Source organism: Pipistrellus kuhlii, unplaced genomic scaffold (assembly GCF_014108245.1).
Source record: "Pipistrellus kuhlii isolate mPipKuh1 unplaced genomic scaffold, mPipKuh1.p scaffold_m20_p_5, whole genome shotgun sequence".
NCBI lineage: Eukaryota > Metazoa > Chordata > Mammalia > Chiroptera > Vespertilionidae > Pipistrellus > Pipistrellus kuhlii.
This window is the reverse complement of record NW_023425551.1, coordinates 10,733,150-11,886,582: the sequence shown is the minus strand read 5'-3', so window position 1 is coordinate 11,886,582 and position 1,153,433 is coordinate 10,733,150. Positions and strand designations below refer to the sequence as shown.

At 38.4% G+C, this 1,153,433-nt stretch overlaps 4 protein-coding genes and 3 pseudogenes across 29 annotated transcripts; 3 read left to right on the top strand and 4 right to left on the bottom strand.

Annotated features, from left to right (window-relative positions):
• The first annotated feature begins 77,079 nt into the window (after positions 1–77,079).
• HDDC2 (HD domain containing 2) lies at positions 77,080–90,676 on the top strand. The gene is made up of 7 exons (XM_036415005.2): positions 77,080–77,228; positions 78,257–78,378; positions 79,686–79,788; positions 84,111–84,179; positions 87,746–87,884; positions 90,296–90,385; positions 90,498–90,676. Exons 1-7 carry the CDS (start codon positions 77,145–77,147, stop codon positions 90,605–90,607), a joined length of 717 nt encoding a protein of 238 aa, XP_036270898.1. The 5' UTR covers positions 77,080–77,144; the 3' UTR covers positions 90,608–90,676.
• Positions 90,677–93,896: 3,220 nt separating this feature from the next.
• On the bottom strand, positions 93,897–150,389 carry TPD52L1 (TPD52 like 1). Of its 21 annotated transcripts, none has more exons than XM_045572699.1 (9): positions 150,209–150,389; positions 115,707–115,822; positions 111,832–111,980; positions 105,601–105,702; positions 103,146–103,160; positions 101,789–101,827; positions 98,806–98,866; positions 97,189–97,284; positions 93,897–94,513 (listed from the first exon to the last, which is right to left on the bottom strand). In XM_045572699.1, the coding sequence occupies exons 1-9, from the start codon at positions 150,225–150,227 to the stop codon at positions 94,388–94,390; spliced, it is 723 nt and encodes a 240-aa protein (XP_045428655.1). In that variant the 5' UTR covers positions 150,228–150,389; the 3' UTR covers positions 93,897–94,387. The 21 variants fall into 21 exon arrangements, with proteins under 21 accessions (XP_045428655.1, XP_045428666.1, XP_045428659.1 ...); XM_045572710.1 differs by having other exon boundaries at positions 97,189–97,238; XM_045572703.1 differs by having other exon boundaries at positions 97,276–97,284; positions 150,209–150,388.
• Positions 150,390–164,872: 14,483 nt separating this feature from the next.
• On the bottom strand, positions 164,873–271,263 carry RNF217 (ring finger protein 217). 5 transcript variants are annotated; one of them, XR_006740088.1, is made up of 7 exons: positions 269,818–271,261; positions 209,698–209,931; positions 196,221–196,385; positions 187,014–187,021; positions 174,013–174,277; positions 166,478–166,483; positions 164,873–164,884 (listed from the first exon to the last, which is right to left on the bottom strand). XR_006740088.1 is itself a non-coding variant. In XM_036413247.2 (6 exons), exons 1-6 carry the CDS (start codon positions 270,706–270,708, stop codon positions 175,717–175,719), a joined length of 1,638 nt encoding a protein of 545 aa, XP_036269140.1. In that variant the 5' UTR covers positions 270,709–271,257; the 3' UTR covers positions 174,943–175,716. The 5 variants fall into 5 exon arrangements, 4 of the variants coding, with proteins under 4 accessions (XP_036269140.1, XP_045429233.1, XP_045429232.1 ...); XM_036413247.2 differs by lacking the exons at positions 164,873–164,884; positions 166,478–166,483; positions 174,013–174,277; positions 187,014–187,021 and adding exons at positions 174,943–175,790; positions 177,180–177,251; positions 182,310–182,511 and having other exon boundaries at positions 269,818–271,257; XM_045573277.1 differs by lacking the exons at positions 164,873–164,884; positions 166,478–166,483; positions 174,013–174,277; positions 187,014–187,021; positions 209,698–209,931 and adding exons at positions 174,943–175,790; positions 177,180–177,251; positions 182,310–182,511 and having other exon boundaries at positions 269,818–271,263.
• A 63,533-nt stretch (positions 271,264–334,796) lies between these two features.
• On the bottom strand, positions 334,797–1,075,956 carry NKAIN2 (sodium/potassium transporting ATPase interacting 2). Of its 2 annotated transcripts, XM_036414935.2 has the most exons (8): positions 1,075,658–1,075,956; positions 721,434–721,571; positions 664,732–664,812; positions 459,708–459,908; positions 357,758–357,818; positions 341,510–341,591; positions 340,758–340,846; positions 334,797–337,323 (listed from the first exon to the last, which is right to left on the bottom strand). In XM_036414935.2, the coding sequence occupies exons 1-7, from the start codon at positions 1,075,709–1,075,711 to the stop codon at positions 340,822–340,824; spliced, it is 642 nt and encodes a 213-aa protein (XP_036270828.1). In that variant the 5' UTR covers positions 1,075,712–1,075,956; the 3' UTR covers positions 334,797–337,323; positions 340,758–340,821. The 2 variants fall into 2 exon arrangements, with proteins under 2 accessions (XP_036270828.1, XP_036270830.1); XM_036414937.2 differs by lacking the exon at positions 340,758–340,846 and having other exon boundaries at positions 1,075,658–1,075,951.
• Positions 881,994–882,088, bottom strand: LOC118706224 (annotated as a pseudogene).
• Positions 901,444–907,619, top strand: LOC118705416 (annotated as a pseudogene).
• A 41,423-nt stretch (positions 1,075,957–1,117,379) lies between the features above and the next one.
• On the top strand, positions 1,117,380–1,117,892 carry LOC118705473 (annotated as a pseudogene).
• Positions 1,117,893–1,153,433: the final 35,541 nt, after the last annotated feature.

Here is a 1,153,433-nt window from a genome sequence, read left to right as displayed (position 1 = left end):
ATCTAATAAAGGCTTGGTGCTGCAGAAGGCTGTGTTAGTGGACCAGGCTGGGGTGCCTTTGTTCTCCTCCTGATTGTCTTGTATAGGTTTGTCTCTGGAAGTCATGGTCCCAAATCTACACTTCCTTTGAGAATGAGTGAATTCGCCTTTGGTTGTGCTGCCTCTTGGTAGTTTTGGAGCTGGAACTGGGCAACGAAGGGGCTTGGTAGAGTAGAGTCAAAGTTGTGAGCTCCAGCCCATGGAATGATCAGGTTCTGTGTCTCCCAGTCCCAACCCCAAGTGCCTGGGCTGGGCCATAGGGGCATTGGATGAAGGGCATTTGTGAAGTTTCCAGGTAGCAGTACCTGGAGAAGAACGTTAAAACCCATGCTTCACTGTCAGTAGCTAAAGAACTTCATTAATACTAAGTAGTAGGCCTCACTGGTTTGGCTCAGTGGATGGAGCGTCAGCCTGGACTAAGAGATCCCGGGTTCAATTCCAGTCAAGGGCATGTGTCTTGATTGCGGGCACATCCGTAGTCGATGTTTCTAGCTCTCTGTCCTTCTCCCTTCCTCTCTGTAAAAAATCAATAAAATATATTTAAGAAAACAAACAAAACAACTAAGCAGTGTCTGTCCTGACAGAGTCTAGAAAGGAGGGAATATCCGTGGGCATCTGGAAGGCTCCGCAGGGAAAGAGATATTTGAAGTGAGTCTTGAGAAAAGCAAGATAGCATTATTGCTGGACAGACAGAAACAGAGCCTGAGCCCAAAGCCCAGGGCATGAAATTCTATGATTTTCATGAGAATTAAATCAGCTTTTCTAGAATCATTCACTTTTTTTTTTTTTTTAAATAAAAGTGTAGACGTAACAAAATTCAGACGGTGTGAGGAAGAAAACCTTCACATTCTGTCTTTGAAAATGCACAGCTGTCCTAGTGGAGTGGGGAGGGGAGAGCAGAGGGAAGGCACTCAAGTTCAAGGGGGCGGTAAGCAGGTCTCCTCTGTGTGGGCGGCCCTTTGACTCTTGGAGGGGCAGGGGGAAGGCAGAAGAATGGGTGGTTTCTTTCCTCCACGTTGGGAACTGCAGCTCCCTCCCACTGAGGATCTGAGCGCTGCCCACGGCTGCCCCTTGCCCTGGTTTCCCACACTGCGCCAGCCCAGCACATTGGGCTGCTCACTTGACCTTGCCCAAGGTCTCCAGCAGGAAGGGCACGGGCCAAGGGAAAGGAGTAGCAGACAGACCAGCTGCACACAGACCAGCTACTGGTGTCAAAGGGAGGGAGTCCTGCCAGCAGGGGTACCAGTTAAGGTGTGCTGTGGGAAAGGGCTTTGGGCAGGGGGACCTTGGCATTTTCAGAACAAGGAGAGGAGGCAAAGCAGAGGGAAGGCTCCCTATGGTCATCCACAAATGCCGTTCTTCATCTTGCGTTTCTGTGTAAATCTGGCTTCCTGTCCTTGACTCTAACTTACTTGATCCCATCAGGAGGCAGCTGCCTCTGTAAAGCCCTGTGCTGCTCAACAGATGCCTGGGGAAGGGGGTGGGATGGGGGCCAGGAGGTGGCCGCCTCGGGGTGAGCCGGGTGAGCCATGGCAGCGAGAGGTCCTGTGAAAATCGTCTGGGCTGCCTCGGCTGGCCGTCCTCCAACAAGAACTGCTCACAAGCCTGTTCCCAGGCCAGCTCATTCCAGAGGGTCTAACGGGGAACACAAAATGCTAAGCTTTTTTTTTTCTCTCTCTCTCCACCAACCTCAAAGAGATCCTTTTATGGACAGACCCATGACTGCCTCTTTAAAAAAAAAAAAAAATCCTGTTGAGAAGCTGACCTCCGGTGACCTGGGCAAAGCAACAGGTGACCCCCTAGGAGAGTGGGCAGTTGTCAAAGCAGCTCTTGTCTCTGGGGTCTCAGGGGAACTGGAGACAAATGAAGCTTTCAGCCTGAAAGGACAGCAGGCATTGCCTCGGTGCCTCGGGACATGCCTTTGAATTTGATGGTGTGGCCGGAGGTGGGACTCTGAGCCTCACAGAGAAGTCCCGGCTGGTCCTTCAGCTTTAGAAACTCTCTGGGTTTTGTGTGATCAGGCAGGAGAGCAGAATGTGCAGCTACCGTTTGGGAAAAGTTCTTTGGTTTTTTCCTCGATATAGATCCAGAAGCATTTGGCTTAAACACGTACGGCAAGGAGTCCCCCCTGCAGATAGCTGGGGGGGTGGGGGTGGGGGAAAGACTCGGAGTTAGGTCTGGACTTCCATCAGCACTGACTGGGTGAGAAAGGGTGTGCTGGGTGAAAAGGATTTTTCCTTTTCCTTAAAGACTGTGGTGTCTGGGATTTTTCAAATCTTCCAGAAAGCATTGATTTGATGTTGTTAATTTATTAAGCCATTAATTAAGCATCTTCTTATGAAATGAAATGATTCAAAATTGGCTCCAGCCACCACTCAAATGTCAGTAACTTGTAGTTCAGATCCTGTTTCATGAAAGCGCTAACAGTCTTGGGTTTATATAACTGAAAACCAAAAGGTGCGATTATTTGGGGTACAAATGCGTTTGAGTCTGTTTTAATGGCCTTCCTTAGCCAGGTACCTAGTTCTCCATCTTTATTTTATGTCTGGAGTGGTATAAAGGATGGAATCTATCAAAATTCTAGGTTCTTTTTCTACATCAGGAGACTTAGAATAGATGAAATCTTGTCCCTTTGTTGTATTTGTATTCAACTTTCAAGTAATCACTTTATTTTTTATTTTATTATAGCCACATTTTATATATATATATATATATATATATATATATATATATATATATATATATAGTTTTTAATTAATTTAACATGCATTAAGCACTGATGTAGTGTCTAGCACTAAATTAATCATTCTAATTTGGTGTTATAAGGCCAGAAAGAGAGACAATGGTTGTCACAAGTGGTCTGCCGTGTCTAAGGAAAAAACAGAAATGGTACCACACAGAGTTCTATAGACTGTAGCATTTAGGCACATATTATTCCATTCGATTCAAGAAGTTGATTTTGGGACTTTGTGTTAACTCAGAACCAGTCAGAAGTAGAGTCAAGACTCCAGCCCAAGTCACTTGATTCCTCCTCTTATGTACTTTTGGACATTGGTAGGGAACCTTGGCAGCTAAAAAAAAAAAAAAAAAAAAAAAAAAAAAAAAAAAAAAAAAAAAATCACTGAGTTCTCATAGTGCTTGCGTGCATGAGAAAAACTGAGCCTGGTTTTGAATGGCTGGTAGGCCCTAAGTCTGTTTGCATTTGTGAAGTGGAGATATTTAGAACTAACTTATTATGCAGCTGTGTCTCAGGGATAACATAATAATGATGATCATTTACATATTATAGTTTACTGTTTATGAAATTCTTTAAAATATCAAAGAACTTTGAAAGAAAAAACTGTACAATTGCCAGTGATTACTATACTTCTCTTCTTAGAGTTTCAGTTTTCATAGCAGCAAAAAAAAAAATATGGCTCATAGCTGTCTCAAATATTTAACAGGAGTTTGGAAAGTCATTCAGTGTCACCTAGATAGCCTTTTCTGAGCTAAAGAGTGTTCATTAACACACACACACACACACACACACTGAGCAACTATTATCTGCTAGGCATTGTATTAAGTACAGGAAGGGTGAACGAAACTAGATCTTTTTACTCAAAGAGCTTATAGTCTAGATGGGGAAACAGACTTTGCAAATTAAATAAGATCTATTGTAACAAGTGCTAGAAAAGATTGAGACAGTTTCAGGCTTAGGGAAGCCAGAGGAAGCTGTTCCAGAAAAGGAATGAAGATAGACAAGGGAATAGAAATGGAGAGAAAAGGCTGGAGATGCAAAATATATATTTCTTAAGTAAATGACACCCTCAGTTTAAAGGCAGGGACTGTTTGATACTTGTTTCTGTTTTTTGCAGATACCAATAATCAGTATTCAGTTTTGGACATGCTGAGTTTAAAGCATCTTTAGGTCACAGAGGTGGATTTCTAGCAGGCAGTTGGATAGACATTCCTCAAAAATTAAAAATTTGGCCAAAACCGGTTTGGCTCAATGGATAGAGCCTCGGCTTGGGGAATGAAAGGTCCCGGGTTTGATTCCGGTCAAGGGCATGTACCTTGGTTGCGGGCATATCCCCAGTAGGGGGTGTGCAAGAGGCAGCTCATTGATGACTCTATCTCATCGATGTTTCTAACTCTCTATCTCTCTCCCTTCCTCTCTGTACATAATCAATAAAATAGATTTTTTTAAAATTAAAAATTTGGAGATCATCTTTCCATAGATCATAGATATAAATAGGGTGTAAATAAGATCATGCAATTGGATCATCTTCAAAAAGAAGGTCAATGACAATACCCAAGGAACACAAATGTTTGAGCAGAGCATTAACAAGGAGTCCACAGTGCAGATTAAGAATGTGATTATAGGGGAAGAAGAAATTCAAGAGCACTATTACTGACACTAAGGTAGGAAAAAGTGGCAGGAATGAAGTCAATAATGTCCAATGCTGCAAAGAAGTCACATAAGATAAAAACTGGAAAAAAAGTCACTTGAATATGACAATTATAAAGATATTTATAATCCATCTTAGAAAGAACAATTCTAATAGAATGGCAGGTAGAGAAATTGCACTGCAGTGCCTTGAGGGATGAATTAGGGGTAAAGAGGTGGAGACAAAGGTATAGGTCCAATTTCAAAGAGTTTGTCTAGGAGAGGGATGAGAGCAATGACGCAAAGAGTAGGAAAACGGAATGGAGAATATTTTTTAAGATAGGAGAGATTTAAGCAGGCTTGAGGCTGATAGGATAGATCCAATTCTTATAAAATGGAGGCAGAGGCTCAGAATGAATAGTAGATGTATTTTATCTATTCCTAAGCCCTCAATTAACACCTGCAGAGGATGGTTCCACATTTATATTTCCAGCTCAGATCTCTCCTCTGAATTTCAGACTAGCATACCTTGTGTAATTTCCTCTGCAAATGTGTCTCAGAATCTTCAACCAGCTTATAGTGTTCTATGTATTACCTTGCATTTTTCCACCTCCTTTTTGTAATTTTGTTATCTGTATTTTTCCCTGGAATGTACTGTATGAACGTAGGATCCCCAGAACTATGTGTGTCTTATTCATCACTTTACCCACAGTACTTAGCCAAGTTCCTGGTTTGTAATTACTATTTAGTGTGAATTGATAAATTTACTGATTTTAATTTAAGCCATTGTAAGCGTTATTTATCATAAAGGGCACCCAAATTAGTGTATCTTTTATCTTTCACAATATGATGGTCCTTTAATGACTGCTACTCTTAAGAAACTTATAGTAAAACAAATCAATAGAAAATAAAGCTAGTAGTAAAAAAAAAAATAAAAGACAAGATCTGATTTTTCATTTTAGTGCAACAGACTTGATATTATTTTGTGGAATAATATAAAGGTTTTTAAATGATTATCCCAAATTTCTGTAATTTTCCTGTGAATAAAATAGTTCACAAACCAGCAATAGACGGCAGACAATACTTGTGTTATTGTGATTCGCTAGCTATTAATTAATATTAATAATGAGAAGAGAGAAAAGGGGAGGCCAGGCATTGTAAGCAGGTCAACTGGGCAGCTTCACCCGGAAACTGCAGCTTCATGCTCCTGAGGGAGCATGGGCCACTCCCGGAAGTTCACTAGGAGAAGGGGTTGAACAAAAGGGGAGATGGGTGCATGTGCAATGAAGTCAGGGTAATGCAGGGGAGGTGCTTGCCCATCAGTCTAGCCTGGGGAACAATGGATTGGCTGGGGGGAACCTCATTAGAAGCGGGTGAAGTCTTGGAAAGTTAGTTCATTAGGTTGAAGAAACTTTTGGTTAAAATCCCTGGACAAAGAGTTCTCTCTCTCCTATTTGCTCTTGCTTGCTCTCGTTCACACTTGCTCTCTCTGGCACTGTGACCCGCATTTGCCCATGTGTTTACCTGTTCTCTCTCCAAGGCCATGTGGCCTGGAGCAGCCGCCTGGTCCATGGTCATGCAGGCTCCACAAGCAGGATGCTGGGGTTGGGCTGCAATAGGAACACTAGTTCTGGGCAATAGCCTTACTTCTGGCTCTGTGAAGACAAGATTGGGCTTCTTCCATGGTGAGACAGACAGAGATGGGACCTTGGAGGAGAACCCCCTTACTTTTGCGTCATCAATAAAGCTTTCCACAAAACCCCATCCTCCCATGGGGGCCTCAGGAAATTCTTTTCTTCGCAGCACCCCGAGAACTCCATTTCCACCCCTAACACTTGGAGTAGTGCTGGATGGGATAGTAGCGCTAGTCACAACTCTTGATTTTTTTTTTTCTTTCTTTTCTTTTGCTTCTTTTTTTGGAACATTTTATTTGCTGAAGAACATTAGATAAAAGCTCTTTTTGTTTGGTTTGGTTTGGTAAAGAAAGGAAGGGAGCTGATGGTCTACTATCACTGTAGTCAGTCAATTGAGCATCTCTCAAAGTTCAACCTGAAGTGGCTGTAGAGAATACAGATGTCAAGGATGGTGCTCTGTGGTTGTGTGGGGGAGCTTCAGTGCGCATGTGTACAACCCTTCGCTTGTATGTGCTGAAGCCTTTGCTGGGTGACTATTGTGGGGTTCTGGGTAGAATGACCACAGAGTCAGTGCCCATATAGTTCAACCTTATCTTTGGCACTGAGTGCTTTAGAACCAAGGACTTTCTGAAAATCCTCCCATTGTTTATCAGTACTGTCAACAGAACTCCTTAAATACTACAATTTATACAACCTTTAGAAAATTCTTGCACTGTCTCTATTAAACATAGGAGAACTGGAACTTCTCATGGAATTGCCAACTGTTTGTTTATTTTTTCTAGGATCAAATACCCCTGGACACTAAGAGTTCAGTGCAACCGTATCTCTTGTTTTCCCAGATGCCTTTTAGCATTAAAAACTGTGGAGACGTTTCAACCTCTTCCCCTTGTCAACTTTCGAGTATTTCTCTGTTTAACGTTTGAAAAAGTAAAAAAAAAAAAAAGCCCGGTCACATGTTGGAGCCTCAGTTTATCTCAAGCAGAAGTTACTGGACAGAAAGCTTGCCTTTAAATATCTTGTTAGGGCTGCCAGCTTTAATAATTATAAATACAGGACACCCAGTTAAACTTGAATTTCAGATAAACATCAGAAAGATTTTTTTTAGTATAGACATGTCCTTTGCATGGGGCATGCTTACATTAAAAATGTATCCTCTGTTTATTTGAAATTCAAATTTAACTGAATGCCTTATAATTTATCTGGCAACCCCATCTTGTGTAAATTACTTCATTTAGATGGGTCCTTTTTCCTATGGTATCTCTAGGGGGTATTTTTGGTTTTGGTTTGCTTCTTTGTTTTTCGACTCTTTTCTTCACTATTAGAACACGGTTTTTAAAAGGCTTTCTGCCAATCCTCAGTTCGTGATCAATGACAGCATTAGCATCACCATAGCTCTAAATTATGCTAAAACAGGATTAGAACCACTGACAAATTGTGAAGACAAGAGGCTCCCAAGGAAGTTAGGATCAAATTATGATCAAGAAAGGAAAGGAAGGAAATGGCAAACGTAGCTTGTAGATAATGCTCAGCATAGTGAATGCTCTGTAATGGAGTCACAGACACAGAATACCCCTGGGAGGCGGATGGGCACTCAACCTCACATTTCACAGATGGAGAAACCTGAACACAAAGAGAGTGAGTGACTTCTTGAGGAGGGGGCAGGAAGCAGCTGTGTAAAGGAATGGGGGAAGAGAAGAGAAAGAAAACCTTCGGAAACCGTCTTACCTGGCAGGCTGGGGGAAAGACAATCTCTGAAATGTGGCTATTTTACTGAGATTCTTTTCTTCTAGACAACTGGGAAAGTTTTATATCTACCACCCATCCCACCCTTTCCATGCGCAAACCACGGAGACAATATGTTCTAAAAACTGGAAAGGGACGCTAGAGAGCATTCATCCCAATCTCTTCATTATATTGATGGAGGAACTGAGGCTAAGAGGTTGGGTAACTTTAGCCAGTTGTGTAATTTATAGGACTGCATCTGGTCTAGGCATGAGGATTTCTACAGCTCAGTGTTTTTATACACCACCCAAAGTTTCTGCTCCGTAATAAAGTCCGGTCCAGTCCAGTGTCCTCTGTGTTTCAAGCCAGGCAAGAATCAATGTTTTGAGTCCATTAAAAGTGAAAGTTGATGAGATCAACCAACAGGAATTCAGATAAAAAGATTTTCCAACTCTGTGGTCCAAACACTGAACTGCATAGAAAAGCTCCATAGTTCAGGTCACTCCATTTGGTAGCCATGCAGTCCCCACAGACAAAAGGGCTTTGCTTAGGTTTTTGTTTGTAAACTAAACTTTAAAATAACAAATTACAAAAGGTAACTCATTCAAAGCGAAGGAAGTTTAAGGCCAAAGGATCTCAAGATCAAATTATAAAAGCGAGCCTTTAGGGCCCAGCCAGCTTGGCTCGGTGGTTGAGTGTTGACCTATGAACCAGGAGGTCATGGTCCGATTCACTCTGATCAAGGCACATGCCCGGGTTATGGGCTCGATCCAATGTGAGGCATGCAGAAGGCAGCCCATCAATGATTTTCTCTCATCATTGATGCTTCTATCTCTCTCTCCCTCTCCTTTCCTCTGAAATCAATAAAAACACATATTTAAAAAAATAAGCCTATAGGGTGCTTGGAATATATCTTCGTACACACTGGCTGCCTAAAGAAGTAAAACAGTGCAGCCAAAAGCAAATTTCCTTTAAGCCCGTGTTTGATCATTCATGAGGAACTTGTGAAGATGGTTTATAAATGCCAACCACTGTGATAACACCTCGAGAGTTCACTTCGTAGATCTAGGGTGGGGCCTGATGCTCCACACTTTTTTTCTTTCTTTTTAAAAAATTTTATCTTTATTGTTGAAAATATTACAGATGTTCTTCTTTTTTCCCCATTGGCCCCCTCCACCCTGCACCTGTCCCCACCCGCTACCCAGGGCTTCAGAGACACACTATTGTCTATGTCCATGGGTTATGCATATATGCATATAAATTCTTTGGTTAATCTCTCCCCACTTGTGCGTGTGTGCGCGCTCGCGCGAGCGCACACACACACACACACACCTGCCTTCCCTCTGAGATTCATCAGTCTGTCCCATGCTTCTATGTCTCTGGTTCTATTTTGTTCATCAGTTTATAATGTTCATTAGATTACACATACACTTTTAATAGCTTCCCGGGTGATTCTGATACCAGTGAGGTGGCTCTCTCTCTCTTTGCGAAACACTGCTTTAGAGTGTGGGCACTCTCTAGCCTCAGCTAAATCATGGAATAAAAAGTGCTGTGCGACTTGGCATCATCCTATCTTAGATTCCCTCACTCCTGGCACCCCGTTTCTATGACTGATGTTTGTTAAGAACAGAGACAGACAGACAGACATGAGCTTAGGGCCTGACTCAGCCTGCACTAGCTTGTGATCCAACATAAACTACTTAACTTTCAATCCCTCTTTTATTCACTCAACAAATGAAGCTTCTGGGCATAAAATGCTGAACAAATCCTCACACAGTTTACCTTAAGTGAAAGAAAACAAGTATATTAACAAAGAAGCAGGTAAGTAAATGTCAGAGATTGGTGAGTAAGGCTTCAAAAATGGAACGAGAGAATGAGATGGAGAATGATCCAGGGGTCAGGGAGGGACAGGCTACTTTACTGGATGGACAGGTGAGGCCTCTTAGGAGTGGGTGGACAGCTGAGCAGAGACCCAAATGACATGAAGGATACAACCGTGCGAAGGGTGGGGGAAGGGCAGCAGAACTGTGTGTCCCCAAATAAGCTTTTACTGCCACAAGACTGAGCAATGCTAGCGAAAGGGAGAGTGGAAAGAGAAAATCAGGAGAGAGGAAAGGTTGAACCAGATTACCTAGGGCCTGGGAACCAAGATAAAGTGCTTTGACTCTTTTCCAATTAGAATGGAGAGCCACCCGAGCATTTTAAGCAAGCTGCAGTCCCTCATAGTAAATTGGTTAGGGTAACTGCTTCATAGGGGTGAATCATGGAATGCTTAGTTCTTAGTAAGTCTTCAATATATGGCAGCTATTGCTATTCTTTTTAATGCTGCTCACTTCATCATTCTTTGCTCATCGGTGCAATATTACCCCCACAGGGCATCTTATCTGTCTGTAACTCATCATGTCGCAGTCAACTAACAAGTTTGAGAAAGCAACTTCCCTCGTTCTGTGTGGTCTGGGAAGCTCTGGAGAATGTGTGCGTGGTAAAAATGGCTTCCCAGAGGAAAGCCATAATGTTTCTGTTCTCTCAGAGAAGAAGGGACCACAGGGAGCATCTGTTCCCAACTGAAAAAAAGGGGCTAAGGGTCTAATAGTCCAAAGCTGAAAGTGTGAGTTGAGTGAGTATCTTGGGTAGGATGACAGCTCATATGCGCCCTGACCTTTTAAAGATCTCCTTATCCCTACAGACAGGTCAGGCAACAACAACCTGCTTTCCCTCATCTCCCAACCTGAACCACACTGATAATGCCATGTTTTCACCTTCCATGAAGACACATGAGTGTTTCTGATACTATCTCTAGTTGTTATTTTAAATAAGGATTAAATATGACTGATCCAGAAAAATCATTGGTGGGTCAAGTAGTCTATCCTAGGCCAACAGATACTTTTTGAGGGTCCATTACCAGCCAGGCTATACAAGTAATTTGGTATAGTTGTTTTAAACATTTTTTTAAAAAGCAGAAGCAACTTTCTTCAAACAAAACCCATCAAGGGAACCCAACAGAAAGCACCTTTGGTGAAAGCAGGGGTTCTGGCCTGAGCTGGGCCTGGCACACTGGTCATTGCTTTCCAAGGGGATTCCTGAAGGGCTTGGAGGAATCTGAGCACATTTGAAAACTAGTGCCCTGGGTGAAGAGATTTAGTAGACATCAGATACTGATAGCACATAAGTAAAGAAATGCTTGGGAATAATGGCCCCAATGTTCATTCCTCATTTCAATATTTTTATATTTACTTATGTAGTCAAAGTTCCTATAATATACTGCTCATTTAGCTGTCCTGTACCTTCCATCTCCATGAAGCCCGAATCCCTCTTCATTCACTCATCACTACAGCATCTGATCAATAGCATCTACATTAATAAAAGAGAAATATGTAAATTGATCATACCTCCATGACACCCACCAGCAATCAGGAGTGAGTATGCAAATCAACCCAACAAATATGGCTGGTTAATTTGCATACACAGGCACAGAGCAACAACTGAAGATGACTGAAGACTAAAGAAGCTTGGTTTCTCCACTGCAGCCGGAGTCAAGGCCTGGGTACCAGGTGCTGGAGGAAAATGGGTGCTGGCAGCCAGGGGAAGGAAGGCCTATTCTTGCATGAATCTTCGTGCAATGGGCATCTAGTATAGGACATAAAGGACCAAAAGTCCTACCAGGTGCAAGATGCAAGACTCGTTCCCAAATGTGCATAGGAGGTGGTCACCCAGCTCCTAATATACCCCTATCAAATTGGACTGATTTAAGTATGCTAACACTAAACATATTAAAATGTTAATAGTTTATTTGAGTAAAAATGCATTTGAATTAGGCAGCAGCAAACCAGGAGTTGCTTGGAGTACCACACTGACAGGAGCTGCAGGAAAAACTTTTATAGAGAAGAGGTGGAAGCAAAGTAAGGATAATATTTGATTGGCTATATCGCTTAAGAGTTTACTTGGAAAAGCCTTGTTGGCTCTTTCTGATTGGTTGTCCTTAGGTTTCAAATAAACTCTGAGGCCTTTATAAGCTTAGGTTTTGGTTTGCTTACTTAGGCTGCTAAAACATTAGAACCTTCTCAGTCTTTCTTGTTTCACAAATATAACAAGTAGGAACATGGAGAGATGCAGAGAGCTGCAATTTAATAAAAATCTTGCTCCCACTTCCAAGAGTGGGACCTGAGACAGGTATCTTAATTTCTCCAAGTTAGCTGTTTTCCAATTCTATAAAAGACAGGCATTCTTTATAATCTGCCTCATCTAAGAAAGGTATAGTATAGGTACTCAATGAATACTAATTTCCCCATTTCACTTGTTTCAATTGAGTATTACCGTATTCCTACCTGGGAGCCTTCAGGGATGGGGGCAGAGATGGAGGAGGGCTCTGCCATTAATTATAAACTACATATACCCACTCTTTTCCCATATACGCAGCTGCTATTGAGCAAAGAAAATACAAACTCATTTAAAGTGATTGCCAGATGCAAGGTAGCCCATATACATATAATTCATCCTCACTTGTATAAAAGACCACAACATAGACTGATATTAAGAGGTTCTTAAATTTCCAAAGAGTGGGAACAGCTCTGGGCTGACACAAAGTGCAGCCACTACACTCGGGCACTCACTTTGAATCCTGTGTTGACTTTTCAGTCCCTTCCTGGGATGCTTCTCCCCATCCTTCATTATTTGTTATCAGTGAGTAGATAAGGACAATAGCGTTGCTTTTCTTCACTTCGACTGTGGTGTTTCCTGGCTTCCTGCCCATCCCTTCCCTGTCCAGGGCCCTCCAGAGGATCCCCTGAGTGGGAGAGCAGGTCGGCCACTGAGTCACAGGCTCCGTCTGTGGCGAGGCTGGCCCTGACCCATGGGAGACAGTCCCTGTGGCTACATCTGATTGCTAATGAGCTTTCTGGTGGCCCAGCCTTCTCATCAGCACCCTTTGTTTTTCCAGGCCGCCCTTGCAGACTTGACGCTTGTTTTCCTTGCCTCCCAGGCACTCCGAAGTTTTTCCTCTCTGGGCCTGGCTGTCTCCTTTTCTTTTGAGACTGTGTGGGAGCTAAATTTAAACTTGATTAACAACATTTAGTCCAAGGAGGTCAGGATACTATTTTCATGTTAAATGCTGCTCTTTCTGGTCCCCTTTTGTTTTGTTTTAAGACACAATAGGAACCCTCACAATGGGAGCCCCTCTGATTTAGTTGCTATGGCGTGAGGGACAAAAACCAGCATAAACTGTTGGGTGGTTTCTTTCTGCTCAGAGATGGAGAAGTGAACTAATACCCTTTTTGTGAGAATCTAGTTGACTGTTGAGAGCTAGAGATGAAAAAGCTAGCAAATACTCCTAGTGATCGCATTTTTGACTCTTTACTTCTGAATAACCTCTGTTAAATATGTAGGACTCAGCGGCTCTGGAAAACTTGATTCCCCGAATGAGTCAGGTCCACTATTAGGGATCTCCTTCTGCACCAAGGGATGTTTCTTTTCTAGCATTTTCTAAGGCCTGATTAAACCATTACTCAGCATCTACCTTCTCTACTGGGCTGTAAGCATCATGAGAGGAGGCACAGATTCTCTGTTTCTCCACCAAGGGAGCTAAACATATCAACAGATAATGGCGAGATCACATTGAACAACAGAATTCTGGTCTTGACCTCTGCAGCAACCAGTTCAGAAAGGAAAACTATAGCTTCCTGATCTAGGTGGTCAGCAGCATTGTCAGGGCTTGCCACTTCTCTCATTTTGTCTCCACTTTCAATGACTGCCACTTCTCTCATTTTGTCTCCACTTTCAACTGAGTACCAATCAGAGAAAGCAAAATATGTTCCCTAGGCCTATCACTTGCCCCACTCCTAGTTAGCCCACCTCTAGCTTACTCATGCCAAGAGACTTAGAGCTTACCTGATGCCTTCTCTTTTTCATTATGCTTTCCACTCCCTCGCATGCTTTGAAGTCTTTACTAAATACAAGTGGCCCTGGCCGGTTTGCTCAGTGGATAGAGCATTGACCTGCGGACTGAAAGGTCCTGGGTTTGATTCCGGTCAAGGGCATGTGCCTTGGTTGCAGGTACATCCCCAGTGGGGGATGTACAAGAGGCAGCTGATCGATGTTCCTCTCTCCTCGATGTTTCTAGCTCTCTATCCCTCTCCCTTCTTCTCTGTAAAAAAATAAAATAAAATATATATTTAAAATAAATAAATACATACATGCAAGTGATAGTGGTTGACTCCCTTGCTCTTAATAGTTTCTGATTATTTTCATGTAGATTGTCTTTGTTTATTTCCACACCATATTATCTCTTATACTCAGGATCGTGTCTAGCACATAGTAGGCACTCAGAAAAGATTAATTGAATGGATGGATGGATGGATGGATGGATGGATGGATGGATGGATGGATAGATGGATATAATCAATCAATTGCTGAATAGGAAGTTCAGGAGCCAAGAGGATCTGGGTTTTTTACCTTAGATCTTTTAGTATCTGACTGGTGACTTTGGAAAGCCACTTAAAGTGTCCAGGTACCATTTTTCTCAAGCTTTCAACCAGCAAGATTGAACTAGATGATCTCACTTTTCAAATATCCCTCATAAAACCTCTCTCTACAATCATGAGCTTAGATATCCACCTAAAGTTCCCCATATTGTGCTTAAAGAAGAAATGTACTGAGTGCTTTCTCTGATAATTCACTTCTAGAAGGAAAGAAATTCTTTTAAGAAAATGAGTTTGTAGAGGTAGACTAGGATGGGAATAGTTGGGAAGTCCTTAGTGACAAACAACAAATAAATTTGTGTTAAAAAAAAATGTAAAAGAAGATGATTCAATATCAACAGAGTTTTAAGAGAAGAATAAAGAAAGTATATCCTGGGGGAAATTCTAATTTGATTAGCATTCTCTAAAGTTTATTCTAGAATGCAGCATCATAATTTTGTGTTTAAAAGAAAGTTCAGACTGTTTTAATTGCAGCATTATAAGATGTTAACAGTGACTTTTTGAGGTATCTACTTTATTTTCTCATTATAAATTAATGAGGTAAAGGAAAATAAAGGATGGTGAGATTTTCAGCAATCTAGCTTCTTCCCAGGCTCATCGCAGATAGAAACTATTATAATGTCAACTAGCCTTATGTAAATATCCCCCACATAAGTCTCTCATTCTGCTCATAAGATCCCTTCTCATCTGGCACACTGTTCCCACAACCACTTTATATCAGGGCTCTGAGATCCCGGTGATGGCCACCTCAACCCTCTGACCTGGACTGAGTAAAATTGCCTGATAGGGCTCCACAAATTGTTTCTTAGAAAGCAACCACTTTTCAGAAGGGCGACCATTAAGCCTTTCAGTATTCAACCTTACATACAATCTAGCCAAGACTTAATTATCATGGATTATAATGGTCCTTTTGCCATTTATTTTCTGGAAGACAAGGCCAAAATGCAGGGCTTACAATCAACAATAATCTCTTCCAGAATACTATATTTGGCCAGAATGTCCACCATCATGGGAAAATGTGATGGTTTATAAAAAGGACACAAGGGAGAATGATTGTTTTGGCAGCTAAGAATACAACTCAAGTCCAATCCCCACCTCTTAGAAGCACAACAGGGCAATCAGGGCAAAAGGCTCAATGAAATACAAACGATAGCCTGAAAAGTCATGATTCACACCCAGTATCTTATGAGAGAATTCTCTATGTATTTGCTATATGTAAATACTTGCATTATATTAATCAAGAAAACTGGGAATCTGAAAGTGTGGGTGAATATAATTGCAATGGGGAGGAGGCAATAGAGGAGATAGCAATATATGTGGGCACAGTAAGAGGTCTAATTAGAACATCACATTGGTAAGAAATTATGGTCATGTGGTCCCCCACCATCATGATTCTCATGCCAACACTCTATATATTTTAATTTTGGTATACATAATTCTACATATTTTTAAAAATATATTTTTATTAATTTCAGAGATGAAGGGAGAGAGAGATAGGAATATAAATGATGAGAGAGAATTATTGATTGACTGCCTCCTGCATGATCCCTACTGGGATCTCTCCTGTGCTTGATCAAATTCAGATTTCTTATTTTTTTTATAACTTACAGACCTTTTAAGTTTTTATGCAGTCAGACTTTTTTTCATTTTGGAATCGTGGGTTTCTGTCATCTTTAGAAAATCTTTCTCTACTTCATATTTATTTCTTTAAAATCTAGTGCTTTTATGTTTTAATTTCTCATAGTTAAATCCCCACAGTAGTGGAAAAGTCATGGGCTCTTCACAAACATACATTTAAACCTCCTAGCTTCAGAACCATGAGTGAGGAACATTTATGCTTTGTCCAATGATAGGCCTCTGAAGTACAATATTTCATGTCAACATGGGGTAAATGACCCAAGTGATCCTATTCCAAATTATGGAAATAATCATTAAAAGCTAAATGGCTTTGCTTCCAGTGCAATACTTCAAAGATCAGTAAATTACATTAAAAAAAAAACACGAAAAAACTCATAAGGATAGATGGAAGAGAATGTTCCAAGATTTTTTTTTTAAATGTAACCCAGCTCAGTTGATAAATGTTTTCCATTTTATCCCATTAAACATATACATGAACATTTACTGCTGTGTTATTTTTTCAGGTGCCTACCCTCTTCCACACAGACTCATTGTCATAATGAACTTAGAATTTCTAGTTCTTATAACATGGTTTAAAAGATGAGCTGCAGGATCTATCTTGGAATATAAAAAAAGCTCATCTCACAACACTGGGTGTTTTCTTATAGTTTAAATAAAATATAACTGGCTTCTTATAAAAACCTGTGGGGAAAACAGAATATATAAAAATAATTTTCATTATTTATGATAATGAAAATAAAATTGGGTTCAATTTATTTTTCCTTTTTAACTGGGTTGCCCTAGCAGTGTTTCCCAAAGTGTGGTACGCGTACCCCCAGGGTATTCCTTGGTGGGGGTACGCATTGCACCGGAGTTTGGTGGGAATATGCGCTGCACCGTGCTTAGCTGCGCCTAATTCTACGTTCTCATGAGTACGAGGGGTAGTCAGCGTTACGAAAATTATAGAAGGGGTACACATATGTCAAAAGTTTGGGAAACACTGCCCTAGAGAATGGTCTCATCAATGCAGTAGCTGCATTTCCAGATGCAGGAGCCAATAGCAGCCTTTTGGAACCTGCATGGACATGCTGGCCTTGGGGCAGGGGAAGGCAGTGAGCAGAGCTCACTGAGACCATGTCCTCCCCACGTTACAACCTGCCTTACGCCCAGGCATCCTAGGGTTTATGAGGCTGCATGGAAGAAGGACTTCTGTCCAAGAAATAAGGACACTGTTTCTTTCTCTCTCTCTTTTTTTCTGTCAGCCACAACCCTTGCCCCACTTGTATTTTTGAGTACTATAAACTTCTCAGCTTCTCCCTTCCTCCTGAGAGGAAAAAGCATCAATTCCAAAATGACATATTAGTCCGACATTATTTCTCCACTTAGTTCAAATATATATATTTAAAATTCTCATTTGTGTAGCTCTTGGAAAGATAGATGGCAAATATTAAGTGTGCAATGAGGAAAAGTTGCTAAAAAAGACAATCCAGAGATTTTCATGAGAGAAAACTTACAGAGCTAATCTGAGATGTTTGGATGTTTTCCTCTAGGATAGACTCTCTGTTCTTATATGCACAAATAGCCCAGAATACCTCTTACAAATTAAAAACTGGGGTAGTAAACATAAAGAAAGGAGGTCTTATAGCATCTTCAACAGTGTACTTCTAGAATTTCCAATAGGATGTGGGCAAAAGATGGATGTTAGAGTGTTCCTTTCCCCTAAAAATTTTTCTAAAAATATACACACTAATAAAAACACCCCAAGGATTTATTAAAAAATGACTTTAAAAAAAAAGCCAAGTTGAGAAGTAGAAGGCCTTGGATCTTGATGGTCATTAAAGGGAAGGATTGTAGTCTGGTCAACATATAAGATCTTTGGGATTTTTAAGACCAGCTGGTGAAGCCATTACCACAATGCTGGGTGTTTCCCTGAGTCATATTAGAGAGCTTAGGCCAGTGCAGTCATCAAAGACACTGTCCCTTCTGGTTAATTCTGCTTGTCAATATATCATAGCTACTCCTTGGGGCTACAGAAAAATTTGACTTGCTGTCTGGGTTATTTCAATGAAATTCTGACTTTCAGTTCTTGATTCCTGGAACTATCCCAATTGCTAATATGAAGAATTAGGAGAGAGACCTTCTAAATATATACCATCAGCTCCTAAATATTCATCAGTATCTGAGAAAAGCTCCCATTGACTCTCTGCTCTCTGAGATGAATTTGTTTATGTCTGTATCTAAGTAAGAACCAACGTATGGTCTTAGAAGGAATTATCCAGACTCTGGGATCAAAGTGTACCTTTCTTGTATGTAAACCAGTTCCAGCAAGCCAAACAATCATAATAGGTTTTGCTGTCTTTTAAGATCCCATACAAAGATTTTAGACCAATCTCAGAGATCCAAGGAAGACAATGCTAGAAATGGGACTAGAGGGAAACATTTCCCTACATGTGCATGGATACTTGTGTGATTCTAGACAAATAATTCAATCTCTTTAGGGTCTCAGTTGTTCAAAACTCTTTCCAGCTTTATTAGTCTGTTTTGTAATCATCCCAAAATTAAATTTTTTAATTCCATAATTATCATTGAGTACAAAGGGTGAGCCAGTTATGTACTGGAGCTGAAAGAAGTAAGTAAAAACAAACAAACAAACAAAAAACAAACACAAAACTTGAAGAATTAGATATGATTCCCGTTACTCAGAATTGTGCACCAAATAGGACATACAAATGAGAATCAATGCAATAAAATGCAGATAAGGACACAAATGATAGTAGGGAGAATAATTATAGAAAAAATATTGTCACCAGAAAAATAATAATAAAAATTTAATTCTCAAGGGATAGATTTGGTTTTAATTAAAATGTTAAATACAGTATGTTCCTCCTCACTTAATTTCTTTTATCTGAGACCTTCCCACCGGTGTTACTGAAATGCTGAAACTATCATGCAACTTTAAAAAATATATATAAATTTTGGGGGGGAATAGTGATAAAAGAGTGATTTATTTCCCTGAATTACCAGCAGCTTTAGCAAAACTGATGTCTGGTTATTTTTTTTTATTGATACAAGTTTTAATAATTATTTTATAAGTATTTTATCAAGTTCAAGAATGTGAAGTACCACCCTAGCTGGTTTTGCTCAGTGAATAGAGCATTAGCCTGCGGACTGAAGGGTCTCAGGTTCGATTCTGGCCAACTGCACATGCCTGGGCTGTGGGCTCAAACCCCAGAAGGGGGGCATGTAGGAAGCAGCTTATCAATGATTCTCTCTCATCACTGATGTTTCTCTCTCTCCCTGTCCCTTTCTCTCTGAAATAAAAATATATATTTTTTAAAAGAATGTGAAATATCTCATGTACCTAAGAATTTAAGTGTGTATTGACTGCATATAACATGCACATGTTTAAGTGGGATTTACTGTCTGCATGTCTTTAGCTGGGTGAGAGAAAACTATGAGTGTCAAACCTAGTCACTCATTCTGATCTCACATGATTAGGTTTAAGACTGATGTTTAGGACTGACACATCATCCAAGCTTGCTCAGCAATAAGGAGACGCAGCTGGTGTAACATCCAGACTGGAATGGGAGCAAAGAGTGGACAAGGTGACAGCTGAAGACCATGTGTGCCACACAGGAATGCCTCCGGTCTATGACACACCACAGCCCATACCATAAAGACTGGAAAATGAAAGGGAACATTTTTTGCTTGTTGAAATACTTATAATTAGGGTGAAATGTGCTTTCATTGTCTATAAAAATAATACATTCTAAGAATGGGGAGAGCTTTAATTTTGTCACTCCTCACTAGGTTTTTCCCCTTATATTTCAGAGAATACTATAGGGGAAAATGGGAACTAATAGCATGTGTTCAATCGGATGGCTTGTAATCGGAGAAAAGACCAATTTAAGGAGAAAAAGGGTTACTTGGTTCATGGAAGAACAACTTCCTAGTCATTGGAAACTGAACAATATTTAGTTGACCTTTCGAAGCAGGAAAGCATCCATACTTTCATTCATGGATGATCAGTGGAATGCCCTACGTATTTTCACTGTTCGAAATTCATTCCAAGGAATTAATGAGATAAAGCCAAAAATTCAAAACAAAAACAAACAAACAACAGGAAAAAACACTCCACATTATTTAAAACCAGGAGCAGCACCGGGGCTCAAAGGGCATCTGCGGGGTGAGCAGGGGTCCCTCTGGCAGGTGGGGTCCCTGGGCCTTGGACTGCAGGGATCAGGCCGAAGCTGGCAGTCTGCATCCCCTGTGGGGTCCGGAGTGCGAGAGGGCACTCTGCAAAGTTACTGTCGCTGGGCAACTCCTGCATAGAGCATCTGCCCCTGGTGGTCAGTGTGCGTCATACCTACTGGCCAGCCGGTCAGTCAGCTTGTCACTTAGGCTTTTATATCTATAGACAAAAAGGATAGAAACAACTAACTTCCCCCATCACACAGCAGAATGATTTAAATAAACTGTGGCAGATCCATATGATGAAATATTATATAGTCCTTAAAATTACATTTTTTGACAATTTTCACTGATGTAGGCAAATAATTATTATATAGTTTCAAGAAATGAATCCAGTATTATCACAGATATATATATGCAATCCAGATGCAGATATGTAAATGTATATGTATAAAAAGACTAAAAGGTTACATGCCAAAATGTTATATGTTCATTTTTATAAATGGACAAAAATATGAGATATTTAAATATCTCAATTAAGAAGGAATGAAAAGAGCAAACATATAAGTCTATGAAGTTAGTCAGACAAATTCAACACTATCTCTTTTCTCTTTGAACTTTGCACATTTTATATATAGAAAAAAAAATCAAGATTATTTTAAATTACAGGTATTATAGAAGGCCATGGCCATTTTAGATAAGCATGTTACTTTACATAACTATAATCACAAGTAATTGACAATCATATTTTAATTTTAGATGATTCAAAAGTTTTCACTATAAATGAAACTTTGAGTTTTTTTCTCCTAGTTTATTTTTCTTTTTGAACTCATTGGCTACACATGGATAAGATTAAAAACATTGTCAATATTATGTTTTTGTTTTGTAGATAACTAAATGTAAATTTAGACATGTCCCTGATGAACAAATACTCTAAAAAATCACTTGGTGTGAATTTTTTTTTTTTTTTTTTTTTTTTTTTTGCCATAAGCTACACGTTACTAGTTCTAAATAAAGCAAATTTTATCAAGTCCACATAAAACCAAAGACCTACATAAATAGAAAAGACCAAAATATGAGGTTATGAAAATGGATTATATCATGGCACACCACTGACTTTTTCTATTTCTCTGAATCACTGGCATCACTTATTTAGTACCTTGTTTTAAAATTTTGTGCCCATTAACTTTGCTTTGACCAGAAAAAGCTAGCCACCTAATTTTTCAGTTATTTAAGGTCCCAAAATATTATTTTTTAAATAGAAAAAAAAAATGAAATTTGAGCTGTATCTCTGCCCTTAATCTCTTTATCAGAAAAATAATTCAACTTGTTCTTCTACTTGTTAATGAGCAGTCACCCCAAAATAAGAACTCCCCCACTGTAGCCAACAAAGCTTCTGTTCTAAGAAAAATATTTGTCTCCTTGTTTTGATTATTTTTGTCATTTCAGCCTGTCTCCACTGAAAGAAAGCTTTCAATTCCCCCTCCATCCACAAAATACCCCCACTTCTTTCTCATCATTGTGGGTTACCAGTTTATTTATCAGTTGTGGCAAATGGTAACCCTTTACACCACACTTAGCTAAATATTGTTTGCTTTAGGAACAAAGCACAGAGGACAAATATTCCGATGTGGTTTTCCACTTGGGGAGGGAGTGGGTCTAAGACTTGAACTCCAGCTGATTCTCATCCTCTTAGCCCCATGTAACGCAGCAGCTGAAGCTTCAAAGAACCCTCAAGGCTCTGAGGAGACATTGGACTGGAACTCACACAGAGGAGGCAGGCATTAGATTGGATGCAGTTAACCTGAGAAGTCCATAGCTGTAGGGCCCCTGGCAAGGAGAAAGCTGGAAAGACTACAACAGCACCCTGGGTTAATTATTATGTAAACAGCTCATGGGGAGCAGGGGCTCCTCTTTTAAGGACCCTCTGCAAGGGGCTTTTCTTGGTCAGGATTTATGCTGATTTCAGTAAACTAAATGTGGAATAAATGTTAACTCAAGCAAAATAATAATGAAAAGAAACCACCTCTATCCTACTCTACCCAATATGATTTTTTTTAAATCACCTTTAAACCAAAAATATTAGTGAGTAGCGGGGAGAGGTTGAATGGTAAAAGAGAGAATGCAGTGTTTAATTTTTTAAATAAGTAGTTTGGACCCACTGAATTGATTTCATGATGGATCCTCAGTTGGAAAAACACTGGTGTTGGGAGGCCAATTTATGACTGGTTCATTGAGTCTGTGAGTACCCCAGATGTGTGCATTTTAAAAGCAGAGTGTCCTGAGAAAGAGGAAGTATGGGGTTAGTTGCAGGGCCACCAAGAAGAAAAACCTATATTGTTTTCACCAGCGTTACATTTCCTGCAGTCAAAAGCTGATGTACAACAGTGTGGGCTATTTTAATAGTCTTGTCTATTTGTTTTTCTACAAATCTATCAGTCAAGTTCTGATAGCACTATTATTTCAGGCTTTTATTTTTACCAATGGAAGTGACAAAAAGCATGGTACAAATGGCAGAAATAAAGTTTGGGTGTTGGATCAGAGCACAGGCGATGGAGTCAGGCAGGCTTTGAATCAAAGTCTAGCCCTGCCATTTCCTAGGTGGTTTTCCCACATACTGTCTTCTCACCAGTTTCTTGTGAATCTGTGGTAGTTCATTATCTACCATTAATTATCTCTTCTGTTGTCATCTAGGGGCCAAAGTCTACTGAAACTTTCTTTAAGCAATATAACATAGTGGTTCAGAGGCAGACTTCTGGGCTTTAATACCAGCTCTTGGCTTACCAGGTACTTGATGTTTAACCTCATCTGAAAAATAGGAATAACATTTTTATCTACCTCATAGGGTATTTATAAAGATTAAGTGAGTTAGCCCTTGATACAGACTCAGGTACATATTATATGATCAATAAATGTGAACTAACTATGGAAATTCGATCTGTTCTTTAACTATTGACAACCTTGTGGGGTAAAAGAGGTTAATGTTTTTTTCATATGATTTCCTATATGTCAGCTACATAAATCTCTTTCTCTTTCTTGTTTCCTTGAATTAATCTTCACCAGATTAGTCACACTTCTATTGGTATGAATCAAGCACCTAAGCATAGCAGCAAGATAACATATGTGAATATAGAGCCAGCCAAGGAGATGGGGACTTCAGTCCTCTAGTGTCATCTTCTAAGGCCATGTCAAGCCTTCATCTGTTATAATATATTCCTGAAATTATTTCTTTGGTATTAATCTTTTCAATCTCCATAAAACAGCCAGAATTCAATTTTTTAAAAGTACAGGGAATATACTCATAGGTGTGAAAGGACCTTTGAGATATAATCAGTTTCTACCTTCAGACTGGTGGATACCTGTTCCCTGCATGACCAATTCTTATCAAGTCTGTTCTAAAAATATCTAATGGTAGAGATTGCTTTGAGGAGTACTGTGGTAGGCAGCCTCCAACAGGGCCCTGGTGATTCTCACCTCCTAGCACCCATGCCCTGTATAATCCCTTCTGCTCATGTGTGGGCTGCACATGGTAATTCACTTCTGACCCTTGAAAGAGTCACTCAGCTGTGCTATTTTGGATTCCTGACACATAGAAACTGTGAGATAATAAATATGTGTTGTTTTATTTATATATATAAATCGATATAGATAGATTAGATAGATAGATAGATAGATAGATAGATATAGATTTTAGAGAGGAAGAGGGAGATATAGAAACATCAATGATGAGAATCATTGATCAGCTACCTTCTACACACCCCCTACTGGGATCAAGTCCACAATCCTGAGTGTGTGTCCTTGACCAGAATCAACCCACGAGCCATCAGTTCACAGACTGATGCTCTATCCACTGAGCCGAATTGGGTAGGGCTGAATGTGTGTTGTTTTAAATAGTCAAATTTGGGATTAGTTGTCACACAACAACAAATAACCTATACTACCGTGTTTCCCCGAAAATAAGACATCCTCCAAAAATAAGACCTAGCGAATGGAAAGATAAGAAATTCCCTGAAAATAAGACCTAGTGCAACTTTGGGAGAAAAAATTAATATAAGACACTGTCTTATTTTCAGGAAACAGGGTAATACAGTCATTGATATCATTGAATCCACTGAAAAAAAAATTTTAAGAAATGTCTACTTTCTCTGCAAACTAAAAATCTATTGATTCTAGTAGTCAGGAATTGGGCAGTGCCTTTAATTCCTGAGTTAGACTTACAAGCTACAGATTTTCTGCTCCACCTTCTAGCCACATCCCTGCACTTCCCCCACTTGCTCCTATTTATCAGCCTGGGCTGACCTCCAACACCCCAATCCTGGACCAAAAAATTAACTCAATCTTCTGATCACAGCTTCTTTGAGACTGTTGACCCTCCTGGTTTTGGCTCTATCCAGACAACTATCATGACTTCAAAAGCACTGTATCTCTACAGCTATGGATGAAGCAAACCATTTGTTTCTCAAACTGTGCTAAGACCAAGTTATATTGTAAGTAATTTAAAAATATAGAATCCCTGAATTATTAAATAATGGGGCAATTTTATAATAACTATCTTTTTATGACATTATTTTACCTAATTATGACATTGTATACAATAATGTCATAATTTCTAATAAATTTCTAAAAGGAAGTTTGGGCTCTTGAGAATGAAGTGCTTAGAATTCATTGTAAAACCAATAACAATATGGTAATTTTTATCTTCAAACCAATAAAATGTTTTCTTCTTTAATGAATTTGAAATGCTTTTTAAATCAAGAATTTGTCTTATACTCACAAAACAATTGTGCAACGTATACTCCATGAAAAGTAAGAAACTGGGCTTTATGGGACCATAAAAATGAAACTAAAAAAGTTGGGGACCCTACTGTCTTGTGAAATTGGTTGGAAAAATATTTATCTTCCTTACTCATGTTTCACTTGAAACTTCAATCACTGGATATAAAAAATTAAAAATGAGCCGAAAGCGGTTTGGCTCAGTGGTAGAGCGTCGGTCTGCGGACTGAAAGGTCCCAGGTTCGATTCTGGTCAAGGGCATGTACATTGGTTTCAGGCACATCCCTGGTAGGGGGTGTGCAGGAGGCAGCTGGTCGATGTTTCTCTCTCATTGACGTTTCTAGCTCTCTATCTCTCTCCCTTCCTCTCTGTAAAAAATCAATAAAATATATTTTTTTAATTAAAAATGTTGAAAAAATAGATTATTTGTAGCATATTTTTGTTCTTCAAACTAAAATATTCACTTTAGATTTGTATTAAAACATGCTTTGGCCGAAGCCGGTTTGACTCAATGGTAGAGCGTTGGTCTGCGGACTGAAAGGTCCCAGGTTCGATTCCGGTCAAGGGCATGTACATTGGTTGCGGGCATGTCCCCGATGGGGGGTGTGCAAGAGGCAGCTGGTAGATGATTTCTCTCATCGATGTTTCTAGCTCTCTATCTCTCTCCCTTCCTCTCTGTAAAAAATAAATAAAATATATTAAAAAAAAACACACAAAAAAACATGCTTTGTATTTATTCCAACTGCCCTCCCTTGCAGGGCTGAGGGGACTGGGGGACTTCAGCTGGATGAGGCAGGGCTGAGAGGACTGAGCACCACCATCTTTGGCTGTGGGCACCGCCATCTTGTAAGGGCATGGCAGTCAGCATATTTCCTCTTTATTGGCTGTGGTTGCTGCCATCTGTGAGGGCATGATGATCAATTAGCATATTCCCTCTTTATTAGATAGAATATGAGAATACGTAAAGCAAATAATTTCTGACAAATAAATAATGTTTTAAGACATCTCCAATTTGCTACCTGATGTCCCATCTTATGTCAGTTCCTTGAAGGCAGGGATTTTTATCTGTTTTTTTTAATCCCATGGCCTGGGAGAGTGACCATGCAGCACGCAGTAGGTGCTCAGTGAGTATGTATCAATCAGAGGAATGGCCACTTTGGAAGAACAGGCAGGGATTCTTGTTGGCATTCTTGCTTTCATGCATCCTGCCATCACATGTTGATGAGTACAAAATAGATATTCTTTCCTGCTGATATTATGATTCTGGCTTTTAACGCCAATAAAGGAATTGTATTTAAATAGAAATAAATGTGAAAATGTTCTCATTAGCCTGAAGTCAAAATACAGAGAAAAAAACACCCTTCCCTAACCTGCTATTTATCTTAATCTTCTTTAGAGTGAGTCTTTGCAGTTTTCAGCCCTTAAGCGCCTTCTAAAGATGAATTAGATCAGATTCAAAAAGATGAAAGGAAGTCAAAGCCTCAGATTTAAAAATGAGCTAATTCCCAAATAGTGGCGCTGGGCTGCAGTGTGTACAAGCAGCATAGGGAGTTGCTCATAATAAGCTCAGATTCATTTGCTTGTTGGGTTTTCTTTACTTCTTTGTTCCTTCTTTCTCTTCCCCTCCATCTCTTTCCTTCCTTCCTTCCTTCCTTTCTTCCTTCCTTCCTTCCTTCCTTCCTTCCTTCCTTCCTTCCTTCCTTCCCTTTCTTTCATTCTTTCTTCTTTCCTTTTCTTTTTTTTTTAATATATCTTATTGATTTTTTACAGAAAGAAAGAGCGAAGGATAGAGAGTTAGAAACATCGATGAGAGAGAATCATTGATCAGCTGCCTCTTGCACACCCCCCACTGGGGATGTGCCCACAACCAAGGTACATGCCCTTAACTGGAATCGAACCCGAGACCTTTCAGTCTACAGGTCAACACTCTATCTACTGAGCTAAACCAGTTTCAGCCACTCTTTTTTCCTGATCTCAAGGCTTTCTAAGAAACTTGGAACCTGGCAGACAGAACCTTTCTTTCTCCTGTATGTCTTCCCACTTGTAAACCACTGTGAATCAAGGGGGCTATTTTTCTCTGCAATCTTCTTTTAGGAAAATAGAACATTTTTTTTTTTTTTAAGGCTGGTAGGAATTTTTCTCTTAAAAACAACTTCCATCCAGCTGGTGTGGCTCAGTGGTTGAGCGTCGACCCAAGAACCAAGAGGTTGCTGGTTTAATTCCCTGTTAGGGCACATGCCTAGGTTGCTGGATCTATTCCCAGCAGGAGCTATGCAGAAGCAGCTGATCAGATAATGTTTCTTACTCATCGATGTTTCTCTTTCTCTTTCTCTAGAAATCAATTAAAATATATTTAAAAACAAAACAACAACAAAAACAACTTCCAATTTATGTCTTGGGTTGGTACACATTTAAACCAAATATTTATCTTTTCTTCTCTTCTGTAACCGCATCTATATTTGATGAACTGTAAAAAATTTAACTTCAAAATTTGGAAATACAAACTTATATAGCTCTCTAGCAGTTTACAAATGCTACCTAATTTTACACTTCACAGGAATCCTATACATTTATAACCCAATACAAGGAAAGAAAAGTTTGTTACTACCATGGAGAGAAGTCCTTTTATTTCACTAGATTTTATTTAAGCAGAATACATGTTGAAAATCACATCTGACTTTCATTGAAATTTCTTAGGCAGTTAGATGTGGGTATCAAATAGGGAATGTGTTTTCTTTGAATTCTGTAGTTCTTCTACTCATTTCTTTATGTTCTTTTTCTTTTCTTGACCATATATTTTGTATTATTTTAATGAAAAATGTGCATTCCCTTGCTGGGGGGATTGAACTTGAGAGAATGTGTTATATCTTTGGGGTAGGAGAAGGTGTGCATTCTGATTCATCTTTTGATTGTGTTATCACATTCCTCAGAGCCAATTCAGGGAGGATAGAAATTGATCGTAAATTGCTTCTCTTATAACAAGAACATGCTTTCTTTATTACCAATTTGGTTTCTATTTGTATAGATGTGAAAAGGCTTATGTTGTTAGATTCTGTAAAATTAAATGAATGTGATTATGCCCTGAGAAAATGCTGTGAATGTATAGAAGCGATTTATAAATTCTCTAAATATAAAATATTAAGTAGAATCCACTCACTGCCAAGACATGAGGCAAGTAGTTAAATAAGTTTGAAAAATCTTTCAGTTCTCTCTGGCAGGTGGTGATTTTATTTAAATTCTTGTGATCAATCCCATAGCTTCTTCTGCCCTCCTTTGCATTTTCCACACCCATCCTTGCTTCTCCTCTTAAAGATAATTTGAGAAAGAGAGTAAAGGGGTAAAAAAAAAACAAAAAACCAAACACATTATTCTAACTCCTCACTAAAATTCCACCCAGATCAAGCCCTGACTATTTCACTCCCTACGAATCTCCCAACAAGAAAAGAGGCAGCTTCTTCCTGTGTTTGCCAGGACATCTCTAGGAGTCAGTCTTTCCCCCTTGCTCTCCAGATGCCATTGGAAGTGAAACCACATGTGGTTTCCTAACAACTCAGAGTCGGCCCCTCTTCCGTGAGAAGTTAGTCTGAGCATCATCGGTCCAGGTAGTCCCCATGAGAAAAAGAACAGGAGCTAAAACTCAGTACCTCTTCAGCCTTGCCCCTAAGGAAGGGAAAGAGTACAGCCACATTATGCGGGGTAGCAAAATAGTTCTCCTCCAGCGTGTCCCGCTTCCTCTCCTCAGGGCCAGCAGCCTCATTTGTTTGCTGCTGTTGTCATTTAACTTGGCCAGCTGTAAGTCTCTACTGATAGCAAGAACTTCCAGGAACGCTGTAGAGTACAGTGAGCATACATACACCCACCCAGAAGACACTTAAATCTGGGTTACAGGAAAGCCCAATATACCTTCATTTATTTCCTTACTCTTTAAAAACATCGTGCCAAAGTACTTCGTTCACTGCTTGCTTTTTAAAAACTTAAAAAATAATAATAATAACCTCCTGTCTCAGGCTCATGAGAACAAAGCTCCTTTATGCTTTTAGCTATTCACAGGGGGCCACCTAGCATTAGTGTCACCACCTGACCAAATCATAGCCCCTTGCTTCTATTCTTTCTCCTGGTAAAGTGTGTTAGGTTCATCATCCCCTTCTTTGTGTTTTTCCGCTGTTTTCATTTCCTTTTTTTTTTGGGGGGGGGGGGGGGGGTGACTTTTTGCTTCATTGACAGTGGTTCTCATGCTCATATTCCTTACTCACCTCTGCTCTTCCTCTGCTCAGGTCAGCACTGATTAGAGAAGATGGTCTTCAACCATGGTTATGGCTCTCCCACCTTCTGTCCATTCAAAGGAGCCCTGGTTTCTGTATCACACGCATGGGACTCCAGGCCTGGGCTGACCCTCCGTTTTCATGCTCCGAAAGCTAAAGTTGCTGCAAGATCTAGCTAGTAAAACACTGGCAAAGCAATATGCCGTCATGGTGTATCATCTCTTATTTCAAACAACTTGACTTTTCTAACTATTTTCCTGTCTTATTACTTCCAGATTAGCTGTCTTCTTCAAAGAGGTCTTTCCTGACTGGCCAAGAAATAAAGCCATGTGGTAGGAGAAGGAGGCTAAACTTGAATATGCTATTTTTACTTCTATGAGTCATTGAGTGCCCTGCCCTGTTAGCGATACAAGGGATTGGTTTCACCCGATGAAGAAATTCTTCTGTGCCAAAGGAACTGAAGGTAACACAACAGTCCATGTACTTCATAACCTGACTGTTCCTCAGTTCTCTCAAGGCAACTCATGGACACCCGGGGTAACATTGTCACCACAACAGCACAACATTTCACCACAACGAGTAACACCACAAAACTGTCTTCATTTGGGGATTTTCCTGCCTGATTGATTGGTCACCATAAGGCAAACAGACAGATTCCCAGGATCCTTGTATTTTCACTAGAATTTTGAAGACAAAGAGCCAACCAATGTTCTTTCTTTCCACCTACTTCCTTAAGGTGAAAACTGTTCGTCTTCGGGCTGCTTGGCCTACGTTGAATGGTCTCCTGAGGTTCAGTTATCAAGCCAGGCATGCGTAGATGGTAAACTGGGGCAGAGAGCACATATAATAGGAAGAACACTGTCACAGAAGTCGGAGAGATTTTAATTGTTATAAAGCAAAATACCCTGCTTTGTCTCTGGCTTAATTTAAATTTACTGCCAAAGGTCACATGATGCAACCAGCCATGCGGGCAGTCTTGAAGGCGCCCAAGGGACAGAGCTTATTCTCTATGAAGTGATGTCCAGGCAGGATGCCCTTTAGAAGTCTGCGGTTTCCACAGCAAGAGGCTGAATTGTGTTGCTGTCTGTAATTCCAGCTTATAAAAGACATGCAAAAAGATTATGTGGGATAGCAAAATTAACCAAATCTTACAGAGTTTAGCAACTCTATTAAAGACAGACTTGCTTTGAACATCCATGGCCAACATGATCTAGAAGAGGTGGATGGAGTACAATTGAGATTTCTGCCTACAAATTGTATGTCGTTAAGATTAAGCCATTGTTGGGAGATCTTTCTATACTTCCTGGATTTCATTCTGCTTTTGTACTCAGCAGATAACCTTTGATCATGCCTACAAAGGAAAGAGACCAAAACATGAATACTCCTGTGACTATAGAAGTCATTCAGATATTGCCATTGTTGGATATTTTAACTAGGTGTTTATGTTTTTAAGGTACTCTTTAATTATCAAACCAAGAACACAAATCTTTGGTTGATTAGTAATATCTGTTATAATTCTAATTGGATATAACCTTTAACTTAGCATTTCTACCTTTAAGAATTTGCCCCATAAGTATAGCTGTTCATTAGTCAAATGACATATGTTCAAGAGTACTCATAAGTTAAGAGTATTTAAATATATTCTGATCTATCCATTCAAGGTAATAGCATACTGCTGTAAAAAGGGGAGGGGCAAAATTTATATATTGATGTGGAAAGATCTCCAAGTTATATTGTTAAATGAAGAAAAAAAAAAATCAAGGGAAAGAACAATGAGAAAGGAAGGAAGGAAAGGAGAACAAAAGCAAAAAGGGCATTTACTTGCATATACATAAAATAACTCTGAAAGCTTTATCTCCTAGGAATAGCAACTGGCAGCTAGGGCTATTTTTTAAATTTTATTTTTTTACCTTTTGAATATTTTGAAACATTTTATGCCTTTTGAATTGTTAAAACTAAGTCAATACAGTCATGTCCTGCATAATGATATTTCTGTCAATGACAAACCTCATGTAAGATGGTAATCCCATAAGATATTAACAGAACTGAAAAATTCCTATCGACTAGTGACTTCACAGCCATCTCAACGTCAGAGTGCAATGCACTCTTTATAGTTGTTAATATAAGGACATCAAGGAAGAAAATTTTGTGTAGCTGCACAAGGTGTTTGTGTTTTAAGCTGTTAAGAGTCAAAAAATTTTTAAAAATTAACAAGTTTATAAAAGTGAAAAAAGTTACACTAAGCTGAGTTTGGTTTATTATTGAAGAAAGAAAAATATTTTTTACAAATTTAGTATAGACAAAATGTGCAGCATTTATAAAGTCTGCAACAGTGAGTAGTAATGCCCTCGGCCTTCACATTCACTTACTACTTTCTTGTGAAATTATCCAGAGCTTCCAGACCTGAAGCTCCATTCATGGTAAATATCTTAGACAGGTGTACCATTTTTTTAATCTTTTCTACCACATTTCTAGTGTATCTTTTCTGTGTTTACATATGCTTGGAGACATAAAAGCCATATTTTACAGTTGCCTGTAGTATTCAGGACAGTCACATGCTGTACAGGTTTAGAACCTCAGAGCGGTAGGCTATATGACGTAATCCAGGTGCGTAGCAGGCTGTCCCTTACAGGTTTGTGTTAAGTGCACTTCATGATGTTTGCACAGCGATGAAATCACCTCACAATCCATTCCTCAGAGGGCACCCCCGTGGTGAAGAGGTGCATGACAGTTCACATGTTCCCTGCACTGTGAGCCCAGAGAGGACATCTCTGTCCTCCTGCCTGTGGGACATCAGTGCCCAGCCCAGGCCCTGATGCACTGCAGGGGATCAGTAAAGGAGTATTTTCTGCATGACTGTGAGCCCCAAAACTATCTTTTCTAAAAAAGATATTTTATTGATTTTTTACAGAGAGGAAGGGAGAGAGATAGAGAGCTAGAAACATTAATGAGAGAGAAACATCGACCAGCTGCATCCTGCACACCCCCTATGGGGATGTGCCCACAACCAATTTACATGCCCTTGACCAGAATCGAACCTGTGATCATTCAGTCCACAAACCGATGCTCTATCCACTGAGCCAGACTGATTTTGGTGCCCCAAAGCAATCTCGTAAGCTAATAAAGAGTTGTTTTCTGACATGAAGATGCCAGAATAAGTGTGTGTGTAGTATTTCCCTCCTAATTCCTTTTACCAAAGCATTGTCACATTTTTTAAAAGTAAAAATATTGTCTAAAATATGGCTTATTTAGTCACTTGATAGCAAGTTGATTACAGAATACACATATACAAATAAAACTTTGTAAACCATTTTAATGAGAACCAGTAAAAAAAAAAAAAATAGTAAACTCAGTGAGTTCTTAGCTTTAAATTTCATGAACAACTTGGCATTTATTTGTTAATAATGTCATTTTACAGAATATTGAAGACCCTTAATGAAGCAATTTACCAATAATGAAAAGAGAGAGCCTCCAGAGATGCTTGTTGTCACACTCTTCCCACAGTTCAGTGACCATGTTCTCAATGTTTTGTATTCTAAATTTAACTCAAAACCACAAAAAATTCTTTCTGATCAACTTAAATTGTATACTTAAAAGGAAGGAGAAATGTAGAACACAAAGTGAAAACCAATCCATACTCTCTGCTGGTTTTGGTTATTGGATTCGATCTCAAACACAAATTAACATTTGGATCTTGATTAAATAAATGAATGTCATTTTACCGGTTAGCAAGCCTTTGCTGGTCTCAAAGTTGAGTTCTTCAGCTTGAAAGGTTGAAGTGGAGTGAAATAATATAAAATCAAGACTGATTATATGACTATGTCCTTTCCCCCATCTATTTTTCTTCTTTATTTAAACAAAATCATTTTAATTAGTCTTTTCCCCCCTTAATTATGTATTTTTAGAGTTGCTGGTTTTCATTTAACTCGCAGGTGAGGTTAATTCGGAATGTATGAACTTCTGCATTCTCAAGGGAGAGCTATGATTCTGGGAGAAATGCCCCAGAAGGGACCAGGAAGACTGATGGAGACTGAGGGGTTGGGAGACAAGAATGACTTCCAGTGTGGGCTCTGACAGGCTGCCAGTATTCTCTTGGTCCTGTGACCCTGGGCAAGTTTCACAAACTTGCTAACATTAATTTGAAACTCTGAAAAACGAGGGAAGTGCTACATGTCTTCAATTCTAAGACATCACCAATTGTCACATGATGCATCATTAATTAATATACAACTAAAATAGATATAGAAACAGTAAAGCAACAAGCAGACTGTCAAATTACAGCAGGGAGGGTAGGGAAATCTGGGGGAGATAAGAGATCAACTGAAGGACTTGTATATATGTATATAAGTACAACCAATGGACACAAAACTCTGGGGAGGGAGGGTATGTATGGGGGGGGCAATGTTAAAATATGTACACAGATAATAATTTAATAAAAAATGTTAAATATATATATATATATATATATATATATATATATATATATATATATATAACTAAGAAAACACAATTCAATGATGTGTCATTGTTTGTAGGATGTATCCTAACTTGCGAAATGTTTGCATATTGGGAGAGGTGGGGAGCATGCATATTAGATTCCTTGAAATGCAGTAAAGGTAAGTGAATTGAATGAGTGCAGGTAAATGGTTAGCACAACTCAGAACGTAATAAGTGCCCCCAAAATATTAGCTATGGTATTTATTCTTATTCTCCTCAACTTGAGTAATGACGTATCTTTGGTGTAAGTCCAGCTGGACCGAGAGCAACCTGATGCACTAGCAAGGGACAGGATAGGAGATTGAAATGTAGACCACGCACAATGGGGACTGATCCATACCTCTTGATTCTAAGGTCATTTGTAGCATACATGTATCCATTCATGTATGGTTATGGGAATAGTCACAAGGTTTAACTGTAAAATAATTCTTTCATTGAGTTTCTATCAATATTATTGCTATTGCTGCCCATCTGTTATTTTTTTCCTCCTTCTCACTAATTTCCTATTTCAATGTCCTTAATGATAATAGATAAATTCTAAATGCTATTGTGATTTTTACACAGGCCTCAGAAACAAAGCTAATAAGATATTAGAATTAATTTAGGTACTAAATTTATTTAAAAATAACCAAAAAGCTGCACAGAAACAAAACCCATAACGACACCCTCTCCCAATTTTCTTGAATAACTCAAACTTTTTATTTTTAAAAGCTCCTTAGATTCAAAGTGGTAAATATATGTACTAATTGTATTTATTTCATTTAATCAAACAGAATGTTATATATTAACTCTCTTTTTTCTGTAACAACTTAAGGAAATACATCTGTGAAATCCCAAGTTTCCTGGGAATCACAGCATTTGGATTCGAGCTCTGTATTTTGATTTTGTTATTATTACACCTTTCTGAGATTTGCTCCTTAAGCTTTCTCTCTATCCTACTTTAAAATTAAGGGTTTATCATGAGAAATGTTATTTTTCATACAAATGGCCCAAGGCCAGGTTCATGTAAGTATTTATTTAACCATTTGCCCAAAAAAGATCTCAGGCTTTAAAACTCATGTTGTAAAGGCAAGTGCTATTTATTCCAGCTGACTCCATTTGTTCAGGATTCGAAGGTTATCACATGTGCACGAGGCTAGAAGAACCCTCGCTCAAGGAGAAAAGTGAACTCTCCACAGCCCTGCTTACTTGCCAGATTCACTCCTTTGTTTATCACAAGTTGGAACAGTTGCCAGTGGTCTCAACGTTCTTTCCTTGGGATTTTTAAAAAATGTATTTTATTGATTTTTTACAGAGAGTTAGGAACATCGAATAGAGAAAAGCATCCATCAGCTGCCTCCTGCACACTCCCTACTGGGTATGTGCCGGCAACCAAGGTACATGCCCTTGATGGGAATCGAACCTGGGACTCTTGAGTGCGCAGGCCGACGCTCTATCCACTGAGCCAAACCAGTGAGGGTTTTCCCTGGTGTTTTTGAAATGGTTTTCTTTTTACCCAGGGATTGCTGGCATACTGGGGTGACAGTCTGCGCGTGGCATTTCTCTTCTTAAAGCCACTGAACTGTTTCCTAGGTAAATGGTGCTCTCTGGCATCCAGTGCCATTCGCTGTGGGAAGCCTCGAGGACCCCATCAGCGTCCCACAGGGAAGGCCCTGCTCCTGCCCCTCTTAACCTGGCTTCCTGAGCTGCCGAACCTGTCAGCCCTGCCCATGCGGCTCAGCTGTCACAGGCACCCGCTGGGGCTGACAGGGGCTTTTCTGCAAGTCCACCTGTGGGTCTGCCTGCGGAGTCTTTATCGCACTCAGATTGCTTCACAGAGTGGCTACAAGCTGTGGGGTGATGCTGTCACACGGAGAGAGCGGTCACGCTCTCAGAGCACCAGGACAGAGGTCCCCGAAAGCTCACCGTTTAGCGAGTTTCAGAAAACTTTTAGGAAAACGGGACTCGGGTCAATGTAATTAACTGATAATCTGACAGGAATACACCAATTGACACCTTGGCCTGGGATTTTAGGCACCAATGAAAAGCAGGTGCAAAATGTTTCATGTATTGTTATTTCCTAACTTCTAGAACGTTTCATCCGGCTACTTCCTGAGTTTCCTGTGACATTTTCCCCGTGATGTAAAAAGTCAGCATTAAATACCAATCTTGACAGAAACAAAATTATTGAAATAGAAACACAGCTCATGAAACAACAATTTTCTATACAATGAAATAGCTTGATCGTTATAGCACTCCTCGGAGCAGAGACGCACTGAGCATGTGGGAAGCATTAGCTATTAAAGCCATCGCTCACGAGCTGCTTTGGTGCGCCTCCTTTCAGAGCCCGGCCGCTGCTAAAACCTATCAGTCGTGCTCATCTGAGTCTCCTTTTAGGTTTAAACTGGAAAAACGGCCACACTCTTTATAAAGCTCCCCTCCCCTTTTCCCCCAGATGTGTACAGCACGCAGTTACAAGGAGAGCCTCCTCTGAGGCCTTATAGAAGCTTCTTTGATATTATTAAATCCATTTTTAAACTCTTTTACATCTTTAAATTACATTTTGTTTTATTGTTGTCTTACCCTCTCATCTCCATTGTCATTAGTTATCTACTTTTTTTTTTTTAATATACAAAATGTCACACCTTCATGCATACTACCCAAACTGAACCTAACAAAACAATAATCCACGATGGGTGGCTTGCCTCATAAAATTTCTTCTCTCATTTCTTCGTTCTCCAGTTTGCAATACTTCTCTTACTTATTAGCTGCATTTTTCTAAAAATAATATGAATCCCATGGTATTTTTTTCTAAGAATGTTTACAGTGTCAGCCGTCTTCCTAAACCGTTACCTTCTGTGGACACGTCACCATTCTTTGGCACTTCAGTAATAGCAGCTTTGCATTACATTTTATGTAACTTACGTCCAGTCCATTCAGACATTTCTGTATTCCTTGTGTATAGATCCCCCAAACTCTTATTATCACAGCGCTATTCTGGGGGCTCTATGCTTTATTCTATTTATAATCACTCGGCATTCTTTCCTTTGGAAGAAAGAGAGCAACTCAACAACCAATACCTGTTTTTCTCTTTAGCTCTCAATCAGTCATTTCCAACCATATGTACATGCATTTCCCCCTATATTTATATCTTCTTAGGATTGCTGAACATGTATTTGCATTGTTCTCTTCCAAATTCAAGTTTATGTGTCTCCTTCTTCCAGAGTAGCTGCATGCGTGATTTTTCAATTTTAGGATGCAAGTGCCATCAATTCCTTACCCACCAATGTTATCTTACTATCTTGCTCCTCCCCCCACTCTTTTTCTTTTCTTTTCTTTCTTTTTTTTTTTTTCAATCATTTTGATTGGGAAGGTTGAAATACCTCCTTTCACCTGCTCTTTCTCTCTCCGTATTCAAGTGGAAACAAAAATAATAAATAATAGTCACCGAAGAAGTCAGCACTGAACTCATGATCCCCTGTCCTTTGCTTCCTGAGAGGGCCTTTAAAATCTATTTACTAGGAGGCTTTAAAATATATTTACCATACCATACTTACTTCCAGGAGGCAGTAAAACTTCCTTAAGATGCGACACACCTAGTTACTTGAAACTAATAATAAATTTGTATGCATAATACATACAATAGGTAAATGTGAAATAACTTTAGTAAAAGGAAGAAAGAACATTTAAAATTCCATCTAAATAAGACTTGCCCTGTGGTTGGCAGGCAGAATATTTCTTCATGAGTTCTTTTTTAAAGCATGAATGTATGTAGATCACATGTGTTTTCTTTATCACTTGAGATTTAATAGTACACATCCTAAAAAGATGTTTCCATGTTCTGACACAGATTTTGTATGACAACTAAAGAAAGTTACACTCTATGGTGAGTCCTCTTCTAATCCCCCTCCCCAAATAAATACTAAAAGACATTAAAAATCATTTACCTTTATAAAAGTTTTATACAGTCCTTTGACAAACTATCTCACAAGCTTTCACAACAATTTGTGATGGCATAGCAGTGGTTATCATTATCCTCCCAATGTTTTAGATAATATAAGAAGCTCAAACCCTATGGCACATGTCCAATATAATAAAGGAGGTGATAGAGCCGGAGCTCAAACATGGTCTGCTACAACCAAAGCCACAGCTCTCTCCACTCTGGGACTAGTTTAGGATGCTGACCTCTTAGTTCATGTTCAAATTTTAAGTCAGGATTCCCAGATGGAAACCCTTTCTTTGCCACTAGCCAGCTATTTATGCTTCTTCTCTCTCTCTCTTTCACTCTTTTCCCTCATAAAATGAGCAGGTATTTCTCAAGTTTCTCAGTTTTTCCCTGACTTTTGCAGCGTCAAATGCAACACTACCTCTGGTCTGCCTCTTAATACTAGTAATGTTTACAGCTAGCCTCAATTATATTTTTTTCATTAATTATTCATCCTTAACTCATATGATAAATTCCATTTTACTTTATTCTGTTTCTTTCCTGGCTTCAGTTTTTGCTTGTTAAAAGTGTTCAGATTCATATCCACAGATACTGATTGAGTATCTGCTACATCAGATGATGCACTAGGTCCGCAAGGCTGCCCATTGAGCTAGGAACCATTCTCCCCCTCAAGCCAAGACACCACCATTGAAGCATGCTTCACATGAGCCCTGCCTTCCTCTCCCATTTCCCCCAGATCTTGGGCTGAAGAAGCCTGCATTTCATCTCACCATCCTCCTTTTCCAAATCTTGATGGTCCCCCTTAAATTCATCCTCAACCAGAATCCTTCTCCCCAGAAAATCAGCACCACTGCTTTCACTACCTTCCCCCACACCCAGATTCTCTTCCCAATTTCTACTTCAGGATGTCCTCTGGTCCAGTTGCCTTTCACAGTTTCCAACACTCCCATCTTGCCATGCCAAGCCACTTTTTAAAAAATTTTTACCTGAGCAATGAGTGTTAGTATTGAGCTCTGGAGAGATGAAGGGCAACTTGCAAACATGAGAAGAGGGGGAAATAGATATCACAGCGAGGATTATCTGTCTTTATTATCTGGTCACCTTGGCAGCATGGAGCAGTTTATAGTAAGAAGGAGAATTCCCCATGGAAAGTGCACCCAAGGGACACAAACATCTGAGAACTTGAGTTCAAGTGTCAGCTCTGACAATCTCTTCCTAAATGACCTTGCTGCAAATAACTTTATAACACAGGAGTGCCAACAGTATACATTTTATTTTATTTTAAATATATTTTATTGATTTTTTACAGAGAGGAAGGGAGAGGAATAGAGAGCTAGAAACATCAATGAGAGAGAATCATCAGTCAGCTGCCTCTTGCACACCCCCTATTGGGGATGTGCCCGCAACCAATGTACATGCTCTTGACCGGAATAGAACCCGGGACCCTTCAGTCCGCAGGCCGACGCTCTGTCCACCGAGTCAAATTGGTTTCTGCCCAAAGGTATACATTTTAAATTCCCCTTTATGGCATGGCTTAAAGGAGCTAATTCATATGGATCGGCTTTGTGCAGCTGCAGGAGGTGAGCTAAAGATATGAATTTTCTAGAGCTGCTGAGCATCTGGGAGAGGGGATAAGGAGCAAGAGAGTGGAGATAGATTAAAAGTGGAGGTGAGAGGGGCATGAAGACCAATTCTGCACATTCTGTAGTTTTATAAGGACCCCTCCACAGCCCATAGCACTAATATTGCAGCCTTAGACCCACTGCCTGAATTAAGGAATCCAGATTCATCCAAAGGCTGGGAACTTCACCTGTGCCCAGATGGGACAGGTACATGCTGGGAGCTCACAGTCACATCATCTTAATTCATGCCTGTAATAGAAGAGAATTCCTGCCTGGCTGGGTTGGCTCAGTGGTTGAGCATCAACTCATGAACCAAGAGGGCACTGGTTTGATTCCTGGACAGGGCACATGCCCCAGTTGCAGGTTTGATCCACAGTAGGCGGCATGCAGGAGGAAGCCAATCTCAATGCTTCTCTCTCATTGATACTTCTATCTCTCTGTCCCTCTCCCTTCCTCTCTCTCTAAAATCAATAAGAACATGTTTTTTTAAAAAGAGAAGAGAATTCCCTTGTCCAGTATCCCTATTCAATTCCATCTCTTCTCTAAGAAAAAGAAAGGGGGGCAGTCATATATCCCAAGTTCAGTATCTGCTTCTGATGATGAGGTTGTACAGGGGGAGCCCCTGTGTAAGAGAATCTTTAGAGAAAACATCTGAGCGGCAGGCAGTGTTTGCACCAGGCCTCTATGAACCTCCGTCCTCCAGCTTCTACCCCCTCTCCCTCTGCACCATCTTTTACCTTTGGGTCCTTCCTTCTTGTATCTACAGCAGTTGTTCTTGGACAACTTAACTGTGGTTGCCCTCTTATCCCCTCCTGTATTCTCTGGTTCTCCATTCTGATTCTGCCATTCCAAGATACTTGCTTACTTCATGTCCACAAAAATTGGATGTGGTTGCCCTCCCACTCAAACGATTTTTTGGCTAGGAGTTTTTCTAGCCTCTTCTATGGCACGTCTTCTTCGCGGTTTTATTTTCCGGACTAACACGAAATCACTCCTCTGATTTACAATGTTGCTGCATTTCTTTGGCCCCTTCTGGCAACCATTCGAGTTCTGAATACTCTGGGCACAGGACATTTTTATCTGTGACCTACTTATAATAACAGTCCTGTGAAATCAGGTCAGAAGTTCCCTTTCTTTTCCAGAAATGTTGTCCAAAGTCATCATCTGTTACCCTTCTCTTAAAGCTTACCTCATATGCGCTCACTCACAACTGTTTCTGGACATGGAACGGTTTCTTGGAAGTAAATCAGGTGCCCGTACAACCAAAGTTCTACACTATTGTCTGTGTTGAGTTGTTGCCTGCCCTTTTCAGCCGCACTTGTGTTTTATAGAATAAGAGTCTCCTTTCCCCTTTGTAACACTAACTAGGTCTTTATTTCTCTTTGTTTATCTTATTTCCTTTCTGGGATTTTAGAAAGATCAACCTGTTCAGCAGCAGTAGTTAATCGGCCCCTGCTGTATGCAAGGCATAGTTCTCAGTGTAGAGAAATAGGAATGTAAGACATAGTCCTGCCTTCTAGAAAATTATAATCTAGTTGTGAAGTCAGGTCACACAACCCATATATCATGAGTTGTACTAAGTGGAGCACTGAATTGGAATCCAGAACTTCTTGGGCCCAGTCCAGTTCCACCCACAACTCAATGTGGAGGCCTCGATGAAGGTTACTTCTGTGTAGCCTAGTCACTACCCCAGCCACTAAGGGTTTGTGTGGGTGACCTGGGTTCAAGAGAATTGCACTGCACCTGGGGGTTGTTAAACAAAATGAAAGTGGAAACAAGATCAGAGGGACCCTTGTTTTAAAGCATAAATAATTTTAAGACTATCACTGAATGAATTGCTCCTGCTTAATTTAATTATGTTTCTTGTTTACTTATTGTATCAAGACCCTGAAGGACCCTCCATAGTTTATTAGTCAATAGATTATGTATGTGGGAAATAATCATATTTTATTTATATTATATTGCATAATCATTATATGTGTGTGTGTGTGTGTGTGTGTGTGTGTGTGTGTGAATGTGTGTACTGTATTCGTGTTTAGGTCCAAATTTGAAAGTCATTAACAGGATTTTGTTCTTTAAATTGATCCTTCAGAGCACTAGTCTGCCCCCAGGGGGTGGGTATCTCTGACATTTGGCTGCCTGCCCTCTGGTTTATGTCCCAGAGGGCATCTTAGTATTGATGAAAAGGGGAAATTAGCGACCGGACAATCGGAGGGGACTGCCTGAGGTGAGAGAGCCCGCAGGGCCAGCGCCAGGAATAGCCTCCGCAGGATTCCTGAGCGATAAAGGGGCAGCAGCGGTGACCCAGGCCGGCTTCCCGGTGCGGGCTGGAGGTCTTATCAGTCCTCGTCCCTCTGTCCTCTCCAGAAAGAGGTGCTGCGGGAGGAAGGCGGGCGACCCCAGGCCCGCAGGCAGGGCAGTGGCTGAGCTCTCCCGGGGCAGAAGCTGCCGCTCCTCCTTCTTCCGTTCGTCCTTGGCTGGCCTTGCCCTTGGCTGGCTTTGCCCTTGGCCAGGACCGCCCTCCCGCGGCCCCGTGGCTGGCTCCGTGCCCAAAGCGGCGGGCGGTGCACCCGCCAGCCCGGTGGGAAGCCCGGACAGACGTGCGCCTCCTTTTCAGCCCGCGCCGCCCCATCACTCACTGAGGACAGACGCATTGTTCCCGGGAGAGGTGGCAGCTGTCGGCCGCCGCCCCCTGCGTCCCCTCCCAGTGCTCCCAGCACTTGAGCAGCACCTGCTAGGAGAGTCTGGTGGTGGAAGGAGTGACGCTGGCTGTCCCTGCAGGGGCTTTATGTTTTCTTTATGTTTTTGCCATGAGCGGGGAGGCTGGAGCTGTCCCTTGGGACCAGAAAGAGCAGGGATGGGGGATGGGGAGGGGGGTGAGGCTCCAGGCGAGTGAGAAAACCAGCGTGGCCTGAACCGCTTCGCTGGGCTAAGGGTCTCCCTCTCTGCCTCCCACCTGACTCCGAAGGACTGGGTTGTTTAGGGACTTTTCAAATCACCTTGTTTGTCATACTGCGAGGAGACAAGTGCACCCTCCACCCTCCCATCCCCCGAGGTGGAATCTGCATCTGCCCCTGTGAAGGGGCTTTGCAGAGTGCGCCTCACTTTTCCTGGGAGGGAGGGTGGGAGGGAAAAGGGCCCCCATTGAAGGACTGAATTTCATGAACTTTTTAAAAATGAATGTTTCATTTGTATAATGCAAATGCATTTCCAAATGCCTGCTGAAACATCCCCCTCCGGTCACTTCAAATAAGATGACAAAACCTGGACTTGCTCTCACTGCTCAACTTATTGTATTAATTACAGTCTTACCACAGCCTCCTGGTGCAAATCCCAGCTCTTCTTGCCTTTCCCTCCACTTCACCTGGTGTGGCCCAGGAGCTGAGAAGTCTGTCTCTTCTGCCTGTGCGCCATCTTTTACAGAGGTCTTTCTTAGTGTTTTTCTTTCTTTCTTTCTTTCTTCCTTTCTTTCTTCCTTTCTTTCTTTCTTTCAGTTTTTTGTTTGTTTTGTTTTGTTTTGTTCTTAATTCTCACCCAAGGATATTTTTTCCATTGATTTTTAGAGAAGGTGGAAGGGAGGGGGAAAGACACAGAAAAAGAACCATTCATGTGAGAAAGACACATCCATTGGTTATGTCCTGCATGCACTTGACCATGGTGGGGGATCAAGCCTACAACCAAGGTACATGCCCTTGACTGGAATCGAACCCTAGACCCTTCAGTCTGAGGGTTGAGGCTCTATCCACTCAGCCAGACCAGCTAGGGCTTCCTTGGTGTTTTCATGGACACCTCTGTCTTAGCTCAGGCAGTAATCTCTTTTCCCCTCCTGCACCATAGTCACGGTCTGCAGTCTCTCCCTTTCCAGACTGCTGCCCCCTCGTTCAGGGTGTATGGTGCTGTCATTCTGTCATCAGCTGATCATCTCAAAGACATGAAATGACTCCTGGTTCTCTATAGCAAAACAGACCAGCTCCTTGGTTGGGCAGTCAAGACTTTGCAAGACTTTATATGCTAACATGATTTGCTTTCTCTCCATTGAGACTCCTGGTTTCCAACTCCCCCAAGGCTGCTGCTGTTAACAGAGGGGTTTACTTCCAAACAGTTCCTCCGCAGTGAAACAACTATCTAAGCTGGAGGGCTTCGCCTTGAAAGCATCGTGTGTAATGTACCCAACAACAGCAACACACGGCGTCCCACTGGACTCTGATTTCTGGAGGAAGGAACAAGTTTGTGCAGTGCTAAGGAAGTTCACAGTCTGCCAAGGGTGGTAAAAGCAATCTCTTCTTTCATCTATTTTTGTAAAAGTAGCAGAAGCTATCTCTCATTTCCTGGGCTGATAATTTTATCCCTCGTGACCTGTCTTTAGCCCCAGAGAAGGAAGTCATTTCATTTGAGCCATGAGAATGGAGAGAGAGGTACTTGTGGCCCTCCCACATCTCCTTGTCAGCACGCAACCCCTTCTGTTGCCACATCTTCTCTCACCTGCTTCTGGCGGTAATCTTGCCAGTAAATGGCAAGAGGACAGAAGAATTAGCTGTTGGAGTGGTGACCCGACACAATGGGCTGACCCAGGCGTCTAGGAACACTTTATTTATTTGATAGCGTTTCCTCAGGACTGACAGGCAGCCCTTCCTTCTGAGACGGTTCTCAGGCTACAGCAGATTCTGACATCAAGTGGGTGCAGTTGGGAGGAGGCTAGACGCGACCTGCGTACCTACCGCATGTGGTCCTAGAGACTCATCAAGGTTGTGCTTCCTGGCAAGTGAGCCCCACGGAGCCCTGCCAGAATGCTGCTGGTGCTGCTGCTCCTGCTGGGAGAAAGAAAAAGAACCCACCAAGCACCTGAGGGTCAGGGCTGGCACCCATTCTCTGAGCCAGCAGAATCAGTAAAGAATGACGTGCCTGCGTGTCCTTGGAGTTAAAAGCACACACACCCGTTCAGATCTACAGAATGACGAGCTCATGCTTCGTAACCACAGCTGTGCACACTGAAAACCTTCAGTGGCGTGTGATGCAGACAGAGCGTGTGCCAAACGATGTCACTGCTCAGCCAGAGCAACATTTTGAAGGACAATTCCAAGAGGATGTTTTTCTTTTTTGCAGCAAGTCAAATATCAGACGGAGTGTGTTTGGGTTGTGGTTGGGAGGTGGGAGGGGGTGTGCGTGAGAGGTGGGAAGGTGAGTAAGGAGATGTCAGTTTATTTAGAAATAAATAGCTGTTTGCTTTCTTATCTTTTGCACCAAATACAGAGATTTCTCTAAAGATGTGTACACCGGAGCTCGGTAGTTGGTGGGAACTTAAGCTGCGGCCCACTCCCAGGGGAAGAGGTCTTGGGTGAGTCAGACGCCTGTGGATGGTGCACATTCAACACAGTCACGGCGTCATGTGGCACATCCTAGAGGGAGATGTGCTGGAGCTGACTGGGAGGCTGGACGTGTGGCTGACCTGGCACAGAGGGGCACCTCAGCCTTCCTGAGAGAGGGAAGGTGGGACACGCCGCATGGCAGCCACACGTACTCAGGGTACTCTGGCCTTTGGAAGAAGCACCCTCATTTGCTCTAAATGCTTTCTCAGCTACTGCCTCACAGCCATGATCTTCTGCAACATTTCTGGTGTTCAATCCTTGGCAGCTCTTTTCCTTACTGATTTACTTTTCCATTCCTCTGTCTGCCTTTTGCCTCAGGCAATCTCCTAAATCCTATGCCCTTTGGTACTTTTCACTTTTCCTCCTTTTCTTCCGTCACCCATCCTATCATTCTCATTGCAGTGATAGCTATTTTTAAAGTCATCTTCTTGATGACTTTCATCTTGCCTCTCAGCATTGTGGATTCTACTTCATAAAACTATAGAGAGTAATCATCTCCAGACACGTTCCTCAGTTTTATGACCATTTTGTATATAGCACCTGCCTTGGCATTACACTTTACTTTCATTTCTACCATATCAGATAATAATAAGATTCCCCCTTTCCCTCTCTCTCTCTCTCTCTCTCTCTCTCTCTCTCTCTCTCTCTCTCTCTCTCTCTCTTTCTCCCCCCACCCCCCACCCATCTTTTTACACTTTCTTGGTAGTATTTAAATATTCCCATATTTTCCACCTATCCTCTTTGCTGGTATTTCCCCTCTTCCCACTCTATTTTATCATTAACCATTCATACCCACCCCACTGGATTTTCTTCCCTCTATCATCTGACACATTGGTTTCCAAGCTTATAAAGGCCTCCTTTGTTAATGTCTGATAAACATATTTTCTCTCTTCATTTTATTTGACCTTTGCCCATATATTGTCACTGAAGATTGCATCCTCCTTTCCAAATGTTTTCTTTCATGGTTTCCATAAAACCTTTATCTGTTTCTGCGCCCTTGCCTGAGTAGGGAGTTTATCCTAGTGCTCCTGTAGGATTCTATGCTTATGACCACCATGTGATCATCTGTGGACATGAACAGGAATATCTTCTCCATTAAACTATTGTGTCCTGCCAAAACTGGTTTGGCTCAGTGGATAGAGCGTCGGTCTGTGGACTGAAAGGTCCCTGGTTTGATTCCGGTCAAGGGCATGTACCTTGGTTGCGGGCACATCCCCAGTAGGAGGTGTGCAAGAGGCAGCTGATCGATGATGATTCTCTCTCATCGATGTTTCTTTCTATCCCTCTCTCTTCCTCTCTGTAAAAAATCAATAAAATATATTTAAAAAAAGAAAAAAGAAAAATGCAATTTAAAAAAGTGTTTAAACTATCGTGTCCTTAAGGGTAGGAACTGTATCATGTCAGTTTTTGAATCCTCAGTGCCTCAATTAGTGTCTTAATCAATAAATATTGGTTTATTGACTTTTAAACAGGCAAGAAATTTTCTTCTATGGCTTCAGTTTTACTATAAGTGTAGCAGGAACTGTTCATTGCCTCTGATATCTGTCCTGCCCCCTCCCCTTTTTTTTGTAAGTTGATCGTTCCAAGACCAAATGGATATTCAGTCACCAAATAGGACATGTCAACATCATAGGATCCTGTCATGAGGGCCCAGGGAGAGTTTTAATTCTAAGTATAGGAGCTACAAGTAATGTTAGAAAGAAGCATTGTGAATCTAAAAGGCATGGACCACAACCAGTAGAAATACAGTCTGGGTGGTCACTAATTCTTTAGAGTCTTAGAAAAGCATCCAATTTATTTATCCTTAGCAGTGTTTGAAATATTTAGTGGCCATAATTTAAAAATATGTTTTGAAATAATTTGAATACCTGAATGCCTGTGAAAGAGTCCAGACCCATGTATTTACACTGGGAAGTTTGATAAGCGATGTTTTTCCCATATAGGCATGCAATTGATTTAACTATAGGCTTGACCCATGGAATTCCCTTGTCAACTGACAGCCATGAGAAAACCCACTCTTGCACTGCAGTGCTCCTCCTGAAAATAGAGCAGGCACTTCTTGCCCTTTCTCACAGTCCTCTCGGCTGCGGGGAAACAAGAATGCTCTTTGTCAAGGGCATACCCAGGAGAAGCATTTTGGAGCTCAATTTTCTCATGGTGCATTCAAATAAAAAGGAATGAAGAGGATTCCATCTGAAATATGTCCAAGTGTTTCTAGTATCATCCTATTTCTGTGTCATATTTTTGAAGCAAATAAGATGGTAAGAAATCAAATATAGAGAAAGTCAGGAAGGCCTAATGGCCTGAAAAATGGCCATTTATAAAGCTTGCCATTATAAAACGTACCGTGTCTTCTTTCATCCCTCCTTTTTCTGAAATAAAATGCTTGATAACCTGGTATCCTGACTCAACCAAACATAAAAACAGAAATGGTTACCAGAAATGTCTGTAACCTCCACGCATCTCAACATGTAAAGCAGTTATTTTTTATGTAGTTTTGGGCTTAGCTCCCTTTCAAGCACAGTGAAGGAGTCATGAATCAAAAAAGTTTTAGCTAGAGAAGGGGGGCTCAGTTTACCATAGACACAGACTAATTCTAAATCAGGGTGCTCACTGTCCTAAAATCATCCCATCCAGGGCTCAGTAGAAGGTGTCAGAGTGGCCTAGCAATTTGCTGCTGCTCTTGGCTTGATCCAATGTGTTACTGTAGTTGGGGACAGCACATAGTAGGCACTCAGTTAAGATAAAACATTGAAGGGGGTGTGAAGTTTTTACTTTTAACTAGTTTTTAATTAATCCTTCATTAGTAAATTAATTAGATAAAAATCCTTTTTAATTTTCATTTTGCATTTGGATAATCAGCTCATACACTCACCAATTACAGTCTCTATAACCGTTATTGATCTAATGCTAATGACTGAGAATTATTTTTAAATGAACACATGATGTGTTTCACATTTCACCCAATGTGATTTCCACGCTATCCACATACCAAAATGCTTAAAAGAAGGGTCTCTAATCAGGCTGCCACGGATGGAATCCTCACTCTGCCATCTACTAGCTCTCCAATCAGAGAATGTTACTTCACAGAGCTGTACTCGCTTCCTCAGATATAATATACAGGGATGAATACAGTACCTTTCAATAGCAACTATTAAACTCGATTAGATACAATGGAAAGCATCAAATAATGCAGGATGGAAATTGTTATTCAGTGGAAAGAATTCTGACATTATAATTAAAATTTGTGTGTGACTGAGCGTTGAACTTTGGTCAGTCTAATCCAGTCTTGCACAACCATATAACTCTCTAGGTAAAATGTCTCTAAGTGGATTGCATACAACGGTCTGACAATTCATTGGTCTGCTGCAATGACATTATGGATGTGATTATAAAATTGCAGGAAGGACTAAGAAATTTAAGTTACTATGCCAAAATTTACACATCCAAAGTAGTGTTGGGTCTTCAAGGCTATCCTTTGTAAGATGTTTCTATACATTTATTCTAATATTACTCTGATTGCTAAGTATGCTCTTGGTTCTTTAGTTTTGGAAAGACCTTCAGAAATAGGATACATGCAAAAGTGAAATCCATTCCATACCACATGTGACTCATTATGACTATTCCCCAAAATCACATTTAGCCTTAAACACAATCAATACCAATAAAAAGTCCAAAGAATAAATAACTGGCCCTAAAAGGAACAAATGAATGTATTCCTCACTCATCCATAAATATTTATTTTCAATGCACTATGAAAAAGACTTTTACAATATCCATCCCACTGCCCTAAGTGAAATATGTCCCCAAGTAATAGTTTTGATAGAAATGTGTATAAATTCTGACATGTATTTAATTAAATAAAAGCCATCCAAACCAAGCTTGGCTCCAGCTACCAGGCCCCAAGTTCCCATAGGCCCCGGAGGCCCACCTTGCCAGGCGCGCGGGGGGTGGGGGGGGTGGGGGGGACGACGACGACAGCCTCCCTGGTCCCAGCCTGGTGATGCCAGAGGGCCCTGCTGCTTCCCAAATGTAGAAGGTGTGCCATGCAACCCCCAGGGCTGAATCCCAAGGGCCAGCCGCTAGGGCAGGGTGAAGCATCCTGGAATCCCATGAGCAACTCTCTGGGCCTGGTTCATCTCCGTCACATGAGTCTGCAAACAAGAGCCACGAGAGTTTAATAAGACAGCGGCTGCTGGAGACTTCTCTGGCCACGCACGTGTAGCTCACAGAGCTCAGGGTGGTAGGAAAACGCTGGAAAGAGACAAAGGGAGTTGGAGGGAGGGAGAGAAGGCAAGTCCTGCGTTAGGGATCAGGATGCTAAACTGTGCCACCTTCCTCTCCCCCACCTCACCCTCACCCTCTCCCCCACCCTCACTCCCACCCCCAGGGCTCTCTCAGCGCTTGTTTTCTCTCCAAGGAAGCTGCAGCCCGAGGTACTCCTCCGCAGTCCCTGGACATCTGCTGGGCTTGTCTATTTTCTGCTACAGGCAGGCAGGGGACAGGAAGGAAGAGTTTGTTTCCTGTAAATACAGGGAGAGAAAATTACAGCTATGATTGTTTTGACAACGGAAGCCCGCCCTGAAACTTGTAACACGGTTCATTCCTGACAGGCATGGGCCCTGCGTTGCAAGCTCTGGGCAGAAATTCCTCTCCAGGGGTCCCCGGGGGAAAGCTGAAAGGCTTGGTGGCTTTGCATTAGATGTCTAATGGCATAAGGATGTGATTCTGGGCCCTCTTGATACCGGGCTGTGCCCGTGGAATGCAGCCTGCGTTTTGATGAGTGTTTTGATGCAAGCCCCCAGCCACCTCGGAGGAGCATGCTGGAGCTTGACCTTGAGCACGCGGGCGCTCACTCCCGTTTATATGCAAACACACGCCCCAGATTTGAAAAGCGCCTGGATAACTCACGTTATTTTCATTAACCTTTTAAACTATCTCCTCTTAGCCTCTGTTCTTCCAAACTTCATTTCTTTTGAAGATTCCCTGACCTTTAAAACTATATAAAGATGCATACACTATTCAAGGAAAAGCTAGGAAATTACCAACTCTATACGGGGTCTCCTGCCTCCTTCTTTCAACATTTGAAGACTTGTCCACCTGTTTGGGAGGGAATGTATATTTGACCAGGACTCTCAGACATAAACGTGTTATTATTAGATGTTTTTTAAAAAAAAAAAATCATCCTTTGCCTGATGGGTGTTGAAATCTAAAAAGAAAGGAGGAAGAAACGAACCAAAGATTGTTGAGTTAGGAGCCAGAGAAGCGTCTACTTCCATGTCCACTTACTAATGAGAACGAGATATGTTACTCAAAGGGAGGGATTACTTCCTATTGGTAGTAGAATAAACTTACATTTGATAGTTGAAGTAGGGTTCATATCTATGACAAACACATTCAAAAGGGGTTGTTTAGGTTTCTTTGCTGAACTTGTAACAGTAAGAAAACACCCTAAGTTGAATTAAGTGGATGGGATGATTTTTGCTCTTAACTATCTTGATAGCCTGTCCTTTGATTATCCTCTTTCACTGGCTTCTCCTTCTAGCATTCTTTGCTAGTCCTTTGTCCTCAGCTCCACCTCCAAATGATAGCACGTCCCAAAGCTCCATCCTGGTCCTTCTTCATCTTTCATCCAAGCCCATAGCTTTAGTAATATCTAGAAGCTGACAGTTTCCCAATTTGTCATTCCAGGGAATTCCCCTGAATTCCCGATTCTTAAAAGCCACAGCCTACCTGACATATCCACTTGGCTATCTACTACACATCTCAAATGTATATGCCAAAACAGAACTCATTTTCCTTCTCCCCAAACCTGCTCTTACTCAGCATCTCTATCTCAGTCATTGCTACCACATTCACCTACTTGCTCTATGAGGAAATTATCCTCGAGTCTTCTCTTCCCCTAGCTCTTCTAGCCAATCTGCCAGCAATTTCTCCTGTTCTTTTTTCTACTTCCAACTAGCATCGCCTTCTGTTTGCCTATCTTTCTTCAATCCCATGGGTATATCTGCCAAGACCCTTTTTCCAAGTAAGTCACATTCAGAGTTATTGGGAGTTGAGACTTCCACATACGATTATTGAAGGGACACAATTCAACCTGTAGCATGAAGTATGGGAGCTAATGGACATGCATATGTGAATGTGCCAGGGAAGGCTCAGTGCATGAGTGTGTGTGTTTGTGTGCATGTGTGCTCACTTAATAAAGAACTATAATCAAGTAACCAAGCTTCCTGGTTCTTGCGTTTAGGTTGCTTGGATAGATTTTGTGTTGTCCCTCGACTCCACTCAGAGTGACTAATGGATCATTCCTAAGGCTCTGACTCCCACCTTTAATGAATACCAACACTAATTAACTGTCAGTAACATGTAGCTGCTCTTGGCTGCATGCATCTCTCACTGAGGTCATAACGGCTGTTGGTAAAGAAATTTATGACTCCGTAATCACACTCTGGGACTCTCAGTGTGAAGACCATTTTTTTTTTCTTTTTCTTTTTTTCTTTTTTTTCAAACGCCAAGCCAATGCAGGGCAGGTTTTCCTCAGGAAGGTAATATGTTCCATAGCTCCTGGGCCTTAGCACGATGACACATCAAAGGCACAATGGTTCCACTGGAATGCTGTAAAGACTTCCAACCACAGTCCCATCCGCTGAGAGGACTACTGTTTGAATGCAGGCTATTGCTAAAACCAGAAACAGCAAGAGAACATGGTGTATGATATTATTCACATTGTTAGCCTTAGAATTGTTCTGGCAGTGACAAAATTGCATCTCTGGAAGAAACAACCCCATACAAGCAAATATCAAGGATTTCTGATTAGGATAATGGCAGACACCCAAACCCTTGTGTGCCCTGCAATGAAGTCACTTGGGCAGCTCTGGACTCCCCATGAACTCTACCAGATTAGCTTTACACGAGGACACCGCCTTGCTTCTCTAGAGGATCAAAGTAGCTGGATCCAGGCCCAGTGTTCTGTAGATAACCAGGTCACAGGATACGTTTGCACGCTGTTCTGCTACTAGTACACCATACTGCGGATTCCTCTGCATTTCCCGGGTTAGAGCCATAAAGGGAACTCGGATTCACATGCTTCCTTCTATTATCTGCACTAATCTGGTGACCTGAGATCCGTTATGTCCCCTCTACTCTAGTTACAATGCATCTGGAACTGCGTAACATTTTTTTTTTTTTTTTTGGCATGTATGGGGCTACTGTTCCCAACAAAACCCTTTCATCCTTCCTATAATAACCTTTGTACTAGTAACAGCACCTCCTTGTAACACTTAAAATGCTTGTCTCACAAGGCCAGCATGACAAGGGAAAAAGTATGTCAATATGATTTTTTTTAAATGACATCTGCATAATGAAAAAATCACAAGACTAGCTAGTCACAGTGATAAATAACAATGGCAGTGGAAAGGATGTATTATATAATGAATAACAGGTGGAAGAGAATAGTGTAAGTTAGAATGAATTGTAGCTCTTCAAAGGTGGGTGTTATTGGTAAGGATGCCATGCTTGGATTCATTCTCCCTTTTTTGCTGCTTAATTTGCATATACTAAGATCATTGTCGATGTACATCTGCATACTATATAAATACATCAGAAATGTGGCTGTAAATTTTTTAGATTGACTTTTTTAAAATGCCAGAACTTAAAAATCCAAAATATTATTTTTCTTAATTCTAGAAGTATGTGCTTATTCCAATGCTGCTATATGTGCCTAAAAGCATGTGGAACTCCTCCTTTAGAAACACCTCCGTGAAAACTAAAAACAAAAAGCATACTCAATCTTTTGAGTTCACATCTTTAATTTGTCATCAAACTATTTCATCATCTTGAACTCATCATATTCAGAGAGTTAATTCTAAACATCTTTGTCCATAAGTCTGCCTCTCTGAATGAACATTTGCTATCACATTTTTAACAGTTTGATGTTCGGAATAATGAAAGTGATACATGCCAGGTGAGTACTTGAAATTACAGAGGGGGGGTGTCACTTTGTAAAGTGTATGATTGTCTAACCACAGTGCTGTTCACCTAAAACTAATACAAAATAATACTGAATGTAAACTGTAATTGAAAAATAAAATTAGAAAAAAACCAAAAAAAAAAAAAAAAAAAATGACACATGACTATTATAACAAGTCCAAGAAATTTATAAGTAAAAAATAATCTCTGTCCTCTTCTTTCCCTCTAATCTTATCCTCATGAACTAATGAAATATGGTACATCCATTCTAAAGAATAATGAACAGCTATATATATTAACCTGGAGGGATGCTCAACATATATTTTACATTTTTAAATTCTTAGAGCACATCAGTGTGCCAGGGCACACTGGCTGAAAATCACTGCTCTAAAGTCATTCAATAAACACCCATCACAGCAATGACTGTGTTTCATTGTTAAGTCATTTTCCTAGCCCTGTCGCAGTCCTAATGTCATCACAAGGACCTGTCAGTGCATAAGAAGCAAGTAGATAAAAAGTGCTGCACTCCAATTTGTAAAGGGTACCTTGAACAAAAGACTATCAAATAATGTGTTCCTCAATAGTCATTTGTGTTCTCTTTCATCTGTACATTTTAATTATAATTTAGCATCTTCAACCATTCAGGAGAAAGGGAATTCTATTTATACTTTATAAAATAAGGAAAACTAAGGTTATTACTAAAGAAAAGTTCTATAGTAGTCCAGAAAGTGTAAATGTTATTTAATTTGGTAAACTTTTACTGAGTGCCTCCTCTCAGCCAGGAAAACTCCTACGCATAGGAGAGACAGAAATGGACAAACTGGTCATTGACCTCAAAGAGGCAAGAGACAAACTAGTAACCACATTTCCAGCACAGTGTGAGAGAAGCTACGATGGAGACATATATGAGTTGCATTGGAAACCCATACTTGGGTCCCCTACAAGACTGAGCATTGTTACAATGCTTTTAGAGTCACCACCTATGGCAAGGAAACACATAGTGTTGAATAGCCAGTGTGCTAAATAATACTAAAAGCTCCATGTTTAAGTCAAGCGGCAAGAAAATTGGGAATAAACAATGAAATAACAAGTTAAAAAATCTACAAGCTTATATTTAAGCTCTTCATTTTGAAAAACCTGAAGACATGGACCTTATGATGATGTTCATGTTGGGAATAGAAACAAAATACAAATTTTCTAATTTATGAAATAAATTTATCAAATAAATTTATCAAATTCTTCTCTGATTCCCAGTATACCACATCCATCTATATATATAAAAGCCTAATATGCAACTTCTCCCCTCCAGAGTTCAATTGGGAGACCAGGAGTTCAATCACTGGTATGATGTGCCCTAACCAATAGGAGGGGTGGGAGGGGACAAAGGAAGGCCTCGGTCAGCAGCCAGCAGCTGGGGGAGGGAGGCCCTGTCCAGCAGCCAGAAGGACCCGATTGGCCCTGATTGCTGGCCAGGCCTAGCCACCATACCCATGCACAGATTTCATGCACCGGGCCTCTAGTGTAATAATAAGCCATTATATCAGGAGGTTTGACTGTGTTGCTATAATCTTAATAAACAAAAGTTATAAAAATAACAATGTTATCTTTAATTTAGTGGGGTGTTTTTTTTATAGGGATAAATTTTCCTGTGACACAGAAATTAGTTTAATTTAGCATCAAAGATAAACTATAAAGTAAAAAAAAATCCCAAGAAATTTATAAAATAATAAAACCATAAGAAACTTTATAAAATTGATGATATGTAAGCTTTAAGAACATCTGTATAACCCACTTAAAAGGAGTTAGTAAATGATGTGGTGAAAAAAAAAACACAACACTTCATAAAATATTTCTATCAATTTTTATTTATAATCTGAAAACAAAATAGTCCATAGAAGTACAATTAAGTTTCTTTTTGAAAAAATCTGATTTTCTCAGTTTTTATCCCCTATAGTAGAATAATATCTGATGATTTTGCATTTGTTTTTATAACATGAAAAGTCTGCTTAGTGAAATATCATGTACCTTCATGGAGTGTTTTTCTGCAAAGGAATAGAAAATATAGTCTTTTTCTTAAGGTCATTTTGCAAGAATTCTAGTATATTACCACTTAGCATTCATCTACATACCAGTAAATAACAGTTCCTTCCTTCCTGACCTTCTTCCTTCTTTCCTTTCTCCTTCCTTTCCTTCCTATCTTCTGTCTCTCTTCTTTCAACAGTTTTGACAAAGAAAAATTATAGATTTTTATGGTGTTATCTACACAGATTCCAAAAATGGACTTATCAATTACATCACAACTATTCCCAAAAGGTTTCATAAGACAGTGTGGTATTAGATTGCATATGTACATGGTTAAGTTCAGAAAATTGAACACTTCTAATTCAGCATTATTTAATAACTTCATCAGTGGGATGCATGATTTAATATAAGCCTGATTATCAATACTTAGGGACAAAAACTGTTTTCTTCTGTCTCTGAGGATATGATCTGAATTCTAAGTGATCATGCTACATTGGAAATGAGGTCAGATGGAAATGGAATAGAATCAATGAGCAAAAGCAAATGCTAATTTAGAAATAGAAAAATACAGAAGTGAAATTATGGAGAGTGACTTTTTATGTGAATGACAGAAAATTATCAACCAATCTTGGACTCAAAGTGAATATATTAGTAAAATGATGGTTATAGCAGTGTAGAATGCTGATTTTTCAGAGCAAGCAGAATAGGCTGTAGGAACCCAAAGATTAATTCTTCCTTGACACTCACACAAAGTATTACCAAAGTACACTATTCAGGGATACACCCACTGAAAGAAAACACTAAAGTTTATAGAAAAGTCCCAGGTATGCTTGCATTTGTGCTATTAAGATTATTAAGTCTCTTGGAAAAGACTGTCAAGTGGCCCCTGTTTATATTCACAGATTGACCCCAAAATACCATTTAGAACTTCATTGAGAATGGACTCAAGGGGCCACTTGACAATCTTTTCCAAGAGACTCAATAAGACAGGGGAAAGCACACGGATGAAGGAAATAGACAAGAAATGAAAGCTGCCTCTTTGGTTTGAGATTATATCAGATTCTCATCTTTCTAAAATGTTGGCAGTGCAGTCCTTCCTAGAAATCGGGAGGAACATAAACCAAAATACTGACTTTAAAGATCTAATTATTAATCAGTCAACTTTTCAACTGCAAAGGCATAGTATATTCCTCTTTTTACTAGAGTATGTCAGTGCATATGAACTATTTACATGTAACATAGAGGCTTACAAAGTATGTGAAGGACAACTTTAAGTTTTAAGTATTCACTTGTTTTATAATCTGCCTTGCATCAGATAGGATTTTAAATGGCTTACAAGGATTCTGGAAGATGGCAGTGGTAGAAGCATGCTGTTTAAACGTTTTGAATCATTTCATAAAGACCAGGCAGAGCAATTATGACAGCAAACCCAACAACCCACAGGCAACCTGTGCAGCAAACTAGGTGACAAGGTATCCCCTCTAAAACCAAAAATATGAGGAACCAGAGCACCCACAGTTACAACACTCGTGTGCAGTCAATCATTCTTCGCACAGGAGGAAGTAGAGGGACATCAGCAGGGCATCTGGCAGCCCTGAAAAATAAGAGAACCAAAAAAAAAAAAAAAAAAAAAAAAAAAACTCCCAAAGGAGGCCCCAAAGCCATCTGAAAGAGTGGCTTAGGTTAGGGGGTTTCATCAAAGCTCCCCTCCAGGATAAAATCCCACAGTGAGAAGAAATTGCTGGGATAGAATTCAATTTGGGCAGTCAGGGGCAACATAAATGAGAGAAAGACAAAGTTTAGATAGGTATCATGAAAAGAACAGAAGAGGGAGTACAAGAATCACCAACTAGAAGAGGTTTTCAGGACCACCACCACTCCAAACATACTGGAAAACTCATTTTCCTTAAAAATTAGCATCAGAAAAATCAGAGTTGAATCCCATACAAAGTTATTAAATGAAAGAGAGAAAGGGCGAGGAAGGGGCAAAATAGCATCCCTACAAACAACAACAATAACAAAAATATATATTTAAAAAAATACAAAAAAATAAATAAAAATAAAAAAACACAAAAAGATTAAAAGTATGATATAATATTTAGAAGCAATCTAAATTAAGTAAAAAATAGTAGAACATGTAAGGAATAAAAAATTACAATTAGGGAAAACTAAACAATTAAATTACTAGAAAAAAGAAAAACTTAAAAAGTGGCAGAACTTATAAACAATTTGTAAAGAAAATGTGGTATACTTTTAAGACTAAATAGAAGGAATTTAAGAGCAAGTAGACATAATGGATAATGTCTTTCAAGAATTAGATGACTCAACAAACTAGAAATGGAAGGGAATTTCCTCAACCTGCTGAAAGCTATCTATGGAAAACTCACGGCTAATACTTAATGATGAAAGACTGAATGGTTTTCCTCTAAAATGAGAAACAAGACAAGGATATCTGCTTTCACCACTTCAACTCAACATTGTAGTGGAGGGTCTAGCCAGGGCAATTAGGCAAAAAAATGAGCTAAAGGAAATGAAAGTAAAACTGTCTCTACTGGTAAATGTCATGATCTTGTATACAGAAAACCCTAAGGAATCAATTTTAAAAAGCATTAGAATAAATAAACAAGTATAGCAAAGTTGCTTGATACAAATCAATGTAAAAAATCAATTTGATTTCAATACATGCACAATGGACAGTATAAGTGAAAATGGAATTAAGAAAACAACTTCATCTATAATAGCATTAAAAGGATAATACACTTAGGAATAAAATTTTAAAAAGTAATTTAAATTGTATACTCTGAAAACTATAAAATATTGATAAAGAGAAGTGAAAGAATACGTGAATTAAAATCCCAGCGGCTTCTTTGCAGAAATTGATGAGCTGATTCTAAAATCCATATGGAAATTCAAGTAGTTCAGAATGGGGGTGGGGGGTTGGAAATAACATCTTGAAAAAGAACAAATACAGAATACATACTTCCTAATTTTAATACTTAAGAGAAAACTATAGCAATCATGTCAGCACAATAAAGTATTTATAGAAAGTCATAATATAAAACAATAAAATAGAATAAATAGTTCAGTAATAAACCCTCTCACTTTCAGTCCATTGACTTTGAAAAAGTTACCAAGACAATTCAATGGGGAAAGAATAAGTTTTCAATAAGTGATTCTGAGACAACTAGATAACCACATTTCATAAGACTGAAAAGTTGGACCTCTTCTTCACCCAATAGAGTAAATTTAACTCAAAATTGATCGAAGACCCATTTATAAGAGCTAAAAGTGTAAACCTCTTAGAAGAAAATATAGGCAAAAATCTTGAAGACCTTGGATTAGGCAATGCTTCGAATATATGATGCCAAAAGCACAAACATCAAAAGAAAAATAGATGAATTGGACTTCATCAAAATTAAAACCTTTTGTGCTTCAAATGACACTATCCAAAAGGTGAAAAGACAACGCACAGATGAGAGAAAATATTTGCAAATCATAAGAAACTTGTATCTAGAATATATAAAGAATGTTTCCAACTCAATACAAAAAGTCAAACAACACAATTAAAAATGGGCAAAAGATCTGAATAAGCATGTTTCCAAAGAAGATATACAAATGGCCAATAAACACTAGAAAAGTTGCACAACATCAGTAGCCATTAGGGAAATAAAAGCCAAAACCACAATGGCACAGTACTTTACTTGGGCTGAATCATCAAAAGACAGATAATAACAAGTGTTAGTGAGAATATAGAGAAATTGGAACCACATACACTACTGGTGGGAATGTAAAATGGTGTAGCCACTTTGGAATACAGTCAGATGACTTCTTAAAAAGTTATATTGATTTATCATGTGATCCAGGAATTCTACTCCTAAGTATGCATCCCAGAATAACAAAAATATATGTCTACACAAAAATTGCTACACAAACATTTATAGCAACATTATGTATAATGGACAAAAATAAAATCAATGAATGGATTAATAAAATGTGCTCTATCCATACAGTAGAAAATTATTCAGGGCAAAAAACTAATGGAGTGCTGATACACATTACAACATGAATGAACCTTGAAAATGTTATGCTGTGTGAAAGAAGCAGTGTCAAAAGACTACATATTTTATTATTTCATTCACATGAAATGTCCATAATTAGCAAATCTGCAGAAACAGAGAGTAGGTTAGTGGGTTAGTGGTTTCCTAAAGGCTAGGTGGATTGGGGGTTTAAGGAAAATGGGGAGTGATTACTAATCATTAAGGAGTTTCTTTTGAGATGATAAAATGTTCCAAAATTGATCGTGATGGTGATCATACAAGTCTGTAAATATATTATAAGCCTTGAATATTATAAATCATTAAATAGATAAATCATATGATATAAATTATATTTCAATAAAGCTATCATAACATTTATTTTTAATATATTTTATTGTTTTCAAAGAGGAAGGGAAAGGGAGAGATGGAAACATCAATGATGAGAGAGAATCGTTAATTGGCTGCCTCTTCCATGGCCCCTACTAAGGATTGAACCTGCAACTTGGGCATGTGCCCTTGACCAGAATTGAACTTCTTTCAGTCCACAGGCCGATGCTCTATCCACTGAGCCAAATCTGCTAGGGCTAACATATATATATATATATATATATATATATATATATATATATATATATATATATATATGTTATACACACACACATATATGTATATATATGTGTGTGTGTGTGTGTGTATGTGTGTGTGTGTGTGTGTGTGTATACATATATATTAGATTTTTCAAATGAACTTAAAAATTCAAAATGAAATGAAGAGATAATTAAAAAAAACAACAACAACTCATGAAAATATAATAGACTAGGGGCCTGGCGCACAAAATTGGTGCACTGGGGAGGGGTCTCTCAGTCCAGCCTGCCCCCTCTCACACACTGGGAGCTCTTAGGGGATGTCCTACTGATAGGTTAGGCCCGCTCCCCATTGGGAGGGGACCTAAGCTGCAGTCTGGCCTCTCTGCAGGAGGCGATCAGGCTGATCAGGGGAAGATGCCAGCCCCATTACCCTGCTGTTGCAGCCACTGCCAGTCACCATAGCCGCCAAGGTATTTTCATCAACACAGACTCCAGTCCCTTCACTAGGAAAAAATGACAACTTTCTTTAAGCATTTTTAAGGTTTGTCTTTAATAGGATATGACATTTCTTTCTTTAGTTTTCTTTTTATCCTCACCTGAGGATATGTTTCCATTGATTGTTTTCCCCTTCCCTCCAATCCCAGGCTCAGTCCCTTCCCAAGCCTAAAACCTCCACCCCAGGCTTTAGGCTTGGGAAGAGGTTCCCCCCACATCCCTGCCCCTCCAATCGCAGGCTCGGCCTTTTCCCAAGCCTAAAGCCTCCACCTGATGGCCGGCTAGGAGTGACCTAGGTGCCAAGGAGGTTCCCAGGACCCAGGTATGTATGCAAATTAACCACCATCTTTATTGGGTTAATTTGCATGCTCCCTCTGATTGGCTGTGGGTGTAGCGGAGGTACAGTCAATTTACATGTTTCTCTATTATTAGGTAATATATGGGAGACAGCAGATAGGAGCCCAAAAGGAAATAAAAATCACAGTAGTGGCACAAGACACAAGACAAATGCTAAAATCTACATTCAAGAAAGGTTTCATGAGTGGGGAGAGGAAGACTTGAAACGATATATTTAAGACCAGCATTAATAATTATTATTGATTTAAAGAAAAATGTCTGAATCCAGGTTACCTATGAAAATAAAGATGTAAGTACATAATATTTGGAAGGAACACTCAAGGATCTACTTGGAGGATAGTGATAGCCTATATCTAAAGTTTGTTCACAGAAATAGAGATACTTGAACTGTTGTTCATCTTTATATCCTTCAAATATGATAGAAACATTCTATTGTGTGTTCAAAATTTATTAAAAGCAATTCAATTGACTAGTGCTATAAGGCAACGTCTAATAAGGGCTTAATACTAGTAAAGAACCTAGACAAAGTGGGACAGAATTACCCTGCAATGAGGATGTGAGCCGTTGAGTAACAGAATAATATCTAACAATTGTAACGCTGTTACATACAACAGGCACTATCTAAAGTAATTTATGTTCATGTTGACCCTCTGGACAACCCTATGAGGTAAGCACTACTGTTTTCCCATTTGGCGGATGAGAAACCTAAGGAACAAGTAACTTACCTAATTTGCACAGTAAGTTCGTGACAGAGCTGGAATTTGAACCCAGGCAGCCTGGCATTAGAGTCCATGCTCTTCTCCCTGTGGATTTGCTTAGGCATGGTGGTGGTGGTGGTGGTGGTGATGTAAGAAAGTTGGGAGCCATGCCAGCTATTCACAAGGACAATAAAGGGAAGGTCAGACAACCTTTGGGATTAGTTGGAAGCCAGATCCAGAAGTGCCTGAATGTCGTGCACAAATGCTGCCCTTTTCCCTTTGATCAGTGGTAGGTATTGAGCATTTCTGAGCAAGCAAGTAACAAGCAGAAAGTTATGTTTAAGAAACGATCATAATAAACTGGGCTGGAACATCGGGCAAAGAACTAAATGAAGGCAGGAGATCAATTTGGAGACTTTGAGGAGAAGGCAATGAACTTAAAAGAGATGACTTTAAAATCAGGAGCCAGACCCTCAAATATTATTTTTTTTCTTTAATAAAAAATTTTTGGGTGACATTGCTTAATAAGATTCTATAGGTTTCAAGGGTACATTTCTATGACACATTATCTGTATAATGCGAAGCAGTTCCTATGGGAATTTGTGTTCCAGGGCTCAGGCCCCACAAAAGCACATCCATTAATACGATGGAATCTTGACTCTTAACTAGTGAGACCTGTTGCCTGAAGCCAAATGGGTGGATTGGGTGAAAAACGCTGTCTGCCTAAGTGCGGAAGGACTAGAGCCCAACAAAATAGTATTGATAAATCTCACAATTCTTAACTCTCCATGACCAATCATCCTCAGGGTGAGACAAGAACAGTCTGAGCAGCTGCTTGCTTTGAGAGCAGGAGGGCCCAGAACAGTATCTCTAGAAATGGGTTTAACACATGCCTTCCTGCTACAGTCCCACGCCTGGGGACCAGGTCACATCACTCCTCATGGACAGGGAGTGGGGAGAGAAGGCTTCCAGCTGCACCTGCATAGGTGATCGCAGCACAAACGAGGGTGGTGGACATGGGAGCAGAAAGGAAGGACTTGACATGAGATCACAACGGCCAATTGGTTATAAAAGGTGAAGGAGTGAACCCTCCAAAACAAGAGTTTCGAGCCGAGATAATGAGAATAGTGGTACGTCATTTCACACAAGGTTGCAGTTTCTGGGAGCCCATCCACAGCATGAAGTGAGGACTTACTCTAATTCAATAGGTCCTCACCTGGAGCAGAGGGGGTTGGCCACTGCTTTCCATGTCCACCGTGAGGGAAGGCAGTCGGTCGATCAGTCGGTCACACGGCAGCTGCACAAACCAGGCTGGAGGAATGGACTCTGATTCAGAGTAACCAGGTCCCTTCCAAACAAGAGCAATGCAGGACCGGGTAACTCCTGGTGAAGGTTGCCTCCAATGAAGGCTTTAAAACTCACCGATTTAGAATAATTTAAATTTAAAGATGCTATTTCTTGGAATGTTTCTCAAAGGGGAGCCAGTTGTGTGCTCGGCCATGCCTCGGCCCTAACCTGCTATTTCCTCATGAAGTTTGGCCACTATTGTGTAGTCTCTGTTATTTTTCCATTATTATTCAAGCACTGTGATCTCCAGAAATGAAACTCACCTTCCTAAATCAATCACCAAAAAGCGATTTTAGACCTAAGCGCTGCTAAGCTCAAAGAAAGGGAGAGAAAAAGGAGAGTGACTTCTTAACGTTCTCTATATTTTTCTCTCCAGCTTTATCTTAAAATCACAGCTCTTAATTATTTGGGATGAACCATTTCATGAACGCTCCGGCCTCTACCATCAGAAAAAGGCCAAGTGAAGAGGTAAATAACTTGCTTGGGGATGTAGTGACTTAGAAGAAAGCTCAATAGCTCACAACTGCTTAGTCCACCCAAGCAATGTTTTAAAAGAATGTGTCACCCTGGCTGGTGACTCAGTTGGTTGGAGCATTCTCCCAGGCACCAAAGGGTCACAAGTTCACCTCTCAGTTAGGGCACATACCTGAGTTGTGGATTCAATCCCCAGTCTGGGGCACATATGGGAGGCAACTGATTGATCTCTCTCTCTCTCTATCCCCCCTTTGCTCTCTCTTTCTAAAAAAGTAAAATAAAAACATATCCTTCAGAAAGGATAAAAAAAAAAAAAAAAGATTGTCTCAGATTACATCACCAGGAGAACATAACTTGTGATAGTGCCCCCTTAATAGAGAATCTATCATTATTCAGACGCCATATTGAACTGAACTCACATCTCACTGTAATAAAATCCGGTGCAGCCCTCAAATCACTCACACAGAGAAATACACTCTGTATTGAAATGCAACCATTTTTTTGCATGTGTGGTAGAACACAGAAGCATTTTGTTTCACAAGTATAACATGATGGTTTTTATGGGGGAAGTGAAGAATAATTTATCCAGTGGGGGAGGAATGTAATTAACTTGAATACAGAGCATTGGAATTGGGCCAGGACAATAGCCAAGTTACTGAGGAAAAACAAAACAAAACAAAGAAAAGATTCCATCTTGGATACCCAACAGGAAAATCGTGTTCCCCAGTAAAAGTTTGTACCTCATGGTTGTTTCCCTCCCTCCCCCTCTCTCAGCAGAAAATATGTGATAAGAAACTAAGGGAACATATAAGAAATAACATTTGCCCAGCATCCCCTGCATGTCATACACTGTTGAACATTCTCAGTTTTTTCAATGTTTCTGTGTCCATCCATTCAGCCACACTCCACACCCCTCAAAACGCCTGCCCATGACCCCCTCTAGGGTCTATAAGTGATCCTAGTGAGGGCAGTTTCAGGAGAATAATCTAGAAAAATACCTGAGCAGATTGAAAACAGGCTTGGCCTGTTGAGCAGAAAATGCCAGGGTCCCTGGCACCGGGATGATGGGTGCAGGGGGCACAGGCTCCAGGGAAGTGTGCCCGTGGCCCCGCATTCTCCTCAGTCTAGGCCCAGGGGCCAGAACCGGGACTTCTAAAATGTGGAGCACAGTCAGATCCCCACGTATCTTTCCACCTCCTGCCTCGGTCTAAGGCAGTGGTCGGCAAACTCATTAGTCAACAGAGCCAAATATCAACAGTACAACGATTGAAATTTCTTTTGAGAGCCGAAAACCGACTTCTGTGCACGGGCCATGAAGTTTCAATCGCACTGTACGTGCGCACGCACACGTGGTATTTTGTGGAAGAGCCACACTCAAGGGGCCAAAGAGCTGCATGTGGCTCGCGAGCCGCAATTTACCAACCACTGATTGAAGCCTAGTGCCATCAACCTGGGCTAACTCCAGAGCTTATGCTCTTAACCACAAAACAAAATAACTCCACGGAACACAACAGGCTTCCAAAAATTGCTCGCTGAATGAGTGACCGCATGGGAGTTAGTAGTATCTGACCTCTTGGAGTTTCATAGAAAAAGTTCTGTATATTATCAATGGAATAAAATTGAAAAAATGCTGGGCAAAAGGAGCATCAGCGCTCTGACCATCACCAGTTCCCATACCTGTGGCATTATCTAAATTTTCTTGGGTTAACAATTTACTTATCAGTTAATTCTATTGTTTTTATGAAGGGGGGGTTGTTTTTTTTCCTGTAGTTTGTTTTTGTTTTTATATTTGCCTCGATGCTTAATGTTGTATTTATTTTCCTATTTTTGCCTTTAATATAATATTAGAATGCAGGCACATAACATATATTTTAAGAAGTAGGCTATTACTAAGGTTCTAAATTGCTTTCTAAAACCGGATCCTGTTTTAAACTCTATTCTTTTTTTTTCCTTTTTTTCTTTTTTTTCTTTTCTTTTTTTTCAGAGAGGAAGGGAGAGGTCCAGAGAGTTAAAAACATTGATGAGAAAGAAACATCAATCAGCTGCCTTCTGCACACCCACTACTGGGGATGTGCCCACAACCAAGGTATATGCCCTTGACCGGAATCGAACCTGGAACCCTTGAGTCTGCAGGCTGATACTTTATTCACTGAGCCAAACCGGTTAGGGCTAACCCCCATATTATTAATCCACTTTCCCCCACCAACAAGGAGTACCTCCATCTGTTTAATTGATAAGTGATAAGTAAATAGTGTGTGTCATTATTATAATCTACACTTGTAGGGAAAGCAATTTAAATAAATGGAATTATGCCACATTTCCCACTGAAATGTATTAAAAGATCATTTCATTTGATTGGTAAAGTGTTTCCTAGCTTTCAGTCAGTGATAACTGCATGATAAATATCTCTGCATTTACTTTGTCCTTAAACATTTTCTTTTATTGTTGCTATTTTTAAAGTCAGAGTAGGAAGTGCCCTTCACTTGGTCCACAGAAATGGCAGACTTTTGGTTGCACACCCAACATTTCAAATTGACTTAAAATGATTCCATTTTATAACGGAAAGCCCTGTTCTTACACCCCAATACTCAGTTTCTTAGGAACCACAATGGCTCCAGAAATAGCTGGAGTTATTGCTTCTCATCTTAGAAGCTTATCTCAATTCATCTTTTTATAATTGTGACATTTCATTTTTATTCCTCTTTCCATTCTCGAAAGTACTGCATGCCATATGCTTGTTTTTCAAAACTCAAATCTAATCTTTTGACATGCCTTACTGAGGAGTATGCATTTCCACTCAAGCTCATCGTGTTTACAAACAAACAAGAAAGAAAACGGGTATGAGGACTATCAGACTCACTGGCGAGAACAGCATCCACACACCAACTTGAGCAGGGTGTGGGATTTCTGCCACTGACTTTTTTCCATTCACTTGTGAACAGCAGAAGCCAAGGGAGCTGCTTGGTGGTCTGTGCCCGTCCAGTCAATGCTGGGAAACTGTCAGGATTACAATGCCCCTTTGTTGGCTGGCTTGGCAGCAATGCCAGGGGCTGAATGGGCCGCAGAGACTGAGCTAGTTATGACGGCTGCTGGGTCCTCCTAAACCACCAGAGCCCTCCCACCGCATCGCCCGGCCACCCGGGGCTGATAGCATGGAGGTGGAGATGCTCAGATTCCTCCCACCAGGATGCTGTGCCCGGATGGCTACCGGGAAATGTTCACTTCCTGGTGATCAGTCTCATTCAGCAGCAGGGCCAATCTCATCTGAAACTTGCAAAGAGAAAGCAGGTAAACAAGATAGAAAGAAATCATGAAAACTCGATGGTGCGATGATGTACTAATTAATCCCTCTACTAAAATTGCCTGGTGGTTGCTGGGGGTGGGAGTAAAGGATTAAAAAATAAACTCAGGAGTGCATGCAGAGTGGAGGGGTCAATGAGGAAAAAGGGAAGACATCTGTAATACTTCCAACAATAAAGTAAACAAACAAAAAACTCAGAGCAAAACAGAAAAAGGAGCTTCCCTGTGATGACATTCATGAGGAATGTCTGATCCGAGCAATCGGGACATAATAAATTTTGTCACATCAAATAGGCCAGAACTCCAATTTCCAGGTGTAGATGCAGCCCCCAATAACAGAGAGAATGAAGCTGAAGATTAAGAAGAAGGTAGGACAAAAGATGACTAAAGGAAAAATGAGTTGTTTTCTAACAGCTTTCTTCTAACCCAGATTCCTGGTTTTATTTAAGAAGCCCATTGCCTTTGAAAAACAGGCAGGATCTTTTCAATAGCAAAAGATCAAATGATGTTAATCAGGCAGCGGGGCTTAATCCTTTAATGCAGCTGTCTCTTTACATCATAAACATTCCAGGAATATAAACTGGAACGATTTTTATCTCAACTTCCTTCTCTCTCTCTCTCTCTCTCTCTCTCTCTCTCTCTCTCTCTCTCTCTCTTCCCCAATCCCACCTCCCTTTAATCCTAACTTTCACCAATCAATACAGAATATGCTTTCTTATCCTTTCTAACCTTGATCAAGGAACAATCTATTGTGCCTTAGAAGGAAGATAAGAAAATAAGGCATGCCAAAACTGGTTTGGCTCAATGGATAGAGCGTGGGCCTGCGGACTGAAGGGTCCTGGGTTCGATTCCGGTGAAGGGCATGTACCTTGGTTGTGGGCACATCCCCAGTAGGGGGTATGCAAGAGGCAGCTGATCAATGTTTCTCTCTCATCGATGTCTCTTCCTCTCTCTTCCTCTCTGTAAAAAATCAATATTTAAAAAAGAAAATAAGGCAGTAAGTACAGCCCCCTCTCCCTTCCCCTCTCCATGCCTCTCACACTTTGGGTCGATCATGATCATTGTAGTCTATGCTCTGGTGGAAAGACCACATTCATAGGGCACTGCATGTAGCTCAGCTTCTTCCTGCTTCTCCTCAGCTATTGCTTAGGCCCAAAGAAATCAATTCCACTTACTACAGATCGAAATGCAATCTTTTCCTTAAGAATGCAATAGCCATAGTTTGAATTCTGAGTTTAGGCATGTGGAGCCTAAAGAGCAAAGGGCTGAGGTGGGCTGAAGGGTAGATGACAGTTGTCTTCAGATAGCTGACCTGTCATCCTGTTGAAATAGGATTGGACTTCCATAAAAATATGGAACCCTTAGAGCAGTGATTTCTAATGGGGGGGTGTGATGGTAAATGGTGTCACTCCGGAACTTCGGGGTACAACCCCTCTCTCTGCTGAGATGCTAATTTGCACCACTGGGACCTATTTTGGGACATGTTAGAATGGGGAATGGGGAATGGAGAGAATTATCAAATTGGACTATAAATTTCACAAGATCAACTGAGAACATATAATTTCTTCATCTTTTTATTCCCAAGGACTAATAGGGCCTGAGATGTGGCAAATGCTCAAAAATCCTTCCTGAAGTATAATTTTGTTGATGCATTAAAGGGGGGAAAAAACTTCAGGGAAGCAAATATCATTTTAATATGAGCAGAACGACTTAATAAGAAGCATAGTCCAGAGTGGGTTCCCAGGAGAGACAGGGAGCACCCCGTCCTTGGAGGAGTTGGAGCAGTCCCTGGGGATTCCACTGGACACGGGGGAGACCTGAGCAGATTTATGAGGCTCACAGAGTGGCTGCTAATTTGGCTTCAGGCCCAAGAAAAATTTCACTTTCCTCTCCAGGAATATGGAGGGATCCATTGTTTGAAGGTGTGAAAAGATGATGCGTCCTGTACTATCATCAGCTTACACCTTGCTTCCTGGAAGTTATGTGTTAAAATTGAACCGCAGTTTATTAAATCTAGCTTTAAATTTTTATGTATAATACTTTGCTTTTTTTTTTTTTAATTGAGAATAACGTTTGAATCTTTGAGAGTCTCCGACAATACGTTTTTCTCCAAATGAATGCTAATACATATTAGCCCAGAGCTGTGGCTTCTAGGTCCTGAAAACCCAATTTATTCTACCTGCAGAACCAAAGGTTATACCCAGCTCTTTGTCACTTTAACTTGGAACCCAATTTTCAAATTAGTTTAAGGACAGTTCGTAAGAGAATTCCATTTCTAGAAACATCGGAAGTCTTTTAGGTTGTTCTCCTCCCCCTTTTCCTTCTCCACCTCTGCTCCTCCTTCTTCTTCTTTTAATTCTGAATGAAATTTCTCATCCGAGAGAATGTGGTACTTGATAATCACTTCTTTGATACGCAGGCATTCCACATTCACTTATACTGAACATCTGTGGCCCATTAAAGGAAGTAATAAAGTGGTAAGCCTCATGCCCAACATCAGGTCTGCTGTGATGATATTTTGGCAAAGAGCGCCCCCTATCAGCAGTAAACCAACGTGGCCTCCCTGCGGGACACCGTCAGCCAGAGGGGTGCATTACCTATCACTAGCGGTTTTTTTTCTTTGCCCCGCAATTACCTTTTCACCAACAATGGCTAAGTACCTGAGACTGTACATCATGCCTGTTTAGTGGAAGCACACAGAGGTGGGTAACTCTGGGTTCTGGAAATAAGAGCCAAGTTTTCTGTCAATATTTTTCTCACTATCTATGAACTTAATTTTTGAAAAGAGTAATGGAAAATTCTTAATCACCTTCTCTGTTTGGACCATTCTTAAAAGTTTTGGATCTTTTGCTGAATAAAACATGTCTCCAAACTTGGTCCAGAGTAAGAATTATTCTCTAGCTTTTTAGAGATCTGAGATGTCTCCTTGGCACTCCCTGATACAGGTGAGGAACCTGGGGCCCAGTGATGACATATACCTCTCCTGTCCATTCCACACCCACTGACGGCCACCTCAGGCCCTATCCTTTGGCCTGTGCTTCTCTGGCTTCCACAGCACAGAGGGTATTGGAGAGATTGGAAGTGTTTAAAAACTCACTATCGCCCTCGTTGGTTTGGCTGAGTGAATAGAGCACTGTCCTGCAGACTGAAGGGTCCTGGGTTCGATTCTGATCAAGAGCACCTACCTTGGCTGCAGGGGAGACTCTTCCCCGGCCCAGGCCTTGGTCAGGCTCATGCAGGAGGCAACCAATCGATGTGTTTCTCTCACATCAGCGTTTCTCTCGGTCTTTCCCTCTCTCATCCACTCTCTCTGAAAATCAATGAAAAAAATATCCTCGAGTGAGGATTAAAAACACACACAAAAAAAAACAAAATTCATTGTGATATCTAAGGCTATATCTGAATAGAACTTTTACCTTTATGTTTTTATTATGTTCTGATTGTGCTGATAAAATACAAATCTCTCTTCATAACACAAAAATAGATGTTGATTCTAAATAAAGTTATATAATTTACTATATATATATATATATATATATATATATATATATATTACTAAAACCATTCATGTAAATTATTTGAAAAGGCATTTTATTTTTTTTTTTTAATATTTTATTGGATTTTTTTTTTCTTTTACAGAGAGGAAGGGAGAGGGATAGAGAGTTGGAAACAGCGATCAGCTGCCTCCTGCACACTCCCCACTGGGGATGTGCCCGCAACCAAGGTACATGCCCTTGATTGGAATTGAACCTGGGATCCTTCAGTCTGCAGGCCGACACTCTATCCACTGAGACAAACCAGTGGGGCTGGAAATGTCTTTTATATTCTTCTTCCCTTGTAGGGAGTTTTAAGTGATTTAAAATGTGTACCTGTATGTATTATTTGATGATCATACAGTTCTTCCTAAATAGCATGCTTGACTTTTAACTGGGGCTTTTGGAGATAATGCAGTCTGAGTGCCAATGGAGGAAATTTCACCTTGTGATATATTATTTACTACAGAGGGGTGTTTCTATTGCAGGAGAAAGCCAATGGGCCAAGCATGAGAACTTTGGATTCAAGTACAGTGCCTGCCACTTAGTAGCTCTCTGACTTACCCCAAGCACCAAATTCCCCTGGCAGAGGTGTGTGTGTGTGTGTGTGTGTGTGTGTGTGTGTGAGAGAGAGAGAGAGAGAGAGAGAGAGAGAGAGAGAGAGAGAGAGATCAGGGATGGAGTAGTAAGAAACTCTAAACTGCCTTTCTCATGGGATTGTTGCTAGCATCAAATCCAGTAACATAATTGCAAGTTCTTTGAGACTTATAATCGAATTTAAGTTAGTATTTCAATGGCTGGAGCATTTACGTGCTGCCAGGTAACAAGCTAAATTGGCCCAGTGTGGTTAAAGGTTAAAAACTGGGCTCTTTGACCTGTCAAATTGGGTGGAATCCCAGCTTCACCACTCGATAACCGTGTGCCCTCTGGAGAGTCATTGAACCTGTCTGAGCTCGACATCCTGAGGGGATACCAATTTAGTGCATGTCGTATTGGGTTGTGTTAAGATTAAGTACAGTAATGAATGCAAGGCCTTCAGTAGGATGGCCAGCCCATAGCAAAAAACGTTAGCTTGTCTTCATATTAGGAAATTCTTGCTGTTCATATGGCTCCCTAGAACAAATAACCTGGGAGAGTTGAGCTTCTTAGCCCTTAAAATCGTTTACTGAGGTTATTTATGTATAAAGCTGTAGCTGAGACATCACCTTGAAGGACGTAGAGAAAATTCAGGAATCACGAAACAAAATCATTGACTACAGTAAGGATTCATGAGTTCAAGGGTAAACCCAAGAATATCTGCTTTTTCTCTTTCCTCCTTACTCTTGTCTTTAGAACTAGAGCTGTCTCTAATGAAAAAACTTCTACTCTGAGTGAAGAAGTGACTATTTAGCTAGTGTTCCTAATAATTCAGACCTTGTATAAATTTTATGGACTTACATATTATATATATATATATATATATATTCTTTATTTACAAATAATTTGTATTCTAATTCTCTATTTTTACTCTGTTTACTTTTAGGTTGTGACCTTCACAAAAGCTGGACTTTTGTTTTGTTTTTTTCACTATGCCCAATATTCAAGTTCTGTGAATTACAAAGAAATGTAATGCCTTGGATTCATGTTGTGCCTGTATTACCTACTTGTTGGTATTCTGGGGAAAGTTGCTTCAATTCTCTGAAGCTCAGTTTCCTTGCTCATAAAATGAAAGCGATCTTTCAGAGTCCCCATGGGACTTGGAAGTAATACCTGGAAAACCTTTAACACATAACCAGTATTCAATAAAAAGTCACTATCAGTATTTCTCTCCTTTAAGTTGTCTCTTGTTGATTCTGACTGCCATGCTGGCCATCATCTCTATGCCTGTCCCTAAGTTTTGGCCCAGATTCCCAAGAACTAAATATAACACCGGCAAGAAGAAAAATAGAAAAATCCAAGAAAGCATAGTGAGAGAGGAAGGAAGGAAGGAAGGAAGGAAGGAAGGAAGGAAGGAAGGAAGGAAGGGAGGGAGGGAGGGAGGGAGGGAGGGAGGGAGGGAGGGAGGGAGGAAGGAAGGAAGGAAGGAAGGAAGGAAGGAAAGAAGGAAAGAAGGAAAGAAGGAAAGAAGGAAAGAAGGAAAGAAGGAAAGAAGGAAAGAAGGAAAGAAGGAAAGAAGGAAAGAAGGAAAGAAGGAAGGAAGGAAGGAAGGAAGGAAGGAAGGAAGGAAGGAAGGAAGGAAGGAAGGAAGGAAGGAAAGAAAGAAAGAAAGAAAGAAAGAAAGAAAGAAAGAAAGAAAGAAAGAAAGAAAGAAAGAAAGAAAGAAAGAAAGAAAGAAAGAAAGAAAGAAAGAAAGAAAGAAAGAAAGAAAGAAAGAAAGAAAGAAAGAAAAGCTTTTGCTAAGCTCAAATCAGCCAACAGAACAATCTTTGTATTCTGAGGTCCAGAACTGAAAGCTAACAGGCTCAAACGGATGAAAGAGAACACTGATGCGATGGTGCCACTTAGTGGTAGGCTCTTAGTACTACAAGCAGTGACTTCGTAAGGGGTGGGGAAGTAATTGCCAAAGGAGCCTCCAATTGTGGTCTTCATTGCAAAGGTGGGAATGCACTGCTTGTTCCCACACCCTGCTCTCTTCCTGTCCCCAGCAAGACTGTGGACAGCACATTCATGTCTGTTCAGAATCACTTTACTAGTTTGCTACTTTTATCTGCATAGTTAGAGTCTCTTTGTGCTTACAAGTTAGCAATGAGTTAGCAATTAACTAAAATTTTAATCAACCACAAAGTAACAAAGGAGGATGAGATCCTTCTTGACATTTGCAAGTTAAACTTAATCTCCATTCAGAACCCTTCCCCACTTGAGAAGAAGGGAGACAACATTCACCTTTAATTCTGAATGTTTTATGATGGTGCACCCTACAGTTACTCGCTGACAATGATGTCAAATGAGGGGGCCTACAGAACTCTACATCATTCAGTCCTGAGTCCCCAAGAAAGAGGAAATGGGCAGATTTGATTATTCTTGCATTATTCATTCACTTATTTGTAGTAGAATCTATGATTTTAAAAAAACAAAAAACTAAAGTTACCAACAGGGGGGATATCCAATAGTCATGTATAAAGAGACATGTCCTTTAATGGTGAGGAAATCTTGTTTTAAATATTAGGATTTTAGAATTAGAAGGGACTTTAAGCATTAGATGGCTCATCTGCTTTTTTTAAAAATCAGTGAAACTATATTTACCTAACATATTTGTGTGTTAGCCTTGATTGCCATGTTAGGCTTTGTTACACCTGGTAGAATGACCTGGCTCTATTAACAAGTTAGGCTATAAAACACCTTCTACAATGTGTCCTTTATTGGGAGAGAATGGGCCTGGGAGATAATTAGAACCAGCTGAAGGCACACATGGGCCAACTGTGGCACCTATTTTAAAGGTAGTTTTAAAGATCAGATGGAGAGAGAGAGGAAGAACCAGAAAGTTAAAGCAGAACAGATGTTGCTGCTACTGTGGTTTTGATGGTAGGTGGGCCTCGGCTCAGACATGGGAGGGACCATCCTGGTAATTTGACACACATCCTCCTCAACTCCCTGCTGCCAGCCACACCTGGGCACTGGAGAAGAGAGGAGCGGGTGTGTTCCAATCCTAAATACCCTTGTTTCATGGAAATGCCATGGCCCTCGGGCCAATAGCATCTCTTCAGTACAGTTTGGAAATGTCTTCCAAGTAGAGTGGTTTTGTTCCTTTCATTAAATTTTTTGAGCTCCTGATTTGTGGCACTCTTCCAACATCCTGATGGCTCACACCTCTTTATGTTGGGCAAGGTGATTCCGTCCCTGAAATGTGTCTCCTTTCTGGATCTCTACGCCCAAACCCCCGCCCCACTTCATCACCATTTTTAGGGGACTGCCACGCAAGATTCTTGGTTCTAAGGAAAGAAAATGAATCAAGCACAGTGTCTGCCCCCCAAGAATCTTTCTGTCTGGTACCAGCATCATGATAAAACTGAGCCCTGAGCTCAGAAATGGACTTCCAACGACTTGAAAAGTGCTTCTGCAGCTTCATGTTTGGCCATTTGGTTTTTTTCACCTTCTAAGGTTGAGTCCTGTGAAAAGACAAGAGCAGCCATTAGGGAAACAATTTGACCTAACTCAAGTGCTATTTTACTTAGAATGAACCAAAGACACACAAAGAACTGAAGTATCCCCAAAAGAATACTTTATATAATATTTTATAATATACTAGAGGCCCAGTGCATGAAATTTGTGCAAGTGAGTGGTCCTACGCCAGACTGCACCCTCTCGCCATCCAAGACCCTTTGGGGGATGTCTGACTGCCAGTTTAGGCCCAATCCTTCAGAGATCCCTGGCCCAATCTGGGACTGCTGGCTCCTAACCATTGGCCTGCCTGCTGCCAGATCATCCCTAACCCCTCTGCCTTCCTGCCTGATTGTACCTAACCACCTGCCTGCCATCCTGATCACCCCCAACCACCTCTGCCTGCCTGCCTAATGCCCCTAACTGCTCACCTGCCTGCCTGATTGCCCCTAACCACTCGCCTGCCTGCCTGGTTGCCCCTAACTGCTCACCATGGCTTTGTCCAGAAGGATGTCCGGAATAACATCTGGAAGGTCTTTCAGCTGCTTGGTCTAATTAGCATATTATTGTACATTTTTATTATTATAGATATTTTCTATAAAGTGAGATGTACTTTATATAGAAAAGATTTTTGCTCAATTATTCCCTTCCAAGTTTTAAACTAAGATTTTTCTTGGCAATAGAGCCAAATGTTGCTAAATGCTCTCTTGGTGGGGAAAATCACCTGAGCTTGAGAACTGCTGATGCAGACCAATGGCTAACCTGTTATCTGTGGAGATATAGCAGCGGAAGCACCCTTTCTTCTGGGAGCGGGGGTGGGGGGGGGGATTTGATTTTACTCAGACTTGAGCTTTACTGTTTAGTTAGTTCCTTAGGCATACTCAAGAATGTTTTCTGGGCAAATGTTCTCAGATTAGTCCATTGGTATGTATTCCCCCCCCAAATCTTTGCATGTAATGACAGTTTACAAAATCTATTTCACACACAGAATCTCACTTAATTCTGCAATGACAACATAGCAACAGGGTGTCCCAAAGAGAAAGATTTGGAGTTTCGATGCTAACACTGCCAGCTGGCTATGAAAACGGAAGCCAGTTCCTCAGCTTTTGGGCAACTCTGTTTTCTAATCTGAACTGCGGGATCCTATACAATGAAGAGATAATATGCTAATTAGACTGAGCAGCAGAACATCTATCCAGACGACCTTCTGGATGACCTTCCAGATGAAGCCAAGGCTGCAAGGGCCAGCTGAGGCAGCTGGGGATGTGAGGGCCAAGCCCCTTGCACAAATTTTGTGCATCAGGCCTCTAGTTATTAATATTTTAGATGAATGCTGGGAGAGTTAAAATGAGGTGAGAGATGTAACACCATTTCTCATCAGCAGAGGCTCACGCAGGTACAGGTTTTGTTGGGGTTATTTTACTAGTTTATAACACCAGGACCAGAGCTTTGAGAACTCTACCACAGCTGCACATTGAAGCAACTTTTCTTCTCAGAGACCTCTTCAAGGATCTAACAAACAGAAAAATCCTCATAACTAACACAGTTTTTAGACACTTTTAGAATATTCACAGACACCTTAAAAGTGTAGTAGTATATTGAGTCCAAGTGGAGAATCCCTCTCATTTCACCTTTTCTTCCAATGGACTCGAGTGAGTTGTTTTCTTTGCCCATTGCTTTAAACTGGCATCCTCCTTTTAAAATAATTGCTTTTCTAGTGGCCCCATCCATTTTAAATGAGTTGCAATACTTATTCCCATTCTCCCTGGAACCATTTGATTTGGGGTTCTGCTTGCCCCACTACAACTGAATCTTCTCTTATTCAGGTCACCAATGACATTGAATTTGCTAAGTCTGGCAGTTAAATCTCAACCCTTATCTGATATGACTTGGGTGGCCATATTCCTTCCTGCCTGAAATATTTTCTTCCTTTGACTTCCAGGACACAGCTACCTCTCAGTTCTCTTCCTTCCTCCCTGACTGCTTATTCTTGGTCTCCCAAACTCTAAATGTTGGGTTGCCACAGCCCTGAGGCCTTAGATAGCTTTTCTTCTTCACCCATAATTTCTCACCAGGGTCTCATCCAGGTTCATGGTTTTATATACCATCTTGTATGTTAATGACACAAAATTCTTACCTTTCTCCTGACGTTCATGTTATACACTGATTGGCCAGATTATTATGATCTCTGAACACATAATAATCTGGCCACTTAGTGTGTATATATATATATATTCAAGCCCGGTGCATGAATTCATGCATGGGTAGGGTCTGGCCAGCCTGGCCAGTGGGAGGGGACATGGGTGGTTGCCCGCCTGCCTGCTGGTAGAACTCCTGGTCGAGGGGACAATTTGCAAATTAGCTTTTTGTTATATAGGATATACACTGAGTGGCCATTCAGAGATCATAATAATCTGGCCACTCAGTGTATATTTACTAGGATCCCTACTAGGCATCTCCACATGTCCTAAACATTTAGTTCCTACCCTTCCCCACAACCTACTGTTCTTGCACTTTCTCCAGCTCAGTAATAACAACTCCATCCCTCCAGTTGGTCAGGCCTAAATTTGTCGTCTTGACTCCTCTCTTTCTCTCAGATCCTATGTGCAATCTGTCACAAATCCTGTTAGTTCGACCTTCAAGTTGTATCCAAAATTCAACATCTCGGCACCTCTTCTGCTGTCACCTGGACCAAACCAAAATCATCTCCGCAAAGTAGGATTTCAGTAGTCTTCCAACTGGTCTTCCTACTTCCTACTTGCCCCATATAGTCTATTGTCAACGTTGGCCCTCTCCCTGAGTCCTTCGGTATGCTTGTTCGCTAAATGCCTTTACAAATCATTACCCTTGGTTGTTGATGGAATTAAGACAATGATTGAGACAGAGCCGGGCCGGCTTTTGAGGGTTAGGGGTTTCTTCAGCACTTGAGGTGTTAAGGGAAGTTGAGATTTCATCCTGCGATTGTGCTCTCTCTATAGTGCATTTATGTTGATCTCCAAAATCCTTGGCTATGACTGACCCCACAGTCCTACCAGTGCTTGTCATGACTAATGAACTCTTCCAAGTTCAATGTTTATCGTTTGCCCATGCTTATCTTTTCCCCAACCAGACTCTGAGTTTCTAAAAGGCGAGATTTTGATGCAATCTGGCTTAGCCCTGCTCCTCCTCCAAACCCTCCCACCCTCACCCTGGAACTGGGATCCTTTTACCATTTGGAGGGAGAGCAGTTAAATGGAGTCTAGCAAACAAGGAATGAGCGGCTGGTATGTACCGAGCACTGTGCCTGCCATGGGTGGTGGTGCAATGCCCAAGGGGCAGCCACCCAAATCCAAACGGTGTTAGGAAAGAGGGCCTGGGCAAGCCATGGTTTGAAAGCTGAGGAGCAAGGGAAAAAGAGGAGGAGGAGGAGGAGGAGGAGGAGGAGGAGGAGGAGGAGGAGGAGGAGGAGGAGGAGGAGGAGGGAGAGGGAGGGGAGGAGGGGAGGGGAGGAGGGGAGGGGAGGAGGAGGAGGAGAGAGAGGGAGGGGAGGAGGGGAGAGGAGGAGTGAAGGGTGGGGAGGGGAAGGAGGGAAAGGAGAGAAGGGGAGGGAAGGGGAGAAGACAGAGAGAAGGGAGGGGAGGGGAGGAGGAAGGGGGAGAGAGGGGAGGGAAGAGAAGGGAGGGGAGGAGGAGAAGGGAGGGGAGGAGGAGAAGGGAGGGGAAAGAAGGGGGAGGAGCTGCAGCGGCGGCCACGCGGCTCGCTCCGCCCCTCTGACCGGTGCCCATGGCTTCGGCCTCCTCCGTGGCCGTGTCGGGCCGCGGCGCCCGGAACCTGCTGCAGTTCCTGCGGCTCGTGGGGCAGCTCAAGGTGAGCGGGGCGGGCGGGCGGGGAGCGGCGGGGCCCGGGTGCGAGCTCCGCGCCCCGCGCCCCGCGGCCGGGACACCCCGTGCGGGCGGCCCGCGGCGCTTGCGGGATGTCGGGGCTGCCAGGCCGGCCGACCGACCGACCGACCCCGGCCGAATGGGGTCTAAACAACCGAGTGTCCGGGTCGGGGTGGCCGCCCGGGTTTCGGAGGGAGGAGTGCACCGGGCGGGGTGGCTTCCGAGCAGCCCTCGGTCCCTGGTTGGCCCCGAACGCCCGATCTCGGGAGCTCAGCTGGGGGAAGAGCGAGCCTTCCTGGTTTACGCTGCAGGTAGGTGGAGTGACGTCACTTCATGCCCCCCTCCACACACACACACACACACACACACACACACACACACACCCGCCGCTCCGTTACGTCTTTGCTAAATTTCTCTACGTTCAATCTCCAGAATGATCTGTTTCCTGCCACGTTTACTACTGTTTATAAAATTCTTGAGAAATAGTAGATTTCTTAGGGGGCAGTGCAGTCTCACAAGAACACCTGTGATGCGAATCGAAGGAAGGAAGAGCCCTTAGACATGCCTGGACCCCGCTGCTTCCGAGTTTGGAAACCTGTCACCCGGTCAAGTTCAGGGCTTTCCCCAGCGTTTTCCCCTCTGAGTCTGCCCCATGGCCTGGTTGGAAGTCACACCTCCCCAAGCCTTGCAGTTATGAAAAATAAGCTGCTTCACACTTTTAGTTTTGTCTAGAGGACGGGTGTGGGTTCCGAGTTGTGTAAGTCAGTAACAGAGTCCCTCGATTATTATTAGACTTTTGTGTTGTGTGCTTATGAATTATCCCCCCTCCCCACCTCTTCCTCATTCTCTGCTGACTTCGCTGCTTTACTTGGTTCCTGTTACACGTACTAGTATTTTTTTAATACGTCCTGAAACCAGTTCTGTGCCCTATTCCCTGGGTTTCTATGGAACAGCAGAGCAGATAGTTAAAATGCTTATTTTTATAAACTTCTTTCTCTCATTCATTTTCACCAGAGAGTCCCACGGACTGGCTGGGTGTACAGAAATGTCGAGAGGCCAGAGAGCGTGTCGGATCACATGTACAGGATGGCAGTTATGGCTCTGGTGACCAAGGATGATCATCTGAACAAAGACAGGTGGGCTGTGAGCTTTGGCGCCTGGCAGGCAGGGTCTCTGCCCTGTGATTATGCACCCCTTTTCATGACTGAGGCCTGTGTCAAATTCTTGTAGTTTATACATAGCAAAAAAAATGTATTTGAGGCAACCCGTGCAGGTTCAGGGTGTGGGGAGAACTGTGTGTGTTGATTGCTTCATTTGTTAATTGCACTCTGGGTTTTTTTGTGTTTTGTTTTTTTTTAATATATTTTATTGATTTTTTTACAGAGAGGAAGGAAGAGGGAGAGAGAGTTAGAAACGTTGATGAGAGAGAAACATCGACCATCTGCCTCTTGCACACCCCCTACTGGGGATGTGCCCGAAACAAGGTACATGCCCTTGACCAGAATCGAACCTGGGACCTTTCAGTCCGCAGACCGACGCTCTATCCACTGAGCCAAACCGGTTTCGGCAACTCTGGGTTTTTTCTTGGCAAGTGAAAGAGCCTGCTTTGGCTGGTGTGGCTCAGTTGGTTAGGTGTAATCCAGTGTCCCCAAAGGTTGCAGGTTCAATCCCTATGCAGGAGGCAGCTGATCGATGTTTCTCACATCATTGTTTCTCTCTACCTCTCCCTTCCTATCTCTAAAATCAATAAAAATATTAAAAGAAAAAAGAATGATTGATAACTTCAGGTTATAATTCTAGATGATCTGGTTATAGCATTTACTTACTGATACAAAATTCAGAAACAATCATTTCTCCAGTGAAGTAGTTAGATGGTCAAATGAGGACCTTGATAGAAAAAAAAAATGAATAGAGTTGGACAGATCTGAGTTCAAATCCAGCAACCAGATTGATGTTATCAAGCTTTTAAAATGATATTTGAAAAACCAGCCATTTCTAAAAATATATAGGCTATTTCCTCTGCACAATACTCTCATTTATGGTGTTGAATATTACTATTCAGTTTTTAAAAAATATATATTTTTATTGATTTCAGAGAGGAAGAGAGAGAGAGAAAAACATCTATCAGCTGCCTCCTGCACACCCCACACTGGGGATCGAGCCCATAACCTGGGCATGTGCCCTGACGGGGAATCAGACCGTGATCTCTCCTGGTTCACAGGTCCACCCTCAACCATTGAGCCACACAGGCCGGGCTTAACAAGCAGTTTTGATTCAGAACCTTTGAAGGTTTTCATCATATAGTTACTTTAGAAAATACTGCATTGAAATACTCTGAGGGTGGAGAAAGAAAACTGTATTATATAACTTCAAAACAGTATAGAGAAGGAGATTGCAGCGAATATGCTTCTGTGTAATTATCCACCATTTCTTGCCTGGTCAGATGTGTACGCCTAGCCCTGGTTCACGATATGGCAGAATGCATCGTTGGGGACATAGCACCAGCAGATAACATCCCCAAAGAAGAAAAACATAGGCGAGAAGAGGTCAGTGTTAACTGTAGACTCCGCAAGAGACCGCCAGGAAAACCTGTGAGGTCTAAGACTATTGCTGGCTGAGGCAGAGCTGAGTCTCAGGCTGGTCGGAGAAGGGAGTGTGCCACTTCGGCGGGGTCTTAGTGTGCAGGAAGGGAAGGGGACTGTCCGGGGAGGGTATTTACAGTGGCAGAGCCTGGGCTGGAGCATGCTTACATGGACCTCACAATAAGGGCAGCTAGTCGAGGCCACAGACTGCACAGAGTTTAGGACATACGAGTCTTGGGTTGGTGGGACTGATCAGGCAGAATCTTAAAGACACTCTTGAAGAGTAAGCCATTAGTGCTCACTCTGAATTGGGTAGTTTATAGTTTTCGCTTCTGGAAGCAAGGGTTTCCCTGGAGTAGGATGCCATTTTAACACAAGAACCGGAAAGTATGCCTGCTCCCAGCCTTGTTTAGCCCACGGACTGCAAACTACGTGGGCTTCCATTCTCATTCGTATGTGGACAGAGAGAGCATGGCTTTCGTTGGGACACTGGAAATAGCTGGAACTTGAAGGAATTCTTTATGCGGGTTAAGTTCTTTGGAAAGAAGTCCTATAAATGACAAAGTATAATCATTTTTGTAATTGTTTGTTGGATTTTAAATTAGTTCTTTAGTGGTCAGAAGTAAGGAAATGTTTGTATTAGTAAGAAAGGAAAGACATCAATAAAATGGGAAATCAGTATCCGTTCGGGCTGTAAGCCCAGAGGCCAGGGCCAAAGAGGAAGACATACTCACAGCAGAGGCCACAACATCCGAGAGGGATTTTGATGCTGAATAGCTGGTTCTCAGTTCAGGGATCATTGCAAGCTGCTTTCACTCTGGGCCAGAAATCCTCAACTGCTGAGTGGACAAGCCCTTTATCAAGATGGTTTAACAGGGCAGGTGGCCTGGCTAGCTGTTCTCGGAGCTGAGGGGAGACTAACCTATAGCCAACAGCGTTTTTGCCTCTCTACAGGCAGAGAAGCCATAAAGAATCCCAATTTAGGAATTCCAGCATATTCTAAATTACGGGAACGAGAGGAATAGTGTAAGGAATATTCTTCCTGCCAAAATACGGGTGTGGAATACAGGCTCAGCGTCCTCACAGCCTACAGAAAGGGCGGAAGCTAAAGAACTGTTTCTCCATAGTTTAGAGTAGACTGTTGTTGTGACGTGGTCTCTTTCTGAGGTATAGACGTCTCTAATCATTCTCTGTGTTATACACCTGGAACTAATGTCATACTGTATATGTCAGCTATAACTGAACAATAATTTTTTTAAATAATCTAAAAAAGAGATGAAAAAAGAAAAGCCTTTCTTAAAAAAAAAAAAAAAAAAATCCTAGGTTGATTGACAGAAATGATTTAAACTGGGACCAGTTAGCTCAAGATATTGAGTTACAGAAAGTAATTAGCCCTCAACCAGAGGATGTTGAGAAATGACTTATGACATAGAGAGAAAAAGGGGTGGCGGGGACCCCTCAAATATACAGCTCATTTCAGGATATATGGCAGTTTTATTCAGGGGCACATCTTTAAGGGGACAACTGGACATTGTGGACAAGACATCATGTACGGAAATACCAGAGGGTAACCAAAGACCTTGAAGTGTCCTAGGAAGCAGAAAAGACAGGCTGACCCTATGCAGGTCCACAGGGACATGGAGGCTTACTCCTTAAGGGAGCAAGTCAGAACCTCCTGAAGGCAAAGCGCTGTCCATAGGAAGGATCTCCAGCTACTGGGGGTGGGAGGAGATCTACTGCTGTCCTGACGAGAGCCGAGTCCTGGCCTCCGTGGAGGGCACAGAGTAGCCCTGAACCATCAGAGGGCGTAGTGCTGTCCTCCTGGACTCTGTTATCCTGGCGATTATGAGAAACCTCATTAAGCCTCCTGTCTGCTGCCCACTCCTGATTCACAGCAGGGTGAATACCATACTCAGAAGGGACAAGGGAAGCATCTTTGAGAACCACAAGTGCTTGGACAAGAAGCCAAAGGCCTAGAGAGCACTGATTGATATTCCACTGCCTCTTCCTGCTGCTGGCAAGGATTTGGGAACAGAGAGGAGGGTCTGGGAGATGAGCCATTCTTTGGGCAGAGGGTCCTCATGAGTAAGAGGGGGATGTCTGAGCCATGCATTAAGATGATTAAACGAGGGTTTCCTGGCTCGAGGTGAGTTGCACATCATGAGAAACAGGGAGCGTCCTTGATCCAGAGGCTCGCCAACTGCAGCAGGAAGGTCTAAGCCGAAGGAGGAGGCTGGGAAAATACTGAATAAGCCTGGAAGGCCGACTGTTTTGAAGGCGAGAAAGTGTTTGGATGAAAGGGAGGATGGGGGCATAAAGAGAAAATGTAGGGGCCAAAAGCAGTACTTGTAGTCTGACCCCGTCCTACCAGGATAAAGCGTACTTTATATTATAACCCAAGTTGGTATGGGATGGAACATGAGACTTGAGTACATGAATGAAGGTTACGTACTTTTGTAAAGGCACAAACATTGAGACAGAAGGAGAGCTATGGTATATATGTATCTTCAAGGGTTAAGGTTGTTAAAGAACAGGTTAAAAGAATCACCACCCTAACTCTGTGGTTGGCCAACTACGGCTCGCAAGCCACATGTGACTCTTTGGCCGCTTGTGTGTGCTCTTCCACAAAATACCACGGCCTGGGTGAGTCTATTTTGAAGAAGTTTAAGTCTAAAAAATTTGACTCTCAAAAGAAATTTCAGTCGTACTGTTGATATTTGACTCTGTTGACAAATGCGTTTGCCGGCCACTGCCCTAGCTGGTTTGGCTCAGTGGACAGAACTTTGGCCTGCAGACTGAAGAGTCCTGTGTTCATTTCCAGTCAAGGGTACATGCCCAGATTGCAGGCTCGATCCCCAGTAGGGGGTGTGCAGGAGGCAGCCAATCAATGATTCTCTCTCATTGATGTTTCTGTCTCTCTCTCTCCTTTCCTCTCTGAAATAAAAAAAAAAAAAAATTTTTAAAGAGAGAGAAGAACCAAACTATATTATGAGAGTGAACGTGACAAGATGGGGAAAATGAGAAATATAGTGAACATTTTAAACAGTGCTCAGTATGTGCCAGATAGTAAGTACTTGATGTACATAAACTACTGGAGCCACACAACAATCCTTTCCGGTAGGGACCACTGCTAACCTCAATTCACAGATGACAACCTGAAGCACAAAGAGTTTAAGTAGTAGCTTGCTCAGGTTTCCACAGAGAGTAAATGGCCAGCTGGTTTCAGACCCCCTCTGGACTGATAGTTTGTAGTGACTGCGGCACTGTTCATGTCACCAATGATGTGTGAATAGTGAATGATGCTTTCGTGCTCGTCACGTAACTGACACAGATGTTTGCCGAAAGCTTCATTCAGCTCAGACCTTTGGGCAGAATCTTGATGGGAATTATTTCTAAGACTGTGTGTGAACAAGGCTAATGGGTTGGGAGTGGGAATGGCAGGGCTCACCATCAGGAAGGGAAAGGCTGGCACCTTCCAGCCACGTACCCTGAACTTCTGTGGGTCGGTTTCCGAGGGTTCATTGAAAATGGTGGGCATGATTCCGTAGCAGACGCTGCCAGACAAGGAATATCAACTACCCAAGAGTCCTTGAGATGCGCTTCTGCTGTATAATAACCAATGATGTGGGTTTAGATCCAGGATATTGTTGCTCAATTTCAGGAAGAGAGCAATGTATTGTATATCTGTTTGTTTGTTTGTTGTTGTTTGTTTTTTAAATATATTTTATTGATTTTTCACAGAGAGGAAGGGAAAGGGACAGAGAGCTAGAAACATCGATGAGAGAAACATCGATCAGCTGCCTCCTGCACACCCCCCACTGGGGATGTGCCTGCAACCAAGGTACATGCCCTTGACTGGAATCAAACCTGGGACCCTTGAGTCCGCAGGCCGACGCTCTATCCACTGAGCCAAACCGGTTTTGGCTTGTTTATCTGTTTTGTTTTGTTTTTAATAGCATGGCGACTTGCGTCAATAGGTAGTTTATTAATAAATCAGTAATTGGATGTGGTCTCCAAAGAGCCAGTTTAGTCCTGTGCTGCATTTATAGAAATGCAGGGTCTAGCTTGAGGCTGAGGTTCCCTTTGGTCAGACCACACGTCAATAACTACAGTTAGCGCTGGTTGCATGACCTCAAATGGGCACGGCTGCCCTCCTTGTAAGCTGTAAATGTTGTCCAATATTCTGCTGCCCCTTTGAGGTTATGTGTGAGAGTTTGAGACCAGTGCTTGGCTTTATAAGTGAGCTGAAACGTGGACATGATTAAAATGATGGTTTGATGTTTCAGGAAGCTATGAAGCAGCTAACCCAGCTTCTCCCCAAGGATCTCGGAAAGGAGCTCTATGAACTCTGGGAAGTAAGTGCATGTGGTGGGTTGGGTGGTACCTGGGAGCCTGGCCTGGTGGTATTGGTTACGTTACCAGGGGTTCTTTAGGCAGAACAGTCCCTTCTGAAGTATGTACTTGCAATCGGGGAATAATGGAGTGGAATTGTGTTGCATTTCATACTTTTTTTTTTAAAAAATGGCTCCTGAGTTTATGAAACTAATTCCTTGTATTATCTCTTAAGGAGGAAAAGACCTCAGAATTTGAAACCCTTTTACAAAATTCCTGTTCTTGTGACTCCTAATTATTGTAAATACGGTGGCAGTGTCTGTTATTTTCTTAGTTAGCCATCAAGAACTGGCTAAAGAAAGCTTACTGCAAAATTTACTTAACTACAACAGTAGTTTACAAATGAAAGTGCTACAACGGTCACTGAGCAAGACTTTGGATTGGGAAAACTGTAAAACACCGAGCGTTAAAGGATCCCATAATCCCCAAACCAGTAACAATTGTGTGATGTTGTAAAAGTCATTGGTTGATTTAGTCACACTTGTTAGAGAACAAGGACAGGGATCTCGGGACAAGACAGTGGCCGCCCTGGGTGTGACAGGCCTCCTTCAGAATTGCTTCTGGCTCACCAGCACCTAAAAATACGGCCGACGTTCAATTTCCTTATTGGAGACGCTGTGGGGTATGGATGACTGAGTGGAGGAGAGCTGTGTGCTTTTCTGCTTTCTGACATGAAGTTGCTATGACAGGGATGGGGAACTCGTTTTTTGGCTGGTTGTTGTTGTTGTTGTTGTTTTTTCTTTCTTTTTATTAAGGGCCAGAGGAGAAAAATGAAGATCATATGAATAAGTAGCAACACATTTTTCAGACAGAATTATAGAAATTTATTTATAGAAACTATTTTTCCAGGCTCTTAAGCTCTCCCTACCCAATCAACACAGGCCTGCAAATGAAAGCTGCTAAAGGTCAGTGGGGTGGTCACGGGCCCAGAGGCACAGGCAAGATACAAGTTAAGGATCTGTGTTTATTGGTTTATTTGTGGAGAGGGTGAGTGTGTATGTGGGCTTCATATCAGATGTCTAAGGCAGCATTTTCTGAACGGGATTCTCCTGCATGCTGGCTAAGCGAAAAGCATTTATAGTTCTAGGGTATTGGTGGCACCATGTCAGTTGCTTATTATTGTAGGTAAGAGACTCTGTTGGTTTCCTAGGGCTGCCTCAAACTTGTCAGTTAATTAATTTCTGCAATGTTATTCATAGCTATTCTCCATTATAAATAGCTGTCAGCCTAGAGAGTCACATCTTTTTAAAACCATTAAACATCCTTGATTATAATTTATCTTTTACCATAAAGTGTGAAGTCAGATTTTAGCAAGTCAAGAGAAAACATCTTCTTTCTCAAAGTATCACAGAAAGAAGCCTACTCAATAGCCTTCATTTTGCTTTGGAGAAATATCCCTGATTAGAAAGTAAAAATAAATAATGCCAGTACCATTATTTTTTGAGAGAAAATCCAGTGATGTATAGTTTAAAAATAAATATGTATTTTCCTCACAATTTGTTATAAAATATATTATTTCCTAATAATATCTTTTTTCTCATTTTCAACTGAGAAAAATCCTGGACTGCTGTGTTTAGAGAACTCCATTTATTTTTGTTAAGTAATGAAGATAAATTTGTTAAATATCTATATTATAAAAGGCCAATGGCCATAACACCATAACAACCAAATGACAGGTCACCAGGAGGTTCTCGGGCCCTACCTCCCTTCCTTCTCTCCCCCCCCCCCCCCCCCCAGGGCACCAGCAACATCCACGGAGCATGCGAGATCTCTCAGGATGGCGGACATGGCCCTGATGGCAGGCTAGGCCTAGGGGACCCTACACGCATATGATTTAATCATGCACTGGGCTGCTAGTAAATATATAACTGTAAACAGACATTTAAATTAAATGTAACTATTTCTAAGTGCCTTTGAAATAAAAATGTATTGGTTTTATATTAAAATTATTTCTCTGTACAATTTTAATGTCTATCAAAATTCAAATAGCTGTCATAAAAGAATAAGGCATTTAACAAAGACTAAGAAACCGTCAGTGTTTCCCATCGCATTATCTTGCCAAGAAAGCATGACAGGTTCATTATAGAACGCATCTGGGGTGGAATTACAATGAGAACTTGGCAGGGAAACCAGCGGGAGCACTTTGGTGTTAATAGAATGGTTCTATGTGGTATTAATTGGGACTTGTGTGCGTGTGGCATGTACAGACTTCCTGTAGCTCATTTCAGGTGTGCACTGAGGAGGGAGGGGCCAATGGGAAGAGGAAAGGTAAAATCTGCTCCGTGTCCACTTCCTTCACCACCTCCCTGCCACACACGCCATGAAGAATCCACAGATCCTGACTGGATCGAGTCATAACCAGGACAGGCTGGAGGCCTCCCTCTTTAGGAAGTGAGGCCAGTGAGGCCAGCCTGGCCAGCCTGGCTTAGTGGTTGCACATCAGCCTATGAACTAGGAGGTCACAGTTCCATTCCCGCTCAGGGCACATGCCCAGGTTGCGGGCTCGATCCCCAGTAGGGGGGCATGCAGGAAGCAACTGACTGATGATTCTCATCATTGATGTGTCTGTCTCTCCCTCTCCCTTTCTCTTTGAAATTAATAAAAAATATTTTAAAAGAAAGCAAGGACTGATGTTCCAAGTATAAAGTGCTAACCAAAATTAGAAAGCTAGAAATTTCCTTGGAGGAAAAGGAAACCTGGCATTAGATAGAAATAATTTGAGAAGCATGAGATGCAATATTAGCTTGAAGTTAAAGACCTACACCACTCAGGTGGACTAACGCAGTGGTCGCCAACTGCAGACCACTGGTGGTTCATGAGGTCCGAAAGGTTGGCAACCGCTGGATTAAAGAATAATGAGATTGAAATGGAGACAAGATTCTTAACAGGAAGAAAAATGCTTAGAGTGTCAATATGAACACATGAGTCTTCCAGGGCTTGCATCTGGTGGGACACATGGAAGTGTGAGCACCCCTTCTGGCTGTGGAGTGATGGTGCTGGCTGTGGAGTGACGATGCTAGTTGTGGAGTGACGATGCTGGCTGTGGAGAGATGATGCTAGTTGTGGAGTGATGATGCTGGCTGTGGAGTGATGATGCTGGTTGTGGAGTGATGATGCTGGCTGTGGAGTGATGATGCTGGTTGTGGAGGGATGATGCTGGCTGTGGAGGGATGATGCTGGCTGTGGAGTGATGATGCTGGTTGTGGAGGGATGATGCTGGCTGTGGAGGGATGATGCTAGTTGTGGAGTGATGATGCTGGCTGTGGAGTGACGATGCTGGCTGTGGAGGGATGATGCTGGCTGTGGAGTGACGATGCTGGCTGTGGAGTGATGATGCTGGCTGTGGAGTGACGATGCTAGCTGTGAAATTGCAGATTCAGCTCTGTGAAGGCTTCGTATAAGATGGAGAGATGTGGTCAGTTGAGAACGCCCTTCCAGCTGTGACTGCTTTCAGGTACCAGAGTCAGAATTGTCCTGGATTACCCTGCCTTGAGCCCTAACCATGCTGCTCTGATTGTCCCTTTGGTAGGAGTATGAGACCCAAGCTAGCGCGGAGGCCAGATTTGTGAAGCAGCTGGACCAATGTGAGATGGTTCTTCAGGCCTCTGAGTACGAAGACCTGGAGAACAAGCCAGGGAGACTGCAGGACTTCTATGACTCCACGGCAGGTGCGCAGGGCTGCTTCCATAAGCCTCGTCACCGCGGGGCTTCCTCCTGTGTCGAGACACTGAGCCAGTGAATCTACTCTTGTGACCCTCTTCTGACCTTTCCCAAGAGGAAGTGGTGGGATTCTCGGGGAGAGCTGGCCTGGTGTGGGCAAGCATTGTCCCCCGGAGTCCGACCTGGGTGCCCCCGGGCAGTCTCCTGACCTCGCCGTGTCCTCTCTGAGAAATGGGCATCATAGGTCGGTTTTGAGACTCAGGAGAGATGATGCATGTGAAAGTGCAGTATGATCTCTGAGTGCTTCCTAGGTGTAAGGGCATGTGGAGGTGGAGGTAGAAATAGAGATTTAAGACAGGTCGCACTGCTTGGGTTTGAATCCCAGCTCTGCCCATAACATCTGTAACCTCTAGTAAATCACTTAACCTAGCTCCAGGCCTTCGTTTCCTCATTTTGAAAGTACAGATAATTACAGAATGTACTTTTCAGGGTTGTTTGAGGATCTAGTGGGTTCATTCATGTGAAGTGCTTAGAAGAATACCTGGCAGTAACCCTCAGCCATCTTCATTTTGATCCAGTTTCCAGAGCGGGAGCCAGGCTTCCTGAATTAGTGACGGCTGGCGCGCCGGCGGGTGTTCCTGTCTCTGCCTGGGAGCCCTGCAGGCCCAGCCAGCCCCCCTCAGAGTAGTCAGGGAGAGCCTTTCTGGGACCTCTCGGGACCCCCCAGTGGCCCCACCAAGGAGAGGAGGGTCCCAGATCCCAGACTACGCCCCGAAATATGGTTTGCATTGTAATGAAGCTGATTGGATTTTCCTTCTCTCTTCCAGCACTAGGTCTGCTCTAGGCCTGGCCTCATTATTTCTGTATTGGGGTATTATAACCACCAAACTGAGCCTGCTAGACTCGCCATTCATCCAGAGGGTTTGCTTTTAAAACTGTGGCTTTCCTTTTCCTGAAAAAATAAAATCCTGATACTTTGCCTAACGCCACTCGCCTCTCTCATTTCCTTCCCTAAACCTCCCTGTCAAGATGAAGTGTTCCCCTCTTTTTGCTAATCTGCCCTGGTCCAGAGCTTACCATGGTGTTTCACTGTCTGACCCGCATTCTCCGAATGATGCTCCTCCTCGGGCCTCTTCTCAAACCCACACTTGCTTACCCCACCCTAGAAGGTGTTTCAGGGCCAACACCAACTTTGTCTCATATGTCCTTTGATGTAGGTGGTATTCAAAAAAGTTTTGGATTACGTTGTAAATAGGATAATGTAAATAGGATAATCATAATTAAATAGGATGATGTTGTAAATAGGATGTGTTTAGGATAATGTTGTAAATAGGATAATCCTAATTAAATAGGATGATGCTGTATACCGGGGGTCAGCAAACTATGCACCATGGGCCACATTGGCCCGCTGTACTTGTTTGTGTAATGTTTTATTGAAACAATCACACTCATTCTTTATGTATTGTTTATATTACTTTTGTGCTACAACAGCAGAGTTGAGTAATTTGCAAGAGAGTCGTGTAAGTTCACAAAGCCTAAAATATTTAATATCTGTCTCTTTACAGAAAAGGGTTACCAGCTGTGTGTGTGTATTTTTTTTTTAATATATTTTTATTGATTTCAGAGAGGAAGGGAGAGAGCTAGAAAGCTAGAAACATCAATGATGAGAGAGAATCATTGATTGGTTGCCTCCCACACATCCCCCACTGGGGGGTATTGAGCCCACAACCCAGGCGTGTGCCGTTGGCCAAAATCGAACCTGGGACCCTTTAGTCCACAGGCCGACAGTCCTATCCACTGAGCCAAACTGGCTAGGGCATGCCAGCTGTGTTTTAAGCAATGATTGGGTTCTAAGATAGCATATTTTACCAATAATGTAACTAAAATATAAGTAAGTCATGTTTATGTGGTGCTTTGCATTTTAACATTATCTTCCATTGACACATTCTCAATGAAATATGAAATATGAAAATACTTTAGTAAAATAAAAATGTGGGACCTAGAAGGGTCACCTAGCTAAACTCCCTATTTTCCCAAGGAAGATACTTGAGCCTGGAGAGAGGGTGACGTGCCCATAACTGAGCTGAGGTTAAACCTCACTGCACTGAGCTCCTGCGTTTCCCTGTGGCTCCTCATTCAGACGCTGCCTGGCGGCATTCCTCCTAGCTCCTATCTGGTCGATAGTTTTGCCTGATTCTCCTCCTTGTGAGCGTTGACATCTGGGGTGACGGAGAATAAGCTCCAGGTGTCCCCCCTCCGGCCTCGCTCCCAACCAGAAAGAAGGATCTGGAATTGTGTCCTGCGTTGGAGTAAACCATGGGTCAGATCACAGAGCCAAGCCCCTGACAAGGCCTGGGTCAAGCTGGAGAGAATGCTGTATTTTCTCATCCTTATCTTTCTCCGTCCTCTTGCCTGGCAGGAAAGTTCCGTCACCCAGAGATAGTCCAGCTGGTTTCAGAACTCGAAGCCGAAAGAAACGCTAACATTGCTGCTGCTGCTGCCGCCGCTGGCGAGGCACACTCCTGAGAAGTTCTGTGTGTTGTCGCAGTCCTGTAACAAACGTTTTCTTTCCCCATTGGATGTATTGTGTTTGCCACTGTTGGCCTGTTAAGTTTCCCCAGATGTGAGTCTGTTTATTTTCAATCGCCTGGACGCCAGCAAGAAACGTGATATCACTTGGGCCATAAAAGAAGCCGCAGAACAGGATGTGGTGATGAAAACGCATGGGTGAAGACTTGGCAGGGTGTGGGAGAGGAGGTGTCTTTTTATGAACTAAATAAATACATTTTAAAACCCTAAACTTTGGAATCTTTATTGGAGGTTTTAAATCTACTGAATTTATAACCTATATTCCTGAGGGCCAGATTCATTGAACAATAGGAGATTTCATTATTGCTTTTAAAAGAACTGGTTTTTCAGCCGACTTAGTGATAAGGATCTAGGAAAAAGAATATTATCATGCCTTCTTCTCTCAGGTGAAATGCTGCTTTATTCAGGTGATCACTCTCCGGAACCAGATGTTTAATTTCGTTGTGACCTGCTTTAGGCCTCTAATCATGGGTTTGTACACCTGCTCACAGGTTCCGACCTTCCCCCAGTTCTCTTTGTCACTTGGAGATACAGATTGGGGTATGCAATTCCACATGGTACTTGTCGTCCTCGGTGTAGTTTTTCTTGTCTGGTTTACAGATGTGCAGACTTTGTGTTATAGGAATGTTTACCACCAAGTGAGAAAAAGGTAATAATAGGAGTATTGCCGGGGTCACTGGACTTGGTGTGTATGTAGGGAACAGGTCAGACCTGGCTTCTTCCCCTCTTTTATAGGATGAGTAGTCTGCCTTGCTCAAGAATTGAATGGCGAGGAAGAGAAGGCTGCTTGGTGCAAACCTGCTCAGTATTTCGCACTGATAGATTTTGGTGTGGAACATGATGCCTGTCCCTTTAATTTAAATGTCAGTTTCTATTTGAAGAAAGCCTTTCCAGCTGGCAGCGTTTCTTTGGAAACTCTTTGCAGTCTCCATGGATACCCCATCTGCGGGAAGCAAGGTGCACGATCTCTTCAGAGGCAGCACACACACGTGCATATAGCTAGCTGCTCTGCGTTGAAAAGAGCAGTGCTGCTTTGCATCCAAATACTGCTGCCTCCTAACAGTATTTAAAAGGTGGTAAATGACTGGAAACCAGCAGAGGGTGGTTATTATTGGAGATATAGTTAGCAGGGAAACAGACCCACATCTATTGGTATTTTAGAGTGTTTTCTGGCACAAGAAAACTCCAGATAAGGTTCAAATATTTATAACCAGGAGATTTCCTGTGGCCCTTGAGTATTATTTGGGATGTTCTGCCTGCTTTATTTATTTATTTTTTTATTAATTCACAGACTTTACTTGTCACTTAATCATTATCTCAGTTTCCATTTACCCACCACGTTGAGGGCTCACACAGCCTTCCTCACTGAGGTAATGTGTTTAAAAACAATGAAATATAATGGTGCTATAAATAAAGTATCATAAAAACAAAATTGAGATCATTTATTTTTAAAGCTATTGATTTCACCTGCCAATGTCTACAAATATTTGAACATTATCACTTTAAAAATGTAGTTTTCACTTGGCTGGTGTGACTCAGCATTTGAGCTCCAACCCAGGAACCAAGAGGTCACCAGTTCAATTCCCGGGGTGTGGGCTCAATCCCAGTGGGGGGCATGCAGGAGGCAGCCAATTGATGTTTCTCATCAATATTTCTATCACCCCAAAAATAAAAAATATTTTTAAAAAAATGTGTTTTTCTTGGGAGATACCCGCTACTTGCCTGGAATTGGTTTTCTGAATAACAAATCCTATAATTATGTTGCAGAGTAAAGGCTATTCTTGGCTTGAACTGTTGGTTCACAAGCTGGCCACCGTACGCAGAGAGCAAGGAGAGACCGAAGGAAGAGGCAGACCACTCTAGACTGATAGGGGCAGGTTTCACAAGCAAGGGACCTGGGATGGGGCTTGTCTGGCATGGCCACAAGGTGAGTAAACCTCTGACCTGCCAGCACTCCCAATCCTGCCCTTTGGGGCCATTATTAAGTAAAACAAGGGTTACAAGCACTGCAGCTGACAATTCAGACAAGTGTCTACCGGGTGGGGAGCATACACAACGTGCAGACACCAGACAAAGGGCTCATTCACGTCTCTGGCACTATGGACAGGGCTGACTCGAGGTTCCATGATGCTGCTTAGAATGATGTGCAATTTAAAACTCACGAATCGTTTATGTCTGGGATTTTTCATTTAATACTGTTGGACCGAGGTTGAGTGAGGGTAACAGACTGCAGAAAGGGACTCGGGGGATGAGGACTACTGTAGATTGTTTGTGGTATCATTTTGTATAGGCTTGGTCCTGACCAGATGTCATTTTGATTTGTTACTAAAAGGTCACATCCACTGTGTGCCAATGCCTCAGCACTTCTGGAACACGACTATTGCGTGGGAACTTGCACTTGCAAAGTGAGGGAGAAACAGGCAGCTCTTGAGTGAGCAGGCAATACAGCAATGAAACCGTTAGCCCCGTGGTCGGCAAACTGCGGCTCGCGAGCTACATGCAGCTCTTTGGCACCTTGAGTGTGGCTCTTCCACAAAATAGCAAGGTCTGGGCGAATCTATTTTGAAGAAGTGGAGTTAGGAGAAGTTTAAGTTTAAAAAAATTGACTCTCAAAAGAAATTTCAATCGTCATACTGTTGATATTTGGCTTTCTTGATTAATGAGTTTGCCAACCACTGCTCTAGCCCAAGACTACCTTCCTATCAGCAAATGTCTTGTTCTAATCATTGATTTGGCTTGTTCATGCACATCCTATAACAAAATTTTTAAAAAAGGGAACTCATGTTATGGTCCTTATATCACTCACAGATATCAGAGTGAAATTGATTGCTTGCCTCCTGCATATGCCCTGACCAGGGCCCAGACCTGAGACCAGAATTGAACCCATGACCCTTAGGTCTGCAGGCGGAGGCTCTGAGCCAAATAGGCTAGGGTGCTTCGCTTTCTAGCTACTGTATTCCTTTTGCAGATACCCTTACATAGTCAGTTTACCTCAGTAAACTACTATTCTATGTAGATTAGAGAGACTTTTTAGAATTGAAGTTTTAGCATCCTAAAGTAGCTGAGATTATAATTATTTATCTATCCATTTCCATGTTCACCAGATAGCAAGAGTTGTTTTAAACTAGCATCTGCAGCCCTAACTGGTTTGGCTCAGGAGATAGAGCGCCGGCCTGCGGACTCAAGGGTCCCAGGTTTGAGTCCAGTCAAGGGCATGTACCTTGGTTGCGGGCACATACCCAGTAGGGAGTGTGCAGGAGGCAGGTGATCGATGTTTTTAACTCTCTATTCCTGTCCCTTCTTCTCTGTAAAAGTCAATAAAATATATTTTAAAAATAAAATAAACTAGCGTATGCAGAATTATTGCTGTCACCTTTTAAGGTCATCGGTATCCCTGAAGACTTAAAGAAATTAAGAACTCAAAGTCATCATTAAAATCAACTATTTTAATTGCTTAAACAAGCGTGTGATTAATGTAGGTGAGGCGGACCACAAGCAGTTGGGTGAAATTTGCAGTGTCATCCCATTGCTGGAGACGGAGACAGCGCCCCCCAGTGGACTGACTGAACAGAAAGGGGGTGCTCACTCAGCCTTCAAAGACATGCGCATGGCAATGGCGTCCAAGCCAGAACCAAAGCAAAATAGCTTATGTTTGAAAAATATGTTTGAGTTACACAAAGAGAAGGGTCATGACCAATTTTGTACCTGCTCAAATCAGGGCATTTTAAAAGATGACCCCCTGTGACTACTTAAGGGTGCGGTCGAAGGGTCCGTTATCAACACAAATACAAATGGAAATCACTTTATGGAACTCGGGGGAGACGCCATTTGAAGGTCAAGGCCTGGTTTTTGCCAGTGCGGATTTTGGTCTTCATATCCGTGTGGGCATGTGCGGGGGGTGATGGGCTGGGGCTTGGCAGCCCTAGCACTGCAGTTCCTCCTCCTCCCGCCGGGGGGCGCCCGCCGAGCTCTGCGCGCTGGCGTGGGCGGTGGAGCTGAGCACCTCCTCAAAGCTGCCTCCGCCCGGGTTCGGCCCGCCTACTTTCGTCTGAAAGGGGCAGAGAAGCAGACATGCAGTTAGTTCATTGGGTTCTGAAATGTTTTTATAACATTGATTATTCTCAAGTTCGGAACTACTTTTTTTCCTCTCCCCCCAGCCCCCAGACAGTCTGTAAAGGATGCGGAGAAGTCAGTCTCCTTAGGCAGAGGGCTAACTAGGATGCCATGCATGCCTGGGTTCTGGGATTGGAAGAGAAACTTCAATTTCGTACAATGGTAGCAACTCTCTCTCTCTTCTACATTCTCAGTCCCTCCAGGAGCATAACCAGATCTGTGGATTCGAATTGTCTCCTCGCTCACCCAGAGAAACACGATTGAATTCATAAGAAACAGAACTGGACTTCAGATAGATTCCCCCAATCTTACAAATGTATGGCATTTTTAAGCGATTTAGACTTAGGTTTTCCAGTTGAGATTTAACCAGGCAATCTGCATTGCTGAGAAACGTCTCTTGAAAAGGCAGCATGGCTCAACAGAACAAGATCTTTGGTCTCTGCTTTGAGAGCTGTAGATGAATGAAGCGTTAAGCCCTGGTCACTTCGCATCTTTCTGGCAGTTGCCATTACAGGAGGAAAAGCCCTTAAAATGGCCCTTTACAAAGCTCCTTTTTTGCGTCCTTGTTATTGAGCATAGACTCAGGAAGAAATAGATTTATCATTAAATAATATGATTAAGTACTTTGAAAAATTCCTTATAAAAAGTTCTTCGAAAGAATATATATATATATTTTTTTTTAAGTCAGTCAGAATGCTTAATAAAAGTCTTCATAATAGTTACATCAGCCTTTCTTTAACCATTAACAATATTGGAAAACACTCTGAGGAAAAGGAAGGTACAGAAAAGGTTGCTCTTCTCAAACTGCTGTCCACACCTCACTGTCACCAAGGCGATCCCTCCCAAGAACACGAACCACTCTGGGGAAGCAGCGTAGCTGCCCACCGCCCGGCCTGCCCCTTTAAAGCCTTAGCCAGGCTTCCAAAGCAGGTCAATCACTGTGAGCACACACACACACCTGTCTCCAATTGTCACTAAAGTGCCTCTCTGCCTCTTCAAATCCAATCACAACGTTGGATTTTTCCATCGGCTGGGCGGTCGGGAAAGGCATTGGGGAAAGTGACAGGTAAATGCAGGTGTCCCACAACACGTGTTCACACTTTACCAGCCGTTAGCTCGGTTTTGAAAATGAAATGTATTTAGTAAATACTGCCTTTGTAATTATTCACCGTGTGTGCATACAGTTTGGGGGGAGACCCTGTATCTTAGGCTTGGGAATCACAAATACTCAAATTAGCCGTTGCAGAAAGTAGCCGAAGACAACGCGTAAGGGGATGAGCCCGGCCGTGCGTCAGAAAGGCTGTATGGAACTGTAGCGTGGGTTTCATGTAGTTTAACTTTCACAAGTCACAAATAGGATTTTTCTTTGTTGTTTTTCTTTTCCAGCAATTTAAGACATGTAAAAACCATTCTTAGCTTACAGAGCATTCAAAATAGGTGACCCGGAGCCTCAGGGTACAGACCTCTGCACAGAACATTCCATTTCTCATCTTAGCACTGGAAAGGAGGGAGTTGCCTTCCATTATATGACTTCCCCCCCCCCCCCCCACACACACACACTATGCTTATTTTTTTTTCTGGGAGAAGCAAGGATAATCCACTGTGATTTACTCTATCAATAGTCCCCATTCTCCTCTCTATTTTATTTGCGTTCCTTTTTTGCAATACATGTTACACCCAGTATTGAATCAGATCAATACAAATTACTCATGTTTTCTTCTGGGCTTCGTTTCTTTCTTCTCTCTGACGTCTTGATTTTCTCACATCAAAATAGGAAAATAAAGAAGGAGGGAAACTACTTTGAAATAAAGCTATTAGGCCAAAAGGAGTGAAATAACGGAGTTTCCTAACGATGTGGGCTTTAATGACTGCCCACTGCAATACTTAGGCAAGAACTGGCTTAAGCAAAGATGTGAACAATAAACCGCTCCATATCACTTCCCCTCTTCATGGTTTTCCAAACAAGAGTTTGTCACCTTGTCCCCAAAATTATACTTGTTCTTTGCCCCCCCCCCCAAAAAAGATTTGAATCAATTAATTGTATATCCTAACCTCTCCTAACAAAATGCCTGTTTGAAAGGACACAAAGAAACAATAAGAGTCCTGCTTTTTGTTTAAAAATCTAGCTTGAAGCAATAAATGAGCTTGGCAATGCAGCATATAGACCTGCCCAGAATCTCAGGGGTCCTGCTGATCCCCCAGTCATTCCCTCAGCAGGAAACAGCCTCGGGAACCACAATGGAAGAAAATGACAGACATTTTGTAAAAGATTTGGGACACAAAAGTAAACTATACAGAAAATAAGCTAGATATATATAAGAAAGGCCAAACATCTATTATTCAGTCCGAAGGAAAAAAGAAACGATAAATTTGCAATTATGAGGAAGTGGGAGGTTTCACACAAAGCATGGTTGCTGGCTATTCTCCATCTCCTGGGTGGGCAGAAACAGAGGAACGAGGCATTGACCGTGGCACAGGAAGCGGGTGGGATGTGAGTCTTGTTAAACCCATGGACAATCATGCCAACACAGAATTCACTTTCAGGAGGATTGTTACCAGCTGGCTGAGTTAGTTTTTGCGCATGTTTGAAGGAGGAGAAAGGCTCTATACCTTCCATCCCAGTGAGGCAAGAGAGCAAGAAGCTGAGAGTGTGGGCAACACTAAAATCATAGAGTCATATGGGAGCTGTGCGCTTACCAGAGTTTCCTAAAAGCAAATGAAAATTGGTTGCTCTTTAATCTTCTTGTGCTTCTTCATAGCTCCTTCTTCTAAAGAAAACCTAAAAAGCACAACTCCTCCCAAGTCAGAACTTGTCTTACAAACAACAGAATCCATCCTCTTGGGCGCGTCTTAGGCTGAGAACCAGAAGTTGAGAAACTGACTCCTAGGGTTTTTTTTATTTTTTTTTATGAGCCCTTTGTTTTAAAACGGGATATTCTAGCAACAGAAAGGTCCGAGATAATGCATGTCCCTCCTTATCAAAAGTTTCCCTGCCAATGGGGGAGATTTAATGGGTCCTACTGGTCACTCAAATGATGATGCTGACAAAGCAGAGGGATGAAACTGCACAACTAGAAACTGCTAGTAAATGAAACCAGGGAAGGCAGGACGGATGCTGAGTAATTATTTCATTCTTGGGCCTTCAACACCTATTCACAGGCCTAGCGAAGTGGGAGAATTCTATGTTAAAGACCCAACCCCTCAGGGTAAGGCCTTCCAAATTAAATTCAGTGAGAGCACCCAGGGCCTCTCGTGAGGGACAGACACCCTCACAGACCCCTCAGGTAGCACGGCCACAGGGGATTCAGAAGCAGCTGGACAATCAGCAAGTGCAAACAGCTGTTCTTGATCTAATTAAAGATCATCTGTATTTTTAATCTTCTCAGTAACAGGGAAATGCAGAAATGGATTATCTACAAAACAGTGATAATGATACCCACACATAGGTAAGTCATTGTTTAGGTGCTATCTTTAAAAACATAATCTTAGCCGTCTCACTGATTTTTCCGATAAGCGTTCTATACATTTTAAGATTGGGTGGGATTTAATTTTACTCTTTATTCCTCTGTAGAATAACTTACCTATGCTGAAACAAACAAACAAACAAAAACTCAATAAAATTTTTTACCTCCTACTATGGCATATTTTCAGTTCCTACCCAGGGATCCAATGCACTAGTACAGAGCAATGCATCATGGGACTCGGCTTTCTTTTCCCTGCATGGTGACCAAACTGTGCCATGCTTCCTATGTGAATTGAATAAGTCAGGTTAGGCAGCTGGCAGGTAGTGAGTGGCCGTATCAGGAGCCAAGTTTGTCTTTTGCTAGTCCATGTCCGTCCCAGAGGAGCATTAACCAGAACTGAACTTACACTCTAAATTCAGAATTCACAGATCCTTTGCTCCATCCACATCCTCTCTCACTTACCTACTTTTCGAGGAATAGCATTAAGAGTTCTGGCCAGATAACCAGTGCAGAGATGAATACGTACCCAAACTCACTTCCGTGAGCAATTCCTTCCTAGTGGCATATACCAGCCGCTTTGTCAGGATACCATGACCCTACTCACTCCCGGCTTTATTTATGGGTTTATATGTGAAGCCTGACTGTGCAAGGCCACCTTCTCGACTGCCTGCATGTTGGCAGCACACCCTTGGAACTAACCACAGCAATGACTATGCTGTCTTGATTCAATGGCCCGAGGACACAAAGTTCATTTCATCTGTACCTTAAGACTTGTGACAGTTGTCTCAACCCTCTCCTCAAATGATTTGAAAGTAGGAGAATTCCTAAAATAACAAAAAGAAAAAAAGAGAGAGAGGTCAGCTCCAAAGACCTACCTGTGTTAGTAACTAAGCTGTCTGATTTCGGCTCTTAGAAACATCACACCGGAGCTAGCTGTCCGTGTGGCACCTATCCTAACCATATATTTACGGTACATGTATTTCTCTTCTGCCAGGTTAGATCCAGAAACCATACTTGGCATGGAATTTTTCCAAGTGAAATAGTGAGAAACTCAACTGTAGAATAGTATGGCATTTGGCAACAGTACAAATGTAATAAGTCCATCATGTACCGTGAGTCATTATTAGAGTCAAAGGAGTGATACTTAACGTCTCATTTACTGATCGCTTCTATCACAACACTCTCTTTCCCAACTTTTATTTTTTTTATTTTGTAAGCATGCAGAAAATGTCATGTTTGAGTTTTCGCACTTGGAATTTTAAATTTATTTATTTCAGTGTATGTGAGACAAGACAGAACTAGTGCAAGAAAAGAAGGTTTATAAGTTTTTCTTTTTGGTGCCTTCAAAAGTAACCATTTGGTAAACTTCCATAAAGGAGTGTTTCTGAATGTCAATGCATTGATTACTGTAAGTTGAAATACTACTTATTACTTGTCTAATGCTTGGTCAAACTGGTGTTATAAATATGAGGTATTTTCCCTTCTGAAAAGGATATAACTAATTGTTCTCTTAGAAGAGTGGGCCTTCACAGTCCACTGACATTTTAGTTGTGAGTCGTCATTGTGTTAAATAATCTATACCATTTGTAACTATTAGCATTAAATTCTTCATTTGGTGCTTTTTGGTTTTCTATACCGGGTTTGGTCACATGACATGATTTAATGACAACATTACCAATTGATATCACCAAGTCCAACTAAAGAAATAAGAACTGAACTAAAAATGTGTCTTAAATCTTGTGTCCATGTCAGCTTTCAGCAACAAGGATAGCCAAATAATTCCATTTGAAAAGCCACTTATAATCCCATTTGATAAGCCACTTATGATTCTCTCTTGAGTGCAGAAGAAGGAAGATAAAGGAATGGCTTGGAGAAAAGAGAGAATGGCTATAAAATATTGTATGGTGTGGAATGAAGCATCGCTCTAATGCTATCAAGAGGAAAATAATGTAGAGGACATGGTTTTGAATTAATTGGCTTTGTTATGGATTATCACCAAAGATTTGAATGCTCCAGATGATAAAAAATGTATGTCTTTGCGTTCTGTCTGCATGAATTCACAATGGTGAAATGTGAAGGCCCAAGTATGGCATCGCACCTTGTATTTGATTCAAACATGAGTCAAATTCCTACGAGTAATTCTTCATAATACCTCTGTTTCATGAGGAAGAATTAGTGAAATTACACTTGAAAGTCTCAAAAGTAGATACTTATTGGCACTTGACTTCCATGGCAAGTTCTATTTGGCCAGCCTGCTCACATGACTGCTGTCATCCGTCAGTTACATTAGGCCACGCTGGGCAGTTTGCCTAATGGTTTATGGGTATATGCTAGCTGAGTAAAATCATTTTTCTTTTAAAGTTAATTTTAGGCAATTTTATGAGGACTGACTTTGACCAATGAGCCACTAGATGAATTCCTGGTTCATAGAGAAAAATCATGTTAATTTCTTGCAAGCTCTAGACTTAAAATTTGATAAGGAGCTCAGAACCCCTCCGGTTACACTGCTCAGTTTGGCTATTCTTATGCTGTGAGGAGCCAGTCATTCAAATAGAAACAAAGCAATCCTGAATTCCTGCTCTCCACCACCAAATCGGGGAACTCGGATACTGTGATTAAATTCCCAGAGTAACCAAATAACCCCAGTGTAGAAGAGACATCATCGGACATAATGAAATAGGCATTTCTCAAATTAAGTTACAGTGGAATACATACTGGAGAACGGGGAGAAACTGTTTACTAAGATTTAATCGGATTATGTAAAAAACAAACTTTCAGCAGTGCAAATGACCCCAGAAAGAACGTGGCTTTGGTGCACTAAACATGTTAAGATTAACTGACTCCCCCCCCCCTATAATGTATCCACCCCACAACATATGACACAAAATAGGTTGGAGAGGCACAGTTTTAACTAAAGTGGGGTCCGGGGCCTTGATTCTGCCCCCCCCCCCCCCACCACCACCAATCACCATGGCAACCCAAGGCAACCACCATGGGAAAGCAGTGCATCTGGTTTGAGTCTCTTATTTATAAACGTGATGGAACATATCACTGAGGTGCGTTTTCCAAAGTTCATTCCTGGCAGGCTCTGCCTACAACCTGTATCCTCTGATTCCCAGTCTACCATCACCTCCTCTATACTCTGCGACAAACTCAAACACACTGGACGTGGAGGACATCTTTCTCAGTTTTCATCTAGACAATCATTTCAAGGATATTTTTTATTGTTCAACAGATACCTCACCTTAATTTATACCTCAAAAAAGCCCAATGATATCCTTTCTAAAACTGAACCCTCTCATTTAAACTTTCCCTTTTATTTAAACTTTCTTCCACTAGCCTTATATTTAACCCTGGGGAAATGAACATATTTCTGCCTTTGCAAGTGTGCTAAGAATGTTCTAGGCCTTACATAGGTCACTTTGTTTAGATCTCGCAACAACTATATAAAGTAGCTTTTAATGAAGATTGAGGTAAATGAAATAACTTGTCCCAACTCTCACATATCAGGAGATTTAAGCTGGGGTGTCTGGTCAAAAGCCCAAGCTCACTGCATCTACAATACTTTTACAGAATTGTCCAAGTATTACAGGTTCTTCCGAGGACCACCAGAACAGAGAACAAAGTAGGTCATGGCACTTCCTTTCATATACGGGATAAAAAAAATCCAGCAGGTAAATATCAGTGAAGTAACCGTTCACACATATTCTGCATTAATATTATGTAAAATAATTTACACACATTACCTCATAGCAGGCATACTTATGGAATGGCGAATGGAGTAGCTTCAGGGCAAAAGCAGATTAAAGGGAAGAAAAGAAAGAGAAGATAGCACAACATAAGCACATGAGAAACTCCCTCCTCCTAAAACAGCAATCTCAGCTATCTGGAGTGTTTGCTGCCCACCTCACCCAGATGCTATTTGTTTTCTTTGGGTAACTTGGGCCACAGTCAATTCCAAGGGGACAAGGGAAGAATAGGTGGTCCATAGTTGCATATTCTTTTACTTCCTGTAGGTGGTGCCCTGTAGGCCAGGAAATCTGATGTGAATGTCTGGATCCTTCCAGGTCAACCCAGTAGCCCCTGAGCATCCTCTCAAGGGCCTGCTTCTTCTCCACCCCCTTCTCCTGGTCAAGAAGACGGGAAGTAGGGCTGAACAGGTGGCAGCTAATTGTTCCAATGCAGTGAAACTCTCCAGAGGAATACAGGTAGTTATCACGAGACAGTCCATTTTCCACAGGTTCCAACACCCTCCCTGTTTTCTCTCCTCCCAAGAAGCTAACTGGGAAGGGATCAAACTCATCACCTTTTCCCAACAATATCCACTGAGGCCATTAGTATGGGTGGCACTTGACTAGAACGGAAACACAAAAGGACAAAGGAATTCAGGTGATATTTATGGTTCTACTTTAAACACTCCATTTGGAAACTATTGTATAAACAAAATATTTCCTCAAAAATTGTATTAAAAAAAGAATTACTAAAAGAAATTCATCAGCATTATCAATCTATTAATCTCCTTAGAGACAGTTTTCTCAGAAAAACAAATTCCAAAAAAAGCATAGAATGAGATTCCAGGTTTAAAAAAAGAAAGAAAAGCTGAATTCAGAGCACAGTGCCTGACATATGTGCTTCTCCAGTAACTTTTTCCTTCTTCAGCTTCGGGGAGGCACGGGAAGTTAAAGATGAACCATCCCCATTAATAACAGTCACAAATGTTCAGAAAAATGTAACAGTCTAGAGAAAGTAATTTTCTGTTTCTTGACCTTACTTTCTCTAAGTTTTATAAAAATGCACAACTCTCAATATCCACATTCCTTTTTTTCTTCTCTCAGAAGGGCCTCTGCCAATCTAGGGAGAAATGATGCAGAAAAGAGATTCCTAAGAGATTGCTCAGCAAGTGAAACTGGTGTAAATGGTTCAGAAAGGAGATAAACATGAGCTTACAGAAATTCAAATGCCTTAGATGCCCCTCTAGTCTGTAACTCACTGGTCAGGAACACATTCAGGAAGAGAGACTTAGTTTTTAGCTGAGACACACTCTCACTGTGAAAGAGAGCTCTGGGAAGGAAGGGGCGGAGGGTCCCCCAAGGCAGTGCTTACCCGATGGAGTGGGACCTACAGCCGGGGCAGCATGGAGAGAAGAGCAGGAGCAGCATTAGCACATCAGGAGGAAACGATACACCATATAAGAGCCCCCAAACAAACAGTAATTGCATTCATTACACTTTCTGAGCCTACTGACTTTTCAATGTGTCTGAGTTTAACAACATGTTGTAATCTGTGTGTTTCTATTATTTCATGGGTACATAACGATGGTGACACTCACTAATGAGATCATGTGCCTCCTCCAAAGATTTCATCTGCCCTAGATCACGTGCAGTTTGAACAAATTCCTGAGAAGTACCAGGAAGATGCCAGTATCATAGAAAGTATTCCAACAGCTTGCATTTCTTCAGAATACTTTCATAGATGTGACCTCATTTTAACTTCACAGGAAACATTTTAATTTGGTAGTTTTTTAAAAATATGTTTTTATTGATCTCAGAGAGAGAGAGGGAGAGAGAATCATTGATCGGCTGCCTCCTGCACACCCTACACTGGGGATCAAGCCACAATCCAGGTTTGTGCCCTGATTGGGAATCTAACCATGACTTCCTGGTTCTAGGTTGACGCTCAACCACTGAGCCACGCCAGCCAGGCTAATGGGTTCTTTCTAATTTCTGCCCTAATGGGCCACCTTGTCACCGAGATGGTCACTTAGAAAAGATAAAAACTAGCATTTTTCGAGCACTGAGTACACAGCAGGCTCTCTGCTTTTAAAATAACTCGATGGTGCTGTTACTTTTATCCCCATTTCATAACTGACACAACCCAGGTACACAGGAGCTAAGTTGCACTTGGCTTGCTCAGAACCTGACTACATGAAATAGAATCACCTGGGAACTTGTTACTAAGCAAGTTCCTAGACTCCATCCAAGACTGAGGCACAACTCTCGGAGGTGCAATCTGGAAATATGTATTCTAAACAAGATTCAGAGCTGTTTGTAAGTCCCCTAAAGATGGAGAAACACCAACGTCCCAGCGTTCAAGTGAAAGGTTTCAAGTAAGTATGCGAAGAATGAATTTTAGAAAAGTGGCAAAAATCTATTTTCTTGGATATAACAGGTAATAGGGTCTTCCCCATTTAAGGAATTATTTAATTAGTTTAGATCAATGTTTTAATACCACTGAAATGATTGAATATTTTATTTGTAATAAAATTAAGGTCAATGAAAATCCAGAATGTTTACCTGTAATTCACATGCTGTCTCTGAAGAATTTCAATGGCGTTTATTATTATTAATAGTAAAAATACTCAGATTAATGTACATTTCTCACTTAACTCCAGCCTCATGAATGCCAAGTTATTAAGATGGTGCATTAATATTGGGCACAGTCTAGCAATATTTGATGTAAAAAAAATAACTTAAACACAAAGATATAAATATTTCTCTCTAAGTATCAAAGTTGAAGGGTAATAAAAAATTAATAGTTTAAGAATCCAGTGAAATAATTCACACAGATCTTTTTAAAGAAATTTAAAATGTAGTTTAAAAATTTTAAAGAATGAATTGGATTTTTAGAGAAAAAGGAAATTTGGTTTATTAATTTAAAAGTCACATAAGCATATCAGCTAAATTCTAAATAAACTATGGTAGGTATTTAAACAAGCAAAACAGCATGAGAGTAACAATTCTATGTAATGCCTTAGCACATAATATAAAAAGTAATGGTCAATACTGCAGTGTTTTCTGGTGACTATAGTGAGGACATTTGGTTCTCAGTTCAAAATTTTAATGATCGCCTAATTTTATGTAATAGTGAAATACTGAAAAAATAACCAAATTGTGCAAGGAAGCGCATTGGAAGATAATAAAGTTATTAAAAATGTAATAGACATACATTTATTGACATGTTCATAATATTGCTAAAGTGAAGAAGGAAAACTACCAGAAATATATACCATATAGTACCTTTTTGGAATAAAAATAATACATACATTATATATTTAGCATATAAAATGGATGTATGTAAAACTGTAACTAGACGGATGTGTATAAAACTAGAATGATTTATTAGAGGATATTCCACTGAATACATATTTTAACGTATTGCTTAAATTACATTAATTGTAATTTAATTTATTGCTTAAATTACAATTAATGTAATTTAAGCAATAAATTAAAATAAAGTATACAATTAATTATAATCATATGTGCTGTGCTCTTTTGAAATCCCTTATTACCAGCGATAAAGACATCCTCTATCTTCTATTTTTACCAGGTTGGGGCCCAGTGGAAAGGGCATCTTTGGGACCAGTCCTGCCACTAAACTGGCCTTTAGTCAGAATATGCCCTAATATCATAATTTACCTCAGTCACCAATCACTACCTGGCACATAATAATTAATCCAATCAAAAAGGACTATATGAGGAAGACTAACCGACAGATAACACTTCTCCTCTCTCTAGCAGCCCAGGGCTGGGCCCATTCCCAGGGCTCCCTCCCGCAGTACCTCATGTCTCCAAACTTCTTGCTGATGGCCGTCCCCACATTGCTGAAAGCAGCAGTGGCCTTCTGTCCTGCGTGACTCAGGGTTTCGTGCGTCTTCTTGTAGCTGGAAGTAAACAGAACAGCAGTTTATATACCATCATCACCCATAAACCATGCATCGTCCCTCTCTCTCCTTAGTGATTGTTTCCAGTCATTGCTTTTGAAAGGATGGGTTGGCTGCCACTTATAGAAGGGACAGTCAGACAATTAAATCTGAATTCAAGAACAAGATACAGACAAGTATAGATCTGAATGTGCAGATCTTTAATCACAAGGAGTGGGACTGTCCAGAGTAGAGAGTCATTCTTAAAGAAGTGCATTAACTTTACCAAGAGACACTTGTCAATGAAAGCTCTAGACATCAAAGGTGACGCCGAAATTTTAAAATGTACATTTCAAAGGGAACTTTAAGCTTTTACTGTTACTGTGGGTAAAATTAACCATAAAAAGGAAAATATTAAACTAGTATTTAGCTTACTTTTCTAATACTTATACTGAGAATAAGAAAGGCATGTAATTTAAGATAACACTGATTTTTTCAAAAACAGTTTTAGGAATCTAGTACTGCAATGACCTATCTCTGCTCATCGCCTGGGTCCCCACTGGACTGACTCCTTGAGGGCAAAGAAGCCACTCTCTGTGTCTCATGTCTGGCAGAGGGTTACAGGAGAAACTCAGAAGAAAACACTAGATGGATGAATGGATGCTCAGAGAGGACGCTCCTCTGTGGCTCTGAATGGGGAGTCGTGGCAGGAAGAACAGCGAGGAGGGGGCGGGTCACAGAGAGAGATGCACAGACATGAGAGGTGATAAGTGACAAAAAAAAAAACAAAAAAAAAAAAACGGTTTTGAGCACCGTGACAGGAAGAACAGTGCTATAGCCACTGTTCTGAGACATTTCCAACTGTTACTTAAAAAATGGGAAACAAAAGAGACCTAACCTGAGGGAATCAAAAGAAATCAAGCCGAAATCGGTTTGGCTCAGTGGATAGAGCATCGGACTTCGGACTGAAAGGTCCCAGGTTTGATTCCGGTCAAGGGCATGTACCTTGGTTGCGGGCACATCCCTGGTGTGGGGTGTGCAGGAGGCAGCTGGTCGATGTCTCTCTCTCATCGATGTTTCTAGTTCTCTATCTCTCTCCTCGCTCTTCCTCTCTGTAAAAAAAATCAATAAAATATATACATATTTTTTAAAATCAATAAAAAGTTTTGTACGTCACTTCACAACATGCCAAGTCATGATGCCTTACACTTTACACTTACACAGTGCCATAGGCCAATTATATCTCAATGAAGCTGAGAACAAAACAAGAATGTTTGTATAGAATAAAAGAGAAACACAAATTCTTGTAATGTACATACCACCTTCTTCAGATATATGCTACTCCCAGGCCAGTTCCCCCAAAGCTACCTGCTGGGTCTGGAGCTCTTACATTACCTGGTACCTCTGAGAAGGCTGTATGTTATATCAAATCACTCGTGTGGGAATGTCCCTTATGCCTCCACCCACCCCTTCCATCTCCGCACCATGCATTCCTAAACGCACTATCGTACTTGAAGGAAATGCTTTAAAGCATGCGCCTGGGTCATCCTCAGGACTGAAATCACTTTATTAACATGGCATTCTACTACTGCCTTTTTTGTTAGCAGCTTGGAATGAGTTTACCATGTGTTATTTATTTACACAATGCCTGCTTTTCAGGAAGTGTCAAAATCATATTATCTAGATCATAAAACCAAACAAAACATTCGTGTACTAAACAGACATTTCCTGGTGAATATGGAAAGACCACGGAAAATCAGGCTCAAAGAAGAACCTGCTGAGTAAGAGGGAATGTGTGGCTCTGGCTAGAGCTGTGTGAGGAGAATGGAAACTTTCTGTTGGTTTCTTTTGATTCCCTGAGGTTAGGTCTCTTTTGTTTTCCACTTGATTCAGTAACTGTTAGAAATGTCTCAGAACAATGGAAATAGCACTGTTCTTCCTGTCACAGTGCTCAAAACCCTAGGCCAGTCTTATTTATTAAGATTCAGTATCTCCTCAGGTGACCTCCCACAGCTAGACCCCAAGCCACACACATGCCCGCTCCCTGTCCACATCTCTCCCTCACCACCGTCCCCACCCCTCCTTGAAGCCCAGAGGCAACATAGAAAAGCAGCAGAGATAATTAAAAAAAAAAAAAAGAAAAAAAAAAGATGACGGAATAATTTGTGTTTGCTCCTAGATTCTCTCAAACATGTAAAAAAAGACATGTAAAAAAGACATGTAAAAAAAAAAAAAACTATGACACCAACAACAGCCTAACAATAAACCTGGGACACAGGGGATCTCTTGACCTGCCATTATATGGTTACCTTTCTAGAAAAGAGCTAATTTCAGTCTCCTGTATAATTATTCCTACTCATCCAGTTCTGTTCCTATTTGAATCCTACCGCAGACTAAAATATGCCAAGATCTTTCATTACCATCCCACAGATTTTCTTTTCATTATAAATCAAACTAAATAGGTCATGATTGCCTAATCAGTATGCAAAGTATTGCCTGTGGTAGTCACCAGCGATTCTCTGACAGCTAACATCCTTTTTAGTGCTTTAAAATCTAATTCTACCCAACTAACCCCACTCCAGTTCCCTCGCGTCAAAATGTTCACTGTGTGAGCTACAGAGCTTGTCCTGGAATGGGTGTCATGGACACTAACAACAGGGATTTAATTAATGAATGGAGAAAACAGGTTTTGTTATCTGTCCCCTCCCCCACTTTACCATGTGAGTAAGACTTTTTCCCTTCCCTCAGCAGCCAAGAAAAGATGGTGGGAGGAAGATGCTCTCCCAAAATAATGTTGTTGACAGGCCTCCCTCTTAAGAGAGAGATTGATTCTTTCCTACAAAGCAAAGTTCACATCATCCCTAAAGGTTAGTGAATCCACACTCATCTAACGACTCCCGAATGTCCTGGACTTTGCCCCCACATTGTGCTCTTGGAATATAAACTCGTTTGTCTCCTGGGCATTTCAGACTTGATATGGCCAACACTTGGGTCTCCTCACAAAATCTGTCTCAGTCTTTCCTAGAAAAGTGAATCTGACTACAGAGTGTCAGACGCCATCCTACATCCTATACAGATATTAACGCAGTGAATCCTCACTGCCTTTGAAACAGGTACTAATATAACCTCAATCCGCAGATGCAGGGAGGCCTAGATTTTAACCCAACCCGAGGGAGTTCATAGCTCATGGTTTAGCCACAGTTCTACAGTCCTACTGCAGGAAACAGTGTTCAACTCACCCAGGAGTCCCAATCCAAGACACAAGAGTTCCATTTGATCCTTCTATGTCCCTCATCCCCTGCCTCCCAACCACTAGGAAATTCCATTGGCCTGACCTCCAAATCCTGCCTGCTCCCTGTCCACATCTCTCCCTCACCACCGTCCCCACCTGGATTATGGCAACAGTCTCATGAAGGACTTTCCAGTTTCCACACCCTCCTCCCCACAATCTGTATCACACACAGTCACTGCAGTGATCTTTCTGAAAGATGAATCAGAACAGGTCACTTCCTGCTTCAAACTCTTCAACAGGATCCTGAGCCCTTGGGATAAAATCCCCACAGTTGCTCATGAAACAGAGGCTCTGACCCCCTCCTCTCACTATCCTCCAGACACAGCACTTGCTTTGGGCTCCTGAAACCTGTAAAGCCAGTTCTAGCTAGCCTCCGGGTCTTTGCAGAAGCTTTTGCCTTTGCGTGAAAGCTCTTCCTCGAGTCACCACACGATCTTTCTCATCATTCAGGTCTCAGCTCGAAGCAGCTTCCAGGACAGGATTTCCCTGACACAGGGACCCCGTCCCAGCTGCTTCTCCCCGGCCCCCACCTCCTCCTGTAGAGCATCACCATACGCCAGTTAGCACTTCCTGATATTTCCTTATATGTTCATTTTATCACGTGTTTCTTGATCTTTTGCCTTTTGACACACAAAGATAGTAAGGAACTTTTTTTTTTTTAAATATATTTTATTGATTTTGTACAGAGAGGAAGGGAGAGAGATAGAAAGCTAGAAACATCGATGAGAGAGAGTCATGGATCAGCCGCCTCCTGCACACCCCATACTGGGGATATGCCCGCAACCAAGGTACATGCCCTTGACCGGAATCAAACCCAGGTCCCTTCAGTCCCCAAGCCGACGCTCTATCCACTGAGCCAAACCGGTCTCGGCGAGAGTAAGAAACTTTTTTCCCCCATCTTTGAAGCCTTTATCCTGTGGGTTTAGCTTAGCCTTTGTATAATAATGCCTAAGAGTAGGCACTCATTGAAGTTGCTGGATAAACAAACTGTCATGACCCCTTTAATGGCTTTCTATTGCCTGTGGATAGAGAATAACTCTATTTCCTGGCTGGAGTTGCTCAGTGGTTGAGCGTTGACCTATGAACCAGGAGGTCACAGTTCGATTCCCGGGTCAGCGCACATGGCTGGGTTTCAGGCTCCATCTCAGTAGGGGGCATGCAGGAGGCAGCAGATCAATGATTCTCTGTCATCATTTGATGTTTCTATCTCTTTCCCTCTTCCTTCCTGGAACTTGCCTGCACCAATCCCATGTCCCAGCGGGACTATGAGTCTCCCCTCACTGCCCCACCTCCCACTCTGCCCCCATCACACCTAGAGCAAACTTGGGGCACCCTCCTATCCCTGCTCCCTCCCCACCCTGGCCTTCCTTCAGCAACAGAAGGGCCTGGCTCTCTCTCCCTTGGGCTAGCTTATCCCTGCAGTGTGGTCAGAAGGGCCAAGCACAACATCTGGCCTGGTTCTCACACCCAGAAGAGAGTTCAGGTCAGTGTGACGTGAAGCCTCCAGACCCAGATTAATACACAGGTTACCAGATCCTAGGACTGGAGATTGTTCCATCTCACGGGGTCAGGGCCATTAATGGGTCTAGGCCACCAAGGTGCAAAGACATAGGCCAAACTGCTGACACACGGGCTCATTAATGTAATGCCTAAAATCCAGCTATGCTTTTCGGCAGATTGTTCACATGGTGTTGCATTATGTATTTGAAATGTATAAACATCCATGTGAGGTGTCTTATCTACACTAATAAAAGAAAAAGTTGCAAATTGACCATACCTCCATGATGCCTACCAGCCAATCAGAAGGGAAGATACAAATTAGAAGGACAAAGATGGCGGCAGCCCCACCACCCAACCGCTCCAGGCGTGGAGTGGCCGGACAGGGAAGGACGCCTGCTATGAGAGGGAGGGTGGGGGGTAAAGGGATCTACAGGAGCAGCACTCCAGCTGCAGTAAAGACGAAAATGGCAGACTCTGGCCAGAGTCAGCAGCAAAGGTAGCAGATTCCGGCCGGAGTGAAGGCAGAAGGCGGCAGCCAGAGCGAAGGCCTGGGTCCCGGGTGCGGGAGGAAAACCAGTGCCGGAAGCCAGGGGAAGGAAGACCTATTGCACGAATCTTCCTGCAACCGGCCTCTCGTCTTCTCTAATTAGCGTCAGGTTGGGGAAGGCTGGTTAGCCTCTGCAGATCAACTGCTGGGCTCCCTGGCTCCATCCTGCCCTACTCTGTGCCCTGTCCCTGCCTGGAGAGCCCGTGGGGTGCACAAGCATAGAAGTCTATGGGATAGGCTGTTATAGGGTCTTCTTTCACTGGAAACTAAAGGAAACACAGCAGGGAAACAGCAGACTCCTTTAATCCAACTCCTCCAACAAAGGGCACCTTCATACAGCAACAAAGGGTCTTAGACCGTAGCTTTCAGGCATCAGCAGGCAAAGATGGCCCCAACGAGACTGAAATAATGGCCATCCATCCCGGTATTTCTTCCTACTACCAAACTCTGCATATCCATTTACAATTTTATGAGAACATATAAAAACTACATATTCAAAAATGCTTAAAATATATAATAAAAAGAAAGATTTTTTTAAAAAAAATATGCAATACTGTAAAGTGGTCTGAGTAAAAATAGAATTTTAGTGAACAAAGTTTAATACTTTATGGAGCATGTTCCACATGCAACATTTTAAAAATGATTATTGAGGTTTTCCCCCTATTTTTAGAGAAAGTGTCCTTTTTTAGCTACAATACCAAGTCAGTGTCCTTTTTTAGCTACAATACCGTTTAGGGAAAAAAACAAAAAAATTGAAAAGTGGCAAGATGGCAGACGAAGTGATTGGTTAGTATTCCAGGAATGTACTTACGCAGTGGTGGTCTGCATGTCATGCCAGCTTTTGCTGAAGTTCTGTTTTATTTCATTCATCAGGTTCATGCCGAGTTTTTGCTTTATCTCAATCAGGTGCCTTTCTTTTGCTGATAATACTTGTCGTAATGTTGTAATTTCGTCTTCCAGCTACAAGTAGGAGGGAAGCAGTGAGGAAAGATGTCAGACTAAGCTGAAACATGCACCTACCCCAGGTGTGTGTGTGTGTGTGTGTGTGTGTGTGTGTGTGTGTGTGTGTTTTCTGCCTTTGGATTCAAAGGGTGATGTTAGCTCTTCCTGGGCCTTGAGCCTGCTAGCCTTCAGACTGGAAGCACACCCTTTTTCCATAGGTCTCCAGCTTGCTGACTATAGATCTTGGGACCTGTATACATACATACATATATATACATACACACACACACACACACACACATATATACACATATCATTCATATATATATATATATATATATATATATATATATATATATATATAAATAAAACCAGAGGCCCAGTGCTTGAAATTCATGCATGGTGGGGAGGCCCCTCAGCCTGGTCTGCAACGCCAGTGTTCTGTGCCCTGGCCTCTAGCCAGAGACCCCTCCCTCCATTTGGCTGGGGTGCAGGATGCTGGGCTGGCGTTGCCCCCAGAGGCCCCTCCTGCCCTGGCCACGATGGGTGCTACCATCTTTGTGATAGAGTGATGGTTAATTTGCATATTACCCTTTTATTAGACAGGATTGGTTCTGTTTCTCTGGAAAACCCTCACTAATACAGAAGAATGCTACAGTAAGACATTATTGGTTATGAACACTTTAGCTGGTCACTAGCTTAGTCCAGAAAGAATAAAGGATTGGGAGGAAGGAGCTGAGTCTGTAAGTCTAAGAGATGGGAGCTTGAGGGCACTGTGAGTTCTTCCTGAGGAACCACACACCCAAGGAGAGGGGAACCAAGAGTGGATGGAGGGAGCCTGAACATAGGTTCTGCCTGCTGGATAATGAGTTCTGGTATTTTTCCTAATCCTATTAATACCCATTTTTCCTGAGTCACTTTATCGAGGGGACATTGGCAGTTTCTAATTGTTATAAAACACAGATTTCTAGCACTAATGCCAACACTTCATCCTTTTCAAAAGCCATGTTACATTATGGAATACTGATCATAAAATTCATCTTACTGAAATGGAAGTGGGAGTGGATGTTTGTAGCACAGAAATATTGAGCAAGTTTAGTTAAAAATGGAGACAGAGGGAAAGAAACGCTGAATAGATGTACAGAGACCTTGGAGATGTCAGGAGCAACTGGTAATAAGATGAATGAGATCAAATCTTCGACACAAAATATCTTAATATATTGATAACCTTATAAAAAAGCATAATCCACTTCTGGTGTTTACAAATACAAATATTCACTGGAGCTATAAAATAAAGTTAAAAGTCTTATCGCGCACCTACTACACACAAAGCATGCACCAGATCAGAGGTGATATTGGCCTCACACTGAACAAGCTTTTCTTTATTTATTTTTAGTTTCTTTTCTTCCTTTTTATTGAATTTACTGGAGTGACATTGGTTAACAGAACTATACAGAATTCAGGTGCACAATTCCACCACACATCTGTACACTGTATTGTGTGTACACCATCCCAAGTCAAGTCTCCGTCCATCACCATCTGTTCCCCTATACCCTCCTCCACCTCCTCCCACTGAAGAACTTAGAAAAACACACATATCACATGCTACCGTCATAAACTACAATAAAAGCTAAACTGTGTTAACAACAGATTCCTCTTTTAAAATGCAGACTTTATCTAAGATGTAGCCTTTTGGACAATACTGGCTTCTTTCACGTCTCCCAGCATAAGGACAGGTCTTCCTGGTGCCAGCCCTTGGTGAGCACACAATAGGGCAGGATGCAATACTCCCTTGTCTCTGAGAAATCCAGAAATAAGAGCGAGCAAGCACTGAGGCTAATGCATTCTGAGGAATGAAAACATGCATTCTGGCAACTTGAACACAGTGACGGGAGTCTGGTGTTATTTTCAGAATTCGGGCTCAGAAAGTGTTAGGAGTTAGGTGCACTGGAAGCTTATTAATGTGGCCAGAAAAAAACAGAAATTTTTGAAAACACTGAGGGTTATTTATACTCAGTGGGGTCTCCATATAGAGCCCAGGCTTACCTTACCTTTTTTTTTTTTTTTAATATACATATATATTTTATTGATTTTTTTTTACCCGAGGGGAAGAAAGGGATAGAGAGTTAGAAACATCGATGAGAGAGAAACATCAATCAGCTGCCTTCTGTACACCTCTTACTAGGGATGTGCCCACAGCCAAGGTACATGCCCTTGACCGGAATCCAACTTGGGGCCCTTCAGTCCACAGGCTTATGCTCTATCCACTGAGCCAAACCGGTCAGGGCAACCATTTCTTGATTATAAAAGTAGTCCATACTCACTGTTGAACATTAAGAAAACACAGAATGTGCAAAAAATGCATTGACAGAATCCCAGAACCTAGAAAAATCAAGTCATTTTCTAAAAACTGGTCTGTCACAGAGGTTGCATGTGAACTTAAACCTGGACTGTTCTATGAAGGAATTAAAATTTAGCATGGAATCAGTTAACTTACACTGGCCTACGGACCATACCCTTTGGACACCACCACGGACATGAGCAGGTCGTGAACAGAATTCAGGCCTAAAGGAAACGTGGAGCTGCATGCTCGCTCAGTGAAGGCTGACTTTGGCCCGTGCACTCCGGAATGCATGGCCGGGTTGAAGTCACCTGACTGGTTCCGGATCAGTGGCCACAGACAAACCCAGCCAAAGAAGCAGGCTCTTTGATTGGAGGTACTGTGCTTACAAAAATAACTTCAGCTGTGCCAGAGGAATAAGCTGATTTTTATGAAGTTATTTTAGGGTGTGTCTTGGGAAAGCACCTGAAAAATCTTCAGTGTGATTATGAACTGTCACGAACACACACTCTCAGGGCCTGAGAGCTTGAGGAGTCTGCCGTGGACAAGGGGCTGAGGGAACGGTGGAGCTAGGGGCTCTGTCCCCAGGTTGGAGCCAGGGGTGAAAGCCTTGCTTCCCGATGGACCAGGAGCTTCCTGCCCTCAGAGCCAGGGATTCAGAATGGGGAGGGGATGCTGGCTTCACCCCTCTCCCCTGCTGCCCATTGTACGTGGGAAGCTCCCTGTGTCCTTAGCTTCTGTAATGCAACCAACCGCTCCTTAGCCAAGTGTTCAAGGGTTAGTAGGTGCTGCAAACAAAATTCTTGAACAGGGAGTTGCATTCACAGTGAGCCAGGCATCCTCCTCGCCTCTAAGTTCCAATGTCCCAACAACTACCTGCGATCTAAGGAAGCCTACAGCCAGCACAGCTTTCCTCTCTATTTGTACAGCTTTATTCTTCTGCAAAAGAGCACAACTCAATAAATCCAGTTTGTGATTGACTTTTTTTATGACAACTAAATCATTTCAAAGTGTTTGTTGAGCTACGTTGCTGACCTAAAACAAAAACTCCTCTTAAAAAGCAGCTTGTACTTGCAGGGTCTTGAAGGAATTCCACCAGGTTTGTAAGTGGTTTATTATCCCCATGGTACTGTGATACTAAAAGAGTAGGAAATGCTAATTATCGTTGTTGCTTAAGCAGTATAACCATCCATTTTTGTACTGTAACCAACAAATAATGGACCAGTAGCATCACAAAATACCCCCCCAAAAAAATACCCCCCAAATAAATCATCTTGCAGTACATCATTTATCAAGTTTTACTGAGTGTAATAAAACAATTGTAATATGGGACTTACATAAAAGTAATAGTAACTCTCAAGATCCAGAGATAGACACAGGAACAATAAGATTCCTAAACATACCTGAACTAGTTCTGCCTTTAGCTCTTCTCTCTCCTCGTCAGAGAGCATGCTAGAGAAGTCAGCGCTGGCTACTGCGTCTTCATCTCTTCCTCGCAGTGGTTCGGCCTCCAACAGACCTTCAGGCAAGATGGATAAAACATAACACTTTTTTTTTTTAAGTGAACGAACAAATAAGACAAACCAAAAACAGATTCATAGAAACAGACCAAGAAGATGGTTGTCAGAGGGGAGGGGAGAGGAGTTGGTGAGAAAGGTGAAGGAAAATATAGCAAATAATACTGTGATAAGTTTGCTGATGTGATCACATGAATGAAACTTGGGAACCAGATTCTGAGTGGAAAAAACACGTTACAGAAGCTCACAGAGTACGGCTCCACTTACACAAAGTTGCAAAACTAAATAAAGTATTGTGTAAGAATAGATTTATGAAGGAAAGCAAGGCGATGATAAAGCATTCAGGACCACGGTTGGCTCTGAGGCAGCAGGGGCGGAGAGGGGGAAGAAGAGGGAAAGAATGTGGGAACCCAGAGGACATATTTGTGGAGTTAATGAGAGCAGGCCCATTTCTGGGACACTGTGCATGAGTATTTTCTGAATTTTCCAATGTATTTTGTAAATAGTTTTGTATATTTAGTATTATTATTCAATAAAACAATTAAAAGATAGTTTGTTAAAAGTCAAAAGAAGAAGGTAAATAATTATCCTACAAAATCATTCTACTTAAAGAGTATAAATATGGCCCAATCTGCAAAGTTCTTCTGAAGCTGGCCTCACTCTCTCTCTCTCTCTCTTTTTTTAATGGCTACACTTATTTTTATTTATTTATTTATTTATCCTCACCGAGGATATTGTTCTATTGATTAGTTCTGAGAAGCTTCAACATCCCCTCTTGGTTTCCTTTAACTCTTCCCATCTTCGAATAGTCCCTTCATTAAACTCTCCTGAATCGGGCACCCCCTTGGAGAACGCCATCCATCTGTTTCTCTCTTGGTCCCTGACTAGTACAGAAAGGCTGCCCCAATTTCCTTTCTGAGCTCTAGAAAAAAATATCACTCAGGACATCCCACACCAATCTGGAGCACAGCCAATGCCTGTAAACCAGCCAGGTGCTGGGTGGTTGCCAAAATCGGTCCTTGGTGTTTACTTCCCCCACTGCAGTGAGTTAACCACACATGGGCTCCAGAACTCCCCACAGTACTCAGGGAGAATCCTGCCACCTTGGCAACAGGTTGATGCCCCTGCAGCAGACGCTGGCGTTATGGGCCCTGGCCAGGTAGAGAAAATCTCTCACCAAAGAGAGCCACATGAGGCTGAATCAGCTTGGAAAGGCTACTAGGCCCAAACTCAGCAGAGGAAGACAACAACATCAAGAGGCATATCTGCAGAAATGCCAGCATCAGAAGATATGGCTCCAGCTGCTGGAAGAGCAGCAGAGAACAGGAGGCACTACCTGGGCCCTTCCTGCTTCCATATACTGATACCACCTTAGCCAGGGCAAGGGAAAGGGGGCACTGACAAAGAAGACATCTGAGCGAGGAGGTACTCTCACTGAGAAAATGGGTATTATTTAAAGGGTTGTGTGTTGTTGTTGTTTTGGCTCAGTGGATAGAGCGTCGGCCTGTGGACTGAAGGGTCCCGGGTTCGATTCCGGTCAAGGGCATGTACCTTGGTTGCGGGCACATCCCCAGTAGGAGGTGTGCAGGAGGCAGCTGATCGATGTTTCTGGCTCTCTATCCCTCTCTCTCTTCCTCTCTGTGAAAACTCAATCAAATATATTTTAAATAAATAAATAAAGGTTTTTTTTGTTTGTTTTGTTTCTTTTATTAAATTATTGCACTAGAATGAACTAGGCCTATTTTCCTTCCCCACTTCCCAAAGCCTAAGGGCCCATACCCAGATCAGGTATAAGTTTTTTAAAAATGATAGACCATGTATGTACACCAAGACGTAGTGTCAAGAAACCCACCATAGGAGTAGTTTGCACTTCAAGACAGCCATTTTACTTCCATTTTCATGCAATAAAACATGAGGGTTAACGAAGGTAACAGAGAGCCACAGGTCTGACTCCAGGGCAGGAACTGTGCCTCTCCATCGGCGAGGTGACATTTTTGGAAGCAGGTCTGTCTTAGAGCACTTGTCAAAGGCTATCATGTTCATGCTTTCACTCTACCTGCAATCGGCCAGTGGTGACTCATTTAAGCCTCCCATGTGGTGCTACATGACGCCCCACACTGAACCAGATCCAACTGGGAAGTCACTGCAGCTGGTCCCAGCCTTGGCGATGAGGACCCTCACTCCTGGGACCTGGGGTCAAGGTCTGGCTCAGTTACATGTTGTTGGGCTCTCACTTAGGCCAGCCTGACTGCAAAGCGTATATCCTTCCCTGTCTTCCAACCACTGAAGAATAGTAAACAAAAAGTGTAGGAAAGTATAAATCAAAAGGTGGGTTTTGGATCAGAGAGCCTCCTTCAGCTTTGAAACAAAATCTCCCATTGGTGCCAGCACACTGCTGATGCACCCCGCCAGCACTCCAATGGATTAGGTCATGGCTTCATGCATACGACTGAAACCGTACAGACAGCTGTGAGTTAAAATGATTACAAACTATAATGTCAGATGAGTGGCCATATTTTGCACTGTTGAGACATATATAGAAGTTACAGAAATAAAGTATTTTTATTGATTTCATAGAGGAAGGGAGAGGGAGAGATAGAAACATCAATGATGAAAAAGAATCATTGACCGGCTGCCTCCTGCACAGCCCACATTGGGGATGAAGCCTGAAAGATGGGCATGTAGCCTAACCAGAATTGAACTGTGACCTACTGATTCATAGGTCGATGCTCAACCACTGAGCCACACTGGCTAGGCCAGAATTTCCTTTAAAGAGAAAAATAAGCTTGCAGGTAGGTATATGAGAACCATATTAAGAAATTAACAAAATAAATCCATCTGTATAACCAAGCAAAGGAAGAAAAGCATATAATTGCAAAAAGTATACAAAATTATCCCAGGACTTCATAAAAGAAAGGATGCAATAAACTAGCTTAAATGTAAATTCACTATGTTTTAAATAATAAATTTAAGACTGTGATATTTACTACTTAACTATAGTTTCCTCATGACATTTGGTAAAAATAACTTCAGGCAAATATAAAATTTCAAAATATCTTCCTTTATTCTTCAAGGGTAAAACTATTGGGCTAATCTCATTAATGTTGGATTTACGATTATCTGTAAGTGCACTCGATTTTATACATGCTAATTCTAGGAGGGTGGAAATTAAAGTTATAAAACAAATTTCCTTATTAGAATTCATTCTACACATTTCCTAAACCTACCACACAAAAATTAAATATTATTTCTTATGGACTTTCATTAATGAACAGCTTTTCATTCATTTGACGATAACTTGTATTGAATATGTACATAGGAAATGTACATAGGCAGACTAATTGTAAGTCTACATCTCCTAAACTCTCTTAAATAGGAGTTGCTCAACTAATGTTTACTGGATTAGTCCCCAACCACAGAAAATTAAACTGTGAAGTCTTCTTGATGTCCTTTCTTTATCCTTTTGTTATCTGTCATAATTGTCTACCCTTTTTAATTTTCATTGCTATGACAGTGATTTGGGTTTTATCACTACACACTCACACTACTGAAATCTTAGTTAAATCTTGTTTCCTTGCTTGCAATCTCCCCACTACCCAGCCTACACAACACTCAAATCAATATTTTGAACATATTACTTTCATCATGTCAAAACTCAGTTCAAAACAGATTCGGTGGATGGAGTCACTTCCAGCCTAAATTTGAAAGTCTGTATGCTAGCATTCAAGTGATGATTCCAATTAGCCTGCCTATGATTTTCCCACCACGCTTTGAAACCAGCCCGTCTAACATATGCAGTGTCTCTCAGTCATGTTTCTAGACAACCCTATGCTTTTATGCCTCTTCATCACTCTCAATAGCCTCCTCCACTTCCTCCTGAGTCTCCCTTCTAAGAATCCTACCAAGTTGCCAACTACTAGAATAACAAGTAGTATGCTGTGTGTCTTAAATTGATCTAAAGTGTTGACTTTTTTGCTCTCTATCCATATTACTATATATCACTACTAAATATTATATATGTATAAGTTATCAATACATTATGACTTGCATTATAAATTGCATTAGCACACATAATACTATTACTATAATTATAGCTAAACAACTTTATAAAAAAATATTTCTAACACTGTCCTGCAGAAGTTTATTGTCCTTCTAAAAACATGAATACATGAGTCACCACTATTAATAGCCCTGATTTCTAAAGCTTTGGTTTCATTTAATAATGTAGCTTAAAAAAATAAATAAATAAGTCACATCTGTAATACTCAGCTTGAGCGTGCACTAAACAGGTGAATAAAGAAAGATTTTATGCTTTTTACTAAATATTTTATCAGAAGATCCTTCTGAGATTGTAGGGGGTTAGATTAAATTCGTATAATCCATCTTTCAATTTAAAAAAACAAAAACAAAAACTCTGCCTAGGTGACAATTCAAGTAGATGCCAATTAAAATTGACTCTAGTGTCTAAAAGAAAAAACTCATGGCGTTAGGGTGCTCCTGAAGGCGCTGAGAGCTGTAGGGATTAGGGCGATGGATGGGTAGGACCTGCTTGCCTGAAGATAATGGTGGCACTGCCCAGGGCCATGGGAGTGGCTTGCTTCAGGACATAATTTTACTGGGCTAGCTACAGAAACTAACATTGCATTAATACACAACTTTAATCACTGTGTAAGACCAGCTGGCCATCCAGGCTGGCATCCTCTGGTAGGCTGCATACTGAAAAGATATTGGATTCCAAGATACCACATATGAAGCTTAAATTCATATCATTTCCTGCGGGTTGTTTCACGGTTCACACTGCAATAATGAGCCTCTTAGATGACAGTCTCTACTAACCAATCTTCTGGGAGACTGACTTGCCAAGTATCTAGATCAAATAACGTATGGCCATTTCTGTGCTTTTTACAACCTCAGAATAAAATCTACTTGAGGAGCTAAATGAACAGCAAAAGATTACTGGTAAGCATTGGGAAAACTGATTTTAGTTAACTGTCAATACTGTAGAAACATTTTTAAAAAAATGTTTAATAAGTAAGTCAAGAGAACAAGTATAGGAAACACAGGTTTGTTTTGGTGTGGTTTTTTTAAAATGAAAGCCAGAAATAGAGAAGCTTACGTTTCTTACAGATGATGTGGTAAATGTGCTCCTCCAGGAGTTGCTTCTGAACTTCACTCCAGTGGGACCAACTCCAGTCACAATCAAAGAGTGAGCTGCTCAGACCTGAGCTTTTATACCTCTCATGAGGTCATGTGACCTCACCCACACCAATGGCTTCTGCTGGTCATGAGAGTGTCAGTGACTACCCTCAAAACCACAGAGATTAATTTTCAATTAAAAGATGCAAAATATTTATCACAAATCTCCTCAGCTTCAAATATAAGATTTAGGCATTTGGGATATTCTTCCCATTTTAAATCACTATTTATTAACCTTGAAAGGCACAGTTTGACACACTTACAAAACAGGTGCAACTGCATAAAACAGCAACTCAGGCCACAATGACCCCAAAACAAAGATATAACAACACAGCAGCCACACATTTAAATAAAGAATACCAAACAAATAGTTAGGGAAAACCAAAAATAGCTCATGTTCCTAACGCATAGACTCTGGGAACTTCCTTTTCTGAGTAAACACCTGCATCACATGAGAAAAATAAAACTATTCCAGGAATGTGTATAGACAAACCATAGGTAGGCTCACCACTTTAACCTTTAGGTCATCCTTTTTCCTGCATCTCCACCCTCATCTCCCCTCCCCTCCCCAATACAAGCACACATATATTCAACTTATCTCTTTAGGTACTTAGGAAAGGAAGCCAAATATGACACACACAAAAAAATCTCAGAATTTAACACCCAGACTTAGATTTCTGCCTTCAGCAAGACTGAAGACAGTCTCACATGTATCACTAAGAAAATTCCAGAGTAATAAATTATTCTAAATTCAAATTCATTATGAAAAAGTAACACTCATTAAGAAAGAAAGAAAGAAAGAAAGAAAGAAAGAAAGAAAGAAAGAAAGAAAGGAAGAAAGAAAAGAAAAGAAAGAAAGATATCCCTTTTGTTTCTCCTCCTCCCATTCTCCTTCTCCTTATACCATTACACTTGAGAACTGGATTTTCATTCATTCATTTGGTGAGTTGTCCTGAGATATCCAGCAGTCAGAGACACACAGATCTGTGTCTGCGATCAGCTATATAGGAGGAGCTATATTCTCATTCTCAGTCATGCTCACAGGGCTTTATAAAGTACTGGGCTATCCTTTAGGGCGAGTTCAGGAGAAATAGGTCCTCTAACATACCACTGGCTTCTGGGCTATGATAGCTGGTTAAAAGGCTTTTGAGAATCAATCTTACAGAAGAAAAAAGATTATCTAAGAAGATAGGTTTTAGGTATTTACTACAGTATTGTTGACAATAGTAGCCAACTATAAAAACCTGGTTGCGCTTGGCCAGCATGGCTCAGTGGTTGAGCATCAACTTATGGACCAGAAAGTTCAATTCCCCAGTCAGGGTTGTGGGCTTGATCCCCAGTGGGGAGCATGCAGGAGGTGACCAATGATTCTCTCTCATCATTGATGTTTCTATCTCTTCATCTCCCTTCCTTTCTGAAATCAATAAAAATATATATATAAAAAAAACAAAACAAAAAACAACCTGGATGCCCATTAGTAAGGGAACAAATGAAACAAGTACAGCGTACCCACTGTGCTATTTTTGAGTTATTAGAAATAATGACCAGAAGGAATGTTCATTGTATATTGGCAAATGTGAAAATCAGGTTGCTGAGTAGTGTTTGCACATGATCCATTTAGAGAGAGGAGCAAACACTGTAGGAAAAGGCAGTCTCGTGCATGCAGCCTTGGCCTGTAACACGTCCTACCGAAGATAGAGAGTCCATTGAGCCTGTGCCCTTGGGAGGGAGTATCTTTTCAGATACCAGGCTCATATGGGCTCTTGTTCACTGCTTAAGCATGGGTGTCAATGGCCCTTAGGCTCACCCCCACCTTTCAGTATCTCAGATTCCACTGAGGAGGAGTAGGGGATGGAGTCCTTTCCCCTCCATTATTGATGGTCGTAGAAAGGAGAAGGGTATCCATAAGCCAACTGCCCAGTCTGCAGCTAAGGAAGCAGAGGTGTGTGTGTGGGGGTGGGGGGGTGCCCTGATAGCCATGAGGGACTGATGTCCAGTATTGAAGCTGATCTTGCTCTGTTCTTGTTCCATCCTCTGCTTGACTGTCTTTCCTTGACAACCCCAATACCAATACACAGCAGTGTGTGGCTTCCTCCCTTGGGCCTGATACACAGTGTTCGGCTCTCTTGGGATTAAAATCAGCACACAGCACTCTGCTTCACAAAAATACCTTCTATGTGAACAGGAATGTCCGGGTGTTTGTATGAGCACTGAGAAAGGTGAGAAAAGATACATACCAAACGGTGAACGCAGGTCACTACCAGGGGGTGAGATTGGATAAAGAAAAGATGAACTCTCTTTTACATACCTCTGTAATACTTGGCTGGTTACAACAAGCATGTGCAATGGACTGAATTTTGTGTCTCCCCAGATACATATGTTGAAATCACAATCCTCAATGTGATGCTATGAGGAGGTGGGGTCTTCAGGAGGTGGTTAGGTCAGGAGGGTGTAGTCCCCATGAGTGGGATTAGTGCCCTTATAAGAGGCTCCAAAGAGCTCTCTCACCCCTTCTACCAGGTGAGAACCCAGCAAAAAGATGCCATCCATGAACCTGTAACCAGAAGTCACCAGCAGTTGCTGGAGTGTCCCACACATGCAGACCCAGGGCCTTCGCTCATTCTGGAGGTGAATGACTACTGAAGCACATTTAAAATTTAGGTCATGTTGGATTATTGCACATCTTTTGGCTCTATTTTCTGAAAACATTTCTGGTATTTTGGATGGAAAGTTTTTCAAAAAATATATATATTTAAATCTGTGGCTAGTCAACTTTCAACACATTTTAAACAAATGACTGAAATTTAGAACTGTTTTTTAAAAACAGAAGGTCAAGCTACCATAAGAATTTATTAATGGAATTTATGGCAGGCTACACTTCCTGCACCAACACAGGAAGGCGCCCAAGTTCTCCTTTAAAATCCTTCCTAGTTGGCAAACAAAGCTAAAACATGAAAAACTGCAAATGAGGTGATGGAAAGAAGGGCTTTCATAATAATCGTTAGCTTTCAAAATGCATGTTCCTTTTATTTTTTTCTATTAATTATTATTTTTAATTTTTTAAATTTTATTTTATTGTTTAAAGTATGTTCCTTTTAAAGAGGTGTCACAAGTGTAACGTGGACGAGCAACATGAGAACGTGGCAATGACTGCTGGCTCTGTCATGTGTGCCAGGGCACCCAGCCCAGGCAGCTGGGTGAGGACCCGCCCACTGAGGTGACTTCACCTAACAATGGAACAGGGTGGAAATGCTATGAAAGCTGAGCTTTAAAAACTGCCCTGTGACTCCCAAGTGTTTTTATGCATAAAGACATTGTAAAAAATTTATCAACATCTGATTTCCAATATTTTGTGATGTAAGCACTCACTTCTATTTAAGGCAAGATAAACCTAAATATCTTCTTTTTTTCTTTACAGTCTCATTTGACTTGAAATAACACTTTATGGGCAGAACTTAACAAGTGACCTTTTTCTTGGTGTCATGCAAATATCAGCAATAATTTAGTAAATCATACGAACCTATCAAAAATTTTAGGCTGTATTATTGGTAAAAATTAAAATCCACAAAACCTAGCCTTAGATCCTATAATTCATAGTGCAATAAACTAGTTGAGTAGTTAGACTTGCTTATTTAAATGAAAAAAACACACACACAGACACACACAAAAACAAAAACAAACAAACAAACAAAAAAAAACACCACCATTAACTTCCCTTTTAGAATCAAGGAAAAGTTCTGTTTCACTAGAATTGGATTGAGTTCCACAGCAGTGTCTAGCATCTCTGGGCTCTTTATCTCCTTCGGTGCCAGATGAGCCAGTGATGTTAGCATGTTGATAGTATTTAACACGTTCTTTTTCCTAAGGATGAAGGGAAAACAGCCTTATCCCTCTTTGCTATGATGACTTAGCCAGATGGGTCTCTCAGCCTGGGAGCTACTGGCATTTGGGCACGGGATCCTTTGTTGTGTCCTGAGCATTGTGGGATGTCTAGTAGGACATAGGGCCTCTAACAGCCAGATACCAGTAGTTCCCTTCCTTCCAGGTGTGACCATTAAAAATGTCTCCAAACATTGTCCAGGGTCCCCTGTAGGACAAACAACACCCAGCTGAGACACAGTGGGGAAGCTCTGCTCCCAGAGCCAGCTCCACACCCACAATTACGGCTCTGTGCACGCACTGACTCTGTGTCCACTAGGCCAGGAGTTACATGCATGTGAATTCACATGGGTAGGTATACTAACTCTCCCTAATTTATAGATGAGAAAGTTGAAGTTCAGAGAGAGAGAGAGAGAGGTCAAGCTGGGTCCCTTGCTTTTTCTATATTCAGGTGGCATGCTTCATTACCTCCCAGTTTGGAGGTAATGAGTTTGTAAACACATACTCCTGCCCCGTGCCTCCATGAATGTGTGTGGAAGGATAGGACTGGAGCAGCCATGCAAGTGAACAGAGGTGGAAGCAGTGGAAAAATCTCCAGTGAAGCAGTGGAAAAATCACTTAACCCTGCCACGGTTGGTTTTAAATGCCTCGCAAGACACTGGGAGTACAGTAGGCACAGGAGACTCAAACCGCCTGACAGGGTCTAAAGCACTGCAGAGCCTCCAGTGGCTGAGCTGCTCCTGCTCTCATCGGGACCCACGGGAAACGAACCACAGGCAGACAGGCCTTGGGCCCCTTCTCCTCTCAGAGAGCCAAACAGCGTTCAAGATCACACGTTAGTCAAGAGAGCCAGGGTCCTGGCTTGAGGCCCGGATATAATCCTAGTTCCTGGTAGGGCTTTGACAGTGGTGACCTTCTCGGACCCCAGCCTCTGCTCCTTTCATGGGAGCTCCAGGCTCACTCAGAGGTCCCCAGGCTGACTGATCGCCCTGCCCAGAGGCGTCCGCCCAGCCTATACCTGTGAACTCCAGGAGTGAGCTGCTGTTGACCACACTCTGTTGGGACATTCCCTACCTCCTCCTTTCATTTTCCTTCTTATGGAGTCACCAGGGACTCTGCTGTTTTGGGCAGTGGAGGCCCACGTGCCTCTTTGAGACTCTTAGAAAACAGCTGATGCAACCCCTCCCCCTGAGGCTCAGTGAGCTTCAATTCCCTGTGGAGTCTTCCACCTCCAATATGTGTACACTTCGCTGGCTTATAGTTCCTGCCGCTGATCTGAATCCTCAGCCCTACACTGAAAGGACAAGCAAGCAACTTGGCAAGCAGCGCTCATCTTCTGGGGTCCACCTTACCTGAGAGGCACCCTTGTTTCTGAAGTGTGGCCTACCTTCAAGGAAATATCAAATGATATGTTATTTTAGAAATAGCAAGTTTTCCTACTTAATTAGTACCTTAATCATATTCTAAATTATAATGGAAAATAGATTTTGCTTTAAAAAAAAAAATCACGGCAACTATTCTGCCGCTTAAGAATTCTTTTTTTCTTTTTCTTTTTTTTTAAAATATATTTTTATTGATTTTTCACAGAGAGGAAGAGAGAGGGATAGAGAGTTAGAAACATCGATGAAAGAGAATCATCGATCAGCTGCCTCTTGCACACCCCCTACTGGGGATATGCCTGCAACCACAGTATATGCCCTTGACCGGAATCAAACCCGGGACCTTTCAATCCACAGGCCGACGCTCTATCCATTGAGCCAAACCGTCCCAGCATATTCTGCTGCTTAAGAATTCTGAACCTCACACACTTCTGGGCCAGGCAGGGAGTGAGAGGGGAGTGTCTCCTGCTTTGGGGAGCAACATTTCTCTAAGATCCTCCTTGGTAGAAAAAGAACTCAAAATGGACAAGGAAATGAGCTGTGGGAGAACAAGGAAAGTTACACTTCATGCATTTCTGAGCTAGTGAACTTGAGTCAGCCCCACTCTGGACTGAATGGGGTTGACTGGGGACATGTGTGGTTGAGAACTATTTGCTTAGAGATTATGAAGGGAAGAGATTAAAAAAAAAAAAAAAAAAAAAAAAAAAAAAAAAAAAAAAAAAAAAGATTTATCCTGGAAAAGGACATCTCGAGAGATTTCACACCAGGAGGGAGGGTGTGTTAAAAGGAAAAGGGCACAGCCCTTCTCCCAGCGAGCAGTAAGCGGGGGGAAACATTTCAGCAAGCATGATTTGGAGTCTGTTTTAGGAAATATTTTCAGATAATAAACTTAATGCAGCTCCTGGTGGTCTGGAAAAAGCTGGGGACATCTTTTCTGGAGAGCCCCCATGGGAGAGTCACCACATGATTATTCTGACTGGAAGCACAGACTTGGCCAGAGAGCTCAGGAACAGTTTTAAGGTTGCTGGTTTTTGTTTTCCTGGTCATTTAGAAATGTGACTACGCCCTTGAGATGAATTGCAATGCCGGGTCTGCCGCTAACTGGGTAGGTGGCTCTGAGCAGGATTCTCATTCATTCTCACCTCTGTGCCTCCTACTTAACATGAGGGGGACAGCCAGTCATACCTAGAAATCTGTTTGGATTCCATGTGAGAGGGAGGTGGTGGTAAAGAATGAAATCTGAGCCGAAACCGGTTTGGCTCAGTGGATAGAGCATCAGCCAGCAGACTGAAGGGTCCCAGGTTCAGTTCTGGTCAAGGGCATGTACCTGGGTTGCAAGCACATTCCCAGTAGGGAGTGTGCAAGAGGCAGCTGATCGATGATTCTCTCTCATAGATGTTTCTAACTCTATCTCTCTCTCTCTCCCTCTCTATAAAAAATCAATAAAATATATATATATTTTTTAAAAGAATGAAATATGATATCAAATATGTACACGAATATGAAGGGGAAAGGAAAGTTCTATTTTCATGGAAATCTATTGTACAATTTAAGTGGAATCAGATGAACACCAAAGACATATTATAGATAAATAATCTTTTATTTCAAGTTATTTACTATCATGTACTTTAGATAAACTAACAGAAAAATAACTATGTATGTGGTATATTTCTTAAAAATAACTTAGTGGTGGTTAACCATGCATTGAGACAGAGCCTCGTTGATAATTATTTACATTTCCCCTATTTGTAGGACAGCATACCAAAACTTATTTATACCTTAAAACTGTAATTAGGCTCTGACATGACTGAAACAACAATTAAAACTTTGGAACTGCCGCAGATGTTTCTGTGGCTAATCTAAGTTCATGTTTGATCTCCTCATTATCTCTGTGACAGTCATAAGGATTAAGGATTTGAGGTGAAGATTTAAAATAGAATACAGAAAGTCTTAAAAGGAACCACAACTTTGGAAGCTATGGATAGCTTATCTTTCCTTGTTTTCCTGAGCTTTGGATGATTCATTGAGCCAAATGTAAGAGCATCATTCCAGGCTAGCTGAGTTGGAATCTTTGAGGTCAACCTTGTATATCTGTGTGGGGTTTTTTTTTGTTTGTTTGTTTTGTTGTTGTTGTTTTTAAACAAGGTGTTTATTTTATTGATTTTTTACAGAGAGGAAGAAAGAGAGGGATAGAGTTAAAAACATCGATGAGAGAGAATCATCGATCAGCTGCCTCTTGCACACCCCCTACTGGGAATGTGCCCACCATCAAGGCACATGCCCTTGTCCGGAATCGAACCCGGGAACTTTCAGTCCATAGGCCGACGCTCTATCCACTGAGCCAAACAGGTTTCGTCTACATCTGTGTTTTTTAAGACCCACAGGTGACACTGATGGGCAGCTAATGTTGAAAACCCCCCATTTTAAAGAATATATATTATGTAAGTGGTACCATGTCAAACTCCAAAAGAAAAGAGATTTTTCTTTATGCTAAGCAAAGTAAGCCAGCCAGAAAAAGATAAATATCACATGATCTCACTCATTTGTGGAATATAATGAACAACATAAACTGATGAACAAAAATAGATCCAGAGACAGAGAAGCATTGAACAGACCGTCAAACCTCAGAGGGAAGGCAGGGGAGGCTGGGAGGAGAGAGGTAAGAGATCAGCCAAAGGACTTGTATGCGTGCATATAAGCGGAACCAATGGACACATACACTGGGGGCGGAGAGGGGTGTTGAGGGCATGTGCTGGGGGGACTGGGAAAAAGGAGACATATGTAATACTCTAATCAATAAAGAATAAAAATTAAAAATAAATTAAAAATAAAAGAGATTTCCAAGGAAAGGTAATAGCTAGTTCAAAAGTTCTAGGTTAAAACATTAAAGGATCCAAAGATGCACGTGTTGGTTAGAGCACCAGAAGATGGGAATACTGTTTGTCCAGTATTATCAGGGAATTCCACACAAGTGTCTGTCCCATAGACCTGAAATTTACTTAAATTACTAAAAATTATGCAGTTTACACCAAATCTTTCTCTCGTTGAAGGGTGTCACAGAAATGCAGGGCATGCTTATCCTCAAAAAACAGAATATCCTCAATGTACCCAGCTAACTACAAATCAAGAAAGAATGGACTTAAATGCTTTATTTGAAGTCTAAACCATGCAAATAAAGAAAGTGTAATTCCAATAGCAAATCCCAAAGGTCTTCCTAGAGATGCTGTTTGATTTTGGACTTACAAAATAAGAGATTTTCGACAGGTAGAGAGAGACAGGGAGGGAGATCTCTAAGGGAAGAGCATTGGCAGACTCTCAGAACCAAGAAAGTTCAGGTATGATCAAAGGATGGAGAGTTGCTCCATTATCTGGGCTTAGGCTTTTCTCCTGGGAAGGAGAAAGGAGGTAGTACAGAGAAGCACAGAAGGTTTCTGAGCTGAGGAATCATGGACTAAGAGATGTTCTTTGAAGAAAACACTACTTTTCTGATGCTGTAATGTACCGCACTGATGACTCCAGGGCTTTAAACAGCTTTAAACAAACGCTGAGAAATGCTGAGAAGGGTGAGCTGATGTTTCTTCCAGATCTTTCCCTGCTGTCAACTGCCGTTTATAATTCATTGTAAACTAGAAGTTGCCAAGGGAAACTAACAAGTCACACTTAATCCTATAATTGAGTAAACAAGCTTGAAATCCAAGGTGGTCCCAGCCAGCCTCTTCAGGACTAACAGGCACCACGGGGCCCTGTATTAGCTGTTTGCTTTGTTCTATTTTGCTTACTTTTCAGAAAACTGTTCCACGGAATTCTCTAACTCCTGACCAACTAAGAAAAGTGACCTATACATTGAACTGTCCTGTTACCTTCTAGGAAAACAAAAGCCCTTTGGAAGGGGGGCTCCTGAAGGCCTGGCACAGCCTTGGTCCCCATAGCCCCCAGCTCCCTCGGAAGGCTTGGGGAAGAGCTACTGCAGAGTGAATGGCTAACAGGTTTGCACCTGCTCATGCTGATGCCGGGCCAGGAAGAGGGGGACAACATGCACAGAGTCTCCTTTCAAGGGGTCTATGTTCTTCATGAATATGTGTTTCCGCATCTCCATGTCTTCTATGTGCATATGTATTTTATATACGTTTCCTATTTTAACATACATGTGCTTTTCATACAGATAGGAGCCGTGTTGCATCCTTCCTTAGCACTCTGCCACGGTGTGTGCCACCTGAAACCTCCACACACAGGAGGAAGTCCTTGAAAAATGGCGTGGGGATTTGTCAGCCCTCCTTCAGCCTACTGGTCCTCAGTACTTTTCTATCACTGTACACCTGGGGGCTGCGGTGGCACCCCCTGAGAAACAGTGACTCCGTGTAGCGGTGGCCATCAGTAGAGAGGACAGACATGCCCCCCCCCCCCACTCCACCTCACCAGGAAAGCAAATCAGACAGGACAGGGAAAAGGAGGGGAGGAGGGAAATGAAAAAAGGCGATATAAACACAGCAGTGGAATAAAATGCCCCAAATCCTTCTGCCATGCACCTCCCAGTACACTGAGAATCACAGTATAATGGAGAATACGGCCTTTGGTGGGAAGAAGGGCCTGGGTCTAGTCCTAGCAACACAATGATCAGCTGAGTGATCCTGGCCATCTCATGGAGCTCCTCTTAGTTTCCCTTTCCTCTTCTGTAAAATAGGAAAAAAAGTCACAGTAACTATCTCACACAGTTGTTTGGAGGATTAAGTGAGATTAAATTACATAAACTGTTGGGTCCAAAGTCGAACACAGGGATAATGAATAGATGGCGGCAGCAATTACTGTTAACAACCAGCCAGGTAGAACTGAACTGCACTGGCAGTGCCCTTAGAATTAAACTAGAAGCTCAGCACGTGAAATTGCTGCCCTGCTCACCTGTGTGTGTAGCCCTGCCCACCCACACAGGTCTTTGGTCATTAAGGTGGTAGGGCCACTGGGTTTTTATATTATATATGCTTCCCACGGAGGGCATGGATGCTAATCAAGCCTTTCAAGAAACCAGGTGGGACACGTGGTACAGGTCCAGCTCCCACTGGAGTGGCCCCACTCAGGCCTAGCTTCATGGTAAGGGGGTTGTGGGAGTCAGGGCAGAGCATGAGGGAGGCGAGTCCTATGGGAGTGAGGGGTAGGGGCAGAAGCAGGCCCACCACCAAAGCAATCGGCGGCAATGTATTTGCAATCACAGCTAATATTATCTTTCCTCTCTAGGCTCTTCATGAACACTCAGAAAAGTGGACTCAGCAAACTAACAAAGTGGGGGAAACTTGATGCTGATTTCCTTAGCCATGAAGCTGGGCAGTCATATATATGCTTAGAGCTAAATGGTGTCCTGAGTGCTAGCCAGGTTCACCAGGCAAAGAAGAATTTCCACTTGGGATCAAAGCCATCCTCAGCCACTCACGGCAGTCTCATACACCGAAGGCCCCGGGGAACCATGATAACTGGACAGCGTTCTCCCCGACAGCACAGCTACAGAAGCCATCAGGAAAGCCAGTGGCTATGGAGTAGCTACCGTATTTTTCGGACCATAAGACACTCCGGACCATAAGACGCACCAGTTTTTAGAGAAGGGAAATGAAGAAAAAAAGATTCTGAAACAAATAGTGTCCTAAAATATTTTATGTGCATTAAAACCCAACATCACAGTCATAAACACATGTAATCAACCCTGTAAAGTAAACAGCAGCATTTAGAACCATTTTAGAGCCAGGCAAGCACACAGAGAGCACACAGAGCCGGGCAAGTAAAAAAACTTTTTTTTTTAAGTATATGTGTAGGCTATGTTTGGACCATAAGACGCAGGGACTTTTCCCCCCCACTTCTGGGGGGGGAAAAAGTGCATCTTATGGTCCGAAAAATATGGTATGTCGGGTCCTTCGTGGATAATTTTGTTCAACTCTTTTATGATTGTACTTCGATTCTGCCTTTAGAATTTCAGGTTCCACCTGCCATTATAACGTGTATATATTGGCCCTTTTTCATTTTTCTTGAACTTACCTTGTTTTAAAAAATAATAGCTCATCATGACAAGGTATGCTACTGTCCAATGAACAGAGCAAGGGAGCAAAAACAAGTGCCTGAGGGCCGCTGAGGACTGTGAGAGGTCCCATAGTTGTTAATTTCCTCCTCTATTCAGAGCTCTCTCCCCTCAGAGCATGTTTGGTCTAATACTCAGAACATATGCACTCTGCTTCTCTATTTTGACAAACAACATGTGAGAATAGCCAAGCAAATGGGAAACATCGCTATTCTCCTCATCTATTATGTGACAGCTAATAGTGCGTAGGCTCCGCTGCACCCGTTCAGTCAGAAGAGAGAATACCATTCACTCAATTTTGAATAGATTGTTATCCTTTCGAAATTAAGGAAAAACAAATTAAACCCATTATTTCCATGGAACCTAGAAAAGGACATTTGGTCTCTCTCTCCTTTCAGAAGAGAAGCGTGGAAAAGCTCCTGTCTGCGCTCAGGGAAACACAGCCAGCGCTTGGACAACGGGCGAGAAGCAAGCGTCCAAGGACAAACTGTTCCTCTGCCACATCGCCCACTGGGAAATGAGGCCAGGACGATGACCGAAATACAGAGACGGGGAAAATGCCATTTGAACAAAATAACCAAACACATACACACACACCAAAACAAGATAAAACCCCAAGGTCAGCAAGGCATTATTCCCTTTAAAAGGAAATGTTAGCTCTGTTTTGGGAGACAGCTGAATTAAGATTCCACATAACATCCTATGCTGTAAATACACTGAGTGGCCAGATTATTATGATCTCCGAACGCATAATAATCTGGCCACTCAGAGTGTGTGTGTGTGTGTGTGTGTGTGTGTGTAAGCGCATTAGAGGCCCAGTGCATGGATGGAGTCCAGCCAGCCTGGCCAGGGGGAGGGGACATGGGTAGTTGGCCAGCTTGCCTGCTGGTCGAACTCCTGGTTGAGAGGACAATTTGCATATTAGCCTTTTATTATATAGGCTATAAACTGAGTGGCCCAGATTATTCTGCATTCAGAGATCATAATAATCTGGCCACTCAGTGTAAGTCCCTATAGTCAAATATAGAGACAAAAAAAAGGGGGTGGGGATGAGGGCAGATATTGCATCATATTTCCTTGGTATAGCAAAAGAGAATATATTGAGTATTCTTTAAAAGTCTAAGGTAGGGGTGTCGAACTCAATCAGAGAAGGGGCCAAAATCTAAAATCCAGCCTAAATCGCGGGCCGAATGGTTTACTGAACAGTCATAAACTGTCATTGTGATGGAAACGCAGCGGAGTGCAGTGATGACAGCGCGGTGCGGGCCACATTGCAAGGCCTGGCGGGACGGATTTGGCCTGCGGGCCTTGTGTTTGACACATGTGGTCTAAGGCATGCTGATGTAATGACGATGGCCCTTGGTCCCACTGGTTTCCTGCCATCAGTTTGGTTGTTGCAATGCCTCCCAGGCCACCTACTTTCATGCTGTTTTCAGAGAGAACAACCTAGGTCTTAATTCTGAAAACTGAGCCCCAGAGGCTGCAGTCTGCTTCATTTGGGACAAATTAGGTGTCTTATTTTTATGACACTCCTACAAACTAAGAAAAGCATATTAATTCTCGCCAGTCACAGAGTCACAATTGATGGTTTAAAAATATGGCCACTATCATTCATAGAAATGCCTTCCAATCTGGCACTTCCGGTTACTTTAAGGTTCACTGTTTTCAGCTACAGGAAAAACATGGCAAATACCTTAAGAGCAGGAAGCTCTACCTATACTTCCTTTCCATCCTTACTCCCAATAATGTAACGTTGGCAGAGACTTCTAGCAAGCGGGGGGTGGAGACATGGGAAGGTGGATTTTAGGGGTACCTATAATTTTACTTCCCCCATCTCAGCACCCTCTTCTTGTCAGGTGTCTTGTCAACTGGAAGCTATTGTTGCTACTGCTTTCACTGTGCATTCTTCTTTCTGTGCTGCTTATTAAATACCTTGAGGGGAAACGTCTCAATTTATTTCAAATATTCATGTGGAAAGGAAATAAAATTAAGCTCCCATGATATCAGATTTGGAAACACTTCAGAGTAAAGAGGAAATAAGCAATGGGGCTGGTGAAAAGTCTTATGGAAAAATACCAAGGAGAGAGAGGTTGTCAGTCCTCCTCCTCTGCTCTTTCCCATGCGAGGAACTAGCTTTTGACAACACCACATCAAAGGCACCGATGTTAATCAGCAGGGGGGAAAGTTAGATCAAATAATAAGGTTAATGGCAGGCTATGACAGCCTTTCTTTCCTAACGAATATTTTTTTAAATGCCTTTTAATACACATCTTACATAGAGTATACTACAAAGGATGCCATAGGCAGAGTCCATTTTCGTCTTCTTTTTGAAATTCTTTATTCCCAAATCCAGTTAGATACATCATTTTCTTTTGTGGTCAAACCCTAAGTCATGTTTTCAAATACTTTCACTTTAAGAGCCTACACACCAACCACCTCTGAGCTTATGACCCACACAGATCCTGAATTGGAATGAAATGTACCATTGATCTTAAGAAGAATTAATTTAGCAGTTTGCCCAACTGGGGTACTTATTATAAAAGAATGTACTTCATTGTTCTTTAGTTTGCTATAGGAAGTCTTTTTTTCTTTTTTTCTTTTTCTTTTTTTTCCCAACGTGAGTATATGATTTTCAAGTCTATGTGGGAAAGATAATCCAAGAATGCTTAGGGCAGAGGTGAAATCAACTGAGATGCCTTCTATTTATACCAAGATGACCAGACTACTCATGGCAGTCCCAACTGTTGGGAAACAATCATTACCTAAGGCACATGTGTCAAACACAAGGTCCAGCCAGGCCTTGCAATGTGGCCTGCACCGCGCTGTCATCACTGCACTCCGCTGCGTTTCCATCACAATGACAGTTTATGACTGTTCAGTAAACCATTCGGCCCGTGAGTTAGGCTGGATTTTAGATTTTGGCCCCTTCTCTGATTGAGTTCGACACCCCTAACCTAAGGTATCAACCACAGAGGAAAAACATTGTATGTGCTCCCAGTTTAAGCTAATTCTCTAAAAGTATATCACAGTGCTTTGCCTACGACTCTAAACTACCTTAAGGAACCTGCTGTCAGGATGTCTGCCACATGAGCTGCCTTATTGGCATGGACTAAATAAAAGAAAACATGCCTACGTCTGGGTTTGACCTTGCCAGCACAGTGGAAATCTTCTGACAATGGAATGCCATGCATGCAGTTTTGATAGGAGTCTTTTAATGTGGTATTTTTTTTTTTTCCAAACTGCAGATCACTACCCATTGAATGGGTCAGTAAGTCAACGTAATGGGCTCTGACCAGCATTTTTTTTTTTAAATGAAATAAGACTAGAATAGAGTAGAAATTATTAGAAATGTGCATAGTAAGGGCAAGCAATGTCTCATGAATTTTGGTTTCAGCTATAGTCCTTATTTTACATATTCCAACGAGATGAGGCCACTTTAGCTCTACTCAGAACACAGCTGTGGAAGGAAGAATCAACAGCACATGAAGACAGATCCACTGACAAATGCAAACGTGCCTTTCCACCAGATAACAAGTTGCTGCAGCTGTTTAAACAGAGGCGAGAGGTAGTTTCCACGAGGGTCATTGGTTTTCTCAGCCACGGTAGCTTGTTCCGAAACCTAACGTTAGCAAAATGAGCAATATGCTTGGATAACTGTGGGATACCTTACTCAATAGGTGATGCCATAGAACATGGACACTTTCTCACTAGAAACCGCCAAAACCAGATCTCCAATAATTATTCTTAAATGTGAAGTGTCCCCTTACTCCCCCTCTCTACCCCCCCCCCCTTTGTTCTTCAACACCATTAAAAACCTTGGCACATAAGGAGGTATAAAAACAAAAGTGCATTTGACAGTTTTTAGAGTTAAGATAACACAAGACTGCTTATTTTTTTGGCAATGTGTGTGTGCCCATGTACACACATGATTATATATGCACATGCTTTTTTTGCCACTGTTTGACAAAAATGTCATATTTATATAAGCTTCTGTATCTTGCTGCTCTTACTTCAGAATTCATACTACATTGTAGCCAAATGGTACAATTATAAGTCATCCTTTACCACAATGCCTTGTCTAGTCTCATTTCTGTAGATTACTCTACATGCATTTTACCCAATTCCAAAATATCTTTGTTGGGACTTTAAATGAAATTACATTAAATATAGTTAATTCATCTACTGAAGTTTTATATTCTTCTTGGATCAATTTTGGTAGTTTATATTTTGCTATGCTTTCTCTAGTTCAGGAGGTCAGAAAATCTGGCCTACAGGACAAATCTGGCCCTGTCTATTTTTGTAAATAAAGGTTTATTGGATCATGGACATGCCCATTTGTTTTTATGATGTCTGTTTTTATGGGTCCTTCAAGCTTCAGTGACAGAATAGAGTGTGACAGAGACTATTTGACCCACAAAACTTAAAATATTTGCTGTATGGTCCTTTATAGAAAACGTAGATCCCTGCTCCATGTTTACAACCTATTTTCCAAAAGGTTGTACATGGGATTTTCCAGCTTCTAAGATTTCTTCAAGATTTTAGTTATCTTTCCTTCTTAATCTCTAACTTTGCTCTCTTTTTTTCTAGAAATAGGTTCACAAGAACTTTGTATCTTTCCTAAAATGAACTTTTGAATTTATTTGTCCTTTCTGCTACTTTTCTGGTTGCTGTTTTTTATTTTACTAATTTCTGCTTCCATCTTTTAAAATTCTCTCTTATTTTAGTGTATTTTTTTCTAGTTTCTTATTTTTAACTTGTATGATTTATAACTACTCTGTGTCTCATATTTTAGAGAGTTCTTTCATTATTTTCTAGATACTTCAGAATTTTCATTTTTACTTTACATCTGACCCAAGCATGTTTCTTAATTTCCAAGTTGCTAAATATTTTCAGTTATATTTTAATATTTATTTCTAATATTGTTGCACAATAATTAAAGAATTTGGTCTATGAAAGCTCTTCTGAATGTTTTACGGTATTCTTTAGACCAAGTATTTCAGTCATTTTTCTAAGTGCTTCATGGCACCAATGGAGTTAGGATAAGAAAATTAAGATCTATATAAGGTTTTAAAATATATCCTGTTAATTCCATTTAATTAGATGATTCAAGGCTTTTTAAAAATATATATTTTATTGATTTTTTTTTTACAGAGAGGAAGGGAGAGAGATATAGAGCTAGAAACATCGATGAGAGAGAAACATTGACCAGCTGCCTCTTGCACACCACACCCCCTACTGGGGATGTGCCCACAACCAAGGTACATGCCTTTGACTGTAATCAAACCTGGGACCTTTCAGTCCGCAAACCGACGCTCTACCACTGAGCCAAACTGGTTTTGGCGATTCAGGGCTTTTCTATCTTTACCTACCGTGTTTCCCCGAAAATAAGACATCCTCCGAAAGAAAATAAGACCTACTTACAGGTTTCCTTCTGAGTGAAATATAAGGCATCCCCCAAAAATAAGGCCCCCCTAGGCTAAACATGAGAGATTTGGTCCACTGATTCTGAAAGAAATGGAGTCACAAGAAATTCACCAGGAAATTCAGGAATTCGATTGTTAAGATGATGTTTCAGAAGATGACATGATTGTCATTGAATAAATGAGTAAATTCTTGATACTGTAGGATTCATAGTTTGTCTGGTTTGTGTTGACAACTACTGTACTATCGTACCGTATACAGGTAATAAATTTAACAATAAATGTGTACCGTATTCTTCTTCATGGAAAAATAAGACAGCCCCTGAAAATAAGACCTAGCTTATCTTTGGAAGCAAAAATTAATATAAGACACTGTCTTATTTTCGGGGAAACAGGAAATTACCTACTATTTACTCAGTAAAATACACCAGTATACTGAATTATTAACTGTTCTCCCTGCAATTGTGGTAGCTTTTAATTATGGATTTCTAGTTGGTATGCTAATTGGGCATAGAATTTTATGACTTTACAAACTGTGCCTCTTTCTACAGTTTTATGCTTTCTTACTAATTTAATTATTGTTCTTCAAGTTTTACTTTGCTCTTTGCCTTGAGTATTTTTGCTTATCTCTGTGTTCTCTCAACCTCAAAAAAGCTAAGTTTATTTCTTATAGCAAAGAATCTATGTTTTTATTTTTAGGCCAACAGTCTCTCCTTTTATGTAGGGGTATTTGTACCTTTTATATTTTAATGTAACAACAGTATATTTGACTTTTTATTTTATATTTTTAATTTAGCCTACTCCTTTTTTTCTCTTTACCATTTTGCTGGCTTGGTAGAATTTCTACCCATTCTTATCTTTTTCTTGTTAATTTTAAAGTTCTACCACTCTTTTCAATTCTATAAGCAGTTGCCTTCCCTTCACAAATACGTGTATTGAAATATTCTGAAAACAAAATGCCTAATGCTAATAATCAATTACAAATCAAATGTTTACTCTCTTATACAAATGAAACACCAATGATTTCTTCCTTCCAGAAACATTATTTTTACATTGTCTTCCCCTACATCTGTCTCCACTACCAAGCCCCCGTGAGGCTGGCTTCCTCCGAGCCAGAGGCCCATGAGGCTTGGGTTAGGTCAGTCAGAAGCAGCCCTGGCAGCTAGAGGCTGCACTTCAATCACCTCTGATGTTCCCAAAGCTAAGCACAGACTTGAAGGCATCAGCTTTCTGTCAGGAGGTCTCCAGGCCCCTCCTCCCCCACTCTGCTCCCCAGCTTCATGGTGTGACCCACTCGTTGAGCTGCTGCAAACAGGAGCAGGGGTAGCACAATTCTGCAGCCAACTGCAGGTGCAGCAGCTTGGTGACAAGGCAGGTCCCGAAGGAGTGGCCTGATCCCAAATGCTTCTGAATAGTAGTCATGGCAGCAGCAATGAGGTGCTCCCGTTCTGGGGAGTAGCTGAAAGAGTTGTTCTTGAAAGCTTAGTCCAGAGTCTTCCACTTCAGCCATACAGTGAGTCTCTGGCCATTTAATATGGCTCTGGAATGCCTCCCTGTTTAGAACAGGGGGGTAGATTCTGTCCTCTGTAATTGGGCCCCAAGTTTTACTCTCCCCATTAGAACGCACAGCTTTTACTGGGATAACAATTATTTCATACTTTTGGTTTTAGACAAAGTTTCCCTTTCAGTATGTCTTTCCTTTTCTCTATTAAATATCTTTATATAGATCTTATCTTACATATTCCCAATTACTATCATCATTTATTTACATTTAATCAATATCTGAGTGTCAAATTGCTAGAGATTGGCTTTGCAGGAAAAAGATGGTTAAACCTTGATCCTTGTCGTGTTGTTCTGTAGCCACCTTTCACAGATTTTATAAATGTTTTATTCTCATACAATCCAGTGATGTTTGGTTCCTTGTCTTTGTTAAAAGCTCTTCCCTTAAGATCTTTCAGTGGAGTCATATGGAGAAATATCAGGAACATCAACATGTGCTTCTAATCAAGGCCGTTCACTGGGCACTCTTCATCTACCGATATGTCTTTCCAATATTCCTATCCTATCATTTCTAACTATAAGACCTGGTTCCAAGCTCACCCCTGTGTCTGGTTCTCCTGTCCAATTCTGGGCCAACCTGGGCCACCCTGGACCTTCTAGATGCCCCAGTATTCTGCATGCACCATATTGCTGCTTTCCAAATATGCCTTTATCCCTCTTTTCATTCCTTTTTCCTTCATTCCTGTTTATTGTACAAGGACTGATTCGATTGAAAATTCCTCAAAAAGGGGGAATTTGTCTTTTCGGCTGCTCTCGTTGTTTATAATATAGTGATTGGTATAAAGTCTCAAAAATAACATTCCTTGCATTCTTAATCCCCACAGTGTGTGTGTGTGTGTGTGTGTGTGTGTGTGTGTGTGTGTGTGTTCGTGTGGTCATATCATATGTGGTATAAAACACACATACAGTCTTAACCGGTTTGGCTCAGTGGATGAGCATTGACCTGAGGACTCAAGGGTCCCAGGTTCGATTCTGGTCAAGGGCATGTACCTTGGTTGTGGACACATACCCATTAGGGAGTGTGCAGTAGGCAGCTGATTGATGTTTCTCTCTCATTGATGTATCTAACTCTATTCTTCTCCCTTTCTCTCTGTAAAAAATAAATAAAATATTTAAACACACACACACACACACACACAATGCACACAGTGATTTTTGAGTAGTCAGTGCACAAACTACTCAAATTACCCAGGCCTCCATTTACTCCTAGTGAAACGGAGGCACTGTCACCTACCACATAGTTGTGTTTGGGTGATTAACTGGGGCCCTGTAGGGCAATGCCTCCTTAGCAGTTGTCCAGGTACCGAGTAAGGAACTTGTAGGGATGATGATGTCTGATGGCCAAGCCAGTGCTCTTCCCATCCTGACTCCCTCAGCTGTTCTCAGCCAAGGTAATGCAATGTTTTCTTCTCTTAATGTTCTCCGCAAGCAAGAGGGGTCCTTTCAGACGCTGCACCCAAGGCCTGGACTGTCATCACATCCAGATGGCAGTTCCCTCCCGTCTACTTTCAACTACCTCTCAAAACCACCCCCTCAACACTCCTCTCCTGACTGTTACAGAGGGAGCCTCTTTTCTCTACCTCCCTCTCTCCAAACATGCGACTCCTACAGAACTCTGCTCACGACTTCAGCTCACGACTCCTGAACAAAGGTAGCTTGTATTTATACGTGGTCAAAAGTGACAGCATGGTGCAGCTGCTGGGGCTTGCCTACTTCGCCTGCATTCTGTGTGCTTTTGATGTTTGTACATTTGCCTTAGAGAAGGCACAGTGCTGTTTACATTGATTTTTTTTTTTTTCCAATGCCCAGCCAACGAGCATGCTTTGACAAATAACGGCTTAATAAAGGCTCCCAGCGGTGACTCAGCATGGATGCCTACCTGTCTTCCCAGGGTCTCTTCATCATTAGGCTTCACTGGTTTCTATAAACTGCAGCTGCCACAGGAGCACAGTGGTGCCCTTGAATTGGACAGATACCATCAGGATGGAGGCTATCCAAAGCCAACTGTTTGCAAATGAAAAACTGCCCAAGAATCTCCCTCATGTCCCACAATCAGCGCACCATCCAATAAGGACTAACCCCAATTCTCCTGAGAAATCCTGGCCTTTGACATTGTGGGAGAAGAGAGAAACTGCCCGAAGACCGATGGCTTACACCACCCAAGATACACTGAGAAGGCCTGGATGTTCACAATTATCTATGCTGACACCTTGTAGCATCTGTTTCAGTTCATCAGTGTAGTCCCAGAACCTGTACATTGCCTAGCATACAGAAGACTTCACCAAATGTTTGTCAGTAAATAAATATTATCATAAAACAACATATGCTTCTATCTAGGTCTGTCCTCAGTGACTAGTAGGAAACACCCAAATTCTTTTTTTTCCCTTCTTTTTTGGCAAATTATTTTATACATTTCAGTTAGATAAGGAAACTCCTCCTCCTACTAACCATGTGGTGAATGTTCCAACATGCTGCTCCAGTAAATAGCATTAGATTACATTTCTGAGAAGACATCAGCATTGCACAAAATAGGTTCACCTATGTATTTTTTTTAATCTTAATTTTTGGAAGTATTACATATGTCCCCTTTTTTCTCCCATTGACCCCTTAGAGCCCCCTCAAGCCCCCTGCCCCAGGCCTCCACCACCCTACTGTCTGTGTCCATGAGTTATTCATATATGCATACAAGTTCTTTGGTTGATCTGTTCCCTCCCTTACCCTCCCCCACCCACCTCCACCTTCCTTCTGAGATTCCACAGTTGAAACACCCAAATTCTTTAGCTATTCATCCTCTGGTATTTAAATCCCATGACACCCGTTAAGTCTCAGTTTGGTTGCTTCTCTGGAAAACAGACAGCATGTACTAATAAGGTAAAATAGCTAGTTTGCCTCCACACTAACACTGAACTCCCAGACTACCTTAGTTCTTTGTTGTACTAAAATGTTATTTCATTTTCAGGACTAAAATGTTATTTCATTCTCTTGGTTATTCCTAATTTTTCCTGAAGAGATATCTTATTATATTCAGACTTCCTAGCTTTCCTGAATTTTGGTCTTGGCATTGTTACTTGGGCTAATGATATTGATCACATATTATCAGATTTGCTAATTGCTACAAGTTAATTACGACAGGGTATAAATCAATCAATCAATTATGACATCATATTCACTACTTAGTTCACACTTAAGAGATGCCATCTCTGAGTCTCTGAGCAGCTGCCTGCGATGAGGAGCCTGAGTGGGATGACCCTGGGAGTTTGGGCTGCACTGTTCCACTCTACACATGCGCTGAGGGTCTACTTGGGTTACCCAGGGCTCTCTACACTGCAGTGATAAATGAGAAGCTCAACAGAGCTAGAGGCATGGTGTTTTTCCTCTTAAATTTCATTGTCTCCTGGAGAACTAAAATTGACCAGGAAAGTGACTGGAGAAGTGTACAAATTGCAAGATAAAATCAGGTGAGATGCCTGGAATTCAGTCAGGTATGTCTGTGAAGATTGAATGGTCTGAAGAATATGAAGGAATGCAGAGTTCCCGCAGAGATCTCTACAGTTGGGTGAACAATATGCTTTTGTAAGAGCCAAAGAAATACAAAATCCACTCAACTGATGTGGGATTCCCTTTAGAAGTGATGGAGTGGTGGACATGGCAATTATAAGCTCAAAGTATTCACCAGGGTGAAGAGCAGCAATCTAGTCCCAACCCAGCCGCAGTGTGTTCAGAAAGCCATGCCTCTCTTCTGGAAAGTAAGTTCAGATCAAGTCTCTGTGCAGAGGATCAATCCCAGAGAGATGTAGAATCACCTTCCACCACTCCCCCCTCTCCCACACTCACAAGCCCCGTCACCAATTTATTGTTCTCCTTAGCATTTACCAACATCTAGTACACTACATCATTTATTAATCTACATTATTTACTCTTTTTCTCTTCCCTAGAATATGAACTTCCCAAGGACAGAAATTTTCATCTTGGTTGCTTGTGTTTTTCTGGAAGTGATATTTTAGGTATTTATTGAGTGAAGCACTTAGATGCTTTAGGTAATTATTGAATGAAAAAATTAATAAAACCAAAGGTACAGAATTAGTATATTTGTGGGAAGGCATCTGAATATTTGGTATTTTTTTAAGAACATCTAAAATAACAAGAGCAGAAGTCTAAATTTGTCACTAGAAGCTTTTCAGGATACGCAGAAATCTTAAGCATGCTGCTAAGCAACTGACACCAGGATCTTCAAACTCCTGCCCTGGGAGCACAGCCCTTTCTCCATGGCTTTGCATTCCGTCAGCAAGGCTGCACTGCAATACGCTACATCCCAGCCGCAAGATACAGAAATAACAGCTGCTCGCCGATCCCCAATCTGGGCCCACATGTCCAAGCTGGGCACGGTGAAGAAAGTTCTGTAACTATTATCATTCAGTTTCCTCATCTAAGGTGAGAATACTAGTAACATTACCTCCCTCATGACTTTGTTGTATTTATTAAGTAGCATAACCTTTTAAAATATATATACTTTTATTTTTATTTTTTATTTTTTTTTTTTTACTGATTTCAGAGAGGAAGGGAGAGGGAGAGAGAGATAGAAACGTCAATGATGAGGCACTGGAGATTGAGACATTACCTGAGCATGTGCCATGACCTGGAATGGAACCTTGACATTCTGGTTCATAGGTCGACACTCAACCACTGAGCAACACTGACAAGGCTAAGTAGCATGATTTAAATTATATATATATATATATATGTGTGTGTGTGTGTGTGTGTGTGTGTGTGTGTGTATGTATGTATATTGATTTCAGAGAGAAGAAGGGAGAGGGAGAGAAGGATGGAAACATCAGTGATGAGAGGGAAATATTGATTGGCTGCCTCCTGCACGCCACACACTGGGGATTGAGCCCACAGCCTGGGATGTGCCCCAATCAAGAATGGAACCATGACCTCCTAGTTCATAGGCCGATGCTCAATCACTGAGCCACGCTGGCAAGGCCTCACTTAATTGTTCTGACCTTCCATTTTCCTGTCTATAAATGAGTTAAAAGTAATGGTACCTATCCCAAAATGTTCACGTAAGGATTCAATAAGAATGCATGTAAAGTTCTTGGCAAGTGCCACTAAAAGCAACAGCAAGCATTTATATAGTACTTAGCCCATGCTGAGCACTGTTAAGAACATTGATTGTATTCACTTGTTAAACCCTCATTAGAATCCTATGATGTAGGTGCTATCATTACCCTCACTTTGCATATGGGAAAAGCAAGGCCCAGAGAAATGAAGTAACTTGTTCAGGGTCATATTAATGGTGACATTGGCAGGATGAGAATTCAGGCAGTTTGCCCTGATTCTGGAATTTTAAACACTGTCCCTCTGCCTCTCAACATTCCGTGCTTGTTGCATCTCTGCTACTACTATAGTTGTCAATAAGTAGTTGTTGATATATTTATTTGACAAATCAATACTTGAGGAAGTACTCATTTATTATTTACTATGGCTCACTAAGTAGCAAGTCTTATCCTAGTCCACAAAAATGAACCCTCTTGCTTCTCAGTCTTATAAAGCAACTTTTCTGATTCTGCCCACCAAGAGTATCAAGCAAACAAGGTGTACATTAGGGAAGGCAATTCAAAATAGATTCCCATATTCTGTAATATCTATCATTTGTATGATCACATTTTACAATAATTTTAATTGCAACTATAGGAAGTGTGGCAAATGACCAATTTCTTTTTTTTTTTTTTTTAATATATTTTTATTGATTTTTTTTTTTTTTTTTTTTTTTTTTTTTTTTTTTACAGAGAGGAAGAGAGAGGGATAGAGAGTTAGAAACATCAATGAGAGAGAACCATCAACCAGCTGCCTCTTGCACACCCTCTATTGGGGATATGCCCACAACCAAGGTACATGCCTTTGACCGGAATTCGAACCTGGGACCTTTCAGTCCGCAGGCTGATGCTCTATCCACTGAGCCAAACTGGTTTCGGTGCAAATGACCAATTTCTACTTATGTATACATGACTACTACTTTAGAACTTCTATTTAGCAGGAAAATAAAACAATAGGAGGTAGCTCTGAAGGCAGTAAAATGTTCTTAATAATACTTTTAAAAATCATAATGTATAACACCTCGCTCCCATGTTTAAGGCTTGTAATTACATTCACTGAAATTTGCAGAAGAATTTGTGTGGGGGGTAGTCTGATCCCTATATATAAATATAAGATATTTTGCCTGTTACTAATCAGCAGGGGAAGGAAGGATTATTTTGTTGTTTTAAAACAAAAAAACAAAAAAAATTTTCACAAAGCAAGAATTTGTTTTCTATGCAATATTAACAAAAAAGATAGAATTGCATTTGTTTTATGATAGAGCTCCATTCCTTGCTTCATTTGCTGTCCTTATCCTCCTTTACTTTATTTCTTCTATTTCTAATTTACATTATCTTGCTGTGTTTCATATTTCTGTGTAAACTGCCCTAAGTTCTTCCTGGAACAAGATGAGGCAAAACCAACATCCTGTGAGCAAAGTCTAATGTGAGGTCTGCATGAATTTTCAATCAGGCAGGATTAATTTGACACATATTCCTGGGTTTCTGAGGACCCTGAGACTAGCATGTGTGAATCTAAAGGGTAGTCACTGTAGCAGGCTGAAGAGCAGCCCCCAAGTACATCCATCCGGCCCTAATCTCTGGGACCTATAAATGCCACTTTATGTAAGAAAAGGGTCTTTGTACGTCGATTGAGTTGAGGATCTGGAGATGGGAGGATGATCTTGGATCATCCAGGTGGGCTCTAAATGAAATCACAGTGTTCTCAGAAACTGGAGGCCGAGGGAGATCTGAAACAGACAGCAGAGAAGGCACTGGGGCACGAGGCAGATGCCAGAGGGATGCAGCCAATGAATGCAGCTGACAGTCCCCGAAAGCTGCAAGAAATGGATTCTTCGTGAGAGCATCCAAAGGAGCGAAGCCCTGCCGGATACCCTGATTTGGGTCCAGTGAGAGTGATTTTGGAATCCCGGCCCCAGAACTGTGAGAGAATACATTTCCGTTGTGTGCAGTAATTTATTACAGCAGTCATAGGCAACGAATACAGCTATTAATCTGAATATATACAATGGGATGAGTGGAAAGAAGGTTTTTCTTTCAGCATTAAAGACACTGGTAAGGACAAAGGCAAAGTTATTTCCTAGAAAAATGAAATATTGGAAGATAATTTTAAAAGATAGGGAACTTTTCATTTTAAAGCCCTACACGTTTCAGGAAAATGCTAAATTCCTAACCAAATGTCCTCTCCAACAGGTGATTATATTAAAGCAACATTCTCTAGTTCCAGGAGAGCAACGGGAAAGCTGGCATCCTGCGGGCCCCCATTCCACCTTGCTCTCCGGCCCTCCTCGCAGAATCGTGGTGCCCATAAGCCCACTTCTGAATGTTCTGTTCTACCAGCTTCCCAAAATGTGTCCCTGTTTCACCAAAAGTAACCTTTTCTTCCACAAAGTGAAGGAGTCTGTTTGCAGAATTTCACTTTGGGAGCAGGTTCCGGGACTGACTGCGGTCCTCACTGAACAGGTGCCAGTGATGGCCACAGCATCCGGTTGGTCTCTGGGGAAGGACAGGGGCGTCGCATCAGCAGCTGCCTACTTACCCTCACTCACCTCTGCTCTCTCCAGACCAAGAGGCAGAGAGACAAGCCGTCCTCACTCTGGGTAATCCTAACACACACTGTGCTGATGACACGAACCTGCACAGAGGACTCTCTCAGAGTCTAAAAGTCCATTTCCTTTAGCCAGAAAATAGGCCAAGTGGAAAGAAGATTTCCTCTTTAATATACACTATAAATGCCTTGTGAAAGGTTTTCTTCTTAAAGAACTTTAAAAAGGGGGGGGGGGCACTTAAAATGAAAAATGTAAAGTACTGAGGAAATAAGAATTTAAGAGGTAAATATTCACCTGGTTGTAAAAGTATAACATTGGAGCCTGGCTCAGTGGTTGAGTGTTGACCTATGAACCAAAAGGTCACTCTGGTTCAATTCCAGGCAGGATTTCGGCTAGATGTCCAGGAGGGAGGTAGGCAGGAGGCAGCTGATCTCTTGTAGATGTTTCTCTCTCTCTCTATTCCTCTTCTTTCCTCTCTCTCTAAAAATCAATTAAAAAAAAAAAAAAGTATAAAGTTGGAGTCAGCCTCCTTCATATGAATCCAAGTTATTTTTATTTTCTTCCGGAATGCTTTTTAAATCTGTTCACTGTCCTCTCTGTGGCTGACCATCACCCTAATACAGGTGTCCCTAGGAATGCTTCATCTGCCTTTTTCACTTGTCCCCCCCACCCACCCACTCAGCTCCCGCCCCTGCATGAGGGGGAGGGGAGGAGTGGCAGAGAGGGCAGGGGACTAAGACTTTCTCTTTCCTCTAAAGGTGGTGTCTGTGAGCAGGCAGGGGCACTGAGCACCACCTCTGCCCCTCATTCCCTGATTGCTTTTCCGGGGGCGTATGTACATCCTGCACGTCCCCCCTCTCTGTGGACGGGGCACAAGAGCACCACCCACTTCAGGGGGCTGCTGTGAAGAAGAAATGAGTCAGCACACGCGAAGCACCGAGAGCAGAAACGGGCGCAGTAACGAACCTCGCTATTGGGGTTATCACCCACTGGAAGACTTTCAGGCCCCCCCTCTATCCCCATCAGAAACGAAGCTGCCATTTCCCACTGATCAAGTAACTCTCAGCGTCACGCCTGTCTCTTCAGGAAGCAGGAACCAAACCTGTGGCTGCTTCTCCTCCAGGGCACGGTGTGTGGCAGAGAAAGGCCCCGCGATGTTTGTTAGGTCCGTCTCTCAGGTAAAGCAAACCAGTGCCCCGGTTCCAGCCTGCAGCTTCCTCCAGCTGAGGAAGAGCAGGCCCTGGAGCGCTTTCAAACATACCCATGGCTCGCCAGGACCAGGATTTAAAACTCTCCAAATGACCCCCAGCTGCAAAGCAGGCTGGAAAGCCCCCGGGTGGCTCCCTGCCACCTGCTGCCGTTCAGGAGGGAAGGCCTCCCTCGGAGCTGACCTCTGCTCTGGAATTTGCCCAGTCTCAGGCGGAGGAGGGGGGTGGGGGTGGGGTGGAATTCTCCTCTCTTATTTGGATAATGGGCAGTTTTATGGACAGGAACTTGGCTGACGGGACAAACAGAAATGGTTCGCCCTGTTCAGACCAGGGTAGTCCTGGCAGCAAACCCCTGGATGGCTCCTGTCCCCAAGGCTGCCAACCAGCTCTCATTCAGGACACTTCTGCCTCGAGGGCGAGCCACAGGGTCATGAACCTCCAATCTACAATATCTATCTATCTATCTATCAATCAATCTATCTATCTATCTATCTATCATCTATCATCTACACTGTAGTATCTATCTATCTACCTACCTACCTACCTATCTTTCTTAAAAGCCATCACTGAATCACCTACATTGTAGTGTCTGTCTATCTATCTATCTGTCTATCTATCTGTTCTGTCTGTCTCTCTATCTATCTTAAAGGCCATCACTGGATTCCCTATCTATCTTAAAAGCCATCACTGGATTCCCTACACTGTAGTGTCTGTCTGTCTATCTGCCTGCCTGTCTGTCTGTCTACCTTTCTATATGACTTAAAAGCCATCACTGGATTCCTTATACTGTCCTGTCTATCTGTCTGTCTATCTATCTAGCCATCACTGGATTCTTTACACTGTAGTATCTATCTAACTATCTATCCATCCATCCATCCATCCATCACTGGATCCCCCACTCCGTAGTGTAGAAGGCAGGTGCGGTGGTTGTTTTAAAGGCTGAAGAAAGCTGACCTCCACCCATCCCTCCCAGGCGCTGCTCCCCAGGTGACGGACCCCGGAATCAGCGTTCTTCTCCCAGGCTCCCCACCCCCCACCCCCCCACCCCGGACCCTCCTCCTCTGCTCCTCTCCAGCCCGTTTACTCCCGTCCCGGCACGAGTCCGAGCGTGACCCCGAGACATCAGGACGCGCTCCGCGAGGCCGCCGCGGGCTCCCCCAGTCCGCGCCCCGGGGTGGGGCGCTGGGCGGCTGGGGGGGGGGGGGGGGAGCAGAGGGAGCTCCGGGACCGCGGGAACCCGGGGCACACGTGCCGGTCGGTCGGTCGGTCCGGCTGCAGATCCGCGGGCGGGCAGCGCTCTCCTCGCCGGGGGAAGGCCGGTCCCCGAGAGGCCGGCGTGTCCGGGGGGAGACGGGGTCCCCGCGGAGCCGCCGCTCAGCCCGGATCGGGAGCCGCGCGCAGGACGCGAGCCCGAGGCGAGGAGCCCGCGCTCCCCGCCCCCCGCCCCGCGGGAAAGGGGGCGGCAGGAGGCTCCCGACCCGGTACAACAGGTCCTCGGGTGCTCGGGAGGTTCGGGAAGCGGGACGACCGGCCGGGGGAGGGGGAGACCGTCCCCTCTCCACGGAGCGCCGGCCTCCCGGCCGCAGCCCCGCACTCCCCGGGTTTGGGGCGCAGGCACCCCGCACTCCCCGGGTTTGGGGCGCAGGCACCCCGCACTCCCCGGGTTTGGGGCGCAGGCACCCCGCACTCCCCGGGTTTGGGGCGCAGGCACCCCGCACTCCCCGGGTTTGGGGCGCAGGCACCCCGCACACCCCGGGTTTGGGGCGCAGGCACCCCGCACTCCCCGGGTTTGGGGCGCAGGCACCCCGCACTCCCCGGGTTTGGGGCGCAGGCACCCCGCACACTCCGAGTTTGGGGCGCAGGCACCCCGCACACCCCGAGTTTGGGGCGCAGGCACCCCGCGGACTCGGCGGGAGCAGAGGGCGGACGTGCAGCGGCACCGGCCCGCCCGGCCCGGGAAGTTGGGCGACGCCGGAGCGGCGCTCTCCGCTCTCCGCGCCGCCCGGGCTGCCCCTCGGGGCGATGGGCGATCGGACCACTCACCTTGTGCCGGCGCCTCCATGGCGGCCGGGGGCGGGGGCTGAGCGCGGCGGGACCGGCTCGCAGGGATCCGGGCCCGGCGAGGGCGCCTTCTCTCTGCCCCGGAGCGCGAGCGGAGCGTGCGGCGGGAGAGGAGCCTGGGCAGCCGCCGCCGGCCGCTTCCCTCTCCTCCGCCCCTTCCAGCGCACCTGGCTCCCCGCGCCCGGGGCGCCCCCTGCCGGCCACGCGGGGCGCTGGGCCGAGGGCGCCCACTGCCGGCCACGCGGGGCGCTGGGCTGAAGGAGCTCCCTCCAGGCTTGGGGCGTTCTCAGCCCAGAGAAATGCCTACCTGGCTCAAGCGGGCCCTGACCTGGGCTGTGCCAACGCGAATACCATGGGAGAGGAGAGGAGAGGAGGAACTCAGTATGACAGTTCCATTCGGAGGCCCCCCTATTCCCTACCGAAGAGCTTTATGCAAATTCATAGCTGAACGATTATTGCTCCTGGTGGAAATGCCGTGTGATGTCTGTTACCCCCGGGACCCCACGTTTTTGTCAACTGGCCAATATATATATATCCTTGTTTTACGTGTGCTTCTGTTTAAAGATATCTTAACATATATTGTTGGTTAACTCAGTGGTCGGCAAACTCATTAGTCCACAGAGCCAAATATCAACCGTACGGCGATTGAAATTTCTTTTGAGAGTCAAGTTTTTTAAACTTAAACTTCTTCTAATGCCACTTCTTCAAAATAGAGTCGCCCAGGCCGTGGTATTTTGTGGAAGAGCCACACTCAAGGGGCCAAAGAGCCGCATGGGGTCAAGAGCCGCAGTTTGCCAGCCACGGGGTTGACTCATTGACATTGAGCTCAGGGCCAACAGCATTGTAACTCATTGTGCATGACATCGATTGAGCTTTTTAAACTTAGGTGTTTTGTTCCTGGGACACTAGAAAGCACTTCAGCACTATGTTTTCCGGGCCATTTTAAATACCACACACACACACACACACACACACACACCCCAAAGGCACAAAAATGGTATATTTGTAGTCCGTGAAAAGGACACTTCACAGTATGAGAGTTGAAATAAAGAAGGTAGCGGTTCACCTTGTTTGACCTCTGCTGGGAGGGTATGCCTCTGTCTGACCGGAGTTTTCAGGGCTCTGCCCACGTCTGGGAATAACCATGACGTTCTGTATGGATTTGAGGACATGAATAAATACATGGTGAGGAGGTAGAGTCACAAATATGGGCCTTGCAAATAACTGAGCCCCTGTGTATGTGTTTTCTAATCCCAAGACCCATAGGCCATGTCTGTAGGTTGGGGAAGCAATCCTACTTTCAAGAAAAGACTACTAGAAGCTTGTAGTTCTGGTCCACGCCTGGCCTGGCATGGTGACTGTAGGAAGCAGGGCTCCGGGGAAGGTACCCGCTGGTGTCTCTCCCATGCAGGCCTTCCACTGTCACAGAGCTCCCCTTTTCTCCACGTCTACACCAGCCTCATCCGCCAAGTGAAATGGACTGTTTACTGACATTTGGCCTCGGGTTGCCTTTTTTTAAGTTGTCGTTCTTTCTTTCTTAAAATAGATGGTAAAAATCTGTCAGGGTGAAGTGACAGTCCCATACCGAGCCCCCCCATATACCCTACCGAAGAGCTTTATGCAAATTCATAGCTCAAAAACTTCATGGAATAAATAATGACCTAGCCAGTAGGTTCTAGTTTATCCATGCCCAAGTTACTGTCAAAGTACAGACTTAATAAACATGAATGGACTCTTTTTTTTTTTTTTTTTTTTTTAATTAATGGGCTCTTAAATCTTGGCTTGAGAGGAGGAACACTCGTGATTTCCTGGCACTTGTAAAAATGCACCAGTGTTTCTTTTGTGGTGTTCAATAAACTCTTGATTCGTAATCATGGCCATTAAAATTGGTGTATAGAACGGCAGGCATTAGGGCTTTTTCATGGATTTTGGTGGCAGTGACCATGGATGCATCAAGTGACAGATTAGAGCCAGTGATTAAATCAGTTTTAGAGTCTATCAGTTGTTCTGGTCCCCCTGTCCCCCGCCCCCGCCCCCGCCAAATCCTGGAAATTAAACACCAGGTTAGGCTTGACTCCCAGCTGTTAAAAGAGCTAAAAATAGTCAATGACTTTCCAGCTTGAGTCAGCGAACCTTCATCCAAACTCTGACTCATTTTTCTGATTTACAAAAATTTAGGCTACCACCCCTTAATATCTTTCATCATTGTTTATAATAATAAAATACTGATATTCACTCAGAAGTACTTACTGAATATCCTCTGGGCCGGGAACGGTGCTAGATGTTAAGGATTTAGGCGAAGGGCCTGTTCCTTTTTACCCAGGGAGTCCGTGTCTGGGGAGAGGGGAGTCAGGCGGGAGCTTTGGAAAGCAGTGCGCCGTGCTGAGCGCTGTGCTGGGGTGAGCCTGGCGTGTGGGGAAGCGGGGAGGAGGGTCTCCTCACTCATTCTGCTGAAGAGGTCCAGGAACATCTCTTTGAAGATGTCTGCCTCCGCTGAATCTTGAAGGATAAAGAAATGAACCAGGTATGTTGCATCAGCCCACAAATAATGGCTCAGCCAAGGGGGACTAATATCCTTCCTTTTTCCTTGTCACTTAGGATGTGAATTTTCTTAACTTCTTTGAAGCTTAGTCAAACAGTCATCTACATCCTCTGTTCTTCATCTTTGTAACCACCCCTGCAAGGGGCAGGTGTGTAAGCTGATGCAATCCCAGCCCAGTCCTGCAGAACTGAACTTTCTGCAGAGGTGCGGGTGCCGTGGGAATCATAAATGCCCAAAGGGAAGGCAGATTCAACAGTCACTGTCTGAGAGGGACGAGGAAAGGACAGATAAGGTGTGCCGCTCTGGCGCAGGAGTGTTGCAAGCACACTGAAGGAGAACGTGGGCTCTGGGGTCCATCCCATGCTCACACTGAAAATTACTGTGTGACCCGCAGCAAGGTTCTCAGCCTTTCTGTGCCTGGGCTTCCGCCTTGTGAGGCAGGGTGCTGTACCAGGTGCTAATGGATGGTTCTTTCCCTCCCAGCCTACCGGTGCCCGTGTTGCTAGAGCAGTGGTCCCAGCCCCCTTAGACGTCAGCACCACCCAAGGGGCTTAGGACATTTCTGACATTTCTGATACCTGGGTCCCACTCTCTGATATTCTGATTTGCTTTGTAAAAAAAAAAAAAAAAAAAAAAAGGAAGAAAGAAAGAAAGGAAGGAAGGAAGGAAGGAAGGAAGGAAGGAAGGAAGGAAGGAAGGAAGGAAGGAAGGAAGGAAGGAAGAAACCGCCGAAACCTGTTTGGCTCAGTGGATAGAGCAGCAGCCTGAGGACTGAAAGGTCCCAGGTTCGATTCTGGCCAAGGGCATGTACCTTGGTTGCGGGCACATCCCCAGTAGGGGGTGTGCAAGAGGCAGCTGAATGATGATTCTCTTTCATTGATGTTTCTAACTCTCTATCCCTCTCTCTTCCTCTTTGTAAAAAAATCAATAAAATATTTATTTTTTTAAAAATCAAAAAAATGTCCACCTAGGTAAACAGAAAGAGACAAAGAAGAAGGAGAAGGGAAGGAGAAGGAGGAGAAGGAGAAGGAGGAGAGAAAGAGAAAGAGAAAGAGAAAGAGAGAGAGAGAGAGAGAGAGAGAGAGAGAGAGAAGAGAGAAGAGAGAGAGAGAGAGAGAGAGAGAGAGAGAGAGAGAGAGAGAAAGAGAAAGAGAAAGAGAAAGAGAAAGAGAAAGAGAAAGAGAAAGAGAAAGAGAAAGAGAAAGAGAAAGAGAAAGAGAAAGAGAAAGAAAAAGAAAGCAGTTATAGCACAGACTCCAACACCCCTGCTTCCAAGGAGTTGGGGAGGGAAGAGATGTTTGGAGGAGAGGTTAGAGCTGTGTCTGTCTGTGTGTTTCTCTTGCCCTCACCTACCTTACCCTCCTCGCAGCACCGAGGACCCGGCTTTGAAAGTTCCCTTAGGAACTTCTTTGAGAAATGTTAGGAAGGACAGCGAGCCTGTCCCTTTGTGCTTCCCACCTTTTCAGGTGGTGTAGGATACCCTCTAGGTGTTTCCCTGAGCCCCGTGTGGGGTGACGAAGTCAGGAGAGAGAACCAGCTAGTGGCCCACACTCACAGGAGGCTGGAGAGAGACCAGGAGAGGGAGGGGCAGCAGAGTCCCTCAGGGAGGTAAGGGGGCTGCACACAGGGAGTGGCAGTGGGGAGCTACATCCTGCTACAGAGCTGGGCAAAGGCAATGGGAGACTTTGCTGGGGTCCTCCCAGTCCCCAGGAGAACCTGGATCATGTCTCCTCTTCAAGTCCACCCGCCAGAGGGTGGGCTGTGGAGGCCAGAAGAGATGGGGGCTGCCATCTTGCCAGTACCACTGAGGCAAAGAGTCAAGACATGGACGTCAGAAGAGTGTAGCTTGAGGCTGTAGGGTTCAGACGGAGTGATTGTGCTCTTAGAGGCTAGGACTTAGCCCAATCTCTTTTCCGGAGAGAGGGAGCTAAGAGGATTGAGAAGATCTCACTTACATTGACCTTCAGGCTGGAATGGGACCATCCGGCAGGAGGAATCTGAAACGCAGGGAAGAAAGCAGCCCCAGGCCTGCACCGGTCGGTCATGTAATGGTGAGCATTTGGTTTTCTTGGATTTCAAAACCTGTAGTTTGAGAAATTGACTATTTTCAAAGTGACTGTATCTCTTTTGTTTGTTTGTTGTTGGGTGGTTGTTGTTGTTTTTGTATTTTTTTTCTGCTTAGTGTTTATTCTGCTTCTGTTCAAAATGTTCAATTCTTTCAGTAGCACTGAGAAAAGAAGTGTGTTGTCAAGTTGGTCTAGGCCAGTGCAGGACACAGCAGGGGTGATGTAAACAAGGAAACTCCGAGAGAGAAGCACAAAAGGACAGACATAAAAAGACAAAGGCCTCTTTCGCACCATTAATTCCTTCATTACAGTAGGGCTTTCCCATTTCTTAGAGGATTTTTGTCTTGTTTTTTCAAAGGCGTGATGTCTTCACAGCTCGGGATCTCTTATGCTGACCAGCAGGCTGAGCTTCCTGAGGCTGTCCTTGCCAGCACTTGACCTTTAGGTAAATGGTGTTAGCACAGCATCCTCATGAAACAGAAGCAGAAAGTCAGGTGTGGGCTAATTCTTTTTTCAAACACAATGGGTCCTTCTGGGTTAGAGAAAGTCCACATAGAATGTCACAGGGATTATTGGTAAAGTCCTCGGAGAGAGTTAAAGGATGCAGGAGGCTCGTTTATTTTTGTAAGCAGAAATCTGTGTGACATCTGATGACAGCACACCCATCTATTGTCCATGGTCTCAGGACAGATCACAAGCAACACTGCAAAAGGGCAAAGGATTGTTTACTGGCCACCATAGCTGTTTCTAAAACTTCCAACCAACTTTCACACTCTGAAATAAGCTACTGGTACACTGGGTTTTAAATGGATCTGATAGACAATCCAAGTTGATCGTAAAAATTGTACAATAATAACTTACCAAAGTAAGCTCTCTTACACCTGCTGATGTCAAATTCAAGGGCCTGGCTTGGGTAGGCAGGCCTGTTTCAGTTAAGACCCTATCAGAAAGCTCGTATTCACTATGTGACTAAATGAATGATATTAAATTTTGATTTTGCAAACTGGAAAACGAATTGAAGCAAGTTAAATTCAAATTGGAAATACTGTATATTGCTCAATGTTTCAACTTATTTGTGGAAGAATAAAATAAAAATTCATAATTAATAATTATTAAAAAGAATCATTTGGGAATTAGAAAAATTTTAAAGCACCATAAACTTTTAATTCTTAAATATCTTAATATTTAATAGTCTAATATTTAAGCTTTTGAATAAAAGCTAGTGGGAAAAGAAATGCACTTACAGGGTTGTGCAGAGGAAAATTTTATGAGACCTCGCTGAGAAGTTCTTGTTTTTTGGTAGTCAGTTCTCCCCATGAGTGATGGTTAAAGAACAGAAATCAATTTGTCCAAAGAGTTCTCCAGCAGTTTGTTAATGAAACAATTCTTATGAGAAAAATTAGTAACTCAAAGATATCCCTTATAATATTAACTCTAATTAATTTGAGAATTGTTAACACTTTCCATTCACTAATTTCAAATACATATGCTAAAAGAATCTAAAAACTTTATTTTGGTGCTTATGTAGAGTTATATGGTTGCCATAAGTTAAATATTTCAAAACTTTTTTAAAAAGTTATGTAAGCATAAAACAATTGCTCCATTGTAAAAGTTTGTGAAGTCTTTTACCAAGACTAACAAAGAAATGTTAAAGTACATTTTTAAAATTGGGAAAATTTTTTTATCACTTTTTGAACAATTTTAATTTATACATTCTTTCACTTTATATGTCAAAATTAATTTCACAGAAATTAAAATATCAAATATGCATAGGTTATAGAAAAACTAGAAGAAAATGTAATTGAATAGAGACATATGTAAAACTTTAGGGAATAAAAAAATGAAAATGTAATTGAATATTTATTAAGTTTTGATCTATGAAAAGTGCTTTCAAAGTTTAGATTTCATAGAGGAAAATAATTTGACTTAAAAAAATAAACTTTTATCTGTTAAAAATAACCAAAATTAGCAAACTGTAAAATAATTTACAATTGGGAAGTGGATGAAATCTCTAGACTCTAAAAGGCCTTGCAAAGCTATAATCTTGATACCAAAGATCAATAAGAATAGTCTCTGGAGAGGAAATTATGAAAAATTACTATCAATGCAAAAGTTCTCCATAAATGAAGGTGAATAAAATTCAGTCATATAGTGTGTGTGTGCCCGTGGGTGCGCACTCATATAATCTCCTTGGAGGTAGGTATTATTCTCCCCATTTTAAAGACAAAGAAACTGAATCTGATTGGCCTGAGATTATTTAACTCACTTAGGTCAGGCAGTTAATAACTGGAGCTGGGATATGATCCCAGACTAAATTCCTCAGCCAGTGTTCTTAACACAGACAATAGTTTGCCTCCAATTTCTAATTTTCTTTCCCTCCATTCCCGGGAACAGTTAAACAATTTCTGTCACAGTTCATTCAGTAATAATATCAGAGAATGGTCAGTGAAAATATAAATGAAAAACCACGTTTAATGAACTAATGTCACCTGAAATAAGAGTTGCATCATGTTAATGGAAACATTCGAAAACACACACACACACACACACACACACACACACACATGGCCTTCCTTTTAAAAGTAATAACTTACATCTGTGTCGAGGCTTCACTTCTCTGAGTCTAATGACATCGCTCGTCAGTCACCTGCCTTTTTCGGAGGAAGGAAAGGGCTTCTCTATTCATGAGCTGCATCACAATGTAAAGCCTCCGCTGGGAAAATGAAGAAAATGGCCACAACCCTTCCCACTGCAGGCCCTCTCAAGCAATGTGACATTTCAAACCAGTTCCATAAGGAAATGCATAATTATTCCCCATAACTGTCACCTGAGTGTAGCAGCCCCATACCGGCTGGTGAAGAGATCAATCCGAGAGCAAACAGATCTATCTAACTGCGGGAATAATCCAATGTCCTGGAAGAAAATAATCCAATGTCCTTTAAACTCCTTGGATATACTCAAGTTTTGCTTTTGACCTTAAACTTCTTTTAATTCCACAATCTCCAAACCACTTTTGCTAAAAAAAACCATCCTGCACTACTATAAACACACTCACACACTCACTCTGGTCATGGCAATTCACAATGAGAAGATTCACAACTGATTTCCAGTTTCGTAAGCTAAAGTGTTTCACCGAGACCTGTCATTTTCAGTAAAAGCCACATGAGGATGTTTAAGTACACAATATGTAGAACTATTCAAGTAAAAGGGAAATATTTTTTCCATGATTTACGTGTTGCTGTTGAGTATGTATTCCATCTTTTATTCCATCATCGTGATTCTATTTGCTATCACTCAGACTTGCTTGCCATTGTACTGATTTCTGCTTGGTATGTGGTGTTTCCATATCATTCTAAGAAGTCACTTCTTCTGTCACTACTTGAAAAAAAATTCTTACCCAAGGATATGTTGAGAGAGAGAGAGAGAGAGAGAGAGAGAGAGAGAGAGAGAGAGATAGAGAGAGAGAGATTGATATTGACGTGAGAAACATAGATCCAATGCCTCCCATATGTGCCCCCCTATCAGGGAATGAGCCCACAACATAAGTGCTCTGATCTGGAATTGAACCCACAACCTTTCGGTATGCAAGATGACTTTCCAACCAACTGAGCCACCTGGCCAGGGCTACCCATACTTTTTGTCTCTTAAATTGTTTCATTTCTCCCAAAAAGCTCCATGATTTAATTTAATGAGTCTTTTTTTAAGAGTGTAAATTACTGCCTTCTTGTTTGTAATATTCTGAAATGACTGTTAGCTCTCCCGGTTTAAGATTTATGAGAAGTGCAGCCATGGTGTTATGTTTCTCCAGGTGGGTGATTCAGGCATAATCTCATTTGGGCACCTCTAATTTATTTTCATTTTTTTCCTTCAGCCATTCTACTGTTACAAATGATCTCTCTAAAACACCAATCTGATCATCTTTATTTTTTAAGTAAAAATGACCTTAACCCAGGGGAAAATTTATTTTGCCTTATAGTTTACATATATTTTTCTAAAATAAAAACAAATAAGACAACATATTTTAAAAAATAAACTACTCCAAGATCAAACATGTTGGAAAATATACAGATTTTCCATGTATCTTAATGATAGCACAATGGCTTTGGAAATATACTTATTTTCCCCTAAGAAAAAAAGTCAGTTTAAATAAATATACTAAATAAGTAACAGCTCAGCCCTGGCCGGGTGGCCCATTGGTTGGAGCTTTGTGCTATACACGGAAAGGTTGTGGGTTTGATCCCACATTCCCAGGTTATGGTTGGGGCCAGCATGAGAGGAACCTGTTTGACATTTCTCGCTCACGTTTTCTTTCTTTCTTTCTCTCTCTCTCTCTCTCTCTCTCTCTCGCTCTCTCTCTCTCTCTCTCTCTTTCACACACACACAAATCAATAAACATATCATAATATGTAAATGGTAATTCCATGTGAGTGATCTAAACTGAACATTACCAATTCAAAATCGCATTGCCCAATATGAACACCAGAGGGCTCCAAATCATAAGCACTTAAAACATAAGCATGTAAAGATGACCTTATTTCAACAGCAACAAGTCCAAAGATGATGATAGTTCTCATTTCTTGATTATTTTGCTTTAAACATTTTGCTAGGCAATTTACATATATAAACTCATTTATTTCTCACAATATCCCTTAAAATTAGCTATTATTATCTCAATTTTAGATATAATAATATTGTTTTATTTCATTTTTATCTCTTTTTTAAAAGAGTAGTTTATTGATTTTTAGAGAGAAAGGGAGTGGGAGACAGAGAGAAAAAGAGAAACACTGACATGAGTTGGTAGGTGATGGCATTAACATGTTCTTTATATTTTTAAGTCTATTTCTTCATAAGAAGGCTCCTATGGATAATTAATTTGGAACCAAGAAATTATTGTATTATTATTTTAAAATTTTGATTTATTTTTATTATTTTACAAAAATATAATTTACAAATTAGTTACACCTTTATCCTGTGTATATCCACACATATATACATCTTACCTATTAAAGATGGAATATGCTAATTGACCCTTATGTCACTAAAAAGATGGTGGCACCCACAGCCAATAAGGAGGAAATATGCTAATTGACTGCAACACCCTCAAAGATGGCAGCACCCACTGGCACAGGATGGTGGTGCCCAGTCCCCTCAGCCCTGCTGGGGCGGCAGGCACCCTGCAGGCCCGGCTGCTCCATGTGCCTGCCTCTAGAGTCCTCCAGTCCCCTTACCCCCCCAGTTGCCCAGGGCCAGCCCGAGGCCCAGGCAAGCCTCTGATTGTGGCTGCCCAGCCAACTAGGACTGCTCAAGGCTCAGGTAACCAGGTTTGGCCGAGGTTTGAGCTGCCAGCAGTGGTAGCAGCAGAGGTGTGATGGGGGTGTCACCCCTAAGGGCTCCCACATTGTGAGAGGAGGTAGGCCAGGCTGAGGACCCCTCCCCCCCTCCAATGCATGAATTTTCATGCAACAGCCTCTAGTATATACATAGTAGTGATGTGCTGGTAAACCAGCTCTCTGCCCTTCTGCCCTGCCCTCACCTCACACCCCCCCACTCCAAATACTCTGGTTTATAGAGTTTGCCAATTTCTGTATGTAAACACTCCCATCTTTGTATTTGTATTTGCACAAATAAGTGTATAAGTAGGAGTTTGCAGTATAGAAAGAAAAAATAGTTTCACATTGAATTGGCCAATCCAGAGATGGGAAGCTAATGTTAAAAACCCTACTCCCCAATAGTGTTAGGTTACAGATGTAGGGCAAAATCACAAGACCCCATGAGCTAGAGGGCTCAGGGTCGTGCTAGGGACTGATGGGTCAGAGGTGGGTAGAGCAATCAATTATTTCTTCAGGTGTTAAGGACAGTTTTGAGGTCTGCTCCAGTGTTCCTTTCTCTGACAAAGTAGCCAAATTTAAACAAATGTAGATAAAATAAAAGTATTATTCAAAAAGCTTGAAATTTATAATAAAAATTTCTACCTATAGCTTTAAACATATTTGTTCAGCCTCAAAAAAGTTTGGGTTTAAAGATTTGGGGCCTCATTTTGGTTTATTTAAGAGTAACAGCACCTGCCCGGCCAGTGTGGCTAGGCGGTTGAGCATCAACCTGTGAACTAGGAGGTCATGGCTCCATCCCCATTGTGGGGCATGCAGGAGGCAGCCGATCAATGGGATCAATGGTTCTCTCTCATCATTGATTATTAATCTCTCTCTCCTTCTCTCTTCCTCTCTGAAATCAATCAAAATATAATTTTTTTTTTTTTAAAGAAGAGTAACAGCACCACATTGAGTTGTAAGAGCCACTGGGAAATATATTTCAGAGGGTCATTTGGTTGCATTTGGTACTCCTCAGCTCTGTTCCTGGACTCAAGCCTAGTGAATGAAATTATTGCAATTTTCCAGGCCTTCATTAATGCATTTTTATAGAAGATAAGTAACAAGAAGAGTGTTTTTTAAGGGCTCTTAGCAAAGATATGAAGTTGTTTGAAGCTGTTTCCTAATGACCTGGTAATTGTTCAGCAATGATGTGTGAGTGTTCCAACAGCAACCTCTTATTGCCTGAGGTGGCCTTAAAATAACATCCGATTCTGCTATTTTCATAATTACTGTCAGTCTACTAGTAATACTAAGCTACGTTTAAATACAAAGCAGTGGAATACAGTTGCGTCCATCCATCCTTTCTAAATACTTTTCATTTAACAAAACACCATCAGCATTTATCTGTAGGGTAGATGTTTGATAAAGAGTCACCAGGAAGCAACTGTGAGAATAGCAGGAATGATTCTGAGTGCCTCGGTCGTGACTGGGAGTTTTTTGCAGTGATGTGTGTGTGTGTGTGTTCGGTTCACAGATTGACTCCTCTGATGACTGAATGGTTCTAGCAAGGAGCTGGCAACATGACTCCAGAAGGGCATTCATTCTTTATTCTTGCTGCTCAGGATTCCGGGTAGGGCCCCCTGGAGTTAACTGCAGCCACAGCCTTTCCTGCAGGGCCAGCCGCTTTTATGGTCGGAGGAGATAAACAGAGGCTCAATGGGAGATCTATTTCTGGGCTCTGAAAGGGCCTCTGTGCTGCCCTTGGAGGAGGAAGTCACCCAGCCTGGCTCATGGAATGCCTAGGTGATTTTGTGGGCTGGGGGGTGGGGGGGTCCTTCTGATAGGGCACTTCCTGCGCCCAGTTTCTACAGCGGGTGGGCTAAGCCCAGGAACGTCCTTAGGTATACAATCCTGTCTAACTGGGCAATCCCACATTCTCATTTGGCAAGCCAGTACGTGTTAGTTCCAGGTTTAATGGCCAGAGGAAGAAGCATCTTCATTGGAGGAGGGGCTCACAGTGACAACCCACTGATTGTTCATGACCTTCTCTGGGTCAAGAGCTATTTGCTGAGGGGAGGGAGAAGGGAGTTTCCATGCACTGAACACTGCTTTGGGCCTCCCATATGAACCATACCCACAGTATATGTATTTACCTAGTGCCGTTGACAAAGCAAAAGTCAACTTTACAAAATCGTAAAAGAAGCTTTGAACTACTATAGTTTAATTTTATTACATACTGGTAGCCCTGTGCATGAATCCGTGTGCCAGTAGCTTGCCAGTAGCTTGCTGCTGCCCTCCAGTAGCTCTCAGCCCGCTGCCCGGCCTTCCTGTAGCTCCCCGCCCTCCTCCCCCTGCACTCCCCTCCCCCCTATAGCTTGCTGCCCTGCCCCCTCCTGTAGATCTCTGCCACCCGCTTGTAGCTCGCTGCCCCCACCCTGCTGACCCGTGATCCCATTGTTACTTGGTCAGTCGTTACACTTGTAATGACCATTTGCATATTACATATTTATTATATAGGATTACTATTCATTGAATATGTTACAGTATGTTAGAGAGCAGTTTCCCCATATCAAGGGAAGGAAACTCGTCTACAGAGAATTGGACACAGCACCCATGAGCAGGCAGTAGAATCCAGGTCTTTAGACTCATGATTTAGATTTCATTCCCCCACACCATCGTATCTATGTACGTTTCGTCTTGATTAAGAATGCAAGACAAGAGTAAAATTCCTGGGTACAAAAGTAACATTAAGAAATGATTTTTACAATGATTTTCATTCCTGAACAGAAATAGCCTATGTACACAAATAATACACTTTTTAGAAGTTTTTCACCATTATCAATTGATTATACAAAAAAAAAAAAAAATGCATACTGTAAAAAGAAACAGGAAATTTCAGCCCAGCTCTAGGACATAAATATGCCACTCAAATGGTTTTCTAATAAAATGGGAGTTGCCTATATTGCTACCGAATGCCTTTTTAGACTCATTTAAATTAGTTAGGATCACTTTCACATGGAGGAGTGTGCTTTCAACTGTGGAAACAGGCCCTGAAAAGTTAGGTAACTTTCCAATTTTAATGTGAGATGTTGTTACCATTGCGCTGTTGATAGGGGCAGAAATAGAATGTTGGAGACCAGCTCTAATTGTAAGAAAGATTAATCATACTCTGTTCACCGGGATTGTTTTGTTCTGATTAAAGAAGGCACATTCTGAACTGGCTGGGAGTCGCACACGGGACCTCACCTGGCAATGCAGCCCATTCTCCCCATCCAGGAGCCACCTGTTATCATGGAAAGATTAACAACCTTGTTGTGGAAACCTGAGCTGTCAGCCCTTTGAAGACCCCTTAGCCCTTTTGCATCCGTGAAGGCCTTTGTGAACCTCCAGCCCACATTACCTGTAAACTAACCATTTGACATGACCCTTTGCCTACTTCCATGTGTAATCTTTATCCTTCTATCCAGTAGAAGCATCTGGCTTATGGTGGGGTGCAGAGCAGATTTCTGTGGATGGCTTGTCACTCCCCCATACTGCCAGCAGAACTGGGATAAATGCTCATTTGATTTATTACCCAGTCTCTGCTTAATTGGCTCAAGTGATAGGCAGCATGGACCCGTTGTTTGTCTGTTTCACTGTAACAAGCAATGGCACATTTCTCTCTAGAAGGAAAACAGTGCCTGTGTCAAATCGGCTGTCTGTCTTCCAGAAGAGTTGCCCTGCAGCCTGGAGTTAGTGATTCTGTGGAACGGAGGGTGTGGAGTGAGTTTTCAAGTGGAGGCCTGGTGTGTGCCCTAGATTGTTCTGTGGTCAGTCTTGGGTCCTGTCCTAGGGATGGTCAGAAACCGCCCCAGTCTTCCAGCAAATTGCATCTAGTGAAGAGGATAAACGTTCATTCATTCCTGTAAAAGTATGTAAGCCATTGTTCACTATGCATCTGATGGTGTTCCAGTCAACTAAGCTATGACATAACAGGCATTCAGTTCCACAACCATCCTTCTAGGTGGGTGGATTCCACTTTTACAGATGAGAAATTTTAGGTGCAGAGAGGTTAGGTAACTTGTCCCAGTTCCCTGAGCTAAACAGCACAGGTGAGATTTGTCACCTTGTCTATTGGACCCCATGTCTGCCTATGTTATGTCTATCATGCCTGGTATATATGTAATTTCCTATATATAAAATATTTGAGACATATGTATACTGAAATCATTGGTTGTTTATCTATCTAAAGTTAAAATGTAACTGAGACTGAAAGCCCTATGTTCAGTATAGTAACCCTCGGTGAGGAGTCACCACCAGCAGAGGCAACAGAATGGCATCATGCTGCTCCCATCTTTTTTTGTTTTAATGCTCACCTGCGGCTATGTTTAGAGAGAGGGAGAGAGAGAAACATCTATGTGATGGGAAAGATGGTTCCCATCCCATATGCTCCCTGACCAGAGATCGAACCCGCCACCTAGGTAGGTACCCTTGTTATTGGTGGGGTGTGTGCTCTGTGTCCTCACCCGTTACTGATGGAAGTGGGCTCCTTGGGGTGCCACAGGAACAAGGACTTGCTGTGGCCCCATGGAAGTATGAGGTGTTGTGAAAAGCTGTACTGATGAGGTAACATGAAGGGAGATCCTCTTCAGGGTCCCACCTCCCTATGTCCCGCCCAGAAAGAAGTCCCATTTTGTCCTCGGTAGGGCTAGGATTCAAGTCGGGGCCCAGAGTTTCTGCTCCAAAGCACAGTCAAGTCCAGCTTCAGGCGAGGGTAGCTTGTGTTCCCATCTGCGTCCACGGTGTGTAGGGTTTGCGTGGCCCAGGGCCACACAGCTTCTAGGAGCTCGGGGTAGGCTAGAGAGGATATCCATAGACCAAGCGAGTGCAAGGAAGCAGGAGACAAGCAAGGGGAGAAGGAGAGAACGCCTTTGTCTGCGGATTATGTATTCCCAAGTGGCGGCAGGCTTGCAACTGGGATCCACCCTCTGAGCCAAGGATCTTTGTTCCCAGGTTAGACTGACAGGTAAGCACCTTCCCTATGGGACGCTGACTTCCCTGCCACGTGCCCATCTCCTCCTTTCCCCTCCGTGATGTGCAGGGAATGGACTGGTGGTTGTCTGGGGAGGGTACGGTTGCAGCTTCCTGGTGAAGCTACCCATATGCCCATGCTTATAATATCTGGCCTCCCCTTTGCTTTCTTCCTATTATTAAATATTATTAACTAGCTAGTTACAACAGTAACACCCTGACCAGGCATTGAACCTGCAAAAACGTTGATGTACACTCCAACTAAATGTCCACCCGGCTAGGGCTCCATTTTTATTTTATCTTTTAATATATTGGTTTAAGAGCCACTACTATAATTTCATTTTACCTTCATTACCTCTTTAAAGGTCCTATCTCCAAATAGTCACATGCTAAGTTTCTGGCGGTTAGGACTCCAACATATGGATTTTGGAGGCACATAATTTAACCCATAACATGGTCATACTGGATGAGAGGGACCTACATCAAATGACTGAAGATATTAAAACTGAGGGTCCTCATGACTTTATTTAGCTTTAAATCCTAGTTCTGGAAATGTTTTGTTGTTGTTGTCTTTTTTTCTCTCTCAACACAGAGACCTAGCCTTTCCCTTTGGATAACCAACAACCCTAAAGTGGCAGAAGCCAGTAGCCAGAAGTCTGGCAGGATAAAGATCACATCTTGACCTGTTATGTTTCAGTTCCTGGGCCCCAAGGTGGAGCAGTCCTCTGGCTACTTTCTCATGAAATCAGACAGAGGGACGCTTCAAGAGACCTCAGAACTGTCCTTAAGACCTACAATTTGGCACTGTCAAATTTTACCTTTTAAGTTATTTAAATTCGAAATCTATTGGAAAAAAAGACAAGATTCTTTTCTCTTAAAAACTTTTATTAGGCATTGCTAGATGATGCTGCACACATCATTGGAGTACACAGCACTCCACAAGAATCCAAACAACATCTCAGACAGTGACATTCAAAACAGGTGATTCCCACTACATTTTTCATCCCAGTAGAGTATCCTTATATCCAAGAAATCAGATGTCATAATTAAGATTACCCTTCCATTGTCAATCAACCAACAAAAACAATAAAATAGCCCCCCCCCCAAGACAATAGGGATATTTGAGTGTCCAAAATTAGACTTCAAAATATCACAAGGTATCCATTTTGAAAGACTTGCCCCTGAACTTTGTGTGATCTGATGTCGGGTGCTTGTGCTGCCAGCAGCAAGTGAGATTGTATTTACTAAGAAGGAGCAGCACACCAATACATACTCATTGAACATCCTTGAGGTAAGAGATTTATAACTTTCACTGCTTTAAAACAAGTTACTTTCCAAGTCCTGTCCAGCAGGATATCTGTGTTGGCAGGAAGATTATTTTTCTTTCTTTCTTTCTTTTTTTTTTTTTTTTTGTCAAATATTTAACACATATTTGCACATACAGCCTGTGTCCTTTCTAAGCACATGATTTATTTTAATTATTCACCACACATTCATCAGGAAAAGTTGAATTACATACTGTGGTACATGAAGAATACAACAAAACTAGCTTTTTATAGAGAGCTAACACAAAAGACCAAGAAGAGCAACATAATGTATTGTACGCAATGTCTGGATGTCCACTGAGCCCACTGTGAATGAAGAACTGAATGTAAATAGCGAACACCATGGTTTTCAGCATGTGTGTGGAAGAAAATGACAGATAATACGTTGCCAAAGACAAGTTGTAGAGAACTGGTCAAATTCCTGAAGTACCATATACTTACTTTTATTTTTTTTGCCAAGTAATTTTGTCCTAAATAGACAAAAGGTAAACTATTCCAGCTCCTGTTTTAAACATTAATAATCATCATTCTTTTGTGTGTGTGTGTGTGGTTTAAAAATGGTTCAGTTGTAATGATTTTAATTTATGGTGTTTAATTTTTTTTTATTTTATACTTTTGCTTACAAATGAACAATGACTTTAAGAAAAATACATTGGCTCACATTGTTCTAGAGATAACACAGTGGGTAGAGATAGCAAATGCAGCCTATTTACATCCCAAAGGTTCACTGTCTCATCAGGACTTTAAATAGAGGGACCAGGGAACAGTCACAAAAAATATATGGCTCTTTAGATAAGAAACAAAGTCAAGTGAAAAAAATAAGGCACCAGTAACATATATAAATGTTATACACTCTCATCACACAAAAGCACCGGAGGAAAGGTTACAGGGAACTATACATTAGTACTAGTGGAACATGGTAATAAAACCAGTTTCCATAGCTTTTACTCACCAACTTCTTCCTTTCTTTTCAGTAATAAAGGTATCAACACAAAAATGGGGGGAATTATGTAATATGTTAGAAGCACAATTCACGAAACTAACAGCACAAATAATCATTTGGCATTAAGAAGTTGATTAAGGTCTTAAATACTCCTTATTTTCCAACATTTTCATTTCAACAGCATTTTTTTTTCCTTTCCAATTTTCTTTCAGGGATTTCTACATGATATATTTTAAAAATTTATTTCTATCTGCCTTTTTCTTAAAATACATTCATAATTGTTTCCTCGACATAGTTTTATGACTACTTAAATTAATAATTTGACTAATGAAATGTAAAAAAAAAGTTAATAAAATTACATATTTTCCAATATCATTGAAAACATATTGGAACCTCTTTTCAGCTAGGCTAATTTAAACATAAAAATATGACATTATTTGGAAAATGACCACTATTTTACATAAAATGAAAAATATGTAATATAATGAAATAACAGACAAGATCTGGTATAAGCTACTAATGAAAGTCATTCATCTTACAATTGAAAATTCTTCTCATTTGCTATTGTTCATGAAAACTTAATTAAATGGGATATATTATAATTCAAATGAGATGACAATTATTCCTTAGAACTGTAATTTCTGAGTATACACCAATATATTAAACATCCAAACAATTTTCTCTTTAGCAATTTATACTTTTTGTAGAAAAAGAGATTGTGAATAATTTAATTGTCCCAGTTTTGCAGTAGGTATATACACATATAAATATATTTGTTTCATGAATGTCTTATAATCAATTTTGTTTAAAATAGAAATAAAACAACTAATTGTTGTGGCATCTTAATAAATAATGTACTAACATAAAAACATTTTAATGCTACTGTTTTTGTATTCCTTCTACATAAAAATGTTTCTGTAACCTCAAAATCTACTGCTTAATAATACTTGCTTTCATAAGCAACAAGATTGTCAATTAATTTTTATAATAAAAATCTGTAACAGATTGTCCTTGTCAAGGTAAATGGATTTATATATCCAGATATGTATCCATTACTATTCTAAGTATCATATGAATTATAAGATTGGTTACTTTTTTCAATACCATCTATAGAATTTTAATTACAATGAAAAGGATCAAATATCAAAAGTAAACTATGGCCATATGGAACTTTTTAAAAAATAAGCCTTCGAAAAAGGGCTTGTAATCAGCTAATTTAAAAAAATCATATATTTTAGAATTTTCTTTACAAAGGAACATAAAGCATAATATTTATATAAATATTAGGTAGTATTATTTGAAAGGAACAGTGAAAGTATATTTGGACACAAAGGATATATGGTCATTTTAAAAAGTTATTTTTAAGAATTTACTGGATTATTGAGACTGTTTTCCCAACCGGGACATGAGGTGAACACCTAACAGTTTTGTGGGGAACTGATAGACAGCACAGCGTGCCAGCTGCAAGGCAGAATCTGTGAAATGCACTATTTTTGCAATTTCTGGGACCCTTTAATACTTGTGACTCTCCCTTAACTTTCCCACTTCATGTACTAAACCGATATTAAATATATCTTGTGTGTGGCTTGTATAAAAAATCATACCAATGAAACAGTTGAATATTTGCAAATGACAAATGGTTTCTCGGGAATAGGGCTAATTATCAGTTAAAATTAATGTGATCTATAGATTACCAAAAATTCTAACTATAAACCCGTCACTGAGTCTTACATACAAATGCCATACTATATAAATGCAGCCCCAAATCCAAGCTGTGGGACTTCCTTGCTAAAACGAAGACCATAAACCAATGGTCAGCAAACCCATTAGTCAACAGAGCCAAATATCAATAGTACGATTGAAATTTCTTTTGAGAGCCGAAAACCAACTGCTGTGTCTGGGCCACAAAGTTTCAATTGCACTGTATGTGTGCACCCACATGTGACATTTTGTGGAAGAGCCTCACTCAAGGGGACAAAGAGCTGCATGTGGCTCGCAAGCCACAGTTTGCTGACCACTGCCATAAGTCATACATTTGGCCATTTTGGATGAATGAGCTGTTGTCAGGTTGGATGAATGTCTACACGCACTTTCTGCTCAATTAATATGCAAACACAATACTGACCTTACAGTATTCATGAGGCTTGGTTGTAGAGTATTTTAGGCTCTATGATCCAACTGACATCTATCTCATTCATTTTATTTCTTGTAGAGGGCTGGGCAGGGTTCTCCATCTCTGTCCCAGGTACTTCTGATATATTTTAATTTACAAATAAGCCAAAGTAGGTTATGCTCACTACCATTACCAAATTATGAAGTCCTTTCAGTGTTTGCATTTCATTTCATTAGTGTCAGAGGAGTTAACGCTGAGACAGAATTTATCCCACATTTGGCAAAGATGGGAAGGGAACCACAGAGGGGGAAAAGCAAGACAACCAGGAAATCTAAACAACAAAAAAGGAACTCAATGCTGAAGTGTGAGTGTGTCACTTCACAAGCAGGGAAGAGCACCATTTAACATGAATGGTGGAACAGAGTAATCGAAATGGAGAGACCAGAGGAAAAAAGTTTTGATCGGTAATATAACCTAGGTGACATAGAGTTAAATACACATAATGAAACTGCTTTTATATATAAGGTAAAAAGGAACTGGGGTGTATGTGGGGAGAGCGGAGAGCACTGACAATCTTTTGTATTTAAAATAATAATAATAATAATAATAATAATAACAACAACAAATAATGTATTGGCCTTTATGCCCATTTGTAGTGTGTCATAAGCATAATTACATGCTTCTAACATTGGCACTGTGTGTGTGATATGTGGAGGCTCCAGTCAAATCTCCAAATGGACAGCCACAGGTCTGACCTGCTGCCTCTCTGCTTCTTGGATAACGGCTACTCCCCTTCCGGCCTCACTACAGTGGGACGCCATGGAAGAGCCGCACACTCTTAGCTGTGAAATGAGCATTCGTTCTGCCCTGAAAGCCACAGTTGCAAAGAGTTGCCCTGCCTTTCTCTTTTCAGGGTCTGCATCATTGGTTTGCTCCCAAAAGACATTTCACTGTATTAAATACTCCCCACCTTTGGGGCCTCTGCTTTTGTTCAGATCGTATCTTAATGATCCTGTGAAACTATTTCTGTCTTATTAAAGTAATATTTGTGGTTATACACATTAAACATGGGAAGTTTGGAACTTACTTTCCATAGGAGGAGGAAAACGTCATACTTAAGTTATGAAGACTTGGAAAACAAACACTCTCAAACTAGCCATTGGTGATAGTTTTCATTTATATCTCGTTAGTGGACTTTCTTTGATAGATTTCATGACATACAAAAATGCAGTTAAAACTCGCAGTAGAAATTAACTTGATCTTTTAAACAAACATCCCAACAAGGTTATTAGGTAGCATTTATTAATTATTTGCTATAGTTGAGCTCCCGAGACCAATTTTTAGAATTGCTATAATTTCAGAAACTCAGCTACCTAAAATTTCCAGATATATTTTACTTGTTTTAAATTTTCAGCTTCAGAATGCCCCCCAAATTTAAAGAACTGACACAAATAAATATAACCAGTTTCTTTCATTCTGTCCAAATACTTCAATGGCACAACTGTTTCAAAGTGCATTAATGACTTTTAAGGCTATGTTTATGATATTAACACAAAAATAAAGCTAACCACAGGAAACATTACTTTCCATAGCTGGGATAGATTTCAGCCACAAACATAAAAGGTCAGGCATACAACCCAATGGGAAGACTCTCATTAAGGCATATGTGCAGCTTGTTTATAAAATTAAAAATGGCTTTTGGCATAATTTAATTTTAAATTTTGAAGTCCTTGATGAAATATACCAAGTAGTACTATTTAGGCCACTAACTTAAAAAAAAAAAAGTAATTATGAATTTAACAGGCAGCACACAAGTCCAATGCTAAAATAATCGCAATTGTTTAACAAAGGAGAAACTGGATGGATGTCATGGTGGATGTATCCTAATGTGACACAGGTCAGGAAGGAATGCTGATGCTTTGCACATGCCAGTGTGTGTGTGTGTGTGTGTGTCCTTCCTCTCCTCTTGTCTTTCGGTGAACCAAAGCTAGAGCATCAGAGTAGAGATAAATGGGGGGGGGGGGGGGGGGGGCGACACACACACACACACACACACACACACACACAAGGACTAGAAGAGATTACAGTGGTTTGGGGTATTTTAGGGAGGCCAAGGTCATATATTTTGGTGGTAGGATTGAAAGATAAAGGTTCACTTGGGACTTAGGGACTCAAGAGATGGTGGGTGTGGCCAGACAAGGAATCTCCAGACAAGCACCACTGAATCCTGATACCTCAGCCAGAAAGCACAATTAGAGATATCAGGTTGTAACTCAGTGGTGTTTAATTACCTTTGATGGTTTTCCTGTCCGTTCCATCTTCAGGATACAATAGCACCTATCAGAAAACCAAGGTGGTGGCAACACGATGTTGCTTGTACCAAAGGTCTGAGCCCTCTGGGTAAGTCCGCACGCAGAGGTTCTTAGGAAATGCTAAGCTTCACTGTGAAAGGGATGCTTCACATTATTCCACAAGTTATAACCGTCCCAACAAACCACCAAACCTGCATACCATCTCATCTATTTTTCTATAGATAACGGTGGCCATTCATAATTGCCAAGATATTGCTTCTTACTTTTCACAATGGCATAATTAAGTTCCTTTGTGCAGCAACATGCATGAACACGGATAGTGTTTACCAGAAAATGGGACAAACATTATCAGTTTGGTTATTTCATTTAAATCCCTCAAGTTTTAAAAGGAGGCTATCCAAATATCAATGAATCTTCCTTGGATATCTTATAGATATCTCATTAAATTTTATTTTTTATTAGAATGACATTAATTTTCTTTTAGATGTCTTGGCAAAGTATTTATTTGGCTAATTAAGCGCGAGTAAAACTATCCTGCAAAAGACGCTTTTCTTTTAAAATTATGCACTCCTATATAATCTTTTTTTTTTCTCCAAGAAAAAGATCTCAAATATACAGTCTCTATGATCTCATTCACAGAAAATGCATTAACATTGCACTACAAATGTGTTATAGAAACCAAATTTAAGAACTTATGGAAATGTTAACACGAAGTGACAACAATTTATGTAGAGGACCCTCACTGATGCTTTGTACTAGAGAAGTAAAAACTGATGTTGATATCAACAGGGGACCAATTAAATAAATTAAAGTACAGCCCCACAGTGGGAGATGTTGTAGTAATTTATAAAAGAATGAGGTAAGTCTTATTTAAACCCTTATGGAAAGGTGTCTACCAATATATAATAAAATGGAAAACAGTCACAGGACAGTAAGAATGCTGATATTCTGTCTGTATAAAACTAATACACACACACACACACACACACACACACACACACACACACAATTGTTAGTATATCTGTAGAAAGTGTCTGGAAGGACACATACCAAATTACTAACAGAGTCTACCCCCAGAAAATAAGGAGTGGGTTAGGTAGAGAAAGTTGTATGTTAGCATTCTATATGACTTGATTTTTTAAAAAAACGTATATATTAAATTTACAATAAAAACATATAAAAATGAGAAGCTTTGGATAGAAAGACATTTTATGTGTACGCTTCCTTCTCTAAAGCAGTTTTTGTAATTCATTCCAAAAGTTATTACTATAGTTTTAACTTCAATGTTGGCACTGACATATAAATAATCCTTTTTTTTTTCCTTCTTTCTTTCTAAGATCTTAATGCCACTTAGTTTTAAAAAATCACAAATTACAGTAAGTCACCAACAATAAAAGGCCCCATCTATAACAACTTTTAAAGAGAAAACACACATACATTTTTTTTTTTAAATCCATGCTATAGAAAAAGGACAATCCTATGTAACACAGTGCATGCTTGCTGAAGCATTGATGAAACAGCCTTCACTGGTAACAAATACCACTTGGTAATTGGAAAATTGGAACGTTTCCAAATAATATAAAAGTATCTCCCAAAGAATAGTTATTCAAAGAAAGAAAGAAAAATCCCTGAGTAGGCCAAAGGCAACAGACATAACACCTAAGAAAATAGATTATCTAAGACCAGTGAGTATATTATTTAGCGAGTTGGTATATATATATATATGTTTGTGGCATATGTATTCATATGCATCTACAAAGGTATTGTATATGTATACATATATATCCTACATAAATATATGGATAATATATATATACACGTTTCTATAGAAATAGTATATATACAGACATATCACACATAACCATATCCACTAGATTAGAATTATTATATTCACGTATCGTCAAACTAACACCTAAGTCTGGAAGAGACAAATTTACAAAAATTAAGCACTTTAGGAAAAATTACATGGATTTAAGATGGAAATTCTTATTCTCTCGGTTTTAATACTAGAGCATGTAGAATAAGCACTCAATAAATATTTGTCAAATGAATGGATGGATGGAAAGATGATATTGTGAAATTATATAACACATCACTTTTTTCTGGTATCATGTTATCCTTTAGTAATCTGACATTCCAGAACCATAGGGCACACCCTCCTCTAACTAGATATAGCTATTCTGAGTGTCATGCAGAAATTTGAATATCATTGACTTTTAGATAAAATAAAAATCATAAATGTTCTTATACTTTGGAATTCAACAAGACACACTATCCATGTTAATGCATGTTTTCTCACATCATCTATTTCAACTCACACAAGGTTGCTGTGAAATTAATGCTATACCTATGCAGGTAACTAATTTTAAGCATTTGGAAACAAGTGAAAACCAGTCTTCTTAGGGGTCTTTACTTCCCTTCTGCTGATGAACTTTTGTGATGAAAACAAAGAAATAACATAATTTAGTTACGACAACTTTTCAGCTTGTTAAAACTTCCTGAAAATATTTCCTTCATTTTTTTGGTTTCCTTCTCCAAAAACAGTTTATATTTTAGATAAACCCATAAATACCAACTTTTTTTTTTTTAATTTACCCCTCTATGAGAAGATACCAACACATTATTATGCATATGAGCAGTAGACATAAGAAAAAAATATTTCAAAAATAATAAAACTTGGAGACAAATTAAAAAGTGAAAGAGGTAAGAAGATAGAGTAAATGATGCCACACCTTGACCTAAAGCAGAATTACTTGTAATTACAAGTTATTAAAAAAAAATTAGCAGAATGGGGATTTATTTAAAGGCTTACACAGTCTTTTCCACAGCAACCCTGCCATTTAAATTAACTAATTCTCCCTAAAATTTTTATTCATATAGTGAAACACGTAAGCCAAAATATAAAACTGAAAGACTGAATGTTGAGGTCTTGAGAATTTCCTAAAACTAGTCAATCAGTTTTGTCAGCTTATAAAGTTTGATAATCCTTGGGTGACAAGGCACACATTTGTGTGTGTGTGTGTGTGTGTGCGCATATGTGTGCATGTGTGTGACAAAGAGAGAGCAAGATAATAGAAAAGGGTCCACAATCGAAAGAGCCTGTTGTCTAAATGGACTTTAATTCAGTACATTCTCAAATTACGCTCACAAAGGAACCATCATCTTTAAAGAGATCTACGAAAATGTGGGAAAAGAGTGTAGAGGCGTGGAAGTTGACCAGTACAAGGTCACTGGGTCGAATTTCAATACAAATCTTTATACACACACACATTCACACCCCTACACGTATACACTTCAGTAACTCATGATTCTTTTCAACAACTTCATTAGTTCCCTTTGGGCACTGAGATTTTTAAAATTTTTTTTTTAAACAATGACAGCATCTGAAGGAGGAAGGAATTACTCTGCGTGGGCCACAGAGGAAAGCAGGGTGAGTGGCCTTGCTTGTTGGGACAGGTGGCACTTTGGCTGCTCACACCAAGTCTCAGAGATGGGCTGGAGGAGGGTTCAGGTACAAAGACAGTCCAAGCAACTCTTGGGAGAGGCATGCTCAGACAGTGCTGGGGGTAACTGGTCCTCACGCAAAATAATTTCTCCCAAGACCCATGAAGAAGATCAGAATTATGACACAGGTGTTTAGAGTATATGAAAGTGACCATCTTATAAAAGCAGCAATCAACACCAGGAAAGGCCAGGGTACCATGTGGGGAGTGCAACAGAGCTCAAGGCATGGTGACTTGCAGAGAGCCACGGAGACACGGATGGCAGAAGGGTCCTCTCGCTGTGTTTCAAGACGCAACTCTCAGGCGGGTGTGCCATTCTGGATAGCTCCGACCCGGACCAGCTTAGGTAAGTGAAGTGATGTGCACTTCACCAGTGCATCCCTGTCCGTGATCGTTTTCTCTGTTTTTTACAAAGGCAATAGATAGGAAATACAAATAAACCTAGGGATTAAAACAAAACAAAACAACACAGTGAGCTCATTAGAAGGAGAGGCATTTCAGTTTACATAGCTGAAAATCTTCCATTTTGAAAATGATTTCCAAATCATCATAATTTAGCCATATATGAAAGTGAAAAGAGGAGAGATACCTATGGCACAAAATGCATTTACTTCTACAAGATTTCATTCTTTGTTGTTTTTCTTTAGGTCTCTCCCCTCTTTCACAGTCTCAGTGATATCGGTTTGAAAATGGAACAATGTTTTCTATCAAAATATCAAACCTTAGGATTAAGTCTTATTTATTAGCTCTAGTTATACCATCTGCATATTATGATATCCATAATTTAGACAGAATAATGTGTTACTTAACAACATGGGCTGCGGAGCCAAATGTCAGATTTCATCCCCCGCTCTACCACTTAAAAGGCCCAGGAAGCCTTCGTTTCCTCAACTGTAAAATGCAGATAGCAATAGTATCTACTACATAAAGACTGGCTCATTGTAATAAATGTCAGTTACTTTATAATTCCATCTGTCCTACATGTGCAAATTACTCGTTAAATAGAACTTTACATGTGAAAAGTTATAGTATTATTTAGGAAAAAAAATGCCATCCACTATGTGAAAGGCATCAGAGGTGCCTCTACCTATAGCTTTTAACTTAATGTGCTCTACAGCAATGACTGTGAATGTGTGGTCTCTGGTCCTGCAGCAGCAGCATCACCTGAGACATTTTTGGAACTAGAAACCCATGGGCACTGCCCTGACACTGAATCACAAACTGTGGAGAGGGATCCACAGCCTGTGCTTAACCGGCCCGGCTCTCTAGGGTGTTTTAAAGCTAGAGTCTCAGAAACCACTGCTTTCAAAAACGAATTTTACTATGTTTCTGTGCACAAAACTATACAAATCGCTGATACAGTTTTGATTTGTCAGTGCTCAAGTATATGTTGGGTATATGTTCTTATCACTCAAAGGTATCTCTTCCCACCCAGGGCACTCTTTCACTGGAACAAACCAAACATCCAAGGGTGTATGTACCGGAGCCTCTTTTCTTTGATGATCCAACCTGAACTCAGAATTTAAAAATCTGGGCTCTAGGCCACTGGTCTGTTTTATTAAAAGACTAGTTGTATGGAAATCATTATTTAAAAGGTTAATGATGCTTTATAAGATACCTGGTACAAAATGTCCATTGACTGAACAAGTGCCACACAAATACATCCTGTATGAAATATGAGCCTCAGAATCTGTAAATCAGTTGCCTATCTAAAGCAAGCATGGAACAGACATCATGTCCACTTAATAACAGACTCACATTATTACATTTGCACTCATTCTCTATGGCACTCAGAGAATGCCAATCTCAGATATGTTAAGTGTTTCTTACCAATTACAACTGCTATGGCCCCTAGTGCTAATCCCAGGACCAGGATTAGAGGTGCAACAAACAATTTTCCAGCTGGAAAACAAAAGGCAAAACCATTTAGAGTCTTAGAGCAAATCATAATATCCAACCATTTCAGCTATGTTTTTAATACCACAGTGTATATTACTTTTTAAAGGCAGTCTAATTATAAGGAAGGCAGTGATTCTCTAAGGAAATGTATCAGATGTAGAACCATTATATACAGATGTAGGTTTGGTAACTTCACTGCAGCCCTGGGCACATTAGTCCAACATCTCATAAACCATTGATCCTTTATAAGCAAAAAAGTTACGAAGCTACTGGCTCACTTTATTTCCCCAGGACCATTCATCTTTGTGCTTTTCCCTTAGGTCTCTTCCACGTTCAATTTTCAAGATTCTGAAAGATTAAGGAGTGACACAATCTGAGTTGTGTCTCAAAAATATAATTAGCTCAGAGAACAGAGAGCTAGTAGGTGCTGTAGAGGGCTCAGCCCAATCCTACCTCTGGAAAAGTGATTTATTTCCTTCCCGGTCCAAAGGAAACAATATGAACACCTAATAAACAACTATAAACAAGATATTGCAGTACTATTTTAGAGGAAACAACCAATAAACATACAATATATCGGAAGTTATTTAAGTAAATCATCTTAACAAATTTTAAAGGGAAGCTCTCTATAATAAGCACTAAGGCTAAATGTTGATAAGGATGCCAAAAGGCATCCATCAGTCTTTTTTACCCCCTAAATAGATAATTGAGCACTGATTACAATAAACTCCAGGTATATGCAAACACAGCAGAGTTCACAATCAGAATCCCACGAACTCTGAAAGGCACTAGCACACACACAGAAGCCTAACAGTTAATATCCTGTCGTTATGTCTTAATCAATCATCTTCACCCTAAGGCATGTGACATAGAGTGTAGATGCAGAGCCCAGACATACGAAGAGATGAGGAAGGAATGGAGGGACTTGGCAGTAGAAACACTTAGCTGTTTAAAAATAAAGCAGCAACACTATTCCACAGATGAAGGACAGTAATTTGGAATACCCAATTACATAAAAACAATAGAAACATAATGAAGCCAGGAAAAAATGTCAGTATTTTTATTCTTAAGAAATGGTCTTTTGGAACCATTTGGTATCATGACCAGACAGATAGAAAATACAGTTTTTAACATGTAATTGTAAAAGATTGCCATTCAATTGACACCGTGGGCTTTACTTACAGTTTTCACCAATGACAGAACCCAATTTAGTAATACTAAATCTCACTGAACAATTACATTTTGTTCATTCTTTTTTTTAAAATATATTTTATTGATTTTTCACAGAGAGAAAGAGAGAGGGATAGAGAGTTAGAAACATCGATGAGAGAGAGTCATCGACCAGCTGCCTCTTGCACACCCCCTACTGGGGATGTGCCTGCAACCAAGGTACATGCCCTTGACCGGTATTGAACCCGGGACCTTTCAGTCCGCAAGCCGACGCTCTATCCACTGAGCCAAATCGGTGCCGGCCATTTTGTTCATTCTTAAAGCTATGTTAAACTGGTTAGAATATATTGGCTTGCATATTTTATTTATTAAAATATGTTTTTATTTATTTTTAGAAAGAAAAAGGGAAATGGAGAAGGAAAAAGAGAGACAGAAACATTGATGACAGAGAAACATTGATCAGCTGCTTCCTGCACACCTCCAACTAAGGACCCAACATGCAATCTGGGTATGTGCCCTGTCCCAGAATCGAACAAGTGACCTCTTGGTGCATGGGTCAACACTCAACCACTGAGCCACACTGGCTGAGCTTGGCTTGCATATTTGAAAAGAATCTGTTTCTCTCCTGTGCATGTAGCTCAGTATGTTAAATCATGTATCCTTTTAAAATAATTATTAGTATATTTTTTATAATAGCAATGAAACGTGACTACAAAGTAACAGCATTGATTTCCCCCCAACCATTACAGAACTCTAAGACTCAGATACATGCTTTTTCTCTCTAGGAAGTAATAAACTTATTCCAATCATGTAATCAATGTTTAAGGCATGTTTAAGTCTACTTTTGAAACTATTTTGAGGGATTAAGCATATATTTTTTTATTCACAGATCACTAACAATTCTTTTAAAATACCATTCTCAGTAGTTAAAATAATGCTTTTTCATATCCATTTATCATATCTTATTTATTCTTAAGCTTAATTTTTACCTTTCATTGCTATTTTAAATTATACTTGCAAATACTGTTGTTGACTATCCAGACACAACATTTTAAAATGTCCTTCACGTTTTACTTTCAAACTCCTTTGCAAAAGAATTGCACTAAATTTCCAATTCATTCAGTTAAGTAGGAAAGTCCAGCATCTATGCCTTCAATTCTAGTTCCAGACTTCTTTGTCCTCTTAAAAATTTTTTATTGGAGGAATGCCATTGTTTTTGCTCATATAAATTATTTGTAATCTAGAAATCAACTAAAGACCTGTATTTTCTTTGCCATTATATGCTTTAATTTGATGCTTTGTATATTTGTATGGAACAATATGAGAATGGAGCATTTTCCCTCACTTCTATTCCCCAAACCATTCACTGAATACTCTGCTTCCTCTCTCCCAGGGAGATGCTCCCCTGTCAGAGGCGGCTAATTGCCCTCGTATCCCTGGTCCCCATTGTTCTCCAGAACCTCTGATCTCTAACTGGCCTTGTGGCCATCCATAATGTAGACCATGGCTCCCACCTCCAGCTGTGAGAGAAGAGCAGCCCCTAGTGCCTCTGTCCAAGGACAGCTGGAGGCGGCGGTCCCTAACCAAGGGAGCAAACTGGGTTACATAAGAACAGCGGGCGGGAGGACTTCCCTAGGATCAATCCTTCTCCCCTCTTACGTGGCAGCAAAGGTGACCCCTGTGACAGAGTAACCCCTTGTCCTGCCTTCTGTGCAGATGGGAGAAGTGGGAGCCACTCCACGGGGAGTTTGGTCCTCGGGAGTCAGAGGCAGCTGCGCTGGTGGTGGAAGGTCTGTGTGGGAGGGAGAGCTTATCCCAAGGCCAGCTGCTCCTGCTTTGCAGGTTTGTTCTGACACACGCTCACACACTCCGAACAGAAATCAGGCCCAAAAGAAGATCATTTACAGAAAGCTGACTGTAGTGTTTTTAAATAAAAACAGAAAAGAAGGAACAGAGAAAATATTTCCCTGCTGACAATGTCTATTCTATGGCAGTGGTTCTCAACCTTCTTAATGCCATGACCCTTTAATACAGTTCCTCATGTTGTGGTGACCCCCAACCATAACATTATTTTCGTTGCTACTTCATAACAGTAATTTTGCTACTGTTATGAATCATATTTATCTGATATGCAGGATGTCTTAGGCGACCTCTGTGAAAGGGCAGTTTGACCCCCAAAAGGGTCGTGACCCAGAGGTTGAGAACCGCTAGTCTATGGGCTGTGTAATCTACAGGCTGCTAAATAACTAGACTCTTGCCTGAGAAGAGGATTCTAGTGAATGGAAGGAAAAGAACAATCATGCCACTAAATGGCACTGAAGAAGGAAGAAAAGAACGATGCAAAAAAATTAGGATTTTGTGTGTTTAGGTTGTTCTCTGCATGCATAGACTTATAAATAGGTTACAACTCAAACTTAATTTGCAATTAGTTTTCTCATGGTATTTCTATTATCAATAGCGGTTAGATTCCCTGGATATCCCTCCCAAGTCTATTAAACTGATAAATATTGGTTATATAATTACATCCTACACCACATGTGTCAAACACAAGGCCCGCGGGCCAAATCCGTCCCGCCAGGCCTTGCAATGTGGCCCACACCGCGCTGTCATCACTGCACTCCACTGCGTTTCCATCACAATGACAGTTTATGACTGTTCAGTAAACCATTCGGCCCGCGATTTAGGCTGGATTTTAGATTTTGGCCCCTTCTCTGATTGAGTTCGACACCCCTACACCATTATAAGCAAATCAAATACTTGAAAATTATTAAAACCAATGTTGACTATATTGAATTATGTTGGCTATGGAAAATTACATTTGAAATTCCGTAAGGACATTTTTATAGAGGTTATACAAGGTTTTAGAAAATGATGGCACTGGTCTCCATAAATTAAAGTGAATTCTAAAATACATGTTCTCTTTTTTACCTGCTGGGAATGGATCCTCAGCACCGGCTTAGGCCTGATTAACCATCATACGATTCTGGAGAGAGGAGTGGTTTACAACAGCAGTGATGGAGGGCTAAAGAGAGCTCTACAACAGTTTCCTGAAGTCACCAGACAAAAGGAGGTAGAAAGCGGGCCATGTGGAAGATGTTAACAAGTGTTGCCTGTATAATACATGGGAAGCTACCACAGAAAGACACAATGGAGTCCTTTGTGAGGAAGAGAGGAAGAGATCCGCAGTGGGTTCATTCCAGGGGAGTGCAGTGCTATTGAAACAACTAGGAGGTCTGAAGAACTGCCCACATGAAGGTGGAACCAGCCCAGAGCAAAAACCTGTGTTTATGTTTACATATTTGTGTATGACATTGTGTGCTGTTGAAGATTAAGAGGGAGGGAACACTGGGGTTTGTATGCTCTGAGGGCATTTGCTACTCAGTACATTAATTGTTAGCTATTAATACATTAGGAAAGATATACAGTGACTTTATCAACTATTTGGATACAACGAAACTCCATTAAGGGCTCTGAAACATATGGATTTTTTTTTTTTTACTGTATAGCATTTCCTCTATGAATAAAGAGAAGTTAGGTGTAAGATTCACTGCTAGGTATTGTCAATATAAAAATAAATGTGACGTTTCTCTCAATAGGTGCCTTACAATAGGTTACAGAAATTTAAAATTAATTTTACATTTCTGCAGAGTAATGAACAATTTGTGTTTTGAACAAAATCTGGTGGCTCATATAAGACGATCCTGCCAAGAAACTTAAGTTTTTCATTGTAAACTCGAAGGGAGAGAGAATATCTCCCTCCTGTTTGGGGGCAAAGGCCCCACTTGGCTAGCTGGTAGTGGTCAGCATTACCGTGGCTATTCCATTTCTGAGTTCTGCTATCACTGCCCACTTCCCCAGAGAAGATTCCTCAAGGTCATGTCCCGTACTTACCACAGACCGACCCTCGCACGAATCTCCTTAGATGAGGTCTCTCTGGGAGGTAGCGATATTTGCATCCAAATATACTGAGGTTTGATGTGTGGTCTCCAAAGAAACGGAGCTGGCGGTATCTCTCCCCACATCGATAACAAAAATTAGTGTTACACTGTGAACAGGTCATGTGATCACACCCTTCAGTTCTCTGGATGTGGATCTGTGTCAGCAAAAGAGGGGAAGGAAAGGAAAGGCGATTAAAACTTTCAACAAGTAAATCTGGCAAATGTATGAAACAACATCTGCAAGTTTTGCCACCAGATGAACCTTTCTTACACAGCAGTCCTGAGCCTTTCAATTTGCTTGCAATCATGTTCTCCAGGATCGTCTTTGTGTCAAACACTTCATGTGTGCAAAGCTCAGTAACATTTCAGGTACTCATGCTGTTGGCTGGTTATGACTAATGTTTAAACTAACACATCCCAAAGAAAGTTCACATGCTTTCCTAGACATACACCCAACTCAATGGTCAGGAGGCATTTTAAAATGCTGGGAAAGGGGATGTTGTGTAAGCTGTGTCCAACAAGGTGACTGCGGGAATAAGAGGAGATAAAGAGCCGAAACCGGTTTGGCTCAGTGGATAGAGCACCAGCCTGCGGACTGAAGGGTCCCAGGTTCGATTCTGATTAAGGGCATGAACCTTGGTTGTGGGCACATCCTCAGTAGGGGGTGTGCAGGAGGCAGTTGATCGATGATTCTCTTCCATCGATGTTTCTAACTCTCTCTCTCCCTCTCTGTAAAAAAAATCAATAATATATATATATATATATATATATATATATATTTTTTTTTTTTTTTTAAAGAGGAGATAAAGAGTATTCCTTAAAAGCCCGTATTATGTAAAACTTTTTTTCTGAATAATCATCAAGGAGCAGAAAGCTGTGTGTGTGGAAGGAAATGTTAGGAGCTAAAAGTGTATTCATAATACCATTTTAGTTTCCGAGTATCATTTGCAAATATGTGTATAGAACTGTTTACAGAATTCTATTTGTGCAACTAACACCTTCCTCAATTGTTGCAGCCAAGTGACATGAAATACAACTTCACCCTTAATGCAACAAGGCTCTTATTCTTGACTAGTCCACTGTATACCCAATGCGGCAGTCACTGTCTCAGCACTGACTTTACTCTTTGAGATATAACTGGATACTTGGCACAGACAGAATCCTCATAGACACTCATGAATTGGCGCCATCTTTCATTCCAGGATGTGCACACTCAGTTTCCCAGATGAGCATTCATGAAAGAGAACTTAGTATTTCATAAAAAAGGTTTGGTAACACTGTCCACTCTCATGTGATTGAAACAGGACCAATAAAAGCAGCCTTCCCATTTCATTATGAGTAGGCACTTACTACATTCAAGCTACATCCCACTTATTCTTATCATACATACATTTTTAATCATTGTATCTTTATTTAGGAAATTTATTTAAAATGTCTCCAATACCACTTGACTATTGAGCATTTCAACCCATGACACTGCTTTGGGACTAGTGTTCAGTGAATATTTTAATGCAATTGAGAACGTCACATGTAATCATGTGAGTCAAAACTTCCAGTGGTGCTGAAACCAGGTTGGCTCAGTGGCTAGAGCATCAGCCTGCAGACTGAAAGGTCCCAGGTTCAATTCCAGTCAAGGGCATGTATGCTGGCAGCTGATTCTCTCTCATTGATGTTTCTAACTCTCTATCCCTCTATCTTCCTCTCTTTAAAAAAAATCAATAAAAAATATTTAAAAACAAAACAAACCTCCAGTGGTTGCTTGACTCTTTTTAGTTAAGCTTTGGCCACAGTCCATGACTTTACATATTTCATTAAAAATAATGTTCACAGAAACCAGTTTGGTTCAGTCGATAGAGCATAGGCCTGCCTATCTATCTATCTATCTATCTATCTATCTATCTATCTATCTATCTATCTATCATCTATCTATCTATCTGCCTGTCTGCCTGCGCACCCATCTGGAAAGCTTCTAGAGGACAGTGACAATTTTGAAGAGATAATAACTAAGTACAGGGCAGCACATTACAGGCACTTAACCCAAGTTCTGTGAAGGGACCAAGGAAGAACAGTGCACTAAGTTTCTGACAGGATGCTAGGTATTCAAAATCATGAGGTGGATTGTAGGTTAAATATCCATTCTCTCCCCATGGCTGATTCTCAGCAGGTAACCGTTGGCCACATAGGGAGGTTGAAAGAGCCTGAGTTTTGATTTGAAGAAGCTCTCTGTTTAAATTCTGCCTCCACTAGCTGTATAAAAAAGTTACTCGAGCCCGGCCAGCATGGCTCAGTAGTTGAGAGTCGACCTATGAATCGAATGTCACAGTCCGATTCTGGGTCAGGGCATATGCCCAAGTGGTGGGCTCAACCCCCAATATGGAGCATGCAGGAGGCAGCCAATTAGTGCTTCTCATCATTATGCTTCTGTCTCTCATTCCCTCTCCCTGCTTCTCTGAGATCAATGAAAAAAAAAAAAAAAGTTACTTGACTTCTCCCAAGCCTCATTTTCAATACTACTTAACGTGATAATGCATGTACAGGGCTCAGCCCATTGTTTGACACCTACTGAGTCAGAACAATGTAATACTGGTTCCCCTTTATGCACTGAAAAATTCGAGTAGCGTGGGCGATGCAACAGCTCACCTCCTGATTGCCAGGTGGCCCCTTCCTCACTTCTTGACATGGATAATTCTTGGGCAGATGCTGAACTAGACACCACCTTCTATGGTGAAGGGCAAAGAGCATCTGTGGTCAAAGGTCACTAACAACTCATTATTTGGTCAATATAGGCAATACTTACTTTTTCTGCTATTGGACAAACCATCCTTTTAAAATTGTATCGAGCCCTGGCCGGTTTGGCTCAGTGGATAGAGTGTCGGCCTGCAAACTGAAGGGCACATGCCCAGGTTGTGGGCTGGATCCCCTATAGGGGGCATACAGGAGGCAGCCAATCAATGATTCCCTCTCATGATTGATGTTTCTCTCTCTCTCTCTCTCTCTCTCTCTCTCTCTCTCTCTCTACCCCCCCCTCCCTCCCTCCCTCCCTCCCTCCCTTCTTTGAAATCAATAAAAATACATTACCAAAAAAAAAAAATTGTATAGACTTTTTTTCTTTTACCTGACAAGTCTAGTTAGAGCAGATGCTGGATTTATGGGGCCTGAAGGTTATCTGATTGGAGGGCCCTCTTTAAGGAGAAGAATGTAAATTACAAACACAAATGAGATACGAGTCTAAGAAGGGACTTGGCAGGCGAGGGTCTCTGAAGCCTGAGCTCTTTACCTTTCAGGTAAACTCGGCCCTAGCCCAGCATTCCCCTCTGTGGGGCCTGTTTCTGGGAACCATTCTGAAGAGCGATCCCTGTGCCCGTACCCAGTCAGCACAGTGGCTGGTGCACAGGAAGAGTGCAGGCCAAAGCTCCTGCTGGACCTTGGCACCATTTCTGATTCCTCTTTAAACCACCTGAGCATGTTTACAGAGAACGGCTGAGCAGCCAAAATAAAGTTCGTCATACATTCAACCTTTTCCTCCTGGGCTGTATTTGATCCTGAAATGGAGACAATAAAGCTTAACTTCTCCTGATCACAAAGCGCAGTGTTGTGTTTGACTAGCAGAGAGAAAAGGACTAATATTTGCTTAGAGCGCATCATGTGCCAAGCATTATACACAGATTAGCACCTTTAAGCCTCACAACTGAACCATGAGACTGGCATTCTTACTCATAACCAGAGCTCAGAAAAAGTAAGCTGCTAGAGTGAATAGAGAACGGTTTTGATTCATGTCTGTGTCTTTATCATGCTAAGTAGCCTCTTATTATGAACTTAAAGATAAAATCAGAAGTCAATCATATCTTTGTTAAATGACAGAATAACCTTTGCATTAGTCAGACTGACATGCTTCCAGTCTCCTGCACAAGGCAAATCTGAGTCTTTCTGCTTGTTTTAGCTTTTCGGGGGGGTGGGGGGGTGGGGGAAATACCAGCTCATTTCTTCCTTTAAAACAGTATCAAAGCTTTTTCTGACAAGAAGATTGTTCTAGTAAGTTCAACTTGTCACCAACAGTTCATTTTCCTCAAAATTTCACCCACCATTTGTCACATTATATCTGTGTAATATTGCTTCATCGACTTCTAAAATCGTTATGGGGCAAATTAACTTTTTCATTAAAATCACAAAGACAGCAATGTATAGTCTCTCTGAGCAGTTTTTCCTTATTTCTAAAATAATATTCTGAGCACAGCAGGCAAAATATTGTTGGTCCAATATTTCTGTACAGGAGGTGATAAAATTCCAAGTTCTGACAATACTCTATAGTAACCTTGTACATTGCAGGATTATATGGTTCTATATATTAATTTGACCACTTCATACACACAAAGTAATGGTTTAATCATGAGAAAATAATTTCATTAATTTACCAACTATTAAATACATAGTACTACTTCCTTTAATATTACTGTAAATATATTTTGATTTTATGAAAATATATTATATCTTGATACTAACAAAAACAAATTGATACAATGTAAGTTACTGTGCAACAGGGGATATTACTTTTCACATTTGTTAAGTAAGTTGTAATTTTGGTCTAAAACCCAGGGAATAATATATTTCATATGCTAAATGAGTTCCCTATATATTTCATTCAAGAGCACATTTTGACAATGCCATCTTTATTTTTAAAATATAGAGCCTTAAAATGTAGGCTTAAATTACATTTACATAAATTATTTTATCAAACTGTTTTTATTATAGTTTCAAAACATTCATTGACTTAGCATGGCTAAAACAATACAAATAAATCACCCAGTGGCTATAATTTAGAATCAAAATTTTGTTTTTACTTAAGAGACTGAAATAGGGTAGGACAGACCAGATATTCCTAATCTATTAGCTTGAACTGACTATTCATAAACCACAAATGTCACTTGGCTTGATATTACTCACAGGGTTTTTCTCCATCTAAATAAATAAGGATGACTGATACTTAAAGGAGTCAAATATTTAAACACTAAATGTTGTGATATACCCCTTTACGCTTACAAGTCATGAGATGAATGTTCAGAATATGCCAGATATTTGTTTAATAGGAGTTTTTGCTATTAAGTTCATAATATAGTAGACAAATAACAAAACAGCCAATTTTTGAGCCTATGCTATTCATAGTACATAGCACCACCTGTAAATAAGGGATTATTCATAAAAAACATATATGGTTCTAAAATGTAATTCTCATTATTGTCTGGCAACCTAAAATGGCATTATGTACTGCTGTAGCAGAAAGGTAATGGCAAGGCCATCCGTGGTCCATATGATCCCTGAAAAACAGGTATGTAATTGGAAATATGCTTACTGTTTCCTAGCTTTAAAAACAATGTACCAAAAGTATTTTGATTTTTGCTTTTCAAAACACACACAAAACAATGTATTTTTAGTATCTGCCCTCCTCAATGTACTTGTGCTTCAATGTACTTGTTTTCTTTGTTACAGGAAATTTCATATACATCTCAAGTTAAGTCTTGTGATTTGTGACAGGAATTTTTGAATGAGAGTGTAGAACTGTCCAATTCTTATTCTCCAGGTTAGGGTTGTACTAAAAATTAGCTCCTAATTTTCTTCCTTCTTCCCCAGAGCTTGTGCCTCATGCTCTCAGAAATCTTCAGATGCTAGTTTTCCCCTCCTTCACATTCACTTTGACCCCTTCCCTCTGCAACTGTGCCCTGCTTAGCTTGCCAATAGTCCAGGTATTGCCACATCCTAATAAATCCTTTCTCTAATTCCACATGAACTTCTAGCCAATAATCACCCTCACTCTTCCATTTTTATCAAGCTTCTCAAAAGAATATTCTATATTCATTGCTTTTCTCTTTCTTCCTTTTTTTTTTTTTTTTTCACCCAAGGATATTTTTCCGTTAATTTTTACAGAGAATGGAAGGGAGAATGAGAGACAGAGAGAAACATCGATGTGAGAGAGACACATTGATTGGCTGCCTTCTGCACGTATCCCGACCAGGACTGGGGAACCTGCAACCAAGGTACATGTCCTTGACCAGAATGAAACCCAGGATCCTTGAGTCCACAGGCTGACGCTCTATCCACTGAACCAAACTGGTTAGGGCTCACAGCTTTTCTTACTCATCTTAGTTGGCTACAATCCCATGCTACTGATATATCCAGATCAACTATTTTTTCTCCAGGAAACATTAACTCATTCATGCATTCCACAATTAACCATTTGTCCATTGATAAAACCTGATATGGTCCTGCCCCGGAAGAGCTTATAGTCTACTCAAGTGTACAACTAAATACACACTCATAAGCTGTGGCAGATGCTATGCAGGAAAAGAACAAGTTGTGGAAAGAGTGCTTGAGAGGTGGAGCTTGATGTGGCCTAAGGGTCAGAGAGGATTCTCAAGGGAAGTGACATTTGATCTGAGAAATAAAGGTCGAGTAGCAGTTTACCAGTTAAGAGGACTCGGAGGTAGGAAGAGCATCCCCAGCACAGATATTCATGACACTGTAGCCATGAAGTGAGAAGCAACCTGCACTAGCCCTGTCGGAGCATTTCTTACTCTATATCTTAAAACTCTTTATCTGTATCCTCCTATCCAAACCCTCTACTCCCCCAGTTGATGAAATCTAAAAGGATTCAGATCATGCTCATCTTGTTTATTGCTTTACTAGAGGCCTGTGCATGAAAATCATGTAAGGGAAGGGGGGAGGGTGTCTCTCAGCCCGGCCTGTACCCTCTCCAATCAGGGACTATTTGGAGGATGTCTGACTGCCAGCTTAGGCCCAATACTGGCAGTCGGACATCCCTCTCAAAATTTAGGACCGCTGGCTCCTAACTGCTCGCCTGCCTGCCTGGTCGCCCCTCAACTGCCCTCCTGCCGGACTGGCTGCCCCCAAACTTCCCTCCTGCCAGCCTGGTCACCCCCTAACTGCACCCTCTACTGGCCTGATTGCCCCCTAATTGTCCGGAAGGAAATCAGATGTCCAGAAGATGTCCGATCACCCGGTCTAATTAGTATATTGCCCTTTTATTAGTATAGATTATAGAAACTTGCACAGGTCCTGTCACATAGCATGTTCTCAATAATATCTTTAAAGACCAAATGAGTATTACCCATGACCTTCTGTTCGCCAAATCCAATTTTTGGATTCTTATCTAATTGTATTTCTCAGTGTCATTTAATCGCTTGACCACGATCTCCTTCTGACCTTTTATATACTCTTGCTTCAGTGCCACCCTTATCCCAGGTGCTCCTCATACCTCCCTGAGGTTCCTATTTCTTCACCTATCCTTAATTCCACCCAGGGCTCACCACTTTGCACATCTCTTCAATACCCAAATGGTTTCAACTTCCTTCAACTAGATCTCATTTCTTAACTTCCACTGTGGACTGACTCCTGAGCTGCGGGCTCAGGAAGCACCTGTTGGCTGGTAATACATACCTATGTGCCTTAACGCCATTTCCAAGTCAAATAAGAAAAAGCAAATATCATGGCCCTCTGGTCCAACAATAACAACAAAATAAAACGAGGTCCATCTCCATATTTTATCACAGGTTATGGTATCACCATCCACTTAGACACTCAAGCCAGATATGTGGTAGGTACACTCTTTTTAAAAAATATATATATATATTTATTGATTTTTTACAGAGAGGAAGGAAGAGGGGCAGAGAGAAAAGTCGATCAGCTGCCTCCTGCACACTCCCCACCAGGGATGTGCCCTTGACCACTAAGGTACATGCCCTTGACCTGAATCAAACCTGGGACACTTCAGTCCGCAGGCCGACGCTCTATCCACTGAGCCAAACCGGCTTCAGCTAGGTACACTCTTTTTACTTCCCACATCCAACTCATCATCAAGGTCAGGCAGTTTTAGGCCCAAGATACTTATCTACTCCTCCTCTTCTCCAGCTGTTTTTTGTTTTGTTGTTGAAAATCAATTATGTATTTAGGGAGATGACACAGGCTGACATATTGAAGGCGTACGTACTGTATTCTGTTTGGTGGACAAAGCGGGGGCAGTTGTGTCATATCGCTGCCGTAAAATTGTGTCCCAAGGCGGTGAGACAATAGAGGATAACACATCCCGATGCACCCAGACTTCGGACCACTTATGATGGACTTGCCATTTGTCCTGGGGGGGCTGGAGGGAGTCCTGTCTTAAAAGTTGGCTCTGCTCTTTTGCTGTTCTCCAGCTGTTTTGATCACTAGCTTACTTAGCTCATACTGTCATCATCATTTCCTCCTACATGTCTACAGCTACCTTCATATAACCAACCACAGCCAACATAACATATACATCTGATATCGCCATTCCCCTCCTTACAACTTTCCACCTGGAGTATGAAATACACGTTTCTTAATATTGCATGCAAAGCTCAGGCCTCTGTTTGTTTCTATAGCCCCACCTTTCACCACTTCCTCCTGTGAACCTTACGCTAAGGGAACCGCAAAGTACGTGTGGCTCTTTGTTCACAGCAAACATTTCCTGGCTCTGAGCCCTTGTACCTCCGATTGTAATAGTTTCACTCCTGGATACCATCCACCAGGCCAGAATCCACCCAATAATCCTGAACCACCCACCTCTCCCTGGATTCCCCAAGATGAATAAGATATCCCTTTATAAATTCAATCTCAGGATAGTGAACAAATATTAAGATTATCCTGTATAATAAAAGGCTAACATGCAAATCAACCAAACGGCAGAATAACCAGTCACTTTGACATGCACTGACCACCAGGGGGCAGACACTCAGTGCAGGAGCTGCCCACAGGTGGTTAGTGCACTCCCACACAAGGAGCACCGCTCAGCCGTGGGGAGTGAGCCTAACCCAGCAATTGGACATCCCGTGAGGGCTCCCAAACTGCGAGAGGGCGCAGGCTGGGCTAAGCACCCGCCCCCGCAGTGCATGAATTGCATGCACAGGCCCTCCGGTTTGTGATAAAGATGGGGCATTGGGTGCAATACCATTTAGATCCTAGAAAGTATTTGCCACCAAACAATCAGACTTTCCTCATAACTAAGGTCTAGACGTTGGTACAAGAAAATGATAGCACTGATAACACTGCTCTGAAAGTAATGACTTCCAGCAGTCTGGAGAGTTAAAACAGATAATCCGTACTGAAGGAGAAGCTATTTTATTTTCTGAATGGGCACTATTTGAAGGCAGTCAGGGGCCTCTCCCTGAATGTGATTTTGCAGTGGCTTGTGTGATACCAGAGGACTGCAGGACTGTGAGATCCAACATTAACAGTCCAAGTCCTTCAGCATTCGTAGCTCAGATAGAAGGGCCCACAGGTGCAGCTTTTGTGCTAATTTTACGTGAACAGGGCAAATTAATCATTCTCTCTGAAAATACGTTCTTGCCCAAAGCAACTATTACAGGATTCAAGAGAATAAAATATCTAAGGGGAAATAGCATGACAAGTACATTTCCTTAATTCCAAAATCACAATAAATTATGAATGAATATAATTCACTTTCCCCTGACTGCTCTTTCCAGTTACATAACCTCTCTGAAACTGTTTCTACATTTTGAAATGGGTAATTACCCATTCCTCATAACTTTCTTTTGAGAATTAAATGAGACAACAAATATAACTTACATACTACATTACTGTGAAAAATCTTAAGAGTTTCACCAAAAGGTACAGAATAATTAAAATCTAGATGGCACACTGGAACTCAGTATCTCAGAGGGTTAAGGATTTGAAGGGACACGTAAGTATAAAACTACAATGGAGACTGACATGTAGCAACTATCAGTATTTATCAGACAGTATTGTTATAGATACTAGAGGCTCAATACACGAAATTCATGCAAGAGCCTTGGCCCCAGCCCCTGCCCTCGCCCACTGTGGCTGGGGGCCCCTGCTGCCTCTGCCTCTGCCCCCGCCTGCTGTGGCTTTGTCCGGAAGAATGTTCAGAAGGACGTCTGGTCTACGTAATTAGCATATTATCCTTTTATTATTATAATCATTGTTATTGTGGTAAGAACAAAAAGGAACACAGAGCATTGTACAAAGGCATTTCCATGAATAAAATGAAGATGGCATATCAGAATTCAGCACTCCCTATTCATATCTTGGCATTTCTTTAAAAAAAATAAATCACATGAGTATAATCAATGTTACCTCAAAATAGGGAATATGTATGTTGACCCTGGAATAAAATAAATGACTCAATTGCTAATTAATTCATAAAGCACATTACTTATATATTAGCCTGCCAAAATGTATAATTTCCTAATTATTTATCTCTATTCACTGTTTTAGAAAATGTCCTAATTTGAGATGTGGATTATTTAGATAAGAGGAAAATTAAGGTGGTCAGCTGCATGCCATCTAGTTCTGTGACTATACTTGTACCACAATACATAAATGTTGGCATAAATATTCCTCTTATCTTTGTATAAAAATATCTCATTGGGAAAGGAGTGTTTGAGGGATTGTTCTTCAATTTTCTAAATAAAAAGAAAGCTACCCATTTTGAGAAATATTAAATCAACTTTGCTTTAGTAAGCCCATATTCTGAGCAACATTTAACTTTTACATGAGGAAGGAAAAAAAAATAAATAACAGTCAAATCCTTAGAGGTTGTGTATACAAGTAGAATGTTTAAACAGCCCCAGAGCTAGAATGGGATAGCTTTCTGTTCCACTGGGACATTTTATTTATTTCTAATCAAGAACTATTTCACACATTTAAAAAATTAGAGATAACTATCATAGACATATATGGATTCACTACCTATGTTTAATCATGGTAATATGTTGCAATATTTACTTGAGAAATAAATTTTTGAAGAGACAATGCTTCCTTTTATATACTGCCTTCTTTATATAATTGTTTCTTAACTTCCTGTTTAAACTGGCTTACGTCAAATTATCAGTTGAAGGGCCAGAAGATATGGCTACTCTTTTGGAAGTACATTTGCTAAAAAATATATTTATATATACTTAAGAGGGCAGAAATCTGGCCTTGGGAAAATGGGGTTTTAACAATTTAAAATTTCATAAAGGGAAAACATGATATAGATGACAGCCCAAATCTGGTTACAACAAGTAACACTAATGAACTAATATTAAACCATTTGAGAAACAACCAGAAGATTGGGTTACTAACCATTCTTACCAAGGACCCCCCCTCCACATTCTCAAAGGCTTCAGAACTGCAATCTTTAATAAAGTTTAGTATTATATTGGACAGTAATACCTAGATTTTTCTATTCTTCTAAAATATAAAATTTTCAGGCCTTTTAGGAATATCTAGCTGGGGGTTTTGCTACACATTTACAATAAATTAAAATAAATATTTACTTAAAAATTTGTTTTAAAGAAATAATACTTTAAAACATATGTGTAGAACAATAAAATTATATGTGGTTTCCACTTTCTGAAAACAATAAAATAGATTACTTCAGTTTAAAGAATCGCAATGAGTATATACTTCAGCATAGTTTAAGTATTTCAAACTTTCAAACAAAACATAAATTAAAAAAACACCAGACAAATTTACCACAATACAAAAAAACATGGGAGTCCTGATATTGTTTCCAAAGCCATATGCCTAAAAGGAAACTGAAACCATTTGTAGTATTCAAAACTGGCAATAAAATATGACTTAAACGGACGTAAATGCAGTGGAACTTGAATCTCACCAGACAGTAGAGTCTCTGCTACAAGGTGGTCCCATAACAGATTCCACCTTCCTTGGCTCCTCTCTTTTCAGCTATGTCGAAGGAAATCCCCTTTCAAGCCCCAGCCTGATAGCCACTGCCTCACCAGGGAACCCGCACGCATGCTTCTCCTTAATTCTGCATAGTTGTTAAAACCGCGGGAAGTTTTCAATGCATTCAGTAAAGTCATTCCAATTGGCTGCCTTTCCCTTCTAGGGATATGTTCAACTGATGGCTTATGTCCACGGGGTCAGACATCCTTAGTGCAGCTGCGGAGGCAGGAGCAGCACTCCCCGTGTGGGAGTGCATTGACCAGCAGTGGGAAGCTCCTGTGAAGTCTCAGAGTTTGCCCCTGGTGGTCAGTGTGCATCATAGTGATTAGTCATTCCGTTGCATATTTCACTCAATTTACATAATAGCCTTTTATTATATATTAGGTCTAGTAATAATTAATGTGTTTTCTATTACTTTTTTAAATCGAATTTATTTAAACTATACAACAAAATTTAATCAACAATATAGTTGCCGTTGTTTTCTACTACTTGTGCCCAACGCTCAGGAAGCATTTTAATCCCTCTGTTGTAAAATTCTTGTGATTTTGATGCAAAAAATTCGGTCAATGCATTTTTGAGGCATTCTTCATTATTAAATTTTTTCCAAGAAGAAAGTTTTGCAAAGAACAAAACAAATGGTAATCGGAAGGGGCAATATCAGGAGAATATGCAGGTTGAGGGAGAACTTCCCATTCCAACTGGCACAGTTTTTCAGCAGTGATTCTTGCAGTATGCAGTTGTGCGTTATCGTGGTGAAGAATTACGCCCTTCCAATTAATCAGCGCGGGTTCTTTTTCTCTTAAAGCTTGGGCTAACCTTTCCAATTGGGCACTATACACTGCACTTGTAATGGTTTGGGTAGATGGTAAAAGTTCATAATGAAGAATTCCTTTAAAATTCCACCAAACATACAACATCACTTTTTTCGCATGCAAGTCAGGTTTTGGCGTGGGCTGCGGAGCCTCATTTTTGTCCAACCATTGAGGCCGCCTTTTCAAATTAACATACAGCACCCATTGTTCATCTCCGGTAACAATTTGCTCTAAAAACTGCAAACAGTTTTGACGAGAGAGGAGCGAACTGCAAATTGTGACTCTTTGATTACGGTTGTTGTCGGTCAACTCATGAGGAACCCATTTTCCAAACTTTTGGACTTTGCCAAGTGCACGCAATTGATTGGAAATTGTTTTTTGTGAACAATTTAAAATTGTCGCAAGCTCTTGTTGGGTAATTTGAGGATTTTGCACCAAAAGAGCTTGAAGAGCTTCTTGATCAAAATTGGACACATGGCCTCGACCACTCTTGTCATCTAACGAAAAATTTCCCTTGCGAAATTTCTCAAACCAACGCTGGCATTTTCTGGCGCTAACTGCATCTTGACCAAGAGCACTACAGATGTTTTTTGCAGCCTCACTTGCTTTTCTTCCTAATTGGAACTCGTAAAGCATGCAGTGCTGAATATGCTCTTCATCCGCCATCTTCTTAGCCCTAGTTTTGCAACAAAAACCAAACCAAACACAAACTTTTTCAAGCAAAACTTGTTAATTGCACTTCACACGTTCTGTAGATACCACATGTTTGAAGGTTATGTCAATACAAGTCAACGCCAAGCAAGATTTTAAACGAATGTTTAAAAACGACATTAATTATTACTAGACCCGATAGGATGGCCATCCTAAAATTTGAAATGTCATGAAAAAAAAAAAAAAAAGAAAAGAAAGAAAAAAGCATACATACACACTGCTCATATACAAAATTTTCAATTTTTAAAAAAATATATTTTATTGATTTTTCACAGAGAGGAAGAGAGAATCATCAATCAGTTGCCTCTTGAACACCCCCTTACTGGGGATGTGCCCACAACTAAGGTACATGCCCTTGACCGGAATTGAACCTGGGACCTTTCAGTCTGCAGGCCGATGCTCTATCCACTGAGCCAAACCGGTTTCGGCCAAATTTTTCAATTTAGTTATGCAATACCATTGTTCCTCTAAAATGAAACAGCACCTATTCTTTTTCTAACCTGCAATAATAGTTATGCCTACAATTCACTTCCACATTGTAGTAATATTACCCAGTGACAGGCAAATGTCTGTCCTTTCCACCGACCGACAGGCGAGCTCACCTTGCACTTTGGACACTTCTGGGCATTCCGCTGGCCATGCTCAATCTCGCTGGCCCAGTGGCGCAACAGTTTGTCTCCTTTCTTGTACTCCTTGCAGTTAACACCTTCATGCCAAGGAGAGTGGCACTTAAAACACCAGACGAATTGGCAAGCGGGGCACTGGATCTGTGTAAAGAAACGCAGGGTTAAGCACTCGTAGAGAAATGCCTGCAAGAGTCCAAAGGCTAAGAACGGTGACGCGGGGGAAATGAGCTAAACGGTTATCGGGACCCCAGCTTTTCAGGATCTCCCCGTCTCCCAAGACGCAAACCACAATGCCCTGTGCTGGCCGGTTCTGTTATCGGAGGAGCAACGCAGTGCTTTGCCATGGATGGTTCAGCTGTTTGCAGGCGACACTGGAATTAAACACTGGGCACGTTCTGGAAATGAACTTGGTCTTACGAAAATCTCCCAGATCGAAACAGAACGCAACCTGATCCACATCCACACACGCAGGAGGCCTTTCAATTCACTTTCTGTTGAACCAAGTCGCCAAGCATTTCCACTGCTCTCTTTATCAATGGCTTCATTCGCTTTTATAAACATCAAAACGCCCCAGATGCTTCCTCAAGTGAAAACACACTGGCAGACATACTGCATTTGCTATGAAGCACACCAGAGATAATGGATAGTTTTTTTGTTTTGTTTTGTTTTTGCTATTAATCTAAGGGAGGCTAATTATAAGAATAATACAAAGGGTCCTATTGAAATGTATCAGTCTTGGTGGTTCCGTGGCCTGTTAGGTGGGAAATCATCAAAAAGATATCATTGTATTTTCACTGTGTGGCGGTGTATGTGAGAGTGTGTGTGTGTCTGTTCATTGAAAACGTATGTCTTCTATGTGACATGGAAGACTTACCTGACTTCCTTGATTCTGAGTGACAGTGGCGTAACTAATTCTTACACAATATTTCTGGTCCTCACTCTCAGAAGACATGGGCAAGCCCTAGCTGATGTGGCTCAGTAGATAGTGTTGGCCTTTGGAATGAAGGGTCCCAGGTTTGATTCCTGGGCAAGGACATATACCTAGGTTGCAGGCTCAACCCCTGGCCTTGGGAGGCAACCAATAGATGTTGTCTCTCTCATATCAATGCTTCTCTGTGTCTCTTCCCCTCCCTTCCACTCTCTAAAAATCAATAGAAAAATATACTTGGTGAGAATTAACACACAAAAAAAGAAATTTCTGTTCAATAAACAAACTTGAATTTATTTAAAAAACAAAGCAAAAAACAACAACAACATGGGCAGTTGTTGACTTTCTGACGTGTTTGATTATAGTTAATAAAATATCTGAGACAACACTGTATGATTCTTCAACAAATTTCTGCATATTAATTACTTCACATGAGTGAATTTACTGACTACAGTTTGAAAATCAGTTAGAATTTCTTTTGGTAAACAATCAAAGTCACTACTTACTTTGTGGAAAACTACTTTTTTTTTTTTTAATAATGTTGATTCCAATATATACATTGAGTGTCAATTATAATCATAACTCAAAAGCACTGCTATTTTCACTTATGTCAAGAGTAGACAATGCGCCAAAACCAGTTTGGCTCAGTGGTAGAGCGTCGGTCTGCAGGCTGAAAGGTCCCAGGTTCGATTCCGGTCAAGGGCATGTACATTGGTTGCGGGCACATCCCCGGTAGGGAGTGTGCAGGAGGCGGCTGGTCGATGTTTCTCTCTCATCGACGTTTCTGGCTCTCTATCTCTCTCCCTTCCTCTCTGTAAAAAATCAATAAAATATATTAAAAAAAAAAAAGAGTAGACAATGCTATTCCCATGCAAATATGAAGTAACAAAATTACTTTTGCTTTTAATTTACTTAAAAACAAAGTAATATTTTGTCTACATTTTTTAAAAAATCTTCGTGTTTATCTATCTGTTGAAACTGTTACACGGTAATGTTTATACTGCTGCATCACAGGCATTACTTGGTTTCATCAACAAAATAATTCTGCAAAGTAGGTATGGTCACAAGTTTACAGAGGAAACTAAGGCTCGCAGAGATTAAATGACTTGCCCAGAGTAACATCGCAGGTATGTTAAAAAGAAATTGAAACAAGAAGTCAGCCTGACTCCAAGGCCAGCTTTCTTCTCACTTTCTCAAAGGAAATAGCATTCTTTCTTTGACGATCGGAAACCAAATTATAGAAGTCAAAGAAGGTCATGTAACTAAACTATCCAGTAAGTTGGAATTTTACATGATTACCAACATCAGGTGAACTTTAAAAATCTTTTTCAAGATTTTACTCATATAAAAATTAAGATAATCCTTGGATTTTTTTTTTTAAAGGACTTTACTAGCCAGTCACTTAAAATAACCATTTTTTTGCTTTTCACTGATCATCAAAGTGAAAATATGTCAGGTTTAAAGAAGACAAATTTAAAGCATGTGAACGCCAGATAATAAAAGAATATGAAGTGATCATCCCTCCATGTCACTGAACTGGGAAGAAAAGATCTAGACATTACCTGGGGCCTAAATGAGTGTAATTTTCAAATGTAATGAATGACATGAGGAAGCTGTGAGAAGACTCTGCTTTTCCTCATGTAGCTGCCATTATGTCAGAAGGATCTAAATACTTAATTCAGTTCCCTTTTCGTAGACATGATTCATAATTCTCAGTAACTGGACTCTAGCACCGTCACATAAAATAACTCTGGGTTTTAGTCAGTCAGTCTTAGGCTTCCTTTATGAAATGAACAGAAGGGTGAAGGTAACGACGCTTTGAAACTGGGATCCATTCTATGAATGTTAGACATTACCATGGTTCAAGGATTTCGGGGGCCACATGCTGAGCAATCACTTCTATGGCTCTCTCATGAAGACCATGAGGAGGGATTCTCCTAGGGACCAGAACAATCCAGCATCTGCCTTGGGTGTCCATACGAGGGACTCCTATCCATTTCTCATACTGAACAACCACATCCTACTGCGGATCCCGCTGCCTCGCCTCATATCAACACAGACTTGGCAGCCAATTGTGGAAGGAGTCTTGCATCAAGCTCTCAAGTGGAGATGAATCCTGCCTCTCGCTGAAAACACGAAAAAGTAGTTATTGCTTTGCTTTGCTTTGCTTTGGATGAAACAGTAAAAGGGCGAACAGCCAACCCCAACAGCCTAATTCTTCAGACTACACCCGAATGCTCTAAATACTGACTTTTTGGTCTGAGGCTGCCTTATTCGTTCTGGCCTTTACTCTATTGGAAAGCAGCCTTGCCTAACTCACACGGAGACATCCTCCTCATTCATTTACTGACACCTATTCCTCCACAGGCAGTGCCCTCTCACAAGCACAGACCTCCACAGAGAGCCTGCCCTCCGGGTAACTGCAGTCACACCGGGTCACCACGCTCTCACCTCACTTCTCTGCCTGTGCTCAGAGGAGCAGCACCTGGGAGCTTGTTGCAAACCAAGACTTCATGTCACGCCGAGACCTACTGAATCAGCTGCAATTTTACAAGGTCCCCGATGATTCAAAGACACGCTGCCATTCCAGAAGCTCTGCTCCGTACCACGTGACCCCGTCTCCCCGGACACAATGGACTGACAGCAGGAACGAGACCCTAAGCCAAACACACGTATCCAGGGGCTGGTAGGCAGCCTGCGAGGTGGCTGGTATGCGCTTTGTGCAGCAGGCAGCTTACCGATGAATAGAGGCTCGCCAAGCCAGACTCTATTTTTTAAAATTTCTTCTTACTGTTGCAAGTACAACAGATGTCTCCCCCCACCACCACCTTCACCACACTATTGTCTGTGTCCATGGGCCATGATGCAAGCAAGCTCTTTGGTTAATCTTGGTTAATCTCTTCCCCAGCCATTTCCCTCTGAGGTTCCTCAGTCTGTTCCATGCTTCTCTGTCTCTGGATCTGTTTTGTTCCTCAGCTGGAGGAGTGAGATGGCGATACACAGACCCTTTGCCTTTGCTATGGAGGCAAAGACTGAGGCGAGCTTAGTGACCAAAGTGCAGATCAGGGGACGAGGGGACAAGAAAGGGCGGTGTCCGATTCTCCGTGCAGCCTGCCTGGGTGGCGGCAGAGACTGCTCCCGTGCCCTTCCTGCTCCCCGTGGAGCTGGCAGTGAACCTCAGTGAGTGAGGGAGCCCGAGAGAGCACATCTCTGCACTGAGTAAGCGGAGAAAGTCCTATTAACACAGTCTGTCTACTGAAACCGTGTGCAGATCAGATGCTACTTGTTTCAAGACGGCTTCTCTGCTCCCTCGGACAGATCCAGCATCTGTCTTACAGCACGTGTGCACGGCTCATCTTCCCAGCGGCCTGCAAGCTCACCAGGGCAAAGGCTGCATCTCATTCACCCTGTCTGTCCAGAGGTACACAACACAGCTTCTGGCGCATGGAAGGTACTCAGTAAATCATGTAAAAAGTGAATTACTTTGCCCATAGTGAGTACTGTATATTGGCTAACATTAAATGAGTCCAAAGGAAAACAACACATCTGTTTTACGACCAGTGACTGTGATGTTATCCCTACCTCTGAGGTCAGCAGATGATGTTTACCAAATATTTTACCCACGCGACATTCTGCTGAGCATCATGATCAATGTGCAAACCCTTCTCCCAGAGGCAGGGCGGCCAGTGCTTCATGGAGAAAGTTATCAGAGTTGGGAATCTTAATGAACGTGTCCCGGACGCCATAAAAGGTGAAATAACTTCACTTTACATCTTTAACATTTGAATTCCGTTGGTTTTTCCAGAAATCTGAGGTCACAGTCACACTCAGAAGACAAGTGAAACCAACCCAGTTTTCCTAAGCAAATGGGTGTTTTCTCTGGACAGTTCATCATGCCAAATAAAGAAATAACTCACAAAGTCAAAACAGAGTTCAAAACAGAATAGCTCCACAGGTAAGTTTTTCTTTGCCTAAATTCCATACATTTCTACATACATAATTATTTTAAATAAAAATCACAAAATCACTGCTTGTCAAAGTCAGAATATTAGATGACACCCACAGGCAGATGTAGCATTACAAATGCGAGCTAACTCGGTTTCCCAAGAAGAATTTGCTTCATTAGAACTTCAGGCTAAGACAAGTACTCAGTAAGGAAACATATTCATCAATTCATTTGCTCGTTCAGCAAGTATTTATTGAGCACCTTCAAGCAGCAAGTACCGAGTGTACTGACTTTAGGCACAGAAAAAAAAATTCATTTGCTCGTTCAGCAAGTATTTATTGAGCACCTTCAAGCAGCAGGTACCAAGTGTACTGACTTTAGGCACAGAAAAAATTTCTCAAGGAATGTACTGAAAGCAGACAGATTTAAACCCAGAGAGGTAGGTAGTCATGTAAGAACTGCAAGAGGAGATGCTTAGACAAGTGGGTACCATGAACAGATGTTCCAGGGGAGAAGGGAGGGTTACCATGGCCTTGAAATCCGAGTGGACTGTCACTGGGACAAGTGACCATGGGATAACACTTGAGGAAGAGGCGCGGCCTGAGCCCCCTGAGGCCTGAGAGCACAGGGTGCACTGCAGAAACAGCAAATGCTCTATGTAGCCCGAACAGAGAAGTCACCTCAGCTGGCTGGACCCTGAGCCCTGCTGAAGCGTCCAAAAACCGTGTCCAGGGAGTCTCACATTAATGCACCTATGTTCTTGATGTCTCTCTCAAAATACACTGTGGTCCAAAAAACTCCTGATATGAAACATGTAAAACTTATGGCTGTCAGACTAGAGTCTGACTAAAAAAAACAACAACCCGATCCGTGTGTAAATAATAGGCAAGTCTCATAGTTCTAAAAAGCTCTGTAACAAGAAGTCCTGACGCCTGCTAGACCACTTTATAACAAGCACCAGGCTTGCCTCACTTTTCTCCCCACTCCCCAGCAGGCCCCCAGAGAGAAGGGTTCTCCCCTCGTCTCTTGTGCTGAAGATCCAAGGGATGATGCGAACAAGTGAAAAAAGAAAGAAACAGTTCCCAGTCCCACTGCAGGTCAGTGCATGGTGGTTGTAAGCCTTGATTCTTACACTCATTGTAGTTTTTGTCAGAGGTGGGCTAAAAAAGTAAATGAATCCCAACATATCCTCCCCCGCCCTCCACACACACATTTGGGCTTTTGTTGTTAGAAGTTCAAGCACAAGTAAAGACTCTATAAAATACTTCAGCTAATTTATTCATCAAGAAAACAACAGAGAACAACTTTAACAAAGCATGTCATTAGTAACTAGAGGGCAAAGTGTATCCTAATAAAATTTAGTAGTACTGCATCATCGCTGTGTGATATATCTATTTTTCAAGGGAACATATATAACACACCTAAGCTTACTTCGTTAAACTGGATCAGATGGCATTGTCCTTCTCTCCTTACAAGTCTATGCTAGCAACAATCACTTAAAAAACACTTATTTTTTTTTGTCGGGTCCTGACATCAACGATGCATTAATTCCCAGTATGTGTCCCAAACTAAACTGATCTTGCAGGGCTGATGCACAATCTAATGCTCAGTTTGTAAACACCGTCAACTTAAAGGGCTGGTGTCAGAGAGAATCCGAAGAGCAAAGCAGCATGCTAGCTACACTGTCATGGGAAAGCTTTAAACATTTTTACACAGAAATGTAATTTCACGTCATCTTCACAAGAAGGAAGCTTAAGCACTGGGCATTCTTTCATCTATCTCATTACACATGCAAGTTACTTATTAGAAATTCGATTAAAGAGGTGCAGCTGGGATTTGAAAAAACAAAGGATTGACAGGCCCCCCAGAAGCAGAAATTGTAAAGAAGTTTCTGGAGCCCAGTGAGAATAAGAAACATGGGTGAGAGAACACATATGGGGAAGCTACAGTCGTGTAGGGATACAGCTGATGTGAGAGCTGTGCACTGACTTAGGGAGTGAGGAAGCAATGCATCCACTACTTTCTCTTTTCATACTATCTTTTGCCAATGGCAACCTTTGGCCAAACACAAATAGAAATCAAGATGGTAAGGAGCCTGGAAAAGCAGTCCAGAGAGGCACTTTTTAGAATACAGGACAGGTCAGGGATGGTTCAACAACAGACACAGGAAGATGATTGCCCAAATTCCAGCCGTTCACTTAAGCATTATTTCAATTATGCCAATTGGAAACAACAAACCCATTCATTTGATTATACTCTTCAATACCTTATTAAAGCTCTTTTATACCACTTGAAGAGATAATGTATTTGTGCGGTTTTATAATGTATTTGTGATTTCTACCCAGAAAGTTTATAATTATGAGAAAAAGGAATGCTAAACATATAATATAGGAACACAGGGCAAGCTTTCCCATGACAATTTATTGGGTTTCTTTCTTTTACCTTATGATAAGTCCAAATACTAATTTGTCAGTAATCAAGGTTTTGCTTTACCTTTGTGGGGATTACTATTAGTTTTGCTTCAAGGAAACTATGAAGAGAATTACCTCTAACATAGGGGTGTCGAACTCAATCAGAGAAGGGGCCAAAATCTAAAATCCAGCCTAAATCGCGGGCCGAATGGTTTACTGAACAGTCAGAAACTGTCATTGTGATGGAAACGCAGCAGAGTGCAGTGATGACAGCACGGTGCGGGCCACATTGCAAGGCCTGGTGGAACGGATTTGGCCCGCGGGCCTTGTGTTTGACACATGTGCACACGTTCCCTATGCTGATTCACGGTATGTCTGCCCTCCAGTGCACTCCAAATCAATGTGAAAATGGGGGTCTACACTTGGAAATAAGAAGGAAACCTAGAACTACTCCTACCTCCGTAAAATAACAACATTCAATAATGTTCAATGATTTTTCATCTTCTCTCTTCCATGAAAGGCTACAACTTGCACTACTTCCCCAAACATACTTTTTTCATTTCTGTGAATTCAGTGACCATCCCCCCTTCTAAATATTAATGCTTTCCATTGGATCACTACAGAGCATAAGATCCATGTTTCCTGAAAATCTCTTGGATGCCCCAAAGGGTCTTCAAACTTAACATTATCAGCACATCTTAAATGGAATTAGTTTTCCACCCACTAAAACCACGCATCTTCCTCAAGATAGAGTCCGTTTCATCCCTCCTTTACTCCCACCATCCATCAGTCACCCAATCCTTTACTCCACCTCTTTTCTTTTTACTTCTCTATCCCCTTCCCAGTAACCCAGGGTTGCTCATTCTACTGTCCTTGCCAAAAAATGAGAACAAGCGTAATAATCTCTAGCGTGTGTTGAGAGCACTTAGGATATGTCAGAGATGGTGCTAAGCACTTAATATGTGTGACATCATTTAGTCCTTACTAAACTCTTATGACAGGTACTATCACCACCTCAACTGCCACTAAAAGATGCACAGGCTGTACTCAAGGTTATAGAGATGGTATGAGGCAGCGTGAGAGTTTATTTTTCATTTTATTATTGAAATGTATTTTTTTTTTATTTCAGAGAGGGAGAAAGAGATACATCAATGATGAGAGAATCACTGATCAGCTGCCTCCTACACACCCCCTACTGGGGATCGTGCCCTTGACCAGAATCAAACCTGGGACCCTTCAGTCCGCAGGCCGATGCTCTATCCACTGAGCCAAAGCAGCTAGCTAGGGCCAGGAGTAGAGTTTAAATCGAGTTTGAAATTAGTGCTCTTTCTACCTTTTCCTGCTTGACACATTAAAAATTTCAAGGCTTAGTTTAATGTGTCTAGTCTTTAGTGAAGCCTTCCCAATCTCTTCTATTCTTTCTTTTCCTATGCTTTCAGTATTTCCCATCCACATTCATTATAATACACATTCTTACTTACACATTGGCCCATTTATTAGTTCCTTTCACAAATATACTTTGAGAGCAGACTCTACCTGACACAGTGTGTGATACAGGTTATCAGCAGTAAGCAGGCCTGGACCTGGCCTCCCAAAGACCAGTGGGAAGGAGAGACTTTAGGTAAATAACTACACAAATACACCATCAAGTCCCCGATGATAATTGCTATGGGGAACAACTTCAGGTGCTGGTGACGTGTCTGTCTCCAGGCACCGCATGAGTGCCAGGAAAGACGCAACCTCAACCTTTTTATTTTCCCATCACTACCTTGTTCCATGATACCCAGGTGGAGTTGAGGTCATAAATGAAAGGAACTGTTTAGGTTTGAAATTAGATTTCTAATTGGAAACAATAAAATCAAACTGGCAGAAATGGAATAGTAAAAACTTTTTGGCCTCGTGACAAGATTTGAAGGGGCAAGAAGACAAATATTATTGCATGAAAAAGGCTGTCTCAATGTAAATCTCTCAATTCAGGAATGCATTTGTTATATTTGATATAGTATGAGTTTGACAGAGTTCAGAATATAATGAAAACCTCTATTTATTCAAACGTTTGCCAGAAGGGTGATGCTGAGTGAAGGATGGAAGCATAAACTGGCACCTGAGAGAGTTCTTGTTACTGCTTGTCGATATATTGTTTACAACTTTTTCATCTACTGAGTACAAAAAAAATTAACAACTTATACTAATCAGCCTCCCAAACTATTCAAGTGAAATCCCCAAATATGATATTTGAGATCTCAAATTTCATGTGAAATACAATCAAAGGAATTTCTTGCTATAAAATAACTGTGGTAGTTTCAAGCAATTTTTAACCTACTGTGCTAAATGCCTCTGAACTGACAGCCAAGGATTATAAATACTCAAAGAGAGACATTTTGGATTGAGGTACTGTACCTCAATGACACAGAAAGAATAATACTGAAATATACATTACAAAGGTTTTATCAATAAACACAAAACCTGCTGTAGGCTGTAAACAACAATAGAAAAAGATTTTAAATTGCTCAGACATGTCACCCAGTATTAGCAACCTTTTTTATTTGTTGCCTTATGACTCAATTTATTGCATTAAATACTTGAATTTACTGCTCTTAAAATTATGATACACTTGAAAGTGGGTTCTATTTTTTTGGAAATGCAATTTTAAAAAATTCAGCAAACCTAAAAATTATCCATTGGTTCACCACAAAGGAATAGCCTAGTCTCATTGGTTTGCTGGAGTATCTATGTCCCTGCTCATAACATCCAGACTGGTACAGGCATGTAAATCAGGCAGTTAATGCTAATGTGAGAGCTTGGAGTTCAATGGTTTGATGATGAAAACGCTACATTAATATTACACTAAACAGTCAAATCATTTCTTCAGGAATTGCTTGAATGAGTCCTAGAAGTTTGTGCAATATAAAACAGAGGGATTATTTACGTTTTCTGTTATAGGTCTTCTATAAAAATAAAAAGGAGTAACAGCCATGATCATCCTCCAATTCTCTGCAGCTTTATTTTTTTTGAATGTTGTTTAATAGTTTAATTTTACATTGAGATTTTCATCTCTCACCCATTTCCAGAGATTTTAACTGCTTAATAATCAGTAACATTTATATAAAAAAATATATATATACACATATATGTGTATGTGTGTATGTGTATATATATATATATATATATATATATATATTTTTTTTTTTTTTTTTTTTTTTTTTCAAGAGGAAGGGAGAGGGAAAGATAGAAACACCAATGATGAGAAAGAATCATTGATTGGTGCCTCCTGCAGGCCTCACACTGGGGATTGAGCCCACACCCAGGTATGTGCCCTGATCGGGAATCGAACCAATAGGTCCACACTCAACCACTAAGCCACACCAGCTGGGCAGTAACATTTATTTTGTATTGAATTCCCCCTCTCCATAAATTTCCTTCTTTGCTCACCAAAAGTTAAAAACCTAAGTTTATTAGATTTGAGACTCTGATCCATTTGCCCCCTGCTTCTCTTCTTACCTACAACTGCACTGACAGACGCTGGAGGAAGCCTGATACTGGGAAATGTTACCAGAATGCCCTTGGTTCATTTGGAATTATACAAATATAGGATCCTATGATTTTAATATTTTCTATATGAACTACATCTACACTGTGATAAATTATGCTCATAAGATAATTTGGTGATTTGGGATAAAATGAAATCTGTAACATTTTACTATTGCTATAATTGCATCTTAAATTATATTGCCTTGTACCCACTTCATAAGAGTAATATATTTTTAAATTGTTTCCACCTTGATTCAATTATCCTATAAAAGGGTAATATGCAAATAGGCCAAACAGAAGAATGACCGGTGGCTATGAGGCATACTGACCACCAGGGGGCAGACACTCAACGTAGAAGCTGCCCCCTGGTGGTCAGTGCACTCCCACAGGGGAGTGCTGCTCAGCCAGAAGCCGGGCTGATGGCTGGTGAGTGCAGCGGCAGTGATGGGAGCCTCTTCTGCCTCTGCAGCAGCACTAAGGATGTCCGACTGCTGGCCCATGGGGATCCTAAGCCATCAGTCAGACATCCCCTGAGGGCTTCTGGACTGCAAAAGAGCACAGGTAGGGCTGAGGAACGTCCCCTCCCCCCTCCCGAGTGCACGGATGACATGCATTGGGCCTCTAGTGTCTACATATTTTAAATGATACAAATTCTAAAATAGTACAGTCTGAGTTTACATATATTTGTAAATACATAAATTATAAATATATAACTAATATAAATGTATATTATATAATATGTGTAATATATAATTCTAAATGTATTTAGAAAAAATTAAATATCCTACTCAGGCGTCTTCAAACTACGGCCCGCGGGCCACATGCAGCCCGCAGAGGAGTCTGATCCAGCCCGCCAGGTTTTTTGGGCAGTGAGCGCAGCCAAGGTGTTACGGTAGGAATTAGTAGTTCATATAGTCCGGCCCTCCAGCTCTCTGAGGGACCATGATCTGGCCTCCACTTTAAAAAGTTTGAGGACGCCTGTTATGGAATAATATGTCCTTGTAAAACAAGTAATTTCTGATAGCATCAATAATATAGAATTGGAATAAAAATAACCTAAGACCATAAAGTCAAATAAAAGTATTCTATTGCTAAGTCAGCATTCAAAATCACTGTGAGTGTATTATTTAAGTTATAAAATTTTGTAACTGCAATTGCACTTTTTAAGAGAAGACAATATGAAAGTTTTTTTTCTTCCTGACAGTTATGCCTTAAAGAGACAAACCTGCACAAAACTAGAAAAGAAAAATAAAAACTAAGTAGGAGGGTCTAGCAGTTTCAAAAACCAGTGGGCCTTTAAGAGGCTTTCACCCACCTAATCTAGCTCAGCACTACAATGGTGTGGAGGAAACTGCTAGCCAAGAAGCCATGGTCCCCTCAAAGCTACAGAAGGAAAAATGCAGCCACTATTTCCTCCAAGCCAGGGAACACGGGTGACAACTTACCTTCCATGGAGATGACTTCATACAGCCCTTGAGACCACTTCATCCTGCCATTCTGCTGCAATGACAAGGATGAAAACTACTGCCACAGCCTCACCACTTTTCCGCTTCCTTTACTGCAAAGCTCCCAGGGCTGCTGCCTCTTAGAGTTCCCTGGTGAGGCTCACAAATTCGTCAGACAACTGTTCTGGGCTGAGCCTGGGGCCTGGTGTCTGAAAGCGCTCCAGTGATTCCAGTGTGCGGTTCAGGCCTGTCAACTGTTGGCTCACACCCAGAGTTGCTGCCATAAGTTTCCCTGCCTTCAGCTTGCCCTTCTGTGGCATCCTCTGTGAACACTGCCAGAATGATCTTTCCGTAAGGCCTACAGAATTCAAGTCACACTCCTGAGCACCATGTGAGAGACTCCACAGGACCTGCTCTTACACACCGACCAGCTGCCTCCCCGACGCTCTCCCCACAAGCTCCACCAGCTCTTGTTTCCCACACGTCAGCCTCAGCCTCTGGGCCTGAGCACTGACTCATCTCTTGCTCTGAGATGCTCTCCGCTGTTTATCTGTTTATCTGCCTGGAAGAGTGTCTTCTCTGTGAAGCCTCTCCTGACATCCAAACCCCCAGCCTCCCATCATGCTCTCAAAGCACAGGTGCACGGGTCTCACGTTGGTCTGTCTGGTTTTGCTGTTGGACTCTCACCATCATTAGGCATTTTTTTGGAGCAAGGAGTATGTCTCACTTGCCTCTGTATCCCCCAAACTTAGCACAGTGCCCAGCGTATACGGACATTTTGTATGTGCTGAATAAATGAACGAACAGCATTTTATACTATTTCCACTTATTACCAACAGAGTCAGACGGGATTCATATTGGGTCTGTGGACAACTCAAGCTTATAGTAAATTTAAGACGTCTTAATATTCATTTAATATTTAGTAATAGTAAGGACCATTTCTTTCAAGATTAGCCTTTCAACTGAATGTAAACCATGGATCAAGTCAAAGAAAAACCTTCATTAAGTCCTCAAGAGTGCTCTCTGATTATCAGCCTCCCCAGACCACACCTTTTCAGAATCAGAGCCAACAGATACTCATCTTGGAGTACGGGTAGGGAAGGAGGCCCACTTAATGCCCACCATAAGTTGGCCCACTTTGGCTGCTCCCATCATGTGACATGGAACCCACAACTCTGGTGAACATGCTTACTTTGTATTTGCTTTCTGATCTGGAAGGGGTGGGAATATGTCCTTTTTTCTTGAAGGTTGTAAAGTGCTTGCATTGAGGGCATGGCTTGGTGCTGGCATCAATACGGCCAAGTTCCAAGAAGTATTTATATTTTATGGAGTCTTCATGCGTTAGGTTATAGACAACCGTTGTTTCTTCCAGGAATTCAAAGCATTCTGTGATAGGGCATTTGATTTCTACTTGGCCAAGCTGTACCTGCATGAAAGAGCAGAAGGGAGAGAAAACAAAACCATTGGTGATTGCATCTCTCTTCTTTTTCTTCACATAGTACTTTTTAATGATTATAGAAAATAATTACCTGTTATCTTTCATGATTCCTAACATGGTAAATGCTAAGCACATTGGTACCTATATTGAGCAGTATCAAAAATAACTAATCACTCTATAATGTTTCCAAAATGATTTATAGTGTGTTTCAGCATTCTCTCTCATTACAGTATTTGTGAATGCCAATGGACTTAAACCCCAGGTTCACCAAAGTAGCAACTTATCACCCCCCTCTCTGGAAACCCCAGGGTGAGACAGCCACTAAAGGAACAGCTGGGATGACAAGGTATTTCAGATATGTCAACCTTACTCCAGTACACCTCAGCACTAAACTTCAGGCACATGCAACCATATTAAAAGGACAAAAAAGGAGATTATGAATATATATCTATACGTGTAATTTAAAAACTGCCTGCCGAAAGGGTAAATTACTATTGATACATACTTTTATGCTACTATTGTACAAAACAGGATCCACAGAGGTTTTTCCAAATATTTGCCCCACATGATTTTTTTTCCTATTTTTTATGAGTCTGCCTATAGTTGCAATCAGATTTTATTGCATCGTTAAAAGAGTTATGATGTTATTATAACCCACATTATGTTTTATCACAAATCATTTTCATTTATAGCTCAAGACAGAAGTCCTCTGAAGATTTTTAAATAGACAGAAACTATGTGTGCTATTATAAGAAACTGGCTTAATGAGATGGACAAGACATTTTTAAAAATTAATGTTTTCTCTCTCACATTCTGTCGACATTTGTCCAGCCCATGTCTGAGCCCGGTACTAGGTTAGGCACTGGAGCTGTGCAAGTGTCTGTCAGTCAAGAGGCAGCCGTGACACAAGTGGTGAATACGGCTAACAGGGTGTCAGGGAGGATACGGGGGAGGCTTGGTAACCTCACACGCAGAATGTTCAGATGAGTCTTCTTGGAAGAAGTGAGGTTTCAAGTGAGATCTTAAGATTAGTAAGACTTTGTCAGACAAAATAAAAGCTGTTTCCACAGACAGAAGACACAGCAGGGGCCAAAGAGCACGGAGCACACTGCAGGAGGGACACCCATATCTTTCCCACATGCCAGTGGATCCAGCGTGCCCTCAGGGTACACGCACCCCAACTTAAAGATGCAGCCCTAGCAGCCCTGGGCGATGGGAGGAAGACTGAAGTGCAAAGGGTAGTTCTGAAGGATGAGGCTGGAAAGACAGATCAGAGCACCAGGGCAGAGTATCAGAGCATGAAGCCATCAGAGAAGTCTGGACGTTTTCCCATGAGAATGGAAAACTGTGGTTTTAGCGTGTAAAAGAGGACTTCTTTTAATTCCACACAGAAGCGGCTCGCTTGGGCCATCTCAGTGACTATTTATTGGGAAGAAACATACTTTAGCGGGTAACAGCCGGAATTTTTTTTTTTTGTCCCAGGTCAATGTTTTAATCTGGCCTCCCTCAACTATAAATGTATTTGTCCTAACTATATAAATGATAACAATGGAAGTAGCAATTTCACAGCTACCAGGAACAGTCAGATCCTTTAGGAATGGAATATTCTTTAGGGACCAGAATGCAAGGCAGCTTACAGAAGCAGGTTATCTTGTTACTCCTCTGGCAGTGGTGTTTGTTCCGATGCCACATTAGGATACCTGCCATCTAACATCCAACCAAATACCTTTTCTTCTAAAGTGTTCCTCAAATCTGCCTGCAAATCTACTCCATCTCCGTGGGACACATCATTTCCTTATGCTTCCACACTGTCTGCATTTTGCCTTTTCCATACCTTCTTTCGGAAAGCTCCCAAATCCCTACCCCACTACCTTGAGTCAAATGATCTCACATCATATTTCCACTGCTAACTGCCCCCATCTATCTATTTATTGTTATTTTATGGTCTTTCTTCCTTTTATGGTATGGAGCCCGAATCTACTTCCAGGACAACTGCATGAGTCACTTGAAGTATTTGTTGAAAACTCAAGTTTACTGGCCCACAAAGCATCTACAGAATATTAATCATTGATGAAAAGCTAGTCACTGGCAATTTAGAGCAATTACTCATACAATCCTTTGAATTACTCATACCTCTTCATACGAGCAATATCCATCTTTTCATAATAAAAATGCTACTCATGGCCTAGATCTCTTGGCCTCTACAAGTCTATCTTTTTTTTTCCCCCCCTCAGAATAATTTCCTGAAAAAAATCACTAGCAAACAAGTCATCATGATTAAGCAAAATACATTTTTTATTTCATCAAGATAACATATTTCATCAATTCAAGCATGCATTTTTTTTTCAACATTTTAATATCTCAGAAGGCAAGATTATCTTACAATCAATAGTCTTTTAACTATGGCTTAATGCCATAGTTTAATTTGCAGTGTTTTTATTTCCTTGGTGGCTCAGAATGCAATACTGCATCCTACAATTGATCATGTCTTAGATTTCAATGAAATGTGGTTTTTATGGGTTAGGCCAGTGGTTGGCAAACTCATTAGTCAACAGAGCCAATATCAATAGTGCAATGACTGAAATTTCTTTTGAGAGCCAAATTTTTTTAATTTAAACTTCTTCTAACGCCACTTCTTCAAAATAGACTCGCTCAGGCCATGGTATTTTGTGGAAGAGCCACACTCAAGGGGCCAAAGAGCTGCATGTGGATTGTGAGCCGCAGTTTGCAGTATGATGGCCTCTGGAGAGATGGAGAGAGAGACAGGACTTCTAGTGGAGGCAATTTATGATGCACAGGTGAATAAACCAGGCAGACTGTAATCAGTTATGACAGATACGACCAGAGAAGAGGTGCCAACTTAACCTGAGGACTACAGGGCCTGTCAGGCAGAGAACTTGGGGGAAAGGACTGGCAGGCAAAGGAAACAAGGACAAGGGCCCCAGGACAGAAGGTGCCCAGTGCGCCTGTGCTCCGAGAACAGAATTGGGTGACTGGAACACATCCGCAATGAGCCAGAACACACAGGCCTTGCTGGCTGTGGTAAGAAGTGTGAATTGTATTCTACGTTCAATATGAATCATTGGCTGGTTTTATGAGTGATATACCTCAAGTTACATTAACCTGTTAACCAAGCGAGACGTATAAATACGTCAAATGTAAACAATATCGGGTACGGATAGGACATATGAATACGTCCTTGAAATATATGTATGTTGAGCCCTGAAACGGGCGGGATGTATATTTCCGAACAACAAAGGTATTAGTCATCCATACATGTCTCGACATCAATTTAAGACATGGAGGGAATCAGTATAATTTCGCTAGTGAGAGTGGTGGACATGTTCAACAAGAATTGTTTTGGAGTTAACACATGACTTACTGAATAAAGGGTATAGGATTTATTTAGATAATTTCTATACGTCAATTCATTTGGCTGAACTCTTGTGTCAAAACAATACAGACATTGTTGGAACAATGAGGATAAACAGAGTCGGAATCCCCAGTGAAATAAAAACAAAAAAATTACAGAAAAATGAACATATGTAAGATTCAAAGACAAACTTATGGTTTTAAAATGGAAGGATAAAAAAGACGTATTGATGCTCAGTTCTACTCATAATGACGAAAAGACAATGATTGAAAAGAAGGCAAGAAAAACAGAATGTTGTCCTGGATTATAACAAGAATATGGGCGGCGTAGATTTGGGAGATAGTTATAGTGGCCTACACGGCTGCCGGTAATAGGGTAAAAAATTTTATAAAAAAATTTTTCTACGATTAATTGATATGTGCTGCTTCAATGCATATATTATATACAAAAAAGATAAAGGTCATTTGGATTGATTATACTTTTTGATAGAGTGTGTACAGAAATTGGTAGATAACAACATAGTGAAAACCCACCCAAAGACATCAACAAGCAGCTCTACATCTAAACCATCACGCTTAATTGAAAGGCATTTTCCAGAACAAATGAAAAGCGATATAGGAAAAACTAAATCCAGGAAATGCCAAGTTTGCTACAAAAAGGTGTTAGGAAAGAATCTACAGACTGGTGTCTGGATTGTAAGGTAGCACTATGTATCAATTGTTTTAAAATATGTAACACGGAAGTTGAGTTTTGAATTTTTACATCTATATTTTAATTTTTTAAACTCAATATTTCTATTTTATTTGTGTGCTTTTGTTTATTGTTCTGTAATTAACTTTTATATTTTTTATTGTGTATCGAAATAATATTTATATATTTTTTGTAATCTTTATAATTGTAAAATTTATAATTTTTTAATTCGATGTTTCCATTTTTTTGTTGGTATTCCTTCCTATTTGTTTGTAATTTTGTATTTTCCTTTCTGCTTTATATATAAATAAACAAAAATATATATATTTCATAGTCTTTTCATTTATTTTAAGTATAAATAAAAAAATAATAATATGAAATTACATCCTCCAGCCGTGACGTACTGACACGTCCTAGTGAAAGAGTACGCGCCCGTTATATGTTGCGTAATTAAAAAGGGAATTCCCTGGTTAACAGGTTAAAAAATCAGTCAGACTCTTCCTGTAGAATGAACTGAAGGAGAACAAAAGTGGAAACTGGGAGAATGGTAGGACTCTGGATTGCACCTGTTCTTACCACCAGTGGCATCTAACTGGCCATTGTCCAGGCAGGAGATGATAGAAGATGGAACTAGGTAGCCAGAGGTAGGCAGGGGTTCTATATGGAAGGAACCAAATGGGGCTTGGTGATGAACCAGATATGGAACATAAAGTAAAGGAAGAAATCAAGGGTGATTCTATATTTTTGCTTGAAATAATATGATTGGTAGGTGTTACTAAGTTTTTAATAAAATATAGTTTATGTGGACATGTGATATTTGTTGGAAGTGATTCACTGCAAATTTATTATAGTAACAAGAATAAAGATCCCTAATTCATCCAAAAAACATATTGAGCTCCTACTGTATCACAGATAAAAGATATAAAGTAGTCTAAGTCATGAATCATGCCTTAGTGTAATATGAGGATACAGTAATTAAATTTGTGTTGACAGTCTCTTCTAGCAACTCAGGATTTGACGGGTACTAATTCATTTAGTATTTTACCCAATGTTTGAAATTCTTTTATTAGGGATAATCATAAACATATGCAAAAGTTGGCAGATTGGTATTATGAGACCGTAAGGACTCCTTCTTCTGCTTCAACAATAATCAACTCTTGTGTTTTTCTTTTTTCCTCTGTGTGCTGACACAGATGGCCCTCCCTTATTATTTTGAAGCAAAACCCCAAAATTATGTCATTTCATTCATAAGTACTGTAGTATTTATGAATGAAAACAAGTCTTTTAAAAAATATTACCATGATATCAAATCTCTCTCCAAAAGACAAAAATTCTTCAAAATCTATTTAACAGTTTAAATAATGTGTCATCAAAATTATTTATAGGGTTTTATGTACTTAATATACTTAAAACCAAGGCATTTTTAATTTGTTATTTTTCAATGCTCATACTGCTATTCATACCACTGGAAAATACACTTTCCAATTCTTCTGAACAAAAATATGCCCAACCTTCTAAGACAAAATTTACTTAACTCTAAAACAATCTCTAAGGGTGCCAGTACTAGTAAGAGGTACTCTTTTCCAATTAGTGCTCAAGCTGCAGGCATAATTTGCCACCTGGGAGGACTCAGAAGTAATTTAGCAACACAGGTGAAGGAGAACTGTGAAAAAGTGGCAGATTAATTAATTAAGTCATCCAGGGAAAAGAACAGAGGAAGCATAAACCTTAGATGTTGAAACTCAATTTATCAAATGTATGATTTAAAATTTTGGCCTTGGTTTTGAGTGTTGATCATGATAATTCACAAGGTGCCTTGGCCTTTTGTTCACTTGATACCAGGGGATTTCATATTTCCATTCTTCCTTAAAAATGGAACATGTCAGGCTCAGGTTGAGCATCTATGAAAGGTCACAGTTCAGGGCACGTGCCCGGAATGTGGACTGGATCCCCAGTGTGGAGTGTGCAAGAGGCAGTCGATCAGTGATTCTCTCTCATTATTGATGTTTCTACTCTCCCTTCCTCTCCCTTCCTCTCTAAAATAAATTTTTTTTAATTTTTTTAAGTGGAACATATCAAGGTGGCAGGGATAAGAGAACACAACAACAAAAGCAGTAACAATGAAAATGAAATGTATGCCATATCCCCTATATGCCAAGCACTGTTTTAAGCACTTTCTGGGCATTAATGATTTTGTGGAGCACGGTAGTCAGATTCATTTTCAGGTTCATGGATTTTCCCGTAAGTTTGTCATCAGTGATGATAGGATGTGGCTGCTTTATTGATAAATGGGATTTTTTGTTTACAGAGCACTGTACTAGGCACCTTTAATTATTAAAAATAGTAATGAAAAACATCAAGCCAAATATCCCAGAAGCTCCCTCTGCCCCATGCAAGATAAATATACAGAAAATCACACTTAGGCCCATAAGTAAAAGTTCCAAAAGCCAAACAAAAGAAAGTTTCTTAAAGCAACAGAGAAAAAAGATATTCCCACATAGAAAACTTTGGCCCCAGGTGCCTTGTGGGCCAATTTTACTGAGAATTTAAGTATGAAATGCCAATATTACACAATAACTGTGAGAGAACAGGGAAAAGGCTGGGGGAGGATCACTGCTCAAGTTGTTTTATGAGGCCAGCATAATCGTGATACCAAAACTTGATAAGGATGTTGCAAGGAAGGAAAATTACTGACCTGTCTCTTCACAAACATAGATACAAAAATCTCAAACACAGTATTAGCAAACCAAACTGAACAATACATGCAAAAGATAATATATTAAGATCAAAGGTTTATTCAGAAATAAGTATTAATAAATTCAGCATTCTTTCATGTTAAAATCTTAGCAAACTAGGAAGAGATGAAAACTTCTTTAATCTGACAGAGTATCTGTAAGAACATCTTCAGGAAACATCAAACAAATATGCACTCCTTCCATTATTTAACACTGACTAGGGCTCACAGCCAATGCACGAAAAGCAAAAGCAAAATGAACATAAAACAATTAGAAATGAAAATATGTAATTCCCCATTTCTTGCAGATTGCAAGATTGTATACATAGAAGATCCAAAATAATCTACAAATAAACTATTAGAATTAATAAGTGAATTTAGCTATCTTGCTAAATAGGTTAGTATACAAAAATCAAATGTATATTTATATGCTAGTAACAAGCAATTTGATAATAATATAGAAACATACTCTTTGAAACCTGTATAATCTTAACCAATCATCCCAATACATTTAACAAAAAGATGAAATAACTGAAACAAACGGATATTCGTAGGAAAAAATATCATTACAGCGATATTAAAAATATCAAGAATGAGTAAATCTAATACAAGTTGTATAATTCCTCTACACAGAAATATTTGAAATACTTTTGAGAAAATAAAAAGCAAATAAATGGAGGGATACACCAGGTTCTTGAATTGAAAAGTTCAATATAGTAAAAATCTAATTCAGTCTATACTGACCTACAGATTCAAGGCCATTTCTAAATTGCAAGCTGATTCTAAAAACGTATGGACAGTCATGATACTCTTGATCTAGAAAAAGGAAGTAGTACGACTTGTTCTACCAGATATAAGATGAAGCAAAAAGTTCTAGTAATTACAAGAGTGTGACGCATAACAGAACCACAGAGCAGAAGAGTGCGGAACCGAGCCCTTTACCTATGGGTGCCAGATGTACTGAGACACAATAGAGCAGTGGGGAGGATGTTTCCCACCTAGTACGTTATTCTGGGTCACTCTCCCTTGGCCTCCAAACTAATTGGATTAGTTTCAATTCAATACCCATGGGCAAGGCAATCGACTAACTACTAGGGGGAATTTAAAGATGAATAAATTGCTACCCTGGAGTAATTTCCAGTTTATCAGTAGAAATAGACATGGAATAAATAACCATGGTTCTGGCAGAGAAGCACAAAGGCGAACTTGGCTTGGGCTGTTCATGAAAAAGAAGGTAGTATTTTAATTCAACCATGAAGAATAAAAAGGACTATAATGAATAGATTTGGCTATGTCTTATTTCTTAAAAAATGTGAAAAGTAATACAAAAGACACATCTGATGATTTCAGATAAAAAAAAACCATAATAAACATTGTATTTAGTAAGTATGTAAAAGTATATGTGAAAAAAACATGAACTTAAAGGGAAGAAAGACTTGCTAAAAGTTGATTTTTTTTTTTTCAGGTTACAAATTAATTTTTTTTCTTATTTAGAGTTCTAATGTTTTTTGTTAAAATTTTGATCATACAGTCATTTTTAAAATTTTGCCTAAGTAGTTTCTGAACTATAACAGATGATGGATCTGGAATTATTAACAAAACCAGTAACTAAAACTTAGGATTGGTCTTGACAATAAGACAGGACACTGAGACTTTGGGTAAAGGTTTCTACCTATCAAAACTAAAGTCTGAACATTATTTGGGTTTGTTCCTGAACACTCTAGGTAGTTTCAGTTGATGTCATACTATTAATGAATTCTGGGCTTTGTCCCAACCCTCTGCAGTGCGCAGTGGAGCGAGCATGTCCTAAGTAAACCAAACGCGGCTGGAATCCATCCCACACGGCACTGCCATCCTCTCAGCAATGTTCCTTTTATGAAGGTGATGTCAAATATTTGTTTAAAAAAAAAATCCCAAACCTTTCTTCTGGAAAACTGTTTAACAAACAGAACAACAAAATAACTGGCAAACTTGAAGGTAATCCAACTTTGACATATGTTCTATATTTTTACTCAAAACATTGTAAATGTTTTTCACCCCCCACAGGTTTTGGTCTTTCACTATTGGCAAGCATCAAGGGTTTCCTAAACATCAACCAAGTTAGCATAGTTCTTTTAACAGTAGAAAGAGCAACTTCAACAGCGTCTTTCATGCCAAAACAAAGTATCTTTGTGCACCATCCACCCAGTTCTAGGAATAGTCTGTTCATTACCTGGAGTTTGTAGATTCCACAAAGAGAAAAATAATTCCCTCCTTCCTGGCGACTAGCTATTATTTCCAGATATAAAATGCTGTTTAGTGTAGAGTGACAAAACTTCCCTGAATATTTATCTCCCAGGAACAAAGCTAAAGTGCATTTAGTCTAAAAAAAAAATCATCTTCTCCTTTGACGTTTGAATTGTATACTTCCAAAATATAAATCTTATCTACGAGTATAGCAATGTCTTTTCAAATGTGAGTGGGATAGAAAGGTGTCCAAAACAAACAAAAAAAACAAACTTGCACAGTCAATGAAGATACTATAAACTTTTACTGAAAAGCTCTGTGACTAGGTTGAGAAAGAATTGAAATAGTAACAATGCTAAATGTCTTGATTTACAAAAAAACTAAAAATAGAACTTCCATTTGACCCAGTGATCCCTCTTCTAGGAATATATCCCAAGAAACCAGACACACCAATCAGAAAGGACATATGCACCCCTATGTTCATAGCAGCACAATGGGGGAATAAGGACACATTTGTAATATCTTAATCAGTAAAAAAGAAATAAAAATAGGGAAGAAACATATTTTTCTTCCTTAAGCCAAATAGATCTGGTTTGGACCTCACCTTCTAGAACTAATAGGAAACTGGGTATCAGTTATTCTGGGGCCTGGAGTATGGGGACGTGTTTGATGACAGTCTTGGAGATCTCTTGCACGGTTGAGATTTTTAAAAGACCATTTGGAAAACTAAAACAAAAAATTAATAAGCCTTGTCTTATTAGCCAAATATGACTGTTAATTTTTTTTCTAGAATATACTATATTTATTCTTTGTGCTCTCCAAATTTAATTTGCTCTCTTGCAGTCCCATAACATAACATGAGCATTTTCCACATTCCTACCATCTGTATCATCACTGCGGAAAGTAGATGAGCCACACTTACCTGTGGAAGCTGATTCCAATTTTGTGCTATTATAAAAAGTGGTTATGAATAACTTCACACATAAAGTTTATTTTGTATTTCAGATTACTTCCTTAGAATAGATTCCTAGAATTGGAATTATTGGGTCAAAGTATGTGATTATTATAGGACTCTTGACACATACTGCTAAACTGTTTTTCCAAAAGCCATATTTATTTACAGTCCATGATACTAACCACTTGCCACACCTTGCTCTATGAATGCCATCATTAAAAAAAAAAAAAAGCATGAAAACTAAAACATGAAAACCTATAAAACTTTTGTTTTTACTGTGATAAACAAAAATGGCAACATTATTTCAATGTGTGGTTTTATTTATTTACTTGAGGCCGGGTGCACAGCATTTGTGCCTGGGTCCCGTCACTGCCACAGGTCATCTCTCTCTGCGGGGCGACTGGCAGCGCCCCACCTTGGCTGGCCTAGGGCCTGTGGGTTGGCAGCAGCTCCTGCATTAAGCATCTGCCTCCTGGCGGTCAGTGCGTGTCATAGTGACCAGTCATTCCACTGTTCAGTCAATTTGCGTATTAGGCTTTTATTATATAGGATTTTACTAACTGTAAACTTTAATATATATCAGCATAAATATTTGTCGCTGTTCCCTTTTCTGTAAATCTGCCAGCCATGTGCTGACCTGTCATAGCTTGGTGCTGTGTATATATATATATATATACTCTGCAGTATTCATGGAGATTATATAACATTCCATGTGAAGTCAGAATAGTTTCCAGCAAGATGAGCCAAAACAACAAGCATGGATCCAGCATCCAACCCTGAACAGATGTTTGCTTGGCAGCCTCCTTGCAATAATTAACATAAGAAAGCTGGGCAATTAAAAAAATACAAGCAGCTCTCACATCCATGAATCATGGTTCTGTAAATGTCCCAGACCATCTGGATAACGGGGCTCCGCTCCTCCATTTTGAGAAAGACCAGCATGACAGTACGAAAGGCTGGGGACCCTCTGCCTCTTAAATCACTTCTCATTCTCTACCTTTTAATAATGGATAGTGGTGTAACTGTCTCAAGCCCTCTTTCCCTGGATTCTGTACTTCTCATAGGCACATACCACACTTTATCTACTTGGTAGTCTAGGAAACCACCAGGACCCTGCCTTGCATACACTGAGCACTTAGAATTTGTGTATAGAATTGAAATAGAATAATCAAAGGCCTGGCAGATGCCTGACTTCAAGCCAGAGGATGTCTCTTAATTGTACTGGTGGTTGTTTATCATAACAAACAGCTCTGTCTAAAGTCCTGCTGATGGTGGGAAATCTGGCATGGGAAACACACCAGCCACACCGCGTATGAAGAGCAAGAGAGAGAGAGAGAACAGTGCTTGGCTTCTGAGGCAGGTGGAGTGACTTCCCAGGACGTATGGTCCTTGCCCAAAAAGCTGACTGGGATATGTGGCAAACTGTGACTTCAGATTGATAAAACAAAACTGGCAATAGACTATCATTTTAATGTATGTTATTTTAACCGAGGATTATTCGTCTCCCCCGAGTAAACAGATGGCAACAGGCAATTTTCAAAGGGAGAGGAGTGTCCCACCTGAATGAGCAACATAGAGATTTTCATTTTAATGCCTCAGTATTATTTTTAATTGCATATGTTCAAAGCATTTAACTAAGTTCAATCCCACATTTTAGGAAACATGTCATCTACCTTCAATTCCACACCATTTCTTTTGCAAAATCAAAATCTTCACTAAGTCAATGGACTGGCAAAGAATTTGCTAAAGTACTTAAAAAAAAAAAAAAAAAAAGCAAGATTCTTCCAAGAGCCCAGTTTCTTCTAGTGGGGAGTGATCTTTAGAAACCAAGACCCAAACTTCAGATGATCTTATTTCTTTCTTTTTTCTTTTTTTTTTTAAATATATTTTATTGATTTTGTACAGAGAGGAAGAGAGAGAGAGAGAGTGAGAAACATCGATGAGAGAGAGTCATCGATCAGCTGCCTCTTGCATACCCCCACTGGGGATATGCCCGCAACCAAGGTACATGCCCCCGACTGGAATCGAACCCAGGACCTTTCAGTCCCCAAGCCGACGCTCTATCCATTGAGCCAAACCAGCCTCGGCAGATGATCTTATTTCTACTGGGGTATCATTATTGCATCTAGGCCCTATCAGAGTTATTAAGTACACACATACATACAATTTTATATTTACATATCATATAAATCTAATATATATTTAAGTATTTTCAAATATAAAACACATATTTAAGGTATTTTTTCCTTTATTTTAAAGCTGTTCATTTCAAACTGATGTCTCCAATTCTAAGCCAATGCTAAAGAGATCTTTCTCACATCCCCTCACTCCATATTTATATCTCTTTCCTCCTATGGTGAGCAAATAGATATCAACGTATTTATTTACTTGCTTTATTTTTCAATACATATGTAAGAGTTTCTTAATTTCTATACCAACAAACTAGCATCAAAAACAAACACTACATAAAAGTCAAGATTTATTTGAAATTCTCTTTATACTCAGAACACTGTATATATCTTGCTAAGCACAGTCAAAGCACTGTGTTTACAGTTGTCTGAACTAATTTTCCTGTGTCTTTACGCAATGAATTTTATAAGTTAGTTCCTTTATTTCCATTTACAGTCTATATGCAGGCTTACTTTCTTTTTAATCTTTTCAGTTTTTTTAAGTAAAATGTTAACATGGTTCAAAAGCCAAAACGGAACCGAAGGGTATACAGTCAGAGCATTTTCACTCCTGCTTCACCTTCCACGCCTTTCCCACCCCTCTCCACAGGTAACCATCTCACTCTTCTTGGTGTGTCCTTCTTACATACATACATACATACACACATACATATATATGTGTATATATATACATATATATATGTATATGTATATGTATATATATATATTTTTTGTGTGTGTGCAAAATTAAGCACTTCTATTCAAATATTATACTCTTTTTTTCACACTTCGTTCCAAAATGTTTTTAATCTAGTTGAAAACATAAAGCATTCCCACCTAGCAGGTTAAATAAAGAATGCCAGGCAAAATATAAGCAGTCTGGAAATCACAGGCACCTAGTACCAAACATTCTGGTGGTCTTCAGTCAAGTTGCCAGAGGTATTCAGATTGTAAGCAAACTTTAACAATTAGTTCAAACTTGCGCAGAATCCCAAAAGCCATAAACATCCAAAAATTTGTACTACCAAATACATAACAGAGTAAGAACAGGATTTTCAAAATTACCGAGAGCACGTTGTAGTCCACGTTTGCACTTACTGTTGACCATAACATGAGCACTAATGCGCTATGCACGTGACAAGAAGGATTATCACTAAGTGGAACACACTGGAAATCATGAAATCCACCTCAGAATTTTAAAAATGTTTAGTAAGAGTAGATATAAGCTAAAAGTTCTTTTAATAATAGTATATAAAAGCTAATACTTCACTTTAAAATAGAAGACTTAAAACAAAGTGTTCTAATAAATAACTCAAACTGGCCTCAGAAGTAAAATCTTTATTAGTGATATGACATTTAACCGGAAACGGATTAAATATCCCAACATGATTATTTCTGGATTTAAAAGTAATTAAATAAAGCCACATCTGATTTCGCATAAGGTTATCATAAACTTAGTGGATTAGAGAGTAAAACACATTTGTAGTAAAATATTAAAATTGTATTATCATTTTAATACTATAGAACACTGATAACATATACCGAGCACAATACCAAGTGCCCTTTTGCTCTCTCTTCGTAACATTCATATGAGCTTATTTTTATTATAATTAGTGTAATTATTCCCATTTTGCAAATTATGAAACTAAGGTAGTTTGAAAGCTAAGTAACTTCGCTAGGGTCATGGGAAATAAAGTATTGTCTATGCAGCTTAAAAATTAGAGTTAAGTACCTATATGTGACTATTCATCCTAATTTCATCAATATTATATATGTGTTATTTTTAAGTCAAATGATTCTGACAAGGTAGATAATAAAAACAGAGACCCAATTCCCCCCCTTATTCTACGAGAGAAGAAGTTTTCAACTCTCACCTATTTCTTTTGTTATTACCTTTATATTTCTAGAGAATAGTCTTATGTTTTTATATTAGAAGATTTAAACTTAGAAATCTCATAACTTTCTCATCATTTTACTTATTTCATACACCCAAGGGTTGTAACACAAGTTTTTGTTAATTAATATCCCATATGTAGAATACTGTGATTACAAGAGTAATATATACTATCTGCTGCAGAGCCTACTAGTGTATTATAATGACATTTAATTTTTTATATAACTACTAGAGGCCTGATGCAAAAAGATTCATGCAAGAATGGGCCCTCCTTCCCCTGGCTGCCGGCACCGCCTTCACTCTAGCCTGGAGCCACCTTTCTGCCTTGGCTCTGGTCCAGAGCCGCCTTTCTACCTTCCCACGCTGCCCAGAGGCCTGGAGTGGCTAGAGGCGATGTGGAATGCCTGCATCATCGCCATGGCAATGACACAGGTGTCCTGCCCCACCCCCATCTGCTCAGCGCCTGCATATGCAAATAAACCTACCATCTTTGTTGGGTTAATTTGCATACTCACTCCTGATTGGCTGGTGGGTGTCACAAAGGTATGGTCAATTTGCATCTTTCTTTTACTGTGTTTCCCCGAAAATAAGACCTACTTACAGGTTTCCTTCTGAGTGAAATATAAGGCATCCCCTGAAAATAAGCACCCTAGGCTCTGTCTCAGAAACTTTGTGAAACCTAAACTGCAAGAAGTTGTGACTTGGGTGAAACATTCATGGGAGAAAATCACTGACAGTTGCATTGCAAATGCACTGTGAGCAGGCTACCTTGACAAGAAGTACTCATTTAAAGACAGTGCTATTGCTAAACCTGAGAGATTTGGTCCACTGATTCTGAAAGAAATGGAGTCACAAGAAATTCACCAGGAAATTCAGGAATTGGATTGTTATGATGATGTTCCAGAAGATGATGACATGATTGTCATTGAATAAATGAGCAAATTCTTGATACTGTAGGATTCACAGTTTGTCTGGTTTGTGTTGACAACTACCGTACTACCGTACTGTATACAGGTAATAAATTTCCTTTATTTTCGTTTACCAATAAATGTGTACCATATTCTTCTTCATGGAAAAATAAGACATCCCCTGAAAATAAGACCTAGTGCATTTTTGGGAGCAAAAATTAATATAAGACACTGTCTTATTTTCGGGGAAACGGTATTAGTGTAGATTGCATTCCTAAGACTTTTTCTTTGTTTTTCTATTTTCTAGCTTTCTATATATATTATACTATCACTAATATTTCTTAAAAGTTCTCCAACTGAATTATAAACTTTCCCTGAAGATTATTTTCCACATAATCAGAACAACTCATCAAGTTCCATTTCTTCTTTTTGAGAGCACACTTTCTGGAGCCTCTGTCCTCCTGCTGCAGCATGGACTGGTGCCGAGTCTGCAATTCTTCCCCTATGTTGGAGCCCACAGCTTCCTGATTGCATGTTACCCACTCTCTTGCTTCCTCTCCCCCGTGTTGGTGGGGAGCATCGTCATGGAGGGATCACACAATCCCTATTTCAGAGTGTGGTGGTGAGAAGCTGATTAAAGATCTGTGAGCCAGCCTCGCTGGCTGATTGCATCACTGTAATCGTGGCAAGGTGGCCTTTTAGCTGGGAAATCGCTCTTCAGCAACCATAGGTACTTCCCCTGGTGCTATCACCTCTCCAGAGAAGACTCTCCCGGTTTTAGACCGGGAAGTGTGGGGACAGCTGCCAGTGCTGGAGCCAGCGGGTCTGGAAGATTCATTGCCCTTTATGTGCACTTGCCCATAGACCCTATTTTCAGTGTAGTGCTAACTCAGGTATCCCTCCATCCATTTTCTTCTCTAAAAAGAGGTATGGATTTCTGGCCCACGGCTGTCTTTCCCCTGGTTCTCATTCCCCTAGTGGGTTGAACTCCAAGTTTTGTGAATGCTAACATATTTGGAAAGCCTTTAACTAAAACTAACAAGATGTCATTTTCAATGAAAATTCTTGTACTCAAGGAGATCTGTCCTTGAAGTAATATAATGAGCTCACTCTGGTATATCAAAATAAGGTATGAATTAAGCTGAGTAAACGATTCTTTTCTCTTTTTTTACTGAATACTAGTGCCCTCTGGATTACCAGGAAGTCACTTAATCTTATGAAAATAAAGAAAACTGTAACTTTCCTCAAATGCAAGGTGAAAGGCTGGAGTATGTAATTATTAAAGATACAAAACACAGATGTGAAACAGTAGTACCTCTTGGTTCTGTACTTCATTAATTGTTGCTAATGTCAATGAAAGGGGTCCTACTGCCATGCCTCTATAAAGTTCTTCTTAACACTTACATGTTATTCTATCACACACTCCTGAACAGCTAGCATTAAAAATAACCAGTGGTTCTACTTACAGAAACTCTAATTCTATTGGTTGTGCACTATTAGGTTAGACTCAACCTAATAGTGCACAACCAATAGTGTACAACAGATTTTCAGATGCATTTTCAGAGCTAAATGCATATGAAAATTTTATTAAGGGAGATGAAGTGATAACTTTTGTTAAGTAAATGGTTCTCTATTTTCATGGGCTTTGTAATTCTGTATGTTTTATTTTAACCTTTTACCATCAAATGGGCTAATCAGTTTATAACGCTATACTGGTGCCAAAAGAACTACTGAACACAATTTGAATAGAAAGGTTAAAGTGATTGGTGCCCACACTATAATAAAAATATACACACAGTTAAAACTTAATAACTCTTCAAAATACCAGTGGCATTTTAATATACATACTAAGGAAGGAATTAAGTCCCTATTTTAATCATATAGGATCATATGTACTTGAGTGTAAGGCTTATAACACACATGATCCTTGGACCAGAGAGAAACGTATACATTTCCCAAAATAGCATTACCTATCCAGAAACCTTTCTTAGTCCGTGATGGGTTATTTTCTTTAGTATATGCATTCATATACCTATTTTCTACACCTAATTTATAATTCCACAGGACCCTAAAGCAGCTCATGATAAGAAAAACAAGTACAATAAAGTTGAAAAATAGGGACCCAAGAACACCTATCTGGCAGTTCACCAAAGAGCTAATGTTGATGAAACAGCTTGCTTAGGACAGCCTTAATTAAGCCCCAAATTTAACTTTCCTTTTCCTAGTGCAAAGACAAATGGGAAAAACCATAGCATAAAGTACCTCAATTTTTGAAGAAGCATTCTAACTCACTGGGAGAAATACTTTTTCCCCTACGTGAGTTTCTAAGATAATTTGTATGCCATTTCATACACTGAATACCATGAAAGGAAGACATCAAATGTCGTTTTCAAAAGATATCTTCAAATGGCCATGTCTTTCTTTTTAGTTGTATTTACAGCTAAGATTTATGACAGCTACAGGGAAAATAAGGAAAGAGGAAAAGCGCATGGGAGAGTCTAGAAAAAGCCAGTTGCAAGTTTCCAAGAGTGCTCTTCCCACAGAGTCACGCAGAACACAGGCTAAGTCCGCCAGTAACAGACATGGTGTGTGAGTGTCCTGGTTCATTCAAAACCTCAGTGCCCTCAGTTTTTACTGGGAACAGCTCCTGTAAACTTCCTCTGCCTGGCATCTACCAACATTCCAGACTCCCAGAAGCAAAGCAGGTTTTCAGGAAAAACTGTGTGTGTGCACAGTTTAGGGACAGGGATGCACTCTTAGGGAAAGGTGTGTAGAAGTGTAAGAAAATGCTTGCCACTCAAGTTTCCACATGCCAGCCAAAGGGCCAACTTGCAAGCAGGACTTTCTGAGGTTGGCCGGCTCAAGTCTGCTATGCTAAACTCTTTTCTGAACAGATTCCATTCAACTAAGTACTAACGACCCACTGAATTGATTTCACAGCTCATTAATGAGTTTGAAAACACAGTTTTAAATATCCCATTTTGAACAGAAAATATTGGACACCATATTCCCCAAAAGGGCCTTCATTTCTCGGTTCCCTTGCACTGTAACATTTGTCAGAGTGCTTTATGTTATATCTTACTTTCCAACTCAATGTTTAATATTTTTGAGAAACGTTTAGATCTAGAAAAGTAAAAATAATGAAAAGCATATTCCTGCCATCTAGTAATAGCTATTAATTGGTTATATTTGCTAAGACTTTATGTTTGTATTTTAAAAAATAAAATACATATACAAATACTGACGTCTTCTTTAATCAGCCCCATTATTCTCATTTTTCTTATTTCTTCTCCCAACGGCATCCACTGTCATTAGATTGGCAGGCCTTCAAGTTCACTTTATACTTTTATGGACAAGTGTATCCATTTGAATAGATAGTCCACATCTAGTATTCTGTGTTGTGCCTTTTTCACTCAACATCTTTTGAGACTTACTTAAAGTTGGCAGATGAAGACTTAATTTTTTCCATTGAAATGTTATATATTATCCCATTATATGAATATATCCTATTTTATTAATACAATCTGTTTTGGGTGGACTTTGAGGTTGTTTCCAAATATTAGTTCCTAGAAATAGTTTATTCATGAATACCCCTCTAATATTAGTTATGTGTGAATGAGTATCTCCAGAAGTGAAATTCTTGAGTCCTGGGAGAACTGTCTCCTTTCTTACATTACTGTTTTCTTTATGAGGATGTGAGGCCCAACCAGTGTGGCTCAGTGGTTGAGTGCTGACCCATGAATCAGGAGGTCATGGCACAAGCCTGGGTTGTGGGCTCAATTCCCAGTAGGGGGCATGCAGGAGGCAGTCAATCAATTGATGTTTCTATCTTTCTCTCCTTCTCCCTTGCCTCTCTGAGAGCAATAAAAACATGTTTTAAAAAATTTAAGATGATATAAAGGTATGAAAATACAGATAACGTTAACTATATATAGTAGTATCCATATTTATCCACTATGTGATTCCATATGTACACATAGTTTAAATAAAATGTAATAAACATAAGGGTTCATATTAAGTACACTACTGTAATTTTACATTCATGATTACTATATCATAACCATATTTCCTGTCTAAAATATTTTAAAGTGCTGCACATATGGCTGTCTCATTGTTTTAAAAATATATATTTTAGTAATTTTTTACAGAGAAGAAAAGAGAGGAATACAGAGTTAGAAACATTGATCAGCTACCTCCTGCAGACTCCCTATTGAGTATGTGCCTGCAACCAAGGAACATGCCCTTGACTGGAATCGAACCTGGGACCCTTGAGTCTGCATGCTGATGCTCTATCCACTGAGCCAAACCAGTTAGGGTGGCTGTCTCATTATTGAACAATATCTACCATTCAGCATTTTGCGTTTCCATATTTTCTCTATTATATAATACTAGAGGCCCAGTGCATGAAATTCCTGCACTGGGGCGGGGGGGTTCCTCTGCCCAGCCTGTCTCCTCCCACAGTCTGGGAGCCCTCAGGGGATGTCTTACTGATGGCTTAGGCCGCAGTCTGGCCTCTGTCTAAGGGAGGTGACTGGGCTGACCAGGGGAAGGCGCCACACCACCCCCATCACCCCACTGCCGGCTGCCACAGCCGCCAAGGTGTTTTCCTCAACACAGACCCAGTCCCTTCACCATGAAAAAATGACAACTTTCTTTAGGCATTTTTCAAGATGTGTCTTTCATAGAATATGACATTTCTTTCTTTCTTTTTCTTTATCCTTGCCTGAGAGGATAATGCGGAGAGAAGCATCAATGCGAGAGGGACACTTCAATTGGCTGTCTCCTGCATGAGCCCTGACCTGGGCCCAGGCCAGGGAGGAGCCTGCAACCTAGGTACATGCCCTTGATCAGAATCGAACCCGGACCCTGTAGTCTGCAGGCCGAGACTCTATCCACTGAGCCAAACGGCTAGGGCAGGATATGACATTTCTTAGCCCCTCCAGCAGTGGACCTTCATTTTTTCCTCCAGGAGTGAGGTGGAAAAACCCTAGATCACTTTCTTGGATTCTTATTACCCAAGTTACCAAGAACACTGAGTGGCGGCATACAGGGAGCTTAGCCAATGAGCAGTCAGAGGAGGTGTTTCTTCTGCAGCTCACGCACAGAGGCCCCCTGGTGAATGTCCACTCCGCCCGCCCCCAGCCCCAGCCTCCCCCAGTCGCTGGGGCTTTGGGTGACAAGCGCCCATCTGTAGGCGCAGCTCCTCCTGAGCCGGTTGTGAGGCCTTTAGGTGTCCTGGCTAGTTTGCATATTACCTTTTATATATATATAGATAGTGTTGAATATTTGTGTGAGCATCTGTATGCATTTTTTATTTTCTTAGGGAAGCTCATACAATTGCTGGCTTTAAAAGTATGAACTTTTAAAGAGATGTCTGATACATCTCATCAATGGCTATCTTTACAGTCACTAATCACATGAAGAGAGATTTTACGAGTATACAAAGTCATGCAGCCCAGATTTATAGCTTTCTGAAGACATGACATCAGACAGGACACTTTAAATGTGTCCCTTTGCTTCCTTTTCTAGAATATCGACAATTTTTGTTGACCTTCTAATAAACAATAGACAGTACAGACGTTGATATCAAAACCTGCTAAGGGGTTGCTAAGTCACTAGGTGTTTACATGGCAACAGTTGATGGCTTTCTAGGAAAATAAAAACACGTGACTAAAAAGACACAGAGTTGCAGGACCAGCTCCTCTCAGAACACAGGGGTCTACAGAAGATCCTGAGCAGGGTCAACAAGTTCATTAGGAAGCAGCTTTGGATTTGCTCATAAATTCAATCAAGCAAATGACGAAGTCCTCATCAATGCTACACTATAAATGATGTAGGAGATAGACCATCTTGACCTAAAATAGTATTAACTTTTAACTGAAAAGATTAACTTCCCTGTATTACAAAAAAAAAATGGATTCTTCAGAAAATTGTACCCCAGGTAAATGAAAGAGTCACTCAAGGAATGGAAGTCTTTATCATTGTCCACCAAAACGCCAAGTGTCTAACAGAAACGAAAAAGTTTGATTTTGCTGTCTTTGATTTTTGAACTGTTTCTAACAATAACTGGCTAAAAGATTCAGTTATCTCTTGAGGCTGATGATTCTATCAACAGTTGGGTGATGTAATGAGTATACGGAAGAACTCATATCCTATCCCTACCATCAGTAAGGATACCGCTCAATGAACAGCTGTGCCAAATAATGTAGTCATAATATTAAAGAGGGGAAGCAGAGCTGTACACAAAATATAATTTGATTTATTTAGATGGTTTCATCAGCAACACGTACCTCATCGAGTTTTCCTGAGGATTTAGGGAGTTTAGAGTAAATCCAGGCATGCAGAACAAATTTAGTATTAGTTATTATTATCATTATTATTTAAAATCTCTTCCTATCTACTCCACTGTGGTATTCTGATAGAAGGAAGGGAAAGGATCAGGCACAAGGAGATCGTGACCTGAGCTAAATGCACAAAGGACTTCCCATCAGCCTCCACTGGGGGTAAAAAGAGAGACATTCCAAGAAGGACTGTGCTCAGGGCTGGATGCCCAGACTCACAGTCCCCCTGTGACTCATGGACCCCAAACAGAAACCCGGATCTATGACTTGTCCGGGAGTAGCTCATGTTCCACTTCTTTTTGTAAGTCCGGTACTGCAAACCGGAGCACATGGGATGTCTCCGGGAAACAATCCCAGAAAAATGCCTGTAACTCCAAGAAAGTGCAAGGTTAAGAACACAGAAACACACGTGCCTCAGGAAACATCTTCTGAATTAATAGCCCATTACGAGATTCTTATAAATGGACACCTTTTCTCACCTATGCCTCAAGGCAGCAAGACAGACACAGAATAAATCATCTTTACCTGCATTTTAGATACTACTCACAGAAAGTGTGATATAGATCAAGCCTGAAATTGTCCCACAAATAATTATTTCCCATAATTCCTAATTAACCTTGAATGCCTTATGTTCTACAGAAAACCATATTTAATTAATTAGCAATCTATACTTGAAAGCTTTTTTACTGCATACCATTCAATCCAAGAGACTAACGTAAATTCTCATTTAGGATTCATGGTATAAGAATTCTAGCACTGCATTGTAAAAACTGAAGATTAAGTGTTTCTTCAAGGTTTCAAAGGTTTGGACTTAAGAAAAATTTCTTGCAAAGGACTTTCAAAGGAAGCTTTGAGGATCTGTTATTGCAAGCCCCACTGATAACCACTCGATGACTGAAAACCCAATTCCAATATCTGCTTCTATCACCAAAAAATGTTCCTGCAGAGCTCAGGTTTCTCACCCTGCTGCCTGCAGAACAGAGAGTCTATCTGCTCTCTCATCATCGAGGAATTTCACCTTGTACCCTCATGTTATGCAAGATATGTCTGCCTTTAAATTGCAGAGTCAACATCTTTTCACGAAATTTTCTTATCCTTTGATGTCTCAGTGTGCTGATATTTCAATGTCAAGAGGATTCGGACACTTCCCGGAATGACCTGAGGCATCATGCGTGAGGTGCAGTTTACAAAAAAATGTAACTATAAACCCTACACAGGGTCCTTTAGAAAACCACCCCTTCCCCCCACCTTTTGTCAACTATTTTTTTAAAACCACCTGGCCCCAACCGGTTTGGCTCAGCGGATAGAGCGTCGGCCTATGGACTGAAGGGTCCCAGGTTTGATTCCGGTGAAGGGCACATCCCTTGGTTGCGGGATAATCCCCAATAGAGGGTGTTCAGGAGGCAACTGATCGATGTTTCTCTCTTATCGATGTTTCTAACTCTCTGTCCCTTTCCCTTCCTATCTGTAAAAAAATCAATAAAATATATATTTTTAAAAACACCTAAATACAAGATGGGGCAAAAAGAAGGTTTCCAGTTGTTCATATGGAAGAAAATACAATAATTAATAAATAATAATAAAAGAATAAACTCTGTTTCGTGTACTCATAATTGTAAACCTACCCTGTATTTGTGTGTCCACAAAACAGACGGACTCTTTAAGAAACAATTCAGAAGTAATATATTACTTCTGAGCTGTGGCCCTTGGCCTTGGTATTTATGCATTGGTAAGTTCACCTCTCCCTTTGCACAGTAGGCTTGTAATGACCATAACAGAGAATCATTAAAAAGCTTTAGCGCAGCCAGCATGCTCAGTGACTGAGTGTCCACTTATAAACCAGGAGGTCACGGTTCAATTCCCGGTCAGGGCACATGCCTGGGTTGCAGGCTCAATCCCCAGTGGGGGGTGTACAGGAGGCGGCCAGTCAATGATTCTCTCTCCTCATTGATGTTCCTCTCTCCCCCTCCCTCTCCTTTCCTCTCTGAAATCAATAAAAATCTATTTTTTTTAAAGCTTCAAATCCTTTTAGAAGATTAAGAGCCTTATTCTTCTTCCAATGATGTTATCACGGCTTAGAACACTTCTGTACCTGCCTTTAGGTGCAATTTCTTAGACAGGCAAGGACATCCTTCTCCTTATCTTGAATTTGCCTGACACTTATTCTCCTTCTGGCTAGGGCCTTCACTGCTCTGCCCACTTCCCCTCCACTTCCACCCTTATCCTCTTACCCTGTGATTCATCAGCCACAGTAAAGCTGCCCTGGCAGGTGTAGTTGGAAGAAGACAAGGCACTTAGAGCTGGAAGGCTGGGGAGCAAGAGAAAGAAACCCATCCTGGGATGACAGCCACCTCTGCACAGATCCACCGTTAACTGGAACTCCGTAACGGGGTTACAACCGGATACAGGCCCAATTGGATACAGAGGAATTATTTGATTGAGGAATTTTAAAGGAAAACAAAAAAACTTTAACTCATCATTAAAGAAAAAAAGATCAGAAGCAATGAAAAGGACATGCATTTCAAGCGCCGAATTTTGCAGAACTTGAAATCTTCTGGTTGTTGGACAATGAGACTAAACACGGATGTTGGGATCAGTTTGTGCTGAGTTCCTATCACAGGCTTCCCTGACTTCTCTGAACTTCAACTTCTTTTCCAAAACCATTTCCCTCACAAGGAGATTCTGAGGACTGAAGGACTGTAAAAGTGATAGGGCACCGTATGAGATCTGACAATAGCTACTGACAGACACTCAATAAACACCTGGCTTCTCCTTTTGTACAGTTACCTTTTGAAGATGATGAGGATGTTGCTGTCTATCCTTGCTGAGTGCTTATACATAATAAGCAATAGCTACTGTATCGCCATCTATAATAATAAAAGTGTGATATGCTGATTAGACCAGACGTCCTTCCAGATGAAGCCGGGGCTGTGAGGGAAGCCCGGGTCCAGGGTGCCAGAGGGAAGCCTTGCCGGCAGCTGGGGGAGGAAGGCCTAGTTTTGCACGAATTTCATGCATTGGGCCTCTAGTTATAACGTACGGGCCCTGAGGCTTAGGGAAGTTATCAACTTTTCCAAGGTCACAAGCCAACAAGCCACATCCTTCTGACTCCAGAGCCAGTGTTGTTTTCCACAAAGAAATGTTCACTCCCTTCTCTTATCCGTTATTACAGAAACACTCCATTCTGCTTCTTCCTGACCTGAGCTTGAATAAACCTACCATGTGTAACAATGTATCTAAAAGTATAAACCCCAGATTGCCAATCACAGCTATGTATGCCACACTTCAGTAATAAATACAGAAAAAATATTCTAAAAAGAAGAAAAACAAGAACTGCTTTTATTTCAATCAATGCATTGTAGACTAAATGCTAATGCTCATCACTAAATCATAGTACTGGAAGTCAAGACCTTAAACCTCATCTACTATCCCCACAGAGCTAATTCTTCCCCACCTTCACATGTTGAAATGAGTGTGTATATGTATGTTTGTGTATGTGTATGTACTTGAACAACAACTTTCAAGTATAGATTGCTAATCAATTAAATATGATTTTCTATAGAACAAAGGCATTCTAATCTAATATAATTAAGAATTATGGAAAACTATGTGGCAAAGTTAGTTTATATATATTTTGTGTGTGTGTGTGTGTGTGTTTGTGTGTATACACACTAATAAAAGAGAAACATGCAAATTGACTGTCCCTCCACTATGCCCACCAGCCAATCAGGAGTAATTATGCAAATTAGCCCAACAAAGATGGCAGTTAATTTGCATACACAGGCATGGAGCAAAGATTGAAGACAGCATAGAAGGAAGCCAAGTACTGCAGAAGGGAGCAAAACGGCAGAGACAGAAAGTACCAAGGCAGCAGAGACAGCCAAGGTAGACTTTGCTCCCTTCTCTACTTTGCTCAGGTCGCAGGAAGCCCTATTCTTGCAGGAATCTTCCTGCAATGGGCCTCTAGAGTGTGTGTGTGTGTGTGTGTGTGTGTGTGTGTGCTGTCATATATCACATATGACAGCAAGTTCACTACTAAGGCAGGCCATTCAATCTTCAGCCATCATTGTTACTAAGTCAGTCTTTGTAATATACAGCTCAATTTTCTTTCTCCTTATCCTACGATGGGGTTTCCAGACTCCACAGCATCCTGGAAGCTCTCACCTATCTAATATATCTGCCTTATCCTGGGGATCCAGAACTGTCACGATACAACCAGTGGCCTCCTCTGACTAAGAGCTGGCAAGCCTCTCTCCTTCAACTACATATAACAGAACCAAGGAGATCCCACAATACACATTAAGTACTTAGTTACAAAAATAACACCGTAGGGAAGATGCTATCTAATGTGGGGTATGAAGTGTGATAAGCCAGTGCACAAGGCCTGTGGACGCTGGCGGAACGCAGAGGAGAAGAGGAGGAGGGACTCAGAGAGACTTCCAACAGGAAGGCAAAGGGCCAGAGTGAAGCTGACCACGGAAAAGAACAGAGGGAAGCAGGGCGGCAGCAACAGGAGTAAGTAATAGGGTCAAAGGAAGTAAGAACTCTGGTGATGGAAGTCAAGGGAGGTACCCAGATTGGAGGGAAATGAGCAAATGAAAGCAAAACAAAGCACAGTGAAGCAAGCAATACTCCTAAGTTCCATTGGGGGGGGGATGAGGGAGGGGGATCAAGAGAGCACTGAGATAGAGACAGGAGCAAAGGTAGGGCAGGAAGTCAAAGCGACTTGAGCCCGTTAGGGACCCTGATGCTTGTGATGAGCAGGAGTAGAAGGCTGAGGTCATGGTTGACGTAACTCACAGTGAGCACACTGCTCCGAGGTCTGGGAAGTGGCAGCGAAATCCCCCAGCAGCCAAAGAGGCTTTCTCATGCTCAACAGCAACTCGCCAGGCGTCAGAACTTCATGTAGATGCTAACAACTAAACAGAGATTGGGATAACCAAAGTAGGCCGCTTGGGGGTTATGACTCTTCCCAGTATTTTGCTCTCTAACAATACCTAAGTAATGTCACGCATGCCATCCACTAGGAGTGTGAAGTCTTTAAAAATGTCTGTAATGGAAGATCCTATTTCATATTTAGAATACAACGGCAAAAATTAGATGTGTACACTCCGCCTTGATGGAAACACGGTAATTCTAGAGGTCTGCCTCAGAACACCCCCTCATCTGTCAGGGATAATGGATGGGGTAACATTTGTTCTCCAGCTGCTGTGCATTTTTTGACTTATCGTTGCTCTGGATCACACCACTCAGCATTAAAGGATAATCATTTTGTTTCCCTCAGCACAAATAATACAGAATCCATGCAGTGATGCATGGAGGATTCTGTTACCATGTCTCACTGTCACTCAGGGAGAAATTCTATACCTCGTTCATATTTGTAGATTTAAAAGGGGAAACCAAACAAGTGTGTGAAATTCTGGACTAGTGGGCAATGATCTCTAATTTTAATAACCGGGATTCAAAGTTTATATTTTAATGCTTAAAAGAGCATATTTATGAGAATTGTCAGGGGTTAACTAAATTACTCCAACTTATTTCTGTTGTATTTTTTAAAATATATTTAATTGATTTTTTACAAAGAGAAGGGAGAGGGATAGAGAGTTAGAAACATCCATGAGAGAGAAACATCGTTCAGCTGCCCCCTGGCACACCTCCTACTGGGGATGTGCCCACAACCAAGGTACGTGCTCACAACCAAGGTATGTGCCCTTGACCGGAATCGAACCTGGAACCTTTCAGTCTGCAGGCCAACGCTTTATCCACTGAGCCAAACCAATTAGGGCATTTCTGTTGTATTTTAAATGCTAATTGACAAAACTGTATCATTACCTTTTATCTGTCACGTTATAAGACACTACTAGGTGGTAAAATTAGTATGGCATTCCATGTGCCAGTCTTCACCAGACCTTCATTCTATGGTTCTCAAATGAAATCCAGAGCCTAAAAGCACAGCTCCAAAAACTAATGGGAGCCTCCAAAAACTAATGGGAGGAGTGGCTCTGGGAGGTAGGGAGAGGAGGAATAAATGAGAGATGGATTACAAGGAAAAACACATTAAGAATATAAGAAAACATATAAAGAACTTTACATAAATAGTGAATACAGGATTCTCTAATAGAATTCTAATCCTCAGAATACATTTGGCTTCTTTTACTTCCCTTATGAGAAGAATCTCATAAATCAGAGCAGGTATCAATCAATAAAGAAATCGAAGAACAATTTAAAAATTAATATTCTGCAAAGTGCCAAATCAATAAGTGAAAGGTAATCTCTGAGTTGATGATTGAAAAGTTGTTACTTATAATTCAAGGCTGTTCTGGAATTTTTAGATTATGTGAATAGAAAGATAGTTCTCACATATTACACGTCTATACTTTTCAAATACCTTATAGTATTAAAAAGAAGGAACAAAAATATCTGAGATAAGTATCTAATTCTTCAAACCTAAGATTTAAGCTTAATCTATTTTTTAAAAAACCTTTTACTATAATAGTCCATTCAGGACTACGTGCTCCCATTATAAAGAACATTTTAAACTGGAACATGGAAAACTTCCTCAAAATGTATTGGGTCATGAAATTATTTCTGCACCCTTAAAAAAATGCAGGGTCCACATTTCAGTCAATATATTTGGAAAAAATACATTCTAATGTGTCTATTTCTGTAATATCCATACAAGTCTGAGATGTGCCATGTTTTCCTAAAATACTTAATTAATGTAAGGACACAAATTTCCTTAAGAAACCATGAAAAAAATAACATTTAAAGGTGAACAAGTCAATAGTTGTGTTTTACAAAAATAATAAAAAGTTTACTATTTATATTCATATAAAAATGACAATGGTCAAATTATAACTTCTCTGACACCACTAATACTGCCCCTTGTATTATACATAACACATCATATCACATTATGTTTTAGTGCTTCTTAAACTGGAATCCATTTTACAGTGACTACTGCTGTATCACAGATTATTTTTTTTTAAAGTTTTGAAGACAGAACTCCTCTTCAAGTGACTATCTGTGTCTTGCACCATTTAAATCGGATATGTTTTTAGATTCTAGATTCTGAAATAGATTAAAACACTGATTTACAATCAAGATAACAACACAACATGGCAAGTTTTGTACTACCAACTGCCAAGACTAAAAGGAAAGTAAGAGAGCTGTAAATGTGGGAAGTAAATATTAAATTATGACAGCCCGTTATATAAATGGGGGTTTATCGGTAGTCCCAACCGAGACAGGCTGGAGCGGACCCAGTCATCACATGACCAATGGCAGAGCCATCAGGGCAGTTTTCATCTGCGCTGATTTCGTTTCAGTGAGAAAAAAAAAAAAAAAAAAAGTCCATTACATTCAACTGCATTGGATTCTACATGACAACTTGTTTCCGTTTTAGCTCTAGACCTGTGTGAGAGCAGTACCGTATTTTTCGGACCATAAGACGCACTTTCCCCCCCCCCCCCCTCCAGAAGTGGGGGGGAAAAGTCCCTGCGTCTTATGGTCCAAATATAGCCTACACATATATACTTTTTTTAAAAAAGTTTTTTTACTTGCCCGGCTCTGTGTGGTCTCTGTGTGCTTGCCCAGCTCTAAAATGGTTCTAAATGCTGCTGTTTACAGGGTTGATTACATGTGTTTATGACTGTGATGTTGGGTTTTAATGCACATAAAATATTTTAGGACACTATTTGTTTCAGAATCTTTTTTTCTTTATTTCCTTTCTCTAAAAACTGGTGCATCTTATGGTCCAAAAAATACGGTAAGTGTGCAGTGTGTGAAAAGAACCACTGGCTGTTATAGAGGTAACTCTATAGCAGGGAGTCCAGGTCCATATTTTTCCTTTAACGGTGATCTGAATTTGTCTCCGTTTTAAGAAATCCTGCTCCCCACTTTCCAGCACAGCCTCTACCATGTCACCTGCCCTGCACAGCAGCCCCGAGCACTCCCCTCCACCGTGAAGACCGGGCCACGGTGGCTCAGGGAGGGCACCTGCCTGCTCGTAGTGACACCTCACGTCTGGCTGAGCACAGCGTCTTTTCTGTAGCATCACACTAACCGCCCCCTCGAGGTGGGATCACAGGTGCAAAGCTTGGGAGAGAGAAAAGGAAGACCAGTTGTATTTTGCTACTTTTCCAAAAGAAGTGGGAGAGATGAGAGAAGAAACACATTTATAGATCTTCACAAGGCAGCAAGCATCCCGTGAAACTGGAGGAGCGCGCTGCGGGGCCTGTCAGCTGAGGAGGCGACGCACCCCTGCCAGCTCCGAGTGCCAACTGCCCCCGCACCTGCGGCGAGCTGCCGATGGCACAGGCAAGCTAAAAATGGAACCCGTTTCTCCAAGAGGAAACTGGAAATGAAATTTCCCAAGACCGACCGCGCTCGGGGCTTGATGAGGAGACTCTGAACCAGAGCTAGCAAGAGCCAGCAGGCCCTGTTTGTCCTCAACCATAGCATGTTTTTCCTTGTGCGTTCATTACAGGATCTAGGTCACCTTGAGACGTGAAGCTGTGTATGTGTGTGTGATAATAAATTTTGTTGTAAGTCAACGGCAACTTCTAGACTACTTACAAAGGTATACACTGACATGTTTATTATGGAAAACAAAAGGTGGCAGCGAAAAGCACGTTTGAAGGACTCAACATATGTTTATTCAGCGCCTGTTATATGTAAGGCATTGTTCTTGACCAAAATGGGAATATATAGAAAGAACCCTTGCCAACTACAAGCTTATAACCTTATAGGTACTTATAGTCCTATGTTGAGAAATAATTACTATCCACTTGATAAGGGCTCTAAGTAATATAAAAAAAATAATGTGATGGGAAAATGGTAGAGAATTCTGCATTTCGGGATATTGAGCAAAGTAAAGACCTAGGTAAGCTTATGGATTTACATTAGCATTAAAAAAAAATACACATACACATAAAACTTCAGTCGATGACTTCTCACTGCCTTCAGGATAAAGCCCCAAATTCTTTGCCCTGAATTCCAAGGCTCTTTGTGACTAATTCCTACTCATCTCTCTGGAGTATCTCCTGCTCTACGGAGCCACCTCAATCCAATGGAAGAGCTATGCTTTTTCAGCTGTGGTTCTCAAAGGCCCAAACCTCTTTACTCAGTCCCTTCTATTCCTGGCTAACTTCTACCTCCTCTTCAATCTCACCTGAGACCCTACTCCTCTTTACAAAATCCTCCCTGACAAACATCTACATGTCCTTCTTTCCAGCACCCGCACCCATCCCTGCAGAGGCACCTGCTAAGCTACAAGGTAAGTGCCTTTACTTATATACCTACCTGTCTAGCCTGAAATTCCTTGACTTAAAGACATGGCCTTGGATCCCCAAGACCCGGAATAGTGCATGGAGCATCTAGAAAGCGCTCAGCGAATCTTTGTTTAACTAGAGAAAAACCTTATTCTCTCCTATTCCCTCAGCCTTTTCAACAAAGAAAGAAAAAAACTACCTACCTGCTGGTCAACAGACATGCTAATGATAATAAGTTTAGTAATAAAACTGTGAAGGGGGAGGAGGAAGAGAAAGGCAATATTTATTAGTGCTTACTACCTACCACTTATTATTATAAACGCTCAGTATTAATTCACTTAATCAGAAAACCCAAGACACTTGTTAAAAATACAGATTCCTGGACCCCGTCCAGAACTACTAAATCAGCATTTCTTGGGGTGGGGCCCGGAAACCTATTTTTAATAGGTGCCTCTTGCGTTTCTGAGGTTAAGTCAGCTTTAGGATAACTGCCTCTCAGTACAGAGAAAAATAAAGTTCAAATGGTATCATGTACAGTTCTCATTTTGAAGTTCAATGCTGCCTAATATTTATTATTCCATGATATGTACGGTACCTGTGAGAATAATCTAAGTATAGGCAGGGCCAATGAAATTAGTGTCTCAGTTTATAAAATGGACAAACAGTCTGCTAAATTGTAGAATTTAGAAGGCTTTACAGCAATGTCTTTTTCTGATATCTAAATAAGACATCATCAAAGAAATAAACTGTTTCAGGTAAAAGAGGCAGCTTGGTCTTATTAACAAATATGAATAAGTTTATTAAACTTTCAAGGACTTCAAAGTTAGAGTTTGAGAACAAATTATATTGTAACAAAGAATATCTTCCTGAATATTTACAAAATTTCAGGAACTCTACCAGTGTAATTTTATCATTCAAAAGTTAATCTCATGCTTTTCAAGACCAAATCCAAATTTTGTACGACAGTTAACGCCCATTTCAACCAGAAAAGCCTCCCATCCACTCACTATTCCAAACGTTCATGACACAAACCAGAATGAACTGACATCATCCGTGATTTCACCCTGCGAATCAGCTGTACAGCCATTACACTGCTTTACATCCACCCCTCATGAGAAATGCAAAGCTTCACAAAACGTCCTGTCAGGTACGGTCTTAAAATGAGTGTTCTGCAGCATCTCAGTTTCCTCCTTTCTCCTGCTGGAGCATGTATTATGTATGAAGCTTTCATCTGAGAACAGGGACCATGCTTTAATAGGTGTAGCTAAACGTGAGACCAGCATTAGAGATACCAGCCGGTTTTACTTAGAAAACATTATCCTAATTACAAAAGCACACTTTTGTGATAACAACGAATACATGTCCTACTAAAATAGTAATCAAAAGGAAGTGGTCCTTAGCGTCTCCTGGATGCGCTGCAGCCTTCCTCCTCCGAGTGCGCGGCCCACACCAGCAGCACTGGCATCGCCTTGGAGCTTGGTACAAGTGCAGAACTTGGGCCCCATCCCAGACCTACTGAATTAGAATCTGCAGCGTTAACAAGATCCCAAAGGGCCTTCCTAGGAGAAGCGCTGCTGTGTAATTTTCATAAATAATTTGGGTCCGTCCAGTCGACATGGCTCGGTTGGTGAGCACTGACCTAGGCACCAGGAGGTCAGGGTACTATAATGGCATGTAGAGCAGGTAGAGAGGGTACTATAAGGAGCTGAACTTTTCACAGGTTAAGTCTGAGCCACCTTTGACACAACCAAGTGGAGCTGTATCACACAGAAGGATACCCCAGCCTGGAGTTCAATGGAGATAAAAATTAGAGAATCAACGACATTTAGAGAATAGTTGAAGAAATTGTATAAGATGACAAGAGTAGTGCGCATAAATAAAGAAGAAGAGGACCAGCCAAAACCGGTTTGGCTCCATGGATAGAGCGTCGGCTTGGGGACTGAAGGGTCCCGGGTTCGATTCCGGTCAAGGACATGTACCTTGGTTGTGGGCATATCCCCAGTAGGGGGTGTGCAAGAGGCAGCTGATCGATGACTCTCTCTCATCGATGTTTCTAACTCTCTATCTCTCTCCCTTCCTCTCTGTACAAAATCAATAAAATATATATTTAAAAAATAAATAAAAATAAAAAATAGAAAATCACTGGCATAGCAAGTTTGTTGAGCAAAACTTAAAAATAAATAAAGAAAAATAAAGAAGAGAGGACCAAAATCGTTGGGAGTTCAAACAAATGAAGAAGTAACGTATACGGATAAAAATTAATGGATAAAAATTAACAAGGAATCATAAAAGAAATATCCAGTGTAAAAAAGGGGAAAAAATCAAGAGTCTATGATGTTTTTAAGCAAAGTGAAGAACATGCTTCAAAATGGAGGGAGTGATTGTGTCAAATACTGTTGAGGGAATCAGTCATGTTATGGCAAAACAATGACCACCAGATTGAACAACGTGAAGGTCATTGTGACCTTGACAAGAGCAGTGACAGTGGAGAGGTAGAAGCAAAGTTTGACAGAAGTGTGTTCCAAAGATAACGGAAACAAGAGAATTGTGATAGGGAGTATAAACAACTTTTGCAAAAATTTGGATTGTAAGGAGAGCAGAGAAAAGTAATACTAGCTGCAAGGGAAAAGGAGGCCACGGGGCTTTAATTTGTCTTTATTTTGTGGATTTTTAAAAAAGAAAAGAACTACTTCAGTCAGCTCATGTGCTAATGAGAATGAGCAAATAAAAGAAAAACACACACAATAATATAGGGCACAGTTCAGCAAACTGTTTGGTCTGTTAACTGTTTTGTACAGCCCATAAGCGAAGTGTGATTTCTACTCTTAGAAATGGTTAAAAAGAAATATCAAAAGAAGAATATTTCATGACATATGAAGCAAATTATATCTAATTCAAATTTCAGTGTCCACAAATAAAGCTCATCACTGATGCATTGTCTGTGGCTGCTTTTGCTCAACAATGGCAGAATTGAATATCTGTGATGAGATGATAGGTGGCATTTTATTAATTCCTAGTGCTGCACAGTGCTCTATGAATTATAATAATCTATATATATAAAAGCCTACGCAACCATCGACTGGTAGCTATGATGTGCACTGACCACCAAGGGGCAGAACTCAATGCAGGAGCTACTGAGCTCTAATAACTTGGCAGCTGAGGTTCTCTAGTGATGCGCCTGGAACCAGAGAGGAGGGAGCCCAATTCCAAGGTGTGTCACCCGAGAACCGCCCTCTCGCAATCTGGGACCCCTCGAGGGATGTTGTAGAGCCAGTTTTGGCCTGATCCCCGAAGGCCAGGCAGAGGGACCAGGCCTCTAGTAGAGTTACAATACCACAGCATTTCAAAGGCCATGCCTATTGCAATGCAGTGACACTTTATTATATTTTTTCATTACCAATGCAGTCAAAAGGAAATAGAATGGACTTCAAATGCCGTGCTTTGAAGGCACAGTGGAGTGTGGATCATTTTATTATTGACCAGATAGCAAAAGATTTTGTATGTTAGACAGTAACACATAGCTACACTAAAAAAATATATATAGTTAGTGTCAACATCATCAGCCTAAGCACTCATCAAAATATGCCTCCCAAAGAAAAACAATGGTCAGAAAAATTAGAAAATTTAAAACAGAGTATCTATCACAGCAGAATTTCTTCGCTAAACGTAAAAACTAAAATGAAGCTGCAACAAAACGTTTTTAAATGTCATAAATTTTAGATAAGCACCAAAAAAGTTGTTGACCAAGTGTACGCTAATTAAATTATACTATATTGCATCAAAGATGTTTCTAAAGAAAAAAACTTGTTTAAGACTATTTGCCTTTTGGTGCGAACGCTCCTTACAGAGAGTGGAGGAAACTGGGAGCAACATCAGTAGTCAATTCAAATACGAGGCAAATGATTTCAAGTCACTATTCTTGGCTTTATCTACAGTCATAGATGTATAGACACTGCTTTATTATTGTTGTTTGAGGAATCAATGCTGAGTCTGAAATGATAGGAAAACAGAGCCTTTATGAACAGTCTGCAGGGAATAACCACAGCAGGCAAGGCTGTTTTTTAAGAAGCTGAGAAAACAGAAATTCAGTACAACCTGAAATGGAATCTGCTAAGATGTGTTTTAACAAACTGTGGCAAAAATACCTGGAGAATAGAAAAAGGCTTAGTTTGACAAATTTGTCAAAGCTAGTGAAAATTTAAAGTCTTTAAAAGCTATGATTACTCACTGCATTATTCATTAGCAGATACTCAGAGAAAAATACTCAAATCTATCATGTTATTGAACCAGTAATGTCACCAGTGAAATTCACTTGCTTTCACAGCTGTAACCAGCTTTGTGAATTTTGATGGAAATAGAAGCTGAAAATCCTGACTTACATGAACTGACCACGCAGCAGTCTGAAGAGCTAGCAATGGTAACATTTAAATGCAATTTTTTTGAACTCAGGGTCAGCTTGAAAAAAAATTTTTTTTGAATGTAAGAATCACCTTCTATCATCTTTGGAAACTAGCTTTTGCTAAAAACTTTATACTGTTTATTAATGAATTCAACCTAAAATCACAGGAACTACAGAACTTATATGCAAAAGTTGTGCTTTAGTAAAATCATTTTGACTATTAACATTTGAATCACAAGTAAGGTCAAGCTGCTTTCTAAACTTCCTGTTCTGTGAAAACTTAAAGTGAGAGGCGAGATCTACACTCCCATGCAAATTTGCTGCAGAGATATTTTCTGAGCTCAAACTACAATTCCAACAGTATTTTGTAGACCCTGATGCAGGTTCGGTAGCAATTTCATATTTCAAAATCTACGTAATCTCAAAAGATCACATAAGATATAGTTCCATTTAGTGAAATGTCCAAAGGAAGCAAATCTATACAGATAAATACATTAGTGGTTTCTTAGGCCTGGTGAGTGGGGTGAGAGGAGGAGGCAGGGAGTGCCAGACTGCTAATGGGTATGGGGTTTCCTTAAGAGAGAATTAAAGTATTCTAAAATGAGATTAATGACAATGGTTTCACAACCCTGTGAAGACAGTAAATAACACTTAATTATATAGTTTAAACAGGTGAACTGTACGTGTGAAATACATTTCAATAAAGATGTTTTTAAAAATCCATTTAATTGTGCAATTGAGGAAGTTCCACCTAACCTTCAAGTGGAAGTAATTAATTTACAATGTACATGACATTCTAAAGAGCAAACACCAAGAGGACAATCTAATGAATCCTATAAAAAAATCCCAAAAGATAAATATAACTGCATGCTAGTGGGTTGATATCAGTGTTTGACAATGCCTACCGGTGTGGGGAAAAAAACATTTTAAAGATGAAATATGTAAAATCTCAATACGGATCAGCATTGACTGATAAATATTTTCAATTAACTTAAGCAAAATATTATCACAAAAATATAGATATTTCTTATTAGATCTGTATTACAAATTTAAAAAAAATACTGTACTACTATTTTATTTTCAAGTTTGTCAATAAATATATAGAAATTTGTTTTTTCTAAGTTCCTACATAATACCCTTGATTTACTGAAAATGTTTGCCAACCCGTGACATAGGAAAAAATTAGTAAGCAAGAAAAGGAAGCTCTTGTACCAATGAGGAGTTGGTTAAAAAATATATCTGAAATGATGAGGCACAATGAGTAACATAAAAAGAGGACATACAGGATACTAGTAATCAAAACAGATTACCAAGGCAGAAGACAACTGGGGGAAGAGATTAATGATAGAAGCCATGCATGTTGTATCTCTGTTAAATCCTGAGAATACTTGAGATGAGTATTTGAAAATAATCATAAAAGAAAGTCTGTCCTCTTTTCTCTAACCACAAAACTGCATCTTTATCAATGTGGGAGGGGAAAGAGGCTAACATGACAACAACCAAAAGCAAGGTCATGAAAGAAGGTAAGGCGTTTATAGAAACAGTGAGCTTTGGCTCTGTAAGTAGAAATACTGGTATAAGATCAAGAATAAATACTGTCTTGGCAGTGAAGAAGGATGCATACTTGCACTTGGAATGGAAAGTGAGAATTACGCTCCTTTAATGGAGAGGATCATTTCTCCCTTTGTAACCTATCTGGACTTCTTTTCAAAAGGCCGTGGAAGAACTGAGGGCAGAGAGGAGTGCTCAGTTCAATCTTTATGGAATATCCTGGTGAGTAATTATGGACGATCACATCATTTCCATCCGAGAGCTCTGGCTAGTGCACAGGATAACAAAGGTAGGGCAACCCCTAAGACAGTGAGTGAGTTTAAGCCCAATTATCTAGACTGCAGTACGTAGTCTTGTACTTTGCAGACATATGCTATCTAGTCAGCAACGCTCAGCTCACTTAGAAAATAAACCTAGATTATCTGTCACCAGGAATATCATAAGAGAACGATGATTGCACAATATTAAAGTCAGAAGAAATCTTGGAGCTTGTAGTGTTCATATCCCTGATTCTACAAGTGCCACAGAGGGTTAAAGTGGACTTAAAAATAAAAATACTTATTTTTAAAAAATCAAACAAATATTAAAAAGTAGATTACCTGGCTGATTTGGCTCAGTGGATAGAGTGTTGGCCTATGAACTCAAGGGTACTGGGTTCAATTCTGGTCAAGGGCACATGCCAGGGTTGTGGGCTCAATCCCTCCCATTAGGGGCAGCCAATCAATGATTCTCTCTCATCATTGATGTTTCGATCTCTTTCCCTCTCCCTTTCTCTCTGAAATCAATAATGTTTTAAAAAGTAGATTAATGTAGCATACACATGTTCACAATATCCTTTATTAACAAATATTAACATTTTGCCATTATGTTTTCTATTTTTAAATAAAAGGTAGAACATTACAGATAAACCAATTCCTTACCATCTCTCTCTTGCCCTCTACAGAGACTTATATATGGGTGTTTTATTCGTAGTATATTAAGACCATTATTTCCTCACTATGACAAGAAGATTTTATCTTTAAAATTTCATTGCTTTGAAGCTACTTAAATTCTAAAACTTGGCGGCTTTTTACTTCATATTGTATTTTTAGTATCTATTTCATGTTAATATCTACAGATACAGTTAAATTTAAGTGCATTTGACTGTTCTATTTTATGAATATACTAGAACTTATTTAATCCACTTCCTAAAAATGAAAATTTGCTTACAACTTTTCAATTACTACAAATAATGTTGTCATACAGTCTTGGGCATGCCCCTCTCACATGTGGTTTTCCTAGGAACAAGCAGTATCTGAACATCCCTTTGCTTCCCGTCCTAACCAGAACTTGGTTTGCATCAGACTTCTTGATCTTGCCACTTTTAGGTATAAAATACTATTTCGTTTTGCTGTTGTAAATTGATGATTTCCTTATTAGTATAAATCACAATGCACCCTAATAATGAATATAACCTTTTTGTATGTCTTTTTTGGCCATTTATATCATTAAACTGCATTTTCCTAATGAGTGGTTTTTCTATTGATTTGTAGGAAGTTATGTTCCTTTATGATATATATATATATATATATATATATATATATATATATATAATAAAACCATTTTCCCAGAGTATTGTTCTTTACCTAAGTTTATAGTTTCATTCCCCACTCTCAGAGATTTTTTACTCAGATAGGATCAAACAGTAATTTTCCTTTACAGTTGTGTTTCTCAGTTGCTACCTAAAAAAAAATCTCCTATATCAAGGTTATTCAGACATCTGAAAATCAGTTCTACTAATAGATTTCAAATTTGACTTATAAATACAGGCCTTTAACATAACTGGAGCTTATTTTTCCATAAAGAATCACTTTTAAGTTTTATATGAAAGGCCAATCATCCTTGCACATTTATTTACTGCAATGTCCACTCTACCCTCATTGTTTTATGAGGAAATCTCCATTACATTCCAAATCCTCATATACAGCCGGGTCTCATTCTTAGCTCTTTTCTCTGCTCCTCTGATTTATTTGTCTACATTAGGGGTGTCGAACTCAATCAGAGAAGGGGCCAAAATCTAAAATCCAGCCTAAATCGCGGGCCGAATGGTTTACTGAACAGTCATAAACTGTCATTGTGATGGAAACGCAGCGGAGTGCAGTGATGACAGCGCGGTGCGGGCCACATTGCAAGGCCTGGCGGGACGGATTTGGCCCGCGGGCCTTGTGTTTGACACGTGTGGTCTACATCTATAAAAATGCTATGCTATTTTAATGAGTGTATCTTTAAAACATATCTCGAAACTTAGTAGGGCAAATATTCTCTCCCTACTTTTTCAAATTTTGTTAACCATGGACCTTTATTTCAACATATACAAAGCACACCTGCTTATATGCATTGAACTTGAAGACTAATTCACGAAAACTTCCATCTTTATGACATTGCATCTTCCCATTCAAAAGGACATCTCTCTGCATTAATTCAGGTGTTATTTTGATCCCCTCAATGATTAATCATTTTTTCAGTAGAGATTAACCTTGTCTTTAGATTTACTTCTAAGAAACTATATGAATTTAATTTCTTTTTTTCATAAGGTCTGGCGGGTGAATAGTACACCAAGACTTCTTTGGACTGCCTCTGCATCAAGCAAAACTAAATCTCTTGTTGGTGCTAACAGCTTATCTCTGGAAATTATAAAATAGATTTTTCAGTATTACTGAAAAATGGAAGAAAGCATTTTGCATTCAGGAGATAAAGTCCCCTTGACTGTGCTATAACAGTGTTTTGTTTTGTTTTTAAAATACATTTACCAGATTTTACTGTGTAGCATTTTATTTAGGATTTTTAAAATTAATGATTTCTACAATATTGTTTTTGTTATTTTTGTATTCTCCAAGTCTGCCTTTATTTATCACGCTCACACTGGTTTCAATAACATAAACACTGTACAATGAGCAAAGGTTTCCTATACACAAACCCATTAAATGCCCTTTCCTAAAGCCACACGATTGATTATTAAATGTCAAAGAATGAAACTCAAATGTTCTTACTCCAGGCCTCTTTCCTCTGGTTCAATAAGTAAACAATACATTTGATATAGGTCCACAAAGTACTGCAGGAACTAACTAATTAATTCAATAGGGGTTACAGGTCACTATTATGCACCTCCCCCCTTACAAAAGTGAATGTTTCCATAGCCAATAAAATAGAACGACCTGTATTTTTCACTGGTCATCTCTGTTTACCTAAGTGTATGACTGCAAAGGTAGCTTTGATACATAGACATCTACCTTGAAATAGATGACCTCGAAGGTCCTTTTCAGCAGTGAAAGGTTAGGGCATAAATCCACTAAACCATTCAGGCTCTAAATTTACACCCCTCCTGGCTATATATTCATTCACTCCCCCTGGGGACAAAAGGGGCCACATGCTGACCTGACAGGCTCAGGGGAGGCCTGCATGGCGGTCTTGCAAACTCAGAGACCTAAAGTCACCACAAAGGATGGCCTGAAATTAAACTTTAACCAAAAGGAGTTATGGTGGGTAGTTATATCCTAGGCTGGTATCTTCCTTCACTGACAAGGTCAACCTTTACCTGAACACATGAGCCCATGTGTCCTTTTGCATCTATGATAACACACCCTTGAAATGTTTGGGTAACTTGTAACTTCCCTTTTTTTGGACTCCTTGGGGCACAACCTAAAGTGCTGGGTGCCAGGACAGATACCACAAATTCCTTCATTATCATGTTAATTGTTCCTGCACCCACCTAAGTATGTGTCTATCCTTTTACTTTTTGTCCAATCCCAAGGATTCCCCCCCCATACACCCCCACACACACTTTGCTTTCTTCCACCTCTCTAGTCTATCACCAATGGATTTCCTGTGGCTCACCTACATCCCTTCCTTCTATTGCAATCTATAATAATAAAAACATAATATGCTAATTAGACCCGACAGCAGAATGACCTTCCAGACAAAGCTGGGGCTGTGAGGGCTGAGCCCCTTGCAGGAATTTCATGCATTGGGCCTCTCTTATATAAATATAGATGTAACCTGCATTATCTCAATTCACTGAGGTTCTGCTTCCTGGCATATGTCCACAGTTTGGCTCAAAAATTCTTTACAGGTTTGGCCAAAACCGGTTTGGTTCAGTGGTAGAGCATCGGTCTGCGGACTGAAAGGTCCCAGGTTCAATTCCGGTCAAGGGCATGTACGTTGGTTGCGGGCACATCTCCGGTAGGGGGTGTGCAAGAGGCAGCTGGTCAATGTTCCTCTCTCATCAACGTTTCTAGCTCTCTATCTCTCTCCCTTTCTCTCTGTAAAAAAATAAATAAAATATATATTTTTTTAAAAAATTCTTTACAGGTTTGAATGTTTTTTACATTAACACCCCTAAGTTAATGTGCCTTCCCCAGTGCACTAAATAGACTGAAAATTCAGAGCTCTAACCCATGTCTTGTTTCTCATGAACACCAAATGATCACCAGAATTTGGTTGTCTCTAGCTCCCAAGACATGAAAACTTTTTGAAGTTAATGGCTCTAGGCCTTTTTTGGGTAGTGGTCTGAAAATTCAATAATTGTTATGGACCAACTCAGAAGAAAAAAACACACAAAACATTTTGCATAAGATTTCAGGGCATTTGTAATCCTTCTGGCAACAATTCATGAACTGATAAAACTACAAGTTAAGAATTGGTGGGGAGGGAGCTGAAATAATAATGAACAGGAAACACATAGAAAGCTTTCTTTTCCTTTAAAACAAAGTACTCTGTAAAGTGGTCCTTCTACCGTGAGAATTACATCTTTCTTCCATTTTTCCACATGATAGCAAACATGATAACCAAGGAGCCACAAAGGATTTCCCTTCTGAATTCTTCAATCTTACTAAAACACACATACAACACACACACACACACACACACCAAAAACCAAAACATTTGAGAAATGCAAACCCATTTCCATTCTTCTCACCATAAAATGAGTAAATTTCTTTCACAAAGCATAAATCAACAACTTCTGACATTTTTTTCTTTATAAATTCATCAATAATGTGCCCAGGGTGGTTTAAGAAACACGTGTTTGTATGTCACCCAGAAACATTTTTTAAAGTCTTAGAGGTTGGGTAAATTTCATTTCTTTTCAGGTAGACTCTACTATAGCATCTAAAGTAAATATATTGTTAATGATAAATAGTCTATAAGCTGGCAAGGATTATAAATGTAAAATGTGTCATTTATGCAAAATACAATATAGAAATACTTTCTTGATAGTTGAGGATGAAGTTTAGAGTACAGAATTTTTAATGATAGCAACCACATTTTTGCTACTATCGTGTTTCCCTGAAAATAAGACCTACTTACGGGTCTGAGTGAAATATAAGGCATCCCCCGGAAAATTAGCCCCCCCTCCCCAGGCTAAACATTAGAGATTTGGTACACTGATTCTGAAAGAAATGGAGTCACAAGAAATTCACCAGGAAATTCAGGAATTGGATTGTTATGATGATGTTCCAGAACAGGCGTCTTCAAACTACGGCCCGCAGGCCACATGCGGCCCGCAGAGGAGTCTGATCCGGCCCGCCAGGTTTTTTGGGCAGTGAGCGCAGCCGAGGTGTTACAGTAGGAATTAGTAGTTCATATAGTCCGGCCCTCCAGCTCTCTGAGGGACCGTGATCTGGCCCCCACTTTAAAAAGTTTGAGAACCCCTGTTCCAGAAGATGATGACATGATTGTCATTGAATAAATGAGTAAATTCTTGATACTGTAGGATTCACAGTTTGTCTGGTTTGTGTTGACAACTACCGTACTACCGTACCGTAAACAGGTAATAAATTCCTTTATTTTCATTTAACAATAAATGTGTACCGTATTCTTCTTCATGGAAAAATAAGACATCCCCTGAAAATAAGACCTAGCACATCTTTGGGAGCAAAAATTAATATAAGACACTGTCTTATTTTCGGGGAAACAGGGTAGCAAATATCAATAAAGTAACATTGAAAAATATTTTTGTATTACCTCAGGAATTAGCTATTATTTTTCAATAAAAGGTTACTTCTATAATGTGTTGAGATCCAAAAATTAAATCCCGCTTCTACTCACGGAGGAAAAACAACGAATTCATTTTAAAATGAGTTGTTCTTGACAAGAAGATTAAAATAAGGAGAAATGGAGTTAAATTCCTTGCAAAGAATTGAAATGACATATTATAAACCCAATGAATGTTCCAAACATAAAATATAAAGTCCAATTTTTAAATTACTTCAATGTTTGTCACATTGTTTCATAAACACTAACGTGCTCCTAGATACCACACAGCCCCTGTGATTGCTCAATGTGTCTAATCTGAAAATATTTTAAATTTTGGAAACACTACTGTTACTTAAATTACTTTTATCCAGTGGTGTTTTATGGTGACACAACCCACACCTGGGACAAACCTGTTAAACACTTGAGGTTTTCTTATAAATTAAAAAAAAAAAATCAACATCTTATTACCTCCAACAGAAATATTCCTACTTTTATGATTAACAGTCGAATATAATTAAAGGAAACACTTCAGGCCTCTGAAATAAACAAATGAAAGTATGCAGGGCCAGGGAATTCAGTTCTTCAGCTTGATGTGGTTCCATTATCAACGTACTCTTACTAAATACAAAGAAAACAACAGCCACAATCAAAATAACAGAGCTATTGTATGGTTAAGCCATGGCCCCAGGGCCTTTCCCATTAAAGACAGAGGAAGTGGAACTGACACCAAAGTGCACACTGTTTCAAAAACAAGAATTAGAAGTAGGAGATAAAGCCCAGCCCCTGTTGTTCAGTGGTTAAGCTCTGACTTTATGAAGCAGGAGGTCAGGGTTCGATTCCTGGTCAGGGCACAGGCCCGGGCTGCAAGCTTGATTGGCAGGAGGCAGCCAATCAGATATTCTCTCTTATCATTGATGTTTCAATTTTCTCTCCCTCTTCCCTTCCCCTCTGAAATCAATTGGGGGGGGGGGGGGGGGAAGAAGTAGGAAATAAAGATGCATAAATAGGTAGGAATTAACTGAAGAAACAAGCGACAGTCACCAAAACAATTTTAGAAGGGATAAGAACTAAGTAGAATTATCCCCAAAATTCTAATAACTTCCTGTGAGAACTAAAGGTTGACCAGTAGTATTTCTGTTATCTGTGGGAATGGAAGGGTGGGAGATCAGTGTTGAGCAGAAATTGAGGACAGAGCTAAAAAATAACAAATTGCAAAAAATTAGGTAGTAGGAGATGACTCAACTTTTTGGAGAAATTGATTCTGACAATCAGTAATATAAGAACTAAGGGCACCTGAATCAAAAGATCTTTTCAGCCCTAGCCAGTTAGGCTCAATGGGTAGAGTGAGGGCCTGTGGACTGAAGGGTCCTGGGTCCGATTCTGGTCAAGGGCATGTACCTCAATTGTGGGCTTGATCCCCAGCAGTGATTGGTGTGAGGCAACAAACCCACACATCTATGCTTCTCTTTCTGTCTCTCCTTAGCTTGGAAAAGTGTCCTCCAGTGAAGATTAACAACAAAAAAACAAAAAAGAAATGTTTTCATATTTTTTTTTTGTCAGTAACTTGTTTCATGGTGTCTCAGGAACCAAACAATTAAAACCAAGCAAATAAAAACATCCTACACAGGTAAAAGATGAGTGAAAATCAAACTGAACGAAGGTTAATCCTATGCTGCCTGAGAGATAAAGACTACAGCTGGTACGCGAAGCTTTACAATTTTCGGCCTCTGAATAAGGAAGGCTGCAAGAGCTGGCATGAGCTGTGTCAAACGCAATGCAGTCCCAACATATTTTAAAACCAAAACCCCAAGAAGTAAGTGGCGGGATGGAAAACAGGGCCATCTCCAATGCTGGCGGACTATGCAAACCCTGTCTGGTCTCCCGGCTTTCCCCGCCATCCAAAAGCTGAGCGTTCCTAGGAAACATTCAGAAGTTGACATGGCGGAAAGCGAAGCAGCAATTACCTTGGGAAAAACATCTTGCAAACAAATGCACAAAATAAATCGGGACGCAGCACAGATGCTCGCAGACACAGTGGGAACCGATGGCCAGCGGATGCCAGGATGCTGACTGGTCCCTGATGGAGCTGGGCGGGGCCGCGCCCACTGCCCAGGTGCACACTGCCTATAGAAGAGCTCCCTGCAAAACCGAGTATGTTCGCTCTTAGCCTTTTTCTTAAAAGTGAAAATCCTCTTTGGATTTCTCTCAGTTAGCAAACACAGGTACTCATGGAGGCCTGTCATAAAAGCCAAGTGGCATAAAGCGAATTTTCAAGCAGCGGGGGATACCAGTCCTGCCACTGCCTCCGCCTCCTCACCCATTTTCCTGCTTCTTTCCTGCCACTCACTCCTCAGTTCGTTCTCCACGCTGAAACCAGAATCTTTCAAAAGCGTTAATTATTTTACAGCTCTGTTAAACCTGCCAACAATTTCCCATCGCAGCTGGACTAACGTCTCAGTTCTAGAGACGGGCAGCACAGCTCCAAAGGATCGGGCCCACATGGACCTCTGCGAGCCATCTCAGACCAGACAGCCCTTCACTCTGGCCCTCTGCCCGCCTGCTCCGCGCTGAGCTGATGGCTTTGTTCCACGGACTATTGTTTGCCATTTGGCTCTCACCGCTCCACCTGTATTTGCCATCCTGCCCACCCCAGCACCTCTCTGTCCATGGTCACCTGCACACCCTCCCTGTCTTTCCACAGGTGTGCTTCTGTGTGCGCGTGCGTGCTGGCTTACTCCCCCTCACCGGGAGATACCCCGCCACCCCTCACTCCCTTCTTTTGCTCGCCCTGAGCATCAACAACCACTTTTTTTTTTTTAAAGACAATAACCAGTTTCAAAATTTTCTATTCCCACAAACACAGCTTCCCCTTCCTACACCCACTTAAATCAACAATTAGCACCACAAACTAGTAACTTAGTCACAACCATTTCCCAGTCTTTGTGTAGAGTTTATTTTCCACATACTGAATTTCCAATTTTGCTAAGAGTTTAGAAACTGCCGCCTCTTCTTATAGTAATTTGCATAGTGCTAGCAACTATTCTGCGTTCAGTAAATGTTTACAGCAGAATAAGATTCCCTTAAACCAACTGCCTCCTCGGTCCTCGAGTAACAACAGTCTGTTATAACCGCGATGAGATGCCATAAGAACTTAACTTAGCACCCATTAACCTGTGTTAAAATGGCTTTCCTCGTAAGGCGTTTCCCTTAAAGTCCCAGAACCTAACGAAGACTTGTAGTGAGGATCTATTGTAACTGAGAACAGGTATTCTATGGCCCGACCAAAATGCAAACAAAGGAAGTCTTTAGTCTGTGGGAAAGACTCCTCTCTGCAGAAATTTCTGCAGCTCACTAATTATCTAGTAAAGCACGTGCTTTATTAATTTTTCTTGCAGAAATGTTGATGAGATTAATAGTAATTCTTTCATCTGGTCTCAACTACAGCCTATGATCAGAAGCAGACACGTTATGATATTACTGTGTAGGGTTAAGGGTAGGTTATGGCCACAGATCATAAGGTCACTTAAACAGTCTGTGGGAAGGGTAACTGCTAACCTTGACCTCTGTATACATATGTATACAGAATAACCCAAAGGGTCCAGTGATTTTTAGCATCTTAATTTAAATTTAATTAATGATATAAAACATCTTATTATCACCAATAAAATTACTAATAGTTGTGCAAGCAATGTGTTATAACTGGCTTCCTTATTTTTAAAAAAATTTTCATTCAGCATTTAGTGATACTGGGGCATCTAAGGCCTTTGTTCAACTCATTTTCAGACATTGTTTTAATGACTGTCATAACATAAAACAACTCAGACCAGTTGCAAAAAAAAAAAAAAAGAACACTGTTGCCAGTGCTTACTAAATCATTATGCTTACTTTTATGTCTCATCTACTAATTATTCAATGATTATTAATGAAATTCACCTAGTAAGTTGATAACTTCCCAAATATCAATCAACTATTCTTGCAGCTAATCAGAAATTTATAAGTTTTTAAACAAAAGGGTTAAAAACTGTTTGAAGCAATTCATCTGGGTCAGTGGCCCACAAACTCATTAGTCCACAGAGCCAAATATCATCAGTACAACTGAAATTTCTTTTGAGAGCCAAATTTTTAAAATTTAAACCTCTTCTAACACCACTTCTTCTAACACCACTCGCCCAGGCCATGGTATTTTGTGGACGAGCCACACCTAAGAGGCCAAAGAGCCACATGTGGCTCGTGAGCCACAGTTTGCCGACCACGGATCTGGGTGATTTTTAAGCCTGGGGGGGTGGTTTCCCACGTTTTTAAAGTTTATAGTATTTTTAAGGGGAAAAGCACTTTTGAACAAACAGCATTTTTTAAGAAATTCAGGGGGGGGAGGGGGAAGCAAAGAATTGGGAGGAAATTAACGATCATTTTACATGTTTCCTCTCCAAGCATTCCTCCTGAGCCCTCTCTCCATCTTAAGGGGGAAGCATCAGTGGCTCACCAAGTGGCATATTAAAAACTAACAACAAAAAGAGGTAAACCCAAGGGGTGCCTATTTTTGTTGATTCAAACTATATCTGAAATCCATGAATTTACCCAAAAATGAATATACTTGTATTCTGAAAAATCAAGATCAGCAAATAATCCTCTTAAGATATCTAATAAATAATCTTGAGTCCTTGAAACACACACAGAGAATTTTAATATAAAGCACTAACACACTGGACGTATTAAAAATCTCTTTGTTTAGAAGCCTATTTTTTTCAAAATGTTTCTTTCACAAAACAATCTTGAAGAGGAAAAATGGTAACATGAAAAAACAACACTGAAGTTAATGGTGAAGACCAGCTAAACGTAGGATTAAATTAGAACTCTTGGGAACGCACCTGTCATTTCCCACCAAGGGTAACTCTGGCGGGCGCTAGCCCCTCCCTCTACTCTCTACCGACTGAATGAAAGGGATTCTTTCTCCCTCCGAGGCCCTCCCTTCATACAGAAAGAGCACTAGGCACTAAGGTCAGGCCATATTGAAGTCAATTCTGATGGGACCCAACGATCTACTTAGACATACTAGGAAACTAAACTGTAAACATGAGAAAAATGGCTTCAGCAGAGGAAACAAAACTCTAGTGAAAAACATGAGCAATTGTTTTCTTTTACCTGATGTTTTAAGTTGTTAAGAAACCAGAGGAAAAGGCTGCAGTCATTTAACTTGCCGGGCACCACCCAGAGCTGATGAGCTTCGGGAACCCTGCGGATGGCCAATAATCATGGGAGGAAATAAGGCGAGAAGCAACACCACAAAAAAGGAAAGTAATTTGCTAGGTAGCCTATAATTAGCCTCTGAATCTTACCAATCTTACCATAGAGAATAGGATTGAGGCAAATAGCTTAGGAAGATTTAAAAAGGGATTAGTCATTCACAGGAATGAATAAGCCCAGAATTTAGTTACCTGAGCCAGGGAAGGGGGAGAGACACACCATAAAAGTGATATATGCCCTCTGTTTCAGGGTGCACAGCTCCTCAACCAAGGAATTTTAATGGTTATGCTTCCGGAAATGTAAATAGTTATCTGAGAGGACACTAATCAAATGATAAAATCACCCAATCAAACTAGAATGCCACACATAAACAATAAAAACCCAATGGTGGGCCAAGTTAGCAAAGATGAGCTAGGGTAGTTAATTCTAAGGTGTCATTAGATATAACATTATTTCTGTTTAGAATATGCCTGGGCTACCAAAAATATGTTACATCAACTCTTTTTATTCAGAAAGATACTCAACTTTTTCAAATAATATTTTACTACTACTGAAGCTAAAATTTTGGTAGTAAAAAGGAAATTAATGGTTTTAATTAGAAGTATTAGAAGCTGAAACTGATCTTCAGATATTTCAGTTTACAATGAAATTATCTAAAAGGTTTCATTTTGTTTATTTATTTATTTATTTTTAATATATTTTTATTAATTTCAGAGAGGAAGAAAGAGGGAGAGAGAAATCGAAACATCACTGATGAGAGAATCATCAATTGGCTGCCTCCTGCATTCCCCCTATTGGGGACTGAGCCCACAACCCGGACATGTGCCCTTGACTGGAATCGAACCTGGGACCCTTCAGTCCATAGGTCCATGCTCTATCCACTGAGCCAAACCAGCTAGGGCTAAAATGTTTCATTTTAAAAGCAAATTATTTTTATGTACGCTTTTTTCTTTTTTTAATATATTTTATTGAGTTTTTTACAGAGAGGAAGAGAGAAGGATAAAGAGCTAGAAACATCGATGAGAGAGAAACATCGACCAGCTGCCTCCTGCACACCCCCTACCGGGGATGTGCCTGCAACCTATGTACATGCCCTTGACCGGAATCAAACCTGGGACCTTTCAGTCTGCAGGCCGATGCTCTATCCACTGAGCCAAATCGGTTTCGGCTTTATGCACGCTTTGCTTAAAACTATGTGAAGCTTAATTATCAAATTATTCAAGGAAAAAACACACAAAAACCACACCACCAAAGTACATTAATTAAAATAATGAATTTAGGTGGGCATGTTTAATTAAATGATTGACAAGACATGAAATATTTTTTTTTAAAAACATTACAATTGAGGCTCAAAAGCTTTACTACCTACATTCACACCATTTCTGATTTTGTCTGAAACAGCATAGTAATTTAGAAATATGGCCCCCAATTCTTTGACACCTTCACATAAAAAAGTTGGGGTCTATGTCCCTTCCCCTTGAATCTAGACCCACACTTGTGACTGCTTTGCCCGAGATGCCGTGTGACTTCCAAAGCCAGGACAGAAAAGATCATGCAGCTTCCACCTGAGTCCCTTGAGACTCTGGCCCTGGAGGAAGCCAACCTTCAAGTAAGACGTCTACTGCCCTGGGCCTGGCAAGCAAGGCCACGTGTGGGCACTTCTGAGACAGCCGCAGCTGAGCATCCTGACCGAAGCCAGCATCAGCTGCCAGCCGAGTGAGGGAGCTGACATTTGACTACAATCCCATGAGAAACCCCAGTGTGAACTGGCCAGCTGAGCCCTTCCCAAATTCTTGACTAGCATGTCACGATCAAAATAAAATGTTTATCTCACACCCCTAGGTTCTGGGGGAATTTATTAAGCAGGAGGCATAATAACCAGAATAAGTTTGATACCGTATTTTTCGGACCGTAAAAAGTCCCTGCGTCTTATGGTCCAAATATAGCCTACACATATATACTTTTTTTAAAAAAGTTTTTTTACTTGCCCGGCTCTGTGTGGTCTCTGTGTGCTTGCCCGGCTCTAAAATGGTTCTAAATGCTGCTGTTTACTTTACAGGGTTGATTACATGTGTTTATGACTGTGATGTTGGGTTTTAATGCACATAAAATATTTTAGGACACTATTTGTTTCAGAATCTTTTTTTCTTCATTTCCCTTCTCTAAAAACCGGTTGCGTCTTATGGTCCGGAGCGTCTTATGGTCCGAAGCGTTTTATGGTCCGAAAAATACGGTAATTAAAGAAATACCTCAGTGACAGATAGGATACCAGGTTAAAGATTCAGGCCATGGCATTCTCTTGCTTTAAAAAGTTGACTATATTGTGGAATACGATATGCAAAGGACAGGTTCAAATATCTACCTTACTTCTACCAACCTAAACATATTGTAAGTTCTTTTCAATTATTCACTCAGTCTCTTAAGAAATACCTACTGAGCAACCCCAGCACATGCCCTTGACTGGAATTGAACCTGGAACCCTCTCTCTTCTCACATAATATACTATTAGTGGGATTATCTCATTCACTCCTATGATACTTGAAACCATGAAGTTAATTAGATGATCCCACTAATAGTATATTATGTGAGAAGAGAGAAGGTTTGGGATAGGACTATACAGACACCAACATTAAGAGCTAGTAAAATAAGAAAGCTCAAGTGGAAATAAAAGGAATGCTCAAGTGGAAATAAAAGCCCTGGATGGTTTGGCTCAGTGGATAAAGCATCGGTCTGTGAACCGAAGGGTCCCAGGTTCAATTCCAGTCAAGGGCATGTGCCCGGGTTGCAGGGTCGATCCCCAGTGGGGGATGAGAAAGAGCCAGTTGATCAATGGTTCTCTCTAATCATTGATGTTTCTATCTCTCTCCTTCTCCCTTCCTCTCTGAAATCAATAAAAATATATATATTTTTTTTTAAAAAGGAATGGCCAGAGAGTTAGGAAGAACACAGGAAAGTACGCTGCCATTGAAACTTAACAGCAAGTCTAATCATAGCTTTTCTAGACTCAATTCCTCTTGAGTTTGGTAGAAATCTTTCTCGGGATCTAAATTTGGGTAAGAGCCTTCTACTTCCTCAAAACATGTAACTAAGCGTCATCTTCTTCTTGGACTGGTAGACTTGTGATTTTGTGCAACACAGAAATCAACTTAAAGGAAAAATAAATACATTTAACTTACAAATACAGGATGGGGCAAAAGTAGGTTTATAGTTGTAAACATACACCACAGTTTGTTCTTGTATTATTATTTACTAATTATTTTTCACAAACAACTGTAAAACTACTTATGTATAATAATAATTTAAAGTCTGTGAAAAGATCATCAGTTTCACAGCCAAGTGGGCCTGAATTTAAATCCTACCTTTGCCATTTTCTGGCTGTGTGATATAGGGCAAGTTACTTATTCTCCCAGTGTTTCCCAAACTTTTGACATATGTGTACCCCTTCTATAATTTTCGTAACGCTGAGTACCCCTCGTACTCATGAGAACGTAGAATTAGGCGCAGCTAAGCACGGTGCAGTGCATATCCCCACCAAACTCTTCCCGTACCCCTGGGGGTACGCGTACCACACTTTGGGAAACATACCTTCGTGTTCCCTCCTAAGACATTATGCTACCTACAGCACAGAAATGAAGCTGTTCCTGTTCCCTTGAACCCACTCTTATCTGAAAACCAACCCCAAGACTGCCAATGAAAACAGCATTGCCAAAACTGGTTTGGCTCAGTGGATAGAGCATCCGCCTGCAGAGTGGGGAGTCCTGGGTTCGATTCCGGTCAGGGACATGTACTTTGGTTTCGGGCACATTCCCAGTGGGGGGTGTGCAGGAGGCAGTTGATAGATATTTCTCTCTCATAGGTGTTTCTAACTCTCTATTTCTCTCTCTTCCTTTCTATAAAAAAAAATCAATAAAATATATTTTAAAAAATAGCATTGACCATGGTTAAATATGAACAATTTGTTGGGCCATTCAATGGTAAATTTCAATCCTTATCCTGCTGAAACTTTCCGAAGCATTAGACAAAGATGACCACTTCTTCCTTTTAAAACAGTCTTTGTTAGGCTTCTGGGTAACCGTCCTACCTGGATTCTCTTCCTGTCTAACTGGCCTGGCCCACTCCCTTTCAGACTCTTCTCTGGTGCTTTCATAGGTCCCAGGCTCCATATACGTAAACACCAGTATGCCCAGACTCAACCCTCAATCCTCCTCTATCCACCATCACTCCCCAGGTGACCTCATCCAGTCTCATGGCTTTAAGTATCATTTATATGCCAAAAAGGTTCAAAGTCGTGTCTTCTCTTCAGCTCTCTCTTCTGAATGACAGATGCCAAATGCCTACTCAACATGTCTTCACGAATGTCTAAACAGCTGTTCAAACTTAGTACAAACGTCTGATCCTCCCTATACCTCGTCCTCCTTCAGAGTTCCTCATCGTATTAAATGGCAACACCATTCTTCTGTTTGGGCTCAAAAGCTGAGTCATCTGTCATTCTTTTTATCTCGTAACATTGACAATCAGCAAATTCTGTTAGCTTTCACTTAGGAATAGATTCAAAATTCAACCACTTCGAATCATAGTCACCTCTCTCAGCCTTGTCTGAACTATATAATCTCTCCTCTGGATTAGTCAGTCTACCAAACTGATGTCTTCATCGACATTCTTGACTCCTATAACAGTATGCTTTCCACAAAGAGCCAGAGTAATTAATCCCTTTTAAAGTTTGGGTCATATCTGGTTAGCTCAAACCTTCTTACACCTTAGCTCCCCATCTCACTCAGAGAGAATTCAAATTCTCGATGGCCTTAAAACCCTATCCAGCCAGCTTTCCCCACTCCTCCTCCTGTTTCCTTCTTATTGCTCATCTCATTCCCTGTGCTTTGGCCACATGGATCTCTTCGAGATTCCTGGAAAACCTCCCAAGCATGCTCTTGTCTCTGGAACTTTATCTTGCTATTCCCTTACATATCCTCATGTTTTGCTCCCTATCATCATGAAAATCTATGCTCAAAAGTCATCCTGTAAAACAAACCCTCCCTGACAACTCCCCCCAAACTATAAACATATAAAGAAACCCTCCCCCAATTTCTCATCACCCTCCCATTGTTCCTTTTTGTATATAACCCTTATTTCCCCTAATATACTTTCCTTATTTTATTTTCTGTCTCCCCTCGACCACAGCCCAGGATATAACTCCGGGAAGGCAGGGGTTTTATCTGTTTTTGTTCTCTGTAACCCCAATGCCTACAACAGTGCCTGGTATGTAACAGGTATTTAATATGTTAAGTAAATTAAAATTACGTAACAAAATAGGCATTAAAGTGCTTAATGGAAAATTAAAAACTCAGATATTAATTACCCCAAAATAGATGGGGCAATAGTACTGTGCAGTTGAAAGAGAATGTTGCATTCTAGGAATTATTTTCCTGTAGACACTGAATTTATATTTTAAGACAGAACTTGATATGGGAGTTTCGTTTATTTTGCCATATGAAACCCTTCTGACAGTGATTTTGAACAAAATAAGCAATTTTTAAACATGTATTATAACTCTAAAGATGTGCCATATTGTCATGAGTGATCCAAAACAAGCTTAGTAAAATTATGTTTTCTTCCAAGTGAAGGGAATAAATATTTTGAAAGGAGCAAGATGTTTACTTGTGTTCTATTTCCAACAATTAGAAAGAGCTCTAAGAAATATGTGTATAGAGCAGTAAGAAATTGATGGCTTTATTACTTTAGGTTTCACATAACAGGGGAGAACTGTATTTACTGAAAGGTTAGTTGGTATTCCAGAATTGATTTAATAAAGTCTTCCCAGAAAGGAAGCAGAAGAGGAAAAGAGACCCACAGATGTCTGAGCACTTAAAGGAAAGCCTGCGTATGTCACCAGATCAAGCTGAGAATACAGAATACTGCTGACAAGGTAGTCAAGATGGCTTCTTGAGGGCATTAAATACATTTTTACAGTATTTCATGCTACTTAGCACACAGGTAGCCAATAAATGTTCGTTAAGTGCGTAAATGGTAGACTAACAAATGAGTAAGTTAATTGTAAGAAATCATCAATCAGCCAGCTGGCATGGCTCAGTGGTTGAGCATCGACCTGTGAACCAGAAGGTCACAGTTCGATTCCCGGTCAGGCACATGCCCAAGCTGTGGGCAGGAGGCAGACGATTGATGACTGTCTCTCATTGTTATTGATTTCTCTTCCTCTACCCTCCTCTCTGAAATCAATAAAAAATATGTTAAAAAAAAAAAAAAAGAAAGAAAGAAAGAAATCACCACTGAGGTATGTCCACATTGCCCATCACAAGCTCAATAAAAAGCTGGGAGCACAAGTTCTAACATTCTCCTTGCCTGTCTCTAACATCAGAAGAAAGAAAGAACCTTTAATTATAAAATCTGAGCTCTACTGTAGAAGGGGAAAAAAAGCACCACTTGGAAGTTTGAGTTGCCACCTTAAGTGGTACTAGTTACGTTATTTGAGCTCTCTCAGGCAGCGGAGGGCAAGGCAGAGGGTTCTTCCATGTCACCTCATCTCCAGACAGCTGGAAGAGACAGGTGACAGGAGGCAGCCCCAGACCAGGCTCTGCCGGCCCAGAATCAGCCTTTAACAGGGTTCCCTCTACAGAAACCAAATGCCAGTTAAAATCAGATCTGAACCATAAGACAAAAAAAAAATACAGAAATTATTAAAAGAGACATCAAAGGAACAGAGAGGTAAAGAAGGGCATGAGTCAGTAAGGTATGACAGCAAATGTTACCTCACCCACCCACCCCAAACACACAAATTCAGTTCACAAAAGAGTAAGTTTACACAGTGACTTAACAGATTTCAGCCCGGTATTCTTAATCACACTTTCAGGACTACCAGAATCACACTTGGCATGACAGGATCTGTAAATCCACCTGCATGAAGACGCCTGCATTCAAACTCCATACCAAACTCGACGGGTTTCTAAAAATGTACAGGTTGCTTTAATGTTTATGGGGGAAATGTAGGTTACGCTTTTACCCATAAAGGTCTGGGTGACTCAGAGTTTAATAATAGGATACTTGAGCTTTCGCCCCTAGGTCACTGGTTCTGGGACGGCTACAGTAGGCTGTCATTCTACGGCGTCGCCATCTCGCAGCTGTTTGGTTCAAAATCCGCAGGAGAAATGTTCTGCGCGTCTCTATTAATATTCACTCGACAGGTGTATGCATTCCAGCTCCTATGCATCTGCCAACTGCGACCACTTTGAAGCGGAGTGATGAAAGCCACAACAGCTGCCACCTTGAGACAGCCCTGAGCCTGCCCAGCTCTCTCCTGCCTTTTTATCTAAAGGACTAAATATTAACACTAAATATTGTAACAGACTTTTACCATCTAAAGTCAAGATCACAAAGAAAAGAGGTCTGTGGAGGATTTCTGAAATGAGATCAATTCATTTCACAGCATCGTATAAGACAAGGAAAGCAACCACTTCTCCTCTTAGGAAAACGTGGTAAAAGCCAAGCCGGCTGAGGAAGTCAACATCTCCATGGCTCAGAGGCCTGCAGGAGGCTGCAGACATCCCCGGGACTGCGTGCTTCCGCCATGGTCACTGCTGCACTGGCAGGTCACTGGGAAATGCGCTTCTAAATGTTACCCACCAAAGCGTCACGTACCCAGGCAACATGAACCAATACAACGCCCCTAGCTCTGTCACAGTGCTCGACAGCCGCTGAGTCAATGCCTATGGAGAGCCAAAGACTGCAACTGATCAGGTCAACCCTTCACCATGGCAACTGGAAACTAGATGGTACCGATCACACTGAGAAATCATCCCACTGCCCTAGCCCAGTGGTCGGCAAACTCATTAGTCAACAGAGCCAAATGTCAACAGTACAAAGATTGAGATTTCTTTTGAGAGCCAATTTTTTTTTAAACTTCGACTTCTTCTCATGCCACTTCTTCAAAATAGACTCGTCCAGGCCGTGGTATTTTGTGGAAGAGCCACACTCAAGGGGCCAAAGCATGCGGCTCGAGAGCTGCAGTTTGCAGAGCACTGCCCTAGCCAGTTTGGCTCAGTGGATAAAGTGTCAGCCTGTGGACTGAAGGGTCCCAAGTTCAATTCCAGTCAAGGGCACATACCTCAGTTTCAGGCTCCTGGCCCTGGTCAGGGTATGCAGGAAGCAACCAATCAATGTGTCTCTCTCTGTCTCTCCCTCTCCCTTCCACTCTAAAAATCAGTGGAGAAATATCCTTGGGTGATGATTAAAAAAAAAAAAAAAAAAAAGTCATTCCATTAAGAAGGGTTCCCCACAGCCTTAAGTCACAGCAATACCTGGAGAAGAATTATATTTTGAAAAACAAAACTATTATTTTTAAACCACAGTATGCAGATTATTTGCTATTGACTAATTTGTTAGGTCTGTACTGAAATAATGATGAGTTAGCCACTGACCTTTACCACATATTCAGTCCATGTCTCAAATGGAAATAAAACTCATCTAGGAATCTGTCTTCCTATTTTCCACATCCACATTCATACCTTCTTTCAAAGAATGCAGCATCTCCTTTAAGGAGAAAGTTAATTTAACCAGGTGATAGTCCAACTCACACTTAGGGTGTATTTTTGTTTGTACATAATGCTTAATAGGGATCGGCTTTAAATGGTGTTAAAAACTGCACTATTTGGCACAGACTCAGAAAATGGTGACAAAGTCACTAATAACTTTTTATTTGAAATATATTATCTAAAATATATATACATCACACACACACATATACACACACACACACGTACATACATATATACATGCATTTATTTATTTATTTATTTATTTATTTATTTATTTATTTCAGAGAGGAAGGGAAAGGGAAAGAGAGAGAGAAACATCAGTGATAACAGAGAATCACTGATTGGCTGCCCCCTGTACAATCCCCACATGGGGTATTGAGCCCACAAGCCAGGCATGTGCCCTGACCAGGAATCGAACCATGACCTCCTAGTTCATAGTTTTATGCTCAACCCCTGAGCCATCAGGGCCGAGCTGTATCATTTTTTTTTAAAGACCTTTAAAATGCTGCAAGTTCAGGCTTGACAGATTTGTTCCTGTCAAACCCAAGACGAGAAAGAAAGCACTAACTAGGCCCTTTTGATCTGGTGTAGTAAGGCAACAAATCTGGAGTTTGACTTTGTTTTGCTTTAGCACTAGTGAGTATTACAGACCGTGATCTGCAATCCCACTTCACTGATGAGGAAAGTAAGACAGAGAGGTTAAGTGACACAGAAACACAGACCCTCTGAATAGAAGGGATCTTAGTTATAACCGCAATCCCACATTTTTATCCAACTTAAAAAAAAGTCATTTTTTTACAAGCTAAAAGTTTGCCAAAAAACTCTGTAGTTCCAAGTTAATTAACCAAGTTAGCAAACCTATCAGTTTTGTCTGCCTTCTATATTAAAACCATGAAGTCTCTGTCTTTTGTCTTAAACAAAAAGAAGCTCAGAGAGAATTTAGTGCCAAAGCAGAACACCTCTTCCTGGGGGTTATCTCATCCTTTGTCACTCACCTTTTCACAAACTCAGTAACTATTGGTTGAGCATCTGTTATATGTCATCCAGTATTCTAGGCGCTAAAGAAACAGTAGTGAACCAATCAGGAGAACACTCCTGTTTTCGAAATGAATTACAGAAATATAAGTTACAGCACGTTAGTGTTATGGACAAAATAAGCAGGAAAGGAGACTGGGATTGCGGGGTGCAGTTCATCTTTGAAAAGAGTGGAGAGGGAAGCCATAAGGGTGACATTTGCATCCAGACTGGAAGGGAGAAGGGAGAGGAGTAAGCCAGCCAGCATCAAAGCTATTCCAGGCACTGGGAACCAGAGCAGCAGCCCTGACCGGGAGCATGCTTGGCCAGCATGAGGCATCTTTTCGTTGTTGTTTATTATCTTCAATAACACATTTTTCCCCATTGAAAGTTCTGTCAGATGCTTTGGAAGAAAGCCGGGAACAGGCATGCAATCCTAAGTGCTGCAAACAACCGTCAGGTACTATGACACTTCAGAAGAGTTTTTCCAGCAGTTGCCTATTGCCTGACACTTCACCTTGCCCCTCCCTCCCACTCCCGTTTCTTCCCCACTAGAGATCAAAACACTGACTTCCTAAAACTCACTCACCGAAGTAAGAATAAAATAAAGTAAAATAAAGTAAAATAAAATAAAATAAAATAAAATAAACATGCTCTGGGGAAAAGGCCCATTTTCATTAAGGAAACCAATCAAACTGCGATGCAGAGAACCCTGAGTAGGGACTTCCCGTCCAGAGCTTGTAACCCACTGCACTTGTATCCAGTGTTTAACACGAAGCACTACCTGGCATTGTCCCTCTGTTTACATCTCAGCATTTGCTACTTCGGATTGTTGTGCACACATCTGCTCTCACAGTGATTTACTTCCCTGGAGCGGGGCCCATCTCTTGGGAACGCCTGAAGCCCATCCCATGACTGCACGCGGATGGCACAAATATTTGTGTGACAGCTTAATTTTGTTTGGCGGTGATGTCATAGAAACCGCCACAGTGAGCAGCAGACAGCCTCCTGCGTTAAGTATCTGTTTGCGGATAAACCATGAAAGAAACACCGTCGTGTCTCTCTCCCTCTCTCTCTCCCTCTCTCTCTCTCTCTCTCTCTCTCTCTCTCTCTCTCTCTCTCGCTCGCTCGCACAGACGTTCGGATAATCTCAACAATCTTGGGCAAGTTACTGTTTGTGTAACATTCCATTCCGTCTAACTTTCCCTTTGCATTCTCAGTCGGGCACAGTGCACACACACTTTCCGTCTAGACGCAAGCAGAGATTAGCCACGGAACACAAAGGAGCCATGCTGCGCTGGGTGAAATCCTGTTCAGCCAGTGTTATCAAACACTATTAAAGGAAAGGGGCTCAACATGAAACTGCCAGATACAAGGAATACAAGTCACTGGCCATACAGTCTGGCAAGACAAACCCACACATCAGGAATAACTTCAGTGGATGGAAAGCACACGAAGTATTTTGAAAGTATATAAACAGTGGCCAGGTGAGTAGGGGGGGGGGGGTTGAGGGTGAAGGTAGGGGTTGGGGTGAGGGGGTGGGGAGAGAGGACCAGGGAGCAGGGGGCAGGGAAGACTACACAGAAAAGTTGGCACCTGAAGAGCCAGGGCTTGAAAGATGAATAGGCCTAGGACAGTCAGAGATCAAAGGGCATTCCAGATTGTGCAAAACACACAGGCAGAAACATAACCCTGAAAAGTGCTGGAAGAATGCATCCAGCATCCGTGAGGGAAAGCAGGTCTGTTGCCCTCTTCATCTTTCCAAGGGACACACACACACACACACACACACACCAAAAAAACCACCAAGCGTCCAGAGGGAGCGAAGGAAGAACGTGTCACCAGCACTGGTTTTGTTAAACCTCTCAGCTTTGCTTTGCCCTTTCTGTGCTGTTCCCTCTTAAATCAATAAAAAGTACTGTGCTGGCATAAGAGTTCAGTGAGGAAAAGCACTTGAACTTCACCGTGGAAAGAGAAAACCTGAAAAATGGGCAAGAGCCAAGGAATAAACAAATGACACATCTGAAATAGATAACTGGAGCACATGTTAGCCTGCAGCCCTACCTGGTCCTGTTCCTCTGCTTACATTTCATCATTTGCTACTTTAAAAAAAAAAAAAAAAAATCAGATATCACGGACCCTTCTGTTCACAAGGCCACAGAGTTATCTTGTGTTCACCAAGCGCTGGTCTCTGCGACCCCAAGCTGGGAGGCATCCTCAATGCCCACCTCGTGGAGCAGGCTCTAGCAAAAGACATAAGCAGAGGGCCATTCCCTGTGCCCCGTTCCTTCCTCTGCTGCCAACCAACCAATGCCTGCAACTCAGAGCAGAGTTAACTTCCAGTCCGCCTACCCAGGGAGGGAAAACACGCTGGGATAATGACATTCCAACCACTGACTTGTAAGAAAGGGTCTGTCGGAGGTTCCCGGGACGGGTGTGTACCCCACCTCTTCCTGCAATGAGCGGGGAGCCGGCGAGGGCCCTTCCGGGCCAGGGCTTTGGAAAGCGGGCCGGGGCGCAGGGCAGGGAGGGGGGTGGGGGGGTTACCTGGGAGCTCAGGTAGACTTTGAGGCACTCCTCGCACACGGCCTTCTTGCAGCAGGGCAAGGGCTTGATGGGCTTGTCTTCCAGGCAGACCCGGCACATGAGCACCATGAGGGGCGCGTAGGGGTCCCCCGCCCCACCCAGGCCGGGGTAGGGCGGCGCTCCCAGCAGGCGGGGCGGCGCGGAGAAAGGCTCGGGCGCCAGGTAGAACTCCAGCTCGATGCCGCCGCCGCCGCCGCCGTCGGGGGGCAGGCGGGCGGCGGCGGGGAGGGCCGGCCGGGGGCTCGGGAGGGAGGAGGAGGGGGTGCCCGGCGCGTCCATCACCGGCGGCGGGGCCCGCGGCGGCTCGGCGGGCGGCGGCGGGAGCGGCTCGGCGGCGGGGTCCGGGGGCAGCACGTTCTCCACGCAGAACACGGAGCAGAAGACCTGCCTCCGGGCGGCGGGCGGGCGCCGCTGGCCCAGCACGTCCAGCACCAGGGCGTCCGGGCTCCCCACGCGCGCCCCGGGCGGCGGCTCCTCTCCGGGGGGCGGCTCGCGCCCTCCCTCCTCCTTTCGGTGGTTCCCGGCTTCCTCCTCCTCCTGCCGCTCCTCCAGCTGCCGCGGCAGCGTCCGGGGGTTCAGGGGCGCCAGTCCTGCGGGCGGCGCGGGGGCTCGGCGGCTCTCCGTGCAGCCCGGGGCCCCCCAGCTCCCCGCGGGCTCCGGGGCGCCCGTGGCCGCGCAGCCCGAGTCGTTTCCGCAGCCGCCGCCGCCCGGATCCGGGGAGGCAGCGGGCGGCCCGGGCGCCCCGCCGCCGTCCCCCCGCGGCGGCCTCGGGGGCTCGGGGGAGCCCGCGGCGGGGTGGCCCGGCTCCGGGGCGCCGCCGCCGCCGCTCACGGTGCTCTGCTCCTCGCCCATCGCCGCCCGCGGCCCGCGCCGCCGCGGCCCATCCAGCCGCCGGGACCCCCAGCCGGCGCCGGCGGGCGGCGGGGGCAGCGGCGCCGCTCCACTCGCGGCGGCTGCGCTTCTGCTTCCGGGTCCCTCCTCCGGGCCGGGGCCGCCGGCCGCAGCGCCCTGCGGGGGGCCCGTGCTCCCGGGCCGCGGCGCGCGGGGGACCGGGCCCGGGCCGCTCCTCCTCCGCGCGCTCCTCCCGCTCCGCGCGCTCCTCCCGCGCGGCCGGGCTCCGCCTCGGGGGCGCCGGCGGCCGCTCTCTCCCGGGGCGGGCGCGCGCCCCGCATGCAGGTCCCGGTGGCGCGCCCCGGCCGGGCACAGGGGTCCGGGGGGGCGGCCGGAGGCGGGAGCGGGGCCTGGAGGCCTGGGCGCCGCCGGGGCGCGGCGAGGGGCAGCCGGAGCGCGAGCGAGGCGCCGGGTACTGGGGAGCGAGGCGGACCGGGCGACCTCCCCGGCTCCTCCGAGTCACCGGCGCCCTCCTCGCCGCCTGACCCCACCCCTCGGCGCACACCTCCCCGCACGCGCACACACGGGCGCAGACACACACACACACACACACACACACACACACACACACACACACACACACGGGCGCAGGCACACGCGCGCTCACACACGCGCACCCCGAGTGGGTGTGATCGGAGCCGCCGTGCGCTCCGCGCCCCGAGTTCACACTGGGCTTCGGCCAAACCCTCCCGCCGGGCAGCTGCCCCGGGGGCCACCACCGAGGAGAACTTCCTGCAGAAGGGCTGGACTCAGAGCTGGACCCAGCACAGAGTACTTGCTTTCTCTTGCTTCTCCCGGTTGATCCCATGTTAAAGCCCTCAAGGAGTCAAGAGAAATAACTCTAGGAATTTACTCGTTCAAAATGCGTTCTGTACAACTTTCTGTCTAACCGGGTAAAAAGAATCTTTGAAACCCACAAACTAAGACACACACACACACACACACATACACACACACACTGGAATCCTTACGGGAGCCGATTAGGAATTTAAGATTTATCGTTTTTTTTCTCTCCTTTTTTAGGAACTATACTTAACCCTTTAAATGTTACAGCATGGATAGCACCAGGTTGTAAAATGGCCTGGCCCAGTGGTCGGCAAACTCATTAGTCTACAGAGCCGATTATCAACAGTACAACGGTTGAGATTTCTTTTGAGAGCCAAGTTTTCTAAACTTAAATTTCTTCTAACGCCACTTCTTCAAAATAGACTCGCCCAGGCCGTTGTATTTTATGGAAGAGCCACACTCAAGGGGCCAAAGATCTGCATGTGGCTCGCGAGCTGCGGTTTGCCGACCCTGGGCCTGGCCTAATTAATAGACGGGATCCTCGGTGGGAATCACGAGGAGTTTCATTAGCATAACCATATTTATTCCTCAAACTGTTTCCAAGACAACAATTATATTTGAGCCAGAACTTAATTATGTGTTGATCCGTCTTTATTTTACAGGAAGTATTAGTCACCCTGACTGCTGTGTTTTAGTTCCCTAAAGCCAATGAAAACATTTTTGGGAAGCCAACCCTTGTGTTTTTCATCTCGAGAGAGCATTCAATGTGCACGTTCATGCAATAGGAAGGAGCTGTGAAGGGTGTACAACTTTTTTATCTTGAAGTTGTTTCTGGGTTGTTCTGAACTATTTTCCAAATCAGATAGAACACTACAAAGAAGACTAGCTATGCAATACCAAAGAAGCAGTGTAACGCCATAGAATATGCCTATCTGAGTGCTTATGATGCTCAGTTGCATGCCAAAGGGATAAACCCAATTTGGCAGTCTAAACGACACCTCATTAATCAGTCTGACCCAAGAATGAAGATTTCTTATTTGAAAGATTATATTCTATTCAAGGGTCCTCCCCATTCCCCGCCCCCGCCCCGCTCCCCTACACACACTCTCACACACTAACTGGCTAATTTCCTGGTAGCTGATGTTTTCTCCAAATGATAATTCTAGTGTTTATTGTTTTAAAGGCAGGAGCAAGAAGCCCGCCTATGTGCCTTTGTGTACCCCACCTGAAAACTATTCTTTGGAAAGGGATATAACGTTTTCCAGCTGACCAGAGGCTGAGAGTGAGACCAGAGTAACCATAATGGATCCAAAGGAGTATATCTCCACAGTGTCTGTAGCAATCCTTCAACGTTCTCCCATGGTTCGGAAATCCCTCCCCACACACATTCGCCATCGGTATTCCAAGAATTTGTTCTTGCAAAGTCTGCCATTTTGTTCCTTATCCCTCAGGTTTCAGTCCACTGGCAGTGGCTCTCCTTGACACTGAACCAACTAGAAGTTCCTGCTGGGATTTCTGAAGGCGGCCCCTGGCTCTCGGCCCTGATTCCTGCCATGACTTCCTTCCTACAGAATTCGTCTGGCCTTTGGGAAGAGAGAAGCATGGCATGCCACATCTCCAGCCCCCAGACACACTCAGCCTGGCCTGAATCATGGGCCCAGCATCCCTGGTGCTCAATCTGAGATCCGTGGCACACCCGGAGCATGGGCAGGAGTTAAAAGGCAAAGCGAAAACACTGGTTCTACCATCAATTTTCTCTGAAAAGAAAAGCATGGAGCATCTATCATGATTGTGCTGATAGGATTCACTTAAAAAAATATTTATTGTTAAATGTATTACAGATGTCCCCTGATTTCCTCTCCCCCCCCCCCCTTTGGCCACCATCCACCAGACACAAAACCCTCCCAGGCCTTCCCTACCCTATTGTCTGGTGCATATAAGCTCCCTGGTTAATCTCTCCCCACCTGCCTTCCTTCTGCAGTTTGTAAGTCTGTTCCATGCTACTATGCCTCTGGAACTATTTTGTTCATTAGTTTATTTAGATTTCACATACGAATGAGATCATGTGATACTTAACTTTCTCTGCCTGGCTTATTTCACTCAGCATAATACACTCCAGGTCCCTCCATGGTATTTCAAAGGGATCTTTTTTTATATCTGCATAGTATTCCATGGTGTAAATGGACTGCAGTTTTTTTATCTACTCATCTGCTGATGGGCACGTGAGCTGTTTTCAGATCCTAGCTATTGCAGGATTCACTTTTTTAAAAGGATTGCTTGAAAATATACTCTGGCATAAATTTCACTTACCTACCACAAGCTTAATATTCCTGAAACTCATACCATCTGTTCATGTCAGACTATATTCAGTTGTTAGAACAATATAAGCACTATTGCCACTACCAGTTTCCAGTTCTCAATATTTCTTAACCTATTATGTGCTATGCACCTTCCCTAACTCTAAGACTTCAATATCAGGAGAACTGAGGAAGTCAAGTGCTTTTAGTCTTAATGAACATTATCTTTTCTATTAGCACTTTTCTTATCCTGACCTTCAAATATGACTTGTTTTGGTTTTCTTGAAAAAAATGCTATTCAGACATTAATTAGAAAATGGAAAAAAAACACCCTAGATTTATTAACTCATTAGAAAAAAATGTTATGAAGTATCAGAAAAGCTATAAATTATTAAATTTTTCAGGTGAAACTAATTTCTTAACTATTGTGGAGAAGAAATATATGAATACCATGAAATACCATGAAATAATTATACAGCAAATAGTGACTTGTATTTCTACTAGTTTTTCAACTATCAGACCAGGTAAAAAAAAAAAAAAAAAATAGATGTCATTTAAAAAATTGATTTCCCGAAGAGGAATGGACGGGGCAGAATTGTTGTCTAGGTCTTCTTCTGAAAGGCACCATGGAGTGTTGCTCCTCCTTTTCCTATTTTCTCCTTTCTTCAGCCAGGGAGGGAGAGACCTTCAAATTATTGAGGGAAAAGGTATCGAATAGAAAAGAGAGGAAGACAATTATTTCACTTTCTTTTTCCACATAAATTCCCTAAAGAAAATCCAAATAGCAGACTTTTATAAGATAATGTAAAAAGAAAAAAAATATATAAAATGAAAGCCCCAAACCTTGGAAAACAGAAAACCAGGTATAAGAAGGAGGGTTGCCCTGGCTGGTTTGGCTCAGTGGGTAGAGTGTCGGCCTGCCAACTGAAGGGTCCCAGGTTTGATTCAGGCCAAGGGCATGTGCTTGCTTTGTAGACTCCATCCCCAGTAGGGGGCATGCAGGAGGCAGCTGATCAATGATTCTCTCTCTCATCATTGATGTTTCTAACTCTCTCTCTCTCTCCCTTCATCTCTGAAATCAATAGAAATATTTTTTTTTAAGAGGAGGAGGGTAAAAAAGGAAGAAAAAGGAAAAGAAAGGAAAGGAGGGAGGGAAGGGAAGAATTTTATTACCCACCACTCAAAATGGCCATTTAAACTATTTTAACATATTGATATATTTCACTCTAGTGTCTGCATCTATGTGTATTAAATATGTATTAAATGATGCATGCTTTTGTTTGTTTTTTTAACTTAGTAATATATCCTGAACATTTTTCATGTCATTAAAACATCTGTACATCAAGATGTGCGACCATAAAGAATTTTACTATATAGATGTACCATGATTTATTTAGCTAGTTCTGTTTTACTTTAAAATTTGATCATTTATGATTTTAAAAATATGTAACACTTAATACGTTAACGTGTATAATATTAACATGTAAACCTTGCCCACATGCCCAACATACCACAGCATAAAGTCCTAAAAATTAAATTGCTGCTGCAAAGGGTAGATGTAGTATTGAAGCTTTATCACAGACACTGAGCACCAATTTATAATCCCATCAATAGTGAGAGAGACTACTTGGGAAGTAAGACCATTATAAGATTTTTTGAAAATTAAAAATGTTGTCAATAACATCTTAACTTTAAATTAATGAGCACATTTTTATTTTTAAAATTTTAAAAATATATTTTATTGATTTTTTTTTCTACAGAGAGAAAGGAAAAGGGATAGAGAGTTAGAAACATTGATGAGAGAGAAACATCGACCAGCCACCTCCTGTACACCTCCTACCCCTACTGGGGATGTGCTCGCGAGCAATGTAAAGGTCCTTGACTGGAATTGAACCCAGGGCCCTTCAGTCCGCAGGCTGATGCTCTATCCACTGAGCCAATCTGGTTTCGGCTAATGAGCACATTTTTAAATGAAAAGGGAAAAATAAAATATTAACTGTCGATAACTCGTGGGATAGTTGCAATGCGGCACTATATATATGTATATATTATGGCTCTTCATTATTGAGGTGATGGTTGAGAAAACTTAACCCTCCTCGCCTTTAAAAAAAAAAAAATTCCTCTTTACCTCTCGTAGTGACAACAGGGCTGTAAAAATGTTCAGAGCTAACCTCAGTCATCGCTAATACTTCTGAGTATACATCCAGGATGCCAATCATTCACTTCCCAAATACAAGTGTATTTCCTTGCGTGCCCCAGACTCCTTGCCCAATGAACACGGTGCCAAGGAGATCCGTCTCTCAGCCTGAATGAAGCCAAGAAGAGGTTGACCAAGTGCAACACCAGCCCCTCCTAATCTGAGAGACCAGTTCCCTCCTCCCTGAAGGAGTCCCCGAGCCCTTGCTGTAAGGCAACTGAAGTTTCCACCGCTGTGTTTTTTGTTTACTAGAAAGGTGTCAGGCCTATCTCTGCATCTATTAATAGAAACCCCCAGTCTCCTCTTCCCCAGGCACAGAGTCCCACAAAGAGAGAGGCCTGTGCTCTGTTCCCCAGCGGCCCTTCTGAAGGGGGTGTCAGGTCCCAGCTGCCTCCAGACAGGCTTTGTTTACAGGAGTCAGAGAAATTTACAGCCTGCTGGCTTCTCCTCTCCCTGAGACTGGAATGCCTCTTGGTTGGGTAAACAAGAGCAAGATAAATCTCCTCTGGTACCACCACCCTCAGCATCATCCTTGCTGGGTAATTCATTTTGTCCAAAGGAAAGGTCAATCAAGCATCGAAGTGTGTGGGTGTACCTGACAACAGTTTCAGTTCTGAAAAGAGTCGTTTTTCTTAGCAAAAGGGAAAGCAAATCTCTCCCAAAGGAGGGAAGAAGGAAAAGGTCATTGAGAGAACATTTGTTTAAAACAAGGAAGAAGTGCTTACGAAACTATGTTAAGTGAAAAAGGCAAGGAATGGGTAGCAAGATGACAACAGTGTAGCATGTGCATGGTAAAATAAAGACAAAGGTGGTAGTGGTTATTCTGCTGAGTGCTCCCCTTCCCCTAATAACCCCCTACCCTTATTCCAGCCATCAGGGGCAATGGAAAAGCAGGCCTCTCACAGAAAGGCCTAGGAGATCGCCTGGAGCAGGAGGAGCAGAAGCCTTGAGATTAGAGCAGGCTGGGACCCCAACCTGGAAAGGGGACCCTCACAGGGGCGCTCAGGGGTGCCCTCTGGATCAGAAGTCCTGGAGAGGAGCCAGCAATTTGCACACCATCGAACAAGCATGTCAAACTCAAAGGCTAATGCAGGCCAAAAAAACAAGGTTTAAGTTTATGTGGGCTGCAAAAACACAAAAGCTTCATTTATCGTAGAAACGTAAGTTAATTTCGATAGGGACATGCTGAATACAAAGGGCTGAAGTAAATGAGTAATCGTTAACATAGAATAATAGAGCATTTTATTAAAAATTAATACTTTTTGTGAATATTAACCTACCAGACACACTGATTAACTGCACAAATTAATAAGCGTAATGCAAATAAACCTATTTTTCTTGTTTTCCAAAAGCAAAATATTTCCTGTTGCACACATCAAAGAAGTCAGTCCAAGACTAATGACATGGCAACCAACTGCTAAAATATTTGCTGCTGCTGCCGAAACCGGTTTGGCTCAGTGGATAGAGCATCAGCCTGCGGACTGAAAGGTCCCAAGTTCGATTCTGGTCAAGGGCATGTACCTAGTTGCGGGCACATCCCCAGTAGGGGGTGTGCAAGAGGCAGCTGATCGATGATTCTCTCTCATCAATGTTTCTAACTCTCTATCCCTCTCTCTTCCTCTGTAAAAAATCAATAAAATATATTTCTTAAAAAAAAAAATGTGCTGCTAGTATTAGTGGAGAGAAATGGTGCACCTGCATGTAAGGGAAATGAATGCAACACGATTATAGAAATCAGTCATTTCTAAATGCTGTAGTTTGTTATTAATAACTATGGGCCTGGTGCACAGATTCGTGCACTGGTGGGGTCCCCCCTGGCCTGGATTGCGATGATCGGGCTGAAACTGGCTCTCCGACATCCCCCAAGGAGTCCCAGATTGCTGAGAGGGGGGTTCTCAGGTGATGTACCCCAGAATTGGGCTCCCTTCTTTCTGGTTCCAGGTGCATCACCCAAGAACTACAGCTGCCAAGTCACCACAGCTAGGCAGCTCCTGTGTTGAGCATCTACCCCCTGGTGGTCAGTGCTTATCATAGCTATTGGTCGGACAGTCAAACGGTCAAACTGTCAAACAGTCATTGAGAAAGTTTGGTATTCACTAATGCAAGAATAAGACAAGTTTAATATAAAAGGCGAATATGAGAAAAATGTAAAAAACAAAACAAAAACAAAACACCTAGTTCTGGACACACAAGAAGCTTGATTTTTGCTGATAATAGAGATTTAAAAAAAAAAAACCTGACTTTTTTAAAAAACACAGGTTGCTTGAATTTGGTTTTAACATTTTGTTAGACAAAATCTACCAGGAGGATTACATGATTCTGCAATTTTCTAGACTGACAGCATAAACCATTCAGTTGTATTTATTTTATAATTATAGCAAATAATTTTATCTATTTATCTCCTAACATACTGTTACCACGTTGGAATGGGAGGACCAGCTGCCTTTGGGAGCTATTAAATATCACAAGCTGCTTCTCAAACATTGTGGAATCAATACAGCTCAAAATATTTTCTCAAATACTTTTCAAAAATCTCTCAGCCTGCAAGTATCTTAGAAGAATTTTTATTCACATATTCCTAACTCATTTACATTTCATCTTTTCTTCTTTTTAGAAGACATTGGAGCTGTTATTATGAACTTTATGAGAATGATGCTTTATTTCATAATTGTAAAATAGGAAAAGACAAGAACGGGCAAATGAATATCTATATCTTATTCATATTTTGTCATTGATTGTCTATTTGCCTGAACTCTTCTGGGCCTCAATTTTTGCTTTATGAAATAGGAAGATTGTACTGGATGACTCTAAGATTCATCTCAATAGTAAAATCATTTTCTGTTTAACCAATAGATATTCATCTGAACGTGTGCTCATTGTTGTGAAATGCATAGGGCTTACAAATGGTGAATATAACTTAATCCGTGCCCTGAGGACTCTTGCAATTAAACAGAGAAGACAGGTGCCTGACTCTAACATCAGATAAGTTTTGAGGGATGCTATTATAGAACTATAAACTCAGGGCCTTGGGAGTAGCAATGCAGGGGAGATTTTTGCCTGAGAGGATCATAGAAAGTTTCATGGATGGCCTGAAGATGAGTTAGAATTTTTGCAGTCAGAGAAGGTGATAAGGATAATAGATATTTCAGTAGGGGAATTTTATGAGCAAACATATGATGACAGAATATACAGGGTGTTTCCCCAAAATGTGTACACACTTTAACAACTGAGAGCTCAAGTGTTGATTTCATAGAGGAAAGAAGAGAGAGGGAGAGATAGAAATATCAATGATGGAGAGATAATCATTGATAAGCTGCCTCCTGCAGGCCCCCAAGTGGGGATCAAGCTGGCAAACTGAGCATGTACCCTGACCAGGAATAGAATCATGACCTCCTTGTTCACTGGTCAATGCTTAACCAATGAGTTATGCTGGCCAGGCTAATAGCTCAGTTTTGAAAATGAAATGTATTTTAATGAACACTGCCTTTATAATTATTCAAAGTGTGTGCATATCTTTTTTTGGATGCCCTATATATGGTGCCTCAAGTGGCAACTAGTGGTCCTAGATGTCTGATCATATGCAATGTGTAGAGAAAGGATAGGAGATGAGGGAGAAAGCTGGCTCAAAATTGTTCAAGGATTTTGTGCTGGATAGCTCTATTTTCCCCTCTAGATCCACTTTCTGCTTTGTCTACCCTCTCTGCCTCAAAACAAGATTGTCTAACCCAGTTTGGTTACTTCTGCATTTTACATTTGAACAAAAGTTTTTCTACATTTCAAATATATTTAAAAATCTTAAATGTTAGTCATAGAAATTAGTCATTATTATCAGACATATGAGTAGGGTGTGACTCATCTACGTTTTTAAGATGGTTCCTCTGATTTGTAGTCTGTTATTCTATTAATCAGATTCTTCTGATACTGTTCTGATGTGGGTTGTGGCTGGGACTTCTACCACATTTCCCCCTCTTTCCCTTAACTTCATGTAACAGTCTTATTTGCCTATGCCTCAGCAGTTGACACAATGCTTCCCTCTTTATATGAAACTAGGGGCCCAGTGCACAAATTCATGCACGTTGAAAGGTACTGTGGGGTGTGTGGCTTCAGTAGACACAGTAGTCTCGGCCCATCCTTTGTAACCCTGCCCAGGCCCTGACATCATGGCCTCCTGTCCCCTGTCTGACATCCCAATTGCCCCTCAGGAGCAGGGGGAGGTGGAGAAGACCTCAGGGCAATCAGGGTTGACAGCCACTGCTCACACCCTCTGATGGCACCCAGTGATCAGGAGTGGCACCAGGCACCAGGCACCAGCAGCGGGTGCGAGTGGGACCGGAGCTGGCAATGGGTGTGAGCAGGGCCAGCACCGCCAGCAGGCATGAGTGCCAGGCAGGATAGTGGCACATAGGAGCAAAGAATTTTTAGTAACCACCAGAGGCTTGCCCCAATGAGAGTGGCGCACACCCCACTTTGGTCTGGCACCCCTATTCACCTGCTCCACCATCACACTGTGGCCAAAGTCAGCCATGTTCCACACACGCCCCCTAGTGGTCAGCGCACATCATAGCAACCGATTGTTCGGTTTATTGGTTGTTCAGCTGTTCCATCTACTTGCATATTAGCCTTTTATCATATAGGATAGTTAATTTAGAGAATTAGCCAATGTGTTTGACATGCTTATCCATCTTGTTCTGTGATGTATAATATTTGTTATGTAATTGCTCGCTTCCAATTTTATGGGTGACTAAGAGATATTGTGAAATCACAACTCAACAAGGCTCTATGGCACAGGCTCTCCCACACTTAAGAAACTGTGCAGTCTGTGCCAGCATTTCTCCAAATAGCGTCTGTGGGTGAAATTGTGCAGGTTATGGGAACACAATATGCTGACCTCTGATTGTTACCATGAGTCATGCATGCATCCGCAAAACCTCCCAGACTCTGTGCTCTAGAGAGCATTTATGTTATTATTTTAAGAACAATCCCTTTAAATTCAGAGGGGAAATGAAGGAAGAAAATTAGGATAATTTTTAATGTTACTAGTGATGAATAACTGCCAATGAACTTGAAGCAAACATGATGGCTTTGGGGAAAATTATCGTCTTTGTTTCCCTCAGACCATAAGATTAATAAAGTATGTTAAAGTCTAGATATAATGCTTGCTTTTTATGTTCACTAAAAGTCAGCGGTAGGAACTCAGAGTGTATAATCATTTGTTTTTTATTTATAATACTCATTTGAAAGATTTTAAAGTAAAAGTTAAAATAGGAACTTAGAGCAAAATTCAGTTGTTTATTGAAAAATTATAATCATATTACAAAAAAAAAAAAAAGTCAAATTTTGGTACCTTTCTGGCTAGGGAGAATTATGACTACTGGTTTTATGTCATTTCCCTCCAAATCTAAAGCAGCCAGATTATTTCTGCTGATATTAGCTTTGCAAAAATATTGTGAAGGAAACACTGTGTGTTGGCGTCCCTTCTACCTTGTTTTGCTAACAGTGTAGGTGCTGGAATCTTGTGCTGCTACATGAAAAATACTGCCCATCATATTCACCTGGCAGGACCCAGAATTTTCCTTCGTCATTCCCTCCATCAAAGCCTACCTTACCTACCTCCAGTTCCTTCAGGCCTCTGTGCTGCCTTCCACATGACAAGGAGTAAATATTATCATTAATAATACCACCCATATCTCTAGGAACATTGGCAGTGTGTTTTTCACATGCATTATTATCTCATGTTATTATTCAACATTACTGCAGGGGAATGTCTGATATATAGAAGTTGGCAATTTTTTCAGCTTCACAATTAGAGGCTTTACATGGATCAGTTGAATGTATTCCATCTCTAAGGGCTATAAGCCTGAAATGCCATCACTAGCTAAATTGTAAATAATTATATTCTTCCAGGTCCAAAATATGTAAGCAGTTAAGACAATAAAATGTGTCAAGGGAGTTGTAACATGACTTTTACTCTTCTGAAGGCTATGAAAGTAAATAAGGATTAAGTTCAATAAAAAGCCGGGACTGGTTTGGATCAGTGGATAGAGCGTTGGCCTGCGGACTGAAAGGTCCCAGGTTTGATTCCGGTCAAGGGCATGTACCTTGGTTGTGGGCACATCCCCGGTAGGGGGTGTGCAGGAGGCAGCTGGTCGATGTTTCTCTCTCATCAACGTTTCTAACTCTCTGTCCCTCTCAATTCCTCTCTGTGTAAAATTAAAAAAAAAAAAGTTCAATAAAAAAATACAACTTTTCAAAATACATAAATACATATCTACTTTTCTTGACATGTTAGATGCTATAATTGAATGTTTCCTCCTAGAGATTTAACAGTTCTGCATGTTTTTTCAATTTCAAAAAAGGGCAATCAAGTTCTGCTTCAGTAGCCATGTAAGTGTCTATTGGACTGACCCTTCCTAACGTAATAGCTCTGATGTCCCTACTCTCTGACCATACATGATAGTTAATTGGAGAGGAAAAGCCTTAATCACTGGGCTTTTAAAGAAATCCTAGGAAAATATTTTTGTGAGTTGAGCATAGGCAAAGGTTTCTTAGACAGATTATGAAAAGACAACTATGAAAAAACTAATTGAAAATTATCAATTTATCAGACTTTATAACCTTTCATCAAAAGACATGCTTGAACCATCAAATTTAAGCCTGGTAGAAAATATGTTTAGAACATATCCCTGATAATGAAAGACTGGTATTCACGTTGTACTAACAACTTCCATGACTTGATAATAAGAAGATCAAGCAATCAAATAAAAAAAGAGCAAAGAAGATATATGAATGGCACGTAAGCACAAGAAAAGGGTGTGTGCATCGTTAGTTGTCAAGAAAATGCAGATTAAAACCTCTACACAACCATCAGAATGTCTAGAATTGAAAAGACTGATAATACCAAATATTGGTGGGGAATTGAGCAAGTTGAATTCTCATACATACTTTGGGAATGTAAAGGGGTATAACTACTTCATAAATTTGACAATCCAATTAATTAATCTGTATACTTTATAGCCCTTTCCCAAATAATCATTTTTAATGTTTATACTTACACTGTGTATGTTTTCCAGCATATAGGACTTTATCCTCCAAGAGTTAAAAAGTATTGAAAGTGCCAGTATTTCAAAAATAACTTGGGAAAAGTAAAGAGAAAGGAACCATTTTGGACAATAAAGGCAAAAAAAAAAGAAAAAGAAAAAAAAGAAAAAGTAGCTTGTCTTGACTTTTTTTTCAAAACTAAACTAGTTCAAAAAATTAAGAGCATATTTTTAGAACTAGAATTATAGAATCAGAATGAATACTTTGCTTATTATATGTTCTTGAGAAATGAATTTGGAGAAACCTAAAATGATCACCTAATTTATCTAGAGTTGTAGGCCTAGCAGAAGAATCCACATACTATTATAAAAGCAATTTTTTTTATAAAGAAGGAAACACTGGGCAATAGTTTTTATGTTATATTAAAGTTAAGAATTAAATATTTCCATAGTTTCACATGATGTACATTAGGCAGACAAAACTATAACTAGGAAGCAAGTTGATTATAATAGACATTATTAAATTAACCAGCTGTACATTCTAATATACAAGTGAATGTTGGAATAAATTAAGACTTAGTCACTGTATTATACAAATTAGATCATGTATAATTCTCAACAGAATGTTTTATCATTTCCCTCTGCTTTTTTTTTTTTTTTTTTCTTATTTGAAGCATTATTAAGCACTGAACATTTGTAAAAAACCACTTGGAATAGTAATATTACAAAACCTTATTTCATCATTCAGATTAAGAGTTTCATAATATTAATAATTTTAAAATATTCCAGGAAATAATATAATTAAACAATTAAATATGATCAATCTGTACATAGGATAGATCAGTTTTGCCACTTAATCACATTTCTCTTCTCCTTCAGGCAAAAATTTCAGAATTAGATTTTTAAAGAAACCTTATACTTACATGAGTAGATGATGGAATAAGATTTCATCATCTGACTTCATCTGTTTCTTAAAAGAAATTTACTTTATTCTACAAAGCTTCTCTGTTAATTATAGTGTGGATCTTCAAATAATGAGTTAGCAGCTAAATTTCAATAAATTTAATACCTCATGTGATATAACTAAATTCAAAATTAAATTATTTTTGAATAATAAGGAAAAGAATAGGATTTATGGACTCTTATTTCTTATGACTAGCCCAATGTCCAGGACATACAGGCTATAGGTTTTTTACATTTCATTTAAAAAAAAATTGAACGATGTCTTAAAAAATCAGGTAGTTATAGATTAACTACAATGTTAGAAAAGTTTTAAGTCAGATTTTTCTCAAACTTTTTTTTTCTTTTTTGTTCCAGAAAGTGTAAGCAATTCTGGGGAAGGTCTTGGTGGCCTGAGGGATATATGAGAAACTGAGGCCCTGTGTTCCTTATCTCTCCCTTCCCAAATTAAATCCCTCTTCTAGGTCATTGCTTCGCGGACCTTTTGTACTGCGATAATATTTGAATACAAAAAATGTTGTTGAAAATTTGGAGCATTTAAAGGGCTCAAAACAAATCAGCAACATTTACAATAAAAATATTCTGCATATAATAAGGTCATACAGATTTTTAGAAAAGCATCTTTATAGGAACAACATTATTTATTTGACAGCTTTTTGAACCATGCCTTTGAGAAAAACTCTTCACTGCTCTAGCTCTGTCACATACTCATAAAGCAAATTTCTTGGCTCTCCTTGTAAACACATTGTTTTTCTTTAACACCAGTTGGACATTTTTACAGCCAGGTTTCTCTCTTTCTCTTTCTCTTTCTCTCTCTCTCTCTCTCTCTCTCTCTCTCTCTCTCTCTCTCTCTCTCTCTCTCTCTCTCTCTCTGTCAAACCTATGCATCTAAATGTTCACTTTACAGTATGTATCTTCATTTCCCACAGAAATCATTTTTCCACTGTATAAAAATGTCCACAAAGCACTTTGAATTTCCTAGCGACACCCTGAAGCACAATGCGTCACGGCTGAGGAACATTCTCCCAAATCTAATCTGCTCATATGTCCATTTCCTTTCCTTCTGATTCATGCTGCTATAATCTATCCAAGTTCCCTATTGTTCTACGTCGTTTAATATTTCCCAGACATGCAGTCCCTTTTGCTTCATTTCCTCTTTTTTGTTGCTGTTGAGCTCTCAGCCTTTTCAATCTTTTTTTTTTTTTTAATCCACTACCAATTATTGCTTTTCTTTGGACTCATTCCAACTTTTGCAGTTGGTGTGTAATAGAGAGCGAAATGAAAAAAATCCTTGAATGGTAGGCTCTGAAGATGGGGGCAGAGAAACTCTGGGCATGCTCTCCTTTTCCATCCTGAGCAGAGTCTAGAATCTAGACCATCCACGTGGCTCTGGAAGAGTGCTTTTTTGGGGCTGGGAGACTTGGCAGAGGTCCCAAAACCACAGTGTTTAGGAGCCTCGCAAGTCAGGAGCATGACTCATCAGGACGATGAAACTGTTCCACTGTACAAATATCAATTTTCAGCAGGAGCTGAGCCTTTCACTCCAGCCAGGGGCAGTGTGACTTGCCTGCACTGCTTGTCTGGAATCACAGTGCGAACAGCTTGAGGTCTGGACCATGGCCAACCTTCGACCTTTCTGACACTGCCGTAGAGCACACTGCTTTTACAGCATTGTGTCTGTGTTTCCATCAGACCTGAGGACCTGCCAGGTGTTTGCTTAAGGAAGTCATTGAAATTCAATGCAAATCCAGGCCAGATTTTCAGGAGAGAGAGAGAGAGAAAAAAAAATCAGCAGTATTTTCCAGGCAGGAGATGCCAAGACGCGTTATTTAGATGTCCAATATGTGGTTACGGTATGAGTAGTTAGAATAAGTTTTAACTCTTTACAATGCAAGCCCCTTTGCGATTTGAAATAAGGAATACGTTGGTTGGGGTATATTAATACAGCATAGAAAGACGTTTTTAAGTTTAGGGAAATTTTGTTGATTTAATGGTGACATACTGCGTTATATCATTTCCTGGGGACTTGTTCAAGATGCAATTTTCTACTGAGAATTTAAAGTGATACATTGCCATATAGAAAAGTCAAGAAGGGCTAATTGTAGAGAAATGTAATAAAGATCAACAAACAAACAGTATTCATTATTAAATTCATGTTCACTCTACATGGAGCTAGTCAGGTGCTACCTACAAAAGAAGATCCGAAAATGAAGAAACCATTAAGTTAAGGGACATATAGTCAAACTAAATGAAAACATGAAATGAATACATGACATGCTATATAAATACCAAATTGAATGTTTACAACTTATTCAAATATAGCATTCACGGGGGAAAAACTCTCACTTTCTATCTAGTACCCTCATTTTGTAGATGAGAAAACCCAGGTCATGAGTTGGTAAGACATTCACTTGCTGTCACACAGCTGGCATGGTTGAAATGTCTCCCTGACTCCCAGGGAGTGAACCAGATAATAAAACATTATAGCTCTGGCCAGCTTGCCTAACTGGTTGGAGCATCAGCCTGCAAACTGAAGGGTTGTGGGTTCAATTCCAGTCAGGGGCCTCGGATGCAGACTCGATCCATGGTCCTGGTTGAGGCACTTGCAGGAGGCAACCAGTCGATGTGTCTTTCTCACATTGATGTTTCTCTCTCATTCTCTCTATCTATCCCCCTCCCTTCTTCTCTCGCTCTAAAAAAAATCAATGGAAAAAAATATCTGCAGGTGAGGATTAACACAACAAAAAAATTATACATTAAACATATTCTTTAATCAATGTTAAAAATAATTTTAAATTTGTAGTATTTTGATTTGAGAACATATTTTATACCTATGATTGTAATAATTAGCTCCTAATAGCATCACAATTGATACATTCATATGAATATTGGAACAAACTGATACATATTGGTAATAATATGAAGAAAACATATTTAAAAACTATATGGGCATAACTAAGATGATCATTTTTTTAAAAAAACCTAAAGACCAGGTACAAGAATTTGTGCACAGGTGGGGTCCTTAGGCCTGGCTGGCCATCAGGGCCAGGCCAATCAGGGCCTGCTGGCTGGGGGGAGGGACAGTGTATGGGAGGTTGGCCACTGGCCCCAAGTTGGGAGCCGGCCCTCAGCCACCTTGGGAAAGAGGCTGTGTTTGCCGCCACCCACCCCCTGTTCCCTGTCCCAGCCCAGGGCCCAAAGGCCCCAGCAGGGTCAGGAGAGACGGCAATGGTCGCCAGGCCGAATGACGACACTGCCAGCCGGCCACAGGAGGTTGGCTGTGGGCATTCACTGACCACCAGGGGGCAGCTTCTGCATTGAGCATCTGCCTCCTAGTGGTCAGTGCACGTTATAGTGACCGGTCGACCAGTCATTCTGGTATTATAGTTCAGTTGTAACAGTTGCTTAGGCTTTTATATACAGTAAAAAATGTTCATGTAGAATATTTAATTGCAAAATATTTCATCCTAAGATGAAGCTCACCTTATTTTCTCATCAGAAATATGAATTTATTTTCTTTGGAAAGTGTTTTGAGAAACAAACAGGTATCTCTTTGGAAAGAAAATAGGTGGTTGGAAAAAAGGGGCATAAGAGCCTAGGTAAGTTAGAAAGAAAGAAGACAAAAATAAAACCATACAGTTATCTTCTGTAATCGAGTAGCTGAAGGAAGTCACTGGAGTGATTTTCAAAGGCAAATTAGATCAAATCTTGCTTTTCCTCAAATTGGTCCTTGGCTTTCTGAAGCCAAGTAAAACAAAAAGTTCTTATCCTGGCCTTAAAGGGCAGACTGCTTCCTTTAAGATATGTCCTTCCTCTCCTCCTACTCCACCAAGGACACCTTGGCTCTTTCACCCCGAAGGCATTGCCTCCTGGGGACCTCCCTGCCTCTCTTCCTGCTGCCTTTGTGCTTTGACCCCAGATGTCAGGGTGCTGACCCCTGCATGCCAGCTCGATCTCTCCACAGACGTTGCCCTTGCAAAGCCAACTTCCTCTAGCACAGCCTCCTCACCCAACTCTCTCACTCTGACATCTTTATCCCATTTTTTTTAAACTGCCTAGCTCTTATCACTACCTGCATTTGTTATCTAGTGCCTGTCTCTCCCAAGGGAATATAACCTCCATAAAGGCAGAAACTAACACTTTATGAAAACATACAAACATGCTTTTACTTCTATAAGAATAGTACAATTTCTTTTGCATTTACTTTAATCCTTGCATTATAAGTGCTTTACATTTCTCATTTTCTCTTTATAGTAACCTTATTAGAAAAAATACTATTATTATCATAGTTTACAGGTGGGGAAACTAAATCTTGTAGACGCTAAAATTTTGCCTTAAGTCACATAGGTATTAAATACTTGGTACAGTGTTCAACCTTAGACCTTTTTGACTTTAAACCCTGAGCTGAAAACTAATGAGAGAAATGGTGGTTCAAGGCGGGTAGGTGACAAAATCACTCATATATACAAAATGATAAAACTAAAGCAGAATTCAGGTATAGAGACTCTCAGGAAATACTCAGAAAGAGAAGTTTATACAGACCACTGAAAATGTGTTATATCATCTGAGATAAGCAGAACTAAACATTTAGTAAGCTCTTAAAAATATTTGCTTACTTAAATGCAACAAAAATTGTTCATGCTATTATCAAGTCAATTATACCATCATGCTTGAATATAGAATTATGGATTGCTATAAGTGGACAATGTTTTAAGATCTCATGCCTTGGCTTTCTGCTTCACTGAGGCTAATTCCTAAAATGTCAGAAAGAGACTCTTTTCATATATTAGATATTCCTGGAGTGGATTTTTCTTTCCTTCCTCTTTATCAAATAAATTATTTACTCTTTTAACCTGTACTTGATTTTTTCTGAACAAAGTTTCTTTCTTTTGGTGAGTGTTTTTGTGCAGTTGAGAAAACAATAAATCTGTGTGTCCTCTCATAACTCATCTTGGTTATAGATGTCCTTCTATGTGGTTGAGCTTCTATCCAGCTCTACAGACAGCAAAGAGACCCCTTGCTTGCTCAGGAACCAATTCTTCCCTTTATATAAACCATGAAGTTTCAAAGCTGGCTGAAGGTATAAAATAATTTCTTTTTCTCTGGCCAGTGTGGCTCAGGTGATCGAGTGGCATTCCCTGCACCGAAAGACCACTGGTTCGATTCATAGTAGGGCACATGCCCAGATTGCAGGCTCCAGCTCAGTCAGTCAGGTTGTGTGCAGGAGGCAACCGATCAATGTTTCTCACATTGATGCTTCTCCCTTTCCCTTCCTCTCTCTCTACAATCAATAAATATTTTTAAAAGTGAATTTATATTATTTCTGAAGCAGCTGGGAAGTTGCTGTTTCCTGGAGCGAGCATGTTGTCTTGGTTAACCCTTTGGGATTCTCAGTTATCCTGGAGTACTTCGTCAGAAGACCAAATCCCAGAAACACAAAGACTACAGTATCAACTATCAAAGTCACCAAATTAGAGGACTGGGATAGAAGGTGAATCTATTTTGGTGGAATACATCTTTGTCAAAGCTGTTTAAATGCACAGATTACAAGCTAATTATCTATCTACTAGAGGCCCAGAGCGCAAAATCGGGTGAAACCCAGACCTGTCACACGCCGGTGGGACCCAGATGACTCCCGCCACACAGACTCCCACCCCACACTGTGAGACTGAGACCCGCTGCACCGAGAGACCTATCAATGCACCTTCTGGTGACCGGTTGTTTGGTTGTTATGGCATTATAGGCGTTACGGCCACTGGCCTTTTATAATATAGATACAAAATGCTAATATGCTGAGTATCCTTCCCACCTTCAAACAGGAGCAGATGCTCAATGCAGGAGCTGCTGTGATGCGCACAGAGAAATGGCACCACAAACCATGCGCCCACAAAGCAACACTTGGCTTTCCCCAAGTGGGACACAGGCTCTGCCATCATCCTGGAGCGACAGCCCACCAAATCGCGGTTAATGCCGCCAACACTCCATGGCCCAAAATGCAGCCCACAGCACAGCCCATCCCAGAAACGATCGCTGTGGGTGCCCGGTAATAACATCACGTAGCAATGCCTGGTTTCCTCTCCCTAACAAATACCCTCCTTGCAGTTTCCTTAGCCTAGGGACATGACTTGTTTCATAGCCAGGTGGAAACATTTTACATTTTAACCAAATGTCTGTGAAGCATTTTCCCATGCCTCATCTCATTTGATCCTCAGAGAAGTCCTGGAGTAGGTAGATAGGAGACTTGGTGGAATCCTATTTTCTTTTCATTAGCCGGAAAACAGATTTAGAAAGCTCAGAAACTTGACCCGACTAAAAAAAAGTAAGAAATGGTGGACCTTGAAAATGACTTCAGGTTACTCACTGCACAGAATATAGTCAAACACTGCTGCAGTTAAATATTTTACCCTTTGTTCTCCCTGTATGATCTACAATAAAAATCTGCTTCATGTTGATATTTACTGCTGTGTTGCTGACAATTACCTGAAAGAGAAGTTGGGGTGTTTAACTGGGCTGGGAAAAGTTTAGCTAAATGAGAAATCAGGTCTAATTAAGTAAGTTTATTCTCTCTATATAAAAGGCTAAGTTGACTCATCCATGCGCAATACATATAAATCTCTCTTCTTGGCGCCAATTTCATGTGTGTTTTGATTTGCTATTGTCCATCGTGAACTTGGTTGACATTTTTATTAGAGAAAGGCTGAATAGCGATATTAAAATATTTCTTCTAATTGATTTCCTTTTGATGTGCATGAATTCGTGCACCAGGCCACTGGTTCTACTATGAAACACAACTGGCTTATTTGCCTTTGGGTACTTAAACATAAAACTAAGTGTAGACCTGCTCAAATTAACTTCAGTGAATCGGGCTTCCTATAAAATTAATCAAACAATTATATCTAGTACTGGCCCAAACATGCTCTCAGGGGTTTGGGAGTAGATGATGTAGCGAGTAGAGTGTGAACAACAGAGCTAGGCCCTGCAGGCACATTTCCGCTAGCCACAGATATTCCCTTTTATGAGCCTTAGAGTAATTCTTGTCTTTACAAATCTCTCATGAAATCCCTAAAAACATGGAATATAATTAACTTCGCAGCTTTTCAGGTGATTGAGGTTGTCTGTGTGTATGAACATGCGGTTCAATTGGACCAGCTTTGAAAATTCCGTGGTTGGCTTGTCTGTATTTGCTCTTGCTGTTCACAGTACTTTAAAATGGCCCTGTTAAGTCAGACTTTCAAAATAGTGAGGTTCCCTGTTTGATTTACTCATGCCACATAAACCTACGCAGGCTGTTATGAATGCCACATTTGAGAAAATCTCCCATTTGTGAAAACATATTGGGTCACATTAAAAAGGAGATTAAATGAGTCCCTTTTTCAAAAAGTGTTGGGTAGGTAGAAAGGAATGCTGAGGTGATGCCTGTGTAATGGTAGAACTACAGATGTCTCTTTCTCGTGGAAATCTGCTCCACGGGCTAATTTTTTTCATATTGGGGAGGGGAGAACTATAAGAAGCAAGCTTCAAATTAGCCTGAAATGGAAGGCTGGCAAGTTAAGTCCTGACCTTCTGCAGAGCAAGAAGTAGCCCACACCTTTTCAAAGAAACCTACTGTGAGCATTGCTATACCTCAGCATTGCCAGGACTGCTCTCCTTCACCATCCTACATTGCAGCAGGCAGTCATTTATGTGTGGGACCCATTTATTTCTACAGCATTTCCTAAGGGCACACTTTGTTTGAAAGGTCTCAGACCCATTGCTTTTAAATGAAATTATATAGTCCAGGGGTTCAAATGCATATTTAGGTATATTACATAGTGTGTCCTAAGTTAGATGAGGGATTTTATGGAACCTGGAGTTGTCTTTGAGAGTGGAGTGCGCCAATATCCAGCAAGGTGCATGTGAGAGCATAGAATGACTAATGCCTACTCTGGGGACCATAATTCATGGGAAGTGTTGGGGAGAAAGAAAGGGATGGAATGGTCAAGACTGAGCCATACCCTTCAACTTAGTGACCTTTCATGTAGGACCATTCCTTACAGGCCTGATTCTCAATACCATTCACACTATTAAACAAAACAATAATTATTGAAGAAACATTTTTAGGTCCCTTGGAATAATTGCTTGAAACCCTAAAATGGAAGGATTTACTACTTTATTTCTTTGAAAGCAGAAGAGTGAACAGAATTACCACCCTTGTGTTTTGGTTATAGTAATTTTACTGCTTCAAGCCTTAAAGTTCACAAGCAAATAAAAACTCTGAAGGATGTACTCTTTATTAAATTCACTTATTTGGGTCCTTAGCATAATCTGCTTATCTAGTGAGTCCCATGGGAGTCACATCTCAACTGCCCTTACAAACAATCACCACCATTACTGCATTGCAGGAGTTTAATACGATAAGACATGTTCCTGTCACTCTTCAGGAGCTTTGCATTTAGTGACCCCTCAAACTTAATTTGGCTGTCCCTCTAATATTAGAAATCAAACCCTTTCCCATCTGGTCTAAGGTGTAATTTAAGGCCAATGTTTCCTTATTGATTTTCTGTCTGGATGATCTAGCATTGATGTAAGTGGGTATTAAAGTCCCCTGCCATCATTGTAATGCTATTTCTCCCTTTAGGTCTCTTAATATTTGCTTTATATACAGGGTGGGGCAAAAATAGCTTCACAGTTGTTCATATGGAAATTATCCTATATGATAGAAGCATCGTATGCAAATTGCCCCCCCACAACCAGGAGTTAATCAAGAAGTTTGATTGGGTGGGGGGGAGGAGTAAGAGTGGGGGGGAGAGGGGGAGGGGGACAGTCAGGGGAAGGGAGGGAGGCCCTGGCTGGTAGCAATGGCAGGCGGCTGGGAAAAGGGAGGGAGTACTAGGTGGCAGTCTGCCCACAGTCACTAGGGACCCTACCAGTGCATCAGTGCATGAATTTCAGGCACTGAGCCTCTGGTGATAAATAAATAATAATACAAGAATAAACTCTATGTTTCACTTCCAACTACAAACCTACATTTGCCTCACCCTGCTTTTAGGTGCTCTCATATTGGGTGTATAAATGTTTATAAGAGTTATATCCTCTTCATGGATTGATCCCTTTAAAATTATATCTTTTATAGCCTTTGTTTTAAAGTTTATATTCTCTGATTTAAAAAAAATATTTAGCTAATACAGCTTTTTTGTTTGTTTGTTTTCATTTGCATGGCAATGCCATTTTGGGGAAAATTAGAAGAGAATTGTGGAGGAAATGGACTTAGAGTCATAGTTTAAAGAGAGACCAAGGAATTACGTGAATTCCTCAGATGTAATTTGAAATTCTCACTAAAATAATTTGTTTGCCCAGTAAATATATCCTGACTTGCTCATTCTGTAGCAGGTTTTCAAAGCCTAATAAACTGAATTTGAAAGGTTTTCCCCTTTATCATTCGTTGTAAATGTAACTTGTAATTGCTGCAATGAACCGTAATTACCTAAAGCCAGATCAGATGAAATCTAAGTGCCGTCACTATCTCCTTTAATTAGGGAAGGCAGGCTCCAGGGGGAAAGAAAATGGATCCGATGATGCTGCCTTTTACTTAAGCAGAGCAAGGACATGCCATTAGACTGCAATAGTCTAAATCTAAGCACATTAACATATTAAAAAGCTTAGCATTTAAGAACTATTATTTCTACTACATTGGATTCATATCCCAAGTCTCTGGACCCTCTAGCTTAGCCTTTTCTGTTAAAAAGCCTTTATTTATTTTTTTTTGGGGGGGGGGGGACATGTGTGTCCAATAAAAAACCCATTTCTGACAACTAAATATAGAAAGAAAATGACTTTATGGGCGAAGTCAATGAATGGGCTTCCCAAATTTAATATTCATGCATTTATTTTTCTCTTTAATTATATGCCAACTGCCCCCCCCCCCAGTAATTTGATTTATAAGGGAAGATAATTCTAACCTAGCTTAGCTGGAGGGGGACAAAGGAAATAGCCTCGTGTTTTCATACAGAGAATATGATTCCACAATTGTAAAGACTTGTCCCATTTGCTTTCACATTTCTAGGTCTTTTTAAAATTTCATTAATGAGATGGCTGTAAATAATTTCCAGAGAATTGCATAGACAAACTGCTTCCAATTGTCAAGCAAATAAAACCCAAAGCAGTCAAATAACAAAGAACGATGCAGACCTTCTGCTGTGTACTCTCAGTGCACGATTTCCCACCGCGTCTTCCGAGGCAAGATCTTCCCGTGCAACCCAGGGCTCCTGGGCCGCTGGCACCTGTCTCTGAAGGCTCATTGGGAGCATTTGACATGATTTAATACAGCCAGGAAACTCGTCCTTTGCTTGCTTTCTTTAAAAAATATGTTTTATTGCTGAAACCGGTTTGGCTCAGTGGCTAGAGCGTTGGCCTGAGGATTGAAAGGTCCCTGGTTCAATTCCTGTCAAGGGCATTGGTTGCGGGCACATCCCGGTAGGGGCTGTGCAGGAGGCAGCTGGCCGATGTTTCTCTCTCATGGATGTTCCTAGCTTTCTATCCCTCTCCCTTCCTCTCTGTAAAAAATTAGTAAAATATATTAACAAATAAAAATATGTTTTATTGATTTCAAAGAAGAATGGAGAGGGAGAGAGATAATCATTGATCAGCTGCCTCCTGCATGCCCCCCACTAGGGACTGAGCCCACAACCTGGGCATGTGCCATAACTGGGAATTGAACCATGACCTCCTGTTAATAGGTTGACACTCAATCACTGAGCCACAACGGATGGGCAGCACTTTTCTTTCACTAAACAGGTTTTATTATGGTCATTCAGGGGCTCAAGAACTTTTGCTAATAAATTAGTCAAAAGGAGATATAGGGGGTAAAGACTTATCTTCTACTCATTTTATACTGGAACTGGGATCCAAAACAAGATGATGCCCAAGTGTATAATATTCGCAATAAGAGAACTAAGGGTTTGAATTACTCTTGTATGATCCTAGATAACTTTTTTTTTTTTTTAACAGCAAAACATTTTTTTTTTGCTACAAAATAAAGCATGGTCATTGTAATGAAAGCATTCAAACCACATCTAACAAATATGGAGTAAACCTTTATAATTTCTTTTTCTCTTTTAGTCATATTTACTGTGTGTACATAGGGATCATTTTCTATGTATATATTTTTTTCTGTCATGTGGGTACTGTTTTTAAAAAAATAATTTATCTGACAGAAATACTTTTATTGAAAATTATGTAATTATGTGGATAAATTACTTAGCCTCTCCAAGCCTTAGTATCCTCAACTTTAAAATGGGGATGTTAATTCCTATTTCAAAGACGTTTGGTTAGAATTCAATAAGTTAAGAAAAGCAAAGGGCTGCCCTGGCCAGATCGCTCAGATGGTTGAAGTGATGTCCTACACACTGAAAGGTTTTTGTGTTTGATTCCTGGTCAGGGCATGCACCTAGGTTTTGGCGCAATACTGGTTGGGGCACCTACAGGAGCAACCAATGTATATTTCTCTCTCACATCTCTCTCTCTCTCTCTCTCTCTCTCTCTCTCTCTCTCTCTCTCTCTCTCTCTCTGTCTCTCTCTCTCTCTCTCTCTCTTATGTAGTAGACATTTGATATTTTTCTGTTCAGCCTTTTTGTTTTCCTAGCTGCCAAAAAAGTAGATTTATATACTCATTTTTTTTCATAATAATCTTTTTTACAGTGGAAGCAACCTAAGTGTCCATCAACAGATGAATGGATTAACAATTGTGGTACATACATACAATGACAAGGTAATAGTGTTCAGTCTTAAAATGGAAGGAAATTCTGACATTCTATAACATGGATGAACCTTGAAAATATGATAAATGTTCATCACAAAAGAGATGAACACTGTGTGATTTCGCTTATATGAGGTTCCTAGGGAAGTCAGATTCAGAGAAAGTAAGTAGAATGATGGTTGCCAGGGGATGTGGGAAGGAGGACTGAGTTAATGTTTAATGTTTAATGGGTAAAGAGTTTCAGCTGAGAGAACAGAGAGAAGATCTATGGCGGTGATGATTACACAACAATGTTAATGCACTAAATGCAACAAAACTGTATACACTTAAAAACAGCCTTTTTATTTTCCTAGCTGACAAAAAAGTAGATTTGAGGAGGAATAAAGATAACTTTTTCTGCTTATTTTTATATTCAACAGTCTCTTTCTGGATCTTTTATTTCCCCCAAAATATATTTGTATTGATTTTAGAGAGAGAGGAAGGGAGAGGGAGAGAAACATCAGATGTGGCCTCCAAATGCACCCCCACTCCACCCCCTAGCCCTACCCGACCAACTGGTGAACCAGTGACCTTTCAGTTCACAGGACAAAGCTCCACCACCTGAGCAACACCCGCCAGGGCTCTTTCTGGATCTGATTCTTTTTTTTTTATAAATATATTTTATTGATTTTTTACAGAGAGGAAGGGAGAGAGTTAGAGAGCTAGAAACGTCGATGAGAGAGAAACATCGATCAGCTGCCTCTTGTACACCCCCCCACCGGGGATGTGCCCGCAACCAAGGTACATGCCCTTGACCGGTATCGAACCTGGGACCTTTCAGTCTGCAGGCCGACGCTCTACCACTGAGCCAAACCGGTTTCGGCTGGATCTGATTCTTGAACAAAAGTGATCTAGTGAGATTTAACCAGATATACTCTGGAGGCTTCTGTGATGACTATAAATTTTCCCAAAATGGAAAATCAAAGACAATTGAATCTATCTCCTGGGTTTTCCAGACAAAGAGGCTGAGATCTGGGGAGACTTGAGGAGAGACCACAACTGTTCTCTGATGCTCTGGGTCCACGGGTATTGGAGTTTTTACAGAAACCAGGGGTCTCCAGGCTGCCTGCAGCTTGTGGTGTAAGCCATATTAGCCAGAAAAACAAAGTGCTTACAAACTCGGTAAACATGACGGCTGTTGGGAAAAACAAACAAACAAACAAACAAATAAACAAACAAAACAGGTTAAGGAAAAGGCTGAAAGAAGCCTTTGATCCCCAGTCACAGCACTTAGGCGTCACATGACCGAGGACAAGAACCTGCTCACTTCCTTCTGCTGCAGGTTGAGTGTGAAGGGCCTCCATCATAGAGCTGCTATGAGATCATAGAGTGTCTGGGATGGAATATACACTCTATCCATGTTAACCTTCGGTACATAAACTCTGAACTTACGTGTTTCATAAGGAAAGGGTGAGGTGTTGTGTTGCTTTTTTTTGCATGCTTCCTATAAATTCATCAGCACATAAGCATGAGAAATATTTTCCCCTGGAAGGTCAAGCTGAGGCTCATTTCAAGGGGAACATGTAGAAACATAGGAACACTGGGAAAGCCCTACGGGTCTCCTTTACCCTGCTTCTTATCTTTCTTTTCTCTTGGCAACTTCAATTCAGGTCAACCTCAGGTATCAGCAGATTCCTTCCCTCCCCCACTGGGAAGAGCACCCTGTGGTTCCTCCCTCCCCTCACCCAGCCAGGCAAAAAGACCCCTCTTGGGTCCCCTTTTCCTAGGCATCACTGAAGGAGCATGCAGGACCTTTTCATTTGAAGGTGTTTTATTGGTATTCGCTACAGAAAAACAGAATACTATGCTGAGGAGGAGGAAGAGTTTAGGAAATCTCAGAAGGCTCTCATAAGTCATTTTCTGGGTTATGCTATACTACAAACAATTAGATATCCCTTTTTCAGACCCAGTTTCTTCCAAAAGATTCTCTTATTATTTCTGATTCTTTTATTCTACAAAAATGCAGCAACCCAAATTCATAGAATGGCTATGATATCACAATTGCTATGTAAAACTATAAATTGATTGTGTTATAATCTTCATTGTTTTTTCTTTCTTAATTATAAATTTTGTTCACCAAATTGCTGCCTCAACTGTCTGGAAAATTAGTTAAGAGATATTATTCTTAGGTATTATCTATTGTAGTTGAAAGATGTATTAAATGGCAAACACTATGGTACCTTGAAGTTTGTAGGTATGGCCAGATAGTAGGCTGTAAGATTTGTGAGGAAAAGAGCATCATCTCACCTATGCCTCTCAAACAGTAGGCAGGCACATGATAGATAATTGCAGACTGGTCAAATGAATAAAAGAATGCATAGAAAAGTAACACATTGCCTGTTCATTGCTCATTAATATTGATACAGCCTTGGTTATTTTTTTCTAGTATGTCCCGTTCATCTTTTATGTACTATTATTTTGATTAAATTCCTTCATTAAAAAATTAGTTATGGCAATAATGTCACAGAGCTGGGCATGTTTTTAAAACTCCAATATCTCTGTTCTGTGGGAAGAGATTAATCCTAGCCATGATCCTGCATCCTGTGTTGATCAAGAACAGTCTGACTCATCCCAGGGATTAAAGTTGGGAGAGGATCAGTTTGGGGACATCCGAGAGTGAGTTGAACCAAGACGTTTATAAGCTCGCAGGACTAGGCCACAGGATTAAGGTGACATCAGTGAGTGTCAGACGGCTTCTGTCAGGACTAGTTTGAAAATGCTGCCAACTGTTTTTTGTTTTTTTTCTTCTTTCTTTCTAGTAGGAACATGCTTTCTTTTTTTCTTCAGCCACTTTAACTGATACACTTTTTAACATTAACTTACATTTGTCTGGTTGTTGATATTTTTTCTATTGCCCCTCACTTTCAATTCTACCTCACCTCACTACCTCACTTCAGCATCCCTTTGAGTATATGTTGACATCTGATTTATGGGCAATATCCAGATGCAAGGGCTGTTAATTTTATATGATTTCTTATAAATAAGATAAACATTTCTGCTGGCATTATTTTCTACCCCTCAAACCATATGAGAATATGCACAAGGCACAATTACTTGGTGAAAGAAATGTTTCAGAAATCTGGTGTGATTTATAATCATTTTGGAGCTGGACCAGGACCAGTAGTTAGTCGCATATGGAAAAAAACCATCTTGTTTGCTGCTGTCTGGGAAATAACTACCATGTCTACTTCCCTAAACTTTCTCTTGCTACTTTCCTAAAAAGGGGGATTATAATTATTGCATAAATCAAATTTATGGTTATATGCACTTCTAGGAAAAATTATTATTGACATTTGACAGAAGGGCACATAAATGTTCAGAAAACATAGACGTATAATTAAGTAGAAGATTTCTAAACCCTAGTTGATCTAATCTTTGAATTACATTGAACATAAGAAGAATGTAAAGAATTTGGCTGATATGAGGAAAGGGTAGAGTCAGCACCTCGGTGATCCTGGTCCTGCATCTTATTCTGAATCACTTGACCAATAAACTCGTAATTCTTCATTCAGGCATGGATCGATTTACTGAAATTACTTCCTTAAGATAGAAGTTCACATTTCTGTTTTCTAGCTTTCCTACTATCTATTGTAGAACCGGTCCATGAAAATAATTCTGCTTTTCATTCCATAAAATGTTATTTGAGTTATTACTGAATTTCACATTACCTCACTTCCTCACCTAAGCTTCCCTTGAAGTATCTGTTGATATCTATGGGCAATATCCAGATGCCAGGGCTGTTAATGTCTCCAATGCTCTCTGCCAAGCATTCATTGGCATTTAGCTAAGATGATTCAGTGAAAACTGTGGGCATCACCATTTACTAAGGACTAAGGAGATGAGTGGAATTGGCAATGTAGGGGTCCAGAGAAGAGTGACAGAACTCATCCAATAATATGGGAAACGTGAGGCGGGGAAGCAGGTGGGAAGGGGTGCTAATTGATTGTCCTTGATACAAAAGGAGCATTTATGATGATGACATGTAAGCTTTAGTGACTGACCGCATGTTCTAGGAACAAAGAGAAGGCCAGGGCAGCAGGAGGCGGGGGTGGGGGGGGGGGGGGGGGGAGAATAACAGGAGTTGACATCAGAGACAGGAAAAAATATTATTCTGGAGTTTGTGTGAAGAATGGACGATAGGCAAAAAGCGTTCCGTCAAGGGTGGACAGGAGGAGGCCAGTGGAATAATCCAGCATAGAAACCAGAGTGGCCTGGCTTTAGCGGTCAGCGGTTAGGTTCTGTACAAAACAGAAATTGAGATAAAGAAGACCCATTTTATAGTTACTGCGTCAGTCTGTGGGAATACATTGTGCTGCTTAGAAAGATAAAAAAAGCACAGTTACTGCTCTTGAGAAGCACGTGACCAAGTACATTGTTTTTCCATTTTTCTCCCCTTGTGACAGTAAAACTTAAATTTTATCTTGTGACCCAATCTGCATGCACATATATCTGCGTAACTGAAACAAAAGTTTCAAGAAACTACCCATTTCCTGTAAAACATAAAATTAATATAAAATATGACTTTAGTATTATAAAAATATTATATTTTATTTCATTTAAAAATTCTGATAAAAAAATCTGTTAAGTCAGTGGTTCTTAAACATTTTGGTCTCAGGAACTGTTTTTACTCTTAGAATTATTAAAGCCTAAAAAACTGCCGAAACCGGTTTGGCTCAATGAATAGAGCGTCGGCTTGGGGACTGAAGGGTCCCGGGTTCGATTCCGGTCAAGGGCATGTACCTTGGTTGCAAGCATATCCCCAATAGGGGGTGTGCAAGAGGCAGCTGATCGATGACTCTCTCTCATTGATGTTTCTAACTCTGTATCTCTCTCCCTTCCTCTCTGTACAAAATCAATAAAATATATTTAAAAAAAAAAAGCCTAAAAAACTTTTGTTGACGTAGCTTACACAAAAAGATATTTATTACAAAAGATATTTATTACAAAAGATATTTATTACACATATTACAAATTTTAAAAGATAACTAAAATATGCCGGGACCGGTTTGGCTCAATGGATAGAGTATCGGCTTGGGGACTGAAGGGACCCGGGTTCGATTCCGGTCAAGGGCATGTACCTTGGTTGCGGGCATATCCCCAGTGGGGGGTATGCAGGAGGCAACTGATCGATGACTCTCTCTCATCGATGTTTCTAACTCTCTATCTCTCTCCCTTCCTCTCTGTACAAAATCAATAAAATATATTAAAAAAAAAGATAACTGAAATATTTATCTACAAATGATAGTAATAAACCTATTTTATGCTAACATAAACTTATTTTAATAATATCCTTAAGAAAACCCAGACAAAAACTAGTGAAAAGAGACATTGTTTTACATTTTTGCAAATTCCCTTAATGCATGTCATCTAGATCTCCTATCTGCTTCTGTAATTAGTCTGTTGAGATATATTTTATTTATTTGCTTGTTTTCTTAAATATTTTTTTTTTATTGATTTCAGAGAGGAAGTGAGAGGGAGAGAATCATTGATGGGCTGCCTCCTGCACGCTCCTACTGGAGATTGAGTCTATAACCCAGGCATGTGATCTGACTGGGAATTGAACTATGACCTCCTGGTTCATAGTTCGATGCTCAGCCACTTAGCACACTGGCCAGGCAAGGTATGTTGTTTTAATTGAAGATTATGAAAAAAACCCTTACACAGATATGTAGTAGTTAGAAAAAGGAGAAACATTTCAAGAGCCTTTTGCGGGTAATGGTGGATATTCTTTGTTACAACACCAAAATTCAACGAGTGGTAGTTTATTAAAGGTTACTTGCATGGTAAACTCTGAAAACATATCAATGAACTTTTTTTAAAACTTGCTTTTGTTAATATCACCTTCCATATCATCCAAAAAGTTATTAAATGTTGGCAAGTTGTGAAACTCATAGTGGTGGATACAGTTTTCAAGGCAATGATGATATACACTTACACTATTTATATTCAAGACCGTTGGCAAAGTATGTTCGTATGAATAACAATAGTTTCTGTGTTCTTTCAAGTAAAAATAATATGTCATTTAAAAAGTATGTAGTTCATCCTGTAACCCAATTGCATAAGAATTTCCCTTGAGATATTTTACTTGGCTATTCCCATATTGCCTCAGAGAATATTGAAAAGATGTATACTTAATGTTGAGATTTAATAACATGAATACTTTTACTGTTTCATCATGGACATTTCTAAGTGAAATTAGCATTTTTTAAAAACTGTGCGTGTGCTGCAGTGAAGAATATAGTGGCTACCAGTATAGTTTGGTGCTACTGCTTTGGTTTTTGCTAAGAGTCTAATCCTTTTGCACCGTGATTTGAAACATCATGGACTGTGTTGCAAATCCCATCTTAGAATTGTTATAAATGTAATTTTGACCTTATGAATTCCCTGAAAATATCTTGGTACAATTGGGTTTCCACAAATCATATTTTGGGAACTGGATTTGCTAGATTGCTTGGTTACTCACAAAAACCCACTGACAGGTGGCAAAACACAATTTGACACAGAGAACACAGCAAGGCAGAAAATATTTTTTAAAAAGAAAGAAAAGTGGAGAAAATGAAAGAAATATTATTTAATAGATTTTAGTTGTATCCCTTTCAAACAAGATCATGGTTAAAACTTGGATGGGAGAGAATTCAATTTAAGTCAACCAATATTCTTTGCAATATAAATGCCTTTTTTAAATAGGAAATTTCTGTGAAAACAATAATCATTTATTTTCCCAGCAAATATTTCTTTAGTATCTGTTCTAAGCCAGATGCTAAGTCTAGCATCAGGATTTCTATTATTCTAGGTATCACAAAAGGTAAAGTCTTTTCTTAATCTAGTGGTAGTAATATTTTAAAAAATTACTTTAAAAACAAACGTAAGAATATTTCAGACAGTTTTAATTCTATGAGGGGAGTATAGAAAGGTAAGAGCATTGACCGAAGCACCAAAGGATCCAGAGTTTTGATTCCTGGTCAAGGGCATGTTGCAGGTTTCATTGCAGGTTTTATTCCTGGCCATGGCCTAGGAGGCAACCAATTGGTGTGTCTCTCTCATACCTATGTTTCTCTCTGTCTTTCTGTCTCTCCCCCTCTCTTCCTTCCACTCTCTCTAAAAATCAAGGGGAAAAATATCCTCAGGTAAGGATTAACAGCAACAACAAACAAAGGTAAGAGCAGGACTACCCAGGCCCCATACTTGAAAAGACTTCACTCTGTCCACAAAGCAAGGAGTCTCTGGGGACAAGTGTCATGGCCACTCCAAGCCAGCAATTCCAGAATTTTCCGCTCCCAGAGTTTCCCAATGCTGTTTGTATTCTAAAGGAAAGGATGTGTGTACTTTCCTGGGATGATTTCTGGATGCAACGAGGCTGGACTGAGATGTCTATAGATAAGAACATGAGGTCTTTCTTGGATGAAGTGGAATGGAAGGGAAGGTGGGTATGGGAAGGAAGCTCCATTTATACTCTACCTTGTCCTGTACATGTTAAGGATGGGCCTGAGTAAGGGAAAGAGAGACTGGGTGTGTGATTCGGAACTTTTGGCTGGGTAGATTAGTAGGTCATATCTGGATGTGGCCTAGGCAGTCTTATAGAGTACCTATCTTGGATAATATAAAACATATAAAAATGTACATCTTAAATATTAATTTTTGCTATAAAATTATAGGTTTTTTGTTTGCTTGTTTTTGCTTTTGATAGAATTGCTCCATGAGAACTCATTTCCTTTACAACTGGCTGTTATTTGATTTCTTGCCAATCTATATAATAAGAGGGTAATATGCATATCAACCCAACAGTGGAATAACTCGTTGCTATGATGTGCACTGACCACCAGGGGGCAGACGCTCAATGCAGGAGCGTCTCTTCCCCCCATTCCGCCCCCGCCCCCCTCCGCAACCCCCGTTGGTCAGTGCACTCTCAAAGTGGGGAGCGCAGCTCAGCCATAAGCTGGGCTGATGGCTGGAGAGCACAGCAGCCAACCTCCAAGGCAGCAGGCCTAAGCTGCCAGTCAGACATCCTCTGAGGGCTCCCAGACTGTGAAAGGGCACAGGCCGGGCTGAGAATCCCTTCTCTCCCCCTTCCCCAGTGTATGAATGTCTTGGCAGTGGGCCTCTAGTTATCTATATTTGAAATTCTTGTGAAGAGGAACAAGATAAACAACAAATTATTTGGAAACAATTTTTTGCATTCTTAAATAATTTTTAAAACTGACAACATGTGTTTTGTAATATTTAAACATGTGTTAAATGTAATTTTGAAGTTTGTTGGTATTTTGTAATTTTTTTTTTCAGGTCTTGTGTATTTCCCTGTGTTTTTGAAAAGCTTATTGTGTTTTAATGGCCTGGACTCTCAGTATCATTTGATAGTTTAGGATCTAGACTTAGACTGTGTTGCTCAACAGTCATTAGCCACATGTGCTTACCTATTTAAATTAAAATTAAGTAAAATGAAGTAACATTTACAATTCAGTCCCTCAGATGCACTAGCCACATTTCAGGCACTAATAATCACAATTGTTTAATGGCCACCATTAAAGAAGGCAGGCACAGAACATCTACATCATCAGGAAGTTTTATTGGACAGTACTGATCTAGGCCAATCTGTCTGTAGGCCCTATCTGGAGACTATATATCACATTATCTATGAAGTATTGCAAGTTCTCTCAATTTGGTTGTAAAGAAAGGGGGTGTGAAGAAGAGAGATGGTGCTTGTAGAGTGTTTTAGGTGAAGTTCTTCAAATTGAGAACAAATGGCATAGAACTGAGAGCAACGTGAAAAGGAAGTCTGGAGAAAACGGTGACTGCGTAAGTGGGTGGAAAAGTTGATACAGACTGATAATGAAACAAAGTCAAGAACTGTGGTACATAGGGCAATGAGAGCCAATTTAGCCAGACAAGAACAAATCTGATTCAGGTATCTGTCCTTGAGAGGAAGGAGCAGATCACTGAGATAACACAGAGGAAATACCAACAGAATCTGGCAACCGATGAAGTGTGATAGGGGAGAAAAGTTCATGCACTTAGGAAGGTCCAGTCTGTAAGAATGGACAAGTCTTGGGAGGAAATGGGGACTTTGGTGTTTATCCTTTTCAGCTGAGAGGGTGGTCAGAGGGTGCCACCATCAGAAAACAGGAAGAAGCGTGGGCCTTGATGGGGTCAAGGGTCAGGGGTCAGGGGCCGGTGGGGAAATCATTCACAAAACGATGGCAAAAGACCTGAAACAGATGGACTTTCCAATGAAGGAAGAAAATAACCAGCAATTCTTGTTTGGAGAGCTCTCTGCACAGTGAGAGGAAGGAAAAGCAATGCCAGAAGGACACAGTCAATAAGGTGAAGGGTCTACAAGAGGAACAGTTGTGAACACCAGCGGGGAGATTTTAAGGAAAAGAAACAACACACACAATCACAGGTAGGAAAACTAGGAGATTAGAGCAGAAAATTAATAACCTTCCCCCGTAACCACATCACGGAGAACCTTTCTCCTAGTCCTTGAATAGGAGGGCAAGACAATGCCGTGGTTTCAGGGCATGACGGGCCACAGAAAATTCTAGAACCAGGACTTTTCATTGCAAGGAGGACATGCACACTGGTTCATGGGGCAATAGCAGAGAGGATATGGTCCTGGAAGCCAGTGTTGAAAGAGCTTAGACGATGCGTACCGTCAGTCACTAGGAGGAACCAAGACTTGGAAAACACTGTTGTTTTCAGACGCTTTTCGTGAGCAATTATCCCAGCTCAGCCCCCACATGCATCCTGGGAAGAAGGCCCTCCTCCAGCCCCGCTTCATGGGTGGACAATGGAGGAGCTGAGACAAGGAGGTGACATTTGTTTGGGATGATCAGGCCTATCTCCCACGGCCCTCGGGCTGCTCTGTCTACATTCCTAAGGCCGCACTTCATGGCTTTGTGAATGTCTGCCTGCCGGTCATAACCAGGTCCCACCATCTGCTTTTTTTTTTTTTTTTTTTTGAACCCACCATCCAGTTGTGCTGCCTTAAATCTAACTGCCCCAGCACTATGGGATGCTTTCAAAGTTCCCTCCTGACCAGGAAGGAACAGAAAGAAAAGTTTTCAAAGGTGCTTTCTCGAGTGCATTTCTGTGTACACAAAAGCTGTTTTCTCTTTTGGCTGAAACTTACTGGCAGTTCCTTACACCTGGTGCAGGCTTTGTGTCTTTCTGATCTCCCAGAGGCTGTTTCCTCAGAGAAGAGGGGAGAAGAGTTTGGACTCCCACTGAGAGCAGCAGACTTCGGAATCAGAAAGGAACTTACACGTGGGTAAAGCTACAGCTACACCTCGCTACCGTTTCCACATAAAAACGGTTGCCAAAAAAAGTCTATTTCTGTAAAGGCACATGGGTGAGCCCTTCTTGAGCTTTAATACAGAGCAGGTTGCTCCCGTCGCAGACCAGACGGGGAGCCAGCAGACACTTGTGCTTCTATTTCGTTTCTGCCGTGTGCGCAGGGCACGTCAGAGTCCGAGGCAGCGAGTCTGATTTACGCTTCTGTAAAGACCGAGGGGAAGCCTTCCGTCGCCTTTGATGAGCAGGGGAAGGAAGGCAAACAGCACCTCATCAAGGCTCTACTGTCCCGATGCTCTTAGCTCCTCCAGGGAAGCGTCTGGATGGCTTAGCTTGGCGGAGAAATGCACTCGAGAAAGCACCTTTGAAAACTCTTTTCTTTCTGTTCCTTCCTGGTCAAGAGTGAACTTTGAAAGCATCACCTAGTTCTGGGGCAATTAGATCTGATGCAGCAAAATTGGATGGTGGGTTCAAAACAAAACAAAACAAAACAACACAACAAGAAACCAGGTGGTGGGACCCCTCCCTTGCCTCTCCGGTCTCATCTTCTATCAGTTTTAACCTGTGCTCCCCATCTCAGCCACTCAGAAAACCCCAAATGCGCAAACAGGCTTTTTATGCATGCAAATTATACATGTTCTGTACCCGAAGCTACACTGAGTTCTAGTAAAAAATCCTGCTCAGATTGGCCAGAGTCAAAGAGGCGGTCTATTAAAAAAAAAAAATGGTGTTGCCTCGGAAGTGGGGGGTAGTCTATACGGCCAATATAGGCCTAAACCTATGTTTTTAACTGTAAGATTAAGGGGTCATCTTATACACGGGAAAATACGGTACATAATTTCTTATTTTGAGAATTAACGCCAAATTATTTTAACCTTACCAGAAGTTTTCTTCTAGTGAAGTTTATATATGTTCTAAATTTGTGATATCTAAAGGGTGTTTTAAAGAACACAGACTTTGCCCTGGCTGAGAGACTCGGCTGGTTAGAGCATCCTCCTGTCCACCAAAAGGTTCTTTCTCATCTCTCTCTCTCCCTCACTCTCTTTCTGTCTCTCTCTCTCCTTTCTTCCTCTCTCTAAAAATCAATAAAACATATCCTTGGGTGAGGGTTACAAAAAATAAAAATAAAAAAAAGGAACAGACCGTAGAATATTAAATTTTTTTGAAGTTTCATTGGTAAACATTGGCTAAAAAAATGAACTTTTTTTTTTACTACTGTTTTTTAATACTTAATGCATTTAAAATCTCTAAGACATGTATGTGGTGTATAGCATACTGTTTTACATTTTCTTTACAACAGACCTCTCTCTCTCTCTCTCTCTCTCTCTCTCTCTCTCTCTCTCTCTCTCTCTCTCTCTCTCTTGCTTTCTTTAACTATCCGTTGAAATCTTAGCCTATATGGCTGTTATAACAAAACTAGAGGCCCGGTGCATGAAATTCGTGCAAGGGGCTCAGCCCTCGCAGCTGTGGCAACTTGCCTCATGCTCAGACTTATCCCATTATTACTCAAATGGGAATTGGCCTCACAGCCCAAGCTTCATCTTTATTGGTTAAGGTATTACATATGTGTCCTTATTCCCCCATTACCTCCTTACCCCCCTCCCACTCATGCCCTCACCCCCTATTGTCTGTTCCCATTGGTTAGGCTTATATGCATGCATACGAGTATACAAGTCCTTTAGTTGATCTCTCCCTCTTACCCCTTCCCTCCCCTACCTTCCCTCTGAGGTTTAATGGTATAATCGATGTTTCTCTGTCTCTGGATTTATTTTTGTTCATTAGTTTATGTTGTTCATTATATTCCATAAATGAGTGTGATTATGTGATATTTATCTTTCTCTGACTGGCTTATTTTACTTAGCATAATGCTCTCCAGTTCCCTGCAAATACAATAGTAAGAACTTTTTTTTTACCACAGCATAGTATTCCATTGTGTAGATGTACCACAGTTTTTTAATCTCATCTGCTGATTGGCACTTAGGCTGTTTCCAAATCTTAGCTATTGTAAATTGTGCTGCTATGAACGTAGGAGTGCATATATCCTTTCTGATTGGTGTTTCTGGTTTCTTGGGTTATATTCCTAGAAGTGGGATCACTGAGTCAAATAGAAGTTCCATTTTGAGTTTTTTGAGGAAAGTCCGTACAGTTCACAGTGGCTGCACCAGTCTACATTCCCACCAGCAGTGCTTGAGGGTTCCTTTTTCTCCGTATCCTTGCCAGCACTTGTTATTTGTTGATTTGTTGATGATAGCCATTCTGACAGGTGTGAGATGGTACCTCGTTGTCATTTTGATTTGCATCTCTCAGATGATCAGTGATTTTGAGCATGTTTTCATAAGCTTCTTGGCCTTCCTTCTGTCTTCTTTTGAAAAGTATCTATTTACGTCAGTTGCCCATTTTTTGATTGGGTTGTTTATCTTCCTTTTGTTAAGTTGTATGAGTTCCCTATAAACATTGGAGGTTAAGCCCTTTTTATCGGTGATAACATTGGCAAATATGTTCTCCCATGCAGTGGGCTTTCTTATTGTTTTGTTGATGATTTCTTTTGCTGTGAAAAAGCCTTTTATTTTGATGTAGTCCCATTTGTTAATTTTCTTTTTAGCTTCCATTGCCCTAGGTGCAGTATCAGTGTCAATGAGACTAAATTCTTTTTTTTTCCCCCCAAATAATATATTTTATTGATTTTTTTTACAGAGAGGGAGAGGAATAGAGAGTTAGAAACATATTCGATATATAAGAGAGAAACATTGATCAGCTGCCTCCTGCACACTCCCCTGGATATATGCCAGCAACTAAGGTACATGCCCTTGACCGGAATCAAACCTGGGACCCTTGAGTCCTATGGCCAATGCTCTGTTCAGTGAGCCAAACTGGCTAGGGAGGGAACTAAATTTATATAAAGCTCTTGAGAACAGCATTTCCCAAAGAGTGTTTCATTAAACAATAGTACCACCTAGATATATTGTGTGTAAGAGAGAGAGTCCATTTGCGTAGTTAGACAAGCAGTAAACAACTGACCAATTGTAAGGAATTTTTGAGTTAGAAAAAAAAAATTCCAAGAACATTTTAAATAGGCAGAAATGGCTGCGATCGTAAAGGCTACTACTCAACAGATTTTAATAGCACTGTTGTGGAAGTGGTGAATGTGTTAAGTTAGAGATATAGATATGGATAGATGATAGATAGATAGATAGATAGATAGACAGGGAGAGAGAGAGAAATTGATTTAGATTAGAGGGCAAATGATCCATCTAGACTTATGATGAATTTATTTTTCTGTTCTGCTGTGGAAAACCATTTTAGAATAGTTTTGCTTTCTTAAACTAAACTGAAGATTTTCTGCTTTCACAATAAACAAAAAAAGATGGAGCGAAATGGAGAAAAAAAGGAAATGTTTTTAACAATAAATCACCCTGGGCTTGTTAGAAGGCCCAACCTTTCAAGAAGTGAATTTGTTTTGAGCAACGCTTACAAAATGGAAATATCAGTGTATTTCCCAATGTAAGTAGTGTATTTAACCCAAAGAATACAAAACAAAACAAAGCAACTAAGTACACAATGAATTATAGAATAATGCTTATCTCCCTTTAAAAACATTTCTTGATTGAATTTCATGACAATTTGTACCTTTCTATTTTTGGCTGTTCTTTCTGTTTTTGTTTGTTTGTTTTGTGTGTGTGTGTGTGTGTGTGTGTGTGTGTTTTGGGGGGGGGATATTTTATCTTCCTTGAAAGAACCTGACAGGAAATGATTCTTTCACTCAGTCAAAGCAGGCATATTGACATAGTTCCTCATGATGTGACCAGGAAATCCTGTGTAGAAAAAAGTTGCAGAAAAAGGAGGAAAAAAATGTAGTTTGCTTACCTTTCCTCAAACTTCCCCTGCCCCACTCCCAGAGACATTTAAAGTAAGGAGTCTCTCTCTCTCTCTCTCTCTCTCTCTCTCTCTCTCTCTCTCTCTCTCTCTCTCTCTCTCTCTCTCTCTCTCTCTCTCTCTCCTGTTAGTGAAATCAGCTGGGAATTTTTCTTTCACTCTTGGGTTTGGGAGGCAATTCTGTTTGGCAGGTTTCTCATCTCTTGCCTGTTAAGGCATCCGGGAGGATGTCTGTGAGCTGCCCTCCAAAGGCAGGTGGGCTATCGGCTCTGGAATCTCTCTCTCGAATGGCAGCAGTGGAAGCAAAGGTGGAGGGGGCGCCACTTCAGATGCCACAGCCCTGGGCCACCTACAGCTGCCGCCCCAGGAAAACAAAGGCACCAGCAGTTTGCACGCACTTTCAGGTTTGCTAGAAGCGGACTTGCTGCCGTGGTTCTGCAGGATTCTGGTATTTGAAGTTTATCCCTAAAGCCGGTTCCCATCTAGGTAATAATGTGATAACTCTGAGCATGAGGCATCATGCACGAAATCTCACTTGAAGGTTTACACATGCTTAGTAACCAGCTATAAATGAGGAAACGACACTGCGTGTCTCAGGCTGCACCGTGAGTCAGGTCCATAAATGGTGACCGGACACCTGTCTATTCCCCAACAATCTCCAACCCTTTGTGCTTTACCTGTAACTGACTTTGCTGCACATCGTGAGTACTCTGCTCAAAGCTGCCAATTATTAGCATTGTGTGGAATGGCTATGCGGGACCAGTGACAGAGACACTAACAAGGAAAAGATATTGACCTCACTCAAGCAGCAGCACTCCCAGCACTTAAATAGATAGATTGTGTGAAAATAACAATGAACCAAGTACCTAGGAACAAAGGGACTGACTTCACCAAGGAGCCTCCAGGAAAACTTCCCAGAGAATGGGAATTTTGACTGGCCTTGATGTGGCAGGCAAAGAAAAGAAAATGGGGTCATTTCAGTCAGTGGGAACAGATCTGCAGAGAGTATGGGGTATGGGGTATTTGTAAAAATAGAAGTTCAGAGTGGCCCAAACTTTGATGAGGGATCAGATAAAGGGGAGGTTGGGAGCAGTAGTCAAAGAAGTGGGGGAAGTTTGTTTAAAGACAGATTGTGAAGGGACTTCCATGGTAAACCAGGAGATTTAATTTTCTGTAATCCGAGCTGCATTTTAGGAAATCAGCTTGGGAGGTAGTGTGAATAATAGCACAGTGCTTAAAAGGATGACATCTGAAGCTGGAATATTTGGGTTAAAATCTTACCACTGTTCTTTATTAGTTATTTACTGGTTTAGGCCAAGTTAATGCACTCTTGCCTCGGTTTTCCCAGCTGTAAAATGGGGATAGTAAAACTACGTGCCTCACGAAGTCACTAGGGGGTTTAAATGAGCTAAGGGATGATTAGACTAGTGCCTGGCACATAACAGGTGTTATGAATATGTGTTGGGTAAATAATAATATAAAGTATGAAGGTGGATAGCATGATGAGGGAGCAGGGGAGGGTCTAAGACTGGCCGTCATTTTGGGAGACTTCAGGAATGCAGAAGGAGATTTCTTTGGGTCAAAGCATAGAGGGTTGGGGCAGACTAGCGGAGGTCAGTGAGGGAAAAGGGGGGATATATGTAATATTTTCAACAATAAAGATGAAAAAGAGAGAGGAGAGAACTGAATGAAACAACGTTTCTTAAAACATCGGTGAGGGAGCTCGAAACCATCAGTGCGTTAAATGATGGTTGATCACAGGCAAGTGATTGCTGCTCAACACACCTTTCAGTTTTGTTTAAAGACAAGGGTTATTTTTGCTGATCATACCTGCTGAATTTTAACCAGTAATGAATAAAGAAGATGTCTTTTCTTATTTATACATAACAAACTACTGTGTCAGTGCCAATACATTTATAACTAACTACTAATTTACTTGTTTAGTACGTTTTCTGCCTTCCAGGGCAAAATTATAATGATGATATAGGAACCTCTGTCTGAAAAAAATGGGGTGGGCAGTTGTGATGTTTTCATTAATCAAATTAGCAGAGTCAGCACATATATACACTTTGCTTGCCAACTTGTTAAGATGTATTGAGAGCTGAAACTACTATTGAGAGCTGAGCAGTGAAGGGCAATCGTTAAGAATTCCAGTTTTTGTGGTCAGACTGCTGACCACAAGTTGTGTGGTTTTGAGTCAAATAAGCAGCCTCTACCAGCCTTCCTGGGTAGAAGGAGGACAGTAAGAGGACCTAGCTCAGAAGATGCTGATGAGTGAATTAAATTCAACTTAATGATATACAGTGCCGATGAACTGCTCAAAAAAGGATGTTAGGTTTTACTAGAGTTACATAATCAACTATCAGTTCTGTATAGGAGAAAGCTTTGACATGGGAATCTGATGAACAGAGCTTTCTGTATGTGCTTGGTATCAAAGCTTGAATGCCGGACCACTTGTGAAATTAGACCCGAAGAAAGCCAGTTAGATCGACCTCCTCTTCTGTGTTACAAGCTCCGCGTGAGGAACTGGCACATCCATTATCTTGTTTAGTCTGCACAACAGCTTTGCACAATGTAGTTATTTTTTTCCGTTTCAGATTTGAGATAAGAGAAATCCTGGGAGGTAATCAACCAAAGACCTTATATGCATAAAGTACTGTTATATACACAACCCATGGACACAGACAATAGGGTGGTGAAGGCCTGGCATAGGGAGGGGTGGGGGCGGGAGGCAGGCTGGAAGGGGCCAATAAGGGGAAGAAAAAGGACATATGTAATCCTTCCAACAATAAAGATTTTAAAAAAAAAGAAAAGAAAAAAGAAGAAGAAGCCATCAAATAGTGGCAGAAACATCTTCAAATCCCCCAATCCCTTCTTTTTACTTCTTCATAGGAAATAAGATTAAGCCATAATATTGGCTGAATAGAGATTAACTTTTCCTCCTTTGGAAATTAAGCCAGTTCTACTGATTGAGGCAGTTGGTGACCCGATCCTTTCTTTCCGCCATTGAGTATGTAACTAGGCTGGAAGTCATGAAGCAATAATGGTTTTCATAGTTGCTGGTTGATCTCTGATAAATTGCTGAGATGTAGGTTACAAGGTCTGACTGATAAAATTGTAGTTAGATACATAGATGGAAAGATACCGGTAGATGCAGCTACCAGGGAAAATAAAAGCCAGTTAGGTTTGACCATTAATGGAGAAAAGACTAATGTTTCTGAGATTCACAGAACTTGGGCATTTGTAAAACTTTAGGAATGTGTCCTTAAATCTTAGCAGCCAGAAGAAATTAAGCTAGAAGAAGAATGTGATATAGAGGGAAATAACACCCCCCCCCCCCTTCCTACCATTTTTAAACATAAAACATGACATATCATGACCCATTGGAAAATCTGATAAATACTTGTATATATTTGCATATATGAGTTGACACGCTATTTTATAAACATGCATTTAAAGAAAACATTGCATATTAATGAAATTAGAGTTTATACTGTATTTAGAACAAAAGATAAATTATTCCATATTCAAATCCCTGGAGAAAGACTCAGAATTTTTTAGCTTACTTTCTGGATTTATTCTATGATTTAGGTAATTTTTTTTTGAATTTAGGTAATTTTGGTTCAGGGTTTGCTTATATTGAAAATTTGAACCTGGCCTATGTGGCTCAGTGGTTGAGCGTGGCTCATAGGTCAAGGTTGCAGGTTTGTTTTCCTGTGAGTGTTGTGCAGGGGAGTGGCCAATCACTGATTATCATCTCTTCTCTCTCTCTCTCTCTCTCTCTCTCTCTCTCTCTCTCTCTCTCTCTCTCTCCTCTCATCTCTGAAATAAAAAAAATATATTAATAATAAAAGAATACAAAGAAAGTTTGGTAGTTTTAGCTTTAAGAAGGCTAGAGTTTTATTTTAATCCTAGTGCGCCCTCTACTGGTTACTGGTAGGTATGAGAAATTCTGAATTTTATCAATGGGTTCCATTATTTGTGTCTGAATTTTTACCCACATTTTTATAATTAAATTTCTGAAATGTGACTGTAAATCACTAGATTTTATAGTTCATAAAATGCAGCGTGTGATGACCAGCAACCGTTTGTATGCAGTGGGAGCCTCTCTCTAAGGAGCTTACATCAGGGACCCAAGATGCCTTGTATCTTAGGGGTTGAATGAGAACACCTTAAGGGAAAAAGAAGAAAGAAGAAAGCAAACTAATGTTACTCAATAGTTACCCAATGTCAAGTGAGGTACTAGGGATTTGCTAGCCATCTTCTCAAAGATTCCAGTGCTTGCTGGTTTAACAAAAAGGAAATTGAGGTGCAGAGTGTACCAGTAAGTACCAGTAAGATCTCCCTTTCCCAAGATCACATAACTGGCAGGGCTAAGCACCCAGGTCTTCATTCCACACCTGTCTTCTCTCCACCAACACAAGGTAGAGAGAGTGATTTACGACAGAGAAGAACTTGTGACTCATTGTCTCCAAGTACTCCTTTAACAAGCATGACTAGACTTGTGGATTTTAGAGTATATATTGTAAAGATAAGGTATATTTTAATTTATTACATTTTAGTGGGCAGGTAGAGTATAAATACTGTTAGGTGCAAGGTAATCTCTTCATTATCCAGTAACTAGTAGCCCTGCGCACAAATCCTTCCGCCAGTAGCTCTCTGCGGGGCCTGGCCACTCTGTGCCCGCTGCCCAGAGACTCAGCGGCCCAGAGGCCCGTCCCTGATGTGTGGCTGGATGCGGAACACTTGCCTTGTTGCCAGGGTGATGATGAAAGTGTTCCATGTCCCGGCCTGGCGACTCCATGCCTGTTGCCCAGAGGCCCTCCGTGGCTGGGGTGGAACGTTTGCCTTGTTATCGCAGCGAAGAAGCAAGCATTCTGCCAGGTCACTCATGCTGCCTGCTCTCAGCGGCTGCCACCCTTGGGGGACTAGGGACTCCGGCGAGGCTGAGAGGATTGGGCACCACCATCTTGTGGCAGTGCCTCCATCTTCGTGATGGAGTGATGGTTAATTTGCATATTATCCTTTTATTAGATAGGATAAGCACTAACAAATTGTATCCTTCTTATCCCTCCTCTTTTTTAAACACAAAAAATTGTACTTTTTCTTATCCCCCAAAGGATGGGGGGGGAGGGGGGAAGGGAAGGAAAGGCTGGAAAGACACTGGCTTTTACTTAGTGTTTATTACGTGCTAACTTGATTTATTGCTTATCTTACAGGCTTTATAGGCTAAATCATAACTGTGATTAAATTTTACTCATAAAATATAATTCCATTTTCAAAATGAAACACAGATCTTGCAAAAGCAGCTGCTCGTGAATGCTAACAGCTTTTAGCACCGCTCCTGCTGTTGCTCTATAGCGTGATCACCATACAGGGCTTCACTAGGCCGTATCTGAAAGCTCTTATAACACTGAAAGGCTGAATTATCTTTATTTAATAGTCTGCCCTTTGATCTTCTATCTGATCAAAGTGTTAACCTTGTTGAATACTAATTTTACTAATGTGTTCCTGGTAAAACTGGGTCATTGTCAGAGGGGAGAACTCTTTATATCAACACTTTCAGTGCTGGGCTTGTCAAATGTGTAAGTGGTTGAAGTCCATCCTCAGGAAAGCTATCCCCAGGTGAAATGTGCTGCCTGCACGTGGAGTCATGGGCAGAGGGTGGAAAGTGGGCTGATACCCAACTATGAAGTGCACAGCAAGGGCACGTTGGGGGAAGAACTTACAGAAAGGCAGCCTTAGGGCCCCAGGAGGTATGTCCCTAAAGGCAATCAGTTTCACCCCTTTTTTCATACACACACACACACATGCACGCACACACGCACCGTATTTTCCGGCGTATAAGACGACCCCTAATTTTACAGTTAAAACATAGCTTTAGGCCAATATTCGCTGTATAAGACTAGCCCCATGTTCTGTACCTGAAGCTACACTGTGTTCTAGTAAAAAGCCTGCTCAGATTGGCCAGAGTCAGAGAGGCTATCTATTAAAAAAAGAACTGGTGTTGCCTCGGAAGTGGGGGGTAGTCTTATACAGCGAACATAGGCCTAAACCTATGTTTTAACTGTAAAATTAGGGGGTTGTCTTATACGCCGGAAAATATGGTATATATAAATATATTTTATTGATTTTTTAGAGAGGAAAAGAGAGAGATAGAGAGCCAGAAACATTGATGAGAGAGAATCATTGATCAGCTGCCTCCTGCACACACCCCACTGGGGATGTGCCCGCATCCAACATACATGCCCTGGACTGGAATCGAACCTGGGACCTCCCAGTCTGCAGGCCGATGCTCTATCCACTGAGCCAAACCAGTCTTGGATATATATATATATATATATATATATATATATATATATATATATCAATATATATATATATTTTTAAATTAATTTTTAGAGAGAGAGAAAAGGAGAGTGAGAGAAACATTGATTTGAGAGAGAAACATCTATTGACTGCCTTCTGCCTACTGGGGATCAAGCCCACAACCTGGGCATGTGCCCTGATGGGGAATTGAACCTGAAACTTTTCTGTGCACCAGATGACACTCAGCCACCTGAGCCACATTGACCAGGGCTCACCCCCTTTTTCTTAGAGATAGTCGGGGTCTCTGAGCAGCCAGATAGTAAGATATTACACTTGATAAAACTCATCAACTTCATGGGACTTAACATATTCTTCTTCCAGGAAAATTTCAACTTCAAACACTTAATGGTAAACAGAAGTCTCAGCATTGGTTGACAGCAGAGATAAGGACGTGTCCACGTATGCGTGAGGGATCTGCCTGGAAAGTCTCAACTCTACCCTGACAGTTGGCGGGACACTTCTGAGCACAGCACTGCGCATTTAGGTGGACTTAACCATTGTTAATGGTGATTTTAAAAATCTGTTCTCTTTCTGAGTTTTGCTCCTGACAGAGAAACCAAACTTACATACTCCTTTTCTTCTTTCTCTTGGCTTGAAAGAACACATGCAGTACATAATACAGGTACCCCATAAACTTTCTCATTTTATTTATTTATTTATTTATTTATTTGATTTATTTATTTTAAATATATTTTATTGATTTGCTACAGAGAGGAAGAGAGAATGATAGAGAGTTAGAAACATCGATGAGAGAGAGACATCGATCAGCTGCCTCTTGCACACCCCCTACTGGGGATGTGCCCACAACCAAGGTACATGCCCTTGACCGGAATCGAACTCAGGACCTTTCAGTCCGCAGGCCGACACTCTATCCACTGAGCCAAACCGGTTTCGACAAACTTTCTCATTTTAGTGCGAGAAGCACTTTTGTGTTTTATGTCGTGAGAGAAGGCTGTGTGTGTGTGTGTGTGTGTGTGTGTGTGTGAATGTGTGTAATGAGGGTGAAAGAGAGAAAAATATTTCAAAATCTTCACTTTGGCCGGGACCGGTTTGGCTCAGTGGATAAAGCGTCGGCCTGCGACTGAAAGGTCCCGGGTTCGATTACCATCAAGGTACATCATAGTGTACATCACGTGTACATCATAGTGGTTAGACACAGTGTGGGGTGTGCAAGAGGCAGCTGGTCGATGTTTCTCTCTCATCAACGTTTCTAACTCTCTGTCCCTCTCAATTCCTTTCTGTGTAAAATCAATAAAATATATTAAAAAAAAAATCTTCACTTTGCATGGAGGAAAACCATCCTGAATAATTCAAAAGCATTTCTACAAAGCCAGCTAGCGGAGAACCTGTCCAATTTCAGCAAAATCCAACAGGAAGAAGTCTTTACCATTTTATCAGCATATTCTTTCTCATCTTGGCTTGTTAGGGATCGTCAAAATGTATTCCCAGCTGCATGACAGGGACCTCCCCTTCTTTTCCTACCCACATGTCCTTGTATCTAGCCTCTTCATGGCCCATATCAGGTGAACTGCTAAGTGAAGATGGCCCTAAGCTGGAGGCCCCCTGATGTGTTGCCATGGAAATGCCATGATCACGGATCCAGCATTAGGATTGGGGGCACATTATGGAAATGCATGTAGAGAGAAGTCAAGCTGAGATTTCCTTGAAAAGGATTCAAAATGACCTCAGTTATATTTGTCCTTTGCTTATGCAACAGACATGCCCTTTAAAGAGTATTTTTTATATGTAACTTTAAAAAAAAATCCTGTTTATAGATTTATTAAAGTAGCCTGGCAGCTATAGTTGTCTAGTTTGGAAACATAAAATATGGGGATTTTTGTTGTTGCCTTTGTTGTTGTGGGAACAGTACTATCCCCTGGTTATATTACTTTAGGACAGTGGTCGGCAAATTCATTAGTCAACTGAGCCAAATATCAACAGTACAACGACTGAAATTTCTTTTGAGAGCCAAATTTTTAAAATTAAACTTCTTCTAACACCACTTCTTCAAAATAGACTCGCCCAGGCAGTGGTATTTTGTGGAAGAGCCACATTCAAGGGGCCAAAGAGCCGCATGAGGCTTGAGAGCCGCAGTTTGCTGACCACTGCTTTAGGATAATTAAATACCATGATGTAGGTAGAGCAGTCAGCGTGGCATTTAACACTTAGCCAGGATTTCTAAAACTGTCCCCCTAAGATTCTCATTCCCCCATTATTCAACCAAACACTAATCTCAACGTTGCTGTGAAGAGGCCCTATAGGTGTCATTAAGGTTACTAATCAGTTGACCCTAAAATGGGGAGATTGTCCTGGATTACGTGGCACTGAAATCATATAAGCTATTAAGAGTGGAAGAGGGAGGCAGAAACATTAGTTAGAGATTTGGCAGGAAAAGCCAGAGATACTGGAAGTAAGGGAACAACTCTATGAGATGTTGGTGTCAGCAGAGAAGTGGGGGCAAACCTCTAGAAGCTGAGGACAGGTCTTGGACGACAGCCAGCAAGGAAACAGATACTCCAATCCTACAGCTGGGAATGGATTTGGTCACACAATCTACATGAACTTGGAAGCAGGCTTCTCTCCATATCTCCAGAAAGAAATGCAGCCCAGCTAACCCCTTGATGTCAAGCATATGAGACTCAGAGAAGCTGAGCCTAGAGGACCTCGGATCCCCAGAAATGAGGTGTGGGATGAGTGCATTCTAAGGCTGGGATCTGGGGGCACTGGCAGTAGGCTGGACCTCCGTGGGCACTCTTGGCCAGAGCAGCCACAGGTGCCTGTTCAGAAAGCCTGGACTTCCTCACAGCATAACAGCCAGGTTCCAGATCCAAGCATCCAGAGAGAGAGAGAAAGAGCCAGACAGAAGCTAGAACATTCACAAAGGTCACTCAGGTTTATGGGAAGAGGAAATAGACTCTACCTTTTCCTGGGAGAAAGGCAAGGTTCTGGGGAAGTATGGTTGTGGCCGTTTTTTGTAAGACAACCCACCGCAGATCTGGAAAATGAGTAGAAATTAACTGAGCTAAGAAAGAGGAGGTGGTGGTGGGGAGACTGGTGAAAAAGGTGAAGGGACTGAGAAGTGCAAATTGGTAGTTAAGAAATGGACATGGGATGTAAAGTACCACATAGGGGATATAGTCAATAATAATATTCTAATAGTGTCAGGTGAATACTAGAATCACCGAGGGGGGGGGGTCCCTTCCTAAATTATATGTGTCTAACCACTATGATGTACACGTGAAACTAATATAAACACATGCCAAATGTCAACCATAATTGAAAAAAAAAGAGAAATAAAATAAAAAAAAGAAAGGGGGGGGGTGTGAAGGAATAAGGAGAATACTAGTAGGGAAAAAAAAAGATCCCAGGCTTAGTGTGAGAGGAGTCAGAGGCATTACAACTTCAAAGCAGATGAGCAGAGTGGGGAGTCTTTGCTCTTCCTCTTACAGTGATCCTTGTTCACATAATACTGAAAGATTTTTCTTCCTTTGTACTTTATTCTAAAACTTGTCCTTTAAATCTGTAAAATGCCCCAAGCCTTTCTTTGTAATCAGAAAAGGATTTCTGTATTAAATGAATTATAAATAAATGAATATTTAAGTAGATAAACTCCTTTGCCCTCAGGGTTTGTAGTGAAGACCTAGAAAAAAGAAATTCTTGTTTACCTTAGGGGGGATGGGGGGAGAGAAAGCTTTGGGAGGCATCCTTTAAGATGTTTTTCATGCACATGAAAGGGAGTGATGCACTGATATTGATCTTCTTTGAACAGGGAACCTCAGAAAATTATCTTGGGTATTAATTATAATATTCAAGCACAGAATGATTATATTTGTTAAAAAGAATTTATGTACAGAGAAATTTGTGAACTATTGAAACGGATTAATGAAGGTAGTTGTGATTGGGACTTTTTAGACAATTCTTTTAAATAACTTGTTTTCAACTGTCTGAGGTTACTTAATTACGATTCGGTGTGGAAAATAAGATAAAATAGATAGGCTAAATAAAAAGAGTTTTCACGAATAAAAGATTATATGTGACTTTCCTAGAAATTTAGTTTTGGACAAACAAAAATATATATAATATATGACTTGCAAATGTTGCAATGATAAAAAGTTTTGTTTATATCATACTCTTATGTCACATTTGAAGCAATTTTTAATGGGATGTTTAAAGCAAAACACAGCAGCAATTCAAATATCTAATTCTTCTCCTTATTGTTGTCTCTCTATTTATAATAGCTTGAGGACTAGTATTTCCATTGACTATAAGTAAGAATTGCCAGCACAGATTCAACCATCCACCAAAACCAAAATGAATTTTAAGGTTAAAAATGAGCAATTCAAGACATATTTTAGGGGAGTTCTTTTAACATTGCAATTCTAATTGGCAGGTGGAATTTAGTAGAGCCTCTATTAAGCAGAACCGAATGAGGTAAAAATTGCTTCTCTATATACAAAAAGTTTTCTCATTTGCACTAGCTCTTTTTGAAGGGAGAAGCCACTTAGAGTGTATCTACTGAGCACCTAGAAGGTACAGCAAAATACAATAGTAGAGAGAAAAGATAGATGTTTATGGATTGGAGATGAATTCACAGCAAAGTGTACTGTTTTGGGCTCCTAGTCAGAGATGCCTGCTTGTGTTGCACAGATTCTCACATATATCCCTTCCCACCCCATCCCCATACACACCTACGGCGACTGCTGCTCTTCAGTGTTCCGCTTTGATCAAGGGAACGGCCAGCCAGCCGCTATTTACTTGGCTTTCTGTTCTCCTGCCTGGGATGATCTAGGGCAATGATCAGCAAACTCATTAGTCAACTGAGCCAAATATAAACAGTACAACGATTGACATTTCTTTGGAGAGCCACATTTTTTAAACTTAAACTTCTTCTAATGCCACTTCTTCAAAATAGACTTGCCCAGGCCTTGGTATTTTGTGGAAGAGCCATACTCCAGGGGCCAAAGAGCTGCATGTGGCTCTCAAGCTGCAATTTGCCGACCACAGGTGTAGGGTTTAGTTGCCAAACTATGGTCTGATAACTTCATGAAACAACTTATTTATATTTACATAATTCCCTGGTGGACTGGAATGATTTAGACCTAGAATGCCTGGTGTAGGAGCTCCTGGCCCAGATAGGACTGGATTGTCGGAGCAGGCTGAGGGGGCAAGAGGGCAGGTGGGGTGGTGCCCTGGCAGAGACAGGCAAGCTGAGAGTGGGTGACTGTGGGGCAGAGTCTCCTAAGGACCGAAGGGTGAACACCCCTCCCCCTAAACTCCAGGTAGAAGGACCAGTGTCCAGTGAGAGTCCCCACCGTGTGGCATTCCCACATCCTTACAAATGTTTTTGTGAACCAAAGGGAGTGCAGTTTGCTGCTTGGAGTTTTAAAATATTAGCCTAGGCCCTAGGATCAAAACACGTAAAAATAATATGGTATTTAAGGGTCTGGTGGTATTTTCACTGTGTGGTGTTTCCTTAAAATTTGCAATTTGTTTTGACTTTATTTCTCAGTTCAAATCCTCTGAATATATATGTAAGCTCAACTCTTTGATAGTCAATGCATTTATAGTAAAAGGAGGAGAAAGAACGAGTCTGTTGCCTAAACCTTCTTATTTTCCACATTGACTTTGCAGAAATATTTTCTCTTAGTTTTATATTTCTCACATAACAATAACATAATTTAAGTACACTTTTGTTAACCTAGTACTGTTTATTATAGGATAAAAATAGCAAAACCAAGCAAGCTTTGTTATTTTGATAAAATTAAAGAATTAACACATCTGTTTTTGGTAATAATAAAGAAATCTATTGGTTTGCTAAATAAATTTTTTAAATAAAGTTAGTAATAAAATAAAAATGTATTTAAAGATTATCAGATACCACCTAAATTCAACTTGGTTTGAATAAAACATCTCCTTCGATACCTAAGATTCTCTGAAAAAAATCTGACTGTGAATTCTAATGAGAATCAATCTCTTTGTCTGAGGTCCACCAGACATCTCCTATCAGAGTAGTAAAGGAATAATTTAATTCATCTTATTGCATAAGAATTAAGTTAATTTATAGGGGTTAATATGATCTTGCAATGGTCTAACCATTTTATTGTTAGTATTTAATATAAAAATCTTAAAAGGAATTCCTGGGATGTAAAGCCAAAAAATATATGCTAACAAAAAATTAAAAGTAAATTGTTTATTTATTTTGTCTATAAAGTCTTTCAAACACTAGATGGCACTATAAATATATCATGATAAATTCTGTTATTCATCAGGAAAAAACATTAATGATCTTAGGACTTTATAATATGGTGATTCTTTGTTTATATTTTTAAAAACTTTTAAAGTGCTACCAATACAACTGATTATTGAAATAGGTAATACGATTATTCAACTATAGCAATACATAATTCATAATTAAAATTGTTCAACGTGTTATTTCAGTGACCCACAGATATTGCCTTACGGAAGGCTTCTTCATCATCTGAGGTTGCTCCCTTCTAAGTTAACTAACAGGAAGAAATATTTTGCAAAAGGAAACAATGAATAGGCTCCTGAACTGTTAGATAATTTGATTAATGATAAGACATGATTCAGACGAAAACATTGATAAAAGGCTTGAAATCTTGACACATGAAACTTCCTCCTACAAAGAAAGCATGAAACTCATGATATGTTACTACAGGAGGACATCTGTGATTCATGATTGATTTGTCATTGATCCAAAGAATATTTATAATTAGTAATTGCACAGAATTTTTTGATATGCCCTGACACAGCCCATCTTAAAGGGTTTCCTAAATTTGATAGCAGTCCTAAAAATTGACTTATCATCAATACCATTTTGTGAAACTGAAAGACACTTTTGTGTACTGTTGATAAAAAAAACAAATCTGGATCAGTTATGCTAGAAGAGAGCTAACTTGTCTTTCCTGTCATATAGAGACGTGACTGAAGAGTGTAGCCATCAACAGGGAGCTGTGAGTGTGAGAGTAACGAATGCCAGGGTTCTTATGGTTTCTGGATCTTGAGATAGTTGCAGTATTTGTCTGCTTTTAAAAGCATCTCATTTGTTGCCGAAACCGATTTGGCTCAGTGGATAGAGCATCAGCCTGTGGACTGAAAGGTCCCAGGTTCGATTCCGGTCAGGGGCATCTACCTTGGTTGCGGGCACATCCCCAGTAGGGTATGTGCAAGAGGCAGCTGATCGATGATTCTCTCTCATCGATGTTTCTAACTCTCTATCCCTCTCTCTTCCTCTGTAAAAAAAATCAATAAATTTTAAAAAAAGCATCTCATTTGTTGGGACTCCTTTTCTCATTCCCAATACATATTAATTTTTCAAATGTAAACTTTGTATTCTTTTTCTTAAATCGGGCTCCAAACAACTGTTTAAGCTCCAGACTCCACCCATTTGGACTTGGATCCCCTCTGCTCTAACTCCTTTTAATTCCTGCTGGTGCCTTGTGCCCCACTTCAGGAACATCATGAGAAGGCAGGGTTTGTTTTTTTTTTAAAGACAATAATGCTGGGAAACAGAAGGCAGCAGGAAAAGAGGAAGATCAAATATAAGATGAATTAGCTCCACAAAAGAAGCCAGAGTCATGAGTCTACAGGAGCTGAGCAGGGCTGTTAAGTAGAGGACACTGTGGACATCACTTATTCGTAGAGTTATCAGGGGTGGCACCAACTCAGTGATGTGACACACCCAATACTTTCCTCCTAGTTAACTCTCTGGCTTTATCCATATTCAACCCTTAATCTTGTAGTCCCCAGAAAAGTAACTATTCATTTTTATTCCACACAGTCTATGCTTTTAAAAATTATTGGGCTTTTGTTTATGTTGTTCTCTAATTACTACGTGCCTAGGTCTCCAAGACTGGGTTTGTAAATCATTTCCTTCACAAAAAGGTCTCTGCTCTCTTTCTCAAACCTCCCTATTTCCTTAGGCCAGTCAAGAGTAATTTCTCCCTCACCTAAAAAAATGTATCTTTCTTTCTTCTGTGACCCATGTCCTTGTTTTCCTTGTCCTAGATATATATATTTATGAATGTAATATTTCCCCTATTGGGTTCTTAGTTTCCTGAAGAAAGACTCTAATTCTTTCCCATATTTGCATCTCTTATAATACTTAGCATAGTGACTTATGCATCACAGGCAACCTACAAGTAGATGTGAAATAAGTTAAAGAATGCATAAACACTGTTTGATCTGAGGGTCACAGTACATTTTTTTTTCTCTGCCTGTTTATTTGAAATCTTAATATTGTGGCCTTATGTGGATGCTTAAATTTAAAGTAAAACATGCAACAACCAGAGACTCTTGGAGAAAATAAAGGAAGGTGTTTTCTATGTTTATAAGAAATCATGGTTCTGTCTTGATATAGACAATATTACAAGGTCACAGTTTGCTCTTCTAGCATACTTTTAGGCTACATCAGGAGTCAGCAAACCTCAGCCCATGAGCTAAATCCAGCCAGCTGGTTTTTGTTGTTGTTGTTTTAAATCATTGAAGCATTATTGAAACACAACTATGCCCATTTGTGTTTACCACGTCTATGCTGGTTTTCAAGCTACAATAGCAAAGTTGAGTAGTTGTGACTATATAGTGAACAAGGCTAAAATATTTATTATCTCTAGCCTTTAAAAAATGTTTTGCTGACCCCTTGTCTAAATCTTGGTGGTAGGTAGCTAGGTAGCCAGATGATTGGAAAGGAGAGCCCCAAATCCATTTCTTCTTTTTAAATTTAGATTTGTTCCAAAGGAATAAAGTTGCATTATCATCCTAAAAAGAGTGATGTATTAATAGCCAAACCATTAGTACATTAGCATAAAATATGCCATTCCTTATAGTGCTAATGAACTAGTGTGTTATAAATGTATGTGCATTTGTAAATGCAATAAAAAGAAAGCTGACACCAAATTATAGTGTATCTATTTCTATCATCAAAAGAATGTTTCCTTTCATATATCTTAATACTTTAAAAATGGACTCCTGAACATTAAGTTGAAAAAACTTACCAGCTGTCTTATACCTTATTTTTTATCACCTTCCTAAGTCTTTTATCACTGCTGACCATAGCCATCTTCTTAAAGCATTCTCTTGACTTCTTTGTTATTGGAGTGTTGTCATCTCCATCTACAAAGGAGATGGAAGGTCCTTACCTGTGTCCCATTTCTTCTCTTCTCCTTTCCTCATAAATGTTTTTTTTTTAATATATATTTTTTAATTGATTTTTTACAGAGAGGAAGGGAGAGAGATAGAGAGCTAGAAACGTCGATGAGAGAGAAACATCGACCGGCTGCCTCTTGCACACCCCCTACTGGGGATGTGCCCACAACCAATGTACATGCCCTTGACCGGAATTGAACTTGGAATCTTTCAATCTGCAGATCGATGTTCTACCACTGAGCCAAACCGGTTTTGGCTCATAAATGTTTAAGGATATCACAAGGCCCATGGCTGGTCTTGTTTCTCTTTGTTTTGATTTCTAGAGAGCTTTTTCTTTTTTCTTTTTTTTCCCCTCCATGATTTCAGTTTGTGTTCCTATGTAAACAATTCTCAGCTTCATGTCTCTACTATTTATATTTATTTATTTTCAGCTCCACAACTTTAAATGCCTGCTGGGAAGTCAATTTCTTTGCCACTCAGGAACCTTCTCATTGGGTCATTTTCTTAATGACTAAAACTCAGAGTGTTATCTCAGTCCTGACTCTGTCTTCCTTCTTTTGTGCCCTCTCATCATCTCCCACAGGGAAACCACATCTTCTCTTCTGCTCTAATCTCTTTGCCAAGTCGAAATTACCTCACATTTGCGTGAAACTTAGTATTTTAATTAGTTTCCTTGTCTCTGCCTCGATACATTTTTCAAATTATGTTAAACTTATTTAATATTTGAAGGGAAATAAAGGTTCCAGAACATATATTCTCTTCATTGATATTATTCACAATTAAATCAAGAGGACTAATTTATTGATAAAGGATTCGTTCATTCACTTAACAAACATTTAATTTAACACCAATGACATTCTAGGCTACCGTTCTAGGCTCTAAAAGGGCACATCTGTAATCCTTTCAATAACAAAGATAAATTTAAAAAAAAGTAATAAAACAGATAAAGATCTCTGCCCTATAGGAGTCAACATTCTAGTTGGGGGAACAGAGAAGAAACAAGATAAAAAGTAGGACTACAGTATGCTAATGTATGTGATAAAAAGAAAAATGAAGAAGGTAGGGGGACATGAAACATTGAAGGAAGCTTCTACTGAAATGACTTGTGTAGAGACATGAAGAAAGTGTGGAAGAGAGCCATGGGGAAACGTGGAAGAATATTCCAGGCCGAAAACAAGATAAATGGAGAAAAGATGCTTAACATGTTTAAGGAATAACAGAGGCCAGAGTTACTAGAACAGAGTGCACACAACTGAGAGGATTGGGGGATGAGGTCAGGTGAAGGAACCCCATTCTCCCCTTTAGCTCTCAGGACACCGATTCCTGCTGCCACAGGGCAGGACACAGGCTCCAGGCACCACGGAGAAACCATCTTTGTTGGTCTCTCTGGAGACCAAGGGAGGAAAGCCAAGCATTTGTAAAGATGAAGGATTTTAGTCCTTGCTTTGTATAGTTATCCCTGAGCAACAAAACATGGGTCCAGAAGTATTATTCTCAAAACCTATTCTTACTAACTTACATTTTAAAACAAAAATACACACATGTACCCTGCTGGGCATCGTAGTCTAGACTCAGTCCAGTGAAGGATGGATCTGGTGTGTAAAGTGAGTGCTGTGTCCTGGGATTGGAGGTCTGAAATAGGAGACCTTCATCAGGGGAAGGCAACACCCCATCTCACCTCTGCTGCTGCCACTGCCGGCAGTGCAAGCCTCGCTGGCCTTGGTTACCTGAGCCTCAGGCAGCCTGGCAGCTGCCATCAGAGGCTTGCCTGTACCTTGGTCTGGCCCTGGGCGGTTGGGGAGCTGAGGGGACTGGGTATCACCATCTTGTGGCTGTGGGTGCCACCATCTTTGAGGGACGGACATTCAATTAGAATATTCCCTCTTTATTAGATAGGATGTTCTTCAAAAGGAAAATGATGTTTCTATGTTTCTATGTCCTTTCAGAAGCTGGAGATTCAGGGGTGGAAGACTGTGACATAGCACGCAGGGCCTAAAAGAAGGATTTCCCCTGATGCCCTCAAGTGCATTTGCACAGAAGGTGGTTAGAGTTCCTTTGCTTCACCCGATCCTACTGGAGAAGGGAGAGCTGATGGTGGTGTGAGCCTGGGCTGAGTTCATGGCAGGGCCAGCTGCCCTGGCCCACCACCACTCCGCACCGTCTCCCCTCTGCCACTGGGGCCTGCCCCTGGAATCGTCCTACTGGCAAAGGACAGCCCACCAGCTGGGCTCACTTCTGGCCCAGGGAGCAGGCAGGGCTGTGGATTCTTTGTCCTCTTTGGAAGGAGGCTGACTTCCCTGGGCCCGGGGGCCTTCAGCCTCCGAAGCACACACAGCTGGGTTTGGGAGAGCAGATGGAGGGTGCCGGGCAGGAGGTGGGGCATTCAGCATCTGCACCCCCGGGCCGGCTCTGGAAAGGCGGACGTGGGCCCCAGCGCACTGGGGGAACAAATGTATTTTTCCTGATACTTGAAATAGGGAAAGTTTCTTTTCATCTTTAATGATAAGGCCCCTGGTTCGCAGTCCTCTAAGACTGCTCACACACAAGCCTCCAGAGGAACAACAAACTGCTGACACCCATTTTCCACTCCTGATTGACGTATCTCCTTTCGTTTATCCTGGTCACCAAGTGGTGGTACTTTTTTAAAAAAATATATATTTTATGATTTTTTTACTTTACAGAGAGGAAGGGAGAGAGGTAGAGAGTTAGAAATGTCGATGAGAGAGAAACATCGACCAACTGCCTCTTGCACACCCCCTACTGGGGATGTGCCCGAAACCAAGGTAGATGCCCTTGACCGGAATTGAACCTGGGACCTTTCAGTCCGCAGACCAACGCTCTACCACTGAGCCAAACCGGTTCGGCAGTGGTGGTACTTTTGCTACAGCAACCATAGGACACCAATGCAGCGATTTTATTCCGGAAGTAAGATGGGGGCACGCTTGAAGTGGGGGTAGAGACAGGAGGATTTTTTTACTCTTGGCCTTGGTAGCAAGCTGGGCTAGCTTTACAGGCATGCGGCCTGTGCTATCACATGAAGGGCCCCTGCACAGAGGAGTCTGATGTTCGGTTCCATGCTCTGTAATGGTCTCCATGAAACTCTTAACACATGACTTTTGAGCAAGAGGGGAGCAGAGGAGATGCCCTGGAATGACAGCCCATGTGGGTGTTGGTGATGGAGCATCCGCACCAGTGACAATGGCTCAGGTTCCCAGGCACAGGTGCAGCAAGCCAGGCAGTTGGCCTGGTTTGCCTCAGGGCAGTAGGAGGAGCCCCTGGGCTGAGGAGAGACCAGGGATCAGATTGGCGGTGGGGACAGTGACAGCTGCAACAGCAGCAGAGGTGGCTGCTGTGCCCCCCAGCGGGATCAGGGGCCCTGGGCAGCCCTGGGAACTATGGGAGGCCAGCTTGTCTATTCATTCCAGGCCAGGCCCGGAAGCTTCTACACAAACATTAGCTTTGGCTCAGTGCTGGGACAGAAATGGCTGGTGCTCAGGCAGCAAACTCTGTCTGTAAATTATCACGAGATAAAAGCGCACACAGGGACATGGCGATAGAGCGTAGCCAAGCTATTAGAGTTATTAGAATTATTCAAAGAGTATAGAGTCTCTGGTTTTGAAAACTACTGCAACACTGTAAAACAAATATCCACAGGCTTCCACATAGAAATGAAGCTTAAAGAGTGTAGCATTAGCAGTAAACTGAAAAGAACTCTGTTTTCATGGGATGCTTCAGAGGAACAAATTATTGAGATACATTTAAAGTTATTTTTCTTATTGAAGATACAGTAATAGAATATACAAGTAGGCATTTTCAATGATAATGAAATCACGAACCCATTTTGGCTTCTTGAACAACTTCTACAGGATATGGCAGAGAAAACACTAGAATGCTACTGTCTAATTTTTATTTGAAATTAAATTCAGACTTTTATAAGATTTAAATATTTTTAGAAGAATTGTTTCATGAACCATTCACTCAAATGGAGAAAAAATTATTTATATTTCAAAGTAACTTATCCGAAACTTACCCCAGTGCCGTCATCATTTATAAAATATTCTTGATGGCTCCAGGAAGATTCTTACCGAAATTAAAAATTACAAAAAAATCAGTTGTGCTGCATTGGCCAAGAGTGACTGATAGCACATTCACTATAAATCTATTGACTGCAGTTTCAATTGTTTTAAAGGAAAAACCTTTCCATTTCAGTAGTGGTAGTTAGCAAGGGTGCTCTGAGCCAGGGGTCCTACATGGCTATTTTGCACGGGGCCCTACACACAAGGTACTCAACCCTGATAGCAAGATCTTTCCCTGAGGTGAGCCAGGCATCTTTCTGCATCTTTCCTTTTTACAATGGGAACGGACAGATAGTTGGTCTTTAAAAATGGAGATGTTTCTTAAGAATATTTAATTTTCAGCTGACACCGGTTTGGCTCAGTGGATAGAGCGTCGGCCTGCCGACTGAAAGGTCCCGGGTTTGATTCTGATCAAGGGCACATACCTTGGTTGTGGGCACATCCCCAGTTGGGGGGGGGGGGTATGCAAGAGGCAGCTGATTGTTGATTCTCTCTCATCCATGTTTCTAACTCTCTATCCCTCTCTCTTCCTCTCTGTAAAAAAAAAAAAAAAAAAAAAAAAAAAAAAAAAAAAAATCAATAAAATACATTAAAAAAAAAGAATATTTAATTTTCACCACTCAACAACAACACAATTACTAAATATGTTTTCTTTTTCCCATACTCACAAGCCCAGGTCCCAGTGGCTCAGTCCTCTGACTCCCCCCTATCTGCCTGCTCTTGGAGGTGGGTAGGTTGGTTCCACAGTGTGTGGCCGCACCCGGCTGCTACATCCTGACCAATGGAGGGTTTTTCAATATTCACTCAATAGAACACTTTCCCAGGGACTTACCATTTGTAACTCAGCGTCCATTGGCCCAACCTCACCCTGAGAGTCTCGCCCAGCCTGAGGTTACAATGCCAAGAGGCACAGGTGCTCAGGTGGCCTCAGTGTGAGGCCTGGGAGCTGTATGTCTAGACAGCTGTGCGCAGACCCTCTCCGCACATGGAGATCAGCATATCCCCAAGGAAAACAAGAAGAATAATGAAGAAAAATGACAGGCGCATGGGAGAGGAGTACACGGGTTTGCCTCTGGTAAATAACTCCCCGAAGGACTCTCAGAAAAGACTTACTGATTAATTGAATCAATCCATCATCCTTGGGATGACAGCATCAATTTGCAATGTTTTGGGGAGTGGTTTTATTCCGTTGCTGTTATGGCTTAAATACACAAGAGGTTAAGAAATATACCTATTTTTATTATTAAGGTGCCACAATTCTGTGCTCTCATTACAGAGAAGGCTCACATTAATTTTAATAACAATTTAGCCTGTGTCAGAGCAGCCACATGTGGCTTATAAAAGGATTTCCCTCTCTGAATTTATCTTACAGAAATCGACTTTCATTACCATCAACACTTTAAGCTTATTTGCTTCTTAATCCCATCATGTTTAAGGATGAAAAAGACAACAACAACCTTAGATCTTTCAGGAGGGACTCACCTTGGTTTTTTGTTGGCACTGCAGTCATATCTTGTGACACTGGTGCAGATTTCAGTGGTAAATGAGACCATTAGATGTATTACCTAGTTCAAATTTTTGTTGAGTTAAAAGGCATAGAGTATAAAAATGTCTTAGAGATTTTCCTCTCAAAAGTGATTGTTTCAAGATACTAGTAAGTTTAAAATCGGACATAAGGTATCAATCACGGACAGCGTTCTTTCCTTTTTTGAAGGCAGGTGGAAGGCTGATATTGTACAATGAAGAAAGGATTGAAAATGAATCCTAAACTAAGACCTATATATGATGAGGATAATTGGGCCTTCTTTTTTTTTTTTTTTCAATGTAAGGATCTTGATATCAAAGCTTCCTGAGTACAAGTGTTGAGTGCCAAACTTTTACCAAAGACAGATAAAATGTCTGAAGGAAGATTATCTTGATAATCACAGGAAGTGACTCAAGATGGGACAGTTTACTAGTAAGTAACCTCAGTGTCTCTAGTATTAGCTATTCATAAATCTGTTGTAAAAGAAATAATAGAAAAAGAAATTTAACCATGAAACTGCACATAATTAGTTGCTTAATATAAAACATATTGAGTATGAGTTATTGGTTTTTAAAAGAACTATAACATAATAGAACATATTTAACATTGAGACTATGCTGAATCTTGTAAACAATAATTTAGAAGTATTTGATGATTTTATACCATCTTAGGGTCTTCTTTATCAGGTTTCATTCTGACTTACACAGTCCAGGATCAGCCTGATCAACGCCTAACTACTCCCCTGCTGGCTCGATCATCCCCAACTGCCCTCCCCTGCACATTCCCTCTTTATTAGATAGGGTTTTTTTTTTTTTTCCTTTAACATATTAGACAGCCCTAACTGGTTTGGCTCAGTGGATGGAGCCTTGGCCTGCAAACTCAAGGGTCTCAGGTTTGATTTCGGTCAAGGGCATGTACCTTGGTTGCGGGTACATACCCAGTGGGGAGTGTGCAGGAGGCAGATGATCAATGTTTCTCTCTCATAAATGTTTCTCTCTATCTCTTTCCCTTTCTCTCTGTAAAACATAGATAAAATATATTTAATAGAAATCCATATTGGACAGTGTACCTGCCATGGTCTTGACAAACCAGTAAAAATGTAAAACCAAACTAAAAGTGTCACAAAATAAACTCCTTAGACAGGAATTTCATGAGACCTTGAAAAGGTGATTTCCTGTGGTTGTTTCTTCCTTTTTCTTGATGTTTCATCTTTTGTCCTTTCTTTCTTTTCTCCTTTTATTCCTTTTCTGTCCTCTATTTCTCTTAACTTTTCCATTGGTAGAATCCTCAGTACTTGAATCTGTCTTGCTTCCAGAAGATGAAGAAGAGGGAAGGAAGCACACCATCATATGAAGAAAAAGATGATCTATGTTGGGATTGGTGGTGTTTCTGGTTTTGCTCTTTTCCCATCTTCATTTGTCATTTCTGCTGCCCAGCATCTTTAGGACTTGTGCGTGGGCACTTCTTATTCATGTCTACAAAACCTCCCTGCCCTGGTGAAAACTGTAGGGGAAAAGCCTTCCTGGGTGGGCTCAAGCCCTGCCTGAGGTGCTGAGGAGCCAGAGTGGGGAGTGCCCGCCACCACCATTACAGAGCTAGCCTCTGGGGTATTCTCCAGTAATGTAACTACAATGCCGCAGTTTGCCTTCAGAAATTAGTTGCAAGTTACTTCTGATGTGAAACCCTACCTCAGACATTTCTTTTGTGGTTGGTAAAGATTTTAAACAAAACCCATTTACCTCCCTAACCCGGTCAGAAGTTTCTACCCAACGGGAGAGGTTTGCGTTTCTCAGATACCACTACCCCACCCCCAAACACTCCACTGGGCGTAAGGGGAGTTCTAAAGTGGACTCACCTAGGCTGCCAATGGGGCAGGATCACTTGCCCAGACGCAAGTGCTTTTGAGGCTGAGACCCTGAGGCTATAGATGTGTGCATGAGGGATCGATCCAGTGGGGTATGGACACCTTCCAGGCTGATACCCCAGGCTGCTGCTGGGACGGGATCGCTCTGTGGGGGTTTGGGCACCTCCCAGGTTAAGATCCTAGGCTGAAGGTGTGTGTGTGTGAGGGATCACTCCATGGGGAGTAAATTTGTTTTTGTTTTTTTATAGTGTCAGGAGGGCCTCTGGGTAGCATTCTTCGAGGCTGCTTATACTGCTGCCTCTCAGGGGCAGGCCTCCCTGGGACTGGGACATTCCAGGGGGCCTGAGAGGACTGGGCACTGCCACCATCTTGTAGCTATGGGTGCCACCATTTTTGTTTTGGAATGACAGTTAATTTGCATATTACTCTTTTATTAGATAGGATGGGTGGGCTCTCAAAAATTTGTTTTACAATTTGACCACATGGTGAGAGCCTTAAAATGAATTTGTATTTCTGAGTTAAGTAGTCAACTTGTCATAGTAAAAATGAAAACCTTGGTAGTGTTATTTACCAAAGGCATGCACTATTTAGTGTGTGTGTGTATGTGTGTGTGTGTGTGTGTTTACTTTGAATTCAAAACATAGCTGGTAAGTCTTGCACTATTTGATTGATAACTCCTTTCTATTAACTTTTGTCTCTTTACCTTCAACTGAGATGTCCTGTGCATTGACCTCACAGTCATCCCCATCTACTTCAATGAACCACATCAGCATGCTTTCACACTGGGAGCAAAAGCCAAGCAGACTTGGTCTTTATAAGGCTCTCACCATGTGGCCGAGAAGTCAGGAACTGCCAGTTGATCTTTGGCTTCTTGGAATGCTACCTCAAAGCTCTCTTGGTTTGCAATCAATTGTGGTTCTTTGGCTTCTGGGCTGGTTTGTGCCTGTCTATGCACAGAGAGAGAACAGCCACACCTCACAAGAAGCCCCCGTCTGCTGCCTTCTGCCCCTTCAGTTCATAGATACCTCAGCTGAAATTATGGTTGGGCAATCACCAATGCCAGGGGTTAATCTTTTTTATTTTTTATTTTTATTTTTTAAATATATTTCATTGATTTTTTACAGAGAGGAAGGGAGAGGGACAGAGAGCTAGAAACATCGATGAGAGAGAAATATTGATCAACTGCCTCCTACATACCTCCTCCTACACCTCCTACTGCCCGCAACCAAGGTACATGCCCTTGACCAGAATCGAACCTGGAACCTTTCAGTCTGCAGGCCGACACTCTATCCACTGAGCCAAACTGCTTAGGGCCAGGGATTAATCTTTTCTAACTGCTTTCCCTACCCAAACATGCTTCCCTATAGTTGCCATCAAAGACCATGCCATCAAATAGGCAATAACCGAGCTTTTTAAGTTATTTTAAATTATTTGAGTCTAAAAAAGTAAAACTCTACCTATGTTAAACAAGGGTTTTAATATAGTGCCCTCACACCTCTGTCAGACAATAGCTTGATGCTAACTCTAAATTCCAGCTAGAAGTGGGGAACCAAGCTCTCCAAATGACAGCAAGTCTATTCCAGGCAGTCTTGTGGAAAAAAAAAACAAAACAAACCAACCCTTAGTGACAGGAGATAATGAAAGTACATGTTACCTTTATGACTGCGCTAAAATGGTGTCGTGACCTGGCATTTTCTCTTTCCTTTTGACACATCCCTGCACGGCATGCGAGGGGCGTCGGTACCGCCTTCCTGTGAATTTCACAGGGGTTCCTGTCAATGACACAATCACGGGCGCGGCGAGAAAGAGCACGGCTTTCAGGGATGGCTCGGAAACGAGATTGTTTTTCCATTTATTTTTTAAAATGCAAATTACACTAGTAAGTCAAAAAAATCACTCTGTTAAAAATACATTCAGAATTAATAAACGCAAAAAAGGAAGAGAAGAAAAAAAAGAAAAAGGACACATCAGGTTTGTAACTCTTGCCTTCTGAGTATTAGGTTTATAACAAAAGCTCAGCCTAGAAAAATAGCATTCTTCACCGGATCTTGAGGAGGATACAGCTGTACAACTTGGATGTTTTTTTTTTTTTCCAGATGGAATCACACTACTGTGCTCACTGCTCCCAGCAGCGACCTGTCCACTGATGACGTTTAGTAGTCAACAACTGGTTTTGGAAAAGTTTTGGTGGTGATGATAGTAGTGGTTAGGTGGTGACTTGGCTGCAACTTAAAGCAGGAAGATGAGGGCTTTTCTGTGCATTTCAATTCTTGTCCACATACATGTCCTGGAAGGTAGAAACTGATCACAGCATGAATGTACAGTGAAACCTCATTTTTTAAATTGTCACATGAATAGTTCCATTAGAGTAGTTTCTGGCATGTAGAGTATTTATAATTTAAGACTCAAAGGACAGTACATTGGTAAATATGTTTCTCATAGAGTAAACATGCATGTCACTATAAAATGATTAGGTGAGGTTTCACTGACATGTTTATAATCATCCGTTTGATTACATGTATATATGGACAAACGTATACGAGCCACTGAGAAAATTCAAGCACAAGTGCTGGAACCCTTTTTTGTAGTTTATGTTTCAATAGCAACCTTTGTTCCTTTATCATTTTCAAGTGGATATGCGTGTGTATCACTGATATCCATGCAACATAGTAATGGGAATGGTTTATGTAGTTCCGGATGGGATAAGGTCCAAAGTAGGTTGACCCAAGAACTGAAACTTCATAGAAACCAAGAGAAAAAGTTGCTTCATGCCAATGTATAGTGTCTCAAGTCTGAATTTTGCTGCACTTAAGCATGCTATACTTGTTTAAAAATTTTGTTTTTAATGTCTCAGGTGGATCCAAGAAAAAAAAATGTGACTCATCTGACTTCCTGACAAGCCTGAGCTAATTATGTTTCCCACTCATGAAAACCAAATAATGCTTGAATATATAGAACAAAATTTCCTAGAAATTCAGATTATTTCATAAACACAGTGACCTACTATTAAGTTTCCAAAGGCATCTTGTTGCCAACTACGTTAACAGCACAGTTTTTTCTGTCACAAGAATATAGGAGGATTCAAATACACTCTACCACACAACGGATCCCCCAATCACCACAAGAAGATCTCAAATATGTCACCAAGATAACTATTGCTCCCTCCCCCACCCACCCCAAAAATAATCTCATACGCTGGAAGTTAGGGAAAAAAGTTCACCTACGTAGGGTCTTCAATGTGAATTAGATATAAAAGAGTAAACATAGCTAATACATATTCAGTTGGCCTCTGTTGATAGAAATCCACAGTTGTTTCTGTGTTAGTAAAAGACATTTGTAGATACTTAGAAAAGCACCTAGAGTGCGATAAATAAAGTCAGTGAGTGATGCCATTTCTGCTTCCAGTAGATTAATGACGTTAGTAGATGATGAAGTCTTACTTTGCCCCCGCCCAACCCCATCAGAAGCCCATACTGAAGAATTATAAAGATGATGATTATTGTTGTTGTTATTGGTACTTGTCTCTTTTTGGCCACTGTGGAGGCTCAATGGTAAAGCACTTTGCTGACAGCTGGCAGTTTTCTCGTACACAGACACACTGGAGCTGCTGGGCTATTCAGTCTTGCTTCTTGACATAAAACATACAGACTCGAACTCATTCGGAATTAATAGCAGTGAGTTAGCCTAAAGGAAGTGACTTGGGGATGTCTGCACTGAGATTCTCGGGCGCACAACTTAGGTGGGTTAAGGCAAGTATGTACGGGACAGCCTTTAGGGCAAACAACCTGCCAATTCAGACTTTGGTTACCAGGTCATCATGGCATGTTTTGTTTGTTGGTGTTTGCAATTTTGTTGCCTACGGAGCCTTGGTGCTATCAAGATGTCTGGAGTGCAGAAGACAGGACTCTCCAGCTACTGTGCCCTGGATGACTTGACAGTTCCCAGAGGCCCACCGGCTGAGCAGCAGCGGAGTTAGTGACGGCCAGCAGAGGGCACCAACACGTCTCCTTTTGAACTTTCCAAAGGCCTGGGAGAAAGAAGCCTGCTTTCAGGAAGTCCAAGCTGGGCGTGTCCTGCATTTTCATCTGTTTTAGTTAGGAAGAGGAGGCCAAGTGGAACTGGTGTGTGTCTCAGTGTGTGTGTGTGTGTGTGTGTGTGTGTGTGTGTGTGTGTCCTGGTGTATGCGAGGCTTGGTGTTTGGTATGTGAAGCGTGAGGCTTGGTGTTTGTTCTGTCAAAACGTATGTATATTTAAACTCAGTTGCTTCTTGCTCTTCATAAAATGCAGGAGGCCACTGTGAAACAAGTGGTTTTTTTTTTTGTAAGGTCCAGGAGCTGACATTATGAAGCCATATGTATTATTTCGACCTAAGAAAGAGAGAGAGAGAGAGAGAGAGAGAGAGAGAGAGAGAGAGAGATTTTTTTAATCAGGGGGGAAAGCTTAGCACCTTTTCTTGACTCTCTAAGTACAAGAGCAAGAACAAAAAAAAAAGACCCCAAGCCCAATTGTGCGTTAAATAGACACTTTTCCTCTCTTTTCCTTTTTTCTCAGTGAACTCTCCTGGATGGAGAGGCTGCTTATGGTAATTTAAAATCCATTTCTGGGGACAAATACAATGACTATGTATTGCTGTACAATTAGGCTGCCAGAAAGAATGCGATGTTTTCAAAGGTGTCTCACAGGCCAGGGGACTTCTCACAGTTTATACCGCAGGGAGCCCACACCTGTCTCTGCATGTTATGGCACTTAGGCCAGTGGTGGCCAGGCAGCTGCTTGTTAGAAAATTAACTTGTGGACACGGGAATGTTTCGGGGAAGAAACTTCATAGCTATTGTTGGTTTCAAAGAGGTTTACCCAACTCTAAAAAGCAAATTAATGATAACCTTTCCTTTTTAGGTGGATTATAGATATGTGATCTGAAGAATTACAGGCCAAGAACATGTACTACAGATACCAAATAAAATAAAAAGAGGACTGCCTATTCACGGGCTTACAGGAAGGGGTATGCGGCTGTGATGGAAGGCGGTGAGACGGTGTTTTCAAAGCTCTGTCTCTGAAACTGAAGATCTGCCGGGGACCATGGGAATCCCACAGCTAAAACGGCACATTGCTCTTAAGCATTTCCTTCCCTGAGGAACACCTCTTACTTCAGTTGCTATATCCGATTGTTAGGGTGCTTGCACTGGCCCATGACGTTAAATCACTCTTACTCTCTGAGATGTATTTATGGCTGGTAGAGAGAGGATACCCCTGGAGGATTAAAAGTATGGGGGATGCTCAGGTCTGTGCTGCTCAGCAGGGGGGGGGGGAGGTTTATGTGTGAATCGGTTTTGCTTTGTCATAGGATCTCAGTAGACAGTGGCTCTCTGGAGATTGATTTTTGAGGCCCACCAAGTTGAAAACGCCCTTCTTCATTCAACACCGCCTAGTGTGAAATCAAAAGGGGATCAAAGATACACAGAAAGTGGGGAGGGGTGCAGGCATGAATGCATGAATGGAAGCATGGTAGCTAAGTGAGTGTGAAGCAGGAGAAATATGCATTTTAAGAATCAGGGAATGTAATGCCAGAGCAGACGCATGGTCTGTCTATGAATTTGGAAAGAACACTGAACTAAGAGGCCGGAAAGCTGGCTGCTAATTGGGGCTGCACACCTGACAAGCTGTGTGACCTTGTTTTCCTTCCATTTGACTCAGTTTCCTCATCTGTAAAATAAAATCTTAGTATTTGAGACCACTCAAATACTAAGTGGTGAGGGGCTAGTAGTCATATTTTGTTGTTATATATATCTTAAATATTTCCAACTTCTTAAATTTGAATGCCATTAAACATTTAACTTATTTTATGAGCAGTGAGACTTGGAAGCTCTTATATAATTTTTACTATTCCCTGGAAGTAAAGAAGAATAATCATTATTTTTGGTTTAGGATTTAAAGTATTCTATTTAATAAAATTACAGGAAGTTTGTCTTTAAGGAATTTAATGCTGGATAAAAAAATTTGCAAAGTCCCCCCATTAAAGACATTAGAATTATAAATGCTTGATTTGAAATAATATACTTGAATATGTATAATTAGCATTCTTATGTTATTATTATAGCGGATCCTTACATAAGTGGTTATATCTACTTTATGGTAGTTTAATCACATTTATTGATCATTCCTATTGACCAACACAATGAAATGCTGTGTGCTAAAAATGTTATGTGCTATTGTCAGAGCAAGCAATTGCAAGCCTTATAGCTGTCCTGGTTTACTCTTAAGCACAAACATATTGTTACGTGTTACACATATTGTTACATGTTACTTGGCCTGGTGTTATATGAGATACAGTGTTTACAGAGGAAATCCTTTGGGAATGAAATACAGTGTATATTGATTTGTGATTTGATAAAGTCTTTCCATGGGTAATACTGGGTTAGCATAAACATTATTCTTACTAATAAATGAATTATGTTTATTTAGTACTTATTATGTGACATGTCCTATGCTTTTTATGAGTTATTTCATATAAATTTAGAACAATTATATGTCTCTATTTATGCTATCGTCTCTATATTTCTGGTGAGAAAAGGTAGGTTTGGTGAGAATAAATAAAGTTGTTCAAGTAAAGTTATATGTCCAAGGTCATAGGGAATTCAATTTCAGGCCACCTGACTTTAATAGGTCATTTTTATCACTATTCCTTACTACTTTGCCTTTATTTTTAAATAGAATCTTTATATAAGGCTATGATACAATATTGAGAAGAGTGGTAAAATATTTAGAGGGTTTATCATTTTATTTTTTAGTTAAGCTATCAAGCATGTTTGGAAGAATAGAAAGGGTATGCTATAAGTAGAAAATAACTATAGATGGCAAAAAAAAATTAACAGAGAAAAAGGAAGTATATATTAATATATAATTTAACAGTGAAATTTCAAAGAGTGGAATTTGGAAAAAAAGATGTTTGTGTCAAGAGAACAGCATGGGCAACTGGAAAAATACACATTATACTTGCAAAAGGCAAAAGTTCTGGTTTGGCTGGGAAAAAAAAGTGGTTAAGTCTAGATATCAGACTATTCATGCCCTCAATAGATTATAAGCTTCGGGAGAATAGGGGTCAATTCTTGTTCATTGTTACATTTTCCTAGCATCTTCTAGCATCATCTGCATATCATTGGGACTTAAATGTTATTAGGGGTTGAGGAGAAGAGATGTTTCCACAAAACCTTATGGCTGGAGTGGAGTAGATTTCCAGGTTTTGATAAGGGGCTTGGCCTCTGCTGGTAGGTAGCAGCAGGAAGTCATTGATAGTTTTTGGATGGGGAGTGACATGATCAGAGTGGTACTTTAGGAAGGTCCATTTAGAGGCCACAAGAATGATGAGGGAGGGGCTCTAAAATAAGAAAGAGAATGGAGAACTTAAGGCCCTGAATGCTAGGAGGACAGTGCTGTGGGGATATAAAAGTGGAAATCTGTGAAGTACTGTTTACAGAAGGAATGCTCTGAATGACACATAGTGTTGCCTGATAATTGAATCACTAGAGGCTTTTCTATGAATGGTGTTACCAGGTGCTTCTAGGGAACTACAAGGGACACAGAGAAATGGAGGCATGCTGCACAGATCATTCCCCTTTTAAACAGAAACTGCAAAGGTATGCATACAGGTTCATTTCTCTGGAGAAATACCTCCAAAACCCATTTGGTATCCTACACACTGACGGCATTAAAAGGTAAAATGATTTGATGGTGGAGGACAACGACAACAAACACATATCTTCAAAGAGAGAAGCTCACATATCAAAATGAATTGGAATCTTACTTTCTATTTTGATCCTCGCTTGCAACTCAGCATATCACTTGATGCTGATATATAGAATTTGTTATCAGTTGTTATCCAAGGGAATTTGCCTAAACACAGATATAAAAATCAGGCTCTAATCGTATATCTGCTCTCTGGAGTGCTAGAGTTAAGGGTCTGATAAGTTTCAGTGTTAAAGAGTCTGGATTCATTTTCACTTTTCAAATCACAAAAATGATAAAGTGTTGCTCATTTTTTTGATTTTTTTTTTTTTAACACTATATCTGACTGGAGTGACAACTTAACACTTACTATCTAAATAGGGGTGCTGGTAATAATTATACCAGCACAACCAGGATAACCTGTATACATCTAGACTATCCTGGGAAAAAACAAAACATATGGTTTATATCTAGTCACATACAACTACCTACAAAGTTATATGATTTTAAATATATAAAATTTTTTGGCAATTAAAAAATTAGTATATGAGTAAAGGTGGTTTTCTTAAATTATTTTTTTATTTTTTTATAGCCTGTAGTTGATACTTATATAAGACTTAAGGTAACTTTAGATGTGGCATTTCTAAGTTAAATTTTAAAATAATTATGAAGAACATGGTATCAGAATTATCCCAGTCAGAATGAGATGAACAGGAGAGAAATACTACAGTATGTAACTGAAGGAAAGTTGCATGCCATCATTTTGTGCCACAGAATTCCACTTCACCATCTTTTGGCACCCCCGATGAAAACCTCCCGAGTAATACTTACATGTACATAGGCTGTAGTTGTAAATGAGACGTCTTCTGAGGCCCTTGATAGCCATAAGAATCAAAGCCACCTATGAAATCAACTGAAAAGGGACAAGCCTTCGTTAATTAACTTTTCAGAAGAGATCGCGGTTCATGATCAAGGTCTCACACAGATTCCTCAAATAAACTTTGTAATAATCTAGTAAATCAAAAGTGACTAATTGTGGAGGGGGAAAAAAAAGATAGTTCCCTCAAGGAAGTGACTCCCCCCTCACCTGTTCTCTTTATAATGCCTTGAGTGTTATGGGTAGAAAGTGGAGCAAGGTGTGCAGTAATATAAAATTTATGATGTCTATTTGTCTGTTTAGTGGGGACATCTTTTTAAATTGGATTTTATTTTTTAGAGCAGTTTTAGGTTTGCAGCAAAATTGAGCAGAAAGTACAGAGTCCATATATACATCCTATCCTCACAGATATACAACCTCCCTATCAACCTTCCCCAGAGTGGTACGTTTGTGACAATTGATGAAGCTCCATTGACCCATCATTGCCATGCAGAATCCAGAGTTTACATTGGGGTTCACTCTTGGTGTTTTATAACCTATGGGTTTTGGCAAATGTATAATGATATGTATCATACTGAACAATTTTACTGCCCTAGAGATCCTCTGTGCTCTGCCTTCTTATCTCTGCCTCTCTCCTAATCTCGAGCAACCATTCATCTTTTTTTTTTTAATTTAAATTCTTTACTGTTTAAAGTATTACATATCTCTTTTTCCCCTACTGACCTCCCCCAGACCACTCCTACTTCCCAGCACATGCCCTCACTCCCCTACTGTCTGTGTCCATTGGTTATGAGTATATGCATGCATACAAGTCCTTTAGTTGATCTCTTACTGCGCCCCTCTGCCCCTGCCCCACCTTCCCTCTGAGGTTTGACAGTCTGTTAGATGCTTTTGTGTCTCTGGGTCTATTTTTTGTTCATCAGCTGTTTATTATATTCCACAAGTGAGTGAGATCATGTGCAACCACTGATCGTTTTCACATGTGTCAAACACAAGGCCCACGGGCCAAATCCGTCCCGCCAGGCCTTGCAATGTGGCCCGCACCACGCTGTCATCACTGCACTCCGCTGCGTTTCCATCACAATGACAGTTTATGACTGTTCAGTAAACCATTCGGCCCGCGATTTAGGCTGGATTTTAGATTTTGGCCCCTTCTCTGATTGAGTTCGACACCCCTAGTCTACATTCTCTTATAGAATGCCATGTAATTGGACTCATACAGTGTGTATCCATTTCCGACGGGCTTCTTTCACTTAGTAATATGCATTTAAAGTGCCTCCATGTCTTTTTATGGTTTATATAACATTTCTTACTGTGACTTTTTTTTAAAGACAGAATTCCTCTTCTCATCAAAATTAAAATAGTATAATGAAAAAAAACAGACCCTGATGTTGGAAGGATCACGGTTCAAATATTGCTTTGACCATCTGCCAGCTGTGTGACCTTAGACAAATCATTTAACAGCTTTTAAAAGTAGTAATTACAATAATTAATTCATACAATTAGCTTGAGGATACAATAAGATAAGGCACATATAGTGCTAGATGAGACAGGGTTTGGAAAAAGAAAATTATAAGCCCCTGGAAAAAAATCAGGACTCATTCTAAGCCTGTGCAGTGCAGGAGAAAGACAGACAGACATTATTTAATTTGGGACAACTATGGAACTGTACCAAGTGTTTTATAGAAGATGAGAGAAAAAGAGAATCTTTTGTTTTCTGAATTGCCCACATTTGTACATTAGCTAAGATAAGCAGAACCAGAAGAGCTAAATAACAATTTAATGGTAACTACATTTAAAGTTTGTATTTTGAGAAATTATTGTCTATGCCTGGGGATTTGCTGCAGATGGAGTCCAAATTCTCTTTCATTTGGGTTCACCATTGTGAACACTAAGACTTTCCTTAAACAATAGTTTGCTGAGAGATTTTCACAGCATCAAAGTTTTCATTTTCTGAGGTTCCCTTTCAGTAGGAAGGTCCTCACCAGGGAGAACAGAGGGTATTAGAGTAGCTCAAGATCAGGGTAGATGTAAACAGTGTGTCTCCTCCACCTCCATTGAGATCCAAGTCAAGCTCAGGTTCATGTGTTATTACTTTTATATATTTCCTTAGGCTCCCTATCCTCCCCTCAGGATTTCAGATGAATGGTAGAAAAAGGCAGGTGGTAACTGTCAGCCAAAGATCATGGTGTAAACCAAGGGATAACCTGAAGAAACCAAGATAAATCTTCAAGTCCAGTGGCTAGAATCTTGATCCAAAATGGAGACAAAGCTTGAGTCCAGAGGGATGTACCTTCCTAAGACATGAGAAAAGGCCACAGGGAAAACGAGGCATATCTAGCATGCTTTGCAAATGGAGCTTGAGTTGTCTGGGACTTACTCTAATTATCCATGAAGGAAAAAAGCAGATTTGAATGTAACCAGGATGGGTTTTTACCATTTCATTCATTGGGTAGGTGGATGGGGGTGTCAGATTTAAACCAGAATTAAAGGGCATATTTTCTGTACTTTATTTTACATACAGGCCTGTGTTCACAGACAATGGAATGAGGTAAGGCCATTTTCCACATGAATTCATTTGACTAATTGTATGGATGTCTTCCTAAATATCTGAGGGAGGTGAATAAGAATAAATGGAATCTAAGTGACCCACTGCCATTAATCTCTTAATGGTCAGAGTCCTCTATTGGTTGTAGATGTCTACTTTTGTTATTTTTATAAAGTATCTTTTATCTGTTATTTATAGAAAATTTACTCCTTCATCTTCTTCCAAACTCCAATCTAATATTCTCAGAATATTCTGATGTGAACCATAATCAAAACAAAAACCCACCTGTGCTGCATTTGCCAGTGACAGTTAAAAATAAGTTTTGATTTTCTGTGATGTACCTTTAAGAGGTGATACAGCAAGCATCTCTCAAGGCTTATCCATTTCCTTTGTGTATGATAACTCGTGCAGATAGCATATAAACATTTAAGCAGTCCTTCCACTCAGAAATTATTTATATTCTCAGCCCCATTTTGTGTACCTTTGACTACAGTGATGCTTTTCATAGTAAAGAGAGATGTTTTCCTTATAGCCACTTGGTGTTTTGTCTCTGCTATTTCAATGCTTATTATAAAATGTGAAAGACAGAGGAATTAGGGAAGGCCTGAATTAGAATGAGGAGGACCAGAAAAACATATGACAATGAATGCAAGATAAATGGAGAAAGGGGTAGAAAATCTAGGACATGCCAAGGTTTTGAATATGAAGGAAGGGAAGCAAAAGGCAAGATTCAAAGTTGATTCTTAGAAATTAGTTGGCTAGAAGAATGTTGCTGCCTTTCTCAGAACAAAAAAAGAATGTCAGGAATAAGTTGGTGTTTAGCTTAATTTGGAAATGTATTTAATTTACAAGGGGCACATATAAATGGCAAGGACCAGGAAATGCTTGGAAAGAGGGAAATGTAACTGAAATTGGTGCAAAATAAATTGGGGACTTGCTGTCATTAAATTTTTTTTTTCAATTATAGATGACAATCAATATTTTATATTAGTTTCAGGTGATTCCTTGTCTCTCTCCCCTCCAATAAATCATGAATTTATTTCTCCTCACTGGGCTTTATTTTGGTTCATTGCAATATATCTCTACCTGACAAGTAGTAAATGTAGTTGTTTATTTGTTGATTCCTCCACTATAATGTAACTGTATAAGATGGACAGTTTACTACTGTTTCCTACAGCCCCAGGCCCCAGAACATAGATTGGCTCATGGAAGACCCTTGTATGCATTTCTGAATAAACTGTAAAAAAAACAACAACAACAAAAAAACCAAAAGAGAGAGAGAGAGAGAGAGAGAGAGAGAGAGAGAGAGAGAGAGAGAGAGAGAGAGAGAGAGAGAGAGAGAGAGAGAGAGAGAGAGAATCAATTAGAGTATGGAAGATTAGAGTACAAAAGATGCTGATAAAATTTTTAAAACATTTCTTTAATGAGAAGTAGTTGAGTAATTACTGTAAGCTTGAGGATCTAAAAACTTACAAAAATGAAATACAAGTCCCACCCGATAAACTTTTTTGTGTTTTTGCCCTTGTCTCTTTCTGCCAGTTCTCAGGGAGGGCAACACTGTAGGCGAGACACATGCCAGCTTTCTGCTCAGTCCAGGATCTTGCATGGAACAATCTTCTAATAATAAAAGCCACTGCTTTGACAGCACATCACAGGGAAGCTTTGAAGTAGCGTAAAGATTGAGAGCTTTGGAGTCGAAGACTTGGTCTTAGCTTGTGCCTTCACTTCTTATCAGCATCTTACATAAGACAACTCCATATATCTGAGTTTCCATTAGTCCAAATATTTTTGGCGATCACTTTGTGTATTTTCCTCAGGACACAGAGAGGCTGGGACCAGCCTGGTCCATGGTCTGTGAGTCTTAGGCATGAATGCAGGGGAAAGAACAATCCAATGGAGTGAGCAAGAATAAAGACACTGAGAGCTCAGCCTCCTGCATGGGGAGGAGGACATGAGGCCAAGGCTCGATGGAAGGATTCTTTAGAGAGGAAAAGCTTAACTACTCCCCTTGGACTTGGGCAGGGCTGTGGGAGACAACAGGACAATTGCTGGTCTGGAGTGTTGTTGAGGTCCTTGGGGAAGGCGAAGATTTTTTGTTTGATAGCATTGATTTCCTCGGGTTTTGGTCTTAGGCTTCCGGGCCTGGAGAGGTTTGGATTGGGTCCTGCTGCGAGTCGGTTGGGCAGGAGAGAGCATCCAGCCGTGTTCATTGCTTTCTCCAGCAATGTGTAGCCAACCAGGGCTGGGAGTGGAGAAACTGAGTCAAAGCCTCATCAGGCATGGATGTAGGAAGGAAGGAAGGAAGGTTAATGGTTCCAGTGGAGAGAGATGTAATACGTTTCTCCAGGAGAGAGGCCAGAGAACAAAGTGGGAGAAAAAACAGGGCTTCACAGGCAGGCAGATAAGCTTGATATTGGCGATGTTGAAGAACCCTTTGTTCTCCCTAAGGAAGATGATCCAACTGAGCCTCCCTGAGGAAGGAAGTCAAGAGGCTCCATGAAGTGAGTGGTGATGAGACAGAAAAGGATGCAGCCAGATACCTTCAGTAATTCCGGCAGCTGTGGGGAAGCGTGCAGAACATGATGTAAGAACTACACATCTTCAAGGTGCCTGGCCTGCTTTGTGCCATGTGGTCTGGATAGATTAGATTCACCAGTGTTTTGTTCTCTCCTGTTAGAATTGCTTTCAATTTTACATGACACGCCTTTCAGTTGACGTTGAGAGCAGTTGTTACTAGTTAGATATGATTGGGTATGTTTCTTAGCTGACTTTCAGAATATATTTAGGATGCTCAGCCCATTTAGACACAGTGGCTTTAATTGGGGGTGGGCACATTCATGTATGCATATTACGGCAGTAAAAAACAAAGCATGCGTGCTATAATAACCCAATAGAGACATACTCTTGCCTTGCATTTTTTTGCTAACACAATCTGTGCGTCACTTTGCAGCCTCCAGAAAGGAAACTCACAAAGTTCCTGCGCCTCAATGGATCATCTTTTTCTTAGAACAATGGCTGCATTTTCAGGAAAGAGAATGTCCAGTCGGCACTCTAACCTTTTTATTGATAGTTGGGAAAGTCGAAACTAGACTTGCTATATTGAGCTCATTAAAAACATGTGAGATTACTCCTGTGTGAATTATGGCGTATATTGGGTCAATATAGATAAAATAATGTAGTCCTCTTTAAAAAAAAGGCACATCTATTTTTGCTAATTGTACACGTCCCTCTGATTTATCTGTTAGGCTTCAGGTGAAATGTTGCTTCCTCAGGGAATCATTTTTTGTCTCCTTACTTGGGCCAGGTGCTCTGGGTACATTCCCACTGCACCCCCTACTCTCCTTGTCTGATGGCTCATTATACTTCGATGTAATATGAATGGTGTGGTGGACCGCAAGCACCATGAAGGCAAAGACAGTGTCTGTTTGGTTCCTGCCTCATCCCTAGTAGACTAACCCCAGCCTGGCACAGGATGGTTCTCTCAAAGTATGTGTTGAAAGAACCTATCTCAGGGATCACGGCAAAGGGATGTAGAAAATATAATTAGAATCAAGAAATTTAACTTCTGCTCCCAGCTCTGCCTCTAAATGACTATTTGATTTGGAGCAAGGGTTTACACACTCCTTTCCTCTAAAATTAGAGGATTAAAGTAGATGATTGCTAATGTTGTTCATAGCTCCATGGTTCTGCACAATTCCATATTGCTGGGCTTGGTTTACATGCCAGTGATACCAATAAAATATTTACAAAGAGCAAATCTGCCAAGGCATAGTAAGCAGGGAAATTAGTACAGAAAGATTAATTCCCTCTGGCTATTGCTACTATTATGCATTGATTTTTTCTAGTCAAGTTCCCAGGGAGATGGGCTGCTGAATAGGGTATATATATATATATATACACATACATTTGGCATTTGAAACCCGAGGCATGACAATTCCCAACTGGAAAACAGAGTGATGGAAAGGTGGGGCCTGGGAGAGGGGAATAGGATTGACAGGTCTGTAGCCAATAGAAATATTGTTGCCCCATTCGGTTAATTTCAGCGATGTAGGTGTATGGATGTGTGACTATGGGCCTCCTCTCGCCTCACTGCTCTTGGGAATTTCTTCAACATCAACTTCATTAGTTACAAAAGCAGCAATCCATATCCAATTTTCTTTTTGTGTCAGGACTGTTCATGTATAAACTAAGCTCCTTTGTTGGAAACACTTGCAATTAATCCCATAAACCAACAAACCCAAAAATGCAAATTTTGCACTGCCCGCCCCAGCCAACCCTGCTGACTCTGAGCCCTGACCGCCGTCTATTATTACACGGAAATGAATTGAAATTCCCATGTTGGGTCTAACCTAATTTCAAGTGATAATAGGCACGGGTTCCCAGAAGCACTCTATGCCTCTTGATAGTAACATCCTAATTTCCTTTTCTGGTAAATGTTTTAAATAAGATTTCAGCACCAAAGGAAATTAACCTTTAAATTAATTGTAATTATAAAATGCCATCGCTGATTTTTGTCTTCAGCCTAATTACTTTTCTATTATTTAAACAAACCTCACCTCCTGGCGAGCTTCTAGTTTGTTTCTCTTCACTCCCTGTGACAGAAGGCCACCCCAGTCCTGGCCCAGGCCTCCCCAGCCACCTCTCTGCTGCTGGAACAGACTTGTTTACAAGTCACAAAGGATTGAGGATTTCCCTTATGCTCACCTCCCCACAAGGAGCTCTCTCAGTGCTATGCTCACGTTTCAGTTCTGCATGCCTGGTGGTCTTCCTTAGAGATGCAGTGCTCAGTTCCCCTGCTGTTAAAAAGGAAGTAGCGAAGCCCAGCCTCCTGCTTGCATTAGCTGCCTCTTCCAGAAGGCAAGCACAACTGGGCATAATGAAGTGGGCACCCCCGCCGGCATCATTCATTATCACAAGATGAACTTCTAAAGTGTGGACTCCTTTCTCAGCCTCAGGGCTTTCAGAGTTCTGCTTCCTGTGCCAGCACGAGGTCTGTTCTGGTTCTCACTTGTTCTTTCCAGAGGGGCTGGAGGGACACAGCAACTTGATTTTTCATGCATGTAGCTCTACACCTGGTGCTAAAAGCATCCTATTTTTTTTTCTGCCACTCTGCTAGCTACTTTCTTTCTCATGTCGTTATCAATGCGAGCTTCAAGAGATGGTGAGGAAACAGATACAGAACCCCCATCACAGGAGGGCTGGGCCTTGCAAAATGGGAAGCAGCAGCAGAACATCAGAACGTGCTGTAAATGTCATCACTTCTTCCATTCACGTGCTCTGGCTTTCTTTTTTATCGAGGCTGAGTATCACACTTGGGTAGGATTCCTCTGTTGGATGACTCGAGTGTTCTAAATGAAATACCTCCTCTATCACACCCCTCTGCTAGGCTGAATATTGTCAACACTGATTCTTTATAAACAAAGGCCTCAACATTGATTCTGTAGAAACAAAGGCCTGATGCTTGCTTCTGTAACACATAAAGTTAGAATCAAGGTCCCATTGTATTGAATAAACAAAAGATAGAGAATGGATCACTTTCTTTGCCTCATATTTTTGAATTGGGAACATAAGCCTTACTTAAAGATGATCACGGTGCACATGTGCATGTGTGAATGTGTGCGTGAGTGTGTATAAAAAGTGTGTAGTATAACGGAGGAGACATTGTGAAGAAAGGGGGAGAGTCAGAAGTGACTGGAAGAATCAGACTCAACTTTGACCTGACTATCCAAATGGAAAGACAAGAGCTCTTTTCTTTTCTCTTCACTGACCACAAGAGGGAGCAATTTAACAGTAAGCTGAAAAAGAGCTGTGCTAAATTTTGGGAGAGTTAACTGTAAAAATTGCTCTGTCTCACTGTTGGGGAATACTGTTGTCACTGACAGGAACTTGCATGTGATTGACAGGAGGCATATGTATACGTGGGCATTTGTTTCAGGGGTTGATCATTTGTTTAGTCTTTTACATATGACAGCGTGTTTTTCCTTTTCCTTTTATTCTCTTAGAAAATGTCAAAAGGAGCTTTATGCTAATTGGTTATTCATTTAATTGGAATAAACTGGGGTCTAAGGAAATGTCGCATTTTCCGTATAGTCCAGGAAATGTTTGTGCAGAGCTGAATGATTCACTCATTGATTTCTCAGATACTTACTGAGTCTTGCTCTAGGTAGGGGTTATGTTAGATGCTGGGAACATAGCTGTGGTCAACACAGGTGTGGTCCTCAGCGGCATCCCTAACACGCTCTTTCTCAGAAGGAGTCAATATGTGCTGTATCGGTGTCAAAAGTTCACAACCAAGCTCAGTTAGCTTGGACACATCAATTAATCCTCATAGATCTATAAAGTTAAAGTGTTGAAATAGAGCCATAGGCCATAGTTTTCCATCATTTAAAGCCCTGCCGTATTTTTAGTCCAAAAGAAATCTTAAGTAGGACAAAAAGTCATAAAATTAAATGATCGCAGAGCTCCTGTGCTTTGGGGAGTTGGAGAAGAAGCAAGATGGCACCTTCTACCTTGTCCTACTTCAGTTCAGAAGAGCGTGGCTAGAGACCAGCAACATTAAAAGTTCTGGGCTCCAGTGTCAGATAATATGTGATTCTGTTCAGAGATGGGGAAAGTTTGGGAGGGCTGGCAGATATGGGCAATATTATTTCACCAAGTCACTTTCAGAATTCCAAAATGATGTTCTAAAGAGATGATGAAACAATAATATACGAGGCTTTCATTTGATTGCTTGAAAGCCTTACAACACTTGAAAAGTAAAATTCTCATAACTCTATCTGTCAACCTGACTCCCAAGAAGTTGGCACTTTTTTTTAAACTGCTAATTGCCTGCCCCTTTATATATATATAGAGTGATATATAAATAACAGGAAAGCAAGCACAGGCTACCAAACAGATGTATGATGTGGCCCTAACAACCAGGTAGATAGACAGATGATAGACAGGAAGGAAGGAAGAAAGGAAAGAAGAGAGGAAAGAAGGAAGACCAGAAGACATTTAATATGCCAAAATGCTGAGAACCAATTTAGAATTGTGGGGTGATTCTATTTTTTATAGCTGTATTTTCTATACATTCTGCAGCCAAAATGCAATCCTTTATAATCAGGAAGAAACAACTATTTTTAAATAGGGGAGTAGCCCTCCCTGCTTTCCCCCAACCTCCCTCACAGGTGGGAGAGTGTATGTTGTGCTCAAAGATTGCATCCAAACTCAATGATCTTGACAAACAGGAAAAATGATCAAAACATACTGAATGGAGTTCAATACACAGATGCACAGGCCAGCAGGCTTTAAAAGAAAAAGATCAAACAAAAATAGCAGAAAATTATTAGCCTCAGAGAAGTGAATAATTTCCCGTGGTTTGCTTTTCAAGTGAAAGATTCTATAAATCGATTGGGACTTTTATCCCAAGGCCAGTGGGTTTAAAGAATTCAGGACAGGTTTTTATGGACTTGTGTTTGGTTTGGTTGTTTCCTGCGTGTGTGCATCTATATCTAGAATTCATTTTTCAATACTTTAAAAAATATATTTTTAAAATGACATGCCATAACCTTTTCCAGATTATTTGAATATTTAATAACACATCAGTTCTCTTTTAGAAAAATAAACTCCTTTTTTAAAAAAGAGGACTGATGTTTAGTTTTAGTTTAATTATGAAGCAAAATGCTTATAAGAAAACATAATAAAAATTGAGAAATTAAATGATTTTTTTTCTATTATAGATCAGTGATGTTTATCTAATGATGCTAACGAAGCAGAGACGTATGTTCTTAGTCTTATCACTGAAGTAGGCATCTAACTGTGGTGCAGAACTGAGGGTTAAATGAGAGAGAAGAGCTGCATAGTATATAACAAAAGGCACATCAGACCAGGAATCTCAGAACATCTTATTTCTTCCACAGACTACTGTAAAAGAGAACAGGTCAAAAAGACCAGAGATCATAAGAAAAACTCAGCATGGCTGGCACCAGATCGTGAGGTGCAGAGCCAGACACAAAGATGGCCCAGCAAGGGGTGTCTGCTTTCCTGGAGAAAACGTTTTCCCCTAAAACACACGGCTGCCTTTTCATGAACAAATATAAAACAACTAGAGGCCCAGTGCACGAATTCGTGCACAGGTGGGGTCTGCCTTGATTGGGTAGATCAGGCCAGGTCGGCCAGGGAAAGGAGACCTGGGAGGTTGATCAGCCGACCCCACTCCTTGGTCAAACTCTCAGTGGAACTCCCAGTTGAGGGAACAATTTGCCTATTAGCCTTTTATTATAGGATAGGCTGGGATAGTTGTCCCACTCAAATAGGGTTCATGTGTCAAGGAGCACCCTCTGGAGCAGGGTCCCAGCTCCGTTTCCTGGTGAGAAGCTTCTAATTAGAAGGCAGATCACCCTGACCCATGCAGGAGGTGCTGGCCCAATGCTCCTGCTTGGAGACAATGAGCATGGAACCTGGGCAGATGGTGGCACTGTAGCCTGGATCCTCTGACCCACAGGAAGCCAATGGGCCAGTGAGCCAAGGTAGCCCAACTTTGTGTCATATACGTATTTTCAAATATCTGGGAGCCACATGATGTGTGTGTGTGTGTGTGTGTGTGTGTGTGTGTGTGTGTGTGTGTGTGTGTGTGTTATGAACTGAATTGTGTCTTTTCTCCTCCCCAATTTATATATTGAAGACCTTACCTCCCATGTTATTGTATTTGGAGATGAGGTCTTTAAAGAGGTAATTAAGGTTGATGATGCCATAAGTATGGGGCCCTCATTCAATGGGTCTGGTGATCTTATAAGAAGAAAAAGAGACAACCAAGGCCATGTCCACACAGAGAAGAAAGCCCACGTGAGGACAAAACAATAAGTTAGTCTTCTGGAAGCCAAGGAAAGAGGCTTTTGAAGAAGAAACCAAATCTGCCAACACCTGATCTTGGACTTGCAGCCTTGTGAACTGTGCGAAAATGAATTTCTGTTGGCTGAGCCACCCAGCTCTTATATTTTACCACTGCAGCCCCAGGTGACAGATATCTGGGGGCTGTAGTGTCCCATCTTTCTGTTTGTCACCTCTGCTCCCAGGGTGGCTGCTATCTCCCGGGAAGCACAGCAGATGGCAGTGGCGTTCTGTGAGTCCGCACAGCCAGCCGCCTTGCAGGCTGTGGCTCTGGCTCTGGCTTAGCTAATGAAAGGCTAAGAGATGTACACTTCAAGGTCCAGGCTTTTTCATAGGAAAAATCAATAACTTTGCATTCAAATGTCCATATAAATATTCATCAAACTGGGCTCTAGAAAAGCAAACGAGATACTGTTTAAAAGGGGGAATAAGAAAAACATAATTCTCAGCATTTGATGTGCCTGCAGTCTTACTCCTTCTAGTTCAATGAGGGTTGGTTGCTGTTTCATGCATCTAAGTTCGAGTCCGAACCCTCTCCATTACCCCCAGAGGTCTCTGTCTCTGAGGCTCCCTCGTCACACTTGCTGCTGAGGTCTGAGGTGTCAAAACTGAGACTATGGCTGGCCAGCCTCATATTGACACCAAGAACACTGTCATCTTCCAGTTGCCATACTTGGGCTGTTACCTCACTCAGCACAGTCACAGAACCCAAACTGCTCTCTTCATAACGGGGCTCAGCGGAGTGGAAACTTAACCAACTAGGCAGGCAGGTAGCACCTCCTCCTGCACGGCACTCCTATCTGGATGCTTCCTTACAAATCCACAGCAGGCAAGAGCAGACACAGAGACCCTGCCCTTCCCTGATGACTCAGACATTAAACTGTCCCATTCATCAGGGCTTACTTTCTGTGAGTTCACACACGTGCATGCCTGTGTATGTGTGTGCTTGAGTTTCAATAAGCCAGGATGCTTTTAAAGGATCAAAATAATTTCCTCTGTGACATGATTACCAAAAATTAGACAGAAATTTCAAACCTTTACCCTTAAGCATTGGAAGCCATGTGTTTAAGGCAGTGTCTAGAGATGAACATAGAAATGACCAAGACTATGACAATAGATGAAAATATTAAATGAAAGCACTGTACTCAATACTCATAGCTGTCTGGACAGAGAACTAGCCCAGAGGAGCATCTCCAGCAGGCTGTTTAGTCCCGTGAAACTCTAAGGCAATTCAGCTTGGATATAAAAATGGGAAAAGTAATTCATATCTTGTCCACTGAGCAAAAAGACTAAAATTATAAAACTTGCCTATGAGAAGTTGGGGTAATAAAGGAAGATAAAGTATTATGGTCAAAATATATAGAAAGACATAAGCATGACTTTAGAGTATCTGGGGAAATAGTTGATTAGATGCTTGAAAGATAAACCTGATCTTTCAAAACATATTTGGTTTTGGCCAAAACTAGATCTACGGCGAATTCTGTAAAAGGTGTTTTCTGGAATTCTAATTTATTAAGACTTCTTATGAAAAAGCATTCTGTGTTCATTTGTTTTGGACATTATTATTCTTTTAACTTTTGTAAATTGATGTTTTAACATCTACGAAATGATCACTGGCTGATCTCAAGTAAGCCCTAGCTCACCTAAAATACCTGGAGACTTTAGGTAGCCCCAAACTATATTCTCTAATAGTCAAGTGAACATGCACTTCACAAGGACTTACTTTTAAAGTTAGCTAGCTAGTACTAAACTTGCTTAGCCTGTCCTGTCCATTTCTTTAGATGGAAAAAAGGAAAAAAACAACAACAACAGTAAAGGCACTTGCCCAGTTTGCTCTCTCTTTCTGCCTTGTGATCTACCCTGGCACTTTCTGTGTGGACCTATGTGGCATGAAGTGTCCTCCCTAGGACCCTATTCTAATAAAGAGGGAATATGCTAATTAACCCTCACACCATCACAAAGATGGCAGACCCCATAGCCAATAAGGAGGGAATATGCTAATCGACTGCCCCACCCTCAAAGATGGTGGTGTCCACAGCTAATAAGGAGGGAATATGCTAATTGACTGCCCTGCCCTCAAAGATGACGGTGCACACAGCCACTAGATGGTGGCGCCCAGTCCCCTCAGCCCCACTAAGGCTCTTACTTCCAGAGTCTCCTAGTCCCCTCAGCCCCTCAGCCTCTCAGGGCCGGCCCCAAGTGTAGGCAAGCCTCTGATGACGGCTGCCCAACTGCCCAGGGCCGCCTGAGGCTCAGGTAACAAGGGCCAACTGAGGCTTGCGCTGCCAGCAGTGGCAGCAGCAGAGGTGTGATGGGGGCATCACCTTCCCTTGATTGCCATGTCTCCTCCCACCCCTGAGGGCTCCCGTACTATGAGAGGGGGCAGGTCAGGCTGAGGGACTCCTGTCCCCTCCAATGCATGAATTTTCATGTGCCAGTCCTTTAGTGAGTGTAATAAAACTGCAAACCTATTTGTGGCTTCTCTCTGTGATCTGTGTTTGGCCTCACTATATGTCATCCAATGTAATATGGCTCAATTGTGGATTAAGAAAAATTGAATATACTACTTTATTACAGCGGTCACAAAGATGTGAGTATGTAAATGTACATTTTAAGTTTCCAGTGTCAAACTTATTTGGCTTTGGGATCTATTTTTTAGCAGTATATCTATGAACCAGCATTTCTAGGGTCCCGTCTGGGAGATACTATTCTAGAGAGATACTGATTATCTGTCTAGGCGACTTGGCATGTCAGTATTTCCTGAAGTAAAAAATGCACTGGTGTCATTGTGAAATGAAACCAATCATTATAGCCTAAGGAACTCAACTCTCAAATGAAATTTAACCTGTAGACTTTCTTTTCATTAAAGATTTGGCACAAAAACACTGCATGGCAATATCTGAATGCACTTCCATAGTTTGTGGGGTCCATGTATTTAAAAATCCATTAATAACTTGGAATAAATCTTTTGTGTGCAAGACAAGTACTTAAAGATGCCTTCTCTTGCATATTCATTAGGCATCTTCATCTCAAACTGTTCAAATGAAACACGTTTTCACATTCCCATTTTATTTTCCTCAAGTGACATTTCCATGTACCCATTCTCTTACACCAAAAACCCAGGAACCTATCAGTGTCTTCATTGTCCCTTACACAGTACCACACAGCCCACTAATCACTTGGATTTAGCATGACTCCTGTCATATCGATGCTGTCCCTCTACAACATGGTCCAGACCTCATAATCTTGTATCTCAGTTATTGTCATGAAGTCTAACTAGTCTCCCTTTTTCTAACCTGTCCCACGGCTTCTGGTCTTTCCTTCACACCAACACCACTATGATTTTCCTAAAGTACAAATGTGACTGTATTATTCTTTTTTTATAAGCCACCTGCCAATTGATTTGCCATCATGTTATACAAAACGAAGTCCAAATTCCTCACTCTGCCACACCATTTTTCTACTGTCTCATCCATGCTCTCTTTCCTAATCTTCTTTGGATGTCCACCTCTAGCACAAGAAGCAACCCAGTCATATTAACCTGGCTTCTGTGCTCCCAACATGACCAGCTATGAGATGCCTTGGTGCTTTCTCACCTTTTACCTGGAATCACCTTACTCCCACATTGGCTACGCTATTCATCCTTTCATCTACTCATCTTCAAGATCAAGCTCAAGAGTGTAAGAGTATCCTTCTCTATAATGAGTATCCTGGTCTCTTTCCTATTTTCCCCCACTAGGACTTTGGAGGGTTTTATACTTATTTGTCCACAATTGCTCCTTCCTACCAGATGGTAAATTCCTAGAGGTAAAAGATTGTGTGCTACCAATCTTACTAGTAAAATCTCCAAAGCCTCACAGAGCACTTGACACATTGAAAAACATTTTACAAATGCTTTTTTAGCAAAAGGGCATTCATTTCCTTTCATACATAAAATAATATAAACTATGTACTGTGTGTTCCTCAAATCATTCTGTAACAGATCAGTGAATTCTCCACTTTTTCCCCCCTCCATCTCAAAACACCATCATTATGAATATTTTTGAATACCAAAAAGAATGATTCCCAATTTTGATTTTTCCTGAGTAAATATAGGTGCATGGCAAGTGCCCAGAATAGCACTCTGAGAGACTCAAAGTCTTTCCAATCCCCCTCTTTCAGATCCTTAGGTGGCAAGGGCAGAGTGAAACCTTGCATGTGCTGTTTTTAAAAGAGCAGAGGATAGTGGAGCCACTTGAGGCTTACAGGAGGGCACCGCCATCTCAACTCTGGACCAAGCAATAGGGCTCCATGCTGAGACTCAGACACAGAGTTCTAGCTACTTGCATCCAAGAGTAGGAACAAAAAAGAAATACTGTATAAACATTTCCTTTCCTAAAGACAAACTTCTTGAATTAATCCGAAGTTAATTCTTGTGAGAGTTTTAGGAACTATTGTTGATTGTGATAAAAGGGTAATAAAAACAGAACAGTCAAGTTAACCAATTTTAGAAACCACTTCCATCTCCAGTTTTTCCCTTCCTATTTCCTTTCTGAATTGTTATAAGAAATAACAGTGGTTTCCAATAAAAAAGAAATATGTTTTCAAAAGGAACCCTTCCCCAATTGTTTTGATATCCTCTATACTTTTATGAAAACACTTTAGCCCTGTGGATACAAAAGGCTTATCGCCTGTTCTAATGACGTGTTGGGGGATATTGTCTGAGAACGAGTAAGGCTAGGCAGGAGGCAGTAAGGGAGAGGCTTTGAACTTGAAAGAAACAGAATAGAGCTTTAGTACTTACAGCTGTCCTCCTCTTCAGTTATACATTTCACAACATAACAGGCGTAGATGAACCCTGCCAGCTGAAACAAAACAGAGGTGCTTTAGACAGGAGGTAAAGGCAGCAGGACTGGAGCACGCTGGGGGGAGTGGCTTTTAAAGGCAGGCAGTTTACCAAAACTGGTTTGGCTCAGTGGATAGAGCATCGGCCTGCGGACTGAAGGGTCCCAGGTTCGATTCCGGGCAAGGGCATATACCTTGGTTTCGGCACATCCCAGTGGGGGGTGTGCAAGAGGCAGTTGGTTGATGTTTCTAACTCTCTATCCCTCTCTCTTCCTCTCTATAAAAAAATCAATAAAATATATTAAAAAAAAATAAAGGCAGGCAGTTTATGACTAGGCCTAGTGTCCCAAGATGGTCCATCCGACAGGATCCTAACTCCAGCGTGGATTCCTGATGCCAGTGACATCTATCTGCCTGATAAAGAAATATTTTCCTCTGACCTGCAATTATGGGTAAGACTTGCTAATTGCCAGGCAATCTAAAACAAGTTATTGTAGATGCAGGAAAAGGAAAAAAAAATTATGGCCACTCATTAATGCAACTACATTTGCATGTGTGCCGGTCAACTTCTGATTGACTTGCATGAGTCACTGACTAGCATAAAAATGTTTTCAGGGAAAAATAGTAAGGAGAGTCCATGATTTGCATGAAGACTCTATCAGTAAAAAGACCTCTGATTTAGACCTCGACCAGGAACTGGGCAGACCAAGTATAATTAGGATGAGATGGACACCCATGGGTAAGGAGTATCCTAATGCACTAACACGAGGACTCACACATCACGTTGTCCTTTCTGAAGCATAACACACAAAGGTCCCCATGGGCAGGCAAGTCTTCACTGACTGAAATGGGTCCCTGCCCAGGAACATGGCGAAGTCCTGTGATATCTCACCCTTAGATTGTATTCCCTCATCTCCGTCTATTTTGTCAACTTATGAGTACTGCTGGAAGGAAGCAAACTAACTGCTAAGTGGAAAAAATGATTACTCAAAATGATCCAGTTTAATAATCTTTAAAAGTATGTCCTCAGAACGGTGATGAAGATTATTCACGGTGGCATTTCAGAAAAGCGTTGAGCCCTGACCCGCCAGGACAGCATTTGGTGCGGGGAAGGGAAGGGACCGTAGGTAAGGCTGCAGCCTCCGATCCAAAGCCGAGGAACAGGCCGCCCTGCGTGGTAAGTCTACTGAAGATCTCGTATTAGCTGGCAGCGATCCTTCTGGAAGATGTGAGAGGAGGATTTTAAGACGGACGGGACACTGATGGTTATGTAATGAGCACAGAACTATTTGGAGACAAAGGGGATCCAGTTAAAGGAAACTTTAGAAAATCTCTAATTTGGGTTTGAAGGAGAAAGTACGATGCGATAGTATCGAACTCTCCTCCAAAGAGAACGGGCAGAAGCAGTGACCTGCTCCGGGAGGAATGGATGGGAGAGAAGACTGGGAAAGATATTCTTCAAGGGCTTTTGTTTGCAGATCCTGGATGAGAGGGAATTTGTCCTGCCCTCCCCACCATTGCGATCCCCAAATGCAGTATTTAAACCAGTGCAGTGCACGGAATAAACAACTAAATAAGGATACCACTGATGTTGTATTAGCAGAGTTAGTTTTCTTAAAAAAAAAAAAATCAATCAGCATTTTTTCATTGAATTATATGTTGCTATTGGCAATAAAAGAGTGATAGTAAGAACTATTTTCTTATGTAAAAGGATCATCAGGATCATTGCTTTTATGGGACTGATTTTTCAAGTACAGGGCATTATTAAAAACCAGTGTCTTCCATTTGATTTTATCAAAAATTTTGATTTGACCAAACAAAGTCATATGGTGATTTAAGCATTTTCATGGGTACTGGAAAAATAGATTATACTAACACTTCTTCTTCTTCTTCTTCTTTTTTTTTACAGAGAGGAAGGGAGAAAGATAGAGAGCCAGAAACATCGATGAGAGAGAAACATCAATCAGCTGCCTCCTGCACACCTCGTACTGGGGATGTGCCCATAACCAAAGTATGTGCCCTTGAATAAAATTGAACCTGGGACCCCCTCAGTCAGCAGGCTGATGCTATATCCACTGAGCCAAACCGGTTTTGGCATACTAACACTTCCTAATCTTTTATCCACCAGGACTCATAAAAATGCTCTCATCATTGTGTGGCCTGGCCCCATGATACTCTGTCATTGGTACTTGGATATGATTGTAGCTAGGTAAAGAGGCAACGGTTTGATTAAATGCCCCGGTCATGTCTATAGCTCCTCCCCTTCCTCCACATGAAGTCCTTACCATCCATGGCTAATTGCTACAGATTTATTAATAATTTATCTCTTCTTTTCAATTTTTAATACTTGTTACTTGAATTATCTATAAAACTTTTTCTTCTTGCAAAAATCACAAATTTTCTTTTGATTCTTACTATTTCATCACTTTTGGATATAAAAATGTAGGTAAGCAACATTGATAGATTCAGGGCCAAAAAAGTTTAAATTTCCATTAAGCTTCTAGATTATTAACTGCACTACTCTCCCAGAATTCAGGGAAGGCACTGTATTCTGCTTACCAGTGATCTTTTAATTGTATTTGGTTGCATTCTTTAACTATCAAGGGAGCTGCTTTGATAGAAAAGTAAATCCTGCTGCATTTCATTACAAAAGCTTGCTGATTAAGAGAACTTTAGCTTTTAAATTGGTCTCCTCTAAATACAAATGAAAATTTGTTTTTTTCCAAACTAATCAAGATTCATAAACCTCTGTTATCTTCTAATTTTCTTACACCATATAAATAACCAATTAATTTTTACTCCAGCATGGTGATTTATAAAACTCACCCACAGAAGAGGGGTTTCAAATCATTTCTGACAACTCTGTCTCCTAAAATGTGCAACTCTGCTAGTTTGCTACCTGGGCTGCAAAGATGAACTAAGCCAGGATTTCCAACCTCAGCAACAATGATATTTTGGGTTAAGCAATATTTTGTGAGGTCTCTTGTGCGTTATAGAATGTTTAGTAATATCCTCCCATCAAGACAGATGACATTTGGGACAATAAAAAATGTCAGCAGAAATGCCATATATCCCTTAAAGGGCAAAATTTCCCCCGGTTAGAGCCACTGTTTTGGATACAATCTCATCCTAAAGGAATTTGCAATCGTGTAGCAAAGATACTCAGGTTAATTGTAATTTGAAGTAAATTGACATAAGTGTCAGAAGGAAGGAAGGAAGGAAGGAAGGAAATTGAATGTCTACTAAGTGACAAACAAACAAAAAAATTAAATGTCTACTAAGTGATTACTAAAAAAGTATGATTTTTTCATGGAATACAAATGCTTCCTAATGTTATACTTAGCTCCCCTTCTAGCCTCATTTTTCACCACTCCTAATCTCAAAACTGATGCCTGTAGTAAGCTGTTTGGTGCTTTGCTGACATACATCAGGTGGTTTTCCTCCTCTGTTCTTTAACTCATTAACCCATTCTACCAACAAAGCATGTGAATGCCCTACGCCTCCTCCCTCTCCTGCCTGTCCAGCCTTGCACCTTTGAACAATTCTAACTCATCCTTAAGACTGAATTCAATTGCTGTCTCCCCCAAGAGCTGGCAATTAATTATCAGGGTAAGGTGTAGATTGGCACTTTGGAGATAAACCTCAAGAGATGGAAGGACTTTGAGAGAGGAAAGGAGAAGACATCTTCCAAGCAGATCTCAGAAAAACTCTGGGAAGATGGTAATTATTATTCAGGGAGGAACAAATGGCCTAGTGCCTAGAAGTTTGGGTGCTGTGAAGAGTAGTGATGGTGCCCAAAGCAAACAGTGGTTTATATTGCCATAGTAAATCTGAGAACCTGGAGTTAAAATACAATTATTTATTTGTTCCTTTTTAAAAGGTGGCTAGAATTATAATGAAAGACACTGTGCTAGGCAAATATACAATTATTCACTTTGAAAAACTCAAAGTATTCCAGTTGTTTTAACCTTTGGCATTCAAAGCTGACCTAAGCCTAAATCTATTTCTTTTTTATTAATCTGTTCACCTTGACACATCTGATATAATTTGTACACTTCTAATTCACCTGATAGGTAATTACATATTTTCTTGATATCATTACTGGCTGAAAGGATATATTTTCTCTCTATAACTAAATCAGGTTGAAATACTTAAAAAAAAATCTACAAAACAAATTATGATTGTATGTCCCAGAAATTCACTTAGAAGCTAATAGATAAGAAGTCATTAAAGTCTATTGGTAAGTATTTTAAAAGATTCAATTAAAGTAATTGGAAGTATATCAACCTTAGAGTCTAAAATTCTATCATTTGGACTTCTGTTTCCAGGAAGTTGGAATCAATGTACTTTTCTGTAACTCCCTCACTAAATACAACTATCGATAAAACCCTTGGGCGTTATATACACTGAGTGGTCAGATTATTATGATCTCTGAAAGGTGCATGAATTCGTGCATTGGTGGGGTCTGGTTGGCCTGGGCAGGGGGAGGGGACATGGGCGGTTGGCCGGCCTGCCTGCTGGTTGAACTCCTGGTCAAGGGGACAATTTGCATATTAGCCTTTTATTATATAGGATATACACTTAGTGGCCAGATTATTATGTGTTCAGAGATCATAATAATCTGGCCACTCAGTGTATATAATAAATGTAGGAATAATCTGGAAGGCAGAAAGAAGGTAGGTTGGCTAGGAATCTTGAAACCCAAGGAGGGACTACCAAAAGTTTATATACTGTATGATTATATTTTTAGAATATTTTTGACATGAAAAAAATTATAGAAATGAAGGACAGATTTATGATCAGGGACTAAGAAAGGTGGTTGATTAGAGGGAAGTCAAGTTGGCTGTAAAAAGGCAACCTGAGGGATTCTTGTGATGATGGAACTGTCTGCACATGACTGCATCAATGTCAGTATCCTAATACTGATGCTATGCTATAGTTTTGCAAGATGTTTCCATGAGGGAAAACTGGGCAAAGAGTACATAGGATCTCATTGCACAATTGCTTCTGATTTATAGTTTTCTCAGATAAAAGTTTAATTTAAAGATTATACATTTCAGTGTATTATTATTTATGTTCAGCACTTTTGTATTGTAACTTAAAAATTTTAAATACATTTAAACAAGGTTGATATCCTTGTTTTATTATCTACAAAGACATATTTTAATTCGGAGCCCTTAGACCCAATTGAAGGGCACAATAGTTTTTGATGTTGATACAGTATCATCATTATTCAACAATTGGTGCTGGCAAACACTATTTAAAAAAAAAATCTACAATTATCTCATTCTCCAACATATTAGTTCTATAATTCATTGAAATAAAATAATCTAGTTTTGTTCTGAATTCATAACTCAGGTTCTATAAACCGATCCTTTTTGTAATGTGAATTTAAACAGATGGATATTATGCCCTTACTGAATATACTTTTAAGTTGTAGATATCTTATGTGTTCTGTTGCATCTTATTCCATTTATATAATTTGACATTGCTTCAGCAAAGGATTCCAATATGATTATATCAGGGCTACTAATGAAGGTCTTTCGTATCGATTTTTAATGGGGTTGATGTATCATCTCTGGTGTCTACCAGGTTATTCTGATCCCATGCTATTCCACTGGGTGGACTATTAGGGAGCAAGCTGCAAGTTTTTTTTTTGTTTTTTTTTTTCCTACGAATAATCCAGGTGCAGGCATCAATCAACAATAACTCATGGAGGATTACCTTTAGGGCTATTGTGAACGTTCACAGCCTACTGAGTCAGAAAAGCTATTCAGAGGATCAGAAACATATCTTAATGCCAGCCTTTAGGTATTGTGCCGCATCATCAAGCATGACTGTATTAAACATTTTTTTAAAGGTTAAATAAAAGTAGATGCACATGCAAACCCGTATTATCTACTTAATGCTGGGAAATGGACTGAACCAAATGCCAATGTTGGCTTCACTATTATAAATTGGTCTCTGGAAACTGGTAGTTTTTTTTTTTTTTTTTTTCCAGGGCAAACTTACCAAGAAGTTACCCGAGTTCAAGTCTAATGTATTAGTAAAGTTGGAAGAGCAGAAGATATTCAGGCAGGGTGAAAGACAACCAATAAAAGTCAATTGTCATCATGGCTAATAGCTCTCTCAGAGTTTAAATATCACATTAACTTTAAAAACTGTATTGAGAGAGTCGTTCAGACATTCTATACAGATGAAAGTTGGGAGGTGATAAAAGAAATAGCTTGTCTAGTTCAACAGAGTCACAAGATGCCTTCAGTTTTTGAAGTAGGAGCCATAATGGTGTTCCTTAATCAAAACTGTTCATTGAAAGTAACTGACATTACGTTATACACCTAAAACAAGTGCTGTATGTCAGTTATATCTCAATTAAAGAAATAGGACATGTAAAAACCAATCTATCAAAATACCCTGTCATTTTAGGAGTAAAACTAAATTTAAGATTGTATAAAAGTCACAAATAATAGGAACTCTCATTTATTCATAATGATACAGTTGAGAAAGAAAGTGCAGTTTTAAAATGTTCTGTTGAATGTAAACAATCAATATTGCTAGGAAGAAATTTTCAACAAAATAAGTACATATTGCCTTTGTGAGCCAATGATACAAATAACATAATTTTGTTCAGAGATAATAGGGAAACTAAAGCAAAATTAATTCTATTAGTAAGACATATGCAAAAGTAAACTGGCACATCTTAGGTATGTCAACATTATTTGACAAGATGAAAAATTTCAGTGTATTTCATTGGATGGAATGATGATGGAAATATAGGGTCACATTTTTATGAAGATACTAGGAGAGTTGTATTGTAATATTGTACCAAAAATAACTAATGTTAAAAATAGATGCTAAAACTATATTAATATTTTTTTTCTTTTTCAGAGGTGCTTGATTAGAAAATAAGGAAAATGTAGAATATAAACTTCATCTGTGTCTGCAGCACATACTACACACCATATTTCAAGAAACCATAGTGAGATGACATCACCAGAATATGTATGTGTATATGAATATGTATATATATATAAAATATACATGGAGACTATGCACTGGATCTCTATCTGTTTAATGACCTGAACTCTGGGAAGAGCAATGATGAAGAGATCAGTTTAGAATTAGAGGAGCATTTCAATAGGCATGCTTTAGGTATTTCACCTTAAGCCCTCTTTCTCCATACAGTGTTTCCCAAACTTTTGACATATGTGTACCCCTTCTATAATTTTCATAACACTGAGTACCCCTCGTACTCATGAGAACGTAGAATTAGGCACAGCTAAGCATGGTGCAGTGCATATCCCCACCAAACTCCGGTGCAATGCGTACCCCCACCAAACTCTTCCTGTACCCCTGGAAATGCATATCACACTTTGGGAAACACTGCTCTATTACATTTCAAACTTCTTGAGGAAAACCAACAATGGTCTGAGTATCAAATTTAATAATTATGTGGAGGATGCCTAAATGAGCAGAGTGGTCCTAGGCTATCTAAAGAGAATTGCCGTATCTAAACAATGGAGGTGAGTAGCCCTGCTTCCATCTGGTCTTGTCAGTCAAAATGCTGACAGTGCTCAGTGTTGGTGCCACAGATAAAAAGAGACACCTAAACCTAGTTGTAACCATACTGAAGAGAGATAGAGAAATGAGATATGATGAGTAAACTCCTGGCTCATAAAAGGTTCTTAATAAACATTTTGCTGCTGCTGTTGCTGACAACTATGACAATGATGATGACAACTATGACAATGATGATGACAACTATAACAACGATGATGCAGGAGATTCTCCCATACAAATTGATGGTTACCTGCTTGCTGGGAACATCACTGAAAACCAGATGACCTATGTGATCACTTCACCTCAGATATTTTAAATATAAAAAATGAATAAATTATCATTGTTTAGAAATAGCCCATTTAGATGTTTTCTATGTAACTAGGCAGTCAAATTAGCATTTGTCAAAGGGCAAAGTGAGTACCTCAACCCATGCTAGATTAATGAGTATCCTGTATTCTTCCATGTTTAAGTAACTGTGATGAAATACAACAAGCCACTCACTATTCGGGGGATGGTGAATAAGACATTATTTTTGGTTTCTAAGATTCTGTTTTACCCACATCTCTAGGGGAGTTGGGAGTCTTCTAGGATCCCTGTTTGGGCAGCAGACATTTTCTCCTATTTCATCTGAAGATATTAAATAGATTAGAACCCATTAGAGACCTTTCTGGAATTGGCCAATTACCATCTTCTCAACTAAAAGTTAAGTTCCAGTGAAGTGTTTCTTGACAGAAATACAGCTAAAAATCATGTCATAAAAATCTCATTAGGTTAACTACACATTGAGCTCCAACTCTTTGCTGGCTTTATGGATGTTTAGGCTACGCTTAGAAACACAGGCTATCCTTTCATAGCCCAGAATCTTTGGCCTAAGCTGACTGGCTATGTAACTGGATACAGGAAAAAGTTAATGCTGCCCAACATTGATGAATCTTAAGAAAACATTTATTTTTTTGGCTGATGAGTGCCAGGAGAGGTGATACATGATAAACTCATCATTATAAAAAATAATTTACTAACATTATATAAAAATGATATCAATAAGAATAGAGAAAAGTAAATAAAAAGGAGACATTACAACTATACTGAAAAAGAAAAAAAAAACTTACTGCACTTTTTTGAAAAAGAAAAAATGAAATAAAAAGGAAACACTAGCACATACCAGCTAGAGAGAAAAGTTGCTTCAAAATGTAATCGTACACTTTAGATATAGTTAAATAGGAATCTTGGAACAATTGGTTGCTTTACTATGGCATCTTTGGGAATAGCTTTATGCTCCATGAAAAGGTATTGCATGTAGCATTCAATGAAGCTTACCTATGAAGCAGAGTACTAGGTGTAATATGTGGCAGAGGAAGATGAATGGTTGTGAAGGCAGTAAAGAAAAAGAATCCCCAAAGGGAATAAGATATGGATTGGGGATGACACAAATTTGAAGACCAGGTTTTTCCCAAAACAATTTCAAAAGGCACAAAACTGAATCAAAGTGTCACTTAAAAGGCTTGTCAACTCTATCCATGTGTAGCAATAAAATCTAGTTGGATTGAGTAATTTTGGAGCCAGAATTTAGCTATGATTGGTGTTCTTCACAAATCCTTTCTTCTTTTCTATCCAAGCTTCCTTATTTTCAACCTAAATCCCAGATTACCTTCTTCCCACACAACTTACAGCAATGTGAGAGTAAAAGACACTGTGTCAACTATCTCATAATGAAATGGTTTCATTAATTACTGATGACACAATTATTACCATTTGGGAATATATAAACTAGGAAAAAATGCAACTGCATTTGTGTTTTACTTTTTTATTTTTCAACGTTTAAACCTCAAAACACCGATTGCCTAACTAACCCTGGCAATGACTGAAAGGTAGAAAAGGAAAAGCTAGGGATTAGTGTTTAATATTCAGGTAATAGCTAGCATTGTGTGAGTGCCCACTATATTCTGAGCATATGCTAATATTTTATAACTATTGTTCTATGTATTCTTTCCAGAACCAGAGTATTTCTATCATCACCTATTATTTATAAGTGAGATAACTGAGGCTTAGTGAAATTAAGTGACGTCTCAAGATTAAGAGATAATTAGGAAAGTACTTGAATCAATGTCTACAAACCTAAAACCCTATGTTTTTCCCTCTCCTAACAGTATTGTTAACTTATCCAGCAAGTAAAACTAACCACACTCTGAAATGAAGGGAACATAAGATTGCAAAAATCTGAGTAAATTCAAATTCAGAAAAGAAAATTTCTAAAATGAATTTCACCTAGTTTTCCAAGTTGGAAATTAGGATACAGATGATAGTGCTGAGTTTTGGATTAGCACAGCTTGGAAATCAGCAAGAAACATCCTGGCTCAGCTACCAGATAAACCACAGAGGAGTTTAATGCCACTCGTGGGAAACCTGGAGTATCTGGGAGAACAGGAGTGTTCCTCCCCCTCATTTAATTACCATTCCAGTTCTCTTTCAGTGGTTCCAACTCATTATGATTTTATAGTCCTCCTCTGATTTGTTTATATACGCTTTTACACCCCACAGTGGGTTTCTAATATGAGAAATACATTGGTGAGCCACTAATTACCGTCAGTTTTCTGCTGGTGAGCAAGGCGAGCCTCACATGAGGAGGTGTGGGTCTAAGGGCAGGGAAATCTCATCAATGGCTCTTCTTGCTCAGAAGACTGATAGCAAAGCATTCAAGAACATACATGATTTAAAAAAATGTATTGATTAATGTGTTACCTATGTGTCCTTATTCCCACATCCCCGACTCATGCCCTCACCCCCCCCTGTTGTCTGTGTCCATTGGTTAGGCCCATATGCATGCATTCAAGTCCTTTGGTTGATCTCTTCCCCTTACCCCCATCCTCTCCTGCCTTCCCTCCGAGGATCAATGTTTCTCTGTCCCTGGAAAGAACATACATGATTTGCTTCAAGCCTACTCTTCTAGCTCCAAGTCTTTTGCTCCCCTTTACTTTTTCATATTGAATCGCTGAGCCTTTCCCCCTAACATACATGCTATACTGTTGGATACCTTCATGCTTTTGAATATGTCATTTCCATATCTAACACATAAGTTTAATACCATATTGTGAGCACCTACATATATGCAACATGGACGATTTCAAGTCTACTTCTCAGGAACGTATTTCCTAAAAGCTAAGGCACAGGTATGCACTATTTGTGGTATGGGAATACAGCATCCTATTAAATACCCATAATATTATACCCAACTTAATTCACTTCACTGTGATTCATATTAACTTTTAAGCTGGCCTATAAGCATCCTCAAGACTCTCCAAGAATATTTCCATTATCTCAGAAAGTTTCCTCTTGACCCTTTGCCATCACTATTCCTTCCACTCTATCCCTACATTACAATTCTGATTTCAACAACAATACAATAATTTTTGCTGGTTCTTGAAATTTATATAAATGGAGTAATATGTTTTGTGCCTGGCTTCTTTCATTGAATATACTATTTTTGAGATTAATCCAAAATATTGCATGTAGAATCAGTAATTTATTCTGTTTTATTTTCAACTGGCATTTCATTGTATAAATATAGATTATTAGTTAACTTTGCTACATAATAAACCACCACAAAATTTAGGGTTTGAAACAACACCATTCATTTTTTGCTCATTGTTCTGTGGGTTGGTAATTTGGGCTGAGTTCAGATGGATAGTTCTTTTCCTAGACATGGTTGACTTCTCTTGTGCATCTGTGGTTGGCTGTCAATCATCTAGGCAGAGTTTCCCTTGGAAATCAGCAAGCCTCATCAATGTGAACAAGCAAGACCTATTTTTTTTTTGGGGGGGGGGGAACCTATAGGTAGATTGCTATTATTCCAAATTTAATTTTTAATTTTTTGGTATGTTTGTACAATGTAATCATATTCCCAACATCTCATTATTCCCTCAACTTCAGTTGTTTGCCATGCATTCTTATATGAGTAGTACTTTGGGAAAACGAAAGAATCAAGATGACAATGTACAAGATGAGATGAAGAGAGACAAGAGAGAATTCAACAGGAAGAATGAAATTAAGGGTTTTAAGAAAGGCTCTGAGAACTTCTCAGTAATAGTACAAAATACATTGTACGTGTGATGGGAGATTTTACAATTTTTTAATTCTAAAGAAGAAATTGATCCCAGTAGATTGAAGGCTTTCGCTGGCAAATGAATAAGCAATAATTCCTAACACCTTGTAGACTATCAAGGATTAATGGTTCCTAGCTACTTTCAATCTTTTATCTTCGGTTAACTCATTTAAATAATTATACTTTAAGAATTCATGATTACATAGTGACACAGAAGGTATGTTTCATATTGTTCACAGGTCATTGTGAAGATCAATGAAATTATAACTGTGAATGCACCTTGAGCTCCTTAGAGAAACACTGTGTATTGTAATGATTCTCCTTCTCTCTAAAAGTTCATCAGACTCAGACTAGTCAGCTATTCCTGTGAGATGGAAGGTAGTTTTTAATTTCTTTTTTTGTCCCCAACATGTATTGAGTGGCTCAAGTGGTTGCTGTTTATTTTATTTTTTTCCTGTAAGGGTATAGAAGTTGAAAACTTTTAGCTAATTTTGAGATGATTTTATGGAAACATCTTTTAAAATTAAAGTTTAAAAACATGGGGTTCAGAATTGTTTCATGCACTCCAAACTTTAAAAGTACTTTAAAAATGTTTACATATTATTATTTTTAAAAATTTATTGATTTTTTTACAGAGAGAAAGAGAGAGGGATAGAGAGTTAGAAACATCGATGAGAGAGAATCATCAATCAACTGCCTCCTGCTCACCTCCTACTGGGGATGTGCCTGCAACCAAGGTACATGCCCTTAACTGGAATCGAACCCGGGACCTTTTAGTCCGCAGACCGATGCTCTACCCACTGAGCCAAACCGGTTTCGGCTTACATATTATTTTTAAAAATTCTCTGTTTAAAGTATTACATCAGTCTCCTTTTCTCCCTACTGACTTCTCCCTGGCCGCCCCCCTCCCCGGCCCCCCAGCCCATGCCCTCATCCATCTACTGTCTTTGTCCATTGGTTATGTTCATATGCATGCATAAAAGTCCTTTGGTTGATCTCTTATCCCCTCATCCCCTACCTTCCCTCATAGGTTGGATGCTTCTACTGACTCTAGTTCTATTTTTGTTCATCAGTTTATGTTATTCATTATACTCCACAAATGAGTGAAATCATGTGTACATATTCTTTATTAGTACATATTATTCACATATCTGGACTCTCATTCTTTCTATACTTATGCCAAACTATTTCTGTCCAGATTATCTGCTCTTATTTTCTCCTTCTAATTATTATATCATTAAAGTTTCCTCATTATACACTTGTCAAAAATTATCAAGGAGAGTATGACATTGATGACTCCATTAAAAAAATAAGGAGAAGGGAGGAGAAAACAAAAGTGTTTAATAAGGTTTTAAAGATATGAAGAGAGAAAAAGAGAAGAGGGGAGAGTGGGAGAGAGAAAAAGAGAGAAAGATAGAGAAAGAGAGAGACTGATTTAAAAACTTTTAATTTTTCATTATTATAAAATTATGATCCAGATGCTATAAGAACCAAGTTTTCATTCTTTAAGTGAGTATACCATCAGTATTATTATTGACACTGACTTGTAGCCCCGCCCAATTCCTGGGAACTTTGTTCTCTATTTTGTTATATATATATATATATATATATATATATATGTTTATTACATTTGAAAAGATACAAAGGAGCACATTTTTCATAGCCCAACATCAGAATTCACAGGGGGAGAAGGCCATATTTTTTTTCCTTTTCTTTCAAGATGCTGTCTCCCAGAAAAGTGAGGCTTGATGACAATCTAACTCCTCAATTTACCTTAATGACTTTAAAACTGTTGAAACCTCATTAGCGAATGTCATTGGCGAGCACTCGTGTGCATTTGTGTGTGTGTGTGTGTGTGTGTGTGTGTGTAGTAAGAGACGACATTCTGTGATTTTCATGTTCTTTTATGAAAGTTTGACTGACTTCTAAAATTAGCTCCAGTCTGCTTCTGCACATCAGTCCTCTAAAATTAAGACAGTTTAAGAGACATTTTTTTCTATGCCTAACTTCCTCCTCAGCTTCAAGAGTTCCCCTGTAGAATTTGTTTGTGACCGAGTGCGATTCCTCTAAACCCCTTTCTTCTAATTCCCAACAATTTGAAACTTCACTATCGGTATCTCATGCCATATCCAAACTGCAAAGTCTCCTGAATAGCAGGGAGACTTTGCTGTTCCTCATCTCCCATGAACGTATTCAATCAGAGAGTGTTAGTGAGCAATACATTTATACGTACTCACTCTGCCAGGCACTGCTCATACACAGATTTTTTTACTCTTCACAGTCACTGTATGAGGTTGCTATAATAATTATACTGGCTTTGTAGGTGGGCAATTTGGAGCATAGAGAAATTCAGTGCCTTACCTGAAGGCACCTGCTGGGAAATAACCCAGACTGGCTGGCTCCAGATTCCATGCTCTCAACCACTACACTATGCTCTCAACCCAGGATTGAGTCTTAATTTCTCTCACTGGATTGCTGCACAATGCCCTAACCCACTGCCCACTCCCAACCATTCCCCTCCACCCACAATCCACCTGCTTTCTCCCTGGGACTTTGGCTCTTTAGAATATCTACCTCCTGGACTAAAAGTTCTGTCTTGAAATGTAGCTTTTTAGGAAAGTAAACATAAAGAAACACCAAAAAGCATATCTTTCCTTCTGGGCTTTAACATTATTTATGTATTAAAAATCTGAATTATAGAGAATAACTTCTCTTATATTTAAATCTTTAGGCAATTAAAAAAATTGACCACATGATGCTATATTTCTTTGATTACATTTCATTTTGCAGAGGTGAAAATTTCAGGGTCACTTCAACTATTTCTATTTATTAGTGACAACAAATAAAATACTTCAGTCTTTATCCTACATTGCATATCTACAAGGAAGATAAAATATAGATATCCAGCTATAGGAAAAAAGGAACTTTTAATTTTCTTAAGGGCAAAATAAGTGAGAAAAATAATGCTCTACAAATACATGAATAATTGTCATTATAAAGTGCCTATAACTTGAAGGTTGGTAATCTAGCTATTGTTGGAGAAATAAAAAAAAATACCTCTTAGAAAATATAGTATAGTAAAAAGGTGTAATAAAAATAAAATGCACAATAATATAGCTTGGGTTATATTAAAATAGAAGGGCAGAAAAACACATGGCTATCATAGAAATAAAATGTATAGTCCCAGATTACACAATTTGGGAGGCAAGGGAAACACACACACACACACACACACACACACACACACACACACACACACATACTATTTGAAGCAGTTGGAATAAAGAACTAGAGTGACTGTACTTTTTCACTAATTTTTGTGGTTACCATTCCTTTTCCCACCGTCAGGGGGCATACTGAGTGTTTGGAGAGCAGATGAACAAGAGAGGTGAAAGAATTCACCTTCTATTCTCAGTTCTTCTAGCCCAGAATTTCTTTTTCAAACTCAATAATGTCAGTTTCAAGTATGATGCCTTCAGTAAACATCGAGTGTAGGGTATAGTAAACCCAAGGGCTCTGGCATTATCAGAGGAAATCCAATGCTGTTCTATTGGGCAGAAATGTAAAGTCTGTAGTTAGGTAAACACATCTCTGGAGACTTAATGAATGACCAAGGAGAATTAAGTTTAATCACTTCTCATAGGATCAACAGAGTGAACAGATATCTCTGCATATTGTTTCAGCACAAAAATCTCCCCAAACCGAACTGCAACTCGACTTAGAAGGACGAGGGCTGGTTTCACTTTCTACCAGAGATCTCAGCCTCAGTCAGAGGGAGCAGAGGATTGAGGTTGGCACAAGTGGGGCACTTTCATATTACTCAGTTCTCCCAGGTGGGACCGCTGCAAATTTCCGGTTTGGCCCCTGGACCCTGGCTCTTGGGATGCTATTGGTCCTTCAGCAGCCTGACCTCACTAAGCGAACAGAAATGTTTGAGATAGTAAGTGAAAAAAAAATCTTTATTTCAATTAAATCAGTGTCAAGAGGGTTCAGAAGCTGCCCAGCGCAATAACCCTGACTAATACAGTTTGGTTCCTCACAGCTTATTGTAGCTAAGATGGCAGGTCGCTGCTCAAGTAGAATGAAAGATGGAAGCTACGGGTATTTTCTCACCTCAGAGATAATGTTCTCTTCATGTTCACATGGAATTATACTTTTTCATGACAGATTGCAGGTTTTGCGTGTATACAGCTATATTCTGTTCAAAGAGTTTTTTTGGGGGGGATAAAATGGGATTAAACAAACATAAATAATGTTATGTTTTCTGGGTGGTGTAAGTTTCTTAAGTAGTTTAGAACTTGTATGCATTGTTTGGGGATGACTTCCATTTATAATGTAGGTTTTAAAATAAGTCTGTCCTGTATCACCTTTTAGGTAAAATCATTAACCCGACAGCTGAAAATAGAAATTCATCTCAGGAGATTAAAAGCTGTCTTCATCCCAACAAACTGTAAAAGAAGATGCAGAATGACTTGGACATATTAGTCTCCCAGGAAATGGCCAGGCACAGAACTCACTTCTGAGTTCCATCTTTGCCCATCTCAAAAACTGTCTGCATACTTGCTCTTGCCTTTACCACTCTACCCACCGAGTACCTAATATCCCAAAATACTGTAGGATTTGCCTTGAGAGTTTATCTAGAATCTGACCACTTTTAACCACTGCTATCTCCCAGGTCCAAGTTTTCATTTCTCTCACCTGGATTGCTGCAAACCCTCCTAACTCATCTCCCCATTTCCCATCATTCCCCTCCATCCATAATCAACCTGCAACACAGTGGCCAGAGTGATCATTTAAGCACACTGGATAAGTCAGACCATCCACCATTTTGTTCAATACCCTCTTGGCGCTCCCGTTAAGGTTTTCAGAGTAAAGGACAAAGTTATTACAATGGCCCTTGAAAGAGACCTAATCTTGCTAACCTGACCCCTTCCTCTTTTTGCTCACTCTTTTCTAATCACCTTGAAGATTTCTTTCTATGACTGTAAGTCATATGAAGAGCAAGTAGAGACAAATCCTTCAAAAACCTGGTTGCAAATGAGAAAAAGACTCCAAAATTCACATCCACAGCCTGGGTGTCCTTCCAGCACTACAGACTCTAATGCACAGCTGCTGTGGGCACCATCACTTGGATGAGCTGTGGTCTCTCAATTGTACTCCGCTCAGCACTGAGTGCCCTTCATTCTCACCTCTGGCCCTCCTCTTCTGCCCCCTGTGCCAGTGAATAGCACTGTTACCCATTCCGTTGCATTAGCCCAAATCCCAGAGGCTGTCACTGATGCCTGCATCCTTGCCTCCAACCTACTGAATCCCTAGTTCCTACTTACGAAGGGGTCTGTAAACTTGGTTTTCCCTTGTCTAAACATATTGCCACTGCTTATGTCTGGGACCTTCCTATTTCTTGCAGAGTTTACTGCAATAGGTTGCCAATTTATTTTCCACAAAGCTGCCAGAGTGATCTTTCTAAAAATGCAACCGTATCATGCCAGTCTTCTTTAAAAAAATCCTTCCCATTCCTTCAGAACAAAATTCAAACTCTTTCACTTGGCCTATGTGGTATTTCAAGATTTGCCTCCTGCCTGTCACACCAACTTTATTTCCTCTGCCCTGTATGTTCCAGCCACACAGAACTCCTTGCAGTGGATCATAAATGCCAGCCTCTCTAACAGGTCCCCCAACATCTAACAGCCTTTGCCCCCACTGTTCTTTCTGCCTGAAAGGGAGCTATGGCATTCACCTCAAGAACTCTGTTTTTGTTTCTTTTAAACTTCTCTTAGATGTCACCTCCTCATTCTTTGTTTAAGATCTTTACTCTGAGGCAAACCCTACTTACTAAAATTGAATTTACATTTCATTAAGTTCAAAGTTAAGCTATACTCACTTATAAAAAATTAGAAAGAAAAACAGAAATTACTCATAGTTCTGCCACTTAATCTCTGTTAACATACTCTTATCTATATATATCTAGGCCTGGTGCACGAAATTTGTGCACAAAGAGGGAGTCTCTCAGCCCAGTCTCTGCACCCTCTCCAATCTGCGACCCCTTGGAGGATATCCAACTGCTGGTTTAGGCCCAATCCCACAGGGATTTTGCAATCTGGAACCACTGGCTCCTAACTGCTCACCTGCCTGCCTGCTTGCCCCCTACTGCCCTCCCACTGGCCTGATTGCCCCCAACCCCCCCCCCCCACCTGCTCTGCCAGAGCTGCCCCCCCACTGGCCTGCTCACTCCCAACTGCCTCCCCCACTGGCCTGCTCACCTCCAATTGCCCACCCCCTCTGCCAGCCTGATCACCCCAACTGCCCTCCTCTCCTGGCCTGATCACCCCTAACCACCTCTGCCTTGGCCCTGCCACCATGGCTTTGTCTGGAAGATCTCTTGGTCTAATTAGCATATTACCTTTTTATTAGTATAGATTCTGTTTGAAATCCACTCTTTTCCCTCAGCAAAAACATAAAAATCTTTCAATGGTAATAAATAGGAATATAAGTCATTTTTTAAAATGGTTATATATATCCCATCATAGATGCAGTATGCCACTCAAACCCCTATTATTTTCAGGTAGCTTCATTTTTTTTTTCTATTAAAGACATTCTTTAGAACATACATGTTGGTTAAGTTATCAAATTATTTCTTTAGGGTATATTCAGAATGGAATTGTTTGCATAGACACTTCAATAATTTTACTAGTTTTGAAAAATGTTGTTTTAATCCTTCTAAAAACAATTTTAAACTATTTTAAACAGCTTAAACCAGATAAAACATATAAAATTACTTTTCTGAAAGGCCTCATGGTGAAAAAACTTGCTTTGGACAACACCCATTTTTCTCTTAGGTCTTGATTAAATTAGGAGCCAGAGCTATTGGACTGGCCAAGATGCTCATGGAGTCAGACCCTTCAGGGGAGCCACAGGAACTTCTGAGAAGTTTTAAAAACCAGAAACTTAGAATAAGCAGTGGCTATTGACTGATGGCAAGCTTAGTCATTTTTAGATTTCCTCTTGTTTTCTCTTTTTCACAACTTAATAGTGCTTCTGAAGTAGAAAAAGGAAGATAAACTGGGAATAATTCTTTAGTATTATTTTAATAATACGGATAATATAGTGTATGCCTGTTAAAACAACCTTAATGAGAGTACCAGAGAAAGAAGCCGGAGGCAAGTGAGAATCACCGAGCTAATAAGAGAGTACCAATCAGTCATCCGGGTGGCTAGTAGTCTTATAAATAACCTCTGATGGACTTAAAACAGATGATAAGAGGTAAAATAATGACTCAGAGAACAGTTAACAAGAGATAGCAGACTATAGAAGATAAAGAAAAAAGGGGACAAAGAAAAAGAAGCAAGGAATGACAATGTGTAAATTACATAACAAAATTTTGCAATAGATGACGGAGAGAAGCAGTTAAAATAAAAGATATTGTTACTGAAAAATGAAAACAAACCCCTTAATACCTTGCTCTAGGAGATGCAATTCTGTAGGGAAAACAGATGGGATTTTAAGGTGTTTATCAGTATACTGTTCATGGATACACAGCTAAAATTCAGCTAAGAGGTTAGTGAATTTTTATCACCTCCTTTCTCAGAAAGACTAAAATGAATTTGAGGGTGTGAATGGAGACTGAGAGGCAGGAACAGGACATTCCCAAGGGGAAGACTCTCTGGCAAGAGAGAAGAGGATCCCAGCAGAAGACGGGCTGGACTTGTCCCCGGTACAGGTGATAACCAACATCATATTGCAAAATTTGGTTAGGCATTTTTAACTTTAAACCGTGGTGCTTTCATTTATTTAAAATAACATGGTTAGTTTGTTAGTGTTTTCCTCTTCTGCTGTTAAAACAAATATGTCCTCCATTTTCTCTAATTGCTATTGAATGTGACTGTTCCCACCTGAGGCAGCTATTGAAGTGCTGACAGAAGCGTCTCTAGAGAGGGCTGCTACCTGCCTTCAACCAAGTTGAAGATAATAAAGGAAAGGAGTTAACTCCTGAGTTTCCAGAAGGTGTGGTATAAAACCATGCACATCATTCTTCTTCCCCTCTCTTCTACCTAAAACAAGAGGGTCAATATAGAGAGTGTTCCAGGGTCCTAAAATGGTCTACTCAACTATGACTCTTCAGGTGGGATTTAGGATTAATGGTTTTGCTTTAGAAAATCAAATAGGTCTTGAGGTTGCCAGGTAAACCCATCAATCACTTATAATTAATCTAGCCATCTCAACGGTCCAGAATCTATTTCTGTTCCTTTGCTGTTTAATGTGTCTGAATTAGAACAGTAAGTAAGTGGGATCAATAAAATGAAAGTGTCCTTTAGGCTGGTTGCTTGGAAGTTTGGAAACAATCTTTCTCATGGAGAGATGGAGAAAATTCTAAGCCTTTTTATAATTTTTTCAAGTTAATCTAGCCAATATTTCCACATAATACATGATTATCAATAACCAAGACATTTAAAAAAATGACCATTCCTGCCTCTCTGAATGCTTTATTAATAGGAGGAACTATAGAGGCAGAGGGTGCGGTTTGAAGGGACAAAAACACATACAGAAAGTGTAGAACTGTAGACTCTGCTCTGGATGGAATTTTTTCTTTGTAGTGTTCATCATTTTAAACATTTCCCCCTGCTTTCTCTTTGGGGAATGCTACAGAATTGTTTAATCATCTGGCTCCGGTATCTGACTGCCTAGGGCTTCTATAGCCTTTCTTATCATGATGTCTCACCATGTGTCACCCTTCCCAGACAGCTATAGGATCAGGATAAGAAAAATTATTTCTTCATGCTGTAGATCTAACAAAACCACAGGCCACTCACAGCCCACCAAATGAATGCCTAGCATTTAAAATCGACCTGAATTAAATGAAGCAGTTGATTATAACTGCTAGACACTCAATTTAGAAACTATGGCTTACAGAAAGAAACAATATATGACTATAGATTGTTCGCTTTGCATGAGAGGAAAAATGTGATGCTGTGAACAAAATGAAATATTTTCTGAGGGGTGAGAGAATTCTAACAACTGCAGTGACCCAAGACATCTTTGTAAATGTGATACTAGAAAATGGGTATTTAAATGGAATTGACCTTAATATTTCTTCTCTGGAAACAAGCACAATCCAGTAAGAGACAAGGTTTAAACTTGTATTTCATATACCATGCCCATTATTAAAACACTGCGAATAAGGCTGAGAAAAAAATTGAACAGAGCGTTGTATTTTTCCCCCCCCTCTAGGTGGGAAAAATTTGCAGCATGGGTAATTAGACAATTCCTCTATCTAGAAAATGCTTGAGATGTATCTGGTGATTGGCATCTGTTTACAGTTACTCAAAAGCTTTGTGATGAAGATTTCAATGTTGCTTTTTTAGTGTAAGAAGCACTGTTGGGTCAGGACAGCCTGATTTGTTGTTTTCCTGATAGTGTAGGTTAAGAGTCTGGGCTCTCAAATGGCTAAGATGGTGTGATGTTTCCCAGAGCGGTCTGTGAGTGCTGCTGAGATGCCGAGATGACAGATTAGATTGATGTCTTGATGAAGAGCAAAGAAAGATCTTAGCAGAGAGGGCTGTTCAGCCTTCTCAGGGTGAGGGGTGGGGAAGGATTTATTTCTTCACACTGACAGAAATGTAGAGTTTGTAATGCTTTACTTTGCAAACAGGTTTTCTATAGAACTTTATTAAACATTTAATTTAATCCTGGTCTATTATATTCAATACTAGAGGCCCAGTGCATGAATTTGTGCACTAGTGGGATCCCTTGGCCTGGCCAGTGATCCAGGCTGTCTACCCCAGTCCTATCGGGGCCATTGGGGGCTGGCCAGCCAGGAAGAGACCATGGGAGGGTTCTAGGGTATGTCTGCCCTCTTGCCTAGTCTGGATTGGCCAGACCCCAGCAGCAAGCTAACCTACAGGTTGGAGCGTCTGCCCTCTGTGGTTAGTGCGCATCACCACTAAGTGTTGGTCAGACACTTAGGATATTATGCTTTTATCATATAGGATTTCCACACATTATAGTAACACACCATCTAAAAATAATATAAATGCACATACTTAGTTTTTGTTTGTCTTTTAAGATATTCTCTTAAATTTAAATGAAATTTTTATTTAAAATGTTCTGGACTTTTTTCCTATAAGTAGTATGGGGACAAAAACATTCTGTTTATTTTACTTTTAGTTTAGAAATATGAATAATAAAGTGGCAATAGCTACATAGTTGTCAATGATTCTCTAAATACAAGCGAATTAAGTGTTCCAATCAAAAGACATCAGGTGGTTGAATGGATAAGAAAAGGAGACCCACACATATGCTGCCTACAAGAGACTCACTTCAGATTAAAGACACACACAGAATGAAAGTAAAAGGGTGGAAGAAGATACCTTATGCAAATGAAAATTCTTTAGAAAGCTGGGCAGCAATACTTACATCAGGCAAAATAGACTTTACAATAAGACTATAATGAGAGACAAAGAAGGACCCCACAATTCCACTTCTGAGAATTTATCAGAAGAAACTCAAAACACTAATTTGAAAAGATATATGTATCCTTATGTTCACTGTAGCAATATGTACAATAGCCAAGAGGTGGAAGTAATCTAAGTGTCCACTGATAGCCCTGGAGTCTGGGCAGTCTTGGCATTGATGCCAGTGCATGGTCAGCTTCTGCACGAGGGCCTTCCACACCAGTTCAAAGAGCGACTCAAGAGGAGTGCGACCTAATCTCAGCGTGGAGCTCTTTGGCAGGGATAAAGGACGGAGAAGATGATTTAATTGGCGAGACATCGGAGGATCCAGTGTGGCTCTGTGAAGCGGTGTCCAAGCCACAGAGACGTCTTTCAGCGCAGAAGTGCTGTGCTGCCGCTTGATAAAACCGAGCGCTGGTGTGAGCCAAGAAACAGCAAAACACACATTTCCTTCTCCGTCCTGGAGGTCTCGCTGTCAATGCGCTGAATTCACGAAGGGAGGTTTCTAAATAGGGTTGGGCGAATCTGGCCATGGTCTCGTTTGATAAAGCCACTGGCATCTCAGCAAACTATTCACTGAGCGTCCAGCCCCTCTCATAGAAAGGAGCGGGTATTTCTGTGCAACACGCTTTGATTGCGTTTTCCTAAGCGCAGGCTCTTTGAAAAGAAATGTTCAACGTTTCTGTGAGATCTGAATATTCAAATACTATGTGTAAAAATAATAAGGACTGTGGTTTGTACTGATCCAGCAGCTTCTGTCTGAGGAGCTCAGACATGACTTCATGACCCTTTACAATCTTATCGGGAAGTTGGTTAAAGGGGAAACTATCTAAACTAGGGGTGTCGAACTCAATCAGAGAAGGGGCCAAAATCTAAAATCCAGCCTAAATCGCGGGCCGAATGGTTTACTGAACAGTCATAAACTGTCATTGTGATGGAAACGCAGCGGAGTGCAGTGATGACAGCGCGGTGCGGGCCACATTGCAAGGCCTGGCAGGACGGATTTGGCCCGCGGGCCTTGTGTTTGACACATGTGATCTAAACTATCGATCTACGTTTTATTCCAAGTAGAACTTGGTGAAACAATGTGCCAAAAAGTTGCAAGCATTTAGGCAACCTTGTGATAAGTTCATTTCATATGCTGAATTTCACCCTAAAGTCATACAAATCAAGAGAATAAAGTTGTTGTTGTCTTTTTGCATCAACACTTAATTGATAGGATTTTCCTTAGTATGCTTGACTCCTTTCCACCTGATTTCTCCCTGCCTGTTCTGACTCCAGGGTAAATGAAATGAAAGAATCCATTTACAGTCAACTTGCAAGCGATAAGAAGCTGTCTAGGGAGGCTCAGAGGTATTGACTCAAAGAAGCCTGATAAATACAGAAATAGATGGTTTAGTAGTCAAAGCAAAGACCTAAATTCAGGTTTCTTACAACAAGGAGGAGCAATAATACAAGGTAGTGCTTCCCATATTTGAGTAATATATAGACTTCTTCTGAAGCATGGATTTTTAACCATTTTTATGGCATAGACAACTTGGATAGTTTGGTGTAGCTTTTAGATCTTCCCCCCCAGAATAATGTCTTTAAATGTCTAAAAATGGCTTACTCAAAGGCTTACTGCAAAAATCAGTTATACACAATTATAGTAATTAAAATGTTTAAAAATCCTATGTTTAAATAGGTGCATTTTTATTAACACAATCCTATATAATGAAAGGCTAATACGCTAAATGTCTGGTCATCCAGTCAGCTGTTCAACCAATAAAAGTGTAATATGCTAATGGTATGCTAAGGCCGCTTAATCGCTCACTATGACATGCACTGACCACCAGAGGACAGACCCTCTGACTGATAGGTTAGGTTGCTGCTGGTGTCTGGCCGATCAGGATTGAGTGAGACAGGCCAGACATGCCCTGGAGCCCTCCTGTGGTCCCTTCCTGGCTGGACAACCTCCAGTGTCCCTCCCTGGCCTGGATTGTGCACTGGTGGGATCTCTCGGCCTGGCCTGTGCCCTCTTGCAATCTGGGACCCCTCAGGGGATGTTGGAGAGCTGGTTTTGGCCTGATCCCATAGGCAAGGCCGAGGGACCAACTGGTACATGAATTTGTGCACCAGGTCTCTAGTAAGTAATAAAATCCTGTATCAGGTTTGATGACGTCGAACCTGATACAGGATTTTATTAGATGAATTTAAAATATATTCAAGATTTTCATAATCATTGTAATTTTATGTATAAATATCAACCTTTTTTTTTTTTTTTTTTTGGCCAGTACAGTCATGCACAGCATCATAACATTTTGGTCCATGATGAACTGCATTTATGATGATGGTCCAATAAGAGAAATTAAAGCTGAAAAATGCCTATCATCTAGTGATGGTAGAGTTATCACAGCTTTCCAGCACAGTGATCAGCCAACACATTAATCAACAGAGCCAAATATCAACAGTACAACAATTGAAATTTCTTTTGAGAGCCAAATTTTTTAAACTTAAACTTCTAACAACACTTCTTCAAAATAGACTCATCCAGGTCAAGGTATTTTGTGGAAGAGCCACACTCAAGGGGCCAAACAGCCACATGAGGCTTGTGAGCTATGTTTTGCTGACCACTGTCCTAGCACAATGCTGTAATTTGGTGGGGTGTTGCTCTGGGGTGGTGGTGGGGCCTGTGTCCCAATTGGGGGAAGCTGAGTGTTGCTTTGTGGGCACCAGGTCTGCAGTGCCGTTTTTCTCTGTAAATGGCCAGTGTGCATCATAGCAGTTCCTGTGTTGAGCATCTGCCTCCTAGTGGTCAGTGCCTGCCAAGCAATTGTTGGATGGTTGGACACTTAGCATATTAATAGCCTTTTATATTTTAATACATGTTATACATATAGATGGCTCTGGCTCCAGGACAGTGTTCCTTGAGATACCAGGCATCCAGTCCAGGTTTACTTACCCCTTAGCGTTAATGAGGGATCCTGTGTGCTCTGCCATTTATCTGTTTGTAAATCTCTTTAAAAAACACCATTTTACATTTACTGGGGTGCACTATTTGTCTAAATATTCATATACTGTTCATATAAAACCACTCTCATAGAATTTACATTCTGGTGTGGGAAATAGACAATGAACACATACATAAGTAAAATATTTATATGTTAAATAGTGACAAGTACTAAGGAGGAAAATAAAGCAGGAAAGGGATATAGGACATCTGTGTGTGTCCTGTGTGTGTGTGTGTGTGTGTGTGTGTGTGTGTGTTGAACTATTAGATAGGGTGGCCAGAGCAGACCTCATTGAGAAAGGGTCATTTGAGTGAAGACCTGAAGGAAGTGAAGAGAGAACCAAGAAATTTCTATGCGAAGGATTACCATCCCAGGCATAGATCAGTAGAAATACTATTAAATTAATAGTATCTTATATAGTACAGACTAGTTTTTTAGTGAATTTCATTAAACTAAAATAATTTTATAAATGCTTAGTAACAATTGGTAATGTAGAAAAAGTTTTATCCCAAGCATGTTATGAGATTGAAGAATTTTTTTTTACCTTACTTATGAAACTACTGTATCATCAAGAGCATTGCATCTGCCACATATTGAATACTTGATAAGCCTTCAGTGAATACGTGATTAAATAAGTGATCAGCCACTGTGTGCACGGCTCTGCCCTGGTTGCTGCAGGAGATGTCTTCCATGAGTTAGATGCTGTACCTGCTCTGCTGTAATGAAAGGGCTAACACCAGGGATGTGGCAAATAAAAAAAAACACCCAACCATGATAAAGGTACAATGGGAGAGGGGAAAAAATGACTGGTGTGTTAAGGAAGTGAAATATAATACATGGTTGAAAAGTTAGAAAAGTTGTTTTCACAGTAGATACTATTTAAAATCATATTATGGATACTCTCCTGACACAGGAAAATAAAAATAGTGCCCGGGAGAAGAGAAAATACAAATATGAGGAAATACAACATGTTCGATTCTAGTGAAATAGAGGGTTTGAATCAGAGAGTGGAAAGTGATAAACCAAGAAGATGCATTGGAGCCATACTAAATAAGGCTTTAAATTCTGGGTTGAGGAATTTGTAGTTAATTCAACAGAAATGGGGAGCTATTCAACATTTTTGAAGAGAGGGGAAATAAGTCAACTGAGCTGTAATTTAAGCAGAATTCTTTGGCAGGTTGGTTGCTGCAAGGAACAGAGATTAAACAGTGAGCCTCTCCCATTGGGTGAGGCAGGTACTGGGGCCTAATCAAGGGGTAGCTCCAGGAATGGCTTGTAGGTAACAGCACAGTCAAAAGGTAGGCCAGTGGGCATTGGTGGGAAGTGGGCATGTGTTGGGAGGAGTTGCTGCTAGACAACTGAATACTCAGCAGTTGGAACTGGAGTCTGAAGCTGAGTCTCTTTTAAAAAATATTTAAAAACATATATTGAGCCCTCTATAACACACTGGTAACACGACAAATAAAATTTTCGGGTATTGCCCTAATGTTCCTTTACCAATTTAACTCACTGAACTGGATGGAATGCTACAACAATAAGGAATTCAGAGGTTGTAGAGAACACTTTGTTCTCCTTCCTATTTTTCTATTTTCCCTTAAAAAAGAGAATGTCTTAAAACAACAATATCTCATTTGTTAAGAATAATAAATATGCTTTGGCACTGATATTGAAGTGTGGGTTATTTCAGGCTTAATCTCACTTTGAGCTCATGCTCTTTAAAACTATCTGAGTCTATTTAATTTAGTGTGCTGGCATATTTTATATTTCCAATATAACAAGTCACTCCTCATTAGATTAGCTCACTTCTGGATAATCTTAGATAAAATTGTATGCCCCAGGATGCTCCACCTCCACAGGAACGATTACCTTTTAATGACTACACCCTGTCATGCTTTATTGCTTTGGAAAATGTAACATGTATCCCAGAGAAGCCTGTTTTAATTCCACAGACATGCGTCGGTATGTAGGTTGGTCTAAACTTAGATGAAACATCCCATCACTGTCAAGCTCACTCTTGTCAGATGAGCTACATTTTTATAAGTAGATGTATCTGGTTTGATTTCTGATCATGTTTAGTTGAATAAAATGTAAATGTGATCTTGTGAATTCTTCCTGTGGCACATGCATCCTGGATGTATGGGAGAAAATGAGAACAGAGATCTCAGAAGATAACATTATGAATAAATATATGGTAGTGACAGGAATTTGATATGCAGAATAAATGAATGAGGCATGGCAAATGAGGCATCTAAATGACCAAACAAATCTGTACTCTGCATAACAAAATGAAATGCGGGAACAATGAATGTGGAAAATGAGAGGAAATTGCATTAGAAGCCAGATAAATAAATGTTTCAAATACATATTTTAAAGATAGTAAAGGATGAAATGACCTCTAATAAAAGATTCCAGTTAATTAGCAGCAGAGTTGTTATTTGCTAATAAAAAAGAGGGAGGGCAGAAGGAATATAAAACAACAACACACAAATGCTACAAATGAATACATATAGTTCTAACAATGTCACTAAAGTCTACTACAAATTCTATCATCCTACCTCTTTTTAAAAAATATGTATTTTTATTGATTTCAGTGAGAAAAGTAGAGGGGGAAAGAAATAGAAACATCAATTATGAGAGAGAATAATTGATTGGTTGCCTGCTGCTCACCCTACACAATAGATTAAGCCTGCAATTTGGGTATGGGCCCTCTGGAATAGAACCATGACTTCCGGGTTCATAGGTCAACACTCAACCACTGAAAAATGGGACACTGGCTGGGCCATCATCCTACCTCTTGATTTTCTTTGGTATATAAGATGCCTTTTCTCCATTCAAACATTCCTTTAGTATCCACTGGTATAGAGAACCTACACTCTTGAGTTTGGGCATTTGCTGAAGCCGGTTTTAGTGGCAGGGTAGGGAATGTCTTAATGTAATCTTTCTCTCCTGTCACAAGGAAAACACTAATGGGTTTACTCCAGCTTCATTAAAAATACAAGAAGGAAGCTTTCCTCAAAGTACTGTCTCAGTCTCACATTTAAGAATGAAGAAGTGATCTTAGGCAACCAGCCTTGGCTTTTAGTTATTTTTTTTTTAAATCCAGAATCTCTAGAATACAAGTTCTTTGGTAACATGCCTACACCACCACTTCTTTTGCTTGCTTGCTTATCAATCAATCAATCAATCAATCAATATGATTTTATTTAAAATATATACTTTTGTGATAAATACATGAAACAACAGCACAAAGTGAACTTATGGAAACTAATAGAATCTATCACATATGTTAGTCTCAAGTGTGGATGTTCATTTGTTCATTAATTTATTCAATAAATATATGAATGCCTGACATTGGCTTAGGTATCAGAGCAGAATGTACTTCAAAGAGGATGGAAAATAAGACCTTCATTTTTTTATCCCCAGCATTTATTCAGTGACCAGGACATAGGAGATTTTGTATAAATTCTAATTTAATGAGTTAAAGAATGTGATGAGAAATCAAATGAGACAAGGAATTCAGTGTAGCAATTAGTACAGTTTGCTGGTAGCACTCTTCAGAACATTATTGTACTGAATGTTCTATTAGCTACATTCACAACCATAAACATTGACTAAGATCATCCCAAATGACTCCACATTTCCAAGGTTCTCAGGCAAACCTCTCAATAGCTGCAGCATACAATTGCAAGCTCTGTTAATTGCAACCTGCTACTGATGCAGGTGTATAGTGGAAACAATTAAACAAGCGTTTTGAAAATTAAGCCTTTGAGGAAGTAACTGAAAGAGTCATGGAAATTAGAGTTGAGAAAGATCTGATTGCGCTATGTAATTCATCCCTCGAGGACTGGTCTAAGATTGTCTTTTGCAGTCCATTTTCCCATATATTTTCCTACTTGAAGTTTGAATGACTCAAACAAAAGTGTTTCTAATACTTCCATTGGGACAATATTATAAAAGACCTCGTTATTAAGATGTTTCTTGATATACATCCTGAATTTTTCTTTGCTTAATTCCATCCCATTAACCCCAATTACACCTCCCTGGGGCAACTATAAACAATTTCAGCGTCTTCTTTAAGGCTGTACTCTTCAGAGACTGCTCATTCCTTCCTGGTGTGATATACTACTATATGTACTCCAGCTGTGCACCACAGTTCCTTTACTCTCTCACCAGCCAATCATGGCCTTCTCATCACCTTTATTTTCTTTCTTTGAATGCCCTCTAATCTCTGCGAATTTTGACTCTTGATATAAATCCTCATATGCTTCATACCTATTGTGGTCCATGCATATGAACTCTGATGATATAATAAACGGTTTCTCTCCAGGTTGAATTCGTAACAGGAGTATGAAAAAAAAATTCTTAGTGTAAATGGAATGCATGAGAAGCTAAAAGGACAGAAATCACATTCCTGTTAGGATTTTCATCTTTCTGAATACAATTTTGTGCTAAAGAGATTATCTTAGGAGGCCGTGTCTGCCGCGCCGTTATTGTACCTGCTGATTTATCAGCAGGCTGTGCAGTTTAGCAAAGCTGCATCCTTCATTCAGAAAGTGAATTTTGCTTTGCAGACAAGGTGACATAAAACACTCGCCCCTTTAAAAGAGGATTAGAGACTTTTACACTCTAGAGCCCATTTTGGTACAATCACTAACATGAAGCCAGTTGCCACTTTCATATACGAAAGATCTCCTTAGGAGATATCCAGCCTAATTAGCTGAGAAATGACAAGGATGACAGAATTTCACACTAAATTCCTAAGGAGATCTTTCGTATATATTTTTTGACTCACTAAAAAGGCCCTAACCTGATCTGACCTCTTTAGTTAAATACTGGTCAAAAGAAGTGTTTAAAAATTATGCCTGACCTTGAGCATTAAGAGCCAAGAGGACAAGAAATTGAACTAACAGTCATCTAAAATGGAAATATTTTACTTTTTTTGCTTATGCATGATCTATGAAATACTTAACATATCTTAGCATATATGTCAGAAATCATTCCGTAAGTTTGATTTGATAAATATAATTTATTTAATAAATACAGTCCATTTCATAAGCAGACTCCATATCAACCTTCATTGAATGTGTGCTTAGATATACATTCTTAACCTGTTATATCATTAGTATATGAATGTGTATAAGAGCTCCACTGACCTAACCAGAACTCCAGCACAGCTCTGCCAAATAATTGTGGGATACAATTGGTTGGTTATCATAAACCTTCACACTCTCCAAACATACAGGCACACACACATACACACACACATACATACATACATGCACACACAATTTTGATAACCATAAAGTTTGATCATCTTCAGAATGGAAGATATAACAAGGAGTAGACAGGAGTGAGAAAGGAGAGAAAAGTAAAAGCAAACATGAAAAAAAGAAAAAGAAAAGGAATACACTAGGAAGAAGAGAAGCAAATAACTTTTCTACCATTACTCCCCACTGCTTGTGTGATATCTGGGGTATGTTTTAGGGAATTGAAGAATCAAGAGCTTTGGATAAATGTAAAGAGAAAGGCAAAAATATGGCTACAAATATTAGGATTTAAAAATTCTTCTGGAAGATACCTGAGGTTAATCACAATGCTCTCCCAAGAGAAATATGCGAGTCTCCCCTTCTACATCACCTCTTCTGCTCCACTGGATTTGGATCCTGTAGTGGGGTTGTGAGCCCCTCTGCCTTTAATTGAATAAATGGGATTTGAAAATCAGAGCTATACAACATTATATATATATATATATATATATATATATATATATATATATATATATAATTGATTTTTTTTTTTTTTTTTTTTACAGAGAGGAAGGGAGAGGGATAGAGAGTTAGAAACATTGATCAGCTGCCTCCTGCATACCCCCTACTGGGGATCAGCTGCCTCCTGCACACCCCCTACTGGGGATGTGCACTTGACTGGAATCGAACCTGGGACCTTTCAGTCTGCAGGCTAATGCTCTATCCATTGAGCCAAACCAATTAGGGCTACAGCATTTTCTAAGTAATAATTTTTCTGAAATATGAACATTTCTACATATATGTTATATGAAGACACATTAAATCTCTACTTTTTAACCCAAGTATGTCTTTCCACCTAGGCTTTGGCCATGCACCTACTTTACCACAGCAAAGGCTCGCTAGGTTCACTTTGCACGTCTGTAGACTGCTGAGGCGCAGCATGATTGATAGATCCCATTAAGGAATTTATTCGCTCATGCCTGTCCTGCTCTTCAAGGGTCATTTCTAACTCATCCCTACTGAAACACACAGTTAGCTTCCCACTGATCAGGAGGGCTTAAAGTTCCCCATGGCTTGACTAAACTTTAGACATACCTCTTCCAGACTCTGCCCCTGACCTCGCTTTTCTTAGAGCACTTACTTTAGAAAGTGGTTATCTGTAAATTCTTTCTCTGCCCATTTGGGATGTAAATCTTTTTTTTTAAACTTAGTATTTATATATTGTGTCATTCTCATAGCAAAGTACTCTTAGAAAGATATATGTCTGATTCTTGTTGTATTTGAGGTTAAGAAGTACCTCTAAATTATTTAATGGTAGAATTCTTGATATGGTTAACTGCAAACAGTGTACTATCAAATGTGTAAATGTTGACCTAATATACATCCACTTAAACTTACTTTTTTACTCATCTGTAAATATATGCTTTTTAAAAAATTGAGGTGTAATTCACAGATGATTCCATTTGCCTTTTTAATGTATACAGATCAGTGGTTTTTAGTACCTTCAGAAAGCTGTGCAGCCATTAGAACTATCTAATTCTAGAGTGCCTTCATCACTCCAAAAAGAAACCCTAAATGTCCATCATCAGAAGAGGGGATATTATTCAACCATAAAAAGGAATAAAGTACTAACATGTGCTACAATGGATGAACCTTGAAAACATGACCCTAAGTTCAAGCAAAAGAAGCCAGACACAAAAGGCCACATATTGTGTGATTCCATTTTATACAAATAAATGGATATCACAATGGATATCAATCTTTTTAAAAACTTCTTGCCAGTTTTACAACCCAGGGATATTTTTCTGGGTCTGGGGGCATCCCTTTAACATCTAAGCATCAAGAAAGAGAGCACCACACTCTCTTAGCTTCTGTGGGAGAATAGGAGCTTAACTTCATTGGGCATCCTCTTCCAGTTTGTAATTCACCTGTCATGTAGATACTAGAAAGTTCACTTTTCCTTTGGGCAGGGCCAATGAGTAAACAGGTGGCTTTGACATCAGGGAATCTCCAAATATGTCTTATTGTGAATAAGTCAGCTGTTGAAACTTTCCTGCAAACACATTTGGCTTTCATTTTTACTATTATTAAATTGATTGGCTCTCTAAGAAACAGTGACTGTCCATGTAGAAACCCAAAATATTAGTTTTCTTAAAGTTATAGTATCTTTTTGAACATTCTGTCAAACTGCACTGAGCACTCACTACATACAGAACACAGAGCCCTGCTTGAATAAAGGTAACAAGGAAATGGAAGGAACAGCCTTGTAGGAATTCACTATGGTTATAGAGATAAAGAGGCAAACACAGACATTGCCATTTAATGGCAAGACCACTAAAGAGATAAAAAAGATAAAATATCACACAGTCAGAATGGTATACTTACAAGATAAATATATTTAGTCTCAATACAGCATATATAGGGCATCCTAAAAACTGTATTTACAGTCTAAAGCTGATAGCTCAATTGATGTTTCTTTCTTTTCAGATTTAATTCATTGGAATTAATAATTATTCAAAGTGTGTAAACATTTTTGGGACACCCTATATTTATGTACTATGTGTTAGTTACTATGCTAGGTTCTCCATTAATCCATCCATCCATCCATCCAAAACAGGAATTTCTAGAGGTGAAAAAAGACAGGTTTAGGAAATTTTAGAAATTTTAAAAATTAAGGGGACCATGGAAGAAGCACAGGGCTGCAGAGCAACAGAAGGTACATTTCCATAGAATAGGGGAGCTGAATAGCTGCAACAAGTACATTTCCATAGAATGAGGGAGCTGGGAACAGCAAAAGGTCTAGTTACAAAATAAAAGAAAGGAGGGGAGGCAAACCTCACATGTCTCATGTGAGGTTTGACCTTTGAGCTCAGAAGTTACTATAGTAACCAGTCTAAAAGGAAAGTGACCAATCAGAGGGGATATCAAGGCACAAAGATCTACAGCCTTTATAAACCATGGGAACAGGGACTCAGGGGGACTCTTTCCCCCAACTCACATGGGAGTCTGTGCTGTGAGATGCTTTCTGCTTTCCCCTTCCCCACGTGGGAGTCAGTACTTGTTCTTCAATAAATTTTCACCTTTGCTCTACCACCTTCCGTCCTTGGTTTTCACTCTTCGATTCTCACAGACAAAGAACCCGGGAACCATTCTGCTCAGGGAGAACACCTTGTGTTCCAGTCCAAAAATCCCGCTTTACATCCATCCATCCATCCATCCATCCATCCATCCATCCATCCATCCATCCATCCAAGATTTTTATAAGCGAGTAATTTGTGTCTTTTGTTAAGTGGTATAGAAAAATGATAAGACATTCTTGTACTCAAGAATTTCATAATGCACTAGAGGGCACAGATTAGGTGTACGCATTATCCCTACCATGTACTAAATACTAAATACCAAGGCTTGAGATTAACTAACTATAGCTGGCAGGCTAGGGATAACTTGAGAGGAGAGGTGGTGAACTGAGGCCTGAAGGAAAAACTAGTTTTTCTAGGGCAAAGAATGTAATTTAGCTAAGGTCTATTGCCAGTATATAACAAACAGTGTGTTATATGCTTTTAGGTATATTATTTCAAAGCCTCAAAACATCCCTGCAAAAGTAGGTTTTAATAATCTTATTTTACTTCCAGGCCAGTGAGGCATCTTGTGGTTTAGTAAGTAGCAGAATGACTAGTTCAAATTCAAATCAAAGTGGCTTCCAAGCTTGTTCTATTTCTGCTGCACCACATGCATCTGAAGAGAAGGGAAGAGGAAGTCCCATCCAGGCAGAAAGAGCATGTGCAAAGAGAAGCACAAAATGGCACACACATTTATAAGCATTTTGGCATGATGTGAATGCCACTCGCCCGTCGCTGGACTTGAAGATGAAGAAAGGAGAGTACAAGTCAATGGAACTGAAGGCCTTTATAAGCTGGGAACAAGGAAATGGGGACCTCAGTCAGGCAACCTAAAAGAACTAAATTCTTCCAAACAACTTGAGTGATAAAAGGCATAAAGTCTCCCTTCGAGACCCGAGAAAAGAATGCCGCCTGGATGACATGGATTTCAGCTCAGTGAGACTATGCTGGACTTCTGACCTACAGAGTTGTGAGATAATACCTTTTTGTTGTTTTAAACAGCTCAGCATATGGTAATCTGTTACAGGTGTAATAGCAAACAAATACACTTGCACATTAATGTCAGAGCTGGAGGAAGCAGCAATTGGCTCCAATGAAAGATTAAAACATATTTTCACACAAGGACAGTACACTAAGTGGAGAAAATAGAGAAACCCCCAATATAAGGATACAGGATCCCAGTAATTTTATGCTTCACCCTGGAATCTTTTAAAAGAAGTGAAGAGAGCATGGTCATGGCTCTAGGTGTTAAAAGGATGCCTGTAGATGTTAGCAGAAATGCTTACGTTCCTTTGTGCTTAATTCATTTATTCACTCATTCATGCTCAAACACTTGCTGAGCAGCTCTGAGGGTTAGTTAGGCGCTGGATGTCCCCCTACAGAACTCCTCGTTAAATGGGGATGGAAAGAACTATAAACAGTTGCAGTGTTGGAAAAGCTGAGACACATGCTTACAGGCTAATTGCTGACCACAGGGCTTCTCCCAAGTACCTGTGCGGGACCTGTGTGCCATTAGCCTGTGATGACAATGTACAGAGTGAAAGGTGAAGAAACTTTATAGCAAATGGACAGAGTGATTTTATGTCTGTTGAATCTAATCATAAAAATAGGGTTATTTTCATGTTTTAAATGTATTTTTGTGATAATACACTTTTCCTATACTTTATAAAACATCCACTGTGATGAACTGGAGAAAAAAACAAAAAACAACCCTAGAGTTTATTGATCTAGAACTTAAAAGAGCTGTCAAGACTAGATGGGGTACACATACAGGGAAGGTAGGCAAGTCAAAGGTGTCCGAGTTTTTAAATTACCTTCATCAGGCCACATTATAGAACATAAAAAAAATATTTCTGCAGAAGTAATGCCCCTCCTCTGTCTGCACACAGCCCCCCTCCTCCATTTCTCCTGTTGGCGCATGTCTAGGTAGAAAGTTTCAGATAGCAAACCTTTATACAACTATCCATCCCAACAACTGAAGATTTTGATATCATTCTCAACGATTTGAACACGGTTTCCTCTTCTTCGTTCTCTATGCAAGGAGCTTGGGCTAACTTTCCTGGGAGCGTACAGCTCTGGCTTCAGCATACCCTCTCTCGTCCACACCGAGCTCTTCACTGTAAGATACAGCTGGTGAACTCCATTGCTTTCTGGATCAGTCAGGTTTTCACATCAGTTAATTGACAGGAGGCTTAATTATGGCTGTAAAGTCATTTCTAGAAGAATACCCCAAATCATTACAAAACAATGTTTTGTGATGAACTGGTAATGAAAATGGCATAGTGAAAACCTAATACCCAACCTGATGTGATTCTAAGAAGTGAGAAAGGCCTGATGGGGGTCAGAGGTCAGGGAACATGTATCCTTTGAGCTCTGACCCTACACCCCAAGGGCTTAGTCTTACAAATCTTATGGGACTATTAAAAATATTAAATATGATCTTTGAAATTGTTTTAGAAATTTAATATTACTATGAGCACATCTAAAGTAGTAGTCATAGAAGGAAATAACCAGGAGTTGTAGTTTGCTGCAAATGCCCATTAGGGTTAAGGCATATATAACAACTTTTCTTGCTACCCACATTTCAATAAGTCTTTGTTTACTTCAGGTATCAGAGAGTTAGTAATATATTATAAGTTCATAGAGTTATTGAAGTGAAAGTGACCTTGGGATGTGATCCAGTTCAACTTTTCATTATACAATGAGAAAATCTTATGAACAAGAAAACAAACTCAATGATATTAAATGATTTATTCTAGGTCACTTGGCTTATTAATGGTTGAACCAAGTCTAAAAGTTTTCCTATTTCTTGGCCTTGAAAATTTTATTTGTGTGGTTATAAAAGTAATAAATACTCACTGGAGAAAACTTGGGACATACAGAAGGCATAAAGGAATTAAAATCCTGTATAATCCCATAATTCAGAGGTAAGAATTCTCAATAACTTCTCATTGTATGCAGGTATAGATAAACATTTTCCCTCTGATGTTGGGATTTGTATAGATTCATATCCTTCTCTTTCATTCAACATTAATATGTCAAAAATATTTTTGTTGCCATAAAAAATTCTCTAGGCTGTGTTTTTAATAACTAAATTTATCAGTATGATACAGTAAGTACAAATATCTGTGGCCATTGGTGAAGGGAAAACTTTTATCAACTTGTGTTTGTTTGTTTTTTAATCTTTTGTCTATTTTCTCTATTTTTGATCATATCAGTTTCAGTGATTTATAAATGTTTATCTATTAAGGACACTAATTCTATCTCCTTTCTTCATAGAGTATTAGAATATTTTAATGTTTATTATGATTCAGGGACATGCTTTTGAATTTCAGCTCTTACCATGGATTGAATTATGGGTTAACTATCTGAGATCACACAGCTGTTAGAGACAGACCTGACATTGACAAGCATGACATACCAAACTCTTTCTAACTACACCACACTGCTTTTCTGTATGGCCAAGATCTAAAAAGTAGACATATACCCAAATTTCTATACAGCTAAAGAGAGTTTTACAATACAACTAGCAAACTATACTGACAAGAAGTAACTAACAAAATCAATATCCTATATTTTTTACTTTTCATTTTGGTTCTTTTTGAAACCTGTAACTCAAACATCCTCATACTACTAAATCTTGAGATTCAGTTAATAACTCAACTTTTCTTTTTTACATATGCATAGGCTGTCTCAAGATTAATGACCAACTTAATTAATACTTATTATTTTAATAATTGGGCAATCTTATAGAAAGAGAATATTTACATGGACTTGTGCATGTAGATACTTGTCTTATTTTTGGAAAACAGCAATGTCTAGATAAAGAATATACGGAAACACAATAGAAAAATAACAGAACTATTGATATCCTTTTGGAGATATGAAGTTTTCCTTATTTCAGTATCCATGATTATTCTAAATCTGATATTTAGTCATAGATCTCAGTAAAATTTTAAAAAATGATATCTAAAAAAAGGATGTATAAAATATCAATAAATTAAAAATTTGTAATGTTATATCACACTATTTCATAATATTTTTTGAAAAAACCTCACAATTTAAATATTATTACAGATTCATATTTCTAATTATAAGATTTTTAGAAAATTTTGATACCTATACAATTTTCACTACTTAGAATTATCCTGAATTTATTTTTTAAATTTATTATTATTTTTTTAAATTTCTCTATAAAATCCTGTCACCTGAAATGTTAAAATCCCACCCAGTGATGGACAAATTGAATGCCTGACAGTGTTTACACATCTACTCTCATATATTAATTTAAAAGGTCTTTCTATAAAATCATCTTTAATTTTAAGTATGTAAGAATAGTTACATATTCTGTCATTTACTTTTCCATTTTTTAAAATCATAATTTTTATTTTCTTTAAATTCTATTTTTGGGTGTTCTATAATAGACACAATAATAATAATTATATCTTGCACATTGTACATTTTAATGTGTACCAACTAGTGATTTTAATGCTTCACATATGTTATTTTAACTTTTTTAACACCCAATATACATAGACTAGTACTAGCATTCTTATTTAAAGGATCAGGGAGCTGAAGTACAGATAGGTTAAGAAACTAACATAAGACCAATTAGCTAATAAGTGACAAAATCAAGATTTATTAGTATAGTAGTACATATACTAAACATACATAAATCACTACTCTCCCTAAACCCCCCATTTTGACCTCATTTCAATTAAAATCCTCCTTTGGGAACTAGACATATCTTTTGCAGTAACTGAATGTTTTACAGTATCCTGCATTAGACTAATTTATCTTCTCCACTATAGTATTAGGTGTCTGAAGAAAATTACTCAGGGGGATTGGGGGAGAAAATCAGAAAGGAATCCAAAGATCTCCCAACAATACGAAAGCGGTTTGGTATTCAAGGCAGGCAATTTACGGGCTGATGGGATCTTTGTTAATTGTGTGAGACATTTGGCCTTTACTGGAAAATGGAGTTAACATGTAGCCAAGGATGACATATCCCTGTTTGAACTTGACCATCTTAAGGACATTTCTTGGAAATCATTTTAGTTTTATGCTTCTAAATGGACAGCGTCTACCTCTTTAGTGCTGATAGAGAGATGTGTTGGCAAACATCTCTGCCAAAATCAGCATATTCCACAACCGTGACCACTGCTAACTTAGTAGAAAGGGTTTACATCATCATTTAATCAGTTGATGGGGCCCCTATGTGACCCCAAATGCACAAAGTAGAACAGATGTAATGTTACTTGCTTTCTAAGTGGTTGGGAATTCATTTCTAAGTTATAAGCTTTCTGGAAATGTCTGATGATTACTATGTGGATATTAAGTAAGGGCCTATCCCAAAGTTTGAGGAACAAAGAGCAAAAAAAATGTATAGATGCAGACCTACTAACTTTTTTTTAACAGAGTAGCAGAGGGAATTTGGGAAGTCACAAGTTCAATCAAAGTCATTTAGATGAAATGTGAACAACTAGAAATGTTACACATAATCACATCACCAGTGACTTAGATGGTCTGTTTCCAATCTACTAAAAGAAAACAACACTTGGGGGGGGATAAACAAATTTGTTCTTGCTATTATTTGCTTTTTAATATTGATTTTCCCATTTTTTTTCTCATAAAATTGGATGATTATGATCTTTCCTGCTGGGTAGTTTTATTTTTCATTTCAAATTAATATATTGGTCGTTATTAACATTTCTATAAATTAATATGTTACTATTGGTTCTACAGTAACCTCTTTGGCTATGGTCTATAAATTAAATGAGTCTCCTGACACTGATTTCCTCTGGCAAACTAGAATGTCTGGGAACCTTGAGGCCTGAGATAAATAGTGAACTATGATGATAACAGCTGAGATCCCCTTGTTTGCGTTGGGAGTGGGCAGTGAACTCACCACAAATACCTTGAACTTTTCTAACTTCAACATTGCCTCTAAGGGTCATGGCCTTCACAGAATGGGAGAAACAGGAAAGAGGGCAGAAGGGATTCATGCGGAGGCATGGATTTTTATTCATCACACACATACCATGCTGAATTCTTAAATAATTCATCATCAATACCTAAAAAATATTGAGGGCTTATTCAATTCTAAATTTTATTTGTGTAGTGGTTTATTTAAAAAAAAGATTTCTATTGATTTTTAGAGAGAGAGAGAGAGAGAGAGGTGAAGGTGTGTGATGGAGTGGGCAAAAAAGGCACGCATTAGGGATCTTCAGTGTGTGCTAGTGAGGGAATGTTTCCTGAAGACAGTGGGTTTATGATAGTCAATTTAAGGCCACGTACTAAAATGATAAAATCAGAATGAGAGACACATGCGATTCTTTAAAAAAGGATTGCATTTTATAGGGCAGTGATAGTTTGAGGTATGAGACCTGAGAAGTCAATGAGGGCCATATTTCAGCCTTAACATTGACTCTGCTAAAATATGAGCACTCTACTTTTGTTGTTAATTTGCTGGGTAATACAGAATAAGTCAATAAATATCTCTAGACCTCTGTTCCTCACTGATCAAGTTGAACTTGTACCATTTACCTATTAGCTAACTGAACTTGCTTATTAAAAACATTTGTATTTTTATGATTTGTATTCTAAGGAGGATCAAAGGGGCTTTCATGTTAAAATACACGTGAATTAAGATAATAAAAAAGACCAAAGGCAAATAAATAGTAGGCTGTGATGGATTAGTAAAATCAATTATAAAGCATTTTGCCTTCACAAATTGCAAAATGAGGGTACAATACAGAATCATAATCCCAATAAATAATAACAATAGCAGTCTTCAGCTGCTTTTGCCCTGAGGTTCAGTAGAAGTTCAGCTCCTAATTTTCTACTCTCACCTGACTTAGTGTTTCTGTTGAGAGATAAGCAAACATTGTGTTCTGAGGGGCTGAGCATTCTGAGAGTGGATTAGTCAGAGCCTGCATAATGTTGTATTTGTGATTCACACTGGTATTACTTTCAGCATTCATCTTCAATACCTAAAAATCATTAGTTGTTCCTGTAAAATCAGAGAACAATTTCTACTAGGTTTATACTTTCAAGTTAATTTTAATGAAAAAATGAATCATTATCTTAATATTCAATCTCATAGATCTAAGTAACATCTAAATACTGATAAATCCCAAATTTCTATTTCCAGCACTGACTTCTCCATTATGCTCATATGAATAGACCCACCTGCCTGCTCAGCATCGCTGCTTATTTGTATAGATCTCTAGCTTGATATGTTCAATATTTTATTTTTTGACTCCTTTACATCTTCTTCATCTAAGTAAATAGCATCACTTTTCAAGTGTTGCCCATATAAGAGTTATTTGTAATTTCTCTCATGTGATTTTGGTCAGATCCCAAAATCTAGCCAGAATCTGAATTTTTTTTTGTCACCTCCTCTTTTCTCCCATCCTGATCTAATTCACCATCTCTTAGCTAAAGTACTTTACTTATTTATTTTTTAAAATATATTTTATTGATTTTTTTTTACAGAGAGGAAGACAGAGGGATAGAGAGCTAGAAACATCGATGAGAGAGAAACATCGATCAGCTGCCTCCTATACACGCCCTACTGGGATGTGCCCGCAACCAGTGTCCATGCCCTTGACTGGAATCAAACCCAGGAACTTTCAGTCCGCAGGCCGATGCTCTATCCACTGAGCTAAACCGGTTTCAGCAGCGAAAGTAGTGAAATTGCATGGAATTTCTATGGAATTGCACTTGACTTTAGATAACCAATTCTTTGCACTGTGGTTCAAAATATTTATAAAACTTATAATAGATCACATCCAAAGTTTTTATCACAGCCTTCACTGTCCCACTTGATCTGGCTTCTTCTCCAAATTTATCTTCTCCTAAGCTCCTTCTCACTCATGAGACACTGGCTATCTTGCAGTTCTTTGAGGATGGCAATCACTGCCACATTAGGAATGTACTCTTGCATTCCATTAGCTTGAAATTTTCCTTCCACACATGTTAACATGATTTACTGTCTCACTTCATTCAAGTCCTCATTCAAATATCCTCAGACATGCTATCCCTGCCCTTTCAGGTCTAAATAACCTCTCCCACCATTTTCCCTCTGTATCTGTACATTGCTCTGTTTTTCTTCAAATAACTTTCCACTACCTGGTATTACATTATGAATATACTCATTTTCTGTCTACTACATTGGAATGCTAGCTCCAGGAAGGTAGGATCTTTGTTTTTTTTAAAAAAATTTAATTTAATTAAATTTAATTGAATTTAATTTAACTGATTTTTTTTTTTTTTTTTTACAAAGAGAAAGGGAGAGGGATAGCTAATTAGAAACATTGATGAGAGAGAAATATTGATCAGCTGCCTGCTGCACACCTCCTACAGGGAATGTGCCCACAACCAAGGTAACATGCCCTTGACTGGAATTGAACCCTGGACTTTTTTGTCCGCAGGCTAACACTCTATCCGCTGAGCCAAACCAGTTAGGGCTGTCTTGTTCTTTAATGCATTCTCTGGGCCTTAAGCAGTGACGGACACTTAGTAGATACTCAGCAAATATTTGTTGAAATAAATAAATACTTACATATATAAATTCTCTGGGTGTGTGTGTGTGTATATATATATATATATATATATATATATATATATATATATATATATACACACATATATATATGTATATATATATATATTTTTAATATATTTTATTGATTTTGTACAGAGAGGAAGGAAGAGAGATAGAGAGTTAGAAACATCAATGAGAGAGAGTCATCGATCAGCTGCCTCTTGCACACCCCCTACTGGGGATGTGCCCGCAACCAAGATACATGCCCTTGACTGGAATCGAACCCGGGACCCTTCAGTCCCCAAGCCAACGCTCTATCCACTGAGGGACCCTTGGGGACCCTTCAGTCCCCAAGCCAACGCTCTATTCACTATTGGCTGCATATCATTGCTCTTTTTTCTCTAACTGTTATAATACTTACACTATACATTTTAGTCATAATAATGACATGATGGAAAGGAAAAAGAAAGGTAATCAACCTTTGCTCATTTCTGATGGGAGCTTTTGAGGGAAGACTAGAGAGAATGCAACTGACTTCCCTGCACAAACAGAAGCATTGAATGTCTATCTAGGTCCCTTTGTCTTGAACAAAACGTATTTGGAGGAGCATCCCCCAAACCACCGAGCACTCAAACCTTCCCTTGCCACCTAGAACTTGACAGTCTATAGCCTCTCCACCTTTCCCTGCCAGAGCACTGATTGTGCGGGAGCTACTCACACATCCTGAGGCCTCTGTAGGAGACCTAGCCATTTTGTATGTGGGCTGCAGGAACACGCAAGCTCTCTTTTGAATCATCATGACTCAAAAGAGAGCCTGCGTGTTCCTGCAGCCCACATACAAAATTAGACATCAGACCACTTGAAGTAGACACCCTTTGATTTCATTAATAACCTGGTTGAAAAGATCATAAGCTCAACACATTGTCAAGGTGCCTCTTTATTCCTTTCCATGCTTTCAACACTGTCAACTAAGCCACATCCCTCCCCAGAGACTATGTGATGATGACAATGGAATGTGTAATCCTGAGCTGGTTCCAACAATTCCCAGTAATGTTTCTTTATCACCATAGGATGGAAGAGCCACAATACTACATAAGCTACCACCGTAATTCTGTGTGAAGAATGGTACATAGACACACACTCACTACCACACACACACACACTGGGAAGAAAACAGAGCCTTTAAAATGCCTTTGATTAAATTTTGCCTGCACTGATCTTGCCATTGCCTCAAGAATCAAAGTCTGGAGAGATTGCCATGGTTCTTTCCACATATTTTTCAGTAATTATTTTTGATCATCGTAAGTACTAGGTAAAAAATAAAAATTTAAAGGGATGTAATAAGTTAACTACATAGACAATCCGGAATTAATAAACATACCTTTGAGTTAAAACTCATTGGGAATATTGGGGAAATAATCCATTAAAAACAAAGAAATATAATAATCACTAATGTGTAAGATACATTGCAAGTTGCAAATAATGTTCTCATTCAATTTATCTTTTCTCTGTCATTGCTATGTAAGTGATGTTGAACTCTATTTTGAGATCAAAAGAGATTGTCATTGATGACTTTCAGAATCAGGACACCAACCGAGGTCTTTTGGAAAATGCTCTTATAGATGCACATTCTATTATAGGTGAAGCGAAGTTGCATGCATTCTTAACAATTCATGACTGATAATTAAGGACAGTATAACATATTGCCATGTGGTATAAAGTGATTTCCATTGTTTTGCCACTTACAGATATAAAAGTATTACATTTATAAGGTAGTACTATAATTTTGTTTTGTGGAATAAAAATAAGGAAAACATAGCCCGGCCAGTGTTGACCTACGAACCAGGGGTCCACGGTTTAATTTCAGGTCAGGTCACATACCTGGGCTGCAGGCTTGATCCCCAGTAAAGGGTATACATGAGGCAGCCAATCAATGATTCTCTCCCATCAATAATGTTTCAATCTCTCTCTCCTGCTCCTTCTCTAAAATCAATAAAAATATTTTTAAAAATAAGGAAAACATTTAAAAGAGCTAAAGATTATTGAACTACTCCTTAGAATTTAAAAATCATATTATTTAAAAAGTGTTTTTTTTAAAAATATTTTTCTTGTTATATTTTATTATCCAAGAAAAAGATCTATGTTCTTAATACCCTGGATTATTCTATTTGATTGTTTTTCTGATAACTTTTTAAATGGCAGGCAGTTAGCCAAACATAGAAAACATAAAATATGGTTGAGTTGGCCTGTTTATTATAGCCACTATTATTGCTAATTTTTTAATATTCAAAGTTTGATGGTAAGCGATCTAATGCCAATATCAAATAGGATAATGATGGAGATAAACATGGTCCAGGATTATTCTTCTACAGGAGCCAAGCTCAGGATTAGACCACGTTTGTTTAACATTCATTTGACCTCAGAGACCATTTGGACCTTAAATCACATTTTATTTTATTGTTACTATTTTCTCTTGAAGTATTTATGACTTCATATATGTCTATTATTCTGCACTTCCTCTATGTTTGTACACATTGTTTCTTATTATGTTATTATAATGCCACTGGGATTTGATCAGTGGAATGGCTTCTTTAACTCAATTAAATATATCTGACAAACTGTATGAAGTTCCAAATTCCAAAGGTTTATTTTTAACCATGACAAGAAGATACATTATAATCGCTTTCTAGCTAATCTAGATTGGAAGATACAATCTGACAGAGAAACTATCATTGGCTGATGCTTGTGGATAACTGTAACTGAGAATGTGCAGTGCTGTTAAGCCCAAACAACTGGCTTGCTGCTGTTATAAATGTAGGTTAGGGGTGAAAATAAGGATTCTTTTCTCAGGAGGGCCCCTCTCACCCGTTTTTCCTTATATATTTTCACAGACTTCTAACTATACTTGAATTTTTGAGGAAAGACAGTTGTAGAAGTGCTGGTATACAGTTTTGGATGCTTCACACCAAGGTTAATGATGTGTCTGGTTAACTTTCATCAAGCCTGGCAGGTAGCAATTTCCTAGGACTTAGAAATTAGAAGCATATCTTTAGAGTCCTTTTAGTAGTGAATGCTTTATAATTCTGCTTTCTTCAAAAGATTTTGAGTTATTTCAATGCTTCACTATCCTTCTTTGCAAAGTATAGTTAAGCCTAATGGGAGAAAAATACTAAAACGTTTCACTGTCAATGGGAAAAATCATGCTACATCTGGTCTTCAGGCCCCTAGTAATGTAACTAGCACCTCTTTTCTTCTCTTGACCTGTACTTCTTAGTTTGGGTGATTCTATTAGGTCCTCACCTCATCTGTTCTCCCCACTTAGAGGATCCTTATAATTTTCTCTAAAAGGTCCTTTGGCATGCAAGTGTCACCTGCCTTCATGTTTAGATTATGCTTCATGTTTAGATAATGCTCATGAGCCCTTTCTTATATTTCTCATGTGCTCATGCTCTCCCATACCACCCATATGTTGAGAACCACTGCTGTAGAGCCTAAGACCATCAGAAAACACAGATATTTACATTACAATTCATAACAGTAGCAAAATTACAGTTATGAAGTAGCAACGAAAATAATTTTATGGTTGGGAGTCACCATAACATGAGGAACTGTATTAAAGGGACACGGCATCAGAAAGGTTGAGAACCATTGCTAGCATAATGCTTAGTAATTGCTCAGTGACCACTAGTTGGCTAAATAAAACCATAGTTTGCTTCTTATGTTTAAGAGAGTCAAGTAATAATGGAAAAGAAAATAAGCATCTTATGCTTCAAAACAGAATGGACTAATAATTTGGATAAGAAATCTCAGCATAGCATCAAGCAGGAAAAAAATTCCCAGAAAGTGGGTATTTGTCAAAAGGAAAGACAACTGGGGGGGCTGTGCCAGGAACTCTTTGTGATATTGAGCCACTTTTACTAGTATCTGTGATTCATCTCTGTTCTTCTGGAAAATGTCAAGGATGGTTTAGGTCCCTTTGAGTTCTGTATATGAGTCTGTATTTTGGTAAAAATATCATACTGAGTATCTATTCCATTCCAAGGACTGGTGGAGACATTCGTAGATGTTATCTCAAGGTCAAGAAAAAAAAACAAAAAAACAACAACACAGGAGGAAGCTAATACAATCGAAAAGCACATAGAATTATTCTGGTCACCCCAGTTCTAGTCCCCGAGAAGCTTATGTGGAAATATGCACAGGAAACAGTTAAAGAGCAAAATACCCAGATGGCAGGGCAGCCAGGGGGGATGTGCAATAGGGCGAGACAAGAAGCATCATTCGTTTAATGACTTCTGCACAGTAGGCTGTATTTAGCTTGGAAGCAGTTCTATCCCTACCAAGAGCCACAACAGCACTCAAATCCTCCCACTCCCCCTCGCAGGCAGGGCTGGCTTGGTGGGTATGAGATCTGTGCAGTCACACAGGGCCTCCTGCTCAGAAGGGTCCAGGACTTGGCTCCATGGACTGCTGACTCCATCTTGGAAGGATTAATCATTTTTGAACAAGGAGATCCATCTTTGCTTTGTGCACAGGGCCCCACAAATTAGGTAGCGGGCCCTCTCGCGGGTCAGAGTGAGACTGAAAAGAGATGAACGAGCATAGAGAGCAGACACAGATGACCTCGAGAAGGCTGCCCAGACTCAAACAGGCATCCGGCATCTGCACAACCCTGGCAGGGCTCGTGGGAAGGGATAACCAGAATTACTGAAATATCATTGGCGAAGACCCTGTATATACTTTATGCCTTCAGCTCTGAGCCAAGGCAGAAGGCAGGGCAGATTTGCTGGGCAATTAAAATAAAATCCAAGTTTCAAGGAATTATTTTAATGCAGGATGATATGATATGTACACAGATAGGACAACAAGGATAAGTGAGGGGATTATTATAAACAAGGATAAGTAAAAAAAGATGATTAGTTAGAGATAATATACACTGAGTGGCCAGATTATTATGATCTCTGAATGCATAATTATCTGGCCACTCAGTGTATATCATCAGTATATTTTTCTGAGTAAAGCATTTAAACTAAATTGTATAATTGTATACTAACTCTACTTTGTGTTTTTTACATTCATTTTCTCATATACTTGTAAATATATATATATATATATATATATATTTTTTTTAAAGGTAATAGAGTTCTCTCCTTCTCCCTCTCCCTCTCCCTCCCCTCTCTCTTCCCCTCTCCCTCTCCCTCCCCCTATTTCCCTCCCTTTCTCCTTCCTATCCCCCTCCCTCTCTAGCTCCCTCTCTCATGTCACAGAGTGGATTCAGTCCTCACATCCTTTGAGCTATGTGACTAATAGCCCTGTGATTTTAGACAAGTCACCTGACTTTCCTTGGCTTTGGTTTCCTCAGCTTTATTGTGAGTTAATTAAAGTAGATATGTCAGGTTCTTTATATATGTAAGGTTTGTGGCGTTTCTTTTTTTGGCTGAAGAAAAGAATATATTAGTAATCTAGTCTCTTTCAAAACGTGGGTACTGTCAAAAATCAGAATTTCACTGCAGGGGGTACAAACAGCTGTCAGCTTGAGGCCAACCTGCCTAACTTTGTCTGGTAGTAAAATAATATGACCTTGGCCGCTGGGCTCATGTTTCCCACAGTGCTGGCCAGAGTGCTCCTTGAATTTATATACAGAGCCAATGGTTGTTAGAAGGTGGTATGCTGTAGACTGGATTTTCTGTTTTGACTTCATGCTTCTAGGATTTTTCTTAAGTATAATGCACTCTAAAACCTCCACATTTATACAGTTGTTAAGTTTCTGTAGCAATGTATGTTTTATGCTCTGTGAATACTTCCTATACAGTACATTTGCACCTTTGTAATATTTTTGTTCCCTTTTAATAACCTCTCTACAGTTCTGTCCTGAATTATGCACTTTAAAATATGGTACTATTGTGCTTTAAGAGTTTTTCTTGGCCTATTACAAGGGAATCTCATGCTTTATTTTCATTTTGCTTGTGAATTTAAACCATTTTCCTCATAAATGGGCTGTTTTTCTCTGAAGTACAATAAAATGTTTGTGTATTTTACCAGAGAGGGGAACAAACAGAGTATGAATCTTAAGAGTTTGCTCAACAGTGAAGCTTCTATCTGATTGAATACTTTGTATAAATTTATTTGCATATATTCCAAAGAGTGTTAGATAGCAACTGCATTGATTACATAAGGGAGATAAATATATCTATTTCTCTTCCTTTAAAAATTAATAACAAAATCTCTCTTTCTTTCCTTCTGTGTGTGTATTTATATATCTTACATATATATACATACATATACATATGTACATATATACACACATACATAAATATGTACACATATAAAATATCGATATATAAACATACATATATACATATATATGCATATGAATTTCTTCTCAATAGAGAGATAATTGAGGGAAAGATATGTGTACTATTTCTGTCATTTAATGTTGTACCAGGCACATGGCAAGAAAAAATAAAGCTTTACCACAGGGAAGGAATGATGAATTATTAGCTTTGATTAGCTACTTAACCTTACCTTTTAAAAAATTACTTACATTACTGAATTTTAGCAATAAGTAGACTTGTCATTTTAAACTAGTTATGATGTCCCATAACGTCACTTAACTTTTTGATCTTAATATCACCTCTTTAATCTCCCACTGACATCTTCTTTGACAAAATCTTGAAACCAGAATCAATACATGTCTATGAAATTTTTATCAAGAGCAAGGAAATATGCCAGGGTAGAGGAACAAAGTCCTCTCCTTAAAGCAACTATAGTTTTGCATGAGGGAATTGTATAGTATGTTACATGAGCCAAGTGAATGGATTGGAAAACAATAGTTACACATATTCAAAATCTTATTAGGAAATAGGTTTTGCAGATGTAATCAAGTCAAGGTGAGGCCACTAGGGTGGGTCGTAAGCCAATACAATGGGTGTCCTTAAAAGAAGAAGAACATTTGGACACAGAGATGAGAACACTATGTAATGAAGAAGCAGAGATCAGAGTGATCAGCTTCAAGCCAAGGAATGCAAGGAATTGACAACTACCATTAGAACCTAGGAAGAGGGAAGGGAAGATTTTCCCCTAGAGATTTCAGAGGGAGCGCAGCTCTGCTGACCCCTTGAGTTCAGAGGCTGGTCTCTAGAACTGAGAGGGAATAAACTTTCCATTGTTGTTTTAAGCCATCCCAGTTTGTGCACTGTGTTACAGCAGCCCTAAGAAACCCAACTGCCTAATAAAGAGTAACATGCTAATTGATTGTACCTCAGTGACACCCACCAGCCAATCAGGAGTATGCAAATAAACCCAACAAAGATGGTGGATTAATTTGCAAACACAAGTGCCGAGTGGCCAGGGGTGGGTGGGATGCTTGCATTGTCACCATGGCGATGACCCAGCATTCTGTACCACCCCTGGCCAGTCTGGGCCTCCGGGCAGTATGGGAAGATTGAAAGGTGGCTCCAGCCAGAGTGAAGGTGGTGCTGGCAGCTAGGGAAAGGAAGGCCCATTCTTGCACAAATCTTTGTGCATCGAGCTTCTACTTCAGTAATATTGAGATCATAGCAGGATGATTATATGGAAATACGTACCAGGTAATTAGCAATAATAATGAGATAAGAAGTGGGTTTAAATCTAGATTCTTTAAAAAACTACTACATGATTGACACAGACCATCAAGGCCATAGACATATCCATCACTTCCCAAAGTTTTCTCCCACTTCTATTATTGATTTTCTTTTGTGCATGTTTATATGGTAAGAACACTTAACATAAGATTCGCCCTCTTTGAAAATTTTAAGTATACAATATACTATTGCAAGCTATAGGCACAATTACTTTATGTTTATCTTGTATGACTGAAACTCTGTACCTTTGATTTTCATCATACAATTTCCCCCTCCCCTTTGGTCTCCAGTAACTATCATTCTAGTCTGTGCTTCTCTGAATTTGACAATTTTAGATTTCATATATAAATGAGATCATGCAGTGTTTATCTTTCTGTGTCTGGCTAACTTAGCACAGTGTCCTCCAGGTCTATCCATGTTGTTGCAAATGTCAAAATTTCCCCTTTTAAAGGATAAATGATATCTCATTGTATGTATACACCCCATTTTTCTTCATTCTTCCATTGATGGGCATTTAGATTGTTTGACACTGTAGCTATTGTGAATAACATTACAATGAACATGAGTGTGCAGGTATCTCTTTGAGATCTTATTTTCAATTCCTTTAGAGATGTACCCAGGAGTGGGATTACTGGATCATATGATCATTTTATTTTTAAAGGAACCTCCAGACTTTTTCCCATAATGGCTGCACCCCTTAACATTTCCTCCAACAGAACACAAGGGTTCCCTTTACTCCACATCCTTGCCAAGGTATATATTTTTAAATTAATAAAGCCATCCTCATAGATGTGAGGCGTTATCTCATTGTGGTTCAGATTTGCATTCCTTGATGATTAGTGATGCTAAGCACCTTTTTGCATGCCTTTTCACTGTTTGCACATCTTCTTTAAAGAAATGTTTATCCAGATCTTTGGTTCATTTTAAATTGGGTTATATTTATTATGATTATTTTGCTACTGAGTTACATGAGTTCTTTATATATTTAGTTTGAAATGTGGGAGAAATCTAAGTGAGAGAATAAGAATGTATGAGTTCTGAAGGAAGGCACTTAGATAGAACCAGAGTCAAGGCTTGTGTAGTGGTGTGCTTATAAATGTTTAACAACACTCTCCAAGAAAAAACATTAAAAATCCCTAATTTGCGACATTGGCTGATTTTCTCAGTATAAATATTTCTATCATGGCTAATTTCAAGCTAGCTGCATGATGTCACTGGCTTGAAAATTAATGAGAGCTTAATAATTGACTGTGAGCTGTTATAAACTGGTTCCAACACACTACTGCTATGCTATATTCATATTTTGGATGCATGTGGAGGGAATAAAACCATTAAATGAGATGAGGAAGTGCCTATACAGGTATTAGGACCAGAATGGTAAGTTATCATCAAGGAAATCACAAGAAGTCTTTTTTTCTTTATAAGAAAAGAGGATGAGACGACGCTCAACTAATTGAGCCACACTGGCCAGGGAAAAGAGTGGCAATATATTTCTAAACAGATTAGAAATCAGTGATTAGGGTGAGAAGTAGTTAGCAAATGCTGGCTTCTAGGCCAAGATAAAGAAGAAATGGTACATATATAGAATGGACTATTACTTAGCCACAAAAAATGAAATGTCCAATTGCAACAACATGAATGAACCCTGAGGGTAGTATGCTAAGTGAAATAATTCAGGCAGAGAAAAAAATACCATATAATTCTTATGTGTGAAATAAAAAAAAAGGCAGAAACAAACTTATAGATACAGAGAATATTTTGATGGTTGCCAGATTGGTGTGTGTGAGGGGGTTTGGGAATGGATGAAAAAGGAGTAAGATGTATAAATTTTCAGCTATAAAAATAATCGTGGGGATATAAAGCAGAGCAGAGGGAATACAGTCAATAATATCAATAACTATGTATGGTGTCAGGTGGGTATTAAACTTATTACAGTCATCACTTAGTAAATCTTATGTCTAATCACTATGTTGTGTACTTGAAACTAATATATTGATAATATGTCAACTATAATTAAAAAATAAAAATTTAAAAAATGAACAAGTGATTAAATTTCCAGAATACAACTCCATTGTGCCCATCAGAACACTCTTGTTTTAAAGAAAAAGCCATAGCCAGGTGTGAGTAATAAAGGAAAACAACTTGGCCATATGGTATCCAGGAAAATATCGAGAAAACTACAAGTTTTTCTCTAAACAACTAGAAGTTATTCTCTATATAAACAACTATGAACCTACTTTTGCCCCACCATATATATATATGTATATATATACACACATATATGTAAATATATATATGTGTGTATATACACACACACATATATATCTGTAAATTTCTTTACATTATGGTAAAAAAAATAATTGAGTACACTACCTGCATCAGCTATACTTTTTACACAGTGGACTGAACTAGAGAAAAGGGAAGCAGCAATGAAAGATGGCGAGTACCCACAGAGTAATCAGTAGAAGGAGAAATCACTTTGATTTTACCCTTGGGTGGAGGCACTGAATAGTGCACGTCAAATATATTCTAGCAAAAATATAATTGCTTTTAATACTCGTTCTTTAAATTCCTCCAAGAGCAAAATTTTCTGCACTAAATTACTGACTGCAGTTGTTAAGCCATGACGGACAAGTTAGGGTCCGTCTGATGCTGCGCTCTGGTTTAGTTCAGTGGTTGCTTTGGTCAGAAACGTATTCATCAATTTTTGAAAGCCACATAGAGACTGAGCGTTTCAAACCTCCCAGAACAGCAGACTATTTAGCTGGAATGATATAAACTGGGCAAAATGCAGCCACTCTTCCCGGCTGCCTTGGTATTGGCTCATTGGATTCCATGGTTCAGCGACTCACATTTGAACAGTATGAACCTTTATCATGAAGACTTTCATTCTGCTTTAAACCTGCCAATGAAAAGCAATTTAGTTCATGTGCTGCAGCGATGCAAATCAAAACCCACAATATTTTTATTAATTGCTGAATGCAGACAGGGTTTCAGAAGCACAAAAGTGCCAGTACAGAAATCAAGAAAACACAATCAATCTGAAGACTGTGTTTGGAAAGATGCCCAGTATTTTGGAAGTGAAGGGTCTGCTTATACATGATTTTATAAATGTAATTTTCTTGATGCAAAAGCCGTACAAGTAGTTCAAAATTAAAAAAATTCTTTGGCATAAACTAAAGCTTCTTAGCCCAAACCTTGACATTAAGCACCTTGACTTGACATTAACTCATTCTTCACTTGCAGCAAAAACTAATTTTAGTCTTCTTTAGCTCATGTTCCTTCCTATTGTCATTTGGACACAATTTCATTTTGGTCCTTAAGACCTTTTCTCACAATAAATAAATTATTTTAATATATGTCATCTACAACCCTGACTTTGAAAGACTGTCTAAAATTTTAGGTCTATCAATAAAAAAATAAAATATTTAAAAACACAATAAAATTTAAGGATTTAAGGTCTAAATGTGAGTTGTTGTTTCATACCCATTAGGATGTAAAAAAGAATAAAAATAAGTGTTGGTAAGGATGTGGAGAAACCGAAACCCCTGAACACTGTTGGTGAGAATGCAAAATGGTACAGCTGGTATGTAAAACAATGTGGTGGTTCCTTACAAATTTAAAAATAGAACTACCATATAGTCTCGCTGTTATACTTTTAGGTGAATATTGATAAGGATTGACAGCAGATCTTGAAGAGATTTCTGTACACACATGTTCATAGCAGCATTATTTGCAAAAGGCAAATGGTGAAAGCAACCCCAGTGTCCATCTCCCATGAGATGGATGAATGTATAAGCAAACTGTAGTATATACATCCAATGGGATGTTATTCAATACTAAAAAGAAAGGAAATTCTGGCATATGCTACAACATGCATGAACCTTGAAGACATGATGCTAAGTTAAATAAGCCACACAAATAGGCAAATATGATTCCACTATACTTCTTTGTGGTTCTCAGAGTAGTCAAATTCAAAGACACAAAAAGTAGAATGGTGGTTACCAGGGGATGATTGGGAGGGGAATGGGATGTTGTTTATTGAAAATAGAGTTTCAGTTTTATAGTTCAAAACAGTTTTGAAGATTGGTTGCATGGCAGTCTGAATGTATTTAACACTACTGAGATGTACTGGTTAAGATAGTGAATTTTATGTTACACTGATTTTGGAGAAAAAGCAAAATGGACAGCAGTTTGAAGGAGAACAAAGATAAAAATACTTTTTTTTTTCTTAACAGAAGGTTCTCAAACAAGACTGTAAACTGAAGGGAAAAACTCAATGAATAGAGAAATGTTGGTGATACAAGGGAATTCAATATATCTTACATAATAACAGAGAAACATGTAAATTGACTGTACCTCCATTATACCCACAGCCAATCAGAGTGAGTATGCCAATTAACCCAACAAAGATGGCGGTTAATTTGCATACATACCTGGGTCCTGAGAATCTCCTCGGCACCCAGGTGACTCTCAGCTGGCCATTGGGGGTGGGGTGGGGAGAATGGGGTGGGGGTTTTAGGCTTGGGAAGGGGCCGAGCCTGGGATCGGAGGGAAGGGGAAAAAGTCAATGGAAATATATCCTCAGGTGAGGATAAAAAGAAAAATAAAGAAAGAAATGTCACATCCTATGAAAGACACATCTTGAAAATGCCTAAAGAAAGTTGTCATTTTTTTATGATAAAGGAACTGGACTCTGTGTAGATGAAAATACCTTGGCAACTGTGGTGACTGGCAGTGGCTGCAGCAGCGAGGTGATGGGGCTGGTACCTTCCACTGATCAGCCTGGTGGCCTCCCACAAAGGAAGGCCAAACTACAGCTTAGGTCTCCTCTCAGCGGGGAGTGGGCCTAAGCCATCAGTAGGACATTTCCCCGAGGGCTCCCAGTATGTGAGAGGGGACAGGCTGGGCTGAGGGAGCCCTCCCCAGTGCATGAATTTCATGCACCGGACCCCTAGTGTGAAATATATTTGTAATTCACAACGAAAACTTGACACCTAGTAGAATCTCAATATCCTCAGTCCTTCCATGTATACTTTACATAAGAGAGTGAATTAGGTAAAATGCCTCAGGGACTCAAACTTTCCATATTTCCAAGAAGTAAGTGAAAGTGGGAAGGTATCCCGGTTAAAAGTCTTTCTTACTTATCCAACTGGAACCAGGCCAGCACTGAAATGTTGAATGTTTTATTATCAGCTTCAGAAATGCCAAATGTAGCAGGGGGTTCACCTCATTGTTCTTGTACTGCACATGCCTATTCACAAAATGAGTTAATGATACTGATTCTATAAACAAACTAGTATGTAAAAGCATAATAATCTTGGCAATTGCTCTCATTGCTGAGGAGAAAGAATATGAATGCCAATATTGAGAACTACATTTCATTATGTCTCCTTCAGAGTTTAGAAGTATTTGCACATTGGACCTTATAGATCCTGCCATTTCTTCTCTCCAAATGGAACACTCTAGCTTGTGTGCTTCTATGGGCTTTGGGGGGGAAGGGGGGAGGTGAGATCATCTGGTGCTGAGATGTCACTCTGCCCACACAATGCAGGACCACAACATCCTGTTAGTAACATGAATGTCCAGCTCCTAGGTTTTTAGAGAAAAATGTAAAGAAGGTGTAGTGCCTAGAGCATCACTGGAACCCTGCAATTCATACGCTATTTTATGTGTGGCACCTATTTTCACTAAAAATTTCAAAACATGCTTGACACGGGGCTCAAGGGATTTGAAAGGTGGCAATTCAGATATGTCAAGATTCTAAATCAACCTATTTTTGCATGTCCTTAAATTACTTAAGCCATTCATCTATCCTTTCCCATTATAATTTGCTTCACTTAGTCTGTCACAGCTTCCACGCAATTGATCTACCCGCCTATACTCAATGAAACAGAAACAAAAACAAACTAACTTGTCATTGTTGTTTGAAGTGAGATGTCCCCAGTGAGTCCGTGCATCACAAAGAGGACTAACATCTCCTGACAGCAATGTTGGTCTTTGTAGAAAGTCCAAACTCTCCTCCCATCTATTATGATAGAAGAAGTTGACATATGGTCCTTGTGCTGCTTAATTACACGTTTCTTTTCCACTCCACTTAACATATTTCACTTATTTGTCATTTTTCGTATTTTAGCTAAAATTATATGCCATTTTCTTCCTTTCAATTTGACTAATAGCATGAATCATGATTGCTAGGGCGAAAAGAAAAAAAAAAAAAAAAAAGACTCAGCCCTCTAAAGAAAGAATGAGGATCTAATCAACAAAACTCCTCAAAGAACCTGACATTCTCTTCTGGGGATGCTTGGCTGCCCATAACAGGAGCATGTGTGGGAAACCTCCTTAAGTCTCCGTTATTTGATTAACTTGTGAAGGCTAAGATCAATTGACAAATTCAATTATACATTCAAATTATATTTCTAAATTGGCTTAATTTTTTAAAGTGATGAATGAACCTTAGGGGGAACATTTCATCACAATGCGTACCAGCAGAAATCAGTCCCACCATTAATGTCATGCCTCTGCCCACTAATCCTTATTTCTCTGGATTGGCAGGTTTTAAAAAACAGAAATACCTGGTTATAGGTCAACTATGATGTTTACTTCCTAGGAAGAGACAGGGTATAAAGGAGGAAAAATGACGATGTCCTTGGAAAAGTAATGAAAGTCCTCTTGGGCTGGTTTTACCTAATAAAACAAACCTTAAATCAAGATAACTATCTGTCTACTGATTGTCTTTAAAGGTACCGAATTTGCTCCTGACCACCTGGTAGGTGCAGTTTAGGATGAAGCCATTGCTGATTGCTAATGACATTTATGAGTTAGATTCTAATACAGTCACATAATGATAAGTAACATGTTGCTAAACATTTGCCCCTTGTGGAGACTTAGTGTACCATAGTCAGAAGAGAAGAGAAGAGAAGAGAAGAGAAGAGAAGAGAAGAGAAGAGAGGAGAGGAGAGGAGAGGAGAGGAGAGGAGAGGAGAGGAGAGGAGAGGAGAGGAGAGAGAGGAGCATGATCGCAGTTGTACGAGATGAATAGGCAATACTAGCAACGATCCAATCTCACTTGTTTAGCTTTGGACTAGCGATCGCAATCTCTCTCTCTCGCTATCTACTCTCTCTATCTCTATCTCTCTCATCTTCTCGTCGTCTTTCTCTTTTCCTCTTCTCTCTTCGCCCTTACCACTCTCCATCCTCTTACTCCTATTCCTTTTCATCATTGTCACCTTTGAATACCTAAATTCCAGTTTTATGGAATAGGTTGAGATCAAGACTATTACACAAAAATTTATTTTTTATAGAAAATGGAAATGAATAATTTATACTAAGAATGCTATTGAAAAAAAGTCTTGACTAATGATAGATGATAAAGCATACTACTATTTCTTCTTTTCTCCTTTTACTGTGTATCAACAAATTGGCACACAAAAAAAGGTCAACAAAATAACATTTCAATTCATAAGTATTATTTAAATCTTCTTAACTAGTCAGTCAATTGAGTTTATATTCTCTTAACAAATGTTATAGATTGCAGCTTATTTCTTATTCCTCAAAATTTACCTGCAAAATTTTGATTACTTAAGACATTATAAAGTAGTTGTAAAGACTGACCAGAAGAGAATGTTTGGATGTTTTTTGAGTTTCCTGTACAATATCCCTTTTGAGTACTTGCTTTCTGCCAAGACATGTTGCAGATTAGAAAACAGAGGCTCAGAGAAGTGAAACACACAGCAAGTTAGATGCTAGATTGAGGAGTTGTGAAGATTGTGTACTTAATACATTAAAAGGCAGTGAGAAAAAAGTTGTAAATAAATGTTTACAATCACGTTATTCATAGTAGGGAAGAGAGGAAACATCCAAATATCCTTCAGTTGACCATTGGATAAACAAATGTGACACATTTGCTGTGCAAAAACTTTTTAATTTGATATAATCACATTTATTATTATTATTATTTCTTTTGTTTCCCTCACCCAAGGAAATACATCAGAGAAAAATAAACCAAAAAACAAAACAAACCAACAACATTGCTAGGAGAAATGTATGAGATTTCACTGCCTATATTTTCTTCTAGGATTTTAGGTGGATGAAAGACTGGCTCTTATTTTAGGGGAAAACGTGTGGTGGGATTATTTCAGGGCACACCTCCAACAACCACTCTTCCTCAAACCTGGTCTAACATGTAGCCCTAGAACAAGAGCTTCAGCAGAATCTAGATATTATGTTTTCCTTTGGGTTTGTGTATGTGAGTGAGGGAGGAAGTGTGAGGAAGTCAGAAGAGAGGGTGGAAAGGGTACCAGGTGTCAGGCTTGTGCTGTTTGGTGGAAGCAGTGACAAGAGAATGGCCTGTGGTCTGCATAGGGCACTGAATACACATTGTGACTTGATTCTTCCAACTGGTCCCCCTCAGTCACTCCTACCTGCTCATCCTGCTGGCTGCCTTGGGTGGGATTGTGCAGTGGAGTAAAAATAGTCTGCATTAAAGGGGAAACAGGCAAAGTCCTACACACAGGATTCTTCCGGATTCTTTCTAGATCTGCCTACAGAGTAATTGGAGGTGATGTTGGGAGCTCATGGCTATGGTCCCTCCAGCTCTGGCAGGACAGGGAGGGGGAAGGGAAGTGTATATGCAGAAAAAAGGGCAAAGTGAGAGAGGGCAACTAGGTGGTGGACAAGCCCTTTCCCCTTCATCTGCCCCACCCCCTCTCACAAAGAGGAGGACAAGCATCCATGTTTGGGTGGCAGCCACTGGACCCCACCTCCAAGCTTTGTCACACCTTGTTCTGGGCAGTGGAGGGAGACCTAACAGCTGATTGTCAGATTGTCATTCTCAGCAGCTCCGAATTGGGAAAGCAGTGAGTGTGACCTGCCCAGGGGAAGAGAAAATGGAAAATGCCCATCCTCTTGAGGACGGTGGCGTGAAGAGCCACGAAGTGTAATAAAACAAAATCTACTTTATCCCAGAATTCTCAGGACATGGAAGGCATTAATAGTGTTAAACTGCATAATGAATTCCGAGTCTGTCTGTCTTCTACTGGTACCTGACATGGCTGGCAATGCTTCTCTGACGTGAGAAGTGCTGTCTGCCACCACTGAGCTCTGCCTCTCCAGCTTCCACGAGGAGGCTCCCATCACTCAGGGAGGCATACCTGCATCCTGCTTGAGAGCCCCCGTTTCTTGGAAATAGCCTGTCAGGTTCCACCTGCTTCATGAAGCTGCCAGCCCCCTGAGAGTGGGACCCCCCACTCCGATCTCCTGTCAGATGCCAGAAACCCAGAGGGAATAGTCCTTCCAATCTGCCAGAAATTGCTTTTGTGATATCAAGGCTTGCCTCAGGGAACCACAATATACTATATAGTCAGATGAAAATTAGATTTGTAAGTACACCACTTTCTTCTCTGGGTGGCTTGCAAAACTTTTCACCTTTGTTAGTAGAGAGGGCTGCAAAGGCTTTGAATTTATAGCCATTAATAAGCAGGACTGTGCCCAGCACAAATATTGTTTTCCTCTACCAGGCAGGAGTAGAGAAAGCCCCAGAATAGACAAAAGGCTTTTCACCGGTGAAAAAATGAAAGTTAAACTTCCAGTCATCGGCAAGCATGAAGTGGATTATAGCAGGTGCAATGAAATGCCATTACCTTTATTGGAACCTTGAAAACAATTAGCAAGTGTCCCAGTTGATATGACAGACTTATTAATCATTTAATATATTCCCGCAAATTGATTTATCAATCAAAGAGCTACCTCTGGTTGAATAACTCATGGCTGTGCTTATGGCTCTATTCAGAAGTCTGGCCTGCTTTTTAAAGGCAACCTGGAGGCTTTCACTAAATTTAGATTCCCCCCAGTTTCAGTAGATACATAGGTTACTTCTCAATCTCTTGCAGCTAGAGCCACCACAGCAATAGAAGGGGCTCATAATGCAGACACTTAAATCGGCTAGAAACAACGAGTCAAGGTTAGGTTTACATTCCTCAGGGGAAGATGTTACCTTGATAGAAAGGACATATTTAGAAAAATGTAATATAATTTAATTTTTTCAGCTAGACACTCCTTGTGTCCCAGGGTAAAGTGCTAGATCATGTTGTATAGCCACATTGAATGTGTTGATTGATGCTCTTTTCAGCTATTTGTTTAGATTGACACCTTTCTCCTTGCTTCTACTAGCCCTTATTCTTGTAGCCAGCCTTTCCAGGCTGAATTCCTTTGAACTTGTCAGTTCCATTCACTTTGTTCTCTAGGATTTCTTCATTTTTTAATTTCTCTGCTTTGACTTCCTGCCACTAGTGAAGAACCTCCATGAAATAAAGACAAGTGTCTAAGCTGCTATAGAGTAGGCTTCAGTCAGGAATAATTCTGTCCTATATAATAAAAGCCCAATATGCTAAATGTCCGGTCATTCGGTCGGCCATTCAACCAATCAAAGCACAATATGCTAATGATATGCTAAGGCTGCTTAACTGCTTGCTATGACATGCACTGACCACCAGGGAGCAGACAGTTGACCAAGATAGTTGACCGGCCGACCAGTTGCTATGAGGTGCACTGACCACCAGGGGCAGATGCTCTAACCAGTAGGTTAACTTGTTGCTGGAGCCTGACTAATTGGGACTGAGCAAGATGGGCCAGATATGCTCTGGAGCCCTTCCATGGTCCCTCCCTGGCTGGCCAACCTACTATGTCCCTCTCCGGTCCCAATCATGCACCAATGGGGTGCCTTGGAGTGGATTGTGCCCTCTTGCAATCTAGGACTACTCCAGGGATGTCAGAGAGCTGGTTTTGGCCTAACAGTGGAACAACCTATCTATATGATGTGCACTGACCATCAGGGGGAGGATACTCAATGCAGGAGCTGCCCTCTGGTGGTAAGTGTGCTCCCATAGGGAGAACGCCACTCAGCCAGAAGCCAGGCTTAAGGCTGGTGATAGCAGCAGTGGTAGCAGGAGCCTTTCTAGCTTCTGTGGCAGTGCTGAGGATTTTCAACTGCCAGCTTAGGCCTGCTCCCTATGGTGTGTGGGTCTAAGCTGGCAGTTGGACATCCCCTGAGGGCTCCTGGACTGCAAGAGGGCACAGTCCCCCCTCCCCAGGTGCATGAATTTTGTGCACCAGGCCCCTAGTTGTACTATAAGGCATAATATGAATCTTTAAGAGCTTAATCTTTAAATCAGACAGCCTTGGTTTTGAATGAGAACTTCCTCACTTTTTAGGGGTGACCTTGGCTAAGGATCTACATAAGCCCTATTTCTATAATACAGGGGATATCACCTGGATCTTATAGGCTTGTTGTGATGATAGAGTAAAATAAGGCATTGAAAGGTGTTTAAACAGTTCTTGATCAGAGTTATTATTAGCTATTACCTAATTCAATCCAAACATATTCATGTCCCCTAGGTACTGCATACTGGGCCACACCATGGACAAAACAAAAATAGTTTCTGCCCTCAGGAGATTATGGATCAGTGGCCCTACCATCATCACCATTATCGCTATCATTATCACCATCATCATCATCATCATTGTCATGGTCATTATTGTCTAGTGTTTGTTGTCCCCATCACTCTCTCTAACAATTCACAGATCAACAATGGTACTTCTGGGGGAATCTGTAGGTGCTTTAATTTACTGAGTCCCAATTCTCTCCAAGCTGCTTCACAATTTTAAATGCTATTTCTTTGATATTTTCCTTATTATATAATATATGTTTAATTAGTTTCCCCCCCCTCCCCCCCCCATAAACTCCACTCTAACCCTTACTATTTTGAGCTTTAGTAATCACCGTCTCCATTAGGTGGTCAAACTTGTGGGTTTAATGGTACATGTTAAAATTTTATTCTAACTTCGAAAAGCTTATTTCTTTTTTCCTCTTAAATCTTTTTTTTTAAGCTTTCAAAAATCAGTAGATAATTTGCCTATTTATAGTCTCCCAATGACTGTTTTTATAATTCCCCAAATGCTACTGATAAGATCTCAGCAATCTTATTCACAAATTTTCTCAATACCCTGGGATGCAATCTTTACTAAGCAAGAGATTCAAATCCATGTAGAATTTCTGGGTACTCCTTTTCCCTCCACTTAGGATTAAATTCTCTCTTACCAATGTTCTCTTTTCTCACATAAGTCCGTGACAAAATAAAAAAGATAACAAGAAAACAGTTTGGAATTTCTGCATTTATCAAGTCATCTGATACCATTGTCAACTATCTTATCAGCTGATTCATTCTCTCATATTTGTATCTTGCTCTGAACATATGGGGGTGGGGGGGATCATTTTTATTATCCCATTTATTTTTCAAAGGCCTCAGTTTGCTCTACTTAATAATTGAAGGACTTCCAATCTTTTCTATGTATTCCTTTTCAATGAGAGCTAGAAAACTCTGCATCCAGCTTCATTCTTCTACTTAGTTAACACTTGCTACCATTTGCCAAGGTTGTCTTGGTATGATCAGGGTTTTGTTCTGGGGAGCATCTAGTTTCTTTTTGAGCAATACTCCTTTTAAGGGCTTTGGGCCATTGGCTCATATCTTTCAGCAGAAAACTTTTAAAGAGCAAAGGTTATATTTGTGACTAAATCAAGCATGTCTTCCCATGGCTATTATAAATATTAAGATAATATTATCACATTCACAGAGAGTTTCTTGCTTCCATTTTATTGTTAATTGGTTCTTCTTGGGTGGTCAGAATTAAGTGCAGCTAATACTTTGCTTCCTTTTCCTTCCTCCTAAGTTGAAATTTTATTAGAAGCCATAGTTACAAAAAATGAAAGAATTAAGATATTTTTTTCTTATAACTGATATCAGTAGAATCTTGCCATCTAATGACGAAAACTGTAATATACTTCCAACATGGGATCACTTTTTCCTCTATTTCTCTCTTTCACCTTTTGTTCAAACATGCAGTCCATTATTCTACCCACAGGGAGATTTATAGCTATATAATTTTTTACTTCTCCATTATAATTTCTTTTGGGGGATTAAGTTAGACTTTCATTGCCGTAAATCATTAGTCATTCTGATCAACCTTGGGTATACCTAAGAGGTTATATTTGTAACCCTCTATTTAAATTTTAATTTATATTATTTAGTTCATTTCTATGAATCGGAATATAGATATTGTAGACATAATATTTATGACCAATGTTCTTAATTTCTTCTTTCTACATTGTTTTTACTCATGTTTTTCTAGAAAGTTCCTAATGCAGTTTCTGTTATACAGGATTATTTTTGTAAACGTTTAAATGAATATATTATTATGGTTAATTCTTATGCTTCAGTCTCTGACACCTTCTTCTCTCTGGTTTCACTTCAGGGAGGGAGTGCGGTTTTCTTCTCTCAAATTCTTTTCAATGTTTTAGTGAGGCTCATCTCACAACATTTCCTTTGTCATTATGAATGCCTTTAGGGCCATCTTCATGTGTACACCCATATTTTCCAAGAACATTCATTTTGCTTTGTGCAATCATAGTCTAGAAAAACAAATACTGCTTCCTAGCACCACATACAGAGTCAGTTCTTTATATTTCTTTCTTTTTTTACTTATTTATTTAGTTCAGAGATACGATTTTCAAACAGTAGAGATAAAAATTGCACACGTATGCTCCAAAGCTCTTTTTTCTCCTTTCAGGACATTGAATGTACTAAACATCTATCTAAATCTTTTCTGGCCAGATTCACCCACAAACTATCAGGAGTAAATATTTGTTAGTGAATCTTATGCTTCTTGTCAGGTTCTCAACTGTGTCTGGCAAGGTAGCTTATCTCCTAACAGACATATCAGAGCAGTAGGCTCACTTCCTTACTCCTCAGCTAAATGCACTAACTCCATAACTATTCTTGTGCTACCACAACTAACAAAGACTTTCCATACACTTCTCAAAGTTGCCAGGTTTTACATTGTAAGATCATTTAATTATTTTCCTCTTGCTTATAGTATCACAAAATACAATTGAATACATGAATTCATTCAGTTATTAAAGTACCATATAAAAATTAAAGAAATATGTAAGTTAAACAACTCAACAAAATATGGACAAACAACATCCAAAGTTCCCCAAGAAAATGCTGGAGGTTCAATGATTATGCTGATTTTTTTAAGATCTGATTTCTTGAGGCCTGACCTGAGAGGAATTTTCCCAATAAGTAATTGTTTTCTTCTCTGTTTTTTTTTTTTCTTCCCCAGTCACCTTCTCCCCCCCCCCCCCCCCTTTGGAGGGTGTTTTATCTACCTTTGAAGATTTCCACAGTCAACCTGACAGAGGTAGTCTTCAAGGATCATTGCTTTTTTTCTAGATCACAGTCTTTGTCTTCTGGAGACCGTACATTTATGAAAGGTTTATACTTTCCTGAAAGACACAGAGCTGGCTGCATCGGAATTTAAATGCACCAGCAGAATGATGGAAACAAGCAGTAATGCCCCTTTCTTGCACGCAACATTTACTCTCCTGAGCACAGGAGCTCAAGATGACTTCTAAGCCCACAGACAGTAAAAAGGAATGATTCTTAATTCGTTTTTAAATAAAAACGTTATCATGTAAGTAAAGCAGTGAGCCAAATTTAACTTTATGAAACCGTACATTTAAGGAATGTGTTTGATTTGGAAAATTACCCACATAGCGTTGAGATAATCTCACTGTATTTTCAATTGCCATGTTTGCATTTTTAATGACTAAAGAGACTCTGACAGTCTTTGGGGCACAGACATACAATGCCCAATGGCAAGGCATTTGTGCTGTCACTTTAGCTTTTAAAATTTTACGTTCTGCTGCTCCCAGAGAGCTAATGAGCACTGTCGATTTAACAGGAAAAGGGCAGTGCCAGCATCAAGGTAGGAGCTCGATGAATAACGAAGTTGGAAAAAAGCATCATGAGCTATTTTTTGCCCCCTCCTTCACATTTTTTTTTGTGTTTGGGGCTACAAATTGCCTTATTCTGACACTTTACTTAAATTCAGTTATATCTATGAGTTGCAAAGCACAGATTTTCATAAAATTCAAAACATGATATACAGAAAATGAATATTAAATATTCAGAAGGGATTCAAAAACAGGTTAGAATACTTTGTGGGTCTGATTTTAATATTTATGCAATTTTCATAATGTATACTTTGTTTATAGGCAAACCTGTACCTATAGCAGTACTTGCATTTATTTTTTTGTGTCTGTCAGTTAAATATATTCTAATTTTAAACTATTCTCTGAAGAGGAATGTTTGAAAACTACAAATGGAGTTCTAAAGAATATTGCTCAGTGGATAGAGCATCAGCTCAAAGGCTGAAAGGTCCTGGGCTTGATTCTAGTCAAGGACACATACCCTGTACCTTGTGTGCAGGCTCCATTCCTAGCCCTGCTAGGGGGCGTGTGGAGCTCTCGCGTTCTTGCTCTCTCTCTCGCGCGCTCTTTCTTCCCTTTCCTTCCCCTCTCTCTAAAAATCAATGGAAAATATTCCTGGGATAGGATTTAAAAAAGGCAGTTTTCCAATCACAACAACAACAGATGGATAAAATTGTATGCCCACGGTTTCGGAGTTTCCATGGATGTCCTGTGTGGGCTCATTGTGAGTCCAGAGGTCAGTGCAAATCCCTTTCTAAATCCTAAAACCATGTGACATCTTTTTTTTTTTTTTTTAAAAAGACATACTGTTGATTTATCCAATAATTCTGATAAATACACAAAACTACTAGTAAATGATTGGTCCTCATGGCTTTTGCATGCCCAAAGGCAATTGCAAAACTTCTGGATTCTTACTATGAAAAATACAAAACTCATATTTGGTAAAGACACAAAGAAAAGCAACATATATAAATATATGTTCCTATTGTTCTGAATAAGATAATTTTGTTTATATTTGTTAGCATGGGGTATTTCTTTGCCCTGAGAAACTATTATTCTTCAATGTTATAAGCAATAGGTCCTACTTAACTTGATTGCATCTCCTTACTTTTCTAATTCCTTAAATATGTTGTTTTTCTATTTATTTTTATTTTATTAATATTATGTTTATCTCCTAAAGTTTTCTCAAGTTTTTATTAGTCAGAGAAAAATCATAATTACATGCATAACTAATCTATTTTTCAACAATATGTATAAGAAATTATATGTATAGATATTTGAGATTAAAAACCTCGAACACCTTAGATCAATGAATTGTTCCTAAGAGCTCATAAGATCACCTAACTTAATGTCCTTTCTCATAGTTAAGTATTTCAATCAAAGAAAAAAATGATAAGGCATTATATAAAAAACAAACACCAGGGGTGAGTGTGGAGTGGAGGGGCAAATGAGAAAAGAAATAGGATCTCTGTAATATTTTCAACAATAAAGATAAATTTAAAATCAAACAAAAATTCCGAACTTGTGGCCTAGTCCCCCCCCCCCCAGTATATATATAGTCCAGTTTATATATCATTTGTTCCATCAAACAAGTTTTTATTTTCTTATGCTAAAAAATTTTAGATGACAGTACCACATGAATAAATAAAATAATTTAAAATAAGCTTAGTTTCTTTTTGCCTCACCAAGATATTTTTTCCAATGATTTTTTATTAGAGAGAGTGAAAGAGAGGGTAGAGGCAAAGGAGGGAGAGGGAGATGAAGAGGGAGAGGGAAGGGGTGGGGGAGGGAGAGAGAGAGAGAGAGAGAGAGAGAGAGAGAGAGGGGTACATCATGATGAAAGAGATACATTGGTTGGGGATAAACCTGCAACCGAGGTATGTGTCCTTGACTGGGAATTGAACCTCTAATCCTTCGGTCCAGTGCTCTCTCTACGGAGCAAACCAGCTAGGGCCTCAATAAGTTTAATTCTGAAAGCTTTATAGGACTTAGTCTCCACAGTTCCAAAATTCAAACGCATTATTTTTATGGAGAGGCTCAATGCATGAAATTCATGCAAGAGTAGGCCTTCCTTCCCCTGGTTGCCGGCACTGGCTTCCCTCTGGCACCTGGGACCCGGCTTCGTTGGGAAGTATCATTAGCATATTAAGCTTTTATTATTATAGATGTTCTAATATCAGTATTTATATATCAGGGAAGAGAGCATTTCACAGGAAGAGCTGAGGTATACTCCTTTATGCAGGGGACATAAGGTAAGCACTCTCATATTCTGTTGTCTGAGGATGAAAAATGAGCTCTGTGTTAGGACACCCATTTTTTAGGTGCATTTTTCTCTCTTATTTTGTTTCTGTCAGGTATTTTATGTTTTGCTTGCCCCAAATACCTATGAGCCAGTTTCTAGGTTAACGTCACTGAGCTGACTTGTAATTGGTTTTTGGGGGCACACTTTTGCCATCTTTGTTCAGTTATGGCTGCTACCATTTAGTTTAATTACCGGGTCATCTTTGAAGAAGCCGGGTAAAAATAAAATTACGCTATCCATTTGCAAACAGAGGTAGTCACACATAGGAATTCACCAGGGGCTGCACTGTGTTTGGGACATAAAGTCTTCCGCCTTGTGACTATAATTTAATTTCTCAGTTGTGATGAACCTCTTGCTTTTAGCAGAGAGCTACTAATGGAACTCAATACCTTGTGTTTTATTAGTGAGATTCCGAGTGAACAAACCTAATACTAATCAATTCAGAATAAAGTATATTTTTTAAATGTTCTTTCCCACATCTTGGTGAGATCCTATTAAAATATTTAATGCATGGGTTATTTTCCCTTGTGACTTCTAGGATTTTGCCTGATTTTTCATCTAATTCCCGTAATATTAATCTGTAGAACAATGAGTAGAGTCACTCGCTTAAAGAGTGAAAATAAGTTATTCTGAATATTAGTAATGAGGTGTGTTGGAAGTCATCAAAATGTGAAATTAAAAATATATCAATGAATCATCTTTATAAACACATATTTCTTTTAGAATTTTCTATGAGCAAAGAATTGTTAGATTCTAAAGCCTCCTTAACTTGCACAATGCAAAAAAATAGAAGACAATTTTTGTTCCATTTATTTTTAGATGTAATATGAATAAAAACTGTACTTTATCAACATTGTTGATCTTGATTAATTTTGTGCAGCATTTTTGGTTGGAAGAATAAGATTTTGTATATTAAATTGAGTTATCAATATTTTCTCCAGCACTGTAAAGTTCAAGATGCTTTGGCCTAAGAACTACTTTAATTTTCTAAAATGTGATCATTTTTCATCACTACACAAGATTTTATATACCACTGGAACTGACCCATTACCAACTGGAGATTTTACGTGTCAGAACTAGTCATCACAGGGAGAGGCAATGGTGTAGAGCGGAGAAGGGCACAGAAGGAATATATTGGGATTCAGCAATATGGAAAGCTGCTCCTGAAAATGAAAAATTCTAGAACCAATCAAATCAGAACATGAACAGAGTGAATAATTACATATTCATCCAAGCATGAAAAATCAGCAAATGTTTCCTTTTCCCTATCTGCAAGAATAGATACAGGTTGAAATGTTAATTTTGAAACACTGAAGCAAAAAAACAAAACAGAAAACAAACAAACAAACAAAGATCCCAGTTACAAATAGCAGAGACAATGAAAAGGTCTGAACAAGGTGAAGAATAATATTCCAGGTTCTGGAGGACAATATTAATATCCAGCACTTACTGAGAGCTCAAGATTTGCCAGACACTGTTCTAAATATGTGTCTATTATTACTAACTCATATACTTCTCCCCCAAACCTTATGAGATAGAAACTATAATTGTTAGCCTAGGGGAGATTTATTTTCCAATTATGTTTGCAATGATCTCTACTATCCTGCCTGTCCTTCTACAACGTGGTCTTGTCTCATTATGCCCCCCCCGCCCCCCCCTCCTTCCCTGCTCCCTCAGGAGGTAGAGTCTAGTTCTTTGCCTCATGAATGTGAGACTTCCAAGCCTAGGTTACAAAAACCTTAACATTTTCTCTTGGGTCTCTAAGAAGGCTCTCTAAAAATACTCTCCTGTTGGTGTTCTTGTCTCAGCATTAAGAAGGGTTCAACAATCTGGAGAAAGGCTGTGCATAGATTAAATAAGAGTCCAGAGATGAAAGATAATTTTGAAAGGCATTGGGGATCAGAGGAGCTTCAGCTAAAGGAGTCAAGATTCAAGTTTTTTTGTTTTTCATTTTCCTTATCTCAGGACCCTCGCTTTTTATTAACACAATTTGTCCTAAGGCAAAGTGGAGATAATACACTTCAAAGGCTAGGGATATAGAAGCATTGTCAGATTGGGGAATAGCTTACAGCTGTTCAGGTGTTTGGCCAACAGGAGGCAATAACATGTATATTGAGATGCCCTGAGCTGCCTGGCAGCAAACAATCACCCTATTCAGGTTTGGAGGAAGTGCCTTTCAGCCATTCCAACAGATGATTAGATATGTGACTCAGTCCTTGTTGAGCCCCTAAGTGTCATCAACCTTTTGATGAAACTCTTGTAATTATGACATGCTGGAATTGGCTTCCGGCACTCTTCCCTTCCAAACTAAGCTGCTAAACTATGAGATTTCCAAGGTACATGGAAAAGCTATAGCTAGGCACTCTGGTTAACCTCCCAGCTGAATCCCCAGTGGCAGCTGGCACTAACTGCCACTCATCTGCATGAACCCCCTTGGCTACCCAGTCCAGATGACTGCAGCCCCAGGCCCTGCCATCATCTGATTGAGCAGATGATAGAAGAACCTTCTAGGCCAAACTAGTCAACCCAAAAACCCTGAGAGATAAGTTATCACATTAAGCCACCAAGTTTTGGGTCAATACACAACTACACCTAACTAGATTGCATCCCCATTTTATAGATAGGGATGTGAAAAGCATCAAAAGGTTAAAAAAGTTGCCTGATGTTATACAGCTAATAAGTGAAATTACAGGGACTGGAACATAGGTAATTTAATGCTCAACCTTTATCCTGCACTCCCCTAAAAAACACGCTATGTGGTTACTGGCATTGACATAACTGTGGACTGCATGGATGACTCTGACGATCTCCTATGGCAATTCAGTTCTTCTGTTTCTAACTTCCCATCCCTTTTTCCCCCCTATTGAAAACAATATTTTTAAATCTCTGCTGAAACATTGCAGTTGGACAGGGAAATTAAAATGGCACATCTGATACAGCTTTGAAAAATACAGCCCATAAATTACTATCACATTAAGATGATTACAACATAGGGATGACAGTCAAAAATAATGAGAAAAGAACCTCTTTTTTTAGAGAGCAAAGCAATTACCTGGCATGATTGTAAGTTGGCTGTAAATCTGAGATTCACTGCCTGCCTACTTCTTACCCAGATCTGGTGTTGCTATGTCATTGTTATGTTACTTAATGATACCAATTATTTAAAAATTAAGCACAGGGTACCCCATGACATGGTATTTATTACATCCAAGTGGAGATGAATTCAACTTCTCTTCAGGGCAACACAGCCTTTCATGACTCCTTTGCATGCCTTTCATATTTTCCCTGGAGCTACACTTTTTATGCTCACACTTTTAGTGAAAATTTCCAACATAAAAAATTAAAAAGGTCAATTTCATGATGAAGCACAGTAGTTTAGATATTCTAAATAGCACCCTCGACTCAAGAAGCTAATTGCTTTCTCATAGCACAAATCTCCAAAGTGCCCGCAAAGCAAACTGGCCTCCACAAAAGTCAGATGCATCTCTCTTTTCTGTCTCAAGTTCCCCCGGCACTTCCTGAGGTGAGTGAAGCTACAAAAACAAAATAAACACACACATACAAAAAAGCAAACAAACAAACAAACAAACAAAAAAACAACCCACAAAACTCCCCCCCCCAAACAAAACAAAACAAAACTAAACAAAGAAAACAAAACAAAACAAAAACAACCACCGGAAATCACCTGGGGCTTGTGAAAATTATAACTGAGTAAATCTACATTTATGACAGTCTTAGTTCACCTATCTCTGTGTATTTGCTTCCTGTTTCTTTACCTGTTTGGTCACAGGCACTTTCAATCAAGTCAGAGGTGGCGCAGCCCCATCGAACTAAGACTTCTGAGGGGAGTACATACACATATCATTTCCAGGTCATTGAAACTGACCAACTGGGGAGACGGGTCACAAGTGCATGTTCTGTCAGTAAGTGAGATACAGAAATGTTAAGGGTAGAACTCCATGAAGGCCTTGGTTCTTCCCAGAGGAAATACTTTAAAAAATAGTCCTTTACTGATCTCTGTTAGTGTACAACAGAAATATCGGGTCTAGTAATAATTAATGTCGTTTTTAAACATTCGTTTAAAATCTTGCTTGGCGTTGACTTGTATTGACATAACCTTCAAACACGTGGTATCTACAGAACGTGTGAAGTGTAATTAACAAGTTTTGCTTGAAAAAGTTTGTGTTTGGTTTGGTTTTTGTTGCAAAACTAGGGCTAAGAAGATGGCGGATGAAGAGCATATTCGGCACCGCATGCTTTACGAGTTCCATTTAGGAAGAAAAGCAAGTGAGGCTGCAAAAAACATCTGTAGTGCTCTTGGTCAAGATGCAGTTAGCGCCAGAAAATGCCAGCGTTGGTTTGAGAAATTTCGCGAGGGAAATTTTTCGTTAGATGACAAGAGTGGTCGAGGCCGTGTGTCCAATTTTGATCAAGAAGCTCTTCAAGCTCTTTTGGTGCAAAATCCTCAAATTACCCAACAAGAGCTTGCGACAACTTTCAATTGTTCACAAAAAACAATTTCCAATCAATTGTGTGCACTTGGCAAAATCCAAAAGTTTGGAAAATGGGTTCCTCATGAGTTGACCGACAACAACCGTAATCAAAGAGTCACAATTTGCAGTTCGCTCCTCTCTCGTCAAAACCCTTTGCCGTTTTTAGAGCAAATTGTTACCGGAGATGAAGAATGGGTGCTGTATGTTAATTTGAAAAGGCGGCCTCAATGGTTGGACAAAAATGAGGCTCCGCAGCCCACGCCAAAACCTGACTTGCATGCGAAAAAAGTGATGTTGTATTTGGTGGAATTTTAAAGGAATTCTTCATTATGAACTTTTACCATCTAACCAAACCATTACAAGTGCAGTGTATAGTGCCCAATTGGAAAGGTTAGCCCAAGCTTTAAGAGAAAAAGAACCCGCGCTGATTAATCGGAAGGGCGTAATTCTTCACCACGATAACGCACGACCGCATACTGCAAGAATCACTGCTGAAAAACTTTGCCAGTTGGAATGGAAAGTTCTCCCTCAACCTGCATATTCTCCTGATATTGCCCCTTCCGATTACCATTTGTTTCGTTCTTTGCAAAACTTTCTTCTTGGAAAAAAGTTTAATAATGAAGAATGCCTCAAAAATGCATTGACCGAATTTTTTGCATCAAAATCACAAGAATTTTACAACAGAGGAATTAAAATGCTTCCTGAGCATTGGGCACAAGTAGTAGAAAACAACGGCAACTATATTGTTGATTAAATTTTGTTGTATTGTTTAAATAAATTCGATTTTAAAAAGTATTAGAAAACGACATTAATTATTACTAGACCTAATAGTACTATCTGTGTGCTTTGTAGGAATAAGGAAAGTTAGTTATTTGGGGTAGAAACAATATAGGTAGGAAAAGTTTGCATAGTTGATATAAGTAACAAATGCTAGTCAACCTGCATATATTTTGCAGACGTGAAATCCTGCCTTGGTTTCTGCTGGAGTTCATAAAGACATGGCACATGCAGAGTAAGTATCATAGTGCCATGTTCATTATCATTGAGGAGAGCTCTACGGTAATAAAGATACAAAAGTGTACTTATAGACTGCAGTATAAAAATAAATATTTCATATGAAGCAACAAAATATGAGTTAAAAACTCAGGATCTGTGCTAGGTATTAGAGGTTTAATGAGCCACTAGATTAAAAGTCTATTGAGTAACCAAGGATTCAGACAGAAATACTACCATTTAATTCATGGAAGTATACTTATCCATATAAAACATTTAATCCTTATTTTTCATCTGATTCCCACAACTCATTCCGCCATTATTTTTACTAGATTTATTGCTTTTGACCAGTTACCTTTGCATTCTGAAAATCTAATTAATTTGTTTTGGCTACTGGAAGGCCTAGGGATTCTACAGAAGCCTAGGATATGTGTTTTGACCATTAGTCTTTTAGTGATTTTACTGCACTTGAAACATTTTTTCAAGACTTAAGAATACCCTGGGAGAAAACTGATTAATATTATGATTTCTAGCTTATAACAAAGGTGACAGAGGTGACAGGAAAAGAAGTCATTAAAGGTCATGCAGTGAGTCAATAGAAAATATTCCTTTTTTATGTTGTTTTAAACCTTCTTTGCTGCTTACTGAGGCACTTATGTACTAAGTCCCAAGCGAGCTCATTTGGAACCCACATTCATGAAAGTGACAAAGAAATCACAATGGCCTCAATAAGTCTGGTAGTGCCCCCTGCTGAACCGGCTTCTGAATTCTGTTATTTTAATCTTGACTTATACCACCACTGCTGGCTATTTTCCTGCATAAAATAGCTTTTACCTTTTTGTACAAATATACAATCAAATGCATGAAGCAATGTGAGTTTATATACAAACAATTTCTTTGAGTCTCGAGAAGAGAACTAAAAGTGGTTATAGTTTCAGCAACTTACTTATTGGGGTGACACAGAGAATTGAATGTTTATTTCTGTTCCCAGGGATTTATTTGGATTCATGTGACAGTGGCATAAGAAAGGCTTGCTATCTATATAACCCTCTCATTATCTATCCCAGAAGACAGCATGGATGGGGCATATTTTCAACCCCACAGGTCTCATGGTAGCTTGTGACTAGGACATAGGACATGGGGAAACTCTGAAGTGAAACCACTTTGTATTTGGCCCCCAATCCTATATAACCCCATATGTTTGTATGTTCTATGAACCTTTTCACTATAGCAGAATTGGTTCCCATTTTATTTTTCCTTTAATGTAATTATAACATGGATTTTTTTTTTTAAAATGTTGTCTTCTGGAAATCTATTTTCTCTTGAGTCACAAGAAAGACTGCCCAGAATCCTCTACGCCAGTGGTCGGCAAACTCATTAGTCAACAGAGCAAATATCAATAGTACATCAATTGAAATTTCTTTTGAGAGACAAGTTTTTTAAACTTAAACTTCTGCGGCTCACGAGCCACATGTGGCTCTTTGGTCCCTTGAGTGTGGCTCTTCCACAAAATACCATGGCCTGGGCGAGTCTATTTTTGAAGAAGTGGCGTTAGAAAAAGTTTAAGTTTAAAAAATTTGGCTCTCAAAAGAAATTTTAGTCTTTATACTGTTGATATTTGGCTCTGTTGATTAACAAGTTTGCTGACCACTGGTTTAGGATATGCAACTAGTTCCTGCTAACATGAAGGGACTAGTGAATGCCCTGAACCATGTTTAACTCTCTTAAACAGCAAATGAATTGCATCAAAAGTATTTACAAGATGGCGATGGAGTATTTATATTTATCTGAGACTCATTTCATTGTTCGGGTAAGACTAGACTTGTCCCTAGAAACCCTTCCGTGAATTTAGGAGGCTGGGAGTCTGGGGTGGGCTGGTCCACCCCTCTGATATGTGTATGTAGCTAAACCTTCTGAGAACAAATTATTTTCAGAAGCAGGGACAGAGAGGGCAATTTACTAATTCCCAATAGATCACAAGGTGTTGTCCATATTGACAATCTGTTTTTCCTGGGCAGGCGATAGTAGCAGTAAATCCTACTAACCTGGTCAAAGTCAAATGAACACATTAAGAGAAACAGAGAACAGTCCCCCCACGCATCCCTAAAAAAACAGTGTCCAAAAATGGGCTGGAGGAGTGGAGGTTAAAGGGCTGTTATTGTATATTATAAAAGTATTACTAAGAGTAAAAAATAAAAACAACAACGCACACACAAATAGAACAAAACTTCTATTTACCTATTCATATATTTCAGGTGAGACAAAATTTAAATATTTTTATTAAATCTACCGGCTCACTTAGCTGCCTGTACAAATATAGTCTTCACTTCTGTCAATAAATATTCATGTTAATTTTCTGGATAAAAAAAATCAATTTCATGCTAGCAAGAATACTGTGGAAAGCGGCTAGATTAAACTGTGGCTCTCAACTACACGCTCCCAGCACCAAAAATAACCATATGGTATTAAGTATGCACAGGTCACTCTGGAGATTCACTGTAATTATGTCATGATGTGCTTACTATCATGGCTTCGGTAGCTTTTCTTGCCTCTCTACCTGCTTTGTTCAAGAGCAGCTGCTGGCTTCCAGCTGTTGTCTGCTTCCAGCACAGAGGCTGAGTGAAGAAGTGCTTTCCAGGGAAGTCATGTTCCAAAGCAGGAACAGCTACAATGAACGGATTCAATGGGGGAACATAAAGTTCACTGGGCAAACGCCTAGTAATCAGCAGGTGCTAATTCAAGCTGCCAGTTCCAATTGGTAACTAACACTACCTAAGCAATTTATGCAGCGATTAAAGGGATGGGAGAGGTATTTACGGACAGACTAGAATACTCCTTGCAGAGTGCCTGGTAGAGATTTTTTTTTTTTTAATGGTTTTCCATTAAAAAGATTGCATGGGGAAGCCTTGACTCCTATTCCTATTCACCATATGTGTGGATGCTGGGGGTAAAACATTCTATTATTTTTTGCTAAAGATAATACTCAATAAAGATACCCCCCCGCCCCCCCCACACACACTAGTGCCCTGGTGCATGAAATCCATGCACATTAAAAGGGAATTAATTAGAGGAAATATTTTAATATTACTATTTGCCCTTTTTTCTACAATATAGTGTCAGAGATGAAAAAAAATTAGTAAAATGCATATGAAAATAATTTATACATTTTAAATAAAAACAATCACATGATATAACAAAAATATGATATAAAAATTTGATGTAAAAACAACACTGATGAAAACAATGACTGATAAATTGATTAAACTTATTCTATCTCCCTGTATACCACATTAAGAGTGAAAACATTTTCAGAGTGCTTGACTAATTTCCCTTGGGATAAAGTATTTACAACTTTAACTTTAATGTCACACCCTCTTCGAACTCAATAAAAAGCAACATATAACTGACCATGTGTGAAAATGGGTTCAGGTAGGAATATTCCTACTCTGTATAGTGTTTGTCCTTTTGATTTATTAATAGTAATCACAAATGCTGGCATCACGGGAAACTGTCTTTGAGTTAATTTAAATGAAAGGCCAGTGTCAGATGGGGACAAATCAATTCTTGGAATAAGAACAACCTCTCCTTCTGCAGATCCTGTTAATAGTTCAGCTTTGATAACGCTAGGTCACAATCTTTTGATAAAAAATCTAGTACTATTACAAAGACCCCATTTACTATTAAGATTTCTCAGTAGCATGATGATTGCATCCAGTTTCAATTTTAATTTATGACATGACATTTCTGAAGAAGTAATACTATTAAGAAATTTGATGGAAATATTTTCCTTCTCAGCATCATCCCATTGAATCAATGGAACCATCACTCAAATACGTGTGAAAATATCCATTGAGTATATCCAAGATTTCTTCATTTAATTTATGAACGTGTTCATTTTTAGGACAAAGAATCTCATGTTTAGATATATGTTTAGATATACTTTTAATATTATCTATATAGTATTTCTAAATGTAGCTTTAATAATAGGTTCATACAAATAATTTCACAGGGAGTTCAATAATATCCATTCCTAAATGAAAACTGCTATCCAGTTTGCCATCTCCAAATTTTACTAACTATTCACTATAAGCAGAATCCTCTGATCTCATATTTGTTTTAAGAGACAACTTTCTGAAACATCCCCAAACATCACAGTACTTTAAACTCGTTTGTACTATAGCTAATCATATAGCATGCGGTACAATACTGAGACATTGTCGAAAATCCCCTCCAAGCAGAACTTTCCCACCAAATGCAACATTCAGATTCATAATTTCTCTTGGTAATCTGACTATGGCATTTATAGTATGACTAGATGCCATGATGTATTCATCAATAATTAGAAGTTGGGCCTTTTTAATGGTTTTGCAAATTCACTCTTTATATTGAGTCTAGAAATTAAAGTTTCATTTAATGGAATTGGTAATTTATATTGGGAATGAAATGTTCTTCCACTGAGAAGTAAATTTGCAGCAATTCCTGTAGATGCTGTGGGTAAAACAGTACCACCACGACCTCTAATATAATGCATTAAAACTTAATAAAGATATGTTTTTCCACTACCACCTGAACCATCCAAGAAAAAGCATTTGGGGTGTACAGTTTGATCTTCGATGGCGAAAGTTATAGTCTGAAAGGCTGCCTTCAGAGAATTTATCAAAACCTCTGCCTGTTGTCACTCCAGGATTCATTACATGTATTTGTATCTGTTAATAAAGGATAGCCTGGAAGTCTGAAATGTGAACATTTCATTCCATGCAATATGAAGACCTCTTGAATTTCATTAAGAGCACACATTGTTTCCATCTCTCCATCCCAGTCTCTCCCAGGCCCTGTCTCTCTTTGTTTTTCTCATCAGTCCTCCAGGCCTCCCTGCCTCCCTCTCTCCCTCTCCCTCTTTCCCAGCTGGAAGGGGATGGGGCTAGTGGGGGAAGCTCCATCCTCTGCCCGCCCTGGGGCCTCATTCTGAGAGAGGCCCTGAGAGAGGCTGGGAGAGAGGGAAAGAAAGGGAGAAAAGGCTGTGAGCTAGGGGGTGCTGTGTGTGTCTGTGCATGTGTGGGGTGGTGAGTGTGCCGGTCCCGCCTCCCCTGGCCCCGCCCCCGCTGCTGCCACAAGTCTCCACCCACCATAGCCTGCTGCATGTGCAGCCTATGAGTTAGGCCAAGCCTTCCGTAGTTGTGGATGCTATGGACCCTGGCTCTTTATATACACACTGAGTGGCCAGATTATGACGATCTCTGAATGCTTAATAATCTGGCCACTCAGTATATGTGCATGTATTCGTGCATAGGTGGGGTCTGGCCAGCCTGGACAGGAGAAGGGGACATGTGCTGTTAGCTGGCCTGTCTGCTGGTTGAATTCCTGGTCAAGGGGACAATTTGCATATTAGACTTTTATTATACAGAATATACACTGAGTGGCCAGATTATTATGCATTCAGAGATCATAATAATCTGGCCAGTCAGTGTATATATACACACATAGATATGCATGTTTAACCACATACTCTATATGAAGTGTAAATATATGTAAACAGAAGTGCTTTTAGGCACATACCTAAAACACTTAATGGAATGGTGTGAGATGCAGATTTACGATAATTGCGTCAGGTTATTGATTTTATGGTGATAGAGTCTGCTTTCCCCCCCCCCCTTTTTTTTTTAAAGTCTTAGAATTGTTTTATAAAAATGTACCTTAATTTTTCTTGGTTTGCAAGTAACTATGTAGGTCTTAATGAGATGCAGGGTCCTTTCCCCAGAGGCCAGTAGACAGGAAGTGTATAATTGATGGGGGCTATAAGAAGGGAAGACTCATGGGTCCAGATCTAGCTCTGAACCTCCTTGTCTTTTCCAGCCACACAAATGCCTGCCCTTTCTCTCTCCCTCTCACCTGCAGCTCCTGGATAACTCCTCATCCTTCAAGACTGAGCTGGGTACCTCATCACTACCCCTGCCTTCCTAATCTACCCAGGTGGGTTAAGTGTTCCTTACCTGAGTTCTCCCATTATTTGTCCTTTTTTTTTTTTTTCTATAATACTATTCATCACATCACCTTGCAATATCTATTTGTCTTCAGCCTGGAATATATTCCTGAGGGCAGAAAATCTGAATGTAAAGTGATGCTGCTCTGGCTTAGAAGACTTACAAATGTAAAGTGATGCTGCTCTGGCTTAGAAGACTTTCCTAAGAGTGTGACTTGAGAGATATGACATGTATAATATGATAGTGTAAAGTATAAGCTAAGCCATCCGTCCCTAACACCTGCACTGTGACATGGGCCACCCATTGTAATGAGTTCAATGCTATTGATTACTCCCAACAAATAGGCTGGGTATTAAAAAACCATATAGCAACATGGTTTCCATATTAAAACCATAGTTTATCTTGTGTGAATACTGGAGACTGCACCACACAACTGACTTTTTTATGGTCAGTGATTATAGCATGTGGGATTCCAAGAATATCCATAATAACAACAATAATAATAATAATAATAATAATAATAAAAATATTGGCTTCTATGAGCTAAATAACCACCTTAGTTCTTAAAAAATATTTCAATGCTCATCCCACTTAGCTTTATGTTTATTTTTATGCTATGATATGGGGGAGGCACAAATAACACCTTATGAGAATAGGAATATTTTAACTCAGTAATTATTGTCATCTACAAACCTTGAAGTCATTTATATAAAGCTCTGAGAAAAACAACGAAGATATTTTTATTTATTCCTTGCATCCTACTTTCATGCCTCATGAAAATAATAAAACAAAAACTAGCCAGGAACATACTTCTCTACTCATCAGTGAATTATAACTTACTTGTCACAATATGAGCTAAGGCAGTATTTTAAAGAAAGGCAAAAATCTATTAGTAAATATAGTAGTACCTCTTATAATAGAGGTGGCTTTTAGTCCCTTTAAGGAATGACAGGAAAATGCTCAATTTTATCCCAATATCAAATTCCAGATTTTTATCCTGTGCCATTAAGTGTCAAGATATAACTAACTGCATTTTGATCATCTGATGACTTCGAGGCATAGTAAATCAGACATAGGGGAAGCAGTGATCTAAGTCCTTTAAGATCTATATTTAAAAGTTAAACTATAAAGCACTTGAATTTGTTACTATGTGCTTTTTTTCCATTGTGTGTTTTCTAACTGTGCTTGTTCTGTGTTACATGAGGAAGGTCTCATTTGTTATCAGTGGGGCAAATGTCTTGGAGCTGAAAAACCAAATAGGTCAAACTTTTCTCTGGGGAACGCTGGGTTTGTGTGAATGGCAATTTCTTATTGCCTGTGTATGGCTTTTCTCATCCTTGTTTGGCAGATGAACTTCCTGAGGGGTAAACAGGGAAAGCAAGCTTGGATCATGCCGAAGCGAGAAATGCAAAGCTATGAATTGACATAGGAACTGGTGACTGTGCAACCTGAAGGGACAAAGGTGGAAACACAATCAGAGCCATGCACTCTATTTGTCTGAATGCTCATCTGAAGGGCCAAAAAATCCAATTATGAAGAATTTTAATTTTACACTGGAGTGACAGGAGCAAATCCAGAGTTTAGGGAACTGGCAGGCAGTAATGCTGGTTTTGGCAGGAGTGTTGTGTGTTGATTGGACAGGAGATGGATGGAGAGCAGTGAGGTTAAATGGAAATGAAGCTGAAGTGTCCAGGAGTGTAGTGATGAGAGCAGAGATCACCATCTGGTCAATGGGGATGGAGAGGTGATGTCTAGAGACCTGTGAGTAGAAGTAATCCAGGTTTTTGAACAATCTAAATATAGCAGGAGACAACGTAGATATAAAGGCAAGCTCAATTCCATGCTTGGGATAAAAGTAAAGTTTTCTATATTGAAATTTAGAAAGGGGGGGGATTTAAAGAGAAATATAAAAAAGTTGCAGCTTAATTTACTGCTTTTTTTGCATCCCCTTCCTTCCTTCCTTCCTTCCTTCCTTCCTTCCTTCCTTCCTTCCTTCCTTCCTTCCTTCCTTCCTTCCTCCCTTCCTCCCTCCCTCCCTCCCTCCCTCCCTCCCTCCCTCCCTCCCTCCCTCCCTCCCTCCCTCCCTCCTTCCCTTTCTCCCTCCCTCCCTTCCTTCCTTCTTTCCTTCCTTTCTTCCATATTAGATTAAGGAACTTATATTTTCAACCTCTTGGCTGAAAGTAACCCATTGCAATGATTAGATATGTCAGATTTTCATTCCAGATTCTCTTCAACAATTCTTGATTTGTTTTATGAAATTTCTCTTTATTTATCCTCTCCTCAAATATTTTAAAGTAATATTTTATGGGACCTGTTATAAAAATGTACTTTGGCTAAGGAAGGCAGTGGTTGTTAAATTTCATTGTTCATCAGAACCATTGGGCATCAGATTACTGGGTCCCATCACAAAGTTTCTGGCGGGGCCTGAGAACTTGCATCTGTGATAAGTTCCCAGAGGGTGCTGATGGCCCAGGTGCAGGGACCAGACTGTGAGAAACCCAGTGCTGAGGGATCTCCACTACATGAAGTTAGGCTGCTGACTGCTACTTTATAGTTTAAAAACTGTGAAATCTTTTCAACGGATTCGTCCAAACAAAATTTCAAGCAGATATAGTTCTTATCGCCTGCGATGCTATCAGATTGCAGGTGTAACCAATTTTATGGAATTGGTACATTCCTGAAACTTGAATTACTTTACATCACTAAGGCAGCAAACCTTTAACTTAATACTCAAGAGAGGAAAATATTTTATGGTATAAATGCTCACTGCTAATTTGTTAGGCTTTAAGTTTTTATTGTTTTGGAACTTATCAGTTTCTAACATGGACTCACCCGTAAAGAACCCATTGTCCTTTAAAAAGGCAGTGATTTTTATTGGGTTCCAGGGAGCTGAGACAGTCCACTGCACTCTGAGTCCCCCGCACACCAGCCAGAACCATCTGGGCTTCACCACTGACTGCCAAGCCCTGGGTCTGATCCCTCTGCCTCGTGCTTTTGTCCACTTGCTGTGAACAAGAACAGCTGCCCATTTGTCTCTGCCTCTGAAGCTATGTGTATGCTCAAGTGACTGCATCAAGTTTGGTGTTGGCTTTTCAAGTGCTTAAAGCAGGAGGGGGATCCACTTAGTGTGTGCACACTGCTCAGCCCCCACTGACTGCTCCCTAAGGGGCCCCTGTCTCTGAGCCCTTCACGTGGAGTCTGCTTGGATGATGCATGACCAAACTCCCCTCTTCCAGTAAACTCGATGCAAGAAGAGTAGCTTCTCTGAGAGAAGGAGATGATGTGTGGGCAGCACAGAAATGACAGAAGGATTCAAGACTTGAGAAAGAGATAATTGCATTAAACACAGCCTATAGGGAGCACAGGGAGAGGTAAAGAAGTGTCAGTAAAAAGGCCCCTTTGGGCCCACATGGAAATATCTGGGTGTTTCTAGTCGCCCTTGGTAACAGGAGTTCCCTTTCTCTGTGTCTACGTTGAAAGGGATGGGAGCAGGTGAACCCTTTCCTCTGCTAATAGGATGTGACTGCAGTAGTGAATTAACACTTTCTACTTAAGGTTCCTTCTTTTTCAGCGAATGACACCAGTGATATCACACCTGGCAAGTATTTACTCATGTTTGTTCCGAAATATGTTTGAGGAAGAGGGTGGGAGAGAAATCCAGCCTGATCTTGATCAGAGAACAGGGTGTATTCTCTTTACTTAGAGAGTTGAAAATTTATCATGACATATGCTGGCTGCACAGTCAAAACTTATCAACACCCACAACTTTGGAAGCTCGACAGGATAGCTCCGGGGGAGCCGCTTCCTCGGTAGATGCTGGTTTGAGACGTCAAGTGCGGGACCCGAGTGAAGCAGAGGGAACCTTTTCAGTTGGACTTTCCCTGTGTGCAGTGATGGGGAGATTTGCATTAATATCGCCTCATAAATATGTTAAGAAAAGCATTGTTCTATTCAGTTCATGGTCCTGGTGGTCACGATTTTAAGTTAGATTATATAGTACAGAACATTATTTACTCTGGCCTTAAAATGTATATCAAGAAGCAAAATGTTATCCAGGTCAGCAAATTTAGTTTGTATTTTATCACAGGTATTGAGAGTATTTTTCTCTCTGGACCACCGTGACTTTCAATACGATTTTGCTTACACAGTTCTTCTTGAGACTTAGTACTGAGTCGACCTAATTATATCCTATAGTCATGAGTTCTTAAAATGATATTGGCCTCTGTTATAAGAACTTCATATCACATAATCAAAAAGTTGAAATTTTAGCTAATAAAAGATTTTTAATATTTATGCCCCTTATCAAACATCGGGGCCTTTTTGTGGATCTACATCATAAACAAATTAAAACAGTGACCAGTTTCAAGTGCATGGTGTCAGCACGTCTTTTAAATAGTCTTCTTGAAGTTTTCTGACTTATGACTACAATGTTTTCCATCCTGCACAGGATACTAGTCATTAAGTGTCTGGCTCCTTAATGATACCAATCACCACAGCTCTCTGGCTCTTTAATGATTAGCTATTCCATAATAATTTGTTCTCTGAATCCGTGCACCATTCCATTTAGGTATGTCACTGACTATATATATTTACTGCCACTGATTATGTATATGTATTTGCAACTTGAAGTAAATCTTAGCTTTCTTGAGGGAAATACATATTAACATTCCTTTCCAGTATTTGCTCTCTTTACATTTCTCTGACATTTCTCCTGCCTTTCCTATGTCATTATCCTCCTGCCTCTGTTCCTTCCTTTCACTGGTCTCTCTTTCCTGTAAGTTTGTCTGCTTCACTGGTGCTCACAATTCAAAGTCTGAATTTCAATGATCTCTGTAGCTTTCATTTCTATTTCTGGTTTCTCACCTGCTTATAGGTGAAGGTGCTTAGAAGGATAGAATTACAAGAAACATAGAAGATTTTTCTCATATGTAAAAGAGACTAGAAAGATCCTAAATTTTATCCAATTATAGATTTCCAGGCATTCATTTTCTCTGCCCCCATCTATTCCAATCTATATTCTATTCCTATCAATTGCAACAGAGAACATACATTATGCATTTTCTTTGGCCAGATACAAACTAATCAGAATTACACTCTTTGAAAACTGTATCATTCTATAGCAAGCATAAGCCAAAGACCACAAAGAGATTTATCTGAAAAAAAAAGTATCAATGCAATATTCCAAAAGAGGTGTTATTTATTTTTTAAATAACATTTCTCCCCCAAAAGGAGTTAGAAGACAGTTAAGTGCCATGACCTATATCAAACAAGATAGTATTCTCAGTTTAATGGAAGAAAGAATGAAAAGAGGACCTTAATTAAAACTAATTTCTACTTCTTTATAGTTGGCCTAGAAAATAAAATAAGCTCTAGGTAATATTTCTTATAGTGTTAACAAAATGATACATAACTAGAATCAATACAAAGATTTGAAAAGAATATAGGGCTATGGAATAGGACCGGGTTCTAGAATGAGATACTAAGAAGTCATAGAAGACAAAGAGTTCTTCAAAACGTGGTGGAAAACATAAAGAATTAAAAATAAGAAAAGTAATAGTAATAGCATCAGATGTTTGCTGCCCAGCCGCCTAGGGCTGGCCTGAGGCACAGGTAAACCTTGGATGCTGGCTTCCCAGCTGACAAGGGCTGATTCAAGGCACAGGCAAGCTTTGGATGGTGGCTGCCCAGCCACCCAGGACTGCTCAAGGCTCAGGTAACCAGGGCTGGCCAAGGCTTGTGCTGCCAACAGTGGCAGAAGCAGAGGTGTGATGGGGGCATTGCCTTCCCCTGATCACTGGGTTGCCTCCTGCCCTTGAGGGCTCCTGGTCTATGAGAGGGGGCAGGTCAGGCTGAGGGACCCCCCCCCCCACACCCAGTGCATGAATTTTCATGCACCAGGCCTCTAGTTAAAAATAAGGAAAACAATAGTAAATTAAGAGAGTGATAAAATTAAAGTAGACATAAAATCCTAGCAAGCCAATCATGAAATACAAAGAATTAGGGTGTTTTGGGGAACTTACAGCATTATAAGTGTCTTGCATTATTCAGGACAATGTTAAACATACTTATTATATATATCTTTAGTAAGAATCAAGGACAGAATGCAGTGCTAATCACTAATAAAAGCATAACAGAAAATATGACTTCCCTAAGATTACAGAATAAAAATTACTTTAAAATTCAAAAAATCCAAAATAAGAAAGTTTAAAAAGTAAAAACAACAACAACAGAAAACACCTCAAAGCAGATTAAATACTTAAACATATGATCTGAAACTATAAAACTCCTAAAAGGAAACATAAAGGGAACACTTTATAACACTGATCTTGGCATGATTTCCAAAACACAAGCCATAAAGATAAATATAGACAAGCAGAACTATACTCAATGAAAAAGTTTCTGTACAGCAAAGGAAGCAATTAATGGAGTAAAAATAAAGCAATTCACATAACGAGAGAAAACATTTGCAAACCATATATCTGATAAGGAGTTACTTTCTGAAGCACATGAGGAACACCTACAACTTAATAGAAAAAAAAGAGTAAAATATTTGACATTTCTCTAAAGAAGGTATACAAATGACTAAGAGGAATATGAAAAAATGCTTAGTGTCACTAATCATTAAGGAACTACACATTTAAACCAAAGTAAAATATCACCTCACTGTCGATGTGGCTATTATAAAAATATAAACAAATCTTAAAAATAAAGTGTTGGTAAGGAGGTAGGTAAATTGGAACCCTTGTGTTCTGTCACTGAAAATATAAAATGGTACAGCCATAATGGAAGCTTCTTGAAAAATTAAAAATAGAACTACATAATCCAGAAATTCCAATTTTGCCTGTTTACTCCAAAGAATTTAAAACATGATTTCTAAAATATATTTGTCATTCTATGTTCACAACAGTCAAGAAGTGTAAAACAACATAAATTCCCATTGATAGATGCATGAATTAAGATAATGTTGTATATGTCTACAGAGGAATATTAGCCTTAAAAAGATGAAAATCCTTTCATTTGTGACAACATGAATAAGCCATTAGGACATTATGCTAAATGATATGAATAATGGTCACAGAAAGACAAATGCTAGTTGACTTCCCTCGTTTGAGGTATCTAGAACAGTCACACTTGCAGAAGGAGAAAGAAGAAGGGTGTAGTCAAGGGCATGGGGGAGGGAGAAATTGGAAGTCTCTATTCTAGGTACCGACTTTCCATCCAGCAAGATGAGAGAGTTCCAAGATCTGCTGTACAACTGACCAAGTACATACAGTTTCAGCATTGTGTTGTACAACTAAAAGGTTATTAAGAAGGTAGATTTCACGTTACGTGTTTTTGCCACATACAAAAGTGAGTGAATACTATTGTTATGCCAATTGAAGGTGAGGAAACTGAGGCTGAGAGAAGATGCTGCACTTTTGTCTCTGTAGACTTCACACACTATTTCAATCATCCGAAAGGGTTAATCTGCTCCTTTGTCACCCACTTTCCTTTAGTGTCCAGATATACCTACTTCATTTAATCAGCCCTCTGGCTTATTCCACATTCACTAATGGACAGACTCACGCTCTTCTTTTAATAGTTCCCAGAGAGTCCTGAAGAACATTCGGTATACTGTACTATAATTAGCCACTAAAGATCCATCTCTAACAGACTCATTCTTTTGGAACATACTCTGACTAAAAATCCTCTTTTGTTATTTGGAACTAAAGAGATTCCCCTCCTTCCAAAGTTCCAATGCCTTGCAGTTAAACAGCATTGTCCCATAGTCGTAAAGTAGAAACTTGATTGATTGACAAGGGACCAGAAACAGACATAACTTAGCAAAACCAAGTCTGAAAACTTTTCCCCCCAGAAAATTTCTTTTAAAAAGTGATAAAGGCAAAAGAGATGAAAGCAATTCTCACACTCAGTATTCCTAGAGACTATTTTGGCAGGGGTTTATTTTGTGCCCAATATCCAAGAAACCATCATCTTAATAATTAAAGTAAAAATAATGGAGGAAACTTGGTTTTCTGGCTCCAATGATTTGATTTCTTCTATTAGCTGGGGGCATGCATCACTGCAGATTTGTAATTCCTTCATCGCACCTCTCTGAGTCCAAGAGCAAACGTGTTAATGAGGCACAAAAAGATGGTCGAAGAACTTCCCCCCTTCAGATTAAAAATCTAGGCAATGGTACAGGCATTAAGAAAGATTTCCGGGATATCTCTCAAATATTTAAACCATTCTTTTCTTTTAAAAAAGTGTTCATTGTCAAGGAAGAGCAAAATATTATATGGTTCTTGGAGGCCAATCAAATATTAAAGGTAACTGTTCCTCTCTGTACTTAAAACGACCTCAATTTGTAACTACCTGATTGGCCTCGAGTTATCTATAATTTAATTATGTTTATCCTAGCTCACCTGGAAGAACTCAAAATGAAATGGTGGCGTTGGTTTGTGAGGTCAGAATCAATAGCCATTAAGAGAATGAGATTTTTAAATCTAGGGGGGAAAGCAAGTTCTTAAAATATCCCTCATATCAACCTCACAATTCTAGGTATGCAGACAATACACATTTGGTGGATTTTATCCTGATGCATTTCACTTATTTAGCATCTGGAAAGGTAGGCATTAATGTAAGAACTGATGGTGAATCAGAGAAAGAGCTCAAAGTTCAGCTTTCAGAGTCTTTTGGACTTGGGTGGCACATTTAGAGAGGCAGCAAGACAGATCCTGAAGCGGACCGAAATAGATGAAAGCTATAAGAAAGGAGAAAATTCTATGTAAGCCAAGTATATGAGTTTCTCTAATCATGCCATTGGCATCATGTAAATGCCAGCCACCATTTTATATGCAGCTTAGATCTAGCAGATGTTGGCATTTAAGTATAGGTTGCTAGGAGAGAAAATTGCCCTTGAATGGAAAAGGAAGTTTATTGGTAGAGGAAAATGATTTTCTCAGTTAACAGTTATAACCCCAATAATAGAATTGTTTTCAATCAGGGGTTATGGGGTGGGGAAGGAGGAGAGAGATATAATGATACCTCAATGCCGATCTGAAAGGAAACCGGCTTCTGTTTAAATTGCGGGGGTGTGGGCTGTATACATAGAACCTCCTCCTCCCTCTCTTCTCAGACCTCAAGGCCTCATGTTAAATGGAACAAATCACATCCTTCGTGGTTCTGCTCTGTTTGGTACAGCTGCTTGCTGCAGGTGGTACCCTAAAAATATAGTGTTTGTTTATTTTGCAGCATAGCAGTCTGCAGGGTGGTACCTCACAGTGCAACTTGAGGCTCCCTTCTTTCTCTGTCAGCGAACTAAATGATGGAAGACTAAGGCCTCCGCCAAACCCGGCAGGAAATGGCCCAAATGAGAGGCACAGGTAGTGCTTGAGGCTCGGCTCCCGATACGTTCCATTTTCTTCGGATTCATGAGGCAAAGCTGACAAGCAGACTATCTGTCATCAGAGCCTCTGACTGGGTTTCAGCAAAGGCAAAGCCAAGCAGCAAACTGCCTTTGTTGGGGGAATCGTTATGCTTCTCTGGAGAGAAACATCTGTAAGCGTATGGGGTTAAGAGGAAAAAAGAACCCAACATGGGATCACAAAGAGAAAATAAAAGTGAAGATTAATCTCAGGTAAATGTTGATGCAGATCTATTTAAGTAGAGCTTTCAATGATTTTTTAAAAAATGTCTTACTTAAATGATATAATAATTTTCCAGCCAAACCCATAGGGCCCTCATTTGAAAGAGTTGTGGAATACAGCATAATAACTATGTGTGAAATTGTCTATACTATAGTTAAAATAATTACATACAAAATTATATTTTCATTATTATTATTCTAGACTTTTCTCATTGAATGAAGCTTTAAGAAAACACTCTCCCAAATTGTAAGGTTAATCTGAACTAATTGGTACTGGGGTGGATCATTGATGATAATGAATCATGCCAATCAACCTTTAGTAAGGCATAACTTACCGTAAAAACCTTATTCAATTTCACTGAAATTGTGATAGATTATAACCCAATATATAAACAAGTAAAATTTAACACTTAGAAGAATCTTCTAAAGAAACCTTGAAAAATATTGGCCTCTAGCCAGCAAATAACTAATGCTTCCCTAAGATTTAGTGTCATAGAGATGCATTTGGATGATTTGTATGGGAGGAGAGGTGGCACCAGAATAGTAAAGATGATGCTATGATTTCAACCTTCAGAAATGGGAATGACTCTCTTCATCAGAACAGCGGTGGAGAAAAGGAGAGGAAGGCACAGGCCTGAGGAGGGGAGCAGTAAGCCCACCATCTGGTGTGACAGGAGGACAGAAACAGATAAATGGAATAAGGCAAAGTGAATTTCAAAGTCTAAAAAATAAATTTAAGGCTGATTCAAATGTGGGAAATAAAGAGTGGGAGAATGACAAGATTCTGAAGGAACGCGTTGAGTATTTTTGCACTCCGAACCATTCTGGACATTGGCTATCAGCTACTCCGAACCATTCTGGACATTGGCTACCAGCTACTCCGAACCATTCTGGACATTGGCTACCAGCTACTCGACACTACTTTGCGGCACGTGCGTTGAATTAACTCAATTCCCCGTAATCACTAATAAACTGCAATGTCCCCTGAGAGGGGACATCCGAGTGATATGCTAGAATTCCAGTGTCCCCTGAGAGGGGACAGCGGAGTGCAAAGGGTTAAAGAAAGAGGAGGATTTAAATAGACCGAAGGCAGAGAGAGGAAGAGGCAAGCTGACTTGCTCTTGAGAACCGTGACCTGTATTTATTGGCTGCAGTCTGGTGACCATATTGCACATAGTCAGAGCTGAAGGTCCACCCTTATTATTCATTACCTAGAATGATAGAGCTCACTGCCCTTACTATCCATTACCTAGAATGTTCTGTCCCCCCCAATTGTTCATGGCCTAGCTCTCATTATACTTAGAACTTGGCTCAAAAATTACCTATCAGTTGCCTTCCTTGATCCCCCTATGGTAGTCTTGTGTTCCTTTATTCTGTAGTAGAGCAGTTATGTGGGACACAGTAGATATATATAGGTATAGATGACAGAGAGATAGATATAGATATATCTTTTCATAAAAATTTACATTCCATGAGAGCAGAAAGAGGCTTTCAGCAAATACTTGTTTAGTGACTGACTGCAAGCAGTTAAACAGTATGGAGAAATAAAATTGCTTTACATTTTAATCTTTAGATTGAATCAATACAACCTTAAGCTACCATTTAAAAACTGCAAACTTCTACCCACTGGTAAGTGATGGTGTCTAACAGATTTAACTGAATCACTGATTGTATTTTTAACTGAATGATTAGTTTGGCTTTGTTTCATTCCAATTTGGCCTCTCTCCCAAAAGCAGTAGGTCCAAGGAGGGCTCCTTCGCCTGCAATGCAGAGCCCAATAGGTGATGAATTGAAATAAGAAAAAGAAAATTAACCTTCTCTATGGGCACAGGTCTATGTGGTAATTCTATATAAGTGAAACATGTGTGCAAGGTTAATAACTGAAGAAGGGTGTATTCTGCATACAGCTCAGTTTCATCTACAAGGAAGGAGATAGAATTTTATGAACATGTAGAATGACTAGCCAATTCTTTACTCAGGTCTGTCAATCCCCCTAAATCCAGTTGCTAATGAGGCTCCTGAATGAATAAGAAGATAGCAATTCTGACCCGTTACTTCACATGCTATCCTGGCAATAAGTGATGGGTAGCCTATTAAATAGTTGTAATATTTTGCCAGGAGATAAATCAATTCCACTTTTGTGATATGGTCTCTTATTTAGTTCCAGATGAAGTACCATAGGCACCCTGAAGTTTTAAGACATGTTTGTATCAAGGAAAGTGTGGGCACCACATGACTATATCATTCCAATTCAGATCTCAGACTTGTTATTAAGTGCTCAAACATTTTTTCATTGATTTTGACCACTGCTTTACCATCTTTTCAGAATTCATCCTCTTTAAAAAAATATATTTTTATTGATTTCAGAGAGGAAGAGAGAGGAAGAGAAACATCAATGATGAGAAAGAATCATTGACCAGCTGCCTTCTGCATGCCCCTAACTGGGGATTGAGTCTGAAACCTGGGCATGTGCCCTTAACCAGAAACGAACCCTGAACCCTTTGGTCCACAGGCCAACGCTCTATCTACAGAATCAAACTGGCTAGGGCAGAATTTAATAACATTTAAATCCTTTAGTAACATTTCTCTAATCTGTTAATTTGTAAGCAATACAGACTTTGCTAAGTTTGTGAAATAAGCACATTGCTGAAATAAATCCATGAACAACTATTAAATCACTGATATGAAACATTACCATATCTCACAGTATAATTTCTATTAAAATTGATTTTCATTGCAACCTACAATAGTATACTAGGACTAAACCAACCTAAATGCGGCATGTGACTAATATGATCACTAGAATAACATGAAATACAGCAAATATTATTTGTAAAATATAGAAACTTAAGAAAGAGAAAATTTACCTACAATTTTATGATGAAGAAATCAACAAAGTATGGAAAATATATAAGAAAAGGAAAGATGAGAAACTGGATGACATTGGATAGTGAGTGGTAAAAGTAATGCTTGGCATTTACAAAATTGCTGATAAGAAGCAGATCAAATTTAAGAGGTGGAGAGATTGAAAATCAATAAGGAAAGTAGAGCATTGCAGACATTTCAGAATAAAAAAAGACATAAGGATACTCAAAATATTTTTGGACCTATGACACTCTCTAATGCTTGACTTTGGAGCCACATTTGCAATTAGTGTTAACCAAAATAATCATGTGACCAAGAGCTGACTCATTCAAGTATAAGAAAATATAATATTGTATTCAGAGAAGTTCAGAGAAGGTTATAAGTGATAAACATATGAGGGTAAAATGAGGTAGCCTTGACTCTCAGGGTTACTGCTTGAGAGGAATTTAAGGATGTGTGGGAATCAGGACAAACATCAGAAGAATGAATGACAGAGTCTGGACAAACACAGCCATGATGCCACAGAGATAGGGATAGGCAAGAGAATAATGAGGCTAGGAATCATAAACCGAGTTTTGTAGAAGAATGTGTGGGTTGAGAATAGTAGAGTTAAACATCCTATTCATAGGAGTGATACAAGCAAAAGGTACAGAAGGAATATTACAAATGGCTCTTCTTCTACTGTGTAAACACTATTTAGCTTAAGTATGTTTGCACATATTGTTAGTCTTTTCCACTGAAGTATAACATGCTAAACAATATATTATTCCTTTATTATAGCTGTCATTATAAATCATCTTTACATCCTTCCTTTGAGAATGCCTTGTTATTATTTGAAAATGCGATCCCATTCTACCATTATTGTAACTACCACTGTGTTTAGAAGTTCCTATAAAGAGAAAGTTGCCAACAAATATTTATTTTTTAGAAAATGTTTTTACATGGGCCTTCTGTTTCCTGGGAGCTGCAGCGGTGAAGGTGATCAGGCAGTTCTGGCATTTTCAGAGCCAGAGGTCTACCTGAGCCACTAGCAGAAGGTGCCACGGCTTAATAAGCAAGCTCTGTGCCACCTGGAGTCATGGTGCGTCCTCAGGGACAAAGAGCAGTACTTTGCTTGCTTGATGAGAGCTCGGTTTGAAGACCATAGGAATGAAAAGGATATGGTAAAGGGAGGCAGAGGATGAATTCTGGCCCCATCAGCATCCTTAGCCATACATCCTTCCTGACTCTCCTGGGGGCCTCTGCTATGAGAGATGCGAGTGCTACAAGGTACCTGACTTGTGCTTAGGTGACTGGGATCCTTCTGAGAGGGCCATGATCCTGATTACTTTGCCAAGAGAGAGCACTGGAGGAAACTGCAGAGGGAGAGCTGGGAGTGAGAGGTTGAGCAGCAGCTCCAGAGGAAAAGTCCCTCCTTCTCCTCTGCCCACCCCTGGAGACCATGGTTGGTGGTCCCCCCCACATGGTTGGAGGAAGCTTTGCACCCTCCCTCCCATAGCTGGCGGATAGGAAGGTGATTTGCGCCCACTGTGGAGGCATATTGCGACCAGGCCCCAGGAACATCAGGGAGGGAGGGAGGAAGGGAGGGAGGGAGGGAGGGAGGAGGGAGGGAGGGGGAGAGAGAGAGAGAGAGAGAGAGAGAGAGAGAGAGAGAGAGAGAGAAAGAAAAAGAGAGAGAGAGAGGATATCTCATTGGTTCAGCTTGCAAGTGACATAAGTTACAGAAAATATGCACACTTGCCCTAAAAATAATAACAAGGTATGTCTGTTGTGCTCTAAGGAGTAACATGATGCCAGGTGACTATGCCACTGTCTTGCCATGTTTCTTACCAGTTGTGCAGATAAAGAAAAGTGTGTGAAATGTAAATATATATATATATATATAAATATATATTTATATATATGTAAATATAAACATATATGTAAATATATATTTATATATATATGTAAATATATATTTATATATATGTAAATATAGATGGAAAAATATATGTAAATATAGATGGAAATATGATTGTGACAAAAAGATATCCCAAAATACAAGATATATTATGTACTAAAAGAGGAAGTTGGTAATCTTTTTGTTCAAAGCTAAGAGCTCATATCTAGTATATTTATATATAACTAAAGGCCTGGTGCATGAATTCATGCATGGGTGGGGTCCGGCCAGTCTGCCCCAATTGGGGCTGATGGGGCTGGGCCAGCTGGGGGGAGGGGCTGCAGGTGGTTGACCAGCTGGCCCCATCCCCTGGTTGAACTTCTGGTCGAGGGGACAATTTGCATATTAGCCTTTTATTATATAGGATTTCTTCCTTTCTGAAATAACTAATTTAATACACTTTACTATTTTATTCTGAAACAAATTCATAATTACCGAATTAAATATAAGAAATGGAATTGTGCATGGTTCACTGAACAATAGTCTATGCAGAGAACTTCCACTTAAATCTCACATTAATAAAGACAAACCTAATTATTAGTGATCTCTTGTAGCCTATAATCCTCACCACCACCTTAAATGTATTGGTGTTTTTATTCCATGATATTTCCAGGCATTCTCATGGATCAAGTGATATTATGCTTTGGGGGTAAGCAAGCGCTTTAAACAGTACATACAACATAAGCAGACACTGCCCACTGATGCATAATAGTAGATATGGGATATACGTCCCCTGTGTAGGCTAGTGTGTTGGTAGACTAAATAGTATCACATTGACTCTGGGAATCATAATTTTAACTGGGGAGTAAGTATAGTTAGCAGGATTTAGTTCATTTTTGCACAGCACTGTGAATTAGCCTGAAACATAAAATAGTATTCTCATTGAACAGTAGAAGAAATTGAGTTAAGAAGAAAATAAATATGCCTCCAGCAATGCCATCTTTATTGTTTTCAAGGTAATTTCTTAAACATTATCTCATTTAGTTCATAATTACAAAATAGTTTATTATACAGCTGAGTGTAAGATTTATGGATTGTTACTCCCTGACTGTGAATATTTTACCTTATATTTCTGAAGTTGCATGTAGGGAATACATAGACCATTAAGGAAAAAAATTTTCAACTTAATTTATCTTTAGAGACTGTTCAAGTTCTTGCATCCTGCTTACTTGCTCGTGAACTCACAGAAATAGTCACCAATCCATAAGGCACATTTCAGGAATAAAGCAAAATAAAATAAAGGACATGATAACTGATTGTTCAGGGTTTACTTTTACCAAAACTTAATTGACATCTGTGAATAAGACTTAGTGTTCCAATGACTTTGTCATTATCTAGAGAAACTGAAAATGGTTATAAAGTTAAGCATGTACCTATTTTAGAAGTACCAATGGATCTTGATTATTTCTTACTAATTAGGGATAAATGCAGTTGCGGTTCTAAAATTAACTTGTGGAACACAGTTTATATGCTCTGTGGTATTCAATTGTGCCAAGAAAAAAAAAAAAATCCTTTCCTGTTTCTATTTACCATCCTCATTGTCCTATTTCAGTAACTTTGTCACTGGAAAAACCTCCTGTTCACAATTGTGTTTTGGTTCTTCCCATATTTTTGTGAATATTTATATAAGTGATTCTGATGATACGGAAAGACAAGTCACATTTATTGCATTTATTGGGTTATGACCTTTTGACAATGTCGGTGTACCTCCATACCCAGGAAACCTAGACTAGGTGCAGTATTTGAAACTAAGGAGCAAAGCTATTAAACCATCACAGGAGCAAAGGGAGAAGCCAGGTGCTTGTCCTTCTGCCCATTTCCATCACAGGCAGAAAAGTAGTTTTGTCCTAGGAAGAAACTTGTTGCACAGTCTGGCCACGGAACTAGGCATGAGAAGACTCAAGTTTTTCAGTTGCAGCTCTGAACCACCTCACTCTTTAGTGTGGATAGATAGTAGACACAGGAGAAAAACAGAGACTCAGTGTTTGATGGTGGGATAGTTATGCGATTGGCTGGACCCTGCAGAACTGTAAGGGAAATGACTCTCAGACCCATAAAGGAACTGATGGAGCAACCGGAGCTGTGGTACCATTTTTAGTATTATAGTATCATCTTGATCAGGCAGTATGTGTTTCTGAGCAACATTTTTAGTCCCATATGTTCTGAATTTTTAAAATTCACTTGTAAACTGTGTACATTTGAAATTGATGTTTGAAATTTTTTCATCCTTCGTTTAAGTGTCTGCAAAATGGCCATTTATTTTGGCACATTATAAATATTAACTAGAAGCCTGGTGCATGAAGTTGTGCACCAGTGGGGACCCTAGGCCTGGCCTGTGGGATCAGGCTGAAACCATCTCTCTGACATCTCTTGAGGGGTCTCAGATTACGAGAGGGTGCAGGCCAGGCCGAAGGACCCCACCAATGCATTATCGAGGCCTGGGAGGGACTCAGGAAGTTGGAGAGCTGGGGAGGGGTCACGGGAGGGCTCCAGGGTGTGTCTGGCCCATCACATTCAGTCCTGATCAGCCAGACCCCAGCAGCAAACTAACCTATCAGTTGGAGTATCTGCCCCCTGGTGGTCGGTGCACATCATAGTGAGTGGTTGAGTGGCCTTAGCATATCATTAGCATATTATGCTTTGATTGGTTGAATGGACAACTGGACAGCTGGACACTTAGCATATTAGGCTTTTATTATATAGGATATTTTTCAAGAGATATTAATCTTTTAAATATATCTAATGAAATTTGAATGTCACTGTGATTTAAAATTCACCTTATTTCATTTAAAAACTCACGTATATATTCTTTGATAATCATAAATTTTATAGAGTTCCTTTTCTTTTTGAACTCCTATTTCCATTCCACTACTTCCACAGAAGTTTTTCCTAAAATGTTTATTTGCTTAAAAGTTTTATACCAATCATTCTACCATACTTGTTTGTAACAACTATATGTGTGTGTGTGTGTGTGTTTCTGTGTGTTAAAGATGTATAAACTTAAGGATAAGTTTTCTTTCCTAGTCCATAAAATATTTGTTAAAATATATTCTCTTTTGACATTTAAAATATTTTTCAGCTTTATTGTGGTATAATTGAAAAATAAAATTGTATTTAAAGTGTACCTCACGGCAATCCACTCTAAAGATAGATTGCAAAATTAATAGTTAACTAACACATCCATCACCTCACATATTTATCTTTTTGGTGAGAAAATAAAAAAATGTTATTATTATATTTGGGTTGTCACAATTATGATTTCACACAATTGATCAAAAAAGTCTTTCACAAATGTTGATCAAAATCATTAGGTGTAAAAATAATATGTTTTTGAAATGCATTACTTGTTAATACTAGTCTGAATCAGAGTTCAGCATGAATTCTATTCTTTTTTGTTTGTTTTTAGGCTTAAGCACAGGAAAATGTTGTTATAGAGAACTATTAGAGACTTTTTTTATGCTGTCACATACCTCCTGCAAATTCTAATTTGTGTGCCACAATTTACATAATTACCTAAACAATAATTCAAAGAATATACCAACTGATAGATCTATTAGTTCTCCCCCCCTCCCCCCCCCCCAATTTTAACAAAAAGCAAAGAATTGAAAATTGCCCAATTTGCAACAGTAATCTCTTGGAAATAGACTAAAATCACTACCAGGACATAATCAACAACCAATAATTATGTTCTTAACTCTTTCTCTTAAAGGCACCTAGATTAATCTCTTTTATATAAAACGTGCTGGGAATATTAAAATATTATTTAATTTCAGTATATTTGTTGACATAATATTTTGGTAAATTTTTACAAAATCTTGTGCTTTGAGTGTATTTTATCAAATTGCATAGTTGCAGATAGGGCTAATTTTTTTTTTTAAGATGGCAAAACCAATAACTTATAATTTTTTTAACTTTAAATTATTTTTCACTGTGAAAAAAATCAACCAAATCAACTTATTTTGTTTTTTAAGAAATCTGTATTAATTTTTTGACAGATGGCTGGGTATCAGCTCATGCCATTTCCTCACTTAACCCTTTAAAATAATGCAAGTTCACAATATCAATTTACTATTTACTGCTCTAATAGCAATATCCTAAACTACATGGAAATTGGTACCCAAATATTTGATAATCCAATCTTTGTGAATAAAGCATTTCCAGATTGCTCACAGTGAAATGTGAGCAAGAAGGCCATCCCCTCTCATTCATACCACACACATCAGCTATATCCAAAGATATATTCATGTGCCATTCCCAACTACAACTCCAAATCCACTTGGATAAAGGCATTCCAAGCTTTGAAAATTTCTTTACCAATGGTCTTCTTAGTAAGTCTCAGCAAACTGAACGGCAAATATCTGTCAGGAACTGGAAATAATTGGAAACATCAATGACTCCATCCATTTGAAGATACATATTTTATCTTTAAATTTTTTTTTTACCACAATCTGTTGAACAAGAATTTCCACAATTTTATAAACACTACAAGGAACCCATTTTTCTGAATAGGGAATAGATATCACTAAAGGATGAACTTGACAGTGAACTTGTGGACAGCACCAGGTATTGGAACCTATTCTAAAGTCTTCTATGACTTCCCTGCTGATTTGTATATGGTTTCTAAGCCAAGTTTAATATCTGTGGGAAAGAGTGATCTTATTTATATTTTTATCAATATCCTCTGCTCATCTCCTAAAACTATTAATAATCAATCTGATTAGCCCTAGCTGGTTTGGCTCAATGGATAGAACATGGGCTGGGGACTGAAGGGACCCAGGTTTGATTCCAGCCAAGGGCACATACCTGAGTTGTGGGCTCCATCCCCAGTACAGAGCGTGCAAGAGGCAGCCAATTAATGATTTTCTCTCATCATTGATGTTTCCATCTCTCTCTCCCTCTCCCATTTTCTCTAAAGTCAATAAAATATATTAAAAATAATCAATCTAATGAAACAATAAGAATGTAGAAATGTGTCAGAAGTTAAAGAAATCAAGGAAGTAAAGGAAAATGCCTCCAGCAATTTTGGTTGGAGAAGTTTATGTTCAATGTAGAGATATTGGTCCTGAGAAGGTAGCTAGAGAAAAGAGGGACTGAGCATTCCCCCCCCCCCCCCCTTAATAAATTATTTGGAATTTTAACATATTTTAAAATATAAAATAACTTCAGTTATTGTAATAAATGTTTTTGTGTGAAAGCTTCATTGGCTACGTTTAAAACACCCTCCCTCTTTCCTTGTGTTGATTATAGGAAGTGAGGTCTAATGTGTGCATACCAAGTATAAGGCACAGACACCTCCATTCCCCTCACTCACAGCAGACAATAGCTAATCAATCACGTCATGCTTTGCCACTAAAGAGCTAGAATTTGGGCGGCTTCAGGGATCCATTGAGCATCAGCTGGTGCTGGTATACAGGTTGAACCATTTTCTCTTGTTGGTGGCAGAGAAAAACCGAGGTCAGCATGTCCATCCTCCCCATGAACTAGCTAAGAAATCTTGGGAAAGGCCTTTCACCTGTTCTGCTGCCCTCACAGGACCGTTCCACGTTCAAGGACTCAATTCCTCCGAGCACATTTGGTAAACCATGCAGTTGCAGTCACACACTTGAAGAAATGGGCTTCATTTGCTGTAGGGTGCATGCCGCCATCCTTCTAGTCCTTTTCCTCCCTGGCTCTCCCCGTACATATTGAGTTGATCTATTTTATAAGTGTGGGTTGCTTTTATATTTCTTGGCTTTATTGAAACCGTGAACACCTGCACCCCTTTTGACGGTGATGTCTGATGCTATGTAGAAGACAATGCTGCTGGGGGAAGAGAGAGCGCCCAGCCTCACACCTGGCTTGTCATTTCGATGTCTGGCAGCCCTTTCCGCTCCGCTGGAAGCTGTGTGATTAATAACCCCTCTTCCTAATTATGCGGATAACTCCTCTTCCTCTGGCTGTAGACAAGAAATACCTTATGTATGTGCGATGCAAATTGTGGGCTTTGTGAATGCTAATTTCAGAATCAGCTAGGCATTGATTGGCAGAAAACTCAACCCCTGTGTGACAAGCGTGCCAGGGGTCAAGAGCCTGTGAAAGAAAGGCTTAGCGAAGGTGGAGAAAAGGCACTGGAGAGACTTGGAGTTAATCAAGAGCAATCGCTGGAGGAGCAGCGTTCTATGAAAGCAGATCTAAGCCAGCTATCCTGGAAGAGACAGCAGGTTCAAAGGCTGGTGTGAAAACAATGAGAAGAGTGAGAGTTTAGCTGACTTTACAAAAAAGCATGCTGGAACGCAGGATCACGCCACACAAACGCGCAAACTGTATTTTCTGTCTATCACATCCTTGAACAGTGCGCCTGGTTTGAAGCCTTCGGAACCTCACCCCACTTTTGACTGTGACACCCTCAGAGTCAGGGATCCTGTCATTTGTTTTTCTGGGTACCGGAAGAGGCTGAACACTCAGACTGTGTTCTCTGGACTGGCCTGAACGGTAGGTTGTCAGGGGGATGATTTAGGTAGCACAAATCATTTCATTTCTTAATCAGAACAGCAGAGTGATCAGAAGGAATATAGGAAACTGTAGCTGGAATCCATTAACTAGGCCGAGCCAATTGTTCAAGATAAGCTCCATTTTGATTAGCATTGTAAAACGAATGACGATCTGCTAAGTTTTCTGCACAGCAGACACTTTCAGCCCAAGGCTGACTAGACAAAAGCAAGCCCAAAGACAGAAAGGTTGTTGAAGCATCTCCAAGCACTTGGCTTGGGTACACTGTTACTAAATTGCTCTCAGGTGACCCACAGCTGGCATTGCAAAAGAAGATGCCCCTGAGACAGAAGAAGAGGGGGGAAGGAGAGAGGTGAAAATGACACATCCTGGAATGGCTTGTTCAAATGATGTCTCCACTCTGTTGGGGGCAACGTAGACAGAATTCGGAGCCAGTAGCTTGAACTATGAGTTATATCTGCTCTTAGGGACACTCCATCCATCGTTTTTGTACTGTAGCCACTCTGCCTGCACAGATGGTTTTTACTTATGGTAAAAATACTTTTTCTTGGCGCAGTATGTCAACCTCAACATATGCTCCCATGTCCAAGTGTATTTTTTAGAAAATTACACGTCTGCCAAAATTTTACGTGGGGTTTAATAAATCTGTGAACTATACACACACGCATTATTTCAACTAACTCTCTAAAATATAACTATCCATGCATTAAACTCTGTCTTTATAGCATCCTTGACACATACATGGAAGCTTTCCAAAATGCTTGGGTACAGAACAAAAGGGACTTCCAGCTGAAGGAATATTTTATGTACAACCTCTCTCCAACACGTTTATGAAGGTGTTTTATCTGTCTCCTGAAACCAGAAACATCTTACTTATCCCATGTGAAAATGAATACTTTATTTGAATGCGTTTTAAGTAACGAAATGACTACTTTCATCCCATCCAAGCTAACTAATCTTTATTTCAAGATGATCAAAGTGAACGGTGTTAGGGTTCAAACATATTCCAGAAAGGTTTGTTTATTAAGAAGTGCCTCAGTTTGGACTTTTCCAGGGAATTCAAACATATTAGCTAAGAACATAATTCAAAATGTGGACATGATTTATACTCAGTTATACTTAAATAAGTATTTCTAGTTCTCCCTTCTTCCTGGCCATTTTGTGACTGGGTGGGACTGTGAACAATGAGCCTCTTCTCCCAAAGAGGAGCCTTTTCTGGCTCCAGATCTAGCTTGCTCTCTGGCATGGCAACCTATGATGACGCATGGCGGCTGCTCCACCGCCTCCTTTCCTTAGTGACAGTTATGGTAGAGCCTCCTGCTGACTCAGAAGAATAAACTTGTGGTTTTTAGTCATAAGAGATTTGGAAAGTGCTTATTAGCAAAGCATACTTAGCCTATTCAAGTATATAGCCCTAACTGGTTTGGCTCAGTGGATAGAGCATCGGCCTGAGGACTGAAGGGTCCCAGGTTTGATTCTGGTCAAAGATATGTACTTTGGTTGCGGGCACATCCCCAGTAGGAAGTGAGCAGGAGGCAGCTGATGGATGTTTCTCTCTCATCAATGTTTCTAGCTCTCTCTATCCCTCTCCCTTCCTCTCTGTAAAAAATAAATAATGATATATTAAAAAATGAAATTAATATATAATAACACATATACAAATAAAAATATATGTGTATTTTGTATATATGTATATGCCTCATTTTAAAAATCTATTAAGTGAATATACTAGTTATATAATTTGATTAGTTATATATATGCATGTATGTATTATCTATCTTTCTATATACACACATCTATATGTTAGCTGTATAAATGAAAATGCACATGCTCACATGGCTTTTTTAAATTCCAAAAGAATTTTATGTAAACTAATTGATACCATTCTACCCAGAACTCTGTCTTGTTAAGAACTGTGAGATAATTATCATTCGTGAAATCCGAGAAAAATATGTGGATCAGCACCTATAGATATGTAATAAATAAATGGAGACATGTATAATACAGTTGACTTAAACTTTATAAACCCTGCAAATTATTCATTTAGCCTTAGCAAAAGTTTTTCCTGAGAACAGTGCATGTTATTTATCTTATTTATCTCTTTGTCATAATGATACAATATAAAATAATATGCTTTAAGTACCATAGGTATGTGTTATGCAAGTATGTTCTACAAATACACAATAGAAAGGACTTAGGAGAGTTCTTTACCAGTATAATAATGTAAAAAGGGGGGCCTGATTGACTGAGAACTAGAATTCAATTTTAAAAAAGCTGAATTGTTTTGAAAGTGGGGGAGGGATGAAAGGTGATGGATGGTGTTTGGGGGAAATCTATGAAGAAGATAGGGCAAATGGAGAAGACGTTTTGGGACTAACAGTACACAGAGAAAGAAGCCCAGGCTGTGAGGAAGAACACCTAAAATCTTATAAATTTGGGTATATAGCATTTTCATAGTGAAAACTCTCTGATCTTCCCTTCAGAATCTTTGGAACAGTCTACCAAAAGCCAAATAAACCTAAACTGGCTGGATTTCTTATGTGAAATGCTCAAGATGCCACATCTATTTACTGCTGAAAAGAATCAGCATACTCAGTCCAGGGCAAGGCTTAACCTCAAAATCCCTATTAAAAGTGGCATTAATTGGGAAAAAGCAAATAGCCAAGTGTTTCCTGCATAGTCCATTTGTCGTGCACAGAGATCGCATAGAAATAAAACAAATTCCGGAAGCACTAAAAAGAGTGGTTGTCTGTCAACACTTACTGCGAGGACAATCTGGAGGGAACTATGAGCCACTTCTATGTACTGGTACTCCAGAAAACACCCTGAGACCGTGATGTAGCGATGGTCTTCTGGGGCCCAGTCTGGGGCAGGTGTCACTGAGGTCACCGTACATCCTGGTCCATTCTCCATCCACCAAGATCGGTGCATTGAAATATTAAAAGTCAGGATAAGGTCTGTTTCCTGCAAGAAGGCAATTTATAAGGATGAGAATTACTTCATAAGTGTTAGCTAGCTTATTTGGACTGACTTGTTCTGAGTTTCCCATTTGGAAATGTGGGTTTTTTCCCTATCCTTAATGTATTTTGTAGGTAGAAAAAAATCATCTAAAGTAAAACTATCAGTACTCCCTGAAAATGATGTACCTATGAATTCTACTTATGAAAGTTAACCTGGCTATGCTACAAAAAATTATTAAAATGATCAGTGACCTACATTAATTTTAAAACTGAAGAGTCCTTACCTCTTACAACTTGTATTACAAAGGTTGTAATTTTAACTCTTTTATTAAGTGAAGATCATCTTCTTTTGTTCACTTTTTTAAAGATCATCTTATTTTAAATCTAGTTTCCTCTCCCTCAGAATATTCACCTTTTGCCCAATTTAAATATTAAAGTTGTACTTTAATTTAGCTAAAGTTAATATAACGTCACCAATACTAACATTTGTAAGACCTTTACTTAATAAAACATAATACTACTCCCCCCCCCCACCCGTGTCCATTCCTACTATTTTAGCAAATTTTCTCAGGGTCTTTTCAATCTTGTCTACTTAAACTATAAAATTAGCCATAACATTTCTTAAGAAATATAATTAGCAAACTCTTGCAAGGCGGAGAAAATAAGTCAACAATTCATTAGACAAAGTTCAGCATGTACATGTTTAGCTATAAATGCAATAAAAGACATAGATTTTGTTCTTAGAAAGCTTATAATCACATATACAAAATGAACTATCAATAGCACATGGACCAATGTCTTCTAGGAAGAAAATGGGGAACAGGAATGCATCAAATACAATTTACTACTCAACAAGTCAAAAAATTCATAATAAAATGAACAGTGTTAGAGTTCAAACATATTCTAGAAAGGTTTGTTTATTAAGAAGTGTACAAAAAGTAAATGCAAATCTTCAACTATCAATCGTTAATTAGATGATATAATCTTATATTCTCATTTACTTCTTGAAGACGTTTAAACAAAAGTCTGCGTGTATGTGCATGTTGTGAACCCTGAGGACTAAGAAGGGCTCCTAGTGGCTACCTGGGCTCAAATAAAAACAAAAACATAGAGCAGAACCTAGCAGCCATTTCTGTTCCTCAGGTGAACCACACTTCACAGAGCAGCTCTGCATCTCTGCACCACTAGACTGCCTTCCTTTGGGCCAACAAACTGCCGGCCTGTACTGTGTTTCTGTCCCTGGAACCAGCCCTTATAAAGTAGCTACTGTGGTCCTATTGTAACCAATAGGACTGAGGCTTTCCCCATCCAATCAGAGCTGTGCAGCTCTGACCAATCAGGGATCAGGAGCAGGGATTTCTGTCTATATAACCCAGTTCTCCTCTAAGAAGGAGAGCATACTTTCTATGGGACACTGAAGATTGTGTTTCCTGGCTGGACCACTGAAGAGCTCACCCACAGCAGTGATGGTTCACAGCCACTCTAACTAACTAGAGTGAGCTGTTAGCACTACATAAAGCTTCCTTCTTCACCACATCCCAAACTGGGGATTCCTGTTGGTATTAAATTGGCACCAATGACTATCAGTTAACAAGGTGTATCTTATTTTAACCACAAAATAGAAATTCTTGGTTGTAAAACAGACAATAAAAAGATCTCCTGGATGTCCACTATTAAATTCAATAGAAATTCCTGAGTGTGATCTGCTCCATGTGTAACCAATACATTATTTAATTCCCACATATTTATAATTTTGATTTCAAAATAGTAAGGGCTTTTGAGACAATTCACTAATCTCAACAGTACAAAACAAGGCATAAAATCACAAATCAAATCTTGTATATTCTGGGTATATTTATATTGGAAAACACACCAAATGGGCTCAGAAATGTAAGATTCAAAAACTTTCATATATTAATAAAACTTCCATAATTATTTGTTCAGATTAGTAAGGTGACAAAAAATTGTCGTGTCAATATATTTATTCATCTCTTTTAGTAAGCCTTCAAAAGTTCAGATTAAAGGACCCCATTTCTGGTCATGTCATTTTTCAAAATAACAGGGTCTGATGTGTCGCATGAAAGTTGTTATTAGCACTAAAATGTGGTTTCTGAAGAGGGCTATATGTATTCAGGTCAACACAAGAAGCCTAATTGCTCAACAAATAATATGCATTTGATAAAAAAAAATTTGACAAGTTAATGAGAAAATCATACTAATAACACCTCAGAATTTCAATAAAAAGTTAAAATTTACGTTCACAGGTTATGGCATTTGAGGAAGAGCACGCATACATATATCTGTTCTGACAGTAAGCAGTGGAGGCTGTACCGCAGAGTTTAGAAGGTGGAGGGTGAGAGTGAGAAGTTTTGCATTGCCAGTTTTAAAAATCTGAAATATTTTCTTAGATTTTGGGTGTGGCCTACTACTTAGTTATTCTTTTGGAATAATACTATTGAAAATTGATACAGTCCCATTTTTAGGCTGCTTAGTTACTATCTAAAAGGATAGAAATTGCACTTCTATGTAAATGGCAATTAGGTTTTAGTCATCATCATAGTTACTAACAAATATGAATTATTCATATGCCATATGCAAAACACTCTACCAGGTCATAACGATGTGAACAGATAGAAAACGCTATCACTAATATCACAGGCTTAGTGTCTGTCTGGAGGACAAGATTCAAAGATAAAATGTAACAGTATGAGAAAGAGTTGGTTAAATACGTAATGAGGTATGGCAATCTGTGCACAAGTCCTGGGAGGGCATGGTGCCCGTGAATGCAGGTGACACAGCCCCTGGAAATAGAAACTCTAGCTGGGGCCAAAAAAAGGGCCAGGCTTGTATAGGCTATCAGCCTGGGGAGGGGAAACATTTAAGTAGAATGGACCAAATAAAAAACAAATTGTAGAGCTAAGACCCCTTATATAATACTAGATGCCTGATGCACAAAGATTCATGCAGAATGGGCCTTCCTTACCCTGGCTGCCAGCACAGTCTTTGCTCTGGCCTGGAGCTGCCTTCCTGCCTTCCCATGCTTCCCAGAGGCCCTGAGCAGCTGGGGTGGTGCAAAATGCCTGTGTCATCACCCTGGCGATGATGCAAATTGTCCCACCCTGTCCCCTGGGTGCCAGTGTGTGCAAATTAACCCACCAGCTTTGGTGGGTTACTTTGCATACTCACTCCTGATTGGCTGGTGGGTGTCACGGAGGGACGGTCAATTTTGCATCTTTCTCTTTTATTAATGTAGATTTATGGACCTATAAATAGCCTTTCTTTTATGAGACGAGAGTTTGTAAGAAAGATGAGTATAAAATAGCATTGGAACAATAAGCTGGGGTTAGACTGGGAGAGACCTAAATGTTAAATCAAACACCTATCTTATTGAAGGATGTTTGATCAGTGACAGGATACAGGCACGTCAACCAGGAAACAAGAGAAATTACAATAGACATAATCAAGTCTCCTGTAGTATGGCAGCGGACAGTGCAGGAAACTTGAGGGGTCCAGGGCAGATGCTGAATTAAACAACAGTCATTATGGAAGTGATGACACAAAAGCTGTAAGAGCCGAAGGCTTGACCTCTGTCACCCAGACTCTTCTGCTGAGTTCTATAATGGTCCAGGGTGGCTCAGATGAGGACCAATGCTTTCAACCTTCTCAGAATAGGAATGGGAACAAGTGAGCATTCACCTTACCTTAAAACATACATCTGTTGATGACACTAGAGGAATGCCAAGAAAACACATTTAATCGAAAGAACCAACTTTTACCAACAAAAATAGTCCAGGAGGTTTAAATACTTACATTAAAAAAAAAAGCTATATTATATGGTTATCAGGACTGAGAATTAATAGTTAGGAAATTCTCATATTGAATGATGTTCTGTAATCAGCTAAGGAGGCAGGAGTTTGGAGAGTGAGGAAGGCTGTATTTGACACCAAAAATCATTTTTTTCTGATAAACTCTTATTTATTTACAATCCATATACAATGGGCTAAAGTTTAAAGTATCACCAGAAAGCATTGTGTTATATCTCATTGCTAATATCTACATGTGGATAATAATTCATAGGAAACCCTGAAAAATTCTTAAAAAGCATCATCATTCATGGCTTATTTCTTGCTGGCGAACTTAATATTCTAATCCTAAATACACGCTGGATTTTTTTTTTCTATCAACACATTCATAGATCTATGCAAACCTGCTTAGACATATAAAAACCCCAATGCTAAATTTATCCTGGTATTGTATGAATCAGTGAAAACAAATCATATTGTTCAAGATGCCAGAAAGAAGGAGCTGAGAAAATATGGTTTTAAAAAGATAAGCAAAATCACAAGTACACTTTAACAGGTTGGATAAATGTTACCTGTATAGGAATGTAACCCAGTACATAAAGAAGTTCATATCTACCAGCTCTAAAATCCAAAGATGTGAGTCATGCTACTATATGATGAACTAATGAGAAGTAGATGGACCATAAAGTATACATTTGTGCCCTCCTTCCTTCTAGAATATTCAACTATGAGTAACTGAGATTTGGCTGATCATGGGTCATAAACTCAGTATGACACCATCACTAATATTGATTCCAGTGCCTTGTTTCTGTCATTAGTTATTCAAGAAAAGATTTAAGAAAATATTTCTGTGACCATGGTGAACATTACAACCATTGCTCTAAAATCAGATGAGAGAAGTCCGATGGTATATAGATTTATAAAAGCTAGAATTCTTAAGCCAAAATGTGTCTCTTTCCATTAGGTAGAAAGGTTCACTGAAAATTTAAAGTTCATTGACGCTATGTTTTCATTGTTTCTAGCCTGAAGTGGGTTTCTCTGGTCTGTGTTCCCTCAAAAGGCCAGTGTGTTACTTTTCTAAATCTTATACTGACCGACTTCTTAGTTGAGACAAATGTTCTATATTTTTGCTCAGTTGGTATGCGCTGTCTGCATCCAGAATATTGTTGCTGAAGGTCGCTTTCTTATGAAATTCTCCCCAACACCTCCTATTGACATCTTGTATATCTCTCTCTGCATTAGAATGAATACTTTGGGCTACTCCTTCTAAGAAGCTTTCTCTGATTAACCCCATTCTTTATAGCATTATAATGTTATACCTAGCACTTCAAGAGCAATATTATCTTGGTCAATTGCTTTCTTGTTATGGGTAAAAAGAAATGTTAAGCCCCAATATAGTCACCTTTCCTGCTTAAGAAATGTATATTAACTCTTGGCTGGTGAACAAAGTCTGCATCTGGAATGTAAAAAAAAAAAAAAAAAAAAGTTGTTTTAAGATGATCCTTGCAATGGTCTAAAAGAGAAAAATGAAAAGCAGGAAGGACTGGAGGGAGAGCTAATAAAAGGAAAATAAAATAAAAAAGAATTCAATAAAGAAGCCTCCATGCTATATTCAAGTTAATTGAACCTCCAGGCTCAAAAGTCCTTTTTTTCTTTCTTTCTTTTTTTTTTTAACTCCTAATGTTAGGACCCATCTGCTGAGTGGGATCTAAGTTTGGCAAAATGAGTCCGCTCTCCTCTCTTTCACACCCTCACAAGCAGATGCTCAAGGCAGAATTTTCTCAGCTGGTTACTATGATGAAAGATCAACTTCTCACCGACTTTATCGGTTTCCATGTATGGAACCCCCTTCAGGCAGCTTTTCCTGCTGATTTCTCACCTTCCTGTTTGTTCCCTCCCTGCAGGAATGTTTTCCATCTTGTGAGCCTTCCTTTCCTGTCTTAGGGCTTTGAAAAGTGATCTGCATTAACTCTAGGGAGTTAGGGAGGCAAAGAACATGTTAGCTATTTTAAGAGATGTTACTGCCATTTGAGCACTCATCGAAAGCCAACCGGGTCATTTGTTTTCAAAGTGCATTTATGTGGGTTTTTAATTGCCATGGAGGCCCAGAGGTTCAGATGATCCTGAAGGCTTGGAGACACTGAAGGAACACTGCAATGTCCTCCCGAATAGTCCCACACATTTGTTACCAGTCATAAACTCACCTGCATGTGCAACCCACCTCTGGTACTGATGTCATTTCAGAAACTCTGATTTAGACAGCATCTGGGCTTGCCACCAAAGACTTAAAAAAAATATTTTATTGATTTTTTTTTACAGAGAGGAAGGGAGAAGGATAGAGATCTAGAAACATCAATGAGAAAGAAACATTGACCAGCTGCCTCCTGCACACCCCCCATTGGGGATGTGCCTGCAGCCAATGTACATGCCCTTGACCAGAATCGAACCTGGGACCCTTCAGTCCGCAGACTGACGCTCTACCACTGAGCCAAACCAGTTTCAGCAAGGACTTTTTAACTTGTCAACAGAATTGAATTGGGAGCCCAATCTAATTTGAATCCATAGTTGAAAATGTATATTGGTTAATTTGTTACGAGACATCCTAATGAAGTTACATGTCTTTTCTTTCTTCATTCATTCTCTGGGCAAGAACTTTCCCTGGAGAAATGACCAAAAAAAATGGTAGCAAAACAGAGATGAGCCAAGTGTTAATGTTACTGATGGACTTCATAGTCATTTTTTTTAGTTATTGAGGACGCCCAATACTGGGCATGAAGTGAAATGCTAATTAACAAAAAATTTCTCTGTAAAATCTTTATAAACCTTTAATTTTGAATAAGTTCAGTTTTGCAGCTTATTAATAAATTTGAGGCAATCTGTATTACAAAAAAAAGGAAATGAAGTTTGTGTATTCATTGCCTAGTAAATGCTACAACAACATTTAGAAGTAGGGATCACTATCTTATTTAATAGGAAAAAAAAATGAGACTGAGCATGTATACGTGTCTGCAAAAGTTATTTTTATTAAGGATGAAGCTAGGCTTCAAACTTATTTTTTTTCTGACTCATGCTTTCCTACTGGACCTTGTTGCCTTTTACAGAAATTATCTTGGCCATTCAATCAATCATTGCAAAATACCATATTTAGTCTTTTTTTTAGGACAATGTTCTAAAATAAAAAGATGTGGGTGGACACAGAATTCATACAATTTATTTCAAAAATTTCCAGGTGCAGTTCAGAAACCTACTCAGCATTATAAAAGACCTTGACATGTCCTCTTAGGTAGCTTGCCAACACTAATACAAAATTCATTGCACCCTGTAGTTACAATAGTGTTGTATTTGCTATGCATTTGGATGAAGAAGCTTTTAAAGATATTTTAGTTGTACTTTATTCTCACGAGAGAATTTTTTTTTTAAAGTGGTAAGATTTGTCTCCTGCCTTATTTTTATCCTGGCAAGTACATGGATCAATACTGCTTAAGATTTGTGGAGGCAAATATAAATAAACCTTAAAGTCTAAATACAACACCTTTAAGTATATGTATCTATTTCATCTGGATTGTTTCCAAAGAGCTATTTGTAGCTTTTGTCACACACAAGGCCAAGAGGCGACTGGAGGTCACTGTCTAGAAGAAAACATTAATAAACAGAGAAATAGTCATCCTCAAAGTGGTTATCCATAGCCACAAGCCAAGGAGCCACTTGAATGTATACCACACGTGTTAGCACATCCAATAGGAGATTGGAAATCACATAGAGAAAAACATGGTGGTATGGTTTTGTTATAGGTAGATTTTGTGGAGCTACTTCAATAAAGGAATAATAAACAGCTCTTTCCCTGCAGTGAACATAGGAATTGTGTGGCATATAACCTTCTCATATACCTTACAGACTTCTGTCAGACTGTTTGATTTGGTGTGTAACAGACACTGGTAAAATTGCATCCTGTGTCCAGGGTGGTTATGGGGTTTTAAAATGATGTCAAATGAGGAGCTGTTAGAGAATTTTGGTTGAATTGTCTGTAAAAGAAAGGAATCAGAAGGATCCTCACAATTGCCTTTAAATATTTAAAGAAGTACCCAAACCCAGAGGAATGGGCCTCATTATTTACAGTTAGCCCCAGAAAGGCAGGCAGAGATTCAAGCTGATGAAGCTATCTGGAAGGTAAGGCAGACCAAAGGATTAGAATTGCTCTCAAAAGGAATGGGTGGTATTCTGAATAATGAATGCCTATAGCTAGGCGGATTCAAAGGCTGGGTGGTCATTTAAGAGTGAAGACTGGCCAAAACCAGTTTGGCTCAGTGGATAGAGCATCAGCCTGCAGATTGAAAGGTCCCGGGTTCGATTCCGGTCAAGGGCATGTACCTTGGTTGTGGGCACATCCCCAGTAGGGGGTGTGCAAGAGGCAGCTGATTGATGATTCTCTCTCATCGATGTTTCTAACTATCCTTCTCTGTAAAAAATCAATTTAAAAAAAATATATATATAAAGAGTGAAGACTGCACTCAAAACTTGTGCAGTCTTTTCCCTCAAAATGGCTAGTTTATGTTAATAGCCTGCCTCCACTGACTACTCATTTTATCTATTACATACTATTCTGTATGTGATAATGATTATATATAAATTCTCAGCATCAGGACACTTAGAGAATCTCTTTTGAAGTATCAAAATCATTTTAATGCTCTTGTGAAAAGGAGCAATTTTAATAAATTTTCACCAATCACTGTTTATTCGCAGCTAGAGCCAAGGGAAGAACCTGAATTTACACATTGAATCTGAAAGATGCCAAAAAAAAAAAAAAATCAAGCAATTTAAGAATTTAATCTAGTTAGAATATTAAATGTTACTTACTGTTATAGAGTATGGTTTTTAGTAACTTTGTACACAACATGCATCTTTCAATGATGAGAATACACTGAGAAATGTATTCTTAGGCAATTTCGTCCTTGTGCGAACAACATAGAGTGTACTTGAACAAACCCTGAAGGTCTAGCCTACTACACACGTAGGCTGCCTGGTATAGCCTATTGCTCCTAGGCTACAAGCCTCAATAGCATGTTACTGTATAAAACAACAGAGATTAAATTGAGTACAAGAGAAAATGATGCAATCAAGAGATGAAGTAAACAGGAGATGTACTATGAGGATGCTTGCTGCCAGCATAGTACACATACTGTTTAACAGCAAACTTCTTTGAAAAAGTACACTCTAAAATAGGAATAAAAGGTATCACATAGTTAAAATCAGTAACATAGTCCTTTATTATCATTATCGAGCATAAGCACTGCATGTAATTGTATGTGCCATCCTAGTATATAATAAAAGCCTAATATGCGACGTGTCCACTTGTTCGGTCATCCGTTCAACCAATCAAAAGTGTAATATGCTAACAATATGCCAAGATCGGTCAACCTCTATGATGTGCACTGACCACCAGGGGGCAGATGCCACAACCGGTAGATTAGCTTGCTGCTGGGGTCCGGCTGACCAGGACAGGCTGGACATGCCCTGGAGCCCTCCTGTGGTTCCTCCCTGGCTGGCCAACCTTCAGTGTCCCTCCTTGGTCCCAATCGTGCACTGTTGGGGTCCCTCGGCCTGGCCCGTACCCTCTCACAATCAGGGCTGAGGGATCCCCCTCCCCCCAGTGCACAAATTTTGTGCACCAGGCCTCTAGTACTTTTATATGACTGGTAGTGCAAGGGGTTTGGTCACAGCAGCATCAGTGTAAACACTTAAGTACTGTAGTTTGCCATGGCATTACAACAGATACGATGTCACTAGGTGATAGGAAGCTTTCATCTCCATGATAATATTATAGGACCATCGTTGAATATTTGGCCAGCTGTTGACCAGAATATGGCTCTGTAGTACCTGGCTTTTCTTTAAAAAATTCAGTCACAAAAGAACTGAAACTTATTGTAGATCCCAAAGCTAACTAAATTCAAACCTGACATTCGACTCCTTCCCCTCGAAAGCAGTTATTCATTTTCCCTGGTGCTACATTGCCACTTAGCAGGGAATGAAGCTTTAGTTTTTATTAACCGCATAATTTGATTTCTCCCTAGTTGAGTCCATGTTAATCATTCTCCATAAAGAGAGATGTGTGTGCCTGTGTGAGGTTTCTGAGAATAAAAGGGAAGAGTAGAAATATTTCATGTTCAGGGAAATTTTGAAAGAGCTCATGGAATGCATCGCAATCATTTTTATTTTTCAGGTCTAAATTATCCAGGTAATTATGCCATTTCTCTGCTCTGCTTACCAGTGGAAACTAAGCTAGTAGGGCTGGTGGGAAAAGTAAAACTCTGTGAAAGAGAAGACTTGAGCTCATGACTACAGGCATCATTCTCCATATAGCTTTCTCATTCTGTAATGCAGAGGAGATAATGACCATCTCTTTCCAGGTAATTGAGTACCAGAGAACTATAATGGGAAATGTTTCATTGAATGAGGATGAATTTGGTCTTAGTGGTAAAGCTCTGTGAGATACGGACATGAAGAGATTTCTGATCATTTGTAATAATTAACCATTTTCATCCAAAGAATCCTACCTTTAGCTGGGGATGAGCACATGGCTGAGAACCTGTTCATATCACTTTAAGACACTTCCCGCTCTAGCAAAGGACAGTTTTGGCATGCTTTCAGGGTAACAGTGGCCAGACCCTATGATCTGGCTACTCCGCTTTGTCACTTTGTCCACAGCACTTCTTCCCACTGCCCATCATGACCTCTGCCGAAGTGTAGGAAGCCTACATCCACCTGTGTATATTTCTAAACACAATACTGGTTTACCTATTTTGCTCTAAACCTTCGTCTCCCCATTCTAACCTTACACTTCAAATTCTGCATGAAACTGCAGTAACTATGTGACACCTTCCTAAGCTAGCCATATTCCTGCCTATAACTTCCTGCCAGCATGCTTTGAACTCAGAACCTGGGCCTTACAGTACCTGACTGCTTTCTAAGACATAAGGAACATCAACATCGAACCTAGAGTCTAAATATACTCACTAACTAATTACTGGCATACGAATCCCTTGGATATGACAAGTGTCTAGGATAGCTTTTGAACTGATATTTATTTAGTCAATAGGTTGCATGTACTTAAAATGAATGTACTGTCTGTCTCTTTATAACTTGCTTTAACCTTTCTTTTTTGACTAAAATGGATTTCTGGAAAGTAAATCATTTTGTTTCAATATCTTATGTTGGAAAAGGTTTTGATGTTTATCAGATTTAAACCATAAACAAAGAAGCTAAAGGAAATGAATAAGAAATGTGTGTTCAATTAGATTAATGATCATAGTAGGTATTGCTTTGCTTCTCTTAAACCCCAGGGTACTTATTTTCTTCCACACAATGTAAACAGAAAACAATATTTCTCTTGTGTACCTGGGTGAGTTATTCCTTCCCAGGGGCCAAAATAAATTAAAAAAATCACGATACACTGTCTTTTTGGGGGGCATAATTTGAGATAGGAAATAGAATTGAATATAATATTGTGGCTAATCTGAGAGAAATTATTTCAGAGCCTTTTACAGGCAAAAGATAAACTGGCTATTAGTGTCTGAGGCAAATGCCTGAAATTTCAACATTTAGTTTTGGGGGCAAAAGTCCCGTGAAAGTGGGAGGACTGCTCTGGTTGACTTCTGGTCCTCTCCCCTCTGCATATCTCTCTGGAGCTTACTTCTTAGACTCAGTAGATTAGGAGAAAAAGAAAAAGTACTTATTTCCCACTCTTCAGGTTTTCAGAGATGAAAAGCAATCTATATTTCATTTCTCCTCAGGGAAAAGGATGGGAGAGATATATCTCCCATGTCTTTTTCTATCTTTTAGCCCCACCACCTCCATGAAGAGCAACGCATTTGATGAATAAGTTTGGAAACGGGAGTGAGCCTGCTCAGCTCAGCCAGAACTTTCCTTTTATTTGGAGACTGCTTATCTGCACAATGCACACCATCTTTGTAACTCCATAGGGTGAAATCACAGGCATGTGCTATATCTTCTTTGTAGTGATATTCATATAGATATTTTATAAAGATATATTCATATGGATACTTTATAAAGATATCTATCTATCTTTCTAATATATTGTGTATATATATATATATATATATATATATATATAGAGAGAGAGAGAGAGAGAGAGAGAGAGAGAGAGAGAGAGAGAGAGAGGTAATATGCAAATTAGGTCGGACTCTGTAACTCTGTAACGTGTGGGGCCCGGAGTAGATGGGGCAGGTGGGGCCCAGAGTAGAGGTGGAGAACGAGGCAGTCCTGGAGTGGACACAGGCAGGGGGGCCAGGGGATGCTGTGAGTTATGTGTGTGCTCCGCCCCTTGTGGTGCTGGTCTGGCCTGACTCTCGAGGCAGCCTTGGGTCCCAGCCCCCTGCAGTGCCGGTCTGGCCTGATTCTAGTGGTGGCCAGTGCTGCCTGGGTCAGACATGGGTCCCAGTGCCCCCCCCCCCCCCCCCCCCCGGGTGCCTCCTTGTAGGCCAGAGGCAGGTGACTCCTCACGAGATTTCAATCGCATGCTGGGTCTCTAGTATTTATATATTTATGGTTATCATTCATAAAAATATGTAGCTCAACTGAATGTTTACCCAGAAGCTGAATGATACTGAACTAGAGAATGGGCATGGAAACTGAAGGCCCAAGGGAAGTACTGGGAGACAAGATGGTATTATCCACAGGGCCCTACATACCCTCATCCACTTTTGAGGAATACTGAGTCGGTGACCCAATATTTTTCCACACAGCTAATTGGATAACGAATACAAACTTTATACAGACAAAGATTAATAGAACCAGTTAGGTTGAATATAATACATTCTGATAAAATTAGCTGCATATCATTAAAACATCCTTCCCTCAGTCATTTCAGGTATTCTAAACAAGTCTTGATTTAAAACCTGAAACGGGAACTTGAAAGGGCCTATTTAATGAAAATTAACTAAGATTCTAATTCTTCAAGACAATGAAGACCATAACTGTGGAGGACAAAATATAAATAAGACATGGTTTAGCCTTCAAAGACTATACAATCTGATAAACTGTCAAACAACATGTGTAATTACATCATAAGGTAAAACATGGCTATAACCTTAAGAAATATAAAAAAGAAACTTTTGAAGTAAAAGGTCACATCTGCTTGAGTTATCATGAAAGACTTAACAGTAGAGTGACTATCTTAACTAGGCTTTAAAGAACAAAAAAAAGTTAAGTAGGGAGAGATTTAAGAGGGAAATGTGGACAAAGGTAGAAAGTGAGCAACATAATTTAGAAAAAAAATACTCAAGAAATTATTTGGTCTATGGGACTACAGTGGTTTGCTTTCATACATGTGTATGTATATGTGAATGGGTATGAGTGAGTAGGTGAGTTTGTGTCAGCACAAGTGTATAAGTGTGTGTGTGTGTGTGTGTGTGTGTGTGTGTGAACAAGCATGAGTATTTCAAGGTGCATGAGCATGAATGTGTACACTGTACATGTGTGTGAGTGAGGGTGTGCATATGAGTGTGAGTGTGTGTATGTACATGTCCCAGGACAGTCACTGAGGGGAAGGGAAGTAACAAGTAGGGTGTACATCGGCAATTTGAGAACCATGGGGCACTAAAGCAAACAGCTAAGATTACTGAGTACGTTGGAACCATTGGAGCATCTTTTTGAGTGTGATATCCACAAATGCTCAAACCTTTGAGTTCATACAATCTAGGAAGCCAGCGTGGATGACTGAGGATGTAGAGTTGCATTGAATAAGAAAAGCAATGGTGTAAACTAACATATGTTGATACTTTATAGACATTATCTCATTTCATTCTCACTATAGTCCTTTGGAGAGAGTAATCTTCCATAGAGAAAACTGGTGCCGAGTCATTGAGTGACTTGCTAAAGGACAGCTAGGACCTGGCCTGAACTCATAAATTTGTCTTACTCCACAGCTCATAGTTTCCCTCAAATTTCACTGATTTCTAAATTTTAATTATTTGCATAATCTTCCTTGGTTTGGCTTACTACCACTGCACTGGTTTCTTAGTATTGTTCTTGTAATTTATAACTTTATTTTGAAAAGAAAGTTAATATTTGATGCGCTGGTTATGCTTTTCTAATACAAATTAAGCCTCCACTTACCCCTTTAGGAAGATGTCCTGGAGCAGGGCAGAACCTGCAGAGTATTTTGTGGTGGCCCTGAGTATACCTATTAAACTGTAAAAAAACAAAAAACCTTGCCTGGCTATGTACCTCCTTATATAGTTTAGCAGGCTTTTGGAAATAGGGCATTTCACAGAATAAGACGGGGGCTGTCAGTTGTCTTGATATCTTCGAATTCCTCTTCAGCCTACAACTTACGGATGGAAGGCATTTAATGAGGCATGAGTCATTTCACAGAATGGATTTCCTGGATGTTTAATGCATCTTTAAATGCGTGTTAAATAGATGGATTTACACACTTGGATATGTAAATTCTACTTCTTTGGTTCATGAATCTCCATAAAGTTGATGATAAGGGAACATGTATCCTAGGACTGCCCCTGGAATAGAGTTATATCTTGACTCCATGATTCATTTACTGTCTATTTTTCAGAAGTTTCAAAATTTCATCACTTCAGAGCTGATCTCAGGTTCCCATAAACTCAGGAGAGAGCTTTTTGAATGGGTCTTTGGAATCCGGCCTCTCACCCCTGCTTTCAACTCTTAATACCCCATTCACTGTATTCCTACTTAGTGCAGATCCTGGCAATTACTTCCACTTGAGAGATTTATGCAAAAAACAAAGAATATTCTTTTTTTTTGTTCCCATTTTCAAGTGGTAACACACATTAAGTAAATTGAATTATTTAAAAAAATAAAACAATGTATTCTAGCAGAAAGAGTAGGGACTTTGGAAAAAGACACACTTTGAATATGGCATTCCATAGTTTCTAACTGTGTGACCTTATCCAAGTTAATTAACCTTCCTGCCCTCTTCTTTAAAATGTAGATAATACTTTTAAGTTTTTCTGTGAGACAAAAAAAAAAAAAAAAGCCTCTGCAGCACAAAGTAAGCTTTCCATGAAAATACTTTCTTTCCTTCTTTTATAATAACTTCAAGTTGTAAAAAGTGAGAAAAGCTATTTAAGATTTTTGAAAAATATTTTTGCTGTACCACTGGTTCATATCCAGCTACTTGATATTAGCAGACTAACCAGTTATTTCCTGCTTGCTAACATTTCAAGAAACTACTTCTCACTAGGTAGTAAAATAAAACCAAAGGACTGTAATCTCATGTTCCAGAATTATAAGATCTAACGGTTTCCTTCCTGGGTCAGTAGGCCCACAGCCTTACCAAAGAGCAGCATCTGCTCTGGACCTAGCTCCCTGCGGTGACAGAGAAGGAAACTATTGGAGAAACTGACATGCAGTCAAGTGTCCCTTCCAACAGCTGCCTGTGCGGTTTAAAAATTAGATTTTTAAGAGAAGGCATGTCCCAGGGAATGGAAGAAATTATACTCAACTATGGCTTTGCAATTTGTGTAGCTCTCTGATCATTGTATGGAGTGCGTTAAGTGGAATGAAGGAAACTCTAGTGTCAGGAATATAGAGGAGGCAAACACAAATCAATATTGTGGAGGATGCTCAAGGAAATGACTTTTCTGGCCTACTTGGGATTTTTGATATACGAATGATACATCTTAGTGATTGGATTTTCTTAGTTTAGAACAAAATAAATATAGAAAAACTGGACTGAGAAAACTGTAAGTTAAGATGGAAATTTTTAAGACATTAAGCATTACAAATGAGCCACTTTCGTCTATTTAAAATAACTAACAAGCAGATCCTAGGATGGATTCCTTTTTTTAAAAAAAATTTAAATAACATAACCATTTGCTATAGTGATATTTTCAGACCCAAACCTCTCATTTTAACAAACACATACTACAAATAGACTCAAACTCCTTAAGGATAACACATTGCCAGAATTACAGGTCTTATCTTAAAAAGTGTAATTCTGTTCTCTGCTTTTGGGAAAGTACAGGAAATAAATACTATTCCAGATATAATTTATGAGGCTCCTCAGAATTGGAATTTTGAAAATAAAAATGGAGATATGCCTATGAGAATGTCTTTTACTAAATTCCTACTCTTTCACTTCAAACCATCCCACTATCTCATGAAAGGATAAGAAAATTGGTACTTAAGCATTTGAACTGCACTCAGTTAATTTCCTTCTTCTCTTGGTTTGTGTAATTTTTATAGTGTTAAAAGCACAAAAAATCTCTGCAGAAATCAGATTACTTTTAAATAGCAGGACCAGATGGAAGTCCCAAATCTCATTCTAATGTTCATTTTTACACTTTTATTTTTCTAGAGTGAACAAATTATGCATTCTTATCCTATTGACTTTACAGAGATCATTATTCAAGCAAATGCTCTGTATTTCCTATTCCTTTCTTCAACACCAGGAATTTGCCATCTATAAGTACAATCACCAATTACTATTGACCCCATAGACTGATTTCTTCACTTAACCTAAGAGTCCAGGAGGTTTTCTTTTCTCGAGAGCATGTAACTGCTGATGGGTCGTTATTATCTGCTTGGCACCCTTTTTTCCTTCTTCTTATAACAGGAGCACTACTTTGTTTTGGGAACTGCCATTCCACAGGATGTTAAACTGATCCATCTTAGCATGTAATCCTCCCAAACACACTGATTTGTAAAAGGGGAAATCCCTGTTTCAAGTAGGAACACTCAAGAGTCCATTTGGGGACCAAGAAGGACCTTAAAAGAGTCTCTTTGTGAAAAATGACTATGCTAAGGACTGAGAAAGCCTGTGTGGGGGAACTCAGTGAGATGCAATATAGCTCAGTTAGCAAAGCCATCTGGGAAACGTTGGATTCTCTGTTTAATCTTCAGTGACTGTTGAACTCTCCGTAGCCTCATGCTTGGCTAACTACCCAGAAAGTTGGAATGCAGCATGAAGCCCAAATATAAACGCCATGCCCCCAGGAAGGAGGTTGACAGTGTCTAGAGTATGATAACTGCCTGATGTCATCTGTTCACTGAGGAATGCATTCTTTCTGGTGGTCTACATCCCCACTCACCATGTGGTTTTACTATTAACCTCCTATCAAAAGAGACCCTGACCTGGGAGGGGTGTGGATAATTCCTGGCCAGCAAGCAGCTTCTTTGACTGTGTTTGTACATATCTCCTATTGAAGCTCTTACGAATTTGAATAAGGCTACATGTCAGTTTTTTGAAGTTGATCCTGAATTTAGACTTTTGAAGGTTTCCCCCAGCAGCCTTCCTCAGACTTTGATCAGACGTCTCATTTACTCTGATGGGATCAGAGACTGTTCAAGATCCCCAATCTGAGGTTGAAGCTGTAATTTGCACCCAGACCTGTCTTATTGCAGCTTCATGTGCCTTTTACTCTATATATAATCCTGCCTCAAGAAAATATTACTAGTTTGCTTGGAAGAAAATGGTTTTTTGCTAAATGAAGGAAAGCCATCTCTCTTCTACCACATTTGAAAGCAACAACACAGAAAAGAACAGATAATAACAATGAAAAAGGACAAGTTTCTTGTAGATTCACATCTCTTGGATTCTATGAACCTGAAGTTTTTACCACCTTCCTAGACTTTCCAGTTCAGGAACCAAAATCTTCACTCTTTTTTTTTTCCTCTTAAACTAGCTTTGTTTGGGTTCCTGTCGCTTGCATTTAAAGAGTTTTAATATGATTTTATTCTTTATTTGTATCATCAAATTTTCCACAGCTAAGTGTACTTGTTATTCTTTACAACTTTAAGATATAAAAAACCCCCACCCTATTTTGTGTTTCCCTTTCTACTTACATTTTAAAGTTCAGTAATGTGTGCTGTGCCCTGAGGAATTATTTTTAGTCTCCCGCTGATAGCTGTACATGTTTAGGGTGCTTGCTATTCTCACAATGCACGCTCCCTTTCTCCACAACGGCATGCCTTCCCAACATTTCCTTTGCAGTCCACTCCTGCATGTGACTAGTTAAAGGAAAGCTCCAAAGCGAAAACCTAAAACATGTTTTACTTCCCAGACAAAATGGCAATGAGCATCATAGTGGTACCCCTTTCTCCACTCCAAATATATTCACGACTGAACTCCCAGAACTTGTGATTGGGGCTTTGTTTGGAAAAAAAGGATTTTTGCAGATATAATGAAGGACCTCAAGATGAGGTTATTCTTATATTGGGGCCCTCTTTAATGATAATAAATATCTTCAGAAGAGTCAGAAGAGAAGAAGACAGAGAAGAAGACATGTGAGGATGAGACAGAAATTGAAATTTTGCCTCAAAAGCCAAGGGATGCCTGGAGCCATGGGGGCTGGAACAAGAAAGGAAGGATTCTAGCTTGGTGCCCCAGAGGAGCATGACCATGCCTATACTTTGATTTCAGACTTCTGACCTATGAAAGAATCAATTTCTGTTGTTTGTGGTAATATTTTTATTTTATTTTATTTATATTTTTTGCAGCCACAGGAAACAAATAGAGGCATTATAAAAAATAAATGTGAAAATCAATTATTTCAGAACCAGTGAATGTACAGGAACACAGCCTTGGCCTGCCCTTGGAGAGAATTGGCTGTAGAAATAAAAAAGGGAAAGACAAGTGGATGCAAAGAAGAGAGGAGAAAGAAGAGCTTCCAGCCACAGAACTGGGGGAAGTTTTCATATATAAGCAGTCTTATTTAGGGATTCCTTTATTTCTCAAATTCTTCATTTAGCAAAAAACATTTTCTTCCAATGAAACTGGTAATATTTTCTTGAGGCAGTGATATATATATATATATATATATATATATATATATATATATAGGTGCATGAAGTTGTCATAAGACAGGTCTGAGTGCAAATTATAGCTTCAGCCTCAGATTGGGGATCTTGAGCAGTCTCTGATCCCATCAGAGTAAATGAGACTTCTGATCAAAGTCTGAGAAAGAAGCCCTTGTTCCCTCTTAGAGATTCAAATATGAGAACAATGTAATGCCGAGAGTTGCTGATTTATCTTCTGACTTTGAAGGGACATCTAGTCTTAGCATGGAGCCAACCAGAAAAATGGAAACCGAGATTGGGAGAGAAGTGAGGCATGGTTATATGATTTAAGGTTTCAAATTCAGCTCTGCTGTATCCCCCAGACTTTTCAGTTACAATACCCAATAAATTACCTTTCGTCCAAGACGCTTAATGCAAAGCGTGTTGAAATACTATGTAAAGCCACTTAATATAATTTCTGAAATGTAAAATATACATTATAAAAACTATTAGCCTGGAATTCCATTCAAAGAAATTGCCTAGGAGTAGTGATTTTTCATCCTGGGCTGCCCATTAGGATCACCCGAACAGCTTTTAAAATGTCCCTCTGCCCAGCAGTGCTCCATACCCATTAAATCTGAGTCTCTGGGAGTGACACCCGGGCCTCACTGTGTTCTTAAAGCTTCCCAGGTGATTTTCATGGGGCAGTCAAAACTGAGAACCACTGTTTTATGGCTAACTCACAAACAGGATTTGTAAGAAAGTGGGGGGGAGGGAGAGGGAAAAGAAGGCTTTTACTTTAAAAGGCAACCCTAAGTATTGCCTATTTATTGTGTCAAGATTTTGAAGTTCACTGCCTCTGTGGAGACAGCTTGTAATCCTGTTTGTGTTCTCTCTGGGAAATTGTTGCTGGTTACTTTAGCAGGAGTTAAGAGAATATCTTTTTAGCCTCACTAGGCTCTGCTCATTTATTTTTATTCTATGAAAATCCCTCCAAGTTTTAGAGCTGGTTATTTTATTAGGAAGCAATGAATTTCACTTGACCATACAGACTACTCCAAAGCTTAGTGTTCCACATGAGACAACCTGATAGGCTGTGTTATCTTTAAAGCCTTCAGCTTCACTTATGAAAGGTATTAGTGTTATAATACTGATGTTAAATTGTGTGCACATTATCGATATTTTAGGTTCCAGCCTCTATGAGCACATGACACTGAACATCACTTATGATAAACATTGGAAACTTCTAGAACAGTGGGACACTTCTAGAACAGTGGGGTTTTGAAGTTAGCATGTGGTAAAATCAAGAGCACTGGATTTTTAAGTCATAAATCAAATCTTACCAGTGAGAAGCTGATTTGCCTTTCTGAGTTTCAATTTTTTTCTCATTTTAAAAATGATGTGAATAATATTTCACCTGTAAATCTTACAGTTAAATAAATTACAGTTATTTGCATGGATAAGGTTTGTAAATCAAAATAAGGATAAAATATAAGTTAGAGTTTTTGGAAACATAGGGTTACTCTACATGTGAGTTTTACCTGTATGATTTGAAAAATAAAGATATTTCAATAAATACTAATATTATACTTACTCAAAATAGCTGTGCGTCACAGATCAGAGAAGTATTGGAACCCTGTAGAAATCATCCTGGTCTTGTAGTATTGTGTCATTTGTTTCTTTTGAATGTCAGTTACATCAAAGGAAAAACACTCTGATATTTGTAGGCACCTATTATGAGCCAGGCAGTTTTAAAACATTGTGTATTAATTTAACAATATTCAGTTGAGTACCTGATATGTATCAGGTACTGTCTCATTTAATCACAACAAGCAGGTGAGGAACCCAAAGCCTATGGATGATAAGAAATTTACGGTTATATTGCAAATAAATGGCAGAACTGGAATGAAAAATCAGGTCTAACTCCATAGCCAATTGTATGCCATGATTCACACTGATTTCTAGGTCTAACAGAGACAGTTTTTCATCTAAAAAGGAATAGAAAACACTGACAATTATCACACACCCTTTTCCTACCAATTATTTTATACTGCAAATTTGGAAGGCTGAGTTCAATGTAGGAAATGGGCTGATGAAGATTCCTGGTTCCCCTATCAAATCACTTGACAGATTTTAGTCTGTTGCCTCAGTATCTCTTGCTTGGGTGCTCTTATCACCAATGTAGTAGCACTTATCAGAGACACAGGCCTCTGTAAAAGAACATTTTACAAAATGAATACGTTCTAGTTTCTGAGTATAAATATTTCTTTTAGGAATTTTGGATATCCAACACCTCCTACCCCCTGTTATGTGAAGTGGAATTAGCTGGTCAAAGAACTGAATGCTTTCCATATCTATTAAATTTGTTTAGATACCATATTGTGAAAATGAACTATTTTATTATCTCAGTTTCACACACATACACACACACACACGATATCTGAGGCATAGAAATTTGCAGAAATGGAAAAACATATATAAAATAATTTATTTATCCACAAGCCTCGAAGTTTAGAAAAATAATCAATTTGGTAAAAACATCTTCTTCCATTTTGATGGGAATAGAATGATAATGCCAACAAGGCACAGGCTGAGAGTCTTTGCAAACCAAAGGAAATGTCCATTCACTGGGCCCTAACTCAGGGTCTATTTGATCTTCAGGTAATAAATCAAAATTGAAAATAATTTAATCTTCAAGTTCTAAGTATGCAATAGAATTATCTTCATTTAGTGAAATGATTATTGTGGAAACCTTTCCAGGAACCTTTGGAAGTAGATGAAATTTCTTTTTTTTTAAATTGTAGAAATAATAGCTATAGCCTTCTTATTTTAAATTCATCCAAAGGACACTAATTTTTTATTTTATTTTAAAAACTCATTTATGTAGAAATACCTGGCCATGAAGATGCTTAACATATCAACAATGTCACAACAAACTGTCCAGAAGAAATGGGTTATGCATATAATATATAAATAACTTTCATCTCTGATTCCTTAATATTTAGTGGACCTATAATCTTGACATGCCATAGTCTCCAAACTATCTTCTCATTAGCTGTTTTTTCTCCCCACTCATGAGCATTAAAAAAGTCAATGAATTGCTTTTTATACTATCATGTCCCCTTCTTTTAAAAATCTTTGTCTTTGCAATTATGGTATGCATTGTTCCTTTCAAAATTTACATTCATTATTAAGAGGATTTCAGATTTATTAGCTCTTGTCTGCACAATAATTTGAATAAAATATTTGCCTTTTCTTCATTTGTATACTGCAAAAAGCAAATCTTTTATCCTTTGCCTTCCCCACACCAGCATTATTTTAATGAACTGTTCTTTAAGTCCAAGTATCCCTTAAAATTTTCCATTGGAATGTCAAGGTTTAGCTGGCTATTTAAATCATTCATATACAGTTATAAATATGAAGAAACTATAATCTTTTATTAATCCCATATTTAGAAATATGTCTCCTCAATAAAATTCTTCTATCGAATAATACATGGCACTTGAACCATAGAGAGCATAATTCCTATTTGTGTGACAACAATATAGTTTTAGAATTCAAAATCCTAGTCATGATTTTTATAAGCAGCATATATCCTCTTTATTTAATCATCTAGCAAACATACAGCCTATGAGTGAGTCCTTGCACCTTATGAGCTGATCATTCAGCAAATAAGCCAGCTAATATATGCTTATGAAGTACTATATTAGCTAGAACCTTATAGGTACATAGGAAATATAAAATTATGCTAAAGAGATTTACAAGAAAGAAAGATCACTTATGCATTGAATGCTTTCCATTAATATAACATAGATTTTTGTTTCTGATATAGCCAAGTTAGCTCCTGCCAGACCAACACTCCTGCAAGTAACAACTATAAACTGGAGGCTAAATGCAAAAAAGCCCAAAGGCAATGGAGACTGAAAACTGTAGTCAAAAGTAATGAAGAGTTGACACCTAGAAGAAGGGAATGGAATACTGCATGCAGTATATAGAATTCGAATGAAAACTCACAGAGTTTTTGGCAAGAAGAGCCAGAGGACAGAGTTCAGGGCAACTGTAGATGTTTGGAAATAAGAAGAAAATAGAAAAATTAAGATAGTCAGAAAAGAATAGTCCCAAACTTTGTGTATAAATCTGCCCAATTCTCTGGCTGTGCACTGAGCCACATATGCACAGGGCAGACTCAAACATTAAGATGAAGAATTGAAGAACCACATGGAAATATGAGCTATTGCTCAAGAGACAGGATCTGGTTTACAGTTTGAATCCAACCAAGTGAGTTGCCTACTAACTAATAAATAAATGGGAAATCAACACTTTTCAGAGTGAGATTAACAGAATCCTGAGTCTACACAAAGTAAAAATGTCAATATACAGGTTAAAGTGCATAATAAACTCACATAATGTAGATCCAGAAAAATATTCCCTCTAAAGAGAAAATTAATAAACTAAGATCAACCCTGAATAACTCAGATATTGGAACCAACAGACAGGACTTTAAAGTTGCTGCTATAACCATGATTAATAATTGAAACAAAAATATGTTCATAATGAATGAAAAATAGGAAATCTCAATAGAGAAGCAGAAACTACATATGTAAAAGAAATTTCCAAAATGAAATTCTAGAACCAAAATATACAATATGTGTGTTGGGGGGAAAAGACCCACAGGATGGGCTTAATATAGCAGACTGAATATGGCAGAAGATTGAGTCAGTGAATATGCAGACAGAGCAATAAAATGTATCTAATCTGAACAGAAATAATTGGAATAGAAAAATGACCAGAATCATATAAATCCATATAAGTGCAATTCTGAAAGAAGAAGAAAAAAAGAGGGTGTCAGAAAAACCATTTGAAGAAATTATAGATGAATATTTCCCAAATCTAGGGAAAGACATAAATTCAAGCAGGATAAATAGTAGAAAAAAAACATATATAGGCACTTCTAGATAAAATGCAAAGCTAAAAAGACTTCTCATGACATACTTTGCAACAGAAACAATGGAACTGAAATTTCTTCTTAAAATCAGCACAGTAATGAAGTTGAAAACTGAAGTGGTACCAAGTGTGAATAAGTCCCATCTATTTGTTCAGAATGCATTTCAGGGCATCTTCTATATTTTAGGCACTTTACCAAGTCCTTGACAAGGAGTGATGAACAACTAAGTTTTTGCCTTTTTGAGTTTTACATTCTTATGAGGAAAAGAAAAAAAGAAATGGAATACTTATTATTTAGTAATTCCACTTGAAGCCCTTACATATTCTGGGTCAGTTTAGCTTAAATGATACTTAATGTGCCATTATATTGGAGCATCTTTCTAAAATTAACTGAACACTGACATATATAAAGCAAGATTATTTAGATTCTCTTGGTGGAATCTCTCTTCATTTAGAAATAGGTTGATGAATAGAGTGTTACTTAAGAACTCTGGGTAGTGCCTTGATTAATTGCCTCATCTGAAAATCTGGCCCCCTGCTTTGAATGACAAGGCATTTTTGGCACCCAAAGCTTTTCACACCCTGCATGTCAATTTATGTTAACTATGTATCGTGTAAGATTAGAGTAGGACTTATTTAGTCACTTATAAAGACAAATATACATATATAGACTAGATTAGTCACACTGACATGATCTCCACCCTATAATCAAACATGTAGAAAGCCAAATCATAATCAGAAATGCATCTTAAGTTTTCACAAAAAAATCACAGTGATAGGGACAGAACATATTTAAAGTGTGTATCCTCAGTGCACTTTTTTCCAATAGACAGACTTCCATGAAATGCTAGATTATAACCAGAAGTTAGCTTGGTGAGAACAAGGGGAGTCGGATAAATGAAAGGTCTAATAGCATCACTGTAAGACTACCTGGTGTATTCATCTCATAATGGGCTTGCTATTAACATAGAAATGCTTAAAGCACACATCCTCACTTCCCACTGGTTTATGATTGCTTGGGCCCTGCCACCATTGTGCACTAACTCTCCTTTTTCTATTCTTCCATGGCTGAGTAATTCCATTACGGCACATTCATGCTTTGGATATACTGAAACATTCAAAAAGTTACATTTCAGTCCTGTTGACAAGACAGCCACCTACTCTCTTTCGGGTGACTGTATTTCTTGCCTCTTTACCACGTTTATTTGACAGTGTCATTCCCAAAAGATGATCTTATTTCCTTCATTTTTGTACTTGGTTCTCCAAAAGTCGGATGTTCCTCCACACTCTGCCATGCCAGTAATAGGTAATAATCATATTGGTAATCATCATCATAGATATTACGTAGTTGGGAATAATTTGATGCTATATGCCCTTTAAGATTTCTATGTATTTGGGGGGCATTGTGATTATGTTTCCTGGAGGTTTTTTTTTCTTCTTTCTTTTGAACCATATGTTTATAAAACTTAAAAGTGACCTTAGAGATCATCTCAATGAATAGCTTCTCTTTGTAGGAGAGGAAAATGCTGCTTCAGCGATTTTTAGGCCATAGAATATGTAAGGTGTACATAGTGGAAGCTAAAGTCAGTATCCACTGACTTTCAGCCTCCCCTATTTGCTGCTTTTTGAGGGGCATAACACTTCAAGAATTAGATTTCAACAGAGATTTCCCTTGTATTCTTAGGGTGATAACACCATCTTTTGAATATTTATGTGTTTTCTGGTTGTTGTGGTTTTTTTTTTTTTTTTTTTAAATACCTCCCCCATATGATAGGCACAGAACTAGAGACTCATCATCCCATGCCTCATGGCAAGGGTCCAGATGTCTTTTTGAATTTCCCGTCTATCATGACTTCTAGGGGCCAAGGACCGAATGAGTTTTAGAAATATCCTATTAAACAATTTGTAACGTCTGGCACTTCTAAGATTTCTCTTTATCTCAGAACCTTTCTCAACATCCTATAAAGCCATTGTAGGGTGAATGATGAAAGAATAAAGTAGAAGTGACTTTGGCCTCAAGGTTTGTAATGATTACTTTTGGCTGCCGTTCTTTTCTTTCTTTTTTACTTTGCATTCCAAAACACACCCACGAGAGGAGTTTTGCCTTTTCTTGGAGCTGTGAAAAACAGGATTTATTTTTCTTCATCAAATCATTTAAATCGAGGGGAAATGTTGGTCAGGTAACGAGGAGCATTGTTTGCATCCAGGGCAACAATGGAAATTAGAGGTGGCATCCTGGTTTCCTGCCCACTCACCTATCTCCTCCCTGAACAATTCCTGTGTTCGCTTACATTAAGGTTTCCAAGCTCTAAAACCACAAATACTTCCAAACCCAGAGTTTCGCTAGACAAAGCATAACAACAAATAAGACAGCTGATTTCCAGTCATTATGAGAATATACTAGTGATTGACAAATCTTTATGGACATATGTATTTTCTGGCTCAAATCTCATTAATACCACTACCCTGTAGACAGGTGACAATGAGGTGAAGATCTACAGTCTATAGAAACTTGCCTGTGGCCAGCAGTACTGCCTAATGAACATGTTGACCCTTTCTATTTCCCTACGAGAGGTCAAAAACTGTCAGCCCAGGGCTGAACGTGAGCCACAGAAATTGTCTGTTTGTCAGGGGCAGTGCTTTAAAAACATTGTTCTATACTTCAGTGCAAAACTATAGATTTTTAAAAATCTATAGTGTTGAAGACTATAGCATTGAGATATTACTAATCGCAAAGAGCAAACAGAGGTGTGATTTTGAATTTATTCTTCCCTTTGTTCTGCTCTTCCCCCCTGTAAAAAAAATGACTCTACCTTGAACAGAAAATGAGGTTGGCATGAAAATAACAAAATTTAAAAAGCAGAAGTCTTCTGGGGAAAGTTAGCTCTGGGATGCTATTTACTTTTCTTTGCTTTGAGATCAAGGTATTTCCAAGAAATAGAATATTTATGAATCCAGACTTGTGGGAGGTTGAGGAGCTGTACTACTGCTTTGGGAGGATTTAAAATTGAGGCCAAATGGAAAATTCACATCTGTATCAAACTTAAATGATGAAAAAAAAACAAACCAAAAAACAGCACCAACCTACCATGAGATCTTTCTTTTTAAAAAAAGTATGTCCTGCCATGCTGGTGTGGCTCAGGGGTTGAGCCGTGACCTATGCACTCGGAGGTCATGGTTTGATTCCCAGTCAGGGCACCTGCCTGGGTTGTGGGCTTGATCCCTAGTGTGGAGTGTGCAGGAGGTTGATCAATGATTCTCTCTCATCATTAATGTTTCTATCTCTTTCTCCCTCTCCTTTCCTCTCTCAAACTTATAAAAGTATATATTTTTAAAAAGTATGTCTTAAAGGCTAAAGTATTGTCTTTCAAAAACCTCTGTATGTCAATAGAGTCTATCTCAGGGAACTACATGGACATTAAGAATGTAGAACTCAAACAAAATCACTGGAGGCTCCGGCCATCCAGCACTTCCTGTTATAGCAACTCCAATAGGAAGATTGCCCCCTGTTCTATACTATCTGTACATTAAAGGGATTCAGTACAAACATTGTCAGAAAACAAATATTTTAAAAGAAACCTGTTACAAATACATAGTTTATTTTTTCTCTTTCAGTAGCTATGATAGCTTATCCTAAATTCATGAGATAGAGGGTTCTTCAAAATAATCTATGGCTTGGCTGGTGTGGCTCAGTGGTTGAGGGTTGACCTATGAACCAGGAGGTCATGGTTCCATTACCAGTCAGGGCACATGCCTGAGTTGTGGGCTCCATTCCAGTGTGGGACATGCGGGAGGCAGCTGATCAATGATTCTCTCACCACTGATGTTGCTCTCTCTCTACCCTTCTCTCTTCCTCTCTGAAATTAATAAAAATATATTTAAAAAAATAATCTAAAAAGAAAAAATTCTGACAAAAAGAAGTTTTTTTTTTTTTTTTTTCTCATTTTATATGGGAAAATTTGAGCTACAAAATTTATTGGGAAAATATCCCCATGAAATTCCCCGTAAAATAATTTGAAATCCTGTGTATTCCAGCTTAAGTTCATTTTTGGCATGTTTCATTATACTGGCAGCCAACATCAATATCCTCCCCCACCTCTGACTTCTAGTAGTTTGGAATTATTCATGAAAAAAATGTGCTTAATTATATCCAATTTAGCACTTTGTTGTACACAGTCTTGGATTATTCTTTAATTGTGCTTTGAATACCTTGCCTTCCATCAAGGTTTGGTGCAACAGAGAAAGTAAAACCATCATATACTTTAAATCACCTATGTGTTAGTCATGCCTCTGAAAGCTCCCTAACTATACCACCAACATTCTCAAAACTCAGGGAATTAAAGTAACCGCAACCAGCTTATGTTTCCTAGCAATATCCTACAAAACATTCCCTTTTTATCAGTCATAACACCAACAAGACTGAATTTAGTTGTTAAAATATTGTTACAAAGCCACACAGAGCAGGGGTTATTATTTTCATTTATACCATGAAAGGGTCTCTTTATGTGTTTGATTCACTCAGGATTCCAGTGTGACAAGCTCAGAGGATGCCAAGGTTTTTCTTTTCCTCTGTTTATTCATCTGACAAATATTAATGGGTGTCTTCCCAATACAAGACTTTCTACTAGCAGCTATTCTGGATACAATCACGAATCAGCAGAGATCTTGCCCTCAAGTCTTATGATACTCTGTTGTAAGAAATACTGTCAAAGCCAGCTGGTAAGGCCACTGAGCCTAGAATCCAGAAATCTGTAATAGACAGATTTCCTACAACATTACATGCAAATGAGTAAAGTAACTAGGACAGCAGATTCCATTTTTCAACTCAGACAAAATGCCTAAGGAGTACTTTTTAGTTGTTGAGAAAGTAATATGTACTGTCAAATTTCCATTTTATACTTTTATTAAAATTATTAAATATTAACATTAACTAAAACATATTTTTTGGTGATGATATTGAGAAAAATTATTAGACATGGAGAAAAATATATAATGATGATTCATCTACTTCTATGAGAAGAGGAAGAAGACAGAAAAATAAATAAAAGGAAAACAGAAAAAATAGGGAGAGACAGAGACATTGGGAAAAAGTTTAGAAAGCCTGAAAATTCAACACAAATTTATGGATAAAATGCAAATTGGTAGAAGGTTTTGACAGTTGTTAAATAAGCCCAGGAAAGGGCTAAGGAAGTAGTGGAAGTTTGGAATTATATCACATTATTTTAGTGTTTGTATTTAATTTAAATCAGTGATTCTGAAAATGTAGTGTGAATATAAATCATTCATGGATTTGGTTTAAATTTCATGTTTTTGAGCCTTGTACTGAAATTGCTCATTCAGGGGACCTGGGTGAGGTCTGGAGATCATCTAGGGGTTCTTAGGTATGAGAACTACAAGAAAGACTGCTTGCTCCTTTACTCTGATTTAGTCCTTGGGTGAAAGCTCTCATCTTGATCCTCCACGAAGATTCAGAATTATTGAGCCTCAATCACATGCTAGGGGGAAAAATAGAGGCCCCCTAATGGCAGCTCATGGTAGGTCCATGGTGCCTGCCATTTTTACTAACTAAAAATCTAGAGATCCACATCAATATAAAAATATACTTCTCTTTTTTTTTTTTTAAACTAGGATTGGCAGCACTAGTCTTAAACTCCTGCTGGGGAACGTATTAATTCATCTGAGTCACTGCTGTCCCCATTGGTTGGGTTCTTCCATTTGCTATTTAGCCAACCAACACATTATCTAAATGACTGTTAATGACACTCTTTTGACTCTTGCTTTGCAAGTCTGGCCAATCAATTGTCCAACCTAATTACCACTGGTAGTCCTTCATTTCCTCTACATCTCCATTGTCCATACCCTAGTCCAGACTGTCAACTATCTGCAGGCTGGATATCTTCAGCAACCTCCTAACTGGTACCTCTGCTTTCTGTCTTGCCCTGTCAACCATATTCCTACTCAAATAGCTGCTATGAAAACACACTGCATTTCCTACAATAAAAGTATGACCATATCACAATGGCTCTCTTCTTCCTGGGCCGGGTTTTCTGTTACCTGTTACAAAATCCATCGTTGGCACTTCTGTACACTTAACCATTGGAAATAAGCTCAATATGTGGCATTTCTAAGAGTATTAAGATAAAAACATTTGTCTCAGATAGACAAGCTGATTAATTTGAAAAAGGAGCTTACTTGCTAATCCAGACTTCAGTAGCACAGACTTCTGTAAAAACTATGCAGGGTAGTTGTCAGTGGACACAGGCATCAGAGCTTGAGTTCAAAAGATCAAAATCAATAGCATTAGAGGGCATTCTTTCCAAAGCATGATAATGGCATAGCTCCCATTGGTTCTAATGGAAGTCATGAAGCTAACATGCTATGTAACCTTTTTAAAAATGGAAGGATTAGCTTTCAACTGGAGATGCCTCACAGAGTGTCTATTGACAGAGCATTATGCACAGAGCTTGAATTGATCAGAGGGACTTAAATTTCTTCTCTTTCCCCTTGTGTAAACTGAGTACTTATTATCCTCCCTACCTATATGATTGATAATGGTTTAGGCTTTCAAAATGGAACTTACTCGGGACTCAAAAACATACCATTGGAAGCAGGAGGTCATTACTTTCAATGTATGATTTATATACCATTGGGGGATTTTATTTAGATGGTCATTTTGTCAGATGGTTCTTGTTTATTCATTAATTTAAGAAAAATATAGAAAAGGTCTACTAAATGTAGCATGTTGTTATTTATTGAAAAATGTTTCTGGTCGAAATGGGGAAAATACCTCCTACTCTTCCACCTATAAAAAATGTTTGTGCTCTAAAAAGTTTAACTAAATTATTATGTACAGGGGGCTTACCTAATTTTTTTCTGTGACAAATTAAAATAAATGGAGTTAATAAAAATATTCTGCAATTGTAAAAATAAAATATCAGGTATATGCTAGATAAATTGAACTCTTTAATTTTATTTGCTGGTACCCATAGATCCCTCAAATACTAAAATAATTTCAAAGTAAATTATACCCTTATAAAAAACTGAATATAAAAAATGAAAATGTAAAAATAAATTATAAACATGGATTCCTGAAAATAAATATTTTAGTAGGATTCTGGGTCATCCCATAGTTTTAGAAAATGTTGAATCTATCTATATCAAAGCCTTAGTGACTGGCCAACTGGCTAGTAGTTATAATACACAATGACCACCAGCGGACAGAAGGTAAAAGCAAGGCATAGAAACATGGAACAGACTGGTGAATCTTAGCGGGAAAAAGGGAGAGAGGAGGGTGGGAAGAGATTAACCAAAGGTCTTATATGCATACCAGAGGCCTGTGCACCAGTGGGCCTGGCCTGCACACTCTCATAATCTTGGACCCCTCCGGGGATGTCGAAGAGATGGTTTCTGCCCCATCCCTGGATTTGTGTACTAGGCCTCTAGCATGACATAAATTATGATTCAAAACTAAATTTCCTTTGTAAAAGTAAAATTTAGTTTCAATCAATTTGACTTCTTTTATAGCATAAAGAGCACATACTAGTAAATATGCCATTGGTTTCAGATGCTTTTATGGCTTGCTGTGAAAAATAGTTGTTTCCACTTGAAAAAGCTACATATACGGATGGCATTTGGAACTTAGCCGAATGCTAACCTCTGAATGTTCAATATATGTGTGGGTGTCCATAAACAGTCACTTATTTCCTCCTCCTATAAACAACAGTGATGGTGTGCAGTCACTTCATAGCTGCTTGGTTTGCCGAAGTGAATATTAACACTCTCCTTTCCTCACTGCAACTCAGTTCTCACTCAAAGAGTGGCCCGGTCTTTCTCCTTTCATATATATTTCCCAGATAATGAAAATATTTTTTAGGAGCCTGGAAACTTTAACCAGCACAGACTCGCAAAGCCATATTGCCAGATCCCTTCAGGGTGATTTTGTAGCTTTGCACCACCTTTCATTTCAATAGAGCCTCTGGCACAGAATGTGCCTCATGTATTACAGAAACTTGCGTTCTATTTCATCACACCCCAAGGATGTCACTTATCCTCTCCCTTGGCCATGCAGAGCTGAAAGAACAGGAGAGGTAGATGTGCTCTGCCATTCATAGCTGGGCTCCCTTTCGGCTGCAAAAGAAAGCTCCTTGACACACTGTGGACCATTTCTTAGCCACTCAGTGATCTTCAATGAAGAGCAAAGAGCACCTTTCACAAAAATGACATTTCAACAACTCCGTCTTTTCTTATTTCTAGCCCCCATTCAAGAAGTACCCACCATTTTAGGAGATGCTCAGTTTTGAAGGGCACACAGAATACAAGTTCTGGCTGTGTCTCTGCCCTCACACATGGATTAAAAGTCATTTCTGATGAATTGGAGCTGCAATATTGTGCTCTTTTTCAACAGGAGATTTCTCTGTGGGCCTTCACAGCGAAGGTAAGAGAAAAGACTCTTTGGAACTCCGATGTCTTGCTTCCAATAAAAATGTTTTTGCTAAAAAAATCCACATTAACTTCAAGCTATAAACAGATCATTTTTTTTCCATACAAAGAACCTCCATGTTTCAAAATCAGTTCTTATCTGTCATACACCAGTTTATTTTACCGATTTATCTTTGTTTTTCCTTTAGCTCATCACCTTTTTTTCTCTCAAGTTATTATTTTTCAATATTATCTGCATTAAGATAACACATATAAGACGAAACTTCCAAACCTGTAGGGGTTTAGTGGAAGGCAAACATAGGAAGTAATTATTAAGTTTCTCCAAGAAGAGATCACTGGTTGGCAAGAAGCTGCTTGCACTCTGATGAGATTTTAGGCTCTTGAAGGAACTACAGTGGGATATTAGGTTGTAAGCGAGGAAACAGATCTGTGTAACTTATTTTCTTTACTTGTCTATGAATCTGAATATTAGTCCCCTTAAAGTGACTCTAGAAATATTTGATTGGCTTTCTTTGTGAACATAGAGGAAGGTAAAATCTCTGAGAAAGAACTTAAAATTATTATTTTTTAAAATTTCTTTGATTATGATATCATATAATTGTCCTTATTCCCCCATTCCCATCTCAAACCCCTCCCCACTTATTGCATCTCTCCCCCCCTCCTGCCCCCCCACCCATTGTCCATGACCACTGGTTAGGCTTATATGCATGCACACAAGTCCTTTGATTGATCTTTCCACCTTACCCCCACCCTCCCCTACCTTCCCTCTGAGGTTTGACAGTCTGATTGCTCCTGTCTCCAGGTCTGTTTCATCAATTTATGTTGCTCTTTTTTCCCCCTAGACTTAGGAGCATATGTATATAGATCCATAAGTGGGGGCCCAGATACAAATGATCAAACAAATCTATGAACTGTTCATTAGGAGGCTGAGTTCCAACCATGGCTGTATTAATCACCAACTCGTGAACTTATGTGGTCCTGTGGCTCAGGCTCTGAACTGCTTTGGGTTGAGTTCCCTATATTCTCCCTCTGCCCTCCAGATCCCAAATAGTCACCACACCTCTCTATTGGGTTCATCATCACAGGGCCCTCCCTGGTGCTTCTCCTTTTGGAAGGAGTATACTTCCAACTGCATTGATGTCAGGCTTGGCCGTGAACTTGCTTAGCGCAATGGGATGAGACATACACCGCTTCTAAGCAGAAACTTTAAGACCCTTCACTTGGTTCTGCCATTACTCCCTCTTCCTTTGCATCAACAACCCTACATGACAGTAAAGGGATGTTAACTATGAAGAGAAAAGATGCCAACAAAGCCCATTTGTTTAATGAGTTTTAAACCTACTGGTAGTTTGGGCATGTATTCATTAATGAAGTGATGTAGACCTGCCCTTTCTATAGATCATGATAAACCCAAAGAAGTTGTATGCTTTTGATTCTTCATAAAAGAGAAATTGATTATAATAAAATATTCAATTATTTGGGGAGATATAACTAATAAACTTTGAGGCATTCCAATCAGCAAGACTCACCACTAGTTTTTCCTTGAAATGTAATAATTAAAATGTTCAATTATAGTTTTTCAGAAGTACATTTTTGAGGCAGAAGTCACCTAGGTAATTTTTCATAAAATAACTGTATGCTTTGAATTTTCTCAGAAAAGGTTAGACAGCTTCAAAGTTAGATGTTTTAAGAAGTGAGAATTAATGACTGTTTGACAGGTTGAAAAAGTCGTACTTGACAGCAGGGTTATAGCTGTTTGATTGTAAGACTTAGATGTTCTGCTTTATTGAATGTCAGGCAGCTTAGCTGAGAGATCATCTGAATAACTTCTCTTCCTTAAAACCAGAAATTTTCATTTAAAAGCATAAGAGTAGTTTTAATCAAATGATGATCCCTAATATCCTTTACAGCTCTAAAACACTGTGATTTTATGAACTCAAAGCAGCTTTTTTTTTTTTTTTCAGGGTTACAGGAAACTAGAATTTCTGTTATTTCACTATTAACTGAAATCTGAATATCAAAAGCCCCTTAAAATTCTGGGGTTACTCTGAGGTGGAAAATTAAATAATCTTATAACTTCCTTTTCAAATGTTAACACATTAACAAGATGCATTATTGGTTGCTATTCCTAATGTTTTTCTATTGCAACAAACCGAACAAGTACCATTTATTTTTTTAAATAGTGTCAAATGAATAAAATGAGCATGCCTGTCTAGATTATTACTCATTTAGGTATAGGGAATGGTAGTAGTGCTGCCAGATAAAATAGAGGATGCCTATTTAAATTTGACATTTAGGTAAATCATAAATAACATTTTAGTGTTAAGTATGTCCTAAATTTTGCACGGCTCCCTTAATATCTTGGTGTGATTAATCTAAATATGAAGACACAGTCTGTTCATTTTTAAACTTCTGATATTGAAATGGCAGGATGGTTAGTTTTATGTGTCACCTTGACTGGGTCACAAGGTTCCCAGCTATTTGGTTGAACATTACTCTGGGTTTCTCTGTGAGAGCGTTTCTGGATGAGATTAACATTGGAATCAATACATTGGGTCAAGAAGATTGCCCTCCTTATTGTGTTCGGGCCTCATCCAATCTGTTGAAAGCCTGAATAGAAGCAAAGACTGAGTGACGGAATATTCGCTCTTCTGTACCTGACTGTCTCTAAGCTGGATCACCAATCTTGGGCTTGGACTGGAACTTACACCCTTCCCATTTCCCAAAGTGTATATGTTAAAGTGCATTTAATATAGAGTTGGAGGAAAATAATTCCAAGAAGTTCCATGAGATATCTAAGGACACCTTTCAAAGATCCAGAGTTGAATCATTTGCTCATAAAATGGTTGTTATTTTAGATCTTCAGGAAGGGTTAGGCTGGAGGCCTAGGTACTGAGGAAGAGCCTTTTTTTTTTTTTTTTTTTTTTTTTTTCAGTTGCCAGAATGTCAGGTGGTTCAGAAGTCAGTTCCTGTGATGCTAGCACAACTAGAAAGCACTTTTGTTTTGTTTTGTTTTGCTCTCTAGGCTAATGAATATAACCTGTGTCAGACTCCAAATGTAGCTCAAATTCTCTAGCCAAAGGCATTTTCATTAGAATGGCCTTTCTTTATTCTTGTCAGAATTGAGCAAGCATAATGTCATGACTCTTTGGGTATAATTCCCGTAGAAGAATGGTTGGTATAGTGACAACTGTATAGATTTTTTTACTCATCAAGGTTTAACCTTATCTTCCTTCTTTATTAACTCTGTGACCTGGGGAAACTCACTGAAATTCAAAGCTGCCATCTCTGAAGTGCTTAGAAATGTACCTGAAACCACATTCGTACTCTTTTCTGTGCCCTGGCCGTTACTGCTTCTCTTGCTTTGTGGCAGGTTTTTCTCGCAGGGTACTCCCCTATACAGCCCACACTCCATCCTTGTCCCAAACTCTACTTCAAAGGACTTCCACTGAAGACACTTGCTGCCCTTCCACTCTTGTTTTGTGGTTCACCATGGTGATGGTGGTGGTGGGCATTTTCGTTTTGTTTTTCAGTTATGAATTTCCTTTTCTGTGAACATTTGGCTGGTTGGTTCCGTCTTTGACCAGTGCTCTGTCTTAGAGATTTCTGGAGACCTTGAAACATGCTTAATATTGTAACAGCTATGCATTTTCATTGTGATTCAGTGCATGTTTCTCCTCTAGACTGTATGCTCCAAGAGGCCACTGAAATTATTTTTCTTTTTTTCAGCCTCTGAGGTTGGCAGAGTTCCTTATTCTCAGAATATATGAAATAGGAATGAGACAGACAGCGATGGGGGGGGGAAGTAAAGAAGAAATATGTATTACATATCTGGTTCACTATTATTTTTATTTATTCCCTTAACACGACAGTACCAAAAGCAACAAGAACAACAATACTTTTTCAAATTGTTTTGGTAACAGAAGAGAGGCAGAAAAATGTATGCACGATGGGCAGTAATGAATATTACCAGGGAAAGGGAGCAGATAACAAACTCAGTGGAAGAAAAGGCAGAGTGGAGGTAAAAATGGTTCAAGGCAATGAAATATCCCTAAAAGAACATATTGGCTTGAAAGTATGACTCCCAAAGTTCTTCATTCCTTCAATTTCCTGTCGCTCCTTTAATTTTATACTTCCCCTAAAGTTTTCTTCTCCACTCCTCACACCCAAGCAGATTAGTTCTTTTTCTCTTCTGTCACATTTCTGTTCTACTTCTCTCAAGAGTTTCTCTCCCCAAGCCAAAGGAGTCTATTGCTGTAAAAAAAATCCTATATAATAAAAGGGTAATATGCAAATCAACCAAACAGTGGAGTGAGTAGTCACTATGTCATGCAATGACCACCAGGGAGCAGACTCAATGTGGGAGCTGCCCCAAGGTGGTCAGTGCACTCCGACACAGAGAGTGCTGCTCAGCCACAAGCCTCCACGCCTCTGTGGCAGCACTAAGGGTGTCCAACTGTGGTTTAGGCCTGCATCCAGAGGGGAATGGGCCTGAGCCGCAGTGGGACATCCCCTAAAGGCTCCCAACTGCTAAAGGGCACAGGCCAGCCTGAGGACCCCCCCTTCCCCCCAAGTCCCCTGCTCCTGCCTCTCAGTGCATGAATGTCATGCACTGGGCCTCTAGTTGACTTATAAAGATACTTTTAGCTAAATTTTATTTTTTCCTTACAAATCGAATGATATATTCCAATTTTTTTAAAAAATTATTTATTTATTTATTTACATATTTTATTGATTGTTTTGCCCCCCTCCCTCCCTCCCACACATCCCCTCCCTCCCCAGAGTTTTATGTCCATTGGTTGTACTTATATGCATGTATACAAGTCCTTCGGTTGATCTATTATATCCCCCAGATCCTCCTCCCCTCCCCACTGTAATTTGACAAACTGCTTGTTGCTTTACTGTCTCTATATCTATCTTTTGGTTCATCAGTTTATAATGATCTTTATTATCCACAAATGAGTGAGGTCATGTGGTGTTTCTCTTTCATTGATTGGCTTATTTCACTCAGCATGATGTTTTGACACAAATTTTGAAAACAATCACATGCTTGTCATTTCTTGACTTCAATAGAATTTTCCAGTTTTCACAAGGGCAGGGTACAAGTGTCCATGAACATCAGGCTCAAACTCACCAGATCCTTAAAAAAACAAATTGGGGGTCTGACACCTTCTTCCCCTTATTAGTGATGGCTGGGATTGCTCTATTTTGCTGACATACCTGGTGAACCTCTCCTAGAAGGGAGAAATCCAAACACCATGTACTCCTTGAGTAATTGTATTTTCTACTCTTATTTTGTAGATCCAATTAGGTCTTTCCAAGATTTCAGACACTCCATTTGTCACCTAGAACCTCAGTAGAACCCAGTCTGCTTCTCTGGAGCTTAAAGACCTGGCTTTGTTCTCTACTTCTCTGGGGCTGGGAAGTGGTTCCCTTCTTTCTTAAACCTTCTATGAAGCACCTGAAAAGTCATGTTATGAAAGACCCACGCTGATACTTTCTTCATGACTTTGTGAGTCACTCAAGATTTGGTGCCCTAACCCCCTCCCCAACTTAATTCCTAACTCTCTCCCATCCCTTGGAAATATCTCCATTATGCTTGCAACAGATATGGGGCACTGTGCCAGGAGCCTCAAGGCTATAGGTCCTGAGAGCAAGGTGCATGTAGCACCCCTCCCTGCTCCCAAGTTCTTATCTCCCACATGTCTAGTACCTGAGATCCCAGTGTATCTCCTGATACTCAATTCTGAAATGAAGATATATAGTATCAACATTTCAGATATATTTTTTCCCCCCAAAAAATGAGAGCACAGGATTGTGCAGGCTTCTACATAAATGCCTACAAAATTCCTAATGCAGTAAACATGCCGTTCACTCAAAATGCAAGTTCTTGGAAATTCTAGTTTATTCGAACACCGTCCTGACACTGAATGTGATGCCAAAATCTCTGAGCACAGAAGCAATTGTCAGAAAAAATCAACACTGAAGTATGGCCTTAGGGTCTCAGGGAAGGAATTGACTGCTACTATTTAGCACATAATTATTTATTAGTTTGCTGTCTGAGTTTCCTGACTCACAGCCAACAGCTAGGGCAAAAGCAAAATAGAAGAGAGTTAACATGAGTTTATACTGAAGGTAATACAGCTGAGAAATGACAGAATCTGGTGAATAGAAAAGAAAGGACTAAAAGCAAGAGTATTTTGCTGCATATTGGAAAACATTTTAAGAATCAGTGCACAGTTTCTGCAATTAAAGATGTTCTTTACTCTCACATGTTTTACTGTTTTTAAATTGACATGCATGTATCTTATCAATGAGCATATTTAATATTTACTTTGTTCTTCCTAGAAGAGTTGTTTTTGCAGTCATAAAAAGGAAGTGTAGTATATAATAGTGACCCTAAATTATCAAGAAAAGTTTAAATTTTATTGAAAGTGTATTAAGTTAAAAAAATCATAAAATGTTTAATAAATATTTGAGTATCTCCCACAGGAGGAATGAAATTAAATACATAGTATTGAAGATAGTTGAAATTATAGTTTTTTTTTATCTGAAAAATTCACTTATTGGATTCTCTAGCAACAGCAGAAAAAAATGATCTTTTTCCTGAAAAAAATCTAGTACTTCAGCATTTGTTCTCTTCCTACAAGAGAAAACACTCTGCAAAACGACCTATATTCTGTTAAGATATTTTTTGCACAATTTCTGTCTCTTTCATATTGATTTATAAAAGATTGGCATGCTATATTTAACTACATAAATATATATTTCTCTGATTTACAAGTTTATCTTTTGCCTTTTGTTTTTATGTGATCCTATAAGAAACACAGCATCATTATAAGACATTAAAAAGTATAATAAATTATTTCCCATAATGAGAAAAGACCCAAATAGGTCACTGAAGGAGATTCTTCCAATTGTGAACCGTACTTTTTAAAATTATAATTCAAGATAGGAAATATTTTCCAGAGGTTGCACAAACAGACTGAACCACAGTAATAACATTATTTCAGATAAATGATCAATCTCTCCATGGTCCCTGAGGCTTATTTTAAAGGAGCTTTCAGCTGGGGTTACACTAGAAAGTCTGTGATGCTTGTAATAGAATCAAGAGCTCCATTACAATCCCAAATTGGTAGCATTTCTGAATATCTCTGGGTTCAATTTCTTGAGAAAAATATATGGGCCAAAAGTCCCAAATAACTTACTTTAGCTCACCCAATTATTAGTATACATAATTGAAAGTGAATTTCATTTATTGACCTGATCCATCCTACAGGTTCATTTTAGAATGTGATATATCAGTAAATTGGTGGTAAAAAAAAAAAAAAAGTAAATCCAAAGAAAACATAATATGCTCAGTGAAGACGTGTATGGTGATTACTATAACAGTTATTAATACAAGCCAGGGATTTTAAAATACTTATGATCAATTTTTCCCAAGTTACAATTGGCCATAAATATTTTTAAAATAAAAGATTTTTTTCTCAAATCATGATATTCTTGGTAAAGCATCTTTTCAAATTTTTGGAAGCAAGATAAATATGATGGGTAAAGAAAACAAATTACAGGAAATTCATACGTACAGCTCTAGTACACATCATCATTTTAATGGAAGTAATTTTTAATTAATTATCTCTTCATGTTACTGTGTTAGGCACAATTCATCAGTAATTAAACAGATATGATTCTGGGCTGCCATGATATTTGTACCTATGAGAAATCACTGAGACTCGAATGACATGTAGTGAAGTGGATATTGCAGTGGAACCCACATCATTTACAAGGGCCATGTATAAGCAATGGAGCATGCTCGTTGAGTGATTTCTTACAAGAAAAGGAGTTTTCTAGAGACAGTGCTATTAGGAGGATTGGGAACTTGCTGTTAAAATGCTCTTTCTAAACACCCTGCTGGTTATGCTTTGTTAGGTTCCAATATGTTTAAATGTTTTCATAAAAGAAAAGTCGATGGGCAATATGAGCCCAACAATTTCTTTTTCCCATGCCTGTTTTCTATGAGGGGAGATTTTTCATGAACCAATCTGCCCCCCGGTCTTCCGATGGAGGTAGGATAAGTTGCCTGGTGGAGGCTGGGAGAGGACAAAGGCACCTGAGGCCCAGCCTCCACCCCACCTTCTCTTTGGGGTGTACCTGGAGAGAGCACGTGTGCTCTGACTGGCCGGCCATTCAGTGAGCTTAGCTTGTTGGCTGGGCCCTGGCGTAAACCTGCTCATATTGGCCTTAGCCTGTGACTTCAGTAACTTGCCCACCGATGAACACTACATTTTCTGTTATCAGCTTTAGCGGTAATAAAGGAGGAATTGGGGTGGGGAATCTTCTCTCTGTTACACCCATCCCCTTTTTAACTTTGTGTTCCCTTTATGATGATGATAATGATGATGATAATGGCAAAACTGAGACACATATGTACATACATACTTAAAAATTTTCCCTTTTTAAAAATTTGCTGTTCCGTGAGTTTTGAATAATTCAGTGAGTTATCATCACTACATTCTTACTGAGATGCATTTTATGAAAAGTGCCTTCAGTAGTCTAGTCAACAGATAGAAGAGTTTCAGTACCCGCCAAAATTCTTCTGAGCCCTTTGTCATCCTAGCTGATAGAAACTAAGGATCTGCTTTCTGCCTTGTTAGTTGTACTTTTGCCAGAATTTCATATAACTGGAATCATATCAATAAAATTGTACATTTTTAGTTTGTCTTCTTTCACTTGGCAAAATACACTTGAGAGTCACCCATGTTGTTGCACATACCAGTACTTTGTCCCATTTTATTACTGAGTAGTATTCCACTTTATGGTAGTATCACAATTTATCTATTCATTAACTAGAGAAAACTTGGGTTTTTCCATTTTTTTGATAATTATGAATAAAGGTGTTAAAACACTTGTATACAGATTTTTGTATAACCATAGGTTTTTATTTCACTCAGAATAGCTATGAGTGGGATTGCTGGGATTTAGGGTAACTGTATATTGAACTTTATTAGAAATTGCCAAATTGTGTTCCAAAGTGGCTGTACCAATTTGCATTCTGACCAGCAATATATGAGAATTCATATTTGTATTTAATATATTTTATTTTCTTCCTCATTTTAAACGTTTTAGCCATTTTAATAAAAATGTGTTTTATTAAAACACTCACTGTGTTTTTAATGAATGTTTCCTAATGATTTATCATTTTGGACATATTTCATATGCTAATTTGCCACATGTATATCTGCTTTAAGCTTCCAATGAAATAATTTGCTCATTTTTTTAAACTTGCTATTTTTTTTTAAGTTTTGAGAATTCTTGACCTAGGTTGGCTATAAGTCCTTCATCAGATATATGACTTGAAAATATTTTTTGTTTCTGTTTACCCATGTTTGCAGAAGAATAGAGGTTTAAATTTTGACAAAATTCAATTTATCATAGTTTTCTTTTATGGATTGGGCTTTTGATGCCTTATCTAAGAAATCTTAGCCTAATAAAAGATCATCAAACTTTTCATCTTTGTTTTCTCCTAGCAGTTTTATAACTTTAGGTTTTATATTTAGGTCTGTGATCCATTTTTTAAAATATATTTTATTGACTTTTTACAGAGAGGAAGGGAGAGGATAAAGAGTTAGAAACATTGATGAGAGGGAAACATCGATCAGCTGCCTCCTGCAATACCCTCTACTGGGGATTTGCCCGCAACCAAGGTACATGCCCTTGACTGGAATCAAACCTGGGACCTTTCAGTCCACAGACTGAAGCTCTATTCATTGAGCCAAACTGGTTAGGGCTATGATTTTTATTTAATCTTTTTATATGGTTTGAGGAATGGATCTTCTTTGACTTAATATTAAACTCTATAGCTTCTCAAAAGTTATTTTCAATGTACAAACATTTGCAACCCAATCAATTAACTTTTCATTGTTCCTCACAATAAAATTTATTACTATATCTTTTACCTTACATGAAGCTTTTACATATGCATGATTTTATGAAATCATATATTGCTCATTTGGAAAATATTTGCTCACTGAGTTAGGTAGATTTTCCAAATGTTGACACAACTCATTACAAAATATAAAAAAACACCCCCCCCAAATATGTTAACATTACCAAGAATCTAATAAAAAAATGTCTTTTTATATTTGCAAGCTGTTAAGCTCTCTGTAATTGATATAAATCTCAAAAATTCTAATTTATGCCTGAAAGTTCAAATTAGGGTGTATTTGTTCATTTTCACAAAAACATTTGCTGCCAAATATCAAAGTTTGTATAATCATATTTTGTCTCTCAGTTCTTAAAAGTAAATACCATATTCTATAAAAAAGTGGCTAGTTCAGTTTGCAACTCAATCACACGAAACTTTTCCTTCCAGACAACTATCATACTTCAGTGTGCAATACAAGTGTTTTATACCTTCTTTCCATTTTGTCACTAAGGATATTAAAAAGCAGTGCCAAAAAAGAAAAAGAAAAAAGAAAAAAAAAAAAAGGCAGTGCCATCATGGGTTAAAATGTAATAAAACTGATCCTTTTTACTATGTGATTGAGAATATTACAAAGTGAAATTTGCTTTCTATTCTTTCTGGGAATGCATGTTGGTAACGAACACAATTTCCCCTGGTACAGTTCAATGATTCTGTTTTTGTGCTAAGATGCCAGCAGTTTGATTTACCATTGCTTTTGCACCTTCAGCACACCTGTCTACACTGAAAAAAGCTAAGTAGCAACAATTAGCATATGAAGAAAATGTTTTTTACTTCATGGGCCCTTCAAAGTGTCGCAGGGACTCCCAGGGGTTCCCAGACCACACTTTGAGAACCACTGTCCTAGGATATTGAAAAGGTGAGGAAATTAAGAGAGAAGTAGCAACTGTTTTAGAAACATCAACTGAAACTTCATTTCAGGATCCTACTAAACCACACATAGATGAAGAAAGAACCTAAAAACATTCCTTAGAAGGCAGCTTCCACAGGCAGTGGCAATTCCCTAACAGGGGACATGGGAAGCAGGTCAGGAGGCACAGGGCTAAAGACGCCTGCTTGCAGACAGCAGAGCTGTATTACTATACAGACCGCACACCGTGCAGGAGCAGAGTGCCCGAAAGTCATGGCTTTAGGGGAAAACAGAGTCAGGAGGTATCAGGAGACACAAAAACATCCCTGAAGGGGTCTGAGGTTTCTAAACATTGCAACAAGGCGGCAATATTGCAAATGTTATCCCAAGAGAGGAGGCAGTATTAATAGATGAATTATACTTTTTTTTTCTTCAAGGTATAATAAGTATGCACGCCTGAAATAACAAACATTGAAAGCATGATGGAATTTTCAGAGATCTAAGAAAGCACATAATGGAAGGGTTGGGGTACCATGAGGTCTCCAGTGCTGCCATCTTCCCTAAGGTTCAGGAGTCCAGTTTAAACAGCAAGCTTACAAAAAGAAGTTGTTTGCCTTCATTCTTTTCAGAAAAATAACTCTGCAGTTTAACTCCAGATGAGTTAAGCGTGCAAATAGTTTGCCATTTTCCTCCTGTGACTCTAATGTAGACCTGAAGATGATTTTATACGCTGATTTGAGGGACTCCCATACTGTGGCGTTCACAGAAGAAACCCCATTCTTCAGCCCTGGAGAGACATTCTGAATTAATTTGTAACTGTGTGTCTTATAAGGGTGACAGGCTGAGCAGCAGTGAAAACGAGCATATATCTCCCCTTCACTAGGTACTTGGCATTCTGTGTTTTTTTTCAGGTTTTTTTTTTTTTTTTTTTTTTTTTTTTTTTTTTTTTTTTAAGTTAGTAACTTTGGGAACCCCATGAGAGAAGTGTTGAATTTTATAGATGAGGAAACTCAGGCTTAGAGAGTTGAAATAGCCCAAGACGGCACTAGCCATTGAGCCTGGAATTGAACCCAAGTCTTTCAGACATACTACAGGTCACCTAGACTTTCCATTCCACCAATACTTTTCAACAATTTTTATTTGTTTTTGCAGAAATTTAAAGAAAAGAGAAAACTTTGCCAGGCCAGCATGGCTCAGTGGTTGAATGTTGACTTAGGAACTAAGAGGTCATGGTTCAATTCCTAGTCAGGGCACATGCCTGAATTGCGGGCTTGATCCCCAATGTGGGGTGTGCAGAAGGTAGCAGATCAATGATTCTCTCTCATCACTGAGGTTTCTATCTCTCTCTCCCTTCTTCTCGGAAATCAATAAAAATACATTAAGAAACAAGACAAAAGAAAAGAAACTTTAAGTAGAACACTAAAATGTTAAAGCTCCTCATATAGCATCAATGTCCATGAAACTCCAATCAAATGTCTGAAAAAAGCACTTCCAAAGGGCACTCCACATAGAAATCAGCTGCCCTGCAGCTGCAATGCTACATGCTGTCTCTAGTTCAACATCTGCTACTTGCTTTTGTGCATCTTTCTTTCTCTCTTTTCTTAAATTGCCCCCAGTGCCTAAGATTGTTCATTCCAATGCACGGAGCTTTTCTAATTAATACCCAAGCTGAAGGAACTGCTTCTGGTTAGATCCACCTTTTGTAGCTCTGGCTGCCTATGAGTGGAAAAGCCGCTGTCCACAGACACATAAGCCTCTACCCTTTGTTATCCAAACTGGAACACACAGTGGCTTTTCCGCCCTGTTTGGCTCTCTATAAAATTAGTTGCCCTGTCAAAAGGATTTGAGTGGAGCATTTTACCTACCAGGAGAATTTAACATGAGTGCACCCTTTTCTACAGGTCACATGCTGGGCTGTATTTTACCCATATATTCAGTAAATATTATATTATGCTCTGTGTTCCACATATTATGCCAGGACTCAGCTTCAGATCTGAGAGGGGGGGAATCACGCTGGCCTAAAATAAACCTTCAAAAATTTTTGTGTATGATGTTATATTAATAGATTAAAAATAGGAAGAAAAGAAATGAGCAGGTCCACATATTAGAAATATCATTTTGTCAAGGATTTGAAATAATAATTAGAGAGGCATATGGTTACTGGCAAGAAGACCATTTTAAAAGCCCAGAAAAAGAGGTCAGTTACGATGAGTCAGTTTTAACAGTTCCACAAGAAGGCAGGAGAGGGAAGTGAATACTGAGACAGTGAGGACAAGGGAGGAACAGGTTTCAGCACATAATATATGGAAGAAATAGTTGAATAAGATTTCCTGGTCTTTTCGCTCTTGGGTCTACCAACCCAAATAAGGAAACATGGAAGGAAGAACATGTGCTGAAGCCAGAACATCCCAAATATGTACGTAACAGTAAAATCACATGCAATGTATTGTTCCACACTTTTGTGTTCCTGGGGCCAGTGACTGGCATTGAATAAATGTGTTTCCTAGTCATAGTTTAAAAGAGCTATTTGCAGAAATGGATATTAAATCTTCACAAATACTTTTGTAGAATTAATTGACATAATGATCTAATTGAAGCTCATATAATATCATGATATTTATCTAACCTTACATTCCTGAGAGAAACCTTACAAAGTCATGATAAATTATGTAATTCTTTTAATATAATTAGGTTACATTGGGTAGGGCTTTTTAGACATTTTTAAATATAACTATTCGTAAGTGAGGCAGACTCTCTTTTGTGTGTGTGCCATTTTTGTCACTTTGGGTATTTAAACTCTCTTTGAAAAGAAATTAGGATTAGCTGCCCTTTGAAAATAAGAAGAATGTATCAGTAAGATTATCTGGGACCCAATGCGTTTTGAGAAGTATTTCTTAAGTTACTTTCTAGATTTCTTACTTAATTGTAATTCATTCTACTTCCTCTTATATTAATTTTATAAACTTATATCTCATAAAATTATATCCTTTGATTTTAAAATACCAGTTCTTTTTAAATTTTTATGTGTTTTGCTATTGCTAGCATTTTTCCTTATTGTCCCTATTTAATTGCAAGGCAACCTCCTAGGTTGTTTATAGCATTTTAATGCGCTTTTATTAATTATATCTCTTGTAAAGAACAGATCAAATTAACTCCAAAAAATTTCTTACTCCTTGATAGGGAAGTTTAAATTGCTTACATTCACTGATCTGACTTCTCCATCTTTGTTTTATGCTTTAAATAAAAATAAATGTTTAACTAATATTATTTCTCTTTTGTTCTGCAATGATTTGAAAATTAGTATTTAAAAAAATTATTAGATGCTAACTTATTATGTTAATATTGTACATCTCAGTAAATCAACACTTATTTTTTGAAAACAAACAATAACAAGCATTTCATTTATGGAAGATGAAGAGTTCAACTATTTTGCCTTCTGTATTCCATTTCCGTATTTGTTTTGGGATCAGGAACTCCATTTAAAAATTAAATTTCACATTCTAGATCTCTTTGCCTACTTTTGTTTTCATGGTCCAAGCAATCATTTAGTCTTTGTGAGATCCAGAGTTGCCTCACTCATGTGGAATCTGGTTCTCACAAATCATCCAGGTGGATGGAAGACTGTGAAAGGTGAAAGCCTTGCCTGGTTTGGGCTGGCAGAACCGGGGATTCCCAGGAGCAGCTGCAGGAGTCCCCCTGAACCAGTGACCTTGCAGCAGGGTAGGAAGGCAATCCAGAACAGAGAAGCTGAGTGGACTGCCAAAATGAGGAGACCTAAGTGCACATTCTGAGAGTCAGAAAGTTCAGGCAACGAGGATAAATGAGGAGGAGAATTTTATTGGTTAAGTACCTCAGCTGGGAATGCCTCTATCTGGGACATACTTGGGAAAGGAATGACTGATTATCTCTCAAGACTCTGCAACGGGGCAGGACAAATTCAGCTGTCTTTTAGAATCCACTTATTCTTCACAGTCACATCATTGAGTCTTATACCTTTGACTCATTTCTTAGGAAACTTTCCCTGGACATTTTCACTTCAAATTGCTCTTTTCCTATCTCTGCTACTCCCATCCCCTACATACTTCTTTGTACTTCTCCAAATTTTGTGGGTTACATATACTTTTACTGCAGTTACCAAGTAGAATTCAGTAATTGTTTCCTTTTCTTCACTTCTGCCAGACAGGGAATTTGCCAGGATTGGGGTAATCTGGCTACCATTGTATCTGGTGGCTAGCACAAAGTGGGTCCTCAACAAATGGTGCTGTATTTAAAACCACTGTGTATTACCGAGAGAAAGTGCACAGAGACAAGACAGGAGGGAATGCTTGCACATTAGGAGAAAGAAGAGGGACAGAGCAGAGTCTGAAAGGTGATAGAAAATCCAGCATAGTACAAAAATCAAGAGATGAAAAGGGTATGAATTGAAAATCCACAAGGTGAAATAATGAGTGTTGTAGGAGGATAAGGACTAGGAAAATGTCACTGGACTTGGTAGTGGGATGATCACTAATCGCTTTCAAAGCAGCAGATCAAATAGAATCATGGAGACAGGAACCAAATTGCAAGGGCAGAGTGAGTGGGAGGTGAGGAGAAACAAGGAGTTGATATCTTTGAGAAACATGTAGGGTAGGAGAGAAATTCTGAGTCAGCTTGTGGGAGTTAAAAGGTTGGGAATTGTTCTATTCTAGGTGAAGGATGCATGTGTATTATTTTCAGGCAAAAGAAAAGGGCTAAAGTAGAAAGAGAACGGGACATGAGAAAAATGGGTAGTGGATAGAAAGTGGTAGATCTGGAGAGGAGGAAAGATTAAACAAAAGCAAGGAAAGGGAGAACAGAAAATGGAAGGAGGACACATTATATTTTGATAAGGAAGAGGGAAAGAGTTTTTAAAATGTCAATAAAGATAAATAGGGATGTAAGAACTTTCGTTTGGCCTTTAATTAGAAAGAAATCTGTGAAAAATGGCATATATTTCAATAAATCAAGAATAAAGCCATCCCCTAACGTGAAATTGTTGGAGTGCCACTGTAGGCTGAGGAATAGAGTTTAAATCAGCAGAAAGGAAGTGTTATAAAAAATCAATGAGAAAACCAGTATAAGATAAAAACCAGCAATGAGGACCAAAGTAAGTAGTATGAATTATTTGTGGTCCCAAATATGATTTATGGACATTCTCCAACACTTTTTGTTATTCTGGTGGTATAGTATGTACTGATGTGGATAATCAGATGATTGTGGGAATCTAGACTGCAAGTGAGGAAAGCATTGACAGGATTGAGCCAGGATTTCAGACAGGACAGAGATGGGAGCAAGGCCAAAATAGAAAATTGCATAAATGTTAGGAAATGGAAGAGAGAAAAGATTAAGAGCATGTGATAAAAAATACTGAGTGATGGGTATTGAATAAACAAATATTTATGGACTTATTTTAATGAGGACTTTCAAGACAATTCCTCCTTTTTTGCCACAATACATTTTTGGCAATACTAGAAAGCAAAAGTTAAACAAAAATCTTTTCCTCCATCTTTTTGTTGTCTTTTTTGTTAGTAAATAGCCTAGAGCAGCAGTCGCCAACAGGTGGTCCGAGTACCACTGGTCCATGAGGTCTGAAAGTTTGGCGACCGCTGGCCTAAAGGCTCTCTTTCACCACTAAATGACCACCTGCATTTGTAATGTGCCATACAAATTGATTTCAATAGAAGTGATGAACTAATATGTATTGATAATATAAATTCAGTATATCAAGTTATAGAATAACAAAACCCAGATTTTGGAACGTGAACAGAATCTAAGTTAATTGATCCCTGGAAATTTAATTAACCTGTCTGAGAATCAGTTTTTTTTCCAGTTTGTAATTGGAAATAATATTAGCTATTCCTAACAGTTATAATACAAATTGAAAAGTTAATATATGCAAAATGTTTAAAATAGCTCCTGGTACTAAGTACAAGTTCTCCATATCTTGCTCATAGGTCATTTAGTATTTATAATAGAATTCATTCCTTCATTTGCTAAATACTTGTTAAGGACCTACTACGTGTGTCAATCATTATTCTAAGTACCCAATATACAGTGATGTGGGGATTTAATTATTTTCCTTCAATTCCTTAGCTCTTTCTGTATCTCTAACTTTTGCTAAGCATTTTCCTGTCCTTCTAATAAAGGCAAAGTGAATCTCCCATGCTGAGACTGTGGGCTCAAACAAGTGCTAGCTTTGGCTAACAGAATGTGGGCTGATGTCCCAGTGAGCCAGTTCCAAGCCTAAGCCTTACTTAATAGGTATCATGTATTTTTACTTGCTCACTTCTGCTTTTAACATGACTGTGAGGAGGAGTATCCCGTGGGCCTTTACACCTATGAAGCAGACCAGAGCCCACCTGCAGCAAACAGTCAAGCTCAACTAGATTCACAGTGTGAACTAGAGGTGCCCAGTCAAACCTCTAAATCAGGGGATGCAAGCCAAGTTACTGGGGTCAAATGCTGCCTGCAGCTTGTTTTTGTATGACTCAAAAGCTAAGAATGGTTATTGTATTTTTAAAGAGTTCCTTTAAAAATGTCACAGAAATGACATATGGTTTATAAAATCTGACATATTTACTATCTAACCTCTAAAAAATGTTTGCTGACCCTTGGTCTAGGTCAGTGGTCGGCAAATGCATTAGTCAAGAGCCAAATATCAGCAGTACAATGATTGAAATTTCTTTTGATAGCCAAATATTTTAATTTAAACTTCTTCTAATGCCACTTCTTCAAAATAGACTCGTTCAGGCCATGGTATTTTGTGGAAGAGCCACACTCAAAGGGCCACAGGGCCACATGTGGCTCGTGAGCTGCAGTTTGCCTACCATGGGTCTAGGTCACCAACATCTAGCCATACAGCAAACCATGAGTGATCCCATTGAGATCAGGAGAGCTGGTCAAGGGAAAAATCCAGTCATGAGAAAAGTAAGCGCTTGTCATTGCTCTGCAGCACTACTGTGACCAAGCTAAGTGATAGACGTGAAAACATACATGGTGCCTATCCTCATGGAGCTCACATTTTTGTTAGGGAGACAGAACTATTAAATGATGATAAGAACAAAGACGCAACACAAAATCTGATAGATATTATGAACTGAGCTATAGGAGATGCATTGGAGATTAGAAAATGGGATTTGGGTATCTGAAATAGTCACAAAGGAAAGAAACCGAGAGTAAAATGATTAGAAATGCATAGTAGGGTTGCTGATTAGCATTAAAGGCCAACTAATTGATGATTATGAATTTAGAGTGACACCCATCTGTCCTGTATCCCATTATTGTGTAAGCTGTTTGGTAGGAGAAGGTGGATAGTTTAGGGCACATTATTGGTTTTCTCTAGGATTGGGATTTACAACCAGAGTGTGATAACACAATCAGAAGCTATGAGAACTTGGTGTATTGTCAAGAGCTACTGAAATGAGAGTGAAATCTGAACCTCAAGAGAGGGTTGGTGGATTGGGAAAATGTTAAGAGGTCATGGCTTTAAGGTCCTGAAGAATTTAGAGAACAAGTTACATGACCACGACTGTGGCTTACAATGAAGCCCAAATAACAAAATTTTATAGTCAGAACATGTTTGGAGTAATGACTGTGAAACACATGTTATACAAACTTACTTAGTTATGGGAACTCTCTTTCCTTTCCCTCCCTTCTCTCCCTCCCTCTCTCTCACTCTCTCTCCCTCACTCTCCCTTTCTTACTTCTTCCCTCCCATGCTTCCATCCTTTATCCTTCCTTCTTCCCTTCCTCTTTTATTCTCTCTTTCCTTCCTGAAAATTACATGACAATATTTATTGGAAAATTTTTATATGTGAAATACTAAATTAGTGCTTTCTTTCTATTCAATATGCCTCCCTAAACTAGAGTTTACCCTAGTTTAATTCTTGGAGATTTAAAATACATATTTGTATGTTAATTCTAGGAAGTCCTGCAGTAAAGAGTCTTGCAAAACTTTGTTTAACTCAGCATTTCACAGACTTTTTTTGCTTACCCAAATCTTTTATTGCTTAATGTCCATTAATATCCTGCAGAGGAAAACAGTTTAGGTAAACAATGGTGTCAGCTAATCAATTGTATTAATGTATCTGAGAAAATAGTATGTCAACACAAGGAAACGAGGATTCATGGAGTCAAAAAGAGGAACCCTAGAGCAATTCAGTCACTGAGTCATGCATTGGACAATTTCATGGCCTCTGACAACTAACAGTCACCATAGAACAAAAGGAATGCAACATTGCCTTTACCCACAATTCAAGTGGTGAGGCAGAGAACTTGACAGAGACACAAACTAACAAAATGAAGAACTGCAATGTGGAATGTAAATACTAATTTAGACTTATGTTGGATTCTCTCCAGGAAAAGGACTAGGGTCTCTACTGGACTTGGTATTGGGTGGGGAGGGGGCTGAAAGAAGAATAAGAAAATGGCTTTAGGAGGATTTAAAACTTTAATTGGGCAGCCACATCTGTAATTTTCTTTAAAATACCTGAACACAGACAAGGATACTAATTGCTAGTTGGTTTCAATAATGGGGGCAGTTAGGATTGGTGAGCATCCTCACTCCTGTGGTGGCTAGCACCTCTTTAGTAAGGTCACACTCTAGAGGTGCTACTAAAAGTCCTTCATTATTCAGCTCTTGCTCAAGATAGTAGGCCCTACTGCTTGGCACAGCAATTATGTTTTTACTGTAGAATTGAGTGGTTTTTATTTGTTTATGAAGAACATGACAGACGGTTCTCATTGGTGAGATGAACAGTACTCAATATTTGCAGACATTCCTCATCCTTTTGTAAGATCTGAAGCATTTACCCTTTGGAATTAAGGTGACAACCCCCTCCCATCGGAATCCTATATCCAGCCATTGTTACAAAGATTTCCTGTCTCACTCACCTCAGATTTTTCTTATACACTACCCAAACCCACCCCAAATAAACTTAGACCCGGCCAAATCATGTGGGATCAGTGCCCAATATATTCTGTAAAGATGCAGAAATAAATGCAAGAAACCCTAAGTGGTTTTACAGAGAATGAAGGAGGAAGTAAGTCTACTAGCAGAGAGGGAGAGATTAAGTCTATAGCACTTAAGACCCCAGGGAAAATGGGGTCTTAATCACATATTGAAATAAATATCTTTTAAGAATGGTAACAGACACATCAGGTTACAGTAGCCCAATAAAACACCCAGTTAGACAATCCTACTGATTTTATTTGCTTTGATTATATGTTGACTTCTCATACACACTTTATTAAAGTGAACAAAACGTATGACCCAGTTAATACAATTATTCAAGTCTCTTTGGAAGTCATATTACTCAGTAAAATGTTACACATTGGCATTTTGGTTTATGTTCAATCTCTTTGAGGAGGTTAATATCAAATATTTCACTGAATCTGGTCAATTCTCCCTGCACTCAAAGAATTGAGTTTTTGCACATGTGAGATGGAGGTCAGAACCTTGGCTACGGTCCCTGCACTGCCCTGTGAGATTCTCCCAGGCCCCCAATCCCAGACAAAGCTCTTGCTCTGATAGCAGGAGTTGGAAAGACTGGAAATGTAGAAGCTTTTTTAGAGATTGGTGATATTTGGGTAGTGAAATGTGAGAAGTTTGTATAATCCACTAAGCAATAAAAACAGTCTGAGAAAACTTGGTGGAAAGCAGTAACTGGAGTGAAAATATTGGGTCCTATTTACTTCACATATATTTAAAGTGCAGAATCAGTCTGTAAGAAGATTCATGTCTTGCCTTTTTTGCAACTATTTTGGTATTTGTAAACCCACCAATTTAATTTCATCCTGAAAAGGGTGAGGATGGAAATGAGAGGAGGTTTAGAGAGGTGACATACAAGGAAAGTATCTGCGGAAATTTTAATGTAAATTTATTTTAAAAATATTACCTTGAAATAAAATATTTCAAGGAACTTGGTTAGTGCTACTGTTGTTTTAGGTTTCAGTTTATAATTAATCAAAAAAATACTAATGTTCATAAATTACCCAGGGTTCAACTACTTTTGGAAATCTCTATAGAGTCTAGTACAGAGGTCTCAATGTGTAATCCAAGAACCCTTTCTGAATATCTATTGTCATAATAATACAAGGCTTAATTTGCCTTTTTTGTTGTTGATCTCTTCTGAGAACAGAAAAATGCAGCTGATATTAAAAATCAACAATTGGCCATAGCTTGTTTGACTTAGTGGATAGAGCCGGGCCTGTGAATTCAATTCTGATCAAGGGCACATGCCTGGGTTGCAGTTTCAATGCCCAATAGGGGGCATACAGGAGGCAGTCAATCAATGGTTCTCATCATTGATGTTTCTATCTCTCCCTCTCCCTTCCTCTCTGAAATCAATAAAAAAATATTTAAAAAAAATCAACAACCTTCTATTAAACTAGATAGTAAAGAAACTTATTGCCCTAACTGGTTTGGCTCAGTGGATAGAGTGTTGGCCTGCAACTAAAAGGTCCCAGGTTTGATTTTGGTCAAGGGCATGCCTTGGTTGTGGGCATATCCCTAATAGGGGGTGTGCAGGAGGCTGCTGATCAATGTTTTGCTCTCATTGATGTTTCTAACTCTCTAACCCTCTTCCTTCCTTTCTGTGAAAATCAATAAAATATATTAAAAAAAGAAACTTATGAGGTAAAACAATGCCACTTTTTTCAGAATTGCTTTGTATTTTAAAATTATTATAATTATTATGAAAATATGTTACTTAGAGTAAACTCTATAATGGTTTTATTTATGCTCTTTTCAAACAAATTAATAGATAAAATTTTAAAACATTTTAAATTTCAATTGTCAATGTGGTCATTAACATTTATATAAAGCTTTTTGAGGTCCTCAATAATTTTTAAGAGGATAAAGAAGTCTTGAGATCAAAGTAGTTTGAGAACCTCTAGTCCAGTCAAATACAGCTCTCAGTATTTGACACTACCCAGGTATTTGATTTATTTTCTACCTGAAATAAACTAAACCATGGAAAAAATAAGCTTCATGTGTGAGCCTAGGCTATTGTGGACTGAGACTGTTGATTTAAGAGGGTCTAATGGAACTGGTGAATTTGCACGACATTTTTTATTTGAATAAGATGGTATGTCTCAATGGCAGCAGCATGGAGGCAAAAACCTCTTTAGTCGTTCTACAATGGCAAATTTCTCTTTTTGATGACTTGGCATATCCAGCATCCATTCCACAGTATTATGTGAATTTTCAAGTGCTGAGATTGAAAAGAATTTATGTTGATTGTTAGACCCTCAGAACTAACTTGAAAATTCACTACGCATTTGCATGACTATGAACTAAGCTTTCAGAAAACTTACAAAGGCACCAGATTCCAGAGACTTAAATCTTAATGGTAAATTTCTCCACAATGACAGACACTGAGACAGTGCAGCGATAAAATATGAGATCTGCCCAGTCTGAAGTCAGTTCACCTGAATGCAAGGTACTGTGTGCAATGCTCTTGACTTATGTGAAGAATTCATGGTCATGCATTTGTTGACTACTATCCGAAGAGCTGACAGCTGCAGATGGATCTTCTTGCTGCTAACAACCCAAAGTGCAAAGGAAGCATCCATTTATTTTAAAAACATGTGCTATTCCAGCAGAAAACAGCCTAAGATATCTCCTTTTAGGATATATTTACCATTAAAATAATGCAATGGAATTATATACACAGCCGCACACAAAAACTTGTCTCCCACCAGTCCCAGTTTGTAGGGTAAATCTGCTACTCTTCTTTTCCAGTTAGAGATTAAGAAAACACAAAGCAAAAGCAATACATTTAAACCATTCTCATTAAGTCTTGCTATATAGAGAATGGTATTCAGAGAGAGGGAGAGGGAGAAAAGAGAGGGAGGGGGGAGGGAGGGAAGGAATGAGGAAGGGAGAGAGAGAGAGAGAGAGAGAGAGAGAGAGAGAGAGAGAGAGAGAGAGAGAGAGAGAGAATGATTTAAGCAACAAAAACAAATTTAATGTTTTTTAAGTATTTTTTTTTCCACAGGCCAGATTGCAATTTACAACCTTGCCATTCTATCAAATGCTATTTCACTTCACAATGCCACTGAAATGCAAAATTGGCCAGGTTTAACATAATAGTTGGCTGCATATAACATAAGATTGCAAATGTCACAGGAAAGAGATGATGAATGGCTGTGGGATATTTATCTGCACTATTTAGATATGTTGGCTAAACTGCTTCAAGGATATGTTAAAACCAATTATTTCAGCTACAGATTTGGACCGAACGTGGATTTCTGTACAGTAGGCATCTGGAATCTTAAGGTTTCCTAGGGGATCATGGTTTCTCTTATTCCACACTTTTTTCCAGTGATCACTGTGCTTGTACCTACTTTGCTGTGCCCTGAAGCAAGATAATGCATCATATCAAGGCTGAGGAGGCACTGTATAGGGCTTAGCTTTCTGTTTCTATGTGGCCTGCCCAGAAATTCTTGCTTTCCTATCACCTTTGAGTCTAGAAAGTTACTGGGCCTGGTTAAAAAGCCTGATGCCTTAATTCTCTGCCTGCTTCTGAAGTGTCTTCTAAAGGGCAGTTACAATGAGATGTGGAAGTATTCAAATGATCTTGGCAGAAAATTATATACTCACTCGTTGTCATTTTTCAGTTCTTGATTCAAACAAAGAACAATATTGAGACTATACTCTATTTTCCCCCTCTGAGGTAAAATAAGCAATAATAATCACTGCTATCTGGGCCAACAGTTCTTTGTTGTATGCATGCATATAAGCCTAACCAGTGGTCACGGACAACAGGGGGGTGGGGGCATGCATAAGGAAGGGTTTGGGATGGAAATGGGGGGACAAGGACAAATATGTGATACTTTCATCAATAAAGAAATTTTTAAAAAGTAAATTAGTAAAATGTAAAAGAAAAATCACTGCTATATTTTAGTTATTAGTTTGGAATTTCTTTATGTCAAATTTAGTGTTGCAGTAGCAAATCCTTATATAGTGTTACTACGTGCCAGACACTTCTCATTTAATCCATATAACAAACACATGGGGTAGCTTCATTGCTATATTTATTTTAAACACGCGGAAACTGAGATACAGAGGTAGTGGATAATTTTGCCAAGGCCACACACTAATAAGTTTGAGATTCTGGATTTAAGCTTAAGCTGGCAAAGAGTACACGCTTTTAATTATGATGCCATACTTCATTGCCAATAAATAATAAGAGTCACTGATCTCATTTTATGACCTAAAGGTTTTTAGATGAATACTAATATTGTGCTAGAGGACTTGAGACTGCAGAAACTGAAGTGGAGGCAGATGTATCGGTCAGAATAGACTAGGTTACTCAGTGGTAACAAACAGCCCGTTCTCTTGATGGCTTAAAGAAATAAATCTTTATTATTTCTTTCTCATGTTCCATGTCCAACATAGGCTAGCTGAGGGCTCTACACCACATTGCCACTGTCCTCACACCAAAGCTCCAGTTGACTCAAGGCTTGCTATTCATTCCAATGTAGTACTGCTGGAGGAAGAGAGACTGTCACAAAGCAATTGCCAACTAGTAAAGCTTCTGCCTAGAGGTGATGTATGTCATTTCCCCTCACATTTCATTGACCTCAGAGAATTGCACTGCACCCCTCCTACCTTTTAACTCTGATGGGAAAGTATAATCACCTATGTGCCCCAGAAGAGATAAGGCTGGGATACATATGGACAGTCCTAAAGACTATGATAGTAGAGTCACCATGCTGAGGAGGAATACCTACGTTGAGACAGCAAGAGTTAGTGTCTCACCAAGGGCTGGAGTCATTGATCCATGACACCTGAGAGTCATCTTAGTCTCAGCTTGAAACTTCTTTGGGACAACTTTTAAGCCTACTCAACTTAGGCTAAAAGTCCTGCTATATATATACTCTCTGAACACTGGCTTCCTCTTTAATATTGCTCATTGTATTTGTCATTACTTATTCTCTTCTGCATGAAATTTTATATAAGCTCCCTAAAGGCAGATAATAAATTTGTATTGCTCATTGCTGTATCCAGTCATTCTCCACCCTACCCTATACTTCAAGATTCAAATAGCCCCAATAGATATTTATCAAAGCAATAATGCATTAAGTCAGGAAGAGGAAACAGGAAAAAGAATCTATACAAGCACACACTGACTTTTTTGAGCCAGTTTCACTGGAGTATCTCGTAGGATTAAACAGACCAGTCAGCCAGTCTAAACTCTAGTATAATTTTTGAGGCAAAGAGAAGGCTCTTTTCCCTTCTCACTAGCCCTTGGGGTGTCTTGAACAAGAGACCAGGGTTTTCATTCCTGGTCTATAGAGATAAAGATGCAACTAACTATCTGGGAGAGTTACCTTATTAATATGACTTACAATCAAAGTGATTCTTTTCCTGGTGATAGGGAGAGAGACTAAGAAAGTCAGAAGGCTGATTTCTTTAAGGGAACAGAAGGCCAATGAAAGGGGGAAAAAAAGGAACAGAAAGGAGACTCTGGAGGTGAGGTGACTGATTTGGAATTTATAAGTGCTATCATAAGCCTCAGTTTATAGTCACCTATTCAACCAAGGATCTTCCATTATGTCTTTTTTTTTTTTTTACTTTTTTTATTATTAAATTATTATCTGTGTACATATATCATCCCCTCCCCCCCGATTTCATAAATATACTGGTCTGAATACCTTCGTGAGAACAATGAAAGTACACATAAATCAGAAACAAGTATGAACCCATGCAAAAACAAACAAAAGCATTATGTCTGGCCTTCTTTCAATAGCACCATTACCTGCTGCTTTTTTTCCCATCCAGCCCCATCACCATCACAAATTGAACAGAGAAAGGTTCAGATTTAGACTATGTTTTCCTGGGGAAAAAAAGTTAATGGATTTTGAAGCACAAAGAATAACACAATGTCTTTTTTGTTTGATCTAAAAAGCAATGCATTTTATGTCATATAATACATGGGCTACCAGGTTATGTGCAAACTTGGGGGTAACTGCTAATATTTAAACTCATATTTCTATGATAATTTAAAATCACAGCACCTTCAATTTCATCAGAATGAGTTACTTTAGGAATCTAAGAGTATTAAGCCAAAGTGATACTCTCTTAATAATAGGGAAGGCCTCGCTGGTTTGGCTCAGTGGATAGAGCATAGGCCATTGGACTGAAGGGTCTCAGGGTAAATTCTGGTCAAGGGCACATGCCTGGGTTGCAGATTCAATCCCCAGCAGGGGGTGTACAGGAAGCAGCCAATCAATAATTCTCTCTCATCATTGACATTTCTAACTCTCTCTCCCTTCCCTTCCTTTCTGATGTCAATTAAATATATATATATATATATATATATATATATATATATATATACACACACACACACACACACACACACACACACACACACATATATATATATATATATATATATATATATATATATATATATTAAACAAAATAATAGAGATGATGGGAAAAATAAGACATTTTTTGGGCGGCTAGCAATCTGAATCTGTGCCAGTAACTTAATATACATTCTTGATAGCCTATAATTAAGTCACTTCCATTTTCTCCACAATTTGGTCTTGCAAGAACTGTTTACCTAAGCAGTCCCGTTTTACAGAGGCCATAAACCATGAACAATACACAAGTCCTGGAGAGGGTTATCAGCTCTGGCACCAGGCCAGGCCTTTAGGTGTGGTCTCACGGCTCCCATCCCAAAGCACAGGGCTTTTTGCAAAGCCCTTGAAAAGTCCGGAAGTCCCATCCATATTTGGGGGACAAAGAAACCAAAGGGTATAAAAGGAGAGCTTCCTCCATATTGGTTTGCTCAGGTTTTGGAGACAGTCTCTTCTGAGTCACTGTACTAGTACATGCAAAACACCTGAAAACAAATGGGTTTCTCCTATATCTCTGGGTACTCCTGTGTATTTTCTGGTCACCTGTAAATTATGTAACAGGGAAAGAAGCTTCTCTAATAAGAAAGCCTTTCTGTAAGCCAATCATACATAAATGAATGATATAGGAAGCCTCTAGTGTTTGTAAAGCAGCCAGGCATCCTAAGTTATGCTCCATGCCTGACCTCAAATAGAGCAGGATTATCTCAGAGAAGAAGCAAAATAAACATTAAAAAGCTCGGATTACACCAAATCCTGCAGAAAGTCCCATGGTGGGAAAAAGCCACTGATAGTGCTTCTTAATTCCTCTTTGCTTTCCTCTCAGGGTTCCTGTTATCTACAGGGACAGTACTAATTTGTTAAAAACTCAGTTATACAAGGTTGGGGCTTTTGTTTTGTTCTATTTTGTTTTTTTTCTTAATCAGCATAGTTACTTGATTCAAAAGGGAGCTTTAGTCCACAAACACAATTGAAAAAGTAGGATTATCTTGAAAAAAGACAAATGTGCCTTTCAGAATGTAACCCAGAGGTTTATTTATTTTTCCTATAAAAAGGCAAGCCACCTTGAGAGAAATCTCTAGTTCTTTGTACTCTGAGTATTAAATTCTTGAATGTTAAAATCCATTTCCACTATGTACTGTTTGATGAACCAAGGTGTAGAGACATTTCTCCATAATAGGACTATTCTCACCATCATTTACTGAAGCTAATCTATTATAGCAGCCAAAAAGTCATCAGTACTTGCCAATGTTGATAGTACGGGGTGAATCTTCTGCTTCTTATTGTGCAATAATAAGCATGTGGTATCAATGTCTGAAGCAGTAGTGGCCAGAGCTTTGTTCTGGCCACTTATCAAAGCTAATTGTTAACCAATACATTAGTTTAGAGTCTGATATAATCTGAAATGCACTGAAGGAATATGAATGTGATATTTCAATCATATATAAGCATATATTCAAAACAATTTCTCAATCATATATTTTTATATTACAAATTGAACAGCTAAGGTTTGGGTCATTAAATAGGGTATTGTATTTATTTTTAAATGAAAATATTCTTATGGAGTTGAAAGAGCCCCTTGATAGAGTCTAAAAGCTGGATTCTTTAAAAAAATATATATATAATTTATTGATTTTTTACAGAGAGGAAAAGAGAGGGAAAGAAAGTTAGAAACATCAATGAGAGAGAAACATTGATCAGCTGCCTCCTGCACACCCCCTACTGGGGATATGACAGTAACCAAGGTACATGCCCTTGACCAGAATCAAACCTGGGACCCTTCAGTCCACAGGCTGATGCTCTATCCACTGAGCCAAACCGGTTGGACAGAAAGCTGGATTCTTAAACCCATCCTTACAAATTATCAGCTACAGGAACTTAACAAATGATAAAACTTTGTAAATTTTAGTTTCCTCATCTGTAAAACATATAATACCTAATTCATGGACATTTGTGGAGATTCATATTAATTATACCATATCTTTACCTCAAGAGCTTACAGTGCTCAGAGGGACATTGGTAGAATAATATTAAAAGTTCTTCCTAAGAAAGAAAGGTGGAAATGATTAAGTAGCACAGTGGTCTTTGAGCTTCCTTCAAATCAGGATAACAGTGGAAATGGGAAGAAATACACAGACTAACAGAACAAAGAGGAAGTAAGGTAACAGTACAGATGTTTTCCTGTTATTGGGATCTGTATTTTCACACAGAAAAGTCAATAACGTAAAGGGCAAATAATTGATACAAAATTAGAAGAAGGTTTTATATGACTTTCCTATTGATAAAAGACAAGAGCATGCACCATTTAAACAACTCACTGAAGGTCAAACTGTTTCAGCCTGCTGGTGATTTAATTGAACGCAGATAGAAGAGTAGAGGCATGGTGACAAAAACCTTCAGGTAACTTTGATAAAGAGCTCCTTTCCCAGTCTGACTTTGACAGCAGCTAAATAGAGGATAATTCTGTTCGTTTATTTCCTTTTATTTCTTTTTAAAAAAAATATATTTTATTGATTTTGTACAGAGAGGAAGGGAGAGAGATAGAGAGTCAGAAACATCGATGAGAGAGAGTCATCAATCAGCTGCCTCTTGCACACCACCTACTGGGGATATGCCCACAACCAAGGTACATGCCCTTGACCGGAATCAAACCCGGGACCTTTCAGTCCCCAAGCCGACGCTCTATCCATTGAGCCAAACCGGTACCGGCTCCTTTTGTTTCTTAGTGAGAGCAGACTGGTTCATATAATTAGTATAATTTGGAAACCAGGTTAGATAGGGTTGTCTAGATTATGAAGAATAATACTTGTTAAACTTCTTATTTTATTTTATTTTTTGTCTTTTGACTCATTGGCCTTCTATTCAAACAGCACTACCCATTTACCTTTGGGAAAATTAAGGTTCTTTAAGCAGAAGTACAGAGAAAAACAAAGAGGTAGAAATAAGAGTTTGATATACAAAAGAGAATTCTTGAGTCACAGGAATTCATAGTTTTGAAACCCCTGACTTAGGGAAAGTGAATGTAATATTATAATTTTTTTTAAAATATCACTTTTTTCTCTAGTAAGAGTCAGTCCTGACCAGGCACATCATAGACTTTTACATGGCAGAAGTAGAGACTACTTCATAGATTTTACTACCTGTCAGAAGAAAAGAGAATTTTGATAAGTCCTTGTCACCTAGTGTAGGGGATAGAGTCCACTTCTTCAGCTCTGGGGATTGTGAAGCACAGGCAGGAGAAGACAGGCTGTCATCATATCCAATGTCCCAGAGGTGATAGGTGTTTGATAGGCTTAATAGAAACCTATGAGATAGCATGAAGGGACAAGGAGAGTATTATGCTAAGGGAAATAAGCCAGTCAGAGAAAGATGAGTATCACATGATCTCACTCATATATGGAATCTAATAAACAAAATAAACCGATGAACAATATAGATCAAAAGACTTAGAAGCATGGGACAGACTGTCGAATCTCAGAGGGAAGGCAGGGCTGGGCGGGAAGAGATCAACCAAAGAACTTGTATGCATATGCATAACCCAGGGACACAGACAATAGGGTGGCTAGGGTCTGGGGCAGAGGGTTGGGCTAGAATGGGGTCAATGGGGTGAGGGGGGGGGTAAAGGGAATATTATGTCATATTTTCAATATTAAATATATGCTTTAAAGCTAAAAGCAGGGCAACTTTTGCCATGTTCTCTGTTTGGCATCCATGGGTAAATACCACCCTCCTGGCTAACCATGCACCAACAGCCCAGCACGGAAGTGATTGAGAGCTTCCTCTGTAACCCAAGAGTGGCTTAGGAAGACACTGGGATTTCAGGTGGGAAATGCGTTTAAGCCCCAAAGGAGAGGTAGGACTGGGTCTGAAGGTCTCACCGTGAGCTGTCTAAGGGGCCTAATCATAATCAGACCCAGGAGCATCGAAAGTCAGTTGCATCTGAAACTCCCTGAAAGCAGAGACTACCCTCTGTGTTACCCCAGCGGAGGGATCCAGCAGCAGCAGTCAGTGGGCTGTGCAGAAAGACCTCGCCTTGCCCAGGAGATGAGACCAGCACGTGGACTGGTGCAAAACCAGACTCCCACAGGCTGCCTGCGAGCCTGAGGAGCTTGCAGGGTCCTTTCCTATAGCTCAGAAACCATCTAGGGAAGGAGAAAGAAGAAAGGAGAAACAGTGCTCATCCTGAGTTGAAGTGTGAATCGACAGAAATTGTACCAAATCTAAACTACTTTTAACCCAAATAGACACCCTTAACTCGTAATTTTAAATTAAGTGACTTTCCTTCCCATAGGGTTGGGGCTTGTTAGGAGAAAGTAGCATCAGTTATGGAAAAAAAAATAAGTTTCCATTTGCTTATGAACTATGAGCTGTGCGTATCAAAAAATGGACTCGGACAACTCAAGACGACGAAGAGGTGGTTCTGGATTGTGGTGCTTCAATCCGGCTACTCCGAGGCGGTTCAGGGTCCTTCTCCATGAGCAAGTTTAGATCAGTTCAGGCTCCTGGTAACTCTATGCTCACACCAGAGAACACAGCAGAATGGTTTTGTCTGAAAACCACTTTCCACTGGGAGAATAGTCCCCCCCGCCCCTGCAGCCGAGAAGCTGGTTTGGAGCAGCATTGATGCTCCGTGTGCCTGCCAGGAGCAGTGAGCTGTGAAACGTACCCCCAGGAAAGGGAATACGTTCACCTGCGTGATAGAGTTATTTGGGACTGAAACTGATCAACTGAATTTTGAAGAGAATTTAGCAAAAACAATCATTTTAGTTTTGACGTAACTAAAGTTGAGCTATCATTTCTGTCTGAAGCGACTTATCAAGATCAACTGCCTCTGGAGTGCTCTGGTTTATAGTCATCAGATTTTGTCACTGGCATATGGAGAACACAGATCTTCCCATTTTCCTCTTGTAGAAAGGCACACTCCAGCCTCAGAAAAAAATACCAGTTTACCACCCTAGCTGATTTTGCTCAGTGGATAGAGTGTTGGCCTGCAGACTGGAGGGTCCTGAGTTCCATTCACATCAGGGGGAATTCTGGTCAAAGTCATATGCCTGGGTTTTGGGCTCGATCCCCAGTGAGATCAATGTTTCTCTCTCATCATTGATGTTTCTCTCTCTCTCTTCCTCTTCCTTCCTCTCTGAAATCAATAAAAATATATTTTAAAAAGATACCAGTTTATCTATTAACTGTGTGATAAAGAGAAGATGTACTTCAGATGATTCAATGGAATAATGTTTTAGGAAGTCTCTATCAAGATCTGCCCCCTCTCAACTCTAGGAAAACAGGTTTGCTAAATCTAAATATTTTTATTTTATTTTATCAGAGGCAGGTAAAACCTTTAGAGTTGAGCAGACTAGAGACTGAGTTAAATCCTGTTGTATGACATTGGTCAAGCTATTTCTCTAATGTAAATGTAGCAGAAAATTGGAGCTAATGCTCCATAAATGTACACTTCTTTGGGTTTCTGTGAAGATCAAATGAGGTAAGTCCATAAAACCCATAAGTATTTGGCACATAGTAGATGTTCAATAAATGTTAGTTTTCTCCTCCTCATAACCTAAGGATCATAACATAAGCCTGACCAAAATTCTGACCACAAATCTGACATTGTTTGAGATTTTGCCCAATAAGGATTCATTGCTGAATTTCAAAACATTTTTCCAAATGAGCTCTAATTTTACAATTTCTCCTCTACTTGTTATTAAATATTTCTTGTCTGACAGAAAGGACTAGGGAACCTACAGGTATTTCTGTTTTCTAAAAAATTTCAGAGAGGAGTTTTTGCATTTGTCTTTCAACCAAGGAGACGAATTGAAAAGTCCTTCTGTTTGCCTTCTAGAGTAGTCTTTAATTGAGCTGTTTGAAGTAAATGACAGTGAAATATTAAATTATTCAAATAATGGCACCAAAACAGTATTTCTTTTGAATTTTTATAAGTTTCTAGTTGCATAAGTACATTTAGAGACCGAGTATTATGCCTAGACAAGCCATTAAGATGTTCAGGCTCTGATGAAGGAAATAAATGGGAAATGGTTGAGAAATGAATGATTAATTTTTTTTTTTTCAGTAAGCAAGTGGCTTGAGCCATAGAACCTGATTCTGATATCCTTTTCCCTTCTGATGGCCAAGTGAGCATTAGGAAGATCCCCCTCCCCCCCAAATATTCAACTAAGTGGCTTCACTGGCTTGGCTACACTGGCTGTGTTTTATTGGAGAATTCATTTAACCCTTTTGGATAAAGTTTTATTCCTTTATATAAAAGAATATGCCAGATGACAAGGCTTCAATGTTTCTTTCTCATCTAAAATACTATGAATCTTTGTAGACCTGTCTGTGTGTATGAAGAAACAGTCTGATTTGGTGACTTAGATTAAAAAGGACATGAGCTAAAAGACTGCTGCAACGTCTCTAACTTTGGATATCAGAGAAGTGATTGCCAGACTCATTCTGAATGAAGTGCCCCTTATGCATCCAGTGTTTGCCAGACTCTGGGAATGGAAGGCAAACATACTCCACCTTCATGGAATTTGAAGTTTAGTTGAGAGAGGCAGATATAAAACTAATACATATAGCTGTGGCCTGTGTTGCTCAGTTGGTTGTAGCATCAACATGTGCACTGAAGGGTCTCAGTTCCTTTCTTGATCAGAGTACATACTCAGTTTGTGGGTTCGATCCCCAGTCCAGGGTGTATATGGGAGGTAATGGATTAATGTTTCTCTCATCAATGTTTCTCTTTCTCTTTCTCCCTCTCCATTCCTCTCTCTCTCTCAAATCAATGAAAACATATCCTTGAATGAGGATTTAAAAAAAAATCCTGAAAAACTAATATGCACACTAAAGAATATTACCAGTGGTATCACTAGTAGATAATAGAAATTGGGGTACATGTCAAGAACATTTATTTTAGAAACTGTTCTCTTTTCAGAGCTTTGAAGGGTGTTTGCGTGTCAGAAACAAGTCCAGCGAGCACAGGGTGGGTAAATCTGAGACTTTTGCTCAGTATGCTGTTGTGCAAGGGGTCACACTCAATTTCTAACGATCATCAACTGGAAACCAACTTCATTAACCACTGAATAATTACTGACACTCTCATGAATAATGGTCAAGGTAATTTTAGAAACAGCCATTTAGCTGACACATCAAAGGTGACCAAACATGTCTCACAAAGTAATGACTCTGACCAGTGAAAAATTAAACCACATCCTCTCATCAATTTGTGCTCAGATCAGTTAATTGAGCCTCCTACAGAATAGGTTTCATTTTTACTCTTTTGGCTTCATTTATATGACCTTGATCGGGATAGAGGAAATGTTTTCAAATAGAATGTTGCTGATGATGCTGCCAGTGGTTCTCAAATTTGTTATTCTAGTGACCTAGTAGAAGCTCACCATAACCCCCCTCCCTCAACCCCACCCCCCAAGATAGATATCACCTTTCCCTGACAAAAGCTTGGGTGAGATGTCTGTGACTTTGGGAACAGTAGTATTTCCTCTATTATTGGTATTATTATTATTATTATTATCATTATTTTATTCCTTCAACTGCTTAGAAAATAATTGTGTTCTCAGTTGAGAAATGGTGCTGAAATAATTGAGATTTGGTAGAAATTGGTGATGAAAGAAAGGTGTGTCGGAGACTAAGACATGTACGAGATAGGAGGTCAACGAACAAGGTCAAGGAATAAAAACTTAGGGGAGATGGTAGCACTGCTGGTGTGAACTCCATTTAAAGGGAAATGGAAGAACTTGGTAGAAATTTTCTACACTTCTCAATTGAGTTACACAGTCCTCAACTAAATTATGTAAAATAATTTATAGCTACAAACAAAACCAAATGTTTTTCCTGTGACATCAGGCTGTTTTATCACTTTAATCCCTTATCTATTTTAATTTCATGGCTAACCATTACAACACTGAAAAGCTGACTTACAAATACCTTTACCTCCCTTGCCCAATTCCTTTTCAATTACAGTCACCAGGAAAAAACTCAATTTTAGGTTAATCAAATTTATCTGCATACTCCATGCCTACATCAGACAACCAAGATGTGTTATTTTGTATTCATGACCACACATCCCAAAATGGCACTCCATAATACTCACAATTCTACTTAATTCCTTAATATATTAGGTTTCATGCTTTGCAACACTTTCTTTCTCCTCAAAATTCCAACACTTTTCTCCTTCACTCTTAGCTAATGATTTTGCCTTATACATTAGTAACACTAGAAAAAAAATTAATAGAAATTTTCTACCAAAATAAAAATCTGTTTTCACCTGAACCCACATTCTCTCTTTTATTCTTTTATAATAAATATGTCCCAGTTTTTTTTTTTTTTGTGTGTGTGTGTTTTTTTTTAATTAAAGCCCATCCCTCCACTTGTAGCTCATCACTATTCCCTGCTCAAGGGATTTGTTCCAAAAAATAGTACTACTCCTGCTCTGCATAATCAGTTTCTGACTTTCTTTTGGATCAAAAAAGATACATATAGCAAATCTTTTATCTTTCATCCTAAAAGTCATCCTATAGAGGCTAGAAGCAATGGCACTATAGTAACATAAGCATACTTAGGGCCAGATGACAGTTTTTAAATACCATCTTATAATAATAAAAGTATAATATGCAAATCGACTGAACAGCCAAACAACAGAACGGCCGTCCAGATGACCACGATATGACAAGCACTGGTGCCAGGCCAGCCAAGGCAGGTGTGATATGATTGGTCAGTGGGCCCCACTATCGCCCCATGATTGCCCTGCAGAGAGAGGCCCAGGCCACTGGCCAGCAGGGTGACCATTTGCAGGGGAGAGGGGGTGGTCTGGGATTGCCCCAAAGGAGGCGGCCCAGGCCACCCTTTGTAGGGTGCTCGATTGGGGAGCTCTGTGATAGATCACCCCAAGGAGGGAGGCCCAGGCCACTGACCAGCAGGGTGACCATTTGCAGGGGAGAGAGGGTGGTCTGGGATTGCCCCAAAGGAGGTGGCCCAGGGTGCTCGATTGGGGAGCTCTGTGATAGATCACCCCAAGGAGGGAGGCCCAGGCCACTGACCAGCGGGCTGCCACAGGTGGGTGGGGCCTGCGGGGCTATTGATCAGAGCCCCACAATCAATCACCCCAAAGAGGTATTCCCAGGCTCCCTAGCGAGCAGTGCTGTGGCAGGTGGGCAGGGCCTCATTCTGCGGGGCAATGGATCATACTGTACTATTCTTTCATTTGTAAATACAATCATCCCAAAGAGGGAGGACAAGCTACCCGCTGGCAGTGCTTCAGCGGGTGGGTGGGGCCTCCCTCTGCAGTGTGATCTATTGCGGGGCTCCTGGACTACAAGAGGGCACAGGCCTGGCTGAGGTGACCCCCCGCCCCCACCACAGCACACAGATTTCATGCACCGGGCCTCTAGTTCTCCAATAAAAGTAACAAGGCTGAGTCGGGGAAAATATGTAAGAAGCATCTAGGGGTGCCAGAAAGTAAGGAAATGTACAAATACAGAAATACACAGACACACAGAGAAAATAAAAGAAACTTATAAAAATAAAAATGAAATGTTGGAACATACCAATAGGTCATAGAAGGCAATCTAAAAAAGCCTCCAGTGGCTAGATTTTAAAAATCCCGAGCAACAGAATAAATAATGATAATATTGGCTAATAAGCAAAATAATACAATACATACTCAAGAGGTCATAATTATATAACTATGAGATATAAATTATCTTATTGTTAATCCTCACCTAAGGGTATTTTTCCATTGAGTTTTTTAGAGAAAGTGAAAGAGAGGGGAAAAACAGAAGAGAGAGACGCATCAACTGGTTGCCTCCCAAACATGCCCCAATCAGGCTGAGGTATGTGTCCTTGACTGGGGATTGCATCTGGGACCCTTCAGTCCACAGGCTGACTTTCTATCCACTGAGTTAAACTGGCTAGGGCTAACTTTGTTTTTTAAACCATCCAGTCTGTGGTATATTTGTTACAGCAGCCTGAGATAAAACAGGATAGACTCATATCTACACTTCTGTTACAACTTTGTAGAATCCCAAGAGATCCAATAAATAAAGACAAACTCAGATTTTATTGAATGAGATGAGATGAATATATCTGAATATATACATATCTTCTAGATAACTTCGGATGCTATTCAGAAATACCTGAGAAAAGCCTTGTGTGAAGACATGGCTTTACAGAGGATATATGAAAAGCAGACATTCAACAAGTTCTCAGCAATTTTTTTTTAACTTTGGGAGGACAATGTCTACATAAACACTGTCACCAGTAACTACAGAACACTGCGTGCTATGTTTAGGAACTAAGGAACCACACTATGACACTAAGGGAGCAAACTGAGGGAACAAAAACCTGCAGTACTTTTCTGCTCCTGCTCTATTAACCTTGCTTCTATTAAGTTCTGCATTTTTGTCTCCATAAAATAGAGATTGGATGCAAGTGTTTATGAATTTAACACTATCAGCAGCTTGGTCCATATGTTATCTTTTTTTTTTTTTTAAACATTTAAAAAAAATACATTTTATTGATTTTGTACAGAGAGGAAGGGAAAGAGATAGAGAGCTAGAAACATCGATGAGAGAGAGTCATCGATCAGCTGCCTCTTGTACACCCCTTACTGGGGATATGCCCGCAACCAAGGTACATGCCCTTGACTGGAATCGAACCCAGGTCCCTTCAGTCCCCAAGCTGACGCTCTATCCATTGAGCCAAACTGGTTTCGGCCATATATTATCTTTTATCTGTACTATTCTTTCATTTGTAAATACAACATCGGGACTTTGATCAGAAATGAGGATTAAAAAGAATCAGAAAGCAATGAATTGGTATTTTTCTTCACTCCCCCCCCCCCCCCCCTGGGAGAGCTTGTTCAAAATAGAACATGGAAAATATTGAAGAGAAGATAGCAGTCATTGAATGGTTGCTATTTACTTCTAATGTGTCATTAGAGTATACAGTATCTGTCACTAACACAGAATCAAATAATCAAATTTCATGGCAGAATTCCTGAGACTAATGTTTGTGTCATTTCATTTTGTAGCTGTTTTGCGGGTAAGTGAAAGCCAATTTTATCAATTATATTACCATCATTTAGTACATTGCACATAAACAACTATATCAGTGCCATCAAGTAAAGTAGTTAGCATTTGATGGGTGCACAGGACACACAAATGGAGGAAATCAACTATAATAATAAAAACATTCTATTATCTACAGTATATGTATGTATATATGTGCATGTATATATTCATATATATGTATTCTAGAGATATACTTTTTCCAGATTATTGTAAGCTTCGAAATGAAGAAAATAATAGATAAGTAAGTTAATTTAAAATTATATTTTCCAAGTACCAAATGCTTAGAAAGAACAAAATAACTTGTACTACAAATTGAGTCAGTCATCTCAGGACTCTCACCATAAGATTTAGCTGATATAAACTAGCTGTGCTGCTGACATGTATTTGATGCTATCCCACCAATGATCTTACCTCTTGCACGGATTTAATCCATCGCTTATCTTTATTGGAAGGAATTATCGTTTTAGCAGTGAGGAGAGGAAGGCATTCTCAAATTATTGTTCATTGTTTCCAATGAAAGGAAGCTAGCTCTCTTTTGTAAGCCTTTGTGATTATTTTCAAGTCTGACAGCTTCCAGCTTCCATTGAAAGAACAAGTGACTCAAAATTAAGCAATTTTCAGGCCAGGCATTGATACAATTTTGCACACACAAGATGTGCCTTTTTAAATGGAATTCAGTCCCAAACCTCTGGTGTCAATACAGTTGATGTAAAATTGGAATACTTTCCCCTCTCCTTTTTAAATGAAGTGAGAAGGCCTTACCTTATCCTAATAGAAGAGTTTTAAGTCACTGCCCAGAGGAGAATTATTGATTCTTCCATGCTTTGCTCAACTTATCAATTACAGATTTAAAGGGATCTACCCATGCAACTCTTTGTCCTCAAATTCTTTTCATTTTTATCTAGAGATAAACAAAGAACTGTTGGAGTGTATTGGATTTAAACTCTTAAAAACCTTACAATGTTTAATTTAAAACATAGGGATCATGAGTTTCAAGATGTTTTGAAGTTATTAGTAACCTATTTTTAATTTAAATATAACAACTGTGACTGGTAGGTCGGTCACTGAATTTACCAACTAGTCCCTCCCCCCCCCCCCCCTTCTACTGTCATTTCAAATTTATCAAGGCAAAGAAAACAACCCCTACCCCTGGATCAGAACACAAGTTGTTCTGTGGCATTTCAGCTTTCTGCTATTTATGAAGAGCTTACTTTAAGAGGTAAAACACAAATGAAATTCTGTAATTAGAAGGCACAGTGTCATAAAATTTTCAGAAGCTTCATATGTATCTAATAGTGCTGTTGCTTACACATTGTACCTGCTAAAGGAGAGAACCCAGAGCTGTTAAAATGGAGGGCGAGGACTGGTCATTCTCTACTTCACAGGTCCTTATCCTCTGTCTTCAACAGATATTTCTGACCCCTCTGAGGTTGGGTGCCTAGTTGGAAGTTGAGGGGTGGAATGAGATGAAGTAGGGAAAGCTGAAAAGTTCTTACTTGACTCGCTTAGTAGCTATTTGGAGCTGAATGAGTCTCCAGGATTTCTGCAAGGCCCTGATCCCCAGTGGTTCTCTCACAATGCAGTTTACCTGAGCAGTGCAAATGCACTCTATTGCATCCCTGGATTCTAGCAGCCTACTTGCAGGTCCTTCTCTGCCAAGAATTATTAACCTCATGAGGCCTCATTTGATAGAATCAAATGTGATTCTGAGTCTGGGGGCTCTCCATCTTAGGGTTGGCCCGCATCTACTCCTGGGAAAACAAGCATGCATTTTTACTTCACCAAACACTGGGAACAGACTGATCCCAATGAGGTAGCAACTTTTCTCAGTCTTTGTTCAGCACTACCTAGCTTGTCTTTACCTTACAGATATCCAGGCAGGGGTCAAATACTAGTTCCTGGTGCCCACTAACTGCAGAGCTCAGAGCTCATAGTTCATGCTTCAGTTGAAGGGACTTATCTTCAGGAGAACAACACCCTTTCCCTTGGGGAGGTGGGAATTTCGTCCTACCTTAGTCCTCGGTTAGAATCCTCTTTATTGTCTCCTCTCAATTCCCATAATCTCATTCTCTATCCATTTAATGTGGACTAGAGATTTTGTACTACTTTTATAAATTCTTCATATAGACTTGTAGCATTTTAGAAATCAGCATCTTTTGGTGCATAAGTCAAAATTTCTAGTTTAACACTCTATTACAAAATATTTATTTAAAAATCATCTAACACTAGTAAATGGCAAGTCTTTCCCTAAGGATTTTTAGTAAACACCAAATTGGGTCATAGAGTGGTAAAGTATGTTTTGTTTTGAAGTTACATCTAATAACAATTAACATCAGTTTTTTTATTACAATGATAGCTCATTAAACCAGTAGGCAATTAGTATTGAAATTAAGTGCATAATGAGTTATTTACTAATCTATATTTTATGATGTGCTTGTAAAGATATTAATTATTTGGTTAGGTATTGAAAGGATTAGTTATATAACAGCATGTAGAGTTTCCCAAGGTAAATGGAATGTGAACTGTGATTAAGATGATAAAACATCAACCACATTTCTCAATTTTCAGAACAGTTGGTATGTATGGTGTATAGCATTTAAATTCTATCAAAGTTGTAAACATGGAGGAAATATAGTAAAAAGAAATATTCCTTTGACTTCACTGTGGTGCTTTATTTTTATTATTATTTAATATTCATTAAACAGCCATGCTGAGCAAAGATCTAATTTAATTTTTATCAAGTGCTATGAAGTACTTAGAAAAAGGGGAAAAATCTAGTATTATTGTATTTAGAAATTAAGACTATCTGCTCATCAAAATGTTTGCAGAACAAAGGTTTTCCTTTTTTATTAGTTCTTATTTATTCTTCTTTTAAAAGTTTGGAAATTATGAACATTATGATTTTACAGCCTACATTTATTTAGTTCATTAATGATTTATCTCTCTATATAAAACCCTAATATGTAAATAGACCGAATGGCAAATGGCGGAACCAAACAATTGAACAACTGTTTGCTATGATGTGTGCTGATCACCAGGGGGCTTGTGCAGAACATGGCGGGTGTTGGAAGCAGGTGGCAGAGCATGGAACATGGCAGGCATTGGCCATGGGGGATGGTGGAGCAGGTAAGGGGGGGGTGTCAGACAAAGGTGGGGTGCTGGTTGCTGTCATTGGGGCAAACCTCTGGTGGTTACTGAAAATTATTTGCTCCTGCACACCATGGTCCTACCAGGCTCTTGCACCTGCTGTCGGCACCAGTCCTACTTGCACCCACTGCCAGTACCAGCCCTTCTTATACCCATTGCTGGTGCTGGAGCCACTGCTCCCACCCACTGCCTGCTCCCAGTGCTAGTCCCGATTGCTCAGTGCTGTCAGTGAGTATAAGTGGTGGCCGCTGGCCCCGATCGCCCCTCAGGGCTTCTCCACCTCCCCCTGCTCCTGAGGGGCGATCGGGGCAGCAGCCACTGCTCACACCTGTTGATAGTGCCCGGCCCCACTTGCACCTGCTGCTGGTGCCAGCCCCAATTGCTCCGTGTTGTCAGTGCATGGGCGTGGTGGCAGAGAGGGTCTGCAGGCAGACAGGGGACCGGGGGTTGTGGTGGGAGGGATTAGATGGGGACAAGGAGGATGAGCTGAGACCTGGCCCTGTGCCCACCAAAGCCTTGCAGCCCACAGTTCCATTCAACGTGCAAGAATTCATGCACTGAGCCCTACTATATAATAAGGACCATGAACTTATGATAAAGTTGAAGCTAAGGGACTACTATAAAGACCTTTTTGTGATTATCCAATCTCTTTGACTGCCTTTGGATATACAATAAATCTTGTTATTGCATTAAGGATTTTAAGACTGAGAAGTGCCTTTATTTAATCTAAATTCATAGTCTGCATTTTACTTTTCATTTTCTGCTAGGCAATTATAAAACAACTTGAAATTAAAAGACCTAGGTTGTATTTCTGCTCTATCTTTTACCAGTTGGCCAAGGACACCTACCTGAGCCTCTCTTTCTTCATTTAAATGATGCTAAAAATACCAAATTTTCATAGGCAGCACATTATTAAAAAAAAAACCAAAACTACAAAATTGCATATCAATGTTAAGTAATTTTAGTTTTGCCTCTCATATCACTATACCTTCTCTTCCTTGAACCTAAAAGACAACTGGCAATTCTAGAGTATTTTGACTTTTAAATCTCAGTTTAATTTAACCCAAAATCAATAGTATAGTTACAACATGCTATATATTTAAATTTTGAAAATAAGTCTGCCCCTTAAAAACAGGTAATATTTTTAAAAAGCATTCTATTTTCCTTTCAATTTACATCCGAGCATTTATCTATTTTCCTTATTTTTTAAAGTTCATAGTCACTTTTGTTTATATCTAGAATTTAATTTTTCAACAAATTTCTTATACCCAGAAGACAAATTGCTAAATATATATATAGTGGTCTCCTTTTTAGAAAATCAACATGCTCTGACTTTATGGTCATATCATTTTAAAAGATGGGCATATGTCTCATGAATCGGTTATTTATTGCAAACAAGCATAAAAATAGAATAAAAAGCATATGTTGTATTGTCTGTCAATGAAATGTAGTGAGAGGCTAATCACACATTAGTCCTATCCAGATGCAACTTAAAAGATGTTAACACCAATCTCATGGATGTCTCCAAGGAGACGGATGCCAGTTTTAGGAAAATGACTTAAGCAACTGCTAACTGGGGTCTCTTTAATTTGTGTCGCAGATGGGATTGGCAGAAAATATTGGTGGGTGTTTTAAAAACATGACCTAATCTTTCCCTAATTGAAGAGGCTTCTAATTGTGTAATAATTGGTTTTCACAGTTGAATGTCTCAGTGTTAAAGACATTTGCCAATGTATTAGCTCTAATACCAAGGAAAGCACATACTTTCTCACAAAGGCATCTTTCTATGTACATTTCCCAAAGTATATTTTATAATAATGGTTATAATTATAGAAGATTATGTTAACTGAGTAGTTAATATGTTCCACACACTGGGCTAGCCCTTTATATAAATTAATCCACTCGGCAACTTATATAGCTCCATTATCTTTTCATTGTAAGAATGAGGAAATTGGGACTTAGACAAGTTAGTTGCTCATGCTGCCTGTTAGCTTTATTTGTCTGACTGAAATAATCGAAATGTTAACATCTATAATATATTGCCTACCATGTGAAATACTGCTTAGTTCTCCTCTGGGGAGGATTTTAATGAGTCAGGGAAACAATGCATTTTAAATAATCATTAGTAACAATATACATATTTTAGAAATACTAGTATAGGTTGATACAAGTTGTCTATGTGTGTGTGTAAAAGTGAAAATAAGTCTAGGAAGAGTTAGTGATATTTAGCAAGTACTAAATATTTTATAACACAAAATCTCATTTTCTCTTCATAAAGACATTATGGAGTATATATTCTTATCCCACTATCGCAGACCTGTAAACAGGCTTAAAGAAGCAGTATAATTACATGCTGCTGCATAATCAGTACACAGCTAAGCTAGGATTGAAACCTAGGGCCGCTGGCTTAAATATTTTTGTTCTTAAGCACTCAAGTGAGCTATTTTTCCTTAAAAGAAAAGCAACATGGATCATTACAGATGTGCAAAATTTTTTTGTAATAACATGGAGAGAGAAAGACAGCTTTATTAATTGCTGGCATATTTAATTGAAGGAAACTGTTTTCAAAGAAAAAAGTAAATTATAAAATCAGCTGACTTAGACCCATGAGCCTTAATTTGAATTTCTTAATTGCCTATCTGTACATCAATATGACTGAAGCTGTACTCTATGAAGAAGTTGCCTTGTCATAGGAAATTTGTCTGTGATTTAATCCATAAAACTTTTAAGTATTTGCACAAATTACTTAAATTGGTTTCTTTATAGCCCACTATATCCTGCTATGCTTCCCAACTACATCATTAATTTGCTTAGAAATCAAATATAAAATCCACATCCTTTCTGCTACAGAAGACACCGAGCAAGCATATTTAAGACATAAACATTTTAAAATCTCGTTGTTTAAATAAAAAATTGAAGATTGACTAGAACATGGCCTGAAAATATATAATGGGTCTTGCCATTTTATTTCCTAACTATTAAAATATTTATTAAAACAACAATAAATTAATTAAAATATAATTAACCATTTTCTTGCTGAATTTTAACAAGATATTCATTTTAAAGTAATGAACACATTATTTAGATTTAAATCAAGTTGTAAAATATGATCCAGTGTGGAAAATTTATTTCAGATAATTAATTAGCATACTTGCAAAAGGAAAATCCTAAAAGTGAATGTAAGAACTACATGCATGCATGAATAAAACTATTACACCTGATAAAGTGAAACTGTGTATTTTTAAAGGTATAAATCAAACATTTACTAAAGCAAATGAACTCTTTACAACAGAGTTCGTGGTAAAAACAAAACTTGTGGGGTTGTAACAAGGCTTACTAAGTCCAGATTTGACCATGGAGAGGCCGATAATGAATTGTGGATGTTTATTATATTACTTTAATCAATTTTATCACATGGAGAACCACATAGACCAAGGCTGACAGATGAACACTTCATCTACTTGCTATGATCTGAGAAACTCTGATTTCCTCTTCCACCAGCTCTAAGTCTTAGTAGCATATATTTCCAAGTTTCTTCTGAGAGACGGTTTGTTTATAAGAAGGAAGCAGCCGTGCACTGAGTCCAAGCATGGAAGAGAGCAGCGAGGTAGCTTTGCAGATAAAGGTATAAAAGGTGCAAACCAATTGGCTTTTTGCCCCATTTGATATCCTGTTTCCCTGAAAATAAGACAGTGTCTTATATTAATTTTTGCTCCCAAAGATGTACTAGGTCTTATTTTCAGGGGATGTCTTATTTTTCCATGAAGAAGAATACGGTACACATTTATTCTTAAATGAAAATAAAGGAAATTTATTACCTGTATATGGTACGGCAGTACGGTAGTTGTCAACACAAACCAGACAAACTGTGAATCCTACAGTATCAAGAATTTACTCATTTATTCAATGACAATCATGTCATTATCTTCTGGAACATCATCATAACAATACAATTCCTGAATTTCCTGGTGAATTTCTTGTGACTCCATTTCTTTCAGAATCAGTGGACCAAATCTCTCATGTTTAGCCTGGGCGGGGGGGCTTATTTTCGGGAGGATGCCTTATATTTCACTCAGAAGGAAACCTGTAAGTAGGTCTTATTTTCTGAGGATGTCTTATTTTCGGGGAAACACGGTAGGAACTGCTTCTCCCCCTCCTCATGGTCACAGAGGTGGCATCTGTGTTTACCTGTTGGGGCAGAGGCAGCCATTCTGAGGGAAGCTTTCCTGAAGAGCAGTCTTTTTTCATAAGGCTGAAGTTTAAAATGAGTGAATCTCCACTCCCCCGTTGCTAGCTATGTAATGCACATTTTACTGTGAGTCATGTTTACTTCCTTCAGTTTCACATTTATTTTGCCTGTTTAATTGTGTGTTTGCCATATGGATCCCATAGAGGAAAATATTTCATAGAGATAGAGGAGAAAAACACACACAGACACACAGACACAAACACACACACACACACACACACACACACACACACACACACACACACAACAACAACAACAACCATGAGGAGCTGCAAAGATGAGAGAGAGCCCGATAATCTGCAATTCCAGCCTTTGAAACCTAGCAGCTTCCCTACCCTTGAAGTGCATGAAACACACCTGCATCCTTAGGAGAAATTCTCCTTTTGGGTAGGCAAGCTCATGTATTTTTCTGTTAGTAGCAACTGAGAGAGTTCTAACCAACTGAAGCAGAAAGAAAGGCGTTGACTTGCTTGTAAGAGATTGGAGGCAGGAAGGGTTCAGCCTGTGAGATACCTGGCACATGGAGGCACATTCCCAGGCAGCACTTGCCCACTCAAAGGGCAGCAGAGGTCACCAAGGAGACTTATGATGAGCCCATATTGTGGGTGTGGGGAGGACAGAGAGGTGATGACTTTTGCCCAAGGCTGGCCTGCTGACGGTACAAACAAATACATCCTATGCGGTAAGATGCAGTTGCAAAGAGCTCCAGGCAGAAAATATCTAAGAAGCCTTACTAAAGAGAAGCCATTTCATGTCTGCAGTTTTATGATTCTTTCTCATGTCCCTTGTTTCTTATGTGTTTCTTGAGTTCAACAGTCATTATTGGAAGTTTGAAATTTTTATTGAGTGATTTCTAGTTCAGTAGTTCTCGTCCACTTGCAAAGTCGAGCATTGCCCTGTGCTGCATGGCTCCCTGGAAGGGCAGTCTCCTCAGGCCTACTCTCTGACCTGCCCCCGAGCAGCTGCCCATCAGTAGGTGGAGAGCCGGCTTCTTATTTCTTATCAAGGTCATAAAATAGTGATTCATTTATTTGTTAAGCCCCAACTGTTGCTGCAGGCCTGAGGGGAGCAGTGAGGAGGAAGGGAGGGAATTCACAGGCCCTCCTTCTGGAACTGCTCCTGCCCTTGACTAGCCTAGAAAAAGAGAAACTTGCAGGCAGCTGTCAGTGCAGCAATTTGAGCTCCAGGCATCTTTCAGCAGAAATTGAACTTTGATGGGAAGCAAAGTTACAGAGCAATTACTTCAGGTCACTGGTGTTATCATTGGATTTTTCAGTGTAAACAGGCACATGGAAGTGACAGTAAATCTAATGAAGTATTGGTTTTGGAGCATTTAAACATAAAAAAAAAATCCAGTATTTCTTAAGGGCAACATAGTGATCTTTTCTAATTAAAGGAACTGTTGGCTTTGTTTACTTTTTCATCCCAACAAACAATTCAGAGATTCCCACACCTCAGCTGACATTCGGTAACATAACTGTCATGCTTTAAAGGCCAATGGTATAGCATTGCAACAAATAACTTCTGACTAGGAATAAACTAGTAAAGTGAAGTAGAAATTTAGAAATTCAATGTGACTCAATTAGCAAACCAATCAACCAAGTCTTTTTTCAGAGCTTCCTGTGAACTCAGAAGTGTGCTAACTACTGTCCTAGATAAAGAATGGGCTGGATGTGGTCCTTACCCTGAGGCAGCTTAAAATCTAGTTGGGATGGTACAGTTAGTACAGGTAAAGCCTTAGAGAAAAAGGTAAGAGCTAAATGCAAGGTAAGATTTTCAAATGCAGTAAGAGCTGAGAAATACAATGGGCTGGGGAAGGAGAAAGCTTCCTGAGGGAGGCAATGACCACAGGACTGGTGCAATGGGACATGTCAAGGAGAGAAGGCAGGGGATCCTGGGAAGAAGTGACAATGTGGATCCAGTACAAGCATTTTTCTTACATATTCCCACCTTTGCTTCCTTGGATAAAACACTACGGTATCCTAAAACCTAAACCGACTACCTGTCTTTTTCAATAATAGCTATCAACTTTTGATATCACATGCACTCAGTAATCAGCTATTGAGCTCTGTGAAGCACAGGGTTACTTTCAAAATCATTAGTTGGACAAAACAAAAACACACTTGCACCACAGAAGTACTGACCATTGATTCCAAATTTTCCATCTTATAGACATTCTTCACTTATCCCCGCTTACTTTCTTACAAAGCCAGCAAAACTCTAAGACAGTGGTTCTCAACCTTTCTAATGTCACGACCCTTTAATATAGTTCCTCATGTTGTGGTGACCCCCAACCATAAAATTATTTTCATTGCTACTTCATAACCGTAATTTGGCGACTGTTAATGAATCATAATGTAAATATCTGTGTTTTCCGATGGTCTTAGGCTCTACAGCAGCGGTTGTTAACCTGTCGGTCATGAAAATAATTTTATGGTTAGGGATTACCACAACATGAGGAACTGTATTAAAGGATCCAGGCATTAGAAAGGTTCAGAACCAATGGGCTAAAGGAATACTAAATCTAACTCTAGTGGCCTCAAGTAGTCCAATGATACCAAATTCTGAGTATTATCTGTCACTCGGGGGCAAGAGAAGCTTGTTTCTGGTTTTTATTTGCTGTCATATTGAGCTGATTGACTAGATGGAAAACCTGCCTGGGAGTGAAGTCAATGCAGAAAGATTAAAGAAAAGAGAGGTGGATCTTGGTGACATTATTTCAGCCCCTGGATCCAGTTGGTCCCTGGACTTTTCAATGGCAGAAGCATGCCCTCCATCCCACTGCCTCTAATTTTGTTTCGTTGTTCACCCAAGTTTGTTTCTATTACATATACATTAATAGCAAATGTTAAGGCAGAAGAGGATGCCTAGGAAATAAGGTTAGTCAAGGTGTAAGAGAGGAACATGCAATTCACTATTGCCATGAAAATCAATTATTTATATTGAGTCAAGCATGAGCACATTCTTGAGCATAGAAGGCATACGCTTTCAGAGTTGGCTGGGACTTTAAATTCAAGCAAGGTCTAGCTTTATTCCTAACTATATACCCATATTTCTATCTGGAAACTTGATTCTGGTCATCCCTTTTAACTTTAAAATTCTATAAATCTTTAATCTTAGCTTATTCTCTATGGTATCTCTTAATTGCTTTAAAAATAATTTTTGCTGGCTGTTGATTTTTATTGCTAGCCTCTGCATATTGAAGAATAGCTTATCTTTTTACTCGATTAAGAAGTAGGTGTAGTTGAAAAGACATTCTTTCTAATGTATTTTTTCCCTTTGAGGATTTCTACATACTTGGTTTCTTTAAAGGAGAAAGAAAGTTATTAATCCTCCAAAAGATTAGATAGTTTCATATTCCCCTAGGCATTGATTTTGCAGAAAATTACTAGGCCAGAACTTGATAATATTTCTCGATCTGTGGTAATCGCAGTTATTGAAACTATTACAGAGTAGCAGTATTTTTAGAAGAATGGACAACAATGATCCAGTGACAGTCAGTTATATATAAGAAATTCCCTTGGATAAGGAAATACTTAACACACTTGTGCAAGGTGTCAAATCCCTTGTGGATGTTTACTTAAAAAGGCAAAATATTATATTGCCGTATTTGACCTATTGTGTAATGAAAACAGAAAATATGTCTGTCAGCATATATATTGGGTCGGCAACTAAGTACTTGCGGATTTTTTAAAGAAAATCAAAGACAATTTTTTCATGGAACTAAATAACTTTATTCTGTAATGTATTGCCCATTTTGATCAATGACCTTTTACCATCTTTCAGGCAGCATCATAATCCCACGTTCAAAAAACCTCTGGTTTTTATTAGCAAAAAACTGAATCAGGTACGATTTGACATCATCATCATTATTGAAATTTTTACCATTCAAGGAGTTTTGTAAAGATCGAAACAAAAAGTAATCAGATGGTGCAAGGTCAGGACTATATGGTGGATGTGGCAAAACATCCCAACCAAGCTCCATTAATTTTTGCCGAGTGACCAAAGATGTGTGTGGCCTTGCATTGTCATGATGGAATACAACACCTTTTCGATTTGTCAATTCGGGCCGCTTTTCTTCAACTGCATTGTTTAATTTCGTTAGTTGTTCAATGTAGACATCAGAATTGATCGTTCGGTTGGGTGGTAAGAGTTCAAAGTAGACAATTCCTTTGTAATCCCACCAAACTGATAACAAAACCTTCTTTTGATGAATATCAGCTTTTGATGTTGTTTGAGTTGGTTCACCTGGCCTGCTCCACGATCTTTTCCGCTTGATATTGTTGTAAACAACCCATTTTTCATCGCCAGTTATCAGTCGTTTTAAAAATGGATCATTTTCATTACGTTTCTTTAGCAAATCGCAGCTGCTAATGCGTTGTGTTAACTGTGATTCTTTCAGTTCGTGAGGAACCCATGTATCAAGTTTTTGAACATAGCCAAGTTGTTTTAAGTGATTTTCAATGCATGTATGTGATACATGAAGCTTCTCTGCAATCTCACGTGTTGTACTGTGACAGTCCGAATTGATTATTGCTTTGATTAGGGCGTCATCAACTTCAACTGGACGACCAGAGCGTTTTTCATCTTTGAGTGAAAAATCACCAGAACGAAATTTGGCAAACCAATTTTGACACTGCCGTTCTTTTAAGGCTTCGTCACCATAAACAGCACATAACTTTTTATGAGCTTGCAATGCGTTTTTCCCTTGTGGAAATAAAAAAGCAAAATATGACGAAAATGTTCCTTTTGATTTTCCATTTTTCAACGAACGCCAAACAAAAACTACAAAACAGATCAAAAAACTTTTTTCACTGATTAACAGCTGAATAGCCAACTACCAAATAACAAAATGTGTTTTACATTTGTACTACGTCTGCAAACCTAAAAATTCAACTGAAGCCATATGTGTGTGAAACCCGCAATTACTTAGCTGCCGACCCAATAAAAGAATGCCAAGTAAATAGAGGGCAAAAGGAAATGCTGAGATAAAATGAAGAACCTAATGCTTTTCATAACAGACATCTAGATTCCCTTTGGTTCCCATTTCTTTCCAGCTGTTTAATGCATCTTTCGGCCTCCATCCTTTGGTACCAACTCTGTTCATCTTTGGTACTAGCAGTAGTTCTTTGGTTGCTTTAACAGCCTCTTACTGGATCTCACACCTCCAGCCTTTATTCCTTCAAAGGAATCTCCATCAATGCTGATCTTCGCTAGTGTGAAGCTAATCATATCATACCCCTCCTTACCAAGAGATGCCATGTGGTTAATATGGTGGCTGTTGAACTCTCCAACTTTGCTATTTGCCTGTAAAGCTTTCTAACTCCCTTCCATGGTGCAACCTCTACTCACCCTGCAAGACCAAGTTCAGGGATGTGTTAGGCCTTCCCTGGCATATTCCTGCCCACCTGCAACTCTCCCACTGGGTTATCTGCATCTCTGGTAGTGCCCCGATAGCTTTCTATTGATCCAAATCATAATAGTAATCATGCTCTACCATGTGTACCTTTCCCAAATGACCACATGGCTGTGTATTATATGTGCTCAACAACCATTAGCTAAATTTATGAGTAAATGGATAGTTTTATTTTTATCTAGAAAGTTGTTCATAGAGCAGATGAGTGCAAAAATTTTGACCCTTCATTTTTTTATTACATATATTTTATTGTGTTTTTTTTTTTAAAGAGAGGAAGAGAGAGGTTATAGAGAATTAGAAACATCGATGGGAGAGAATCATCAATCAGCTGCCTCTTGCACACCCCCTACCGGGGATGTGCCTGCAACCAAGGTACATGCCCTTGACCGGAATCGAACCTGCGAATTTTCAGTCTGCAGGCTGACACTCTATCCACCGAGCCAAACTGGTTTCGGCTTGACCCTTCATTTTGACCCTCACAATGGAAAAGTATACAATGTGAAACAAAAGTCAGGAAAATTTTTATCCTTTTTTACAAAAATATATTTTATTGATTATTTACAGAGAGGAAGAGAGAGGGATAGAGAGTTAGAAACATCGATGTTAGAAAAACATTGATTAGCTGCCTCTTGCAGACCTTCTACTGGGGATGTGCTCGCAACCAAGGTACATTCCCTTGACCAGAATCAAACCTGGGACCTTTCAGTCCGCAGGCCGATGCTCTATCCACAGAGTGTAAAGTTTCGGCAACGTTTATTCTTAATAATACACCTTCAGAAATGTTTGCCCCTTAGGGATGTTCAGGAAAAGTATACCAGGCTGCTGAAAGTAGAGCTACTGCCACTGTAGACACTTCAGTTGTTTCAGAGCATTTGTTTTGAACAGAGCCGAGAATAGGAACACATGGCAAGGGGAAAAATCATATATTTCTTTATGACATCCTTAAATGTTATGTAATGTTTTTGCCACAGTGAGCACAAAAGTATAATAAGTCCAGTTACAATAAAAATCCAACTAAAAAGTCCTTGTGGTCTGTTCTTTATTCCACATGGAACCATATTGACTATGCATGTAGTGATTTTGTAAATAAAAGACCTTGTATTGATTTGCCTATTTGTTCTAATTACATGAAAGTGTAGGTTAGATAATAACTCTGGGAAGGGTACTTATTTCTAGTTTTCTAAAGGAAGGCATGCAATAGCATTAGTTTCCACATTTCTAAGTAACGTGGTTATTATGTGGTAGTTAAATGCAAGATGCATAGTACAAAATCTATTCCTATAAGAGCTAAAATTAGTAAGGGGGGGAAATCAGATGAGAAGAGTGGTCCTGGAAATGAACTTTTTTTTGGCTATGGTACTGAGAGATTAGTATAACATATTAATACATAGACTCATCACACACACAACCCTTCTCCCACTGACCCAGCAGTCATTCAATAAAATGGGACTAGCCCTTATCTTTCTTTGACTCATGCTAATGATTAGAACTGTGCCTTCTACAAGATGATGCCCAACAAAAACTGATTAGTTGAGAGTCATTTTCAGTTGCAGTTTTCTCCTAGTTCTCTGGGCTCAAAAATTATGGATTCATTTTTTTAACTGTTTTCTTTTCTGACTCCATCAGAGATAACTCATTATTAGGTTTTATTATCTTTTTCCTGGGAATGCCTCTGTAATATATCTCTTTCTATTTCTTTTGAGCCCTTTTATATCTCAGCAGCAATCTATATCTATATCTATCTATCTATCTATCTATCTATCTATCTATCTATCTATCTATCTATCTAAAAGACTAAAGGCTAAGTGACCCCATCCAACCTTCCCATTTGCTGATACCTATGATGCACACTGACCACCAGAGGAGATATGCTCAATATAGGAGCTGCTGAGCTGCGGTGACTTGGCAGCGGTGGTTCTCCGGTGATACATCCCTGAACCAGAGAGGAGGGAGCCTGATTCCTCGAGGGCTGCAAGATTTCACCTTTGATTGCGGGCTATGTTGTTGCTGGGGCACTGTCGGCCTGAATTTGATTTACTGCACATTTGCATTTGTGTTCTACACCCTTTAAAATAGCAACTTTGCAGAATGCCCTCTTGCACTCCAGGATCCCTTGAGGGATGTAGAAGAGCCAGTTTCAGCCTGATCCCTGCAAGCCAGGCCTAGGGACCCCACCTGCTAGAGGGATCTTGCCCACTCTGCATAAGCCAGGGAGGGATCTTGAGAGGTTGGCTCCAGGGCGTGTCCAGCCCACTCTGCCCAGTCCCATGCTGCAGGCCACCACCCAGGACCTGCACAGGAGCCAGTGCCTTGAGCTGGAAGATCCGAGTGTGAGTTTTCTTTCTCCTCTCGCCCCCTCACTCCACAGACACTCTTTGAGCCACTTTACAGTCCCAGAAATTCAAATTACCGTATTTTTCGGACCATAAGACGCTCCGGACCATAAGACGCACCAGTTTTTAGAGAAGGGAAATGAAGAAAAAAAGATTCTGAAACAAATAGTGTCCTAAAATATTTTATGTGCATTAAAACCCAACATCACAGTCATAAACACATGTAATCAACCCTGTAAACAGCAGCATTTATAATAGAACCATTTTAGAGCCAGGCAAGCACACAGAGACCACACAGAGCCGGGCAAGTAAAAAAAACTTTTTTTTTAAAGTATATGTGTAGGCTATATTTGGACCATAAGACGCAGGGACTTTTCCCCCCACTTCTGGGGGAAAAAAGTGCGTCTTATGGTTCGAAAAATAGGGTACTTTCCTTACAATGTGCACAAATCTGTGCACTGGGCCACTAGTTATTGTATAAAAGGTCTGGAGACATTTATCTCTTCCATTTCGCAGAAAGAAATAACCTTGTGGTCCTCAGTTTCCTTGGACTTTTAAGGAACTGTCACATTCAAGACCTTTCCAGGGCTCCCTTTTGCCTTCCACATTAACTCTAAACTCCTTGCCAAAGCTCCAGTATTGTCTGCTGTTATTCTTCTCATACCCCATTCTTCTAAATACCTTTGCTCTATGGATTTTTAACCTTTTTCTCAGAACCACTCCTCTATCCCAGCTTCTTTTCTCTCTTTTTTAAAATTAAATATGTTTTTATTGATTTCCGAGAGGAATGGAGAGGGGTAGAGAGATAGAAACATCAATAATGAGAGGTAATCATTGATCAGCTGCCTATTGGGGATCGAGCCTACAACCCAGGCATGTGCCCTTAGTTGGAACTGAAACAGCGAACCTTCAGTCTGCAGGGCGATGCTCTATCCACTGAGCCAACCCAGTGAGGGCTATCCCAGCTTCTTTTGATGATCTCAATCACGTTCCTTACTATGTCCCACTTTTGCACCTTTATACATATTATCATTTTTTCTATCTAGAATGCAACCATTATACATTCTACTGAATATGCATCACCTACTTCAAAATTTGAATTTGAATTTATCTTTTTAGTAAGCCTGATCTGCCTTATCATCAATCATGTTTCTTTTTAAACTGCTGTATCCTCAGGTCTGAGGACTTTGGAACTCATTTTGTGCTATGTTGACTTGTACTTGATATAAAACCTGGTAAATTTTCTTGCCGAGCCGGTTTGGCTCAGTGGATAGAGCGTCAGCCTGCGGATAGAAGGGTCCTGGGTTCGATTCCGGTCAAGGGCATATACAGTGGTTGCGGGCACATCCCTGGTGAGAGGTGTGCAGGAGGCAGCTGGCCGATGTTTCTTTCTCATCGATGTTTCTAGCTCTCTATCCTTCTCCCTTCCTCTCTATAAAAAAATCAATAAAATATATTAAAAAAAAAACCTGGTAAATTTTCTTGAGTCATTTTTTAAATTTTATTATTATTTTTTAAAATTTATTTTCTATCATCAATATACTTGGTTCAAAAGCTCCTTTGAACCACCAATAATATAGTGTTTGCTAAAGTCCTCACTCTTAACCCCGATATTCATATATTTGCATATATAAATACTTTAAAACAAAACAGCAATAAAAACTCTGAGTCATATACCTTCTCTACCTCTACATTATGGTGAGTAAATTAAAATTAACAGTAGTTATTCATCTTTTTAACAAAAGATAATATCCTAACTCATGTTGTAAAAACTGTATGATGTAAAGGAGAATGTCCTGAGCCACATGAGACACTTTCCATTGATTGGTCTTTGTGGTTCACACCAAATTATGACTCATATGAAGTGCTAGAATCATGAAATTAAAAATTGTACACAGAGCCAATTATATTCCCTGGCCAGATTCTAGTCTTATTTGTTACTAGAAGCCCAATGCTTGAAGATTCATGCAAGAATGGGCTTTCCTTTCCCTGGCTGCTGGCACCGCCTTTCCATTCTGGCCTAGCCTTCCCACTCCAGCCTTGTCTTCCCATGGTTTGAGAGGCCCTAAGGGCCTGGGGCGCCTGTGTATGCAAATTAACCTGCAATCTTTGTTGGGTTAATGTGCATACTCACTCCTTATTGGCTGGTGGGCATCATGAAGGTATAGTAAATTTGCATATTTCTCTTTTATTAGTGTAGATATGCAAAACAAACAAATTCAAAAACTTTTTGTACCATTAATAATAGATACTAAGTTTATCAGAAAACACCTCGTTTGGAATTATTTTATATCATATAAGATAAAAAGGTTAAACTTTTATTGCTGATGTGAGATAGATAATTCTAATTAATGAAAAAAAAATAAATTCTGAGTCCAGAGAGCCACACATACAGAATATAAGATCCTGTTGGTGACCTTTCAAATATCCCCTTCACATTCTCCTTCCTATCTCTCTTTAAGATGTCACATTTTCTGTCAATGGCTGGGCTATAAAACTAGCTCAGCCTTTTTCTTCAGAAACCAATTGTGTCACTTAACTACAGTTCTCATCTTCCATGTCTAGAAAGCTTGTAATTCCACTCTGAAAAATGTTGGCCAGCTGTGCTGGTGTTCACTAGACAGTCCCATTTCCATGGGGATTTTACTTGACATCCGTGTACGGAATATGTATGGATTGGGGGTTGGTAAAATACCTTTGTAAGTTTCAGTGTTAGTGCCTCAGCCTCCAGTTCCTTCGCATCTTACATTACAGATCATCTGCAATAATGTCAAAATTTCCTAAAGTCATCACTGCTATGAGAAACAGGTATACTTATTCAATTTAGCACAGAGAACCAACTGAGGTAAATGGGATACATTAAAAGCTATTGAGTCTGACAGCCCATGCAAATTCAAGAAATTAAATCAGAAGTCAACTTCTGTTATGAATGGGCTCTGTCAGTTTGAGGAAAGTCCCTTGAATTTTTGTCACTCAAATGTACTCATCACATAAGATGAATACACATGCACTATTTTTTTCTTAAAGTTTTTTTTTTTTTCTGGGATACAAATCAATACATATAAATTATCAGAAAAAACATATATCTGTAGATAGAAACATGTATTTATAGGGGGTTTTACCTAGAAAGGTAGTATTAATACATTACTATTTTCATTATTTTTGCTTAAATGACAGTGAACTTTGGCAAGTTAAACAGTGGTAAGTTACAGTATAATAATTATATAAACTGTCTTGTGTGGAACAGTAAAGCTTCTCCAAAAAAATGCATAATTGTAGCATTTGATAACTAAATAAAGTTTACAACATTAGGAAAGGCTGTTTGTATTTGTGAAGAAACAATAAAAACACAATAATATATAAACAAACTTGAGCATTTTTTTATAAAATTTGTGCTTATTTGCCAGTAAGATATTCCAAAAATTTTGTTTCCTGAGCGACTATATCTATTGATCTTGTTTCATACAGATCAATAACACATTTTCAAGACAGACTTTCAGTTCTTCTACACACAACATCTGGAAAAAAAAAAAAGTAACTACTGAGTTGAAAAATATTACCAACCTCGCCAAAACCGGTTTGGCTTTGGCTCAGTTGATTGAGCGTCAGCCTATGGACTGAAAGGTCCCAGGTTCGATTCTGGTCAAGGGCATTTGGTTGCAGGCACATCCCCAATAGGGTGTGTACAAGAGGCAGCTGATCCATGATTCTCTCTCATCGATGTTTCTAACTCTCTGAACTCTCTGTCCCTCTCTCTTCTTCTCTGTAAAAAATCAATAAAATATATTAAAAAAAACATGTTAAAAAATATTACCCAGCTTTTTTAAATGAGAAGTCATTTATGTAACATTGGAAACAAAACATGCCACTCCCAGACTTTCAATACATACTAGTACAATTCTATTTGTTCCACTTATTCTGGACAGTTAATTATGAAGCTGAGAATTAATCCACAAATAACCAGACTACTGCCTGCTAGAATTTACAATATTACAGACACAATACATTAGAAGTTTTTTAGACACAAGCAATGAATAAAGATTTGTGTCTTCTATGAAGACATAATCCCTCCATAACCTATGCTTAAAACCTTAGGAACACTGGTTTCACCTGCTTACTCTCTTGTCCTTTCTGACCAGAACTTGTGATGACAGAACAAACGCATAGTTCCTCCTCTCCATGCACATCCTCACGGCAGTCTCTCTTTTATGCATCAAAATGAGAAAGTTTAATTAAAGTGTTTTTAATTCTGCCAAGTTCCAAATCACTAGAAGCAAATTTCATTGATAAGGTGATTAAGTGCCAACATTATGTTCACCATATTTATTTCATTTACTTTCCAACTTTCCGTTATGACTCACATTTGCTTCTCATTACCAGGGAATCCTTAAGAAACATATGGAAATAAAACATTTCACAGAAAAATCCCAGATAAGTATAGCCACACTCAACATGGCTCTTCCTAAAGCCAATGGTATTGCCAAAAAAAATCATGGTTTCACACACAAAAGAGTATAATGATAATGATCTTCATGCACCAGACAATATAGGAGAAACCATGCCACTCGTTTCTGTGGGGTGGGTAAAATATATGAACATAATCCTGAACTTGTTTTGTGATATAGAAGCTGGTTATTCTTAGTGAAAGAGAGGAGGATGGATATAGTGAGATGGTAAAGAACAAATGTTCATTAATCATTTTTGATAACCTACAAAAAATACTTCATAGAACTATGTTATTTTCCTTCTAAAATAGTAACAGAAAACGTTTTATCAGTGTAGATATTCCATATTGATTTAAACAGAAGCATTTATTCTAAACGAATTAAACTAAGAGGGGACTTCATATAATGATCACCCATAGAACTTTTATAGAATGGCAAATTCACACACAGGATAAAAATCTCTGGATAGTGTGTGTTTTTCTAGGTTTCTATTTGTAATAGAAAATAAGAGGAAACTCACAGGTTTTCTATCACTTAAGCAGGTGACACTATAAGCTGACAAGAAAATCATAGTACCCAGCTGGAGAGCAAACTCAATGGTGACACTCCATTCACCAAAGCCTTTTACATTTATTCGCATGCACAGACTCGGCTTTCCGCCTGCTCTTAGGATAGATTTGCATATTACCCTTTATTATATAGGATTCTTGTGTAGTTTTTAATATGGCACACATACAGTATCCATAATTCATCTATTATAACTAAATGTTTTCAGGGGAGAATTGGGCCCCTGTACAAAATATTTGCCTAGTCTTGATTTCTAGATTTTATATAAAGAGAAAAATCACACCAATCTCCTAGCAATCACCACTCTGTTGTCTGTATCCATGAGCTTTTCTCTCCACCTCCCCCCTCCAACCAGATAGCCTCTCCTGACAGCTGTCAGCCTGCTCTCCATCTATGAGTCTGTCTCTATTTTGCTTGTTAGTTCATTTTGTTCATTAAATTACATATATGAGTGAAGTCATATGGTACTTGTCTTCCTCTGACTGGCTTATTTCACTTAACATAATGCTCTCTGGGTCCATCCATGCTGTTCCAAAGGACAAGAATTCTTTTTTTGAGGGGGGCCAGGTAGTATTTCATTGTGTAAATGTACCACAACTTTTTTTTCTTCTTATTTACTTACCTACCGATGAGCACTTGGGCTGTTTGCAAATCTTGGCTATTGTAAATAACACTGTAATGAACATATGGTAGGGGTGCATATATTCTTTTGAATTAGTGTTTAGGGTTTCTTAAAATATGTTTCCAGTAATGGAGTGGCTAGGTCACAAGAATGTTCCATTTTTTTAAAATTTTTGAAGTAATTCCATACAGCTTCCATCGTGGCTGAACCAATCTGCATTCCCACCAACAATGCACAAGTGTTCTTTTTTCTCCACATCCTCACTAACACTTATTATTTGAGATTTTGTTAGTGATAGCTTTCTGACAGGTGTGAGGTTATATCTCATGTGGTTTTAATTTGCATTTCTTAGCCCTAAAGTTGATTTTATATTATTGCTCCCTCTTTAGTTTGGGAGTGACTCCCTAAAGGGCCACTTTTAATTACTGAAGACATAACAAGATTTATGTTGAATGTTACATACACATGCATGACCAATAATTTATTTGGTTACATCACATGCGATTTCTATGAATTTTACTTGAATTTAAGGGTTTTAACATATAATTACCAGACAAAACTAATGTGAAAATCTAATCCCCATAAGCCTCCCAAAATACCTCTAAAATCAAGCGAGGGTGGAGGCTGTTCTTCAAAGAACATGTAAAGTAACTCTAACACAGATCGTATCCTCTGTGCTGGCAAAAACTAGCAAAATGCCCCTCACAGAGTAGTCTCAATAAATTTTATTTGAAGATATTTCTATGTACCCAACATTTATAAAAATTGTTTAAAGTCCAAATATAAATCCCCCTTGTAACTGTGAGAGTCTAGTGAAACACTCCATTGACTAGATGTAAGGTGATTTGGTTTGCACTGTGTAATGAGCAGAGGAAAAGGGCATTTGGGGGCAGAGTGCAACTGTGTTGCCAGTCTAATTGGTGGTCATACAGGTCTCATTAGGATATACATCAGTGTGTGTGACTAAAACACACACACACACACACACACACACACACACAAATACACAGCACCTTGGGATGCTGGAAAATATAAATGTGTTTGGTAAAAGGCAAAGGTAAATGCCTGTCAAGATACTGCCAATGACAACACAATAGAACCGTGTGAACTTTGTGATTCATAATGCTTCATGGGAGATGAACAAAAATGAATATCCAAAGGCAGGAATTAATCCTTAGCTTAAAACATCTATTAGCACAGAACAGGTTGATAGATGGAAGTAGAGAAGTCCAGTGTGATTAGGGAAGAATTGCCTTTTTTTTTTTAATTACTGTAAAAACAAAAGCAAACCTTTTAAAAAATGTGTTGTCCAATATTTCACGAAACATATTGCCTGATATGTTCTTCTCTCATATAACTGAACTTTTTTCAAGTTTTTTATTTCATCATAGTCGATATATAATATATTAGGTCTCCTTACAAAACTCCCATAACTACCCTGTTTAAAATGGTTATCTCCCACCCTGCATTATAAATTTCCCTTACTCTGTTCCTTATCTTTTAAAAAATATATATTTTATTGATTTTTTACGGAGAGGAAGAAAGAGGGATAGAGAGTTAGAAACACTGATGAGAGAGAATCATTGATCAGCTGCCTCTTGCACACCCCCTAATGGGGATGTGCCTGCAACCAAGGTACATGCCCTTGACCGGAATCGAACCAGGGACCTTTCAGTCTGTGGGCTGACGCTCTATCCACTGAGCCAAACAGGTTTTGGCTGTTCTTATCTTTTGATATCACTTATCATAGTCCATACTTTGTAGCATACCATATACTGTCAAGTTTATTGTTTATTGTTTGCTGCTTGGTCCACTAGATCTCTCAAAGGTAAGATTTTTGGATATTTCATTTCCCGATGCATCCAAAATATTTAGAACAGTACCTAGAATGTAGTATGAATGCAATAAAAGTTTTTGAAAAAAATATGAGGTAAGCATCGCATAATTATGAAAATTGCCAGGACTCCCCAAATAATTTCTTGGTAAATATTTAAAATTGCCATAATTAACTACTGAGGACTCAAAGAAATAATTTTGTGGTAGCTAAGATTAAATTAGGAAACAATTAGGGGTTGGCAAATGGGAGAAAATTATCAAGGGGAAAGGTGAAGAAAAGGGAAAGTAGGAGTGTCCTGAAGAAAAATGAACAGTTCAATTAGATGCTTTAAGGTTCTGATACAATTGAATATGATGTGATAATGAGCCTAGATTCTGACCCTGAATCTGCCTGAAATATCTATCCTACTCAGTTTTAATAGAGTAAGATTATTTTTAATTTAATTTACTGAGTTGACACCGGTTAACAAAACTATACAGGTTTCAGGTGTACAATTCTACAACACATCATCTGTACACTGTATTATTATGTGTTTACCGCCCCAAGTCGAATCTTTATCTAGAGTAAGATTCTATAAAAATATCTTTCTTTCTATTTAAAGGTCTCACAAATGCTATGCAACCCTTACACTATTAGTGGGAAAAGATTGTGAACCACTTTCTGATGCCATCTATCTCTATAAATGTGAACCAACATACCTTTAGTCATATATGAAAAACACTTCACATCATTGCCATTTAACATTTTACAGAATACTCTGGTTATTGACCAAAAGTTGATGTGGCCCCAACACCAGAATAAAGAATCTCAATTCTGCTTCACTAATGCATGTTGCTCTTATCTCCTGGGAGATGTTTCTGCATTCTCAGGTCATGAATCCGACTGAACCAACACCTGACATTTTGCCCATTTTCCTAACAGACTCAGGAAGCCATAAATATTATATTTCTTTATTTTATGACATCTCGATTTTTAAAAACATATAGATATACAAGTCTGGAACGATTGCTTATCTTCTAACTAACTGTTCCTCCTACCAGTAACATCAACATACAAACTGCAGCAAAATTCTTACCAACTTTCATCTCTTTGTTGACAGTCCTCCCACCGATTTTCATCATGCTCCTACCAAAATGAGACGTAAGCCTCATTTCCTTCTAGGGCCAGATGCAGGTGGCTGTGAACTGTGTGTATCAAGTGCTGCCAGTCAGACAGGTCATATGGCAACAGGCTGACTGCTCTGTGTTGAGTCCTCCACCTGGTACTCGCTGGGAGGATGCTCTCCTACTGGTTCTGTTCTTAAAGCTATTTTAATTTTCTTCATGGCCACTTCTCTGTGACTCATGGTTGGCTTCCTGTTTTTTCTGACTACTTTCAAACATTCAGATAATTTAAGCAACTGGGAGTCATTGAGTGCAAGCTTATACGGGCCTCGCCTCTCATCTATGTATCTTTATTTTTAGTCTCAGTGGAACATAAGGGACATGCATTTTTGGTTACATTCTTCTCTGGTCTGCCAACAAGAAACAGAGATTTTTGTGAAAAATCTGTGGAAGCAAGTGGAGCCTCTTGGAGAGATGAAATAGTAAGATCATCACCCCATGATGTGTTTGGGGGCAATTCTACATCCTGTGTAGCCGCAATATGTGGCATGACTTAAGGATGTTGTCAAATCTATATCCTTGCCATTATTCTCCAAAAGATGACTACAGTAATGGATCTGTATACAAAATGCTTTCATGTACCTGTGTCTGCCAAGGGGTCCCTAGGGTACATTTAAATTAAAGTAGAAGTGGGCATATATCATCTCTGGAGCAAACTCAAGAATACACTCAGCGGTGGAAGTAAAGATAAATTATTTTTGAACACTACTGCTTTTTCATATAAATGAAATTTATCTTATTAATACATTTATAAATTATTTTGAGAATTATTTCAAAAGTGGTGAACCTTTTTGAGGGTCAGCAAACGTACATGTGGTAACATACCATGTTTGTCAAATGAAGACGTTATTTTTCACCTTTAATCATATTTGGTAGTTGTGTATGAGGGACAGAAGCTTGAAAAGAGGGTGCAGCAAGGTGAGATTTGGTGACCCAATTCCTTGCTTGTTGCATTTTTTTTCATGAGTAACTTATCTTAGTGGGATCTAGATCCAAACCCTAGGATAAAACTCTAATTACCCCCAATATTTTCTCTATTGGGATGCTAATGCCTGAAATCTCTTAAGACCCAGAGGATTTACTCTTATTCTATAAAAGTGATGACTCATTTACATATTACTTTGAGTTATTTTTACTTAATTAGTGGTTGATGGTATTATTATCAGTTTTCAATTATTTTTATCAGATATTTTCTGAAAACAGTTTTCAGAAAGATAGTGACTAAAGAAAATATAAATTCAGGTTTGACTGGGGAAGCGTTAGCTATCTGCAAAAAGGTGAAATTGAGTGAAAGGCACACAAACTGGATGAGGAAATTGTTTTCTATTTTTAATTGCCTTGGGCGCTCATGTGTGGGCAGTCTCTGTAAGAAGGCACAAAGTGACCTATGATTTTCTATCCTATTTGAAGAAAAACATTCTGAACTCAGGGCACAGTCAGCTCTCAGAACTGCTCTAGGGAAGAACTCATCGTGTTTTTACTAGATTTAAGATTAAAAAATGGCTTTAGCCAGTTTTTCTATTTGATCTTAAACAGTGTTTATAATCTTTGAACTAAGTTACTCAAGATATGTAATAAATATAAATTTGAAGAATTCAAAAACCAATCTCTGGTTTGAAATTACTCATAAGTCAACCACATCTTTCTCGCTGAGGATTTAGGATGTGTAATTGGTCCCTGTTATTTTCAATCTTATTAAAGTTGGTGTGACTCATTTGAAAATAGTTCTGTCAGTTCTGTCTTCGGCAGCATAAAGTTATCAGGATATATTCAGCGATTTGCTTTCAGGTCGTCCAAAATCACTTGTGTGTATGCTGAGGTGAAGTTATTGCTTTATCATCAAACAAACAAAAAAAAGTCATTTTTTTGAAACACATCTTATATATGTTTACTAATAGGTAATGCTGAAAGACTGTAGCTCAACTTTTCCTTCAATATTTCATGGAAAGGAATTACCTGAACTATTTTCTAGATATGGGTAAAAATATAAATATTCAAAAAATGTATTTTTGAGTGGTCAGACAAGGGCAATTAATTAAAATATTACACATAGCCTCCATACCACCATTTAATTCACCATTAGCTCAAAACAAGCTGAAAGAAATGAGAACTCAAATGTCCATGTTTTATAAAATGTCAAGTTTGACACCTAACTGTGAACCAGATTGCTTAAAATATAGGCCTTTCAACTATAAATATCAAATGCATAAAGAACAGCATGAAACTTTTAACTTTATAAAGATAGCAGCATGCAGACTCTAACATTTGGAAAAATTAAGTCACTTACTAATATTTATGAGGAAACATGCATTTATGCATTACACTGGACCCCTCGTGATCAATTATATAGATGTGAAAATGTCACATATCAGATTCTATCAAGATGTTAAAGGTTTTGGTTAAGGAAAAGACTCAAATGACTCCTCAAAGTAATTTAGCATAGCACTGCAAACAAGATCCTTTTCAAATTTCCCTAGACAACAAGTGAAATTCTACTTTTAAGATAAATTGAAGGAACTTCGTCCCACAATTTGAAAATGGGCTAGACTTGGTCATTTCTAAAGTTCTATGAGATGCAACATTTCATACAATTAAAATATTATAACTTATTTCACCAAAATACCAAGGATTTTAGCAAATTTTAATAACTAGAGCAATTATTTTTCTGAGGACATTGTGCCTAGTTAGGGAACAACTGGAAAATGACAGAGATTACCGTATTTTCCGGTGTATAAGACGACCCCTTAATATTTTTTTTTTTTTTTTTTTTTTTACAGTTAAAACATAGGTTTAGGCCTATATTCACTGTGTAAGAGTACCCCCCACTTCCGAGGCAACACCAGTTCTTTTTTTAATAGGCCGCCTCTCTGACTCTGGCCAATCTGAGCAGGCTTTTTACTAGAACACAGTGTACATGTTCTGTACCTGAAGCTACAATGTATTCTAGTAAAAAGCCTGCTCAGATTGGCCAGAGTCAGAGAGGAGACCTATTAAAAAAAGAACTGGTGTTGCCTCGGAAATGGGGGGTAGTCTTATACAGTGAATATAGGCCTAAACCTATGTTTTAACTGTAAAATTAGGGGGTCGTCTTATACACCGGAAAATACGGTAAGTGAATTGTTCATGTGATAAGAGGCTTTGATTTGAATACATTTACAATAACATTCCTTTGTGTATGTTTCAGGAGTTAGGCAATGTTTCCTTTGACATTTGTTCTAAAGGAAGATTTCAAATCCCAAGTCTCCATTTACTTAGATCTTCATTTATTTTGAAATGAACATAAAACTTATGTTTTTTTATTTTATTTTATTATATCCTCCCAAAGTCCTCCCCTCCCACCCCCCCTTTTTTTTATGGTGTAGCTTTTCTCAAATGCTGCCTTATGGAATTGTGTTCAATCAAAATAAGTATGGGTAGACTTGGAAGACATCAGCCAAACCACCTGGCTCTGCATCTTGCTCATTTTAAGGATGATGTGAGAAAATTAATTACTTTAATCAAACACCTTGGCTTCTTGCTCACAAATTACTGAGGGGGCTTAGTGTAAATGCAATCATTTCCTGAGTGAGTGGCAGATGGTTAGACGAGTCATGGGCTCAGAAAACTCTTTTGTTTAGAAGTGTGAGTGTTGTACTAGAACAAAATAGAGTTTTAACTAGCAAGATAAGCCACAGGAAAAATAATTAACAGTAGCTTAGCAATGACCTATAATAACACAGTCTGTTAATTATATTGATGGGAAAATAAAACAAAACATATCCAACAAAGTCTTGGGTAACGTTTTCTACTCATCCATATTGTTGGCATTCTATTCTTTCAGTTTTCTAGGATCATAAAATTTTGCAGTCATTCCTAAATCACCAATGGAACTGTCTCCAAGCTGATCACCCAGTGGAAGATAACTTGTCCTTAAGTTGAATGTGCACTTATCTGCTGGGGTGGGGAAGGGTGTGAAAATCCTTATGTGGTTTTCATTGTGTTATTTACCAATAGTAAGGGTGTGTGATTTTCCTGTTAAGGCAATCAATTTCAATCCTATCTGAGCCATCCCTTTGCTTTAAAGAGCTCTGTTATGTGTTGAATTATAATCCAAGGGCACAGATAACAGTGAAGGCCTGGGGTGGAAGGGGTCAATGGGGAAAAACGAGGGGAGCATATATAGTACTTTCAACAATAAAAATTTAAATAAATAAATCATACACACACACACACACACACACACACACACACACACACACTCTAGAGGCCTGGTGCATGAAAATTGATGCATTGGAGGGGGATTCCCTTAGCCTAGCCTGCCCCCTCTCACAGTCCGGGAGCCCTCAGGGGTGGGAGGTGATTTGGCAATCAGGGGAAGGCAACTCCTCCATCACACCTCTACTGCTGCCACTGCAGGCAGCACAAGTGTTGGCCAGCCCTGGTTACCTGAGCCTCCGGTGACCCTGGGCAGTTGGGAAGCCTCCATCTGAGGCTTGCCTGAGTCTCAGGCTAGCCCCGGGCGGCTGGGAGGCTGAAGGGACTGGGGACTCTGGAGGCAGCTTGGAGTGGCTGGGCTTGCCTGGGCATAGGCTTGGTCTTGCTGCGTGCCTGTCCCCCTGGTGGGGTAGAGGGAACTGGGTACTGCCATCTTGTGGCTATGGGTACTGCATATTTGAGGGTGTGGCAGTCAATTAGCATATTCCCTCCTTATTGGCTGTTGGTGCTGCCATATTTGTGATAGTGTGAGGGTCAATTAGCATATGCCCTCTTTATTAGATAGGATATTAAAACAACCAGTGCCTGAGAATGTAACCTTACTTAGAAACATAGTCATTGCAGATGTAATTAGTTTAGAGAAGGTTATACTTGAGCAGAGTGGACCCTTAATCCAATAAGGCTGATGTCCTAAAAAGAGAAGAAACACAGAGAGCACACCACTTGAAGACATGGCATGCAGAGAGAAGACAGTCATGCGATTACGGAGGCAGAGACTGGAGTTTGCAGCTTCAAGCCAAGAACACCAGGACTGCCAGTAACACCCAGAAGCTAAGAGAGAAAATGGGCTCTCCCAACACCTTGATTCCAGATTTCTAATTTCTAGAACCATGCAAGAATAATTTTCTGTTGTTTAAGTTTTTGATTCTTTCTTACCAAATCTCTAGAAAACTAATTAAAGTTTATTTAATTTTCTCTAATTGGTTACTTTTACATGTATCTGAGTCTGTCTTAAACCTAACTTAAATTCTCAGTTATATTGCAGTCTCCCTAAGAGTGATCCCCATGAATTCTATTTCCTTACTTGTTCCTCACTTTGAACCCCTTTTTAGCATGGCTAGGTACCATGCTGAAAGCAAATTTATAATTTTTGTTGTATTAATAAACCTCATATTATAAAATTTGGTAAAGAGAAATCAGCTTATGGCAGAATGACAGAAAAATGCTGCTATCTTAAGTGTTAAGATCAAGTGCTTTCTTTACTATATGTCTATAAAATAAGCAATAGGAAAAGCTGAATCTCTTTTACAGCTATATTTATTATGAAAAATGCAAGAATGCTGTAGGGATTTATATTACTTAGAGAAATGCTTAGACACAGTTCAAGATAGACACAATTATTGCCAAAATAATATATTTAAACCTGGCATAAAACCACTATCATTAAAATATCATGGTACTGATGTCACAAAGAAAGGCATAGCCATGGAAAAACTACAACATTTTAGAAAGAAACCAAGATGGCGGCCCAGGTAAGCTCCTAAACTGATGCCTTGGCACAACCATTTCAAAACAACAACTAAAAGACAGAACAGACATCATCAAAAACCAAAGGAAAGCTGGCTGAGTGGAAATTCTACAACCAGAAGGAAAGAGAAAAGCTCACAGATCATAGGAAAATTTAAAAGCTCTGTAATAGAAATATAAAATAAAAGCAGCATTTCAATTCAACACATTAAGAGAGACTTATTCAATTATTAACTCTGGGAAAACTGGTAGACTACTTAAGAATTATGAAAACTAGATCCTTACCTCATACCAATCCTATGAAATAAATATGCAAATTTCACAATTTAAAGAATCATAATAATGCCCAATAATGGAAAGGCTGTAACTGAACAGATCCACTCACATCTTTCCGGTGCAAATAAAAATTAATAAGACCTTCCTGGGGTACAATCCAGAAATGTGTCAAGCACTTTTGAAATGCTTACCTTTTCTTCTTCAATTATATATTTGGGTATGAACTTTAGTGAGTATTCTAGTAAGAGAAAAACATTGCCCCTTCAGCCATAGTTTTCCCGATTAATGTGTGCACAAGTCACCTGGAGATCTTGTTAAGACTGCAGATCCTATTTCAGGAAGCCTGAGGTGGGACCTGAGATTCTGCATCTCTGCTTAGCTCCCAAGAGATATCAGCCTATGATTTTAGGCAGGGATGAGGGGGTACATCTTGAATAGCAATGCAGTTTGGATAATTACCAAAAATAGCTTGAAAAGGCCCGTTACATCTTTTGTTTGTTTAAATTTCTTTATTGATTAAGGTATCACATATTTGTGATACCTCATCCCCTCATTCCCATCCCAAACCCCTTCCCATGCATGCCCCTGGTTAGGCTCATATGTATGCACATAAGTTCTTTGGTTGATCTCTCCCTCTTATCTCTACCCTCCCCTACCTTCCCTATGAGGCCTGACAGTCTGATCTATGCTTCCTTGACTCTGGGTCTGTTCTTGTTCATCAGTCTATGTTGTTCATCATTTTTCCTAGATGAGTGAGATCATATGCTATTAGAAGTACACTTATAAGAACTGAAAATGAGATAAGCAATAATGGTTATGCTGACAGGCAAATGAATCGGTCTGTAGTGAGTTTATTTGGCCAAGTTACATCTTTAAACACACACACACACACACACACACACACACACACACACACACACGAAGTCTAAGAGGCTAGTGAAGTACATTTATTTCTTAACCTTTTCTCTCTTTCTTCCTCTTACATGAAACTCCGATATCAGTAGTTTACAGAGAAAATAGCTCCACTAAAACAATATCTCTTGGGCTTTAGAGCTCATTATTTCTTTGCCCTGGGAAAGTTTTCTGCTTGCAATTGCCCTAAAAACATTCTTAAACCTGGCTCCTATCACTGAGTTAAACTCGGCTGTCTGAGAGAGGAGAAAGGTATGAGAAGCTCAACTGGGGCCATTCCGGCAGATTTAATAGCCCTTCAACTCGCTGACCCTTTGGGATAAGCCAAGTTCACGATGGCTCCTGTGGAGAGACTGCACATTAAGGGACACCTGGTCAGCCCTTACTGCTCTGCACTTTTAACAGCAAAGCTTCATAGAACACTTCCTCTGACCACCTCCAAAATTGAACTTGAAAAGGATGTAGTTCAGATATAAAGCAATATATTAAAAACAAAAAACAAAAAACAAACAAAAAAAAAACAAAAAAAAAAACCAAGAGTAATTTTTGAACATAACACTCTCCAAGCTACTGGAATAAACGGTTTTGACCATTTTATCCCTAAACATACCTGAGGATAACAAACTCCACTGTGGCTCACTAAGGCGTTCCCTAGAGGTGTTGAATGTCAGGCCCTGACAGCTAAAGGAAGAGCCTGCAGACACTCTTGAGGAAGGCCAAAGAGTTTTTAAAAAAGCATCAGGAGATTTGGACATGTGCTCCATCCACTTGCACCCACAATGCTTCCCTGTGGGTCTCAAGTCACTATTCCAAAGAAAACTGCATTTTATGTGAGTAGAATATCCACACTTTTGCCTTTCTTTTTTAGATTTAAAGGTATTTGACAGATTCAATATGGTGAGAGAACTTAATCACAGAAAAATAGGTCTTTTACCATCCTGAAACTTGTCCTGGCCTTTGAAGACTTTGTCTAGGTTTAGTAGAAATCCCAATTAAAGTCCTGTCTCAGCATGAAATTATTGCAGCAAAAGCTTCTTCTCTCGACACCAGAATAAAATTCTATGTCATAATTATGAATGGCAATTTGATGAAGGAATTTTTTTTAATCTTAAAATATGTTTGATGTCTTCATCCAGGTTGGCTGTATATTTTTATTTAAATACACTGAATTCCTTAAACCAGCTACACAGAGCTCTCTCTACTGAAGAGGGGCAAATGTCACTCAAACTTCAAGGAAACATTAAGAAAATGAAATATAGCAGAGTTTCCAACACTACACCGTATAGGTAAGAATAAGCAATTTTTCATCTCAAACACGAAACTGGATTTCTTTAGTTTATATTCCTCTAATGCATATTTCAGAACCCTTCGGCATAGGTTTCACTATCAGTTGAGATCTAATTGTCATGTTATATGCATTGTATTCTGACACCTAATTATATAGTTTAGAGATGGATTTATAAATTTTTCCTTCCATTTCCATAATCAATGCATCATAACTACCAGAGGTGGAGAGCTGGGTTTGTGGGCACATCCATCAGCAGCATTCATCCTGTACTGAACTATGTTCACATAGAGGATACACAAGGAGGTAGGCATCAGTACAATGGCCTCCCCTGCTATTTTACATATCTGGTTCCTCTGAATACCAGGCAAGACCATTTAGTTCATACTTTCCAGAGTCCATTCATATGCTTAAAGTCACTGATCTTGCAAAAGCCTGGAACACAGGATATTTAAACCACCGTGGCTTTTACAACTCTTTAGATTGCAACCCAAGTATAAAATATCTAATGCACACTGTAGATATATATCCTTATTCTTATGTGGGTAATGCTTGCTGATATTTTCAATTCTATTCACTTCAATTCTGTTTTTCCGATTTTAATATGATGAGGGATAGTTGATTATTTAAAAAATGACTAGCTTGTGCTAACAAATTTTAAATGTTCTTGCATGAAAACTGAGAACTTGGCACTTGAGAAACAATAATATTAAGTATGCTGTTAATGAGTTATTTCTTTACTATTTGCATTCAAAAGCAGCAAAATAATTTAAAAAATGAATTTATAATTGTTATAAAGCAAAATTTAAAGTCAATTTTTTTTCAAATAAAGTGACAGCATTCTATCACAATGGCAATAGAAATTAGACCAAGTACCCAAAGGAAAAATACATGAGGCTTTATTGATATTATCAAAATATAATTTTAATAAAGTTAAAAATATCATTCCTATGAACAAATATAGTGAGAACACATAAAATATTATCTAGTTTATTAATGAGAGAAATAGCAGAATGATAAAGCTGGCTAAAAGGGAGATAGGAGAAGCTGGCAATGACTCATATACTGGTACATATTGCTTATATGCATATATTTATATATAAATGAATACATATTTATATAAAATATATTTTCTGTTTATATACTGTAATTGTATATATTGAATGGAAATAAGAATGCTTATGTTGATAAGTTAAATATAACTTATGTTGATACATTCAATATAAAATAGGTTAATATTTTACAGAGCAATAACAGTATAACCTCTGTGATCCTTTTAGAAATCACTATTTATCAATCATCTCAAATTAATGTGTAATTTATAGAGTCTGTGCCCTGATTAATCAGTAGTAAATAATAAATCAAACAAAATTATCTTCCTTTTTGGAGTATCAAATTTTCCTCAGCCAGAACATTCTACTATGATGTTGAAAGAGTATATATAATTTGTTTTTTCTATATCTTGCAGTAAGTAAAGACTAAACATAAAATATAACTTAGAAAACACTGACAAATTTGATAGAGCCACACATTTCATATTTCTGTAAGTGGTACATTTGCATATAGTTCTCTCAAAATGCACAGAATATATCTGGAAGAATTCATAATAAACTGATAGCCAGTGGCTGCAGAACACCCAACAGCTGGCGGGAAGACTTTTCACTATACAGTCATTGATTATTTCGATATAACACTTATTATTTAAAAAGAATGTAACATAAGGAAAAATGCACACACAACCCTGAAATAACCTGCAATGACTGCACCTTTAATGTGCCCGTAACCAAGACAACCAAGGTCTGAAAAATAACTTTCTTTTTGGCATGTTGCTATGCACCACCCTCTTTCAAGCCGCCTCTTCTTGTCTTCACACATGACTACAAGGGTTCCCACACTCTAAATTTATATTATTAATACATGCCCTATGCTAGTATGTGCAACCAGACAAGAAGAGAAGGATATTCCTGCATGTGAGCTGTCCCGGAGGAGGGAGCTCATGGCACCCTAAAACTGATTGTATGGAGGGGGTGAGGGAGGTTGCAGCATCAGAGGTGGTGAGGGGCTGCTAGATGGTGGACTGGATCTCTGACACTGCAACAGGTTACAGAGTGTTTAATTAACACCTTGAAACGTTTTTCCTTTCTTTCCCTTCTGTCACAGCTAGTTAGAACTAATTTACAGCACACTAATTATATGGCACATACTGTTCTAGTACAGTTTTATGCATTTCACTTATACCATGAAATCACCTCATGGCATAAATAACATTTCTAGCTCCATTTGATGGATGGTAAATTGTCTTTGAAGATCCACGAACATACCCAAGTTCACGCAGTGCTTGAAGGAAGTGGAGTGTGAACCAGCACTTGGGCCCAGAGCACTCCACTCCACCACCAAGCTGCGGGGGTTCTTCCTGGGCCAGGACTTCTAGGATGCCAGCCTGAAGGTCTTCTCTGGCTACCACAATCCCAATGTCATCCCATCAACCACACTTATTCCAAAGGTATCTGCATAAAGCACTGCTTTCATCAGCCTGCAGCTTCTCTGCTTTGTATTGTAGAGTGGCTCTCTACTGCTCATCACTGGAATTCTCTTTAGTTATTTGACATCTTTCCTATGTCTGTATCTTTGCTTCGGGTGGGCTTCCTAGGCTTGTAGGCATACTCAAATTCGACCTCTCATCTGAAGCCCCCTTTTTCATGAAAGTTAGACTTAGACTCTAAAATCCTTTCTTCCCATTCCCACCAACTACTGCATTTAGTATGAAACGTTCCAGGATGTGCTTGTGTTACCTTGATTTATTTTGTGTGCATTAATCCTATTTCTTCATTTTAGATTTTAAAGAAAACTATTCATTGGCTACCCCCTGCATTTCCCACACCAGGGATCAAGCCCTTAACCCAGGCATGTACCCTGACTGGGAATCAAACTATGACCTCCTGGTTCATAGGTTGGCACTCAATTAGCATCTCTGTCTCATTTCTGTGTATTTGCTGCAGCCCTTAGTGCAATAGGGACACTGGACATGCATTAGGAAGTCAGTACATATTCAGTTAACTGAAATATTATTACTCATAAACTATGGTTAGACTGGTATTTCCCAAACTTGATTCCCAACTCATTCCATAAAAAAAGGTCTGTTTACAATTGGGGAAAAAATTCAAACAGGTTTTTCAAAACTTTAACCAAGATGTGGGTGTTAGACTTGGTTTCACCACAAAGCTCCCTTGCCTTTTTATAAATTTTTAATTTTTACTTTTTAAAAAATATATTTTTATGGATTTCAGGAGAAAGGGAGAGTTAGAAATATCAATGATGAGAGAGAATCATTGATTGGTTGCTCCTAAACACCCCCTTCTGGGGATAGAGCCTGCAGCCTAGCATGTACCCTTTACTGGAATCAAACTAGGGACCCTTCAGTCTACAGGCTGATGCTCTATCCACTGAACCAAACCAGCGAGGGCACTGTCTCGCCTTTTTAAAGCCACAATATAATAATCACAATAAAGATTAATAACATTTATTGAACATAGACTGTATTTCTGATACTATATTAAGCCTTTGTCATGCATCATCTTATTCAGTACTGTTTACATCTCTTGGAATACTACTGTTTTCAGAAAGATAGCTTGGAAAAGTCTACCCAAATACATTTGTAAAGACACTCAGATTTTGATTTCTATTTGCATATTCCTTTTCTGTCCACATCCAAGTAAGTAGATGTGAAAAATCATGAATGCCCTGAACTTTAAAGCAGATTATATATGATCTATCTATCTATCTATCTATGTATCTTTATTAAATTATTATCTGTGTACATATTTTAACATTGCCCCCCCCTCTCATACATACCCCCCCCCCCCCAGAGATTTGTGTCCATTGGTTGTACTTATATGCATGTATACAAGTCCTTCGGTTGATCTCTTATCTCCCCCAGATCTCCCTACTCTCCCCGCTGTAATTTTAAAGTCTTAAAGCACATTATATTTTAAAATAGATTTAAGTATGGGGAATTCTTGGCCCAGAGAGTCTTCCTTTCTTCCATAGATGTAATGCTATAGAAATCCTTCACTGAGCTTTGGATCTGATCACAAAGATTCTTAAGTCTAACTGAGACCAAGGGTGCTTCCATTTTTAACCTTCTTTATCCTCGAGAATCTCACACCCTTATGAAGGGCACAAAGGCTTTCTTTGGGCTTTAGCTGAGTTGTTCACCTTTCACTGGCAGACACAACACTTGTCTTTAATAGGTAGGAGTCAGCCTATAATATGATTCTTATTTGAGCTGTCCAGAAGGCAATATGGTCTGTAGCCAGAAACACGAGAAATCATGTAACTGGGATAATGACAAGATAAAAACCATTTTGGTGACTTGGTAATTTAGTAATTTGTCAACTTTTGACTTTGGGTGAGCCCAGAAAGGCTATTTAGGATATGTAACTCTCTAAACTTGTAAATTTTTAAAATTTCTGTTTTATCTTTGCATGGGCTACAAGATTCATGGTTTCCAGTAAGGCCTACACATAAGCTTTGTGGACATAGATTTACTCACAAAACTGAAAAGCCAAAAATTCTAAGAGTTGAGAGCTATAGCGAATATATTCATGACTAGGATTACAAAAGTGTTACATGTAAAAGGAATTACTAATATAATATAAATCATCTTCCCACCTCACCCTCTTGCCACATATCATGGGTTTACACAGTATGGTTTACTTTACTTTAACTGATGAAGAAATTATTTTAAAATACATACTAATTACCAAATCTGTCTCAAGTACTATTCACAGCATATAAAATACTAGGTTCTCTGACCATGTGTAGTACCGCCAACAGATGGTGAAAAAGAGAGTAATAAGAATTGATGATAGGCAAATCTTTTCCTAAGAAGACATTCAGATTTTCTTTGATTTTCATCTTAATGAAAAATGTATGTTTTCAGTATCATAGCCTTAATATAATAGTGATCTAAGTTTCACATTGTATGTATATGGTTCAATACACTTTTGAGGGTTCTATCATATTCCAGTCAATATAATTATTCCCTATTCTGGGTCATTATGTTGAGATCCTTATAATTTCAATCATTTAAAACAATCAAACAATCCTACTCCTGACTCTCCTAGATGAAGAATGTTTTTGAGAATTTATGATATGTGACTTTTATGGAAGTAGTACTACTTGCTTTCTTATTTTAAAAGAATTGCCTGAGCATTAATTCTATATGTTTTAAGGGGTATAACTCAGTAGTTAGTATAACTCATTTACAATTGTAGCACAAACTCAGTTTAACAAGGAATTTAACAAGTTTGTGTAAGAAGTTTATAAAAAGCTTCAGGGTGATTATTAGTCAGTTATAAAGTTGAGGGTTGGGGCAATCAGTAAGTAAGGGGTGCCTACTGAATCTCAGATCTCCATGTGCCTCACTGGGAATAGGGTAACAGCAAGTAAAACAGACATAGCCTCTATGTCGTGAAACTCACAATCTTTCTATAGCCCAACGAATAGCATGGTACACACCCCCTGAGCCCCATGCTTAAGTTTTATTGGTTTCTACAGCATGTCCACATTCACCTCTGCTCCATTCTTTGCTTCAGGTTCCTTTCCTTCACAGATAGCCAAGGGCATTTCTGTACTCTGAACGCTCCAGACTGAGAATACAGTTTAATCTGCTTGCGTGGCCACAAGGACCCTCATGCACGGCCTCTGACAATCTTCCCACTTCGTCCACTTGCCATATATGGGTTGACACAGTATGGCTCCTCAATTCATCAATATGACAAGAATGAATACATGACTTTTTTTTTTTTTTTTGTAACTTCCCTCCACTTCAAACTTTCTTGCTTTTCTTCCTTGGTTAGGCTTTTTAAAAATGAAAAGGTATGCTACCCATCCTGTCCTTCTCAACTGAATATACTCTTCCTAAATAGTTAATATCATCAGTTTGTGAGTTAGAGAGGACAGATTATAGAAATATACAGTTTGAGAATTTCTTATATGTAAATTAAAAGACGCTCAAGTTTCCCTTAGCATGGGAACAAACACGGACATTGTAAGTCTTTTGTCTATATTGATCTCCTTTTCTAGAAACAAATCAATGAAATTTTAAAAAGTAGAAATATACTCAATAAAATTTGCCTGCCTCAATTATTACTTTTTATTTCTTCTTTCTTTTGATAATAAATTAAAGCACTAGAAATAAATAGTATTATATCATGCAGTAAATTTTGAGAATTTTACTTTATATATATTATTAGAGGCCAGGTGCACAAAATTCATGCACTGGAGGCAGTGTCCCTCAGCCCAGCCTGTACCATCTCCAATCTGGAACCCCTCAGGGGATGTCCAACTGCCAGTTTAGGCCCAATCCATCAGATCTAAAATGGCAGTTGGACATCCCTCTCACAATTCAAGATTGGTGGTTTACAACTTCTTGCCTGACTACCAGGTTGATTGCCCTCTAACCACTCCCTGCCAGCCTGATCGACACCTAACTATTCCCCTGCCTGATCAATTGCCCCCAACTGTCCTCCCCTTATGGCCCAATCACCCCCAATAGCCCTCCCCTGCTGGCCCAGTCACCCCTAACTGCTCTTCCCTGCAGGCCTGGTCCCCTTCAACTGCCCTCCCCTGCAGACCTGGTTGCCCCCAACTGCCCTCCCCTGCAGCCCTGGTCACCTCCAAATGTCCTCTTCTGCTGTCCTGGTTCCCCCCAACTGCCCTTCCCTGCTGGCATGATTGTCTGCTGGACATCTTTGACCACATGGGGGAGGCCATCTTGTGCCAAGGCATGAGAGTCAATTTGCATATTACCTGTTTATTATATAGGATGTGTCCTATCTCAAGATAATTATTTTTCCAACTTCTTTAGTATTGCATTTCAAAACAAACTTACACTTTTTTTTTTTGTTACTAAATTGTTGAAAAAAGTGTTATACATTATATTTCTGCTGGAACAACCATGACCACATATTATTGAGGTTTCTTATTAAAAGTGGCATTTTCATTAAAATCCCCTTTTTTTCTGTGAAAAGCCATGATGATGTATTATCTATTTTGAACAAATGTGCTGCAGAAAGTGCCTAGGAGGTAATAACACAGTTTAAGAAAAAAATTAAATATGATGGCTAGCCAAATGCAATTTACCCATTTGTGTTTTCTAGTGGCAAGTCATAGATCTTGTAAAAAGGAATGCACCTGAAGCATGAGGAGAGGAAAAAAAGTTTGTGGCTTAAAAAAAAATAAAAAAAAAATACTAATACATCAAAAAAGGGTTGCACAAAAACCAGATATTTTAGTACAAAAAAAGTGCTAAAGCAAAAGCAAAATTAGCTCTCTCATCCGTTTTTCAAATAAAGCCTGTTGCCAATTCCCCTGTTATCGCTGGGCTATGGTTCTCTCTCCCTCCCTTGAAGCCACAGGGGTAGCTAGGGCCCTTGTGGTAGCTAGGGTTGGGGCTGGGATTCAACATGCCACTAACCTTTAGGGTAGAAAATGGAGCCCAGAAAGGGGGTTGAAAACACAAACCTGCCATTTCCTAGCTTTCTGACTCTACCTAGTCATCTCCTCACCCTATACCTCATTTTATTCTGCTGTGAAGACGACTTCTGAGGGGAATGTGAGTGTAAGTCTAAGTCCCCATCTTTCCAATAGAAACCTTCTGTATTCTATTGTCAATCATACTTTGCCCAGACTGGTCCCAACCAAAACAAAGTGATCATATACTATCTGTTCCCCAAGCAGCATCTCTGCTTCCCTAGCCCTGTAATATGTTGAAATAGCTCCTGCCCCCACCCCCACCTCAGTTTCCAAGGCCAGCTTTGAAGCTACTGTGCTGAGAAGCCATCGGAAGCCCTCACACAGTGCCCTGGGATGGGAATCAGCCTGTGCTTTGATGAATTCTCCCAGCATGTGATCTATAACTCACTGAAGCCCTCAGCCCGCTCTACCTTCCAATTCAAGCACATGTTTTTATCTCTCTGCTACATTCCGGGTTCTCTGAGGGCAGTACCATGACTCATTAATCTTTACTTCTTCCCTTGGTACCTACCATAGCCTTGCCTGCAGCAGGAATTTAATTAATGTTTATTGTGTCAATGAATATGAAACAAAGGTTATCTATACTATTTTATTCGGTAGGAAGATGAGATGCTATAAGATCAGAGATCTTGGGGAAGCCTTGGGAAAGTAAGAGTGTTATTGAAATGCAGGGATGGATGGCTGGAAAGTATCCACGCACATTGACAAGAGAATAAAAATCCTCGCGGGTTATTCACAACTGACAGAACTCGGAGGTGTGACTTGGCTACTAAAGAACTTCCTGGGCCATAAGTGTAGTTTCACAAGAAATTGAGATAACATGCCTGGAGAACAGTGGAAGAAGTAAAATGCCAAAGAGAACAGCTTTCTCCGAGCTGTCAAGGCATCTGAATTTGTTTTCACGCAGTGAGACTTGTCAAACTGCCACCAACTATCTTGCCTTCTCGTCATAGCAAACTTTCTGTATGTTGTGCCAACTCCACTTTCTTGGAACCGCAAAACTTTCACCAAAGTTTGATAAGTCCTGCTGTGTGCCAATGTGTTAGAGCCGTGGTCGGCAAATAGCGGCTCATGAGCCGCATGCGGCTCTTTGGCCCCTTGAGTGTGGCTTTTTTCACAAAATACCAGGACCTGGGTGAGTCTATTTTGAAGAAGTGGCATTAGAAGAAGTTTAAGTTTAAAAAAATTGGCTCTCAAAAGAAATTTCAATCGTTGTACTGTTGATATTTGGCTCGATGGACTAATGAATTTGCCGACCACTGTGTTAGAGCATCACTGCTGAAGTCATCTATGGCTTGGGCCCCTTTCCTGGGGGAAAGTCAAAGGAATCAGAGATGAGTTCGGAAGTGCTGGTGCTGACCATCCTATATAACAAAAGGCTAATATGCAAATTGATCAAATGGCAGAAAGACTAGTCACTATGATGTATACTGACCAGCAGGGGGCAGGCGCTGCTCAGCCAGAAGCCCTGAGGTGGGCTCACAGCTGGCAAGCACCTCTGAGGTGGCAGGAGCCTCTCCCGCCTCCCTGGGCAGCACTAGTGATGTCTGATGGACATCCCTCCAGGGAGCGGGCCTAAGCCATCAGTCAGATATCCCCAAGGTCTCCTGAACTGTGAAAAAGCTCAAGCCAGGCTAAGGGACCCCTCCCGAGTGCACAAATATCATGCAACAGTCCTCTAGTCTGGAATAAAGGTCCAAGCAAATAACTCTGCAGTCTGGGAATCATTCATAACTTCCTTTATTAGGAAAGAATTAAAATAAAGACTAAGTCTGGGACTAGAAAAAAAAGAGCAAGCCAGACATTGCTTCTCAAAGTTTGGATTGCAGACCAGCAACCTTGACATCACCGGGGCTACTTAGAAATGCAGACTCTCTGCCTGGCCAGTGTGGTCCAGTGGTTGAGCATCAACCTATGAACCAGGAGGTCACGGTTCGATTACCAGGCAAAGCATATGCTTGGGTGTGGGCTTGATCCCCAGTGCGGGGTATGCAGGAGGCAGCTGATCAACGTTTTTTTTCTCTCTCCCATCATTGATGTTTCTACCTCTCTCTCCTTCTCCCTTCTTTTTTGAAATTAAAAAAAAAAAATGTAGACTCTCTCAGTGAGACTGCATTTTAACAAGATCCTATGTGATTCTTACTCCCACCACACTTTGGGAGGCGCAGCTCTAAGGTCAAGACAAAATCCAATTATTTTTGTACCTTATTGTGATTAGAAAAGGTTTAAAATTATAGAAGTAAAATTTCAAATCCAATTCACCTAATATTTTTAACTTAAAAATACCTTTTAAAACTCAGGAAATAAACTCCGTACCCTAAAATATTGCTTGTGATAACCGATGTACTTTATTACCTTTCCAAAAAATTGTCATCTGGATTCAGAATCACTAAAAATATATAAGCGCTTGCTCAATACCCCAAATTAGTCATGACATGCTGGTTGCCTGCTCGTTGCTAATCAATTATAGTTAATAGGCATTTTTATAACATTATCATAAAGCATAGATTTAACCAAGATTTACAGAATATTAATTTCATTGCAATTATAGAGAAATATTTATACTCCTAAATACAGTGTTTTTCATAATATTAGTAAGAACGAAACGGCTTTGGAAAAATTCAGATGATGAGTTCTCTGCTTTCTCTTTTTAGCAACACTAATGCTTGTTTTTATTTTTTTCTGAAAAAAGTTTAAATATGTATTAAAAATCAGGTTTCTCTCAATCAAAGCAACACTCATAAAAATAAATATGCATCCACTTAAAATCTTCAAAAGTGACAATCAAATGACTTTTGGATACTGGCATTGTGTTGCTTAAAGTTGAAATAAAAATTAAATATATTTTGGTTTATTGGCTATATTTGGACTTAGGTGATATTCATAATTCACTTCACTATGGCTTATCTGTCGTTATTTTAGAATAATTTACAGAGCTTTACATGTTACAGTTTATCAATTTGCATTTGTTGTAGTTTTACTTTAAGAATCCTACTAAGTTCATGAGAATTCTTATTTAACAAGATAACAGGATGAATGAAACCTAATGTTCTGATTTTAAGATGCAGTTTAAAATGTTTTTGGGAAGCTTAGAATTTTGTTATATTTAAAATAGTGCTGCTTATATTAGAGGCACTTTTCTGTAAATATTCTTGTGCATTTGATTAAATATGTAAAATATTCAATCTTAGCATTAATACAAAGGAGCATATTTTATTATTCACTCAATACATTTATTTAGCCACTAATATGTACCAGGCACCATGCAAAGTTTTAAGAATACAAAGACAGCAAGATAATATTTCTTCTCTCACAAAGATCAGTCTTGTAGGGAAGAAAGACAGCTAAATGAACGCCATACATGCATCCTGCATTATAATAGAGGTAGTGGAACAGGCATGTTCATGATGCAGGTTGCTCTCTGAGGAGCAATCTGGAGAAATCAGGCAAGTGTCATGGGTTGGATGTCCTGGAAGCAGAGCTTGAGACAGGGATTCTTGAGAAAGTGGTTTCTTGAAAGAGTGTTCTCAGGGGAAAGGACCGGGTAAATCAGAGTAAGAGGGAGTCACTCTCAATGTGGTTAGGGTCCCAGATGAAGAAAAAGTTCAGCCTGGACTCAGGGGAGGCTCTTGTGTTGGTTCCCCTTGAAGCAAGGTGCTTGTGGGCCAGTGGGGTTGGGGATGGAGGTAGCAAGGTTGCCTCCAGGAATATGCACAGGATTGGTAATATTGAAGTATATGGGGGGGAGGGGGCGGAGAGAAGCTACACACAGCATAGGCGATATATAAGGTGGAGAGATGTAGAGATACGAAATAATAGCCCTTATATGTAATGGCCAAGGGATTTCCAAGAAGTGTAGAGATATGAAATAATAGTCCCTATATGTAATGGCCAAGGGATTTCCAAGAAGTACAGAGAAAAGATTGTTCTAAGTGACGATTAGAGGCTAACTATAGAAATTAGTTCAGGTAATGTTAGCAGGCTAAATCCAGAGGACACGCTTCTTGATCATTATTAGTCATTTATATGACAGCACACCTAATATGGTTTGGATGTTCATGAGAAAATTTATTTCAATTTATATTACTCAGAACCCATAGAAGTATTTCCCAATTGAGATAATGCTCAGTGTATTTCTTCTTGTTATCATTTCTATAATGCAGAAATAATTCTAAGACATTCCTATGGGTTAAAATTGTCATATTCACTGAGTTAATTCATTTGAAGGCTGAATATGCACCACCCATTATACTTAGGCTAAATATGTTTTATGTATTTCTAATTTAGCTCATTACACTTTAATAAATCCCCACTGTAATAAATGATATGTGATTGATTCAATTCTCCCTCACATATCTCAATAATAATAATAATAATAATTGATTATATTTTCTGAGTGTTCTCACTGTGTGCTAGGCAAAGTGCTAAATACTTGCATTTATTTTCTAACTTAATCACTGTATAATCCTATATAGGTACACAATTAACTCCATTTTATTGTTGAAGAAATATGCTTACAAAGGCTAGCATTTTGTCTGAAGTCCTGAAGTGCAATTCTGCCTTTTGACCACAATGGTGTATATGGCATTTGTAAAATAAAGTTATTTTACATTAAATATCACATAGGTTATAAGGATAAAAAAATACATATAGTATTATAAATTCATTTAAAATCTATGATGTAGACTAAAGCATAATAGCAAGACATGCTAACTAATGTACTATTTGCCAATTAAAATGATCTAATTTTTAAAAATCTGACTTCTGTCCCAAATGCTTTAATAAAACTATTCTCAGAAATAATACTTAAATGACAATGCTGTCTAAAGATCATGAAAATATTTTAAAATGTTCTGTAAACTATATGTCATAACAGATTAGCTATTATGATAAAATCCAAAGGGCTTTCCTTTGCCTTCACATTTTTTTTTCTTATAATGATGTGACTCATCCTTTTAAGAAAATCTATCATCTGTCTCTTTCACTTGGTGTAGTGTTTTTTGAGGTTCATCCAGGGGTTGTGGCATGCATCTGTGCTTCATTCCTTTTTAAGGCTGGATAATATTTCATTGTGTGGATAGACAGCATTTTGTTTATCCTTTCTCCAGCTGATGAACATTTGGGTTGTTTCTATCTTTTGATTATTGAATATATTATATATGATATGATTCCACTCATATGAAATAGCCAACGTGGGCAAATCCATTGAGACCGAGAGCAGCTTAATGACTGTGAGGTTTGTTCATGTGGGCATGTGGAGATATTTTGGAACTATAGAGAGTGTCAATATAAGAAATGATACTGAATTGCTTGTACACTCTAAAATGGTGGCTTTTATGTTAAAAAGTTACATAAAATGTCCATTTAAAAAAAAATCTATCATCATCATTGGTTTCTATGGACTCTAGACACCATGACTCTTTCTGTTTCTTCTCTGTTGTAAACTTAGGCTAATTTCTACAGGATTTTCTCAGGCAAACATAAGCATGTATTAATGCAGATGCCACTCTTTTATTTTTGTTATTTATTATTATTATTATTATTTTTAATCTTCACCTGAGGATACTTTTCCCCATTGATCTTTAGAGAGAATAGAAGGGAGGGAGGGGGGGAAAAGAGAGAAACATCCATGTAAGAAAGACACTTGACTAGTTGCCTCCCCCATGTAGCCTGAGAATCCAACTTGCAAACAAGGTACATGCCCTTGATCAGGAATCAAACCCAGGACCCCATCAGTCTTGGACTAATGCTCTAACCACTGAGCCAAACCAGATAGGCCTATTTTGTTCTTTAAAGTAACATTTCATTTTACTGGATACAACCAACCAAAATATTCAATGCTTTTTGACTTTCATATGTTGTCACTAACCTCAATTAGAGACATTATCACTTGCATGTTTGGAATTGAGAACATTCTCTCTTTATTAACTTATCCTATAATTTGCAAATTTTAAATTTGTTAGTATTATTCAACATTCTCTTCAAAGATGGTTATAGGGTAGACATAAATCATTATCCACATCTCTGATTATTCCTTTTCAATAAATTACTATCTATAAAAGCACAAGGTAGAAAAGGGTCCAAAAATAGTTAAGGCCTTTGATTTATATTTCCAAATTGATTTTTAGAGACTGTGCCCATTTGTACTCCAAATGTAGAAACACATCATAAGTACCTTTCTCACTGTATTCTCACCAAAGCTTAATAGCATTTACTTTCTGAAGTGGTAAGACTTAAATTATCATTCTTATCATTAAGATAATTTAAAGTCATAAATATTAATTATTGTTCAGTGAATAAATTGGCAGACTATTTGGGAACAAAACAAAAACCCAGGGCTAAATTATAGTATAATATAGCACAGCTCAAGTTCTTGAGTCATGCTGAGTTCTAATTTCTTCCCTACCACTTACTGGCACGTAACTCAAATCTCCTCATCCATAAAATATGCATAATGTTAACTATTTCTATGTTATTTTAAAAAATGAAATATTAACACATGTATAGCATTTATCAAGTGCTTGATTTACTAACGAGGGTTCATCATTTTCTAGAAATTGATATTTATTTTCTCCAATACTAATTTGAAAGAATTTTAATCTAAACATTGCAATCAGAAATTTCTAAATATACACAATTATGTATTGCAACTTGGCATTTAACCAATGATAACAATAGGAAAGTAGGTAAACTGCTCCTGAAGTGAGTTCTTTCCAGAAAATATCTTCCATCCTAGAGCTTCAGCTAAATACTTGATATCATCTTCAGGACTTAAGAAAACATCTATCTTGAATAAGGCAACAATGAGACAAAATGGACTCTAGTTCTTTGCTCTTAGTTATAGAAAGACTAGAGGCCTAATGCACAAAATTCATGCAAGAGTAGGCCTTCCTTCCCCTAGCTGCCGGCACTGGCTTCCCTCTGGCATGGGTCCCAGGTTGGCTTTCCCCTGGCTGCCCACTGGCACCTGGGACCTGGGCTTCTCTCTGGCCCCAGCTTCATCCGGAAAGATGTCTGGAATGATGTCCAGTGTAATTAGCATATTACCCTTTTATTATTATAGATAACTATCAGGTCATATTTAAAAAAAGAAAAAAAGAAATTGGTTGCACTTTGTTCACTTTTACTAAATTTCCAAGCTTAGAGATTTAAAGTATAAAGTATACTAAATAAAATTTTCAAGCAAATTAGCCTCCTGCCTGAATACTCAGTAACAAGATAAATAAATAATACATCATGATTCATTTAAACTCACATGACTAAAATTAATGGTGTTACTACTTTCTCTTTTATCACCTAGGAGGATAATACATAGAGCAACATAACTTCACTACTGGATACTTGAATATTTGTGTTTAAATGCACTTTTCCACATTTTAAACCTTTAATTATTAATGTAAAATCAAGGAAAGAGAACCATAAGAAAATTTGTTTTTAAAACAAAACAAAAACACATCTGCGATTGTGTAGTTTCTTTTCCCTTTGAGGTGAATTTCACAATCCCTTGCAACACAGTACTCACTTGGCTTCATTCTATTTTTCTGGTAATGATGAAGGAGAAGACATATCGACTTATACTCTACTGGGAACTAGGTTGTCTTCTTTTTTTCTTTCTTTTCCCCCCACAATGTTCCAAGAAATTTGACTTGACTGACTTATACTCTGGCTACTGCCCTTCTTCTTCCTTCTTCTTTCCTCCTCCTCCTCCTCCTTTTCCTCCTCCTCCTCCTCCTTCCCCTCCTCCTTTTCCTCCTCCTCCTCCTCCTCCTCTTCCTCCTCCTCCTCCTCCTCCTCCATCTTCTCCTCCTTCTCCTCCCCCTCCTCCTTTTCCTCCTCCTCCTTTCTTTTTCTTTTTCTTCTTCTACAACCAACATTATATATTTTCAGTTCTATTGAGCCAGGTCAAAATGAAGAGCCAGGGCCAAGCAACAAAGCCAATCTAATTTTGGCCTTGAGAGCAGTATATATGAATGGATTACAAAAACCTCACAATTCCTTACACACACTGTAATATCTTTCTAGAAACATCTATTGTCTCCTATTTTATTTTGTCAGTTACAGTTTTTGAATGTATATAACACTACTTGTAGCATTAAAGGGTGATGTATAATGAAGGTGAGGTCATGAAAGACCTGACCTGGGCCCCCCCTTGATGTCTCTCAGAGATTATCAGGAACAAAGTAAGGAAAGCACCATAGCATTCCACGATAAAGAAATGTAAAGTCAGCCTGCCTGTGTGGCTCAGTGGTTGAGCACCAATCTATGAACCAGAGGTCATGTTCAATTCTCATTCAGAGAACATGTCTGGGTTGCGGGCTTGATCCCTAGTGTGGGGTATGCAGGAGGCAGCCAATCCGTGATTCTCCCTCATCACTGATGTTTCTATTTATCTCTCCCTCTTCTTTCTTCTCTGAAATTAATAAAAATATATTTAAAAAATAATCCACACAAAATAATCCCAGAACAATGCAAATTTTATGAAAAATATAATAAACAACCACCCAAAGCTAATTTCATTATATTGCTTCCAAGATACCTGGTGGTCGGTATTAGAATTTCTACCATCCCATAAAATCAATTTAGTAATCTATTCTTTCTAGCATCTTAAAATGAGGTTGGAAACAAATCTAAACACAGGTAGATATGCTTATTTAAGGCAACCTTTTTATTTTTAATCCTACACTGTACTCTGCTTTTAAATTTCCAACCAGTTAACAGAGATGCCTTAAATGGTAATTACTTAAGTCAAGGAATTTGTGATGAACACGTCTGGAAAATGGGTAGATAATCCCAAATAGCTTTATTTTCCATTTGGAAACTTACAAGTGACATGATTGATTGTGCTGTTTGATGTCCCCCCCCCCCCCACTGTGGTTTCTGTTCTGAGCAGATAATATGATTATACTGACAAAGTACTAATACCTCATATTGCCTGGATAAGGTTATGGCTTAATTTAATTATAGTAATTTACAGCCCCATTGCACAAGGTTGTTAAAAAAATGTGCTGCCTGCTATGGACAGTAGGTTGACACAAACCAACAATGTACATTTAAACTAAACTACCTCATTAAATTTTAGGGTGCCATTATTCCTTGTCTTATTATTCTAAATACAGTGTTGTGGCTTCTTTGACTCATACAGAGTAGTTCATGACAGAACTAATTTTGATGCCTGCTAGCATTAGTCATGCTTTCCTCTCAATTTACGTGATGTATAATGCCACATATAAGGTTGCCATGTTACGTGAGGAAATTTCCAGTGTATTAGCTGACATTGTCATTAACACCAAGAATATAAACAAGCATCGCTTTGAATAACTCTTGGAAGGACAGGAAAACAAAATCACTTGGCTTTACAGTTTTGTGCAATAAAACATGGAAGGTTTCATGTTTGTAAAGAAGAGAGAACTGAACATAGTGAGAGATCCTAAGTAAGCATAGTCTTAATTTCCCCTGTTACTTTGGGCAAGTACACTTTCTAGGATTTAATAGTCTTGGAACAGATATTCTCAAAGCTCTCTCAGTCTTATTAATCCAAATGCTATGGAGGTATCTCTCACTTCTAATTATGAAATACAAATATACGGGTGAGAAAAGTATGATCTCTGATAGACAAGGGGGCTGCTATTTTTCTTTTATAAAAAGGTATATTAAAGTTCTAACAATCACTGCCGTGAGTGTTGGAAATCAAGCAACTGTTTAAATAAATGTTCCTCGTGGACTTGCAACATGGTCTGCAATTCCCATATTAGTTACTCCTTTGAAATTCTTTGTTAAAAGGCCATGCCACTTGGGGGTATTAACATATCAAAGATCTTAGTAAATGAAGCTGGTGGACTATTAAGAGTGGAAATACTTGCATAGTTTAGAGATTTTCTATTGTAGAAGAATTTTCTTGAACAAATGGTGGAATCTCCATATTAGATAAAGGCTATACTAATAAAATAAGAATCTCAGCTTCTTGCATGGCATGATGGCTTTCATGCTTCCAAGGGATCTAGGTAAATAAGAAGACTATCAGCAACTATAGTAGAGATCCTGAGTGAACAGATTCATTGGAAACAGAGCATCAAAATATGTCAATAATCTAAGTAAGAAATTTACACATCTCTGGACACATTGACCAATAACACTGTGTATTAATGGGAAGGAAGGTTAACTTTTTCTATAATGATTTATTTTAACAAATAATTTAGCATCGACTCTGACTCCAAGGTTGGTTTGCCCCATAAACCTGTTGTTTTCTTTTTTTAAAAAATTATTTATTGATGCAGGTGTTACATATATGTCCTTATCTCCCAATTACCTCCACCCCCTCTCCCCCTGTTTGCGCTTACATTGATTCAAGTCTTGAGCTGACCTAACATTTAATTTACAAAAGACCTATCTATCACTGTAGGAAAACAGATCTTATCTTAAATTAGGTTATTATAATGGTCAGATAATATATTTTGTAGAGAAATACACACCATATAAGAACATGGTAGCTTCGGATAGCGGGCAAAGCAAGGGTTGGACTTGAAGACCAGATCCAGTGAGTTATTGCAATTGGTTCTCTGAGGAACTCAGCAAGAATATAAAGGAGATGGGTATACAGGGCAATAGGAGAGTTAATGAAGCTATGAATAAACTTTCCTTTTTACAATCCATAAATCACAGGTCTTCAAATACTTTCAAATAGAAGGTTACTGAGTATAGCAATAAAAAGCATCAGAAATTTCTGGAATGTTAGATACTATTTAAAATGGCCACATTCAACCTATAGATTTGTAGCTCATATTGTATTGCCTGGCTTTAAAATATTATTTTTGGAATAAAGCAGTAAAGAAAATTGGTAAAGCTAAGACCGATATTTAAACATACAGGAGAGGAATGAATAAGTGTTAAAAAATCTAAAACAAATAAAACCAAAATAAATAAATAAAAAACAAACAAAACACATACATTGCACACATTCAAAATAAAGAGTAATACGTTTTTTCATTATTTTCCTCTTGGAGATATTCATCTACTTCCAATCTCCATTTCTAGTTTATAAACTATCCCTTTACATTATGCAAAATGTTTCATAAATGAGTTCTTATGAAATTGTGGTATGCAACATTCTGATGTTTCATATTTTCTTCAGTTGACTAGCAAAAGAGTTTTAGAAACTATTTAGCACACTCTCTATGTTTAAATCTATTTAATTTTTTTAAAAAATATAGTTTTACTGATTTCAGAGAGGAAGAGAGAGGGAGAGAGAGAAACATCAACGAGGAGAGAGAATCGTTGATGGGCTGCCCCCTGCATACTTCCTACTGGGGACAGAGCTGCAACCAGGCATGTTCCATGACTGGGAATTGAACCTGACCTCCTGGTTCATAGGTCGATGCTCAACCACTGAGCCCCATCAGCCAGGCAACCTGTTTCACTTTGTATTATTGAAATCTATGCCCTCTTATTATTCTCTGTTTCTTATAAAGTATAAGGGATGCATGAGAAAATCCTGGATTTAGGGCCAATATCAGGAAAGACAATGGAGCTTTGGCAATCTTTTAAGTCAGCTTGTTAAGGTGGAAGGCGGGACAGAGTCAATAACTAAGGTACACTCTTCCACATTCAGCATTAGGTAAAAAATCCATACTTCTAAGAGTTGGAGTCAAAGTCAGCCTCCAAGTAAATATGTCTCTTGTGGGTCTTCCTAACATAAACATAGTTGCCTGTACAACTCAGAGGATACAAGACCATGATCTTGCTGAGGTTCCATTGTCTTTCTTGATGTTGGCCTGAAACCCCAATGCCTCACTCTATAGTTTGGGAATTTGAATAACGTGACCTGCTTTATTACAGGAAGACTCAAGCAAAAGCAAATTGAGATCTCAGGGGCACGAGCAAAGACTGAATAGGTTACTCTTTTTTCAAGGTCTGAATTAAGAAGTCAGAAGATTAACCTATATTTACCTCCACTTAAATTAAAAATATGAGTGTTAAAATATGTCCTAATGCATAGAATTGGAAAGATAATCTCCAATACTATTTCCACATTTCTTTTTCTGCTTTGCTTTGCTTTATTACCGGCACTTACTGTTTTGTGACTCCATTCCCATATTCCTTGGATGTGATTATCATTTAGTGAAATGTATGACAAAGGATGCAAAATGTATTTTCTTTCCTTTTGTTCTTTTGTGGTTATGGCATATGAAGTGATGTTGGCCAAAAATTACAAGATCAAAATTTGACAGATCTACTGCTGTGAACGCATTATGCAATTATGCAGTTGGAATTTCTACTTTGTTAGTATAACTGATATTATAATTTGCATTCTGTGTTTCTTATAGAGTGATTATCAGTCTTATTAGCAAAAATGTTAAATAACATAGAGGTAAACAGCTGCCATCTGAAACTAGATCATCATATATATCACACACACACACACACATATTTTCAACAGAATCAAGTATTATATCCATGGTGTGCCTCTTCCTTGGTAATTATAAATCTCAGAAGCCAGTTTTTACTTAAAGGAAAATTCTTAATTTTCTTGAACGTACTTAAAAAATAAAATCGGTTCTGAAGATGGCAACTGATACTTCCCCTAGATTTTGCTTAAGAAGATCCTCTCAATGGCTTAGCTTGTCAGTAAGAACTCCTGGGAGGTGCTCACTCATCCACACCACGAAGTGAATATGAAGAAGCATGGCTCTTCTGGCCTACATTTAATTCGTGTTTGTATTTTAAAAAGCAGTTAGACATATTTTTAGGAAGTCAATATTTTAGACATCCTATCTTTATTAAGCTACAAAGGAATTTCATTGAACATTTTAGAAATACATGGGAACAAAAGTGTTTTTAGAGCCCAAAAAATCTTTTAAACTGAAGTGTATTATGAGGTGCCAACCATAATCAGTTTCAATTAGGCTTATGAAGGATGCTAGGGTAGCTCAGTCTTTGAAAGAATCGCTGTAGTTAAAAATCTGTCTGCACACTCATTATTAGTCTAATTTCTGAAAGATTTGTAACTCAGCCAGTTTAATTTGCTTTGGGAAGAGACTTGGCACTTTGCTTTCTAACCCCAGATAAAATTTTGAGAATTTAAAAATATACACATTTAAACTGCTTTGACTTTTCAATGATATTTTTTAAAAGAGAATCTTTTTTTTCTCAATATATTGATTTTTTTACAGAGAGGAAGGGAGAAGGATAGAGAGTTAGAAACATCGATGAGAGAGAATCATCGATCAGCTGCCTTTTGCAGACCTCCTACTGGAGATGTGCCTACAACCAAGGTACATGCCCTTGACTGGAATCGAACTCAGGACTTTTCAGTCCACAGGCTGATGCTCTATCCATTGAGCCAAACTGGTTTCGGTGACATTTCAATGATTTTATCTTTTCCTTATTACTGCCTCTAAGGAAAACTATTTTGGACATTTTTTCCTATTCACTCCCCATGGGATTTTAATACCACTGATACATCTGTTTATGTACAAAGGTTCTTTGGAAGGCCACAAACCATTATCATAGCTATTTCTTCTTTTTCTTTTTTTAAAATATATATTTTATTGATTTTTTACAGAGAGGAAGGGAGAGAGATAGAGAGTTAGAAACATCGATGAGAGAGAGAGTCATAGATCAGCTGCCTCTAGCACACGCCCTACTGGGGATATGCCCACAACCAAGGTACATGCCCTTGACCGGAATCGAACCCGGGACTCTTCAGTCCCCAAGCCGACGCTCTATCCATTGAGCCAAACCAGTTTTGGCTATCATAGCTATTTTTTCATCTTCCCTGCAAAAACAATTTTTGCTCCTTTGGCAGAAAAATAACATACCCATTGAACATGCATGAAACTATAGGTTTCTTGGGATCCATAGATTTTTAAGAATTCTCTATTTATTAAGGAATATGTAAAGAAAGTTCTCAAAGTGAGACTTATTATATAAGAATGAAAGTTCAGTTATGACTTGCTTTGAGATAAAATACTGGTACAATAACTTTTAAAATAATATTTCATTAAATTTTAAAAGAGAAAATACTTTGTTCATGATAAAAGTCTGCATCAAAGATTTGGAAAATAGAAGAACAATTGGCATATTAGCAGGCTGATTATGATAATACTGCTCCAGATAAAAGTGAATTGTAATTTTCTATTTGGTAGTGACAGAGGATGATTAAATTATTCCTTGACAGGCTTTTACAAAAGGATATATAGTATTGGTTATTTGGTAGAGGATAAGAATATCTGGGTTTATAGGATAAGATAATTTTAAAGCTGGAAGAAATTGCTCCCCAATTCTTTTTAAAAATGATGTAGGATTCAAGATCCAAGGATTATTCAATGGCAGCTCAAATCTGAGAATAGTATGTTCTTGTTCCTATCACAGAATATTTGCCAAAAGTCTTAAGACAGTTTCTTTTCTTTGGGGGTGTCCCGCTCTAGGAAGAAAAAAAAAAAAATCAGCAACTCTAACCTTCCAGGAAATAAACCCCTAATAAATGGTAGTTTCCCCTCATTCCTTGAACTTGGTTGCTCAATACATCATGGAATAGAACTTAACGTGAAATTCAGAAATCTAGACCTATGTTTTCAGGATGAGGATGGCATCTTCTAAGTGTCCAGTGTCAATTATGATAAGAACTTGCAATCAATACAAGTTATAAGCTAAAAAGTCAAACAGTGGCATCCATATAGCTTTAACATATCTGCATCTTCATTTCTCACACACTCTTTTCATTAACGATAGGATTTTCCTGATGTTCTTGCAAACCTACCAACCTTGACCTGTAGGGGATAAAGAGTAAACTGATAGTAAACTCCTCAGTTTTTCCTCCTCTTTTACAGCCGATGGGTGGCAAGTTGTAGCTGGCAGTCAGCCACCTGCTCACTTAAAATTTTAATCCCTGAAATGAAAAGCCTTTCAATATGCTGTACAGACATTAAGGGGAAAAAACACACAAAAACCACTTCATTACCTCACTTATACTGATGCACCGAATCTGCATTTAACAAGGTCTGAGCAACGTCTATGCATTACAATGAAGGGAAAAGCAAATGACCTCAGAAACTGGGAGATGGTGCCAAAATCTGAATTGCATCTAAAATAAGAGTGTCTTTTCCTATGCAATCTGTTTGCTGCAGAATGCATTAGTGTCTCAGCGTGGTACAGCTGTGACTCCATCTAAGGAGAGCAATGCTTTCCCTTATGTCTGTCTTTCTTTCTCTTTCTTTCTTTCTTTCTTTCTTTCTTTCTTTCTTTCTTTCTTTCTTTCTTTCTTTCTTTCTTTCTTTCTTTTCTTCCTTCCTTCCTTCCTTCCTTCCTTCCTTCCTTCCTTCCTTCCTTCCTTCCTTCCTTCCTTCCTTCCTTCCTTCCTTCCTTTCTTTCTTTCTTTCTTTCTTTCTTTCTTTCTTTCTTTCTTTCTTTCTTTCATGTTCTTTCTAATGTTTTTTTTTTACCTAAATTTAATCTGCTCCTGACTTTTCTCTTCTCTCCCCCCAAAAATAACTAGTGTCTCTTTAGATCTCTGAATCAAAGAGAAAAAGACATTAACTGTAGTTACAACATCTCCATAAGCTCTCAAATTGTATTTTACCACAGAGACTCAAACAAACAAAAACGGAGAGCAAAATTACAGTTTAAGAAAATATGCTGCTTCTAGATTAAAAAAAAATTCGTCCCATATATTGATTGAAGCAAACAAGTTATTCCATAAGAAACTTGAACATTTTAAGCTTTCAACTCCTAACCCTCCCCTATGTGATAATGTTTGCCACTTACCAAAGTCCCCCCACTATGTAAAGGCCTGTGGAGGGGGCTTGTGTTTGCTGAGAAAACAGGCAGGGAAGGCTCAATGGGGTGGCTCGTTCCATTCCATGAATGGTTTGATTCCCATTTGAATTCTTAACATGAGCTTGCTATTTAAGAAATGTTTCCGATTTACAGAAAGGTTGCGAAGCTAGTACAGAGTTTTTATATACCCACAACTAGTTCCCCTGTTGTTAACATTTCCCATTAGCATGATGCAAATTAATTACCAGAACAGTTAACTGCTCTGTGGCAAATGATTCACTGCATCCCTTCTTCCCAGAGAATATATATTTATGAGTTTCTTTTAGCTCTCACACTGAATGAATGGATATTGATAGCTTATTATTAATTAACATCCATACTTTACTTAGATATCCTTGGTATTTATCTAATATCCTTTTTTTTTTGTTCCAAGATCCCATCCAAGGGACCACAATACATTTAATTTAGACTAAAACTGTGACAGTTTCTCAGACGTCCCTTGCTTTTGATGACCTTGAGATTTTTGAGGAGTGCATTTTATAGAATGTGTTTTTATAGTTCCCTTATGATTAGATTGGGGCAAGATTTTTCAGAGAAAGCTAACAAGAGAAAAGTGTCATTCTCATCATATCACATGAAGGGTGCATGCTACCAACATGATAGACCACTGCTGATGTTAATTTTGATCACCTGACTGAGACGGTGCATGCCAGGTTCTCTACTCTAAGGTTACTTTCCCCGTTTCCACACTGTATTCTCTGGTGAGAAGTTGCTATAGGCACCTACACTTTTGGAATGGATAACTATGCTCCACCTTCTTGAGGGCAGAGTATCTACAAATGGTACTTGGCATCCTTCTGCATAGATGTGTCTATTCTTTCCAAGCCATTAATCATTTTTGTCCATCAGTATAAAATCATAGGAATTTACTTCACACTTTGCATTATAAGCCAATACTATGTAATTTATCTTGTTCAAATTGTTCCAGCTTTTGCCATTTGGAGCTCTTTTTGTTGGCTCCAATATCCCTTTGACATCCCACCATCATTATGCATGTGTGTTTTTTTACATCCTTAATTTTAGATGCTACCAGGTATACCCAACTCACCTTGTATATTGCCTACTGCAGCCCTTGAATCAGTCATTTCTTTAAGGAACCTGTTTGTTTTTTTTTTAATTATTTGAGAAGGGCATTTAAAAAAGATAGATCTGCATGCCAAATATGCCAGTTAACTTTTACTTGATAAATACAAAGTGCCTTTAAATAGTATTTTCTGATCTGACATCACAATTAATATATAGATATTCTTCTTTTAAAAGCCCTTAACTTATACCTGTTAATAAACAATGCATTCAACTTAATGCCTGAATGGGCAATCATTCTGAGCTGAGCAAAATGTTCATAAGAGAAAACTTATGTATCTGGTGTAGAATTTTCTTCTTTACCATTTACCCACACTAGCAGATCATTGGCTTTGTGTTCATTGTCTAAGGGAGAAATGCAGCAGGGTAAAAACCCAGATACCCTGCTGGTCTCCCTGGGTTTGTGCTCAAAGCACTGAAGCACTTTGTAAGAGTGTATTTATTGAAATTTACAGGGAGTTTTGAGCAGATCATGAGAGAAAAGCCTGTGGTTCACTCCTAAATAGCGAGAAGGAGAGAGAGAAAGGTTATTTCAGAGGATTAGGCAGGGATTGCAGTTTTATAGAAGTTCCAGACAAGAGGATCTAAGCAGACAGGATTAGATGCAGACCTGCAAAAGATGCTTGGCGAGCATGGAACACTGACAGGATTTGAAGAGGCCTTCAGAACTGGGAAAATAGGCATCTTATTGGTAGCCTGTGTGTGCCACTGATTAGCACAGATGGCTCATTGCCCCTTCACTCCCAAATCCTGACACTGGAAGAGGAGATAGAGCAGACACCTGATGTGAAGCCATAAAGGGAAGTTCAGAATTGCAAACTGAATGGAACAGTAGAGTACTAAAGCACATTTCTAGTTCATTTGCATTGTGGACTAAGACTCATATCCACTCTCCTTCATATCCTCCTTTCTCTGGAGAAAGATTAAAGCAAATCCATCACCCTCTGAAAAGCTTTATAACAGACTAGAGGCTCCGTGCACAAATTCATGACCAGTGGGATCCGTGGGGTGGACTGTGGGGACTGGGCCCCAACTTGTGCCCCAGGCTCACAGCCCCAGCTTGCCTCCCCAGCCCTGAAGCCCAACCTGTCACTCCACAGTGGCCTGGTACTGCACCCTCATCTGCTCCATCATTCTGCCCGCAGGATGATCAATGGGAACCAGGTCCCTTGCCTGACTCCCTCATCACCTGGGAGTCAGGTGGCAGCTCTGCTCCTCTCCACTGCCATTGGTCACCATCTGCAGGGCAATTACCAGGGTGATCGGGCCCCTGCTTGCACCTGCCTTGGCCTGGTGCCAGCTGCTCACCTGCTCCACTAACCCGCCATGATCCCCTTTCATCAGAGCCCATCTGGGCTGGCAGAACCTCCACTGCTGCCCGTTGCCAGCACCACATTGCCCACACCTGCCATGTTTCTTGCTGCCCCATGATGGTCAGTGCATGTCATAGCGAGAGGTTGAACTCCCAGTTGAACTCCCGAGGGGACAATTTGCATATCAGGCTTTTATTATATAGGATGTCTTTTAAGTACTTGGGATATCTGACAGAAAAAAAAAATAATGCAAAGTGGTATAGCTTTCTCCTTTCTTCTGCAGGGTTATCCAATTGTGGTTGGAAGTCCAAGACCAAATATTTATGAAGTGCTTTCCATTCTAAGGGTGACACTCTGATTAAGGCTGCTGAGCACAGATTCATAGTTCATAGTGTTGTGAAGGCCACAAAGTTAGTTTATATTTGCAAAGAGGTATAATATAGTAAGCATGATATCAGTGATTGATAAATAACAATAAATTATTTGTGCTATGAGTTGGTGCTATCTTCAGATATGCTTTCTTTGTCATCACAATGCATATAGCATTGCTTTAGAAAAGGAAACTCTTGGCTAAGTAATGTAAAGTCTTTACGCTGACCACATTTAATTCGTTACTAAACTTGATAGTTGAGAATTGTGATTATTTTGATATTTTGCTTGTGATTACTTTAGTATATAAGACTATGCTTTAAACATGCCTGTTAAAAAACAGGAGGATATATATTTTTGCTTTTGATCTCAAACACACACACACACACACACACACACACACACACACGTGAATTCAGTAAAAGAAACACTTTTGATTGATTGAAAATTTCCTCAAATATTTTTATGAGATCCAAATGCCCCAGAATTTGACCCAAAGGCAAATTCTAGTAAAAACTTAGTTTACTTAGAAAATACTCTTTCAAAATATAAACACCAAATATATATCTCCAAGGAGGATAAATTCTCTCTCTGTGCATTCTTTATACACATACTTCCACATTTGGAAGCTCTGCGAACAGGCATCTTCATATTCAGAAATGGGGAAAAAGCCATCTCATACAAATGTCTGAGAAGCCCTTTAAAAACCAGTGCTTTATGTTTCCCCGCCCCCAGAAATTTATTTATTTACTTATTTAAAAACATAGCAAGTGTTTCATCAGTCCTCTCACAAAAATCGTCAAATGCTTTGCAGAAAAAATGAATTTTAAAGTGTGTTCAGTCACACTCTATTCAAGCAAAGCAGTGAAAAAAGTCTTTCAGTCAGAACTACAGTTCACACCATAATCTGGTTAAAATTATCTCTGGCACCACCTGTCGTTATTAATATGCAGGGAAAGGAAGCCTACCTTCAGTCTATAGTGGTGGGAATGCGGCCCATCAGCACATCGGTGCTCTTATCATAATGGCAGTTACATTTGCAATCCCTCTTGAACCTTCATGAAATCATGAAGGAAGCTCATGGTTTAATTTAAATGTGTTTTGGGGAACATTTCATTAGCATTTACATCTACTTATGGAATAAAACCCAAAGGTCTTTTACATGTTCTATCTTTAGGTTTTGTTAGATTTTTCAAGCTAAACCATTTTCTCTCAGCTTAAAAATGTTATGCTGTTGTACGAAATGATACTATGCTAGAGCATAAGTACCAAAGTCTTAACTGATTTTAGCAGAAACTGGAGACACATGTTCTAAAATGCTTGGCTCTGAAACAACTCATAATTAGCGACAGATAAGCTGACCCCACCCTGTTTGAGCCCACATAGAAAGGTGTACATGTAAACTGAATTACATCTTCCAATTTGGATCCTTTCTGGTCACATCAATGTCAGTTGAGTTGCACGTCTAATACCCACTTAAGGCTTGAGAAGTCTGTCCACAAACTTTTCAAGAAAGTTGCTATTGATAGAATGGCTCTAGAATGTTCTATTCCAGACCAATATAATACTGAAGTCCATACAGATCAAAAGAGCCACAGAACTAATTGTAAGCAAATTATACGTATGTGCAGGGGTGTTAAAATATCCCAGGTAGATGTGGGAAATACATATACAGAGAGACCACAAACTAGCTCTACTGCTTATAATTTGTAGGCATGGGTATTGACAAACGTTATGCCAAAGAAAATTTTCCTGACCTTACAACATTTATCAAATATTTAATACTTAGCATGTGCTTGACATGATATCTTTTTTGCCTTCTTTAAATTTTAGTTAGCTTCATTTTTAACTAAAAGTATGTGTGTATTTGAAGAGTGTTTGCATGCACATATACATACACACATTCACAATTGCACACACGCCAGAACAAACATCCTGAGCACAATTATTAGAGGCATTTTTGAAGAATTACTACTTTTGTTTTCTCAAATGGGACAAGCGATGCATCCATCAGTGTGCATGGCATGTTCATAAAGAGCTTATCTGAATCCTGGTTGAAGCAAGCTCAGAGCATGTTTGTTTTAGTATAGGCTGTGATGATTTTGCCTAATTTCTGTTTATTTCCTTTTCCTTCTTTGCAATAAAAATCTGAAAAATAGCTCACAAAGGGGGAAGGGGCACCTTTACATGATAAAATTCGGCAGACACCATCTTCTACCTTAAAAAAGTAGACATTTTCCCTCTTTACGAAAATCTTAAGCATTGATATTTGTTGATATTATACTTTGCCTCCTACTGATATGCAACAGTGATTTGTATTAGAAAATGATAATGCTGACTTTAATGTGTTCTCATATTTATGCAAACAGTTGAAAGGAACTATTGTTGGTGAGTGCCTGAAGATTGTCATTTTTACTTGTGGCTACAATTGCTACTTTTCATGGCTCTATTTGCACACCGTGTCTTGAGGAGTTTTGGTTTTATCTTATTGTCCCCAAGTTTTGATACATGGTTTAGCAGAACTGCCATGGAACCAGTGCACGCAGTGAGTTCCACATGAGTGGTTGGACATGGGGGTGATAGCAGGTGGTCCAGAGAGACTTTTTTTTTCCAGGAAGAGTCATCTAATTCTTCAGCAATGGAGCAAAAGAAGATCATGAAATTGTCAGGGGATATTTCCAGCAGCCTTTCATGGGTTTTATTTAGTCTAATATATTTGTTGGAGCATTTATATAGGGGGTGATCTTATACTAGAAATCTTCCAACAAATATGAGAATTTACTCTTATAAGACGTTGCCTGCATAAATCTCAACTCCCCTTCCTCCCCAGATGCCTGGTTACGTCAATGAATGAAATGAATCCCAAAGCCAATGCTCTTGCGTTTAAGACTACAATATGCATATGTTATTAAACAGCACCGTGCTTTTCAAATTTTATTTCAGAGTCAACCTCACAAAAAAAACTACTTTACTGTTTTGCTTATGAAAGCTGCTCTAGTGGAAGCCTACCCACCTCATGCTCTCCTCTTCCTGGTCATTTGCTGTCACTCTTAGTATTAAACCCAAGAATTCTAATGAGCACCTCTAAAGTACAGTGTTAGTGTTTTACAAAGATGCCTATAAAAATAAGCTGAATAGTCATGAAATTAACCAATAATCACTGGCTTTTTAGTATAAATTGCTTTACAAATTTAGTACAAATCCTGTGCTGACCGAAATTATTTTAATAGCATAATTTCTAAACCGAGTGTTTCGTTTGGTGGGTTCACTAACACCTGTTTTTCAGAATCCAAATCTTGTTGCTGGTGTATATAGGAGCATCATTGGTGAGTTCTGTTGTTTGTGCAAAAGGGCTTAAACAGGGAGAGGAGGCAGAGGATATGGAATTCCAAGCCCAACTCTCCCAATTTACAGCATAACTCCACTTAAAATTATTGTCATTTGTGCATCCAGATATATATATGATGCCCTCCAAAATGTATACACACACACTGAATACTTATAAAGACAGTGTTTATTAAAATATATGGCTCAGTGGTTGAGCTGGTCACAGTTTAATTCCTGATCAGGGCACATGCCTGGGTTTCGGGCTTGTTCCACAGTGTGGGGCCTGCAGGAGGCAGCTGATCAATGCTTCTCTTTCCTCCTTGATGTCTCTCTCTCTCTCTCTCTCTCTCTCTCTCTCTCTCTCTCTCTCTCTCTCTCTCTCTCTCTCTCTCTCCCTTTCTCTCTCCCTCCCTCCCTCCCTCTTCCTTCCTCTCTGAAATCAATGAAAATTAAATAAAAATAGATTTCATTTTCAAAGTTGAGCTATCAGCTGTTAAAGTGTATATACATTCTTTTTGGATACCTGGATGTGTGTCTATATTATAAGTAGTATATATGTGTATTCATTAAACTCAATGCAATCTAAAAATTAAAATAACCTAAAATTATTTAATCTGTTGAAAATATTAAAAGGTGGTTCATAATCTAGTCTTTTTTTTACCTACCCATCCTCTTCTTCCTCATCCTCTCCAACAATAATCCTAATAAACTAAAGACTATTTTCCAAATCCTCTTATGCTTTCTCAGGATTGTATCACTGATCATGCTATTCCTTATTCTTGATCCCAATCCTTATTTGATTGGAAACCTTCCTCTGACCCACCAAGTCTCAACTCCACAAATTCTTTTCTGTTTATGCTCCTTGTCTCTGCTCCCAAAGCAAGCAACTGTAAGCAGATAGCTTGTGTATAGATGATTTGTCACATTCTTTATACCAGTGGCCAGAAAATTCATTAGTCAACAGAGCCAAATATCAACAGTACAACGATTGAAATTTCTTTTGAGAGCCATTATATGGGCAAGTACACTGTTATTAACTTAATTAGGGTACATGGTATTTTGTGGAAGAGCCGTACTCAAGGGGCTAAAGAGCCACATGTGGCTCAGTGGTTTGCTGACCACTGCTTTACACTATGATGTAATTGTTTGTGTTCATCCTACAACTATTTCTTAAGTCCAAGTTATTCGGTCTCTATATACTTAAGAACAAGATTATATCTTTGTATTTTAATATCATGGATATCATTACCATGCCTTATTCAAATTAGGTGCTAAACAAATAATTTGTGAATGAATAAATTCTTTCAAGTTTTTCTTTTACCAAGATTGGTTTAATGCATCTTCTCAGAAAATCTTTTATTTTTAGAGCTTAAGCAAGTCTTAGTTATCTGTTGTAGACATTTTGGCTTGTTATTATAAATTATGTGTAGTATAAATTAATAAAATATGGAAATGATAGTATATTTGTTGCTGAAGAGCATTTATATATATAAGAAAATGCTTTTCTAATTTCCTATTTTTTTAGATGCTCTAAATATATCAATATGATGAAAAGAAGCAATCTCTGCTGCTGCCTATAGATCATTCTACACAGTAAAATTTACTTTATAAGCTATTTGATCATTAATAAAATCCTAGGTAGAAATAATAATTGAAAAATAAAAACTAAACATGTCGATTAAAATTCTCAAAAATGTAAAATATTGTTTCATTTTGATTACTTTCCCCTAGAAACTTACCAATGACTTACAAAAGTAATTGAGTGAAAAAATATAACACAAAAAAAACAAGATAGAAAACATATATATGAGTTAAATGAGGGAGCTTAAATTGAAGGATATTTCTCTTTTGGACTAATATTAACATAAACACTTAAAATTATCAGAATACTTGCTATGTAGTGGGTAAAATATCCTCACTTTCTTTAAACTTTGAGACTTGCCCAGTTCTTAATTACATATATGATCACCAGGATAACTATTTTTTAACCAGAGGAAAAATAATTTCTGTTATCCTATGTATATGTGAGCTCAATATATTGACCCAATTATTTCTCCTAATTGCAATGACCATAAAACCTGGAAGTTATTCTTGACACTTCCCTCACCCTTCTTATGCAGTCCAGTCTTCTTGTTGATTTACTTCCTAAAGAGCTCTGACTTTTTTCACTCCCATTATCTCTTGTCAATAATACATAACACATCAATACATATGCACCCAACCTGAGAGTCCAACACATATAAAACAATTTCTAACAGACCTTAAAGTTGGAAATGGACAAAAATCCAATTATAAATCAGGGTCTAAATGCCCCATTGGCAGCAATGGATTTTTGCAAATGATACATCCAATAAGGGGCTAATATCCAAAATATATAAAGAATGCAGCAACAAAAAATAAACAATCCAATTAAAAAAATGGGCAGAGGACCTGAACCAACCCTTTCCCCAAGAAGCCATACAAATGGCCAACATACTTATGAAAAGATGCTCAACTTCACCAGCTATAAGAGAAATCAAAACACAATGACATATCATCTTACACCTGTTATATGTTATTATTTATAAAACATGAAATAAGTGTTACAGAGGATGTGGAGAAAAAAACTAAAACTCTTGTACACTGCTGTTGGCAATATAAATAGTACAGCTCCTATGAAAAACATTATGGAGGTTCCCAGATAATTAAGAATAAAACTACCATATGATCCAGCATTCTCTCTTCTGCATATCTACCCAAAAAACTTGAAATAATTTATTTATAAAAATACACATGCTCCTTTGGTCACTGTAGCACTATTCCCATTAGCCAAGACATAAAAACAACCTAAGTATTCCTCAAGATGATTGGATAAAGATGTGGCACAAATATACCATGGAATACTACAACAGTATAGTGGTTATCAGAGGGGAAGGGGATGGAGAGAGAATAAAGAAAATAAAGTGGTCAAATACATGATGAAGAAGGGAGACCAGACTTTGAGTAGTAAGCACACAATGCAATATACAGACGGTGTACTTTAGAACTGTACACTGTAAATGTATATAATGTTATTAACCAATATTACCCAAATTTAATTATAAAACCTAACAAAATAAGATCTATAAAGAGGGCTCTGTAGGGAGATTAAATGGAGTGTGATTTTTTTTGTCTTTAAATGAAATATGATCATTTAAAAAGAACATATTTTATTGATTTTTTTTACAGAAAGGAAGGGAGAGGGAGAGTTAGAAACATCGATGAAAAAGAAACAACAATCAGCTGCCTCCTGCACCCCCCCTAGTAGGGATGTGCCTGCAACCAAGATACATGTCCTTGACCTGAATTGAACCTGGGACCCTTGAGTCCACAGGTTGATGCTCTATCCACTGACCTACACTGGTTAGGGCAAAATATGCTCATTTTAAAACACATTTTAAAGTAGGTATATAGCATTATATTACCATTATTTACATAAGCCAAAATATAAAAAGAGCCATAATAGGCCTTTGTAATATGCACTGATTATCAAGATAACACTGTATAAAACTGGCATGGATTATAACTAGAGATTAAGTCTCATTTCCTGAATATTTATAGATTGGATATATTTATACACACACACACACACACACACACACACACACACACACACACACTCTTCATCTTTTGGCATTGCAAAGTTCACCATCTGGTCTTTATGTGTCCAAACATTCAAGAAGAAAAATGTATGGATCAATTAAAATGAACTGGAAGAGATAAGTTGGTTTCTTTAAAGTGCCATGTAATTATATCCACTGTGGTCTATTAATATATCAATTCCATCAAGATCTTGGATATCTTGAAAAAGTAAACCTTCCTGAGAAGAATTATTTTTCATAGGCTAGTTGCGTTTTATGTTATTTTATCTTTTTGTCCTAAAATTTATTGTCAAAATTTACAACGTTGTAACCCCATAACCTTATACACTACTCCATCAGAAAAGTAAATAATAGAGAGAAAAAAATCATGTGAGGGGATGCTTTGTAAGCAATGTTCAAAGTGAGAAATAACTACACTTTATGGAAGCCATTCAATCACATACTCAGTGATCCCAGACTCCAACGGGGCTGCTACATTGAGGAATTCTAGGCCCACCTTCTCATGGTATAATCTGAGAATATTGGTCCCACCCAAGGTGGGTATCCTTGAAGGGCAGAATTGTTATTAATAAGTTAGGTCATCACGTGGTAAAATAAAACAGAGATTTATCTTGAATGTTTATATAATTACAAGGTGAATACTAAGTTATTGAGAGAAAAATCAGCCACCTTTCACAGGAACTTTACTAAAGCTATCTGCTCCTTTGTCATAATATTGTCTGGTCTCATTTTTTGTTTCCTTTATAATGCAGGTGTACTTATTTACTACAGGAGTTGTATTCTCTGCCTCAAGATGAAAGCTCCACTCTCCAACAGCAGCCTCGCCCACATCAGTGCCATTGATCAGTGTCTCTCCTGGTCTTTCAGCCTCTGGTAGAACTAAATGCAGAATGTAAATAATTAATGGAGCTATCATGTTTTTTATCTCTTTCAACTTATGAAGACAGTGGAGCAAAAGTCTAAATATACATGTATCCTGTAAATATAGACAGAAAAGAGGGTTGAGAAAAGATATTCTCTGTGGGTTTTTTAAAACCATTCCCCACCCACCCCCTATGTATTTAGAGAAGTAAACCCACAGAACAAAATATCTGAAGAGTTTAAATTGCAAGCAATAGTTAAGGTAAAAAAATGCTCATCCTCAAATTTCTCAACATAGATGGCATTGCCCCCTGTGTATGATGGTGTGTGAAGTCACCATCCTGGCACATAAATCTGGGAATAATTCTGTGGAAGCAGGAAACTTCATTACCAATCCTTCTCCCCAAGGCTCAGAGCACGGGAGTTTTCCCATTGTCTTTGGAACTTAGTCTGCAAACAGCTGGAAGAGGATGTGGCCCAAGGGCTAGCTGTCCACATATCCAAGAACACGGTGAGGTTCACCATGGCTGGTCAGGCAGTGTCTGCAATGCCTTCCACAAACTTTTCACAGTGGTCTGGGATCCTGGAAATGTTCCTCAATACACTGAAATTAGTGAAGTAATGTTGACTCTCAGATGATGAATATTGCTGCTAGTGTTCATTATATATTCATTTTAATTTTGTGTGTATCATAAAAGCAACCCATCTTGTGCTTGCTTAAAAATGTACTGTCACTTTTTAAAATAAAAATATTATTTTTATAATAATAAAAATTTACATTATTACCAATAGCTTTTGCAATTTCTATTACTACTCTTATTTGGGGGGTGTCTTTTAGAAAGTCACAGTGAAAAGTGATTCATATTTTGAAATGATGAGCTTTCCACTAGCATGGCATAGAAACAAGTTATAAAATCTTTGACTTCCATTAAACTTTTCATAGATGAGTTTTAGGAGATTTAACATCTTTTACTAATTTCTTTTTTCCCCTCTTAATTCTGAGCTTAAATGAATTCTCTTTGCGACTCCATATGCTACTTAGACAAATATTACAGAATGCCTGCAGTGATAGGGTCTTTTTTTACATGTCTTATTACATGTTGCTGTGGGTCTCCACTGAGAAGACCTATTTTAATTCTCATTTTCAGACTCTCTCCTGAGAAGGAGAGCTGCCGTCTCCTTTCAAGGTCACAGGATTTGATGGATGAGAAGTACTAACAGAGATCCCAGTTTCATTCCAAAGTGAAAGAAAAACAGAAAAGAAGATTAACCTGTCCCAATTAAGTTGAAATGAGGCCAAGGGCAGGTGACCTTTAAACAACTGAACACTATGATCTTAAAGCTGAATTACTGAATCATTTTTTTCAAGTTCCTTGCGACTGCTTCCTAAAAGTAACTTACACCTATAGATATAAAAGTTTAAGTGACTGAACAACCAAATGATTGGTCGCTATGACGCGCACTGACCCCAAGGGGCAGATGCTCAATGCAGGAGCTGCCTCCTGGTGGTCAGTGCGCTCCCACAGTGGGAGTGCTGCTCAGCTGCCCGATGGGGCCAGATGACACCAGGCTCATGGCTGGCAAGTGCAGCTGCAGTGGCATGAGCCTCTTCTACCTCCAGGGCAGTGCTACTGAGCAGCGGCAGTTACAGGCACAGTGGGGTTGGGATCAGTGGGAGTGCACTACTGTATCCTTTGGGGGATATAGGACTGCAGTGGAGCTAGCCAAAACTGGCAGTCAGGCATCCCCTGAGTGGTCCCAGATTGGGAGAGGGGAGAGGCCCAAGCTAAGGGACCCCACCAGGGCTCAAATCTGTGTACTGGGCCCCTAGTAAATTAATCCTATATAATAAAAGGCTAATATGCAAATAGACCGAATGGCAGAATGGCTGGTTGCTATGATACACACTGAACACCAGGGAGCTGACACTCAACACAGGATCTGCCCTCTAGTGGTCAGTGCTCTCCCACAGGGGGAACACGGCTCAACCAGAAGCTGAGTGCATGGCCATTGAGCATGGCAGTGGCAAGTGGACATTCGTCAAGGAGTCCTGGCTGAAGGACCTCCTTCTCTCTCACACTGGGCCTCTAGTAATCTAATAAAGATAAAATGTATACAAAGGACATTAAACCAATTTTGAATAATGTTGCAAGTGAGAAGTAATAAGTTGAGAATCATTATTTGTACTTTCCCTAAGCAAAGGCTGAGGTTTTCAAAAAAGCTTCTAGTTCATTGATATTTTGCCATGAAAGTAAAAGAATGGTGATATAACTTCTTAACACCATTCTAGATATATAATAAAGGATGTGAGATTTCATTAAGGTCTCTGAGATTGTCCAGTTAAAGTTATCATTCAAATAATTTCCTGCACTAACCTTACTATCTTTAGAGGTTACAAATTGCTAAATAGATGTTTCATACATTTCTAAATATTGCATTTTGAATGAAATCCTTTCAGGATTTAAGCACAATAAAAATAATTACAATGTTTAAATGACTTAGAAATGCCATACCATTTTGAATAGCAACTGAATCACAAAGTAATTCTTAAAAACTGCATTTAATAATAGCTCCATATACATGGCAGGACAAAAGTAGGTCATGAATACAAGAAGCAGAGAGTTTATTCTTGCTTTACTATTTATTTATTACTAGAGGCCCAGTGCATTAGTGTCCCTCAGCCTGGTCAGCGCTGCTCCCTCTCACAATCTGGGACCCCTTGGGAGATGTCAGAGAGCCAGTATTGGCCAGGTCCCCACAGGCCAGGCCAAGTGAGCCCACCAGTGCACAAATCCATGCACTGGGACTCCAGTATGCATATTAGGTTTTTGGTTAATCTCTTCCTACCCTCCGCCCTCCCTCTTTTCGAGATTCATCAATTGGTTCCACATTTCCATGCCTGTGGTTTCCGCTCCTACATTGAGCGTCTGTCCCCTGGTGGTCTGTGCATGTCATAGCTACCGGCTGGTTGGTGGGTTGGCTGGTCACTTAGGCTTTTATATATATATATATATAGTTTTATTTCCCCTATGAACAGCTGTAGATCTACTTTTCCCCCACACTGTATGCACATATATAACTTTATAGTTAATTGCAGTGGGAATTTGTACAAAGGGTTGCTAATTTTGGACAGAACATGTTAAGAAAGGCATTGTGGCAGTGTGATATAACACAAGATTCTCTTAACAGAATTGGAAAGACTCAGATTAATGATAAGGAGGAAGGCATTGTCAGAGATAATAGAGGGAGGGTGCAGGAGTTTATAAGCACCTGGAGATAGAAGATGGTAGACATTTTAAGGGAGAGAATGGGAAAATGGTGGCTAGACAGGTTTTATGTGGTAGAAAATAAGTAGGAGATAAGGTGGAAGCAATGTAATAGAACCAGATGGAAAATAGGACCAATAGGATAACTTTTTTTTTTCTTCCAGGTTAAGAGGGTTAAAAGTTATCTTGGAGGCATTAGAGGATCCAAAGAAAAGCTAGACCTTGTGTGTTACAACAACAATTTATATATATATAAATTGGTAGACATAAATGGAAACATTTCTACATGATAGTGGCACTAATGAAACACTCTTTTTGTACATTACTGGCTTATTTTATGTTAGTCAATAATGAGGTATTCTTTAAACTTAGGTTATTGGGTAAGTAAATGGGACATGAGCACACACTAGATATTTTTATTTTATTCATTTATATCTAAGCTTTATTTAAACATTCCATCCTTTAAAATGGTAACTAATTTAGGTTTAATCCAGTCTGTATACTTGTCTCAGTTATCTTGTGTGGGGACTCTTCACTCCACTGGCTGATTTTCTTTTCTAACAGGCCTCAATTACTTGATTTTCTCACATTTCTGGCTCAGAGGTTCAACATGGAACTGTTTTTACAGAGTTGTGGAATAGATGGTCAAGATTTTCTTCTTAAGGTTCACTTTACTTCTGTTTAGGCGAATTTCAATCCTGTCAGAGTATTTTGTGACCCATGGATGTCATAAAATTCATATTCTATATTTTTCTCAGGTGTACTACCCATTAGAGATATACTAGTACATAGATGGATATGTGGATGCACATATTTAAATATGGCAAACATTTATTAAGAAATGTTTTGTAAATGAAGTCTTCTTCTCTAGAGTCCTAAATAAGCATGCAGTAGTACAAAGTCAAAGACATACTTTGAAAATTGGTATGTCAGGCTGCTTATTCTAGAATACTGGACTTGGTCCACTCGAGTTATATAAAACCGGTGTTCCGGTTTTATATAACTGTTGTTTGTTTGTTTGTAACTTTTTAGATTTGAAAGCTATAATATAAAGGTGTAAACATGCAGTAACAATTAGGGATCTTACATGGGGAACGTGATACATTTTGTACTATGGGGAAGGTTTGTACTTCGGAAAAGGCTGAGGTTTATACCTTGAAGTAAATGGGTCTAGCTTATTAAGTATTTATTTGCTAAGTACTAACATTTAAACAAGTAAGTCTACTGGTTCAAAACTCAAACAAATTACCCACAGATTAAACTTAAACGATTAAATGACAGTGTTTTGCAATTATGTTGCATTAGTCTTTTGAACAGTATACTGATTTCTCTTATGACATTTACAGAATGGGGCAAAAGTAGGTTTACAGTTGTTTATATGGAAAATAATTCAATGATTAATAAATAGTAAAACAAGAATAAACTCTGTGTTTTGCATACTTACAACTGGATGTGTGAAAATTAAGGTTGGAAAATTCTACGTTTCTCATAATATTTGGTAGAAACACAGTGATATTGGCTTACCACAACTCTATGAAGTCAACATGTTAATAGTAAACCTGGAAAGACTAGAAAAAGAATACACAGCTTCTAAACTTGCCTCTTGAAAGATGGAAAATCTTCAAAGTAATAATATAAAATCCAGCTACATACTATTTGTAGAAGATATACTTTAGCAAAATGATCTAGGGGATTTTACATTAAAGAAATGAAAATAAGTCATAATATACAAATTGTATAAAAGCTGATTAAGCAATATTAACATTAGGGTAAATAAATTTTGATGAGCATAAAATTTAATTTGAATGCTCTTTTCTCTTCATAATGAAAACATGGATCATAAAAAAATTACAGAGCAATACCTGAAGTAAAATTACTCAGAATATAGATAACATTATCATCATTTGCATGTCAAGATAGTTTTTCTATTCTCTTTAAGCTGTCATTTGCAATTATTACTGTACTTATAATCATGACAGAACTAGATTTATAACATGACACTTATCCCCAGTTTTTATCCCAGATAGTATGACAAAGATTTGCAATCTCATGTCATGTTTTATTGTAAATGTGCTAATGCCATCTACCTTACAGTGCAACAAAGCCAGTTGCTTTGTTCAAGGACATATTAAGACACAGAATCAGGCACTGGATATTTTGTGGGCTTTGTTCAGACCACTGAAGTCACTATATGAACCAACCTGTCCACCAAGGTCTAGATTAATTTATACTTTATTTCCCTTTGCCAACTCCTTCTCCTTTCATTTCAGTGGCCTATAAAGCAGCATAGAATAATTTTAAAAATATATTATCAAGGGAATATTAATTTTTGCATATTACACCTGCTTTTGGTGATTAAAAAAAACAACCTAGAAATTCAGTCAAAATTTACTACAGATCATTAAATTGCAGAGACTCCAGAGGTCAGAAGTCACAAGCGCTTATAGAAGGACTCATTCAGTTCCTGCAATGGTGGGAAACTTAGCGTAAGAATGGAGGCTCTGCTTGGCCTTTCTTCTGCATTTGCTCACTTGAAACCATGCTCAGATTTCAAAACATATTTCTCATAGGCAGCATTGAGGGTCAAGTTTACACAGCTTTAAGAGTGGTATGGTTGGGTCCCATGCAAATCACAGTTTTAGAGATTTAATTGTGATGTCTAGATATAGTATTAAAAGGAGATCATGCTAAACATTACAGTTCTATAGTTTTTCTCATGCTATGTGAACACAATGTCAGGATTCTAAATTGTATTTGTTTTTTTTTCTATTTATTTTCATGTTTCTTCTTACAGAGTAGGTAATTTTAAATTAAGCACATGTAAGTCTCTTTAATAATAGGATAGTACAGACATGTATGGAATTCTCACAATGGCTCACGTGGTTTTCAGTTAATGATACACAGACTCCAAGGCAGATTAAGAGCTGCAGTCCTACAGCTATGCCTTCTATCCAACTCACTGGTCCAGCTTCCTTTGACAATGCACAAAGCAATGTTATGTTTTTAGCTCCTACAACTTTAAGTAACCTGCTAGCATTTTACCAATAACAACAAAGTGTTAAATCTGCTGAACCCATTTATTTAGATTTGTTTTGGTTATTTTATACTAGAGGTCTAGTGTACCAATTTGTGCATGGGTGGGATCCCTTGGCTTGGCTGGTGATCTGGGCTGATGGGGGGCCAGCCTGTCGGGGGAGGTTGGCCCAGCAGCAAGCTAAGGAACGGCCAATTCCACAAGGAATTGGGCTCCCTCCTCCCTCCTTCTTCCAGTCTGGGTCTGGGGGTGGGTGAACAAGATTTGGGTTTGTCAGGGCGCCAGCAGCAAGCTAACCAATAGCTGATTCCATGAGAAATCAGGCTCCTTCCTATCCTCTCCTGTCTGGGTCTGGGCTGTGGGTGATCCAGATTCAGGGCTGTCAGGCCCCTAGCAGCAAGAGAAGGCATAACTGATTCCACCAGACATCAGGCTCCCTCCTCCCTCCTGTCTGGGGCCAGGGTATAGGTGATCCAGATTTGGGGCTGTCAGGGCCCCAGCAGCAAGGTCTGGTTCAGTGCTCATCATAACTTTCAGCTGGTCAGCCGGTCATTCTGGTTGTTTCAGCCATTCGGTCTTAACAGTCGCTTAGGCATATATATTCTACCTTAAAATACTTAAGTCACAGAATAGCACTATAGAATGGTTCTTTGGTAATATGGCTTACTTTTTAAATGACTGTAATATTTCAATAAATTGCACGCTTTATTTTCCCAATAAATTCCCTTAGAAATGTATGCAATAAATCTACATAAGCCATACTAAATACAGAGCTTCGAATATATAATTCTTTCAAGCAAATATGACACAGAATCAACTTATATCCCAATTTAAAGGCTATCAAAAGCATAAATACTTCTTATGTTGCAAAAAAGTAATTTTCTAAAAAGCAACACACTTGATCTCTTGAGCATCTTGCAATAATAAAAAATTATGCACCTTTCATGAACACAAGTTACTGAATAACTGATTCAACAAAGTAGTGTTGGTTCTAAAATTAACAAATAAATATGATCCCCACTCATTGTAGGGCTACTAGGAGCTTGAAAAAAAGGTACTAGGTCACCCAGCTGGTGTGGTTCAGTGATTGAGCATCGACTTATGACTAGGAGGTCACCTTTCCATTCCTGGTCAGAGCATATGCCTGGGTTATGGACTCAATCCCCAGTGTGGGGCCTGTAGAAAGCACCTGAACAATGATTCTCTCTCATCACTGATGTTTCTCTCTTTCTCTTTTTTCTTCCTCTTCTCCTCCTCCTCCTCCTCCTCCTCCTCCTCCTCCTCCTCCTCCTCTTCCTTCTTCTTCTTCTTCTTTTCTTTCTCTCTCTCTCTCTCTCTCTCTCTCTCTCTCTCTCTCTCTCTCTCTCTCTCTCTCTCTCTCTCTCCCTCCCTCCCTCCCTCCCTCCCTCCCTCCCTCCCTCCCTCCCTCCCTCCTTCCCTTCTTTCCTCCCTCCCTCCCTCCTTCCCTCCTTCCCTCCATCTCTGAAATCAATAAAAATATATTTAAAAACTATCTGGTGAGGATTCTGCCCAGCAGACGGCACTGTAGGGAATGGGGCTTTAACTTTATTTTTAGATTATGAAGGTGATCTCAAAAGGCTTTCAGCCAAGGTGTCTACTAGGCGGAAGAGATTTGTGTTACACTACATGTTTGTCTATATGTTTTGCATATATTTATATAGATATAGGTACCTTTTTTCTTGTTCCATTTTGATAGTCAGCATTGCTTTCTTAGTAAAAGCATTGCTAATTTCTAAAATAAACCAAAAATTGTCAGGGCTTCTCTGAAGTATAAACTATCATTTTCCATTTACTCATTTTCTCTAAGTGCTCAATATCACTTTAAAAACTAGAACAACACTATTTGTATTTCCTAAATGTGTTTACACTTCAGCTGGTAGTACCTCTGTTTCAAGCATTTCATCCTAAATTCTCTTTTTAACTGACAAGTGCCTGTACACATATGTGAATGGCCAGCCAGCTCCTACTGAAGATCAAGCCTATTTGCAGGCACTCAACATCTGTAGAGTGGTTATTTCCAGGCAATAAGGACATTCCTAGTTATTAAAATGAAATATTCATTGTTTCTCAATGATGAGAAACATGAATATCATATTTGTGTTTCAGAACATGACCGAGTAACCTGCAGAGGTAAAGTTCAAAACTTTATAAACCTCATTTCAACATACATGATAGTACTGAGATAATCATATATGTTAGATTTTAATGTTGAAAATAATGTAATATGGTAGTGAAAGCCTGGGGTAGGGGTAGGGGGCAGGCTAGAAGAAGTTAATGGGAAAAAGGCAGGATATATTGATATGTAATACTTTCAACAATAAAGTTTCTAAAAATTTAAAAAAATAACCATCTAAATAGTTACAGGTTGGTAGGCAAAGATATATTGATACATAGACAAAATTGGCTTGCCTATGTTTCTATGTAACTTGTGCCTTGTCAAGTGGAGTAATTTTATTTATAGAGATACTCTAATGCCATATCCAATAATTAGAATACCAGTTGTTTTAAGTGCTATTAAGTAGCTTTGAAATACACTGACTGGGAGTAAACGTATTGGTTTTATTCATACATTCCTATTCATGACAAGATACCCTCTCCTTCCAATCATGTGCTCATTGATCCTATTAGAAGAATAATTCAATAACAATAATCTAATAATTATCTGAGCATGTTTTCAGAAAATAAGGTCCTCACTACACTTGTTTTTACCTAATAGAAAAATGTATTGCCATTCACAAGATTTTCAGTTTTAAAAAAGGAGATCATTCATTTTAGACTACATGAATAGAGTTTCAGCTTTTAAGTTATCACCAAAAATCATAATATCATTTGTTTACCTACATAATATAATTTACTTTAAGTAATGTAAGAATTATCACTCATAAATTAAATCAAGACTCTTATGTGCTTATATTTTATAGCACAGTCACAGGAAAACTTAGTACTTGCAATAATAATCTCTGTATATGACATTGTATTTGCCAATTCATTTCATGCTCTATAATTTTATTTATATTACTGTCATTTTTATAGTCAGAGAATTTAAGTCTAAATTAAGACCACAAGTGAATAAAAATTATGTTTCTGATACAAAAACTAGATACAAATAGCCTCTGAATATAATCACCAACCATCCTTACTACACCCAGATCTCAGTATAATCCAGTTCTATGTCACAGTTTTGTCCACATGTACCCACAAAAGTCAACACATAAGCCAGTAAAAAAAAATAATAATACCATAGCAGAGAGCTAAATATTTTAAGATAATCCTGTGGTTTAGGGACAATCTTGGTCATAGCCACTGGATAACTATTCAGTGGTATTGATTTTGGTTTTCTGGTTTTGAATTTATTTCCCCCCTTTTTTTCTCAGCTTATTCTTAATAAATTTACTTTTATGCATTTAATGTTAGCTTTTTTTTTTTTCATGGATGCCCAAAGAACATCAACATTTTCTTCAATTATGATCCTGGTGGATCTATTAATCAATGAATGGCTTAAAAATATGTTTCCCCGTGGATAAGGAAAATCCACTTCTCTCATCCAATAATTTGTTTTGCTGTTTTTCTCTTGATTTTAAGTTTCTTTAGAACACTTGGTAATCATAAAGAAGATACAAAATTTCAGTATCATTTTCACTGTAGGTCATAGTACTTTTTCTTACCCCAGCTTTTCTCCCTTATCCTTCTCCATCCAATACCATTCTCTCTGTCCCCTCTAATTCACCTCTCTCCCTTCCCCTCTCTCTCTTACACACACACACACACACACACACACACACACACACACACACAATTTCTGATGTCAATCAGGAGACTCCAATCAAGCAGTGAATATACAAAAAGGAATGTGACTGGAACAATGTAATACACAAATAAATGTCACTCCTGCCTTTATATTGGAGACTGAAAGAATTTCTTTATGAATAAGATTTAAAAGTAATGAACAATGTTAGCTAAATGTTCCAAAAATATGCTCTCCAATATTTATATTCTTCATCCAGATACTATTAAGAGAGAGAAAAAACCCCAATCATTTTAAGTTTTCAATATTAAGTGCTCTTGACAGAGCTGTTAGAAAAAGTAAATAACTTTAAGATAGACAAAGTAAAATATGGTATTTAAAGGTGTGGATGCCCCTTACTTGAGTACTCGAGAGTGAAATTAAATCACATCTGTTACAAAACTTGGCAGGAAATAATAATAAAAAAAAACTGTCCTTTTTGGGTACTGAGGTGAGAATTGTTGTCCAGGCTGTCTCTGTTTTTGGCACCTAGTGAACAGAGACTAAGATAGCCAATTAAGCCTAATTGTGATAAATTATGTACTTCATATTCATTCTAATAAAGAACTGCTACTTAGCAGGTAATAAACCAAGCCACTAAAATGATTGTGGTTAAAACCTTGGGTAAATGTAGAATGACTCTACATGTGAGAGGGTAGAGCTTCATGCAAGATGCCATTATCACTGCATCCCAATTTTCATATATAATTAATTTTGTGACAATATATAAACTTATTAACATTAATATGGCTAACAAGCCCTGACTTTCCAACATATTCTCAGGTTTTAATCTGAGCATAGCCTTTTTTGGAAAACATAAAAATAATATTAAATGTTGTCTTTGAGTTGAACTCTATTTCTGTCATAGACATGAAACTCCAGTGTAGTTATTCTAAACTAACTTTCCTTCATTCCATATCTGTAAGTGGTTCCAAATGTTTTCTTTTATATCACATTGTTATCAATAAAAACATTTTATATTTGATATTTATACATTTTAAACATTTATTTGTAAATTATAACCATGTATAAATGAACTAATATTATATTGATTATTAAAATATATGAAAGTATAAAAGTAGGTAAAACAAACAACAGTAGAAGTGCTAATGCTTTTATGCTCTATCCCAAGGGGTTGTATTGCATACCCCATTGGGTGGGCTCACTCCTCTTTGTAAACCCAATGCTCTGATCAACAAATTGAAGCTTGCAAAAGGAGCAATTCAGCACACACTAATTTTTAAAATCTCAATATAATTCCAGATGTATAAAATTAATAAGAGCTGGAAAATATTTAAGGGTTCATCCAAGAAATACTCATATTTAAATTTTCTATGAGAGTAAATATTAAATGTTCTCAATAAACACACACACACACACACACACACACACACACACACACACACGATAACTATTTGAGATGAGAGATATATTAATTGACTGGGTTGGTGGTGTAATCATTTTGCTATGTATACAGATATACATTGTGAAAAGACATAAGCTGGGGGAAAACATAAACAAACAAAAGAAATCCCTCCCTTCCCCTGTAGCACCCTTCTTCTTAGACACCACTACTGGAAGGTTCATCATTTTACTGATCTATGTCCATTTAGGCATCACAGGTTAGGTCTTTCCCATAGTAGCCTTACTCATATTTGAACAAACTTACCTAAGGCTCCTCTTATTGATCCTGTCTCCAAGTTACACCTATTTACTTGCTTCAATCATCCTTTATGAGGTATGTTTTCTAAGCCACAGCTGTGTTCTTTCTCATTTCAGTCTGAGCAGCACTAGCTATGAATATTCACCTGAAAATGGGAACCCAAGAAATGCAAGCAGCATTCTAGGTAGAGTCTTACCACTCTGGAATTGGAGGAGTATAACCTCCCATTGATCAATAACCCATTTTATATAGTTAAAGTAAAGAAATAGCTCTTCTTTGAGAGCTATAATTATTTGTCTCCATGAGTTTTAAAGCCAAACAGAAAATTTATAATACCATAACGTTGCATTTCAAACATCTGCTGTGCTATGTTATTTAAACACACACACACACACACACACACACACATTTGCAAAGAACAACAAGATCAATGGACCTAAACTAAAATGGAAAAATAAATATGAATCCTCTAGGGCCCTACAGATAATGTAGTTGGCTTTTCTTTCAATGAATATAGATAAGTTATTTCATGTGGAGGGACCTAGAATAATCATGATAAAATTACTTTATAGAAAGTGTGCATGAGCTAAAAGGTTCTATTATTTTAACTGATTCTTTCCATTTCTAGTTTCACTGATGTATGTTGGAGCCATTTTTTTGTATTCCTGCATAGCTGGGTAAAGTATTTTTTTATGCCTCATTACTGATTTTTACATTATCTCCTAGGTAATAGTGTAACCTTGAACAATTAGAATAATATATGCTTAAATTTTAAAACTATATGGAGGTAAGGCACTGGTAGAATTCAAACAAAAAAAAATCATTCCTTCAGTAATAATGTTATTTTGGTCAAAATTAACTTAAAATTATGCTTTGCAAAAAAAGATAATCATCTAACAATCTTGGGTTCTGATGTGAGGAGTAAATTTATAGATTTATATTTCCACTGTTTTTAAATGTTTGATCATCAAAATATGTCGAGTCTAATAAATAAAATTGTCTATTCTTTTCCTTTGAATTGTGAAGAATTTATTTTCATTATGAAAAAAATAATTATCCTTACAAAATTGAATAAAAATTATAAATGTAGGCTTAAATTATTAATAAGTATGTCTTGTTATATGGCAGTGCTGATGTGATTAAGATTTAGTCAATCAATTAATGATTACTATACATTTAATCATACAAAACTTGGATATCAAAAATTTATCATACTCACTATACACACATAAGAAGGAAATTTTCAAATTAAAATAAGCAAAGTTTTAGGAATTGCAAATGCACTACTTCTAACACTTAGAAAACACAACATTATACACACACATGCACACACACACACACACACACACACACACTAAAGTTTCTATGTGGTATATAGGATAATATAGAAAACTAGAGGCCCAGTACACAAGACTCTGGGAGGGGGGGAATCCTCCTGAGTTCAGCCTATGCCTTCAGAGCCCTCAGGGGATGTCTAACATAGTCCTCAGGGCACTGACCAACAGGGTGCAACTCTTGCATTGAGAGTCTGTCCCTTGGTGGTCAGTGCCTGTCATAGTGACTCATCCGTGTGCAGTTTGGTTGATTTGCCCACGCCCAGGCCTAAGCCAACAGTCGGACATCCTTAGCGCTGCCATGGAGGAGGAGGGAGAGGCTCCTGCCATTGCCACTGTGCTTGCCAGCCATGAGAGCAGCTCAGAGCTTCCGACTGAGTGGTGCTCCCAGTATAGAGGGCACTGACCAACAGGGTGCAACTCCTGCACTGAGCGTCTGCCCTTGGTGGTCAGTGTGTGTCATAGTGACTCATCCGTCTGCAGTTTGGTTGATTTGCATATTAACCTTTTATTATATAAGACAAAATTGCATCATAAATTTATTTTATTAATATTTGTATCTGGTTCAGTAGGTCATATAAACAAAATGTCTAATTTTGAGAATGTGATAAGGATAAACAAAAAAGGAAGAAAACAATGACAACTAACCATAAAGTTGATATATGGAAATATCTGTTTCTTCCTATTTAAAGATGCAATTCTTCCCTTTAGTTATAATAAAACAACAACAACACTGACATTAGCATTACAAGCTAAAGATTCATTCTGGAGGCTACTATTTGTTCATTGTATCTAGTTAAAGTCAAATTTATTATTTCATTTACTTCAGTCTTTGTCTATACCAAATAAAAAAACACACAAAGCAAATAAAACATCTAAACAAAAGGTAATACCATATTACCAATCTGGCACTTCTGGACAACATACAGCCCAGGTCCAAATAGCATTTCTGGATTTGCTTTACAGCTCCACATAGAAGTATTCTAAGCTCCACATAGAAGTATTCTAAAATACCAACAGCTATTTCACTTACAGAATAATGGATATCCTCAATAGAAGTTCATAATGATTCATGATATTAAAATGTGATGTGTGAGTATGCATGTAAAATCTTCTTGAAGTTGAGGTATGCATGGTCACAAGGCCTGAGCATAATGTTGTCCTTCCTATCCTCACCCTGCTCAACCTTCCCCAGCACTAATTTGTGTGCATTCTTGTCCTGGCTTAAAAGATGACCTGGTGGCTTTTTGATATCCAGATTTGTCATTTATCTCTATTTTCGGTCATGTGTAACAATGATGCATGTTCCCTCTTTCTACTTATTCACAATATTGGCTGATACCCTGTTTCCCTGAAAATAAGACAGTGTCTTATATTAATTTTTGTTCCCAAAGATGCGCTAGATCTTATTTTCGGAAGATGTCTTATTTTCGGGGAAACATGAATAGATATCCTGGGCTTTGGGTGGTACACAGGCACAGCCCTACAGATGCCTCCTGATTCCTGCTTGGCTTTATGTCTCAATTATGTTTTTTATAAGAGACAACCATTATAAAAATGGGAAAATATTGACATCCTACTAAATGACATTTTCCAAGAAATAATATTGAAAAGTATGTCTTTTGTAGATAGCTATTAATACTTTATAAAATGACAAGTTACTCCTAACAAACACTCAAATATTTCTCATATTAAAACAAGGTCTCTTGCCTGAGTTCTTAGGAGACTTTTAAGGAGCCAAACCTAAATGTAATAATATTCTTTAAAAGAGATTGTTAAATATTTATGTGGCTGCCTTTGAATACATATTATGGAGCACATTCAGTAAGATAGCCTTATGTACCTACTTTAAATCATTTAAGAAGTTATTTCATTAATAATTACTTCTCCTTCAAAAGTGGTTATACATATATATGGAAAGCTTGACCAGGCATGATTTAAGGGATACACCATTAATTAATCTTTAAATTTAAAGAGGCCAAATGTCTTTTTATACAAGTCAATAGAGCAGGTAGGGACAAGGATGAATGTTTTAAATTCCGATCATGAATTCTATATAACAAGGACAATTGACAGGCATTTGCTTTCTAAAAAAATTAACCTCAGGTTAGAATCTATGCCAAGGAGCTCCAATTCTGCTCTCAGAGTTTATTATTATCTTAAGTCAGGGCAGCCATCAGAGACTGAATGGTTAATGATGGATTACTAATATCCTAATATAGAAAATGTGTAGCTTTCTATGCGTTGAGCTTAATATTTCCTAGCCCTGTGCTGTAGAAGTATAACTAAAGTGCAGAATAGGCTATAGGGTAATTGAATTTATTAACATGTCAGGCAATGGTGGGCAGTTTCCCTGAATGTGGATTGCAAGGACTATATACAGGGCAAAGGAAAGGCGCTTTTTGATTGTTTATCAATGGTAACTGACAACAGTCTCTTGGTAGGAGTACTAAAGAAGTGCGAATTCACCTGAGTACACAGAGTCCCTCAAAGGGGAAAAGGATAGCACTCACATTATGTGTGCCTTCACTCAACAACAAACATTTATTAAAAAGAAATTAGCCTCGTTTGCAGAAAGGTCTAAGGATGAGCTGTCTGAAGATCAACAAGGCTTAGCGTCTGCCATGATCAAACCCTTCTGCACACATGCAAAATCTGAGCAGAGGTTTCCTCTGTCAACACCAATCATAGAGTTAAAGAAGGCTAGACCTTTAGAGGAACCTTAACGATCATTTATCCCAATGCTTCACTTTATACCGAGAGAAACTGGAGCCCTTGGTAGCAAATAACAAGCAAAGAGCCATTCAGGTGACAAACAGCTAAGCCTGGACTCAGACAAGCTTTCTGACAAGCCCAATGCACACAGTATCACAATGGAGACTGAAAATAGATCCTCAAACCAGAGAAACTGGAGGGTTTGTTGTACTGAATCACTTCACACATCACACGAGTGAATTTCCTCTAAAGCTAAGGACAACGGAATGGCTTGAAGATGCGATGGCCCTTCGCAGAGCAATGTGGGAGCTGAGGATCATGGTGTCGCTGCTTGGGGGTGAGGGTTAAGAATAGAGAAAATGAGTTTCGATTAGACCACCTCCGACTCACCGGAATTCAGAAACTTTCAGTCCTACAGAAGCTCTCAGGGTTACTGTGCCTTGTAGAGATGGGAGACAATTAAGCAGAAGACAGGCTGCTATGACTACAGGTAGTAGAATGCTTAAAAGACGTGAAGGCAATTAAGATTCTATGACTTGTATCATCTTCGCGCTTCTAAAGCGCCGTTCAATCACTATATTTTACATCTCCGCATAGTGAAAACACCTGCAGCTCGCAGTTCTGACTTAACTCGAAAACTTTTGTTGTGATTGAAATTTTATTTCCCCTCCATTTCCACAACAGTCAACCTCCTGCAGCCATTACAACTGGCTTAAGGCATTTTCATCCTTCTGTCATGAGAACATCAACTAAAATGCAAATATATTTTAATCTTTAAAAGTTTGTCTTGATCCAACAAGCATTCAACTGATAGTATTGAGTGGCTACCATGTACCAGGCACTGATGTTTCGTCAGCCCAGGTTATCTCTCTCTCTCTCTCTCTCTCTCTCTCTCTCTCTCTCTATATATATATATATATATATATATATATATATATATATGTGTGTGTGTGTGTGTGTGTGTGTGTGTGTGTGTGTGTGTATGTATATGTATATGTATATGTATGTATATGTATGTATTATAATAAACTAATACAATGGAGAAACTCACAGCAGTGTTTTCTGCAAAACCTGACGAGGAGTCACCCCAAAGTAAATATTTTAAACATAAGTGAACAAAGGGAAAAGGGCGTTGTAGGAAGGGGACATTTTCATGGGAATGGCAAGTAGTTTTGTATAGGAAAGGGATTGAATGAGATGTGCTATGTAGCAGGAGTTATAAGTAGTCCAAGATATCTCAGCCCTGGTAATACTGACATTCAGACCTGAAAACTTGTTGTTGAGACTGTCCTGTGCACTTTTGCTCACTGTTTGGCAGAATCCCTCGTGGCCACATAGTAGATGAAAGTAGCACACACTACCACCACCATAGTCCTGAGAACAAATATGTCAAATATGCCCCCAGACCTCTGCATAGGTCTCCTCCTGGGTGGAATAAACCTTAGCTGAAAAACCATTGGGTCTTTGGGAGAAGCTAAATCACTAAGGTTGCATGTGTCATGCAAAAGAATTTTTGTGATCCCAAACACAGTAAATGAGATGCCACGATGACACAGAGATCCCATTGCCTTTAAGGAGGCCCAGTGCATGAAGTATGTGTACAGGTAAAGTCCCTAGCAGCTGCTAGCTGCTAGCTAGGGCCTCCCTTCACTGGCTGCCAGCTGCTGGCGGAGGCCTTCCTTCCCTTCATTCTGCGGCACCCCCTGGTGGTCAGTGCACATCATAGCAAGTGATTAAACTCCCAGATTGTGGAACTCCCAAGGGGACACTTTGCATATGAGGCATATACACTGAGTGGCCAATATGCAAAATCCCCTCGACCAGGAGTTTGACCAGCAGGCAGACCGGCCAGCTGCCCATGTCCCATCCTCTTGGCCAGGCTGGCCGGACCCCACACATGCACGAATTCATACACCAGGACTCTTACGTGTTCAGAGAGATAACAATCTGGCTGCTCAGTGTGTGTGTGTGTGTGTGTGTGTGTGTGTGTGTGTGTGTGTGTATGACAATTTACAAAATTTTACAAAATTTTTATATTTTGATATCATGCAGTTTTCAAAAGAGGCTTAAGCTCTGCCCTTTTCAAAGGAGACCTAAATTCCTAAACTAACATGAACCACTCGAAATAGTTCTCATTATTGAATATTCCTCATGCATGCAACACCCTTTTAGAGGCAACATGGAGAGATAAAAAACACACAAAAGAGAAGAATAACGCAGTGATTGCTTTCAGGACAATAGGAGTAAAATAATAAACAAGATGCGCGTCCTGCCACAGCTCAGTGGGCAGCATCCCTAGCAGAGTAAGACACCCAGCAGGACCAATGCTGTGCAGTTACTCCGCAATTAGGTAAACGAGTCTACTGAGCCAGGTTTCATTTTCTGCCTCATCTTAAATGCATATAAAATTCAGTAAAAATGGAACTTCTTTGTTTTTATTTTGATAAGATCTCACCAAATAAAACAATAGACTTATATGGATAGCAGGAATTAGCCACTGGCAATCATATCCATTTTTTACAAAGGCAATGAGGAGGGCATACACAGAGAAGCATTGATCAGACCATCAAACCTCAGAGGGAAGGTAAGAGAGGGTAGGGTTAAGGAGGAGAGATCAACCAATAGACTTGTACTAATGCATATAAGCCTAACTAATGTACACAGACACTGGGGGGAGGAGGGGTGAGAACATGAGTGGGGGTGTGTGGGAGCAATGGGGGGTGGATAAAGACACATATGTAATACCTTAATCAAAAAAGAGAGAAAATATATATCATGATGTAAGGAGACTAGACTTTGGTGGTGAGCAAATAATGGAATATACAGATGATTTAGTCTCTCAATGAGAGAGTATTCTTTTTTATCTAATTTTTAGCTTGAAATTCTATTGAGAAACAAAAATGTTAGGAAACAGAAATGCATTTAATATATTTTAAAACTTGATATAGCATTAGAGGCCTAGTGCTCTTTATTATATAGGATAAATATATCACATACAGTTGGCTCTCTGAATCCATAGGTTCTGTATCTACCAGATCAACCAAACACAGATAAAAAGTATTAGAAATAAGGAAAAGTTATGTTGTTTTGACATGTTTCACATAGTTAGGACCATGATGGTTACATCTGTCCTGAACATGTACAGACCTTTTCTTGTCATCACAGTATTCCCTAAGCAATACAGTTTAGTGATTATTTTCATAGCATTCACATTGTATTAGGTATTACAAATAATATGCAGATGATTTAAAATACACAGGAAAATGTTCATAGGCTATTTGCAAATACTACCTCATTTTATATAAGAGATCCCTCCAAAAAAGTTGGATTTTGATATTTGTGGGAGGTTCTGGAACCAATTATCCATGAATATTTAGAGATGGCTGTAAATAACAGCAATTTTCAACTGGGGTCACTCAAGAATTTTTAAAACATGCAATACCTGATTATTTTGTCAGGAGCACTGACCTCTTTTCCCTTAGGTTGTCAAATGAAAAAAATGATAATAGTCAACACAATAGTCATCCAGTGTAAATGAATCAAAATCATACCTATTTTTTTGGTCCGACAAGAAAAAAAATGTATTTTTTGGTGTGCCACAGCATTAGTTTATATATATCATAAGATAAAAAAGGTTGAAATTTGCTGATATAAAATGAGAATCTAATTCAAAAGTATAATGTTTAATATAAGAAAAGTTTGGTAGTTTATATTAAAATAGGTATTATTGAATTAAAATGAATATTCTGACCTCATAAGTCATTTCACAGCATAAGTAACATGGTTACTTCAATTTCCCTTAAATGTTCTTATATTGGTATCTTATGGCTAAAGGCTTAAAAGCCTCAACCACTAAGATACAACCATCTCAGTTAGGCACATACAGTGGTTTTGAGCTACTGAAGCTAGCTAAATATGAATCTGGCAAAAAAGTAGAATATTTCAAATATGGAAACGGTTCATTCAGTCAAAAATATGGTCAATAATTCAGTCAATTCATACTATGTATCCTGAAGGCAGATCAGCTGTGGGAGGAAGAGGAACCAAGGGAAATAGCACTCCTACTGAATCCCCATTCTGTGGGTGAAAGTTTTATTCAGATACATTTCTGTTTCGAAAAAACAGTCATATGTTTATATAAATGAACACAAACCTAAAACCTCTTTTGTTCCCCCCTACTGACTACTATAAATAAGATCAGTACTAAATTCAATGAATAAAAAATGTCCTATATTGTATAATAGTGTAATGGTAGGAAAATAATCACTTGTGAGCTTGAAATACTTTAACTACAAAATTTCTTCTTGCTAGTGTTTCTTCCTTGAGCTTTGGAAGGGGCTGAGAAAGTCTCCGTACTACTCCTATGGGCAGGAACAACTGACAGGGTTTCTTCTTGTGCAGTGAGCTTTAAAGAGAAAACCATAGGCCTCAATGGCATCACTCAAACTAAAAGGTCATGAAACCAAACCTAGATTTAATCTCCCCCAGAAATGTAATAATAACTAGTCTGGAATTTTTCTAGTCAAGCACAAGTAAGGTAGTCAGTCACAAGGGTCCTCCACAGACCAGTAAAGAAGAGGCAATCTGCATGATAAAGCCTGGCCCTTTTTCCAGCCCTAAACAATCCTTTCTTTTGTTATTAGCTCCCTTATCCCACCCTTCTTCCTATACAAACCTTCCTGCTGGTTGCTAGGTAGAATGACAGATTCTTGAAGAGCTTAATGAACTCCAAATATGCTTCATTGAATTTTGTTTTTGAACAATAGCAAGAGAATAAATAAAAATACTGGTAGCCATTTACCATTAGCTATAATGGCTGCTAAGAATATTCATGAACAGAATATTTATTCTCCTATTTTAAAAATACCCTATTAAATGTATTTGATTCCCTGAGGCCAGAAAGAGAATTGAAGGGAGACCAACTTAGTGGCTTACCAAGACCTCTGGGGTCTGCCCTCTGGCTTTCTTTTAACTTCTCAAGCATGCTAATCAGTTCCTATCCTGGGGCTACTGTACTAGGTATTTCTTACCCAGAGAATGCTCCTCCTTGAGACTTGGGAGGGGGGGCGGGCAGGTGCACCATATTCCTTCTAGTCATGCAGATCTCACCTTAAAAGTCATTGCCTCAGAGAAATGTTCTTGGCTCCCAAACTAAAATCAGTGTCACTCTTAAAAAAAAAAATAATAACAACAACAACAACAAAAAAACCCTCAGTAATTAGTTCTCTCAAAAATTTGTGACTTTCTGAAACTTTTCTTGATAATTTGTTTTATTTCTATCTCTCCTCATTAATTTACAAGCTAAGGCCGGGACCGGTTTGGCTCAATGGATGGAGCGTCGGCTTGGGGACTGGAGGGCCCCGGCTTCGATTCCAGTCAAGGGCATGTGCCTTGGTTGAGGGCATATCCCCAGTAGGGGGTGTGCAGGGGGCAGCTGATCAATGACTCTCTCTCATTGATGTTTCGAACTCTCTATCTCTCTCCCTTCCACTCTGTACAAAAATCAATAAAATATATTTTTTAAAAAATTTACAAGCTAAGGAACTCAAAACTCAAGTAGTAAGAACAGCGCCTGCATATAATATTTGCTGAGAAATTAAAACTCAACATTTTAATCTCTTTGATTTGAAGTTTCTGTCCACTTTAGCATGCTGTCTCACAGAGACTCAAACCCTGCACTACAGAAGCCTTGGCTCCCACAGCTTCAAACCTATATTGCTAAGAGATTACAAAATAATAATAATAATAATAATAATAATAATAATAAATAGTGGTGTTCTGTGGAATGTAACCTCACAGGATGATCTGATCATAAATTCCTAATTGGGCAGCTCATGGCAGGGAGTCATGCTCCAGACATATAAGTTTTTAGTAAAATGTTTGCCTTAAACAAGTCATATCCTTCTGAAATAAGCAAGGACCATCGCGAGCACATAATCTTGTTAACTATCCTGTAATCCAGTCCTGCCTTGCTTTCTCCCACCTCCATGTATTCTTTCTTATGTTCTTTTGTTAATTTCAAAAACATAAAAGAAGCTGCAAAATGACTATCTTTCTGGGCATTTGAAATCTTGTTCCCTGGCATATGTCATCAGCTTAGCTCAAATAAATTCTTATAAAAATTCTCTACAGATTTGAAGACTTATGTCAACAACTCACAGAGCAGGAATGACTGTGCTCAGTAACTGGAATCATATTCATATAAAGAGTGAATGAACCCTTTTCATCTTGTTACATAAAACTAATTATGAAAATTATCCAGCACACCGAAAGATATATGTTTTGCTGATCTGTCCAAAAATATAGGTATAATTTTTATTCATTCGTAATGGATGACTATTGTGTTGGCTTTTGTCCTTATTTTTTATTTAACAATCTAAGGGGAAAAAAGGTCAGAGCCGCTGATTAAATAATCAGGCATTGAATGTTTTAAAATTATTGTGGCACACCGGTTGAAAATCACTGATATAGAGGAACATATTTTATTCAATATTTTTTGCTTGACTGAATGTTAAAATACTTTCTTGAGAGACGTTAAAGTTTCATGATTCAGTGAAGCAATCTGCTTATGTAGTGCCAGTAAAAAGGCAAGCAAAATATTCAGCAACTCAAAAACCTCCCCCTTGTATGCCCCCAATTCTCCATATGATCACAAAACACTTATTATTGTTTTGAACTACTACTCTGAAAATTACATTGGGACATGCTGAAACCGTCCTGCATTGATTCTGAACACTAACCTTCCTAACAGAGATTTGAGAAAGATGCTTCCCTGGCTCCAGAGAGCAAAGGTTACAATGCACTTTCTATGAAAACAAAGCCAACCCATACCTAATGTATTGAGGTAAGGACCCTCCCACAGAAAACGAATGCCACAAGGAAAAGAGGCCTGTTATAGTTTAGATTCTACAAAGCCATGTAGTTCTACTTCAAAGAAAATCAACAAGAATTGTTTTCTGATCTACTCTGAATCCACCCCTGCCTCTGCCTTTTATTTGCCTAGAGAACACAGCAAATGCCACAGATTCAAGTCTGATTCCTATGAGCACACAGTGGGCCTGATGTTGTCCTCTCTCTGCCACTGTGTCAGATGGATAATGATAGATGCAATGAATGGAACATCTCAGTAGATGAGGGATTTTTCCAGTGCATCCTGTGAGGAGGCAGGACAATGAATTAGTGTACTGCATGCCCTGACTGCCAAGAGGAACATGCCACCAGATGGAGCAGCAAAAACAAACAATCCCAGTGCCTCTGTGGTTAAGTGGTCATTTTTCAAAGAGATGCACATGCATGTGAATAGAGTGGAGAGGCTCCCAGCAAATGGAAGAAAAGTAATGCAATGTTTCACTAGCATTTCTGGGAAGACATACCATCAAATATTCATGGTAGCCTCCTGTCTATACGAGGCCGGTTGATAGAATAATAGTGCCGATTCACCTGGCACCAAATCGTGGCCCCCTTCCCATTCTCCGGCCAGTAAATCTTGGCTGTCAGTGATGGGAGCTGATGGGAAATGATAGCCTTATTGAGCTGCCTCGTGAACTGTAACTCATTTGTTCTCAAGACTCAAAACTGACAGCCCTTGCATTTCTCCCTTCCAGCAAAAATTGAGCATAAATCATTTTATCATTTTTTCCACATGACAGTTTATCAGAATTCTGGAATTCTAGGTGAAGTGATAGGGGCTAGCGATAGAAGATGAGACAAGTTCTATCCTGTAGCTGAGCAAGACTGCCCCTCCAAAGCCATCAATACAACCATAAAGCTACAACTGGGACTCAACTAAATACAAAGTCTCTCCCCTTTGACAGACATTGCATCAGCTTTCTCTTCTCTGGAGTTTTCTGCATGGCAAAGACAGGGAGAGTGGAGTTATAGATTACAGTTACGTCTTTGTTCTAACAAGCAATGAAACGTGGTCCAGTCCACTTTACTGCTTCTACCACTTAATTTCCGTGCTGGTGTCTTCTGAGTGAGAATGGTCAGTGCCAGGAGCTGATAATGAGGCCCTGCCAAGTTTTGTCTGAAGAAAACCTGTTAAACTAGTTTAGAAGAACCTGCCAATATGCCTTGCTTTTCTTCCAAAATATTTTGCAAGTGCATCACTCTGCGGCAAACTAGAGATACTGGAGAAATTAGGGGCTCCCAATTTCATATGTGTTAGGGCAGTGCTTTTCAACCTTTTTTGGGCAAAGGCACACTTGTTTCATGAAAAAAATCACGAGGCACACCACCATTAGAAAATGTTAAAAAATTTAACTCTGTGCCTATATTGACTATATATAAAGTAATTCTCTTGAATAGGAATCAAATAAACACAAAGAAAGTATTTTATAATTACTTTATTATGAAATATTAAGTAAACAAAATAGTGAAAAATTATAAAATTCTTGTCTTGTCTGCACCTACGGCACACCAGGCAACATCTCACGGCACACTAGTGTGCCGCGGAACAGCGGTTGAAAAACGCTGTGTTAGGGGATGCCTGTAAGGCAGATGGTTCCTACAGGAGCCACATCCACAGGACAATGGCACATATGAGACACAGAGGAGAAAGAGGACAATTGCTGGGGTGAAATAGGGAGGGGTCAGGAAAGACCACTCAGAGGGGATGAGTGTGAAGTCTAATCTATTCATAATTCAGTGTTTCCACCAAGTGGACCAGTTACTTGCCTAGTGGTGGCCAGAGAGTCTGAAAGTCTAGTTAGTTTATTTCACCCTAAACGTGTCTTTCTCTATTAAATGGTTCATTCAAACTTTATTTGTTAGAGAGAGAGGGAGGGAGAGAGATAGAGAGATAGAAACATGGATGGGAGAAACTTCATTGATCGGCTGCCTTCTGCACACGAGTCACAGGGAATTGGGTCATAATTCAGGTATATGCCCTGACTTGGAATCAAACTAGTCACCTCTTGGATCCTGACTCAATGCTCAACCACTGAGCTAAACCGGCTAGACTCAAACTTTATCATTTAAAATATGTCCCTCCAAAAATGGTCAGGAAACCTAAGATTGAACATGCATATATTTATAGATCAAGGATTAATAATATCATAAATCTACACACCATACCTATGGGACAGAAAACATTTATGTGTTTTGACAATCACATGTCAGAACTCACATTCCTTGTAGGAGAGGGAATATCTAGGCTAAACTCTCCTTTGCGAACTGTACATTTTCATTTAGTCATTTTTCTGAAGAGAACCCGAAAATAAAGCACAAACAGGAAATCTACATGTGGGAATGTAGCCAGAGATATTGCAGTGAGTAAGTAGAGAACAGGGAGCAAGAAAAATCAGTTATCCCATCAAGCAAGCCTCTGGATACGGGACAGTTGGCAGTTTCTGTTTCCCAAGCAACCTCTGCCTGTGATCGAGTATTAGAATGAGCATCTCAATCCCATTGCCAATTATATGCACTGTATAAACTCTCTCTAGGAATTAGTCTCTCTAAAAATAGGCAATGAAGAAGTTATTATCTCATTCTAATTTATTGCCATTTCACTCAATAAAGTTCCATTTACATTTGTCTATGGATCTCATGCGTGTTAGGGAGACATGAGCAGTTCTGAGAGCACACTGAATTTCAATGCACCCAAGTGATGGAAAGCTTGTAAAGAATTGGGGTGGGGGGTGTTTGTGTGCATGTGTGGGGGTGATAATCTGTACTTGAAAATTTGAATGATGGCTTAAAACATCCCTCCCCCATCAAAGGGTGGAATCTTTGTCACTTCCCCTTACAGGCTGAGAGTCTTTGTGATGGTCTTGATAAATGTAGTGGAAGTGGCATTGCCTGAATTCTAAAGTCACAAAGAAATTGTGTTTGCAAGTTTTTTGGGATGCATATTGGTGGAGCTCTGAGCTACCATGTAAGAAGCCACCATGATGGAGATACTACACAGAGAAAAAGAGATACAAGAAGGCTCAAGCTGTCTGTGACTTACTAGCCCAAGTGACAGATGTGACTGAGTGAGTGTGCCTTAGAACACTGCAACTACCCTGTGACTGTATCCACAAAAAAGGCCACAGAGAGAATAGTCTGAGTCCAATTTCCATAAGAGATAATGATAATGATAATGATAATGATAAAATAACTGTTGTTTTCTAAATCACTGTGTCATTAAAACTTTGGATCGTTTGATATATAGCAATAGATAATGGGAACATTTGGTTCACATATCAAGTGAGAATGATTTGATCATGCTCATGTATTTTCAGAGAAACTTTCATTCTTCAAAATAACTTAAGACTGCCCGGCCAGTGTGACTCAGTGGTTAAGCATCAACCTATGAACCAGGAGGTCATGGTTGGAATCATGATCAGGACACATGCCTGGGGTTGCAGGCTTGATCCTCAGTAGGGAGCATGCAGGAGGCCGGTAGTGAATTTCTCTCATCATTGATGTTTCTTTTTCTCTCTCCCTTTCCCTTCCTCTCTGAATTTAATAAAAATATATATTTTAAAAATAACAGATTATTTTCAGAATATAAAAGGCTTTTTAACTGGAATAAATGAATTACCTATTTCATCAGAGAATTATACTAATAGTTTGTTATCCCTTAAAATAGTGATTTTCCAATTCCATCCATTATGCTAAGTGAAATAAGACAGTCAGAGAAAGATAAATATCACATGATCTCACTCATTTATGGAATATAATGAACATAAACTGATGAACAAAAACAGATCCAAGACAGAGAAGCATTGATCAGACCGTCAAACCTCAGAGGAAAGGTATGGGAAGGTGAAGATACGTCAACTAAAGTCCTATATGTATGCATATAAGTCTAACCAATGGACACAGACACCAGGGGTGTGAGGTCATGAGTGGGGGGTTTGGAGTGGGGGGGAAATGGGCCAATAAGGATACATATGTAATACCTTAATCAATAAAGAAAAAAAAAACTGATTTTTAACTGGTTTGCCACAAGATTTTTTAAAACATGTAATACCTAATTAGTCAGAAGCACTGACTATTTTCCTTAGATTGTCAGGCCAAAAAAAAAAAAAAAATGACAACAGCCAACACAATAGTCATCCAGTGTGAATGAATCAAAGTTATACCTTTTTTTTATCTGATAAAAATATGTATTATTTGTTGTGCTGCAGAATTTTAGTAATAAGGTTATGTGTTCCATGAGATGAAAAAGGTTGAAAATTACTGCTTTAAAATAACTGAACTCAGTAACTCACATTATATATTATATCTCTTGGGTATTCCAAAATCTTGAAATCTTTTGTCTTTATTGCAGTCTTTTCTTTTGAAATCTTCTGCATTTTTCCTTTTGACTTTTCCATTGTCTTATTTCGTCCACCTGATTTTAATATTTCTTTGACCATGTATATATATCATCTTTTGTTCAGCATAGTTCCTGTTTCTGATTCTTTCTAGCATCGAGTAATTATTTTTAGCATTTTCAAATGCTTACCCAGCCAGACTCCCCAAGTAATTCAGGGTTGGCCGAGGGACACAAGGAGCCCTGGCAGCCAGACTGGTAGCAGCTGCCAGAGACCAGGCTGCGAGACTCATGTCCGGGTCACCAGTACCACTGCCAGCTCACTGAAGCTACCTACAGGGTGCCTACCCTTGTCCTCTGCCTCTTGAGGTCCCAGACTCTGTCATTTATGTACTTTAGTCATTCATCCCACAAGCCTATAAAGAGCACCAACTACAAACCCAAACACTGGCTTAGCACAAATGATGCAAAGAAAAATAAAATGTGACCCATGTCTTCAAGAGCTTCCTTCTGGAAAGAGCCAGTGATTCTAGTGAAAAGTCAGGTCCTAAGGGACAGCCTAGGAAGATTGGAGATGTCTCAGATAATAAAACACTGGAACTGATAATTAAAGAAAAAAAATAAAAAAATAAAGGGAGTATGAGTTCACATGCAGAACAAGACAGATATCAAGGTTTGTGTGCAGGAAATAGGTGGTAGTTGATTCTGATGAAATTGAAGGGCTACGGAAGGGTCCAGGGAATTGGCAGATTGAGACATACACTGGAAGGACAAATAAGAGCTGAATAGTAAAGGCCTTGCATGTAATGCATATTCTCTACTCTTGGATAATCTACAACCCCGCATGGGCACAGGGATACACACATGCAACTCACTGATACACATGTTTTCAGGCTTGAGTGTCATTTAGTGTTAAAATTGACTCAGTAATACCGGATATTCGAGTTATAAAATCCCATACCTCATCTTGGAAGAGATGTATCTCCTTCCTTCTCCCTCTCCCAAAGAAGAGATATGATTCTCCGCCTTAAATATTTCCTCAGGTTCCCTGAGAATACCCTCTGAAGGATTAACTCCCTCCACAATTATGAAGGATTTCCTAGCATTTTGCCTCCATTCTTCCCGCCTGCAGCTTTCCACTTAGGCTGCCCTCACTGACAAATGAGAATCATCAACCCCTAACTTATTTATAACATCCTCTTATATATTTGCAGGAGAGCTCAGGGAGCAATTCAAACAGAAATGCAGCTGCTTTCAGTCTGAGTAAATAAAAAAACCAAGCATACTTAGCTCTGCTGCTCTGCTCGGCAGCTCAACCCCACGACAGTGTTAATAAAAAGATGTGTACCAGTATGGTGTGGAGGAACCCTAGGTATTGACAGCAGTCTGAGTTTGAGGTTAAACATGCCTACAGCTCTCTGATGGTATATTCTGTGTTGTAAGAAAAACTTACTCCAAGGAAATTTATGTTTACAAACTTAGGAGATGGTAGGAGTGGCAGGAATTGCAGAATGAAAGATTCTTAAAAACAATGAAATTGCTGAGTAAAAACCAGCAGTGGAAAAACTGCTGGATCTACTATTTGTAGGGATATAGAGAAGGCAATAGCTGAGCTAAAAAGTACTATATTGGCACAGAATCTAGGTAGAAAGTGAGAAAATTTAGAAAATGTCTTTAGAAGGATTGGAAAAATCTGCCTTTAACATTCCATTTTCTTAAGGTAAAACCTAAATACTATGTAATTCTAAACAATTTCTTAAAATGTAAGCATGTAGCTATGCCAGGTACCAATTCTGGTAGCCCAAGATGATCCCTTTTCTTCATTTTGTGGGATTGGAGGAAGCAATATACTTCCATTATATCAGGCATGGTCCATGAGATCAGTAAGGAACCTGTTACCTCTTCCAACATATTAAGCATAGTTAGTAACTAATTTCTACATGTAATAAATACTAAAACATACAACAAGCTATGTAGTTGACATTATAGTTATCCTAATTTATAGATAAGGAAAAAAATGGATTGTACTACCTTGAATGTCTAGTTCCATATTGATTAGATGTGTAAAACCAGACATCTATGCCTTGTTCTTGATTTTAGTGAGAAAGCAATCAAAGTTTCATAATAAATATGCAATTAGCTATAGAAGTTTTTTCATAATCTTTATATATTCCTGAAGCACATTATTTAGGTTTCAAATATTTGAATTTTTCCCAAAGATCTTTCTGATATTTATATATAATTGAATCCATTGTACCCAGAATCCTTGAAAATACTTTATATGATTGAAAGTTTTTAAATTTATTAAGATGTTTTATGGTCCATAAATGGTCTGTTTTAATAAATATTCCACGTATACATCAAAAATAATTTGTTTCTTGATATTGCTGGTTGGTATTTACATAAATATCAACGAGGTGAAATGTTCTATGGGGGTAAATCTATATCATTACTGATGTCCTTTATATTACTAAAAGATGGGTGTTGAAATCTCAGACTAATTTGTGAATTTGTATTTTTCTCCTTTCAGTTTTATTGGCTTTTGCTTCATGTATTTTGAAATTTTTCTATTAAATCTATAAATATTCATGATTATCTTGGTGAATTGACCCCTTTATCATTATAAAATGACCCTTTTTATTCCTGGTAATATATTTTGCTGTGAAATAAATTTTGGTAAATATTAAGAAGGCCTGCTCATGGGCTTACAGCATGCATCTGTACACATCACATTCTCTCCATGTGATATTGTGCACTTCACATATGCTAACAGAACTGCACATAATACAGGGGTAGCTCCCACCCAGCCTTCATGCTAGAACTGTCATTTTGTTTCAGATATCCACAAACTCCACAGTATATCGGTACCATTTGTGTTTTAATCAATTAATTATTTTTTAAAGGGATTTGAAAAATTAGGAACACATTATTTCACAAGAAGCCATGGAGTGAAACATAGCGGGTTCTCTGTGGTCCTTTGTGTAGATCCAGATTTCCAACTGAAATAATTTTAGTTTGTCCTGAAGGGCTTCGTCTGACATTTCTTGCAGAGTAGTCATGCTAAGTAATTAATTCTTTAAGTTTCCAATTTCTTAATACTTCATTTGCTGTTGGTTTTGAAAGACGTTTTCACTGGGTGGAGAATCTAGGTTGAGGGGTTATTTTCTTTCTGCACTTTAAAGATGGCTCCACCTCTCACAGAATTGTTTCCCATCAGGAATCGACTCTCATGCTTACTTTTGTTTCTCCGTGTCTAAAGTGTCTTTTGTCTGTGGTTACTTTTAAGATTTTTCTTTTAGCCACTGATTTTATGCAATTTTATTATTTTTTTTGGCATAATTTTATTCATGTTTCTTTGCTTTATGTTTCAAAGTTATTGAATGTTGTGGATCTGTGGACCTAATAGTTTTCATCAAAGTTGAAAATGTTTCTGCCATGATTTATTTAAATAATTTTTTGACTGACCTTTCTCCTCTTCTTGTGTCATTCAACACAATCAAGGTAATAATTTGCATGACAGCAAACAAAATATCTGCAGACTATGTGTAAAGCAGAGAGATAATGGTTGAGAATAAAAACATAATGGGCAATGATATTACAATGGGCAGCAGGGGGAAGTGGAGCTTGTGATGATCATGAAGAAGGAATGCCAGAGAGAAGGGATACCAAGAACTCCTATAGCACATCATCTGTTCTGGTTATATAGTTTTGCAAAAAAAATCATTCCACATAACTGAGTGGCTTACAGCAACAGCATTATTTTACAAGCTCTTATGTTAGTTTCCATGGTTCAAGAATTCAGGGCTAGCATCTCTCATGGGGCTGCCATCAGACAGTTGCTGGAGCTGGCATGGCTAGGGATTGAAGTAGCTGGGGCTCACTGAGACTCTCTTTTCAACTAATTTCAGATCCTCTCCATATAGTTTCTCTAAATGAGCTCGTTTGAGCTTCTGTATAGCATGACAGTTTGAGATAAGTCCTGGCATAAATCTTGGCTGATAGCTTTAAGATCACTTATTCCATAGAGCAATGGCACAAATATAAAGTCATGGTATAAAAAAGGCATAAGGGATGGAGGCTATTGTTGCAATGATTTTGGAAAATACAATCTGCCTTGTAGTCCAAAGGAAGAAGATAGGTTTAAAAAGAAAAAGGAAAAAGTCACAAATGCTAATTATTATAGAGATCCTAGGTTAGATGAGCATTAAAAACTGATAATTGTGCTTGGCCATTAAGCGTTCCTGGCATTTTTCATCTGAACAATTCTAATTGTCTTTGTTAGTTATAGAAGTATGTAAATAAGAGTAAAACACAAAAGCCTGGCCAGTGTGGCTCAGTTGTTGAGCATCAACCTATGAACTAAGATCCTACGGTTCGATTCCCAGTCAGGGCACATGCCTAGATTATGGGCTCAATCCCCTGTGTGGGGCATGCAAGAGGCAGTAGATCAATGATTCTCTCTCATCATTGATGTTTCTCTTTCTCTCCCTCTCCCTTCCTCTCTGAAATTAATAAATATGTTAAAAATAAATTATGTAAAAACAAAATTATAAAATCATGAGGACTATGTTGTAAATAGGTAAAACATGTTTACAATAGAATAATACTTATTACAGAGTTTAATTTTTTGTCTGTATTGTAATATTAAAATAAATAACATTTTTGAGGCCCTATCTTGTGTTAGGCAGTTGTATATGACTTTCTTTGAAAGTTTTATTTTGCACATTTTACATATGGAATAAGAGTTCCACAAAGGTTACATATATTGGCAAAATTCACACAACTAATAACTGAGCTCATTTCAAAGTCTAGGTGTTTTGACAACAGAGCTGGCTGTAAGATCAATGCTTGCACATTCTCCCTCTCTTTATTACTTATCAACTAATATTCACATTAATAGTCTATCCAAACTACTAACAAACTTAGTCACTAAAAAGTGAAAAAGTAAAAAAATTCCATTTCCAGCACCACTTCATCATTCTGAACACTCACAGAAAAGAGTATATGGGTGTGCATTTTCACTTGACCATCAATATCAGCAACAGAATCGTGTAACTATTGTATTTAGATCTGTCAAAAATGCATTTACATTCAACTATTTTTCTTGACCCTTTTGCTAAAATGTGTGTTTTATTATGTTTACCTTGGGGATTTTATATCATTTTGAAAATAATTTTGTTTTGTACGTTATAAAGTTGAAGGTTTATGGATTCATTCAACCACTTATAATAGGATCCTGAAGAACACATAGCAAACACTGAAACAGCCCTAAACACGCACTAACCATAAGAAAGGTCAGAACCTCGCAGGGTGTTCATTGAACCTTAAAAGACAAACAACTTCAACAAGGCACTGCTGTGTCTCGGCTCAGTGCAATTCCAGCACTGCTGAGAATAGAAAAATAAAGAGGATATTTGATCCAGGCTTCACGAGAGCTGCTTTATTATCCTTGTTGTTTATGATTGTATTTATCTTATTTTTACTTATTTTTGTTTTTTCTCTGCAGGCAAAGGCCACATCCAGTTAATTCATTAGTTAAACATGAATAACCTAGTAAGCCAACTTTGTGCTAATCTCACTTATAAAATCAAATCAAAGACTAAGAAAAGAAAAGTAGTGTTTCTGAGCTAGCACATAGCAAAAATTTGAAAATTGTTGCTAAACAAGCTACTTTGGCAATAATATTCAGGATTATCACAATGTGTATTCTATCGTTCGAAATACATTCCATGTTTTCATAACCCTTCTATTTTAGACCTTACACGTGTGTGAACTATTTAGTGTTATCTTTTAAATTTGGTAAAATACGTTTAAGATGGCTCCTCAAATTGCCAATCGTCAGTATGTCATATTCAGCTGCCATTATGTGAAAAGTTTAATTTAAATGAGTGCCCTGGGTCAAAAAACAGAATTGAAGAAAACTAAGTTAATAACAAATCACAATATTACCTAATATTTGATATAATAGAATAATTTAATCTTACTACATCAAATCATACTTTTGTTTTCCCTGTTGCTCTACAGGTTATTTCATTTGCACCTTGCTTCAGTGTCTTTATAGGAATTCATTCATTTATTTAAAATAATTGACTATGAAGTGCCAGGCATTGTATTAATTGTAATCCACAATTCCCATTATGTAGTAAACGATCCAGTTTGACTATTGCTAGCATATCTTTAGATCTACCAATTCCATCACTGTGATTAGGGGGAAATGTCTTCTGAGTTGCATGCATTTACTCAATTATTCATTGTTGAGTATATCAGACAAGGAATGCTAGCTAAGACTACATATCACAAAATAAAAGAGATCTATGTAAAGGATGACAAATGATAGCCCATATTAAGCAAACTCATGTTGTATGTTCACACTTCATTGTGAAGCCTGACTTGCATTACACCAAAGAATCATAAGTGATTGCCCCTACTAGTATATGACAATGAACAGAACATAACAGCAACCCATTTACTGCTGCATCTATGAAAAATACTATTGTTAAGTCCTTGTGAGAGTAATTGTGATAAATGTAGTTCAATTCAACAAAAATATATTTTTCATTGTCAATGCCACTTTTGTTATAGTTAATTTATAATTCCTATTTGCTGTTATAGTCAAACTTATTCAGGGAAACAATAAAAAATTATAAGAGGAAAAATCAGAATGCTTTTGCATGCCAGCATGCAAGGCCCCAATTCCAAGACAACAGAAGCTCACTGTTTAAGACCCTGCTCTATGAATCTCTTCATCTGGCTGTTGCATTGCCATCAATAAAGTATTTCAATTGTGTAAAGGAACGAATGGCTAAAAATGCCCTTGATTCATTGTTAACCATTAGAGTCATTTGAAAGAAACAGGAAACTTCTAAACTGGTTTTGCATGAATTAAGAAAAATGCTGTGATTCTGTCTACATGATGTCAGATTAGAATCACTGAACAAGAAATAAGCAAATCGGAGAAAGAAAAATATCACAAGATCTCACTTATTTATGGAATCTAGGGAACAAAATGAATTGACCAACAAAATAAGATCTGAAGCCTGGCAGCATGGAACATACTGACATACCTCAGTGTGAGGATTGGGATGACAAGAAGAGATAAACTAAAGAACTAATATACTTATATGCATGGCCCATGGACAGGGCAATAGTGGGGTGAAGACCTGGGGGGTAGGTAGAAGCTGGGAGGAGGAAGGGTAAAGGGGGAGAGGGGAAATGGGAGACATCTATAATACTATCAACAATAAAAATACATATTTAAAATATGTATTTTTAAAAAAAGATAATACAAATTATTAAAAAAGAAATAAACAAATCCCATATTCCTGGAAACCTGGGAAAGTTGCAAAAAATACAGAAAGATAAATGGTCATGTTGTTAAATCTGGAGGTTTTGTTCCTAAGACCAATGCTAACCAGAACCTAATGGTCCTGAGGGCTTAATGATTAAGGGAGTGGGTGTGTAAGGAAGGAGAGAGGCAGATATGGATGTTCTTACTTCAATAGCTGGATGCAGAAACAGCAAGATGGAAGCACAGGGAAGGGAATGGGAAAGGGTTTGAAGTATCCATGTTGGAAAATTCAAAGGGAAAGTGCTTGGCACACTGTCAATTGTTAATTGTTTTACTGTGTACATAATGAGCCTTTACACATGATTCTTTTTACAATTTTCACTACCGAGAAACATATTTTTGTTGTATTAAATAAATTAACCCTATTGCTCTATTCTTCTCTTTGCAATTCTACTCTATTCTTCTGTATTTATATTCAGCTACTGTGAGTAATTTTAAACTCTGTCTACACGTAAACAAAAATTCTCATTTTGTTTAATCTATCTTCACTGCACTCCTTTCTAATCATTTCCATCTGAAAACCAAATGTGCTACCTTAACTGCACTTTAATGGCATATGCCTCTAGGACACTGGGTTTCCAAGCAATGATGCTGAGACTAAGGCTGAGACAAAGGAAATGGAAACCTACTTCAACTGTCAGAATAAAAGGGATTCCTTCATAATGCATTAATGGCCACAGAACTAGTGATTTGATTTAATTTTTTTATAAGCTGTCATCAAAAGCCTGTCTTTTCAAATGACTATTTCTCTGAAGTTATTGTTTGATTTTTCTTCCCCCCCCTTTTTTTTAAAAACAGTGTACTGCCAATTTTAATGATCTTTAATTCACCCTGGCTAAATTAATAGTAGTATTTTTCTATTTCTCCTTTTTCAGTTCATCTTCCCTTTATAAGAACACTCTGTTCAGATAATAATATTCCAGAATTATCAGGTCGGAGGGAGAGATCTCACTGAGAAGACAGTGTGCAACCTCCCACTATCAGCAGTGCCCTCAAATCTTGTATTTGTAGTTAGAGAAGCTATGGATACAAGGAGACCATAATTAAAGTCATGTTTTGCTTCTCTCCCTAGTGAGGTGTTGGACTTTTAAAAATGAACTTGTTCCACAGAAAGGTTAAGGCATTGCAAGAAGTGGAAGTAATTCAGGAAGGAATAAATAGGGATCGTAGATCACTATTTGCAATAAACTGTCATCTTATGTTCTCTACTGTTGCTGAATGAATGGGTCATTTTAGGATTATGACCTTGTTGCTTTCTGAGTTATAATAACAGTTCACCTGGATCATATGAAGAGATAGAAGTATCATTATCCAAACTATATGTGCATATTTTTCTGGCGTAAAATTTGGAATTTAGTTGCTTTACCCTTAAGCAACTCTGTGTCTGCAATGTTTAGTGTGTGTTTACCTGGACCAGACATAGTTCTCACACTCTGCATTTGGCGCACCTTGCTTCTAACCAAACTACAATAACAAAGTCCCTTAGGTTCTGAGCTTCATTTCACACTGAAATTTTAGGAAACTTGCCGTGACTGAGAAGGGGATCGGGATATGTTATCCTCAAAAGGTGCCACTTTGGCATAAGGATAGTATTAAGCTGAAGACAACTGTGAATCAACAGATGCAGGAAGGATTATCCACTCTCCCATTATCTACCCAAAGCAAGGTTTGCATTTCCCTTCGAAGAAGATGTTCCGATTGTACCATGGAGAGAAGGGTGAATTTTATTGCAGAGAGGGAGTTGACGGAAAGATGAGTTTGTATAAATGTAACCAATTAAAATAGCCCTTATATTGCAATTAAATATTAATAACAATTGTCTGCCCTTATTCATGTTAAGGTCTTTCATTAGTTTAATCTGCATGCCCCCTCAGTCAGAATATGAAAGTGTAGAGACAGAGCTTTTCCTCCTGGCATTGAGCTGGTATTAAAGACATAAAATACTATGGCAGGTGATGAAATGTAAGTTCAGTCATTGTTTATATACCAGCAGTTTTTCTAATAGCTGAAACTTGAAAAACAATATAGAGCAATGAATTTTGGAGTATGCACAGAGACAATGAATATAGTAGATGCACAGAAAAAAGCTGAGGAGAGAGAGAGAGAGAAAGTGAGTGCAGATTGGTTGTAAATGGACAGAGTGAATGCGAATCACAGAATGGAAAGTAGACAGATAATAAATTCTCATTTCAGAGAGAATCATTCCTTGGTTAAAACAAAAACACTGAGGAAGAATTTTGCAAAGCATATAAGAAATATATATAAAGCTTCCTCAGAAACAATAGAAACAATTTGAGGTAGACTACCGATATGTGTAATGTGAGTCATTCACATATGCAAAGATCAAGCACCAGTAGGAGAAACAAATCAAATAATTCATCATTCTAGCCCAGGACAAAATGGGAGAAGAGTTCTAAGGGCATATCAATGATCAGGTCTGGGGATAACACACTAGGAAGAGTTCAAAGAAGGAGACACCTTATTGTCTTGGACACAAGGATATATATTTTCAGTATCTGAATGAGGAGAAAGCACAGTTAATATTGGCATAAACTACATAGTATTTCTAGTTTTTGTATATTTTGTGTCCAAGTTAACTATATAGAAATTTATATATTTTCTATTTAAAAGTTACTTTAAGAAAATGGCAAAACCGTAGTAATGGGTTCAGTTACTCTAACAAAATGCTCTATTATCCTCAGAATCCCAAGGTATTGGGGTATAAAAATCACACACATAGTGTGTTAGATATTAGAATAAATTTAAGTATATTTTAAAATAATTCAAGAAGAAAAATAGAGGATTAAGAATTCTGTAAGAAAATGAAAAGTATAATAGAAATGACAGAATAGACTTGAAAATAACCTAATTCAACTTCTAAAACTGAAAATTATAGGTACCAAACTTAATAACATTTTTAAAGAAAATGTTTAAGAACAGATTACATAAAATGAAAATGAAAGTTAGTAAACTACTGTAAAATCTAAAACAAGTATGGCAGAAGAAAGGAAGAAGAGGAAAATGTAATTCTTATACCCTACTGTGGGAATGTAAAATGTTATAACTGATTTTGCAAAACTGTTTGGCAGTTTCATAAAAAATTAAACATACAATGATTCATACAATCCAACTATTTCATCCCTAATAATGAAAATAAATGGGACCATATGTCCATACAAAGACCTGTGCACATACATATTTTTAGCAAATTCATATTGAAGTCTTTGTATGGACTTATGCTTTCTACATGGAGACCAGGCAAAATCCCATGAATAGATGAATGGATAAACAAATTGTTTCTTATCCATACAATGGGAATCTAGAGAGAAATAAAGAAGAAAATGATTGGCAAGTACTTCAACATGGGTAAGTCTCCAAATAAATATGCTGAATCAAGGAAGTTAGGAAAACGAAAAGAGTACATACCATGTGATTTAATTTACATAACATTATGCAAAATGCAAACTAATTTCTAGTGACAAGAAAAGATTAATGATTACTCTGGGACAGCTCAGGTGGTGTGGGAAGGAACAAGAGTGAAGGATCACAAAAGGGCATGTGGGAGCTTTTCAGTGGTGATGGATGTATTTATTATCTTGATTGTGGTGATGGTGTCTAAGGTCTATACATACGTCAAGACTTATCAAATTGTACACTTTCAATATGGCAGTTTATTACATGTTAATTATGCCTCAATCTTTAATAAAAATCTAATATGTTTATACAGAAGTACACACACAGGCACACACACACACACACACACACACACACACACACACACAGTGTCAGTAATGAGTAATACCAAGGTAAAGAGTACATGTTTACAATGAATTCAGCTAGTTTAAGGCTGGCCTACTTTAAATTTAACAAGAAAAAATACTAATTTTAGACAGTTAGAATTTCATTAAAAGCTTTAACAAGGAAGTAATGTTACTTTGTTTTTATCTGATGTTGTTTTGTTTTACTTTGTAAGCTTAGAATCCTCAGTCTTGGCACTGTAAAATGTATTAACATTTATGTTTGAATTTAAAGAGAGATTTTTATACTATTTCACTAGTGTGATAATTAGCTTGAGTTTCCTATTTATCTTGATAGTGTGATTTCAAAATACCACCAACAAAAACAGCTTCTATATTGAGGCTTTAAAAATAAATATTCCTTCCTTTATATCTGGATGAAGAAGAGAATATGTTTCATGATCTGAAAATTGTCCCACAAAACTGTGTACCATTCCCCCAGGTTCCTTAGATTCATCATAAGTATCCATAAATTTTATGGAAACATTTTTATTATTTTCTACTAATATAATCCAAATATCATTAAGGTTACCTGTGGTTTTTACTATACTTTGTAAAACTTAGGCTAAAAATTATTTGCATAAATTTAGAAGCCAATAAATAATAAAAAATGGCCTTCTACTCAACCACACCTATAATTTATGTCAGAAAATTCTTCCAGGATGATCATCAACCATTTTTATTGGGTATACAACCTGTCAAAAGTATTGCAGTGGGCATGATTATAGAAACAAATAGTTGGAACACAGCATTCATTTATTCAACAAATTTTGATTTGCATTTCCAATGTGGACCAGGCATTTTACTAGGTATTGGGATACAAGGATCAAAACAAAGATGTGATCTTGGGCTTCATGGCATTAACATTGCAATTGAAGGATAGAGACTAAATAATAATTTTCCTGCACTAAATATATTTCCTTTGGGAATAAAATTAATAAAAAGACTCTTTTAATAAATTAAAGACTCAGGATTTACATTTTAATTATATAGTAAAGTTAATGTATCTTAAATTAAAATTTAAGTCCTTGTAAATTTAGCAAGGTTAAAATATATATGTAAATAATTTCAAACATTTTAAATGTATACATAAAATATCCACAAAATAACTTTTTTCAGAAATTTCGATTCCATCGCTTTAGTTTTTTAGATAAACAAATAATCCTTGAAGATTTTCCATCCAATAACGGTCAACTAAGTAATTCCGACCAATTCTCCTACTGAGTATATCAAGACTAGTGGAACGAATTGGAAAAACATCTGGAGGAATTAGAAATCTGACCAAATAGGGAGCAATTACTGGGTCAGTATTTGCAGAAGAAAAAAAGACTCAGGGAGGTGGTGCCACTATTCCTCTGGTGCTATGAGCTGATTCCTGAGAGGGCGACTAAGGACGATTTTTGGGGTTCAGTGAACGATGCTCAGGAGATACCTAGAAGAGTTCCTTGGTGAACCCTCTACTCTTTGGATTAGGCCCTAAAGGGACTCCTGTCCGGGGATAAAAGTTAACCAAAAGGAAAGAAATCCTTCCAAGTATAGCAACTTCCTTTCCCTTTATCTCTGTTCCCATAAATTGATAAAGGTGATATAGGATTACCAGTGCCCAAGCGATTATCAGAAGGTAAATTTCTATGAAGAATGATAAAATCATTAAATACCTTATTTCTACAAAATATTTCCAGATACAATGTCTGGTACATATTAAAAAACAACCAGATGTGGTATCACATTGAAGGGTACATGTCATTATACATTTATCTGAACCCGTAGTATGTACACAAAGCATGAAGCATAATCTAAATTATGGAATTAATTTTTTTTTTAAATTTATCTTTATTGTTGAAAGGGAGAGTGGGAACAGTTGATAATGGGGGAAAGTTTAGGGAATAAACGGTATATGTGGATTGCCTGTATTTTCTCTTTAATTTTATTGTAAAATTAAAACTTCTCTAAAAAGATAAAGTGTAAATAAAAAAGTTTTAAAAAACTCACACAAATATATAAGGAGGCAAACATGAATTAATAAAATAATAGGAAATAAAATCAACCCATAGTTGCCCTAGATATTAGAATAAATTTACAAATACTTTAAAAGAATACAAGAAGTAAAACATAAGATTATGAATTTTATAAGGAAATGGAAAGTATAACAGGAATGACATAATAGATATAAAAATAACCAAATTCTAAAACTGAAAATTACAGGCACCAAACTTAAAAACTCAAAGAATGTTTAAGAACAGATGACATACAATGAAAATGATAGTAAAATAAAATCGAAAACACAAACTATACTAGTATACAGGAAGATGCATTTTATTTTCCCATTTGTTTTTAGTCTTACCTCTCTGACTATATTGTCAACACTGAGTCCCAGGATCATGTCTTGTGCAAAATAGTTTCACTGATACCTACTAGAATTCTTAGTTCATATTGGCCACTTATTTAAAAAATGGCTGGATAAAAGAAATATTTGTTAAATTTTGATTTGTATAAAAATTAAAACCTCAATATCTTTGGCAGTGTATGCTGATAATATGCTAAAGTAATTTTTTAGAATGATTCTGTAAAGAAAAGGAGAAAAAGAAAGTGAAAAGCATTAGAATTAGTGAGAGAGGGAGAGAGGAAGGGGTTGAGGGACAAAGAGAGGGAGGAACGAAGGGAGCGGGGGAGAGAGAGAGAGATCAACTCACCACTGTTGCTGCTAGTCAAAGGTACTATGATTGTGAATGGAAGATATATAAAATGGTCTACATATAAATTATTACAATCCCTAAGGGAATTTAGAAAGTTGATGGATTTAAATTTATATTTTAAAAATAAATTTATATTTTACTCTAGAAATAATTAGGAGATAGAAATTTAAGAGGTAGAATAACATACAATTGTAAAATACCTGTAAAAATGTAAAAATAGATGTGTAGACTACTCAAAAGAAAGGTATAAAAATGGAAATATGTTAAATAAATGCTTGAAGAGGAGGAACATATTGAAATTAAATGCCCTACTATGTCAGGGCTTTATATAAAGCTGTAATATTTAAAGCAAGTCATTCGGATACAAGGATCAACAAATAGACCCATGCAATAACATGGTAATCCAGGAAATTGTGTATATGTGGACACTTGATTATAACAAAGTACATATGATCCTATATAATAAAGAGGTAATATGCAAATTGACCCTCATGCCTCATGCCATAACCCTGGTGGTGCACACAGTGGGGGCGGGGCTGGCAGATGCTTCAAGGCCCTGAGGGGGTGTGGGGGTCCAGGCAGCCACTTTATGCAGCTTCTGCCCGGGTTTCCACAACCCAAGAGTGTGCAGTGGGGGCCAGGGCCCCCGCTGTACTCGGCCAGGAATTGGGACATGAGGGTGGCACTTTAAGATAGGAATATAAGCTTGCAATCTGGATCTGCATAAACTCCTCCAGTTTATTTCCCACCTCACCTTTCTTTTTCACCTCTCCTTCACCTCTGTCCATCAACCACATACGTACCTTCTATAAGTTGTAGTGAAAATACTAAATCCCTTAGTGAAAATACTCCTTCCCTTCCCTTAGCCTAGTAAGTTCCAACTCTAAGGTGCTATTCTGGCAAAAGCTAGATGGAGACCCCCTGTCATCAAAATAACCTTGGGACTTGGGATTCTGGGATTTGGACTTAGGTCCCTTTATTTAAAAAAATTTTCCAGGTAATTTTTAAGCACAATGGATTCCGAGAACCTGGCTTTAGGAGTAGTTCAGGTCTTTCTTCTTCCAATAAAGCTAATCAAATATTTAAAAAAATAAAACATAAAACAAAGAGTGCTTAAATTCTGACTCTGACGCTAAAAAGACAGTTTTGATTTAAACAATTCATGAATCTTCCTGAGCCAAGTTTTCTGACTTGAAAGAGTGGTAATAACACCGGTCTAATTGACGTACTTGTTATATTGATCAATAAAAATATTTCCCTGAGAAAACAAGTAGAAATGTATACAACTCTAGTTCTTCTTTTCATTTGTCACCCATTTCAGCACTTGGTCTAGTATTCTATTGTATAACATCATGAGTTAAGTCTTTGGGTTCAAAAGCTGGTTGTAATGCAAACATAGTCACCCAAAATAACCTGTCTGTGCCTCACTACCAGAATCCATACAACAGGGACAATAATGGTATCTATTACTAAATGGGACCAAGCACGTATTCCAATCACAGGTACATAAGCAATGCTCAACATTTGTTAGTTATTATTCAGAGCCATTCTTTGCCATTGCTGCTTTTGGAGCTAATTATTCTTAGAAAGCACTGAATAATGTTTGATTACATCGTAAGTACTTTAGAAAAAAGTAAATACTCATTATTAGTTGCTGAAAAATTACTATTATAACCCTTCACATAATTTAAATTATAATATTTCTAAGTTAATTCTTTTGAAGAGAATTCCAAAGAAGATATACTATGTTATAAACGTCAAAACCATCACACAGCCACCCTTATTGTGCTTTTTTAGAATTATATTGAGAGAAATGTCATATAATTATCCCAGGTAAATGAATATTATTTCACCTACTGAGTTATCCACTGTTATGGTCAACAGCTCCTGTTAGTCTATATAAGTAATGAAATTATTGTATAATGTACTTTAGTGTTTTCACTACAACTTATAGAAAAAAAAATAGAAAGATCTAATGACGATTAATACTTTCCCATAAAAAAAAACCTAAATGATACCTGACTGTCTTACACATAAATTTCAAAAAATTAAAATTCCTTTTTCTACGTAACATTTCTATCATTGTGGGAGATGCAACCATCTATCATGTCCCTGAATCAAGCAACTTTCTAAGTTATCCGTGGGTTCTCATACTCCTCCCACATGTAATTCTATTTCGACAATATCTCTAATAGTTATTTCTCCCTTTCCATCTCTATATATTCTTAACAATCTCTGGCCTGAATCACTGAACCATATTTCTTATCAGCAGCTCTGCTGCTAAATCTTCTCCCTTCTAATTAAGCCCAAGTAACATGATTGAAATCACATTTCTGACTCACTATTTTATTTCATTTCAACAATTCCCCTAAAAATCTCTCCATTAGTCAGCCAAGCCCTTCCACCCAATTCAGATAACAAACCTTATCCAAAGCTTATTGCATTTCATTGCACCATTTTTTCCCTCCAGTTTCTTTCTCATTCCCCAGCCATTCTCCTTGCTTGAAAAACATTCTTCCTATCTTAGTATTATCTTTCCCTTTTCACATTCCATCCCAGTACTCATAATTTATTTTTAATGTTCCTCTAGCCCCCTACATGGTGCATATGGCATATCTTATAGAGTATTGTGAGATATAGATTGTTTTCTTGGGAATGATAAAGTACCTCTAACCTCTTATGCTTAAGAAGATACATTTCTAGAGAGCAGGAAACTAGTAGTGTCTTCTGTTTGAACTGGGAGCACTTGGAGGTGCATGTAAATAAAAAGAACCATGAACATAAGCTTCTGAGGGGCAGAAGTTTTGCCTGCTTTGTTCACTGTTTTAGCTGCAGAGCCTAGAGGCTTAGCATATAGTAGTCACTCAATAAATATTTGTTGAACACACTGAATGAATAAATCAACTAGTATAACTCCATGAGATTGATCCATACTATGCAGAATCTATATAGAGCATAAAACAATATTTTCAGCATGAAAACTATGTTTATTTTTCTATGATGCAAGTTTAGCAACTGCTTATCCAAAGAGTTCTACATTTATTATATCATTCTACCTATGAAAGTAACTGTCATAGTTGGCTTGAGTTAATCTAACAAAATACCATAGTTTGGGTGGCTTATATGCAACAGAAATGTATCTCAAATAGTTTTAAAAGCTGGGAAGTCTAAGAGCAAGGCTCTGATAGATTTGATTTCTGGGGAAGATACACTTTCTGGCTCACAGAAAGCTGGTATTTTGTTGTGTCCTTACACAGTGAAAGGGGACAAGAGGGTTATTTGGGATCTTTTTTATAAAAGCACTAATATCTCTGACCTCATGGTCTTATCACATCCCACCGGCTCCACTACCTAATAGCATTCCATGGGGATTAGATTTCAACATATGACTTTTGGAGGGACCCCAAATTGGCGGTATCAAAAAATAATCAAATGAAAAAAGTCACTGATGTTGCTTTACCTAGACATGGAATGAGGATAATTACCTTAAGGGTTTGAAAGAGAGATTTGATTCTACATTTCTATAAGTCACATGCCAAGTATCCCTTATGGCCAAGATATTTATCGTGCTAGGTTGGATTGAATTAGAGACATCTATGAGCATCATGATCTTATTACTTTTAAAAAAAAACTTATTTAGAATATTAGAATGAAACATTATGTGTTCACTACATCTGGTGAAATAATGGGTTTTAAGGTTGTTAGGAACTTACTAGCAATAAAGAAATTGTAGATATATCAATTTTTAACCTCAAATAAAGCATTCACTATTTGTTAAAAAGAGGAATATTTTTCATAAAAATTGCAAAATTCTACAAGTGGCAGATTAAAGTGTTTCACAAAGATGTCTATTTAAATATATATATATATATATATATATATATATATATATATATATATATATATATATATATTGATTTCAGAAAGGGAGGGAAAGGGAAACAGAGATAGAAACATCAATGATGAGAGAGAATCATTGATTAGCTGCCACCTGTGACTGAGCATGTGCCCTTGACTGGAATCGAACCTGAGATTCAGTTCACTGAGCCAAATGGGCTAAGGCAGGATTTCTACCTTCAATCACCTATGAACTGAATTGGATCTGGGTGGTCATTCTTGGGAACAGAGGTAAATGTTGGCTACCAAATGAGCATGCCAAGCATGCTGAAACATCATCCAAATGGGGCACCCTCAGATTTTAAGCAACGAAATGATCTTCCTGAGAATATCAGATTTCTTATAATTTCTTCAAACTTTATGGTTTAGCGTTGATTTTATTTATAATTACATGCCAAAGAGGAGTTATAAATTGCCTTTAGCATTGGTTCCCTTGACACTCTTATTTTGGATTCTAGAGAGAGATTGGAGAGATCATTCTGGTGTCCAAGAAGTTCAAACCTATTGGTATACTGACACACTTCTTCCTGATGGCTCAAAGCCTTGGAGAGAGCTCCTCTGAGCAATCAAGCACTACATCCTGCGCAGTGATGGTGAATTGTGTGTCAACTTGACTGAGCTACAAGGTGTCCAGATCTTTGGCCAAACATTAATCTGAGTGTGCCTGTGAGGGCGTTTCTGGATGATAGTAACATCTTAAACAGAAGGCTGAGTAAAGAGAATTGCCCTCCTTATGGTGGCTGGGCTTCCTCTGAGCCACTGAAGAGCTAAATAATAACAAAGGTGAGTTGGAGGCAACTCCTCTGACCTGACTACTGGGCTGCGACATTGGTGGTTTATGGTCTTTGGACTTAAATAGAAACTTTGGCTCCTCTTGGGTTTCAAGCCCACTGGTGTTTGCCCTGGAATTTACACCATAAACCCTCCTGGTCCTCAGGCCTCCAGATGCAAACCGGAACTACTCATCATATCTTCTGCGTCTCCAGTTAGCCAAATGCACATCCTGGACTTTGGACCCCAAAATTGCATGAGCCGATTTCTTTATAATAAATTTCTTTTTAGGTAGATAAATGGGTGGTTATAGAGATATAGCTACCTACAGTGTTAGCTAAATGCATAAAGGTATATTTCCTATTAGTTCTGTTCCTCAGGAGAATCCTTACTTATTCAGGGGGCATTTATTTTTCAGAGATCATATTTTACTTTTTTTTTTTTTTTTTTTTACTCTATGACATAATTTTGTTAAAGGAAGCCAAGTAAAAGAGTAAAGAGACTGATAACGTGTGCTTATCAAATTCCCTTACCAATATGACTTGTTCAAAGACAATGTGCAGAGTAATAAATCATTATAATAAAGTCAAAGTAAAGAAGAAATCTATACATTCAAAATATATAGCTCTTGAAATATTTGGTGATACAAGTGTTGTGGCCAGGTCATAATATCTATGTCTTTATAGGCACATTTAGGTGTGTAAGCTTGAATGTACTAGGTAACATCATAGACTTAGATTTAACAATCCTGGGCTTCATTTTTTTTTTCTCTGCTGCCTAAACACTGTCTAACCTTAGTAAACTGACTTTACCTATTTTGGCCTTCATTGTTTTTCTTTTAAAAGGTGGGAATTGACATATACTTAAGGGGAGTGTTTTGAGAATTAAATGAAATAAAATATAAAATTCTCACTGAGTAGCATATAACGGCACATAAAACACGGTCCTTGTTGTTGTTATACAACTATATTTGTAAGCCATTATGTATGTGTGACTGACTGAGCTCGGGATGGAACTCACAGGAGCTACTTGCTGGGTATGCAGTGCTTACCGTGGGGGGAGGCTGGAGACTTGACTTCTCACCAGTATTTGTGAGTACATGGCATTTTATTATGACTCATCCCTTTAATTTTTTATAGTAATATAATTCTTTTCAACGATTACTCAGTTTCATATTTGAAATTTCAGCAATGCTATGAGTATTATTTTGCTTTAATTTTATAAAAGAGTCTGTATCTTTAGAAAGAAAAATGACTTGTCCATATCATAAACCTAGCAAAAGGTATAGTCAAGATTAGAAACCAGTTTTTCTAATTTCAATTCTTCCCACTACCCACAGTCTTATTAATATACTAGAGGCCCAGTGCATGAAATTCGTGCCCCCGGGGGGTCCTTCAGTCCAACCTGCGCCCTCTCACAGCCCAAGAGGCCTTAGGGCACATTTGACTGATAGCTTAGGCCCACTCCCCATGTCAGACATTCTTAGTGCTTCCACTGCACTCACCCACCATGAATCTGGCTTCTGGCTGAGTCACACTGAATACCAGGGGGCAGGTCCTGCGTTAAGTGTCTGCCCCCTGGTGGTCAGTGTGCATCATAACAACTGGTTGTTCCACCCTTCAGTTGATTTGCATATTTGCCTTTTATAATATAGGATAAGCATCAATTAAAAGCAATCACAGGAGACATTTCCAAAAGAAATAAACTGTATTCCTATGAGTGACATGAAGGGTTACTCTTATCACTTCATAGTTGTGTCTCGTGTATTAGGCCTCTGTGTAGCAGTGATGCTAATAAATACCTCAGTAGTACTTTATGCGTACAAGGTAATTTAAAGGTATATGTGAATTTCACATGCCTTAACTTACTTAAGTTTTTCCTACTGCTCAAGTGAAAGTCAAATTAAACCTGGATTTCATTAATTTTAGCCCTAATGACATTCTACTAAGCCACAGATGTTTTAAACTTTTTTTGTTTTATATCTTATTGGCAATCTGACAGGACATAAGGTCTAAAAGATGAGACACAGAGAAAACTTTTTAGAGAAGGAGGAAATAAGAAAAGACTAGGAGCACAGTTCTTAGGCGATTAAGCATAGACCAGAGAACCTATTTTGCATGAGATGAAACATCCAGGTTTTCATTAAGCTGAAAGTTCTGCTAAGCTTCTGACATTTCTGTCAAATGAAGCATCTTTTAAATTGTTCCACCTTTTAAAAAAATCATTAGAAGGAAGAATCATATCCTCCTCCATCATAAATACTCATTTTCTAAGTGATTAGAACTAAGGCATGAAATCAACTAGCATGCCTTGAGTTTTTTCAATGGTGATGGCTACCATCAAGCACAGCTCTAAAATTCTTCAGGCCAGGGCAAATGAAGTAGTGTTTCCCTCTGCTGGAAAAGTCTTCATCTGATCTTTCTAGGACTGAAAAATCAATCTGTTTTGCTTGTGATTTCAAAACTCTAAAGGTTATTTCTGGCCAATTCAGTCTTCTGTGTCTATAGCTAAAAAAAGAAATTGAGGGGGAAAAAAAGCCTAAAGGACATTACTTTACTGATTGATAAGCATTGATTGAGTATCTACAGTGTACACAGCATTGTATTAGATGTAGGATACTGTGATAAATCAAAAGAACAGGGGCGCCACAAAAGTGTGACCTGTCCTTCTAAGAATTCAGTTGCCCTGAAGACTATTTTGAAAACAATTGGAAATTTAGAAGATGCCAAAGTGTATTTTCTAGTTTTTATTTTAATTTTCAATTCGGAAAAGAAAAGGAACAGTTGTATTAGAAAAAGTGACCTAAGTACCTTTTCTATAATAAACACACTGCCTACATAAAGAAGCACGGATGTTCAGTGAACTGTATATATGAGGTGAAGTGGTCGTTTGGCATCAAGGAACCAGATAAATCACTTTTTACCTGGAGGTTCTTGTTTCAGAAAATAACCACAAGTGCTGGATTGCTAAATAGAGATTAGTAACCAACAGAACCCATGAAGGTAGGAAGGAGGGTAGCGAGTTTGAGGACAGGGAGGCTGGAGGGTTCATAAGATCACGAGGAGTTCAAGTTTTGACCATACTCTGTACAGCACCAAAAGTAATTTATAAATAGACTCAGCCTTTTCATGTTTTTGCCTGCTCTTTGAACTTCCTCTGGGAACACTGAGTTTAAACTAAGCACTCTGAATCCCGGAAGACAACTTGAAAAAATTATATTTAAACTTAGACTCTGCAGTCGCTGGGAGGCTTTCACTCGATGGAGAGTCACCCTCTGTGTGTTCTGACTCTTGAAAGTGAAGAGGCGAAAAAGCAGAAGAATTTGCAGAATGGGTTTAGTCTGTTGCTCTGCAGAGGTTTTTGCTCCCAACTGTTAAAGGGCTCCTCATTCACTGAACAAATATTTATCGAGTAGCTGCTCCGTGTCAGGCACGGGTGAACAAGACAGGCACAATTCTGGATTTCAAAAGGTCCTACCACGCCAAATTGCCATTGACAGGTTAAGAAAACAATAGGTCCAAAGGACAGAATGATTACAGATACCTGCTAACCCCCTTTGCCCACACATATAAACATCACATCATCAGCTGACAGGTATGTTTGTGACAAGAATAACATTCAGAATATCAACCTTCATTGTGGTCCATTTCTAACTTAGAGATTTAACTGAATCTACACAGTAAGCATTCATGTTTGGGTTTTTTAACCTGGTTAGCAAGGGTTTAATCACTCAATGTGTATTTAATGATCACTATACCTTGCACTGCACAATGCTGGGTTACTGCAATATAGTCATTCATTTCATGGGAACTAGGACAAGGAAATGAAAAATTTTATTTAAATACGTTGTAAAAACTAAGAAGTTTCCATCAAAATACCCAAGCAGTCCCAGAAGTATGGCCTTAAAATTTTTTTCATATGTTTCTTTATTTCTCTTTTCTTAATTCCTCATAGTACTTGCAACAGCCTTCGCCACCTGCCGGGCTTCCCAGACCCAGGGCAGACTAGTCCCTCCCTTCCTTTACAGGCTTAATTAAATTCTGCGTTTGGTGCTCTCATGCCTTCTTGAGCTTTCTTGTGCTGTAGATATGGTCCCTCCCACTAGCTCACTGGCCATGAAAAGGAGGGAAGAGAGAGAAAGGAGGGAGGGAGGGAGGGAAAGAGAGGGAGAGAGGGAGGGAGGGAGGGAGGGAGGGAGGGAGGGAGGGAGAGAGAGAGAGAGAAGAGCACATCATTATCTTCTGGTGAAGGTAAGATGAAAAAGCTCCAATATGTTTACCTTCCTTAAAAATTACAGTACTGGGCCTTCTCTGATCTATTCTGTAGTGAATGTTTCTGAAGTTCTGTTCATGAATATCTAACCTTGGGATGGGATAGAAAATGTAAAAATAGGTTTCTGCCCCTATTAGAAAACTTTCAGCTGCAGATGCTATTTCTCCCTTTGGGAAAGACAGAAGACAAACAGTGTTCAAATAGCATCTCAAAAAAAGTCACTCGGCTTGTGTTCTCAGTGGTTGAGCATCAACCTGTGAACCAGAAGGTCACAGTTCCATTCCCAGTCAGGACATGTTTGGGTTGCAGGATCGATTACCAGTGGAGGGTGTGAAGGAGGCAATTGATCAGTGGTTCTCTCTCATTATTATTGATTCTATCTCTGTATCCCTCTCCCTTCCTCTCTGAAATCAATAAAAGTATATTTTTAAAAAATAAAAATCAGCCGAAACCGGTTTGGCTCAGTGGATGGAGCTTGGGTCTGCGGACTGAAACATCCCAGGTTCGATTCTGGTCAAGGGCATGTACCTTGGTTGCTGGCACATCCCCGGTGGGGGGTGTGCAAGAGGCAGTTGATCGATGATTCTCTCTCATCCATGTTTCTAACTCTCTTCCTCTCGGTAAAAAAATCAATAAAATATATTTAAAAAAATAAAAATAAATAAAAATCAGCCTTCTACTGGTTAGCACTTCTCAGAATAAAGTTCTCATTTAGGAATTTGCTTTCATGGTTGAACTCCAGACTGTTAGCTTTAGCCTTGTCTGATTGCTAGGATATTAAAATACTTCCAAACAGTTAGTACACAGCACTGCACCAAGCTCTCTGGCTCCCCTTCCAGGAAGGCCTCACCCCATCCTGCTCAAGACCCACAACTCCCACTTCCCATGTGGCACACAGGGGGCTTCTGGAACTCTGCTCACCCTATGGTTGGCTTCAATTCAGACTGGTTTGTGCTCAAGCCAGACCCATGGTTCTGTGTTTTGGCCCAACTCTATTTCTAATAAGGAAGATGCATAAAATGTTGCTTTGGCGTTAGATGAGAATCAGCTAACGCAAGATAACCCCCTACCCATTCACCTCTGAGTTTTTTGTATGAAAGCCTTTAGGGAAAAGGACCAGGAAAACAAAACAAAACACAACAACATAAAAAACATACACCACAAAAAAACAATTTTGCACTGGTGGCAAACATGAAAGAACATTAAACATTTATAGAGCTTTGGGCTGTCTTCCAGGTCTACTGCAATCGGCCTTATATCTATCCTCCCAGGCCGGTGCTATGATAACCTATGCCTTCAAATGCCTTCAGGGGGTGAAAGATGGGGACCGGCAGGTGGCTTGTCTTGAGTCTGGGAATATTCATTACTCTGACCCTGTAAGCAATATCCACCTGTGAGAGTTTTCTACTTTGGTGCCAAAAATGAGTTTCCAGAAGAGTCCATGATCTAGAAATGGACAGGGAATGAAAGTGGATGCCTTGCCGAAACCGGTTTGGCTCAGTGGATAGAGCCTGCAGACTGAAAGGTCCCAGGTTTGATTCCAGTCAAGGGCATGTACCTTGGTTGCGGGCACATCCCCAGTAGGGGATGTACAAGAGGCAGCTGATCGATGCTTCTCTCTCATTGATGTTTCTAATTCTCTTTCCCTCTCTCTTCCTCTCTGTAAAAAATCTTTTCATATATATATATGAAAAGAAAGTGGCCGCCTTGTTTTATAATGAGTGAGTGTTATGACATTTTCCCCTCCCTTATTTTCTGGCATGCGAATAACTGGGCTTTTACTTCCCTTCTTAGGTTCACTTGTTCAAAAACACTTAATTCAGTTGAACCATAATAATGGATTCAGATCCATAGACATACATGCACACAGCAAAATACGATGTAAAGGATTTGAACTTTTCTCCCTCAGAAAGTCATTCTGCAACTTATTTTTTCTTTATGCTGACTTGTGAGGTGGTCTCTTTCCTCAGGGAGTTATTAGGTTTCAGGGAATAAGAAAATTAGTCCATGGTAACATTGCAATGTCCCTCCACAGAGATGACATATTCACATTTGAATTAATTTATTTAGTAATATTTAGTAAACACACATTAAGTACCCAGCACTATGCTTAACAAAGGAAAAACAGAAAGAATATAAAATACAAACCCAGCCAAGTAGGGCACTATAAAGTCACAGCAGTATTTTTGCAGCATGCTATTTTATTGCTCAAAGTGTTTTGCAGATAGGAAGAGCTATTTGAATGCAGAGAAAGGAAGCTCTAAGCTCACAGGACAGTTGGGAACATTGGTGGGGAAGATGGTGAGAAAAATTAGTTCACAGTGGATTCCTGTTACTTGCGATAAGTATGTGCTATAAAGTTGCTGCAAACACAAGTTAGTGAGTATAGAATCATTACTTCTATAGGAAAAATATTATTAGGTTCATCTGAACTTCTGTTTAAAAAGTAATCCATTTGACAAGTATTTCCCTTTTAGAACACCTTATGTAATATATATGTTTGCCCATTAACATTGAACTCACAGTGTATAGCACTAAAACTTATGCCTGAAGGAAGCTTACATAACAAATACATTTTCTCCAGAAGGTGCATCACAGTCTTCTGGTGCTTAGGAACACTAGTCAGCATTTTAGCACTATGTTTGGGGGCCATTTTGACCAGAGAAATCAGCAATAAAAATAAAACAAAACAGACACATACATGAATGTGGCAATAAATTGACTAGGGAAAGGGCACTTGTTTACAGTGTAAGAGCTGAAACAAGAGGGCAGAGCATCCCCTTGTTTAGCCTCAGCTAAGAACATGTGCATTGGGTGTGTGACTCAAATATTTTGCTGCTCTGCACATGTGCATGAATTATCATGAAAGCACTGTGAGCATTAATTTTGGGGTTATAAATGAAGTTTTAGCAGATAGGAAAATTTGCAAATATGGAACCCATGAATAATGATATTGATTCTATCTATCTATCTATCTATCTATCTATCTATCTATCATCTATGTATCTATCATCTATCTATCTAGAGAGCAGAAGGCCTTTACCAAAAATGACCTGGGAGAGGGAAAGAGCATAGTCATTTGGGAGATTTGTACAGAAATAGATCATGTTGCAGCACAACCAGTAGACAGGTGAGAAATGCAAATTCTTGGACCCAACCCCAGACTTGCTAAATCTAAATCTCTGGAAAAGGGACTCAACAAGCCATCCAGGTGACTGCGATATAGAGAACCACTGATGTCAATAGTTCAGTCACATAGTGATGATTGGAAACAAGCATAGGTATGTAGTAAGTAGGTAGGAAAAAAATATAATTTGTCAGTGTCCTAATGGCCAAGTCAATAAAATTGATCTTCATCCAAAATTATGAAGGCAATTTTTTTGGCTTTACAGGAGGAAAACAAGTTTGTAAAATGAATAAGTAAGGTAGGTTTAAAGGCCCAGCACATGATCTCTCAACCTTGGCACTACTGGCATCTTAGGCTGGAACTTCTTGTGTTGTTAGAGGTGCTATGTGTATTGTGGAATATTTACCAGCATCCCAGGACTTCACCCACTAGATTCCAGTCACACCTCTTCTTCATTGTGACAATGACAAATGTCTTCAGATATTACCACATATCCCCTGGTAGGCAAAACTGATCCTGGTTGACAACTACTGACCTAGAGTAGTGTTATTTTAGTAGTGGTCTGTTTATTAGTTTATTCAGCTTACTTCAGTTAGTATTTATTAACCACCAATTAGGTCTCAGTCTGGGCTTGAGATGGAGAGGCAGAAATGAACAAGGTACAGGTTATGCTGACTTTTTCCCCGAGGTCTTACATTTAGAAATCAACTAACCCATCTTTAAAAGGTGGGAATGAGCGTTCTGATTCTGATTTTATATAGATTTAAGCCATCGACCGATAGATTTACTTGTTGACATTATGGATGTGAGAAGAATCCAATTTTAAAAGCAGGGAGCTCCACAAATGTTAGACTGGACCTCTGCTACTGAAACACTTTGGCTTTTGTGTGGTTCGTTTGTTGTCTCAGCTTCAATGAATGCTTGTCACCACTGAGCACAAAGCAGTGGGTAAATAGAAATGGAGGTAATCAGGCAGACACTGGCATACGATTCCTTTACCTCTGGCTCTGATGCTTGTTAAATGGCAAGGGGCAGGCGATACATATTCTGAAGCACTTCAGTTCATGCTTTCAGTTTCATGCAAGCAGCAGGCAAGTCATTTCATATACTCTGAGAGAATGCAGTGATCAAAGAAAACTTTAAATATGCCATAACTTTATTTTACAGAAGACAGAGGTCCCTAGATGTCACTGCTGTGAAATCAAAACCTTAAAAAAATATGTATGTATGCACAGGGTGGGGCAAAAATAGGTTTACAGTTGTTTATATGGAAAATAATGCAATAATTAAATAACAATACAGCAATAAACTTTTGTGTACTCATAACTATAAACCTACACACCTTGTACATGCATACATCCATCCATACACATGCATAAATGTATATATATCAAAGGAAGCTTAGTGAGAGCTCCATATGTAGAGAATATACTAGTATAGAAGAAACAGTAGTTGAGAGGAAATCTTGATGTTGGACTCTCCAGAGAATTACCCTATGTTCACCCTATGTACATAAAATGCATTGTCCAAACTAGCATATTTTTAGAGTGAACAACAATAATATCAGTTCTTGGCCTTTTGGCTAAGATCAAGTATAGGATCAATTATAGTAGAAGAACAAGGGGATATAAAGACTGATCTGGACTTACGATCCCATTAGCTATAGAAAATTAAAATTTACAGTGTTAGGAAGCAGTGATGCAATCAGTCTGGCCAGAAGCCAGGGGATCTTTATGTTTAAAAATATACAAGAGCGGTTACAATCATGCATTGTTGAGACAGAGACTGGCTGCATGGGTGCAGAGCAGTATTAGAGGGAGGAAGCATCCTAGCAGGTCAATAATAGCCTCAAGGAATTGTGAGAGGGCTGTCGGTGGCTAAGGAACTCTTATATTTTCTTTCACAGCTTCCCAGAGTACCTCATCCATCTCCCTGACATGACCAGTTCCATTGATGGACTTCTCTATAGCCGACCAGTAAAAATGTGCAACAGAACTTTTTACACCTCCTAGCTGGCTACAAGAAAACATATTCGGTGTCAAGCCTTTTCCACTGGGTGAGCCTTTTCTCACTTGACCAGATATTTGGCACCATGATGTTATGTCCTATAACATCAGCAGTTGTCTCTTCTGGACTCTATTCTTACAATTTCAGGGATAGTAATTTTAAATGATCAACAAAAGTTTAATGACTCAGTCTTGGCCATTTAGTAACAGCTAGAAATCAAGTTAAGGAGGATTTAACAAGTGAGTGAAAGAATCAAATCACTGTCAGCAGTTATGTATCACAAAGCAAATGCTACCCTCACCCATGAGCCCTTGTCCATCTCAATAATTTTTGTGATTAACACAGAGTATCAAATGTATCTTGATAAAAAGGCACACGATTTAATTAAGTGACATCAAATTATCAATATAATCTTATATAGTTTTGTAGAGCGCCATTTATTCTCAGGGAAGGTGATCCAGAGTAACTCTGTGCAATATCTGAATGTGGTGTTAATTCTAGTTGAATACTTCTCAATTCCTTACATATGCCAGCTTTTCTAGGTTGCATCATATTCTATTTATTCTTTTCATTTATTCAAATAACATATATTGACTGCCGATGACATGCTAGCAATAAAATTACAATAGTGAACAAGTTTGCCAAGTTCACTGTTCTCATGAATTTTCATTACCACCTCTTAGAAGACAGATATTTAACATATATAAACAAGATAATTTCAGAGAATGGTTAAGTTATATGAAGATAATTCAATGGGGGGAAAAGCATTTATATGTTCCCAGGGAATTGCTAATATTGATCATTTGTGTTTATTTAATAATTTCACTATATGAATCCAAAACTAAGGGTGTTACTTCTATCAAATCATCTCATATACACACTAACTGTCTAACATTAGTTTAATATTCCTATTTTACTAATGGGAAGACTAAAAGCCAGATAAATGCAATAAATTGCTTCTTTAAATCATTTAGGTAATAAGGGGAAGAGAAGATTTAGAGTCAAGCTAGCTGATGGTCCAGGCTTATCATGCAAGTTCATGGATAGAGAAGAAGACAATACACCTAAGAGATAGGTGTGTGGCCAAAATCTGTTTGGCTCAGTGGATAGAGCGTAAGTCTGTGGACTGAAATCCCAGGTTCGATTCCGGTCAAGGGCATATACATTGATTGCGGGCACTTTCCCAGTGGGGGGTGTGCAGGAGGCAGCTTGTCGATGATTCTCTCTCATCAATGTTTCTAGCTCTCTATCCCTTTCCCTCCCTCTCTGTAAAAAAAACAATCAAAAAACATTTTCAAAAGAGATAGGTGTGTGATATGTACTAGAAGTATCCAAGTGGATAGGTGTGGGAACATAAGAAAGAAGGATCAGAATGCCTTCTTTGAGATTGTCAGGGAACCATGAGTCTGGTTAAATAGAGTTTAGCCAAAAGAAGTAAAAATAAAGGAGCATAAAGGCAGAGGGAGTAGCAAAGGCATGCCCATAGGATCCAGTGCAAGAGGAGTGCAAATATAGGGAGCTGCAGACAGTGGGGGAGGGTGGGGAGTAATAAAAGTAGAGCTAGGCAGAGGTCAAATTGTGGAGAGCCTTGTATATCACACTGGAGAGTTTGATTTTATTCTGTAGCTAACAGGGAGCCACTGAAGTGTTTCAAGCAGGTATGACCTTAGACGGTTTGCCCTTTTAGAAAGATCGCCCTGTTGCCAGTGCTGAAAATGGATTGGAGAGGGTCAGACAGGCAGCCAAGAAAACAATTGGGAGAGTTTATCTGTGGGTCAGTCAAGAGTTGATGATTGATGTCAGCCAGTGACCGTGGGATGGACATTATCTCTAGAAATGGAATTAGGGGGTGAAATTAATATGACTTGGTTATTGTAAAGGGAGAGAAAGCTGGAGAGAGAAGTGAAAGCAAATACCCCAGTTTCTGGCTTGAGGTACGCGGCTGAATGGCAATTCTGTTTGAGGAACAACAGAATTGGGAGAAGGAGATCAGGCAAATTGCTAACTGCTAGTTTTCAGTTTCCTCATCCACATTATCCAGAGGAAATAGCTTTTACCTCACTGATTGTGGTGAGGATTAATGAACTATAAAAAAGCTAAGTCCTTTCGGACAATTCTGAACACATACCAGAAAACCATTAGCTATTTCAATGCCAAGAGCAACAGATCACACATAATTTTGTTGCTCGCTCTCATTCTTTCACAATGGTTTAAGTGGAATAAAGTCATCATTATGTCATCACTCCAAATACATGGAAATTGGCAATATGAATGCAAACAGAGAAATCTGACATTGGTGACAGGAAATACATGTTGTTCTTTTTGGGACATTGCACGAGATGGGACTTTTCTAGTCCCTGTCATCGATTGGGGCAATGTTTCCTTCTGTTTACTCTGCATATGGGTATAATTGAGGACAGAGAAATCCCACAGATCCACCAAGCTTCCCTGTTTTACATTCACTGCCGTTAGCTATGAGCTTCTCACATAGAATCACATGACATGAACTGCCTCAATACCGTGTAGCTTGAACAGACTTGAAAAGACTTATCAAGGAATATCTTCAGGATAAATCCTCTAAGCCGTGAGCATAGTACACAGAACTGTCCCAGATTGGGGCTGGGCCCCTCAGACAGATCAGGCTTTGAGCCCACATTTGTTTCCATTTGGCTAGGTGCCTGTCTCCTGATGATATCAGTTACATCTGATAGAAAGAGAAAAGTTGGAAAATGAATAAAAATATAGAGTGCCTATAAATTAATTTTCCTTCTTTCCCTCTTGGACAGGAAGCATGCATCATAAATATCAACAATATACACTACACTTTTTTTTTTCTTTCCACAGTCAGTAGACTTTGAAATAATGTATTGATTGAATATAGGATTACAGTAAAGCATTTGTCTTATACCTTTTATATGAATACAAAGAGAATTAGGTAACTGCATTACCTCAATCATAAATCTGACAAATAGAGAAAAAGAATTACTATTCCCCAAAACTATCTGCAGTCCAAGTCCTCTAAAAACAAATACACCGTTTCAGTTGAACTGTTTATTATTGTAAATAAAGTGATTGATTAATTTGATGTGTCTGAAAACAGAAGTCATTTTGATACCCTTACAGTTGGGTTGATAAGCACAAAATGTGTGCTTTCATATTAAAGCACTGAGAAGCTTAGAATCAAATAATGCAAATGTTAACTTATGCAAATACTCATCTGTGGCTTAAAAGTAACATTTACAGATGAAGATTCCTGACCAATGTTAAGGAGACATTCAATTATTTTTGTCCCTGAAGAATATAAGCAGCTAGCATCTTTAAAAGCTCTCCGAAACTTTTCTATTTGGCTGATCTTTATTATTTGCCAACCATCAATCTACCCTCCTTAATGGTAGATGTTCTATCAACTCAGTGCTACAGAGAAGTTCAGTGAAATATATGATATCTCATTCTTGGGTGTGGGGTAGATATCTTAAGGGTGTATATTAGTTAGACTCTAGTTAACATGTAGACCCTAAATACATAATGCCTCAAGCTCAATAGAGTTTATTTCTTGCACCATAACAGTTCCTGATCAGCAGGTAGCTTTCTTCCACAAGAGCGGTTTGCAAAAATTTTATCTTAAGATCTATTTACGTGCTCAAATATTTTTATTTATCTATTTTTTTAAAATATTTTTTATTGATTTTTTACAGAGAGGAAAAGAGAGGGATAGAGAGTTAGAGACATCAAAGAGAGAGAGCCATCGACCAGCTGCCTCCTGCACACCCCCCACCAGGGATGTGCCCGCAACCAAGGTACATGCCCTTGATCGGAATCGAACCTGGGACCTTTCAGTCCGCAGGCCGATGCTCTATCCACTGAGCCAAACAGTTTTTGGCGTGCTTAAATATTAATGACCTTTTGTTTCTACAGGTTATTTTACATATATTAATACTTACAGTTGTAAAAATTAATAGTGAGAAATTATATATATGCATTAATTTTAAGTAAAAAACCCACTGCATGTTACCATAAATAATACATTTTTATGAAAAATAAACATTTCCTAAACAAATATTTAGAGAGAAGAAGAACATAATTTTATATTTTTGTGACTCTCTGTAATGTTTGGCTTAATGGACAACATAAGGACTCCATACCTGCTTCCTTATTTAATTTCTTGTGACATGTTGTTTTGGTTACAATATTCTTAAAAAATATATAGTCTCATGATGAAATGTAGTAAACAAGGGAAAAAGCAACTTCATTGTCCTTTCAGATATTTATAAGCATTTCAAATAATAATGGTTAGTCTTCTTTGATACTACACCCAAACTCAACAAGTGGTCATTTTAAAAAAAAAAGTTGTGATGTGGAAACTGGACCATATCAGTGAATTTTTATACCTTTTATATTAAAATCCATTTGTATGTCTTGCACTTGGAATGGATTTCTTTTTTTTACCCCTGGATGATTTGTAACATGTGTGAGTCATTTGCAAATTATTGGTTTGTTGAATTATGCAGTTTTCCCAAATATTATCTAATTTCATTATGCAATATAAAAAAGTCACATTTACTAATATCACTATTGTTTTCTTCAGTGTTGTTACAAAAATAGTTTCAGACCTTGTGAAAGAGTTTCTGGGACTCGCAGGAGTCCCAATGATGCTTACGGTACCTCTGCTCCATACAGTGATTCAGAAATCCTGGCTTTTTCCCTCTTGTGGTCCCACTAATCTCCTTAAGACCTCCTCACTGTGTCCACATCCAGCCAGTAGAAGGGGAAATAGGCTAAATATCACACTTGATACTTAAAATTCATTTCCCTGAGACGATACACATATTTCTGTTTGTATTCCATTACTGTAAACTATTTAGATGCTCACATCTAGCTGCAAGAGAGGGGAGCAGAAACATAGCCCCAGGGGTATATCTTTCAACTGCAGCTGCTTGACAAGACCAAAGACATTTTTTAAGGAAGTTCCAACCATGGGTAAAAAAAGAAAACTCAGGTCCTCACAAATGGGATGCAGCCATAATTCTCTGCATCACCAAATCACTGGGACCCAAGTAGCTATAGTAGCTGCACATTGTTTCTGTTCATCTTTGCATTAATCACCCAACAATGGGACAGGTTTTTTAGGGTCTCTATCTTGCAACTTTATTAGGTGAGTCATAACTGCAGGTAGTTAAAATGTCTGAGAATAGTTTCAAAAGACATAAAAATTAAAAAGTAAAATTCTCCCTCCATTTCAGTACCAGATCCCCTGCTCTTCCACTTGGTAAACACATACAGGATAAATGTATAATATTTCGCAAAAATAAGCCAAGTTGCTTTCATAATGTCTTTCCTGAAGTACAATTGACATTGTGGCTGTAATATTGGACATCTTGATGAAATTTTCATGAAGATATATGACATAGTCTCTTCTGTTAGAGTATTTTCTCATTTTAAAAAGAAAATCGAGTGTAGTTACCTACTCTGCAATCAGAGAATTATTTCTATACTCCTAGACTTTCTCCAAGCCTGCTTATCTTGCCTTTTGCCTAGATAGAACTGTTGTGCCATTATCTTTACCATACATAAAACTTGTATCAGTTAGGGCCCAATAAGAAACATAGAAAGCACTTTAAGAAGTGGAAACTGAATTAATAAGGCAGGGAATTGATTACATCCATGATGAAAGAGCTGAGGAGGCGACCTGAGAATATTGAGGAAAAAAATGAGAATAACAGCAGGTGAGAGCTACCTTTAATCCTAAAATAATGTGTTGATTGAATATAGGATTATTCAATCCTAGGCTGGGGATGAGGAATGGAACAGGAGCCACTGAAACCCATGCCTGGAGGCCACTGTTAGAACTGGAACCACAACAGGTGTATGGCCAGCAGGATCCAGAGGAGGTGTAGTCATGGTGGGACCCCTGGCACACAGGGAGAGGAAAAGAAATAGCTGGCTTATTTCTTTTTGCCAATTTTCTACCAATCTGGACAGTACCTGTCATTGACTACCTGTAGAGAGAAGCTCTGTCATTGACTAAATTTAGACCGAAGCCAGATGAACACAGAATCTGAATGGGACCGCCCTCTTGAGATTCAGTGCAGAGCACAGGGTCCTATTCCAAGTTCCAGAGACTGAATGGCAGGAGACTTATCAGGATAGCCCAGCATGAGTCCAGTCAATGCCCCCTGGTCAGCAACTAATACAGGACATTGATACTGAAGCTTATTCACTAGTCAGTTCTCTGAATCTAATTTGTTCAATGAATTCAAAAGAGCATGATGCTAATGCTGTAACAGTTGTAGGCAAAGGCTGTGTTGGCTTACAGCATCCATGAGTTTCATAGTTCAGAAGTAACACTTGGCAACCATGCTGATGACTCAGTACTTGTTTATCATTATTATTTAGAAAAACCAATGTTAAGTCTAATCTCATGGTTTACTCTATTCAAACACAATTTCCCATTTCTCAAAACCCTGAATCCTTACTTAAACTTATGATTCTTGCCCCTGACTCAACAGAAGCACAGCGAAGCAATTACAGGAGAATGTCTTTATTGTCTCACTACTCCATCCAGCAACTGACCTGCATCTACACTCATGGGCTCTGCATTTCTTTCCTTCTTGTTATTGATGCCCCATCATTGTTCAGCCTGAATCCCATCTCCTCTCAGCTATTTAAGAACTTTGCTTCTGCTCCATCAATTTCTTCCTCTCACTAGATTTCCTTCTCAGCATAAACATATGCTCCAGTATATGCATTTAACAAAAGTATATAAAAGCACACAAACCTCCCTAGACTGCCTTAAGGCCCTCCTATTTCTGTGCTTCTTATAGCAACAGTCCTTAAAGACGCTGACTTTATTCACTCTCAATTTTCTCATCTCAGCTTAATAAAACTTTATTATTTCTCCATTGAAAATACTGTTTTTTCAAGGTCAGCAATAACATCCACCTTGTTGTATTTGGTATTATTTTCAATCCTCATTCTTGTTACAATTTATCATCTCTCCATCTTATTTGTTTTGTTCTAACACTCATCTCCTTCCTTTCTTCCTCCTTTCCTGTCCACTCTGCCTAGTTTCCTTCACTGGGGCCTCCTCTTCCTGAGAAATAAAGTCTTAGATCCCAAAGCACAGTCCTTAACCTGCTCCTTTCTCTATGTGTCTGCCCTAAGAGAGCTTATTTTTTTGTGTGTGTGCCTTTTACTTCCATTTATATACTGATGACTCACATTTACATTTCCCATTCAAAACCTCTATTAAATGCTGGATTCATGTATACTTTTTGTTTCCTTGACAACCCTGCTTGGGATATCTAATGGGCAGCTCAGATAGAATGAGGTCAAACAGAGCAACTGGTTCTGCACACATATTCTTCCTCCTTTCCAATATCTGTCCTGTCTGCTTCCAGCTCAATAAATGAAAACACCTAATTCTCCTAATGGCTTAAGGCTACAGGTCTATAAGTCAACTCTGATCATCCTATTCCTACACCCTGCATCCTATTGCCCTAACCTCACCCAGTATTGAGAATTTAACTAGATATGATCTTGAATGACATAACTTTTACTGCCTCCCCTGCTGTCTCCTCAATCAAAGCCAAAAGCATCTATAACTTGGACATGAAAGTATGCAAACTATGTTTCCTCTTACTACTCTTGCTTTCCCGCTGGAATATTTTCACAACAGTCATGGCAGTATTTTGTAAGTAGAATTTTATAAATAGATCATCTTATTCTTACTCGACTTAAAATTATGGCTAAACTCCATGCATTTTTTAGAAAGCTGAGGAAAATTAGGAGTTGTTTTACATTATTTTAAGTTAATTGCAACTTGAAAATTAACCTATAATGTTCAAATATTTTAAACAATGATATATTATTTAGGTTTCTTTGTAAATTATATTAATAATAGAGAAGAAAAACTGACCAATAATTAGAATGACGATGATGGTATTTGCCAATGATTAATATATATATATATATATATATATATATATATATATATATAGTATATATATAATTTTGACACATAAACAAAGGTTATACTATGAAAACACACAAAAAATCAATGTAAAGTCATCACATAGTGATTTTTAAAAATTCATGTTAACTTTTTTTTTCATTTACCCAGATATGTAAGTATCAACTTCTAAAGAGAACATTTCAGCTTAAAGTAAACTTGAGTTTCTCTCTTATAAGGCAGTTTATCAATTAAGATAAGCAAGCAAACAAAAATCACTAAAAATCCCGAGGACAGCAATTCTAGCGCATTTGAAAGGCTGGCTCTGCTCTCTCTGGGAAAGGCACCTTCTCAAGCCAGTGGACAGCTTCCGGGAAGATAAACAGATCGAACAGACCCTGGGGACTGGAGGGGTGATAGATGTCACAGTCAGCATGCGGGATGTGCTACTCCAAGTGCCGTCTTCTCGTGTTGATTTTGCCTTTAACACATTCTGGGGGAAACAGAACTTGAACTTTGGCCCCAAACATGGTCAAGTAGTGATTTAGATTTCAAAGTATCCTGTGAGAATATGTAGTTCTGAAGCCATACTTCTTCCATCAATAATACTTTGCATGACTACTTTAATTTGTGACGAGAGCTTTTTTGTTGTGCCAAGAAAGCTATCATCAAAACCATACCGGTTTCTTCTTTTCTCTGAATATGCAATTATTTTATTCTCCTCCTTTTTCAATCTTCATATGCCTTCAGACTTAGTAATTCCACAGTTGTCAAGGAAAATACTAGGGTTTGTATCTCATTTGCATTTCAGCTTGACTCTTCCATAACGTTTTTCCAAATGAGATCATGTCAGTTGTGCCCCTTAGAGAGATTTTTGCTCTTATGAAATACTCAGGAGAATGGAATTATTCAGAAAATAACATGCTTATCACAAAGGAAGTGATAGAAACCTGGGAAATGTTATAACCCTTAAAATCACATTTATAGTGTGGTTTATTTTTTCACTTTTCTAAAAGAAACCCCTAAAGCTGCTACAACTTGCCTTCGTAATAAACGATGGAATTAGTCACAGACCGAGGGCCCACCTTTCCGACGTTAGAAGACTGCAGTGAAATACTCTTTTCTCATTATTTTATAACCAATTAATTCTTTATGGTTTGTGCACTGTGCAGTCACATCCATTCTTTCTATTAGATACTATTCTGCTGCCTTTGTTTTCAAGACTGTGCTTGTGGCTTTAAATTTTCTGTGGGAACTTTAAAGAGGAAAGAAATATCTGGCAGCACTAATTATTTGGCTATTTGGCAATATTAAACTTAAGCTATCTTGGTTGTGTTTTGTGTTGTTGTGTTTTCTTCCCCCCCCCCCCTCCCCCCCATTGAGAAGAAGAAAACAGGAAGCAAAGAGACAAGAAGAATGGAACTCATTATGCTGCACACCATGATGCCACCGTTAACTTACTATATAAATGCGTTAAAAGTAAGTAGTGGGGGGTCTGGGTATACAAAATGCTTAATGGATTAATTTCAGTGCTCGTAAAATCCGAATGCAAAAGCTGGAGTCCATCGGCTGTGCAGGCTGCTGAGGAAGCCTGTGTATCAGATGTACCCCAGGAGGGTCACAGCTCGTCCGGGTGTCTGGCGAGCGACAGATCTCTTTGGGAGCAATTGCAGAGTGTGCCCTATTGTGTGATATTAGCCCCCCCCCCCCCCCGCCCCTTTGGGACTAATTGAGATCACTAAGCTCATTCTCACTTGCGATTCAAATAAGATTGGAGGATCTGTCACTAGGGATTGTTCTGTTAGACTGGAAAGGGACAGTGTCCCCACGGTGTCAATGCAGCCACTTCCCTGCAAAATGCCTCGTTTTTTACACTAGGAAAAAAAGATGACTTTTTTTTTGAAAAACCTCTTAATTACTTTGGTTTTCTATATTATTCTACCTATGAGTGTGCGACTCTGGAGTCCTGCAATTGCCATTAGACTCATTCCTCCAGCAGGCTACATGTGCTAATGAAGGAGGGAAAAAAACTCTAATTATAATTCTCTAAATAGCTGTTTATTAATGAGTCATCTTTTTCTTTTTAACCTTGTAAGCTGCTTTGCTGGTTGCATCAGGCGGAATACACATTTTGCTTTATAAAACATCAAAAATAAATCTTTAAAGAGGAGGCAAAGTAACACCTTAAGTGCAATGTTGGTATGCAAATCAGTTTACATATTTCAAAATCGCTCCATAATTCTTAATCAGGAAAGAGAGTTACACAGTTTCATTTTCTTTGCACTGCTTTGCATCTAATGCCAGCATTTACTGAACATTGTTCCCTGGTTACCTATAGTATCCTGAGCTACTAATCCGAAGTGCAACTGTATTTTCAATGTAAATTTTAAGTACAGTACAGAATTAGAGTTGTTCTTTCATCATAGAAAAGGCAAGGAAAATAGTCACTTATTTGTTCCTTCTGCCTAAGTGAGCCTAGATGCTAGAAGCAGGAAAAAAGAATGGAATGGATTTATTTCACTTTTTAATATTCTTTGGATTGTATTTTTGTATTTCCCATAGTTCATCAAGGCATCAATTGTCCCTGAGTACAACTGCAGACATAGAAACTGACATTTTGCCCTCCAAAGCTAATTTGGCAACTGCCAATTCCAATTCAGTTCTAAAATGAGTTCCAGGGGTCACGTTAAGGTGGTGGTTCACAGGAAGGGGGTGATTTTGAGAAGGTTAGCCCTGACCGAGAGCACACTAGGAGCTTGGGGACATGCTGAATCGGACATAATTCCCAACTCAGTTCTGCAGCTATTGCAACATCTAAGGACCTACTTCACACAAGATCATTTAATGTGGACCAAATCTTCCAAGATTAAAAAAAAACACCTGTAAGCTTTCAATTTTTTAACAATTAAATTATACTAAATGTAAAGCTATGGGATACTTAATTCAAACACATTCTTATATTTTTACCTAGCTCTGTAACAATAAAGGTACAAAAGTATAGTGTTTAAATTTGGGGCATAGAATAAAATTTCCTGTTCTACAACGATCCCTGTAAACTGGGATTTAGATACAAATGAGGCTGGCAATTGCTTAGGCCATGTTTATATCTGCTTTATTCTTATTTCCAGCAGCATACTGCCTTAGAATATCAATCTCTGTACTTCTACTTTTCATACTTATATTTTGCAAACTTTCCCTAGTGAGTCAGTGACATCTTCACTACCTCAAGGAGAATTACCACTGCTTTAGTAGGAAGGCAAAAGAAAGAAATGTTTAGTGCTTAATATTTTGACTTCCAAGAGATGCTCAAAGTCCACATCAGAAATACTAGCTTTGACTAATTGCCCATAAGTAGATTAGTAGATTAAAACAAACAAACAACTGGTACATATATACATTGGAATACTACTCAACAGTAGCAAAAAAGGAAATCTTATCTTCTGCAATAGCATTTGATAGACCTGGAGAGTATTATATTAAGCGAAATAAGCCAGTCAGAGAAAGACAAGTACCATATGATTGCACATATATGTGAAATCTAATGAACAAAAGAAACTAATAAACAAAATATAAACAGACTCATAAAGAGAATAGAATGATAGCTGTTGGGGGTGGAGGGGCGGACGCCATTGGGGCCTGGGTGAAAAGAGTGAAGGGATTAAGCAAAACCAATAAATAAACAAAACAAAATTCATAGACACAGGCCACATTATGGTGATTACCAGAGGGAAAGGGGCTGAGGGTAGGTCGAGGAGGGTATAAAGGGGATAAATAGTGATGGAAGGAGACTTGAATTTGAATGGTGAACACATAATGCAATATACAGGTGATGCATTATAAAATTGTACATCTGAAACGTATATAATTGTATTAATCAATGTCAGCACAGTCAATTAAAAGAAAAAAATTTAGTGGTTTCCCTAAAGTTTGCAATTAACATTTATAAGTAATCCAAGTTCATTTTCAATGAGTACTATACTACCGCATGTACTGTGTGTTTCCTATATTAACAAAGTAATTCTAATTTCTCCCTTTAATCCCTTATATCATTGCTGTTATTTACAATATTTTAGTTATATATAAGCCTACACAAGTATATCTATGCATATACATGTATGCATATTTATATGCATGCACATATATGTATGTAAATATATATATATATATATATATATACACACACATATATATAAAAGCATGCATAATGTGTTACATTGTTGCTATGATTATTTTGAACAGATTTATCTGTTAGATCAATTAAATGCTATGGGGATACTAATTAAAATTTATCTATTGATATTTTAAGAATAATCATTGATTTACACACAGATTTTCTGATGAAGGAAATACATGTGCAATACAGCCATGGGTACAGAGAAAACTGAAGATCAAACAGGTCAGTGTGGTGTACCATATTTTTGTAATTAAGCCATTCCATTACTGAATGTACACACTGGGTGGGTTAATGACTGTAATCTGTTTTGCTCATTAGTAAAGGGAAAATAGTTTAGGGAAAAACACAAATAGAAGAGACATGCAAAATGACCCCGCAACATTCTAAACTCCAGTAGATAACTAAAGATTGCTTTAACAACCTTGCCAATATTCACTGTGTGAAGGAATTGTGATTTACAAAGTATTTTATGAAAGTAAACACACTTCTCTCACATATATAGGACCATAGAATGTCCTCCCTGATTCAAATGCCCAGTATTTCTCCCTCAGCCACAAACGAACAGACCCATTTGTATGGTCAAACTATTTTATATATGGTGGGTTGAGAAAAGATTGTTTATACTCTGTAATCTAAGCATTGTCAGCAATTTCAGAAGTCCCATTTTTGAGTTTTCATATATCTGTACATTTTTCAATCATCGTTGCTTCCTCCTGTCACTGCATTGCTTGAAGGATGTGAGGCAGTTACAGAAGCTAAAGAATTAAATGGCATATACACTCCTTTTTCAAACCCTTTGGGGAGGAAGGGGACGAAAAGCCTGGTGCAGGTAACTATTATAACTTTGCCCTTTATGGTTTTCTTTTAGAGTATTTGTTAAAAATATTAAATTTTCATATGCTCTGCAGAGCCTAGCCTGGTTTATAAGATGAAAAGAAAAGAAATGGTATTAACTGCTGCACTGCCAACTGATAGTCATTACCTGCCTGTGTGCATTAGAAGAATTCTTAGTCATTTGGGTTGCAACTGTCTTGAACTGTAATGTTCCAGGATGTACCCTTGCTGGGGTTTCCATGCCCATGTCCAAGGCCTGAAAATCACAAGCTTTATTTTGAGCCTGCAGTTAGCACATGGAGCAGTGAACACATTAGAGAATATTTGTGCAGCCTGTTTGGCTCAAATCTCCTCTTTCTCTCTCTCTCCTTTTACTAGTATATTAAACAAACTGGTCTGCTAGATTATTTTACACAGCTAATATGCCTGAATAAATGCCTTCCAATTTTAAGGTGATTATTTAAAATTAAAAGTATCATTAAGAGTCATTCTAGTGTGGACTTCCTTCGAATAAAGTGGATTATAAAACAGCGGGATGTACATTGGGTAAGGAATTCAAATCCTTGCGAAGTGTGTATTGCTTTTCTGACATGGACACACAGCAGTCCTGGCTGGGTCCTTCCAAGAGCTACCTGAACAAGCCCTTTTCATTGGTCACATCATCTTCAGGAAGGACTGCCTGCTTCCCAGAATGTGGAGGACCATGCACTACAGGATCATAGAAATGCCTCTGTCAAGTCAGATAAGCATCCTTGCAAATGCACAGAGCACTTTGAAAAACTCCTGTATGGCAGATTATAAATGTGTATTACTACTAACCCCATCACTCAACCCCCAAAATATATAGCTCTGCCAACGTAATTCCTGGTGACTTTATAGCTCAGTTATTTTGCCTTTTAAAGCAGGTTATCATCTCTGGGGTTTTAAAATGTCAATGTCTCTGCAGGGTCTTTCTGTTCTAAACAGGGATAGGTAGAAGAATATTTTACCATCTGTCTTTTAAAGTTAATATTAAGAAATGCAGGTTTGCAACCTCTTAAGCATCTCAAGCCAGATACGCTACTTCCCTGAATGGATTATTTGACTTACCTTGTGTTAACTGCATTCCGAAAGAAGGATGCTGGTCTTAGAGATTTAAAAACTACATCATTTCAATAGTAAAGGCATTTGTGTTAGAAATATAAAGTTAGTCCACATGCTCAAAAACAAGTATACATATACCTACGAACAGCGCAAAAAAAAAAAAAAAAACTAATGAAAAAAGCAAGTATTATAAGTCTTTCATAGACTATTTTAGAATAAAGTGTTTAATTTTTAATCTAAATAATAAATTATATACCTCTGGTAACAATTGTACTCAATTAAAACCCATTAATTGTTCAAATCATTTCATTGTTATTTGGGCCCAGTCAGGAAAATCTTTAGCAGAGCAATAAGCAAACTAGGAGACTTAATCTTCAAGATTCCCTCATCAGTCAACGTTTTAAAAGTCTACAGCACGGTCACTATAATAATCAATATTTCACATTAGTTTTGCTTAAAAATAAAAATACATTTTGTGACACACTAAAGCATATCTTCTATGGTAGAAATGCAGAGTTATATATGAGGACACCTTTCAATTTACCTTCATTCTAGGTGCATCTAAGTGCCAAGAGCAGGGCGAGACTCTGCCTTACTTAGGAAGAGACTTAGTAACACGTTATTGATGACTCAGGCAAATTACCTTTGAGAGGTCCCCAGCCTCCAAATAGAAGCAGATAACAAACACATTCCACGTAACCCAGAGGACTAGCCAGACAGCATACTGTGGAAAAGCAAGAGAGAAATACCATATAATTAATTTTGAATCAGCTGAATAAGATTTAAATAGAACTTGAACTTTTGTACGCAAATCATAAGATTAGTGGGGAATATTAGATATTGCTTCTTTCTAGGGAACAGGATAGGATGCACATTTATCTCTGTTGATATGTTTCTCACTGTTATGGACTCTAGTATTCTAGCCCAAACTTGCTTAAGAATAATTTTTGAGTTAAGACAAAAGAAATACTAGCCCACGTTCTGTTTTAAGGGACAGTGATTATGACTTCTAGATATACAAAGAATTGGAAGCTCCAAAGAAATATTAAATACAACCCATCAAAGGGAACTCATTTTTTTTTTGACAAAAATCAAACCATTATAATACAAATTTTCTCCAAATTATATGGGTTCGTCCACAAATAGTCCTTCTATTTCTGTCCCATCTAATCAGCTTTCTCTTTCTGAGGTCTTCTTTTCATTTCCCTTTTTACCTTCTTATTTTATCCTCTCACAATCTGCTGTTACAGTGATCATGTAGCTATTACCCTTAATTTTATTCTGTTTTCTATTTATTTTGTCTTCTTCCCTGAGGATTTTTATTTTATTTATTTATTTATTTTTTTTACCAAGACATAGTTCTGATAAGTCAGTCAACTATAATTGTTTAAGCATCTAGAAAATAACATGCTGGAAAGATATTGAGGAATCAAAGACCAATGATAAATTCTCCTTGAAAGCAAGTCAAGTGGTGAGGGTAGAATTATATAAAATCATTAAAATAATCTGAGTATAATCAAGGAAGATGGGAGAAGTGTGAGCTTAGTCTGAGAAAAACTAGTCCTATAAAGCTTAACATGAGAGGTGAAACACTTTCCATAAAAAGTGAATCAAACAAACATATAAACTTTATCCAAAATAGTGGGGAGTTGAAGGACTCTGGGGGAAGGGTGCTATAAACAAAGAAAATAGTGGATGGGAATTTTAAAAAGTGGGATGAGAGGATTTCAATTTCTCTGATAAGTAAACACCAATGGTTCCCATTATTTATATAATGAGTTCTGAAATCATTATTTTATCATTCAAGGACCTCCATAATCTTGTACCCTGTTATATTAATATTTTCCAGATGCATTTCATTTAATCTTTCATGATGGATTTCAAACATCGTGAATTACTTGCAATTCCATGTACATAGGTAGTTATTTGCCACCTCTGTGCCTTTTTAAATGTTATTCTTTTATTTTCCAATACTTTTTTCTTTATCCCTTGGGTATTCCTCTTACCACCTATCAATATTTTATTTTTCTTTAAAGGTCAATTTAAATATTACCTCCTAAATGATATCTAATTGGTATTGGCTTAATCCTGTTTAGGGCTCTAGTAAGACCTTGCTTGTCCTAATTTCATTCCAAATGTCTTATATCAATTTGCATATGCTCCTTGAGAATATGGTTCATTTAAAATTTGTTTATGTCTTTAATTTGTTAACTTAGTGTTTTACACAAAATAAGCACTAATAAAATATTTTGTAAATTGATGGATGAGCAGCAATATGGAAAAAATCTTGGCATTTTCAGTTGTATAACCTCTTTTCCCCTCCTAGACCTGGTTTCGATGAGTGAACTATGATCACTCACGTAGTGTGAAGACTAAGATCCCTATATAATGAGTGGATGTAACACATAAAAATGACTCAGCTGTTTTCCAAATGATGGGTTCATCAAACTGCTGGCCAGGTGCAATGTTAGTGACACTAAAGTAAGGGTGAAACTAAATGGTCTAAGAAAAAAAAAAAAAGAAAAAAAGAAAAAAAAGAACTGGAGAGGCTGTTTGACTTGAGGGCTCAGGGCTAGAAATAGGCAAAGAAGCTGAGCTGTCTGCAGCAAAGATCTCAGTTCTAGCAGACAGCTATGGAAACATCTAAGTTTGCTTAGTACTGGGAAGTGTGAATTCTCTCATTAAAAAAAACACACACAACTAAAATCTAAATTATTCAACTGCTTTGAAGATCTAAATTTTAGTTTTAGAAATATGGTGAAATGCTGGGTCCTATTTTAAGGGTAACAGGGTGAGAAAAAAATAAAAAGTGCCTGGGGGTTCCTGTGCCTTGGTTTAAGTGACTCAGAAAAAAAAAAAAATCAAAGAATGAACAAAGTGTTTCATCATGTCCTTTGCTCATGGTGACACCCTCTCCCTCCCTTACTAATAATGGTCAGTAAAATAAGCACTATCTTCAAACTTTACTTAGGATGCAAAACAAAAACACTTTCTACATAAACTTAGAACTTTCTTCCACTAATTGAACTTGCAGTCTAGACTTGTTTTCTTTGTTTCCCTAATGCAACATGTTCTTCTCTGGAGAATAAGTTTGCTTTTTTGAAACCTGCATGACAAAAGTGACAGATGGTGTTTTATAAAGCAAACATTTCTCCATTTGATTTCATTAAGTGGTAATTTGTTATTTCTAATTTGCCATGCTATAAAATTATAAAACATTTTTTTTCTATATTGTATTTCCTGAGTTGCTCTTTTATAGTGTTAATTAGTAATGCTGTGTTCTTTCCCCCCCCTCAAATCACACTATTTAAAATTATTGATTTTTAGAGAGAGAGAAAGAGAAATATTGATTGATGTCCCACTTATTTATGTATTCGTTGGCTCCCTATAGTATGTGCCCTGATGAGGCATTGAATCTGAAACCTGAGCACATCAGAACACGAACCAACTGAACTATCCAGCCAGCACTCTTGTTCTTTTTTTTATTCCTTTCTGATCACAGTCATCCAAAAAGGTATTTTCATTTGATTGCCTTTATTATAAACCAGTTAGTTCACCTGCACTCTTTTTCATTAAAGGTTTATTTACAGAATTGTCACCTTTAGTGATGTGGCAATTTTAATAAACAGAGGAACTCACATTGCTACAGAGGGTGATCTTCCATTTGCACCATCATCCAAAGACAGGCCTTTATCTAATTTCCTTGTATCTCATTTATCTTAACTCATCAACTTTCTCTCATTTAACTTCTTAAACAGTCTTCCTTCATTCTCCTCTTTTTTTTTTTTTTGAAAAAGAAAATTCTCTTTTGTGCTTACTTTCCTCATTTTAAGAACTGGCATTTATCTAAATCAAATCTCCTCTAACTGGATTTTACATAATTCTTTAATAGTGAAGATTGTGTGTTCCCTTGTCATTTGGCCAAAGAATGATTTTTGTCAATAAATCCTATGGTTCACATTGTTTAAAATATTACTCATCATAATTATTTAAGGGTGTAAAAATGTGTACTAACTTCTTTCCAGTTGCTACAGTGAGTTGATGTGATATAATTGACAATTGCTCAGTTTGAATGTAATTGAAAATGATGTACTGCCCAGGAGATGGCCTAACAAGATAACAAAGTCTCAAGCTTGCCAGATAGCACCTGACTTATAGTTTCTGCTACAATTTTTCTTTATCCTCATCTTTTCTGGCAAAAAAAAAATCTTATATTTTATGTTTAAGGTACCAATTATGATATCTGTAATGATGGACAAATTCCATCAAGATAAAACTCATTCTGTAAGCTTTGAATTCTGCAGGTCTAAGAGGACCATTTGAGAGATGGATTTGACTTGAGTCTCCAGCTAAATAGTCAACATTATCAACTGAAGAAAAAAAAACAAAAAACACCGTAATTGAATCATCATGGGTTCCATATTGTATTTGGGGCTGTAATGATGAAATCTAATTAGCTGTGCATGATTAAAATTAGATAAGGCTGTCAATCATGATAGGTCAAAATACTGGCCAGATCCAGGGCCACAGTGAAATTGCATGTTGTGCTTCTATAATAACTAGGATGATAGTAACTCAGACAAAAGGCCAATAAACATCTGCCTGGAAAATAATGAATCACACCTTAAGAGCACTGCCAGTGTTTCTACTTCTTTCTCTTACAATAAATCTTCCTAAAATGGAAGTCTATATATATATTTTTTTAATTTTAAAGAATAGATGACATAGACAAAGCTGATGAACATCAGTTTTTCAGGTTTTCATAGACAGACACAAATTTTCATTTTTATTTGAATTACATTCAAGTCATAAATTAACTTGGGGGGAAACTCCAAACTCAATGGCATTGTATTAACAAAGTAATTTCTTGTGGGAAAATTCTGGTAAAAGGGAAGCTAACATTTTGTTTGTTTGTTTGTTTTGTTTTTAAAAAATATATATTTTATTGATTTTTTTACAGAGAGGAAGAGAGAAATAGAGAATTAGAAACATCGATGAGTCATCGATCAGCTGCTCTTGCACGCCCCCTACTGGTGATTGATGTGCCCGCAACCAAGGTACATGCCCTTGACTGGAATTGAACCTGGGACCCTTCAGTCCTCAGGCTGACACTTTATCCACTGAGCCAAACCGGTTTCAGCAAGGGAAGCTAACATTTAAGACAAGTGATTTTTCCTATGTTTTTCACTATTCACAATGATTCTAAAAGCAATTTCGGGGGGAAAAAACAAGTGATCTAAGTCATTTTAGTGAATTATTCTTAAAAACAACCATAATTTAGAAAACCATTATTCAATCATATTACCATAATTATTAGAAAATGAAACACTGGCCACAGGATTCCATAAGTGCTTAATTAGAAAAGAGATGGGCCAGTGAATCATTTTACATTTATTAATCACCAGCAGGAAGCAAGTGACTATGACAGATGCTGCAGAAAAAACATTACAGGGTATATCTATTCCCTAAAATGATTTATATTAATCATTAATATGCAATCAATGCAATGTATTGAAATGTGTTCAGGTGTGATTTTTTAACTAGGGAGCAATATCATTGATATACCTCTAATTTAAAAAATAATGTAATCAGTTTTAATGAACTGTGATAGAAGCATTCCTAAGAAGCATTGGATTAGCAAATCATGTCTTAAAACAACTTCTTGAAGCAACAGTTTAAGTGATTAACAATCAGGTGTTTTAATATTAACAATAGAGGTATTTTAATAGATATAAATGTATACCCATAAAACAAATATCCCTGGTTAAAATGATTGGAATATATTAATCTTTTGCTGAAAGTTAATTATATTTTAGCTCAATTTTCTCAACTGCAACAGCAGTATCATTTAATCTGCTTAGGCATTCGCATAAGTTTCTCATACATTGTTATGAGAAAAAAAGAGCAATGGTGGCCCAAATAAAACAGCTCATTTCCCAATTCTTGATCATTTTATGACAGTCTACCTAAAGATTTAAATTCTTTCTTCTATTTCATAAATCCTGTTACGTGTTCTTCATGCTATAAGAATGTGTCCCTTGCCCAATCCGTGTGGCTCAGTGGTTGAGCTTCTATCCAGGAACTAGGAGGTAACGGTTTGGTTCCTGCTCAGGGCACAGGCCTGGATTGTGGGCTCAATCCCCAGTAGGGGGGGTGCAGAAGGCAGCAGATCAATGCTTCTCTCTCATCATTGATGTTTCTATTCCTCTCTCCCTCTCCCTTCCTCTCTCTGAAAGGAAGAAAATAAATAAATAAAAATAAATAAAAATGAAAAGTTACTTTTGGAGAAATATCTCTAAAAATACACTATGACAACTCCTAGTTTGATGAGGGATGATCTGATTAGGTAATCAGCCAGAATCTAATCATAGATTGTGCTTCTGATCATAGAGTAAGGCCTATTTCTACTTTCTAACTTTTATCAATGCTGCCATGATATGCCCGAGCATCTTGTACTTTTATATTTATTTAGACATTGTAAAAATTTCATTAACTTCTAGTTCATTTTAAAATCAGTTTTATGTTTTCTCCCAATTACATGAATGTCCTATTATAAAAACACGTAAATTTTACAATACTTAACTAAAATCATCAATATTATTTTAGTGCACATATTTTCATTGCTTTTTCTATAAAAATAGATTTAAATTATGTTGTATACATTAAATACAAATCTTGATCATATTTTGTTATCTATTTTTTTACTGATTAAAAAGTCTCCTTAAGTATTCTGCAACATATATATCAATTCAATGATTCACCATGAGCTATTCAATGAATTATATTATTTATCTTTTATGTGTTTTTATTGTTCTATTTTGATCAATTCCTAGATATTTGGATTATGTTTAAAAATGTTTAGTTTGACATATTAAATGATACTTTAATATAGTTTGCTTAAATATAGTATTTCTAAGACAGACTATAAATGTTAGAATATCCAAGGGCATGCTTTTAATGAACATTTAAACATGGCTATTAAATTTTATGCAACTCCAAATAAAAGCACTATCCCCAAAGGCATTCTTTCCGTTTGAAACACAAAGTGAAAAATAATTCCCTTTGAAAAAACAATAACACTCATTCAGCATGTAGACACCTGTATATGACTAATTTCTTTCTTTTAAAATGAGAAAATAGTTTATACCAAAGTATTTATAGTCCTACAACCCTAACCCTGGGGGAATCCCAACAAAAAGAGCAGTTTTGGCTAATATGAATAAATCCATGAAGCAAAGTTCAACTTAGTGGCCACATGAAAACATAAATGTGTATTTTTCCTAACGTATTATAAACAAGGTGCTTGAGCCCTAGCCAGGTCAGCTCAGTGGATAAAGCATCTGCCGACTGAAGGGTCCTGGGTTTGATTCTGGTCAAGGGCACAAGCCTGGGCTGTGGGCTTGATCCCAGTAAGGGGAAGGCAGGAGGCAGCCAATCAGTGATCCTTTCTCATCATTGATGTTTTTCTCTCTCTCTCCCTTCTCTGAAATTAATAAAAATATTTTTTAAAAATAAACTAGATGCTTGGAGTACTTTGTAGATCACAAGTCTTCATTTGGAGATGCTAATACATCTGTTAATGTGTAGTAATGAATGAAAACTATATAGTTTTTTTTTCCTTATCTAAAAAGCATTTCCCCCCATCAATTTACTAAACAACTTGCCATTTACTATTTCAAAAGCAGGGCTCAGATCTACTAGCTTCAGGATTTTTACTTTTTTTTGGTAAACTGGATAAAAATTAAAGCAAATAAAAAAAGCAACGGTTTCAGTTTAGAAATGTTTTTGGCTGCAAGTAACATGTATTGAACTTCGGGAAGTTTACATACAGAATTTTAAAAATCTTTTCTCATACATGAATCTGGAAGTGAGCTATTGTTGGCTCAATGGCTCCATGCTGCCATGGTTCTTGACCTATACCTATGGGATTTTCTTTCAAATCCTCACACAGTTATCCTTCGAAGTCAGAGAAAAATCCCTTCCTTCTGCAACACTTTATTCTTTCAGGAGGAAAAACAACCCAGAGGCACTTGGAAGACTTCTTTCATCTCATTAGGTAAAAGTGAACCTCATGCCTACTTTCCTGAACCCAATTAATGGCAAAAAGGATTAGGATTATCCTGGTTGTTGTAAACCAACTGTAATTCTTCCCCTGGACCTGAGAGAGGATCAGATGTCCCTGAGTGCTTTGCTAACCATTCAGATATGTTAAATGAAGAACCAAAGGCTGAAAACCATCCCAAGCCAGCAGACAGCAAGGGAATGTGGACCTCAGTGCTACAATCAAATGGAACTGAGTTCTGCCTGAATGAGCTGGCAGTTCATGGTCTCCCCTACCTACCCTGGGCCTCAGACAAGAGCACAGGACAGTCACTATCTTGATTTTTGTCTCATTAGACCCTAAGCACAGTACTCAGCCAAGCCTACTTTGATTTTTGACATTCAGAATTATGAGAGAATTAATAGGAGTTATTTTAAGCTCCTAAGCTTGTGGTAACTTGTTATACAAAAGTATAAAATTAATACATTGATATGGAAGTTTTCAATTTTTTATAAAAGATTTTCAACTGTCAAGGAATTTTTCAAAAGAGATCAAGTGTACGAGTAGACTGAATTCAATAGTCTTTCAGGCTCACTTTGGGCATATGTATGTTCTTTTGAATTCTAAGACATTTTGATATGTAACCTTAATTTGCCTATGCAGATTTCTATAAATTGATTATATAATAGAAAGATATATCTAGAAGTTAGGAGACCTGGGTTTAAATCCTGACTCCTTAATAAATCTACCTCTATATTCTGAAAAATATTGCTATTTCTGTCTACTTTTGAAACTAACATTCCTGGGTGAATGGAAGAGGAGTTTATTGTTATTTTTCTGGAGAAGAATAACCTTTCTCACATTACAAGCCTTGGCTGCAGTGCCCATGGGCTAGTCCAACAATGGTGATAGAAATAAACAGAGTATTTCACTCCTCCTGTCAGCCACTTAGTCAATCATTTTTATTGGAAGTAATGATTGCAGAGTGATTTCAGCCAAAAGTATTAGCACTGGTTATCACTTTTTGTATTATTATACAAAAACACTTAAAGAATGTATTCATTACTTTTAAAGAAATATATCTTGAGAAAATCCATCAGGTCTTGTAATGGCCATTACGTAGTCACATTATTTGCAAGACTGACACTATTTGATCAAATGTGGTGTTGTCAGGAGACCGGGCCTTGGAGAATATGTTAAAATTATGCCCCCGAATTGATAAATGCTAATGTACATGTAGAATTAAAATAACATTTGAATGAGAGCTTAATATGTATTAACTTTTCCAAAGATGAAATAAAAAGTCAAGTAATGATGATCTGCAAGCACTGATGATAGTTATGTTTCATCACACATATTAGTTTATTCTAATTTTTTAATCACTCTAAGGCTAAAATTACTAATGCTTAGCTTAAAATTTAGCATTCCAGGATTTAAAAAGTTTAAAAATTATCTTTCTCTTAAAAATGTTTCCTCTTATGGTATTTAAGAGTAAAATTGATTTAGCTCAAATCAACATAGGAAATGAAGTTTTATATTTTGATTGTATATTGTATCTTCACCAAATAGTTATTGTATCTTCATTAAATTACTATGCATACCTGTGACTATTTAGCCCAGGTATTTAGAGGACTAATGAAGCCATGGTCTTGGATTGGAACCCATATTTACTCCTGAGGGTTTTTCCTGCTCATTGACTACAGAAGATAAGTCTTAGCAGAGACATGCCTTGAAAATACAAGGTTATAAGGTATTATAAGGTAAGTAATTATGAAGAATGGTAAAAATCCATCACAACAACTCATGAAATCATGTTTATTTTTGGTGCATTAATAATGTCGCCTTCATGTGGCAATCATATTTTTTATATCGATCCTATGTGTAAATTGGAAAAGATTCTACATTTATTTTGGTACAAACATATTTCTGCACACAATTTCAGGGTGACAAACATGCATTTGGAGTAAATAGGACTCAAATAAAGCATTCTAGAAGTCAGGCTGTAGCGAATGCTGTGGACCCTGCCCAGGTGCCCCATTAGGACTGAGACACTGATCATTATCCAGCTGCCAGTAGTGTTGCCTGTTGGTAGCTCAGAGCCAAGTCCCTCATTGGAATTACCCTCAGCCACAGTGACCTGTCTTGCTTATGATTATGTTCACCAGCAGGAGCAACCTTCATCTCATGACTGGTTGACGCTGAAGTACAAGGCTCCCAGGTCCTATTTTCAATTCGGGACACACATGAAGTCCAGCCCAGTTTCAGAACCCTGCATGGCATCAGTTGAAGCTTCTGGTACAGTTCAACTTCTGACCATTCTCACTGACCTCAACCATACTCCATTACAAATACTGTTCCTGATAAGAATCTCACAAATTACCTGCATGTTAATCTTAGAGTTCATTGCAAGAGGAACCTGATAATCGTTAGAAATAGGAGTGTCCTGCCCAGCCGAAGGGGCTCAGTGGTTGAATGTTGATGTATGAACCAGGAGGTCATGGTTTGATTCCTAGGCAGGGCACATGCCTGGGTTGTAGGCTCTATCCTCAGTGTGGGGTGTGCAGGAGGCAGATGGTCATTAATGTTTCTGTCTCTCCCTGTCACGTCCTCTCTGAAATCAATAAAACTATATTTAAAAAAATAGGAGTGGTCCTAGAAAGCAAATGTCAAAGTGGGGTTTTAGATCTGGATCACTTCCTAATGGCTGCTAAGGAGGGCCTCATCATTGGAATAAATGTTGACATGCAGGAGCTTGAAACTACTAACATTTTTACCGGTGATGAACTAGGATGGCTATTTAGCCAAAGCTGATTAACCTGCTGGCAACAAGTAACAGTGAGTCCTCAATATGGAACTATTCCTTGGAAAACTAACATCCATAGATAATTACATTGGGCCCACTTAACACTAAATACGAGAAATTCATCTGAGCAGAAACTGAAACATTCTGAATATGGATTGCCTTTCCTGTTTATAGGCTTTAAAAATAACAACTAACTGAGGGCTGAAAGTATGGTTGATCACCAACACAGCATTCCATAAAGCCCTGCATTGGTACAATCGTTAAGGAAGGAGAGTTAACAAATGCCTAGGGCAGTGGTTGGCAAACTGAGGTTCTTTGGCCCCTTGAGTGCGGCTCTTCCACAAAATACCACAGCTGGGCTAGTCTATTTTGAAGAAGTGGTGTTAGAAGAAGTTTAAGTTTAAAATATTTGGCTCTCAAAAGAAATTTCAATCATTGTACTGTTGCTATTTGGCTCTGTGGACTAGAGTTTGCTGACCACTGGCCTAGAGGATCTGTCAGTTCTAGGTACTCAGAAGCTGTCCATCTAACACACTCATTCGGCTTTCAAACGTGCAGATGACTTGCTAACTTGGAGATGATATGAGGCTAGGGTTAGCATCTTTTTCCAGGATGTGGAATGTGCCCATCATGAGTGTCTATTGCAGGTCCTAGGCCTTTAATAGGTAGAATACATACATGGGTCTGGGAGTGGAGCAGTGGAGGCAGGAGTAGCTCTGCTCACCATCACCCCCAGTGATGTATTTGGAGAGTTTGTTCTTCCTGACCCTATACGTTAGGCTCTGTGTATCCGGCTGCTCTGGGTTCAGAGGGAAATGCTTCTATTAGGGGATAAAGCAAGAATCCCACTCATGTTTAGCTATGCTGCAAGAGGCTAACAGTGAAGAAAGGGAGTCACGCTCCTGGCTGGGGTGATACAGCCTGCCTGTCAGTGAGACCAGGAAGAATATGTTTGGCATCCAGGGGAAACACTGGGGAAACTCTTGCTAATTCCCTACCCAGTTTTGATGGCAATGCATCGGAGCAACAGCCTCACTGAACAAGCAGGTGAATGGTGACTTACACCCTCAAGTTTGACGGTCTGGATTACCTCAGTAAGTAAGCCACCTGGAGAGATAACTAAGGGTCCATAGAACATAGAATGAATAGCAATTATGTTAAATATTTAAATGTGACTAGCTTTTTATTTTTGAAGAAGAGAGAGAAAAATGAATTCATTAGAGAAAACATTATGTATCAATATTTTTATTCCAACACATTTTCTTCCTTTTGCAGACTAGCCCAAATTATGTAATTATTTGTGAATATTCATATTCTAATGATCGTTCCTATGCTCTTTCACTTATTTGTACCATTCCATACTCCTATGAATATAGCATGGAATGGTTTTATTGACCTTTAAAAATAATAATTGTTGGCACTTATTACCAATTTGATACATAGTAAAATTTGCTAAAATAGTGTTAAATGATTGCCTCATTGTATCCTCAAACAATCCTATCAAGTAGATATTGTTATCCCCAATATAAAATTGGACAAATAAACACAAGACTAGAAATGCTTGCTATCATCTCTTCTATTCAACACTAACTTGACATCCTAAGCAGCTGAGAAGAATGTAAAAATAAATAAAGCTTGGAAAGAAATTAAACTTTCATTATTCATAGATGATGTAATTATTTTAAAGAGAATTGGCAGACAAATTAATAGAATTAATTAAGAGCCAACAATAAAGGATGGTCAATACATAAAATCAATTGTATTCCTCTACCCAAGGAAAAATAGCAAGAAAACATCATTTTAAAGGCTATTGGTTTGGGGGCTCTGGCTTCCACTTGAGATGTAGTTATGCACATTTTACTTCCCTCCAAAGCTTCTTAGAAACCAAACACACAACCAAAGTAGGCAAAGAAAATACAAAAGGCTCTTCAATAATACCTATTGATAAGGGATCACCATATAAGCCCTAGAATATGGGTGGATGTGGCCAAATCCCCAACACATCTTAGCAAATGAAGTTACAGGAAATGAAAGGAAAGGGAGGAGAAAAAGGGGGACATCTGCAATATTTTCAATAATAAAGAGAATTAAAATAGAAAAAACAGACATTTATAAGTCCTCTGTACCACAAAACATCTAAATCTAAATCACCTCTGAAAAGCCAGGACCTCCCAGTGAATAGAACTCTGAACTTCAGATTGTTAGGAAAGATAATAAAAGTAGCACAGTCATGTATGTGTGCAAAAACTAAGTGGCTCAGGTCACTAAGTGGGATGGGGGAGCAGCTAGATAATATGGACACTTGTGATCATACACAACTTCTGGATAGGAGCACCCAATTCAGCAAATAAAAATATTCTGTGGGACACATTCATACTAAATGTTTATTGAAAAATCAAATTATTCTAAGCCTCTATGTTTTATCTGGCAACTCTATAGGATCTCAGAAATATCTGGAGGTATAGAGCCTCACCCTGCAGGAACACTACTTGAAGTCAAACAAAAATGAACAGAGCAAGGATACTGAGGGTAAGGAAAAGATAAATACTAGAGGGAATGGGTCCAGAGACAACAAATCCCAGAAAGTCCTGTAACAGCAAAGTATATCTTCTAAATATGAGACCACTGTCTTGAAACACAAGACTCAATGAGGCTTACTAAATAAGGCTAAGGTCTGCGAGGCAGACATGGCTACACAGAAAGACCATTTATTGAGTCACTCATGTAACAGGAGGGAAGGCACCCTGGAGAGGTGATGTGGTAGAAGCTATTTTGATTCATTTATACTTTCTCAAAAAAAAAAAAAAAACCTTCCTAAAAGTTCTGAGAATTCTAATTTATTAAAACTAGGGGGAAAAAAGAGATAAAAATAAAGTCACCACAAAAATGTGGCCACAAAATATGAAAATTAAACTTTAATATTTCAAAATAAGCTAAAGGAAATTAAGACAGCAGGCCACAGAAAAAATAACAAAATAGAATTAGAAAAGTTCAGAAAATAGATGATTAGACAATGCAAAGATGTGAAACTGAACTGACAGTTCTCAAGGAAGATGGAGAAAAAATATGCAAAAATTATTATTAAATTAAAATGTGCAATTCCAAAGCAAACTAAAATGTAGGTGAATAAATGCTGTATAGAAAAGAATAAAGAGTAATACAGAAATAAGAAAAAATGTAAAATGGATTCAAGGAAATACTACAAGAATATATATATACATACATATATATATGTATGTATATATATATATATATATTACGCAGAAATACAATATATATTATATACATATGTATATATATGTGTGTGTGTGTGTGTGTGTGTGTTTAGGGCATACAAACAATTCTCAAAATGCAAGATTAAAAAAAGAAAGCTAGCAATACAATGAGTAAATGGGCAGAGTTATGAAGTTATACTTTATCAAAGAGAATATACAGATAGCAAATAAGCACATGAGAAAAATTTCCAACATCAACAGACAATAGGGAATTATAAACTAAGAACATCATGCAGTATCACTATATACCTATTAGAACAGCTAAAAAGAAAAGAAATCATGGCCACAACAAATGCTAGTGAGGAAGCAGAAAAAAACAGATCTCTCACACTGCTGTTGGGGATGTAAGATTGTACAGCCCCTATGAAAAGTAGCTTGTTAATTTCTTAAAAATACAGAAGAAAAACAAAGCATAAAATCTGGTTACATATTATACAACAATCACACTCCTGGATTTTTATCCCAGAGAGATAATTATGTCCACCCAAAACCTGTAAGTGATTATTTATAGCAACTTAATTTCTAATAGCCTGAAACTGGAACCAACCTTAATGTCCTATGACAGGTGAATGGTTAAACAAACTGTGGTGCATGCATACCATGAAATATTACTTAACAATGTAAAAGAACAAATTGTTGACAATCACAACTACTTGGATAAATCTATAAAAAATATATTTTTTATTGATTTCAGAGAGGAAAGGGAGGGAGGGAGAGAGATACAAACATCAATGATGAGAGAGAATCATTGATTGGCTGCCTCTTGCACACTCCCTTTTGGATCAAGCCTGCAACCTGGGCATGTGCCCTTGACTTGAATCGAACCCTGGACTCTTCAGGCTGATGCTCTATCCACTGAGCTAAACCAGGTAGGAAGAAGATCTTAAAGGCATTATGCAGAATGTAAAGGAAAAAAAAAAACAGTCAATATCAAAAGGTGACAAATTTTTGACTCTAATAATACAACACTCTAGAAATGACACAAATAGAGAGATGAAGATCAAATTAGTGATCAATAGTGATTGCTGGAGGCTAAGGCATGATGGAGACAAGTAAGTAGGTATGCCTATAAGTGGGAGTACTAGGGATGATGATGAACGAATGGTTCTGTATTTTGATTACTGTGAAGGTTACACAAACCTGCACATGTATTGGGTCGGCAGCTAAGTAATTGCGGGTTTCACACACATATGGCTTCAGTTGAATTTTTAGGTTTGCAGACGTAGTACAAATGTAAAACACATTTTGTTATTTGGTAGTTGGCTATTCAGCTGTTAATCAGTGAAAAAAGTTTTTTGATCTGTTTTGTAGTTTTCGTTTGGCGTTCGTTGAAAAATGGAAAATCAAAAGGAACATTTTCGTCATATTTTGCTTTTTTATTTCCACAAGGGAAAAACGCATTGCAAGCTCATAAAAAGTTATGTGCTGTTTATGGTGACGAAGCCTTAAAAGAACGGCAGTGTCAAAATTGGTTTGCCAAATTTCGTTCTGGTGATTTTTCACTCAAAGATGAAAAACGCTCTGGTCGTCCAGTTGAAGTTGATGACGCCCTAATCAAAGCAATAATCAATTCGGACTGTCACAGTACAACACGTGAGATTGCAGAGAAGCTTCATGTATCACATACATGCATTGAAAATCACTTAAAACAACTTGGCTATGTTCAAAAACTCGATACATGGGTTCCTCACGAACTGAAAGAATCACAGTTAACACAACGCATTAGCAGCTGCGATTTGCTAAAGAAACGTAATGAAAATGATCCATTTTTAAAACGACTGATAACTGGCGATGAAAAATGGGTTGTTTACAACAATATCAAGCGGAAAAGATCGTGGAGCAGGCCAGGTGAACCAACTCAAACAACATCAAAAGCTGATATTCATCAAAAGAAGGTTTTGTTATCAGTTTGGTGGGATTACAAAGGAATTGTCTACTTTGAACTCTTACCACCCAACCGAACGATCAATTCTGATGTCTACATTGAACAACTAACGAAATTAAACAATGCAGTTGAAGAAAAGCGGCCCGAATTGACAAATCGAAAAGGTGTTGTATTCCATCATGACAATGCAAGGCCACACACATCTTTGGTCACTCGGCAAAAATTAATGGAGCTTGGTTGGGATGTTTTGCCACATCCACCATATAGTCCTGACCTTGCACCATCTGATTACTTTTTGTTTCGATCTTTACAAAACTCCTTGAATGGTAAAAATTTCAATAATGATGATGATGTCAAATCGTACCTGATTCAGTTTTTTGCTAATAAAAACCAGAAGTTTTTTGAACGTGGGATTATGATGCTGCCTGAAAGATGGTAAAAGGTCATTGATCAAAATGGGCAATACATTACAGAATAAAGTTATTTAGTTCCATGAAAAAATTCTTTTTCTTTAAAAAATCCGCAAGTACTTAGTTGCCGACCCAATAGTAAAATAGCATAAAACTCCACTCATTGTGTCAATGTCAGTTTCTTGTTTTTTATATTGTACTATAGTTTTGTAGGCTGTAACCATTAGTGGGAACTGGGTGAAGGCTGTAAGGGAATCCTAGACTATCTTAGTAACTTGCTGGAATCTATAACTATCCAAAATCTAAAGTTAAATCTACTTTATTATATTTTTAGGAAATAATTGATGCTTACTCATTATAGCTAGAATTACTTTTTAAAGATGATCACCTCCAAGTGTAAGGCTTTATAATTTTGTTTTTAAATAAACTTTTTCATGTTATTAAGCAAAGAGACAAGTGTATTCTAATAAAACTGATTTACAAGGTTTTGTAGGGCAATCTATCTTTGTTTATGTATAAGGCACTTATCTCTTGGTTGGAATTATTAACATGTAGCTCCATATGAAAAACTATTTTATCGTGAGCTGGCTAGATCATTGTAGAACTTCATGTGTTACAAATTACAATGTTCCCAGAATGTACAAGTAAATATTGAATATTAAAGCCATTTAAAAGCAAAAGGTGTTTTATTCCTACACATTTTCTGTTTGTTTCCATCACAGCCAATAGTTGTTCAAACATTAAGTGCGTATGGATAACACCAGAGAAACTGATTTGCTTGTACAACTCCAGCCCAGCATTTGTTGAACAGCCATGCCAACATTTCCATGACTTCCAAGTGGCTGCCCCACAGACTGCCTAGGGAATGGTTCTGCAGCCCAGTGCTGACTGTGTGCCTGTCAGCGAATCACTTAGCAACTGAAGCTCAGGTTGGTCCTTTATAGCATGAAGGCAACATCACACACTCTATCCTGGCTCCTGGGTGATGTTTGTTGTAAAAATAAATGATATCCGTCAAAGCACTGGGATCGTGTAGGATCGCATCCCTCTGTAAAATTAACTATCCAAGAGGTTCCTCCATTAACTACTTACCTTGTAAGTGGGATGCTTTATTATTTGAACAAAACTGTTTTAGGAACAATTAATTATCCCAATGTTTATGAGAGTAGCAAAGAAGCTTTATGGGTTTCTTAGGAAAACAGTAAAAGGGTCATGGAAAATTTAAAGTAAGCCGGGAAAAGAGAGATGAAACGTGATAGAAGGAAGGCAAGGTTGACATGGTTTGGATGATTTCAGTGAAAAGATCTATTCCAACCACTGCCTGCTTCATGAAATGCCCAAGAAATAGTGAATTCTTGAACACTTAGCTGTGTGAGGCACTCTGAGAGGTACTAACTTTGAGATGAAAACCCACGAGCTGCCTCTTCTCACTGGCTCACAGTCAACAAAAGACATGAAAATGATGGCTGGTTACAGATTATTTATCAATTAGTGTGAATGTTTTAAGTTGTGCAATGAAATATGCTCATGGGCACTGGGAACACTCCCCAGAGCCCTAACTTAGCCTTGCTGTGTGAGGAAATAATCGGATTGCCTCAAAAATCAGCCAGCTAACCAATTTCTATGTAGTATTTCCTAGCTAAGGCTCACTTTAATGTCTTCATTCGTCATCCTCTGTAAGAAAACAGTTAAGTTTTATAGAAGAAACTATTAGGTGTTTAGAACCCTAACAGTCTTCATAGTTCCATCAAGTTCAGCACTTCAAACAAAGGCTAAGGCAGTCATTGTTCCTCAGGGTATTTATTGAATATTATGGACGAAATGTTTTAAATCAAAATGGTCAACTACTTTCACTACATTCTCACCATTCTGGCTAAATATTTATTCTCATAACAAAGGTTTATGGAGCCCATAAACTAGGCTGGGAGCTGCAGATATAGCAATAAATGATCAGCAGTTTGTCTTTAAAGATCTCAGTCTAACTGGGGGAGATGGACAAGGGGGAGAATGATTTTCACATGTGGAAATGGTGTGGAGAATTTAGGGGAGAGCTCTCTGTTCAGGATGAATCTTATCTTTGGAAATTGTCAGAGGGTAGCAAAATGTCATTATTCAACAACTGCTTTTTAGTTCAAAGACCTTCTGAAGAAGAAACACAATTTTAAAATTTCCTCTCTTGAGCTAGGCACTTGGTTTATGGGAATAGACTAGTTACAAGAATGTATTTCTTATAACATTAGAGACAAATGTTATTTTTGATGAACATTTAAATAAATAAATAAAAAACTAGTAGAGCAAGAGGCTACTAAACATATGAACTAACAGCTAATACTTTAAATAAAATGGGAATATATCCAAATGGTAAGACAGCACTGATGATTTTAGGAATTAAGAGAGAAGTAGTCCTCCCCACATTTCATAAAAGAGCAAGTTCAGCTTTGCCCCAATTGACCCAGGTTTCAATTCAAGGGCAGAAGGATCATGAGCCAAAAGGATTTTCCACAAAGTTTACAGTGAAAGTGTGACATATTCCATCTGGTCAACTTACAACATATATTTTAAAGCCTATTTAAAAATTGTGGATTTTTTTAAATTTATGGTTACTCATTTCTCTACCTGATGATCTAGCTGTTACTAATTAAAAACTTTAAATTAAAAATATAGAATTATCAATCTAGCAAAATAGAAAATAAAAGAGTTGACTTTGATTTTTCAAAATAACAAAGGGCAGAATAAAAATGAATTCGTTCTGCCCTTGTACCCTGATGCATAATAAGAGATTGAGGGGACAAACTCAATGAAATTAAAGGGCAAGATTCTTAAAATGAATGGGCATATTTATTTGCCCAGCATGCATAATGACATTTTTGCACCCTCAGGAATTAGAGGTCATGGAAAACAAATAAAAACACCTGGGATTGAAAAAGAACAGAATGATTTTCTAAGTAATGAAAACATTTATAGCCAAGATAATAGCATGATTTTATTGCTGTACTTCAAAGAGTATTAAATAAATTCTGACAAAAGTCATCCTATCTCATCCTATTACCATAATTAAATGTGGTAAGGGTTCTTTACATGTCTTTGAAGTCTTCAGAAATTTCTAGTGCTGAGTAAAGAGGTCACTGGACATCTCTAATTTGTTAACTGATAAAATATATCTCTATAATTGTGGAGGGAGGAGAAAGAAGATATAGAATCATCAATTGCATGATTCCACTTGAAATGTGAAATATTAGTTATGGCTGAAAATAGAAATAAGGCTTAAAGTTAGATCTTGATTAAATATGTTCTCTTCTATGTGCTATTTTCACAATTCTTTGGTTAGTCACAAATTCTCTGGGTAGCAGTTTTCCTACTTGTAAAATGGTTTATTGAAGCTTATCACTTCCTTTCTAGGCACTGGGCAGGCTGGCCACAAGTTAATCTTCATATGCTAACTCATTCCTACAGCCTACTAACAATCTGGGTAACACACCATTGCTCAAAGTACACAAGCAAAACACCTATATACAATTCTGTATTAAACACATATAACTGTCAGTAAATGAGAAGAAACTTTAAGGAGGGAAATGTTCACAAATGCCTCCTGGTTCAGTGTAAGCTCCAGAACTGTCTACTCAATGAGCTTTAGAATCCCTTTCTTTTGGGGTCTGAGAATGAAAGTCAATTATTTGTCTTGTGGTCCTGGTCAATTACGGTGGCAGCTACTGGGACTAGAGTTTCTGGTCTGCTAGGTTGGTCTGGCCACAGCTGGCTCGACCTATGTTTAGTGGTACCCATGACAAGGAAGGTTCAGCTCACATGTAAAAGGCCTTGGCCGACTTCTGCATCTCCCCAAGGTGGGAGTGAGCATGCTGAATGTGTCCCACCGAGAGCATGAGAGACCCAAGTTCCTCATTTACTCCCATCTCCACATCATGTCCAAGCTGTTTCCCTGGGGAGATGGTAATCAAATTCTGTTTCATAGTGCTCAAGGGAATGGGCTTCCGACCAGCTACGAAGATGAATAAAGAGAACCTGGTCCACTACACAGGTCCTTCCATCCCTATGCTCATAACGGGAGGTGCTTAGAAAAATAACTTAGATAGATCATGAGAAAAAAAATTCACCTTGTTATTTTACAAGACTTTGGTCATACAGGACTGAACTACTTGCTCCACTGATTGGGTTAAACTTAACCCTAAGTTTCTATATTTAGCATTATGATTCTGTCATTTTAGTATCAGCATAAATTCCTTATCTGGCTCAGAAGTGTGTGTGTGTGTGTGTGTGTGTGTGTGTGTGTGTGTGTGTATCTATATATCTATATCTATATCTATATCTATATCTATATCTATCTATCTATATCTATCCATATATATATTTGGGCATTCATATTCTCAGTTAAGTTGAAAAGTTGTAAGTCAAAGAAAAGTAAGTAGAAGAAAGAAAATAAATAGAAAATTAAGTAGAAGAAAGAAAAAATAAATGTGTATAGAACAGGAGGTATTTTTAAAAAATATCAACGACACCAAAAGATAATAATGTTAAGATAATATCAGAGTGTGTTTCCAATGTTGCTCAGTGGTTGAGCATTGACCTATGAACCAGGAGATCAAGGTTCGGTTCCTGGTTAGGACACATACTCCAGTTATGGCTTGATCCCCATTTATGTGGTTTGTGGCTGGTCAATGATTCTCTCCCACTATCAATGTTTCTATTTCTCTCTCCCTCTCCCTTCCTCTCTGAAATCAATACAAATATATTAGAAAAACAAAACAAGTCAGGGCAAATGCCTGGGTTGTGGTCTCTGTTCCCAGTAGGGGGCAGGCAGGAGGCAGCCAATTAATGATTCTCCCTCATGATTGATGTTTCTATCTCCCTCTCCCTTCCTCTCGGAATCAATAAATTATTAAAAAACAAAACAAAACAATTTACAAAAAGAGATAGCATCAGAATGTAAAGAAAACCAAAAACAAAATCTACCAAGAGGTTATTCTTATCTTAAGAATTAACAATAATAATTATTTATTGGTAGATGAGGAAAATGTTGCTAAAACGAAAACACATAATTTGCTTCATTCTCTCCAAAGATAATTTGAAGTGAATGCTGGAAACAATCATTAAACTAGAAAAAAACAAACAAGAGAAAATAATAAGATAAAGAATTATTTGAGTTGTTAGGGTAAAGCATGGCAAATCTGACAAAATTTCAAAATGGGGGGGGGTGATCTAAAACTATAATAAAAATAAAACAGCAATATTTGAATGCTAATTTATACTACATCTGTCATCTCTACATTTGTCATCTCTTTATGCTGGTCCTGCATAATATTTTTTTTACAAGAAGTAAAGTAGTATTGCTCAAAATTTACTATGCAGTCTATGAAAAACTCTATAAATGCCAAAACTATTTCATGAGGCAGAGGAGATGGTGTTGAAATTCTGAATAGAAATGATTTATACTTAGCATTTCTCTGGCATTAGAGAAATGATTGGATTTTTTCTTTAATTAAAACTGTCAGCATGGAAGGATTTAAGGATGATCAGAACAAATCCAACCAGCGAGCTTCATTAGCCGAGAAAGTTACAGGAAAAGTAAAAGTCACTTTTGACTAGTGTTATATGAAAAGGGTCTACGTATTAGGCATATTTCGTAGAGTTATAAACATACTGAATCTCATTGTTAGCAGAATGTTGGAAAACTCTTCAACTAAATTTCCACATAACAGTAGTTTGATGATTAAAGTAATTGAAATACCATTTTTCTTTAGTCTTTTTCTGAGTATGAAGAAATATATTTTAGAGAGCTGTAATTTAAGAAAATTATTCAGGTTCTGGTCAAGATGGCTGTGTAGATAAACATGGTATTTGGAACCTTCCACAACCATATCAAAATTATAAAAAAAAAAAAAAAAAAAAAATTAAGGACCCACCATCATAACCACCTGATTGAGACTTGTGGCAGGGGCTGGAAAGCTGAATGGGCTATTCCCACACTCATATATGGTGGTTAAAAATCAGGAGGGATATCTCAGCTACATTGGTCCCCCTTAAGGAATGAGGGGTCCTAACCCCACCTCAGAACCCCCAGCTCAGAATTCTGAAACTGGGAAGAGAAGTCTTCATTACTTCTGCCTGTAAAAACCAGCAGGGATTGTGGCTGAGTGAGATGGAGGGTTGCTGGAGTCCATGGCAATTCTTCTTAAAAGGTCCATGAACAGACTTCCTTGGACTCACTCCTTCTGAGCTCCAGCACTGAGACAAATGTTCCAAAGGCATCAGGGTCATAAGAGGTGGAACTGAATTTCCTGGCAAGATCTGGAGGGGCAGCTTTCTCCCAGGCAGCGTGCTGACACAGGCCATTGTTCCTTTGCTGAGCCACTCCCACAGAACCAGTAGGTGGGCACCACATGTGAGTCATCACCAACCCTGGCTAACACTGTTCACCTCACTCTGGTAATTCTCTGAGATCCTTATCCACTCAACTTGAGGCCTGCCTTTGCCTTTTCCAGTGGCTTTTCCATACAGATTACCTCTCTTGTCTCATGCTTCAGACTTTTCTAAAATCTCTCAAACAAGCAGCATATGGCTTTTGAATACCCTTACCTCTTATTAAGTGGCCTATGGCCTGGCACTTATGATAGCTGGCCTTGGTTAGCAAATTCATAACTTTTTTTCTTACCTTTCTTTATAATTATAATGAAACTCATTAATATCCCATTTCCATTTTCATTTGTTTTTATAATTTTCATCATTATTATATTGTAAAATTACTTTTCTATCCTTGATATTTTCCGACTTAGTATATAAAATGTAACTATGCAAATCATTGTATATTTTAATGAGACAGATGGCATATATTATAGCCTGTTTTATTTACACTGATTACACTGAGTCTTTTCATCCATCAATCATCTTTTTATACATGTTGATGTTCATTTCTGTCTCACACAGAAATACATAGTTATGAGAGTGAATACAAAATTTAATGACTATTGGATTATAATTCACTCTGCTGGTATTTCTTCCATGATTTTGATCCTCCTAGATGCAAAGTTCTAGGAAAAAAATTCAGCCATTTTGTAATAGGAATATTACAAGAATAGAAATATTCCCTGAGTTTCTAATAGCTATTTTTATTTTAACAGAAAAATAAGCTATGTTTTTAATAAGAAATATAAGCAAACATGAATTAATAACATATATGCACATTTTTTCATTTCTCACTGGAATACTAAAAAAAAAAGTGGACATTGCTCTAAATGTGCATGTTTGGAGACAAAAACAAGGAGATCTAGCAGGACTGTATCTTTTCTCCTCTGTGCTCAGTGAACAAAGAGCCAATACAATATAATTTGTATTTGGAGATTCAACACTTTGGAACATTAATCCTCTGCCAATTCTAGTCATTTGCTAAGTCTTTACAATTAAACTCATGCCTTTAGTATGTTGATTCTCTAGAAACTAGAGAAGATTTCAGGCTCTAAGCAACTTTTGATCCATGAATAATCTTATACATGCCAATTGCTTCCAAAATTGTAAGAGTTTCTTCAGTTTTATGAGGTTTTATTTTTGTGCTGCTGTCCTGAGAGAATTCATTTTCAGTGCTTTCATTACCTTCCCTGACACTGTAAATATTTCTTTCTGTAAATGATATCTGCTCATTTGCTTTTTAGAATATCCTATTGGGGGGGGAAAAAATCCATAGCTTTATCTCTGAAGTCCTGTCAGTTGGTAGCCGTGTGCCTGGGAAATTAGGATGGCTTTGTTGATTAGTTCACAAGAGGCCAGAGAAGTTGATTCTGGATGTGCTAAAGTTCTTATAAATGTACATACATCTACTTATGGATTTTCATTAATGAAAATATACTGAAACTCATATATACACTATCACTTCAGGCTTATATTAATTATATACTACATTGAGAACTTATATAATTATTATATTAAACTAGAGGCCCGATGCATGAAATTCATACATAGTGGGTGGAGGGCGGTCCCTCAGCCCAGTCTGCACCCTCTCATAATCCAGGGCTGCTGGATCCCAACTGCTCACCTGCCTACCTTTCTGATTTCCCCTAACCACTTTTGCCTGCCACCCTGATCACTCCCTAACCACTGCCCTGCCAGCCTGATTGATGCCTAACTGCTCCCCTGCCAGACTGATTGCCCCTAACTGCCCTCCCCTGCAGACTTGATTACCCCCAACTGCCCTCCCTTGCAGGCCTGATCGCCCACAACTGCCCTCATTTGCAGACCTGGTCCCTCCCAATTGACCTCCCCTGCTGACCATCTTGTGGCAGCAATCCTGTGTCCACTTGGGGGCAGTCATCTTGTGGGCTGGAGTGATGGTAAATTTGCATATTACTCTTTAATTAGATAAGATAGAGGTCTGGTGTATGGGTGGGGGACAGCTGGTTTGCCCTGAAGGGTGTCCCAGATCAGGGTGGATGTTCCCTTGGGGCATGGGGCAGCCTGGGCCAGGGGCCTGGGGTGGTTTGCAGGCAAACCATGCCCCCCAACAACCCAAGGGGAGGCCCTGGTATCTGGGATTTATTTATCTTCAATAATTGAAACTTTGTAGCCTTGAGCAGAGGCCAGGGCTGTGGGAGCTTGGCTTCCTCCATTGTGAGAGAAACCCAGCCTCCAGCTCGCTCCATGGCCACAGCCATCTTGGTTGGGTTAATTTGCATACTCACTCCTGATTGGCTGGTGGGTGTGGCTTGTGGGAGTAGCAGAGGTACAGTCAATTTGCATGTTACTCTCTTTTTTTTTTTTAACATTTTTTAAATTAAATTATTATCTGTGTACCTATTTTATCATTGCCACTAAAAAAAAAGTGGACATTGCTCTAAATGTGCATGTTTGGAGACAAAAACAAGGAGATCTAGCAGGACTGTATCTTTTCTCCTCTGTGCTCAGTGAACAAAGAGCCAATACAATATAAGTTGTATTTGGAGATTCAACACTTTGGAACATTAATCCTCTGCCCAGTGAGGAAGAGGGCTCACAGCTTCCTCACTGGGCATTGTTCCTGACTTCAAGGAACTCCCATACATACCCTCCCTCCCCAGAGTTTTGTGTCCATTGGTTGTATTTATATGGATGTATAAAAGTCCTTCGGATGATCTATTATCTCCCCCAGATCTCCCTACCCTATCTGCTGTAATTTGACAGTCTGCTTGTTGCTTTCTGTCTCTATATCTATCTTTTGGTTCATCAGTTTATAATGTTCTTTATTGTCCATAAATGAATGAGGTCATGTGGTGTTTCTCTTTCACTGACTGGCTTATTTCACTCAGCATGATGTTCTCCAATTCCATCCAGGTTGCTGCAAATTATGAGAATTCCATCTTTTTTATGGCAGCATGTTACTCTTTTATTAGATAGGATATTCCACGTTAGGATTTTCATTTTACACTGAGAGAAACTGGGGCAGGTTCTTATATAAACGGAAATATTCATACTATGTGTTATGCCCTCATGAGAGAGAATATCTGATTAATATATGTTCAAACAGGAGCAACTTATTCTAATGGAATATTAGAATGAATTCATATGGTTTCTGTAATGGATACTGTAGTGGTGCTTTTCCATACCCTCTCTCTATTGAGGGCTCATAGCTTCCTCACTGGGCATTGTTCTTGACTTCAAGGAACTCCCTGCCCAGGGCTGCACCCCTTTCCAGAGGACATGATTCAGCTAGCGACCTGCTGAAGTGGGAGAGAAATGCCCAGCCACAGCCTTGTCTGGAACAACTCAGAAGGCTATGCCTGCTCCAGAAGTCCTTGTAGGCTGAGCTGAGGCTTCATTAGCCTTTTTCTCTGCCCTATCCAGCCTCCCTCACTGCCCTGTGGGTGAGCACTTCCCAATTAGTTACCTCACTGTGTATCTCACGATGTACTGCCATACCACCCAAGAGAAGAAAATTATAAACCTTTTTGTTTGCAACACTTTATAGGGAGTACTCATTAAGAAATTAGTTCAAAGACAACACCAAACACAAAGCGCCAAACATGTTTTGTTCCTTTTCCATTAATGATTTTTATCATGTAAAAGGTAAGGCTAATCCATCAGTTATTTTTCTTTAAGTTTACTAATGGATGTTGAGAAGACTTTTTCAATAGTTTAACTGTCCGAGGCTGGTACAAAGACACAAAGAAGGCACCTTACATTCTAAGAGTAAAAGCAATGGGTGTCTACACCCATGGCAGCTCACCTACCTCAGCTCCCTCATCTTTCCTCTCAGCCCTCCCATTCTAGCCTTTTAAGCAGAAACTGAAAGGTAGGAATGGCAAGCTTTGGTTTAGTGAGAGACTGCCATAGCTTTCCCCAAACTTCCATCTCCCCTGGAGCTCCAAGAGAACCCCTTGCAATGATCAAAAAGAAGAGGCTGGATTCTCATTCAACAGGACATTTTGGTGATAAGCCTGCTGCTGGGCCTTCAATGCCTTGAAGTGGAAGGAGGGGTGGGAGAGGTTAACAGAAGTTGAGTCAGAAGGGATTTTCTGCATTGAAGACTGATTTTGTCATGAAGAGACTGCTGAGGGAAATGACACATACTCTTTTAAAAAGCCAGCAGGGGGACAGCAGCCACACAGATAGGAAAATTGGAAAAATTTCAATAATCAACACAAAAGAACTTTAACACCATCAATTAAGTAATAGATAGCTACCTCCTCCCCTGCCTCCCCTCCCATTCCCCCCTCCCGCCCCAATTCTCTTCTGATCACCAACATACTGAAGAAAGAATACCCAAGAAAACAGAAGCATGGAGGAAGCATATAAAAGTAAGCCATGGTCTCTACCTAGAGCAGGTACATGAGTCAGAGAGGGAGGCTAATGGGGAAGATACGTGATGAATTGGATAAGTGACTAAAGCTTTATACTGTGTGAACTGTAGTACTAATATCTTAAAGAGCTTAGGAATCTATGAAATCTGCCTAAGAGGTTTTTAAATAATAGGAAGTAGGGATCAGACATAGCACAGTAAAAGGTAATGATTGAAGAAAAAATGTGTCCACCTCCTTCGTAAAAATGTTCAGGAACTAGTTATATTTCATTTCTATCAATATGGGAGAAATGTTAGCCAACTACATTGGAGTTGACTGCCTTCATTTAAAAGTTTACTGCCTACTTGACAAAATATACTAACAGAAGGACCAATTTCTGTTTGCTAAATAAATTTTCAGGTATGTGTCTTTACTTTTATTTTCAAATTTTCATATGCTCACATGAAAAAAAAGTATGACAATAGCATAATCTTGAGTTAAAGTCCACAGAGAAATGATGACTCCACTTATACAAATAAAAAGTGCACAATTATGTATGCACTTGGTCCTGGTGTATGCAAATAAAAAGTGCATTTTTATATATGTTTTCTATATTTACATAGCGTTTTTCTTTCTGAAGTTTAAAATTAGAGATTAGCAGTGGTTAACAGTGGTTACTAGGATTACTGGGGAGGGAAGTGTGACTAAATATTTGCTTTTTTATTGTGTTTTATATATATATGTATTTTATATATATATATGTTTTATATATATATATATATATATTTATATATATAAATATATATAACTATTTATATATATAAATATATAAATATATATATTTATATATATATATTTATATATGTATTATATATATGTTTTATATATGTATATATATATATATATATAGAGAGAGAGAGAGAGAGAGAGAGAGAGAGAGAGATAGGAAAATAAAGTCAAAAGTCTGGATTAATTAGTCAGGCAGAGGACTCTTCTGCATGCAGGTCTCTTCAGAGATTAGTGAACGTTTCATGACTTTATAATTGCTAAAGATACCAATTAAGAATGGACTCTGTTGAGCATATAAATGAAAATCCAATAAGAAAACATGCTAAACAGTTTATTAACTCCATAGTGGTCCATGTTCATTCCTATTTGCTTCTTGCTTCCTGGTTACATTTGTTTTCACATAAGTTAATGTTGTAGATGTGGTGTTTGGACACTGGCTAATTTCTTTAAAAAATATATTTTATTGATTTCTTACAGAGAGGAAGAGAGAGGGATAGAGTTAGAAACATCAATGAGGGAGAATCATTGATCAGCTGCCTCTTGCACAACCCCTACTGGGGATGTGACCGCAACCAAGGTACATGCCCTTGACCGGAATCAAACCTGGGACCTTTCAGTCCATGGGCTGACGCTCTATCCACTGAGCCATACCGGTTTTGGCATTGGATAATTTCTGAATCCCTATATTTAAAACATAAAAGATGAATCTGTGATTTTGCATGCAGGCAGTGGTTATAGAAATACTCCCAGGTCAGTCCAGACATGTATTCACATTAGAAGGATGTGGGCACAAAGTGGAAGCAGAATGAATGTGCACATGGGGAATCTCTTTGGTGGGTCCTTAATCTTATTAAAATGGCTTTCTAATGTGTCCTTTTACTTTCTGTATATTTTTTAAGCAGGATACAATTTTGTCAGTCTGTGCATGTTAGCATGGGATCTTGCCCCATATGGGGGCTTCCCAGTATTCTGAGAATCTGCAGAGGTGCTATGCTATGTTACAGCTCTGGACTTGGTGGCATAAGGGTTGGTCACAACCACAGAGTGGGCTCTTGTGGCCTCCCTCAGCTTTCACTTGGGTATCTCCACTTCCCTTGTCTCTCTCACTATTAAAACCACTTTCAATAAGTTTGATGAAAAAAGGAATCAAAGTTCAAACTTTTACAGGAAGAAATTTGAAAGTGGTAATATCTTACAATTTTATTTTAGGAATGAGAAAACAAATTGAGTTTTTGCTTGATTATGAGTCAGTGATTTGTTCAAAGAATTCAGTTCCAAACATTGCGATGTAACCAACATCAGGCTGAAGGCGTTTCAATCTTAGTTCAGTGCCTTTTAACATACCACACTGCCCACATTTTGCTGCTAACTTCTTTGTTAGTCTCACTAACAAACTTTTAAGGCCTGGGTTTCATAATATTCCTGGCCAAAATATTCGAGAGAGGTGTGGTTATAAAATCTAGGAGTCAAGATCACTATGTTGCTGAATAACATCACCTCTGATCTCACTGGAGATTTTGGTTATATTTGGTAATATTTGGTTATATTTGGTAGAATAGCTACTTTCAGTCTCAGTCAATTTTCTAATGAACCCACTCATCCTGTGAGAATTCTATGACTACATTCCAGTTGTACAGTAAGTTCACAATATCTTCTAAAAGACAATATTTTCAGTCATTTCTACAAATTATAACTTAGGGAAATATATAGATATAGTGATTTTGTGAGTTGTAGATAAAAACCCAAAAAATCTATAGCCAAAATTCAGCTTGTTAAGACACCAACTGTGTTTCAAATATTAACTTTCTAATCACAATTTCAGACAGTATAAAATATTTATCTTATGCAATTTAAGTCTCATCACTAGTGATGTGTCAGCAACACCATTATAAGCAAGGATGGCAATTCAAGGCACTTCCAATGCAGCTGCACAAATAATAAGATTAAAATCGCAACAAAATTGTCTACATAAGTGAAAGCGCTAACTTCACTATGTAAATCACATTCTAATCCCATGTTAACCCTAGTGAAACAGCTATGTGCCTTTCAATGCATCTTTCTTCATTTGGTTTAATTGTTTGAATGCATTTTAGTGTTTAATCAGTTGCATCCTTCTGTAATGAACACTTTGGGACCATCTCTCTCCACCAAGCCTTATTTATCTGAAAGAACTTAGGTTTCTATGAAGCACATGAATTTTAAGTTTGGCACATAAAAAGCTTAACTAAGTAGATTGACCTCTCTTACTATTATTTGAAATTGGAAATCCCAAGAGTGAGAATGAAGGAGAGAAGGGGACCAAAATAAAGTCAATAAGGGGAGGGGGGGGGAGGAAAGGAGGGGAGTGTGGCCAGTGTGGCTCAGTGGTTGAGCATCTACCTAATGCACCAGGAGGTTTCTATTCAATTCCCAGTTGGGGCACATGCCAGGGGTTGTGGGCTCAATTCCCAGTGGGGGGTGGGGGGGTGCTGGAGACAACCAATCAATGATTCTCTCTCATCATTGATATTTCTATCTTTCTCTTATCTCTCTCTTCCTCTTTCTTCCTTTCTGAAGTCAATAAAAATATATATATATATAAAAGAAGCAGGGACACAAAATACAGTCATAAAAAAATAGATTTTTTTTTAATTAACATTCTGAGTAATAGGTATAGATCAAGGAAGATTAGTGCATGCCATTAGTACAATAAAAATGCCAAATAATGATAGAATATTATGTAGAATATTGTGACTGCAATGAGTCTATAGGATCATACTGTCCAATTCAATCTATTCACAATTGAGAGAACAAAGTCCCTGAGAAGAGGACCCTTGCCTGAGGTCACAGTCATTAAATAGCAGAGGTGGAAACTCAATTCTTGGTGTCTAGTCCAGAGTTCCTGAATGAAAAATCAAGAAATACAAAGAGAGGAGTTGCAAGAGAAGTGAATTATTTAAATAAATGTATAAAAGTAAGTTGTCAGGATGATATTAGAAAATCCTGACATAAAACAATGAGTAGCTATTTAAAACTTCAATAAGAGCAATGTCTACTACAACATAAAGTTATAATTTCATCACTCATTAGAATGTCAACTTGATCTCAGAGATAGGCATACTATTACTTCAAGTTAATAAATTAGCCAAAACAGATTTTTAAATTAGAAAATGCTCTTGGCATGACTTACAACTTCAAATACCAGGGTGTGATTGAAAAGCTACCAAATACCTAATTCTAGGCTTGAGCCTTTTACAAGATCTATTGTATAATAGCTTTCAGCAAATGATTAACTCTTTCTCAGATTCCAGTAATTCATTTAAAATTATTAGTTTCAATTTGAGGATACCTACGGTAAATTCTCGTTTATCCCAAGTTACTATAAATTAAATTACTATGTAAGTAAGCTTCAGGTTCTTCCAAATTTAGTATTTTTATTTTTATCCCAGAAACTAGAACCAAATTTCAAAGCCAAAATATAATGGTTCTCATCTCAGTTTCTCTAATCTTATCCATTTTTCAAGTCCAAGGTATTATTATTCTGTACTATCAATATTAATAGTTTTCTGTTCAACTCTACAAATAAAAGTTTTTGTTAATAAACTGGGTTCGACTGTACCACATGTTAAATCCCTTGTGATTTGTATGGAAAACTCAAGTGTGGTCCTTTCATTGTTAGATTTGGGCTCTAAATTATTTTTTTAGCCATCTAAACCATATATTAATTTAAATGTACAAATTAAATAGGTGATAGATTACTTTAATGCCCAGCCATGACCATAATATAGTTGAAAACATTTAAGAAGTACTTAAAGTAGGCAAGAGAGAGCTGAGATTAAATAATTGGATCTAAATATCTTTCTAAAGTAGAACAACACTTCATTTTTCACTCCAATGTTTACTGTTGGAAGGAAAAACTCAGGTAATTAATTATTCAGGAAATATTTCAGCCATGAACTTTTATATCTGTTTACTAAATGTTAATTTTGATTATATTTAGATCACATGTAAACTTGTTGTATTTTTAGCTGATAAAAAATAACAATAGACATAAAAATTGTGGTTATGAGGTTTGGTCAATCCTCCATCAAGTAATATACCATGGTGTCTAACTAACAATTTAGTTACAGTGACTAAGTTGCTTACTGTTTTCGTTTAGAGTTACAAATACATTTTCTATATACTTCACATTTCATATGTTTAAATGACAAATACTGGCAATTTATTATTATACTAGAAGCCTAATGCACGAAATTCATGCAAAGGTAGGCCTTCCTTCCCCCAGCTGCCAGCACCTGGACCCAGGCTTCCCTCAAAGCCTCGGCTTCATCCAGAAGGTCATTCAGAAGAACATCCAGTCTAATTAGCATATTACACCTTTACTATTATAGATTTTAGAAGAATATATATTTGGTTCCAATAGACTCCTTAAATTTGTTAAATTCTAATACAACATGTCTGAGAAATGCTTATTTGAAATAATTTATCTAAGGCATTCATTTTTAAAAGTACAACAAAACCAACATGCTTTAATAAATAATTCCAAGATATAGTAATTTACATTGCTTTAAGAGGATATTTTCCTATGGATCATGTGGATAAACAGCAAGAATTCAATTGTAACTGTCAACTGTTATGTATATTAAAAGCTTTCCACTTCCATCAGAGAATACCATAGGATACACATGGCTATTGATTGTAAGCTATTTGTACAGGATAGATTAATGGTTTCTTCTCCAGTAAATATAAATATTTCAACATTTGCTCATCAAACCTTCAAACTGTTAAACAACCATTAACAACAATCCACTCCCATTCACCCGCCTACCACTCTTTCTTAGAGGTTTCTCAAAATAGTACATTGTGGAATAAGAAATGAACTGATAAACAAAAATTGAAGCATACATGAATTACTTTACATATCCATATACAACTGGGCTGTTAAATAAATTACTTTGTTCTTTACCTTTTTAAAGCAAGAACACTTTATAGTTTTATTTTGCTAGTGAATTGCAAAAATATCTGCTGACTGCCTTACAATAAGTATAGGCAGACCTTACTCATTTGTCCTTTCTCCTGTTATGTAACTTGCTATCAGAAGAATAATCTTATTCATATTAACCAGTATATTTATATATATATTTTCTGAATTTAATCAGAAAAACAATTTCATATAAAGGTGTTCTGTTAGATCTTTTGAAACAAAACATGAATTATTGATTTTTATATTCTATGTAAATACAAAGATTAGATTCAATTAAATTTAGCAGCAAAAGTTTGACATATATACACATGTATGTTACTATGTGTATACATATACCCTTGTTAATATAATATGTAATTTATTCACTCATATGTTTTAAATATAAATTAATAACCAATTCTTCTAGGGACTGCTATTCAGAGGTCTCTTACTTTATGGTTATTACTATTACTGTAATCAACATGCTTCACAAAAATGCCCTGTGTTCTCCAAAGGGTAGCAGTCTCTCCATAGGCATTTCCTCAAAGTAACAGAGTTCCCATGCTTCTGTGTGCCTGGTAGAGCAGTGGACTGCCACATCTTCAGAATCAATTAAATCTAAAACATTTAAGTGGATTAAGATGTTTATTCCTTGAATTTAGCAACCAGGAAGATTATTTCTTTGCTGATTACCAGGCCTATTCATAAGGTACCACAGATGATTACTCTGGATACACTCTGGATACATCATTAGCCCTGGGCGTGATAAAACCATATACTCTCTGAGGACTCCACAAAACTCCTCTGGCAGCCCTTGTTACAGCATTCTAGAAAATCGTTTGCCCAACCATTCTAAAATGGTTTAATGACAGCATCTCGATTAATAACAGGTACACTGTAGCATGGTCTTGGAAACTTCCATGCCTTACCAATTCATTCATTATCTGCTGAGTTCACAAAAAAATGAAAAGCTGCTTTTCTGGGATCTTTATCATTTTACATTTAAAATTATATGTAATGTATAGTTCGGTTTATCATAGATGAATGTGGAAGGCCTTATCATTTATGCCTGCAGATAGATAATAACCCATACAAATAGTCTTCAAATAAATAGAGCTGTTGTCAGGTGAATTATAGGAATAGTGAGCAATGGAAATTTTGGAACATCTTTAGTGCAGAAGCTTACCACCATACATGTTATTTATTTTGCTTTTTAGTGTCAAATCAAAAATGTTTCATTCCTAGTAATGGTTCTCGTGACAATGAACAAGGTTTGAAAAAGTAGTGGCCTTTTTTTTCTGCTGATCCCTGAAAGTTGGATATCATAATGGAAACATTAAAAATGGACAGAGAGAAGAAAAGCAGGTCTGGTGCTACTCAACATTTAGATATAGAATTGTGACAAAGAAATACATAAAGAACATTTTTAAATAAAGTTCTGATAGAAGAGCACTGGAATCCTATTCAAAAGAGGACTTACATAATTTTTATTATCTCTCAGTTCAGAAACTTTTTTGTCTCTTAGATGATGTGTCTCTGCTACTAAGCCTAAATAAAGCATGACCAAGAATGATGTTGAAATCGACAAAGAAGTGAAATTTTAATGTAACATATGAGCATTTGAGAGCCTAGTTATGGCAGGTATATGCTCAATATTTTATATTAATCTTTCATTTTATACTTGCAACAACTGATAACTGCTGTGAAGATAAAACCAAAGCTTAAAGAGTTTATTTGACTTGAATAAGAGTGAACAGGTCAATACATTTCAAAAGTAATAGAAGAAGATCCTTATCCTTAGATCCCAGAACCTTGGCTATTAATGAATGTTATGATTTTTCGGGAAAAGTTATATTAACTTATTTGCAACTGTCAATTTCCAGACAACTATTCAAGTTGTCTTGTGTAACAGTGGGGATCCAGCCATGGCTTTAAAAATCACCCATCAATAAAACTCTTTTCAGTAGGTACGAGGCTAGAGTTCAGATAAGTCCGGTGCATCTCTTCACTGTGTGGAGACTGCCCAGGGAGCCTAGGTATTACAATTGATAAATAATAAAAATTGCTATTTGCATGCAGGGGAGATCTTTGCTCACACCACTGGTGCAGATACTCCATTAGGTCTGCTAATGCAGCCTTTTACTTATATAAGGCAAGCACCCATTTAAGCTCACTTAGTCAGTGGAGATAGAACCACTATAACAAGATGATCTAGTTTGCTCAGGAAAGGGCAAGAACTTACATGTTGCTGACTAGCATGCACATTTCTCAATATGCCTCACCTAGGAATCTGTAAGAATCTCTTCATTGACATAGAGCTTGTGAGCCACATGCGGCTCTCGAGCAGCGGTTTGCCACTCTGTTGACTAATGAGTTTGCCAACCAATGACCTAGACTCTCCAGTCCAATAATTACAGGTTATTGTTGTTCCTTGTGATTAGGCCCCTATCCGCAGTTTGCCAACCACTGACATAGACTAAAACAATTCCTGGGATAAAGGAAATTGAAACTCATTTCTTTTCCATTTGAGAATCAACATTGTTAGACTAAATCTGACTCCTGGGTGTAAGAAAAATGTATAATTGATGTCCTAACTCTGCTAAACCAGGCACCCTACAGGAGCTATAGGGAGCAGAATGAATGGCAGCTGTTTCAACACTGGGAGAAGGCTTGTGCTCTTTCCAGCACAGACTGGGCATAACAGAGCTGGAAGGGGGTCTGTAAGGATCAGTTGCCATCAAAGCCTAAACCAGTCAGCAAAGACTAGAGTCTGTGGAGACTTGGAGTGATGCTGTGACAGAAGGCATTGGGGACACTAATCTCTGACCCCTACTAGCTTCTGGCAGCAGCAGAAGTGGAAAAGGGCAAATTAACTGGACTATCTGTGTGTGGTCATTAACCTGCAGGAGGAGGTGTCATTTTATGGAGTACCCAGCATTTTTGGTAAGTACTGTGTGGTCCCTTCATGTGGAAGTATATCTGAGTACAGATTTTATCAATAAGGTAAAATAATCAGGACTAATTTATTGGACATGAATAAGCAGCCCTGGACATGCTAGAACATAACATTCAAGAGGGTGAAAGAGCAAGAGGAATTCCACTTTATGCTAATCTGGGAAGATGTGAACTTGGGAGTCTTTAATTTGGATCTTAAAGGACCTATACTTTTATTTTGTTGCCAGCTAATGAGATATAGGGACTTCTAAATTCCAACTCCCAGTAAGAACTTGTGAAGCTATGACAATTCTGTTCATTGTCAGGTGCCAGAGCTACCAGGAGCATTCCACTTTTAAAGGATCATGACTTAACCCTACAAGCTGCATTGTTATAACAAGACTTAGTTCAGCATAATTTATTTTGAGTGCAAGGAATAAGTACCAGGAATTTATTTTCAATGCAAGTTGAAAACATCACTAGAGGTGTACCTCTAACGTTCATAGCCAACATTTTAGAAATGAGATCACTAGAGAGAATTCAAGACAGATTTTCACCTTCCTATTTAGTTACATCCCATAACCTGGATCAAGGTTAGGGACATAACCAAATGCAGTGAATATTTTTATGTAAATTTTACATAGATTATTTTTTTTTTTGATACGTGAATGTCTCAATAAATTATTCCTCTTAAATTCTGTTCCAAATGTGAAGAGCAAAGCCATGGAGACTTGCCTTACAATATCTAGTGACCTAGAAAACTATCTATTTCTGAGAATATTCACTGTCTGATTTACATTACAAACCCTAGTGATAAAAGAGAAAATCAAAATATCAAAAGGTGTCAATTTAAATAATAAAACAAACATTGTACTTTTGCTTTGGAAATTTTAATAGTCATAATACTTAAATGTTGCCTTCCATTTCCCCTAAAACAAAAAATACATTACCTGACTGTGGTGAGCCTCCACAGCCATCGCATACTCAGCCCCAGGGCACCAGCTCAGCCACATTCAATGACCCTAAGAGGGTCCAGTGAAGGATTGAGAAAAGACAGACAAGAGAATAAAAGCTGAGTCTGGGTGGGATGCTGCTCCCGGATGAAGATTCAGTTCCAAGGACTACAAGCCATGTCTTTATTTTATAGTCAGATGCCATGAGGCAAAGTAAGGGTGTGGTCAATATTCTGATGGGTTTCAATCCTACTCAATTACATGCACCTGATCAAGCATTGTTTACTTGTAGCCTATATCACTTAGCCACATGGGGCCACGTGTTTGGACCATAGGTTCCAGCTTACAACTATAGCTGTTGGCTATAATTGTGCTGGGAGGGCTCTGCTCTCCAAGTTAGGACTTGCATGTGGCCATGAAAGGACTGTGCCCTCTCATCAGTCCAAGCCTTGAACCTGTCCAAATTCTGTAGCAGCTCTCCACACTGACTATGGAGTAGGAATTAGAGGATCTGTCACTGATGGGAGTGTGCTGCTCTTAAAAAAAAACACAGGTAGAAAGTAAATCATCAAAGCCAAGGTAACCATGATTTAATGAATTTAGGTAAATTGTAACTGAAATTCTAAATTGGGGGGTGGAGGGGGTGGGGAAAGCACGTGCGGAGCTTATCATCAGGACCTGGGCAGCCCACAGGCTTAAGGGACTATGAGAAAAACATAGGAAGACTTTGAAGCTTCTAGGTTAGTAGCAAATCTGAAGGCCTGTTCTCCTTTTCGGCCCTCAAGGTTACCAAGATCTGTGTGTTGGTGGCATACTAGTGAGCATCACTGCCTTCCACAATTATCAAGATCATCTTAGTTTTTATATAATTTGTTTTTCCAGTACTGAATATTTGTATGTGATGACACAAAATATTTAAATAGCAAAATCAAATATAATCCAAGTTAGCTGTTTTCAGGTCTAATTGCCCACCTCCTAAGACTATGAGCCTAAAGCAGTGGTCGGTAAACTCATTAGTCAACAGAGCTAAATATCAACAGTACAACGATTGAAATTTCTTTTGAGAGCCGAAAACCGACTTATGGGCATGGGTACAAAGTTTCAATCTCACTGTACATATGCGCCCGCACATAGTTTTTTGTGGAAGAACCAGACTCAAGGGGCCAAAGAGACGCATGGGGCTCCAGAGCCTCAGCTTGCTGACTACTGGCCTAAAGGGATGCTCCCACGTGATAACAGCAAACCCCTCCACTGATCTCCCTCATTAGCAAAGAAAGTACCGTACTCAGTGTGTGAATTATAGAAAAGCCAAGAACCTTGCTTTTCGCCAATACACTTAAAAAGAGCATAATTGCTGGGGGTAGAAATAGAATAGTGGTGACCAGCAACAATTATAAGACATATTAATCATGCTCTGTTCACCATGATGGTTCTGTTCTGATTAGAGAAAGCACATTCTAACCTGGCTGGGAGTTGTGTCTAACCCTGGGACAAGGGAGCTAACTCAGGAATGCAGTCCATCCTCCTTTTCCGAGAACTGTCTATCAGCATGGAATGATTTACAACCTCGTGGCTGAAACAATCTAGTCCCAGAGGCATGTGCCCTCTGCAGCCCCCAGTCCTATTGCCTGTAACCATTATACCTCCCTACTTTCCCATGCCTATAATTCCCACTTTCCCACATAATAGTTACCCTTCTACCCAATATAAGAAGCTGGCTTATGGGGAGAGGTAGAGCCGATTTTTGTGGATGACCTGATGTTCTCCCATACTGGCAGCATTATTGAAATAAACACTCATACATGATTTAACCCTATTTCTGCTTAACTTGCTCAAGTAGTGACAGGCAGCCCAAACTTCTTAGTTGTCCAGTTACATGCCTTCATTGAAGATAACCAAATGAAAGAATAGTTTACAGATTTTAAAACACCTATTTTCCTGAATTACACCGCAAGGAAACAAAACAAAGCAAAGGAAAGAAAGCAAACAAAAACCTCTTGTAAGATATCTTGCAAAAAGTATGTCACAAGTCCCCACCCGTCAGACTTTCCCAGGGCATGTTTCCAAAGTGATGGCAGGCCCCATTGGCAGCTCTTATGGGTGGAGCACACAGTTAATTTGCATTTTGAACATTGCCAGGGGATACTTTGACTATCACGGCCTTAAGGAGTCTTGAATCTTTTGTTTGAGAAATAATCCTGTCCAGCAATTTTTAAGAGTTAGAATAAAATATGTTAGAAAAACTCATAGACTGAGTCATCTCAGGCTGCATGCCTAAAGCCACTTGCTTTAAAGAGCTCCTTCTTTCATGGTCTACACATGTTCCCATTCTCACAAGGATTCAGAAAGGACAACTTCATTGAAAAGATTGGTTTGTCCATGGAAAGATCACTTAATTAATTTTGGAACAGAGTAAGGGTACAAATAATGAAACTTAGAGATACATAAATAAATATAAAAATAATGCTGGAATTAGAAGAAATTCTATATTTAAAACAAATGAATCGATAGAGATAGAAAAACATTTACTATTAAATCATCTTGCTAAAAAAAAGGTAAATTTTCCCTAAATAAAAAAAAATTGTCATTCATTTATTTGCATTTCTTTTCTGCACCAAAAATTTCCCATCCTCTTGTTTCATCAAAATCTTAGAAAAGACATAGACCTAGACCTTCCAAAGCCTAAGAAGGAAGCAAGTACAAGAGCCCTGAAAACAATAGAAACATCCTTGCCTAGGAGATTAACTCCTCTGAAATTAAACTGGGTACTGTGGTTATAAGGACCCACTAGATAATGGCATGAGCATGAGGATTAAGGAAAGGCTTGGTCGGTATCTTTAGAGAAGGAAGGGGGATATAATTAGGAAGAACAAAAGTTTTAGTATTTTCCTGGTGATGCATGCATAGACAATCTCTTCCAAGAAATGCATATTTTTACTTGACTATCCTGGAATATGAGATTGAATGAAAATTAAAAGTTTATATTCACTATATATCACAGTGACAAATGTATGAAACAGAGGCTAGCTAGATAAAAATATAAATATAATGAGAGAAAGCTCAGGGTCTCCTGGACTGCTCATTATTAAAGAGACAATAAAAAAAAAGTAGTATGGATCCAGGCATGCTTTCACATTCTCATCAATGAACTGGTTATCAACATCACATAAACAAAACTTTACACTATGAAAAATAATCTAAATAGTAGCTTTCATATAAACTTCTAAATATCGAAACTTTACTATATTAAACAAGATATATAATATATACTTTTTACTTAAAAATAATTTAAAAATGTGTATAGCTCAGTAATCAATCTGATTTCACTTTTTACAAAAGCGACGACCCTAACTCTTATCAAGACAAACTTTGGAAAATACATCCACTGAATGCTTTTTTGAAAAAAGATGCATAGCCACTGATACAAGAAGAAAAATGTGCTATACATAATGTATTAAAGGTCACTCATCTAGCCTGACTCCTCTACAAAGAATCTCCATTACTTTATTCTTTTTATTATGGCTTTCTTTGTACAGATATCAGACCTATAATTATGCTGATATGTGAATCTGTAGCCACTTTAGTATCAATGTAATTCTTTTCCCAATTCTTGAATACATTTGATGAATGTGATACTTATATTTCTACATACCTCTATAAAAGAACTTGCAAGATTTGCTTTTAAAAATTATTCTTCTTGAGGTAAGGATATAATTACAAAATCCTATAACTTTCCAATTATTAACAACAGGCTGAAGGAGCAATAAAATAAATTGTGAAATCAAATATATGAGTGTGATATAAATGAAGAGCATTAGTAGGAGAAGAATAAGCTATTCACAGAATAGAAATATAAGGGGTAAATGGTATATGACCGTTATAATATAATCAACACTCAAATCTTTTATGTCATACTGGGCCTTGTAGTCCTTCAACTTGAATAGAAAATGAAAATGTGGCAATAGTAGAACAAAGTGGCTGAAGTGCAGGAAACAATCCTTGATACAAGGTAATACACTGAAGAAAATAATGTTTTAAGAATCCCTAACTTGCATTTTAAATATATAAATGCAAAACAATAGAGGGAGTTTAAAATGATTCTTTGCCTAGACATTTAACTATAAATTTTCAACTACTCACCCCAGGAAATTGTTGGCATATTCACCTGAAATTTGGTTATGCAGATAAACATAAACATTTACATAGGCAAGACATTTACAGATTGATGGGATTCAGTGTAGGCTGCACCAAAAATGTGCCACTTTCGCATATTGATTATTTTGAATTAAAGTTACTTAAGAAATAGCCAGTGTAAGGATGCTGTACTGGAAGGTAAAGAGACATTCTTATCACCAGACACAGGGAAGTCAAGGCCAAGAAGATTGTATAAATGAACGCTATTACTTTACTAATTTACCACCTCAAGCCCAATCTTTTTGTCTTATTGATTTGTCTAAAAGCTGCCTGTTTGGGTTACTTCTTTGACTCTCATAAATGCAGTAAACATTTAAGCCCTCCATCAAAAACTAGTGACAAGAGAATTAAAATAAGACATCTCCTGGTGCCAACTTTACTGCACTATAAATGAAATTATTTAGAAAACAGCAGTTCATTTCCAAGGGACACTTTTTTTCTGCACACACACCAATTTTGCATTCCTTGACACCCCAATAAAAAATAAAAAAAATTCTAGGCTAACTGTGTTAAGTTCACACAGTAAAACATTTTTGTTTACAAAATTCTTTAAGCATAAGTGGCACCTCTAAAAAAAAAAAAAAAAAAAGTAAAAAGGGGGAGAAAGAAAAAACTTGATTCCATTTTGCTCCAGGATATGACAGGTCTAGGCAGACAGGTTTACTGTGGAAGTTAGATAACATGTTCTTGTGCCTGGAGTTCCCAGATGAGCCAACATTTCCAAAAGCCACTGACAAGATGTCTACAAATAAACACAGAAATGACCAGGAAAATGACAACTATTCCATTAAGGAGTCAGCTGGGCAATCAAAAGACATCTTGCAATGAAACTGTTCACAAGTCATTTGAAGAGTCAAAATCAGGGTATTTTCTGATATTGTTACAAAGAAGAAATTGTTTTGAAATACATAGTACAGATAATGTTTTAATAAAGTGGTTTTGTAGTAGCTGCTACTCCCAAAGACCATTCTTCATTTAGTGTCAATTTTGGTTGTAAAATAAAGAGTGTTAGTAAATTTCAGAATTAAATAACTTGAAGGTGAAATTGTTCAGTCAAAACCTTTATTTCTTTTTTAAAAAAAAAAAAAAATATATATATATATATATATATATATATATATATATATATATATATATATATTATTGATTTTTTAGAGAGAGGAATAGAGAGTTAGAAACATCGATGAGAGAGAATCATCAATCAGCTGCCTCTTGCACACCCGCTACTGGGGATGTGCCCTCAAACAAGGTACATGCCCTTGACCGGAACCAAACCTAGGACCTTTCAGTCCGCATGCCGACACTCTATCCACTGAGCCAAACTGGTTTTGGCAAAACCTTTATTTCTTTTAAAACAATTGTTTTTAATTGTTATGTGACACACCGACTGTGCTAAAAAATCCAAATCAAGAAAAGTCATAAGTCTACATCATCAATTTGCCACACCCATTGCTATAAAAATTAGCAAATATACTGCTAATACTGGGGGTGGTGTCCATGGTATATCAAGATCCTGCTTCTTCCTATTATTGTAGAATGAGGGAGGAGGGCAAATGCAGAAATGATAACTTCATGTCCACAGAAGGAGGTGGAAAAAGGAATGAGAAAAGAAACCAAATTAGGGATAAAGAAGAGATTTTAAAAAGGAAGAAATCAAATAATAGTGGAACTCTATGACATTAACATAAAACCACAGCTCCAGAAACAGATGCTCTGTCAAAATGTATATTACCAAAATAATGCAAGAAACAGAAAACTTGAAAAGACCAATTACTGTAGGATGGATTAGAAAAATGATTAAACAGCAACCTTCATGAAATACTAGGATTAGGTGATTTCAGAGATGAGTTCTAGGAAATATTAATAGCCCGACCTATTTAAAGTGTATTTAATCACAGAAGGAAATCTCCTCAATTTATTTTATGAAGCTTGTGCAATTTGAAAAGTACAAGGTGTGCAAAGTAGGTTTATAGCTGTTTGTATGAGAAACAATGCAATAATTCATAAATAATAATATAAGAATAAACTCAATGCTTTGCATACTCACAACTATAAACCTACTTTTGCCCCACCTTGTATTACAAATAAAACTATAAATTAATCTGATATTTAAATAAATATATAAAATGGAAATAAAAATATTGAAAATAGGATGTAGTAATTGAAGCAAAAAATGGTATGTTGAAAAAAAAAAGGTATAGTTTAGTAAAGGAAGTTTGGGTTAATGGCAGAATATTTATTAAATATATCCAGGATTTTTAAAAGAAATCATATTGTCATACTAATATAGGTTCAAAATATTTAATAAAACACACTGCCATTTCTGAAAGGGAAGGAAATAACTTAAACGTGGTAAAACTACTTATTGAATACTAACAGCAATTACACAATGAATTACAAATTAATGAAATCCTTACATTTAAATTCAGAAAATTGAATGATAGTTTTGTTATTGCAATTTATATTTAACATTTGCTTGGAGAGTCTTGTATATACACTAAAATGTAAAATAAATACTATAAACATCAAACAAAAATGACAAAGTTTGCTCAAACTGGTTTGGCTCAATGGATAGAGCATCAGTCTGCAGACTCAAGGGTCCTGGGTTCGATTCCGGTCAAGGGCATGTACCTTGGTTGTGGGCACATCCCCAGTGGGGGGTGTGCAGGAGGCAGCTGATCGTTGTTCCTCTCTCATCCATGTTTCCAACTTTCTATCCCTCTTCCTTCTTCTCTGTAAAAAAATCAATAAAATATAGGGTTTTTTTTTGTGTGCTTTTTTTGTTTTGTTTTTTTAAGACAAAGTTTGTGTCTCAAGATAGCACCTATAAAAGCAAAGGAATACTAGAAAAATTTCATAAGAGGATTCTGATATGGGAAATGTTCCTAGACAACATATTTCTATTTTAAAATAAGTACCTACAAAGAGAAAAATTGTCCATTCACAATTGTTATAAAACTTACAAACTACATAAAAACAAATATAAAAAGAAAAGTACAAACTCTATATGTTATTAATCGAATTAATGATTTTAAATTTACCATTAAAGACTAATGCTGGAGAATAGATAAGAAAACTATGAACAAGAGAAATATTGAGTAGATTTGTTTTACCATCTGTCAGAACATATTATAAACCCATTGCAATCACCATGTAGGTAGTGACATAGGATACAAATGAATTAGTGGAACAGAACAGCTAATTAGGGAAAACTACTTATGATAATTTAATACAAACAAATATGATATTTATATTATTTGAGAAAATAAATGCTGGTCCAAATGATTATCTATACAAAAGAAAATAGTGTTGGTGTCCTAATTAGTACTAAAATATATTCCAGATGAGTTAAAATTTTTCTATAAAAGATTAAATAATAAGTATCTTAAGAAAAATGCAGGAGATTAAATATATACAAGAAACTATAAATGTTTTATTTAACAATAATAAAAATAAAAATTACTTGACCAAAGTGACCAAAATAAAAACATAATATAAAAGAGATCTGGAGATTTTCAGTACATATTGAAGAATATCAGGTTAATATCTATAATATTAAAACAGGTTAATTAGCTATAAATACAAGCTAACAAGAAAAAATAAAAACAAAAAAATGGGCAAAGATTTGGACATTTTACAAATTGTGAATTAATTTTACATCTTTAAAGAACAATTGAATAATATAACATTAAATGTAAGAAGTTCCTGGTAAATATAAAACAGGAAACAAGTGACATGGATAAATACTATTTTTTAAAATAAAAAAGTATGCATGTGGATATTAAAAATAGAAAATGTATTTTTTTTAAATTATAACAATGCAATTCTTTATGGTTACGAGGGATTTTAATGTTTTATTTTAATTTTTATACCTTTCTAATTTTTTTTTTCTGGACCCAATTACCCTTATCTTTCCTCAATCTTCTTCAGGTTAGTAATCAAGAATAATATTCAATCAGTTGTCATTATCTATAATAAGAAAAGTATAATATGCAATAATTAGACCAGGCATCCTTCCCGATGTCCTTCCAGGAAGAAGCGGGGGCTGCAGCTGTGGGATCAGGGCAGCCACCATGGCTGGAGGGAAAGATCAGGCAGCATGGCTGCAGAGGCTACTCTTGCATGAATTTTGTGCATTGGGCCTTTAGTTCAAATATAAAAGTAGAATAATTATGAGCTAGGTAAAGGGAACCTACTAACTTACTACACATGTAAAGTATCAAAGACATAATACACACACACACACACACACACACACACACAGACACATTCACACACACACACAACTTTTATGTTGCACAATTATCCCTGAGACCTATTAAATATTTATTCCCTATGTACTGTCATCCCCTTAACAGCTTGGGCTTTGGTTTTTTAAATGCTGAAATCACAGACAGTGCTTAGGAGAATATCCAGTGCACAGTAAGTGCTAAACATTTGTATAAAAAAATTAAGTATTACTTTTACCAGAAAACAAATCTGCAAAGCTCTTTTTTTTTTTTTTTTTTTTTTTTTTTTTGTACATTCACCAGGCCTTTTAGGTAAAACAACCTAATGCATAAGAAAAACATTGTGATTTCCAGGAATGAGAGACAATATATATTTTTCTTATGAGTATTTAAAGCAATGTTTTCAACAAAATTTTGTAATGAAAATGTCATCAGTGTATTTCTGATAAAGTCACTTACATGTAGGTTAACTGACATATTGCTAAAATGAAATTCTGAAGTAAGAATGTCCTAAAAGGACTAAAGTGATACAATACAGGTATGAAGTACTGTTGGTGTAGAATAGGTTACCGAGGCTGTGAGAATATATGGACCAGTTATCAGTTAGCCAATTCTGCAAAAATATAATATTTCTTAATGGAACTTTGATGTGTGTTGAGAAGTGTTGATTTTAAGGTTTTACTAAAAAAGGTGCTAGTCTCTAAGACTGGTTAACTGAAGGCCCAAGAGCTTCAACTGGCAGTTGACTGGCGGTTGGAAAGATACCACAGAGCTGAGGAGTCAGATAAGATTTGTACCTGACAATGAAAACCACCCACCTTGGCACACAGGCCGGTAATGAGGCCAACAGTAGGATCCTAGTTCTTTTTCAGAGAAAATACAGGGTTAGCCTTCATGGACAGAGAGGCAATCTATGTCCCACAAAATCTACACCATTAAATTAAGCTGCAATTGATTGTAAACTAAAGGACTGTTTTGGGCGCAGGTATTCAACCTCCAGGAGTAATTAAAAAATGATAATTTCAAGACAGTTCCCCGAGTACTTTATAACATATACTGGTTGCACAATACACACCCAAGTGATTACATTATATAACTGTGCACAGGTGATTAAATAGAGGCTAGTGAAATGATTGGAGGTGTCACCCCTATGTTATTATATTTTTGGTACTGGCTACTTAACACACCAAGTATCTAATAAGGACGTTGTCATTTGTTCAGATCTCATTGAAAAAAAGGAAATGACTCTAAAGTAAAACATGCTTAATGAGCTTCAACAGTTAATGTTCCACTTCTGATTAAAAAAGACAAACTGAGCATGCTGCACACAGCCCTACAACTATCAGCAGTAAAACATTAACAGCAGAGATATTTTAGTCAGCTGCTGGAAGAGGAAGATCACACATGTAAATATTGATTAATAAGTAGGCTGGAATGATTGGCAGTTTACAATATGTGCAGGGGGCAACAGATACAAAGGAAGCTGAATTGTGAGGCAGAGTTCTGTATTCTCTGGTGACTTGAGGAAGAAACATGGGAACAAAAGTGAGCATAAAAACAGGACTGGAGAACAGTGATATTCCCTGCACAACTTTTAGAACCTGCCAAGCATTTAAATCTCTGGAGAAAAAAAAAAGAGACTTAAAAAAATACACACACACACACACACACACACACACACACACACACACACATATATATACAATATATATAATTGATTTTTTTACAGAGAGGAAGGGAAAGGGATAGAGAGCTAGAAACATTGATGAGAGAGAAACATTGATCAGCTGCCTCCTGCACACTCCCCACTGGGTATGTGCCTGCAACCAAGGTACATGCCCCTGACCAGAATGGAACCTGGGACCATTGAGTCCACAGGCTGATGCTCTATCCATTGAGCAACACTGGTCAGGGCATAAGACATATTATAATAAGTTAAAAATTATGTGAGTAAACAAACAGCTATCATATGTGTGTATGTATGTGTGTGTATACACATATACACACACACACTAATAAAAGGTTAATATGCTAATTAGACCAGATGTCTTCCAGATGACCGTTTGGATGTCCTTCCTGACAAAGCCGGGCCCTGGGGAAGCTGCCCCACTTCTTGTCCCTGTCCTGGTCCAGGTTGCCTGAGACTGTGGCCTGGACAAAACCTCCCCACCCCTGGTCCCAGTCCAGGTCTTAGGCACCTGTAGCTGCTGCCCGGACAAAGCCACCCTGCCCCCACACCCCCACCCCAATCCCAGTCCTGGTCCTGGGCTCCTGCAGCTGTGGCCTGGGCAATGCCGCCTGGGTCCTGGATTGCAAGAGGCATGTCCGACGGGTCCAAGAATGGAGAAGCTGCAGGCTGGGCTGAGGGACGCCAACCTCCTCCCCCCCTTGCCGTGCCTGAAATGTCCTGCCCTGGGCCTCTAGTATATATATAATCATAAAAGTGTAATATGCTAATTGGACTGGGCAGCTGAATGACTATCTGGATATCCTTCCAAAATGCCTTCCAGATGAAGCTGGGGCTGTGAGGGCCAAGCTCCTTGCATGAATTTCATGCATAGGGCCTCTATTGTGTATGCGTGTGTGTGTACACACACACACACACACACACACACACACACACATACATATATATATATATATATATATATATATATATATATATATATATGCCTAAACAACTGTTATGACCAATTGATTGAATGATTGGTTGACTAGTTGCTATGAGGACTCACTGACCACCAGGGAGCAAGGGAGCAGACGCTCAATGCAAGAGCTTCCCCCTGGTGGTCAGTGTGTGCCCACATCCAACCTCCATGGCCAGCCAACCTCCCTCATCCCTCCCCCGGGCTGGCTGGTCCCAATTAGCTCCAATTGGCCCTGATTGCTGGCTAGGCCAATTGACCCCACCCATGCACAAATTCATGCACCAGGCCTTTAATGTATATATACCTGCTAAATAAAAATTATCTAGAGAAAACCAAGGCAAATGTTCAAAAGCATAGAGAATCATTAATATAATATGTTTACAGTCCAGACTAGAAGGCATTCATAGTTTCAAATCAAAAGAGCCTACAAATTTTTAAAATTAGATCTATGCTTAGACACTCTATTTTAAAATGTTGAAACAAGTATAAACTGATTATTTCAAGAAAATTTTAAAAGTTATTTACAAATGAAGAACAGACTGATATCAGACTTCCCATCACTCACACTGCTTCCTAGAATCATCTGAGCAATAGTTTAGTATTCTAAGAAAAAAATAATTTTTATAATAAATTCTGCATCTAGCAAAACTATTTCTCCAGTGTACAAAGGAAGAATAAATTCAGACATGTTATCTCACCTTTTCAGGAAATTTTGTGAAGAATATCAGAGAGAAAATACACAGGATCTAAGAAAGCATGAATTTAACTCGGGAGAATAAAGCAGGAAGACAAATGTTTACCAAACATAGAGAACAATCAATTCTGTTAGGAGCAAATGGACAAAATACTATGTGAGGAATAAATCTCCAGGGAATAAGAGTCACCATTAAAACAAAAAGCTACAGATGAAATCATGGTCACATATAAAGAAGTTGCCTAAATTCATGGTCTAAATTCAAAGAGGAAAGTAATGAGTTTCCAAAATAAGAAGAAAAATAAATACCAAGTCATAGATCGAATGAAGACAAATTAGAAATATATTTAGAGAAAAAAATATTTTTAAGGGGTTGGTGGGAAGAGAGTAACCAGAGCACTTGTGTGCATATATATACATAACCCATGGACAATAGGGTGGTGAAGGCCTGGGGTAGGCGGGTAAGGGTGTGTTAGAAGCAGGGGTAGAGGACATAGTAATACTTTCAACAATAGAGATTTCAAAAAAGTTTTTTTTTTTTCCTCATAAGAATAAAGCAAGGCAACCAAAAGTCCAGTGGAGGGAGAAAGGAACTATAAAATATAAATGTAATTAAAAATATATTAGACTACAATGATTTTGCTTTTACAGGCATCTGAGGTCTATATTCTAGAAAAATTACAAATACATTAAGATCAACTGGAGAGGGGTAAGGAAAAGGACTTTTATTTTATGTCAAATTTTACTTTTTAGTTTAAAAATATCTATGAGTTAATTTTATTTTTTTTTATTTTAGAAAAGAAATGAATACACGCACATATATCACAACATGTTCCTTTAAACATTTTTAAAAAAATGTATTTGATGTTTTTCAAACATGAATTTAGATGGTCAAAATGCAGCGACTTATATTTACCATGTTCTGAAAATCTTTAGTCACAGCCTAACATCAGAATGTGAGCATCCAGTTTCTTCTTATAGAATAAATGGCCCATAGTTCCCAGAGGGAAAACATCCTTTGGAGAATAAATCGCATTCACCATGTCTCATTATGACATTTATTTTAGAGAAGGCTGCATTTGTAAAACTTGTAATGATGATGGGTTTTTCCTTCTTCTAGGCTTATGGGAAAAGACTTATTTTCAAAACTAGTCTAAGTCATTAACAGTAGTCACTGTTAATTTACTACTATTCCAAGTCTCTTTACTGCTAATCTACATTGATTTTCTGTCCTGAACACAGGAAATGCACATTTTTAATGCTTTAGCTGCAGTGACTTTTCTTTTGGAGGTTTCTTTTTCTCCTTGAAAAATTAAATAGAAGAGGCAAAACAACTATTTGAATATAGACAAACAACTTAAAAATGACTGCAATAGTGCATATATTTTTAGGGAGGTAACATTATTAGAGTGAAAGAAGCATATGACCTAGAAATAGGACTTAGAAAGTGCACCTCATGCCGAAACCGGTTTGGCTCAGTGGATAGAGCGTTGGTCTACAGACTGAAAGGTCCCGGGTTCGATTCCAGTCAAGGGCATGTACATTGGTTGTGGGCACATCCCCGGTGGGGGATGTGCAAGAGGCAACTGGTTGATGTTTCTCTCATCATAGATGTTTCTAACTCTCTATCCCTCTCCCTTCGTCTCTGTAAAAAATCAATAAAATGTATTTTAAAAAAATGAAAAAGAAAGTGCACCCCATTTATTCCTATAGGTTATATAGGTACATGCAGATCGGAGCTCCATGAACAACTAACATTCAAATCATGGCTGATCATCAGTAAAGAGTCAAGTCCAGAAATTTAGAAAGGTTTTCTTTTATAATACACATTAATTACCTGACTATTTGCTTTTACTATTTTGCTCTGAGGTGTCTATACATTTCCCACATTGCCACATTAGAATGTTTTTTTTTTTTTTTTTTGTTTTTTTTTTACAAACTAGGCCTTCTCTTTGTCTCCCAGTCACCAAGCTGCCTACAAGCCTTGCCCAGGATGATGAGGATCCTCTCCTTTAGCACTCTGGCTCCAGGAAAGCACAGCGAAGGAAGTCAGAGCAAGTGAAGCCTTGTCTGAAAATGCCTCACGGTTGTCTTCCTATTCTACACCCTCCCTCAAGGGGGAGAACTCATCGACAAGCACATGCAATGCCTTAAAAGATACTGTGAGGTGAAAAAACAGAAACAAAAACAAAGAAGACAAAACACCACTGTGGCCTAAATTAAGGAACAGAGTTTAGTACTAAGAAATAAGCAGACATTACCATTTAAAACTTTAATACATGTCATAAAAGGAATATTCAGTTCTTTTAATTATTTTGGAAGAATCAATAGGGACATAATAATATGCATAGCCTAACAGTTTATTACTCTTAAAACACAAGGAATGAAAATTCATGAAAATGGGCTTGTCTTTTTAATCATCACAGCTCTGCTTTATCAAATTAGCCATAACCATATTATTTTAATCTCTTGGCTTCAGTAACAAAACAAAACAAAACAACAATTTAATCTTCCCCATTCATTTGATTTTAGGATTAGTTACTGATGTCCTGAGAAGAATATTCATTAGATATGTAATATACATACATATTTTTGGTATATATTATGGGTAATTTTTTCAATTACATAGAAACAAATTCTCCCATCAATTATTTGAAGCTCTTTTCAAATAACAAGTGTGGAGATATTTCATCCTTAATATATAATTATACATCATATATAAATTATATAATATATGCATATATGTTTACATAAGCATTGTCAACATTAAAATGTTTATTGCTATAAAAATATAATTCTACCGTGTTTCCCCAAAAATAAGACATCCTCTAAAAATAAGACCTACTTACAGGTTTCCTTCTGAGTGAAATATAAGGCATCCCCCCAAAAATAAGGCTCCCCTAGGCTAAACATGAGAGATTTGGTCCACTGATTCTGAAAGAAATGGAGTCACAAGAAATTCACCTGGAAATTCAGGAATTGGATTATTATGATGATGTTCCAGAAGATTATGACATGATTGTCATTGAATAACGAGTAAATTCTTGATACTATAGGATTCACAGTTTGTCTGGTTTATGTTGACAACTACCGTACTACCATACCGTATACAGGTAATAAATTTCCTTTATTTTCATTTAACAATAAATGTGTACCATATTCTTCTTCATGGAAAAATAAGACATCTCTTGAAAATAAGACCTAGCGCATATTTGGGGCAAAAATTAATATATGACACTGTCTTATTTTCGGGGAAACAGGGTAACATTAATTTCTGGAAATTAAGGATACCCTGTGATACTGTTCTTCCCCAAGACTAAAGTATCTATCACTAAGGGTTTTCTGTTCTTAATTCTTAACACACTAGAGGTCCAGCGCAGGAATTCATGCACAGTGGAGTCCCTTGGCCTGGCTGATCAGGGCAGGCCAGTAGGGCAGGGGGAAGGACCATAGGAGGTTGGCTGCTTGCAGAAGGTTGGCTGTGGAAGTGCACTGACTACCCGGGGGCTGTTCCTGCATTGAGCATCTACCCCCTGGTTAGTCAGTGAACATCATAGCTACCAGCCGGTCGTAATGGTCATTTAGGCTTTTCTACAGAGAGATGAGGTCTTTTCTTCATTAAATACAGAGTTAAAAATGTAATCCTTGATATAGAGATGGCCGACCACAATTTGAAATCTAAATGCTCTTCCAATTGCAAATTCCATAATAAATTTTAAACCTGCCAACAACTTAATGAAACTTTTCAGCTAGGTCATGGCCCTCTCAGCTGTGCTCCTAGGAGACAGTTCAATACAGTGATTAAGAGCATGGGTTTGACAGTTAGGAGGACCTGGGTGCACATCCTAACTCTACCAGTTCCCAGTCATATGGACTAAGGCAAAAGTGCTGTGAATTTCAGGTGAGGTTTATAGGATTTGTAGAGAAAGGTATCAAGGTGGAGGGTAACAAAAGTGGCAAGAATAAAATATATGATTCTTACAAATTTTACCTTGATTTTGGTATGCTGTATTCTTCTACATTCTTATGAAATTTGAGCAATACATGTTTAGCTATTTTTAATTCATATCTAGTTTTGAGACTGGGTTTCTTTGATCAAGCCAATGGATCCAAACTGTATAAGGTATTTTTATTCTTTCAAACTAACTTCATTAAATAGAAAGAAGTAAAGAAATGACTTATGACAAAAGGTAATGCTTTCATGGGAGCCATGTATGTGTTTATTCATGGGTTATTTCACCAAAGTTAATTGGGGCTTTTTTTCCCCCCCCAAGGGGATGGGGAGTGATACTATTGAGATTACACAATTTAGATGCTTTCTATGAATTCTGGCTCTATGTTTCCTTTGCTTGAAACTGAAATAATTAATTTCATTTTCCTTCAGTATATTATACTCCTTGAAAGCCAGATGCCCTAAAAGAATACTAATAGCTTCTTGTTCCAATTAACTGCTTTAATTTTTTTAAATGTCTTCTCTAGTCTTAAATATACCATACTCTCTCCATTTTATTTGTTGATAATATGTTCCGTGTTTCAGATGATGCCAACATGCTTTTTGGGGGCTTGTTTTTTTCAGTTAGATAGAGTAAAATGTAGCATCAATAAATAAAAATCTTTACAAACAGCAAATGTGGAAAGGGACGCATTTCTTCGACTCCATTTCAGGATATCTGACTTTTTGTTTTAGTAAATTTAGACCTAAAGATACTGAAGCCTTAATATTACACTTTCAAATAATATGTGCATTTTATAATGTTTAAAGCAATGCAAGATATCTCAAAGAGAAAGAAAGTTAATTTTAATGAGAGAAAAATAATAAACATCAAATGAAAATTTATAATATTTAAAGATTAAATATATTTTCTATGTGATCCATAGAGAGATAAACACTAAGACTCCAGGGGGAAAATGAACAGTGAACACAAAAAGATAACTTCCCCAAAAGGAAATAAAAATGGTTAATGAACATATGAAAAAGCCCAACTCTGAAAAATAAGAAATGCAATTTAAAATATATTTTCTTCTCCTACAGATTAACAAAAGTGAGAACAGATAATATTCAGGGTTAGTCGGAGTGCAGTGAAATAGACTCTGCTGTACAGTGGTGGGAGGAAAATTTAGTAAAATAATTAGGGATAGGCAATTCTCAGTTATATATTAAGAGCCTTAAAATTATTCCTATTATTTTATTATATCTAGGAAATTCCTCCCAAGGAATTAAATTACAAATAAAGATGAGGAATTTTTGTGGAGATAGTAGGGAATTTTTTTAAATAATAATTATATGGAAATAGCATAATATATACAAAAACAGCAACTGTATTTTATATTATATTATATATAGTATAACATATAACATTAGTATAATTGGTAGAATGAACAATGAATTGGTCATATAAGTTTCAAATTGTTTGATAAGAGGCTAAAACCAGTTCCTTCATTGAGCAAAATTTTTGTCATCTATGATGCCATTGAAGTGTCTTTTAATTGTAGCAGTAGTTGTTTTTTCCACTTAAGGGAAACTGAAAAGTCTTAATTTCATATCTATTTTCCTGATTGCACTTTTGACTTTCAATATGGTTTCACAGCCATCAGATCCCGTGTATTATACAGAAATGGTTTGCTATACAGAAATTATACAAAAATAGGTATTAATAACTAGAACAGCAATTGGTACTAAAATTTGAGTGGTACTGTAACATAAACTCAGTAATGCTTGTCAGCATTAATTTGGAGACAAGAAGGCAGGTGGAGGCCAGAAGGGCAGCAAGGAGACCCTAGGTGGAGACAGGAAGAACATCAGGAAGCTGTTTTAGAGGGCCAGAGGCAAGAGGACTCATGAAGATAATTGTCAGAACAGCCTGACCAGAGCTTGCAGTAACTAGAAAGACAGAGAATCTATAATAATAAAAGTGCAATATGCTAATTAGTCCCGTCAGCCAACCAACCTTCCGGAAGTCCTTCTGGATGAAGCCAGGGCTGTGAGGGCCGAGTCCCTTGCATGAATTTCATGCATTGGGCCTCTAGTCTACTTATACACTTGTGGACCAGGTGAAGGGGGTTTCAAGCAAAGAATTGACCATGTTACTGGTCATTTTTTAAACACATATAACATGATATTTAAGAGAAAAATGAGCAAAAAAAATTCATTTCTCAAGTATTATTTACAGGATATATTTCCAATTCAGGAATTGCTGATTTAGAAAATAAAAGTTTCACATTTACAGCATCTCCAGTTGTCAAGAGATTTTCCAAGTAAGACAATGTCTCAAAGAAAAGATCAAATTCAAAATGCTGTCTGCTAGTCAAGATCAAATCACAGACGTAGCTCTAAGACACCTTGTTAAGACCGCAGAAAGATTTCAGGCTTTCTGAGCTACACAAAAGTTCTAACAATCTTAAAGATGTCCCACGGCTTCCTGCTTTACCTTTCATGCCAGAGAGAGCAGCCCATCTTGAAAAGATTTTTGGGTATGTATTTTATATACAGGGATGAGATTATAATTTGATACATAGAAATCACGTACCACATTTCAGAGTTGTAGCAGCTTAGAATAAAAGGGACAGAAATAGCCCAACTAACAGCTTGGGACACCTTACTCTATTTTAAAGTGCCTGCCAGCCTATTGTTAATCTATATAGTTTAGTATTATTTTAAAGTAATAACAATAAAGAGCAAACTGTTATAGCTAACAGTTATCGACAAATTTTTAAACACCAAGTTTTGTGCTAAGGATATTTTATAGAATATCTCATTTATCCCTCAAAACAAACCTCCGAGTTTTTAAACTGTACATTTTGATCCACACCTAGATTTTTGTCCCAAGAACCTCATCAGAAATGGAGGTGACATATCTATTTGTATAATGATCAGAATGGCATGATTTGTAAGGATAAAATCATGGATAAACCTCCAGGTCTTTTATTAATAAAAGAAAAGTTAAGAATATTTTATATAATGGCTAATAATTCATCAACTAATTAAAGCATATGAATTAATATATTTAATGCTTTCATTTAAAAGATAGGAACATTGAGAATCAGTGAGGTTATGCTCTCTAAGGTCACACAAAGCTTAGCTCAGTCGCTTACAGCACTGGTCTGCAAACTGTGGCTTGTGAGCCACATGAGGCTCTTTGGCACCTTGAATATGGCTCTTTCACAAAAATACGATGGCCTGGGCGAGTCTATTCTGAAGAAGTGGTGTTAGAAGAAGTTTAAGTTTAAAAACTGTGGCTTTCAAAATAAATTTCAATTGTTGTACTGTTGATATTTGGCTCTGTTGACTAATAAATTTGCCGCCCACTGGGTTAGAGCATCATCCCAATAGGCCAAATTGGCGGGGTTGATCCTGGGTCAGGGCACACACAAGAATCAGCCAATGAGTGCATACATAAGTAAAACAACAAATCAAGGTCAGTCTCTCTCCCTCCCTCCCTCTCTCTCTTTCTCTCTCTCTCTCTCTCTCTCTCTCTCTCTCTCTCTCTCTCTCTCTCTCTCTCTCTCTCTCTCTCTCTCTTCCTTCCTTCCTTCCTTCCTTCCTTCCTTCCTCTCTCATTCTAAACTCAATCAATAAGCAAAAATATTAAAGTCGCACAGAGTTTGGCAGATGCAAGATTTTAACCTAGGTATTATGACTTCACTCCCAAACCCTCTAAGAGTGTGCCTATATCGGATCAAAGTACAATTTATATTTTAAAATATGAACTGTACTATTAATATCCTGTGCAGTGAAAAACTTCACTCTGCAATAGAACACATCTGTCTTTTTATGAGATTTACATGGGTACATAGCCTTAGATACGACATGCACTCCATTTCTGGGTGTGCACTCTGAAAAGACTATGAACTTTTTGCTCATCTTTAACCAGACAGTGAATGCCTGGGCCCCACTTGCTATCGTATTGCCTATTTCTGAACCAAGGAGCATTATCTGGGTTCCAGATGACAAAGAGGGCAGGTCATAGGAGGCATCTTTTATGTGAGGGAGGGCTTCCTAAAACCCAGACAACCTGCTGGCTTGTGCTGAATAAGGCAGCGCTTCACCTGTGCTATCTTCTATGTCTACTTTTACCACAAACTCACTTTATAATTTTAAATAAATGCCTATAGACTTTTCCTTTGTTAAAATAGAAGACAGAGGGGAAAAATGATGAGACAGAAAAAAAGACATTAATGAAGAGCTATAGCTGAGATCTGAGGTACATACAAAAGTAAAAAAATCCTAAGTATGGTTCCCATAGCAACTGCAACACAGTTGGATTTCACTTTTATGTTAAGTAAGCTTAACTTGAGTGGGAATGCAAAATACTTTCTCTGAGCCAGAAAGGAAATCATGGAAAACACAGAGATATTGGTCCAGACTTCTCTGGCTTTAAACATGTCAATTTTTAACCCTAATCTGTAGTAATATGTTCACACTGAAACTATAAATTCATTTGTATTAATTTAAACTATCTTTATTCAATTTTTAAAAATATGATTATTTAAAGTGGGAAAATTCCCATTAAATCTATTTTGTCAGAGGCTATGACTTTATACTTTGTAAACATAGAGGCATAATTCTGCTTTTAATTACAAAAGAAAATTTGAAAGTACACTTTATGAAACCAATTGGATTGTATTCACTGTCATATGCTCTAAACTTGACATTTTCAGCTATTGTAGATGCCATTTGAAACTATAAAAACAAACATTTACTTTAAGGAGAGGTTATGCATATAAATCTGAAGGCATTTTCATACATTTCTCTATTTCAGTAACATTTGAAAAAGGTAGGAAGGATACTTACTCCTTTTATGTAACGAGGTCTATATTGAATAGTTCCAAATAAACCAAGAATGACGATAATAATATGTACAAAATTTGCCAGGATAGGTGCCCACTGATATCCAAGGAAGTCAAATATTTGCCTCTCCAGCACACAAACCTAGAAGAGCAAAACGGGATACACAGGTGAGCACACTGATGAAAGAAAGCACTGGATCTCACTGACACCTGATTAGCAATTATGATATGGTACCCATATCTGGCATTAGTTTAACAGTATGAATGACATTTTCAGGTCTATTTCAAATGAAAACTCTGGGAGCTGTGGATCCATAGACACTAACAATCCTCTCAGGGTTGAGTTTGTGGAGGCTTCCAGCATTATTCACAGGATGTCTCCTGTGCAGTCACAGGATAAATTATAGTGCCATAGTCACTGTCAAGCACTTGAGCTCATCAACCTGAAAGTTCTTCGCGGAGTCCACAGGAAGGGCTTGTGGTTAACATCTGCTCAATGTCCTTACACAAGGGAAGAGAACAAAAGGGGCTGATACAGAAGAAAAAAGAACTACTAAGTCAAGAGGCCTGAATTTTACATGCAAATCTGCTTGTAGAATTCAGGCCTCTTGACTTACTCAGTAGTTCTTTTTCTTCTGTATCAGCCCCCAGAAAGTCATTTCCCTTCTCCAGAGGTCTGATTCCTCATCTGCAAAATGCAGGACTCCAACTAATATCTAAGGTTCTTCTAACCCTAAGAGTATTGGATTGTAAATCAAACATGGCTTTTTGTCATACCCTGTGAGGACCGTAACCAAGTAAAAGGAAGGCTCTAAAAGAAAATTAAATAATGGAATTAATTTTCTATTTCAATGGAAATAAAAATAAAGCATCCCTGTTATCAAAAAAGCAAGGAAGTCATTTCAAACTCCCCTATGTTCTTCTGTGCTTATCGTTTTACCATGAAGACATATGTAAATGTGCAGTCAGCGGGGAAAGCAAACCAACCAACCAAGCAACCAAACCATCAAAAAATAAAAAATAAAAAACAATAAAAAAACTAAGATTGGCTCTTTTTATACTGAAGTGGCATTTTATACTGAAAAGTGAAACCTGGACAGATGGCAAGTCTCTCTTCAGATCTCATGAAGCAAGAGGGGAGGGGTGTCTTAAACCCAGCTTTCTTCTTCCTGCCTGCCTGCCCCAGGTTGACAATAAACGTTCTCTTGGAGTTAAAACACTGTGAAAGGACCTGATGTTCCTAACAAAGATTCAACAAAACTTTTTAACTCAGGCTGTGAAGGAAAATTATCTGTAAAAACCCCATGTTACCAACATCATTGCGCTTTAAACTTAATTCTTGTCAGAAGGACACCCTAACTCTTAAAACCGTTAAAGGAAATACACGTAGCTTAGTTTGAAGACCATTTGAATGATCATCGTTGCCACTGAACTTCTTTAGCTGAGCAGCATATGCTCCCATCAGGCAGTGGAAGAGAAAAGAAGCCCATGACAACTGTTTGCACAGCACCTGTGTTTCCTCAGGCACACTGGATACCAGTGTCGTGTTTGCAACATAACAGCCCTGCCTGGTCATTTTCACTTGGTCATGGCAATGCTTACGAAAAGGGCAGCTACGTCTGTTCCAGCCTGAATATAAATCCACAAATGCCAACAGAGCCTCATCAGTGGAAAGTCATGTTCTCACTCATAACCAGACTGGCATGGAACGTGAACGTGACCCCAGACTCATAACCTTGAACTGCCTTCTGATGAAACAGTCCTTCACCTGTGAGTATACGCTTAATACTTCCTATGAAGAAGACCCACTGTGAGGTTAGGTGGTGTTGCATGTGTCTTATTGGAATACATCAATAGTGTAAAAATAGGTGGTGGTTCTCAGAGCACCATGGCTAATCATCTGTGTAAAAGCCCATTCGTACAGAGATCTCTCTTATCCATAGCATATGAATAAGTAGTGAGCAGGGATGAAAAACAGCAGCAAGAAGAATGTAAACTATAAATTTTGAGCATCATAACTGTGGGGACGCAACAGGGAAAAAGTATAGAGGATGAAGCACATCAGTCAAACAGCGGGTAATCCCATTAGTGCTTGAATTATGGAAGAAAATAGCAGTTCCGTCGTTAATTATAAAGAATATATAGATGATAATATACTTGCTCTGACTGCAAAGCTAAAATAAAATCACATCAACATTTATCAGCCTTTTTTTTCATGACAGAACTAATAGTGTCATCAAGTATTATTTACAAGGTTATGCAGACTGAATAAGTTAATGTGCAGTTCTTCACTTATAACATTTCTGCCATTTCCTCTTTTTTTTTGATTGGCCCTATTAGCCATCATAAGTAGCTTTATCATGGATTGTGTAATTTAGAGCTAGGTCTGAAAAATAGAATATTTGCTAAAAAAAAAATCAGTGAGTATCATAGTAATCACTTAGAGGAGTAGCTTCAGTTTTTTCCAAGAATCTCTTCCAATAGGATGTGTTGCAACTATAAAATTACTGGGAAGGGTGTGGGGTTGGGGTAAAGAGAAAACATATTCACTAAATTACATTTCTGCTGGACATTCATACTATTCCACATCATGTGTTGTCTTATTGATTCTGCACAAACACCAGGGAGATAACTATGATTGTCCTATTTTTCAGATTAAGTAATCTAAGAGGCGGTGTGGCTAAGTGATCCGCTGAGGTCTGAGAAGTGGTAAGTGTTAGAACAGAAATGTCGGTTTCTGTGCATGGTTCCTCTGTCTGCCCCTACTGTGTGGACTCCAGGCACACCTAGTTTAAAAACAAAATGCTTTCACAGTTTATGTTTCTGACCTCTGCTTGTTACATGACACACTACATTTTTACTTTTTTTATTTAGTCCAGAGAATGTCTGATCATACATGTCAGATCATGACATTGTATCATCATGGGTCAAGGCAAACCTTTTTTTCCTTTGCTCATTTTACTTTCTTCCTTGCCTCTTTCAACTCATGTTCTCAGTGTTATCCCCTTTTCTCTCATTGAACCCTTGGAAAGAATATTTTATATTCTTTCAATCACCTGACTTACGAATATATGTATATGCCTTGGAAAACATATGCTGCTGCTGAGTGTGTGATTTTTATATTAAAAATCTTATGGGTTAAGTTTCTTTCATGCTTGTCTATTTTACTCTATAAATTGAGGGGATTTTTGTGTTTGGTTTCTGAACTCTAACCCATTATAAATGCACTAGAGGTCCAATGCAGGAAATTCATGCAAAAGTAGGCCTTCCTTCCCCCAGCTGCTGGCACCTGCTTCTCTCTGGCACCTGGACCCGGGCTTCCCTCGCAGCCCTGGCATCGTCCGGAAGGTCATCCGGAAGGTTGTCTAGAAGGATGTCTGGTCTAATCAGCATATTATGTTTTTATTATGATAGATAACTTGGTGCTTTACACAAAGAATTCTGTTCCCTTCCATTACTATTACTTAGGAGGTTTTTTACTTTTTAAATATAAATAGGGGCTGATCTTTATAAATTATTTCTGCATCTATAAAGATATTTGCTTTATACTCTTTTTTTAGATCATTAATGTGACTGACTTTATTATCCATTTTTGTCATGTTCAGATATGACTTTTGATGATGTTTTATAAGTACTGAGCAACAAAAAGCATACCTAAGGTACTAGTGAGTGTGTGGGACTGGGAATATGTGATGAGATGAATCAGACAATTTTTATGTTATCTTCCAGAATCAGTCTTATATTATGAGATATGCTAATATCTGAAATGGTTCTTAAGGCAGAAATTCTCAAAACTCTCAAGAGGGACCAGGTGTAGCTGTTCAATAACACCCTAACTATTGATCTACGCATTTGGTTCTGATCCACTTCCAAGTCTACTCATGTGGCAAGTACATACAATCAAAAACATCCCGATGTGGCTAACATTACCAGCACACAGAAACGCATATGAGAAACTCTGTTGACTATATTTAATAAGGGACTTTAGGAATTAGGTAGAATCAGTTGCTAAGTTCATCATTAGCATTGGCTATTTGTTCAATACTGACTTTTTATTCATCAAGAGCTCAGTGAAAGCCAAGTAGCAAAAATAGCTTGCAATGTTCTTACTTTCATAGTGTATTGCCTTCTCATAGCAAATGACTTTCTCTAGAGATAACTCTATTGCTATTTTTGAACAGCACAATCATATTAAACATATTAAAGCTGCCATCTGGAGAATTTGAAATTTGTCAACTACGTAAAATTGCAGACATATTTTTTTTCCTGAAAAGCTGATAACGAGTCCCAAAACATGCCTCATCTATCATTATAAGAGAAGCGATGGCGAGGTAGCTCTCAGCTTGGGTCTTAATAAATATAATACTTGTATATCTTTGTATGGGTTTTTATTCTGTGAATTCAAAACAAGGTAAGTCAAAACTGGTTTGGCTCAGTGGCTAGAGCATCAGCCTGCGGACTGAAAGGTCCTGGGATTGATTCTGGTCAAGGGCTTGTACCTTGGTTGCGGGCACATTCCCAGGAGGTAGCTGATCAATATTTAAAACTCTCTATCCCTCTCTCTTCCTCTCTGTGAAAAATCAATAAAATATATTAAAAAGAAACACACACACACAATGAGGTAAAATGCCCTTCCAATACTCCTGTCCTCTCCTCATTTGAAGCAATGGGTTAACAATGTAATTACTGTCATCAATGTTCCCTGTTTAGCAAATGCTAGAGGGGGGGGAGAGGGGGATGTGTGCATACCATCTCAGGGATCAGAAGTGGATGCCATAGACTTCTGTGCCTGGGCTTTTCCCTGTCTTCTTTCTCTCATATCTGCTCTTCCCCTGCTTCAAGGAAGATATCAGCCCTTCCAGTCCACTGTTTATGTGACTGAAGGAAGGCAGCCATGTGGAATATGTCAATCAAACCTCTCAAACTCTAGGCTATGTCTCTTTAATAAAATTCAATGTCATAAGAATGGGAGATAGAGTGACAGCCTCACTTACTGACTGCTAAAGGGCAATCAAGAGTTGAAATGAAAGCACGAATGTTATCAAGATCAAGACCATGCACTGGCAGTCACTGTGGCAGCGGGGTTATATCAGCGGGGTTATATCAGGAACACAAAAGAATAGTCGTCTAGATGCCTCGAGAAACCTGTTAGCTTTTGTCCTGCGGTGCACTGTTTTGGGCACTGTAAATACCATGTCTTCTGTGCCCTTTAAAGTAGCCCACTTGTTGAATTGAACACCAATATGGAGATTCTGTTTTGAAAAGAAGCAGTCATCACACTTGTTTTCCTGTTGACAAAAGGCACCTGTGGCTGTCCGTGAGTGAATGAAATAAGAGATGATGTTCACTATCAGCTGTAGGGGTTCTACCATAGACTCCATAATGTGGCATGGATAACTGGAATAGGCTCAAAACAATGCATCCTGTCAAGCTATGAAATGTATTTCATACCTTATCCTTGACAATCCGAAGCATTGCAAGTACTCCTAAATCATACACCTGGTTTCTCTGTCTGCATGCACACACATTTTATATACACTAGTGCTATTCAGAGCACTATTCCAAGCATTTTACAGACAGAAGCTTATTTGATGAAACATAAAGTATCATTTCCATTTTAAAGATGAGAAAATTAAGGCAGAGAGGTTAATTGGTCCAGACTGTTAATTGGTGAAAATGATTTACCTAGAACCCAAGCTTTGAACCATAATCATATCACCTCCAAGTTAAAAGTAGTAAAATATTGCCCGGCGGGTGTGGCTCAGTGGTTGAGTGTTGACCCATGAACCAAGAAGTCCCAGGTTTGATTCTCTGTCAGGACACATGCCTGGCTTGCGGGCTCAATCCCAAATGGGCATCCTGTAGGAGGCAGCCAATCAATTACTCTCCCTCATTGATGTTTCTATCTCCTTCTCTCTCTCTCTCCCTAAAAAAAATCAATTTTAAAAAGTAGTAAAATATCACTGATAAAACATTCAATTAAATTTCTTGTATATTTTAAACACTTGAAAAACAATCTAAAGCTATCCATCAAACTTAATTGAGTTTGAAAAACACAGGGTAAGTAAAAATAAGTGTGTGTGTATGCACATGTATAGAGATATATGGATATCTACATGGATAGAAATACAGATATGGACATATAGAGAGCATCCCTTACATGAAGGCAGTGAGAAGCCAGCCACATTCCAGCCATATATATACATAGAGTTTCACCTAACAGATCACTCAAAATGTTAGAGATAAATTATGAGGAATAATTTGTCAATAAAAATCTTTAAATCATTTCTTTATATAAAGTGTCATTGTGAGCCTTATATTAGGGGTCACATAATTTGACTTAGATTCATAAAAGACATTACATTAAATCATGCAGAACATATTTTGTTTCACATGTGAACAATCAAGTCAACAAAATTAAACTTGCCATCCAGATTTTTTTAAATAGTCACAAAATGGTATTTCCTGCTTTGCCTTTGTTGTTGCTGCTGTTTATTATTTTATCTACTTATTTCTAGTTGAACTGGCTTTATTTGCTTCACTGATAATCACAGTTCACATTTTGCTTTGAAGGAAACAATGCCAGTCTCAGACCTCAACCCCCAGGCTCCCTCTGAGCTCTGCCAGGTCCACCATTAGTCAGGCAGCTTAATTGGCTTGTCATCACCACGTGTGGCACTGTCTGCCACTCTCCCATTTCCAGTTGCTCCAAGAGGGTTGACCAGTCTTGCTGGTCAAGCAACATCTAAGCCCTCATTTGAAATTATAGTCCTATAAATGCATAGAGAATCAAGCAGTGTCATGGTGGGAATTAGAAATCAGCCTGGTCAGTAAGCACAATTACTAATTATTTGCACTGATGGTTTTCCTGGAAGAAAATAATCATGAGTCTTGATAAAAAGCAAACAAAATTACCTCATCTCCCTTATGTTATCTCATTTTAAAATAAGGTGGCAATTTAGGTTGCTTCAAAGTATCCATTCTCAAAGTTCTAAATTATTATTTGAAATCAGGTATATTTTACAATAATGATATGTGCTAGGAGTTCTGCATTAAGTTCATTTCAATTAACTGATATTTTACATAACAGTATTGAAAATAGACCAGAACATAAAATATTTCTATTTTAATATGTTTAGGGCTACCATAATCTTAAAATAATAGTGTTTCAGTTTTTTTGTGTTTTTGGAAATAATCATAGGTCAAGTTATTTAATGAAAATTACAAACCGCACCTACAACATAGATATGAAGTTTAACTAACAATGAAAATTCCATATCTTTCTATTAATTTTCACATATTTGGGTACTAGAAAGGAACCAAACACAATGGGTTTCTATGGATTACAGAAATTTATATGTATATATCTAGAGCTATATTATATACATGTCAGTATCTATGTCTATGTTTATATCTATCCATATATTTCAATATGTAACATACATATAATTTATATGTCTACATATAGAGTCTAGTAATAATTAATGTCGTTTTTAAACATTCGTTTAAAATCTTGCTTGGCGTTGACTTGTATTGACATAACCTTCAAACACGTGGTATCTACAGAACGTGTGAAGTGCAATTAACAAATTTTGCTTGAAAAAGTTTGTGTTTGGTTTGGTTTTTGTTGCAAAACTAGGGCTAAGAAGATGGCGGATGAAGAGCATATTCGGCAATGCATGCTTTACGAGTTCCAATTAGGAAGAAAAGCAAGTGAGGCTGCAAAAAACATCTGTAGTGCTCTTGGTCAAGATGCAGTTAGCGCCAGAAAATGCCAGTGTTGGTTTGAGAAATTTCGCGAGGGAAATTTTTTGTTAGATGACAAGAGTGGTCGAGGCCGTGTGTCCAATTTTGATCAAGAAGCTCTTCAAGCTCTTTTGGTGCAAAATCCTCAAATTACCCAACAAGAGCTTGCGACAACTTTAAATTGTTCACAAAAAACAATTTCCAATCAATTGCGTGCACTTGGCAAAGTCCAAAAGTTTGGAAAATGGGTTCCTCATGAGTTGACCAACAACAACCGTAATCAAAGAGTCACAATTTGCAGTTCGCTCCTCTCTTGTCAAAACCGCTTGCCGTTTTTAGAGCAAATTGTTACCGGAGATGAAGAATGGGTGCTGTATGTTAATTTGAAAAGGAGGCCTCAATGGTTGGACAAAAATGAGGCTCCGCAGCCCACGCCAAAACCTGACTTGCATGCGAAAAAAGTGATGTTGTGTGTTTGGTGGAATTTTAAAGGAATTCTTCATTATGAACTTTTACCATCTACCCAAACCATTACAAGTGCAGTGTATAGTGCCCAATTGGAAAGGTTAGCCCAAGCTTTAAGAGAAAAAGAACCCGCGCTGATTAATCGGAAGGGCGTAATTCTTCACCACGATAACGCACGACCGCATACTGCAAGAATCACTGCTGAAAAACTGCGCCAGTTGGAATGGGAAGTTCTCCCTCAACCTGCATATTCTCCTGATATTGCCCCTTCCGATTACCATTTGTTTCGTTCTTTGCAAAACTTTCTTCTTGGAAAAAAATTTAATAATGAAGAATGCCTCAAAAATGCATTGACCGAATTTTTTGCATCAAAATCACAAGAATTTTACAACAGAGGGATTAAAATGCTTCCTGAGCGTTGGGCACAAGTAGTAGAAAACAACGGCAACTATATTGTTGATTAAATTTTGTTGTATTGTTTAAATAAATTCGATTTAAAAAAAGGTATTAGAAAACGACATTAATTATTACTAGACCTAATATTTAAGATGTGGACTTTTCCATATAAAACAGTAATGTTTATGCACTGACTTTTATCAACCTATAATTTATGCATAATGACAAAATTTATATGTAGACTCTAAAATATTAAAGATTGGAATAGTGTTTTAAGTAGCTGGCATACAAAAATTTAAACAATATTTATATTATTAACCAACACTATAGAAGGTATAGATTTTTACATACCAATTGAAAAATGAGGACTATTCTTTGATGCTGGACCTATTTAAGAATTTACCAAGTTGTAACCATGTGAGGCAATGGAGTTCATTAGTTTGAGGTAAACACTGCACAGGCATACTTATATAATATATACCATTGTTCACTTTAATGATGTGCTTTTTGCAAATCATACCTCAATATATCTAGAACAAAATTAAAAATAATTTTCCAATACTGAAAAGGTACAAAAATAATAAGTCATTCCAACCGGCTACTGAGTGTCTGTTCTCCTAGGAGGTTCAGTCTCATTTTAAGGTTACTGAGTGATGTCAGCTTTCACATTTCACAGTGTGATTGATACTTAGTGATATAGGAGGTTCTATATCCATTTTATAGTGCAATTTCATCAGAAGTAACCAGCTAGTTGGAATAACTATAAATTTTTTCTATATCAGACTTATTTTTAATGAGAAAGGTAACTTATGCTTGCCCTCACAAATCAAACTAAGATTTGGAAATGTATATAAAAAAGTTAATAGTCTTTAATCAATATTAGAAGTTTGATGCTTATTTTCCCACTGTGGCTTATTGTTCTCCACACTTCCAGGTAATGTTTAGAGTTTGACTTGAATAATTTGACTCTAGATTGCACCTTGACAGAAGGCAGGGGTTGCTGAGATGAGGTGTCTGTGTACTAGAAGTTCTTAAGTTTATGCTATGGAAGAGGCATTTCAATAAGTTGCTCTTAAATAAAATTTGAATGTGAACTTTTTAATACAATCCTTCAATTCTGAATAGTTTCTCGGTCCACTTCCCCTGCTATCAACATAAATTGATATCCTGAAAATTAATATACATTTTTTTATTCTGTGAAGCTATTCTGCCTTGAACCCATATGAGCTGAGGAAATGCACTGTATTAAACTTAGAAAAAACGTCAAAGGCGAGGAGAAATATTAAGAGGTAGTTAGATCCTATCCACAGGGTAATCAATTTCCTTCACCCTCTACAGGGAAGACAGACTTTTATCAGCTCCTTCTTAACATTCCTAAAAATGCACCTGGTAGCTGCTTCAAAATTGCCATGGCATGCACATTAGACACGATACTCCTCACCCACCATGAATCATTTGATAAAGCATAGATGCTTCTCAAATTTGAATTCATTACTGGACAGGTGATATTGTGGACATCAGAGGGGGAATATATCAAAGAGCTACATGTCTTAAAGAACCATGGAGACATACAACATTTGATAAACTGGCAGATGGTGTTGTCACCTGTTATTATAAACAAATGAAAAAGCAAACAGGCATTGCAGGGTAGATGATATGATTTATAAACCAGTTGTAATGTTGACCTTATCTGGACTGCTTGATAGAAGGCTAGGAATTAACTGCATGATGAATTTTATTTTCTTCTTGACAAGAAATGCAACTTGTAAAATGTAGGAGCATGACCACATTGAGAAACTCAGAGTCTACAAAGTGCCTCTACAGTTGACAGGTGAAATATAGGTATGGAGTCAGGCAGGGTTCTCTGCAGAGCAAGACCAGTGGAAAAAACGCTGTAATTCGCAGCCTATACTGTTCAGCTTTATAGTGCCAAATTTTATTTTCTATATATATATGCCATTTGGTTTCTTCAGTTACATCACAATCTGAATTCATAATAAAACTAAAAAAAAAAATGGGAGCGTCATAATTAACATGATTTAATCAAGTCCAGCATGTTCTAACACCAATAATAGGTATTAGTAGATAGTCCTTATTCCACCCATTGTCTTAAGATCTGTTGAATGTGTACTAAATGTGCAAATATATACAATGCAGTGGTTAGTATTTTTATCTACAAATGGCTGTAAACATTTCATCTCCATCATAGGTTTTATGCTGTTTGAATGAGATAGTAATGACAACCCTTATTAAGTGATTGCTATGTATCATGAATTTTATATGCATTACTTAATTTAATACTTATAACACACCTATATGTAAGTTTCATAATTACATCCATTTTACAGATGAGGACGCTGAAGCACTGAGTGGTTCTTTAACTTTGACAAGGTCATGAAGATTATAAGTCAAGTCCACACAGCCTGGATACAGAGTCCACATTTCCTATCAAAACAGTGCACCGTATGACATCCCACCACAGCTTGTTATTAGTCTCCTATTCTTTGGCCTTTTCCTTTTCTAATCCATCCTCCCTATGCCTCCAAAACTGCCTTTCTAAAATGTAATCCTAACCCGTTATTTCTTTATTACTTTCAGGGTGTTTTCACTAAATCCATACGTTCAAATTCATTCTCACACCCGAAAATACCCTTTAGCTTCTGACTCAAGTTTTCATTCCACTCACCCAATATGCTCTCAAACACAGCCTAAACTCTATCTTAAAATTGCAACACATTTCCTCGCACACTTCTACACCATTCTATACCCAGTGCACACTTCCTGGAACAAACTTCCTACTCTTCACCAGACGAACAATATCCACTGTTCAAGATCCTGATCAAACTTCCCCAAGTGACCCTCCTAATGGCTTTGAAAGGCAGTGAAGCAGCCTACTTGGGGCTTCTTACCTCTCAGATCAACTTGTTACAGTCACTTCCTATTGCATCACCAGTATTCGTTTTCAGGTCTTTCTCCTTCACTGGACTCCTCCAGGATGAGAATGGAGTTTGATGTAGCCTTGGGTGATAAATGCCAGCTACTGGGCAAATAGTTGCCCTGAGCAGCATTTATCAATGTCTACTTGTTTTTCATATGAAAATCATTTAAGTCCCATATGAGCAACAAGTTCAAAAGTTTAATTCAATAAGCATGTATGGGACACTAACATCTGTAAGGCACTTGGTGGGTATAAGCAGGTGTGAACCATATCTTGCCCTGCCCTTAGAGTGGCTCTGGCATATTCCTAGTTAACTTGACACATTCCACTAACATGGTTATGTGTGGGGTGCTTGGTGAGGAGAGGAGAGAGTATGGATATTAAGGCTGCAGTCTCCCAAATTTCCATTAGTAATCATTTAAACCTCCATTACTAATTCTTTCCATTTAGCAGCTGTATTCACCCACATCTTGATGACTATGATAGTCAGCTAAGTTGTTACTTAGGTAGCTCCATTATGATCTGAGGAATCCAAAGAGGTAAAGCTGCTGTCACTAGTCCCTGTTGGAGTGCTCATTCTCTGATAATCCAAAATGGAAAATGGCTAGTTGTTTGCACATATTGTGATTTGGCAAACTCATCAATTAATACTGTCAACATGTTTAGTTTCTCCTTGTAATAAAAAAAAAGAAAAAAGGGAAAAAAGATATATTAAACAGACCCTATTGGACTACAGATTTATTGGTTATTTCTGAAATATTTGTAGATGACAATTTGTCTTGAGAGTTTTGGTAATAGACTTGAACAACCACAACATCAGCGTTGATTCTTTGTGTTCCTTCTCCGTCAATGTCCTAATGTCTACATATTTGCATGTTCTATCTTGGCTTTTGAAAAATGAATTTCTTTAAAGCAGTTCTCTTTGGTTCTTTTTGTTGTTGTTAATCCTCACCTGAGGATATTTTTTCCCATTAATTTTTAGAGAGAGTGGAGGGAGGGGAAGAGACACACATTCATTGGTTGCCTCTTGCACTCACCCCAACTAGGGCTGGGATGGAATCTGTAAACCATGACTGGGATCTAACCCTGGACCCTTCAGTCAAAAGGCTGATGCTCTATCCGCTGGACCAAACCGCTAGGCTCTCTGGTTCTTTAGGGCAATGGTCAGCAAACTCATTAGTCAACAGAGCAAAATATCAACAGTACAATGATTAAAATTTCTGTTGAGAGCCAAATTTTTTAAACTTAAACTATATAAATAGGTACATTGTTATTAACTTAATTAGGGTACACCTAAGCTGGCCTTTGTTAAAAACTCTTGAGCTACAGTTTGCCGACCACTGTTTTAGGGTATTGCTCTCCATGCCAAGAACTATATCTTGCACTTATTATCTTCACCACAATTACTAAGGGTTGAATAGAAATAATTACAAATGTAAAAGTTACAATTTCACCTCACAGTTCTTAGATTGCATTAAATAAAATGAGAATTTATAGGATTAGAATTCAATGGGTCTTGACTACATTAAAATGTTCACTATAATAGCTCATAAATTAGAGAATTTCTATGTGCCCTTGTTCCCTTGCAATCTATTTTCAAGACAAAAGCCAGTGTGATCCTCTTAAAACAATCCCAGATCTTGTCACCTTTCTGCTCAAATTTCTCCAATGGCTTTGCATCTCAGAATAAAATAATGGATTGAGTCCTCCCATTATCTGCTTTTCACCTCTTTGACTTCCTCTATGTGACTCTCCCTGAACTCTTTCCACTACAAGCACACTGGGCTCCTTGCTGATTCTTGAACACAGCTGCCTTCTCCTGTCTTAATGTTTTTTACAGGTTCTCCTTATCTGCCTATAAAATTCTTTTCCTGGCTACCTATGTGGCTTACTCCCTCATTTCTTTTAGTTATTTACTCAAAATTCACCTTTTCATTGAGACCTTTCTAATCACCATATCTAAATTTGATATCTCACAGTAACCACCTGTTTCAAACCTCCCATTTTTGCTTTATTATTTTTCCTTAGTAGCTACCATTCTCTAACATGTTATGAATGTTACCTTCTTTTCTTATTTCCTGTCTTCTCCCACCAAACTGTGAACTCCACATGGTCTGGGAACTTTTTCTTTGGTTTACACTGAGTTGCAAGATTATGATAATCTCTGAACACATAATAGTCTGGCCACTAATATATATATTAGGCCTGGTGCAATTCATGCATGGTTGGGGTCTGGCCAGGGGGAGGGGACATGGGTGATTGGCCTGCCTGCCTGCTGGTCAAACTCCTGGGCAAGGGGACAATTTGCACATTAGCCTTTTATTATATAGGATATACACCAAGTGGCCAGATTACTATGCGTTCTGAAATTATAATAATTTGGCCACTCAGTGTATACCGGGTATCTAGAATAGTGCATGACCTATATATATATTGCTGAAAGACTGAATGAATCTCAGTAATAGTATGAAATATTTTTAAAAATAAAATGTTAAAATTAGGAAGAGTACTAGCTTGCTACTGTAGTGACTTATAGATGCTATTCTAACTTTAACTAGTTGTGTAATCATGACTAAAACTGGTTCACTCATTATCTTTAGCAAAAATCACTACCAATGAGAATCAATAAATAATATTAATCATTAATCTTATCTATTTTATACTTGGCTAGAAGACACAAATCCTTTAGGCTGTCTTATTTGCAGAATGAACCCACACAACTTTATTTTTGTGTATAAGCTTGAGGAAATATGAAAAGAAGACAAAGTGTCCAGAGGAAACATCCCACCTTAGGCATGTGTGATCTTTAATCTAGGCTTGCAAAGTACTTTATGAATAATTGAAAAAATGTAAATTATCCAATTATCCCAATCTTCTCATAAATATCATTAGAGGAACTTCCACTGCTATCCCATTGCCTTAGCAGTAAACAACTTACTGCAACGTTGCCCCGAGTGCACAGAGGAGAGAACTCCCCAAATGACTAACGTTCAATATTTCACCAGCAAAGAAGAATGAAAGTTTAAAACAGAAATTCATGCTCTTTTGGGGTAGGAAGTAAAGAGTGTATCCTCTGCCCACCTTATATTCATATCTGCTGCATGTCCACTATTTTGACTTTTAAATAATTCCATGTAGGAAAAACTATTTTTCCTCATTTAGAGTTGGAAAAAAATTAGTGCCCAGAGAGTTTACTAGCTAATCTGAAAATTTGATTCTTTCCAATCTTCTTTATCACTGCATCATACAGTTTCAAGTTTAGCCAATATGATACTATTACATATTACATTGTTTTGAGTTCCCATGTTGCCTCCCAAGATTTCTTGGATGTAATGAAATACAAAGGTGAGGGGAAAAATCCTTTTGCAAAATTATAACTTTAATCAGTGAATTATTTTTTTACACGGACCTAATGCACCAAAAATAAAAGAATGAATAAATTAAACTCATACAAATCTCCCATGATGCAATTTCTGGTCCTCATTTCCCTTTGAAATAAGCCGTAATGAAACAATCAAATAAGGCAAGGATGCAAATGCACCATTTTGTGAGGGCAAACTATGTCTTTAAAGCATCTGAATTCCAAACCCACCTTTGCTGCTTAGTAACTATGTGAATCAGACCAATTGGCTTGGTTTGTCGGTCATTTCTTTTAATCTTTAAAAAGAATATCACGGTAGCACTTACCTCATATTGCTGTGTGTGTGGTTTTTTTCAGTGACCCTGAGAGAAGGCAGTGAAGGATTGAGAAGAGACAGATGAGAGAAGAAAGCTGGGTCTCAGTGGGACACTGCCCTTTCTCTTGGAGAGAGACATGCCCCCTCATATTACTATTTGAGAATTAAACATGTTAGTACATGGCAGTTGCATGGAGAAGTGCTGGCAACTGCCATGTACTATGTCCATGGGGTAGTGAGTGCTTTAAAAGAATATCTAGGTTTTAAAGCAGGTATTATTTCAAATTGGCATTTTTCTATCATATCTGGGAAATAAGGATAGAATTTTCATGTGTTTCAAATGCACTTCCATAAATGATTAAGGAAAATTAAGGAGTAAATAATTTTAAATCATGAAGACTCCAATTAAATAGTGTAAATTCCAAGAGAACATGCACTGTTCTGAAAGTAGAGGGTGGATAAATTATTTCCAGGTGATGTGCAGGGCAAATTGCATTCTCTGAGCCCAGAGAGCTGTGAGAGGTTTGGGCAGCTTGATCCCTGAAGCAAATCTGAAACCACAGACCTGGAACCTGGCTCCAGCAGTGAGGGGTCCTGTCCATGGAGCATTTCAAAAAGATCATGCAAGAGCAACCAAGTCTTCAGGGCAGAGATTTGCAAAGAGTGTTTCACCCTCTGGTTAGTTGACAATAGCATAATGAGGGTGATAAAAATATGTTAGCTTAAATTTCAAATTTTGTTACTCTTATGCTTTCATCCTTCTTGACAACAGAGTGGTTTTTGGATGACCAATATGATGAGGGATGGGGAAATTGATCCTCTAAATCCATTCAGTGACATAGCCTAGGAGAAAGGCATTGACAATCTCAGGCAGAAGATTTTATTTATCAATTCTAAAAGAATGCATTGCTTTTGTATGTTGCCATGTATCCTTTCTTATCTATTTTTTTTAATCAAGGAAAGCATGCATATGAGCCTAACCAGTGATCAAGGACAAAAAGGAGGTGGGGCATGTGTGGGGAGAAGTTTGGGATGGGAATGGGGGAGATAAGGACAAATATGTAATACCTTAATCAATAAAGAAATTTTTAAAAACTCAAAAAAAAAAGGTTGAGAACCACAGTGCTAAGCTATTAGGAAAAATAATTTTTGGTATGGAGCTGTAAAATGTATGATTGTATGTTTTCTCATTTTTTGGCAGTGACATTGTTACATAGAAATTTAAGGATTGTCTGTTTCCATCTAGTTCCTGAGTTACCTTTCTGTGGGCTCTGAAATGGCCAAGGTGTGGTTACATTTAAGATTAATCAGACCGCCTCACATTCTTCAACAAGGCCATGAATTATACATAGGCTTGCAGGGACTCTTTGTAAGATCTCATTTTTCACAGAAATATGTGAAAGAACAGTACCCTTCATCAGAAACCAACGCTGCTTTCCTTAGATATACCTGTGACCTGTATCTGTGGGTGAAGACCTTTTGGGTTTTTACTGCAGTAAAATATTCCGACCATCAAATTATTTTCTCAGAGCCCAAGAACTGAATATTCCTGTCTGTCAAATGACCGGCTGAGAATAAAGTACCATGTCAATACCACAGGGGTAATTAGCCTTGTTAAAGGTGATTTAATGAGATGCCTAACATGAACTTTCTGTTCCACATCCGTTTGTTCCATGGGCAAGAGCTTCACAAAGATGCGATCCTACTCCTTTATGATTATTGAAGGTTTTGAAGAGCAGCAGACTGAGCAAGGAAATAATGCCCAGGAGACACCAGCACTGCTGAGTGTCTATAACATGGAAAAAGGAAAAACAGAACAAAATCTATGGGGGTTCTTTTTTTAAAAACCTTTTTTTTCACTGTCCTAACCATTATAGATGTTCCCCTATCCCATGCTTTGCCCATATTCACCCAGTCCCTGGCCTCCACTTCCTCTGGCCTTCACTACACTGTTATCTGTGTCCATGGGATATACATAAATGACTTTTTAAAAATATATATATTTTATTGATTTTGTACAGAGAGGAAGGGAGAGAGATAGAGAGTTAGAAACATCGATGAGAGAGAGTCGTCGATCAGCTGCCTCTTGCACACCCCCTACTGGGGATATGTCCGCAACCAAGGTACATGCCATTGACAGGAATCGACCCTGGGACCTTTCAGTCCCCAAGCCGATGCTCTATCCATTGAGCCAAACCGGTTTCGGCCATATATGACTTTTTGCTGGTCTCTTCACCTTCTTTCATCTAGTGTCCTCCCACCCCCAACCCCCAACACTATCACTTCCTTCTAACATCTGCCCCTGGGATCCACATCTCTAGTTCTATTTTGTCCATCTGTTTATTTTGTTCATTAGATTTCACATATAAGTGAGATCAGATGGTATTTGTCTTTCTCTGACTGGCTAATTTCACTGAGCTTAGTAATTCTAAATCAAAGAACAAGAAAGAATATATTTAATGCAAACATCTTAAAACTGACTATGGCTCAGATGATGTTTTCAATAATGGTTTGAGCAAACAGAGCTCGTGTGTGTGTGTGTGTGTGTGTGTGTGTGTGTTTGGGGGTGTGTGGAATATCCATGAGCAATACTGATGGTGATGGGCTTTCTCTTATTTATTATTCCCTTTCTCTTATTTTCTATTCATAACAAATTTACAAAATGGAAGCTTTTCTTCTATTGCTCCATGACTGGCTACATGAAAAGATAGCATCCTCACCTGGCTGCAGTCCCTATGAACCAGGAGGCCACAGTTTGATTCCCAGTCAGAGTGCATGCCTGGGTTGCAGGCTCAATCTCCAGGCAGGTGTGAACAGGTGGCAACTGATTAATGATCCTCATCATTGATGTTTTTATCTATCTCTCTCTCTCTCTCTTCTTCTATGATGTCTGTCTGTCATCTATCTATCTATCTATCTATCTATCTATCTATCTATCTATCTATCATCTATCTACAAAAAGACAGCATCCTCTGAGAGATAGAATAGTCACATGGTTATCCAGCAGCCGCACCTCATTAAAAATATCAGCATGACTTAACATGCACATTTTGTTATAGAGGAAGGCAGTAGACAACAACTTTGCCTCCCTTCCCCGGCCACGTTGACACTGTTCTAACAAATGTTTGAAATTAGACAAGTATTCTTTATCCTTAGCAGAATATGAAAAATTCACAAATACTGGTCTATGAGCACATAAACATTTCACCACTTCCCAAATATGCCAGTGTGAAATGGCTGTCATAAATACGAATGTTCCTAGCTGTACACAAGATGGGGCCAACCACATTAGAGCAGTAAGCCTTCTTGCATTTTATCACAGCACTAAAATATCCAATTCCTTCTCCTGCAAAAGCACTGTTAGAGGCATTATAAAGAAATAAGCCGCAATGTGGTCTGGGCAATTATCACTCTGGAGGGAAACACAATGATGCAATTGAACAGGAATAGCTATTTAGACAACCAGACTCTACTCGGTCACTATCAGAGCCAAGGGGCCTCATTCATCACTTGGCCTCGATTTTAGGAGCTTTCTATTTAGTGCAGGGACCACAGCAGTTGGGGGACTGAATGGGAAAGCCTATTACGTGCTACAAAAAGCTGGCTATAAACAGAAGAGACTAACATTAGGGTAATAATTAGAGAGGCTCATGAGGAGATAAGGCATGTGCTAGGTTGCACTTTGGTTAGTAATGTGTTTCTTGTTAAAGCATTTCAGTATCTACTCTTCTTTTTAATATCAGCATTTAAGGTTAAGGATGGAGAAGCAGAGCTTAGCAAAAAAACTGCATCAAATGGTAGCATCTTTTCAATGATGAAATAATGTCACAGGAATTCCAAGTCCATCATGCAGGTCTTCTTCATGTTCAAAATCATTATGTAGGGTGGCACCATAGTTACACATAGAGCCTTTCATTTTTTGAAAGCTCCCATTAGTTTGGCTTTTACAATGAAACAAATGAACCCGCCACAGAAGAAAGGAAGTACAAATCAATATATACAGCACTGCTACATTCTCTAGTTCCTTAAAAAAAAAAAAAAAGAAAGAAAGAAAGAAAGAAAAAGAACGTAATTTACCATTCCCAAAAAGCAGTCTCTTCATAAAACAAAGTACAATATTTGGCATATGTTTGTCTCCCAGGGAAGCCTTTACACATTAGCTACATAAAACAGAACAAGAGCGGGAATTGGCTAGATTGTGAAAATTGCTTCAATGGAAAATATGGCACTTAATAAAATAACAGCTGCACATAAAAACAAATATTAAAGAAAAGGATATAGAAAGGCATTTTCAGAGTCACAGAGTAACTTAACAAATACTAGCAGAAAACAGGTAAGCTACTGCATTCTTTACAGTAGCGTCTACAGGTCATCATGCAAATTTTATAAATGGTATTAGGTAGCAAAGAAGGCTGACTTCTGACTTTCAGAGTAAATAATAGTAATGATTTGAATACACACACATACACCCCCCTCACCATAAGAAGGGTACTACTGAATTAAGGAGGGGTTAAAACAACCTCCAAACTAATCAACTACCCTAGGTGTGCCATGTATATATTATATATGTAATAATCATTCAAGAAAAATGGAATTACTAGATTTAACCCATTTACTCAGATAAAGACACCTACAACTGAACATATTAAAATATAGTTTCTCCAACTTGCCATTCAGTAATACTTCTCAAGTACTCAGTGAAAAGAGGGTAACTACCCTACATAACTACGTATATTCTGCCTCTTTTATGGTTAATTATAATTACACAGAGCAGGCCATATAAAAATTACTCATAGAAAAAAATAGGGGAAAAAAACACTAAAGCTTTAATTTAAAACTCAACACTTCCATTCAAAATATACTCTATTTTACCTTGGATATGAAGTTGAAAACTGGCAGCTCTGACATTTTCAGAGTGGAATGGAGAGGTAGAGAAAGAGATAGAAACATCAATGATGAGAGAGAATCATCAATAGGCTGTCTCCTGTACGCCCAAAACTGGGGATCATGTCCACAACCTGGGCATGTGTCCTGACTGGTTCACAGAACAATGCTCAGCCACTGAGCCATGCTGGCTGAGCTAGCCCTCCATTTATTGTAAGTTATTTCTTTATTAGTATTATAATCTTGCTACCATAATAAGTACTATCAATATCTAAACTTTGCAACACCATTAGTGGACCTAACATTCTGATACATTTAATGGATCTAACATGCTGATACATATGAAATCTACCAATCATATATAATATATACACATTCTGCCTTTTTAAGCTGATAGATATTTTTTGGAGCTGTGAGGTATTTTCCATAGATTAAGTATAAAAGCTCAGCCAGAATCATGCTATTCAGAAGGAATAAACCAGTGTGCTTTCTCAACAAAGGTGAGGAGACTTGAGCACGTGATTCTGACCTTCAAGATTATAAGTCTCCTGTAAGCTAAAGTACAAATTTGTTTTTAAAATAGTGTTTAGATGGAAAAAAAAAGTGTTTGAAGAATATAACAAAATGCACTCTACCCTTTATGCCTTGGATAGAAAGTAGAGAACAGATGGAAAATTCCATTGTGTGCTTTCCTTGCCACCTGTCACCAGCTGAATGCTAGCCAGTATTACAGCTCTACCTTATTAAGTCGCATGATGGAAAAATGGCACTGCTGGGGAACCACTATTTTTGAAGTTAATGATACTTAAAGCTTATAATAAGTATAAAAATATAGATTGCACTTGTAATGAAAACTTGGCAATACAGCATTCTTCATTTACTCAATACAATATGAAACATTTATAACATTTTTGTTAGTTATTGAATATGATTTATAATTTATAGTGGCCACTCAGCTACATGTACAGTTAGTAAAGCTTACAAAGCCAGACTCCATATAAGTTTATTACCTCAAGCAGACAGCATTGATTGAAGGTGAAAGAAAATGTGCAACAAAATTGAACAGGATGTGAATGGCTAATATATTATCCAGTACATACAGAAACAAGCAATACAACCATATTGTAAAGTGGCTATAAGATTAGAGTCATGATGGACAATTGAAAGAAAGTATAGAACTCACCTTTCTAAGGAATAGATACACTGAGTGGCCAGATTAATATGATAACTGAAAGCATAATAATCTGGCCACTCAAGTGTAGATCCTATATAATAAAAGGCTAATATGCAAATTATCCCCTTGACCAGGAGTCGACCAGCAGGCAGGCTGGCCAACAACCCCCTGGTCAGACTGGCTGGAACCCACCCATGCACGAATTCATGCACTGGTCCTCTAATACATACACACAGACACACAGACACACACACTGAGTGGCCAGATTATCATGAGTTCAGATATAATAATCTGGCCACCCAGTGTAAAATTCACAGAATTTAGTACTTGATAATGTACCTCTGTTTTGAGCTTTCTAGTTGTTTTACTTAGAATTATTCTTTTTTACTTACTAGATCTCCAGGTTATTTTATTTTTTGTTAATTCTCACCCAAGGATATTAGACATCACATAAAAATAACAAGGTAATACATTATTAATACAAAAGTCTTAGGGGCATAGAGAATCAAATCTATACAGAGTCAAAATATGGCATATCTTAAATTTGAAGACAGTAAAGATGACTTGTTTAGACCTATTTTCACAGTTTTATTATACTAGGTATAGCAGTTAATAATGCAGATTTTTTCAATAGATAGAGCTACACATATTTTGATATATATGCAATTTGATATGTATGCTATTTTGTTGTATTGACAACAAGATTCAAAACTTTATATGTCAACTTTTCTGAAGGTGTTAACATCATAGATATTTTTACACCTAAAAATGTCAAATTTCATGCAAAAAATAAAGAGCATTTGTGGGAAGTTTTAATTCATCACTTTATTTTGAAGAAAAGTGCTACTGAATACTTTGGGAAGCTTATGGTGAACATGCTGCATCTCAAAATACTTGTCAACACTGGTTTAAACATTGTAAAAGTGAGTATTTTGATGTGAAAGACAAAGAATATCCAGGTCAACCGAAAAAGTTTGAAGACCAACAATTACAAGCATTATTGGATGAAGATGCATGCCAAACTCAAAAACAACTTGCAGAAAGATTAAACGTTGCTCTGAATACATTTTCCGATTATTTACAAGCAATGGGAAAGATTTAAAGGAAGGAAAATGGATGCCATATCAACTGATCAAAAGAAAAATGAAAAAACCAAAAAGTCATCAGTAACATGTTGCTTTAACGGCATAAAAGAAAGTCTTTTTTGCATCGAACTGTGACTGGTGATGAAAACTGGATTTATTTTGAGAATATCAAACACACAGAATCATGGGTTGATCCAGGTTAACCATCAACATCAACTGCAAGGCCAAGTCATTTCGGAAAGAAGACAATGCTTTGCATTTGGTGGGATCAGGAAGGTGTGGTGTATTATGAGCTTCTAAAACCAGATGAAGTTGTTAATACTGATTGCTACTACAACAAATAATCAATTCGAACCATGCTTTGATCATGAAACAATCAGAATGTGCCCAAAGACATGGCAAAGTAATTTTGCTTCATGCTGATGCACTATCACACACTTGAAAGCAGTTAAAGACACGTTAAAAGATCTTGCCTGCACAGTATTAACCCACCCACTGTATTCACCAAACCTTGCTCTTTCAGATTACCACTTGTTCCAATCAATGGCACACACAGTTTCTCAGAAGCACTTCAAAGCATACAAAGAAGTGGGAAATTGGGTCTCTGAATGGTTTTCATCAAAACAATAGTTCTATTTGGGCAGTATCCATAAATTCCCTGAAAGATGGGGAAATGTGTAACTAGTGATGAATATTACTTTGAATAAAGTAATTTTGATGTTTCTCTTGAAATTCTTGTGTTTTCTTTGATTACAAAATCTGCATTATTAACCGGTACACCTAGTATATAAGTGTGAACTCTGAGAAAAGAGTGACAAAAACAACAAACAAGCATATCCCTAGCTCTCTTCCAAAGCCTTGGAATGGAAAGATGGGTCACAGGCAAGATTTTACTCATCTTGCCTTGGCAGTGTCACAGTCGCCATCAGGACTCACTGTAGGAAATAGAACAGCAGAATGGGACACCTGGATACACAGGTGGGAGAAAGCAAAATCCATTGTCAAGGAGGCAATGAATCCAGCCAATTGTGCTTCAATGCTGGGGCAGAAAATGTCATGATGGGACCTAATAATGATGGTTTGTGCAGAGTTCTCAAAATTAAAACATGGATATGAAGAGAATGCATTATGTTTTCTCCTAAGAAGGCATTTTTCTCCTCCAAGATTAGCTCAAGAAGGATAATTTATAAGGCCAACACTACAGCCTAAGAGGCAAAGTGCAATAAATATTTTGAAGACAGGTGCTAACACTATAGGAGGTCATAAGTCTTCCAACTGTTAAGACCAAACAGCTCTTTCTCAGTTCCAGACTGGCTTCCAAAGTACCACTGCAACTTTACTTCTTTCCTTTCCTATTTAAAGCTGCCACTCAGTCTATATTTTTTGTGTTTTCCTACTGTAAACAATCATTATAGAAGAACTGTAACCTTCCCATTTCTGCCAAATAAGATAAACTGTCATAATGTAGTTACAAGGTGGGAGCGGTCTGTGTGGATTCTTAATTTGTGCAATAAATAAACTGAGGGGCCGAAGCCAGTTTGGCTCAGTGGTAGAGCGTTGGTCTGCGGACTGGGGGGTCCCAGGTTCGATTCCGCTCGAGGGCATGTACCTTGGTTGCGGGCACATCCCCGGTAGGGGGTGTGCAGGAGGCAGCTGGTTGATGTTTCTCTCTCATCGACATTTCTAGCTATCTCCCTTCCTCTCTGTAAAAAAATCAATAAAATATATTTTTAATAAATAAATAAATAAAAAATAAATAAATAAACTGAGGGAAGGACAGTATGAACACTAGAACATACTGAAAGATAATAGTTCATCTTCTCAGAACAGGATTTCCCCCCTTAAAAGTCATGAAATATTGCAATTAGAAGCAGTGATAATTAGAGAATATTTTCTATAAGTAAATTTCATCGGAAAAGAAAAAACAAGACAGATTTAACCAGAAAAGGAAGAAATATAGACTTACAAATATTTAGACTTAGAGAGCTATCTATGTAAGGAGATACATAAACTTGGATTAAGGATCAGTGTCTCTTCTGTGTATTTTTTTTATTATGTCCGATTTCTAAGTATTTGATCAGTTCTCATTTTAATTGAGTTATACTTTCTACTTGAGTTTATATATTTTTTCTTTACCTCAAATATTCTGTTTATTTATAGTTCTGTCTTTCTTAGTACTAAGGCTTGTCATGATTTTTTGTGACTAATGGTCTTTAATATCTCTTCTCTCAATATTTCCTTTCAAACATCAGTACCCACTAATTACCATTTCATTCCCTTGACATTTTCTAGTTCATTCAACAAATCTTTTCAGATCAGGCCATTTTATGGTTCACTGAACAACCTATGGATGAAATACCCTTGAGGTATTTGTCAGTGAAGTCTAGTCAGTTATACTCAGAGAAAGAGTTGGGTTACTAGCCTTCTAGAAGAGGCTGGAAAATTGGATGACCCCATGGTTGGCATGTCTAATATTAAGTTGAGAAATTAGGCAGGAAAGGGATCAAACATTTGAATGCTGACAGGTTTAAAGAAGATTAGAAGCTCTTGTCTAGATCATATATACCTAAAAATGGAGTTAAGGAGTTTTGGTATCAAAATGTTATATTGTAACTAGTTATAGAGGTTAAACAGGAAAGGCAAAAATGGTAGGGCTTAAGAAATGAATGTGTCTTTTACTTATGTATTTTTGGATATTCTTTCCAGATACATGTTTATTTATACATATGTATCTGAAAATACTTGGAAATAATGTGAAGATAATATACTATTAGAAAACACATGGTATGATTTTATACATTATGAGACATCATTTTTGTGACATATTTTTATTTTTTTAATTTATTTATTTTTTAAAAATATATTTTATTGATTTTTTACAGAGAGGAAGAGAGAGGGATAGAGAGTTAGAAATATTATTGAGAGAGAATCATTGCTCAGCTGCCTCTTGCACACCCCCTACTGGGGATGTGCCCACAACCAAGGTACATGCCCTTGACCTGAATTGAACCTGGGACCCTTGAGTCTGCAGGCTGATGCTCTATCCACTGAGCCAAACCAGATTCGGCTGTGACATATTTTTTAAGGCCCAGACTTGAAATTGTCCTACATGTAATCCTTATACTATGAAGACTAGGTAAGTGAACTTTCAATTTCTTTGAACTTACCTGATACTGCTACAGTCATATAAATCTATCTTCACTCAGTAGTTATTAACTTGTGTCATGTTGGCGTTCCCCCATTTTTTTACTTTTTGTTACTTTTCTTTCATCTTCTCTGCCAGTCAGAAGATTCCTATCTTTAAGTGATCTCATCTGAGTGAGGCTAGTGTGGAAAATAGTTTGAAATGTTCTGGATACCTCCTTATGACTACATATTTTCTCCCAACTCTGTGCCCAGTATGACTTAAGAAACACACCTTCAATTCTGCTCTGTTTATAATATCATTCCTTAACTTGTAATATAAGCTTGGCTTATTAGAATGCCTTTTCCTTTGCTTTTGTGAAAAAAAGCTACACATGTTAGAATGTATGACATTAGACAATAGATACTATGTATATCTCTCCACTATATATTACTTTGCATTGGTGAATAGTTTTAAAATATCATTTAATGTTAAAACTTTGCTGCATAGTGAAGATTAATTTCAGTTAAATAGTGTAAGGACTGGCAATAGACCCATATAAACACACAAGCAAGTGGATAGGAGAACTGATTTCTAGAATGCAGGTACTCACACATAATAGTACTATAAGTATACTAGGAGCCTGGTGCACAAAATTAGTGCATGGGAGGGGGAGTCCCTCAGCCCAGCCTGCATCCTCTCGCAGTCAGGGACTGCTGGCTCCTAACTGCTTGCCTGTCTGCCTGCCTGCCTGATCACTCCTAATCACTCTGCATCCCTGCCTGATTGCCTCTAACTGCTCACCTGCCTGCCTGATCATCCCTAACTGCCTCTGCCTTGATCTCCAGAAGGACATCTGGAAGGTCATTCAGCTGTCCAGTCTAATGAGAATATTATGCTTTTATTATTATAGATAGTAATATATAAAGACTAGAGTGCAGATTGAAACAAATGGAAGCCAGGTAATTCTCCACTACCTAAGTCTCATATATTTCTTAGGTCCATTTATTTGTCTCCCACCACCACAGGATTACTTGTGTTCCACATTGGCCCAGAAAGCCCACCTTCCTTCAACTCTGAGCATTACTTTCCATGATCTAAGAAGTCACCACTGAGCCTGAGTTGGCCACTACAGGGATGGACTGGGGAAGGTATGTGGGACAAGAAGTCTACCCAAAACACAAGTCATCAACAAAAAACAGATATAAATAAAATGTGATATCTTCAAAAAATTGTGTGGATTATGACAGTTTAAGAATGGTCCCTAAGCCCAAGTTTATCACATTAATATTAATACCACTCCTTTAATTTAAGGGTGTTCAGATCTGCAAACATTCTAAATGTTTTACAATAAAAAACAGATTAAAAGATTAAATAGTCACGAAGCTTACAAAAGCACAGCACTGAAATCCTCGGAGAAATGAATGTAAATGCAAATGCCAGCTTCAATATTAGATGATTTTGCAAAACAGCAAAGTTATAACTCTACTTTCTTTTAAGTCAAATGCATGAACCATCTCACTGAAAAAAGGCTCAGCTACACAGGAACTAAAATGCAGGGAAAGTCAGGCTGTAATCAACATAAAAAGGATCCAAATAGAAATGTGTAATCAAGTTCCTCTAAGTGCCATCAACACACTTGATAAGAATGTCTGCTTCAGGCCATGATATGCGGAATATTATTAGACTGTGTTTTTTGGCCTTTGGGAGAGTAGCAATGGTGAGCTTTCCAAACTCGAAGAGCCATTTCTCTCAAAGAGCTAAACATATCAGAATAAAAATGTGTGGTTTCAGCAGCTTCACCTGTGAAATGGAGGTTATAAATACTCTCTTTCTATTTCTTACAGGGTCATTGGGAGAACTCGAAGATATTTGTACAGTGCTTCTTACAAAAAGACACTTGTGCGTAAGAGCTAAATCCATCATAAGTAATAACACAATAAATAAAATGAAAAGACCTCCTAAAACCTTACCTGGCAGATTTAGTAGCATTACTGAAAAATAATTCTTATTTGTTAAAAGTGGACACCACATATTTTCTTGGTCAACAAAGGAAAGAGTTTGTCCCTGTGACTGACCCAAGTCCTCACTCTGACACTATTTGTCAAATAAGGATATGAAGGAAAACTTCAAGTAAAAAAATAATAAAATAAAAATATTTTGGAACACTTTTGCAGTTAAGAGACTTCGTTTAAAGAAACTGCACTTCTTGGGAATTTGTATATTATATAAACTGTTATGAGCAACAACAAAAAATTCTGATTGTAAAGGATGTAAAATTCAACTGACTTACTACTCAAAGTAGCTGGGGTTCTTTTACAAACTTTCAATATATTCAACAGTTCCCAGAAGACTGTCAACTGTCAAACTCATATAAAATTAACTTTTAAAAAACCTCACAAAATATTCACTGACCTAGTAGCTTACATAAAAGTATCAGTTATTCCAAAGCTTTGCACGATAACAATATTTCATTTCTGCTGGAATTGACAATATACATTCTCTCCTCTCATACCTGACTTTCTCTTTGATGCCTTCAGTTTCCATAGTTGTGCTTTCTAAGTCACCCAACATTTTATACAATAGTAAACAGAAGGTACAGAATGTAACTGATGTTTCCCCATCTGTTTCCTTCATAAATGGCATCTGCTAGAATGACCAGTGTATAAATAGATAGACAGAATCACTCATCATACCATATACCTCATGCCACCAGAGAAAGATCTTTGTTTTGATAAGAATTTTCTAGACAGTGTGACAAAACCCTGCCTGTGTCTCAGAGGAATTTGCACATCTGGACAAGAAATTCTTTAATCAAAATGAAGAAATTTTTCTACATAATAGTAGATACTTGTATTTTATAGGGATATGACATATATTTTTAAGTAACTAATAAAAATAAGATTATGTTAAATTTTATATATTTATATGCATATCTTACATATCACATTTTATTTCAAAAGATTACTATGATGCCTGACATAGCAGTTGCTTTGTGATGTCATAAAGGTTCTAAATTAGAATTTATAAAGAGAAATAATTTACTTTTGGACCCTTAAGCCAAGATAAAATTAAAAATAATTCCAAAATATTTTCAGAGTGGCAGGGATATCTTAGAGAGATGAAAATTAACTTTAAAATTGATTATTTTAGAAAATGGGCATTGATGGTAATAATCAAGTAGGATAGAGTTTAATCAGAAAGAAAAGTTTAATATGAAACTACTGCATTGATATTATAACAGATAAATATAAGAAATGGTATTAATTTTGCTACCACTGTATACCACCCTTAAAAAGATACAGTACCATTAAAGTAAATTTTTAAATTCTTCCTTGAGAAAGTCTGATTTCCTAAAAATAAATTAGAAGTATTTAAATTATAAATTCGATTTAAGAGAAAACTGATCAAAACAAAATTTGAAAATTTTAGTTAAATTCCTTATAATTTATCTCCACTTTTTTGTGAATAATCATCCCTTAACACAAATCAAACAATATTGAATGCCCAATAAACATATATAGAATGAAAGACTGGATGAATAATTAGATTGCTATAGCTATTGGATATACATATTAACACATAGGGTATGTTTTTATTTACTTACTTAATTCAAGGTCCACTATACTACTTGATGGTAATATTTAACTGAGTATAATGAGAAAAATAGCTTGTACTCCCAAGTAAACCTTTATTCCTATTCAAGAAATGGCAGCATCCTAAAATACCATACCCGCTAGTCACAAACACTAAGAGGAACTATTCAAACCTAAACACTGAGAAAAAATTTCAAGGCTTATAGAGATTTGAGAAAAGTGGGAGAGAGAGATCTTTAATGCCAATCTTTAATGTATTTGGGAAACAATTTCTATATAATGTGAAAAGACTCGGATTCCTAAAACATTTGGACAGAAAAGCAATTAAAAATAATTTTCTAGATGTGTTTATTCTTGGCTGAAAGGGAGGAATTTGAAATTCCTATGCTGGTCACCAATTAGAATTGCAATATTTTTTTTTCCTCCAGAAAAACAACTCCCAAGTAAATGTATATAGTCTACTAGTACTTCTGGGAGTTACAGATTGCTTACTAGCACTCAGAAATAACACAAAAATGAGAAAATATGTAATTGTCAGGCAGAGGGTTTTATTATTTTAAGCTACAAAAACTAATGTTTCAAAAAGATATAAGAACATCCTTCTTTAATATATGTTTATCATATATGTTAGGTGGACCATTGTCATAGCAGATTTGGGTCAAATGATTTGAGTTATGGCTATGTTTTGGTACAATTGATATATTCAATATATTACCAACTTCATTTATGGTACTAAGAGTTATCAAAGAACCATAGTTAATTAGTTCAAGGAAAAACAATATTTAGGAATACCTTATTCAAAATATAAATACAAATATGTATATACACATGTGCATACATGAATGAATTTATGTATATTTGATGCATGTATATAGGTATATGTGTGTGCATATGTAAACACACAAAACATAGATAGAGGTGTTAGCCTTTCAACAATCTCTTATTCTTGATTATGACAGATTGGGGTATCAATAAAAAATAAACCCCAAAATCCTATATTGCTAAAATTACAGTTTTACACCCAAATTAGACTAACAAGACTATATCCTCCACATGTACTATCTCATTTTAAACATTTTCCCTCTGCATTCTTGTCTGGACATAAATATCCTCAGGCTGTAATACTCTCATTCACTTGTTACACTACAGATCTCAATCAGTTCATTGTCTTTGTCAGCTAATGATAGGTGGTAACTATCATACATCAGCAGATGATTCACTGTTAGCAAATGTTCTAAGCAAATCTCAGTAGGAAGAATGTCTAAATGAGCCATATGAAAATCATACAATAATGAGTTAAATTTGTCCATGCAAATTGCTAAAGGAAACAAGACAAATAACTGATGTTAACTTTGTAAGTATTTTGTATAGATTCTTCAAATTGGTCCAAATAGAAAACTGTTGCCCGGGGTGCTCAGCAGTTGAGCATTGACTGAGGAATCTGGTTTGATTCTTGGTCAGGGCACATGACTGGCTTGTGGGTTTGATCCCCAGTGGGGGTGGGGGGTGGCATGCAGGGTCATGAATGATGTCACCAATATTTCTATCTCTCATCAATGTGTCCTCTCTCATTAATGTTTCTATTTCTCTATCCTACCTCCTTCCTCTCTCTCTAAGAATCAATAAAAACACATTTAAAATAACAAATAGAAAACTGTTTAAGCCCCTTTATCTGTCAATATCAAGTCCTAAGTTGAATTAAATTACCAAGAAAAAGCTTAATAAAATTACTGCACATTTATAATAATAAAAGCATAATATGCTAATTAGAATGGACAGCTGAATGTCCTTCAGGATGTCCTACCAGACAAAGCTATGGTGGCTGCAAGGGCCAAGGGCAGGCAGCCACAGAGGCTAGCAGGGGCAGCAATAGCCAGGTGATGTGGGCAGCACCCTCCTGAACCAGATCACCTCCTGCAAAGGACATCAGTAGGGCATTCCCTGAGGGGTCCTTGACTGTGAGAGGGGCCAGGTGGTGCTGGGAGGAACTCCCAATCACAGTGCACAAATTTTTGTGCACCAGGCCTCTTGTGTGTTTATAAGAAAAATAACTCATGTAGGACAAAAAACAAGGAGTGCAGCAAGGGTGGCAAAAGGATGTCCAACTGGTAGAAAGATTTGCATCCTAGATTCCATTTCCTTTAGCTTTTTCTGAGTTTGCTTTAGCATTTCCTCTTGTGTCTCCTGCATCACCAATTGTTTTCCTCTTTACTAGATGTTGCCCATTAGCATACAAACATGACCCTATTTCTCCCCCCAAAAGGAACAAGAAGAACCACAAAAAAGCCCACTCTTGTTCCCATTTCCCTTTCCAATTACAACACCATTATTCTCTTTCTCTCTAGAGCTTCACTTCTCATAATCATCTATATTCACTCTCTCCAATTCCCTCCTTTATATCCTCTATTAGTGATCAGTAGACTAAATTTCTCTTTATTTAATAAGTTATTTGGTTGTTTTATGGATGTTGCTCTGGAACATTGCATAAAAATGAATGTACATTAAAAAGCCCACTTGTTTCATCATCTTTATCAGCCATGCAATTGTAAACTCAAACTCAATTGAAAATATGTTAAGGATTTTCATTTACAGATTACTTATATTTCTATTTTTCATTTCTGTAAAAACAAAATAACACTCCACAAACAGAAAAACAAGTTCCATGTGCAGTGCCATTTATTTTTAAGCCCTAATTATATTTAAATTACTCTTCAACTCTTACTGCATTAACATAATTGTGTGTCAACTAGCAAGATGTGCTTATTAAATGAGGTATATTTAGAACGTTCTGCAAGTCCATAATGCTTTTTATATATCATTCTGCCAATTATATTTTACTAGAAGAGTTCCTCTTTTTTCCTTTTGTTTCCCTGAAAATGTATCTTTCTGAAGTTTCAACCAAGCTATTAGTCTATTCTTATCCCATAGAGATGGCATTATATGAAGCTCAATTAATTTAATTTTATGTATATCTTAGAAACTATTGGCATGAAGAATAACTTAGTGTAAATATGAGCTTTTTATATGTATCTGTCAGATTTTTTGCCAACATTGCAATATAGCCTTTTCATACATGACACAATGGTAGACTAAATACAGTAGAATCATTTAGTCATGTAGTTGAGACTATAAATTGGAATTCTAAGATAAGAAAGTGGTCTAGCTACTCATGCTTAAATAGAACCAAATGTCTAAAAATTTTGGGTAAACACACAAAACAAGTATAAGAATTTTATTTATTTTATTTTTAATTTTTTAAAATATATTTTATTGATTTTTTACAGAGAGGAAGGGAGAAAGATAGAGAGCTAGAAACGTCTATGAGAGAGAAACATCAACCAGCTGCCTCTTGCACACCCACTACTGGGGATGTGCCCACAACCAAGGTACATGCCCTCGACCGGAATCGAACCCGGGACCTTTCAGTCCTCAGACCGACACTCTACCACTGAGCCAAACCGGTTTTGGCCAAATATAAGAAATTTAGAAATGTGTATTTTTATCAGTGTTTAATTTCCCAATAAAATAAACATAAAATCATGTAACATCTTACAGATGGTTTTCACTGTCACCAAGAAAAGCCCTACACAATTTTTTCTACCATGAATAAAAACAACAAACAAATAAGGCAAATAAAACAACTCTGTTATTTTAAAATCTAAAGTGTTTTAACTATGTGGTTATGCTTTAAATTTTAATTATACTCATTATCAAAACTGTTTTCATTTTTGTTTTTAAATGTTAATTTATTTCCCTCAAGGAAATAATCATAATTTAAAACCACAGGTAATATTAAAACATATGCTCTAGACAACATTCTCCTAAATCACTCCTCAATTCCTAATCTGCTTCCATAAACCACCACTTTCAAGTGCTTTTTTCTCCTGATATAACTACAAAATTATAAAGAATGGACACACACTAGAATTTCCTGATATTAAGTTCAGACAAAGCCTATTACTTCATCACTTCTTACTTTGCTTCCCTTGCTACCATTTTCTTAGTATGGTTAAATAGCACATTTTTGATACCTTAATATTAACTTTATAAATTTTATTTTTTAAGTGCCCACTTACCAGGCCAAATGAAGCAATATACAGTCAATTCTTATTATTAACAATAGTTATATTCTATAAAGTAGCTGCAAAACTGAATTAGTAAATATAGACCATTGTAAGCTGCTTGTCATAGCAAATTCATCAATTAACAAATAAAAAAGTTCTTTTATGTATTTCTAAAGACATCTATTTAATAATAATAATAATAATTTAATGCTATTGAATCATTAGCATTAAAGTCAGCACTTACAGCTTATGTTCCAAAGAATATTATCCAACACCAGCATATTCCCCCTGAGGCCTACCTCAGCCTTTTTGCACTTTGGAATACTCAACAACACTTCAATTCTATAATTTAAGCTCATTTGAAACAGTGAAATTACAAACAAAATGTATAGAAATTATAAAATCATTTACATCCATGTGTCAGTGTGGTGGATAATGCTACATTATGGTGAGCTACTTTACATTTTATATTTCTTATCAAATTCATATTCACTGACATCACACCAATAGCTTGAAATTAGCCATGATAGGTGGATGTACACATGGAACTTGGCAAATTCTATAAAGCAGGGCTTGATTTTTTTTTAATCATCTGGATTTAACAATGAAATGGAGAAATGTTAATAATGTCAAAATCAAAATTAGTATCTCTGTAGCATTGCACTGTGAATCGTATAACAAACTGAGGAAGCATTAGTCTGCCATTTAAAAATATTATGCAGAGTACTGATCATGTGTCATAGAAATGTACATTTGAAACTATATAACCTTACTAACCAATGTCATCCCCCAAAATTTAGTTTTCTTTTAAAAAGAGGCTATTATCCAATTTAACAAAGAACTCAGTCATATTATTGTTCAAACATTTAAGTTCCCACATGTGTATACGCAATCACTATTTAACTTTCATCTTATTCATGTAAATGTAAATGTCAATCCCATTCATGTCAGAAATATACCATTGCATCACTAGCAACAACAGACTGCCTAAAGATACTTAAATTTGCAAACATCAACAATAACATCTCTAAGAATCAGATTACTATATAGATTTTACAAAAAAAATATTACAAATTTTATTATATATTTGTAAATTGTTTTGATAATAAACTTAAGTACACATACACATGTATAAATCTTTAGAGAGCTAGCTATTAACTATTTAGCAGTATTACAGAAACTTTAAAGCTTTCTTCCTTTGATAATGTAATTTTTATAAATCCCATGTTCAAAAATGTGTTTCTCTCTCTTATCTACTTTCACTTCTTATTAGTATTTATTCTCTTTGTTCTAGTCACTAGAATACTAAGTGGATGTGGTGTTAATGTTAGGGTTCTTATTTCTTTAATTTTAGTGGAGATTGGTGAGGGATGATAAAAATAAAAATATTTGCTCAGAGCTAGATTTAACTAAGAATCCTATAACCAGTTTAATTTTAACATACCTCATTCATTCATTTTTTCAGTTACTTGACAGATCTTAATTGAATACCCAAAGTAGATCTATAAAACAAAGAATCTGCCCTCAAGTAATCCAAAATAGAGAAAGGATGGGAGTACGCAAATTACTCTAATGAAAGGTAAAAAGTGATACATGCCATAAGAGCTACAGACACTGTGCCATGAGAAGCTCAGAGAAGGTGGTTATTGACAGCTGGAGGATCATTAAACATCTCATTAAGGATGATGTGATATAAGATCTAAATTTGGAAAGATAGGTAGGGCTTGGATATGGAGGGAGAAGACCCACAGGCAGAAAGCATTATTGCTTAAATCCACTTGAATAAAGGCAGAGAAATATGCAAAGTTATCTAATGAATTAAATGTTGAGCAGTTCAACATCCTTCATGAATGTGCTTAGAGGAGAGCTATTAAATGCAATTTATACTCTCTTTTCCTTGATGATTCAGGAATGTCTGTTCTGAAGTCTTTACTGCTCTAAAGAAAATTGAATATAACTTTAAACACTGGAAGGGCATATAATTAATTGTCCACACACACACACACAAACACACACACACACACACACACACACACACACACACACTTTCTGATGTCAATAAAAATATATATTTTTAAAATAGTATAAAAGGCCAAAACCGGTTTGGCTCAGTGAATAGAGCGTCAGTCTAAGGACTGAAAAGACCCAGGTTCGATTCCGGTCAAGGGCATGTACATTGATTGCAGGCACATCCCTGGTGTGGGGTGTGCAGGAGGCAGCAGGTCAATGTCTCTTTCACATTGATGTTTCTAGCTATCTCTCTCCTCTCCCTCCCTCTCTGTAAAAAATCAATAAAATATATATATATTTTTTAAAATAGTATAAAATATGATTTTATATTTATTTTTTAAAAGCAATGTATTTCCATTATTTTTCATAGGTTATAAAAAAAATCCCATTCTATAAACTATAAATTTTACAAAACCAGATTAATCTAACAAAAACCATCTATATATATAAAAGGCTAAGCAACCATCACATCCGAAACAACCAAACAAATAACTCAACAGACTGTGTGGGGCAAGCAGATTGGCAGGGGGATTAGTGAGGGGCAACCAAAGGATCGAGCAGTAGGCTGTGTGGGGCTACCAGGCCTGCAAGGGGGGTAGTAGGAGGTGACCAGACCAGCAAGGGAGGGGGGGTAATAAGGGTTGACCAGCAAGCAAAGGAGGACAATGAGGGGTGACCAGGCCAGTGGAGAAATGGGGGTGACTATGTCTGCAGGGAGGGCAGTTGGGGTGACCAGGCCAGTGGGGGAGCAGTTAGTTGCGATCAGACAGGCAGACAGATAAGCAGTTAGGGACTAGTGTGAGAGGGATGTCCAACTGCTGGTTTAGTCCCGATCTGCACTGCATCAGGCCTAAATAGGCAGTTGGATATCCCTTAAGGGGTCCCGGATTGAAGAGGGTGCAGGCTGGGCTAAGGGAACCCCCCATTCACGAATTTCGTGCACCAGGCCTCTAGTTTCATAATAAAATAAAGCCCATTATGTCAACAGTTTCAAGCATGACTAACACTGTAGAAGAACAATACCATTCATTCAAAGAAAGGCGTATATTTCAAACTGTTATTTGGAAATGGTGAAACATTTGTGTCTTGGCCATTATTTAAGCAAAATACACAACTAATTTTAGTATAGTTTATGCAAAAATATTTTGTCCCCACACAAACAGAAATCCAAAGATGAATTAGATTTTCTATCTAGATTCAAATGTTAACTACTTGCTGTCAAATCATCCTGTTGGTAGCAGGCTACTGTATGCACCAAGACCTCAATGAAGCCCATGCATGTGTGCAGAGGGCAAAGAAATCCTAGAGGTTCCCATGATCTAGTAGGACCATCTCACCAAAACTTAAAAGGAATTCATTTAAAATAAACTCTTATCTCATCACTACCCAACTCAGTGTGTGATAGTGTCCAGGAAATAGAAAGTGCTCAGAATTGCCAATCATTTCTATTATCCCAGAACAGAATTATGTAGGGTCAGAAAATCAGGAATTTGTTAGGAGATATTGTCATGACTTAAAAGATCAAACATATTTTAGTTCTGTATCATTTTCTGAATATTTATTCTGTTCAAAGTTCTTTTAAAATATATTATATTTCCCCTAAGTGAGGATATTATATCCTGTGAAAAATCAAGTAATTTCATCAGCAAAAATATGTGTTTTTTTTAATGTGAAGAGTCAAGGAAAATTCAATAAATATTAATCAGTCTCTGATGTTTCTATTGCTCCACTAATATTTAGCAAGGTGTCACCTTGTAATCATAGTCTACATTATTTTCACAATATATTCAGGGTAGTATTATATGTCATATTTTTCATTCAAATACAATCTTCAGAAAAGTCACAAAATATATAATAAAGAGATTTTAATAAAATTGTGTACAGGATAAAATAGAGTATAGGATAAGATAAACACACTATATATGACATAATGCTTTTGGGGTTGTTGAAATTTATCTACTAACTAAAATTTATAAACTTCAAATAAAATGTAAATACATGTATCACTGAGTCATTGAAAAAGCTTGTTGAAATCTCAGAAAAAATTACAAGCAAACAAATAAATATAGAGTTGGGCAAAGGTAGATTTACAGTTTTTCCTATGGAGATAATACGATAATTAATAAGGAATAATATATGAATAAACTCTTTAATGTACTCACTACTGTAAAACTACTTTTGCCCTACCCTGTATATAAAGACTATTTAAATTTGAATGATTCATTTTTCTGGTACATAAATACAACCTTATATTTCATTGTTTAGATCTCACCATATCAGTAGGCATCACACAACCTAAATTTCTGTTGAAGAATGTGGGGTATTTGTTTGCTAATACATTTTAATGCATTAACAACAATTACTACATCTACTAGCTGAACTACATCAGGTACTTATTGTAGTATAAGGCGGGACTGGACTAAATCTTGAACCCACGCAAGTACATTATAAAGTACGTATTATTAATATTAAAATTTGACAGAACAAGCAATTGAGTCTGCGATGCTAAGTAAACTACTCAAGTTCACACAGCAAACAGGCTTGTAATAGAGCAAGAATTTGAATCAAGTCTTTTTCAATCTACAACTTGAGCTCCTGTTCTCCACACTGTACTCCACAGTTAACATAGGCATAAGACAAAGTATTATAAAGATTTGTTTCTGATATTTTTACTATAAATTAATTAAATTACTCCAAAGTAAGTATCCACGGCAAGTGTAATCCTTGTTATCCAGTGAGTCAGTATGGAATTATAATACATGGAATATAATTGTTATATTTAATATGATTAATATTTCATTGTTTACCATTGAACTTGGGCAAGTAATATGCAGATTATTTGTACTGTGTTCTATATTTGTTGCCTGCATTGTTATCCTGGTAACAAATAAACATTTATAGACTCTACTGCAATCAAAACAAAATAGGGTTTCTTTTATGTAGTGTAAAACAAATAGTTCTTTGACCTCTGTCTTTCAAAAATGATAAATTATGCAATTAAGAAAAATCAATTTTTAAATTCATTTAGTCATTCTTCCCTAAAATATTTGTTGAGTACAGTTATGATTCAAGCACTATGCAAGGCATAAAAAAGAAACATAATAAATAAAGCCCTTGACAGGAAAAGTACTCTTAAGAAAATAAATGGAACAATGAAATGAGGGCTCTGGTAAATATATAAAAATTATGTGGCAACACTGAGAAGGATGTAACTAATAGCATATAGTGAAACTGAATGAAATTGTTTAGAAACACATTTTATTTACTCGCTGAAAAGGTTACCAGTTTTTAAATAAAGTGTAGATTCTTTCAACTATCAAAGTTCAAATATCCTTAAAATTAAGAAGAGATTGAGATGAAAACATCTTACTAGAGTGCCTTTAGTAGATTTAAAATAAAATTCCAGATGGTTTTAAAGTGATATGTGCTTACTCATTTATTCAGAGAGCATTTTTTTTTGGACATTGATGTGAGCTAGATTATATATATAATTTAACATATTTTGTTTAATGAGAAATATGCTCCCTTACCACACATATTTGACCAATCCATGAGTATTAGTCCCACATTCACATTTTTTTTTTCTTAATGGAGAGAGAAGATATTAAATGTTAACCCTATATTCTGAGCCTAAAGGAAATATTATCATCATATTATGTAAGCAGAGATCCAATCTATTATTTTTGAAATCAGAAGCCAATCTGACCAACTGATTGTTAATCACTGGGCTAATATTATTTTTATGGACCATTTCTATTTCCCATAATTTAAATTTAGCTCCTTTAAGATAATATTTAAAAGGCTATATTAGAAAAAGGGCATGAAAATTTGTAAAATATGAATTTTGAGCAAAAATAGCAATATGACCCTGAATAAAAAAGATAGGAGATATAGTTCCATGTTAATAATATATTTATGATATGTGAATGATGACTCAAGTTCAGTAAAAAAGAGTTATAATAATAAAATGAAAGAGAAAAACAATATAGGACTCAAAAAGAAGTATTTACTTTTTTTCTAAGTATAGTAGAAACCTACAATACAATAATTCTATACATAGGCAGAGCCTTTTATATTGAACAATCTCTTAACATTTGTCATTCATATATATATATATATATATATATATATATATATATATATATATGAGTTTTTTACAGAAAGAAAGAGAGAGGGACAGAGAGTCAGAAACAAGGATGAGAGAGAAACAGGAAGCAGCTGCCTCCTGCACACTCCCTACTGTGGATGTGCCCACAACAAAGGTACATGCCCTTGACCGGAATCGAACCTGGGACCTTTCAGTCCTCAGGCTGACACTCTATCCACTGAGCCAAACCGGTTTCGGCAACATTTGTCATTCTTGAGACTTGGTTTATTCCAATCTTAAAAACTTTCTGAATTTTAAAAGTATTTGTATTTCCTAAGAAACTACTTCAAGATTGTTTTGTATGCTTAATCTTTATTTTATATCTTCTTTACTTTATGCTGTGAGATTCATGCACTTAAGATATGATTTCATAAAGAAACCTCATTAAATGTAAATATCTTTAGAAAACTCAATTGAAGACACTGCTACTCAATGTGAACAAGTATGTCAACAACTTGGCCTATAGGTTTATATAAAGACTAAAAATTGATAGACACAGTTTATTTTGATGACTAGATTAAAGGACATGGAAGGATTAGTGAAAAAAAAATCAAACTCTTTAAATACCTTTTAGAGAGATAAGCATGAAGTGAGTGGCTTGGATTCTAAGCATAATAGGATTCTGAAATGCATGAGTTCACACATAGAGATCAGACAGAGATTTGTCAAAGCATTATATAAGAATCATGTAAGACTTTGCCAATAAGATGCCAATGAAAGGATCTTTCTTAGCATCCAGGACAGTGCAGAATAATTCAGAGTATCCTATAATTGCTTTGCAATATTTGAAAAAACCAGCTACAATTTAAAAAATTTTCTGTAAAATCATTGAATATATCCAGATAAACTATGGCCTTCTCTATAAATATTGTCCATATATTATATTCATAATTACCTTCACTTATGGTATCTGGCCTATGATCTATACTCAATATATCTTCTGGGACATATGAGATAAATTGACTGGTAAAATACAATGCATAATTATAAAATTGTTACCTAGGCTGTTTTTTTTTATTTTTATTGTCTATAGTGAATCAATACTATGCTAATAATTTCATTAAAGTCCTAAAATTTGATGTATAGTTATTTTTTGTTTTCTTTTTATTTTAGGGAGGAGGATAAGTGCTGGATGTGTATGATAAATAAGCATAATGACATAAAACATTTTTTCCATAGTATTTCCTATAGTTTAGCAAGCAGTGTGTGAGCTTGTAGTGTTAGGCTAGATAACTCTACTTTCCAAAAACACGATTCCATGTTAGTTGCACCTGTTAAGTTTAGGATAAAATTTGGATTTAAATATCATGATTTCCAGAACATTCTTGTCCAAGATAAATTTCATTTTTGTAACTGGAATATGCTGGCAATCTAATCATGAATAATTTCGGAGTCACATTTAATAGGATATGCTTCCTAATTAATAACATTCAACAGCTTTATCACATCCCATTATTAGTATATTTGCTCCATTTCTTTTTAAAAAAATATATTTTATTGATTTTACACAGAGAGGAATTGAGAGGGACAGAGAGTTAGAAACGTCGATGAGAGAGAAACATCGACCAGCTGCCTCTTGCACACCCCCACTGGGGATGTGCCCGCAACCATGGTACATGCTCTTGACCTGAATCGAACCCAGGAACTTTCAGTCCACAGGCCGACGCTCTATCCACTGAGCCAAACCGGTCCCGGCTACTTGCTCCATTTCTTATATGACCACTTACAAGTGAAAAAAAATCTTGGTATCCTTTTCAGAACATGTATGTGTAACTAACATTGTTCATTATCTGTCTTTTTTCCTGATTTTTCCCCTCTACTAACGTCCAGTGATTTACTACAGTGAACTTTGACAACATGCAGAATGTCTCTTACTTTAGAACTTGGGTTTCAGTCGTATGCTCTCATTTGTCTTGAGACAAATATAGATAATGTGTGCATCAGCAACAGATTTTTCTTCAAACAGACATAAGATTGTTGAAGTCTGTATTTTTGGTACAATATGAGCAGAGGGATAAGGATGGCAACCTAAAAAGTGAAATAGATGGTTCACACTGAATTTATCTTTCTATTAAAATGGATGCTGAGTAGTATGCACACCACAAAACTATATTGATCTCCTGCTGAATGCTTTCTTATGATCTATGATTAACTCAGAAGTGAGGCAATCCTTCTGCCAAATCATTTAGCAGTTCTACTCCTCTATTAAATGTTTAGATTACTGTCTTAAAAATGGGCTCATTTTATCACTTTTTGGATATCCCATGTTTTATGTGCTCAAACCTATGAAACTGGTACTTAAAAAAATGTTTTAGAAAGAGCCCAGCTGGTGTTGCTCAGTGATTGTCAACCCATGAACCAGGAAGTCATGCTTTGATTCCTGGTCAAGCACATCTCCTTTTTGGGGGTTTGATCCCTAGCATGAGGCATGCAAGAGGCAGCCAAACAATGATTCTCTCCCACCATTGATGATTCTAACTTCCCCCTTTCCTTCTTCTCTGAAATCAATAAAGCTTATTTTTTTAAAAAGGAATGCGTAATGTTGTGAGTGGTTGTAATTTGCTAAGACTTCACATTATATCTTCTCACAAATTCTTACTATGAACTTTGCAGAAGATACTTGCCCACTCCTGATAGCAGGCATAATTCATGTATTATCTGTTCCTTTATTCGCCCAATCAACAATCTACCTAATAAAAGAGTAACATGCTAATTTGCCATACCTTTGTGATGCCCACCAGCCAATCAAGAGTGAGTATTCAAGTAAACCCAACAAAGATGGTGGGTTAATTTGCATATGCAAGTGCTGAGTGGCTGGGGATGGGGTGCAATGCTTGTGTCATCACCATGGTGATGGCACAGGTGTTCCACAACACCCCAGCTGCTCTGGGCCTCTGGACTGCATGGGAAGGTGAAAAGACAGCTCTGGCACAGAGTGGAAAAGCAACTCCAGGCTGGAGTGAGGGCGGTGCCTACAGCCAGGAGAAGGAAGGCCCGTTCTTGCACAAATCTTTGTGCATCCTGCCTCTAGTGCTGTATACTTAAAAGTGCTGGTCTACCAGGTTTACAAAGAGAATTGGACCTAGTCTCTAACCTCTAAGGACTATAGTCTAATTGCTATGGAAACTTGAAGGGTATCACTTAGCTGGTTCTTGGGAAGAAGGAAAGTTTCACAGATGAGCTGATATCTCAAGTGGCTCACAGAATAACACAATATATGGATGGGTGCAATTGACGTAAAGGATTAATATGTAATCTTAGGAAATAATCACATTATTCTTGTTTAGGGATATTCTAGTGCCTCTTAAGGCAAAATATTTACCTTATAAGTTAGAAAGATCACATTTTTATGAATATATATATTTTTCAGTGCTTCTTCCGTCATACCCTGCCATTCTGCTAGTAAGTAAAAATAGCCTTGAATATTTTTACAGGTAGTATGAAAATGATAGCTAAATGCATTTGTTGATAAAATATGACCACATGTAAAATGTGCTTTTAAAAGCTCAAATGCTCCAGAAAACAGTACCAAAGAAAAATTGCTATGCAGAAAAAATTATTCTATAGAGTGAAGTAATTTTTCCGTTACATTTATAAAGAATAAGGCACCATACTTTTAGTTCCAGATGGAGAAAATGTTTTTAATCCTCAGAGAACATACATTCTACTAATTTTAGAGAGAATGGAAGAGGGAGAGGATGAGGGAGAGGGGGAGGGAGAGATATTGGTTGCAGCAACCTTGGTATGTGCCCTGACTGGGAACTGAACTGTCAACCTTTCATTGTAAGGGACGATGCTCCAACCAACTGAGCCATACTAACCAGGGCCAAAGGAAAGCATTTTGATTAAAAGAAATAACTTAAGAATATAGGCAGGCTACTTAGCTTCCATAGAGGATTATTCTTTTATTTTTCCCCCATCTTTATAGCACATGTTTGAAAGAAAGTGAGAAAGAATATTATACCTCTACGTATGCCCACAGGAATAAAATGTTATCTTTCTGCTTTTACAAGACTTTAATTATGAGAGTCATTATGTTGACATAATGTGTGAAATGGTGTGATATTACATTTTTTAAAAATTATTTAGTAATATTGGCAGAGTAGGACACAATTTACAGATGTGAATATGTTTGCTTACAATCCATTGTTAAACATTACTGATTTTTTTATTGAATTTATAGGTGTGACATTGAATAATAAAATTACACAGATTTCAGAAAGACAATTCTATGATAGTGTCTGAATATTGTGTTGTATGTCCATCACCCCAAGTCAAGTCTCCTTCCACTGCCTTTTATCTATGCTTACAGCCTCCTTTTCCTCCCTCTACTTCCTCTCTTTGAATTTTTAAATTATATTTAACAACTATAGGTAATTCATTTCCTTTAATTTATCCTTCTGTTAGGATTCTTACTAATTATAATCATTGGAATTGACTTAAATTTTAAAACTAGTATATGTCTTAATTTTTTTACTCTTAAAAATATTTATTGATTTTTAAAGAGACAGAAAGGGAAAGGGAGAGAGAAAGAGAAACATGGATGTGAAGGCAAAACATCTATAAGCTGCAGCCTGCATGCCCCCCTACTAGGGAATGAGCCTGCAACCCCACAATCCTGCAACCAGCTATCAACCTCTCAGTGCATGGTAAGCTGCCCAACCAATTCATCCATACTAGCAAGGCTGTTTGATTCTTTATATTACTCAAAAGATAACTCATGGGTCACTATATTTAAAATGACAAATATCTTGTGTGTTTTTTTTAAGGTAAACTTTATTTGATTGAGCGTTGGGTTCAAATATTTTTCAGTGTTGAAAAGCAACTGAACTATTAATGTAGCTTTATTTTAATTATGTTTGCATGTATATTGAATCTAATAATTCAAGCTTCCTACAAGTATATATCTTAGAGCAAATAAGATACCAAAAGAAAAGGATCTAGTTACAAATGTCTTAATATATGAAAAAAGCTATTTATTTTTTATTTTGTTTTATGCTGAAAATTCCATTATGTAAGAATACAAATTAGATAGGTAAGTACAGTTTCGTCTTTGTTCTATTCAAAAATTCCTATAACTTTTCAAAGCACAAACTCAACCAAGTGCCACTGCTGACAGCCAACTTTGACCCTATCCTTGTGATCTTCTTGGCAACATAATTTGCACCCTGTAGCAATGGAGATGACTTTCTCCTATGACAAGACCACACTCGACACTGGTTAATTAGCACACAGATGGCAGGGAGGCTGCCCATGTTACCCTCTACCCTACCAACCGCACATTTATATGCAGCACATATTGCAAAGTGGAATATTTGCACAAGTCTTATGGCAATAATCAGGCCCTCACTTTTGAAAGTTAGAATAAAAAAAAAGAAGGTAATGACAATGAACTTCAAAGTACAGTGCACTCAAATAATTGGACAAGCTTCATTGAGAAAAGACGAGGCGTAATTTATTGTGCTGTTCTAATTCAATTCGTATACATGTGAAATTTATCTGAGAGACTTATGAATTGGCTGGTGACATACATGCAGCGTGGTTTGATACTGAACCAAACAGAGCTGAAATCACTAGCCTAGAGCAATACATTCTGTTTCTTACCCCATACCCAACATAGACATGATATGCCCTAAAACCCAGGATGGCTATGAAAAGTTTAAATATTTATGTCCTTATAAAATATATTCCTCAGTTTAAGGAAATGACTGTAGGCATGGGTTCAGAAGTTTTCTCCTGAGCTATAGGTTGCCTTAAGCAAGTAAAAGTAAATAAGAAGTTGGTAAATGTTCATTGAAAAGTTATTTTATAATTCACCTTATTTCAATGCCATATGGATGTCGATAATGAAAACCTGGCAGTGCTTATATAAAATAGGCAACATTTAAATCTTGGTCATTTGTGAATAGGGTCTCTTCTTTCTTTTTTAGTGAACTTTCCTACTATCTTCTATCACTAATCAAATTTTAAAAATCCCTTAAAAGCGGGTGTCAGAACATCAAACATAGTACATATATGCTTCAAAATCAGTATTTCAAAACTGCAGTTCTCCTTGAAAATGTGTTTGTTTGGTTTACCCAAGTTGAAATTGAGTCGTCCCTAATATTATGAAATATGCTTTGGTGCACTATTGCCAAAATAATGTCTGAGCAATTAAACCTAAAAGAACTATTACTTCACTACTGAAAGCACCAAGGTGATTTTCAGATAATTGATTTTCTAGTTATCTCGTTCAAATGCTACAGGGGCATTCCATATTATATAAATGTATTATGTGTGACCTTTAAACAATTAAGAAAATTAGATTCCTTAGTAGGAATATATATGGCTACTATTTCTCTTTCATTTATTTTTTACTCTGATAAGACCAGACTGACCTTTCTGTAGGTTTTCTGGAACTGTCATTGGACTGACTATATTTTCATGCTTCCTTGGCAATGGCACTTTTCACTTTGAAGATGTCAAACGAGGAGAGGAAGCATCACATAATTTAGGAGTGAGAATGAATGTGAGCACTGAGCACCTGCCCTCCTTGAAGCAGAAAACGTAATGTGCATTCCAGACAAGAAGTCCACTGCAGGGGGCAAGGACATGGGACCACAGCCAGGTCTTACATTTACCTTTCATATTTTTTTAAAGGATCACACCACACCAACCCTTTTGGAAGGAAACCTAGTACTAATGGAATGGATATTACTTTTCCTTCTCCCCAGCCTTTCTTTTCCTTTTTTTTTTTTTCTTTCAGTTCACAATGATTATTTTCAGCCACATTTTAGGAAATGAATTGTCATTGTTACTCTTTGTGCAAAGTACAATCCTCACATCTGACTAACATTTTAGTAGGTAGCTTTGAGAAGTAAAACCAAAAACAGCACGTTGATGAAAGAAATTGTGGGTACCCCACTGCATTATTATAAAACTTGGTTGTTTAGAATGTGTTTGTAGGTAAAAAATCAGATTTCATGAAAAGTCCTTTGCATGCTTCTTTCAGTGGTGCTCACGCAAAGCAAAAACCCTAAGACATAGGAGAGAGATGGTAAGATGCAATGTAGCTGAGGGAAGGGTGGTGGTGGGGGAGGTATGGGAGGAAAATAACAACACAAGAAAACTTCTAGGTTCATGGGAAGCACAGAAAAGCACCCTGGATCTAAGATCCTATACTTACTCAAAACCTCAATCTATCCCTGGGGGAGAAACAAAAACTCACATGCAAGGTCAAGGCCAACAACAGATAGAAGGCAAGGACACCCACACAGAGGAGAGGAGTAGCAGGCATGCTTAGAACTTTCTACCCAGAGCCCAGAATACAAGTCTTTCTCTAAACTGTGTCTTGGCCAGGACAATAGAGACCTCCTATTTCCCCAATCAGGCCTAGTATGTGATACCAAGCAATAGCAACCTACTACTGGAGAATGGAAGAATACTCACAGGTCCTCCCTAGCCCCTGGTGGTATACACCTGCAGGGATGGTAGCAAGTTGAAGGCAGAAGGATTAGTACTGAAAACAACAACAACAACAAAAAACAAAAAACAAAAAAACAAAACAAAACAAACAAACAAACAAACAAAAAACCCTCCATCATCCCAGCTTATACACAAAGTAAAGGTGGTAAATTCCAAAGGAATTTCAAACTTGCAGTGTGCCACCCAGGAACAGCAATGTTAAAACCCAAACTCAGTCACTCCTGACCAGAGTGACTCAACCCCATCCCCCCCCTAACACCAGAGTAAACTATGGACATTGGATGATGATGTATCAGTGTTGGTTCATCCGCTGTAACAAAAATGTACCACTCTGGTGTGGGATGCTGATGGTGGAGGAAGCTGTTTGTGTGAAGGGTGAGGAGGGTAGGTATATGGGATCTCTCACTCTATTCTCTGCTCAATTTTGCTGTGAACCTAAATATGCTCTCAAAAGTAAAGTCCATTTAAAAAAAGAATTTCAGAAACTGACCACATATCTAAGAAATAGAGGTACCTGAGTTTGCCAGGGTAGGAGTTGTCAGAAATTAACACCCTTCTTGTCCTGATCTTACATGTAATTTTTCTTGTCTGACGCCCTGTCATCTCAGAAGTGGGTCTTTTCTGGTTGAATTTTATACTGCATCTCTTACCACTGTCTATGCTCATTAACAATCTGGGTGTATGTGCTTATTAACAATTTGCCGCTCCAAACACATTGCCATACTAAAAATATTTAACGCAAGAGGAAATTCAAAATTGTCAATTATAGAGCCACTGTAAAAAGAATGTATTCTTCCAACAAATGTCTTCAACAAACAACCTGCCAGACTCGTTACTATTTTAAAAACAAAATATGTCCCAGTATGTTCCAAACAGCTACGTGATGTGAAGTTTTCAAAGTCAACTAAGACATCCAATCATTCAAATTGTTCTTCTACACGCTGCCAAACATCTACATACAAGACTGAATGACTTACTTCTCATCTAAGTGGTTAAAACCATCTAACATAATCACTCCACATTTGTCTGTGCTCTATAATTCACATAATGCTTCACCCACCTCATCTCATCTGAGCCTCGGGATAACCCGGCAATATCTAACAATTAAGCCTCTCTCCTAAGTGAAGAAACTGAAGTTTGGAACCGATAACTAACTCCACAGAACATCCCCGAATGGAGATGGGCTCCTTGAAGAACAAGCCACCAGAGGGACAGCCCACATCGAGACTAGAGGCCAAGGTCTCAATTTGTTTACTATTTCCACCAAAGACACACGTTTATGTGTCTGTGTGCATGTGAAGGGGATTTTGAAGGGGGAAAAAAAGGAGACAATAGTGAATAAACTTAGCATAAGGAGCACTTTTAGGAAACCTGCCTCTGAGTCACACTGTTTTCAGTAAGAGAAGAAATCCACAAAAGATAATACAGTCATCAAAGTACCGCGTGTCCGTAATGTGAAGGCTCATTGTGTTCCTGACATTCTGTTGTACTGCATCTGAGCTGGGAGAACAATGATGAAAGCTTTCCTCCCCTCAGTGCGCAACCTTCCGGAGGGCAGTCATTTCCACAGAAGAGGACAGACGTGCTTATATCTGGCACTTTGCCATTATTAATTTGTCCAAGGACAGTTTTTTATCAAGTGTTTTGTTTTCTTTTTTAATAGGTATGACCACTTCTGCACAGTTAGCGATTGTTTTTGCAGTATTAGCCAGCAAAAAGAATCTTGGTTTAATAGGGAGTTGCATTTCTACCTATTTACATTGTCAATGGACACAGCTGGTTCAGAGCACAAACCCCTCAAAAACTACTATTTTCACACCAGAATTATGAAATATATATGAGTGGTTTATTATATTCTCAGCAATCTCATGTTTGTTTCTTGGGTGATTTCTAATAGCATACATTTTTTTTCCCCTCTCTCTTCTTCATGTAAGTACTTCAATGCAAAAGAATTCCTAAAGGTGTGTATTTTTAGTTGGCAACAAAAATGATGATGTGTTTGTCCTGCAAAAAATGAGATACTAAGAAATCTGATGTTTACTTAAAATGTTTCTCCAAATTATTATAAATACTTCAGAAGTAATGCTTGTCAAAATTTGTATGGAGCTCTGTAAGTAGCTGTGTTTCCCCTCCTCAAGCTGTTACGGGAGGAATCAGGACAAAAGTTGAAAGATTTTCTATAACTGTTAAATATTTAATTATATTGAACCTGGCATTTAAGTATGGATTTTGAGGACTTTGAGAGAGCCATTAAAAGACTTGGAAACACAGCTATAAATTTTATCAAACTATTGACCAATCGGCTTCCCGGCAAATCTTAAGCTTACAGTATTCTGAGTGGTCCTAGTTTCCAGAAAAAAGGATAAACTTAAGTATCTCAAATGCATAACATCTTCTCTTTAGGGAATAATTTACTACAAATGCCAATATATAAATTGCTAGGTAAAATAAATAAAAATCCATATGTTGCTTGTGATGGTTTTGTAATGTGTTAAATTGGCTAAATTACAATCCCCACTTAATCAAATACTAATGTTGGTGTTGCCAGGAAGGTATTGTGTAGATGTAATTAAAATCCATAAGCAGTTACTGTGGCTAGGGAAATTATTTTCAACAATCTGTTAGGACCAATTCAATCAATTGAACAGCATCGCCAAAGACCCCCTGAGAAACTAAATCCCCCCTGTGGATAGAAGTTCCAGCCAATGCCTGAAAGTTCTAGTCTGCCCTTCCTGACAGCACACCCCATAGATTTCAGACTTACCTAACCATCCTCCAAAATCAAGTGAGCTATTTTTTTGCAATACATCTCCTACTGGGTTTACTTCTCTGGTTGAATACTAGCACATGGCCCTAGGACTAAAATTCAGGCAAAGTATAAGAGTCAATGAGTTTTATCATGCTTTTAGCTATTAGCTTTGGAATTATGGGGCATTTTGTTTTCTAAAATGGTTTCATATTATTTGTATGTCACTTGAAATAAAGTAAAATAATATGGTATTGAAACTTTGGTGAGAAGACTGGAAAGCCATACATATCTTTATCCCTGGTTCTAGACACAGGAATAGGTATGCATATGCAATTTCATTTTCATATTTCAGAGCAAATGGTGTCATTCTTAGTGAATAACGTCTTGATGAAGTAAAGGAAGTAACTAAAACAATCTAGGTTATAGTTAAGAACATGTGGATATTCCTTGACAGAGCAGGGTTCAAAATGGATTAGTAACAATTCTTAGGAGAGTCAAGAGGAGAAAGATGAGAAAGATGATTTGGCCTTGAGAAATTCTGATTCAGACTGTCTGTAGTGGACCAAATAAATTCTATTTTTAAGCAAATACCATTGGTGATTCTGATGCAAGCGGTGCAGTGTTTATACTCGAGGTATCACAGCATCTTAGCCTCTGGTTTTATATTCAAGTTACAAGAAAAAACTTGCAAATTGCACTAATTTTTTGACAATTTTATTCCTAGAAGTGCTATTGCTCTTGGTCATTATTTTTACTTTACTTTACTTTCCTAGAAATATACTTTGTCGTCTCATCATAAATACAGTCTACCCATTTAGATTAAAGCAGTTATAACAATCAAAAGAGCTAGGCAGTGATTCTCAACCTTTCTAATGCCGCAACCCTTTAATATAGTTCCTCATGTTGTGGTGACCCCAACATAAAATTATTTCCATTACTACTTCATAACTGTAATTTTGCTACTGTTATGAATCGTAATGTAAATATCTGTGTTTTCTGGTGGTCTTAGGTGACTCTTTTAGCGGTTCACAACCTGTGGGCAATTAAGCCTGCAGGGAAGGACAGTTAGGGGTGACCAGGCCAGCAGAGGAGGGAAGCTGGGGGCAGTCGGGCCTGCATGGAAGGGCAGCAGGGGAGGGAAGTTAGGGGTGACCAGGCCTGCAGAGGAGAGCAGTTAGTGGTGACCAGACCTTCAGGGGAGGGCAGTTAGGGGCAAAGAAGCTAACAGGAGAACAGTTAGATATCCATCAGGCTAGCAGGGGAGTGGTTAGGAGGTGATCAGGCTGGCAGGCAGAAGTGGTTAGGGGCAATCAGGGAGGCAGGTAGACAAGCAGTTGGGAGCCAGCAGTTGGGAGCCAATCCTACTGGGATTGGGCCTAACCGGGCAGTCAGATATTCCTTGAGAGGTCCCAGATTGGAGAGTTTGCAGGCTGGGCTGAGGGTCCTCCCACCCTCCCACCCCGCATGAATTTCATGCAACAGCCTCTAGTTAATGATAAGAGAGACTCCTGCATGCCCCACACTAGGGATTCAGCCCCCAATCCCAGCACATTCCCTGACCCCTGATCGAGATTCAAAGCATGCCCTCCTGGTTCATAGGTTGATACTCAACCATTGAGACACACTGGCTAGGCCTTTAGAAAACAACAACAATAAAAAATAAATAGCTATGTTTAACCACATAAAGAAGCTGGACAACTTTGAAACTATTTTAAGAGCTTTCATATACTGTAAACAACTAACAAGTATATTTATACACTCAAAATGCCTATTTTTTGAAATATATGAAGGGAGAAAACTGCTACAATCCTGAATTTCTAGAATAACTTCTTAACACACTGCGGGCCAGTAGTTTTATTGCTAGCTTTACCCAGTGGCCAGATAAGTTTCTATTGAAAGAGTACAAAAATCCTTTTACATCAATGTTAAAGGCGTGCTTTAAAATTAAATACCCATTGTATTTTGAAGTTATTTATTACATGTTCTTACAAGCTAATATATTTTTAAAGTATGATATTTTGTAAAACACTGTGTAATATGAAGTGAGAATTCTCTTGAACCATCCTCAATATGTTAAGTAAATGTGTTCATTGAAATTGCATACAAATTAGACTTTTTAGATGTTATAAAAGCTATTAGTCCAGAAAAATGACACAGACTGTAGATGTAATCTTTTAATGTTCATTATAAAAAGTTAATTTTTCTTTGGCCAAAACCGGTTTGGCTCAGTGGTAGAGCATCGGTCTGCGGACTAAAGGGTCCTGGGTTCGATTCCGGTCAAGGGCATGTAAGTTGGTTGTGGGCACATTCCCGGTGCGGGGTGTGCAGGAGGCAGCTGGTCAATGTTTCTCTCTCATTGACGTTTCTAGCTCTCTATCTCTCTCCCTTCCTCTCTAAAAAATAAATAAAATACATTTAGAAAAATAAATAGTTAATTTTTCTTTGAACATAAAGGATATTCTTTGTATCAGCATTTTTTTATTATTTATTTATTTATTTATTTATTTAATTTTTATGATTGGATTGGAGATGTTCTTTTCTGTTAGGATCCCGAGGGAGGGTTTTGAACCTGACACATTACACTTCTGTGACATCTACCATTTGAACAATTCCTCAGGGAACTAGAACTCATCATTTTAAACTGCATTAAGTGAAAATTGAAAGGTTTGTTTTAGATAACAGTACTAATGAAATGAATAATTTACTGGCACAAAACTATTGTCAGATGGCATCTGCGAGTTCCATAATGTGGACGAGTTCACTTCAAGTTGAAGATATTAAACACAGTAACATTTTGCCATGAATTTCATTTCCAAAGTCAAAATGGCCCTGGAATAGCCCAAATATACGGTAAATATGTTTTACATTTACATTGCGATATTGGAAGCTAATGAACACAAACAGAGTAAATGATGTATTTCAAGATATGGGAATTAGTATGTCATAAATTTTAATATGAAGAGAATGCTTTCATTTGTTCATCCAACCAATGATAGAAATAGATGTACATTGTATAATAATTAACTCGATTTTCTAGTAATTAATTCTCTTGTCCCCCGTCAACTGCTCTGTCCATTAAAATCCGTGGTTAATAGTTGTTGAAGTAATATAATGTGTAAGTTTATATTTAACAAATTTACTTTAGTTTTTTTCTAGCCCTTTCATTTTAGTACTAAACAAAAATGTTGTTTGTGTTTAGATTTCCCCCCAATATTAAATGGACATCTCTTTAGGCTTTACTGTAAACATTATAAACCTGTACAGGTTGTTTCTCCCCTCATGCTTAAACCAATCAGTTATAAGCAATTTGTAAGCATGGGTATAAAATAAATGGTAGGGAAATGGCTAAGGAATGGTTTGGGAGTCTTTGAAATGTTTAAGCTTCCAAGATTGAGATATCATCTAGTTTGCTGAAAGTCTGACAGTAAAAGAAAAAGCTGAACATGGAAGCTGAAGAGAAGGAAACATTTTAAGACCAGGATGCTTGGCCTATCCCTAAAGTAGCAGTTTGATAAAGTTAGATTCATTTTGAAATCTATAATAAAACAGTGTCTTCTTTGCATAATTTGAACATTTTCTCCCAAGAGACAATGACTTGTCATCATTCCATGAACATCAGGCTATTTCTTAGTATCTGATGAGATCTTCCTTTTCTTGTTTTGATGAGCTGACAGGATATGCATCAGGCCAAAGTACAAATAAAGTCATTATCAATCTGTATGTGTGGTGGCAGATGTCTCTATTCATCGCTATTGCTACAGCTTTACATGACAATCAAACGTGCATTTTTTAAACCATTTTCTGTACTGAAGGTGACAGTGTAAAATTTCAATTTCGAAAAAGTAACAGGGTTTTCTAATGAGATACATGCATCTGCAAATGAAATAATCTATCACATTCTGATATTTTATAGTTATGTGTAAAAAGTTGGAGAACATGAAATTCCTAGATGAAATCCAGCCATCTTAGTTAATTAGAAAGGATATAAAATGAACTATTAAAAACCATGAATTAATGCTACATCAGTAATCTACAGTTTCAGAGAAAAACAGACAGTGTTTAAGAAAAAATTTTAGGGGAGATTTAAACAAACATCAGCATGAAAATGTATTATTATACACCATTTACTAAGTACAAACTTATATCTTTGGAGAATCATGAGACTATTTTGTACAAACAAACAGTTAATTATGCCATGCAAGCAACACTGAGTGATAACATTTTCAAATGTAGTATGCTCCACACAGAGCTATACTCAACTAGTTTTATGTCTGAAGCTTATTAACATAATTTATATCAACTTGTTGCTATATTTTATTAGTACTAAAATAATTGTGGAATAAATAAAATATTGGGATATGTACTAAATTATTAATAAACAATCATATTTATATTTGTGGGATGTGTATTTAAATAAGATAATGGTGGTATAATTACTACTCTCCCTGTAATTCACAATTTGCTTAGAATTGCAAGTTCTCATGTCTATTTTCTCCTTACATTATTTTATACCTATTCAGCCTGTTTTATGCCAAGACCTAAATAAAGCAGGATTTCTGATTGCTTAACTGCAGTGAAAAGTTCCTCAGGAGTTCTCTACTTTGGCATGCCTCAGAAGGTAGACAGTCATAACTCTCAATCTACATTCTCCAAAGACTTATAAAGGTCAGGAATAAGTGAATTGGTGCAAAAATAAAATAATTCCTAATCTTGAAAAAGTATCTCTTTCACATATTCAACATTTTGATTCCAGTTATGTCTAGGTTTCATATTTATAATAAATACCACAGAATCTACTGATGGGTATATTTTGTAAACACTAAGATAATAGAGTATATTTTCAGACTTCTCATTAAACGAATGTTTTCCTACTGGTATCTGCCTGATCTACATTTTCCCTATAATTTTTAAAGGGCTCAGAGCAGCGCCTGAAATAGATGCCATTTTAAATGCTTGTTAAACACAATATAATAACCATCTGCCATCTGAATTACTGTCTCAAGCAGGCCTATTAGTATGAAGTCCAAAATATTAAAATGTGTACATAGACAAATCTCCTCTCCAATCTTACAGGAATAAAAGTTGAGGAATTTATTGGCTTCTTATCAAGCCAAACCTGGAATTAAAAATTTCCAAATATAATATGTAAGTAAAGTTATTTTTATAAAATATGACTTGAATATTCATAGTAAAAAATATCAATTCAATTCAGCAAATATTTATTGAAGACCCCTATGTTCAAAATATTTTATTGGTAGCTTTAAGTAATACTTAGCTGAAAAGATGAGGTCCCTTTCTATGGTATAGTATAGTAACAATTATAGGCTGTCTTAATTCATAATGAAATAGTGATTTTTTAAAATTATATAGTGATTCATTACAATAAACTAAATTGGATTTTCATATTTTACTTAGATTGCTCTCTATATAAATCAATCTACTCTCCTACCTATCTACTTATCTATCTATCTATTATATATATATATATATATATATATATATATATATATATAGAGAGAGAGAGAGAGAGAGAGAGAGAGAGAGAGAGAGAGAGAGAGAGAGAGAGAAATAACTTGAGGGGGGAAATGTGTCATTCATTCAGGGCAGTAGGAAGTTTATTCATAATTTTTGGCTCTAAGTTCTGCAATATTTAAATATCTTGCTCCTCTAAATCAAGTGTCAATCTCTCACAGAAAATAAAAGTTACTACCAAAATTAGACATAACTAATTATTTAAAATGACAATCAACATCCTAAATAAAGATTTCCAAATGAAGAGTACTTTAATTCTAATAAAAACCGTGTTTAATGTTTGCATATTGCTTCCCAGGAAAAGAAACCAATAGCAGTAACAATCACCCTCAGAAAGCCATATTGTGAATAAAAGACCCAATATCCAACCTACCTGTAGGTAATTGGTGACATGGAGAAATTATACCTTCAGTACCATATCACTCTCCCTTAGGATTCTTCTGTTTTCTATTCACTGCCTTTCTCCCTTGCTTCCTCCCCTTCCCCCTCAACAGTAATCTTATAACTTCTCTGGTTCTCAATTTAAATTTTAATTATAAAAGTAATTGAAACTGCATAAAGCTGTATGTTTCTATCAATTGTTTTCTCATGTCTTTATTACGTGCCCCCACAGGTTCTAACTTAAAGTCATTGTATTTGAGTTCATCTGTTTTTAATTCTAAATCCCTCACTGTTTGCATGTGAGATAGATGGATAAAATGTTCAGTTTCAAATGAGACAGGAAAGGTCTGCATACCCTTAATTAATGAAGTTTTCCCCACCCACCTCCTGATATGCCCAAGTCTGAAATTCATTGGTTTTTACTAAGTTGTGCTTAGGTCTGATAATATAATAGTTTGGCACAACTCTTCTATACAGCTGACAACTTAGTATCTTAATTACTCATCTGTGTTTTGAAATTATGATCTAAAAATTTTATTTTTATTTGGAAGGCAATGCTATAATAGTCTTTGCCATTGTTAATCATGTTGTAGTACTTGTGTGGTATACCAACTGTGTTAAGTCAATGACTGAGTTGGGGCAAATGCATCTTCCCTCAACACAGTACTATATCGGGTGCAGGTTACTTAAGAGTCTTGGTTTTGTACCATATTCAAAAATATGAATCCATTCTTTGTATTCAGAATTTGATCTCTTCTTTTTGAGCACATTGTATTCAAAATAATTCCAGAATTACTCTCCATATCCAAATTAGACAGTCATATAGGGAGCATAACTGGCCAGGTATGAACACTGGCTCTCTATTGGACTAGGTCTGTGACCTTGAGAAAGTTACCTAACCACATGATGCCTTAGTTTCCTTATTCAATACACGGGGGCTATTTAATAGTATCTGCTTCATAAGGATAATATAATAATTAAAAATTTAATTGATCAGACCATCAAACCTCAGAGGGAATGTAGTAGTAGAGGGTTGGGGTAAGAGGGAGAGATCAACCAAAGGACTTGTATGCATGCATATAAGCCTAACCACAGGACACAGACAGCAGGGGGATGAGGGTATGAGTGGGGGTTTGGAGGGGCACTGGAGTGATAAGGACACATATGTAATACCTTAATAAATAAAGACAAATATTTTTAAGTTAATATATGTAGAACACTTAAAATCATACCTGGTATCAACAATCTCTACAAAATAATTAGCTTTTATTATATATTCCATTTTCTCAGGATATTATTTTCTGATAATCATTATCTGAGCCACAAAGAAGGATGCCAAGAGGAGTAATGTCCAGAATTGCGGCAGGTTTACAAGAGAAGTGTCATTCTTAAGGAAATCACTTGAGTCAGGAACTGCTGTAATCTAAACTCACATTGTAGCAGGTCTTGCTCAACTGTTTCTACATTTCCCTTATAAAGAAATGTCCAAAACTTATAATTTATATTGCTTCCATCTAGTCTTCTTGAATTCACTTACCTCCAAGGATCACCAAGTTGTTCAGATTTTTTATAATGTTACTGACAATTTTTGACTTGCAATTAGTTTAAAATTCTCTTTCATTGACATTTAAAAAGTTTTCAAAAGTATTTTGGGGAGCATCTTGATATTACATATGTTTTATTTTACCAAGATAAAACTTTTAAACAGGTGTGAAGCTGAAACAATAAAATAAAGTATACATTTTATGCCACTAAGTTTAAAAACCATATAAATAAGCATCCTATACAACAAAAGGCTAATATGCAAATTGTACCTTCAACTGGGATATTGACCAGGGGGCAGAGCCAGATGGCCAACTGCCCGTGGCCCCTCCCCTTGGATGGCCCAGCCCAATCAGCCCCGATCAGGGAGGGCTGGCCAGACCCCACCCATGTACAAATTCGTGCACCGGATCTCTAGATATATAATAAAAAACTAAAATATCTAGCATACTAGAAAATACTTTTATAAGATACAAGATAGACAAAAGGTAATAGCTTTAATATTAAAACTTTCATATTATTTTAAAAGGCAAAATATAAACATATACAAATATACGAATGAGAAAATAATGGAAGAATACATACATAAAAGGAAGAGGTAGTCAAAACAATGAAGCGAGAAAAAGGAATAAAATGTATCCAATTTAGAAATAAAGAGGTAAAAAAAAAAGTCATTTTTTGTTTTTGTTTTTAGAAGACATGGTCCTATACATAGTAAATCCCAAAGAATCCACAAAATACAGTTAATCCAATTGTTAATGATTGGTTAGTCCTGAAACTCAAACTGTGGCCTACTCTGGTGAGAGAAGAGCATGAAGCAGTAGACTCAATACTTAAAAAAAAAAAAGAAGTAAAAAGCAGATTATGATAACATTAATCTGCACTTGTGATGAGAGAGAGAGTAAGAAAGAAAGAATCACTGGGGAGAAATATTCTTGCAGAGTAACAAGTTTGGTTTATTTAACAGATTGAAAAATAATGTTGAAAACCAGTGAGGCCACCCTGAAAAAAAAAGTCTGGAATGACAAACTAGAGTTTGGAGTTCATTGTCAACAGAAGTAAACATGAAAGATTGGAGGCATGGGCATACTTCTTTATTAACTTCCAACTGTATGAAGTGAATGATATGTAAACAAAACATGTACCTAGTAAGTGGGTGGTAAATGAACTGTGTGAATTGATCAGATCTGGATGTATGTAATTCTCATTTTTCCTTTAGCCATAGCCAGTCTGTATTATGTGGGGCTCCAGGCATATAGTTTAAGCACTTGTTTTAACTTTTGAATATCTTTGGAGAGTTCAATCATTTAAGTTTATTGCAGATGAATTAAGCACATCTTTAATCTTGGCTGTTTTAATATTGGCTTGGGCTGTTATAACATTCCTTGTATGAAGCATTATACTGCTGTTTTCCTACAAATGGCAATGCCTCTTTATAGCTGTACTGTCCATTACGTGAGTGTGTAGCTGTCACCCAGGTTGAACTGAAGATTTCTACAAGCACTTCCCAGTTGTCTGTTAGATGAGAGCCATATAATAACTGCTTCTTAATAGAATTCTAAGTGCAAAGAAAATCAATTGTGTTCATACCATCCAGCACCTGCATTTTAATAACCTAAGTTAAAATGACACATACAAAGTTTCCCATTTACTCCTCCAACTTAAAATGGCCTATTTTAATAAGTCAGGTCCAGGTACTTGCAAAGAGAGGAATCATTTTACTAATTTGAGTTATTATTAAGATCCCAGGATTTAATTGCAAATTCATACATACATGGCTTTTCACTCTTACTTAAGTGGTGACATGTAAGTGGTCAAAAAGGCGCTAGAGGGATAATGTCTTAGTAATGCTAATAAACTGCAGGGACCTTTTAGGAGAGACTAATTAGTCATTTTGCCTTCCTCCAGGGCACCAAGCTTAGCTACATTTATCAGCTTTCCTTGTTACTTGCTATGATCATCCTATATAAGAAAAAGCTAATATGCAAATAGACCGAACAGCAGAACAACCGGCTCAACTGAACAACCAAACAACCGGTTGCTATAATGTGTGCTGACCAACGGGGGGCATGTGCAGAACATGGCAGGCATAGGCCACAGTGAGATGGTGGAGCAGGTGAGCGGGGGCACCATACCAAGGAAGGGTGCCGCTCACTGTCATTGGGGTGAGCGTCTGGTGATTACTGAAATTCTTTGCTCCTATGTGCTGCAGTCCCACCCAGTGCTCACACCTGCTGCTGGTGCCCACCCTGCTTGCACCCACTGCCAGCGCCAGAGCCACTGCTTGTACCTGCTGCCAGTGCCCAGTACTGGTCTGATCACTCAACACTATTAGTGGGTATGAGTGGTGGCTGCCAGCCCTGGTCGCCCCGAGGGCTTCTCCACCATCCACTGCTCCTGAGGGGTGACTGGGGCAGCAGCTGCTGCTTGCACCCACTGACAGTGCTGGTTCCACTTGCACCCGCTGCTGGTGCTGGCCCCAATTGCTCCATGCTGTCAGCAGGTGAGAGTGGCAGAAGAGAGAGCCCTGGTTCCAGCAAACAGGGGACCAAGGAGCTGGGGTGCGGTGGGAAGGGTAGGGGAGGCATGGAGGATGGGCTGAGACCTGCCACTGTGCATACCGTAGTATCACAGCTCACCGATCCATTCAAGGTGTATGAATTCATGCACTGGGCCACTAGTATGATAATAATCAAATATGAGCAGAAGTGGTACTAACTTTAGGCCTGGCCCATAAACATTTCCTTATTCAATGATCCCCTCATTCTCTTTCTCCTTTCCATAGTTGAATAGACAGGACTTATAAAAATTAGATAAGAGTTTTGTGGATAGGAAAAAAGATGCTAGATCCCAGAGCAACTCTGCGGATAACAGTGCCCTAGCTGCTCCACGAAATAAATATTGTGTTAAGTCTCTAAAATTAAGGGGTTGCCTTTTATAGTAGTTAGCTGGTCCTGACCAATTCACCACTGCAAGTTTAAGGGTGTATTTTTTCACTTTCTTTTCCCTGAATCTAGAAATGTGTTCTGGATTTAAGGAGGCACTGGGTAAAGTTTGATTTAAAATGATAACTAGGCCTCACTGGTTTGGCTCAGTGGATGGCATGTCAGCCTGTGAACTGAAGGGTCCCAGATTCGATTCCAGTCCAGGGCACATGCCTGAATTCTGGGCTCGATCCCCAGTATGGGGCATACATAAGGCAGTCGATCCATGATTCTCTCCCATCATTGATGTTTCTGTCTCTGACACCCTCTCCCTTCCTCTCTGTTATCAATAAATATATACTAAATGTATTTTTTTTAAGTGAAGACTAATCTTTTGAGCCAAAATCTTCTTTTGTTGTGAAGTTGGGATGGGAAATGTCTCAGTTTCCTTCCAAACCCAAGATTCATTCCATGAGTTGAGGATTCTAATTATTCTATTTTTTATTTTATTTTATTTTTGTAGGGGGAGAGGGAGCTGTTTTATGGAAGCTTTCCTAAGCATACTTTATTTATTCAGTATAGATGTCATTGTGCACAAAGAAAATATTTCTTTACGTCTTATAAATTCCCATGCTAAATTTCCTTGTTTAATACAGAGAGGGCTGTAATAATAGTAGAATGTAGAAATAGGAAATAGATACTTCAACATAATATCCCGTCTTCTCTTAAAATGACTTAATAAACAAACTAGAAATAAATGTAAGCAGAATAATAAACTTCAGCCTGAAAGTATTAATCCCTTACTTTCAAATAGCAATCATCTTAGAAACCAATAATTGATTATCAAGAAACCACTGTCAGGTGACCTTTAAAGAACTGAGGTATGGGAACAATTCATTAATTATGATGCTAATATATATTGATTTATTGCTTTAACCTTGAAATACTAAAATAATAATTATCATATCCTTAGGAGGGAAAACACAGAAATCATTTCACTTACCCCATACTTTCAGAATAAAGAAGATAAAATGAGGCCTGCTATCATAAATTCAACTTTAAGTATACCTTTAAAGAGAGTTGATTTTGTAGCACTGTTATCAAGATATATCCCTTCTTTTTGGTTTTTGTAGCTTTCTATTCAAAATCTCTGAAAAGGGCTGATGAATATTTTGCTAAGAATCAACTTAGTATTTGTATACATAACTTTTTTGTTGCTTCTTTAAGGATCAATTTTTTTATGACACTTAATCTTTGAAGTTTTTGGGGTAGGGATAAGTTAGCTTAGATTATAACTGCAACTAGAAAATTAGCTTACCATTGCTAGACAGTGAAAGACAACAGCACTTCCAATAAAATCCCCAGACACATGTGAAAAGTAACATATATAATGCATGCTATATATATATGCAAATACATGTTACATGTCAAGTGCATGTTAATTAAATGTTGTGCATGTTATGTTAATGTATGTTTCAATGAATGCATAGAAAAACGCTGATATTAAGGCATGTGAAGAATTAACCCAGTCACTTTTAATCTATATTTAAAGGTTTGTCATGCTTTTATAAAAATGAGAGCACTTCCTAATATCATTGTGTATGCATTTAACATCATACGATTAGATAATAGGAAATATACTATTTTGTGGATTAGACTGAAAAAAATGTAAACCGAGAGAGCTTTAGAAGAGATGTTAGATAAGCCCAGATAATCACATTCCTCTTTAGTTATAAAATACACTGGCTTGAGCTAACATAATCGCCACATACCCATTCACTAGTAAATAAAAAGTTTTGAGAGTACATGGACGTAACTTCAAAAGTATGTGTGGCATAACGTAAGGATTCAAGGGTTCAGCCAACTTTTATTGTATCTGAATTATTCTCATACTATGTATTTAACAATGGAAAATGATTCTTAATTATGTCTTATGGCACTCTGGCATGTACACCCATAATACATTTTGGGCACTTCCCCCTGTTAATCTATCTCATTTTAATTGGGTTATTAGCCCAGTCAAAAGAACTGAGAAGGTGGAAGAAAGTTATTTTTTGTACTCCCACACCTACTAAGGAAATTATTTTTAATAAAACCATTGATAACATTTAAAAGAGGTTGTTGCTACTCATTATAATTACTCTGCTTGATTCTCCTTTCAAGATAAAATGTTGGTACCAGGGCTAATTTCACAAAACCTAAATACATATAACTCTAATTGGTTAACAAATTAATATTTTTCAAAGAATGGTTTATGGTAAGTAGATATTAATTTCTAGTGTACTAACAAACATTTTTAAAAGAGAGAGAATAAAAGCAAAAAAACAGATTTTCACTCCTGTTACATACATTCTTTATTATTTCTTTTCTTACATAAGGGGAAATTATCTGCAACTCCTAGGTGATTTAACAGTTTTTAATATCCCATGGACAGCCAAAAAAGTTCCCTATAAAATTCAGTATACATACAACAGTATCCTTCCTACACTGTCATATAATTCTGAAACATAATTTAAGCTAATACAAAGGAGAGTTAAAATAATCCAATTGCCATCACAAATGCCAAACCCTTTTGAGAAATTTAAAGTACAATTGCTCTGACAGCATTTGTACTGGTCAGCAGCATGTGACCTACTTCAGGCCATTAGTCCCCGTGTTCCTGTCAGGCTTTACAGAGTTAGGGCCAGCCTATAGGGCAATAATAACTCACACTGACAATGATGCAATATGATCTTAGGCATTATTATTTTAAAATGCAAATGTTGAATTCGCAGAAATATTATGAGGCAGGACAGACACTAATTACATTTTGCTTCAAACTCTTCAGCACTGCTTCAAATGTAATGACAAGTCATTTGGCACCGAGGCAGGATTAAATGCTTGACTTTCCCATGAGCACCAGAGGGATTCTCCAAAGAGATGGGAATGGTTAGGAGCACATCTCCATGGTCACATTCACTCTGGTAAACATGACACTGCAATGTTTGGGGACTCAAATTGAAAGGGCCAACTAATTAAATGAAAATAAATGAATCTGTGATGCATCATTGAAGTCAAAACACATGGACTGACTTCAAGAGTTGGAGGCTACAGTTCACTAACAAAGCATTTTCAATCACCCGGCGCACTGGGGATATGGAACAAAAGAGAAAACTGAATAAACTTCAGAATTGCATCCTTTCATATTTTCTTAGTACTGAGGGTTTCAATTCAGAGTTGAATTTTTCTGACCATTAGCAACATGTTATTAAGCCTGTAATTAATGATTCTAGTTGTTCCTCAAGGGGCATTCCAATTTCGATGTGAAAGAATTGTAATTAAAAAAAGTTTTTTAATATAGCTAAAACCATATATATTTTTTTTTACGTCAAAATATAAACCATGGACACAGGACACAGGCTATTACTGAAGTATTCTTTTTCACTAATGAGATCCCTGTCCTAAATTCTTGCCCTTCATGAAGAACTTAGATTTTGGTAAGATCTTAATGCTAATCAATATGAAACATCTCCAAATATCTATACAAATAAAAGGGTAATATGCTAATTAGACTGGGAGACCTTCCTGGCATCCTTTTGGACAAAGCCATGGTGGCAGGGCCAAGGCAGAGGAGGTTAGGGGCTATCAGGCCAGGAGGGGAGAGCAGTTGGGGGCGAGCAGGCCAGCAGGGAGGGGCGGTTGGGGGTAAGCAAGCAGGCAGGGGAGGCAGTTGGGGAGAGCAGGCTAGAGGGGGGTGGGGGGTGGGAAGAGGCTGTTGAGGGCAAGCTGGACAGCAGGCAGAGTGGTTAGGGGTGATCAGGCAGGCAGGCAGGTGAGAAGCCAGTGGTCCCAGATTGTGAGAGGATGTCTGACAGGGATCGAAACTGGCAGTGAGACATTCCCCGAGGGGTCCAAGATTGGAGAGGGTGCAGGCTGGGCTGAGGAACACTCTGCCCCCGTGCACAAATTTTGTGCACTAGGCCACTAGTATATCAATAAAAAGAATGTCAGTGAGAGATTCTTGTTGGCCTCTTTCAAAACTGACCTTCCCTCTTTAGTTTTCTTATGAACACACTTTAGATTCACAAACAAATATCAAGCAGCACTATTCCTTAAACTTCAAGCATGTTCACCATGAACTCATACACTTGAATGTTTTCTAACTACAGTAGATTTCTTTAATCAGGGAAGAAGAAAAGGAATCATCTACTTTTCAAAAAAATAAATATATTTAGGAATCAAATTTCAAACTTATTCCAATTCACATAGATTAGTGAGTATTTTGTATGTGATTTTGAAGCATCAACAAATGTAGATGCATCATCAATATTAACAGTGCAAAGATCAAAGGCAACGTACTTTGCTTGATATATAAATGTGATCAACATTTTAGAAAGCAATGGTATAACCAAGGTAGCATAAAAAAAGCAGGATGCTGCAAGCTAAACTGTGCTATTGCAACAAAGTCTTGGATAGCAAATTTTATATCTATTAGATTAAGAATATTACTATTTAAATAGTAATCAGTGGGAAGAGATCAACTTGTATGCATTTATGCAAAACCCATGGACACAGACAATAGGGCGGTGAAGACCTGGAGCAGGGGGTGGGGACAGGCTGCAGGGAGTCAATGGGGGTAACAGGGAACATATGTAACCCTTTCAACAATAAAACTATAAAAATAATAAACAAATAAATAGTAAAGCCATATGCATTAGAACTTTATCTGCAAGGACTGTATTATTGTATTAAATGTTTAAACACAAGGAATTCTAAAATAGTTACCTCACTATTAATATCCCCGAATGCTATACCCAGACCACAATGTTGGGCCCTCAGTGCTTGCCCTTCACCCACCATGGTTTCTTTCCCTAAGTTTCCTTCTCTTCTGTTTGTGACCTTCCTGGCTCATGCAATTTTGAGTTTGTGATTAGTATCCATTATTGTTTCTTGAAATGAAGACTACACTTCCAAGTACCATAAACATTCTGGAACTGGAATGTCTGAGTATTGTGGAATAGTAAGATTTTATTTGCAGCTGGCAACAAAATTTCTACTCCTTCCTCTGTTATAGACATGCATAGTCCAATTCCTCTGCATTGTACCATATCTACAGCAATTTCTTCTCTTTAATGGGAAAAAAAAACATCCATTCAAGCTTAATACTATTTCATTCAAAAGGTATCTACTTGATGTCACAAAAATATTCAGAGAAAATTAGATTATAAGTGGATTACAAATCAGATAAATAATCCCATCGTCCTATCTGTCCTCATTCCTATTGAATGTTTATTACGTGCATCAGTACTAACATATATGATCCAATTAATCCCAACACAACCCTTTAAGATTTATACTAATGTCACTAGTTCATCAAGGACACTGATGCTTAAAGAATCATCGGACCTGATTGAAACCATGTAACGCAAGCATATCAAACTCTCGAACTGCGGCTCACATGTGGCCCACAACGAATATTTCTGCAGCCCAACAAATAAGTAAGAAAACATTAATGTTATCATTGCTCTTCTTCTATGTTATACTATACTTTTCAAAATAAACCTACATTTCTATGAAAATTGAAGCTTGTGTGTGTTTTTTTTATTTTATTTTTTTTTGGGGGGGGCACATATATTTAAACCTTGCCTATTTGGCTTGTGTTAGCCTTTGAGTTTGACATCCTTGTTGTAAAGGTACAACTGGGATTTAATGTCAGATATTTCTGACCTCGCCAGAAAATAATTTTAAAATCTAATCTATTTTTTTAATTTTATTTTCTAAGGCTATTCCAGCAAACTTGGAGTCCCTGTTAAATTTCAAAGAAGTTTAAACACTGTGAAATGTCCTGAAAGTTGCTGTTCCCATATAATATGTCCTATGAACGCTAACTTTTAACATTTTAATCATTATAAACTTTAGGTGGCAATTTACAAAGGGGAAACCTTGATGCCCTTGCAATTTCCAGTGGCATCATTATTATCAATAAAAAGCACTGCAGAAGATTTAAAAGATAAACTGAGCTTGCTTTTGAATATTTTCTATTAGTGTGATAATTGTTATTTAATAGGGACAATTTTCAACACTCCTTTCAAAGACAATTTCATTTAGTGTCAGTAAAAATGCAAATAAAAATAGTTCATCAATACCACGAAATTGCATATCTAAAAAAGTTCTTGTTGAGTAATTTTACCAGAGAATAATTTTGCCTTGAAATGAAAATAAAAATAAACAAATAAACAAAAATGAAAAAAAAAAAAAAAAACACCTCTACTTTTCATGAGATACTCCTATGGAAAAGCAGAAACCTCATATATAAAACTAAAATTTTAACTGAAACTTGATTATTAATTTGGGATTTCAGATATCCCCCAAAATATATAAAAACTTTCACAGACACACCCTTCTCCTGGATCTGAAATCTCTAGATCTGGTACATTAGGATAAACATACTAAAATTTCTGTATTTGTTTTAAGTAATCAAATCCAGTCATTCTAGTAACTGGGATGTATGCAAAACCATTGGTTTTAAATGAACATTTATCTTGTCCACAATCAGACATGTGTTTTAAATTAAATCTAATATAAATGTATACAGTATGTAACATATAACCATACATATATTTAATGTGGGAAGTAGAATTGTTCCCAAATATAGTTGTTCCAAAAGAAAACTTGAATATATTTTACTGGTAGAATTACTCTTATACCCACTTGATAACTTGCAATACTCAAGTGCACTTGGGAGTGATTGGGTCTTGGCTTGAGCATGAGAGTGGCACCGAGAAAAGATTGCTACTCTTAGAGCTTGATGTGAAAGAGAGGAGACTAAACAATCTGAGAGAACAACAATCTTAGCCAGCTTGTTAAAAATTCTATATAATAAAAGCCTAATATGCAAATTGTCCCCTGAATGAGGAGTTCAACAGTTGTTCCACTGGGGGCCAGGGCAGGGTGGCCAACTGCCGGAGGCCCCTCCCCCTGGCTGACCTTGCCCTGGCTGCGACTATGGGGAAGAGAGGCCCCAGCAGACAGCCAGCAGCCCATAAGGACCCTATCCATGCATGAATTTCATGCACTGAGCCTCTAGTAAAAAATAAAATAGCTCAAGAGATGGTGTTTTAGAGCCACTAATAAGAAAAGTGTGCAAGACATACATGCATGATTAAGAACAGAGTGAGATAATATTTAATAAACTCAATCACATGTCAGGGGTCATCAGCCCTTCACAGAGAGGTCAGGTATGAAAGAGGTTTCCTGACTTTGTTTAAAGGACTTAAATGAATGAACACATGCAGGCCTTTACTCAAATATATACTGGCAAAAGGACCCTTATTCAGAGAGCAGAAATTGTTTTTTAAAATTGAAAATGAATAATTCTAGAATATCTATTTCAAACATCAGGACCTTAGCTAAAATATCAATAAAATGAGCTATAACAAAAAATACAGAGAGAAAAACCATGTCCATGGTAGTTATGGGGCTATGAGGTAGAATGAAGATTTTTTCATATGTAAATATGCGTGGCCCTTTATATGAAAAAGAAACAAAACTGAAATTTAAGTAATGCATTACTTCAAGATATCTTCCTACTGATAGCTTTGCTAGTTCAAGTAATGGCCAATTAAACAGACGGCTTAAAAGAACTAGCTTGTGGAGGCAAAATGAACAAGCTTCAGACAGCAAACATGCATCAGCTGGAGATGTTTCAAAACTACCCGAGTTAATAAAAAAGTCACTTTGATTGCATCTTTCTTTGAGGAGCTCAGCTTTATTTAGTTATTTATTTATTTTTCTCCAGACATTACCTAATTAAACCTCTCTCTCTCTCTCTCTCTCTCTCTCTCTCTCTCTCTCTCTATCTCTCTCTCTCTCTCTCTCTCTCTCTATATATATATATATATATATATATATATATTGATATATATATTGATATATATATTGATATATATATATATATTGATATATATATATATATATATATCAATATATATATATAAAATCAACTCTCAAGGATCTTCTAAGAATCTTGTTGGAAAAGTAAGCCTCTCATGAGAGCATTTATTTCAGCCTTTTTATCTCTTTGTTCTGGAAAAGAACCACATCTTACCAATGCTCTGTGCAGGTTTTTTTTGTTTTGTTTTGTTTTGTGTTTTTTTTTTGCTTCCACTCTTGTATATGCAGCTTGCTCGTGGACAGGCAGCTTGTTCTCTAGAAGTGACCTGTCACCACCATGGGTCGTAAGTGATACTGCAGCCACCTGAGAAGCAGTCCCTGCTGTTGTTTACTGTCCTGAGGTTAGTGAGGATGACCTGGACCCTCAGAATGATGGATCCGCATGCCACGCTCTGCAGTGCATCTGGAATGAATGCTCAATGTGCTGGAAAAGGCTGGGGGAATGCTTTCGAAAAGCCCACAGCCTGCTCCATCCTGTGCTGCTAAATAGGAAGCATGCAATGAAGGGGGTGAAACATAAAGCACAAATATGCTGAAATCAGTGAAAACACAGGTAGTACCAGGAAAGACAAGACTCTGAAGCAGCAGTTCTAAACCAGGAATAAATCTGTGTCCCATCTCCACCCCTTCCACACAAGCATATTTGCCAAAGTCTGCAGTTTGGGTTTGCAAGACTTGGGAGGGATGTGCTGGTAACATCTACTGGATTAAAGGTGCTACTAACCATCCTGCAATGCACAGGATCACCTCCCACAACAGGAAAATACCCAGCCCCAAATACCAGTAGCATCGAGGTGGGGGAAATCCCAATTTAAAGTACAAAGATCATCCAAAGTGCAATGACCACTCTATAAAATCTTGGAAGACATGTTTAGTAAAGATGTAACTGGATGGCAATGGTACTTTATATTGTGAACTGTATCATTCATGCAAAGGAAGATACGTGATATATTTCTGACATAAAAATGGAAATATAGCTGATACCACTGTAACCATCATCCAACTGAAGAAAAGGATCATTAACAATACCTCAGAATCCTGCTTACTCAACTACCTAATCATGTTTTCCTTCTTCCACGGCATATTCCTGATATTAATAATTATTTCCTTTCCTCAATAATTTTCTTTTCTCTATGTATTTCTAAATAGCATATGTCCGGTTTTGCCAGTTTTGAACTTTTTAAAATGGAATCATAATGCATTTTTATCTGTATTTGTTTAATCTTCACCAGAGGATATTTTTCTACATTGATTTTAGAGAGAATGGGGAAAAGAGAGAGGGAGAGAGGAACATCAATGCAGGAGAGAACCATTGATCCATTGCCTGCCTTACACTCCCCAAAAGGAGATTGAACCTGCAACCTAGTTAAGTTCCCTGAAAGGGAACTGAACCCCAAACTTTATTGTATGGGTTCATGTTCCAACCAACTAAGCCGCCTGGCCAGGGCTGATCTGTATTTTTGCTCAGTATTCCTTCCATGAGATGCATCTGTGTAGATGTGAGTATATTTACTTTAATGGAATAACTTATTTTAATCACAACTGGATGTTGATACTTTAAATAAAAATATCACTTACTGTAATCACCTACAAATATATTTGCATTCCGTATCCGCTTAGGACTTTGATAAGTGTTCTGGAGTTTTTCAAGTTGTAAAATGTTCTCTGTGCTCTTAAAATTCATGGGAAGTTTGTAATGAAATAAAATTAAGAGGTTAAGTCATTTTCTCAGCATATAGAATAATAGTATGGGCATTTTGGAATCAAGACATCTGAATCTGGATCCTTCTTTTCCCATTAGTTTTTTATTCATTTTGACTAACTATGTTTCCCCCTCATTTTTCATTTATATAATTAAAAATATATAGTTTAGCCCTAACTGGTTTGGCTCAGTGGATAGAGCATTGGCCTGCGAACTGAAAGGTCCCAGGTTCGATTCCAGTCAAGGGCATGTACTGTGATTGCAGGAACATCCCCAGTGGGGGGCATGCAAGAGGCAGCTGATGGATGTTTCTCTCTCATTGATGATTCTACTCTCTATCCCTCTCTCTTCCTCTCTGAAGAAATCAATAAAATATATTAAAAATAAAATATATAGTTTATCTACTTTAATGTTGTTAGAATGATGCATATAAAATGTAAAAATAGTAATTGAGAAAAAATGAACACTGTGTATATGATTAAATTTGCTATAATTAGAATATAGGCATTCCCTAATTTATGACCTAATTATTTTTCTTTCTTCCTTTAGGCACAACATAATAAATTGGGTTTCTGTTCTTGAAAATAAAAATCATAAAATCTAGGTTCTTTATGAAAATAAAGAAAATTAAAATGCAAAAATGTTATTTCAAACATTTATTTAATATGCAAATTTAAGTACAGCAGCATAGTGTTTTGATATCCAACTGTGTGCGTTTTTCTAGTTAATTTTTTCCTTCCCTCATGTTCTACCAATAAATACACTTCATTCAGGAAGAGCTGATAAAGTGAGAACAATAATCACACTCAGCTTTTCTATTCTTTAAAGGACTTGGAAGAGTATCTAATAGAAGCAACAAATATTCTTAAATTCGAGGGCCTTCAATTATAAAAAAATAACTTGAGAAAACTTTCATTTTTGCTTCATTTCTGAGTCTTATTAAGACTTAAAAGATAGTAAAAAAAAATCATGCTTATCTAAGAGATGTTTTCTCATCAAAAGATGAAAAGAATTTCACTGCTGGGCAGAGAAAGGGTAGTGGTATCTACAGATTTCTGGGGGTGACTCCTAGGGCCCCTCCCACTGTAGAATGTCAAATGCGAAGATGAGGCAGGATGACTGAAAGTCCAGTATAGATCGCAGTCAGTTTTGGGGTAATCTCAGTCAATGAGGTAATGTAAGACTAACAGAAAATTTACAGCTTACATGACACCTACAAGGTAAAATGCCATTGTCTGTGGAGCATTCCTAAACAGGGCCTGGACACAGCCACACAACATCCTCCACAAGCAGACAAACTACAGGGAGTTATGCTGAGGATTTTGAAACTTCAGGAGAGTTGTGAAATGGTCGAGGCATGATAATGATCTGAGGAAACATTGAGGTTGAGTCCTAGAAGGCAAAGTGCATATAGACCCGAGAATTGAGTCATGCTGGGAATCAGTAGGTGCAATCAGGAACAGAAGGAGCCCTTTCTGATCTATCCTAATAATAGGATAAATCCACTTCAACAGAAGTCAGCAATGAGAGATTCTAAAAACTCAACTGCAAACCCAGTTCCCATGTCTACACTGTTTCATAAAACTATCCTGAACCCAGAAGCTTCTAGGGGGCCAGGGGGAGGAACAGGCAACAGAGCAAACTTATGAGCTGACCCTGTCAATCCACAGTTGAATTTATGCCTAGAAGCAACCAGGTAACCATCAATGGAAGACTAAGCTTTCCTCCAAAGATAGAAAAGCAGACTCAAGTGAAACTGACCTTTCTGATACTTAACAATTTATTTTTTATACTTATTATTTTATAACTGTAGAAAATGCAATTCCACCACAAAATAAAATAAACTTTTATGAAGATTGTTTGTTTTGCTTGGGCTAGACTGGCTAATGCATTTTAAGCGAACAGTCCACAAAATTTAGAGCAGACAATACTTTCTTTTCTTTGTAAATCCCCCTGATATAAGCATAGCAATCTTCACTATTCCCAGGACACTAAGGTCATACATTTTGATGTTTTCCCTCCATTACTGACTCAATAAAGGGAAGTGGCTCCTGATATTTTTGAATGATAAATGCCCGGGACCGTTTCCCTAGAGGTTTAATTTCCAATGATCTCTTACTCAGCCAACTCAGTGGAATATTGGCAGCAATCTCACATGGTAATGGTTACTGCAAATATGGTCCGACCTGAAGTCTTATTATTTTCTGTACGAAAGACCATGAAGGTTGAGGGACTCAGGTTGAACTGCCATAATCATGTCTCCATACTATTAGAAATATTATTAATGACTAGAGATGCATTTCTGGTTTATAGAAATGATTTCATTATGTGAAAGCTTGATGGTTAGGGTCAAGCTAGAGGATTATGATAAAATCAAAACACTTTATATTATAGAAAGGAACTATAGATACCCATCTCTTTTAAAACTTTTGTGTGTGTGTTTTGTGGTTTTTTGTTTGTTTGTTTGTTTGTTTTTGTAATTGAAACAAATTCTGCAATTAAATGTGCATTAGTTGGGTAATAAAAATATAATATAAAAATAAACACCCTTTAATAGAACAGGATAAGAACTTAATAATCAGCTAGTTCAAATGCCTCATTTTAGAGGTCAATTGAATTAGATCCTGAGAGCATCCTGGCCCAAAGTCACATGGTTACTCAGTGAAAAAGATGGCAGCCATTCTCAAATAGTCTTAACATTAACCTACTTTAGGGAGGAACTAGCGGAGTGAAAAGAGCAGCACACTTTCTGGATCATTCCAGAAAAGGAAGGCAACACTTAAATAACTGAGCTCATAAAACTGACTACAGTATATAGATCATCTCTTGTTAATGTTTTTTTCTACACCTGGTAATGGATAGCAAATTGTCTCACACCAAGAGAATTGTCAACAACTCTTCAACTGATGAATAAGTATGATGTGCATCATGAGTTCATGCTTTTCAGTCATTCTGAGAACTCTCATTAGCTTTACAACCTACATACTGTGTATTTTGCATTATTCTTGGTGCCAAAATAAAGATATTATACTTGTAACCATAGCAACATTTTAGATTATGCAAAATAAAGATGTTGAGGGCAAAGACTGATGTCTAATAGTAAGTTGTGATGCTTTCTTGTGTTTCATCATTCCAATATTTGAATATACCTAGTTTTAGTTTAAAGAATTTTGGTGTTGCCAGTTTCCTTCTGAAGTTTCTACTTTTTATTTCAATAACATGTACTTCTGATATCAACTAGAAATGCTGGTTTCAGTTCACAGCCAATATTCTCCAATGTAGTTTTCCAGAAAAAAAAAAGGCAATTATTGGGAATTTTTTGTATTTTCTTATGAGACACAGATATTGACATTCAGCCATATGTTTTGGCTGTAAAAATTACAGCTTAATAAATGTTACCTGAAGCCTCAACTTGGATTATGCATGGAGGAGGGAGGGAATGGAAATACCCTGATTCTCCTAAGTATTATGGCTCTCTACTTTTTTTCTTCATTCTTGTCTATTTAAAAAAGAATGAGATAAAAATGATTCAATGTAATTTTCAGAAAAAATGGTTTATAAAAAATCATAACAGCTACTTTATACATAAGTATCAAAGTAATATACTAATTTTATGCATTAGCTTTATTATTTTAATTTCTTAATTGATTAAGTTATTACAATGTGTCCTTATCTCCCCATTACCACCCCATCGAATTAACTTTAGTTTTGAATTTTTTATCAACTGCAATGAGAAAATATATAATTTATCTTTATTGTTGAAAGTATTACAGATGTCTCTGGAGACACAGAAGCATGGAACAGACTGACAAATTTCAGAGGAAAGGTGGGGGTGGGTGGCGGATGGGGAGAGATTAACCAGGGAATGTATATACATATATGCATAAGTATGATGTGCCCATGGACACAGACAGTAGAGTGGTGAAGGTCTAGGAGAGGCAGGATTTGAGAAGTATTCACAATTCTATTTCAAAGCCAATTACCTTGGCTGCAGAATTACCCTGTGATTCAGGGCAATGTGTCTCCAAGTCTGATCACCAGGCCAGCAGGCAGTATAGGCATCACCCAGGGACTTCTTAGAAGCACTAATTCTCAGGTCGTATCTGGAACCTCCCACATTGGAAACACCTAATTCCAGATGATTCTGTTGCACACTAGTGTCATAAGCACTGCATTGGCGCAGTGGCATAAGGGTCAGGAAGCTATGCAGTGATTTGCATATGAAATAAGCCTATGCTACTTAGAAACAGAGGTGAGGGAGAAGAATACAAGCTCTCAAGAGGAATGACTAACATTTTATGGATAAACAGTCACTGTAATAACATACACAGATAAATGAATGAATGTAAGAAGGGGGAAGCAAGATTAATTTATGATTTAAAGATGAGAAGACACAGCTGTTTAAGCTCTGTGAATACACTGCCTGGGTTTAAATCTCAGCTTTGTCATTTCTTCCTTATGCTAAACCATTTTCTGCCCCAATCCGCTCATTTCTATTACAGGGAAAATAAGAATGCCTACTCCTTATGATTCTTGTGGGGATGAAATAAGTTAGTACATGTAAAGTTCTTAGTCTAGGCCAGGCACATGATATCTGCTCATTAAATGTTAGCTAGAGTTTAGTTCTATAGTTATCTTGACATATTCAATAACCAATAGCTACATGTCACAATTTAGATTTTAAATAATTTAAATAACATAAAATGTTTCATTAACTACATTTCAAGTACTCAATATCCATATAGATTATAGAACATTTTCATTATCAGAAAAAGCGCTAATGGACAACAATGTTCCAGGCTGTAAGATTGTTTTCCGCTAATGTGAGGGTCACAGAAAGTGAGCTAAAAGACCTGGTTTGTTATGTAAAAAATGATTCAGGTCCCATGCTGTCAACACATGAAACAGAAACCACCAACCTCTTCAGTTTAAAGACCTTGTCCCTTCTCATGGGGCCTGCTGTCTCCTCCTGGGACCCTGAATCCCAGGTAGGAGGAAATATAAACTCAAATTGAACTTGGGCCTATTCACTGGGAGAACCTCCTATGGTACCCAGGTCTGACCCTCATGTACCTCAGTTAATGAGTATAACTTTGAAGTGCCCAGGCTTCTTCCCAGTGTTAACCAAACCACAATGGGGTAAAATGAGTCTTTTTCCTTAATCTTGACCTATGTTACACAAGCTCAGTTTGGAAAGTATTAAACAGAACACCAAAGGAGACATAAATCTAAGTGTAGCCTATTATCCAAACTCATCTCAAAAGTCACAAAATTCATTAGCAGATATTTGCATGTAGACATTCTACTATCAACTCATATTTAATTCACCCTGGAACTCAAGGCCATCATTAAGCAGGATCCATGCTTCCATTAATATCATCCTTTCTGAGCTCTTTCATGCAGCCTCTATTCTAGTTAGCCAGGCTTCCTTTCTGAGCCATGACTACACCATGTTCATTCACACCTCTGCACATTTGCTCATGCTGTGGTCCTGCCTGGAATGGCTGCTTTAATTACCTCTGCAATCCTCCCAATCTCTTCATCCACAAATACTCAGCTCAAATCTTAGCTTTTTGAAGCCATGTATGAATAGTTCTCACATTGATGCTGAAAATTATGTCTACAACACATAATTCAGAAAATATATATATATATATATATATATATATATATATATATATATATATATATAATGTATATACTCCTCTCTCTATATGGCATGCATACTCCTCTAATTTAAAAACATATCATATATCATTATTTATGGTAGGAAAGCTGATATTGATTTTTGAAAAATAATATTGTACTGTACTTGTCTATTGTAATGGAGAACTGGGCAATAATAAATTGTTCAGAGCAGTGTCCTTAAGTAGGCAAGGACCATTCATCAACTGTAGATAAACTTCAATCACAGAGAGTTGTTTATGTGTGATTATGGAAGCTTGTGGAACATTGTGATAGCCCCACTTTTCTCGGTGAGGCAAGGACCATGTTAGCCAGATGAGAGGGTAGATGGAGGAAGAGATGGTTGAGTTTGAATAAACTCAGAAAGAAATTAAGTATTTTGAATAAGGAGTAAGTAGAATGGTATAAAGACAGAGAAAGATAAGAGAAGAGAAAATTTGGGAGGTTCAGATTCCTTGTGTAATTGAATCATTCTGGAGATGAAGTGCTAGAGGAATCAAGGTGGAGGAATAGTATGGTGGCTGGAAATTAGGTTAGAATTGAGAATGTGGAGGGATTGCAGGATGTGACCGTGGAAAGAGCATGCAGGTTAGGAAAAGGATAAAGCCATGATTACTGGAGGAGATGGGGTCAATGAGGCCTATCTGTGAAGCCTGACCATTGGGTAGACCATCTATTTGATCGTTAAAAATCACCAATAACTAGGGCAAGAGTAGCATACAGTGAGCCACCAGTTAAACTCTGGCATTGGTCTACCTGGGATTGTGTCCTGTGTTTGACAAATAAATATAATGGTTCATTTAAAATGACCGTATCTAATCTACAGCTGTGTGCTTTTGTGGAAGGGAGAAGGAAGAGGAAGGGAGAAATGTCTGGTAGAGGCAATGGCAGTGAAAGATAAGGAGTACAATTACCCCAACCTGATGCCAGGAGTATGAGCCCAGCCAGAAAAAAGAGCCACCATGTACAACTGGGTTCAGTCTTGATGGAGGAGAGTAGGAAGGTGAAAGAATATACCCATAAGAGGGTAAAGATATATAGCTTTGCTAATAATTGTCTTTTGTGTTCCTGGTTAAAAAAATACACACAAAAATAAGTGATATCTAGCACTTTACAGCATGTGAAATAAGACTCCTACCTTTCTGTAAAAGTTCTACAACTCAAATATTCTCCCAAATTGTTAATGCCTGTGAAACATACTATAGAATCTGTTACTTATAAAGTGGAAGGATGAAAAACTTTCATTATAAAATTTAATTAAAATAAATATTTAGTAATGCTTTTTTAAAAAAATTCATAATAACCAGCTATTTTATAAGTATGGCTCTGAATGGGACTCATTTGTTCCCTATTTAATTTCTATCAGCCCATACTTCTCCCCACCATCCCATTAGTCATCTTGACTTAACTGTGTTTCTCTTCTGAAAATATGGAGGAAATAAAAATTGATAGCTCATAAACATTATTAAAGAGTAAGTTGAGATCCACAGAAGAGCACAAAGAGGAACAGAGAAGGGGCCGCTGAAGGAAATGCTATTGTGCTGGCAAAATGAAATACTCCATACACTTGGATGCATGTATGTGTCCATCCCACACGCAGACAACTGACTTATGACTCAATCACAGGAAGCTGTTGTAAAACACTCATAAAATAACCAAATATACTTATACACATAATTTGTCACTTGAAGGCAAGGACTTTTTTTCATATCTTATATAGCCATTGAAGGTTAAAAATATGGGCAATGTAATAAACAGAATACTGTTAAAGCTAAATAGTGAAATAATTTCACTTATAGGAGGTATTCAAATAAGTAGAGGATCCTAGCCTCAAAGATGAGTTTCAGTGAAAAAGAGTGTTTTGATATAACAATAGAATAAATACTAGGTGCCTCACATCTGTTATTTGAATAGCGCCATTGACTCTATGATATTAGCTCTATTGATGCTTGAGGTACACAGGGGAAAAGTGACACCAACAAGAATAGCAAATTGGAGACAAAGATTAAAAAGCTCAGACTCCTCCTCCATACTTCCAAAGCAAATATCACCAGCATGTTTTGACTCAGAAAAACAATATTTACTAACTCATGCAGGAATGCATAAGGTAACTGAAGAAGAAAAAAACAAAAGATAGGCACAAGTTGAGGAATGAACCTATATGCAGAACTGAGTAGAAGGAATCTGAATATTCACATTCTTCTCTTAGATAATATTTATCTCTTGCGCTATGCAAAGAATTGGGCTGAATGATTACATTTGGGGGGGGGGGGGAATGTAGTGTTTGGCTGGTGTGGCTCAGTGGTTGAACCAGGAGGTCACTGCTTGATTCCCAGGCAGGACACATGCCTGGGTTGTGGGCTTAACTTTGCAGGAGGCAATTGATCAATAATTCTGTCTTATCATTGATATTTCTATCTCTCTCTCTCTTCTTTCCTCTCTCTGAGGTCAATAAAAACATATAAAATATATATTTTTAATGTAGCTACATTAAAATGTGGAATTTGTTTTCATGATAAATTACAGATTTTGCATTTTAAAATTCTTGTACAATACCTGGAAATGTAGTAATTTATATAATCTTTATAAGTGACATTAACATTAGTGACTTATTGATGTAACTATTGAAATAAAGACCAGAAAACTGCATATACTGATAGACAGATGAAGATATTGCAAAATATTTTCTTTCCCAACTATAAACATAGTAAAGCACCTTTTCCTGTACAACATTTTAATCATGTTTGCCATTAGAAATAAATAAAATGTGTTTTATAGATCCCTTTTTTTCAATCAATAAATCATAAAAGAAATATGACAGCATATGGCTGCACCCTCCAAATGTGGAAGGCAGTAATAAAGTAATTCCGGGAGGGCTCTGACGGTTTATCCTAAGTGGCCAGTGATATTGATGAAGCAGTATCCTGCCTCCTGAGAACAAGTAGACAATCCAATTAACCAGAGTCCAGGCTCGGATTTCTCTCTCTCACCATCTCTTAACATTGATTAGGCGATCAATTTGGGCTTCAAATGCAATGGCATCTCCTTGCAGTTTTGAGCGGTTTTTGATTCATCAACTATATACAGGAAAACACAACACAGGCTAAAGGGCCCAGTCCCTGCTATTTAGGTAGTGCAAGATCCAAGAGATCAACGTTTACTTATAACTAGGACCACAAAGTCACTATCACAACTAACATAAAATGATACTGCCTTTAATATGTGTCCATCGCAAGCATAGATCCTAGATAGTTTTCCTCATCAATTGCTTCATGACAGATACATAATCTTCAAAAGGACAGTCTTAGCAGATTTTGTTATAAATGTACAGCAAATGCACATGCATGCAAAAAAATCTCTTGATTCCCATTATATGTCTAAGGTATAATATCAGGAAATAAAAAAAATCACAAGAAAAGAGTATTTTAAAAGTATGTTCTGTAGGAAAAATCACACGCAATCATTGGTTTTCACATACCGGAATGCATTTCTTGCTCCTTTTTAATTCTCCCTAGTTCTTACTCAGCTGCTTTTTCTCTCACCAACATAACTGTGTTGCCCTAAGAGCCCTCCATGTTTCTACCCTCCCATAGTCTGCACTGTCCTTTATTTTTCAGAGCCTATCGCAGTAGCTTCCCAGCAGGTAGTCTATCCTGCATTCTATACCTACTATTTGCCCAGCAGCACACATTTTAAGGTGACCTTTAAGATGTTAATGTGATGGTGGAAGGCAGTGGATTTCAAGGCATCCTGCGCAAGCTAGTGGACAACAGTTTGCATTTATTGGTATAGCTCTAAATGGTTCAGCTCAAAAAGAAAAGGTGGCTTATTTTGAAATATGTTCCCTGGTATTTATCAAAATGAGTTTAAAATCATGTACCTATAAAAGAAGCACTATAAGCCACGTTAATTAAATCAGTTTCTAACAGTTTCAATGCAATTCCTTTGTTTTCTTTAACACCAATGTGGATGTCAAACAGTTTTGGTACTAGAAAATTATGATGCTATAAAAACTTTTCAATCAAGGTCAGAGATTTATGACTTAAAGAGTTTTATCAATTTGTAATATTCTTATTGATGATTAAAAACCAAAGATGGGCTAGAAAACATAAGTTTAAGGAGGTTTCTGAAAATGATTTGAAATTATAGGGAACCAGAGACCAGGTGCATGGATTTGTGCACCGTTGGGATCCCTCAGCCTGGCCTTCGCCCTCTCGCAATCCAGGACTCCTCGGGAGATGTCAGATTGCAGTTTTTGGCCCAAACCCTGCAGACCTGGATTACTAGTTATTTTCAGGAATACTGGAATTTTTAAGTGTTATTGTCAATGTAATTTCTAATATTTACCTTGTTCAGATTTACCTGAGCTCGTGGTATTATCATATTAAAAATACAGTGGCAGGCTAGAGGTATAATAATTAGGACCTCTTTCTACTTGATTTAAAGTCCTATATAGCAATATTTTTTTAAACTATATGTTATAAAGCTCTTATCTGTGAAATGAGTCTAATAACATGGATAAACATAAGTCCAAGTTGTGTGAAATAATTATTATTTTATTTAAACCATTAAATAGGTGATTTCTTATCTATGCAGGCTAAAAATTATTGTTCTTAAAACAGTGACATGTTCATAGTGTTCATTTTAATGGGAAAGAAATAAAATTATACTGCATGATCTTAATTTTATATGAAAAATTTCATAAAGGAAAACAAGATTAGCATTGCATAGTAACTAGTCATGGATAAGTGTGCAATTCTAGATGACTTAAATCACCTCTTTTATACTAACATTTCCCAAATTGTTTTCAATTACCATGAATCATTTTCAGAACAACAACAAAAATACATGTTGTTTAAAAAACACACACACACTTTTTCCCCCTGAAAGAAAATCATGTCTTGATTTAATGTAACAATATCAATGAAACATGAACATTTAGGCATGACCATGAATTCTTCAAATAGATATCACCCTGTACATAAATGAAAAAATATTACTCTGAAAAACTCACGGAGAAGATATTTGTGGCACAATATATTAAGAGATACCTAATGATGCCCATCCATCTTCAGTACCTGTAAATACACCAGAGGGACGAATAAGGCATGATTAGAGGTTGACCCATTTAAAGACAACCCCAAGTAATTCAACAAGGCTTTGAACTTGATACTTTTAATGAATATCATAAATAAGCTTCGAAGCATGCTGCAATCTCAATTTGCTTCCCAAATCCACCAATTGCTGCTTTTCACCCAGCCACCTGGGACTGACCTCAACTTTTCCTTTCCTTTCATGTTGGTGGCCATAACCACATCCGACCAGTCAACATCCATCAATTCCATCTCACTAGACACCATCATAAAATATATTTAAATTCTTATGGTTCCTGAAATATGAATGCATCTTATAAAAATTGGCATTTTTTTATATAATGCTTATCTTTGTTAAAAGCTTTGATTAGCCCAGCTTGTGTGGCTCAGTTGTGGAGCATTGACCTCTGAACCAGGAAGTCAGGGTTCAATTCCTGGTCAAGGCACATGCCCGGGTTGCAGGCTGGATCCCCAGTATGGGCATGCAGGAGGCAGCCGATCAATAATTCTCTCTCATCATTAATGTTTTATCTCTCTCTTCCTCTCCCTTCTTCTCTGAAATCAATAAAAATATATTTTTAAAAAAACTTTGATTCCATCAATGGTGTATAATATAATTAATATTATCCTGGTACCAATGGAAAGTAGCATGTAAACAAGTATATATTTATGTTGGTGTATTTATCTATACACTCAGAACTAACAGTTAGTTATGGGTGATAATATTTATTATAAATATTTTGTGTATTTGTTCTCCACCAATCTACTGATAATGAACATCTAACTTATTGACCATTGTTGGACCTCAATGAACATGTTCCCAACACTGCCTTATTTTTCCCTTAAATTATTGGAGGTGTGTACCTTCTGGGGGGAAAACAAACAAACAAACAAACAACTATGCACAAGACTTTAGGGAAAAGTGAATGGTCAGAGCATGGAGAAAAAGGGAATTGAGGCATATCTATTTCTTTGTTAAGCACTGCTAAATTTCTACCACCTTACAGATAAAATTTCAGAAGAATAGACATTTCAGGAACATTAGATTATGTGTAGCATTTATTGGTCTTTCTTGGCCTTTATTGCTTCAAAATAGGGAGCAGTTAGGGGCTAATCAGTACCTTCAAGGGCTGATATAAGAAATAGGGCTGTCTTTAGAAACAATGTCCTCGAATCACATAACGTTTTAAAACTGCAAAGTAGTGATGTGTCATGACCTCCTCTTTTTACATTTTACTGCAATCAGGTGTATTGAATTAGCCAGACACATATCCTGGAAAAGGGGAAAATAAAGATAACAGATAGTGTCTATTTCTGCTAAAGTTTATACTTAAAAGGTAGAGTGATTCTCAATAGGAGGCTTACATACATTTGCTGAGTGAAAGAAACCTGTCCAAGATCACTCTAATTTAGATATAATTCGGGGCAGATATCTTCTGTCAATGCATTTATCCAAGATAGTGAAGTCCAGCAGCAAGAGTGAGATCTAAGGTCCTTGATTGCTTTACTTAGCAGCTGTGTGACTTTCATCAAATTATTTAGACTCTCTGTACCTCATTTTCATGCCTTGTGGGTCAAGGATAAGGCAAACTACCTCACCAGAATTTTGTGAGGATTAAAGGAGATAATTCAGCCAAGTACATTGCACTGCCTACAAGTACTATTAATCTTACTTATGATGGTCTTTATACTGTTGTTATTCAGCAATGTTATAAAGTAGGTTCAATCATCAAATAATCAGTGGATACAATTACCCGAATTAGTAGAGTGGATAATTTGCAACAAATATATCTAGAATGTTTGTCTTAAAATTACAAGATCTGTGGGAATTTCGGGAATGGTAAAGGCAATGCTTCCCAAATAGTTTTCTATGGGGAAAATGTGGCCAGTGGCTAAGTGCCCACAACTGCATGGGGCACTAAAACTAAACAATGATTGCTTAGTGGTTATTGTTGCTTTTTTCTTGGTTAAAATAGAGAAAGCTATAGAGTGCACTCCTGTCCTGGAGACTGGAACTTTACACCAATATATTAAGGGATAACAAGAGGCCCACAGGAAAGACATCTGGTTTCTCTGAGCAGCCCTAAGCATGTGTTGCTATAGAATTCCTTTATCACAGAATTCATATTAACTTCTTTTTTTAATATATTTTATTGATTTTACACAGAGAGGAATTGAGAGGCATAGAGAGTTAGAAACGTCGATGAGAGAGAAACATCGACCAGCTGCCTCTTGCACAACCCCCACTGGGGATGTGCCTGCAACCAAGGTACGTGCTCCTGATCGGAATCGAATCAGGGACCTTTCAGTCCGCAGCCCAACGCTCTATCCACTGAGCCAAACCAGTCTCGGCCATATTAACTTCTTGATTTACATATTCTCTATGATATTACTCCCTGGGGTCCTAATGAGAACCATGCCAGTCATGTAAATATGAAGCAGACCAGGTTTTGAAAGGGAAAATATAAGGTGTGAAGAAGGATTTCCATTTCTTCCTATAACTACGTATGGAAAGCAGCAGGCAAGCAGGATTATGAATGGCAGAGAGCCCCACCCGAGCATCAGGAAGACAAGGTGTGCTGGTGGGAGCTGTGCAAACCCAAGGCCACATACCCTGCTAACACAGACCGATGATCACTTCCATTCAATACTGCAGGTCTAAGGTAACCCGAACTTCTACTTGTTTTTTCTCCCCTAAAAAAAAATCCATATTTTCATGTACAGTCACATCTTTCCTTTTTCTTATTTGTAATCTAGTTGCTTATGTAACCCATGCTTTGCAGGGTGTATTAAACATATCTATATGTTAAATACAGACCCCTGGACAACAATTTGACACATCTAGCATAGACTTCAAGGCCCAAACCCAAAGAAACCCTGTGAAGAAGGAATTAATATACCCAGTTTCCTAATCAGGAGATCAATTTAGAGGTGGGTGAGAAAACTTGGTCAAGTTCAGAGATCTGGCAGGTGGAATAACCAGGACCCACACCTGGCCATGCCAGAGTGCACGATTTTTATGAAACCTTCCATGCCACACAGGTGAGCATACATTTAGCTTCCTTTGTATGTGGAGGGTAGAGTGGGACAGGGGGTGGACATTAGCACAGATTGCATTCACTTGTTCAATCTCCCTTATTCAGAAATGATATGGCTCCTGTTAAAAGATTTACTTTTCAAATAAAGATGTCAACAACTTATTTGAGGAATTGTATCATATATTACCTTCTGTGATAATAGATTTTTTTTCTCATGTCTTCAAATCCTTGTTTTTTAATGATTATTAAAATTTTGTACTGACAAAATACAGATACAGAGGAAACTCTAAAGTGAAAAGTGTCTTTATTTCTCTAAATCAGGAGTTGGCAAAATGGTTCATAAACCAAATCTGGCTCACTGCCTGATTTTGTAGATCAAGCTTTACTGATACACAGCCACACCTGTTTGCTTACATATTATTTATGGTTGCTTTATGCTTCCACAGTGAAATTAAATGGTTCCTGAATTAAGACCACATGACCTACATGAACAAAAGTATTTACTACTCTGGCTTGTATAGGACAAGTTAGCCAACTTCTGCCCTAGATATTCTAATTTTTATTTTTTATCCTAACAACAAAATCAGACATTTATAGTCCTCGGTCCTTGGAGAGCATTCTTTACAGACCCTCAGACAATTGCTTTTTATTGAGTTCCCTGTTTCTCTCACCCAAAGGCTCACAATAAATGCAGATAAAATTTAGACAAGACAAATGCCTACAATAACTGTTACTGTATTCGTTGAGGTGTTAACCTCCTCATGGCGTTCCCCATGAGAATAATACATCTATAGTAGGAGTGGAATTTTCTTCTTTTTGTCCTCATGGGGAATTATCATTAATAGCCACTCCAAATCTTGTAAATAATCTGTTTTCTCTTTCCTTTAGACACTATAAATTTTAAAGTTAACACTGCAGCATTCTTACATTGCTGAGTCCACCTTTCAGCTTGCTAAACTTACCCCGGGTCTCACGTTAGCTTCCTTATGTTGTTGCCTTGACTTCTTCATTCACTTCATGCTATCGCAAAGCGCTCATTACTTCAGCTATACCTCATCTTTTTAAATTGAGATTGGACATAAATAAGTGATGGCATGAGCTATGTAGAAAATGACCTGAAAGGGAAGATGCGTGCACCTTCTGCCCTTGTCACGGTAATCTGCTCCTGTGATTGCATTGGGCCCTATCCCCAGGGTTCAGTTTAAACCTCCAGGAAATAGGAAGGAAAGAAAATACTCTGACCCTACAAAGACCTCAGTTGAAAAAGATCTGCAGCGTTGCAGGTCTGTGTCTTGAGGAAAAAGAGACTTGCCTTCCCTTAGCTAGTTAGAATACCTCCTGCCTATGCTCATCTTGCCCTCGTAGTTTTAAGGACTATTATAGAGAGCCAATGAGATTTAGGACAGAGTACATGCTGTCACAGCAGCTTTATATGGCAATGCAACATAAAGTTGAAGGGGGTGGAGGTGATGCCAACATAGCATTATATTGATGCTACTAAAATCAGAATCAAGTAGAACACAGGCAGATGTTCAGGTCAATGCTCTGAGGACCAAATAAAAAACCACATAGAAGCTGCTGATCATTCTGCCCTGCCACTTGCTTCCTGGACAATCCAAAGTGTTGAGAGAGATGCTATCAAATGCCTCAGAGAGATCACCTGGGAGAAACTGCTTTGATTTTAGCGTGCATACCAATGATCGGCACTGCTGAGCTCTTTCAGTAAGCCTTCCTATGAATGCAAATACATTGATATTAGCTTTTCCCCTGTAGTTTCATGGAGAATTGTTCTATGAGATGTGGTTGGTTTTTTTTGTGTGTGTGTGTTTGTGTGTGTGTGTGTGTGTGTTTGTGTGTTTTTGTTTTTTTTTTTCCTTAAGCAAAACAGAATTCACTTTTAATTCACTTACCACCATATATTGTAATGGAAAGGTAAATAATGAGAAAGGTAAATAGTTTAACCCAAGAAAGCATTTTGTACCTAATCACTATAGATACTAATAAAAGGGTAATATGCTAATTAGAACAGACATCTTCTGGACGACCTTCCTAACAAAGCCACAGTGGTAGGGCTTAGGCAGAGGCAGTTAGGAGTGATCAGACTGGCAGGGGAGAGTAGTTTGGGGGATCAGGCCAGCAGCGAAGAGCAGTTAGAGGGTCAGTCCAGCAGTTATGGGGATCAGGCTGGCAGGGGAGAGCAGTTAGAGGGATCAGGCCAGCAGGGGAAAGTAGTTAGGGAAGATCAGGCCACAAGGGTAAAATATTGTAGTTAGGGGGATCAGGCCAGCAGGGGAGAGCAGTTAGGGGCATTAGACAGGCAGGCAGATGAGTGGTTAGGATTCAGTGATCCTGGATTGCAAGTGGGATGTCCAATTGCCAGTTTAAGACCTATCCTGCATGGGATATCCCCTGCGGTGTCCCAGATAGGAGAGAGTGAGAGGGCTGAGAAACCTCCCCTACCCCCCATGTATGAATTTTGTGCACCGGGCCTCTAGTAAGATATAAAACAGAGCTTCATGTCACTCCTAAGTTCTCCTATAAATACTTCCAATGGAAGTTTGTTTTTCAGTGTTGTTGTTTTTTGAGAGAGAAATATTTTCCCATTTTATTCATAAGAAGTAATGCTTAAGCACCGTTTCCCCGAAAATAAGACAGTGTCTTATATTAATTTTTGCTCCCAAAGATGCGCTAGGTCTTATTTTCAGGGGGTGTCTTATTTTTTCATGAAGAAGAATACGGTACACATTTATTGTTAAATGAAAATAAAGGAATTTATTACCTGTTTACAGTACGGTAGTACGGTAGTTGTCAACACAAACCAGACAAACTGTGAATCCTACAGTATCAAGAATTTACTCATTTATTCAATGACAATCATGTCATCATCTTCTGGAACATCATCATAACAATCCAATTCCTGAATTTCCTGGTGAATTTCTTGTGACTCCATTTCTTTCAGAATCAGTGGACCAAATCTCTCATGTTTAGCCTGGGGGCGGGGGCTTATTTTGGGGAGGATGCCTTATATTTCACTCAGAAGGAAACCACTAAGTAGGTCTTATTTTCCCAGGATGTCTTATTTTTTGGGAAACATGGTAGTAACTAATAAGTTTAAATAATACCTGGTTTTTACCATTTTCCATTAGTTTGATCTTTAAACATGTATATATAACTGCTAGTTACATATAGTTAGCATTCACTAATTAGAAAACCAGCAAATTTACAAGTTACCACATGTTTTGGTGATAGAAATATCTGCCTTAGAGTTATTTCTTAAAGTGCTACTTCCTTATTCTCCAGTAAAATTACTGCTCAAATCCAGCTTTCTACTAGATATTCACAAAAAACAGTGTTACTTTGATTATATTTTATAGCAAGGTGTTTTTTTTTTGGGGGGGGGGTTCTTCATAAGAGAGTCTGAATTAAAACATCTTTAATTCAGCTATCTTTCTATGATAATGACCCACTACCACATAAGTTACAATACAATGTCAAATTAATCAATATTACACACACATCTCAGAAGTGTGCCATTCCCATGATAGTCTAATATCACCTCAAGGAGGATCTCTTGGTAATAAAGATGAAATGCACTGACAAAATCCTTCCATAAAACCAGAAGGTACAAAAAGTGCATGAACTGCTTTACGACACAGCCAGAGGGACTTCTCAGCGTAAGCGTGCTACATGCATGCAGATGGAGAAGTGAGCATACATAGTATTGCTTTATGTAATCTCCATTTTTTTTTTACAAATAGTCAAAAGAAATAACCTCGATGTAACATCTGAATAATAATATTTTGCCAGAGTAACTGATATTATTCCAATAAAAACTTTTTTACTGATTTCGAAGAGCTAAACATGTTCTTAAAAATCATTTAGATAATGAACAACACAAACCAATGAACAAAAATAGAGCCAGCGTCAAAGAAGCATGGAAGAGAACATCCAACCTACGAGGCAAGGCAAGAGAGGTGAGGAGGGGTGAGGGCAGGGGGTAAGAGATCAACCAAAGGACTTATATGCATGCATTTGAGCATAACCAATGGACACAGACAGTAGGGGTGGGGGATGGGAGCAGCTGGGGAGAGGTCAATGGGGAAAAAGGAGACATATATAATACTTTAAACAATATAGAATTATAAAAACTAGTTAGGGTAAACACAGGCCCCTCTTTCTAACTGCAATAAAAATATAATTATTTTATAAAAATAGATATTCCATAAAGAATTATAAGCTTTAACTATATATTTCCAGGTCAATTTGGGATACTTCAAAGATACATAGCACACAAAGCTACCAACATTATTTAAAAACAAAAACTATAGTTTTTAGTTACTATATATCAACAATATAAGCTATTTTTTTATATTTTAGTATTTATAAAATCAGGGTGGGTTTTAGAAGTGAAGGCATGTATAGTTTTGATGGCAGCTTGCTACACAAAATAATGGTATCCTCCTATATAATAAACAGGTAATATGCAAATTGACCATTACACCCTCGCACAAGATGGCTGCCCCTATGTGGTCATAAGATGGCTGCGTCCATGTCATCACAAGATGGCTGGAAGCGGAGAGCAATTGTGGGCAATCAGGCCAGCAAGGGAGCAGTTAGGTGTCTATCAGACTGGCAGGGGAGTGCTTAGGGGGTGATCAGTCTGGCAGGCAGAAGTGGTTATGGGCAATCAGGCAGGCAGGCAGGTGAGTGGTTGGGAGTCAGCAATCTTTGATTATAAGAGGGATGTGCGACTGCCAGTTTAAGCCCAATCCCTATGGGACATCCATCAAGAGGCCACAGATGGGAGTGGGTGCAGGCTGGTCTGAGGAATACCCACCCAGTGCATGAATTTTGTGCACAGGGCCTCTAGTATAATTGACAAGAGGCCCAGTGAATGATCGCCCCATCTCCTTCCATGGGAGGAGGCACCCCTCAGAGGGCCAGGATCCATGCCTAACTTGTGCAACACCAGCTGCTGTAGGAATCAGGCCAGACAGGCACTGTGGGGGACCAGGACTTGGGCTGCGCCAGCTGCCATAGGAGTCAGGCTGGATTGGTGCCACGGGAGGCCTAATTGGTGCCATAGGAAGCTGGGACCCACATTGGACTCACAGCATCCCCTGGCCTTCCTGCCCTTGTCCACTCCAGGGTTGAGCGAGGCCAGGACCCGTGTCTGCTCCAGGGCTGCCCAAGCCACCATGCTGGCTTGAGCAATTCCCCTTGCCTCTGTCTCCTTCTCTGTCTCTGCTCTGGGCCTCACATACGCACACAACCTCCTTCTGTCTGGTCATGACCTGTTAGGGACTCCTGGCCTAATTTGCATATTTCATCTATCTATCTATCTATCTATCTATCTATCTATCTATCTATCTATAGAGTCTTCAAATCCATAATATACCATGAAGTTAACTCCAGTTTCTTCATTTTCAAAAATTTTCAAGATTACAATGCCAATGGAGCAGTGGTATGAATGGTTAAAATAGAAACATTTTTACTGCTGACAGGAAGGGTACCTCTACATTTACTTGTAACCACAGAGGAATATTAAATGCCACTCATTTGATTTCCCCTAAATCTTTTCTTTTTCTTAAAGGAAATATATGAAAACATCTGTTGGTCAACACTAAAATCATGTGACATGGTTTGAAATTCTCTTATAATCCTGGTCTCTTTCCCTTGATAGTTGTATGCAGAATATATGAAAGAACTCAGTATTTTGATGTTGCTTACCTATGCTAAAGTAGATCAGTCTTTCTTAATGCTGATTAAAGTTAATTAAGTTTTTAGAAAATTGTTTCTGGGAAACTTTATTGATAAATATTATTGATCATCTAATTGGAAAACCCTTTACTAAGTATGTAGTCAACTAAATCCATTATGTTATATATATCTAGCTTACTGTTAAATCATTATTTTCCCAGTGCATTTAATATACTTGTATTTAACTTTTCCAAATAGTGACTCATTTGTTTCAACATGTTTCCAAACACACTGGGTATTTTGTCGCTTAAACTCTTTTAATCCTGTGATGTGACCCTTTATCCTAATATGGCATGGTCTAAAATACATGTGTCAAACACAAGGCCCGCGGGCCAAATCCGTCCCGCCAGGCCTTGCAATGTGGCCCGCACCGCGCTGTCATCACTGCACTCTGCTGCGTTTCCATCAATATGACAGTTTATGACTGTTCAGTAAACCATTCGGCCCGCGATTTAGGCTGGATTTTAGATTTTGGCCCCTTCTCTGATTGAGTTCGACACCCCTAGTCTAAATGGTCATTCCCCAGGTTACTAATAACTGGAAACCTATATACAATCAGTTTCAAGCATCACACTCTCAGAACCACACATCCTGTTCCCCTAACACCTCAGCTGCAATAATAATTCCTCTAAGCAATGCTGAGCACAGTTCACCACGCTCTACTGAAAACTCCAGTCTTGGTCTAGGACAGTGGTTGGCAAACTCATTAGTCAACAGAGCCAAATATCAACAGTACAACAATTGAAATTTCTTTTGAGAGCTAAGTTTTTAAAACTTAAACTTCTTCTAATGCGAGATAGACATTATTCTTCAATAGACTCGTCCAGACCATGGTATTTTGTGGAAGAGCCACACTCAAGGGGCAAAGAGTCGGATGTGGCTTGAGAGATGCAGTTTGCTGACCATGGGTCTTGGAGAGCCACACCTTCCATCATTGGTTTCCTCTATTCTCTCTGGCTGCTTCCTTTCAGTCTTTCCTGGTTTCTTTTAATAGATCCAATTGTGGAGAACTTTGAAGCTTAATACTTAGAATTCATCTCTTTTCCACTTCCACTTAGTCCTTAAGTGATGTCATTAAACACCATGGCTTTAAGTATCCAAATCTCTTCCATGTGTTTCTATATGCCCAACTACACTGGGCATTCTACAGTCTTCACTAGAGTTGTGTTGCTCATTCTCTGCCAGCCACAATGCCAGAGAAACATAGATGCATTGGCCCTTGTCCCTTTTGGGCTTCCATCATTGTTAATATAAAAACACTCCATGCTACGTTTATCCCCTAATAACCAAGCCAGGACACCCTCACTGGCCCCAGTGGCTCAGCAGATTTTTACAAATTAGACCAAACACTGCTGTCAACCAATCCTCTGCCACGAGAGCTCCTCAGAAAGACAATCACTTCCTGCCACTGTGCCAGGGTTACACGGGTTTGCTTGAGCCCATACCCAGACAGAGTTTTCTTGCTTATACACTGAGACCTGCCTAGGTTGCTATACCTGTGGCTACACACCAGCTACCCCATCCTGCTCACTGTGTCAGACTTCTTTCTTTACAAAGAACGTTTCTCTGTCTGCAACCTTGATTTTCCCACAAGGCATCACAACCACAGTACACCAAAGATGTTTGTATGGACCCAAACTTGAACTTCAGACACAAGCCATGTTCCTCCACTGCCAGAGGTGGCTCAGTCTCCGCGTGAATCAGGGCATCTAAGAGGATTTTGAGAAGGAAGCATTGCTTATCCTTACACACTAGCTGCATGTCACCGCTCGGGGCCAGCGGGATACCCCATTACAACAGAAAAATGGTAGTGGCATCCCTTGGCTATAATAGATTAATGCTGTGCAATAATTATAAAACTTAGCTGAGATAAAAAAATAATCTCATTTAGAAGAAAATTAGTCTCTCAGGTTTATCATTAGTGTGAGCACTGTATTTATTCACAAATCTCAAATACTGTGTGTTCTTCCCTTTATTTTTGACAAGTTTTTTTTAAAAAAAATAAAGTTATATTTTCTTAATATTAATTAAATATATCAATATCACATACAGACAGACATAGATGTGAATTGTAAAATTTTAGAAAATAATAATAAATATTAAGAAGAAAATGTAAAATACTATGATAATAATTTTCTAATTCATATATAATTAATTGACAAAGATATCACATTCTTTTTTCTTCTTTTTTAAAAATATATTTTATTGATTTTTTTTTACAGAGAGGAAGAGAGAGGGACAGAGAGTTACAAACAGGAATGAGAGAGAATCATCCATCAGCTACCTCTTGCACAACCCCTACTGGGGATGTGTCTGTAACCAAGGTACATGCCCTTGACCAGAATCGAACCTGGGACCTTTCAATCCGCAGGCCGATGCTCTATCCACTGAGCCAAACCGGTTTTGGCAAGATATCACATTCTAAACTTTAGATGAAAAATATACAAACATAACCACATGGCAGTCTTTCTGAGAAAAAAAAAAAATCAAAAGAGCATTTAATTTTAACTCTTATAGAACCAAAATATCATTATCATCATCAACAACAACCTGAGTAACACAAAGAGAGCTTTACTCAAAACCACAGGCTATATGAAGTGACCATAGCAGAGTTCATGCATAATTCCAAGTCTTTCCATGAAGATGATCGTAGGCAAGTTTGAAAGCATTCTTTCATACTTCATATTACTTATCAAAGAGAGGAGACTGAGAGAATGAACAGCTAAATTACAGAGTATACCATATTTTTTGGACCATAAGACGCACTTTTTCCCCCCAGAAGTGGGGGGAAAAAGTCCCTGCGTCTTATAGTCCAAATATAGCCTACACATATACTTTTTAAAAAAAGTTTTTTTACTTGCCCGGCTCTGTGTAGTCTCTGTGTGCTTGCCCAGCTCTAAAATGGTTCGAAATGCTGCTGTTTACTTTACAGGGTTGATTACATGTGTTTATGACTGTGATGTTGGGTTTTAATGCACATAAAATATTTTAGGACACTATTTGTTTCAGAATCTTTTTTTCTTCATTTCCCTTCTCTAAAAACTGGTGCGTCTTATGGTCCGGTGCGTCTTATGGTCCGAAAAATACGGTGTGTGTGTGTGTGTGTGTGTGTGTGTGTGTGTGTGTGTATGCACATTTGAAATCACAATATGAATAAATAGGAAGAAAGTGGCTTAGGTCACTTCTACTTTATTATTCCATTTTAAAAATAAGGAAAAAAAGTATGCCTTATAGTCAATGAATACTTGTAATGTACTGATTTCTATACATCTACCATCATTCCATATAATAGCTGCCATTCAAATAAGTTTGAAGTCATTATTACAAAAAATAATTCCATGAATTACAGGGTCACCCATTCATTAGCTCTATGATCACACTTTCTAGATAGTTCTAATGAACTTATATTACTAAAGACACTGCTAGTAAGATGCTGTGAAGCATTAAATTAATAGATCCTAGAAGACAATGCAGCTATACTCATTCATACTACACGAGATGGCTACATAATTCACTCTTTCATTGGTTTTCCAGGACAAATGAATGTGTGTGCAAAAACTCAAAAAAAATTCTATATGTTGGTAATATTTAGAAAAATCCTATATTTTGATTCACAATACATGTTTCATGTAATCCAACTTCTGGGTAGAGTAGACTGCATTACATAACATTTCTCAAAGTGGACTGGAGCAAAGTCTGGTTTCCTTTCAGTTCAGTCTATCTGCATGCCTGAATAAGTTCCTTCCGTGTGGAAGGGAAGAAAGAAGGAAACTTTTTCCTCTTGAGGTTCTTTTCCTGGCCTAATAATTCCACTGACATAAAACAAGTTAACAGCAGAAAAACAAATTTAACATTGCATGTACAGGAGCCCTAAATATATGAGTCTCAAGGAGGGCTTGGAGTCGCAAATGAATGGGTTAGTAGTAACCAAGTTCATTTATACACCTTTCTCTGCCTTGAATTCCCTCTCTATGGCAACAAGGATGACTTCTATTCCCCTGGTAAACAGAAGATACCTCACATGAGAGATGTATTTCCTGTTTACAGAGAGACAGAGATGGGCAAAATGTCCTTGCAAGGGCTGTCTTATAAGTAACTTCAATTTCAAACAACCAACCTGCCAACACAGCTTAGTTTGGGATGGTGCATTGTGCTCCCCTTCACATATATAAACGACTTTGATCACTAACAGATTGCAGCATTTTTATTTTATATATAATCTAATAATAATAATTTGATCATGTGAAAATTTACACTTTCATGATTAGAACTTAAGTCCACAGGTTTCCAAACTATTGTTTATGTAGCACAATGTAACACAATAGTGTTTTCAGGCAATGTGCACAATTCTGCAGATATTGAGTAACAAAACAAAACAACAACAAAAGGATGTTTTGATAAGGCTTAGACTAGCACTGTGTTAGCTCTTTCTCGGGGAAAACAAAAGCAACAGGATAGCCCTCCCTAACAATGGTCTAGAAAAACAAGAGTTCCATACTTGAAACAATTAGAGCCTATGAAGCAAAAACTGAATGCTCCGTTACATTTTTCCAGCTGCATTGCAGGGTATTTTGAAAGGAGCAATCCATGTGATGAGAGTTATAAAAGGCTCTTTAAAGAATCACAATGCATTTATCAGAAAGGACATGCTCCAGAGAATTGCCCTGTGCACAAAGCCACATGCTTCATTTAAGTATCACCATAGATCAATGCAGATGAATCTAACACAGAAACATAAGCCCACCAACTCACTTAATAAAGTGTTTTGTGTTGTAATCACAATCTTCCTTCTTGGGGCACTGGGCCACTGCTCACCCAGAGTCACCCACCTCCAGGCTCTTTCTTTCTTCGCACCTCGCCTTTTGCATCATAATGTTCCCAGTTTCTAAGAAAAGTCACCTGCTGAAATCCTCCACATCCGAACCATTGGCCCTTCTGATGGGAGCTGGAGCCTGGAAGGAACTGAGGTTTCCAGACCCAGGCACAAGGTTCTCAGCCATAACAACTGTCAGAAAGCATAGGCCTCGGCTTCTTCATGGCCAGAAGACCATGAAAGCTGGTGACCCACACATCCTGTACCACCTATGTGGCCGCACTCCAACGCACCTTGTTAGGTGTTTCTGATTCTGTGCCAGAGCAGCTCCATTTCCAAGGTTCTGAGAGCTCACTTCCTTTTCCACTCTACTAGTACCTCCTCCCAGGTGAGTGTCAGTCTAGCATATGCCAGCTTTCTTTCCTGAATTTGGATGCTACACTAAAGCTGTCAAGGTTCCTGGTATAAGTTTTATTACCTGCCCATGTCCTGAGTGCTGAGCCCATCCTTTTTTTTTTTTTTTTTTTTTTTTAATTTATGGGGGTGACATTGGTTCACAAAACCATTCAAGTGTACAATTCCATAAAACATCTGCACACTGCATCATGCGCCTCATCATCCCAAAGTATCTTTGTGTCCCCATTCCACCCCCTTTGCCCAGCTCCAGCTAGGCCACACTCCCTTTCTGAATGACTATCACCATACTGTTGTTATGTGTATATATGCTCATACTTTCACCTTCTTTCATCCAGTCCCCCAACACCCTTTCCTCTGACATCTAGCTGTCAGTCTGCTCCAGCTATCTATCTCTGGACCTATTTTGTTTGTTGATTTATTTTCTTCATTAGATTCCACATATAAAAGAGATCATATGATATTTGTCTTTCTCTTTCTTATTTCACTTAGCACAAGAATCTACAGGTCCATCTAGGCTTTTGCAAAAGGTAAGATTTGTTATTTATTTATTTATTTATTTATTTATTTGTCTGTGTAGTATTCCATGATGTAAATCCACCACAGCTTTTTTTTTTTTTTTTTTTTTTTTTTTTTTTTTTTTTTTTTTAATCCATTCATCTACTCATGGGCACTTGACCTGTTTCCAGATCTGGAGCCATGCAGGAATTGGGACTCAAGAAGTTTTGCCTGTGGAACCCATTTCAAGTCAGCCTGGAGGCTGTGTCTGTGGCCAGTTCATGTTTCTTTAGTCCTCATCTTGCCTACTGTGCACATTTGGGGCCTGTGTATGAGGGCTCACCAGACCATACCCAGGTCAGCTTGACTCCCCTTAAGTTGGTCACTTTATTATTATTTTTTTAATTATTGATTTGAGATAGGAAGGGGGAAAGGGAGATATAGAAACATCAATGATGAGAGAGAATCATGGATTGGCCACCTCCTGCATGCCATATATTGGGAATCGACCTGGTAACCTGGGCATGTGCCCTGACTGGGAATGAAACCGCGATCTCCTGGTTTATAGGTCAATGCTCAACCACTGAACCACACTGGCCAGGCAGTTGGTCACTTACTTTATTTATATGGACCTACGTGCAGCACTAGGTGAGTTATTGCCCAGACTACTTAATTGTATCTTTGTTTACATCCCATCCCAAATGCTCTAATCTCATGACACTCAAAGACATTTTAGCTATGTCATGACAAACTGAATGGCAGGTTGGTTCTTTAGTCCCAATGAAGTAAAGTGGATAGAAAAAATAATGCTTTGTCAAGAAGCATAAAAGAAAGTAATAGAAATGATGACTTCTGCCATTCTGTGCCCAGTAATAATCTAGCTAGATGGATATTTGTAATTTATGGGAGGATTGAGGACTGACTCTTGGAGCCACTATCCCTAATTGTATTGTAGTATTTGCCCTAAAATGGAATGGTGGCTGATACTCCTGGCTGGATCTAAGTTTGAGGCCAGATTCTCCCAGCACTCTTTCTCAGGCATCTGGCAGGTCTTCAGAGATCACTGACTTTGAGAGAAAACCATCCATTTTTTTTCAGACATCCAGATGGCTGCATCACTCCTGTATACTTTAGTGTCCAGGTGGCCATCTCCAGGAACCTAAAATGCCAACCTTAAAGTCTGTGAGGTCAGTTCTCCTTCACCTTGGCTTTGTCTACTCATTGCTTTCTGAATTATGTACCTGTGGCATTCCTACCAACTTAGAAGGTATTACACAATAATCAAATGGTGTCAGAATTATTATATCAATGGGGGGAAAACTGATGTAAAAATTAAGCAATTCTACTATGCTAGTAACCATATTACATACCACAGGACAACTCTGTCTGTTACAAATCTGTCATCTTCCTGGATTTTGTAGCCACTCCAAATATCAAGGTGCCAGTCAGCCTCTTTATGCTCCCTTGATTCAATCAATTTGCTAGAGAATAGAGTGTGTGCATGTGTGTGCATGCTGTGTGTATGTGTGTGCGTGCGTATGTGTGTGTGTGTGTGTTGGAATGATATTAATTAAGGGAATTAGAGACAGAAGATTCTATAAGACAAGAAACAAGCCAGAAATCCAGGGTCCCTACAACTCTCAGAAGCCCTCAGCTGAGTTGCTTGGTTCCTTCTAAAAAAGCAAAACTGTCTAATTTAAATTGTCATAATGTGACATCAACATCCACATAGCAGAGAGAGATTTATATGTGTGTGTGTGTTTTTTAGAAGCAGCGTATGAGATAAATGCATGACAGAAAACTTGTTTTCTTTTGTCCTTACATTGATACAAGCATAGCTTAAAAAGATTTGTGTCTATATTTATGGGTTTACATTAATATTAACATAAACTATTCTATTTGCTGCTAAATATTTTGCCACTTGAAGATGTTAAGAAATGTGTGTCCAGTTGGCTCTTTGTAAACAATTGGCACTAAATCAGTGTTAAATTCAATACATATTTATAATAAAAATTATACATATATTTGAGAAGCAAAAGTAAATGTTATATATCTGTATCTACTTTTCAAACATGATAAAACCATTTTTCTAAAGAATAGTACCTTCCAAGCCAGTTTTCTTCCACATAAACTTCACTTATAGTGTTCTTTTAACATTTAAATTACTTTCTAACTTCATTACTTGCCCTGCATACAACTCTCAAAAATCTTCTAATTCAAAGGAAGCACTCAAGCATTCCTTTATGTCTCAAGGATCAGGAAATCTTATGAGAAACAATGAGCTTTGTCAGGTAGTGAATGAGGGAGAAACCTCTTGCAGTAAAGAATAAGCCATGTTCAATTTTAACATGTAAAAGGACATTTTTTTAACTTGCCCATGACTTACAACCCAAACACTAGAATAAAGGTCTTTAAAAATTAAGATATCTCTTCTAGAAGATGGTCAGTATCCTAGAAGGCAGCAATACTGGCAGTAGTTTTGATCCAGTCTTTTAACCCAACTGAAATTCAAATCAAATTCAGAAAATCAAAATCAAAGTGAGAATCTGCCTCTGGAAGAGGAATCCAGCAATGTGCAGGCTCCATACTTTAACCCAGTTTTCAGTGTCAGCACTAGTGACATTTGGGTTGGATAATCCTTTCTTATTGTAGCTTGCTCTGCCTTATGGGGTGTATAACAGTTAGGTCTGATCAAATAATTGTACGGGTGCCTCTCCCTTGGGAACTGACCTTTAGACCGCTTCACAACCAACACTCCCTTTTTCTTAGACCACATTCCACTTGCTAGGACCGTTATCTTTCCCCTAAGGACCCGCCCAGAGAATTCTCCACCCAGTAAAAGCCCACCCAGAGTCCTTTAAAATCTCTGACTCGCCATCTCTTGGTGCTGGTGCCATTTTGGGGCTCAGCTCATCTGGATTTCCAGATGACCTAACCAATTCATAATGCTTGGCCCCTTTCGGCCTGGTGCACTCTTCCTTCTGTGATCCCAATAATAACAACATCCCTGGGTTCTACCCACCAGATGCCAGTAGGACCTCTTCTTCCCAGCTTCCTCTCCTCTCTCCCCCCACCCTCACAAGTACTGTGACAGTCAATGAAGTCTCCAAACCTGCCATATGTCCCCTGGAGGGAAAATGCCCTCCCCTCCGCCCTCCCCCACCCCAGGACCACTGTTCAAATCTTATTAATCTCATTTCCTTCTGGCTACCTTCTCAATGGCATTTCTTTCATATTGCTCTTTATTGAGCAAGAAAGATTTTACTTTTAATGTTTATAAAAATAAAAAAGTGCAGAGGCAAAACAATGTCTTTATAGTGGTATCTATAACTAAGAAAAGGGTCAAATGTAATGCCCTGGGTGTTATCTGCGGTCCTTCTGATCTAGAGAGAGTGTGATTTGTTGATTAAAGCAACATCTGCATTGTGGGGTCTGCCAAACTATATTCTCAAATTTCACAATTAAATATTTAGAGGCTATGAAATTGTGATTAAGTTATTTAAATTCCTTACACCTCTAGTCTTCATCTTAATAACCTCAGATAATGCCTTAGCCCCTTGGTTGGCAAACTCAGCTCGTGAGTTACATGCAGCTCTTTGGCCCCTTGAGTGTGGCTCTTCCACAAAATACCATGGCCTGGGCAAGTCTATTTTGAAGAAGTGGGATTAGAAGAAGTTTAAAAAATCTGGCTCTTAAAAGAAATTTCAGTCATTGTACTGCTGATATTTGAATCTGCTGACTAATGAGTTTGCCAACCGCTGCCCTAGCCGATCTGGCTCCGTGGACAGAGCATCAACCTGTGGACCAAAGGGTCTTGGGATCGATTCTGATCAAGGGCAGGTATTTCATTTGCAGGCTCCTCCCTGGCCCAGGCCCTGGATAGGGCACATCCAGGGGGCAACCAATCGATGTTTCTCTCACATTGATATTTCTCTCTGAAAATCAATGGAAAAATAGCTTTGGATAAGGATTAAAATAACAACAACAACAAAATGCAGACAATAATATCACCATTTTGCATAATTGTAGGAATTGAATGGGATAACATCCCTAAAGGGCATGTACATATTAGACTATTATTTCATGCTTATAATCATAAAAATATAAAAATATCATTTATTATATGTGTTCTGTTTTATCTTTGAAATAGCATATTTGTTGGCTTTTTAATAATTAAACTAGAATTAAATCATTTGGAATATCCCCTGGTTCCCTAGAAAGTGAAATTTACATTTATTAAATTTGCTTTTATGATGAACCAAGGCAATAGCATAAACATAACTTTAGCTATTATTTCACTCTCATGTATAAAAATCTGGCTGTATTCCTTCCAGACATAATAATAAATGGAAAATACATTTTATGTATTTTTCTGTTGAAATAACTTTTTTAAATCTCACTAAAGGATTAATTAGACTGTCATTTCTTACAAAATCATCCCGAGATCAATTTTTCCTAGGCAGTTGCTTGAAACCAATGCAATGCATACTACTGGGATTAACTAGATATAGAGTTCGATATATTAGGTATTAATATGAGTTGGATATATTATTAATATTACACTTCAACAGGAATCACATTGGACACACTCTATTTGTACACACTTAAATCTGTTGCAGCATTCCTCATATAGGAGAAATTCAAATAAGGCTGATACTTGCCCTCAAGGGTGGTACATATACTGCACATAAAGTAATATGAACTTTATGTTTTGTAATTCTTACTTAGCATTTCAAAAGTGAAACTGTAATAAATGCATACAATTGTCAGAAAATAATTAACCAAAGCAACATCATTATACGTTAGTGGCAGAAATATTAATCATGCTTTGTTAACTGTGATTGTTCTGTTGTGATTAGAGAACAATTCTAACTTGCCTGAGGGTTATATGCCCTGGGGCATAGAAGTAAATCTGAAATGTGGTCCATTCTCCTTATCCAAGAACTGTCTATTATAGAAAGATTTACAATCCAGTTGCTTACCCCAGCCTGCATAGCCTATAACCTGTAACCATAATACGCATTCTGATTCCTTTTGCCCACTTCCCCATGTAATCTTTGTTCTTCTGCCAATATAAGCAGCTGGCTTATGGGGAGTGCAGAGCAGATTTTCCTGGATAACCTGCTACTCTCCCATACTGATGCATTATTAAAACAAACACTCATGTATGCTTCAATCCTCTTATGGCTTAATTGGCTCAAGAAGTGACAGGCAGCCTGGACCCAATGGTTGTCTGATTTCATATAGAGAACCTGGTCATCTTTCCCAGGATGCATGACCTCCCTACCTCGATTAAGCACCCCCCTTCTTCTTTCCCTGGGCTAATTGGTCCAGAAGCCCCTTAGTCTCACTTCACCAAGTCACTCATGTAACCAGCTAATCATTCTTCATTTCCAAGTGACCAATCCAGAAGAAAAAGGTACAGTCCATCACTCAGGCAGATTGAGAAACTGCCAAATAATATCCAGGAAAGCAGGCATCAGCTTAAATGTTAGCTGTAGAAGGCACTCCTTTGGATCTTCCAACATCCTACAGTAAGGTCTTTCACTCTATAGTTTTCCTGTATACATTTGCACAAACGTACGTTAATGTTTAGGGGGAAAAAAATAGTGTCTGAAGCACATGGCTATGGGCTTATTTATGGGTCAGCATTTCCAGGTGTAGAATTATTAACTTCTCATTTGTTTCAAGTTTTGTCAGGCTGCTGACCTCACCTAGCATTATTGTCCACAATTCTGGTTTAATGAGATACACTCGCCAATTGTACACAAATAACTGAGTAGCCTGGTCACTTAAGAATGAATGAATTTAAACGCCAGCAAAAGCAAAATTGAAAGGCTAGTTTTTATCTATTTATAGTTCTATCTAATCTGGAGAACTCCTTAGTTATCTAAAAATAAAACTGACATTTCAGCTTAAGTCATTGCTTATAGTCTAGATGGAAAAAATATAACTTTACTGAAATATCTTGTGTTGTCCTTTATTTTGGAGGTTTCAATAATCTCAAATATAGTTATCAATAAAACAAAACATGCTTCCTTGTTTAGTTGTCAGGGATTTCATTGGTTTTCCTAAATCACATTCAGTTCAACAAAGTCTTACTATGAATAAGAAACTGCTTTAGGCACTTGGCAAAAAAGCCTAGTGAGGAAAGCAAACACACAATGATAGATCATTTTACTAATATAAATAAAATGTAAAGAACAAAAAAATTCCTCTGCAGCCAGTCTGGAGTTCAGTGAAGGACTCTGGGGAAAGATGAATATGGTATAAATCTTAAAGGATGAGCAAGAATTTCTCAGAAGAAGAATTTTCAGAAATAATAGGATCAAAGTTGTAGAATTCTATAGTGCAATGAAAAAACAGTGTAGAATTAGGAGATCCTAAGTGAAAGAGTGGGGATCCCAGAGCAAAGAGGTCTGTAGAGCAATGCAAGGACTCCTTCATTATAAATAACATCAAAGCAGCCATGATTTCATGTGTGTATCACTTTGGGAGAAAACTTTTACAATTAAGCCACAGATAAACCAGACATATTTCAGCATGCTAAAGGAAGAGAAGGAAATGGCTGTCTTTTTTTTTTTTTTTTTTTTTTTTTTTTTTTTTTTTTTTTTTTTTTTTTTTTTTTTTTTTTTTTTTTTTTGTTAATGTTAGGCTGTCCTATACTGTTTTGGAGAATATTGCAAAATATTATAAAAATGCAAGGAAATCTGGTAGTTACAATCAAACAGTGGCAAGCAGATGCTACAATTACTTATTCATGTAAAAACTACTATTAATTTTACTAGATCGAAGTTTTCTTTATCCAAGGTTTTCCTACAATTTAGCTTTCCACACTTTGCTCCCTGCCCACAGAGGAATCATTTGCCTGATCTACCTAGATCAGTAGTCATCAAACTCATTAGTCAACAGAGCCAAATATCAACAGTAAAACGATTGAAATTTCTTTTGAGAGCCAAATTTTTTAAACTTAAACTTCTTCTAACGCCACTTCTTCAAAATAGACTCTCCCAGTCCATGACATTTTGTGGAAGAGCCACACTCAAGGGGCCAAAGAGCTACATGTGGCTCGAGAGCCACAGTTTGCCGACCATGGTCTTAGATTAATTAGAAATTCTACAAAATCAGTCACAGCAAAGAGATTGCTGGGTCTGGGGATATCCACATACACCCTGTCACATGCATACCCGGATGCAAAGACAATGTAACTTTAAATTTTGATTTTCAACCATTAGTCCAGCTGTCATAACAGTATGTCTAATAGTACCCAGGGGAGTGAGTGAGCTAGATGCTTAATGCAAACCAGTTCGCTGAAAAACAGGATCACTTCATATTATATTACAAAGCAATAAAATGCAAAAGGAGGCCCTAGGGAGGTATTTACTGTATATTCATAAGGTTTATCTATAGGGGAATGTATACTTACTAAGGTAAGTGGAATACAGTAGTATAAAAATACTAGACCTAGTATTTCCATCAAAATTATGTAGAATGTGAAATACACTTGAGTATAACTTGAATACATATATTAAAATTAAGCTGCCAAGGAGAGCAAAAATCCACATTCTGCTAAAAATGATTCTATAACATGTATACTTTTGAAAGGGGGTATAGATGGTTTAAATGATACAATTAAGCTAACATTTAATTAAAATTAAGTATATTTCAGCCGAAACCGGTTTGGCTCAATGGATAGAGCATCAGCTTGGGGACTGAGGGGTCCCGGGTTCGATTCCGGTCAAGGGCATGTACCTTGGTTGCGGGCACATCCCCAGTAGGGGGTGTGCAAGAGGCAGCTGATCGATGATTCTCTCTCATCGATGTTTCTAACTCTCTATCTCTCTCCCTTCCTCTCTGTACAAAATCAATAAAATATATTAAAAAAAGAAAAAAGAAAGAAAGAAAAAAATAAAATAAAATTAAGTATATTTCAGTTATATAGACATTTTTAAGTTAGACCACAAGTCTTATGTAAATTCAGAATACATCACAAGAAAACACCCAATATTCACAGAACTAGATGAACTAAATTGGTTGGTTTGAACATTATCTGAAGTAGAAATCAAAATCATCTAGCCAACATGTTTTTGTTTACTTTACAATGACTGTTACTCATGTGACTGTTGGATTGGCATGACATCATCCAGCTCAGTAGTTTTCCCACCACACTGACTACTCCTGGGGAGGAATCTCTGAATTCTTCACCATACTTGTTATAATAACTCTATTGCTATGGACTGTTTGTTATACCCTAAAATGTATGTTAAAGCCCTAATCCCCATATGATGACATTTGAGTTGGGGGCTTTTGGAAGGTACTTGTATTTGAATCAGATGAGATTTGTATCCCTATAATGGGATGAAGGGACCACAGAGAAAAGACAGAAGAAAGATCTCTCTCTTCCCCTCTCTCCATCATGTGATAGAGCAAGAAAGCAGCTGTCTACAAACCAGAAATAAAGACCCTACTAAGACCTTGAACATCCTGACACCCTGATCTTGGAGTTCCAGCTTCTTCTATAAAAAATGAGTGTTTCTTGTTTAAGCCAACTATTCTATTCCATTCTGTTACAGCAGCCTGCACTGAATAAGACAGCAATAAGTAGGATTTTAATGTCTCAATTCTACACAGTAGTAAATTGAAATTGAAGGCAATGAAGTACCCTGTTCATAGTTATAAGGATAGTAAATGGAGACAAGAGCCTGGAACTCAGTAATTCTACCTATATGCAACAAAATGTAAATATACAATTTATTATAAAATGAAGATATACCTCATAATTGTATAGCAGGTAAAGAAGACACTATGTAATAGAGGAATGAGCTAGTTTATCTACTGAAGAGTGTAAAAAGGTATAAAACTTTGAACGAGATCTGCTTGATTCCAGAAATGAGCTCCTAATTGTATCATGATGTAAGCAATATTATAATATACATGATGTAAACAATATTATAATATGCTTATGAGCTGGGTGCTCATAAGCATCAGTCATTTCTTTTGAGTTATGGTGCCTGAAGAAATAAAGGCAAAAAAATGACAAATGAGACTTATAACTATGTGATTGGAAATGTGGCCAGTTTCTGCACAGTTAAAAAACTCAAATTCTAAGAAAGCTCTCAAATTTGACCTGTGATCTTTTTAACCCTCTTGGCCTCATTTTCAGTCTTCATTTAAAAAAAAAAAAAAAAGGAGGAGGAGGAGGAGGAGAAGAAAGAGGAGGAAGAAGGGGAAGAGGAGGAAGAGGAGAAAGGGTAGGAGGAGGAGAAAATAAAAGAGAAAGGAAAAGCACTCAACATATAGAGTCCTGTATATTTCTTAATCCAACAATTGTTCTAAGGACCAATGCAAAAACAATTTATAGAGAGTAAGAAACATTAAAGTCACAATTACTAGGTCAATGGTTTACATCAAATATTACCTAAAAATATTCCAGAACTGGGATTAGAAACGAGAAGCATAAAGCAGATAAAAGATAAGGCTCTGATCTTCAAATACTTTTTCATCTGAATGAGGAAATAAAGCTTAATTACCTGAAACAACTAGAAAATAAAACTCTAAGAGTGTTAGGTGCTAGAACATTTGTAGAAATTAAAAAAAAAAAAGTCATTAGTAGAAAAAAAAAAGTTCAGTAAATATTCACAGGAGAAGGTACGTATTTCTTAGGGCTGTGCTGGGAGTGGGGCCACATGGCAGAAATGTATCATGGTGTGTCTGAAAAGGCTGAGGTCATCTGCAGCTCTGTCCAGACAGAGGAGGGCAGGAGAAACATGAAAACTCAGTGCCATTTATCAAGTGACTTCCTTGTCAGTTAAAGTCGGGGCCCTACAATCACGTAAACATTGATTTTGGCATTTCAAATCCTTTCTTTTAGACAAGAAAACAGATGATGCTAAAAACAATCCTTTTCCTTGATGTTCTTTGCTCTTGCTATGTCCCATGAGATGATGCCTTTTGCAATGAAGTAGGATGATGCCTTATGCAGTGAGGCTGCAGTTCTCATCGTCACAACTGTAACAACCTTGTCTCTATAGTTCTGCATGCCCCTCTTCTTCAGGGTGCTTACAGACTAAGAGAAGGAATACAATCAATATTCTCATTTTACACATTTCGCTAGAACCATAGTTTTTACATGAAACCTCATTGACTTAAACTCATGCATTAAACAAGAATACCAAAGTATGTATACATGTTTCTGAATCTTGTAACAGTAAGAATGCTATGCCCTCCCCTTTCCCTCAAGAACTGAAAGTATTACATTAAAAATATATTTGAATATGTTAACAATAATAACATGTTGAAGGCCGACTATGAACAAGGTGCTACTATCTGCTACTAAGTGCTCCAACATCTATCACTTTAACCTTCATAACAATCCCATGAGCTCAGAGGTTAAGCATCTTGCTCAACATCACACAACTAGTAAACAGGGGTCCTGGACATGGACCTAGGAAGTGTGGCTTTAGAACTCATACACTGTATTATATTTACCCCAATTATCTTGGCAGCATCCTATCTAATAAAAGGGCAATACACAAATTAACCATTACCCCTGCTACCGCCACAAGACACGCCCACCAGCCAATGAGGAGCAAGTATGCAAATTAAACCTAATCAAGATGGCTACAGCCACAGAGTGGGCAGGAAGGTTGAGTTTCCCCCTACAATGGAGGAAGCCAAGCTTTCCACCTGCTCTGGCCAGCCCTGGCCTCTGCTCAAGGCTACAAAGTGTCAATTATATAATAGAAGATAAATAAATCCCAGATACCAGGGCCTCTGCTTGGGTTGCCAGGTTTGTGGCTGGCCTGCAAACCACCATAGGCCCCTTGCCCAGGCTGCCCCATGCCCCAAGGGAATCCCCACCCTGATCTGGGACATCCTTTAGGGCAAACCAGCTGTGCCCCACCTGTGCACCAGGCCTCTGTCCTATCTAAGAGTAATATCCAAGTTTACTATTATCCCAACACACAAGATGGCTGCCCCTATGTGGTCAAAGATATTTGGCTAATCTCTTCCTGCCCTCCCCCTTCCCACCTTCTCTCTGAGATTTATCAGTCTGTTCCATGTTTCCATGCCTGTGTGTTGAGCGTCTATCCTCTGGTAGTCAGTGTGCACATCATCATAGCTATTGGTCAAACAGTCGAACAGTTACTTAGGCTTTCATATAAATAGATGTTTCCATAGACACATATACTTAAATGTGTATATTTGAAGGGGTAGTTCAATAGTCTTAAGTAAGCTTTATTTTAAAAAATGCCCAGAGAGAATCATGCAGCTCAGATCTGTACATTTATAATATTTAAGCAGATGAGAATTAGAGACTATAAGATTTTCAAATTCATACTGGCAGGAAGCCTAAAGCAATTATGGTAAAAGAAAACAAAATGATGCAAATTTAAGTGGATTAAATAGAGAGAAAAATCAGTATGTGCGTGGGATCTTTAATCAAGTCTAATGCTAAAGACAATAGAGACTGATGATGTGAAATGGTTAATAGTTTTATATCTACTGAGATCAGCCTATTCCGGTGAATTTTTTCAGTCCTTCTAGCTCTTAATATCTTACTCTGGTAAGTCAATAATACATATACTGGTAGGACTGATATGAACTCTAAATGCAAAATTTTCTTTAAATAGCCTCAAAATTTGAGAGCTAGAAAGAAATTTAGATATCACTCAACCCTATCAGGAAAAATTGAGACCAAAAGAGGTTAATTAAACTTACTTGAGGTCACTCTATAGTTGATTAATGCAAGCTTGAATAAGATAGTTATGTATTGGCAAGGGTCCATAGTGAAATAATTTTAAAAATCTAACTAATAGTGTTCCCTAAAGGAAATCTCTTTAAGATGGCCTTTAAGCCCTTTTAAAAATCAGCAGCAAAAGATGATAAAAGATGGTAAATTATAATAATCATTAACATAATTTTACAGAAAAGTATTCCTTATATATTTTCTAAATTCTGATAATTTCTGCATAATCTTACTACATCTGGAAATGAACCCAACTATAATACAAGATATTCCTCTCAATTTCTCATACCTTAGGCAAGACCTAAAATATAAAATACGGACAATCAAAATATTAAGTTTGAAATTTTGACTTCTTTGAAAAGTTCTTGGGGTGAAAGGGCACATGGCATGTAGACCTAAGGAATACTGAACTATTCAAAAAGCAAAAAAAGGATGAAATGTGAGACTAACAAAACACACAATAGTATGAAAATTAAAATGTAAAGACTTTCCAGTGTGAGGTGGAAGGGAGTGAGATGCTATGAATGAGTTTGCATACAAAATAGTTGACGGAAGAAGTTCAAGGTGAAAAGAATGAAAGATTAGGCTATATTTGGGAAAGAAAGACTCAGGGGATGAGAGTACAGAAGATAGAAAAGATGGACTTCAATGCACATGAAAAGGAGAACCAGTAAACATAAACAGCGTGAAGTAACCATTATTTGTGAGAAGCAGCAACCTGTTCCAAAAGTGAGGATCATGTGTGGGAGACCACTGAGCAGGTGCTCCTCTGTAAGGCAGCAAGGAGACTGACTGGCTTGCAGTAAATAAGTCCAAATTTGATAATAAAATTCCCTTGGTCGGCAAACTCATTAGTCAATAGAACCAAATATCAACAATACAACGACTGAAATTTCTTTTGAGAGTCAAATTTTTTAAACTTAAACTTCTTCTAACACCACTTCTTCAAAATAGACTCTCCCAGGGTGTGGTATTTTGTGGAAGAGCCACACTCAAGGGGCCAAGGAGCCGCATGTGGCTCTCAAGCCACAGTTTGCCGACCACAGCTCTAGTCTAAACATTCAGCCATTTGTTGGAAAATAGTATTTTCATATTTACCACAGTCTACTGGAAAACCGACATGAAAGTCTGTATCTATAAGGAACTATTTTCCCATTATCTATATAAGTATAATAGTTATGGCAATAATTATGTTTTAGTTGTTCAAATCTTCTCTCTGAAACATTCACATTCTTTGATAAAAAACATATAGACAAAAACATGTTGATAAAGTAGGATATATACTTAAAGAAAAATTCTTGCCATCAGCCAAAGCCAGTTTGGCTCAGTGGTAGAGCGTTTGTCTGCGGACTGAAAGGTCCCAGGTTCGATTCTGGTCAAGGGCATGTACATTGGCTGCAGGCACATCCCCGGTGGGGGGTGCGCAAGAGGCGAGTGGGTCGATGTTTCTCTCTCATCAACGTTTCTGACTCTCTCTCTCTCTCTCCCTTCCTCTCTGTAAAAAATTAATAATATATATATATATATATATATTTTTAAAAAATTCTTGCCATCAAATCTCTTATTTTTCAGGTAAGAACTCAAGTGTTTATGTGCCTACTTTAATAACCTTCCTAACTTACTCCTTTGCAGTGGGGGATTGCAATATGGTTTCAACATGTTATGTAACAGACAACTTCCTTAGACCGCACAATGCGTGGCTCAGGTTTCACATCAATTTAATGTTTAGTTCACATTCATTTGGTTAGCCTTCTTTTTTTATACTCTGAGGTTTGATCACATAGAACATAAATTAACACTTGTATTAAATCAACCGAGAGTATTTCCTGAGCATTTTTTAAATACTCTCAATTTGAAGCATGAGAGAGTTCGCACATATCTCATGAATGCTTACAAGTAGCTTTCATTTCAACTTTTCCACACAAATAGGAAAGCAAACACTACTTCTAAAATTCAACATAAAAAGCATACCCTTTATTTCCAAATAATACATTCTGTCTTAAAGTAATTCTGTCTGCATTAGCATGGATAATCAATGATGACTTCAGGTAATTCATACCCTTATATAGCCCATTTCAAAGGGTAGCTACAACCATGAATTTCATTTGATTTAATCAAGTGTAGAGTACATTACCAATTAAATTGAGAGTAATGTGAGGATCCAATTTTAAAATAAATTAGTGCCGGTATAGATGATATATATCAATTCAGTCAATGGTGATTGACTGACTTTTTTTTAATATTCAATCAAAATGATCATATCATAGTTAACTTGAACCATTTCCAGGATAATTTTACACAGAAGGTTATTTTACTTAGAAGGTAATTTTACATAATTTTACATAGAAGATAATTTTTTTCAATTTTAAAGGATTTTCAAAGTTCCTACAGGTAATATCTACAGCAACATTTTCCACTATTATACTATGATGAAGGCATATAAAAATGAAGGTAAAGTTTGGTGGAAGTCAAAGTATTTAATGGAAATGTACAAAATAGACAAATAATAAACTTAAGTGGATTATACATGAGTTCAGAAGATTTAGCACATAACTACTACTATTTCCTTTGCTAAACAAAAACCAATGGTAGTAAATAACGTACCATATGTAAATCAACCAACCACTTTATGCAGTCAACCAATACAACAATATTTTCTCCCCATGGCCTCTGCTTCAATGCAGTGACGTTTTCTGGATTTCTGTTTTTGATAAAGTTCCATTACTTGCTGCAGAAAGCAATGATACCTGAGATAACTGTTTTGAGCAGGTTAAAGTTAAATTGTTTTTTAAGAGCAATAAAAACATTTTAGTAACCAAATTGATAAGTCGGAAGTAACAATACTTCTAAGATCAACATGAATTTTCCATCTTCCCAAGTTGAGAAACTTGTCAGTGTTTTGAATTGCTACTTCTGTGGCAGAGACATCTGAAAGACTGTCTTCTGCAAATAATTGCATTTATTTTTTTCTGCAAAACACATTTCTGTGCCATACATAACTTTGGCAACTTTGTTATGCACCTGCTTTATTACAATTGCTTTTAAGGATATGTAACTCTAACATATACGACTTATTCTGAAAGAAATCCCATAGGAGGAAAGGAGAATGCATGTAACATAAACAACTCTCAAATAATTGTGGTAAATACTTAAACTGTGCAGTTTTGGATTCCACTGGGATATGCAAATGAAGTGGATTCCACTGTAATAAAATCGTCAAAGAATGTTAACTAACATTCTCAGCTGTGTATACTCTTGGAGAATAGCCAGAACATCTTTCCCCAAAGGAAGTTACATGCCCAGTACCCAGGTCTAGCATTGCAAATAAGGTATGCCACTTTGGTTAAGATATTCAAGGTGAATACAAGCTTTATATGTGGAACTCTTTCACTCCTTTCTCATAAGCATTATGTTTTCTTTCTTTCTTGTTTTTTAATAGATTATTTTCTAAAAAATATGTTCTTATTGCTTTCTAAAAAGAGGGTAAAGGTGAAAAATAGAGAGAGAGAAACATCTATGAGAGAGAAACATCATTGATCGGCTGCCTCCTGCACGCCCCCTACTGGGGATAGAGCCTGCAATACCAGCATGTGCCTTGACAGGTAATCCAACCAGCGACTTTTTGTTTCATGGGTAATGTTCAACCCCTGAGCAACACTGGCCGGGCTGTGGACTATTTTTAGAGCAGTTTTATGTTCACAGCAAAACTGATTGAAATAGAGTTCCCATATCCTTACTGTACCCCAATACTTCCCCCTAATTAATGTCTTCCACCAGAGTGGCACATTTATTGTAATTGCTGAAGCTACACTGACACATTATTGTCACTTGAAACCCATGGTTTCAATGATGTTCAAATTTTTAAAAATATTACTGACACTAGAAATGGTTAAGTAAAAACTTAGTGAGGAGCATAACTCAGGTAGATTTAGACTGATCTAGAAGGAACTGCAAGAAACCAACTAAACCAGTTCTAACCTCCAAGGAATTGGAAAGTCTTTCAAGTAAGGTCTTAGAGAGGTTAGCAAATATCTGTGGCAAATCATACAGTATCTTCAATTTACAGATGAAGAGGCCCAAGGGAGAATGGAAAAATAAATCAGCCAAGGTTGACTCAGATAAGCTGCCCAGTGCAGGGACCCACCCTGGGGCCTGAGCCTCAGAAGACTGCTGAGCAAACCCCAGGCTCCCTAAAGGCCTTAATCTATATTTTATACCTCTTTAATTCTTTGATACCAAAGCTTTCTTTCCCTTCTAGGTCTAGAATCCCATTCCTACCACAATTTCTCTCTGGGGACAATGTTCTTTGCTGTTTTGTTTGTTTTTGTTCTTTTCATCTGAATAGCAATTCTTTCCCCTCTGTCCACTGCCTTTAATTTTGCCTTGAGGATTTTTCTTTTCCTCTCATCGACAGGAGAAGAACAGGGTTCCTGTGTCTCAGGAGACTGTCACTTTAGGGTAAATTATACTCCCCAGTGCTATAGGCTTAGAAAAATTAATGGCATTCCTGGCACAAAAAGTTTTGAACTGACATAGCCTGTTGTTTATTTGCACGTTGACTCAGTGGAATTGCTAAGTAAAAAGAAGGGGGAAAGGAGGATAGTTACAACTCAGTAAACCATATCTTCCTTCAGCTATGTGAAAAATTAGGACACTATTAAAGGTTTCACGTGAGCACATTATTATTATATAATGGTGGGTAGGGAACTTTTTTTCTGCCAAGGATATTCATGCATCACCTGAGGGCCATACAAAATTATCAAGTTAAAAAATTAGCCTGCTATATTTGGTGAACCATTTAATTAACTCACCCCTAATGCCTTGGCAGAGCAGACCAAATGATTTCACGGGACTCACATACAAACATAGAAGGGAAAACTCTCATGTATGCTTTTACATGGAAGATAAAATAGAATTCAAACTCTTAATGCTATATTTTTATTAGTGAGTTTCACCTCATACTGAAGAATCTTTCCCCAGTTCCACTAAGTTTTGGTCTAAATGGACTAATTTGAAGTTTGACCACTTTCTTCACTCACACTGTCTGTGTCAGGCAAAGATATACCAACAGTGAGGAAGAGACCACAGATTGGAAGGGAAAGCAGGAAAATATCCAAGATACCTTTTTGTTAAAATAGCCAATGCGAATAAACTCACCATTTTCGTTATTTCAGAAATGATAAAATAATTATGTTAGGAAAATAATATTTAAACCTCTAATCTACTACTTAAAAATAAAATCTGTTTAACTTGGTTTATAAGTGAGTTTTACTTGATTTATTTTTACTTGTACATACAGATAACATGTAGTTATCTTTGTTTTGTTCACTTAATGTTTCATAGGTTTAAAAAAATCCCTAATTTTAAAACTGGTGAAAATATTTAACATCATAGAAATTAATTTAATAAAATAATCAAGAGAACCTCTTTAGACAAAGACGAGTTCTCTAATTTGTTTTTCATGCAGATAATTCTGACGTTTGATTAGATGCGTGGACTATGATGATAGACCACTTGGGTTCAAACCTGTTTTTGCCATTTATCAGCTGTGTGATCCTGGACAAATTGCCTAACCTCTCTGTGATACAGTGTCCTCATCTGTAAAATGGACTTCATAATATTAACTATTTCAAAGGATTGTTGTAATAATTAATTAGTTAATATTTTGTAAAGTATTAATGATATGACTGGCACATATTTGGCATTTAAAAAAAATTAATTTTCAGAAGGAAAAGAAGGGAAAAGGAGAGTGAACAAGACACAGAAACATCTATGTGAGACCCAAACACTGATCGGCTGTCTCTGGCCAGGGTCATAGTTGGCATTTTAATATCTTAATATTTGTTGATTTAAAATTGACTTGCATGGGGGGGCAGGTGCAGGGTAGAGAGGGTCAATGGGGGAATGTGGGTGACATCTGTAATACTTTCAACAATAATTATTAAATAAATAAATATCCACTACTCCACAATGAATCCTTAAGAGATTATTTTCATCTAGGCTAAATAAAAAGCAGTAAATGTAGAAGCCAATATAACAGTCCTCTCATTCAGAAAACCCCCACTAAAATGATTAGTTTTCTGTGGCAATACTTGATTAATTCACATCTTCAAGGTCCAGCTCTCAGCCCTGCTTAAAAAGTTACCATTCCAAAATATTGACAAGGAGCTGTATATATTGTATTCTCACAATACATATCCTAAATGAAAATAAAATTAACAGGATTGAGGCAAAATGGAATTATAGTAAAATGCAAAATAAAATAAATATTAACTTCGATGCTAAGATATTTTCCATAACTAAATTTTCAGTTTTTCATCATGAAATGTAATTAAATTTGAAAATGTGTCATATTACAGTCATTCCTCCTGCAATGAGGAAACCAAACTTTCTAATTTACTTCATTTGGCTGCTGTGCTGATGACATGTTTTGAACCAGGGAATCAGTTCATATTAAAAAGACCACAGGGAAGATCAAGTAGATATCTTATGGACCATGCACAAAACCTCACCCACCTGAGTCAGATTTACCACCCCCTTCCTGTGAGATTGCTCATTCTGAGCTTATCCATAGTCCTATGAAGTCTCTTACATGGTTTCCAAACTGACACAACTTGTGAGCATCAGAATAGAAGAAGGAGAAGATGGATATAGAACAATGTGCAGAAGTGAAATGCATGTGTGTGAAAAAATAATCACAGAAAAAAATTTAAAGATTCAAAACTCCATTGGGTATGTGTGGGCATGTGCGCATGCTTACACATAAATTGTCCTAACGTATTCTGGCAGTCCTGTCCAGGAGGCTGTGACCATGTTGAAGCACAAAACAGTGACTGATGCCCTGGATGATGGCGTGGAGTTAAAATGTATCAAGCATATTTAAGAAGCCAGGCGATAACTTGGTGTTATTTAGTACTTGCTGTGTGCTGTAGGTGGTAGTGCTTCATATACGTTCATTTATTAAATAATTACAAGGTGCCTACTAAGACCATTTTCCACGGTCATATCTGAGATAGGATTTATGAAGATAATGATAACAAAGGGTGAAGGAATATTAACCTTTGTGAGGTCACAGAGCTGCTAGTGAAACCAGAGTATGAATCCAGATCTCTGTGCTCCAGATTTATGCTCACATTTACAAAGATTCTCTGGGTTAAGCCTAAATGCAGAGGGCTGTGTGATGTGTGTTTTTAAATGTTTTTATTGATTTTGAGAGAAAGAGAAAGGGAGAGAGAGAGAGAGAGAGAGAGAGAGAGAGAGAGAGAGAGAGAGAGAGAAACATCAATGATGAGAAAGAATCATTGATGGGCTGCCTCCTGCATGCCCCCTATTGGGGATCAAGCCTGCAACTAGTAAGTCATGTGCCCTGACCTGGAATCAAACTGTGACCTCTTGGTTCCTGGGTTGATGCTCACCAGCTGAGCCACATTGGCAGGACCGGAAGGCTGCTTTCTTTATAACTACCTCACATATAAGAATATCTCCACATAGTGAGGTTTTAATACATTTAAAAAACATTTATAAAGGGAAAACTTCTCTTATTTCTATATTGTAAACATCAACTGTATTACATAATCCATTTTCACCTTCCGCAGTTCTGACTAAAGCATGTAGTATACACATAGCAGCATAAGGTGGACTTACTTCCCTTCACCTTCTCTTAACTTTCTCTTCTGTTTAGTAGTCAGCTCAGAAACAGCCTAGCAACACAGAGACCCTCCAACCAGTAGTCATCCCTGCCATCAGGAAACAAACCCACGGAAAGAGGGCCCTTGGGGATGTCAATACTGGACTCTTTCCCATCCCACTTCAGCCAAATGTCTTTTCGACCCTTTACTGAGCCCCTATTTTCAGCTCTGATGGCTAATATATGCTTCAACTTTAAATACTCTTACCCCTGGAAAACTTTCTTGCTGTTGCTGATAAATCCTCATCCTCTTATCATCTCCTCCAGTTATAAGTCCTTTGAGACTAAACTATTTCTAGCCAAACGATGAGCACTGGATTCAAGAACAATGTTTCAGCTCCAATGTTTTCTGGCAGCCAATGCTGGGAGCAAAGATACCACCCACCTGCAACTTCATGCAGCAGTTTGAATGGCCATCCCACGGACAGCCTGCCTGTGGGGTACACAGGAAACAGATGGTCCCTCTCTCCACGCCTATCCTGTGCATATACGAATGAATGATGAATATGTCTGTGTGTCGTCTGCCAGGAGTGGCAGTTTTAAGGTGCTACACTTCCTCGAGTTTTATAGAGGCGATGCATAACACAGCTCTGAGTCAGAGACCTCTCAGTAGGTCCAGTCGAGTTAGAGCTGATCTTGAAATGTGTAAATGATGGCAACGAAGTTAATAATCCCTATTTTAATAACAGGTTTCAGAGCTTCCTGAAAATTTAATAAAATTCATCGAACTCCGTGTTAGGTCAATTAAGATACCATGCTTCTTCTATGCAGACATGAAAAACAAATATTACAAAAAGAGAAACATCAAACAGCTTGTTTTTCTTGTGGCGTGCATAGTTGCATGAAAATCTATATAAGCTTTTCATTAGAAGTCTATGTGGGTTACTGTTGTGTATTTTTTAATCAAATGTTTGCTGCTAAGGGAAACTGCCTAGAGGTTTTCCAATAGTGTAGAGCTAAGAGGATGGCAGCAGCAGGTTTTCTGTGATATCATTACACTTTTGATACAGCTACTTAGCATGTGTCAAAATCTAACTCAAATATTTAAATTAATCTGCTTTGTCGGGTCCTCTAGTTGGCTCTAGCCCCCTTCAAGGCCTTGGAGGAGCCATAGCAATGGGTTCAAATGGTTATATGTGTGCAGGAAAGAGTTTTCCTCTCAGACCTGAGACTGCCATCCTTGGAAAAACATGCTTACAAAGCTGGCTCTTGGTTGTCTGCTTGGAACTTAGATTTCCCACCATCCCATAAATGATAAAAATGTCTCATTTGTACAAGCAAACCTGTTTATGCTAAATACTTGTATTTCTGTTGGGACTTTGGAATATGGGTATATGCAAGGGTGGCTACCCAACCAGGATTCAATACAAAACTCCTGGGCACTGCTTCTCTAGCGAGTTTTTCTGGTGGGCAACATTTCACACTTACCACCATACGCTGAAGAATTAGGCACGTCCTGTGTGACACCACTGGGAAAAGATTCCTATAAATTTGTACCTGATTTCCCCTGGCTTTTGCCCAATGAACCTTTTCCCTTTGCTGATTTTGCCTGGTATCTTTTTATCATATATACATAGTTTTTAATATATATTTTATTGATTTTTTACAGAGTGGAAGGGAGAGGGAAAGAGAGTTAGAAACATTGATGAGAGAGAAATATCGACCAGCTGCCTCCTGCACACACCACTGAGGATGTGCCAGCAACCAATGTACATGCCCTTGACCAGAATTGAACCTGGGACCTTTCAGTCCACAGACCGATGCTCTATCCACTGAGCCAAACCGGTTTCAGCTCTTTTTATCATATTAAACCATTATTATTATAATGGCAGTGCAATTACATGCTACGTTCCCTGAGTCTACTTAACATACTATCTAACCTGGGAGTTCCTGAAGACCTGCAACACAATATGTTTTATAAGATGTTCAAAAGTAAAATAGTTTTGCATGCCTTTTCTTAAAGAGGAGTCCCAAATTTTCTAGCCTTTTAGCTCCACAAAATCTGGACCTTCTGCTGGCTGGGGAGGGTGGAAACTGCAGTGACAGGGGCATGTGTAACCAGACATTAAGTTGGAGAGGTATGACAACAGTATGGTGGCTGCCAGAAGAAAGGGGGCGGGTGGCAGTAAAGGGTAATGGGGGTCAAATACAGAAGCCTTGACTTTGGCTGGCTGGCACACAATGCAATCAATATAAAGATGATGTCTCATAGAATTGTACACTTATAATCTTATTAACTGAAGTCACCACAATAAAGATCCTACAAAGTCATTGGGAATCAAGATAGGGCAAGAATGTTCATTCCATGAAACTAGGGATCAATAAAAACAATGAATGAATAATAATCCACAAAGGACACCAGGGTACACAGTTATAAAGAAAAAGAAATAAAACTTGGTTTGGTTAATAAAAAGATGTTTCCTAGAGAAGGGACCTTTTGCAATATTCTTTGAAAATCTAGAAATTACTGACATTTCTATAGAGTATTTTTATAGAGCGAGCCTTTGCCCTGTAGGCGGGGAGAACAGTGGGAAGGAAGAGAATGGCTCAGAGGTGCAGATGGAGGGAAGAAATGGCATCTATGTCCTGGAAAGAAGGTAATGGCCAAAGAGGCTCCTGAAAGCTAGATGAATTTTCTAATAGCAAGATGAATTTTCCTATTAGAAGGAAGATGAATTTTCTAATAGGATATGGGAGTCATTCATAGATGTTTGAACATACAATCAAACCTCATTTCTTGAATGTGTCCCATCTTGAAAAATTCGGTTCTCAACCAAGTTGTTCACAGGAAAAAAAATGTCTCTGTTGTGGAATCAAACTTCAGTTTTCAAACTGCCCACCCTTTCAAGCTGATACCTCGGCATCACAAAAAGCACCTCTCAGGCAAAGAAGAAGAGAATGCTTTTGGTGCTGGCAAAATGGAGGGTTTGCACAATTTTAAAACATAAAGAGGCCATCAAGAGTGTTGATGTTGCAAAGGGTGTGAAAGAAACAATGATCGAAGATAATGGAAGAGGTAGAAAAAACTGTTGTGGATTTGGATAAAGGAAAAGCAGTTAGCCAGTGACAGCATTTTGGAGGCAGTGCTATCTGAACAAGCAAAGATACTACATGCTGACATGGAAGGCATCCCTGGACCAAATGCCAAGAGTGATTCCTTTAAATCTAGGAGGGGCTGGTTTGATAAATTTAAGAAAGGAAGTGTTTATTTATAAATTAAACAGTACATTAGATATGCATTGCATACAAGAAAGGCTAAAACAGAGAATCATTTGGAAGTCTGGAACAGATTCATTCAATTTACACTATTTCTAATGGGAAACAAGGATTCAGTTTTCAAATAAATCGCTTCTCAAAATGCCTTGTAGAACAAGTTAGGGAACTGAGGTCCCACTGTAGGTGTGATATATTCAGGTTGGGCTTGGAACAGTGGACAAAGCGGGAAGCCACACCTCAGCAATGTGCTCCAGAGCCTGCTCTAGGTCTAATCCACTCCAGGACTGCAACTCGAGAAAGGATGCCGTGAAATAAATGCCAAGGGCTCTTAGTACAGCCAACAAGGTAGGGTGAGGAATGGGAGAAGACCAACCCGTATCTTGGTTATTTTATCAGAGCGATGTTTTATCAGAGGACAGATCCAGAATGTTTTATCAGAGCACAGATCCAGAATGAAGAAATGCATCTAGGTTTGAGGAACAAAAAGCAGGAGAGAACACAAGCTCAAGAAGATTAGCGCAGGCTGGAAGTCAGTGCATGGTGAACTGGTTATATACAGACTCTGGCTCATGGTCACAGGCTGCGCGTAGCCAGAATGGAGGTGACAGGTTGGGAGAATTAGAAAGGGATAAAGGCCCGCAAGTCATGCTCTGGACAAAAGCAAGTCCATTAGTTATCTCAAACAGGTACACAATCCATAGGAAGAGAGCTCACGAGGAGCCGCGCTGCAGGAAAGCAGTGAGCATTGTGGCTACCACAGGTGAGAAGATATAAATGAGACCTATAGGCTTTTAGCCTCAAAGGAGAGACTTGCTGACAGTGAGTGGTGTGGCCAAGAGCAAAATGTAAGTAACGTAGATACTGATTTGTTAGGTTACAAGAATAAATCAGTGACTGTCCTCAATGCCACTTTATACCAGGACATTTACAAGCATGTAGAAAATGTCAAAAATGACCCACACGACAATGGTCACAGCTTACCCCAGCCTGGACTCGGAGGTCAGTTTCACAAGAGGACCATCTGGAATTTTCTACGAGTGCCAGAAGGGGACGGATACCTGCTGGCTGATTGCTGAGCGAGCAAAGCCATCAGTGATGCTCTTGGTTGAGGCAGTGGCAACTCAGAGAGTAAAAATAGCAACGCCACCTGTAAGCATGGCTCTCATCCATCCCCCGGCATTTGAGCCGCATCTCCATAGGAAGGCTGGGACTGAGCGGGCCACACACCCAGGCTGGACGTGCAGCAGATCCCCTATTTAGACATCCAGGAACAACTACTGTGCTAGAAGGTCTACCCTGTGCTCAACTGAAAATTCACATCCAGTTATAAACACGGCATGGGGTTGCTCTACTGAATGACTCGACTCTGGGCTTATTGTGCATGCCCTTGAGTACAATGACAGCAGCAGCCTGCTGTCTGGCCAGTGGTCCCAAATAGATGACTCTCGTAACTGAGGTAGCCAGGAGCACAGCCCCTCACTCAACATTCTCCTGACGCCCGGCGATTTTCAGCCAGCAATCCTAATGAAGATGGGTTCATACTGAAAATGTTGCTAGGTCATTGCTCTGTGGAACTGAGCGGACTGTAAACAATTTCTAAGAGAAAATGTTGAAGAGAGGCAAGAGAATGCAATAAAACCTGAGCAATAAAGATGAAATTCCGTATGCACTGAAACGAAGACGGGTGATGCGGTGGTCACCTGTGTTTGCAGAATGGTTAATTCAGAATCCCTGAAATGTAAGAAACAGACAAGAGTGCTTTCTAAATGTAGAGCGATCCCTGTGTACAAGCGGGGCCACAATAACACGGGGGTTACAGGAGCCGACCACCCACATAGTCGAAAAACCATGTATAACTTAAGTTAGCTCTCTATAAAGGCAGATTTCCAACCAGGAAATCAAAACAGCTGGATAGCAGAAGTTTAAAAGGAAACAGAGGAAAGACTTGTGGTCCCTGTGGACAGGAGCTAAAATGATTCTGAGGAGTCCCTGCAATAGCAGAGCATGGCTAATGTACTAATGATGCTACACCATGGTATTTCAAGTTGTGCTACTCCACCAGGTCCATGGGACCAGATGGCATGAGTTAGAGTACCCACCCTCCACTGCTCCTCTCTTAGAAGGACCTTTCCCACTAAATGCTTCCTCCTTTCTTCCCACTTAGCTTCCCAGCTGTATTGCCCCTCAGAAAACAATAATAAATGCCTTGATTATGTTGATCCACTTCCCCAAAATTTATCATTAATGTATCCTTCAAGTAAGTTCAAAAGCTCAGCTGGGCAAGAAACACTCCCTTTTTCTTTAGGCTGAAAAAAAATATTATTGAACAGTGCACACATGTACCAACTGATGGTCCTGCTTCCCATAACCAGGCTCTCTCACACTCGCCCTCCAACACAATGGAACATCCACATGCCTGGAGGACGCTACTGAAATGTGTAATATAGCTGAGCGTATGTTGGAAAGAGTGAAAGCCAAGTTTATGGAGAAGTCTTTTATAATCGTTGGCTGAGAAAGAGTTGGCAAAATTATTTTAAGTCTGATTTCACTGACATACCAAATGCTGCATGTATTTTCAAACTCCAGCTATCACGCGTCAGGAAAAGAGAGGAGCATGTATTTAACACTACTCTGTATCTTGCAAATGGTATCATCTTCTCTCACTCAAATGCTATCGTAAGAATCTGCATTTCTCTGACTTATTCATTCATTTTGTTGTACTATAATTATTGCTACTAGAGTGTTTAAGAGTACTTGCTAACTACATAACTTTGAGTAGTCACTAAAATTCCATATGCCTCCGTTTTCCCACATATAAATTGAGAATAAAAATAGTACCCATTCCATAAAGCTGTATTATAAATTGTACAAATTATTATAAAGATTTAAGAGCAGTATGTGGCACACCTGCTAATAGTCCCTCTTTAGGTGTCCATTTCCTCAACTAGATTTTGTTTTGTCACTGACTGTTACCTCTGGCTTTTATATGCCTGCCACCAAACAGGGGCCAGCAAATATCTGGGTAAGAGGATGGACTTAATGTAATCTGCATACCAGCCCTGTAAGGTAGATATCATTGTCATTGTTTTTAGAATATAACTGAGAAATTTGCATCTTCAAGAATAAAGACAAACAGAAAACAGTATAGAGGTTCCTCAACAAGTTAAAAACACAATTACCATATGACCTAGTAATTTCCCTTCTAGGAATATGTCTGAAGGAAATGAAATCACTACCTCAAAGAGCTAGTTATACCCATATCCATTGCATCATTATTTACCAATACCAAGACGTGGAAACTACATAACTGTGATACAATGACATATCACTCAGCCATAAATAAGGAAAAACTGACATCTGTGACAACTTGGGTGGACTTTGAAGGCTTTATGCTAAGAGACATGTCAAACACAAAAAGACAAATATTGTGTTAATTCATTTATGTGGGGAACCTCAAAAAAACAAACAAACAAACAAACAAACAAAAAACACAACTCAGAAACAGCAGATTGTTGGTTACCAGAGGCAGAGGTGGGAGGTGGGGGAAGGGGTGAAGGTGGTCAAAAAGAACAAGCTTCCAGCTATAAGCCAGTTCTGGGAATGTACTGTACAGTATGGCGACTGTAGTTAATAAGATTGTATTATACAAGTGAAAGTTGTTAAGATGGTAAATCTTAAAAGTTCTTACCCCAAGAAAAATTTCAGTAACTATGTAAGATGGATATTAACTAAATTTATTGTGGTAATCACTTCACAATATTTATAATAATAAGAGTGTAATATGCTAATTAGACCGGATGAAGCCATATGCTAATTAGACCAGATTAAGCCAGAGCTGTGAGGGAAGCCTGAGTCCCGGGTGCCAGAGGGAAGCACTTGGCAACCGGGGGAAGGAAGGCTTACTCTTGCATGAATTTCATGCATTGGACCTCTAGTACACATATATTGAAGCATTATGTTGTACACCTTAAACTAATATAAAGTTGCATGTCAAAAATAAAGAAATGCAGCTAGTTAGTGGCAGAAAGGAGATTTGACATCAATGGTCCATGCGTTCCCACTGCACCTCATCACAGAGAAATTGGGTATAATGATGTAAGGACCTGCTATTGAGAAACAACTGCATGAAAGCGTCACTTGGGATAATGTCCAAGAAATACCATCCAGTACAAAGTATGTGTGTTTTTCAGTGTTCTGTTTCATTTCAGAGGTTCTCATTGTCACTCAGTAATTAGGTAGCTCATCCTCAGACTTCTATTTCCAGCATTTGTTCTGTTGCTATAATGAGCACATCCAAGTGAAATACAGTGAGAACCAGGGTTTCTCATAATGGCCTGTGGTTGAAAAAAAAAGGTGAGACTATGGCGTGAAAAGGAAGGGCAGGAACAAAAGAAGACAAAAATACAGACAGGCTCAGGAGAACGGTCTTCATAAAATGGTGCGACTCCATGCTCCCCACACCCACGTTTTTCAGAGAGAGGGTTCAGTGGAGAGAGATGTGATTCAGAAAATAATGTCATCCGTGCTGGGTCTGTTCTAAGCAAGAAAGCCCAGCTGTCACCCTGAAGTCCAACCTGCTCTGCCGGCCTGCCTCTGACTCCAGAGAGAAGAACTTGGGAGAGGCTGAAAGGAGTGGAGTAGCTGACAAGAAAACTGATTAAAAACATCGGGAGAACCTGCCATGCGAAGCCCCTGGTAAACGTCCATTACAAGATGCCTCTGTCACCTCTCACAAACCAGCCAAAGAGGGAGCTGACACAGATTGACAGATAAAGGGCGTGTTGCGTTTAAGATATGCTCAGGCTGGGAGCGTGGGTATGTGCTGCTTTTAACACAAACAATAAGGCAGCGCCGCCGAAATACACTTTCAAGTTGCATCCATGCGTTCTGAAATAGGACCCTGGCAATATGCTCTGCACTCAAATGATTATATGCTTCTCTGCTTATTAAAGTGGTTGCAGAAGCACAAGGAGACCTATTCTAAATAACAAGCTTTTTACAAATAAACACACCTGGCTAGATCAGATGTTATAAGATTATTTTAAAAAACTAAGCTCTGCTGCTTCTACTTCTCAAATGTATAATGGTCTTAGACCTGTGATTGCTCAGAGAGGTCATTAGTACACTATTAATAAAGACTCAATTGTCATTCTAGTGTGTGTATGCATACAGGAGCTATGAATCAAGATCCATAACTTTCAAAAATAACTCTGCAGCACCTGCTGGAAGTGCACTCTAGGTAAATACACTTTACTGCTCTGCCAAAGCAATTAACTGGCAAGAGCCATGCCTTTTCCTCCCAGTGCCATCAGGAGCCACAGCCAAAACAGGGAGGGGTCAGGGCACTGTGATGGCAGAGAGCAAAAGAGTACCACATTGCTAACTGGGCTCAGGACACAGGGAGGTAAAAATAATTTTCTATATGCTGCAGATATTCCTATAATTCAAAAACAACAACAACATTCTACTAAAGTGACAAAGATAGAGTAAGAGATCACAGCTTTCTGCATCATCCTCAGCAAGGCAAATAGTTCATGCTCTTTGGTACCAAGACCTGGACAAGGAGTGAAAAAGTTAAGAGGGTGCAAGTTCTATGAAACCTAAGTTATGTTCTGTTCTTCCTCATTTCCTCCACCGCATTCCTCCCATCTAGATATTCAATCACACTCTCGCTGTCACACATGCTGGAAGTTAAATGTATGCAGTTATAGATGTATAGATATGTTTTCATGTATATCCCATATAGATGTATACACACTCATCTTGTTATATTAATGGACACTCTGAAAGCTTTTTAAAGTTATGTGAACTTAAAAGCAGGTGGAAGAAAGATTAAAAAGTTAAAGGACATTCTGTGAAAATCGTTACTTTTGTAGAAAAAAAAATTGTGGCTGTACTTCCTGTAACACTGTAAGTGTTTAAGAGAAGACAGAAAATCAAAACACATAACAGTAAGTCTGTGGCATTTCCATGGTTCACTTTTGAAAACTGTCTCACTTTTCTGGTCATTCAGAGGAATGACTGACTCAGGACCAGGAACTACTAAGCAGGAAGCTATGGAATAACTCCCATACTGATGCCCAGAGAAAGCCAAATGGTCAAAAGCAGGAAGATAATGGAATATGAACAACTAAACTTCCCGGTGTGGCATCATGAAAACCATCCTGTGTTACAGGAAAGGAGAGGGAGAGAAAGAGGGTGGAGAAAATGTGATAAATCAGATAATAGAGATTTTTCTTCCTTGAGTGCCAACATTGGGAGCTATTTTAAGATCTTAGTGCTAATATTGAAAACAATAATACTAACAGCAAACATTAGTGTTTGCTAGGTGAATGGCAGACACTTTGTTATTTTCTTTATTTTTTTGTCTGTAGTTCCACTTCACTCAGCTTAATCCTGATAAACCAATGAAGAACATTTTTTGAAAAGGCTTAGCTTAACTACAGACATCATTTCTAATTTTTTCTTGACAACATTATTTACAGAAGATCTGAAAATAATGTTTGATATTGTATATTTGTGAATTCACTTCTGAGGTTTTTGTAAAGAATATGTTCTTGGGAAACAGCTTCTTTTCTAAGGTTGCTAAGTCATGTGAGCAATCTGAATAGTTTGTAGATAGTGTTTAGGAATAACATATCTCCCAATATTTAAAATTATACTTCCCAATATTTAAAGAAAAAACAACTACTAGAAAAACATGAAAGAATCCAAAGAGTAGGAGGGAAAAGAATATTGAACAATTCTCCATTTCTTTTCTTTGAATACCAAGCTTGCTTGCCTTTTTATAAAAGACATTAATCGCTTAAGAAGTTTTTCATCACTTAAATTACGTCTTAGTTAATGGACTCCCCACTATAGAATCCCATGGGTTTATCTAATTTTTGACAAAAGGAGAAAAGAGAGAAAGATTAAAGACTTTTTGATAAAGTTGAAAAATGCCTTGCTTCTATCTTCCCCATAAAATAGCTATGAAGGTTAATGAAAAACATCATAAACCCCTAGGAGAATGTCATTACTCTGAAGAGTATTTCCCTCATCTCTTAGCATAAAAATGGTGCCGGATTCCTACTTATCAAGATGCATGTGCTATTCAGACTTGTTTTTCAATACCTGTAATGTGCAGCAATTTGTGAGCAATCTTAGCCAATCAGAGAAATAAATATTTAAAGCAATTTCCTCAATGCTGTATTATGTACTATCTTTCAAAGGTTGGAGCTTTTTGATCAAATCACGTGAACTTTTATTTTCAACATGTTTTATATATTCTGAAAGCTTTCTCCTAACTTGTATGTACTTACAATAAAAATCCATATTTTCGCTAATCATTATAGCAATGCTCTTTTTTTCAGGCATTTTTTTTTTATTTTGCAGTATTTTTCCATTGCTAGATGATATTTTTGTTGTAGTGGATGAATATTTTCATGCCAAAGCATTTGACAACATTCCAGATAGAACCTCATGTTGTGTGGGTGTGTGTGCGCGTGCACGTGCGCATGCACACATGCTTTTATTTATTTAAATTATTTTTAATGTATTACACAAGTCTACTCCCCCCCCATTGACCTCTCCCCGACCACCCCCACTCCCAGCACATGCCCTCACACCTACCCCCCAATATGTGTCTACCGGTTATGCTCACATGCATGCATACAAGTCCTTTGGGTGATCTCTTACCCCCTCACCGCTCAGCTCCCCTCATAGGTTGGACATCTCATTCTTCTGTTGTTAAACTTCATATTCTTTTAAAGTTCTTCCTTGAATATATTTGTAATTAAACATTAAAGATGAAATTTTACTTGTTACCTACACTATCTGCTAAACATTACTAAATGATTAAGTAAGGGTTTCACACACAAAAAAAAATTTGTTCATTCCTTACTGTTCTAGGTACTGGATTTACAGCGTAACAAATGTATTGAAGGTAACAGTACTTTCTGGTTTGCTCAGGATATTCTCGGTGTGCACCTTTTCATTGTCCCGTATTATTATTAAGATTAGACCTTTATTCACTCTCAAATATGTACTGGTTTAGCCTAGGATGGCCAAGATTGTTCTGTCAAGGGCCAAAAAGCAAGTATTTTAGGCTTTGCAGGTTGGATAACAACTCAACTCGGCCATCATAGCACAAAAGCAGCCACAGATAATATGTAAACTCAAGTGCAGCCCAATTAAACTTTATTTATGGATACCAAAATGGAAGGTCAGATCATTTGAATGTGTCACAATATATCATGCTGTTTATTTCCCCCCCAATCATTTAAAAACATCGAAATTATTCTTACCTCCCAGGCCATACAAAAATAAGTGACTGGGTTTTGTTTATGGGTTGTAGTTTGCTGATCAACAATGTAGATGGTAAATTAGGTAGTGACCCTTATAGTAACTAACATTTATTGAGGGCTTACTATGTGTCAGGTAATCTTCATAGCATGCCTATGCGGTTAATGCCGGTTTTATATGTGTTTTGCAATGAAGAAAGAGAGGCATAAACAGAGTCAAGTCTAAGGAACTCACCCAAGCATGTCTCCATGCAGACAATTTAATTGTAGAGCCACGTTCTTAACTACATTACAAAGTATATCAGATACACTTTCATTCTCACTCTCCTGATGGACATTCTTCTTTCTTATTTTTCCCCTAAATCTTGCATATTTTCTGTCCCTTTTTCATTACTCCTTCTTGCTCCCTTTTTCATACCCCTTTCTCATCCTCTATTGAAATTATATTGATAATCAAGTTACATTTCTAACACCAGAAACCAAAAATTAAACTAATCAGAATAAAGAGCCAGGGCTTTCAACTCACCTAATCACTAAATCTTTGTGTTTTAGAATTTCTAAACAGAATCATTCCCGTCATATTCTTCACATGAAACCTGCTTTGTCCATAAGAACTAGTTTTCTAGGTAGAAATGTGCCTATTTTCTACATCTACTGCATTTCTCTTTTAACAACCAGTATGATAACAGCTGTTCTCCTTGCAATTGTGTTGTGAGCAGATCTCTTATTCTAGCACTCTTTCCTTATATCTATAATGAAATGCTGTCAAGTGAAACAAGATTTGAGTAAGTTACTGCACATTCTTAAATATATGATTCCCTGTAGTCCTTGTGCCTTAAACTGGAGATTTTAACCTCAGATTGAGTATTATAGGCTCTATATTTCAAACAACTCTCTTTAAAATGAATTCTTAGAACATAGGTTGCTTTTAATTTGGGGGCTTTCAGTATTCTCTGCCACAATGCTTTACGATTTTAAAGCATATGATAAGTGTTTCTGTGATGGTGGCTATTTTGATAATACAAATGGATTAAAAAAAGAGGAGGATACTAGAACCACTTTCATTGTTGAAGCCAACAATATAGCAGCAGTAAAGATCCAATAGTTTATAAGTGTCAGCAAAACCCTATCAACAAATTTACTGCCCAAGTCAAATTTTAAGCGTCTTTTATTTGGAAAAAATATATATACTCTTTAAGGGAGAAGAAAAAAGATTCAATTTTAATGTTAATATATGCTTCCATTTTCCACTAAATTCTTGTTAACAAATAAAATAAAAAATCAAGTTGAAGCTGATTTAAGATGCTCATTCCATACCAATTTCTGAAAATGTTAGGGTGGCATTAAAATCAAAGATGCATTTAAGGAGAAGCATGCACATAGTTTGGAAGGATGACTGAGAACAGCCTGTTTGGCTTATATTAAGCTTGCAGATTTATCAACACTGAGCATGCAAGGGAAAGAGAGCGAGTGTTTATGAGCTCTGTGAAAGAATTGATTTTTACAAGTCCCTGATTTAGCTGGAAGGGGTACCTACATATTTAGTTAGAAAGGAGGTTAATGAATTCAACCTTTAGAAAAACACAGAGAACATGATGGATAGTTAACGGAATGCACATAGGTAAACATAGGTGAAAACAAATTAATTGGAAGGTATAGGGCTGATTGTTTATTTTTCTCCTTGATAGATGGATCTCATTATTTTTCTTGGGCGGACAAAGCCATAACAGTTTCCAGAGAGAGGAGAAGTGACAGCTCCAGGAATCTGCTTACAGATGGACAGCCAGCAGGCTAAAAATATTGCTTATGTCCACCTCATCAATAAGCTGGCTTCACGAAGAGCGGCAATTATTCTTTTGCTGCTTGTGCTGCCCTTTGAGAGGCATGGAGATGATTATTGATAACTAGGTGTGTAGAACACAATGTATACAGTAACACGAGCTCATTTACTCTTGGCAAATCCATATTGGAGAGCCCCATTGCCTTTCATGCCATTATTTAAAGTGGCAACGTGAACCCATCAGTGTCTTAGAAGATTATGCTGACACTGTGTTTTGTTACCATGCTGTTCATTATTAATGATGCCCATTTATTATTCACCTATATTTAGAGAGTTTGGATGGAGCCCTGCAAAGGGGGGAAAGAAACAGTGGAAGAAGGTGAGTTCTCAATCTTGCATGCGTCTACATTTCACAAGGACTGGCCTTTCTCCCTTCCTCGCCTGTGCCAAAGAGGGCCTTCAAGTTTCCTGTGACAATAATGCCAAAAGGTATGGCTAAAAATAAAATGTTATGTAAATCACAACCAACGCTTGTTAAGAATTAAGAAACAAGATACATAGTTTTATTGTTCTTTAATATGAGGAAAGCATTTGTAGTACCAATTACCATGTGAGATTAAAAAATAAAATAAAAACCTTCTCAATTAAAGACAGTGCAAAATAAATGACAGTTTCCAGGCATCGGCACAAAGTTAACGGGATTCCAATGGCCTCATTACTTTTATTACCCTGCATTGCTCAGCCAAGTCTACTGTGAAGTTGTGTTCCAGCACAGGAGGTGCGGTGCACTTGGAGAAATGTGGGCAATGGATCAGCTCACCCTGTTCTCTGCAGAGAGCAAAGGGATCAACCAGGGAAGGAGTTGATAAAAAAATGAAAGCCAATTGTAACCATAATAGGTAAATCTGGTCATATTAGGTCATCTAGTTTAAGGTATTGGAAGCTAAACCCATGGCAGTTCATTTTTGAATATCACAGTTCCTGTCCGTTATATTTTAAAATACATAAAAAATGATGCACATTTTTGTTAATTTCAACAAATGAGAGAATAGCAAAGTGAGTCTTTAAAAGTTGGTCTAAATGAGATAACATAACCCATATTTGGCTAAAATTTTCTGATTCTGCCTGGGCCTAAAGATCATGGTAATTAGCTGTGCTGTGTTAGTCTAGGCTTGTACAATTACCCGGTAGTCAGGCATTCCACCCAGAGCTGCCATGACTTGACTAGGAAAACACGTGTGCCCAGTTTTCCTAAAGGTTTAGTCTCAGAGTGAAAGAGGACCTCATTCAATAGTACTGTTGTGCTGAGTTTAAAAAAGCAGTGGATAAGTAGGAAAAAAAGCAAAACAAAACAAAACAAAAAAAGAAAACAAGCGACAACTAAATATCCACCTAATTCTCAATTTGCCTGCCCGTTTTAACTTCAATCTTGTAAAATTAATAGAGTTTTTCAGTCTATGACACAATTATTGTTTTTCTTATCTAAAAGATTCCCAAGGCACTAGTATATGAAAAGAAAATATTACTCCTTCAATAATGCCATAATGTGATTATATTATAAATCATGCATTCTCTTTATGCTGCCTTTTGTTATTTCATGAGAAAGGAATTAAATGTGGTGATGATTTAGGAAAAAGGGGGTACTTAAAACTTTGTGGAATTTAAAATACAAATTGTTTCTGTCACCTCTCTATGATGAATAAAAAACTATAATTCTGTTCAGGTGGTAGTATTTATTTTTAAAATGAGCAATAGATATGACAAACTAGTTGAAATAGTATTTCAAATATATTTCAACTAAATGTAAGCCCAATGTGTAAATTATTAGTTCTAACTGAAAACTAATATCCAAATAACAAACTTATAAGGATTATTCACATTTGAATTATATTGACATACATTCCTTCAAGAAAATCCTTTGGTCATTATCTTAGGGCACTATAAATCACAAATGACAGAAATTCAACAAAAAACACAAAACACAGGTTTTGGTTCCTTCAATCCAGCCACAGGAAGAACAGTGATGGAGTCAGCCTTCTGAAACCAAGAACCTAGAACTTGAATATGGTTAGGATCCCTTCCCCTCATCTCCAATCTTGTAGATAAAAAGCCAATTCCCTCCTAATCACTGTGAACAGCAAATCTGAGTCACAGGATATCAGGTTTGCAGAGAGGAAACCTCCCATTCTGACTCTTTAGTTGGGGTGAAGGGGGCGGGGGGCTATTCCCAGAAGTCCCGGGCAGAGAAGAGCACTACCTGACAGGTTTGTTGAATGTTACCAATGGTTTCTGCTATTTCTAGACCAACTCTTCTAGCTTGATAATCTATTACAGCAGATGAAAATGATTAGAAATCTCAAATACTCTTTTAATATACTCACCCATTTTTTTCATAGGTTTCTGTCTGAGTGAAACTTATAACTCATCCTCACCCAAGGATATTCTTTGCATTGATTTTTTAGAGAGTATGGAAGAGGTTGAGGGGGAAGGGAGAGGAGAAAGAGGGGGAGGGGGGAAAAGAGAGAGAGAGAGAGAGAGAGAGAGAGAGAGAGAGAGAGAGAGAGAGAGAGGGGGGGGGGGAGGAGAGGAACATCAACGTGAGAGACACACTTCAACTGATTGCCTCCAGCATGGGGCCCACCATGTACCCTTCACAAGGAATCCAACCCATGACCCTTTCGTGCTGGGGGAGACACTCTAACCACTGTGCTACACTAGTCAAGGCCCTTTTGTCTAAATTTAATGGGCTTTTCAAATGTCCTCTGTGATCATAACCTTAGGCACAAATCCTACTATTTGTAAACACTTGTTTTTATCTAGCTCTATCCTGTCTTACACCCGGGACTCCTCTATTAGTCTAGCAGTCCAGTGATGAAGCAGACATTTCTGACTTGATTTCCCATCTGTGTTCTGTCAGTAACTTTGCCTTAAGAGGCAATGTGAAGGTACAGGAAAAACAAGGCTATGGTGAAGACTGGTGTCTTAAAACCTATCTCTCTACCTATATCTGATGTGATGTTATTCAAATCCCAATGATTTTCTTAGCTTGACCTCTCTTTGGAATGCTCTCGTGAAGACATCCTAGATAAGACATCTAAAATGTTCTACCAAATATAAATATTAATTGTTTCTATTTATGCCATTAATTAATTATACTATCTAATTTCTCTTTCTTTCTTATAAATGAACTCTACTGTCTTCCAATACCCTTGCATTTGTAAGCATCAATCTTCTTACTGTTTTCTCCATCCACAGGGACTTTGAAATCTGAAAGGATAACAAATCTAACACACTAAACTCATCATTTCTAGAATTGCATAACTGCCATACTAATTCAGATTTAAAATTGTATGGTTCTTGGATACAGTTTTTTCTTCAAATGCTTTAGATACACGTATGTGCTCCTCACTGCACCCATTTCAAACCTTACCACAGAGAGGAGAATGACAAGTAATCTAGCGATTCAGTGAACTGAATCCACTTATTGGAAAACCGGTCTTAACTGTGTATTAGGAGCATACAAAAGATCAAGCAGGAAGAATTGTTTCAACAAGGTAACACCATGGCCTTTCCTTGGGAAATTGCTGGGATCATAAATTCTTTGTCAAGGACATCAGGAAGTTAGTAATGCAATGACTCTGCCTACATCTATCCAGGTAGAGGCAACAACTCATTGCCAAGTGTTATGGTCTAGAATGGGAGGTGTTTAATGACCAGTGACTTCAGAGAAAAAGAAGAGGTATAACTAAAAATCTTCTGTCTCCTGCTTGCAATCATTATTCCACCTGTCATTGTGGACTGGCGGTTTCTCCCCTGGCATGGTACTTTTTTCCTGCTTATTGTAGGTCATATGCAGGCTGGCCAGTGCCCTGGATGTTACATTTAAGAAGTCAATCATTTTTCCTCCTTTCCCCACATCATTCATTCAAATTCTCCCTCTGTGTCTCACTCCTCTCCACTTCCCCTCTGCTACTCCCTTATTTCCTTCTTCTCTTATAGCCATCCCTTCTCCTACCCCAATGCCCCCTTTCTTTCCAGATGGCCTCCATGCTAATTTCTGAGTCTTCACTTGTTTATCCTTTTCTATTTATACATTCAGATCACTGGAGTCAGAGATGAATCAATACATTTAAGCCTCATACATAAAGACTTATCTCACTCATGCCTACTATTATAAGACAGATAGTTCTTGATTTTCCTCCTCCTCCTCCTGGTAACTAATCATGCACTTTACCATTCTGTTAATACCTATAAATATTTTTTTGTAGATAATTTGGGGCACTTACCATATGCTCCCATCTGTTACTGTCCTGCGTACAAATAGCTTGTCTTTTTTTGTTTGTTTGTTTTTTGTTAATCCTTACTATGAATATTATTTCTACTGATTTTCAAAGGAAGTGGGAGAGGGGGTGGGAGGGAAGGGGGGAGAGACAGGGAGAAAGAGAGAGAGAGAGAGAGAGAGAGAGAGAGAGAGAGAGAGAGAGAGAGACAGACAGACAGACACACCAATCTTAGAGAGAAATATAGATTGGCTGCCTCCCACACATGTGCCCCAACTGGGCCTTGGGATCAAACCTGCAACCCATATATGTGCCCTTGATGGAGAATTGATCTGGGCCAACATTCTCTCTAAACTCTGAGCTGGCCAGGGCTAGCTTATCTTCTTTTTAAAAATTTTATATTTTTTATTAATTTCAGAGAGGAAGGGAAAAGGAGAGATAGAAATATCAATGAGCGAGAATAACTAACTGGCTGCCTCCTGCATGCCCCCTACTGTAACCCAGGCATGTGCCCTGTCCAGAAATCAAACCATGACCTTCTGCTTCATAGGTCAATGCTCAACCAGAGAGCCACACCAGCCAGGCTCGCTTATCATTTTTGTACAGTTTATTTTACAAAGTCTATATTGTTATATTTTGGGGCAAAAGCATTTTATTAACTTGTATTTTTAATTATTTTTGTAACTTTTGGATGAGACTGTCCTTTATCAATAATTGTAATTTCATTTGTAATTCATTTAATAAAAATCAATATAAATTTAATTTCTATTCTCCAGGAACTTTTGCTTGCTAATAGAAAACTTGAAAGATCATTCCGGTAAAAGGCTTAGAAATACACATATATGTGTGTGCTATGTATAAAATATATGCTCCATGACAATGTTTTCTTAGTAGAGCATGCTTTTCCGCATTTGTGAAATACTTGCAAAAGAGCATTGATTTATGGCATCTGACTGCAGACATCACAAATAAAATAGCCTTTTGGGGTTAGGCAAAAAATATTAGCATGTAATTCTAATCCTTTTTTACTGAGATCAATATACCCATGACTCCTGACATTCTGGTTAGGTCCTGTTGTTTTAAAAGATGATGAAAACAGTGGTCCAAGCTATTATTAACATGGTTCCATAGACACAGCTTTACAGTGTGAATCAAATATCCATTTTCAAATTTTGAGTATTGCCCACAAATTATGTACACAGGAGTGTATCGATTCAATCAAGCATAAGCCTTGGTTAGTGACAGAATAATATATCATATGTTAAAATACAGACTTGTCTGTGTGTTGCTCTTAAAATCAATTCTGCATTCCGCACATGTTACTATATGTATTTAATATATATCCTCCCCAAACAACCTTCTTTGTGTACTTATATCTACCTGTGAAAAATAAGTATATTATTGTGTTGTGTATATGGTATTTTTGTGTCTGTAAATTTGGTTTGTAAGTTTGTTTTGTATACTATACCTTTGAAACTATGAAATTTAGCAGTTCCTGTATTCTTGTGAACTTTACTGTTTTTACTCAAACTTATTTATATAACATCCATGCGTGATGATAAAATATGGATGTCATTAATCCCCTATTTACTCTTGCAGTTATTTTGTGTGATTTCACCTATTCATTCACTAATTGATGGACATAGAGATTGAAGTTTCACATTATGGACAATACTGAGGTAAACATCTATGGCATACGTTTGTGTATATTGTTTTCTTTGGAAATTTTATTCAGCTTTCCTTTTTTGAACATATTTTTATTTGGAAAGGTCATCTTCCTTGCAACACTTGATGCTCTAAAGGGCTATATATCCAAACAAATTAAGCTTTAAAAATAAGAATATACCATTTTGTCCATTATTAATATACACCTGGTATTTAAAGGATTTAGAAACTGAATATATATGAGTGAGTGAAACTATAATTTTTATTGATAAGGGATTATAAAACTTGGCAGTTACCTCAAAGAGAATTGCATCTTCTACCAGGGTAGATATATAAATCAGTTAGCATATGTGATGAATGGGATTAGACAATTCCCACAACAGTATCTTCAAGTTAAGTAATACAATAAATAGACACACAATAGTGATGATAAACAGATACGTAATTGATATGGCTACGTCACTAAGTCAACTATATAGCTGCACAGCCTTACATTTTGTGGTAGCTTGCACCTGCTATCAGGAAAACTGGGTTCCAATCCTACCTATGTCTCTTTCAGATTGCATAATCTAAAGAGATCAATAAATTATGCGCCTCAGATTGTTCATCATTAAAATGGGCATAACATTACCCAACTCACAAATAATATGTATGTGAAGGTTCTATAAAATTCAAAATGCTACACAAAGAAAGTTATTATTGTAATCTCATTATTGCCACATTTTAAATATGCCTTGAGAGATATGGACTATAATCTACCATCCAATTGGTACTCTACCCCTCTCCACTCCCCCAGTCAGAAGTTGGGCGTGACTTCTTGCTATGGGCCAATTTTAACAGCTTTGAGCTTCTTCCATAACTGATACCACTTCCACTCCCCCTACACCTTGTAAGAAGCAAAATGCTGTAAGCTTTATGTGCTTTTTGCCTTATATTGAATACTATTATAATAAACTAATGCTTCCAGAGAGGCCAAGGCTAAAATCATTCCATTCCCATAAATGAACTTAACAATTGTGATCAAATCATTTTGGTTTCCTTCATTGCATCCCATCCTGTATTCTTGGTATCACAGACTCCTACTTTATTCCCCAAGATATCTAATAAAGAAAAGAAGATGACTGACCTCTTAGCAGACTAAGTGACCATTTGTAACATCATACAATGCTATATGATGAGTCACTAGTAATAAACATTGTACTTTCTGTACACTCATATAGCTGTTGTTGAAATCAGTAATAGCATTTTAACACAATGCTTCATTCCCTTTCTCCCAAAAAGCTCTCAGCACCTGGGAGGCATTATCTAATTAATCCTAATGCACATAGAGAGACTCTGAGAGGGTGTTTAGGAAGAGAAAAATGTCTATAAAGTTCACCATGACTACCATTAAAATATTACCTGTTCAAACACATGAACACAACACAAGCCTTTAGCCACAGGAATCCATTTAAAATAATTTAAATAGCTTGTAAAATAAAATCAATTTCTCTTCACAAATACTATATGCTATTTAACCCTTTAAAACAGATATTTTGAGGCATAGGGTTGATATTTAAGTTATTTTGACTCACATGTATTCCTCTTTCCCCCTACAAAAGGACAAAAGAATAAGTATTTAAACATCTTGATCTTCTAAATAATTCCCAAAACCTCTGCCTGATTCAATCAGTACAATTGATTTTACACAGTCCTGGTCCTTACTTTAGGTTTTTATATAAATTGAAATATTCAAGTTTCAGAAATACAGGAAAAATTAAAATACTCTTGAATGGATTATATTTAAGAATTATTAGACTTAATTGGATGAAAATCCCTGCCTAAATTAAGAAACAAAGTTAATTGTAAAATATAAATATAGTTTTCCCACTTTGTGTTGACCATAATTTAACTTCATTACCCACACTGACTTGTAGAGTTAAGAACACAAAAGGAATTTTATTCACCAAACTCTTTGTATGGTAGTTTTCTAAGAAAAACCAGTGAAGAGAATCCACTGATTCATTCTTTCTCAGTAATGTAACAAGTATTAATATATTAAGACTTAGGAAGAGTGATGCAGATATTGACCCTGCTTATTATGCAACTGGAGAATGGGACCCAGTTAACTTCATTAACTTCACTGAATTCAAGGTTATATATTTTACTTCATCTGTAGAGCCCTCGTCCCATACTCTGATCAGCTAGACTAAATGAAATCCCCTTGTCATGATCCTTTAGTAAATTACTACCAAGGATTTCTTTTTGGCAAAACCCATCATTCATACTGCTTCAATGCATGAATGCTCCACAAAACTATAAACACCATCAAAGAAACATTTTACTCTTCAGTCCTCAATTAGCTCACTGTTTGACACAGGATTTAATTCATTCTGAATGAGGAGTAGATGGAGGATAGACGAAGTAACTACATTTAATGAATTTGCCGCCAGGTACTCTTTAGAGGCCAGATGGAGCTCTGAAATGGTAGGGAGATCTGGAAGAATCAGAGAGAAGGGGTCACAGGAACTTCAAGAGCCTCCCTGGCATTTTAGTGTACATTCTAAAGAATATTTCCACACATTATTTTCAGTTGAGAGTGAAAAAGGCCCTACTTTTCATAATCATGTAGTATTCAATTTTTGAGACCTATTACACGCGAAAAACTATGCTAAGCCAAGTGCAAACAAGCTTATGGCTTAAAAAGAGCTAGGCATTAAATTCCTTCTTCATCATTTTAATATAGACATTTTTATATTTATTAAAAAAATAGAATTGACTCAAAAATGTTCAAGGCCATGACAACTTATAAGTCAGTCATATATATATATATGAATATATATATATGCCCAATTAAAATGCTAAGTGTACAACCAATTGGTTGACATTTGGTTGACCTCTCGACCAGTGGCTATGAGACGCATTGACCACCAAGGGGCAGATTCTCCAACCAGTAGGCTAGCTTGCTGCTAGGGTCCAGCCAATTGGGATTGGGCAAGATGGGCCAGACATGCCCTGGAGCCCTCCTTCAATCCCTCCCTGCCAGCTGGCCAACCTCATGCAGTTCTTCCCCAGGGCAGCCAGCCTCCGTTGGCCCTGATAGGGACTGGGTGAGACAGCCCCAATTGGCCCTGATCGCCAGCCAAACCAAGGGACCCCACCCATGCATGAATTCATGCACCAGGCCTCTAGTATTGACTATAATAAAGTATGCTTTAGAAATTATGTGATCTTATAAAGAGAAATAGATTTTGCAGAATAAGCACAATAAACAATGTTTTCAAATAAAATCTACAAACTTTCTTCAAGAACATTTGATAAATTCATATTCAATTGTCTTCCAGCCTTTAATGACCAATGAGTCCAGAATACAGAACTAATGTCATTGAGAGATACACTTAGAAAAATTACCATTAACAATACTAAGTAGTTTGCTGTGTGTTTGAACAAACTATTGGCTTTCCTTTGTTTACTGTCCTATTGTCAGCTCAATTTTCCAATAGTTTCTTACATCAAAAATAAAAATAGCTTTCAATTAATTGATAAACATCTCAGGAACTCAAAAATATCCCCAAGAATTCAGAGCCCAGAAGGCTTTTTTTTTCCTCTCTCTCTCTTGAGCTGTCTCAAAGTAACTGTCAGTCTTGTGTAGGTGCTGGCATATTTTCCACTACTAGAAGGAAAGATCAATTAGTCAGAACTGAATGTTTACTGGTAGTGTATTCACAGTAGTCATTTCAGAAAATTCTTCCTGGAATATTTAAATCTCCAATCCTTTTATATCAGTTATAAAGAAACCTGTTTAATTGTGTACCCACAAAGTAGGTAGTCTTCAGGGCTTTGTCTCTCTCTCTTCTAAGTTAATACATTCATGGAACTATCTCAGCCATCCAATTAGCTAATGATTATGCTATAAGTCTAGCCCAAATCCCTTTCCCTACCCAATATAATTCTATCAGAGTGACATTTCTCAAATATAAGTATTGATCACGTTTTCCCTATTCAAAATCCTATAGTAGCTCCCCACTAAATACTAGAAAGTCCAAGCTCCATATTACACAAAAACCTTTATAATCTGAGCTCAGAATGTTTTGTCGTATAACCATTGTGCATACTTTATATTCCCTATGGTAGTTATTCAAACTGCTTTAATTTCTGTAAATCACAGGCAACTCATGTCTCTGCTTTTCTAATGCATTACTCCATCTCCTGTCATAATGTCTTCTCCCAGCCCATGTAACTGGCAAACACATCAAAATGGAACCCGTAATTCAAATAGACATTTTTTTTCCTTTTATATGTCTTTGTCAAGGTACTACAGTGTTTTCATTCATCATATATCCTGCTTTGGGGCTTTCTTTATCCTTCAGTTTCACTTTCCTTCATCTGAGAAGATATATCCTGCACTGTACTATTCCCTCCTTTCCCTCCTGGATCTTTTTCACATACTCTCAACCTTCCTCGGTGAATTTTAAAGCACCATAAAGTAAAAGGGCTTGAAGACATAATTGTAATGGAAGTTGGGACTATTAGAATTATAAAAATGTGTAAGGGCCGAAACCGGTTTGGCTCAGTGGATAGAGCATTGGTCTGCGGACTGGAAGGTCCAAAGTTCTATTCCGGTCAAGAGCATGTACATTGGTTGCGGGCACATCCCAGGTAGGGGGCGTGCAGGAGACAGCTGGTCGATGTTTCTAGCTCTCTATCCCTCTCCCTTCCTCTCTGTAAAAAATCAATAAAATATATATTTTTTAAAATGTGTAAGGGGTAATGAAAGGGACAATCCATTTTTTAATCAAAAACTTAAGTTCTCAATCAAATTATTACCCTTAAAAAGTATTTCTGAATGACCATTCCAATATATTTTCCTGGATTTAGAAATCTCAGGTTAGAAAATCATAAGGATATGTATTCTTCAGCTACAGGACACAGAAGTCTAATCTGAATATTGCTCATGTCAACTAATAGTCTTGGTGTTCCTACTACAACCTAAATATGTTATATTTCAATTTATTCTTGTCTTTATGAAATAAAGACTATTCATTACTTTTGTTGAGGGTTTAAGTAATTAGTAGACAACTATATCTAATTGTATACACTTAGTTGCTTTTGTTTTTTTCTGCAAAGAAACAGTGAAATAAGTACCACAGTTCTAGATTGTCTATGTCAATCTGTAAAAACTAGCTTTGTAGAGTCTGTTTGAAATATTTCTAATCAATCTTAGATGTTTTTCTTTAATGAAAATAACTTTATTTTCTGGAAATACAAAATTTTAAAACTGTGCCTAATGCTATGCTATTTCATAAAAGGCTAATATGCCAATTGTCTCCTCGACCTGGAATTTGACCGAGAGTTTAACCAGGAGTTCAACCAGGAAGTCTGGCCAGGTGGCCCCTCCTCTGATTGCCTACTCCCACCCCACCCCCCAAAAAAAAAAATCGGAGATGGAGCCAGCCAGACCCCACCTGTGCATGAATTCATGCACTGAGCCTCTAGTCTTAAACAAACAGCTTTATTATTACTTTAAAATTTTTACTTTTAAAACATATTCTAAACAGTCATCAAGCCTGCACAAATCCACAATATGCCTTGAGCACTGACAGAAACCACTAATTTTACCAAGTCTCTAATAATATATGGTTGTATTATTTAGTTATAAAACATTGTATTTAGAATATTTAAAATGACTTACATTCCATGTATAAATTGATAAATTAAAAAGAAAGAGATAGCAAAGACCAACATTACCAACAGTCTTTATGTGATGATTCACCAGGTTCTTTTGAATCACACAGAACTTCACAGGCATCATTAAGAACAACCATTAACAGTGAAATGCATCCATATGGTGGGGCTGACAGATTTTAAAAATCTATTCACCAAGACTTTTAATATATGAGAAAAATATACAACACATTCTATTAAGCAAAATGTGTATGTTTGTGTGTACATAGAAAGAGGAAAGAAATATAGACTGAATAGTAGTAATTTCTGGGCAATGGAAAAACAGGCAAGAAAATTTTCTTTAAGTCTACAAAAACAAAAGTGATTTGTGCATCGGGTTTATTTATAAAAATAAAAGAGGCAGTTAATGTGTGAATTAAAGTTCTTTTGGATATTAAATATCCCCATTCAGAAGTAAGAACAAAGCATTCACAGATAGATGAGGTAGAGGTGCACTGGTGAGGTCTGGAGGGCTAGAAAACACACTGGAATCTATTGAAAAAAAGTGTGTCAGAAAGTCTGATGTTCAGTTCTACAAAGACACAAGAAGGCTCAAGACTAAAGAATTATAATTGACAACAATATTTATGGCAATATCATCCAGAAAGTGATCAAGTACACCCAAAGCACAAAGCTACATCCAGCTGGAACTGGTTAGTATTTGATTCACATGCCTGGGATCCTGAGATCTGTGGGAAATGGTTTGGGGTCTACCAAAAACAAAAAACAAAAAACAAAAAAAGAAAGAAAAGAAAAGAAACCACTCCTCTTCATTGCCAACCCACTGCTTTGTTTATTTATATCACAATAAAGTAAACATAGCTGCATTACAAGGGATAGGTTAATCAAAGCCCACCACTCTCTCTTTATCCTTGTTAAAATCAGTGCCAAGAACTAACTGGGCATTATTTAAATTGCTCCTGCTCTCTGCTTAAAGGAGGAATTGATCACTATCCAAAACATCTTGGGATCCAGAGCTGATATCACTCACTGAGCTGTCAGGTAGATGACAATTGGGTTTCCTGGATGTACACAGAGCCTTTTAAAAGGCAGCTTGGAAGCCAGAGGAAGCACTTCATTCCCTGTATTGTTTTACTCAGTGTGATACTGAGTGGCCCATGACAACACTCTCACTTCATTAAGATCATGCAGCTAGCTCTTTAATTACACATTTATAAAAATAAAATGTCCCTATTTCTTTATTCTACTCTATATTATATTTTCCCCAGATAATTAGAGATACACGAACAGCAAGCCCAAATTGACTTTTAACAAAGTGTCCAATACATGGGATTTGTAGATCATATAGTCACTAGTTGCAAATACAGGATGTTTTTAGGAACAGTCAGCTATTTGAGACACTCCACATTGAGCACTGCATTCACAGTCCTGCCAGAAAAATTTCACAAGGCAAATGATAAGTCCTAACACTTCATAAATTGGTCTTACCTGAACATTTTTCATGACAGTAATCAGGCTAGAAAGGGTTAACCACAAAGCATCTCTTGAAGAAATAAGAAAAAGGCCAGGCATTGGCCTTTTGCTCCAAACCTAACATGGCTCACATGAGCTCTGCCTTGTCTGACATACAGAATTTGTTTTTGTAAATCAGGAATGGCATTTTTAAATAGCTTGATACATGCTCTGTTATCATAACAGACACCACAGAACTGTGCTACTCTACTCTTTGTCAGCTTTCCGGCAAACACTTCAGACATATGTTGTAGAGCCCACTGATCGATCTCATGGAGAAACCTGAGAGCTCAGTGTCTGCATCCCAGGCTCAGGTAGCAGAGCCTTTCCTCAGAGCATTCCCCCGGGAAGAGCAGTCTCCAACACTTAGCATGCATCAGGATAACCTGGCAACTATTAAAACCCAGCCTGCTGCTCACCACCTCCAGAGTGTCTGACTCAGCAGGTCTGGGTTTTGCATTTTTAACAAGATGTCAGGGGATTCTCATGCTGCTAGTCCAGGAATCAGATCATGAGAAGCATTGCGATAGACAGACTCAATGACCATCTGACCCACATGGGTACTACGCTACCTTTACCTCCATTTCTCGCTCCCCTTTTTCCTCTTTCTCTCCCTTTTCACAAAACACATTTTTGGAAGCTGTGTTCATGGCACAGAGTTGAATTTCAGTCAGAACAGTGAAAATATGCTGTGTGCTGTAATAATGGGTATATGATATTATACATATGTCCAAATCCCCAAAATGTACAACACAAAGAGTGAACCCTCATGTAAACTGTGGTGTTTGGATGATCACGATATGTCCATGCAGGCGCATCCCTTATAAGAACTGTACATAATGGGGAGGCATGTTGATAATGGGGGAGGCTGTGCACATGGGGAGGAGGTAGGGAGCGTATGGGGAACTCTGTACCTTCTTCTCAATTCTGCTGTAAACTTAAAACTGCTTTAAAAAATAGTCTCTAAAACAAAAACACCCTTATAATTTTTGAAGAGAATGTTTTTCTCTGTCAAATGTGTAGAAAAGAACAAACTAGCAAGTGTGTACGAGGAGCTCTTCAATGTTTAATTTCAGGCTCCTCCTCTGAAATCTACTTCCATAAGGAGAGTCAGAAGGACTTAACACAAAATCAAGAATGGTCAAGTGGTCAAAAGAGCCTGGGGAACTCCATGTAAAGCAAAGTGGACATTTCTTTCTTGGAAAATTCCTCAGTGTGTTAAGTAAGCTAATGTGGATTGTGACTGTCCAACTACTAACAATAAGACTATTTTTTATGGACTGCGTTTCATTATGGAATTACTTCCTGGTGGAATGCTAGTGTCTTGTGGTACAGTCATTTTTTTGTGTGATACAGTCATTTCTGAAGGACCCAGATACCATCTGAGTGACCTAAATTATTGATATTTAGGAACATTTTTTCTTTTAGATCACTTCAAATAGAAAAGCATTATTTTTATACTAGGATGCTGTATATATATGTATAAAAAGGTTGATTAGTTTTAAAGATAACTCACTCCAATATATTGTATTTAAGCCCACAGTGGAAATCAGGTTTTATTTGACCTTTTATTGAATCCAAATTCAAAACCTGTCAGGGGGGAAAAAAGGGATGCAAAATACATTTTTCTTTTTCCATCGTTAAACTGAGTAGTATTATTAAAATGTCTGTTAATTTATTTTAAACTTGATGGCTAAAACAAAATTCACAAAAGACTTACAAGTTTTCATTTCCAGTCAGCCTCAATTCCTAAATCAAATTTGTGAATTTTATAATTATTTCAATTTAAACTTCTAATGTCTGTAATACTAGATCAAAAGATCATTAAGCTATTAGGTTAAACATTGGTTGTGTACTGGAAGGGTCAGAGATTGATAGGGATTACTATGAGTAACCTTTTAAAGTCGTAATATATCAATTTCAAATTATAGAACACGGTTTAAATGTCATTTATACATTGACATGAGCTGAAACACATAATCAGCATCTTCACAAAACTCCACTTAGGCTCATTTCTAATCCTCCGATGCAGACAAAGGCTACTAGGTTATGGTCCTTGTTTTCTATTTGATGGGCGTTAAGTACTTAATTTTGAGGACTTCAGAAACCTCTTATACAAGGGCAGGCACAAATTGTTTTCTAAACAAGAAAGTCAAAACTATATTTAAAACCACATAGGTAAACATTTCCTCAGTCCTTATAAATGTGCTTAAATATTAATTATAAGTGTAAAACTAAGAAATTTTTATCCCTTTATATGGCGTTACATAAATTCCACAAAATCTTTTTATTTTTCCATTGCAAGGAGACACAGATTCTTTCTTTCATTCATTCATCCATTCAACCTGTATTTACTCAGCTCCAATGATATGTGAGATTATATGAAATAGAGAACAAAACAAAACAAAAAACACAAAGCAAACAAACAAACAAACAAAAACCCAGAAACACACTATAATGATATAATATATTTTGTATCAGGATGGTTTTGACTTATAAAGAAATAACAATATAGAAAGCTGAATGGTGCCATAAATGAAGAAACAGCTTTCTGATGAGCCCACAAAATTATCTCAGTTGGATAATTCTAAGCTGCTCTTCTAAAAAATCAGAAAACCCAAATTTAGGTGCTTGAGGGTGTCAAGATGGGGTGACAAGTAAAAGGCTTACTTCTTTTCTACCCATCAAAAAGAAGGTTTCTTCTTATTAAGTGTTTCTTTGCTGGTAAGAAAATTCTACCCTTAACATCTTTCAATGATAATTTGAGGATGCTGCAAAAAAAAAAAAAAAATACAGATAACTGATCGACACTGAGGAGAAAGGTTAGTATTCTGCCAAAGCAATTGACCTGTGAAGGAGGAGGTCAAAAAATGCCATTTAAATTCCATCTAGGTGAATAACCTTGTTAAATGCAGAGATTGAGGAAAGAGTATGGAGAGTCCCCTAAAGGGGCCTGGGGCCCAGCAGTGTGTGTGTGGAATCAGCAGATGTGCACTGGACAGAGAAGTGAGATGAATGAGCCCAGCACTCAGAGGGACTTCCGCTCTTGAGGACTGATTACCCAGAGTTCCCCTGCTCAAAGAAACATCCATATGTAACTGGCAACCATTATTGAGGCAATACTACTTTAAAAAGCAGTTCACTGGTAAACTGGACATTTTCTGAAATGGGAGAACAATGAGGGATCAGTTCAGAGTAGTTCAGAGCTGATGTATGTGGAAACCGTTTCTACAGTTTTTATGTTTGGGGACTTTTATTACACTTTATTTCAGAAGCCTTAAAACTTTTTTACAGTTGAAAATTATTATTTTGATTTAAAACTAATTTCATCATAAATGGTGACTCCTTAAAGTGCCTGAACCATCTTGTAAATGCCCATCTATATATATAAAAGCCTAAGCAACCATCTGACTATCCGTATCTGACCAATAGCTATGATGAGCACTGACCACCAGAGGGCTGATACCCAATACAGGAGATGCCAAGCTGCTATGACTTGGCAGCTGTGGTTCCCAGGTGGTGCAACTGGAACAAGAGAGGAAGGAGCCTGATTCTGGGGTGCGTCACCCGAGAACTGCCCTCTTGCAATCCGGAACCCCTCAGGGGATGTTGGAGAGCTGGTTTTAGCCCGATCCCCACCAGTCCAGGCCAAGGGACTCCACGGTGCATGAATCCGTGCATGGGGCCTCTAGAGTAATAAGGAGTTATTACTCTGCCAACTAATAAAATGATAAGCTTAAAATAATAACAATAACATAGAACCAGAATGTCTTACAGGAGCCCTAGAGATACTAACTTATTCCTTTGTAATGTAAGATACCAAGGCTTTAAAATATTAAATAATTTGCTAAATATCACAAGAGGAAAATCAAGGACTGAAAGCAAAGTCTTGAGTGCCAATTCACGCTTCTTCCCACCATGCCATTGTAACTCACTGGAATTTATGTGCAGAACACTTGTCCAGGTACTAATGAGCAGGAACAAGTTACACTTCCTACCTCTCAAAGTAACTATAGGCTTCTTGTTGTCCATTCACTAGGGAAGTCAGTATTTAATGTAGTATATGATCCTTATTTGTACAAATACATGGTCTTCAAGCAAGATCACCCCATGTCCATGTCATCATGCCTAACACGATGCCCTATGTATCCTTGCTACTCCAAATACATTTGTCTGAGAGTTGAGCATTCAAGGAATATAAGATAATCTGTTAAAAATCTTCTCCAAACTCTAACATATTTAAAAGCTATCATCTAAGACATATGATCTTAGCTACCATCTGGTTGTTTGGTCTGACAGGTGTTTTAGTAAGTTCTGTGTTAATGCTCATGTTCTGTTTAAAGAGGTATTACCTTAAATGTTCTCAAAATGAATTTTGACTGCCAAATGATTACAGGGTATTTTGTCTGTTGTGAATTTATAAATAAAATTGAGTTTCTCGTCCCTTTTAAAAGAGCTTTGATATCAGTATAAAATAAAAAATTTATATTGGTTGCTATCATGTAGGTTAGAACTTTGAAGGTGCACAATGGGGACAGTTTAAATTAGCACCCTTTCAAATAAATAGTCTTGAGGAATTTGCCTAATATTTTAGTAGGTGTAGGGGTAAAACTGATTTTATATTAAAAATGTTTAATTCTCCATCAAAATAATAATAAGCATTACATGTGCCAAATATGTCAAACCCAGCCATTTTATTTGGAATTAACTTCTTTTCACAGGCATTTTCTATTTATCCAGACTATGACAAATTTTTACCTCAGAAGAAATAGCTATTAGATATGACTGCAATTTTTTTTCAAAATATATTTTTTTTCTAGCTTCTACTTGGACACTGTATGTGTTTCAGTTCATTTAAAAATATTTTGATTCTCAAGTGTTTTAAAAGTTTAAGATTTTAGAAAATTGAGTGTGCAATTTATCTGTTAAGATTTCTATGGACTAAAACTGGGTAAACAAAGGAATCTATTCATTTATCCAAGTTCCTTTAAAACTGAGAAGTAGCAATAATATACATTTTTTAGTTTGTCCAAGTGAGAAAAGGCATGGGTACCTTATTTATTATTACAAATAATGTAATCAACTAAAAAAGAGCTATTTATTGAATAAACAAATATAGTAAATATAGCAAACTAGGAATGGTGTCTGGCAATAGTAACAATAATAATAATCCTAATATATAAAAACTCAGGGTCCGTAATGACTGAAGGCTCGCCCTAATGTCAGGTTGCACGCACAGTAAACTCTGGTAGGTGGGAACTGGGGAGGGGCTGAAATGTTGACCTCTCTGGGGAAGAGAGAGGCGGGACTGATCAGAAGCTACCACAGCTGCTGGTAAGGCCCAGAGAGAGAAGCAGGGTGTGATCCACAGCCTCAAAGACCTTTTGCCAGGGAATGCTGCCTCCTTTACCATCCCACTGTGGGCACCCATCCCCCTGCAGGCAAGTGGAGAAAGAGGTAACCAATGTAAGGAAGGGAGGCTTTCTAGTTTACAAATATCAGGTAAGGGCCTGTCAATTCTAACCTGACTAGTGTTCTCTCAGGAATACTTGGCTGCAAGATAAGAACAAAGCTTTATATAATCCGAATGCACTTTGATAGGACATCAACTGAATTTAGCAACAAAGAGCAACGTTTTTAAGGTTCTAAATTTTAGCTGGAGGCAGGCAGAGGGAATACCAGAAGGAAAATAAATGAAAGCTGCTCACAACTTCAAAAGCTAATCTTTGTAATGCTTTCATTAGCAGTTTAAAAAGAAGTGATTCTGACATCTGATGCTATGGGATGTAGTTTAACTTCCTGGTCTTTAAACAAATAGGCAAGGTCAGGAATTTCTTTAACTGCTGTTGGGCTTGTAAAATAATGTTGTTTGTAAAGGAACCAAAATAGATATATAAGCGAGTGATTAGCTGGTGAACTGTTCATTTAGTTCCCTCAATAAAAGATAAGTGTCTTTTATATTCACAGTGAAAGGGGAGATGGAAAGTTCTTTCTCAAGAAACTGTCCCCTTAGGCTTGGTGTAAAGTCACCATTTTCACTCTTAAACAAACACAGTATACAAATAATTTGGACAAGACTACAGAGAAGTAGCAATGGGAATGGCAGTCCCAATCGTCAGCAAGGAAACGGGAGAGGAAGGAAACAAGCAAAGATATTATAAACTGAGTCTAACAGAAAAACTGTGTGTGTAGCAAACCAAAACACATAATTCAAAGACCAGTCAAGTTAGTAAAGAGAAAAATAGGAATAATGAGGATCATTCCCCCAACACCAACACTCTAAAACATTCCCTACCCAAAGATCTGGCTTTGAGAAAAGTCCTACCTGCCAGGTACAATGTGGGTTTTGTGTCTATCAGGTCAATAATATTATGGGAATAACAAATGGGCCGATATGTAATAGAGTTCCTAATTACACAGTCTCCATAGGATATCAATCTGAAGGAAGAGATAATGTCTATTACTTACTATTTTAATATCTCATAATTCTAAGCTGTTTTTAGCTTATCACAGCGGCAAGCTTTTCAAAGCACCTTTCAAGCATCTTGGTTGTTTTCCTTCCAGTATTGCCATCAGGTACTCCGGGCTGACAAGTTCCTTTGGGGCACTTGGCCTGCCCTCTCTACTATCCCAAGGGAACCCCCCCCACACACACACACACACGTTATATCCAACTCACAAGCAGTACTCCAGGACAGTGACAGTGTCTTAAATTTCTTTTGCACAATATGAAAGTACCCCACTATTACTTAAAAGCATGGGAGGGTTTGAATGGTGGTGGAGGGGATGTGAAGCATTTTGGGCAGAAACAGCAGGATTCAATCACATAGTTGGGAATGCTAAGGAAGACACTGCCCATAGCCATTAAGCACCTTTGTGTATCAGCCACTGCTATTTAGGCCAAGTCATAGACAAAACAAAGGGATGTGATGAAGAAATAACTGGCACAGCATCACGTAGTAGGTGAGGTCACTGGGAAAGACCAGTGAATTACTTTGAATTACTTACATCTGAAGAAATAAAGAACCAGAGGAGGATAACTGGGAGTGATTTTGAGGGGAGATAATGTAGCATCCTGAATACCATACCGGGATAAGATGATACTAATACTTTTATTCTATAAGTATTAAAGAGATATTAAATGTGGTTTTAAGCAAGCTGAGAAAAAAAGGTATTCCTCAATGTAAACTTGCTTTATCACAAAATGTGCTCTAATTTAACGTCTACGTGAACTTAGCTCATGAGCAATGGTCTTATACCTATAATATAAACATCTAATTATGGCTAATTATCAGTTTTGTTTTTGGAAAAATCAAACCCTAATTAATAAACAATCAGTTGACAGCCCTTTTCCACTTCAGGTTTTACAGGAGAGGTCCAATTTATTTTCTTTCATTTCTGTATATTTGAATCATTATAAACATTGGTGTTAAAGCATTAGATATTTGTCTCCGTGTATTTGTGGTTACTTTTGGGGTTCCAATCAAACTATCAAAAAGTCTGCTTTTCTTCCACAATATATACACTGGATATAGACACTCAATGTCTCTATCTAAACAGCAGGGGTTAGAAAAAGAGTTATGAGAATATGAATGGGGCTGATTTTAACACATACCCTCACATCACTGCTAAAAAACAAAACAAAACAAAAACATAATCACTACTTGATTTCAAACTGTAGTTGTGAGACAATAGTTTCCTTTTGGATTATAAGCATAATTCTCTATACCTAGAGAAATATTTTTATTACTACTGTATCAATAGAGAGGTATATGTACTTACATATGTAACTTAATGGAGATAAACACAGAAAATATGTTTATCTCCATTAAGTTACTTTTAGAAATTCCATATCAGCCATTAGACAATCCAGAGTAGCAATGCTAAAACCATTTTGCAAGAAGACTTTGCATTTGATTGTGTTATTCCTGTTTCCCTGACAACCTGCCAGCACTCATGACCTAACCAAATCCCCAATAGTGTCACAGGACAAGCTTTAAGTAATGCAAACGGCTCTCTTAAAGAGAATAGACTCACTCATCAACAATCTGTTCATCAATGTTCTTTCAATGCCCCAACTGTGACTTAACCTTTGTTAACCAGTTTTCATATAATGGTACACTGGATGCTACTTAGAAAGCATCCGTGTAACCGTGATGCAATTGATGTCCAAGGACTCTGAAGAAGCAGCTGCTTAACACACAATGGCTGGCTGGCTTACATCTATCTTGTATATCCCTAATTTATTTAAAATATTTCTTAACTTGTACAACCAGTACAAGAAGGGCGAAATAATATTCATTGAAATGTCTTCTAACAGGTATTTAAAAACGGAACAGGCTTTTACATAATCACCCAAGTTATTTCAAGGCATTAATGCAATACATTTAACTTTACACAATAGAATATTAATCTTCGTCCTTTTTCAAGTCCAGAGAAGCAGACAATGCACTGCCCCTACATATTTGTAAGTGGCTAATGCATCAAGTGATTTTCAATGATTTAAAAAAAAAAACTTTTTATATTTTGAATCGCTTGCCTCTATGCACTCTATGTTTCTTCTAAAAGAAAGAGAAACACGCTTGTTTTCTTCTGGCTCAGAATTTTATATTAAAGAGTGTCTATCATGCCAGCAATAGGCAAAGTTGTTCAGTTTACTCAAACATGTAGGCTGTGTGTTGTTAATCAATGGCATTTTATTGATTTTTTTTTTTCCTAGAGAACAAACCAACACAAAGCATAATAGACAAAAATAGGGCAGCGGGCAAAAAGGCATTACCTGAAAGGAAATAATGTTATACCCGTGCCATTTAACCTTCCCTTGTTTGCAGCCATGGCAATAAATGAAGGAATAGCTAAACATATTTTTCAGGGGGAAAAATCTTACATTTGAATGCCCTTCTTTAAAAAATGTTTCATTGTTTTTAATTGGGAAAAATTAATGATGTTAAAAACGTTATTATTTTACTATTCTACTAACATGACAATCCTAATCATTTCTGACATTGCTTTGTAGTTCCTTCCCTTAAAAGTAACAGTGCCTTTCCCCCTAGGCTTTTAATAAATGTTCCAATATGAATAAGTTACCTACCTACCTATCTACTTTTATCTAAGACTAAGAATAACAACGACAACAACAACAAGAAACTGAAAGGTACACAGGAAAGTATTATTTTCACTAAATTAAGTTCTAAAACTCCACAGGCAGATAATCATTGATTTCTTCTTAAAGACTTTTCAAAAGATGGGCTCAACACTTCAGAGACAGGTTTGTGAAGATCAGAGTGGAAAGATTACTTTCTGGCCATCTCTTGGTGTACTGAAATATACATATCAGTATACTAGCAGTAACACTGGCAATCTAGAATTCTCAGTGTTTGGCATTATACTGGTGTTTCATCATTTATATTTTCTTTAAACCCACCTGCCCCTAACTCATCTACATTTCAGCTATGTCTTTTATTTTTGCTTTCTTCCAGGAAATGATTTTAAAAGTGGTGGTTCTTTCCCTCTGATCCTCTGCCAGCTCTGTCACTACACACACCAGAGAATGTGGTTGGTGCTCCTTGAGAAGTAAGAGCCACTCAACTAGAAACAGCATAAGCATCTTTGTGTGATGAACAGTCACTAAAAGGGAGCCGGTGGCTCCCTTCCATTTGAGGTACCAGTAGCATTGACCTCCAGGTTAGTCCAGTTGAACAGATTTATTGGACACTCATACATTCCAGGCACTACGCTAGATACGGAAATACAAAATAGTTTCATGCATTCCAAAGACAGAGTTATGTCATGGTTGAAATCTCATCTTAAGTGAGATTAGTTTCTAAAGAAAGCACATTTGGTACATACAGACAAAATTATCCTTGTAAAGTTCCTTAAATCATCCATGAAATCCTGTATACAGCATTTTATACATGATCACCATCCTCATGCTTTTGCATTGAGCATTGTCAAAACTGCTGAGCAAAACTCAAGGAAGAATAAAAAACAAGTTTTGTGGAAATGACTAGATAGTCAACGTTTTCTGTTCATAATTATTGAATTTTTAAGTGAATAAGGACATGGTGGGGAACTTTAAAAAATCCCTGCTTACCTACATCTTTATCAATTCTATTTTAATATTGAATCTCACTTCCTTAAACAAAAGAATGATTTTGTTTTTATGAGATTTCAAACATGATATTTACTTAAAAGCATCTAACTTAAATAGGACATAATCGTTGCCAATTGTTCTTTGCTGGATTTGATCTAAATCTTTATCAGATCTGAGTTTGAAAAATATAGTGAAAATGGGCCATGTGCTTTTTTGTCTTTCCAAACTGGTGTCACTGTGGCTCCACTTAATAACCATCACTCTCAGGCTCTGAACACTGGCTGCTATAGGTCAAGTCCTGTGTTATTCCTTAGGGGGAGTTAGATTCTAAAATTGACACCTTAAGTATAACTGCCTGTTTAAAAAAAATGCTAATGCAATTGAGAGAAGAAAAAAATTAGGTTAGATTGAGACTTCAGTGAAGGCTTTATAGAGTGAATGGAACATGTGTAGAATCTTAAAGGATGTGTAAAATAGACCAGCAAAGAAAGGAGAGGGGATTCCAGGTAGTGCTAAGGGTAAAGTTATAATGTCATGAGGCACCATGGACTTGGAGAGACCACCACACCGTCCAGTGCCATTGCAGTCTGAAACCCAAAGGTGTAGTTAGCTAAGGGCTGGATCATGGAGGCCTAAATGGTATATGTTAAAGATATTGGCATTTATTATGTAGATATTATAGAGACACTTAATGATTTTCATTGTGTGAATGGAATGGTTGGATTTTCATTGAAGATATATTTATTTTTCTTTACCTGCAGTAAAGAGTAAAGGGGCAATGGAATGCAAAGTAAAAGCACTAGTTAGGAGGTGACAAACCTTGACTTAGTGCAGCGATGACAAGAAATGGAGAGGAGGAACAGAATGAAGATCTATTAGGAGTTCATCTGAAACCTGGCAGTGGATTCAGTCAAGGTGAAGTTGAGGTGTGTGACGTCCAAAGCCTGTGCCCTACTGGACTAGATGATGAAGGTATCCTTGGAAAGGAGAGTCTAGCAGGTGCAAATGTTGCATGTGGGCTTTCTGTGTGCTGAGAACAGATAGGTACCAGAAAATTTGGCATATACAAGACTAAATATCAGGAAACTGGCTAAGGCAGGGAATATATACTCAAGAGACCTCAAACTAAAAGTAAAATAATTAAAACTCCCAGAGGACATGTAGAGAATGAGATCCACAGTGAGTCAAGGACATCCCAGGGAAAACAACTGTTAAGCGATAGGCAGCTTATAAGTTATGATAAGGCAGGGAGAGAGACACAAGGGGCAGGAGGAGGGAAGTGAGGTAGAGAGAGTTCGTGAGCAGCAGGAGGATGAGAGCTGAATGACAGTGCGGTCTCAGACTAACCTGAGCCTTGCCAGTGCATTCACTGGACAGAGAAGGCAGGCCACAATCAGCCGAACAGTGCATGTGAGATGAGGGAGCTGGTGTAGACACTTTTTCAAGAAGTTTAAGTAAGGAAAGGTGAGAGTAAGAGCAACTAGAGTGCTTCGTTTTGTTTTAGGATGGGAACATTTACTTTCAGGGACAGATATGAAATGAGATTTCTTGTTTTTCTCTGTGTGTTTTTTCCTTCTAACATTGATCAGTGGTGGTTTGTCTGAACATAGTTCAAGAACACTGTGGCATCTGTACAGTTGAATGGGGTACAGAAGAAGCAGTGATTGCTGATGAGTGTCTGTCACAGGCAGGGTTATTCACACAGGAGAGGAGGTGCATATTGGACATGCTGGGAAACATTGCAGCTTCCTGGTATAAGAGAAAAGGACAACTGAAGAGCAAGGTAATCAGGGAGTTACTAGGAGCAATCAACTGAGCTACTATAGAAACAGGCTTCCTTAGGATCTGCTCAATTGGTTACTAGAATATCAGAAAAACACAAATATGAACAGCGAGGCATTTAATTTCCCCAATTAACAATGTGTTTGAAGGACTTTTTTTAAAAAGGTGAAAAAGAAAAGAAAGAGGACACTGTTATTCATTTATGACATTCATTCTTTTTGTGTGTGATTATATATATATATAGATACAGATATATATATAGATATAGATATATAGATATAGATATAGATATATAGACATATAGATATATATAGATATATATAGATATATATTGATATATATATATTTTTTCTAAACTAGAGGTGCAGTGCACAAAATTTGTGCATAGGTAGGGTCCCTAGGCCTGGCTGGTAATCAGGGCCAAAGGGGCCTTCTGGCTGCCAGCTGCCAGCTGAGGCCTTCCCTTGTTCTGTACCACACCTTGGTGGTCAGCACATGTCATAGAAAGTGACAGAACTCCAGGTCTCTAGGTCAAACTCCCTTGGGGACACTTTATATATTAACCTTTTATATATATATAAGAAAATTGATTTCAGAGAGGGAGAGGGAGAGAGAGAAACATCAATGATGAGAGAGAATCATTGAGTGGCTGCCTCCTGCATGTCCGTGTCCCATCCCACCCGCCACCCCCCACCCTGGGGGATTGAGCCAGAAACCCAGACATGTTTCCTGACCAGGAATTGAACCTTGGCCCTCTGGTTTACAGGATGATGCTCAACCACTGAGCCACACTGGTTGGGCTATTAATTTTAATTGTTCCCCTTGCTTATTTTTAAAAGCTGTAGTCTCCAGTGTGGGAGGACTTGCTTTGACTATGCAATGCAGTGAAAAGATGCCCATATTCAGCAAGTGACTGTCCTACAAACCATGTTCTGTTTATTCAAATTAATTACACATCATTTTATAAATGCTACTCAATAATGTCAAAATATTAGTGATCTAGATGTATAAACCATTATAGCTAGCAAACTTTTTGAGGATTAAGCTGACAGTTTGATTTAATACATATATTAAATAATATGTTTAATACTTCCTAAATCAGGGGAATAAAACCTATTAAGAGAAACAAATGCTACATCATGCTAAATAGAAATCAGAAAATTTTAAATTCTCTTCTTGTACCAAAAGTCATGTGGACACTATTTGAGGGCAGGGTATAGTTTCTCTCCTTGACAAAGCATCACTATCCCATTAAAAAAAACAAACAAAAAAACACCTAGTTTTACCCATAATCCCATTTTTTTAATTTTTTTAATAACAAACACATTTTAATTGTTTCCTAACAATTCTTAAGGATATTATACTTTGTTCTCTGAAGCCTGTGGGAGGGCAAAGGAAACAAAGGCTGGGCAAATTAGCTATAATTGGAAGTTATTAACGTGGTCATTTAAATTGCTAATCTATTTCCAAGTAGGCTCATTTGTAGATAACTCATCTTTAGCTGCTGAACTTGGCTTTTCTAATCCTTGCTTACAATTGGAAAGGAATTGAATAAGTTGTCATTTACTCTCCTTTTATTTCATTTCAGAAGTAAATATGGTAAAAAAAAAAAAATGTCTAGACCCACTAGAATTGGAAGTCAGGTTTTTTTGTTTTTGTTTTTTATACATTTTATTGATTTTTTACAGAGAGGAAGAGAAAGGGATAGAGAGTTAGAAACATCGATGAGAGAGAATCATCGATCAGCTGCCTCTTGCACACCCCCTACTGGGGATGTGCCAGCAACCAAGATACATGCCCTTGACCGGAATCGAACCCAGGACCCTTCAGTTCCCAGGCCAACACTCTATCCACTGAGCCAAACCAGTTTCGGCAGAAGTCAGTTTTTTATATCCACCCAAGAAAAGGGTATGATCATAAAATGACTGGATTGAACATGTGTTTAATTAATTTTCAAAGAAATCGCCGAGACCGGTTTGGCTCAGTGGATAGAGCATTGGTTTGGGGACTGAAGGGTCCTGGATTTGATTCCGGTCAAGGGCATGTACCTTGGTTGCAGGCATATCCCCAATAGGAGGTGTGCAAGAAGCAGCTGATCGATGACTCTCTCATTGATGTTTCTGACTCTCTATCTCTCTCCCTTCCTCTCTGTACAAAATTAATAAAATATATTTTTTTAAAAAAGAAATCTATGCAGATGTAGATGATGCAATTAAATATGGGGTTTGAAAATTCCTGAATAAATTTCCCAGCAAAGGCATACAACATATATGCCTACCCAGCAAACCTATAAAGCAAATAAAATTTTAAAATTGTTTTTTTTCTTTTTAAAATAAACCTCATATGTGATTTCAAACCCCATAATAGTATAAAGCTTGGCTTTCATTCTGAGTCACTTTTAGAAGAGAAAATTTCTAATGATTTTGGAGAACAGTATCCATGGCATATAATATTGAATATTCAGAGATGTAACATGGGAAATATATACTATACAGTTTGAAATGATATAATTTATAATAATTCTGATTAGACTTTAAGCTCATGAGAAGACCTTTATTTTCCCCTAAGAACTCTATCTTCAGGATTTACAACTTACTCATTATTTCAATATTTCACTTAATGGCAAAACAAGATAAATGTTCTTATATTGGTTTTGATTCTCCTTCAAAATGTTAAATATTATCCTTATATAGCAATATAATATACACCAAGTATTTTCCCGAAATATAGATAAATTGGGGCAAGAAACTCCTATTCTACGTTACTTCTATTTTAGCCTATTCTGAAGATATAAACACAAAAGCTAGAACTTGAAGAAGTGTTATCTCTGATAAATTTTGTATAACTTGCATAGGGAGAAATGCTACAAAGAGAATGGATCCAATAACAAAAAGTGTCAAAACATTGTTCTAATATTAATATGCAAAGGACATTGATCAATATGTCCATTCATTTTTAAAGAAAAAATATTACTCATTCACCAAGGAAGTCTAACCCATTTTCACATTAGCTTTTTTGAAATACAAAGAATAAGCACAGACAGCACAGGTATAACTATGCACTTCACAGGATCACAGGGTTGAATTCCTTCCTGCTTCCTGCTACCTTCTCTGTTCAAACATTATGAAGCAGAATAGAGAGGTCACTCAAAGTAATGTTATTTTGGGTTCAAGTGAACAATGGTATTAAAAAGAATAAATAGATAAGCAATAAAGTACCTATCTTTGACAGCCCCTAAGCTATTCAAGTTTACTAAAAAAGTAAACAGCAATAAATTACATTTTAATAGCTTCCATTGAGCACTGTTTCTCATCAGTTTCTAGATGCAATGCCTTTAATATTAAAAAACAGTAGTCTTCAATTATAATGGAAAAAGTGGTTATGTCCAACCCAGGTATCTGTGTGGGGGGGGGGGGGGGGGGGAGATGGTGATGATTTTTAACTGATCATGCCAAGAATTTTGTACAGTTTCTGAAATGTTAATGCATTGATTTATTTAAATGTAGATGATAAAACAATAAGATTTTCATGCTTGAGATGTACATGTCCATTCAAACAGACACCCTTATATTGAAATTGATCTAAAAATCTGTATCTTTTCTATAAGATGAACCATGATATTCATTAAGTTTTTACTAAGATATTTTTTTCTTCCCAACAAAGATTATGACATTAGGTACACGTGACCAAGAAAAAATTATCACTCTAGAAAATACTTATAAGGATTTAGAAAAATTGACAATTTAAATTAAACCTTAATAAGATCAAAGACATTTAAACAAGAAAACTTTAAATGCCTTAAGATATATTAATTTACTTTAGTATGCTTTCTTCTCATCACCATAGTGAGGGGGGCAGAAATCATGCTATAAAGAAATCAAGGCAATATCACTTGAAATGAATACACCTTCAGGGCTGCACATTAAGGGGGAATATTAAGAAAAATAGCACAGGCAGCTAACTGATTACATATTATGGTGAGAAACTGCACCCGAGTGGGTAGGTGTGATGTTTGGATCGGCCTGCTGACAGTCTGGGGTGTCACTCACTCTAATACAAGCATTAGACATCTGTAGCAGCGCACACCTGGATTCAAACACTGGCTTCACCACATCCCCTAGGCGAGCAAATTCTCTAAACACTTGGGTCTTTGGTTATTTTCTCTTAATTTGTAAGACGAAAATAATGAAGGCTGTAAGAGAAAAAAGTATGTGAAAGAATTCAAAACTGTGCAAGGAGCAAAACGGGTGATGAATGAAGAAGTTGTCTAGAGTGGAGGGATGGTTGATGCTGCTCTTGGGGTGGGTAATTTATGTACAGAGAGAAGAGGCCTGTGGTCCAGAGAAGGAGCCTCAGAGAAAGTGAAACTATGTGAGGGACCAAAGCTGAGCAATAGAATTTTATTTCAAAGCCAACTACAAATGTAATTTCTGCTTCTTCAAAACTGATTAACATTGTGGACTGTGGCATGAATTCATACAGCAGTTCAATCTATTTAGAGCCAAAACTGATCACTGCTTTCAGGGAAAGCATGCGTTAAACTGCCAAGTTAATCAAGGTGCATCTCACAGTGCATATAAATGCAAACTCATTTTTCATATCCAGCAAGTCAGATTATTATATTTGTGATGAACCAGTTTGTGACAGTACACTTTCTTGTGGCGTTAGCAAATTCCCTCCTAGCTAAACTTGCAAGTTTTACAAGGAAGCCTGACCATGATTCCTTGGCCTTCATTAATAATGAAAAAGAAAATATTTGGTTTCTTTTGCACACATAACCTTTGCCAAGAGAGATCTAATATTGGTAGTTTTTACTTTATATGTTAATTGGTAAGTAATACCGTTGCCTTAATTTTTTTGGCATAAAATTTAAAGTGTAAAAATAGAAAAAGATCCAAATAATTTTCATGAATTTTTTTTTGAAATGTGAAACTTGTTCTATAAAATGATCACTGAGTTCACAGATCACAATGGAAAATATTTGATAGAAAGAAAAAAAATCTTACATTTATAAACTAAAAAAGATACAAAATGTGGACTACAGGAATTTCAGCAGTGCAGGTGGGTAAACTGCACATGGACATGGAGAGGGAGAGGAAGAGATACGTGTTTCAGGACAGAAGACCAGTAATCATACCAGTTCATAATGCTTGTCATTATAGATGGTGGAATATTTTCCAGTGTACTTAGGGAATGATTAAAATTTGATCACTGCTTTGCTTAGAATAGTATTTTCTCAAGAGAAGAACATATAAATATTCACTCAGAGAAGATGCATAAAATGAACAGAACTTCTTTGGACCAATCCAATATAATAATCTTTATAATAAAAGAGTAATATGCAAATTTACCCTAATGGAGGAATAACTAGGAATGAAGGGTCGCTATACACACACTGACCACCAGGGGCAGATGCTCAATGCAAGAGCTGCCCTCTGGTGGTCAGTGTGCTTCCGGAGGGGGAGCACTGCTCAGCCAGAAGCTGGCTTATGGCTGGCCAGTGCAATGGTGGTGGCAGAAGCCTCTCCTGCCTCCAGGGCAGCGTTAAGGATGTCCAGCTATTGGCTTAGGCCAGCCCCCCAGTAGGAAGTTGGCCTAAGCTGTTAATTGCACATCCCCTGAGGGTTCCCAGGCTGCCAGAGGGATGTCTGACTGTCAGCTGGGCCTAAGGTGGCAGGTGGACATCCCCAGAGGGGTCCGGAACTGCAAGAGGGCACAGGCTGGGCCGAGGGACCTCCCTGAGTGCACAAATTTTCCTTCACTGGGCCTCTAGTGTATGTATATATAAAAGAAGATGTTATCTTTACTAATGACCCAGTCACAGCTAATGATTTTATGGCTAAGCAGAGATCTGAGTAGTTATGTTAAACTTACAGAACAGCTTTGCGGCACCTCATGGTGGTTTTTATTCTCAGCTGAGTCATTTAAAATGTGGTTGTTTTAATGAACTATGAAATGATCCAATAAGATTCTCTCAAGCATAAGGCACACTGTGTGACTTCCTTCATGGTGATGGGATTTAAGAAGCCAGGACTCAATTTGAAAATTTAAATAAATAAGTAATCAAAATTTAAGACGCTACCCAAACTATCAGAAATATTGACAAACATAATTTAAAGAAAGAAGACTTGACTGTATCTCTCTCTCTTTTTCTTTTTAATCCTCACCTGTGTATATGTTTCCATTGATTTTATAGAGAGTGGAAAAGAGAGGGAAAGACAGAGAATATTGATGTGAGAGAAACACATCTATTGGTTGCCTCCTGCATGAGCCCTTACCAGGTGCTGGCCTGTGCTGGGTAGAAGCCTGCAACCCAGGTACATGTCATTGACTGGAATGGAACCCGGGACCCTTTTGTCTGCAGGTCAATGCTCTACCCACTAAGACAAATTGGCTAGGGTTTGACTGTATATCTTTTTGAGAGCAAAGAAACCTTTTTCTTAAAAAGATATTGGCCAAAATTGGGTTATAGTCCTATTGCTAAAAAATTTCGGGAAGCACACTGACCACCAGAGGGCAGCTCTTGCATAATCATGGTTGGCTTTATACCAATCAGAATTTACCCTCATGAAAGGAAAAACATTATTCTCTCTGAGCTGTCAGAACCCAAATACAATATGTTCTATAGGCAAAGGAAATGGGGAAATGCCTCTAATCAGGCAAGGGGCATATGCCACTCAGGTTCGGCTATTCGTGATCTGCATTAAAGCTGCCTCAAAGACAATCTGGTAATATGAATCCCAGTCCCTCAAATTACACATTTCATTGGGCAAATTTATCATATCAGAAGTTAGCAAAATTTAAAACTATTTATTTTAAAATAACATAATAAACCCATTACAATTTAAATAAATATTTATGAAAAATAACATTTACAAAAGTAAAAAGTATTATTTTTATATTTTTTATGTATCTTAAAATAGCAGACTTTAATGAAAGAAAATCTGATTCCCATTTTAGTTCTCCCTTGCATATGCCATTTTGAATGAAGGATACACAGATAATCTAATTTCATACAGATATGTAGCTGGAAAAGGGAGGAGTAATAAAACAAATAGCCTTTCAGAATTCTTTGATGCTACACCAGAAGTTGAAAATCAGTTTTTAAAAGTTAAGTTGCAATGTGGACCTGACACTTTATCAATAAAAATTTCATATTTTTATTATTAAAATAAAATGGTATATTTTGCACTTTGAATGGATTCTTTGCCCATGAGTAATTTTGCAATATCCTGCATTGGTTACTTGAAAATAATGGTTTGTTGATTAATCAGATTTTCCAAATGTTAATTAATTTCATTAAATAACATTTAGAGTCATATTCATCAATATAAACCATCCATTACTGAAGAAAAGTCTTCAAGTATTAGGAAGCAGATAAGCTCACAATGACAAGAGACAAGTTTTCCAAAACTGAAAATATAAAAACTCAAATTTTAGCAATGACAAAACTGTCAGTTGTCTTCCTTAAAGTGACAAGCTCACTTTGTCCATTTTCAAGAAAATGTCGGAAAAGACCTGTCTAAATAGTCACAGTTTGTCTGTCAATTGCTGAGCATGGAAAAGGGCATCTAGTTTAGCTCCCAACTCAACTGCCAGGGCGCTTCCTCCAGGCAGCAGCCACCATTCAGCACGCAGCAAAGTGCTTTCTGCACACTTCCCATTTTACCACAGGAAACATGGAGATGTTTACTCAAGGTGAAGAATTAACAAAGTTCACTGAAACCGGTTTGGCTCAGTGGATAGAACTGAAAGTTCCCAGGTTTGATTCCGGTCAAGGGCATGTACCTTGGTTGCAAGCACAACCCCAGTGGCTGGTGTGCAGGAGGCAGCTGATGGATGTTTCTCTTTCGTTGATATTTCTAACTCTCTATCTTTCTCTTTCTCTCTGTAAAAAATCAATAAAAAATATATTTTAAAAAAAGAATGAACAAAATTCATACTTTTTACTGCTTCATGGAGGATGTGAAGGGTTTTATTGTTTGTGTGCTTTTTTTTTTTTTTTTTTTTTTTTTTTTCCTTGTTGTTCCCATGCTTTCGGCACAGAGTCATCCACATGAAGAATAACCCTGTTTCCTAAGCTGGGGTGTTTGTGTGCTTGTTTTACACTAACAATGACCACTACATTTTGGTGCCACCTGGATTCATGCTAAAGTGACTCTACTGTCATTAGCTTTTGCACCACCAGTGTGTTAAGGAGGTGAATAAGGTAAACAATGTCTTAGTGTTATTAGAAAAAATAGTTTGGTTTTCTGGCTCCTTGAAAGATCTGCAAAGCATATTTTAAGAGATTCCATTAGACAATAATTTACAAGTAAATCAATATTCGGCATTACTAATATTCTTATCTTAAATCCTTAAATATTGAGAAGAAAAGGCCTACCACCCTCTTGAAATTATACATGCCTGTTAGGACTGTTGTTGGCAAAAACAGAGTTTCAGACTTATAGACAAACACTCCCTGAGTGAACAGAAGAGAGTATGAGAAAGACGGGGGGGTGGGGGGAACCGAAGGGGGAGATGCCACAAACTAAACCGACACTTTCCAAAAAACTAGTGAAAAAAAGTTTTGTTTTAAATATATTTTATTGATTTTTTACAGAGAGGAAGGGAGAGGGATAGAGAGTTAGAAACATCAATGAGAGTGAATCATCGATCATCTGCCTCCTGCACACCTCCCACTGGGGATATGCCCACAACCAAGGTACATGCCCTTGACTAGAATCGAACCTGGGACCCTTCAGTCTGCAAGCCGACGCTCTATCCACTGAGCCAAACTGGTCAGGGCAATGGGAAAAATGTGTATAGCCTACTCAGTGCCATGCATTGCCCTGGTTCACTCATGATGCTCCTAGTATTTGCTTTATAACAGGAACACTATGAAACCAAAATAACTTCAGAATTATAAAAGTCTGCACATAGCCGAAACTAGTTTGGCTCAATGGATAGAGCGTTGGCTTGGGGACTGAAGGGTCCTGGGTTCAATTCCGATCAAGGGCATGTACCTTGGTTGAGGGCATATCCCCAATAGAGGGTGTGCAGGAGACAGCTGATGGATGACTCTCTCTCATCGATGTTTCTAACTATCTCTCTCCCTTCCTCTCTGTACAAAATCAATAAATATACTAAAAAAAAAAAAAAAAAAAAAAAAAAAAAGTTTGCACATAAAATGACTTACACCTAACCAGAAGTTAGTTCCTTTTTCCGGCTGTATGAAGGCAAGTGTGGAAATACAAGCAGTACAAGTCAGAAGTATCCATTTGGCAAGAGAACCATCTGCAGGTCTGAATGTTGAGGAAAGGGGATAGGACGCTGCAGGGTGTGGAGTGTCAGCGCAGGCTCCCTCTGAAGCTGCCACCCAGCATTCCTTCTGTGCTTCTGTAAAAGGAGCACCCCATTCTCAATAAAGCAAGCAATAAAGCAGACTCCTCAAGACAGACCTTCCTGAGAATGCAACAATCAGCTGTGATTACTACTTACCATCATGCTTACAAAACATGTGCCCTCAGGATCAATGGAAAATATAAGACAGCTAGATAAATATGCAGACTGGCCAGTCCGCTTCAGAGAGATGGAGAGAAAAAAGAAAGAGGCAGGGATGCAGGGACAGAGAGACAGAGACAAGAGACACATTGAAAGATGACAGAGACAGCCCAGCTGCTGTGTCTCAAAGGTTGAGCATCTACCTGTAAACCAAGAGGTCTCGGTTCAATTCCCTGTCAGGACACATGCTCAGGTTGCAGGCTCGATCCCCAGTAGGGGGGTGCAGGAGACAGCTGGTCAATGATTCTCTCTCATCACTGACGTTTCTCTTTTTCCCTCTCCCTTCCTCTCTGAAATCAAAAATAATAATAATAATAATATATACATATATATATATATATATATATATATATATATATATATACACACACACACACACACACACACACATATATACACACACACACACACACACACATATATATATATATATATATATATATATATATATATATATATAATTTTTTTTTAAAGGAGAGAGAGACAGAGAGATCCAGATAGATGAAGACTGGCAGAGAGAAAGCAAGAGGGACAGACAGGAGAAAGAAGTAGATATGAGGAACAGTCACTTCAAACTACCAGAGAAGTGACAGAAGGAAGCTTTGTGTTTCAAGACTACTCCTATTCAGGGTAAATTTGTGATGGTCAATATTAATTTTGACATACTGAATACTGTAGAGCCCAGTAATCTCTTTCTTTTTAATTTTAATATAAACTTTTCTTTCATGTACAGAACTATGGAAAACCATCTTTAAAAGCACATGCCCACATCTCATGAGAGGCTTATCACTTTTGTCCAAGAGCAGCCACAGTGATTGACAACATGCCAATGTATTCACAGGTGCACATATCAGCCCTCAGAGGGTCTGCCTAGGCATCCACAATGCTACAGCTCACCTGGGCTGCATTAAGTTTACCTGATCTGCCGGTCCAGTGTCAGTTTTAACATGTCCTCTGTTGCCAACACAGCCATTTATCGAGGTCACTTTTTTTTTGTTTTGTTCATCCTCACCTGGGGATATTTTTACATTGATTTTTAGAGAGAGAGAAAGACAGAGAGAAACATCGATATGAGAAAAACACATCGATTGATTGCCTCTTGCACACGCCTCAACTAGGACCCAGGCCAGGGAGAAGCCTGCAACCAAGGTAGGTACCCTTGACTGGAATAGAACCTGGGACCTTTTTGATCTGCAGGCCAATGCTCTATCCACTGAGCCAACCAGCTAGGGCTATCAAGGTCACTTTCTAGGCTGGCAAACATGAGATTTAAAGCTTGACCCAATTTCTAGTTACTGAATGTCTCCTTTAGAATTCAGAGGATCCGCACGTTTTCATAAACATTCAGCCAAGCAAACGTGCTTTGCCACAGTCCCTGCTACTTCTAAACCGCTAACTGTGGCCGGACTTCTCTAAGGCCTCATAATGGGATTTGTTCTGATTCCCTGGAACCGCTTCACACATGCCATTTCCCCTCCTACCCCAGGCCCCCCCCTCTCCCCCCCCCCCAGACTACACCGATTTCTTTAGGGAACAAAAGACAACAATGTATGTCACATTCGCACATTGGCTGTATAGGTTTGTGTATAGGACCCTAGGAGCCCACATCCTTACAGGTTCAATTAGAGACAACTCTCTAAGTTTTTTCTAGGAAAAATAGAAAACAATTGCATTGGACTTGCTAACATAAAGGTATAACTCTGCTAGGTCACAGAGGGCAGAGGAGTAAAAAAAATTGGAGAGTTTTATTTCTAATATTCTAATGCTTGATTTCCAACGTGTAGCCTGTGGCTCTAACGGAACTAATACCAATATAGCCCTTAAACTTGTCAGTTACGAGAGACGAGAAAATTCCCCCCTTTTACATTTTAAGCTAGATTTGAGTTCCTATCACTGGAAACCGAAAGAGCACCAACTAATGCAGCCTTCCTGAGCTCTGCTCCCTAAGGCTTCTCAAGTGAAATTCCCATTTGGCATGACAATGCCATCCGGGCACAGTCTGGATTTGAGCCACTGGACCACTTGATCTCCCCCAAATGCTGTGACCTCGCTCTCATTTTACTCACCACTGCTGGAAAAAGCCAGGAGTGTTGAAAGCGTGCTCGTGACATTGCTTTTCCCTGGAATAAGTTCCTCTGTGTAGATTCTACTGGTTCTTAAATGTGCTGCTGCAGAAAGTGTAGGTCCTTTTTATTTTATTTTATTTTATTTTATTTTATTTTATCTTATTTTATTTTATTTATTTTATTTATTTTATTTCTTTATTGATTAAGGTATCACATATTTGTCCACAACCCCCCCATTCCAGTCCCCCACCCCTCCCCACTCATGCCTTTGACCTTGACCACTGGTTAGGCTAATATGTCCTTTTTAAATCCTTCCTACCCATCCCTCCTCTAGGCACACCTCAGAGTGTCCTCCTTAAACACTGAGTCTTTGTGGTATACAGACGGAAGGAATATTTAAAATTCTAAACAAACAATATATATAAAATAGCAGTGTTTTGAACAGATTAAGCTTGTTGGAGCATAGGGATGGATGGGCAGGGAAAGAAAGCGATGGGGAGGAACGCCCCAGTGGTTGAAATGGCTTAAAAAAGATATAGTAACAGAAATGAGGCCTTCTAAATCATGTTTGATTCTCTCTCTGCCATAATCATAACAGAACATCAGAATTAAATTATTTTAGGAAACAAATGGATGGAGTTGGCAATAGAAATGTGGTTTTATTTTTATATTTAAATGACTACAGGATCTCCAAGTAGGCACTTTGCCAGAATTGGTACAAAACTAATAATGATAATAAAATTGGCAATACTATTTGAAAAATGAAGACAGATGTAAAGTATTTCAAACCTAGGGTGCATACTCTATTAAATGACTATGACATATCTAAAAATGCAATTTTACATATATATATATATATATATATATATATATATATATATATATATTATATAAATAGAATTTTAATGTGTTAAATTGGTTTCCAAAAACACACATTTATAGCAGTATGATTTAGATATTTTAAAATATTTGTAGTTGTCCATGGATTTTTCTGGCATTAATGAAAAATTAGAAAATAATTTGTATTTCTGAATTAGGTAAGAAGTGGAAATGGGTTTATTTTCTTGAACATTTGTTCGATTTTTAAGTTTTCTTTTCAAAACCTGTGGTTGATTAATTTTAGTTCTTTCATTTCCTCTCCCTTTTCTACCTGCCCTTCCATTTTTTTTTCCATTGTCTTTTTTCTTTTGAACTACCCTCTTTCTGAAAATTATATTTCTGGCAAGTGGTTACTCAATAAGTTCTTTTATTTCTCACAAATGTGTATCTGAGTGCTCTCAGGCTTCATTTCTCTTCACTGAAGATCAATCACAGAAACAGATATTTTAGAATAAAAGAATATGATTGTGATTGATTGGTTCTTCATTCAACTGAACAATACCACAACTATACTATCTAGATGCTACGATAGCCTCTCCCCCAACCAAGGAGACTTGAGATGTGAAGAGCATCCAAATAATTCTTTAAAGCTAACAATGACATTTATTATTTTTACTTTTTTGAATCTTTATTGGTGAAAGTATTACAGATGCTCTCCTTTTTCCCTCTTGTGCGTCCCCCCTTTCCCCCTAGGCCTTCACTATCTTATCACCTGTGTCCATGGGCAATGCGTATATGCATACTAGAGGCCCGGTGCACAAAATTTGTGCACTGCGGGCAGAAGTGTGTGTGTGGGGGGGGGGGGTCTCTGAGCCCAGCCTGTACCCTCTCCTATCTGGGACCCCTTGGGGGATGTCCAACTGCTAGTTTAGACCCTGAACCATAAGTCGGACATCCTATCACAACCCAGGACTGTTGGCTCCTACCGCTCGCCTGCCTTCCTGCATGATTGCCCCTAACTGCTTCTGCCAGCCAGCCTGATCATCCCCTAATCACTCCCCTGCTGGCCTAATACCTAACTGCTCCCCTGCTGGCCCAGTCACCCCCAACTTTCCTCCCCTGCCAGCCTGGTTACCCACAGGAAGCAGCAGCTGAGAACCGTCCCCTGGTGGGGCTGAGGGAGCTCCAGTGGAAGCCACACAAAGCAGCAGCCAGGACCTGCCAGCAGGCGGGACTGAAGGAACTCTGGGGAAGCTGCATGGAACAGCAGTGGAGGCCTACCCCCTGGAGGAGCTGAGGGAACTCTGGCTGCAGAGTGGCTGCCAGGCCTCCCACACCCCTGCGGGGCCATGGAACTGTGGAGGCAGGCACACAGTGCAGCTGGCCCTGCTCCCTCTGTGCATGCCACCATCTTGTTATGGCATGAGGGTTAATTTGCATATTACCTCTTTATTATATAGGATAAGTTATTTGGTTAATCTCTTCTCACTTCCCTGGAGCACCCAAATAATTTCCCAAATGTATTAAAAGTGACTCGTGTCCCCAGTTTGGAAAATCATTTATCTGCAAAAGTTAGTCACTAACAAAATAATTAGCAGATGATACCTGCTTTGGAATTAGCTTAGTATTTTAGTCCATACAAGTTATAGACTGACACACACAAATCTACTTCCTGCATGCATTTCCACCTCTAGTGTTAAAACATCCTCAATTTCTAGTCTAGTTTCTGCATGCTGTATTTGAAGTCTGGAGCACTGGCCAAAACCTGATGGTGATCGCCTACCGCATGGATATCTAAGCATCTAACACTGCATTTCTATTGCTGAGCTCCATTCACCCACAGTGTCCCTGCTGCCTCATCTGGAGCCCCTGCAGCTGTGCTGCTGCTTTGAGAAGGCTGTGCCCTCTGCAGTGTCCAAGTCACTATCTGTACCTGTGCAACCGGCAGGAAGGACCAATGCAGTCAAATCTGCTTAGCCCTTCTGGGTGTACTGTGGGTCACTCCCACTCACCTGCTATGTATACAAAAATCTCATGTTTTACCAATGTCTCCAGAGATAGGATAGCCAGTTTGAAAAACAATACCTGACATATTAATTACTCCATAGAGAATATTTGGTGAACAACTGCATTCCATTAGAAGGTTATGAGCAAGTATGGTTGGACCAAAGATGATGGTAATATCCAAGGTGATATTTGGATTCTTTAATGTGCATATTAACATGATCTTTATGTGTATGTTGTCATGGTAAGAGTATAATATTAATTTAGGATATATAAGATCATCCCACATTAACATGACGTTTTTTTTGTTGTTGTTTTTTTAAGAAAAACATAAGACATGTAAATGAGCAAATATATTTCATCAATTAGTAAGTCTATTAAAATGTAATTATGGAACTCTATTTATAGGCCTGGCAGTCGGACATCCCTTTTAAAATATTTTTATTGATTTCAGAAAAGAAGAGAGAGGGACAAAAAGACAGACACATCAATGATGAGAGAGAATCATTGTTTGGCTGCCTCCAGCATGCCCCACACTGGATATCAAATCCACAACCTGGGCATGTGTCCTGACCAGGAATCAAACCACAGCCTCCTGGTTCATAGGTCATTGTTCAACCACTGAACCACACTGGCCAAGCTGAAGTTACTACTTTTTGATAGATGATTGACAATGAAATAAATCTTGGTACTTCATATTATTTTTCTAAAATAATAAAGCATCATTTTCATAAATAGTGAAATGTATCTGCTTAGAGTCATGAAGAAATATAATAACTATCCTCTGAGGAATAAAAAGGAGGAGCAAAGAAAGCCCAGTTATGAATTCATTTTGCCTACTTGGCTGGCATGATGCTCCAAATAGAGCCACTCATCCTTGTTTCTTTATAACTCACATCAGAGCTTAAGTTGGTTCAGCATGCTAGCAGAGCTTTGCTCAAAGCTTAGGATGGTGTGGACAGTTCAAAGCTTGCCACAGTCTATTTATAATCCATACTGAGCCCTTTCTCATTCTCAGTAGATTTAAAAATTCAAATACAGCATAATGCTGAAAAGGTTGTCAATTCTTTCTCACTAAATTGTTTTCATGATCACTCTTCCATTTTTGTAATAAGAAGAAATTTAGCATTTTCTTCTGGATAGAGCCAAGGTAAATGGAAATGAGCATGACAGCCAGGCCAAGTTTTTAACTGCTTTAAATGCCAAAATTAAGCAGGTAAAGCTTATGCTCTAGAGGCAAAGCTGATTCATGAAAGACTAATTGGGTGATGACATGCAAGGTGGATGATGGGTTAGGATAATCATTTTTAAAAATAGTTCAGGAAGAAAATAAAAGTCTGAATTAGGTGCAAGGTAAGAAGAAAGGAAAGAGGGCAGACAGGAAACTCATACACACACAACAGTATGGTGGTGACTAGAGGAAGGGATCCAGGTACAGTCAAGGGTAAAGGGGATCAAATATATGGTGATGAAAGAAGATTCAACTTTGGGTGGTAAGCACACAATGCAATACACAGATGACCATGGAATTGTACACTTGATACCTATATAATTTTATTAACCAATGTCACCCAAATAAAATTAATTAAAAAAGTAAATTTAAAAATAAACAGGAATGCTTCATTCTCTGTCATTTCTTCAGTGATCCATCAATAGCACAGGCTTTTCTATTTCTTCATAGATTATTCATTTAACTCAAATTACACTACCTTATACTATACAGTACCCCCTTATCCCTTGAGGGATATATTTCAAGCCCCCTCCCCCCACCAAGTGGATGCCTAAAACCCCAGACAAAACCTAAACCTATATACAATATACTGTTTTCCTATACATACTCTGTTTCCCCAAAAATAAGACAGTGTCTTATATTGATTTTTGCTCCCAAAGATGTGCTAAGTCTTATTTTCAGGGGATGTCTTATTTTTCCATGAAGAAGAATACGGTATACATTTATTGTTAAATGAAAATAAAGGAAATTTATTACCTGTATACGGTACGGTAGTACAGTGGTTGTCTACACAAACCAGACAAACTGTGAATCCTACAGTATCAAGAATTTACTCATTTATTCAATGACAATCATGTCATCATCTTCTGGAACATCATCATAACAATCCAATTCCTGAATTTCCTGGTGAATTTCTTGTGACTCCATTTCTTTCAGAATCAGTGGGCCAAATCTCTCATGTTTAGCCTAGGGCGGGCCTTATTTTCGGGGGGATGCCTTATATTTCACTCAGAAAAAAACCTGTAAGTACCGTATTTTTCGGACCATAAGACGCTCCAGACCATAAGACGCACCAGTTTTTAGAGAAGGGAAATGAAGAAAAAAAGATTCTGAAACAAATAGTGTCCTAAAATATCAATATTTTATGTGCATTAAAACCCAACATCACAGTCATAAACACATGTAATCAACCCTGTAAAGTAAACAGCAGCATTTAGAACCATTTTAGAGCCGGGCAAGCACACAGAGACCACACAGAGCCGGGCAAGTAAAAAAACTTTTTTTTTAAAGTATATGTGTAGGCTATATTTGGACCATAAGACGCAGGGACTTTTTCCCCCCACTTCTGGGGGGAAAAAAGTGCGTCTTATGGTCTGAAAAATACGGTAGGTCTTATTTTCGGAGGATGTCTTATTTTCGGGGAAACATAGTACATACTTATCATAAAGCTTAATTTATAAAGTAGGCATAGTAAGACATTAACAATGATAATAATAAAATAGAATAATTATGACAATATACTGTAATAAAAGTTATATGAATGCGGTCTGTCTCTCAAAATATCATATACTGAAATGACCCTTCTTAGGATCATAATGACTGATAATGATGTGAGGTGAGCAATGCTTATGTGATGAGATGAAGTGAGGTGAATGACAAAGGCATTGTGATGTAGCTTCAAGCCACTGGTTATTTGAATACAAGCACTGCTATACCAGGACAGTTGATCTGATACCCAAGATGGGTACTAAGTAACTAGCAGGCCAGTAGTATATGCTCAACAAAGGGTGATTCACTCTGGGCAGGATGAAGTGGCACATTGCAACATTTCACCATACTACTACTCAAATGGCGTGCAATTTATAACTTATAAACTGAATTCTAGAATTTTATATTTAACTAGAGGTATGGTGCATGAAAATTAGGCACAGGCAGGGTCATTAGGCCTAGCTGGCAATCAGGGCTTATCTGTGGGGCAACTGGCAGGGCGATCGGAGGGCCCCTGCTGGCACCTGTGTTGGCCAACCTGGTGCCACCAATCGCCAGTCCCATGCCCCCACCTCCGCCTCTGGTTGCCTCCCTCTGCAGGCTTCAGGAGGGGCAATTCGGGGGCCTCCCCCACTCGCACCTGCCTGGCTGGCCTGGGGCCTGCAGGCTGGGGCAGCTCCTGTGTTGAGCATCTGGCCCTAGTGGCCAGGATGCATCATAGGGACCAGTCATTCTGCTGGTCATTTCCCAGTTCAGCCAATTTCCGTATTAGGCTTTTATTATATACTAGAAGCCCAGCGTGCAAAATCGCGCTGGACCCCAGACCTACTGTGCTATGAAACCCAACAATGCACTGGTCGATACGGCGTTACGGCCACAGGCCTTGTATAATATAGATGATATTGTCAGACCCTGCTAGATTGTAACTGAACACAGGGAAAGGACCTGAGGATAAGTGTTAATTACGTTTTTCAGTGTTTGTTCTCTATTCTCAATTAGATTTTGACCTTGGATGTTCCTAATATTTAAGCATCAGATATACGTGTATCATTTAATTCACTTAGAGGGCATCCAAAAACTTGTGTTAAAAAATAAAAATAAAAACTAGTTTTTTCTACTATTAGAAGCAGAAGGTACAAGTTGTGATAAATAAAAACTTTATTATCATTGTTAAAGGTTTACACTTTTTGGAAGTAAAATATGAAATATTTTTCTTTAAATGAGAATCTTTCAGAAGTGACTTTGTCTCTGTATTACTGCCATGAAGCAGTCCTGGGTTCAATAAATGTTTTTCAATGAACAAATTGCATAAAATTGTACTCAAACAAACAGTGACCATGATTCAATGAAGAAATACCAACATGATCACAATACTAGGCAAATGTTTTTCCTTTGACTAACCCTTATTTGCAGTACATTTATGCTTGTATATACAATCAGAACTAAGAGAACATCTCACGCATTCTATTTAGAAAGTGGCATAAATACTGGCTTATACCACTCATTCCTTATAGACTTGACTTTAATTTTATTTGCATAACTCATTGATCACCTTTTTAAGCAACAATTCCATAAAATATGTCACTTTAACACAAATTTTCATTCTTTCTGAAAGAGTTGACATTCTGTCCCTAACCAGTTTGGCTCAGTGGATGTAGTGCCGGCCTGTGGACTGAAGGGTCCCAGGTCCGATTCCAGTCAAGGGCATGTACCTACTGGGAATGTGCAGGAGCCAGCTGATCAATGTTTCTAACTCTCTACTCCTCTCTCTTCCTCTTCATAAGAAATCAATAAAATATATTTTTAAAAAAGAGTTGACATTCTGTATTTTCATGTATACACACTTATGTGTATATATGTACATTCAGTTATAACATTAGTGGAATATTTTTAGAAAATACATTGATTCATTATTATATTTTTGTACAAAAAGCAAGATGTTTACAAATGAAAAGCCATGTATGAGATTCTGCTGTGTAGGCAGATGTCAATTTAAGAAATAATGTTACTTTGTCCAATTCGCTATTGTTGAAAGTATTCATATGAAAATGAGGAGCTAAATCAATTATCTTAATAGTTCTGGAGATCTGCTTTTTTTCATGTAATTGATCTTATTAGCTCAGATCCGCAAAATTGCTCATCTCCTTTTTCTTTCTTTGTAGATGTAGCTCCAGTCAGTCACAGTTTTCAGAATTGAATAGTTCTTTAAATAGTCTAATTTATAATCTGACACTCAAAGCCATTCCCTTCAGTGAATGGAAGCAAGGAAAAATAAAATTTCCAAAACAAAGTTACTCCAAAATCAATGAAAAGAGAGAGAGAGAGAGAGAGAGAGAGAGAGAGAGAGAGAGAGAGAGAGAGAGATTGATTATAATGAAAGTATCTCAGCATCACTAGATAGCATCTCCAATTTGTCCTGATCTAGATCATTCTGAAAAGTTGGATGGGCATAGCTGGTTTTGCTCAGTGGATAGAGCATTGGCCTGTGGATTGAAGGTCCCAGGTTTGAGTCAAGGCACATGCCTGGCTTGCTGCGGGCTTGATACTCCCCCCCCACTAGGGGGCGTGCAGGAGGCAGCCTATCAAAGATTCTCTCTCAAGATTGAGGTTTCTATCTCTCTTTCCCTCTCCCTTCTTCTCTACAAAATCAATAAAATATATATCTTTTAAAAAGATAGATGATGGGCATGTGATATTTTAATATTTTGTAAACCTATGCACCAGGCTCTAGGCTAAATGCTGGGGATTTTGTATTTATTATACCTCAATGATAAACAACTAGTTTACCTTTATAGATTTTTAGTTTCATAAAACTAGAAGGGACACCTCACAGTCATGCCCCTAACAATAATTGTACTGTCTTTGGCTGCATTTTGAACTACTTTCCTAATGAACAGCAAAAACAATAAGATTTAGCCTATGAATACAGAAAAATATACTGATAGTTCAGGGATGTTTGGGTTAATTTAAGAACCCACATTCCTAAGCATATTGGAGGGAGGGGGCAGTATCCATGGAACGGAAATAAAATGAAAAAAGATGGCTGTCTTTTTTCTTCATCTGGCTTCACGGAATGTATATTGTTTTCCCCAGACTGAAATCCCAAGTACTTATGACCTATATTTCTGAGTTGCCAAATTCCTGAAATAATTTCATCTCTTCTGTCTTCACTCCTGAGGCTTCTGAATAGCAGTTGATGAATGCCAAGGTAAATACAACTATTTTTATCCTGGAACTTCAGATGATTATTCTCACCTTGGGCTCATTTGCATTTATTAAAAGTCAAGTTCTGGACATTACATTCTGCCTGTGGACTTGTGGATTTAATTAATAAAATAAATGAATGTGTCCCAGAATTGAAATTCTGAGTCTCTTAAGAACAGAGAAGTCATTCCTTGTCACTATGTCCTCCCAAGCCATCATTTGTCACTTTGATGTTGCTAAGAAAGTGGCTTTTTGAGGTAGAATGAGATGTCCAGGAGATAGGAATTTTGCTTGTTTTATTAACCAAGTTATTAGAAATGCATCTTATGATGGCATTCTACTAAGAATGTCTGCCTGCTTTCTTTTGAGAAAATTTATAATTAAATTGTATTAATAGAGTAACAATATGTGAAACACTTGCTGAAGTTTTCATACGCCTACGTATGTCATACTAAAACTCACTGGCACCAGTGAAGTAGAAGACATCTATAAAGAGGCAAAGATCGAAAGCTTTCTATCAGATAAAATCCTAACATCCCCACATTTCTCTCTCTAATGTGCTAATGGGGGAGATGCAGTGTTTGACCTCTCATTCCTTGCAGGGAGTATTTGTGTCTGACCGAGGCAGACCCTTGGAACTAACGTTTGATCTCCACCTCCGAGCTAGCAGGCACATGTGACAAAATAAATGCAGTAATCTATTTCAACAATTCTAGGGCGACTTTCTATTTTTCATATGTTCACATGGTTGAAAAAGAGATGAATCTTCCCTTTATCATAAGTCATGCTTTAATTGGAAGTACTTTTTCTTTCTTGGTGGTGCACCGAACATAATGCATCTTTGAATTGATGACCCTTGGAGTGGATGAAATATAATTGCTCTCCCCCTGTAGGGATTTCACGTGTAGCAATGACTATTGGAATTAGTAGGTCAAATAAAAACCCTGCGGGTTTCCTGTGAATAAAGACGCAGCACCCTGGTTTCCCCGCCCCCGTGTCATGATGACCTCTGTCGTGCACCTGCACAAACAGGCCACTCTGCCTCCTATAACAGCACATTAGAATATAAATGCCAGGATCTCGCTTTCATAAATAATGCAGGCTGTGGAGCTATTTTACCTTGATTGCTTATTCTCCATTCTCCAAAGCTTACAGCTTATACCCAAATGGTGTTACCTTACCATTTGCATCCATTCATGGGTTTGAAACTGACCCTGGACAAGTTCCCTGGGGTAGTTTAGTTTCATTTGTATGCATGTAAATAACACCAAGGATGTCATAAAAATTAATGAACTATTTATTTTAGGAGCCTTTGCCTGGTTCCTAAAAAGTCAAGCGAATGCTTAAGTTCATTAAAATAAAATTAAAGCTACGAAGTCTTAAATAATGACGGTATAAAAACAGATAGTATTTAATGTTGCAAAATGTGAACTAAAATGAAGCTTAAGATGAGAAGTGCTAATTAAGGAACCCTCACTTTTTGTGATGTCATTACCACTCCACCCACACCAAAATATAGTTTGATTCTTATACCCTCATGGAGTTTCAAGGGGCCATCTACAGTAGTATCAACACACACCAAATAGGAATAATGGCAATTCACAGGATCCAGCAATAACTGAACTTTTTTCTTTAAAACTGTGTTTTACTAGTGATGATACATGTTACCATTTTTATGGTCCTGATTACATGTTTTATGTATTTTGTCTATAAATTTCTCAAAGACAAGAACTGCCTAATTTGACCATGTCTTTTTAAAATATCTACCAATAAATGCCACTACCAGGACCTATAAGAACCTTTGATTTCAGGTCTAGATTTGCCTTTTAATTCTGAAGTTGTTGAGGTTTCTATTTTTTCAGGTTTTACATTTTAAAACACGCAACACAGCATAGCTTTCTCTGGTTTTCATTGCTTCGGGTAGCCAAACTGACAAGAGCCAAACTTCACCACAAAAAGAGGACATAGCCTTCATTGTTAGATTTGACATTGCCTACATATGCTTATTAATCTTTATTAGTCAATATAACACATATTGTGTCTCAATCAGAATACATAGACAGGGGTGGAGGTATGTGTTGGGAGGGGTGTGGGATGGAAATAGGGGGATGAGGACAAATATGTGATACCTTAATCAATAAAGAAATTTAAACAAAAAAATTTACGAGAGAGGCAAAACAGCAAACTTGAGATGACAAAAAAATGAATCAGCTTAAAGATAAATAAATGGACATTATTCAAACAGAAGAATAGAGAAAAGGTATTGGAAGTAAAATGAACCCAATATCAGAGACACGTGGGACAATATACATAAAAAAGACATATGTGTAATGAGTCTTAGAAGGAGAACAAATAGAAAAAGAATAAAAACATTTGAAGGAAAAAAAAGAATACATAGACACGAGTTCTCCCTTGTGGAATTTATTCTAAATAAAAGGAGAATATATAATTGAGAAATCCAACATTAATCACCTCTGTTTATACCAATAACTATTTTTTGTAAGTTGACTTTTTACTCTGTCTTTGTTATGACAAAGAACCAAAGCCAAACCAATGTAAGTTTTTTAAGAAGTGAAACCCGTAATTTTAGCGAACTAAAATGTTCTTGATCAAGAATAAATAGCAGGCAAGGGAAAAACTGCACTGGTGTGAAAGGTAGAGGGAACTGGGAGGAAGGAATAAGAAATCTGCACACAACTGTTTCCAGCATTCCACTTGAAAAAAAAACCTGGAGAAGCCAAAAAGCAAATTATTCTTTCAAAGAGAACAACAGATTCCAGCTAGTGGCACATCCTTGTTCACAGATAAAAGAGCTTAAAAATATCCACTTTGCAAAATCCTTTATTGTTCCACATAAAATCACTCAGTGCCTCCAAGTGATTTGCTAAGTGGTGCTGGTTGGTAGTACCATTGTGAATTGGCACTGGACCAAGACAGTTGGCCAAGTCTATCACCTGGAGGCCACTTGAATGTTACAAGAATGCCAGACCTGATGTTTCTGGATTCCTACCACATGGTACAGCCATAAATGCATAGAAGTGAATTAGATGACACAGGTTTTATGGCTGGTTCCATTTAGCTATGCTTATAGAGAACAGGCACAGGAATATTGCACGAGAAAATGCTTGAAATAGATAGTATTTAATGCATGATATCTATGAAAATTAGAGTGTGTTACTAAAAACACTAAATAGTTTATGCAAATGCCTTAATAGAATCCTTTTATCTTCTGATCACACATTATAGATTTACTGATAATTGACAATGGTTGCTGTGTGCTGAAAGGTGCTACCCATCAGATAGGCATAGCTCAATTATATCAAATCTCTATTATTCTTTTAAGAAAAAAAGATTTATAATTTGAAACAAAATACAGGTCTGTATTTCTAAACAAGTCTTTCAAATGACGGTATCAAAATGAAGGTATTCACAACTAAAATGTTCTGGTTCCATTCATAAAAGGTTCTATTGTATTGTATTATTTTAATAAGGTGAAATTATCTGTCACTAAGTGGGCATGTGCTGAAATGAAGTTCAAAGGGTCTGGGATGAAGGACTAGGACAGTGATTGGCAAACTCATTAGTCAACAGAGCCAAATCAACAGTACAATGATTGAAAAAATTTTTGAGAGCCAAATTTTTAAAACTTAAACTTCTTCTAATGCCACTTCTTCAAACTAGACTTGTCCAGGCTGTGGTATTTTGTGGAAGAGCCACACTCAACTAGCCAAAGAGCCACATGTGGCTTGGGAGCCACAGTTTGCCAACCACGGGATTAGGAGATCTGCACACACAACTGTTTTCTTGAAAGAAGTTTACTCTGCACATAAATTTTCCAATATTTGGCAAGATCTACATACTAAGAAAAATCTCACATGTGCTAATCAAAATAAGGAGTTTAGGTTTAAAGAGAAATAATCTATACTCTGCAATGTCAATAAGAGTAAAGCATTTTCAGATGCCCCAGATATAAATAAGGCAAGGCATTTATCACTAAAATATGAGAAAAATTACATTGAAGACTTTGATTAATAGTTAACCATTTAAAAATTATTTAAGGAAATGCTACTTTTTAACTTCAAACATTCAAATTCAAATATAAAGATGGTCATCATTTTCCCCTCTTTGCACATCAGCACTAATATGAGACATTATAGCTTATTAGCCAATTTCCAATTTTCAACTGCCAAGGAAACAATTTTCTTAATTGTAAAATAACTTATTATTTAGAGTGCAATGGCATAATCTTTTCTTAAAATTTTCTGATAATAGTAAGCCACTGTTAATATTAATGAGCAAGTCCTGTGGTGTTACTAGGGGGGGAAAAAACATTGTTTACAATTTACCCTTATTAATAGGCCTGACATATATTCTATATTTCAGTAGAAAAGAATACAAATCAATGAGGAAAATAAAAAATGAGGGAGGGAAAAAAGGGGGGAAGGAAGAAAAGAGAAAGGAAGGATGGCTTCAAAGTAACAACATTTAAGGAAAGGTATCATCTATATATGTTGATTTCCCCCCCTTCTCATACATCCTTCCATTGATTTAAATATTGTTAAGATGCTAGCTTTTAGTATTTATGCATAGATCTCACTGATTCATGAAGATTGTAATTAAAAGTGAAACCTTCCCATTTATCAAGATTACAAGCTAGTTTGTTGAAAAATCAAAATAAATTCATTTTAGTATGTTTGATTTTGACTCTAACCATAAATTTTAGTTATATTTGTCAAAATAACAATAAGTGGCAGATATAATGTGAACTCAGCCAACTGATCATACTGGAGACTTTAAAAAAATTATAGCTAACCCAAAATTTATTATTGAATAACTATTAAAGTACCTACCAACAGAATCTTCAAGAGAGACATAACATTTTAATGTAAATTTACAAAAGAGTAGTATTGCTCTGATATCTTACCTTTATAACAAAGGTGGCTATTTAGGACTTCTAGCTGATGGAGTTTACTTCATCAGAAAAAGTGCCAATTCATCTGACTGCTCACTTGTTATGGTGGTTGTTGTTGTTGCTTTTTATCACATTTAAATGTATCATCTTTAAAATAGTGAGGTCACTATTAAGATTGTATCCTATCTAATAAAAGAGTAATATGCAAATTGACTGTCACTCCAACATACAAGATGGCTGCCCCATGTGGATACAAGATGGCCCCCACAAGATGGTCAGCAGGGGAGGGCAGTTGAGAGGGACCAGGACTGAAAGGGAGGGCATTTGGGGGTGATCAAGCCTGCAGGGGAGGGCATTTAAGGGTGATCAGGCCAGCAGAGGAAGGAAGTTAAGGGCGACCAGGCCAGCAGAGGAAGGGCAGTTGAGGGTGACCCAGGCCTGCAGGGGAGAGTAGTTGGGGGAGGGGGGGAACCAAGCAGAGAGGGGAGGGCAGTTAGGGGCAATTAGGCTGGCAAGGGAGCAGTTAGGAATCAATCAGGCTATTAGGGAAGTAGTTAGGGGTGATCAGGCTGGCAAGCAGAGTGGTTAGGGGCAATCAGGAAGGCAGACAGGTGAGCAGTTGGAAGCCAGCCATCCTGGATTGTTAGAGGGATGTCTAACTGTAGTCGGACATCTCTCAAGGGGTCCCAGATTGGAGAGGGACCAGGCTGGGATGAGAGACACCCCCTCCCCCTGTATATGAATTTCATGCACCAGGCCTCTAGTAAGGAAATTAAAGGGAATTTACTTTTGGGGGGCAACTCCACATACCTGGCTTGGTGCCTTACATAAATTATTTGATTTAATCTCCCCGAAACCCCTATGTAGGCAAGAATTATTAACTCTATTTTTACTTTTCAGGAAACGTGCGCACAGAGTTCAGTCACGGGGAGGGATTCTGTTTCTGAAGGTGAGGGTTTTTTGTGTTATCTTCTCTCATTTCCAAATATTTTGCCTGGAACTGTCCTGTCATTTTCTGTCACCTGGCTGGTTCCCTTGTATTGTTGGCATCCAGGAAGCCTACTTCAATCATGTCATTTGTTGGAACTTTAGATGCCATCCCCCTGCCAAGTGAGGGCTTGTGGACAGGACGCATGATTCTCTTTCCTTTGGGTTCCCAGGCTTGCCAACAGTGCCTGGCTCATTGTGAGCGTTCAGCAAATGCTAACAGAATGAACCAGGCTCAGCTATCTTGTGCTTTTTATTTAGAGAGCTCAAAAGAAATCAGAATTTGAACTCTCTTTATCAAGTTGGCCCTTAATTATGTTGGACTTTCATCTCAAAAAGGGAGCATCACACTTAGCCCTCCCACAAATGTGACATAATATAAAGTAATGGCAGAGTATAAAGTTTCTTGTGACTTTCTAATAGCAAAGCAGACCGATGTAGTTCACTGGTGTTAAATAATTTTTACAGCTCTAGCACAGGTACACAAAGGTGTGTGGATCTCTAATAGACAGAGAGGGAGATCGCATTGAGCAGTAACTCAAATGTTAATGCTTAAAAAACAGCCCCCAACATACTATTTTTAATTAAAGCCACAAGCCCTATGGGGAAGGAGAATGACACCTGGAGTTTGCTTAGGGGCAGTTTATGGGAGGCGGGGTGGGGCGGTTGTGAAAGGACAGCAGTTGTAAATGGATGTTTTCCTCGCTGGTATAAGTGGAGAGTCTACTGGGAGCAGTACTATTTGCTTATGCAGCAGTTGAACATAACCTAAAATAAAGTGGTAATTATGTCTTAGATCAGACACTCTAATCCCACTCTCCCTTTTGGCCTAGCGAGAGCACAGGAATGTTTCCTCCCCATGGCAAAATGGAGAGGGGAAACATGTATTCCTTCCACCCACAGTCGTAAATATTTGAAGAAGTTTAGGAGCAGATTGATTTTTAAAACAAATGAAAACAAAACAGCCTTTCTGTGCACTCTTCAAGGTCCCCAGAGATTTGCTGAGCAGGTTGGTGGATGCGATCACAGGATCTGGGGGGGGGGGAATAAATCTTAATTTCTTTGTCCCTCTCCCTTCTCCAAACTGAGATTTCAGCGAGCCCTGTGGGCAAAACAAGAAAATTTATAGCCTCTATTGCCCAAGGACAAACATTCTAGTCTCAATAGAAAATTATCCAACAAGTTGAACTCTCTCTGGGGATGTAGCACTGATAACTATGGGCAATCTGGCTCTACAACTGAAACCTGCAAGTAGCCAAGACAAAGTGCGTTTTAGTAGCCATGCCAGGACCACGGAAGGCCACCCAAATTATGATGTTTTCTACAATTAGCTTAGTACGCAGCCATAATATATGTCAGCTGCGGCACAGTCCTATTGGAAAAGGAATAAAATTCTTTCATAATTCAGAAACATCATAAAAACTACTTTCAAGGTGATCCTTAATATGAAATGGACAGTTACCGATATAACTGAGGGCAGGCACATGGACATCAAGGATTTCCTTTGGAAGAATATGAAACATAAACTTTATACAAATCATAAAATCTACAAGCAATGGAACTCTGGGGACAATGCAAACTTGACGTGGGTCACCCTAGAAGCACTCAGTTGTCACAATAACTACCTACTCACCTTTCTTTTCATCTGTGGTACTGGCACTGTCAACAGCAAGATTCAACATTTAAATGTTTTACTTACGAATAGTAAGTCGGAAAATTGGATGCCAATGAAAGGCATTCTATCTCTAGTACCCATATGTATCTTGAAACACAAGAAGATTGTGTCCTTTTCAATATATTTTTAAAAAGCACTTAGTATGAGCTTTATCAAGTTTTAAACTTTATAGTCTACTGTTGATCTTTATCTGATGCTGGTCAGACTGCTAACCTGAATAGCTGTTATACTGTATCCTTTATAATTATCAAAATGAATTTTTCATACCCCAATTGTATTATCACTTATTGATTATAATCAAATGAATTAGATTAATTAGCACAACGACAGAAAATATATGGATAGAGATAGGTGAATACCTTTGTGCCTTACGAGCCCTATTAAGAACGTTAATAATGATAATATGCTAACAAGTATTAAGTTTTCTTACACAATGGAATCAACTAGACTTGTTGGGCAATTTATCCAATTTAATCTCCACAACACACCTCTGAGATAGGTGTATTATTATCTATTTTATTCACTGGGGGGAGAGGAAGGCTTAGAGTATTTACATAATTTGTTTGGGTTCTCAGAACTGGTGAGTAGTAGGGCTGGTCTTTAAACCCTGGTGCTATGACTAAGATTATGGGCTCATAATAATTTTCCTATATAGCTTATTTTAGAGGCACACAGAAGCAAGAGAATCTCATTTAGGTATCACAAGAGAATGACAAAAAAAAAAAAAAGGGAACAGTGAATATATCTTGAAGTGACAACTGCCTAACTCCCATAACAAAGATCACTTTGGACATTTGACCTTTTTTTGATAAAGATCATCCCACCTTTTGTTCTTACAGTCCCAGATTTGCCTGGTGTTGAGTGTTTTGTGGTCTATTTGCTTTAAGTGATTTCTGTTCAGAAAGGCAATATTTGTCTTTTCCATCATGTACCTTTTCATAGGTTTATATCTTGTCCCTTCAAATCATTGCATTCCACATGTCTTAAACTCAAATACTTGTTGTTCAGATTTATTGAATATTCATATATACCTTTATGTGAATTTACTTCCGCCTCAAGGAAGACTCAAGATTTGGGTTAATGTTTTAATATTTTCATCCATGAAGTCCAGAAGCCTTGCTATAGTTCATGAGCATTTCATTCTCCCACTCTGCACTTGTTCTCCAAAATGTTCTACTATCTTCAACCTCTGACAATTAAGACTGGCCTCCCACAACGCCCCTTCGTTTTCAGTAGAAGTTACTTCACCCTTCCATCTGCGAGGATTTGTAATTGTGATTCCTCTGACTATGGACAATCTACCTCCTCTTCTCTCTCATGTACACATTTTTTTCCCCCTTAGGAGAAGAAAGAAGAAAACAAAAGGATACAGAAACAAGACCAGAGGAGGAGATCTCAACATCTATCTCCCCTCCATCCCAGACCTTTGCCTCCACCTCCACCATTCCTTCAGCCCAGAGATGCTGCTCAGACCAGACCATTAAAAACAACTTACTGCCCGGCTGGGGCTGGTGTGGCTCAGTGGTTGAGCATCAAACTATGGACCAGGCGGTCACACTTCAATTCCCAGTCAGGGTCCAGGCCAGGGGTTGTGGACTTGATCCCTAGTGGGGGATGTGCAGGAGGTAGCCAATCAATGATTCTCTCTCATCATTGGTGTTTTTTTCTCTCTCTCTCCCTCTCCCTTCCCCTCTGAAACACTGATTTCAACATATATATATATATATATATATATATATATATATATATATATGAAATCAATGTATTTTTAAATAATTTTAAAGTACTATTATTTTTAAAAGTACTAGTATTTTGCTTCTTTCTCACTAGAATTATGACATGAAAGGACAAAACTGACCACAAAAGACCACCCCAAGTTATTTTTCTTTTTAAAAATATTTATTTATTCTGAGAGACAGAGACACACACACAGAGAAAACCATTGATATGAGACATATAGACTAGTTGCCTCCCATACACGCCCTGACTGGAGCTGGGATTGAGCTTGCAATCGAGGCAAGTGCCCTTGATTGGAATCAAACCAGGGATCCTTTAGTCTAGGGGTGTCGAACTCAATCAGAGAAGGGGCCAAAATCTAAAATCCAGCCTAAATCGCGGGCCGAATGGTTTACTGAACAGTCATAAACTGTCATTGTGATGGAAACGCAGCGGAGTGCAGTGATGATGGCGAGGTGCGGGCCACATTGCAAGGCCTGGCGGGACGGATTTGGCCCGCGGGCCTTGTGTTTGACACATGTGCTTTAGTCTATGGGCCAATGCTCTATCCACTGAGCCAAACTGGCTAGGGCCCACTGTTTGTTTGGTGTGTGTGTTTTGTTTTTATTGTTTGTTTTTAAAATCTATCTAAACTACAGAAAATAAGGCTTTCCCCTCACCCTTTGCATTTTTTTATGTCCTTGAAAATATTTTCAGTTAAAACAATCCAGTAGAAATAATTCGTTCACTTTTCACATTAACTGCTAAGCATTCCATGGCCCTCTTTCTTCCTGCATCTTGGAATCCTCACACACTTCAAGTTCTGTTCCCTAACTATACTTCTCAGGATCCTTCTAAGCCTCACGTCATCATGTTTTAATAACAGGACCTTGTTTCTAGTTTCACAGTACATCTCTGCTTACCCCCTCTCCTTCCTGCCAATGACTTCCAATGCCATCTCTATGCCATTGACTTCAAATAGTAGCACTGACAATGCTAAAGGGCAGAACCCTTCCAGGAACACAGATCAAGTAGTTAAGTGCTCATTATGCATTTGTTAATCAAAATTGTGATTATGGGCTTTTAAACTACATTAAATAAGACAAACTGACATTCCACAAATAAACATTGGCTCAAATTAATATTTTATCTCTTTAGAAAAATTAAGACACTCCCTTTATTTCAGAAAAATGAAGATACTTACTACTAGTATTTTTACCTTCTATTTCCACTCTTATTAAAACCTACAATATGTATATTCATAAAATAATTCCGGACATATATTATCATTAGCTTAGTTTTATGACTTAGAAGATAGTAATAACATTTAATGAAATGTTATTTTACTATTTGAAAGCCAACTGGTTAATCATTTAATTGAAACCAATTGTGACACTGTTTTGATTGTGTACACAGACAGGGCTGGGGGAGGGGATACAGGGTGGAGGGAATCAATGGGGGGAGAAAGGGGACATCTGTAATACTTTCAACAATCAATATAAATTTAAAAAAATAAAATAAAAAAAAGAGCTTTCCCCAAATACAGCCAATATCCAACCTACCATAGGACTACCGGTCATACTTTGAGTCAACAACATCAGAAACATAAGTATCACGTGTTGGAGGTGATTTGTGCGGGCCACAAGTGTTCAGAGAAAGGAGAGTTATGGGAATACCACTGGCTGGGACCTTAGCCCAGGTACCAAACCCCTTATTGCAGCACTGAGAAAGCACACGGATAGCCCTTTCACAGCAGCACTAATCCTCAATCAACCCTTCCAAATAATCTTATAAAACCATACCCTCCACACCATTTGAAGTTGTTATTTTTTTCATAAGGTTAAATAGCAAAGTATATATGCCAATGAATATTAAAATGTTGATGTTTTGAAATAAAACACATGATTTTTAATGAAGCCAGAGTAATGGAAATACTAAAGGGAATTGCATGAAAACGACCTTTTTTTCAGTTGGACATATTGCTTCATTCCTATCTTTTTAAATTCACATTTCCATCACCACTGAATTGTATCCTAATGTAGTAAGTTTTATGCCTGAAAGTCTTTTTATTGATATTTCGCTGCAACAAAAAAATATATTTAAAAATGGCTTGTAAAGCATTTTCTCTGACTATGTGACTCCTATAGGTAAAATTAAAATTTCTTCCAGGTCGACTCTTAATTAAAATTATTTGAATAGCATAATTATGAAAGCAATTATTAAAATTGTGATAAGTAATTATTAAAGATCAATAATTACTGGACATGAATCTCATACTGAGGTTGATGTATTTGGCTTTTTTTCCTTTTTTTATTTCTTTTTTTCATGTATCCTATAGTGATTACTCTTTATCACTAAAAGAAGACAGGACCCAGAGTCTGTTTTCTTTGTTTATTTTTTCCTTCCTTCCTTCATTCCTTCCCTCTTTTTAAAGTTTATGTTTATATTACCATAACTGTGAAAATTCTTTGTTCACAAAAATAAAAAGATGGAAATGGAAGAAACTCCTTCCATTATAGCAATGTCATTCAATTCCTTGAGCTCCTTCTCAGTTATATGCCAAAAGTCAGTCATCTTTCATCAAAAATTATTTTAATCATGTATGGGCTGACAACTCAATCAGGCCTTTCTGCAACCTTGCTTAAAGTGAAGGATTGTAAACCACCCGACTTGCAAATAGAGTTGTTACCCGCTCATCAGAGCTATTTCACCTGCCAGTATTACAACACACTATCTTTCTCTGCTCTGTTCGTCTCCTCTCTCTCTTTGCTTTCTGGTTTCTTTCTTTCTGGTCTGCCCTCAAAGCTCTCTGGGTCTATATCCCAATGGGAAAAAAAAATCTCATACATTCACAGGGATATGTACACTCCAGTTTAAAGTCTACCAAGCAATAGCATGATGGTAATGTGTATTACATTTAGACACATTCACTTCTCCTAAGAGAAAACCAGTAAATAAAAATAGAGCACAGAGTACGTCTGAATCAAATACTTTGAAGATCTCCAAGGATCTTATTATCATCAGCAATTATACATATGCACACATTTTCTAGATACACACATACATTAATGGTTCAAATATTTATGGGAATGTATTCAGGTTTATTATAAATTATCCAAAAATATTCCCCCAAATGTCAGGACTTGTTTTATTTCCTTCAGCAAGATTGTATTAGCCAAACAAGACATTGCATTTCTAGTAAAACCCATTCATTTGATGGGAAACCCACTAGAAGATGTATTTCCTTAGTTAGGTTCTGAGAAAGAGAAAGTTGGCTCAAACCAAAACTATGTTTCCTGTGAACACCATCGTTCCTTTCACAATCCCAGGGAATTATTAAGAAAGCAGCTAAGTACCTAGTGCAAGTGCTGAGCAGTTTTACAGTTTTAGTCTTTCTTTGTCCAGTGGTAATTCCATGAAACTCACACAACCACACACATTCCATGTATCTAAGAGTACAACAAACAATGTTGGGTTTCTTATATCAAACACTACAACCTCAAAAAAAAAAAACAAAAAAAAACCCACAAAACAAATCAAAGACTAACAGGTGTCAGCATTTTTCTGTGGAACGTGGCTCCTTTTTGGTTTGTATTTTCAGCATACATTTGTCATGGGATTAAGTTGTCTGAGAAATATTACTTAACAATGAAAAGGAAGAGGCAGGTGCCAGGGCAGCCTACAGGCAGGTCCAAAAGGGACGCCTGAAGTTGAACAGTGTCACAGAGCTCAGCGGGACCAAGCAGAAAAAGAAGCACAAAAACAAGGCAGGCCTGGGAACGAGCAAAAAGGGAGGAGGAGGAGGCAGGAAGAGCAGCAAATGGAAAGGATCCTGAAGAAAGCCTCCGAGGTCCACAAGCAGAGAGTGGAGGACTTGCACAGGCACCTGGAACACTCCCAGAGCACTATGGCGTTCCCAGCGTCAGCCAGACAAGCAGTCTCCCTCCCAGGGGACGGACTGGCACAAGGGAAACAGAGGCCAGGTCCACACTCAACCTCTGAGTCATGTGGGTGGGCAAGCCAGGGTGTTTGTGCCCCCATGACCCCCTCCACCTTACCCCTCTACCCCTGCCACACAAGGATCAGTCTGCATATGCTACTGAAAGACATGGTCTCTGCTGACATACAGCTGAAGAAACAACCAATTCAGAAGACAAATGTTTAAGTGTTGGCTTGGGGCTGTCATGTGGGCTGCAGAATAAAGCTAAAACAATTATTAAAAAAATGAAAAGGAAGACATAATAAGAGAGCATGAAAACCATAATGTAAAAGTTCATATTCAAATTTATAAATGGATAGTCTTCGGTGTGCCCCCCCCCCCTCCTATTTTATCCTGTAGAAATTCAATGGAGGCTGATCGCCCCTCTCCCACAATACCTCTCTATGCCATTCTGAATGAAATCGGCACTCACCGATAGAGTGAAGTAGTGATCTTTGCTTTAAATCGCTCTAGCGGGCGACACCATCCATGCACCCTTTTTCGGTGCAGGGGCAGGCAGACTTCTGTGTTGATCCTCAGTGACCCACACCCTCCCAGAATCATCTCGTCTTGGGTAGGAGAGATACTGTGAACATCGTGAGCCCTACCTCCCTGATTGGGTTGTTTGGTGCACCTGGTTTGAAGAAAGCACAAGCGTCTCCAGTAGGCCTTGTCCAATCACAAGAGCGCTTTCCATCTGAGGCAGACATCAGAGAGAGGGGGCAGAGATGGGAAGCGTGGGCGGGAAATTCCTTGCCACTGACAAGGAGCGCTGGTTGCCTCTAAAAGCTGAGAACAGCCCTGGCTAATAGCCAGAAAGAAAGCCAAAGTCTCAGGCCGATCTTTTCCAGAAACTGGCCCCTGCCATGAGCACGTGAGCCTGCACGGATACCCCGCGTCGCAGATGCTAACACAGTTCAGCTGCCACCTTGATTGCAGCCCGTGAGAACCTAAGCCGAGGAACCAGCCTCATCAGGCTAGTCCCTCCGGGAGCTAAGAAACAGGTGTTTGAAGGCACTGCTGGTTTGCAAACTGGCCCCTATACCCGCAGGGCAAGAAGAGATCTGAGAATGAGGGGGAGATGGCCGTTTCCACCGGCAAGGGGACTTATATATAAGCTTGTCTTGGCCTCAGGAGGACTCCATCTCTGTCCCTGCCCGCCAGAATCTTAGAAGTTTTCAGAGGCTTAACTCAGCGCAGTCACGTCGCATGGACCATTGGGATGCTCCCACCACCTCCCGCTTTGAGGGCTACCTCCTTGGAACAGCGCCCTCTGTGGGAAGCTGACAGAACACATATTCAAGGACAGAGGAGGGGTGAGGAGCCAGCTGGAGGTCAACCAGCAGTCACATTCTCTGGATGACCTCCTGTAGCAGACAGCGTGGTAACTTGCCATACAGCAACAGAAAGCTAAGTAGGTGTCCCAGAAAATGTGTGCACACTTTAACAGTGATAGCTCACTTAATGCTCACTCCTGTTCAGGTTTAACTGATTGGAAATACTGGGTGAGGCCCCACTAAGCGCTGAGCAAAGAAAACTTATCCTAAAGTGCCACTAGACTTCTTTTTTAATGGGGATACATAAATAATAAAAGTTTAGGGTACAAAACTAGCAATAGTCAACAAATTGAGGGTGCATAAATACCGAAGGAAATGATTCTTGATGTTCGTGATTCCATGGCTCCACCTAATTGGCAGTGCCTGAGCCAGAACAGTCTTCAGTTCGAAAACAGGCACAGACAAAATCAAGTATTCATTTCGGTAGATGCTTTTAAATTTTGAAAAGGAATTGTACGTTAATAAACACTGACTTTATAATCATTCAGAGTTTGTGTACATTTTTGGGAGGACATCCTGAATATATGCATTCCACAAATGGATTATCAGGGAAATGTAAATACCTTTAAAATGCCTAAAAGGGCACTACTCCTTCCCTGTCCATGAAAATAAAGGGCGAGCAAAAGTAGGTTTACAGTTGTGAGTATGCAAAACATAGTTTATTCTTGTATTATTATTTATTACTTATTTTATTATTTTCTGTATGAACAACTGTAAACCTACTTTTGCCCACCCCTTTATATAATATACAATGTCTGTTTATCTACTGTTTTGGGCAATACTTGGGACAAAAGCCCACGGGTGTTCACTAAGGAAAATACACATGATGGTAATCAAGAGTTGAAGCTATGACACATCTCACAAATCAGATATGAAAGAGATGTTTCTCTACTTCCCTATTTCTTATTCTATTTATTGAGCCTCTGAAATATAAGTGAACTTCACTATGCACTTTGCTACTTGTTAGGTGCTTAGTGCATAATGAGGCTCACTACATATTTCTTTACTTATTTTTATTTCTTTAACTTTTTTTATTTTATTGTTTAAAGTATTACAAATAGTACTGGTAGTACATATGTTTTCTTTTTCCCCTCTGACCTTCCCCCGGCCTCCCCTACTCACTACATAGTTATTTGAATGAAACAATGCTAACAGTGTGTTGTGCATCTTTCCAGATTGTGAATGCAGGTAAAAATGTTTGTAAATTGAATCACACCATCTATGTTGTGTTCCATTTTTGTTCAATAGGATGTATGAATGTTTCCAAGTTTCCAAGAGAGAGAGAGAGAGAGAGAGAGAGAGAGAGAGAGAGAGAGAGGGAGAGAGAGAGAGATATCTAACTCATGAATAGGAGACAAACAGTTTCAGGAGTACATGCACCAATTGAGAATAATATGGTAGTAGATACAATATTATTTTTAAGTTTTGATATTGCAGTGTAGGTCAATATTCACATTTTAGATTCTTATGTGAGATATGAATTGTATTTTTACATATGTTGAAGTTATGAATAGCATACCATCTCACACATTTTCCAAAGCCTTGGAAATTTATAAAAGTATATGTAAAAAATTAAGTAAAATTATGTAATAAGTTAAGTAAAATTAAATAAGTAAGAGAAGTAACAACAATAAATAATAATAAAATAATAATAATAATACCACCTGAGCTTTCACTTTAAAGAATGGAGAGTCTCTGACAAAATATTGGCCCACCTTTATTTACTAAAATTTAGCAAACAAAGGAAAATCATAAAGAAACACACTCCATGAAATTTTCCATTTCAATTTATAATAGAATATCCTAACACTTAATATTGTGAAGAGAAAATATATCCTCAACCATTGCCCCTGATTTGGTTGCAAATCAGAACTACCAAATGATATTTAGGTCACAGCAAACACCATAAACATCTGCTGATTAGACAAGCAGTGGATAAGGGAAAATAGGGAGAATTAGAATATCCTTAGTAGGTAGATAGGTACACACACGTGATCCTGCAAATTTACAGACTTGTATGGTGAGGACATCGTATCTCTTTTGATTCAAGTACACTGGTAATCCCACATCCGACTTCCAAGTAATACATCAGAACCAAGGCCCCCTGACCAAGCCAAGTCCCTGCCTAGGGACAGGAGCTCAAGGCTCACCAGGCAGACCTCATTCCACACAGTCTCAGTAATGTCAGGGAGCTAGTTTAGGTCTTTGCTGGGCATCTCAACTAGAAAGTCCCACAGGCATTTCCAAATCAATCTGTCCAAATTCAAAGTCATTTTATTCCCTGCTGTGAGACTGTTTCCTTTCCTAAATGTTCCCTGTCATAGTTAACAGCCCTCCTACTTTACCAAGCTAGACCTTCTGGCATTTTCTTTGATCACTCAGATCCCCAATCCCACAGCCTGGCACACAGCAGGAACAGAATAACATTATGTAAATGAAAAGGGGGGGGGGGGATGAAGGAAGGAGAGAAGGGAAAGAACAGGGGAGATGGAGAGAAAAAAGGAAAGATGAAGGAGTTTCTTTCCATTTTGGGGTTAGATTGCACATTTATATTGCATTTCCACCTGACCCTTGGACAGGTACTTGCTATTTTTTATTTGATTATTGCAATAGCCTTTTGACTTGTCTCCCGCCACCTGTCCACCATTCATCTCTCAGAACTGCTATCCTGCCATTAAATTTATCATTCTTGAACAGTGTCTTTTATAGTAATGGTCACCTCTGGTTTAAAAATATACTTAATAGGTCCCACTATTTATGAATCTATTCAAACTCCTTAGCTTACCTTAGGCCCTTAAAGTCCTATTCTTAGTATGCTTTTATAATTCCATCTCTAGCAGCCCAAAAACCAAACCATTTCCCACTCCAATAGACACCAAAGTCACGCAGAGGCACTTGTGACTTGGACCCGGAGCTGTTGCCACAGTCTTCCTTCTGTGTTCACAAGTGGAAATCCTTACTCCTTCCCAAGTAAACCCTGTGTGGTTAAATCTCTCCTCAGCAGTCAACCTCAGAGTTACTTCTCTAAATGTTTCTTTGACACTTTCAGAATTAAGAAGCACCACCCACTTGGTGTGTCTATAAAAGTTTAGGTCTATGACGTATCCATTTTAATCGGAACATAACTAATGCTAGCACATGATTGTATATTCTGGGATTCCCTGGGGTGTCAGCTCCTCTGAAGATTGACCTTTACACGTGCAGCACCCAAATCAGAGCTAACAACAGTTCTGCAAATATCATACTATTTAGTTATCTGGGAATTCTTTTCTAGATAAAAAATTAAGTCACATGGCAGTAACATTTTTGATAGACCTAATGGAAGTGTTTAAGCTTATGGAAATGGGCATATACTTTTAACTTTACTCTCCACACAGCATTGCAGTGTTCCAGGAATCCTCACCTCAGTGGTAATCAGCATCGCCACCCCCACCCCACCCCCAGTTCACTCTGATACTGACCAATCTTTATAAATACTAACATAGTAAGACATACTGATCTGGACCCAACAAAACATCCCCATACCTTCTGCTCAATCTGTCTGTTTGATATCTCTCTCTCTCTCTCTCTCTCTCTCTCTTTCTCTCTCTCTCTCTCTCTCTCTCTCTCCCTCCCTCCCTCCCTCTCTCTCTCTTTCTCTTTCTCTCTCTCTCTCTCTGCCATTAGAAGAGCAACCAGCCTGATCCTATCTATATGTATAAAAGCCTAAGTGACTGGCCAACTGGCTGGTAGCTATGACATGCACTGACCACCAGGGGGCAGAAGCTCAATGCAGGAGCTGCCAAATGACAGCAACTTTGCAAACTTTGCCAAGTGCCCTCTCACCCTATGGGACCCCTTGGGGGATGTCAGACTGCCAGTTTCAGCCCAATCCCTGCAGGCCATGCCAAGTGACCCCACCGGTGCATGAATCCATGCACTGGGTCTCTAGTAAGAGAAATAAAACTCTGTGGGCTGTATATAAAACTACCCATGTTCTTCCTCTCCTGAGAGCATTAAGTTTGACTTCCATATTTTCTGCTCTCAAAGTAAGAGGACCAGAGAGTGGCCAATAGGATGGTCTGCCTTTACAAAAGACATTTGCTAAGCCAGAAATGCGCATTGTGGAGCAAGCCGACATACATGAGCCCACCTGGAAAATATCTTGTTTTCCCTGGTCAGAAAGACTCTAACTGATCAGGATTATTCTGGTCTAGGCATAAAGCCCACAACTAGATGACACCATTCCTTCAGCACTGCTTGTGTTGTCTATGTAAATTAGTACATTTACATACATATTATTGGGCTCCTGTGATAAAGAGATAGTCACCATTAAAGACTAACCTGTCCACAAGGCAGGGAAGGATTAGCAGACAAAGAAAGATAACTTCAAGTAGCACAGAACACCCCCACTTAATCCCAGATCTCTCTTTTATTCCATTCTTCTTGGATCGTGATTCAGCATTATGAAAGTCCACTAAGGGATCAGAAGTTCTACAGAGAGTAAGTGTCCCCTAAGCCTCGCCTAAATAATTAAACAGAACTGACTTAATCACTCCAAAGCTTTTCCTTCTCAAAGATGGCACTCATTTTAGTATTCAGACCTGGTTTGGAAGTTAACTCTGCTGCCCAAACTGCAGAATGCCTAACATTCATAGTTCTAATATGGCGTTACTCTTGGGCATTAGCGACATGGTATAAACTGCTGGCATTTACAGAGTACTTAGCAGTGATACCAGTAAATCAAGATGACATTTCGGCAACACATAGGTTTTAAACCTCTACCTCACTCACCCTCTGTCCTAACCATTAGTGATGCATAATTGAAATCTTAATTCTCACTGACTTAGGCAAAGTCAAACCACTTTAGGAAACTATAATGCTACCTGACATGCATGACCTTTTTTATTAAAATAACTTGTCACTTTTACAAATGCCCCTTCCATATCTCATTAGCAGCTTCACAGCCTCTAATCTTCAAAAGATATTTATTTCAGATGCCTAGAAAATCCACTTTCCTCTTGGAGGTGTCACTAGAATAATATTTACCTATATGTTATTAGCAAGAAGTATTCTGGCTTCTATAATGAAACATGTCAAAGACTCAATAGCAATTATCAAAGCATCCCCAAAGATCCAACATGTCTACATGAACATCAAATTCAAAAATATTTCCAATTTATCAAGAGCTCTCTGAAAATGCAAACGTTCACCAGTGACTGCCTAGTACCTGTATCCTAATGTTGACTAGCAATTCGGTAGACAGTTGCCAGAGATATTGGATGACATTTAAGTTACAGAGAAAGAGAAAGACAAACACAAGCGAGAGCTGTATCCTTTACTGGGGCTTCATGGCCTTGTCTTTATTACTCATTTAAACCAGGGTGCGCTCACAAGGGTGACAAGGATATAAAGAAAAATATAATCTCATTCCATAGAGCATCTCTTAGAGTTTACTGATCTTCCCAAATGGCATGGGGCAACGAGGACCACATGTCAACCCACAGTAAAGATGAAGAGCAAAATATGCTGTGCGTGCAGTGCAATGGGATTTTAGTTTTTCATAATAATCTTTCCTGGTCCTACTTGGGTAGGTGGGCCTTCTTAAGTGGAAATCAAAGAACTAGCCAGAGAGGTCATTCTCCTCAGTGCTAGATGGCACAAACTATTGCACTTACAAAGGATGTGAGCTCGGACATCATTTGGTGACTAAGATCTCAAGATTTTCAAATGCATCAGAATACTGGTGAACCCCAAGAAGTCTTGGTGACCGTCTGGTAGTGCAGTGGATAATTTAGGCCAGACATGTGTTATGTTTTTGCACACACATGGATGCCATACCTCACATAAATACTATTCGGAAAGACTGCAGCTCAATCACTTGATAATAAATTCTATCACCTTGTCAGCATCTAGAAAGCATAATTTAAATTTATTATTTTCCAATGACAAGCTATTGAAATAAAATATTTTAAAAATACACAAGCTTGTCTGAGAGTTAGGCATTGCCCAGCTCAAATCAGAATTGATGTTTGGTCCTGAGAGAGAGAAGAACATAAAATAAATTTTTATACAATTACACCGGGCAACAGTCACAAGCATAATTGCTCAGGATTTATTCCTGCAAGTGATAAATAATTATACAGTATCTCTTTCATCTTAGTATTCCTCCTAAGGAAAGTGTGGGATTCAGTCGATATTCAAACCCTTGATTCAATGCCATGATTTCCATACCTATAGGATAAGTCAGTTACATTCATATACTTTGGTAAGACGTTTAAAAAACAAAAATGTGTCATCCTTGATTGAGAAGGCAGTAAGACCATAGCTATTTAACCACGAAGGTAATTGTCCTTATACATATTGAATTATTGAATGTATTGACAATATATTCTGCCCTGTACTAACAAGTCAATCAGTTGAGAATAAACCTTAATGAATATATATATATATATGTGTGTATGTGTAATATGTGTGTGTGTTTACTTATTCACACAAACACATGAATATTTGAGCTTTATAAACTAAAAACCATACAAATAAAAAACAAATAAAAACCCCTGAGTGTTACCTTTGTTATTGTTTTTAATTAAGTTGCTCTGTAATGCATTCATTTTCTGGGAGACTATGATAAAGCCAAGTTACATATTTGATACTATACATCAACACAGATGGTTAGAATGAACATTCACTGTTTGATGCTTAAATTTGCATTGTATCATAGTAATAACTGTTAATAGCCTAACTCTATTTACATTTTGCCTGAAAGTATGAAGTTCAATTGACAACTCTAAAATGATTTAATGTTACAAATTTTAATGCATTTACAGACTCACAATTCAAGAGGAAAAATGGTACATATATTTATAATTTGTTTAATTTGTATTTTAACCACCATTTATTTAGAGTCCTACAGGCCTCTGGGGCTCTTCACTTTATTGACCTAAATATAATATGAGAAAACCAACAGAGACCAATTGCAATTGAATAAAAACATTCAAGATCTAATTTGATATGTATCTAACAAAAACACAAGAAAGCGTAATTCTTACAAGATACATTTTAAATTAATGTATAGTGGAAATTTAAGTAAAGGGAAGAATTGTTTTTAATGATAATACAGAAAAGGATGAATATTTGTGAGTGAAAAGCAGCATAGTAATATTTTAAATTGATACACACGTGTTTGAACTGCTTATCATGCCCATCTAGTATCATATATTCTTCCTCAAAATACATGTGTCATCCAACATATTGGAGAGTTTGTTCAAATAAATTTGTATGAATACATGCTTTCATCCAAAGAGAGTTAAAATAAAAGAAAAAAAAATGAATCAACTGCTTAACAGAAAAGTATGAGTAATGCACTTTTTTTGTATGCACAGCTTATACGCTACATTCTGAATTTAGAAAATATATCTGCATAACCCATTGTTATTCCTATGCCAACTGTCCAAGGATGTCTGAAGTGCAAACATGGCCAAGATTACAGAAGAAAGACTCTCTGCATTCATTAAACTAACTGTTGAAGAAAGGGCTTTGATAAGATATAAGTAATTAGCAAGAAAATCTGTCTTACATGTTAGTTAGCATATTTTTCCTAAATGAGATATATCTTATAATCACTACTGAGTTAGAGCCATCTTCTTGATAGAGAATCATTCAACTAAAAGGAAACCCTTATATATATATATATATATATATACATATATATATATATATATATATATATACACACACAATTCTTATCACCCTGAACTGGTTTTCTGTTTTCAATTTTTAAATCCCTAATAGAAACCGGATTTTCTGATTTTAAGTTAATGTCAACATTAATGTTAAAATGCACTTATGAATGGGAGGTTAATATCCCACATTTCTTTTCAGATTGTTCTAAACTGAAGAATGTCAGACCAAAACAGTCTGGTGGGTAGAGGAGAGTGAACATCGCCAATGTGCTGCATGCCCCTATCTTATCTGTTCTAAATCCGTAGAAATTGAATTGCATCAACAATGACACTGAAATGATGGAAGGGGACATTTTTCACAGCTCTATATAATTTGTATGCTTTGATTTTCAACTCATTCTTCTTGTAAAAAAAAAAAAAAAAATGTTGCTTCCCACATAGGGAAGTAGTATACCCTAATCATGGCCACTTGTGAATATACTAGAGGCCCAGTGCATGAATATTCATGCACTCAGGAGGTGGAGGAGGATCCCCTCAGCCTGACCTGTGCCCTATTGCAGTCCAAGCCCCTTGGGGAATGTCCAACTGATGATTTAAGCCCGCTCCCTCAAGCTGGCAGTCAGACATACCTCTTGGAGCCTGGGAGCCCTCTGGCAGGCAGGGAGCAGACCTAAGCTGTTATTCGGACATCCTTAGCACTACAGCAGAAGCAGAATAAGCTCCCACCACTGCCGCCAATGCACTGGGCAGCCATGATCCGGCTTCTGGCTGAGCAGTGCTCCCCCTGTGGAAGTGCACTGACCACCAGGGGGCAGCTTGTGCACTGAGTGCCTGCCCTCTGGTGGTCAGTGCGTGTCATAGCAATGGGTCATTCCCAGTCATTTTGCCCTTAAGGTCAATTTGCATATTTCCCTTTTATTATATAGGATGATAGGTGATGGTTAATTTTAAATGTCAACTTGGAGGATTGACATGTGGAAAAGCCTCATCCAATGAGGTGAAAACCTGAGTAGGACAAAAAGACTGGCTTCCCAGAGGAAGAGAGAATCTCTAGCAAACTGCAGACTATAACTCCACTACTGGCTATACTGGTCTTGAGCCTGCCAGTCCACACTGCAGACTTAGAACTCACCAGCCTCCATAGTCACATGCACCAAATCCGACTCTCTCTCCCTCCCTCCCTCTCTCTCTCTCTCTCTCTCTCTCCAGTCCACACTGCAGACTTAGAACTCACCAGCCTCCATAGTCACATGCACCAAATCCGTCTCGATCTCTCTCTCTCTCTCTCTCTCTCTCTCTCTCTCTCTCTCTCTCTCTCTCTCTCTCTATATATATATATATATATATATATATATATATATATATATATATATATATATATATATATCAGACATGCGGGCTATTGGTTCTTAATACCTGGAGAAACCTTACTAATAAATGTTGTCAAGACCAGTAAGTTGCAGAAATTATTTCCATAAAGGAATTTTTTTATCCATAATTGAGTTGTACTTCAGAAAGCTCTCCTTGTACATGAGAATATTTTAGTTGTGGCATGATTCATTTATGCATTTTCTTACCCACATGGAAATAAGAAAATTCTGTACTTTTTTTTTTATATATTCAGGTGGAAAAGGGGAAACATAAATTGAGTAGTGGATTCCCTGAGCATTTCCATTCCCTTTAAACATGTATTATAGCATTTCTTCAAACCCAGTTTAGTCACCATTTGTTACTTCTTAGACCGTATTATTTTATTTTATCCACTTAACCTTATAGAAAGAATGCCTAACAAGTAGTTCAATATTTCCCTATTACTTATAATGGGTTGTTGGCAAGACGGGTTAATGACTTTATTTTTCTGCTTTGATTTTTAAAGTTTCCCTCTCCTTCCACTTAATAACTAAATATAAGCTAAAATGAGGAAATAAATGGATTCAGGTCCAGAAAATTAATTCTTTAATGAGGGGTAGCTGCAGAAGTCAAGTACACTAACATTTCATTATTATAAGCATGACAAGTGCTTTATCTTCTCTTACCTTCTGCAAGACACACTCTCTCAAGAACAAGACAAAATGTTAACAAGTGATGTACAGGCAATATCTTAAGAAACTTCTCTAAGATCTATTAAATTTTCTGTTAGGACTTAAAAAAAATAGAAGACACTGTCTGCTTTAATATCAGTTCCATTTCAATGGTCCTCAGGGCCCTGCTCCAACTCAGTTGCATAATCTTACGTCTGAGTCAGCTGACCTTTCCCTGGAGAACTGATTATACCAAAAAGTACATTCCTCGATTCAATGGTCAACCTTTTGCCTGCACGAACTGGAAACTCAAACCAAAATGCCAATGCAGTAGGCTTATATTTTGACACTGTTTTTGTCTCCAATTATTTGGAGAATTCAGATACTCTATGTATATGCACAGTCTGTGATCTCCATTGAAAACGTCACGGCCTCTGTCAAAGCCACTAAAAGAGATGCTTGCAAGAATCATGTTAATTTTTATTTTAACTGATACAGTCATTTCCCCTTGAACACACATAGTTTTAATATAAAGGAAACAGAAACACAGCAGGAACCGATCAAGCCTGCTGCGGTCCTCATTTCAAAGTTCATCGGGGGGAAAAAGACCTTATTTCTTGACTTGTTCTCCTCTTTCAGAGAAAATAGTTTTTTTTAGAAGAATTACAGTTTTGCTAATATTGGGAGACACAATGGCACTCAGCTCAGGCAGCTCTAGAAGATTCAAAGCATTCTTTGTGCATCCTGTAATGCTTCATAACGTACCTATTCAATTCCCTCTTTATTAGGATGTTCTCATTCTGATCTAATAACATTCTCTATAGATGAATGGATAGGTATTCAAGCTTCATTTTCCTCATTTGTAACAAAGCACTTCTACTTTCACTTTTCTTTCTTTTTTTGTTTTTACAACAAAAAAGTTTTATGACTTTTAGTCATAATATCAAAATTTTCTAGGAAATGTTGTTCTTTCCTAACTATTATGCTTTATTAAAAAAAAAAAACCTATGGGATTTATCTTGATTAAATAGCTTTACTTTATTTTTAGGGCTGTGTAATTATCACAACATTGAGTTCTGCCCTCTATAAGAAGAGTCCTGCCTTCAAACATTTTGGCCAAGTATCCAACAGAATAGCAGGATTCATAAATATGGTAAAATAGCTCATAATATTTCATGAATAAAATCTGTGAACCTGAAATTATGGAGAGAAACCCAGAAAGCAAACTTGGTCATGCTATGGTGATAAACTCTGATTTTTACCATTGAATGTGAAGTCTAGGAATCTTCAATTTAAATCATCTACTGCTATCCAGTAACCTCTCTTCTATACACAAGAAAGAGATAGGCTACACAAGGACATATGCCTTCCTCTGCCCTTTGAGTGTCTCTTCCCTCTCTCCTGGTGCCTTTCCCCATTTCTTCCCCTCTCCAAATTCACTTCACACCTCAAACCCTAGCCCATATCTTATTCTTTGGGGATGTTTTATTTAATTTGGTGTTTTTAGCTGTCAATAAGAAGCTGTTAGCCTTAAGGTGTACATATAGCTTGAGCATGCGGAGTCATAAAACAATAAGCTCTGATAGTGAAATTAGACTTCATGGTTTCTAGCAGGAATAATGTATTTGGAAGTTAACAACCTTATCCCCAGATGACACTACAGCACAGAGAAGACTGCTAAGAGATGAAGCCAGAACTCTCCTGGATCAATTGTTTAAATGTTAGATTTTTTTCAAACACACAATGTTTATTTTGGTATCTGAAGAACAAAGAATATCCGGCAGCAAATATAAAATTTATAAAATATATTCCTCTCTGATTTGAGAGTATTGAGCCCCTAGTTTATTTGGTTAATAATATTAAATTTAGAAATACTATGTGCTTACCATGTGTCAGATAGTTTCTAAGCACAATATGTGTTTTCTATCATCTGTGTAGAGCATATGACTGCTGTATATCTATCTATGACAGGCCAAAATCAACAGCCCTATGATCTACACAGCAGGGAATAGGGTCTGTATCTGTTAGTCAGAGAGTAAATGATGGAGGGCCAAAAGTAGAAAAAAATATTATAGGCTTATGAAAATGTTTGTGGGTTTTAGCAATGGTAGGAACAATTATATGCTGCTAGTAATGGGTCAACAGGGACTTACTCCAAGCTGACACAGTGCTCTGCCGTCTTATACAGCTTTCTACAACACCCAAAAGTCCAACAGTTCAATTATGTTTTTTTTTTTCTTTCAATCACTCAATAATGTTTCAGACACTGGGCTAAGTAGCGGTATTTTCAGTAACTGAGATGTAAGCACCTATTGTCAATTTTCACAGTATATTAAAGACATTTGCATTTTGCAATTAACCTTCCACTGTGCTATTTGTCACCAGAACCCCTTGAGTTCTTTCATGACCTAAATCAAAGACATATTAAAAATTCACATTTATCACATCTGAATAATAAGATATATATGTTGTACAGATCGTCCAGAATACAAGTAAATTTTAAAGCCTTAGTTTCACCTTTTTAAAGCCTTGTTAGAACTCTGTCAACTTTTAATATATGGACCTGCATACACCAGAGCTAAACTCTCGAGTGGGAAATGGATATATAACCTGTCTGGATCTCACTACATTTCACTTGTCCAGGAGGCAGGAGAGAACTGGTAAGAACATTTTTCAAACCCTCCCAATGCCAGTCAACACTGTAGCTAATAACTGCTTAATACAGATGTGATAGGGGTAATCAGCTTGCCTAAAGGACACACTTTTACCAAAATACTTCAGAAGCAGCAGCCTAGAAGGTTAAAGGTGCCAGGTTCCATCCAAACCAACACAACGAGATTGACTAGAAAGCAGAGAAAGTGTCCATCTTGACAGGGCAGTAATAGTACAAGCAAACTTCACTGAAGCGTGTAAAGTCAGCATTAAAATACAGTGCAGTTAAAATAATTATAATTAATATATGCAACACACATAATTAAAATAATTACTTTTATGTTCTTTCTACACTAAACATTCCCTTGTCAGAGAAACCTTAGCTACCTAAAGTAATGCTACATCTACTCTCACCCTGCCTAAACACTCTCTAATCCTGCTGCATTTTGTTTACGTAGTTTTAACACCACTTGTATACTATCTACATATAGTACTGATTACTAATTTCCCCCAAATAGAATATTATCTTCATCAGAATAAGCACTTTTTCTTTTATACCATATTCCTAAGGCTGAAACAGCTTCTGGCATATAGTAGATATTTAATGAATATAAATTAAATGAGTGAATAATTTTGATACTTTATAAAACACATGATCACCATAGCTTATTATCCAAGCAGTTTTAAACACTGTCTTATTATGAGATAACTAATATGGTTAAATAATGGATGCAAAATAAATCTAAGATGAAATCCTCATCTCTCAAATGGGAAAATGAAGGTCCAAAAAGAATAAGTTCAGAAAGTAAATTAAGGGCTGATTCGGAGCTAGAAGGGAGGGAGGAGGCACACAGGAGGGTAGAAATGGGATTCTCTCATGGAGTTCACAGCCCCAGCACCCTGTCAGGGTCACACCCTCCACAGATAAATGTGCAACTTCTATGACTTTGGGGAGGATAGACGGCTTAGGTCTACCTGGGACAATCACTGAAATCTTCGCTACAGACTGAGCCTTTGATGTTTAATAAGGAGCAGAGATTTGAAAGGCAGATGAAGGCATTCCAGTGACTATGAACAAAGACAAGAAGGACCCAGGGAGTTTCAGTCAATGGCTGTGGGGCTCAGCTCCAGAGTTTGGACAAGTTCAAGCCTTGGACTGAAGAGATGTGCAATTCCCAGCTTGGAGGGCAGAGCCCTCCAGAACAATTATAGCCAACAGCTGTAGTTGTAAGCTTGAACCTATGGTCCAAACACGTGGCCCCACGTGCCTGAGTGATAGAGGCTGCAAGTAAACAAAGCTTGATCAGATGCATGTAATTGAGTAGCATCTAAACTCAGGAGAATGTTGTAAACATCTTGACCACGCCCTTACTTTGCCTCAAGGCATCTGGCTGTAAAATAAAGACATGGCTTGTGGGTGTTGGCTGCTGCTGGGTCCCCATCGGGGAAGCAGCATCCCAAGAGTCCCAGCTTTCATCCTCTTATCTGTCTTTTCTAAGCCTTTGAGCTGCCCCCTCTGGGTGTCACTGAACCTGGCTGAGCTGGCATGGCACATAAGGTGTCCTGGGGCTGAGTATGCCAAGGCCCTGCTGGCTCCCCACAAATGGCCAAAGTCTATTGTGAATGGAATCTCAGTATGAGCCATAGTGTAACATGTGACGCAGGTTGTGCCAGTTGACAAGGGCTCAGCCTCAGGAAATCAGGATCCAATTCCAAAGTTACAAATGAGTGATGAAACTTAAGCATTAAAAAAAAAAAAAAAATCAAATAGAAGGAAGTGTTTTTAGATGTGTTGAGATGATCCAAAATAAAGAATGTATATATTTAAATCTCTTCAGACACAAAGGAACTTGTTTAATTTTTGGAGGACTAAATGTACACTCAAGTTTTAAACATTTAGTTTCTAAATTGTCCTGCTCAGCTCCAAGATGGAACACTGGGCCACTATAAATAACCATGACCCTGGCTTCTCGCTTTGTAGCTGTGAATAATTGGAGGACCTAAGCCAGAGAAGCCCCCATCTACTCCCTGTATTCCTAGTTTTAACAGCCCAAGTGCTCCATATCCTTTTGCAATTCTCAACTTCTTTTCTCTGCCCTCACTCCTCACAGTGATTATATTGAGCACACATTTGAAAACAAAAGGTTGGGCAAGAATTCCAACAGGTGTAATTAATGTCAAGTGCTCCTGCAAGTGGCATTGCTTTCCCGCTGCCTCCTCCACCTGCTGCCTTTCCTGGCTGCCTTCTTAATGCCGTGTCCATCTGTTGAAAATGTGCATCCAGAATTCATCATTTTACATCCTGAGAGGCACCTGAGCCCTCTTCTCCTCTTGTGAAGGAGCCCTCGGAGTGTTACTTTATAGGCACAATTAGTTAAGTGCTGCGATGCCATGGAGATCAAGCACGCCAGTTCCTCAAAGCATTTTCAATATCTCAAGGTTGGTTTCTTCATATTCAGAGAGTTGGCTCAATAAAAGAGAGAACAACTGCAAACCTATATTTTGCTTCTAAGAAGAGAGTATGTGCTAAGAACTAATATTCTCTCTGTGTGTATGCATACACATTGCACATACACATATATACTCATGTATTAATAAATATGTTGCACATGCATAAATATATAAACTGGTATATCCCCTCTAATAAAAGAGAAACATGTAAATTGACCCTACCTTTGCTATACCCACAAGCCACGCCCACCAGGCAATCAGGGCGAGTATGCAAATAAACTCAACCAAGATGGTGGTTAATTTGCATATCCAGGACAGAGCAAAGCTTTGGAAAAGCAAGCAAGTGGGGAAGTGGGGCTGCAGAGAAGGAAGGGAAGCAGGTGGGGCAGAGAGAAGGGATGGAAGCAGGCGGGGCAGCGGAGACCACAGCAGAAAACCCTATTGCAGGAATCTTCCTGCAAGGGGCCTCTAATACATATATGAAGATTTTATTTCAAGTGATGAAACATTATTGGCCATGTTAAACTTCTATGTTCTACACAGACCTCCTCCCATAGGTGGAGGTGAAAAGCCACAATTAAGATTTTCCCAGCACCATTTCTGACCAAGTGTACTTCAAACATCAATGAGGACATGAAAAGCTGAAATAACAGAGAGGACAAGGTAATGTAGTAGAGGATACCTTTTAAGTTTCTTAAGAACAGAAATGCTGCCTGCCTTGGGCTTACTTAATGCATTACTAGCTGGCTTCCCAGGGATCTCAGGTAGGTACCATAAAGAGAAGAATCAGAGAAACATTATATTTATAACATAATTTGTATTTCCTACAGAGCACTTTCCATATCAAAGGAAACTCTCAGAGTTAAAGTGACTTAAAATATACACCTGTACATGAGCACACACAAATGTATTTCTGAGCGTGAACTTTGAATGGGTAGATATGGCTGTTTTTGAAGAAAATTATGAGGAAGCTACCCTAATACTTTTCAAAACATATAACAAAAATTTGCCTATTCCAGTTTCGCATAAGAGCAGCTTTGTGTGTTTTTTCCAGATGGACAAATACTTTCAGGCTTACTGCAAGGGAATATAAGTGTTGATGCCTCTATGTCGAAACTTCTCGAAAGCCAGATGACGTTTTTCTTTTTATTATTCTATAGGACTAGAGTGGTTTTTATAATACTTATGTAAACCTTGCCTTTACTATTTTAATAATTAAAGCATTAAATAATCCTATTTCAAATGAAAGCATGCCATGAGATCTAGAACCATGCCTGGGATTTTCACTGAAGTATTCCTAATACTTTGCAACAATAAGTATTTTTAAGTGAAAATAGCCTTCCGTGGTAGGCGTTGATATTAGCATTTTAAAGATGATGATCTCAAGGCTCAAAGTTGTGTGATCAACTATGTTGGGTGCTTTTGCTACACAAACACATGAACCAGGGTGCCTTGCTTCTTTTGACAGACCAACTTTTCCTAAGAAAATCCGCCATCTACAAACTCTCTTGCTGGGAAAGCTGAGTCAGGAACAGCTTCAATCCAAGCAACAAACTATTGTGCTCAAAGTGTACCACCACACTGTGCCCCCGGCTGATGCATTACAAAGGCAATCATTGTCCTGGTGAAGAATACAATACACAGGTAGTCAGATCTATAAAAGGTACTTTGGATGTTTTCTGAGTTTCAGAAAACAAGAAAGCAGCGAAGTGTCCCTGCATTTCCGGTATTCTCCCAGCCAGAATTCCCTGGGTCAGACTAATAAATGGGGCATTAACCAAAGGAAAGATTCCTGAAAAGGCCCACCATTGTTCTAGAAGTTTCAGCCAACCACAGGGCCCAGAATCACCAATGATACTCAAGCTTTTATGATCCCTGACTAGCAGGTGGCGTCAAACAATAGCCCAGATCAGGATGGGGTAGTTTTATTTATTTATTTCTTTTAAATATATTTTACTGATTTTTTTTTTAATATACAGAGAGGAAGGGAGAAGGATAGAGAGTTAGAAATATCGATGAATGATCAGATGCCTCCTGCACACTCCCTTCTGGGTATGTGCCCGCAACCAAGGTACATGCCCTTGACTGAAATCCAACCTGGGACCCTTAAGTCCGCAAGCCGATGCTCTATCCACTGAGCCACACCGGTTAGGGCAGGATGGGGTGGTTTTAGCAGTCAGCCCTATCTTGAGAGTTACAAGCCAACTAACTACTCAGGTTTGCCTATACTTATTGTATTAATCTCTCAATAAGGTGCGCTAACATACTGAGCATTTTAGCGTTTAAAAACCTTAATTAGACTGCACTTTATTGTACATCAACAATACAAGACAAAATTTAAGAATAATTCAATAAGAAATGCCAAAGCAAATCATTATGTGAATCCAAAGAAGAAAAAGCTCATATCTGATTGGAGAAAAGAGGAAATGAATCACAGACATGGTGGCATTTCAAATCTGCCTTCAAAAGCTAGATAGTATTCTGATAGATGGAAATGAGAAAGTAATTACAACAAAATGAACAAAAGCACCAGGGTGCTTACTGTGAGGAAGTTTGGAAATAAAACAGTAGTTCCGTTTTATTAAATCATAGGACATGAGTAAGGGAGTTCAGAACAGGCAATTTAAAGGAATGGATGCCGATTACAGGGTCTTGAATAATCTGATAAAAAGTTTGAGCAAAATGTGGGCAGCACTGGGAGACAACAGACACTTCTGGACCTAGAGTAAGGGGCTTTAACATGATAGACTACATGTGATCATCCCCAAACCAAACTTCCAGTTCTATCACACTAATCCCCAATGTTGTCAGAATATTTCTAACCTTGCCTTTCACTGTAAACTGTTAGTCACCTATTACCGACAAGTTTATTATCTCCCCTTCTTTTATTAAAAAATATATTTTATTATTTTTTCAGAGAGGAAGGGAGAGAAATAGAGTTAGAAACATCGATGAGTGAGAGAGTCATCGATCAGTTGCCTCTTGCACACCCCCTACTGGGGATGTGCCCACAACCAAGGTACATGCCCTTGACTGGAATCGAACCCAGGACCCTTCAGTCCACAGGCCGACGCTCTATCCACTGAGCCAAACCTGTTTCGGCTATCTCCCCTTCTTGATAACCAAGTCCAAGCTGCTTCCCCACCCCCCCCAACCCCCATCTCTGGCTATTTTAGGAAGTTTCTGGATTCAGTAACTACAGAGGTGGCCAGGATAGAACTAAGGAGGATGTCACTTATGGGATTTCCAGTGGCATGAGGTGGGCATATTGCTCAAAAAAAGGTCACATGTGCTAGCAAGACATTCTAAGTCCTGAGGGAAGTGAAAGCTAAATACACAGATATTCTGCATACAAGGAAAACAGGCATAGAAAACAGGGGCTCTGTAGCAACAAGCAATAAAGCCTAAGGGAAAATGGTTGCCTGGTCAATACATTTAAGCACAGACAGACTCAAACTTAGATGAGAAGATGGGAGATGAGTGTTCGGTACAAGGTGAGACCATGAGCAAAGGAATAAGACAGGAGCCCAAGTAGCAGGACCAGGGAGCAAGGTTGGCTTGCCACGGGTAAGGACTCACGGAGTTTGCAGTGTGGGCTGGGCTGGTGCCAGCAACAGGAGTGGAGCTGAGCCTCCAGATGGGGCAAGGGAAACTATCTAATAGATGGAGCCTGGATGGATGTGGGTTGGGGAGAGTGCTGGGCAGCACTCCAAAATCCATTTGACATTTTCGCTTAAGAATTCCTTTTCAGACCTCTAATCATTTTTGGAACTTTTATATATGCCCTTTCGACATCCCCATGTCCTTTCTGTAATGGGATGAGGGAACTGAGATCTGACACAGAGATGAGAGGGGAATTATGTAGTTAAGGCAGAGACCCTTTTAAACAGCTCTTCTACCTCTGAGCTGGCATGACTAGGATTTACATTAAAAGCATCAGAGGCCGTTCAGACAGCCTTATAAAGCAATCCAATGTTGCTGACACAGAAAGTGGATACTAATTAAATCTAAGGAAAGTAGAGAAGGTTCAAGAAAAGGCAATGGGAGGATCAAGGGATGAATAAGCACTTGTATATGAACCTTGAAATGCTGACTTACCAAATTCTAGGTTATTAGAACAAAGGAGGTGAAACTCGAAGGCGGAGATGGTTTTTCAAATTAATAAATAAATAACTGATGTAGCTGATTTGTATTTTACACCGCAATGCACTTTGGGAAATCATGCCATACATCAGATTGTATTTTCCCCGAGGAGTAATTTTATAATTGCATATTTTGTTCCTGAACAGGGATTCTTTTTTCAAATAAATCAGAGATATGATCAACAATATGTTATAATAGCAAAGGTATAACAATATTAGGCCTGGATAATAATTTAAATATCATCAATATATTCCTAGTCCTTATAAAATGGACATCAACATACATGTTGCTTATACAAAGAATCCTAATGTACCATAAAACTGCACATATCATATATATTATAACTTAGCTGCCTCACAAATTTTACCTATCTAAAAATAAATATATGAGTTATAATATTCAAATTTAAATATTTAATAAACAATATTGAGTGCCTTCTTATAATTCAGTTAGACTATTTTGGAAGGCTAGTATTGTAACTTAAAATGGGTATGATACGTTTCCTTGAATATCTGCTTTCTTTTTTTAATTTTCTATTCATATCTATCTATCTCTCTATCTGTAATGTTTACTATGGTGCAAGCCTCCTTCTACTAGTAGATATTTTATAGGTACTAATTTATTTCATCCTCATCACAACACTGATACTGATTCAATTATTACCCTTATTTTGTAGCTCAGAGAGGTGAAGCCACTTGCCCAAAGTCATACAGCAATAGGGATAGAGCCAGGTTTTGAAACCAGGACTCAAACTATTACAATGCACCACCTCTCTGGATAAGCGCCTTTTCTCTCAAAACTTCTCTGTAACAAGCAGAGGCATTTCAACGGCACCTGAGCCATGTTCAAAGCTGAGTTTTCTCATTTCAGAAAGTCACTTCAACTTTCCTTGTGAGGATTTGAAGGGAAGAGTTTTACTTTGACTCTCTAGTTCACCTCTTCCTCTTTAATTTCCTCACTCCAAAAACATTAACTATTTCGTGAAAGGTAAAAGGAGGTCACAAAAAAAGGCAATTTAAAAAGTGTGTATAGTAAGCAGCTCTGATGAGGATGGTGCTGGGGTAAGCATGTGAGCTTCGTGGGCTTGCCAACTGCCATCAAATCATTCTTTTTCCTCCCCTGCAACATGTCCTCCCCCTTGTGCAAACAATCTCTTCCTGAATGAAGCAACGTCTTGACCCACCCCTGTAAGCTTAAACCACCAAGCTTATGGTAAGGGATATATATATCTGAAAGGGATATAAGAAAATGTGCTCTCACTGACCAACTTGCTCAGCCTTCTTTACCTCTACAAGATTTGGAGCCCATAGGCTATTTTACATTTTTATTTTTCTATTCAATATGACTGTATACAATCACAAAGCCTTATTATATCTAACTAGAGGCTCGGTGCACAAAATTTGTGCACAAGGGGGGTAGGGTTCTCTCAGCCCAAGCTGCACCCTCTCCAATCTGGGATCCCTCAGGGGAGCCCTCTTCAATCAGAGATCCCCAAAGGCTTAGGCCCACTCCCTGTGGTTCTCTGCTCTCTGTGGAGCCTGGCTGCTCCACGCCCGCTGCCTAGAGGTTCTCCAAGGCCCAGAGGCTCTTCACAGTCAGGTCAGGACGCTTGCCTCGTTGCTGTGGTGACAAAGCAAGCATTCAGCCCGGCTGCACACACTGCCCACTCTCAGTGGCCGCCCTCCCAGGAATGGTGGACTCCAACAGGGCTGAGGGAACTGGGCACTGCCATCTTGTGGCTATGGGTGCCACCATCTTTGTGATGGAGTGATGATTAATTTGCATGTATGTGCATGTGATACATATGTGAGAATGCACACATAATGTAATATGTAACTTAGCAAAACATAAAGATACCATTATTGGACTAGCATTACTTCAAAACTGTTGTGATGAGAGATTCAGATAATTAATCAGAGTTTAGGATAATAATTTTATAACATAGTGGAAGTGTGCCAGTGGAAGCTTTACTGAAATTAGTATTTTATTGAGACAGAAAAAAAATAATAGAAAAGTAAACTATTTAAAAACAGTTTAGATGTTCATATAAACTTTACCACTTTTTATACTATAAATTAATGAAAACAAAAAGAAAATTGTTTTGATCTGCAATATGACCATTTTATAATTAATCTTGTGCTAGCTTTGGCAGCACAAATCCTAAAATATAATTAATCTGAAGACAAATGAAAAAGAAGCATCTTATTTGGTGTATCTGAATGAAAAACCTCTAACAGTATCACAACAACCAAACACTTAGCGTTTATTTTCAAATCTTATCTACTCTGAAAGAATATGTGGTTTTCACTTGGTCATATGTTCGTATACTGGTTTGTTTTTGTTTTTTTTAATGTATTTTATTGATTTTTTACAGAGAGGAAGAGAGAGGGATAGAGAGTTAGAAACATCTATGAGAGAGAATCATCGACCAGCTGCCTCTTGCACACCTCCTGCTGGGGATGTGCCCGCAACCAAGGTACATGCCCTTGACCGGAATCGAACCCAGGACCCTTCAGTCCGCAGGCTGAAGCTCTATCCACTGAGCCAAACCAGTTTTGGCCGTATACTGGTTTATTTTTTATGAAATCCCACTATTCATCACTGTGGTCTAGAATTATGGTCTGAAGGAAAGTATCCAATGAAGGGGATTGATGAATTTTGGGAGAGCAATATTTGTATACATCACTCCAATGTCAGATACTTTCTCATTTCCTTATCTCTCCTTACATTGTTGAGAAGCAATGACTTTTTCCCAAGCCCTTTAAAACCTTATTTATGATTTCAGTTTCTATTCACTCTAGGACTTACAAGTGCTCTAAGTCAATAATAGTTTGTACGTAATATTGGGGCGTATATATTTTATCATTTTATCAATTTTTCAACCCCACCCCGCTATTGCTGACTGACAAATACTGCACTTTCCTTTTCATCACATACAGGGTGGGGCAAAAGTAGGTTTACAGTTGTGAGTATGTGAACAGATTTTATTCATATATTATTAATTCTTGTGTCATTTTCCATATTAACAGCTGTAAAGCTAATTTTACCCTGTATATACTGAAATGGGGTTCCTGGTTTAAAGTAAAGGTTTAAGAACCAATTTCTTCTTGAACAAGTCTTCTTGTAGAAATTTTATTCAAACAGCGTTTTCTAAAGTCCACCCTCTGGTGTGTGCATGTGTATGTGTGTGTGCACGTGTGTGCACATGTGTCCATGTGTGCATGCAGAGAATGGAAGAGAACAGGACAGGATAAGATACCATGAGATAAGGATAGACAAGAGGGTGGATTGCCATCACACTCACTTTGCCAGATAATCAGGTTAGTGTAAAGCTAAAGCTTGTAAAATATTATGCCAACCTTTAACTACATTAGTTCAACACTAACACTTAGCAACATTAACACTATACTTTGAGAAGTTGTAGAAAGGGGAAAAGCTTCATTTCCAGATGTTAAAAATGCATCCTTATCTATTATCCAACAGAGAGAAAATAGATTCCCACAAATGGCAAGTAGCATTGGCCATTCTTGGTTCACACCATCATCTCTCCGATATAATCTCAGACATAAAATAAAAAGGGTTTACAAGGCACTGACTATTATGAATATTCTGGCAAGTAAATATAGCCCGAGTGCTGACATAATAAGAATTCTATTAAAGATTTGCATTTTCTTATGCCTGCAAACATAAAATGTTCTGAAAGAGGAGTAGATTAGAATAGAAATGCATTATGCTGAAAAATAACAAATAATAATATGCTGGCAATTGTGCTATAATTGTTCACATTTCTTCTAAAGTGTTTTTCTAGTCCATGAGCACGTGAGCTTTAAAACAAGTTTGATTACATCCGCAGAAGTAGTTAATGAATCAAGAATAATAGTTGTGTACGGCCAGAAAGGCTTTATGTACAGTTTTAAGACGTATTTCGGTGTTGTTGTTGTAGAAAATGGGACACAGGAGGGAACTCACTGCATTTATGACACTGTGTTTTTTTTTCTTCTTCTTTGCCTCCTTTACTAAATGTTACTTCCAGATTTAGAGTCAACAATGTTCATTTCTGATCATCTAGTGCAATAGTCGGCAAACTCAGTCAACAGAGCAGTAAACCATGGCTTGAGAGCTGCAGTTTGCTGACCACTGACCTAATGCAACAGCCACTATTGCAGGCTGCAGACCTGTAGGGGGCGGGGAGATAAGGATAGACAAGAGGATGGTTTGCAATCACACTGAGGGAATGACACTCTCATTCCTGCTTTGCATAGGCCATTGCATGTGCCTCTGACACCTCCAGTGTAGGGTTGGGAAAAGATCAGCAAGCAGAAATGCCACTCACAACTATTTTTTAAATTTTTTTAAAATATGAGTGAGTTGAAGACATTTCTTTCTATCTTGAGTTCAAAATGAAACCTTGACACTATCACCTAGTTTGATAAATCCTGAAAGGAAAAACAAAAAAACACAAGGGCTACAGTAAGCCCCACTTTCCCCCACTTATCAGAGGGTCCATTAATAGGGCTCTCATTCATCTAGAATGAGAGTCTAAGACATGCTTGTATAGTAAGTGGGTCTAGAGCACGCTGTGGGCCTCTCTCCATATGGGAGTTTTCATCTTGAAAGGCTGGGTCATGATCCAACCATAGAAAACGTGGCAAATGCTTGTGGTCCTGGCATCGGAGCAGGGGAGAGCACATTTGGGGTGATGGTAGAAAGGGAGAAGAGCTATTCACAAGGAAGACCTGGGGGTTGAAATTACATGAAGCCTCATTCCAAGAATGGTCAGGGAGGTACATACCTAAGGCAGGGCCTCCACCAGATCCAGATAAGCATTCCAGAGGAGGAGAAGCTCTCTGGATAGAAAGGAAGAACTTCCTAGTAAAGTCTACCTATGATACACACCCTGCTGAATGCATCAGGGAGAAAGAATAAAGGAAATCAGAGGCGGGGAGGAGAGTGGTCCTTCAAAAGGTGAATGGCAATAGCAAGAGATGTTGAGCACATGTGCAGTGGTGGGGGTGTGGATGGGACCAACATGTGAGGTAGATGCCATTAGATTTCAATTAGAGAAAACAAATGCTGGCCATAGACAACTGCAACTCATCAGTATCTTTAACATGGTGTGCTGCCTCATGTTGACCTGCAAATATTTTCTTAAAAAGTAAATCAGAAGGCAATATTAAAATAAAGAATTTTTTATGTAATATTCACAGTTTATTGTAAAAATTATATACTCTTGCATTATAGCAAACCCACATGACACTAATCAGCTGGGGCTCATAGTGTTTATCTCTTTAGAAAGGTCCATGTTCTCAGTTCCTATATTTCCATAACTCCTGACTATAAATGATGCTTTGTTCATGTCCATAATATAAAGAGGAAGAGAGAAAAAAAATAGATCAAGAGAAATATGGGCTATAAACTAAATATCTGTGTGTCCCCGCATCCTCATCCCCCCACATCCACACACACACACATACACACACACACACACACACACACACACATTAAAATCCTAATCTTCAATATGATAGTATTAGGGGGTGGGGCCTTTGGAAAGTAATTAGCTCATGTGGGTGGAGCCCTCTTGAGTGAGATTAGTACCCTTAGAAAGGAGGCTTCAGAGAGCTTCCTGGCCCCTTCCACCAAGAGAGGACATAGCAAGAAAACAGCCATCTGTGACCCAGAAAGTAGCACTACATCTTGACCTTGGAACTGTGAGAACTAAATTCTGTTGTTTATAAGCCACCCAGTTTAGGATATTGATTATAGCAGCCTGAAGTAAAGCAATGTCTTTTGGGGGCAGGGGGTTTCATTGCCCAGCCACTCTAGTCATTTGGAACCTGAGTTACCCAAGTTAGCAAGTGGTTTTTTTTTTTTTGTTTTTTTTTTTAATTATTATTCAAGTAACATATTTCTGCCCTATGCATGATATCAATAGGTTTAAGAAACACAAAACCCAATTTAAGATGAAAAATGTTTTCCTTCATTTAAAAAGGAATAAAAATACATCCATTCAGCAATCGCAATAGAAACAGAAGGAATGTCATGTTCAAGGATGTATAAAAAAATGTTTACAACAACCACTTTCTCAAAATAAACCCTGTAAAGTGAGTACAGTGGTTGCCAATATTAGATCTATGTTTCTCATTTGTCTTCCTTCCCCCCACCCCCACTCACCTAAAGGGCTCCTAACAGGGCAGGCCTGCCACATGCAGGAAGACACAGCCTTTGGCTCAGTGCCTTCTGCCTCCACTGTGAGCTACAGGGCAGCCAGCTCTATGAGGTCTCAGTAATTTAAAGGAGGCATTTATAGAGACAGGTTCACTCCTGAGGCCACAGCAAACTCAGGGCCTTACCACATCAATGTATTAAATGGTCCCAAAGGGAGCCTGCTATTTGCTATCTCATACTACTGTCATATAGACTTGGCAAAACATGGCTCATTTTCTAGACCCATTGACCTACTGTATATATAAACTCCCTCTCATAAACCTTTTCTTTCCTATATCATGTCCTCCTCCCAGTCCCTAACCACTAAATACACACACTGACAAATTGAGTAAACCTTTCAACTACCTAAGAGTAAAAGCTTCACTAGAGTTGGTATCGAGGAAAAATCCCTCATTAATATGAACTTCATATCCAAGATCAATAAACAATAATTGCTAAGGAAATTACTGGCCATTTGGAATTTCTTTTCTCATGTGTAAAGATTGCTTCTACTTTATGAAGACGCAGCATTCATTCACTCCACAAATATTTATTAAAATGCTAATTACATGATCAGCACTCCTGTAAACTTTGAGAATAAAATAAATGATCCAGCCAACCCCTGCTTTCCTGAATTTTTTATTTGAGACAATTACAGAGATGAAGAAATACAGTGTCAGTGAAAGTGAAAGAGAGTAGGCAGTACAGATGCTACTGAGATAAAGTGGTTTGGGAAGTCTTTTACAGGAGAAATAGAATCAAGGCAAACATCTAGATTATGAATATTCTAGTTGAAATGAACAATAATTAGAAAGTTCCTATAGCAAGAATGGCCAAGACCACCTGGCTGGCAAGGAGTGAGTGGCAGGGAGTGCTATGAAGTGAGTTCAGACCAGAAGCAAAGTCTTCTAAGATTTTGTAGCTACAGAGAAAAGGTATGTGTCATTATAAGCCACCAAGAGATTCTCATTGAATGCATGGCATGATCCAACTATGTTTCTGGAAGATTGCTCTTTCTATAGTGTAGAATACAGTGAAAAGAGAGCGTGAAAAGAATGGTTACTGCAGAAGTCTAGGAGTGAGACAAGATGGCTAGGACCAAGATTAGTGCTGTGCATATGGAAAGTAGCAGTACAATCAAGAAAATACTCCCAGGATAGATCCCAGTACGATAATCGACAGATAAATGGAGTTTAGAGTTATCATTAAATAAATTTATGTAATGTAATATATTTATTGATATTCTAGGAGCTTGTGGGCAAAATCAGCCAAGTAAAGACTCAAGCCATGGTAAAAATGCAAATTTAATCTAATTTCAATGGGGACAATTTTAAATCTGCCATGACTTGCACCAGCTGCCCTGAAGAGAAAGATAACTGGAAAGAAGCTACTGTGAAACAAAGAAGCTAGTGTGAAACAACTTTATATCTGATTTGAGGAACTTTAAGTCTAAAGTTCAGGGAGACTCGCCTGGGCAATAATGGCCAGGGAGTGGCAGGTGGTTCCTGGTAGAGACAGGTGACCAGAGGGGATAAAATACTGTCGCATTTTCCCTCACTGGAGGTGCCACAGCTTTCATAGGGATGAGGACAATAGATGGACAGCATAAGGTTCTAGATTTAATAATCCAATTTCCTCTTCTCATGACTTCTAATGAGTTGCCAAGTATCTGTATCCTACAAAAGCTCTTTTAACTTCCCAGGTCACAGGAACAGCATTGCTGGAGCCTATATCCCTACACTGCCCAGTTTCCAAGCTACTGCAAAAATAGATCCTAAATCCTCTCTTCTTTCAGCCTTTTCAGGGTCACAAGTTTAAAAAGACAATAGTTATGATTAAAGAAGACATATTAGGAGCAAATATCCCTTCCACTCCTAAAAACATTACCAATATCATGGTACATTATATTGAGCAAATATTACCTATGTATTTTCCTTCTATAAATCACAGTTATCCAACTTAACCATAACATCATCATGCCCACACTGATGACTAGAACAATGGTGGGCAAACTCATTAGTTAACAGAGCAGCAAACCATGGCTTGAGAGCCGCATGTGGCTAGTGAGCTGAGGTTTGCCGACCACTGGACTAGAAGGTCAGTAAGAAGAAAAATGATGTAATAAAAACACGAAAGATGAACGTAAAAAAATAATTTTTTAAATTCCCTTTTAACCTCTGACCTTATCAATTATATTAATAAATGAGTTGTTTTTTTCAGTAGTATATTAACATAAACAATTGTAAAGATACAATTCTTCTAAGAATAAATTATATCATAAAGTAGATACTTCCATTGTATAACTTAAGTCCATACTACATGAACACACTTGTAAGCATGTAAACTAAAATAAAAAATATATCAAGAAAATAAGAACTAATGCTTGAATTGAGATCCTTGATAATAATTATATGTATATAATAAGTGTGGCCAGATTATTATCTGACATTTGTAGGCAAATTAGCCGTACACTGCATCGTATGGAATATGGAAGCCAAAGGTCTATTCAAACACCTTTGCTGTCTGCAGTTACCAAAATAAAACGTCTCCAATTTGCACAGGAACACAAGGGTTGGACAGTCGAGCATTGGAAAAAGTCATGTGGTCCAATGAATCACGTTTCCAGTTGCATCATGCAGATGGCAGAGTGAGAATTTTGCAGAAAAAGCATAAAAGCATGCACCCCACATACTTGAGTACAACTCTTTAAGATGGTGGGAAAAGTGTAATGGTTTGGGGCATGTTTTTCTAGCATGATTTGGGGCTTTAATTTGTGTGAATAGCACAACATACCTAAGTATCCTTGTTGATCAAATTCATCCTGTCATGTTGATGGAGTATCCCAATGGAGATGGCTTCTTCCAACAAGACAATGTGCCATGCCACATTGCTCGTATTATGCAGGAGTGGTTTCAAGAACATGAGGGAGACTTTATCTTACTTAGATGGCCCCCACAATCACCAGATCTCAATCCAATTGAGCATTTGTAGGAGGAAGTTAAAAGAGCCATCAGGCAGCTGGTTCCACAACATCAAATCTCACAGAACTGGACAGTGCTATTCATCAGGCATGGTGTCAGATTCCTCGCTTCACCTTTCAACATCTCATGGAGTCAATATCAATGCCAGAAGAACTGCCACAGTATTGAAGGCAAAGGGTGGCCCAACGAAGTATTGATGGGGTGGCCATAATAATCTGGCCACTTAGTGTGTGTGTGTGTGTGTGTGTGTGTGTTTGTATGTATAATCACCACTTATAATTAAATAATTTTTCAAAAACTAATTAATTTGATCTAGTTATGTTAAACATAACATTATGTAAAAATACATTGTGGAAAAACATAAATATATACCATGTTATTGCATTCATTTATTAAATGTACTTTTCTTGAGTTCTTATGATGTAACCAGCACTGTGATAGATACTGATGATATAAAAAGCCTCACACATGCCCCAAAGTTCTATTGTGACAGGTTTTGGAAATATAAAGAAAGTGATGATTCACTTGCTGATATCTATGTTTAAATTGAGTACTGATGGGGTGTTTAAAATTACAATTCTTTTAAAAATATATTTTAATCTATTTCAGAGAGGAAGGGAGGGAGAGATAGAAACATAAATGATGAAAGAGAATCATTGATTGGCTGCCTCCTGCATGCCCCCTTCTTGGGATCAAGCCTGCAATCCAGGCTTGTGCCCTTAACGGTTAACCCAAACAGAGCCCAGGACCATTCAGTCTGAAAGTCTATCCACTGAGCCAAACCAGCCAGGGCTATGTTATTTTTTCTATAGGGTAATATTTCATGGAATGCCATGTTTCCATAGCTAATATTAATCCCAAGTTGTATATGTTAAAAATAATTGATTTTAAACAGATATTTGACAAGAGAATCATAGCAGTCTTTAGCTAAATCTGTTTTTATTTTTTCAACATTGACCTAAAGAGGGTAGCATTATCTCTTGAGTAAAACACCGACAAGCGGCATATCAGATATGAAGTGCTGAGTTTTCTTTCTCCTGATTCAACTTATGACTTGCTTTGAAGTGTTAGGAACATGTCTACTCCCAGAAGTTCTGAGAATCAGATGGTTCTACACTGAAATGAAGAGGGAATAAGTGAGTGGATATTCCCAGGCTAAAACTCACCAATCTTCCAGACAGATGTTGGTACTTGTGAAATAAGGACCAAATAACTGTTTTTCCTTCCTTCTTTCTAAGTCAAGCATCCAAGTAAATTTAAAGAAATACATACACCATTTTATATTTAACTACAACCAATTTTATAAATAAAATAATACCATTAAATATAAATGGTTAACCCCAAAGTGATTTTAAGGGAATCATTATGACTACATATTTGGTTCTTGGAAGCTTTCATTGGTGCTTTTTACCTAGTTATTTCAGTAATGAAGAATGTGAAGAATGAATAGTGTTCCTGCAAAACGCCCTACTCATCTGTGTTCTGAGCAGTCAACATGAATGTTTAAGTAGATTACATGAGCAGTTTAGTATAATAGTCTAATAAGTTCATCATGATATCCATAATCATTAGTAGGTGTCATGACAATTAGCCACAAATAATAAATAAATTCATTAATTAACAGAATCAGCTCTACATTTACATAGCCAACTGAAGGTTTGGCTTTTCTTTTTCCCCAGTTCCTAAATGTCTCCTTAAGAGTCAGCTATATACAATTATACCCTATAGCCCCAAATGTGTCATATAATAAATGTTTGATTTAAAATGCTGAACGGGCCAAAACCGGTTTGGCTCAGTGGATAGAGCATCAGCCTGCGAACTGAAGGTTCCCAGGTTCGATTCTGGTCAAGTGCATGTACTTTGGTTGGGCACATCCCCAGTTGGGAGCCTACAAGAGGCAGCTGACTGATGACTCTCTCTCATCGATGTTTCTAACTTTGTATCTCTCTCCCTTCCTCTCTGTAAAAAATCAATAAACATATATATATATATATATATATATATATATATATATATATATATATAATAAAATAAAAATAAAAATAATAAAATGCTGAATGGTATGTTTAATCAGCTCTATCTATATATGTCTTCCTCTCCTGCCCACCCCCCCTCCCTTTTCCTCTCTTTCTCTCTCTCTTCCCCCTCCTCTTCTCCCTATTTTTTTCTGCACCTCTTCCCCTAAGTACATCTCCACAGATCACAGATCACAGGTCCTGAATGGGCCTTCCCCAAATCAGTGTTTTCTTCTCCGCTTCCAGCCTCTTTTTCTGGACATGCTCTTAAGGCATCTCCTGCTCCCCATTCCCTCCAGAAAGGTCAGCTCTTGTGTAGCCAAGGGCTCAGATGCTGAGATGGAATGTACGGAATTTCTAAAAGGACAAGGAAGTGTGATACCCAACAAAGAAGACAAGCCAGAGAGATGGCCCCAAGACCCTGCACTCAACAGCTGTGATGTCCTGGGGCTGAGGCAGCTGTGGGGGATAAGGAAGAGCTGTTCAAGCCTGAGTGACCCATGCCCTGGATCGTAGGCTATGGCTAAGAAAAAGTGTACAATGTCAGGCATATGCTCTGGAGTCCTGAATCGTGTCTTGAATGAAAGCTTTCTGCATCACGTAATTTGAGTAATATTCTGGTGGTGTTCAAAGGGGAGAGAGGAGGAAATTAATATAACAGAGTATTTGAGAGGAATGAACACAAGCTAATTTTCACAAATGCAGTATGTGAAATGCTATCATCTCTTTCCCCAATGCCAAAATCCATAACCTGAATTTTCATGGGAAAACATAGAAACACATGCTCAGTTCAGTTTAAGTTAGATAGGCTCATTGTTAGCTCAACAAAAAGTACACGAGTTGTGTAAACCTTGGTATACATTTGCTATAACATGCTTTCTTGGTCAAAGTTCTGACAAAGCGGACGAAGAGCGAGAATAACTGAGTTATGCAGCTATACCATTTTTTCACATCAACTGGGGCACTGACCCCTAATGGCACTGTGGTTCAGGTGAAGGTGACACCCATGCCTGATATTGCATCCTGTTGGTTAGTGTAGGAAGACAAGGTTGATAGGACCAGACATATGACAGATTAGTGAAGACTCCAGCGGGAAAGGTCTTCTTTCCTGGGTATAATAACATCTAAAAACCCCCCAAGGAAAGCACCTGAATCATAGGTTCTCAATAGGGAGGGACTGCCAATCAATGACTCCCATTGATGCAAGGATTCTCACTTTGATACACACCAAGGAAGGGGGAGGGAGAGAAAATCAATATAGAGATTTGGGGGAATCTAAATACTTTGCCTTGTAGAATGCATAGGTTTTACTCTATCAGAGTCAGCTAATTCTTTAAAGCTAGCCGTTCAGCAGGTTGCCCCAATTCCCATTGTTTTTCCTTTGTGCAATACAACCAATGACACAATCATCAGACGTAATGTAACATGATTAATTTTTTTAAGCAAATCCTCTGAAAATAATGAAAAGCCTTCAAGTTCCTTAAGGGAAACATAAAATTTCCACGGTGATAATTTTATTAACGCAGCGAGAGTTTTGAAACCGAATGTAAATTAGATTTAAAAATTAAAGTGTAAATTTCATTTAAGGCACATCCACCTTAACACGCATATCAGAGCGATGTATTTCTTAAGAAACATAATTTAATACTATTTTAGGAAATCAACATTAACGGGGGAAATACAGTAAATAAATACAATCTCAGGGAAATTAATGATGTGTGTCACTGAAATTATAGGTGTTCATTCTTAAAATAATTACTTAAACGTAAGGTGTTTTGTGTTTTGTTTTTTAATGCCAAGAGATTTACTTTTCTCTGCTCACTAACTGAATTCCCCATTCACCTCACAGAGTACAGCTTCCTTGTTGTGCAGCTGATTACCCTCCCTTTTATTATGCAAATGAGACTATACAGGTGGTTACAGATTTTGAAATAACTGTTACTAATTATACATTATTCTCCAAAGCCATAATAAAAATTGAATGATCCTGATACTGACATAAGGAAAATATGCAATTTAAGGGAATGATATGGTATCAGAAACAGACATTACCACAAATTACAGTCTAATAACCTAAGGGTGAAATTGTGCTGAAGGCTTAGTCATCCACAGTGGATTTCTTTTATACTTACCCAACAGGAACCAGGGCTAAACATTCTAAATATAGTTCACCTTGCTTCAATTCTACATGATTAATTTGACAAAACTGATTAATTTGCTCAGAAATTCAATTGGTGAATAGAAATACTCCACGTACCAGGATAATTCATGGCAACGCAAGTTAAGTACAAAGGTTTACTTGCTAAGCACAAGGAGGGGAAAAATAAGGGAGTTAGTGTAACACAATGAAACTGGATGAAGCAAGCAGTGGCAGGAGGTGCCTGGCTGGCAACCTGACCACAGAGCCACAAGACTTGGAGAAAGTGGCAGAGACTAACAGGTGCATATTCACAGTCACACAATCACTGGGGGAGCAGCTCAGACCCAACATGGAGGGACAAAGAGGACCACTGAGTCTGGACCTCACCTTCTCAATGGACCTCAGATTTAAACTTAGAAGTTGCCTATTTGAGATACACTGAAATGTTTGAATGAAAAAGATGTTCGTTCAATTAAAATTATCAATATATTAGACATTTTAGATGATCTTAGACATGAGATATTTCTTTATTTTCTAATGAACCAGGAGCCTCAACAATGAGAGTAGCTAGACCACTTTTGATCTCAAAGATGCATGCCCTGGTAAGCTGAGAAACAAAACAAAGCAAAACAAAAAGAATTTTTTTAAAAAATGCAGATATTGGAGATAAAGTTCTAGACTGTGTTAGCTTTAGGATATTGTCATAAATACCAACATTAGTAAGTTTAATAGTACAAATCATAAGAGCTGAGGATTTTAACATAGTAACTGCTTTGTCACATATAAGCAGTTATACTGACCAAGGACAAAATAAGTGAAGAAAAAAAAAAGAAACATATACTCAATCTGAGTGCTTTATCATTAAGCATTTACAAATTGTTAATTTATGAACCACCTCTATTTACCCTTCTTTAATAACTTTGCACAAATTTAGGTCCATAAATCTTGAGTTTTCCATGTACAAAATGTATATGTCAGTGTGTGTGTGTGTGTGTGTGTGTGTGTGTGTGTGTGTTTCGTGTGTGATTTGACAGTCCTTACAGCACAACTGCTTACTCTTATTCCTTAGCCTAGAGGCCTGGTGCAGGACATTTATGCACTGGGGGGGAGGTGATACAGACCAGCCGGTACCCTCTCAGAAAGCAGGCCTAAGCTTGCAGGTGGACATCCCTCAAGGGTTCTTAGTACTGCCAGGAAGGCAGGAGCGGCTCCCAGCACTGTTGCTGCACTCACTAAGGTGAAAGAAATATAAACATAAACCCAATAAAATAAATGAAAATTCTATCCAAATCATAAAATATGACTTTACGTTAGGGAATTTGTTGATACCAAGGTTTAGTAAATAATCCTGAGAAATTGCAATCTACTGCACTCTATCTACATAGCAGCAAATCCAACTTATTGCTTTATAGTTTCACTTCATCCCAGAGTCAATCAGCTTATTAAACAAAAGACTAATTTATCAAGGTTTATGTTTTCCCTAATCAAAGTGTTTGCAACTGAGACTGGACAGAAGTAGGATATGCTTATGTTTCTTATTAGACATGAATAAGAGGAGGACCTGGTATATGGCTTCAATGATGGAGGTGATGGTAGCCCCAAGGAGGGCTGGTCTGTAAGGCTTTGTGACCCTGAAGACATGATTCCAGGTAACTTCCTCAACTAGCGGAGAAATTAGAAACCAAAACATAAAGCTACATGATGGGGTTGGGGGAGTGTCAATAGGACAGAGCTGGGACTTAAGAAAAAAATTGACTTGGAGGTTATCCCTTTGGGATAGAGGGTCAAGGTCTAAAATCTGATTAAATATTAAAGTGGGGATCTCATAAATATCATAGCCCAAACCACAAGATCTACTATCTGGAAGAATAATTTAATTCTAAATCCTACCAGAATGGAGACGAACTGGAAAGGGGGCTAGTGATAGGCTGGCCATTTACTGCTTGTGTGGGAAACTAGGAAAAATGAGAGGAAGATAGGAAGTATGAGAAAAGAAAATCAGGCTGGCACTTGCCTATTTTTTTTTTTCTTCAGGCCCAGCAAATTTTGAAAGAAACTAGAACTGTCCCATAGGACTATAGAGCAAACTTCAAAGTTTCCCTTTGGGATCAATTAGTGCCTACAAATATTTAACTAAGAAGTCACTCAGAGATATTTGACAGGTAAATACTTGCATTCAGTAAGGTCCAATAACACAGCCCCATGAACAAAGCATATGTTTGTGTTCTTTCTAAAGAAATTACATTACTAAGCATTTGACAAATGAATGAAAATGGTATTATCGAGCTAAAATGGTCTGACCTCCAGAAATTGCTCTTCCAGCTATTCAGTTCAGCTGAATACCTAGAACAATTGAATAACTAATGAGGCTAAGTTACATTAGAGTCTAATTTTTAATGGAGATGATTATTAAAGTCATATTGATTCTGTTCCTGGGAAAGACTAATAATTCTAGCTTGCCTACTTGTGAGCCAGATATTTCATGTATTTTTCCCCTAAACTCTTCTCAACAATCCAATTGGTGGACATTATTTCCATTTTACAAATTGGACTACTTAGGCTGAGTTTAGAGTCATAGTCAGAATTGAGCCAAACATATATCCAAAAGCAATTAAAATCAGGATCTCATAGAGATATCTGCACCCCCATGTTCACTACACCATTATTCACAATGCCTAAGATATTGAAACAACCTAAGTATCTATCAAAGATGAAAAAAGGAAATGTGGTATATGTATACAACGGGCCAAGAAAAAGAAGAAAATCCTACAATTTGGATGACTTTGAGGACTTTATGCTAACTAAAACAATTCAGACAGAGACAAATATTGAGTGATCTCACTTACATGTGGAAACTAAGCCCAACTCACAGAAACAGAGAGTACAGTAGTGGTTACTGGGGACTGCAAGGTGGGGGAAATAGGGAGATATTGATCAAAGAGTACAAACTTCCAGTTATAAGATTAACAAGTTTGGGGGATATAAGAGCACAGTGATTATAGTTAATAATGCCATGAGAAAGTAGATATTAAATGTCCTCAGCATATAAAAGAAATGGTAACTATATGACAGAATGCAGGTAATAGCTCACATATGTTGGTAATAATTTTGCAATATGTAAATGTATCAAATCAAAACCTTAAACTTACACAATGTCATATATTTATTACATATCAATAAAGCTAGGAGATTCAAAGAACTGAGCCCAAGATTGCCGACTCCAAAGTATGAAGACAAAATAAAATTCACTTCCAGAGGAATACTAGAATTCTTCCACATGGATTAATCATGTATTTGTGTCAATATTGTTCCTGTCATATAAAAATGCCTTGTTAAGCACTGATTTAGTACATAGCGTGAACACAGCCTCTGTAAATATATCCTGATTGACAAGTGATTAAGAAAAGAATAATAGTCATATTTAATAGGTGTTAAGAACCTCTGAAAGATCTAGATGTGTTGTACACACTTATTAATTTTAGCACAGATATAACTAATAGGTTCTTTTAAAAGCCCAGTAGATGTCAACATATTATAATAGCTTGTCAACTGTATTCTTTTCCAACTACCCCTGATGGAAATGTGCAACTATTAAAACTACTAAAGTAAATGCAACCAAAGCAAAGCAAACCACATTACAATATTTATGGCCATATGTTTTGTAATGCACATGGGATTGAATAACATGTAATAATTTGGCTGCTTTAAGAAAGAAAAAATAGCTTCTAACATAGCAGCTAAAACCTAACAATAGTTTACTAGAGTACTTGACTTACTTATTATATAAATAAGCTCTCCTACAGGAATGAACTCAATTGTTGTTGCAATGAAGTCTTAAATGAAAAGTGGGGTATTGAAAACATAGACAAAAAAAAAAGAAGAAGAAGAAAACATAGACCAAATGTTCTGCAGCTATTGAGAAAATGCATTAATTTAAATCCTGGCTCAAAGGATAATATTTAAGAAACCAATCTTCTTCCATGATGACAAATCACACCTCAAAATCATCTTCAGAGGCATAAATCCCTAGAGCTGTGCAAGACCCTGAGCTGTCCTTCAGTTTGGCCAACACAAACACCAGCAATAAGTACTGCTCACATTCCACCTGCAGCCTAATCTAAATGAAGGTAAATAAGGCATTCATGCAAGAAATTAACACATGGCAGAAAATAATACTGAGCTCCAGGGTAAAATTCAGTCTTGTGTCACAGTAAAAATCAAAGAATCTCACTTAGAATATGAAATCCCTAAACAGTATCTCATTAGCATAATTCAGACTTTACTCCAGGGAAAAATACTTTTACAATATTTACTTTAATCTTACTTTATCATGCTGTTAAAGGAATTTTTCACTGTCTAGAAAGACTGTATAGATAGATCAGTGGTTTTCACTCTGTTATTCAATCTCATTAATATTATGTATTTTTCTAGTAATATTAGTCATTATTTGGTTGTTGCTAATGCACTGATTTAGAAGGTAAATGAACATGCTGTTCCAATATGCTGTTTTCATTTCATTTCATAAACAAAAAAACAATTTCTCATGTGCTAATCAGCAACAAGTTTCAGCTAAACCATAGGGGTAAATGTTTTAGGAGCTCATTGGTAAGATGTAAAAAATGAAGTGATCTAATTTTATACACACCTTTAAAAGGATGTTAGCAAACATCAACTATGGCTGCATCTTGCTCTGATACTTTGGGGCTGGCCTGTAGAACTAGAGTCAAGTGAAGCCAACTGAAGCCACAGCCCAAAGACAGAATCTGCAAAGGAGGGCTTAAGCATGTGCAAAGGAGGTGGAACATGGCGACAATGCACATGTCTACAACATGACAGAGAGCAGAAATCACAAGGGAATGGCTCAAAGTATCTGCTTATGCAGACTCCTTTCTGACCTCTGAAGCAGAGCAAGAAATGCCTGGAGATGTTGCTCCCAGAAGTTATGTGACAGCAGAGCAGATCAAGTAAACATTCTGCTTAATGCCGCTGTGCTGATTTTAATGATATTTGTCTCTGAAATACCCTCCTAAAAATTAGACTATATATATATATATATATATATATATATATATATATATATATATGTATATATCAATGCAATCATACAGTTCACAGCTTGCATGGTTTCAGCCAATGGTGATGAACCTGATGACACTGGAACTTTGGGCCTCTGAGCACCAGACTGCTGACCCTCTCTACAACGTTACCCCAGGTGAACTATTTTCATCAGTGTATGTTTCTCTCACTAGTGTGTCCTTTTATGCTGTTTATTTTGAGTGCTGGTAAGCAGGTCCACCCCTTAATGACTGACAAATTTGGCTGGACTTTCTAGCAGAGAACAAGAAAATGCATAGCACTGGCTGTCAATACACCTGCCCTATGATGGCTCCAGGTTCTTCCAGAAAATGGTGAAGGGAAACATAAGATAAAGATCTTCAGGATGTTCGGGACTGGTGCAAGTATCTTGTATCACACAAGGCATCACTGATTCTGTGAGAGTAGGCAGATAGAAAGATATGAGAGGGAGGGGCTGGGAGGGGCTGAGAGAGGCAGCTGGGCTTAAAGGACATAAATGTGAGAGGTGACAGACTGAAAGTAGACAATGCAGGTGGCAGGCTCCTATGTGGGCAGGAACAATTCAGAGACCCTCTGGGATGTGGTCTAACTGGTGGCATAACACTTTGGTGAAGGAGCCTTATGGCTTTAACATCTTTTATTTTGAGACATAAGGGAGGAGGTGACTTGCTCCTTCTCTAGGAGTGTTCCAGCTAGGGTTATAAATCCTCTACACGCCCCAATATCGGATCATTCAGTTCAGTCTCGGAGTGTATTTCTTTCCTACAAATAAATCCATGCCTGGTTTTGCTGCCATTTGTTGTCTCTTATTTGAACTCACTCCTACAAGCAAGGCAATAAGTAGGGGCGCAGAGTACTGTCTCTAGCTAGAGCTTATCTCAGGCCAGAGACCCCCTTGACCACTTGCTGACAACTCCACTGGAGTCTAGAAGGCTGGGACACTTGCAGCTGTGGTCCCTGGAATTAACTGCTGCTGGAGGAATCCTCGCTTGAGGAACTGAAGAACACCAAAATCAGATGTTCAGAGAAAATCTTTCTGGGAACTAAGCCAGAATTTTCAAACTACCGGACCTGACCTATTATGGGGTCATGAAATCAGTCTGCAGATCAAGGTCTTTTTATTTTCATGCAATAATGTGACACATTTAAATAAAATGAAAAGAGCATAGTGTGTCATTCACAGCAAAATGAACTATTGGCGATACCATTTTTCTCTCATTTCTGGTTATGTCATATAATGTCTAGCCATAGGTCACATTTTAAAATGTATGGAAGCCAATAGCCTAAACAGAAACTACCACAAAGCAGTGCTTAGTTAGTGTCTCCATTCTATGGAATGCATTGCCCACAGAAAATGGGCTCTGAGAATACAGAAACAACCTCGCTGTTACAAAGCTCAGCTTGAGCAGTGAGCATGGTAAGGAATTCGTTTGCCTCTATATACTAATATCTTCTGTTTTAGTGCTAAGTGCCATGCACCTACACTACCACCACTCTCCTCAGCTAACTATATCTTGGAGCTCTGGCTCAGATTCCTGAGAGGCACTCCATGACTCCATCAAGATTGGAGACGTATAAAGATCCCAAACTCTCTTGGTTCAAGTCCTAACATTCTGCCTAGACTTTCCCAGACACTTCCTCCCATCACAGAGAACCTTTTGTTAAAATGTTCAAAGTCTGCCTGATTATTTGTTCTGAAAATGAATGACAGTTACAATGCCCACTTGACCTCTAGAACCGTTGCCCACTTCTAGGGCACTTATCCTAGTCACCAAAATTTTCTGGAAGACAAGGCTGGGCCTTCCCATGTTCTTTGGATATTTTGGGGGATCTGTGGAGTTCCTCCAAGACTTAACCCTCCAGATAAGTCAGTGCTTCACAGCCAATGCTCACTCTTTCTTTGCTAATTTTACAAACGAGTGTGTCTGAATATATGTCAGAAACTGATTTCAAACAACTTCCACCCGATCTTTACATGAATCTATCGATTTTCTTTACAATACTCAGTAAATGCATGCCATCCTCCAAGTCTGCCTTAGAAAATGAATACTATTATGTTTTAAGAACTGACCTTGTAAATGAGTACTGGTTTTATGGCAACTGCGATTGTTCCATCTCTGGGCATTTGACCGAAGAATTGTAAAGGCGGTCACAGTGAAGCACAAAATGCTCAAATAACCTTCTAAAAAATCAAAACAATTTCTGGAGTATATTTCCCAGGCATTTATCTTTTCCCTTTTATCTCTTCCCCTGGTGTCAGAAATGAGCTTATTCAATTCCCAGACATGTGATTTTAGTTAGGAATGCTTTTGGCTATAAGCAACATAAAACCCAACTAACCATAGCTTAAACAAATAAGGGCATATTTTTCTCACAGAAGACTAGGTGGAGGTAGATGGCTGCTGTTAATAGTTCAGGAACTAAAAAATATCAGGGCTGAAATTTCTGGTATTATCTTGACCTTTCCCAATGCTAGTTTCATTATGAAGCTCAGTGCATGCTCAAGGCACAAGATGAAGGAGCAGAAAGGACACTGCCAACCACATCTGACACCTTTTATCTAGAAAACAAGCACTTTTTAAGGAACCATTAAGCAACCAGACTAGTCACAGGAACACTTGCAGCAGCAAATAAGGCTGTACAAACTAGAAATATTTTTTTCCAAGATTAATGGAAGCAAAAAGAATATATCACTTGTGCTATTACAATCCAAAACAATTGGGTTCTATTAAGAATGATGACAGTAGAAATGAGTATAAGGTTAGCAATTAACAGAGCTGACCTCCCGCTACCTCCAGTTATAAAGTCAATGGGTCAAAGAATGCAGTTTCTTTCTGTCTTTATTCAAGAATAGTTGAGTCTTTATAATGTGAAATGTAAGAACCACCAAACATTTCTTAGTTTTTAGGCATTGACTAAGCAATTTTTAGAAAATGCCATCTTATTTTCATATGTAATGGTATATACTCTCAATGTTTTTATTATAGAAACCGGAACAACTAATTCTCCTAGAGCAGTCTATATCACTAGTTATTAAAAAAAATAGTGTTTAAATAACCAGAATAGTACATGAAATATTGGTATTAGAATATCTAGTTTCAAGATAAAATTGTGCCTCATATCAACAGAGAAACCCTAAACAAAATCAAAACTGTTTCTTGAATTCCAAACATTTTATGGAAACAAAACAGTTCCAATGAGAGCTAAGTTAGATTTCATGATAAATGTTCTCTAGTTCAAAGAATGATTTTAACTTTCTAGAACAGTTTAAGAGGTGATTCCTTAGGTACAGGACAAGGAGTAGACTTGTGGCTTCCATACAGCCATTATATCAAAACACCCCTACTGAAAAACAACCTAACGGACACATTTAAGAAACTAGGTCAGAATAGCAGTCTTTTGTGGCTGTGATGGTGGTGGTGAACTGGCTGCTTATAGGGGTGGTAGCAGTGTGTGGTGGGCACTAAGCTTGTTGCAATTTCTCTAGAACTTAACTGGAAACTCACCTCCAGATTCTAGCTACAGTAGAAGAATGTGCATTTTTAACAAAGAGATTTTAATCTCAGAAAACCTGGTGAGTCAAGGAGTTATTTCCTCTAGAATAATAATATTAAAGATAGTGTTCTATATCAATTAATTGTATATTCATTAATTCATTGCTTACTGAATCATAGCTCCTTTAATTTCAGGCACTGTTTATCGAAGTAAAACATAAAACGTATTGGCACACAAATAATAATAGTTCAGCATAATTAGCCTTAATACCACAGAAGTCTTGCCTCATCCCTGCCAATTAACCACAGAATTTCACTGTGTTGTGATCAGAATGCTGTGCCTATGCCAACTCCCACCACCGAAATTCACAGGTTGGAATGTGAATGCCCAATGTAATGTTTAGTTCTAGAAAGTGAAGCTGTTGGTGGTGTTTGTTGGATCCTGATGGTGGAAAACTCATGAATGGGATTAGCCCTCTTATAGAAGACATGCCTTCCTAGTCCCTTCCACCAGCTGAGGACAAAAGGTGCCAGCTATGAACTGGAAGAGGGTCCCCACCAGAAGATAGTCAAGCTGACACTCTGACCTTGGGCTTCCCAGTTTGTAGAGCTGGAAGAACTATATGTCTGTTGTTTATAAACTACCAAGTTTGTGTTATTTTTTTTTAAATAGCAGCCTAAACAGGCTAAGATACACTGTAAATGCTGTCTCCGTTTAATATATTAGTTTTAGATTAGTTTATCCCCTCATTTGGTAACTTATTTAAGTGATAACATTTTGTAGATATATAACTTTCATTTTATTTCTGTCGGTATTTTGTTTTAGGACTCATTTATTCCTGTAACATCTTTTCATCACCACTGCAGACATTTCAATATGGAAATTTTATTCCCCTTTAGATGTTTGTTCTTAAAATGTTTTCTGCAGTTATTGTGTGCCACATCTCAGTATCTAATAGCAATAATAGGAGTAATCAATGTTTTGCTAGTTCACTCCTAGTTTATGCAGAGTAGTCATTTGATTATCTAATCCATCCAGGATCTGCAATTAGATCGCCTTCTGCAGCTGCTCCCTTCTCTTCTCCGATGCATGTTCCTTTCTTCGGATCTGTTATTTTCCAATGTGCGTGACATACAATACTCAGGATGCATCTTCAGAATAACTGTGGCTGCTCTTTCTGTCTTCAAGGCCAAAATGCGGAGACACTGTATTGAGCTTTTCAGAACTAAAGTGGTGCTTTTAGGGCCTGTATATCGTTTTGTGTGTGATATTTGGAAGTAGTCAGCAGCTTTGTCAATGTGGCTGTCACTGTCACTCTAGGCTTTCCAGATGTTCAAATGCAGAAATGTCATGAAATGCTATGGAAAAGATGAATTTCTTTTATTCTTTTTCTAGTCTATTTCCTCCCCTTAGGGAGGATGACAGAAAGCCTATAGACATAGAAAATGCGGCTATCCACCAGTCTCCCTAAATGGCCTACGAATGAAGCACAGAAGAACTTACAGAATATTTCTGATGATTATAAATGTAGCACAACTTACATGGGTAGGCAATTAAATTGTATTTGAATTAGAAGAGGAATATGTATTTAACTCTGCTTTAAATCAGATGTATTTTACTTATATGAGTAAATGATAAGAGGTAATAGACATGTAAACATATAATTTATTTTTTTTCTAATTTGATATATTGTTGGGACATATTTATATTTAAAATACTTTCTTCTAATGATGTATAAGATTTTCATTAGGAGTAAGCTTTCAAAACCTCTTACACCTACCTAAACACAGAATCATAAAATACACAGGAAGTATTTAGATATACTGATATTTATAAAAAAAAAAAAAAAAAAAAAAAGGAGAGGATTTTAATTAATTTATCATAAGAATTTCACATGCATGTCTGTGTGTGTTTATTTGGGAGAAATACCTTAATATTAAAATGCACTTCATAAAATAGTAATAATTACAGAAATTACAAGCCAACCACGTGTATACAGCCTCAGCATCTCACACTTCTTCCCGAGGAAAGATATCACTGCATAAGATTCCTCTATACTGACAATTATTTTCAGGGAACAAGATAAGAGAAAACTATTACTCCAATGATCTCTTTCTGACTCCAATCGAGTTTGAAGACACAAGGCTGGTAAAATTACCTTTTAAATTCATTGAAAAGAGCTCCTTAATTTTGTTTGAGAACAATTTTAGGACAACTGCTCATGTGTCATTTGGAGGCGGGAAATTATAGAAACCAGATTTAACAACTCTTGTAGTTACTTGTGACAGCATAGCTAAGGCATCGCATTTCAGATGAGTTTCAATGATTTCTATTTAAATTACAGAAAATAATTAATTTAAAAGCGCTGTCATGGTGACTGACAAAAATAAATTCTGGAAAGAAATTCCTTTCTTTAGAGCGTTCTAGTTTGGTTAAATTTAGAAACAGAAATCAGCTTATTCTTTAAGATTTTCTAGGAACAATCCTAATTCTTAGACATTATCATGGCCATTTTAAACCTCCTCGGAAGACCAGGTCTTCTGGACACATTGAATCTCGTGAGGGAAAAAGGACATAAAGGGGTAAGTAATGGCACACTGTAAGAATAGTTCCCGTTAAATAAATGGCCTCGAACGTAAGGTCTGTAAAACCTGAGTTAAAGGAGGCTTCGGCATGGTCTGGAGAAGTTAGGCTCTCGTAATGAGTTTGAGAAAAAAAGATGGCACAGTTACCATCAGCAGAGTGAGTACTGGAATCGGGGCTAATGATGTGAGGCATACAGGGTGAATCAAAACAGGAAATGAATGTAACCAGAAACATCCAATAGTCCTATTGTGTCGCAGACAGGAGCTCAAGGTAAAGAGCAGTGTTATAAAATTAACTAAGTGGTTAACGAATTGATTATAAAGATTTTTCAATGCTAGCCTAAGGAAATACAGACTGTTATATGAACTCACACAATCACTTAAATTGTTGCTTTTGTTGTGCTGGGTGTTGTTCACTTCAAATACACATCTAGGACCCACTCTGGAGACTCTGATTCCCAGAGCCTGGGATCTGTGACTATTTTTAAAAGCACCCACAGATGCAGCGCCAGCATTATGAGCAGGCGACCTGTGTAGTCTCGCAGGGCTCCATGGGAATAAGGGCCCTGAACTTACTTGACTATTCTGCTGTAGGCATGATAGAATTCTTAATAATATTACCATGAATCTTTTGTCTGCTGTCATTCCATGTCACTCCATTCATATAAAGTGTTTACAGTGGCCCATGAGCACAGGGTAACAGTGACCCAAAATGTCTGTATGTGTGTGGGAGAAAGGGGGGTCAGTAAGAGCCAAAGTTAATGCAAAATAAGCTTACTACATCTACTGATGAATAAATGGGGAGTGCTGACAGACCAAAAAAGGCCATGCTTTCTGCTCAAACCAACATCTGTGCTGAAGGCTGGAAAAAAGCAATCACACTCTAAGCAATAGAAATGGCCAAGGTAGGCTGAAATACAACCTTTCTTGCCTGAACTACCTTTCCATATTAACCAACCATTTGCACCCAAGATGACACAGAATGGAAGAAAAAGATAGGGTAACCATAGTTTCTTTGACTTTCAGTTCTTCCTTCTTCATTTGTGAGCAAATGAGGATGCTACTAAAATGTAAATGTATCAAAAAGTTAAATAAAAGCATTTCCGTTCATTCTGGGTAGCGTTTTCATGGTTCTGGTAAGAAAGAAACATATATATATACAAACTACAAAATACAAATTGTGTATCATCAATGTTTCTGCATATAAGTGAAATGGTATGATATTTTATTTAAAGCTGTCACTGTACAACATAAATACAAACAGTAAAATCCATGCTAGTAATTTAAATTTTCTATTTTTCTTTATTAAGCGCAACATTAAATAGAAATTTTAAAAAATGAAACATGACAAGTTTAGAAAACCTTGGAAGATTAGAAAAATGTTATGGCCTAGTTCCCTAAGTGGCACTTTTTAAAAATTTTGAACAAGGAGCCCCACATTTTCATATATATATTGAGATATATTATTGATTTCAGTGAGGAAAGGAGAGGGAAAAAGATGAGATAGGAACATAAATGATGAGAGAGAATCATGATCGGCTGCCTCCTGCGAGCCCCCTAATAGGGATCGAGCCTGCAACCTGGGCATGTGCCCTTGACCTGACTCAAACCTGGGACCTTTCAGTCTGCAGACCTATGCTCTAACCACTGAGCAAAACTGGCTAGGGCCCCACATTTTCATTTTGTACTGGGTCCTAGAAATTATGAAATAGGCCCTGCAGAAATTATTGTGATGAACAAGGCTGCGGGTGGAGGGAATGGAGACAGTGAAGAATTTTGAAAAGGGAGGTATTTCATGAGTTTTAATCTGTGGAGTCCTGATTGAAGTAAGAGAAATAAATGTACAAAAACTCATCAGAGATGTTATAACAAAATAATGAGGAATAAAGACCTAAAGTGAATACAAAAAAAAGAGAGAAGAAAGCAATTAAAGGAAAAATAACCCAAAGGAAGCACTGGTGACTCAATATGGCAATAAAAGGAAAGGGAGAAATAAAAAATCATCGCCAAATGTTGGGACCTCAGTGAGTAGATAACAACAGTGCTTTCAAAAGAAATGAATCAAAAGGCAAGAGGTGGAGGAAGAAAAGGGGGGGATCTGTAATACTCCCAACAATAACAATGAAGAAAGACGACATCATAAAAAAAAAAAGTCTCCACTTCATACCCATTTACGTTTAAGTGGAAGAGAGGCATCGAAGAGTAATTGTCCGTTGCCATGTTGGACAGTGCGACTGAACTGAAGGAAACCTGACGTCCATTATGGACATACAGGTTCTCTATAGTGTTACATTAAACTGTTGAAGGAAAGATTGTATCGGGAGAAGGCAAGTCACAGATGCCAAAACTTTATATGAAACCACCGCTTAGGAAGCAAGAAGAAACCAGCAGCCTGCATTTGAGACAGAGATGGAGCAGTCACTAGTGTCAGGAGTGCTAGGACAGCAATGTGTAGAGAAGCCAAGCTGTTTTTTCTCTGTGCCCAGAGCAAGCAAACGTGCTGCGTGGGCCTTCCCTGATATCCCCACCTACTCCAGGCTTCCCGCTGTCACCTCTTCTCCAGACTCCTACACTGCTCTGTGTGGTCCAGCTCTCATTCACTGCACAAGAGATGCTCAATCACCTCTCAGTGATTCTTCAGGAGGAATTGCTCTACAGGTCTATGTATAGTCCTTGTATCTATGGCAAAAGTAAGATCAGTACCATCTTTTACTTTTCCTGGATTGCTCATTTGTAAGATTTTTAAGATACATTTTGTAAGAATAAAGTTAAATAGAAGACAGGTTAGCAGAGTGGAAGAGAGGCATTGAAGTAGAATAAAATGAAAAAAAAAAAGTTTCAAGGTTGCTGAAACTGGTTTGGCTCAGTGGATAGAGTGTCAGCCTGCAGACTGAAAGGTCCCAGGTTCGATTCCAGTCAAAGGCATGTACCTTGGTTGCGGGCACATCCTCAGTAGGAGGTGTGCAGGAGGTAGCTGATCGATGTTCTAACTCTCTATCCTCTCCCTTCCTCTCTGTAAAAATTCAATAAAAAATATATATATTTTTTAAAAGTTCCAAGGTAAATGAACAATCATTTTAAATATGTATTTATTAATGGGAATGTTTTTACCATTGATTTAATGTTTGTATCATTTTATAGACTACCTACAGTCCTTTGAGTAATCAAGAGACAGATAGATGACTAAAAGAAAAGCTAAAAGAGAAATGTGATAAAGCATAAACAAATATGTAGTCACTTATTTACCCAGCAATATGCATCTGTTGTATGCAAGGTACCATGAGGGAAAACAAGAATGAAAGTATATGGGCTGCCCTCAGAAAAAAAATGTATATAGGAGATATGTTTACAATTCCATTGTTAACTAAATACCAGAGCAGAATCTAACAAAGGTCATAACAAAAGGAAGAGATAAATGAGCAAATTATTTTTTATCCCAAAGGGTCATATAAATATTTAAGTGGAGAGTGAGAAATGGAAGAATCTGAAAAGGTTATTCAAGGATAGTTAGAATGGGAAGGAAAAGGACCAAGAATTAAAATACTAACACTTCTTCAGCAAGAAGGAGAAAAGGACATGTGCAACTACAGAGTGGTGTAATGAGAAGAAGCTATATTGAATTGGTTTATATGAGAGAACTCAGGCCACAAAGCTTTTATGGTCTCAGTGAGTTAAGAGGTAACCTCGCTGGCTGAGAGAGAAGGTAAAAACATCTGTGAGAGCCTCTATAAAGAAAAGATCAATAGGACTTCGGACTCTGTGTATTCACTCTGCCTGGAACTTCCACACCCCTTCTCTCAGGACAAATATACCTAGTTATTTTTAAAGCCCATTTTCCTCTTGAAATCACCTAAGACTGCAACTGTACACAATAATTATCCTTCTCCCTGAATTACTGTTATCCTTATAGTTGGTTCCACATGTTACTATGCACTCTTCTACTAAGTTATCTTGTTTGTTTGTGTGTTGTTGTTTTTTGTTATTTGTTGTTGTTTTCTGAGTTTTATCTGTGCCTGACTAGAGGTCCCGAAAGACAGAAAGACATACCTTATTCTTTTTAAAAATATATATTTTATTGATTTTTTTTACAGAGAGGAAGGGAGAGGGATAGAGAGCCAGAAATATTGATGAGAAACATCAATCGGTTGCCTCTTGCACACCCCCTACCAAGGATGTGCCTGCAACCAAAATACATGTCCCTGACCGGAATCGAATCTGAGTCCACAGGCCAATGCTCTATCCACTGGGGCAAATTGGAAAGGGCCATACCTTACTTTTTAAATATATTTTATTGTTTGTTTGTTTTTTACAAGGAATGAGAGCGATAGAAAGTTAGAAACATCAATGAGAGAGAAACATTGATTCAGTTGCCTCCTGCACACTTCCTATTGGGGATGTGCCCACAACCAAGGTACATGCCCTTAACTGGAATCGAACCTGGGACCTTTCAGTCCATAGGCTGACACTCTATCCAATGAGCCAAACTGGTCAGGGCACCATACCTTATTCTTAATCTGTGACCTTACAAGTATCAGCAAAGTGGTCTTACAACAAATATTTTCTAACTGACTAAAAGCGAAGGGAAAGTGTTATAAACATATAGAAAGAGAGATTCCTATCTCCTCTATTCTTCTAGAAGATTTAATATATTAAATTGTGTGTCTAATACAAGACTTGTAGAAAACAAGATACCACAGAAACAATGTTTGTAGAATTCAAAAATACAGACTTCATAGTTAGAAGTCATAGTTTCTTCACTAGTTTTTAAGCATTTGAAGAAAAATTTCCTTTAAGACATATTCTAGATTATAGGAGCAGAGACAGATCTAATCACTGAGTATAAAGTACAATTTTTAAAAAAGCTTAATTATTACACATTCTATCCCCAATTCTACCATGAGGACGAAGAAAAAAAAATTAGAAAGTAGATTAAATAACATATGCAACAGCATAGATGAAGCTGGTGACAATTATGCTAAGTGAAGTAAGTCAGTCAGAGTAAGGTAAATATCACATGATCTCACTCATTTATGGATTATAATGAAGAACATAAACCAATGAACAAAAACAGATTCAAAGACAGAGAAACATGAATCAGATGCTCAAACCTCAGAGAGAAGGCAGGGGAGGGTGGGAGTAAAGGGAAGAGATCTACCAAAGAACTTGTATGCATGCATAAAGCATAACCAATGGATGCAAACAACAGTGGGTGAGGGTGAGGGTAGGATTGGGAATTGGAGGGGCAATGGGTGGATAAGCACACATTTGTAATACCTTAATCAATAAAAGGGGAAAAAAGAAAGTAGATTAAATAACCATGTAATCTGGATAACTCAAACCAAAATACGTTCTGGATAACTCTACAATTAAAAATATTATGAATAAAAGTATGATATACATAATTTTGGACAAAAATGATTTTTTAAAGTATCCAATGACTGAGAGGGTTTCCTTAATTAGTAAAATTATTTCAGTTTACATTTTATTTTAAAGTATGAAATGATTCTTGGAAATGACTTAACTATGTTGATTGTCACCATTCCCCAGATTCATATGACAATTATTTCACTTTCGTTTGAATTTTGGAGAGTTTGTACAATTGATCTTGGTTTTAAATTTTAGATGGACTGAAAACACTGAGTTGGATGAATACTATTTATAGTAGATTTTCACTATACAACCCCCTGCAATATCACTTATAAATTACAAGTGATAAAGATCTACACAATGTAAGTTTTACATACAAACGGTGAGGGATTTTTACTATGTCAACTGGGAAATTTATCTGCTCTGCAATATAATCAATGGAATAGTAGTGTAAATACTTTATAATGGATTTATTTTTTTTCAGCAGCCTTTAAGCAAAGTATCTGAGAACAGCTCTGCTCTGACTTGAACACAACAAAAAACTGGAATTCTTTTAATTTGGCCTGAGATAATAGGCAGTCTCAGAAAAGACATGAAATAGGGCCTTTCATCTCTAATTTTTGCATAAAATGCCAGAGCTGGAATGACATTGGGGACCACAGATCAATCTTCTTTATCCTCCGCGAGAGAAGGTGAAGCTCAGAGGGACTTCCCAGCACACCCATTTGAAAAGACATGACAACAAATTATATCTCAGCCATTCTGGGTCCTTTCTCACTCTAGCATACCAACTGTTCAATCATTTATTTTTTAGCATTTTTTTCTGAAGTATAGAACACAGTTCAACCAATTACCACAAACTGAACAAGCAACCAACTTCCAGGTCAGGATATGAAACATTGCAGTAAAATAGAACCTCATCTTCATGTCCCTTCTTTGTTAATACTGGTTTTATCTCCCAAAGAAATACCCTCCTGAATCAAACACTGTAGTCTCTATTTTATAATTTTACACCAATGGGTCATACAATGTAGGCTTTTTTTCTGCTTTTTTTGTTGTTTAAAAAAACTACCCCAAGTACTGCATGTATCTATAGTTTATTTGTTGTATAAAATCCTATTATATATCTATACCACAGTATCTTTATATAATAACTAGAGGCCCAGTGCATGAAATTTGTGCGTGGGGGTTGGTACCCTCACCAAGCCTGCACCCTGTCCAATCCAAGACCCCTCAGGGGATGTCCAGTCAGGGACCGCTGGCTCTTAACTGCTCACCTGCTTGCCAGCCTGATCACCTCTAACTGCTCCCACCCCTGCCAGCCTGGTCACCTCCAACTACCCTTCCCCACACTGACCTGTTTGCCTTACATAGCCTGCAGTTCAGTTTGGTCGTCCCTCACTAACCCCCTTGTTGGCCTTTACTGTTCGGTCATTTCTGTGAGGACATCCTGACCAATTTGCATGTTACCCTTTTATAATATTAGTATAGATGACAGACATCTGGCTTTAATCCCCATCTTTCAGCTATAAGGAACAAAATTGCTATGGCCATCTTTGTTCATGTCTCTTGGCACACATGCTAAAGCATTTATATTGGGCATATGAGGAGAAATGAAATTACTGGCTCATACATTAGACTATGTTCTACTTAAGTAAACACTGCCAGACTGTTTTACAAATTGGTTGTACCAATTCCCTTGGCCTGCTATATTTGGTCAAACATTTAATTAACTCACCCCTAATGTCTTGGCAGGTTCAGACCAAATGATTTTGCTGGTCTTATATGGCCCACAGACCAGATGTTCCCCACCCCTGGGTTAGAGTTAGTAAAAGCCCAAACCCTATTTACAGATCCACTACAATAGTCAAAGAGCAAGATGGTGATCATGGTTTATACTGCAATCTTTGCAGAAGAAAGAAAGAGCAAACATGATATCAATATGATGAGATAGAATCAATAGGACATACTATGGATTAGATGTGGATATAAGAAATAAGGAAGTATGTAGGGCTTTTTATTTTGTTGATGATTTTGTTGGTGCTGCTTGCCAAGATCAAAAAGACAACCAGAAAGGGGAGTTAGAAGAAGAAGAAAAAATTTCCATTTGCAGCAATCTAGCAGGTAATATTAAAGCTTTTATATAGCCATGCAGTGTGTCAGATAGCATTAGTTTTTTCCAGTACTCATCATCACATTTTTAATTTTTGTTTCAGTAATGAACTGAACAAAGTTTAAATTGGCCTCAAGGTATTGGAATTAAAGATTACATTTCCCAGCAGGGAGGCGTGGCCATGCGATTAAGTTCTGAACAAGGAGATTTGGACAGAAATTATTCTGGAAGCCACAGGTCATGGTCTTAGTAACAGTGGTTGGGCCTCTTCCCTTCTCATTAACTGAAAAGGGAATCACTTCCTATATATTTATTGTATATTATTTTAGACCTTTATTCTAGAAATAAGCCTCCCTCTTGCTTAAACCATGTTCTCTTTGGGCATGTTAAAAAACTTAATATCCTAATGTGATTGCTTCAGCATACATAAGAAAATGATATCCTAACACATGGAAGCTAGAAATGGAGACGTCTAAAATAGTTCAGGGACCCAGGGGCCAAGTTATAGCTTCTATTCTCATGCAAATAGAGGTAATTCCTTATATTGGAATATAAGATAAGCATATCTACAAAGTATATTTGCTATTTTTGGAGACAGTTTCATTGACTAATATGAGGTTTTTGAGTATACTCCATTCTGCAAAGATTTGGAATTTCCAGGGACAAAACAGAATGCTTCCATGAAAAATGACAAAATACTAATTAGAAGCCTCCGACTACAAAGGACTTAATGGCCAAAAGAAAAAGAGTTTATTCCACTTCCATACAGACATCCAAAGTAGAGAGTCAAGGTTGATAGAGGCAGCTGAGTTCCAAGAAAGCATTGGGGTAAATTAGGTTCCTTCCATTTGGCATCTTCTCAGCGGCCTCAGAATTGCCTCAGATTCCAGTCAGTGGGAAGGAAAAGGAGACAGTATACAATGTCTTAGAGTATAAATCCAGAGGAATTACATGTCACTTGTGTTCTCATTTCATTACTGGGAACTTAATCACACTGTCACATCTTAACTGCGAAGATGCTGCAGGTCTTGCATTTGCAGGAAGAACAGGTTAAATCTGGGTAGACCCCCAGCAGCCTCTTCCACATTAGGATAAATGAGAGATCAAGGAGAAGGGGGAATAAACATAAAAATATAAACATGGATCAAACTATAATCTTAAAGATGAAGGTTATGAAGCACCTGAAAGACTAAGTAACAAAACAAACATTTAAAGCAACGAGATAATAACTGATCTCATTGTATGTCCAAAGGTTGACTGGAGATGAACTGGAAGTAAGGAAAGCTTTTGGGAGGCCACTATTTTAATGGATTTCAGAAAGAAAGGGAGAGGGAGAGAGAAACATCAATGATAACATGGGAGACCACTATTTTAGATAAAGAAAGCATTTACATAGTCCAGAGCAAAGCAATGTCCTTGGAAATAAAGATGAGGGCCAAAATGTGGGCAGTATCTCTAAAAAAGTGTTGATGGGGGTTAGGGAGAGAGGGAAGTAGTGAAGCTCACTCAAGGTTTGAGCTTAGGAAACCAAAATAGAAAGCACTGCAGCATGAATTTGGGGGAGTGAAGAGAGAGTCAGGTTTAAAGATAGGCTGGATACACATAATTGTGGATCATTTACATAGAAATGTTCCAAAGAGTTGTAAATTTGTTCCTGCCTTTCCATAAAGGAGCTAGTATTTCACACAGCTGTGTCTTCCACTATGAGCAGAATAGCGCAGGAAGCAACGAGAATGAAGAATAAGTAGTATGTGAAATGCCAGTGCTTGAAGGACAGAAAAAAATAATCAGTGAACAAAACTAAAAAATCAGTTAGATAGTTTTGAAGAGAACATAGAAGTGCTATGAGCAGAATGAAGTTCACCAAAAACGGCCCCTAAATCCTCACCAATGCAGTCAGAATAATGACTTCAGAACTATATCTTATACAAATCTAACCAAAGCAACAAATATGTTCACATTTTACTTTTATGACTTAAAAAAAATTACAGAAAAAACAACTTGCAGTGTAATCCTATATAATAAAAGGGTAATGCAAATCGACCAAATGGCAGAACAACTGGTTGCTATGATGCACACTGACCACCAGGAAGCAGATGTTCAAAGCAGGACCTTTTCCCTAGTGGTCAGTGTGCTCCCACAAGGGGAGCGTGGCTCAGCCAGAAGCCAGGCTGAAGGCTGGCAAGTGCAGCGGTGGTGGCAGGCGCCTCTCTGTCTCCACAGCAGCACTAAGGATGTCCAATCGTGAAAGGGCACAGGCCGGGCTGACGGGGTCACGCCCCACCACCCAGTGCTTGAATGTCATGCACTGGGCCTCTAGTAAATAGATAATAAAACAGTGAAGTGGAGTGGCTTACACAAGAATGCTTCGGACTGCTCTAAGCAAAAACCAAATCCCCTTCACAAATCAGTCGGAGCCTATTCATAAACAGGTTTGAAACAGATACCTAGTGCAAATGGAAAACAGTTCTCTAGTCAAGCCCACTTTGTTGTCTAGCTTTTAGATGTTTCTAAAAACATTGCCAGTGTTTCTGGATCCAGCGTCTTTTTATCTGGGTCTTAATCCTAAACTCCTTTTCTTGAATACAAATTATTTACAACACAATGTTTCACATTCAAAATTCACATTAAAAACATAAACCAACTGACTTCTTTCTTCTTCAGCTCAAATAATTTTCTGTTAAAAATAGACATCATTATACCCAGCTGGCATGGCTCAGAGGTTGAGTATCATAGACCAAGAAATCAGAGTTCCATTCCTGGTTATAGACCCCTGTGGGGGGGGGTGTCAGAGGCAGCTGATCAATGATTTTCATCACTGATGTTTTTTTCTCTCTCTCTCTCTCCCTTTCCCTTCCTCTCTGAAATAAATATATGTGTGTGTGTGTGTGTGTGTGTGTGTGTGTGTGTGTGTGTATATATATATATATTACTTTAAATAAAACACCCATTGTAGCACCAATAAAAAAATTATGGTCACTTAGACAAATAACTCTATATTCAGAAAATTCTAAACCTAAGGGGAAATATAGTTGAAAATTTTATAGTTTCTTCATAAACATATTTTCTTTTAGTGATAAAATGATAAAATAATAATTATAATATTTTGCTTATCAATCAAATTTACTTATTCAGGCTTATTCATATATATTAAGAGACATATATATTAGTTTTACATAAGCATATACATAAAATGACTGTTCAGTATAACACATTATCTCCTAGTTTCATTATTTTCTGACATATATATTAGTTTTACATATGCATATACATAAAATGACTGTTCAGTATAACACATTATCTCCTAGTTTCATTATTTTCTGAAGTATGTACAAAGAGCAAAAGCATTTCTTTCATTTTGTAATTTTTCAAAAGAAAACAATTCCTTGAGAAAATTAGGAAGATACTGTGAAATCAGTTAAAATTTAAAGGAAAATGCAATCTTTAGACATCATCAGGTCTAATCCACTCATTAGAGGGGTGAAGAAATAGAGATACAAAGCTTAACTAAATGTTCCAGACCTACCAAATCTCATCTCTATTTTCTTTTTACTGTATGCTATACCCCATTAGAGAAAAAAGACAGGAAAAAAAATTCTTGGGCAATAAATGAATTCCGCAGATTAAAATGCTTATAGAACAGCATCATTTAATAAACCTATCACTCTTTTTAAATTATAAATGTCCAGTCCCTACTATAAAATACATATATCTGTATATGTATTACTTAAGAAAGATTACTTACTTTTCACAGATCAGAAAACAGGCTCAGAATGGTTAAGTGATTTACTCAAAGTCACATTAGGTAGTGAAGTTAGCATTCCTTCTAATATTTTGCACACATATACATAAGATTAAATATAAAATGACTATACCACCAAACTATGGATGTTATATCAGGTCAGAGAGCAAAGACTTAACAATATTGCCTCCCGGATGTAATTTTACAAAATAAGTTTAAATTGCTTTCAAATTGCTTGCACAGGTCATGCCTGCATCGACCCAATAGCCTAAATCGTCAACTATATGTTTTCATTCCAATTGTAAACAAATAGAAAGACACATGACCAGAAAATGGTAAATTGTCAAAACTCCAATTAATCTTAAGCATTTATATATATTTTAAAACATTAAAGCAAGGTTCCTATTTGAAAAGTTCCCGGATATTGAAAATCAATGTGATGCCTGCTTTAGCAAATTATTTTTTTCAGATATGGTCAGGTTCACATGGTGATGTCTATCTCTTATAAATGGACATTAAAAATCTCATCTCTCTGTTAAATATGCCAATGCATTCTTCAGAGACAAGTAATCCTATATAATAAAAGCCTAATATATTAAGTGAACTGTCATCCTGTCATCCATTCAACCAAAGTGTAATATGCTAATGATATACTAACCACTTGCAATGACCTGCACTGACCACCAGGGTGCAGACAGTCAACCAGTTGCTAATGTGCACTGACCACCAGGGGGCAGACGCTTCGACCAATGGTTAGCTTGATGCTGGGGTCTGACCAATTGGGACTGAGAGAGATGGGCCCAACACAACCTGGAGCTCTCCCGCAGTCCCTCCCCGGCTGGCAAACCTCCCGTGTCCCTCCCTGGCCCTGATCGTGCACTGGTGGGGTCTCTCAGCCTAGCCTGCACCCTCTTGCAATCCGGGACCCCTCTGGGGATGTTGGAAAGCTGGTTTTGGCCTGATCCCACACAACGCAGGAGCTGCCCCCTAGTGGTCAGTACACTTCTGTAGGGGGAGCACACATAGCCAGAAGCCAGGCCCATGGCTGGTGAATGCACTGGCAGTGGCAGCAGCCTCTCCTGCCTATGCAGCAGTGCTAAGGATATCCAACTGATGGGCCTAAGCCATCAGATGGACATCCCCTGAAGTCTCTGGACCACAAGAGGGCTCAGCCTGGGCTGAGGGACTCACCCCTCGAGTGTACGAATTTTGTGCATCAGGCTTCTAGTATGATGAAAACCATTTTTTAAAAAAGGACTTATTTCTTATGAAGCAAACAAGTAACATCTTTGAATCTTTTAGGGGGGAAAAAATCTTAAAGGCTCATAGTGAAAAGTTACCGTTGTCAACTGTAATACAAACCAAAACATCCAAAGTCTTTATTTAATTGTCATAATTACCTACCTTGTTTATTTTTCCCAGAACCAAAATTAAGTGGGCAAATTTAATAAGTTGTTTTCTCAACGTAATATTGGCAGCTAACATTAACATGGATAATTATAAGTATGATATCAGTTAGCCCCATCAATAACTCATTAACCTCATGAATTACTTTTATAGACCCAATTAGCAGCAGAGGAAAATGAAATACAAAGGCATTAACCTTGACTGGGTCATCTAGGAAAAAAGACCTCAAGTAGTCTGGCTCTGGAGCCCCCGTATTAGCCCTAATGTCATTCTTCCTCCTTTCTTACTAGTTAGACACTGCCTACAGAAAGAAGCTAATAAGCATGAGCTAAGAAAAAAATCAACATACAATCAATGTAGTACCAAAACAAAAAAATAACTGTACAATATTTATTCAGAAGTGGATGGATGGTAAACTAGTTGACTTATAACTGTAGTACTGTAAATTCACTAAATATTAAAAACTAAAAAATTTAGAGGTAACTTACGGTTCATATTTTGATAAAGTAAGAAGAAACTAATTCAGTAAAATATTAGTTTTCTAATTATCACCTAACTACCACTTCTATCAATACAATGACTGAAAAATATTACAGAACAAACATAGATTGGATTTCTATGCACTATAATCCACGCATATTGAGAAAAGTGATCCCCATCAATCCTAGCAATAGTCAGACCCTATTTATTACAACTATAGTATATTTTTCTAAATCTGGATTGCTCTTCCCCTTTCCCAAAAGTAACCAAAAGCTGTCCACAGAGAAATGCTAGAACTAGGCACTCGGTAAGAAAAAGAATGAAAAAGTGTAAGAAATTTATTATTATTTTTTAATATATTTTATTGATTTTTTTACAGAGAGGAAAGGAGAGAGATAGAGAGTTAGAAACATCGATGAGAGAGAGTCATCGATCAGCTGCCTCTTGCACACAACCAAGATATGCCCGCAACCAAGGTACATGCCCTTGACCGGAATCAAACCTGGGACCCTTCAGTCCCCAAGCCAACGCTCTACCCACTGAGCCAAACCGGTTTCAGCAAGAAATTTATAATATTAACTTAACAGTTTACTATCTAGAGGGCTTTCAGGTCCAGACAGAGTTCTACAAAAATCAATATGCATTAAGAAGCTCCCAAAGCCCAACAGAATTGTCATACATAACACAGTCATTCCCCAACAATTTACAACACACACGGAAGATACTTAATCCAAGTAAGGCTTTATTTTCATAGCCTGCCTCTAAGCATTCCATTTCTCATTTCTCATTTCCATAGATAGTTTTTCTTTAGAATCTACATAGAATGAAGTTAACGTAAAATAATAATAACTGAGAAGTTTGGAAACTTGTTTAACTATCTAAGCTTCTATCAACTAAGAGTATTCCAATGATTCAAATAGGCAACCTCTTGAGAAATGAAAGAGAACTAAGTGCTGGACAAGTTCATTCTGATTTTTCTTCTTTTAAAGAGAAAGCATTTAGGCAGATGTCTCTGTTATGAAGATTGAAGGTTGGAAACCCTAAAAAAATTAATAGCCACTGCATAATAGTAGTCACACACCACGAAACAAAAGCACTCACTAATTTATAAACTACTAAAATTCATGAAGTTAGGCAATTGTAGAACAAACCAATGGAATAATGGTCACAAAATGACAGACAATACCGGGATTTGATTTCTCATATGTGACACACACTCTGTGGTCGCCTGCAATAAGAAGATACACGACAGCTTATGAGATAAGAAAATTCTCCATCTTATTAGATACACCCAGTCATCAGCTTCACGTTTTTCCATGTGACAAACTGGATGTAAGCAAATGAGAGAGATCAGAAGGGTGAAAGACAGAATTATGCTACTGAAGAAATAAAATAAACAAATACATATTTTCAAGGCATTAGAACTTTCAACAGGGGCTAGCTACATTCAGCAACTGGCATAATGCCTTACATGTTATTGATGCTCATTAAATATTGACTCTGTGACTGGGGATAAATCACTTAATATACAAGTCTTTTAGTGATTTTTTTCCAGAGCCAGGAAATTACTCTCAAATCACAGAATTAGGTACAGCTCTAGGGAAGCAAAGTTTTGCTTTAATGTATAATAAAATTATAAATTAAAGCTGTCCGTCAATGTAACAGGCTGTCTCTAAAGATAGAGTGTACCCCAAGCTATGCCCATTTCCCTCAGGAGTGCTCCATAGATGGGCATTCGGTCTGGCTGACTTTTTTAAAAAAAAATGTATTTTTATTGATTTCAGAGAGGATGGGAAAGGGGGAGAGAGATGGAAACATCAATGATGAGGGAGAAAGTCATTGATCAGTTGCCTCCTGCATACCCCCACTGGGGATCAAGTCATTGGAATGGAACCATGACTTCTTGGTTTATAGGTCGAAGCTCAACCACTGAGCCACGCCAGCCCAGGGCTAAAAATCTCTATGATGCTGTGATTTTCCCCTTCTCTTTGCGTTTTGTTGTTGTTGTGTGCTCTCATTTACACTAATAATTTCTGGTGCTTTCTCTCTTCCCTGAAAATCATTCTTATTTCTATCCTCATGTATGAGCAAGCCCTATTCAAACAGAATAAATCCTCAGCTTCTCATTCATTTATTCTTATTGCTCCAACACAGTCACACGGCAGGTCCTGGGGAGCAGGGGTGGAAAGAGCCACAGTGCTTTTAGATTCTGAATGCCATCCATATATATAACTTTTTCTGTTCTGATATGCTTTGCAGGGATATTGACACATTTATTTTTACGGCTTCCAAAGATGATAATTTGAGTAATGATACAGATGTGGCTCATTTTCTGCTCTTGTTCATTAAAGTCATCTTGACAGACAGCAGGGGTTGGTGAAGCTAAACAGCACTCTCCTATGTGAATCTGTCACAACTGAAGAGATAGAGCCAAAATCTGAATGTGGATATGACATGAAGATTTAAAGAATCCAAATGTCCCCCCTTATTCTTGGATGGGATGTAGTGGAGCAAATGAGGACGGTGTGTGCTCGGTGGCTGAGGTAAGACGCAGAATGAAGAAACCTCAGTTTCAGACCTGACATTCCGTCACTGCAGGCAGATTCTCACACATGAGATAGGGAATGGTGCAGCTCTCTGTCCTCTTCCGCATCGCAGGTTTTTGTGCATCTAAAGCGAATACATTTTGTTCATACTCCTATATGCAAATATCAGGTAGCACTGGCCCTAAGAATGGGGGTAAAGTCCTTTAGTAGTTAAAGGGGTAAGGGCCCCAAATCTGCATGATGAAAAACCTGTCAATGCCAGAAAGAGGCAATTATAAAGCAGAATTCTATTTTACCACCATTCTCAAAATAAAGCACTTACTCTGTCACATTGTTATGGCTGCTGACCTCATGTACTTCTTTTTAAACTGCTTTGCAAAGAAAAAGCTAGATATTCTGGAAATGTATGAAATCTGTATCACACACACACACACACACACACACACACACACACACAAAAAACCCCCCCCCCAAAAAAAAAAAAAAAACCAGCTCTTATGTAAATTATATTTCACATTGATTTTGGCTTTCCATTCGTATTCATTGCAAAGTCAAGTCACGCAAAGAAAATCGATGACTAAAAATTAAGAAAGCACTGTTCATAGAAAGGGATTACTACTACTTTGCATACCTATTCTTTTCCTTTTCCACATTTAGTAACTCTACATATTGGAGGGGAAATGTATAATCGAATAAATAAAAGTTAATATTCTCCCGCCATTTGAAGGAGCAAAAGCATATTAGACTGGATTTTTCTTTCTCCAACCTCCCCCCCCCCCTGCCCCCCAATGCTCTGTGGGTTCTTTATCAATATCAATGGCTTGAGAGCATGTTATCCTGTGACTGCCATTGAAATGAATAGTATTGCAGTATCTTATTATGAAAGGGCATTTGATGATTTAGCAGGTGAGAGATTATTAAATCTTGAATGTGAAATTCTGAGGCATTTATGACACTGCATACTTCAACCCACTCTGGAATCCACTCAAACTATATCTCTCTTCCCGGGATAAAATGCCATGTAGGTTTCGGTGTTTAAGTGTTTTGGGGGGCTTTGAAAATGGAACACCTGCAGTTACTCACACATAAACTTTGTCTTTGCAAAAGTGACCCATCCCAACAGCATTGTCTGTGAAAATATTATACTTATTAAACCAGCTAATTTTTTTTTGCAGTTTTGCATTAAAAGAGACAATATAGTTAATATTAGCTGTGCCGCATCTAGAAAACACAAATTTCATATCTTTCAATTAATGTTAATAATGGATAGGAATGGTTTATCTTTCCCTCTATTAAATATGTTTGTTAAATATTGGGAGAAACTAGAAATTAAGAAACTCTAAATTTTAGTAAGTCTCACATACACAGATAATCTGATTAAGAGAACCCAGGAGTGGGCCTAGGCTGGCAGTCAGACATCCTTAGTGCTGCTGGGGCCAGCCATCAGCCTGGCTTCTGGCCAAGGGGAGCAGTGCTCCCCCTGTGGGAGTGCACTGAGTACCAGAAGGCAGCTCCTGCATTGAGTGTCTGCCACCTAGTGGTCAGTGCACATCATAGAGACCAGTAGTTCCACTATTTGGTCAATTTGCATATTACCCTTTTATTATACAGAATATAAATGAGGAGTGTGTGTGTGTGTGTGTGTGTGTGTGTGTGTGTGTGTGTGTGAAAGAGAGAAAGGGAGGGAGGGAGGGAAGGAGGGAGGGAGGGAGGGAGGGAGGGAGGGAGGGAAAGAGAGAAAGAGAGAGAGGAGGGGAGATTAAATAATTGGCTCACATAATTATGCTAGCTGGCAAATCCAAAATCTGCAAGGTAGGCCAGCAGGCTGGAAATTCAGGGAAGAAATGAGGCTGCAGACTCAACTCAATCTGCAGGCGGTATCCCTCTTCTTTCGAAAGGTCAGTCTTTTTATAGTGGGACCTTCATCTGGTTGAATGTGCTTCCCCTCACAATATTAAGGGAAATCTGCTTTAGTCAAAATATGTTCATTTAAATGTTAATTTAATCTAAAGAATAACTTCACAGAAGCACTTATCAATAGAATAATGTTTTACAAAATATCTGGGTACCATGATCTAGCATATTTGACAAATGAAATTAACCACGGCAATATCCAACCTATGATTGCAATGGAGATACAGGGCTTTTTCATCATGAATGTGGGCTAATATTTTCCCTTATTTTAATACATACTAAGAAAGTGAAATGGAGAAAATTTGTTTCAGAATAATGTAAGTGATTTGTTCGCTGGATTGAATGAGTTTATAAATACAAAAATAATATTTTATCAATGTCTGTGCTATTAAATAATGTGAAACCTTCAGCTCTAGCACACCTTTTAGTTTAATGTGTATAATTTACATTTTCTCCAGGACTTTCTTAACTCTAGATAATTAGCAAAACAATAAACCAAATTCTGATTGGGAGTATTTTTTAATTTCTATAGTGTAAATACATTTACCATGGCCAATTTCAAGCTACTAATATAGTGTCACTTGACCAAAGTTGGGGAAGAATAGTATGCAGTGACAGAACCCACTGACCCAATAGAGAATCTATCCTCAAGAGCATAGATAATTTTATTATTTTTTTAAAATATATTTTATTGATTTTGTACAGAGAGGAAGGGAGAGATAGAGAGTTAGAAACATCGATGAGAGAGAGTCATCGATCAGCTGCCTCCTGCACACCCCCTACTGGGGATATGCCCGCAACCAAGATACATGCCCTTGACCGGAATCGAACCCGGGACCCTTCAGTCCCCAAGCCGACGCTCTATCCATTGAGCCAAACCGGTCTTGGCATGAGAGCATAGATAATTTTAAAAGGTAGTATTATCATTAGCACATAAAAAATCTAGTAGAATCTCTGTTTTTAATAACACTCCTTTTCTGGGTATCTACCCAAAATTTTAAAAAACATTTATTCACAAAGACATATGCACTCTTGCAGCATTATTTACAGTGTTTAAGACATGGAAACAATCAGTGTCCTTCGATAGAATGGATAAAGAAGATGTGGTACACACATAATGGAATACTGCTCAGCCATTAGAAAAGATGAAATGCTGTGATTTGCAACAACATGGACGGACCTTGAGAACAGCAGGTTAAGCAAAGTAAGTCAGACAGAGAAGTTAAGAGCTATATTATTTCACTCATCGTTGGGATACAGAACTGAAAACAACAAATGAATAAACAAGGAAAACAAAAAAAACTCATAGACGTAGACAATAGTATGGTGAGTTAGCAGAGGGAAGTGAGGTGGAGCAATAGCAAAAGCTAAATGGGACCAAATACATGGCAATGGAAGATCATTTGACTTTGGGCTCACAATGCAACATGAAGACCATGCATCATGGAAAGGTACACTTAGAAACATATAATCTTTTTTGTCATTGCTGTTAATCCTCACTAGAAGATATTTTCCCATTGACTTTAGGGAGAGTGGAAAAGAGAGGGAAAGACAGAGAAAAACATCGATGTGAGAGAAATATATCAACTGGTTGCCTCCTGCAAGTGCCTTGACCAGGGGCCAGGCTAGGGAAGAGCCTGCAACCAAGGTATGTGCCTTTGACTGTAATCAACCCCAGGACCTTTTGGTCAGCAGGCTGACTCTATCCCCTGAGCCAAACTGGCTAGGGCAATGTCAACCCAATAAATTATTAATAATAAGAAAGAAAAAAATAAGATTTACTTAATTGTTAGTTCATATAATTTAATTTTTATAAGAGCTATATTAACAACCAGCTCACAGCAGTTCCTAAAAAATTAATAAAGCATTTTTTGTGAGCTGGTATCAACTGGCTCCAGGAAGTTACCGCAGCTTTACCTTTCCAAGTTATTGCTGGGGAATGAAATTTTAGAAAGAGAATTTCATCCACTTGGAATCAAGGATTCACATTAATAAAATATAATGAACTGCTCCTGCAATGTGTTCAGCCTTATCAGTTATTAACAATCGTAATGAGCTCACCTATCTGCTCCTTTCCTGAGGGCCAGCTTTGATGAGCAGTGATAGGGAGGCGACGTAGGAAGGAATATAGAAAAAAAAATACAAGTGGAAAAGGAAAGAGACCCACAAAGAGAATCTCACAGGCACGAAATAGGCCAAACTGAACATTTAGGTTAGGGTTGGCTTTCATATATTGTATGGTTATATATTGCTAGGACATAAATGCAAATAGTGAGGAATTTCAATTGCTTATTAGTTTACTCTAAATTTTTATGCAGAATTCAAATTTAGATTTTTTGCCTATAAGCACACATTCTATGAATGGTTTGTAATTTCAAGCTCAAATTTGAGAAATGTTTGCTTAGGATATAGGCTTTATATCTAATTCAAAATCATTATATTAGCCTACAGAGAATATAAGCATTATAATAACAACCTAAGGCACACATGAATTTTGTGAATATATTATATTTATGCTAATGGAAGATGGGATGAAATTCAAGCTCACTTGCCTTCATTAAATGTACTAAAAGAATTTCTCTCTTAAACAACTTTATAGAAAGTTGCAAAACCTGTCTTATAAATATTTATCTCTTTTCAAGGTGTAGAATGGATTGGAAAGAGCAAGAGTGGGTGTGTGAAGACAGTAGTTACAAGCAGAACTCATATGAGAGCTAATGTTAAGATATATGAAGGAAATGATGATAGAAATAAAAGAGAGCAGGCCCAAAACATATTTAGGAAAGAAATCAAGAAGACTTAGTGTTGGTTTAGAAATAGGGGGTGAGAAGAGAGTGTCAGGATTAGTGAGATTTTACTTAAATTAAAAAGAAAAACATACACACACACACCAGAGTGTATTCTTAGGACATCTGTATTCACAAAAGCCAATTGATGAGTCAGGTTAATTACTGTTCTCCACATGTTGAATTTCTGACATAGTTTCTGTAAGCATAATTCAGCAACACAACAATGGCATTGACTGTCATGCCAAAATGAATTGCTAACATATGCAATTAAAATAAATGTCTATGAGACATAATTGTCAAAATAGTAATTATGACTTTGTGAGCTAGAAACAGTCTGAAAACTTACTTGAAATTAAATTCCTGTCTTCTATATAGACTCAGTATATTTCAAACCAAGGTATTAAAATAAAAAAACATTAATCAAACTCTTTATTAATGACTATTCAATAACATGATTCAGATAAACAGTATATAACCGGGAAATGCTTTGAGTATTTTAATGATTTTGAAATCATGTTCACTTGAAATATTTTCCATTTCGAAGAATATTGAAGAACAAAACACCCTCAATTTTAAGAATGTACAGTCACTCAGGACATTCACTACATGTAAATAAGTTTTGTAAAACAAGAGTATCCTGCCAAGCAAAAGGTAGACCTTTGGACATGTGTATAAGGAACATTTAGTAAGCAACCTATTAGATTTGGCCAAATATAAAAATATAATTGGCTACATTGGAAACAAAAGCCATAGATATTTGGATACAGTATTGAGAAAAAATCTCTTATAAGTAAATAATCATAGGATTCTACAAAAATAATATTCAAGAAGCAATTTTCAGAGGCATACTTCTAGCAAATCTTCAGGAGATATCAAATTCCACCAATTCTGAGACTGACTTTATTATTATTATTACTATTTTAACATCTCTAAAATCAAGATGCCTTTTACAGTAGGTATTGTCTTTTAATGCTGGGAAGACAAACACAAGAGTTGGTCATTACATGGTTGCTATTATCTGCTCTTGTGCAATGCAAACTGTCTTCTTCTTACTGAGTCAGGTGGGAATGTTAGTACAATACATGCTTCATTGAACTGCTGTTTCAATATCTTCAAAATATTCCCATCATGATTTATCACAAGCAAATTTATTGTTTATTCTGAAATGCATGGCAACAAATGACAGGACATAAATTTGGCCTTCATAAAACATTCTTCATCAGAGGTTGACTACAACTTCTGATTTTCTGCAAAACAACAAACACGTGCTCTACAAAACACAAGAAACATATCCATAATTATATGAAGCTATTATATTCTGTTAGATATTTTAAAAAAAGCTGTCTCACATTCCATTCAGTGAAGTTTAAAAAAAGATAAACGTGCCCAATCCTTCAGAATAGATGATAAAATGTTTCTAAGCAGTGAGAGACAGATGTGATGGATTCATGGGTTGGGCAGGAGTACCATTGATGAAATTGTTGAGACATACTTGGCTTTGGACCCTTAAAAATTCGTTAAATTATAGTAGTAAATGTTGTGCTAAGTATGTGTTAATGATTTTCAGCTTATTTAACCTGAATACTATAGTCAGTAATTTTAAGTAAATGAGAAATTATTATAAAGTACTTTGATACAAAACCTTATTATCAGTTAAAAATTTAAATAATAACCTACCAAAGGGCATGTATCAAATTTGCATTAAATCTCATTTAACAAAGACAGTTACTATGGGAGGTGATAAAAGTCTGATGAGGTTAAAAGAATGTGGTAATGGAGATATTTCCAGTGAAGCTAAGCTTTTTAACTTGAGTTAGAAATTGGTGATAATTAAGGTGAATAATTTCACTAAGATATAATTTACCAAAGCCAATGGAAGGTTATACAAAGGTATAGAAGGCCAAACAATTTTTAAAGTAATCTGGAAAAAAATGAGATCAAGGGAAATGTTATGCAGATATAATTATTACTATATAATTGAAGAAATAGTTTAGACTAATTCTTTCTCATAATGGGTTGTCAATTTCAGTACTTAGTTTTAACATGTACTGTTGAAAAAAAATAATCTAAACCCTGTGTAGCAGGTAATTTTTTAAAAAGTTGTATCATTTTTAAAAGAGAAAACACAATACCAAAACCAACCTTAATTTGTTATAAATGAGACACACATGTTAAAATAACAATATGATATAAAAATATAGATTCAAATACATAATCAAAGATTGATAGCATTCAATTTGATGTATAACAGTGCATATTAATTCAATCTGGAGTTAAAGATATACCTGTCCTACTAGTAAGTATACTATTTAGAAAAATTTATTGGTAAAACTATCTCACTTTAATCTACATGTATTCTCTATATTTTATCTGAATCAGAAATATATACCATAGGCAAGCTTTCATTCTACCTTAAGCTAGCACCATCTCTGGTACATAGGAGATACATTGGGAGCTAGGTCTCCATGGGTCTCTCCGATTTCTTAACATGCTGATAGCAGAGGATACTAATTGCCCAAGAGTAAACTGCGTTGCAAGATTGTGTTTCCCCTGGGTACTAGGGGCAGATTTGTTTACTGTCCAGTACACTCAAGATGCTGGCTCTTTCCAGAGCGAAGGTCAGGCAGGTTTTCATGGTGATTATTATAAAAGATTCAGGTTTCCTAAAGACAAGGCTCCTCAGCTGTGACAAGAACCCACTGTATAACCCAGAACCCCTCCCAGTTCCCTCCATGTCCTCCCCAAAGCACATGGAGGGATATAAAAGCCATGCTACTAGCAGTGCTGTGAGTAATAAAGTCTTTGTCTCTGATTCAAGAGTATCTTGTGACTTTCCAGAATCCGCCATGAAGCTTGCAGACTAAATACTGGCCTGAAAGTAGGATACATTCTCAGATCCTTCACATTCTTGACAGGAACCCAAACATTTCTCATAAAAAGAATGAATTAATTTCCCTAACTTTTTTTTTCCATTTTCTATTTTTTAAGGTTATAAAATAGGAATTGGTCTCTTCAGTAATTACTTGTAAATATACAAATAATATGAATAATTTAAGAAATATTGATTTCTGAAAAATATAACCACTGGCCATTTGAGCTTTGATGGATTGATATAGTTATAGAACAAACCCTCAAAACAGGTCAAACCAGTTAGCCTGTACCAACCTATTCTCTTCCTCTCATCTCCATCCAGTTCAGTTAGTTCATTTTACATATCATTTAGTACATCATGTGAAAGTAAATGCATATCAGGTTCATGGACATGTTCGCTGAGTGAAAAGAGTATTAACTACTCAATTACAGACACTTCCCCCATACACTCCCATATCAGTAGAACCCTTTTGGAGAAAAATACTCAGTGTCATATTTAAGATATAGCTGTGATTATAAGAATAATTAAAGAAAAACTGAACAATGCAAGGGTATGAGGAGAGCAATCTGAAGAACAACCAATTGGACCTATTAGGTGAGTGTACTGACTGTAATATACTCATGATGTAAGTCAAGATCTGTGCACAAAACAGGCAGATCATAAACATTAAAGATGATAGAAACACAAAGGTAACCTGCCATTGCATCTTGGTAACTGTCTGATATTTTGATAAACTTTTATTACATATCAAATCTATTAGAAAACAAAAAGATGCCAACAGGCAGTTTCTGAACAAGAGATATATAATTCATTTTTTTCTTGTTGTCTTTATAGAAAATTCCATATAATAAATTAGAATTGCTTTGTACAGTTTAATGATAAAAATCATCAGGTGACAATTTTCAAGGTATGACTTTTTATCACATTAATACAAGTGTTTATTAACCGTGCTTAAAATTAGATAAAATGACATTGCTACACTTTGATTATAGCCTGCTCAAATGTCAAATGTCCAGTGTCTGATATGTCAATATAATTGGGTCTATCCTATGAATGCAGTCCTGAAGCCTATATTCCTGACAGCTCATTGTAAGCAATACAAAATTCAGGAGAAATCCAGCCAATCGCCATAAAGTGAGAGAGGGCTAAGTTTGAAAGAGAAATAAGTAATAATAATAATAAAATAGCTGGCAGCGTATACTTTCACCCCTTTTACATGGTAGATAGCAATATCATAGGCCACTCTCAACATACAAAAGAGCCTGTTAAATATTACAAAGCACATCATGAGACTGCAGAACCTTTATATTCTTCATCATTTAATATTTAGTATTTATTCATGTAACTAAATAAAATCTATTCCCCTTATTTTGGCAGGCATTGAAAATGGGAAAGTACTTTTTCCATCAGCAAAACACACACACACACACACACACACACACACACACACACACACACACAAATGTATATAGATAAATGAATAAGTGTAGAGTCATAACTTTTCCATCTAATTTCCATTTTCAGCTGCAAGGAATAGACACAACAATTAGGAAAGAGCTAATATGGCAAGGGTTTCATGGCCAACATCAGTCTCATTGTTTTGCATTAGCTGTTCCAACAGCCACCAGAAGATAATGACTTTCAGTCACCATCAATCAATAATTTTTCCAGTTGTAATTTCCCATAAGTCACTGCCATTATTACCAGTAATCAAGCCTCCTCCTTTGTTTCTTGAAATTAAACTTGAACAATGCAGTATGACTAATTATTAGTGGATCTTCAATAGCTCTTATCAATAATCTGCCACTTTGGACATTAGATCATACTACTAATAGGTAAAAGCTCTATGTATTTTTAACTTGTGGTGAATGGCAAAGCAGTTGCACACATATTATTTACCCTACTATAAATGAAGAGCATTATGTTGCCTAGATGAAGCTAGATTAAAATCAATTCAAAAGATTAGTTGGGTTTTTTTTATAATGTATTTTTATAATTTATCTGACAGCTCTTTTCAGAATATCATAGAAGAATGCATATGAAGCAGATATAACCCCGTTAAATAAATTGATCCTTCTTTAAATCTCTTTGGGGAATGTATTATCCCCTAACAGGGTTGTTAAATCAATTCTGCAATGGTAAGATTCATAATGGCACTAAAAAGTTACTGATCACAAAGATTTTTGTAATTATGTTTAATGATGATTAATTACATAACTAGAAATAGTGCTGTTTCAGTATTATATTAGGGATATCATACTATCTAGAATGCCATATTATATAAAAATAATAATGCAACATATTAATATCAACAATGTACATATTAAAGTAGTTGAGTTATCTAGCTCATTCCTGATGAATGAATTATTGTTGTAAAGCAAAATAAAATGAAACATTTTTGATGGCCTTTCTCGTTTTGGTTTTGTTGGGTAAGACCATGTTCTAATGCACAGAGGCAGTGTAAACACAAAAACTTCTATTCCTAAGAGCCACTGGTATCCAATGGAAAATCCATCTAGTTTCCAGTAAGATTTCTTAATGCAGCTTTTATGTTTCCACCTGTGTATATCGTTAGAGTCTTTAGTAAATGTGATAAATTGCGTCCAGTATTGAAATACCCGCTAACATTTTAAATATCTAAGACCATAAAGGTTAGGCTATGCTTCTACAAAGACAAAGACTATTCTATACAGTTTTATTTTCCTAATAATTATCTAACGGTCCATTAAAATAAAAGTTATTTAATATTATTATACTAAGACCATACGAAGGAAACCATTGTCAACCTCCTTATTTAAAGTTCTTCAAGGCTCAAGGTGAAGAAAGGATTGTACCCAAGTAGAGAGCAATGTATCTTCTTTTTTTCAATTCTGTAAAATTATCAATTGTATATTGGGAACTCTTGCTTTAGACCAGTTATAGTAACAATTCATTGCTCATCAAATGAGAATGAACAAAAGTCTCCATGCACATACTTGAAATACACCCACACTACAGAAAGAACTGTGTGAGGTTTTAGTTTCCCATTCAATAAATTTCACTTTCTTTGCAGAAAAATGACTGATATGTAGCAAAATCAGGAAGGGACATGTCTACTATACATTTACCTCTGGTCCATAAGGAATATTATTTGTGGCAATGACAGAAATCTCAGAATAATGACAACATTCTCTATTAAAAATAGTTTGTATCTGAGTTTCCAAGGCAGCTGAGAGGAGACACAGGCAAAAGAGGCCAGATGAGTGAGCTCCTTAGAGACTCAGGAGAGTGCCTGGAGAGAACTTGCACCATCCAAGTCACGGAACGGGAGTTTAATCTTAATTAAAAATCATTCTCTCTCCAGCCTATATGGCTCAGTGGATAGAGAGTCGGTCTGCGGGCTGCAGGGTCCCCAGGTTTGATTCCAGTCAAGGGCATGTACCTTGGTTGCAGGCTGGATCCCTGGCCCTGGTCCGGGTGTGTGCAGGAGGCAAATTGTTGATGTGCCTCTCTCACATAGAGGTTTCTCTCTCTGTCTCTCCCCCTTCCTTCCACTCTCTCTAATAAATCAAAAGAAAAATATCATCAGGTGAGGATTAACCAAAAAATTAAAAATAAATAAAAACTACTCTGAAATGCAGGATTGGGGTCCAGCTAATATCCAAACTGATTTCAAAAGATGGATGATGATGATGATGATGATGATGATGATGATGCTTTTCTAATAAAGATAAGTAATTAATAGATTAACTAAACTTTCAGACCTACTGTTCATTAATCTAAGTAAAGCCTTTAATTAGGTCTCTAATTATATACTGTGGACTAGATAGAGAAGAAGGGAGGGAGAAATTTAAAAAAAAAAAAACAAAAAAAAAAACACCCTAAGAATCAGCAAGCTATACCTAAACATTTTGTACCCAAACAATGTTCATTATTAAGTAGACCTGAAACTGGAGAAAAAGTGGTGTAACAGAGCTTTGTGATTTACTTTGCTGTTTCTATATTTCCATCAGTTATTTGTAAGAAACATATAGAAGTCACACTGCAGATAATACCAAACTAGGATGGAAAGCACAGGGGTATGCAGGATGATCATCAGACATATAAACTTATTACTTTTAAATGGTCAGGGACACAATTAAAGATTGTATTTAGATTCTAAGGATGAATTGAACAAGTATAGGAGCAGAAATAGTCTGACTGATAGCAGCTCAGATAGAAAAATGAAAATAAAACTCTTGGCTTTAAAAGTGATCATGAGTTCAATGTGATATGGTTGTGATAACCTGCTATGATTCATTATTCTTAGTTCTCATTTCCATGCTGTAAGTAGAAATATTGATGATTAGAACAGAATCTATTGAGAGTGTGTGAGATCTTAAAACTATTAGAGAAATAACTGAGTGGAGTGAGTATGTTAATTTAAGAAGGAAGCCTCAAGGAGACATGCAAAGTTTTTTCAAATAAGTGAAAGCTCATCATAAAATGCATTAATCACTTGCTTTGCTAAAGCACAGAACTAACCAAGGTGGATATGTGAGAAGGATTTGTCTGGTTCAGTACTGGACAGCCAAAGGCACTGAGAGAAAGAGGGTGAGATCCAGCCATCACTCAAGCACCCAATCATTCATAATTCAAGAATCAACAGACATTGTGATCACCCACTTTATGCCACACACTGCTTGATAGAAAGCTGGAGGGGATGTCCAAAATATTTAATAGCTGTCTTGCATGAGCACCGATTAATCAGAACAAATGCCTATCAATCCTAAAAGACAAATGCCAAATAGCAGTATGGCCACCCCAGTACCTGCCCCATTTCAGTTCAATATTATCAGCAGAGAGAGCAAAGGTCCGCGTGTAATTATGGCATCTTAAGACATCTGTTATCCTGGAAGTATAATAAAGAGGAGTGGCAGCCCTGGAATAAAATGGAATGGCTTAGAAATCAAATGGCTTTGAGATAAAACTTGACAAATAGGTGAACCAGCAAGCGAAGGGAACATCAGAAGTCATAAAACTGCAACAACATTTGTTATGTCTGGGGAACCATAAGCATCTTTAAATTACTCTACCATCATGAAGGTTGGAGTGAATGGCAGGTGGTAGATTAGAGAGGCAAACATCCAGGTAATGAAGGCTTATACTGTATGTACCAAGCAAAGAAGTATGCATGCTATCTTTTGAGCTTTGAGGAGCCACGGAGGAACTGTGAATAAGAAAGTGACACAATCAAAATAATTCAATTGAACAACCACTCTAGTGGTATTAAGAAAGACAGATGATAAAGCTATTGCAACCATGTAGGATTGCCCTACCCTAGAGAAATTGCACGAGGATAAAAAGATGAAAAAGATACCAGAAGGTAATTGTTCAGCATTCATTGATAATTTTTTACTTGGTACACTGGTGCTATGCACTGAGACAAGGAATCTAAAGTGCAAGGCACATTTTGGAAACTAACGAAAATAACAAACTCCATGTATTTAGTTTGAGCATCCATCAGATATAAAGAAGAAAGTATTTAAATTAGGCAGGCAACCTTAAAGAGAGGTGAGGTCTAAAGTTAATTTTGGACTCAGCACAACTGAGACTACCTTTAAAAAGTGTATTGAGCCCTGACCGGTTAGGCTCAGTGGAGAGAGCCGTGGCCTGCGGACTCAAGGGTCCCAGGTTTAATTCCAGTCAAAAGCATGTACCTTGGTTGTGGGCACATACCCAGAAGGGGGTGTGCAAGAGGCAGCTGCTCAATGTATCTCTCTCATCAATGTTTCTAGCTTTCTATCTCTCTCCCTTCCTCTCTGTGAAAAATCAATTGTTTAAAAAAAGTATATTGAATGAGGGGAAAAAAAGAAAAAAGGAGGGAGATAAGAACTCACTTGAGAAAATTAACAATTAATCAGTGGACTGAGAAAGAGAAGCCCTCAAAAGTGACTACAGCCACAGCTTTCTAAGTATGTCACCTTGGGCAAGTCACTTTGCCTCAATGAGCTTCAATTTCCTCAACTCATACCTTGGGAATAATCATACTTTGCTCACAGGATAACAAACCCTCATGCCTTGACATGTGCCCAGATGTTAGTTCTCTCCTTCTTTGTGGATATTCTGGGTTTGCGGCATTGATGACCTGACTCTGACTAAGAGTAACTCATGCAAATCCCGACTTGAAAATTTCTTATTAAGAAAATAACTGAACAACCTTTGTGTTGCAGGGAGAGGGCATATGTCTGAAGTAAGATGGATCCGGATTCCTGACCTGATTTGACAATTTACTTAACCTGCCTGAACCAGTTCTGTCACTTGGAAAGTGAGTGTAACTGTACCTGCCTCACAGGGTTCTGTTGCTTCAGGGAAACGGCATAAACACCTCATCTCTCCATGTCTGCACCTCAGCAGGTATTCAGTAAGTGGTAGGTTTTTCCTCCATTGTCTCTCTCTGCTTCTCAAGTGCACTGCGCCAGACATAAAACAACATTTTCTTAATGACTCGGGGTTATCATTACCCCGAACATCAGTTAATGTTACGTGTCTGGTATGCTGATGCAGCTGCAAATGCAATAGAACATCAGGCAAAATGAGCCACTCATGTAGCACACAGTTGACTTGCTTCATTCTGTCATAGGCACGATATTGAATCTGCAGGAGCTTAAGATGATTTAGCAGGCACCCGAAGAAATGTGAACAGCTGCCTTTCTAAGATTTGATATCATAGATGGGAGATGAACAAATGTTAGAGTGATTCATCAACCTCTCAAGTCCAACGTTTGTTGTTCTTTTACAGCTAACATAACTTTCCTATGCGTCTGGCCTTGTCTTTTATAAATGAAGTCTGGAATCTGTGTTGTACCACACTGCATTCTACAACAGCACAACACAGCTCTGTTTACTGCATTTGCGTCCATTACCTTGCATTGCTTTAGACCTTAAGCCTGCACTGGAGATGCCAAAGGATCGCTCCCAATCCCAGTCTCTTTTGCCTAAGCATCCACATTTCATAGAACTGTGACCCTACCTTGACCCTGACCCTGCCCCAAGGTGTGTGGCCTGAGAAACAGCACCAGGTACACGGACAGCTGATTTACACTCCAGCATATGACAGCCTACTGGCAAATCCGAAAGGGTGAGCTATGTCATTGAGAGCTTTTGTTTTAAAAATTTATATAAAGGGAAACACCAAGAAACCATGCCAGGTAGTGGAGAAGCAATGCCACATGTAACGGAAAGGGGCCAGAAAAGGTACAGAGAGGACAAGGGAGTGAACAGAGAATGGATCAAATGTGCAGACGAGCAGAGCTCAGAACGAGAGAGAGAGAGAGAGAGAGAGAGAGAGAGAGAGAGAGAGAGAGAGAGAGAGAGAGAAAGAACCAGAAGAGAAGCTCACTTTAATCTATAAAGATACCCTGAGCCGCAAGGGTTTTTGAAACTCAACACCCACTCTGCATTTTTCTTTAAAAAACACTGCCTTTTCTTATCCTGAGGTAACATAAAAAGTTATTTTTTCTTCCAATCAGTTTAGTTTGAAAGATACATCACAGTGGTATTAAAACATAACTTATAATGCCTCAGTCGAGCTCATCTTGTCTAACGTGCTTTATTGTGATAGTTGCTATAGGTTTGGATTGAATTTAGAGATCAATTTCAGGAGCTTCTCTTCCTCCCTTCCCTGCTCCTCTCCCCCATCCGCACGTCAAATGGTAGGGACATGCTCTTCCTGTACCAAACCCTGGAGCACAAACGCCTCACTTCCTGGGGTTCTGGGTTATCTCTGCTCAGAAAGCCCACTCTTTGCTATCCCTTTCTCCCTGGTTCCTTTTCTACACTATTGCTCTGCCTCAGGTACGCTCATCCTTTGTTCTCCTCTGCTTTTCTGTTCTTGGTATCTTCTGCCTCATCCCTTTCCTTAAATCATTTAAAAACATTGACAGCCAATCTGTAATGCCTTCCCTAATCTTCACAACCTGGGCTCTTCCCTGCCATTTCAAGTTGTTGTGTCTTTCCCCCTTTAGCTGCCAAGGCAATGGTGTCTAGATTTTCTTCAGTTATTACTGAGTTCTAAAAACTCTGAAAGCTTGTTATGGTTCAGAAGGCTAGGGTCCGAACAGCTGGAAATTCCCACAGTGAGAGCTATCACAGGACTGAACTTGGTCCCCCACCCATCGTGAGCAACATGAGCCTGGCCATGCAGGTGGCGTGGCCAACAGCCGAAGACTCCAGAGAGACTTGAGCAGTGCCCATTTTGTTTAGATACCTGGGACATCAAACACTGGAAACAATGCCCAAACATATGTTTCTAAATATAAATATATATTCTATATTAACATATTAACACTTTCAACCTACAAGCATCAGCCAATATGCTTCTGCTACCAAGAGGAAATTGGGTGAAACATCTCAATTTGAGATTGCAGGCCTCCTCTGAATTGAGAAGGGTAAGTGGACGTCTCTCCTCTCGGATAATCACTGCCAGAGTCTTACAGAGAAGGTACTGACATGTGACCCAAGGGTCAGAAAATGTCTTATGTTGGTTTGCAAGTCCTCGGTATAATCTGAAATCAGTGCCATACTCAGAGGGTAGGGAAAGACCTAAGAAAGGGGTAGATCAGTCCATTTTGGTAGGCAGCAGTTTTAATAAATAAGGGAACTTATGGATAAGGCTTGTCATGAGCGGCCGAAAAACAAGCAGATGTTTGCTCCCTCCCACCAAGTCTTAAAAGTTTAAATAGAGGCCTTACAGGGTTCAGCCACATATACCATTCATGTAGTCTCAACATCAGATTTCTATCTCAAGGCTGTGTCCTTAGGGTAGTCTCTGGAAATGGGGAAGGCAAGCAGGATGTATTGTACATTTCAAGGACAGGAAAGGGCTGGGAGGGTTGTTATTGCCCTAGTTTAGCTAACCGGACAACTGTGGCCACATTTCTATGATGACCTCCCCAACATCTTAATACATAATAGCTCTGTATTTCTAAGGGTCTCGGTATAGCATTTTGTTTAAATATTTGAATAAATCCTAATTATAAGGGAGAAATAATCCACACCCAGACATTGCCCTACTACTAAGCAGCCACATAACACCAGGCATAGAATCATTTATAAATTTTAGGCATCACTTGCCTAATCCTTTAAAATGAGTGGATCACCCAGATATAGCAGCTCCTAGAGCTCTAAGATTTTATAATATATAATCATGTATTTGTTTTGTGCCTAGTGTATCTCATTTACCATATGTTTTCAAGTTACACTCATGTTATAGCATGTATCAGAACTTCATTCCTTTTATAGTTGAATAATAACCCATTGTGTGACCTTTAATTCATCCCATTCAGCTGTGTTAATGGACACATGTTATTTCCACCTTTTAGCTATTGTAACTAAGACTGCTATGAACAAGGCTTTATGAGTATCTATTTAAGTCCCTGCTTTCCGTTCTTTTAGGTATATACCTAAAAGTGAAATTATGATAATTCTATGTTAAACTATTTTGAGAAACTGCCAAACTATTCCACATGGCTACACTGTATTATATTTCCATCAGTAACGCATAAAGGTTTCAATATCTTCAAATCCTTATCAACACTTGTTATTTTCAAGTTTTGTTGTTGTTATTGTTGTTGTCTTAGTAACAGCCATTCTAATGGGTATGAAGTGTTTATACTTTCTTTTAAATAAGACTTGTGATTAAGATGGTCACTGATAATTACTTACCCATCAATGAATTCCCACGCCTTCTAATGAATTCCATTATACTAGAGCAGGGGGTAGGGAACCTTTTTCCTGTCAAGGGCCATTTGGATATGTATAACATCATTCCTTTAATATAATTAACTTAATATATATTTGTTGCTATGAAAAACTCCTAGATTTATTGAATTTTGAGTGTCACCTGTGGCTGTGGTTGCCTCCAGACCAAATGATTTCCCAGGTTTTATATGGCCTGAGGGCTGGACATTCCCCACCCCTGTACTAAAGTATCAACTGCAATTCCAGCTCCAGATAGTGATAGTGAGTAATCTGTCACTTGGCTCATGGTATTTCCTATTACTACTGATTTTGATCCAAGATGGATGCGATCAAACTAAATAAAAAGGCTTTAAAGGGGCCTGGAGAATGTTCCACGATCTATCTCTTTTTATACTTTATCATCCACCCCAATACTATGAGTAGAGAACACACTGCCCTAATTTTTCCTGGAGTTGTCTTATAACTACAACCAGCCTAAGAACAAAACTGAAACTCAAAAGAGGACGGTGCAGAAAGAGAGGGAAAAATGTGAATCTTCCATGATAGAGTCAAGCCAAAACCAGTCAACCAAGAATGCACTCTCACTGTGGGTGTCTTTCTAAGTAATAAACTGCTCTACTTTTATTTTTATTTTTAAAATATATTTTATTGATTTTTTTTACAGAGAGGAAGAGAGAGGGATAGAGAGTTAGAAACAACGATGAGAGAGAAACATCTATCAGCTGCCTCTTGCGGAAATAGAGAGTTAGAAACATCAATGAAAGAGAAACATCGATCAGCAACCAAGGTACACGCCCTTGACTGGAAATGAACCTGGGACCCTTCAGTCTGCAGGCCGATGTTCTATCCACTGAGCCAAACCATTCAGGGCTAAACTGTTCTATTTTTAAAGCCACCATGAGGTAAAGCCATTGTGAGGTGGGGTTTCTTTTATCTGAAGCCAAAAGCATCCAAATTCATCAGGCTTAACCACAGCATGAAACTTTAAATATGGACTAGAAAATGGGCTCAATAGAGGAATAGCAAATGCTTATCAATGAAAAGGTATAAATGCACGGCAGCCATACATATAGGACATAAATGTTATGTCATTTTTGTTTTTAAAAATGAGAAAAAATAGCAAGACTCAACTCCCAAATTAAAAGAAAACTATTGTAAAATACCTAGAACATTAAGTCTATTTCCTGGGTTTAATTAAAAATTCCAAGATGAAACAGAATTATTTTTAAAACAGGTGAAAACATGAAGGTTAGCAGTGTGAATCATATGCCCCCTAGCCTCTAATACATTGACAACATTCCTGAGTTGATTTAATTTTATTTTAAACGTAATGACTCAACCACTGTTATATTTAACCATATATTCCTTTGTGCAGACCAGTATTTCAAATAGTAGGCTGAAATAAGCCTTTCCTTCACGTTCTTTTTACTTGAGGTATGTAGGGCATTCATTTAAGATGCATAAGAGTATTTTCCCTCAATCCCCAAATTCTGTTTTTCCTCTTCTCCTTTCTTACAGCCTCTCAATCTTTTATTCACATGGAGACAGCCTGGTCCTGTCGCCATTAGCACATGAACTAACTATACAGCTTTACTGGCACTTGGAATAAATGCCAAGAAATCTAAATTTGGGCTGAGTAAGAGGTTCACTCTCGGGAGAATGAACCCAGTTTTCTTCTGTTTCAGGTCATTCTGGTGTAGAAAAGGGCAGAATATAATGGCACCCTGAAAACATTCTTAGTCTCTTAAGTGGTACACCTCATTTAGAATATTCCATTCAAATCAACGAGTTCCACATGTCAACTCACAGTGCCCCCAAAGAAGCACTTAGTCCGACATAATAATACGATGACATGCACTACCTGGGGATGCGATGGAAGCATGAAAAGCTGAGATATAAATGACTCTTCTAAAATGCTGTGGCTTGTATGTACGATATACAGGTCAAGTATCACTTGCCAGGCACTCAGAAAGCATTAAAATAGAGAAAATAATATCTCTTCTGGGTCTTATCCTTTCAATACCATTCAGCGGATTGTTCTTGAAGGCCAGGTCTAAACTTGAAAGAGCACAATCCAGCTCGCCCTTCCGTAGCTGCTGTTTCACTCTCCATTCTGGCTTAAAAGCAGCCACAGCTGAAAATAGCTCAAGAATGTGCAGCCTGCATGATGGTGCAGTTATCATTTCAAACATGCACAGACAATGTTACGTCTGAGGCTATTTTTCTCCACTTTGGACAGGTCCTAAGAAAAATAGTTAAAGCTGCCCTCTAAAATATTCTCTGCAAATAGGGGTCATTAAAAAAGGGGGGAGGGATATTAATACAGAGAGGTCATTTGGCCTCTGATTAGGTAGAAAGATATAATCCTCAAACCAAAAAACAAAAACAAAGACCAGTTATGTGTATATGTGTGTGTTTTAATTTGAACAAAAAATATTATTAGGTAAATTAAAGGTATTCTATACGAACTTTAATACTGATTGCATACAGTTAAAAGAACATGTCTCTTAGGATTATTGAAGGGAAATTAAAAATACAATGTTGTCAAATGCTAATTTACAAAGGAACAAAACAATATGTAAAGGTTTTATATTCTACCTTTGTTTTCAAAAAGTACATATTAAAAACTATCAATTTGGGCTGTGGCTGAGGAGCTCACTTGCTTAGAACATTGTCCTGATATCCCAAGGTTGTGGGTTTGATTCCCAGTCAGGACACATACAAAAATCAGCCAATTATTGCATAAATAAGTGAAACAACAGATTGATATTTCTCTCTCTCTCTCTCTCTCTCTCTCTCTCTCTCTCTTTCTCTTTCTCTCTCTCTCCTTTCCTCTCTCTAAAATCAATAAATAAAATAAAACTTAAAATAACTATCAGTTTAAAAAAGGCCCAAATGAACAGTACTTCTAAGCAACAGCAAAATACAGTATGTTTGAAAAATACATGTGATCAAGATATTAAGTAAAGGTAACATATAAACATATATTATATGATTTTCTCCAAAGTCACAAAGCTAGCAAGGAATAGAGCCAACATTTAAGTCAAGAAAGTCTGGCTCCAGATTCCATGGTCTTAATTGCTGTGCTATTGCGAGGATTCATTTGCAGCCTCTCAAAGAAGAAGGAGGTGATGGGTAATTGAACAACAGAACAAAGGTATGATTCTGATTTTGTCACTAACTACATTAGACCTTAGGCAATTTCCATAAATTCTCTGAAGCTCTTATCCTTCATTAAGGAAAGAGAAGATCTTTAAGATCTCTTCTCTCTCTAAAATTCTACGTTCAGAGGACTGTTGCCCTTTAGTATATTTATAATAATTAAGAACATCAGCAACAGAGTTCAAACACCTGAGGGTGTAAAGGCAGCAGTCACCCAGTGCTGAGGCTCTATAGACAAGGCTATAGCACGGCCTGCTTTAGAATGAATGTCCTTTGTCATCGCTTTCTATTAATTAGTCTTGATGTTTCCATCTGTTTTTAATATTCCCAATGGCTGCTCAGTGTACAGAGAAGTGTAAAAGTAACTGTAAAGAAACCAAACACATAAGTTACAGCAGATAAGAGTGAGCTGCTTCTTCTTAACCATGGGAACTCCGGCATGTCGTACCTGAGGGTAGACCATGCTAGTAGATAATGTATTTCCACTAAATGTGACAACTACAGAATCATCTGTGGAAGTAGCTGAGTGGAGAAGTACTGAACTGCTCATTCTTCTAAGTGCCCACTAAAGATAGAAAGTAGAGAATGTGATTACTTAATGAATTTCTGTGTCATGCTAGGAAATCTAGAGATGATCCAATACTACGTGATAGTCTAAACTAGCTTGGTTGTTCATTAAAACAACATCAACCAAACTTGCATTCTGATTTTTATAAAATACTGATTTTAATATATAGGCTCAGGTTAATGAGACACTAATTTCATACAGATATTTCAGTAAATCAATACAATCTGCATTACAATACATTGCCTCAGTCAAGCAAGATGATTCGTTTTAATGATCTCCCACTGTGTCCTCTTATTAAATTTCACTGACTAAGTATTTTTTCAGCAATACATTTTTCTCTGAAAATATGTCTATATAGCTGCAAAACAGCTAGTCAATAAAGTCAATTGAGGAATAATTTAACTGGAGCAACTGACAACATGTTTTACTGTTCTAAAGGCAGCCAAACTGATTGATTTTCCTTTTTACTAAATTGGTTGGCAATTTTTGTGGACAATTCCATCAAAAATTAGCTTTATGTACTTTTATCTTTCTATTAAATATGTTCTGTATTTATTTGCTTGATTTTAGTTTTCAATTTTCTTTTTATATGCAATTTTCATTATAACACTGAAATTAACACAAATTTGTTGTACAAAATTCATTGTAATCCCAGACACAGCATCTAGCAGCATTCTTTTTTCTCTTTCTGCACTTTTTCCAGTGTACATATATTTTACAGGCCTTAGATAATAAGGTATGTATATTTGGTGTCTTTGTTTCTTTTATATATATATTATTGATTTTTTTACAGAGAGGAAGAGAGAGGGATAGAGAGTTAGAAACATTGATGAGAGAGAATCATCGATCAGCTGCCTCTTGCACACCCCCTACTGGGGATGTGCCCGCAACCAAGGTACATGCCTTGACCGGAATGGAACCTGGGACCTTTCAATTGGTTGGCCAACACTCTATACACTAAGCCACACCGGTTTCGGCTCTTTGTTTCCTATTTATCATCATATACCAAGCATATTCCAATTACTTAGCATTCTTCCAAAAATATTTTAATGACTGCAAAATATGTTGTCATGTGTGTGTTGTCATGGAAGTAACATAATACTCTATTAATATATAACAAGTTATTAACTGTACTTTTTCCTTTAGATGATTTTAAAAATAAAACCCCTTTATCAAAAAGAATGAACACTTTAATGCCAAATTGTTGACTTAAAGGTTGTGTGGACATTCCCTTTCACCAGCTAATATATATGTTCTCCACCATCACTAAAACGTACGCTTCTGTGCTTGTTAAATTTATAGGTAAACATGATTTTATCTACCTGTCTTATTATGAGTGTATTTAAACCTTTTCATCTGCTTACTAACCATTTGCACTGTGTCTTCTTTGAACTGCCAATATCTTTGCCATTTTGCTTTCTTACTAGGAGTCTTATTTTTTTGTTGTTGTTGTTGTTTGTTTGATCATTGCTCTAGCTCAGATGGATTTTTTTTAAATATATTTTTATTATTTTGTACAGAGAGGAAGGGAGAGAGGTAGAGAATTAGAAACACTGATGAGAGAGAGTCATCGATCAGCTGCCTCCTGCACACCCCCCACCGGGGATATGCCCTCAACCAAGGTACATGCCCTTGACCGGAATCGAACCCGGGACTTTTCAGTCCCCAAGCCGACGCTCTATCCATTGAGCCAAACCGGTTTCGGTTCAGCTGGATTTTTGACTCTTCATTGGCTGATGTGGAAAAAACACCATAAAGTAAAAGTCTAGGAAAGTACTTTGTCCTAGTAAAAGTTAAGAAGAAAAAAAAATACACCATTGCCAAAACCAGTTTGGCTCAGTGGATAGAGCATCAGCCTGTGGATTGAAAGGTCCCAGGTTCAATTCCGGTCAAGGGCATGTACATTGGTTGTGAGCACATCCCCGGTGGGGTGTGCAGAAGGCAGCTAGTCGATGTTTCTCTCTCATCGATGTTTCTAGCTCTCTATCCCTCTTCCTTCCTCTCTGTAAAAAATCAATAAAATATATATTTTTTAAAAAGCACCATTTTGGTTGCTTTTCTTGTCTTTGTATGCAAAATGCAACAGTCATACAAAATAAGAGGTGATAATGAAGTAAAAAGGACCTCTGATTGGTCCTTTGAAGGTCCTGTGTGTGTGTGTGTGTGTGTGTGTGTGTGTGTGACATATTACTTTTGCAAAACCAATGTAAGACAATATTATATAGCTCAGCCGTCCAAACATATTTCTTGCACTTCCTTAGAACAGTGGCTGTTCTTGTGTCACAGAAAAAGTATTTGCCTTTAATTCAGAATGGAGAGATTCATTGTTAATTGCTTTTAAAACTATGTTGCCACAGTTATTTTCTATTGTTAGTTATTTATACTTGAGATTTTCCAAGATAAATATTAACTATGTCCAAGCAAAACTTTCTGATAAAACGAAAGCATACAAATCTGATCCAAGAAAAGTTTTCATCTAAACATACCTCCCCCCTTTTCAATACCAGTATGCAGCAAACAATTACAATACAGTTATTGTACAGGGGCTGCAGAATAAGTGATAAAAGTTAAACACCAAAGCTGGAGGTGGCCAAATGGTGTAGCTGCTAATCAGAAGCGAACGTGATACAGAGCTATGTTGTAATTCTACCAGAGGCCAACTGTCCTTGCAGCCTGATTAAAAAGCGAAATCACACCCGAACCCCTTGACATTGTTCAGAGAGAAAGGCAAATATGCAGAGAAAAATGCTAACATATTTCTACATGAATAAATCTATTGAAAGGCACAAAATCAAATAAGGTACTTAAAATATGATTCATAGATACACCATAACTTTCTTCTGTCACTTAAAACTGGACCAAACCTTGTGAATTGTTAAAATTGCCTCAGCTTTGCACCTGAGATAATGAGAAGTTTGATACGCAGTTAGAATGAGGATAGATAATCAACACCAATGAGCTGTATATTTAATGTAAATTATATAGAAATATAGATACTGTTAAAAACAACTGAAATAATCAGTAAAATCAAGATATTGCCTGTTGCTCATCTAATAATCTGAGGCATAAGTGCTTACCATGTTCATTTTGTCACAGACTTAGTCACTGCTCTCTACACTGAGTTGAGTAGATGCTTTAATCTAACATGACCAGTGGTCATGAATTGATTGCAATGAATTACTTTTACTGTCTGTGATTTGTTAAACTAGAAAGTATCTGAACAGATTATCAGAATTACAGGAATGTAGAAATAGCAACCAACCAACATTGTATTGACCTTTTTGCTAAATTTCTCTGACTCAAGCCAAATCATTAGAGCTCTAATTAAGCTAAAAGCAAAAGTATAAGGGATTTTTTCAGAAAATTTGTTTGTTCATAGCATACACACACACACATACACACACACACACGCACACACGCGCACTCGCGCGCACACACACACACACACGCACACACACAACTGATGCAAAATATTTTCTCACTAACTGCACTCAGTTTTTTAAATCTTAATTCCTATGTTTGCTTCTTTAAAAGGAAGGAATGCATGCGCCCACCCACTTTAACTCAGTGGACACAGTTTTGACCCCAGACTGAAGGGTCCTGGGTTCCATTTCAGTCAAGGACATGAACCTCAGTTGCAGAAGCAAGCAATCTATGTTTCTCTCTCACCTCTCATCTCTCTCTCATCTCTCTCTCTCTCTCTCTCTCTCTCTCTCTCTCTCTCTCCACCCCTCCCTTCATGTGCAGATTAGCAAAAAATATAAAATAAAATGAAGGAATGCACACTGTGTTTTTATACAAACACACAAGGGCACAATCCAGACAAAACAAAGACCACAAAGTTTTCACAGATTCATTTTTAATAAATTTCAGTGTATTTTAAATTTACTGAATATGATGAGACACACAGACATACAAAATGCTACTACACTAATATATTTTGTTTTTATTTTCTTATTCCTTAAATAATGGCTCTTTTTATTTTCACTTTACAAGACTTCAGGGTGTTTTTTTTAATAACGTTAAACCTGTCAGCATGATTAATGAACAACAAATTTATGCTATAAGATTCCACTTATCAAATCTGTATTTGCACAATTATTTCAATAACATGATAGAAAATTGATCTTATTATTATAGAAAAGATTTTTGTTAACATTAAAATAATATGTCCCTCCAAAGACAACACACACACACACACACACACACACACACACCAATCTTAATGTTGAGTAAAAGATAAATTCCACTTAAATAATGACTGTATTATTATTAGTCAGTTCACAATGATAAACTAAATATTTTGCATTCAATTTCATTAACAGCACCCGTAAATTATTTACTTCTATAATTTTACATAAAGATTCACAGATAATCCTTGAAAACCAGAATAAAAAATACTTCTCCTATTTAAAAAACGGTTTCTTTACTTTAGAGTAATTTGGTCTATGGAATTTTAATAATAATATCATGAATAATAATAGTAATAGTTATATTGAATTTAAGTGCAAAACCTTAGCTAAAGAAATACAGAATACATCTAAAAGTATCCTGCTCATTCCAGCTCTCTTTGTACGATAGAAGGTCTAGTAGTATATATAATTTGTGTGTTCTTTTCTTTTACATACACTGATGTATGTAAAAGAAATATATATACCATAGATATCTATATCATGATAGCAGTTTACAGAAAAATAAAACATTACTCTCATATTTATGTCATATTAGACACTAGGGAACTATCTTAATGTGACTTCATGCTTTGAACTTCAATTTTCTTATTATCACAAGTGAAGCATTATATACAAAATTCACAAATCGAAAATATTTTTAAATGGGCATACACACAAAACAGATCCTGGAAAAAGTTCCTTAAGAAAAATAATACATTTTCTATGCAATCGGTTGTCTAACATCTCTTCCTGCACTTAAAGCCAAGCTAGTTCCCTACTGAGCAATCCAAATTATGACACTAGATACACTACACCGGGTTTCGCAGTAAATGGCCTCATTTCATTTCACATACTCTATTACTTCCTCTTCTGGCCTCCTTGGGTTCCCATTCAGTGGTCAGGAGAGATGTAACCATTCTTCATATGTACAAACTTGTTTCTATTTTTCCGACTCATTCTGTGGAATGAAATCCCTGGCCATCGCCCGCTCCGCACACCATTAGCAGTCCCTGTTGGGCTTTTTTCTTGTTCACAGCCTTGTCATCCTCTAATGTGACTTTGATGGAAATCTGCAGAATCATAGCTGGCAATTTTTGTCACTCACACTAAAGCTGACTAAAGACCCACTTCACATGAGATGTTTCTCAGAAAATATTTACCGTTCTGTCAAAGATAACTTTTTACACTAAAAGAGGGATTGAAGATGCAAAATGACATGAAAAAAAAATCAATGTCTTTATTGTCCAAGGTTACACTTTCTGAAAACCAGAGTTTAACGTTTGACTATATCCAAGTGATTCAACAAAAGCATACTGAAATACATCATATAGAAGGGGGTCCGAATATATGGTGGCAGGAGAAGATTTGGCTTTGGAGGGTGGGCAGATAGTGTCATATACAGATATTATAACACAGAAACCCACACCTGAAACCTCTATGTTCATGTTTTCCAATGTCACCCTAATAAATTTAATAGAAAAATGAATATATCACATAAGCATCATTTCTTTACTATAAGCTCTAGCTAACTGCTACTTCTAAAATAAAGGTAATGATAAACTTTTTGTGGTCCCATCTTTTTTGGTTTCTTTTCAATTTACTGAGGCCCAAATGTTCTTGCATATGCAGAGATTTGTGATGGAGCAGAGGGGCTACAGGACCATTAAATTCCATTCTGTTCCTGCCTAGTAAGGGTTCTACAGCTGCCCAGATATATTGTCAAGCCCTCCTTGCACATATCCTGATGATGCTAAGGTCTTCTCAAACAAAGGTAAGCAGAAGTCCACTTAGTGTACAGTGTATTGCTAAAAACGCTAACCATCATGTGAGCCTTCAGTAGGTCATACTTTTTGTTAATAGAGGGTCTTGCCTTGATGCTGATAACCACTGATCAGGGTGGTGGCTGCAGAAGTTTGGGATGGATGTGGAAAATCCCTAAAAATAACAATGAAGTTGGCCTCATCGATGGACTTTTCCTATCACTATTTCTCTGCAGCATGCCATGCTATCAGATAGCATTTTATCCACAGTAGAACTGCATTCAAAATTGAAGTCAATCCTCTCAAACCCTTCTGATGCAGTTGAGAGAGAGAGAGAGAAAGAGAGAGAGAGAGAGAGAGAGAGAGAGAGAGAGAGAGAGAGAGAGAGAGAGAGAGAGAAAAGATTGGAAAATTAACCAATAATTGCAGCAGTAGTTGTCTTCTGGCAGGGTGTTTACAAAGTGTTCTTATTTTCTTCACAACTTTATATATTTTTCCAATTTCATACAGTAGACGCATTTTATATCAAACAAAACAATAAAAATACTTTTATATACTGACTCAATTTTTATGAACCTTTTTCAATGTAATGCATTTCATTTTAATGAGAATCAATAATTATGAAAAAAAAACATTTCTACAGTAATAGTTATAGTTTAAAATTTCATTGATATTTTTGTTTCTAAAATATTATTTCATGTAGTCCACCCTAAGCGCTTCAGGCCCGGTCTTAGGGACTATACTAATTCACAAAGCTGCTGAGATGCGCTCAGTGATGATGGTTTACCATCTCTGCTTTCCCTGAACCTTGCCGTTGACTGGTCAGGACTGCAAACAGGTGGACATGATTCTGAAATCAGGGCCCGTCAGTCAAAGATTACTTATGTAAACTGGGTCATCTGGAAAGTCTGGAATATATTTTTAAATCAGAAATAGCTTAGACATCTACTGACCTGGGGATACAGTACAATTGTATCACAAACCAGGGCTTAGGAATCCAGCCCAAGTTCCAGCCCCATGAGCAGAAGAAGGGAAAGCAACTCCCTCCTCCAGGCCCAGCGTGATGCACAGCCAGATGTTAACCATGGGGAGAAGGAAGTGCCCAGTAAGCCAGCACTGATGGCCACACAGCCAGTTGGTATCCAACCCTGGGCTGCAACAGTCTCTCTGACAACAAAATTGGCATCAAAAAGACAATGCATTTCCTCGGAGGATTTTCCTGAGAAGAATTAAAAAGGAGCAGATGGCATGATACGAGCAAAATTTTTCTTGCTCTCCCTGTATGTCAAAAATGTATTTTAACCAAAGAAGATTTAAAATTAGGGGAAAAAAATTTAAAAAATCATCAGTCATGAAGTACAAAGAGGATTCGGATGAAGAGTATACATGTACCTACAGTTAAAACTGAGCCTGATGAAAAGTAAAGCAACATTGCTTAGAACCACTTGTGCTTGAGAAGCACAGACATAAGAAAAGGTCAGAAAATGGTGCTGCCATCACCTACTTTGTCTCTCCTGCCAAACACCTAGGAGACATTATTTACTTCACCCTTTCCTCAGCCTCATATCTATGCACAGGCGATGTGCTTGTCAATTCTACTCCAAAATAGTTACCAGAAGCTGCCTATTTCCTCCAACTCCATTGTCACCTTTCAGTCTAGACTGAAGAGGTACGCTTCTGGGGGAGGGGATGGGAGCAGAGTGGAGGTGGTCAACAGGGAAAAAGGGGGACATCCATAATACTTGCAAACAATAAAGATAAAAATGAATTAAACAACTGAAAAGGAGGTGCCCTCCATCACATTCTCCCTCTCCCTACTCTTGCCCTCATTGTCCATAAAATTTTCAATGGAAACCTCAAAAGTATAAAGCAGATCATGTCACTGCCCTGCTTAAAACTCTCCAATGGCTTTTAAAACAAGGTGATAAACCACAAAATCTGTTCCTCTAGCACCAAGCTCACAATCCCTGTGCACCTGAGTTCCTTTAAATATATATATATATATATATATATATATATATATATATATATATATATATATATATATTTGAGAGAGAAATGGATGTGAGAGAGATTGAGAGAGAGAAACATAAATGATGACAGAGAATCATTAATCATCTGCCTCCTGCACACTCCACACAGGGGAGCCTGCAACCCGGGCATGTGCCCTGACTGGAAATCAAGCCCATGACCTCCTGGTTCAGCAGAAGATGCTTAACCATTAGCAACACCAGCCAAGCTGAGTCCTTTCTTCCTGGAGTAAATTTTCCCCAGCATTTCCACGCTTGTCTTCTTATCATTCATGCTTTAGGTGAACTACTTTCTCTTCAGAAGGGTCTCTCTTGAACATTGATTAGCTTTCTGGTATCCTTTTATCGCCTCACTCAATTTTATTTCCTTCACAGTACTCATCACTATCTGATGTTTTCATTTTACTCATTATTTTTTCACTGTCTCTCCCCACATGAATGTATACACCCTTATCCGTCTTGTTCAGCATTAACTCTAGCACTGACATTAGTGCCTAACACAGGGTAAGTCTTAAGCAACTACTTGAGAGTACAAGATGTTACTGAAAACATGTGTGATGGAAGAATTTCTGACTGTCCCATAATAGTCCCAGGTGGTATAACAAGAGTTAACCTTCTAGAGAGTTAAAAATATTATAGAATCCCATAATTAATTACACTTGTGTTTTATTTTTTAATACTTTTTATTGCAGAGAGGAAGGAAGAGGGAGAGAGAGAGAGAGAGAGAGAGAGAGAGAGAGAGAGAGAGAGAGAGAGAGAGAGAAACATCAATGATGAGCTACCTCCTGCACACCCCACAATGGGGATCAAGCCCACAACCTGAGCGTATGCCCTGACTGAGAATCGAATCTCAACCTCCTGGTTCATAGGTTGATGTTCAACCACTGAGCTACATTTACATTTTAGACAATTTTAATAAGGTAGCCAGCACTTAGAAACATCTTTTCATTGGTTGTATTCCTCCAAAATTGAATATAAGAGCCAAGTGACTTAAAGACAACGCATGTCTGATTGAACCTGACATCATCTCATTTGCAGCACAACTAATGAATATCAGCTTGTGTCAGACTTCTGGAGTCACAAGACCAATGCTTTCCATCAGCACTTTTTATGCAATAATGCAGGAGATGCAGTCAATGTCAATCTTTGCTCATGTTTCCTCAGATCCCTACAGCATTTGTGTGAACCTCAATTCCTGGAGTGCCCTCAGTCCCAACATCACCACTTTGTCTTTTGCATGGAAGCATTATCTGCAGGCTTCTGAACCTCACCTTGCCTCAGCACGCAGAGAGCCTGGGGCCTTCCTTCAGCACTGGCTAAAGGGTGCAGGGGTAGAAGCAATCTGGCGTGGTGCCGCTCTGATGAGAGAAACTCAAGGTGTGTGCTACCCTTTCTGTGAAGCTTCCTCAGTAGGACTACACTCAATATGACACCCCTGTTTGGTCCCTTTTCCTTCCCAGGCTCACTTCTTCACTCTCCTACCAGTTTTCCTAAGAGCACTTTCTAATAAGTTGCTTTCAGATGAATTTTGTTAAATTAAATGGCCTCAGACATTTGAACGGTAACATTACAAGTTAGGTGACAGAAAAGAAATGCCTTCAAATTCCTAAGAGTTTGTTTCCACAATATAATTCCATACTCAGGTCACTACTCATGGTGAGTAAGACAGATAATCAGACATGAAAAGGGACAAACATGTTTCTCGTGCACCTTTTCCCAGGAAGTTCTTAGGAGCGCACTCAGTTAAAACGTGAGGATAAACCAAGAAGAAGCAATTTGCGATATTCCAGACACAGGATCCAACTAAAGGGAGGAGACTAACCATCATCTCTAGCTTGAAAACCAAGTTGGAGAGCAGCCAGGCCAGACTGTGGCTAGTTGGAATATGCCAGGAAAGTATCTCTGAGAAGAATAAGCTAAGAAGATACCAGGAGCATTGAAACATATGGCATGGGCATTTACATTGCTGAGGGAGATGAAATAGTAAAAATGAGAAAAATCAATAGCAAAAAACAAAACAAAACAAAAAATACACTCAAAAAATTATTAATAAAGGAAACAAAAAGGATAAAGGAAAGGAAACATTCATTTTCTTTTTGCAGCTGTGAATAGCACTTCATAGTCAAATATCATCACCACCAAATCCTTATCTAGCAAAAAATATGCTACAACCATATTGGTAATATGGAGGGGTCACAAATGTACATATGATGGCATAAAAGAGCCAAATCCTCATTAATTATAGTGAGGAATGAATAGACAATATCTGAAATTGAAATATGGCTGCAAAAATCAAAAGGAACAGCTAAAAATAGTTGAAAGTAGCTGTGAATATTGAGAAATGGGGATATAAAAGTGAGAAAAAAGAAGTGTTTATGTACCTATGTAACTGGTTAAGTGAAATATTAAGAAGGAAAAAATGAAGTTTGAGCAATTCCTCTCCCTTCTAACATTTGAGCATTTAATATTATTTACATCCACTGAGGAAAAGTAGTCAGAATATTTTCTATTATACTTGATTAATTTAAAAAAGGAATCCTACAGGGCACTAATTAATAGGTATTACTTTGAAAAAAAGTCACTTGAAAGAGAAACTCTTGATTTCCAAATAGCAATGTAATAATATCTAACATTTATCCAGTGATTGTTATCTGTGATGCATCCATTACAAGCCATCCTCGGGTTACGTGGGATTCCACATACATCGTTTCTTGGTTACGTTGCCATCTCCCATTTATTTATTAAAAAAAAAAAAAAAAAAGTTCTGCCATGTCAAAGTATGTACATATGTGCTTTATATTTTTTTTATTACTTATTTACCACAAGTAAAGGTCAAAAGTTGTTTTCTTTCATTTAAGCTTTTGTTACTGTGTCACTGCATTACTGCTGTGTATGTGCTCCATGTGACATAGGTGCTTGCATAGGTGGGTTCTTCATTTAAGGTGAAAATCGTGTTACATAGCGCTGTAGGGATGGATCTCCCACATCACCCGAGGACTTACTGTACTTAATTCTCATGAATTCCTTTGAGGCAGGTAATACTACTGTCCCCATATTTTGGAAACAGAAACTACACTTTAGAAAATGTCAATCTTTGCTCAAAATCTCACACCTAGAAAGCAATCCTGGTAAAAACTTTTCTCTCTGATGGGGATGCTTGTTCCCCAGAAATCCACATGACTCCCTGTCCCAACTCTTGCAGGTCTGGGTACAAATCTTACCATCTTAGGAGGATTTCCGTGACCACCTTATTTGAAACAAAAAACACAAAACAATTTCCTCCCTTGCAGCACGCACCCTGCAACCGTAGCCCTCTCACCTACCCACACACACCCCAGCACCAGCATTCTCTAATTCCTGGATGCTTCCCTTTCTGCACAGCTTTCTCCATCTGCCATTCTACATCATTCATTTATTTACATTGTTGTTGTCTTTCACCTATATCACATGTGTCAAACACAAGGCCCGGGGGCCAAATCCGTCCCGCCAGGCCTTGCAATGTGGCCCGCACCGCGCTGTCATCACTGCACTCCGCTGCGTTTCCATCACAATGACAGTTTATGACTGTTCAGTAAACCATTCGGCCCACGATTTAGGCTGGATTTTAGATTTTGGCCCCTTCTCTGATTGAGTTCGACACCCCTAACCTATATCATCAATTAAATGTAAGGTCCATAAGAACAAGGATTTGGCCTTTTGTCTTATCTGTGTTATTTATCCTCAGTGCTCAAAACAGAATAAACAAAACAAAAAAAATGTTGAGTTTGCTTGAAAAGTCATGAATCTAGAATTTGAGCTCTTTAACACCACCGTATGATATTGTCAACTCTAGTGACTCACTGTATAATGCTGTGGAGATTATCAAGTTTTGTCAAAACACTTTCAATGCATCGTAAAAAGGCAACGTGGGTGAATACGCTTTTATGGAAAACCAGGCCCTATGATTAGTCCATAACGAGATCACCTCTTCTTCCCACGCGACAGAATGGCTTACAGCACGGTCTCAAATGTTAGCTTATTTACTTTTGCTTTCACCAGGGTAATCTTTCAAATGATTAACGTCTCATGATAATCCATCATCAGCAAATGCTTTGTTGTGGGAAGTGGGTTTCATAGTAGAGGGAAAAAATCTGTTGTTGGGGAGAAGTTTTTGTAGGTAAACTAAACAGAATAGCCTGTTATTTCCCAAAGTCTTCCCAAGAGAAAGCACCTGAAATTGCACAGTCATTCGGGAAATTGGTATGGCTTGAGTTGAGTGACTTAAAATGTGTTCCTAGATGTTGAACTATGCAATTTGCTCAGCTCCCACTTAATGACAAGAGCATCATTATGTTTCTCCTACCCCTTTTGTGTACAAACTGCAACTCAGGATTGATGCAAGTTTAACGAGGTAATAATTTAGCTTTCAAATCAATTCATAATTGCATGAACTTAGCATTTTGGAAGGGATGTAAGGGTTGAAGAAGGACATTCCATTGTTGATTAGACAAAAAGATGTAAATACCTAATGGTCAATGCATTGGCCTCGGGAGATTACCTTTTCATATTTGAACACACTGAGCACTTTCTGATAAGAGGTAAATTAAGAGGTAGGAATGTACAAGTATGGGCCTAATCCAGTATTTACTATGCACTTAATGGATACAGTTACTGAGTTTAATGACAAAGCCACTCAAAGCAAATTTTATTTTTCCAAAACAATCAATAACATACTTTATTAGATTTTTTTATTAATCTTCAAAGATCTTTGGGTTTAAGATAAAATGAACTAACTCTTCAAGATCTTCTAGCTCTTTAGACATTTAGGATTTAAAATAATAATATATAGAGAACAGACATGATTGTCAGGGGGAAGGAAGATTGGGGGACTGGGAGAAAAAGGTGAATTACTATAAATAGGTTGTTACAAATTGTCACAGGGATGTAAAGCTCAGCATAGGAAATACAGTAAATAATAATGTAATAGCTATATATGGTGTGCAATGGGTATTAAAATATCAGAGGGAACATTCTGTCAAGTATATGATTGTCTAACCACTACACTATACATCTGAAATGAATATAAAATATTACTGAATATAAATTGTAATTGAAAAATAAATAAAAAACAATCAATAACAGACTTTATTTGGGACAAGAAACTTTCTCCTAATAAACTGTTTTATATGTTTTTAATATATTTTTATTGATTTCAGAGAGGAAGAAATAGAAGCATCAATGATAAGAATCATTGATTGTCTGCCTCCTGCATGCCCCCTCCTAGGGATCTAACCCATAATCCAGGCATGTGCCCTGACCCAGAATGGAACTATAATCTCCTGGCTGACTAAACCACTGAGTGACATTGGCTGAGCTAAAATGTTATGTTATATTAGTAGGTAGTTATATTTCTTTCATTTCTGTATTTTTTATTATGTTTTTGTTTTTTAGCTATTCACTACCTTCAAAATACAAGAGCTGAACAGATGTTTTCTATCATTACCCTATTATTATTACTATTTTTTCTAATATTTGTCAGAATTATGAGTATAAGATATAATGGGTACATAAGTTCAAGCAACTATGTCTATGTAAAATATGATAGATCTTAAGTGAACAAACCAATGGATTGATTTCATTTGTATCAACTTTTTTCTATTTACTTACATCCTTGTAATACAAAGTAGAGGAGGAGATTTATAAAAGAATTTGAAATTGGTAATTTCTGGACTATTCTATTTGTTCTCAAAATCAAATTAGTGATTATGAGCAAACTATGCATGTTTTACAGGAATATTTCAAACGTGGCTACATCTTATTGATAGTTGAGGAAAATAGATTTACTTTCCTTTAAAACATTCAGAAAAAAATATCACAAGTAGTTTGGTAATTAAAAAATCAATTATTAAGTACTAAAATACTTCTAATGGCAAACCAACAAGGAACAAATGTTCCTGCTAAACTTTATATTATCTCAGACTTTCATTAATTTATTTCATCAGCCAGTCATTTTCTTCTTCAAATTGAGAACCTTCTCGGTATCAACAGACTTTGAGCAAACCTAGAGACTAAAGAGATTCATATGACATAACCCCATCCCTGAGGAGCTCTCAACCTCAAAAAGCAGACTGAGTAAACCAACAATTAGAACTCAGTATACAGGGTGGGACAAAATTATTCATATAGAAAACAATGCATGAATAAATAGTAATATAATAAACGGTTTCGCATACTCACAACTGTAAACCTACCTGTGCCTCATCCTCTATAATGAATAACAAAAGGATGCTCAAATACCAGCAAAGCTCTTATTTGAAATAGAGTGTGAGACAAGGAAATGGGCTGGGATGCAGTGTGTTTAGGGAAAGCTTCAGAGAAGGAGAAATGCTTGAGCTAAATTTTGAATAAAGTCCAGGTAAGAAAATGCATTCTTGAGTGGAGAATGGTTTATCCAAGGCATAAATATTTGAAAATGTAAAAGGCAACCTAGAAACTACGAACAATAGCATTATTGAATACCTATGATGTACCAGGCATACCAATAAGCATTAATTTAACAAAGGTTCAAAAGGTCTACCTAACTTGTGCAATCACTTAAAATTTAGACTTGAACTCAAGTAATTTGATTTCACAACTTTTGCTCTTAACCAATCAATAAATACAATGGAATTTCTTACGGTTAATAACAATAAGGTGACTAAAGGAAAGAATACAGACATAATAAAATAATGATATAAAATTCTGCTGAGGAGTATGGACTTGTTCTTAACAGCATAAGTTGCTATTAACAAATTTTAAGATGGGGAAGTGCATATGTTGAAGAAAATTATTGTAATATTCTAAGTGAGAGCAAAAAGATACAACAGTAAAAAATGGAGATGAAAAATACATAGCATCAAGAGATCTCAAAATGTAGGATCAAGAAGACTTCATTCCTGGCTGGTGTGACTCAGTCGTTGAGTGCTGATCCTTGAACTACAAGGTCACAGTTTGATTCTGGTCAGGGAACATGCCCAAGTTGCAGGCTCAATCTTTAGTAGGGAGCATGCAGGAGGCAGCCGATCAATGATTCTCTCTCATCATTGATATTTCTAACTTTCCTCTCCCTTTCTCTCTCTGAAATCAATAAAAAAAGTAAAGTTCCTAGCTGATTAGGATGGATGATATGAGAGACAAAGATGTCTCTCTAGGTTCTGGGGGTAATAAATAGGTGGCACTTTAGAGCTCAGAAGAACAGTCTAGAAGAGGGAAAGGTGTTTGCAGTATTAAGGAACGGTTATAAAAAAAATCACCACATAAAAGCATGACAGTTTTATAAATAGGAAAGGTGGGATGGTAGAAGTAGAATCTGAAGGAATATCAAATGTATGGGTCTGACAAATAATTTTTTTAAGCTAAATGGAAGCAACCCAGAAAGGCTGGAGCAAACAAGAAAAAGAAAGTAATGGTATAATAAATGTGGGAGAGAAACAACGTTTACTGTAAGAAGTCCATTTCCAAATGCTGCCCAGACAAGAAGAGAAGCAATCACCACAAGTGCATGTACAACGTTTGCTAAGTAAGGTCCTAATTGTTTCCTTAGAACCATCCTTTTGTAGAGTCTGGGAAGAAAGAGATTAGTAGGTAGAACAAGGAAAGAGAGTTGATGAACTGAAACAGTGAGTGTAAATTATTCTTTTAAGAAACTTGGCTGCCAAGGGTAGGAGAGAGACAGGGTAAAAGTCAGATGAGGACAGAGGTTGTGGGGAGAAGAAAAGTTTCGGTATGAGGGGAAAATTGAGGATACAAGAGAGAAGGGAAACTGCAAAAGGAAAAACCTTGAGGGAAATGACCAAAGGAAATTTACCTCTAGCTATATCTGCCGTGGGGAAAGGTAGTTCTACTCAAATAATAAATCATATTGTTGGTTTTTCTAGTGAGAAAAAACTCCAAAGACACCTCCAGAATTCTTCTTAGGAATCCTTGGAAGCTATTTGTTTTCTACTGTTTTGCAGAGAGCTAGATTATCTACCTAAACACAGCTTAAATTAAAAAAATAAAGCGCTTTGGTACATTGTACAATTAAACATTTTGAGAACTTTGCCTTGCATAATAATTATATTTTTAAGGGATTTGCACACTTTAAAATTCCCCTCACATAATTTATTCATGCATTTTGTTTTGTTTACTCAATATTCAAAATAACCAATCTTCTCTTTGTTCCATTGTCTCAAGCACTGTTGATGTTGGCAGGATAGTATGCTAACAGCTCGGCATAGAATCATGGAACTACCTGGTCCCAGAGAGGTCCCAGGGAAGGGAAGCTCCTTGAAATTTTGAAGTTTATTCCTAAAAGTATTGGTATTATTAGTCTTTTTATAAACAAATTATGGAATCATTACATTGAAGTTCAAATTTATAAATATTTTATTCTATATATAGAATACATTCTACTTAATAAAAGAGTAACATGCAAATTGACCATACCTTCGTGACACCCAACAGCTAATCAGGAGTATGCAAATTAGCCCAACAAAGATGGTGGATTAATTTGCATACACAGGTGCTTAGTAGCGGGGAGGAGGGGTGGGAAGAGGCACAGAGATGCTTGTGTAGTTGTGTAGTCACCATGGCAACAATGTAGGCATTCCACACCAACCCAGCCACTCCAGGCTGCTATGCAGCATGGGAAGGCGGAAAGGCAGCTCTGAACCTGAATAGAAAGATGGCTCTAGCTAGAGCAAAGGCAATGCCAGCAGTCAGGTGAACAAAGGCCCATTCTTGCATGAATCTATAATATTGATAATAAAGAACTAATATGCAAATGGTCATCACACCCTCATGCCCTTGCACCCTTACACCCTCACGCCGGGGCCAGGGGACCTGAGGTCATGCTCCCTGCCTGGCACCAGGCTGGGGGACCTGAGGCTGCACCACCTCACCTGGTAGAGCTTGATAAAGGACCTGAGGCTGCACCCACCTACCCAGCGGGGCTTGATGGGAGACTTGAGGCTGTGCCCCCCACTGGCGGGGTTTGGTGGGGGACATGAGGCTGCGCACCCCACCCTGTAGGGCTTGATGGGGGTAGGGCCAGCCAGGTCTGGGTCTTGCATGATTTTGAGGCATGCACGGGTGGGCGGGAACTTGACTCTGTGCGCCCCAGACTCTGACAGGAGGGAGATTTTCATATATATTCTACAAATTTTCTTTCATCTCTCACACTTCTATTATAGAGAAAGGGCAAATAGCAATATTAAAATATTTCCTCTAATTAATTCTCTTTTAATGTGCATGAATTTCATGCACCAGGCCACTAGTCCTATATAATAATACCCTAATATGCAAATTGACAAAACTGTGGTAAGACTGGTTGCTATGATGTGCACTTACCACTGGGGCCGATATTCAACACAGGAGCTGCCCCAGTTAGAGGCAGCTCCTGAGTTGAGCGTCTGCCCCCCAAAAGAGGAAGGTAACCAAAGGCAGCAATCAGGAAGCAGGACCAGCCAAGGCAGGTGCCAGTGGGGGCCCCCCTATCACCCCACAGATAGTCCCTGATTGCTGGCCAGGCCTAGGGACCCTACCCTATATGTTGGGAACAGTCTTTTAGGTTTAAAAATTAAAATCTGGCAAGGCTACTCTAACACCGAAAAAACAGGGTGATGCAGCGATGACATGCATGGACTCTGGCTTGCACATTTTGTGGTCAGCCCTGCTTCTGACACTTATAACTGTCACAAAGCCAATTATTTAACGTCTTTTTGCTTCATTTTTCCACCCACAAATGGAGAAAATGGTATAATACTACTGCCTCAGAAGAATCGTGTTATGTACTACTTTTTATAATCAGGGCAAAAAAAATGTAGCAGCCCATACAACAGCAAGATGTCTTTCACCTGTATGGAAAGTATGGTCACTGGTGCATGCACCATCCCAGATTTTGAGAGGGATGTCTGACTGTTAGTTTAGGCCCAATCCCCTAAACCGGCAGTTGGACATCCCCAAGGGTGCAGGCTGGACTGAGGGACTCCCCCCAAAGAAAATTTCACAAATGTCATGCACCAGGACTCTAGTGTGTAATAAAATAAGTAAAATACAATGTATCTATCTCTAGATTAACTCTTATTTTGAATCAACCATACAAATGAAAATATAGTTATAAGAGTTAAGAGGGAGGTTTCCATATAAGTTAATAAATAGTGTAAAAATGTTTCTTGCTGAAATAAATGTCATTCTAAAGTTTTCTTTCCACTAGGACACTTTCAGAATCAACTGAAATTAAAGACATCTTATCCTGATATAGTATCAGAATCAGCTTTTTATTAACATTTAATGATGTTCTGCAATCTTTTGCAATATTTATTGCTTTGAAAAAAATACAAACATCAGGATTAAATTACCAAAATTTCCAAGAGACTGATTTCATAAATGATACAATAGACATGTTACATATTAATTTGTCAATACTGATGCACTGCTCATATCAAAAGAACTGTGTTGGACCCAATGACAATTTTCACAAATTCTTAAGAATATTTTTCTTTTTCTGACTAAAATGGTCCTAAGAATATTTGGTCTCTTGTATGACAGTTCACTTAACTTAATTAAAAGTAACAGAGGAAAAAAATGAGTAATACAGATAATCATAAAAATTGTGTAATACAGATAATCATAAAAATGCAACAAAGCCCAAACAAAAGCAATGATAACTAAGTAGAATGTTGTGTATAAGTTCATTAAAGGTTGATATAATACTTTTACTATTTGTTCTATATAACCAATTAATTTTTAGGAGGTTAACTGGAATTCAGCTAGCACAATTTTTAAATTTTGGTGGTAAATACTGTGGCTTCCAACCATGTGAAAACACAACAACAACAACAAAAAACAACAACAAAATGGCACTAGGAAGCGGGCCCTTACCAGGTCTCTAACCTGCTGAAGCCTTGAACTTGGACTTCCTGGCATTCAGAATTATGAGAAGTAAATGTCTGTTGTTAACAAGCCACCCAGACTTTGGCATTTTTGTTATAGCAGCCCAAACAGACTAAGACTTCTCCTTATGAGTATGGACTTAGTTTGGTTTACTACTCTGTCTCCAACTCCTACAGCACTTGATATGTGGAAGACAAACAATAAATATCTATGAATGGATGAATTTAAGAATCCACAGCTAAACAGATGATTTATTTGATTTTGAAACAGATGAATCTGGATCAGTGAAATCTACCCTGTAAGTTATCTGTGTCATTCTGCCTATTTATTTAGACAATAAAGCCCATAATATGGGAACCAATTATAATCTCACTAGTTGTTATAATGTTTAAAACAGGCGGTAGTGATCTGCGAGACCCTAACTGACTGGTACCAAAATGTTATTGTATGGCTTCCTCATGCTTTCAACAACAGGAACAAAAGAAAAAACAAGCTAAACTACCAACAAAAACAAACACACAAACTCAGGTTGGATGAGGTAATACCTGCACTTAAACGATTATCAATATGTTTTATGATATTTTAATCTTTATAGCTGAAAGAACTGAAAGAAGAAAAATGTATACAGGCAGTCCTTGGGTTATATCGGACTTGACATACAGCATTTTGTGGTTATGTCACCATCTCCCACTTATTTATTTAAAAATAAAAAGTTCCCTCATTCTGATAAATGAACATATGTGCTTTATGTTTTATTTATTTATTTATTTATTTGCCACAAGGTCAGGAATTATTACCTTCCTTTTAAATTTTTTTTTTTATTGTTTCACTTCATTACTGCTGTGTACGTGCTCCATGTGAGTGACATAGGTGCTTATGTAGGTGGGTTCCAACTTATGGATATCCCACATAATCAAAGGACTTACTATACAAAATACAATCATAAACTGCTTCTTATCATTTAAGTATACCTCCCATAATAACTATATGATTTGACTTATGACACAGAATTATTGGTTCTGGCAGAAATAATGGGGCTTTAGCGAATTAGCATCCTTTTTCTAGCTGAGATAGAAAAAGTCAAGGTGAACAGGAGAGGAAGAGGAGGCACATGTTTATTAGATGAGAAGAGAGTATGACCTTCAACACACTGCACTACAGCCATGAGCACAGAGCATGGCATAGGCGCTGATGCTCTCCCAGGCATAGGCGGGACATCAGGCCAGGAAGGCTAGGGATTGCCCATTGGCCTAGCAGTGTTTCCCAAAGTGTGGTACGCGTACCCCCAGGGGTACGGGAAGAGTTTGGTGGGGGTACGCGTTGCACCGGAGTTTGGTGGGGATATGCACTGCACATGCTTAGCTGCGCCTAATTCTACGTTCTCATGAGTATGAGGGGTACTCAGTGTTATGAAAATTATAGAAGGGGTACACATATGTCAAAAGTTTGGGAAACACTGGAGAGGACCTGCACACCGATCAGCTTTTCTGTCAGTTAATGCTGTAGCTATGAACAGTCTTTTCAGGAATGAAGTCACTTGATGGCAACTTAATTAATGATACACTCTGAAGTCCAACCAGAGGTCAGGAGACTTTCTCATGCCTCTGCACCTTAATTCTCCAATTTGCTAGAACAAGTGGAAAATTCATAGGTGTTGTCTGCATAGATAAGGCGGTACCGAACCAAAGTTCACTTGCAAGTAAACCTAAAAAGTGAGGGGGTTTACATAAGCAAAATTGAAGCTGAGACTATGGTGTTCATTGTTACAGTTCCCTGTAAACTAGGCCAAACATTAATCGCTACAGACAGCCTCCAAACTATAACAATGCAGCTAATAAATAAAAGTTTAAAAATACCCAACTTTAATATACACTTCCACCCTAGAAACTGTTTCCACATAACTGTCCCCTGCTTCATCTCTACAGAACTCTGACCTCATGTCATTGCCCTTGTGATTCCGTGAGGAGTATTAGAGAATGACTATGTTTAAAGCTTTTGTTATGATGATGATGATTTGTACTTATACCCACGGAAAATGACAGAACTGGTAATAGGAGAAGGGAGGGCGAGAGACAGCTATTCCATTAAGCAATTAGTCATTAGCCACCTGCTATGTGTACTGCTCTGAAGGATCCCAGGGACCCAATGGTAACTAAGTCTTTATCCAAGAAGTTTTACAATAGAGTAGGAGGAAAATGACCGATACGTGTCTGATTATAATGCATTTAGGATGAGATAAGATGTGTGACATAAGAGGCTGAAACCGGTTTGGCTCAGTGGTTGAGCGTCAGTCTGCGGACTGAAGGGTCCCAGGTTCGATTCCGTTCAAGGGCATGTACGTTGGTTGCGGGCACATCCTCGGTAGGGGGTGTACAGGAGGCGGCTGGTCGATGTTTCTTTCTCATCGACGTTTCTGGCTCTCTATCTCTCTCCCTTCCTCTCTGTAAAAAATCAATAAAATATATTAAAAGAAAAAAAAGATGTGTGACATAAGAGAAGGGAATTCATAGGATCTGAGGGTTCAAAGATGACATAGCACGTATATGTGGAGTCCAATATGAGAAAGGGACTGTAAGTATGGCTGTTATAGTGAGGAGGAACTACAGAGGAGAAGAAAGAATGAAAAGGAACAGGAAAAAGTTCAGTGTAAAGATCACAGGGTCTGTGCAGCAGAGTGGCCATAGAAGGACTGAAAGGTCATGTTGTAGAAGGCCACTGATGTTACGATGCTCCATTTGAACTCAATAGGCAAAAGCCAATATTAGAAAGAATCTAAGCGAGGCAATGGTATCCCTGTGTTTATTTATTATGAATGGTAATCTAATAGCAATGAGGAAGAACTGAGATGGGGGAGTGAGGAAATAGGAGGGCTCATTAGGATGCAATCATCATAGTCCCAGTCAAGCTGCAATAAGAGTCTGAATAAAGTGATGATAATCAAAATGGGCAGGAGCAATAGAATGAAGATAGAATAGAAAACTGGATTTGCAAAGGTTTGGCTACAGGGACACCAGAGAAGGGCACACCAATGACAATTTTGCAATACTGAGTGTCAGTGAGACCAGGGTGTACTCCACACCCTCCTAGGCACTTTATGTATGTCATTCATGCATTAATAGAACAAATGAAGAACAATCCTTTTTTTTTTTTACATACAAGGAAACTGAGGCTTAGAGAAGATGAACAATTTATACTATAGTGAGTACCAAAGCTGGGGTGTGGATTAAAAACTATTCAATTATATTATACCTTTTAGGAAGCTAAGCATGGTTATACTAATGTTAATAGCAAAACCAAATTTTTTACTCCAATGTTGTTCCCTGATATTTCCAATTGGTATCAAATTATCAAATGCATGGATTTTTAAATCTATTAACCTTATTTATTTAATTTTTCTCACTTCTATAATACATAGTTAACTGATAATGTTATAGTATAAATAAGATTTTGATACAAATCAGGCATCAAAATAGATTTAAAAAAATAAAAAATAAAAAGAGCCGAGACCGGTTTGGCTCAGTGGATGGAGCGTCGGCCTGCGGACTGAAAGGTCCCGGGTTCGAATCCGGACAGGGGCATGTACCTTGGTTGCGGGCGCATCCCCAGTGGGGGGTGTGCATGAGGCAGCTGATCGATGATTCTCTCTCATCGATGTTTCTAGCTCTCTATCCCTCTCTCTTCCTCTCTGTGAAAAATCAATAAAATATATTTATAAAATAAATAAATAAATAAAAATAAATAAAAAGAGAGGGAAATTTAATCAGAAATATATGATATAACAATACTCAAAATCAAGATAGAAGGACAATCTAAGGGGAAATGTAAAAGTTATGTTTCATACTCTGGTGTTTTCTACAGAAATGAAAACAATGAAATGAAATATCTATAAGGTTACTTGACATATTTTCTAGAGTTCTCCCCTCAGATGACAGAATTTGAGGCAGAAAAAAGCAAACATATTTTAATCTTACCTAGAGATAGAATTTCAATGAAATTGTGTGACTTTCAGGCTACCGTTTCTATAGGGAAATGATGAAATCTGCCTATATTTTCTGATTGTATTGTTTCCAAATATCTTCCAATAAGTGTATCAGCAGGGCTAGAAACTAATGAGACATTACATTATGGCACATCCTAAATTTTAACCTGAAACACATTTTACATGCTTACCTTTTATAAATGTATTTCATATGAACACGCAGACAACAGAATAAAGAGATATTCAGAACACTGTTCCTGACCTCTAAGTAATGCTACTGGAATAAAATGGACTCCTTATTTATTTCTGACTTCAGTTTACATTTACTTTCCTTCTTTGGGTTGTGATATACTAGACATATTTGTTAAAGAAAGACAAAGATTTAGAGGCTGTGTTGATGACTGTGAACTAAGTACTTATATGGAAATGGTCATCCATCCCAAGTAAGTGAAAGGGCACAGGAGATGACATGATGTGGAAAGAACAGATTTGGGAGCTGGTCACCCAGCCTCCTTAATCCTCCATTCCCAGCCAGACTAAAGAATACCCTCTCGGCAGTGCTGGGAGAGGAGTAGAGACTTTGAGAAGGCAGCCAGCAATGTGCCTGGAACACTGAAGGCACTCCAAAAATGCTAGTTATTATTTCCGTTAGCTTCTTCAAGAGGCAAACAAGCTGGATTGAATTAGGGGCAAAGAGACCTTACCTTAAGAAGAGAAGTGTAGGCCGAGACTGGTTTGGCTCAGTGGATAGAGCGTTGGCCTGTGGACTGAAAGATCACAGGTTGGATTCCGGTCAGGGGCATGTACCTTGGTTGGGGGCACATCCCCAGTAGGCGGTGTGCAGGAGGCAGCTGATCGATGTTTCTCTCTCATTGATGTTTCTAACTCTCTATCCCTTTCTCTTCCTCTCTGTAAAATCAATAAAAATATTTTTTAAAAAGAAAACAAAAAAGAAGAGAAGTGTAGCCGACCAGCATGGCTCAGCAGTTGAGCATTGGCCTGTGAACCACAAGTTCACAGTTTGATTCCAGGTCAGGATATATGCCTGGGGGGTGGGGTTGTGGGCTCAATCCCCTGGGCAGTGATGTGTGCAGGAGTGATTTTCTCTCATCATTGATGTTTCTACCTCCCTCTCCCTCTCTGAAATCAATAAAAACAAAGTTTAAAAAAAAGAGAGACATGCAAAAGGGGAAAAAGTGTTTGTGAGAGAGAGAGAGACGAAAGAGAAAGATCATTTTTCATATATTAAAAGCTCTGGGATGAATAGCAGAAATCATTATGCGTACCACTGATTAAAAAATCATAAAACACATTAGTGCAGTTGGTTCTCAAGCAAATCCATATCATCAGCTCTATGTTTCCTTTTTCTGGAGGTTATATATATTTTGGGATGCCTCCGAGCTTGTTTTTCATTTTTGAGAAACATTTACAGAAGAAGATGGGCACATCCTTTTATCCGCATGGATCTCTCTCTGGCTTCTGCTTGTGGGCATGATAACACGCTGCTGATGGGTGAGGAGAGCCATAGTAGAGATCATGTCCAAAGGTGTTCAATGCAGCCCTAAAGATAAATCAGCTCACTAACTAAATAGAAGGGGTGATTTTGGCCAGTAAACTCTTCTCATAAGAGACAGGAAAACTTACAGCTGACTCACAGCATGGTGGAATATAAGAGTGTTAAAGATTAAATAGGTAGAAGACAGCAAAACCAATGGTTAGCTACTTGCTAAAATATTCCTTTGCAACATGCTCTTGAAAGTGCTGCTAGACAAGATGTGGGGAAATCTGTCAAGTCCTGAATTGGGTTGTTGCCTTAAAATGAGGTCTTGCAACTGAGGAGTCCAGGGAAATTTTGCTTGTTGTATCTTTGAACGCAGGGGGACATTGGAGTATTTCTGTCATGACCAGCCCAAGTGGTCCATCCAACTCATCACATAACACTTTTAAACTATAATTCTGTCTCCCTTGTAGTTCTATTTATACAGAGAGAATGTACTGATCATATGGAATTGGTGTTTCTGTTTGCATGGACAGTGAATTCTTAGAGATTCAAAAGAAAGTTTCTATCTGTAATTTAATTTCTTACATCGCTCAACAATAATGAACTATTACTAAATTGTGTAATCATGTCCTGTGAGGTAATTCTTCATTCAAAATAGTAAGTTAGCATCCTAGTAAAATAATTGTAATTATATACACACAGAATATATATACACACACACACACACACACACACACACACACACACACACATATGATTATAAAGAGACATCAATAAAATGTTATCCTTTGGTTAAGAATACCTTTTAAAAATTAGTTTGGCCTAGCTGGAGTGGTTCAGTTGTTGAGCACTGACCTATTAACCAGATGCCACTATTTGATTCCCAGTCAGGGCACATGCCTGGGTTCCGGCTCAATCCCCGGAGTGGGGCACAAAGGAGGCAGCCGGTCAGGGATTCTTTCTCATCGCTGATGTTTCTATTTCACTCTACATCTCCCTTCCTCTGTGAAATCCATAATAAATAAAAAAATTTTAATGAGTTTGTGCATCTAGCTTTTGGGATCCTCAGAGCCCTGATTTCCATTAGAGCTTTTGGCACATCACCCCCAGTTTCCACAGATTTCCTGATACTGACCTCAGCTGGGTACACAACTTTCAGTCTTCAACAGTGCATAGCACTCATTTCCTGCTCATTATTTTCTGATACTGGCCCAATTTGTTGGATTTTGATCCACACAGTTTGACTTGAAGTCCATTAGCCTTGGTTCTCGAATTCTACTGCCAAAGGGGAAAAAAAAAAATCTGCATGGCTCTAAATGCAGTAGTTTATGCTTTAATGAGATCTAGCCTATATTCCTTCTCTAATCCCATGCTGTTTTCTCCTTGAAATGTACACATGTACTTGGGCAAATTATGTTTCCCCCTAAATACTCCTGGCCTCAATTTCCTCATCTATAAACCAGGTTTAGAATTAAAAAGATAATACTAGAAAGGACAATTTAGTACATAATACATAGAAACACATTTAAATTCCTTTCTTCCCAAGAGTGCTACATTTTCAGCGATCAGTTTCGTATCTCCATAATACCTTCTCAAAAGGACAAAAACAATACTTTCACACTATCTTTGCAAATTATCAGATAAACCTAATACATCTTTGTTTAGCAGATTAGCCTTGTCAGTCCATGAATCTGTGTCATTCTCACCCTTCAAACATGATTGTATTGACATATGGGACAGCTGGCCATGTTTTGGAGACATTAACTGAAATTATGAAAAGACAAGCTTTAATTGTCCAGCCTACAGTGTGTCTGATGAACAGAACTGATAGCCCTGTCCTTCAGTATGTGTGGTAATTTTTCCTAAAAAAACAGTTATGAAGCTGAAACCAGTTTGACTCAGTGGATAGAGCGTCAGCCTGTGGACTGAAAAATCCCAGGTTCGATTCTAGTCAAAGGCATGTACCTTGGTTGCGGGTACATCCCGAGTAGGGTGTGTGCAAGAGGCAGCTTATCAATGATTCTCTCTCATCCATGTTTCTAACTCTCTACCCCTCTCTCTTCCTCTCTGTAAAAAAAAATCAATAAAATATATTTTTTTAAAGTTATGAAAATAAGTCTTTATGAAGTATGTTGAAACTTCAGAAGAGTTATACTAAATGTGTACTTTGTCCTATGTTTAATTTCTGAATATAAAAAAGGTCCTTTTGGTTCACAGAATTCCATTGTACCCATTAAAATCAGATGATTGCAAAATTATTTAAACTATGTAGACCAGAGAAAAAAAAATTTTTTTAATCCTCAAATTATTTTCAAGGCAAACAAATATAACAAAACCAGATAATTATAATATGAGTATTAAGATATATCAACCTCAAATGTAGGATCAGAGAATATAAAGGCAGAATTTTTTAATTATCAAATTGAATTCAGTAATGTACTAAAAGACACTTTTAGATACTTCAAGAGAAAGTGAATCTCTTGTTCACAATTGTAGAAAATATAGAATGATATCACTACTATGGAAAAAACTATGGAGATTCCTCAAGAATTTAAAAACAGAACAGCAACCCTAATCTGGGAATATACCCAAAAGAATTGGAAAAAATGTCTTATAATATAAAAATTGATCATACAGTCTTACAAGGTTCAGCCAAATCAATTTTAACAATGTGCTTTGCTTTTATATGAAATTTTCTCTGGGTTTGTTCTTCCTGCAAACTTGAAAAAAAATGATTTTTGAGATTTTCATGGCCGACTGAATAAATGTAATCTTAAAAAAAAAACAAACACATAATTCCATGTTTATAGATTCTTGCTATTTATGTGGTATCTGAAAAAAAAAACTAGATTTTTTAATTCCATAATTAGAACCTTACATGCTTATAGCTCCTTAGGACATATTACAGGCTAAATATAAGTTTTATATATAATACATTGGAAAGCCCTGGGTTACACTGTCCAACAATTATCATATACACACACAAAATAATTAAATCTCTAAATTACAGGCCTGTTTTATATTAATTATAAGGTGCTAAGTCCCTACTGGTGTGGAGATTCTTATTTTAGGAATCAGTGAGCTCCAAGTATTCTGTACACCCTGATATTGTATGAAAACATGTGGTAGACATTTTTCCGGACAGTGGTTCCACAGCTCACCATCCATTATACTGCCCCATCGAAACATAAATAAAAGAGTATCATACTTCAACTACAAAAAAAAATATTAGGAAGAAGATAAAGAATTAAATCTAACAATTATGGTCAGAAAGTCAAAATTAAGAACTGAAATCACAGTTATTTAAAGTGCCAATGTGTGATACGACTTATTCCATCAGAGGACAAGGCCACTGAAAGACACCAGCTATTCTCAAATGTAAGTGTGCTCAGTTACCTGGGGTTTCTTACACTGGGGAGATCCCGCAGAATCTGCCTGCCTAACAAGCACAGGGGGTGATGGAGATAATGGAGATATAAGTAGTCAACAGAAAACCTGCTGAGAAACACGGCTTTCCTTCCAATCTATCAACAATTTCTCCTTAAAAGATTTGTGCTATGTTGTAATTTGTAAACCAGGCACCCTGGGGCAAGATTCTGTTTGTTAGCATTTTTTTTCCCCAAAAAAGCAACCAAAGTTCTTATAGAACCTATAATAGAGAGTAAATATATAAAAAATAAACACATACATGCCAAAGCTACTTTCAATATTTTTCAGAATATCAAATGACTAGAGGCCCGATGCACAAAAATTCATGCAATTGACGTGGGGAGGGAGAGGGGGGCGGGGGTGGGGGGCGGGGGGCTTGCAACCTTTAGGTCTGGGAACCCTCAGGAGATGTCTAGCAATTGGACATCCTTAGCGCTGCCACAGAGGTGGGAGAGGCTCCCTCCACCACTGCTTTGCTCACCAGCTGTGAGCCAAGCTTCTGGCTGAACAGCACTCCCCTTATGAGAGCACACTGACCACCAGGGGATAGCTCCTGCATTGAGCATCTGCCTGCTGGTGGTCAGTGCACATCATAGTGACCAATCATTCCACCATTCAGTCGATTTGCATATTAACCTTTTATTATATAGGATAATCTCAAAGGTCATTTGATAAACTATCAATCACTAAAAGATTAATAAATAAAAACCAGATGATCCAAAGTTTAGATATTATGTACTGTGAGACTAAAGGTGAAAATATAAATACAGTTCATTTTATACTAGAGTCCCGGTGCATGAATTTGTGCACAGGGGGGTGGGGGTCCAGCCGGCTTGCCCCAATCAGAGCCAATCAGGCCGGGCCAGCTGGGGGTAGGGTACATGGAAGGTTGGCTGGCTGGTCCCACGCCTGATTGGGGTTGGCCAGTCAGCTTGCCCCCAATCAAGGTAGTGGGGCCGATCAAGGGCAGGGTTGGCCAGGGCAAGGGGGTCAAGACTGGCCCAAAGAAGGGGCCTTGGGTGTTTGACCGGCCAGCCCTTCCCCCTGGTCAAACTCCGATCGAACTCCCAGCAGAGGGGACAATTTGCATATTAGCCTTTTATTATATAGGATTCCAGACTATGCCTCCGTTTAACAAGAATATTTTTTACATCACTAGAATGTTGGGGTTATGTAACCACTAAGTTTTCGGAAAAACTGTGAGATCCCTTATTAATTCTCAAATATTCAATTAGCTTTACATGTCTAGAAAAGAAGAAAAAAAAAGATTTTATTCGAAGGTCTAAAATAAACAGCCCATATACATTTGACAGCTCATTATGATTTGTGAAAGAGTAAGAAATCTAAAGAAATCAGAGATATAGGTAACATTTTTAAACATTATTTCCAATTTATAACAGGTCATTTGTAACTATAACATCTTGAAATGTATTGTGAAAGGATAAAATGTACTTAATTTATAAAACTTCAAGTGATATAACCCTGATAACTGCTAAAATGAATTTTACACCCTGCAGGACACAACTCACAACACCAAATTAAAATGCCTCAAAATACAGCCATCATTCTAATAATTTCCCCATAAGTCTAAGCAATACAATTAATTATCTGGGGTTTACTAGGTGTACCAGTTAATAATGCAGATTTTTTTCAATAAAATTAGTTACACATATGTTGATATGTATGGGGTTTAATATGTATGCTATTTTGTTGTGTTGACAACAAGCTTCAAAACTTCAATTTGCTAAAGGTGTTAACATCATATATATTTTTACACTTAAAAATGCCAAATTTCATGCCAAAAAAAGAGCATTTGCCAGAAGTATTAATTTAATATTTTGAAGAAAAATGCTGCTGACTACTTCGAGAAGCTTACGGTGAACATGCTCCATCACAAGATACTTGTGAACTCTGGTTTAAAAACTTTAAAAGTGGTGATTTTAATGCGAAAGACAAAGAAAGTCCAGATCAACCAAAAAAGTTTGAAAACCAACAATTACAAGCATTACTGGATGAAGATGCATGTCAAACTCAAAAACAACTTGCAGAAAGATTAAAAGTTGCTCAGCAAACAATTTCCGATCATTTACAAGCAATGGGAAAGATTTTAAAGGAAGAAAAATGGGTGGCACATCAACTGAAGGAAAGACAAATGGAAAACCAAAAAGTCATCAGTAAAATGTTTCATCAACGGCATGAAAGTCTTCTTTGCATTGAATTGTGACTGGTGATGAAAAGTGGATTTATATTGAGAATCCCAAACATACAAAATCATGGGTTGATCCCAGTCAACTATCAACATGCACTGCAAGGCCAAATTGCTTCAGAAAGAAGACAATGCTCTCCGTTTGGTGGGATCAGGAAGGTTTGGTGTATTATGAGCTTCTAAAACTAGGTGAAACCATTAAAACTGATTGCTACTGACAACAAATAATCAATTTGAACCACGCTTTGATCGTGAAATGACCAGAATGTGCCAGAAGACATGGCAAAGTAATTTTGCTTCATGATGATGCACCATCACACACTTCAAAGCCAGTTGAAGACACGTTAAAAGATCTTGCCTGGGAAGTATTAACCCACCCGCTGTATCCACCAGACCTTGCTCCTTCAGGTGACCACTTGTTCCGATAGATCGATGGCACATGCACTTTCTGAGCAGCACTTCAAAACATATGAAGAAGTGGAAAATTGGGTCTCTGAATGGTTTGCCTCAAAACAAGAAAAATTCTATTGGAACAGTACCTACAAATTACCTGAAAGATGGGGGAAATGTGTAGCCAGCAATGGACATTACTTTGAATAAAGCACTTTTGATGTTTCTCTTGAAATTATCATGTTTTCTTTGATTACAAAATCGGCATTATTAACCGATACACCTAACATGCAAGTTATCTACAGTGAATTCATATGAACTCAGACATCATCAGGCAATATTTATGTATTAGATCTAGTAATAGTTAATGTCGTTTTCTAATACTTTTTTAAATCGAATTTATTTAAACAGTACAACAAAATTTAATCAACAATATAGTTGCCGTTGTTTTCTACTACTTGTGCCCAACGCTCAGGAAGCATTTTAATCCCTCTGTTGTAAAATTCTTGTGATTTTGATGCAAAAAATTCGGTCAATGCATTTTTGAGGCATTCTTCATTATTAAATTTTTTTCCAAGAAGAAAGTTTTGCAAAGAACAAAACAAATGGTAATCGGAAGGGGCAATATCAGGAGAATATGCAGTTGAGGGAGAACTTCCCATTCCAACTGGTGCAGTTTTTCAGCAGTGATTCTTGCAGTATGCGGTCGTGCGTTATCGTGGTGAAGAATTACGCCCTTCCGATTAATCAGCGCGGGTTCTTTTTCTCTTAAAGCTTGGGCTAACCTTTCCAATTGGGCACTATACACTGCACTTGTAATGGTTTGGTTAGAATGATGGTAAAAGTTCATAATGAAGAATTCCTTTAAAATTCCACCAAACACACAACATCACTTTTTTCGCATGCAAATCAGGTTTTGGCGTGGGCTGCGGAGCCTCATTTTTGTCCAACCATTGAGGCCGCCTTTTCAAATTAACATACAGCACCCATTTTTCATCTCCGGTAACAATTTGCTCTAAAAACGGCAAATGGTTTTGACGAGAGAGGAGCGAACTGCAAATTGTGACTCTTTGATTACGGTTGTTGTCGGTCAACTCATGAGGAATCCATTTTCCAAACTTTTGGACTTTGCCAAGTGCACGCAATTGATTGGAAATTGTTTTTTGTGAACAATTTAAAGTTGTCGCAAGCTCTTGTTGGGTAATTTGAGGATTTTGCACCAAAAGAGCTTGAAGAGCTTCTTGATCAAAGTTGGACACACGGCCTCGACCACTCTTGTCATCTAACGAAAAATTTCCCTCGCGAAATTTCTCAAACCAACGCTGGCATTTTCTGGCGCTAACTGCATCTTGACCAAGAGCACTACAGATGTTTTTTGCAGCCTCACTTGCTTTTCTTCCTAATTGGAACTCGTAAAGCATGCAGTGCCGAATATGCTCTTCATCCGCCATCTTCTTAGCCCTAGTTTTGCAACAAAAACCAAACCAAACACAAACATTTTCAAGCAAAACTTGTTAATTGCACTTCACACATTCTGTAGATACCACGTTTTTGAAGGTTATGTCAATACAAGTCAACGCAAGCAAGATTTTTAACGAATGTTAAAAACGACATTAATTATTACTAGACCCAATACTTGGTACACAAATTATCTTGTCACTCAGGAACTGCCTCCTGAATTCAAAAACACCGGCCTATCTGTCTCATTTCCATCATCCCCAGGCATGGCACAAAGAGCACCGGGACGATGTCTGGCAGGGAACTGGAGTCACCCTGGCTGGTCTGCAATAGTCTGACAAGAATGGGTGGCATTCGCTGGGACCAGTTTGGCTCAGTGGATAGAGCGTCGGCCTGCGGACTGAAAGGTGCTGGGTTCGATTCTGGTCAAGGGCATGTACCTTGGTTGCGGGCACATCCCCAGTTGGGGGTGTGTATGAGGCAGTTGATCGATGATTCTCTCTCATTGATGTTTCTGGCTCTCTATCCCTCTCTCTTCCTCTCTGTGAAAAATTAATAAAAAATAATAATAATAAAATATATATATATTATATATATATTATATATATTGTATATATATATTATATATATATATATATATATATATATTATATATATATAAAGAATGGGTGGCATTTAAGGTGTGGAGAGCCCCAACCAGAAAAGAGTGAGTGCTGGATAATACTGCTCTTCACACACCACTTCTGGGTCCATTTGCAGTAGTCAAATACCTCTTAAATAGCATGCATATAAAAATACAAATTCATATGTTTGCTATTTGAATTGGTTTCTAGAACCGGTAGGAAATATGGTGTCACCTTAGCAGTATTTCGCATGTGCCCCCTGGTTTCTAAATGTCAGACTCAAAACATCCAAGAATATTTTCCCCTACATTTGCCTCAGCCATATGTATTATGAGAGAAGGGAGGTGATATTTGTTCACACTATTTTAATTCATCAAAATTAGAAATGAGATACTATTAGGAAGACTCATAAATGCAGTAAGTTGAAAACCCACAGCAACGGAGTGATTAATAAGGATTGCATTCAATGCCAATTTCACATAATGTATTAAATTTGCTTATGGGAAAGGATTCGTTTATACTATTTCCTAGTATCGCATTTCATTTTACCACTTCCCAAACTCATCTCCACCAGACTGACTTTCAGACCGCAAGGCCACCCAGGACCGTATAGAGGTAAGAATGCTGCTCCAGGGACAGGAAAAGGAATGTTTCTGCCTCAGGAGTAGGTCTAGCCCAGTGGTCGGCAAACTCATTAGTCCACAGAGCCAAATATCAACAGTGCAATGATTGAAATTTCTTTTGAGAGCCAAATTTTTTAAACTTAAACTTCTTCTAAGGCCACTTCTTCAAAATAGACTCACCCAGGCCATGGTATTTTGTGGAAGAGCCACATTCAAGGGGCCAAAGAGCCACAAGTGGTTCGCGAGCCGCAGTTTGCCGACCACAGGTCTAGGGCATGTGAAGAATCACTGAGCTCTGGCGCAGTCCAAAAAGGTTCAGGAGACAAAGCTGCTTTAGTTCTGCCTCCGTGTCCATCATCTTCTCGGAAAGGCCTGAAGATCTACTTAAGTTAATGACCTTATGCTTCTCTCTAAGAAAAGTTCAGGCATGTCACACACCCTCTGCAGGCAATGGAGTTTCTCCCCTATGCTTGAACCTTCAGCTGTCCTCCATTCACATCATGGACCTCTCACAAGTTATTTTTGGGTACCATCTCACCTTCCTGGTCCGTAAAACATGGATACTGATCATTACTTCGTAATGTTGCTTTGAGGACAAAATGAGACAAAGTACATAAAGCATGTGACAGTGCCTGGCATATAAAAAGTGCTTAATTGTGGCAATAACTGTTAATGACTTAATGATAATTCTTAGTATTTGAATAGTCATTGTAAGTTTGATCCGTGGGATAATCTCCACTTCCAGCAAACAGTCAAGCATTGCTGTGGTGACATTTTTCCTCTATAGAGAAGATAAAGCCAGACAACTTGGCATGTAGCATATGTTCTAAAATTGTATGAAGACACCAAAGGCAATGGAAAAGCAGACGAGCGCATTTTAAAGATTAAAATGCCTTTTGATTGCTCTGCGTTATGTCCTGTGTTGCAGACAGGCACTGTCAGAATCTGTAGCTTTATAAATGATGTGTTTTGTACAGCATAAAAGGCATGGCGAAGCATATTTCAAATTTTGTTTTGAAAGCACTGATTACCATACATCTTTGAAATTAAATTTCCTCATGGTTCACCTTTAAACCCTTACCCTGCTCTTGAAGAAAAAAATAAAAGGAAAATTCTTCTTCACCATTCCACTCCAAGTTAAACTGCAGCTAAACATTAGAGATCATATAATGAATTATTTTACGAGTCTAATATCTCTTTACTGAATACTCTCCTCCTTTTTTGTTATTACTACAAGTAACTGAGTTTCACCTGTACGTTTTCATAAATATAATGGAAAGGCTAGTGTTTCCAACAGCACTTTGCTTCTGCTTATCTGGTAATACAATAATCAAGATTTTATTATAGCATAATAAATGTTTAAGGAGTGAGTGAATGGAATGTCAGATCTAATTCTCTGCTTTTCTTCTGATTAATATTAAATTTTCTATAGTTCTCTCTTCTTTGTGACCACTTCGCTTGATAAATTGTGAGCAATTCTTCCTCAGAAATCTTTTCTTACAATATACTTTGCACACAGGTTGAAGATACCATTGAGATTTTTTCATTGTAGATTTGTGAATTATGTACAAAAAGGGCATTTTTGGCATATGTTCATTCGAGGTGAGTAAGGTTAAGGTAAGATATTTTCTCACAGTCGTAATTACTAAATTCCAACTGTCACAATAGAAACCTTTTTTAAAAGTAAAAAGAACAACTGTAGTAAAGTGATCCAAATATATATACATATATATATATATATATATATATATATATATATATATACACACACACACAATATATTACTATTTATTGTACTGTGTGGTACACAGTATAAAAAAATGTGGGCTACAAAATAATCATGGTGCTCGTTTAGGATATATGAATGATGGTACTCAGCATGATTATCATGATACCAATCTACAGATGCCTGGTGTTATCACCTCAGTTTCTAAAGGATGGTGCAACTAGTTTTAAAATGTAACTAATGCCATATCTTAGCACACACTTGACTTGTTCCATGTTTCCAAAGAGTCATTTGGAGAACCACTTCTAATCTACACACCCAAAATTCCTTACGGGGTTTTCCACGACAAGGAGTATGAAAGAGACTAGAAGTGTTTACAGTGAACTCTTGGGAAAAGGATCTTCTACTGAAATATAATGGAGTGTTTCGTGCAAAGAGGAGTTAGAGCAACTAAACGGTGAAAAGGTTCCCATAGTGGGCATGGGCACAATGTTCTTTGATTGCTATGGGTTCAATGCCAAATATCTTGCCCAGCTGGTATGGCTCAGTGGACTAAGCATTGCCCCATGCACCAGAGGTCACTGTTTTGATTCCTGGTCAGGGCACATGCTAGGTAGGGGGTGTGCAGGAGATAGTTGATCAATGTTTCTCTCTCATCTCACATTGATGTTTCTACCTCTCTCTCCCTTTCCATTTCTCTTTTGCAAATAAATAAATAAATAAATAAATAAATAAATAAATAAACAATTATATATATATATATATATATATATATATATATATATATATATATATATATATAAAGGTACTTGTCTCTATATACTGGCACTCACTTATATCATTGGCTCTGAGCTCAAAAAAAAACACAAAAAAAAATACATCATATTGGCAACTTGCAAGTGCTATTATCTGCACTTTTCTCTGGTCCTTCCCAGTTACCTAGGCAGATGTTTTTGCCCTTTTTACTCTGAGGAGTCTTAAATGAGTCCTCTAAATAGCAGCTAATGTGGGTTTCTGCTATTGTTGCTGTGTGACCGAGCCCAGGGAGGCGTTCTGTATTGGGAGCCATGAGGAGATCCTCATCGCATCCAGCATCATTCCCGGTGCTCAGTGCTGCAGCATGACGTTGAGGACGGCACAGGTATAAACAAGCACACCAGCTCCACCTGCATCTCAGCCCCAATACCAGCACCTGCAGTTCCTCATTGGAAGGCAGCCCACAGACTGCCAGAACGTCTTTTCTATACCCACAGAGACAGGTGAGCGCCGGGCAGTCATGTCACCTGCCTACCCTGAGCCCTTACCAAAGGGATGAAGACAGGTCCATACTCGAGTCTCATTGCCTCCTCATTGGAACGATGCTGTGGTGAGCCTCACATGTCTCCAGAGCTGTCTGTCCTGCAAGACTGAGTTATGCCACCCCCACCTCCTATGAAATCTTCCTGGATATCTTATTCTTGCTTCTCTTCCTTCCATTCCACGTCTACGTCCCCACCCTGCTCCTGGATTTTGCCAGGAACACTTCCTAATAAACCTCCTCCACATAAATCACATCTCAGGTAGAACTTCTGGGGACAGGTAACTATTAATAGTATTACTAAGGGTGATTGAAAATAATACGACGACAAAAAAAATAGTTTTCTTATAAGTTACACAAAACGATAGGGTGCATGGATCAAGCACCCTAAGTCCTCCTTTAACGTCATCAATAGGTTCTTGAAATTGAGGCAAAATGCCATATAATGAAACCAATTTTATCATAGTCTAATGGACATGGAGGAACGTAGCATCTCAGCAATACTATAACAAAATAACACTGAACAAAACGACATTATTCAAAGACTTGCTGTATGGAAACTTAAAGGGAAATAAAGTTGCCAACTTCTCAAAAGGCCTTGAGTGTCAAGAAAATAAGCTTGTAACTTATTTGTTAGATAGTCCTTTCCCATTTGAATGGTTTTAAGTAGGAGAAGCCATAGCATTTGACTTTAAAAGTTTAGCTTGAATAATGCAGTAAAACTACCGCTAAAAGTCCTACAACTTTTCTGTTCTTTATGGACATAATGTAAGTGGGACCTCTTCAAGATTAGCAGAGGTGCAGTGCTTTGTGATCGTTTCTCTCCAAATATGGTCTGAAGTGTACTGGAGCAATACTGACGACTAGCCAGAACCTGTCTACTCTGAAAGGCAGGTGAGCTCTGAAAGTGAGCACACACACAGCCCTGCTCTCAGCCAAATGCTCAACTGTTCTCAAGGGGACTGTGGCCGAGTGCAAACACTCACACTTCAAAGTCATATGCAAGTTGACATTCGTCTGCAGACGACTTCCATCTACTTCCTTAGTATCCCTTTGTTCTATGTAGCTATCATACACAAGCTATATGCTCCACTCCCCATTTCTAAAGCATCTTTTATCTTTAGAACACAGGATAACAGTGAAATGTTCCCAGGTATTGACATATATGGTTTCATGACCACAGTGACATTCTCTTTGAGGTGGCATTTCCACCTTCAGCGAACAGTCCCCCCACATTAGGATGGCTTTCTGATAAAGGATATTTGCTATTTATTGGAGTTCAGTGCTCTAGGGGCTGGAATGTTGCTGCCTGACCATTTATAAAGGTCCTCATGTTTGAAGGACTTGACATTTAAACCGAAAATCCTCACCCTGACTGCACAGAGGAATCAACTGGGAGTCTAAAAAGGAAAATATGAGTCCCACGCTCCACCCCATCCTATTACCTGGCAATGGTTTGTTTTTAAAAGCTCTCTGTGGTTCTCAGTGCAACCAACACTTTAGGCTGATAGGTCTGAATCTGAGTTACATCGTGGTGTTGTTTTTTTTTTATCCTTTCCATTTCTTTCTTTATTAAAAACAACACACAGTTTTAATGTTGACATTATTGCAGGAGTCCACCTTCTCCCCTGACTCTATTTTAATATTAAAATTGAGAGTTGGTCCTATAATAAAAAACAATGATACATTTGTATAATTCCTATCAGTTTATAAAGTATCACAAATATCATCCCTATGAGACAAAAATAGTATTTATTTTAATCATTTTTTAAAAAAGAAAAGTCCTAAGAATGTGTATGGGATGTATGGAAGGATGCAGAATAATAAATGCAACAAGATACAACAGCACAGAGGTCCATCTATCAAGGAATACACCACCTGGTTTGATGCTTGGAAACATAACAGTCTAAGGGGGAGGAAAAGACGAATTGGTGGAGGACAGAGGATTTTTAGAACAGTGACACTGATCTCTATGATTCTATATTGGGGAATATGTGGCATTAAAATGCTGTCCAAACTCACAGAATGCATAACACTGAGTGGATCCCATGACTTTGGGTTTTATGATATGTCAGTGTAGGTTCATCAATACTAATAAATGTACCACTCTGGTGGGGGATAATAATAACAGGCAGGGTGTATATGGGCAATCCCTGTACCTTTCTCTCAATTTTGCTGTGAACCTAAAACTGCTTTAAAAAATTGAGTCTCTTGAAAAAGAAAAAATAACATCCTTCAGACCCCCTTTGTTGAACCGTAAAGCAAAGGGGTCTGCAATGCTTTCATGTGAGCTAAGGAGATCGTTATTACTGTAAAATTTAATCCTTTCCCACCATCTTTCAGCAAATTGGCATCCATACCTTGAGAATTCTCCCAAGTCAGCTTGTGATAAAAACCTTCCAAGACTATAGACTATGTTTCCCTTGTACGTGTTCATTATGTGGGTATAGTTTTGCACCAAAGAGGATACAAAGGCACTGATAATGGTAACCCAGACCGATGTAGAAAGAGGTGCAAGCGTGTTTGGAAAATATTAACCTTTTCGCCAAGGTACAGAGCTCCAAGGGAAAGAATGTGTGCCTAGTCAACAATATCCCTCTTAACCACCCTACACAGTCACTGAACAACTCATAGGGCATATTCAACCTTGTGTCCTCACCTCCAATTCAGTGTCTGGCAGAGAGTGGGCACACACTAGATGTTTGGAATGACGGAATAATCAAGGTGTGTGTGTGTGTGTGTGTGTGTGTGTGTGTGTGTGTGTGTGTGTGTGATTGAATGGGAAAGCCTCTAGGAAATAGATTTCTAACTATGTTTTCTATTAGCATCCTCACCAGGAAGTTGGGCTTTGAAGAATATTGAAACCACGAGTTCATGCAAATATTGCTTTGCTACCTTTCTTTCTCCAAGGAATCCACTGCTCCCCACATCCTGTATCAACCAAATTTTCCTTTGATGCAAAGTTGCTATAAAAATCATTTTTATCCCCATTAACACCCCACTTGTTTCATAACAATTGAGATAATATCATCTCTACAAGGCAAAATATAGAACACAAAGGGTTAGAAGCCTGTGCAACAGATGTCTACAAGTTAGACAAGATAATGCCAAGAAAAACCCATGAGGTAGAGATTTCAAATAAAACCAGCAGCATAGCTACATACGTGTCTCCATTACTTGACCCCTGTTCTGATAAGAATAGAAGTATTGAGCTCACTTATTTTTTAGGGCACTGAGCATCTCTTAAAATTGATGCTCAGTGTGGTACCCGAGTTCTCTTCCAGGATGTGCTGAAGCCTTCCCAAGATGAATGGAGTAACATTCGGGATGACCCGGAAGCCGCCCAGGCCTTGGAGAGGAGCCTGAACCAAGTCCTTGTGGAGCTGCAGACCCTGAGTCCCACCCGCACGGACCCTCATCCCCTCATCTCTGTGGCTTCATGTAGAACCGCTTCCTGGGTGAGGAGGTGAAACTCATCAAGAAATGGGTGACACCTACTCAGCTCTGCAGGTTGAGCTCACCTTTTAAGCAGTGAGGCAAAAGCAGGGCCTTAATATTGGCAGGAGGAGGAAGTAAGTAAGCAAGGAAAACCATTTGGTCAAGCCAGTTCCCCTGCCCTTTTTTTTTTTTTTTTTTTTTTTTTTTACCACTTCTATGTTTAATACACCTAGAAATGACAGGAGTGAAAGGCTAACTCCAACTCAGCATATACACACTGAGTCCTGCTCCAAGTTTAACACGTCAATAGGGGGAAAGAGAAAAAAAAAAGAAGTTTCTTTGTAGTTAGCAAAGTATAAGCTGCATATAAAACATTCATGTAAAAATGCAATTATAAAAGTTCAGTTATAAGAGTAGAGTGGAAAGAATAAAAAAAAAGAGATTAGCATGAGTCACAAAGACTTGGTAAAGCTTTCATAGAAAAAGAAAGAAGAGTATTTGAAGATACTGAAGAGAAAAGTAAGCAAATTAGTTTATATATAAGTTAAACATAAAAATCAAAATTTTATATAATTTTGTCAAACAGTCTTTTTATTTAGAGCCTTTTATCATCACTGATACAGTGTATTCTCTATAACTATCAGAAGTATGAGTTATATAATAAAATCAAGAAAATGAAAAGCAACACAAAATGTGCAATTCACTTGAGATAAATAATATAGTATTTGACAAAACAATAAAAGGAAAATACATCACAAGACAAAAATGGTTAAATCTCATACTTCCCATGTCATTTTTCTATCATTCTTTTTGATGACTGCATGTCTACTTATGAAATGTTTAAAAATTATTACATTTTGTTCCTGTCAAAGACTTCTGAATTCTTTGAGTTTCATACCTTTTCCTAAACCATTACATCTGACTAGATTCTTTATATTATTGAATTGTATGTTATTGAAGATATCACATTTGATAGTATTTGCATTCAGACCTAATTCAGAAATATAGCAAAGTATCAGCAAAGAGAAATGAAGTGCATATATTGATTTTATTCCAAGTATGTAAACCTATACAGTTGACCTTTTAACAATATGGGTTTGAATTTGTGCGAATCCACTCATATGCATATTTTGTTCAATAAATTCTGTAAAAGTACCTTTTTCTTCCTTATGATTTTCTTAATAACATTTTTCTCCAGCTTAATTTATTATATTTATTATACAGTATGGTATGTAATACCGGTACATATAACATATAAAGTATGTGTTAACTGTTTTGTGTTATCAGTAAGGCTTCCAATCAACGAGTGGGCTATTAGTAGTTAAGTTCTTGAGGTGGCAAAAGCCGTACACAGATTTTCAATTGGGCAAGGGTTGGTGTTTCTAATCCCCACATTGCTCAAGGGTCAACTCTAATCAGAATATGCCTCTTCAACACCTCTATTTAGTCTCAAAAGCCTAAAATGGATGCAGGGAGGTAGAGAGAGGGAAAAGAGGGGATCAATGGTGAAAGAAAGAGATTTGACTTCGGGTGGTAAGTACATAATAAAACATATAGATGATGTATTATAGAATTGTACACTTGAAATCTATATAATTTTATTAACCAATGTCATCCTAATAAATTCAGTAATTTTTTTAAATTGAAATATATAGGTATTTTTTAAAAGCCTAAAATGCCCCCTCAAAAATCAAAAGGTATCTACTCGATTGAAAAATAAGCTGTTTCCAATTAACATGTTAACACATATTTTTTCTCGAATAATGTTAATTTTTTTAATATTCCTCTGTCAGTCAAACCAAGTAATCTAGTTCAGCTTTACTTGTTGATATTTACCCACAGGGCTGCCTACAATAACAAATATCTCCTCAAATAATTCCAAGTTGGAAATGATTCTTAAGAAAGTGTATATCTCTAACACTACATAAATATGGAAGACATCTGGTGATATAGAAAGAACTCAAACGTGTACCTTAGAAATTATCACATCTGTTAGACTTATACAGCAAGGTTGGAATTAATTAATTCTATACCACTAGTATAGTTTTGATAAATATATAAGCTTTGACATCAAATATAGATTGTAACTTTTTTCAGACAATATCATTCATGATCAAACAATATGTCCAGAAGGTATGATTAGATTCTGTCTACTATCTCCATACATCTGTCCTAGTGCTAATCTAAGCCTAAATGGCCTGAAAGTCATTTTGTCTCTTTAGAAAACTCACATATGCATTAGCTACCTCAGAACGGTTCAAGAGAGGCAAGTAACGGAGTTTGCGTAGAGACCAGCAGCTAAAGGGGATTTGGGCAGCAGTTGCAGAGAGTGGAGAGAAATAGTCCTACAAAAATGGTGATTCAAACTCACTATTCCAGTATCCTGAAGATGTTAAAACCAGGTAGAACTAATAATTCCTCCCTCACAACCAATGCTTTAGACAGACACTTGGCCCTTTAATATGCCCTGTATATCCGCTTCCTTCTGCCAGAATCACTCCATCTTTACTAACTCTTCATCTTCAAGACTCAAAGATATTATCAATTTGTTAAAAAACAAAACAAAACATTATTTCACTCTCCAAGTCATGTTTGGCTATTCTATTATTATTTTGTTATATTATCCTGTAACCCCCTCATTATTTTTTTAAAATATATTTTATTGATTTTTTTTTTTTTTACAGAGAGGAAAGGAGAAGAATAGAGAGTTAGAAACATTGATGAGAAAGAAACATCGATCAGCTGCCTCCTGCACACCTCCTATCGGAGATGTGCCTGCAACCAAGGTACATGCCCTTGACCAGAATCGAACCTGGGACCTTTGAGTCTGCAGGCCGATGTTTTATCCACTGAGCCATACTGGCCAGGACATCCCCTCTTTATTTTAACATTTAGTATACAATACTATATTGAAATTGTCCATTTATTTAGGTCTATTCCACATGAGACAGTATCTAGAAAAATAAAATAACCTAGTTGGCTATCAGACATATGAGGTATTTGTGTTACACCAAAAAAGATATATTGAGGAATTTCTGATTCACAATTGTGGTTCTTGCCTCTAGCCCAATGACTGGCCAACAGGAGAACAATAAAGTATTTGTTATCTGAATAAGGAAGTTTAAAAAAAAGAAATGTGTCCCAGAAAATCAGTAAACTACGGCATGAATTGTAGGACTGAATACATAATACCGGAACCTTGTTAAATGATTTTGGATATAGGACTAGACCAGAGAAGAGGAAGGAGGCTCATGACTGGAGCCCAAGTAGAAATCCAGAGCAAAAACTGTAGACACACTTAATGATTCACTAAACTACTAGCAAAAGGGCCCTTAAATGTCCCTAGTCTGAACAAGAATGATTCTCCAGCATGGAGTAGAGTTAATCCTGTAACTGGGGATGAAATTTTGAACTGTAGAAGAGAATTAAATTAGTCATCATTGCCCAGGACATCCAAATCCTGAAAGTGGTGATGTTTCCGAAAAGTCCCTAATAGTTATTTATACACTGCTATGGGGTGAAAGTGTGCATCCCCCCAAACTTCATATGGCAAACCCCTAATTCCCAATAAGATTGTATTTGGAGTCAGGACCTTTAAGGAGGTTATAAAGGTTAAGTGAGGTCATGGGGGATAGGGGGAGAGGTCTAACCGGATAGAACAGGTGCCATAGGAAAAGGAAGAGACACCTCATCTGTCTCTTTCTCTGTGATGTGAGGACACAAGGAGGAGGCATTTACGTTCCCGAAGAGAACTCTCACCAGGAACTGGGTCAGTGTGCATCTTGGTCTTGGACTTTCCAGCCTTCAGAACAGTGAGAAATAAATTATTTTAGCCACTCATACCGGTTGTTGTTACAATGGCCCAGCAGACATATATATATATATATACACCAAAATTAATTTTTGTGTATAATATCTCAAAACAAATTGAACAAAGTTTATATGTCCTTGTCAGCATTATAGTACCACCATGCAGGAAGAGAAAAAGAGCAAACCTGGATAGCTACTGCTGCTGGTAAACAGAGCATACTCCTAAACTCACAATGAGCTCATTAACACTTCCATTTCATCTGCTACGGAATTTGCCTATGATCTGCGAACAGCATCCAACAGCTTAGTGGCCAATACAACTGAACTTGCAATGAGGCTTTCTGGGCCCATCCTGCATCTGTCATTCTGTGAAAGTCATGATATAGCTGTTCTCACAAATGCATGGCTGATAAGGTTACCCAATCACTGATCCAAGAAAGCTTGAACCAAGGTCTTAATGATGACTGAGGATCCCTTGGCTGTTGCTACTGCTAGTCTGGGTTTGTTTGTTTTTTCCTTTTGCTGATGAAAATGACTGAAATGTCCTAAAAGTCCTCAGCAGCCTGGGTGTTGAGGGTCCTTCAGGACAGTCTCAGCAGTTGTTGAAACAAAGTGGTTCCCTTGGTTCTTGGTTCCATTACTGTCTTCAGGAGATGGAAGCCCTACCCAGAATGTCCCATCTGGGAAACCTCTTCACACTGCGTACAGCCTTGCTGCTGCCGATGGATGGGTGCCATATAATGAAGTTATTGAGATGTGAATTATCCTCATAACTGAATTACTAGTCCCTGAAGCTGTAAGGGCAGAGGCTGTCTGGGTTCCAGAGGCGCTGTGTCATATATAGCATTATAAAACAGGTCCTTTCCTTCAGCCTATTTGTCCATATTTAATTATTATGGTTAAAAAATCATACACTATACTCCAACATCTCACTATCACAGCATTCACTATGGGATAGGGTTTGGTAGTGGGTCAGTTTATTTTGGACTCCATCCAAGAGAATTTAATTAAGAATATCTAAAGTACCTTCTTATGAGATGATCTTACCGGTAAATTGGTCCCAAGGAGAGTGCTGTGTGAAAATTCCCAAAGATATGGGCCAAAAATAAAAAGGAGAAATGCAAGTTTTATTTATGTGCATATACTGCTCTACCCATACCTTTCAGACTAAGCAACTTTCTTAGAGTTTCAGGATTTTTATTGGAATTGCCATTGCACTTAAGACACACAAAGGGGCCTTGGCCAGTGTGGCTTAGTTGATTGAGCATTGTCCATTGAACTAAACATGAATTCCCAGTCAACACGCAGGTTCTATCCCCAGTCAGGGTTTTTGAGAGGGGCAGCCAATTGATGTTTCTCTCTCTCTCTCTCTCTCTCTCTCTCTCTCTCTCTCTCTCTCTCACACACACACACACACACACACACACACACACAAATTAATACAAAAACTAAAATAAAAAACATACACAAATACACAAAGCGAAGAAGTCCTACAAGTTTGCAACCTCAGCCAATAGTAAAATGGAAAAAACAGTTCTAAAAGAAAAATTCATTTTTCTTTTGCATAAAGCTAGAAAATCCTATCTAGAATATATTCTAAATATATTTCTAACTGCCTTATAGTAAACATTCAAAATAAGCGCATAAAGTATTAAAGTAAAAAAAAAAAAAAGTGATGAAGAGGTTCTTTCTACCACATACAAATCCCAGGATGCTGAAATAAAGTTTTAATGCACACTATTTTCCCTTTTGGCACCCAAAACCAGGATAAATTTTGGATATTAAAAAATATCTGGATAATGCATTTACTAGTATGTATGTTTTTCTAAGTACCCTGTTTCCCCGAAAATAAGAAGACAGTGTCTTATATTAATTTTTGCTCCCAAAGATGCGCTAGGTCTTATTTTCAGGGGATGTCTTATTTTTCCATGAAGAAGAATACGGTACACATTTATTGTTAAGTGAAAATAAAGGAAGTTTATTACCTGTATACAGTACGGTAATACAGTAGTTGTCAACACAAACTAGACAATCTGCGAATCCTACAGTATCAAGAGTTTACTCATTTATTCAATGACAATCATGTCATCATCTTCTGGAACATCATCACAACAATCCAATTCCTGAATTTCCTGGTGAATTTCTTGTGACTCCATTTCTTTCAGAATCAGAGGGCCAAATGTCTCGTTTAGCCTTGGGGGGCCTTATTTTGAGGGGGATGCCTTATATTTCACTCAGAAGGAAACCTGTAAGTAGGTCTTATTTTCAGATAATGTCTTATTTTCAGGGAAACATGGTACTACAAAAGTTTAATAATGTATATTTCAAAACTGGAAAATATATCTCAAATACATCTTAGATCTTTCACATCAATGACTTCTTTGCTCTTTATTTTGAGATTTATATAAATTACTAGATGCCCAGTGCATGAATTCATACAACAGTGGGGTGCCTTGGCCTGGCCTGCAGAATAGGGCCCAAACATGCTCTCTGACATCCCCCAAGGGGTCGCAGATTGTGAGGGGGGGCAGGCCAGGCCAAGGGACCCCACTGAGCATAATAGGAGCCAGGAAGGGACTCAGGAGGTTGGCCAGCCAGGGAGGGACTGTGGGAAGGCTCCAGGGCACATCCAGCCCAACTCGCTCAGTCTTGATTGGCTGGACCCCAGCAGCAAGCTAATGTACTGGTAGGAGTATCTGCCCCCTGGTGGTCAGTGCATATCATAGTGAGTGTTTGAGCAGCCTTAGCATATCATTAGTATATATTATGCTTTGGTTGGTTGAACAGACAATAAGCATATTACTGTATTTTCCAGCGTATAAGACGACCCCCTAATTTTACAGTTGAATGATAGGTTTAGGCCTATGTTCGCTGTATAAGACTACCCCCCACTTCCGAGGCAACACCAGTTCTTTTTTTAATAGACCGCCTCTCTGACTCTGGCCAATCTGAGCAGGCTTTTTACTAGTGTACATGAAGCTACACTGTGTTCTAGTAAAAAGCCTGCTCAGATTGGCCAGAGTCAGAGAGGCGGTCTATTAAAAAAAGAACTGGTGTTGCCTCGGAAGTGGGGGGTAGTCTTATACAGCGAACATAGGCCTAAACCTATCATTCAACTGTAAAATTAGGGGGTCGTCTTATACGCCGGAAAATACGGTAGGCTTTTATTATATGATATAAATAGTTACTTGGAATTATAAAAGCATAATTTGCTTAAAACAATTATAAGTTCACTCTCAATCTAACATAACTTGTGGCATAAATATGTGAGACTTTGCTTAGAGTTGTGCAAGCTTGAATATCCATCTCTAAATAAAAAGAAAACTGTTTCATTTTCCCCCGTGTTGTATAATTTCTTGGCACAAGAGATATAATTTATATGCAAATTTTATGAGTACAACTTTCAGAGTTTAAAAAAGTAAATATTTTTAGTAACATCATGTACCCATATAAAGAGTATAGCATTTGCCTAAGTGCTCTTTGGATAATAGCAGTAATTAAACATACAAAAACATATATACTCAGGCGCACACAAAGTATTTGTCAATTACAGTCCCTGCTATATTTACTGAATTCTACAGATTATAAAGAAACTAAGAAAGAGAAAAGTTTAGAGTTTATTATGTTATCCACAATTTTATGTCAAAAATAACATCTGTTTAATTAAAAACACAGAAAACAAAAATTGTAACCAATTTATTTTAATCATGTCCAGTTACACAATTTTTGAATAGTCAATTTATTTGTAAGGGGGTTACACTTAGTATTTTTCTTTTCTTTTTAATTTTTTTTTTTTACTTATTGACTTGAAAGAAAGAGAGAGAGAGAGAGAGAGAGAGAGAGAGTAAAGCAAGAGAGAGAAAATACTGATTTGTTATTCCACACATTCATTGACTGATTCTTGTATATGACCTGACCAAAGATCAAACCTGCAGTCTTGGTGTATCAGGACAATAATCATCTGAGCTACCTGGTCAGGACCTCAGTATTTTTTTTCTTGACATAGGAAACATTTTTCAAAGTAAATTTGCTCTGTCTTTTAAGAGGCCTTTTGATTTTGATAAACGATATTTAAGCATAGGAACATCTTCTTTCATAATCATTCCTATAGTATCTCTTATTAAGCTTTCTATAAATAGCTTGCAAAATAACAAAGAAGACTGGAAATACTTTTAACCATGCAGTTACTAAAACTATAATTATTAACAGCAGTGCTAAGAGGGGAAAAAAGCAGGGTAAAGGAAAGGTTTAACAGTCAATATGATAATAAATCTTGAAAGTTAGAAACACAATGAGCCATTAATGGTAACAATAAACTGTATAAACTTTTAAAATATAAAATAAAACAAAACCATATATGCTCATTTTTGCATTGTTTAGGTGTAACCTACACGAAGGACCAGAGTGGAGTGTAATTTCTCTAAACATACTTAAGCACCTAATGTTGTCTGCTACCAACTTTTCATAAATGCAGAATTTCTCTAAATCAAGTCAACATAAAAATAGAATTATTACATAGGAGTCTATAAAGCACTTAAAATAACTTCATTGTGCTTTTCTTAAATTGCTAATAACACTATAGTAATTATAAAGTCACAACTTGGATATATTATTTTGAAATTGTCACTTGGATTTTTTCTCTTTTCTTTTTTCTTTTTTTTTGGGGGGGATTATTCAGGTTTTGAATTCTTATAACCTTTCATGACCCTTTGCCAGCTGCATGTTTAGGATGAGAGGGTGTGCTCTGTCCTTCCAGCCTCTTGAGCTGAGCAAAGGGGACATGCAGAGGAGCCTGAGTACGAAGGATGGTTGCTGTCCTGGGTTCCTGAGCTTGAAGCGAGATGACAGCTGAAACTGCAATCCCTGTATGAGTAGCAATTCTGCAGGTTAAATGGTGAGAGAGGATCTTCACCCACATCCAGAAAAAGCGCACTGCTAGTAGCACCCCTATGCGCGCAAAGGAAGACAGAATGAGTTCTCTAATCTAACCTTGAGAGGTAAATAGCCTTTCCCTAGAACATAGGGTGAACTCGCACACTCTTTGAAAGACACTTGATTTCCAATGTACATTTAAAAGGAAATTGCCCCTTTAATAAAGATCCCCAGGTTGCCAGCTCCATTCAGGAGAACTGTAATAAAAACACTGCTTTAACATAATGATCCCTCCTCCTGCTGTGTTTGCTTACTGTGTCTCTATTGACAGGCTGTTTTGCCTGAGGCACGTTTATTTTTACTCTGTGGGAAATGAAATAAATATATTGGTTATTTCTTATCAAATGGCATTTTACAGTGTGTTGTTGTGTGTGGCTTTTTTTTTCAAATATAAAATCAAACACTTTCCAAAGAGTAGAACTTTGACATAACTCAAATAAAAAAATGACTACCTTCATTCAGCCGGCAGCAGATATGAATAAGATAACTTTCATATCAAACACGGGTTTAGTGCTCTCTTGATCAACAATGAAAGGACAAGGACACTGTTAAATTATATAAATCATCCCTCAGAATTTATGAGGTAATAAAAGCTGAAAATATAGGTTCATAAAAAAGAGTTTGTAAAGGAGGATTCAAACCCACTTCAGTTAATGTATCATATATATTAGCAATAAAAAGTTTGACTCCAGGATTTTAGCTTGTACTTATCATTAATCCGGATATAATATTTACCTTAATGCAGTTCTATGTATCGTAAGATAAAAGAGAAAGTAAAAATTCACTTAATCATTTCAGCATTCATGAGATAAACTTTGGGCATTAGATTTCTAATCTTTTACGGAAAATACTACTTAGGGTATACTTTTCTTCCTATTATATGCCATTGCTTCCAAGTCTTGCTTCTTTCTTAAAATCCTATTGTCCAGGAATAGTTGTATAACTTTAAAAAACACACGCAAACTTGTCTTCTTTCTCAAATCAAAACCGAGTTCCATCTATAAAACTGCCCACAAATAGCGCCATTATTTCCATGCACAAGGACTTCTGGGAAAGAACATATTGAAAGGCAGTTTTCACATCACTTTCCACTGAACAGAGTGTTCCACAGTGGAACAGTGGTTAAAACTATCTCAGGTTTTCTCTAAGTAAGAAATAATCCAACACTAAAATGAACAATAATAATGAGGGGAAACTTCGGAAAGAAAACTGGCAGTATAGTAAGAACTTTGGTGTTCTTCTGAGTATAAGAAAGGTAAGTGTAATTTTAAATGGAGGAAATGCAATACTTTTTGCTAATATAATCACTCAAAATACTGTGTTAAAGATAGACTGTCACCTGGGTAATTAAGTAACCATGAAACACATATTTACCTTTCACTTATTCAAAAAGTATTGATACCATTGTAATTGGCTAATTATTAATAACAGGAAAGGAGCAAAGGGAAGGCCGGATATTATAGCCATGTTCCCTGCAAAGCACCAGGGGAAAGGACAGGACAAAGGGATGCCCATAAAGTTGGGATGACTAGGGAAGGGGTTTTCTGTCCATCACACCTGGGAGCAGAGATCATTGGCCAGGATGGGTGTGGCCCCTATAAACCAGTGAAAATTTTGGAATACATAATCCCCTAAACAAAAGAATTCTCTTTGGGCTCTTGGTTTTTGGCTTTTCGCTCATGGGGCTCTCTCGTTCCTGCTTCCTTGCACTCACCCGTGATTCCTCCATGGCCATGTGGCCATGTGGATCCCACATGGAGTGATGGGCTGTAGCAGGGAACATAAGCTAAGCTAGCCTTCTGCTGAACTGGAATGGAAACTCTGAACCCTGACTCTGATTCTAGCCCTATTAAAGCCACAGCTACACTTAGAGGGACAATGGAAAATGGGGCCTTAGAAACTCAGGGATATAATTCCACAAAATAAACTCATTCTTCTGTGCATGTCTCAGAAAATTATTTTTTCTTGTGGTATCTTAAGAATTCCTCCCCCACAAGCAATAGGTGGGGACATGGACCTCTCCCCACCAGTAAGATGAGGACTTGAGAAGAAAATTTAACACAACCATTACAGTTAAAACACAGTGTGGCTATCTTGACCCTCCAAAACACTCTCCCCTCAAAAAAGAGAAGAAGAGAAGAAGGAAGTTAAATTTAAGTATTTAGATATTCAGACAACTTTCCTCAGAAATTAAAAATAAATGCTATTGCCAAGGAAACCACAAAAGATTTAAATATTGCATAATATGCATATATGATACTATTCTCAAATATCATAAATATGCATATACCCATATAGATAGATATAAATATTGAGGAAATACAATTGCAAATTATATTACTTCTAGGGTAGATAAATGCTTCAGAAAGGCACTAAGGATATCACTATCTACAGGATGTCCTACAATAATGGCAACATATGTTGCTAGGAAACCCAGTGAAAAGAAGAAAAATGAAAGTTTCAACCCTGTAAAAATGTAATATAAATCTCTAAGCCGAACAAATTCATGTCTGGTCTTTATGCTCTAACCTTTGTGGGACTTGCATTGTTCCATAAAGAATCTTAAATATGCAAGTTATGAGACTCTGCAGCTACAAAAATACCCGGGATTGTCTAAATTCTTAAATCAATATCTCTATATACCTGTGGAGATAATGGCCATTCATCCATCAGTTGACAACACTTGGTACACAAAATCACTCATTCATTTGTCATTCACTGACTCATCATTCAAAAAAAAAAAAAAAAAGAATTAAACACTGATCATTTGTCAGGCACTGTAATAAAGACAACTGGAGAGAGAAAATGGAGCAATGCACATTCCCTGCCCACTGAGAAAATAAAACCCATTGGCAGACACAGACACTAATCGAATAATCACACAAAGAAATATAAAATACTCACTGTCAGACATGGAATAAAAGAGAAATAGAAGTTGCTTTAAAAGGGTAAACTTGACCTGATGAGAGTAATCAGGAAAAGCTCTCCTGAGGAAGTGACACTTCACAATGATATCAAGGAATCTGTGTTAACTGAGTGCGAAAAAGAGAAAATAATTTTAGGATGAGGTTCTATGTCAGAAGGCAGCATCGAAAACACCGAAAGACGGTGTGGCTAGAAAAAGAGAAAAGAAGAAAAGAGTCAAGAGGCTGGTTCAGGTAGGAGCTATGCCTGCGTGGTAAATCTTATTAAGGAGCATTGCCTTGATGCCAATAGCAATAGGATGGCTTTGAAGTGGTAACAGCAGGGAGATAATGAGATTAGATCTGCATTTTAAATATTCACTTTGGCTGCTGCATCAAGAGGACAAGAGGGGAGCCAGAGGACAACAGGATATTTCCTGGTGCAGAAGACAAGGGTGGCTGCGGAGGGACATGCGCCCAGTCAATATATATACTTAGGGATGACATCACCAGGGCTAGGTAATGACTGCACGTGGGGTGAGGGAAGAGTCAGGAATGACTCTTCTGAGGCTTTGACCTCCCATTTCCTAAAACCTTTAAAGTTGTTTTGCTTTCTCCCCAGATTTTTTGGTCATTAGTTTGTTTTTCCCCAGGCAAATCATAGATCTCTTTGATGCAAGGATTAAGGGGAAGAGATGTCAGAAGCAATATGTATGTCTCCAGCTGATGCAGAAATGAGGCATTCTCTGAAATAAGGAATAGCAGGAACAGTCCAGGGTTCATCTGTCTACTAGTATTTGCTTGTTTGGTTGCTTACTTTGGCGACTTTGGGAAATCAGTTGAGTTTTGGTCATGGTGAATGTGTCAGAGATGACTAGCTGTCAGCTAAAGATTCACACTTGACATTTCATAGTGGGGAACTATTGTGGAAATTTGCTGATCTACCAAGTACTGTATTTCCCTAGTCTCCCAACTCCTTTGCATGGAGCTGGGACCAAGTAGTTGGTTCTCACTAACAGAGTACAGACAAACGTATAGGCCAGGGAGCTTAAGAAGTGAGCAGTGTTTTTTCCCATCTATTCTTTCCCCACCCACTGGCTTCCTACAAAAATCTATAATCAATAAAATAGGGTAAGCTACAAGAAGGATGGCGTCGGCTTTCCTGAATGACTATGTAAAAGGCCGACTGCCAACCAGAAACCCTGAATCGGGCTTTTCCCAGAGGAAGAAATCAAGGTTTATTAGGCTACACCACCTGAATTGTGGACTATGTTTGTTACAACAGCTAGCAATGCCCTAACTAGTGCATAGAGGTTGATGTGCCTTTGAGACATTCATGGGAAACTGTCAGGTAGATGAGATAAATAGGTCTGGAGCTCAAGGGAGAATGCTGAAGATTTTAATTTTAGAGCCAACTGGGTAATGATGATAATTAAAGCTGTTGATGTGGATGAGATTGCTTAAGGAGAAAATATAGTTAGAAGGGGAGAGACTCTTAGACAGTTCCAAGTTACAGGTATAGAAATAAAAAGTTATTTTCCTACAGGTGTAGAGATATAGCAGATGGTTACTGGTGTGGATGAAAAGGAATGAAAAGAGATAGAGCAGATGGTTGCTGGCAAGCTCATGGGAGGCCTATTTGGTGAGCCTTAACAGAGACCAAAAGTAAGCACACAGAATGGTCTGAACGTAAAACTTCCTAATACCCGTCATAGCACGTAGTCAAGTGCTTGGCCTATAGCTTCCTTGACAAAGGTCAATCTTTACCTTAGGTGAGCTTGTCTACTATCGTTTTGCATCTAAGATAACATGCCTTTGAAATATCAGAATAATCCCCCTTTTTCTGACTTCAGGGCACAACCACTGATACCAGAGCCGAGCACGTGGAACCCCTCATCACTATCTTGTTTCCTGAATACCATCTCTGTGTGCAGGAAATGTTCATTATTAGCCATCTTGTACCCACCAATGTATTAATAAAATAAGTATGTATTTCTCTATTTTGCCTTTTTATCCAGTTCCAGAGATTTCCCTGCTTTGCTTTCTCCTATCTCCCTAATCTACTACCAATAATTTCATGGAACCCTCCCTATCTCTCCTTTTTGCTCTAATATACAAAATAAGATGCAAACTGCCATTCTCCAGAGCATTTCCTCAGTCCCTCGAGATTTTGGTTACAGCAATTGTTGTCATTTGGGCTCAAATAAACTCATAGAAATTATCTACAGGTTTGCACATTTCTTACATCAACACTGATATTCCCAAGTATCATCTATTCAGTGATAGTTCAGCAGCCTTTCTGCATTCCTGTTTTTACTCCATGAATATTTATTGAGCACCTACTGTATGTCGAGCACCACTGGGGCATACAGATGCAATGTTTATCAAGTCCTCAGAAATATCACTATGAGCAGAAACCAGTTTGGCTCAGTGGTAGAGCATCGGTCTGCGGACTGAAAGGTCCCAGGTTCGATTCTGGTCAAGGGCATGTGCATTGGTTGGGGGCACATCCCCAGTAGGGGATGTGCAAGAGGCAGCTGGTCGATGTTTCTCTCTCATCGACGTTTCTAACTCTCTCTCCCTCTCCCTTTCTCTCTGTAAAAAATCAATAAAATAAAAAATAAAAATAAAAGAAATATCACTATGATAACTTGTAACAGTGGGCTGCACTGGACCCAAAAGTCAGCGAGAGTTTTGTGGAGAATCTTTTAAGCTGAGGCATAAAAGCTTAGGAGGAGCTAAGCTGGCTTCAGTGAGAAGGTGGGTAGACCTGGGGACAGTGTGAAGCTCCTGAGGTATAAAGAAGCTTTTTGGAAGTGAAAGAGTGACAATGTACAATATGTGGTGAAGACAGAGAAAGGAGGACCAAAAGTTAAGTAGGGATCAGATCATTCAGGAACCCTTAGGTTCTACAGTAAGAGTTTTGGATTTTATCACAATGGATGAAACACAATTTGATTATTTTAAGCAGAGGAAAGGCACAGAATAGTAACACCAGAATTTTGTTCCGTGGTTGTGACTTTAAGGGGACTTTATGAGCTGTTTAACAATCTAAGCACCGTATTTTACTCCCAAGGAAAAACTCTTCCACAGTTCCAAACACTTTCTTAAAAGTTATTAACTCAAACTTATTTTGTTATTTGAATATCACTGCTCTTACATTGTGATTTAGAGGATATTTGGTCTTCATCCACAGTCTTGGAATCATAGCTCCCAAAACCCTTGGAATCTCTTAAGTATTCAGAATGATGAAGGTGTATTTTGTTCTCTTAAGGAGATGACTATTGAACTCCACTCAAGAGTGAGGGCCAGATGCCATATAATTAGAGGTTTGGGATTTTCAGACACACACACACACACACACACACACACACACACACACACACACACACACAGTGATCTCTATGGAGAGGAGAGGGACTGAAGATTGAGTTCAATTGACATTGGCCAATGACTTAGTTAATCATGAATGTGTAAGAAAGCCTCCATAAATAAACAGGAGGACAGCTCCTTCGCTGGCCCTTTGTCCAAAAACTCCCACACCAGGGCACCAAATGCCTCTGGTGCCACCATGTCAGGCCCCACTCTCCATGAGGCCAGTAGCTCCTTTGTTCATTACCTTGCGTATCTCTTCTGGCTGCTGATTCCTGTCCTTGAATATCCTTTATCTATAAGAATATTTATACTAATAAATAGGTACTATAGTGAATAAATGGGTTTTCTTGGGTTCTGTGAGCAAATTAATGGAGGAAGGAGTCCTGAGAAAAATCTAATGTACAGCTAGTTGGTCAGATGTGCAGCAGAAACCTGGGCTTCTGACTAGTGTCTGAGTGGAGGGCAGGCTTTTGGATTTGAGCCTTTTACCTGAGGAATCGGATTCTTTCTGGGGGTAGACAGTAACAGAATTGAGCTTAATCCTCTAAGAATCACTTGATGATGTGGGAAGGTTTTCCCATACACTGAAGTTGGGTCTGAGACCCATTTTCAACTGCAATGTATAAAGTATCCATATAAATACTTTTCAGCCAGCATCACAGTGTCACTATAGCTTCTACAGGGCTTCACTAACACATGCTGGAGCCCTCCTTATGCACCTCACTTACGTTTAACCAATGACTCAAACCTGAATGGTCCAGGTAATACAGGGGCAAATGAGTCTTGTTGTCTGCTCTCAAGAAGCTCACTGTTTGGAGGAAGAGAGAGAAAAAATAATGATAAGCCAGTGTTACAAGTTCTAGGTACTTCATAATTGCAGAGGGAAGATGGAGGCCTCAGGGAAGAGGAGATGGTATTTGAGCAAGACCACAATGGTTAAACAAAGTTTAACAGGTCGTGCTTGAGAGAGTGGCATTCCAAAGCAAGGAAAAAGCAAAATCAAATGAGAAATTAAATTTCATGACAATCATAAAGAAGTAAGCACTGCATAGACAGGTTGATTCTAGAATGATCTTTCAGGCCAAGCAAAGAATTTTACATTCTGATAACCCTTCACAAAATGGCACACTCAGCAAACTTCATCTCCCTTACCTTGCACTGCTTTTTCTAGCATAGCACTTAAATTTTAACATAATATATTCTTTATATATGTTTATTTTTTATCCCCAGCCTTTCCCCATTAAAATGTAAGTTCCATTACCAAGGTTGTCAGTAATCCTCATTGTTCTGTTCACTGAAGTAACTAAAACACCTAATCAGTGCCAAAATAACATCCTTTGAGTCAGCTGTCTTCAAAATGGTTTTTATTGCGCATACCTATTAATTAAAACTACTTAAGTTCACATCTTACATAAGCGCACGGGCTTATTTATATCCATATTAACTTCACTAATATATGTATATAAGATAAAAGTCATGCAAAACAAATATTCTTCATGATTAAAATAATTAGAAATCCTAATAATTTCCTCCCCCCACCTCTCTCTAGCATATCACCTGCACCTCAAGCCATGGTGTCTATTGTTATCACATCCCCTGCCTTGTTGAGAAGATCCACCACTTCCCTGTCGAACCCATTGGGCAGAACTAGTCACAAGGCACAAGGCCTCCTCCTATCTGAAAGGGAGCCTGGGAAAGGGAGTTTTACTGTAGCATCCCAAATGTCCACAGAGTAATCCCTCCCTCCATCCCCTCCTTAAGACTTGGGTGAGGGAGGGGGGAGGGGACCAATGGGGTCTAATTGTCTCGTTCTCATAATAAAGTTCATGCTGCTTGGGTTGCTATGAATAACCAATTCCTGTCTCTGACCCTGGAGTCTCTATGTCTTCTAATAGCAACCATGAAACAGTAATAAGGTAGAAGCTATTCTATAACTGAATTAAAATTCTATGGTCCTGCCCTTGCCAGTTTGGCTCCGTGGGTAGAGCATTGGCCCTGAGGACTAAAGGGTCCCTAGTTCAATTCCAGTCAAGGGCATGTATCCTGTTTGCAGGCTTGATCCAGACCCTGGCTGGGGTGTGAGCCGGAGGCAACCAATCGATATGTGTCTCCCACATCAATGTTTCTCTCTCTCTCTCCCCATCCCACCCATTCTCTCTAAAAATCAATGGAAAAATATCCATTGATTCTTAGAAAAAGTGAGAAATGAGGAAGGTAGAAAACAACATGAGTTACTTCAAAGAATGGAAAACTGTTTAAGAGACTGGCTGAAGTAATTCAAGTGTATCATTCTAACATATGCTAAAATACACAATCAAGGTACATTGGAGATTAGCCAGCAAAGCAAGTTGTTTCTGTTTTTTGTTTTTAATAGTAAAGACTTTCTAGGGCTACAGATTTTTTTTTACAAATCCCTGCCTTATAGTTCCATGGCAAAGTTCAGAAGATAACTAGAAAATTTAAAAAAAGAGAGAAAAAAAAAGAAACAGGACATTTTTTCTCCTATTCAAATAGATCTTAATTTTAAATTGTTTTAAAAGCCTAATGGTTTTATCACTATTGCTCTAAACTTTAGAAGTTAGTGAAAACAGGATATTTATGGGTCATTGGTTACAGTTGCTTTTCAGTCTTTCAGTTTTACAGATGCAAGAAAAAAGCTCCCAGTAGTTACTTAAAACGGGAGGGTAGCTGCATTAGGACTGCCTGAGCAGCATTTCTTACAAAAGGAATCAAGCCATTCTGCATTTTGAAAGATTTTAAAAAGAGGGTTGCAAGATTTTTTTTCAGTTTGCATCATTATAAAACATAGAAGTATATCGCAATTATCTCCTCACCCTTCCTTACCCTAGTGCCCCATTTTTAGTTCAATGTCAAACTCTGCAGAAGATTAGATAAAATCTTTCCTTTTAGGCAACAGATGAAGAGATAGAGTAGGTTTCATTTAGCAAAATGTTGAGCTTCTTCTGTCGATAATTTAAAAATTAGGTTAGGTAAACGCGAGAACTCTGGTACAAACATACGTTAGAGGGTTGTTACCCAGTGTTCAGAGAAAAGAAGTAAAACCCACAAGTGATAACTCAATAATATATGTAGTTTAAAAATGAAGATAGCTTTTTAACGTCTTCTAAACTCAAACCTCTAACAGGAATGGAAAGTCTGGGCCATAGAGCATCAAGTTGAAGCGGAAACATTCCTCTTCTGCTGGCTTTTCCCACGAGTAGCATCAGTGCGGGTGCCATAAATGAGATTGTCTGGGAAAGTCTCTTCACCCCTCTACACTCCCATAATCTCAAGCATAAAATGAGAGTTTGTCTGAATGATCTTTTAGGTACAATCAGGATCCATTATCATATTAATTAGTAAACCTTGAATCATTTTCCAAATAGGTCCTTGTGGGGAGGTGGGGGGAAGGGGGGAAGGACTGACATAGAGTAAATTGAGTTATGAGTTACTAAAGTTAACCATATCTACTCATATACCTGTCATGAAGTTCTCAGTAGTTTGTGTGAGGTGCCGGACCTAGAGCAGGCACTCCATTCTGGCCAGTTCCCTTTCATTCCAAAGCCTCTCCCGCTGGCATTTCTACAGATGACATACTGCCAAGTTCAGTGAATATGTATCTTTTTCAAAGATATTGTCTTGTCTTAGATTTCCCTATATCTTGCAAATTGCCAAGCACTGCCAAGGAATCAATATCTGTTCAGACTATAAAGCTGATGGAAGGATCCTTGGAATGTGACCCTTCCTCCCAGGCCCCAAAGATTTCTGATGAAACACGTCCAGCTCATCTTCCATGTCACCGGTTCTGTGCCCCACAGCACCTTCCGCTGCGCTGCTGGGAAGGCAGCAGAATGTAGGATGTGTTAGGAAAACACGAGCAGAACGGGAGGGTGGGCCTGGTGCTGCAGCCCCCTGCCCTCATCAGACATGTCTCCAGCGTTTAGGGATAACACAGCTGGCACTCATGAGGCTCCTGTGTGGTACCTATTCAATATCTTAACATATAAAGAAACCTTTTCAATGGTTAGCAATTTAATATTTTCCCTTTAAACTTCATTCTAGTAACAATTCTAATAGATCTTTGCAATTTAAATGCACGAGGCTGCTAGCCTGGGATGCTTTGAAAGCCTACCTCTACAGTCCAGAAATTTTTAAAGACAACAATGCTGCTTTGTTTTCCCTCTTCTCTCCCTTTATTCTTATTTTCTTGTTTTAGATTTAGCCTTTGCCCTCTCAAAATATAAAAGACTTTGGAAAATATTAAGTATTTCTAGTTTTCATTATGTTAATCTTAACACCATCTCATAAAAAATGCAAATGATACTTTGTACAGATAGAAGTAAAGGTTCTTTTCAATCTCACACATTCCATATTCATTTAAATCAAATTTATTGAAAAAAAAATCTGATGTACAAAGTAATAATACATAGCTATCTGATCTACTGGGCAATTTTATAATTCTGGCTGGCTGATCACTAGTATCACTAAAACAAAATATGTCAGGTAGTTGAACTTTATCTTTTTATACAATCTGTACATACAAGAGTAAAAAATATTACAGAAAAAGCCTAAGTCAAGCAAATGAATTCCAGTGGCTAAGTCATTCCAGAGTTGTTCTGGAGCAAAGCAGAAATCTGGGACAGAAAATCCATTTGTTTAATTGGCCTGATCTCTCGCCAAGATGATTAGCACTTTTCAAGACCAAGTGTCTAACCAGTTCTGTTCAAAATGGCATGTGGGGCCCTGGCCAGTTTGGCTCAGTGGATAGAGCATCAGCCTGCAGACTGAAGGATTCCAGGTTCGATTCTGGCCAATGGCATATGCCCAGGCTAAGGGCTCCATCCCCAGTGCAGGAGGCAGCCAATCAATGATTGTTCCTCATCATTGATGTTTCTATCTCTCTCTCCCTCTCCCTTCTCTCTGAAATCAATAAAGATATATTTAAAAAACAACAACAACAACAAAAAATGACATTTGGGAAGTGCTCAACTACTTTTTACATTCTTATTCTTCAAATTTCCCCTGGCCAGTCGAGAAGCAAACATTAATAAATCGCTCCTTTCACCTCAGTCCTTGCCATGGATCTGTGGATACTGAGAGAGCGGCCTTCCTAGGACACCTTATATCAGGATTGTTCTTTTCAAGCCGAGGATACCATGTAATGGGATCACCCCACTCCATCCATGCATTTCCGGGGACAATGAAGGCTCTCCTGCAGCACCGAAAGCAGTCATCTCTTTTTAAATGAGAACATTAATGAAACACAAAATAGTGTCTATTGGCAAACCACCACAGCTCTTAGTCACTTTTAATCGAAATCTTAGAGAAAAGTGCTTTGATTTGCGTTAGCAGTTTAATGATACTTACTCTATCTCTTGAAATAAAGCTGGGCTGCTGTTTGAAAACACATATCACTCTGAACGCTGCATAAGGGTTTTTATCATTGGTTTTAAAGCAAAGGAAATCTTTAAACACACAGTGGGAGATTTTAATAGATGGCAAAATACGGTAGTTCGATATTACTGAACTATACGAAGTCAGTTTAAGTGATTTTCCAAACAAACCTCAACTTCAAAGTTTACTGTAAGACAACAGACTGTACCCATCTTTCCCCATCCTGAATGCTCTGAAGATCCCTTCAATGCTATCTAAGAAAAGTAGAAGGGAACAAAAAAAAAAAAGATTATTCATTATCCATTGTTAACAAAGAGAATGGTGAGCAATAATTGGCAGGATTGGGACTGAGACACAGCATCCTTCAGCATTAGGGCATTACACTGCTACCTATTTTTGAGTAAAAATAGGTGCCAATAAATTGGTCTACTTTGAAAACAAAATTTTAGATACACCTTATCAATTAGCTAGTATCAACAACCTATTCACTAAAAATACAGTTTGAATACAGTTGCCATGACACAGAAAAAGAAAGAGATTATGTCTTAAATACTTTGTTTAGCCTTTAAATAGCACATCATGCACTTTCTTGACTTCTTCAACAAAGCACACTGAACCCCCATTTCCTTCAGGCAGAAAAGGGAAGAGGCAGTCGCCTGCTGTCTTGCCTCCATATCCCATATAGCCCTGAAAAGCACCCCCTCTCGTTGCTAACTGGGTTAGGGAAAGTAGCTTGTAAATTGTCAACTACTTCAGCTCCAACAATAATCCTTTCAAAGGCAAGTCGGGTGAATAGGAGCTGATTTCACTCTCCCTCCAAATGTCCCCACACTGCTACACTTTTTAATTCTTGTATTTGATAGACTTATCTTTTGCCCCTGTGGAATGTTACTATGGAATATAACTGTATTGCCACCAGTGCAGCTGCCACAAAGCCCTTCCTTTACCTTGCCCCTAAAAACGGTCTTCTGTGGGGTACCAGATGATCCTGTTCGCATATATCGGGAGCATAGGCAAGCCAGTGGGGGCCTGTGGTTGATGCTCATTTGTGGGGTGCATGGGCTTTAACGTACAGACCATGTGACATCTGTCAGCCTGGGTGTTCAGGGGCCTTGCTCCCTCCTTGTCAGGATCCTATGTTACATTATTATACACATTAAGATTATCAAAAAGGTCAAAAGTGCTTCCTCAATGTGGAAATAACTACTTTCAGTTATGTGCAGATAAATTCTATTCATTACAAAATGTCAAAGGTCATGCAGCTAATGGTAAATTCAGAATTATACTCCAAGAATCCTGCCTCCCAGTTCAGAATATTTTAACTTCTTAAAGAAATACTCTATATAGTTTGCCTCTTTTCCTAACTACTTATTTATTTCTAAAGCCTTCAAGTTGATTTTCCTCTTCCTAATGAAACAGTTTTATCAAAATTTTTCTGAGTTTTGAACCCAAATGAGACCCCAGCCTCTTCTTTGATTTTCTCTTCAGTGTTTTTCCCTTTTGGATGCTCCTTCTCTATGTTCTGTGCCATCCCTGGATGATACACTACCTGATCCTTGTCTACCTATTCCAAGTAACAAAAATGTTCTTCTGTTCTTCAATAACTCATTTTCCTCTTCAAAACACATGAGTAGCATTTCTAAATCCCCAGTCCCCAGCCCTTTTCTTGCTTCCCACTAGTCAGATAAGACCCAAGTCTAAGTTACCATGTTTGATCTCTCAATAAATTCTGCAACTGTCTGGGAGACATTTTTGTCATTTTTTTTCTTTTAATCTTTCTTGTTGAGATTATTACAGATGTCCCTCTTCAATTCCCCGCCCCTTGTACCCTTCGACCAGGTTTCCACATCTCTCCAGTCCTTCGCCACACTATTGTCTGTGCCCATAGGTAATGCATATCTATCTATCTATCTATCTATCTATCTATCTATCTAAAAGCCTGTGATCAGCTGACCAGCTGACTTTTTCAATGGCTGACTGTTCCAATGGCTGACCATTCTACCACTGCCCAGTAGCTATGATGCACACTGACCACCAGGGGGCAGACACCCAATGAAGGAGCTGCCAAGCTGTGGTGACTTGGAAGCTGCAGTTCTTGGGTGATGCACCCAGAACCTGAGAGGAGAGAGCCCGATTCTGGGGTGTGTCACTCAAGAACTGTCCTCTAGCAATCTGGGACCCCTCAGAAGATGTCCAATCCCCACAGGCCAGGCCGAGGGACCACACCAGTGCACGAATCTGTGCACCGGGCCTCTAGTATGTATATAAGATTTTTGTTTACTAATGTCACTAGTGAAATAGCATTGAAACCAAGCTCCTACCTTTCTCACTTAATCTCTCTCCCAACTTGATTACCTCCTCACAATGTCATCCCTTCACTCCCTCAGAACTTTGACTTAGCATCTGCTTAACTACACTCTCCAACTAGCCTCGCTGTCATTCCATATCAACAATCATGTCTCTAAAGACCCTCTGGTAGCAGCCTTTTAACCTCTGTTTACCACATGATGACAGCCAACACTAAGTTTCAATTTCTTTAAACCTGAACTAGAGGTATTATTGTATCAATGCAGATAATGTTAGGTCAAAGTATTTTGTAAAGAAAACACAGCTTTTTGTTTTTGTCAGCATAATTTGTGTTATAACTTTAATCCTAGGCTCTCATTATCTTAAAAAAACAGATATCTCCTATTACAGCTTAAAATGTGAATGGTTAATAAAATAGAAAAAACAAAAACAAAAACAAAAACGCACGTGGTCTCCCTGGCTGGCACATTCCTCCAGTACTGTGGTCGGCAAACTCATTAGCCAACAGAGCCAAATATCAACAGTACAACGATTGAAATTTCTTTTGAGAGCCAAATTTTTTTAACTTAAATTTCTTCTAATGCCACTTCTTCAAAATAGACTCGCCCAGAACGTGGTATTTTGTGGAAGAGCCACACTCAAGGGGCCAAAGAGCCACATGTGGCTCACGAGTCTCCATTTGCCAACCACTGCTCTAGTGAATCGGTCCTGTATCTTCCATTTTTCCTTAAATGTCACTTGGAACATGTCACTATATAATAAGGAAGCTATCCCGACTGTATGCTACTTATCACATAAAATTTAAATTCTTTTGTAAGATTCCAGAATTCTTCATCATGACAAAACCATTTCTAACCATTTCTAGCCAATGTTCTCACCATTTCTAACCATGACAAAAGATGCATTTACTGGATGCTAAACAGGTGCCAGTGACTGTTCTAACCATTTCCCATGCATTTTAATTCTTCCCACACCTGCGTGAGGTAAACACTATTATCATACTCACTGTACAGAACAAGAAGGTAAGGCACAGACAGGCTCAGTAATTTGTGCAAGGTGACATATATCATGGAGTCAGCATTGGAGATTCTGCTTTCTGTGGCTAAGCTCTTCAAAACTACATTTTACTCTAAAATGCAGGATCTACCTGTGCATTCATAACCCCACCTACATAAATATTCTGATCTAAATGGGGGAGTCATGTCTTCGATCAATCAAGTCTCATACCTCTGTCCTTAACTCTGCTGTTAAATCAGCTACAGTTTGTCCATACGTCAACACCTAACTAGACTTGCACATCAAGGAGCCTTCCCTAATACAGTCTAGCGATTCCAGTATGGCTGACCAGATAGAAGGCTCCATATCCTTACCTCCCTCCTTTGCCTTCGATGGGGATCAGAACACGCTGCCCCCACAATAAAGGATATCACCCTGTTCAATATTTTAAGTGGAAGGAGTTTGAGAAACCAACAGAAGCAGGGTCACTCTGACCTTCCCCTCACCCTTCTTCCCTAAAATAGCCCAGACCACCCTCATATGGAAGGTACCCTCCCTATACCAGGAAAAAAGGAGCATTCTTTTTTTTTTTAATTATTTCAGAGAGTAAGAGAGAGGGAGAGAGATACTGTACAGAAACATCAATAATGAGAGAGAATCATTGATTGGCTGCCTCCTGCACACCCCACACTAGGGATCAAGCTCACAACCTGGTCATGTGCCCTTGACTGGAACCAAACTGGGGACCCTTCAGTCTGCAGGCTGACACTCCATCCACTAAGCCAAACCAGCAAGAAAGAAGCATTCTTATCTCTGAAAACAAAGAGATACCCAGAAGAATCCTAACCAACAGGCATGGCCAAGATTCTCCCAGTTTACCACATTAATGCAAACTCCTTAATCTATCATATTTCCACATGACTGCCCACTCTTCATCAAACCTAGCATAAATATACTCAGATCTAATTGTTTCTTCAGGGCTTAATTTCCTTATGAAGGCTCCTGTGTCACATGAAACCGATATGAAACAAATGTCTATGCTTTTTCCTCCTCTGCATCTGTGTTTGCCAGTTTAACTTTCAGACCTAGCCAGGGATATTAAGAATGTGGAGAAAATCTTTCTCGTCCCCTACCTATTCTATAACATCAAGCTCAGTACAACTTCCATTGTATATACTGAATCAATATTTATTGACCAAATGATTTATCAACTCCAAAATGCATAATTCCAGGGGCAAAACTTAAAGAAAATAAAAAAGAGATCTAGGCCTTCAGAAATGCCCAAGTTAGAAAGCAAGAAATCAGGGGACAATAGAGCCATAAAAATAAGTTGCCAGAAGCTCGAAAGTAATGTTTTCACAGCCATTGCATTGCAAAGAATTATGGCATTTGTGAAAATCAGTATCTGAATATGGCAAAGTATCTCATTAAATCTGGTAACGGGGCAAAGTAATACTTTGCAGGCAATACCTTTGTGTTTTTAATCCTATATAATATTTTGAAACAAAATTTTAAGTAAGTAGTTATTTTATTTCAATCATACATTCACACAGAAAAAGTCAAATTTTTAAGTATGGCAGAAAAAAGTATTCAAATCCAATTAACTCTGCATAATAACTGACTTTTCTTTTCACATAGTTCAGCCCCTTTATTCTTACCAGCTTTAAGAACAAGATTTAAAAAATCTGAATCAGATTCTAAACATCACTTTATCCATACACACATTCAAAGTTCAAGGAGATCTTATAAGAAAACCATATTTTTTATTATTATTTTGCTGGCTCCCTAATCTTCCCACAACCCCATGCCTTGCCTCAATCCTCTCCCCGCTGTCCCCTTCACACACCCACAGTGGGTTCAAACTATAGGCCTCTTCTCTAGTTACAATAAAAAGCACCAGCTTTTGTTACACAACAGAATCTTCCAATTACAAAGACTGCTAGCAGTGAGTACTGGGTGTGTGAAATAACGTTACAGGGTCTATATCTACACCTACTCTGCAGCTGCACAGCTTTGGCTTTCCAAGTCTCTAAATATAATGTAAAGTCTGATGCCAGGTGAAAAAAAATAAGTTTTAGAGCCAGCATGATCAAATCAGGGGACAATGATTCCCTTCCCACTATCCATCTGAACAGCACCTTACATCAACATAAGTGCTATCAGCACCTGACCTGCACCAGCTGCTCTCAACTTCCCCACAGAAAATAAGACACTGGATCTAAAATAGTGAAGACTAATATGAAGGGGCCATCTTTCATTAAAGGGTTATTTTCAACTTCTCAATTAAAACATTATTTGTATCTACTTGTATGTGTATGTTTCTACTGGCTACATAAAATGGATCACCTCTACACTTTCCGGACAGCGTTCTTTATTTTCTTCTAAATTGTCAATTTCTATAACGATCCAATGATCCACTAGCATGAAATATAACTCATCAGAAACAGGGTAGCAGCAGCCCAAATGAGTCCTGAGCAATATTGATATAAACCATCAGCTGCTTTGTTTTTGAGGCCAAATCACTGTGAAACAACTATGATGTTTCATTCTATTTGCTTCTTTTTCTGTATCAAGATAGATTTATTAGACTACATAATGAAAATTGAAAAATACAGAAAGGATATTAATTGCAACAAGGATTATGATTATCTTACAAAAAGATGATATTCTGGAGTCTATTTGTAATTTTCTATTGCTAAAAATTACTTGTTTTCATCAAAAACTGAACTATGTGACTGAAATGTAACATGTAACCCCTTTTACTTTTTTAAAACACTGTGTGTTAAGTATTATCTATTGCAAAACAGGGAGGAACACCATACAAGTTCCTTTTTTACTGCTGACACTATTACAGATGCCCCCCACTTCCCCCATTTGTCTACCTCCACCAAGCCCCCTCCCCAGCCCCCGCAGCCTTCACCACACTGTTATCTGTCTGTGACCATGGGTTATGCATATATGTTCTTTGCCTAATCTCTTCACCTTCTTTTATCTAGTCCTCCCCATCTTCCTCCCCTCTGACATCCGTCAGTCTGTTCCATGCATCCATGCCTCTGATTCTATTTTGTTCATCGGTTTATTTTGTTCATTAGATTCCACAAATAAGCGAGGTCACATGGTATGTGTTTTTCTCTGAGTGGCTTATTTTGCTTAGCATAATAATCTCCAGGTCCACCCATACTGTCACAAAGGGTAAGAGTTTTTTTGTTATAGCTGCATAGTATTCCATTGCGCTAAATGTGTCACAGCCTTTTTTGCAAATATATTTTTATTGATTTCAGAAAGGGAAGGAGAGAAAGAGAGAGATAAAATCATTGATCAACCTCCTTCTACACACCCCTCTCTGGGGATAGAATTCACGGCCTGGGCATGTGCCTTGACTGGGAATTGAACTGTGACCTCTTGGTTCATAGGTCACTGGTCAACCACTGAATCATGCTAGCTGGGCACCACAGACTTTTTATCCACTCATCTACTTGTGCTGTTCCCAGGTCTTGGCTATTGCTGCTATGGACATAGGGGTGCACACATTCTTTCTGACTGGTGTTTCAGGATTCTTATGATATATTCCCAGAAGTGGAATTGCTAGACAATTCCATTTTTAATTATTTTTGAGGAAACTCCATACTGTTTTACGAAATGTCTGCACCAGTCTGCATCCCCACCAGCAGTACAGGATGGTTCCCTTTTCACCACCTCCTCACCAGCACTTGTCATTAGTTGATTTACTGATGGTGATACCTCACTGTCATTTTAATTTGCATCTCTGAGTGAAGCCTAAAGCTGCAATTTTCATTTAACATGCATTATTTTAAAACATCTTAAAATATAAGAGATTTAAGTTACATTTTAACTTTTAAATATTCAGTTAGGTAGAATCTTCCTCTAGGCTTTAAATAATAAAAATTGGACGGAGGATATGGCTAAATAGCAAAGGGTTGGCAATAATACCCCATTAATTTCAAAGCCAGTAATACCTTTTTAAAATTCAGTTCATTGACAAGACTAATAAATGTGCCTCCGGTCAACCCATGATCTGCACGCATGATCTACGCAATGGCTGTGGGGATTCCGGTCTGGCACAGCCACTGGAGGCCGGCATGGCTTGTCCAGCTGTGAAGTGCATGGGCAGCCTGAAAAGCACTGGCAGCGTTTGAGTCCCACAGGCGGCACTCTGCTGCTGCCACACCAGTGGGAAATGGCACCTATAAGCATGTCTAAAGAAGTGATTGCATCTACTCAGAATATAGGCAGCTTATTTTAAAATTCCCAGTGCAAATTAAAAGTCCCCTTCTTTCTTTTCTGGTCAGCTATGAAGAAGTAAGTGCTTTATATTTTAAAAAAAACAAAAAACCTCTTTGTATCAATATTTCATTTCCTAGTGCCTGTAGAGAAACAGTGAGTCAATTTGGCTACTTACACTGGAGAATGAGAAACTGATTTCTCAAATGCCAGACATCCACTGATCCATGTATCTGTTTCATTGGTCACATCCTTTTTTTTCTTTTTCTTTTAATACTTTCAGCTTAATCCAGTAGGTGACAGATGTTTAATAAAAATTTTTGAAACACTTTTTTTGATACAGCACTGCCCTTAATATGATGTGAATATATATTTTTTAAAAACCTGATGACAACCAAAGTCCAGGCTATTAAGGATTTAAGCATGACATCTCATTTAGTATAAGACCTTACATATAGAAAACACACAGAATACTTTATCTACTTTTTTTTTCCTGAGAGGTGATGTTTTTAAGTGTCAGGTAATCATCTAAAATCATACCAGACTTTTCCTTCTCTTTCTGCTGTTTGACGAAGAACTCTTTGAGCTGAAATATAAGGCATCATGTCATTGAGCAAGCAGCTTAGTTTTGATTGGCAGTGTTTTCTATGCCTTCCAGCGTTCCAATGTGCACTCATACTCTACTCCAAGAGTTAATTCTGGGGCTGGCAGGGATGTCTACATTTAAAAGCTAACTCACTGGTGTCCCTTTCATGTCTCTACTGGGAGTGCATCCTAACTAATTATCCCTGTGGTGTGGGGCATCTCTAAAGGCATGTCCAGCATCTAGCTTTCCACTGCATTACTTTCCCTTAAAGCAGTAAGTAAGACTGGGAATCCTCCAAGTTCGGCTCATACTGGATTTTCTAATTAGAAGATCGGAAAGCTTTAATTAATAAGATGACCCCCGTATAAAAATCAGATCACACTGTTAAGCACTTACAACTTACAAATTTTAGCAAGTGCTGACTTTTGCAAGTCAGCCAACTTTGTTAGTTCTCAACAGTCCTTTAATTAGGCTAGACAGAGTAGCAGGCACTAATGTGTGTCTTGGCGGAATTCCAGTGGGAGATCACAGCAATCTGGCCTAGGAAAACTTCCACTGGTTTCATCGGAATACAGCAGTCTTCTTCACTCTCTGTCTCTGTTTCATTCTCCACTGATGCTTTATGAGGGCTCCTGTTTTCCACCCTGAGCACTACGAATATCACGTTAACAAACCTGCTGAAAACCTGCCCCACCGAGAAAAACAATGTTCTGAGAAGTGCAGTGTGTTCTAAGAAAACCCACAGTCCTCTCCTCATAGACAGCCAGCACACCTGACTAAGTCAATTCCTACGAAAAGCATAATTTTCTTCTCTCCTTCCTCCCATCCTATACCCACTACTCTTAGTGCACACACACACACACACACACACACACACACACACCAAGTCCATACACCTAAACATTCATAGAGCCCACATACATCTTTAAATATATGCTTTTACTGATTTCCAAGAAAGGAAGGGAGAAGAGAGAGAAAGAAACATCGATGATGACAGAGAATCATTGATGGGCTGCCTCCTGCATGTACCCCATTGGGGATCAAGCCTGCGTCCAAGCCATGTGCCCTGACTGGGAATCAAACCATGATCTCCTGATTCATGAGTTAACGCTCAACCACTGAGCCACACCAGTCCAGCTGGCCCTATATACAGCCTTAGAAGGATTACACATAAATGCAAATTTTAAAAAGCTTCGTATGCATCCATTTCTAAGTTTATTAAGGTGTGTGTGGGTTTGTTTGTTTGTTTGTTTGTTTTTCCTTTTGGCCCGTTACTGCTATTTTACCCTGTACTTTGTTAAAGAAAAATGCATGAAGTAAAATATTAATTGACTTCTAAATAAATACGTAGCTGAAAATGCATCTTCTAGCCTGAATCTCCCAGAAAAAGGCATTGTTAAATGCAAGATCTAATAATAAAATCAAACTAAAAGAACCATCACAAAGTCTTATAATTTACTCCCCTCCCCGAAAGCATGCAAATAAAGCCCACCAAAAGGTGGAGTTACCACAAGCAATTAAGTCGGGCCAAGAGAAATGATACAGTCTAAGAGAGAATAATTTAAAAAATTAATATTTGCCGTTTTACAATACTTCTATAGCAATAAGTTGGCCTTCTGGTGAATCAGGATATCAAATATTAAAATATTGTTGAATATTCCTGCTTTTGAGGGATCACCTAAAATATGACTTAAGCATTTTTTAAATAAGTTCCAAAAAGCAATGTTATAATTTGTGTATGTGTTTCCATAAGACTAAGGAAAGGTTTCCAAATCTTCAGAGTGTTAAAAAATGTTGACTTCTTAATTTACTGTCATAATATTAACTTTTACCCAAATGTTTTATTGGATTAAAAGCTCAGAATTTGACCCAAAACATCACACATATCACTTTCATGTAAATAAGTACATGTTTATCTCATAATTAATATGTATTCCTTATCTGAAATATTTCTTAAGACATTTCATGAAGATACACACATTTACACACACACACACTCACACTGCACATTTTAGCAGACTATTGGGCTTGGAAGAGAACAAATTATAACTGTCAGATACTCACTGACAGTCTTTACTGGTACCGAAGGAAAGCTGATATTCACTAAGTCTTAGATAACAGCCACCTGGCTCAAACTAAAGGGAGCAAAACAGCTAAGAATACAGAGGCTTGGCTGAACACAAACTGACCATAAAAAGTAGCTTTCAAATAAATCTAGATTCAACATTGCCTCTCCAGTTGATATTCCTGCAAATGCTTACTCAACATTCCCCTTGCCTGATACATGTCAACCTACATTCCAGACTCCTGTATTTATATGCAGATCTAACAGATCTTTGCAATATGTAAAGTACGTGTATAAACTATATTAAACAAAGCTAGATGATATAAATTTAAAATAAATTTAAATTAGCATTTTTAAAGATCGTACTCTTTTTTTTAACATGTATTTTATTGATTTTTTTTTAGAGAGACAGGAAGGGAGAGGGAGAGAGGCATTGATGTGAGGATTGAACCTACAAGCTGAGTATGTGCCATGACTGGGAATTGAACCAGAGACCTTTTAGTGAACAGGATAACACTCAACCATTGGAGCCACGCTGGCCAGGGTCATAAATTAACTTTTTTTTTTTAATTGGACCATGATGGCCCAGATTACATAAACGGTCATTTTTCAGCAACACTGATCGTATTTTTATTAAGCTCAAGTGTGATCTTATATTAAATGATGAACAGAGAACAGTAAAGCATTTTAGCTACTATCATCTTAAGTATAGAGCAGGGGTCAGCAACCTTTAAGACATAAAGAGCCACTTGGACCCGTTTTCGAAGGGAAAAAAAAAACCTGGGAGCCGCAAAACCATTGCGACATTTAAAACAAATATAACACTGCATATATTGTTTCTTACCTTAATGCTATATACCAGATCGTGCAGTTAGCTGTCAATCTGAAGAAAAAAAGGACTTTTCCACTTAACAATGTAAAATATATTTTTGCAAATTAATAGCTAATTAAAATATTTAATTTACCTGGTTAATGGGATTTTTGCTCCTGAACCTCAGTGCCTGCACATCAGGGCTGTAAGACGTTACCTTCATTTTCACACAGGCTTGCAAGTTATCATCTGTGAGGCGTGATCGATGTTTGTTTTTAATATAGTTCATGTTGGAGAAGACCTGCTCACATACATATGTGGAGCCGAAGATCGACAGGACTCCAAATGCATACTTTTTCATGTTTATATAAGTGTTGGGGATGGCATTCCATGTTTCGAACACAAGTTTGTCCTGTTTGGGAAGGTTTTCAATATCACTCTATTTATGATTCTGAGCCAGAATGGCCTTCTGACGGGCAAAATCCTCAAGAGTAGCGGCCAAGCATTTGAACTTGGACACCCATATATCTTTGTCAGCTATATCGGCCAGTTCCATCTCAAGATCAGGTTGACTTAGACCTGCAAATGCAGTCATATTCAATAGGAATGGATCGATCGCCAGGGGAGTGACAGGGAAGGATAATGTGGTTTTTTCCTCTCTGAACTCACAGAATCGTTTCCCAAACGAACTTTGCATTGTGGTGATTGCAGACTTCAAATATTACAAATTTATCATATCATGACTTTGTTTGGATTCTCTCTAAGAGGGAAAGTGAGACAGTGTACCTCTCTGTAAATCTTTGACAAACACTGTCAACTTGCGCTCAAATGCCAAAACCTCCTCCAGCATGTGCAGGGCTGTGCCTCCTTTCCCCTGAAGGGTTGTATTTAGTGTGTTTAGATGTGCTGTCATGTCTACCATAAAATGTAATTTTTCCAGCCACTCTGGTTGTTCCAGCTCAGCAAAGGTGAGCTCTTTGCTGGCCAGAAAAGTTTTTACTTCTTCCAAAGATGTGACAAAGCGTTTTAGCACCTCGCCTCTGGACAGCCACCGGACCTTGTTGTGGAGCAGGAGGTCACAATATATGCTTTCCACCTCATCCAATAGCAAACGGAACTGGCAGTGGTTTGAACCCTCTGCCATTATCTTATTATTAATAACAATCTGAATGACCACATCCATCACTTTTGTGCATTCCGGGGGAAATATTTGAGCACACAATGCCTCTTGGTGCAGGATGCAATGAAATGACAGCAGCGTTCTACCCAGAGCCTTCTGCAGTAGAGCCACAAAGCCCTTCTGTGCTCCTCTCATGCTCAGCGCCCCATGAGTAGCCACTGAGACCAGGTGGTTGGTGTTTATTTTTTCGGCACTAAAATAGTCCAGGACAGCCTTACAGATATCCTCACCCCTTGTTTGGCCATAGTCCGGGGAGGAGGCAGCACTGCTGACAGCGCTGTAGAGCAAGTCCCCGTGCAGCTCCGGGGAGAGACAGGAGCAGCGGGGTCCGGAGCCACCGGCAGCACCGCATCCTTGCAGCGCGGCCGCGCAGCCAGGATGTTGTCGATGCTGAACATGCTGGCGGGCATCCCCGAACCGCGCGAGGGGCTGGGACTGGGACTGGGACTGGACGGGACGAGGGGCGCTCGGAGGAGGAGAAGCGCCTCAGCGTGTGGGGGGTCCGGAGCCAGAGCAAACCGAAAGAGCACGCCGGTGAGCGCGGCTGCTCCCTCCCCACCCCGCCCCTGCGCCCGCCTCAACAAGTCACCTTTTAAAAAAAAAAAAAACAATTCATCAGACCCCCAATATTTTTAAATTAATTAGTGAGCCATGCATGCCATAAAAATAATTCATCAGCCCCCCCCAATATTCTGTAAATTAAATTAAGTAAATTAAATTTTAAAATGTAAATAATAATTTAATTTATTTATTTATTTTAAAAAAATTTTATATAATAGCCCCAAATTTCCTACAGCGTACATCTTACAAAAGGACCTGTCTCCCATGCTTAACCAATAACAAAAATTAGTACTAGAGGTAAGTGATACAGCTCCCCGCCCGCCCCCTGCTGTCGGCCCTGCTGGGAGCCGCAGCAAAGGTTCAAAAGAGCCGCATGCGGCTCCGGAGCCGCAGGTCGCCGACCCCTGGTATAGAGTATAGCTAATGTATATATAAAAGCCAAGTGGCCAGAAGGATGGAACAACCAGTTGCTACAATGCTCACTGCAGTGGCCCAATAGGGGCCCAGATCTCACACCCCCGCCCCCCACAACCTCCTGCACCCCATCCCCCCAGCCAGCCCCACCCCAATCAGGTCCCCCTAACCCAATGGGGTGGGGCTGGCTAGCCAACCTCCCACGCCCCTTAACCCCCAGCCCTACCCTCAATCACCCCCCCTCCCCCGAGAGGTGGGGCTTGCAGCAAACCTCCTGGGGCCCCACTCCCTGGCCAGCCCAGCCCTGATGGGCCTTCATCAGGGCTGGGCTGGCCGGAACCCACCTGTGCATGAATTCGTACACTGGCCCTCTAGTAAATAAATAAATAATAAGCCTCAGGTTGCAATTTGAACCCATCTTCACTTATAACAAGCACTAGATATTAGATCAATTTATGATAGAAACACAGCTTGACATTTCTTCCAGTTAGATCATATCCTAATTGACAAGAGGGTGGAAACATACACTTAATTTATTCAGCACATGTCATTATGCTATTCATGGGTGGACATTTCATAAATCTCACTTGATTAAGCTGATTTAGTAATTACTTAATTTCTTCCCACTGTCTATTCATTCATTCTTTCATTTTGAAACAATCATAACAGTGCTACAAGGTAGGAATCGACTCCTCCCTCATTCCTGGAGTCGCTCTGGGTCTTCTCCATCTCCCAACACCTCCAGGCAGGGCCCTGGGCACGCCTGGCTCTCAGCATGTGGCTGGCAATGTTCCCATCCCCTGCTGCATCCAAACCACATCAGAAAGACTCTCAGAGAGAAGGGTTTTGTAAAGACGATGTTTTAATCTCACAGAATTGCTTTTCACATAAGTTGACATCCCTTCTCTAAATTGAGATCCCTGCCTCTGCCAGCAACTTTGCTAACATTTATCACCCATGCATTCCTGTTCCTATCTACGTTCAACATGTAACATTTTTATTCATATTAGGAAAGATTAAATTAAAAGATGGGCCCAGCAACAGCAAACTTGCCACAGAACCCTTCTGTGTGTGAAGTGTATATTGAATTGCAATATAAACCTCAAAAGAGACAAAACAACAACAAAAAACTCATCGGGGTTTATTCTCTCAATTTTAGAGAAAAGCTAACATTTCAGGCCGTTTTGATAGTTCACAAATCCACAGCATCAAAGCAGGTGCAGTCACAGGGCATCATCGGGACTTCATTCTTGTGAAAAGAAGTGAAAACCAATAGTTTCCCTTAAGGATTAGAATAAGAGAGGCATACAATACTGTGCTTACAAGATTTACAGTTGCTACATGTAAAGTGAACTTATGCCATTTCCCTGATCTTTAGGGCAGCTGTTTCTGTTTTTGTAACAAAAACAAAATGAATCTGAGACTATCAAGTGTTGGTAAACTGGGAAAGCACTGTCCCATACATGCAAGAGCATGTGGAACTTCCTATGAGTGATTTATACAAAACCAGAAATACGTTCTTAACCGGACTCTTAATGAATTCACGGTTAGCTTCACGGTCTTCACTACAACAGCCTTTAAAAAAAATCCATCATTTTAGGCAGAGTAGCATCACTTGCTTCTGAATTGTATTCACCAGACCCTCACCCGGCTCCTAGTCCTACAGGGAAAGAGGGAAGCTTTAAAACAAGGCCAAAAGAAAAGCTAAACTTAGGTTCATAAATGCTACTGAAGAGCCAGAACTTAACTACCATCCTTCGACTGAATAAATGAAACCATGTTTGATGAAAGATGGACAAAAATAAAACTCATTTTAACAACTTAATTCCTATTGACACGAGTAAAAAAAAAACAAAACAACACATAATCTTACCCAAAGTGCAAATATTTTGGAAAAATCATACATGACAGGTTCACTATCACCAAATTTGTGAGCCAACTTTATTTAAAAAGAGAGAAGGGAAAAGGAGACTTGGACACTCTACCACCTGTGTAATATCAAATTCATAATAGTTTTTAAAGCTTTCAAAGAGCTTGCTCACTGCTCCCAATACCTATAGTTAAACACATTCACTGACCCAATCTCTCCTCTGCACCTCAGAGTAATCAAGTGGAAAGAACCAGTAGTGTTGCCATCGGTAGCAAGGTATTAAAGGAAGGAAGCAAAGGGAATTGGACGTTGTTGAGCCTAATGGGCTGGGGCCCTGAACCAGACACTGAGCCTGTGTGCTTCACTAGGAGGCGGCAGCGTCACACAGACCCCAGGGCACTTGGCCCCCAAGGAGACCTAAGCCCTCCCAGTGGACAGGAAATCTCCTCGGAAGGACGATCTTGCCCTAGACACCAATCTGTCAGGGGGAGAGGAAGAGGTAGTCCCAGGCCCAACAGAAGTCAAAATGGCTCAGGGCAGGGGCTTGACCATAGAGGCCTGTGAGTCTAACGGGAAAGAGACCATTGGTCAGGGTGGACCATCAAAGCCCAGGACATTTGGGAAGCTGGCTATTTTGACAAAGCTCCTGGTCATGACCTCAGGGGAACAGAGAGCTTTCTTGCCAGAGCACAGTGAAGCATGAGGGCCTAGCAGCCAACTAGGGAGGCAGCTGCACAGGCTCCAAAGGATAAACAAACTGAAACAAACTCTGTTCACTGGCCTTCGTTTGGGCCTTAATGAAGGCAAGACTGGGCTTTTTCATTGGCGGGTGGAGAGATGGGACACTGATAACCCAGGGGCCTATTTCCACCCCAATAACTCTTGCCACACCACAGTCTCCCATGGGTGGGACCTTGGAATCCTTTCTTCAATCCCATGAAAGAGCCCAATCTCCATTGGCAACAATAGCACCTGCATACACCATATACTCTAGGCCAGTGGTCAGCAAACTGCAGCTTGAGAGCCACATGGGGTTCTTTGTCCCCTTGAGTGTGGCTTTTCCACAAAATACCACATGGGGGCGCGCACATACAGTGCGATTGAAACTTCATGGCCCATGCACAGAAGTCGGTTTTCGGCCTGCGCAACTCTGTTTTGAAGAAGTGGTGTTAGAAGTTTAAGTTTAAAAAATTTGGCTCTCCAAAGAAATTTCAATCATTGTACTGTTGGTATTTGGCTCTGTTGACTAATGGGTTTGCCAACTACTGCTCTAGGATGAGCATGTCAAACTCAAAGGCTAACAAGGGCCAAATAAACAGGATTTAAGTTTATGTGGGCTGCATAAAAAAAGCAAACAAAAAAACAAACAAACACAAACACAAAAGCTTCAATTTTCATAGAAAGGTAGGTTTATTTCGATAGAGACATGCTGAATACAAAGGGCTGCAATAAATGAGTAATCATTAGCATAAACTAATAAAACATTTTAATAAAAATTAACACTTTTTCTTGAATATTAAGTTACCAGACACTGAATAACTGCACAAATTAATAAGCATAATGTAATTAAACCTATTTTTCTTGTTCTCCGAAAGCAAAATATTTCCTGTGGCACACACCAAACAAGTCAGTCCAAGACTAATGACATGGCCATGGGCTGCTAAAATATTCACTGCCAGTATTAGTGGAGAGAAATGGTGTGCCTGTGCATAAGGCACATCAGGGATATGAATACAACGCGATTATAGTAATCAGTCATTAGCGAACATTGTAGTTCCTTATTAATAATTATGTATAACATATGTATACATAATAATTATGTATATGTATATTGTAAAAATTAAGTCATGATATTTTTATTAAAATGTTTCCTACATACTCTTATATTGGCTAGGCTGCAAAAATATCGTTGTGGGCTGCGGCCAGTGGGCCCGGAGTTTGACATGCTTGCGTAAGTGGTCAGCAAACTGTGGCTTTGGCTTGCCAGCCTGTTTGTCGCTGTGTTGACTCATGGGTTTGAGGCTCTGTTGACTAATGAGTGTGCCGACCACTGCTCTAAGGCCTATGATTCTTATCTCACAAAGAGAATGAAGTCAGAATGCCTGAGTCCTAAGGAGGAATGAATTCTGACCTCCAGGAGCAAGCTGCCTCCAGCCACTGCATATGCCTTACAAAGGGAGATGCTCAAGGCCAAGAGGAAGTAGCACCCCCTTATCCAGGGGCCCAGAACACAGAGAGCAGCACACCACCAGGCTAGGATGCTCACTGGAGCCTGGGAAAGCCCCCCTCCCCATCTTCTCCAAGTGCCATTAGAGACTGTCCTTTCTACAAGTAATACTGAGAGAGATCTGCCTTCTGTATCCCCCATGGCTCATACAGAAAAGGCTCCCATGAATTCCCCACCACTGACCATTTTAGACATCACACTGACTCTCCATCAGTTGACACACAGCTGTCAGTCAAAGGATCTGAAACACCTCCCTTATTCTTTTGTGCGATTAGCATCCTACAAATGCATACAAAGGCTTCTGTGAACAGGGGAGATGTGATCCCTCCATTCCAAACTAAGACCCATTTGTTTTCAAAGAATGCCTCATTGTTGGGGTTTTAAATGTACCACTGTTTTTAGAGTGTATGCATTGATTAGAAAACAAAGGAGGGTATGAGGTCTCACTCCTCACCACAAAGATTTAAGATATGATGCTAGAAGAGGGAGTTTGGTTTTCGATGTAGGATACAGGTATTGCTCCTCATCACTGCTTTTCAAAGAAAGTGCTTCTTCAGACGCCCTCTGCCAGGTGTCCCAAAGTCCCAAATATCCTTGGAAACTCACTGCGCCATGTCATCATCTTTGCTGCATCAGCAATGGGACGTGACTCAATATCACTGTTAAGGATTGTGATTTTAGTGGCTGAAACATAATTTCAAGAAACTCAAGTACACATAAAAGTAACAGCCACGTAGCTGAAAACAAGGATCCCTTCATATATTTTAACTACGTGATAATAATATTCTTAAACATCGTTATGGGTTCCTGTTTGTCATGTATCTGCTGAATGGGTGAAAACTTTCCATACTGAACTCTTAGCCTTCAAACATTGTTCAGATAAACGCAGTGTTAACTTTTAGACTGTATCATTAGCCTAGAGAAAATTTTTCACTGAAAAGTGTTTCTGAGAATACTAGTTCCCCGGAAGATTAATAGGGGTATCAGAAAGAAAGAAGTTCCTGGGTTCATTGTAAGCACTTTGCAAGTATTCGCAGAGATAAATGGACTTAAGCAAGGGTTTCTTCAGTGTAGGACTTCCTGGAATGGCTAGTATATTTTGTGACTTTTAAGAATAAGGTAGGAGAGGGAATAAAACCTGCAGTGTTGCAAAACTTATTTAACCTCAGAGCTCACGTTCAGCAGAACATTTTGCAGAACTAGGTCCCATGGAACACAGTTTTAGAATTGCAGGCCTGAAGAGAAAGCATGCTGACTGGTTTGCAAAATCCAAGTTGAATTCCTAATGGACGCTTAAAGCAGGCACCTCAGACACATAAGTATAGTACTGTCCTATCGATTTAAACCGACCACACCTAGTGTTAAGATCCTTACTTATGTAGCACCCCATGGGACAACAATGATGGCGGGTGAAGAAAACATGTTTCTACAGGAAACTAGTCGTGGCAACGAGGACCACAGGTCAAATGATGTATCAGCATCCCAATAACTGTTTCTACTCTGGCTAGAGGAACTGTCCTAAAATATTAAACTATTAACCATTACCAAGATTTTTCAGGTATTGGAAGTAACACAACCACAAAGCCTTATATATAATTATAAAAAAATATATTTATATATATGTTATATATAAATTATATATAATATATTTTTTATAATTATGTATAACATATATAAATCAATATATATATATATTGATTTTTTTTTTACAGAGGAAGAGAGAGTGATAGAAAGCTAGAAACATTGATAGGAGAGAAACATCGCTCAGCTGCCTCCTGCACACCCCCTACTGGGGATGTGTCCACAACCACGGTACATGCCCTTGACCGGAATCACACCTGGGACCCTTCAGTCCACAGGCCAACCCTCTATCCACTGAGCCAAACCAGTCAGGGCTGTGAAGCTCTTTCATGTAAACTTTAAGCACGTTTTCTCCCCAGATGCTCCTAGGTGTTCCATAGGGTAAATAGGTCATGAATTACCTGCCCCACTTTTCAAATGAGGAAATGACACTCAGGAATATAAATGGTCTGAGCAAAGTCACAGTTATTTACTTGTCCAGGGTGAAAGCACTAGACCAGACAGAGAAAAATCTGCCTTCTCACTCAGCCCAGTGCTTCTTCAGCATATTCCCACCTCTCTCTCCCCCAGGCAGAGTGAGAAGCTGTTCCAGAAATTTAGACTGAGGGGCTCGGAAGAAAGAGAGGCAGGTGAAGAAACTAATGCTGCTCCAGCATCGCCAGGCACGAATCTCTTTCAGATTTTTCTATATCATCACTACGTATTGCAAGGACGCAAACGCTGTGAAAAAGACCTTCCAGTTGCCTTATTTAAACTTCAGAATAAGGACTAAGCTAGAAGTCAGAAATAAGCATCCTGGGTCCTAAAAAAAAAAAAAATGGTTTTCTTTCACATGATCAACAGGTAAATAAAGAAATGAGCAATTTATCTGGCTGGGTTGAAGAATTTCAAAAACAGGTCATGCATCCATACACCCTTACACGAAGATCTGTGCTCTAGGCCTGGCGTTCTCAGAGTTTGGTCCCTGACAAGCATCAACAGTGTCCTCCGGGAACTCATTAGAAATGCAAACCCTCCTTCTCGTTCCTCCCCAGACCTTCTGAACCAGAACTCTGCTGTGGGCCAACTGATTTGCATAGAAAAGGCCTGCCAAGGGTTTTGACTTCAGACTCAAGTTTTAAAAGTGCTCCAGGATATTCAATGCATATTTTAAATAACAAGTACTCACCCTGGCTGGTATAGCTCAGTAGGTGAGCACTGACCCATGCAACAGGAGGCCGCAGGTTCTATTCCCAGTCAGGGTCAGGGCACATGTCTGGGTTATGGGCTCAACCACCAGTGAGGAGCGGGCGGCCGGCTGGCCGAAACAAGCAGGAGGCAGCGGATTTATGTTGATGTTTCTCTCTCATCAATGTTTCCATCTCTTTCTCCCTCTCCTTTCCTCTCTCTCTAAAAATAAATAAATAAATAAAACCCACTTAAATAACTTACTACTCAAAGTCATTTCCAACAATAATTTAACTAATAATCTCACCAGTAGTAGTCTGGATGGATTTAGGATTTAGGATTTGGGAAATGTTAATAAAAATAAAAAAATAAACAAACAGGCAAATGACATTACTCTGTATTCGCCATTCATCATGGAATGGTTGCATAAAGAACAGGAAGTTGAGAAAAATGAATGTTTCTTCTTCCCATAGAATCTTCTAGAAGCATACCTGAGAAGGTATCCACGCCATTACATGGCCCAAGTAATGTGTGATTAATTCTGAACAGCTGGCCAGTGATGCACAGAAGCTGTACCCTTTCCCCACCCTTCACCACAGAAACACAAGCTGGCCCCAGCGGTTATTTCTGTAGTGTCTTATTTCTGTAGCATGGAGCCACAAGAGTGTTTTTAGGATAGAGCACACTTGCTCAGCCAGAGGCCCCGGTTCCGCTTTGGGATGCCTCTCCTCTCATTCTCCGGCCCCCTCAGCAGCCAGGGCACGGGCCAGTCAGGTTGGACAGGAGGCTGGCCTCCACCCCTCCCCACTGCATAGGCTTGTGCTGAGGACTGTGTCCATCAGGAATCAGCAGGTATGTGTTGCCTTTGTTAGTAACACAGAAAGAATGCCATGTAGTTCAGTGGCACAAACTTAAGTGTCAAGTCGGACAGACGTGGATTGAAACGCAAGCCCTCCCACTCACGCACTAAGAGGGTGACTTAAGAAAGTCCCTTAAACTCCCAGAGCCTCTGTTTCTTCCTCTGTAAGATGGGGGTATTGATATCTATTACCCATCTCTTAGGATTATTAGAAAAATCATTGAAAATGACATCTATGTAGTAGTTAGTCCAGAACAAGCCTCCAATAAATTTCAATAGTTTTCAGTATTAAGTACTTTGCAAAACTGGATTTTTAAAGCATAACAAGCTTTAAAAATACAAAATTAAAAAAAAAAACACTATTTTTTTTTCAAAGTGCATATAAAAGTTAATCAATTTGCAACTTTTCAAAGTGTTTTTAAGGGATCAAATTTAGCATCTGATCCATAAGTAATTTAAAAGGTACAATTTATTAGCATTACCAAAGTCACTCTAATTCTATTCCAGGTTGAAAAATAGGTCTATGGCTTGCATTAGATGAAAAGTTATAACTCTTTCTGTCCATTAAACCAAGTGCCTGTTTAAGGGATTAATCAAAAGGATGACACTGCTCTGCTTTCAGGAACATGGCGCTAGTAATGCCTTCACACAGTAAGAGCTTCCCAATCAAACTCACCAGAACTGTTAGGAGAAACCAGTTTGTTAATTTCATTTTACACCCCGCCTGGACAAAGAAAGCAATATAAATGCCTTCATAACTTTCAAATGCCCTCCCATTTCCTGGGGTTGGTGAGAACACTGTTATTCCCACCCTAGTGAAATGAAGTATGTGTAGACATAGTACTTGTTTCTATTGTTGTTATGGAGGGAGAATCCTAGATAAACATCATATCTTGGTGACCTATGTATTTTATTATATTGACAATAAATACTAATAAGTTCCTATGGGAGAGAAAGGATATCAAAATTATTGTAAAGAGCTCTTTATCTAGATGAAGAAAAACAAACAAACAAACAAACACACACACACACACACACAACAGACTAGAAACATTTCTCCTGCAGGTGTGTTTGATTTCTGACATTCCATTTATAAGGCATGGAAACAGGGTAATTTCCACTATTAGGCATATTTGTTTCAAAGCTATTTTTGAAAAAAATTACACTGAGCTGCTTGAGATTCTACTAAATAACTGAAATACAGCCTTTGGAATTTTAGCCAGTAGTAGTATATATAAATAATTAATGCAATGGATGGTATGATGTTAATATTTTTATATACAGTATAAATGTGAAAATATTAAAATGTGCTTCTGTCTCAGATTTTATTTTTGTCAGAGAGAGAGAGAGAAAGCCATTCTGAAATTCTTGAGTTTGCAAGAGGAGAATCTGACCCCAAAGTAGAGCAGCCTCCGAGGGAAAGGAGGTGGCAGTGCCGGTTTGCATGTGTGGGGCCCCGCCCACATACGGCCCCTGCCAGAGATGATTGGCATTCTGCACAGGAAACGCTGCCCTTTATTTTATTTGACAAAGAGGAACATCTCTAAACAGATTGGCTATTGGAAACTTCAGGTGTATGAGGGAAAAAGCTGCCTCCAGGTTTGTGAACCAAGGAAGAGAGCAGGACCCTGGACTAAGTTTCTGTATCTTCCTTGGTAAACATTAGAGGAGAGTAGTGCTGAATTATAATGAGAGAATATACATACCTATACACATATACATACATGCATGTATACATATATTCATATATGCATATATACATATGTTTGTGTGTGTGTGTGTCAAAATGTTGCTGTCCAAATGTAGACAATGACTAAAAAGAAGAAAGTAAGTGTACAATTTAGCAAACTTTTAGCATCTCTTTACACTATACACTTCTGAAATATTACCTGGAAAGTTTTAGTCTTCTCCAGGAATTAGATTGATTAAGAACTTCAAGATGGTGGATTATCAATGATATTGGAATCTGAAACGTTTAATCCTCTGAGCAGGAGTGTTTCTGACAGGTAACGTTCTGCAGTTCCAGAGAACTTTCAAACTTGTGCAGAGTATCCTAGGAAAAGCATACCATTCTGCCTGCACTTTTCAAGGTACTGCTTTATTTTCTAAGCCGTAACTAGCAGGCATGTAAGTGTGCCCACGGCACAAAATCACGATTGACACCACTAAGGTACTCCAGAATTATAACGAGTTTGTTTTCAGTTAGTCCATCTATGTGCTCCTAGCCTTCTCCAATTCATGTGTGCCTCTGAGAGTGCTTAGCAACTGCAGCAGCAAACAGCTGATCCTTCTTACTTACGTTTCCAATGTGCTTCTCCACACAGCTGCACACGCATGTGTACCAACCCAACTGCTAGTTGCACCTGCTCCAAGTTAGCAGTACTTCATGGGGCACAGGCAAGAGTGACACTCCCAAGTGCTAATCTGTTGAATGTACATCTGTGCTTTCTTTCAATAGCTGAGGACTCATGCTTTGTCCCACATAGGAGCCTCGTGTACACACATGGGGGCGACTGTGGATTTCCTTACTGGAAAAACAAAGCTGCCTTTGACATAAAAAATAAGTTATATTCTTCCATATTAATGACTGAGTGGTTTTTTTTCAATGTTTATATAAAGGGCTCTTTCATTCAACCAAACATTTTTTTTAAAGCTGCAACTTTTTCAAACTGGTGCAAGTTGTAAATAAGACTTTAAATTGGTCTTATCCTATACCCACTCTATACACCCCTTCAAATGCCATCATGATTTTTGTGACTACCTGAAATCTTCCGTTTCTGAGAAGGAAGAACAGCAAGGATAAGAGGAAAATTACTTTCTTGAGATTATGAGTGCAGCCAATCGGTTTCCAGAGGCACACCCCTTTGGGTAGGAGCCCCCTGAAACCTGACGTGGAGTAACTCTATAGCTCAGAGAGGCATGGAATGAATGTTTTGTACTATATCTCTGTTGTGTGAAATTCTAACGTCTTGTTTTATAACCTGATTTCCTGATTTTTAAAAGAATGTATATTTACTCACACTTGTATTCTGCCCAGCATTAACTTAAAAACATGTTTAACAAGTTAAAAGCAACTACTCAGAATCTTGACAGGTAGACTTCTCTGCAGGATTAGTCTCTGTCCTTCACTTGTTAAAAAAAAAAAAAAAGTGACAAATGAGGTTCCCAAGCTACCTCGTTTTTCTAAGATAGTTGCAAGTTTATGTAAACATAAATATTCCTTTAAGTCTAATGAAAATATACTCTACTTATAAGATTGGAGGTACATGTTTTCAGAAACTTAAATTTGCTTAAGAAAGTCAATAGAGTTTCTATCTTAGGCTATCATGGTCTTCAATTAATTTTAACAAACTAGAATTTCATCTGTACAGCTACAAAAAGACTACATCCAATGTTATAAGGACCCACACTACACACTTCAAAAGTAAATAAAACTAAGTAAACTTCATGTCAATCAGTGGTACAGGAGTCATAACTTATTCTGGAAACCTGGCTACTTATAAAACAATCTTTACTCATAATAGCTCAAGGATACAAAAGTTTTTACAGGTCTATCAAGAGCAAAGAAAAACATATTCACCCACCCAAATTATTTTGTTGTTTGGGGCTTTGCCACTATTAACTTGCAAAAGAATTCTTTTACTTAAAATGGACTACCATATTCCTAATAAGCAACAATTACCAGAAATCTCTTAGGCCCTTTAAATGTGATCATTCCTCTCTATCAAGCCAGTGGGATATTCTTTCTCCTTTGTTTTTTGTTTTGCATCTGCACGAACATGGCTGCTAATTATGTTATCCTGGTAGCACATATGTCTGAATGGGATAACAAAATCTCATGATCCTTATTGAGCGTAAAATATTTCCTGGGATTCAAATGTGCATACTTGCTTAGATTGAGCACTCCTATATTGCAGCAAATTCTATTTTGTTAGAGAACTTAGCTTTGATTAAGAATTTCCGTCTCATTAGTGATATAGCACCATTTCTAAAACCCATGGCATGTAGACACACCACACACACACACACACACACCTTGAGCCTTATCCTGCTACTTTGTATATTCAGCTTCCCTATTTGCATTTTCTTAAATTGTTTAAGTTCTTGAAAGTTTGTATTAACACAAAACACCATATAGATCTAGTGCCTACATCTGCCATAATAAAGCCCTACTATGTTAAATGGTTAAAGGTAAAAGAGTATAAGAATGATATTTCCTACCCACTCATTCTCAGTTTTATGCTTTTACACAATGAATAAGCAAATGTATTCTTTTCCAACTCATATAGGAATATACAAATGTTTTGAAAATGCTTATGCAATTTGGCATACTTAGCCTAATGTAGTTTAACAAAGTAAGCTCTCTTATTGCTCTGATCAGCTTTGTCATGAAGAGTAAAAATTCTTTATTTCAAAATGTAAATTAATGTGTGGTAGGAAAAAAAGTGGTTTATACATCATCAAGAAAATACGACATTCTTAAAATTATATTGATATGTATCTTCTTTTTCTTAATTCACAGGTCAAAATATACATCATAAGGTAACTTTCCTGGAAAAGATAAACATCCTGAAATAATATATAAGAAAAAAAAACTATGCAGCTAAATACTAAACAAAGCAATAACAGCAATCACCACTCATGGCAACTGCTAACAAAGAAGAACACTTAAGGAATTCTATCCATTTCCTTAGCATGCCTTTGCTCTTCTGAATACTTTCCTGATTGGACTCTCAGAAATTTCCTTCAGTCTTGTCCTTTCCGCCTTTATGAAACAGTTGTTCGAAACGTAAGTGGCTATTCAGGTTAATATATACTTTCCAGGGAAAGCTATTTTATAACAGGAGCAAGCAAGCACCTCCTACTTCAAATTAACCACTTACAGTGGCATATTTTTCACCTCTGAAGTATTTTCAGCCCCTCTTTCTATTGCCCTTAGGAAATTTAAATTCAGAGACATGACACTTCCATTATTGGCTCCTTGCCTCTTTAAAACCGAACCACATTCCTCAAAAAAAATAGTACATATAATTCTCTACCCTATAGGATCAAACAATAGTATCTATTCCAGGAGCAAAGACATACATAATGTAAGACAGAATATTTTTTTCCCCTTAGAACTGTTTGTCATAATTGTGATCTGAAGGCTACTGGTTCCGTCCATGGCAATGGTGTTGCTAAGTTCATCTAAGTATTTCTCTTCCATCTGCATACTTTTAAAACTCAAGGTGGCTTCCAGACCAAGCCACTTTAAAGATACCATCTGCCCTACAGGGTGGTCTGTGACAGCATTCTAGCCGTAAGACAACATATTCCATGAGAAAGAACACGTCAGTGAAGAAACAAAGATACTGCAAACATTGGCATACAGAAGAAAAGTAAACCTATACATATATAGGTATGCGTTCCACATTTCTCTGTTACCTGTATGGTGAATGATATGTGACGATCACCTTATTACAGTCCTAGGGATGCAGAGCATAAAAGAACCACAGCTCATCTTGCTTTGCTTAAAGAAATTAAAGACAAGTTCAACCCACACCCGCCAAACTGTCTTCAGAGGAATAGCAATAGGTTGGGGGGGGGGGGGGGGGCCTGAAAGGCTCAGCCTTTCTACCACACGGTGCGTCTCCCTGAAAATCATTTTAAATATAGACAACCTATCTGTCCCCTTTTCTCTTTTACTTTTTCCCCCCATCCTCATCCATCGCAGACCCTTTCCTGATCTGATCACCCACCCCCACCCCCTTGCCCACTCTCTCAGAGGCACACGCTACCCAAGAAGAGCACGGACCCAAGTGCCACTTACCAGTTGCATGCCACAGATAGAGATCAGCGTGCACCTGCCATTGCAATAGCCCATGGTTTCCGAGACCCCTGCCACGGCCAGGCTGTCCCACGCCGGCCACCGTCGAGCCCCCACCGTATCCAATCAGAGCGCCGGGGAGGACGGGCAGACCTGCCGCGGAGGGCTCGGGGGCTCCGGGCTGCCGCTGCCGGCGTCCTGGGAGCGGACAGGCATTAGGACCCGCGGGCGCCGCGGCGGCAGCGGCGGCAGCTCTGGCTCCGGCTCCGGCCGCGCCCGCCGCGCATACCTCCACTCGCGGGTGCGCACGCCGCGCCGCGGGCAGCGCCGCCCGTGGACGTGGCCACGCGCGCGGGGCCCGCGGGGGCAGCAGCGGTGGCCTCGCCGCGCCGCCGCGCCCACGGGCATCTGGCCGCCCAGTTGCGCCCGACGCGCGCCCGCCACGCGCTCCCCCCGCCCGCCCGCCCGCCTCCCTGCGCCGCGCGGCTCGGGGCGCCCGGGTACGCGGGGCCGATGGCGGGGGGAGCGGGGCGCGGCGCGGACGCGCGGGAGGGGGCGTCCGGGCTCCGCGGTCCCGGCGGCGGCTGCTGCGCGCAGGGATGCGGGGTCCGCGCCGCGTCCTGCAGCCGCGCGCCTCGGCCCCTCCCCGCGCCCAGATGTGTTAATCCTCCCGCACGGATCCTCCCGCCTGCACCCCGCGATCTCCCCCCGCCCCCGCCTCCAAAGGCGTCCGCTTCTCCCCCGGCCGCCGGCCGAGTCCGAGGGAGGCGAGTCCGGGCGGCGTGTCCGCGACTTGCTGGGCTGGGGACGGTCCTGCGCCCGCAACCCAGCCTGAGCGCCATAGCAAGCGAGGTGTGCAAGTGTGCGTGTGTGTGTGTGTGTGTTTGGGGAGAAGGGTTAGCCAAGGGGGACAGGATAACGGAATGGGGGTGCTGCCCAAGCATCACGCGGGTCCGGAAAGCCTGCGCGGGGCAAGTCGGAGCCCAGGAGGACCCAGGGGGAGCGGGGCGCTGCCTTCTGCCTGGTCCGGCTCCGGGGCTGCGAGCGCCGGTGCGGGGAGCGGTGCGGAGCAGGCGCCGCTCTGCCATAGGGAGCCGGTTGCTGGGGAAGTTGTCAGGGAACCTGGGAACTGGAGGGAGTAGCAATGAGTTGCAGTTGCTGTTTCTAACTGCTGTTGGTTTGCACTCGAGGAAGGAAAGGACCAGAAACCCTGTTCGCACCCCAGCCCCGGGGCCTGGAGGGCCGTCCCGGATGGAGGGGGAGGATTCCTGGAGGTCGCTGCTGCAAACCGCGCTGTGAGCGCCAGCCCGGAGCCGCGCGGCGGCCCCCACGACCTGCGGGGACGCGCCGGAGCCCGCTGCTGCCACCCGCGGGCGGGAATCGGAAGAGCGGAGCAGCTTGTCCTGGTGGAGGAAGGCCCCTGGGGCCTGAGTCTTCAGGATGCCAGGGTCTGGTTTCCTTGGTAGCACCAGGGAGCCAGCATTCCTGATGAACTGTCCCGGGAAGTGAAGATCTGCTAAGGGACTGAGTCACTGGAATGAGATGCAAGACTGATAGAAAGGAGAAAGGTACAGGCAACTAACAAGTTATCTTCCCAGATCCCAAAGGATTGCTTTCTTTGAATAAATATTACAGTGCATCCGAATAACCAAACCTAGAGAAATGGACTAGGACTTAAAGACCCCAGTCTCCAGAAGCTGGGTACTGAATTTTCAAAATTTTTTTGTCAACCATAGAGAGTCAAAAAGGAATTTGATTTGTTAAGTTTATGCAATGCGAATATTTTACTATAATGAGAATACCTACTCTTACACTCTTTTTAAAAATATATATTTTTATTGATTTCAGAGAAGGAGAGGGAGATAAAAAAAAAAAAACATCAATGATGAGGGAGAATTATTGATTGGCTGTCTCCTGCACACACCCCCACCCGGGACTGAGCTCCTAACCCAGGCATTCCTTTACTGGAATCTAACCCTAATCAGTCCCCAGGCCAAGGCTCTATCCACTGAGCCAAACAGGCTAGAGCAAAAATGCCCACTTTTAATCACCCCATCTGTAAACGAACTCTTCTCTGAAAAAAATATCTTATAATGTTAATGAAATTACAAAAGGCCAAACCTGCTCTTACCCACTGTGGAGCTGGTAGGTAATAGGGGCTCCACAACTCCTGGTGAAAGTGAAGGCAGAGGTATCTAGTGGCTAATATTTGTTAGTTGTTCTGTCTTTACACACAGTAGCGGTCTAAGAGCCAAATAAAAAGAAAGCTGCAAACTGATGTTGAATATTAAAGAAGCTGTTGCCATATTGTGAAAAGCATCCTATTATTTGGTAAAATCCATAATTGCAATAATGCGTGTAAGTGGGCCCATCAATAATCCTGCAGTAGTTGCCCTGTTCCCAGCAAGAGTCTGAGTGGTTCTAGGCTGTCTAGGTTAAAGGGCAGCATACTGCTCCCTACGGCTGACACTCAGGGCCCTGCCCCTAGTCTATGCCTGATTCTCGCCTTTCAACCCATGCCCATCTTTCTGAGGTCACTTGGGACTGTCTGGGCTTTTTCTAGCCACAAGAGGTGCTTGATTCAAGAGTCAGGTTACAGTCCTGAGAACAACTCTCACCCAATAATGGATGGGAGTTGATGGATAAAGACCTCAGCTTCTCAACCCAGAGATGGGAGCCCCTGAGACATTCTTTGGTCTACACCAGGAACTTCCCTACCATAGTGCCTACAGTTGAGTCTGTAGTGCCTACAGTTGCCCAAATAGATAACCTGCTCATTCAGGCACTCTTTAAATGGTTTCCTTCTTTCCCTGCCTCATTTCCCTTCTCTTCTACAAGAGCTTTCTGGGATCACCTCCAAAATAAACCACTTCACTCAAATATTTGTGTCTGGGCTGCTCCTTGAGAAACCAACATGAGGCAGTCTGTAAGGGCTTTTATTCCTGACCTGGCATCATTGGCACAGCAGTCTCAGAAGAGTGAACAGTCCCTGATTTATATAAATAGGTGCCATAGGTAGGGATTCAGTGCTATTCCTTAAGGTGGCTGGACCCTTCTTGCTTCATTTCCTGTTGACCCTGGAGTCTCGGTGAAAAAGACGACAAAGAGAATATCAACGTTCCCATAGAAATGTACGAAGGAGAGACCTCAAATTGGAATGTCAATCGCGCTTTTATTTAGAAGTCATATGCGATTCAGTTATATAAGACTGGAGCTGCCTCCTCTGTTGACCTAACTGTTGTTAATTACCTTGTTTCTGTGGGGAGAATGTGTCACATAACACACATCTCCACCTGGCTGACCTCAGCAGCCTGCTTCAAAGCACTCTTCAAGGTTATTTCACACCTATTACCTCCTGTATCTCCCAGAACAATTCGTGGAATGCAGTAGGTGCACAGCCACCGAGTGAATAGCTGTCTGCTCACACAGTCATTTCAGCAACAGCAAGGCTCAGGCCTGGCTTTGTAACAACACTGACCATTTCTCTCTGAGTTTTACTTTGTTCGGAATCGTTTTTAAAAAAGTCAAGGCAGCAACTGTCTTTACAGTTATAAAAACCAACACATTTATATAATTCATTGGAATGTTTTTGGGGGGTGGAAAATAATTTTCAATATATGTTTTAATTTTTTAATATATTTTATTGATTTTTTTACAGAGAGGAAGAGAAAGGAATAGAGAGTTAGAAACAATGATGAGAGAGAAGCATCGACCAGCTGCCTCTTGCACACCCCCCACCAGGGATGTGCCCACAACCAAGGTACATGCCCTGGACTGGAATCGAACCTGAGACCTTTCAGTCCGCAGGCCAACACTCTATCCACTGAGCCAAACCAGTCAGGGCTCCATATATGTTTTAAAAAGAAAATTAGAATTCATAATTGTTCCACCTAGGGATAATCTCATTTTTTCACAAAACATTTTTTTGTCATAACTAGAATTATATCATACAGAATTATATCATATTTTAGTCTGCTTTTCTCCCCACTTAACAATAGATCAATAATATGTGTTTAACTCGTTAACTATTAAACTCATTGACTCTACAGCCAAATTAACTTCGTGTGCTAAGCTGTCGTTAAGCAACCATGTAACCTTGAGCAAAATTACTTAGCTCTCTATACCTTGGATTCCTTATCTACAGAGGGGGTCCTGGGAATAATAACACAGGTATGTTAGGGTTGTTGAGAGGTTTAAGGAAATGTCAGTATGTGTAACGCTTTTAGAACAATGCTTAGCACAGTTAACATTTTAAAATACTTAATTGCCATTATTCTTCATACAGTATAGCTTTCATTATCATATAACATTTTCAATGTAAAAGTGTATCACAATTATTTAATTATAGTCTTTTCTTAGACATACAGGTTCTGTGATGAGCAGAATAATTGCCCCTCCAATATGGCTACACCAAATCCCAGGAACCTATGAATATGGACCTCATGTGGCAAAAGAGACTGTCTGATTAAAACTTTGAGTTGGAGCGCTAACCGGTTTGGCTCAGTGGATAGAGCGTCGGCCTGTGAACTGAGGGGTCCCAGGTTCGATTCCAGTCAAGGGCATGTACCTTGGTTGCAGGCACATCCCCAGTGGGGGAGGAGGGGTGTGTGCAGGAGGCAGCAGATCAATGTTTCTCTCTCATCCATGTTTCTAACACTCTTTCCCTTTCATGGAAAATCAATAAAATATATTTAAAACAAAAACAAACAAACAATGCTCGGGCGGTTAGAAAGATAACCTTTTCCAATGGAGGGGGTCGGGGAAGAGGATAACAGGAGAAGTGGATGAAGAGCCAGGAAGATGCCAAGTGAAAAGACCTTGGACCCGCCATTGCTGGATGTGTAGATGGAGGAAGGAGGCCCTGAGTCAAGGAAGGTAGGTGACCTCTGGGAGCCAGAGATGGTAGGGGAACAGTCTCCCCTGTAGCCTCAGGAAGAATGCATTCATGCCCACAGCTTGTTTGTAGCCCACTGAGACCCAGGGCGGACTTCTGACCTGAACTGTAACAGAATTCATATGTTTCATTGCAAGCCACTGAATTGCGGCACTCTTGTTAAAGCAGCAATAACACATCAATTTATTTGTTACCAATGTTTTCATATTATACATTTTATAATATTTAATCTTGCAGGTATGTTTCTGCCTATGTTTTGATTATTTCGTTATGATAAATTTCTAGATGTGCATTTATGCGTCAAAGAATGAGCAAAATTATATTACTTTTGGTAAATAATAGCAGTTTTCCTCTGAGGGGTTCTACCAGACTATACTTAGGAATGTGGTTTCCATTTTCCCTGTGCCAGCATCAGGATGGATATTAATCAACTTTTTAAAAAACTTTTCCATCTTGCATTTTAAGTTGTGTTTCCTTTATACAATAATTATTTATTTTGAATACCAAGTAAATGTGCCGAGATGGACTGTGGTCTCTAACTATATCACATTGTCTCTCACCTTCTGTGATGACTGCTCTTGAAAGTTCAATTCCACTTCTAATAGTATTACCCAGTGACAGGTTTCATACATAAAACCTTAGCAATAAAAGTTTATTATCTATTTAACCAAAATGATGGAGTTTCAGAGAAAATTTTGCAGATATGTTGGTAAACCAAGAAGACAGATTATGCCATGGTAATGGCCAAAGCTATAGTGATGATCATGCCTAGCCAATCATATTTTTATATTCAGTACATTTTGTGTTATATCTTTTTAAGTTAAATTATTGCAGTTTATATAAATCAAGCAAAGTGCCATTAATGTACTGGCATCTCAGTAATTATTTGCTGGTAATCAGCTGCATACATTGACTTGAATATCTACAATATAACATTTCAGTCTTTTAATATGAAATATCCTAAGATATTAATACAATTATTTTATGAATGTAAGATGGTTCTAAATATTATTTTAGTAAATTATCTCATATAATACATGTGATTTTCAGATTAAAATCATTTCTCAGAGATTAAAAAGCCATATTTTTATCTTATTTTATTTTTCACTAAGTTATGCTGTGTTTAAAAAAACAAAACAAAACATGAACTGGTAAACAAATATGACTTCATGACTTCAAAGCCAGATCATGGCTGACACAGTGACTCCATTAAGCTCACAGATTCTGTGAGTCGGGGATTCGAAGATGGCACAGGAGGAGGGAAAGTTGGTCTCTGCTTCACACTGTCTGGAGCTTCAGCCGGGAAGACTTCACGGCTGGAGGTGGTTTAGTGACTGGGGACAAGGGTGACCTAAAGATACATTCACCTACAGGTCTGGCACATGGGTTTGCAAGAACTTGAAGACAGACATGGTCATGTGATCTACTCTCCTTTGAAGCTTGGCATCCTCACAGCCTGGCTGCCTTTTGACACAGCAGCTGCCACAGCTGAGGGTTCTAAGAACAAGGTTCGAGCAAACCAGGCAGAAACTGCACTGCCCTTTATCACCCAGCCTCAAAAGCCACCAAACTCCACTTCAACCATATTCTATAGCTGTGGTCAGAGAACTGTGGCTCTTTGGCCCCTTGAGTGTGGCTCTTCCACAAAATACCATGGACTGGATGAGTCTATTTTGAAGAAGTGCCATTAGAAGTTTAAGTTTAAAAAATTTGACTCTTAAAACAAACTTCAATCTTTGTACTGCTGATATTTGGCTCTGTTGACTGATGAATTTGCCAACCACTGTTCTATCCTTACCAGCCCACCCTGCTCAGAAGAAAGAAAACCTAGATGCACATTGTTAATGGAGAAATGTCAAAGCAGTTGTGGGCCATCTTTCCAAACCTCTGTTCTAACTTGCATCATAATTAAAAGAAAGTTACCATTTCCTGGAAATTAAGTAAAAATTAAAATTAGACATTAACGCTATTGTGTCACAATAAAAAAGTTACCTTTATACTAACATCCCAGAGGAACCAGCTGATTACATATAAAAGAAAGTGTTGCTCTCCATTAACCACAATATGAATTGATTTATAATAATTTGACTTTGGGATTCATATACTGTGGACAAGGCAAATAGAGAGAGTATATGTTCTCTCCATTCAAATGACTTCACATTCTCAAGACCAAGTTAAAAGTTGGAATTAATTTCCTACCATTACGAGATGAGAAATAGAGTATTTAAACCATTCAATGGAATGGGACTAAACAAATGATTAGTCTTTAGTGAGGCAAATGTAATATGTACTCTACATTTTTTTCTGTGTAATTAAGATTTATTACACAGTTTCAAAGTATCTTTTCAGATAATGTAGTTACTGTACAATTTCTTTTATTTGCTGTGCTTTTCCCAGTTTATCCTTCTACATCCATAATAAATACCAATTTAATAGAATATTAGAACATGACAAGGAGAAATGTTAGAGAAGTAGATGTAGTGCCCTTACTTATAATAGGATTAATTCAAACTCCTTACACAGTGGTATGTTTTGAGCTTCTGGAGGGAAGGAAAATAAATCCTTAAACACAGTTGTGTTGGTTTTATAGCTAGACGCTCAGTAATACAAACATAGTATTCTAATCTAATGTTTGCTTTGCCTTTTAGAAAGGGAGGGAGGGAATTCTTTAGTGGGATACTGAACTTGAATTGTCCCTTTTCGATCCACAGGCAGCTGAAGGAGAAAGGTATGTTGGGTTTACCTCTCTTTGCTCTGAGCTGGAATATGGAACTTGAGGGTGTGTGCAGGCTCCATGGTCCATCCTGGAACATCCCAAACAGAACAGTGATACTGGGGTATTCCAGGAAGCTTTCCTCCGGTACGTACGTTGTGGTAAATACAGATGCTCCTTTGATACCTTCTGAATACGGTCTTGGAGATGGGGACATGACCCAGGATCCCACCCTCCCCATAGTATTTTCGTCTCCACTTAACGCCTTTTTGGCAAAACCACATGAGCACTCACCGTGAATTGCAGTAAAATTCTCATTCGTGATAATTCTGTTCGGCCTAATAACTAACTCTCTGGGCATCATCACAGCGTGGTCATTGTACGTCTCCAGCCAAACCTTCCAGCTGAACTCAAGATTCCTCTCTAAGGCCACAGAAAAATCCCTGGACACTCTGCTCATCACTCAGGAGTCCAAGGACACTGAGAAACTCTATCCAAGCGCATCACCTTGCTAATGTTACTCTGAGCCACTGTCCCGTGTTGGGGCTGTGTTGGGAAATGGAGCAACAACGGCTTAGATGTCCAGCATGCAAGAGCTGGACCTCCACCAGAGCAGATGGGAAAGAGAAGATGAAACAATGAAACACCTTCCCCTTTGTCAGCTCCTCCTACTTAGGACACCTTCCACCATCCCTCCAGTGGCTGAAAATGCGGGTTGTCCTTTCTTCTCCCTGTCTGGAGAGCACCCTCATTTGATTGATAACTTTTTTCCAAGATAATAATAGAGGGTAGATATAGAGAAAGAGTAGCCAAGCCAGCATCAGTAAAGGGACACAGTTGTTACACTTGTTAATAGCTGCAAGGTGAGTGTCAAACGGATATTGCCTTTGGGGACAAACATTTGGAAGGTGGGGAGAAATTCTAAAAATAATCACAGTAAATAAATAAATAAACAAATAAATAAATATATAAAATAAATAAGAGCCATATATCCATAGAGATGATGGCTGAGGGCCATGGCAGTTCTGACTGGGGGAAGTTTCTCCATGTGGGTAAATCAGGGACAGAGTTTTAAGCTGGCTCAAATCTTGGAGGTAGAAAAACCCCAGATCCAGACCCAGCAAGCAGGTCAGTGTGGCTGCAATGCAGGGCGACTGGAGGAGGATAGGGGGCAATGCTATAGGAATGGTAGGTCTGACTGCCAGTCTGAAGAGTTTGGAGTTTATTAATTAGGCGATAAGGAACTCATTATAGTTCTTGGTCAGAGAAATGGCAAGTTCTATTTTTCAGGAAGACTCATGGAGCGGCTGTGTATAAAATGGATTGAAAAGAAGTGAGAGTAGAAGTAGGCAGACACCAAAACCTACAGCCAGAAATCATTGCTCCATGTTGTATACTAAAGCCAAGACATCTGGAAGTGTATTTTTAATCTAATGCTATCTATTAGATACATGTATTTTATTTTTGTTTTTCTCAACCCTTGCCAATGTAACCGTATATCGTGAGTTTAATCTAACATCCTTTGGCAAACAGTTGAATATTTGAAATCTAATAATTAAAAAGTACACTTTTCTTAGCGGTTGTTATAGTCACATATGTATCACCATGCTCAGATCCAAATATATCATGAGCTTCATTTCTAAATAAAATATGGAAGATTTTTTTTGCCTCAAGTTCATTATGCTTAATTTATATGAATTAAGACATGTAAATATGCTTGTACATGTAACTTACTGTGTTTTTAATGCATTCCCATTAAAATTTGACTATTTGAATGAAAAGATAGAGATTAAATGTGTTTATTTGAATGACAAATTAGCTATCTATGTTGGACTCAAGGGTGTCATTTTAAAATAACGTACTAGAGAATGTGTTTATGCTGTGTGGGAAAAAGCAAAACCAGAAACATTTTTGCATAATTAAGATACAATAAAAATATTGAGAGTTTATAGTCCTTAGAGCTGTTTGTATTCACTCTAGCAGGGTTAGAGTAATACTGAATTATGATACACTTATGGTTCCTATGAAGATGGAATGCTAAGTACTTTCTTTTTCTTTCTCCTACAGGATTTCAGGAGTTGATTGCCCAGATGACATTTATACTGTCACATACTTTTGTGAGAAGCTTTGTGTTAATTACAGTTTTCACATTTTGCATGGTGACAAAATTGTCATGTTGTCTTATGCTTTAAATCTTTTTAACTAAAGAGTTATTTTAGTAAAGAGCTCTTAAAAGTAAAACTTTATTTTAACCAAGTAATAACAAATTTTGGACTTTTATTCTTTTCTTTGCTAAAAGTGAAAGTATCACAAGCTGTAAAATGCCTTGGATATTCAAGTCGAGAAAGAAAAATGTTATAGTATTGTTATAGATAAAACAGCTTCTTGAAGAATGGCATTGGTGCTCAGTAAAATTGGGCAATGGTGGTGATGAACAAATATATATAGCTCTCAGCAGGTTACAAAGTCTTTTCAAGGTTACCTACAAAAAAAATCACTATTTCAAATATTTATTTCATATAAAGTTTACAACAAAATTTATGTACTAACAACATATTTTGACCTACTTTTGATTAATATAAATATTTGTGATTATAATTATCAAAATATTATTTTTTTCTGCTCAAAACTCACGTAAAATTCAGAAGATAGTTTGAAACCATTTGTTTTAAACTTGAAAAAAAAAGTATTATTAACATAAGTTTGCACTGAGCTCAAAACAGTTCTGCTTGTTGAACACATTCTGTAATGTGTAGAGGAGAGAAAACAAGCCTAGACCTTCTTTTAGTAATGACCATTTTAATGTCTGTTATCACATTGGGTAAATAACATAAAGCTTCCAAATTTAGTCAGAATAAGCAATCATTTTTCCATAAAAATGGATATTTTCTCTACGTTTCAAATGTTAGTCCTATTATGGTAATTCCTTAGGATCATAGCTTCAAAATCTACTCTTAAAAATCACTAATCTTCCCTAATGGTATGATCAGTTCATCTTGGTCTAGACTAGTAAACAGTATGGTCTATCTCTTTTACTTTCATCTTTAGTGAAAATTTTTTTAAAGTAAAAAAGAAGAAAGATATGAACATGAACCTACTAGAAATAGATCCATTTATAAAAGTGCAGTATTAGTGGTAGAGTTGAGGGTGCTTCTTCACCACTCCTTATGCTCTGTCCCCTGGTGGGAGCTCCCTGATTATGCTGCTGCCTAGCTCCGCCCTCTGTGCACTTCTCTGCAGAGAAGGGAGGGACTTTCTCTGAATGGTGTCTCACCAGCTACAATGGGAAAGGGCTCTGAAGACATTCTGCCACAAATTCCAGAAACCAAATGACAATTTAGAAAGATAATTTTGTGAAAAGTGTAATACCTCGGTTGGAAAATATAATCCTGGATTTTAACAAACTTAATTTTTTAAACTAACAAGTACTTAAATAGCACTTTTTTTTTTTTGTAAGAATTGCCTCATACAAACTCAACCCTATTACACTGATAACAACAAAGCATTCATTGTACCACTGTAATACAGTGAGATTACAGCATTGTTATAAATTAGGTTCTAGACCACTCATCAAGAATAATACACTACTTTTGTAACTATACCTCTTAAAGTCATTCTTATTTGCAGTGTTGCTGGAAAGTAACTGAGCAAGGCTAATTAAAGAAAAAAATTTTATGTGCAAATGTTTGAACATTCAAGCTTTTTTAAAAAAAATTATTCTCAGTTGAATGAATGGGGAAGGGGATCTGAAGAACTATAAAATGTTCCTGTTTGTCTACAAAGCTCACTACATTCTGTTTTAATAAACATTTGAAATCATAAAATATATTAAATGGCATATATATTGTCATAAAAATTAAGCAGAGGTAATAGAGTAACACTTACATTGGGCCTGGCCTACTAGGCTGAAGTTGTATGCACAAGTGTTAGTCAGTTTTCACTAACTGATGATGTGATAACAATTATCTAAAACTCTCAGTGTCTTACAACAATGAAGGTTATTTTCTTAGTTATGTCTCACCTGCAGGTCAGCTACAGCTTTGGTTCACATGTCTACTACTCAGGACCCAGGCTGAAGAACCAGGTCCTATATATATAGACTATATTATTATTAGTGTACTAGAGCCCAGTGCACAAAATTTGTGCACTTTCGGGGAGGGTCCCTCAGCCTGGCCTGCTCCCTCTTGCAGTCCAGGAGCCTTCAGGGAATATCTGACTGCCCTGGAGGCAGGAGAGGCTCTCAGCACCACCACTGTGCTTGCCAACCATGAGCCCAGCTTCTGGCTGAGCAACGTGCACTGACCACCAGGGGCAGCTTGAACGTCAGTGTGCATCATAGTGACTGGTGGTTCCACCATTCAGTCTATTTGCATATTAGACCTTTATTATGTAGGATTATTATTATTATTCCAATAATATTCAATTGAAATAAAGCTCACTAATGTTAAATACTCTTTGTGTGCTTGCAGGAATAATAAAAAAAAAAGATCAATAGCAAAACCACATGATTGCTGTTAGAGCTTTTGCTAGGATGTGGCAACATAATTTTCAAAGCAATTCATGTGGCCAAACCAATGTCAATAGAGCATGGAAGCATAATCTCTTCCAGGGAGGGCAACATAAAAAAGGGAATAATAGAATTTACCACAGCACGTATAATACATCTCACAGCAACCACAGGATATGAATTTTGATTATGCACTAAAATAGAAATAAGGCAACTCTGATCTAGAAATCATAGAGCAAAAATAACTCTATTAGAATAGCATCTGCTTATTTCTTCTAACTTCAGTGAACAAACGTGTATATATTAAAACACCCTGGCACACTCGCACGCACACATACACACACACACACACACACACACACACACACGCACGCACGCACGCACAATGTTAATAATCGACAATCTCTAAAGACTCTACATTTTGCTGCATCCCAGTGTCTTTAATTGGGAGTCAGTTGGATTAGGAATGATTTCTGAGAATAATGGGAAAAAAAATACCATTGACGGACAGCTGTTATCTGTCATGCCAGTAGGTTCTATGTTCTATAGTACTGCTTTGAAAGGTGAAAAATGTTCCTCTTTGTAAGAGAGTATATTTATTACCCAACAGGAAAAGAATAAATTATCTCCAAATAAAAATAAGTTATTATATGTTATTTTTCATTCTACATGCAGGAATATTAGAGATACCAAAAAGTGCACAAAATAGTAGCCAATGATGAGATCCTTGTAATTTTTAACCCTAAGAAGTGTCAATCAATATTCCAAGTACCGTATTTACACAAAATAGTCAAGTGCCCTGATATGACTTCAAAGTATGATGCATCAGATGAAAATGTAATGCTTAAAACTTGTAAATAGAAACAGGTTTAAGATGAACCTTATGGAACAGTAGCAAGCGATAAGGAGCTCAAAGTTTCATAATTTACAGTGAGTAACAGGAAGTGGAAAAGTTAGTGACTAAAATATATCTTTAAATTTAACCAGCCAGAATGAACTTATGAGGTGAAAAAAAATTAACAAAATCTGAAGTTAGTATATTTTTCTCATTAGTCATCTCCAGTTCCATAAAAGAGACAATGAAGACTACATAATCCTAGTTTAATAAAGGCTTGCCAAATTTAGCTCTTCAAAATTAATTAGCCTACTAATCATAAGAAGAGGATGAATAGGTAGATAGATTCTAACATTGAAAATACCCTGAAGAAGCATCAGACCCATTTTATTTTATTTAACACGTCTATTAGTTTTTATCTCACACGATACTAGTATTAAAATGCTGATTGGTACTCATAAATAAATAATTTTCCTTTTTTTCTTTAACTAATCTTAATGGAGATTTTATCATTCATGTCTCCAAAGAATCAAGTTGATAATTTTGTTTTTTTTTTAAAGTATTCTAGAAATAAACAATCAAATCCCAAATATGCAATGGAGCTATTTATAAAAATGAGCATCACAATATTCATCCTCTTTCTCATTCATATTTGAGAGGGAGCATATGAATAAAGGATCCTAAAATGTTTTAATTCTGTACTTAATGAAAATAATAACTGATTTACCCATGAAATATTTTTTTTTCATTTTGAAGAAGTATAACTAAGATAAATGTGTTCCTAAAGTATTCTTTGCACAATAGTCTATCTACCCTTACCCACACACACACTGTTTATTCCAGTCATAGATCCCAGCCACTCAACCGGGAGAATCAAAATTTATGCAGTAGTTATAATTCATGCATGAACAACAGTGACCTCATGTGGCTAATACTTCATGTTGGAAACTATTAGACTAAGAACAACAAAAGAATGGTCTGGCTATACATCAAGGCTTATGTCATTATGAATGATGATTGGAGTTGCCCATGCCGTGCAACATAATTTCTTTCTGAAGGCCTCTAATCACAAGGCAATCCCTTCTGAGAACCGGTGTGGGTTCACGCTATGTGTTTTAATGCACTGAGATTGTTCAAAGGTTAATATTTTGGAAGAAGGCGTCTTGAGAGCCAGGGATTAAATCTCACGTCTTTGTGTCACCCAAAGCACTTAGTGCTGGTCTTTACACATGGAAAAAACTTTCCAAAAGCCGTTTGAATTCCACCGCGTGGGACACTCCTTGTTCTGGGATAAACTGTTAAAAATGAATGCCTCAATACAAGTTTAGGAAATGTAAATGCCTAAATGGAACAGATACCATTGGAACTTAATTTTCCCAACTGTTCATAACTTTAGGGGCATGCCTGCGTGTCTCTTCTGTATGAGCAGTTCTCTTCATCAGAGTGAACTGTGGTAATAACCAGGACCTCCTCTCAGTGATTGGCTCCAAGTATTTTACTGCATTATCAGCTAGAAGACCAACAGTTTCAAACTATTCCATTGCATGAAAAAATAAAATGACTTGCTGCTATCTGTTCTTTATAATCAAGGGTAAATATCATTTATCATCAATTCCAAAGAACAGCTATAGTTCAATCATAGGCAAGTATCTAACTGCCCAGATATGATCTTAGGTAGGAAATGCCCAATTAAATCTAAATTCCCAGGTAACATCATGTACAGAAAGTGACAGAATACGGCTCCCAAAACTCTGCTCCTAACTTACTCAATCTATCTCCTAGCACAAAAAAATATGAGTCTGGTGTAAGAAAACCTGGTTGACAATTCTGACATTTATTTGGTTTGGGGCCATTCACTATCTTCTCTTAGACTCAGACTACCCATCTCTGAAATGGGAGAGGGTATTAGCATCTGCCTGATGAGTGATCATGAGTCTTAAATTAGAAAACATTGGAAATGGTCTGAGCATCTCCTCAAAATTCCTATGTTGAAATCCTTACTTTTAATGTGATGGTATCAGGATGTAGGACCTTTGGGAGGTACATAGGTCATGGGGGTGGAGCCTTCATGAAGGTCATTGGCGCCCTTATAAAAGTGCTCCCCACCTAAACTGGTTTAGCTCAGTGGTTAGAGCACCGGCCTGCGGACTGAAAGGTCTCAGGTTCAATTCCGGTCAAGAACATGTACCTTGCTTGTGGGCATATCCCCAGCAGGGAGTGAGCAGGAGGCAGCTGATTGATGTTTCTAACTCTCTTTCCCTCTCCCTTTCTCTCTGTAAGAAGTCAATAAAATATATATATATATATATATATATATATATATATATATATATATATATATATATTTTTTTTTTTTTTTTTTTTTTTTTTAAAGAGCTCCCTATCCCCTTCCACAATGTGAAGATACACAGAGGAGTCTGCAACCTGAACAAAGGTCCTCACCTGCCACACTGGCATCTTCATCAGACTGGCAGTCTCCGGAACTGTGAGAACTAACTTCTGTTGTTTATAAGCCACCCAGTCTGTGGTATTTGTTATAGCAGCATGACTGAACTAAAATAGCATTTCACAGCTTTTTGGCACATAGGAAGGACTCAGTATTCTGAGCTATAATTTTTTGTTAGACTTATCTGTTATTTATTATTCTTGCTTCTCTACACTTGAACTAAAATTGAATTATAATGTATAGTTCATTATTTTCCCCATCTTTTCTACCTTTTTAACCTAATACTCTGTCTTTCTGTACTTTATTTCCTTTATTCTTTCCCTAGTCCAAGAAAGCACCAGTTAAGTAGTATAAGCAATTCTTGCTACTATGTTCTTCTTACCTAGTTGTTCCTTGGGAAACTAAAGTATATTTTGATAATTTCAATAGCTAGGGAGATTTAGTCTGAAATTCTGGTTATCTAGAAAGATCTCTTATAATAATTAGACAAAGTAAGTTTGATATTACATTTACTGCATAAAGGGATATATAGTAAAAAAAAAAAAGTCTGTCTATGAAGGACAATATTTAAAAAATTTTGTCTAATTATTATCTTGATGTTTAAAAAGATAAGAACTAAGAAAATAAAAAATATATAAAATACTCTGACTTTGTCCAGTTATTATCTTGATGTTTAAAAAAAATAAGAATTAAAAAAATAAAAAATATATACAAATACATGTCATAACATAGTAAAATACACCTATATAAAATTTTGTACATTTAATTTTTATGCCTGAAAGAAAGTTTTAGTTCACTATTTTAATTACCATATATACTTATTTTTATTAATTCAACAAACACATGCTAATATACTGTTATGTGTCAAGCACTATTTTTGGCATGCAAGTCGAGTCTATGGTAAACAGAATAGAGAAGGTCAGGTTTTTAGTGTTTGCTTTTTTTATTTTACAATAAAAAATAAGGAAAGAAGAAAGTGAAAAAAAATTAATGTACATCAGTGGAATGATGTGAGAAATAAGTTAGGATGGTGAGAAATAAGTTAGGGTAAGAGGGACAGAGAACGATGGGGTATACTTTATCTAAGGTGATTAGAAAAGATATCTCTTACAAAATGACACTTAAAAAGACTTCAGAAGTTTTAGGGAAAACCATTTCAGGCAGAGGAAACAGTAAAAGCAAGTCTTGCGGTAGAAGAAGACTTGGAGTGCGCAAGAAATTCTATGGCTCTAGTAAAGCGAGTTTGGGGATGATTTCAGAGAAATAGTGGGGCACCAAATCCTTTAAGGCTCTATCATAAAAGTCTCACTCTGGTTTTGGGGTGCATAATGGACTAACTATGGAGGCCAGGAGAAAAGAAGATGAAAGACCAAATAGGAAGTTTACAGTGCAGGCAAGAGATGATGGTCATTTGGCCAGGATATTTGTGGTAGATGCGGAATAAAATATCCATATATCAGATATGATTCAAAGCAGGAATTTAAAGACACTTCTGACTGTATGTAGAATGTAAGAGAAGAGAGGATTGAAGGATAGCTCAAAGATCTTTGACTTAGCAGCTGAAAGAATCCAGTGGGATATAGACTGGATAGGCAGATTTTTGGGTGGGGGTGAATGGGGCACAGAGGAGGGAAATGAAGACTTTAGTTTTGAGCATTTTGAGATTGAAATGTCTTTCACATATTCAAGTAGACATGTGGACTAGGCAGTTGGATATTTTGGGCTGGGTTTTAGGGGAGAATTTCCAAAAAGAATTGAAAAATGTGAGGGCTATCGAATTATTGATGCCATTTAAACCCAGGTGATTAGAGGAAATCACCTGGGAACTGAGTTTAGAGAGCACAGTGTTTTGAGAGGGAAGCCCTGGGGCTTTTCAGTGTTTCCAGATTGATGAGAAGGAACATCCAGAAGAGACTCTTAAGGAATGAACTGTAAGCACTAACTGGTTTGGCTCAGTGGATAGAGCATCGGCCTGCAGATTGAATGAATGAACTGTAAACTATGAGGTGACTAAGAGTGTCCTGAAGGCCAGGTGAGGAAGAATTTTTAAGAAGAAAGGAAGGCCGAAACCAGTTTGGCTCAGTGGATAGAGCATCGGCCTGCGGACTGAAAGGTCCAGGGTTAGATTCTGGTCAAGGGCACGTACCTTGGTTGCAGGCACATCCCCAGTGGCGGGTGTGCAAGAGGCAGCTGGTCGATGTATCTTTCTCATCTACATTTCTAACTCTCTATCCCTCTCAATTCCTCTCTGTAAAAATCAATAAAATATATTGTATTTTTTAAAAAAGAAGAAGAAGAAGAAAGGGAGTGATTAAGAGTATTTGGCTGACAGAGTTGACTTCCATGAGGGTAAGTACAGGGAGAAAAATGGACTAAGGACATAAAAATTATGAAGAATCAGGGGACTTCCACATGAGAGATATATTTTAGCAGTGAAATGGTCTGGGGCATCCTGAGACATCACTCTCAATGTAAAGAACCAACCATGGCATCCTGCACCTCCCACCAGTAAGAAGGAAGCACAAGACCTCTTTGAATTTGAAGGTGGTGTATTCCTCACCTAGGAATTCTCTCCTCTTATTACCACATGACATAAAAGGTGGCCAGCTTTCAGTGGGGCACAGACCAGGAAAATTCCCTGTAGTAGATCCAGGCAACAGTATAAGCAGACCTGGCATGTGAGCCACATGACCAGTACTTACCTATCTTTTGGAAGGTAACTGTGATGGGGAAGATGCCATGTGGAGGTTAAAGAAAGTCCCAGTAAAAGAATTACAATGCAAATACTAGAGTTCTGAAGCAAGGCCCTGCCATTTAGAGAAAAGGATTATATGCCGTTCAGAAAGAGGCCCTGGTTTGCTGCCGGGTCCTAAGACAGAGCACAGATCATGGGACATAAAGTGACGATGCTGCAAGAACTGCCCACCTATCTGGATACAGTCAGATGCATCAAGTTATGTTAGGCCAGCCCAGTAGTAACCCACTGTAAAACAGAAATGGTACCTCTAGTTTCAAGCATGAGCAGGCCGGAAAGACAAAGTTGCACAGATAGGTGGCCCAGACTCCGTGTCAACCACCAGGGTCCCACTATCACCTCTCCCTGGACTAGCATCCATAGCCACATTGGGAAGGAAGGAGGGCATCTCACAAAATCCCTGGGCTGGCCGAGAACTGCGGAAGGGCCAAGGTCCAGAAAGTTTGTGCCATTTGCCAGGCATTGGCCTGGGATCCGACCCCAAAACCCTGAGGTCCTCATGCAAGGAAATTCTGATTCTAACCAATTTCCTTTCTTCCAAGTACCCCACCCAAAACTCTGCCTATCCAGTCTATATCCCACTCCACAAAAGACATCTTCATTCTTCCAGCTGCTAAGCCAAAGATCTTTGAGTTATCCTTCAATCCTCTCTTCTCTTACATTCTTGTGAGACTTAGTGTTTCTGCTTTATTTTTCCTAATTGAGAATTTACCCCACAATGCTGGGTATATAAAAAGTTATTAGCACAGTACTAGTAGAAACAAGGAGGATAAAACAAACAAAACTTTTGTCTATTTCTAAATCCCCTATAGGAAGTTGTAAAAAAGATTCATGCATAACAATGGAATGTAAATTTAGGTAATGATTTGGATCTTTTCCAATGGAGCCTCAGCCTTGGAGACAATAGATTTCCTTAGAAATTCACTGTAGCTCAAATATAAAATTCTTGTTACACCATGGCTAATTGACATTGCACAAGCATATGTAATGAGTTTTTCAATAAAGAAATAAATATCTCTTGTGTAGAGGGAGAAAAAGGCCAATATGGGAGAATATTTTAGTAAATTAGTCAAGACAGGAATTCGGATGTTTTTAAGTCTTTTCCTTGATATTTGCATTTATATCACTGAACTGTAAAAACTCCCAAATGAAAAAGTTGCAGCACTCTATGACAGAGGCATCCTGGGGTAATTATGGGGAAACACCCTGAGGTTCCCATGTTTAATTAGTATAAAAGCATTAGCCTTGCAAATTTACAGTTCTCATTTCTTTATTTTCTAACCCAGAAATATGGGGCAAACAATAACTAATATTTAGCATAGATAGGGAATGAGTTCAACACCACTGCTTTCTCAGCCCTTGTGTTTATTCAGTTTATTATTTTTGAATCACTTCTTGAAATTCTGATCATTTCTAGGAAAGACTTGTCATGGCTTAAAAAAAAACTAAAGCAAGAAAAATAAGAGGTAGGTAAGAGAGTGAATGAACATAATAGAGAACAAAACGAGAGTGGAGAAGCTAAACCGAAGCTAGGCATTAGATGAGCATACTCATCTAAAAAATGGTCTCATGCTGAGAAGCACATTTAATGCAGGGCTGCTAATTTTGCCTGAACTTTCTAGCAGCCAACAAAAGTCTAAAAGGTGGATTAAAATAATTAAATGTTGCCGAAACTGGTTTGGCTCAGTGGATAGAGCGTTGGTCTGCAGACTGAAAGGTCCCAGGTTCAATTCCAGTCAAGGGAATGTTCCTTGGTTGTGGGCACATCCCCAGTAGGGGGTGTGCAGGAGGCAGCTGGTTGATGTTTCTCTCTCATCAATGTTTCTAACTCTTTATCCCTCTCTCTTCCTCTCTGAAAAAAAAAATCAATAAAATATATTTAAAAAATAATAATAATTAAATATTATGTTGCTGGTGGAAGTAGGGCCCCTGCACAGTCACAAGAAAAACTTTTCAATGACCTGGGCATGGGACAGGAGGTGCAGTGGTAAGATGTGTTGGAGTAGAAGTAAAAGGCTGCCCCTGAAACATTAACATGGGTGGTACAGTGGTGCTTGGGCAGGCTAAATAGCCATCTCAGAGGGTGATTAAAGAAAATTGAATTTATTTAAGGAAAAGAAGATGAAAGATGGGAATATCCAAAGGGAAGGGCGACACAGATAAAAGGGGGCCTTGGAGACCGGTTCAGGGGGCAAGCCTGAGATGAGGTGCCACTGCCTATTGCTCCTCTGGTTGAAAGTCCCATGGGGTCCCTAGAGGTTGGGGGATACATGCCTGTTGGGAATGGGAAGGGAGTGCTCCTCAGAGGAAGAGCACTCACTGGGTCCTTTTTCCTGAGTGTATTTTTCTCTCTCTTGCTGGTGGGAATCTTAGGGCAGGTCTCAGGGGAAGGGTCTTAATAGAATATTCATCAGCTTCCCAGGTGTGCTCTTTCAGGGTCCTGGTCTCACTGATTGGTTGGTGCCAAGACAGGGGGTCGTTGGTCAGTGCAGCTGGTCCTGAGGCAGCCACAGGGTCACTTGCCTGGTTTTGCTGCTTTTCTGGGCCTGGAGCTAAAATACAACTGAGGCCTTAATGTATTTGATTCAGTCAGAACTTCATTGTTCTGGGTGTTTCATGCTTAGGATCTCTTCTCAGGCCTCCTTTTTATTCCCACGCCCGTGTGTGTGTGTGTGTGTGTGTGTGTGTGTGTGTGTGTGTCTAACCTGAATGGCTTGGCAACGTGCCAGGGAAGGAGAGGTCAGGGAAGGGTCTGAACTGCATAGACATGACAGGAGTTATGAAAGGCCAGGGGTCTGATCCACATGACTAGTGCTATGCTAGGGGAGGAAAGCTAACCCTGGGGATCAAGTCCTTGTGTTCCCGTTTGTGCCCATTGCTGGCCACCTCTAGCTTTTTACCCTGGTGACCTTTGTGTACCTTGGCAGTGTCCTTGCTCTTCTCATGCCTGTCAACTACATGTGAACTTTCGTGTCCCACTTGTCTTTGCTAGACCTGCATTGTCCAGTCTTCATTAGAATTCTGATAAATCAGTTTATCAAGAATCTCCCTGTCCATGATGTTTGATCAAGCTCCTCATCCTCTACTTGTATTGGGTAAGTCTTTGTGACCTGCCTTTAGAAGAATCCTGTAAAGCCTGTTTAGCAACCAGACCTAGATGTCTCCTCTTAGTAATTTTCTACCCGTTGACCCCCATCCCTTGATCCATGCCTATAAATCCCCACTAGCCCTTGTTATATTTGCCCTTGAGCCCCATCTCGGTAATACTCCATGGCAATAGTCTTAAATAAAGTCGTCCTTATCATTTTAACAAGTGTCAGAATGATTTCTTTCTTTAACAATATCTGGATTAAATGTTAAATTTTATTTGCTGACCTTGCTTTTTTCAATGTGTATCACCGGGCTTGAACTGAGGAGCATTCTGGAAACAACGAATTGCTAAAGAAGCAAAAGTTTTCCCTGGAAAACTTTAACAATTTTTATATAAAAAGTAATTGAAGTGGTGGGGTTTTTTAATTACATTATAGTGGTGTCTGGGGGAAGACTCGGGAGAAATAACTCTCAGGTCCCAGCAACGAGGAACTGTGAGTGTAAAAACCTAGTTAGTTACTAATAAGGGAAGGGAGCAAATGGAATCAGACATTAAACCTAATAAAGTGGGGAGCTGAATCGATATTAAGCCTGATTCACTAGGAAGCCACAGCAGTCACAGGCTCCCCAGGGGAACTCCACCACATCCTCCACCCTCCAGAGCCTAATCCCCTAAACTGGCAGGAGAAAACATTTCTGAAAACAACCAGCCAAGTACCTACAAATTCCTCTGCTAGGCACATGAACAGTAGAACCCAAGATGGTGACCATAAGGGGAGGTGTCTAATCTGGGAAAAAAGACCAGATGGATTAGGGAGAGGGCCATGCACAAGTCCACAAAAGGCTAGGAAAGAGAATTGTTGATTTTGTTGTTGTTGTTAATCCTCATGAGATAAATTTTTTCCCCATTGTTTTTTAGAGAAAGTGGAAGGGAGAGAGGGAGGAAGAGGAAGAGAGAAGCATTGATGTGAAAGAGATACATTGATTGGTTGCCTCCTCTACTCGTCTCAACCTGTGTGGGGAAGGAACCTACAACCCAGGTAGTGCTCTTGACCAGGAATCAAACCCAAGATCTTTTGGTTGGCTGGCTAATATGCTAACCATTAGACAACACGGCCCATGATGGTTGCTATCTTTTTAAAGCCTCTTTTCCCCAAACCCAAGGAAATATAATCAAAGCTTAACAAAGGCCTCTCTCGGTATGCAAGGCTTTTGCCTGATCATTCATTTGTTCATGCTCTCATGCTCTCTCCATTGTAGCCATGGCCCAAGCATGAGCTTCAAGTGCACCCCAAGCATGGGCCAGGGCATGATTAAGGAGACAGTCTCGGTCATTAACTATGGTGAGCTAACACTGAAGACTACCAAGCTCTGTTAAAAAATAAGTTGGATGAATATTTATACTTTTAGTAAGTACATCCACATAAAAAAAAAAAAAAAAAAAAGTCTGAAAACAAACATCACCATCTAATACCTTATGTTGAGAATTAAAGGAACTAAAGACAATTACTTTTACTCCTCATGTTTCCAAATGAAGAATCTTTCATAAGATAAACAGTTCTCAAACTTTTTACCTCTGGACAACTTTACACTTTTAACTATTATTAGAACACCAAAGAAAGTTTGTTTATATGGATTATATACAAAAAACCAATGAATTCTAAAGATTCAGTTATTAATTCATTTAAAAGATCAGTAATTAACATTTCACATATTGACATAAATAACAGTTGCACAAAATAACCACAATTTTCAAACTAAAATATTAGCGAGATGGGATGCATCATTTTACCAGTATTAATTATTTTATTTTTATGCAAATCTCTTTAATGTCTGAACTTAATAGAAGATAGCTGGGTCTTCAGAGTTTCCTCTCATTCACATTGTTTTGGTTGAAGTATATAAAGAGGTTCCAGTCTCATACAGACATGTGGTGGGAAAGGAGGACCTTGCATACCCTTAAAAGTAGGCCCAGCGCCCTAACTGGTTTGGCTCAGTGGATAGAGAGTCAGCCTGCAGACTCAAGGGTCCTAGGTTCAATTCTGGTCAAGGGCATGTACCTTGGTGTGGGCACATCCCCAGGAGTGGGTGTGTAGGAGGCAGCTGATAGATGTTTCTCTCTCTCATCAATGTTTCTTACTCTCTATCCCTCTCCCTTTCTCTCTGTAAAAATCAATAAAATATATTTAAAAATAAATAGATAAAAGGAGGCCCAGGGATCTTCTGACCACACTTTGAGAACCACTCCTTTAAAGAAATGTTCCACCCTGGCCAGTTTGGTTCAGTAGATAGAGTGTCGCTAGGCTCCTCCCAGGCTATTCAGTCCTTGTCTATGGTGTGGGAGAGGGAAGGATTGGACAGGGGTGGCAGGTTAGTAGCTCTCCGTGGGTGGGAGGGTTGGGCAGGTGGAAAAGGGAGCAGGGCTCATTAAAGTTTTTCTTACACATTCCAGTAGCAAAATCACAAGAAAAATAATAAAACAATGATAAGAATCAAAAGAATAAGGGAATGGATTGAAGATAAGAAAAAAGATGATTTCAGAGGAAAAGACCCTCCTATCTGATTGAACTTGAGGCTCATATTCTTGTAATCCTAGGGCACTGTATGCTGATGCACTTTGCCAGTAGTCAAACAAAGTGTTTATATCCCACACTTGAGTAGATGTCAGATTTCGTTTGCCCACCAACAGACAGCGGGCTGCTCTGCCAAGGGAAATCCCTTCCGCCCCCACAGCCAAAACAAGCACCAGAAGATAAACCATGAACTGTCAAAACCAAAATAAAACTGTCAAGTCTCTGTCATTGTAACCACAGCCCACTAAAGTAGACCATTTCCTGCATGCTCAACATAAAGACAGTGACTGTGACAATAAAGGACCAAAATAAGACCCAGAACCTCTTCACATAATGAATCTCCACATAATAGACTAAATGCCCAGTATGTTGTTAAAAACCATCTATCATACCAAGAACAAGAAAAATTACTATGTGAATTAGAGGAGATAATCAAATGACACAAACACTGAGCTGAATCAGTTGTTGGAACTATTTGACAAGGATTTTAAATCAGCCATCATAAACATGTTTCAAAAGTGAATTACAGTTGTATTATGAAACAAACAAACAAAAAAGAAATTTATGCAAAGAAACAGTGGAGAGACATGTAGAAGAATGGAACAGAATAGAGAACCTAGATATAGACCAACATAAGTTCCTGACCTACTGAAGTACATATGCATAGTAAGGTAAGCAATAATAGGCGAAACATTTATAAGACCAAAAACAAAAATACATAAATATTTAAAATTTTATAGTGGTATGAAATAGATTTTTCAATCCAACTGTCCATGCAAATTATGTTATCAGTCCATCTCTCTCTCTCTCTCTCTCTCTCTCTCTCTCCCAATCTTGAAGAAAAGGAAGGCTTTAAGAAAGTATTTCTGAAAATAACCAAAACGAGAAGGAATACATTTCCACACTTCTGAAAGCAAGAATTGCTCATTAGTCTTTATTTCATAGCCAAGAACGTAAGTTGAAAATAGTTTTAAAAAGAAAGAAGAGAAAGGACAGTGAATACTGACTTTCATAAGGGTTTACAAGCAAAGCAGCAAGTCTTTTGGTTTATGTGGCCTTATATCAATGTTTGGCATAATTTAGTGTGACACAAATTAAGATCTTCATATTTTCCTTTTCTGAAAAGCCTCTAGATTGTTTAACTATCATGTTTAATTAGACTGTACAACTCTGTAAATAAGCCAAGTGGTTCTACAATAGTGCCACTGAATCTAGCCTTCCAAGCAAGTGTTAACTCAGCATGATTTCTGAATAGTTGGTAAATGAAGCATCAGAACTCCGGAGTCTTTTTAATGAAATCACTTTCTTAAAAAAAAAAAAAAATCTCAGAATTACATGTCTATCAAAATAACAGTTCTAGCCAAAATACTTCTGTATTTGAAAAAGAAAGAGCCAATATTTCATTAACTTTTGGATGAAAAAGTAATTATCAAATATGTTCCATTAGTTTAACACTATGTTTTATATGGTAAGTATAAAAGAAGAATATACTAAAAAGAGGTCACCTTGAAACCATCTTCTAAATCAGTGGTAGGCAAACTGCGGCTCGCCAGCCACATGCAGCTTATTGGCCCCTTGTGTGTGGCTCTTCACAAAATACCACAAAATACCCTAATTAAGTTAATAACAAAGTACTTACCTATATAGTTTAAGTTTTAAAAATTTGGCTCTCAAAAGAAATTTCAATCGTTGTACTGTTGACATTTGGTTCTGTTGACTAATGAGTTTGCTGACCACTGTTCTAAATGGTGATTAAAAAAACAAACCAAATTCTATACTTACTTAGTATGACGACAGGATGACAAGGCATCATTCCTATATTCCTTTAGTGACAAGTACTTCAAAGAAGTTATAAGATTCTAGAAAGGAAGTGATCTGATCAATTCACTCACAGAAAGAATTCCTCTTTGATGACTAGTTTTATTTTTTAAAAAACTGGAAGAAATCATTAAATCATGATAATGAATCTTTAGTGATAAGATCTCTGGTGTCAGGGACTCAGTAGTAGAGGGTGCTCCAACAGATCTAAACTATCACTTCCCCGGCAATCAACAGCTGGCTGTGGAGGGGCTGGATCCTGGTGGGGGAGAATTAAAATGCTTCCTGCTACCGCAACTTAACATTTGCAAGTCACAGAAGAGAAATATGTAACTGTCTGAACCATGACAGGAAGTTATAATACAGTACAGTACAGAGATCTACCGGTTAAATATGCCATCGTGCTTTGCCTTTTGTGAAGATATAAACATGCAATTCTTTCACCTAGAAAGGATCTGCTACTGTCATAGCAACTTATGCCTTTCCAATCATAATACCTCTACATGTCCTCTTTTTGTATATTTGTGTGCACGGAGTAAGACAGTGTGACAATTTGCATAGAATGTAGTTAAGTGCCACTATTCATACTCCAAATCCACCGATCACACCCGATTAAGTGTCTTCTTGGATCACATAGGGGCAGAATGATTAGTTTTGCCCAATAATCCATTCCCAGTAGAGTTTCTGATGAATGAAATAATTGACAATCAATACTATATTTGAGGCACTGTATTAGAAAATACAAAGACGAATATGACTACAGTACTGTGTTGTTTGACATTCTTAAATTCTGGCTGAGGGTAGACACAATAGAAAAACAACAACATTGAAACAGATACTGGGAAACACTTAATAAACATATTCAGAGTGGAAGAAATAGCCAATTTGTTTAGAGAAGTCAGGGACACTTAGCCGAAGAGATGAATTTTAAGAAGACTGTCATAGAAGAAAGATAATCATTTGGTATGCACTATACTTTTGTAGTAATTTCAAGTTGTTTATTTTGAGTGCTTCATGAAAGTCTGCCAACTAAATTATTTATGCTCTGTAAGGGTATCATTTTTCTTTTGAAACTGTCTCAATTGCTCACATATACTTGGCATTTACCAATTTAACTCTTGGAGTTTCTATTCCTGTGAATAGTAGGCCTGTGATATGTTCGCACTTGTGATTTTGATGAGGCACATTTTGAATCACAGCTCTGTGAGATGAGTGTGTGGGAATGACTCATACAGCTAGTGGGTGAGACTGGTGACCTCCCACTCTCCACAGTCTGACATGGATTCCTTGTACTTTGTTATCTGCGGCATCAGCAATAACACTTGTGCTGTGAAAAAAATGTGCAACTTGATCTAGAAATACTAATAATAGAATGATGTATATAATAGTGCCTACTTTATTTTAATAGGGGAATTAACATTAACTATAAGCTCTTCTGAATTTGTTGAGTCAGCTGTCATTTCTTAGCATGTTCAGTTGTATTTTAATGTGTATTTTAAGAATAACAGTTTTATTTTGTTTTATCTTAAAATCTTTTAAATTAAATTTATTAGGGCATCATTGGTTAATAAGAGTATATAGGTCTCAAATGTACAATTCCATGATACTTCATCTGTATATTGCATTGTGTTTTTTATAGGGAATAGTATGTATTAAAATATCATTGGCAAATTTGAAGAGTCATATTAGTCTATTATTTTCTCAGACAATGTAGCATGTATGCTATACTTTGCAAACCATAAGGAATCAATATATTCTTGCTAACTTGGCAAGATAAAAAGAAACATTTTCACATTAATTATTCCTTTATAAACAATCTTCATAATTCAACTAATTGTAATACCCAATAAGGATTGTGTTGGCTTAAAGTAACAAATTTAAAACAAACAAACAAAAATACTAAGAGGCATACTAGTTGTCAACAATGAGTGTAATTTTCTCATTTACACTAGTTTGTAAAATGTTTCATAAACATTAGTAACTAGCAGGCCTATTATTTCACTAATGATAAAACAATCACTAAAAAGAGTTTCCATTTGCCATTAATTCACTGTAAAAATAAAGGATATGAAACATAGTGTTTAATTTTAGTTATCAAAATTTACTACTGTTATGCAGGTTTCTACAATTTAATTTTATAAAAAATACTAGAGGCCCAATGCATAGATTTGTGCACTGGTAGAGTTCCTTAGCTTGGTCTGTGCCCTCTCACTATCTGGGATTCCTCGGGGGATGTTGGAGAGCTGGTTTCAGTCCGATTCCTGCAGGCCAGTCAGCCAGGCAGAGGAACGCCACTGGTGCACAAATCCATGCACCAGGCCTCTAGTGTGCATGTAAGATCTTTGGAGTTAATCTTTTCCTGCCTTCCCCCCTCCATGTTTCCATGCCTGTGGTTTCTGCTCCTGCATTGAGCGTCTGCCCCTGGAGGTCAGTATGCAGTTGCTTGTTGCTTAGGCATATATATATATGATATTCATTATGTTTTGTCCCAATATACAAAATTTTGTCATAGATATTGCCAAATAATTATGCTGCTAAGATATATGCAAGTATAATTATAAAGAGAGAGTAAACAGTTATTGTTAAATAAATGCTGGATAAGTCATTACTGATAAGATACTTATAAGAGAATTTATTTTAATGGTGTTCTGTCCTTCGAATATCATGATTTATGTTGCAGAGTCAAAATATTAGTTGTACTAGTTTATTATTGACTTAAAACTAATATGTAAAGCCACATGAAAATTATCTCCTTAAATATCTATTTAAAGTATTTCTACAAACCCTGGCAGGTAGCTCAGTTGGTTAGAGCATGGTCCAGACACGCCAAGGTTGCAGGTTTGTTCCGTGTCAGGCACATGCAAGAATCAACCAATGAATGCATATTAAGTAGAACCACAAAATTTTCTCTCTCTCCCTTCCTCTTTCCCTGTAGCTAAAAATCAATAAATAAAAGTAAATAAACTGTTTCTATGAAGTATGTCTGGAGAGTCACAACCAGCAGTCAGTTTCTCTGGTCCTCTTACTGCTAAGTGCTTTCCTTGCCTGTCAGAACCACTTTGTATCTTTCTGTGGCAGTCTGCCCAGCTAGATTAAGATGAGGGGTAGGATTTTTAATTTTCTTTTTTGGTTTGTTTTTATTTTTATTTTTATTTTTTGGACATCAATTTCAATTGCTCTTATTTTATACACACGCACACACAAACAGCCAGGCTTTTGAACCTACATTTAATCATGGGTAGGCTTACTTCCCTGGTGTTCATTAGAGATCAAATTTAGGTTTTCTACTCTTCTTTCTTCCTCTCTCTTCTGCTAATCAAGGGAAAAAGTAATCTCTCAGAACTTAAAAGCTATGCAATGCTATGCTTCCTTTTACTTTACACTCAATTTTAAAAGGGTCATTGTGATCAGACAGACTTCCTTATAACATGTAAAGGCTGATTCCACAGGTTTCTTCATAGTGAAAATTCTTTTTTTTCTTCTTTCACTAACATTAACAAAACTAGAAACTCTAATTGATAAACTAGTTGTTCATGACAAACTGCTCTTTTGGGGTTGTAACGCTTTTATATCTGTGATATGTGGAAAGGGCAGATACAATATACAAAAGATTTGGAGAATTCAGTCAGAAGGCTAACAAGCAGTTTAAACGAACTTTGTTTTATTTCCAACTGACCAGGTAGAAAGAAAACTCACTTACGTTCAAGTCCAGGGAGATCATGAGCTGTAATGGAGTGCTCCCCAGATTTACAATCAGAAAACCAACCAGTTCCATTTCTATAACTTGATAACTGTGCAACATCGGCGGTACTTGGCCTTTTTGAGCCTTCTGTTGTGTTTCTGGTAATTGAGAATAAAAATACTTCGGCCCAACAGTACAGTGTGGATGCTGGAGCCAACCTCTCTGAATTTCATTTCTGGCTCTGCCCTACACTAATTGTGATGTCAGGCAAATCGCTTCATTTCTTGGTGCCTTGGCTTCCTCATTCACAAAATGAAGATAATAACCCATTTCTTAGGATTATAAGCACTGAATTAGTATAGTATATGTAATGTCTGTGACATACGTACTCAGTGAATGTCACTATTTTTTATTTTATTTTTATTCAGGGGATGTAAGAATCAAGGAAAAACATAAACAATATCCTAAAATCAAATCATTACACAAAATTAAAGAAGCACTTAATAATTAAGTAAATTTAACATAGCTCCTCTATTTCTAATACTAAGAATCTTTGATTGGGTTTACTTATATAATTATAGCATCACATACTAATCCCTCAGAAATTTGTTACACTTTATGTTTAATTTCCACCTAGCCTCAAGGAGTTAAAATAGTTTCTTAAAGCACCAACTTTCTGAATTTGGCACCATTTTTCAAAACTTATTAATTCACAAAAGTTGGCAATAGACCATGAGTTTCTTCAGAAATAATTACAAAGCATGTGCATTCAACTGCCTTAAAAATAAATTCAAATTTCTTCCTAAAGGGGGAGGAATTTATACTAAAATTCTTCCATTTTATCTTAAATTAATTTGTAGACATGATAAATTCTGTGTTTTAGGAATCAATCAAACATAATCCCAATGAACTATAAGCAGAAATTCCAATAAATAGAAATAAACTTTTGAAAATTATCATGTTGGTCACAACAACAACAACAAAAAAGAATCCTCACAGAATTAGACATGTCCCTGCACAATATTATAGGTTTAAATATACAACGCAGATTCCAGAACTGTTATTATGGTCTCAAAGTCTGAGAGTGAAACCGAAAGATGCACTTCAACTGCAAATATGTAGCAATTATCATGAAATGAACTTCATTCCACATTTGTGCTAATCACCATGGTAACCTGCATTCGATGGATTCTTTCTGGGAAATATTCCAGACTCTATCAGACATTTTTAGTTTAGAAGGTTAGAATATTTTTACTTACTTGGTTGCTTATTTTGTTTTTAGCAATATATAATGGCATTATAAAAGAATGTTCTAGAATATTGAAACTGTTAGGTAATTACAGCCAAAAAAGGTATACTAAAAAGGATCTTGTGTTAGAAAGGCAAGAAGAATATTAAATAATAATATTTATTAATAATAGTTCATACATATGCTAATGAATCCAAGAGCTTAAAATTATTTTTAGTATCTTGAGTGATTTAAATTCAACATATATTTCAACTGTTAAAACAATTTAACTTCAACACAGTTTTAAATATTAGATATATTGCATATAACATTGAATCTTATCAATAAAATGTTCTTAAAAATTTCTCATTCTGTCAAAAGGGAAAAAAAAGCCCATTTTGGCAATTTAATGTTTAGAGAACTGTATAGAACTGTATTATCTTAGGATGCATAGCAAAGAATGATGAGTGTTGGCTCCGGAACAGAATCACCATTCTCCAGCCCATATGCACGGCTTGGGAGGTAATCAGCATCAAAGAACCAGGACACAAAAGAGGGAGTATGGACTGGCAATTCACATTATCCTTATTCCTTTATGGGTAAGATGTATTTTGCTTTTATGTATTTTGTATTGGAGACAATATTCCCTAATATTGTCATCTTTTTTGTTTTTTATTGGTAAGTTAGAATGCAAACCATTTATTTTTAAACTTCTAAACATTAAAACAAGACAGCCTAGGTTAAATAATACAGTTTTCCAAAGGAGCTCAGTTTTTTTCTGCTTAAAGTACAAAGACAACTTTCTAAAACTTCTAGGCAAGACACTAGTGTTTCGATGATCTGTGATTTAGATAAACGGATCCAATCTCAGTTGATAACATCCTTTCCCCCCCTGTTGGTAAGGGTTTAAAAAAATTCTACAACAGATGGATTTTTCTAGTCTTACACTGACAATTTCATTCCAAATGTCTCTTGAGAGATGTATACCATATACAGGAATCCATCCTCGTCCTTCTCACTTTCATACACTTCTGATGTGGGTGTGGACACACTGACCTTGCTGTGTCCATTCACTAACAGGAAGAAGGCTTGATTAGCGTTGAGCTGTAAGCACCGTGTAATTATCTTTGATGAGTTCTTTTATGTTGACATGGTCAAGTACAAACAACTTGGTTTTATCCAGGACAGGAAGCTATTTCTCACCCTTGTATCATTCTATTATCACCGATATTTTATTGTCTTCTAATAAATTTACTGATTTAAAAAAATAAACAGAGTCTTTAATACATCTGGACTTTGTTTTTGGTGAAAGGTGAGGAATGACGACTTAACCTTACTTTTAAATGACAGTAAATTATGCTAAATTGATTTATGAAATAATCCACTATTGCCTGCTGACTTCATACATCAATTTTATCATCTAAATTTCCATGTGTAGAGAGTGCTACTTATAGCCTTTATTTATTGTGTTATCTCAAGTAGACATTTTAATGAAGTAAAGATCTTTACCCATGAAGAGGGAGAGAACCTTTTTTTAAAGTGTTTTTGCCTTGTTTTGTTGTTATATAGTTCAGTGGGTATTTTGGGTAAAATGTGTAAGAAAATAATCAGGCAGGGTTTCATGTTAGAAATAGAAAACACTCTAAATATTTAACACAAGATGTATTTTAATATAGGGTCTTAAGTGCTTAACAAAATTGTTGGATGAGGTAAACCAGCTGTTTCTAGTTTGAGGCTCTTGGAATGACTCCAAGATAGTGATAAAACTGACCATCTGGAGCTACTTCATCTCATGTCACCACCAGTTGTACCATCTAAGTCTAATGATGCGGTCATCCTCAGGACAGTCTCCAGACACAAGACAAGCAGGGGTCTTCAAACTTTTTAAAGTGGGGGCCAGATCACGGTCCCTCAGAGAGCTGGAGGGCCGGACTATATGAACTACTAATTCCTACTGTAACACCTCGGCTGCGCTCACTGCCCAAAAAACCTGGCGGGCCGGATCAGACTCCTCTGCGGGCCGCATGTGGCCCGAGGGCTGTAGTTTGAAGACACCTGATGAAGCCAGCAACGAAAGGTTAGGGGTCAGATCAAATTGCTGCTTCTGCTACTATTTCTTGAAAATAAACAGAGGCAACTACTACAGGGCATCCATGACCTTCCAGACAGTCAGTGAGAGCCAGAAGTCATGGGATTACCTCTGCCCCAAGGGTACTTGCTGTTTTGTGAAATTGCATCTAATTGGTAGAATCTGAGCTCCCTGAAAGTATGGAAACTGTAACTTTTATCTTTCTAATCTCCTCAGATAGAAGCTGAGTGGAATAAAGACCGAAAAAGCCTCTGGATATCTGCCACCGCAGATTAAAAAAAAAACACATTTTAAAACAATAAATGATCAATGTTATATCACAATATTATATTATATCACAATGTTATAATCACAATAAATTATCAATGTTATTTTAAGTTAAAGGCAAGCAAAGAATTTATTATAGTTTTGATGTGTGGCAACTGGCAAGTAGAGGGCAATACATTTTTCTGGAATAATTTCATTTATAAATTGTTAGAGAATAGAGAGAAGAATAAATGTCACGAATAAAAATAGCTTGTTTTTACATTCCATTTTAATTTTAATGAGTTTAGAAAACTCTTATCTTTCTTGAAGCATAGAAGAGGTATTTAAAAACTTTTAAGTGAATAGAATACTAAAGACATCATTTCAAGTGAATGTACACAAATGGTTGAAATGGGCATCACAAAATTAAAGTGAAATATTTAATTAAAATACACTACCCCAAGTTGATCAATTTTTCTTAAGATTTTAAGCAAATGAAGAATGTTTGAACATTTGAAAAAAAAATACTAAGGATGTATAAAATTAAAATCTTTGACAATTTCACTGCCATTACAGGATACTAGAGGCCTGGTGCATGAAATTCTTGCATGAGGGAGGGAGGGTCCCTCAGTCTAGATTGCAAGATGGTGCAGGCCAGGCCAAAGGACCTCACTGGTGCACAATTAGAGCCAGGAAGGGATAAGGAGGGTTGGCCATCTAGCGAGGGACCTCAGGAGAACGCCAGGGCATGTCTAGCCCATCTTGCTCAGTCCCAATCTGCTGGACTCCAGCAGCAAGCTAACCTATCAGTCCCAGGGTTTGCTCCGTAGTGGTCATTGCATGTCATGGTGAGCGGTTGAGAGACCTTAGCATATCATTCATATCATTCTCATATTATGCTTTGATTGGTTGAGTAGAAAACTGGACACTTAGTATATTAGGCTTTTATTATATAGGATTTTCCTCACGTTGCTCTTTCATTTTAACTATTTTTTAAAAAAAATTATGGAATACCCTGTATTACAGCTTTTTTTCCACATAGCAATATCGTTAAGCATTTTTCATAATATTAAAGTTATACAAGTAATAAATTAAGAGCTGCACAGTAATTCTTTATATGCCTAAAACATAATTCATTTGTACTCATTGTCATCTATTTGTACTTATTGCAATTTTTCACATTATAAAAAGTGCTCCTTCATGAACATTTATTTTATCTAAATATTTTAATAGAAATACTAAACATTTCTCACTACTTTGTTTCTAAAGATTTTTTACCTCCTAATACTTGTAAAAGCTATTCTTTCTTTAAACTTTAAAATTTCATGTATGTTAATCAAATTGTCCCTCATCCCCGTCACTAAAATTTATCCAATCAAATGAGTTATGACATATAAAAAAAAAAGATAGAATTTAAAAAGATTCTGGTTTAGAGCCTGAAGTGAAAGAAGTCAAGGATTTTATATTTGGGAACCTGAATGGAAAAATAATTGCTAAAAAAATTGAAGTTTTTCACAGAACTGAGAGAAGTAGAACTGTTGTGTTTTTTTTGTTTGTTTTTTGTTTTTTTTGTTTTGTTTTTTTTGGATATTAAAGCATTAGTCCTGCAAGCAAATGCTAAATTCTGTTTGGTTTTGAGTTGTGTCAGATTATAGCTTTCTTACATCCGTTAAGATGTAAGAAATTTCAAATGATAGTTTCTAATTTTCATCTTTGCATTGGCATATGGAAATCATTGCCTTTTGTGATATTATGTCTTTCAAATATATCTTGGAAATATGCAAATAAATAGTCACTGTGCGTGTGCATTATATCAGCAGTTCTACCTGCCCCATTATTCCAAGATTAAGTATAATTTAATGTTGTTTACTTAAATAGTAACTACATAGTCATAACCTTGCATAATAATTTATGATTGAGGATTTACAAACAACAGTTACCTTCTTAATCTTTGCAACTTGCTCTGAGGGCTTAACTAAGTAACTCTAAGCATTTCTGATTTATAATGGGGAAAATGAAATGGGCAGGTGACATTATTTATTTGTAATGGATATTGACTGAGCTGGGAATGAAGCCAGGACTCTGGAGTGTTGTTCATTCTCTAGTCCCATGTCTTCGTTATAGAATCAAATGATTAATTATTTTAATTGAGTTGCAATAACATAGCAAATTATCTGACATTCTATCAAATGGAACCACATACCTCCAGTCCTATAATCAATGACGTCAAGAGCAGCAGCATCTCTAACATACTTTATTCCGAGGGCTTTCTAAAACTAAACTAAATCTATTAAACTGAAACACTAAATGACAATTGTCCCCAGAACATCTTACAAGGTTTTATCATATCTCACCAGGGATGTACAAGAAGCCACTTAGGCCTGAATTTCTTACCAAGTTTTCCTACCCTCTTTCTTTTCTTGACGAAAACCTTCTCATTTATGAACTTGAAAGAAAATCTTGCCACTGCTATAAATCTATGCCATACAATGTTGAATTGTCAAAGCAGACTTAAATGAATAAAACTATTTTGCCCAACACCAGACTCTACTAATGGTTAATAGATTATGTAAGCAAGCCACAAGCTCTATGTGGAGAGACTGAGTTGCACACTTCTTGTTCTTTCCTCCTCTCAGGCTGTTGCTCTGCCCCGCCTCAGTCTAGCACGTTTAGGCAGCACTTCCCATCCAGACTGACAACATAGTCTGCTTTTCCCAGTGCCCTGTTGTTGCAGCTGCCCTCTCACACTCTCATTGTGTTCAGGAGATACGATTGCATTTCATGGTGATTGGCTACTTTTCTGTGAAGTAGCACATATCAATTTCCTAGAGAAAGCAACTCTTTCATTGTGATAGGCCCTTTGCATCTATTTCCTTCTTTTGTTAGTTCTTTAGTGTGGATATTTCTCTCTATTCTGTGTCCAGCATGGCTAGAGAGCAGTTAGGTTCCTGAGCAGTTAGGTTCCTGAGTAGGGATGGGCGGCTGGAGATTGAGAAAATGAAAGAGACAGACACAGAGATGGAAGTAAAAAGCTGGGGCAGGGTGGGACCTCTGTCCTCTGACAGGGATAGGGACCCCAGAGCCAATACAGCCTGTTTATTTTATACAGCAAAAAACAGGAAGTTTTACTAAAGGTCAAAACAAAGGAGATTGTGTGCATTCTTGGGTAGGCCCAAGGAGTCATATTCATTCCTTGTGCTTGGCTGGATTTAAATAACAAAATCCACCCCCTGGCACCTGGGCTGAAGGTCAAGCTGACAACAGTCTGCCTTTTGGCAAAGCATGTTTCCAGGATGTGGCTTTGCCAAGGCCACTGGGTTCAGCTGACAATAATTAAAGAAATACTCATGTGCCTTCACAGGTGCTCTCCACACTTTAGTATTCCTAATTCCTGAATTTTTGGATCTTATCTGTATGTATGTCAGGGAATACAAATCACTTAATATTTTTAAGCAGATAGGAATTCAATACCAGAATTAAGGTGCTTACAAATTGTTCTGGAGAGGTCAGAGTTCAAGAAATGCTACTGCCATTCACCCACCTGCATTTCACTGGTGTAGACAGTCAGGCTGACTCTAATACATAAAGCATCTTCTGTATCCTGCTGATTGGCTGCTCCACTAAATAACCAAAAATAGTCTCAGCTCTTCCATGTCCACATTTTCATTGAGATGAATGTGTGAATCTCAATGGTACAAGCTAATATCATGCATAAAACTAGTTGCAAGGACATGTGGGATATGTAGTCATTACCACACAGCCCCTGTGATACAGGGGGCAGGAGCATAAAATCAGAAAAAAACTGGAACACTTCATTGAGTGCAAGCTGACGATACCTAACCCATTTACTTATCACACTTTCACATTTTCAGAAGCTCATCTTGTAACTTCAGTCCTGAGTCCACACCTGACATGACATCCTTTCTCCCTCCTCTCAGCATTTTTTTGTCAAATCTTTTCAGAAATTCACATACTCAAAGAAGCAGCAGTTAGTTATTTTAAAAATTCATATTTTTTTAAATTAATGATAATAGATTAGTTGTCTTACTTCTGGTGTAACATTTGTAGTATCACAGAGGCCTTCTGTAATCATTAATATAATTTTAACAATATTCGATTGGGAATTTCAAGTTCCATGTCCAGCCAGCATGGGAAATGTATTATTAGTAAAAATTTTGAAGCCTCTCATTTTAGGTCATTTATAAAATTGCCTTTTTACCCCTGTCCCAAGAGCTAGCCCCAAGCCATGATAGTGTAATATAACCAATTTCTTATTTTGTGGTCATGAAATTAATAATAATGCACAAAATAAAAGAACTTTATTCTTTTAATATTTCGAGAAGACTAGAATGGTTTATTATTTGTAATAGTGATAAAAGAAAACTATGAACTTCAAAAGTGACCAAAAATGTTTAAAAATAATCAATTAATCTCCAAAAACTTTTGTCTTGGTCTCTTCTATGTTTTACTCAGTAGGAGCAATCTCAGGATCATATCCTTTCAAAATCTTTCTTTCCTCCTTCCTTTCTTTCCTCCCTCCTTTCTAATAATTTGGAAAGTGATTTAAAGTTTCATATTTGGAACTTTCTACCTATATGATAAGAATGAACTATACCATGGAATAAAAAATATTTGAAAATGTATTGTATACCTCATGAAAATTATATTCTCAACTTTCTTATCATTTATTCCCTTGCCCATTCTTTTATCTTTCTTATCCTGACTCTCTTTACTTGTTTCACTGTAAAGAGTAAAATATTCGCTATTTTTCTTCAACTAGTATTTTATTATTTAAAGAGCATTTTTCATTGCTCAAATAGTCTATTTTTTTCCAGTGAATTAAGCACTGCTACAAAGCTGATCTTTTTTTTTTTAATAAGTGTAGGGTTTTTACTGTAATTGTACAGCACACCAGGATAGGAACATTATTGAAAGCAAAATGTTCAACATATTGTGACAGGACAAAAGATGAGACCAAAAAAGAATATAATGTTGTGGAGTTTTTCCTTTTTTTCTTTTTGCCTTTGGGCAATGAAAATTTGGTGTTACTGAGGATACTGATTTTTTAAAAATATGTTTTATTGATTTTTTTATAGAGAGGAAGGGAGAGGGATAGATAGCTAGAAACATTGATGAGAGAGAAACATCAACCAGCTGCCTCTTGCACACCGCCTACTGGGGATGTGCCCACAACCAATGTACATGCTTCTGACTGGAATTGAACCTGGGACACTTCAGTCTGCAGACAGACGTTCTATCCACTCAGCCAAACCAGTTTTGGCAGGATGCTGATTTTTTACTGAGATACTCTATTGACTATTTCTTAACAAATTCTTCTTGCTAATTATTATCAGGCAGTGTAAACTACAGAAGATATGAAGTGAAAAGTTTTAATCAGCCATCAAAAACAAATCAAAAAGTCCCCAGATTTGTTCAGGAAGTGTCAGGAAGATGAGTACTTAATGGCTTTACTAAATACCTGAAATATGAGTACTGTTTAGATGCAAATTTAAACTCCATACATCTATTATGAACTAGTTGAAAACTATGCTACATACTAAAGTACAAATTATACACTAACATGACTGGGATAGTGTATCTTTTTTTGTAATTTCTCTGAAAACACACACACACACACACACACACAAAAAAAAAAAACCATCATTTTAATTATAGCACTTTAAAATGTTCAAGGATATTTTAATATTTTGTTGGGTGGTAAGGTCTAAGTTATTTGTGTGAGACATGAGCCTCTGTAGCATTTTTATAAACAAAATAAAAAAGGGACTGGTGAGCACAGGGCTCCATTCCAAATGTCTTAAAAGCAACCCCATCTTAATCATGCCCATGCCTCGTGCTGCACATAAAACAAAGTGTCCCTCAACCATTATGTATTAAATGAAAAGCAGGTGCTACAATAGCAATATGAAATAAAATGCTCATTAAAGTAGATTATAGCTTATCATTGGGAACGATTTGGATAAAGATTCAATATCTATTTACTCTTACTCTGTGCCCTGCACTAATCTCCTTTGCATGCATTATTTTATTTACTTCTTCCAGCGATCTGAGCGTGCAGTGGGAGGAAGGGATAGAGTTCATTCCACAGCAATTCTATGGCATTAAGATGCAAATTAAAAAGAAACTATATCACAGAAGTGATCATTGTTATCACACCAGAAATTGTCTTATTCATCAAGAGGCAAAGGATTCTGTCTGAGGAGATGCCGTGCCTTCGGAGGCATGGCCATGTCAAGCATACACTGTGTGTACCATTGACATGCAAGCGGTGGCTGCTCCCAGAACACTCGGAAATCCTTGTTGCTGGGGTCCAGCAGTCAAGCATAGGAGTCACCTTAAGGGTAGGGGAAATCGACCCTCAGGAGGAGATAGGCTGCTCTGACAATTGTAGTCAGAAAGAAGAATCCACTTTGACAATGGTGGGTGCATGTAAGTGTCAAGAAATCACTGCCCTCAGAAATGAAGGTTTAACTCATGTCACCGTGGAACACCATGCTCTGTCAAGATGCGAGCAGAAGGGGGACTCTGAAACAAACTGTGGAGGAGGGAGAATGTGGAACAATGGCAGTTCCCAGATCAACTGCTATGGTTCTCACAGGCCTCCCTAACCAACATTTGAATTCTTGATAGTATCCTCATTTCCCCCAGGAAGAGTAGCCCATGGGAACAATGAGAACTTTCCTTTATTTTAGTGTGTGGGGAGGCAGAGGGCAGAGAGCGGAGGGCGGACTGCCCAGCCATGAGGATGCCCCCTCTCAGGGCTGAGAGCAGAGTTCACCAAGAGCCCAGCTGCTGTCTTCTGATGTCTACTGGCACCTTTTCATAGAGGTCACACTTCCCACAGGCTGGTCTTGCCAATGGGTAAGGGTGGCAAAGATACAGAGGCAGGCCCATTCCTGGGTTCGACTTCCCTGGCAGCAGTTGTGGCTCCTTCCCAAACTTCCCTTTGAACATCAGTCAACAATGTGTCCACACCACCTTGCTTCCTTTCTGTCCTCCCTCCTGCACTCAGAGTCAGATTTGAATGGTGGTTGATGGCTCTCCCAGCCTCCCAGCCGTGGCTCTCTCCCAATTTCTCTCCCAGCTTGCTTCTCACAGAGCCCAGGCTAGCTAATACCCATACTGACTGGGGGGAACCTGCCCCCCTTTTCACAGAGCTGCTTCTGCTCGTGTTTCATAATGAGCTGACAGCACAACAATCTTATCTTCGAAGGCTGACAAGCCTCCTATCTCCCAGAAATTAATCAAATTTTCAGGCCTGTAGAAAAGACCTTTCTAGTTTTCCCTGCTCCTGCAGATAATTATCTTAAATTTTTGCTCATTTCTTTGTTCAGTTCAATGTGATGCTTGGAGGAAGAAGTGGGTAACAGCATTTGGGGAGAGAAAAGAGGTAATGGCCTTATTAAATTGAACACACCTCTTTTAAATCTTTAACATGCGTTTCAGCAAACTTAAACTTTGCTCAGTTTTAATGGTTTATTTTCCTACCTTACCATAGACATTTTTTGTACACATAGTTTTCATATGTTTCCTTTTATTTCTATTACCAAATCTATGCTTATCAGTCTCAGTACTATTCTTCCCTGATTTGGATTCTTCCCCTTTCAAATGCTTTCATTGTCTGATTATTCCTTGTATCACTCATTCATTTTAATCACATTTATTGAAAATCAGCTGTGTATCAGGCCAGGAATGGAGATGAAGAAATGAATATAATGTAGATTTATCCTCAGTAAACTAGCATTGTACTAAATACAAAACAGTCTAGAGCTTTTCAGTAGCTAGGAGCTACTTAAGGAGAGTAATTCTGCCTCCTTTTCAGCAGAACTCCTGTTTCTGCCTTTGCTGTGAGTTACCCAGGTCAAGTGACCTTTCAGGGAAGGATGTGCAACCACAAAAAAAAAAAAAAAAAAAGTAAAGAAAGTTAACAATTTTGTGCATTAATGGATGCAAAATGAAGGAACTTTTATGTAACTATCACACAAAGGATGCTATAGAAAGCACATTTTTCCAATCAGAACTTCTTTTTCCCCCCCAGTAATCAAGGAAAACTGCTTATTACTAGCACTTACTACCAGTTGCAATGATTCTTTAAGAAAATAGTGTAATTTTGAGCTATATCCAATTGGAAGCTTATCATAAAACATGATTATTTGCCTTAATGCTTTATATACAGTAAAAAAATACACTTTGTGGACAGGTTATTATGATCTCTGAATGCATAATAATCTGGCCACTCAGCATATATATGGTACATTAATTCAGGCATGGGTAGGGTCCGGCCAGTCTAGCCAGGGGGAGGGGACATGGGCGGTTGGCTGGCCTGCATGCTGGTTGAACTCCTGGTTGAGGGGACAATTTGCATACTAGCCTTTTATTATATAGGATAATATAGGATATACACTGAGTGGCCAGATTATTATGCATTTAGAGATCATAAAAATCTGGCCACTCAGTGTATATTAATAAGTTAAAAATCTGTTCAAGTGTTCATGAGATGCTAGGTTTAGAAGACCTTGCATGGAAAACTGACTAAGGCAGTCCTGGTGCAGTTCCATCCTCTGAGTCTGTTCTGGGGAACAAGAGTCTTTTATCCCCATCCGCCTTCTCTCTCACCTAAGTGAGTGCTGCCACCCATGGCAGATTTGGAGGGCATGGGCCAGAGCCCTCTGAACCCCAGAACTATCTTTTCAGTTGTGAACTAAAGGCTGACAAAAGTTATCACTTTTAAGGTGGACGGTGATGAAAATGAGTAATCATTATCTGTATAAATGGTCAGTTTAGGGGCTGGTGCAAAGGCTGAGTTGCCCATTGTTGAAGCAGAGGCAATGAATCGTGAAGGCAGTCCAAGTAAAGTAGCACTGGCATATTGAAAATGTCTGTACAGTCAATGCTTTGCCTTGGTAGCTTTGCAATAACACCACCTGAGATCTTACCGTTGAAGTGTGGTTCATGTCTTTGCATATTAGTGGACAGCACTTAGTAGCTGTGGTGGGAGGTGCAGAGTCAGAAGATGAAGAGGAGGAGGACATGAAACACCTTGGTATGTCTGGAAATTGTTCTTTCCTGAAAGTGACAGTAAATTTCCACAGAAAAAAGTAAACTTGCTGCTGCTGAAGACACTGATGATGTTTGATCTGATGCTGATGATTTTGAGGATGAGGAAGCAGGAAAAAAAGCTCCAGTAAAGAAATCCATATGAGATACTCCAGCCAAAAATGTTGAAATCAACCCAGTATGGAAAAGACTCAAAACCGTTAACACCCAGATCAAAAGGTTAAGAATCCTTAAAACAAACAAACAAACAAACAAAAAGGGGAAAAAATACCAAAAGGATCTAAGTTTGTGGAAAACATTAAAATAAAAATGCAGGCAAGTATAGAAAAGCACATTCAACAAGCCTGAGCACTACTGGTAAATTAAGCCCAAAGACAGAGAAGAAGAGAGATAAGTATAGCTCATACAGAGAGTCGTCCACAATCCAGACTGAAGTCTACTTTAATCTCAGTCCCCTTTCCTGATTCGCCATTCACCCATGCCCCCTTCCAAACTGGGAGAATCTCTCTTAATCTCCTGCAGCACTTTTGATTGCTGTGATTAAGTGAGCTTTTCTTTCTACTTGTTCATTTGCCTCACCTCTTTAATCATGTTTCAAGCACCTTGTATCTCCCTAGCTGCTCAATAAATATTTGAATTGATTTTAAAATGACAAAAGCATACTCTCAGGAACAAAATCTATGGAAAAACAAAAGAAACCTACAATAGTAGCATCTGTTCATGAGTGTTCCTGAGAACTTCTCCAGTCTTTGCATCCTAGTTTAAATTTACTACCTTCAAACTCGGATTTTATCTTGGAATTTGATTTTCACACTCATCTCAGTTGTATCAAAGATACAACTACCTTTCTTGGCCAATCTGGTATCTGACTTCAGTTTATTGGTAGTAACTTATAGAGCTATATTTTAGTAGAGCTCTCCTTGGTTTTCAATTTTGACAGGGCCAGTCCTTTTATTTTCTTCTTCAAATTTTTATTTAAAAAAATGTCAAACATGCAATACCACTGAGATTGATAGTTAACCATACTGAATTTACCACATACATATATTGCTATTCATCTAAAATCTGTTATTTTTTATGCATTTCAAATTAGTTGCAGACATGCCACTCCAGTGAAGTCATTAACTAGAGTTCAGTAATTCTCTATGTTCTATTTGATTGTTTAGGGGTACAAAGGGGTACAATTTATAAACAAGGGAATGCTTAGATCATGAATATTATATTCCAGAAAATTTTTGAAAAAAATGCTTTGGCTTGTGTAACTCAAACCCTGTGGACATATTTATTTTATTGTTAGAATTTCTGGTAGCTAACAGCCCATAGCTCACAGACACATTGATATGCGAATGAATTTAGCTGGAGCAAGAAAATCCTTATTGGAAGATAAACTTGTTTTAAAATCAGAGTCATCTTACAAGTAGGCCTAACTAAATATTACAATGTAATGCCATTTATTGCATAGTAATAATGGCAGTTAGCCCTTTTACGTAGACTATAAGCTCAACACTGACAGAAAAAAATGTCACTTGTCTTTCATTCCTAACACTTAAGAAGAAATAAATAAATCTGTATGCTTTACTGAATAAATAGAAATTGCATATCAACATACACAAATGTGTCCAAACTGATAATGCATACACGTATTCTTTTCTTTTCAAGTAGATTAGTACCTGAGATTGGATAGCAAAAGTTTGGACTACAATGTGTATATATACAAATGTGTGTATTTTAAAATCTGTAATCTCCTTATTTCCTAGATATGTATTCTGCCCGTCCAAATACTTAATTGTTTGACCTCTAACATGGATCAGAGACTCAAAGTCTCTTCCAGATGCGGATATCTGTAAAATGCCAGCTTAGCATGGTTTTCTAGCCTAGTAACTACAGGTGAGAGACTCTTACTATGAGGGATTGACTCTCTGTTCTCCTATTGCAAGACAACAGGGCTGCTGCAAGTTAAAAAATGCAATTCCAGATTTCTATAGACTGCATTATTTGACAGAAAAATAAAATGACGATAGAAAGAACCAGAATCTTGAGATATTTAGGAGTTCCCATGAGAACTGCTGACTTCATCCCAGCAAAGACTATTCTTAGCTTGTCCTTAGCAGAGGTATCACTGGGAATAACATCACCTGAGAGTCATTGCTAGATTTTATCAATTTCTGAGAGCATGTCAACCAACACACAGTATTTCATGTTTTCAGAATTATCCATCCATGTTGCAAACACTTGTCTCTGCAAGTGCTCTGCCCCTTCACTATTGCACAGCTCTCCTTACACCTCCATCATAGCATTGCCCCATGTCTTCAGATGGCCCATCACTGACTTTTGTACTGGCAGTAACCTTCCTCAGCCTCCCTAGTGTACAGAAACCTCAAACAAGGTTACCTCAAGGGAATGAAAAAAGGTGAAAGCAGATCTGGGCACTGTGCAGATTAATGATAAGAAACAACCAACATTTTTCAAGAAAGAGGCAAATCAAGCTATCAAGTCTTAAGATGACCAAACCTAACTTAGATCAAGTTAATAAAATGAATGAGTGTGGAAGCTTGCTTCTCAGCAGGCCTATGAAAACAGACTCCACAAAGCCTTTATGCAAGCTGACTGTAATATGCTAGGTTCTCTTAGGTGCCTGCACTAGTCTGCATTGAGTCTTTGCTTCTACCTGCTGTGACCCTTACATGTTCACTAACCTATCTCTTATTGTTCTGGACCCCCAGCCTCCAGCATATTCTCCCTTATAACAAAGAAAGCATGTGCTATTGTGTTGATTCACTTTACATGTGCCGGTACTTCAGATAACCTTTTCCTAGGATGTTCCTTTAGTTTTGGCCTTATAGGCTACCAGCCAAGAGCATTCTGCCGTGTTATTATGTAACCAGGACTGAATTGAACCATAATAGATTTTTTTTAATCCATTCATTTATTTGGATATTTATTGAGACTCTTTGTCATATGTTATGCCATTAACTAAGATCTGAAACATAAAATTAAATACAATCTGGTTTCTATGCAAAGTCATGATATGAGAGAATAGAAACACATTCAAGAAATAATTTCAAAACTGTGTGATAGGTACAAAAATACAGATAGGTATTAGGTGCCTAGGCATAAATTCTCTTTACTTGGATAGGAATGAAAAATGGTAGAGCAAGACATATAAACTGTCTTTAAGATTGGGAAGTTTGCTACTGCTGGGCACTGCAGGCAGAGAAGTCTAAGTAAATTGATCAAGGTTGTACAGATAATAAATTGTAGGGTTAGGATTCGATTGTAGATAGTTTGCATATATGCAAGAGTGCATTCTGCCTCTTTTTTAGTCGTATTAGGGATAGAACACTAGTTCCAGAACCCCTTTCTGCTTCTGTCTCTGGGATAGAGGGCTCTTCTCTTCTGTCTTTCCTGCCCTGTCAGTGTGCCTTTACCTTTACCATGAAGATGACAGGGTTTGCTGTTCCTCCCTCAGTGTCCTTAGGCTTTTGCTATGTGACATCATTACCCAGTTGGACACTATGAAAAGGGTAAGGGTAGGAGTGTGGGGTTCTGTAACTTCCCCTCCATGGTGACTGATCTCCTCCATGTTTATGCCACCTTTGGGGGCTCTTTCTGCTCTCCCATATTACCCCCCAATCTTTCTCATGAACAAAATGGGAAGGTTCATTGAAAAAGGATTATTAGTATGTGCAAATTCCACTTGGGTCTAAGGCTCACAGAGATACTATTTAATCACACTAGTCCACACTTGACATTAAGAAATCATTTTTTAAAATATATTTTTATTGATTTCAGAGAGGAGGGGAGAGGGAGATAGACGAATCAATGATGAGAGAGAATTATTGATCAGCTGTCTCCTTCTCTCCCCTACCTGGGATTGGGCCCACAACCCAGGCATGTGCGCAACTAGTTCTCTGTGACACCCCCGACACCCTCGCATCCCTGCTCATAGGTCACACACAACCACTAAGCCACACTGGCCGGGCAATAATTTATTTTTTTATTTTACTTGATTTATTCTTATCCACGTGTGATGGGTAGTGCTTTTTCCTCCTATGGTATTCCCCTTGTGAGAAAATCCCTGTGCTCCATCCCTCCTTAAAAAGGTCTGCTTCTCCTGGGGATTCAGCCTATAATACTTCATTGCCTTGCAATACCAACTGATGAACTCAATAAAAGCTTTAACTTTGTAGTTAATCCAGATTTCTCTCATTATTGAGAAGAAGCAATGCTCATTTCAGCTTTCCACATCTTAGACAGAAACCAGGCTGCTTTTAATCATCACATGAATATATTCTTCCAAAGTAGCTGTGGATTAGATAATTTAGGGCTTACATGTATATGAGATTCAATTTTATCCTGAAAGGCAGATAGATACAATAAGATTTTAAACAAGGGAATAACATAATCAGATTTGAGATTTAGAAAAAATAACTTCAAAAGTAGTATTAAAGGCACACGTTAGAAGCAGGAAGATGAGTTGGGCCTGAAATATCCTAGGAATAAGACCATGAGCATTTAAATAACTAAAAATAGGACTGAGAAATGTCAACAAGTTTTCCACACAATTAATTAAAATTTAAAAGATAATTATAGTGTAACTGTATTTTCTATTTGACCAGTATACTAAGTGTCCATTTCATTATCAAACATAGTCTCATTTGAATGAAAAATTAAACTATATTGTCAATTTCAGCAAAGAATGTCTGCAAGATTTTCAATTTGGGAAACAAGGGCATAGTCATTAACATGGTTGAGCTATGCTTTAAAGGGAGTCAATATTGAAGAAAAGAGAATAGGCTCTAAGAAATATTACTGCATTTCCCATCAGGTACTCTTCAACAAAGAGCTGGATATTTGGGTCTGAAGATCAGAAGAGTATTAGGGTGGAGATATAGATTTGATGATTATCAGTAGTACTGGGATTTATTGATATAAATGAGATTGTTTACAGAAGCTAATGATGAGAAAAGAATGAGTGTCAATGTAGAGAATTGCCTTGAAAGACAAGAGAGCAGTGTTTAAGCATGGAATGGTTAATAGTGTCAAATAGTCATTGAGTGGAGAAAAGGTAAACTTAAATTAAACCAATGGATTTTTTTTTAACCCAGACAACAGAGGAAACAGACCAAAGCCACAGAATGCATATTATACAGATTGTGAAATCAAACAAGCTCTCTCCCACACATATTTATACTTCTTATCTCATATTATGTCTCAAACAAAAACATTATATTTGGAAGAATAAAATTGAATGTAGTAATGGTATGTTTCTTCAGAAGATGGTACTCATTTTTTCTCATATTTGTAACTTGATGAAAAATTTTACAAAGTCACAATGAATAGAACTATAAGTTATATACCACAATTTATTCAGCTGATTTAATGTTTTATCAAATTTATGATTTATTATATTTCTTAATGTTCCAAACACTCTCTCTCCAGAATGTCAGACTGCGCAATATATGGGAAGGGGTTTTTGAAGACTGAAAAAAAGATTTTAACCAAGACCAAAAGAGTGTGTGTGTGTGTGTGTGTGTGTGTGTACATATACTACTATTTCATTGCATTAAAGAGTGTGATTAATTGATAATTAAAAATTCTAATCTAGTCCTAACCAGTTTGGCTCAGTGGATAGAGAGCATCAGCCTTTATACTGAAGGGTCCCAGGATCAATTTTGGTCAAGGGAACATGCCTGGGTTGTGGGGCATGCAGGGCAGCTAATCAATGATCCTCTCTCATCGTTGATGTTTCTGTCTCACTCTCCCTCTTCCTTCTCTTCTGAAATAAATAAAAATATATTTAAAAAAAATTCTATACTGGGAGAGTCATTTCAAATTATTCTATTTAGAAGATTGAATTTTTAATATTGAAGAGTCAATATTTGGCCTCTCTGTCCATTTTTATGAGTAATTTTAAAATTAGTCATTTTGTCTTCCTACATAAGACAAAGTAATTTATCTGGATTTATGGCTTTTTTTTTCTTAGCATTTTTTTTTCCCAAGAAGGAGGTTTTCTTTGCTTTAGGATTTTTTATTTTTGCAAATTTTAAATAGCATTTTTCCTTTCTCAACCATTTTATAACTTTGACCAATTAAGACATATCTATAGTTAAAACAAAAAAAGTCTTTTGAAATCGCCTTTCTGCATGTTCTTTCAAAACAATAATTTCTAATATCACATTAAAGGTATCTTCCATATTTTAAGACATGTGTTACACTCCTTCACTTTTATGAAAGACCTATATTAGTTACCATTTTGCTAACTGAAATAAAATTGAAGAAGCTTTTCACTTAACACACACACACACACACACACACACACACACACACACACACACACACTAGGATTCAGCATTAGTCTTGCTTCGAGCTGTGCTGGAAGCAGTGGCACCAGCAGTGAGAGCTTCCCCTGGAACCACACTCAGCATCAAGCCTCATTGCTCTGAACTGTGTCTGTGAGCATTTGTGCTTTATCTTGATTTGTGTTGTGCATTTGTTAGCAAGATGTGTCCTGAAGTATCAGAGAACTCATAAGGGCACTATGCTTAGTGTAATTCTGGACATAATTAAGCATTTCAATCCTGATGACAAAACAACAATGTGTATGTATTGAATTTGCTTTTGTGAACCATTCATACTATTTACATGAGAGAAAAATAAATCGTGAAAGCTGCTAAAATTGTTTTTGGTTCTAGTAGTAGCAAAGTGGCTTTTTTCATCAATATTCAGTAATGGATTCAATGGAAAGTCTATTATTTGAGTGGGCTGATGGGTATACAGATGTAGTGTTTTGTTATCTTATAATCAAGCAGAACTCAGTCTTCTTAATCAAAGAAACTATATTGCACATACATTAATTCTACTTTACACAGTGTATTAATGAGATTAGTTATGGTTTTATTATATGATTATGTTATTTTAGGCCTAGCATGTTATTTGGTATGGTTTGATAGGGGGTCTGGGAACACTCAAAATTTTTCCTTATACATTAACGATAATTGCTTCTTTGTTTTATGCCATTTTAGCTTATGAACGATTTTATAGGAATATTCTATTTCCAATGGGGGGAAAGCTGAGCTCTGCTATTGCAAACCATTTTATTCATTTTCTCCTTTTGTTTCTGATTATGTTTCCTATAAACCTTTTATGACTTGTCTAGAGACCCTTCCACTTTAATAGTTTTGGCAGTGATTTTTCTTACCCTTAATTGTGCTCTTGACTTTGGTTTAGTTTGTCCTTTCCTGCTCTGAGCCTCAAGGTTTATCATTTCAAAGTATTCATCCGTCTGTCAGTCACTTTTCCCTCACTCTTTCCGTGGGCATTCAAAAAACTCTCTCTTGTTATGCTCTGACTTCTGATCTTTCTCTCCCTGGGGCTTAGTCTGGAAAAAGAAATGGACTCTAATCCTTTCATTATCTTTGGAGTGGGAAGCATCGACTGTTCCTTTTACAGCATCTGTTTGTAACCCATCTAAAATACTTTTCCCTCAATTCCACTTAAAGGCTTCCTGTTTTTTGGCAGGTATTGAGGAAGGACTGTTCATTTTCATTGATTTCTTTCTCTCTTTGCCCCAACAATGATTCTTTCTTTCCATTTTCCCCTCCATTGGTTATATGTAATTATCTATCTTCCTTTTTTCTTTTTGTTAAAGTATCTTTGTCCCTCCATTGTCTTTACGCCTCAGTGGTGTGTCTTTCCTTGTCATGACCTTTGTAACGGCTTCCACTGAATCTACTTTGGGAGTTGTCAACTCTTCCGGCACGTTGAAATTACCCCAGGACTTAAAAGAACAAACCAATTTCTGGCACCAGAGCCCACAAAATAAATCTGACCCTCTGGGGGTGGATTTAAAAGCTTGTCAGGTGATTTCATTGTGCAGTCAGGAATGAGACCATTGATCTACTTATTCTTAGCCGATTTGTTTTCACTTACCTCCCTGTTTCAAGTAGAAAACTCATGGGTATATCCTTGCAGTGTATTTTTTATTTAGCTGGTAATAAAAATCACATAGCATTTGCAAACAGTACTGATAATCTCTACCCAAACAGATATGACACTTATGAATTACATCATATTCACTATCACTGGGTGAGAGCTAGGTAAGGCAGAAAAAACAGGGAAGAAAATAAGGAAAAAATATGTTATGGAATGGGAGGCTGAGAGACATAGAGAAAGAAAATAAGGAGAGTGGATGCAAGTGTTTTTGAAAGTGTTAACATCACTTAGGGATGTTTGTGACATATGCAGATTCCTGTCCATTCCTAATGACTGTATCAAAGGCACTCTACGAGGCTCTCTACTTTAATCATTTTTTAGATGATCCTATGCCTATTGAAGTTTGAGGACACTAATACTGGCTAACAAATAATTAACAAATCTCACTAGAAGTTACCACTCTTTTTTTCAACACCTTCCAGGTAATAAACTGTGGACATAAAGAAATTCATTGAAGGGTGGTCTCTAATAAGGCAGAAATGCCATGTGTGTAAAGATGTAGGGGGCAGATAAATGGTACTTGTGGTTGTACATAATACCACATTTTGCAATATTCCCCAAAATTTTAAGATCACAAGATTATCTGGCTCATTTGTTTAACGGTTACATTGCTGAGCCCCTCAATGGGGACAAAACAATATTTTGATTCTCATCAGGTTGGAGTGGTCTTCAGAAGTGTGAGTGTGTGTGTGTGTGTGTGTGTGCCCACAAGTTCCATAGGTGATTACTAGATAATGAATTATTAGATACTAGAGGCCCGGAGTATGGAAATTCATGCACTGGAGGGGGGCAGTCCCTCAGCCCGGGCTGCCCCTTCTTACAACCTGGGAGCCCTCAGGGGCAGGAGGCCACCCAGTGATCAGGGGAAGGCAACAACCCCATCACATCTCTGCTGTTGCCACTGCTGGCAGCACAAGCTTCGGCCAGCCCTGGTTACCAGAGCCTTGGTCCAGCCCTGGGTGACTGTGCAGTGGCCATCTGAGGCTTGCCTGTACCTCAGGCCGGCCCTGGGTGGCTAGGGGGCTGAGAGGGCTGAGGGACACCGGAGGCAGGTGTGTGGAGTGGCAGGACCCTCCTGGAGGCAGCCTGGCTGTGCCACACACCTGCCACCCCAGTGGAGCTGAGGGAACTGTGCTCTGCCATCTTTGAGGGTATGGCAGTCAATTAGCATATCCCCTCCTTATTGGCTGTGGGTGCTGCCATCTTTTTGGCAGCCCAAAGGCAATTTCAGAGAATCGAGATGACACTTCTGAACATTTAAAATAGTCTGTTTTCTAATGCCAGAAATGTGTTTATAAAGGGTCACTCGTTTGGTAGATAATAAGGTCTAGATAACTGGTACCAGGTTATTTTTTATGATTTATTTGAAGCAAATAATAGAGTAAGGACATACAAACAATAGAAACATATTTTGCTATCTCTGAACATGTTTTTTGAAAAATGGACTAGTGCAAGTAACCAGATTGATGTTGTGGATGAGGCGAAGAACTATGGGCTTTGCATCTTCAAAAGGGGAATGTTGACAGTCCAGCTTCTCTTTCAAGGAACTGTGTGGAGAAAGTGGGAAAACTATTTCCTCTTTATCTTCAGCTTTACTCTTTAATATCCATTCCTCCCTACAAGTCCCCAAATTCTGCTGAGCTCTGCTCTGCCCCTCTTCCAGCCCCCCACATTGCCTGAGAAACCTTCCCCTGAGGGGGCTTCACTTTCTTTAGGAAGTGTGTCTGATTGTTTAGCCTCAGGAAGAATGCAACTTCTACCAACTAGTGTTCCATGTATGAGAAAGGAGAGAGAATCCTACCTGGGCTGCCAGTTTTGCAATGGGTAATGCAGTTCATTAATTGCTCAGATGATTCTACTTGAACACCTGTTCTCTTTTTCAATTATACATTTTACTATGAACATCTTCGGATCTGATCTTACTATGAATTTTTCTAATGGTTTCCTCTTGAGCTCGTTTTGAGTTTATGTGTTTTTCTACTCTTGTCAATCCAGTGTCATCTATTTTCTCTTCTAAGTGTTTCTCTCAACTGCTTTGATGTTGATCACATCCTTTATTGGTTTTAAATGCGTTCTGTAATTTTAAAGGATTAGGATAAGAGGAGGGAAAAATGAAACCAAAATGGATCAAATATTGTATTAGTCAATTAGAAAAAAAGGAACAAAAACCACAGACCTCTGATTAATTTGAGCTGAAGTGAAAACTATTGAGAGGATATTAGGAAGCTTGCAGAATTGCCCTAAATCCAACGCACCTGTGCTCTAGAATCAAGAGAGGCTGAGGAAATGAACACATGAAGTGAGATTTTCTGACAGAAAGGAGGCAGGTAGGTCTTTTTCAACCTTAGTCTATCAGTCACCTTCTGGCTTCACTTTCTGCAAACACTGCTCAACTTTCCAGTGATGTGCTCATTACCACCTTAAAATATCTGTGCATATTTAACCTTGCACCGTGTCAACTTGCCAATCTTCAAAAGTGAATCACTCCACCATCTGTTTTTCAGATTTTATTCCCAGGTTGACGGACTTTGCTGGATAAATTCTCAAAATTATGCTGACTGAAAATTCATGCTAACTTAATTCTGAGTCATGATTTTGCCTGTTTTTCCTTGACCTTTCTTCTTTCCCTTCCTTTTTTTTTTTTTTTTTTTTTTTTTTTTTTGTCCATGATCAACTGTAGCATAAATAAAGAAGTAGAAAATGGGCATGAGAAAATCTGATTTTAACTCTAGGTCTATTACTTGTTGGTTGTATGATTTAGGGAAGGACTCTTCATTTCACTCTGTCTCAGTTTTGCCTGTGACATGAGTAAATACATAAATTATACCGGTAGGATGCTTGTGATGAATAAAAGAGATATACCTGTGAAATTAGCTTCCAATCTACACTATATCCACATAGGTTAGCTATGTGATGCTTCAGAGGTAAAGCAATCCAAAAACCTTTATTAAACACTTGTGGCCTGGTGCACAGATTCATGCACATCATAGGAAAATAATTAGAAGAAATATTTTAATTTTGCTATTCACACTTTCTCTATAAGAGAAGTGTCAGAGATGAAAGAAAATTAGTAAAATGTATATTAAAATAATATAGAATTTTATTATTAAACAATAACATGATATAACAACAAAACATGATATAAAAACATGATATAAAAACATTGATAAAAACAATGACTGATAAATTGATTAAACTTATTCTAATATCTCCCTATATACCACATTAAGAGTAAAACACTTTCAGAGTGCTTGACTAATTACCCTTATGATGAAGTATTTACAATTTCAAATTTTTTAAAATATATTTTATTGATTTTTTTACAGAGGGGAAGGGAGAGGGATATAGAGTTAGAAACATTGATGAGAGAGTAACATAGATCAGCTGCCTCCTGCACACCCCCCACTGGGGATGTACCCTCAACCAAGGTACATGCCCTTGACCGGAATCGGACCTGGGACCTTTCAGTCCACAGGCTGATGTTCTATCCATTGAGCCAAACCGGCTTCTGCTACAACTTAAATTTTAATGTCAAATGATCTTCATACTCCAGAGAAAGCCACATATAACTGACCATATATGAAAACAGGTTCAGGTAAGATTATTCCTACTCTGTCTAGAGTTTGTCCTTGTTATTTATTAATAGTCATCACAAATGCTGGCATTACAGGAAACTGTTTTCAAATTAATTTAAATGGGAGGCCAGTGTCAGACAGGGACAGTTGTGCCAATAGTTGGTCTTCAGACATATTCTGTTAATGATGCTTTCTTTCAGCTTCAGAATGTCAACAAAAACAACAAAATTCACAATTGACAATGACAGATAGAAATACACGTGTGCATTTGGTCCCAGCAAGAGCTTTACATGTACCACACATGCTCAAATCAATGTTTATTTTTAAATTGCAAGTGCACATTATATGTGATAGCCAGCCGGTTGGTTGGATGGTTGGACGGACATATGGTTGGTCACTTAGCCTTTTATATATGTAGATATTTATTTTCCAATATCCTTTCTGTGTATGTTCATTTCCAATTCTATCTGGACAGTTTGAAATCTCTACTGACACATCAAATGAAAGATATCTTTAACAAGCTGTGTCATTTTTCTACTAGAACTTCTCTTCTTTCACAGTAAGGTAATTCTGGTTAATTAAGAGAGATTCTTCTGTCTTGCATCACCTTGTTGTTTAATTCTTGTCACATTTGCATCATCACACTTTTAAACATCTTTCCTTCCACTTAACTTTGACCCAGAACATAATACTCTGTCCTAACAATTTGGTATTAATGACCAGAAGCTGGAAACCTTGTTTCAGGTACTGTTTCACTACCCCAGATATGATACAATCCTTGAGATAAGAAGAAAGTTTTAAGTAATCCGAGCTACTTAATCACTTTATTTACTTTTAATTCCAAGAAATTCTACAGTTACTTCACAAGCCTATTAGATAATATTTGCAAAACAAATACTATATTTATCTCTCTCTTGAATCAGATTTTATGCCATTTTATTGTATTTGTGTCCTTCATATAGCCCTTGAAATATCCATACATTGCTTCGATCTAAGAATTGTGTGTAAAATTCTGGAATCATTCCTGCCATAGAAGGCAGCCTCTGCTGTCCTGGGCCGACATCAATGTGAATGCGCAGAAGACCTCTCCACCCTTGGGATCCTTGCTTCCATGTGCCAAATTATGTGAAATGTCTGATCCTTCCTAAAACCCTCTCATTAAACTCAGGAAGAAGGGTTCTTGCGAACCAACTGCAGACGCAGGATTGGCTTTTCTTGTGCTCACAATGGAGAGGTAAAAAAATCTGCTATGGTGCACTGAGCCTTTTCTCTTGGGAGCTGCAGGTGGAAAATGCAGCTGCTTTCCTGCAAATCAGCTGCCTCCCATCAAAATTCTTCTTTCCTAACAGTGTATTTTCCCACACAATCTAATTCTTGAGTTTCATTTTTAACATTTTAAGATGACATTCAAACTTGCATTTCTTCCTCCCTCCCTCCCTCCCCTCCCTCCCTCCTCCTTCCTTCCTTCCTTCCTTCCTTCCTTCCTTCCTTCCTTCCTTCCTTTTTTCTGCAAAAAGCTTTATTGTTTCATTTGGTCTAATGCACATGCACGGAAGAGGGCTTCAGGGTGGCTATAAGAATGGCTAGTAGTTTTGGGAAGAGGCTCAGGAAAAAGCCAGACCCCAGGAGGATGCAGAGGGGCCCCTCAAAGGCCTCTGGGCTCCACAGGCTCCTAGTCATGCTTGAGGGTGAGCTTTTCAAACAGATACTTGCCTGCCCAGCCCGGGCCGGCAGCCTGCGGAAGTGAGTTTCACCTCCTCACCCCGGAAGTGGTTCTGCAGGAAGTCCCAGAGCTGAGCGTCAGCGCGGGCAGAACCCGGGGCTGCAGCTCCACCAGGGCCTGGTTCAGGGTCCTCTCCAAGGCCAGGGCGGCTCCTCGGTGCCCTGAGTTTTGCCCACTCCTCTTGGGGAGGCTTCAGCTCGTCCTGGAGAGAATGCGGCTGCCGCGCTGGTTTTGCCTCTTTAAGATGCTCAATGCCCTTGGCTTCTTCTCCGCCAACTCGCAGTAGAAGCAGCCCATGGCCTCCAGAGCCACATCATGGAGGTGGAAACAGAGGCCCAGAGAGAGGTAGGTGTGGGAGGCTGCAGAGCAGAGGCAGGCTGGCCAGGTGCTTGAGCACAGCCTCCCCCTAGGTGGAATAATTGATGAATTTGGGAGCTCATGATTGTTCGGCAATAACAAAGTTAAGGTAGAAAAACAAACAAACAAACAAACAAAAAAACCAGGGATGTTGGCTGGTCCCCGAGGTGGTTCTGGATAAGACGCAGGAGGGTGGCCAGAGGCTGGGAGGAGGGGTGTCCCTGGGCCTGTCCCATCCAAACACTGTGGAAGCAGGAGACAGACCGGAATGGCCCAGGGCACTGCCTTACTTTTTGCTAAAAATTGTGAAGCAATTGCATTCTTTAATCTCAAACCAGTGAGTCTAGGATTTCCTGGCTGGCTGTATGGTGGAGTGATTTCCTAGTAATGAAGTCTGAATTATATTCAGAATTGATACAATTAATAGTTTTACGTGTCAGAGATTCAGATTCATAAATTCTGAATAAGAGATACAAATAACTGTACACCTTAATGGTTGAAAAGACTACTTTGAAAAATCAAGTACTAATATAGGTTTTTATGAAACAGGACTGACACCATTTTGCCTTTAAATAGAATTTGCTTAACAAGAGTGGCTCAGTCTTATAATCACTAGATATTTATCACTGTGTGATATAATTTTAAGAGGAAATTTAATCAATTTGAATATACAGATAGGTCTTTCTCTTAACATTTCCAAATATATACAGTATATATTTTTTGCTTGGTGATTTTTCTGAGAAATATTATCTGTAGCTATCTATCTTTCATCTATCTATATTAACTAGACAAATATTTCCGTTTTTTTGCTAGCTTTGCCTGGGTAGACAAAACTTTTATGGTGTTTATTAATAAAGAGGCAATAAAAATGTTTTAGGAAAATTGAAACACCATATGAATATCCTCTTCTGTAATCTCTAAAAATCAGCTTAACATATATATATATATATATATATATATATATATATATATATATATATATATATATTTTTTTTTTTTTTTTTTTTTTCCTAAAGGATGTTTCATACATAAACCTTTAGTCAAAAATAGAGGTAGCTAGTTAGGTCAGGAACATGGAATCATTGAGGTCCACCTGGTTTATGTTATAGAGTTTTGTGTAACTTTAAGAGAACATATAACACTTTCATCACAATTGATACAGCTTGCATTTTAAAGTAATTATTTGCTTAAAGAAAATTTTTAGGTAACAGCAGAAGAGTTGGGAAAAGCTGGGAGGAGCCTGGCCTCCAGTGATGTAATGTCAGCATTTGAGAGTTGCTGTCTGGGCTCCTGGACCTGGGAATGAGTCAGTCCGGCTACAAATATGCGCTATTTCAATGTGTTGGGGGATACAGAAATAAAACACATGGTTTAACTACCTGAGAGGGATGGAAAGTGAATCTGACTATGCACAAGATGATTTTAGAAACCAAAAAGTGTTACAAAGAAGATAAATAATAGTAGAGAATGGCCCTCTACCTAAGATGTTCTGGAAAGAACTCTTGGACGGAGTACATTCCACTAAGATCTGAATGATGAGAAAGGGGCAGTTATGTAAAGACTTGGAGGGCAGGGATTTCCAAGTAGGAAGAACAGCAAGTGCAAAAGCCCTGACCCAGGAAACAGTATAATGGGTTCCAAAGGCAAGGAGAAAGGCCGGTGGCTGGAGAGGAGTGGCTAAGGGAGAGCGTGCAAGGCCATGAGGCAAGGAAAGCAGCCCCAGGAAGATCACAGGGGACCTGGTGGGGCATGACACAGATGTCAGATTAGTATTTAGTGGTAACTGGTAGCCGCTGAAGTTTTAAAAAGGTAGTGACATTATATGACTTTCACTTTAGAAAGATCATTCCGGTGGTTGTGTGGTAGATATACACTGGGAATGTAGACAAGAAGAGCAAGTAAGTGGAGCTACTGAAAATCCAGGGAGAAATAATGAGGGGTTTGGAACACAAAAAGATTAACTGAGGTAGTGAGGAGCTGCTTATTTGGAATATATTTAAAGGAAGAGCTGACAGGACATACTGGTGGGTAGCAAATAGTGTGTATGAGAAAATAACCAACTATTCACGTCACTTTGCTATGAAAATATTGTTTGCCAAAACCGGTTTGGCTCAGTGGATAGAGTGTCGGCCTGTGGACTGAAAGGTTCCAGGTTCGATTCCGGTCAAGGGCATGTACCTTGGTTGAGGGCACATCCCCAGTAGGAGGTATGTAGGAGGCAGCTGATCAATGTTTCTCTCTCATCGATGTTTCTAACTCTCTACCTCTCTCTTCTTCTCTGTAAAAAAATCAATTATATATATATAATACTGTTTTGTTATAAATATAGAGGAACGACTCTTCCTTCTCTCCTCATTTTTTTTCTTCTAATTTTTCTCTAACTCGTTCTATGGACTTTATTTAAAAAACATTTTTATATTTAGACATCATAGTATAGAATTCAGAACAAACAAAAAACCCACAACAAATAAAAATATTTTTCTACTATCAAGACAGAGAAAATCATCTGTGCTCATCAATATGTTTTCTTTGTGAAAGCCCTTTTTGCCTCTCTTCTTCCACAATGAATGAATTATGAAGCTCAAGAACAGAGCAGTTGCACACTTAGCATCTCCTGTGTATGTCTAATAACAAGAATGGAAATAGGATATTACATTCCTTTTTCAAGTGAAAGCTAATTGTTGGCTGGAGGCTAAGTACAAGAGAAATAATAATGGCAATTATATTGTGAGTGCTTGCTCTGTGCCTGGCATGGTTCCTCATGCTTTATGCATGTTAACTAATTTAACTCCAAACAGTCCTATGATGTATTTTAAAGGTGAGAAACTAAGCACTGAGGTGGACCAACTTAATCAAGGTCTTAGAATTAATGCACGAAAGAGCTGGTATTCAGTTTTGGCTGTGCACTTTCCCAGCATGTTGGTATTCCTTCTCATCTTGGTGCAGTTTTAGAAAGAATGGAAGAATGGCTACTATTTTTAGCATCCTCTCTCGTGGTAAAGAAAGAAGCAACATAGCCGCAATCTTGGAGGCAAGAGAAAGTAGCCCAAATGCTCATTGACCTCTAATCATGGATAACAGAGGCAACCATACATGCTCACCTTCCTAATATTTTAAAAATGAATTAATTATTCTCTGGCATGAAAATTCCCCAGGAAATATTTGAAAAACATAGGTTGGTATGAAAGGAAACACTGGTATACTTTTTGTATGTTATCACCTTGAAAATCCATAATAAAACTCATAAGTATTATTAAGCTGGTATTATGAATGGGAATTAAAAAATGATGACCTTGCCCAAGTCATACAGACAGTGTACTCCAGATTAAAATCCCCATGTAATTTTTGACATACTCTTTCTATTACACCACCCTGCCTCCTAAGTTCCACTAGACATTGAATTCATACACATTCTTCTATCTTTGCTTGCCACAACTATCATCACTCCACACTCTCAATAATGTCACACACCCATACCTCCCCCTTCCGTGTCATATCTCTACACAGACATACAGAAAACCTGCGCATTTTTCTTAGTATAATTGTGCTGTCCTATATGGTAGACATAGCCCTATATGGCTCTTGAGCACTTGAAATGTGGCTCATCCAAATTGACATGTGCTGGGAATATAACATACACCTCAGATTTCTAAAACTTAGAACAAAAATGATGTAAAGTACCTCATTAATAATTTTATATTGATTATACATATAAAGGATAATATTTTGGATATATTGGGTCAAATATACCATTGTTAAAGTTAATTTCTTCTGCTACTTTTTCCTTTTTCAAGTAACTACTAGAAATTTTTAAATCACATATGCAGGTTATAGTTATGGCTCATTATTTCTATTGTGCAGTTTTGGTATATAATAAATATAGTGTTTGGTAAAAAAAAAAAATAAAATAAAATAAAATCCCCATGTAATTTTTAATGCATTGGTAAATTATAAGAGCCAAAAGCACTTTTTCCCAGTTTCATAATCTCATACTTACATGATAATGTATTGAACTGATATAAAATAATACTTTAGTAATGCTTTGAATCCAATAGGACTTTGATATTTAAAAACCTGTTAGCATAGTATTATTTCTTTATTTTTTTCATTTATATTAATTTGTACTATAAGAAAACTTGAAGATACATTTAAAACAAAACCACGAAGCACAAAATAATATGAAAGTATGAAATCATTGTTCTGAAGACAGAAAACTAAAGAAATAATACAAGTTCTACTTTTCTTTAAGATTTATTAACCAGAAGTTCTATTTTTTTTGTTTCTATTTTTTCATCCACTTTCATGGGCATTTTTTCCTTCCATGGACTGGTTTTGCTCTTTCATCCCATCGTTTTGTTCTATGGTGTTTTCTTTGATTGGTGGCTTTTGTTTTGTGCACACATACGTATATGTGTTTTCTTTGCAAAAAGTAAAACCCTGCAGTAATCGTAAACCAATAAGTTAATTTAATCCTGCTTAAAATGGAATCTTCCAAAGATATGGACAATCAATTTAACCCAAAAGGATGAGTGTTCTATAGCTGAAGAGGGAAAACAATTCTTCAGTGGTGAAATGTGAAGGTGGACTAGAACTAGACAGGAGTTAAATCTACTTCAGACAGAAATCTGCAAGATGGTCTTACCACTTGGACTACTACACTCTTGATTTCACTAGGTCAATTGAATAAGTCCATCTGATCCAGACATCTACCCAAATCAGTATTTTACAAAGTAATATAAAAAACAAAACAAAAAACTGGCAATTAGAAATAGCCAAAGTAACACTATAGATTGGAAAACACATATAGTTTATATATAATTTGTTTTGTTTTAATTCTAGATATGACTCCTCTGTTCCAAGTTTTAAATGCTTTAGCTTGTCACAGTTTGGTCCTAATATACAGATTTCAGACTTTCTCTGTCACCATCCTGATGCGTGTCCACTGATTCCTAAAGCATATATAAGTAGGTAGCCTGAAATGTTATTGGAAGGTGATATCTGAAGGCATATCAACGATTTGACACCTGAGACTCTGAGAATCGATTAGGAGGTAATCCACTTGCAGGATAGCTGAGTGGAATTCTGGAAATTAGTGGTGATGGTTCCACCCATGTGACAGGCAGCCAGTAAAACTGGTTGTCCCTGTGTTTTAGAGAGTGGTTCCAAGCTCAGGCCTGGTTGCAGAGCGCAGCCGGGAGCAGAGATGAAGCTAGCCAGAGAAGGACAGAGACTGAGTTGGACTAACCTTTGGCATAGAGTAAACCAAACTCCGGCAGCTTTGGAACCCTGTGGATGCCAGGCCAGTGGCACAGAATCCCTGGACCCTGATCCGTCTTCTGAGCTTTGTGAAGACAAGGCTGGACTTCTTCCACAGTGGGACTGAGCTGAGCCACCTGGTTGTGGATGAGACACCGAACACCTGGGGACAGTCCTTTATTTCCACTCGGATTAAACTTACTACTACACCTCATCCTCCCAAGCATAGTCCCTGAAATGCTTTTCTTGCAACTCTGTTGAAGAACCCCATTTTTACTGGCAACATCATGACAATAATTTTACCAGAAACTGATTATTGATGAAGTTATAGGCTAAATATATTATGTCATCTGATAATTATAAAATGACCTATATTATGTCATCTGATAATTATAAAATCTTGTGAGGTTGGGATTTTATTCCTTATTTATAGGTTAGGAAGCAGTTTGGGAGAGAATAAATACCTTGTTAAAAGTCTTTGAGTAGGAGGTAGAGTCAACATTTTATCTTACAATTGTAACCCCAAAACACTGATCTCACCTCCTCCACACTTTCTGGGCTCCCTCTACTCAACATTGCTCATCCCTTGATTCAGCTACATTAAGTATGGGTATAAATAGTAAATTGATTCGGGGGTAGAAAACCTCAAAAAACTAAACTTTGTATGTCAGAAGTGTTCAGATAAATCATGAGTTAATTATATATTCAAAAATTATGCAAATAATCCTTTTAGTTGTGAATTAATCAATGTTAATCACTTGAAACACAGCTTTTAAGTTATTTTTTTTTCTTAGAGATGTGTCAGAGTAGTTGAAATTCTCTTAGTAAGCTTCCTTTTTAAAAATCCCATTTTTTTTCCTGGCAGATGAAGACTACTTGAGTTATTTTGGTGTTGAACAACAGTCACAGTGGGTGATTAAATTAGAGACAGGTGTAAAACTCCTAAGAGTCACCAGGACTCTTGTTTTCTGACTCTGGAGTTATGGATCAGCAGTAAATTGCTAACATTGGAATGCCTTTCTTTTGTTTAAGAGAAGATACTAATATGACCTGCTATTTAGAAAGGAGAGTCAATAAAGGAATATAATGAATACTGGATGAGGAAGATATGGCTCAACTGTTTATTTGAATTCAAAAGCAACACATTTTCATCTGTGGGTATTTTGAGTGCATGTTAAGAAAAATGCAAATAGAGTAAATGAAATGGCAACCCTCTTTCTTTATAAGCAAACAGTAACCTAGTAACTCTTCATTCGTTTTCAAAAGACCCTAATTGAGTGGTAATAAGTAAAGCTTCTAAAGGTCCTCTGCAGCTCATTCTAATATATTATTGACCTTTATTATTTTGCAAAAATAATAGAACTGCAGAAATACTAGTATAACATGCATACATACCCTGACTGAGGATAGAACTTGCAACCTAGGTATCTAGGTATGTGCCCTGACTGGGAGTCAAACCGCATCTTTTTGGTGTAAGGATGATGCTTCACCCAGCCAGGGCTAAGATGTATTTTCAATCTGCATTTTGCTTAATGGAGATAAAAACATCTGAAAGATTTGGTTTACAGGAAGAACGAGATGTCCTAAATTTAATTACGGCGGGTATAGGGTGAGAGAAAGAGCTATCAGTATTTTGCCAGCTAACACACATGGGCCAACTAACTGTAGACTGCTTACATTCCTTAATGTTGGAGCTTTAAATCAACTTCTATAAAACCACCCTGTGTTCTGCATAAACATAAATATTCAGGACTATTGTCCACCACCAATCAAATCAGTAAATATTTCTTCCTTATGGACTAAGTGTGATCAGCGGGGTGCCCCCTGCTGTCTGTGTCCATATATCCATATGCATGCATATAAGTCCTTTGGTTGGTCTCTTCCCTTTACCCCCACCTCCCCTACCTTCCCTCCAAAGTTTGATGGTCTGATCGATGTTTGTCTGTCTCTGAATTCTTGCAAAGTTGCAAGGAAGGGAATTTCCTGAGACTCACGTGGGAGGATGAGTGATCTCTGTTTTCATGGAATTAAACTCCTGGGTTTTGAATGTCCCATTTCCCTCTGTCCCACCATGGAAAAAGTCCAATCTTGCCTTCAGCAGGGCTAGGATTAAAGCCACTTCATATCCCAGAGCCTGGCCCTCTTCTGGCTAGTATATTGCTCAGTAAATCCTTTCTTCCAGAAAAGCTTTCCACTGTGAAAGCTTTTGTTTAACATGGCTATCACAAACTATTTTTAACATGAAAATTCCTAAAATTTATTGTCTTAGGCATCTGATATGTTTTGGAATGCCTATGATTGTTTCTATTTCCAAATGCTGCATTATTTCTTTTTGTATAAGAATATTTTACATGTAAATCTTTGCTTTTATTGGTTCTTACATTCTATAATTCTTAAATTTAGCAGCTTTTATGGTTTGAAAGGCTGAATGTTAATAAGATATGGTTTGATTTCTCCACTGGGCACTTTTGTATTGGATGTACATAGTGTATGCTTTTTCTTGGATCAGAGTGAATTATGATGATGGACCTACAAATTAACTTTTATATCTAGAACATAACAAACATACAATATTTAGAATCTTTTTTCCCCCAGAGTGGTTAAAGAGGAAACATTTTTAGCTGTCAAACTTTAACTGCTGTAGGAATGACTACAAATACATTTTCTTTTTAAATAAAATCTTACATGAATCTTTGAAATAATTTATTAGCGTATAATATTCCAGAATTTCTTATTCCTTGCAATCACAAGTGTTTTTTAAAAAAAGTGCATTTAGGTTCCTGTTTCATAAAGTTATACCAGGTAAAATAGAATTAAAGTTAGTTAACTAATAAAAATATTGAGATTTTGGAAACAAGAGACACAACATGTATTTTCTAGTACTTTATAGTTTCAAATACTGACACAACCATCCTTAAAATGTTGGCACTCTTTTGCATGGTAATCTGTTAAAAACCTTTAGAGAGGAGAATTCAGTTCCAGTGAATACTTGATATTATAAAATGAACCACAAAATAACATATTTTAAAACATCTAGATATGCTTTTAGTTCAAAAGGTGTGTACATTACACAAGTCCATATTTAGATGATTAATAAAGCTTCATTGATTAAAGTTTGATGGTAAGAAGTGTATTTAGTAACCTAGCAAATAAAAATTTATTAATTTTTTACATAGTAGAAAAATTCCAATGAATAGAGAGGTGGGTATTATATTTTCCCAAAGCTATACTGATTTTTATTTGTAATCCTAAAGCTTTACCAATCGTTAAACATTTTTTTTCAGATGGCTAAACAAAAAGTATCCTAAAATAAAGAGGCAAGACATAGAATGTTTGAAATCTTACTTCACTTTTCATTTATCATAATCATCTCACTTTCATTTATTATGTATAGATTTTCTTGTTTTGTTGACAGTTTATTATGAAAGGAAATGGAATATGAGAAACTGATAGGCTATGATTGTTAAAAGTAAGATAGCTTATTACAGCTTTAAAACTGCTTAAATATTTAACAATAGTTTTCTTTTAGCAATAAAATAGAAGCAAAAGGAAACTATCAAAGTATCGATATAAGTTGCAGTGAAAGTACGGTATTTATGGAGACTTTTCTGGTCCTCAGAGGTTGAGGTTTGTCAGTTTCACAACTATGTTCATTACCAAACCTCCTGACTTCTTCCTGTGCCTGCACAAAACACCTAGATTCATTCTTTCCACCATCTAAGATGCAAAACTCAGCCTTGTCTTTTGCTTCCACAGAAATCTAATTATACTAAGGAAGGCCACAATGTAAAGTATTAAGTAACCTCAACCTCGCTTTTAGTTTTCGTAAATGTTTTCAAGGTGACCAACTCATGCTGATTTTCCTGGAACTACCCCAGTTTTAAAACTGAAAATCCCCACCCAGCCAGTGTGGCATATTGGTTGAACATTGACCTGTGAACCAGGCAGTCATGGTGCGTTCAGATCAGGGCACATGCTTGGGTTGCCAGTTTGATCCCCATTGTGGCGCATGGAAGAGGCAGCTAATCAATTATTCTCTCTCACCATTGATGTTTTTATCTCTCTCCCCTTTTCTTCCTCTCTGAAATCAATAAAAAAAAAAAAGTATACTAAAAAAAAGAATAAAATTTAAAATTTCAGATCTGGGGAACAAACCAGAATGATTGATCAACCTAGAATCCCATAGTCTTAGGGGTCCTCCAAATTCCAATACTCCTGTCTTATGAACTTCTGTGGTGTTCAGGTATTCTGCCTTCTTCAGACACTCAAGAATTTGGGGGACATTTTCTTTTCAATCTCTTTCTGAGTGAAAAATAAACGTACACTTTCCCTACTAAGTTTTGCTGCACAGATATTTATTGAAGGCATAGAACAAGCATGGCATTTATTTGACTTTTTTTTTTTTTTTTTTTTTTTTTGACGTGTGCTCCTCCTGAGTGGCTGGGCAAGGATTTTCTCTGAACTCACTGTCTGGGTGAAAATACCTCCTAGTAGCTTATGTTTTGGGAAAAAACATGCCCAGCCTATGGTGTTCTCCACTCTAGGCTGGTCAAAGAGTGGTTCCTCTGTCAATAAAACTCACGGAGAATTCAAGGAGACTGGAGAATGTGCCCTTGATCTGTCATACTCATCAGTACATCTTAAAAGGGATGTAGATAACAGGCTGGATTTTCATGTACTGGCCACACTTCTGTCATCACTTGACGCAAAGCCCCAGCCCCTGTGTTTGAAGAAACATAATCAGATGGATGTCTTATCGGCCTTTTGCTAAGTTAATGTGATGCTGTGCTCACCCAGCATTTTTTTTAAAGCTTAAACATAAAAGGGTATTTACTAGTATTGGTTCACATGATTGAAAAGTCCAGAGGATATACTGACATCAGGCATGGGTGGATCCAGGGTCACAATCATTGTCGTCAAGACTCAAGTCTCTCCATCACTGGACTCTGCTTTCCTCTTGCACTGGCTTCATTCTGACTGGCATATTTGATATGGTTTGAGGGTGTGTGTGTGTTTTTAATCCTAAAAACATTAGTAAATAGAGTTTCTGAGTTTCTCCACTTCCACTAAAACTCCTAGGGTTGAGCATCACTGACCAACCCACCTAGCATCTTTAGATTTTAGAAAACTTATAATTATGGCCTCTGCCATATGGCCTGACCTTAATTTTAGAACAAAGAAAAGAGATCACCTCAGAAAAGAGGTTTATTCCAAGATGGATCTTTAGGCCCAAGAGAGTTTAGCATAAAGACAGAGACTGCGGTTTGAGCCCCTGACCATTCCCTGAATCCCCGGGCTCACAACGAGGTCAGACTTCCCAGTCTCCCTTGCAACTGAAAGTGCTTATGTGACTGGGATCCAAAATATTTATTTAACTCAAAGAGCTATAGTGGTTTTTCTTATTAAGAAATTTAAGTACCTCTGTATAAACAGTCTATCCTTCGGGTGTCTCTGTAACTCATAGTTTCAAAAGAGCTTCTTAAGATTTCTCAGAAATACTCTCAAACACTTCAGAAGTTTTCTTCTACAAAAACTATGTCGAAAGGAAAAAAATGGGATTTTCAAACACATAATACCCTGTGTCTGCTATAATAAGACGGATACACTGGCAAAGGCAGGGCAACTTGAAAAAGTGGGTATTCCTCCCTCTCTTTCTCCACTTCTCCCAACTCTTTGGGAGTGTCTCTAAGCATGTTGAGAAAATTGATAGGGCATATGAAATGCAATAGTCGGACCAGGGAAAAAATTTTCACAGTAGTGTTACTCTTAAAATGTTTTGCAGGATGCCTTAGATTTCAGTCTTTATTTCTGCCAAATTTCCCTATGCCTGTGCATAATTTTAACCCTAATAAAAAGGATAAACTAATCATGGGTTTCTTTCTAGATACAGTTCTGGCAATTAATATTCATATTCACCTTAGAGATATTTTGCCCCCCACAGGCAGGCATTTGCTGACATTTCAATTGAGAGATTTGCAATTATAGACACTTGGTAACTAAATGAGTTGTGACAGCTAAAAGAAAAACTACTGTTTTAAAATTTTCTTGCACATGCCAAATCACTTCATTACTTAATTTACAGTGACACATTTAATGGCATTTTTTTTTTCCATCAGGATAAAAGTAACACAATCCAGAAATTCATGGTCTTTTAACATTCACTTTTTTTTTTACATAAATTAAAAAAATCTGTTAACATTTTAATTCCCACCACATTATCCGTCTTTAGCTCATTTTCTTTTATTTTTTTGGATGTCTACAATCTATAAGGTCTCCTGAAAATATTTAAGAACTTTCTGACCTTTCTAAAACAACATGTCTGATGGTTATTTATTTTGTAAGGAGATTGAGAAAAGTTTATTTACTAGACTTCCCCAGAGGTGAGAGAAAATGTGGACATTTGAAAAATCCTCTGGCTGCAAGTATGTCCCTAGGGTAAATGAATTGCAGGGCACAAGCTTGACTACAAATTCTAGCATTATGTGTAGCAAGAAGGGTTCCACATCAGCAGTGGGGCTTTCCGATGGTTATAAAACTGTGCGGATTAAGAGGAGGAGACCTGCTACAACAGATGGAGGCAGCAACATTGGAGTTAACTAGAGGAAGGAGTTCACACACTTTGTAAGCAATTCTCCCTGCTACCACTTCTTGCAAATATTCACTGAAACCACAAATATCACCGTGGTGTTTGAGATAGAGCTTCTGTTGAGGTCAATAAGAGGCAGATATAGTCAGTGTATTTGAATTCTGGAATAGATATACCTAGGAAGATGAGAAAATAAAATGAAATTGGAGCATGTCCTTGTGCAAGTGGTGCCTCGCAAAATGCTCTTGGCTTAGAGATCAGCCAAAACTGCCTTTTCAGATACTGATGTTAAGAAACCAAATATTGGCTCAGTGAATAGAGTGTCGGCTTGCGGACTGAGAGGTCCCAGGTTCGATTCCAGTCAAGGGCATGTGCCTTGGTTGCGGGCACAACCCCAGTGGGAGGTGTGCAGGAGGCAGCTGATCGATGTTTCTAACTCTCTACCTCTCTCTTCCTCTCTGTAAAACAATATATAAAATATTAAAAAAAAAAAAAAGAAAGAAACCAAATATTCAAAATATTTGGCCCTCCCCCTTTCCTGCCTAAGAGAATCAGATGGGAAGACCTGACCTGGGAGGGAAATTTTAGCATGTTCACTTGAGCCTAATTTGAATTATGTATGGTAGAAAAGAAGACTCTAGGCAGGGACCTGGTAGCTAGATCACCTCTTTGTCTCATTGAAACAAAAATTTACCTGCCATGTTTGTTCGGCTCTTTCTCAACTGCCTATAAATTGCTTTCTCAACTTCTGAAATCTAAGACCCCAATCCCCACTTTGCTCCTTTGTCTAAAATGTCTTGTATACCTACTCTTGCCTCACTGTCTTTGAAATTTTCATGCTTATGTGAATTTTCCCTTAATATGTATTAAAATTGAATCTTCTATATTTATTTGATTATTCGCCCACCTAGAGAACTTAGAATGTGGGAAGGAAAGTGTTGTTGTTGTTTTTTTTAAGCCTCCTCAGCCTCCAGACACTTGTTTCGGTCTAGTGAAACTGATGTCCTGCTCTTTCCCCCAAAATGTGAGAGAATCAATTTCTGTTGTCTTAAATAACCTGTTACTACAACCGCAGGAAACTATTAATCTGTCATCTATCAACAATGGTATATAATTATCTCATATTTTTACTAATCAAATTTCTAAAGGCAATTTACTATGATTCAGAATTTTCTTTTTGAAAACTTCTTTGCCAATTGGATAAAGAGCAAAAAACTAGAATCTGACATGATTAAAATGCACTTAAATGTGGTTCTGTTTCATTAGCAGCATAAGAATAGCCACCTCAAAATAAATAAAGTCATGCTACTATTAGTATCTACTATAAAATTATATATTAATACATACTATCCAGACCAATTTAGTTTTCATCATGCATCAGAGATTCTTAGCTTACATAAAAAAACATTTTTTTTAATAGACTATATTCAAGGTTATAATTTTAGACACAATTCTTTTTAAAACAATAGAAAATAATATGCATATCTTTCAATATATATTCTTTTAAAATAAACCTAAATAAATAAACTTCATAAACACCTTTTTAAAATATAACTGTAGTTTCTCTAAAACAGAATTTCGCAGAAAAATAATACAATGTTTATTTACAAATGTACAAAATAATTTACAAAGCAAGCATTTATAAAGTTTACTTCACTTTTTGAAAGATTTTCCACTCAGAATAATAATTGGTGAGCTAGGTTGATAGTAAGTATTGAAATATTTGAAGTAAAAAATGTAAGTAAAATTGTGAAACTGAATAGAAATTACTAGAATAAATGGTTAGCTTTTATCAAACTAAGTAGGCTAAGAAGTTTGAATATAAATCTTTGCTTTTGAACAGATCATGTTTTAATATATTGAAGAATTAGTTGATATGGGCTGCTGGGATATGAAAGGCAAATTCAGTGCCATACTAGAGTATTTACTGCATCCACAAATACAGAAACTTTTAAATAAAATACTAGAAAATAAAATTAATTAGCTTATTATAAGAATAATTATACACAAACAAAATATTTTTCTAGGAGTTCAGATAATTTTATTCCAAATGATAAATATATTAAGAAATAAACCATACTTAAAAAACATAAATAGATAATCTGAGGGGGGAAAAAACCAGTTACATAATGAAAGAAATAATCACTAATTATTCTTTAAAGATATAAACTAAAGCACATTTTTATCTTTATTTTTTCCAAGCAAGTTACTTATGATTATTTTTATTTTATTGTGAAAACTCAATGACAGCAAAATTTATCATGAGATAGAGCCCTCTCCTACTTATCAGAACATCATTTAAGACAACACATTCAGAAAACATTTTGGCAATAGTTTTCAAGAATAATAAAATATTTACATTATTTGACCTTGTAATTCTATTTCTGGGAATCTTCCCTAGGAGAATAATTTAAAATGTAGATGCGTTTTGCTCAAAGATATTCATTACAGCATTATGAATTTTGGAAATAACTTTATGTGTTGCAAAACCGGGAGATAGTTGTGTTTGCATTGGGTATAATAGAACCAGAAGAATAGCTCAGGTAAAAAGCTATGGGTATGAGCATAAGAGGAACAATATAATAATATCAGAAAGCAAAACTGTAAAAGTAGCACATAAATTATTTTAATTTGTCCATTAATGTTAACAAGTAATTCGAGTTTGAGAAAAGCTTCCTCTTGTTACCTAATAACTTTTTACATATTTGCCATATCAGAACATCTGTTTGCATAATGGCTTTTCCAGTGTTCTTGAAATAAAATGTCAATTGGCAGATAACATTTAACACTTTAAAATGTCCTGAAACTTGGGATTTGTTAATTATTTCTCCACTTTTCTGTCTTGTTACTATTTTTCTTTTTGGAGCAGTTCATTTTCCTGAAGGCTATCTAATTAATGGTCAGGCATTGAGTACATGCTCAGCATTAGAGTGACACTAAGTCTATTAATTCTGACAGTAATTCCCTAACATTTTTATGCCAGTGCATAAACTCATGAACTCTGACTGTGGTTAGAATGAATTTGCTCTAAGCTTTTATATATATATTGTAATTCTATTTCTGGGAATATATATATGCCTGTTTCTCTCCAATCAAGAGTTGAAGTCCCAGAACTGAGGTGCCAGTTGTCCCGGCTTTGGTTAGCTGTCCACCATGCCAGAAGAGAACAGGCACAGATGGCTTTGGGGGAAAGACTCCTAAATGAAATGGGGTTGCTGCTTCTAAAGTTTAGAATCTAAACCAAGGGAGATGGCTGCTGAGTACTAAAGGCTACAAAACACAAAACATGTAACTGGGACTTCCCTTGATGAGAACTTGCTAACAGACAAGCCCCCAAGTTAGCTTCAGGTATATTATTTTAATTTTTCGTTAACAGAGTTTAAAATAGAATTTTTGAAATTGCTAGCAAAATGAAATTATGTTTATTTAAAAAAATATATATTTCTTTAAAATAAATATTTCTTCTCCAAAGTAGAATTGTTTCCATCTGGGATCCTTTAGATGAAAGCAACGAGAACCCCTCACAGCTTGAAAGAACGGTTGTTATCCAGTGGGTTCTGAGTCACTTTCTGAGAGTCTACAGCAGAAAACTTGAGGCTATTGGAACAGACAAGTGAAGGAGACAGAGTGCCCACAGGATTAGGAGATATTAAATAAACATACAAACAGGACCTAATTTCAGGTCCAGGTACATGCTAGCAGCAGTCAAACAAGAAAACAGGCTAACGAATCCAGGGCAAGGGGAGGAGAAGGAATCGCTTTCATTTAGAGAATTGTGAAGTGAGGCTTGAATGGCCAGGAGAAGGCAGCGGCACAATGGCCTGGAGAAAGGGATTTCCAAGCCAGAAGAACATGCCGCTATCTTGGCAGGAGAACAAGCCAGGCGTATTAGAAGGCAGACCTGGGGCTCTCCTGACAGCGGCATTGATCAGAGGGATGAAAAGAGGAGTTTGGAGAGGAATTCAGGGCCCTGTCATACAGGGTCTTGTAGGCATGGAAGACATTTGCTTTTTATTCCAATTGTGAAATCTCATTGCGGGGTTTGAACCAGACAGTGATCTGGTTTGATCATTGGTTCATTAGTTTATGGGAGGTGAGAGGGCTCATGTGTTTTCACAAGTTAACCTCATTTCATTAGCATGTGAAGTGCCAGGAAGTGGAGAGCCTTCAAAAGAAAGCAGCTAAAAGACAAAGCTTCTTGCAGTTTTTTTTTTTTTTTTAATTGCTTCTCAAAAACAGATTCTGCTGTATGATTATATTAATCGATTCCCTGCCTTCCAGGCATGAACAAGGCTAGTGCTCTTTCACCGGCCAGAATCTCTTTGAAGCTGGGACAGCGCATGAGTAGATCCCCAGACCTAGTATAGTCCCAGAATAGAACTCGATTACCGTGGGTTGAAGGAAGAAGAATCTATGGAGGGAATGGAGAATTTCATCATTTCTCCATAGAATGGTTGGTTCTTGATGAAATCTACTTGTATGCCCCAGTGGCTATACCCATTTCCATTAAAGAGTACTCTATAGCTCGCTGCAGTCTCCTGACATTCAGGCCAAATTGCCATGTCTCCTTGAAAGATTTGAGCTTTCATTCATTGAACTACAACTAGGTGAGTACCCCCTATTGCTTGCTTGCATTTACTTAGATTCCAATGCAGAAAATAATTAATTAAAAATGAAGCCAGTTTGACTCAGTGGTAGAGCGTCAGTCTGTGGACTGAAAGGTCCCAGGTTCGATTCCGGTCAAGGGCATGTACATTGGTTGCAGGCACATCCCCGGTAGGGAGTGTGCAGGAGGCAGCTGGTCGATGTTTCTCTCTCATCATCGTTTCTAGCTCTCCATCTCTCTCCCTTCCTCTCTGTAAAAAAAAATCAATTATATATATATATATTTAAAATGAACCTGAAGACTGGATTGAAAAGGGATATGTGGTTTTGTTTTTTTTCATTTGCATTTGAAAATGCAAAGGACAGGATCCAGAGTTCTAAGGATGGGAAGGTGATTGACAATAATGAGTAACAATTCGGAAGGGAGAAACATATTGCTAGAGTCACAAAACCTCTAATGCCCCAAACATTTCCCCTCTTTTAAACACTGGCCTTTTTCTGCATTACTTTTTTAAAAAAATTTTGTCTGAAGAGTTGTAGCTGTCGTTCTTAGCTCAGTTTCTTTTTCATTTATGCTCACGAAGAAACAAGAGTGCCAAGCACAAAAGCTGTACGTTTATGTGTTTAGATGAAGGGCTGAAATCCCAAGCACAGAGAGCTATTGACAGCTCTGACAGACCCATCTCTGGCTCTCACCGTCAAAGATGGTTGCATGGAAACACTAACAGTCAAAAATAACTCCTTTTGTTACAAAAAATAAATAAATAATATTAATAATGAGGAGGAGGTGAATTGAAAGGACCCAAGTGAGTATCACAAAAATATTCTAAAATTTGGACCTGACATTTGTCTATTCCTTTTCATTCTAAAAAATTCAAGATGAGCCTCAGAGAAATTTGCTTCGCAGGTTGCTAATATGAGTTTAGAATAAAATACTGTGACTTTAGAATAAAATAATGGGGCATTTCCACAAAGGCTCTTTGAAACATTGAAGTCTAATTTTCCCTACTGTGGTTGATACGCTGAGCCTTGCCTGAACTCTATTGTCACCCTCCTAGATCATTGCTGAGGGTTCCAACTCAGCTTTTCAGTTCTACTTTCTCAGCTTGACTCCCGTCATTGTCATCTACAGAGCATTCCTGCAAAATACATTTTTCCCAGTGATACTTTATGCCATGGTTTGATATAAATAGAAAATAGGATGGCTAAGTACTTAAAGGCAATTTTGAAGATTCAGGAACTAGTTCTGTGAAGCCATTAAACTGGCTATTGAGGAAAGATATTCAAAAGTGGTTGTTTAATGAAAATTTTCATGTTCTAGTGAGATTTGTTGGCAGCCTATATAACAAGTCTTATTTCTCAGTTTGACTTGTCTGAAGAAAAAAAAACACACCAAAAAACAAACAAACAAACAAAAAAAACCCACAACATGGACATTGTCACAGTTTAAGAAGGATTGACATTCAGCAGAACTCATTTTTCCATATCTATAAATAACTGTTTATTGAATTGCATCTCCTCACAAAATGTTTCGTTTCTATCTACAAAACTCTGCCTGAAAAGGGCCCATCTCTCATTAATATTCATTGGAATTATTTAGCTTCTCAATTTTTTTTTCCTTTTTTTTATTTTTTTTTTCCTATTCTCTAAGCAAACTTTGTACCTTAGGGGAACTAAGAGTCATTAATTTTTTACCCAAACCTTGAGGTTTAAGCTACTTTGTGCACTTTTACCAAACTGATTCTCTAACTTGTGTTTTTGGCTTAGACTGAACTTGCTTTATTGGAAGACAACAGTCTAATTGATGACATTTGGTGAATGAGTTGGTATTTCAGAAGGCAAATAAAATTTGAGGCCATATAATCACTTCCTAAGCCCTCATCCTTACAAAAGGGCATCAGATTTTTTATAGTTTTCTAGGCTGCTTTTAGAATCCAGAATCCAGCAACATACTGTGATATAATTTTTGAATTAATAAAAACATCTGTATTTTTTTTTACTCAATTATATCAAATATTAAGTTTACTGGACCTAACCTTCCGAGAAGTGTCAGAATAGCATGAATTATGGTACTGAGACAGAATAATATGACCAGGAAAATAGCAGATTTTCTTGGCTACGTAGCATATACCATGGGACTCACACTTAAGCAAAAAGAGGTTTCTTGAAGCTCTGATGAGATCTCAAATTATATTGGTTTCCTTATTATGCTTTTGATTTTATCTCCCCTCTGAACACAATAATCACTACAAACTCATGATGTACTCTGGAAGGAATCAGAGTAATATCAAGGGAGATGGTTAGCTGTCACAACCTGACTGCATTTGCTACTATTCCAAATGGACAGGTGAAGCATCATTCCACCCCTAGAAGAATGGCTTACAGTGGGAACTGGGTTTGAACTCCAGACTATGCCATGGGCCAGTTGGGTGACCCTGGGAAAACAACTACATTCTTCTGTCCCACAGATTCCTGATTAGTGAAATAAGGGATACTTATACCGCCTATAGGTTATGTAATAGCTTAAATCAGTTAATACACATAACAGCACATGCAACAGTGCCTGGTGCACACTGATCATGTCTTCATACTTGCTATTTGTTATTGATCCTTTTCATCATTTGTTCATGAAAGGATATAGTTAAAACATGCTATATGGAGAAGGAAGATTTGTCCCTTTAGAAAAGATAATTAGTAGTAAGAAGGACATCAAGGATTCCTCCAAGCCCCTCCCTGACAGGCTGCATAAGAAAACGAGTCCTCAAGGGAAGGCCAGTCCTCAGGAAAGTACAATGGAGACAGGAGCATAGAGTAGAATTCAAGCTTTTTGTGAAGGACAGACTACAATTTTCAGATGATATTGAGGCCTTGTTCACGTGTAGTTTTCAAGAAAAATGGAAACAACAAATTAGTCCTTGTTCCTTTCCCAACTGTGTACAATATTCTGGACTGGGGAAAACTGTATATTACCTCTTTTTCTTGATTTTAAAGGGATTAGTCTCTCCCCATTATTACATATTGAGTATAGATTATTTAAATTTATCATTTAACTCTAGGTTCAAATTAGAAAAAAAAGAAAAAATATATATATATGCAAAATATATATATATACCAGATCAAAAATATTGCTCATCACTCAGAGATGAATCAACTGACATAATTTTTTCTTTAAGGAGGAGGTGAGTGTGTTTCTAAGTGTATGTGGGATAACTGTGTACTGGTAGGACAGGACATTATATATAGATAGAAAGTGTGTGTGTGTGTGTGTGTGTGTGTGAGTGAGAGAGTGTTTGCACTCACATGCAGAATTAAGAGGAAGCATATCTTGGTCAGCTTTGTACACCTTTTGTCATTTTGTGAAAATAGCATCCTGCTCTTTGGGCAATTGCTTTTTGCTCCTCTTCTGTTTCCCCTCAACCCCCTTATTGTGGAAACTTCTGGAAAGGCTGTCAGTCATTGTACTGAGCCACTCAGGCCACAAAAGATTGGCTTGGGCCAACCGGGACCGGTTTGGTTCAATGGATAGAGCGTCGGCTTGGGGACTGAAGGGACCCGGGTTCGATTCCAGTCAAGGGCATGTACCTTGGTTGCGGGCATATCCCCAGTAGGGAGTGTGCAAGAGGCAGCTGATCGATGACTCTCTCTCATCGATGTTTCTAACTCTCTATCTCTCTCCCTTCCTCTCTGTACAAAATCAATAAAATATATTAAAAAAAAAAAAAAAAAAGATTGGCTTGGGCCAAAGTGCCTCATTCTCCTAGTCACAAGGATTGATTGATGTGTTTGTGATTTAAGCCAGACCAATAAGGATCCATCCCTATAATTTTTATATATAGTCATTGGGAAAGGACAATTCTCTCTTTCAACTGGGGGTCATAATCTTGATTAATCAGAATGAACCTGGGGCTATCTACAGCCATGCCCGTAACTTGCCTCTCAATATAGAAAATGTCTTTATAAAATAGGAGGGAATGAAGTCAATATATAGATAAGAAAGAGCTGGAAAATGGAGAAAGTACTGGTAGTATTGTTTGTGTCCCTGAATTCAAAGACATGTAAAACTATCTATCTCTGTTTAAGATTCAGAATAGACAGAAGAGAATTGGGGTTTGTGATAAATGGGGTTCTTTTTCAAATCCCTAAAGATTGGATAAATTGGATAAAAACCATAACCCAACAAAGAGTAATGTCAAGGATAGTGAGCTGAGAATCAGGACAAGTGGCTTCTAGTTCAAGATCTTCAATAATAATTCATGTAAATGTGGACAAGTTAGCCTTTTCAATTCTTAGTTCTCTTCTCTATGATATTTTCTAACTAATTCTCAGATCTTTAAACTATACACATGCATGCCCCAGGCACTTCTAAACTAATTAGACTTTGAAATAAATGCTCCACCTTTAAATAGGTGCTTAATAATTGTTCTCTTATAATAACATTTCCCCCTTTTTGCTTTAAGATTTTAGTTAAAAGAAGTGTGATGTTGTTAGAGTAATCCAGTAGAATGTAAATGTAATCAGAGACTAAATCAAGTGTCTGTAATCCACAACATCTCTAAAGGAAAAACAAATTATATATCCTAATTTGAACCAGCTGAAGTAACTGCTGATTTTTATAGTTTCAATGAAATAGTGAATTGTCAGAATTGATTGTCTCTGCAGATTATAATGCTGAGCACTCATGTACAGAGAGAAACAGCAGCCCCTGCACCAAATTTAGACTTTCACAAAGTTTGGCATTGGAAATGCTCCTGTTTGTCCTTTCAGTGGGGTCTCTGCTCTCTCAATCTAGCCTCTGACCGCCTTCCCAAGATCATGCAAGTAAATTCATCATCAGGGCCAATTGGAATAGACAGCAGGGAACGCTGTGTTGGAGAGGGTTTCTAGACCGTATCCCAGCTCATGGGAGAGGATGCTGTGATAAATAAGTGGTGTCTGCAAAGGACACAATCCTTGAAAAAGTGGGCATATGCCATTTAATTGTGAACTTGATTTTGTGTTCCAGATGTTTGCCTTTTATAGAAAAATTTCACATTCAATTCCTAAATGATAGGACTGAGCCTTTGACTTGTATATAGCATCCTTCCCTACTGGGTGATGCATTTTGGGATGAGGGAACTTTCTACGTTACTCTTTCAATCCAACCATCTATTCTACTTATTGACCATGCAAAGACAGCATAAATTTATATCTTTGGTGCCTTTCACAAGTTCAATTTGTTCCCAACATAAAATACCACTTATAAGGGTTTGAAATTCTATTCTAAACTTAGTGATGATGATTTCTGTGTAGGATGTGAAGTTGACAAAACACCTCTTTTCCTAATGCAAATCCTATCAGGGGTCCTCAAACTTTTTAAAGTGAGGGCCAGATCACGGTCCCTCAGAGAGCTGCAGGGCCGGACTATATGAACTACTAATTCCTACTGTAACACCTCGGCTGTGCTCACTGCCCAAAAAACCTGGCGGGCCGGATCAGACTCCTCTGTGGGCCGCATGTGGCCCGCGGGCCGTAGTTTGAAGACGCCTGAATGCATTGGCTTTCAGGTAGTTAGGCTGGCACTTTTGGGGGTGTGTAAGGCAGAAAACAACTCCTATTAAACAAAAGGGTAAGGAGTGAGGAAAGAGGAACATATCTATTTTGTTAAATGTCATTTTTAGAGACACAGACCAAATGGTTCTGTTTTGTTTTGAAGGAGATTAAGAATAAAAATCAGGTATCTAAAATGAGA

Coding starts and splice junctions, on each gene's coding strand:
- HDDC2 (XM_036415005.2), top strand. CDS start 77,145: ATGGCTTCGGCCTCCTCCGTGGCCGTGTCGGGCCGCGGCGCCCGGAAC. Junction 84,180..87,745: donor AGCTCTATGAACTCTGGGAA/GTAAGTGCATGT, acceptor TCCCTTTGGTAG/GAGTATGAGACCCAAGCTAG. Junction 87,885..90,295: donor CTTCTATGACTCCACGGCAG/GTGCGCAGGGCT, acceptor CTTGCCTGGCAG/GAAAGTTCCGTCACCCAGAG.
- TPD52L1 (XM_045572699.1), bottom strand. Junction 111,981..115,706: donor TAAAGGCAGAACTAGTTCAG/GTATGTTTAGGA, acceptor TCCTACTTGTAG/CTGGAAGACGAAATTACAAC. Junction 98,867..101,788: donor ATAAGTATGCCTGCTATGAG/GTAATGTGTGTA, acceptor TTGTTATTTTAG/GAATTCTCCTACTTTCAAAT.
- RNF217 (XM_036413247.2), bottom strand. CDS start 270,708: ATGGGCGAGGAGCAGAGCACCGTGAGCGGCGGCGGCGGCGCCCCGGAG. Junction 209,932..269,817: donor AAGTCTACCTGAGCTCCCAG/GTAACCCCCCCA, acceptor TCTTTCATGCAG/GTACAGCTTGGCCAAGTAGA. Junction 196,386..209,697: donor GATCAGAAAGCAAATACAAA/GTAAGCATGTTC, acceptor TTCTTTACACAG/ATCCAGTGCCCCGCTTGCCA.
- NKAIN2 (XM_036414935.2), bottom strand. CDS start 1,075,711: ATGGGCTATTGCAATGGCAGGTGCACGCTGATCTCTATCTGTGGCATG. Junction 721,572..1,075,657: donor CTATCTGTGGCATGCAACTG/GTAAGTGGCACT, acceptor TTGCTCTTCTAG/GTTTGTGTGCTGGAGAGGCA. Junction 341,592..357,757: donor AACTGAAGAGGAGGACAGCT/GTAAGTACTAAA, acceptor GTCCCTTTTCAG/TTGATTTCATAGGTGGCTTT.